A 1,153,433-nucleotide genomic window follows, 5' to 3' on the forward strand; every position below is an offset into this window, starting at 1 on the left:
TGTAAAGACAGAAATGAGTAATGAAGAAAAGCCCCTCCCGCTAAAAGGTTAAGTTAAATGAAAGTCAAGGACTGCGAAACTGAAGTAGTGCCAGATCCAAGGTAATTGTCCCTTTGGAGTAATGCACTAACATCCAGTCCTGAATTAACTGATCACAGGCCTGTTTGTGTTTCTTTGGGGTTTTTTGTAAGCTCTGCCTTACTCAGTGAGTCAGAACGTGCAAGTGAAGATTATTTATATTCCTTGTTTTCCACTGCCTGTTTTACAGAGAAGAGGGTGGAGTCCTCAAGAAAATGAATCCACTTTTCAAAAGTCATGTAATAAAACCCATGTCAGAGCAATGAAAGCTGACATTATTTGAAATTCTTACTTACTCACTAACTCGTTGAAATGATTTCTATAGAACTTCCTGCATGTGTGTCAGGATATTTTCCTATTTTCATCATCTTTTCTTGAGCTCAGTTGGTTGGTGTTAATAACACTAAGGTTGGAGTTCAGTCCCCATATGCACCATTTCCTTGAGAACTGGACTCTCTGATCCTTTTGAGTCCCTTCCAATTCAGAATATTCTATGATTCTGTGAAACCACTGAAAAAAAAATAATATATATATATATATAATTATAAAGCAATGCAAGCTAGGTTTCACTTCTTTGGTAGTTCTATAACATCCCACATGCCAGACATTCACATTAGTATGTGTCATCTCAAGTTCTTATACCCAATAGGGGCACCATTGAGCAGCAGTTCATCTGATCTAATTCTGGTTTAAGAGGAACAATTCCTTTAGGGGTGTCTGTTTGTTCACTTGACCATAAAAAGCATGCAGGCTGCTAGTTCAGAATAAAAACATATTCAAAAAGAAAACTTCTTCCATGCCTGACAAAGCTGTAAATTGATACAGATGTAAAGAAAGGTGGCACAGAAAAACCCTTTTTGGTTGAATCTGAAGACAGAAAGGTTTGTACTTTTCCGAAAGATACTATTTGGCCTTTAAAGTATTTCCTTAGACTACAGCTTCTGTAACTACTTTCATGTGGAAACCCAGGGCACTGGGAATATTTCTGTGTCTGCTCTGGGATGCCCTGACCCCCAGGGCAGCACGGACTTTGACCCTCATTCATGGAGAAAGTTTCCTAGAGTTCAAGATAGACTGGAATCCACAAAAGTGTGAAACAGATTATAGAGAGTAGTGTAGGTGTATAACCTGGGGAGAAATTTAGGTTTTGGCGTTTTAGTATGTTGTGGATAGAAGCAAGATGGAGGGCACAGGGTGTTGTCCTGGGTTTCTGCTTCATGCTTCTTCTTCCTTCTTCTCCTTGGGTTTGGGTGGCACTGTGTAATTGGGCAGAAAAGTCTGCATTGCAGGCTCTCTGGGATCAGTTATTGGGTTAAAAGGGAAAACAATCTAGGTGTCAGTTCTTAATTGCATAGTTTAGTCTTGAAAGACCTTGTAACAAGAGATTGTTAGCCAGTTTGTGCCTTCTAATGAAAAGCTGCCGAACTCACGGTTGGGAGACTGTTTTATTGATGAGAAATAATAAACACCTGAGTCCAAACATGAACTACCTTCTGAAGTGCCTTCAATCCAGACTCAAAGAAACCAATACTTTCATTCTAAATTGTAGACCAAATAGGTTTGACAATCAAAACTTCCATATATTTTTGAATGTATACCCTGACCCTTAAAAATGAGATCTGAAAAGAAATCCATAGAGAAACATAAAAGAAACTTTGTTTTCCTAACTTCTGTCTGCTAAACAGGGGATTCAGGCATCAGCCAGAAGAGGCCTGCCCCATGAGAACAAGGCCCATTAAAACATGCACCTTCATTCCAACCTCAAGAGGTTATAATTAATCCCCTTTGTTACCACTGGCTGTAAACGACTACGGAGGTCTCCAAGCCAACAGATGCCACAAAATCAGGCCTGTATTTCCTTTCTAAAGCCTGAGTTTATAAAATGCAGAAATGCTTCATTTTACGTAGAGCAGATCAATCAGGTCATGGCTGATCAGTCATTGTGCCTTGGGAAGGTTCTGCTAGCAGAAGGATTTCAGGAGTGGCTTCTGTGAGAAGCTGCTAGGAACTTCCCCTATGTCTGACAGAGCCAAGGCCACACAGCTCTAAGACAGACAAACCAGTTTTGGGGTAATGCCTCTGTGGCAACCTACTAAAGAAGGGAAAAAAGTTAATGCACATTAATGTGATTAATGTAATCATGGCCAGAAAAGCGGGGAGTGAGAATATGTGAGAGAAACAGCTCTGTAGACAGCAGGGTCAGTAAAGGAGGGGGAGGAGGTGCTCCAGGCAGCAGAGCTGATGTTCCCCTGCAGACTGTGGGGAAGCCCATGGAGCTCCATGGGTTGCAGCAATCCACCTCCACAGCCCATGGAGGACCCCACACTGCAGCAGGGGGATGCCTGAAGGAAAGGTGGGGGAAGCCCAGCTGGAGCAGTGTCCTGACAGGAGATCCGTGCCGGAGCAGCCTGTTCCTGAAGGACTGCATCCCGAGGGAGAGTGGCCCATGCTGGAGCAGTTCATGAGGAGCTGCAACTGATGGGAGGAACTGAGGCTGGAGTGGTTGGTGTAGGACTGTCTTCTGGGAGAGACCCCACCCTGGAGCAGCTGAAGGACCCCTCTCCTTGAGGAGGAGACCCCACCCTGGAGCAGCTGAAGGACCCCTCTCCCTGAGGAGGAAGCAGCAGCAGAAACAACACATGATGAACTGACCATAACCCCCATTCCCCATCTCCCTGTGCCACTGTGTGGAAGGAGCAGAAAACTGGGAATAAAGTTAAGGCCAGAAAGAAGGAAGAGACAAGGGAAAGGTGCTTCTAAGATTTGTTTTACTTCTCATTGTCCTGCTCTGATTTTGATTGGCAATAAATTCAATTAATTTCCCTGAGTCAAGTCTGTTTTGCCCTTGACACTAACTGGTGAGTGATCTCTCCCTGTTTTTATCTCAACCTCCAAATCTTTCACTATATTTTCTCTCCCTGTCCAGCTGCACAGGGGAGTGATAGAGTGGCTTTGGTGGGCATCTGGCATCTAGCCAGGGTGGAACCACCACATGGACTGAGACAGCTTAAGCAGTTCCACCATTAGTGTCTTAATATTACTAACCCTCCTGGTATCCTTTATTTTGTGCCAGTGCAATCATTTGGACAGCTAAATAGCATGGTAGGTCAAAGAGCAAAACTATCCTCAATGCTCCCAAAAACCAAAAAATCCCGAAACAAAACAAACCTCTCAACACTTCTTTAAGTTTTCTTTCTTTGTTTGTTTTCCCAGCCAGCTGAATATCCAGATGTGGCTTACTACACATATGTGCAGGTGCTCCCATCAATGCACAGGAGAGGAATAACAAACCATGGAAGTGAAGAGTGGCAGTAAATGCATCTGCCAGTTTGCACACTGTTAGATCAACCTTGGAACTGCAGACTTATTTTCTTTTTTTTCTGGAAAAGACTGCCATTGTTTGCTTTTTTATGTTTGCACTGCTTTTTTAATTGATAGCTAAAATGGCAACTATATTTTCAAAAAACTTAATTGTAGACTGTGAAAAATACTGGATAACAAGAGAAAGAGGGGCCATTTACTTAGTTGTATCTTCTTCACTATCAGAAACTGTGCAGATGTGTCTGAGAAAGAATTTCCAAAAGGAAACACTATTTCCAAAGGATATCAGACTCCAGATTGCTAAAGCCATTGTATCTCTTGAATACTTCAATTCATCTTGCTTTGCTTAGAAACAAGCTTGAAAGTTAATTTTAGCCACCACAATCATATGGCATGATGTGTTTTACAAGTCAGAGGGGAAAGAGAATTGTATTAAAAGAAAAACATTACAAAGAAGAATTTGCTGAACATTAAGAAAGCAGATAAAGCAGCAACAAAGCACAGTACAGGGTACTGTAAGAAAACAAAGTGCCTACAAGAAGCCCAGCAATCACAGTCCTAAATTATTTGCAGATACGAAGAGGTAACTGGTACTCAAGTCAACACATGCTTGTGTAATGCTTCTGAAAAGACTTTTCACCCTCAGTTACAATGAAAAAAGCTTACACCTGTGAGTTATTCCTGCTTGGTATCAGCAGACTGTACCAATTAGGGACAAAAGAGGACCTCAAGTGGCAGAAAGCAGCAGCTGCAGATTACACGAACTGTTTCAGAGCACTACTGATAAAACAGTTCAGCACATTTTAATCTCCTCGTCCTATGGACCTGTGTCCACCTGTGTTAAGTGGAAAGGTCTGTTCTCTAACACTTGCTCCACGGGTACATTACTTTGGCCCAAAGGTCCTTCTGTAACATCCTGCAAATAAATATATGTTTATATACATATATATATACACACACACTTTTTATGTATACATAAAAAGTGAGTACACTCAAGTGCATATATATTACATACATGATAAAAATCATGTTTCAGGGCTGTTCATACCTAAATTCTTGCATCCCAGTTATAGGGTTTTTTCAGCTTCAGTTTTAAATTTTGCATTCTCTTCATTCATCATGAGGCAACTCTAAGCAGCGAAGCTTGAGAGCAGCTAAGAATTTCTTCCTGAACCCTGGGGATGCATCAAAACAGCCAGCACCCCTCTCTGGGGCCACAAATCTCCCTCACTACCAGCAGAGGACCATGAACATTCTCAGTGTTCTGTTCCAGTGAGACAGGTGGGAACTGGTTACCTGTACACTTAAGCTGCAACAACTTGTTTCAATCACATCAAGTCTGGTTCAAAACCAAAGGGTGTGTCCAGCTTTTGCTCAGCTTGTAGCTGCAACACGGTTTTTAAAAATGGGAAATAACAATTTCAGGTTTCTCTTAGCCCAGGGAGTTTGAACTGCAGCTCCCAGGTTTTGGAGTGCTCTGTCACAACACCAGAGTCACTGTGCCTGAGTTAAGGCAGGAATATATATGTAAGAGGAGACTGGAGTCTCCACCCTGCTGAAGAATCCAGCACTCTCAGAAGTTGCTCTGATCTATGTTACCTGGAGTTGTTTTTTATTCCAAGATACACACTGACAGGCCCCTGATGTACTGCTGTCTCTTCCTGTACATTCCTACAAACTTCAACAGACCTGCACAGAATTTCAGAGGATGGGATTTGGAGTACAACAGAATACTTATTATTTAGAAGTCAGATATATGTAATCTAGATCTTTTACCACAAGCAAAGTTCAAACCTTTAGTAAATACTGCTTATTTTATACATAATTTTCTTTGTGTGCCATCTCTGAATGCATAAAAATATCCACAAACTTCTTTCATAACATACTTTTTTATGAAAGCTGAGATTAAGAGTATGATTAGAAAACTAAAAGATTAGTCATACACCCCTGCAGCAGGACCTGTTCTAGCACATTTCTGTCATAGTTTGAAACAATGATTGTGACTTAGATATATAATGCAAATTTTTCTAAACCACTTAAATATCAAGGAATGAGATCAGTGTGTAGATGTAAGGACAAATAAAGTTTTGTTTTAGCTTCCCAATTCTAACCACAGGTGTAGAAGTAGCATATAAACAGTTTGTGGTCATGTTTTTTCTCAATCATTCTGATAAAATAATGCAAATGTCAACAAATATTAGCTACTAATTACATACATTAAACTACACAAGCTACTTAGAAGAAGAGAATATTCAAACTTCAGATTTTTTCACTGTCAACATGAACCTTCCTAATAGTGTGAGCATGTCTAAATCCTGTAAAAAATCCATTAAAGTATGCTCAGAGACTTTGAAGATTACATACAGATATGATTTATAATCTGATCTGTTATGCAAGTCATGTTATGCTGTCTGGCTTCTTGAAAAATAGCCTCATCCTATTTTTTAATTTTAAAAAACTAGGAGTTTTCAAGCTTTTCATACTTACACATATCATTTCTTGCATTTCACATTAATAATCTGCTCACATTACAAGGTATTTGCAGAGTCAGCCTGTGGAGAATGTTAAATAATGTGGCAAGGTAATGTTAAGTGTTCTACAGACTATGAAAAGGCAAACCTGTGGCTGGACGTGCAATAGAGTTAGCATGAGAACATGCTGAAAATAAATGAGGATACTCAGAGCACTGTGCAATGTTGGTGCCAGTGCCAGCTACTTTTGCAAGATGGGAGAAAGAAGAGACAAGGGCTACTGGTGTTTGCAGAAGAAAACTGCTAAAAGTGCAAGAAAATAATTTGTATCTCTCCACAACATTTATCCTGTCTTGTGGGGAGTCACACAAAGAACAAGTTCAGAGGGTTTGTAAAGACACACAAAGCACCCATAGGTGAGAAATTGGTTAATTGTCAGTTACATCTGAGATGATGAATGAACCACTGAGACTTTTAAATGCCTTTCAGATATCCTCTGTCCACAAAGACCAGTGATCAGTTTCACTCTCAGAAACACAGCTCTAAATACAAGGGAGCAACATGATAGTTGATCCAAATAAAGCAAAATGTGTGGTGCTGGCAGCAATTACCTAACTCCACAGAATAAGAAATCCTGAGTAAAAACCCATCCTGTATTTGCTTACATAGAGAAACAATCAAATTGAGTACGCTCAAACTGTTCTTAAAAGTATATGGTAAAGAATTAGAGGGAGAAAAAAAAATCCATCCTCTTTCCTGCAACATATCCTATTCCTTTCAGTTGTGGTATGCGTAGATATTACTGGAAAGACACAGTATTAAATACCAACATCACAAATGTGGTTTCCAAACTGAATGTGTGACTTAAATTATCTGACATGCTTCTCACAAGCAGGAAACATCCTTTGGACAACACTGAAGGTGTCCTCATTGTTAAAGGGAAGCTCTGCACGTACAGTGAAGGATCAGAAGCTAAATATAAAAGACATTGCCAAGAGACCATGAGAAGACACAACATTTTACATTGTGTCACATGTGCATTGCATAACAGGGAATTCACTGCCAAGGTCAAAAAAGCAACGCCTCCATTTAGTCCTACTGAAGTGTAGTGCTAGCAAAGAAACAAAGCTTTTTGTTTTTTGCCTTTATTATGATTCATTTTAAATAAAAGTTGCAACCAAGTTTTGTCCCTTCTCAGAAACCTTGTTGTGTTGAACATGATTTTTTTTAATTCTTTGTCAGTGTGTTCATGCAGGTGTCTCATAACCATCATTACTCAGAGGTACTCTACTCTTCCCTTTGTAAAAGCATTGAAGTGTCCAATGTCCAGCTAATAAAATGAAGTCTGTAAAAGCCACCTCTTTTTCTCCAGTATTATGAATATCAATTATCTGCAAAGTGTTGTAAAACTCATTTAAGAATAAAATGTAGAATAGCAGCAGATGTAAATACTCTTTGAGTTGAAAAGGTGCACACTTCAAAGACATACTTACTGCATATTTCCCAATTAAAAAATGCACTAGTTTCATTCCTATTTTTAAAAACCCTAGGTCAATCTTTTTATTGCAGTAGCAGCAATAGCACTCTGAAACATCATGATATACAGTACCTCTACAAAAGCTGAAGAAGTTGTTGCCAAAGCAAGTTGCCACCCTTGCTTTGTTGCATACAAAGCAGGTATCTGGCCAGCGTGGATACCAGTTTACCAAAATGCAAGCACCTTCCTTCCCTCACAGCCATGGCAGCTCATTCAAGAGGAAAGGCACCAACTCTTACATAGACATTCACAGTGTTGTGCAGCATGGCAGTTGCTCATCCTTAAACAGTGTAGTCTTTTTGGCTGTCAATTCAGTTTTGAGTGATATACCTTTCTTGGTGGTCTCAATAATAATTTTATTTTCTTGCTCTAATTTGTCCGTTTAAAATATTTAGGAGTGCTCATATGAAAGTGATGAATAGGCACATAATTATGTCCATCTTTATAAGATCCAAACCTAAAAAAAAAATATTCAACAGAGCAATACTATTACAACATTATTTAACCCCTACAATTAAATCATACATTTACTACCCTACTTCTGAATGTTCTAGGCAATTTATTTCTGAAACAGGCCCCAACTCTATTAAATGTAAATCAGGTTCTATGAACCCTCTCCTGCTAAAGGTCTTTGAGTATACTGGAGACAATTAATTACATTGATTCTGCTCATGCTACAGGCAGTCTATAATTGGAACTCCAGATGAAAAAGCTGAGTGTTGCATTTATCTACTTAAATTCTAAGCTATGTTTTTAGTCCTGATTTCAGTAGAGATACAATTTAAACACCCACAGTATCAAAACAGTCAAACCTGTTATTAATACTGTACATCTTGCTTTTGCAAATTATGATGAAAATTGTAATTTTTCATGCCAAATTTAACTATGAAAGTTTTGACAACTGACTATTATGGTAGACAGACTTGCAAAAGTAAAATTGAGTACTTATTTAAAATATCAGTGCTAAGTAATATTTAAGAGCACTGCCATTGTATTTCTAAAGAAGTACAGTTAATCAGAAAAAGTTGAATACATTCCAATAGGGTAAACAATTTCTGATTATAGGCAGACAAAAGAAATTAGGACAAGATTCTGTACTGAAGTCAACTGAGAAAAATCTGAAGGTGAATGCTAGCTGTAGGCAAGTTCCATCATGTGGAAAAGCCTGGGCAAAGCCCTGCTTAGACAGGAAGCCAGTGGCTGAGTGGTACACAAAAAGTGAGTACACTCCACTGTCAGGTCTATATAAGAAAGTAATATATTCTGCATTATGCATGTTAGGAGTAGTAAACATGGCACATTACTGGGAATTATTCTCTCTATGGCAACATCTGTCACAAGCTTCATAGCTCTTTCACTATTAATGCTTAATACTAGAATAAGTATCTCCCTCTGTATATCTCTTCCTTATGCAATACCAGTGGAAAAATTATGGCAATTTAGAAATAAGTGACTCTTTTACATTAAACCTAGTCCCGGCTTTTTCCTTCTTGACACATGCAATATACTGCCTCAGACATTCTCTTTAATTTTTGCTCCAATTATATGGTATGTTTTAAAATGCTTATGCAAAAAGTATTTAATATATATATATATATATTGTATTTGATATTTTAAGTAACAGTATATTAAGAACCTAATCTCCAAAGTGCTGAGAAACATGGGAGACCTTTCATCGTCTATCAAATGAGTCACCACACCACTTGGCAAATATCCCTATCAAACAACCTCAGAAATTGTCTGGGTGAAATGAGCATTGCAATTTATGCTGTGACACAACAGACTGATTTTCCCAGGGTACATGCCAAATCAATCGAAAAAATGGAATTACAAATCAGAAGTTCTTGACTTCTACCCTTCTGCTCAGTTGGGTACTGATCAGCACCTCTCACTTTAGAAATAATTTTGTTCCTAGACTTCTCTTTTACAAGATGCCAGGTACATCATCCTCTTCATTTCCTATGAGACACACTGACCTGGGATTGAAATGGATGTCCTCAGGAACTTGGCTGGGATCAGTGACAATTCTGTCATTGTCAACATAGCTATCCACGTCATCTGGGATCCTAAATTTGGCCATCTGGACTTCTGAATCACTTAAACCAGCATGAGATATGCGGGCATAACCCAGCCTATCAAATATGAGAAGAGTTAGTTTGAAGAAGTAACTCACCACAATTTCACCACATTCTTAATGAACGTATCTTTTTTTCCCCCAAGAGTTATGCTTTAACTTATCAACACAATTTTCTATTTTTGTGACTCTCACCCTCAAAAACCTGAAAGTGGTCCATAAACAGGATCATAATACAGTGTCACAAGCATAAAAACTTTAAAACTGTGTTTGAGAGTATGTCTAAAAACCTTTTTTAAAATGACAGCTTTAGAATATGAGTGGAGGTAAAAGCTCACCAAATTTTCACTGAAAAGATTTCAATAATCAAGAAAGAAACACAAGCATCAATTGAATGCATAATGTGAAAAATTCAAATTGCAAATAGAGTTTCAGCTGAGTTTTTTTAGTTCCCTTTTTTTCTTTTTTACTCAATACTGTTAAGACAGCTATCAAGTTTATGACTTATGAACACTGCAAAATTTGCATAGTTTCTTCAAAAGAATATGAAGGCCATTCCGGTACAAACATCACCAAGAGAACGATTTACAAGCAATTTGGTATTAAAAGATATGGAGTGTACAGGTCCTGTGCCTCAATATGGGCTTACACAGTTCAAGTTTCTACTAAATCCAGCATAAACATTGGCTGGATTAGATCAGCATTTTGCTTCAACAAACCCTAAAACATAGTTCAAAATTTGCATCTTCTGTGTCACATACAAATTAGGTCTTAGCCTTCACATTTTATAATGAAGTTGCAAAGCCAGAGCTTTGGAAAAATGTAGCTTAATGCTACCAAAGAAGAGTAGATATGAAGGCTTTTGACACAGAATGATGAAACCTGTAATAGTGTCTTTGTGAATTATATTCAGAGATACACCAGTTCTTGTGACCCTAAGATCAATGTTTCACATAATTTTGTGATAGATCCAGCTGCCCATAATAATTGTTTAGGGATATAAGACTCTTCCACAATCACTTACAAAAGATTATAAAACTGATAACCATAAAGATATTTAAGCCTACAAATAAGTTACTCACTTTAACATACCTTATTACTCCACGATACATAATATAGCTACACCATCTGTCCCGGTCTGTACTGTCAATATCCTAGAGGGATATTGAAAGGGAAAAAAAGTCAAACAAATAAGGTAAGTGTTCATCTGGCTAGGCTTTTAATCAGTAACATGACTAATGTGTAAACTCACTGCAGAAAAATATTTTGCCTAAAACATTGTAATGAGGTAGAAAGAAAAAAGCTCACTGTTAGACATGGACAAATCAGACAACTTTTTGATATCTCTTAATGCAGAGCTCATTTTTAAAAGAATCACAGAATTAGAGGCTGTCTGGAGGTCACCTACTCCTAACCTTGGTCAAAGTCACTTCAGGCAGGTTGCTCAGGGCTTTATGCAGCTAACTTTTGAATATTACCAAGGATGAAAGTTTCACAACTTCACCAGGCCCTTGTTCTAATCCTTTACAACCCTTTTTATTTCTTCTAACTGACATTGCCCTTGGGGCAGCTGCTGTCCATTGCCTCTTGTTCTTTCACTGTGTAACTCCACCTTCTCTGCAAGATATCATGAGGTAGCTAAAGATTATATTTGAAAATGGGCATGTGTTTTCTTCTTTGTCTATATTTAAGTTACCAATTAGAAATATTAAGCTGAGTGTTTCCAATGTATATATGTTCTCTAAAGATGCAGTATTTTTATATTACCTGCACATTTCCATTTTTTATTAATTCTGTATAGTCTCTGGATCCAGGAGCTGAAGTTATGTATCCTAGAAACACAACTTGCTTAGAGCTAGTCTTCAACAGGTTTGAAACAGCTATTGCTTGGAGTTTTCTGTCCAAGTCCTCTCTGAAAGAAATGAAAAAAACTTTAAGATATATACATTTGAACTCACAATCTTTGTGCTATGACATACTAAACCACAAATCAATCTGGTACCATTTTTGTTGCTGAATATTAGAGAGTATGAAAGTTCACAGAAAGCTCATTGATTCAAAATTATCACTACATTTGATAAAAGCCACATGGTCATGGTAGATGTAATTCACATTCTCTTTCTATCCATTACAGGAATGACATTTTCTACTGCTGTTTTGTTTTTAATACTGATACCATCACTAGGAAATGTGAATGTTAGTGTTTTGGTAATCTAAGGCTTTGTCTGTGCTTGTACTTAAAATTTAACTGTTCTAGCATGATGTGGTGCATAACAAAGAACTTACACACTAAATAAATTTTATTATGGATAGATCATGGTAAATAAAGTCTTAAAGTCTGGGTCCCATAATTTATGAAATGTAACTAAAGTTACATCATCCCATTAGCATTACTTAATCACATTTGGCATGTATTTCACATCTCTTTAACAAGATTTACACAAGAGTTCCAACATGACCAAAAGTGATAGCATAAGTGAAGCCTGGTAAAATACTTCATTGGATCCCATTCCCTGTCCTTGGATTTGTCATAAAATAATGAAAAAGCTGTTATCTTTCTATAATTCTTCATGTTAATGACTTTAAAACAGGTGTGTAAATCATGTTGTCTTCTAGATTTTGACAGTCTGGGCTAACAGTGAAAACACTGACAGAGAGAGCTGATTTTGGAACCTGTAAACCCTGAAGAAGACAACCATTTAAATGCAGCTATGCTTTCTAAATAGTGGTACTTCTGACTGAAGCAACTGTATTAGGGAGAAAGAGCACACAGACAGGAGACAAATAATCCCCAAACACTTAATTAGAAGTCTGACCTAGGTATATGTGAAGTTGCTTGCTCAGCTAGCTGCTCTTTCCAGAATGCACCTCTCCAGATGATGGGAACTTTTAAAAGCACAAGCATAATTATAGTCCCACACTTTAAAAATCCTATTTAAAAACAACCCTAGTTATCCAGTATTCTATAGTCTATATCAATGTAAGCAGCAGAAGAAAAAATATTAAAAATGAGCAGTTATGTGCAATATTTAGTTAAAAATTCATTCCCCTCTAAAACACAATCTAATTTGCACTCATTTCCCATGTGTCTCCTGGTATTTTGTCTTTCATCTTTATCTCATTTCTTTGCAAGGGTATAATACAGTGTTATTTTCTTCTACATTGCCAAACAGTTTCTCAGACAGGCAAGTCTAATCATCTGTGTGAGGCAAAGAATTAAATTGTGTTCTGGAGTTAAAAATAGGGAGTGATTTCTGACAATTATATTTGTTTAATAAATGGGAAATCTATAAACAATTTGCAGGTTTGGTGCAGTTTCTACTCAGGGGAAGGAAATGGGATACAGAAAATTCCTTTGGCTTTCTGAGTAGCTTCTTTGTGTTACAATATTCTGCACCCTATCCATAAGCTTGCTGCTCCATGAACTGTAACAATTTTTTTTTTAATTCCAGACCTTACTACATAGCTACAAACATACTAGATATCCCATCAAATATAACAGAAATAACAGCTACATGGAGCATTCACAAAACTATCACTTATTAATATCCATTACACACAGGTGAAACATTGTTTTCAAGAACTAAAATATATACCTTATTCTTTTCCACCACTTATCTGATTTATTGGTATAATATTGCTGTTCTGAATTCAGAGATCAGACTTCCTATTTCCACTTGCTTACTCTCAGAAGGACACTGATGGATATTTTTGCTGCTGTTTCAACCCTGTCCTTTCTTGGAGGTTTCAGATTTGTTATTTAAAAAAAAAATCCATTAATGCTGTCTATCTCTAACTGTACGTATCTGCAGTCATTGTGGAATGTAATACATCTACCCCACATGCAAAAAGCCAGAAGGATGCTGTCCTGGGCTGAGGTGCATCTGCAGCCCTACGATTTGTAGTGACTTTGCAGAACTGTATCTTTAAATCTCTAGTAATTCAGATGGTAGGTTCAGCTGAGTTTTGCATGACACATTCAAAATGCTTCAAAATTTTAAACCAGTAGTTTAACCAATTTTAAACTGTCATGGTATTTCTTCAAATGTGCACTGCTAGAACCAGTATTACAGCAGCAGATTTTAAAAAGTACAAAATAAATCCTGGAAGTTCACAAATTACATTACATGACTTTGTACACTCTATGTAAAAATAAGTGAAATACACACTCTTCATTTCCGAAGTGAGCAACAACAAAATCAACCAGCTTCCCTGTGAAGTTGACAGTCAGGGAGATGGCAGGTGCAATCTCTCCCTCTGGAGATGGAAGGAGGTGATGAGTTGATTTTACAATTGGATACCTGGATAGTGCCATAATCCTACGTGAGGAGAGGCAAAAAGTTACATTTTGTGATTCACAAGCATCAAAGGTGTGAACTAAGCAGATAAATGTGAGCAGAAGACTAACAGTCACTGAAATAGGAAACTATAATAGCAGAATACAAAACCTATCTAGTGGATTTTTCTTAATATACAAAGTTTCCCTCTAAAATACTGCTTAAATACATGTCTAAAAATATATTATCAAGTTAATTCCTACACTAAGAAATAACATTCCATAAATATGAAGTCTTTCACTGAGGTTTTCATGATCTGTATTTCAGACAAAACAGAATTTTGTACTACCAGAAATTAAAAAGTATTTTATTAAAAGTAGAAGTAGGTAGAAATACATCTTTAAAATTAGAGATTTCTCTTTTTTCAGGTACTGCATTTTGTATCACGTTTTCAATGTATTTCATTTTAAAAATCTCAGAGAATGACTTCTCTCTCCCATTCTGCCTCAAATGGACAGGGTCTGGATGAAGAAAGGTACTAAATGCCCCTCATATATGACAAAAATTAAGCAGCCATAGCAACATTAGTAGGAAGTTCCATCTGCCACAGAGATGTGTATATACCCCTGAAAATAAAAAGCTACATTATATGCCAGTATTTTTCTAGAGGACAAAGATATTTAAAGATATGCAACGGGTAGGTGGTCAAGCATTAAGGTAAACTTAGACACACAATATCTGGTCAAACAGACATGCACCTTTCTAGTCCCATTTCCTGTTATACAGCCCAAGCTAGATATGAAGTCAAAATTTCTCATACCTCCTGGTGTGCTACATTTTCCAACTGCTATCAAATTTTTAAGTCTGAAATATAGAAATCTCATAGCCCATAACAAAATAATGTGAGAAGGGCATCAGATGCAGTACTTGGAATGCTAAACTTCCAAATCTGTAAATTAAAGGGCAGGATGCCATTCTCTACATCACCAAGATCAAAGCAGCTTATGGGGTCAGGCACCAAAATCTGATCATGTTTAGCAATGAGAAAATTCCATCCACATTGCATGGTAATGCTAATGAATCAAAGGCTATTGCTAAAGGACAAACTTCAACAAGGGACTATAGTAAGAACTATTCCAACTATTCTTTGCATCTGTATTAGTGCAGTTTGTATTAGGCAATATATTTACATCTATTTACTGCCACTGTGCATGTAAAGGTGACTCACCCCCAAGTGTGATCTCTTGTGCTTGGACCAAAATCTGTATAAAATCCCAGTCTTTCTCCAAGCCACATGGTTGGATCATGGTTTCCAATGAATGGTTTAGAGGCATCACTCTCTATAATAGTGATAAAATCTGCTTCTACCATGGAAGGAAAAAAAAAATAGATATATATTTTCACATTTATAACTGTTATAACCTATAAATGGGACTTATAAATAACTACGTAATGTCAATGATTTGATTACAGAGGGATGGACACAAGCCCTTCAGGGGTCAGTCACGGCAAATCAATGCTGGCAACAAAGTCATGCCCAAACTTTTGGCTACTGCAGGCCACACAAACTCTGATGAATATGCACTTAGTGTCTGCTAGCCATGGCTCATCCCTGGTGCATAACCAGAGATACATGAGACTGCAGAATACAGCTGGCCTGAGCAGACCTCGTGCCATTTCTAAAGCATTAGAGGTACTGTGCATGCACTAATTAACAGCATAGTAGCAAGTCTACTGCTTTCAATTTGATGAACAAACACTACATAGCAGATCTGCACTTCCCTTCATCTACCCAATCGTATTGTGCTTCAAAGGGTCCTGTGCAAGACACAGCTGGATGCTGTTGCCAAAATAATTATTCAGCCCAGAGCACCATTGCATCAGCCCCAAGGCAGGGTAACAGAAGGGTTTACAGCTCCAGTGAATTGCTGACCACCTGCAGCCACCTCGCTTCCTCAAAGCTCTGTGGTCCCTCCCTGTTCATATGCAGAGGCAACACTGTTGAGTCAGGGATGGAAAGAAACACTCCAGTCTTCAGGTGGATCAAAAGGCTAACTTTAAAGAAAGTAGCAGGTCTTTCATAATGTGACTCACTAAGGTGATACTTGATTGGTTTCAAAGTAGAAACATCTCACACTATTGGTGCGCTATGAATAGCAACTGTGGAAAACTGTAACTATAAACAATTGTTACAGAAAGAGAGATAATTGTTTTACTTCTTTCCTCTAAAATTCCCAGGCTTAGCCTGGGAGAAATTGTCTCTGTTTTTTCTTTGACTGAACTGAGAATCTCCACACAGAGGTGTGGTTTTGCCAGGGGAACATGATAGGGTCCCCTATATTTTAACTGCAGGATACAGAGACAACTATGCAGTTCCTTGAGGAGCTGGCATCTGAGAAACACCTGCCCATGCCTGAAGGAAGCTGCCCACAGGAGGGATGAACCATTCAGAGTCAGCTTGAGCAGCAGGTCAGTACAGCTGCAGCAGTAACAAGTGCTCCAAGTGCTCCCTTCTTGCTGCAATTTTGCCCCTCTTAGAGTGCTCCCTACACAGGAAGGCAAATCAAGTCACCATTTCATCCACGACCCTTCCATAAGGAATTATGACCATCCAGCACCACAGAAGATTTTTTGCTTTTGAAATATCATATGCAGCAGTGTAAAGCATTGTCAGGAGGGAAAATGGGAGCTCAGAGCTCTTAAGGGGACTCACAGGTTTTTCCTTCTACATCACTAGCATACATGCTGATCACAGAAACAGAAATTGAAACCATTAACAAGGGTTGATGTTGGATCCCTCCAGGGCAGACAGAAATTCCAGTCACAAATGCCATTATGTGTGGCATCTTCACTATTCCAACAGAGAGGTGAGCTCAAGGAATGCACACACCACACCTTCAAAGGCAACTCCTACCCTAAAGCAGATAGCCACTCTTTTCTCTATGGCCCTCAAAATCAGAAACCCTTCTTACCGGAATTTCTAGACAAACTCTGAATGCATTTACTCACAATGTCAATGTAGTATTTTATATAACAATATGCATGTAACATAAAACTCCAGAATACCATTCCCACCTATTATAAATTATTATTTATTAATTTATTTTTTGGAATTTTCTACCTTTTTCACTCACCAATTGTCTTTTTTAGAAGTGATATTTTATTAACCTAAAGAAATGCCAATGGACATAAAAAGGTAATCACTTTTTCTAATATTCATTAACTTCAACTACAGGTACCAGGAATTAATGCATTCATCAAAATTCTTAAATAAATATGCCAAGATTAAATAACCATCCAGACGTGAACTATGGAATCAGTTATGTAGAAGAATGCTCCAAATTTCAATTATTAAATGTCCTGTCTGTTTTCTCATATCACCAGATAGCCAATATAGCCCAGCTCTCTGAACTTTTGGTCATGGGACAAAAGAATGAACAGGGTCAAAATCAGTTCCTTCACTCTTCACTAACTCCTGTGTATCTCTGCCATAAAATCAAGACTTGCACAGGAGCACCTTTTCATTGCTTGGGTCTGTAAAGCCTGAGCTGCTCAGGAAAATGCTGTGGTGGACCAGAGAACAACAAATGCTGGAATGGCAGCACAGACATTTCCTAATTCCCTGAACTGCTTTAGATGCTAAACTGTCTGTCCCCTGTCTACCCTATCTCATGGGTATTGCAGGAAAAGAGTAACACCTACAAGCACTACTGGCCCATTCCTTTCAATGCCCTCTGCAGCAGCACTCATCTTGAGTCCAAATTCTTCATTTCCTATAGCAAATTTTCCAACCAAAATCCTGCCCATGAGCAACAGTTTAGACACTCTTCTTCACAGTAAAATCATGACAACCAAGCTACAATTGTGTGCAAGCTACTTTCCTTGTATACATTGTGCTGGTTCAGTGATGGAAACACACTTTTCTGTTTCTTCTCTGTATTCATTGTTAAGGGCACTTGAATTTCACACCCTTTAAGAATTATATAATGTTTCACGTTTTAAAAAACCCACATAAGACTTATAAAACATTGTATTTTATCTAAAAGTATACTTACCTTTGTAAATACCACTGCATTTTATCTAAAAGGATATTATTTCAATTATGCAAAGAATTTCTCTATAGACAAGTAACTCATCAGCAATATGAGAAGAAAAATCCAAATAAGAAATGTTTATAAGATTTGTAATTTTTCCTCTGACCAGAAACTTCTTTAAAACATATTAAACAAATTATCACCTCTGCAAATGGATTTTTGACTGAAGTGATTGTATTGGAACAGTTCACAGATTGAGGAGAAAATCACTAAACACAGGTTCTTTTGTTAATGCCTCAGTTACCAAGGGGTTTACATATGTCTCTTCAGATGAATTCTCTCAAATATAAATGAAGTAGGGGAAAAAAGTTACCTGTCTGATTAAGCAAATTAGCTGATCCTTCCAAATTAGACCATCCTTCATTGTCAAATCCAAATCTAAAAGGCCAGATCATAGCAGAGAAATCTTTTTTTGGAACCTCAAAAAAATAAAAGGAAAAACATATAATAAAATTTGAATTTTTACATATTATAGCAGTAAACAACACCAGACACATGGTGCCATAAAAGACATACAAGAAGAGATGTTTTAACCAATATATTTTCCTAATAAAGATGTCAGAATTATGAAAGATTAAATCTGCTGTTAACAAGGGAATAAAAGTCATCATAGTTCAAATGAATTTGTACAAGTATCAGTAAAAAAATGAAGATGAAAGAGACAGTGCATTTTTTCATCTTACTAAGAGGAACTAACCACATCTTGCCACCCAATAAGACAAAACCTGAGTTAATTGAAAAAAAAGGCCCACCATATTAATCTGTGTGCATTTGTGAATCTAACACTGAACTCCACGACTGTTAACCATCTTGCTATTTATTACCTTTGCAATACCTATTTTCTTGCAAGATAGAAAATTGGAATCTTCACATTTTTATCCAATTTCTACACCTAGTCTAAGTCTAACCTATGTCAACTAACTTTTCAGAGAGCTTCAATTCAGAGTTTTGATATAGTATAGAACCATAGAATTCCTTCACCTGGAAGAAACCTCAGGAAGTTATCTGTTCAAACTCCCCCTTCATGAGATCAGGAAGCTCACAGCATTGTACAGTTTGAATACCATTCAAATAAATTAATTTATAAAAGTAATGTTCAAACTGAACATATGAGATGTGAATCTCTGAATTTTTCAAAATATTTTTTTAGTTCATAGCACCATTATAAATCTCCAAAGACCTGGACATTTCCATTGACATGAATTTAAAAATTAAATTTTTGCATCTTCAATTATGCATTAGCTTTCCTGAAAAATTGGTTGCAAAGATTACTTCAGCCACAATTAACACGCCTAAGCTGTTACACACACATTTTACTGTATATTTGAAAGTTACCATTCTCACAAACACCCTACTCACCCCTTGGCCCAACTTCTTCTGGTAAGTTCTATAACGTAAACCCAATCCAAGCAAACCAACACCAACAAGCAGCCACAACACTTGAAATAGAAAAACACAGAAAAATGTTTTTAATTAGAGAAAAAATAATGCTATTAGTGCTGTTAAACAGGACACTTATTCAAAGGTGTGCTATTCTCAGAACAAGAAATGTGTTCATTTAAGTGAAAACAGCAGATCAAAGCAGTATGCATGCAGAATGTGTGTATGTATGCAAATACACTCTCCAAAACACAACATGCTGAGCAGATAGAAAGTACCAAAACTCCTTGGAATAGTGATGTAAAAATTACACCTACTGAAGAATTCATTATAGTACATGGGTAAAAGGATCATGTAAACCCTTCAGTGTTTTCCTCTCCGTGTGCAAGTATGCCTCTGTAGTACACAATTTTTATCTTGTATTAATATAATGTGTGGAATAAAATTTAGTTTACTTTGCAAGCAAGTCAGAAAGATGTGGTGCCTGCGAGACTTACAGAGGGGTCATTTGTTTGACATATTCTTGGAAAGACAGTGCAGCTTCACAGAAAGCATATTCAGAGCTTTCTAATTGCTCCTGTAGCATTACAAATAACCACTGTGCACTTAAGAGCTCTCACCATTCAGCACAATATAATTTGATGATCAAAGTCCTCTGCAGTTATTTCATTGACACAGTGGCGTATGCTATCTACAATGATTTCAGTAACTCCAGTTTATTCTTTCATATATTTAAAAACATATGAAATAATTTTAATGCAAGTTTTCTGGAATGGTTTTGTGCAAAATTTAAATACATTTTATAATGGAAGATGTCAGAAAGAAGGACATGCTACTTATAGTAGCACATGTCAAGCAATTTCCTACTCTGCAAGACACAAAGGTGCTTAGAGTGGAAGATGAGAAACAGTACAAGTGTGGGTATGATGAGGAAGTACAAGAGGTACTGTTGCAACATTACAAGGCTAGCTGGGCAAGGGCTGTGCTTTGTGACAGGTAGTATTTTGAAATATTAATTTACTTTTGTGAAATGTTTCTTAGCAGTAATATTCAAACCACTTGAAATGGTGCTCATGTTGTCTCTGACACATAAACTCTCACAGGCCACATTCTTTTGGCTCCTGAGTATACAGGGTAAAGACCTCTATAAAGATTCCAGAAACAGCTCTGAAAAACTGTGAAGCACTATTGTCTTCTTTTTCAAAATGCAGCAAAATGTACACAAATGACAAGTGATTTGATACAAAGTCACAGAAGAAAAGATGCAGGAATTGCAATCTTCAGCATCCTGATCTCTGTAGGGTTACCATGCCCTCATGCCTAGCACATCTGAGCAAACACTTCACAGTATTATTTTTTTCCTCAAACAGTATTCCTAGAGCCATGGAGAAAAGGAACTAAAATTATACTTACATAGTTTAATATAATTTTTACTCTTTTTGAAGAATGGTTTTTGATTGCTTTTCACTTCAAAGACAGAGCTAAGGTCTTTCTTGTGTCCTGTTAGAAAGTCTACCCCAATACATAACATTATAAAACCTGTAAAAATACAAGTGATTAGTTTTTTCATAGACCTTTAACATATTAAACATTGCTCATAAACACATTTTATAAACTCCCAGCTGTTGTGTTACAACATAAAAAACCTCATGGTTTCAACAACAAAGAAGATTCAAAGCAAAATGCAGTTAAATGCCATACCTAATGAGGCAATGCAGGAACTATGAGATTTATTGGCAGCACTCACAAGTAAAGACTGATCTGCAGTACAGTTACAGGGTATTATGTCAAAAAGGCAGACAAATGGCAGATAAATTATGCTAAAATCCTTCCAGGCCCTATTGATGGCTACAACTCTCAGCTGAGCCCATTGTTTTCAAAGTTTGCTGAAATTAACCTGGAAAAGAACAATTGAGCTATACCTACATATTATAGAACCTTAAAATAACAGCTTGATGAAAAAGTATACTGATGATTGCACATATCTATTATCTTTGGCAATGAACTGCTCTGTCACCAAAATAAAAGTAACACATTTTTCATATAGGAACTACAAAAGCAATTGCTCAACACTTTGTTATAAAACAGGGTAAGCAGGTTGGAAGGTCAGTTTAACATGGCAGCAACTTGTATTCTGGAGCTCAGAGCCAACAGAAATCTGCTTTGTGAGAGCAGAAAACTAAACACACCTACAGATACATTTTAAAAGCAACTTCAGTGCACAAACTGTTGCAATGTATGGAAATAGGAGCTTTTCAATAAGTGGTTCAGACTAATAGTACAAGGTCTCTTCCAATCCCTAATGAGATAAAGAATCCAATTATTTTCAAAAAAAGCATGGGAGGATAATGAACTGGATAAGAGCTCTGCTGGAGAAGATATATGCCCTTAATATCTTTGTGGCATAGTTAATTAATTATAGAAGCCATATTTTACTTCAGGGTAATAGCTAACTATTACTCAGTATTTTTTAATTTCCCTTACTTGTTACATTAGCTGTAGTGAAAGTTTGCAAAGCAGGACACTGGGTCTAGCACAATGAAGGGGAACATACAAAACCTTTCTCAAAGTGTGACTGATTCACAGCCATTAAAGTTGTTGGAGATCAGGAATCTGACCCCTCAGCATTATATCACATCACAGTGAAGTAGCACAGAAGTTTTGAATTTAATGATCTTACTTTCATTGTCACTTTTCGTGGTGCAGTTCCCTACCCAAACTGCAGCAAGAGAAAGGCAGGATATTGGACAGGAGAAGAAAGCAAGAAATAGCACTTGCACCTGGAAGAAACCAGAAGAAAACGAGCAGTTTGCCAGAAAGCCAAGCTGTAAGAGTAAAAGCACAGCAACAAATAAACAGTCTCACTGTATAATCTTTGTTAAGCTATGAGATGGCATAAAAAATATAGAAATTGCATTCCCAGATGGAAGTTAAACTCATGAAGTGCCATCAGCTGAGATGTGTTCCATTTATAGTTTTCTTTGCCAAAGAGAAAATTAGGGCCATCTCTCTGTTACTACCAAGTGGTCACACCAGGTAAATTAATCACAAGTGTGCATTTCAAAGGAAGTAATAGAGAGGAATTTTGAATAAAATATTTATTTTGTGAAAGCATTACTCAGGAAAGCATTTGACACTTCTCTACCACATGTTTTCTTCATAGAATTTTAAAAAATTAAATTTAATTACCTAAGATAACTGTTTCTAAAGACTCCTCAGAGTGCTTTCAGAACAAAGAAAGTAATGCAATAATGGAATTAAATTCTCATAAAACATAATGAACTCAAATCCCTCATGTGAATGCTGTAATATAAGAAACACACATGAAGAGTAAGAAATTGGGGTGGCACAAAGTAGTTGCAAAGACATTTATGAAATCTAAAACCTTTGCAGCAACAAGTTAAGCACAGTCTTCATTAATCCTATCCAAATAAAATATACTAATGCGTCACATTTTAAAAAATGTCCCACACAATGAGCCCAAGACAATGTTTGGCATTGTTCAAACGCAGTTAGTGAAATATGCCATTTAAACACGTTAGTACCTATTGCAAAAATATTTCTGGAGACAAAACCAGGAAGGGTTGGTTTCCTTTCCACCTCTCCACCCTCATCAAGTCATCATTTTGCTAAAGCCTTTATATGTGCTCAACTCAGTTTTTCCTGATTTGCAAATACCTGACAATTCCTTTTCTGCCTGTCCTGTTCACGTGTTCCTCATGCTACAGGCTCATCTGAAATCCCTCAAACATGCTGGTGTGTCCACAAAACACAAGGCAGAGCCACAAGGGAAAGAAGCTCAGGTCTCCAATGTAGACTAGCTAGATCAGCAGGATGCTGCACTTTGCTCTGCAGAGCAAGGTTAATTAATGCACTGAATTACATTACAGTCCCAGCAGCTGTTACCTGAGGCACTGCTACCTTAGGTAGCCAGCATATTTGTGCATTCACACCCTGGATTGCAGCCATATTTTTAGGGTGACTGGATAACAGATCTCTTCCTCCACTGCGTACTTTAGTTATCACACATTTTTCCACTTCGTCATTTCTCCTTAACTGAATTCCATTTCCTGTCCACATTTTAGACTATTTCTAACAGTAAAGCAAAAGCAGATTTTTTGCATGTCTCATTAATTTTTGCACTGAAACTCTTACCACAGTAAGTAATTAAATAGCAACCAAGCACTTGAAAAGACTCTTTATACACTAGATAAATTTCACATGTCTGTCTGAATCTAAAGCAAGGATATTTGCATATGTTCATTATCACAAATGTACCTAGAAGAAGATGGGAGCTTTCTCTAATGTAAACTCCTCCAGGTACAAATTTATAAGCTGTACACCATACACAGAAGAATAACTCAAGAACGTAGGCAAACATGGCTGTGCTCATGGCTTTCCCAGGATGCAGACAGCTAACAAAGCGTGCAGCTAGTGGAGGCCACACACACATAGTAAAGATACCAAGAATGTTGCCTGCAACAGCAGCACTCCAGGTATGCAAGTAAAGGAGACCAGCTGCAGATGCCAAACCTGTGAAGGGATAGAAAAGAAAAGAGTAAGTCTCAGTCAGGTGTCTTACCCACCACACTCATTTTCATATTTTGGCTAGTGAAAAAATAGTCTGAGAAATATAACTGTGCTTTCCAACCTTAAAAACTGCATCTCTACAAGGACAGGTATTACCAGTAGCCAAAGACAATATTTTATTTTTCCCAATATCTCATTCTTTTAAACATTGCCTATTCAGCTGAAAACAGTAGAGCAAAAAATAGGGCAGAGAAACATCATCAAGAGCCAAAACCAGTTTTTTCTTACAAAGTTCTTTAGCACAACAGAGGAGTGATGCAGCTCTTAAGAGAGTAACAGGTCTGTCAGTTATGAATTTCTTTAATCTTAATACAGAAAGAATCAAATAGATTGATATGAAGGGAAAACATAATTTTCTGATCTTTCCCTGTAGATAACCATAGGATGGGCAAGAAAGCAACTATTAATTTTTTATTAACTGCAAGATCCTTGAGTTACCATGCTATTTTTGATTTGGGGATTTGACTCTAAACAGAACATTAACAACCACAGAGCCTCTCTATAACAGGACAACTTAATTTTAAAACATTATTGTAGATATGAATATTTACTGTCACACCATGACAGCAAATGTATAGAAACACTTTTAATATTTAACTTTAATATATCAAGGTTCTGAGCATTTTAGAATGCAATGCTTGAATCAACTAAAGAACCTTTCTGTGCCTGTTTTAAATAAGCAATGTGTGTGCATCAAAAATCAAATGTTCATGCTTACGTTACAATCTGCACGCACATTTCTTAACACTAAAACCTGCCTGTTCATACTATTTTACTGTCTGAAGAACTTGGCAAGTAGACACAGGAGGCAAGCTTGTCTCCAGGGAGACTGCTTGTTAAATTACAAGTTATTTTGCCTCCTGAAAGGCTTGTGTCCTCTCAACACCATAACCCTGGATGTGGCCTTATCACAGAATCACTAAGGTTGGAAAAGATGTCTAAGATCACCAAGTCCAACTGTTACACAATGCAGGTGGTCAGAACTGAGACGCTGCTCAAGGGAACAGAACCTTAACAGGGATTCTGAAGACAATAACTCTGCTCTGCAGTGGCCTGGAGATTTGGCCTGTAGCCCTCAGTCAACTGGTGCCATATGTGTACTACAGTCAGTGGCAAGAGACAAGGAGGCTTTGATTAGCCACGCTTTTCTGAGATGTGGTGTCTGGTTAGAGGACTTGAGCAAAGGGAATAAGGTAACAGACAAAAGTTCTGCTCAGGATTTGCACCTACCTATAAGAAACAAGGCAAAACTGATGATAGAAGACCAACTCCAAAATGAAAGCATCAGTCCATGAGCAAGGCCCAACAGAACTGTACCTCTGATACAACAACAAGGAAAAAGAAAACATGCACTAATGTGATTTTAAAAACACCTGATATTAAAAAAAGAACTTCTAGATATACAGACAAGGGTCCTTGGTAATATATTTTAATTATTTTACTTTAAACAAAGCAAAATTTTGCTCACACCCAACTACATTTTCTTCCCTTTACTGGATGTAAAAAACATCCAGTTGAAAATAATGGCAATTTACTGTAATGTATAAGGGAGCTGTGTTCAGCAGCAAAAGCAGTCCACTGAAATCTCGGTACAAAAGGCAAAAACAACTCAAGGAAAACAAAAGGGAAGAATCTACCCCAAACAGAAGTATTTTCTTCATGTCAAATAAGGAATCCTAAAGTATCTAACACTGCTCTCAGTCTTGGGGAGCTCTTTCGTACACCAATTCCAGAATACAAACTCTGTCAACTGCCATCACATGTAGTTTACTCAGAATAAGTAATTTGCTTTCTTTCTAGATTTTGGAACCTGAATGAACTACACACAGCACTAAGACTACATCCTTACTAAACAAAACTTCTACTGAAGTATATATTTTAATAGTGCACACAGTTTATTTATACTTTGTGCATGTGTCTCTGATCATCTCCTCTCTGAAGCCAACTGCTAGACTAATTTACTGCTTATTATAGATGCACTGCATTCGTAAGTCCTTGAACCTCAGTCCAAATCTAAAAATTGTTTTGAAATTTTAGTGCTGAAATACTAAGATTTTAGTCCTGAAATAAAAATAATTCTGTATCAGAAAATTTTATGGTCTGGGCAAAATGCTTAGTGATATCTCAAAGGAAGAATGAATCCTCTGTATTAAGTACCTTGTACCCACTTTTTTCTGTCTTATACGATCATCAGGTTGAGTTTTAATTTGTCACCCACTACAGCACTGGATTTTCATTACAATTTTGTAATCATCATCATGCACTTACCCATATGGATTAGGATCTGGACCTGTATGTGGATGTCCACTTACTGCCCATCTGGAAATTAAGGAAACCTCCCCAAATATCCACACAGTGAGGAACATGAGGCTGCCAAAAGCAATCCCTGATAAAAACCAGTGAGGATGGGAAGCAGCCTCTCTAATCACATTACCAGTTTTGTTTGTTTCTTGTTTCCTCTTGTCTCCACCTAGAATAAGAATAGAAATACAGCTAAGCAAACTGTCAAATCCTATTAGCAAGTGTTACTGAGAAAAAGAAATAGCCAAAATCACAAATTTACTAGAATAAATTGCATGCACAAAAGCTAATTTATCTGATTAGGATTGTGTTATAAGAAATTGATGATTAAAAAAAAAATCTTTACTAAAAACTCCAGGTCTGTCAAGAAAATATACTCACCATAAGTGAGTATATTTGGCCAAAAATGCCACCTGCACATCTGATTATTTTCCATAATAAAGTTTAAATGTTTAAATTGGCTTTGAAAATCAGCAGAAAAGTTATTAGAATTTGTTCAGAGGCTTCTGTTCTCTGAAACCCTAAACTCTGATAAGAACAAAACCTGACACTTCCAAATAAGCCAGAAATAAACTCCCTTCCTCTCCTTTTTTTCCATGTGCTTTAGAATCTCTCTCATCTAAGGAGAAAGCAACACCTTTAATTGTGTAGACATATCATTTTGTCACCCACAAACAAGACAGATTTCCTTCCTAATCTCCTGCAGCAGATTCCCTTTCTAAATTCTGCTGAAAGCTCAGGCTTTAGATCATGTAATGCAAGCTTACAGACAATATGCATGATGCTAATTTATACCCACTTACACATAGATAAGGTTTTATCTTTCAATTAATTCGTTAAGGTTATACTGAGAAGGAAGGATATTCTGAGGATTTAACATGAGCTGCCTTAACTAACCAACCCAGCCTTGCTGTCTTCCTTGGCAATATCATCTCCACAGTTTAGCCTATGTCAGCCCCCACTACTGTGTACTCTGTGCAAACACTTCAAGAACTTAGGCAAAGTTTAACTGGGACAACTTGTCCACTCCTCCAATTCTTTCCCTTTATTTTCACATATCAGCTGTTCCCCAACTATGTCTTCTCTTCTCTGTTAAAAGATATGCACTGGCAAGGAAACAAAAAGTGCAAACTGAATTAACAAAATAACAAAAACACCACAAATGTTTCATGCTGGAAAGACAATAATCCATTCTGGTTTTCTTGGTCTATCTTATGCCTTTGTTTGTGTTACTGTCATATTCTTGGCACTGCAATAAGGAAAAAGAGGCAGTTCTGGCACCAACTTATTACCACTTGTATGAACTGTGATACCAGTTCTACCATATTATGGACAGATGGAAGTACCCCACGACTTCTAAAACCTGCAATGCTCATGGAGCAGGTCTGAAACCAGACTGTGTTGGGGGAAAAAAATCAAAGAATCAAAACCCAGTGACACATAGCTAGGTATACTTTAGGCTCTTTTCATAACCACCACCTTTGCTGTAATATACTTACCTGAATGGATTCGCTCCACTGCTGCTACAAAACCAATTGTCAGTATGACAGTATTGGCAACTTGGGAGCTCCAGACTGGATTAAGTGATGTGTACCAGATACGAAGAACAAGGAGCATTATCTTGCCTAGCATGAAGCCCCATATTCTGAGGAACCTGTAAGAATCAGTTCTTGAAACAGTGAGACATTTGGGGGATTAAAAAAAAAAAACAAAAAAACCAAAACAACAGCTTTTAATATAAAGAAACATCAGTTAAATTCCATCAGTATAAGAAAATACCTTTGTAAACTGTTTCCTGACCACCATGTTACTGTTTGAACCAGCAACGAAGAAGAAACACCAGCAGCCAAGATGAGCAGTCTAATTGAAGCATTTGGTGCATGGTATGATGCTAAGCTTCCTACAAACACATACACACACAGAGGGTACTTTAATGATCAATAGAGACTCGGTAATAAGGATTTCCTGTGCATTAGTTCAACATTGTCTGTAATTTGAACATTTACACCATTATCTGAAAACACATGACACTACACATTTTTAAACAAACCAAAGAAATGCAGGTATGCATAGAAACTGGGTATACATGACTTCATATCAGTTATAATTTTCAAGGAAAAAATTTATAGGCAGCAATTATCCAACAGTATGAGTGATTGCCTTTATTTAAGTATTTTTGGTGACTGATTCCATAGAGAGGATATATGAATAAGATATCTAAGCATATACAGATATTCTTCAACCATGCACTTAGATAACTCAAAAGCCATAAAGTTCTATGTACTGTGACTGTTCCTTTCTAAAAAGGATATGGCTTTTGCTGCAGTAGACTTACAAAAGTAAGCACACTGTGGCAAAAGCCACGTTCTTTATTAGACAGGAACAGTCACCATACATAGCACAGGGATTAATAATCAACTGCCTCAGTAGGGGTGAACAAGGCTTTCTCTGGCTCAGTATCTGGTCTCAGAAGTGGTCAGAACCAGCTTGTGCCATTTTATTACTGAGAACTACCACTTTCCCAGCCACTGAAAGAGAGCTTGTGCACACACCTTTGCCATTTCCCAGAGCACAGCGACCCCACATTACCAGCAGTTTTAAACTCTGCTCACAGGGCTCCAATTCAAGTGACAATAGACCACATATATTTTTGTAACCTCAGTCGGTGTGGCAAATTCTGGCCCAGGACCAGTGACAAACAGCAGGAGAAGCAGCAACACTGTTATGATATCAGCCATTTGCTAAGTGAGTATGAGTCAAACTTGAAGAGATGTTAAGCAAGTAATGTCAGAAATGGCGCTGCAGATTCTGGCAAGGCGTGCGAGGGATCCTCCAACTGTTTACCTGCTCATTCTGCTCAGAGTAACAGATGCAAAGCTTAGAGCCAAGACAATAAACAAGATCAATGTGCAGTGAAGGTGTACTTGCATGAACTTCAGCAGAGGTTTCATGTACAGTACACACAGATTTCTGTCACTAAATTGTGCTGGCAATCCATAAACTTGCCTCCTCAAATATTTCATCATGTGTGCTACCCTGATTAAAGGTAGCAGGGGTTTGCCAAGTCAGAGCAGACACACCTTTAGTTGCTGGGCAAGTACACCCAAGACTTAAATATATCTATCCAAGCACCCAAATTTAACTTAAGTAGTCTGAAGACACAGATGCAAATAGACACTACCACAGGGTACTTTGCTGTTGATTGTTTGTTTTCAAATACAACACAAAATCAAGTAGCATGAAAGGATACAGAAATTAGAAGTTGCAGGGGAAAGAAAGCCTCCTGAAAAGGCAGAAAGAAAGAGAACAGGAAAAAAAAATCATCCCCATAAATATTCTGGTCTTAGCTAAGCATGAAAAATTTTCTTATTTTTTGATTGTGAAATTGAGGACTGAGTAGAATGGGGTGGAGCACACATGGAGTAGATTGTTCTGCCTGACAATTCAACAAGTCCCAGAGGAAGGCCATGGCCTTTTTGAGAAGGAAAAAAGACCAAAAAGAGAATGAATAAAATTGTCTCAGTATGAAGGAGGAAAAACACAGGAAGAACTGAGAAACAGGAGAATCAGCAACACATAAAAGATCATCATAGGTCTGTCACTGCTGTTTATTTAGTGAGCAAAAATTACACACTTCTAAGTGATTTCCATCTCTTTTGGTAAAGTGAACTAGTAAACACAGCAAGGTGATCTGAAGGATCAACCTTAAATAAACATGGCAAATTTTGTGTTAGTGTCACATCTGAAGGAAGGTAAGGTGCAATTTTAAATGCTTATACTCACTCCTACTTTCTAAACTAGAAGATCTTGCAGAAGGCAACACATGAGGCACTGCTGCAAGAAGCTGAAGATTCTGCCCACTGAGAAGCTTATTACAAATCAACAAGACAAGTACTAGGATGGATATAATGGAAAGAGCAGGAAAAGAAAAGAACATGGTAAGACTATTCTTCATGACAATCAATGACACCAACAAACTGCTCAGTTCTGGTAAATTTCTAGAGAGAAAGAACAAGAATTAATTTTTAAAAAACTATGCAGGGAAAGTAATTCTAACAGCAAAAGAGAAAAACTATAAGGAAAGTGATTATCTGTCTATCATCTTATATTGACAAATGAGGAGCTAGGATCTGCTGCTTCTGAAACACATCACTCAGCAGCAGCATTTTCACCTCTACTCAGGATGGAGACCCTTGTCTCCTCCGAGTCCATCGGAGGCAAACTCTCACTTCTGAACGTGGCTGTAGACGCCAAACCTTCCTCAAAAAAACTTTCAAAGAATCAACAAGAGCTAAGATTTGCACCAGTTAGCTGAAGACCAAAGTGAGAATCCCAGCAAATCTTGGTTTAAGGAGGAGCCTGTGGAATGGGAAATGGGGCATCTATTTCCTGAGTTTATTTCATATTTAGGATGAGCCTATAACCCCTCTACAGGCATGTAGACAGATAGATTTCATTTTAAAAATACATTCTTAGAAGAAAAAACTGCCTCCAAAACTAAAAAGAATGTTCCACTCATAGAAACTAGCTCCAAGTGGTTCTGTAATGCCTCATCCCTACCCATTGTCACAATTCAAAGAACACCTGCTCTGCTGATATCATGTGACACTGAAAATACCTTTCCTATTGCACATCACTCTTGTTAAATTAAAAGCTACTAGAAATAAAAGTGAAATTATATTTTTCTGTATTTATGCAATACAATGGCTACAAAAAATATTTATCTGACTGTAGCTAAAAGCTTGAGAGAAAAAAATGAAACCAGCAAAACATGAGTATGGGGAGAGTGAGAACTTCTTATTTCTGTCTCTTTTTGTAATAGTCTGAATTTTAAGGCAATTTTGAATGTTTGTTCTTATGCAACGATACCAAAACAGAATCTATAACTCACTGCATTGAGTACTTACCAACCATAGCCAATCTCAGAAAGGCTAGGACATACTCATTGTTAGCCAACCTCCAAAAAGGGCCAATTGTCAAGAATATTGGGGAAAAGAAGGCAACAGCAAAAACTTCTAGGCCTGTGAGTGCCAGCGTCTGAAGAGGGAAGTAGTAGATCATTGGTGGCAGTGCATGGTAAAGAGACCAAGAAATGTAGCCTAAAACAAGAACAAACCAAAAAGAGAAAACCCCATCACGTATTTTCAACAACAAGATTTCCTGGAGATTACTTAAGAGGCACCATTTTATCCTTTCACATACAGACTGTCGAATGTATTTGAAAGCAGTTCAAGCAACAACAGCCACCTTCTTTGAAGAAATGTTTGTTATTTCAAGTTAAACAAATGCATTTTACAAGGAAATAGAATTATGAGAATAAAACAGCTCTTCCCCCACTCAGACCGCAGTTCCTACGTTGAACCTCAGTGAAGTGCTCAACTTCGGAAAGGACTGGTGCTCAGAGGGCTGGCTAAATAAGCAGCCCACCCTCAGTCTCAGGGCTACTCAAAGGCAGACTGGTGACTAAAGGAATTATTCTAGTAAATCAGTGGGCTGTTCTCCCCTGGAGACACCGTGTCCGAGCACTGCGCTGCGAGTTTCCCGGCTTTGCAGCAGATGCAGCGAGCAGACACCGCGGGTGCTGGCCCTGGCGACCACCCTCGGCGCCCTGCCTCGAGCCGGGCAGCGCAGCACCGCCTCTGCGACACCTGCACAAGCACCGGCCCGACACAGCAGCAGGAAATTCTAGGCTGGTCCAAGAGACAAAAAGCATTCCAGCAGTAGAGGAGAAAAAGAACCCGAGGAAGAGCGCTCAGGTGTGAGCACTATTTACTGGTTCCAGAGGGGAGCTGTTCATCGGCGGCTCGCCTGCACGCACGGCGAGCCCCGCGGCGCCTGCCGGGGCTGCCCTGCTCCGGCCGGCCCCGCCTCAGCCCCCGCTGCCCTCAGCGCGGCCCCGAGCCCCCAGCCCCTTCGGGCGGCATCGCCGCCACCTACCCAGGAGACTCTCCGAGAGAACGGCCTTCCACAGGGGGAACATCGCCGCTCGGCGGGGGCTGAGTCCCGCTGCCGAGTGCCCGGCAGGGCGCGGCGCCGCCGCCCGTCCCGCCTCACGGAGCCGCGTCCCCGCGGGGGCGGGCGGCCCGCACGGCCGGACCGCGCTGCACGGCCAGCGCATCTCGCCCCGCCACTCACGTACCAGCGGCTTGTCCCCTGAGCAGTCACGGCAGCCAGAAAAATAAAAGTAAAAGGTTGTCATAGCACAAGCTGGCGGGGAAAAGAGGAGCTAACCCACCTGGCAGCTTGTACAAACACATGGCTGACTACGCCGGGTTCGGGATGTCCGAATTAGTACTGTGCTCACCTTTGTGAAATGTGTGTTTTTCTATAGCAGAGTAAGGACTTCTGATAAGCAATGCTATCTACAAAAAGCACCAAAAGAAGCGTTTCGTTTGCTGAGATTCCTGAGTAACCACGTTTGTTAATTTTAGAAAAAAATCATGAGTTAAATCTAGCCAGCTGTGATCAGAGCTGCCAAGCTCTGGCAAAAAGATTACATAAGCAAAATCTCTATTTTAGAATTTTTGGGGGGGACATGAAAAGTAAAATTTTAAATACAAGTTAAGAACTAAGAAGTCCTTTTGCTCTTGGAATATACCATCATCCTAAATTTTAATAATCTGCATACAGCATCCTATATAACCACCATCTGTACCTTCTCATTTGTGTTAAAAAGACTGTTCCATTCTAAATAAACCTTACGGTACACATTTTCTTTCCCCAGTTTGTGATACTCTAAATCCATAGGAGTAGTAGACTATAAATACCTAACATCTATATCATCTATTATTAGCAATAAAGTCTGGTCTAGACATTTGAGAGGACACAGTACTAAACTAAATTTTGCCCTAGAAGTCTCAAAGTCAAGTTATTCATTTACCCTGCAGTATGATGGGGTTTGGCTATTACAAAAACACTGTTGAATTTTGGCTGCTATTTGAAAATGTGTTTTTAAAAATGGAAATATGTTTTAAATGTCCAGAAAAGAATTAAAGTATTTTGATGGAAAAGTTGACCTCAGTAGGGAAGGAAGAATGAGACTCATAAATTTAATGAGCTTCTCTGTTTTCTCCAAGTTCCATGCCATTAAAGGCATCTTTCTTTTTCTTCATTAAAGAAAAGTCATACCAGAATAGTCACCAAGCTCACTTATCACTGGATATCAGAATTACGTGAGTGATGACACCATTTCATCTCGCTGTGGTGATGCAAATGGAAGATGAGATCTTTGGCCAGAATAAATGCAGAACATGGCTGCTTTTGGAGCTGCGTAGCGGGAGCGTGAGGCACACAGCATGTATTCAGCCAATAAATATTCAAAAAAATTTTGCAACCCTTTTTATAATTACAGTATCTTGCTTCATGGTTCAGAGGTGGAGTTCCAGTAAAACAAGACATGACTGGAATTGTGAACCTGATATGCTTGTGTGGCTTCCATTAAACTCATAATGCAATGAAAACAATGCAAATCCAATTGTATTCTGGGTACTCTCTCTGACATTCTTAGGAACTATCAACTTTGGTCTCACTTGGCACAAAGTTACACTCTGTTGCTCTCAGTAGGGCTGATATATGCATGAGCATCAGAGCAAAAGAGGAGAGAATTTTCAGGTGCCATGTCTTAAATACAAAAATCCATGCTTGTAAGGCGCTTAGTTACACATATATGTGTAGTAATGCCTTTCACTACATTTTTTTTATTATTATTCCTGGAGTACCACAGGTGTACATGACAAAAAATATAGCAAAAGCATTTGATCTTTAATGGTTTGACATCATTGTATTCTGTAAAGTCAAGAAAACACTACAGTAGGAGCTTCCACTCACAGAACAAGAAGCATTTTCATTCTACAGTAATATTTAAGGCACCCTACCCCAAGGCAGACATAAAAAGTGATCTGAATTTAACAGCCCCATAATTACATTGGTTGACAGGGGTAAGCTGTTCTGAAGCTAGCGATTGTAAAAAACACTGCTTTATTTGTGTTCAAACTGTAATAGAAGTACGTTTTGAAACCCAAGGAAACACGTGGCACTTAAAAGAACTTTCAGACACCCGTGAGAAGCTGTCCTTACGTGTTGCCTGAGATGCCTGAAATGAGCATGATGAAGAAGCAGAAGTAAGTGCCAGAGAAATGGGGGGAAAAAAGCATGAAAGTATGAGGACAGATTAGGATTAAAACCACAGCTCTGAACAAAGCAGGAGTGGCTGAGTTTACAGTTAGGCACTTGTCACAATCTCATGGGAAACACAAACACATGCAGGCCCCTGCAAGCACTTTACTGGGCTCTTCACACTGAGAAGGGGAAATCCTGTATCTTAAACATTTCATAATTACCAACTATTCACTTCTCAAAGACAGCCCAGGCCAAGTATAAAATAGAAGTACATCCAAGAATCAGCTAAGATACAGAAAACTTACATGATTCCTTGCAAGTAGTGAGGACAGTTTAATGTTTTACTCAGAAGTATGTTGACTGTTTCCTGCTGTAGCTTTTCATGCCTTTTCATTTGCTCTTAACTCCTACTCCCATCAGCATGAGAACAATGCCCTGTCGTGTAATTCTTACTTGGTTTTCCATGCTCTGTTATGGTTACTAAGCAAGGGGGTGGAGCTTTGTTTCACAGGGAATTTTCAAGCAATTAACAGGATTTGATTTTGTAACAGACAGATAAACCATGTTTAACATAAGTGGTAATAGTTCCTCCTGCTGGCATGCACTGCATACATACGTGGAGTGTTTCTGTTAAATATGCACACCAGAAAGGCTTTGCCTTGGTGACTGTGGTGGACCTCAGGACCCTGGCAACCCTTCAGTGTTATCTAAGAGGTTCTTCAGTCAAGCAGCCAGAGCCTGTAAATCTTCCCAGAGTTTGTGAAATCTCAGTCCCTGATCTGCCTCCACTCTGACAACAGATAATTCCTCAGCCAAACATTCAACTCCATATTGGTCATTTTATTTTTGGTATCCATTGGGGTTTATTTCTTTGATGTGTAAAATTTGTTTTGTTCCAGGAGTGGAAAGAATTTCTTTTGCTTTGTGTTTACTCTTCCAAATCACTAACATTTACTGGTTTCTGTATTACCTTTTCCCCATTTTTATAACTCTGAAAATGATTCAGGTAAATCTTGGAAAGAAAGAGTGTTTGAAAAACATATTCAATTGTGATAACCAACTTTACATTTAAAGTTACAATTAAAAAGAAGCTTAAACTGATTTTTAAGAGGCACTTTTGCACAGAAAGATGCGAGAATCCAAACAGTCCTATCTCTAGGCAATCACTATCCTCAGGCACACAGATGAGAAAATTATCATTCCAGTGCTCTTTCACTTTATGTTCAGCTTAAGCTGGACCAGTTAAGAAGTTATTGGTTATGAAGCACTCACTCCACATGGGATTCTCTTGTGTGTTGTATTTTTCAGAATAGCATGTAGCCAGTATCTACTGAAGAGTTTTCATGTATGTTTTCAAGAATACCTTTGAGATCCCAGGAGGTATTAGATACACTTTCAAGACTTGTTTTAGGACAACACTCTTGCCCAGCCTCCATGTGGAAAGCACATTCTGCAGCAGCAAAGTCTGATCCTCTGGTTGGGCAGACAAGAGCAGGAGAGTAGCCTCATGAAAGGGGCTTCAAGCAGCCAAGACTCATGGAAGCTGAAAGCTTTCTTTGGACTTCAGAAAATTAACGATTTATGTTTCTTATGAAACTGAGATGCCAAGGTCATGCAGAAGGAGGAAGTTTAATGGTGATCTCACAGGCTATTAATTTCATGATAAGCAATGAAGTGTCATATCACCATTTAAGATACTCTACTGAAAACTATTGTCTTGCTGTGAAAAAAATAAAACAAAACAAAATAGAAACAGAGACCTTTTAATTAAAATAAAATGCAGACTAAAAGTCAATTTTATAGTTTTTGTTTTAGAAAACTTGTTCTTAAATAAAGGCATTGCATTTCTCATTTCAGAGAAAGTAGAACCATTTTTTTCAATATTCCTAGAACAACCCCTCCCACATCCAACTGACATTTTCAGAATAACTTTTTCTTGCAAAATTATTTTTGCTTGATGAAAGTGCCTTTCTTATTTAATTCCTGTTAATATTAAAATTTATTTATTTACTTACACGAGCACTGTAGTATTAAAATCAAAGTAGATAAGCAATGCTTTTAATTCCAAAATGGTCAAAGTAGAATTTGTTGTTTCTTTTTTAAAGAACACTATTTAATTTCCAGAAAAAAATATTTTCAATTTGTAGGACAGACCCCATATGTGATATGCTGGGCTCCTCACTACAAGAAAGACAAGTTACTGGAGAGGGTTCAGTGGAGGCCACAAGGATGATGAGAGGTCTGGAGCACCTCTTGAGGAGAGACTGCAGGAGCTAGGCCTGTTTAGTCTGCAGAGGGAAATCTGGGAGGGGGTCTCATCAGTGCATATAACTACCTCAAAGGCAGGTGCCAGAGGATGCTGCCAAATCCTTTTTGATGGTGCCCAGAGACAGGATGAGGAGTAGTGGCCATAAACTATAACCACAAGAAGTTCCAATTCAGCTTGAGGAAGATGTTTGCATTGAGAGTGGCAGAGCACTGAACAGGCTGCCCAGGGAGGTCATGGTGTCTCCCTTTCTCTAGGCATTCCAAACCCACCTGGACACATTCCTGTGTCACCTGCTCCAGGTGGCCCTGCCTTGGCAGTGGGCGTTGGACCAGACGACCTCCAGAGGGCCCTTCCAATCCTAAAGATTCCGTGATTCTGCTACCTTCGTTAACACATACCCTTGCTGAATGAGCGTTCTGAATTTCCGTCGGGAAATCCGAGAACGCGGGAAGGGCCGGTGTGCCCCCGCGGGTCCGAGCAGCGGGCCGGGAGGCGATGGGCCCCGCGGGGCCGAGCAGCGGGCCGGGAGGCGATGGGGCCGGGCCCCGCGGGGCCGAGCAGCGGGCCGGGAGGCGATGGGGCCGGGCCCCGCGGGGCCGAGCAGCGGGCCGGGAGGCGATGGGGCCGGGCCCCGCGGCCCCGCTGTCCCTGCGCCCGGCAGGAGGCGCTGGAGGCCGGCAGCCCGGGCGGGCCGCCCCCGCCCAGCGCGGCTCAGCGCGGCAGGCGGGCACCCGTGGGCTATGCGGTCAGCCGGGCCGGGCCGGGTCAGCCCAGCCCGTTCCGTTTCCTCCGGCGGCCTGCGGAAGGTAAGCGCGGCGGGGTCCGTGAGTGTCAGACTCCTCCTCTCCGCGCCAAGCGGTTCCGCGGGGCCGGATTTCTGCGGCGTCACGGCGGGGGAAGGCGGGGGTCGGGGCGCGGCTTTGGGCGGCCGGCCCGGGGCAGGCGGCCGCTGCGGGGCCTGTGCTGCCGGCGGCGCCGTGCCCGTCAGTTCGGGAAGCACACTGAGGTGCTTGAGCGTGTCCAGCAGTGGTGTGCTGAAGGGTCTGGGGTATAAGTCCCGCTAGGAGCGGCTGAGGGCGCTGTGGGTGTGTTCAGCCTGGAGAAAAGGATGCTCGGGGACACCTTGCTGCCCGCTACAACTACCTGGAAGGAGGTTGTAGCCAGGGGAGGTTTGGTCTCTTCTCCCGGACGACTAATGGCAGGACAAGAGAACATAGCCTCAAGCTGTGCCAGAGGAGGTTCAGGTTGAACATTAGGAAGAATTTCTTCACCATAAGGGTGATCAGACATTGGAATGGATGTGACAATACCATGGTTCAGTTGACAAGGTTGTGTTTGGTCACAGTTTGGACTCAATGATCTTAGAGGCCTTTTCCACTCTCATTGGTTCTGTGATTCTAGGAAAGAAACGCTATGTGCTGGCCGGGTGTGCACTGCCCTGGGCGGGGCACTGCGCCTGCTGCCGGGCTGAGCAGGCGTGGGGCATTCAGCAGCTCTCGGGTTGGTGGTAGGGACCTTTTCATTGACTGCCCACTGCAGCTACTCTGTAGACTCACCTTTGTTTTAAACTCAGGCTCTTATTTCGAAAAGCAATTTCAGATAGGTGTGAAACATCATGTTGAGGCTTGTCATCTTCCTCTTCCTTGAGGTTCCTCCCTGAAATCTTTGATGAGTGGTGCCTGCCCTCGGCATCACAGCCCACTGCGTGGACTGGTTAATACGTGCAATTTTGGCTCTCCCTTTCTTCCCCCAAGTAGGCCTACGAATTATGGGGTCATTATTCATATTCAGGAGGAGGCTTTTTCTTGAAAACACAGTGTATGAAGCTGACAACTCTCATATTTGAAAAACTTAGCTATCTTCTTGCATACTGCTTCTTTGTCATCCCATTAGAGGTATTCAAACTGTGAGATTTTTTTCAGGAGCCTAAAATTAGCATTTTCTTCTGTAAATGAATAAATTATCCAGAATATTTCTTGTAAAAGATGAATAAGTTTTTTGACTATTTGATCCTTGCAAACCACATTGATTTAATCCTGTATTACACAGGCATTTAATTTAAACAGAATAATATAATTGGAGAATTCTTCCCAGAATATACACTTAATTGTTACACTAAGAATTACATGTAGGGTTGAGAAAACAGCAGTGAGTGTTGCAGAAAATTACAAGAAATTATATTTCTCCAGTAAGCTAATGGAAATAAAGTTAATTTTTTGGGATAACAGTTGTCTTTCCGAGACACAGGGCCTTGAAAAATCAGAACACTTTACATTCCTCAGATAGGAGACAGCTTGTCTACTAGGTATGAATATTAAAATTCAGTTACATAATATTTTGATGACATCAATTCTATCTCTTTGTTTCATTTTTGCCGGTATAGCTCTCAGCTTTCATCCCATGTGGAAGCTGTACCATGAGGCTGCTTAAAGGGCTAAATATTTTTGGGGTCCTTCATTATGTTGAAGCAGTAACATAGCTGAATAACTTCTAATTCAGGAGAAACGTGTACTTAGGACAATATAGGAGGCCCATGGCAAACTTCAAATAGTTATAATCTTTATTTATACCCACTCTTTTTCCTTCATTTTATTTCGTTTATTTTCCTCCTGTGACTCAGCTGTTTTATTATCATGAAAAAGACAAGCACTTTAAATCTGTTGTAGCATTTAGAAACTGTTTCCAGTGATTATTTTATGCAGCTGTCTGCACAAGTAGGCTTTCTGAGTAGATAAGAATAAGAAAGCAGATAAGAAAAGAAAATATTATTCACTTTTGATTGACACAAACCACTTTAAAGTTTTATGCATCTTTCTTATATTTTATGTCATTTTTTTGCATTAAGTGACAAGAGACATGAAAATTAAATTGTTCTCAGATTGAGGAAGACTCAAGTGTAGAGCTGTGAGCTTTCCTCATAGAATATGGGTTTTCAAACTTACAGTTTTTCAAAGACACAGTGATCATTGTAATTTTTGTGAGTGTCTAAGAATGAAGTGCAGATTGGTGTGAATTCAATGCTTTATTTAAGTTTTTTTACCAAAGGGATGGGAGGTTGTGTTGCTTCTATTGCTTAAAAAAGCTTTGCTGTCTGAATATCTAGTGTATATGAAGATGTTTCTTGAACTTCATAGCTGTATAACTGACCCCAAAATAAGTGCAGGAAGTGGTTTATACTGTAATATTATGAATGCAAGAAAACATTTAGGGCAGTAAATTGTTGCATATCTCTTCTATTTAACTGTGCCCTTTGCAGTCACTTTAGCCTTGCTCAGTGCCACCATTCTCAGAAGGTACTTTCAGAAAAGGAGAAATGGCCTCAATGTTGATAAAGTGCCAGACCATGCAGCAAAGTGCTAGGTAAAAAATCACAACTTAGATTGTTTGAAGTACTCTAGAAATAAATGAGTTTCCTTATTGCTTTTCCCTAGCAGCATGGCTCTCAAGCATGGAAGACTGCAACTCTAAAACTCTTTGGAATCTATTTATTCTTTTGTGTTATTTTTTTAAGGATGTTTGTAACTGAATTGGGGTTTTGGAGATACAGATGTGGTTTGTGATAGGCTTGCTTGGTGGGTCCCATGGAATCCAGGTTTCGGATGATGGCAGTGAGGATAGAAGTAGTGCAGTAATTCTGGAGAGCACACTAAAGAGGCTGTTCTTGGACCTGCAATACATTAAAAAATTAGAATTTCTTTATGATTGAATATACTATACTAGGTCATGATTCAGCATTTAACTGTAGTTACTGACTTACCTGTTTAAGTTACACCCAACTCTGTGTTGCTGGTAAGTGATAAGCTGTGCTGTAAATTGTGTATCAGGTGACTGGATGCTATCTGCTGTAAAAAATACACTCCTTTCAACCTGGTCATTTTTCTTTCTAGATGAACATTGGACTTAGAAATGTCAGTATGATATCTTGACTTTTTACCTTTGTACCTAGCAGAAGGAGAAGTAGCCAAGCATAAAACGCATAGCTTCTGCTGAACAAGAGCAGTAGCAGACTACAAGGAAAGAGACAATGTCTTCTGAAACGGGTCAACAGGGAAGTCAGACGCCTCCAATAAAGCAACCTGGATGGGTAAGCTGGGTTTCCTTCCTTATATTTCAATGCTATTGCTAATGAATAACAGATTTTACCTCAGTTGCTCTTATTGAAGAGAGAAGTAGGTGTCTGTTAGCTTAAGCATATAGATGAAGAGAGGAAAGGATGGTGTGTTATTTTTCCTGGTTCACTGTGCTCAGTGGAGTTGTGAATCTTAAGGCTCTGATTTATGCCCAGTTATGAGCTGGCATGGCTGTGGTGTCTGAGTACAAGTCCAGTACAGCCTGTCCCCATCAAGCTCTGCATGCACATGTCAGAAGGGGACAAAGGAACAGTACAGCACAAGAATTGGGTCTACAGCTCTACAGAAGATGAACATTCTCCTCTAATGGAGACATCGAGGAATTTAAATGTGATGCCTTTCGCTAACCAGTTACTACCAGAGGGCAGCAATACTGGGCTGATCTGCAAGGAAGAGGCACAAGTGACAACAGGGTGGCAGGGGCTGGGACCTCAGGTCCAGGGAGCACAGTATCAGAGGAGGAGAGCAGATCCAATGATGTTAACCAGGGTCAGCTTGCAGTCAGTTCAGTGATTGCCAGGCAAGTCTGATGCTAAGCTGGGTGATCAGGTTAGCAAGGCAGGGTAAGGATCTCCATGGTATAGCTACAGTACCGTTAAGGCAAGAGCCTGAGCTTATATACAGCTCCTGAACTGAAGGGCAGAGGCCCTGGGCAAAGTTTCTTGCTGCTTTCTCTGAGTTTTTCTGTTTTCAGCAGTCTAACTCGGTGTTACACAACTGTGCCATGGTAGAGCTGACTCTGAGCCCAAGCAACTGAGCAGCTGGCAGGGTGTGTATGGAGGCAGAAAGGTTGCAAAGCCTGTTGGTGCACTTGGGGCTCTGACATGCATTTCCTTATCTTTCAGTCAGCCTGTTTGTATTTTACTGTATTTGTTATGACCTTGCTCTGAAACCAGTTTGAAGCGGTTCTCTATGATCTGGAGTGGAGCCAGTTCTGCATTGTCTGCCCAGCACCACCATTAACTTTTGTAGGAACAGTGCTTGAAAAAGGGCTGAGATATCAATTATCTATAATGTGAAATGTGTGGCTATGGCCAATAAATGCATTTCCTCATTATGGCTATAAAATCATGCATAAAAGGAATCAGGCATAAAAGGAGATAGAATCCTGTAATAGATGAATGTGCTCTTCTTTCCATTTTCCAAGGCATTGCTTTTTCTATGATGCTTGCTTTTTCTTTCAAGAATGCATATGTTTGAAGATGATGTGTTTTTACAGAAAAAATGTTAAAATTTCAATTAATTTTAACTTAATGATGGCTCCTTTGCCTTGGCTTTTCTTGCTGAGCACAATGTCACGGTATGGAATTGGAATATTCTTTGGATCAGCTGGGGTCAGCTGTCCCAGCTGTGTCCCTTACCAAATTCTTCTACATCCTCAGCCAGTTTGCTGTTGGGGCAGCCTGAGAAACAAAAAAGGCCTTGACTCTGTGTAAGGTCTACTCAGCAGTAATTAAATATCCCTGTATTGTAAAGACTGGTTTGGTCATAAATCCAAAACCTAGCACCATACTGGTTACTGTGGAGAAAATAAACTGTCATCCAGTAGAAACCAGTACACCCATTTATCTCAGATGTCTGATAACAGCACTGCAAATGCTAACACTGAGTCTTTTGTTAAAGAAAGAAAAATAATCCTCATATGTTTGCATGTCAATACCCTGGATAGCAGAATGCAAGGGAGAATGCTGTCACTTTTTCCTCACAATCACAATAGGTGAAAAAAGAGCTACCTTCAGGAAATCTGTTGGCAGCATGATTTGTACTAGGGTGAAGCCAGTATGGTTGAGTTCAGTTACTGCCATGGATATATTTAAATTGCTCAGAGAGCAAGTTCTACTAGTGAGGAGTCTGGCAGAATTTATGTTGACTATCTTCTAATACTTGCCAAATCTGCTCTTATTGAACTTCAATTGTTCAGAGCAGAACTTGATTTTTGAAAATTGCCACTCTGCCTTTATTTTCCGTCATTTCTTTCTGGGGACATAATGTAGCTCATGAGAATGAAATGGCTAACAGTTATAAAACAATATGCTTCTAGGGCAAGCAGCAGCTGAGCAATTTTAGGAAAGTAAAGATCAACAAGATGGGTTGTTTAAACTTAAAACCTATGTAGTTCTTTCTGTTTCTGTATTGGGGTATCAAGATTTCATCACACTGCTAGCAACAGAATAAGGGGTTTTGCTTGGAGGTTTTTGGGTTTTTTTTTTTTCTTTTTTTGTAATTTATCTTCTTTAACTCAGTTTTTTTCTTCCTGTGAGATTAAATTTGGTAAACTAATCCAGGTTTATGCTTTCAGCCGATGTTATTTTGTCCCTTGTCCCAAATTCAAGACAGAGAGATTGCAAGGATTGTTAAAGAATGCAAACAGGAAAGTTTTTGGTACAGAGGTGAGTGATCCAAAGTCATTCTTACCACACTTACTACATAGAATGACTTCTTGATGTATGTATGCAAAACTGTCTGCAAAATGTTTTTTGTTGGAACACTGTTGTGGGTTAACTCTGTCATATTAAGTTAAGTGTTGTATTCTTCAAGGTTTAATTAAATTATTTGCATCATTGTTGTAGGTAAAGGTGGTTGGATTGAGGCCTTGCTTAGTATGAGCTTCAACAGTTGTGGAGTTGGTTACAACCACCTAAGGAATGTTTTACTTTCTTACATACTTATCCTTGCCTTTGAATGGAAGGCAGACATGGCTATGTGTCTTTGATTTGTGAAATTCCAAGTGTGTTAGGAAAGCTAAAAAGATCAGTTTTAGTACCTTTACTTCCACCCTCTCAGTTTGTATCTAAATTACATATTTCCTGAATGGAGAAGATTGAAAAGGGTTTCAGCATTTTATTGGACTGCTGTCATTGTAAGTGTTGCAGTAGTTAGATGAGATATTCAGATTGTGGAATCTGTTATTTAATAAATATATATGTATTGCATTAGCTCCAGATGTTACAGCATGGCTGATGTCTGGCACTGTGTGAGAACATCTTGGTTTTGAAGAGAATGTAATCTGAATGAGCAGATGTAATAGGGGATTAAGACAGTAGGAAAAGTTAATGTTTAGAAATAATGGTTTTACATTAGAAACAGAAAACATTTAATGTATAAGAGAGTATTTACCAAATACATAGCAAATTTTGGCTGATACCAGCTACTTTCCTTTTCATTTTCACAGCTCTTCCTTTATCTCTTGGGAGCATGCTTGTCACCCAGGGGCTAATCTCAAAAGGTAAAGATAAAAAAATATATCATTAAAGTGCTGTTTTTCAAGATCAATATTCTTCTCTCTCATTACCATCATTGCTGTGGTGATTTGATTATTATGTGTGTGTTGCTACAGTTATTCTTTCACAAGAGCATGAACTGAAAAGAGAATTTGCAAATCCAAAGACTGGTGGCTGGGTTTTGTCACCATGATCACGTGTAGTTGAGTAGAGTCTTCACTGGGGCAGCTCGCAACCCGAGCAGGGTGTTGGAATTGGGTACTGGAGCTCTGACTGTTGTTCTGTTTGAAAATGCTGGCAATGTTTTGACAGTGACCATGTGTCAATGGTCCTACAGCTTTGGTGCAAAGGGACAAGGAGTACTGCCAAAGTGGGGAGACAGAGAGCTTTCTGTAGGGATGGCTCACGATCTGCAGGCTAACACAAAAGAAAATTGTATTCTGTTTTTCTGGTGGATGTGGCTGGTTCTATGCATGGCAGATTCAGTTTCCCTGCTGGGGGCCTGGACTATGTATAAGGTAGAGGTTGGTGTTTTGGGGAGAGTGTGAGGGACATCCAGCCTGAAGTCTGCTAAGCTGTATCACAAGAGGCTGATGTGGGTTCCCTACTCCATCCTTGACCTGTGAGCTTGTAGGGAGACAGGGAAGGAAGGAGTAAGGGTGTGTCAGAGAAGGATTACACGTTGGAAAAAGGGTGAGCAGTGACAGGAAGGGCACCAGGGCTGTCTCTGTAGGTAACATGCCAGCCTCTGGCATCAGGTACTCTCTCAGTTTCTGTTCATTGTACTTGGATGTTTCTGATCAGCTGTGAAATAACAAATGCTCTTAGTAAATAATCATTACTGTGTGTCACCAGTTGGGGGGGGTGATTAGAAACAAACAACACTTTTGTTCTTCCCTCCCCCGAGAGATCCAATATAAAATTGCATAGATGACATTGGGCAAAGGCCCTTGTGCTTAGCATAGGCTGAATACTTCTCTGTCTAAATTCTTTCTTCTGATGGCTGCACACAGTACCCTGCCTCTAGAAGATGCTGGAGCTTCTAAGCCTCATTATTACTGTCTGAATGCATGTAACAGTGCAGCCAGTGTTTACTTGCCTTCCTTTGCCACGGTAATCGTGCTGTGTGGAGCCCTCCTCCACAGCATGGCATTCCTCTGCCAGATACAGTTCTCAGAGGAATACTGGTTTCACCTCCTGAGATCAACTGGGGGAATGTGGATTTTGGTGGAAAAGCTAAAGATAATTTTTTTGCTTTTCTTGTTTAGCACACTGTGTTCTCTTAAAAGCCAAAATGTGTGATCTGTCCTCTCCAGAGGGGAAGTCTAGATATCAGTTTTAATTGATAGCCACAGAAAGCTACCAAAGAGCAGTTTCATCCTACTTATGCACAAGGAGCTTGACCCTGTATGAGAGATTTAATTTTGCTGTTTTATATGCAGGGTTGGTTTGTGCTGAAACATAAACCACCATCACTTCCTCTGCAGTGCTGCAGGTGTCACCAGTGGCAGACATGCTGCTTTCATGTTGGTTTATACTCTGAACTCCTACCTAAGCTGAATCCTGCAAAGTCTAGATTCTCTTCCTTCTATGACTCTAAGACTGCCCCAAAACACGTGCACTAAGAACTAGTAGAATAGAAAGTGCCCTGATGTACTGAAATCTGAGTTAGTGGACTTCATACCATCCTCACCTTAAGAAATGCAAAATCTGTAGGAAAATTAGTGCTGGTTTTGAGTGCTGGTGAGTTCCTCAAGTGAATGAGTGAATAAGCTTTCTGACTATTTCCTTTTATTGTAGGGATTTTCTCAGCAAGCCCAAGATTTGGTCCATACCCCAAGATGGCACGTAAGTTGTACCCAATTCTAAAGGGAAAGAAAAGGTTCTTTACAGGCAATATGCCTGCCAAGATGCATCTCTCTGAATTTCTTTCCAAAATCTTCTTTTTTTGCAATTGATATGTCACCCCAGCAGATTAGGAAATCAGGTTTTTTATGTCTTTAAAAATAAATGTATGAAATGAGATTCTTCTAATGTAAATATTTTCAGTAGCAGCTTATATTTATCTAATGCAGTCTCTCAAATTGGTATAAACTTTAGTCTCCACTTTGTTTTATAAATTATATCAGCTCATTGATCAGCTGCGCTTGGCTGATTGCACAACTTATGGTATCAAGAAGTCATGACACTATAATATATAAAATAGTATGGTCCTTTTCATGTGTTTGATTGATCTCAGTTGTCTAATTCAGAACCATGGATTGATATAGAAAACAAATAGAAGCACAGAAACTGTACTGTACAGTAAGGTGGCTCATAAATGACAAGAAATTAGATTCCCTCTCCAGCAGAAATTCAGCAGGAAATCAAGAACATTTTATTCTGACTCTAGTGAGTGAAAGCCACAGTGCAACAGTATAGCAAGCTGATGTTCCAGCTTCTTAGAAGGCCAGAGAAGTTGGTGTTAAAAGTATGATCATTAGAAGTAAACCATGGTGTGCAATCAAAGGCAAGAATTATTAGTGCTGACATTGTGAATTAATTTTATTTGTGTAATCTGGTCCTTTAAATATTACCTCCTTTTCCTGTACACAGGTATATTATGTCCTTTTTGTGTATCAATTATTTTGGACCAGTTGTTCTCTCTCATGATAGGTAACTACTGGTTTTCAGTAGTTATTGAATTCTCCCCTGTAAACCCTGTATAACTTCACATGTGTTCGTGACATGTTCTGAGAAGATGTGGTACAGAATTTGTTATATGATTAAAGTGGAGCCAATAGCACACACCTGATTTAAGCTGTTGTATTAACAATGTATTGTTATCTGTCTCTGTAGTTGCTGGTGTCTTGGGTTTTGCCATTGGAAGGATGTCATACATGGGAGAATGCCAAAAAAAGTTTCAGAAAATTGGAATTGCACCATTTTGTCCAAAACAAAAAAGGTCTGTGCTAATTTAAATTATTAATTTAAGTTCTGTGATTAGATCCTAGTCATTGTCGTGGACTATATATTGCAGTATTAGAAACTATACACATTTTTCAGAAAATGCAAATTAAACTCACTGTAATACCTGTTACTAGGATATCCATTATTTAAATGAAATTATTGAACTTTTGAGTGTGATGTGACAACAATTACTCATTCTCTTTTCATCTAGTATCATACTGCTAAGATTGTCCATGTTATCACTCCGATCCTTTGAGTCTTCCTTTGGGACATACCTCAGGCCAAATATGCTACAGATTTTTTTATAATGTTCTTGTATTTTAACAGCAATGTCAATCTCAGCCCATATTCCAACCTCCCTCTCCTCTATGGCTTTGCCCAACCTCCTGCTGTCGTGCCAAGCCATGAGCACAAACTGAGGGGGTGCCTTTTCCACCTTGCACCTCTAACCATAGAACAGATCTCAGTGGTTGACTTCTGTCACCTGGAGCCTCCAGCTTCACATAAAGTACTCCTTCACATCAAATCAGACTCTGACTTCCTTCCCAGCTCCTCCTCAGCTGCCTGTTGTACTCTCCATTCTCAATATGGCTTCTGGTATAAACCTTTCGCTCACAGAACACATTTCCACAAATCCTATGCAAAAAATCATTCTCCTTTGTCTTTCCACATCTTTTCCCCAGACTAGCATGAGCTTTTATGCCTATAAGAGTACATTACTGATAATGGGAAGCTTCTTCATTGTTCATCTATTTCTCTACTTCTATTCTTCCCCCACGTAACAAAGTATATACTTGGTATTACACAAAGTGTTATACACCTTGCTCCTAGGTACAATGGCAAGGACTGTCCTTTGCTGCTTAGAAAATCCTGTTATATTTTGGCAATTGCTAGAAGGAGTACTTAATACTAATTAATGGGCATTTATTGGCTGAGACATTTAGATGTCATATTTTGCAGTTTATATCCCATATTACAAAAATTGGGGAATCTAGTCAAGAGATTACTTCTTCAAGAACCTTTGCAACCATTTTCTGTGGTTGTATTAGAAGAAATACAACAAAATTCTTCAATGTTTTATTCGATTTCAATATTTTAGGAAGTGTCATCATACTTGCCAAGAATGTAAAGCAAAATTTGGATCGAATGAGAGAGAAGGTTCAAGTCCTTCAGCAGCTTAGTGCCAGGTAGGCAACCTTGTAATTTGTTTTAAAAATCTCGTGTTATTTTCCATGGTGAATGGTATTCTTCTTTTGAACAGTATAGTGCAAATAACAGATTTTAACAATGGATCAAAATCCAAGCATTACTCAAGGAAATATTCTGTATTTGTAATTCCTGATTAATTTTGTTTCTTAATTTTTACCTTGCATTCCATTCATACTAATTTTAAATCCCCCATTTCTGTGGAATTTTTTCTTTAGCTGCAGCTGAGTATTGATGATTGACCTAAGTGGAATTAATTTGGATTGACTGCTTGTATTAAAACAAATACAACTCCTTTCAACTTCCAGCTTGTTTTACTTAAGAATCAAACAATTATGGATTTTGTTGATATTTAGAAATGCATTGAAATATTGAGAACAAAAGCAGACACAGGTGGGGGTGGGTTTTTTCCATTCAGTAGTACAGTTTGGCTAGAGCCTTAGTGGGATAGTGTAATAGTGGTGCAAGAGCAGTCTGCTGTGCTGGGCAGGGGACATGGCTCCTGTGGTGTTCTCACCCCAGAAAGGGGGAAGTTCCCTCTGTGGAAAAGGAGGGTTTACAGGGGTAGGAAGTAGGCAAGTGTTTAAAAGGACTTGCACTCTATGAAAAACAGGCCAGCAGCTGGGTTTTTTAAGAATGCTTTCACACTATCTGCTTGTGGTGAGCTGGCCTACATTTCTCACAGGCAGGAGAATGTGTGAAAGTGTTTGCAAGTAGCTCAGCAGCCTGCAAGAGAGGAGAGCAGAGGGCCTGTTTGAAACCCTGCCATGGGACTTTACACAGCTAACAACAGAAGTCTGACACAGAAATTGTTGGATTGAGTCTAGCATATATAATGTAGGAATTCGGACAAGGATATTGGTAATGGTGCCTTTTTTAATCCAAAGTGCATGCCCACAGACAGTCTATAAGGAGGACTGTCTCATCAGAACTTGTTTAATTGCCCAGATGAGAGATTTTGATGGACTTTACTATGCAACAATACATTGTGGCAGCAGGGATTGAAAAGTTTTCAGAGTCCTTAAAGAGGGCATTAGAATGAAGTCCTGATTTTAATCAGCTTTGCCACCGCAAAGGTTCAACATTTTATATCAAGTGCTGCAAGTGCTCAGCCACTAGCAGAAAATGCACTTTGGCTTAGGCTCATCTAATAGGGTTGTGCCAAAAGAAGCAGTGTTTCTCTTGTGCCAGCTACAGAGATCACAAAGTGAGCTGGCCCTCCAGGCCACCTCACTGCTCTACTTTGGTATGAGGACAGGGGTAAAAAATCCCCCAAAACTTTCTGAAGGGTTTCTTGCTAGTGCCAGCATGAAGGAGGAAGTGAGCCAGACTTAGATAACTCTGAATAAATAACACTCTAAATCCATTAGCACCTATGAGCTTAATTAACTTCTTGCAATGCTGTGCTGATTAACTGCTTTTGAAGATTTTGTTTTAAATAAATGTTTACATAGGCTCACTTATTTCAAATAAGGACCCCAAAGCATATTTAATTGAGAATGGTCATTTAGTAGCAGTTACCTGTGTAGAGGAATCAAATATTTATTATGGCATTTACCTCTGCTGTTTGTCAGAGCTGCAGCTTGCTGAACCTTCAATCCAAACACATCTTATTTCTCAGCATTCCTCTGTGAGCTGACAATATTTTTTCTGGTATGCGAGTACCAATTAGCTTTTAAATAAATTCCAAATTGTCTCAAATTCAAAGGAGCCTTGCAGCTTTTAGAGGGGAGGAACACAGGATGCCACAGGCCCCTCTCCTTGTTTTCTTCCTGTAATGGGTCCTGAAAGTTCTGCTGTGGAACCTGTTCCCTGCTCCAGCTCACATGTTCATCAAGGACCTTGATTGCTGCACATTTTACCAGCAGCTTAGATCTTCTTGTTTGATTTTTGTAAGGTCTTGAAAGCTTGGTCAAAAAATTAGTTTGAAAACAAATGTAAGGTAAGTGTATTTCTTTCAAGTTTTAATTGCTGTAATGAAAAAGCCATCATATTTGGGCCAGTGTGGTATTTTGAATTTGCCACAAATCAATTCTGATGGACAGGTTTTAGAAACTTAGGAAAAGAAGTACTGTAAGCATTATGGTGTTTTCTGTGTTGTTAAACCTCTTCTATGTTTCAATAAAATTTCTTAATTTAGCATGCTGTGCTCTGAAAATGTGCAGATCTTGTGCTGAGCACATCTTGTTACTGTCCATGCAAATCATATGGTGCAAGCTCTGGCACTACCTAGGAAGACCACTCAGATAAAATTGTATTCATGTTTAGGAGTCTTTTTTCCTCAAGGGCTCTGGAATGTTCTCAGAGAAATCACCAAAATGCTCCATGTTTCACATTGAAAGCAAGGTGGCACTCACATAAATAACAGGTCATTTTATTCTGTTTACAGATGTGGTGAACACAATTAAAACCTTATGGACCATCTTCTTTCAAGGCACTTTCCTTATATAATAATTTTGTGATTCTATCTCTTAGATTTGGTATAACTTGACTTATTTGAAATAGTTTCATATTGTTCCATAGCTCTGTTTGTATTAAATACCAAGTTTTTGAAATGCACTTTTTGAAATACACTCCTCTCTTTTCAGCACATATTGATTTATTTTCCTCTCTTCAATGCAATTTAGCTCTTAGTGCTGAAAAATTACATTTGTCTATTGTATTTAGATGCTGGCAATGCTTTGTGTAACAGACAAAGTGGTTTATGTTGGAATGTTTGTGTCAAATTGTAAGGGTGTGAGGCTGTTTAAATGGTTTGCACAGTGAAGCAGCTATCCAGTCTGAGCTGACCCCTTGGTTGTGGAGTACTTTAAGAGTACCCAATTCAGGGTATTTGCAGTTACTGTGCTGAACCAACTTCCCATAAGCCAATTTACACAGAGGGCTGCTTTGCCAGGGATACCAAAATCATGAACAAGAACACACAATATTTTGGAACAGCTTATGGTTGCATAAAATCTGAGGCCAGCAGATGCTGAGAAAACCCCAAACCTGGATGGCACAGGCTCTCTACAAACAGCAGGATACAGTCTTCCATGAAACATCTCAGCAAATCAAAAGCAGGCACTTCCCCTAAACACAGTGATGGCTTTCATATGGAAATAAATGCAGCTACTGAAAAGTTTGGCCTTCGCTGTCAGTTGATGAAAACTGTCTTCTGTGAGCTTTTTCTGTTTGCTTTTATACTATGCCTGTGGTTAGTGCCCCTCTTTTGAACTAGCTTCTGTGGGCATCTTTACCTTGACACAATGAAATTCTGCAAGCAAAATATATAGTGTGGAAAAGTATAATGTAATTATTAATTGGTTAGTAAACACAAAAGACATTCTGGATTTGACAAAGTCATTGGACTGAATACTCAACTCCCTGATAAAGCACTTGCATAGCCTTTCCTAGCCAAGCAGCCACCAGGCAGAAGGGGAAGGGTTTGACTGGCCTCCCTGTTCTTTTCTTTACTGTAAGATTTTATATTTTTCTACTTGGTGTTTAGCCTCTTGAATTCTTGAGCAACTAGGAACCCCTGTCTCAACAGGGGCTTCAATTTTACACTCTTTTCTACAGAATTTTTCCACAGCACTTTCAATGGGAGTCTGGGATACACAGCAGTGCTGCTGTGTACAGGCAGGTGAGCCTTGGAGAGCCTTCCACGGGGCCTCCAGGGAAGAGGGGCTTACACAAGCACAGAGAAGGCAACCTCCTTTGTGAAAATCATGTAATTGTCATGGGTGTGCTGTGAGAGCCACCAAAACTTGCATGGTGACATGTCTGAGCTACTTCCCCTTTGTCTGTCATCTGCTGTCAAGATAACAGCCAGCAGCTGCAGCAGGGTGAGTCGTGCCTGGGTTGTCTGAGGGAAGCCATTACACCCAGGTGACACCAAGGAGAGCGATGTGTGTGACAGAGGACCTTGCATGTCAGACTCTCAGAGGTTGTTCTTGTGGTCACTAACCTCTTGGGATTACAACTTAGCTAATGAACTTTTCTTTAAATGTAATTTTCATTATTTTCTACTTTTGATTATTTTTCTGTAATAAATATACTGATGTACAAAATTTCTTGTTTCCTTTTTTTCTAACTTGGTTTCCAAACTTTGCAAAAGGCTGAATAGCTAATTGTGTTGATCTGAGTTCAAGTTACTGTGCTACATGTATGAAAAAAGGCAATTTGTGAATAAGATGTATTAACACTAAATGTATGCATATCAAAGGAAAAATGAGCACAGCTAATGGGCAAACTGTTCTTTCAAAGGTCGTTAAAAGCAGCTGTTTTGTAGTAATTATGTGCAATTTAATGAGCTGATCTTTGTTGGCCATTCCTATTGTGCATTCCATACAAGCAGGTTAAAGAATTTATTTTTAATTGAAGCAGAAGTTAAATACTTTGAATTTAGGAGTGACCTATCAAAAAAATTGGGAAAGATTTGAGGTAATCAGTTTCTTCTTTAATAAGGGGAAGAGGTCTCCAGGAGGAAAAACATTTGACCTTGCAAAGGTAAACTAAACTGTTCTTAGTGTTTTCTTACACTGACAATAGGCTGGACTTTCCCCTTTGGCGGAAGATGTTACAAAAAGGCCAAAAAAATCCAATGAACTTACACAGCTTCCTGTGAGTCATTTGTATCTGGAAAGTTGAACTTGTTTTCTTCACTCGGAGACAAGGGAGCTGAACTGTGTGCTGAGGCACATCACAGCTTAGATGCAGTCCACGTACTTGTTAAAATCAGGAAACCAAATACCTCCTTCAGCTGTGATAAATACAGAGTGGATAGCTGTGTATAAGCCTCTGTGCATCTTATAAAATTATGGCTAGGAAAAGGGTGGAAGAGGAAAGCTACAGTGACATTAACCTCAAGCAACTGCAATAGACCACTTATCTTTGTGAATTTTTATATTAGCTGTTGGCTTTCATTTTACAAATAAGGTATTCACTCCAAATTTTTTAAAAAAGGTGTTTTAGAAGAGAAAGCAATTGTAGGTTGAAAAAAGCACATTCCTGTTTGAATCCTTAGCAGGTGGACTCTAGGCAAGTCACCTGGTCTATAATTCTAAATCTGGGAATGAGAGGGACATGAAAGCTCACTATCCAGGTTTTCATAAATCCCTACCAAAACCAAGATTTGGGGCTTGTTTTATTGAATTTTTAGAGAAGAATGAGAGAATAGGGCATGCTATGCAACAACAGGTAATAGGAGGGGAGAGCTCTGGAGTGAACTGGTAAGAAAGCAGGTTCTGGGGCAGGATTTACAAGAGGAGCATGCTGGACCAGGCCCTGTGGGAAATAAGAAGTGGCAGCAATAAAAAAAAGGGATCTGACATCAGTATTGCAGTAGTTCCACATCCTTGAAATACTTGTACATTGTATGAGTATGGAGGGTTATTTGTTTTGTTTGTTTGGGGTTTTTTTCCTAGTAAGTCCCTCAAAAAAAAAAAAAAGGTTCTCCAGGAAGTAAATTAGACTTCTCCAGGCTGTTTAAAATCTAGAACGCCTGAGAGGGCGTTTGGGGACATGTTAGGGGGCATTTGGCATATTTTAACAGATAATCTGACAAAGGAAAACACAAGTGTTTCTTGATGACAAAATTACAGAGCTAGGAAAGAAATCTTGGCATGAGAGGCTGACTAATAAGCTTCATAGTCATGCAGAAAAATACTAACTGCATTACACAGTTGGTTTTAAATTACTCTGACGTTTTCAGTACAGGGACCTGGGAGTCATTCTGCATAGCTGGAAGACATAGGATCAGTGATCTTTGACAGCCAAAAGGCAAGTAGAACATTAACAATTCCCAGGGAAAAAATAAATTTAGTCTACAGAGCAATTCTATGGCATGCCCTCATTTTGAATATTATGGTGCTTCCAGTGCATCTCAGAAACTGTGCAACACAGAGACAGAAACAGGAGAAAGAAAAAGTAAAAAAGAATTATCAGAAATACAGTGCTGTCATCACAAGAGGTTATGTAACTCACTTTCCAGGCTGAAAACATCTCAAGGTGAGGAATACTGTCTGTAAAAGAGCGAAAGATTAATAGGGAACAAGTAATTGCTGGTTTTGTAAAATCAAAACTCATCAACACCCAGTGAAATCAGATTTAAACCAAACAGAAAAGAAACTTCTTTACACAGCCTAATTCCATCAGGGACATTGTTGCTACAGGATCTGGTAGAAGCAAAGAAAACAGCTTCAAGAGATGTGACCTACACAGAGACTTGGCTGCAAAACACCTGCATTTGCATGATCCAAATGCAGCCTTTGTGTCAGGAAATTGCGCAGCTGCAATCAGTGAAGGACAGGAGTGGGCACCAGTGAAGATCTCCTTCAGAAGGATCACTAGCCAGTGTGGGAGACCGGGTGACCATCATGGTGATTCTTGTATTTTTGCAGCCAATGGAAAACCAAGTTAAGAACCTTGTCAAATGAACTAAACCCCAGGTAGGTCATCTCTAGAAATGGAAACTGAAACATCTTCATGTACAGAAAGGACAAGATTCACGATTCCTGAGAAAATACATCTTTAAATTATTTTTATTACAGTATAGTGACTTTCTCTGCAGATGAAGGGTGAAAAAGAGCTAAAGATGATAATGGATGCTTTTCCCCTTTTCTCTGGCATTCAGATGTTTGAGAGTAATGGCACTTCCAAATTCTTGCATAGAAAAACCCCACTTACCCAAACTTTGAAATGTTTCTTCTCACCTGTGCTTTGATCTTTCTGCAGCCTGCACTCAGGCACATCAGCAAGCTCAATATTTCAGAGCAAGAGCTCTTTAATACTTCATCCCAGAGGCACATTTCAAACCTGTCCTTCACTCAGCCAGCCGGAGGCTGAGGTCTGCCAGTGCCCAAGGGTACTTCCTTCTACATTGCCACATCTGTAACACTTCCAGGAGACCTTCCCAGCAGCAAACGCCTGCCGTTTACTCACTCCCATTCTCCTGCTTAGCTCCAGGGATCCAGCAGACCTTTTGCTCTGAGCCTGCCCGTGTCTCACGCTGTACAGCTGGCAGCTGTGGCCGGCGGCCGCCGCAGGTCAGAGCGGCTCCAGCAGCCCGGCTTCCCCCGCTCCGCTCCGTGCCGTGCCGTGCCGCTCCGTGCCGTGCCGTGCCGCTCCGTGCCGCTCCTCCGGGCACAGCGGGAGCTCCGAGGCTGTCACAGTGCAGCCTCGGAGCGGCCTGAGCTGCGCGTTCTCTGCCGTGTGCAGGGGCAGTGAGGAAAAATGCATGCAGTCTTAGGTAAAATCTTCAGGGGACCCTAAAAAGTACACTTCACTCTTCTATGCAAACACACAGCCATATGCACCGACTCCACGGCACTGTACCAGCAGAAATGTTTTCTACTTACCACAGTTAAAATTATTTTGACATTGCTAATAATCCATGACTGACGTTTAGGGATCAGCCACTGCAACCAAACTCACCCTTACCTGTATCAGTTGCACTGTTTAAAAATGCTAGTGATCCTAAAATAGTTAAGATTAACAATTGTATTCAAAGTACAAAATTAAGCCAAACAAAATTATTTATTTTGGCATTAGATTTATACAGAAACTAACTTTAGCTTCATAATTAAAATAAAAATCTAATGCACTAGAAATGTGCTTCCACTGTGGGTTAGTAGGAGTAGAAAAGAATGTGTATCGTTCTGTGTAAGGAATGAATTAAAAATTTCAGAGTTTAGAAGCTGTTCATGCCAAGTTCTCATATCCTGAAAACTGAGTCCTATGTTGTATGTGAGCAACTGGAAAAACAGCAATACAAAGGTTATGCACTCTGAATTTTTAATCCTGAATAATTTATCTCAAGTTTTGGCAAAGGAAATCTAACTTTCCATTTCTTGTTCATCTTAAGATTTTTTTTCTCCTTTCAAGGTGAAGTGAATATTCTATTTGATTGCATATCCATTGTATGAGATTGCACAGCCTCTTTATCATATATCCTTAGTTTGCTTACTGCAGCATCCCATTATGAAAGTGGCTCATACCAAGCTCTTGCTTTTTAGTTCTGAAAGTATAAACTTGAGGCATATGCGTGTCCAGGCCTGCACTGGCTGTGCTGAACCAGCACAAAGCCAGGGCAAGGGTCGGAAGTGGTAATGGCATGCAAATTGTCCCAGTTGTTGCCTTGAGATTAAAATCCATGGATTTGTGGATTTCTACTAACAACTTAATAGGAAACTAAACTGCAAAAAATAAAAGGATATTTTTAGACCCCCTGTTTCATGTAAGAGATTACAGAGAACTTATTCTGGTTGTGAGTCAGGAAGATTGGGCTGCAAGCAAAGCCTTCTTCTGGCAGGTCTGGTGTGTTTATGGGAGCCAAGGCACTGAGCTGGACATGCCTCCTGCAGCTGGGTAAGGTCCTCACTCAGGGCCACAAACGAGTCCCCCCATGAGGAGAACAAATAGGTCTTTCAGCTTCCAGCAAACAGTGGATTTCTTCTTGAATCTCAAGAAAGCAAGAAAATTATGGGCTCAGTCTTGGAATATTAATAATTTCCCAGGTTTCTGCAAATCTGCTCAGCTTTCATTAATCAAATCAAATCAAATCAAATCACTCTTCAGTTACACTCTTCCATGTAGCTGTATTCCAAACAATGCCAGTAGGGAAAAAACCCTACAAAGGTCAGATTATTGCCTACCTGGGTCTCTAAACATGCCTACTAATTTGGGGAACACAGAAACATTCAGGACCTGAATTTTTGGTAGGTTTAGCACCTATAAAAGAGCTGCAGCACATTTTTGCAACCCTCTTCTCTCTGTTCATGTATGTTAGTAACTACAAACTTGGGGATAATGCTACCAGCTCCTTTAAACTGGCATGCTTATTTTTAAGTTTTAAGGAACTGTGAAAACAATTCTTTTATAGGGTTTTTTTAGAAATGTTCTTTGTGAAGCATTCAGACTCCTTTCTTGCATTTAAGGTATAAAAAGGTGGTTTTTTAATGTTATTTTTAATTTTTTAATTTGAGGAAGAAAAGAAAATTTACTTAACTGTACAATAAACACTGAAGTTAATTCTCAATTATTGAAAAATATGCAGGTATGATGGACCATAGGAAAACTTGAAGTATTTTTAATACCATTGTTCTATACATCTAGTCACATTGCTCCCAGCAACAGTAACTCTGCTATCAGCTCCAAGACACTTGATTTCAGTTAAAAATTCCCAAAAGTCATGGCAGTGTAGTATGAGCAAGCTACTGATGGGTGACTGGGTAGCTGCTATGAAACCCTGAGTGTAAAGGCCCACTATGAAACAAGGGGATACTAATGGAAGATATGCAGGAAAAGGGAAGGAAGATTGAATTCCCATGGCTGTTTAGTGAATCAGGGGCTCAACATACACATTGTCACAGCAAACTGAATGTGACCCAACTTTGATGAAATATCAGTTCCCAATACCCTACTAAATTAACAGCTATGATTGTGAACTCTCCTGTATTTAATGTGTACTAAGGGTGTGAAATCAAAAGAATTTTAAATCAATTGACAGCAAACTAACTTGTTCAAGTACAAAAGAAAGTATGTCCTTTGAGAGTAACTAGATGCAACAGAATAAAAGCTTTATATTCAATTTAAAAATGCTATCAATACAGAACAACATTAATTGGCATGCTTTTTATTTTCTCCTCTAAGGAAGAAAAATTCTGATACAATTTATATAAAACACGGTGCTTGTCCACCCAAAAATATGAATGTGAGGCAAGATGGTTTGCAGGAAGGCACCATCACAGGAATCTGCTCTATTTTTATCATCTCAATATTCTGCCTCCTGTTACTTGCATAACTGACAACTAAGAAACTGAGTATTTTCATGATAAAGCTAATCAGCTTTGGAATAACACACTGAAAACCACAGCAATCCAATTCTGGCACACTGTGTATTTTCAGAGTTCACTCATAACAGCCATGAGAAGCACTCTCTACACGGTAAATTTCTGAGACAACTTCAAGATTATCCAATAAATACATTTATTTTTTTAGAAGACGAGCTTTTCTGAAAGCAATTTTCCTGTTTTGTTTTAAGTAGTATTGTGCTCTTTAAGCATCCTCCTCTTCCCCACTTTTTCCTCCACATTTGTGCCATTTGCTCTGTACAAATGTCCCCCCCCACATTTATATTATTTATGCTGCAAGTCCACTAAATCAATAAGGTCTTGGGGAATTTTCAACTTGGTAGGCACATTGCTCTTCAGCTCCCACAAGGATGTCAGGAATGCTTTTGTGCTATCAACTCATCATGGTTTTTGCTCCCTTATAGCCCAAACCCCCAAATAAACACAATGCTGGGAAATGAAACTGCACAGGCAGAACATGAAAATCCCTTACTGAAGGCAACATGTTCAGAGACAGAGCAGGTGATGCGAACAACAGGAAAAACTCCAGTGTAGCTCTTCTCTTACAGGTAATAATAACAAAATATTCCATTGACTGGGATCTCTTCTCCATAAACATAGTGGTTTTTTCATGACTAGCAAAAATTGAGAAATAAGGTCAAATATACAGAGCCTAACATTAACAGTCAAGGTTTCACAAAAGTTTGTCAGGTTTAGCCTTCTGCTAAATGTAGCACTTAAATGTAGCTATTTTCAATATGTGCAGTTTCATTCAATCATTTTCTTCAGAAATTACTGTCTTTAGAAACCTGTTCTGGGCAAGCCAGAGTATCAGTCTAAAAATACAGTTGGCAGCATGAAACAGTTTTGAAAAAGTTACAGTTACTTCAGTGTCTGGCTCAGCTCTTCAGCCCTTTTCCCCTCAACAGCTTAGTAGTATTCCTGACATTACAAACCAAGTATGACGACAATTTCAAGCTCCCAGCATATCACTTTCAGACAAAACAAGGTGAGAGGTTGAGTTCTACAGGTAACTTTTAATGCAAGTCTTGAAAATTTGAGAAGATTCTGATATTGTTCCCTTCTCAATACATGGGATTGCATTTATTGACATGTATTTTTACCTTATGCTATGTGTTCATATTACCAGTTACCTTTCTCATTCTTAAACAACAGCACAAATGGTTTATAGTCATGACACCTCACAGTAGCCTTGTTATTCATTTATGCAAAATTAAAAAAAAATCAGCATAAATACATTTTTTAATCTTCTGTAAAGTCAGGATTTTCTCCTCATTTATTAATAGTTATGTCTGGCAGTGCACACCAAAGGTGCTGATACTCATGACTAATCTAGATGAAGTTCAAGTTAGCTGACAGGAGGTAATTTTCTTCAGTTCTTCATTTGACTCTTACTCGTCCCAGGTATCTCCATATTTATTTACTTTAACTAAAGAAAACAAAAGAAAAAACAAAAGTAGTCATGTGATAGTTTAACTGCTGAAGTTTATCACATACAGTGTCAGAAAGTATAATGAAGTGCACTGTCATCTGAAGTGGTGCGTGGGGAGAGTCAGTCACAGCACAACAGACATGTCATTAAAGCTACTTTTGAATAAATGGGGAGAAGGGTTTGCTAATCATTTTACCTTAATGAATTAATATTCATTACCTACTGTGCTAATTCCTGCTCTACAGAATTTGTAATTACTTTAAAACAAATACAACATGTGAATGAAACAAAGACAATTGGAGGAAACAGGCAAGGAATGTTACAATAAATAATGAGGCCACATAATCTGGTTACATGCACAGTTGGATGGATTCGGGATAGTTAAAAACACATTCAAAGACAAACAAACAGAAATCAGTAATCCCAACTAGGAAACTACTCAGCCATTATTATTTGGCAGCTTCCTTTAGCAAGGATTGAGTCAGAGGGGGGAAAGCCCAGGGTAGTGGTCTAAGGGCGTTGTTCAGAAGTGTGCCACTGTAACTGAACAACAACCAGAAAGTGAAAACGGGCTCTCTTGAAAGTGAGCTGCAAAGTCCTCTGTAATTGACTGCCACCACTGAAAAGGTTAAGAATGGCTCCATTTGATCCAGTAGGAATGCTGACACTTTATAAACTCACTTGCAAGTTAATAATTAAGCTCACTGTTTATTACTAACTCTGTAGCAGAACAAGTGGAATGAAGTAAAACACCTGGTCCTTGTCTCTGTGAGCTACCAGCAAACTGAACATAATGCCCTGACAAATCTTTTTGGAGTGACTGATATCACAATGAGACACAATGAGAAGCTCTCTCAAAGTAGGATTTGATTTCCATTTCTATTAAGCACGGCAGCTGAACAGGCTGCACTCATTCCCTGGAAAATGGGCCAGTCCAGATCACTATGCAGATGCACGTACTTGTGCCACTGCAGGGAAGGGAGAAGGCACTGGCAGATGAAGTTAGGGATTACTTAAAGCTGGTTTGAACGTGGTTTGGTTTCCCTTCTGCCCTTGCAAGGAGGGCAGAAATCATTGTCTTCTATTTGCTAGGGACTCAGAGATAAGAGGATGAACCAAGGGGTAGTGACTCAGAAAATATGAACAAGCACACAGCAAGTAACATGTTCAGTTTGACACAAGAAGCTAAACTGGATCTTAGCCCACAACAGCAGTGCAATCCCTGAACTGCAGATTTAAATGTACTTGTATGTGCAAACCATTCCTGAATTTTTGTATGCCCTCCTTCCTCGCTTTCCCTAAAAATGCGAAGAGATACTTTAAAAGGTGTATTTACAAATCTCACACACTGCTCAGTTTTATTTTCAAAGCCCAAGTACAGCCTTCAAACACAGAACCCAGAAATATAATAGAAAGAATGCAATATCTGATCAACATTTTAAGAGGTCTTTTACATACCTTAAGTAACTAAAAATAAAGTAAGAAATACACATTCTCATTTCACAGCCACATTTGCCAAGGTTTTCAGAATGCTGATTAACATTTCTTTGTATGGTTCATGAGTGACATTTCTAGGCTTTCTACTTGTGGAGAAGTATCTTGAGAAACAAACATTGTGTAAATCCATGAAGTGTCAGCCAATGGAATTTAAAAGCAATCTGAAACCACAGCTTCAATAATTTTTTCATGCCCCATTTGGCACAATCACATGATAAGAGAAGGCCTTTTATACTTGAAATAACAGTTAAAAATCATTATACAAAAATGGTTTATAATTTTTCTTTCAAGACTGCAGATCTGTCCAAAGATAGAAGATCTGGAGAAAGTAATTCACAAGCATCAAAGAGACTGACACTCTTAAGCAACACTGTTCCAGAGCTTGTGTTACTGCTTCAGAACTTTTTGCTTTACTACACTCCTCTATACTTATTTCCACTCATTATGACTAATAAGAGCCAACAGCTGTTCCTAGAAATCTTGTTGCAACATGGCTGACAAGACTGGGCAGTGCACACAAACCCAAACAATTCAAGGTGACTAGTCCATCAGTGTGTTCAATGGTGAAACTTTCCTCTTGCTACAATTGTTTTTACAGATGTCACATTAAATTAAAAAAGTTATAGAGCAAGCAATTATTAATTGCTTCTGTGTCTCCTTTTCAAAAAATTGAGTCAAAAAGTTGTCTGAATAGTGTCTTGCTCCTCAGGACATTGCATTCTTATTTTGCTCTGTAGAGTTTTCTTTTTCACTGTGAAAACAAATCTCAATATTGCTGCCAAATACCGTTTCCTTCCTCTGGGTTTTAATGTAGAAAATGAACCTCTACAAACAATGCCTCTATAGAAATTCACTAATTCCACATGAAACTATTCATAAAAATAAATACCCTCCCCTTCAAGCCATCAGCCATGTGCCCTATTTTGAGAGAACAATGCTATCTAAAACACAAGCCCCCCTCCCATAGCTCGTTGGTATAGCTCTGAGCTCAGAGAATTCTTTGTTGAAAGAGGTTGCTCAATATACTCAATGAAGCAAAACTTAGGAGCTTTTCAGTCTGGCACCAAGCAATATGGCTAGAGAAAATGAATTACAATTTTCTACGGGATGATCAAAATTTTAGAAAAAATAATTAATCTGAAACAGGAAACTACAAATCATATATATCACATATGAGATACCTGCAGATACACTAAACAGAAACTGCTTAAAAGGTATGCAGAATTAAGCTTTGTGTCTGCAACCATTTTTAACATTATGGCAAATGTCTGAATTTCGCAAGTATTTCTGTAAATCAGTATATTACCTTCCTTAGCTGGTTTTTCCTGTGAAAACTTGCTTGGAGTTTCTGCCTTTGGTGGTTGCATTACATCATACGTCTGTCTGTGTTTATTCCTTAATTCCTCATATGTGATGCCTTTTTTTTTACGACTTTCTTCTGGAACTGGAGCAGGTTCTGGAAACAAAACAAACAGAAAAATACTAAATATAACATAACACACCAAAATCTGGCTTTTAGAATACCAGTTAATTATTGCTCAATCCCAAATTAAAAGGAGCATGACAGCTGCAATTCTAAATACAACAGTGAATGTATATGGCCTTCAAGTAATCCATTCATTTTATACTTTAAATTTTGTCAAACTTCTTTGAAACACTGGCTATACATTTGAGATATATATAATTTCCGAAATCTAAGTGAAGCTCAAGGGTTTGCATTAAGGCTTGAAATTTACCTTTCAAAGAATTAGGACAATATCTATAATATGATGCCTGATAAACATTTGATCCTTTTATCTGTATATATATATATATATTGCAGAACATCTTGGTTATATAATAAAGGTTTTACCAACTATTAATATTTGTGATGAAATGCAAAAACAATTTTCTTGACACATTTATATCTCATACTTTCATATAATTATAACCAAGTTGCATGAAAGGGCTTTTTTAGTGAAATAAAACATTTTTCATAAGTAAGTTGAAAAAATCCAAACTAATTCAAAGTAGAAAACCCTGCATTTGACAGTATCTTCCTCCTTTGTGTACCAGAGACACCTGAATTCAGAATCCTATGTTTTCCTTGCCATAGCTGAGACCAGTTCATACTGGAAGGAGGGGAACAGCTGCATCACAGTAGAAAACCATTTTAGTTTTCTGAGAAAATCAGACTGTTAGTGGATAGAACACAATATCCATTCAGTTCCCAGGAGACATAAATGTTTGTCACATTGTGAATTTTTTTTTATAAAGTTTAATGTCATGGAGTTACAGCATTATCCAGTTACAGTCCCACAGACGGTGGAACTGCAATCACCTTGGAAGGGCCAGCAGGCAGTTGGTAGGCTGTGGTTTATTCAGTACAATGAAGGGATGGCATATTCCCCTTTCCTTCAGTCAAAGAGAACTTTCATTTGGGCTGAGAGTTTTTTGCAGGTTTAGTTCCACAACACATTGCACCTTGTAAGTTAATTCTGGATCTTTACTTAAAATTAAAGCAATTTTCAGCTAGGAAACGGACTCTAATTTACAGTTAGAACAGAAAATAAAATTTATATTCATCTTCTGTATAACAACAATTCTTGCAATTCTTTCACAGCTCTTTCATTCAACACCACTATATTGTGCCATGTGTGTTTGCATAGGGTGAGAACATATAATTTAGTAAGAGCAGTATCTAAAAGAAAGGCAAGAGTCCTTGCAGTACAAAGTGTTAAACACTAAGACTCACCTTGAACAGTGTAATCAGTAATTCCTGTAGGTGAAGATTCATTCAGAGAAGCACTGAATGGAATGGGGTCATAACTTGAGAGGGCTCTATCTGTTGAGCTGTAATCATCTGAATAGCTAGAAGAAGGTGGGAATCCAGCTCTTGGAGAGGATGGCTCAGTAAAGGACTGAGAAGGTACGTCTGAAAATTCAGATTTACGACTGGAACGACTGGAAAAGAATAGAACTAAATATTAAATAGGAAAATACTGAAGTTAAAAATGGAACTATAAGAGCAACAATACTTGCAATTCAAGAAAATGTTCTTTAATTTTAAATAGTTTCATTTCCAACTGAATCATCATCTTAAAAATTTTTTGGGATGTTTTTTGGGATGTTTTTTGGGATGTTTTGGGTGTTTTTTTGGGATGTTTTGGGTGTTTTAGCTCATACCTCCAGAACAGGAGAGAAAAGAGACAATACATATTGCACTTTAAAATAACCGAAGTTACAATCCTTTCTCTCAAGGGATCTTCAGATAAAAACACCCCCCAGCAGACACAAATAGCAAACAGTGTGTCCATATAACTAATGACAGTATTAACTATAGTGAATTTTGAAAGCCTTTTAAGAATAATTTGATACTTAAAGCCCTTCATCATTAGAAGGTGCTGTAATTGATCAGGACTGAAGAATAGAAGGAGAACAAACAGCTATCTTAGGAAAATTAGACTACGAAAATTAATCAAGTTGCTGAATTCTGCAAAAACATTAATGAATTTTCTTTTGAGAGAGAAGGGTAATATCATATAAAGAATATTCTGGAAATTGGTGCCAGATATTTTAAAGTGTTCACTATATTCTTAGAATGGCCTTGCAAGCCACTACACAACATGTCCCTCTATGAGGAATGCCACCACTAGAATGCCACTAGAACATTTCTAGAGTATTTATTAGTTTTTTCTTAGCTGCACTTTTGGTTTCCTAAGAAAAGCATCTGCAATTAGTCTTTATTTAATTATGATAATAAACGTACAGAACAAAGACACTTTATTGCCTCAATTATGTTTTTAAAATACATGCAAGCACAGCTTTAAAAAAAACTACCTAATCTTTTAGCTCCCTACGAGTTTTTAACTGCAAGTCAAATTACCAAAATACATTAATTAGTAGACATACAATGCTCAGGAAAGTGTAATGATTTCTGTTGCTGGGTTAGCATGTGTGGATAATAATGCAATTGAAATTAATTTAAATTATTTATTCAACCAAGGAAAAGGAATTTATCACTTAAGAAGTAAAACTTTACAGATACAAATGGGCCATTAACAGTAGAAGGAATTTATTGATCTGGCAGATGATAGTAGTTAAACAAGTAAACACAATTAATGAGCATGGCAATTTCATATTAGAAAATTGGAGGGGGGTGAAGGGACAAGTCCAAATCCCATTCAGCTGATTCTATACAGTAGGTTAATGAAGTGGTAATGCCCAAAATTGTATGATGTCATAAAAACATAAACATTTCAGAATAAAAGTAAATCTTGCAGACAAAATAAAAACTGTTGTAAATCTGAATTTATAGTGTAATTAAGAATTTAAGCAAATCCTTTATAAACATTTAACAAATGCCAGCACATACACAGGAGGACTACTACTCACTATCCAAATACTTATCCTCCCAGTTTTGAATCAAGGGTTTAAGTGACATATTCTGAAAGCAGCTTGCAATTAAAAACAGTTGAAGTAGAAAACATTCTGGAAGAAAACAGGAAATAGTTTTAAGAACCTGATGAGTTTCTCATATGTACAGCATAATGCTGTTACAGATGTAAAGGACTTAAACAAACAGCAGTAAGTTTGACCACCATGCTTCTTCCTGCACTGATATTGTTTACTAAGCTCTTTCCTTTGATAAACACTGAAATCATTTCCACCCTTTTCCTCCTTCAATCAAACTAAACTATGGGAAAAACTTCCAGAATGTAACACTATTTTATTTCAGTTAATTTAGTTTACTTCTAAACTAAGGAGGCAACTTGTGCTGTCACACTTCTCTAAGTAAATTCCATGGGAAACATTCTCAATTTTACAAGGAATGGTTTGCTGAGTAAAATATTTATTTTTCTACTCGTCAAAGTGATCAGTTGTACGTGAAGAGCTCAAAATACATATTTATAGCTTGCCAACTGATACAAATAGAAATTTCTGGAAGAGGTAGATTTCAGGTAATGGGGAATGAAGATGCAGCTCTGAAGGTCTTGGAAAGCTGCAAAAGCAGTATTGATCTGTTAGTTTTAAAATACCCTATTCAGAATATGTTTTAAATTTAAAAGATACTTAAATTCTTACTTAGGTGAACTATGTCTCTGAGCTTGTCGTAGAACATCTCCTATTGGGGAATCCTTCAGTTTCTTAAATTTCTCGCTACAGATTGGCAAGTAGGATATCTTTCCAGCCAGGTATCCACACATTCCAGCAACTTTTTAAAAAGAAAAAAAGATGGGTTTATATGCTGTACTATAATATCCAACATTGTTTTAAAATAATAATTTCAAATAAATAATGTAGTATCTTGCATAAAAGTAATAAAACCCAAAACATGCAGTAATCATCTCTGCTTCTTCTGCAGACAAAGGGTGCTAAAACCAAATGCAACAGCTGAACAGAGACATAAAGCAATGATTTATACATGGTGTGAGCATCAGATGATTTCAGGTAGTACTTGGTGAATGAAAGGTGGCAAAAAAAATTAATTACATCGTTTTTTCCCAAGATCCAGAAATCACAATTAACTATTAAAGATGATAAACCAATCAGAAATAAAAACAGGCAGTAAATTCTGCTAATTTAATCCATCAGAACAGTCAGATCCTGAAAAGGCTTTACCAGTATGAAGAGAAGTCTAAATCAACTTAGCACTAGGCTCATTTTCTGTAAAGGATTCTGTGATTTGGCTGCCAGGGGGCAAACAACTGAATTAGCTGAACCCTTGTAATCACTAGGCAAATGGTTTCAATTTAGTGCATGAGCTACTTCCACCTGCTGCAAAGGACATATGAATAAATTACCATGATAGCTCTTTCTGGGCTTAAAACTTATGATTTCCATCAACTGGCTCCTTTAAGTTTTATGAGTGGGTCAATGATGTATGAAGGATTCCGTGGGAATTAACAGTTTTCTTGTTGACTCTGTAGGAGAAAATTACTAGACCTTTCTTTCGTGTGCAATGAGTATTTCCTAAATGTAAAGACTAAGACTCTCAATTATCTTTAAGTCAGGAAAGAGTTAATTATCAGTAATGTTAATCCTCTGCAATTCTCAGCTCTAGATTACATTGCCTGGGAATCAATATAAAGGGGATTTTACCCTAGCCTGCTGTACTGATACTGAAATTTTGATTCCTGTTCTAATGTCTTATTTTCAAAAGGAGGATAAAAGTCCTTTTCCAAGGGAACAGAGAAGAACAGCCACAACTACGAGTGACATTTACAAATGAGGAATGTAAGGATTTAGCTGTTTAGCAGGTTAAGAAAACCCAAACACTTCATATACAATAAATATGTGCAAAGAGAAAAATTACAAGCCCTTAGATTGGCCTAAGAAGAATTCAAACAAAATATTTAGCAAAATAAAACTTAACAGAAAAGCTGATTACTCTTTTGCATAAATTATGAAGAGAAAGTCTCTTTTTCTTGAGGCCTTCTAGTAAAGAAAAGGGGAAGTATATCTCTGGAAGATGTTTCACTCAAAGTAATTACTGGCCAAAGTATTTGGTTTATTTTACTAGAGAACTAAGAGCCAGATGATCCACATTTTTCACGTTAGCACAGTAAATTAGGTATTGTTCTTTGCGTCTACATTCACTGTGACAAGATCTTAGAGAAACTGATTAGATATGGCCAGGTCCCACTGCAGACTAACATGAAGTACACAGAGGCACTGGGATCTTCCCCTCCTTCCCACAGCAGGACCAATGGCTCTCTGCTGTGCTGATGTAGTGAATCAATCATGGCTAATCAGAACTTTCAGTAAATTGTTGAGAGTACCTAGAAAACTACTGAGAAAAGTATAGTAATTCCTACAGGCAGAACATCCTGGCCAGCCCAGCTGCACTTATTTATTTTTCCCCCTGATTTCAATAAATTAGTTCCATTAAACAAGAAGAATGTGGCCCTTATGTGTAGGAGTGATTGGGGAAATAGCAGTTCCATTATTTATTAGAAATGTTTGTGTTATACCATTGTTTGGTGTTCAAAGAAAGTAACCAGGATTTAGCATAAACAGCTGGAGCCCTAGCCTCTCACATTCATTTATCTGCTTAAACAACACTTCCTTGACCACAAATCATGGGGTTTACCCTCATCCCACTGAAGTAAACTGGCTGTATCTGCACAGATTGGCAAGATGGCAACTTCCTGCCTTACTGTCCTGTATTACATTGAAAAGGTTAATTTATTAAGTAAATAATTTATTTTTGCTTATACTTCATCCAAAAATCATTCACATGAAATTGCTTTTTTCCTACAATTGTACATACATAATGTCCAGGAAAAAAAAAGTAATTAAAATAGCCTGAATGGGACACGTGAGATACATGAATAAAGACCTTCAAATTCGGAAGGGAGGGGTGGGTGTATTCTGGCAATGTAACTGAAAGTAAGGTTGCACAGTATCTATTTACAACGTTTTTATCTTAAGTGATTATGTTATATTTATCAAGCAATTTTATACAAACCTTATAAACAAAAGTTGTCCAAAATGTGCAGTACAAATTCAGACAGTGAATAAATCACAGAATCATAAAATGGCTTGGGTTGCAAAAGGACCTTAAAGATCATCTAGTTCCAACCCTGCTGCCAATAGCAGGGACGCCCCTCACTAAACCTGGTTGTTCAGGGCCTCATCCAACCTGCCCTTGAATGCTTCCAGGAATGAGACATCCACAGCTACTCTGGGCAACCTGTCCAGTGTCTCACCATGCTCAGCAAAGGATTTCTTTCTGAAATCTCATCTAATGTCTCCTCTTTTAGTTTAAAACCATTGGTCACCCTGGGCATTAGGAAAGGGTTCTTCACTGAGAGGGCTGTCAGGCACAGGCTCCCTGGGGAAGCAGACACAGCACCAAGCCTGTTAGGGCTCGAGGAGCATCTAGAAAACACTCTCAGTCACATGGGGTAGTTTTAGGTTGTTCTGTCAGGAGCAGGGAGGTTGGACTCTGCTCCTTATGGGTCCCTGCCAGCTTGAGTCACAGTGAATTAGCCAGCCAGCCCCAGGGGAATCACATCTGCATAACAGAGTCCTGAACATACAGCATGAATAGAAGCTGAATTTTTATGTAGCTTTTACTTACATGCAACTTTAATAAAAGAGCCAATTCTTGAGGTATCTCTCAGAACACCTGAAAATGAGGATGAAATCAGATATTAAGGCAAGACATATGATATTACATAAAATATATGCAATCAGATATCAAGAATTAACTTGAAAAACCTCAACTGTAGTTTTGTTTGTAGAAGCAGGTTACTCTTTTACACTTCACATTAAAGAAAATTTTAAAAAACCCCTAATATATTAATTCCCCATAAAATTTAAAAAAATCTAGGAATTATGTCTTTAATCATATTTAATTACAGGGTTATTAACACACTGAGACCATATTGTTTCACAATCAGTGGAAGATATTGCACTTCTCACACAACATAAAACACATATGAACTTGATTTTAAGTTCAGCTCATTTTTATGTTGAGGAACTGCAAATCATGTAGCTGCAGAGTCTGAACTTCTTTTATTTACAAGTAGGTTGGACATTAAATTATCATAATAACTTTCCTAACAGCAGAAAGATATTTCAACTGAGCAAACTGAAATGAAACTGAAGTATTTTTATACTTTACCTTTTCTAATCAAGAAACTAGTACCAAGCATGCTCACTGCAGCCAAAGGAAAAGCTGTGAAGAAAAAAAAACAACTGCTTAACATGCAATTTTCAACATTTTCAATCACATTTAACAAATATGCAATAAAATGAGAGTTGCTATGCCTTCCAAAGCTCATTTGTATAATATAAGGGTATATATATACACCAACTGTATATAAATTATCAAACATTGTCAATTCCAGTTTTTAAGACCCACTACAAATTATGTTGTACAAGTTAATGAGTCATCCTGCCTTCATTATACTTTATGCTTCCTAAAATACAAAAGCCAGTGTCAGATGGAATAAAGCTCTCCAGACAAGACTCCAGGTCTAGCTACAACTGCTACAGCATCAAGGTGCTGAACTTTAAGCTAGAGAGGCATACACGGCTCTTCACAACAGAAGGAAGTTATACAGAGGCCAGTGTTTCTTAAAACCATTGATAATCTAAACTAATGTAAGAATTTTGGAAAAAGTTTAACTCTTATAGAGCTATAAATCAGATTGATTAAAATTAGGTAAGGTTTGATTCACCAGCAAATTAAAAAACAGGGCAGCAGCGTTTCCTGTAGCTTATAGATCAAATTATACAACCTGGGGTTATGGTCAGGAATGCAGAGAAAACACATTCTGGAAGACCATCAGTGCCTACCACAACCAGTTCACATCAATTTTTATTATATTGAAAGACTTTATGTGGCAAGAAGCATTTGGAGATCGCAAAAAACAAAATGAATGCTTCTTTCAAGCAATGATAATTACTTTATCAGGAAGATTAGTGTGCAACTATTCATAAAGACCACTACCACTGCACAAGATACAGGGACAATGAAGTAACAAACATGACAGAAGGCTAAAGTTATTTACATTAAAGATTTAGACATGCCATAAAGAAATTTCATGCAAGTCTGAAAATGTAGATGTTACAAAAAGGCTCAATGACTTCCAGGAGAGAAATTTTTGCAACAGCACTAGATGACTGAAGTGTTTTGATGCACACAATTTGCTAATTAAGTTCATATTGAAGACAAATTATATTTCTGGAGAGCAAAGTATCAAACAATACTTTGCAAATTAATATCCAATTCCCTCAAAAATTCTGGCAGGTCTAAACTAGGTAAGGAGTCCAACGAGCATCTGTCTCAGGGTAAATGCGACTGGATGTCATTTTTAAGAAATATTGGCTCCTAGTTCAAAGCAAAATTACAGCAAAACTTCAGAATAGAGAATAAAAACTCCCAACTTATTAGATATTAAAAATCTGATGCTTTTAGAGATTCCAGACAGAGACTTTCAGAAATTTACTGTCCTAGATTTTCTGAGATATAAAATGACAGCACAGATTTGAAACTAAATTGTAAAATATAAACAAAAGCAAACAAAGCCAACAACAACAACAAAACAAAAACAAACAAAAACCCCCCAACAAAACAAGGCAGTGGAGGGAGGGTGTGAAAGGAAAAATACATTCAAAAATTAATACAGAAGAGTTCTGTCTAACCTTTAGAAGTTTGAAATTATTTATAGACCTAACAGAAACATTCCAGATATCAAAACCAGGCTATACTGCTACGTGAGCATACAACTGATCTGAAATAATAGCTAAATTTTTTTTAAAAATAGCTAAATGAAAATTTGATTCATACCTAAAAATCAATATTAATTATTCAACTGTAGGGAAGAAAACCAACCAAACAACAAAACCAACTTAATAAATCAGAAACAATCAGTACTATGGGCAAAGAGCACTTTTTCTACTTCAGGAACAAAATAAATCTAGGGAAAATAATGGAAGGCTGATATATCAACAGCACATAAGGATGGTAATATAATGTACCCAAGTCAAAATTGTTTGATGAGGAAAAAGTTGTATTGGTATGATTTGAATTTGTTAACATGATTTTAGTTAGAATTTTAAAGAGTGTAAGAATTTATAAGATAATATGATTACAAACTAGTAACTCCAGTAAAGCACATATTAAACTGAACTGTGAAATGATTAGTGGCAGAAGCTGTCAAGAGAAACTATCACAAAACAGACAGTTTGCAAGAACGAGTAAAAAAAGCTTGAAATGTGAATAAACAAACTGAAAATACACAAATTGATAGTAACCTCAGTGAATAACAAAAGCTGACACAATACAAAGTGAGGATTTCAGGGCAGTCACACAAGCACCCTCTTGCAAAGGGGAGTTCAAGCAGTTTCTATTTAATACACTGAATACAAGAGTCTGGTATGTGTATGCAGAACGGGGAAACAAAGTCAGGACACCTAGAAAACAGTGATGGACTTTAGGCTCTCCCAGCAAGATAACAGCAAAGTACACAACCCCTGGAAAAAAAAAAACTGTTACTGTTGTAGCTCCCAAAAGAGAAATGACTCAAGACACTAACTCAGGGCTCTCAAGTAATACCTACATGTTGTTTCTTTAGTGACTACATAAAGATGCAAGGGCAATGAGCTACATTGCCAAGCAGCAGAACAGCTCAGGAACAAACAAACAACTCTATCCTTTTTGTCTTCCAGAAGAAAGATTATCAATAAACCATAACCATCATTGTACCACTAATGGACGTGCCTCTTTCACTTATAAAATTATACAGAAAATGAACATTTTAGCAAATATGCCGAAGATTTCCAAGTATTTGTGTAAAAGTGGATGAGGAGAATGCCAAACTAGTGGAGAAAGACAAAACAGAACTCTGAATCATTAATTCAAAATCACAATGCCTTAGGAGCTGTCCCTGGCTTTCATGAGAAACCAGAGCCCCAGTGTGCTAAAATTAGCAAATCAGCTGCTAAATTCTTCATCTGTCCTGGTTTTTGCCGAGCCACTTATCAGCATCAGCAACCTACTAGTATGTGATAAAACAGGAGGTAACAATCACATCAGAAGGCTTGTTCAAACCTCACGACCAGGTGTACAAAAATCAAGCATGCCCTGAACCTAGGGTACAGAAACCATGCACAGACACAGCAATTTTCTCCAAAAGTTGAACAGAGTCACTGTTCTCTTCACAAGTCTCTATAAAGATGAAAAGCAATGGTTATAAGTTAAATTATTTTATTCTTTCATGTCAAAGATAACAATAAAAATTGAAAATAAAAATCCAGTAATATAAACAAGACTCATTAATTAGATCTATTTTCAAACTTTTAATAACCACATTAACTTAAACTATGAAGAGATCTTTTTATAAGGCATGCAACTTAGAAATTATGTTGCACCTTTTATGAAACTGCTGCAAACTCTTAGTAGCTACTACATGGATCAGCATTTGCTGGGACACAATTCTAGTATGTGTGAAGCTCATTAATGCTCTGCTGTGCTATATTGACCCAGAACCTCTGTAATGCCTCAGGCAACAGCAAAAGCTAAGGGTGGAAGGAAAGCAACCAAGTTTACCAGTGAACTTACCTCTATACCGAAAACTCTCTTCAGCACATTCCTTGAGGAGTCTTCTTTCCTCCTCCGTTGGAACATAGGGCTTTGGTACTTCCCTCTTTCATTAAGGAAATAGATTAGAAAAGAATGGACAAAACAGTTTGGGGGCATTTATCAATCAAAAAACTTAATGTCTAACTTTCACACCTTGCAGTTTCTATACTTTCACCCACTTATACTTAAGAAACCAGCGCCTTTTGTCCATAAATGTCACATGAAATATATAACTTTAAAAAGTCCAGTGCTTCTAAAAATTACATGAGAAAGCAAGAAATACTTTGCGTATAGTCAGATCCCAACTCAGCTCAGTCCTTTTCCTTCAGAAAAGCCTGCTTTGGTCCCTGCAACCAGCCTTCCAAACAGCTGACACCTGACAGATCATTAAGTGCCTTTTTGACGTATTTCTCAGGGTTTCAAAGACAGCAGGGTGTGTTGTTGCTTCACACGGATGTCATTCAGCAAGAGCTGACCAGCCTGTGAGAGTTTTGTGCGGGGTGCTGAGCCTGTCCCGCAGTGAGAGCCGTGCCGCCGGGCACACTGCTGGCCGGGAGAAGCACAGGGCCATCGGTGCCAGGGGAACAGGGAATCACAGAATCAGCTGGGCTGGAAAAGACTTCTGAGGTCATCTAGGACTGAACACCACTTTGTCAACCGGATAGTGGCACTAAGTGCCATGTCCAGTCTTTCCTTAAACACCAGTAGTGACAGTGACTTCAGAACCTCCCTGAGCAGTCCATTCCAATATCTAAACACCATTGCTGTGAAGAAATTCCGTCTAATGTCCAATCTACATCTCCCCTGGTGCAGCTTAATGCACCTCTCCTGTCTTATCGCTGGCTGCCTGGGAGAAGAGGCCGATCCCCACCTGGTTACAGCCTCCTTTCAGCCAGTTGTAGGCAGCGATAAGGTCTCCCTGAGCCTCCTTTTCTCCAGGACAAACCACCCCAGCTCCCACAGCCACTCCCCATAAGACTTGTACTCCAACCCCTCACGAGCTTCGCTGCCCTTCCCTGGACACGCTCCAGCACTTCGGTGCCCTTCCTGAACCGAGTGCCCCAAATCCGAATGCAGTACTTGAGCTGTGGCCTCACCGGTGCCGAGTACAGGGGCACAGGGACTTCCCTGGTCCTGCAGGCCACACTATTCCTGACACAGGCCAAGATGCCGCTGGTACCCGAGCACACCGCTGGCTCACGGTCAGACGTGAACACCTCCTCACCTCCTGCCAGGACCCCCCGCCCGGCCCCCGAGAGGCCTCAAGGGCACCGGCCCCGCGTGGAGCTCAGGGCAGGGGCGGCCGAGCGGCTGTCAGGAATCCCCTTTGCCTGGCCCGAGCCCGCCGCCCGGCCCTCCGCCTCGCCGCACCCAGGTTTCCCCCAGGTTTCCCCGGCGCGGTTACCTCGGCCGCGTCGCCGCCGGGCCCGGGGCCCTGCCCGGCCTCCATGGCCGCCGTGACCCGGAAGGGCGCGCGGCGCACGCAGGGCGCGGCGCGCGTGCGCGCAGGCGGCGGGCGGGCGGGCTGGGCAGGAGCGCTGCGGGCGGGCCGTGCCCTCACGGAGGGCGGCGGGAAGCTCCTGCCTGTGCCTGCCCGGCTCCAGCTGTGGGTACCGTACCCACAGCGCTGTTAGCCGCCCGATACAGATGCACAGCCAGAATTTCCTAAAAGGAAAGGATCTCTGTTGCCTAAAATAAGGGTTTTTCTAAATCACGACTGAGCAAGGGTCTGCTGGGCAACTCTTGAGCTCGAAAGTGGTATAAGTTTGGTGGTTAGGATTGTCTTGGGGTGGAAGGCTACGAAGCTGTATGCTTGATTCCAGCTAGATGCCGTGGAAATGCCAGCTTTAGCGGGTGCTTGCAGTTTTTGAGAAATAAGAAGAAGTTGAGGGAAAAAAATATGGTTTTGATATTGCAATGTATGCCTTGGCATTTTCTTGTAAACAAGCAGTGCTATAGCTTGAGCTCACCATATGCTGATATGCCCGTACTTGTGTGTGGAATGTACCACTCCCTTTAAGCCTTTCCTAGAGCAAGCCGTTGTCTCTTTACCCTGGAATTTGGCTTAAATTGCTGCTTTCTGATGGCTGTACAAAAAGGGTCTATGCCTGAAGACAGGAGAAGGAAGGTCTTCGAGACTGGAGGTCTGAAATTGGTAGAGAACTATAAAAGGAACATTGTGAACATGATAAGGGCCTAGGGCAAATGGACTAATGAAAGCTATAGAGAAGATTGGATTCTTAAAACAAGACAGGTGGATAGAACCAGGAACTGTGTATAGTGGGGTTCTTTCATTCATACCTCTCATCACACAATAAATACATTTCCAATTTACATGAGATTGGAAGTAATTGGTGTTATCAGGCAATCTTTATTTCTGCTTGTCACCTGGCCCATGCTAATGAAACATTCTCCAATACACAACCATTAATGATGCACATTATTAGTTGGAAGGCAAAAGATTTTTTTCACTCATCAGCTCAAGACAATTTTATTATGGGACTATAGCACATTTATGAAGACAACTTATTTAATGCTTTTTTTTTCCCAGTTATCATTCAGTACATTGTATGCAAAGAATACAATGGGTTCTTAAATCTTTAACTTCTGTGGGGTAATACATGCCTTTATGAATTGCACCTCCTCTAGACATGGAGTGTCATTGGGGAGGAAATGGCAATCAGTCTGCTTCATTGTAGAAAATAATGACTGTGAGCTGCTGTTTTGCTTCTCTATTGTAAAATTAATAATTATCCATTCAGTTTTCTCACTTCACTGTCTCCAAGTCTCTCAGACTTCTAATGGGGAAAAAAATTAAAGTAATGCAGCAAACTGGTGAATTTACCATCCATTCAAAAATCTTTCCTAGTACAGCCTGCTTGTGAGATACTTAAAGGTTTCACCTGGCTATCAACATCCATTTGTTGGCTTAGAGCTTCAGCTGTAGGGCCATATGCAGCAGGGACGGTAGAGCACATCTACATCCTTGACACTTCATTCTCTGTACTCAAGACGGGTTTTTGGAGTTCATTCATTGAAAGAAACGTTAACAAGGACTCCCTTTCTGACCCTCTGGTCTTTTTTACGACTTCCTTTGTAATCATGCTATCTTTCATGCAACTATGAGAACTTCAGTTTACAATTGATGATTGCATCACCGAGTCCTTCTGATAAACATAAAATGTTGTTCTCTTGCAAAGTTTAAGGCTAGATATTTAACCCCTTTCTTGAATACTATTTTCTCTACTTTCTGCTTTAACAGGTGCCATTATGCAATATGCCCATATTTGTTTATTAATCTGTGCTCTAGAGTAGTTCTTAAAAGAAAAACTCACAGGGATCTTGAACTGTTCATTTTAACAACAGGCACAATGGTGGTTTGACACTTCAGCAGCTATTTTATAATTGCTGTTCTGTGTTGTTTTAAATACAAAAATAATAGATTATTTTTAATAGCATAAAGTTAAATATTTTTGGGCCACTTTAGGAGTCAAAATTATTTTTACAAGTATTAAAACTCACGTATCTGTGTCTCTAAACTTTTTATCTTTTATGACTTAGTATCGTGTAAGAATGAAGAAGATATTTAAGATTCAAAATACTGTAACAAAAAGCCTTGATAGTTAACCTTTAGAAATTGGAACTTATTTCTTGTGGAGATGCCTCAAAAGAAAAATGAAAACTTTCAAATGATGAGATTCTTTTAAGATGAACTGATTACTTAGGTTAACAAGTTGGAAGGTGTGAAAGTCACATGGTTTCTAATTGCAGTACTTTGCAAAGCAAAGTGGTGAATATTCAGAACTCTTGAAAGTGGAGCTCAAAGAATTATTAGGGTGATCTCTGTGCAGTCTGTCAAGTGGTTTAAAAGTTTATGTTTCTGATGAATTTTTTTCATCCCCTTCTTAATGGTCAATGACAGATTTTATACAACTCCACTGCAAAACACAGGTGGCCTAAGAAATAAGTTTTACAATACTGTGTGAGATACAACTAATACTATTAGATATGTGAAAGAGTTGGAGTAAACACTGATGTGGTAAGGAGAGTCTCCAAAGCAAGTACTGGAAGGGTATGTGCTCAAGTACAATAACAATGTGAATGGTGATTTATTTTTTCTTCTGGTTTTTGCTTGGTGCTCTGGACAATACAGTAAAATGCAACAGCTGAGAGATTCTGGTGGCTGCCAAGAGTTAACAGGACTGTATTTGGAAAAATCGCTCCCTAATGAGGAAATAACAATGCCTCATACCAAAAAAAAAGAGCATTGTTGTAACTGCTACAACTGGTGGCAAACAAAGAATCAGTTATTTGCCTGAAGCATTCTAGCACATCAGCAAGAACCAAGAGTGGGTGTCTTTGAGGAGCTGATAGTCAGTCTCAATTAGTAAGGACTTTACCCACACAGATAATGATTGCCATTAATATTAACTGGTACTGTATTTTGAAAATTACTTTACATGTTAACTAATCCTTACAGCTATTTTGTAAAGCTGGCAGGTAAAGGAGCATTTGGGTCTGAAAGTGATTGTACACCCTGTGAAGTTCCGGTGCCCAGGGTTAAATACCAGTGATCTGATTTTCATTGGTGGTGGGGTTCTGCTGCTCTTGTCTCACCTACCTGCATTTATTGTGAAGATCACCGAGCCCCTAACTCAGAATAGCTTCAAAATCAGAAGCAACCTGTGACATACTTTGCTTCAGTCAGTTGTCTAAAATGATGCACAACACCAGCAGCAATGAATCCTGTTTGTCATGTTAGGTGCTCTATCACCCACGTTTGGACTGTGATACAATTGTTAAAGTACAGTAAAAAAACCTGTATTTTAATGCCACAAAATTCTTAAAGCTACAGGGAAGAGTTGACCTCAGCTACCAGGATGCCTTTATTTTTTCCTCTCCTGCTTTCTTTGCCTACTAGTTTCTCCAAGTTGATGTACATTATGCGTCTTAAGGGTATGCAGCACATGGACATAAATAGCTGAACATGGAGGGGCTTTTAGTGCAATAAACTATAATCATACAAAGTGTGGTACAGAACTTTGAACTTCTAATAGAATTTTTTACAACTGTTGTGCTGGTGCATTTGTTCTTTGTACTTTTCACTCAGTTCCGGTTTTCTTGGAAATGCTTATTATAATACAGTACTTGCATGACAGGCTTATGTTTAACAGTGGGAGAATGTTAACTGCAAGATTCTTTCTAATACTGTTTTGCAAATCTTGTGTTATTTTATCACACTTTATGTATTTTTTTCTCCCCCCCCACCCCATTTTTCTTTAAAGCCTGGAAGCTTTGAGGCACTTTAACAGAAAATGTAGTTACTTTTTAACCAGTTAAAATGTTAATTTTGGTACTGTTTCTGTTAACGTTGGCTCCCAGATCTTTGCATTGTTTAGAAATACATTGTTACTTCCCCCCACCAGACCTGTTGTGTTAATGAAATCCTGGCTAGTCCCAGTAGCGCTCAGTTTTCTGAGGATGATGTTGTGAATTATCTTATTACACCGCCTCGCTGCCAGTGCATTGCGATAAACCTTGCAGCTTGGCGCCTGCGGGAACTCCATGAAATCAAAGCGAACATCCAATGGCCAGAGCAGTCCAAGCGCTTTCTATGCCACGAAGGGGTGGCGGCAGCTTGCCCTGCCCCGCACGCTGCCCGGGAGCCAGGCTGCTTCTGCGGGGGAAGCCCGGCGGTAGAACAACGCGAGTAATTCCTCGCAAAAAAAAAAAAAAAAAAAAAAAGGGGCAGTAACTCAGCATTTGTGCAGCTGGCCGAGACACAAATATTTGCCCTTATTCGCTGGGGGGAAGGGCGGGTTTTCCGACCGCTTCCTACGCGCGAAAGGAGCGCCCTGATGGCACGGGCACGGCGCGGCGGGGCCTCATGGCCTCAGTAGCCAGGACACTTCCTCGATGTTTCCCAGCGACGCTGCTGCGTGCCCAGAGAGCCGTTTGATTCCCGGCTACCTCGATGATACCGGCCTTCTTGAGGGCAGCGATCGGTCCTGCTCTCTCCGGGGCCGCGGGGGCATCCTGGGGCCGCCCTCCCCGCCGGGCTGGCCGGTGCGGGGCTGCGCGGAGCCGCCGGGGCAGTGCCCGGGCGGGAGGCGAGCGGCGCCCGGAGCGCTCCGGGGGCGGCACCGGCCGCCGCCCCGGCCTATCGCAGCGGCGGGAAGCGGGGGCGGGGGGGCACGGCCAATCGGAGCCCGGCTCGGCCCTCGCCGCCGCGCGGTTGGCCGAGGTGCGGAGGGCGGCGCCTCGAGGGCGGGCCGGGCGCTCGGGAGCCAACGGGAAGGGAGCGCGGGGGCGCGGCCTTGTGAGTGCTGCGCGCCTGCCCCAGTGAGCGCCGGGGCCGGGCGGGGCCGCGCGTGCCAATGGGGCGGCGGGGGGGGCGGGAGCGCCGCGCCGGGACGTCGAGGTGCCGGAGGGGAGAGGCGGCGTCGGGATAAAGCCGGCGGGGGATGCCGGTGGCGCGCGTCGCTCACTGGGTCCCAGCAGGGTCGCTGTGAAGTGTGGGGGGGACCGCAGCCGCGCTGAGGTAGGCGGCGGCGCCCGGGGCTGCGGCAGCTTCCACCGGCGGGAGAGGTGAGGCGGCGGCGCAGCCGGGATCCGGTCGAGGCTGATCGGAGGGAGGAGGGGGCGCCTTGCCCCGACGGGAACGGAGCCCGCGGGCTGTGCTGTGCGGGCCCTGGCCCGGCCCCGGTCCTCGCCGCTTTGTTTACGGTGGGGCGGGGAGGGGAGGGACGGGAGGGAGGGAGGGAGGGCAGCGTGTGGCCGGGCGGCCCTGCCCGCCCGCGCCGCGGGGGCATGAGCAGGGCGGAGACGGAGCAGGGGTCGGCGGTGCTGCGTGCCCCCGGCCGCCCCCACCTGAGCTCCGGACCTCCTGCCCCGGGGAGACGGAGACTCGCCGATCCCCTCCGCGGCCCGCGCTGTCTCCTTCCGCCCCTTCCTCCCCGGCCGCGGCCCCACCCGTGCGTGCCCAGCCTTCTCAGCCGGCGGCCCCCGGAGCCTCCGGGGTAGGAGCGGCGCTCGCACAGCCCCGCGGGCCGAGCGTGAAGCGGCGGCCGCCGCCGGGCTGCTGCCGCCCCACGCCCGCACCCGTCTGGCCGGCTCCGGCCGCCCCCGGGGACAGCGGGGCCGCGCAGCCGCCGGGCAGCCACCGCCGCAGGGGATGGCGGGGCTGGGAGCGGGCCAGGCCGGCCGGGAATGGCGGGACGGAACGGGGAGGGTGGCACGGAGCCGGGCTTTGTTCCCGGCCCCGCCCCGCCTGGGGGTGCCCGGGGGCTCCGGCGGAGAAACGCGCGTCCCGGCTCCTGGTGCGGAGGGCGGTGCGGGCGAGCAGCGACGCCCCCGGCCGCCCGTGCCGCCCTCCGCGCAGCTGGCCCGCTCCCCCGCCTGCGGGTGAAACTTGGAGACTTGAGCGGCAAACTAGGAGACGTGTGTGCGCTTGGTGTGCAGCGCCTCGCTGATGGAGTCGCTCTGAGGTGCTCTTAGGACCAAGTTTGGCTTCCACAGTCTTTACAGCCTCAGATGGGCGTGCTTGTATAGCTGTAAGTATTGTAGGGGCATAATTAGTTTTCCTCTCTCCACTTTCATGTGTATGTTTCTAGTATTTTGGTAATGTGATCGTTTTTGTTACTCAGTGGGCAGTTCAGTTTGTGTCTTGACCAGAAATCACTGTCTGACGATCAGGGTAGCTCTAGCTAAAACGTCCTAAGGATCAGAAGGAACACATAAAAAAACCCCCTGAAAACCCAACAAACCTCAAATATTTTGGTGGTCACTCATACTGAGGGAGTTGCAAAAGCAGTTTGCTAATATGATTTTGAGGAATAGTGAGGCAGCAAGAGTGTAACCTGGACTTCTTTCAGAATTACAAATCTCAAATGGACATTAGGAAAAACATATACTAAACCAGAAAACTAATTCTTTACTCCTTTGTGCACTGCATATCTCCCTGCTGCAGACTTCGTGGAGCGTATAGAGTATTACGAGAAAGGTGATTTGCTGATTGAGGGTTGAGCAAAGAGTGAAATTTACTGTAGTTTCTTAAGAAGTATTTCCTCACCGTGTCATTTCCTCAGTAGGCTGTTTCAGTCGCTTTGCTTCTGTGTTGTTACTGTCATGCTGAGGATATGTACCAAATACCTCAGAAGCTGTGTGGAAGATCGCACACCAAGGGCTGTAAAACCACGCTGATTCTTATCTTGTGACACTATCTCAGGAAGGAAACAAACCACTCTGTAAAAATTGTGTTGCAGGTTTAGTAAGTCACGTATTTAAAGATGAGAACAACATTTTCAGTGTCAAAAGCTTCCTTTATCTGTGGTTTGTAGAGGTCCTTAGTGGTACTTGATGGCGGTTGTTTCCTGTAGACAACCAACTTCCCTGGGCAAATTGCTGCTGTGAATGACTCCTTATTTATATTCCAAAATTGATTTGGGTAAAGTCTGTGCTGACTTCTCTGGAAGTGGTTTCCTTGGAGCAGAGTGGTGGTATGTTGCAGTGGGATGTTGTAGAAAATTGTTGCTGAGCTTCATTTCAAAAGAAAAGTTGTTTAATTCTTCTGTGGGGTTAGTTAAGGTAAAGTTGGAAAATTCAACTAATTCTGTTTCTGTTTGACTGACCTAAGTGAAGCAAAGCATGGTGATAGCTGGTTTTCATGTAATAGCATAATACTTTTAAGAAGGGAAGTTTTAGGTTATAGAGGCTAAGGCAAAAAGTAGAACTGTTCATTTTTCATGTTAGCTGTATTAGTGCTTTGCAGAGTCATCCTGCTAGGCTTCAACAGCTCAAGAGTGGTCCTCATATATTTATTTCACTGTGAATACTTGTCTTTCTAATTTGGGGTGATAAAATTAATTGGTATGCTGAAAGTTTTTGCTAATACAGTTGAGATCATGCTGTCTGTATTTACTTTTTCTAAGAACTTAAGAAGATTATAATTCCCTTGAGTGGCTATGCATCAAGGAAAACAACTTGGAAAACAGTCTGTTCCACATCAGGCAGGATATTTTATATCTAGCTTTGTATTTAAGGGGGTTTTGTCTTCACCATCTTGCCAGGTGAAGACTACATTATTGCATAAAGGACCAAAGGACAAGTTTAGATTTTTTGTCTGAGCTCCTTAAAACATGTGAAGGCAAACTTTTCACTTCAGTGGTCTTACATAATACAGAACATAGATATATAATGTGCTCCTTCTAGCTTAGCGTGCCATGAGTTTTTAGCAGTTTTTGCCTACATTTAAGCCTTAAAGAAGCTGTAGGTATTGTGCAAATAATGTCAGAGGAAGGAGCTATATGCACATTTGGGCTATGTGAGTTACTGTGAGAAAAATGAGGACAATATGTCAGGGTTTGTGACCCTGTACCTGTGGTTACTGGCCTGCCTTAGCAGTAGAAAACGTGATGTCTCTTACCCTCAGCTGGGGGCAGCTGGCCCAGCACACGGCCGGGCTGTGCCTTGCTGCTTTGTGCAGCTTCTGCGTGCTCGCACCCAAACAACTTTCAGCCTTTACAACTCTCGTATCTGTAATAATCCTCCCAGGAATCACAGTGGGCTGGAGAAGTGTTGCAATGTTAGAAGGTTTCAGAATTCAGCATTATTCTTGTCTGGTCTTGCTCTAAATCCTGATGAACTCCAGTAATAGATGCTAGCCAGACTGACTCAGCTAGGGTTGCTTCTGCCTTTCTATATTCAACTAAAAGAGCAGTTCTTTCTGGTATTTAGCTTGCTTATCATCAGTGCTCGACATTTAATTGTCTGAGTATCTGTGTACTGCCATATAGCTCTGTCTCTTCTAAGACTTCTGTTGTCCTCCCTTTCCTTCCTTCCCCTCCCCCAAATCTATTATAATCCTAATTCCCTCTGACATGGGCACCTCCCAGGAAGAATGAGACTGTATTCAGTCAAACAGCAAGTGTCCAATACCATCACAGGAAGATATCAAAAAGGAAAAAAAAAAATCCCCTTGAGCTAGTTGAACAACAGTGCTTGCTCTGGACATGGCTTCAGTTTTGAGGGATTTTTGTATTTATCCCTAGTTTTTCCTATTGATTTATGTTTGCATGCAAAAATAGAAGAGGAACAAGTATTAAAAACAAAACCAAACCAAACTTCTGAAGTTGAGTTTGAGGTTCTCTGAAATGTCAACATATTTGATCTGGTGCAAGGACCTGGTGTCCTGACGCCATTGCTTTAAGCTTTGGGGTTTTGTTGGTTTGTTCTTTATATGGGTATTCTTGTCCTTGTCACCAGAAGCAACATGAATTGTTTTTTGTGGTTAGTGACAATATTCAGAGCTGAGCTGCATGGAATTTGCACAGACCTTGGTACAAAAGGACCTTTCTTCCATCATTCCAGCTGCTGCTCTGGCAGCTGGTCCGTGCAGGTGTAAGAGAACTTTACTTTTCAAGAGCTGGGGCTGGCCTAGCCTGAAATAGCTACAGACAAGAGTGTCTAGCAGTAGGCTTGGGACTGTTGGCATGCCACTTGAATAGTGCAGGTGCTCACTTGGGAATTAGCATGCTGACCTATTTTCTTCTTATTCCCTGTGTTCCAGAAAATGGGAGAAGACTCCTGGCCTGGACCTTTTTCCCCCCCTCTCTTCTTAGATTTTTTTTTAAGTGAAGTTCCATGAGATGGTCATGATAATAAAACAAGCTTTGTGTGCTTTGTCAGCTAACTATTGGAAAGCTGCTTCAAAACGAAATAACTGATACTTGGGGAATATTTGCAATTGTATGTTTGTCAGTGGCAGTTGCCAATGTTACTTTTCATCTGAGGTAGCGATTTTTTCTTTTTAGTGATTGTTTCCCCTTATCTTCAGTGTGTTTCTAGAGAGTGATAGTATAATTTTGGTAAACCAGATCGACCAGACTCTCTCTTGTTCAGGCGAGATTTCTTGTTCACCTAATCATACTAAAATGCTGTAATTGCCTTCTTCATATATTAATTAGTCTTTTTAACATGCATTGGCCAGACTTCTATAAAGTATTCCAGGGAAGGTTCCAGTGGGACTTTATAAAGGTTTCTTTAATACTCTGGTGGGTGTATCTTGCTGGTAAACCTTAGGGATCCTGTTTTCTTTCCATAGGCCTCTCAAGTTTTCTCTCGGTCTTCATAAACTGCAGCTTATAACAAAAAATATTACTGCTCAAGTATGTTCTGTTAAGGGGGGAGAGAATCTGTAGGTTAAATGCAGCTTTAGTGAGTATCACTTTTGCCAACAGTTTGGGTCCCAAGTCATAGTTGTGCAGAGAGTATTCAAGGAGCTCAAAGATACCCCAGCAGCATGCAAATAAGCAAGGGAGAAAAGCACAAAATAGAATGGTGTGTGCTAAAAAGATCCTTGTGAGGTTATGGGTAAGACCTGCCTTGCCATATGCAATCCCATTTGCTTAGCCTTTCACAGACTTCCTGCTGTTGGACTTTCACTGCTGGTTTTCTTTTTAGTAGTCTCAAGGACAATAATTGTGTAGGTTTTCCCAGCCCTGTGTAGTTAAGTTTGTTTGTTTAGAGTAACTGAATATAATGTTGGATGTGTTTATAAAATAAGAGCTGGAGAGAGCATAAAAACTACAAATAGAGATAGTTTTGTTGCACTTGATCCTGAAGATAAGGCTCTAGTAATTCAGTGTGGGAGACTGTTAAAAGAGATTAATTAATTTTTTTTTTAAAGTGAAGGAATATCTATGCCATAAGGCTCGGAAATGATCTAATAATATGAGACCTCAGGAATTTGCATTTGAAGTTGAAATTGCAAAGAGTGACTTTCTTTCTCCATTGGTGTTGTCCATTTTGCAAAATAAAGAAGCATCTTTTGTAAATGCCATGTCCTAAAGAGGACTTGGAAATAAGAGTAGACTTGGACAAAGGCTGATTCTCTTTAAAGGCATTGGCATAGGAGATAGCTGAAGTGTTCCTAGCAATTTTTATCTGTCTTTCATGAGAGTAGTCCTTGTCAACACCACTTCTGCTCTTGTGCCAAATCAAAAAGAACTGCTGGGGTTGTGGCAGCTGGACATACTGACATTGACAGAATTTTCTTGATTTTTAATTGAACTAATCTAATCTGCCAGTAATGCTGATTATGTTAAAAAAAAAATTGCTGTAAGCAAAAATACTGAGATTTCTACCTCTGTAGACTTCATCCAAAACCAATGTCATCCAAAAAGCTGAAGAATTGCTGCCCTGTGCACTGTGACTGCTGGCTGGCCTGTTTCTTTTCTGGGACAGGGTGATGAGCAGTCACTGGTCCCATGGTGGCTGGTGGTGTGACTCAGGGGACTCCTGGATACCCCACATCAGCCCATAAAGAGAAAGGAGGTGCAAATGAGTGCTCTTATTCTTTGCAGGAGCAGCAGTATGTGTAGGTCTCCCTGACATCTTCACTTGGATATGGCAGACCTGGTACTCTGTTTCTTGACACAGAAACCATGGAGATTGTGCCCTATTCCCTCTGTTTCTTCAGTTTAGACCCTACCACTGCCACCCTGTTTAAAATTACTTTGGTGGCAGATGTTGCATATAAAATTGGGGATCAGAGCTGTCTTTTCAGGTGGAGTTGATACGTTTGTTTTGTATATTTATATGTATTTGCTTGCATCTACCTGCAGAATTGATAGGTGAATAGCTGGGGAGGGTGAGAGTGGTAGATAGTAAGTGTGGGAAAACCAAGCTGGGTAAACAGAAGTACAAAAGAAATAGAACAAGCTTTTGGTGCAGGAAATGCAGAGTTTTTACCTACATGTTTCTTTTACACTTTTGCATAGTTTTGGGCCTTTGCTGTAATAGGGCAAAAATGAACCTTATTTCAAAGCATTTATGAACACTTCTCTTCCTGTAAGTCATGATCAGGCTATGATATTATAGTCTGTAATTCAAAATCTGTAAACAAACCATCAGGCACAGGTTGTACTTGTATTTTTGTGGTGCTGAGGTAAATTGTGTGCAACTGATTTGATCCAGTTGGCAGCCCAACCTTGTATCTTCTGGGAGAGTATCTAAAGAAGGTATTGCGTAGTGTGTTCCATGTTATGCCATAGTGTGAGTTGTTCTCCTGTCTTGACTTTTTAATTTAAGAATAAATAGTTATACTTTCACTTCCATCCTAGTCTCCATAATTTGAAAGTAGCTTTTATTGCATGTTCCCATCAAACCATATCTAGTATATAAAACTCTTACCTATAACTTAGGTAGTTTAAGGGCAGAAAATCTTTGTGGTTGTAGCTCAGTGATACAAATGTTCCAAGTTTAAGAACTGATATATGTTAGGGACACAAGACATTCTGAATTTTGCAGGTGGCTTTTTGAAAACTACTATGTGATTATTATGGGATGACTAGAATGCAGTAGTGAGAGAGAAATCACTAGGGCTTTCTTAATGTTTTGTGCCTGGAAACAAGAAGAATAATTCAGCTACTTTAATGTTTGTTATTGTTATGCTGGAGAATGCAGACTGGCCTCGTTTGAGCTTTTTTTAAAGTGAAAAAGCAAGTTCATATCTCACCCTGTGTAAATATAGACTCTGTGAACTCTACAGTTTAAGAAAAAAGAATGGGTTGAGATGGTCTGCAGGTACAACAAAGTCCCCATTCTGATCAGTGCAGTTCAAAAGCAGTTAGCACTGCTGCTTTTTATGCAGTATTTGAATTCTATTTCCAGAGGCCAGAGATAATTGCACTAGGTGGGATATATCAATTGAAATGTTTTTCTGCAACAGCTTGAGTAGCTAAGAAATCTGCTAACTGATGTTATACTTGCTATATTATACATTATTGATGTTCTACTTCATTGTTGTCTGGTCAGCATATTGGAAGAACTGCTGGTGTTCTATATAGAGGACTTTAGTTTAACCTCTATTGAAGATGCTTTGAGGGGAGGATGTGGGGAAAGCAGCTTCCTGCTTTGTTCGAGGGAGTAAAGTGGTGAGGTGTTTTTTGGTGTGGGTGGGGCAGTGGGGAGGTATTATTTAATTATTTAATTCATATAGACCTTGGTACTGAATGTGCATAAAGTTCACGTGGGTTCCTCCTAATGTTATGTCATAACTAACAAAAATTGCCACATTTTTCTTTGTATAGATACAGTAGCAGAACTGGTCAGTGTTTTATAGTTTTTGGTACTTTTTAAAGAAGAGAATGTATTTTGAGCCTTAGCAGTCTGTTAAGGGACGAAATGTTCTATGTAAGATGTTGATATTTTATCATTCCTTAATTTCAAGTGCTTGAACCCCGCTAGATGCTGATCTCCAAAAGCTGATTGAATAAAAAGGGATTGTTGACTTTGGTTTGAGATACTTTCAAAAATAGGAAATTGCCAAAAGCATTTTGAAGGTGTGATGTAAGGTCCTGTTCTTTGGATCTAATTTATTTAGTTTCAAACTAATTTTTAGTTTAGCTGTGTTTGCAATTTAATTTTTAAAAAGGAAAAAAAGGAGTTTAGTTTCTAAAGCCATTTAGCATTTTTTTGCATTTCTCATTTGTTGTTTTAGTGGTGGTGCACAGGTCAGAGTTTAAAGCTTCTTGCCTACACAGCACACTCTTGGAAGTTCTCACTTTTCCTGTGGCTGAAACTTTGTTAATGTAGGTGATGGTGAGCAGTGGTGTTCAGATGAGTGCAAGCACTCCAGACACACTGTTGTGCTTTACTGTTGAGGGCAGCAGTGCATCTGAGGAGAAGATGATGGTTGTTGCTCTTGATTAGGGTCTGCTCTTTTCCTTTCTGAGCAAATATGAAATAAGAAGGCAGAGGTGATGATAAATTCTAGGGGATATAAGATTAGGCAAGCTGGGGTCTTACTCGTTCCTTCTCTTAGAAATACTCGTGTTCCAGCACAAATTTTTAAATACTATACGGACTTATTTTTAGCTGTTCTCCTGGTGGAAGCATCATTTCTTTAAGTTAGTCTGAACATCTGAATGGCTTAGAACCTCTCATGCTAAGAGGAAAGAACTGTAATTTCTTGGTCCTCTGCAGATGACTTCCAGATTGAACACTTGCAGAGGAAGTATTCTTCTGCTGCAGTTTCTTGAAAAGCAGCAGAGAATACTTTCTCTCAGATTGCTGGTTCAAATTAATGTGTAATAGAAGACAGTTAAGGTCACTTTTTGGGGGGCCCAAAATATTTGATTCTGTACTACAGCTGAGGAAACACTCCTCTAAACAATCAGAAAACAACAGGGGTAAAGGGGCAATCAGAGGGCATTAGCACCTTGGAAAGGTATAACTGCATCACTCCTTTCTGAAGGCAGTGGGTTCCTTGTCTTGTGGCGCTAGTAAAGGCAATTTTTCTAAAGAGAATAATTTGAGAAACGAAAAGGTCTTAGGCCTAGATGGAAATATCCATTCTGCTGTGGTAAAAACACAGTCTGAGTTTTGGCATACTCCTAATTCTTTGAAATGAGACTCCAAAAGATAAAAAGTTATGGTAAGGATTGAAGGAACAGGCAGGGTTTGTGGCCCTGGCCCAGTGGATTTGATTTGGGATTCATTTACTTAGTCCCTTTTCATGATAACTAAGGAAAAGAGAATTCAAATAACCCATTTTAACTTTGAGTTATCATGATCAAATTATTACACATGTAGTACCAAGCCCTCAAATTTATCTTGCAAATCCTTCTTCACTACAAATGGGACTATTTTCAATTGAAGTTTTTCAGTTTGTAAATGGATAGCTATTTGTCATTCTTGGAAGAAGAAAGTGTTGAACTAGTAAAACACATGTAGTTCTCAGGTGTAGGTGGTTGGCTATATTCCAAAGTTTTGTTATGATTTAGGCAGTTTTGTCTTCTTGTCCCATGAATCCTTTTACGTGATCTTGATATGCCTTATGAGTGTTATCTTATTTCCATATCAGTTATGTAAAAGCTACATTAATTTCATACCAATGATCTATGCATCTTCCAGCTGCAATATTTGTATTCAGTGAAGTTCTCCCTGCCCAATCCCCCAAAGGCTTGGTTTTTGCATTAGTGACCCTGTGTCTCTCCTGTTTACAACTTTTGTGGTTCCTCACAGTTAATTGATCAGCAGCCACCCAGCCTTGCTGGTTGTGTGGATTGTGGAGTGGAAAAAAGCTGGTTTTCAGTAAGGAGATGGCTGGTGAAATTGGGAGAATATTGCGTGACTACTGTGTTCTTGACAGCATTTAGTAACACTCAATTCATTATGTACCATTTCTAGTTTGTGGTGTTGATTGTTGTTATACACTATTTATATACTTAAAACTTTTACAGGAAGCAAAAGAATGAAGTTGTTACTAAGAATCTTCTGTTGATACACTGTGCTGAGCATCAGTAAGGAAATAGAGTAAAGTACAAGGAGCCTGGGAAACTTCATTCCCCCTTTTTATTCTTACGACATCCAATTTTATGCACTAATTACCTTAAAAGTGGCTTCTGTAATATTCAGGTGTTCTCAAGCTCTTCTTTTTGCTATTTCTGATGTCACTCACCAGTATGACTTACTTGGGAGGACCGTAAGCCGTAAGCTCGGTATAGTCTAGTAGTGCATGCTGTTGCTGGGGAAGAGGTTGGGAGAACAAGGGAACTGGTCAGCCACTGGAAATCTTTCAGCCTTCTGGTATAATTTTCCCATGCTGTAGTGGAAAAAATGTGTAATTGGTCTGTAACAGGGAAGTCTTGTATATAGTCAATATGTTGTATAATAACTGTAGTTTATAGTTAACAATGTTACCTATAGTTAACATTTATAGTTAACAATGTTGTTTTCTTGTTTTCATACCTCCTGTATGAGGGGTGGTGTAAGTTGACAAGAGGACCAGAGCTCACCAGGGGTAGTGTGCTATCTTAGGAGTGCTTGTGACCACAGGTTACTTAGCTCTAGAAAAGGCTGAAGTTGTGGGTCAGCCACAGGTCTGGGTGACCATAGTGCCATTGTGTAAATGTTTGCCCCTAAACTTCAAGCTTCTTGTTGTAATTTTTCAAATGATGTAATAAAAACTGATATAGTTCATCTCTGACTTTATTCTACCTGTGTAAAAGCAAACAGTGTATTGAAGCCTGGTTAGGGTTTGTAGTGGGGAAAGACCACTTCTAGAACTATTATTTCTTTCTTTCTTTTGAAGTACTATCTTATTAAATCTTTTGGGCCAGTAATTGTGAAGAAGGCTCTCATTTAGTGTGTTGTGTGTATCTTCTTAAATGAAGTTGCTGATACTTGGATTTCCAGCCACATTAGTATTACTGCCCATCCCTGAAGTTTTTGGAAGTGATCTGCTGTACCGCCTCTCCTATGCTTAGCAATGTGTGCTGAATTGGAGCATGTTAATTGCTGCTCAAAAGTTAAAGTTGAGTTCTGTCTTGCATAGTAGCCAACATTATAGCAGCTACTCTGTGAGTATAATACAACAGCTTGAAAATAATGCTTTGTGAACACCTCTCCTAAAAAAAAAAGTTTATGTATTTAGAAGTTATATGTGCTGTTATTTGATCAGATATGAAGTTGGATAAATTTTTAGTTGTTTTTTCCAATTCAGGTTGTTAATGAGTTCTGAGTTCTTTTAGATATGAAAACTTAGAAGTAGCTTCAGTTTTCTTTGTACTATTTTTTGAACCTTATGATGACAAACCTCTTGTATTTTCAACTTTATTATGTTTCTTTTTTTTTCATATTCTGCTTCTTAACTTTTCATAAATCTTCTGTAGGGGTGAACCCCAAACACTGAAACTACACCTGTGTGATACCTTTGACTTCAAATCTGATAAAGTATAGTTACATTTTAACTTGTCAGCTGCCATTAGGAAATGAAGTCAAATGAACCAGCAATATGCTGTAGCTACCGTAGGCTTCACTGGCATCTGTTGGAGACTTTTGACCTTTTTGTTACCTTTACTGATACTTTATTTTTCCTGTAGTCTGAGTTAATCTGATCAGATTGATTCTGTAGTATACCTCAGGTTGTATTCAAATCCAGCTCTAGTTGTTCTTGAAGTTCTGGACAGCAGCTACAATATCAAATTCATTATTGCTCAGTGTGCACAAAAAAACTTGAATACATTGCATGGGTTTTCGTGGGCTTCCCACCCTCTGGCCTCTTTCCAAACAGTCTGCTAGCTGAACTGACAGTGCCTTCCTAAAGCTGACAGTCAAGTCAGTTTTCAGCTTAACTTTATTTCCTTCCTTAAGCAGCTGGGCTGTTGGGTGGTGTGGTGGGAGAAGGAGATTGAATCTGGTGTGGTAGAGAAGGAAGATGTGATTTCTCTGAAGGCAGCAAGCAGAGAAGCCTCTAATCAGAATGGATTGTGTACCTGTGAATGTATGTTTTGCTTGAGGTAGTGAGCTAAAATGTCAGCATATGCCAGGGTGGCTTCTGTCTGGGTATTCTGTCAGTTCTGGGAGGGGAATAATGCATGGGTTTGATTGTGTCAAAGTGCTGTTCCCAGTGATTGTATTAGGGGAGGAGTTAAAGGACAGCTAACCCACTCTTTCAAACTGGGGTGAATGTGAGGTTTGGCATGAACTAAAGAAATTACTGCTTACCTTTAATTAAAAAAGGCGCAAAAAGAAGAGAAAAAAGGGAACTGTACAGTTTATGGATGTAGATAGGATGAAAGGTGATAAATTGTTTTCTGCTCAGCAGAAATGTAACTTATCCTAATTGTCTGAAGAGGTAAAAGTGATGCGTGTTTGATGCACTGCACTGTCAAATGCACAGACTGTGGAAAAGAGTTGACGTTTTTATTAAAATGTTGCAAAATTTAACAGTAAAAGTCACAGTCAGAATTTTGTCCGTCTTTAAATGCTTCCCTTTGTAACTGGTCAAGTCTTTGGAACACTTGACTTCCTTTTCCAACGAATTATGTAATGCATTCCCAATTTATATATAAACATCAGGTTGCTTCCTATTTGCAAAAGTTTATCTATTTTTTTTGCTTGTCTCACAGTCCCACTTTTAAGCTCTCTTTTACATCTTATAATCTTCAGGATGTGGCTTTTAACTTTTAGATTGCACTTATATGGGTCTCTCTTGTATTTTTGGAAACACTAATTAAGAAGTGGAACAAATTGTACATAAAAGAATTGATGATGATTGAATAGTTCACACATACTTAAAGGAAACTACTACATTTGTGCTGCATCAGAGCACTGAAAATCATGTTGGGTGTACAGGGTTTTTTACAAATTTTTCCTGGAAAATTTTCAAGCTGTGGAATTTAAAAATTCCTGGGATTTTTCAAGCTAGAAATTTTAAAAAGAAGAAAAATAACTTCCCTATATAAACTAGATGTTCCAGAGTGGTGGACTGCTGCTGCATGATGAGACTTGAGTTAAAAGCAGTTGAAAGTGCTTGATGTGCCTTTAGGGTAAATTTAAAAACACTAAAGTGCTTTCGTTGACTGTAGTTTGGTACTATAGAAGAACAAAAAGAAGCTGCTGCTTAGGCAAGTTGTGGCAAGTATCTCAGCTGCATACAAACTTCTATTATGAAGGAATCTGCAGCAGTTCTCAAGGCTTTGTTAGGAAGACCCAGCTCTGAAGTATTGTTTTGTTTCTTTTTCTGACCACATCCTCCTGCTAACTGAGCAGATAAAAAAACCAAACCAAAAAATCAGAAAAGAAATTAATAAAAGGAGTAATATGAAAAAAAATTATTCAGAACTACTTGCATTTTAGAGTGGTTAGATATGATTAATAAAAATATGATTGTAACTAAAGTGCAATTAAAATCTTTCATAAGGAATCGATGTGTGCAGAATATGCTGAGCGTGGGAAACCAGATGTTATTTTGGTGTCAGTTTTAATTTTTCTCTTTCAAGGGAAAAAAAATCATTAAGAATGATTAGCTTCTGAGCAGAACAGCAGTTTTGAAGACAAACGTAACAAATAGATTTTTATAGTTTTAACCTTTTCAGTGATAAATTTAGAATTCTAAAGCATCGGGAAATTGTTGGCATCTCTGTTAAATATCTAAAGTTTGATTTTTTTTTTTCTTGTTTCTTTTTCAGAGTTCTGTATTTCTTTTGTCTGAACTGTGTTTGGAGATCTTTCTCCACTTTTTGGCTACATACCAGCCGACTCCAAGCTGTTTACATCTTTGTCTGCTCTTACATCTTGAAGCACAACGTTGGACTCGTGGCGAAAATGTCTTGATGGATCCAACCTAAGTGTGATAGCTCTCGTCAGTGGTTAACAATGGCTTCTAAGTGGTAAGGTCTTTCTCACAGTAGTGTCATCAATAGATTTTCATCTATCTCTTTCGGTTTTGCTTGTCTGTGTTGTACTGTTAACACACCTTCAGATATCAGTTGTCTGACTTAGAGGGCTGTCTGCACTGTTAAATCCAACAGGAACGTTTGTTTTAGTACGGTGTAGTAACTGATCACGGCCAAAAGTGAATGTCTGAGGAAGAGGCAGGAACAGGGCAAATAGCCTCCTGTCATCTCGATCTTGGGGACTTCTGAAGCCAGATCTGGTTTCTGTGCATTTAGTAGTTCTCTAATTGTCTCGAATTAGTTTTTTTGTGTGTAATTTCTGTAAGTTCAACAGCCCTCTCGCGTTGTCTTTGGCGAGCGCCGTGCTCGGTGCGGCTCGGAGCTGGCGGAGCGGCGCCCTCGGGGTGCGGGCGGCGCGCTGCCCCCGTGCGGGCGCGGCGGGCACTGCAGTGCGTTGGCGAGGGCGGTCGTGGAACGCTTGGGTGGAGGGACCTCTGGTTCCTCAGCCAGAGGTCTCTTTCCTCAGTCGGTGACATGTCCAGATGCTCTTTGCTTTGCACGTAAGGACTTTACCAGTAGGGAATAGGTAGGCATTGATGCCAAGTACGGGGCAACCATTGTCACTAAAGCACTTCTGAGCTGAAATGAGTATGGATAGAGCCAACAAACATCTAAACTGTCCTTCAACAATAATATAACATACTGCTTTTCTGTAGTTAAGTGGCAAAATTGATAGACCATGCTTTCTTTTGGTCTTTGAGAGCAGAGGGTGCATTGGTATGACAGGACAAAAATATTGAAGTGCTGTTAATTTGCTATTTGCTATGTGGACTTTTGTATTCAAGAAAAATTTATTATTTATATATTCTGTAGTATTTTGTAGAATGTAATAGAATATTTTATGTTTTATTATTAACTAATTGTCATCAATAATTAGAATATTATATGTTATATAATATTTACTCATAGCTCTCACTTTCCTTTATTTTTTATTGTTCTATATATTCTGTGCAGGAGAAGTATTAAAAAAATAGAATTTGGATGCATGATAAGATCTGCCTTTGGGACATCTCCAGTATATCATGTACCCATGTTTGCTTCTGTTACTGCTTTTCATTTCCAGTGATGTAACATGCTGACCTGCTTAACTGTCTTTTGTTAGAATTTTATACCATTTTTTTTGTATGGATGTATTCTTTCTCTCAAAGTATAGTAAATTTGTTGCTACAGAAATTTACCTTAAAGACTGTATCTTGCTATTGCTCAAGGAAGGCAAGTACATAATCTTTGAACATTAGAATAGGAACTCCAAGTCAATCTTTTAAATGAAAAATGGAGTCAGAGAACATTAGTATAATTTTTTACTGTAAGTTTTTCTTCTGTCCATGCTTATCCTGCTTGGGATAAGCATGGACAGAAGTTTTATCCATTAGATAAAATTTTAAAAGTTTTTAGTCCTTATGTATGTTTCTACATTTGTATATGTTTATATAGAAAATGTGCTCCAATTAAAAAATTCAAATGTTCAAGTTTGAATTGTGCAGTTTTTCTTTATTGGGAACAAGGCTGTCCAGTACTGATCTAGTTTTTTGAATACTTCTCAGTAATTATTGTGGTTTTTATACTTACAGTGAAATGTTTAAAAAGCAATCAGATTTTTAACAAATCAGGTTTAAAACAAATATTCTTAGTACTGGGTCCACAGCTTTTGTATTTATTGTCTTCTGTATTAAAAGCCTACAGTGTTTTGTAGAGGCAATAAATGTTTGGGGTTCTTTTTGTTTTTCACTTCAGTGAGAAGTGGCCTTTCAGGGTCTATTTTCCTGTTGGAGAATGCAGAGAGAGTTTTGTGCAAGTGCTTTCCTTTAAAAATACGTGTGATAGAGAAAAATAATATAGATGGGAAAATGTGTTTCTACTTGCGTGGAAATGGGTATGGTTCAGGTTATGCTGCATAGTTTGGAAGATCTTGTGCAATATATCAGTACTTGGAACAAGCAAGAGGTTAGCAACAGGAAGCCTGACTGAAGATTGTAGAAGCTGTGGGGTAGACAATACCTTGATCTTCTCAGGAACTCCTAATGAGTTCAGGAAAGCATTGTATTCTCGCATGTGACCTCAAGATAAGAACAATTAAAACTTAATACATAAATGGTAAAAATTTGGGGGCTTTTCTGTTAAGCAGAATAACACAGTATTCAGTCAGTGAACATAACAGTTTTATGTTCGACTGCTGATGGACATATTTTGACAGATATTTGTATTTTTTTTCATTCTAATGCTAGATAATCAAAGCCAAACTCTGAAACTTCCCCTCAAATCATTCCCGGAAATTTGCAGCCTTCCAAAGAAAAAGCCCCACAACTTGCTCTGAAAGGATCTCCAGGCCCATTTAAAGCAAATAAATACAGCCTAAGTGATTGAAAGAAAAGTGAAACTTTACCAGAAACTGACTGTTTTTCATTTCTCAGGAAATAGCTAGGTGTGTCTAAGAAAAGTGTGGAGATAACTGAAACTATTTACATGTTTACATTAAAAAAGGCACTAAACCAAAACTGTAAAGAGGTTAAATGGCTTAATTTTAAAGTATTTTGTATGCAAGATATTAGCTGTGATAAGTTTGCACTGATATAGAGAGATTGTATTGCAAAATTGTACATTGATTTGTCTCTGGTTGGGTTTTTTCTGTGAAGTTACATTAGTTGAATGAAACCAAGGAAACCATTAATGCCAAGTAGCTTAGGAATTAACTTTACAGTTAAGTGTAAGTTATATGAAGGATGGCCTCTTAAATACATTTTTAAAGTTTGAAATAGACATGACAAGTTGATTCCTTTAAACGTGTTAGGTCCTTACAAGTGGTAGTGCAAACTGCCAAAAGACAGATATGACAGATACACTGTTCTCTCCCTATGTGTGTGTTTTTCTAGGCTATGTTCTTTGCTCAAAGCTATTTGACATTGTAGTTCTAAAGCAAAAAGGCTTGCCATTTAAAAAAATGCAGCCTATACAGAGGAAGAAACAGGGTTTGTCTTCCCTACCCATGCAGGCTTTTGTGTGAAATTACGAGTATCCTACCATTTGCCTAGCAGGTGTAATATGGATGTCCAGTGCCTGCTACCACTCGTGAGTTTAATGCACGTGTGTTAGTTTATACCTGTAGGCTGGATTTCTAGCTCTACTGTTTTATTCTGCTTTCAGTTGTGTATCTTGTAACATAACTTTTCTTTTTTTAAGAGTATATTTTTTTCATTGGGATATGACAAGCTGTTACCAATAGTCTTACAAATTTGTCTTCTCTTCTAAGCATCAAGAAGAAGCTTCCTGTACTTGGATTTTTCTCCTAAATATTTGGGTATTCTTGTAGTTAGTCATTTTCTTCGCAGATTTACTTGCACATGAAACAGTGATGTCAGGTTAAAATGAGGAAGTTGGTGAACACAGTCATGTTTATTTGGTGCACGCTGGTGCTGTGCTCAATATGTTTTATGTGCTGTGTTCAGCATGGGTTGCATAGTTAATATCCTTAATCTCAAGGAATATTAACACTTCTTGAAGAGCTGCAAACAGCTAGAGACCACTTTGCATCACTTGGACCAGTCACTCTTTCGAAAGGCAAAAATTGCACCCTTTCTTATGCTGCTGGGTCTTTCCTGTTGAAACTCCTTTGCTGATGCCTCCAGTACCACTATCCAAGCAGGAAGGATAGTTTTGCTTTGTAGGTTCTTGTTTTGGTGGGGTGTTGGGTTTTTTTGTTAGGGAGTGTTGCTGGTTTTTTGGGTTTTTTTGTTGTTTTTCTTTTGGTGTGTCATTGTGGGAAATACAGGCACAGAGAGCTCCCAAGGCCTCGAGCATACAAGCTCAGAGATAGAGATTGTTACAATGCTTGACCTAAGACCTTGGAGAAGGCTTGAAGGTTTAGAATAGAAAAGTGAAACAGACACAAAGTAAGAATAAACATTTGTAGTTTAAGCAGAAATATATTTTAAGCAAGTAGAAATATGCCTCATGTAAGTGAATAAATATGTCAAGCAAGATAGTAAGTAGAAAATTTTAAAGTCTGGCAATAGAACTTATTACAGAGTTGGTAAAAAGTAGAAGATACAGCAATAAGTTTCTGTAGAGTTACATGTTGGTTAAAAAGAGATGCATTGCAGCAGAATCGTGTAAAACAATTAATGATTGGTTTATAAAGATGCTAGTGAGCTTTGTGGAAGTAGTTGATTGGAAAAGAAATACATAAAAGACATTGTAACTAGAATTAAAACGGCTTATGATGTGATGGCATTGGATGTAACAACCTTACCATCTCACCCTTCCATGAGACTGATTTTGCAAGAAACCATTTTTTAATCACCTCATCAGTTGACCCTGTCTGCTCTGTATCCCGAACATGTTGTTCTGCCTGGTTAACGTTGTCCTGTGGCTGAAAAGCTGGGAGAAAGCACAGGGTCTGTGTGCCAATAGATGTGCCCACCCCATGGCAGTGTTTCCCTAAAGAGGAGATCATAGAATTGTTTACGTTGGAAAAGACCTTTAAACCACCAAGGTTTGCAGTGTGAACTTCCACTTCTTTGCTGGCGCAAGAGTGCCTCAAGCTGTGTCCTTTACCAGCGTGGTTGTACCAATGGCCATATTGCCAGCATGGCTATTGAGGCATACATTCCTCACGTGGCTCGGTGTGCTGAACTCTGCAGAGCCAGGAGCCTGAGGCAAGAGAACACGAGTGGACGACCCTTTGCACAACGAAGGGCAAGGGGACCTGTGGTGCCAGCCAGGGCACTGGACACTCCGAGACAGGCGGCCGAGGACTCGGCTGGAACACCCCAGGCATCCCTGTGTCTGCCCTGTGAGGGTATAAATGCCCAGGGGTTCCTTTGCTCATGGTCCCTCCTCCGAGACACCAGCTCCGGCTGTTGTTTTGTGATGTAATTATTGCACCATGGTTAAATTATTTTGAAGATATGGACGTCTGAAACTGCTGTGGGAACCCTGGGATAGAGCCTACAGAGAAGCCTCGTCTGGCTGTGCGTGTGGGGTGTGCAGCTGCGAAGGGGCCTTAATGCCAGCCAGGGCGGTGCCAGGGTGGCTGGCAGTGGCTCCCGGATGGGCGGACGGGGAGTTTCTTTAACATGGCTGTATTTTGGAACACGTTCCCACCGTGTTAAGCAAGCTCCCCTGAACTTGTTTCCTTCTGCGGGGGCCCGTTCTCCTCTTTGCTGTGCCGGGCGGTGTGCGCGGCACGGACAGGTGGAAACCAGCCCGCTGTGAGGGCCGTGGGCCGGGCGGGGGGCGCAGTGCGGCCCCGGGCCGCGGCGGGGCGCTGCGGGAGCGGGGCCGGGGCTGCCCTGCCCTGCCCTGCCCTGCCCTGCCCTGCCCTGCCCTGCCCTGCCCGGCCGAGCGCGGCGCTCCCGGCCCGCGCCTTGCGGCGACCCCCGCCCTCCAGCCGTGTTCCCCTCCTCCGCCCGCCTGACACCTTAAATAGAAAAAAAAACCTCTGCCCCCCGTCCCGCAGCAGGTGGGGCTGGGCTGGCGTTTCTCTGGCACAGTGGGGTAGTTCTAGAAGGATTTCGTGTTGCAAAGCTGCAGGTTTGCAATGCGCGCTTGCTCGGGAAGAGACCTGTCAAATGATGCGTTGTTTGTGGCCCTCTAGACAGTCTTCCAAAATTATATTTCCCAACATCTTGTCTGGTTTATAATTGTCTTTTACTATTATTATTGCTAATTCTAGGAATTCTCTGCACATGTGCATTCACATCACTTGCAAGTAGTTTTTGTTCACATTAATCTTTCTTTCATTGACCGTGTTTTGTTTTTTCTCATTCTTGGGATGTTCCTCCATCAGCAGGTTCACCTGCTTCAGTGGAATTCCCATGTACATGGCTTTCTGTGCACCCCTGCCACACAGCTTGGGTGTTTGTGTTCTCAAAGGTCTAGTCCAAGGAGACAGGGCTCTGGGAAGTGCTGTTGTGCTGTGATCATTCACTGGGTCTCCCACTGTTATAATTCTGCATGTTTCATGATCTGTTTGCAATCCCTTCTCATGCAAAGTTCTGCTAATGTGGATTCCTGTTAGTGAGAGGTGCAGAGCTCAGACTTTATCTTGTCGTCTGGTGATACAAACATCAAGAACTGTGGCAGGAGAATGACTTCAGCAGGCACTTCAGTGCAGAATCAGAGGTTACACCTTTGAGTGTAACCGAAGTGTGAAAAGACATCAATGAACTTGCTGTAATGCATATAACAGTTTTAAGAGCAAGTCTTCTATTTTTTAAATATTTTTGTTTAGAGGTTCCAGAATAAGAATTAAACATTCTTAATATTCTTAATCTGTTAAAATTTATTGAATAAGGCTTATTGTTGCCTCTTTTGATTTTGTTTAAACATGAATTTAGGTATAACAATTATAAGACTTCTGATGCTTTACACTGACAGATAATCTGTAAAAGTTGCTTAGGTTGTATAGAACCCACAATTGCACTGTTTAAGAAGATGGTAAGAACAAATGTGAGGGAGGAGTATATATGAGATTACATACCAGGGCAAAACCATAAACCTTGTATCTTTCCTTAATTTGTTATAAAATACTGTTTTCATAGAATGTAGTGAAGCATGATAGTTTTGGAATTAACCTCCAGATATCCATATACATATATAAATATACGTGTGTGTATTCCCAGCTATCTTCTGTAGAAAACTTCTTGATTTTCTTTTCTTAAGAGTCAAAAGCCACCCTGAAGGAAAAATCAGTCAAAAGCTTTTTGATACATCTGTTTTGTAGAAGCTTTATTAGTTTATCAGGTTTAATCTTGAAATATGATCACGTGTCTGGAGGGTGGTTTTTGTTGCTTGTGTTTTATGTGTCCTATTACTTGAAAGGCTGTTTTCTAATTTTGCAAAAAATATAGCTTCAACACCTAATTGTTTTTATATTCATGATTACCTCACATGTGCCACATGTTGTGTAAAATGTCACACCTTATGCGCTTAATGGTAAGTGGTGTACTGGGTACTTGAACTTCACATGTCTACTCCACCCTGAGTCCACACACATAATAAAACCTCCATAGCGTGGTTAAGAGCACTTTGATACCAAGTTTGAGCCTTTCAGAGGGTGTTTAAGATAGGTACAAAGTGAAATATCTGGTTGCCCCATCTGCAAACTCCAGTTTGGCAGGTGGATAGTTGGAAGCATTCTCAGTCTCACGGAAGCATCTGAATTGCTCTCTAGCTCCCAAATGCTAGGAACTCCAAAGTAGGTTTGTGGCAAGATTTCAAGGGCAAAAAAAGGAATTCTATAGAAAATAATGCTATTATGAATAAGTGATGGCTTGAGCTTGTAATGACTCATGATCTGTTGTAATCATAAATTGTCTTTGTGGTATCTTTATTATTGTTCTGAAAATGCATGAACCCACTTCTCTGTATTTTTTTTTTTTGTATTGTGGGTAAAACACTGTGAATGAAATCATTATAGGGAGGCTTTTCTGCTTGATCTCCCTGCAGGAAGTGGTATTCTTGCAATATGTCTCTTACAATAAGGTCAGAATTTTGTATTCATTTTTAAGGAAAAAATTGTGTAGATGTTTATATTCATTTACAAGGGGAATTTGGACTAACCTGGATATCTGGGGGGTTTTAATGCAGAATTGAATAGAAAAAAACATTTTCAGTGTATATGGAATTTGAAAAAATATGTTAGGTGGCAGCTTTAATAAACTTGTACCAACTTTTTCAAGTTGTTGCATTCTGAACAACACACGTGGCAGTTGAGTAAGACTGACAACTTAATCCAGTTGGGCAGCCCCTTGTCAGCATGTAACTGAAACTCTGAGACCTAAAACATGTTATGCTGCATACCTTTTGTAGACTTTTTTTTTTTAAGAGCTAAACAGTAGTGAATTTCAGATTAAATACCTGCTTTTGAGGAATGTATAGAAGTGTGCTATGCTTCATGTGTAGTTTGGATAGTTGTGCTGCATGCATTCAGAAATGTCTTGGACACTGTGCTGCCTTCATAAAAAGAACAGAATCATGCAGGCTGCCACTGAGATGTTTGGAGTGAGTATTAGTGTATTTCCTCCGAGCAGTGTGTACAGTCTTTGGTGGTCAATGAGGTAGGAATATTGCCTAGTACAGTGTCTGTCTATCTCCACTCTAAGTATAGTAAATAAAAGAATACTTTAAATCAAATTGTACGTATTCCCAATTGTAGAAAACCTTAAGGAACATTCTTCTTCTATGATAATCTATTTGTTTTGTCCTTGGACTTGCTCCAAATGCAAGTCATCTTTCTGGCTTCTTTAAGCTAAATATAAAACAACATTTAAACTTCCCAAAATAAAACCAAAAAATTCAGCTAAACCAGGCATGTATGGAGAAGTAGCCCTAGGGATAAAGTGGATGTTTGGACAAGAGACAGGTTATTTCTGTACTTGTAATTTTCTGGAAGGTGGTGCGAATATTTTAAGTGGTAAAAATAGCACCAGAGTTCCTGCAAAACAGAACATAAATATAATAAAAGTTAGTATTTTTGTAGTTGGTGGCTAAAACTATGTGAGAATGTGAATGGTTATGTTATACACCAGCTTTAAAAACAAAGTGCCTAGACTTTCTGAATGATAAGTGTTATCTTTCAAGTACAGAAGAACGCTCTCTGTGCGCTTCATGAATATGAAGAGCTACTGAACTCTGTCAGATATGAGTTTGCAAATGTGTTGCAAATTTTCTTAGGGCTTAAAACTTTTGCAGTGCTAAATAGTGTCTCCTTGGCGTGCAGAGTTTAGCATGCATTGGTTAATATATAGGCTTGGTGGTGTTTGGTTTTCTTATCAGTCCACACAGTTAAATGTCTTTAGAATCTGCCTTGGAGCAGCTGGCTGGCAGCTGACGCTGCTGTTGGCACCACCCAGGTTTAAACATGACATCACCAGAAGTCCACCTCTGTGCTCAAGGAAGTTGATGTGGGAGCCACGCTCTGTGAAGTGAAGCATAACTGCTGAGAACACAGAGGGCATGTAAAAATGGAATTCCTGAAAAAAATTGTTCCCACTGCTGCTTCTGGAGATGTTCTGGATGTTGGGAGTACAGCCCGTGAAAGCTCTCCAAGGCTGCTGAAGATGAGACGGGTCAGACTGTTTTCATTAGGACAGACAATAGATGAAGACGAGGAGACACATGTTTTACATCCTGATTACTGTAGGTACCCATGTCATCAACCTGGTGGAAACTGATTGCTAAGCTCTTTCTTCAGATCATGATTATTTTGTTGAATTGATAAATTTGATTATAAAAGGCCGTTTTATCAGAGTTCCTATGACTATGGTGTCTTGAGCTTTAGAACTACTTTATCACTGACGCATTACCATTTGTTAGTGACCTATGTGGAAGCAATTTTTCAGGATTTCTAGTTTTACGATTTCTTCTTGTCTTTGTGTGCCTATATGGTTTTTCCTTCTCCTCTTTCTGGGATAAGAATATGTTTAAGTTTTTAAACTGTAATACACATAAAATTAGGCACTAAGTTGTCTAGACAGAAGTGTGCTACACAGAGACCTGTGACTGGAGTGTAAGATGTGAGTTTTGTATCATCTTTTCTCTCCCTGTTTTTCTGATAACCTAAGTTTTCAAAGGCTTTCCTTTTAAGAGTTTATCTCAAAACAGTATGTGTTTCACTTTGTGTTTTGAAGATTGCACATTTTTAGTAGACATTATGTAAATAAGTCAAGTGAGAATATGGATATTGTGTAGAGAATTTTCAACTTCAAGAAAATGGGTAAGGTTGCTTATATGATTTATTTAAAAAAAAATTTTACATTATAAAAATGTGTTAGTGGCTAAATATCAGTGTGTTGTGCTAATAAAAAGTAGAATTAGTTCATGTTCCTTTTTCAGATAGTACTGGGTAGTAATGGAAAATTCAGCTTTACTTTTTTTTTTTCTTTTTGCCTTCAGCTAAAATAGTGCAGTCTTGAGCCTTTATGGTCTTGGATTCTGCTGGCTGTCAGATGTAGTTTTTGCCCTTCACTGTGCAGTTGGATATTTTCAAGAATTTTTATGGCTTTTCATTTTTTTTTCCTTACCTGCAATTTTTTTCCTGTCTACCTGCAGTGGTGGGAGATGGAGGCATTCATCTGTTTTACTGGGTGATGAACTTACAGCCTTAGGGAATTAAGCTTGTGGTAGTGGTGGGAAAAAAGGATTTCCTTGGAAAGACTTCTCTTTCTGATTGTAACATGAACCACTTTTTTCAGTGCATCAGGTTGAGTAAAATAGGCAGCTGAGGAAAGCAGGGACAATTCTGATCTGTTAAACAAGTTGTTCCTGTGCACAGCAAATTACAAGTTAATGTTCTAATGCTGTGGGTTTTTGAAGGCTGCCTACAGAATGAAGTCTGTTATGGCTGCCTATATACTTGAAAACTGATCAGAAGCCCATGGTGTCTGATGGCAAAGGATTTTTAGCCTCATTTAACTTGGAATGCTGTACAACAGCCCTGGAGTTTATAGTTAGGTATCACTGCGAATTTAATATCTCCATAGGTATATCTCACCAATCTTGTTTTATGCTATATTCTAATTTCTTTATAGCTCTCAATTTAAATAATATTTTTTTCCACATGATATAACTTCAGGAGAAATAGAACTGTCTTTGTGTCAGGTTAAAAGAAACTGCTGTAGGCTGATTTATGTTTGTAGACAAAACAGATACATTTATCTTCGTTCAGTGTTTTGTTGATAGTTTGAGTAAATGAGGATAATAAACATAGAATAAACTAGTCTGACTGTTAAAGATGAATTTTCCTCTCTTGGTCCTTAACTATGTGCCAAATGGGATGATTAGGAGTGATTTTGTGGAAACCAGCACTGCCTGACTAATATTGCTTAATAGTGTGATGTCATCATTTGCGAAATGAAGACAGCGTCTGTGCTGGGATCATGCTTTTACAATGGCAGATAGTAGCTGAATCCTCTTTAAATTATCTGCTTATTTCTATTTTTGTATCTTGGTAATGGAATGAGCTGCTCTGCTGGAATAGAGCAAAAGAACTACTGTGTTTACCAGTTGGGTATGCTGCAGAAGGCAGGTGCTGACCAAACAGGTAATAAAACAATAGAATTATTTGAAAACATATTGTAAACCTTTCTTGCTTATTGTTGGCAGATGTGGTGTTAATGCAGCATAGAATTTGAGGAACTCCATAGTTTTTTAAAGCTAAGGTGGTTTGTCCTATTACTATGTTTGAATTTGAGTGAGTGGTGAATATTTTTTTTCTTTTTGCTTTCTGTTCCTTATTACTGCTGTTTAAGTTTTTTTAAATCTTAAACAGAGAGTTTAGGTGAAATTCTGAGCCTGACAGTTATTTTTAAGTATAACCATATTTCAGAAGTTCTCTAACAAACAGACCAAGCAAAAAAACCCCATTCCTAAATCCTAAAATATTATTTTTCTAATACCAGCTAGCTGGGTTTGCATCTAGCTGACCTAAAATTTTTTTGTGAGAAATTCGGGTGATGAAATTTTTTGTTGTTGTTTGTTATTAAAATATTTCTCATATCAGCTGTCAAAATATTTACTCAGTATATACTTTGTTTTAGAGCTGAAAATAGGACTTTACAAATATATGCTCTGTGAGACATCTTTTAAAATATGTAGTTTCCATCATGTAGAATGGTTTCAAGTGTATTTTAGAAATCTTTTCAGAACTGTCTTTTTAGATGTGTAAGATGAGTACAATTGTAGAAGAAAACCACAACTGACTTGTTGAAGTGTTTATATATGACTGTATGCATTATAATGCTTAATACAGGTTGGTAAAAGAACAGGCAGTTTTTAAAAATTTGCTGTAGCATTTAAGAGTGGACATGTTCTCAGTTGTAAAAATTTGTTTCAAAAAAAATCTGTACTCTTAAGTGAAACATGCAAAGTCGAGCCTGGAAGTTTCAGATTGTGTCATTAAAGAAGGGGAATGCCACGACTGCCCTGTGTGAACTGGCGAATGGCAGCTGTACCTGTGGTGTGGGAAATGTGCCCTTCTGTGCTTTCATTGTCTTACAAGGCAGGACACCTAATACTGTGGAACTGTCTTAATGGCCAGCTGTGTAAGTCAAATCTGCAAGAATTGTAGAAGAGATGTTGATTTTATCAGTGATGTAAGTATTCTCAATGCTCACAGCCCTCATGTTATTTCTGTGTATGGAAAACTTGCTTCACTTCAAGTGCTTCTGCTAGGAGAGTAAAAATACACCAACAGGAATGTGATCTTTGGTGGTAAAGTAACGGAGCCGTGGCTGCCTCAGGGGTTAGCAGCAGGGGCTGGGTACACATCCAGTGCCTGTGAGCACTGTGTAACCTGTAATATCAGCAGCTCTGCAGGGCATGTGCAGCTCCCAGTTGCATCTCTGATCAGCCCTGTACAGCAAAGGATGACCTGGGACTTGGTGTTTAAACATGAAATAAAAGTCAGTTTCTGTACCCAAGTACAGAGTTTTGGTTGGAAAAGACTGGAAGGGTGGTGTGCAGCTAAGTATTGTGGCTTTTCCCCACAATCTCTGCTCGCTTATGTTTAAAGACTGCTCCATAATACTGTTTGGGATCCAGAATACTATTTACATAAAAGCCTCTAACCTCTCTCCTTGTTTTCTTATCACTGCAGATAACATTGTTTTGCTTGAGTAATGCCCCAGGAAATTGTTCTGTATATTTTCCATAAGAAATAATAAGTGAGCCTCTTCTAAGGGCCTTTGGAATGTGTGCTTGAAGCTCTTTGCAACAGAAGGGAGGGAAAGGAGATTTTGGTTCGATTTCTGAGTGCAGTTTTACAAGAGGATCAGGCTGATCTAACAGTTTGCTGTCAATGAAAAGGGCAATCTCACTCACAGCTGTGCAGCCTTCTCCATCTTCTCCTGAGTTCTGATGTGGCTTTTCCCTGAGCTGATTAATTTCACAAAGCCAACAGAAAATGTTCCAATGTATTAGGGGCACTTTTTGAAATGAATCGGCAAGGGGAATCAACTTGCTGAAAGGGCCTTTTGGGTCAGTAGTGGGGACAGCATTAGATATCTTGCCATCACCAAAAGTAGCAGTCACCTTTTGGATATCCTCTGTTTTAATTGATTTGTGGAAAATGAACTCTTAAATATTTTAGATAAATGGAAAAACAAGCATCTCTCCAGAGTTTTATTTTAAGTGCAGGCATGATAGGTTTTATTATTACTGCATATAAGCAGATAAAATGACCACTGGGTAAATGTTTCTTAAGTAAGGCATTAGCTTAAGATGGAGTCAATAAAGAACTGAAATAAGGTCCAGCAAATCTATTTAAAAGTAAGCCCAAGTGCAAAGAGGGTACGCCTCTGACTTCTTTATTTTACCATTAATACAGAAAATCAGCTATAGTTGTGTTCAGTTGTCAGACACATCTCAAATATAATTTTTATTTTATTGAAGATCTGGTCTTTTAAAATTACATATTTGACTATATACCTAATACACTTCTGTAGTTTTTCTCAGAGTTTCTTCTGAGAAATGTGTGCAGAAATTTACAGTGAATATATTTTAGTCAAGTGGTGAAGTAATTGTAGTTTAGTGCTTCATACAAGGTGTGTACCAGTACAAATCAAAGGTGGATCTAGAAGTATTTCTTTATACTTAACAGCTACCTGTGTATATATTTATATAAATGTGTGGAGTATGTGTATATAGTGATGAGGTAATTCACTTGTTTTCCTCTGACACATGGTGAAGAGAGCTTATCAATTTTTTAATTGCTATTGGTTACTTACTAGGTTATCTTTGTATCATATTACCAGGGTCTCTTTTTATGCATCTTCTGGACTTCAAGCACTTTAAAGGTTTTCTCAGACAGTGTTAGTATGAGCTTTCATGTGGCAGCTGAATCAATGTAATGGCTCTGTTGTAACCAGGAGATTGCACCCTTCCACCTGTGTAGTTTTCTTGTATATTCATTTTTGGTATTCCCATTGCATGTTTATCTTTGGTGAGACTATTCTACTTGCTAAACCAGAGGAAACCCCACTTCCCTTTCAATACCAGTGCACAGGCAGCAAACTGGAACACTCTGAGAAATAACCAACAGGAAATTTAGGAAGTGAATGTCAGTAAACCTGCTGTTTGGAGGTTTTTTTTCTGTTCTTTTGACTTTGTCCTGCAGATTGTAAGGTGAAAAGTAAGAAGTAACAAAATCTCCAGTTTATTAAGGGGAAAAATAAAAGGTGAAATTGGACAATATTTAGCTGCAAATATTCATTGAAATGTTATCTTTAGGCTAATTCTTTGAAATAATGCAGATAAAATTTAGTGGGAGGATTGTAAATTAAATAAATATCTCTTGACCTTTCCAATCTACAATTATTTTTAATGTAGTTGTGAGAGGGACAAACTAAGCTTTTAACTTGAAGGAGAGGGAGAGAGATATTATATATGTGGGAGATGTAAGAAAACTTAACATTGACAGAAAAACAAGTTTTCAGAAGATTCTACAAAAGCTGATTGAGGAGAGTTGTGAAGTGCTGAAGTCAACAAGATGTGCAGAAACTTGTTGCAAAAATATCTGCTACTGTAAAACTGTTCTATGATATACTGGTAATAGAAGAACAAAAATTATCTTTTAAATTCTTTGTCTAAGGTGTCCACAGGCCTTGGAAGTGACATTTTGAGAGAGACTGAATAGTTTAGCATGTTGTTCCTGTTTTGAATTTTACTATATATGTCTTGCACATAGAACAGATTTTAAAACTTAATCTGCTACCAATAATGTCTGTTAGTGATCCCAAGGTAGAGTGTATAAAAGGCTGGATAGCATGTAAAATAAAAGTATCAGCTTATTTTTAAGGAGCTGTTTTCTTTGAAGTAAGAAGCTGTTATCCTTTAAAACATTAAAATTGATTTATGAGCTAAAAAAATCCCAAATAATATCCTCCTAATGCTGAAGAATGCATTTGAAAGGTCAGTATAGTATTTACTTGTGGGATTAATTCAGCAACTGCATATGAAGATGCCATGCTTGTGATACCAGCAATTCAGATTAAAGTTACAGAAAGATTAGAATTGGAACATTGTGAAACAGTTTTTCAATTGTCACTTGAAAAATAAATCTGTGTTTCAAATGGAAAAGTTCTAGTGTGTAGGTGATCATACTAGTCTTAATCTCCTTTAGGCAAGTTTTTTCTGTTTCTAATGAAAATGTGAACTGTAAGTGGAAAACTCAGGTATGACATTTTTCAGTAATTGATATTTTTGATGACTACTGGTAGTTTTGGTTGGCTGCATTTTTTAACTGTTTTATGTCTTCATTTGTAAACTTCTGTGTTTTAGTTACTTTTGTTCTAAGCTCTTCAGTAACATGATGGTTCTTACCCTGTGATTTCCGACTTTATATGTCTTCCTTTATTGTGTGGATCCAAACTGGCAGAAAAAAGACTACTACTTCAACTATGTCCTCTTAATCAAGGGCTACTTTGGAAAGCCTTTCCATTTTCAGTAAATGTCATTTTTCCTGTCTCTAACTTAGCACTGAATAGCGTTTAGTTGCTCTTCAAGTAAGAATATGTTCTCTCGTGTAGTAAATGCTGTTGCAGAGTAGCTGTGATTTGGGAAGCAGTGTTAGTGATGTTGGTGGTTTTACTCGACATGCATCCTCTTGTTCTCCAGCCAAGTTCTAAAAGGTCCCTTCAAGCAAGGACCCACTGTCCCAGACAGGAGGGCTCTTGACTCATGCTTGTCAATTTTCAATGCTTGTATTTATTTATAAAAGAAGGATTTTGTTATGAGAAATCCAAATGCACTATGGTTTTGAAGAGATGGGTAAAACTTTCAGAAAGCCATGTCACTTTACCAGTGGAATCTTCTCAAGAGATTAAGTTTCCATCTGCAGCAGTTTTTCATTATGTGCTCTGGATGTTCTGGGCTTGCTGTGCGCTCACTTCATGAGCTGTGCAATGTGCCTCTGTAGGGTGATACTACATAAATAAGAATAGTTTTAAAAATATAACTTTATAAAAATATAAAAAGTTATAAAATATATGAAAATAACTGATTAGTCTAAAGAGGGCTGTAGTGACAGGCTTGTTATGCACCCTGATTGCTTGGGATACTTTCAGTGCTCAATGACAAGACCAGTATGGCAATACAAGTCTAACATCAGGATGCTGTTGCACGGTTGTATCAGAGACTGACTCAAAACTGTCTATTGTCACTTGGCATCTCTTAAAAATGCACTGGTGTGGGCTTTGTCTCACTTACTTCTTTGAGAGGATGACTTGCTGAAGGAAGGATGTTTTTAATTTCAAAGTATTTTCTAACTTAAAACCAGGACTACATATAAAAGAATCTCAAAACTTGTATAAAATGATTGTATTTATCTAGTATGTTGTTTTCAGTTTATTAGAGTTAGTTTAAAACTGTTTCTTTGTTGATTGGGGTTTCCATAAATTCCTGTTTCATGGAAGGAACCATGCAGAGCAGAGTAGATTAATTTGCCCAGATATTGAGGAAGTTATAGACATTTATAGGTACATTGTATGTTTGGATAATTAACATGTTCATATCAGTTACTGGGAGAAATGACAGTATGCAAATACTCTATCAATAGATAATATGACTGACAAATAGGGAGAGCCAGTTGAATGAACAGTAGAAGCCAAAGCACGTTGTCCATTTTATGTGAACATGTTTTTACCACCTGAATTCAGCTGTTGATTTTTCAGTAATTAGGGGGGCTTGTCGTGGGGTGACACCATGGCTTCTGTTTGGTGTGCTGTGCCCGATGCAGAGCTGCCTGCCGTGGTTCAGGTGGAGTGCTGGGCTTTGCAGCTGCTGCCCTGTGTGCTGCTGCTGGCAGAGCCTGGTTTGTAGTCCACCAGCTATGGCACTTTAAGGAACTTTGTGTTGTGGACTATTTGCACAGCTTCCAGACAAACCTTGGCCTTGTAAAGTTTTAGTGTGTGGTAGGTGTTTAGTATCTAACTGTTGCATTTAGCTGCCCTTGGGTTTGTTACTACTTCTGGTTCTCCCCCTTTCTGATACTTGTATTTCTTTTCTTGTTTTTCTTTAGTGTAACAGTATGCTTGCTCGAGATAAATGTTCAGAAAAAGACACTTATGAGTTCTTTTATTTGATTTGCAAAACAATGTATATTTTAACTTTTAATTACCTTTTAAAATCTTAAAAGCGTCTCTATTTTTTACTTATGCTTCAGGTTTATACAAGAATATGTGTTTCACAGAGATGGGAGACCTGCAAAATTAATTGTTTCAATCCTGGTAACTAATTGTTTCAATCCTGGTAACTAAAGCACTAAAGAAAGGCACTGTAAATATTTTCTCGCTTTGGAGTAAAGATTTATGCCAGTTTAGTTCAACTGTGAAGAATGCCATGTTAATGAATTATTAATTTTATTTCTAATATTGAGTGGTGGATCTCCATACGCTCCTGCCCTGTGTAACCAAAACATCAGGAAAGGCAGTTTCAGGAGTTGAAACCTCAAAAGAAAGTTGGCTGTCCATGCTTTGCCCCTTCTTGCTTTCCTTTTCCTGACTCTCAAGTACAATTGTCCAAGTCCTTATAATATGTGTGCAGAGCTGCCACCTACATAGGATTGAAGCCATGGTGGAGTAAGTTGGTAGGCTTGTGATTGTGAGGAGGTTTTACAGAGACACCTGCAGTAGTTCCCTCTTGTCACTGTGCCATTGCCCATCCCTCTGCCTACTGTTAAGTGCCCTGTGGCAGAGGTGGCTGAGACATATGTCTGCATATGCAGGGCTCTGTAGTGTTTAATGTATGAGCAGGAGTGAACTGCAGTGACAGTGGCTCAGAAGCAAACACTCAGCTTTGCTTATGGCAGAGGGAGGAAGGCAGGAGTTCACCTCCAGGCACAGGGCGAGCAAATCCACAAGGATCTTCAGCTGCTCTCTGAGTTTAGTGGTAATCTGCATCCGACAATATTTTCTGTCCAAGTGCTATTGTGCTCATGAGGCTTAATAGATTGCAGCTTCTGTGCTGAATTTATCCCTATAGGTAGCTTTTTTCTTTAACTTTTTCTTCTTTAAAGTTTTCCCAGATGAATCATAAGCTCTCTGGTTTTTTTCTCCCTGATGCTCTCAATAGGGATGGAATAACTGATCCTTGCATAATGTAAATATGATGTTTCCTATAAAAGTGGCACAGACATCCAGCAGCTTGGAAGGAACAACAAAAATAGAAACACAACCGATTTGTACCAGTTGTCTTGAGGCCTTGTAGGGTAACAGTTAAGCCTTTCCTTACTCTATCCATTTAAACGCCCAGCAACTAAGCAGGGATTTTCTGTGTAGCTCTGTAACTGTTTCCAGGTTCTGTTTAAAAGGCTGCTGAAAAGTGGGGGCTGGTTCCCCAAATCCAGTGCATTGGTATGTTTGTGCTGAAGCACAGTGAGGAGGCTGACACGGTACAGAATTGGACAGATCAGACCTTAAGGCAGTTATTTCACATTGTCTGGCATTGAACCATCCTAATTGGGCTTTATACCTGTAAGTTTTATTTGCAGTCATTGAAGATGGAAATTTAGCATCTGAGAAGGGAATCAATCACTGTGTTTTCCAGAATTTTAATTACAGGGCTGCTTGTGACAATTGAGAAACTTGGATTTGTCAGACTTATGAGATGTAGTAGCAGCTTTGGGCTTGGGTATCCCTTTACCTGTCTCATTTTGTCTTGGCGGGAGATTGGTTAAATATCATCTCAGAACAGCCTACTGTGGTTTTTGAAATGTTTCACCTTTTTATTACGGATTTGTTTCCTTGTAGTCTTACAATGTTTGCTGATCTGGAAAGCTAGATTTTCAGGAAGGACTGGATATCTGTTTACTATAAACTCTTATAAAATTCATGAGGCTGTTGTTAACTACCTTGAAAATTATTTTATTTTTCCGGATTTGATTATTCTTGAAGGTTGTGGGGGATTTTTCCCTTTTATTTCTTTATTTTCATTTACAGTAGACTTACTATTCAACCTAGATATTGTTAACTTACTGAAAAGTTAAATATTAACTGTATCCTCTTTGATCCTACTCAAAGATTGTGTTCTTTGAGGAGGCTGTGCATGTGCATCTTCAGTGTCCTTCCAGAGCTAGCTGGAAACTTCATAATTTACTTTAAATGGGAAATATTATTTGTAGTTCTGAATGCGTTTTCCATCAGTCTTTATCATCCTGAAGAATGTAGTAGGGCTGAAAACTGTAAAGAAACTTCTGGAAGCAAGAATAGCTGCATGTTTTTTGTAACTGAAAATAATGCCTTTAGGTTTGGTTTTTAATTGATTGTTAATACCAAAATGCTTTGTTCAAAATAATCTAAATCATTTTGCAGAGGGATAAGTAGAAAAATCATAATCTGTTATCTTGGCCATGCCATTAGAAAAAAGCAAGAGCTGCACTGGGGGTTTGAGGGAGGGAGGTAGTGTGTTATGAATATGCTCCTAGAGAAATGAAGCTATTGTAGAACTAGGGAATAATGCTTCAAATGAAGTGGGGGAAAAGGGAAATGAAGCTAAAAATCTGTAATGCTCCCTGTGAAACACAAATTAATGACTTATAAAGTGTTATTTCTTTGCTATTTAAAAGCAAACTTTTTGAAGTTAAATATTGCTCTTTTAAGATAATGTCTTCAGTCATGAACCTCTCTTACCTTTTCAGCCTGTAGAGGTGAAGCAAAACAGCAATGTATGAATAATTTTTTTTGGTCTTGTGTATCAGTGTTTGCTGCAGGCCAGATCTCTGGCAGTTGCTGCAGCAGCAATATTATACATGTGGCACTTCATGTACATTGTTCAAAACAGTTGCCAGCAATGAGTCTGGGCAACTCCAAGAAAATGGCATGATGTTACTGGAATTAAAGTGAAGCTGTGCAAATAGCCTTTGCAGACACATTTCTGGTAAATGTATTGATCCTAATACGGATAATGATCCTTTCAGATCCTTTAATGCTAAAAATAAAGAAAAGTTCTGTTGTCTGTACTATCTGCAGTGCTAAAATTTCTGATCTCTTATATTGCTTGGGTCCTCTAGCTGTTAAAACACTCAAGGCAAATCTTGCCTGTCCTGTGACTGGGCTTACTGTACATGTATTGAAAATTCCATCTACAAGGTATGTGTGGAAGTGCTGAATGGGCTTTGCTTGTACAGGTCAAGCGTGCTGTGGATGAATGGTACCACAAATGGCCAGTCTAGTGCTTCCTGGAGCAGCTGGGCTTACAGTGCGTGAATCTTGTAATGTATCAGTCTATTTCCAGCCTGGAGTCTGCTGACTTGGGTCACTGAAGCAGCTTGAACAATTTGCTTCTGGCCATCGTCTTTACTAAGGGTTTTCCATATCAGAGCAGAAAGCATGGTGTGGATGGGGCACTGGGATTAATCATTTTAGTGGAGTACAAACAGCTTGCGTCTGCAGATTGAGCTCTTCTGCTTTACTGCACCTACAGTCCAATTCTTGTCATAGTCTTTTAAGAGCTTACTGATACCAGTGTGCTTATTCATGCATACCTCACCTTGGCTCTTGAGAAAGTCTCAAAAATAGACTTGATAGTAGTCTTCTCCCTTTAGAAGTGAAATTGATCCAGAATCCAAAGGTACACAAATACTGGGATCAGTGTATAAACTGTGTATTTATTGGAATTGTGTAATGTTCCCAGCCTATTTATAAATGTATGCACAGATCCTCAATTTAATATTTTCTCTTTTGGATTTTTTTTCTTACATGAACCAGCTCCAAAAGAAAGCTATTTGCTTATGTTTAAATGCAAGTGCTTTATTTGCCATTTTATCTAAAATAGTAAAATATTAATCTTACGGGAGACTTCTTATAAGTACTCAAACTGATAGGTATTTTTAGTGGTCATACTTGTTGCTCTCAGGTTTAGACACTGTGTACTTGCCAGAAGACTCTTTCATTTTTTCCTCTCTCAGAATGAGGAACTGGAAAAAAATCCATATTGTAAATGACATTTTTCTAACACTGTTCTAGAAATACATGATGTTGATATCTTGTAACTCTGCATGATGAATTTTCTTGGGCTCTTCTCAAAGAAGTAGCCTTGTCTGTTCTTGTCCAAGATTCAGTAGCTTGTAATCCATAGTTTTTCTTTCCTACTTTTACTATTCTTGTTTTGATTAAAATTAAAAGGTTACATTTTAAACTTTGTGGTTTATACTGAAATCTTGTGTTTATTCTAATATTTGGTAGGTTGTTTCATTAACTCATTTCAAAGGAAAACCAAAACCCAGGAAGTCTGGTATGGCAGTCATTGTTATTTGCACACCTTTGGTTATAAAGCAGTTAAATTGAGGAAGAAGTATTGTTGGAAGGCTTGTGCACAGTTGTACAATAAGATAACTCTTATGATGCTGTTATATGATAGGGCTAAGACACTGACAGACCCATTACTCCACTTGTGAAATGGACTTGTGCTGATAATTGGGTTTTGCCCTTCTTGGGGGAAGGGGAGGACTGTGATAATACTTGGTCTAAGCCATTTTTAAGTCTAATAAATTAGTGATGTCCATTTAATCAAAGTTGCTATGTGTGTTCATGTATGTATGAGAGCATACATATTCATCTAGTATTAAAAGAACATATTTCTTTCCAAAAGATTTTGGTTCTTAATATTCTATATTCCTAGTCTTCAGTGCATCTACTGAAATCCTTAGAAGGAGAAGCTTATACTCTTGGTACATACAATTCTCATTTCTCAGAAATTGTTAATGGGCTAATATTTTTTTCTGTTAATAATTTAAAATTAAAATTGGTAGTATCTTGAGGAAACCCAGTCAATTGTGATCATTAGTTGATACCACAAATACATAACAGTGCTACAAAATCTCAGGTGCTGTGGTGAAAGGCTGTGTAACTTGCTTGGCCAAACACTTCAATGTCGTAAATAGATGCAAATTTTGAAAAAATATTTCCTAATAATAATTTAATTTTGAAACGCTACTTTACAGAAATACTGACAGTGTCTCTGTTTGTTGAAAGTCTTCTTAACAGCATTCCAGAAGGTGGAACATGGAGACTAGTATTTTGTAGGGTTGTTTTAGTATATTTGCTGGAGTTTCTGGGATGATTGTTTTTAATAAGTTTTTGGCACTGATAACTTAAAGAATAAAAGCTATGGGGAGGGGGGGAGGAAAACTACAAAGAACCCAAAGTGTATTTTAAAAAGTCATTATTTTTGAGGTGCTGGGAGGGTTGGCTCATGATTTTGGAATGTACACTGTTAACAACGATTCCTTTGAAGAAATGTCTGTAGCCCAGTGTTAAAGGCAGTCAGAGACCAACCATAATTAATACAGTCTTTCAAATTAGTGGTGAAATTCATCAGCCGGTTCCAAAATCTGACCTTTGTATCATACTCATAGCAAAATACAACCTCTGTTATGTCTTATTTAGTAAGAGGATAAAGAAATGCTTGAAGTGTAACTTTGAATGTATTCATAAAAGGAGTGATGAGAAGGAATATGCCTACTACATAGGCAGTACTACCTGAAACAGGCTTATGAGAGAAAGTTTGATGCAAAGTCTGTATACCCGGTTTGGGAAGTTTTGCTGTACCCAGTTTGGGAAGAAAAAAAGTACTATTTCAATATAGGTGGCAATTTAGTAACTAATTATAGAAAAATATTTTTTTTGCACGGGGGAATTTTGATTATTTTTAATCTATGAAAATGGCACGATATTACTGGTCTCTCTTAATAAAACTGCTCATCTCCTAAATGACAGCAGCTGGTGCTTGAACCAGCCTAGTGCAGTGACAGGCTTGTCCCACTCTTTTTCCAGTGTTCTGCTGCTGTGTTAGACCTGCCACTTAGAATCACTTAGTTTTACATCACCTGGTTTGTGTTACCTCTCAGTTAGTGATAATTCTTTTGTCTGTGTGGGGTGAGAGATATAGATTAAAAAAAGCCCCAAACAAACAAAATCAAAACCACAAATAAACCCCAAACATTAAAAGTATTTGATGTACACTGTTCTTAAATCTTTCCTACAACTTCAGATAATTCTAACTTGTCTGAGGATACAGGTATTATTTCCTCCTCATGGCTTTACTCCTGTAAACTGTACTTTGTTAGCTCAGTATGAGCAGCAGTTTTGAAACTGTGCATTTTTTAAAAATCACCTTAAAGCAGGTTTAGTTAATCAGTCTGCCTTGGATCCACATGATTTTTTGGTTCATCTGTATGGTGTGAGTCAAGTTATAATTTAAGTAGCCATAGTTAAACTGTTGCTGGCAGCTACTGCTACAGTAGCATCCAATCTCAGCATCGAAGTCTCTCAGTTTCTGTTATTTGACCCAGGGACAGTGTTACACGTGTAATTTGATGGCAGCAATGGAAACAAGCATTACTTTCTGCTTGTCATTTCTTCCTGTCAGTATGTAGAAGTCTTTCTGAAATTTTTGAATTGTCCAATAAAATTTTGAGACACTTTCAGGGGAGTTTTGATCTGTGTGAAGATGACATCTCAAGTTGACAGAGACGCACCAGCTTTTGGTTGTATGTGGTAGTGTGTGGACAAGGTGAAGGAGCTGAAAACTCTTTACCCTGTGCTGAAGTGGGCAAGGGCTATTGGTAAAGTATCTTGCTTTATCCCAAAAGAATGGCATTAAAACCTTAGTGCTGCCTAAGGCAGTGTTGGATTGCATCCCTAGGAACCCAGAACTGTAACTTCTAAGAGACTTTCCATTGTGGTGGAAAGAGTAAACTATCAGATAAACCAAAATTATGTCAAGTCCTTTAAAAGACACTAAGAAAACAACCCCAAACCAAACAAACCTCAGTTCAAGTCCTTTAAAATAAAGACATTAAGGAGAAGAACCACCACCACCCAAACTCCAAAGCGCTAGCATAATCATAGAAGGATTTGGGTTGGAAGGGGCCTTAAAGCTAGTCTAGTTGGAGCCTCCTGCAATAGCAGGGACACCTTCACTGCACCAGCTTGCTCAGAGCTTCATCCAGCCTGGCCTTGAACACTTCTGAGGATGGGACATCCAGAACTGCCACTGGCTGTAGTTCTCTTGCAGTCATCCACCGGGGGAATACTTACAGCTTTCCTGCCCTCCACTGTGATTGTTTTTCACATTTGTGATTTACCATGCTCCGTACTGCCACCTCTCCTTTGATTTTGCTGATCTTTAAGCGTAGACGGCTTGATTGGCTTTTGGCACTGAGCAGAGCAACGCTGGGCAGTTTATTTAATTCATCACGATTTTAACAGATCGGTTGGAAGTTTAGTTAAAACTCGGCAAAGCACAAACAGCCTTTGATAGCCGCTTTTGGTTGGAGTCGCAGGGAGTCGCGTCGTTCGGCTGCCAAGGGCTGCTTAGCTCGGTCGCTGTGCCGGTGTCGCCGGGAGCATCCCCCGGGAGGAGCGTGGGTACACCCCGGGGGCGGGAGCGGCCCCGGGGCGGGGCCGGCGGGCGAGGAGGGGTCGGTGCCGGCAGGAGCCGCCCCCGGGCCCTGCGTCACGGCGGCCCCGCTCGGCCCTCCCGCGGGCGCTGGCGGAGGCGGCGGCGCGGCCCCGCTCCGCCCTGCCCGCACCATGCTCAGCCTGCAGGACTCCCTCTTCTTCGAGATCAGCATTAAGTCTCTGCTGAAATCCTGGAGCGGCAGTAGCAGTAAGTATGCCGCTGCACTGGGAACCACAGCAGTGTAGCAGATATCTTATCCTTTTTTAATTTTCTTTTTTTCCCTTTTTCTTTTTTTTTTTTGCATGCTGCCCTGTGAAATTGCCCTTTAAAAACCAGGGTTTTAGTGGTCCTGTGTGCTGGTGCAACTTGGCATAGACAGTCTAAGAGCTAGCTGCTTCTTAGTTCTCGTGAAAGATTTTGTATGTATATATTTGTTTATTATTTTATTTTCTCAGACTGCAGTTGTTTCAGTCTGGTAAAGTTCTTTGCACCCTTTGCTGTCCAAGAGAGATGACAAGTAGATGCTCGTCTCTGCGGAGTTACCAGATGCTGATTGATGTCTTAGCTCTGCCAAGCTCCAAATGCTCCTTTGAAGCAAATCAGCCACCCTTGGACAGTGTGTTTTACAGGGGGGCATTATTTTTGTGCCTAAAACCTATTATTATGCCTACAAAAACTGCCCACTTTGATCTTTTAAATGGCCCGAAATGAGAGTTTCTCGGAGGATTCCTTGTCTGAATTGAACCAGTGAAGCAAGGATGCTGCTCTTGGTTCAGACAACCCCTGTCCTCACATCACCCCTTCACACATGCTTCAATGCAGGGTCTGGGCCCGGAGCTGCCTGGCACTGTGTGAAAGGCTTTGCTAACGTAAGCACAGCAACTTCATGACAGGATGCCAGGAGGTGATAAAGATGACGTAATTGAACGTCAGCTGAGTGTTTCCTATGTCTTAGGTTCTTGTATATGTGAAAATGATAAAAGTTAAGGTCTGGAGGTAACTGGTATCTCAGCTCTATGTTTCATTAATTGCTGCTTGAGATGTACTGGGAAGCACAGTTTCTACTTACCGTACACTTCATCAAAATAGCTCCATTAGGATTTTTACCCCAATACAGCAGTATATATTCACTTGTCTTGTTTGGAGGAATTAGTAGCAAGTTATTTATTATAGGGTACATTAATCAATGCTAGGAGAGTATGCAGATACTTAGTTTGTCCTAATAGCTCATTCAGACCTGATTTGCTTTTTGTATTAACTGCTGTAATTCATGTTTTAGACTGATAACTTCTAGACTATTGTCTTACAAGTTAAAGCAAAGCATGTTTCAGAACAGGTTTTCCTTGTAGGTTTTGCTTTTTAGTTTGTTTCATTCGTGTCTTGCAGATTAACGGTATCCATTCCAAATTATACCTTGTAATTGTACTTGGTAGTTATTAACATGCTTGCTGCAATAGAGATAACCGGAAGGATTTTTCCAGTATTTTGTAGTAGAAGTTGAAAATGCCTTATGAAAATGATTAAAAATCCGTAATGTTGATTCACGTATATTGTTTCCAAACTAAAGTAAATCGTAGGATACAATCAGTAACGATAAATTTAGTCTGCAACTAGATATATAATTGTATAGATAAGGAGATAAATTGCAGCTTCCAGACTAGATAATTGTCAGCTGTGACAAGACAGAGTAATGCTAATAAGATAGAGAGTAATAATAATAAAAAGGTTGTCTGAGAAGAGGTTATATACGATGCTATGTTTTCTCCTTTATGCCCTCTGTTATGTAAGCTCAACGGAGTAAGATCTTCCTGACTCCTTCATCAGGAAGTGGCACTTGGATCATCTACCAACAAACCAATTTTCTGTGTGTGCTGGAGGTAGCTGGAGTTAATTTCACTTTTTCCAGGATTGTCACTCCATTTGTGAGAATGGTGGTGATTCCAGCCTAGCTGCACGTCTGCCCGGTGAGCGTGCGAGAGTCGCATTCTGATGGCGCTGTGCAGACTGGCCGGGAGCAGAGCCCTCTGTGCAGCCTGTGCTGGCTCCAAGGACTGTGATTCACATGCATGCCTAGTGAGTTGAGCTGAAGTGGGCAAGCCATTTGCTTTGCTCCTGAGATATTTTCTATTCAAGTGATGCAGTATGTGCAGAGCAAGGAATTACACAATATGTTGAGGATGAGCTTGGAGATTCAGTAAATATCCATATGCTAAGAAATTACTTCAGAAAAGTTTTTCCTATGTTTTAATAAAATTTTTAGGTGCAAATGCTACTTTTTATGGTTTTTATCATAACTTAAAACTTTTCCATGCTGAAGGATGTCAGAAAAGGAGTGAGTGTGCTTGCATGCCTTTCCTGTACATAAAAGTAAGCATCTGCAGAGTGTTTAAGTGTGTAACAGAGAGGCAGCAAAGCTCCATGGGTCTGGTTAAGGGCTTGCTTAGCTGGCATAATGTTGCAGTGCTGGCTAAGGTTTTATTGTAGTTGATCTTTTTTCTTTCAGTAACAACAATGAAGTGACATTCATACGGCCTAGTTTCAGAATGCTGTCTCTGTGCCAACAATTTTAGGCATTACTTCTTTTTAAATGGAGTCAGGAATGTTCTTTTAATCCAGCAGTGAAGTGAGGATGTTCCTGCTTAAGAGCTGTTTGCTTACTGAAGTTGTGAATGTAATGGGGGCTTTATATTTGCTTGTCCTCAAGGTTGCTTGGCTCCTTAGTATTTAAGGAATCCTAGTTGTGATGATGTATCTCAGTGCTCTTGGATTCTGTTGTGATGATGTATCTCAGTGCTCTTGGATTCTGTTGTTTAGCCCATTGCAGTTTCAGTATGTGGTCTGTCTAGCAGTTCTTCTGAGTTCCTAAATTGTAGGAAAAACACTAATTGTGATTGTTATTTAATGTTGCTCGGTGTAAGAAACTCTTATATTTTATCCACAAAAACCTTCATTTAAGGTTAAGGAGGTCTGGATGCCATGAGAATTGCTTTTAGTAATGCAATATGTGGGTTCAAAAGCCAAATGTGGTGCTGCTTGCAGTGAAAAGCCTTAAGTAATAAATACCTTTCTGTATGATATGACACAAATTTTAATGAAAACTAGGCATGCATTTCTGGGGCTTACAGTCTGGACAGGAACAATGACATTCCAGTAAGCACAAGTACAATCCATTATTGCTTTATTCAAAAACTTTTTTGTGTTTCCAATACATACTGTATTAGTAGTCATATCCTGTTTGGAAATAAAGAATTATTTCTGAATTTTTTTTTAATAGGATATATTGTCTTTCTAAAAGCTATCACACAGCTTTCTGTTGCTGTGCTGCAGTTGTGCTGTATCTCTCTGGTAAACAAAAGGGATTAAACAGAAGGGTACACCTTCCTGTGGGTGCTTCTCTGTCCTTGAATTCATCCCTGTCTTCTTCTGGATGAATCAGTTTTGGAGGTGCTGCATGAGATTTTTCCACAACCACCTTGCTCAGCTCGATTGAGAAGTCATGCATGTGTCTCTAGAACTTTTGCTCGTTAAGAGAGCAGGGCTGCACTTTGGCAATGCCCCTGCCAAAGCTACATTGAGGTCGTTGCCCTTGGCCTCTTTTTGGTAAAGGTTTGTGACAGTGATTTTCAAATTTACTGAGACTTGTGAGCCTGGGAACAAAGTCCTGCCAGGAAAGCAAGGTGTATCTGTACAGCCATTGGTTTGGAAACTGTTATAAAACTGTTATAAAATCAAAAAGAAATGGAGCATCTTTAAAAGCAGATGAATTATTGGAGCTGTGGCTGCCAGGTGCTGATGAACACGTGAAAACTGAGGAGCTGCCTGGCAGATACTTTTGAATCATTCTTTCTGTGAATGAAAAAAAAAAACAAAAACACCTGGAGTTTACATTTTAAGATTTACTTATCATCCCATTGGATTAATTTGACTGAAGATTACTTCTTGCTTTACCAACCAAAAATGAACTGTTGGCTCTCAAGAGAGGTTCTGCTCTGCTAATACAGTATTTAACAAAGTAGATGTAGTGAATTCATTTTTATCCTGTGACTTCTTGTTTGAGGACAGCAGTGAAGCTGTAATTTTAATAAGAAAGGTCATGTTAAAGTGCCATGATAGGAATGTATATGAAAGAGGACCATAGGAAGAATTCTGGGAAAACAAATGTTTTCTTGATGGTCTCATTCTTTAGGACAAGATGGGTGAGGTCGAGCATGCATGGAGGTGTGTGTGGCTTTTTATTAAAACCACAGATTTGCTGCTTCTGTGGCTATTTGCTAGTGGATTATACTTTTTTAAAGTAATAAAAGCAACACTTTTAAACATACTGGAAGTCATTATTGTATGATAAATTTTAACTTGTTTTCCCATTATCTATTAAAGAGCAAAGAAAAATGAAACTTGAGGAAAAAATTGATCTGTTACATGATTGGTTCTCTTTCAGACTGTCCTTTGGGCTCAGAGTTATTAGTGTCACAACAGTGCTCTAGAGAATTTTCAACCAGCTTTTATATTCCAATGGAAGAATCAGTACTATTTCACAATGTAGAGAAATTCTATTTTCATGAGATACTACTTTTGGAGCCTTCTAAAACATTAATAGTTATTTAATAAGTACAATATTAAGTAGGGTGTTAACTTCATTTCTCTAGTGTTAAGCATCCCAAACAATAATATGCTCAGTCTTTTTTGTAAGAAACTTTTTCTTTACTGTAACCTTGACTTCCGAGGATCACATCTGTGTTAGTAGTGTTGCCTTGTATGGTGAAACATGATAGGCACTTTCTAGAGAATGTAACCATTTTTCTTTATGATTATATCTTCCAAAACTGTTTTGAAAAGTGACTTTTTAAAACAAAATATGAATTCAAATGTACTGAGCTTTGGAAAAGCTATTAAATTCTGCTTTTTTGAAAAAAAGCATCTACATGTAATTTGTGTTAGTAAATGTAATTACAGGTCCCTGTACTACTCGAGCAGCAATTTTTTTTCCTGTAGAAGGGACATATGATGACCTTTCCACAATCTTCAATTTGTCATGGGAAAAGCAAGCTTCTGTCAGTAGTTAATCACCCAATACAGTGTGAATGTATCAATATATTAAAGTATTGCAGAGGGTGACCTCCATATTTGGCTCTATGAACTTCTGTGGCCTTTGGTGACGGTCTCTTGTGCAGTACATCTTGAGGCACATAATGAGTCATTGCATTTCCAGATACATGGTGTGTTGGCATATTCATTAACAGAGGTGCTAGTATCACTCTGTGTAGTAAAATTTGCTGTGTAAAGAGAAGATTGGGTGGGGATTTTGTTTCTGGGTACATTTGGAACAGCAAGGTCTGTCACTGGATGTAGGCTTGAAGAGGATAACAAGGCTGTAGATGTAACATCCAAACCAGTCAAAGCCAAGTACCACCCTGATGCTGAAGGACACCCAGCATACACGAGTGAATGATCTCGAGGGAAGGAGGCTCCTGTAACAGAATGCTCAGGATCAATTGCCTGGCAGTAAGAGGCTGCCTGCCTCTCTTGGGCATGGATGGATATCTCAGCTGGATCTTTGACTCTTGCTCTCCTGTCTTTTGCAGAGAAGCCTTTTTATATTTGCTCATTTTTCCTCTGTGTGACTGAAGATGGGGTGGGTTGGGTATTTTGGGGTTGGTCTATCTTCCATTATTGCTAAGCATTCATACCTACTTGTGTACTTTTTGCCTGCCTTACCTATTTGATGTCAGCAGTCTGTATTGTAACACCTTCCATGTAAATTGGGCATTAAGGTGGGGATGCTCATTAGGGAAGTGCATGTATCTAGATTTTTACCAGTTGTAATTAGCTAAGGTTATATGCTGTTTTGTGCCTTACTTTGGACTTCTCTGCACGTAAAGATGGAAAATGTGGAACTGTTATTTAAAACGAAATTTTTTGGAGGATTGTTTTGGGTGAAGTTCTTTGTATTAATTTTTTAATAAAATGCTTGCGTTGTAGGAAGTACATTATATGTTGGGATATACATTACTGATCTTCATCAGACATAGATATGCTAGAATGAGCTTCCCTTTGTGAAATTCTTTCTATGAAAGTGATAGACTTTCTGCTAAACCCATAACTACATTCTGTAATGATTCAAATTGCAGAAGAGAATGCTGTTGAAAGGAGAAAATGCACCAAATGCAAATCACTCTGTCAGCTACTGTTGCTGGAATAAACTGCCTGCTCTGCATGGACTTCAGGAAAGCTCCAGATAAACCAATTGCAACAAGCCATATCAAATACCCCATTTCTGCTGACTGGTTTTTTTTTACAATTTAGCTCTGATGCTTTTGTATTTGAAGGGGAAAGGTTTAGACATTAGGGGTTTAATAGCATTTAAGAGATAACTGACACAATGACATTTATTTATTTGGAAAGGTGGCTGCCAACTTTTTTTTGCTATATTACATCCTGTGTACATGTAGTTAGAAGTTTTCCACTCTACAGAAGTAAATGTTCTTCCTCATTCCTATACAAGGAGTAATGATGCCAGTCAAAGGGAGCTGTTAAATTCTGTTAGGTACAGTGCAAAATAAAGAGTCTATTTAAAGAGGAAAAGGCCATTCTAAATCAGAAAGGACACTCGGAACCTAAAGGAAATTGGGCCATGCTACTGTAAATAAGAATTAAGTTTTTGAACTCTTAACATTCCCAGTTGCCTGTGTGAGTGTCACAAACAAAAGTTTATATTAGTAGGTCTGGTGGAAACTACATTTTGTGAGATTTCAAGGGAGTTAAATGAAACATGATGTGTGTAATAGGCTACCAAGCTGCAATAACAGAAGTAAATAGAATGTTAAGGCATAGGATTGCTTTAACTGCTTTTAATATTAGAATACTAATTATTGGAAAATTAAGGTACAGAAAGAAGTAAACATTTTATCATTGAGTTTGCTTTGATAACTCTTATTAGACAAATCCAGGAGTCTCTTATAGACTGATCTAGAAGTACTTAAAATACAGTGATGGTCAAAAAGCTAGATGTGAAAAGTGTTTCAATACAGTTACAGAATGACGTGGTTTATGAGTCCTTAATTAATTTTCATCAGAATTTAAACTTGATGTCCTAAGCAGGTATAGTTAGAAAAATCAAGAAAAGCATGATGTGTAGATTATACTTAGTTCAGAACAAATTCTACTAATGAATATATATGTAAATATATTTTAAATGCTTCAAAGTAGTAGAAAAAAACACAGGCCTGGGAAACGTTTTCCTCATTCTTTGCCTTTTCTCATTCTTCGTCTAACAATCAAGAAATCGAAAATCCAAAGGAGTACTTTTTATCAGACATACGTAGCCTCAGAAACAGGCTGCTAAGAGTTTAAAAAACAGCCATTTCAATCTTCAAAAATAAAATTTTTAATTTAGAACATTAATATTTATAGGTTTCTTGCTCAAGAATTCATTTAAGTTCTAGAAGCAATTAATTTTATAAAGAGATCTTAGGAAAGCATGGGAGGTATAAATAACTCCTGTGCTTCTGCCCATCAGGCACAGCTGGCATGTGATTTGGGGATATTTTCAACTATGTTTTTTGAAGTTTTCTTTGCAGACAACTGGTACTGACAAAAATAGTGGTCTAGAAAGATATACAAATGCCTTAAGCCCTTGCTAATCAATGCTAACTAATTATTGGATATTTGAAAGAATTGTTACATTTGTAGTGCTATCAAAGTGGTGTAAGTAGCTCTGGGGGTCGTTCATTTTCTTCCTTTTGCTTCTTTTATTCATCATCCCTGTTTGCTGCCTTTGTTCACACTGCTGAACTAGAACTGAAGATCTTCAAGATAGGAACAGTGATGTTTGTGAGGGTGCCAGGGTCAGTGGTCAGTAACACTCAGCAGCTCTTAGTGCAGCCCATGTTGGGCTTAGAAAATTGTGTGTCTGACATCTCAGTGGAAACCTGCCTCCTTTTTCTCTCCAACATCTTGCTTTGTGCTGGCTGTCAGCAGGACATAGCAGCTGGGCCAAAATCACCAGATTTTTACTGTTCTTTCAGCTACAAATGAGGTCTTGTCCTGAAAAAAGAGAGGCTTGCAACTGGCACTTCATTTTTATGACAGCAAAGTGAAGAAAGAAAGAAGCTAAGCCAGGGGTACTGAGGTTTGGCTGAGAAGTTCAAAGGTTTTTTTGGTAGCTGTTTGAACTCTGTGTCCAGAAACCCATGATAGACTAAGCTGGGGATATTAAGGTGGAATCATACATTGTTCTGCTTGTAAGGGTATTTTCATCTTTAATCTCTCTCTCTTCAGAAAGTAACTGGGTAGGAAAAAAGGAAAGACGAAGCCAAAACATTGAAATAACCTAGCAGAAATGCATGGATGGCAAAGATCTTGCAGTCTTTTTATCTTACTTTTTTTATTCTTAAATAATGATTTTAAAACCCCTGAAAGAGTACTTCAAGTTAGAATTTTTCTTCCGTAGGAAAAATTAAAAGTGTATCACTAATTCTGAAAGAGCTACCTTAAGAAAACTGTGAGCAAGTTTTCTTAAGGCCCAAGTTTCACAAATATGGCAAAAGATGCCCAAAAGGAAAGTGATTTCACTGTTAGAAGTTTTCCTAGTATCTATTGGCATAGTATTGTTCAAAGGTTTATTTGAATAATTTTTACTTATTTATTTTTAATTTATACTTCATGCCTATTTTTATGGCCACATTATCCCTAAAGACTTTGCTGTAACTGGAAAACTGGAGTGCTCATCTTGGAGAAGACAAGGAGAAATAAGAACATAATGTGTTTAATCAAACAGGGGAGAGGGTGGCAGGACAGAGCCTGGGAGGTCCTTGGCATTGGTTCTATATTATTTGAAGTAAACCTGTAGGCTTTCACCATCTGAAATGTAGTAAAGGGTATGAATTATGCTGCCACTGAGCAGAAAAACTTTTTGAAGCGTATTGAAGCTGAAGTTTAGCATCACTAAAAGTCAATCTTGGTGTGCCAAACTGGGGTCTTGCTGTAGATTCAAGTCTTATAAAAAAAAAAAAAATAGTATGCACTGCACTTCTTATTCTGAAAACCTAAAGTGAGGAAGTACTGTGTCCTTGGTTAACTTTAATTTAGATACTGTTTTTTAACGTGTTCTTGCACATTTCTAGTTTTTGTATCTCTTTCCTGCGTGCTTACTTCTGCTGAGACCATCTACCTCATGGTGCTGAGAAAAATTATGTTAAGTGCTTGAGAATTGTTTGCATTTTTTAGACTGAGGTTATTAGGACTGACTGCCAGAAAGTGATTGTGAATATTGGACAGGTTTAGCTATTTGGGACTGAGAGAGGTGACAGAGACCCATGAGGTGTGGCTGTGCCATCCTTGCATGATTAAAACATTTCTGTGTTCTATGGTGGTGTTAATATGTGACCACGCAAACGTAAATACCACATCCTGAAAGAAAAAGATGAGCGAGGAGCTCTGGATGTGAAACTGGCATTTCCAGGTCACTGGCCACGAGTGTAGCTTGGCAGAGGGCAGAGCTTGTTATCGTTTGTGGTTTGCAGTTGGTCTCCTTCCAGGTGTCAGGACTGCAGCGCTCCTGCTTTGGGGCCCTAAAGCCCTGACAGAGCTGTGCAGTCCCACCGTGCCCAAACTGCACCTCTGCACCTGTGCCTCCCACAGGCTGGTCTGTTGTTCAGCTCATCTGTGTTTTATTACTGGAGAGTCATTATTGAGGTAGTGTTTTATTAGAATGGATACACAATTTGCCTGTGTAACCTCAATATACTGAGGAAGGTTGAGCTCCAAAACCTTGATCAGAGAGTCTGAGATTTCCAGGGTTATGTGGGAATAACTGGGCAATGTATAAGATCAGTTCTGTTAATAGTATACCTGAGCAAGAATGAAGAAAGTATTGCTCCATTTAAAAAATAATGCTGCCAATATATTTATATATTGCAACTTGGGAGATGGCAGCATTGACTACCTGTCTGTACTAATTCTGGTTGGAAACTTAAGTGACCTAATTTTTTTTTTTTTATCATGTAGCAGTAGTAAGGAGCCCTACAGATTATCACACCATTATTTGTTTTGTGATATCCTCTACTAGGAAATTTCACCTCTCTCTTCCTAAAGAGGGATGAACACTGGAAAAATTTTAAAGCAGAAATGTAATAGTTTATTATCATTTTCCCTGCACGTTCCTCATTTTTATATTTGTCATGACCTGTGTAGTCTTCTAAATATCATGCAAGTACTGCTGTCATTATTGGCCAGCCATAGTTGGTGTCAGCACATGCAGTTAGATACTTAGTTCCTTTTCCAGCCTCAAAACATGGTAGTGTTTGAATGACTGCAGATCTGAATGTAGCTATGACACAGTTGTCTTACCTCCTTAACAGGCTGCTCTCTTTAAAATATGGATTGATATATAAACATGTTTTTATCCCTGTCCATCGTATTGTAGGCCGGCATATCTGTTTCTTTGCTGATAGACTGTGGATATTTTCCATGTCTTCCTACACAAATACAAAACCTACTATTTAATTTTTATTGCAAAACAGTGTTGGAAATGCTATTGCAAGATTGTATAAACTATGTAGCGGATCTAAATGTGATATCCTGTAAAAGGGAAAGCAGATGTTATTTAAAATGTGAACTGAGAGGAGCAAAGCCTATGTGTCCAAGAGGTCCATCCAGGCACTAGGATGGGGGATGCTCAAGGTGTCTGTCCAGCAAAAAGGCACTACAATGCTTGTGTCAAGCTATTACATCTGTAATGTATGGTCATGGTGTGGGAGTCAGGTGTAACATTCTCCACGTGTCCTGGGCTCCTTTTCAGTTGGTAATGGATTTTGGAGCAGCATTTTTGAAGTTGTCACTGTTCAGTGTGCCCATCCTTCCCACTTTTGTGAGTCATTACAGGATTCTTTGTCTCCAGATCTGGGTGTGTTGTGAAACTGCAGGTGGGTGCAGGGGGATCTCCATACCCACTGAGCCAGGTGCTGTTCATGCAGCCATGCTGAAAGCCCCACGTTCCCTGGTGCCTCCACAGCCAGAACTTCCCATTCATATCAGCCTCAGCCTCTCAGTTACAGTTCTTTGCAACGCTTTTTAGGACTTAAAAGAATGTATTGAAACCAGATAAAGGTTTTTGCTGTGGAGAGAGCAAACTACTTTTTGAAGTAAATTATTAGAATCAGCTAAAAACTTTAAATGAAAGTTGAGGGAAGTAGGAGAAAAAAAGGGTTTTTTTCCCTTGTGATGCTAATACATGCAGCTCGAATCTTTTAAATGACCAATTTAGCCATGTATTTTGGAGTTCCATGGACAAGCATATGACAACCTATTTTTACTTCAGATGTGACTAGTCTCCTCCCTTGAACTGACAAAGAAGCTGTTAACTCTGAAACCTCGGTGTGTTTATGGTGGCTAAGAATAGCTCTGCATGGCTCTGAGTATTGTCTTCATGTAGAAGTCCAGTTTGAGTGCTGGACATGTGCATGCTGGGTTGGGATTTTTATAGGTTTTTGCTATGCCCTTACGCTTCGTCTGAGGACTTAAAGCCCTGAAGGCTGTCATCTGCTTCCCTAAGGAATTGCATAACTTGGGATTCTTCCTGATTTAGTTTACTTTTATTTGCAGTAAGCATAGATAAATTTAGTCAGAAAGTCTGATTAGAAATACAAGTGTCTCATGCTTATTCTTTAAAAAAAAAAAATCTAACTAGTGTCTCATGTGAACTCAGCACTATCTTTTGCTGTTAAAGACTTAAAAAGCACTGAGAAACCTCAAAAACTTAATTATAAAAAACCCACACATACAAAGCAAATTTGGATAAGTGTCCTAGTGAACAATCCTAAATGTTCTATATATTTGTTAATTTTTATATTCATAAAACTTTTTTCTCAAGAAAATAGGTATCACAGACTATCAATAAATTAAGCAGCTGACACTGCTCTTTTTCCATAGAATTTGATGATTGAAGGACTTGGCTCACGAGAGCACATTTGATAAACAGGAAAAACACAGATACCTAATTTAAAAACAGAACTTACAACAGCATTATAAGATGTGTCTATGCCTTCGCAAGGAAATTTGTGCTGTAGCTGAAAAATACACAATCTCTTCTATGTGCTAATAACTCTTTGGTAATATCTGCTGGGAACTGAAACTCATTGGAGTTGAATTTTCAGAACAGCTGATCCCCTGAGTGCAGAGCAGAAAATTTCATTCAGGGAAATTATCAGATTTTTTTTATAGTTATATTTAGGTAGTTGCCTGGATGTGACAAGAAAAAGGGTTTTGTTTTTTTATTCCTCAGCAAAATTACTGTAAGAATATGCTTTTGAAAAAGTTGGGTTCACTTTTTCTGTTTTTCTCCCTGTGACGTGTTTGTGTTAAATGTGGCAGATTGAGTTAGTCTGGTATATTTTTCTTTTCAGCTCATATGTTCATATGGAGGATTACCAGGCAAAACTGACAGAATCGGAGCGTGGAACAGTTGTTCTTTTCTGAAATTTGTTATTAATGCATGAGACTTTTTTTTATCCTCGATGTGTGTATCCTTGAGCATATTCCAGTGCTGGATTGTATTTGTTTATTTCTTCTCTTCTTTGCTTTTTTTAATCCTTGTGTATATATACTTAACAAAACATTTGGTATCAGAAATACTATTACAATATTTCTGAGCACTTCACTAGACAGTTATTTACAGACGTGAAGGTGCTCTCTAAGTGGACCCAGTCTGGGCTAATGTGTTGGTTTTTGTTGTTTTTTTTTGTTTTTTTTTTGCTTATTTGTTTTTAATGATACATTATTTGAAGTTCTTGGTTGCTTTATAACTGATGTTCCAGAGTCCTTTTCCGAAATAATATTTTAGAGCAAAACTGCCAGCATTCATTACTTTCTTACATTTATTCAGGAAAGGTATCAATTTGACACTAATGAGGATAATTGAGGATAATGAGCATAATGAGGATAATGAGGAAAAGTTTTTCCCTCTTTGAACTGGGAGCTGGAAATGCACTCTTCTCACAAGGAAAGAATAAGCAGGCAGCGAAGTGAGAGAAGGTTAAACAAACTACCTTGGGCTGTGCTCTCCAAGAGACCTCTTTGCAAAAGCTGCTGGCTTCTGACACAATCTTATTTGGACATAAGATTAAGCGTAAATTCATTGAGCATTTTGATAATGTTTTTGTTTCAAATACAGTGGACCAATAGAGTTTTTTATATCCTTAAGTCTGCAAACTGAGGATATGAAGTTTTGTTTTTACAGAGAACTGTGGATTAGGAAAGATGAGATAAGGTATTTAAGTTTCTGTTTGCTAGTTAACATAGGCATGCCTGGGTCACTTTGACCTTGTTACAGGATTAATTTTTTGTGTGTGGTGTATACCTATCTTTTAACATATTGAAAGGAAATAAAACATCATCACAGGTGATACGTTTGCAGTGACAACTGTTAAGAGTGTCTCTGCAGCCTGTATTTATGTGTATGCTGCTATATGTTGTATTTATGTGTATGCTGTTTGCTGCTATATCCTTGCCTTAGTTTTAGATTTTAAATGCTACTTCTTAAAACTTTAGATTTAGTTTCTGTTTTTCTTTCTCTTCCTGTAGTTAGCATACCATAGAAATGAATTCTTTATGCACAGTAGGTTTACTCTCATCATTGCTGTGGAAATCTGTGTTTCTTTAACTTACAGATCAGTGTATAAGGAAATCTGGAATAAACACTAGTGAATAAAATTCTCTTTCCTTCTCTAACTATTCTTTCACTCCCCAGGCCTAACTAGTTTATCTTTCTACTGCTGCCTTTGCCTCCCTTCTGCATTTTAGTTTAACATCATTTAGCCAAGCATTGATTTAATTTTATTGCCTTTGTTAGCTCATGCTTAACACAGGATTCAGGGCATCAGTGTGTTTCCAGGCTGGTGCAGCCTTCAATTTGATGGCACAAATGAGTTTCTCTCTTAGCAGTAAATGTTCTGTTCTCTGCCCCACTTCCCTCACCCCATGGGCTGTGCAGGGCACACTTTCTGTGCCAATCAGAAAGGTCATGAGTGCATGCAAATTTACCAGCATGCCCTTCCCTGTTGCTTGAAAAGTTGACCATCAGGATCTGGCTCTCACATGGGAGTCTATCAGCCAGGAGAGGGAATGATGAGAAACCAAACTGCCCTCAGCAAGCTTAAATTTGCTCTGCAGGAATCTGCATCCCCCTCGGAAACTTCTTCTAAATAATAAAAAACTCCAGGAGATTGAACTGAAGGAGAAATAACACTAATGAGTTATGGCCTCTCAGCCATTACATGAATGCACATACCGTCTAAAAGCATGGTAACTGACTGGTATGGTGGTGACCCTGAACTTAGAAGCCCCATGAAAAGCAGGGAATAGTACTGGCTCAGACTTCGTGGGGACTCAGTTTACATTTTCCAGAGTGCAGATGGATCAGAAGAACTTAACAGAACAAGCCAGTGTTATGCAATTCTCTCTTTGCTCTCTATATTCAGTGAGAAGTTGATGTCTTTGTTCCTGTTGCAGAAATAAAGTTAAATAAAAAATAAGCTTCAGATACTGCCCTTTAAAATTAATACTGTAAGCTTTTTTTTTTTTTGGCAAGTTAATAATTCTGGAATAAATTACTTCTGTGTTTGCATCGTTAATGAAAGTATGACGTGCAATGCTGTAGAAGCCTAATGCTAATGAGGATAGGAAGGAAAGAAACAAGTTTAGGGTTTTCTTTTGAGGGAACACAAAAATTGTGAGTGAATGTTGATAGTTACATATGTTTGTTTGTTAAAGTTCAGTGTTTTGAAGGAAGCTGAGCTACCAGGGTGGATACATACGTTCTTCACTTGTGCTATGCAAGGTACTTTGACAGTTAAGGGCATGTGAAGTCTTCACAAGGTCTACTGGGAAAGGAGATGGAAGCTACCAGCTCTGTGCTTGGGGTGGTATTGTTTCTCTGAGAAGTTTGTAACTTGATTACAGAACATTTTTCGAGCAGTAATTCCCATATTAAAGTCTAACTTGCTTTATTATATGTGCAGCTTAAAATTGAATTCAAGGCTACAGTTGTATAATATGTCAGTACAAAAAGAGCATTTCTGAAAACTACTGTTGGGAATTTTACTTGCAGCCCTGAACCTTTACATTCCTGCCATTATCCTGCTTCCAAATGTGATGGATTATGTTTAGATTATGGACAGATGAGACTTATCCTTTACATTCTTTGAAGCTGATCTTGCATGAGAGCAGCTTTCTGACAGTGAAACAAAGCATGTTAAATAAATTAGTAGTTTGGAAGTATGCTATTAATTAAATCTTGCTCCTTTCTAAATAAGGATTGCTGTGAAATTCAAAATATTATTTTTAATTAAAGTACTTTATTTGAAGAAGTTTTCTATTCTGGCTGTTGTTGTAGAAAAGGAATTACATAAACTATATTTTTAATGATCTGACACTTTAATGGCCAGGATATCCTGATGGCATGCCGTAATCAAGAGTGACTGGGCAGGACTTGAGACAATTGAGTTCAAACTGATTTCCTCTTCCCCCTCCAGTTTTTGTGTTCTATCACATTGTTTTCCACTGTGTATGGTTTGCTCTTTTGGCATCTTGTGCTATCAAAATTAATTTTTAATTTTTCTTTTTTTTCCTGTCTGATAATAATCTACATGCATGGTCTACCATACAAGGCTCTGTAAAATGAGTCACCAAATGAGTTGTACTTCTTGCATATGCGTGTAGAAATTTCGGCCAGTATTTCAAATCTATTCGTAGCTGTTGTGTTGTTGAGGATTTTTTAAAATTGTATGTAAATTTATCTTATATTCATCTTAGTGATTTTTAAAAAGATTATTATTTAATTTTAAATTTCTTGTTTGCCATGGTAGGTGCTTGTGCCATAGGTGGGACAGTCTGTCCTGCTGTCAGACCCTACATTAGAATTACACAGCACTAGAGATCAGATGATCTTCAGCATTATCTTTGGAGCTTCTAGCAGCCTTTGATGCTGTCAATTCCAACATTTTCAGTGGAAAGAGGGAGCCCAGTAACAGCTAACAGTCTGTTGCTGACTGTGAGAAGCAGATGCTCCTCATACAGGATGAGGATAGAGGTTTAGAAAGAATGTTGAGTGGAGTTGCTACTTCTCACCTGTGTATAAAGGTAAGATGCCACAGTTCATAATGGCAAAGCCAGTAGGATTTACTTGGAGAAATTCGAAGCCCAGTTTCTCTCTTCTCATGTATTTGTGTTTACGAAAAATAAGTATTTAAAAATAATTTCCCTGATTTTATCTTAAATCCATTTAATCTTTCTGTCTGTTCTAGAGTTTCAGGAAAGAAATTGTATACCTGTTTTGTTTTTAACTTTTCAAAGTAGGGAAGGGGACTATAAGAGATGAAGTCCCATACAGAAATTGGAGTATTTGCTGCTTAGAGTTTGCTCAGCCATTAAAGCAGCTAGTCAAGAAGAATGTCTTGTTCTCTTCATAATGCTTCCTCAAAGAATATCTTCATATCTTCCTCAAAGAATTTCGTACTGAATATTAGTACGAAAAAGGGGTAAAAGAGCAATGTGGCAGAGAATATAGCAAAAAGTCTTCAGAGGATTATGGTGATGGGGAGTTTAGAAGGTAAAAAGACCTTTCAAGGACATTTTTGTGTTTGACACAGGGGGAATTTACTTTATACATCCCAGACAATGGTTATATGTGTGGAAAAGATGCTGGAGAAATTTTCTTCTAAACTGAAAAACTTGTGGTTTGTTTGAGTTGGGTTTTTTTAATAATTAAAAAACATCACTTTCAAGTTTGATGGAATATTACTTCCCTTTTACTTTTTCTCTTGTGGGAGACTGGTTGCATTTCTAGAAATTTATGCCAAATGAAAATCTAAAAATCACATTTTAAGAATGAAAGTGACAGAGTAGTGGAGAAGAAGGCTGCCGAATCTCTGGAAGGACTCAATTACTTAGTTATGAGGCAAAAATCAAAATCTGAGGGTCATCTGTAGCAGCAAGACTTCTAAGAGCTTGCAATCTGGCCCAGATACCTAGAAAACCAGATATCGCCACACAAGGTTTCATGCCTTAGAATTTCTGCTGTGTCTTTGTGTTGGCAAGGAGTAATGTTTCTGTTACCATTCTTGCCTGTGTTTGCAGAGTCTTTGAGAGCAGAAAACAAATTTCATGTGAGTACCTGTAACTAGACAAATTTACAGCTGCTCTCCCAGTTGAGTCAATTTTCCTAAAGAAAGAATGTTCATATTTGCTGGTTGTAAAAAAATAATCTTTACAATAAAACTTCAAAGATTTCTGTGAAGATTTTGTTCTGTGGGGATGTTTTTAGTCCAAGTGAAAGCTCAGCTGTCACAGCACCAGTTCCCACAATAAACTCAGAAATACCTTTTATATTCTCTTTCAGGCTATCCTTTGTGTTACAGCCATATGGTTAATTAACTATTTGTTGAAATTAATTTATCTTCTGTTTATTGATGCAGCATTCATTTATGTTTCTTTGTCGCAGAGTTTGGCTGAAATTAAACATATCTGAAACTCCTTAGAGAAGTTTTTAATAGGGAAGTGTTTCTGCTGCAGAACTAAAGTGTGAGTTCTGATTTAGACATGGAGGGGAAGTTATCAATACACATAAAACTTCCTCTCACTGAAAGGCTGGACTTGGCTTTACAAACTTTACACTGAACCATACTACTGAACAATGCCACTTGTAAGCCTGTTTCTACTTCACAGGTAGGCAATGCATTAATCTTTTCATCGTGTGACATATCATAAATGCATGACATAAGTACGAGCTACAATTGCTGGTTACTTGATTATTTCCATTAGTCATTTAAAACCAGTAAAGAATTGAGAGAGGTGAGGTAAGAATTTGCACTCTGGGCTTAGTCTATGTGACATGTTAACAATAGTTCTTCTTTGCCTGTTGTGTAATTGGACACATGTACGAAGCCAAAATCTTTGTTAAACATCTTCCAAAGAAACTGTATACTGCCAACACAGAGAAGGAAGAGAGAATTCCATAGCTGGTGTTGCTGGATGAATTAGTTGTGTAGTCTGTATTGAAAATAATAGGAAGTTTGTGTACCATGAACTATGTATCCAGACTAAGGGATGAGAAATAGAGGAAGAAGTGCAGGTTTGCTTTCTTGATAATGTATATTCTAATGTATTCAAATTGATTTCAGTTTCTACTGCTGTGTTTGTATTTGTGGTGTTATCATTCAGTTCATGTGTATTATAAAAAGCAAAGGAATATCTAGATATCACATTAAGAAAATGTGCAGTCAGTTGCCCATGATAGATGCTTAATTTTGCTGTCAAAGACAGTGAATTCTGTTCACATTATTTAGGTTGTCTTGTAAAGTTACATTGCTCTGGTGTCAGGAGGCTGCTTTGCCTGTCCCTTGGCATTGAGTGTTTCATACCAATATCAAGATTAATATTCATATTAGGTATGGGTTTTTTTAAGGGCCTTGTAAGAATGCCTCAAAAAAGAGCATCTAGCAGAAACTCAGTTTCTTGGTCTATCTAAACGTATTCTTGAGAATAATTTACATAACCAAGAAAATCAGAATAGCTTTTGTATAAAAACAGATGTGCTCAAAATGCGTGTATATTTTATGAGTTTGTAATTTTTTTCTCTTTAATTGTATCTAGTAGCACAGTTTAAGATTAGTATCACTTTGCTGGTAAGTAAGTGTCAGTGAAATAAATGAGAAAATCTGGATAAATGCAGTATAATGCAGAAGTGTCTGCTAATTCTGCAGGACTGCTGAATCCAGCACTTGTGTGTTGCTGGTGAACCAAGGAGCCAGCCACGTGTGCCACAGTACTGGGTGTGCATGACATCAGCAGGGATTCAGTACAGCTGGAGCAGTGAGGCAGGGATGAATCCAGCTTTAGACAGGCTTCATGCACTCTCAGTAGTGCTACATAGCTGGAACAAAAACCAGTGAAGTAGACCTGGTTGTCTGCTGTGCCACCATGTGCTCCAGCAACCCGGGTAAACCACATCCTCCCATCACTACTGCAAAGCAAATCCAGGAGATCTGAGTGAAGAATGGCTCTTTCTTTGTATTTGCTTATAGGTTGGAGGCTAAGATCTGGAATGTGCACCTGTTACTAGAGCAGTGTTTGTTGAATTTCATCGTGTTCATAAAGCTGTTCACTGTTCCTTTCATTCAAGTCATAAGACTTTCTTTTCCACTGGTAGAAGCAAATAGACTTTGGAAACAGAAACCTAATGATCAACAGGACTTTCAGAATTGTGAAGTAATGATAAATTTAGTGAAGAAGTTGCTCTAAAAAACAGAGTCCTGATCAGGGACATGGGAAACCTAGGTTTAACATTTGGGCTCTATTCATAATTTGTTGGGATGATTCTAGATAGGTTGCATCTCTTTTGAGCATTGACATCCTTTTTAGGAAAAAAAAATTAATTTGGTAAAATAACTAAGATCTTTCATTGTGAAACACTCTTTACAATCACTACAAACAAGTTTCCATGTATATTAATATCATTTCTGTGTGGCAGGATAAAATGTTCTAGATGCTATCAGAGTAGAAGGCAAGGAGCTTAATTAAAATTCCCTTAAGTCACCACATGTAATATTTTTAGTCTTTGGAAATTTTTGTATTGTCAGTTGGACATGCAAACCCTATTCTGCAGCAAGTGTCACAGGAAATATAAAATACCTCTGAAAGTACATGTGCTTCAAAAATAACAGTAAAAAGCTTAATTGCTAAATGTGAGCTATGTAAAATTATCTACTACTTTAGCACTTAATTGTAAAAATAGCAACAAGAATATAATCTGCTTGATGAAAACTGCGGAGGCCCCTCAAGATTGTGTTGAGCATGTTTATTTTATAGTTGAGTACTTTATTTTAAAATGCTATAAAAGTAATTCCAGATGTGTTTTCAGGTATGTGAAAAGAGGGGAGATACCTGATGGAAGTTTTACTTCAGTCCAGCCATTCCAACTTCCTGAGACACAGCAGCAACTGAAGCCAAATTTCAGTTAAAGTAAAAACCATAAAAAACTTGGGGAAAAAGCACGTATAAAGTGCTTGGCTCGGTGTAAAGTAGTACCCAAAAAAGTCGGAAAGCTAAAAATCATAATTTTGTATTAGCCACAAAGTAAAATGGACTCATCAGCTGTCACTGGCTGAGGTGTGTTCATTATCTTTCAGTACCTGCTTTGTGTGTTTGAACCCTGAATAGCCTCATTGCAAATAGGATGCTACTTTATATCCTCAAATACTTGATGCATTTGGACTATGCAGAGAGAAACAGGATGATAAAATAGTAACATTCTTTATTGTCAAATTGAGTATTAAATAACCTTTCCTAGTTCTAGACACTCGTGTTTAACATGAAACAACTTTGTTTTTCATTTAGCATACATCAGGGCGTGTTGACTTTTGACCTAGGAGTGTGTTGTCTGTCTAATTACCCTTTGTATTGTTTTACTGTTCCTTGCAACTATCCAAACAATTCAGTGTGGCCCTAGCAACCAAACAATACTGTTTAACAAAGATTTCCTTACTGCATTGCTCCCAGATTTCCCACGTAGCAGTAGCTCACATCAGAGCAAACAAACAGGATATTGTTTCAAGTGAATAGTGTTCACTGTTCTCAAGTGATTTGTGAAAGTAGTTTTTTAGTTTTGAGCTGTTGCAAGTTGTATGGTTTCTGGTTCCAGATCTCATCTAAAGTTCTGTAGAATGCTTCATGTTTTGAAGTTTCCAAACTATGTTTGAGACTTACATTTTCTCTGGCAGCTAAGAGTAAAGAATGGCTTATGCTTTGATGGCAAAGAATAGCAGAAACAATTATTTAATCCTGTCCTGCAATGACTTTTTTTCCATTAAGCATATTTAAATTCATATAGATCCCTCTTACAATTTTATTGATTGCAAATTCATGAGTAAATGAATCCCACTGAATGTAATTATACCAGATAATAATGTTGTTTGACCTAGCTAAGAAATCTGAGAATAGATTTTGACTTTTCTTTAACAAACTCTTGTGTATTTACTAATTAAACAGTTGAGCTCCCTCTCCATTTTCCCTCTTACATATTTTTCTGTGTGTATTTAACTAAATTACTGGTTTTACAAAGCAGATAAAGCCATGAACATTGTCATATGCAAGACAAGAGTCTTGATGCTAATGTCAACCATTAGTACTATTGTGAATTAGAGTCCTCAGCAAGTTCATGGATGAAAGTAAATACCAATAATTTTTTCTTCCTTTTACATACTCATACATTTTAGCAAAACTAAGGTATTTGTAATACTCTCATGGCAGTGTTTATAATTGCTTCAGTTTGAGAGTTTTCCTTTGTTTTTTGACGGGGTAAATTCATTGCCACCTGGAGAGTTCGTGCATATGAGCACAGAGATTAGTAACATGAATGCAGTAGGATAGCCTTGACTCTGCTTTGCTGCTGAAAGAGTAAAAAGGCAAGCCCTGTTCCTGCCCTGACTCTGTGTGCTGGCTGGAAGGGATTGCATCCCTTGACAGTGCTGCAGTGTGTGCTGTCCAAAGGGGCTGTGTGAAACCATAGCCAGGGAGTGGGGTCCTTGCTGGTTCTGGTGGATGTAAGGCTATCCTGGCACCACATTTCCTTGGCTGCAAGGTTGTGACCTCTGCCTTGTACTGAAATTTCTGCAGCACTTACAAGACTCAGTCTGATTATAGTCCAGTTGCTTATTTTTTTTCTTGCCAGCATTAGGTTTTTGCCCAGTTTCTCCATTTCCTATGGTTTTGCTTGAGCCTGAGGAGGAAATTTACTTGTGTTTAGATCAGTGCAGAGAGCCTTGAGGTTTCATCCTTAGTGCGGGAAGCTGTTTTATAGCTTTGAAAGTTAACACACTAAGGTGGTCCCTTTTACTGAGGATTGAATTGCTAACATAAAGTAAAGATAGCACTTTAAAGATTATCAGCTCCCAATGTTTCCTGATTCTTAAATGACAGGGTTTTTTGAATGTAATCTTTTAAAATCTGAAGACAGAAATGTATTACGTAAACACTATTAAGAATTGTCTGCATAATTGTCTACATCTAAATATAGTTTGGGGTGAGGAGCCCAGTGGTCTTTCTTAGTTTCCCCAGAGGGCGAAAAGAGCTGGTTGAGTGCCAGCTCCTCGCTCTTCAGGAGCAGGAACTGGACCAGAGCTCTGGCATGTTCACTGCAGTCCAGATCATGCAGCAGTTGTGGCATATTCAGGAGGTAAGTCTGGAATGTGCTGAAGCTACTGCTTTGCTAAGTTTCTTCTGACAACACACAAGTAATGATATTCAAAAGGAGATTTAAACACTCTCATTTCTTTCCAGCCTGTTAGCGTTAATATGTCTTTTAAAATAAGACAGTCCAACTTGTCTGTTGATTGGAACAAAGCTTTAGCTTTCTTAGAAACTCATATTTAGGATAAAAGCAACTGCATATATTAGAAATATGTGGTATCTGTTGTGGGTCCTTAGCTACTCAAATTTCCGTTTTGTTTACATGATGGAGATGAAAAGAATGTTGTTCAAAAGCTGCATGTGGCAGCATTCTTCTCTTTTGCCTATCCCATGCTTGGTATTTCTGTTTGTTATCTGCTATGGCTATGAAGGATGTGTTTATTCCTTCTTTTCACCTCTTCTCAAATCTCTGTGCTCTTATTCTTGACACATTTTCATCTCTCTCATTTTCTGGACTGCCTTTGGAAACATTGACGCTTCAGGATGGCAAGAGATGCTTGAGAACATAGGCATTGTAAAGACATGATTTTTTTTTAAAAGTCCCTGTAATGTTTATGTTTCTGTACTGAAGGACGAGCCAATCATCAGATGGGGGATGAGAAAGAGTTTTGGATTGTAATCTTCCTTTTGCAGCCTGCACTTTGTTCTGTTTCTTAATGCTTTTGTGTACTTGCATGTAGTGAGCTTCTGCCAGAGGGATCTAGATCATGGCAGTGTCTGTGATATCCCATTGTCCCTGGCTGTGTGGGACAAGCTTCTCTCTGTCTTTTAGTGCCTCTGATACTGAGATCAAAGTGCTGGATTGAAGTGCTAGAGGATGTTTAGAAATGTTTTATGACATATGCAGTGTGCCTGTTGTTCTGGTCCAGGAACTCAGTTTTGTGACCTTGTGCAAGTCTTTCCAGCCTCAAAGAAAGGATTCTGCAATTTATGTTTATTTCCTGTTTTATGTAACAGGAAAAAATATGCATTTCTGCAGCTAAACAGCAAGTTTGTACAGTAGGATAGAGATTAAAAACAAGTAATGTGTAGTACTCACAATCTTATGCAAGGTAACGTTCCTTTTGGATTAGAAGCTAAGGTAGTTGGGGGCATTCACTTTTCACTCCTGCAGAATTTCTCACTTCACTAATGCATTTGATAAATGATAAATTTCAATGGAATTTGTGGGAGTCCGTGTTATATTATGTAAAATGTAACTTTCTGAACTGATAGAAGATAAAATAAATGGCCAATACTTATCCTGAAAAGATGTGATGTACCAACGTTTGGTCTCATGTTTTTTCATAAATTAGTTGAAAAAAACATTTGAGAAAATGTTGTGGATAATATTTAGCTTACAGGGTTTGCACATGTGAAAACTGAGATTGTAAAAAAATTTTCAGATTCAGCAAAATAAACCAAATGTGTCTCCTCTCAATTTACCTGCAGAAAGCCTTAAAAAAGCTTACCTAAACACATCACGAAATGTAGCAGAATAAAACAGATGGGAACTACACTCCCTGCATGACTGCCTTAGGAAAATAAAACCTTAATATAAATAGATAAGAATTGTTAATATCAATTCCTAATAGCAATTGAAAAATGACATCTGCAGTCATGGAATACACTAGGGAAATATCAGACCTCCTTTGGTACATTTGGGTCATTATTAAGAGGTGTCAACAGTTATTTTGATATATAGTGTGCAAGACAAGAATTGTAATTATCTGCCATGATTGTTTTGTGTATTCAGCCTCTGTGTGTGAGTTCTGAAACATGATTTTCAGTACTGCAGTTCACATTGCTAGCAGCTTTCTCAATAAACAGATGTTTTGGAATGCTTAGGGATTAAAAAAAAAAAATAAAGGTGGATAACTAGATATGAAGTTTGTATGTGACAGTTTTGGTATAAAAGCAAAAACCATTAATTCTTAGAAAATGAGACTGATATATACAGTGGTATTTGTATTGATTAATAACTATTTCTTACAAGGAACAAGTTTTTAATGTGAGACTGGAAGATCAGTTAGCATGACATGTCTAAAAAGGGTTTGCATTCTTGTTAGGAAAATCAGTTTACTGACAAAAAGTGCCAAGGAAAAAATTATCTTGGAGGTATTTGGACACCAAATAGAAAATGAACTTAATGGATGATCTATAAAATGGAATCAAGCAATGCTTCTCATAATATAAGGAGATAACCCTTTCCATTCAGCCTTCTGGGTTTTAGTCATACTTGAACTGAAGGTACTATATGTTAATCATGGTCATTGTAGAGCATTTTATTGGCAACAGAAGTGACCTACATTGTAAACTCTTGTGCAACTTAAGAGTAAAAATACCGACCTAACTAAAACAAATTCTTATTGTATGTTACGGTTAGTTGTTTCCTTCTCTTTTAGAGAATTTACTGTGTGAAAATAAGTGTATGATAAATGGGAAAATATAAAGTGACTGGCACCACGTTTAGAAGCTCTGCCTTATAGCTCTGTGTTTTTCTTGTTATTTTACCTTTAGCCTCCACACCAGCCAGCAGAGTAAATAAACGCAGAGTTTCTCCAAGTGTTGTTTCCACCTGGGAGAGGAGAGGCATCATCATGTCTAACATTACTATTGACCCAGATGTGAAACCAGGCGAGTATGTCATCAAAAGCCTCTTTGCTGAATTTGCTGTTCAAGCTGAAAAGAAAATTGAACTTGTAATGGCTGAACCTTTGGTAAGTCCTTTTTTTTCCATAGTACCTCTCAAAACGGTCTTGTATTTCCTGAAATAGGCTGATTTATCATATGTATGGTTACTGAAAAAAGCACTCCCAGATATTGTTGACTTTTCAAAGAGATTACTTCAGGAATAAGTAAGCTTCTGCAAACAGGATTGCTACCTGATTTGTTTTATTGACTCATGTCAAAACTGTCTACTGGTAGTTACTGGAAACAAGACCTCGTAGTGTATCGCTAAGGTCTGTGGAGTTACAAAAGGAAATAGGAACAACAAAAAATGTTCCTTCATTAGTACTGTGAAGTGTGTTTCCTGTCAGTGTTTCTTTCAACTAATACTGGGGCAATATCCTTTCAAGAAAAGATGTATTTGGTTTGTTTTCTGAAGTAATGATACTAACACCTGGAATAATATAGTAGTCTGCATATATTGCAGATTAAACAAAAAGGCACAATTCCATTGGTGATCCAGACTTTGTGGTCTTGAAATAAATGGTTTTGTTTTAATTTGGAAATTTCTGGGGAAAAAAACAAACCCAAAACAAAAAAACTCAAAACCACGACAAACAAAACCAACTTTTTTTTTTTTTGAACCTAGAAATTCACTGGGTGTGGTGCTGTGGCTAGCAGGCCAACTCACAGAAAGCTTCTGCTGGCAGCTGCTGCTTGCTGAAGTATTCATGTGCAAAACATACATACGTGAGCATTTGACCCCCAATTTTGAAACTTCAGGAAAAAGTTTTCTTGGGAAGCAGTCCAAAAGAACACAAAAGCAGGCCTAAAACTGTTTTGTGGATTATGGAATCATCTTCAACTACAACCATTAGTAGAAAAAAGGCTGAGGAAACTGAAAATTTTCTTTATACCTATTCTTTATTTATATGTCTGTATGCACCAGGCAAGTTTGCAACTTAAATATAACTTGTCTGTTTGTTTTTAGACATCCAAAAAAGTAATGTATACAGGAGGGGTTTATATAAGAAAGCACAGAAACTTGGTAGCAAAAGGGGCACATAAGTGATGAAGGGTACCTGGCTGAAAATGAGAGGAGAGCTGTAGAGGCAGTGATGCTGTGGCAGGAAAGGCTGGTAGCTCCTCTGTCCATCTGTGTGCCAAGTGCTGCTTCTCCAGCCCCATTTCCATCCATCATCCAGACAGGGACAGTAGTGCTTGGCCAGAGGGACAGACTGCCTGGTGCTGAGTTGGGCTGAAGAGGGCTTTTCCTGCAGACACAGCTAGTTTGGGAGTCAAATCTAACCAGAATAATGGGAGCAAGGCAAATATAATAGTCCTGCAGTTCACTTGTGCTGCAAAACTTTCCGTAGACCAGCTAAAATAAATCCTCTGTCATCAACCCAGGTTGTGTCTCCTTACCATGCTGTTGACTGTTAATTAAACACATGTTTTTAAATCTGTTAATCATACAAAATTGAAACATCTCACCAGATTAAAAATTAGAAACCCCATGAAACTAATTAAATAATTTGCTTTTCACACAAGAGTGATTCCCAACTCTGTTGCCTGGTGAGGTTTTATGGTGATTGCATGAAGACTACCTTAGTCAAGATTTTTTTACTGATAAGAATCTGAAGTCAGTATTTTATGTGTACACAGTGTGTCTAAAATTCTTTAGCATAAAGTAAGAAATTACAAATGTTACTTAAGTAGTCCTCTATAAAGGTTTTAAACAGTTTTATCTGGGTTCATTTGCTAAGCTGAATTCCTTTAAACAAAATGTATTTTAATGGAATCAAATGTAATTTATATGTACAGCAAGCTTTCTTTATTTTATATTGGTGGGTGAGAAGGACTGTATAGAAAACCAGCAAATTAAGAGAGGTGCCAAAAGCTGTGGAAAAGTGAAACAACCTGAGCCTGTATAACATAAAGAGGTAGAAGAGAATCCTTAAATGTCCCACTGAAAGGAAATACTGAAGTATTGAAGCAGCTTTATTTTTGTATGTAGAATTTAAGTACTGAACATTCAGTTCTAGTGTATGAAATTAAAAAAAAAAGATAAAAAGGCTGGAAGAGCACCAGCAAAGCACTGATTGTGATTGGATAAAAGGCTTTAATGGAAGAGTGGAAAGCCCTTTATTATTTTAATGTAATTTGATTTTGTGGAATGACTTGGCTGCAAAAAAAAGTATGAAGAATATATATAGAGTTACATAAATCTTTAGTGAATCTAGGCTGTTGCGTGAAGCTGTTTGAGAGAATTTAAAGCTAGACCAATAAAAATTAGGAACTAGACAGTTTTTAAAACTTGAACATGACAGTAGGGGAGCAAAAATTAATTAAAATATAAATTTTTAAAAAGTCACTGCAGATCAAGACAGCATCTGTAGGTGAGGTGTAGTATCGTTTTTGCTAAATGTATGGATTACATTTAAAAGTAACTGACTTGTGATTTCAAAAATTAACTGAATGGTTTCACTGGCTGTGATTTTTACCTTATTTGTTCTCACTAATTTAATTAAGAGTTCTCTGCTTGCAAAATTGTAATACCTCAGCATTTTCAAAGTTACAGGCAGAGTTTATCAGCAAATAGCAAATGCTTAAAATAAATGATTACATGAAAGCAGCAAGTGTAATGACAGGAAGGGAGATCATCCTTTTAGTGAATAAATGAAATAAAAGCACATTTTTTTTGCCAGCTGTGCTAAATCTTTTGGAGCAGTATATAGTTTTAAAGAAAAAAAAAGCCCAAGAGTAGTCTTGTAGCATAAAATACTCCTTCTCAGCTGAGAAGGATGACACTGAGGAATGACACCAACCTTCCCCAAATGTGACATAAACCATACCAGTTAAAAAGATTAGCAATAGACTCAATTATTTTGCATTTTGTCAAGCTCTGTGTAAATATGGAAGGTTAGAATTTGAGGAGAGTTTAACATGGTGCCACTAAGTTGATAAGCTGCTAACCTAAATTGTAGTTGTCTCACGTTGAAGTCACAACTAGCAAGAGTATTTAAGCCTGTTCCCAACACAAGCGATTTTATTCTGTTGTGGAAACACTACACATGGCTCAGACTAGCACTGTGCACTTTTGCAAGTCTTGCCCAGGTGCTTTCAAAAGTTTGTCTGAAGTAAAATTCAGCACAGTACTCTGCTTGCCCCTGGGGCAAGGATGCACTGCCCGGCCTCGGGCTGCAGGAGGCAAGGCAGCATCCCTTGTCTGGTTTCCTCCTGCATCTTGGTGCACAGCCAGAAGCACTCTGGTTGGCTGTGCCACCTGAGCCACCCTGCTGAGGTGTGCTAGCCACCAGAGGATGGTGCCAGGGAATGCTGGGGAGGGGCCAACGGGTGGTACCTTTTTCCATGGGTGCAGTTGTTTGCACAGCACATGCACATCCTGATCCCTGCTGCTTGCCATATGTTGACATTTCTCCTTTACACAATGGATGCAAACTGCTCTTTGCTTAATGCAATAGTGTTTTGGTTTTTTTTTGTTTCACTTGTAAAAGATAAATGTAGACCTTTGTTTTCATCTCTCTCTGAACTTCAGGAAGCCAGGAAAATAAATCTTAAATTATTAATTCAGTTAGAGTTTCCAGACCTTTACTTTATGCTGTTGAATAGATATTTTTAAATCATGTGGGATGACTGGAGCCATGACAAAGCAGAGGTAGAAGAAAACATTTAAAGAAACTACATTTTAAAGCCAAACAATTCAAAGGCCTGGATAAACCTGTGGTTGGGTTCAAGAGTATTATTTGGTTATGTCAGGTTTGTTTGGTCAGTGTTACATTAACTCTACAGTGTATTTACCTTTTAACAGTTAAGATCCTTAGTGCTGAGGAAACATAATAGAGTTGGTTATGAACTAGTATGGTTTTCATTCTTTCTGACCTTAAAATCTTAAACATTTGATATACAGAAGTATCTAAATTAGTATGGGTTATGGGAGGGAAGCTAAACTTTCAGAACTAATTTGCTCTCTTATTGACATGGATTTCAACTTCGTATAAAGACTCACAGATTATTTCACTTCTCTTTGATTTGTCATTCTTTTCTTTAGCAATTTTCAGGTTTAGACACATGCAATGGGTATAGTGAACACAAGGTTTCTTCACCTGTATAATAGTTTTCTAGTATGGTGGAAACATGGTTTGTTGGGATGTTGCATCCTAAGGAGACTTAAGGAGCTTGACTTTTCCCATCTTCTTACAGGAAAGTCACTTTTCCATCTTATAAGGAAATACTTTTCTACTTTTTCTCATTTAACGTGATACAATGTTTTTATAGAGTGGAACATTTCTTGTATTTCTGCTTTATAGATAAGCTAGCAAGTACTGTGCAGTTTATCTGAAAGCATAATACAGATAACAAGAATTCATCTATAGCAGGCATTTTTGTGTAAAGAAAAAAAAGAAGGAGGCTTGCTAGCTAAAAGAAGTTTGCCTTGGCAAGTGCTCTCTGGAGCTTTTAGTATATGCTTCAAAATACCAATTCTCATAACAGTGTTTTGAACAGATTTAACATGTAAAATTGCATGAATTTGAAAGAATCAAGAAAGTGAAACCTTTCCTCCTTTGCTTTTGAACAGACAATGAAAGAACATTAACTTTTACATCAGTTGATTAAAAAATAGAACTTTTTCAGAATATTCAATGCATTTACCTAGAGACCCATTTCTTAAAATATTTTTTAATTTGGGCATACTGGAAGTGACATAAATGGTAGTATTTTCCTAGATAATTAAGTGCATTTCTTTGGATTATGGAAAGTGAAAATTATTTGTGCATTGGCATCTATATTATTTCATATTGTACTTTCAGAGTGGGCAAGTGCTTTTTGCCTGGGCAGTGTTGAATTCAAGTTTTCAGAGCCTGTAATAGTTGCCAGATACTGCATTCTTTTTAACACCAAATACAGCTGTACTTACAGGAGAAAATGCCAGAAACTGTGCTGTATTTTCAAGATTACAATTAGGACAAGAAAAAATAAGTTGCCAGTTCAAACCATGGATTTGGGACGTGCAGCATGAATTCTTATCTGTTGAACATATAGGCTGTATCTTGCAGCCCTGCAAGTGTTAATCACCAAGCAATGTGGACTTTCTCAGTTTTTGTCAGCAGCCTGACAGCCTGGGTGTTGTCTCGTACTAAACTACCGAGCAGTTACTTTGTGCTGGGTTACAGCCTGTTGAGAGCAGACCTGGCTATCAGTATTGCTCACACCTTTTACATGCCAAACAGGCAAGTTAACTACTTGACTTACCTGGCTCCATAAAACTTCCCTGTTTGCTTACCGCAATCTAATGTGAACTATTAACTCTTCAGGTACATTTTTACTTTCCTTGTGAAAGATAACATTTTGGACTCATATTATCAAGTTAAGGATAATTTAATTTTTTTTTTAATAAGAGGAAATGCTTAGCAGATCTTTATATGTGTTACTGCTTTGCAATGTGCTCTTAAAGCTCTTACTGTGGCACTTGGGTTGCTGTAAATCAGTGACCCTCAGAGCCAGTCTACAAGAGTCAGTATTCTTTCTTCTTTTTCTTTTTTCTTCTTTTATTTCTTTATTCTTTTCTTCCCCCCTCCTTTTTTTTACTTGGTACCTGAGCAAGGTATAAAACTTGTATTTTGTATTTCTTGTAAGTGTAAAATTTTGTACTCTACACAGTGACTAGTAAGAATTACTGCTTACTATAAGAGTTTGTAAATGTTCTATTTCCATAATGCTTTAATCCTCACTAAATTATTTTGTCAAGAATATAATTTAATTTTGCTTTTAACAGAGCAGTACGTCATATGGTACTGGTAGCAATGTATATTGTAATAAGTAAAATTCTAGTAATATTGCTTTTTTGTTGTTGTTGTTCCTTACAGTTACTTCAAGTTAAAGCAAGTGATTATTCACATTCTCCTTTTACTGGAGTTGATCTTCTAGCTATGTTTCACTGCAGTTCAGGGAAGAACAGATTGGACATGCATTGAACACTTGTCTCTGCCTTTGTGAAGACATTTTAAAAATCATTATTGTAACTTAGAATAATTGCTATATATGAACATGAATACACTTGTTAATTGAGATGGGAATGGCTTTCCCTTCAAATTACACTTGACACCCACTACCAGCTGGTCCCCATTTGGCCTCTTGACATCTCTGTTTGTCAGTCTTTAATGTTATTATTGTTTAGCTACTGAATTAATTTTTGGGAGTATACATCACATCTCCAGAAATATTTCTATCTAAAAAGAATGTGAATATTTATATTAAAAGTTATTTCTTTGTTCTGTAATATAACTGGAAAGAAGGAATCTATCTTTGACAATAGTCAATGACATTGTGAAATGTATGTTTCTTTTTATTTATTGTACAGGAAAAGCTCTTGTCCAGATCTCTTCAAAGAGGTGAAGATCTTCAGTTTGATCAGGTAGGAGACATATAATTGAAGGCAACTTTTATTGGATTAAGGTGGGCTTTACTTTTGCAGAATAGTGGTTCCACTGTTGCAATAACTTAGAACATTCACATCTGAATCTGTGTCAGAAGATTTAGATTCTGAATGTTAGTTAGACCTTATTTTCCATTGTAGAATATGATAGTAATAAACTACTAGAATAGGTAATTATTTGAAGATGGCAGTGAAAACTGGTGGAAGAAAGATGCTGAAATACACTAGAGGACAAAAAGTCTTCGTTTATTTCTACATCACTTATTTGAGTGTTTGGGGTTCTGTTTTTATAAACAAATAGTACTAATTTTATTTCAGTAACTTGGCTTTTACTGAGTGCTTTTTGATTCTATGGCAGAAGGTACAGGGTAGAGTCAAAGTGTTACTGAAGTGTTACTTTGTCCTTTGCTGAGAATACAGATAGACTGCTAGGTAATTCCATTTCACTTACTCTCAGTGAACTGTGTCTGGAAAGACTCCCTGCTCAGTTTATTCATATATATTGTCTGTATTTCTAATTCTTCAATAGTGTAGGCATGTTTATGTCTCATAAGCACTTCCTTGCAGTGGAGAGGCAGCATTCAGAGGAATTGCCTGTTCCTGTTCTTGACTGTTCCTGAATAGCATCTTCTATATAAAGCTTAGTGTTCTGTCTACAGAGAGGTTCTAAAAACAGGCTGAGTGAAGAGAAATAAAAAATTAAACATGTAACTTAAAATTTGATAATATAGGAAAAAACTAGTTTTTCCTGAAAATACAGGTTTGTTTGTTTTTGGTTTTGTTTTCTTAAAAATTTGATTGTGTCTGTATATATATGCGTGTGAGTTCTTATTTTGTTCTTTTGTTATTTGTAATCTGCTTTGAAGTTGAGATCTGAACTTTAATGCAACTGCCTCAGACAGACCCGAATGGTTGGGATTATGAACTTTGTTAGGGAATTTTGCACACTGTTTGGCAAAAGAAATTAAGATTGTCTCTTTCTCTGTTCATTGCTCGATGTATAAAACCCTTGTTAAGAACAATTCTCCAGCAGTGCAGAAGATTACAGATTAAAAACGTGTGGGAATGAGGAGGATCCAGAGGTCACAGCCACAGCATCCAGCAGAGAAGCTAGAGCTGTTGCTGGGCCAACCTTTTTTACCCAGAGGTCTTTATGGAGCCAGGAATCTGAGTCTAAAAAGTGGCTTTACGTGTGCTGATAATAGGGTCTGAGCTATGAAGTGTTGTACTTTGTGAATAAAGAGAACGCAAGAGGGCCCTGAGTGTGACTAAGGTGGTATCTAGTTAAGACTTGTTCTCTCATCTCAGTAAGTGTTGAGAAGAGGGATGGAGGAGGAAGGCATGTAGTGTTGCGTATTCTTCTAATGAAAAAGTAAAATAGCATTTAATGGGATTATAAGAAATTTTTATTAGAAACATAAGCAGACCAAGAGGGCTGCTATTAAAAGAAGTTTGAAAAATCAATAGCTTTTAATTTTCAAACAGCAGAAATCTTCTGTTTATCATTTGATTTCTTAATTGGAACACTAATATAAATTCAGTTGAAAGAGGTGAAATTTTGGGAAAGGAGAAGGAAATTTGTATGTTGATACACTTACGAGCTGTTAAAAATGTTAGCATTTTAGTAGCAGAGCTTTCCCTTTCTCATTCCTAGCACATCAGGAAGCTACCAGACAGGAGTTTTTTATAGAGCATATATTGCATTTCTTAAAATATTTTTGCTTGTACAGCTTGAAACTGAAATAGCTTGTGTTTTTCTTTTTTTGTTGGTTGTAGGAAACATACTTGGCAATTTCCTACTCTTGTCCTAAGACACCAAAATTTTATGATCACACAGAAGCCTGTGTTGACCTTCTCAGTGACTGAAAGCAGATGTATGTGAGGTTCAGGCTTGTTCATGATTGGGCACAACTTGAGCAATGTTTTCTGGATCAGGATTTTGGCCAAAGCTGGAATTTGTGCTCTAGCATCTTACTTTAATTTTGCTTCTCTCTTTTTATCTCTCACTGTGCCATTGGATATGTTATGTGAAGCAATTAGCAATTTGTTACAGCCTTTGAGACTTGAGCAGGATTTGCTGTTTCATTCTGAGGAACTGGAGTTCCTCAGAACTGAGGAACTGAAGGTCATATCTATGCAGCCCTGTCCTCCTGGGTATTACAGGAGCACTTTGGATTGCTGCTTTCAACCTAGGCATAATGTAATGCTAAAATAAAAGTTTTCTTGTGTAAGAAATATATCTTCTATATAACAATTTTTTTGTAATATAAGATGATTTTGAATTTAGTATCCACTCAGTGTAGTAAACCTTTTTATTTTTCAAGAGGAAAATGCTTTATTATGCCAGTAGTTTCTGGGTTTAGCATTTTACCAGTGACATTTTTGAATGTGTGTGATACATCCTTGTTTCTCTAGAAGCCAATGTAAATTGACTAACTACTTTTACGAACACTTATGAATGGTATTAGTAGTGATAAACTGTGTAAGCTTGCAGGAAAACCTAAGGAAAACGTTTATTAAAACTTAAAATGCAGCTTGCTTCTTTTTCTTCTGCTAATAAAGCCATCAGTTCAGAGCACTGTTTAATTCTTGTGACTTGAATAGCTGACTAATTAACAAGCTGAGTAATGTATTCAGAAGATTAAAAGAGGTCCTTCTGAGGTTTTCCTGTGGTTAACTTGTCCCCATCCCTTCCACAAACCTAAAAACGCAAGATGCTACAAATGAGGAAAAAGAAATAACTTCATTAATATTATATCAGAACATGTAATGGCATAATTATATTGTCATCTGGAATAGTGAATAATAGGTAAGTTACAGCATGAGCATGGCTTCTATTAAAACCTTATTTGAAAGATCCTAGAGGTAAGTAATACATGGCATCAGTGAGCAACATGGTAAGTCTCCCATTCCAGCCTGTGTTTAGGGAATGGACTTGCTCCCTGCTGCCTCATGGAAGCAAGTTTATTATGGCATTTCACTGTCTTCAGTAATTTTTCTCCTTTCCAAAAAGTTTTTAGTTAAAGGAAGCCTAGATAATTTAAGTTTAATAATGTCTTAAAGTCTTCCGTCTATAATGGTTTCTATTGCCACATCTGTTGCACAGATGAGTTTACTACTTACGCAGATTTTCTGAAAGAAAGCAGAAGATAGGGGAGTTATTCTACAAGTAAATAAGCTTAAGACCCAGACCAGTCAAAGATATTAAAGGCAATGTAGGATATCTAAAAGGTTCTTATTTTTGTTTATATAATAACCAAAGAACCAGGTTTTTTTAAGTTATAAACTTCAGTTTAGGAGGGTTGGCTCTTGTCATTTGTGATATGAAGGGATACTTCAGACATATGTACAGCAACATTCAGGGACATCCTAAAACCTCTGCTGTTTTCTCAATGATTTTATACACATTTTGTGTCTATAAATTTGTTATGTTGTGATCCCTGTGGATTATGGAACACTTTAATTTGTTACAATAATGGACTTGTTGTGTAATATTTACAGCAATTGGTGTAGATGAAAATGAATATTAAGTTGCCACTTTGTGAAGTTATATGATACGTGGTTTTTAACATTAAAAAACAATTTGAAAGAATTATTAAACTCCAGGATTTTCATTGCTATATCAAGCTAAATTATTTTCCTTACTCTTTCAGTTGATAAGCTCTATGAGCTCAGTAGCAGAGCACTGTCTCCCCTCCTTACTACGCACCTTGTTTGACTGGTACAGGCGCCAAAATGGAACAGAAGATGAATCTTATGAGTATAGACCTCGGTCAAGCACAAAATCAAAGGGGTAAGAATTTCCTTGCAGAAGTCTGTTTGATTTTTGTGTGCTTTCTTATAAGAAAATGTGTGCTTTGTACTTCTGTGACAAGTATGTTGTATTTGGATTTGTCCTTACCCAAATTTGTGTAGAAAAAGTTGTGTAGAAAAACCACAGACTTCTTTAAGGTAGTGTATTTAACTTGTGTAGATGATATACATGAAGGGACTTAATGATTTTGGTGTGGATATACAGAAGGAAGTTGGATACTTCAAGATAATTTTAAGCTAGTTTGTCCCTTTTTTTTTTTAATTGTCAGGTCCTTTCAGGAGTAGAGGGCATGATGTCAGTACTGTGCCAAACCCCCAAGTCTTTCCACCTATCCATTTTATATACATCTGCAACAGTGATTACATGAAAAACAATGCAGTAATTGTCACTGCAATGTTTGTGTTCACTGTTGTGTCTGATAGCTGTATTCTTGATTTCTTATTTTAGGGATGACCAACAACGTGAAAGAGATTATCTACTTGAAAGGAGGGACTTAGCTGTAGATTTCATTTTTTGTTTAGTTTTAATAGAGGTTCTAAAACAGGTAAGATCTTTTCCTTCGGCAAATTAATTTTAATATTTTGCTTGTAATGTTGGTTTTGATAATCTCCTTTAATTTTTTATTTAAAAAGCTAGAACATATCTATGATGAGCATATGCAGGCTGTAATTATACTCTCAGTTACATAAAGCCTTTGGCCTTTCCTGCCTTTTCTTTGCATGCCTGTATTATCTCAGTTCATGTGTCTTGGAAAGCTGCTGATGTACTGCAAAAAGCAGAACTGTAAAAAATAACATTTAATTTCAGTTCAGTACCCTTTGTCAGCTTAAATGTTCTTGAAATACAGGTTGAAATTGTTGGATAATGAGGTTCAAATGTCATTTCAGAATTACCTTTATTTGGCTAAGAATGCCAATGTAGTTTGTGTAAATGTTGTATATTGCAGAATTAGCTTGATATATGCCAGCAAAGGATGTGTCCTTGGACACTGGTGGGAGACATTTCTCCAGGGCATCTCACAGAACTGTTTATTTGCTTCATACATGCATGTATGTATAGGTGCTACATACATGTAAGTGATATGTGCCTTTCAGATACCTGTTCATCCAGTGCCAGATCCTTTAGTACATGAAGTTCTAAACTTGGCTTTTAAGCACTTTAAACATAAGGAAGGGTAAGTTTCACTTGCGTGCTTTAAAATATTTTGTATTACCAGCCTATGATTCTTTGTTGTGGTTGCTCTCCTTTGCCTCACATGTAACATGTTGGTGATAATATCAGTGTGAATGAACACGAGTCAATGTCTTTAAATTGAAAACATACCTTGAAAGAACATGGCTGTGTTCAGTGTAACACTTATTTTGCTTAGCATATACAGAATGATTTGCATCTTCAGATGCAGTAAGAAAAATCTGAGTTTGGATAAATACAGTAAAACTTCTATCCAGAATATGTTTCTTTTGAAATAAAAAATGAAACTACATTACTTTAAATGTCACCCATTCATTTCATGTTTGAATTTAATTGTTTTTATGGTAATAATTTTGCCTGCTAGGGGACAAATTTTTTGTTTGTAATTGAAAACTTGCTTGGGGATTAGAAGAGCAAAGTTGTACTTAATGAGTTTTTTTCCCTTTATTGTTTGTTTGTTTTTTTTTTTTTTTTTCTCTTTAGGTATTCAGGAACCAACACTGGGAATGTGCATATTATTGCAGACTTATATGCAGAAGTGACAGGTGTTCTTGCTCAATCAAAGTAAGTTCAGTCTCTGACTCTCTGTGTTTAGGGACAGACCAATGTAGACTTAAAGACTATTTGATATAGCAGAGTTTATTCATGTCCCCAGTAGATAATCCTGTAAGTGTCAAATGCAGTCAGGTGTAGTGTGTTGTGTCTGTCTCATGTTCCAGCACAAAAAAATTTAACAAATCAAGAAATAATCTTTAGCACAATTGCTTTGCAGTCAGCTTGTAGGGGCAGGGAGAGGAGTCCCTGTGCCAGTCAACTGTTGTTTACTTCACTGGTATATTCAAATGTGCTGATCATCGTAGGCACTCGTAAATGCCTAGATTTGAAGTACAGGGTTCATCTCCCTTGCATTTCTCATACAGTAGCTACTGATATTGTTACAGACTAAAGAAAATGGTTCAAAATTATAGACTTCATACAAAAGTAACTAAGAATGCAAATAATTGCTATCTGTATTCCTTGTTCAGGTTTCAAGCTGTTAGGAAGAAGTTCGTCACTGAATTAAAGGAGCTGCGGCAAAAAGAACAGAGTCCTCACGTAGTACAGAGTATCATCAGTTTGATTATGGGAATGAAGTTTTTTCGAGTAAAGATGTATCCTGTGGAGGATTTTGAAGCATCATTTCAGTTCATGCAGGTAAACAAATGCTACAAAAAACTGTAATGAGTATAATTTTAAATGCTTAAGTCATGAAGCTGCGATGTCACTTGATGTGATCAGTCACTCCCTCTACTTGTGTGCCATCCTTCATCCTTTTCTGTTCAGTTCCTAATTTCTCTGAGGCGTGATTTACAGTTTGTAAGGACCTCTCATCAGGAGAAGCCTTTCACAATTGCCTTAGTAATGTGGCAAACCTGTAATATATGAATTTAAGACTGATTGAAAATGGATAGCAATCAAATAATTTTGTCTTTATAAAAACAGTGTATTAAAGAAAAATAATTGCTTTATATATTTTTTTTTAAGATGAGATGTCAAGACATACTTTTCTTTAAAAACACTTCACTATGGATTATTTATTGTGTATGGAATATTTAATTAATTTTCTTTGCATCAAAATACTTTGAAAATAAAAATTAGTATTAAAATATAATTTTCCAATAATTTTAATTAGATGTAAGCATTAAAATTTTTTAAGCTTCAAAATGATCTGAGGGAAAATGTGCGTATTTATATTCTTTTGTATTCTGAGTACTCTTCATATTCTGAGTAAAAAGTAAATAGTTATCTGGTAATACAAATATTCTCCTTTCAGTTAATTGAGGTGTAATGCTGGGTAAACAGGTTTTGAAGTTTCTTATGTTTTGTGAAGTTGATACTGCTAAGGAATATAAAACTAACTCAAACACATTACCTGTTTTAAATTAAAACAGGCAACTAATGTTAGACTGCTAGTGGTTTTTATGGCATAGTTATTTTTGTATTCTCTTTTCTAAATATTTTTCTAATGTTTTCTTACTAAGGAGTGTGCTCAGTACTTCCTGGAAGTAAAAGATAAAGATATAAAACATGCACTTGCCGGTTTGTTTGTGGAAATTCTCATACCTGTGGCTGCTGTAAGTATTTTATTCCCCCCTGCCACACTGTTCCTCCCACTTTCAATTGGGCTCTCATTATTAAAATTCTTCAATTAATCCTCAAAATATTACATTTTTATAGATTCAGAAGGACATCTAGTACCTAAGGAGGGCTTACAAGGAGGCTGAAAAGGGACTTCTTACGAGGGCATGTAGTGATATTTCAAGGCAGAACGGCTATAAACTGAAGTAGGATAGGATTAGATTAGATTTTAGGAAGAAATTCTTTGCTGGGAGGGTGGTGAGGCACTGGAACAGGTTGCCTAGAGAAGTTGTGGATGCCCCATCCCTGCAAGTGTTCAGTGCCAGGTTGGATGCAGCTCTGAGCAACCTGGTCTAGTGAAAGGTGTCCCTGCCCACAGCAGAGAGGGAAGTTAGAGCTAGATTATCTTTATGGTCCCCTCCAACACAAACCATTCTGTGACTGTTACATAGATTACAAGCACCTTCACAGTCTTAAAGGGAAATAGGTTGGCTTGTGTGTTAGCTAGTTGCCAAAGCTTTTTCAGAACTTTTAAAAATTGTCTGTTTTCTGGACACCTTTATTACCAGAGCATTGTGTAATTTTATATGTGCTCTAAAAATTTGAAATTTCCTTGGTTTAATGTTTGTTTGCTCAAGGGTCTAGTTGACTTTTCTTTATTAGCTGAAACCGTTTAAGTTCTTTCTGTAATAAGCCTAGATGTGTAACATTTTTACAGTCTCATAAGTAGAGTGTGAACTCTTATGCAGGAAGGAAGAATGTAGGTTTTGGATAATTAAATAAAAATCTCATTATCATCCCAGTGTTGGATGTACTGTGCCTGTAATGCTGCTTGTGAGAATGTTTCAGTCAAGAGAGGCTCTCTTTCCTCCCAGGCTGCTTTGCTTCATTTTGTGAAGCTTGTTCAACAGGTCAAGAAAACATTATGGCACCTGAGTATAATTCAAGTTGACCATTTACCACAAGCTCAGTTCATTTCATCATGGTAGATTGATGCTTTCTAGGATTGCTCTTTAAAATGCTAGTTGTATTGACAGATGTCAGGCCACACTGTGTTTGGCATGCAGTCCCAAAAAGTGGCTGGTTGTGGCTCTGTCTTGCCACATAGATTATAGGAATCTATAAATGGAATTTATAGCTTACTATAAAAAAAAACTGGGAAATGTAGATCTTGTTTTGTAGGATTGGATCTACAAAGAGTAGCACGCTTGGTAGGTGTCCCATCTGAGCAAGATCATAGGAAAAGAAAGATAACTCTCTCTGAGTTCATAATCTTTTAAATGGTTTACCTTGTCCTGGGCAAATGCTTCTTTCCTTTCTGTGTTCTCAGTCCTGGTTTTTTGAGGCAGGGGTTTGGTTTTGGTTTTGGTTGGTTTGTTTGTTTGTTTTTGTGGTTGTTTTGGGTTTTTTGTGTGTTTGAGTTTTTTTGTTTGCTTTTTGTTGGCTTGCTGGTTAGGTTTGGTATTCTTGGGGGTTTGGGCGTTTTAAATTACCAAGCAGACAATATTTTTTCATAAGACAACTAGAAAGAGGTGCTTCTGGTAGTAACTGCTTATGGGAAGAAGTTTTGATCTTACTCAGGCGTGCTTACGCTCTTCTAGAGAAGAGTATAAGATTTTCTTTCCTATTAAAGAGTGAACACATTTTGTCATATTGAATTCCATAGTTACTTGGCAGTTGGAGTGGGAGTACCAAGTGAAACTATTTAGCATTTAGGTAAATGCAAATATTAGTTTGCAGAATCATAAACATGGTGAAAACTGCCCTTAAAATAAGGAGGAAGAAACAGCATTTGGGAGGTGGGACTACCCTCTGGCAAGGGCGGAGGCAGCACTTGTGGTGCTGTGTGATCCCTTCCTGCAAGCACAGCCTGAATCAGCTTCAGACAGCTGGGGAGGGAGGCTTGATCTTTCCTTCTGACTCACTGAGTCTCTAATCATTTCATACAAATGGAGCTTCTTACGTAGAAACCAGGAGCTCACTCCCAGGCTGAGGTGCAGTTGAGCAGGTTAGTCATTCTCTGGGAAGATGTGAGATGCAAGTTGGAATATTTTTGATGCAGCCGAAGGAATTGAATGTAGATTTTTCTGTATCTTGGATACAGAAAATTGCCCAAGTGAGGAAGCTGTTGGGTTTCAGCATTGAGAGTTCTTTACTGTCATTTTCTTGCTTAGTCATTCAGGCATTTTAAGAAACCTGACCTGATTTGGACCCTGCAGGTATGATGAATCACAGCATATTTTATAGCAGTGAAGTTAGGGCTGCTCTGAAAGCCTAAGGTTATATTCCAAAGCAACAATGCTGTGGTGACAGCACTTGACTGATTTCTCATGTGGAGCTAGCAGAGTACTAATCAACCTATAGCCTAAGAATAGCAAAACATAAATAATTTGTTACATAGGAAGTGATTTAAATAATAACTACTTTCTCAGTCCTTTATTTGTATATCTGTACATGTTACACAGATACATGCTATTTTTGTGCTTCTACATCATGAAGGTTTTGGAGTGTTCTTAGCAAGATGGACATGCTTTTTTAAATGTAGTGTTAATAGATATAATGTTTATGTAATATTAATAACTGTAAATAATAAAGATAACAAAAGTTATCTTATGTTGTAAGGAAATTATATGTACAAAGGACCTCTTCCAAAAAAGCCATTTCAGTCTCCAACATCCCACCCCTCAATTTGATAAATAAAGCAGAAATAGCTTAAAACAGTAGGTTGAGAATAGTGTTTTAATAGATCATCCTGAGCATCCAGAGAGAAGCCTAAGAGCCTTGCAGAAGTCTCAGTAAAGAAATTGGCAGCTGCCTGGGTTGTGGAAGGAAACGTATTCTGTGTGCAAGAACAGAGCGGGTCAGAGGGGTGTAGAGCTCCATGTGTGTCTCATTAATTCTGAAAGCTGAGCAAAGACAACTTGCATGATTGGTTGACTGGTAATCCTGTGGATTATTTCTTAACTTTCCATTTTTCAGTATTAAAACAAAGAAGAAAAAAGGAGCAGTTAAGAGGGAAGCTGTGAAAGTTAAAGATACTAATTTTTTAATATATATAAATATGCATATGAAAATCTTTAGTGTAGTTTTTATTTGTTAGCTGGTATCAAATACATTTCATTCTTTAAGTATGGAATAAAGAACACATCCCTAAACCAGTTTATTTTAGTGGGTTGTTCTGTTGGGGTGGAGTTTTTTGAATGTTTGCTTTAATTGTTAATTTTAACCATATGGTTGTAGTCTATGGCATGATTTCTTATGCTTCTGTTTATATTTCAGATAAATACACTCAAATACCTTCCTAATGTGAAATTTAACTTTTGAATGGTTTTGAATTCATAGACATCTTAATGTGTATTTGAATTGCCTTCTGTGTAAATTTTTAAGCAAATTAATTTTTTTTTTTTTTAATAGGCTGTTAAAAATGAAGTGAATGTGCCATGTTTGAAAAATTTTGTGGAGATGCTTTATCAGACTACCTTTGAATTGAGTTCAAGAAAGAAGCACTCGCTGGTATTTTAAAGAAATATTTCAACTTTCCATTTTGCTCATCTTAGGCTCTTAAGCTAGTACACTATATGAGGAAAAGCTTATCAAGCCATATTAATTTAAATCTTAACATCTCAGTATAATTAAATTCCCACAGTGTATGTGCATTTGTTCTAATTTTGCTTTGTTTCTTTGTGCAGATATATGCTCTTATCTCATATGTGAGATTGTCTTGAAATCAGTGCTTGGTTTTGATTTTTTTAGTGGGTTTTAGCAGAGTTGTTTAACCTAATGTCTTTTTAGTAAAAAATTGGCATTCAGGGAGTCTGAATATATTTAAATTAGGGTTAATTAAAAGATGCAAATGTCAGACAAGACTTTTTCAGTAAAATAGCACCCTCTTGATAGCCCTGCTCTGCCTGGTTCTCTCCTCTCTTCATACACCTTGTTTTTCTTTTTCCAATATTTTTAAAATATATCTTATTTTTGCAGTATTTGGTTATTTTTGATGACTATGGCAGCCAAGTCTATTCACTTCACTTTGCTGAAAATGTAGAGCTAATTTTTGCATTTCAGGCACATTCAGTAAATGGAAGTGAATTTAAAATGTTTTATTCTCACTTTCACGTTATGGACGAACTTTCTAGTATTCTGCACATATACAAAATATCATTGTATATATCACATATACACATATCATTGTATTGGTTAAACTCCTTATGTAAGAATAACATAAAGTGGTTGATAGTAGTATTCAAAATGTCATTTTATTTATGAAGTTAGAAACATTGTATCAAGAGTGCTATTTACCTACTCATCCTTTAGTTTTGCTTCATAACAAGAAAAGCTGCAGTCAGATTTGGTACTAATCACTATTATGTGTTAAAAGTATGTGGTACTTAAACAAACCTTACCAAAGCAAAGCTAAATAATACTCTGCATATGCACAGATTTAAATAAAATATATTGTGGTTCGTTCCTCACTAAAAGCAGATCTTGGGTAGAAGTAGCATTTCTGACAATTTGAAGTCTGTCTGAGTTTTTACTGAGTGGAAGCTTTTCCTGAATATTCTTGGAGGCAGTTCACCTGCCCAGCATAGAACTACATGAATTGAGTCTTGTGGTGGCAGGGAAAGCCTGAAGAATGTATGGAGGGTCAGACTGCTCTCAGTCCTTCTTTGAGATCAGGCCTTGCTGGGGGATGAGCTTCACCTTGGTGCCACGGCCCCAGTGTGACCTCTTGAGCTCTCACCATGCTCAGGACTTACCCAGGGCAGGGTGCCTGGCACGAGTGTTCCAGGGCAGGGCAGAGGCTGCCATGCAGTGCCAAAACTGTGAGAGTGAGAGGCAGCAACCCACTGTGTCTCATTCTCAATGTACTGCACTTAGGAGGTCTGAAAAGAGCAATTTGATCAATTCTTTTTCCCCCTGCTCATAGGCTTTGTATCCATTGATCACCTGCCTGTTGTGTGTCAGTCAGAAACAGTTTTTTTTAAATAACTGGCACGTTTTCCTGCAGAACTGTTTGTCACATCTGAAGGTAAGAATCCTTTCTAATTAAGGAACTGTTGCAAATCACTAGCATTTATTACAATATGTTCTCAGCATTCTTGTGCCAAATAAACAATGAATAATATTTGGCTGTTTAAAAGGACACTGAAATATTTTTCTAAAACGAAATTAAATGTTTCAAGTCTCTTTATTAAACTTTGTACTAAGTTTTTGTGATGTTTTATCATTTTGGAAGTGTAGTCCCCTTGGGGATTATCATTTTACTGAGTAAAATCTGCAGAAGTATCTGCTGATATGAGCTATTAATGCCAGAGAAAACACAAACTGTATTTCTTTATGTGCAAATTATATGTGGGAAAATAAATGACTTGTCTGCTCTTCTAAGTAGAATGTATAGGAAATACAAACTTTCTATCTCTTGGTTCTCTTATTGGAGGAATAGAAAATAAACTGTGAGACCAGAAAAGATGTTATATCTACAGCCTGTGATAGAAATTTAAAAAAAAACAGTTACAGTGTCCCTTTAACTTGTGCCTTCTGTTGATATCATTGTAACCATCAATTGGTTGATAAAGACATCAAGATACAAATCAGTCACTTTCTTGTAGTTATCATACATGTTCTTTATTTGATTGTGATTAACTTAATTCATGATTTTGCCTAATGTATTGATTTTGATCATGTTAATTGATTCTTTGATCCTCCTTCACAACACTGATTCTGGTTAGCTATGACAGTTATGAAGCTTATTTGTAAAATATGTAAACCAGCATGAAGTCAAAAGGAAACTGGTTTAGCTGCTTGGATTGTTTTGGGTCATTTTGTTCTTACAACATCCTTCACACCTTTCTGTTGCTTGTTGGGTTCTGTATATTTTTCATCTAACATTATTGCAGTTCTTTTGCAATATTTGCCTTGATTTTTGTTTCGTGGTTTATTTTGCTTATGGAGGCTGCTTGTGCTTTTGTTTTTAAAGCTTTTAAAAATCTCCTTACAGTCTAGGAGTTGCCTTTTTCTGGCATAATGTCCATTGCTGGTAATGGATGTATTAAAACTATGAATACCAGTGAGTTTAACTGGTATTTGCTGAGCATGCATTTTATATTTTACTTAGATTTGTTAACCACTAACAGCTTAACACTTTTACTGTAAGGCTCTATTCAGCAGAAATTCCAAATACGAATTTCTGCAATTCAGAATTTGCAGCATTATGATGCTATGCCATCAATGAGTCCTTTAGGATATTTTATAGCTTGGTTTAATTCGGCACACCAAATACTATCAAGTGTTTTGGGTGCCTACCTTGTTCAGAAACTTTGTTGAGCTTAATCTTGAAAAATACACCCCCACTGTCCTGATGTGTCTTATGAATTAATATGTTCCTTTGTTTCTGAAGCTAATTAAATGCATGCACTGTGTAATAAGTAATCTCATTAATTTATAAATCTGAATTTCACAGCAGTTTAGTATTACAGATTTTCCCTCCCTCATTTTATTTCCTGATTTTCTAATGACTAAAATTATTTTATTTGGAGTTATTTAAATATGTAAAATGAAATGAGAAATTCTAAATCCATTGCCTCTAGTGTCCTTGTTATTAATAAAGTAATTTTGAAAGTTACTAGGAGATACTTATAGCACTAATAGGATTCATTTACCCCTACTGTATTTGTTGAAATTAACAAATTAGGAATTGAAATAGTGATAACACTTAGAGTCTGTCACAGAGATATTCTATGAAAAGTACAGGCGTGCTAGCAAGTCACCAAGAGGTAATGTAGGTCATGGATTCGTGGTGCTCTCTTTACTCCCTGGTGAGTGCCCAGTGCAAGCTCTTCCTTAGCCAGGAGCACCATGCTGCACGTTGGTGACTGAAATGAGCCATTTCCCATTTGCCATGCTGTGAGAGCTCACGCCTTTGCAGTGGCCCTACAGTACCTGATGCAGTTTGTTCATACCCTCCCTTACCTTCTGGTCCTATATTAAATTTGATAATGCTCCTGAGAGTGCTCTGAATCTCAACCTGGCAGTATTTATGGTCTTTGTAAACTCTCTGTGCCGGGTTTCAGTGCACATTGCCTTTAGTTATCCTCAAAGCAGGCTTAGTGTGTGGGGAGAACATCCTAGCCTTGCTGAAAGGAGGAAACCTAGTGTCTGGAGCAGTGCAAATAGCACATGAGTGAGCTGTAAGAGTCAGTTTAGACCAGGAGTGTACGAAAAGGTTGGGTTTTTTTCTGGTGTATATATATAGTTGGCTTTGTCCCACAAATCTGTTGGGATGCTGTTTCAGCACTGAGCCCAGCAGGCTTTTTTTACACATTGTAGTGTAGGCAAAATTCTGAGTTTGTTCACCAGACAGTAACGCTGGGTCAGTATTGTAAAACACTTTGCTTACTTTTTTTGACTAGTATTTACACAGACTAATTCTAGCAAGTTTCTGAGAAAGTTGATACATTTTTGGATTAATCAGAGCTGTGGTATCTTTACTACCTCTTCTGGAGGGAGGAAGGAACATTTTAAAAAACTGGAGAAATGAGAGAATAGTGTCTGTCATTCTGCACCACTGTTGGCTGGAAAAAGAGTATTTTTATTTTTTTATCAATTTACCTGTAGTGTCTGTTGAAAGTTGGAGGAACGTTTTCTGCCACTATAGCAAACCCTTTATTTCTACTGAATAGAGTCCTTGCTAGACAGCTATCTGTTGGTTTTGAGCTTTTTTTCATCTAACATGCATGTGCCTTCCATTCTCATGTTTGTTATGTTTTGCTGTCTCACATTGCTTTATTTAGATGCCATCTAACAACAGTATCAGAAAACAAATAGAAACACTGCAGGTGAGTTAATATATTGTTGTAACTTAGTGAAATGTTGCTTTGTCTCATGTAAATACCTTTGTTTTGTTTTTTTTTTTTAATGTTATTTGTTGTATTTTGTGCTTTCCTTTCTTTGTAAAATTGCTGTTAGTTCTGTTAGAAGCAATAGGACTAAGAATAGCTAATGTTTTTCTCTTGCCAGGGAGTAAAGGAGAAAGATCAGAAAATTGTCTAACACCACTTTTTCCTTGGGGGTGAAAGTATGGCTTTGTGAGATTGATTATTAATATCACAGCTGGTTTCCCTGAGCAGCAGTGCATGTTTCCTCTGGAAGTAACTACCTATTAAGATGTATGGGTTTTTCTGTTACTTCATTTCAAAAAGTGTCTTGCATGTGAGCAAACTGAAAACATTTTCACAATAAAAAAATGTGAAACTGATTTACTGTAACAACTTGCAGTGCACTAACTTGAAAGACTTTTACACTGTTGGTTTTTCAGGTTTTAAAAAGTAGGAATTGTTTTAGTTCAGAACAGAAGAAAAGTTTAACATCAGTATTAAAAAGTACTTTCTTCAGTAAGTGACTACATTTGACTAACATGGAAAAAATGCTATTTTGTTTCTTGCCATCATTGAGATTTGTTTTGTTGACTCATTTTAATGTGTCATGTAAAACCACCGTACTTTGCTCTTACATTTTTTGGTTTTGTAACAGATACTATTCCTGACAACTTTTTTCATGGTCTGCTGATACCATAATTTATGTTTAAAAGTTTCAGGATTTTAAACAAAACTATGGGTTTTTTTTTTTAAAAAAAAACAACAACCATATAGAGTACTTTAAAATCTGACAGACATAATCTGAAAAAGACTAAAATTCTACCAGGTTGTTGAATTACATAGCCATATACTCCTTGTTCTAGTTGCTCTAATGTCTAAGAGAAAATAAATACTGCCATCTTAAACACCAGGTGTACATGCAGTGTTGCAATTCAGACCCCAAAAGCAATTTTCTTTTAGCATATTTGTTTAGTTCTTTATTGTAGGAAGAGATAGTGAAAATTTTCAATGCTTAAAATAATAAAAGTACTGCAGAATTTATTTCCTATTTTTAAAAGGTGAATGCCCCTATATATGCTCATTTTTTCCTTTGTAACAAGGAAACTTAGTCATAACCACTCAGAAGTAGCTCTACTGGATGATAAACCTGCTAACAGATGGAACATTGTTTACACATTATTAAACTATCTGCTACCTCTACAATTTTTTTATTAGATGATTGAAAGCCAACAATAATTTTTTTTGTTTACTTCTGGACATGTAAATTAAGCTCCCCTGTAGAATAGCAGAAATTAGAAAATTGAAGCATTACTCATTTCAAGATGCATTTCAGATGGACTTTGATAAGACTTGTACCAATGAATTGCCCAACCTGCTTTGAAAATCAGTAATTGTTGGCTTGTAAATTAAATACAATGAGTAATAATATTGTGGTGTTTTTGCTGTTTAAGCTGATTAGAATCAAAGCTATTACAGTCTCACCTTCTGGTACACTTCCTTCTTCCTCACAGTAGCACTGCAGGTAAATTAACTGAACAGTGAGACATTTGTCTGTGTGATTAGTAAACAGGGACAGGTCTAACTTCTTACTGGATAGATTTAGTCCAGATCACGTCCCTAAATTTACCAACTGCCTAGTTACAGGTGCTAATTCAGAGGTGATGGCATCTGATGTGTGAAGGGAAGACAGAACAGCATGATCACTGATGTAAACTGGGTTATTCCCTCTAATATTCTGGTAGTCAGTCTTGTGTGTTACTTGTCTTTCCTACTTTGAAATACCACTTCTGACTCTGTGATTCTGTGATAGGCTTTTAGCCTTTCTTAAAATAAGATGCTGCCACAACCAGTAGTCTGGACCCACCTGTGGTTTTGGTTAAAAACACCAAAATTACTCTCCTTTGTGTATATAGTCTTTTACATAGACACGGACATGAGGTTGTTTTGTTTAGCTTATGGGTGCAAGTTGGACTTTGTTACTTCTAGAATTAATGTAGAGGGAGCATTGAGGTTGTAGGGGAAAGAACCATAAATGAGACCATCTCTTTTTGAACAGTATGGTTTTAGTTCCACTTACACCCTTTCTGAATTTGCGCTCCATTTTGTCCTGGGAGGGCAAAGCTATCTGCTATTATGACTCAGTGGCTGAGGCACAAAATAGGAAATTAATTATCTTCAAGTCATCACATGTCTTGAAACAGAGAGACTTCGCTGGAGATGGGGAAGGTGTGCTTTTGGGGTTCTGTTTTTGGTGTTTTGTTGGTTTTGTTTGGGTTTGTTAGTTTAAATTGGGATAATGCCTAAAACGTTGACAACTCAGAATCATTTATTATGTTCAGAAATTTATTCTTACGGCCAGGTCCAGGAATCTTGTTGGACATTTCTAGATTGTAAGTACTCCAAGAATCCCTATTTGGAAAACAGGTTTCTGGAGCTGGTACAAAGAATGTTAGTTACTTACTGTTTTACACAGTTTAAGAGCTTGAAGGAGCAAAGCTAAACTCATAGTAGCAGCTTTAAGACAAAAATCATTTTGCGTTCAGTACATAATTTAAACTGAATTGTGCTGCTACATTTTATATTAATTCAAGAAACAGTAGCATAATTGTTACAATAAAAATTCATTGAAAGTGGGCAAACACTAATACAGCCTGAAGTGTCTTCGTTGTCTGAAGCCACACCCAGAGATGCATCTTTGTGTGCCTTCCCTGTTTTGCATTCTTTTCTTCTGCACCTGCTATTGTCTGCTGTCACAGGCTGAGTGATGGAATGAGACCTTGTGCCTGATCCAAAGCAGCTACTCCAATGTTTTAGACAAACTATAAATTGGTTTGCTATGAAGTAGGTAATTGTTGTCAATGGCTTGCTGAGAAAAGTTCTTGAAAGCAATATACTCTTGGTGTGTTCGTCTCAAGAGGAATATCGACTTTTTAATTCCTGTTCTGCCCTCAGAGTTAGAGATGTGTAAAATGAGCTTGAATTACTAGTTAAAAATTTAAGGTTAGGACATATTCAATATAAGCTTGTTTTTATGAAAAAATATAAAAAACTTGTAGCCAGTATTAAATCCATCTGCTTTCATTGTTAAAAAGATTATTTTCAAAAGTAAATAAACATTATAATAGAATTTTGTCAGTGTCTTACGAGCAACAATAACTGTATTTCTAAATTTATTTTACAGAATAAAGATCCCAAAATGTCCCGAGTTGCACTGGAATCTTTGTATAGGTTATTGTGGGTTTATGTTATTAGAATTAAATGTGAAAGCAATACTGTAACTCAAAGGTAAGTTCATTATGCAAAGTATTTTAAACTACTGGTGATGGAGATTTTATTCCAACCTAGTAATATCAGAAGAGAGCTTGAATCCAGCTCAGGGATGGTTTAGTCAAATAAACAGGAGACCAAACATTTTGTCTTAATAGAGAAAACCAAAAGCCCTTGAGTACCATGATAGAAAGAAGGAGTAGAGTCTAGAATTGTCTTTGTGGGGATAGAAGAAGGCAGAGAGATGAGCAGGAAATTTATTAAAGTCAGAAGGCACTAATGGTGGCAGAACAAATGGGGTATGAAGTGTCCATCACTAAGTATGGACTGGAAATAAAAAGGTTTTCTTTATAATTGTGTATAATGAGAATTTGGAATAGCCATTCAGATTTTGCCCCTCCTCCTGACTATTAGTAACTGGTTTAAAAAAGGATATTTTTCAGTTCATAGAGGAACTCTTGATTCTATGCCTGTGACAGCTGGTGCTGGGCTTCCTGTACGTGGTCCTACCTGTATAGGCTTCCATATTATTTCACAGTAGCTCCACACCCGCACTTCCAGATTTGAACTGTAACATATGTGCTGACATAAGGAGCTATTTTTAAAAGATCTTTTTATTTCTTTTTTGTTTCTAAATTCTTGTAGCCGTCTCATGAGCATTGTATCAGCACTTTTCCCAAAAGGATCACGCAGCGTGGTCCCACGAGACACTCCTCTGAATATATTTGTGAAGATTATTCAGTTCATTGCTCAGGTAAGAATACATCTAGGTAGAGCTAGAATAGTAGGATGAACATTATTTGGATGATATGTAAGTTTAAGGTTCATTTTTAAAATATTTGTACTGAATTAGTGGTCTCATGTCTTGAGTAGAATTTCTCCAAATATGTGTAACAAATGAAAGAACTCATTCTCTTTCTAATGGTGCCAAAACTTTTTTTTTTTAAACTTGAAAAACTGTTATGTACAAACATTATGCTGATTAGAATTTACATTTGTATTGCACTGTTGGGGGTTGTGTGTGTGTGTATATATATTTATATATGTTTATAATATAATTACTATATCCATTATGTATTTTTATAAGGGACGAAGCATTAGAACAGTAATACCTATGTATGTTTAGCTTGGAGACTGGCCTCAATAGACAGAAATAGTGTGCAATGAATGCAGTAGTGTACAGTCAGCATTCCATTATGATTTATATTATTTTAGTTGCTTCTCTTGTCCTAATATCAAAATGCAAGACACAGTCTCACAAGATGAACTCTCATTAACCTTATAGATTAGAGACATCTTTTCCTGTCTTAGAAATAGCTTGTCTGTGCTTCAGCTCCAAAACTATTTGCTTTTGGTCATACAGGGATGAGGCAGGATACACAACTCATTTTATTTTATTTTATTTTATTTTATTTTATTTTATTTTATTTTATTTTATTTTATTTTATTTTATTTTATTTTATTTTATTTTATTTTATTTTATTTTATTTTATTTTATTTTATTTTATTTTATTTTATTTTATTTATATTGTAGTATTTTTAGTACCTGAGGGCTTCTCTTTATCCCAATTATTTTTTTCTATAACAGCTCATGTTATTTGTAGAAATGTGTTTGATCTGATGATGAATTGTCTTGGAATTTTTTCAGGAGAAATCATTCAACCATATCAGGGGATGAGCTGTGTTGAATGGTACTAGATTTTTTTAAAAAGTCATAAGAATAAGGAGGAAAAAAGAGATATTTTATAAACTTTTTTTAATAACTTTTAAGACACCTGGTAGCTATGCAAAGTCAAAAAATTGTGCATATTAACAGAAAACAAATGATTGTACAAATCTATTTTCCTTTGTAGGAACGTTTGGATTTTGCAATGAAAGAAATAATATTTGATCTTCTTAGTGTTGGAAAATCACCTAAAACCTTCACTATTAATCCAGAGGTAATAATAGCTCATTACTTGCATGCCATGAGAGCAAGGCATTGGGGGATTTTTGGGGGGAGGAAGTGGTTAACTTTGTTTGTGCCAAGATAAAAGCAGATTAATTGGTATCTGAAGGAGTGTTCTGCTAACACTAAAGAAGTAATTGCTGCTGTGCGCTGTTGCTGTTTGATTTTAGGTGAGCAAGCCAGCAGCAGCTCTACAGTTAAGACTCATTTCAACAACAATTTCAGAAAATATGGGGGTTTTGTTACAATGTTAACTGTAAAGCTTTTTTTTCAGGGAAGTCATACCTAGCTCTTCAAGACTCAGTCTAACAGATGGGATTTTTAGCAATGTCAGTGTGTTGCTCTAAAGGCTCATATCAAGTCCTTGACTGCTCAGTACTATAAAATATTCTGTATCTAAGCCTGGGCCAAGTCAATTCACTTGAATCAGAGTGTGGAGCGGCACAGGAAACTTAAGCTCCATTCTTATTACTTTCATTACACTAATATGTAACATTGAAATAAGGTCTGTCCTACTGGAACCTTATTGTTGTCTGTTTAAAAGAGAGGAAAAATGCAGTTTCTATTTTGTTGCTGTATTATTTCAATATCGTAATTTTTACTGGTTTTTCTTTCCTTTTTTGTCCCTTTTTTGTTATTGAAGAGAATGAATATTGGCCTCAGAGTCTTCCTTGTCATAGCAGATAGCTTGCAACAAAAGGATGGTGAGCCACCAATGCCAACAACAGGAGTTGTTCTTCCGTCAGGAAATACTCTACGTGTGAAGAAAATTTTTCTTAATAAAACCCTGACAGATGAGGAAGCAAAAGTTATAGGTATGTTGTATTCTTTTGTAAGTTGGCATTTCAGTATGTATGTGTATATTCCCAGTTATTCTCAAGCAGTACATTAGTGTAATTTATTTATGTATTTAATTGTTAGCAAGAATTGTTTTGATTCTTAGAGAAGGCTGCTAGACAATATTGACCCTCTGGTGTCTCAGACTAAACCCATGCCTTTTCTTAAAGTGTTTTGCAATTATTGCAAAATAAGCACAAAGAAGCCTGAGAGTTAGTGTGGTAAATAGCATGGCAAGTTTTTTTTTTCTTGATGTCACTCTAAAATGTCCCAGATGTCTCACAGCTGAGTGGAGTAAGATAATCTTGATGCCTGTGTCTTGTTGATTTTCTGTGAATGAGGCAGTCATCTTCAAAGGACTATTTCAACATGTTAAATTTAAACTAGAACTAAAAAGCTTGGAATTGAGAAAATGAAGAAGCAGATAATGGTTACTTCATTGCTTTTGTTTTTTCTGAAGGAAGCTTTTACTTTTGTATAATATCTCATATTTCTATATTTATAGATATATATTTCATATATACATGCATTTGTTTTGACACCTAAAGTATGTATTTCATGTCATCTGTGCAATAAGAAGTTTGTCCTAAGCTGAGTAAGTGGCAGGTATTTAATAAAAATATGAAAAAGAGGTGATGGAAGTCTTTGACTTTCCAGGAATGTCCATATACTATCCTCAAGTCAGAAAAGCGCTGGATAGCATTCTTAGGCATTTGGACAAAGAAGTTGGAAGGCCCATGTGCATGACCAGTGTGCAGATGTCCAATAAAGAGCCAGAAGACATGATTACGTATGTACTGAATTGCAGCATTTTTGCTTTCACAGTAGCATCGCATTATTTTTACTCTGTAATGTTACAGATACCATCATTAAAGTCTTACAGTTGTGGGGCTTTTACTGGACTATTAAGTGAATGTTAGTTTCATTAGTTATTGATTAAAATGTTTGTTTCCTCCATAGTTATGGCATGAAATTGAAAATACATTTCTAGTGTACTGAAGTAGATTTTCCTGTTTCTTTGTTTTGTAGGGGTGAGAGAAAACCTAAGATAGATTTGTTCAGAACTTGCATTGCTGCTATCCCAAGACTGATTCCAGATGGCATGAGTAGGACTGACCTCATTGAATTGCTTGCAAGGTAAGAGAGGAGGGGTTCTGCTCTTAGTGGATGTTCTTTTTCAAATGCTGAGTGTGCACAATTGTCAGTGCCCTCCCTGTGCAGCGTGAGTCGCTGCATGCAGACCCTGTCCTCGCTGCTCCTGCCAGCCTTCTGCACTTGGTCAGGTTTTACTGGCTATAGTAGCAGGAGGTAAATTTATCCTGCAGACCTTGCACTTATTTTTAGAGAGAGTATTTTGAGAAGTAGGAGTTTATTTCTGTTGCTTTGGTTTTTTTTGAACTTGTTTTATCTTTTTGTTACCTATTTTGTTTTGCTCTGCTTTTTTTCCTTTCTTGTTTTTTTTTCTGTTGGGAATACTATAAATTTTCATAAAGTCATTCTTGTTTGACATTACCAAAATTACTCCAGGCACCTGGAGGAAATTTCAGTATTTTCCTCTACTAGTCCTGCTTTGTTTTTAATTTTTCTGTAATCCAACATTACCCATATTCTTCTATCTCTTATCTCAGTTTGAACTGAATGTACCTTATCCGTACTGATAAATAGTTGAGAATATTTTTAAAAATTTTTAATATGAGAATAGTCTGGCACAAATTCAGGACAGCTCATGGCTTTGAAATTATAAATCCATTTTCACATAATGTGTTGAGTTACATATATAAAAATTTAGTAATAACTTAAGAGAATAAGATTTTTCTAACACTCTTTCTTCAGTGTTTAAAATAATATGAAAGACATGAAAATATTAAGTAATAATATAATACTGGAATAGGTACCTTCTACCATAGCAGGCTTAGACAGATTTTTAAGTATATGTGCAAAGGATTTTTTGGTGAATTTTTTCTCATATCCTAAGTAGATGTCCTTTAACTGCAAAACAAATGTGTTATTTTCAATTTTAATTTAAAGAAAATAGCCTATCTATCTCAGGGTGCTGGTCTGCTGAGCTCAGACGCATGCAAAGATGCACCTTCGTTAGACACCTGATGGTCTCTCTTGAACACACTTTATTTGTATTAAGTTTTGGGAAACCTTGCATTATTTTGCTGCAGTAGAAGTTCCTTCTGTTCCTAGCCAGTTTCAGTTTTATTCAGAGCAGAAAGTGAATCTCTGTGGAATCTCTGTTCTACATTGTACAGTAAAGAAGGAAGAATAAACACCAAACTTTAAATTATAAAGAAGAAGAATATGGTGAAGAATATGCTTATTTAGGGTGATGATACCTGTATTTTTTCTGAACAGGCTGACAATTCACATGGATGAAGAACTTCGTGCCTTGGCTTTTAATACACTCCAAGCATTAATGCTTGATTTTCCAGATTGGCGGGAAGATGTTCTTTCAGGATTTGTTTATTTTATTGTGCGTGAAGTGACTGACATCCACCCAACACTTCTTGACAACGCAGTGAAAATGTTAGTGCAGCTCATAAATCAGTGGAAACAAGCAGCCCAAATGCACAATAAAACCCAAGATGCTCAGGTATATCTATTTAAGGTCCTTTGGTGTTAAAACATACTTGGAATCTGCATACAAACTTAGCAGTGGGCTTTACTGGTTTTACTAAGTAATAAAAATGTAGCTAAATTTATTATAGTGCTTGAAGACTTCTAGATCTCTCATTTTAAATTAACATTTTTATTAAAATAAAATTAGTCCCAAATTATTAAGTATTACGTGAACACGAATTCATGACCACATTTTGCTTACATTGTTGGTCATAATGTGTAACTGGAAATATGTTGGAGTTATTAAACAGTAGAACTAAACCCACCAATTTTTACTAAAGGGTTAAAATAATTTATTACCATAATCTTTTACAAAAGAGTATTACTTGAGGTTTCTTAAATTGATTCTTTCATCATGTTATCAGAAAGTGAAATAAAGATGTTCCTGTGGTATTTGTGTGGACTAAATTCAGAGAGGTAATAAAAAAGAAGTGACTAATATTACGTCATTCTCATAATGCAAAATTTGACCAATAGCCAAAAATCTGAATATTTTATTATTAAATCTGCCATTGCCAATAATAGAACTGTATCTTAGTTGTGTTTATTTTTTCTTTATTTGCTTAACTTCTGTGATGTTTTTCTTAGCGTGGTGTATCCAATGGGGCTGCCCATACCCTTCCCCTGGAGAGGACCCTTTATTCCAGTGTATTCCATGTGGTGGAAGGCTTTGCTTTGGTCATCCTTTGCAGCACAAGGCCTGCCACCAGGCGATTAGCTGTCAGCGTTCTCAGAGAAATACGGGCCTTGTTCACACTTCTAGAAATTTCAAAGGTAAGAGCTGATGACCCATTCTTAGCCTGCCTGGTGAAACCGCTTTTATTTTGACAAAGCTTGGTATGTTTTGTGTTTTGTAGAGTGATGATGAGTTGGCTATAGATGTAATGGACAGACTGAGTGCTACTATCCTGGAGAGTTTCATACATCTCACGGGGGCTGACCAGGTAGGACTGTTTTTATGTCAAGTTGCTTGTAAGATGAAGTAATTCTGTAAAACTATCATAAATAAATAGTACATATTTCAAATGATAGCGTCACTATGTTCATGCTGATTTTAAAAGCAATTTATCACCACAAACAGAAAGGCAAAAATCTGAGGAATGCCGTGAGGTTGACGCCACCATTGTAACATTTCTGACTGATAGTGTGTTGTTATCACCACCACATAAACACTGGGAGCTGTGTCTTTATCTGTTTCTTTTCATCTTGCTCACACACTGTAATTTCTTAAAAGCAAAGGGCACTGCTTTTTTCTGCAGTAATGCACTGTCATTACAGTCAATGTGCCCTTTATCCATGATGAATGCTATAATAACCGTCAGTGAATAACAGCTGAATTCCATACTTATGTATTTATCATAAACTCCTAAGTATCAAGGAAACTTCTGATTTTAGGATTAGGAAACAAATTGGAATTCAATAGTAAGGCTTTTAGAGTACAAATCTTTTGGAAGAATTAATCATTGTGCATGAAAGGGTCTTTTTGTAGGATTTACTATTTCCTTATACCAGTTTGTTCACAAACAACATGTTTCTATAGCTGTTCACATTAAGATCTTCTGTAAAAAGCCCTGTAAATTACTTTTTTCTCTGTTACAGATATGCTTTTGACACTGGTACTTTATTAGCTATATAACAAGATTGTTGCTTAAAATACATGGATATTAAATATTTCCTCATTGTCTTTTCTATGCACACAGACTACTTTACTGTACTGTCCCAGTTCAATAGATCTACAAACTCTGGCTGACTGGAATTCCTCTCCAATTAGCCACCAGTTTGATGTGGTCAGTCCCTCACATATTTGGATATTTGCACATGTGACTCAAGGCCAGGATCCATGGATTATAAGCCTCTCAAGTTTCATGAAGCAGGAAAATCTTCCAAAACACTGCCCAACAGCTGTAAGCTATGCTTGGACATTTGCTTATACAAGACTTCAGTTGCTGTCTCCACAAGTGGATATCAAGTAAGTTTATTTCTAAAATAAATACAGTATATTATATAGAGTATTATTTCAAGATTAATCATCATTGTAGTGTCATAATTGTTTCAGTGGGGTAACATAAATTCTTGATATTGTCTGTGGATTTAATTCAGCTTTATATAACAAAAAATTAAAGCAGATTTATCTGCATAAAATATAATCTGCGGCTAACATTAATTAATTAATGCCTTTGGCCATATTGTAAGTTCAGCAGATTTGAATATAAAAGCATGCATTATTGATGTACAAGTCTGCTCTGAATAAGTTATTCAGAGTTTACTATGTTAACAATTTGGGAAGTCGTGGCATATGCATAACTGAAAAATAAATTCAGTAGAAAACCAAAGTAAAATGTGGTAAGCTTCATTTACTCTACTGAGCTCTTCTCTTTCTTTTTTAATAGCAGCCCTATCAATGCAAAGAAAGTAAATACTACTACGAGCAGTGACTCCTATATTGGGCTCTGGAGAAACTACCTGATTCTTTGCTGCAGTGCAGCATCTTCTTCAAACTCCTCCACTTCCACAGGCTCTGTGAGATGTTCCCCTCCTGAGACGCTGGCGTCTACCCCAGACAGTGGTTATAGCATTGATTCAAGAGTAGGTTCTTCTAATACTTTCTGTAAATAAGTCTACATCTTATTGAAAATCAAAACACCAGAGGTGTTCTATAATAACTATCATGATTAGAAACTGGTATCATTTGTCTGAAAATATTTTTAAGATACCTTTTTTTTCATTTGTATAGAATACTGTTTTAGTTTGCTTTTCCTAACCTGTGGTATGTTTTTAAAGCAAATCCAGTCACATAATGAAGACATTTACCCAATCTCAAAATCATATCTTGCAGTAATAAGGAAATTCTTTGTTTGCTGTTAAAGGGGTGTTTTTGCTGTCATTAGACTTCTGTAGTTCTGAGCAAATACCCTCTCACTTCAATAACTGAAACAGGAACCTATTCAGGCATGATGTATCTTGTTGTATTTTCCCAATCGCAGATACTTTTCTGTCTTCATATCATCTGCAGGTTATGGTTGTTTTCGCTCCTCTTTGCTTCTTTTTGTTCATCTCATTTTTGGCTTCCTGTAAAAGATACAGTAGACGTGAAGATAATTCTTGGACTATGCAGCAGATTTTTGAGAGAAGCAGCCTGTTCTACTTGTTTGTTACCAAGATACCGTCCCTAATGCTAAGAAATTATGGACTGAAAGCTTTGTTCTCTTTGAGAACGACTCAGGAGTCTAAGGAGTTGGACACCAGAAATCTTCTTCCCCAAGGAGGGCAGATACATTAATGTGCAAAGCATCTGTGTATCATGCTGTGTGATTCATTGTCATCTGACTAGGAAAATTCAGTAATGCAAGAAATAGTTTATACTACTTTATTATTTCAGGAAATCTTTTCCATGTCAAAGATAAATTTCTCTTTTATCATTTTGAGTCATTGGTCCAGTGTGAATAGACTCTGAAATTGCAGTAGATGTTTTCATGTCACCACCTTGTGGTAGCTACTTCATTGTGTTTTGTTCTGGTTTTCTTCTTAGATTATTGGCATTCCATCCCCTTCCTCCCTGTTTAAGCACATAGTACCAATGATGCGCTCTGAGAGCATGGAAATTACAGAATCTCTTGTCCTGGGACTTGGCAGGACCAACCCAGGAGCTTTTAGGTAACTGTTGTGTTTCATCTATTTCTATTCTAATTGGTTACAAAGCTGGGGAATTGGAGCTCATTTTTTCTCTCCTTTTTCTTATTTTTTTTTTTCTTTTAAGAATTTAAAAAAAACTGTGACAACTGATTCTCAATGTCTTTCCTAGCATTTAGAGGCATGCTAGAGATGGTTAGAGATTGTAAGAATTTTATGTGAAGGTCATGCCTGCATAAAGAAAAGGAAGTTAGTAGAAAAAATAAACAGCTTATTGGTATTTAAAGCTGCCCTTATCTGAAAAAACAGATTGTGTGAACTAACAACATTTGAAATGTTAATTACAATCAAGTTTGTAGGAGTTGATAAACTGTCCTTATTGGTATTGCCATTGCTCTTATGAGGATGAATGAAGAGAGAGAACATCTAAGGGCACGAAAACCTCCTGGGAAGGCCATCAGATGTTCTCTGACAACAGCCAATCTCTGCTGCTGAGAGAGATTATGAGAGTTATAAAGTCGAGATTATGAGAGTTATTATGAGAATCATGAAGTTGTACCATACACAGCAACCAACTCTGCTTCTGCAGAAGGAACCAGGAATTGCTAATACTTGGGTTTTTAATAAGATGATGCTTCTCTCCAGTTACTTGTGTCCCATATTGTCACAGATAAAAAGTCAATATTGATATTAATGCCAGGTTCTCAGTTGTCATATTCTGGTTTATATCCCTTGATAATCTTATAATTTTATATAATATCTGACTTTATTTGCTACCCGGAGTAAAGCAAGACTTTGTGCCATGATTCTGAAGAGCTGCTTAACAGCTGTAAAGTCTAGAAAATGCTTTCAGAGATAATTTTGCCAGAAATCCTTGATTTCTGAATTAGAAACAACTCATCCAGCAAGTAAAAAAAAAAAAAAATCTGATCCTCATCAGTTTTATAATTTCAGAATGTGGGGTTTTTTTCTATCACCATCTTTTTTCTCTGTCCAGTGCATGTTCTCACACCAGATGCTAGCTGTAGCCTACCCCTCACCATTGCTGCTCTGCACTGATTTGGTGTTTAGCTTTTGTGGTTTTAGGCACTGTTCTTCCCCACTTGTTATGTTTGCTCAGGAACTTTTTTCATTATAGATTATATATATGCAATGAACATAAATTTATCAGAGTAGTATTTTTGTTTTGTGTAACTGATCATATGAACTCTTCTGGGTATCTCTTGATCTCCATTGTAAGCTGACCCTTTACTATATTTTAGCACAAAAAAGTTTCTTCCAAATTATCTTCTGTGTTTTCTGTGTTTGAAAGAAAATACATAGCAGTATCTAACCATGCTTAACTTTCTTGTAAATGAGTACACCGCAAACATTTGTGCAGCATTCTGATCACCTGGACCCATTCTCTGAAGAAGGAACTTCGCAAAAGGTGTCAGAGGAGTCAGTCATTTACCACAGAAACTTGAAGTGATTTAGGGTTTTGATATATCTCAATTGCAGCACCACAGGAAATAGAAGAATGTGTCCACTCCAACAAATCTGGAGGCTGTAGTTACTATGTTAACAAATATGAAAGTAAACCAAATATATTTTTACCTTAGTATTTTGTCTGCATACTTCCATACTATTGATCTCCTTTCCCTGCCTCCTTTTTGAAGTCATATGAGAATCTTAGTTTGGCAGAAGGAACCAAGTAGTAGTAAAGACTGTGGAGGTTCACAACAAATGGGGAACGTAAGCACACTGTCAAAACCTGTTTCAGTTTTCAAAGAGACTGGTCTAACTTCTGTCAGTGTATTGTTAATGGACCTAAAGAAACAATATTAACAACTAAATGCATCATAACAGCTGAAAGAGCATTGTATGATAAGCTGCCAGCATCTTTTTCTTCCCCCCAATGATATCTGTTTGCACCATATGGCTTTGTTAAACTTTCAATATGAAAATAAATAAAAATTATCTGTGATAGAAATAAGCCATAATACAAATTTAGGGATAATTGTTAGGACATTAATTTAATAATCTGCTTTAAATTAGGAAAATATCTCTCTAGGAAATTTTGCTTTTTAAAGCTACAGGTAAAGAAGGAAAACCTGAGGGTGTTTTAACTTCTGTTGTAACACTAGTTCTTGGGAAACATCTTTCTGTTGAGATGTTAATTTAATGTTTGTTTTTATCCTTTTAATTATTTTAATTCAGGGAACTAATAGAAGAATTACATCCTATAATTAAGGAAGCACTTGAAAGAAGGCCAGAGGTAATTAAATAATTTCCATTATACTCAGTACAGTTTTAACTGTCTTTGCACAAAGAGAAAGTGTTATTTTCTTTAATTTGTGCATGTAAAAACAGTCAATATAACAGATAAAAAGGTGAAATATTGCTTTTTTAAATGATTGTGACATGTTTACATTAGAAGAGCTCCATATTTGAGCTCTCTGTTATTCGTGTATCAGAGATTTTGTTTCAAATGATGAAAAAATACTGTAACCTTTTCCACATTCTTTTAATTTCTTTAACCTAATCATAGTTTTACACAGTTATTACTTTGTTATATCATCAGTGACATTCCCACAATCAGTGGTACCTATGACTTAGAATTGAGTTTTAATGTCAACCCACTTTGTTGAGATTTGGTGGTGGTTTTTAGCTAAAAGTTTGTTAACTTACGTGACTGCTCTAATGAAAATGATGGAAAGGAACAGCACTTCTGTTTCAAAATGTTACTGTACTGTTGTGTGTTGCATCAGGGTTGCATACAAATTGTAGAATCATGGAATATTTTGGGTTGTAAGGAACCTTTAAAGGTCATCTACTCCACCCATCCTGAAATGAGCAGGAACATTTTCAGCTACATCAGGTTTCTCAGAGCCACATCAACCTGACCTTGAATGTTTCCCACCTCTCTGGGCAACTTATTCCAGAATTTCACACCCTCATCATAAAAATTGTCTCTTATATCTAGTCTAAATCTACCCACTTTTAGTTTAAAACCATTGCCCCTTGTTGTATCACAACAGGCTCTGCTAAAATGTTTGTCTCTATCATTCTTACAAGCCCCTTTTAAGCACCGAAAGGTCACAATGAGATCTCCCTGGACCCTTCTCCAGGCTGAACAGCCCTAGCTCTCACAGCTTCTGTCACAGGAGAGGTGCTTCAGCCCTCTGATCATTTTTGCAGCCCTCCTCTGGACTCACTCCAATATGTCCATGTCCTTCCTATGCTTGTGGACCCCAGCAGGCCGTACTTCAGGAGGGGTCGCATGAGAGTGGAGCAGAGGGACAGAATCATCTCCCTCAAAATATGTAGGAAGACTGCCTTTTACACTTCATTGTTTTATATATTGCACTTAGTGGCAAGAGACTGGATAATACATGTAATAGCAAACCTGGTATATCTCAGGGCTGCAACAGGGAAAACGTTTGTTCACTGTCTGGTTTATTAAACTTGTTAGCAATTTTGGTAACTTATCTTAGAAGATTGGCACCTCTGCTAACAGGTGCCAGTTGTAATACAGATATAATAATGCTTTTATATTCTACTTTGGTTTTCTACTTAGTTTTTCCTCTGCTTCGTTTAATTTTGTGTTTCCTCTGATGGACAGAACATGAAACGGCGCAGGCGTCGAGATATTTTACGAGTACAACTAGTACGAATATTTGAACTGTTGGCAGATGCTGGTGTCATTAGTCACAGGTAGGGGCAGCACGCATGGGAAGTTGTTGATGTTCGTGAATTGTCACTGATAGACTTATGACTCAGTATAACAAACATGCCAAATTCATCAGTGAGTTTCAGTATACCACTAAATAAATAGACATTTATAAAACTCAGAATTGTGCTGGCTTTCTAATCCCTCACTCCCATGTTCTTTGTCACTGTGTTCTGTTTTATTTAAAGTGTTGCTTTCCCCATACTTTGAACAGGCAGTACATCATGGTCCCTTTTGTTTGTGTGTGCTCAAACATCGCGCCTGTTTTGCAAATTGTAACTATTCTGTGATAATTCAGGAACTTCTGCCTTACTTGGAGTGCTGGTGCTAGTCAGCACATCCTATGCAGAGAAGGCTACTGCTCATTAATGTTGGACTTCTGAAGGACAGAGAATGTTAACTTGGTTGTCGAGATTTTTTTTCCTCAGTAGGGACACTTTGAAAAAAGAAGTTTTGGCATATGTTTTACAGAAGTCCCTAGGAAATTTTTTCCTATGCATGTGGAATAGTGTAAGAGCAAGTAAGCTTGGAGATGGTTGGCCCCTTCCTCCCACTCTGTTTGACAATGATGCTTAGACATGTATTTGTCAGGCTTAACAATATATGCGTGAAATTCTCAATCTTCAAGTGTATTTCAGAATGTTGCCTCAGAAGCATTGCTGAAATGTCTGTCAGCATGCTGATATTTTAGAGTTCAACAATTAAAACCATTCTTTCCCTTATCTTTTAAGGTTTTCACTAGGGGAGGGGGAAGGGACTTTGTGTTTGGGGATTTTAATTAATATTTTTAACACTTGTCCCCAGTATAAGAACTAGTTCTGAGGAAGGATAAGTGACTTCAAATAATTAGGTTTGATTCTTAGTTTGCTTTCACTGGAGTTTTTTATTTTATTGCTGAAGTAAAAGCTGGATGAAGAAATTACTTTGAATTAAGTATTTGCAGTGATGAGGGTGTAGGGTTTTTTAAAGATAAAAAAAGGATGATTTTCAAATGTTGTATGTAATTACCGTGCTCTTTGATTTTCTAAATTTATTTTATTTGTTCAGTGCAAGTGGTGGCCTTGATAATGAAACACATTCCCTCAACAACACTTTACTTGAGTATGTTGATCTAACAAGACAACTCCTAGAAGCAGAAAATGAAAAGGATTCTGATACATTGAAAGATATCCGATGCCATTTTAGTGCCTTAGTGGCAAATATCATACAAAATGTTCCAGGTATGTAAAAATGTAGCTTCTGATTACTGTATTTAATATGCAGTGTATTTAAAAAAAAAACAAACCCAACTAAACAGAAGCTAAACAGAAAGTCACTTCTTATTTGAACCTTTAGAATACCTTTATTAAAATAATTTTTTACATCAGTTTTGAGTATAATTTAGCAGTATGAGTTTTAAGCGGTTTTTGGTACTGTTTGGCAAAGTCTTGTTGATTGTCTATGTATTGGAATTCTGTGTACTAAAAAATAGTTTATTCCTGTACACTACTGGCATTAAACAGGACAATAGTAAACCTACATCTTTACACCAACCTTATGGTGTTAAAATAATAGTGGATCTTTACATGGATTTTTCCTTTAATATTCATAATTTGGTCTGTTTGTGTTGCATGTTTTATCTTAAAGAATTACAAAAGGAGTTTGTATAACTGTGTGCTTTTCTTACAGTTCACCAGAGAAGAAGTGTCTTTCCACAGCAAAGTCTACGCCACAGTCTATTTATGCTGTTCAGTCATTGGGCAGGCCCTTTTAGTATCATGTTTACTCCCCTGGACAGATACAGTGATAGAAACATGCGAATAAACAGACACCAATACTGTGCATTAAAGGTATTTTAACACTTCTGAATTTTGGAAGTAGATTGTTATGTCAACATGATGCAAATTTAACATTTGGGCTTTTAGATGTAGTTTTCACATCCATGTTTCAGCACCTTTTTATTCCTTCTGCTTACATGTATATTTATGTCAGTTCAGTTTTTCCCATACTGTGACTATTGTACTTGCTATTGAAATTTCTTATACTCACTATGGAATGTTCACTTCCTGACTTTAGTTCTCATTTGCTTAAGTTAAAGGCTTTCATCTAAATGTACATTAGCAATGAAACTGGTTAATGGTATATTAACTCTTCAATATGTTGGCATTTTAGTATTGACCCTTCCTTTTGATTTGAAAGTTGAGAAAAATATGATTTAATAATTTCTTGAATAAAATGTTAAACGTTTTTTATTACCCTTGGTTTTCTCTCTTAACAGGTTAATATTTAGTTATCGGATATTTTAGTAGACTGAGTAAGAGCAATTCCTGTATCTGAGTTATTAAAATGTGTTTTTCATTGCTTTTCAAAGGCTATGTCTGCTGTATTGTGTTGTGGCCCTGTTGCAGACAACGTTGGGCTTTCATCTGATGGCTATTTATACAAATGGCTGGATAATATTTTGGATTCACAAGATAAAAAGGTAATACAAGCAATGTGAGCATCACTTTGAAACTATCAGTGCCTTGAACACATGTTTTAGTGAGTTTGCAGACAGATTTGCCCAAGTGCTCTACTTAAGCTTAAAGCTGTTTTAGTAGTGCAGGGTTTTGCACTGTCCTTCATGTGTGTTCACCCTGTTGAGGAGGTGGTCCCTAATCAGACCAGAGAAACAGAATGGAAGAGGAAAGGACAAGGGGTGAAGCACTGTATATTGTTTATAAACTGATCAACCATGTTAAGTTGTAGTAATAAGTTAGAAGAGAGGAGATGAGATTTTGAACATGAACTGTTGTGAGACTGCAGAATTCCTTGGGGTCCTTTGGAGTTAATAAGATCAAACTTTTCATCTAAACAGCAAGGTTAGCTTTAAAGGTAGGACCTCTATTGCCCTATAATGCTAGCACTACATAAAAATACAGCTCCTGTGGGCTACTTTGATTCCAGGAAGGGTGCAAGTCTCCATGCAGATGTATCCCTTGTATCCCCACTGGAATTCTTGCTTGTCTTTAAATGCTTCTTTGTATCTAGTGCTTTCAGGGCATTGTTTCAGTGCATGACATAAAAATGGTAAATAGTTCAAACTAGCCTTGGAACTGAAGGGGGGAAAAAATCAGTAGATCTTTAGTTATTTGTGTCAATAATTTATGACTGTGTGCTAGTTGAATAATAAACAGTGTGATAGAATTATCTGCTGCCACTTTAGTCTACGGTATCATTGGTTTTGGATGGAACACATTTCATGTTCCCAAAGGTTTCAGCTTTCTTAAATAGTTGTTTTCCTATTTTATGCCATTTTGTAAATTGGTCTTTTTTTCTGCATTTTAAAATATATATTTACTCTTTCCTAGGTTCACCAGCTAGGCTGTGAGGCAGTCATGCTGCTCTTGGAACTCAATCCTGACCAGAGTAACCTCATGTACTGGGCCGTTGACCGGTGTTACACAGGTTCCAAGCGGGTGGCAGCTGGCTGCTTTAAAGCCATAGCCAGCGTGTTCCAAAACAGGTACTATAGCATTTTTCAAAACTTTAAAACTTCCATTTCCAGTGTAATTTTATGTAGAACTGTGGGTTTTGCTTCCTTAGAGAGAAAAGATCATCACTGTTCGTGTGTCTGTGTTCCTAGAGAAACTTCTCAAAATGTTATTCTGTCCCCTATCATATTCCTTGTAAGTTAAACCTGAATAAATTCAAATCTTAGAAAACCAAATGTAATTTTTTTCATACTTGCCATATTTTCCTAGGGATTACCAGTGTGATACAGTGACCCTCCTGAATCTGATACTATTTAAAGCAGCTGATTCTACTAGGGCTATCTATGAAGTTGCTATGCAACTATTGCAGGTTTGTAAGCTAATTCTAATTATTATTTTTTCTTTTAAAATAATAATTGTCCTATATATGAAAAAAAAATCTGGTTATGCTTGGTTGTCTTCAGTAATGAAATACAATGTTGTTTTTTTACTTCTCTTTTTTAGTACATAGTTAAACCAGATCCTTACCTGGCACAAACAGACTTTCCTGAAAGTCTGTCTGTTTCCATGCACTCAAGACCTGTATTTTCATAATACCTGCTTTTTCAAGAAACAACTTAAATCAGGACTCTTTTGATTTGGCCCTGAAATAGAGTGATACATAGCTCCATTTGTCTAAAAGCACCTCAGATAGAAGCAGATTGCCTCCCAAGACTTCACTGTCTGCTGGGGTAGCAGTCAGTTTTTTGATTTTTGCACTATTACGAAACATCTTTTCATCTGTCCATGTGGAGAGATGACAGTGAAGGTCTTGTTACTCATTTAATTTACTTTTGTATATTCCTTTCTGAGGTCATTTAGGGGTAAGCTTAAGGTAGCATTAGTGTTTAAAAATCCGTGCTGATAGTAGCTCAGACCTTAAATCTTGGAGTTTTTTTCAAAGGTTTTTTGGTCAGCTAAATTCAACAGTGAAGTCCTTGCTGAAGTTGCACCCTTACTGCTACATCATCCCCATTTTTCTTCTCAAGTGGACACTACTTAAAATCAGCCCAAATTGATTTTTAAAGTGTCAGAGTGCTTTAGCCTCCTGCTGCGTCTCTACCACATCAGAGATTGTGTTGTTCCTGTCCATGTCTCACAGATTAGCAAAAATTGGTATTGTTTGGAAATGCAGATATTAAATAGTATTTCGCATTTCGTTATAGATAAATTTGTGTTTAAGATAGTATTTTGTGAAAGCAGGTTTTGGAACTTTATTGCTGGAAACTCATCAAGTGGAATGTATCTTAGCTAATCTTCTATTAATTTACCACAGTCTTAGCAAATGCTGTATGTGTATGGAGATCTGCATAGATAAAAAACATTAAATGAGAATAGCTACATGAACTTAAGTGATTTTTGTTTAAAAATTTCTACAGTAGCCCTATACTTATCTTCAAATTCTGAACATTCCTGTTGCAGATTTTGGAACCAAAGATGTTCCGTTACGCTCACAAACTGGAAGTTCAGCGGATGGATGGGGTTTTGGGACAGCCTTCTCCTTTACCACATTTGTATTCTATGTCATATTATCAACTGTCAGAAGAATTAGCAAGGACTTATCCTGAGCTGACACTTGCTATCTTCTCAGGTATGATTTTAAAACGAAACAAAAAACTTCATCAAGTCAAAAGCATTGTACGAAATGTGTCATTCTTATTTTTCAATAACTGATTTATATGTAATTCACTACAGTCAGGACACCAAGATCATCTTACTGAATAAAGATCAAAAAGCCTACTAAGTGACAGTTTTTGTTCACTTGTGTTTGAAATACATTCAGGGTGAAAGAACATGAATCAAAAATGTTTTTACTGACTTGCTAATAACCATGGAAAATCACATTATAGAAATAATTTGCAATTAAAAAAAAATCATTATTTCATTGTTCTCTTTAGTGCGTTATTTATTGTAGATTGCTTAAATCCATTATTCTGTAGCGTCTTTAAACAATTGCAGAATAGTAACCTCTTACATCAGTTTTAGAAACAAAAACTACTAGGACTAATGTAAGGAAGAACAAATTGTACATGTTTTTTTTGCCAAACTTGGTGCATTTTTTTATGCTATGGGTTTTTTAGTTTTCTTCTTCAATTAGAGGAATATATGTACACATACACTCACACACACACACACACATATATATATATACACACACACACATATATATGCACATACTAATGTGATTTCTTCAACATACTGTTTGTCAGCAGTGTCTTCAGTTAGCTCTGCTGAAGACCATGGACTTTATCATTATGAAATGGCACTAGTCAGCTAAACAAAAAAAATGCATCTGTATCAGCATGACATTATATCTGTATGGTGCGCTGGGCTCATGATTGTTATTATCACCAACCAGTTCTCATTATTGATTTGGAATTCGTGTATGTACCTAATTTTTGAATTGCAGAAGTAAGTCAGAGAATCCAAACAGCTCACCCAGCTGGGAGACAGGTGATGCTGCATTATCTGCTGCCATGGATGAACAATATTGAGTTGGTGGACTTGAAGCCTTTGCCAACCATTCGTCGGCAAGATGAAGATGAAGAAGATTCTTTGAAAGACAGAGAAATGATGGTGAACAGTAGACGATGGCTACGAGGAGAAGGCTGGGGATCACCACAGGCTACAGCTATGGTTCTGAACAATCTGATGTACATGACTGCAAAGGTAAAGTTAATTACTTATGGGCTTATCTTGTTTCAGTGGTTTGTTCTGTTTAGGATGCAAGAAAATACTGTTCAGAGATACTATGTCACCAGACTTTCAAGAGTTGCTGTTCATATTTGTGCAGGTGCTTTGTATACCCAAACTATACCCTATAGTTTTGAGGTATTCCAAGAAATGTGTAATATGTAACATTAATGTTATAGTAATTGCTATGTATAGTGAGGGTATGTAACTAATGCTTTGCAATACAGGTGTCTAGCTGGACAGAGAATACCTAACTGCCTGTATACCTATGATCTCAAAGCAGAGTTTTGGAACCTGCCTTGCTACCGGAGGCTAATTGTCTCTCCTTCTTCCTATCATAGCTACTCCCAACAGAGAAGTACTGCTCACATGCAATTCTCCTGTCAATGAGAATACTAGTGATCAGAGATTGTATTTTGAGCTATCAATTAAAAGCTCTTGTCAGTGTGTGGTCCATGGAGTTTTATTCAGTACTGTCAGCAGCTGGGAGACTGGGTCTCTGTTAAATTTCACAGAATTGTTAGAGTTGAAAGGGACAACTCTAAAAATGCCAAGGGAGGGTCACCCTGAGCATGTCACACAGGAACTTGTCTCGCTGGGTTTTTGGTCTCCAGAGAAGGAGTCTTCATGACCTCCCTCAGCAGCCTGTTCCAGTGCTCTGCCACCCTCTGTGGAAATAAATTCTTCCTGTTGAGGTGGAACTTCTTGTGTGTAAGTGTATGCCCATTGCTCCTTGTCCTGTTGCTGGGCACCACCAAAAAGAGTCTGGCACCATCCTCTTGGCCTCTGAGGTACTAATATCTAGTCTTGTCTAGACTAAAAAGGCCCAGCTTCCTCAGTCTAATGTATTATATATCAGTGGGATATATAATATGTACACATATCTTTAGATATATTTTTACACAATTACATCTATAAAAGAAAAAGCTATTTCCAGAGTATGTTTTTAAAAATACATGTGAAAGCATCATTCTGGAACATTAAAAAGGCAACAGTTTCCCACAAGATTTATGTCTCTTTTTTTTAGAGCCTGTTTCACTTGATCAGAACAGATAATGTCTGAGTACAGTGTTTTCTGATGAAGTTTTCAGTACATACATTTATTTTGTTTTCCAGTATGGTGATGAAGTGGCTTGGTCAGAGATAGAAAATGTCTGGACTACTTTGGCAGACAGCTGGCCCAAGAATCTGAAAATAATTTTGCACTTCCTGATCAGTATTTGTGGAGTGAACAGTGAACCCAGCCTTTTGCCTTATGTGAGTATGTGACAGATCTGTCATTGGTGCTTATTGATATTTTAAAAATTAGTATGTCTAGCAGCAGAGATCACCAAATTAAAATGTGAGGTAGGATTTATAGTATCAAAATCTCCACCTTGTATTTTATGACCACTAATACTATGAACAAATAAAATTTGGTTCTTTTGTTTGTGTTACTTTGGACATCTATGTCAAAATTACAGAATCAATTTGTCAATCAAATAAACTAATTTGTCATTCATGGAATGAATGTAGGACTATATGAAGATCATAGACATTATTTAGTGATTAAATAATAAATGTAAAAGAGTTACTGAAATTTTACGTAGGTCTTAGCATTTTATTTTCTTTTGTTATGAAAAGAAATCATAAGAGTTTGATACCTAAACTTGGGTTAATTTTATTAAGAGTACACACTGAACAATTTTTCCCATGCTATAATTTAGTATATTCCTAAAAATTAGACAGATAATACAGAAAAATAAAGCACCAGTTATGCCCTGCAGAGCATCTTTCGTCTGTGATCAGTATTATACCGAAAAAACCCCACCAACCATCCCAAGCACCCTCAAAACCAATTTTATTTTATGTGAAAATGTATGTGAGAGCACTGCAGGATAGCATAAAGAAAAATATGATAATATGGAGGAAAAGAAATAGTATAGAACACAACTGTGAAATATCAAAAATAAATTATGTCAGAATACATTCTTTCCAGTGTTGATCTCAGGTGCTTCTAAAACCATTTTAAGAAAATCTTTTGCTTAAATAATTTTTGGAAGCATACTTTCAAACTTTACTGTCAGAAGATTTACTTTCTTACTCTTGTGATATATTTACCATTCTTCCTGCTATTGATAGCTAGGAAAGCAACTTTGGTTGCTTTTGGAACTGGAGTAAGTTTCATGTTTTGTCGCTTGCAGTGCAGGTAGATACTGCTTCTAATAAGTTGTGATATTAAAATATTTTCGTATAAATATATATATATATATATTTATATATGTTTTTTATGGCAGGTAAAGAAAGTCATTGTTTATTTGGGTAGAGACAAAACAATGCAACTACTAGAAGAGTTGGTGAGTGAACTTCAGCTTACGGATCCTGTCAGTTCAGGAGTCACCCATATGGATAATCCACCATATTACCGCATTACATCCAGTTACAAAATCCCCTCTGTCACTTCAGGTAAGCATTTTCATTTAAACTGTTATTATTGATAATTATAAACATGCTGCTATCAATCAGTTATGCTATTGGAGTGCATTGTAAATATTCAATAGGAGTGCAAGGTTCTATTTCTAAAAAACAGGTTAAAAGTTTGTTTTACATGATCTGCAGGTTTTGGTGTACCCAGAGTTCTTCCTGAAGAACATCTGATAGTTGACAAGGGATTTAGGGTTGCCTAAATATGTGCATCAGACTTCATCTGTGTACGGAGACCTTGCATTCTTTACCCTCACTATATGACTTCTATGTCTAGTCAGTAAAACCATGGGGAAATGTATATAGTTTTAAATCCATTTAAGTTGCTACATTTTATGTTCTGGTCCATAGGAATTGTTTCAAGAGGATTTAAATTCACTTAGGAAAATTTATCTAGAAATTATTAATGATAGATCAGTCATCAAAAAAAAAAAAACCAAAGTGCTGAAAATACCAAAAGTGTCTACCTCATGCTTCAATCCAAGAACATGCTGAGAAATGTGAGGAAAAGTAGTCTTGTTTTGGTGGAGTTTCCATCTGTCAAATTGAGCTACAAAAGACATGGATGTGGGGAGAGTATCCGAGCAAAGCCTTAACTTTTGTGCTGCATATTTGTCAATATCATGAAGCAGCCTGGACCTATCACATGGTGTTATCTGGATCACAAGGTGGATGCATTGGCACTTGTTCTTGGAAGTGTTTAAAAAGTAAAAATAAAAAAAAATTCTGGGACTCTTGCACTTCATGTAATTTAGAATAGCAAATGCCGGAAGGGTGCAAAATTGCTTCTAATTGAAAGTTCAGTGTGATGTTTGCAAATTTCTCCTAAAAGAAAATTGTTATAAGCTTCACCACAGGCTATTAGGTTTTAATTCTTAATCTGTTTGTGGTTTGAATGAACTGGATAACAAAGTCCAACTACGTTTTACTGATTACTGTGAGATATATAATACAGGAAAAAAAGGAAATAGGTCTCTAGATACTGCTTAAAAACCTTTTTACTTAATTTCAGGAACAACTCTGGGTACACATTGAAGAGTTAGAGATTCCTGGAATAGATCATTTTTATTGTTTTCTGGTTAGTGAAATTATGGTAGCAGCTCCCAATCCTTTATTGCATGTGAAAGTATGGCTCAGTTCATATTTGTGCAAATTGTTGTAGAATAAACCTGGTTAGGGCTCTGGGCAAGGACCACTAAATAATGGTCATCTTGTGGTGCTTAAGGCTACTTTTCTGTTTTATTGACCAACCTTTTTCCTTGTCACAGGTACCACTTCTAGTAGCAATACAATGGTGGCTCCCACAGATGGCAACACTGACAGTAAACACATGAAAGACAGTATTGAAGAGAAGTAAGTATCTCCTCAAAGGGCAGTTATTAGTTGAATTACAGGAATTCCTTCTAGGTACTTTAAATACTCCCATCTCAGCAGCTCCAGGTATGTCTTCATTGCAGGGATTACATTCCATGTAATGTCATGTGTTTCAACAGAACTGGAATACTATTTGATATTAATAGTAGCAGCCTCAGTTGTAGTTTGAACTCCAGTCCAGGTCAGACATTGTATTGCTACAGCTATATTGTTGGTGGTGCCTAAAATAGCTGTTACACTGGACTGTGTATGTTCACATGAGGGCAATTGTACTGTAAGGTGGGGCTGGTGAGACACTGGAACGCATTGCCCAGAAAAGTGGATGCCCCATCTCTGGAAGTGTTCAAGGCCAGGCTGGATAGGGCTCTAGTGGAAGGGGTCCTGCCAATTGCAGGGAGGTTCGAAGCAGATGATCTTTAAGGTCCCTTCCCACCCAGGTAATTATGTGATTTTATGACTCGCAGATTGGTTTATTACTTCTCTGGAAATGAACAGTGCCTATGTGTTGCTAGTTTATTTTCCCTAACTGGGGTATTTGGATGCCTGATATCTGTGTCAAGATATCTTACAGCTAACTTTAAAACAGATTTCTCCCTCCCTAATTTTTGAGCTATTTAAACATAATCTTTTGGCAGACACTGTGACTGAAGGTGGTGTAAAGCAAACAGTTGATATAGACTTAGTCAGGCTGTGTACTTGGAGCACAGCAGTATCTGACTGTGGGCATGCTGTCATTTTGTGTCAGTATGGATAGCTAACCTTCAAGTGAAAAGGGAGTGGAGACTCTGTAATTAGCATGAGCCAAAGTGTGCACATATGCCATTACTGTAGAGGAGCAACTATATCATAAGTTCACAAATGAGTTTCTGACAACTTGTTTGAGAGCTTTAATAATTAAGTTCTGATATAATTTCCCAGTTGGACACTTTCTTTCCTTCCCTAGGATAATTATATCAACATAATCAGAATAGTAAATATATTGGTAGACGCAACCCCAATACTTAAATTAAATTGGGGTGAGTTGTATGATGGTAAATCACAGAAACCTGGAAGGTGAGGTGTCATTCAGAATTCAGCCTAGCAAGGCACAGACAAGGACTTGGCTGCTGTGGGAGCTCAAGCTGAAGAAACTTGTAAAGTAATGAAGGTGGTTTTGAAAGTCTCTGTGATTTTTGGCATATATTGTTGTCTTAAACCTCCCCAGGGTATATGCTTCTTGATAAGATGTACCCTCTACATCTTGGACTTGCCAGGAGGAGAACATTTTTGAAACTTACGTAGAAACAGTTTGGAAATTATGCTTTTAACACTCTTAATTTCTCTATTTTTTAATAGTTTATCAGATTAACAAAGTAGAATCTTGGGCACTGTGCGTGTATACGTGCACGTCTCTGCCAGATCACATAAGGATTTCCTTATTTTGTTCAAGAGTGACAAGAACTTATGTAAAATGAATAAATATTTTAATGTGTTTAAATGTTAGTGAAAATGATGGAACAGAAATACAATTTATAGTGGATAATCTCTGAATCCCCTTATCTGGTGTTGCTTGAGAAGAAGGTATGTTTTACATGTCTGAGGTGCTTTGGCATCATGTTGATTATCCTTGTAAGATGAACTGGTTTTTGTTAAAGAGTTTTGCTGAAACACAGTTTTACTGAGAGACCCTGATTAATGTTTGTCACAGAGTGTCAGTAACTAATTCTGCTTTATTTGCACCTGCAGCTACGCACACCTAGACATCTACAGCGGGTTGAACAGCAACTTAAACCGCCAGCACCACAGACTGGAATCTCGCTACAGCAGCAGCTCTGGAGGATCATATGAAGAGGAAAAAAGTAATATTCTTTATTTTAAAATATTTCTATGAATAGCACAGAGAATTTTCACAAGTTAATATTTCTGCTGAAGGTTGTGGAACATAAATAAATGAGCATTATCAGTGGTTTTGCATAAACATATTAAAAATCAGGGTTTTTTTATCTTCATCCTATTACTGCTATTGAAGTCTAGCATACATTTGACTGCAATAAAATATTCAAGGAAGAAAATATGCTTTGTTCTTTCTGTTGTCCTCTTGGGTGAGTTATAAACATCTTCCTGAATTAAATGGTTTTACTCTATTTCCTTTGACAGTTAGGCACAAGAAACAGAGATGAGCAGGATGAAGATGAGATTTTAAAAAAAGTGATGGAAAAGATTACAAGTAATTGTTTATTTAAAGGATAGCATTCCTTGACTTATTTTAAAAAAAGGATACTAAACTTTTCTGAATCCATAGCAAAGGAAAATATAGCAGGGAACAAGGTTCTCTTTGTGTACATCTAATTTTTAAGATTGTTCTGAAAACGTGTCTTGGGTTATTTTTTGTGATCCATGTTGGTTTTCTTCCCCTCTGATATGCAGAGATATGGAAAGAGGTAAAAATTTCTTCTGAAACTCCATTATGCATTTGTAAAGATTTCCTTAACAGAGGCTTATTAACTGTGGCTACTTTTATACCAATGCCTAAGATACAAATCACCATGGCAATGCTACAGAAAGCAAAACAGGTCATGCAATCGGGCAAAAATGAGGACAGTGGTCAGACAGTAAACAATGTGTTACATTCGTGGATTCTGTGTGGGTCAGAAGAGTTGTTTGACTGAAACCCTTGTTCAGCTGACAGGTTGTTTGTAATTTATATAACTTTGTACTTCACCTTGCATGGGATAATCAGATATATTTCAGTCATGATAGTGGTCCCACAGCCTTAGGTTTCATTCAATTTTCTGTTGACCATTGATTTTGCTACCGGTTAAGTTGTTTGGGTATGTTATAGCACATAGTGCAACCCTGCATTTTCACTAATTTTCTTGTGTGACTGAACAACAGGAGGTGAACTTCTGCATTTTGAGCTTTAGATGTCAGTATGGAACCTATGCTGTCCATGCTATTGAAGCAACAAGAGTCCATTAGGATCTTCTGATGCACTCTTCAATGACTGATTCTTTGCACACTGTGAAGATTAGAGTGAATATGTAGTTCTTACTTCCTCTGTTAAGGAGGTGAAACCTAATGTCCTCTACAGAGATTGCTGTAAGGGCTGGACATATTAAGGCAGAATCTGCTAAACTTGGGTCAGTAACAGGTTAATGACTTCTGGTTAGCCAGTTTATTACTGCATGGATAGGCATTATCCAGAATCACAGCTGCAGTCAGTTTTGGATTTGTTTGCTGTTTGTCATACCAACACCGAGTATCCTGAACTAAATGATATTTCACATGTTCCATCAGTAAGGACTTTGTCACTTCTAGTGGAGAAGGTGATAATGAGCTGATACATGTGTGGCCATCTGAAACTTCTGCAGCTATACTTCCAAACAGAGCTGGTAGATCCTCCGAAGCGTTGAACTGTTCAGGCTGTTTCCTTGTTTCTAGTCTTGACTGATAGTTCTGTAGTCCAAAAAAGTTTTAAACCAGAAAAGTCTTTTGGGTGTGTTAACACAGTGTATTCTCATACCAAACAGCTGATGTTTTTCTTGCACTTTTGAAGCTTGCTAAATAAAAACCTAAATGTCTTTCTGTGCTTTCTTGACAAATTTACTGATTTTCTAAGCAATAGCTTTTATCAACCAATGGGATTGTGCTGTGCTGTTGTAGAAGTTGCAATTTCCAAGTTACCCATGGATCAGGCCAGCATTATCTGGCAGATAGCGCTGGTGGGGTTTTGCTCTGAGACCTATAAAGATGTGCTCTTGATGAATACTTCCTTAGCCTATAATGAACTACTCTTCAAGATGAGTTCAGTTAAATCTTAGGACCCAGCCTTAATTAACTCCCTATCTGGCATGAGGTTTGAAATTCAAGGAAATTACTTCATATGAGTTTGCCTTTTATCATAGATTTTATGAACCTATTCAAAAGCATCTTACTCTGTTATGTAACTTCTGTAGAATCATCCTTATATTAAAAGAAATAACACTCTTTTTCTTTTGAAAAACTGTGTCTAACTACTACTGCTTACAGCTGGCTCCCCTTCCTCTCTCCTTGATCTCAACTTTCCAAGAATTTAAAAATATTTCTTCGAAGGCTGTAACGTACAGAAATATGCATTGTAAATATATTTCTGGTTTGATTTTCTGTTGTGTTAGGTGATTCAATGCCTCTGTATTCCAACTGGCGGTTGAAGGTGATGGAGCACAATCAAGGAGAGCCTCTCCCTTTCCCACCTTCTGGAGGTTGCTGGTCACCACTGGTGGATTACTTGCCTGAAACTTCTCCTCCGGGCATGTCACTTCACAGGTAGCTGTTTTGGCAATGCCAGTGGCAGTTCATTATGCTTTCATCTGTGTTGCACAAATTCAGTCATTTGAAGATGGCAGATTAAAGGGCAGTCAATAATACATTTGTTTTCTGTGGGTTTACTTGCAGGTCTAGCAATTTAAGATTACTCAAGCTTTTAATCTGGAGGATTAAAGTGTTTCTATTTTTATTATGAGCCTTCATCTTTTACCTTATAACACAGCTTTGTGAATATTTATAGACTGAAGAATATAAGTTAGAAGCATATGAAGCTCTTTGCAGCTCTTTGTGAAGTTCCTGTTACATTCTTCTAATATACTATTTTTTTTTTGTTTTAGATGCAATATAGCAGTGATTCTTTTGACTGATTTGATAGTTGACCACAGTGTAAAGGTGGAATGGGGAGGATACTTGCATCTTTTGCTTCATGCAATTTTTATAGGTAACTAACTTCTTACAGAAATACATTAACTTGATTAATTCTCAGTGGTTCTTTTTGATATTGAAATTAATTTTTGCCATTGTATTGAAATCCCATTAATTTGATAATATTTAGAGTATTTTTTAAAATTCAATTAAATGTCTTTCAGCTTAATTAGTATAATGTAGATTTTTTGGAGTTGTTTTAAGACACTTTGTTTAGGAGTCACTTTTACCTCTTGTAGAAGGCACAGTAAAATTCATTGTTTTCCTTTCTGTTTCTAAGTATAATAATTTTCATACAGAGCACAAATGAAGTTCTTACTTAAAATTTCTTTGTACTTTAACCTTGCATTATTATCAGATATATTTTAGTCTGATGAACATACAGTTTGTTAAGCTATATGATGTTGTTTCTATATTGAAGCACTGAAAAAATATTGTTTAGAGAATTCTATCCCTGTTACTTTTTAAAGTATAACAGACCAATTTGCATACTGCTATTTTTTAAATAATGTAATTCAGCATGCCCTTTGAATATTATAAAGCCTTGATGTTTTCCTTTTGTGTTAGGTTTTGACCATGGTCACCCTGAAGTCTATGAGCATTGCAAGCGACTACTTTTGCATCTACTGATAGTGATGGGCTCTGGCAGTAATGTCCAGTCTGTTGCTTCTGTCCTGCTCAGAAACAGAGAGTTCAATGAGTCCAGGGTGCTTACTGTCAAGCAAACTACCCATTTAGATTACACTTTCACAGGTATGCTTTTGATTTTTTACATGTTACCTGTTAAAATGACATGGGAAGTTATCTCTTCTTACAGGCATTATTAAGGTTTATGCTGCTTGTAATATTTTTCTGAGGCCTTGGCATTAAAATTTCTTTGAATTTTAATTAAGTCAAAATGAATAGAGTTCTCATTGGCACTTGGTGCTCATTCATCAAAGTAGGGAGCACATGTGTGTGGTGAATAGTAGTGGAAATCAAAGTGGGAACTCTATGTTTTGGAACTTTATCACAGCAGTTTTCATTATGCCTTTAAAAATAGAAGATACATCTCTTACTTGTTTGTAGCAAGTTAAAATTTCCAAGTTTTGTCAGCTGTGATTGCATTCTTTGTTGGCTATCAGAATATTTTTTTAGATGCTAGTTTTAAATATTCCCCTTAATTTTATGATATTGTAATTATAGAGTGTACTCTATTTTTCTGTGTATCTCTTTATGAAGGGAATATTTTGATGGTGAGACAGTATTGCAGTTTCTATTTAAATAGGTTTGGGGTTTTTTTAATTTAGTATTTCATATTATTTCAGTAGGTGGCAGCATATTGCCATTGTTCTCTTTTGTTCACATTAGCAGTGGTTTTATTACTTAGGAAAAGTAGTTGTCTGATTTATGATCTTGTTTTTTTGTAGTAATGAGGAATTAAATTCCACTGTGTATAGTGGAAGAATTATTTTATAGGGATCTGTTCAGCAGAACTTTAATGGTGCATCTACACAGTGACATATACAAACCATTCCCTTCCTAATCTTTAAGGGCTTGGATAAAACTGTCTAAACGTGACACAATAAAACAAAGATGTTTGACAGAAACTAGAATAAGGTCAGCATCAAACATTTCCAGCTGGGGATTAGGATAAGGTGTTTACAGGTATGCACACCTAGCACAAGGTTGGACAAGATAATTTTAAATTTTATTTGAGCTGGCTAAGCTCAAATACCCCAGTCCAAACTCTGTGGCTCTATAGTGGAAATTTGTGGTGGTTTAGTGAGTCTTAAGCTTATTTAAATACACGTAGTACAGAAAAAGGCTCTCCCAGTTTTCCTTGGTAGTTTACTGTCCCCCAGCCCTTTATAGATGGATAGAAGGGCAATGTCAGTGCAGTTGTATTTTGTTGTCATGTGATTCTTTATATGGAAGAGAAAAATCTTCTGGCTGCAAGATTAAGCTAACTTCAGAGAAACTTTGTGCAGCCACAGGGACTCTGCTCAGAGTCCATTCACCAGATAATACTTAGTATTCACTAATTTCAAGTACTGTCAGTTACAGTGGGACTGGGTTTTACCAAAAAAAGTCTGCTCATTAGTAAGAAATAGTCTGTATAATTTTTTAAATTAACTTGAGATACCTCAGCAGCTGATGAGCTCTGATACTATTAGTACAAAATCAAGGATAATACAGGAGTTTTAAAAGGATCTAGCAGTTCCCAATTAAAGTTCATGTAAGTCATGTGAAGAATTTGGATATATGAGATTTGTTGATTTCATGAAATTATTGCATCCATTAATTTATTCTCTTTTAAGTATTCACATTACATTTACTAAGTTATTGATCTTTTTAGAGGGCGATTTTTTCTTTTTATATATTTAATATTAACTGTCAACTTAAAAGTGCATAATCATCTTGTTTCAATTTCAGCAGGTGTTCATGATTTTATACCTGATTACCAGCCCTCCCCAATGACAGACTCAGGGCTTAGTTCAAGTTCTACCTCTTCTAGCATCAGTTTAGGAAATACAAGTGCTGCCATTTCTCAACTGCACACCACAATCCTCAATGAGGTTGACATTTCAGTAGAGCAGGATGAAAAAGTGAAAACTCTTATAGAATTTATTACCTCAAGGTAAGATTTCAGTTTTTACTTTGTCAAGACACATATTTTGTGGAAAAATGGCAAACCTCTCACTATTTAGCATCATGTTCTCTATCTAATTCTGTCTCTGTTCTGTTACCAGTAAATGTTTTTATGTGGTGCACATATGAAAAGTTCTAACTTTCCAACATTTTCAGAGAATTTTGATCATCCTTTCAAGTCCTGTCTGTTTAAAATTATTTTGCCATGTTTTATTCTGAAGGGCAGGAATACATTGAGATTATTAGAGAGCTGCAAGATTTGGGTGCAGTTTAGGGATTACCTAGTAGAAGAGAGCTGACTATTCAAAAATGATGAATTTGTTGCACAGGGCATTGGTAAAATCATCCACATTCATGCACTTTGTATGGTAGTTTATATTAAGTTTCAAGATGGTGTTAATCTGAAATCCTACCTGTTTCTCCGTGCTTTGATACTTTTTCTTTACCTCAGCCCAAATTTATAATAGTGTGGCATGTCAATGGAAAGGAATTGGGAGGAAAGGAAGTTAGAAAGTACATAATGGTGGTAGTTGTACTGGTTCTTTTTAGGGAACTATCTATTATACTGCAGCTGTATCAGAGAACATCTCTTCCATCTTCTTACCCACTTATTTCAATTGGAACTGGTACACTGCTTTTCACTTTGTCTTGACTTCTTGTATATTGTAAAATATTGGTCAGTTGTCAAAATTCTTTCCGATTCATGTCTGCTTTTCTAGATGGTTTCTTTTAGGTGGTACGTGTAGATTCTTTTGCAATTAACCTTATGGTTTAAATGTAATTTAAATAATATTAAGGACAAAGGCTACGTTTTATATTCTGTTTACTCTGTTTTTATATTTTTTAGGAAAAGAGGCCCACTTTGGAATCATGAAGATGTTTCAGCCAAGAACCCTAATATCAAAAGTGCTGAACAGCTAACTGTGTTTTTAAAGCATGTGGTATCTATATTTAAACAGTCTAGCTCAGGTATGTTAGCAAACAGACAATACATAATTGAATATGTGAGGTGGCGAAATAAATAAATACTTTTTGACACATGTAAATGCATAAGTTATCTATAAAATCACTCTAAGAAATTACTGCTTCTAAATAATAGTTTTCTTGTGTATTGCTCACTTCAGTTCATGTTTCTGTTATGACAGATTTCAATATAATCTTTTAGAAATGAGATAAAACAACTTATTGATTTATTGTGAACAGTTAATATTTTAATAATAAATGTTTTATTGTCTGCAAGTCTCTCTAGCATTAAGCATTTGGAATACATATTTATATTCCTGTAAAGATTTTGAGACTAATACTTCTTGAGAAAAATGTAGACGACGTGAGAGTATTTTCAATTTGGGAATGACTCTGGCAGTTTACTCTTCAGAAAATTCAAGTGGATTTGTTTTTTTATAAAACAGTGTTGTTTGAATATTTATTTGCCTTAATAGGAGGATATCAATTGGAACATCGTCTCAGTGAAGTTGCTTTGCAAACTGCGCTCTCGTGCTCCTCTCGCCATTATGCTGGGAGGTCCTTCCAGATTTTCAGGGCTCTGAAGCAGCCTCTCACTCCATCTACACTTTCAGATGTTCTCTCCAGACTAGTGGAAACTGTTGGAGATGCAGGAGAAGAAGCTCAGGTATTTGAAATTTTGCTCCACTTCATTAGAAAGCTAAGTCTGCCTAAATGATGTGTGTGCATTCTTAGCAAAATTTAAAAGCACTGTTTTATTCAGTTGTTTCTTATTTTTAAGTATTTCAAATATAAAACAGTTTTAATCATGACACTTCCTGAATTTTACCTAATTAACTGAGGAAAAGTTGCTCATATTCTCTTCTACAGCAGGAGGCTCTTTCAGAGAGTTTGATACAGCTCTTTCCTGTAGACACCACCTCTTTTATTGTTAGAGAATACGGAGATCCTCCGTATAAGAAATTATTTATTTTTGTTTTCTTTTGTAAGAACTTTACCTGATAAAGTGTTAACAATCATTCAACTTAGTGTCATTGTACATCTTAAGAGTGTATCTAATCTTTCAATACTGCAGAATTAGTCTGAATTACTTCATCCTTCAATCCATCCTTAAAAACAATGCAAACTAGAATTAATTCAGTAAATGCTTATAAGTAAATTGAAGTTTTTCCTTGTCTTGAAGCTATACTGCTAAGTTGAGCTGTCTCATGAGGATTGTGTTCTAATTGAAGCATGAAATAATTTAGTTACTGCTACTGATTTTATATTTTTATATTACTGCTCAGTAGATTTTCTGTGATCTTCCTTGTGCATATTGCATAATTTATAATGGCCTGTGGCTTTCCCCAGGGTTTCGTCATAGAGCTGCTTTTGACTTTAGAATCTGCCATTGATACATTGGCTGAAACCATGAAGCATTATGATCTGCTTTCTGCCCTTTCCCAGTAAGTTCTCTTATTAGTCAATCTTCATTATGTATTTTTATACATTTGGATTATTAAAAATCTGTATTATAAATGTAATGAAATAATTTCTTGTCATCTTTGCAGAATAATTCTATCCATATTGCAAAATTGCTTGCTCTGGTATGTTTTTATCATTCTGCCTCAAGCAAAACTTGTAAGAATCTAGATTTCCTGAAAAGGATATCTTATTGCCTTTACGATTTACCCTCTTGGGTTTAATTGAATTTTGTAAAAATGGTGTTCCAGGAGTTTCTTATGGCTCAGTTCTAGAATATTGTCAGTTCTTCTTAAACTTCTTGAATTTAAAAGCTCTGCAAATGTTGGTCTGTCTTAGGCCTCAAGTTTGTTGTCCATATATAAAAAGTGTAACTGAACAGTCTGAGTCATTTGTGTGTCTCATTACAGTTTGAGTGGTTACCTCGATGACTTTTTGTCAAACTGAAAAAAAATCCCTAAATATACAGACATCTGTATTTATTTGATTTCCTTGCAAAGTTTTTGAAAATGCTGAGATTTCTAGGAATAGATTCAATTTTTAAGTATCAGAATAGGAGGTATTGAGTTTTCTATGTCAGATACTTCAGACAAATGCATGGTAATAATTGTATTAATTCATTCATATCCCTACTTTTATCACATCTTTAAATAAGTTGGAATGCTAGATCGTCACTTACACATAATCTTTTACGTGCTATGGGCTCATTTTTCCAATTTTGCTGTAATTTTTATGGTATTCTGGGATTGTAACAAACAGATACAGTAGAAAAGATAACAGGATGCTGCAATCTTGTCTTTATGCTATAAGGTACAGAAATCCTGTATTTACATACTCATAGGGTGATGAAACAGAGTATACTGCATGTGTATGTGATTAGTGTAACATCTTTCTTTTTTCCCTTTTTCTAAATTCTTTTTTATTAAAGTATTTTGCATGTAACAATATGTAATACTGATTTTTATTTTAGAACCACATACCATGATTCTGTAATGGGAAACAAGTATGCAGCTAATAGGAAAAGCACTGGACAGATAAATCTAAGCACAAGTCCCATTAGTAGTGGCAGTTGTTTGGGATACTACAGCAATGCAAGGAGTAATTCCTTGAGGCTGAATTTAATCAGCGAGCGGAGAGGCGACCGGCGACGGAGCAACACACTGGATATAATGGATGGAAGGATAAATCATGGTGGAAGTTTGGCAAGGACTAGAAGCCTTTCCTCCCTGAGAGAGGGAGGGATGTATGATGTGCAGCCCACTACTGACCCTGTCAACTTGATGGCCACCATATTTTGGATTGCAGCTTCGTTGCTGGAGTCAGATTATGAGTATGAATACCTTCTGGCTCTCAAGCTACTCAACAAGCTTCTTATTCACATGCCTCTGGATAAATCAGAGAGTCGGGAAAAGATAGAAGAGGTGCAGAGTAAACTGAAATGGAATAACTTCCCAGGCCTTCAGCAGCTTTTTTTGAAAGGCTTTACTTCAGCCTCTACACAAGAAATGACAGTTCATCTCCTCAGTAAACTCATCACAATTTCCCGGCATGCTTTGGTGGATCCTTCTCAGTTAGCAGGTACCTTTAGTAAATATGTGATAAAAATGTATTTTTTCATCGAATTAAGTAGAGTCAAAATCAGTAGTAATTGTGCATTTGCCTTAAAGAAACACTCCTGTAAAATGCTTTCTGCAGTTGTCTGTATTACACTGCCACACAGTGGGAATACATTACAGACCATGATTATTTCACAAGCAAGATTGCATGTAAACTTTATGCATTGACTGTTGTTTGCCAGTGAGTTTTAGGAGCTGTGTATTTTTTTTCGTTTCATGGTAGTTTTGATTAATTGGTCCAGTAATGATTTTATTTTCATCATGCATCATAAATGTATGTGTATATATAATTTATATATCTTTGTGAAAGTATGTGTCATGCTGTCAGAATTTTAAATACCAGCTAACTTCACATTGAAATAAGTCATTAAAAACCTTAAGGACTCATATAACTCTGTTTATGTATGTGTTTAGGATTTCCCCTAAACATCTTGTGCCTACTTCCTCATCTGATACAGCATTTTGATAACCCAACTCAGTTTTGTAAAGAAACAGCTGACAGGATAGCAAAGGTATGTAACATGATGCTTGCAGAAGTATCCAGGAGGATATATATATATATATATATATATATATATATATATATATATATATATAGCATTGTCTCTGTATTTCTGGGGTCCCTTATGTAATACTTCTATGTGATTCTAATAGTAATACACACATAACTATGAGGTCATATTTTAAAGATATTGTCCAATCTAATTTATATAGCTGGACCTTGTATCAACCTCTGAGGTTGTCAGTAAAAAAACACATTTAGCTTATTCTGTAAAATTTAGATTTCAATAACAAATTTTCTTACCAGTTATATCAATTACTTTTTCTTAGTTGTCTGATTTTTCTGCTTGTAATTTTGAATGTCAACCTAATCACATTTTAAGCATGCTTCCTAATTTTCTTACGAGAAGAAAGTGATTCTCACTGGTTGAGAAGAAAAGGCTGTATGTTCTTTCTGTTACTTATACAGAGTATATTACTTACACAGAGTAATATTTCTGAACTGTGGTGGCTGTTACAACAGTACGTGATGCACAGCAGCTGTTAGCCAGGATGGTGTTGCACTGGCCTGACAGAGTCTTTCTTTTAAGGAGGAATGTGGAAAGGGGAATAGGAAAGAGCTGTGTGGCACAGGAGATGCAGGCATACACCTCTGGCTGCTCAGGCTGTGTGTGACATGTGAACCACTAAACCACTGAAGCTGTGCACAGGCTGACTCGAGTATGTGCCTGATGCAAGTGCAGAAATCACTGCTGCCCTTAAATACTTGTATTGCTTGAGTGAGGGGTATTGGTTGATCATACCAAATGTATGATGAGTAGATAAACTTGGAACATGGATGCCACAGTACCAAAATTCAGCAGAAACTGTAGGTCATGCTTGGTTTGATTTCACTTACCAGAAAATAACTGAAGTGAAATCTTGGAAATGAAATCTTGGAGTGAAATCTGGGAGAACTGCATAATAAGTCATGAATGCTTGGATTTAAAAAAAAATCTAATATAATTGAATATGGTTTTGCTTTCCAGGTTTGTGCAGAGGAGAAGTCACCAACTCTTGCCAATCTGGCTCATATGATGAGTTTATACAGTACACACAGTTACTCCAGAGACTGTTCTAACTGGATTAATGTAGTGTGTAGATACTTGCATGACTCTTTCTCAGATGCCACATTTAACCTCATAACTTATCTTGCAGAGGTAAATTTTTATTAGAAGTATCTCATGTTGACAATTCACTGCCAATTCCTATTTTCTCATGAATTCTGAATATAAGGGGAATTCAGCATATTTTCTCTAACAGGAAAATATTACTAAAATGTTCTAGGATGTAGAAAAGGGATGTCTGCTGCTATTTTGGAGTGCAGTAATTTATAAATACCTTGAAATGATAATCCCTCTTATGACAGGTCTCCTTTTGTGAGTGATGTTTGGCAGTAGGTGTTTATATTCTGTACTGCATCAGTATTCACTTACCTTTAGTAAAATAAGCTTAATGCAAATTTTAAGAGACCTTTTTTAGCCAGGTACATGTCTTTATCACAACTTTAAAAATTAATTGCAAAGTTCATTTGTAAGTAGTGCATAATGTAGAAAAAGATAATTTAAATTAGAGAAATCAGTATATTATTCTGCTGGCCATTCATACAGAAAAGCTGTTAAGTACTTTGTATGAAAAGCTTGTAGAGCTTGTCCTTGAAGTGTATTACTTCAAACTGATGGAGGCATTTAAAAAAATTTGTTCATTCTTACAAATGACTTTATATGTACATTTTTTGTTTGTAAAACAGAATTTACCAACCTTCTTTAAGGCAGTTGTTTTTCATACAGTTTTAAGATTTTGAATTAGTATGAACTTTTATTTAGTGAAAAATTTTTATTATTAGGGGCTTGCGATCTGTGCTAAAAATTTATCAAAATTCAGGGGAAAAAATGAATTAGGACAAAAACCATTGTGCTGTTGCATTACTGGTTTTTAGTGCTAAAGCAGAAATTTGAAAAACAGCAAGTGGTACTTTTAAGTTTCTTAAAGGGAAAAATAAATGTGTATAGAAGTTAGCTCTATTTTAATGTTTCCTTTCACTTTTTGCTACCATAAAAGGCCCTAATTAAATTTTCTGTTTTAAAAACCTTTTTTTAGCTGTTAGAGAAAGGCTTATCCAGTATGCAACAGTCCTTGCTGCAGATCATTTACAGTCTTCTGAGTCATATTGACCTATCCACAGCTCCAGTGAAGCAGTTTAATTTGGAAATCATAAAAGTTATTGGTAAATATGTTCAGGTAGGTAATCTGAAGAGCTGTAAAAGCCTGTTTGCTCATTATTAAAATGGTATCACAATTGCTCTTGAATTTTGGGGGGAATTTATTTCAGATATAAATAAGATGCTTGTAGTCAGATTCCATGGGAATTTCTTCCCTATGTACTTAATTCACTAGATGCTTTTGTATTTGTCCAGTGTGGTTTGGATCTGGTGGAACACGTTGTCTGGGTGAATGTATCTGTGTACAGATGTGGGCAACTTGTCATATGTAGTTAGAGAAGATGATCCTTCAGTTGTTAAAACACAAGGAAATGTTTACTGCTAAGCTGGACAAATGTTTTATTTATGTGTGTAAGTTTTAAAAAGAAAATGTTACGGTTAAATGAATATTTAAATCACTCTCAGTAATATATCCATGAGGAACTTTAAGGTGCACCTTTACAAAATTGCGTACATTTTTTGTTAAAGAAAGTCCCAAAAGATGAACCACAGTGTTTTGCCCAAGGTAATTTAAGCCTTTGTACTCAAAACACAAATTTACTGAAAATCTATTACACAGAAGAAAGTCTAGTGTCTTACTGAAAGATTTTATACAAATGCCTGGAGCATAAAACCATTTCAGTGCACAACATTCTCTTCTTTTTTCTCTGAATTCCATTATTGCCAAATGTATTTCAGTCAAATGGTTTAATCATAATTAACCAGGAAAGTAATGTTCCCTGGATGCTTTGTTATTGATGGCTATGTACTTTAGATATTGTGCTCCTGTCAGAGTGCATTAGGCAAAATGAAATGATTAGCACTAGCTGTAGTTTTTATGGCCTGCTGGCTTCTTCCTTCACCTCTAACCCGTCTCTGAGCTTTCTATGCAAGCCCACACTTCCATGGAATGTAATCTTAATTAGATGTAAGCTATCAAAAGTTGGTTCCAGTGAAAAATCATTCCAGAGAAGTCTTAACATATTTTTGATAAAATAAAATGTGTTGCTATAAATGACAAAAGAAAAGATCATAAATTGTCATGTCTTGTTTAAATTTTCTACTAGAAAATTTAAAACCATTTAAGACCATTGCAGAGGTCTTTTCAGTCCTCTGCAATGACAATGGCTGTAAATAAATCTCAGTTGCTACAGGATAGTTCCAGTTTGAGACTCCTTTTTTATGCTTATGATGCACAGAAATTGAGGAAATTATTGAAGACTCATTATCTGCAAAGAAGAGTAAAGCATATACTACTTAGAGAATTGAAAGGGGTGTTTATTTTTTAATGCAATAAAATAACATTTTGACAAGCATGGCCTCCTGATAAAAAAATAAAAAGCAGATATCATGCTGATTTCAAAAATTGGAAAATTTAAGTTTCAGTTAGAATCCTTGCATTTCTGGGAGTATAAATCTTAATCTTTGCACAAAGCTGCTTTTATTTTACGTCTTTTCTTCTGATTCTTTTCACAGTGTGTGTAATTAAAACTACTGAATTATATACATTGTCTTAATCATCTTATTAAGGAAAGTCCACTTAACTCTGGCTCTGCCTCTTATATTCTCACACTTTTTCCATAGCATTTTTTAAGCACTCCATTGTTTTGATACTAAAAACTTTGTAAATGTTTTCACTTCTTTGTTAAAATCTTTTGTATTTCCTCATGTATGTCAAGCAAGGAATAGTTTTGCTTGTTTCAAATTCCATTTACCCTCTCCATAACTGTAAAATAATCAAAGATGTCAAGAGATGGAATTGTTAGTTTGAGTACTGTCAGTTAAATGATAGTTAAATACTCTCAATTTCTGTCTCCTGGGTCCCAAAGGGCAGATGCTTCAGACAATGGTAAAAAACATGGTGTTACTACAGGGATGGAAGCACATGGACTGTGGTCTGGTTGTGGCTGGACCTGACCACACACCATGGGATGGCCACTGCTTTCCTGGCACTTGAGGGTCTGAAGTTTCCCACCCGTGCTAGCCCCTTCAGCCGTGGGTAATAGATCAGAGGTTTTGGGTTGAGGATTCCTACAAAATGCTACCGTACATAAAAATTGCTGTCTTGGTTGAAGGGATTGTTGTGTCATTTGTGTATGTTCTCTTCAGAGTCCATATTGGAAGGAAGCCCTTAATATTTTGAAACTGGTGGTGTCTCGGTCAGCAAGCCTTGTTGTGCCTAATGATATTCCAAAGTCTTATGGAGGTGACATAGGTTCTCCGGAAATCTCTTTCACGAAAATTTTTAATAATGTCTCCAAGGAGCTACCTGGGAAGACCTTAGATTTTCATTTTGATATATCAGAGGTAATTATTATATTTAGATGACAATTCACTTATGACTTGCTATTACAAACTCAGGTGCTATGTTTTGTTACCCTTCTACATTTATATGTTTTTGAATAAGTACAATTTTTAAGAATGGCAGAGACTGAAGTTTTATGTACTTGTATATGAGAGTCATGCTGGAGGATAAATTTAAAATTCTTTTATGATGTTTGTTTGCCTTTTTCCCCTTTTGACTGTCTGGAGAGGTAATTAGTAAAAGTCAGTAAGATTATTCTCAAGGGTATCTCATGTGTGTCAGAGAGCAGACAATGCAGCTGGCTGCTACTTGCAGCTGAACATACCATGCTTTCAACAAATGAAAGGATGTGCATTCAAGGGCTGAGAGGATTAAAACCCTGTACTGCAGTTTTGGCATGAATTTGGACGGGGGAGGACATTCATAGGATGGGATTGGATACAACATGTAGGAAATTCAGTGTAAGAGGGATACAATTGGAGAAAAACCTCCTGTGGTTAAAAATATCACCCCCACCACCAATGATACTTATTCTACATCTGAAAAGGGGAGCATGGCCAAGTGGCTGCAGTGTAATGTGTATGTAGAGACATGAAAATTGTAGAAACTTTATAAATGATCAGAAGAGCAAGCCCCTGGTTGAAGCTAACCCTAGATAATGATAGGAGATATAGATGTCTTAGGAACATTACTTAAATTAGCAAGTACATTCACTACTGAAGTTTCAGGGCATACAGCTAATTGAGAGACAGGATAAATTCCCACGGATAGCATTTGCTGTCAAAAGAGTTGAATTTGATCATTGTTTTTTCAGAAGTTTGTGTTTGTGAAGTTGTTGGTCTGTGAAAACAATTTGTGTCGGGAATGATTCTACAGAGAAGCTTTGCATCTTTTAAACTGAGATGTTTAAACACTTGGTTTTAAAGTGTGTTTTAAAATATAATTGGATTGTCAGCATAAAATGTGCATAATTTAGTGCCACACAAGTGGGCAGAATGGCCCTTGCTGAACAGAATACAAGTATTCAGCTTTGTATTTCCCAGTGAACCAAGGCTCAGTGGGTTAGACATGGGTTTTACAGAATGCTTACAAGCAGACCAACCCTCCTACAATTCATATAAAGCTAAATTCTAAAGTCAAATATGTAGTCTTTACTAATATAGATTTGAATTTTAAGAAAGTGTTTGTTGTCTTTGCTAGACACCAATTATTGGGAATAAATATGGTGATCAACACAGTGCAGCTGGTAGAAATGGGAAGCCAAAAGTCATTGCTGTGACCCGGAGCACTTCTTCAACTTCATCAGGCTCCAATTCAAATGCACTGGTTCCTGTCAGCTGGAAGAGACCACAGCCATCTCAGGTACATTGTGCCTCAAACACTCTATACATATATTAGAGACAGTGTTTATGAATGTGTTTAAAAAATGCATTGAAGTGTTATTTGAAATCTGTATTATGTCGTAGCAAAACAGTAAATTAATATGGCATAAACTAAAAGCTGATACTGGTGAAAAGTAAACAATTTTAAGATTGTTTTTAGAGGATGTCAATATGCAATATGACTAGTTGAAAGTGCAAATGTTTTCTATTTTAACCTGCACCTCCAGCAGCTGCCATGCTATGTGAATTTCTTTGATATATTTTTCAGAGAAGGACTAGGGAGAAGTTAATGAATGTGCTTTCTCTGTGTGGTCCAGATTCTGGTCTTCCCAAGAATCCTTCGGTAAGTGGTGATGGTGGTTTGTTTTGGTTTTTGAACTCACCTAGCAGAATGCTATTGCATTTTTGGTTGTTGGTGAAGTTATGAACAGTGGATTTGGACAATCTAGTTTTGGTTCAGCAGTTCACAAATGCAACTAAAAGATTAAAAAGAAGAATCAGAAGTAATGGATTACTATTAGTCCTCAAGGCCTCCAGTGGGCATGGTTGTCTTGGCTAGAAAAGATAATTGAACTAGGTCTCCCCTGTTCTGACTAAATCTCTACCTAGTCCATTACAGATGCTTTTGAGTGAAGGGGTAGCAGTAGCTGAGGACTGTGAGGGTGTTGAAAAAAAATACTAAAAATACTAAATTACTGAAATATTTTAATTTAAAAATAGCATAGAATACATTGAAAATAACCAGTGGGTCATATATCTTGAAGCATGGTTATTTTTAAGAACAGTAGTCCTAACTGTTGAGTAAAAATAGGTTGATGGTTTTACTTCTGTATAAAGAACCCCACTGGCATACTATGCTTGATGGTGGTGATGGCATTGACAGCTTTTAAAATAAAGTGGATAGCCTATCTAGAACATATTTTTTTTTTGTGTCATAAAAGTTCTTGCCTGAGGAAAATACTGGTGGGAGAAGGATCTTGAATCTAGTGCAAGAAGCTAAAATAAATAAAAATAGATGCCTGAAAGCTGGAACTGCAGAGATTAAAAAACAGGGTATAGAAATATACAGAATATTGACAGTTGTGGTGGTTGTGAAGGCCACAGGAGCTCAGTCTTGGATCCCTTTTAAGGTGTACAGTCCTTCCACAGAAGTTTGTAGGTGAAAACAATATCGTCTGTGTCATATGATTATTATGTTATATGATTATTATGATGGATTCTTTTGTTCTTAAATTTGACTGATAGTGTGGTTATGAAAATGAAGTTTGGGTGATATAGTTTTCCCTATTTATATCTTTGTAACTTAATTACATTAAGTAGAGAATGATACCACTAATTTAAAGATGTAGTTTAAAATCCAGCTAGTCTCGAAGCAAAGTGTTATCAGTACTGGGGTAGTCATGCTGCCTGCCACAATTCCATTAAATGGCAGGAAGCAGGATAGGTGACTTTTGGAGTTATAGAAATTGGGAGTTCTTACTTCTGTTTTTACCTATATCTGCAGGTTGTGTTTTCTTCTAATGAAGACTTAGAACTTGGAGAGCAACAAACTAGTCTAATTTCAGCAACAGAAGAAGTGATTCAAGAGGAGGAAGTGACTGTAGAAGACAACACCAGTGAACAACAATTTGGAGTTTTTAAGGACTTTGACTTTTTAGATGTTGAATTGGAAGATGCGGAGGTGAGACCTTGGGGTTTCTTCTGTGTATTTCCATTTGAGAGCATTTTAAAAATAAGGTTGTGTTGGTGCAATTCTAGGGAATTAGCAGCCCTACTAGCTAATCCAATTCAGAAGAAATTATGACGTGATAGAGCTCAGATAGAGAAATCTGGGCCAACTTTGCAGGGCTAAGTTGTTGCAAATTGTTGGCTGGTTTTGGAGGGAAGAGTTGAGGTTTTTTTGGAGGGGTTTCAGTCACTGTCTGAAAGGGAAGTGGTAGGACAGCGTAAGCCAATGTCAGCATGAGCACCCGGGTACCATGCAGGAGAAAACTTAATTATGGAACCGTGTGTTAAGAAAATGGCATAATCATTGTTTCTGATACGTTTCTGGATTTTGAGAACTTGATGAAAGGCTTTCAAAGTATGACACACTATCTCATTATATAAAATTGCCTTGCTCTCTATAATTGCTTGCTTTGACTTTTACATTATATCTGGTGTATTGCAGTTCTTGTATTCCTCTACTTCTCCTGTCAAAAAGAGAGAGGGAAGGTAAAACAAAATTAAGTATTGAGAAATAGTGAAGATTCTGTTAACAACTGTTACTTGTTCACATCAATAAAATGCTTCAGATCAAAATGTGCTGAAGCATAAAGTATGACTATAAAAGGACTTGGAAGGAAAAAGTCAAATGTTTTATAGTTCCTTGCAGTGGTTTTGTTACAATCTGTGCAAACTATTGAATTAGTAATGGAAATCCTTGCTGGTCATGAGTTCACAAGCTACTAAGAATATCTACCTATCTAAACACTGATTGTTCTTCTCTTGATTTATCTAGACCTCTTTACAGGTCCCCCCCCAATTCTTTAGTTTTATCTCACTTTCCTCCTGCTGCCTGTGTATTGCTTCACTTCAGCCAATATTTGCACCTTCTAGGAAAAGTACAGGCTTATTATGGTCTGTTGCATAGATGTAACCACACACTATTCAGACACCATTTCCTGTATTGAATATAAGTTCAGAATTGAGTCTCAGTAGTATTAAAACATTATTTTAACACTAGACAGGACTTGGCAGATGGGATGGCAGAAGTTGAAAACTTCACCAAATGAAGTTAAAAGGTTAACTTCATTTTCTGTGCTTTTTTAATGGCAGATCATAATTAAGAAAAGACATTTTCTTCTTTATTACTTGCCTGAATGCAACATGTAGTGCTGTACTAGAGAAAAAAAATAAGACCACAGATAGTAGAGATTTAGGGCGTTATGTATAAATTGTGCACTTGGTATAAGATCTCTGGCTTATTTTTTCACCAAAAATATAGAAAGTTCTTTATATTGCTAATAATTAAATGTCAGCATTATGAACTGGGGCTTTTACATTAACATCTGAGTAGTATCCAGAATAAACTTAAGTGCTTCGGCCCAGAGTAGTAGTATACTTTGTTGTACTTGAAATTATTTTGCTTTTTCATAACTTTTCATCCTCTTTTGAGAAAAAGAAATCACCAAGAGAGAAAGAGCTTACAAAATGTTTAGTTTGCATATTTAATGAGTCATGGTGATTTCTGAAGTCACCACAAGAGATACTCTGTTAAGGCAGTTTTGGAGCTGTGTTTGTGGCTGGATGTGGTGTTACAGAAACTGTAGACCAGTGAACTTCACCAGGTTTTCCATATTGTTTAGCTGAATTGTTGAAGGTTGATTAAGTGCTTGAGAAAATCAAAGATCATTATTGTGCTTGTGAATTAAAAGAACAGTGTTTTTAAGATATGGATGTCACTTAGTATGATGGCTATTTGAAACCCAAATATCTCAGCTTGAAAATGCACAAAGAGAATGGATTCAGCTGTTGGTATTCAGGGTGCACTTTATAAAACTGGTACAAAGTAGCTGGTAAAACAGTTACAGACAAATCATCTTTTCTACACCCTGTATATAATTATTGTTGGTAGTGTTTTGTCAGTTGGATGTGGTCAGTATAGATTCATGTGTGTTAGTTAAAGAACTTCATCAATGTTTGTTGGAACAGTTGCTTTACATGTTATGCTAGAGCAAATGTATCATGAGCATGCTGATTTTAGTGTTTTGTCGTCAGTTTGTTGTTTTTTTTTACTCTCATTAGAAAAAGACATTATTTTAAATACTAGCTTTTTGACTAAAGCTTTTTCCAGAGCTTGAATCAGTCTTTTACTGTTGGCAAATCCTATGTAATAAAACATTTTTCCCTGGCTCTAGAGTATCTTTAAGTGTTTGTCCTCGTTCTTTCTAATTATATGTGTTTTCCTTTTTGCTAACCAGGAGCTGCAGGTAAGTTGCAGCCTGGTGCCCTGGCTTGTTCATCAGTTGTTGTCTGTGATGTGTTTGTACTTTTTAGTCAGATTATAAAATCAATACTGATGTAGTTCTAGATTACATATTGAGATACTTTCCAAGAAGATATTCAAAATATTTCTACTTCCTTTGCCATATATTTTATTTACAAGCATTTACCAAGGTACTTAAAATTTTAATAAAACTAAAGGGCTGATTGAAACTCTGTTCATGATGCATTCAGTACTCATGTTTTCTCTGTCTCATTTGTGTATTAACTTAATTATGTTGAAACTCGTACATACCAGATGTGTGCAAACTTTTTTATTACAGGGTGAAAGCATGGACAACTTCAACTGGGGCGTTCGCAGGCGCTCTCTGGACAGCATTGACAAAGGAGACACACCGTCCCTTCAGGAGTGCCAGTACTCTGGTAGCACACCCAGCTTGAACTTGACCAACCAGGAGGATACTGATGAGTCTTCAGAAGAAGAAGCAGCACTGACTGCAAGTCAGATACTGTCTCGTTCACAGATGGTAGGTTGTTTTTCTGTGGAAGAAATCTGAGAACTTAAGCTTTCCCTAGGACATTTAATAGATAAATGTGGCTCACACTTTGTCTAACTGACATGGTAAGGAACTAAGTTAATGTGGCTAAGCTTTTTCATAACACCATCAATGAAGGAAGAAAGTTACTTTATTACATTGGTGGTACATATTTTATAATTTTAGATTTATAATTTTAGTACACTATTAATTGTTTAGTGTCTTTACACTTATATTTTTTTAAATATAAGCACAAAAGTGCATCTCATATATAAAGTATGTATCTGGATTTCTAGATCAAAAAACCACTCCAAATACTAAATAAAATCAAGAGCATTAAGTGGTCATATGAACATCTAAGCACAAAAATTGCTAAATTAATTATGGATTTTGAAGCCTGTGTGCATATAATGTAGGAAAATCAAGAATGCTGGGCACTCAGAAGTCTTTCTGCATTACATAAATGAAATTAAGAAAAAGTTGACTAGATGGAGAGCAGCTTGATGCCTATGTTGCTTTTCAGACTGTAGGCAAAGCTTGTATGAATGTTGCTCCCAACAAAATGCTCTGCTTTTCAAGGGTTTCAGTCTAGCAAAAAGAATTTCTAAAACAAAGAAAATAATTTTCCTTAAAGGAAAAGCTTCTTTTCAAAGTGAAATGTTGCAGAAATGCATGTGATGCTTTGTAATAGTTCTAGTGTAAAGCTGTGAAATTCATCATATGGGAATAAATTCAAATAGCTAATAACACTGAAACAACCTATTTCAAAACTAATGTATTCTTTACCTTCAGTTTGTGTTTCCCTTTAAGAATTTTGTTTCTTTCTTTTCTGTCTTAGTTAATCAGTGATTCTGCCATAGATGAAACAGTGTCAGATCATGCTGGTTTATCACTTCAATCTCAAGATTCCACTAGCAGTGTGGGAACAGAAGAGGTGCTTCAAATCAGAACTGAGACCCCAAGTTTGGAGGCTTCTCTAGATAACTCTAGCAACCAGCTGCCTGAGGTGGGGAGAAATGTGGGCTGGTGCATGGCTGATTTGGGCTCCTTCTAGTTTCAGTAGCAACTTTGGCTTTCTTTTCAACTGAATTTTCATCTGTTACACTGATTAGTTGATTTGCTTTTAATATTTCTAACCTGTTGGTGTGTTCTTACAAAATGTTCCCTCAGCATGGAGACTTGGATGGACTGAGGGAACTTACCACAGGTTAAAAATATTCCTGAAGGGCTGATCGTGATCATTTCATGGTGCAGAATGAAACAGGCTGATATTCAAAATGCTTTTACTTGATATGGTTGAAATCCTTCTTGAGCGACATTTTCTTTCCAATACTTTTATATTTCCCTCCCCCTGTCCCCCCCTTTTTATTATTTGCTTTCTTTGGGTTGTGATTGGTGCTATATGGGAATAAAACCTCAGGTCAGCTGTGTTAGCAGTTGGTTCCATTAAATAATCCTTTAGTAAGGACTACAGATGCTAGTGGTATACTTTTTTGGAAAGGCCCATGTGGACTGAGACAGATTTCAAGCTAATGGCCGCCTGCAAATCTGTGAGTACTTCAGTTTATTGTGTTTTCAAACGTTTGAATCATTTAAAATTTAAAAAGACACACCTAATTTAAAACAGTCATCTGCTACAATTTTTCTCCAAGTGGCTTGGTTTAGGTGGACTTTTTATCTCTTAATTTAAAATGATTTATGCCACTAGCAATCTTATTTTTATTTGCATATAGTTAGCTAATCCCATCTTTAACTATGCATGCAGTTTTATTGAGTATTCCAGAAAATTAAGCTGTTCCTATGTGTTTTTGACTAACCAGTGAGTGCACTGTTGACACTAGAATGAGTCTTCAGCCAACCTGGTTTAAACAATCTCCTGACTAGTTCAAGTGACTGGGCTAGTTCAAGTTCTGAAGGTTCTAGTTTACCTGTTTGCTACTAGAAAAACTGCTCTTACTAGCAGGCAGAGCACAGATGTAGCTAATGTTTAATGAAGAAAAAGAGTCTAATAAAGGGAGAGTGGCTGATTTCCTGTGATAATACCCTCACCTTTTACAGGTGTAATATTGTGATGCTCATAAAATACTTTCCCCCACAGTTTTTCTATTTTCCCATTAAGATTATCTATGTGCTTTAAAAAAAAAAAGTGTTTAATTACACTGGTGTTGATAAATTGTCTCAGATGTTGCAGAGCACCTGTGCTTAGATTGTCAAAGAAATTGTTATCACTTCTTGTGCTTATCTACCACATGCATTTTTGATCCAAAATAATTTTGTTTGAGGAAGAACACCTAATCTGGGTGAATTTTTTGTACACAGAATAGATGATTTATGCTAAGATGTCAGAAGCAAGAAGCAATATATCTAAGCTGGAATTTTATAGAATGAAATTCACCACAAAAAACTTTTGTCTTCTCCCTTGTTGGCATGTGATACATCCTGAACTGTAACTAATTTTTACATTTTCATAGGTCTTTCTGAGACTACCCTTAGAATTCATTGTTCTTCTACAGCTCCCTTTATAAAATCACTATATACTGCTATAATACAGGTGAAAATATTCACACAAAAAAGCACCATTGTAATTTTGAACTGTTTAAACTATTTAAACTGTGCTGTAAAATAATTCCATGACTAGGCAGCATTCAGAACAAATTGTTGTATATAAAAAAACCACTACATACCCATGCATTCACTAGATACGATGTGTTCTAGGTTTATTTTGTGCTTGTTAGAATATGAGATTTGGACAAATACACAGGTTTCTTCAAGCACAATTCAAAGTTATTACTCTACAAGACTTAGCTATCTGGTTGGATTTTGTTGTTCAAAAAGTGAGCTGGCCTTATGCCTTTTATCAGAATTACCTTTAAAATACACACACTCTTGACTCATCTTGAAATATTTATAAAATAGTAAAACTGGTTTTGTTCTGAATACTTACACTGTACAACTTGCAGCATAGGGCAGTTGTTTTTTCCTGTAATCCTGTACTTTATATATAAAGCTCTCTCAGCACAAGCATTTCATTGTATGCCAACTGTCAGCTATCAAAATGTTTTTAATATAAATAAGTATATATCAAAGTTATCTAAGACAGTATGAGAAAAATTGAAGCCATTATTCATAAACAGGAGTGTGCTGGTTAGATGAGTTGTTAGTTCCTTGTTTGTCTCATAGGAATGCTGTATTTAAATTAATAGTTTACTTAAATATATTTGGCTGATTCCTAGAAAATGCAAAAAAGGTATTTCACATTCCAGTTGAGAATTTACTGTCCATCTGAGAAGAATAATTTTGTTCAAAAATAAGTTTTACAAGCTTATGCATATGAAAGTTTCTGACTAAAGTGATTCTCTATTTTACTCACTTGCACTGTAGAATTGTGAGGGAATGGTTTAGTAGAAGTAATTTTTCCAAGGTTCTGTGGCATTGGTAACCATATAACTATATAAATCAGCTTTTTAAGATACTTAAGGAATATCCATACTGGTAGTAATATCCAATGACACACTGAAAACGAAATCAGGAGTCATGGCACTATGAAGACTTAAACTTGGTTTTAAATTTGTTAACTAATAATAAGCATATTTTCAAAAAGTGCATCTCTCATGTGTGTATTTACCAGTCACGATCAGTGCAACTCTGTATCCTATATTAGCATCTGTAACAGAAATGGACCATTGGTTCAACCCAAAGTATTTTGTTGAGTTTTTGTAAAAGTGTACTGCATTCCCATGTGCCTCAGCTGCTTGGTAGGACAAAATGACTCTCCCGTGAAAAAAATGTCCAGATTTTACTTTAACAAAGGAGGCATAAGAAGTGAAGTCACTAGCTGTGTCAAATGGCAGCAGTGTCACATTGAAGAGTACCATAGTCAAAGTGAGATTTGGTAAAGATCAGTCTGAAAGAAAATTGTGTGGTTCTGTTTAAAGCTGAATTGTCTTTTCTAATATGTATACAGTTATTTAATCTGTCAGAGGATCTGTTTCTACTGCTGAAAACCATGAAATGATGTGTACGTTTAGAGGCTCCTTGACCAGTTTTGGATATGCCAGTAGAGGAAGACCAGCATACTAAGAATAAAAATGTGTGGCAATTTGTGTCTGTAGGAAATAGCAAGTGTTATTTTTATTCTACAGAGAAATCCAGTATAAAGGTTTCAAATTAATTAATCATAAATTAACTGAATATTAATTCGTCTGTGCAATATAGTGATGTTAACGAATATAATAATGGTAATGGAGGAAGGGAGAAAGGGTTGTTTTAATATTACCTACATGAGTTTAATTATCCTCTCTCTGTAATTGCCTGTTGATGAAAGCCTCCATTTAGAGATTCAGGGTAAAACCCTTACAGATGCCCATATTAGTAGTAATGGCAAAATAATAAACAGTGGAATGTCCCTTTTCCACTGTTTATCTATTACACTGTTGCTAAGTAGTTATGCTTTAGAAATTTGTTAAAATGGAGAGTGGAAAGGAGAAAAAGTATTCTGATACTTGCTCTAGACTCCAAAGGCAGTCATTTTGATGCTTACCTAGAAAAGCAAAACATTAAAGCCTTGGGTTTGTTTGATCTCAGTAAGTTTGAGTCTGTGTGCATATTTTTCTTTCAGTATTCTCTAACAGATTTAATTAAATGTATCTGAGAAGTTATATTTGCTCTACATAAGTCACATTCTAGGATATTAATGTTTACCAGGAGTTATAAACATTACAAATCGGCTGCCTGTCTTTGCCCAAGTAAAACTCTGTGAATGAGCCAAAGACCTGAATAGTTAAAGTAAATATTTGTAAATAATCTTTTGTAACTGTTAGTTTACCATAATAAAAACTGATAAGAATACATAGGCCCTGACAGTAATACTGATGAAAGGGTGTGTGATTCACAGGAAGGAGGTTCAGCAGTAAGGGATGAACAGGTCAGCACTGCCAGTGAAGACACTGGGTCGTACCTACTACATGAGCAGCAAGACTGTCTGGTCTGTCACGAGTCTCTGGAGCTGGAAGAGACCCCAGAACTGGTAGAGGCAGCAGCTCCTGAAAGCTATTCTGAATCTGTCTGTGAAGAGGATGTCACTCTTGCTTTGAAAGAGCTAGACGAGAGATGTGAAGAAGAAGAAGCTGACTTCTCTGGTTTGTCTAGGTAAGATTAATACTTGTTATAAGTAACAGAAATTACATGTTATCAGTGCATTATCAAACAGGCTTTTCTATGGTATGGAGATTTCCATTAATCCCATAATACAAAAATATAAAACGATGGTTTGCATATCTGAAATAATGGTTGATCAGTTTTGCATGTTACAGCAACTAAACTCAATATTTTTTTCAGCAATTGCTTCTGGTACAAGGTAAACAGTTGTGCAGGAAAATATGAGAATTCTGAAATAAAAGAAATTAGCACTTTTCTTCACCATCAGTAGGACAGAAATGTGAAAAGTTAGCTGCAAACAGTATAAAAGAGAAAAGCTCTTGAACTGCTCTGACTTAGTGGCACCAAAGACATGAAAAAAACAGGGAGAAAATTATTTTTTTTTTTTTAAATCAAAGCCCCTGTAGAAGTCAGGTCAGTTTTTCTTTGAATTTGCTCAAGGGTTGTTTTCATTATTAAGGTTCATAAGTCTCCTGTATATTTCTAAGACATTTTAAAGTAAAATAACATTTTTTTTCATTTTAATAAGGAGAGCAAAAATTACTATTGAGATGAAAAGTTAAAGTTAGTCCTAGCTGTTTGAATCATATTTAAAGTGAAACTCCTAAGTCCCCTGGAAGTAACAGTCTAAGAAGGAAGGAAAAGGAACAAGCAACCGCAAACAAACAAATAAAACCCACAAATCAAAACAAAAAATTCCAAGTTGAGCATAGGCTTGTTCATATTTAAAATTTGTTCAGAAGTTTAGATTGAATAATAGAGAAACTTGGTATATATAGGAACATAGACTTGACATCTTTCAGAGAGGTCTCTTAAGGAGGCTTTTTCAGAAAAGAGCACAACAGGACATACAAAAGCAGTTGGTTGGGAAGGTTTTACTGAGAGAGACAGAGAAACTTAGCTCTTGTGATCCCATACATGACCTACTGTATGTGCCTTGTGAGACTTCAAGGCTGGTACCAGTTAAGAGCAGTTTAGTTCCTCATCTGCAACTGAACAATCCCTCATGGTTTTATTTTATTTACACTAAGCAAGCAAATGAAAAACCCCACAGCTCTAGTCTAAAGAGTGACAGGTGAAAGCATTGGTACACTAGTTAGGAAATACCTGAAAATCTTTTTCGAAGCTTTGCTTACAGATGATAATCATAAGGGATTAGTCTTAGCTTTTGAGCTTTGTGATATTAAAATAAAGAGATCTAAAACCAGCACCAATACTTCTTGTTTAAGACATGTTTAAGTCTTGTTTAAGATGTACTTAGTGCTGTTGTGGATGAGGCAGTTGTCATAGAGGAAAAACTGTATGTGATTTAAAAGATTATTTTAATAAACTATCTGTATATTTGGAATCCTCCTACACATATTTGTGCTGCCTACATACCGTTATACAGGAAGAAATGTCAACATGTATCATCCCTTCTAATACAGAATATTTTAGGTTAATCATTATTTTAATGATTGGAAATAGTAGCATTGATTAATGTGTAGTTTGATATTTTATTGGATGTTTGGTGCCTAATGGAAAGTATGACAGCAGACTGTTCTGTGAACAAAGGGCTGTTAAACTGATTGCCCATAAAAATGTGTGTTTCCATCTATCTCCATTTGCTTATGTTACTTAAGACAGTTATAAAGCACTATTACATTGCTAAATGAGCTCTTGTGCTTCCCTTAAGGAAGGCTAAAACTTGTTGCAGCTATTGGTGGACCATCTGTTCAGATCAATAAAAATTTGAAGAATGGGATGTTACTTCAGTTATTGGGGGCAAGAAAAAGATGCCTGTTTCTACGTGGTATCCATATATATAGTGCTGTAATACCTATATGTAACCTCCAGGTAGCTCTTTGTCTGTAGTTCTGTGTAGAACTGACATGTGGTAGTAAATTTTGGAGAGTATAAGCAATTTTTAATATATTGCAGTAGCAAAAGTTTTTGATTGTTTACTCCTTTCTTGCACTAGTTACCTTAGTTGATCTGTTATTTATTTTACAAAATGCCATTCTGAATCCAAAATTCTTTTTTTTTTTCCTTCCTGCCAAAATGAAGGTGTTTTTTCCCCTCAAAAGTTTGCTGAGGAGATAATTTCTGCTATTTATTGTTTGTAGCCAAGATGAAGAAGAACAGGATGGTTTCCCAGAAGTGCAAACTTCCCCTCCTCCTTCCCCCTTTCTTTCTGCCATATTGGCAGCTTTCCAGCCAGTGGCGTACGATGATGAGGAGCAAGCCTGGCGCTGCCACGTCAATCAAATGCTGTCAGACACAGATGGATCTTGTGCTGTCTATACATTTCATGTCTTCTCAAGATTGTTTCAGGTCAGTGAATTCTCCATGTATGATTGCTCATCTGAAATCTTTTCCCCCTACTTCTAAAACTGTTCTTCCCCTTGAAACTGCAAAAGCCACAAGATTATGGTAGCAAGAAGCTTTAGAAAGCAAATCAAAAGCAGACCAGAAAAAGTGGTCCAGATCAGAAACACACTGCTGAAGTAATGTTACATTGTCATACCCTATTTTTCCATAGCATATCTGCTGTATTCATTGCCTAGGAGTGAACTTGCTCAGAAAATAAATAAAAATTGAGAAAAGCTAAAAAAAAAAAAAACAACCAAAAAACAGTTCAGTGTTTCTTGCAAGCTCTTAGTCCAGGTTGTGTCCCTTATTTTATTTTCTGAACATCACCCTGATTCTGTGATGATTACAGAATTAATGGCTTTCTCCTGTTTTTTTGTGGGAGTCATTATTATGGGATCACAGCATGACAAACATTAATGAATTTACCTTGCATCTTTCTCTTGAGAGAAAAAGGTTTCTTTCTGCAGAGAAGTAATTGAAACACCAGGAGATCCACTGGAGCTGGATGTTTCAAATGCCTCTTTTTAACTATATTCACCTCATAGATCTGCTATCCAACACAAAATGCCTATGGCTTAATCTTTCTGGCTCCCTCCTGCCTATATGCAGGGGATGAGATTTTTCATTTTAAAAGTAATGCTTCTTTGCAAATTCCTATGGGGTAGAATAAGTATAATTAATTCATTTTATGTACAGGCAATGTGCCAAATGAGCCAAGAGACTATTCAGGACAAGGTTTTATGGCTCCAGCCCTTTCTTGTATCTCTAATATTAATTTTGCTTGCCGTTTGGCATATCATAATAAATTTCTCAGTGAAAGACCCGCACTAGCACATATTTTATCCCACGTATGGGCAGTAAATTAGATGTGAAGAATTCATACTGTGCCTTTCCCATAGAATAATTTGTTTTCACATCTATACCCATTTTCCATTTTATGTTAAACTAATTTCATGGCCACAGTGCCATGAAATTTCTGTTATAGGTTGTAGATTTTTGTCTTTTTGCTTCATCTAGACATCAGTGATTTGGTTTGTCTGTATTATACCAAAGCTTAGCTGCAGTTGGTTTCCACACATTCATTCATTTCCTGAAAGTGGTAAAATGAGAGCTCATATTCCCTTGTTTTCATTAATAAGGGAGCTAAGGAAGAATGAAACTTGGCTTAACAGGTGGAAAGTAGGATACTCTGCACAATAGCAAACCAGTGTTCAAGCATGGGCAAAAAATGTTCCTGAGGAGTTCTTACTGGGTACAGAGGAGGGTTAACATGATCAAATGATACTTGGGAGGCCTTGTTTGACTGGATCTTTCCATTTTGCCTTTTGGCTCCTTCTTCCACTTTAACTTTGCAGCTGTCTGTATAATATTTATATAGTTTTATTCTACCTGTAACATCCAGGATTAATGAAGCAGTACATAGCAGAGTGCAGTGTTACATTAGGCTAAGCTGACAGTCTGCATAATCAAACATGATAAACTCAGGACTGATTTTTTAAGAAGGTAGAAACCCTGCAGGTGGCAGTTTTGGACAGCGATTGTGCTACGCAGGTCGCATACTGACTCATAAGACTCTGTAATCTTTTGCAACACAAACACTTGAAAATAAATTGAACTATTTGTACTGTGTAAAGGCAAATAGTCATCTACCTATATTGAGGCTAGAGGCCTAGATATGAAAGGAGTACTTGTCTCTATAGATACTGGCTGGTTTTATTGATTTATTGCATTTTCCAGAGCTGATTTTACATAACTATTCAGAGAAAATTGTATATTAGTTTTTCATTTAATGAAAAAATACAATGTGATGGAAACTTGTCAGGATAGAAATTTGCTTTGAAATTCTTACCTAAGAAGCCAGAAGAGTAGTAAAACACAATGTAAGAGAAATGTTTTTCTGATTTGACTTCTAGACCATTCAAAGAAAGTTTGTATCTATAACAAATGATTCAGTCAGCTTTCTTGGTGAAAGTCTACAGCGCATTGGGACAAAGTTTAAAAGCTCTCTGGAAGTGATGATGTTGTGTTCAGAATGTCCGACAGTCTTTGTGGACGCGGAAACGGTAAGAATCTCAAACCTGCATGTTGGAATACCTGTCTGCTTAAACATTTCATGTAACATGCCAAATGATGTTCTAATATGTGGAAAAAAGAAACTCTTTAAAATCAGAAGGGAATTAAAATCTTAAGTGGCCACTGTGTATCATAAACACTGGAAACCACCAGTGAGAAATGTATTTTCTTAACAAATAGTCTGCAGCTGTAACATTGAACAGTAAGGAAACTTACTGAGAGTAGATATCACTCTAATTCCCATACTACTCTTTACCTTCCCTGCTTGTTCATATTTATTCTATGTTCTCTGCACAAGTAAGAAAAAGGAAGACTACTTATCTAGCAGCAGCTTTGCCTTTTTCTGTTATATTGTTTTATGTATATATTCAGTGATGCATGAGAAGAACATTCTCACTACAAATACACAAGGAGAAGACTTGGAATTATTTGTTGTCATGCAAGTTGAAATCCCAATTATAATAGATACTAATCCAAGAAGTCAGCTCAATGTTTAGCAGCAGTCAAAAAAAATCTGTGCTAGAATTATCAAGAAAGGAGACAGCAAAACAGGAAAGATCACTGAGTTAATGTACATATCCTCAGTATACCTACATCCTGAATTTTGGGGGCAGTTTTGGTCCCTTGCTGTCAGAGCAAAGGTAGTAGCACTGGAAAAAATTAAAGAAAGATCACAAGGATGATGAAATATATACATGTAAGATATGTAGGCTAGGATTTTTATCCCTTTAGAAGATAAATGTCCTATCATGGATAAATTATAGAAATTATTTTCTTTTTGTCTTAAGGAAAATATATTAAGGGTGGTCAAATTAAGCTAGCACTGACTTACAAAACATACAGAACCAAGGTCCTTCATGTGATACATAATCAAACTGTGAAATCCTGTCACTTTTTATGGTATCTGTTCATGTTTTCAAAAAGCCACTACATGAATTCATGGAAGTAGCCCTGGACAGATCCTTTAAATATGCAGAACAACACATTGACAGAGGCTAAGAAAGCATTCTGGGGCAGGTGGATCACCACGTTTGCCCTTCTTTAAACCCCTGCCATTAGACACTGTCAGCTGCAGGCCTGAGGTAGATGGATCTTTGGCCTTAATGCCCAGTGTGAGACACTTCTCCTGACCTGCTTTTTTTGCCTTGCTGCTGAGGGACAACTCTTTCTTAAGCTCTCACTTAAGAATCTGAGAAAGAAATAAGCATGATACAGATAGTGCATTTCAAGGGAACCACCTGTAATGTTTTTTGTTTTTATTTATGCCACTTTCAAAGCAGTAGAAATTTACAAAAATGTTTTTCTTTAAGATAAGAAGCCTTAAGAAAAGTTACACTAGTGCCTAACTAAAACACCATGTGTATTTTAAAATAAAAAACCAAATCTATATAAACACACATAAAAAGGATATAAATTAATATAGCACACAAATACTTAGATGTGTACATGGACGTACACACATTAGTGTTGTTACATGGACAAATACTGTATAAATAAATCTTTCCTCTCCAAATAATTAAAATTAAATGAACCTGCTTGTCAGATTAATTCTCACTGATAAAGTACAGAGCTCTTACTGTGTGCAAGGACTGACCAGTGTGAGGGAGGAAATGTCATGTTAGAGATATTTATTACAGGAAGTGTCAGAAGAAGGACTAATAAAAAAACCTAAGTGAAAATAAAACTACAGGGAGAAATGGTGTGGAAAAAAGCTGAGGTAGCAGTCCCTGAGGGAAAAGAGATTCTGACACCATGTTAAAAAAGGCAGTTATTAATAGTAGAAAATTCTTCAAATATCCAGTGTCTCCTGCTTTGACCAAGTTCTGTTTCTTACAGACTGCAGAAGCTTTTCTGGTAGTATATTTTGTATTTTGAGAAGAGCAAGTAACCCTCAGTGGTACTCCTTAAGTTGCTACAGGAGCAATCCAGCAGCAGTACCTTTCCTTCCTTCTGCAGGCTGTTTTATTTACACTAGTGGTGTCTGTGTGTCAAATATTATTCTTCATTATGAAAGATCTAAAAATTGCTTTGAAATCCCTCTTTCACATCTTAACTAGGTGTACTACTCTTCTTATTTTGGAATTAAAATTCTTCATTTAAATGGTAGAGCTACGTGTGTTAATTCACTTACTCAAAGGTGTCACAAATGACATGCCAAGCTAATTCTGATTTGTTTTTCCAAATGTGAACGTGGGATTCTGTATTATGCAAATTAGATATTAGACTGTATGGATTAAATTCAGATGTTACATGACTACAGAGGTTGATTGCTTTTATCTTCCAGCTACTGTCATGTGGCCTGCTAGAAACATTGAAGTTCAGTGTTCTAGAGCTCCAAGAACACTTGGATACCTATAATGTCAAAAGAGAGGCAGCAGAACAGGTGAGTCATTTACATCTCAAAACAAAAATGTTAGAACCTGCTCATCAAGAAAATGTTGCAGGTCCTTATCTCTCATCAAAGGTATCTAAAGGTAAAATGTGGGAAAACACGTCTGGAATATGATCCTGTTCCCTTTTCTTACTACTATTCTATGTGTATAATTTGAACCTGAGGGGAGTTTTCTTATGTGCAATTCATTTTTGTTGCATGTATTTCTGAAATTAATTTTTAATATAAAATGCTGCACAAGTCCACTAACAGTGGGAAAAGATGGAACATGCTGAATATTACAGATCTCAGCAGCCTCTGAGGCTGTGACAATGGCAGTATAGGCAAGTTTGAGTTATGCAAAACAGAACCAGAATTCAAGCCATGATGCTTTGGCAGAGCTTTGGCAGATATTTTTCAGCACAAGAGGCTCCATGTTTCTTGATCATGCTGAGTTTATTAGGAAATTATAGCCTCTGCATTTCAAAGATTGCTGACAGCTCATCTGTTGAATAGACCCGACATGCACGTTTTTGTGGAAAGGATCTCAAAAGAAATGTGGTTTCCTTGAAACCAATGCTAAAGTATGCCACACAGCACTGTTAATGCAAATAAACTCTTGGCAGGATCCAGGCCAGCATTTCTGTTAAAGAGTTGCTGCATTTCTTTGCCCAGCTCTGTAGTAATAACAATTTATTTGATCTAATATAATGAGCTACATTTTGCCATGTAGGCTTAATCAGAAACAAGTGCTCATCTAATGACTAAGATAATTTTACTCAATGTAATAATTCATGTCTGGCAATCTCCAGTGCATAATGTATTTCATTCCTCCTTTTAGAGAGCAGCCCTGAGGCACAGAGGGTGTAACTGATTTGCCCCATGGTCAGACAGGAAGATTTGTGACAGGGTAAAAAGGGACCCACATGTGTGTGTGTGTGTGTAATTAGAATGATGACTATCCAAACATGAAGGAATTTTACATCAACTCCCATTTAGCCTAGTTTATCACAGCAGTAACCAATGGTATTGTTTGGTTGATTTGTCAAAGTATAACAAATTACAAATTATACTTTAGTATAATTAGTATTATACTAGTATATATAATACTAATTATAATATTATAATTAGTATTATACTTTAGTATAATTAGTATATTACAATATACTTGTCAAACTATAACAAATTAAAATTACATCCCTTTCAGATGGCAACTAATTCACTAAAGGTATTGTTACCTAATTTTGCACTGCCACATTTCATATTGATATAAATCCATGCTGGATATTAAGTACTTCTTTGTATTTTATTTTACTAGGTAAACAAATACAAATACATCAGTTTGATGGCCTCTGTCATTATATCATAGTGAAGGAATTGTTTTTTCTGTCACAAAGGGAGTCCAGGAACATGTTTCTGTGGTCAGCCTGTCTTCTGCCACAGATTTTTGAGTGACTGGAGTAGGAAGAAGGTTCACAGGGTTAAAGGAATTGTTCTGAAACAACTGAAAGCATTTTGTCAGGGTTTTATTTTTATTTAATAATTTTTAAATAAAAAGAAGCAGTACTGAGAAGGAAGAAACTTTTAGCTTTGGCCAGTCTTCTCTGACTCTTGATAGCATGTCATTTGGACAATTTAGGGCATTATTTAAGTGGTTATTGAGCATGTTAATTTAGAAGTAGTGATTACTCAAATAATTTTCTAAAGCATTTTAGAAGTATTTATTTAGCTGTTGGCCCTCTTTCTCTAAGGTGTATTTTATATTAAATGTAAACTAAGAATCTTCTAACCTACATCGTAAGATATATGTTTTATTGTTTTCTTACTCTGTCTTCTTAAACAGAGTATAGGTAATGATAGAACAAGACTTTGTCAAGTAAAATCTGAATTTCTGCTGTAACACACAGCTGTGCTACATATCCTATTAAATATGAAAGTGTTAAGCAAAATGCTTAATCAACTTAATGCAGTCCCTTGCTTTTTTCATAGAAGTACACAGAAAAATTACCAAATTAAGTGGTTGGGCTATTGTATAATAAAGTAAATGAAAATTGACAGATATTTATGCATGTTAATCGGTGTCCTCTGGAATCAACCACTGGGAGAATTTGTATGTGAATTTCTTTAATGAAAAACTGTTGTTTAAACTTTATCCTAATAGATGATGTTTGTCACTCTCAGTGCTGTGTGGTGTACAGGCATTCACATAAATCAAATTCAAAAAGTAAAAGGCTTGGGCTGTGGTTGCTTGAAATGCTTACCTATGCACCAAGATAAGACAGAAGGCACCTGTAGCATAGGCTGTTTAGCATGTCTGTTTAGGGTGTAATCTGGCAGACAAACCTGTGCTATGACCAAGAGTAACCCCAGACTTCCCCGTGTTATGCTTTCATCAACACTTTGTAGGAGATATGTGGAGAAAACATGAATTGACACAAAGCAAACACATAAAGAAGGTTATTCTGTCACACTATTCCCCCCCAAAAAAAAATCTTTCTACTATGCTGTACATATATTCTGTAAAAATTCTTAACAAATTAATTTTGTCACATTTTTGGAACTATTGTTCTGTTTTCTTGCAAGGGGACTGCTTAGACTTCATGTGTGTATTAGGGACAAAGATACTGAATCAGATAAATGTGATAGAAAATGCAAGCTTATACACACAGCATTCTAGGCACACCCTTTATTCAGACTGGTTCTAAGATTTAAAAAAAAGGTCTTAAAAGGGTGGTGGGTGAAAAGAAATACCAGCATCCCAACTGCTGCTGCTGTTTGTTGCAGTGCAAACCTGTTCCGTTGGAAGCTGTCTGATAAAAAGAAAAATGAGATTTGCTGTGGATGTTGGTATCCATGTCACTAATTGAAACTGACACTGTGATGTTCAGAGAATTCCATTTCTCCTCTTGATGAGCACACTGGCCTAGTTAATTCACTAAGTAACCTTTATTAAATTGAACAGATGGGAAATCACATTTTTCTTTTTCTTGCATCAGACAAAGGTTAGAAAAAGGTCACCAAGATTCCCTCTGAGATTCAAGATACCAAGCACAAGCAGTATGCTAAATTATTCTTCCTTGGATGTACAGAGCCTATTCTTCATTTCAGATGATATTATGCACTTTATCTCAACATGATGCATTCCCATTTCAGTAATAACCATGCTTGCAATTGTTTGCACTGTACAGAAAAATTCATCAATGGGGTGATCTGGTTGTATTGTCCAAAAAGAACATATTTGTTTCTGTAAATGCTTTATAGTAACACAGAAATTCATGGGAATGCCAGTACACATGGAGGTTGTTTTTTGAGAAATTTGCATGGTTGGTTGAAGGTAGAAAAAGAGACTGCCCACTGAAATTAATAAACTTATTGTGTGATATAGGAGGTGAAGTTAAATGCAGCCCTGAGTGGAACCTGCAGATTTGCATTTTGTAATGCAGGAATACGTCATCTCCTTGGCTTGTATGAAGTGGAAGTGATGCTGAACTCCCACTGGAGAATCTGGGTTTTTTCATTCCAACCTGTAAACATGCACTTACACAGGAGAGCTCTGTTTCCTTCTGTTTCTCAAGTAGTTCCAAGAAATGTAACAGGCTTATTCTCTAATTAATGAGAATGAGAATTAATGCGAATCAGTGCTATATTTTAAAGGCTGCTAAATCACATTAGTGTAAACCTTGTACAGAAGGTAAAGAGAGGGATATTTGTGCTTCCACCCTCTCATACATTTTCCTGTAACAGTATCAATTCAATCATGGATTAGTATTTATGCTGAAGTGTGCTATCTCCATCTTGGGTAATGAAGGCTACAGGAAATAAAAGTTACAAAGTGATCTGTCAGAGTGGATATCATCACTGCAAACAACATTGGTAAACAATTGATTTCATACCACAAGTTCTTAACCTTATCCGAGAATGTACAAGACAAAGTGTCTTAAGCAGTGTTAGCACAGTCTTCAGTTTGCTGTTTCAGAAGATGTTCAATCTTATTTATATTAATTTGCAGTGGCTGGAAGACTGCAAAAGGACATTTGGTACTGATGATGGTATTCATGGGACTAACACAGATGCCCAGGTAGGTGTATGTCATTTGTGAGTCTCAGGATATGAGATTAAAAATCATCTTTATTGCACGAAAAAATCCAATATTTGTAGAGAGATTGAAAATGTATGAAAAGCTTTTAATTTCAGTTATCATCCTATCTTTTGGAAACTCAGAGTCTCATGAAGTGGCAATAAAATTGGGTCTTCTTAATAAAAGCTGGCCATGCGTCTTGGGTTCTAGATTTAATAACACTGAGTAGATAAGCAGACTAGATACCATCTGTGTACCAGCAAGTCTGCTTTTCTGCTGCTGTTTCTAGAAGGAAAAAAGATTAAAATTCTGGTTATATGCTCAGATGTATTGTCTACTCAAAAACTTAGAACTACATAAGACCTTTCTGGAGCCAATATTTGGGTGAGAAGTAACAGGGAGTAAAGTAGCAGTATAGCAAAAAGTTCATTAAACACTTATGTGAAAATATCACCTAACAATAGATTAAGTAACCATTAATATTAGTTGAATATTTTGTATGTATTTGCATGGCACTCATCCATGTTTAGTATTACTAATTGCTGTAATAAGTGATAGCTTTTCCCAAGATGGACTAGGACTGGGGTTTTTTAAAAATAGAATAGCTATATAATATTGATACAGTAAAAAAAGCAAATCCAACACCCGACATTAGTTGGTACAAAGAGTCTGCCATCTGAAGTACTGTGATAAGGACAGTGAAGGATGTAAGAAAGAACTGCAAGTAGCAGATGAACTTACCTTTTCACAATCACAGTTTGACAAAAATCTCAAATCCAAGCTGAAAAATGAGAAATTTTATTTCTTTTATTCAGTTGAACAATTCATTGATGCACTTGGTCATGCTTCTGCTGCTGAAGATGTAGTCTTCACCAACAGAAATGTTTACTGTATCTCTGGACTATTTTTTCTTTTATACAGTGTTCTTTTGCTGTTCTTCATATAAACACATATATGTTCGGGGCTTTTTATGCGAGTACCTGAACTTTTAGAGTAGTAAAATGTGGTAATATAATGTTAATTTTTATACTGCATTGAAGTTGCACATTAAAAAAAAAATCAAGTGAATAAGCTTAGGCAATACAAAACTGGCAAAATAATTTGCTGCTATTTGCAAGGACTTTTATCTTGCTATGAACTCATGCTTTAGTGTATTTTACACTAAGTACACATCTTTGTATACTGACTGCTATATCTTTAGAAGTAGATAACATTTACTATTACAATACAGCAAATGCTGTACATATATTAATTAAAAAGCAGCATTTGTGTATTTCTGGCCATACTTATAATTTTGTTTACAAACACCAAGAAATTGTTCTAACATTTAGTTGTTAGAACAGAACCATTCTTACCATGAAGGTAAATGTTACTGTTCCTACTGTGTAGCTGGGCAAACTAAGAAACGGAAGACAAGCAACATGCAGCAACTTTCAGATGGATAGCTTGTACAAAAAGAATCCATGATTCCCTGGCAAGTTTGGCCTATTCTTCCCTGTTTCTGCAGGGTTTGAAGATGACCTCTGAAAAGGAGTCTGAGACCAATCACACTGATTATTATTTGTGGGGACTTGTTTTGATTTTGGTTTTTAATCCTAGCCTGCAAGGGTGGCATGCTGGTAATTCCTCAAAAGTCCTTGTAAATGGAGTGTGGGGCTGCTAAGTCTGAGCAGTCAGCCAGTTAATGCAAAAAATGTGTTAGTGTTGTCTTGCTCAGGAAAACAGATATTTTTTATTCACTAACACAAATAAGATTTTCTTACTAATTTTTGGCACTGTGGTCCATACAGCTAAGGAATAGCGAGATTAATTCTGTTCCAGCTTGTGCATTGCCAGCAGACTTGCAAGTAAAATCTAATTATTCAGTTCTTGCTATTAGTACATCTAAGCCTGAAAGAATGCATCTGGACTCTGGCTTGACTGTTTCTACAGGACAGGCAGGTAGAAAAATCAAATTATTTCTCAAGTAAGCATGTGTGTGAAAGACACTGAAGGAGTACAAAGCCATTTTTAAAGGAAAACCCCTCCTGAATTTTTAAAGCTATCAAGGTGTGTTTTGGGGGAAAGGGATTAATTATGGCTTACAGTAATAATGAGACTTGGCTTTAAGAACACTGGAACTTAATGACTTAAAATTATTAAATAGTCAACCCTGCCATTTCTCAAAATCTGATTCTCTGTGCTTCATTGAAGTGATTTATCAAAGTCATGTTAACTTCTGCAGTTCAAGGTTTTATGTGTTCAGTGTTCTGTGCATCAAAAATATGGTAATTGTGCTGAGTATATAATAGCACAGAGTGCAGAACAAAAGATGTAAGATGTAAAAGATGTGCATACACTCTTACATGGAGTGTAACAAAAACATGCAATGTTTATAACCTGGGAAGCACAGAGTGTGTAACTTACCATAACACCGTGTACAACTCTGCTTAGTAAAGCTCAGCTGCTTCTGCCTGTGGGAGCCAGACATCCGCTGACATTCCTTTTTTTGGCTCTCAGGCACATGGTGTGATTCCAGTGGGGTTGTCCTGTGCAGGGCCAGGAGCTGGACTTCTGTGATCCTTGTGGGTCCCTTCCAGCTCAGGCTATTCTGTGACTGTGATTTGGTTGGCTATGACCACTGTACATCCCTCAGTGCCATCAGTAGGCTCAGTGCTGTACAAAGCACAGGAGTGGTGAAGTTCACATGCCTAGTCTGACACATTCATTTTCTGACCACTTCTCTCCCTATCCCTCTTCCCCAAACATTTTCTTCTGAAATGGCTTGTAGAAACCAAGTGCAATTACAGTACAGAAATCTCTCAGAGGGGTTGAGAATTGAGTTTAGCAAACCCAAGAATTTCTAAACTGATTCAGAATCCAAATTAATCTTGCATCTCCAATTTTAAAATGCTTTAATTTTGCTTAAACTATTGTGATACAGAACAAATAAGAAGCTTTGTACAGATGTTTAGATCTAAGTGTCCTTGATTTTGATTACCTTAAATTTGTGCACCTTTCAAACTACACAGTGTATAAAGACCAGACAGGGTTGTAAGAGTGTTATTCATGCTGTGGGACAACAAAGCCAGTACTTTTTATCTTTAGCTATAGCAGCAAGTAATTTTACATCAAATTCAGCCTGTTAATATTTTTTACATTCAGGATATGTATGGAGCATGTTACTTGTATTTCTTCCTCCATTTTACCTGGGACATCTTTTACCCTAATTAAAATTATTTCCTACACTAATTCTTGCTCTTTTTTCTTTCTTTGTATTTTTGTGACCTGCTCATCTTCTTGCTTAGCAAATGGAAATTCTAGCAGTAAGTGACAGTTCTTGATTTATCAAATACTTAACCATGCCAGTCACCAAACTGGTCTCCATCTGTCTTGTCCATTTGTGAAATAATGATGTCTTGTCCTAGACTATTACAGAAATGCTGTGTGCTTCGGTTTTGCATCATCTAACCCATTAGACTGTTGGTCCTTTGTAGATAATAGGATCCTGTATTTAGTAGAATGTTATAAAGATTATTCCATTAGCACTAGCTTTTATGTCTGTATGTGAAGCAGTATTAACACTGTCTGCATTTCTGACTAGTGTTTTAGAGGCATAAAAATGGAAGCAAGACAGTGTGTAAATTAATACTGCTATTTCATTTCCTTAAGAATATATCATGTGTTATTTTCTAAGCAGAATAAGGGCTACCTTTTATAAAGAAAAGATTATTCTTGCCTCCAGGAATGGAATTACTCTCTTCCTACTCTGTCAGGCAGTGTAAACTAAGGGCCAGGTTATATACTGTGCTTACAATATAAATACTAATGGTTATGAAAGATCCTATACTTATGAAGCACAACTGCTTCTTTTGGATATTAGATCTTGAATTTAAAACAGTAAAATATCAATAATAAAAGTAAATGATCTATGAAACTCTTGGTTTTAAGACATGAAATCTTGAAATGTTCCAGACATTTCAAAATGCCTTTTGAATCTCTTCACATCCCACTCCACTCCCTTTCTTGGAAATGTAACTTATTAAAAAGTGAACTTCATATCTCTGTGAGAGGCTACTTGTAAATCTAGAACAGAATGAAACTTTCACCGGCTTTTCATTAGCTTACTGTATGTTAGCTTCTAAATATTTTTGGCATTTTCTTCAGTAGCCAAATTAACTACTTCTAATTTTGCACACTCTACTGAAGAAGTTGTGATTTATTGTCTCTTGCACTGGATAGTAGGTTTGCACTTCCTGAATATAATAGTGTTGTTTACATTTGTAGGAGCTGGAGTTGTGTCGGAGGCTATACAAGCTGCATTTCCAGTTGCTGCTTCTGTTCCAAGCCTATTGCAAACTCATCAGTCAAGTAAAAACAATCAAAAAAGAAGCAGAGGTAATGAAAACCATGACATTCAGCTAGTAATTGTTGACATTTTAAAAGCAGACAATTTAAAACACATTTTGATAACATTTTCATCAGTGGAACATTCTTTTAGAAACTGGAGGAGGGTTCCAGCTGTTTTATAGCCAATTAATAAAATACTTAAGTAGAGCTTACAAGAATTTTCTGAGATGTTCAATTATCTGTGTTGATTTTTGTACAGCAGGAAAGCTCTTTAAAAAAAGACTGGAGCATGGGGAGTCCAATGCTGAGGATTTTAAGTATTTCAGTAGCACTCCTGGTGTATTCTAATCAAGCTACAATCAAGGCACATCAAGTCCACTCAGAAGAGCTGAGCCTTTCCATAGCCCTGGTGTTTCCTACAGCAAACACCACCACCACTTTGTACCAACTGATTCATTTAGCTGTGTCACTTCAGCCACCATTCAATTACTCTGCAACCTTAGTCCCCATCCTAAGCACAGTTAGTAGTGCATAAGTTCCTCTTCTGCCTGATTTTTAGTTGTTGTAACTTTACAAGTAAAAAGTGGTTTTCAGCTGTGCACATGTGGTACATATGTGATGTTAACTGTGTGCATTATGCTATTAATAATGCCTTCTGTAAGTTCTCCCCTGGGTCTGGAATGCAACAGGGGTAGCAGAAAAAAAAAAAGTAGGCATGGTCTTGCTTGACATAGTAAGGAGGAATATGAAAATCCTGACTGAAAGAGTTTGGTTTGAGTAGCTTTAGAACAAAACTGTGCATGTTCCTCACTTATATTTCCAGATTTCTGTAAAGGCTGCAAATAAGTTTGTGTTTGAAGAATACTGTGGAAATTAGCTTCACATCAGTCCCACTAAGTTAGTCAGATGCAGAACCGTGTTCTGAGAGATGGTCTCATGTTTTACTCATGCACTGCAGCTAAAGTCAAAGATATTATTACATACACTGGCTGCACTAATGTTACTGTCCTGGGTTACCAGTCTTCCAGATTTTTTCCTTTGTAAAGACATCCTTGTAATGGCACTATTGCTGTCATACCTTTCTGAAATGTTTCATTCTTGTCAGTTTGTTATTAAGTTACATAAGGAGAAAAATTTATTTTTTAAAATAAATTTGAAAAGAACTAAGAGGAAAACTTCATCAGGGAAAGCCCAAATAATTGACATACATGCTTGGGCCATTAACTGTATACTTAAGCAACTGCAGAAAACATTTGGGTGTTCTTTTTCTATTTCACTTTATTACACAGAGAAGGAAAAATAAAAACCTGGTCTTCTGAAAATTATTTTTCCTTGAAATACATTTAAACTAAAAGACATAAATTATAATTGTTTTAGGTAATAAACATGTCTGAAGAACTTGCTCTTTTGGAGAGCTGCCTGAAAGAGGCCGAGGCAGTGTCTGACAGTGGTATAGAAGAAATTGAAATTGCAGAGGCTTCCCAAGCTAGCACAGAAACAGCTATTCACTCCCTCATTGAATCCCTGAGAAACAAGGAGTTTGTGTCAGCTGTGGCACAGGTCAAGGCTTTCAGGTAAGTTTTTAAGGATTGCTTTCAGATCTTGAGTTTCTTAATAGACCTTTTAAAATTAAAAACAGGGATAAGCACTATTCCTTTTTTTTTTTCCAGTTCTTGTTGGATGTCCTTGTTGAAAAGGACAAGTACTGTTGCTTCATTACAGGTTTTGGGGTTTTCTTTTCAGTAATTTACAAAAAGTAAAAAGCAATTTTAGTACTTATTTAGAATTTATCTCTGAGAAATTTTACTGTTATTTACCGGGACTCAGTGGAAGAAACTTTCCTCTAGCATTTTTCTATGTCTTTTGTTCAAATATCTCCTTAAAAGTATGTAAACTTTTGATTTTTAAATCCAAATTGCATGTTATTTTCAATTGCATTTTCCTGTCTGCCGTTCAAATACCTTTTTAAAGAACATTTAAACTTTTTTTTTTAATGTTTAAATCCCAACTGTGTGTTTACAGATCTATTTGGCCCCACGACATCTTTGGCAGTTCTGAAGAGGACCCAGTTCAAACATTGCTGCACATCTATTTCCGTCATCAGACACTTGGCCAAACTGGCAGCTTTGCAGTAGTAGGCTCCAACCAGGATATGTCTGAGGCCAGCTCAAAGCTGATGGAACTTAATCTAGAAATCCGAGAGTCTCTCCGCATGGTGCAATCCTGTCAGCTTCTAGGGAAGATCAAAACAGGAACAAATCTTGTGACCACTGGATTCTGAACAGCTGTCATTTAGAAAAGAACTGATGATGAAGATACTTCAGACTATTATTGAGCACCTTTCACAAAAGAACAAAAACAAACCTCCAGCAATCTTAACAACCAACACACTTTTATCACAGCAAGAAACTTTCATCACAAGTAAAACCCTGAAAATTGAACATCCGACTTGACTGCTCTTTCTACACAGCAGCCTGTGTGGCAGTAGTATTTTTTTATTAAATTTATGTATAAAAACTACATGAAAGGAAAAGGGCTTAAACGTAATGCGTACATATGCATTATTTTCTGTTGTAACAGAACTATAAAGGATGCTTGCAAGAACAGCCTCTAGAGGTTGGATCCGTACCGCAGGTGGGATGAGGCTAAAATCAAGGCTGGTTTATTTTGGCTGAAGACCTGCAAGGCTTCCTGGCTTTCCAGCAGTAAAACCATCAGCTTAACACCTAATGAGACATTGCAATGTCACGAAGAATGTGCAGTCAAACATGAGTAGAATGATACACGACTGCAAAAACCATTGACTTCTCAAGTGTTTTATTTGCTTTTGTTGTCTGTTCTAAGGAAATAATGTGTGTGAGTTAGAATGTATGGCTATGTGACAGTTGTTTTTTTGAAGGTATGGATGATTGTTAAATAAGGTCTCAGAGCATGCTTAAAAGAGCTGCAAGATTATTTTTGAAGAAATTTTATTTTATTAGATCTAATCCTCATAGTGTGTAAATGTTAGGACATTTAATAATATTTTAAACTGGGATTTCCCAGTATTTCTAAAAGAAATAATATATCTGTTAACTTTATTGGAATGCTGCTCAGTTCTCTGACCAGTGCTTATGTTAAAATACTGATAACAACTAACCAAAAAGTAGCTGCCTGCAGAGACTTTAAAATGTATATTAAAGATATATGCTGCCCATCAGCAATTCTCATTAGAAGTTAACTTATTTTATTCTGTATATATTCTAGAAACTGTATAGTGCAAAACCAGTATTTTTCATGTAAATTTGTGCAATGCACTGTTAAAACAGTAGGTGTATAAAGCTATGAGGAGAAGGGGGCATTCCCTCTTGGTAGTCACATGCAGTACTTGCAGGGTTTGAAGAGTTGGAATGCATGTATATGCATCTTCATGACTCAACTGAAGCCTAAGGAATTGGGACTATAGAAAAAAAAAAGACAAAAAATACCCTGACTACCAAAACATGCAAACAGGCAATATACTCATAGTTCAGTGTCAAAGTCTGTAGCATAAAAGAAACTGGATTCTGTTGAAACCAATAGCATTTTGTAGGAAAAAAAAAAAAAGAAAAAAAAGAAAAAAATACAGAAAAAAAAAGAATGTAGTCCCACAATTCCTGTGATTTGAAAGGAACACCCAGTATTTTTATATACATCTCTTACCCACTGTGATTTTTTTTAATGGGCTCTAATTCCAGAGTTTGGAATGTAGAATTGAAATTCTTAGCTCTGCCTTTTTGGGGGAATTAGACCCCACTAGAAATGTAATTATGCTGAAATGCATTAATTGAAGGCACTGTGCACGCTGTTGGACTGCTGACAGTAGTTATGTTATCCTAACAAGTTCTGTAACTGGTCAAGGCACATTCATATTCACTGTATTTTTTTCCCCTGTCCCTGATAAAATTTAATTATTTTGATGGTTTTGTGGTACTGTAGATGGTGTTCTTAATTATTTAACAAGTATTTTCAGGGGAGAGGTAGTTTTATTTAGGGATGCATTACACTTTTATTTACATCATCTTTTACCAGCTTTTTTGTAAAAATAAAAGACATTGTATCTCTCATTTTGTGTATTTTTTACAAGCTAGAGTTTAAATACTTTAGCTAAACAGATTAAACACTGGCAACAGAGGCCTGGCTGCCCTGAAGTATTTTTTTTCCTTTTATGTCCTGTCATTGCAGCAGCATTTTTCTAGGATGAAAAGCAGCATTTTTCTTCTGAAGCTGTTAATGGATTTCTCATGAAACTCAAACCTGAATTCATATATGTAATGCCTTATGTTACACATCCTCCTGCATTTATAATGGCTAGTGGAACCCACCCTATTGAGCAGAATCATGTTAGATGACTGTCTTTTGATATTGCTTTAATTTCATTAAGCTTTTCAAAAATTACTGAACTAATGCATGAGCTGTCATCCTGCATTACATGGTGCCAGGCCTGTGCCAAATCCAAAGCTATGGCAAAGCTGTGTAGAAACAAACAAAACATCAGACAGGTCCTGTAAGATGCAGCAAATACAGCACTGACTGAGCTAACATGTGCAAAAGAATCTCTTTATGAAAAAGCTGTACAGAACAAGTTCAGGATAGCTTTGAACAACTGGCACCCTTCCACTCTGCATAATTACAGGTCAGGAGTAGCTTTCCTTCCTGCTGCGTGGCCACAATCAGTGTGTGCTGTCACAGACATGACATGGCAGTAAAGCTGAAAAGCAGCTGCAAAGTACAGAATTGTACTTGGGCATCAACCAGTAAAAGCATTTAACATTTATGTAAGAGGGATGGGATGTAGAGCTACTTTGAAACTGCAGAATGCTACAGGATAAAGGAAAGCTTGTTTAATATGGCTGCCCACTGCACTGTACTCCCCCAAGCCACCCCCTTGCAGCAGCTGCAGGGGGGGCCTCCTTGCTGCTACCTGCCCTGTGGAGCCTTCATCAGCTGCTAGTGAAGCACAGCACTCACTTCACATCAGCTAGCCTGGTCTACATGTGATCATGCAGAACCAAGTGCTGCTTTGACTGTAGTTAGTGGGGATGACAGCCCTTAAGTTGTATTAGATTTCACTTTGGGCTATACTGATAATCATTTAAGAGTCACCATATTCACAGCAAGTAATCCTCAAAGCCGTGTTTTGTAAGGATGCCTATGTAAACAGGAAGAATCCAGCTGCTCATATTGCCATGACTTCATACTGCCATGGCACAGAGCTGCAGTTCTCTGACTCATTACCAAGGTGCACAGACTCATCACAGTCAGTTTCTCAACACATCAGGAACAGACTACAGCCATGAGGATGGGGAAGGCAAGCAGGAAAACATTGAAGAACATCCTTGGATGGGAATATGCTCAGAAATAAAGACATCCCAGATCACAGCTGCAACTGCAAACTGAGGCAGTGGGGCCAGGTGCATTCCTCAGGCTGGAGGATTGCCACTGCTCATCACAGTAACTACAGGTGAGTACAAGGCATGTGCATCTACAACAGAACACTGCCCAGCTGCAGGGCAGCTTTTCAAATTGAACAGGGCAAAGGTGGAATTTGCTGTGAAAGTCTAAGCTGGTAAAGCAAGGGATATTGCCTTTTGCTGTGATATATGGGAAAACACTCCAGGTAGAAGCAGGAAATAGAATTGTGCTGTGCTCTGGAGGGAGTAGGTCTACTTCTTCCCAGAATGCCTCACACTGCTATAATAATGAATGCAGCAAGAACAAATAAAATTACTTTGCAATAAATTGACACTGAGGCATTAAGCCTACTGCAGCAGGTTCAAGGGGCATATTGAAATAAGGCAGAAATTTACAACAAGATGAGTTAAGCATATAGAAATAACAATCACTGCTCCTCAAACCAGAAATGCTGATACAAAGGATATTGTTTGACTACCCTGCCACACACTAGCTGCCACTAACAGAAACTGGCACTGAAGGTGTTCTACAGCACAGGCTCAGACTGATTCTCTCTAGCATTTAACAGAATGGTCCCTCGAGTAAGCTGGGTACAGGTGTAGATAAGTTTGCTATAGCAAATATAAAAATCACTCTTCTGAAAGAGAAGTTACCTCAAGAGTCCTGCAAAAGGCTTGATGACTACGCTCAATTTAAAAATTAACAGTGCCGGTAGCATTCTCAGAAGAATAGGTTTTCATCTGAGTTTTTCCAGCTCTATAGCTAAAAGGTAGACAGAGCAGTGGTGTAGGTTTTACTAGCTTGTGAACCTGCTCAGATGGTAATGCTGCAAGTCAGAGTCACCTTGTAACACTTGGCTGAAGCATGGTGTTGCTATAGAGAGCACCAATAGCCCACAGAGAGCATCATCTGCACATCACCAGTGCTGGTTCTGCCATTCCTAACAAACAGGACAAGTACAATTCCTAGCTGCAAACCCAACCCCAGAGGAGTGTGGGAGTGTCAATCCTTCTGATGGTAGGCATCTAAACTGTAATTGGATCAAACTCTTCAAGTATAATCCACCAAGTGCACAGCTCTTGCGCTTCACCTGCAAGTTGAAAGTGAAGCCAAGCAGATGCAGTGTTACTGCACCTTGCTCCTCTGAAGTGTCACTTCCCTCCATAACCTTGTGCAAGTAAAATGAGCAACACATTTACCAAGAGACCATCGCCATAACATCAGTGACTCCGTTCCTCAGCATTTTGTGAGAGCATCCCTGCAAAGCCTTCTTTGTCTTTTACCTACAGACAAGAACACCAACTTAGCCAAATGCAGGCCAGCTGTACCAGTAGAAGTGATTCAGTACTTACACAGCATTTCTCAATAATTTCCTAGTGATGAAGAACAGGTGCAGGATAATTTGTACATTGAATAGAGGTGTGCAAAATAAGTGAATACTACTGGTGTTTTGTTAATCGTAAAGGATGGTCTACTATCTACGCAGACATCAATTTGATGTTAACTTCAAGAATTTGATTAGTTCAAGAGCAGGAGCAGTAACAGAAACCCTTTCCACCTGAGAGTCTACAAAGTCCTGAGTCAGTTGCTTCCAAGGCTATCACTGAATTACAACACACCTCTAGGCTTATTGCCTATGCAAGTTACAGAATTTACAATATGCACCCTCTAAGCACCCTCTGAGCACAAACCCACCTGATCATTTGAGTATGCTTTGCAATACTTTTATTTTCATGTTTTCCTAGCTACATCTCACCAAGTACCTTCAACAATATCAACAAAAACAACAACAAAAGAAATCTGCTCTACTTGCAGTTTTCTTGACGAGCCCTAAACAAAAAAAAAAAAAGAATCCCATCCCATTCAGATGATGTATTTGAAGCTGAACGTGCTATCGCAGGAGAGGCGCTTCCCTTTGCATCTCCCACAGAGGTCCTGGCGGTGGGGCCTCTTGGGATCCACGTGGCGCATCTTCACGGGGCAGGTGCACCGCGTCTGCTTGCAGCTCTGCGGGGGAAGGCGGCGGTCGGCGGGCGGGCCCGGCAGTGCCCGGCCTCAGGGCACGGCGGGGGCCCCTTACCTGGCAGGTGATGTCCTCCACGCGGTACGGGTTGTAGGACTTCTGGCAGGTCCGGCAGAACTGACGGAAATAGACCTGTGAGGAAGGCCGGGGTCAGTAGGAGGGCGGCGGCGAGGAGCGCTCGCCGGGGCAATCCGAGCCGGGCCTACCTTGTTGGTGCCCTGGACGCACCAGACGTAGGCGCTCTCCCAGCGGATGTTGCAGGCCTTGCAGTGGTAGTACCCGTACTTCTGCTCCAGAAACTGCCGGGGACAATGTTATTCGACGGTGCGGGCGCCTCCCGGGCCAGCCCGGCCCCGCTCTGCTCCCCCGCGGCCGACACTCACCTGAAAGCGTAGGCGGGTCTTGCCCGCCGACGACTGCTGCTTCTGGGCTGAGGCCGGCGGCTCCGCGGGCTGGGCTGACGGCTCCGCTGCCTCTGCCTGGGCTGACGGCTCCGCCGCCTCCGCCTGGGCTACCTCTGCCGGCTCCTCCTGGCTTGCCTCCGTCGCCGGCTCCGGGGGGGCGGCCGAGCGCTGCCCAAGTGGCTCGGCCGGGCGCTGCTCCAGCGGCTCGGCGCCACCCTCGGGGGGCTTCTCCCAGCTGGCCCGCACGGCAGCCGCCTCCGCCGCCCGCTGCTCCCACAGCGCGGCCGGCTCCTGCTCGACGGCCGCCGCCTTGTCCTGCTGCTGCGGCCGCCGCTCCGGCTCCGGGCTCGGCTCCTCCAGCAAGGCGGTGAGTCTGCGGGACGCCACGGGCGAGTAGACGGCGATGGTGCGGGGGAAGCGCACGGCGCGGGTGTTGGTGGTGGCGGGGCTGCCCAGCTCCTGCTCCGCCTCACGGGGCCGCGGCGCGGCGGGGCCGGGGCGGCGGCGCAGCAGCGTGCGGGGCCCGAGCGAGCACTGCACCGAGGCGTCCTGCCGCGGGTTCACCTGCACGCCCACCTCCTTGGTGTTGGCCTTGCGGAGCCGCGGCGTCAGGTTGGGGTTCACCTGGGAGAGGATGGCCTTCAGCTGCGCCCGCTGGTAGTTGTCGAAGTACTCGGCCGCCGCCTCCCCGTAGCCCGGGAAGTAGCTGCCGCTGCCCCGCGGGCGCCAGCCGCCCGCCGCCGCCCCTCCTTTGCCCTTGGGCGGCGGGTAGCGGTAGGAGTAGGGGTGGTAGGCAGCGTACAGGTAGCTCGCCATCGCCTCCTCGGCCATCGCACCAGACCCGGGGCAGCCCCCGGGCAGTGGCCTTAAATACCCCCGGGGCGGGGCCGGGCTTCCCTCGCCCCCGACGGGCACCGGCCTTGCGGCCCCTTATCATCCCCACCTGGTGCGCGGCCTTGGGCCATCTCCCACCCCCGTCAGCTCCCCGGCAGAACCAGGTAGCGCGACTCTTAATTGCCTCCAAGGGAGTAAACAGCGGAGAACACGGGTTTGGTTCGGCTTTGCCATGTATTTGTGGTGACAACAATGAGAACAATGTTTTTACAGCAGGTGGGAGGCACAGATATACACATGCGACGTGGTTTTTCCTGTCATCTGAACTGACACTGGATTGGTGTTGACTCTGTGGAACACTGTTTCTTCCTTCTAACCATTCCTGCTGCACTCAGCCAGGCAGCAGCCTCCTTGCATGAAGTTTTAGAGTTAATGGCTTGTGTCACAGTGATGCTTTTTCTTTTTTTTTTTTTTTTTTTACCTTTACTTTTGAGGGAGTAGAACTTTCATGGTAATAAACACATATCACCTTGTACAATGGGAGTAGCTGGAGAAATGATCGAGGCTGGGCAGCTCCGCTTGCACAGCAGCGAGCACAGCCCCAGCCTGGCTGCAAGCACAACACACACTCAGTCTCTGGGTGTTACCTCTTTGTCCTGCCTAAAGCGCCGTCTGAGTCGGCTCCATCTGAATGGAGTTGTGCTCCTCTGTGGTCACTGTGCCATATGAAGTATCAGCTATCTCCTCTTCCTTCAGTTTCTTGTAGGAAATGTCTGTGTCTTCCTCTTCACCAAGTGTATCTTGCTTGTAGCTGTCTTTCCCGTACATCTTGTATGCCAGCACAAACAGTCCTGCTTCTGCTGACTGAAAAAGCGCATAAAGCAAGGGAAACATGTACATGCTCCCTATGATCTCCGGGGAGAAGGTGAGTTTTAGGATGGCAGTGCAGAGCTGGACGTTTTGGCACCCTGTTTCCAAAGACACTGTTCTCCTGCAGTGTGGGGGCATTTTAAAGACCGTGGCTAAGCCGTATCCCAAGGCGTACCCTGCCAGAGGCATCAGCACTGCAATGGCGTAGACAGACGCAGGAATCTGTGCCAACAGATCTGGGCCCAGCATGGTCCCAGTCAGGATGAACAGGACCACCAGAGTCACCAAGAGGGACCACAGGGAAATCTGGCAACAGATAAAGACGTTGATAAACAACATGAGGGCTATTATTTTGAAAGGGTAAGCATAGCAGGTAGAGGCTTGCTAAAGAATCTACGTGGCAAAACATGGTTGCACTGCCCTTCCCAGGTTTGCTCCTGGCCTGGGATTTTGGTGGTGTTTGATCATATCCCACAAAAGGAATGGGCTGAGGTCATCCTCCATCATTTTGCTTTGGGGTGACTTGCTGGGAAACAAGAGTCAGGACTTGTGCCTCACTCTTCCTTTCTCAATTAAGCTAATTTAGTTGCACGTTTTAAGGAAGTGTGGCTGTGCCTGCAGGTTGGTTTTGCCTGACCTGGGTGCAGGAAGAGTGGGGAGAAAGCAGGATGTCACGGAACGCCTCTTCTACAGGGTGCAGGATGCCTGCCGGGGCAGAGCACCACGCTGCCCTCCCTCCTGTGTGCTGCGATAGGGGGTAACCCGCCCTTTCTCTCGCTTTCTCTGCCCCACAGTTTTATTTCAAGACTTTGTATTCCACTTAAGTAGTCGAATATGCCTGTGTGAGACCAACACCGGTTCGGAGAGACCAGAAAGCTTCCTGCCGTCGGCTCCCCGTCCCCGGTGCCGCCCCCGGTCGTTCCCCGCGCCGTGCCTACCTTGACCAGGAGGTCGGCGGCGCGGGGGTGCCGGTAGCGGATGAGCACCCCCAGGCCGATGGGCAGCAGGGTGCTGCCCAGCGTCAGGCTTACCGCCCCCAGGGGCAGCAGCTGCACCACGGCCGTGTTGATCCAGTGGCGGCTGTAGATCCAGAGGCAGAGGGGCATCAGGAAGAGGGCCAGCAGCGTGGAGGAGGCCGTCATGATAATGCTGCGCCGGGGGAACCAAAGAAATGCTCCATCACCGCGCGCCCGGCCGGGGAGCAACCGTGGGAAGCTCCAACCCCCGCTGGAAGCGGCTTCTGCAGCCGGCCGGGCACTTGTCACGGCAAGAGCCCGTTCGCTCTCCCCTCTCCATCCTCCACCCCCTCCCTCCCCTGCTCCGGCCAGGATGCGGGCACGCAAGGTTTTAGGGAAGGAGGCAGGAGACGTGTGTCGGGGCTCCTGTAAGATCCTCCACAGGAGAGCAGTGCTGGCGATTCCGAGAGCGCCGTGCCCGCCCGCCCGTCCCGGCTCCACCGGCGGCAGATGCCCAGCGAAGCCCCCCGGAGCTGCCGCAGCCCCCCGACCGCCTGCGGGCGAGGGGCAGCGGGGCACCTACCTCAGATTCATGTCCCCGTCGACGAGCACCGACATGAGGTTGGAGAGGTTGCCCCCGGGGCAGCAGCCGCACAGCAGGACAGCCACGGCCGCCACCTCGTCCAGAGCGAAGATGAGGGCGAGGAGGAAGGCCAGCAGTGGCATGGCCACGAATTGTCCCAGCAGCGCCAGCAGCAGCCCCACGGGCCGCCGGAGCTGCTGCCCCAGCTGCCCCAGCTCCACGGCGCAGCCCAGCCCCAGCATGGTCACGCAGAGCCCCAGCCCCACCAGCACGCTCAGGCCCTGGCTGAGGGAGCGGTCCCCGAAGGTCTCGCCGCCCCCCGCCAGAGAGCCGCCGTCGGGGCCGGCTCCCGCGGGGGGCTGCGCGGAGCTGGCCATGGCTGCGCGGCCCCGGAGCCGCCGGCTCCCCGCGAGCCCCGAGGAGAGTGCCGCCGGCGGGGCGCCCGTCAGTGCGGGACGCGGGGAGCTCTCGCCCCGGCGGGCGGCGGTGCCCGCATCCCTCCCCGGCCCCGCCGGATCTGCGGGCGCTGCTGACGCGCAGCGGCCGCGCTCCCCGCTGCTGTCTGCTGCGGGCGCCGCCCGCGCTGCCCGGACCCACGCGGGGCCACCCCCGGCGTGGGCGGTGTCTCGCTGCCGCCTCGACGGCGGTCACCGCCGGCCGCCAGCGCCGCCCGGGCCCGGCGGAGGGAAGCGCAGGCGGCGACGGGCTCACGGCCACATCCCCCTCTCCGGTGCGAGCCCCGGCATCCTCTTCTGGAGCCAGCAGGACCCACCAGACCTTTCCAGCCGAGGACTTGAGGTATCGCAGGATTTATTTTGGCGTCGGCATTACAAAAAGGTCAATTAGCGTCGCAGTGTCACGCGATGTGGGTGGGCAGCACTAGACCCTTCTGCTGAGGGATTGCTAAGCTCGTTCCCCCTCCAGGCAAGTTGCTATTGATAAGGTTTTGGAATGTGTGAGGAAGGATGGAAAGCCCTTTTATGAGGTCGAGAAGGCACCACTTTCTGCTGGTGGGGACCCAGAAACTTGACAGGAGAGGTGATACCTTTTAAAGGGTCGTCAGTATACGTGAAGAAGCAGGGCAAGCTCACAGCATGCAAATATTCAAACCAGGGTAAGACACAGTCCATCATCCAAAAATCACATCCAAAGGTGATTAAACTGTTTTCAGTCATAAAATTTTGCTTACAACATTTGCTTTTCATTTAATAATTGTGTGTCACTCTGTTCCCTCAGAAGTAAAGTGCTGTATGTAATGCCCGACTAGACACACAAGGGCAGGAGTTCCTGAGAGAGGAGGGCAGCTTCCGAGGGCAGGAGATACATGGTGACTTTCACTCTTGGCACCACTGCTGGCCTTGTCTTAGGAATGTAACTCTTTCCCTTGCTCACCCACAGGGTTTAGAGGGATCACAGCCACCACTTCACATTACCACTCCTGGGTGGGGGTAGCTGATTCAGGACAGAGCATCCCCCGAGGCTGCCTCTTTGCTTCTGCACTTCTTGCATGGCTTTATTTCTGCATGGAGCATTTTGGGTCACAGCTGGAGGAGGGTACACCAGATTTAAGGAGAGAGTCTAAGGAGCTGCCCTGACTGGCTGCTTGCCTTAAGCTCCATCAAATTTGGGTTAAATTTTAGGCTGTCCTGGGACTTGAGTAGAAATTGTTGGTGGCTTGAAAGAAAACCAGGCAGTTTGCTTATTAAACCTTTGGTTCTTTCTTGGGGCACAGGTAACACAAGAAGTGCAAGTAGTACCTGGTGGCAAAATCCTGGAAAAGCAACTTTGCCAAAATGATGCCAAGTTCAATACTGTTCTGCCTGTGTTTGTTTCTTTGTCATTAGCCTAAGAGGAGCTCAGGGAAGATGAGTCATCAGAGCTGAACAACCAAATAGGATCCGGATTGCTTTAGTTCATTCATATTTTTGACCTCTAGAAGAGGGGACCTCAGGATCTGGTTGGCTTTTTAAGCCAACAGCATCCTCTGGATTTAATTTTCTGGTTTGCATACACAGAAAAGTGCTTGTAGTGTATTTATTGTGCTTCATAAAGTCTTACCACTATTATATCTTATTTCACCTGTCATGTAGCCCGTACTTTGCTGTGCAGCATGCAGCTCATTCACTTATCATACCCTCCCTGGTTTGCAGGTAATGCCCGGGTGGTTCCCTGTGGTGTGGCTGGCCAGGGATCACTGTGGGCAGACCCAGGATGGATCCACTGTGTGAGCACAAAGGGGCTGCTTATTGAGCAGGTGGGAAGGGCACAGCCAGGCCTCCTGCTTTATCTCTGACTGCCACTCCCCAAACTCCCCACTGCAGCAGGGCTGGTCACAGGAAGATATTTTTATATCATAAAGTGTGGCACCTATGGTGCAGGCAGTTACAGGAGGAGTCCAGTGTCCCTGGAAGCAGATGCAAGCTCTTTCAGAGCCCACCCAGTCAGCATAAACTTCAGTTTCAAGGGACACTAAACTATAGTGGGAAAATGTGATGAATGCATTCCAACAAATCAAGACCTCTTGAGATTTTTGTTATAATTTATCAGGTAAAATGAAAGTTAAACCCTTGGTTTAAACATGAGCAGTGAAGCTGGCTTCAGGGAAAGCCAAGTCTGAACCCAGCCAATCGGTTTTGCAAATTGTCCATCCACAAAGTACCTCCACTCCCAGTGGGCAGCTGGCATATTTTCACATGCAGCATTTAGAATGAAAAAATGTTGTACCTGCTGCTGAGCAGGGTTCTTGTCTCTAACTTGCTGCAGGCTTTTCTGATATGCCATAATGAAATCACAGTCTGGAGTCTGGAGTGATGCTGAGTAGTTTTGCAGGATCTGGCTGTGAGGCAGCCAGCTCACACATAGTGAACACCTCAGTGTATCTAAATCCATGGATAACTCCTTTCTGCTTTCTTTTGTGGAGGGCAGGAGAAAGGATACTGCCTACCCTGCTATTACTGGAAGCCACAAATTGAATATCTGAGTATAAAAAGACTTGGCAAGTAAACCTGATCGTACATCATTCTCAATTATTCCTTGTTAGTCCTTCTGTTGAAAAATGGGTAAAAGGATAAGAGTTAGCACGAACGAAGAAGAGGGAGGGAAAGAACTACTGAAATATGAACTTGTTGTAGTTTATAACTTTGATTAAAAATATTGTCTTATGATAATCTTAGAAAAGGGTTGATTTCCACAAAAGAGCATTTGTGCTATAAGCCAGTCTGGAGAGGGAGAAGTCTCTCAAAACCAAGGAATTTTTTTTGCTCCTTTATAACAGGATTTTTGTGCCTTCCCTTTATTCGACTAGAATCAAAAGTGAAAAATAAAGGATCAACTTGTAAGGGATTCTGGTAGTACTATAAGGAATGAGCAAAGCAACCTTGCTGTTTACTCAGTGACTGCTTCAGCACACTGTGATGTTTCAATCACTTGCTTCTCCTGACAAACATCTGGCCAGACATTAAAAGCATCTGGAATAGCCCAGGACTACTGCAAAATTGCAATCGTGTTTATGCTTCCTCTTGGTGACCCCCAAGGGAAGTCGCTGTGGGTGTTGTCCACTGAGCTGAATTTGGGGCAGAAAGAGGAGGTTTGGTGTGTGCCTGTCGCTCTAGAGCCTCAAGGAACAAGGGTTGGTTTGCAAATCCAAGTGAATTAAAGAGAAATCAGAGTCTTGAACTTGAAAGCCTAAATCCCAAACATATTGCACTTCAGGAGTGTGCATGCTGTAGTTATGAGCAGTCCATAAAAGCAGCCAGTGGGGCTGGGTTAGAAAGCAAAGGGAGGTCACCCCCTCTTTTCCTGCTCTTCCCATTTCAGCTTAATATCCATTTCAGCTCCCTGCTCCTCCCGCCTTGGCTCTTGTGTGCTGTGCCTGGGTCTGGGGAAGTGGCGTCATGCTCTGCCTCTGCACGTCAGTGCCAGCTGATTTGTGGAGCTGTGCTGGGTGTTTGCAGAGCAAGAGAGGCCTCTGAAGGATAGTCCTGCAGGATGGAAAGCTTTCAGTCAGCACCTTAAGGCAGTGTGCTACTAAAGATGGTGGAACAAAATACTGCTGTGAAGTGATGTTCAGGTGAGACCTAGCAGGAGTAGTTTCTGATTTCCAGGGGATGTACAATCTCTTCATTTCTGCTTTACTTGCTATGCACCTAGGCTATGAATAGAAATAAAATTAAAGACTTAATAGGGAAATAATAATTGACCATGGGAAAAAGAAAAGTCTTTGCTGTTGCCTTGAATTAAAATATTTCTTTATTGTGTATTGTGTGATCCCCTATATGCATTTTAAGGTAATTTTGTGGTAAACTCCATGAAATGCATAAGCTTGATCTTATTTATAATGTAGATCCAGAGCACTTATTTTTGTGGCTTAGGAGAGTTAGGAGTTGGAGCCTAATTGTGCAGAGATACTGGTGCTTTTGCTTGTTCTTCCATGGTTATCTTTGTGCTAGGAAGGATGTGTCACCCAGTCCTTTGCTGAACTAGAACCTGTCTCCCGCTCTGGCTCTCAAGAGTGGCAGCACACAGGGGACTTTGCACCTTTTGTCACTCCCACCCATAGCCCACCCTCACAGAGCCAGCCGCTGTAAGATCTTAGCAGACAAGTGATTTTATCCTTTTTAAAAATTTTATGTTGTTTGGGATGTCGTTGTTATGTTCCTTGGTCAATAAAGAGGTGAGAAAATACATTTTGGAAATAAGATGAAGCAATCAAGAGATCAGTGCCATCAAGTTTTCCCCAAGAAACCTCCCCAGCCAGACCCAGGCAGAAACTGCTTTGGTGAGGACATGCTGATTGATTGATGTTGCTCCTGCCCCAAGCTGATTGTGTCTCACACACAAGCAGAGTGCAGCTGTGCCATGTAGGTGAAGAAAACACAAGAGTCATGGGTTTCCTGCTAGTTCAGTGCTCCTGCAGGTGTCTGTAGTGCAGAAGCACTAGGACAGATTTGCCTTCGCTGCCTTCCAGGCTTTTCTGCTACTGTTCAACATGACACCTGGCCCCATTGCAGCACTGTTACATTTCATCCTGAGCTTGTTTATCTTCAAGCCTCCTCTGTCCTGTCCTTAGCAAGGTGCTGCTGCTCAATCCTTCTTGGTAAATCTCCACAATAATCAAGCATCTTTTATTCCATGCCCAGCATCCTCGACCAGTTCCAGGGTCTGAATTTCAGGTTGCAGAAAATTAGATAAATGTCCCTTCCTCTCCTCTTCAGCAGCAGTCATTGCTGCATCCCTGTTGTCTCCTCTTAGAGGTGAGATCCCATCAAATCATCCTTGCCTTCTCCTGGCTGAGGTGGCAAAGGCATCCAGGCACCCTCCTCTGCTCTGCTTGCATCTTGCCTCTCCTCTTCTCTGCTGTCTTTGTCATTTCTCTGTTCATGGGAGTGCTGTCCCCCTTTTCTCATGGCTTCCTCTTCCTAATGATGCCTGCTTCAGTCCAGTCCTGCTCTGTATGTATGCCTGCCTTGGGCAGTGCCCTCTACCAAGCAACTTAGAGCCTCTGAGATTTTATTAAATTGACGTGGTGTGGAAGGGAAAGAAGCACAAGCCTTGTTACCTCTGGGCAGTCTCCTTTGTGTCCCCCTGTGTGTTCAGTGTCTGACCATACAGGAACAGAGCCTTTCACTGAAGCTCTGGCTTAGCAGTAAAGTGCAGAAATTATTAAAATCCTCCCGTTGCACTTGGTGTTCCCCCACGTTTATTTTTAAGATGTCTGAAACCATTAATCAACAAGTAAGTGCATGATGCCTCAGGTCGCAATGTTCCAATACTTCATAATTAGAACTAAGTGTATAGGGCTGCGTGATCTGCCTTCTAAATGAAGAGGCCTTTTGCCAGCCATCCCATTAGAAAAGGTCTTCTGGTCCAGGAAAAGAGATGAAATCAGGGAATCACTGAAGGATAATTTTATAAATTGACTGCTGACAGTGAGTTGTTTAGGCAGTTGTATCCCTACAACTGTAAAACAATTACTAGCAGCAAGTTTTTCTTTAAGCAAATAATTGCCTTTGTGTGAGGTACCTTTACCCAGATTCAAATAAGAAATTCATTCACTATTCCCTTTTGTTGTCATTTGATCTTTTTCTGGAGTTGGAGTATTATCAGAATTAAGATGAAAAGTTGTAATAAATGACCTGATGACTAATGCATGCGTTAGTCCAGAAGAGCCAAAATTATCATCCTGCCCCATCAGATAGGGACAAGGAGGTGAGATGAGGATGACTCTGAGAGCACTGGATTCAGATTTAAAATTCAGTGGTATTTTGCACTGCAGGCACAGGCTCTCACAGGCAGGTGTTCATAGGACTTTAGAAACAGGCATGGCTTGGATGTCACAGCTCTGATTGGCCTCCCCAAGAGCGTCACAAACAGCCTGCTCAGCATCTTCACTGGTGGTGTGGGGAACACACTGTGCTGGGGGGGACCCTGGGGACACAGGACCACTGTCCTGTGGAGGACACCAAGGCCAGGGAGCACAGTGACAGTGGGATGTGCACAGCCTGGTGAAGAGTGGGGCTTCAGGATGGATGTGCAGTTGCAGCTCCAGGTCCAGCTGGGTTTACTTGGCATTCATCACCCACTGAGGGTCCCAGCCCCCTTTTAATTCCCTATGAACCTGGAGTTGGGGGGCATAAATCAAGAGAGGTAATGTGGAGGCAGATCACACAGATGTGGTTTTGTGCCTATACAACCTATAATTTGGGTTTTGCAAAAAAAACCAGATCAGAGTAAATGACACCAAGATATTGTCCCACAGATTAATTTAGCTGTCGAAAATGTATAAATACATTTAATACCATCTATAGCAGCAGTTGCTTCATAGAGTATTCATTTAATTGAAGAAAGACACCCAAAAGAAAAATTAAATCACTTACCTGCCAAAGCTTTCCCTGTATTAAAAGGAATGTTAATGGTGAGCCCCATGGGAATGATAAGAGTTAATAGCATCAATATTCTGTATCTCAGGTTACACACAAAAAATATCTGCACTCAGTTACCAGCCATTTGTACCATGCCATTGAAAGTGCCTGGATGTGGACTAAAGCTGTTTTGTGCTAGCATAACCATAGAATAAAAATGATTCTTGTCCTGCTGCCAAATTTTTACCAGATATTAAAAATGAGTATCAGTAATGCTGATCAGCAAGTAAGGAAACCCTTCAAAATAGGTGCACCATTACCTAAATTAACTCTTGAGCTGTCTAGAAAAAAAATGTCAGGGAAATGGGGAGAAATAAATCTCAAACGAAATAGACATCTCTTAATACTTGTATCAGCTCATGTTGTATATTAATCCTATGAAAATAGCCTTGACACAGTGTTATGTGCACTTTTAAAACCGTGATGAAGCAGAACATTTTTGAATAAACCACAGTGTCAGTAGAGCCTGTATGTCACTGCAGCTGAGGCAGAGGTACTCTGGGCTTTGCGTATTTGTTGATTTTCCAGAGAGATGAAAGTGTGAATGTCTTGATGAACCAGATCTTTTATTTCCTTTCTCTGCTGCCCAAGCAGAAATGCTGGGTATGAAGCCAGGGGAATATTTGTTCCTGCCTGGGTTGTCCATTCTTAATCTCTTTTTATAAGCTCCCAACTCTTCAGAAACCCAGTGGGTTTGAGCTGCTGCAAGAGAGGTTCAGATCAGGTACTGATGGGGCAGGTAGAAGCCATGGTGCTGGAGGCCGGATAGTCTGGGCAGGCACCAGGTGTCCTGGGAAAGGTCAGGCGAACATCTCTGTGAGCTGCAGCTGCTGACTTCGCTTTGGGGCGGCACAGCTCCTCCTGGCCGGCTCACCTGGCTGCCGGTACCTGGTGCAAACGCCCTTCATCCTCCGCGGTGACACCTGCCGGTACCACCTGGCCTGTCCCCGGGCATCGCTGCGCCTGGAGCTGCTGGCAGCGCCTCCGGCATCGCAGGCATCTGCCCAAGCTGGAGACGTCGGTGCGGTTCACAGCCCAGAAATGAAGTCTGTGTCCTGAACGGCTTGCAAATTTTATTAAGCTGGCAGCATCCTGCCTGCCAGAGAACGAGCCTTGGACAGAGCTGTTTCGGATTGGGTAGTCAGCGGAAGGAATAAAAAGCAGTCAGCCCCTTGTTTCAGGGTGAAAGAATTAAAGAAAGACAAATGATTGGAATAAACATACACAAAAGGGCCACCATAGGAGCTCCTTTCCTGTGCTCAGTCCACTATAAGAAAGCAAAATATTAGCAATATTATTAAATTAATTTTAGGATATTAAAATATATCAATTACTAAAATAATATAAATAAATATATAACATTTATTTCATACACAGCTTAAAGCATATAATTTCTAAATAAAATATTTGAAACATATATTTTACCCATATGTACATGGGTAATCCAAACGCTGAGGAAATTTCAGTAGGAGATTCTTGCTGCTGAAATCAAAGCTGACAGGGACCAAAGGAGTAGCTGCCCACAGACATCTGTAAGGTGCAGTGCTCAGTGTTTCCACCAGCTGTGAGTGGTACCGTGCAGGAACCCCAGGCCCACAAGGGAAAGTCCACCCAAACAAACCTGGCCCAAACCCCTCCAGGCAAGGGAGCCCTGTGCAGGATAGCAGCTGGGGATGGGCAGGAGATGACAGTCTCCACTTTCCATGGAAATGCAGAAACTCATCCTTGCAAAACAAGTTGCTTCAAGCTAACACCAAAAAGTCTAGACAAATCCAGGTCCCAAATGCAAGGTGCTAATGTAAAACCAGCTAGGGAAGGGACCTTTTCTGTCCCCAGAGAGTTTATTATCAAGTGCAAAGATGCAGGGTCATTGCATTATCATGGTTATGTACAGAGGGAGAAGTTATACATGAGAGTGATTAATTTGCATAGGATCATGCTGGAAATAGTGGCAAAGCTGCACACTGGCAACAAGTGCACTAAGCTCCAACATGTACCATACTCCTGAGGAGGCAGCATGTACAGTGTGATCCCTCAGGACAAAACAATTTTGTTTCTCTACCACTGTCAAACATCTACAGAATCAATTTTCACTTGTAGCTTCTCAAAGTGTTTGGGTGATGTTGCTGAGACCTCCTTAGGACCTGCCATAAGCAGTGAACAATCACCTCCAGTCTCTACAGACACATGAATCCTGCTCCCAGAGAGACTCTAGAGGGAGGATGACTGCTGGGTTCCTCCAGCAAGCAGCAATTCATTGTAAGGGCTTCGTTAAACCCTCTGATTCAGTAGCAAAGGAAAGATGTCCAAGCATATTTTCCCTTCAAGTGGAGAGGCTGTCTCATAGCTCGTGGCTGCTCCCAGTCCCTGCAGCATGCTGGCATTCACCATTAGCATCCCAGGCCTTTTGACATTCAAGACATTTTTGGCAGTGATCGTAGCCTTCATTAGATAATGAAAGATATTATCTGAGAACTCAGAAGGAGATTGTAGAAAGACCTTAAGTAACCAAAAATTTAATTTTGAGGGATAGCAAACAGTAAGAGCCATTGGCCAACCAGCATAGGAAGCACTAATATGAGTGCAAATTTCACTGCTGCTTGTGCAAAAAGGCATGTCACAGCTGAGCTCTTCCCAGGAGATTTCTTGGATCAGATGCCCAAATCTGGAAGCCCCGAGAAGCCAAGCTCTGCAGAAAAGGAGACTGACCATGCTCCCTGTTGCAGAGTAGTAACAGCACCAGTTTGCAGTCACTGCTGTTGCCCCAAAGCAGAAGCAGTCCTGGTGCAATGCAAACTCCCAACCCCTGCAGGGATTTCCAGCCAATGGGAATTGGTGGCTCAGCGCTGCACTTGGGTTGCTCAGGGGGGCTGCTCAGGGGGTTGGCTCTGCTTGAGTGCTGTGCTAACTGCCACAGCAAGAAGAGGAGGGGTGTATGTCTTGTGTAATGCATGCAATCTCTGAGTAGCTCAGTACAAGCCTTGGTGCATCCCACAGTCTTGAGATGTTGCTGTGTCACCGCACATCTAGCTGGAAAAACCCAGTTGGAAAATATTTCTGAAATCCTAAACAATTCAAGGAGGTTTAAGTCCACGTGAAACTGAGCAAAAAGTCTAATGGGGGTGTTTCAGACTCCTCAAGAGGTGTTTTTTATGGCCTGCTGTGTGTGGCTTCATCCTCCTTCAGATTAGGGATTTCCTGGCATAAATGCAGCTGTTAATTACATTCAGGACCTTATGCACAATTCAGTGAAAGCTCAGGACAATGTGTTGAATTGAAGCTGAACTAGACCAAACTTGGGATGAAAAAGCACAGTGAAGGTAAGATCACCCTCTAGTGTCTGAAGAGTCCTGGGTAGGAAGCAAAGAGCAAAAAGAAAACCCTGCAGTATTTAATAGAATAATAAAAGGCAAAAAGTACAGGAAAATAGAAGGGCTAAAAAGAGTGCATGAATGGGTAATAAGTGTAACCTACCAGTGGTAGGTTACATTTCAAATTTTGAAAGAAGGTTTCTAGTAGGCAGATTTCAGTGACTTGTTTGTAATTAATGTTATTTAATTATCTTGATAAGGAGAAGTATGCAGAAAGTGAGCACACAGATAGAATCTGCTAATGAAAACAGTTGAGAGACTTCAGGGTGGAGGGCAGCACAGAGAAATGGCCTGGGCAAGGAGCAGGGGGGATGGGCTGAGTCCAGGCGCTGATGAGGGTACATGGTTGGAGCTCCTCAACAAGAAACACCTATTTTTGTACTTCAGTTCTGCCATTGAGGCATTTGGGCTGGGGAAAGGAGTCTTAAACTGATGTTGTACCTTTATGAAGGTGGGGAAATAGGGCACAAAATCAGTGTAGCCTACTACACTGTAGCAAGTCTTGAGCAGTAGGTTGTAAAGTGGCTTCCTAAATTGCAGGTACACAGTTTGTGGTAATTGGGATGGGGCTGTGGCTGAGCCTCACCCCCGATGGCACAGCTGTGAGCAGCAGGTGAGCAGCACTGACAGCAATGAGCCATGGAGTGCCCAGGGGCACTGACCAACCACCAAAGGGAGCAGAGGGCACACAGGTGCAATGTGTGAACAATGAGGGGTATAAAAGGTTGGGCTAAAGAATGAGAAGGGCAGCCTTCTTAAGCAGGATGATGTTGCTCTGTATGGATAGGTGCTTGAAGCCTTCTGCTGTGGTATGGTGTTGCTCTGTATGGGTTAAAGCCTTCTGAAACTGTAGGATGTACTCTGTGTCATGGCTATCCCAACTATATGTGCTGTGGAGTATGTAAATGGAATTTTTCATTTCTTCCACTGATAGTGGACCACTGGGCAAGAGAGCTGGCACTGGTGGCTGGATGCAGGGACCTGTAGAGAATTGTGTTTCAGACACCTGGGCAAATTTTCACATGGGGATAAACTGTAAAGGTGAGAAGCCCACTGTGTATCAAATCCCTCTGTTCTGCTCTGGTAAAGGTAGCCCAAATTTACCAGACTTTATCAGAGCCTTGTGTTGCGAAAAACTGCTTTATTGCTGAGAAAGGCTGAGCTGGGCTTGGGTGCTTTACCAGATCTGTGATTTTAAGCAAGTCCCTTTAATATTTCTCCAGTATGTTTGTGTATGTGGGCCCCACTACTCATGCTGAGCCTGTGTGAATGGCAGCATCAAGAGCCACTAAATCTTTGTTGATGTTCTTTTAAAGGGAAAATAAAAACCCCTTGACTCTGACATTTACAATAGGTATTATCTGCTCTCTGACATTTGAGCTCATAAACTGAGGTCAACCGAATTTCTGTTCTTAACTTACCCCACTGTATCAGACCAGATATGAAGTGACTGGCTGTCCCTTCCTCTAAATAGCAGCCACCTGCCCCTGGCTCCCAGCACGTGAGTCAGGAAGCCTGGGAGTCATTTCAGTGATGATGGACTGAGCCTCAAGAAAATAAATGAGTGTCCTCGGGAGTGTATGGCAGAGCAGGGAACCAGCTGAAGGTCTTCTGCAGCCCACTCTTGTACCTTTATAAGTAATTTCTTTGAGCCCACAGGCATTTGGGAGGTCTGTGTGCACTGCAGCAGCTGTGCCTGGTGTCAATGGCTGCTATGGCAGCGCAGCCGCGCCCTCAGCGAGGACTTTGGGGAGGTGGCCGTGCCCCTGCTGTGGGTGCAGGCAGGGCATGCTGTGGTCAGGAGCTGCTGGTTCTGCCAGCAAGGCTGGCCCCAGAGGGAGGGGGATGCTCTGGGCTGCTTTCCTGAGGCTGTGTGATGGCGGTGATATCACACTGCTGTCTCTGACATGCAGGCTTGGTTTTAAAGGGCTGAGAATCAGGACGAGGTTTTCATGACTCCTTGGAAGACAGGTCACTGGAAGCAGCATTAACAGTGGTTTTCTGTGTCTGCATTAGTGTGGTGGGGAACAGATGAACAGAAACAATATAACCCTGCCCTGGGCTCAGTAGTTGGGTGAATAAATGTTGGGGTAAATGGGTCACTGTGGAGCTCAGAAATAAAAGGCTAAGACAGGAGCTGAGGTAGAGCATGAAAAGGAGAGGGTTTGCCTGATCTCCCCCTCTTTTCTTTTTCTTTGAGAGGGCACTCAAAATGGTAGCAAGTGCTTCAATGAAGTTATTTTTAAAGGAGGAGAGTGACAAAGATAAAATTATGGTGGCAGAATACTCTGTCCTGCTGCTCACCATTAAGACAAACAGCTTTGAACAAGAACACTTTCTCTGCCTTTAATTTGGCGTGTTTTGGGTTCAGTAAGCCAGCAGCACATTTGGCCTTGCCCTCTGCTTTGAACAGGAACCAAACTCACTGTAACCCAGAGCTCGGTCCACCATTCCTTTCTCCTGGCAGCATTCTGGCACTCACGTGCAGCACAGAGACCAGCAGCAGCTGTAAAACTTGCACAGCAGTGTTAACCCTGCTGAGTGAAAGGCAGGTAAGGATCTGTGGGATAACTAAGCTTTGTAATGCGTTGTGCAGTTTTGTTTGCTGATGAAGTTTAAAGGGAGACAACTTAGGAAGAGTGCTGTAGGAGGAATAGAGGAGACTGCTGGGAGTTACAGTGCAGTGATGCCGGTGTTAGAGCAGGGGCTGCCCCATCCAACCCAGCAGCTGATGTGTCAGTGCCCAAGGCAGTGCCTGGGAAAAGCCCAGCATGTCAGCCCCCTACCCTGACCACTCTTCAACCACCAACACATCACACCCCAGCTGTTTCCTGATCACATTTGTGTCTTTAAGCAGCCAAGGCCACAGAGTCCCAAGTCAAGTCACTGATGATTCCCACATTTAATAAGCACCTTTTTCTCTTGGGCAGGGCAGAGGTGGGGAGCAATGTGGAACAGAAGTGTCTTTATTCACCTTCCTGTTACTATGTAGAGAGTTTCCATGAAAAAAATCCTAGCCTTGCTCTTGGAAGAGAGTGGAGGTAGCTGGTATGAGGCTTCCAGAGATCATGTTCTGGCTGGAGGTCCAGTACTTTGTCTGACATTAGTCCAAGCTGTTTGCACTAGTGAGGTTTTTAATCAGCCTCTCATAGCAGGGTTGTGAAAGGTTGCAGTTTTCCAAGTCCCAAGAAATCATGGCAAAGAGAATGGAAAAGAACAGAATGGGAAATAATATATAGTCTGTATTCTGTGCATTGTGCATGATAACCAACAGCTGAGTGGCACTGGAGATGAACCACAAAGTCACCTTCTCAGTAAGGCAGATCCCATTCACCCCACCAGGCATATTGTCTTGAGTCTCCCATACTGTAGTGCCAATGGAAGCAAGCTTTCAGGGATAATTTAAAAACAGCAAGGAGTGGGAGAGCATGCTGGGAGAGAAGGCATCACATGGAACTGTCCTTTAACTTTACTGTTGTTAGTGATTAAAACTATTATTTGCTGTACTTACTGTTTAATTATTAAAACTATTTTGAAAAGAAAATTAATTTGCATTATTTTTTATTGCTTTCAGGGCAATGAAGTTGGTGAAGAGTCTGGAGCACAAGTTCTAGTTCTTGTGTTCTAGTTTTAGCACAAGGAGCAGCTGAGGGAGCTGGAGTGTTTAGCCTGGAGAAAAGGATGCTCAGGGGAGAACTTTTCCCTGTCTACAACTGCCTGAAAAGAGGCTGTAGCCAGGTGGGGATCAGCCTCTTCTCCCAGTCAGTGACAACAGGACGTGGCCCCAAACTGTGCCAGGGGAGGTTTCTGTTTGGACATAGAATTTCTTCACAGAAAGGATAATTAGACATTGGAATGTACTGCCCAGGGAGGGGGTGGAGTCGCAGTCCCTGAAGGTGTTGAAGGAAAGGCTGGACACAGCACTCGTCTGGTTCAATTTGATGATTTCAGAGGTCTTTTCCAACCATGTGATTATCTGCTTATGCTGCTAATGACAGAAGCTCAGCTTACAATAGAAGTATATTCTTTTGTTCAGTCTGATGAAAAATCCAGTATACTTTTGTCCTCTTGAGAGTGCCACACTGCACAGAAATCTCAGGCATTCCAGTTTTGAAATCTAGTATTTTTTTAAATTCAGTTTGTAACAGGTGGATGATGCACCAAGTTAAAAAAATTACTTTGCTGGTAAAAAGTAATTTTTGCTACTTATTCCTTTAAATCCTTTAATTAAATGGTGAAGAGCTACAAATCAGCTAAATCACTACAGTTGCATTTTGTGTCCATCTAAGTGCTTAATGTGGTCCCAACAGAATTTATCATTTAGTGCAAAGAGGACAGTGACACACAGGACAACTCTGTGGGGTATCACAGCTGAAAAGAGTTGTAAAAAAATCTTGTGGAGAGTGAGTCAGGTGGAGTTTGCTCCTTTAACTCTTAGAGCCAGAAGCATCTTCTTTACTGGCAGTTGTGTGTAAAGCACGAGTGCTCCCGAGAGCAGCTGAATGCCAGCCTCACCTTCCTGCAGCGAGTACAGACAGGCTGCCTGCAGGTGTCACACTTGGGCTGCACAGTGGCATAAATGCCAGGCAGGAGCAGCTGCGCCTTCTGGTTTGTTTCTTAAACCAAAGCAACCTCACGTTTAGTTTTTTAGTTAAAAAATAAACATTAAATCTCAAGTTTGTTCTGTTCCAATCAAAACAGGGAGAACTGCAGACAACACTAACATGGTCACTTCCCATACTTGTTTTAATGCAAATACTTCTGAGAAATAAAAAAGGTATGTTTGAAACTGCTGCGCACTCTGCAGCCATCTCAAGACCAGCAGCATAAGCTTTCTCAGCCTTCTGCCTCCTTATATGTTCATAACTTTTTTTTTCATTCACCACTGCCACCAGGCTTCCAGAGGGGGACACACATGAAATGTAAGAGGACCCAAAGGAGCTGTCACACCTTCCCTCAGAATGAGAACTGAGAAAAATACTGTTTCTAATCCTCTGTCTTGCAATATGGTGATGATACTAATTATAAACAACAGTTTCATGTAGAAGAGTTTGTTACAGAAATCTACTAAAAGAGAAGAGCAAAAGACTTAATTACCAGATTTGGACACTGCTTTACTTTCCTGAAGGAACAGGGCAAGTGGTACTTGACTGCAGACTAAAAAGTGACAATACCTTTTAGAAGCAGCAGGTCTGAAGCCAGTTCTCCATAACTACAGCAGTTAACTAGGGGAAAACATTTTAACCTACTGGCTTAATTACAAACTGGGGGACTATGCTGGGATAAATGATTAATTAGAAATTTTACAGCTCAAATTTTGTTAAATTTAATATTAAGTGGCTATCAAATAGAATTAAACCTGCCCTTATTAATACCAAGATAAGACAAAGATGCCATTCACATTACTATTGAATCCATTGCTTATAGCAAAATGCAGATTACAGAAAAATACCAAGTTCAAAACTAACTTCTTGCTTGTACATGAGCTAAAGATGCAGGCATTCATGTAGAAGGTAGATAAAACAAAATTAAAATTTTGTACTTCTCCATTCCAAGAGGGCTTAGTAGGTACACTTTTACATGGCTATTTTCTGCATAAATTCCAGAATTTTTAAAATTAAAATTTTGTTTCATGTGGTGGTCTGAAGTGAGTATAAATCCTGAAAAATGAAAGGTAGGCTTGTGTACTTCAGGCTGCCCATACAAATCACTCTGGATGAAAATTTAGAGTTTTTCATGTAAGTCTGAACTCTGCAGGGTCCTTCTGGAACAAAGACACAAGTCTACTTCTGTCAATGAAATCACAGACTTAACCCACATACAGTGTTGTACTCAGCTCATGAATTACAGTGGGCATAAACCAATACTGGTAACTTCTAGAAAAGTGAATACAGCTCCTGAAAAAACAACCCAAACAACCAGAAAAAATACCCCATAAAATAATATCCTCTAAATTTCTAAAACACTTTTTCAAAAACACTTGTTGTAAAAACAATGATCTAGGAAGTATTTTGTGGTAAGAATATTTTATATATATTTTTACACTTTTAACACTTACAAAAACATTCAAACACAAAAAAAAATTAAATAACTTTGGGAGCAGAATAAATCCTTCTGCCTACACACATACATCAATTCCAAGCTGTTGGCACAAAAAGTAATCCACATTCATAAAACCCTTACTACTATATCAAACATAAGTTAAGTAAATCATAGGCACTATTTTATCAAATCCATATTTCCACAATGCTGCAGTAAATCTCTAAACACAGAGCCCCACGATTTCCTGATGTCAATGAACTGGTAATGCACAAAGGCTTTTTAGCAAACAGTCTGTCTTCTCAGGAAGTCATTTGCTGTATTTTGGGGAGAACAGCAGAGAAAAAAAATCCCTATAAAACTCAAGCTGAATTTACCCAAGCGATGAATTACTTAACTTAAGGAAACGTACACAAGTTTGATGCAGCCATGGTAAAACCCCCAATACTGTCACCTAAACTGACTTTCAAAATTTGTACGTCAAGTGAAGTTTGATAAAATCCATCAATTTAAATTCCCCTTTCTTCAGTGAAGACTGCAGCATTGATTTGTACAATGCTGAAAAATTAAAATTCAGGCTTTGCTGAGAATATGCACATTTAATCTAGTCCTGTTTTCTGCTGAATAGTGCTGTGAGATACATCCATTCCCTGTACCTGCAGGTGACTCAAGGCTACATTAGTGGTATGTACTGCTCTGTACTGGTGAAAGGTGGTTTCTGTTGAAATCTGACAATTACAGCATATTTGACAAAACAACTCTGAAGTCTTAAGCCCAGATCCTGATCTGGTGTGTGAAGTCACCCATCAACCCAGAGCTTGCTTGAGTAGTTTAAGTTGCAAGTTAGTCTCCACTCCTTCCTATTTGGTTTCTTCCAAGTCAAGTAGTATTGAATGGCTTTTCATCCAGGAATATGTTAATGTTGGCCTAAAATTCAAGTGCTAGAATTTCAGGATTAATTATCCTCTTTGTGGTGGGAGCAAAATACACCAGCAGTCCCAAACTCAGTTACTAATGGGGTTGAAGGCTACCTACCGTCCAATCTGACTTGTAGTGTTTGTCAGTCATTGCACAAAGGATATACCATTCACATTCTCTTACTTCATCAACTGTACATCCAAAATACTGAAAAACCTTCAAACAAAATCCCTTCCACTTAACTAGTCCCACTCAATACAAATTTAGCTACAGATTTTTGCATGATGTCTTCCAAAAGAGAAAACAATGGTTCAATGCTAAATATATCAGTTGTTCTGAGCAAAATGTGTTAGAGTAAGTCAGAGCCACCAGAGGAGTTTAATAGCTTGTAAACAGACATAGCAGGTTTCATACTCTGTTACCAGTAATGTAAGATACACATATGTAAGGCAAAGTACATATTTAAACACACTTACATGGGCAATATCTTCTGTAAAAATATTTACAATTTAAAATAAACCAATTTAAGAAATGGATGAAAGTAAAAAAATAGGATACAGAAAACTCCCTCATACCATGGAACATCACCTAAATGAATATCATTTGGCATCAAGAGTCAACTCATTTCCTTAAAATTTGTATGTTACAAGTGCATAGTTGTGTTTCCTTCTCCTTAACTATCAGCATTTACAGTTGCTGCAGGCTGCATGTATAGTGGTATGGTATTAGAATAAATCAAAATTATCACTTGCTCTTTCTTTTGCAAGGAAACCTGCTATAAAAATTTTTTCCCCAAACAGCAAGCCATGTGTTAAAAATGTGGCTACAATAGTGAAGGCCATCTTTCCTGAGGCAGGAATTTAAGGTTAGAAAGATTGTACAACTGATACTAAGCCCTTTTGGCAATCAAACGTAAGAGTAGGTAAAGCCAATAAATCAACATAGGAAAGATGCAATCTATACTATTGCATTGTGTGTGTCTGCTACATTCAAACCTTTTAATGCGACAGAAGTCATGGCCACGACTCCCTGTCCTGCCTAATCCTCCAGAGTAACTGCTGATTCTTCCTGCAGTACTGAAGGATGGATCCAGTCCCAGCTGGGATCTCATACAATTGTTAAAAGCAACATTTCCCTAGCACTGTAGCAGTCTGCAATCAGAACATGAGCTCTGATTCATGTAGCCTTGTTTCAATAGTACATATTACCAATCTTTCTGCTGAGTTACAACAGGCTGAAAATGCAGTTTTGGATAATGGGTGTTGATAGTTGTCCTTGCTGTTTTTCAAGATGGGCATTTCTTTGGCATTCATTCATTTTTGCCCCAACATTGGCCACTCTCGTAAATGCTCATATTGATAACATTTTTAGCAAGCAATAAAAAAGCCCCCAGAACTGATAGCAATTTAATGTAGAAGTGATTGTATGACCACCAAACATCTGATGTTAGATGTCATTAAAGTGCTGCTTTTTAATAATCTCTGCCAGTTTGTGCTAATTAGAGACAGAGAGGTTTGGAATTTTCACAAATTCCAAGAGTCACATCTGAACAGTTTGTTTTAATCAAGCTGTCTTTTTGCCTGGTGAGGAAGTATCCATGAGCACTGGAACATTTAAGCTGTGCAGATCAGTAGCAGCCATCTTTCCAACTCTCATCTTTCACGTTGCCATACGTCTTGGGAGTGGGTAATGATCTAAAATGAAATGAGATGTTTTTCAGTTTCATATACAACTGTTGAAGTCTCTATTTACAGTACATAAGAATTTAAACATTTTATAAATAACTGAAATATACACTTCATTCATTTTCTTCTATGCAAAACAGTTTACTTAAGATAAACCCTAGAGTATTTTCAGTTTTGGGTTTCATGTGTTGTATTTTGGCAACTACCACGCCAGGAAAAACACTAAATAAATAGACAGAAAACTTACTGCTATTATACTCTGTGAACATGCAAACTTAATCTGCTTCCACCTCAAATGGGCCATTTTTTCTGTGATGTATATAAAGGCAAATCCTTGTTTAAAATATTGCATTTTGCTTACATCAAAATCTGACATTCATAGAAACTTATTATTGCACTGTGTACAGAGTCTGCATTATAGAACCATGGAAATGTTTAGGCTGCAAAAGACCTGTAAGATCATCAAGTCCAACCATTAACTCAGCACTGCCAAGGCCACCACAAGACCATGTCTCAAAATGCCACATCTACACATCTTTTAGATATCTCCAGGGCTGACGACTCCACCACTTCCTCGGCCAGCCTGTTCCAATGTTTGATCACCCTTTTGGTGCAGAGATCTCCCCTGATAACCAATCTAAGCCTCCTCTGGTGCAAGCTGGGTCTATTTCCCTTTGCCCTATACATGCAAACTTTAAAAAAATATTTTTATAAAGTCAGTTTTTAAAAAGTTTAGTAAGTGAAACACTTTCTATAAGACAAGCTGTGATTTGGACAACCACATTTTACTACTATTAGCAAACTCCTGGTGAAAAACCTGCTTTTTATTACACAGAATTCTGTACTGCTGACCAGTGCAGGCTTTAACCACAAAAGTCAGTGCTGTGACAGTTGCTTGTCATTCCCCTGCCTAGTACTCACTGCAGAGCAGAACTTTTCCACTGCGCTATTTACCACCATTTTATCTTTTTTACAGTACTACACACTGTTTTTCCCTTCCTTTTAAGGAAATTTTTAATATTTCTCATGGATGACTGCTTCCTTATGTCAGCTTCTACTTAACACCTTCAGTGAAAAGTGACATTCACAGTTAATACTCACTCTATCTTGCAGTAGTTTTTGAAAAGACACATCAAGCAACTTCTATAATTGGGTGCTAGCACAGTTCAGTTTAAGCAAAAAATTCTGTTTCATCCTGTGGGTTAGCTGCAGTGATTTTTACATTAAGTTTAGCAAATGCTATGGATGTCTTGGTGCATCTTCCTTCTAGAAGTTTCCAGCTGCCCAAGGACAGAAACTATCTCACCATGGTACTGTTGCTTGAGTTCTGGAGGCAAGCAGTTCTGACTTCAGAATGTGTCACTCACATAAGTGAATTTTCTCTTGCCAGCTATATTTTGGTAACTTTTTACACATGCAGACAAATTCTTGCCACCCTCTCAGTCCAGACTAAGATTTGATTTACTTAGTTCAGTATCGTCCATTACTGATTTCACTTTCACTCATTTACCATCACTCTCTCATTAAAGAACTTTTATCTCTCAGTTTGGATTCAAAACTGTTTTGGAAATACTTCACATGGAGGTCTCCATTTCTGTTCTGAAAACCTTAAGATCAAAATAACAATTGCAAGAAGAAGCAGCACAAATACACAGTGAACAAAATTAATTTTGAAAACTTCAACCTAAAACTACCTGGCAAAGACTCACCTGCGAACAGGCTGTGCAAGTTTGCTGCGAGGCACTGGGATGCCCCCTGTGGAAGGGGCACTGGGTCTGGGCAAACCACTCCTCATCCCTGCTGGTCTGGTAAGAGTAGTACTGTTAATACTGCTGGCAGGGCTTGGCAAGCCTGAGCTCTGGGCTGCAAGAGGCCCTGGTGAAGAACTACTGTGCGTCAGCTGAGCGGCTTCTGGAGCGGCAACCGAGCCCGGCCCGTGGGCACCGAACGCTTTCAGTGGCTGGCGGAGAGCTAAGGGAGACGGCGCCGCGGGCGGGCGGAATTTACTCGAAGAAGGTACTGGAAAATACAGAAGTTACTTTCAGCTTATGTTACAGTATTAATGAATTAGAAACTGGAAATTACTTTATGTGATTATACAAACAATATGGAATGTATAATGGAATACAGCCAATCAAGCAGCAATGAGAAACAGGAATTCAGGTGTCCTCGTTGTCATGTGTTTTTGATATCATAACTCTAATGTCCTTCTTTGCTGACTACAAATATTTATCTGGATTTGTAAGTAATCCTAATCAGGCTATAACTGTTGTATCAGTTAAGTCAAAAGAAATAGAGAAGAAGGCTTAAGAAGGAATTTAACTGCTTCAGAAACATGTGAACTTAATTCCCATCTTTGAAAGAACATGTTGAAGAATACAGCATTCTAGTGACACACAGGCTTTAAACAGACTCAAAGTGTGTATTAGTCTTCAATGATGAAATTTTGAGCTCAGAGCATCTTGGTGTTTCTTTTATGCTGTTCTTTTTAACCACTGAGTTAGAATTCATCTAAAGATATAGTTACATCCCATATCTTCTGGCAGATGAAAAAAAAAAAAAGATGGGGTTAGCTGTCCTGATTTCAGCTGGGATAGAGTTAATTTTCCTCCTAGTAACTGCTATAATGCTGTAGTTTGGATTAAGGATGACATCAGCCAACCCCCAACACCAAAGAGGTTAAGGTGCTATGAAACTTAAACCAGACAACTCTTAACAATTTATAGCCTTCCTCTTCTTACAAACATTACCTAAATTATCAGTATAACTAATACCTGTTTTCTAGTACTTTGTACCTGAGTTAGTATGCAAGGTTTTGTTATCAAGTCCTTTAGTTAGTAAGACAGAATATTAACAGTCCTTTGATAATTCCAAACCTTAAGCATAATTCTTCACAAGTATGAAGAATATTTACAAATTATGAATAATTTATCACTTCACAGAATACTTAAACTCACCCATAATCTTAGTAATGGAATGAAATTTCACCAGCTTTTCAAACTGATTAGGGCGTGTCAGTAAGAGCCAACACAGCGTGATCAAATCAATCACGTAACGAAAACATGTTTACATTTAGTAAATTTGCATTAACTATTCTTTCCTCTACTAAATAAATGTTTTGTACTGAGATCAAAGTTGCACCATTTTTGACAGATGTGCATAAAGAAGCTGGTCCTTTACACAGCTTTTACTACAATTTTCAAGGTAGATCCAGTAAGAACACGAGGAGTGAGAAAGGAGATGGGTAATGCAGGAATGTAGCATCCTAAATGGGGTACAGAGGAGCTGGTAATTTTGAGATTGTATTCTGAAGCTGTTTCTTATAAGGGATGTCTAGGAAGATTAATATGTACCTCATTACAGATGTGAATTAGATTTGATTCCTTTCTGGATTACCCAAGGGGGCCTTTCCCCTGACAGCAATATCAAACACAGCATGAAGCCGCTCATGGGAAAAGCTGACAAGAAAAGGTGACAGAGAGGTCAAAAACACATGACAGTTGCTAAGTGGCAAGGAGATTAAGTAAAAAACCTTAAAATAAAAGCTGGCATCAAGCCAGAGTATGGATTAAGGAAAGCATTACCAACAGAACGACTGGACAAGAAGAGCATCCAAGTGCTCCCACGACTAAGATAGATTTTATGTAATTTTTTAAAATGTGAGCTCGCCTGTTAACATCGATGCAATCAAATCTGCAAAATTTCCAAGCGACTCTACAGTGTAAATACTGGGAGCTTCTGTCACTGAACTCCTCATACAATGCTTGGAACACAAACACAGCACCATGTTAGCAGCTGCCAACAGAGCAATGCCAGTGCATAAAAACTGAATATGGCTTTGGGCCTCTTATGGACACAACAGGGAAAAGGTTTTTAGGTACAGAATGTAAGCAACAAAACGTTGCAACAGAAGAAAGCTTCTTGCATTCCCAGCAGAAGTAAGGATCCAGTAAATCACTCTTCTCTATCCTATTTTATCTTCTGCTGGCCATATTTTACCATGCTGCAAACTTGAGCTGTCAATTCATAAAACATTTCCTGTCAGCACAGCATTGCAGACATTGCTGAGAGCTATATTCATTCTTGTGCATAAAGGAATGAATTGTCTTCCAGAGCAGCCCACATGATGCAGTGTGGCAAACTGCCTAATAGTTCTGTTCCACAGATACAGAATTTGGTCTCAGAGCAGTTTTGGATACTCATTATAGTCAGTTTGGCCTATCTGTAAGACAGGATCACAAAGACTGAGGTACTGCCTCACAGACTATTTGGTAACTGTGTAACCATGTATAGTATTTAGCTGATCCATGTTAAACAAAAAGATATAAACATATAAGGGTAGTGCTTAATAACTTTACACAACTCAATCTCCTTATAAAGTAAACTGGAAACAGCTACAATTAAAACATCTGGCAGCCAAAAAAAAAAAAAGAAGAAAAAAAAAGGAAAATTAAAAGCCATGGTGCAGTTATGACATTTAGATGTCCTACCCTCTCTGGATTCTGTCCTGGATTGTGGGCAGGGAGCACGAGATCTCCATGTGGTAAAGTAGGGTGCTGTGAAGTTGCAAACTTATTTTGCTTGTACTCCAAGGCCAGCTGCTGCACACCAACTTGAAAACAGATTAAATTCTAATGCAGTTGTTAAATCACAGCCATTATCATGAGATGAATCAGCCCAACATGAAAGAACAGATGAGGTATAACTATCAGAATCAATAAACTGATCTGTCATCTCAGTACAGGAAAGATGTGGACCTGTTGGAGCAGGTACAGAGCATGGATGAGTATCTCTCCTCTATCTAGAGAGTGGTGGAGGTCTTCAGCCTGGAGAAGAGAAGGTGCTGGGGAGATGTTACCACAAAGTGGTAAAAAAAAGCCAACATGTGTGTGAAGGTGTCAAGCTATGTAATGAACAGTATTTTAAGAGGGTAAAAATCAATTGTTGCTCAGCTGTTCATTTCTCTGAAAGTCTTGCTTCATTAGTTTAATACTTCTGTACTCATGAGGATCTCAGATCAGAAGAAAGAAAACCAATACATCAAGGACTATAAAATGGCAAATAACTGAAAAAGACAAAGCAAGTAACTGAAAGGGTCCTCATTTGCAGTAAGGAATGACAATAGCCATGAACTAGAATATATAACTGGCAGCACAATGTGCTCTGTTCCTCATTCTCTAAGGTTTAGTAAATTTTTACAAATAATATAAACTCAAAGAAAAGCTAATTTTCTGTACATTCCTACAGGCTCAGACTAGGCCATTGACCTAGTAAGTGTTCCAGACAGCCAGAGGAGGGCATGGCCAACTGGAAAGAAAGCAAAGAAAGCTCTGCAGAGGAATAGCAATGGTGGTCTTATGCAAAGCAGAACACTGTGAGAACTTTATCTGGTACAAAGTATGAAAACTATTAAGAGACTTCCTCTTAGGACATGTGAATCTGTTTCACAGGCATCATACTCCACTAAAACTTTCTGCATGGCATGAAGATGACTCTAAGGAGTTGGCATTGTTAAAATTCCAAGAGATACAGGTACATTCTGTCAGCCCCTCATGTCTGCACCACTGACTCTCACAACACTTAAAGGACTCGAACATCTACAAGCTTATGAATTAGTCTCAAGTGTAATGATCTTTAAAATGAGTTCTTCTTGATTGTAATAGACAACAGACCAACTATGCTTAAAACCAGAATCATTGTTTACCTTAACTGTGAAACTGAAGCAGTGTCACATACAAGGCTGCCAGAGCTGATTAAAAATCAGGTAAAACTGTCTAATTGTATTAGAGACTCAATATTTCATTGTATTTAAAAAAAAAAAAGTCAAGTTCAGCCATTAGCAAACTAGAATATTATATACAAGAGTCGCTAATTCCTTAAGTCAAAAAACCTTAATTCATCTGTGTTGGGATTAACCTTCTGGTTTTGTGAGGAAAAGAGAAAGCACAAGTACATGCAAAATAACTTGACAGTCTACACTCATCTTTTCAAGGATAAATTTGTTAGCTTTTGTTCCCAGCACAAAGAATTGTATGAGTATTTTTACAATTTCTGTTTCTGTTTATTTTGCCATTTAAAAAATTCCTATACAAATACAGCCCTAGTGAATGTGTTTAGGAGTCTACTTTTCTAATCCCTATTTCCTGATTAATGTTAGAAAGTCACTGTTCCATGGATTTTTATCTCAAAATTCAATCTCCTATATAACACAGAGTTTATTTTCAATATTGAGACCAAGAAGTTAACTTCCATACAGCAAGGACCACTTGGTTAATCTCTACAGTAATTGCAAGAGCAAGTTCATTAATCTAGAACATGTGAGATTTAATGCAGGCAAACCATTATCTGAGATTTGCTGGAGCTTGATAAGAGGTTGTAAGTTAATTACCTCCTTTTGTAGATGGAGTTTGAAGAAACTGTTTGGTTTTGAAGGCAGCACGAGGCAAATTTTTCTGCCTTTGCAGAGCTGTTGAAAGACAAGAAGTGTTATATTTGTCTAAGAAGATAAGAAAACTAAATTTACTGGGAATTTCAGAATTGTATCCACTTGTGAAGCGTCAAGAAACGGTGAGTAAAACACTCAAAAAGCTGTTATGACTCTGAAAGTGATGGAGTTTTGTGAATGGTGCTTGCTCTTAATGGCAAAGAGTTGCAGAGGAGTGTGTCAGAAATTTTGCAGTGCAAAATGCGCAGATGTGATAAGAGTAAAGCTTCTTGCAGGGCAAAAAGCCCAGAAATGCAAAACAAAAATTAAAACACCATAGGGAGAACAAGCCACCTAGCAAACATGCCACAGCAATATGACAGCAAGATTAGATACAGATGAAAATTGAACTGAACTTGACCTAGCAAGACTAAATTTTTAATTTTAAAAGTGTTTTCAAAAAATATTCTAACACTATACAAAAGCATAAATCTTTGTCTAATATGATCATCACATAAATAAATTGTGTTCTTCAGTATGGAGACTTAAGCCTTCTTTGAGAGATGCCTTTTTTCTCTCCTCTTCAAAAGGTATACAAGAGGACTTAAGCTTAAAATGAAGACAATGTTAAGATTTATCAACTGCCAGCATGTACCTAGTGTGATGGAAGTTGGTTTTCATTGCTCCTTTTCTCCCTTGTCCTGCCTTTTGTCTAGTGACATTCAAGGGCCGATACTGCCTTGAAATGACCTCACTACCTACCAGTTACCAAGAGAGAAGCCAATGTTCCAAGAGCTGCAGAATCTTGGCATGGAGAGAATTACTTATTGCCAGAAGGAATGCATTGACTCAGCCTATTTCCATCGCAGCACATTTAAAGGGGAGAAGGAGGAAAGTAGTCAATGAAATAAAGTTTTGACTACACAGAGACTTCATAAAATGATAATGTATGAATAAACATCTCTGCTTATCTCAACGTATGAAGTTTTATAGCAGCATACAACTGATTGCACTAGCAAGGCTTATTTCCATAGTGAGAAGGAAGAAAGATGGGGGAACAGCTTTGCAAAATATCCTGACCCTGAGTAAGGACTAATCCCATCACCAATTACTGAATATCGCTATAAAGAAGGTGGGGGGGAACAATCTGAATCCTAATATTAGTTAATCCTTTTGTTTGATAGCATATAATAATTACTATCACCTTTCCTATGTTTCAGTCAGTGCAAAATGAACTATAAAAAATTCATCACGTGTTTTAATATCATGCTGAAATTATGACTAGGCAGTCTATTCAATTTAGTCCTAATAACTAACTATAACTGTCATGTTCAACAAACAGCAAATAGGAATTAGATTGTTCATAAACACAGTAAAATTCTGCCTGTGCCTACTACTAATAAAAACCTTATTCCTTCTACCAACTAGAATCTAATGCAAAATAGCCTGTGGCAATATATAATTCTTACTCAACTGGCACATGGTCTTCCTAGAAACTTTTTTTAAAGCATACACATGAACAGCCAATTAAGTACAGTAAGGTCTCTAAATATGAGTACAATTCCTAGAAATTTACTGAGGCAGACCACTGGCCAGACAGCTTCAGTCCATAACTATTGCACTTCATTGTTTTCCACTGAATCACTGTTTTTGTTATGCCACACAAAATGAAGAAAAGGTTCTTCTTTCCTATTTTGAAGTTTTTTGTCCTAATGCACTCAGATTTCAATATGCTACTGCACATGGCACTTTCTTCCCCCATCATTATTCACACTTCTTGCAAGTCAGAGAGATGGGATGATATGGAAAGGATTTAAAATATGCATATATCAAATTCCTTCCTTCTCAATGGAGACTCCAGGAAATAGACACTCAATAGCAAAACATTTCTGTGCACTGAAACACTGAACAGAGTTTAGGCAGCACAATTTGAGCAATGCTGAGCAAACATGCAGTTTGAGATAAGCGCACAGTGCATGTTTATCCACACTACTTGCTGCTCTTGAAGTGCTCTGTGTGCTGTGACATTCCCTGTCACAACTGCTGTATGCTGAACACATGTTGTTACATTTACTTCTGATCAATGGAACTGGACTACTTGGTTTCTTCAAAACTTACTCTTCCTACTTTTAATCTGAACATGCCAAGCAGTTGGATCTTGGCACGCAGACCAATCACTTTACTGATAGTTTGAATCTACAGCTCTTCAAGAAAATTTTGTATTTAGCTCTTCTTAAAAGCAACCATATGCTGATAGTGCCACTAAGTACAAAAGCATGACACAGAATTCAAAAGCAGGTAGCTCCTACATGGAAGTCACCCTCCAATTTCTAGAGCTTTGTACAATCTATGTGGTACAGGACCCAAACACGGAGATTTCCCATCACTAACACTTTAGACAATACCTTATCCTTGGGGAACACACATCTTACCATATCTTCCAGTGTTTTAAGGTGAAATATTAACTAGCTTTCATATTTTAAAAAAGTACTTTATGCAGAATGGCATGGAGAATCAGTTGTAAATGAAGATTCAAATTGTTAAAACTGCTATTTAATTCAGTCTGTCTTCAAAACCAATTTGGATTGTTCACCACACTGCAGCTAAAAGTTAAAATGCCAATGTCTTCATGTTTACAGTTGTACCTCTAAACACATCATATCTGTCTTCCCTCTCTTCTGTAAGCAAGCTAATACAATTTGGCTATAAAACTGTAAGAGGAATTGTCATTTCAGAAACTTACTGGATTCCTAGCTCATTTTTGAATGCCAGCAACCATAGCAAGTTCAGTATTGCAGCCACAGCAAATGTGCAAGTAAATTATGGACCGCAAATCTTTGACAAGGAGCAAAGTAGTGACCTCGGGTGGCAAGCCAGCATCCTTGCAAAGGTAAGCTCATGCAAAACTAGCAGGTGTATGAGGAAGCTTCAAATCCCAAGACCCAGAAATCATTGCCAAGGGAAAACAAAAATTTGCTGCAATTTAACAGTGCTTTGTGCAAAGTGACAAAATATAAAACCAATAAAACAAAAAGTATACAATAAAAAGGACACAATTCTGGAAATCTTTATACAATGTACAGTTTTGCAGAAAATTTTTTAATCCAGACTAAGCAAAGATACTTACTCATTGACTTCACACACAAACCGTTTTACGATTGTCAATAGCAAGACTCTGACAAACATCTGTAAGAGCAGGGAAACTGTAAAAGCTAGAAATCTGGCCTTTATTAATGATATTTAACTTACATTTAAATGTAAGTTGGTCTAGAGTGGTTCACATTTAGGGAAGTTGTCTATGAAAGAAAAGCAAATTTACCTAGTAATTCTTAATGCATCCACAAGTTGAAAAAGAAATATAAACACAATCAGACCACTTTGGTTCCTGCAATGAAGTAACTGACTAAATATTGAATACTGAGACTTCTGTTGTCTGATTTTTCCAGAAAGTTTAACCATTAATATACTTTTAATTCTGGAAATAGCTTTCCAGCTAAGTTGCTCTCTATGCTCTTCCCTTCCCAGTTCACTAAATTCTAAAGCACCAAATAAAATCTGTAGATTTTTACTACAAATATTTTTGTCTTTTTTCAGCTCATTTTGATAATTCTTCCTGTCACTGAAATAGCTGCAGACCAGCTGCCCAACTGCTCCGAGTGCTTTATACTTTGGTAAGGCTGCCTAACAGGTAACAGTTGTGCATTTGAGCTACACAAATGTCCTTTCAGCTGCAAGTCCCACCTTCCGAGTGTCTGCAAAAGGTGGAAGAAGAGGGCCAAGGTGCTGGAGTAACTTATACGAACAATGGTAAAGTCACACTAATTCTGTCTACTACAGCATCACACCTGGGACTGACTGTCCACACAACCCTTACATCTGCTCTGAGTCTGTACAAAGACAGAAACCTTGGATTCTCTATTCCCTATTCTGTATTTAACTGTACTTGGTAGCTTTAACACATTGTTTTGAAAATTTTAACACAACCAACTAGGTATGCCACTATGCCTTCACTGTTCTATAGGTAAAATGCCCCTAGTTAAATTCACAAACATTATTTTTACATTTCCTGTCAATTATTTAGATTACTGATGAACCTTTATCACAGAATTTTTACAGTTCAAAGCTCTACACATAAAAATATTCATAATGTGTTCTTCTCTTGAAAATGTCACACAAGGTTATTAAATTCAGAACCTTGTTTTAAAATAAATGGTCAGGAAACATTTAAACAACAGGAACTGGCAATATTGACATATAGAGAAACACTGAATATTTAATTTTCATTTGCTTTGCCTTCTTTAAGGTCACCATTTTAAGGAGATTAGTGAGAATAGCAGCATTTTCATATCAGCAGTTAATGTCTGGAGAAACTAGGAAAGCAGGAGTCCAGCAATGGGCTAATATGTTTTATGAGACAGAGGTCCATCCAAACCTTTTCTAGGAAGTAACTGACACTTAAAGTAAATAAAATTGCCAACTGGATATGTAATCCATATGCCAAAAAACAAAGAAGAAGGAAAGAAACTGCAGAACTGCAGACATGGGTTAACTTAAAGGGTTAAACTGAAATGAACACTTTCAGGTCATGTTTCACTAGTTAGGAAAAAAAAAAACCAAAAAACCTAAACAATAAACACCATCTAGGTGTTTTTTCAGAGCCTAGAAATAAAACCATTTTGGACATGCCCAAATACTGTATTTATAATTCTTCATATTACTTCTACATACACTTTTAGGAAACTATGAATGACACCTTAATAAGAAACCAGACTGAGTATTTTATGTACCATAAAAACAGATTCACAAAAGTCTGATTAAAAATCAAGACTAGAATCTCCAGTGTGGCACGCAATGTTTTGCTTTGCTCTAAATACCATCACTTAACTCTGAAATTTACACTGAAGTAGTACCAAAGGTACTTACTGGCTGAGGCCTGAGGTTGAATTCGAGGTATTCCTCCATTTGGCACTTGGAAGTTTGAGTCACTTCTGCTGTTTTTCACAGACTCAGCTTGGATGTTAGATGTCCTGGACAGGTTTGGAAGACTACGCCTTAGTTTTTCTGTATGAAATAATACAAAGATACAGCGTAGTCTGTAGTCTGATGCTGGACAAAGGTCAGGCTGTGAACCCATAGCTGACTCCCAAATGTAAGTAACACAAAATGTTAGCCATATAAAACTACATTGCAATTTAAATCCATTTGTATTTTGTTGCATTACTTCTTCTCAAATCTATCACATACAAAATATTTATGTATCTAAAGAATAAGAATGTCTATTTTTTACCTATGATGAAAAAAGTCAAGCATATTGTGTTTTGAAATTGAAACATATCTGGATTGTGATTCTCTGGGTTTTATTGTACTATTATCAAAGCGGAACAGACAAACCTAATTTGCAGTTTTGCACAGTTTTCAAATTATTTACCTAGAAGGTTATTTGTAACAAAATGCTTGCCTGAAGAGTAAAAACAACATAAACGTTTGAGTAAATTTTTGAGACTGCCTTGTCCCGCATCAGTCCATTATACTACAAATAACAGACTCCCACTTGGTAAGGACTTCTTCATACACAGCATTCAAAATTATTGAAGTGTCCAGTTATGCTTCATCTTTCACATATGACTTGACTTATCTACTCAGCTAATACTTCAGGGGCCTTCTAATATTTGTACCACTGTTCACAGACTATGAAAAGATGCCATTAAGTACTTCTCAAGTCTAATGACATTCTGTGTATCTCCAACCCATGCAGAGCTGGGTTGATGACATACTTTGGACAGAAGACTGAAGATGCCTTGACAGGATGAATGGCCAACCTGATTCTGCAGAGGGATGCAGGGAAGAAGTAGGTTAACCATACACAAGCACTAAAGGTGAAAACAAAACTAAGTCTTTACTGGCTGAATATTCCAATAAGTGTACTCTCTTCACTTTGTAGTTTGCATTCTTGGTACTGCGCTTGGTACATTGTTGAACCCTGTCAACCAAATTTCCCTCCAACCATTCTAGACAAATAATATTAAAAAAAAAAAAAAAACAACAAAAAAACCAAAACAAAAACCAAAAGAGAAAACCTGAACAACTTTTTTGGCTGCTGCTGTATCGTCTCTGGAATATCCAAGCAACGCTCAACTGCACAAAAACCACTGCAAGATAACTCCTTGGAAGTGTTTCAGAAACGCATGATCACACACTCTATTTTGATCCCTCTGGTATGTGGGATACTAGCTTTTGGTACCATTCCTTTCATAGGATATTTTTACTGCAGCTCATCTAGCACGCATTAAGACTTTCATTTTTAGAAATGAAAGGCAAAGGAATTCTCAATTAAGTTACAACAGAATTGATTAGCTTTTGTGTTGCACATTTTTTTAGATACTTAAAATTTCCCCAAACCACTATTACTAGTAAGGGCAGTTCTTAATATCTAAATGTGTATTCTTTCTAAATTTAAAATCTTACTTGCGGGATAAAAAATACTTTTGTTGAAATGGGAATGTGCTTGCAAAATTTCATCCCAGTAAAAGGAGTTTCCGCTAGATTGCTACTAGGAAAAAGTACATTCAAGAAGAAAAGTTGTATCAGAATTATGTTATTTTGTTCTATGCCAATATAGTATAACTGCATTGAATTTACTCCAAGCTTTATTTATTACGCAGCAGTTTTCACAGCTTTGAGATCTGTAAAATATCCAACAAATGCATGAGGTAAGTACTAACTATTAAGTACTATTTTTAAGACTGTGTTCATGATTGAAAATTTCAGAGTTCTGTGCAACCAGAAAGCATTCAGCTGCTTCACAGGCTATAGGCATGCATAAATGGCTACATTACTCTTATCTGACCACAGTTACTTTCCTCTGCATTTTGTCCGGTCATCTGCAAGGCCTAACTCTACTAGTAAATGAGTTTTCCTGCTTTATTTGAGTGCATTTGCCTGCCAAATATAGACCTTGGTCACTATGAAATTCAATTATACTCATTAACTAGATAACATCTAAAATAAATATAAGCCTATCAACTCATCTGACTGTAAGGGTGCCCCAGCAGAACTTAAGCTTTGCTTGCTCTGTGTCTTCTTCAGCAATTCAGAGATCAAACCACAATGTTACACAGGCACATAGTTTTAGGACTGCACACTCCTTTATACAGAAACTACACAGCTGCTCCTGTAATGAACTTCAAACAGTTTTTTACCTTCACTTTTGACATTACTAGTTTGCAAGTCTGTAGGATGGCCTTGAAGGGAAAGACGAGGTTGCTGTAAACGGCTAATCATAGGCTGTGGTGACACTCTACTGTACTCTATGCTTCGAGCAGGTGATCGGGAGCGAGGCGAATTTCTTGGAGATTGTTTTGGTGAAGGCCAGGGAGAACTGCGAGGTGATGGTGAGAACCTGCTGACAGCAGGGTGCACCGTGTGATGTGTGCCATCTTCCTCATCTTCTAAGCTCTGTGCATCAAGCTCCTGGTCGCTGAAGGTGCCTCGCCGCGTGGAGTTGCAAGAGGAGCCAGAACTACGCCGAGAAGCTGTGGCTGCGTACTCTTGCCGCAGGCCTGGCAACAACAAGAGCGTTGTTTACTTGCTTCCAGCCCACAAGTGGTTCAAACTAGAGACAGTGCACACAGATATCTGCACGGTTCTCAAACTCAAATTTGGCTCACCTTAACTCCTGTTATTGGAGGCATTAAATAAATTCTCATTAGTACCAAAAAGTTATCTACCAGCTAATAATGACTTGAATTAGGTGAGCTCATTCCTTTTCCTAGTAAGCAATCATCAGTATAGATGTTTGTGTATGTACTTGTTCATCTCTTCTCCAAGGCTGCAAATAGCAACACAGGCTACATCATAATTTTGGTATCAAGTAACATCCTACAACAATTACAGCAGCTACAATGAAACATCTCTTGCAATGTGTTAGTGAATCTAACCAGAAAAGCAACACAATAAGCTACTCCTAGAGAAACTGGAGGTGTTAGATCAGTGGTCTCTGAAGTGTGGTGCCCACACCCATGGGAATATGCAAACTAATCCACTGCCATAAAGCAAGAAAATTCTGAACAACTAGTGTTTTTAAAATGGCATTTATCTTGTCTTTATCTCATACTTTTTAAAATTATAATTTTGTGTATGTTATACATTAGAGTAATACATATCTATAATTTTTAAAAGCACATTTATTAGGCATTTGGTTTTTTTCACTGATAAGGATATATAATAAAATAGTTTGGAGACCACCTAGTTAGACAACTGAAATTATTACCACTTTCTGCAAATTCAGAGGGACAAATGTCTCAACTAAAGCTGTAATTAAAGACAGACATCTACTTAGGCAGTTTTCTTAATAATTCTTTGCCATATTGACTTTACATTTCAGCGATTTAAATCATAGTTTAAGCATTGATGTGAACAAGACTGGATTACATCAGGAAAGCACCAATCTCCTGAGAAGAATGGAGGCAGGCAGTAGACCATTCTAACAATCATCCTTTTAGCAAATACTGTACCTGACAAATTCATACTCTCCAGCATTGTCTTATCCATTGTTCCTAAAGAAAACTTCTGCACAGTAACTTCCTTTCTTTAGCCTGGAGGCTGAAGTCCTTAACCAGCTTTCTTGGGCAAACTACATTTGTACATTCATAGTAGAAGTTACACCGCTTTTCCATGTTTACTAAAGAAATACTACTGAAATTATTTAAAAGAAAAAACCAACAAAACAACTCAACAGCTCTATTTGATTTCAGGAAAAAAACCCCACTTACTTTCTTCCTGCATTCGTGCTAAAATTTGCACATCTGTAACATCATTTAACTTGTAATTAGACCCAATAGAGTCTTCATCCATCTCCGATGCACTTAATTCACTGTCCAGAGAAGACTGTGGACTTAGTGGAGGATTTCTATCTCCTGAAATTTTAAGATGACCTACGGAAGGAAAATAAATAACAGGAATTGTTGTAACAAAAAAAAACAAAACACCCACCCCCCAAAAAAAAACCCCAAAAAACCAACAACATAGAAAAAAAAAAAAAAACAAACCCCCAAAACAACCCCAAACAAACAAAAAAAGCCCCCAAAGGCAAGCTGCATTTCCTTTCCTAGTAAAATTCACCAGTCTGAAGAAATTGCTACTGAGACATTCATCCATTGATCTGACAAACCATTTGAAACATTTGATTATTATTGCTTAACTGGAATGTATGCTTCTTCCTTATATTATATTGTTCACATCTCAGAGGTATTGATGGATACACTGCTTACCAAATGTTTCAGTTAGTAAACCATAGGATAGTTGAAAAGACTTCACAACTACCAACCCCTAACCTTTGAACACATACCATGGAACTTGCACCCCTGTCGATTACAGGGTCAGTTCCAGAAGCCACTTGGAACTCCACAGAATGAACTCCGGTGTTTTGGTCTAACTGCTGATCACATACATCAGTAATTTTTGGGACACAGACACCCAAAGAAAACATTTTACATGTTTCTCATGCCAGAGAGTACGCAAAAATCCTTTCCTCAAAAGCTTAAAATGTGTGACGCACACATCCTACAAAATGCTGGGAAGTTCTGGAGTCTTTCTTACTCTAGTTAGATGCAAATGTTGTCTATCTGAGCATATTTGTGAAGGAAGAGGAGGAAAAAAAGAAAAGACCAGACACACAGTGACTTACCTGAGGTACCAGGAGGTATGAGCTGTTTCACTAAAGCAGATTTCACTGGTGTTGAGGAGGGAGAGTTGAAGCCACTGCTGTAGGGGCTACCGGTATTTGGACTGTAGGAGCTCGCGTAACTGACCGCACTGAAAGGGCTGCTGTACAAACTCTGTCTCTTGAGAGCTGCAGGAAAGAGGGGAAAAGTGATCAGTTATACTGAGTGAATCAATGAAAAACAAATACAATACTATATTATGTCTTCATTGTGATTTAATTATTCTGCAATTCAAGTAGAAAACTTTAGTAACCAGAAAGTTTTTCCACTGCTTTCTTCACCCCTATATATAACCATAATGTGAAAAGAGTGGCAGAAGAGGGCAAGACAAGATAGTGACAAGTGTTTTCCAATCAGAAGTTAGATCTAAGATCACTACAGCTGATGTCTTTGAGATGTCCAGTGTAGGTGCTGGGAAGCAGGAAGGCAGTAGTAGCTCAGTTACACCAACATACACCCTATACATAACTACATACAAACCAGAGCACACCAGGAAGTCACGTTCTCAGAACTCTCAGACCTGTCTGAATCACACAATACTTCAACAGTAACCCCAAAACTGGCACCACACAACTAAGCAGTATCACCTACAAAATTGCCCTAAGCACATGCTAAGATGAAAAAGCATTATGCAAGGCAAATGTTTCTGTATAGATTTGCGAGTACCGTGAACCTACCAGACTAAAGCTAATGGACTATTTCCTACTGTTAGCCTTCTGTTCTAACTTGGGATTTTTTGACCATAAGCTTCAACCTTATATGCAATATAAGATCTAAATTGGGTACTTTCCTCTGCCATTTATTGCAAATGATTCAATGTTGATGTATTTTCAGATTAATTTTAAACACTGGTGAACACTACCAGTGGTGAACAGTATGATACTAAAATTTTGCTGGTTGTTGGGTGTCTTATTTTTTTAGTTACTTGACTATCATGTTCAAAAGTTCACACGTTAAATGTAACAGAAAATGGAATTTCAGCTACAGGGGTAGTGGGATCCAAAACATATTTTGACACTTTTGCTACAAATCAGTTCCTTCACTGCTTGAAGTATATTAATGCAGAAATGTATATAAGGACAAATTAAACTACAAAATGTTAAGATGAAAAGCTGGAAATGCCAACTTGATGTTATGAAAACCCAGATTACATTTAGTTGCAGCTCACCCAGCAGCTGAAAGTAAGCTATTAAAAAATATAGTGTGACATTTCTCTTAGTGAAAAGGGGCTTCAATGAGTGCAGCAAGAATTAGGCTACTGATAGCAGTGGACAGAAAAAAAAAGAAGGAAAGGAACCCAAATTTCCTTACTAAAAGTCATTGTTGCCTTGACATTAGAAGCCAAAACAGACTACAGTCACATGAAATGCTACTTTCAACAGCCAAGCCCAGCAAAGCTTCGGCTTCTCCCTTTTGCTCTTGGTCGCTACCTCAGTTGTCCAGTGCAAACACTGGTGGGGCTGCACTATTATCTGACTTACTAAAGTAGATTTAAGTTAAAAAATATCAGGAGTATTTTAACTGATTGCACCACTTAATCAGTTTTTAATAAGAATGTCCCCCCAAAAAAACATAGCATCCAACCTAGCCAATGGCAGAATACAGCACAGAGGCAAAAGCAGCAGAAATTAAAGCTGAGTTTGCGGCAAATTCCTAAAATTGCATCTCGTGTAAAGATCCTTACCAAACCAGTTAATATTACCAGTGGTTTAGTTGGAATGAAAAGACAGTTATAGATGAAGGGTGAAAAGTTTATATTCCAGCTTCCACTGCAAGTCTTAAACAACATGCGTTAATTTCAGCAAGTTGTGAATTCATTAAATTTTAGGCAAGTATTCATGAGGTGTCTTCAGTTTATTTTGAGTGTCAGAAGGGAAAACCTCCATTTGATTACAAAGCTCAGTAAACAAAGCCAGTAATTACAACTCACTCTGTTCTGGGTGATTATGATGAGGCCTTTGATATCAACTTCTAGCATTCACAAAGGAACCCCCAAGCATCTATTCCAATTGAATCTTTGTTCTCATGCCAAAAAGAAAAAAACTACTTTTCATCTCTTGCCGAAAAATGTCATTAAAAATCCCTAAAACGTAAGTCTGCACAACAGTTCTTTCTTTTGTATTTATTACACAGACAAGTATTTTAAAATACTAACCACACATTAGAAAACAATTCTACTACTGTGTAGTCTTCAAAACAGGCTCTTTGTATACACCCATAATGATACAAAGTATTTGATCATACACAGAGTCTTTTGGATGAAACTTAGCACGATTTTGCTACATGGAAAAAGTTTGCTCCTGTATGTGGTGAGACTTGATACACACAGTAGTTTTCATCATAGCTAATGTGAACCTTCATCAGCACAGTACATATTCCCAGACAAAAAAAATCTGGATTCAAATCCATTTCACGGACCAGAATTCCTAAAGGTTTTCCAACAGGGACTTATGTGACTCAGGACTGCTATTTTTACAAATAGAGATATGGTCTTTATTAGGAGTGTCAGAAAAAACTAGCAAGACAGATAATAATTTTAGCATTAAAATGACCCTAACATTAAACACTAGCTTACAAAAGATTACCCATTAGCTTTCAAAATGCCAGAAGGGAGGGTTGATAATCAGCAAGTTTATTTTAAAGTAAATTTTCTTTTATAACATTCAGAAACAGTATGCAGCATCTAATTCCTTCTAGTTATATTTTTGCTGAAATAGTAATGGATTTCTCTTTTGCTGTAGAAAATAGGAAAATTTGAGTGCAGAATATACCTAAAGTTCCCTCTAGTCTGAACACACTTCCAACACTGAGCATGACTTGCTCTGCAATTGCAAACCTGACTGCTGACAAGGCACTGTGCATCAGTAACTGCCAGCAACAGCATGGAGCTGAGAGCTCTTCTTCCCTCCTCTGTAATGCAATGAAAAATAGGATGGAAGAAAAAAATGAGAAATACAAGAGAGCATTTGAGACTGAAAAACTAGAAAATGATATTAAGATTAGAAAGACCTAACAACAGGATCTAACAATGTAAAAAGAGTCAATGCACAAGAAGCATCAGCAAGGATTCAGGAAAGAAAGTTACAGCCATGTGAAAAGCCTTATCCATGGAGAATGGAACCAGAATCTATGTACTGAACTAGTAACTGAAGCTAGTAACAGATTAAGTAATGGCTCCATGAGAGAGAAGTACTATGCAAAATGTAAGTTACACAATACTCCTGAAGTTGAGAATAGGAAATACACACAAAGTTACAAGAAATACTGCATGTCTTCTCCAGTGGAGCTCCCTGCTACCCTTATTCTTAAAGGAGACTGGTTGCTCTGAAAGACAATTTTCTGTTTTGTTGGAAATTAATTTTTACATGCAATCTGCTCCAACCAGCATGTACCCATCTTTTCTACCATTAGTATTTCCATCAATTAATACAATAAATTAATTGTGTTATTCTTACAAGTACCACTGCCAGAAGCAGATTCACAGATCTAGGGGAAAACAAAAAAAGAGAAAACACATCGTTGGAATGTTAAAACTTTCAAATGTATCCATTTCAGAGAGAAGTTTCCTGCCATTCTGCTTCAGCTATGAATTTTTAAAGATACCCTGTGGGTAGCAGAATTAGTGGTACTTCCGGAAGACTTCTACTCAGTTCTGAAAGAAGTTAAACCACAAACAGAATTATGTCAATCGCCTACTATCCATTCATAAATACTCAGCAGTATTCAGATTCCCAAACCTGTATCATCCTTCATAAATCCCTGTGATGTGAGTGCTTTTTGTTGTTCAGAATCTCAGTTTTTGCCTGTCTCTAGTCATATATCATGTTAACTGTTCAGGTAAATTTTTAATGGACATTTGTCCAGGCAGCATAAAAAAACACAAGAAATAGGAAAATATTCAGGGTGACTCGTACTGAAGGCATTTCCACCACTATGCCCACAATTTTCATAAGATTAAAGAATGGATTCAAATTTTATTAAGAACAGTTTCAGTACAAACCAGAATAAAGACTGAATTGCTCCAGAAAACAATACAAGGACAGGAAAGAAGTTACAGTCAAATAAACTCAGCACAAAGTTTACGTATAACCGTGGAAAGGAGGTGGCCATTGGAACCACTCCTGGAACTGTGTGTTCATACACTCTTAGTTCAAGTCCAGCTATTCTGCTAATTCCTGAAGATAACAGTTTAACATGTAGCAGGAGCAGACTACAAAAAGGTGGAACAGGAGGAGAATAGCTATTAATAGCAAGAAAGTAAGTTTTCTCAGCATAATTAAAAAAATAGGTTCCAACAAAGAAACAAAACAAAGCAACAAATCAGATGGACAGAGAATTCTAATCAGACCTTCAGCATTTTGCTGCTGGTTTGACATAAAAAAATCTGGTAATAGAAGGATAGAGAATGCAGACTTTCATTCTCACAGCATCAAACACTCTCCAGTTTTGAATATAACCAGTGAATTAGTATTAAGGAAGAATCATAAACTCTGGATTTTTTTGAAATCTGACTGTAACTAGATCTCAAGTTACTGGGGATGGGAGGAGAAGAAATCATTATCATCTCCCCAAAATATTCAAAAACTTAAGCCTCCATTTCTTTAGATGAAGTAAAATATGTAATCTTGCAGAAAACCAAGTTTCATGCTAACATACTGACAAGCACCTAACGATTATGATATCTTAATATATTTTAAAATATATTATTAAATATATTTTAAATTCTTCTATTAAAAAAAAAAAGATGAGAAAACTTTTGAGTTAAAAACATTGGCTTTTCCTGAAAACATCAGACCAAACTATGCAGGTATTACAAAACACTGAAATCATGACTCATCATCTAATGCCTTCTTCAGTTTCATTCATATGAGTAAAATGAGTACAATTATTGACTTTGTAAACCATAACGAAAGCTTTAGACACAAGTAACTGACAGATGTTTTATCTCACAACCATTAGCTAATTTTGATGTGTTTCAGAATACATACATAGAACCCAGTGGTTTCAGTGTGCAGAAACTCACCTGACATTGTCTGTTCCAGCTTGTGGATCAGTGACTTCTTAGCACATTCAACATCAGGACTTGGATAATCCAATACCTGTCTGCACCAAACTAATGGACTAACATTTTTTTTCAGTGGATTCTGTTTCTTCTTTGGAGATGTATATAACCTGGAAAAGAGAGGAAAAAATAATTTATGAGGACAGACAAAATGAACATAAGATCAGACGTGCAACAGAACACCACAGAATATGCTATTTCTGTTTTTATACTCCATCTACACTACAGTACAATCCCAAAAGATAAAGAAAGCACAGATTTGACCCTAAAATTAACTATTTTGGATAGAGTATAAGAGTGATAACACATGGCTACCAAGGACTTCAGACACATTACATATATGGACAATTTCACTGTCACATAAACACACAAATGAGGATTAATCTTTTCAGATTCACCTGAAAGAAATAAAACACTATGCAATAGAGAACTCTTGTTTTCCTAAGCAAAGGAAGCAATAACCATCTTAATAGCCAAGGAGCAGTGTTAAAGTACACAAAACACAACTACTGTTTCAGTATCCTTGAACAATAAACAAGTTTTGTTTATTATTTCTATCCTAGCACCTGATCTTTTCGTTCTCTTTGAACACAGAACAAAAGAACTATCTCTGTCCTAAGGAGGTATACAGTCAAGCATTACCAACAAGGAAAAAAAGATAATGCACACAGGAGAGTAGAGAGAAACAATGAGATCATATTGTTTTGCCAGATATACTGAAACCTTTGTCTGTCCACATCTCCATTCACTTACTTTAACATCAACATTCCATGACTGAAGGAAGTCCAGTTTAAAAACTCTAGAAATTTAACTGAAAACTTCTCCCTCAACAGAGAGATCAAAGGAAAAGTCGTAACCAATCACACATTCAAAACAGGGAACTTTAAGCCTTACTTTGGACCAGAACTAAACTTGGAAATGTGGTTCAGCAAAAGACAAAAGTGAATTACAAGACATAACTCTTAACTACAGATTATGCAAGTGTAGAATCAGCTAAACAAGTGTTCTTCTAGGGTAATGACAGACTTCATGTTCCAAGTGAATAGGATTGTATGCCACACAGCATCACTTAGGAACATCTGACAGTCTAATCAGACATGCTTCTGTACAAAATATACAGCAAAAATTGTTCTTTATGCCAATGACATTAGCAACACAGAAGTTATTTCCCACAACTTTCTGTCTACAAGATCCTCATCTCTCCTCTGTAATTCTAGAACTTGAACTGTTTGTGTTATAATAGCTTTTAGAGATTTTTTGTAATTACTACCATTAAATTCACTTCTTACAAAAGCTTATGTTTATAAAACCACCACTCACTGATTTTTATTAAGAGAGAGCTCCAAAACATTCTTCCCTCTAACAATGAAATTAGCAAGTTATGCTTGCAGATCCAGGTGAGAAAATATTTGTCAGCTGCCAGGTTTGCAAATAAAAATGAAGCTGTTTGTAATAAAAATAGTCACTGCCACTTACTGTATTTCAAGGGGTTTATACTTCGGCTAAAATCATGCTGTCTGTTATAACTGCTTTTGTAGAAATGCCTACAATTGGGCACTCAGCCCAAAAGAAAAGCTACAAGCCCTTCATGTATTTATAGCCCTGAAGATCCTTGAAAAGCACAAGAGTCACTCAATTTTCACAGTTGTGTAAACAATGATGCCACTTTCTGTAATTTCTATGACATCTCCATACTGTTAAAAGTAATGTTTAGCATTTATTATCTCTCTAACATTTTGAATTTACTATATTTCTAGTCCTTGCCTGTACTCCTTTCTGTCCTAAGGTATGTTTACACAATACAAAGAGGCATCAAAGGCAACAAGGCCAGCTTTTTGCCCAATACAGGCCAGACTCACTCCTGGTTCTCTGGATAACTGACATGCCTTGCTGTGTTTGAGAATTTCCATGCACATTCAGTTTACAGTAGCAGCCAGTATAAAAGGCAAGAAATTAAAGTGCATGTCCTCTTTGAGGAACACACAAAAGGGGTACCTTCAACAAACCTCCAAGATTGTTCTAATCAAAACTCTACCTGATGTTTTAAGCTTCAACACATTCTTCTCAGGAATTCCCAACTGTTCCCTTTGTTTCACAAGTAGTTCGTTTACTGAAGCAATCCAGGCTCACACCCTCTTTTCCACCTCCTTTTCTAACCAAATATATATTGCATATTTCCCCCATCTCTTCCCAGTCAACTGTTTTCCTTTATCAACCTTTGTTTCGTAACTTGAACTTCAAGGAAAGACAGAATTTGACAACATACATATTTCAAGCAACTCCACTACAACACACACATGTACACTGATGCAGAGACAAAACAGCTCTTTCAGGGCAGTTTCTTTATAATTATGTAATTATAAAGTCTCACTATAAAGCGGTGATCTTAATATTCCACCTAACAAAGAACAGCAAGTCTCAGGTCTTGAGACTGACTTAATTCTACTTGCTCTATCTAACTTGGATTTTACAAAAACCAGAAGGACCAAGGCCAAGGCTAAGAATCAGAGTGATGCCTCTATTACCTCTTCCTCTTTTCCTGACATCAGAAAAAGGACAGATACATGGAACATGTAGAGGTAACTTCACACAGCTAAGTGGTCTTCTTTGTCAAACTGTTTGACCCAAATCATATAGGTCCTCTTTAGCTAAAGAACCTTCCAGAACAGATCCCATTTGTACCTCTCAATGCATTCTACAGCAACACAACAGCACTAACTGGCAGTACAGCAACTTCAAGACAGAAGATTACCAGAATAACTTCATACATCTTTAACCACTGTAAATCAACTCTCAAAACAGGAAGTTAAAAATGACTGAAGAAGCTGACAACTTACAGTTGCCACCCATACTACAAATGTTAACACACCAGAAACATATACTCCAATCTCTCCAAAACAGAGTAAAGACTACAACTCAGTGACATCAGGTAAAGCAGAACAAAATGGTATATTAAAAGGTGCTCAGCAGCTTTGATCTACTTTGAAACAACACTAGAAGACCAGACACTATGACTCTGCTGCAGCCATTAATATTCCCTTCCTTTGGCTCTTACTAGTCAACCACACCACAGCAGCAGCAACCTGAGGCTGAAAGCAGCCAGGGGCTCTACTGATTAGTTCCAGGAAGATGCAGCACAGAAAAGGAGAGAGCTTCTGCAGGAAGACTCCTGTGACTACAAGCAATATGATGTCAGCCAAATGGGGCAAGCTGCAGCATGTTGCACTGGGACACAGATGACTCAGAAAAGGCTTTGAAGAAAGAGGACACAGCACTGCAGTAGGAGTGGCATATCTGTGTACAGATTACCTCACCTGAGGAACACCTCCCAGTGCATTAAAATACAAGAGGCTAGTTGCCACAGGCATGAAACAAGAAGCCAAAATTCTAACTCAGAAGAAAATGAAGTGTCTTTTTGTATCAAAATCCTTCCACTACAAGAGCGAGGGAAAACATGAAGATGAACATGAAGTCACAAATCTTAATTAGGAAGATGGCAAGTGGAAGGAATCTGAAGTTAGAGCTCATTTATTTTAGCTACATTAGCTTTAAGCCAAAACTGGAAGGTACAATAAAGGAAATTAAATGGGAGCACACAAAACATGATGCATGCAAAAGTAAGATTAAAACCTGAAGACGTGGTGAGGAGAAAAAGCTGAAATCCAAGGACAAATCAATAAGAAATGCCCCTAAAATACAAGAAGGAAATTTCACAGTGAAAAGCTACTGAAAATACATAAATCAGGAGACGATAATACTGGACAGTCTTGGAAACAGATAATTTAGAACACAACAGTGTCAATCTAAGCTATTTTAAGACAATTTAAAAGTTTCAGGAAAACCTATCTGAAGTGACTTAAGCATGTTAAAATTTAAGACAGATTTTGAATGGACAGGTAAAGATCTGAAAAGTATCTCTGGCTGAAAGACATATCAATGAAAAAATTCATTTACATCCCTGCACTTACGTAGCCCACAGATTTCCTTTCCTTCTCCCTACCCCACAATACTCCCATGCTACAGCTGTGGCTGACTGAGATACACATTGCTTAGCCTGCAATTATTAGTTTTCAGCTCTACTTCACAGAATACTTCTAGTTCCACGAGACTGAACAAACTTCAGCAAACTCCAGACTATGAATATAAACTCCAGGATATGAAGGATATGATACTACAGAAAGGCTTTGACAGTCTCATTAAATCTTCATATTACAGTGGCACATCTCACTTTACATAATGTGATTTTTAAGTAGAATTAAGAATATCCAAAAGGTTGCAAAGTGCAATTTGGAACACAACTATCTTTCTGTGCCCAACAATTAATGACAGTTAGCCGTGCCCTGGCTCGTTGCTGGAAATTACTGCCATTATTCATTTCCTCATCCAGAAGAACACGTTTGTGTTGGAAAAGGACGTTGTAGAATGGGAAAAGGGCCATCAAAACCACCATCATGTAGCTTCTCTAGAATTATTACACAAATTGTACAGCTGTCCATTATTTGAGAAACTTTTCATAAGAAATTTGTTAGTACATATGTGCTCAAACATAGCTTTGTTAATATTTACATTGAAGAGAGAAAAGTTGAGAAGTTGTGTGTCCTAATAAATGTGTTCCAAAATAAAATTCCGTTTAATGACTATGCCCGAGAGCTCTACCAACAACTACAAGTAATAGAAATCATGCCTAAACAAGACGTCATTATGTAGTAAATTTCAGGAATATGATTAGGACAGTAAAGGAAACCCATATCAAAGATTTCATTGTATCTAAATATCAAGCACATGTAAAAGCTATAATTATTAAAAAAAAAAGTCAGAAATAGTTCTTCCTCCGGATTCTTCCTCCAGTCCTCTAATATCTGCTTCACAACAAACATGGATATCTCAAAGACAATAATCAAAGTGAGTATTATTAAATGTTACCTGTTGTTTTTCATTATAGCACTGACAACTTCCATAACCCTTGCTTTTCCTACAGGCTTCTTTTCATATTATCTTCCTAGTTTGTGAAGACATTATCAAATTGACTTTTTATCTGCCACAAAATGAAAAGCAGCAATTTCTCTTTTACGTACACCGTGAAACAGAAATTGATCAGAATCTGTCTGGCTTCCAAGGGGCCTAAACCACATTAATACAATAAAATTTAACAGTTGAACAGGAAATGCTGCAATGTAATTTCAGCTATGGGATTTCATTCAGGTGGAGCTCTAGCCTAAAATAGTCACAGCATACTTTACCAGCTCACTATGGCAAACCAGGATTCCAAAACAATGCTGGTGCTCAAGGGACATCAGCAATATGAGACAGAAGAGAATCATTACAGACATTAGTGTATCTCAAACAGGCCCTTGGCCAACTAACGTTAATGGATGGCTAGAACGGAAACTTGCACTATTATAAACAGGTGCAAATTAGAAATAGCTGCTGAACAAGACTGAGTATAAAGCCAAAGTATGTGCCTTCCATTTTAACTAGTCAGGACACACAACCAATCAAAGCTCTTAAAAAAACACTGAAACTATTACTTTTAGCTATTCAGTTAGCAAAAAAACCCCAATAATTTAATTTTAAATACACAATAACTGCCTTTTGTTTGTAAATGAGGTCAGTAAACTGTCAGCTATTTTAACCCTACCAAGGAGACTTTTATGCTGATATGAGAACATGGGTGCTAGGCTAGTTTTTATAGCACTGTCATTTAAAGAGGACACAACTGTTCTGAAGTTTGCTGAGCAATGACATGTACAAAATAGATACACAGCAAGCTCTATACTCTCTTATGCACATGCTGTAAGTAAATTTTGAAGAAAAGCACGGCATGCTTTGCTCACATTTAAAACAAGACTTCTCAAAGAGCTTAGGCTGAGTGACCATGCAACAAGTTACCACAAAGGAAGTTACAGTGGGTTCACAGCACAGTAAGTAATCTACAGTAATTGCCCACGTGTGCACACTTATCCTGCAATAAACTCAAGACCCAATAAATTCTTTTTAAAAGCAGCATGGCAAGCCATGCTGCACACTGTTATCCACATAACACATCCACACCCAACCTTACCCAGCAAGTCAGGCAAGGAAGTGCACACCACTTCTCCGAGGATTTATCCACTCTGGTCACCCCTCCTGCCCTAGTGTCTGTTCCATTAATTAGTAAGGAAAGACTCATTCAGATAGAACTTGAAAAAAAATAAATTTGATGCAATCTGGTTCAAGAGCAGCTAAATAGGAACACCCATAGAGTAGATTATGAAAGCTGCTGATAAATGGAGGAAATAATCAGCAGGCTAAAGCAAAGTCCCCATGGGTCTGTGCAGAGCTGTACAGTGTGCAAGTACAGATGTGCCCATCTGCAACCTTCAGGACCTCACCAGGAAGAAAGTTTCAGCACATTAAACAGCATCCAGAAGCATATGGACAAGGAACTCAATCTAAATTCACTGAAATATTTTTAATAATTTACCAGATAATTTGAAGATTGTCTGATGCAAAAATGTTTAAAACTTGAAGTGAATCTGGATTGAAGTAATCACTAAGAAAAACAATCAAGCAAAAATATAAACAATCCCAAAAATCACTAATACTGTAAGGATGTTTTAACAGCTAATGCTACTTTTAAAACAGCAGCATCAAAGTTCCTTTGCTTTGATAGTTGCACCTTCTCCTTACTTTTTCACTTTACACTTTTCTTCTGTATACTTATCTAAATGCATTTTAAAAGCTAAAAATAAATTGATGGGCTCTACAATGTAGATTTAAACAAACATGTCACCTTCTAGTATCAATTTCAATTATAGTATCAAGTGTTCTGTCTGAAATTCACAGCCTCACTAATCTCATGTGAGCATTAAATGTAAAACAACAGCATTTTAACAGTTAAGAAAACTATTTATTCTGCCATGACAATACTACAGACAATTTCATAATGGGGTATCAAAATATCTGTATTATACAAAACTGAAAGGAACAGCAATAACCAGCACACTTTACCACCTATTACTGCCCACAGCCAAGGTCCTTTTGAAATCAAAAGTAAAGACAAATCTTCACTTCTATATGTAGACAAGCAAAACAGGCAAGATTAATCCATTTTTTATGAACAAACAATAATTTAAATTTAGTTTGTTTCCACAAGAGGTGTCCTCAGCTGCTAAGAAGTGTTGGATTTGGACAGTGTAATAATCCCATATTTTAAACAGGATTTTGGGTTAGGCAGTAGTGATCCAATCCATTTGAACCTCAAAGAGTTGATATGAGACTTAAATTTCACTGAATATATTTACCTTTTCAGTTGATTAATTATTTGATTAGTGACCTTGCATAACCAAGGCGTCAGGAGCAAGATCTTTATGAAACAGTTTAAGGGAAATCCACTTATTCACACCAAACCCTCCTATCTTCACAGGCTTCTTTCTGTTAGATTGCAGCACTAGCCCTCTAAAAATGTCAAATTTCATTAAGAGAAATAACCTCTATGAATCAAATTCATGAATACACAGGCATCTTACCTTCATGGGAAAATAAAAGGAGTTGGACTATTTAGTGTCTCAACAGTTAAAACAGAAGATGTTTAGAAATTCCAAGAGCTTGATTTCCATTTTTATTAAGCACTTTGGAACAAAAAATCATCAATCTAGCCAAGCTATGTTTATCATTAATTGCATATTAAACTACATCAGAAAAACACTTTTTTTTAAATAACTGCATACTCATATTTTGTGATATGTATGACAATTACTAAATTTTTACAATTGATTTTTTTGTTTCATGCATTTGTGTCTCAGTCAGTGCCCCATGCCTGAGATTTAAAATTAGTAGCTAAAACACTTCAGCATTATAGTTGCCAAAATATTAGTAAAAGGATGAAGATGTTCAAAATACTACCTGTAAGTTTTTCAGCCTTTTGAGCACCAGAACTTGCACAGAAACATGAGGGTGACACAGTAACTTGCAGCCAAACACCTGACACCAGCAAGGGCAGCGCTCAGCGAACCGTGTGGCTGTCCCGAGTGCCCAGAACTGCGTCAACACAAACACACAGCGCTAACGCCACCACTGTCACCACACACTCTATCGGGACATTCACTGTCACTTAACACACTCACTATGTTACCCTTGATTTAGAATGAGTGTATAAAACAGATCTACTGTCACTAGAATTCCCGACATTTACATATTTGGCCATCCCACTCCAAACTTGCTGTGCAAATTTACCAGATTCTATTTCCATCAAGGGCTGTAGGCCCTTGTAGATTACAAGGCATACAGTGAGAAATAAGAGTAGCTGCCTTGCACAGATTCATCTTCTGGGAGATGATGCCTTGTGTTAATTTAGTGCTGGATGAGAATAAACTTATGCTCTCATACTTCTCCAGTGGACCAGGCTGAATGTCAGGCAAATGACTTCTCCAGGGAAGTACACACACTTGTCTCCTCCCTGAGCAACTAAAACATTGGTCATGCATGGAATCAGTCCAGCACTTTTAAAGGCGTTCCTAACTCTGAAAGACATTTTTGTTTGTTTTGTAAATTTGTCTGCATGTTTGTTTCCAGAGACCTTTGTAGACGGACCACAATCAGTCCTGCAGCAAGACAGTTTGCTTGTGTTACACTTTTTGTCCCTGTACATGCTTCCCTTGCATTTCTCTGGTGTAGACACGGTGCTCCTCCCCACTATTTCTCCTGCAGCTCTGAGGCTGCCCCTCAACAACTGTCATAGGGAGCTTCAAAACGACAGCTGGAGACAGCAAGTCTTCTTGATTCTCAGTGGAAGCTCATTCAAGTATAATAATGACAAGGCAAACAGCCACCTGCAGCTGTTTCTGCTGGAGCAGCAGGGTCCATTTATAACGAAGAACCACCTAAGGGAAACCGTGATCCTACATCATTAGCAATAAATTAGAACGCCTAAGGGCAACACGTTTATGAGATGAAAAAGTGTTACATTTGCTGCCTTTACAGCTGAAAGAAATCGAGGCATTAAAGGTGCCTGATGCATGTCTGAAGTCTAACAGTACCCGTGGGCTAATTCTGAACTACCCTAGAAATGCCCCACAAGTTTCTCAAGGCCTCCCCACCGCCTGCACGCCCGAGAACACTGAGGGCAGATTCTGCGGCAGCGCTGGAGCCCCTCGGTGTCCGAGTGCCCCCAAGTACCGCTCGCACCGCGGCCCAGCAGCAGCGCAGCGGCCTCCAGGGAGCTCTATCGCCGTGCGGGAAAGCCGAACACCCTTCCCCGGCAGCTTCGGTACGTCTGGCACAGCTCATTAAGCCCTTCACCCAGCCCAGAGGGCGAGGCTGCCTCCGCACACAAAGCCCCGAGCCCCCCTCCGACGCCAGGCACACGCCTGGAAACAGCCCCTTTCCACCGGGCACGGCGGGAGGAGGGGGACGCGGAGCCCTGCCCGCCGCCTCACCAACCCGCCCCCGCCCCATCCCCACCCCGGCCGCCTCCTCACCAGCCGGTCTCGTCCTCATGGAAGCCGGCCAGCCGCTCCAGCTCCTCCGGCCTGAGCACCGCCGCGTCGTCCAGGAGGCCGTTGCCGCCGCTGCCCCCATCGCCGCCGCTGGGCTCCTCGGAGACCGAATGCCGGGCGGCGGCCCTGGGGCTGAGACAGCGGCTGTCGGGCGACGGGGAGGCGGCGGGGGGCGGCGAGGAGGGCCCGGCGCTCGGCAGGCGCTTGGGGCTGACGGGGGCGGCGGGCAGGGCGCCGTGGCGGCTGCGAAGCTGTTCGTTCTGCTTCTCTAGCTTCTTCACCAGTTCCTGAAGCTTCCGCACCTCCGCGTCCGCGTTCACGCCCGAGCCCACATCCTCCATGGCGGCCGCCGGCAGAGCGGCGGCTGCGCGGGGAGAGGCGGCCGTGCCGCCCCGACTACGCGGCCGGGCGGCCGGCGGCGGGGCAGGGCCGGGGCGGGGCGCAGGACGCACATCCGCCGCCTCCGTGTCACCGCCTCCCGGCTCTGCGCCGGAACCGCCGGCACTGCCGCCGCCTTCGTTCTGGGCGGCACGGAACGGAGCGGTGGAGCGCGGCCCCGGCAGCGCGGGGAGGCTGTGACGCAGCCCCTCTCGGGGCCGTTCGAGGGCTCTTGGGGCAGGCTCGCTCCTGAGGGACGGGCCCGGCCCGGCCTCCTGTGTCTTGTGCACCACAGGAGTTGCGTGGGAAGCCCCAACACCTTCCAAAACCGTTCAAAACCTCTCAAGAATACAAAGCTGCCTATGGTCCAAGGCCTAGGTGAAAGTGTTGGGCCTGCTGTGTATGACAGAGGTTTGAGCTGAACATCCTTCGACTCTGCATTTTGTATAAATAGATGGATGTTCTTCTAAAGGTTGTGGTGATTTTGCCTTCCATAGCAAAACTTACACATCTAGGTTTAAGGAATTAGTGGGTCTTGGGGGTTTGTCGCAGAATCACAGAGTGCATGATGTGGGAAGGGACCACAGTCGTTGATCTGGTGCAACCTTGCTGCTCAAGCAGGGTCATACTAGAGCTCAGGGCACAGGATTGTGTTTACTGGGCAATGTGTTCCAGTAAAGAAGCTATTAATATTCAGGTGGAATTTCTTGTGCATTGCTTTATGCCCATTGCCTCCTGTCCTGTTTCTTGGGATATTTTGTGTCTTGTGACAAATTGTCTCCAAATTTCATCAGCTGGCATTGTGGGGATGCTCTGTCCCCCTTCCCCGATCCACTGAGAGACAATGTCCTTAGTGTCATCCATTCTCGATTGTTTCCTCTTCCCAAGTTCCGTGTACTCACCAGCTTCATTTTGGAGCCTGCTTTCGCAGGGGAGAGGAGGAACAGCAAGTGAGCCAGAGGATGGCTGGAGTCTGCGGGGGGTGGCACTGCTGTGAGCAGTTTTTACCAGGCTCAGGAAGGGAAGGAAAATAAGCCTGGGGTGCTCAGAATTGCGGGATGTGTTCAGAAGTTGCAAAGTTTAGGGGCATTTAATGCCACACGATCTGAGTTGTGTTAGATATGGTGCATGGACTGCTGGCATGTTGAGACTGCCAGGCATGAGTTCACAGCATCCTTACAAGACTGGGTCACTTCCTTGCCTTACACAACACTCTCCCCTTATACAGTCAAAGATTGCATTCTCTGTATATACAGCATTATTTGAGGGTTTATTCTGGGGTGGTTTTACACTGTTACTGTTAGCTTCTCACCAGAATCCAAGCCTTTGATTCTTAAATTCAATTTTTGTCATTGTTTTCCCAAAACAGTTATCACCTTAAGTGTTTAACTGCATCAAAATGCATCAGGGCTGGTATCTTTCAACAAAGCAATTTACTGTTGTGGTAATCTAGTCTTTGTTATATGGTGTATATATATATATATATACACACACTATATATATACTATCTATATATACTATGCATGGTAAGATTTTGCCACATATTTTGTGTAATTCTCACAGCTATAGAACTACTAAACAGTTTTGGCCCATGAGCTGAGACCTTTGGCACTCTGCTCACTGACACCATGGTAATGACTATCGTAACTCCTTAGAGATTGGTCTGTAAATCATTTTATAAATCCAGCTTGTTCTTTATGTCCATATGATAAGGTACAAAGTCAAGTGCCTTAAGGGAATCCAGATATATTCTGTGAGAACAGTTACTTATCAACAGAATTTACAGTCCTCCAAAAGGCAAAGAAAACTATTATATAAAGTTCTTCTACATTAAGGATCTTCCATATCTCTGACACACTGACACTGCAGACAATTCAGTGGTTGGTGGATCTTAAATTATGCAGGGAAGTTTATTCCAAATTAGAACATTTATGGCAGGACCACACAATATAACTTCTTTATTCTTCTATAACTGTCCTCAGGCCAAACATCAGTTGCACAAGAAACCCTCAGTCACTTGAATTAATCATGCTTCTACGGTAGCATGATTAAACAGGAGGAGTTTAATCCTTTCTATACTGCAGCTGCTGGGATCAGGATGGGACTGGTGGCTGGAACTGGGAATGTGACAGAGTGTGAAGTGACAAAGGGCTCTGCCAGGAGATGCAGACAGGCAGTGCAGAGGAGGACCAGGAGCACAGAGACCCAGGCTCCTGGGAGCTGCTGCCAAAACTGCAGCTGTTCTGATGATTCTGTTTTGTTTAGAGGCCTCCTCTGTTAGGTAATGGGGCAGGTCTGAGAGCTCTTTAGTGGTCAGTGCACTGCCTGCATCCTGCCTCTCCTCTACTTCCCTCTCCATTTCTCCTCCCCAGTTCATTTTATGGTCTGTCTGTCCCTCAGATTTCCTCCTTCAACCTTCTGTCCCCTGCTGACACCATTATTTTGCTGCCAGCAGCTGTAGCATTTTTTTCTCCCCCCAAGATACTCTCCCTGCAGGTGTGTGTGGACAAAGGGGGAGGAAAGTGAGAAAAAAGTTGTAGAAAAATTTTCAGAACTGCTGAATCATCTGCTATTTTTACAAAGAGTAAGGGCAGAAATGAAATGAAATGAAATGAACAAAGGGAGTCAGTGCTTAGTAGTCACCATAGTCTGTGCTTTGAATAGCAAGAACCATGATTCTGCTTTCTCATTCATTCTTGTGCTGCGAGTGCCCTTCTCGTGTGCAGGGAGATGCAGAGCAGCGAGGCTTGGTCCATAAGCTTCCTATGAAATATCAGGTCAATAATAAGCTTCCACAACCTTCTTGTTCCTCAGATTCCAGGCTTGCTCTGGCCAGATGTGAGACCACACCCAAGCAGAGGCCCCTGGGTGATTATACAGAAATAGTATTAATTGATAGTAATGCCACAAAAATGAAACCTTTCCACTGCGTCACAAGAGCAAGAGAAATTCCTCTGTGTGTGAAATTAGATCTGTTGTAGAGTTTTTTTGTGAACAGCTGCAATTGCACCCACGCCGTTTTTCCCTTTTCAGAGAGAGGGAGGAGAAAACAGCCTTTGCCCAGTGCTATTTTCCATATCTCAGGACATGCATGGGTGCTTCTCTTGTCTGACTTGGGGCAGGTTCTAAACTCACAGGTTGAGAGGAAATGAGGACCAGTGTCCAAAGGAAAGGAAGTCTGAGCAAGGCTCTCATGTCACTCAAATAATTCAACACATCCTTCTGACAAGTGGATCCTAGGAAAAGGCCACCAGGAGCCTTGTTTTGCTGACCTTTGAGCTCTCTACCATGGACAGCCCTAAGGTTAGTTTCTCACAGCTGTGATTTGCTGAGCATTTGTCTTTACATCTGTCAAAACTGTTAGAATCTGACTTTGAAACCCTGATTTCTCTTGTCACCTGGGAGGACAGGGGGGAATAGTACATGAAGATGGGCAGATGCATGGTGGGAAGTTAACATTTGTTGTAAATATTTAACTTGATGCCTGGAAAACTGGACTGGTTTTTAAGCATCTTTGTTTATTCTCCTGCAGAAGGGTTGTTGCCTGCCAGATTTCTCAGAGGAGGTGTTCAGCAGGCCCACAGGTGTTTGTGTTAGGCAGTGTTTAGCTAAACCTTTGACAAAATATAAAGTATTGTTTATCATTACAATATATAGCATGTACAATGAATTACAGACATTGAATACAGAATGGAAGAAGCATATTCCTGTCATATTATGTCCCTTTCAGAATTAAAGTCAGAACTGTTACTCTGGTTCCACTAAATGAACCAACATTGTAACTTCAGTTTTTATAAAAGATACCTCTGAGTATATAATGCTCATCAGTGATGAGACATGTTTAGCCCATTAGGTTGGAGTTTGGAAACTAAGAAATGCACTCAGTGTCTCTGCACACATCTTCAGTACCCATCCCCTAAAAACTTTAAACAGCAGTGAGCTGTGCATAAATACACTTTAAAAGTCTTTGTGAATAATTTTTAAAAAGTGTTTTCTGATAATAGTGTTGTGGATGATAGACCTGCAATCAGTATGTTGATCTCCTTACCAAGTTACAGGCCTGCCTGAAGGGCAGGAAAAGTTCCAGCCAGATTCTGCTATTGAAAGTACATTTATTTTTGGTATCATCAAGTAGAAAATGTAGCTCTTTGGCATGAATTTATATGCCTGTTCTTTTTCTGCACAGAGAAAAAAGATGTTAACATTTTGAGCACAACCATCTTTAGACATATGTTTTGTGCTCTGGAGCCAGAGCAATTCTAAGACACTGGACAATCAGATTCCTAAAGAGGCTGATATTCATGGCATACCATATTGCTAGGAAATGTATGTACTTCAAACTTTTTAGATTTTTATTAGTAGGGTACTGATGATCCTTTTCAAATATTATCATCACAGTTAAGCATTGTAATAAATATTTCATATCACAAAATTGCAGAGCGGCTGAGGTTGGAAGGAACAGGCAGGAACCACTCACCTTCTTCACAGCAAGGACTTGTTGCTGGCTCATCTCTGACCTGGTGTCCACCAGGACCCCCAATCCCTTTTCTGCCAAGCTGCTTTCCAGCTGGGGGCCCTGAGCAGATACTGGTGCAGGGGGCTGTTCCTCCCGAGCTGCAGGACTTTGCACTCCTCCTGGATGAAGCTCATGAAGTTCTCCAGCCAGCTGAGGACCCTCTGGATGGCAGCATGGCCCTCTGGTGTATCAGCTCCTCCCAGGGTGGTGCCATCAGCAAACCTGCTGAGAGTACTGCCACCCCCACCAACCAGGTCATTAATGAAGACATTGAACAGGACTGGGTCCGGCTCTGACCTGTAGGGGACAATATTAGGCACTGACCCCCAATTAGACCTTGTGCTACTGACCACTGCCTTTTGGGCCTGGATCACTGCAGACACCTGTTCTGCCCTAATCTGCTCAGGGGATTTAGGGGAAGATTGTTTGATTCATTCTAGGTGATGCGTGGGAGAAACAACAAAAATATCTGCAAGTTCAATAACAAACTTTTATTTGCAAACTTTAGAATACTAAGGTAGAGTAAGGACCTTGGCAAATTTTAAAACAACATCTAGACAAAGTAAGGCACAAAATTTTCACAAATTTTTAATTTTTTAAAATTAAAATTTAATTACTATTTCACAATTTATTAAAATTTATTAAACTTAGCCAAATTTATTAAATGTAGCCAAATTTAAATTATTCAGACAAAACAAGGTACTTTCAAAGGCATTGAGTGGAATTTTCTCGTCTGGCTTACAACATATTTTGAGAAGAAGTGAGAAAAGAAGAAAAGAAAAGAAAAGAAAAGAAAAGAAAAGAAAAGAAAAGAAAAGAAAAGAAAAGAAAAGAAAAGAAAAGAAAAGAAAAGAAAAGAAAAGAAAAGAAAAGAAAAGAAAAGAAAAAAGTTAGCTACCAGTATTTCATGTTTATCAACCACTTGGAAATAACCTGGTTGCTCTTTAAAAAACTGCTGAGCTCAACGTACTTAAAATGCTGTGGTGACATGGAAACTGAATTGACATTGTGGTGATTCAGAACATTTGGAAAGGACCTTCTGTTGTCAAGAAGATTCATGATTGATGTTCAGTTGCAAGTGCAGTGATTTTAATCACTTGAGTAACAGTGAGTGAAACCTTTCATGTCTCCACCTATATGAAGCAACTTTCTGTTCTATCATTAAAAAAAAGTTCCTAAATTCACTCTCCTGACATGGCTTTATTAACAGGCCAATTCTGGAAGGAAGAAGACTTCATTGCACTCAGGAAGTTTTTAAAACAGTTTTCCCTCTGCACTTTTTTTTAGCATGATAAAGCACCAAATCTTCAGAATGCAAAGTAATTGGAAAGTCGGGAACTTTCAAATGTGTTGAAAGTTTGAAATGCTGCATACTGGAAAAGCTAATATGTTTTAAATGTCTTTTTGCTTGGATAAGCTAGAATGTTTTAAATGTCTTTTTGTTAGATTTGCAGAAAAATTTGTTACTGAATAGGAGAGAGAGGATATTCACATTGCATAGACAAAACTTTACAATTAAATTAGGTTTATGCTCAATTTATTAATGGCTTGTACTTAACAAGGCTCTGCTTCTGTCTGAAGACAGTATGCTAATGCTGACAAAAGTAATTAAGATTTGCAATCAAGAAAGGACGACGTGTGACCATGAGTAACCAAAATACTGTATGCAAACAAAAGAATTACCAAAGAAGCCTGAGATACTCCGTTGGTACTTGAGTCTGGAGAGAAAATGAGAATATGTTATTTGAGAAGTGGCATGTCCCTGTATAATGCAACTTCTGACCTTTTTTCTTTTTTTCCCCCCTTTTCCCTGTTCTCTTTTGAGAAAGCTTTTGGCTATTTCGCACAGTATCAAAGGTATCCATCGCCATCTAGTGACACCACGTTGTGCCCGAGTCTGAGCACGGAACCGGAGCGTTCCCAGGGAGAAGATGGTGCAGCAGGACTCCTGCCACCCTGTTTCAGAGGTATTGAGGTCGGGAGACCTCGGTCACGGCTTTGGTGGCTCAGGGCTCACTCCTGAGGAGGTGGCTCAGAGAGGGGACAAATGTGTGTGGAGAGTTTCTAGTGGGACAGCTCTCGCCATGCCTGTGCAGTGGGGAGGTAGCACAGGTATGTGTGTGCTCTGGCCTCTACACTGATGTTTTCCTGCCCACATTTTGGGAGCACTTGCTGAGGACACCCTGCACATTCCACAGTGGAAGAAGTTCCCTGTGTTTGGAGGATGCCATGAAGTAAATCCTATGGTGTAATCAGTCCCAGCACTTACTGATCTTCTTTCCTTCAAGATCAGTATTATTTAACACAGTGTCATGATGGTTTTCTTTTGGATTCTTGTATGGTAATTTTTTAATATATCAAATGAAGGCTGATTTTACCCAACAGTGGTAAAATAACAATTCATAGGACCGAGTAAAACATTCCCTCTGTGGTCTCCTGCTGCTCAAATAAATGAGCTAACCTCAGTGAGGAGCTGAGTTAGTCACTGTGCCCTCTGTCAGCAATGACAAAAGCAAGGAAAAGGCCTGCAGGGAAAAGAAAATAAAATTAAAATTCATTTGTTTCCTGAAGCATGTTTTCCAGGGCCTAATTAAGTGCATACCTTTTTGCTGAAGTCCACAAGAAGGACCATCATTAGATTTCCCATTGCAAGAATATTATAGCGTTTGTGAATGAGAAGCAAATTGGGAAAATATTGTTTAGAAATCACAGTGGAATACAAGAGAAGGCTGTCCGGGAAGGGGGCCAGAAGACCTCTCGGAAGGGCTTGCAGGGAAATGACCCTCTCATAGTGGGTCTCAGCAAAGTCAAAGGAAAATAGTCTGGTCTTGATATGACAGGCCACTCACCATAAGTCAGTAGGCTTGGTACAGAGATTCAGCTGCCCAGCTGCAGGTGGATCTTGATAAACAATTTGATGTAAAAAAATCAGGACAAATGTATTCCATTATTTCCCCACTGAATTATTTGCTTCCCTTCTAATACTATCACAACATTCACCAAGCAGACTGGGATTTTTTTCTTTTTCAGTAATGACTGCAACAGCAAGATCATTCTTAAAGAATACAGTACAACTAATCCTATTTATTTTCCTTTGGTGTTGCTTTATTTTACAGATATTTTAGAGACTACTAAACATTAGAAAAAACAGCCTGATAAAATGGTCTGTGTCATTATTCATGCTCCTGCATGTATAATGTATTTGTATTTCTTCTGTTTCTGTTATTATCCCCTTTAGATTTTAAGATCTTTGTTTGGAGCAGTTATCCAACTTCTGTTTTTTAAGTGGTTTGTTTTTCTCTAGTACACCTAATAGAACTATTCAAGGGGAAGTCAAGCTCTGCAGAATATAACTAGCTGAAATATTAATTTAAAAAATATTTGTACCACTCAGCTGATTTGAAGCCAGAATGGCTCAGTCAGATAACTGTGGAAGGCAACTGGAATTCCTTTAAGCCTAAATGCTCCAGAAATTATCTTCAGCATGTTCCCCAAAGGAAAAAAAAAATGGGAATAGCTCCATTCACAATTAACTGGGAAACCCTGAACTTTATAAAGTAAAGAGTGAGTCTACAAGGAAAAGAAAATGAAAAAATGTCTTGTCAGACAAAAGGCATGTGAAAATGTCAAAAGTCAAGCTTAGGAAGAGGCTGTAAAAGAAATTTAAGCAAATAGTAAAAGGTACCTTGGCCATATAAACAACAAAAAAGGAGTGGATGCCTTATAAATCATGAATGTGGTTGCAATTAAAGGTAATTAAGGTCCCACCCCAAACTGCCTGACAATTTGGCTCAGCATGAGTAATGATAATGATGAAGTATACAGAGCTAAACCCAAGATGTTCATGAGAATGGGTGTGGAAAGAGAAATTGTCGTGTGCGAGGTGAAAATGAAGGACAAAGAGCTTGCCTGTCAAGAAGGCCCAGTAGCAGAGATAATAAATCCAGCAGTAAGGTTTTTACTAAAACAGACAATGGCATATGATTAAAAGACTAAAAAGTGAAGTAGCACTATTTAAGGAAAAAAGTGACGCACAAAAGTGCATTATGATGATTTCTTAATGTCTGAAGTCTATAAGGACTCAACATTTTGTGAAAGAAACAGGTATGAAAGCAGTTTAAAAATTGGAGACATAGATGCCAAAGATAGATTGTGACAAATCAACTTGTATTTTTATTTGCTAAAATACACAATGTTTTTAGAAAATTGCAATAAAGCAAATCCATATAGGTTTCAGTAAAGTGACTGACATGGTGTTATATGGAAATCAGTGTGATGATGCAGGAAAATCAGAGGGAAGAAACTGGCCAAAGAGCAACAGCAATTACTGTACTTCGAGGAAACTGCCCTGGCTATAGGGGATGATTTATGTAACTGGATTAGGGACTGATGCATTTATTATTTATGTTAATGGTTATGTCCAAATAAATAATTAATGAAATACTTGTGACCAAAAGAAAATATCTGGACTGAACTGCCATAAAACAAAGTCTTAATTAACAGAAGTCTAAGGAAACAAAGGCAAGGTACTTAAAATACTAGGAGGAATTTCTTCAGTAAGTACAGGTTTATCAGCTGCTGAAAAAAATGAAGAGAAAAGCCTGGCTCAAAATATTTTTGAAACTGTTTAAGCTGAGACCTTACGGAGGTTACTCAGAACATGTCACAGTGAAGAAAGATTAAAACACACTCAGAGAAGTTTAGGAGAGAGAACATTAAATGTCCAAGGAAATAGTGATACCTTAAGTATAGGTCAGGAGGTGTCATTTTTGGCTCAACCAGATGAAACCAGATGTGGTTTTAGAAAACAACAAGGGTAAACACTGGGTAGGAAGAACTATGCAAGTCAAAGACCAGTGCCCCATGAGCAGGTTTTCCAGCTTCTTCCACATTCAAGTTGCAGTTCTACACAGTCTGAACATCCCCAGTGCAAACAATGCATTAGTAAGCCACACATTGATGATTTACTATACCCAAAACCTGATCTTATACTCCCTATTTATTCCTATTATCAGTGGGAATTAAAAGCTTGTAGCATCAGAATCTCTCAGGTGCCTTTGTAATTCAGGTAAGTTGCAAAATTACAAGATTTAGTGTTGGGTTTTGTTAGTGCATGTAATAATTATGGGTGTCGCTACACATACCATGTTGCAAGTGTTCACTGACATGTATATTTCTCTCTCTCTCTCTCTCTCTCTGTATATACATATATGACTTCAATCAAAATGTTAAGCTGAGGTATTAGAATATGATAAGTAAAATAGCAATAGAAATCTACCTTGCTGCCTTGCTGCCAGGTAGAATATAAAATTTATAATACTTTTAAACAATTATATTTCTCTCCCAAAATTAAAAAGGAGAAATAATATCTGAACATGTAGTTACCATCACAGAAAATCTGTTTATTGAGGGCTTGACAATAATAAGCACAGCAGAACATTTTTCATTTTTTTAGAAGTTACCTTCTGTATGTATCCTTCTCTGTAAAAATCCCTGGCTCCTTGCAGTATTGTATTTTGTACACATGCAGTTTAACTGATTTTATCATTTTAATCTTGAAACAATCTTTGGAGTGAGCTGTAACCTTCTAAATGCCTTTGTTGCTTGGTGGAAAGGCTGAGTCACCCGTCATGAGGGATTGATGGAGGATGAAAATCAAAAGAATATATGGGACAGATCCAGCACAAGTGTGGCTGAAGTCAGTGGTGCTCTAGGGCTAAATATGAGCCCCATTTAGGCTTTCTCCAGGAGAAGAGAACTGTCTTGGGCTGAGGCGTCTTGCCTCCATCACAACCAAACCTGCACATTAGGGCACAGTAGGGCACAGTAGGATGCTGATATCCTACTGTTCACAGACACATTTTGCACTTCCTCTGTTAACAGGTCTGAACCTGTTCCACTGCTGCACAATTCTTTAAGTACAGAAAGCCCTACATAAAAGCTAAGCTACATTCATACCTCAGAAGATGTGCCAAAATGACAAAAGTCAACCCTTAGTGGAAAGTTCAGAGTAGAGGGAAAATTCAAAGGCCTCTTATTTTTAACTGAGAACGTAGCAGTTTGTCTCAATTTCCCAGGTCAAACAATGTGGCAGGTTGGTGAGAGTGAGATATTTTCTATGGGCTCAGTTCCTGGTATTGTTTGCAAGCCAAATGTGAGGGTAGATAGTAATGCGTCAGCCCACTCCTAGTCATGGCACAGGCATCTCCTACTAGTGACAGGCCTGGCTATTAGAACAAAGAAACACACCAGGCAAGAGACTTAAAGACTTCTTCCTTTCTCATAAGTATTTTGGCAAGAAAATTTTGAAAAAAACATTAAGGTTTGTCCAAAGAATCTAATTATTATTAAAAGAAAAAAAAGAAAAAGCTTTTACTGCTCTTGACAATTTATTTTTTTTCCTAAGAAATAAGTGATAGCTAAATAGTTCTCTGAAAAGATTGGATTTATGACAAAGTCCAGTGAAGCACAGAGGGGTACTGATTTGGGAAGACTAGAGTTATGGTCTGTTCATATTGCCATATTTCAAAGTGATGAACCATATTGTGTTGTTTTAACTTGTGTTTCGTTAGATGTGTAACAAATAGTGTGTGTGCAACCACACATGTGTGTATCTGTGTTTATACATGCACACACTTACACACATAGACCTATTAAACACCATATTTGCAGATCATGTTGGACTTGAAAAACTGTTAGAATGTTGGACTGCAGCTTCAGGAGGTTGCAAGGAAACAGCAATGAAGTATGGAGTGGAAATTCCCTCTTTATGACACTTGAGGGTCCTTAACTTCCTATATTTCAATATTAAGAGCTTTTAGGAGCAATGAAGGCAATTTTTTCAGCAAGACCATAGCTTTGGACATGACATTGCAAAGGATGCAACATTTTTCTTCACTCAGCTTTGTTCACAGCAATGCACATTCACAGGGGTTGAATTAGGGAAAAAAAAAAATTTATGTCCCTACTTTATTTAATCAGTAAATATAACTTGAAAAGTGATCATCAGTTAAATAAAACTTTCTAACATGAAGTTGCAAATTCTTTAAGAACAAACAATTACTTGCTGCAACTGTTTTGAAAGTTTGTAACATTATTGTCTGTCAATGAAGGCTGGAAAATAGGTTTTACAATCAGTGTAGGGTGTCAAATTCACTCTAAAATAATAGTAAGGTCATGTATGTGATTATCACAGTGGATTTATTCTGAATTGTCATTACTGGGATGCCAGCCTGATAAGGGCAGAAATTAAGGTCATGTGGCAAAATGCTTGGACTGAAGGCTGTTGCCATACTTCTAATTCCATTTGTTGAAGCGAGCTTTTATTGTCAACCAGACAATGGTATATTTTATTTTGCAATTGTGTTAGGGAATCCCAAATAGACTAAAGCTCCATAAGCAAAACCATAGTCTGCCCTACATGTAAATTCAGAATAATTTAACTAGGAACACATCTACAATAATATCACAATCAGAATCTGCCCTTCTCTTGGGGATTTGGTGTGATAGCCTTCTAATCAATGTGGTTCAGCTGCTTCTTATAATTAAATCAGTGTAACATTGTTATATACACAGTGATACAAACCTCTCAGAAAGGGAGATAAAATATTCTTTTCTCTTGAGAGAGAAAAGTTGTTTGCATTTTTGCTTTGCTTTCTAACCTTACTCAGTCTTACATAATACTTCACTACACGCTAAAATTACACATTGACACCTACTATTCCATAGTATATTCCAGTTCAACAGACCACATCTTGACATAAAATTTCCTTTAAGCATTTCCCAGTAAATTTGGTGTAACTTCACTGAAGTCAGATGTGAACTCCCAGTTTTGCTGAGCTCAGATGCTGTTCACTGAGGACTCATATTAATTGGTTAAATTTTGCTTTGTCACCCGTACCTAAAGGCTAAACTTGCTTTTGAAATCTAAGAGTTGGCTCTTCAAGCAGACTTACTGTTTCCTTAGCAATGGCATGTGCTAAACCACGTATGATGCTATCACAATGTCTGAGGCTGCCCTGCAGTGTCACCTAGACAGAGTTTTTGCCCACAGCTCCTGGTAGCTGCATGCTTCAGACGGTCCACACTGACTACATTAGCTGGTAGGGCAGTAGTTTTCAGATCTCAAGATCCTTGGGGAGTGAATCCTACTGTAGTCCTCCTTGGTTACCTCTTAGGGGTCCTCTGGGAAGTATCTAGAGACTCAGAGAGCACAAGATGACAATCACCACCGCTGAACAACCCAGCACACTAATCCACATCCTTGTCTTTTTAGATAGTTGTTCTTTGTACCAGGACTGGCAAAGAATTTCAGTGTACTCCTTAGCAGTACTGTTCTGACCATGTGCACATAAATGAAGACTCTTTATGTTCTCTTCCATGTCATATATTCACATTACTTTCCTGTCATGTTATTACATTAGCACATCAAGCCACCACTCAAATCGGGCTGCACTGTGCTGAAGACAGGGCCCCATTTTTAATAAATAACTCCTTTGTTTGTGGCAAGTTGCACTGCAGCACTACACCATAGCACAGACAAAGAGGAAAGAAAGGTTTGACAAATGTGTGTGGTTGTATGATTTTACCAAACGTTGTGGTCAAGCAGGTCCACCACTTACTAAATAAATTTTGCAAACTCTTTTGCAAGTTTATGGGTTTGGTAGCTTTAGAGAGGTCTATGGATTTTTGGAGGCTAATTTAGCCTGATACATGCTTCTTTTACCTTTTGTTCATTAAATCAGTAACTATATTAGTGTTCCTTGCAAAGTCTTGTTTTATTCCTGGCATATCAATAACCTGACTGATAAACTGTTTCCCCCATTTCTTTTTCCTACATGGAATTAGCATTCACTTATGACTCCTGCCTAGACTGTGGATATGAAAATCCCAAAATGTCAGGTGACAGCTGCATGCCAAAGGAAAATCTGGCATCAATTTACCACAGTTCACACTGAAAGGATAAAAATTGATCATAGTGGAAATCATCCTGCATCCCCAAGAAGATTAATCCCAGCTAGACCAGCCAAGGTTATCACCATGGTAGGTCAGGGCCTGCCCCTTCCCAGCCACCCAGCAGTAGCAGCTGCATCCTCCCACTTGGAAACACTGACTTCCTAGTCCAGAAGGTGAAGTTCCTAGAGGGGACTTTTCAGAGGAGATGGTGATCAAGAAAAGGACAAGTGAGACATATGGATAATTGCTGCTCCATAAATTTGGATTATAACCACACAACAATACAAATGTTTCCTTATGTGGTTATATGTTTTGTTTATGCACATACCTTGTGCACAGATCTTTCATGTTGTGCTGGGCAATGTTTATAATGAAAAATGCTGTAATATTCTAAAGCAGTGGGTAAAAACCTAGATTCCCTGTACTCCAGAGTGCTTTCAAAACTCCTTGGTATTTTGACTATACCTTCCTGTTGTGACTATGATATCTTGGTTAAATTTTTGATGATTTATCTTGTAAATCATCAAGTTCAATCTTTGACCAATCACCATCTTGTCAACTAGACCTTGTCATCAAGTGCCACAAACAGTAATTTCTTGAGCGCCTCCAGGGATGGTGACTCCACCTCCTACATGGACAACCCGTTCCAATAACTGACACCCTTTCAGTGACAAAATGCCTCCTAATGTCCAGCCACCTGAACTTCCTCTGGCATAACTTGAGGCTATGTCCTTTCATCCTGCTACTTTCTGCCTGGGAGAAAAATCCAGTCCTTACCCAACTACAACCTCCCTCCAGGTAGTTGTAGGGGGCAATAAAGTCTACCCTGAGCCTCCTCTTCTCCAGACTAAACATCACCAGCTCCTTCAGCCACTCCTCATAGGACTTGTGCTCCAGACCCTTCACCACCACTGCTCTTCTCTGGACTCACTGCAGCACCTCAATGTCTTCCTTGTAGTGAGGGGCCTGAACTGGACAGAGGATTTGAGGATTCTCACATTTACTGCAACAAAACACAACCCAGTGGCTGGCATTGAAATGGCATACACCTTCAAGACAACAATATTTACTGCAAGAAAGAGTATTTTATGGTAGGTCTCTATTACACTCCACTGTTTAGTTACTTTCAGTGGTACAATGGAATTATCACTCCCAAAATCTCTCAAAACTGGGCCAAAGCCATGGAGAAAGGAAAACCAGCACATTTGTTGATAGGGAAAGAAGATAATGAAGAATGACTGCAAATTTTCTCTCATTCACAGGGTTCCCTCTTAGGAGTGTTATCTCTGCCCATGGCAAGTGAGGGAAGAGAAATAAACAAAGAAAATGCTTGGTGACTAAATTGACAGAATCCTCTGAGAAATGAAGGGACAAAAAGGATTTGACAGGCATGTAAATTAAAAAGAAAAATAGCCTCTCTGTGATCGAGGGTAGAGATGCCTCTCTCTGACCAAAAATATTACAGAGTGGCTTTTTGAACCCAAGAGCGCACCCAAAAGAACAACACAGGCTTCAAAGAGAGAATGGGCATGAACCGTGAGATGAAGAAGCATCAATAGGTGAAAAATTGCTGGAAAAGGTGGTCTGTTAAAGTCACCATCCAGCTTGTGTATTTGTCTTTCTCTCTTTGGTACTTTACACTACATGTGGGCCTGAAATTTCATAAGTCTCAGTCTTTCCCAAAGTGGAAACTTCCTCCTCGAGACTTTGCCACAAGGACTCTTCACCACTACTCTTTCCTTAGTAGTAGGGTAAAATCCTGAGAAGCAGTGTCATCCTGTAGTTGCTTTGATTCCACCATCCTGATGATGTCCTTTGTCTGCCATTGCGGTAGAACACGGGGAGGGAACCGAGAACTGCAAACTCCATAAAATTTACAAGAAAGTTTGCACACATCCACCACAAATGCTCTGTCAGTTGGCTGATCAACATCAAAGTAGTTAACCCCTGATCAAAAGTTGTAAGACAACAATAGTTGTAAGAAGAACAACTTCAGCATGGCAATGGCCACATGCTTTGAACCACAGAGATGTGCCTTGCTGTCCCTTTGCTTCTGCTGCAGCTCTGGAGTGAAGCCTCAGGAGCAATGTAGCTGCAGCTGGTTGAGTCACAGTGTAGCATAACACATAATCTAGTTCTCTGCTAGATGCCACTTCTTTCTAGAGCTCAGAAATGGTACCATATGGGGCCAAGCTATTTCAAGTTCCACTTTTAAGCAACTGTTTGGTTTTATTGCCCTTTCCCTGTGCCACAGCAGCAGCAGACGGGGTGACGAAAGCTGTAGCTGCCATTGCTTGAAAAATGAAGCAATAGTTGCCTGTTTGCAAAACTGACCACATCAGTGGCAGTGGATAAAGGTGTCTGGATGGCTGCCTGAGTGTGTGCTACCACAAACGTGTGGACATGGAGGGAAGGGGGAGTGGTTACATGGGCTGGTGGTACTAGTCATTGTAAAGGAGACTGCCCATGTATTTAAAACAGAGAGGCCCCACGCACTGGCATTCAGCCCTGTGACTCCCAGGTCTCAGCAGTAGTGTGACAGGCATGGAAGACATGGCCACAGTGCCAAAGTAAGTTGGAGGAAATCCCTCAAGTGAAAACAAAGGCTCTGAAAGTCATTTCCTCTGAGCTGAACAGAAAGACATCTGTGTTGATACAGCTATTAGACTCTAATCACAACAAAACAATTCTCTTGCAAACAGCATAGACCCTGCTTGCTTTCCTCTAGGCTGACTGAAATGTGAGAGATGTATTTCCACTGAACTTTACAAGATCTTTTTCTTTCAATGTGGTTTTGCAGTGACAGTTTCTATAGGTTAGACTGAGCAAAGAGAGGGAAAGAAGGTAAAGAAAAGAGTCTATGTGCCATTTCAGTACAGACCCTGAACTCTGAAGTTTAACACAGGCACCTGAGGGGTGCAAAAAGCCACTTCAGTTGTTCTGGCTGTGGGTTTGAGGTGGCTGGATGTGACTTGCACATGGTGAATTATGAAGGAAGGCACTGTTACCCCGGGGGCACTGGGACATGAGCAGATCTGCAATGGGAGTTAAAGCGGAGCAGCCTCGGGGTGCACAGCCCGCTCGGGATGGGGGAATGCCGTGCCCACTGCCACACCAGCCCGGAGCCCTGCGGGCACTCATTCTCACCGTGGTTTGGTAAGAGAAATGCACAGCTTTCACACAATTTACAGCCAGCTAGGGCCAAGAACTAGATTTTGAGGGAGCGTTTGCAACCTGCTCCGAATTACGTAATTTGCCTTTTTCTTGTACTTCACGGACAGGATTCCGGGCAGCTCCCGACGGATCCAGTGGGTGTGGGACACCTCAGTTCAGCTTCTCGCAGTGCCGCACCCGCCGGCAGCACGGAGGGTGCCCAGACAAGCGCGGCCCCCCGAGCGCGGGGCTGTCCCCGCTGCTTCCTCCGCGGGGAGCCGCGCTCGGCGGCAGGAGGAGGAGGAGGAGGAGGTGCTGCCTTCCCGGGCCAGCGCGAGGCAGTGCGGTGCCTCTCTCCCTTCCTCCCTCCCTCCCTCCCTCCCTCCCTCCCTCCCTCCTTCCCTCCCTCCCTCCCTCCCTCCCTCCCTCCTTCCCTCCCTCCCTCCTTCCGCCTCCCTCCACGCCGCCGGCGCCCGGACCCTTCCGCGACCGCGGCCGGGACAGGCAGGTGGGGCAGGTAAGGCGAGCCGGGCTGCGGGCTGAGGGAGCGGCGAGCACGGCGGGGCTGCCCCGGCTGGCGGCTGCCCGGGGCCGCCGCCGCTCCGAGCCCGAGGAATGTCACAGCGCAGGTGTCACAGCAGCCGTACGCGGCAGCGCCGACAAAAGCCGGCTTTTAAACCTTTGCTGAAAATTGCTCTAACTGTGTAATAGAAAGGGGTTGTGGCCCAGGCTGCCACATCCATCTGACAGCCAACACTGATGAGTGTTACTTTGTTTGTGCGACTTTCTCCTCTGAGTCTTAGTTCCGTGCAACCACTGTGCTTTGCTAAGGCTGTTTCACCTCGTCTCAAGGGAAGAATCACCTTCTGTTGAGTTCAGTTATCCTAATAATTCCTCCTGCTTTCTGTCCCAGCCGGGTTACCCGTCCTGGGCAGTGAATGCTCTTGCGTAGCCTCCTGCTGGGATACAGCACACCGGCTGCTCGCTCAGTAGGTGACGGGACTCGCGCGGTGCTTTTCCACAGGCTTCCTTTCCGCACCCTTAAAAGCTGGAACGGGTAATTATTTGAGCTGTAAACTGAACTTTTAGTACAGGCATGGCCATGAGTTCCCTGTTTGAAATGACAGATGCTAATCTGAAATACTCGGTGTTGTTTCATGAGTCAAATACATGTAGCTTTTATAGATGGAAAAACTGACTAGTAGAGATGCAGGCAAAAAGCTGTCTTGTGAGCACTTGCTTCTGGAGCATTTGTTTTCATTTTAGAATATGTGTTTCTGATATTCTGACTGTCTCACCTTTGATAGAAGATGATGTTTTGCTCAATTTCTCAGAATTCCTCAGAGACTGGAGAGAGGAGTTATTACTTACTGCTGTTATATAAATGTTTAGAGTATTTTGGGCTATCAGAAAGCACATGCTTTTCTTTCCTTCTGGCACACAGAGCAGCTGTGCTGCTCAGATAATTTCACCTGCGCAGAGGAGGCCCTTTAGGTGTCCTGGTCTTGTTTGCTGGGTACTGCTCTTGTAGGTGGGGAGGTAGCTCCCAGACAGGGAGTTACTTATGGTGGTTATGGTTTGTAAGGGGGACTGCAGCACGAAAGGGCCCCATCAGATGCTCCTCTGGTATGTTTTATGTTTCTCTGGGGTTTATTTTATGGGGTTTTTTTTTGTGAAATACATTTTATCATGAAGTGATCACATTTATCTCTGCACTTAGTTATTGAAAGGATGCCTTATATATTCCTCTAAATTTCTAAATGAATATTATGATCATTTTGAACCAAAAGGTTGATTTCTATGTGAGCTTGCCTGTTGAAACCACTGAAAGCAGAGCAGCATGATGTTTGGCTTTTTTTTTTTTTGATAAGATAATCTCATAGGTGTGCAGATGAAAACCATACTGGCAGTTACACCTCTGTCTTGAAGGAACTCTGAGTATCAACTGCCAGACCTGCTTTTTTTAGCCCTTCAAAATTTATAGGAGTACCACCTTTTTTAATGTTAATGTAGAGTTTTTCAAGTCTTTGAAATATTTAAAAAACACTTACTGTGAGGCGGTTTGAACTATGTCCTAAGTTAAATCACATTTTAGTGCTTAGCTGTAGGCATTGTGGATTTGGCATTGTAGTGTATCCACTAGGCTGTCTACAGTAGATAAAAAGAGAGAAAAATAACAGAGCTGATAAAACAGTATTAGCTCTATATTTTTTCATCTTGCCCTGAAACAACATTGTATTCAGAAACACCATGATATGTGATAACCTGTAATGAAGTTAAAATAACTGGGAAGTGGTAAATTTTATAATAGAGTTACTTAGAAGCATGAAGAAAATTCTTCCCCCCCACCAAATATAGGTGCAACCTGTTGTAGATTTGATTACCTCTTCATTGCATTAGCTTGTAAACTGGATGCCCAAGAGAAGGTGCAGAATAGTGTAAGTTTGATACAAATATTTATACCTCAAATATGCAAAACATTTTCTGTTTCTTAAACAATAGAAGTCTGTGCTGCCTGCTGTCAATGCAAAGGTCATGGAAAACAGTCTTTAGCCTTTGTTAACCATTGATGTCTAAGATTTTCTACTTTTGCTTAGTTTGACTTTTTTTCAGTAACCTATTACCTTTTTGCTGCTGAACCTAGAACTATTCTTTGAAAAAGGAAGATTTGCGCATGCCAAAGAATCAGTTGTAGCAGTCTACAATGACTCTCCTGCAGAAATAGTACAAAGAACTATAAAAACTGCAAAATAAGGAAAACAGTACTCAGAGAGGAGTACAGGTTGGCATGATGAAGAAAGGTCCACCACCTCAGGCTTTTACATTTCTAATTACATATGTGCTCCTGAAGGACATATATAATTTATTTTTACTTTACTTTAAAAAAGTATTTTTGTACTCGTGCTACATATATTTTTATTATTATCTATATGCATCTGTTTGCACAGAATTACTGATACCTTATCTATAAAGTGTTGGAATGGTCAGTCAGTTGTTGCACCATGGAAATTATAATGATGAAGTTCATTAAATGACCTGCTGATACCCATAGCTTTCTCCATTATGCAAAATGCAAGGGAAAGGCTCTCACTACACTGGCTGCATCCTGTCCCTTACTGCAGAGGGATCAGCCCAATTTACCCTAATTCTCCTGGCCAGGACTTCATGCTAGCACTTGGCATTAGAGGTATTACTGATATAATGGGACACAACTCTCCAGAAACCCATGAAATTGCACTGGTGTTTTACCAAATGGTCACTCAGGTCTCAAGAAATGTATTTTTGTTAATGAAGCAGTTTACTTCTAGCAGCAAATCACCAGTTTGCTCTGCCAGCCCTCAGGCAGAGGAGCATCCTGCTCTCCTGCTTCTGGTCTGTTTTTCTAAGTGTATTTTCTAAAGGAAAAAGCATTAGGAAAGAAAACAGTGTGCAAGTGAGGGAAATGACTGGGTGGACACGTCTGCTCTTTGTCTGGTGTGGCAGAAGAGGAACTGGGGAGCTGAGCACTGCCCCATGGCCATGACGGCACTGGCAGTTCTCAGTCATCCCCTGCCCTGGCTCAGCCCCACGGGCTATGATTCAGAGTCAGGGAAAACAACATGTGAGATAAAACCTTGAAAAATAGGTGGGCAACTAGTACCAGTGACGATAGTCTCATTGCAGAAGGTGCTTTGTGGGGAGGGGAGCAGGTTTTTGCATTTCCTGGGCATGGAGGTGGGATGGAGAGAGAGCCATTTCTTAGAAGTGCTATGAAGTGGCCACTGTGTTCAGATGGGGTCATGAAGTCTTGGGAGGAATTCCAGAAGTCTCCTGAAAGTAGGCGTGTCCATCATGGGCAGGGTTTACCTTTCTTAGAAATAAGGTAAACTTCTTTCACCTAGAAGTTGTCTTTGGTTTGGACAATACCCAAACATTTAGGAGGAAATGCTATTGCTGAGAAGATACCTCTTGGTTTCATGGCTGTCCTGTGTTCTGGGCAGTTCAGTAAAGCTCATGCTTAGCGTGGTGTGGTCCTGCCTTGCATGGTGGGCAGGAGCCAGGGTTTTCAGGAGCCTGCTGCAGAGAGAGGAATTGCTCTGGGAGAGTCTGAGCCTGGCAACAGCTGATGTACAAGAGCTGTTTCCCATCAGCTGTGGGACTCAGGTTTTGGTGAGGGGAAGGAGAAGTGTTTGCCCATGTTTGCAGTCAGAGCTCCTATGCTGAAGCAAAGCACCAAGCTGCCAACTGGGCGACTCTCTTTCAGCTCTTAAGGTAAAAATCCTATGCAACATTAAACAAATGCAGGAAAAAAAGAGAAAAAAAAAGTAGTGTGCTGAGGCATGTGGGAGCTGAGCAAAGGCTTTCTTGGCACTCCTGCTTTTTCTCATTTCCATTTCTCTTATCAGCAGACACGTGAATGGGTACCACTTTGCCACACATAGGGTATAACTTTATGTAGGCTCAAGTAGGTCACAGCTGAGTTTCCTGTGAGGAGGGGTTTTGTTCAGCCTTGTGCCTATTACAAGCTGTGATCTGATTAACTTGTAAGATCTAGGCCTTGTTTTCAGTTGAATGTAGGGCAGAAAAACATGGCTTTGGGTAGTAAAGGAAGTAGGATTCTTCCTTCTGAAAGAGGGTCTGGCCACAGCACTGGGACTCTACCCTTCTAGGGGCACTTCCAGAGTGTGCACTGTACACTAGACTGGGACAAACTGCTGACCATTTATGTTTATGAAACAAAAAAAGGCTCTCTTTTTTTTTTTTTTTCCTCCACAGGATAGCCACATAACTCACCGTCAGACCCAGGTGATATCTGCCTTTCATTTTAGCTGAACACTGCAAATCTGTTCTAGGCAGCCCTGTGAACAAATCTTGTTGGATTCACTGTGCTAGCTTACTGGGTAGGTGAGATAATGATAATACATAAATTAATATATTCAAGGTTGCTATGTGTCCTGTGAACTACAGGATGTCCTATATCACAGGGTAAGCTCCATACCCTGGCAGAAAAAAATAACTGTTTGTGTTTTCCCTGCCTCCCCACCCTTATTCTGAGCATCTCTTCCCAGCTGAAGTTGCAGACCAGAAAGGATGCTTAAAATATTTTTTTTTTTAACATGAAAAGATCGAACACTGCAGTATTATGAGTGGCTGGTTCAAAACTGCTATTGCAACTTGAATTCAGCTTGCTTACATGTAACCTGTTACATGTTTAGTTATGCAGCCACATGTGATTTTGCTGTTTCATTCAGACCATGGCTGGTTGGACTGTTTCAGTTTGCTTAGTCGTGGTCAGCCATGAGGACCATCTCCTCCTCAGAGCTGCAGGCTGGCAATCAGTCATCCTCACTGGTCCTTGAATATAGCAGGTTCCATTGTTGGAAGGAGACATATTTACAGCTCCAGAGTGTCAGTGTTTTATCAGCAGGGAGTTTGGGAGAATGGCATGGTGAAAGGCTGTGGAGTGTGAGAGCAGTGGGAGGAGTGCCATCGTTCTGTGCAGGCAGCCTCTTTGCCACCACAGCAGCTTTCTCTTCCCACCAAAGCACTCTTCCCAGCCATGAAGGGGATTTCCTTTCTGAGGAAAAAGTAAAAGTAATGGGCAAGCAGCAAAATTCCCTCAATTTGGTTTAGTTACTTTTCTGGATCTCTTAACCTGAAACTAACTCTGAAAGTCAGTGTGATGCAGGCACTCCCCATGAAAAGCTGAGATCAAACCATGAATCTTACCTTTGCAGTGCCTTAACTTCTTGTAAGTTTGACCTCAATGGGACTGGATTATTGTAGCCCAAGTTGTCATGATGTTTGATTGATTCTCCAATATCCTTGTGTCTCACCATAGATAAGCAGAGTGGAGTAGGATACCGTGAAGCATTAATGACTGTGTTGCACGATGTCTCAAAGAGTTTGAGCTCAGTGCTGTTCCTTAAGACCAAAAATATCTTGTGACTCCTGGCAAGTGCAAGTCCAATTCCCTGTTTAACTTGCAAGTCTTAACACCTCAACACATCTGGATCTGATACCAAGGAGAGCAGAGATAACAAGCTGCTTTGCTAGAGATGTTCACTACCTTGCATTAACCAGAGGAAAGGGAAAACACGAGACCACAGCCGTGCGTCAGTTGTGTTTATTTTCAGATTCAGTGAGAAATTTTCTCCTGCATTAATATGTATATATTGACATGAATGAAGCTGAAGTCCTTTGGTATTCCTTGTTGCTTAGGGTGCACTCTATGTGAAGAAGAAATTCTTCAAGGTCACAGCCTGGCTTTTCAGTTCTGTATGGGGAGACTTTATGAGCAAGTGGCTATAAAATGCAAGTAAAAGCAAGGATTTCTTTCACCACTTCCTGTGGGTAGACAGGTGTTCAGCCATCCCCAGGAAAGCAGGTCTACATCATGCAAAGCAGTTTCTTGGGAAGACAAATGCCATAACTCCAAATGTCTCCCCTTCCTCCTTCTTCCCCCCACTTTATATACTGAGGTGATGTCTGTGGTCTGGAGCATCCCTTTGGTCAGTTTGGGTCACCTGTCCCAGCTGTGTCTTCTCCTAATTTCCCATGCATCCCCAGTCTCCTTGCCAGTGTGGCAGCACAAAAAGCAGAAAAGGTCCTGGCTCTGTGCAAACACTGCCCAGCAATAACAAAGCCATCACTATATTATCAACACTGCAATCAACACAGTTTCAAAACACAGCTCCATATGAGCCACTGTGAAGAAAGTTAACTCTACCCCAGCCAAAATAAGCACACCTATCCAACATAACAGGGTAAGAGAGTCTGGAATCACAAGATAAGCATGCTGACCTTGCCAACACCACAGCTTTGCCACGCATGGGAAGGGCAGTACAACATCTCAGCTGAAATGTAAATGGTTGTGCATTTTGTGTTCGATCTCTTGTGCTTGTTTTGTAGCGGAGGGGATGTGTCCTAGTGAAAACATGTTTGTTGAAGTATTTCTTACTGTAGCTTCCACAGAGTCTAGCAGGTGGAGAACAAGCAGTTCTTTAGTAGGTGGAGAACAAGCAGTTGTTTAGGGAAAAAAGATCTTGGAATGTTTGGAAAGAGAAATAACTGAGGAAGTGTTAGTCATTCCCTGTGCATAAAGACAGTCATGATTCGTGTGTATTTCAGTATTTTAGTTAGACCATGTCAGAAGAGTGTCTAGAATACTAAAATAAATTGAGCTTATTTTTGGTGTAATAGATCATGTCCATCTTTGAGATTGTATAACATTTGAGAAGACAACTTCAAATTGTGAAGAAAGTTAAGTTGACTCCTTTATGTAGTTGAAAAAAAGGATATCCTCAGGCACTGCTGAATTATTTTCTTTCTATATTTTTCTTTCCCATAGATTTGATTAGTTTGTACAGAAAACCGCTAGTGTGAGAAAAAAGCAATTGTCCTCCTACTTGATAGTAAGCTTTAGGATTCCTTAACACAGTTAGGTTCAACCTCTGATTTAATAGAGCTTTTATTTTTCCAGCCCTCCAAATCTTCAGCTTCCCAGAGAAGTAGGAAAATCTTTTGCACAAGCATCATCCATTTTGTTTGCCAATCTCATCTTTGCCTGTTTCTTCAGTAAGTGGGTGTTACTGTTTCTCTTCCCTTCTTAAGGTCCCGGGATTTTTGGAAAAAGGCTGAGGCAGCACTCTGCTTTACTGAACGTCCAGCCAGTGGGGTTGTGGTGGAGTAGCCTCGGTCTATGTAGAAGTGAAGCATGCAGACTCTGCTCTTTAGCTGCTTCTTCTCCTCCAAACCAATGCCATGCCAGTTTGGAGCTAGTTCTTCCATGTCCCTCTTGAACCTTATTTTGGAAATGCCAGAATAAAGTGGATTGTTTCCTTCCAAAGGTGCATAAACCTGTGAAAGGGACCAGTACACCAGATGCCTCTTCCCAGTTCAGACCCTGTCCTTCCCTTCCTGTTCTTACTTTATCTTTTCTCTTTTCTCTGTCAGGTGAGGGTCAGTTATATTTGTGCAGGTAAGCCAAGCCAATATTCTTCACTAGACCTTTATGCTGCACAAGTGAATTAAGCAAATCTCTTTATGCTCTGCCTCATCTTGCCAGCTACAGTCAAACTTCTTGCAGCATCCTGAAGTCCTGCGATGGCACCATAGAGGGCAAAACCTGCTGGATGGCAACAGAAAATTGTTTGCTGTTTTCACTTTGCTTTATACATGGTATTTAGAATAAAAATAAACATGAGCTATGAAGCCTGGACCGGGGAAATCTGCTGTCTCACTTTTAAGAGTTAATATCAAATACTGAAGTTTCAGTCTTTTTTTTGTGCCTTGCTTTCCCATGTCCCAAACTAATTTTCAGTTTTATTGTCTTGCAGCAGAGAACATTACAAATGATAGAGGTTTTTGGTCTGAATAAACTGAAGGCAAAATAGTCGATGCAAGTTTATAAATATTGCAAAGTTCTTGTGTGGGAAAAATAAGAAAACTATAAGTACTCAGCTCTAGAAGAATGATTAAAATATAAGAAGTCATTTAGGATAGTGAAAATTGATCAGTCCATCTTTTGTATGGTATCTCATAGTGTTGCTAACTAAAACTTAGTACTAAGTAATTTCAAGTAAAAAATGCCCATGTGAATATATTTCCTTCATCATGGATGGTAATCATGTAATATTTGTTTCATAAATTTTCTGAATAATTTAGTTGTGAAGAAGGTTCCCTCTAAAGCTGTGAAAGGATAACTTGGTAACTGGAGTCTATGGCTTGCAGGCAATCCAGCAAGGAGCAACAGCTGAGTTTATAAATGATTTGGAAACATCTACATGCCATTCAACTAAATCATTGTTGTAATGGGAAAAGAACCCCTTTTGGTGCCCTTACCATTTTTCCTGAGCTGTTTTGTGTACTCTCTGGGGTGCATTTCCCTTTTGCAATGGCTGATGAGCTGATGCTCCCGTTTGGTGTGATAAACCACCTCGATGCCAACTGACCCTAAGAGGGACCATCACTTCTCATAATTTTCTTGCTTACTCCAACTACCTAAGTTAGAATGCCAAAAGGAAACAAATTATGTATTTTGTAAAATGTAGTGAGCCTGTTCCCAAGAAATTTTGGAAAACTGCTTCTGATTGTGGTAAAATGCTCCTTCTGTGTGTGTACATGAGTACCTTTCACTTGAATAAAGGATATTTTGCAACATCACATGATCTCAGAATCTCCAGTCAGAATTGTCATAGATTTACCCCTTGGCCTGTTTACTTTTAAACCTCATACAGGCAAATATGAATTTTATTTTCTCAGGGTTTGATTGTATATATAAAATTAGCCATTTTTTATTTGGCTGATTTTCAAAGAGAAATGAAACTTTTGCAAACCTTTGGCTATAATTTTGAAATCTCTTAGAAAGTAGTCCCTGCAAATTACATTTCTCACAAACTTGCATATGATGGAAGTAGTTTCTGAGAGTCTGCTGCTAAAAAAAAAAAAGAGGAAAAAAGTCAATCTAAATATTTCTTAATATTTTTTACTTCTCCTTTTTTTGGATAGGATACATTTTGTATATTATTACAGTATTTTTCCCTGAACTTTTAAATTATGACACATTTTTGCTAAAGTATATTTCTTTTGTATTTGAATTTCTGTGAAATTTACCTTTTGGACAGGGACAGGGATTAATACCAGTTGTATTTTATTTTTTTTTGAGTTTGAATTTGCAACCTTAGATGTAGGACAGGCAATACAAGAGTATATTTTGCAACCCTTGCTTACACTAAGTTGTAATTATTCAAATAAGCCTGTGCTGGATACTTATGTAAATGTTCACTTGTAACTCAGTTCATGGTTTCATGGTAAAACACAGAAGCTCCAGTAGAAAAAACAGCGTGAGGAGTTCTCCTTTCCTTGTTCCTTCTGCACTGCTTCTGCTCTTTACCCAGAGGAGCACTGTGCTGCCTTTCACTTGCTCCACTGCAGACATTTGCAGGGACACAATATGAGCTTGGTCAGCAAACTGATCTGAACTAATTAAAATGAAGGAGGAAAAATATTCTGAAACACACAGATTTGAGGAGGGATTACAAGGTACCAACTGGGTTTTTAAAATCAACGTTTTGATTGATACTTTCAAAAATTGAAGTAGTGAATATTTGATTTTTTTTTTTTCAGTCTGCTGCCCTAGGAGGTATAATTTCAATGTTAAGTATCCAGATCTGGAGTTGACACGGGTTTGGATTGATGTGTCCTAAATCTGAAAAAGAGCAGTTCTGCACAATGCATGAAATCCAAGGCAGAAAGCTGAGGATGCTTATTAGTTAGAGGGATTGTCTGCCTTGATTGCCCATGAGCTTAACATCAGGACTTTGCTCTGAAGGACACAAATTCCAAGGGACATTTCGCTATCACTAAGGAGGTGTTGAAACTCAGAAAACAGTTCCACCTTTCTTTCATTTTTCTTTTCAGCTACAAATATTTCCTCCTACTGTTTCTTTTGCATCATTGTGATGTGTGTTTTTCAGAATGTGTTTTTTTCTTGTGAGCCCCTCCATGACTATGTGTGTTGCAAAGATTTGTGCCTTAAAGAGTGACAATTGTTACATCTGGCTGAGAGAAGCCCTAACCAGACTGGATTCACTTTCTCTTTTCTGCTCGCTAGAATTTGCACTGGAAATTTCATACATTTTTTCAACTTTTTGAATGTTAAAGGTTCTTACAGTCCAGCTGGATTACAGTGACTAATTGTTTCAATAGACAGACACAATCTGTCTGGGAGTGGGAACCAGAAGATATGTGGGGTGGGTAGTGTTGCAACACCTGAGCTTACCACATCACTTAGTGGCTCAGTTTTCCCCAGTGAGAACTGGGAAAGGTGGCATGCATGAGAAGCTCTGTCTGCAAGTGAAAAGGTACCTTGTGCATTTGGACCAATATTGACTTAGAAGGCTTATCTGAACAGTTGTTTTCATTTGTTTTGAGGAGGTGTATGGTGGCTTCGTGGCTGCACAGATTAATTCTTGTACAATGGGAAGATGGGAAACACAAGCTGATGCAGGTATTTTGATACTTAATGTTGAGGATGTTTTCCCGCTGTGAGAAAAGCTGAGAATCTGTAACTCTTTCTGATTTCTGCCATAATTCTGAGCCTTCAGCATGTCTGCAAATTAGATTGTCTTTGTTATTGTGTAACTACAGTTGGCAGGGAACAGGGCAATTCCTTGGCACCAGTCATATTGTGAAAAGTTTATGTTGGGTGTCAGCCTGAAACTCCCACAGTTGTTTATAACTAGATAACAATGTGTCATGCAAACAGCTTCATGTTCTGAGGGATGGTCTGGGAACAAAGGAGTGTTTGGGGGGAAGTGGGGGCAGGGAAAATGTGCAGAGAATGTCTAAAACTGCAATGAAGAAAAGTAGAGATACATGGGTTTGTTAAGAGGTAAGTGTGGCTGTTACGGGGGCTTCTTAATGGAACGTTGCTATTCTGAAAAAGAACTTTCAGAATAATAGGTGAGGGTTCAGTTATCCTGAGCCAAAAAGAAACGTATCTGGAGCCATTGACTTGGAAATAACCCCAAATAAGGCAGGTTTCTGTGACCAAATGCAGATTCAAAGGCTGATCTTGTGACCTGGGAAACTGGTTCTAATCTGCTGAAATCTTCGTAGCAGAGATAATTCAGTGTAGCAAGAACTGCAGACATTTACTGATGGTTTTATTTTTTAACCCCAATTTTGTCAAAAGGATCTTTTTGATTCTTGTGTCATGTTAATGTAACCTGGTAGAGAAATTAAATATATTAGCATTATCAGTATTGAGATTTGAAATCACAGTTAGCTTTGAATCCTTCTTTTGCTCTCTATTGCAGTACTCTAGGGATCTAGAGATAAGATGGATAATAATCATGTTTTTCTTAAGTACAAACAGAGAATTTTTACTACTGAGAACAGTAGAATTGTTTCGTGTGGGAGAGACTGTGATGGGAACCCTTAAAGTTTTGTGTGCATTAAGCTGGTCTGAAAGTTAATACCGACTTTTAATTTTTTGGACAATGTTTATATTTTCAGTTTATGGTAGTATTCTTCCTTCTGCAATTACCTTGAAGATTGCCAATTTATTTTTAGAAGGGTAATAAATCAGAATTGGTCAGCATTAGCAGTTAAATAGCATATATAAGACAATTACTGATTAAAAAAGATCTGCCTTTTTTCCAGGATGCAATATGACAGACTACCAACAAAATGTTATGCGTATGCATTTCAGAAGAAGAGAAATAAGAAAAAGTAGATTATTCATAATAATCACTATTTGCAGTCCAACTATTATCTTTTACTTATACATCCTAGCCTGGTCTTATTTTGTAGTTCCATTTAAACCACTGAATTATTTTTTTTAACATATGAAGAGATATTCCTAGGAAAGAAAAGGATATTTTAAAACTGTTAACAACTACTTCTAGCCATTGAAATAGCAGCAGTACGGGCTATGAGAGCTCAGCTGGTCAAACCAGGGAGTGAAAAGTAGTAGCAACACTAGACTGGATGGCAGAGTGTCATTTCATGTATTGTGACAGCCATTACTTGCTCACAAAATGAGACACACTACAGTGAGTTTGTTTACATTTGATTTTATTAAAAATTAAATTACGTAAGGCAATGTTGTGAGGAGGTTTGTGGATTTTCAAGATTCTCTGCCACAATTCTGTGAAATGTACTGTTTTGTCCATGCTGAAGTTATGTTGCCTGCCGAAAAAACTGTGCATGGCATTTCCCCGGTGAATTCTGAAATACTCTAAGTAGCAAATAGGTGCATAAAGTAAACCCTGTGAAGAATGAATTGTTTTTTGTTTTACTCTAGGGCTTTGATTTGGGTTATCTCCCCACCCTCTTCAAACAGTTGACAGATTGTTCACTGTCCCTGGTGCTTCAGCAGATGCTGCTGTTCCATCTTCAAGCCATGGCTTCAGCTCCAGCTGTGCTGCTCTAGCCCGAGTTGCTCTCCAGGTCTGTGCCTGCAGCTTCTCCTGGCTTTGGAGCACAGCTTCAGGCAGGGAGGGCCCAAGTGTGCCATGGGCAGGGCTGGCAGAAAGTGAGCAAAGCAAAAGGGAGTGGGGAGAAAGTTTTCTGGAACAGCTTCTCCACAACCTCTCCCACTCCTTTCATTCCTGCCTCCATTTAATTTCATTGCTGTCACTTCATTTAATGTGTCTGTGCAGGCAGCTGCCTGTGCTGCATGATGAAATCCTGGTTGGATCCCCTCCCTAACCTGCTTCCCAGCCTGGCAGAAGGAACACCTGCACAAGGCAGGGTGGCATGGCAGGACAGTGGTGAGCTGATGAGGGAGGAGGTCAGCTGTGTTTTAGCTGCATCATGGCAAAGAACAGAGAGATTGACTACAGCAGGACCCCAGAGGCAGATAGGCAAATAAAGCAGCTGTGGGTGCTTTGGTTTTTATGTACTCCTAAATTTGTCCTACAGGTATCAGTCATGGTGTAGAACTTAAAGCAGCTTGACATTACTGAGTGACCAAAACTGTCTGAATTCAATTGCTTGATTTTGATAGTCAGCATGAAGTCTTTTTTAACAGAAGCTGGAAGGCATATGCTTAGCCGTTTCAGAAAAATAAGCTTAAGTTCTTTGTTCTCAAACTGACATCTTCTAAACAACCATTTGTGTCTGAAAATTTTCATTAATAAATTTGGGGTAACTTTTCAAAATTACGTTTACTGATCCATCTTAGGTACAAAGGGTTGTAGTAAGTGGGATTACATCAGGCTGATGACTGGTCACTAGTGGAATTCTCCAGGGAGTTCTCCAGTGGAGTTCTCCAGGGCTTCATTTTAGGCCCAGCATTCTTCAATATCCTCATAAACAACTTGAATGCAAAATTGAAAGAATATTAAATGAGTTTTCTGAAAATACTAAACTGGGAGGAGCTGTTGACTGCCTCAACGGCAGAAAGAGGCCCTGCAGAGACCCCTTGACAAATTAGAGAGATGGGCAATCACCAACCATAAGAAGTTTAACAAGGGCACGCTGGGGATCCTGCACCTGGGATGGGGCAGCCCTGGCTGTGTGTATAGACCAGGGAATGAGAGGATGGAAAGCAGCACTGTGGAAAGAGACCTGGGATCTGTGGTTGATGGCAAGTTGAACATGAGCCAGCAGTGCCCTGGCAGCCAGGAGGGCCACCCATGTCACCCATCAGGGACAGCATCACCAGCTGGGCAAGGGAAGGGATTGTCCTGCTCTGCTCTGCTCTAGGGCAGCCTCACCTTGAATATTGTGTGCACTTTTGGGTGTCACAATGTAAGGAAGACATGAAGCTATGCAGGAGCATCCAAAGGAGGGCAGCAAGATGGTGAAGGGTCTAGAGGGGAATCCGTATGAAGAATGTCTGAGGACACTCGGTCTGTTCAGTCTGGAGGAGACTGAGGGGAGACTTCAATGCTGTTGCAACTTCTTTGAGAGGGGAGGAGAAGGGGCAGACACTGATTTTGTCTCTCTCGTCACCAGTGACAGTACCCAAGGGAATGGCCTGAAGTTGTGTCTGGAGAAGTTTAGGTTGCACATTAGAAAAAGATTCTTCACTTAGGAGATGGTTTGGCACTGGAACAGGCTCCCCAGAGAAGTGATCACAGCACCAAGCCTGACAGTTGGAGGAGCATTTGGACAATGCTCTCAGATAAATGGTGGGATGCTTGGGGCTATCCTGTTCTGGGCCAGGAGTTTGACTTCCATGATCCTTGCAGGTATCTTCCATGCAGGATATTCTATGACTCTATGATCTTCAATTTTTTATAAAGAACTCTTTTGCAAGTGACATTTATACATGCACAGACCTTAGCAATTAAAAATTCCATGCAGGTTAGAAACTTCTATACAGGTTTGTGGTGAAGAGCAGCTGTATGCTGCTGCTTGCCTGGAGCACATTTCAGACTTCTCACCCGTATTCTCTGTGACAGAGGCTGCAGTGTACCTTATTTCATCCCAGTCACATACAGCTTTTGGCTTCCTGGGAATGTGCCAGTGCAGCCTTCAGCTGAGCAAAGCCTGAACTCTTTGGTCTAATAATTAACTTTTGTAAACTTCCATGTGAGCTCCAGCTTTCTGTATATTCAGGCAGTTTCATTTATAAGTAGAAGCTCTTTTTATTGCAGAAGTCTCCCGTTCTGTGATCCTCCAAAGATCTGGTAATGTTTTATTCCTTATCTTCACAGGCACTGATGTTCAATGGCTAGAAGAGAGCTGACAAGTGGCTGAAATGAATACTACTACTATCCTACAAGAGATTTTGATTAAAAGATCACAGCAGAAGAAGAGGACTTCTCCCTTAAACTACAAAGAGAGGCTTTTTGTGCTTACAAAGTCTATGCTAACATACTACGAAGGTCGAGCAGAGGTAGGAGACACAGATTGCCTTTGTTCCTTTTTGCTTTTGTACCGTACTGTCTTTTTTCCTACTGTATGTCATACTATCAAGAGCTGATTGGGGAAATGGTTGTTAGTGGCCATGAACATGAGCTGGAATTTCTCTTATTTATAATTCAAGTTGACAGAGGTGTAGATAACTTACCTGGTAGTCAATGTGAATTGGTTGTCAATAAGAGAAGTAGTGCATAGCCAGGATGGCAGGAATGACATAAAACAATGTTTAGAGGTCGTCATTAAAGCTGATTTGTTTCTCTCTCCAGAGAGATGAAAGATCACTGCTATGATGAATTGGGGAAAAGATAGAAAAAGTTGCAATTGCAGTTTCTTGTAGCCATGTGAAAGCCATTACATTCACATCTGGCAATTAACTGCATTTGAACAGGAGAAAGATCTTTTGATAGGAGCAGTGCATTGCAGACCAAGTTCAGCAGAGACCAGATCCATTAGAGTGGATCATGCAGCCTGGTGATTGAAGTGAAACTGGAAGCAGTTTATCTTTGACCACACAAACAACTCATCCTGATTACCACTTTCTGTGTAAATTCAGTTACTCAGGAAGTCATTAGTGTAAACTATGCAAATCCTCAGACCAGCATTTTTTCAAATAATCTCCAGACTCAGTTTCATCCAGGTCACCTGCCCTCAGAGTGTCCTGTCGTATCCTCAGTGCTGAGGGTGAGATTTTCCACTTAGGTGAGGCTACCTTCCATGTTTGTCACAATGCTGAAGAGGATTAAAATGACTGCAGTAGCTTTTGAAACATGTTGTATGCCTTGGGAAGCCATTTAATAAATAAAGCTTAATGGAGGGATCCCTGCAATCTCTTGTCTTGGCTGTCTTACCTGTGCTAAAAGAAGAGGGTAGAGGAGAGCTAAGGCTTGCTAAGCATGTTTCTCTGCCAGACATTATGGTTGCACCAGACCTGAGCTCACTTACCATGCTACAAGTTGCTCACAGCACTTTGTTCTCTGAAAGTGGCTTGGACACAGTCAGGGATTAAGAACAAGATCACAGACTGAGGTTGGAGGGGGCCTCTGGAGGCCATCTGATCCAAGCTGCCTACTCAAGCAGGGCCACACAGAGCTGGTTGCCAAGAGCCAGCTGGCTGTCAAATATCTCTGTCCAGTTGGCTGTTGAGTATCTCCATTGATGGAGTCTTCACAGCCTTGCTTGGCAAACTGAGCTAGGGCACAGTCACCCTCACATTAAAAAAAGACCAGCATCATTTCCTGATGTTCAGTGGAGCCTCTTGTCTTTCAGTTTGTGCCCAGTGTCTCTGGCCCTGTCACTGGACACTGCTGGCAGTAGCCCAGCTCTGTCCTCTTTGCACACTCCTGTCAGGCTTTTTATGCCCCCATTTTATAATGGCAGAATGTAACAGTCACTCCTATTTTGGTGATTCTGGCCTCCTCCCAGAGAATAAAGAGGTGGGGGCTAAGAAGCCCTCTGAAATATTTCTTGCATGCTTATCCCATATCTTACATTCAGATCAAATAGAAATGTGACAAACAGGTTTTGCAGGTCTGGTTGTCACCTTTTAAGAAGTTACCATTTCCAGCTTCTCCTCTTCCAGTCTTCCCCTTCCAGCTTTCCCTTTGCCCTGCAGGTTAATGTCCTCTGGCTAAAATGTTTTTCCAGGAGACTGACTTATGGATCTCTCTGAGAGGGGTTTAAACTATCAGTTTTATTTGCAGTGAGATTGAACAGGGCAGCCCACAGTGCCCTCAGCGGAGGATGCAGCAACTCATTAAAACATTTCTGCCTAAGATACAGCCAGTTGGACTGAAAATATACATTATGCCTATGCTATGCCATCAGTTTGCTGCTGAAAAAGACCATTTTATCCCTGTCCTAGCCTTCCTACTCGCTTGAATTCATTCTGGTTCTTCTTGGAATCCATATTACTCTGAAAAAAATTTCTAATCATGGAACCATAGAGTGGCCTCAGGAGGCCTCAGGGTCAGGAGGGACCTTGGAGTTCATCCAGTTGCAACCCCTCTGACCCTGGGCAGAGATACTTTCCACTAGCCCATATTTCTCAGAGCTCCATCCAACCTGGCCTAGAGCACTTCTAGGGATGGGGCATCCACCACCTCTGTGGGCATTCTGTTTCAGTGCCTCACCACCCTCACACTAAAGAATTATTTCCAGAAATCTGATCTAACCTACTCTTAGTTGGAAGCCATTCCCCATTGTTCTGTCACTACATGCTCTTGGAAACAGATTCTGTCTTGCTTGTCATCTCCCTTCAGGTGCTGGAAGGCTGCAATTAGGTCAGCAGAAAGGTATTTGATCTGGTTTTATTTCTGCTGGATTAGTGTTCTGCTGGGTTAGCACGCTGCATGAGCTGGGTGCAGGATCTAACAAGTGCCAGAGGCCCTGCCAGGTGGTGGAGGAGAACAGGATGCTCTGACTGTTGACATCAGCAGGTTGTTAGACTGGCTCAGCTGTAATGCATTACTTTCCAGCCTCAAACCATTTTCATTTTCACTGTTCCTCTCATTTTAGATTCTTTTAAACATTAATCAGCATTGTATTTATTAACAGTGTTGTCTGAAAATAGTGAGCTCTGATCTTAAAGGGGCATGCTGAATATTTTGGTCTCTTTAAAAAACCACATCTGTAAGGCTAAGATCTCTGTGGCACAGTTATTCCTTAATATCTCTGGACAACTTAAATGGCAAAGATGTTTGTGGGTTTAATTATTTGTTTGGTTATTGTTTGGGTTTTTTAAAGCCAATTGTGGTGGCTATAAATATGTATTTAGAGTAAGCTGCACATTCTGGCTGAGGTAATTTATGTGAAGGGAAAAAAGTTATTAGCCATCAAGATAATTCTGCCCCCTCTGAATAACTGGAGGTTTATTGCTGAAATAAATGTGTTGAATTTAAAGACATGACAGATGAAGGGATAAGCTCAGACTGATTTAATTTTGGGCTTGGCAGTATTCAAAGTCCAGATTGGTAAGATAAGCATGGAAATCCCAAGCCAAGAGGATCTCGCACCCTCATTTTAATCCCATAACTGTAGTGGTAGCCAAGGGTGGTTGAGTTCTGCTCCTCTAGGCAAGTGTGCAATACCCAGTTTGATTGTTGGCCAATCTGAAGTATTTTCTTGTTTTCTTCCATTTTAACTTTTATGGAAATTTAGTAGAGAGAGTTCAAGAAAAACCCAGGGTTTGCGGGCACGTGAATAATCATACCACTTCTTTTTTAAAACAAGAATAAAGTAAATCTCGTTAACCAGATTAGTCAATACTCAAAGTGTGGGCAGGTTGGGATTATTAATAAAGTGACAGAATTAGACATTTTGTATGTCTGCTGACAGAAGTGGAACATTTATGACAACAAAAAGCAGTCAACCATAGCAAACACTATTCTTGTAAATGCTGCTGAGAGATTTAATTGTTCTGTGCAGCCAGAAGTGGAGCATCACTTGCTCTTTGACCAGAAACTACACATTATAGACACTATACTTCTCTGTTTTTTCCTGTCCTATGTACTCAAAAAGTCCCATATACCTTACTTGGAGCAATAAATTTTTATCTCCTAAACATGACTACTAACAACAGGCTAAAATCTTGTTTTAGCTTGCTCATTACTTGTTTAAATCTTTCTATATATCCTTTGAAGCAGATCAGGCCCCCTGCCATGGTACAGTGACAGTGCATGCCTGCAGTGAAGCTGGAACTGCACTGCTGCCATGAGAAGGAGAAATAGTTTTTTCACTTAAAGATAATGCTCTGCTGTAAGTCATGGAGCAGGCATGTGAACCATTTATGGAGCATAGCTACAGAATCAGTGAACAGGCTGCATTTCAAGACTGGCTTCAAAACAAAGAAGCCTGAGGAAGGAGAATCCTGGTTTGGGTCACCTGTGCAAAGCTCTACAGTTATGATTAATATAATGGGAAACTTACTTTGGGTAGGAAGCCAAAAGGACCTTGGCTTTTACTGCTTACCTTCTGGGCATTATGCTGTTGGATAAAAAATGTGGAATAAGTAACACCTTTAAGCTTGTTAAAAAGATTGCCATTAAGAAGTTTGAAAATAAAAATGCATCAGGAACCAATGTGCCTTAAGTATCATGGAGATAGACTTTTAATGTCAGAAAAGAGAAATATTCTGTTTAAGCTGGGGTGTGTTCTGGTTTTGTCTTATTTTCTTGGTCATAAATTCTGAGAATTAGTAAGTGTAGCTGTTGGGGAAATGGCATCATTGCACTGTTGTGCAATATTGGACTAACAATGATTATAAGCAAATAAAAAGGTTGAGCTAATGTTGTTTCTTGAAGCTCTTAATGGTTTATCGGCTGTCATTGTTGTAAAGAATATTTTCTGTATTTTTTCCTAATGTTGCAAAAGTGGCTATTGAAATCTTTAAACACATTTACATAGATGGTAGTAACTAGTTTGAAAGTGGGAGGTGGTAGGCATTTTTTAACAAACTGGCCCTTGTTCTTGAGGACTACTGCACTATTCTGACTAGAATAATAATGGAGTAATGGACTGTAGTGCAACTTTGCTGGATAATCTGGTTGTATAGCAAAGGCAGTGTTTGTAGTGTTGGAGTGAGGAAACACGAGCATGGAATGTTTTATTAGGAAATCTCTTTTCAGTTGTGTGTGGTTTGAAAACTCAGGGTAATACTTCAGGTGTGCATCTGGTAATTTTCCTGAACTATTTTTCTTCAAGAAATCAAAACATACTAGTCAGTGTCAAATTGATAAGCAAATTCAAGCAATTTTGAAATTAATTGACTTGTTTGAAAATCAAATATTTCATGCAGTGCTTAAAAATAATCTCATTAGGAATGACTTTCTTTATTTGTGACCAGCAAAAATTTAGCTGAAGTTTTAGTATGACTTTTTCCATATTGCTAATTTCATCTTGAATGGAGTATAGGTTTGAATTCCGAGGAGGCATTTGTGGAAATAACACCACATATGTGTGGCCCTAGGTACGTTTAGCCATTTTCTGTCAAAAGTGAACTCATATCTTGAATATTCAACTTAAAATTCCCTGGAGTTTGTTTTCAAAGGATCGGTGCATTTACACTTTCATCTGTGTCTGTTTGGAAAATCAAACCTTAAGTGTTTATCACTGAAATTTTAAACACTTCAGTAAATATCAGCTGGACAATGGAAAGGAGCACTCATTTTACCAGTATGCCTGATGGCTGGTGTTGCACCGTTCAAGTGCCCCCCCACATCCCTTTGCAGGCTGGCTGCGAAGAACAGCATCATTTATTCCTCTGGAGTTAGCCAACAGGCCAGACCACACGAAAATAGCATCCAAGCTACCTTGTCCATCAGCCCTGGCCACCACCTACTCATGGTTTACTGTCTTTCTGCTTGTGTGCCAATGAGTTTGGCTGCTGTGAATCCTTTCCCAGGTGTCTCTGAACTGGGCAGTCAGATGGCCTCAGCTGGAGCAGGCTTGCTGCTGCATTACAGAACAGCCATGACAGCAAGTAACACCTACTTCACACGAGTTTTAGCTAGCTAATACTGACAAGGCATCTTACTTGAACTTAAAAGTGCCACCAGACTACAGGTTTTTGCTTTAGATGGCATTTTAGGCAAGGGAAGTTCGTCATGATGAAGGAAGGAGAGTAAGTGTAGGTGTTAAAGTACTTCTCATCAGTGAAATAGTTGAAAAGAGCTGGTCTGTGCAAGTGACATGTCCTGCTAGTTTGTTGGTTTGAAAACTTTCACATGGATGTTTCTCATGAGTGGTGCTTCCAAAAGGTGACACAGATCTGGTCATAATTTTATAAATCCTTGTTAATATGTAGACTGTTAGTATCCTCATACATATTGAACCTGTGCAATGTTCCCTTTCACCATGATATTTCTCTCTTTGTCAAGCTCAGCTTGCTTATCAGTGATACTCTTTAATTGGAAAGTGTGCTGATGTGTGTGGTTTGGTTACTGTCCTCCCACGCAGGGCACAGCATGCTTGAATTAACTTTTCCATCCCACTGCTGCTTGCACTGACCATTATTATGAAGCTGTCTATGGGCTTATGTACATTAAATTAGTTTATGCTTTGACATCTTTATTGTTTGCTCACGTTTGCTGTATGGATGACAGTTTACAGCAATAAATAGTGTACATTGGATTTTGCATTTTCAAAAGGCATAGGCTAAATCCTGGTTCCTGTGGTTACCCTGCATGTGTTTTGGTGGACAGGAGTCTGCAGTATTAGAAGGGGGAGAGTTTGGGCTGCAATGCCCATCAGCTCTGGAACTGCTGCACAGCAGATATTGGAGTAGGCACATCACTTACCTGTTTATTACTGAGCAGAAACCATTTGCTTCTGCAGAGAAGGCAAATGATAGTTCCCTGAGGGAAAATGTTTAAGAGTCTGAACTTGGGAGGTGCAGAATGCTCTTGTCTTCAGTGGCAGTAGTGGTATTTGCCATGAGGATCAGACTTGTGTGAAAGCTTTCTTGTGTAAACAGGACTGCTACAACTGATAAAACCAACCAGGATATAAATGAAAAAAAGCAGAATACAAACCTGAACATTTTGAGGGGTTGCTCATTTTGAAAGTCTCTTCCTAAGGAAAAAAAGTTCCTTCTATAAGGGTTATGTTTGGTTCTTGTAATTTGAATATAGAGGAGACAGAAGCTACTGAAATTACAGTGGTGATATTTTAAGGAAGGAAAAATAAAAGCTCTGGGGCCCACCCCGAAGCTGTAGGTTTCAGGGTAAAATTGTGTAGTTTCATTGCAACACTAATATTGTGCAAATACTTCATTTGGAGCACAACAACATTATAGAGTTCCAAAAAGCTATGCTTCTTACTTTTATTTTTTAACAGAAGATTAATTAATTCATTCATTAATTCTACTGTTGTTTATTCCTAGAGTGCTTTTCCTATATTATTTTTAAAATAATTACCCTGATTTATGGGATTTCCCTAGTCATTGCATAGGTGATTTAATTATTTTATATAAATGAAAGCACAATTCAGTATTACAGTGTTTCTGAAACCAGTAGGTGTACAGAGAATTCTTTAGTTCCAAGTCACAGGTCATAATGATACAGCATTCTTAAAATACTTGTGAGTGAAAACTCTTCAAGTTGGAGACATAATGTAAAGCTATTCATGTGAATGGGAGCAGCTTTACAGATGCATGGGAATGCTCACTTGTAAAGGGCAATTCGTAAAGAAACCAAAGTTGTAAAAGAAAGTAGGTTATGTTGTTGTAATGATTCCCTGTTTCCTGTAACAGCTACTGAAAGAAAAGTCAGCTATAAAATGAGTACCTGCAGTAAATATCTTTCTACAGAGATTTTGGTCTTTATGAGATGGAACAAATAAAATGTAAATGAAGTTGAGAAGCATAGATTGTAGTTGTTGAGATATAGAACAGGCAGGGATGAGAATATTCACCTTATGACTAGACAGGAGTGGATGAGTCTTAAAGGTCTTAAGAAGGAAGAACTGGAAAATAGATAAGAGAAGGCTAGAAAACTCCTAGGTTTTAGAAGAGTGTGCAGAAGAGAAGCTGAGAAAGTTTAATCTATGAAGATAATTTGGAGGAAAATGCAAGAAAATCCACCTTGTTGAAGGTACCTGAAAGATGCAGAAATTGCACATCAGCCAAGAAAGAAACAAAACAAAATAATGTCAGACTTATCTATGCTCTGTCTGCTATGAGGCAACAAGTCTTGTGGAGAGAAGAGAGCAGCAGAAATCCTGTGTTTTCATCCCAGTAAGGTTTTTTTGACACTGCTGAATGAGACATTTTCATATGTCAGCATTAGAAATTACCTATATAGACTTTGTGTGAATCTAATTGCAGAGCACATGGGAAGCTGGGACTGTGTTGAATAGCATCAGTGGCTTGTTTCCACATGGAGAGCCTGTCTTGAATAGAATGTCGTATTCTGCATTTTAGTATTTTCACTACTGGTACTGTTGTTTGAATAGAAGCTTGTTGAGTTATCAGGTGAAATAAAACTTGAAGGGGCTGCAAGTATTTTGACAACCAAGTCTAGAAATCCACGTGGTGTATTTGCATTAGGTGTGTGGTGGGTTTAATTGTTTGCTTTTTAAAAATTTTTTATTTTGTAGAATGCCATTCAGTGTGGACAAGTGAAAAAGGCAGGAATGCTGAAATGTTCAGATACAGAGCAGCAATAAGTAGCCAAGTGTCCCCAGCAGGACCTGGGGCCTGTAGTTGAGAAGTCCATCATCTGGACCTTGAGAAGGTAGCTGAAGCAGCAAGTGCCTTTGCTGAGTGACCTCAGGATCCTGTTTTGGATTCTCTGGCCACTTGCCTGTGATGCCTGTGCACTTGGGCTCTCCCCTCTGCATGGCTCAGGCAGCAGGGAGGCTGAGCTGGGCTGAATGCAAGGTGTCACTCAGAGCAGCCAGAGGGTGGTCCTGAGCAGGAGAAAACAGGGCAGAAATGCTGCAGCTGGGCTGGGCAGACTGAGAGCTCTGTGTGTGTGGACTTCACAAAAAACCAAAAAGAGAAGACTTGCCTGGAAGAACCTGAAGTAGAGCAGTTACTTTGATAGCTGAAGGGTTGGAGCTTATTTAAGGCCGGATATGGATGGAGACCTGGCTGATTTATTACTTTTATGAGGTTGCAACAATATATCATAACTACAGTTGTGCAGGTTTTAATGTCTGCCTCTCCATTGCAGGAGAAGTGTAAATTAATTATATTAATTACAGATAATGCACTGTGGTCATGGTTAGGAAGTTGTATCAGTGCTATGGCAGAGAATTTGTGTGCTTTTCAGTCTCTCCAGTGCTGGTCATTGACATCTGCTGAGCAGCCAGGCCATGGAAATGGATTCTCAGTTTCTTAATCTGCAAGACAGATTATATCTGTCTTAATTATATCTGTATTTTTTTCCCTTTAAATTCTTCCTTGCAGACGGATATCGGATCAGGTCAGACTAGATCAGAATAGTAATGACCTTTTGCTTTTCCTATCAATTCTAGCCATTTTCAAAAGGTAAATAAAAATACTTGATACTTTTCTTAATAAGTTAAAAATATAATTGAATGGAGAAGGGCATTCTTCAATGTATTTGACACACTGGAAAATATAGGAATAGAAAATGTGGCCACTTAACACCTAGCTTTGGTAATTATATTCTCATAATCTGTAATTGCTTGCCTCAAGAAGGAACTGCAGAAGTGTCCAGTCAGTGCATTTATTAATAAATGGCAATACTGTTAAAAGAAACAAAACCCAGAAACCAGACCTCCCTCCCTGCAAAGGATCCAAAAATGAAAATACCCATACATTTGGCTCTGGAGCATATTTTATCAGAGCAGCTGTCTGTAGGCAGTGTTGGCTTAGCCAGGCTTTTTGTGGTTTTGCAAAGTTGAAGAGGCAGTCCATAAAAGGAGATAAAAGTAGTGCTGTGATGTGCTACACTGGTGAGAACACAAGCTCCATGGGTCACATGCTGGTGACCTCAGGATTTCCTATACGGGGGTAGGCATGGAAGAAAGAAATAATATGTGCATCAAGGAAAGAGAGAAAGAGAGAGCATGGGGGAGACAAAAATCTACATATTTCTGGCAAGCTGGGCTGACTTATACATGTTTTCATTGAGGTTTCCCCCCTCCCCCCAATCTAATGTCCTTTGTGTTGTTCAACACCCCCGCATACACACATACTTCTGTAGGGGTAAACAGTGCAAAGAGGAAATACACTGAATAAGTATTTTCATCTGATAGTGAGAATATGGGCTTCTGAAGCTGTAAAGCTTCTGTATTTAGCAGAGGAGTAATTCCAAATGTACAGAGGATCAGCTCTTTGTACACTTATCTAACACTTGGGTATTTCTTGTCTTCCTGTATTCTAAGATTTTTTTAAGGAATTGTGTAATCCTGTATTTGTTCTGTATCTGACAACATAGGTCTAGTGTTATGACTTCTTCATATTACTGTTTAATATGCCAAAATAAAGAGGAATAGCTTATTCTTTTGAGATTGTATGGAAACAAGACTTGGCCATACCCATTGTGAGCAAGACTTCTAAAACTCTGAATCAATATTTTGGAACATAGGTAAATATGAAATATGTATGGTATTTTGAAAAGCTTTGTTTAATAGTTTCTGTATAGTCACTTCCCTTTTGTTATTTTCAGAAAGAAGACACATTAAAAAAGAAAACCCACACCAAAACCCCAACCTTTAGTGTGACTTTGTAGCACATATTTTACCTATTTTAGGTTTTCCTTATTGGGTTTTAGTATTTTATACCTTTATTAGTGTTCTAACCATATTTTCTTCTATAGGCCTCCCTCTAGAGGCATATCTATCTTTAGTAAAGAGGCAGACCAGGTTTGATAGATCCCTTTGTTTCACTGACCTGTGATTCTCCTGAATCCTCTTTGAATACTTGTATCCCATTCAGAGAGCATGTATGAATGTTCTGGTAAAATACTGCTACTTCTACCATAAATTCTATCTTTTTTCTACTCTGTTAGCCATCTTCCACCTAAAAAAAGGAATCTCTAAAAATGTTCCTCTGCTTCCTGCACTTCAACATTGCGTGATTAGCCATTGCACTAATTTTGTAACTTTGTAGCTTTTCTTGTTGGAAAGAGTGGCTATGGTTGAATTTCTCGGGGCTGGCTCATGCCCACATCTCTACTTCCCAACTTCTTCAGGGCTTGTGCTCTGCCTTGATTCTGCATTTCAGGTCTGCTGTACAGCTAGGTGTAGAGCCCACAGAACCCATTTGCCTGCAGAATAAATGCAACACAGTTATGGTATGCAAGATGCCCAATTATTATAAAGGGAAATCATTTAGGTAGGGAGGAGAGGGAATTGCAGTGGTCTCTTTAGCATTTTTCTTGAGTCATTCTTTCCTGCTTCTGTGCACCACAGTTTATATAATGAGTAATGGTCAGCTAAATCAGAGCTGCACATTTGGCATTAATAACTAACTGTTGCTTCTGATGTGATCTGAAAATGTCTTGAGCAGTAGGTTTGTTTTTAATTTCACATATGCAAGGGGGGTTTTAAACCTATAAAATATGCAAGAACAGAAGAATATTCCCTGACATTAGGTTTAATAAGTTGGATTGCCTTGTAAGGCGGGTCAGCTCTGTGTTAGCTTAATTTAGCATCTTGTGATAAAGCAAACTGAGCCACCCTAAATCAAGAAAGCACACAAAGGTATGACTTAGGAAATATAATTACTAGAATAAAGTGCTGTATTCCAGGGGATTTCCTTTATGTTTTCCCCCCAAATGTTAGATGGTTATCTAGTTGGATTCCTGTCCTTTGTCCTCCTGTCAGTGTCCTCTGAGTGAGCTCCCTGAATGCCAAAATTGACATGAAAATCTCTGAGCCCAGAAGGAGGGTGATTCAAGATAAAATAATAGTGTGTTCCTCTAAGGATTTCTGTGATTCTGGACACAAAAACCCCCTCCAATGTGTATTGTCTGTCTGTCCTGCAACCTGGGTTAACCAGCAGGTGGGATCCAAGCAGTATGAGCACCCCTCTGGACACAGGAAGCAGGAGTGGTGTTTCTTCTTCTTTGCCTGTTGTTGTGCAAAAAAGACATCTGGAGAGGTGTTTTCAGCACAGTTATGTGGGGTGTTGAATTCTGGGGTTCATGAAAAGGCTGATCTTGTTTGGACCCTCCTGTCTGCCTTGGCTAACCCGGCATCCCTGAAACTGCTGGGTGAGCCACACAGTGACAAGGGGAGGGAGAGGCAGTACTGCCTGCTCTGCCAAATGGTGTGGATTTCAGTAACAACTTTTGCCTTTTGCATGAACTTTAGGGAGTCAATGTTTAAGTAAGGGGATACCATAGAATAGCCTGAGTTTGGAAGTGACCAACATAAAATAAACAAAAAACTTACAATTATTTTTTGCTAAAAAAATCCAAGGTTTCATACTTAGTACACAAGTATTTTTCAGTGTTACTTGATAAATCTTTGTAGTACAACTCATGGTAATGTTTACGATTTACTTTTTCTTTATGGTTGGTTAAAGTGCCTAATTTCCCCATACATTCCCCTTAAAAAACTCACTTCTCTTGTGTGTTGGTTTTTCTGGTAACAAATAGCAGTTGCAGCTTTATCTGAACTTATTCCTTGTCTTTCTTCCTGATGCTGACCATGATGTACATGAATTCTTTAAGCATGTTTTCTCTGCATCTACGTAAGACTCAGAGTGCTAAATGCATTTTAAGTGCTGATGAAACTTCATGGGTAATTAACTGTAGTGTTTCTAGGGTGATGGAATCATAACTGCTGTATTTGAAGTTGTTTGCTTCTGTTTACAAGACTGTATTTTCAATTGCTTGTGATTGTACAAGACTTCTGCTATTCGGGCTAAAATTTCCATCCCCAAGAGAGAAGCTGAGTAAGGATTGGCATATCTCAAAGAATTCAGTAATTGCTAATTATTTCCACATTGTGTGAACAGTGTCAGTCTTTCATAAGATGTACTCTGGACTGGATGTTCTGGATGTGCTCGGCAAATCAATTTTTTTGATGTGTATTAATTCAGTACCAGCCATGAGCTGCTACTGCTTTTGTTTTGTTCTGGATTCCAGTAGAAACTTCCTCTCCTATCAGAGATTTGGTTGTCCCAAAAGTGAGAGATGGCACTATACAGTCCTCCTGTGGATTTCAGTGTAGACCAAAGCCCAGTACACCTACCTCTCATTATCAGCTGTTCTTCCAAGGGGCTGCCTCTCCAGTGTTGAACTACACTGTCATTCCATGCACTGTGCAGCACCTGCTGAGCACCTGTGCCTTCTTTGAAATGCTCATCATTATCAGTGGAGGTGACTAAATCGCAGATTTAGTCTGTGCTTTTGACTTTGCTTCTCTGGGATTCTGCTAGCCTTGTTCAAAGAAGTTCCTTCAATACAGACCCCACTTTGGTGCAGGGTTACACCTGTATCTTCTGCCTTCTGTCTCATCAGGGCCTTGTGTTGCCTGTGTAGCATCCAAATTTCTCTGGAACCTTTGCGGAACACAGCAGAAGCCTCCAAATGCTCGAGCACTTCAGCAACAGAACAAGGAAGCAGATGAGATTATACCAGTTTTAATCATAAACTCAGCAAGGGGGAAGCACTTCTTTTTTTCTCAAGTTATTTTTTTGTAAAGAAGATTATATTAAGCCTACAATTACATCTGATTGGAAACTTTCTATATAAAGAATTGGTACTTTTCACTAAGCAAATTTACTGTATTTTCGCAAGTGCAGATCTTTATACTCTGTTTTCAGACAACTTCCCCAGTTGTAGTCACAGAAAGTAAAATCACTATTATAAGTGGGAAAGAAATCAGGATGTCTCTGCTGAAAAAATGAGATAATTAGATAAATTGCTTATCTTTTTACAAATGTTTTCTTTCTTTTCTCTTATAGAAAAAGTACAGAAAAGGATCTGTGGATATTTCAAGGATTAAATGTGTAGAAGTTGTAAAAAGTGATGGTATTATTCCATGTCAAAATAAATATCCTTTTCAGGTATGTTTTTAAAATAGAAACTATTTTAAAATAATTTTAAATTTTATTTTAAAATAAAAAATGTTTTTAAAAAATATGGTTTTAAAATATAAAATACATAAAGTGCTCTTTTCAACAATACCAAGTCATTTGAACATAACTGCCCTTAAAATTACTGTCAATTCCAAATAATGAGCTCATTCTCTGTCTCTTGGGCTGGTGGGAGGTGATTCAGGATCAGTGGTTAAAACACATCCCCTGCAAGCACTGCTGCTTTGCAGTCCCTTCCCTTGGGAGCTGGGCCACAGACACTCGGTTGTTTTCTTTTCCTCACCCTCTCAGTTTGAATTTTGACTGGAAACTGCCCTGCCCTCTTCTGCTGGAAGAAATGAGCTGACAGCCCAATTTCTCTGTCTTCATTCTTTTACGTGAAATTAAATCTAATTGCCATGAAATTATATAGCAATAAGAAAATCAAAATAAAAGTGGTTGCTTTTTTATTTTGCTCTGTTTCATTGTGAATTGAATAGAAAGGAAAACGGAAAACAAAGTGCTTAGAGGGGAAAAAGAAAAATGTGGGGGTTGGATGCTTACTATTCCCTCCTTTCTATAGAGGGAATGGTTGGGGTGAGGAGGAATTCCACTGCTGGAGAGGGGCAGCAGTGACTCTGATCCATTTTTGCCACAGCAGTACTCTTTTTCTGCCAGCTCAAGCAGTGGAGAAATAAAAAAAGAGTCACTCCAGAGCATTACTGAATCAGATGGAGAATGTCTCATTACAAAGTAGCTTTCATTCATTAAATTGAACTGCTTTCAGAAAAAACACAGTGAAGAATGAACAGAGCAAAGCGTGAAGCAAGCATTTTAAGGAATCCTGACGAGATAATACACCATTACAAAATTCTTCCTAATTCTCCTGAAAACATCATATCTGAGTAACACACCTTAATAACCCTTTCCAGTTTCTGCATTTTGTGCCTGAATACACCAATTTTGCCAAGAGTAACAGTCATTTGTCTTCAACAGTCATGTGTTCTGTTTCTTTAGGAAGAAATTAATTAACATTGTGAGGTGAATGTATTTTGATTATTTCTTTTCTCCTCTCCAGGTTGTGTATGATGCTAACACACTTTATATTTTTGCACCGAGTGCACAAAGCCGGGATCAGTGGGTGAGGAACCTGAAAGAAGGTAATGGGAACTGCTTAAACCCTAGCATAGGCAGATAGCTTTGCTTGAGCTGTCTGCATGGATTGGAGTTGACTTGGTGCTCTGTTTTGGATTTGTGGCCAAAACAGTGTTAAAAACATACCAGTGTTGTGGTTGCTGCTGAGCAGTGCTTGCACAGCATGGAGGATTTGCCTCTTTCCTCCTCTGCCCCCACAGACTGGAGGTGGACAAGAGGCTGGGAGGTGACAACCAGGACACCAGAGCTGGACTGGCCAAAGGGACATTCCATATAGAGTTGAGCTCAGCAATAAAAACTGGGATAGAGGAAGACAGGGATTAGGGTTTTTTCCTTCCCTATTGGCTGCTGTACAGGGGCTGGCTGGGCACTGGTCTGCTTGTGGGAGATGGTGGGTGATTTACTTTACATTACTTCTGGGTTCTTTTTTTTCTCTCTTTTGGTTATTAAACTGTTTTTATCTGAAGCCAAAAGTTTTTTTATCTCTTGTTCTTTCTATTCCTTCCCCCATCCCACTGTGTTGTGGGAATGGGTGAGTGTCTGCATGGGTGCTTAGCTGCTGGCTAGCATCAACCCACAACAAATTACAAAAATTAAATGGAAGAGTTTCTGCTGCTTACATCTACCAATTTTTATTTTTATTGGGCCAGCTCGTTACTTGCATACACAGGGTGTGGTAGCAGGTACTGAGAGCCTCAAATACTCAGACTGATCTGGTTTGATTTTGTGAAGTGCAGCTGCAGTCAGAATTTGACTCTGCTTTTGCACAATGAGTTAAAAAGTTTATCCAAGCTAGCTGATGGCATCACTGGAAAGTTTTGTTTGGATGTAGCTAGACAACATTGTGGGCCTTAAGCTGATGTAAATTGATAGGAGGTATCTCTGCTGAGATGTGGTCAGATTGCTGCTTTCGCAGTGAGTAAAAGTGTTTTTTTTATTTGCCTCTTAATGCTCTCCCTCACCATCAGGTGCTCACATTAATTACAGGTGGTCTGTAAAGTAATAAGAAATTATTTCTGGGCTGGGGTCAGAGGGCAAGGAGTGACCTCTGAAACTCAGCAAGCCCATAGCATGGGCCTTCCAGGCCAAAATGATGAATTGTGCCACAGAAGAGAGGTAAATATCAGCTGTCTTTCCCACCAGAACACTGTCTGTAGATGAATTTGAGTCACTTGCAACAGCAACAAAGGAGGAGGCAGAGCTCCCAAAGCCTACAGAGCTGCCTGACTGATCCCAGTGGTGCAGGGTCTCCTGTCAGTGATGCACCAAACCCCTGCCAGGATGGTTGGGGTAGGGGGGGAGTATGGCATACCCTTCTGGAATAAAGTTAGTACCTTAAATATATCCTCTGTGATTGTTTTATCACCTCCATGTGAACTTGCAAGAAGAGAAGCCATGCTAAAGCAAAGTTTATGCCTCATGTCAAAGATATTGTGATATATATTAAAAATTACCCTCTTGCAGACTTTTTTTTGTATCTTTCAATATATGCTTTTTTTCTGCTTGTAGAAATAAAGAACAACAGCAATATAATGGTAAAATATCATCCTAAATTCTGGACAGAGGGAATTTATCAATGCTGTAGGCAGACAGAAAAATTAGCACCTGGCTGTGAAAGATACAGTCTTTTTGAAAACAGTAAGTACATATGTTTTCTTATTAAGTTTTTCTGGCATATCAAAAAAAACCTTATGCAAAAAGATTGAGCTACAAATATTGCCAGCTCTTCAGTTATTTATTAAAACCTCTGCATATCCATGTGAAAGAATAATAATTGCATTGCATTCAGTGTTCCTACACCTAGTTAAAAATGGTACAAGAACGTTTAATATGTTTACAGACACTGGACTGAATTTCCTTAGAGGTTTGTAAGTGTCCTTGTGCTGAACCTGGATGAGCTGTGAGTTCCTCCAGCTTCCAGATTGCAGGTTCTGCTGATTCAGCAGTGGATTCTATAGCATGCACTGCTGTGGCACTGCAATATTGTCCAACAAAGGAGCTAGTAATTATCAGTCCTTGATTTAAGAAAAATTCTGTATTAGGGAAAGAAATTGAGCCATTTCTTATCTCCCAGTTAAATCTGTGGTACCCAATGATTTCTTATGTCTGCACAGGCAGTCAGGGGGACCTGGGGATTTAGTAGCATTAGAAGACTTGCAGAATAAACAGGGGCTCATGGCTGATCTGATTCAGCAAAGTGAAAAGCATGACCTATAGCTCAACCTTTTAAATGTGTGAAAAAATTAGTGCAGGAGAAAAATAGTTTTGGATCTCAGAGGTGTAATAAGAAAATACATACAACTGCTATGCATTATTTAGCAAAGCAGGGTTCAGGGGCTTTTGTTTTTTAAAAGGACAGATGTTAATACTAACAGACTTTTAGATCATCATGCTGACAAGAACACAGCTTCATTTTCTTATGCCTTTTTTATCTCTATCCTTTTTTATTTCTCATATTTTTTTGCATCTGAGGGCTGGTTCAGAGCTCTCTGTGGCATGCTCTGGTGTGGCATAGATGTTGCCAAATCTATTGGTCAATGTAACCTCCTGGCTGATTTAGGATGTTTTTGCAAGAATATTTAGTTATTTTTCCTATAGTTGGAGTTGTCTTTGCTTTCTGAATTTCTAAGCCATATTGAAGGCTAGTTCAAGCCTAACCTAAAATGTAAACCTTCTATTTAGTTTTAAAATTTATAGCTAAATAAATAGGCACAAATCCTCTCCTGTGCTTTGTTTCTAGATGTAATGAGATTATCCTCCTCGATGCCAGAAAAAAGTGCGGTAGGTAGAATCTTTAAAATATTGAACAGATAATTACTGCTTTTTGAAAAAGCGCTTACATTTCTCAAAATACTTGCTGTATCCTGGAGCAAAGGTCTATTTCTGGATGCATCAATGGGCATCATGCTCTATCTCAGAGTGAAAAAAATCCCACTGAAATTTAGCTGCATGGCTGGTGGAGAATGCGGGAAAAGAGCAAATGCCAGCCAGCTTTGCTCTTTACTGGCAGCTGCAGGGCTGCAGCAGAAACCAGCCCCATGGATGGTACCTGCGTGGTTTGCTGCCACAGAGCCCAGCTGCCCCCAGGCCACCACAGGACTAGCCAAACTTTTGCCTCCAGGATGCACTGGTGTGATGGGAAGGGTGAGTGGGGCGGGAAGGTGGAGCAGTGTGGGATGATAATTTAATAATGTGGTGTTGTTTTCAGCGAAGGCCTCCTCCACCTGTTCCTCCAGTTGAAGAAAATGGGAATGAAGAGGAGGAGATAGTGGTAGCAATGTATGACTTTGAACCTACAGAACACCATGATTTAAGACTAGAGAAAGGTGAAGAATATACAGTGATTGAGAAGAACGACATCCATTGGTGGAGGGCAAGAGACAAATATGGGTAAGAATTAGTTCCTTATTTTTTGTTATAAACTTTATCAGTCTATTTTCATATTGTAGAAGTTCATATTGACTATGTGTCAACAAATAACTGCATTAGAGCCTACATTAGGCCCAGGCTCTGAAATCTCATCCATATATTCTCATGCAGAAGCCAATTTTTAAAAGGGCAGTACTTGATAGAAAGATTGTGGGACCCAAGTGCAAAGACAGTTGCAAAACTGGAAGCCTTTCCAATTATATTTACTTTCCAATTTTATAGTTTCCCAATTAAAGACCCAGCCATCCTTTAAAACCTCACTAGACTGGTAAAGTATTCCCACTTCCCTGGGGAACATCTCATTAGGGAGCAATATGGTTAACATTTAGCTCAGCAGACTAACTTCCAGACTTGAATAATCATCATTTTACTTAATAGCTGGATCATTAGGGACAATCTTTGAATAAGTTGAGAGGGAATTGCAGTGAGATGCTGTAATGACTACAACTTCACATTCCCTGTATTAGAATTTTCCCTGCGGTTTCAAAGATGAAAGTTTTCATATTTCAATATTTATCAGGTTCCTGTTGCCATATGTTATGGTAATTGTGAGTTATCAGGCTGTGCCAGGCTCCACACATATTTCCCCTGACTGACTGGGACTTCTGACTGCAGAAGAGTGATGGAGCAGCAGAGGGTTACTCACTCTCCTTCATCCCTTCTGCTGGTTTGCTTGGACACTTCTGCTAAAAGTCAATGTCAACTGATGATGCTGAAAATTAGTTTCTGAATAATCAGTAGTAGAGTGGGTGGGTCAGTAATTAATAAATTACATTGAGAGACCTCTGGTAATTAGCAGAATGAAACAACTATCTTCTAGGCATGCAATTTTGCATGTTTTCACTCATATGATATATTTTATATTTTCTTAGAAAACAAGGATATATTCCAAGCAACTATGTAACAGGAAAGAAGTCCAACAACCTTGATCAATATGAGTAAGTGAATGCTTGAATTAAAATCTGGAATATCATGAAATGAAACCTATGCTTCAAGAATGACAATGTATTTTTAGCATTTTGAAAGCAACTGTTCACATATGGTAGCACCTAGAGGTTAAATTTAATCAACTGAAAGAGGCATATCTTTTTCAGATTCTCCTCATTGATTCTGTTGGGATTTATAATGTAGAGTCAAGTCAGTGAGACAGGCATCAGCATGTACTGTTTAGGCTATCAAGGTTAAAGCAAAAATCCCCTCTTAATTCTCTGGTAGACAAAGGGAGACTTTGAAGGAAATGTACCCATTTTAAGTGTGTTAAATGTTGTTTTAATAGTAAGTGACATGTCTCTCCAAAGTTTGTAGCAGTAAACAGTAGAGGAGAAAACAGTGTAAGTCACTCCAAATAAACATAAAAGACTGGATATTTTGGAAGCTCTAGTTTTCAGGAAAATATGTAACTCAAAGCATTTCAGATTTCAATACAACTTAACAGCTATAAATGTCTAGCTCATTTTTTAATGGTTTTTCCAGTTGATATTTAATTAGGGAGTACTTATTTAAGAGCATCAGGGTAAAATTTAACATGATAGTCTCCAAACCTGTTCTTGATCAAACATCATTATAGGATCAACTGTTATGCCTGAGAATTTAAGATACACTTCATGTGCTAAAATGGAGCTGTAAGAAAATAGTAAATAAAACCAAATTTCAAAGCTATGTTAATAGTTCCAGAACTTTACTCTCAGTTACATATGGTTCCTACTTGCCATGGTTTGACAAAATAATTTCATCTGGGATTTTGCCCTTAGCTTGACTAGAGGGAATTCTTTGTTGCTTTCTCATCTTAGAAACTCTTGCTAAGAGCTCTGCTCAGCTCTGGGCTGGGCTGCAGGGCTGGCAGAAAGGGAAGGAAGGAACTGGACTGCCTTATCTGGTCCAGCCACTTTGTGCTTTTACCACCTTGGGGCCAAACTTCTGAGTCTCTGTGCAGCCCAGGGAGCATTACTCCAGGTCATGTACCAACTGCAAGAAACCACTGTCTCCAGAACATGCAGAATCTGATTAAAGGCTGCCGTGCCACTTCCCTGCTTGGTTACTGAAATAACAGCATAGCTCAAAACAACTGCACCACACCATTTGCAAACTGCCTGGTTTTCCTTTTTTTATTATTCTCTGTGACTGGCTGACTTGCCGGTGCTTCTGTAGCTGCTTTAACCTGCCCAAGCAGCACAGAGCTCAGAGATGTGCAGCCATGGCACTTAATTCAGAATTTCAGCCTCCCCTTTGCTATGTAGGTCCTCTCTGGGAGCCCAGAGGTGTAGAGATACTGAATGACAGGGCAGTCTGACAGCCAGCTCCATGGGTGGCTTGACTGGTGTGCAGGCAGCTGCTTCGCCAGGGCTGCCAGCCTTCCCCTTGGGCTGCTCTTCACAGCAACTACTGCCATCAGCCTGGACGTGTTTGACAAGTGTTTTGTTCCAAAAACTTACATCAGTTCCCTGAGTTTTATGGGCTTTTGTGGGATCTCCATGGATTGGTTTCAGAACTTTTTTATGGGACAACTGCACAGTGTAGCAGAGACTGATTTTTGCATGTTATCAAAGGTTCAATTCTTGATCTTCATTTATCATAAAATTATTTTATCTCTAGGTTCATAATAGTTTGCTTAAAGCAGTTTAGGTAAATCATGCAACTTGGGGAAGTTTTATTTACTGTTGTTGTGTTGCAGGTGGTACAGCCGAAACCTGAACAGAAGCAAGGCAGAGCAGCTCCTCAGAAATGAGGTGAGCACAGCAGCCTTACAGTTTCAACTGCGAAATTAAATTTAAATAGCTTCTTTAGTTAAAGCACAGGCTTATTTTGGCAAGTGCATGTCCTGGAACCGAGTGAAAGAATCATGTAGCTTAAAACCACTTGCTCAAAGCTGTCAATGTGCTTGTGTTTTAGGATAAAGAAGGTGGTTTTGTCGTGAGAGACTCCAGCCAGCCTGGCCTGTATACTGTTTCCCTTTACACAAAATTTGGAGGGTGAGTTTCTGTGGCTTCTCTGCACACTTTGTGCCATCTGAATCCATTTGTATCTGTATCCAAATGCATTGGCTGGGGGAAAGCCAGGAGAAGGCTCAATAAAGGAACAAGGGCTGCTGTGATAGAAAAGGCGGGTGACTAAAACAAACTTTTCAACTCCATGGTTAGTTCCCATTTGTTTAATCCAGCGTAGACCTTAACCCCCACACACAGGAGGAGGTTTTGCTCTCCCACTCCATCTGGTCTCTTCTTTCCTGCCAGCCTGTATGTGTGAGCTGGACTGGGGAACTCACTGGGCTGAAAATTAACCTTTTCTGGGTTAATCTTCAACTTGGTTTGAGAACTGAGGTGAAGGCAAGTTGCCAGGGCTTAGGATATTTGATATTCAAGCCGTTCCCAAAGCATGTGGTACTCTGCAGCTGTGCTGGCACTTTCAGTTTACTTTTCCTTGTAAATGTGCTCTTCTTAAAAAATTCACTACAAATGACATGATAATATTACAAATTGTTATTGTTGTTATTTTTTTTTCCAGGGAAGGTTCATCAGGAATAAGACACTATCATATAAAAGAAACAGTGACATCGCCAAAACAGTACTACCTCGCAGAAAAACATCTCTTTAACTCCATTCCAGAAATAATTGAATATCACAGCCATAATGCAGCAGGTAGATGGATTGGATTCTTTCTATCACTTAAGGCTGATTTGAAAAGGAGTTTGAGACATTTTATTGTTTTAATGAAATTTTGGGGGGTTTTGTGGATCCTTCCTTTTCAGGAAAGACATGAAACACTGCAGTTTCACATTATTTCAATGTAGACAATGATTTGAAAGGTTTTGTGCATGTATATATGTATACATATGATGTATAAAATGTTACTTCCCCAGAATAACAGGAGAATAGTTGTATCAAGTCAGGAAAACTAGCCCCCTTATCTCCCACATAGTGTTTCTGTCAGTTACCTGTAACCCACAGTAGATGGATAGGGATGGTACTTCCCCAGAACACTCTCCAGGTCCTATCTTTTTACTTGCTGGTCACTGCCACTTGAAATAATCTAACTTTCCCATATAGCAAACAGTTGAGGGGAACAATAATTTGTTGTTTAGAAAATCCCTACTCCAGATTCATAGCTGATGGCTGATGCTGGTCTCTGTCCCCTGTATGGAATGGGGAGAGGATAGGGATTGGGTTTAAGGCACAGATACTAATACTTCTTTTTTCCAAGTCTGGTCTGTGCACAAATCTCACTCAAGAACTGTAATTTCCAGATCTTTACATCAAACTCAGATGGCCCAGCACTTCCTGATGGCATTCTGGAAAACATGCCCCAAAACCATACTCCTGCTTTTCATTTATTATAACTGATTTTTCTACATATTCTTAATTGGAGTCTGCAGTGAACAAGAGGCTGAGTTGCTGCCTGGTGCTGTTTCAGAAGTAAACTGTGTCTCTTGAATTGTCATTGAATCTCAGGTCTCGTTACCAGGCTGCGTTACCCGGTGACCCCAAAGAGGACGACAGCACCGACAACGGCAGGATTCAGCTATGGTGATTGCCTGTTATGTTCATCTACACTTATTCTAATGATTTTGTGTATGCTGAGGTGCTACAATACTTTCTAGAAGTTTTGAAAAGATCTGATTCTGTGCTGTGATTGGCTATATGAACTTACGCTGGTCCAAGCTGTACTTTCAAGACCCTTGCAGAGGCACCACGTGCCACTGGTACTCCAGCAAAATTTGGTATTTTCCTCCATGCTTTCTGCCATGGCTATCTTGAGCTCTTATTAGAGGGCTGTGCTTTTGGTTCCTTCATTAGTCTCCAGACTTGTGACTCAAACTTGACCCTTTGATCTTTGTTGAGGGGTTACTGTTTTAAAATATAAATTTATAATAGCCATTTTTCAAGTGTGGTGATGTGAGCAACTTCTATGTGTTGGCACAACTTTGTGGTGGCATTCTGTTGAAATCAAATCTGATAGTATCAGTACGTAATTACTGGCATAGGAAAGTTTGAATTTTGACCTCTGTGTTAGTACTTGCTTAAAGATCATGTCCATCTAAAAGTTTTTGTGATGTACTGAAGTGTTCAGTTTTCAAGTTAATTCTCAGACATTTTCTACCTAAATCCCTTAATTTGCTATTAGCCCAGTTTCTCTTTCCTCTTCCTTATCCTCTACCAGCTCAGTAGGTTCCTTAACTGTTTGTTAACTTGTTTTGTTTTGTAGAGAAATGGGAGATTAACCCCTCAGAACTGACATTCATGAGGGAGCTGGGGAGCGGTCTGTTCGGCGTGGTGCGCCTCGGGAAGTGGAGGGCACAGTACAAAGTGGCCATCAAGGCAATTCGGGAAGGTGCCATGTATGAAGAGGACTTCATTGAAGAAGCTAAAGTAATGATGTGAGTTGTGTGGTTAGCACTTTGATTTCCAGTCCTAGGCCTCTGATGCTGCATACCGATGATAAACAAACACTGGGGGAGGTGTTATTTCTGCAGTTTCATGTGCTAGAGAACTAGCACTGGGTGGAGGAAGTAATAACGACATGATCTCAATCTTTTCAGGAGGCTAACACATCCTAAACTAGTTCAGCTGTATGGTGTGTGCACACAACAGAGGCCCATTTACATCGTGACAGAGTTCATGGAGCATGGCTGCCTTCTCAATTACCTGAGACAAAAACGGGGAGTTTTGAGTAAAGACACTCTGCTTACTATGTGCCAGGATGTATGTGAGGGAATGGAGTACCTGGAGAGGAACAGCTTTATCCACAGAGACCTGGTAACATCCCATTAGGCAATACACTCCTCTTTGAAATTTTAATTTTTGAATCTACCTATTCCTTGTTGAAATTATCTGTTTGTATACAACTGCTTCTTTTCTTGCAGAAAATTAAATGGATGAAGTTGGCTCTTTATGGTTTAGTCAAGTCTCTAAAACTGCTCTGTACAGAAAATCATGCGAGATTTTCCTCTCTCAAGAAAAAGGAATAAAATCTCTCTGAAATGTTTATAAATAGTAGCAATTTGTGCTGATATAACAGCCTATCTCCTTTCTCTATTGGTGCCATTTTCACCACACATTAATCCCTTGAGATAATTTTTTCCTAGTGATCTTTTACACAATAGTGTAGTTGTGAAAATGGTACTGTCAAGAGGAGATGCACATGTACTTTTTATAATGAGAATGCACCATGGTGCACCATTTACAATGTGGTAAATGGCTTAATTTGCTAAGCAATGAATAAAAAGACATGATAATGATAAGACTGCTGTAATTTGTCTGCAAGAGACTCCAAGTTTTCATCCAGCTCTAACCATTCTCATTGCAGGCTGCCAGGAACTGCTTAGTGAGTGACTCAGGAGTGGTCAAAGTCTCGGATTTTGGAATGACGAGGTATGTGTGAGTGTGCAAAGGCATTTATGGAGATTTGGAAAAATTGACCTAAGCCTTGTACTTAGCCCAAAGGCAACACAGACCAAGTAAAATTGCATACAAAAATGATCTTTTTTGACTTCTTTATTAAACAGTCTTTGATGGGATTTATTTTGCCTTTCTCTTTTCTAGTGCCTTTAATGTTTGCTTGTTCTGTGTTGATTTCCTTACTCATTTAAAAAAAGACAGAGTTTGTGCTTCAGAGAGCAGAGCTGCTGCAGAGATAATAGTTAAACTGAATTTTGTTAAATAGATGTTAGAAAGAGGCTGTTCAGTGAGTTTGGGATTCTCTTGGGATAGACGATTCAGAGCTGTGCTAGCTGAAGGGCTGGGAGATGCTGAGATCTGGAGGGGGGCTAATTTCCTGCCCTTGTTAGAGCCTGTGTGGGTGATGTGTGGGTGAGGCAGTGGTGGGAGCAGCTCTTCCAAGAAAGGTGTTAAAGCACCGTGGTTTGACTTTTGCCACATCTCTGTGTTGCTAAGTTTCTATGTCCCCTGACAACTGAACTCAGACTGGCTGGTGAAAAACAGAACATGAAATTTCTGCTTTTCCCTCATTTTCTCTCTTATTAGAGACGTTTAACTTGCAGGTGGCCTAGACCTGTGTTGTATAGCTAATACATCATTAAAAAAAAAAAAGAAAAAAAGAAAATCTGGGGTAATATGAAAAATGAACAGAGTCGTGGCTGAAGCAGTAGTACTGCCCTAGGGAAGCTAGTTTTATCTTGTGCTGCTAACGTCCATGGCCATTAGGTGGCAATATGAGCTTCTAATACTCCAAACCAAAGCTAAATTAAAATTTACAGGTTTGGAAGCTGACAGAAGGATATAATGTCTCTCATTTTTTTCCCTTTTTTTTTTTTTTTTTCCTTTTTTTTTTTTTTTTTCTTTTTTTAAGGTATGTCCTTGATGACCAATACACAAGTTCTTCAGGGGCTAAATTTCCTGTGAAATGGTGCCCCCCAGAAGTCTTTAATTACAGCCGATTCAGCAGCAAGTCAGATGTCTGGTCATTTGGTAAGATATTCATCATGGAAAGAAAGTGTATTTTTTATATTTTATCAGTAGCAGTTAAGCTCTGGTTATCAGGAAGGATTCAGACATCTGAGAAGAACCTCAGAGAAGCCATTTGCCATGGTTTTATTAGTGATAAAGTTCCACAGACACATTTAGTTCTGTTATTCATTAAAACACATGCTGCTAGAATAACACTTTTTCAGTGATGATACATGTGAAAAGTGTCTAGAATATGGATCTCAAACTATTTATCTATCAGAAAGCCTGAGTCCAGGGCTCAAAATAAACACATATGTTTAAGACGTTAGTTATTTTCTTTTTTTTCCCCAGGTGTTTTAATGTGGGAAGTATATACAGAAGGAAAAATGCCTTTTGAAAAAAACTCCAACTATGAAGTGGTAACAATGGTTAGCCAAGGACATCGCTTGTATCGGCCCAAACTGGCCTGTAAGCAGATGTATGAAATGATGATGATGTGCTGGCAGGAGGTATATATTTATATATATATTTAATTTTTTTTTTTGTCTTTGATTTGAAATAAAGGTTGACCTAAACACAGCAGTTATCTTCTCTAGAGCAGCATTCTGAGTGTATCCAGGTCTCTCAGCTATTCATGTGCAACTGAACTAGAGCTCAAATAAGATAAAACATTGAAGAAATTTCTATGAAATAAATGAACTGTCTGATTAAGTATGTGAAGGCATTTAGTGACAAAATGAAATAATTTCTCATTTCATAGGTCAGGAAATAAAGCTGATATAAAAGAGGCATCAGAGAATGACACCCAAAATTCTTAGGAGCATGAACAACTTGCATAAAGAAAGACTGGAGCAGTTCATTGGGGAAGGGTGGGAATGGGGAAGAAAAAAAAAAAGGTATAAAACTATGCAAAATAATGAATTATATAAAGAGTGCAGTCCAGCAACACCTATTTATGCCTTTTTCAAAGCATAAAGAAAAATGTTGCTTACTGAGATTAAGTCACACATCCCAAAAACCAGAATAGGAACTATTTTTATATTTAATACCTCATTAAATGCTATATTCCTCACCAAAGAACGATTATATGACTAGTGGTTTATCAAAATCAACACAAGTTTATTGATTTTTGATCACAGCTGTGCTTTTTATTTTCAGAAACCAGAGGAACGCCCGACTTTTGAAGAGTTGCTTCATGCAATCATTGACATTGCAGAGGGTGAAGATGCTTTTTGAAAAAAGGCAACAGCAGCACAAGCAGAGAAAATCAGGCACTTCCCATAGATATGTGGCTTCTTAGTTTCTTTTTAAGAACTTGATCCTGTAAGCTGTTGGATGCTGCTAAATAAACAATGTGGGGGACATGTAATATCTGATGCACTCCAGAACAAGGAGAGTTTTCCATGATGGGAAATGAGCACAGTATCTTCAGCAATACTAGTAATCTGTATATTTTCTCTAAAAAGTCAGCATTGCATAGCTGCAAATTTGAGGTCATTATGGAGGGAGAAAATGTGGCCAGAGGCCAGGAACCTCGTTTGCATTTAGTGGGCTGGGTTCATGTACATACAGTCCATGTTTTTGGGTTTCTCTTTACATGGGCAGTAGCATTAGTAGTGATTTGTATGCTTAAAAATGGAAGATGTCGATAAATGTCTTTTTACTGACACAGAAATATTTCCAGAGATACTTCAGATACGTTGTTTTTCTTGGCTGATGGGTGTTTATCAAGATGAAATGCACCTCTTTCATTTGCACATGGTATGTTCTTACCAGCTCAGTTTAGCATAACACTCTGAAAGCTGTGCTTCATGAGCCATGATATGCCTGGAGTCATTGTAAAGTTGGTTTACCAGAGACCTCTCATGCTTAGTCTTCATGTTACTAATGAAAAATAAGTCCAAGATTCAGCACAACTGGCTGTCAGTGAACCATAGTACCATGTTTTGGATTAATTATAAAATTATTTATATGCTGTATGTACTGTAAATATATAAATTGAATGCATTTATTTATATAAAGTGGGGGGGGTTTGTCTTGAAATGTTCAAGCACAAATTTGTCCTTTCTTCACTTAAACACACAATTCTCTGCAGGGGGTTGTAAATGAAAGAAATTCTCGAATGTGTTTAAGAAGGGCTCTTGTTTCTTGTCTGTACATACAGTGATCTAACCTTTCTGTTCATAACAGAAGATATCATACTCCATGTGTGTGTAAATAAACTGAATGTTAACTATTGTTTGGAACCAACTAATTTGTAGCCTACAATTTACTGTCAATGCATCATAAGTCAAACTAATTGTTCACATGAATATGGCATTATGTTAGTGCATGTATATAGATATATAGATATATACACTTTGGTGTGTATACATACACTCTCTCTTTTTATGTGTATATATATGGTAGAATGAATACATATTTAAATTAATTTGGCCTTGATGAAATGTTCAGCATTACCTGAACTCTTCTTGGAAGTTACATGCCCTGTCCCCTCTCCTGGAGGCCAACATCTCCACAACCTTACTGAAGCCTACTTCAGTTAATCTAACTTTGTAGCAGTGCATATGAGGACTATTTGTATTCCTGTTTCACTGTAGTCACTTTCTTAGTAGCTCTATTAAGTTTTTTTTTTCATTTTCTGTTGCTACTTGTGCTGTTATGGTGTGTATAATAGCAAATAGATTGCACCAAAAGTTTTTTTTTTTTTTTCAACTAGTCAGAGAGAAGTATGAGGAATTTAATTTCCAATGAAGTTATTAAGAATAACCATAGTTAGCTTAATACATTCCATCATTCTGGCATTGGGCTATTTCAGTAATCAATTTTAGAGATATTTAGATTCCCACATTGCTTTGTTTAATGTTTACCTTTATGTTCAAAAGGAGGAAGCCTCCTCTTTCTTGGAAGAAGTGCTTTTCTTTTCTCATGCTATTCTGTTGAAAAGCTACAGGCTGCCAGAAAAGGTTCAAATGCCTATTTCCTTTATGACAAAGTCTCAGAAGATTATTCCAACCATGCAAACCAACCTGTCAAATTGCTGAGTCCAAAACCACTCTCCAATCAATACCAACAACAAGCATTGTTGAAAGGGAAAATCTAGGGGTTTCTACTCTACCTAGTACAAAAAGTAGTGGAAAAAGCAGTGTGGAACATTTAAGGTAAGCCAGGCACATCTTTCCTTCCCTAACTGCTCCTTTGAACCCCACTTTCTCGTAAGAACTTGCAAAGTATGGTGCTGCTAACTCTTTCAACCACACATCGTGTCATAAGTAATATTTCCTTTAAAAGACAAATGAAGCTTAGGAAAATCAAAGATTTAATTGCTTGCAATGAACCTTAAGCCTATTTCTTTGCAATAGTTCAATATTTATCATTAATTTGTATAATAAAACAGCCACTAACTGTATGAACATTTGGCAGCAGTTTTCTAAGTGGGGTGGGTGCTCTGAATCTTGCCCTTTTGCATGCCTCTTCCCAGTAGCTGAAAAGAATTTCTGCCTACTTAGTATTTGGCTTGATATAGGATGTCAGGAACTCTGAGGCACCCAGTTTCTAGATTAATTCATTTTTTAGGAGGAAGGCTGCCTAAGGCTACATTTTCAATGTAGCCTTAGGCAGCTAATTTTAGAAAGGATCAGATCACCTCTGGAGGCAGCTGTGCTGCTGACTCTCCTGGTGTCTTCCAAGGCAGGTTGAAATGCTGTACCATCCTTTTTTCTGGATGAGCTCACTCACCCTTAAGCAACTTCAGCCCTTCCTCCCATTTTTATTATAACTGAATTCTGTCATATGTTGGGGTCAAAAATCCATTTGACCAACACCATTCTGTGATTTACATTTGCTGGGGCTTTTTTACTTTTTTAAAAAAAAGAAATACTTAGACCTAGTGGTAACAGTTTAATAACTTTTTTTTGATGCTAGAAAGCAGACTATTTTTTCTCCTTCTACTCTGTTTGGGTCTTTTTTTTTTAAATAAAAGGTAAGTAGGCGTGGTCAAGCAGTATTTGTGGTTTACCATGCTTCGTATCAGAGCAAAGAGCTCAGTTTGGGCTGTTTTACTGGCACAGCTGATGAAGAGAGGTTTGAATTTTCATTTCAATATAAACGGATAACCAGACATGATTCTTTCTACCTGTAAGTAAACTTGGCTGCATATTTTGATCTTGTAGTTTTGCTTTGTGCAACAGCAGCGTACTTAGCAAATGAAGTATTTAAATATTGCCGTAAAAATATGAATCTACTTTTTCTTGCACTGCTAAGGGGATCTGTGTTAAGACTGCTTGTCTGGACTTTCAAAATTAACACACCAATATTAATCCATTGTATGGCAGATTTAGCAAAGCAACTGATTTTACATACAGATAGGGAGATATTTCCACATAATGTTCTTAAACTTGTGAACTGCATAGACATGGATAGAGAGTTTGGTAGAACTAAACCTGTCTTTCCTCGGAGTAGAGTTCACTCACAGGAAAGACAGGAAGCCTCAGCTTGCACACACCAAAAGCTGAAAGCTTGTATTTTAAAGTGCTTTTAGAAGCAAACTATAGTGTGGCTTTCTACCAGGTTATTGATTTTTGTAGTAATGTTGAAAACTGACAGACCAGACCAGGAGGCACACTGTGTTACAGCAAAGTTTTGATGGAGAAGCTGAGTTTGTAGTGTTGAACACAGTAAATCTTTTGCTCCATTGCAAGAGCTTCTAGCAAAAATATGGTGGAAGAGTGCAAACCTTAGACATGGACTAGAGTGTCTTCAGTGTTAATAGTGCTTTGGGAAACTGACTCAGAAAAAGAAACGCAAGCGAAGAAAATGGTGAAATAACAAAATTATAAATTGCAAATTATAAAAATTAATTTCTGACTTGTTGTTTTTCTCTTTGATGTTACTTTCCTAAAGCTGCCGTTTACAGTGAGTAACAACGGAGGATGGGAGGAAGATTGCACATATATGTGTGAATTTGCAACATATGCAGACAACATTATCAACCCAAAGTGTACTCTGGGTGTCTTGGGATTGTATCAGGCCGCAATGTGTTTTCACTCTACCTTCTCTGTTCTGTTCTGATGGGACTCTCTTTAAGCTGCTTAAGCAAATGACAGTTCCTGACAGCTCACCCATCTTCTTCTTCCTTTTGCATCCCATCTGCTCTGTTGTGCACAGATAAATTTATTTTCAGGACTCAAAAGTTGGTTATCAAAATGTTAGGTGCACATTTTTAGGCTGAGTGTTTGTCAGATTAGCTTCAACACTGGTTTCCTAGTGTTTATACTTTTGCCACATGCTTCTCATGCCATGGTTATTTCTTGTTTGAAACAGAGCATCCTAATATGTCTGATGTACATCACTGTACTTCCATAGGCTGGCATGGCTCTGTGCTAGTGTTGGGGTTTGTGTTTGCTTGCCTGTCATCAGGGAGATAACGTTACACTGCTTTATAAACAAGTGTCTTCCTCCTAAAATATTCATTTCCAGAAAGAAAAAGACATTAGCAGTGAAGTGTACTATATTTGTTTGTTGCTGTGTTAAATAACTTTGTCTAAGGTGGCAAGTTTTCATCAAAAACTGCAGAAATGAAAAATTCTCTATACAGTGGAAGAAGGAAGATGGTGAGTTCTAGATTGAACACCTCAAATACTCTTGTTTAATTTAAACCTGGGTTTTAAACTACTGAGTTTAGTTGTTCCATCATGACATATCCCGAGGATCAAAGCAATGTGTTTGCATAGCTTGTGTTTTGATTGAACTCAAGGGAATGTGAGCTGGAAGATTTAAGGGGGCTGTGGGTGCTAGAGGGATCTTCCTTGGTATGGATTTAAAAGAAGCAAGATTTGATTACTTTTTTTTTCTTTTAATTTAGGGGAAGCTTTTTGGTTAGGTAGGAAACAGAGAAGTGGAATCTAAAATAATACATAGCTACATAAGTACTTTATTTTAACAGAATTCAAAGTTAATTTACTGTTAAAAATTAGAGAATATTTCTTCCTCTTAGCCTGTGTTTCTTTCCTCTGTCCTGTCCAAGCAGTCTGTAATTCATAACATGGCAAATCTAACTGGTCTCTCTGTTCTCTTCCAAATATGGAATCCAAAATGTGGTTTCCTTGCTGAAGTACAACTCTCAGTGATACCATCAGTGACTAATCTTTAATTTATGAACTCTTCAGTGTGGTTACTTGAGTTAGGGACCAGAGGATCAAGGCTACCTAATATGTGACTCTAACACATAATATGTGACTCTAATCCAGTGTTTTAGGAAAATATCCTTGGTGAAAAAGCAAAGGAAGCCAAATAGAACTGTTCCACTGATTTCAGTGATCTCGAAGAAGGGATAATCAAGAAGAAATATTTTAAATTAGTAAATTCTAAGAATCTATTTTCAATTAATTTGTATTTCAAATGATAGCTTTTCTAAAAAATTAAAATACAGGAGTTTAAGTATTATAATTCTTTCTCAGTTTTTCTGATGGGTGTTGAGAAAAGAGAAAGGAAGGAAGAGCACAAGACATGAGAGAGTGCATGTGGGGTGAGAAGTGTCAGGCAGGAAATGCCATCTTCCTGCTGCGTGACAGCACTGCTGTGCAGCCCTGTGTCAGCATCTGCCTTGGCCACGAGGAGAGGAGGTTAAATCAAATTATTCACTCAGGGTATCAAAGCTTTCCCCATCTGTAGTGTTTGCCATGTCTTTCTGAAACAGCCACACAGTTTGGGCCTACTTTCTGGTGTAAGTTATGAACTTAATAAATATGAATTTAATTGGGAGGGAAAAGTGTAGTTCAAGAAGCTTACCAATGACCAGGGAAGATGTAAAATGAATACATAGATCAGTACATGAGTCTTTGCTTGAGAACTGAAATTCCAAGCCATCAGGTCAAAGCTTCTTGCCTTAAGTCAATTTAACTAAAGCAGGACTTGGCTCTGCAGAGCTGAAGGCCTTTTTCTATGGGCTTTGATAATGCTTTCTGGCAGCCTTGGCAAATTTCCAAGGAGAAATGTACAGTTTGCACTGCATTAATTTACACTTGTACTAATTTCTATTGAATTAATTCCACAAATACTCTAAAAGTAATGCAGGGACAAAAGAATTTCAGAAGCGTCTGAGGTTGCTGAGAAAAGATGTATAAAGACAAATCAATTCTCAAAGAACTGGAAATTATCTGCTTTAGGATGATATCTGCTGGATTGATAGGCTGTGATTTCACACTTAAAATACTCCAACAGGGTGAATGAGAACAATTAAACTTTGGTAGGACTGTGCAAAGTTTGTGCTGCTCCTCCAGATCCTACAGTTCAGTTCAGCGTGGTCTTGTCTGATCCATGGCCTTAATCTAACCTGAGCCTTAACTTCGTCTGCAGAATTTATCATCTCCTATTTTGTCATCTTTATTAGGTTACACACTCCACCCTTGGAAAAATTGCTCACCAAATGAAGCAAATGTCCCAGGAAGAAACATCACAATTACAGCTTCAACCTATACCTTTTCTGTGGTTTTATGGGTAGGGCAAGAGGGTAAATACTCAACGTCATACATACTCAGGATATTTTTTGAAATGTCACATACAGTCATTTATTACTAATGGCTTTTAGCACAGTAAAAGGAGGGGGTCAGACATAAAAATCATCCATTAACAAAACAAGTCTGAGATTCACTGAAGGCAAAAAGGATTCCTGACCTTACACTATAAATATACTCAAATTACTGGGCTCATAAAGAAAACAAGACAGAATTACACATCCGTAGCATCTGTCTGACCCCTTGTTTTCAAGCTAACAGCCAAATCTTTAAAATCTAATTAGAAGATTATTCTAGTGTTACAAAGAAAGTCTGCAGTGCTCTTTCTAACTATTTCTTGTAAATGTTTTATATGGAGAGCAAATAAACTGATGAGGAATAATGTGTTTAATTAAATTAGATGGTTCAATGAGAAGAGACAGACAGGATTTCAAATATCATGTTCCTATTTGCACATAATGACATACTTTGTAGACATTGACTAAACTTCAAGCATTTTTTCACCCACAGTCTTCACTATTTATAAGGCAGGTTTAAATGGCCAAGGGACAATTACACTGGACAATTACACAGGAAATAAACTTAATTGACAATATCTTTTTAGTCTGGCTGCTTTGAAGAGAATTTTTGCTGCCAGCTGGCTTGGATATTTTTAATTGCTGCATTTTTCACAGCTGTCGCTGGAAACTTTTATCAAACAATTGATGGTGTTTTCTGATTACTATCAGCTCATCTGTTTCCCACACAACAGATTCTTCACAGGATTCAACAGTCTAAGGGAAACTTCACCACGACTTTCAAGACTGTCTAAACAAACCACTTATGAGGCAGGGCTCTTCCAACTAAGAACTAGATTTGGTCTTATCATTCGGACATCCAACATTCTCACTTCTTTTATTAGCACAAGATTTGCTATGTTGTGTACCTTCATAGGGAAAATAGTTACATTTTCATAATGCGGTGAGGTTGTTTAATGGTTTGAATGCAAAGATTCATACTCTTAGCACATTTGACTTTCAGTTGATAATAGGAAGTGGCAAAAAGTCTCACAGGACACTAGAAGGGACATCCTATTTATTCCAGGCTGGATTAGGTCATTAGGATCAACAATGCAAAAGTGTAATGAAGGAGAAACAAATAATGTGGAAGGAACTGGTGGGACTGCACAAAGAAATATATTAAATGCAAAGCAGCAAAATTCTGAGATCTTGGGAAGTCTATTTCAAATAAAAATCTGAGGCCTCTTTGCAAACTATGACCTTTGTGGCAGAGAAAAATAGGACACACTGTAGTGGGATATAATGTTTATTTTATGTTAGTGCTGCTGAATATGAGGGGAACCTTGTCTCTCCATCCCTGACTCTCCTGCTTCTTAAAAGACTGTACATTGCACCTGGGCACCTGAACCAGTCCTGCAGGTTCTGCTGCTGCCCTCCCACCTGCCCCGTGGTGATGCATGAGGGTGAGACTTCAGGGAACTGACCCAGCAGGAAGGGGTTACCTGCCCTTTTAGCATCCTGTCCTGCCCAGTTTGAGATGAGATGAGGTGCAGAGGGAAAGAATACAGGACCATAACTGCTGCAGCTTAGCTCAAACTGATCTGGGAGCTCAAACTGCTCTGGGAGCACAAACTGGGGAAGGTACATCTCAGCCTGGGTAGGAGTGGACCAAGTGTCAACCATTTATTTCCTTAATTCAAATCTTCTTAATGCCTTCCAACGTATTTAATGTCATATCCTCTGCTGCATATACAAGATAGATTGCATTGGTTTCTCTCTACATTTTTGATGTCTGTGATGATGTATTCACTGTATTTTGGATTTTAGAAACAAATTTATAAAGAAGGATTATCAACCCCTTGACATGCAAGTGTAAAGCACGCATTCTCTCCACACTTCAAACCTAGGCTAGTGTATTTATTATATTAATGGCTGCAACAGAAACAGGAAAATCAGTATTAATTCAAACATGTTAATATTGTGTGGCTCCTTGAATAAACCTCAAAATAAAGAAAAGCTTGTCATGCAAGTGTGGTTTTGTATTTGGCTTGAATAATCTAAAAATTATGTCAGTGCTGAAGGGGACAGTTCTTCACCTCCTGTCCCTGACAAGATTCTCATCCCCTTCATTGCACTAGGCAGAGCTTGTGCAGGGGGTGTAATAAGTCAAATCATTATGAATTTGGCTGACAACGTATCTTTTTTTATTATTTATTTTTGTTGATTTAGTGAGCCGATTTAGCTCATACATATAGCCTCATAATTGCCAAAACACTGTAAGGGAGACTGTGGTAAGAAAGATCTGCTGGGTTTGGTGGCTGCAAATTCAGCCATAATGATTTGCTAGATATCTCACAGCCAGACAGAGCTAACAGCAGGTGTAAGCACATAGGATAGTCCTTAATTCTGTAAGTGTTGTGAGTAAACAAACAGGAACACTGCAAATATGGAAATTGTTCTTGTTCACAGATCACACCTTCCAGTCTGTTTTCTGCTGCTGCTGCTGCTCAGTGCAAGAAAGGTATGTGAAATGTTTAAATTTTCAGTAATTAAATATCCATACATAAAGGACTTCTTAAAATCCCTCTATTTGTAGTAGAAGAGCAAATATGTGGAACTTTAAAGACACTGTGCTCTGCATATCTCTAATGAAGGCAGGCATAGATGGCTGTGGATATTTTTATGTGGATGTTTACAGACATGCATTCACACAAATGCTTCATGTTTTTCAAAATCAGAGAAATGAGAGCAAAAGTGGACCTGGACCCTGACACTGTTCTGGTGACCCAGTACTCTGTCTCACAACCAGACGTTTCCTATGAATCTATTTGGAAGTGTGGGGTAAGTAATATTTAGGCAGGTGAAAAGAGAGAATTGTGAGTACCAGTGGCTCAGTATGAGAGTAAGAAGGGGAGTAACTAGCTCTTGAGCATATCAAGTTCTTTGTTGCATAAAAATCACAGAGTAACAGTAACTAAGCAATCTATAGTAGAGAGAAAAGACTAATTATGAAAAGTACTTTGATTTTTCAGCAGCACAAGAGACAATTACAGTTTAAGGACAAGCCATTACCTCCTCTGCCTCCTGAGGCCTTTGAAGACTGCACGAACAAACCCAGAGTTATTGCACTCTGTGATTTCTTTGCTAGAGGGCCTTTAGATTTACCTCTCAAGAAATCAGAAGAATACATTATCCTCGAACAGTACGATCCCCTCTGGTGGAAGGCGAGAGACCGACACGGGTAAGAGACAGGGCATCTATCTCAATCTCCTACACAGAAAGACAAAAGCCGAAAGCAACCTGTGCAAACATGGGCAGATAGAATGAGACTTATGAGACTATTTAGGAACAGGCTTGAAAGTGTTCAATTATACGTGAGGCACACAGATCGACTGAGCAGACTTTCAGCAGGGTTTGGCACCCCAGAAATGGACAGGGAATCTGTTGGGAATTCAGAGTTAAGCCCTACACTCAATAAGATCCTCATCAACATAAGAGTGTTTGACGATCATGTGAATCACTGGGCTCTGGGCCATGTGCAAATCCAGCTTTCCATATTTCAAGTGCTTTACAACGGAGTGTGTATGTGTAAAAACTTTATGAAACCAGAGAGATTATGAAGATATACCGGAAGCATAACCTCTTACCCAAAATACCAGGTTATTTAGAGAACTAGATAACTTCAGTTGGGATCCTTTTCACACTTATGTTTGTTTTGTGTTCTTCCCCTTTCTCCTTTGCATTTTCTTCAGTGTATCCTGTACTCTAATGTTGGGAATGGTTGTACATTATAATACAACCACCTCCTTTCCCTTTAGATTTCTCTTTAAATATTTTAAATACTTTTTCTCAACTCATGTTTTCAGCAAAAGTATACTGATAACTATTTTGAATACACAACCAAGCACACACTTTGCATTTCTTATATAGGAGGTTTGTATAGGCCAGAAATTAATATGATGGCTTCTGGTTCAGAAGAAAAATATTATTTTTCTAAATCTCAGCCTATACCATCTGGCTTTTTCATTTGAGTAGCCATCCACAGTTGTGGGACAGAAAGGTTGTGCCTGGATGAAAGGACTCAAATTTTCTATTCAGTTCTAATGCTGGAATTAAGCATCTAGCAACACAGTCCCTAGGATAAGGAACCTTTGTAATTCAGCAAAAGGATGGTGTATATCTTAATCCTACTAATCTTTTACACCGTACTATAATATTATCCCCAATATATTGTTTCAGGAATGAAGGTCTAATTCCCAGCAACTATGTTACTGAGAACAAGAAAAGCAATTTAGAAACATACAAGTAAGTACCTTTGAAAATTATAACTGTGCTTTCATTTCTAAAAATGGATTGCAGAGATACATTTAAATGTTTGATCCTTCAAATTTTTATTAGACATGAACATGTTTATCAAAAGCTTTCTTTTTTTTTGTTACAAAACACTATTCTTAAAATGAATTAACATTCATGTGCATGAATCATAGTGTCAGAATCCAGATTTCTCCTGTTTCTGTAGACCCAATGCATAATGTTTCTGTATTCTGATCTTTGCCTGTTGTGATCATGTAGCTAATTCCAATTATTATAAATTTAAATTACTGGAGAGAAGAATAAAGTTCTGAAAAATTGTAGAGAAGAAAGGCTTCACACACCATCCAGAACTGTGAATTTCATCACAGTTTGGCATAACTTTTTTTTTTTTTTCCTGAGGTTTCTTTTATTTGAGCTAATATTTAGTCACAGCAAATTGGGGCCAAAAAGATCTAAAAAAAAGGTCTAATAAAATCATTCCAAATTAAGACATGTTCATATACAATGATAGTTCTAAACATGCTTTTAACTTGGAATAAAGCAACTATTAAAGTGTGAAACAAACCAGACATTCATTTTTGCTGGCTGAAATTAAGGATAGATTATCTCCTTGTTGCAGGTGGTACTGCAAAAACATAAACAGAAGCCAGGCAGAACTTCTTTTGCGTCAGAAGGTAACTCAGCTTACATAGAGCTAACACTACTAACTCAGCTTGCATAGAGCTAACACTACTAACTCAGCTTACATAGAGCTAACACTACTAACTCAGCTTGCATAGAGCTAACACTACTAACTCAGCTTACATAGAGCTAGAAGTACTGAAAAATAGCTACCAGTAGAGGCATCAAGAGAATTATCACAGTCAAATCAAAATCTGTTTGGTATTCTGTAAGAGAGAAAGTACATTTTAAGATTTCTACCTTAAAACAAAAAGGCGTTCTGGTGTAAGTGTAAAGTGCAGACTATCCAGACTTGACAAAGCTTTAAGCTGTAGCCCCAGAAAATTCGATGTAGATTTTCTGTGCCAGATAAATCAAATTATGTGGCTTACTGTTCCTGTCTGTTGCATTAGACATTAAAAACTGAAATCCGTGTAGTAAGCTAATTAGCTCTGAGTTTAGCAGAACTTAACAAACCACTGCATCTTCCTTAAATACAGAGCAAACAGTGCACATTGCATTCTACTCCCTGTCAGTTACCAAAGTGCCTAACTCAGTCAAACTCATTGGCTCTTTGCTCAGCCCAGGGCAAGAAAGACCAAGGAAGAACATCTCAGAATTGTTTTAACTGGATTTTTTTTTCTTGTGATTTGTACAATTTGATTTTTTAATAAATCAAAGCATTTTCACTACTTCACACTGAAGTGTATAATTCAACTAAATTACTTATCTCTAAGAAGATGCCTGGCACTTGTTATCTTCTCTTGGTTTATTTTGTTCTGCCATGTACCTGGCTATCCCTTCCTGTTCTCCACTTTATCTTCCTCCCAAATAATCATAGAATTTCGTAATCAGCTGCAAGTCCTGTCTCAAGAGAGCATTCCTGAAGCTCAAAAGCATAAGGTAACTGTACTTGGATTTCTTTTCAGCCCACAGAAGGCGCGTTTGTTGTCAGAGATTCGAGCCGGCAGGGTCTTCTTACGCTGTCCATGTACTCGCGGGCTAAGGGGTGAGTTCCTCTGCATGGTTAGGGCTTGAATCAAGTGGTGGTGGAAAAGCTTCCTCCAGATTCTTCAGAATAATTGGGTAGGTTGGACATGCAGTGCACAAGAGCAGGGAACCACTGGGCTGCTGTTCATGCAGATTTAATCACACTATGTGGAGAAAAGGTCATGGTGGGGGGTGGATCTGGGAGTCAGTGTGCAAATGTCCTGGCAAGACAAGATTACCTGCACTGAAATTCTCAGATGATCTGCTGTGGAAACCATGCCACAGCCTTTGGCCACAGCACCAAACTGTTTCCTTTCTTCACAGGCTCTGTGCACGGTAATCCGTCCCAGACTCTGCTGTGGTCAAACTTCACCTGTTTGTCTCCCAAAATCACCTCACCCCTACTGTGCAGTCTTACTTTTGCCAGAGAACAGCCACAGGACTCACACTTGCCTGTACCACCTACACCACAGATTTAACCTATTTCAAGCTGTCTTACACCCTCTTCATCAGCAATCCCACACCCCCCCGTACCAACTGTGTCTGGTTTCCTTCTCTCCCTCTTACAACAAGCCAGAGGTGAGAGCAGCTAAGGCATTGCTGTTATCTCCACCCTCTTCCTCCCTCCCTCCATTCCCTCCTTGGAAACCTGGGGCCAGCCCTCCCCACCATCCCTGTGCTGGGGACAGACTCACAATTTCTGTGGGCTCAGTAATGTTTCTGACAACGACTCAGTAATGCAGGCTGTATAATCTCTCTGTATTCTGATCTCTGCTTGTGTGAACATGTGTCCACAATTTAGAGTACTAACCTTCAGCAACTACCAGCCTGAAATGCAAACTTAACTGCTTAATTTTCAGTGTCACAGAAAGCAGGGATAAGCAGACAGCAAAATATACAGAGAGCAAAAAAGACAGATAATGTGAAGAAATACAGAAAAACAAAGGTGTCAAATAAAAGCTCCAATGAAGACCCTTTGAAGAAGTAGAATTGAAAATTTAATCTCATGTTATATATGAATATGTGTTTTAAGTTTTTTGGGAAAAAATGCAGGTAATTTGTAACATTTTAATTTTAAGAGGTTGTATTCAAATAAATGCTAAATGAGGAGGAGCACTTCTTAAACACTGTGGCTATTTCTTAGGAATGCAATGATACAGGGGTAAAAAATACTTGGGCAAAAAAAAGACATTGTGCAACTATCCCCCAAAGTTGGGAGAAACAGGCAGTCAAGGAATATTTTTTTTTCTCCTGAAACAGTAGCCATTGCTACACACAGCCATTTTAAGCTGAGAACTGTGACCCAAGTTTTCAGATTTTTCTATGTTTCCATAGTGATATTTAAGCAGATTTATAGTATAAATTATTTTTATAAAATTTAAAACTGGAAATTATAATGTTTTGTTGATTTCAGAAGTCATAATGGAGATATTCTACATTATCAAATTAAGCAGAATCACTTGGGACAATATTATGTAGCAGAAAACTATCTCTTCTCATCCGTTCCTGAACTCATCGAGTATCATCAGCACAATGCTGCAGGTAAGGCATGTGAGCTGATAACAGTTTTACATCTTTTTCTAATACTTTCCTTATACAAAGAGACACAAGTGTTTCTATTGCTAATGAATTAAAATATGCTTTGATTCTTTCTACCAAAGTCATAGCTGTCATGTGCATATACAATGGGGGAAGTGAAACGACCAAAATTGTCTACATGTACTAAATGAGTTTAGCAAATTAAAAGCCGGATCTGTAGTCTCTTTGTTCACATTTGACTGAATGGGTCATGAGTGAAATTTGATCATAATTCTTTCTTGTCTATAACATGGACCTGAATACATGCAATCTAATAAAAGCAGGAACTATGCTGCGCTTCAGCAGGCAGCATTCTACTGATTTTGGAAAAAAACCCCAACCAATCCATACTATAAACAATCAAGGGCACAAGGACTCTCTAACATTGGCTTTCAGCTTACCAGAGTTAGACACCTCTAACTGTTGGCTGATGGCAGATTTTTATAATTTTTAGCATGAAAAATATCTTTCACCTTGGTTCTGCCCATCATTTTAATGCAATATAAAATGGTTTTACTGTGAATGAAGGAAGATGGGAAAACACATGGAGATCCCTTGCACTAGAGAAGAAGATATGGGAATGGACAGAGCCTTTTGCTGGAGGGAGGAGAATTGTAGGAAACACTTGTAGCAGAATTGGCCCTAAAAGTAGTAGTGGGAAGAATGAATGAACTCAGGGATTCCTTGGTGAAGGATGTATTCACTAGTACTGTTGGCTTTTGAATGCAAAGAAAATAAATGAGACACAAAAATATTTCAAACCTGGAAGACTGGCAGACCCTGCTTAGGTTGGTGATGATACAGTATTTTATAGTTCATTTAAGCTCACTATCATGGTACATAAAAGCAAGAGTATTACTGTTGGCTTTATGAAAGTAGAAATACTTTTGTAGTCAGGGCTCTACTAAATAGTCTTTCTCTATTTCTTCTCACTGTAGTGTTTTATCTGAGCAAACTTGGCAAAAATAACTTCAAGAAATAAGAAATTTACATCAGATTCCATGTAGCTTTGTTTGAGAAGAGGTATGATACAGCATATTTTAAAATTAAGTAATTAGTCAGCAGAATATTGTGGCTTTGTCCCTGACAGGTCTTATCACACGTCTCCGCCATCCAGTCGGATCAGATGGATGTACCTCACCAGAAACTGCAGGATTGAATTATGGTAAGTTTTTTATCTTCTTTTTTAAGGAGATTTAGCTATCTGCTGAGGCAAGAATTTATCTCATATTCACCCAGCTTAATAATTAAGTTGTATCTGTGAAATTCTTTGGTAATAATAAACACATAAACAGTGTAAGGTGTCAGTACCAAATGAGACACCTGACTCAGCTGCTGCTGTGCAGAGACTGTTGTGCTTCTGTTACAACCACCAGTGTATTCAGAGATATTTGGACTTTTCTAAGCAAACCCAAGACTCAAATAGACATTTAATAGCTTTTGAAAGGCTATTTGATTTATGTAAATGCTTAGGAAACCAAAACTGAAACCTGAAATTAATACTATTTATGGAGAAGATTTTCTTTGTCAGTCCTGCAGGTTTCAGAAATAAGAATGGAATCTTTTGCAGTATTAAAACAAACAGGCAATAAATGACAGTTTTGTGTGTATAGATCAGGAATCTCATACCATCTATTGGGCAACAGGAACCTCCAAGACTGAGTATCTTTCATGTTCCCATGAATCTCAAGGCTTAATATTTCTGAAGGGTTGAGCTATTGTAGTTTTTACAATAATGGTAGCCAGTGGCTATTTCTGTAGCTATACTATCCATCTGGAACTGGTTTGGAGCTAAAAACATCACATACCATAGTGCCGGAAAAATTCTCATGTGTAATCAAATCTGAACGCTTGCCTTATCTTCAAGCCTCAGACATTCCTACGTTAAGGAAAATTAGCAATCACAGTTTTTAAGCTGTTAAATAGCATTTATATTTAAACATACATGAGCCATTTTCAAATATTTAGACTTAATGCTATAGCTGATGAAGCAGTGTGATGCTTTGCAGTGCTCATTAACTGCCATGCAAGGCGTGTCTCCTGGAGCATGGCTCAGGAAAGCTGGCCTGACTCTCCTGACATATTGGGTTGCTTTTGCAGAGGAGTGGGGATTAAACCCATCTGAGCTGCTGTTACTGAAAGAACTTGGGCGTGGGCAGTTTGGAGTTGTTTACCTTGGTAAATGGAAAGAGACTATCAAGGTTGCCATCAAAACAATCAATGAAGGTGCAATGTCTGAAGATGATTTCATAGAGGAGGCCAAACTGATGATGTAAGTACAAAAGCCATTCTGTCAGTTTACCAGGAAATAAATATAACCTAATTCCATTTCAAACAAACAAAGCAGTTTGATGGGAATGGTGGATGTGTGGGACAGAAAGGCTGACATAAAGGTCTGAACCATACTGATGCAGATGCTTCCTATGCCCAGACTCTATCTTTAGAGTGTGCCTTGCTTTGTACTATGGAGCTCAATGGGGAATAAATTAATTAATTATTTAATCCATAACTCAGTGTCTCTAGGAATACTGGCAGAGCTTCTATCCAACTAAAGCTTTTGAGAAACTGTATTACCATATATGCAAATTTTGCAAATTAGGGAAGCATCCACATGAGGTCTTGGCCCAGAAGAGATGAACCCTTGCAGGGTCAAGGCCCCTGCCTGCAAACCAAGTGTAACTAGACATTTCCATTTTGCATCAACCAAATCAAGCTTTGCATTCACTGCACTTATATAACGGATGAAGAATTATGAGTTCACAGAGTGAAATTTTTGTAGGAAGTAGAGAGAAAAGTGCTAAGTACTGGGAGAACTCTGAAAAAAGCTGAATAGGACACTCTTTATCAAGTAGTGAAAATATTTTTCAAAACCACCATGAGAATCAAAGGTTTAGTTACCTGCCAAGAATAAATAGTAACCTGTCTAAAATGTGATTTTAAACAGGAAACTCTCCCACCCAAAGCTGGTCCAGCTTTATGGGGTGTGCACACACCACAAACCTCTCTACGTTGTGACTGAATTCATGGAAAATGGTTGCCTGCTCAATTACCTTCGGCAAAGGCGGGGGAAACTCAGCAGAGAAGTTCTCCTGAGCATGTGCCAGGACGTTTGTGAAGGGATGGAATATCTGGAAAGAAATAGCTTTATTCACCGTGATTTGGTAAGTACTATAGGTTTTTTGAGGTTCTTATCAATTATGTGCTGTAGAGAATGTGCTGTTGCATTTTATGGGACACTATGTAGCTTGTAAGACTTCAGCCCTGAAAGATCTAATAAGGCAAACCCCTTGAGAGGTCAGAGAAAATTAGAATATTGACATGGAACTATCTGGTATTATGACATCTCAATGTGAAAGTGATTAGAACACAACCAAAATCACAGCATTACAAAAGGTCAGCAACAATGAGAATTTAAAATAATTGAAATATTTTTCTATCTATATTTTTGGCTCTCTACAGCCATTCATTAATGCTGGGATATATGAGTGGGTTTTCGGCCCATAGGCAGGGATTTAGAGGAAAGAAGTTTGTTTCTTTACTCCTTGATCCTTTTTCAATGCTCACATTTGGACGTAGAGCGGAAATCTTCCTCCTCTCCTACCTAGCTGCATGAAGAAATGTAAAATCTTGAAAATTACCAGGAGGTTACTGATTTCTGTAATGAAAACATCACAAAAAATTTTAAAAATTTACACTAATTGTCCCTGGTGTTGATGTTCAGGAAATATCTGGTTGGATCATTAGACTCTGCAGCCTAAAAGTCTTTCACTGTTCAAGAGTACATGTTACAACTCATACTACAAGTATTTAAGTTGCTAGGTGCTATGTATGTGTTTCACTACACAGTAGTGAAATATGTTCACTGACTCAGAGACAAAAATTCACTAATATTTTTGACCAATACACTAATCTCTTTTCAGATATGCACAGCATGAGCTAAAGCAAATATAATCAGCTGCTGTATTTCTTTTAAAATTCTTTAGCACAGATTTCAGATATGTTTCTCTCATTTTCCCCAGGCTGCAAGAAACTGTTTAGTCAATGTGGAGCACGTGGTTAAAGTATCTGACTTTGGCATGGCAAGGTACGAGGCCACTGACAAAGGTTTTGTGAGCACCTCTTCTCAGACAGCTGCAGCATGATCTTTAGTTAACCTCACTGCTTGCTTCACTGGTTTGGGGAATCACACTGTGGGTCATTTTTGAATCCTGATGAAAACTGTAATGTTGTTCAACCACTGTACCATGAACTGGATGATGTGTCCTCCTCTTGCTCTTGGTGATTTCAAGATAGGTAAACAAAGTGCCAGGTAAACTTCAGAGGTGTTTATGGACAGAGAAATGCCCAGAGTGCACAGGGCAGCCAGAAGCCGGTAAAAAGAAGTTCCCCAACTTTGCTGAGCAGGATGGAGGTCAGAAAGTCACCAGGGACAGGACTGGGAGATGCTGCTGACCCGTGGAGGCAGCGGTAGCTGCGTAGGTGAGGCAGGATGCAGGGAGGACTGTGTGGGTAGGAAGTGTGACACACGCTGCTCTAGCAGGGAAGTGGTTTTTCTGCTCAGTGATAGAACCAGCCAAAGTGAGGAAAGAGAGCACTCTGAATTCTGACAAGCACCAGCCTGAGAAGCATATCTCTAGCCTCACAGACTTTCCCCAGAGGGCACAGCTGAGCTGGCCAAATGCTACCCAAAGGGGATGTCTCCTTTCTCCTTTCCTCTTGCATGCCCAGCACAAAGCTCTCTTTTGTGTTTTACTGACTAGTTTTTCTGTGGGTTAGCAGACTGAATCAGCTCACTTAGGAGGCAGATGAGCTTGAAAGAGCAAAGTCAGTGGCTTTGAGCAGAAGGTTGTGGTGACGCTTACCTTGTGGCTGTGAGTCATTAGGTCAGCACAGCCATGCTCCTTCAGTTTTGCCTCTTATTTCTAACCTCAGGCTTATAACACCCTAGCAGTTTATAGCTAAGGACTTATTTTTCAAAGGGCTATCCTGTACCATGCTTGTACTGCTCCCCAAAAGGGTAAGGTCAGTATCAGGGCTCTGGACTTATCCAAATGAATGAGAAAATACAGCAAGAACAAGGTGGCTGTCAAGGTCCAGCCTAAGAATAATGGACCTGAATGGCTCACTGTGGCCACAACGTGGAGATCAGTGGTGTGGCTCTAGGACTCACTCTCCTGGGGAAGCTGTGGAGATGTGATGGGAACACAACCTAATTATTCAGAGCTCGCACAACTGCTACTACAGGCTATTTTGTACTGCTCTTTCATATGTTCCTTATTCAATAACCTCCCGTGTTTCTGTGCCTGAAACAAAATGAGAAAGTGAGGCAAAAAGATTACTTATTTCAATGTGATCACCTTTAAAAGGTGCTTTAAAAAATTACCTTTATGCTTTCCCTGAGAATAAATGTGTACTGCACGTCTCTGATCTGCTCAGGAACATTAATACTCGAAAATGTGCCCAGAGTTCATGAGGATGTTGGGGTCTGCCTAGTAAAAATTTAAAATGCTGCCCTATAAATGCCTGCCTTCGGCACATAATTTCATTTTATCTGGGAGGTCAGCTCCTACAATTACTTTAGTGCACCTACAAGAACTGTTGCCTCGAATGTGATGAACATTTCTTTGTGTGTTTCTTTGGTAACAATGTCCCTGATATGGCATCTGTGGAGATGGACAGCGAGAGTCTTATTTGGGTAGAACAAGCAGTTGAAAAGGTGGATTCTTTTAAAAAAAGACTAATTATTTATTGCTGCTGATTCTCCTGCCCATGCTGAAGTGATGTGTCTTATTAATATACACCCAAAAGATGACAATAATAACCATCCTGTCACTCTATGTTTGTATTAAAATGGTTTATTCTGACATATTTCTGATGAATAATCCAAATCATTCATTTAAACAGAAATGTCTTTAAGTGCATAGCTTCCTGTATTTTTTTTTCGGTGTTCATTTTATATTAAAGTAGTGATATAATTTTGTTGTTTCCAAATTGATACTATTTTTCTGGAATTCTAAACCATTTGTGGAAATGTCACTCATTCAAATATATGTGGTTTCCTCTTATTCTTCAGGTATGTCATTGATGATGAATATATCAGCTCTTCAGGTGCCAAGTTTCCAGTCAAATGGTCATCTCCTGAAGTCTTTCATTTCAAAAAATATAGCAGCAAATCAGATGTCTGGTCATTTGGTGAGTTGATTAGGTAAAAGGGCAACCACGCTTCCCTAAAACTACGGATATGATTTGGGAAAGTGTAAATTTTTACCCATGTTACTTATCTTAAGCTTCAGTCCTTCCCATTTTTCAAAGTTTGCTTATATCAGACAAATGGATTTTCCATTTGAAAGGTTCTGCACCTAAAAAGTAGATTTTGACTGAAACATGCATTTCTGATGAGTCCTCATTAGACAAACATATTCATCTGAGTTTCATGGACCATCACCTTAGCTGACTTAAAAGAGAGCAGAATTATAGTAGCTGAAAATTGTTTGGGCTGTATCCTTTATTCAGCTCAGGCTGCCAGTATTTTCATTCATTTTTCAACACACAGAAGAATCAGGAGTCGTTTTTATTCTCCTAATTTTCTTAAAGCTGGTGGTTTTGGCATATTTTGTTTTGTCCTAAACCTATTTTGGTTCACTTCTAGGTGTTCTGATGTGGGAAGTTTTCACAGAAGGCAAAATGCCTTTTGAAACCAAGTCAAATGCTGAAGTTGTCCGTGAGATCTCTCAGGGTAACCGACTTTATCGACCACATTTGGCATCACATCCGGTGTACAAAGTCATGTACAGCTGCTGGCATGAGGTTTGTTCCCCCCCTTTTTTTTTTTCTCCCCTCAGGTATTACTTTTTTCTTAATTTTTAACATGGATATAAAAGCAACCTTAAAAGCTCAAGGCATTCAATCCTTATTCCACGTCTGTGGCATTCTCAGCATCTCCAACTATGTTTTTCACAAATCACACCAAAGTTTACAAGCCTCTGCTTCTTTTGACTGTTGCAGCCAAGAAATATATAGCACACTATCACAACAATAGATCTAGACCACCCCTGGGTTGGAATATGCCACTGTTATCGTGTTTCTCTGCTGGGTGCAATGTGATTCCTTTTTCATGCCTTTGTATCATGCATAGCTTTCTCTAGATCTGCTCTGAATGATAACACATTCATATACGAAGTGGATATGCCCACTAACTGTAGATTTTGAACCCCCATGTTCAAGTGTATATCAGTATCTCTGTACATCAGTGCAGCTCCTAGGCTGCACCTCTTTCACCCTCTCCAAGCTGATTTAGTACTTCATGTTCTTTCACCATTTCTATATTGGCAACAAAACACTGATTTCATCAACTTCTCCATCTGATTAATCCCTTAAGGGACCTCCTTCTCTAGTCTCTAGAAGAAATACATCTTTATTTTAGGTTAAAATTCCTTTCAGAAGAGCTTTATGTACAATTTTTTCATGTAAAATTGCAGGCATACACAGTGAGTAGCTGGGGAATCTTGTTGCTACCATTGTCTCCTTTATCTCCCCCCTTACTACTCTGAATAAAATTTTTAAATCCTGAGTTTAAAAAAAAAAAAGCTTAAGAGATGGAAACCTAAATTGCATCCAGCTTGCCTGCTTACTACAAACATCCATTGGGGTGCCAGCCAGCAGAGAGATCACGGGGAAGAACCTCTCTTTCCTGTCTGCCACCAGACAGGAGTTTGTTCCACACTGAGCTGAGCACTTCAAATTATTCAGCAGTGAAGATCCTTTTTCAAAAACATAGGAAGCATTCCTGAGTACCATGGTTTCCTGACTGGCAGGGCTTTCCACAGACCTACTGCAGGGGGAAATTCCATAGGAATTCTGATCCAGAACTAAGTATAAAGAAATGTCAGGAATCTTTTTACCAGTGTTTGTGCTCATGCTGCTGGTGTCATTAATAATGATTTTTTTTTCTCTAAAATGACAAACTTGATCTTTTCTTCTGTATTAATAAAATGAAATGTAATTTTAAAGCATTATCTTATATGTACTTATATCAAATTTCTGAAGTCTGGTACTGTAATCAACCAATCTGCTAACACAAATTTATCCTCTGCTTTTCTTTTCAGAAACCTGAAGGACGTCCTACTTTTGCAGAGTTAACAGTGACCCTCAGAGATCTAACAGAGATGACATAATCACAAATTTTATACCAATATATTTCCTGAAAGGTTATCATTGAGCATGCCACTTATGTAGCTGCTACAGAAAATCTCAACCTTTTAGAGAGGTCTCTATCTAAATCACAGTACCAGCATCCTACATATTGAAGCAGCTGTTTGGTCTTGGCACAGTTTTTCTTCTTTGAGAAAGATACTCCAGGACACTGGTTTGGGCCTCTCAAGGCTTTGTGTTCATGGTTAGGGAGAAAAATCTGTCTGAAAAGCAGTAACCAAGCCTACTCACCTTATAGATATTTTTATTAATTCCTTTGAGTTACACTAATTCTTGCATCGATATTATTATATTATTTATACTTACGGTGACTCATGCACAGGGGAATACTGATTGGCAGAGCAAAAATTATGGAAGAACCTCTGATGAGTATTGTATTTGCAGGGTGCCCCGATGAAGGGAGGAATGATGAATCTGACTCCATGTTCTCAGAAGATTAATTTATTATTTTATGATACTATATTATATTAAAGAATACTACACTATACTAAGAATACAGACAGGATACTTACAGAATGCTAAAAAGATAACAAAGAAAACTTGTGACTCTCTCCAGAGACCCCACACAACATTGAATCAAAACAACTCACAGCAGAAGCCAATGAAACCATCACCTGTGGGTAAACAATCTCCAAACACATTCCAAAGGAGCAAAACACAGGATAAGCAAACGAGATAATATTGTTTTCCTTTTTCTCTGAGGCTTCTCAGCTTCCCAGGAGAAAAATCCTGGGTGAAGGGATTTTTGAGAAAATGTGAATGCCACAGAAAAGCTCTGGCTAGGTCACTTTTAAAGGCAAGTCCTTGTGCACAGCAAAGCATCCAGCCCAAGAGAAGCAGAGCAGGGCTCTGTCCAAGGGACAGCCAGCTCAGTGATTGGCTGGACAAAGTAGTGCCTCCCCTTGCAAATGGCCAGAATGATTCATGGGCAAGTAAAAACTGGAACCCTACAGTAGTGCTCAGATGGATCCTGTGATACCTTACATGGACACGTCTGTACCCCTACCTCTTATGTTATTATTCCTTTAATTTTAAATCTTAACTGTGGTCAACACAAATATGTTGTAGATAAGGAAAGGTAGATGGAATTCATAATAATTAAAAAAAAATAGTCAGATCATTGCAAATAAATATGTTCTTGGAAATATGTGATTGCATTGTGAATTATTTTTAGGTAAATACATCACAATATTTAGTTTTATAGGGCTTTGTAGACGAAATATGTAAAACATGCTAAAGAAAGAATGAGTTCAATTTAATTTTGGTCAGAAATTGAGTAACAGTTTAATTTTTTATTTCCAATTTTTAAAAATAACTGTAACATTAAACTTAAATATAGAAAACCCCACAAAGTTTGGAATTTCCAAAGGATGGCATCTCATAATCAAATATAATCCTGGCAGTAATCAGTCATTTTTACTGCAATAGTATTTTGGTAGTTATCAACTCTTGGGGAAGGAAATTGTTAGTCCCATTGTTTGAACATTTGGGAGTACCTTCAAACACACTTCTAAGGTATTTCTGCATCAAACCATGATATTCTCATTTTTTCATGTAATTTCCCAGAAGAATTGCCAACAACTGATGTCACTGTTTACTTTCATAATCAATTTATTTATAAGCATTCAGCCCTTCATCAGAGCCATGACTGAATGCAGGCCTACAGCTGTTGTGGTTTAACCCCAGCTGGCAGCAGTGCCACACAGCTGCTTGCTCACTGCCTCTGCCCCAGGGGACAGAGAATCAGGAGGTAAAACTTGTGGGTTGAGACAAGAACAGGTTAAAACTGAAACAAAGAAAGTTGTAACAATAGCAATAGCAGTTAAAAGGAGAGAGGAATGGAACCCAAGAGAAACAAGTGATGCACCTTACCAGTGCTCACCCCCTGCCCAGCCCATCCACAGGCAGTAACCAGCAGCCCGCAGCCAGCTTCCCTTCCTCTCCCCTCCAATTTATACATTGATCATGATGTTCTATGGTGTGAAATATCCCCTTGGCCACTTCAGGTCAGCTGTCCTGGCTCTGCTCCCTCTCAGCCAAAACTGAGAAAACACAGTACACACATGGAGCTCAACACAGTTTATGCCCAGGCCACAGAAGTACAAAGCTTTTCAGCAGATGATGCACTACCAATGTGAAATTCAAACACTCTCCACAATATAAAGTACATGGAGACTTTGAATAATATACGAGACATCTTTTTAAGCAGCTCTTGTAAAACTGGTTTTGCCATATTACTGCAAGTTAATGTGTAATACATTACAGCACCATGCAGTGAAAACCAGCTTCATTAAATTTATGTACTCAAAGCACCTTGCTCCTGCCTCTCACTGAGCTGTCCCATGGTGAATATGCACCCATCCTGTTAACACGCTGGTCTAACAACTGGAGCCAACAAGGCTTGCCTACCAGGCTTCCAATTCCCAATATAATCTTTCTGTAGGCTGCTTGGGGAAAAATTTGAAGAAGGTGTTATTAACATTCTGACACAGATAAATTAAACAGCTGCTATAATCAAGCTGGCAGTAAATAAATGAAAAAGCACAAGAACTTGTGAAACTGGTGCTTAATTTGCAGCAAGAAATGGTCTGCAGTACAAAGGTCAGGTATCTACAGTGTATTTATTTATCAGAACAGCTACACCCTTACATAAAGACTGAGTAGGCCACCTTAGACCTCATGGTGACTGTGAGCTTAGTTCAAATTCCAACCATATTCTAACAGGCAAAAAATGGATGAATAGATATCCTTGTCACTGACCATAAAGAGATAGATGTCTGTTTGCTGTTTTTTTCAAACTTCCATGTGATAAAAATGATATCTGGAAAAAGCAGTAAAGAAGACACGTCCATACAGGGAAGCTTCCGTCAAAGGCTGTAGGAGTGTTCAGCATTTGTAAAAATTTAGCTACTGTTTCCTGATCAAAAATCAGAACACTTGGAACAAGCCTGTATCATGGCTGGGAGGAAAAAAGACAGAACTCCAAGCTTTTGTGAGCCAGCCACTTAGGATACATCTCTTTTCTATTAAAAAGGTGCATTATTGAAAAAATTTATTTTCAGAAAATGAATTCACTCGTCAAAAGTACTCCTGAGAAGCAATGCAGACCATTTTCTAGTATGTACAGGGCTGGTGACACTTGTTTCAGGACAATTCCTCCTCCTCCCCAGCTCCCCCCAGCAGATTTCACGGATGGGAGGCCCGACAGGCCCACCAAAGCACATCACCATCCCTCCCACCTCAGGCACCGCCAGCCTGGCTCCTGCTCAGCTCCCACCATGTTCTGAGCCATGGCACCATTTTAAAACCTGCCCAAAAGGAGTCAGTGCAAATCTGCCCTGCTGGAAGGATACTTCCTAGCACACTTGCCAGTTTTATTTTGCTGGAATTTAAATAATGAGAATCCACATCCTTCTCAAAGTATTCTAGAAAATTCTCCCCACATAACTCTGGGATGCAGCCCTGATGAGTAGAGTTTGAAGTTTTGAATATGTACCCTTTGGGATGAAGATTTTATTATGGCATGATTCTTTCAAGTGTGGCTGGAAAATGAAGATGGTAGAACAGATTTCCATAGAAACTGGTAACTGATGTATTTCCTTCCAAAATCATACAGATTTTTTAACATATCCAAGTCTTCTTGACCTACCTAAATTTAGTTGGTGCAGCTATATAAGGAACTTAATTGCCCATTAATTTGTCCTGAGATATGGTAATAATGAGTAGCTGCCAAGATTGGTTTGGTATCAGCATTTAAAAGCTGTAATTTGGTTAGCAATGTATTGCCTCTGAGGATTGCTTTGTTCTCCTTCTTAACCATTCACCCTACATACCAAAACACATCTAATTACTTTAAATAGTGTTCTTCATTTCACTGCCTGGAAAACCTCACAACTCACTGAAACACTCTCCACTGAGACTGGCTGTGAGACAAACACGCTTAATACATCAGCTTTGGGTTTTCTTCTCTAGTTTTGAAATACGGATGACACTCTTTTTTTATCCCTTGTTTAAAAAACACAGATAATTTAGTACATAACCATGAATAATTTATTACAAGAGAAATATTAGCATAATTTCAATTACAAAAATCAAAGTTATTCCAAACTAGTAACTAAATATAAACATTAAAAAAATAGCATCTCTTACAACAAATATTTTTATACAAAAAATTAATCACTAATTTTTTTCTAACATGATGGACTTCTTGTACACCATGAAAATAATCATTAACTTTGTTTTTTTGATATTGTTAGAAAATAAAATTCTTTTATTATTAGTTGCTATTTATGTGTAATAGCAGATACACAGGTCCAGTAGAAAATACAGGAATTTTGCTTGGTATAAGCTAATTATTGCCAGCAGTTGGTATATAAGGAGTCCACACCCTTCTCAAAGAAAATATTATGACAAATCTTTAAAAAATGCCAATGCACATCCATTCAAGAACTGGACTGGTTGCTATTTCTTGGTCACACCACAGTGATGACTCTATAAGCAAATAAAGGGGCCGCAAACTATGCAAAAGCATTTCTTTTTCTCTTTTTTACAGTCAATATTTTCTTCGGTTATTCTTTGAATTGTGTAATTCAGAGTGTAAAACAATTCAAGTTTTTGTTAAAGAACAAACTGCAAAACCCCTTCCATTTTTTGTCTTTTTATTGTTTGTATTACTTCTTTTTAACTATTAAGATTTTGAAGCTTGAATCTGGTCAATAAAACCAAAGTATTCTCTACATTAACTAAGAATTAATGAAACCCTGTTAGTAGATTTTCTTGTCTGAAGCTTTTTTAACACAAGTATTTTAACAGCAAAGAATTGCTGTGAATTTCATCTCTCAATTATCCAAATTGATAATGTATACAATGTCATTATATTTTGAAGGCAAGTATGTTTTTAGTGAAAATGTCCCTTTTGCTGGGTAACAGTGACGCCACACAAATATATGAAATATAAGCAGCAACCCTTTTGTAAAGGATGAGCTTTCTTTGGCAGAACAATTTTCTATCCATCCAAACCGCCCTCTTCTACCAAACCTTTTAACATTAGAAAACATATAGCTTGCTTCATGAGGAAGTTCTGCTTGGCATATAAATTTCAGCTGATTAAAACCAGGGGTTTTTTTAACTGCTGAAGTGCTGGCATCTCTGGCAAACTTTCTGGACTCACACTTAAAAATTCAAAGACTGGAAATGCTGCTTTCTGATGAGCTTGTCACCAACCACACGTCTGATTGCTGAAGTTACTTACTTACAAAGTGGAAAGCAAAGAGAATTGTAATGAGTAAACCATGGACTGTGCAAGCTTTTTTTGTGACAGGAAGATCAGTGACCACAACTGAGGAACTACAGTACAGTTACCAATCTTCAAGGCTTCTGGTAGGTTAATATAGTGTTAAACATCTAATAGGGGCGAATATTATTATTTAGAAAAGTTCAAACTAAAAAAAAGACATTCTGACGTTTCTCACCCCTTGCCTACAGCCCATCCTTTACTTAGTATTTTTAGTATTGCAAGGATTGTAAAATGAATTTTGCACTAAGAATAAAAATTAACAGGACTGCTTTACTAGTAATAAAGAACAATACCTTCCCAGAAAATGAGGGAAAAAATTTGAAAAGCTTAAGCGGGTTCTAATTAATAGATGGCTATATTAGGAAAAAGTATGGAAATAAGTAAAGCCCCTTCTTAATCCTCAAAATAATATAAAAAAAGTGGAAATGTTTAATTGCATGTTCTGGTTTTCTCCTGCTTTTGAATACTAAATTCTATTACGTCATGTATCTTTTTATGCCAGTAGCAACTGTTTTCAGGCCTCTAATGAATTTTCTTTTTCTTAAACCAGGACTTAGTTTTGAAATAAAAAAGTACAGGCACATTCAGAGAGTCACAATCCATTCAGGATTCCTTGGGTAGAAAAGCTGAGATGTATCAAGAATTGTATTTGCTAAATTTTTTTTTGTGACATCTAATCAATGTTCATTGGCAGGTCATCAAAAGTGAAAAAAACTTGCATAAAATTTTATATTAAAAATGGAAAGGGTTAAACACTGTTTTCCTCATATTACATCTCCAATGAATATCCTTCATGTAGAGTATCTACAAACTCACTTGGCAATAAATTATAAAAATATAAAGAAAGCCAGAAATATTAAGGCCATCACCAAGGTAATAGCAGAGTACCTGCCACTTCAGCAAGGATTGTCTTTTATCATCAAAAGAAAATTGCATTTTTTAAACATGACTTACAAAGACCATTCTTTTTTGCTAATATTTCCCAAGAAGAGATGATACATAAAAAAAGGGCCATGTTTTTCATTGCCTAACATATAATCACCACCAGGTTTCTGGCTGTCGTGCTAATTACTGAACATTTTCAATCATTACTGCCAACAGCTGACATAGAGAGGAGTGGTCCACACTTAACAGGCCTCACAGACAAACTTCCAGAGAACTGCAGAAAAGTAGAGCTTTCTGATAGACATGGGTGGGCTGAGTTTGCAATTCATGATACTTTGATGATGAACACTGCTTGAGTGTTTCACTGACTGAACAAAATGTTGTCCTCCTCATATGCCAAAGCTGGATCTTCCATGCTCTCCAGCAAAGTGTGACTGGTTTCAAACTCACGGTGGGGCAGTGACGGTTCTTTGGCAACACTGGACATAAGCTGACTCCAGGTGATGTCAGTGTTTTTGAAAGCATGCAGTAGGAAAATGCCGATGATGATGCTGCAGAACCCACTCAGGGTTCCTATGATATCACCCGGTTCCATACTACTCCACTCCTTGAACAAGATGATGGAGCACGTCACCACTGTCGTGGTGAAGCACACGTAGTAAATGGGGGTCACAAGGGATGTGTTGAACACGTCCAGGGCTTTGTTGAGATAGTTGATCTGAGTGCTGACTGAGAGCACCAAGATGCCCACCAAAATGTAAACCAGGGGATGGCGATAGGCTGGCTTCCTCTGCAGCATCTGTTTAATGGCAATGCCCAGGCCTTTCACAGACGAGACAGAGAAGGCACCGATGAGTGAGCAAATTAAAATGTAGATCAGGATATTTGTCTGACCTCTCTTTGGAGCCACAACAATGATCAGGACGAGGGCAATGACTGTTAGGAGAACAGCAAATGTAACAAACACTGTAAAAAAGAGGAAAGGGAAGAGTAATGCACATGAGGTAAAATACCAGACTATGCCCGCAAATATGCTCAGAGTTCTTCAGTGTCCTGGAAATCTCCCTACAAACTGCAGCATGTCTTCACTGCAATTGCATACAGACCTGGATCTTGCAGCTTTCTTTCCATCTCATCTAGTGAGGTGACCTCCTCCTCCTCTGGAGCATGAATAACCATGACTGTTGACCCCAAAATGCTCAGTACACAGCCCAGCTTTCCATGAATATTCAGCTTCTCTTTTAAAAAATAGGATGACAATATAGCACTGTTCAGCAAAATAAAAATAAAATGTTCAGCTCCACCAGGCACAGAAGACATTAAAAATCTCTCTGTGTAGCATAGCAGTAAACATCTTTTGAGTTTGGATATATGGTAAACCACCCTAAAACAGTCAAATTGTAAGTTTTTCCAAGAAAGTTGTTCATGACCAAGAAGGTAAAGTCAGGTTTTAGGGAGTTGAGACACCCTCATTGCTTCCCTCCAGGTTGTAAAAGGGTCCAAATTGTTAAGGAACTTCTCACTCCTGATTGCCTGGGTCAGGGTATGCACTCTCACTGTAGATTAACCACAAGAGCAGTTTCTTTTTTTCAAAAATGATTCAAAGTACTTTATTTGCCATTACAACCAACGCACATGAGCTTTGGAAACTGTTCCTCATCCCTCCCCAGGCTCTCCCACCCAGGCACACTTTCTGCCTAGCTTCCAGGGCTCCCCCAAAACACAGAGAAGGCATGTCTCTCCCTTCAAAGAGATCAACCCCAGGATCTCCATGGGGTTGATTATTTAACCTAAGGACAATAACACAGCCTAAATAACACCACTCACAGGGCATGATTAGCCTGTTAGAGAACAACCTTGGACACAGGCACAAGCTTAATGGTGTGTGAACACACTCACAAATAGTTATTCAATCCACTGATCAAAATACAGACTTTTTTTTCCCACAAGGGTAATGAGTTCACTGACATGAAGTTCTAACAACCTCTCCGTCTCATGAAAATTTGAATGATTGTGATCCTCATCAAAGAAGAGGGTAATAAAGCTCAAGCTGTTTTTGCACAGCAGCAGCCAGGCAGCCAGCTGATCTGCATTCACCAACATGCTGACCCCAGCACCACTGCAGGGACTCATTAGTTTTGCTACGACAGAACAGCTGCAGTTTAAGCAGGTAGATTATTCCAAGCATCCTAGGGGGTTTTTTGTTTGTTTGCTTGGTTTTTTTGTTTGGGTTATTTTTTTGTTTTGTTTTTAATATGTGGCGCATGTTGTTTTAAACACAGTGTTTCATATAATATACTCAGTTCTTAAAAATCAGAGTTTTACATTTAAAATACTGTAATTTCATTTTGCTAAAAATTATTTCCTATAAAATTTTTGTATGCACAGTCCATGTCTTTGTTGCTGCTATGATAGCCACATTGCTGTATGTGCTTAAGAACTTGGAACTTTTTTTCTTCATACACAGGAAACAATAAGTCTGAAGGTCATTTATGTTTCAAAAGAACCACAAATTTTAATTATGGATACAGAAGAAAGCCTAGATTTTCTTTTCCTTCTTGCCAGAAAGATTTCAAAAAGACAAAACAAAATCAAAAGGTTTACTAACTCTGCCTTACCATGAAATTATGCTCCTACAAATATAAATGTTTTTGAAAACATTTTGTGTAGGAATGCTGTATTTTTATTTAAAGTTTAGTCACATCTGAAGAACAGGATACCAGTTTTTTAAAAAGCTCCAGTTCTCTAGGAATAGATAAATTACCTTCTGTCAGCAGTATACCTTGTTTATGCTGATAAGAATTACTTTATGATCTAGGTGGAAGGCTACAGGGAAGGCATTTAGTGGCCTTTGCAACAAGACTTTTGATTCTGTCTACCCAGAGAACTCAGTTCTAAATAAGGAAAAATATCTTTCCAGCAAGCAATAAAAAGCATTTTCTGCTGATCAATTGCTTTTCAGTTTTCTAATTAAAAATCTCTACTTTTGGCCAAAGAGTATTTTTTCCCTCATGCAGTGAGTGGTTCACCTGCCAAGGCTTGCTCCCAACCGATACTGACCTTATGAGAACACTCAGTGCACCCAAGGGGGTAACCAAGGTTGCAGGTGCAAAGGCATAGGCAGCAAAGTTTGCGGCTTCTCCTAATCCCACTGCAGAAGAAAGAATATTTGAATCAGCTTGGAGGAGAATATTAAAAGGCACACCACTGTAAATATTTTCTATGACAGTTATTACAGCAAATACAAACCAAAATCTTTTTTCTGCACTATACATGAACATTTTCATTTCAAAATTAGCTGCACAACCTCTTTTGGAAGTAATAAATGCTGAAGAAAGTTAAATACTTTTCTCCTAATACTCCTAGAAGCTGGACAGATACAATTCCATGGCATTTGACCAGATATTAAAGAAAAGATGGTTATTCTGCAAAGAGCTCTGAAGACCAAATGCAGTATTTGAAAGATGGCATATGAGAACAGCTTTTCATGAATGTGATTGCAAGGACATTTCTTTTAAGTGAAGGGAATGAAAAATCAGACAATAAATCTCTTTCAAACAATCTGCTTTTTGCAGATTTACATATAGGCTGAGAGGAAAGAACTGACTTACTTGACAGCAGTCCAGCCCACCAAAGCCATTCCTTCAAATAAGAATATCCACCTTGTCCTGGAAGAGAAAAAACCCTTATTTCAGAAGAAACAGATCACCTTATTGTAAGAAACAAAAATTACAGCTTCACATTTGCACTTACAAAGTACAAAAGAGCATTGTTTGCAACAAGAAGAATATTTGATTTTGACTGACATTTTATTAACCACTCTACTGCTTTGTGACTTGGACTTCTAAGAAATGCTATTTGACTAAATATACACAGAGGGGAAGTTTCAAGCAAAAATAAAATGTTTATAAACATTGTTGGTGAGCTTGAGATATTTCAAAATGCTTTTCCAATATATTCATACAGTCAACTGCAGTTTGACTCTCCTTTTACTTTAGGTTAGAAGAAATTAGAAAGAAAAACGCCCCTGTGTGCATGACTTTTTTTTTTTTTACAAAAAATTTAAGTGTATACAATATTCAGTATCAGATTTTTTTTCAAATAACCAAATTATCTGGAATAATATTTTCCAATAAACACAACAATCAAAACAAAAACTGCCAATGCTATGTATTTAAATTCATGCAAAGGAAATTATGAGATTAGTGCAACTGTTCTTTTTCTAGCTGTTCATCTGTTGACTTTGATGAAGGGACAGTTGTACTAACTGTAGAAACATGTAATAAATGTCATTTCTACAACTCATTGCACTCAAAAAAAGCTGAGCAAAACCAAAAAGCTAAACCAGCTTAAGACTTTCAATCTCAAATGAGGGGGAAGAAAGATTGAAAAAAGAGGGAGAAGGGCATTTTGAAGGGTAAAACAAATGGAGAATTTTACTTTAGTAACTAATTGCTCTCAGTGAGGAAATTGCCCCAACTCACTAGATTTAATACCCCCTGCATCTCCCACAGTCCTATGAGTTCTGAAATCCCAGTCCATGTAATCACATACAGAAATAATACCATGTCTCCATCCCTCACCAAGACAGGACTTCTGATCACCATTAAAATAGCTTTAAACATGTGATCTGTGACTTGAACCTTGATTTTGTCAAGTTCTAAGAGGTGTTTGTGTCCCCAGCAGGAGCAATGATGGGGACACATCACTTACCAGCTCGGGTGACTCCTCTGTCTGCCAGTTTCAAAAGTCCTTTCTTCTTCAGTATGAAACTGGACCCAATAAAGATACTGGAGCCTACAGCCAAAGCTAAGCCAATGTAGAGGTGGTATTTGCTTCCAGAAGGCATGGAAATGCTCCAGTTTGTTTCATTGCCTGTCCCTTCCATAGAGGTGAGGAGAGGAGAGCGTGACTCAGACACGTTGATGATCTGGCACCATGCCTGGCAGGAGTCACGGCAAGAAAAAGAGAGCACAGCACCTGGGAGCAGAAAAAGAAGGACAAATGATTCATGACACAGGCCCAGCTCTGGAAGAGCCCTGGACTCACCCGGCTCACTCCTTTTCATGTCTTTGCAGAGCACCTGTAATTTCTGACTGTGCAAATACCACACAAAACCCACACAATGTACACAGTGCTGCCCTGGGTCATTACCCACTCGTGTAGCTCACAGGTGATTACATTATTTTACATCCGTGTTTTGCACTTCATTGGCTCAGACAAGCAATAAGGGGAACACCAAGCAATGCACCAAAAAAATATTAGCTTCAATTTAAAATTCAACTAAAAATCTTAAAAGCTAACCTGAAGCCTCAAGATAAAGGGCCTCTTTTTTGTTGTGCAGAGATCACAAACACATAGCCGAATCCAATTTTGGACTTTGTCTGTTAAAGTAAGCCTGCTGCTATTCAAGGCTTCTGTTTTTACATTGGTGGCTGAGATTGGAAAAACAAATGGAAAAAAAGGAAGGAAAATCAAACAGGGAACAAACTCTCACTGCATATGGGCACTAAGACATTGTATGAAAACTGTTCAGTGAATACTGTGTGAGCCAAGTCTTATTTAACCAATCACAAAATTTTCAGGTGAAGGCCTCATTACACCTCCCAGCAAATTTAATCTAACCTCAATAAGCCCTGGTGGAGGTAGATCACAGGCCACAGGGACAGATGCCCCAGCTATCCCTGTGACACTGCTGGAGAGCTGAGTGATCCGAGCAGAGACCAAAGCTTCACACTCAGCCAGCCAAGCACTATCAGTGCCACTATGATGACAGCCCGTGGGAATGACATCATTGTTATCAGCCCAGATTTGTTTCTAAAGGAAGAACAGGTACTGCATTTCCAAGAACAAAAGGAGCTGCTTTTTTTGCATGGGGAAGCAGGGGTCAGGCAGCAAAGCTGCAACAGGGCTCCGGCAGTCTAGGCTGACTTCACAGTTTGTCACAGTAGAGTGCATCAGGCAACCAGTGTGGATTACAGAATCTAGACTGGAAAACTCTTAGGAACTCTTAGCCTTTTTTGAAAAGAAGGCTTATTGTGAAGACATGTTAAAATATGAAACAATTTGCAGAAGTACAAAAGCTCAGTCTACTGTGATACATAGGAAACAGGGGATGCAACAAATATTTTAATTACAGGGAAAACATGGTAAATAAAACTAACACATGAACAATTCATCCTGAAGAGTGACAGAATCAGTAATACACTCCCCTTTTTTCTTTTTTTTCTTCTCCCTTTTCCCAGCTGAAGAAATGCCACTTAGGGACTTGGTAGAAAAGGATGTGCCTCTGTGGTCACATGTGAGCTCTGGAAATAAAAATGTTAAATCAAAAGTACTTCACTGAACAATTAACAAGAAGCAGACTTGGATAATTCATTTAACACAGTTTAACAAAGAATAGTTAAAATACATAAAGTCCTAAAAATATCCTATTTGCAGTTAATTACAGCTAATACCAGGCAATGCTGGTATTAGCTCTGGGAGACAGCACCCTTTACAAGTAAGGAACTAGAGTGAGTACCTGTTCCCTATTTTCTCATTCCATATTATACAGCAAACATACTACAGGAAGTCATAATTTGATTTGCAGGCTGTGCAAACACATTTCCTTGTTTGCCAAGAGTGTTTCCATATAACAGGAGTTGTTTTGTATTGCTAAGTCAGACTTAATAAAAATGTTCCCACAAGATAGGTATGTTCATATTCCACAGCCAAAGATTAAAATCTTAGAGAACTTAGATCAACATGCAGTTACTATTGCATAGTATATAGGATAGATACTATTCTACACTCTTATCATTACTAGAAATTACAGTTGGATAATGTAAAAATATGGAATTAGCAATTGCAACTGAAAGTATTTTAAAATTCTAAACTATTAGCATAGTCTTAGAAGAAGAAAAATTTGCATATGCTTGTTTTGACATAATTAGTGAAGAATAAATCACGAAACAAAATTACAGAAAAGTCCTTTAAGCATGAATATATTTTCTCTTAGTAAACACATACTGGGGCAAGATAAAAATGCCCCTGCTCATGGCAAGGGGGCTGGTTTAAATAGCCTTCAAAGGTCCCTTCCAATCCAAACTATTCTATTATTCTGTGAAAAAAACAACAGAGAGATGAATGAAATCCCTTAGCTCCCAATACCCCTACACTGATGCTAAACCAGGATGGTGTGAGAAGCAGTAACATTCCTTGCCTTTAATTAAAAGAAAACTTGAAGATAAACACTCCTGATAAGTATAGTCCTTCCGTTCCCTGTAACAGTAAAGGCAGATTTCTATCTGTGCATTGGGTTTCTATAGTGAAGAAAATAACAATTTTCTTCCTCCTTTTTGGTGACTGGTGTACTTTCATTTAGCTGGAGATGAATGGCAAGCTTATTTTGTTTCACATGAAACAAAATGTTTTTCTGTGTTCTAAAGTTTTTCATTCCTCAGCATACCTTACAGCATCAAGTAATGAAAATTTAATCACATCATTTGTACCAAGTCACCCAGTGACTGTCACAGGTTGTTTCTCTCCTTTCTGAATTACAATCTTTGCCCACATTCACAAAGAAATATTGGATTTGTCACTGAGAAGAGTAATTTTGAATGCTTATGATCTCTGTTTATTGGGCTGAGCAGCTTCTCATAGTTAAAGAAAAAAAAAAGTAATTTGTTCCCCTTGCATGAAAAGTGGCATGTAAGTGCACAGATCAAAGAACCACCTGAGTGACGGGAAGAGGAGGCTGATCTGGGAATTACTGTTATTTTATTACCCCTGTGAACAGTCTGAAGATCACTTGGAAAGGCTGAGGAAGATGACAAACCACTGAGGCTGCCTGGCTTGCTCAGCACAGAGTTTCTGTAGCTAAGCTAGTTTCACCTCCTACTTCCAAATGTCAACAAACATGAACGTGTCAGCAGGACTCCTCCTTGCAGAAATAATCTCTCCCAGCTCTGACTCAAGGCTGGCAGCAACAGGAAACCAGTCTGAGCCGAGGCAACTGCTGGTGTAACTTCTGAACTTTTTTTATGATTCAGCTAATTATTTTTTTCTTTTTTTCCCCTCAAACACCTAAATATTCTCTATGTGAATTAGGCAGACCAGCCAGCCCGGTGCTATGCACTGCTTGTGACATGTCTAATTTGCTGTCATTCTGCAGTTCAGGGCTGACTGGCCTTGGTTACTGACAGCCAGCTTGGTTCTTAACCTGCCACTGAAGGTACTGGTCCTAAGTCAGATCGAAAACGAATTGCTCTGATTAGACAATAATTTAACTATTTCTAATGAGCTCACGGCTCAGCTCACCCCTGGCAGAAACATGAAACGCCCTTCTCGGTCACCCAGGAAACACCAAGCCCACCTTAGCCAAGGCGCAGCTCCTGGGGCCAAAAGTGGATGTATGGAGAAGCCGCAAGGAATTCCTCCCTGGCACACCTGGAGTGGAGACTCACCAAAAAGCACAAAACAAAGCCGAAAAGATGTTTAACCCGAGGCGGCCGCGGGAGAAGCGCCGGACACGCTCCTCGGAAAACACCTGGGTGATGCCGGGGCGGAGGAAAATCTCACCCGGGGCTCCGGGCACCGGGGCTGCAGGAGCGCACGGCCGCGCCCCGGGCCCCGCGCGTCCCCAGCGCCGCGAACCCCCGCGCAGCCCGAGCAGCCCCGGCCTCCCCGGCCCCCGCAGACAGACACTGCCCCGCAGACAGACACTGACCCGCAGACAGACACTGACCCGCTGGGCAGCACGGGCGGGCGGGCGGGCAGCGCCTCTCCGGGCCCGCGGCTCCGCGGCTCCGCCCGCCCGGGCGCGGCACGGCGCACCTGGGCGCGCCCGCTGGCCGCTGGAGACGGGGGTGGCATCCCCGCCACCGCTCTGGATCCAGCGGAGGGGGGGGGGAAAGGGCACGCAGGGCTCCAGGAGTGAACCCGAATGGGCTTTCAGGATTGTCACCGAGTCCCAGACCTGGGGAGTTCTGTGGCCCCACCTGAACACTGAATCCAAAGAAGAGCGCGCTCTCCTGATGAACCTTGGCAGCATTTGCCTCTCCTGGGAGTTTCTATAGATTTAATTTTCTTCCCCTTCACAGCTGGGAGAAGAGATGAGCAGTCTTGGTGTGCAACCGCTTATGTCTGTGACAAGCTGCCTGTACTCGCTTTGGCCAGTGGATCTGCGGGCAAGCAGAGGGATCCCCCGGCCAAATTATGGCAGCGTCCTGGAACAAGGGCAGTGCCGGGTGATGCATACCCTGAGATGACTCCCTGTGGCTTAACAGGCTCCAAATTGTTACAGAAATAATTATCTTTATTACCCAATGAATAGTTTCAACTAAGGTCTTGGTTTTGACATTATTAAAGTGAAATACATTTACAAAATGTAAGGCTTAATAAAACATTACATGTTGCCCAGCAAACTTCCTGGGACACTCTGCAGACCTTTAGCATGCACAAGGATTTCTCTAACTGGAGGCAAAATTGCAAATTTAACACACCTCCACAGAGCACCACAGCGACATGCAGGATTAAGATTAGAGCTGTAACCAGGCTTTGCAGCACAGTACCAAAACTAATCATCATTGGTTTTGAAAAGTTGTACCATTGGGGCATACTGCTGAAATACATTGACATTATCAGCAAAATAATTTGGTTTTCCTTGGCTTAGGTAGGTATCCTTGACTTTGCAGTCCTGTGGTTAAACCAAGAGATCAGTTTCAATGTCTAAATCTCATTTTTAATTTCTGTTTTTTTTTTTTTTTAGCATAACCAGCACTCTGTTATGCTATGTTAGGAGAAAAGGAACATTGGATTTGCTTTTTGTGATTTTAGTTACCATTCCACTTTACTATGTCTGCACTATAACAACTTCTAGGGAGGGTGGCCTGAATCCGGTGCAGGCTGCATGATAAATAGTTTGGCTTCTCTGTTTTAACATTTATAAAGCAGGTTACTGCTAAAAAAAGGGAGCAATAATTTTAAAATGGTATTTGAAAGAGTTAAATTAAAATTTTAGAGCGTAATCTGAAAGTTTGGGAGAAAACTGTGATCTTCTTCTTGTACAACATAAGCATGCCCATAGGATAAAACCACATACATGGACAGATGTATGTCTGCTTCAAATCCTATTTTTGTTCTGTGTCCTCTCAGATCTGTCAATTCTGTTTGTTCATATCCCTGTTTCTGAAAAAATGTGTCAATTTTTTGAGCTTGCTGCAATCCTGCAAGTGACTCTGTTGGCAGATCTGCTGAGAAGGGAAGTGGTAATATCCACAAAGTCCTGCTGAAGCAGCAGAGAAGGGTGGGAGAGGGTGAGCTGCCAAAGACCACCTCTTCCTCTGGCACAGCTCTTGCTGACCTGCTGCTCACAGCTTCACGGTGGTGCAGTACCTAGAGCAAGAATACAGAGAAAAAACACAGCTAACATGTGTGTAGATGGGCTTCTGAACCAGCCAAGTCCTTTAGCAGGCCATGGACATCAAAGTCTATTTAATCAATGAAAAAAATGTTTAATCTGATTTACACATTTGTTGACAGCTAGCTGAACATGAACCAGCAGCGTGCCCAGATGGCTGGGAAAACCAATGGCATCCTGCCCTGTATCAGCAATAGTGTGGCCAGCAAAATTTTGTCCCCCTGAAGCTGGCACTGATGAGGCCACACTGTGAGTCCTGTGTTCAGTTCTGGGCCCATCACTACAAGAAAGATACTGAGGTGCTGGAGCAAGTCCAGAGAAGGGAAATGGAGCTGGTGAAGGGTCTGGAACAAAAGTCATGTGAGGAGTGGTGAGGGAGCTGGGGGTGTTTAGCCTGGAGAAAAGGAGGCTCAGGATAAACTTTACCTCTCTACAACTGCCTGAAAGGAGGTTGTAGGTAGAAGAAGGTTGGTCTCTTCTCCCAAGACAAAAGCAACCAGACAAGAAGAGACAGCTTCAGGTTGTGCCAGAGAAGGTTTTTCTTCACTCAGAGGCTTGTCAAGCATTGGAACAGGCCACCTAAAGAAATGGTGGACTCGCCATCCCTGGAGGTATTCAAAAGATGTACAGATGTGGTAGTGATGGGTATGGTTTAGTGGTGAATGTAATTGTGTTGGGTTAACTTGTACTTAATGATCTGAAGAGTATTTTCCAACTTAAATGACACTATATACTTATTGTTCCTTGGCTGAAAATCTTTACATGCTTCACATTTTTATATGGTAATAAACTGCAAAAACCACTGAGACCCTTTTTCTTCAGAGAAAAAAAATGAAGTCACAAAAAACTTGTGACCAGCAATCCAAGTCAATGGACAGATGCAAATACCTTGCAATCTATAATATTATTACAGAGTAGGCATACTTCAGGCATGCCTGCAGTTTTCATACTGGTTTTGAAGAACTTTGAGACAATGTCAGGGAGAAACTAACTACATAAAAGTAATTTATCAACATTGATATATTTTTCTTTATTTTGGATGACATGTAAAGGTCAAATGGGAAAGAAAATAAAGTATTGATACACAATCTTATCAACTGACATAAAGAGAAAACAGATGCCAATTTGCCATTCAAAATGACACTTATGACTGATTTAGAGCAATGCCTGGATCATAAGCTAATGCAAATCAGCACAGACACATTTAATTCCCTGGAGCTGTGCCAGATACAGCTAAGCACAGATCAACCTTTTGTGTATGAAGTAAAAATATGCATGTAGTAACAGTCAAAGCAATTTTGTGGCAGTTTCCATTTCTCCCAAAGAGGAATAAATGTCTATGAAACCCTGCTATGCCCTTCTATGCTATTGCACTATTTTTCCCCCCATTAAATGTTTGGAAAATGCAAGAGAAAATTTATGTTAAAATGCTGCTACTTATGTAGTTACCTAACTTCATTAACTATGTAATATATGAAAGGTTTCATGAAACTTTCCTTAAAGCCAGCAATCACTGACTTTAATTGTTGATCTTTCATAAAAATAGAAGCACTGACTATCTAGCCAATTTCAGTCTTTTACATTTATAACTAAAACAGTCATTGTAAACATCATTTTTGTGCCTTAATAAATCCCTTCTTTACCTCTGTGTTAGCCATGAACTACTTAATTCCCATAATTTGTGTGTCTCCTTGGCTTTGTTATAAATTCTTTAATCTTGTTGAGGATTTTTTTTTCTTATGTGCATGTACATTGAGTTCCTTATGCAGTATTGAATTATATTATCGTAAATACTGAAGATGATGACAAGTTTCACCACAATTAGAAAACCTGTTCACTGTGCAGCTGGTTCAGTTGCAGACATGAAGCAAGAGCTATCTCTTTTATTATTATTTAGGAAAATTGCCTGTGGCATTTTGAAATCCTGTTCTCATTGCTCAGCTTCCCTGTTCTGTATTACTCTGCCAGCAGTTGTTGCTACACGACAGTGTCCAAACATGAGTTCTGTTCAATACAGAAGCTACAGACAGATTCATTACCTTTCCTGGCATGTAGCCACACAAAAATTACTGGAGTAGATTTGTGAATGAAGCTCTGACCATGGGATCTCTATCTTCCCCACTACACGGTGATTTAGTGCAGACCTGCAGGAGCAATACATGAAGAAATTAGGTTCAACTGAGAAAAAAAAAGGTCTCTAGACTGAAGTTCAAAATTATTAGATTGCTCTACTTGCTATGTAGAGATTAGTTGTATATATGTTCCCTTATAAATGCCCAGATAGTGTCATCTTCACTCCTTCTATACTACAAAGAGTGAATAACATGGAAGGCTGGATTTATGAAACCTTTTTTATCTACAGTGCACTTTCTACATCTCTTATTGGTGGCAATGTCATATATGGATGATTTTTGTTTAAGCAGAATTAATATAAGTTGAATCACCCTTTTATATGTATATGTTTCAGCATCATTATTCCATGCAACCAACCAAGATTTCCTATGTTATTTTAACTTGAAATAAAATTCTGCTAAACAGAAGTACTGACTGTACAGAACTTCTGGAGCTTCTGTAGGGTCACTACAATTATTTTTTATCCAATTTATACCCTTGAATGAAGATCTAGTATTTTACAGAGAGTTTTCTGATAAGCCAGTCTCTTTGTTCCTTGCAGGTTTCAACCTGGGAGTTGAGGAGGCATCTCAGGGGAGAAACACCCACCAAACATGGAAGACTGAAGGATAATCTTACTGCAGGTTCAGCTCAGGTCACAGAAGAAACTGCCAGGCATGGCCAGACACAGTGTGGACATTTCAGAAGTGCTAGTTCCTGTGCAGAGTAGCCATGCAGAAACTGGGATCTGGACATGGAGGATGATGATGATTAGAGGCTTTGAGACAGTGTTTGAGCACACTGTGTGGTGCTGTGCTCTGTGCCTGAGAGCCTTTGTGATTCCAGCCTCATCTGTACATTAGAATCCAACTCAGCAACACACATCTTAAATTGCTTCTATTTCACTCACCATCAACCTAAAGTAAAAATACAGTACCACCTACTGGTGGAGACGCTGTTGGCACTGATGGTTTTCTAGTCATCAAGCCTCACTGGGGCAAATTGAGCTTCATGACACTGAATTCTACATAAGACCATAAATAAGCCAGATGCCCTGGAGTCTTCTCAGCTGCAGCACTTCCAACATGACATTAATTGCTGAAATCACATCGGCACTAGAAAAAACAGAACAATATTTGCAGAATATAAGCTTCCCAAAACTGTGATCCCAGTCCAAACACTCATCTGTTTACAGAGCTTCAACACAGTAAGCTGAATGCAATGTGGTGCCATTAAAACCTGCTAAATTTATCAGTCACACATATGTGTAATGTATCTAGTGTTTTGGCTATGGGTATCTGAAACTACATGTAGAATTAATAGGATTGAGAAGAATTACAGATGATGACAATGCAAGATGCAAAAACAGATTATAGTTGGCCTACTAAAACAGTAATCCATTAGTGCAGTCATTCTCCCATCAGTCAAGGTTACTTCACTGGAATACAGAATGACAGGAAAAATATTAATGACAAAATATTGACATTAAACTAATATAATCATCAGTGAAGTCTATGACATCTACGTAACTGGCTTTTAAAGGAGGGCAGAATTGACACCACTATGTTGAACCTATCCAGCGTTTGTCCTGCAAACTTCTTCACAGGTTAGTGAGGTCCTGGCCACTGTCAGACAAGGAAGTGGCCAGGCCTAGTAGGACTCATCTTCCTCTGTTTGAGAGCTTTGAAAAATTCCAGGGTAAACCAATAAAGAAAAAAATAAGTTAGTTTTGCTTTGCAGGACTTATTATTTTATAAGAAAACTGGCAGTTCTATACCAGATTAAAAAGGTATGTCAACTCATTTGTGACACGTAACAAGGAATATGTCCCAAACATTTAGTGTCACACATATTCACAGAGACACTGCTCAGCACTGACCACTGACATCTTTCAGACAGCAAGAGAGGGAAAAACCCTGGAGAATGACAGAGATAAATCTGATCAAGATTCAATACTAGCTGGATGCAGTAACCTTCTGAGATTCTTTTAATATCTACGATCTTAGGATAAGATGCATTTCAGCTCTTCAAAGACAACAGTAAAGCATAAGCCAGAATTTAGAAGATTATTCACTTCTTTATCTGTTATGTTGCATATCTTACTCAAAACCTGTGTATGTGGCTTCCATTGTGCATAAGATTATACATTTCCTTGTTGCCCTGTACTATCTTATTTAAAAAGATTTCTATTCTTTACATTTCAAATGCATGTTCTCTTTTCTGGAAAATGGAATGACTGTCTTCAGGGTTAGAAAGTCATAGCAGCAGATGTGTTTAATTTGCTTCTATCATCAGGAGGCTGACCTGTGCTGAGCTTTTGTTTTATGATTAAATCCATAAACTCAGTCACCTGGGCATCAAGATTTAAGTTGGTTCCTATGCTAATGGCATGTTTTCCTGCTGCCCTTGGTTATAGAAACGAATATATAATAATCCTGGAGTCCCATGGGCTGGACAGCTTTCCTGGATTCTGCTTTTTGTGAAGCAAAGTTAGAATGTAATTCAGTAACTTTAGCTATGTCTCAGTTGTGGCAAAGATATAAATTCAAGTTTCAACATTTACCTATTTTTTTCTGCTTAAGAGCCTTATTTTTTTCTTTTACAAAAATGGGCCATGTACAAGATTTCAGATTGAAAAATTAGTCACTCAAACTTCAGAGAACGTTATTTTCCTCATTCTTATGGTATCCAGCAGTGAAGTGTGGAAGGTGAGGTATCCAAATACTATCTTCTCTTTTGAAGTATATGCTAGGATCCTCGTGGGACCCTTCTTGACTCTCTGGCCACTACAGATGCACTCTTGCACATTTCTACTGGAGGAGGAATGCAGCTACTTAAACCATTTTGCAAAGTCATAATCCATACTGAGGTGGAAATCAGTTCAGTGTCTTAAAACTTCATCATCCAGGCATTTTCCATTAAAAATGTATCCACTATTACTGGATTTTTAAGCATCAAAATATGTTATGTTATATTATTTAAGAACTTTAAGTAATTTAAAATGTTATTTTCTTTTCTCCAGCTATATGGTATACACATTGAAATAAACAGGAAATTTCCATTTACGGTGTTTTATCTATTACAGTAAAAAACTGTTACTACAATTAAAAAGCATCTGCAATATTAAGAGAACAAGTAAGTAGACAACACTGAATATATAGTTATTTACAATATTTTTTTTTCATTTTGAAAACAGAGCACACTCCAGTATTTGTCACTTCTTGTGCTTGTAGATAGGGCTAGTAAGCTTCTGCTCAGGTGAAGGATAATACTGACTGCCACTGTCACTTTCATCTCCCTCTAAATCTCAAAATCCATCACTAGGTCAAGGAAATCCTCCTCTAATAACCATGTCCTTCCTTGGGAATAATTCGGAGAACTGCACAGGGAGCTGGCTCTTTGTGAAATCAATCAGTAAGGGATTTATTCATGAAATGTTGATTATATTTAGCTTTTCATGGTTTTCTGCTTATGTAGTAAGGAAATGTGGCTGATTTAAAGGACTGAAATCTCTAGTAGAAGCAGCAGAATACATTCCTAAGGTAAGCATACACACTGCTTGTTGAAACTGCTTATTGCAGAACTGCTAAGGACTCTTAGCATGTTAGAAAAGACAGATCATGCTGTAGCCTGCTGCAGATTTCAATGTTAATGAAGATTTTTTTTTGCTGCTTTTTGTAAAAAAAAGATCTTTATATGATGCCCTAATCTGTTCCAGGGTAACCTTATTTAAAGCACTTTCTCTGTGAAAATATTGATTAGAGATGTGAATGTGGTAGGCCAGTAAGAAAGGGAAAAATATGTAAAATAAAAGAGCAGAAGCGACAGAAGCTGATCTTCTACTCATCACAATCCTGTAAAATACTGCCTTCATTTTCTTGAAGCCCTAAAGATTTTGATGCACAGTGATTAATATAATTAGTTTTCAGTTCATAATGCTGGAAAACTCAGTTGTTTATCATAGTAGTTACATTAAAAAATACAGAGTAGTAAAAGGAAACTATTTAGGATGATACAGTAAAAACCACATGGTAAAAATCTAAAATATGTCTCAAGAAAGCATCCATTACCTTTTGAATTTGCTACCTAAATATGAAAATGTGAAAATGTGCATCCCAATATTAAAAAGTACTGTAATAAGTTGTGGCAATGTATCAGTTTAAGAAAAAATATGTGTGACTACCGAATAAGAAACATGATAGTGATAGAATTTAGTAAAAATTTTGAAACACTTGAAAATGCATTAAGATGAATTCAGATCCACTGAGTTTAATGTGATGTTTTCTACTGTGCCCAGGATAGGCAAATGCTGTAACAAGAAAACAACAGTCCCCAAACTAGATTTAATTTCTGTCTGTCCAACTTGCACTGGGCACATGCTGCATTAGCACTTCTATGTCTTAGACTTGGGAACTTAAACTCCCCACAATTTGCTTTTAGACTAGTGGAATTTGAGGATACTCTTGTGCCTCACATCCTGACTGACAGGAAAAGAACCTGGTGCAGCACTTACCTAAGCCTGACATTCAGGCTTGGTATTTTAAGACTCCAGGGTAGTTAATGCTTCAATTTCTATGCCATTTAGTGCTTTCTGTGCTTCAGTAATATGAAATGTCCAGCCCTGCCTCAAATGGCAGCTCCTCTTTCCCAGCAAACCCTATGCATGGCTGCCATGGCTGCTTCCCCAGAACAGGGTATCCCACAGTGTCTCTGCTTACAACAGACACCAACAGAGCCAGAGGAATTTGTTTATTTGAAAAAATGCACAGAAAATCCTATTAACCTGCAAAAGATGGGAATGTAGAGGTTACAGATTTTTTTCCCCAGCCTTTAGGCTACATACTCTGGATTGGTGTGATTTTGGACACATTCTATTTTATTATACTTATCATCATCATCTTTAAACTCTAGAACAAGTACAAATCAGTATGTCTGGAGAGCACATAGTCAAACTTTTTTCTTTTTTTGAGGCTCAAAGAGCAAAAGTAAACATGAAAAATAGATGTAGAAATGCCGGTACTGTGAGTAACACTAACATGAAATGACTGGTTACAGCCAGTCTTAGAGCCAGTTCTTCTCTGTCAGAGAAATTATTTCTCTTGAGATTAATGCATTTGAACTTGTATGCTGCTGAATTGGACACAGCTTTATTTTGCACCATTGTTTGTGTGATCCTGTGGAGGATATAGGTTTAATCAGGATGGAATTGTGTGTGCCAGCATTAATAGAGCTTTCAGAGCACCTGTAAGCAGATATAAAGCTACTTAATTGAACCTGATGTAATTTCAATCCTCTCACTTTCAAGCAGTAAGTCACAGGGGACCCTGGTACAGCTTTTAGTCGCCTGATGAATCTAACCTAAAGTTTACTATGTCTTAGACATTTAGAATATTTTTATGTCTATTTGTCTTAGACCTGATCCATGCTGATAAGTATTGAAAGACTGACCAGTAATATTGGACTATATTTAGGACTATTAATAGAATAACACATATTAATCTTCAATTTTCATCTTTCTATTGTGTAGAATGTTAGAGCTCAGTTAGTCAAAGCATGGTGTTAATAACACCAAGATTGTGGGCTTGATCCCTGTATGGGCCATTCACTTAAGGGTGGGCTCAGTGGTCCTTGTGGGTCCTTTGCAAATCAGAATATTCTGTTATTCTGTGATATTGCTGTATTATTTTTTGCACCGTGTGTCATTCATGTCTGATGTGTGCTGGAAACATGGATTTCCCCTCCTGTTTCCTGTAGGGAAAGGAAAATATATGTTTCCTGTAGGAAAAATATAGGCATATTTTTAGTTTCATTGACAAATAAGGGAAGTCAAGTCTGGCAGCAATGTCAGCTGTATCATTCTGCTCCTCCTTCGTGGTGTGCCAGAATACACTGCTTCAAAACTAAAATCCCTATGGCATTTGACTTCACTTTTCAGTGGTACAGACACTCATTTGTCAGTTTGTGGCTTACAGAGATCTTTGTACTCTGATTTCACACATACAGGGATATTGTTACTGCAGTGGATAGTATCAATATCTGTTTAATAATCCTCTCTAAATGGCCCTGGCAAGAGCAAATCATGCTGGTAGAATTCATGCCTAAAAAGCTGGCAGTCTCACTGATGCCAAGATGTAACTGAGAGTGTTGTAGGAATAAGTGCTGAAAAAGGAGAGTAGAATTTAATTACATCATTGCTAGAAAATGATGCAGTAGAATGCACTCTATTAGCTATAAAACATTTTCAGTTTGTTTTTTTTTTTCCTTGAGATGAACAGACCAGACATAAAGAGCCACTAACACTTCTGTTTAGGTGTTTATATACCACCTGCTATATGAATAAGTAAACCACTGTATTAGTCTTACCCTCTTACTTACAGAACCCACTCTTTGATCTCAACAGAATGTATGTCTCAGTTATTGGATATACTGAGACTTCTTTGGACCTAAAACCTGGGGATACTTTTTAGTTGGGTTTTCAGGATGTCATCTGTGCATGAATCTGTTTCTCCATCTTGATAGTGTTTGAAGCCTTTGGTTCAAAACCCAGAGAAACAGTGGTAGATGTTTCAAACACAATTGTTTAAATATTTCCAAAGTATGTGTCAAAACTCAGGGGAAAGGCCTAAATTAATGCTTCCCTGAAGATGTGTACAATGTTCCCTTTAGTAGCAGTTGCCAGGTCATTTTCTGGTCTGGCAGGAATGACATGGGAGACAGGAAACTGCAAATAGTCTTGTTGGTCTTCAGGAAAGCAAGAATGTAAAGGATTCATTCTTAGGGAAAAAAAAAACAAACAAAAAAACCCCAAAAAGCTACTTATTCTAGTGGTGAAATGACTCGATTATTTTTTTTATTCAGTCTTCTTCAATTACCCAAGTTAAAACAAACCTGACCATGAAGGTAGGAGTGATTGAGACCCATCACTCCCATACAATTGTTCCCACTGTGGTAGTGCATGACACCAGTAAGGACCCTGGACTGATGCACGAAGGGGAAAACAGGTATGTCAAATATATTTTGTGTTGGTTTGGGTTTTTTTAGTTTGATGATTTACATAGGATTATCTAAGCACATATACTTGCTATCATATAATGTTCTTCACTCTTAGTAATAAATGAAATTTTTAAGATTACAGTACATTGCTTATTGTAAATATTTAGGAGATTTTTTAAAATTTCAGCAGATATGTAACTGTGCTGTTTTGTTGTTTCCCAGGCAACAACATCTACCTGGAGTATTTGCATGCTACAATATTAACAATAATAGTAATAAAGATGGGTAAGTATCTTTACTATTTGATAAAATGAGAGTACTGCAATTTTGATTAGAAAAGCAGAAATAAATAATTATAATAAGTATCTAATTGTTTCATGAGAAACAGCTATGTCATTCAGGTAAGCCCAAAAGAGACTGCAACTTCATGCACGTCAGTTATAATGATGATCATCCTTATTACCAAAGTAACTGATATTGTATCTATTGATTTAAAACAAAAGTATTTCTAGTTGAAATAACAAGCAATAAGTAAAACACCTTTTTTGAAGGCTAAACACATAAGTACAATGTTATCCTTACTGAATTCAGATGCTTCTAATAAATAGATGTCAAAGAAACAGGATGTGCATCCCATGACCCTCTCATATTTTTCTTTTTCTTAGAGAGGAGAAGAAAAAGAAAAAAGAAAAGAAGAGGTAAGATGAAGAGTAATAATATTACTATTTCTAAGAGATTTAGGGTTTTTTCCACATATGTTTTACTTGGTCCTTAACAATGGAAAATGTTAATCTATTTCTTAGCAAGCCTGAAAAAAAAAAGGACGGAGAAACACAAAAGAACAAAGAGAAAAAGGAGAAAAATAAAAATAAAGATAAGTTGAAGAAGAAAGAAAATATAGAAGAGTAAGTATTTTTCGTTTAGGTCCAGTTATGCTATATAAAAAAATTGCTTTTGATGTAAGAACAAATTCATTCACAGATGTCCTGTAAACTCTTAGTTAGATGTCCTGTCACTCTTAGTGAATGTGTAAAGACTGCTATTGTTCTCCCTAGAGTAGAGTTGTTTTGACTTAACAGAAATGTGCATTCATGGAAGTGATCTGAAACATCAATCAAGATATATCTCCTCTGGATCCTGATTATCTAATATTTCTTGTATTACACACTGCAGCAAATGATGTGCCAGTATAAAGCAATCTCTTCCGCACACAAAGGCACCTACAAGCCAGTAAACTCTTCTATGCTCTAAAAGTTGTTGCTTTTTAGTCTGCTTGGTAAATTCATAATTTTATGGCTAAGGAAGAGAAACTCAAAACAGTGCAGTAAAAACCTGTGTTGTATGATGTCCTTTGCTTTCTTTATGTAAACTGTACCAATATTTTATCTTCCTCAGGGCTAGACTTTCCCTGTGAGAAAGGCATGATTCATCTCATAATTTATATTAATGTAAAAATTAGTAGTCATATAATCTTTTTATTTTACATGATAAAATAAATTATCAGACAAGAGAGTTATTTGGGTAGTTATTTGGCAGTATAAAGTGAAGTGAGACTGCCAAGCTGACTTTGCTCAGCAAAATTTAGATTCTAAAGTTTGTGTCACACCACATTGTTCCACCTTCATATCTTCCATGCATTTGAGCACAGAAGCTTAATTTTGATAAAAACTATTTATTTCACAACGAAAATTTCTGGAATGCTTAATTCCTCAAAAATGAGATGTGTATTTCAAGTCTCTCATTAAATTTATTTTTTTCCCACTGCTTACCACTTAGGAAGAAGAAAGATATTTTCACCATTGATCCAGCAGGAAATATATATTACAACTGGTTGTTTTGCATCACAATGCCTGTCATGTACAACTGGACCATGATTATTGCTAGGTGATGTACTCATTTAGTGATTACATAAAACTTCTGGAAAATCATAATATCTCTGACTAGATAAAAAAATAATCATTTATTCATACAAGTATTTAATTGTTTTTTTATGGTAATTTATTTTTGTTTTCTCATATTCAGAGCCTGTTTTGATGAGCTTCAGCACGATTACTTAGTGGCATGGTTTATTATCGATTATGTTTCTGATGCCATTTATGTTGCTGATATGTTTGTACGGACAAGGACAGGTAAATATAGTAAAGGATTAATTATTCTTTTTTACATATTTATGCCAGTTTTAATTTTTTTTAAATCAAAAGCATACTACTTCTCTTATCTGAATAGCCTTGATGAGATGAAATAGTGAAAAAAGACACTCAGTTAGGTTTCTGAAAGACTGCAGCTTTACTATAAAAGTAGGAGAAATTCTGATGAAATTTTATATATTACTCAAAGGACACATAAAGTTTGAGATATGTAGGTACAAGCTGTTCTGCCTGCAGCTGACTCACCAAGACAAAAGAAACACGTAGTGCAGCCAAGAGAGGATCAGGGGTTCTGAAAAACCAGCACCTAAATCTGGTTTTTGTATTAATGGGAGATTCAAGTATTTGCTTGATTTTCAAGACCATTGAGCAAGCAAGACATCCCATTAACTTCAGCTACAACTATTTATTTTAAAACATTAACTTATGGAGCTATTAAGTAGATACACTCAAAATGGAACGGCAATTCCTGTGTTCAGATTATTTTCCTCATTGATCACCCTTCCTATAGCTTGTGGAGATTTCTTTGGAGGGGAAGATGTGGGCTTTTTTCAGATGTTCACCATAGTGGAAAAGTGGAGGAAAATATTCAGATCTAGAATTTTTTATCTTTCATAGCTGAACCATATAGCAGTAAGCTGACTATTTGGAAATAAGAAATTAAATAGTAAAAAGTAAGAGAAGTTATGTTCCATATGGAATTTGCACCCAAAATATTTTTCAAAGTAGATTTGGACTGACCTTAAAGACAACATATTTGAACCTGTAGCTTTTTTTATTACTTACAATTTTATTTTAGGTTACCTGGAACAAGGTCTTCTGGTGAAAGAAGAACATAAGCTACAAGAGAAATACAAGAAATCTTTTCAATTCAAACTAGATTTTCTGTCAATCATACCAACTGATCTCTTATACTTTAAGTTAGGATTGAATTACCCAGAATTAAGAATAAACAGACTACTCAGAGTAGCTCGGATGTTTGAATTCTTCCAGAGAACAGAAACAAGAACAAACTACCCAAATATCTTCAGGATCTCTAACCTTGTCATGTACATTGTGATTATTATTCATTGGAACGCTTGTGTGTACTACTCCATCTCAAAAGCCATTGGATTTGGAGCTGACACGTGGGTGTACCCCAACACCTCAGATCCTGAATTTGCCCGCCTGACTAGGAAATATGTCTACAGTCTCTACTGGTCAACACTGACCCTGACTACTATCGGTGAAACCCCCCCTCCTGTAAGAGATTCTGAGTATTTCTTCGTGGTCGTTGACTTCTTGGTTGGAGTACTGATCTTTGCTACCATTGTTGGTAACGTGGGCTCAATGATCTCCAACATGAATGCTGCCAGGGCAGAGTTCCAAGCAAGGATTGATGCTATCAAGCAGTACATGCACTTTCGGAATGTGAGTAAGGACATGGAAAAAAGAGTTATAAAGTGGTTTGACTACCTGTGGACAAACAAAAAGGCTGTGGATGAAAGGGAAGTCTTGAAGTATCTGCCAGATAAACTAAGAGCAGAGATAGCAATCAACGTTCACCTGGAAACGCTAAAAAAAGTTCGGATTTTTGCGGACTGTGAAGCAGGTTTGCTGGTTGAACTGGTTTTGAAACTCCAGCCCCAAGTATACAGTCCTGGAGATTATATTTGCAGAAAAGGAGATATTGGACGAGAAATGTACATTATCAAAGAAGGCAAGCTGGCAGTAGTTGCTGATGATGGAGTTACCCAATTTGTGGTCCTAAGTGATGGCAGCTACTTTGGAGAAATCAGCATTCTTAATATCAAGGGTAGCAAAGCTGGCAATCGAAGAACAGCCAATATTAAAAGTATTGGATACTCGGACTTGTTTTGTCTGTCTAAAGATGATCTCATGGAGGCTTTAACAGAGTACCCGGATGCAAAGGCTATGCTGGAAGAAAAAGGCAAGCAAATCCTAATGAAAGATGGGTTGCTGGACATTGAAATTGCAAATTTAGGAAGTGATCCTAAAGATCTGGAAGAGAAGGTCGCCTACATGGAACGTGCTATGGACAGACTGCAAACAAAGTTTGCCAGGTTGTTGGCTGAGTATGAAGGTGCACAACAGAAAATGAAAAAAAGACTTACACAAATAGAGAAAATATTGAAGCCAGTTATAGAGGAAGAATTTGCAGACTTAGAAGAAGCAGATCCATCCACAGATAAACCTGGATTGTCAAAAGCAGAATAAAAACAATGGAAGTTGCCAATAAGACTGAGGGTCAAATCCTGACTGGGGCTGAACACATTAATTTCTAATCTTTGTAGTGCTTGACTAGTAATTACAAAAAGATTATTTGTTGAGACAATGTCACTAATCTCCTACAAGTAGCGTGTATTTGGCAGTTTTGAGGCAGAAAAAGAAGAATCAAGGATGAGAATGGAAGATAACACTTTGCTCTTGCACAAACAGGAATTATTATCTGCTAATGTGTTTTGTACTCTCTGTAATGCTGCTCTATGGCAGATGCACATACATTGTCATATACTGAAAATATTGGAAGTTTTGCTGGTTGTTTTAAAATAATTTCTTTGTGTCTGCTTATGGAAAGAATGAAAGTTTTGGTAACAATGATATTATTTGAAGTCATTAACATTTATATTAAATTTGTATAGAAATGAACACATTTTAATATCTATTGATTAACATGAAATTAAGTATGCAATATTATAAAAAATTAAGTATATCTACTAATACTATCTACTGTCACCTACAATGTAGATGAGAATACTGAAGGCTGTAAGATTTGGAAAATACTATTACTTCATTGGGTCCACCTTGGCTGATTCTTGGAATATAAGAGGGCAGTTTGAAATATCCCTTTTTTCAGGATAGAACATGCAAAGGCTGGAATACAGAGAGGAGAAAATACAACTTTATGCAAGCATCAATATGAAAGATATGGATGGCTCATTATCTAGTGTTCTTTTCACAATAATAAAAAATAATATACAAATAAATATATGCATTGAAGATTGTTCTGTTCCATGTAATCATGTGGCTGCAGAACATGGACTATCAAGTTTTGAAGATTTGTAATTAAAAATGTAACACTTGCTTATGCTGGCAGACTGCAAGAGGAAGACACAACAGCAACAGGCCAAATTCTTCCTACAGCATCTTCTGTAGATGCTGTTGGGGGAAGAATATGACTAAAGAGGCTGGTTTTTCCCACTGATAATTTCTTTTTTTATAACTACTTCTGAGATAGTAAAGCTTGTAGATTCATATGTTAGATCAATTTTCAACTGCTTTAAGATGCATTATCACCTTGGATTTTCCCCTAATTTATGTATTTTTCCATTGGCAAAAAAATGGTTTGCTCAGTTATAGTCTCAGCTGAGTATTTGCAGGTGGGTATTTTCAGTAGAATTAGTTCATAGGCACATAACATTGGATAAGTTTGATGAAAAGGAGTGAAGAAAGGGACGGTAATGAGAGAATCCATAATTCTCTATTTAGAGAAATTGTATTATTCTGAGCAACTGGACTGCCACCCTTAAAAATACCTATGTACATGTTATTGTCAATAATATCCCTACACTTGCATTCTCTCCTTAATGAGATGGAGATAATATAAATTGGGTATTTTATAAAGTGCATTCCTTTCTGGCTGTTTTATTTTTTTGTAATGTTGATGCTTTCCAGCATGCCAGAGATTTAGAAATAACTCCTGTTTTACTGCAAGGATGAAATTTTATGAAGAACCTTATGCACAGGATATATATGGAACAACAAGGGTAGATATAAACACAAAACGGCTGTTCATGTCCTGTTGATCCTGTGCTTTGAATGATAAATAGCTTCATTAGGTGATGAGGGGAAATGTATGCCATCCTGTCAGTAAAGATTTTATCCCTGTACACAGGAACAAGAATTATTCTGGTCTGTAGCTATATTGTGAGAGTTGGACTTTGCAATCAGCATTCTTCCAGCTCAGGTCTTGGATATAATTTGCAATCTGTATGCCAGGAGCAACCTATCCTGTACAGCTACTAGGCACTTAGAAAGCGCTTCTCTCCTTTGTTCAAGTGCTTAAGACTTTTTATTAGATAAATGTGTGATATGAAGTTTTAATTTAAAAAGGCAGGTATCTACTGGTTTTTTTGGTATTGATCCTTCAGTCTAAGACATGAATTGTATTCACTAGCTGCCTCTTTCTTGAGAATAAGAACTCGTTGATTTAAACCACTTCAAAATAAAACAGAAAACCAGACTTTATCTCCAGTGCTTTGCTTACTATTTACAGACTAGTTATGATTGGAAATCTTCTATAACTACTTTTATGAGAAGGTATTTGCTGAAAAAGGCTAAATGCAAAGTTTCCTCCTGGCACATGACATAACGTGCTATAAGGAAATGTCAATAAAATGATTTCAACCTGCCTTTATTTGTCAGGGCTTGGGAAGCACACAGGTTCCTCGATATACGTTTCTGTGTACAAAAAGTTTCTGGATGTGCTTCAGTCAAGTTTCTAAACAGACTTTGTGGTCGGTTTTTAACTCTCATACTCCAGGAGCTATGTAATGATAGGAGTTACAGGAGCTGTGAAGAAAATGCCTGGCAGAGCCGCATGCTGCAGGAGCAGCTGGCAGAAATTCCCTGCGGAGCAAAGGAGGCTCGGGGGGATCACCGCTCGATCCAAGCACCTGAAAGGGGGCGGGCGGTAGTGAGGGGAAGGGGGGCGGTGTCCTCTCCTAAGTAACAAGAGACAGAACTAGAAAAAATGGTCACAAGTTGCGCCAGGAGAGGTTAGATTAGTTTAGATTAGTTAGATTAGTAACTAGGTTCCTAGTTACTAGGAAAAATTTCACCCGGAACGGCTGTCAAGCACTGGGACAGGCTGCCCAGGGAAGTGGTACATCACCATCCCTTGACGTGTTTAAAAGCCGTATGGATGTGGCACCTGGGGACATGGTTCAATGGCGGACGTGGCAGCGCTGGGCTAATGACGGTGATCTCACACCCTTTCCAAGCTGGGACACTCCGTGACCCAGGGACAGAGCCGCAGCCCCGGCGCCGAGCCCTGCCGGCTGAGGCGGTGCCGGGCGCGTCCCGCCCGCCGCGCGGGGGGCGCCGGGAGCTGTAGTCGCGCTGCCGCGGGAGCACCGGCGGCGCCGCCGCCTCCACCGCCGGGCGGAGCGGCCAGGCCGGGCTGGGCCGGGCGGAGCGCTCTCCGGGCGGCTGTGCCGGCGAGGGCCAGGCGGAGGGTCTGGTCCCACCGCCGTCCTTCGCTCTCTGGCGAGGGACAAATGGAGGCTCAGTGGCGTCAGGGCGGCCGGGGCCGCGGCCGCGGCAGGCCCGGGGACGAGCTCGCCGCTCGCTCTGGGGCGGCCGCCCGGCCCCCGGCCGCCAAGGGCCGCGGCGGTGCCCGCGCTGCGGCAGCGGGGGCCATCAGCGAGGGGGCCAGCGGTGAGTGTCGCGTTCCGCCCCTACCCGCGCTGCCGGGCCCCGGGCTGGGCAGCCGGCGGTGGCCCGGAGCCCCTGCAGGTGCGAGGTCGGGGCTGTCCCCGGTGTCGCGGGGAGGGGAGGCTGGCGGGCCCCGGCCCCCCTCCCGCGCTGCTCGGCGGTGTCGAGCCCGTGTTCGCCATGTGCCCTGCGCTGCCTGCGGGTTCCTGCCGGGGAGAGACGCGGAGGCCTCGGGCAGTGGCGAGGAGCGAGGGGCTGAGCCCTCGCCAGCGTGCACAGGATGCACCGCCTTCTCGGAGCAGAGGAGTAAAGTGTGAAGCAATGGATGAAATGTTTCTTTCTGGTTGGAAACAGCCGGGGCAGTTGCGCGGTGGAGACAGCGTTAGGTGCGCTGGTCAGGGAAGCACTGCTCCTGTCCGGGAAGGGTGCGGGCTCTCGGTGTGCGCGGCAGCTGTGAGGGCAAGTTCGTCCTCGGGAAATACAGCAGAGAAGCAGCACATACAGAACTCTTTAGTGGCAGCACAGTTTCGTAAGAAAAGCTAAAAACCTAAACGTGACAAAACCCGCTAATATATTGGGTCTAGTGGAAATAGCATGAATATACTATTGCAGTAAAGATTTGTTGAATTTGAGGGAGATCAGTGAAAGTAATAATTTAAGAAATACCAAATGCTCGAGAACTACCTGTATGGTATCTGCAAGTTATAACAACTGAAAATTTGTTATAGACAAAACTGCACGTCATGTGGTGTTCTTCTCTTCCTCATGCTGTCACAGTTGTGTTTGTGTGGGATGTCTAGGTTTTTTTTAAGTGTCCCTTTCATAAAGCAGCATTATAGTTGCTTATATTCTGGTATGTTAGGTTGGATTTGTCAGTAGTAGTTGACAGATACTAATTTCTGCTGTGAATTTTATGATAATGCACAGTAAAGAAGTAAATACAGTTTATTTCTTCTTGTGTGGTATTGAAAATGTGATGTAATACTCTTAAAAAATAAAATCAGCAAACTCTTTAAAGAAAAGGACAATTGAAAGTATGTAGAACTGAATGTGGTGTTTACAATTAACTATCATGGTATTAATCATCATTAGTATTTTCTCTTAATAGAATTATCTTCACTGAAGAAATTTGATGAAATTAAGAAGGCTAATCAGGCTGCAGCAAAAAAGCTAGTTGAAGACCAATTAAGCTCCTCGTCTGAAGATGATGATGAAGATGCTGAACTAAAACAAGGGAAGATTTTGGACAAAACATTTACCATTTACACCAGTCAAACTGGTAATGTTTGTTTTTTTTCATTTATTGACTTTTATTTTAGTCTGAAAGCATAAGCAATGCATTATCATTGTGTATTAGAATTTTACTGTAGTTGGAAGGAAGGCACTATATCATGATGTCTTACATTAAAAATGTTTTATCCCAGCAGTGCTTGCTGGCTGCACTTCTTGTCTTTTCGTGCAGAAGCAATGGTATAGCTTTTAACTGTCTTAAGTGTGGCCTTTTTAATAATACATGACTGGTTTTATTCAGAGAGAAAGTACTTTTGCAGCAGTTTCAACATGTACAAAATAACAGATCAAATGTTACTAATTGCTTTAAAAATCTTTATCCATTAAAGATGGAGATGCAAGTGAACTGGAACGTACAAGACAGTACATGAATGAGGCTTTCCAGTCAGGAGCCATGACATGTCTCATCTGCATTGCTTCAGTTAAAAGGAACCAAGCTGTAAGTACTTTACAGTAATCTTTAGAACAAAACAAATGTTACTGTCTGAATAACTTGTATTATAATATTGAGGTTATCCTTGGGATTGATAGCTTTAAAATGGTGAAAGTACTAAATGCAAATTTGGCATCTTTGGATTTTGAAACACTGGAAGACGTAAGTGGTAATATGTGTAGCTTGTAATCAGAATGTGTCTTGTTTTTGTCATATGTTTGTTATTATTGTGTAAAATAGCTATTTTTAAGTTTTAGGTAGTAGCAGGTGACAAAGATAAGTGCTTGAGTACCAGTGCTTGCAATTGTGTATTCAGTAAGCTATGGAGTAGCAAAGCAAAACACAAAATACTAGAACATTAAGAGATATTGTTGTTAGATTTACAGCAGGGAAGCTAAGATAAACTTTCCTGCCCTCAATGCTGATCTGGTGAAAAACCATTGTGTGTGTCAGAGAAGTTTGTCCTATTTCATATAGGTACATTTTATATGGGAAAAATTTCATTTTATATGGGACCAATATTTTTTTCTCTTTCTGTTAGAGGTATTTGAACCTAAACCACGTATAACTGTGATGCCTTATGAAGGCTGACCTAGAACAGAGACCAGACAGAGTTAAAGACTAAAGGAGGTATTTATTAAAAGGCCTCAATGGACACACCTTGGGCAGTGCAAGACCCCAGCCAAGGCTACACCCAAAATGGTCACCAAAAAGGGATGACTGGTCAGGAGGTCTCTTTTCTAAGTTTTGGTCCATTTGCATATTGGAGTTAATTGTCCAATTATAGCTTTAGGGTATGAAGTCCCATCCTCCTTGTTTTTCTCCCTTCTTTCCACTATTGTTTGTGCTTTTGGGCCTGAGATTTGGATCAGTTGTCCTTGGGTCCCCAGCTAGGGAAGGAATTGTTTTGTCTAGCTACTCTGTGAAGAGAGCTTACCATCCCCTAATATGAAGGTCACATCTCCACACTAAAGCAATACAGAATCTGAAAAATATTAAAACTAAAACCTGAGGCATCAAGTGAATGCGTGACATGAAAAAGAAATGAAGAAATTTTTTTCCAGACATTTCATAAAATACTTACATTTCTTATGCTAGATATACACAGACTACAAGTACCCATTGAAACTGTAGTCAGTAACTTTTCTAAAAAGAAATGCAATATATTTTGTATTAATTCTTAACATTTTTAATCCATATTCTTTCAGACCTCAATGGGTATGTTTAGCTTCATATTTCTGTGGCTCTTGATAGAGTTAATCTTATCTTAGCAGAAGTGAGATGATTTGGTAACTTGAAAGCCTTCTTTTATAACTCAGTGGTTTGCTAATTATCTTGAATCTGTATCATGTTGGCCAAGTCTGTTTGCATAATGTCTCCTGCTTAGCTTTAGTTTTGGGAAGTTAGTTACATAGTTATAGATACTTAGTCATTGGCACAGTCCTCTCTAAGTTAATGGAGAATATCTCTGCATTTTCACAGTATTATTTCATAACGTTGTTTTAAGTTATTAAAAAAAAAATTAGTTAAAATTTTCTTCTGCACTTTTCTTACCAAATTGTTACAGTTTTGGGTAAAGCCACAGTCATCTTTATGGTGTCAGGTCGTTTAATAAGGGAGAGTGGCACAATCTGGGCCTTGGGAGGTGCAGATTGTATACTAGGAAGGTAATAGGACAGTTGGAGTGGCTTGCTCACAATGGTTGTGCAGTCCCCATCCCTCAGGACTTTCCAGCTTTGCTTGGCAAAGCTGTGTCTGAACAGAGCTAAGCTGGCAATAGTCCTTCTTTGGGCATCAGTTTGTGCTACATGACCTCCAACAGTGTTTAAATCAACATTTCTCTGATTATCTGAGTATTTTGGGCTCCTTCAGCCTTGGCAAAAACTTCCCACGGGAGTTGGAAGAAAGATTATAGGTATGAATCTATAACAGAAAAACTGTGTGTATTGATCTATAAGTGGGTATAATTCATCTTTGAAAAACCATTTTTAAGACCAAAAATGGTCTTAAAGGGAAATATTTCTTTAGATATTATGGATGTTCATCAGTGGAAACAGAAACCTCATTTAAAGCAATTGACACTCGATGTCTGCTCTTTAGGTCTGGAGCTGTTGTGGATGCTTTTGTATATTTCATCTGGTGTGTATCCAAAAGTGGGCCAAGGACAGCCTCTTCCTTGTATCTTCTCCTCTGACGGATGATGATTTTGGGAAGAAAGATTATCCCTGGCCATGGTGAGCTCCTCATGGGACATTGACAAAGTTATTTCTGTTGGGAAAACCATGCAAATTGGTGTTGCTTTGGAAGGAGTGCTACTTGTACATTATGGCACAACAAAAAAAGTTTAGAAGGCTGACTTTTCTGTTGCTTTTTAAAATTATTTTTAAGCTTTTGTTAACATGATTCAGAAAAATTTCACAGTTATATTAAAACCTTGTTGGATCAAATTTGTTTCAGCCTCTGAGAAGGTAACTTATCTGTCATGTGTCTCAGCTTCTGACATTTATTTCTGAATGACTTTACATATTTTTCACTTTTAAAGTTGGCACCATGAAATAAGTTATAGAAATATTGGCAAATAGCAAGATGTTGGGATTTATTTACTTTTTTAGTCTCATTATAATCCAAACATTAAATCAGGTCTTACAGTTTTCCTTGAGATGGTGTAAAGCAGAAGGTAATAACATGGCTACATTACAATTTCCTAAGCAGATTTGTTTAGGAAATAGTGTCAGTTGTTGGCTGGCACCATCTCAAGTTGATAATGCCCCTTCAGGCAAATGGTATTTTATTTTACATGTAAGGACATGCTAAAACTATGCTATCACTATAGAGAAATGGTTCATGGTCTGTAATATATTATATCAGGGTAAATTGATGTTTTATTTGATAAAAATGAGTGCATAGGTCTTTCAAAGTCTTTCTATTCTTCTCTGAGGAGGACCTTCTTGTCTGTTTTCTTTTCCCAGTTTAGCCAGCAATGTGAATTGCTTTGTTTCTCCTTCCTTCTGTTGCTTCTCTTGTTCATTGCCTCTGTGGGCCCTCTTGGGCCTGTGGCAGTTCATAAATTCCAAGCCTCTAGTGTCTATCTACCTTTAGCAATAAGTAATTTTTTAAAATTTTTATCAACATTAGGAGTGAACAGTGAAGATGTACATCTTGAATCTGAAATTTTTCAGATAAAATTCTGATTATTATGCTTGGTTTTAATAGCATTGCTAAACTTTGTTTTACATGACTAAAAAACTGCTGGTACTAAACCCCTAGTTTTTAATATTTTTTAAAAAAATTGGTTCTATTTATGTAGGTTAACTGTTGCATAGATTATTTTGATATTACTTGACATAAAAACTGTTCTGATTTTTGCTGTGCTCATTTTTGTCTGTATATATTCTTAGAGAAAAGAAATTGCATTAACAAGGCATTTCCTAAGACATTCTAATTAATATATTGTATGATCTGAAATACAGAAAGACCTTTATTCTGTGTTGCTCTGTATTTTTATTATTCATTATAGTAGTTGTAAAAATGTTAATTGGTAGCATTGAAGCAGTCTTGGGAAGCCAAAATGATAAAACTGCTTTTTTTTTTTTAAATTGTTTTAAGAAGTTGTTTTTGTTTTCACTCTTTTTTCCCTTGTTTTAGTCCAAAATGTAGGTTTGAATACAAACGCTCTGAGACTCCCAGTAGGTATTACTGTTACTGTGGAAAAGTGGAGAATCCAACGGTGGACCCATGGCTGGTACCTCACTCCTGTGGTCAAATATGTGAGAGGGAATTCAAACCTTCCTGTGGTCATAAATGTTTGCTGCTTTGTCATCCAGGTAAATCCTTTGTATTACTTGGTTGTGTGACCTGTATTTAGGTACCTGTTACACAGTTCAACTTAACATCTGTTAAGTATATTTAAAATTCTCAGAATAGAAGAGATGTAGCAAAGCTGCGTTTGCTGAATGGTCATTAGCAAGATACTCTTTCTCCTGTCATTAGCAAGATACTCTTTTTCCTGTCATTAGGACCATGTCCACCTTGCCCAAAGATGGTCACAACCACCTGTCACTGTAAGAAAGCCAAGGCAGTGCCCCGCAGGTGCAGTGCCAAGGAGTGGTCTTGCCGCCTGCCGTGTGGACGAACGCTGCTGTGTGGACAACATGCTTGTGAGAATCCCTGCCATGCAGGTAGACCAACCTTTTTAAATTTCCGAGCAGTAGCTGTTTCTGTTGTTGAGATACATTATTCTTTTGCAATTCCTGCTCTCAATGTCACTTTGCAATTGCATACAGGAGATTGTCAGCCTTGTCCACGTGTCAGTAAACAACGGTGTATCTGTGGGAGACAGACAGCGGAGAGACTTTGTGCAAGCCCTCAGTGGCAGTGTGATCAGGTATGTTGAAGCTATCCTTTTAAATGGATTTCTCACCTTTGTAAAATATGATTACTTGGTGTATTAAAGATTGGGAAAACGTATTCTAAGAAAGAAAAAATTAACTTTGGAATTGTAATCAAAAATATAAACACATTGGGAAGAGATTTAATTGGTAGCTCCACTAATTTTTTATAATAGTTAAAATGTTAGTGTTATGGAACTGTCCTGGGGTTACTTTAGCAGTGAATTTAACTTTGTATACTCTTTTTCTTGTACTTGAGGTTGAAATTTCGGCTATTGCCTTCAAAATAAGTGTGAAACCACAGCTTAGTAGACAAGAGTTTCATGTTTATTTTTAGGACTGTAGCAGAATGAAAGCTTTGTGATGAATTCTTTGAATTATATTTGCAGCCTGTGCTTAAGACCAAGAATATGGATTGACAGACTGGAAAAAATAAAAATAATTAAAAAAATTAAGTGGTGGGTGGGAGGCTGTACCAGGAGGTACTTGGCCATTCTGATCCCAGTAAGGAAGGTGCTTGGCCTCTGTGAAGTACCAGTGAAAATGCAGTTTATTTCAGCTAACACTGTAGACAAAAGGAGTATAATCTAAAGACTAGAATGTCCCTTTAGATCTCTGGAACCCCAAGCTGTGCAGCATTGAATGGGCCCTGATAGATGTGCAGCATACAGTGCAGACCCCACTTTGGTTGTTGAAGGCTATTGTAGGATCTTCTTACAAGAGCAAAGCATCCTTGATCATAATTTCTACAGTCAAACAGAAAGGGTACTCAGATGAGAGCTTCTTGCTGCACTTTTAGATAAAGGCAAGGGCATGCAGACAGTGTAATCACTGGTACCAAGTGGGAGCTGCCTCCAGTCTCTTCTGCTACAGAAGTTTATCCTGTGGCCAAAGTGTATGTGCAGCACAATGCAGGCCTGAAGGCTGAGCTGCATGTGCAGCCCAGCACAGACCTGCAACTACTCAGGTTTTGTGAATCACTAACTCCTCACTGTGCTTTGGCCTTCTGATCAGGCAGGATGATCAGTTTTTTTAGTGAACTCAGCAAATACAATGTTTATTTACAAAATTCAGAAAAAGTCAAATTCCATCCAGAAGCATCTCACTCCTGCTTTTTACCCTTGGCTTGCTTTGGCTTGGTATGTAGCTCTATTACATTGCATTCACGGATTTCTCTGAATTTCTAAGGTGTGTGGGAAATGTTTGCCATGTGGCAATCATACATGTGAACAAGTTTGTCATGCTGGTCCCTGTGGAGACTGTCCTCGTTCTGGGAAAAGGTCCTGTCCATGTGGAAAAACAAGTAAGCTACTTTTTTCTTTTGCATGATAAATTGAATAAAAAGTCCTCTAGTCTTTCACAGTCAGTAGTTTAGGCTAATTCTGCAGGGCAGAGTCCATAACAAGTTCTTACTGTCAACCATGACAGTACATTAACTCTTTTGCATAGCTTCAAAGCTTTATTTAGCACCAAGGGTTTAATTGTTGATGTGAATAACTAAGTATATCTAAGGAAGGTTTTGAAAATAGAAAGGCAACTGTCATTTGAACTTACTATACATTACATTTTCTTCCTAAATATTTTGGCTTTTTCTTCCACCAAATGTTTACTTGTACTTTTCTCTCTTCATCTAGAGTTTACATTACCTTGTACAGAAGATGTGCCCACCTGTGGTGATAGTTGTGACAAAGTTCTGGAATGTGGCATCCATAAATGTTCACAGCGCTGTCATCGGGGTCCCTGTGAAATATGCAGACAGGTTAGTCTTACTTTATCAGGTTCACATTCTGTTTGGGCTCTTAAATTATGTGCCTGCAAGGCACATTGGAGGCAGTGCAAGTCACCTAAGGAAAATGAAATCATACCTATCACAAAATCTGTGACTTTGTTTATTAAAAGCAGCACGTTCTTTCATTATTCCCCTCCCACCCTAACACAACTCTTAAGTAGTTGAGCACTGTATTGAGTTGAGGCTGCACCTGTGGATGAGTGTATTGCTTTAGCTTGGTTTTATTTTGTTTTGTTTTTTTAAATTATTATGCCCTAAAAGACACTTAATTTTTTCCCCATCTTTTCCACCTTCCTTCTGGCTTTGTCTTTCTATGATATTTCTTCATTAGTGAGATGGAAGGTGGTATAACACTATTTTCTTCTTTGTAAGAAAATTAACAGTAAGAAATTTACTGTGCTCTGCATATCTCTGTTGCTTCTGTAGTCTGGCCTACAAAGCCATTCTCTGTCAGGTCCCAGCTGTCTCTTCCTGAACCAGCCTTGGCTACAAAGTCTAGGTGATAGTAGTCATCACATGACACCACCATGAAGGTCAGATAAACCTGCTCATCTACTTCTTAAATTACCTGTATACACTAGGGGTGAATCTCCTTTCATGTACAGGAGAGGTACTTTTTTGTATGAATTTGTTTTACAGTTACACTTATCCACTTATCATGCAGGACATGCTTGCCTTGTGTATGCAGCGTAATGTTACTTTTCCTTGAACTTTCCTTTACAGATAGTAGTAGAACATTTTATTTTCCTTTTTTTCCCTCTTATATTAAAAACACCCTGCTTTATTTTCCCTGCCTTGCTGCCCAGGAGGTTGAGAAGCAGTGTCGCTGTGGGAAGCACACCAAGCGCATGCCGTGCCATAAGCCATATCTGTGTGAAACCAAGTGTACCAAAATCCGTGACTGCCAGAAGCACCAGTGCCGGAGGAAGGTGAGTGCCCAGAGATAATCTGTCTCAAATTCATTGTTTAGCTGACTTGTAAAGAAAGGCTAGATAAAATCACATAACTTGTTGCTCCACCTCATGTTTCTGTGTAGAAAGAGGAGTTTTCTTCCATGTCACTGAAATTAGTTTTCAGTGTACCAGAATTCTCTGATAAGGATGGCATCAAGTAACACTCACTGACCTTATAAACAGGGAGCAGATTTTGACAACTGTGCAGTTCCTGAAGGCAGTTTTACTTTCAGATTCTTGAGTAGTCACTGATGCTTTATGCATTCTGCAGTAGTTAAGTCAGTTAATTTCCCTACTTTGTAGGAAGAGCTGGGAATCATTTATAACTTTGTCAGGGGCATAGTCTTTATTTTTGACAGCCCAGCATTCCATCCCACATACACGGCAGTGCATGCAGCAGTGGTCTCACAGTTGGGAATTGGAGTTTTCTTTTTCTTCCTATTTGAAGTCAAAAGTATCAGAAGTATCTTTTCAGTTTATTCATTCAAGAGAGCCTGAAAGTTGCTTCCTATTTTTGAATTAATACTTTGTGAAAGTCGGGCTACTTACCACAAATAGGCATGAAAGAACACAGTTTTACTCTTAAGTATTTTTCAATATTATTGTTGTAGTGAATTTATTTTATGTGAGGAGATTACAAAACAAGTAAATGTAATGTTGACACCTCCGTGGTGGAAAATCCAGGTTTCTTGTTGGAAGGAAGGTACTTTTCAAGTTAATAGAAAAGATTATGTTCTCTCCTGATACGGCATCCACTGATGTAATGGTTTTATGAAATGTTTTGATTCTTTCAGGTTACTGGTTTATTTAAGAATAGAAAATAGATAACTGGTCTTGAAGTTATCTGCCTTTACTACAAAGGTAAAAGGTGTATAAAAAAAGGTTGGCAATATTTTTGTGCTGTGAATAATAGAACATAAAAGTGGAAGAAATTGCAGAATAATGAGGTGAAGTGTTAGATATCCTGTTTTCTCAAAATGTTTGGGATTAAAATATGATAATATTTTGGACTTTGTGCTTTTTTGAATCCCTTTGCCTTTTTGATATGTTGAAATGATGCATTCAAATGTGTGTTGTCCTATTATTTTGTAATAAGAATTTTTTTTAAAACTACTTTATGGGTAGCCTTTTTTCTGGGATGAGTTTGAGGAAATTTGACTAAATTACAGTGACTTTTTAAAAAATAAGTATTGAAATAATGAGATAGTAGAAGAGGGAAAGTGTACACCAGAAATTTTTGTTTCCAGACAAAATTTCTAATTTTGTATTAGACTTAATGGGTTTTTTTTTTAAATAGTGCTGTTCTGGAAACTGTCCGCCTTGTGATCAAGTCTGCGGGCGGACTCTCGGCTGCAGAAATCACAAATGCCCTTCAGGCTGCCACAGAGGTAAGAATGGGTGAAGAATCCCTGTAGTGATGGAAAATTGTTTATTTTTTGCCAAATTTCATGCTTGCAGAACTGTGTGTAGTGCTTAATAAATTCTCTTCATTGTTGCATATGGACTTTTTGTGGGGGCAGTATTTATTAGAACTTAAGGACTTACATAGTAGCAACCTGAGTTTTTACCTGGTGATTTTGCTTAGTACTTTTCCTCTGAAAATGCTCATCTCCTTTCCAATTATGTAATGCAAAAGCAGTGGCTTGACTTCCTTTTCTCAAGAATTCTGTTCACGGAATATGCATAACAAAGTCATAGAAATGACTGCTGCTGATTGAGTCTGGATAGTTTAAAAAATCCTAGAATGCAAGATGTGGTATAAGTGGGCTTGAAATGCAAAAGAATATGATGGAATTTGAATTTTACCTACTGGTAAAAGAAAATAAGAAGTTGTTACTGACTATCAGAAGGATAACAAAAAAGTTTGCTTCTGGATCTAGTGACCTTGGTTGAAAGATGCTGGAAACAGGCAAAATTACCTGGCAGATTGCTTTGACATTTGCTTGGTAGGGGGTTAAATTGGAATGACTGAAAAATTGTCTGCCCTCTCAGCAATTTTCCCCGTAGAAGCTGCTGCCCTGCTGAAACAGCAGCCAAGTAGCCTCTGTAATTTTCCTTAGTATTCTTAAGTATAAATTGCATTGACTCAGGAAATAAATCACAACTTGTTCAGCCAGTCTTCCTTCTGAGGCAGTCACTCTTAGGTGGAGAGCATAGGTAGATGGGGTAGTTGTAACTTGCTATTAAATCTGTTACCACAAACTAGCAGTTTGGTTTTAATCTGTGTACTGTGCCCCCTTTTCTCTTTCCCTTCCCTTTCTTCTCCATCCCCTGTAGCTCTCTGAAATCTTGGATATATATAATTTTTTGTGTACTGTCAGAAGAAAACTGGTAGCATTACTTTTCCACTTTAGTTTGGTTGATAACTAAATTCTAGAATAAAATTCTGGTTGGAAAACTAAAGGGCTAATGCTGTACTGTAGGATAAGCTTTTATGTTAATGATTGTTTATATTTGATGCTGCTTGCATTTTACAACCTGGCTAAAAGTGACAAAGATTTCTAGTAATTAACATGAAAACAATAAAGCAATATCTGTAAGAAAACAAAAGTGATCTTTGAGAATGTAAATATGAAATATATACACTTTGAAGAGTAACTTGTCAAAAGAGCATAATTGTGTATTTACTAACTAAAGTTGCATATAATGATGGCAATCACTAATGATACCGGATGATAAATTTATTTTCTTTTCTAAATTCTCTGTGTTTTAACAAAATACAGTCTAGTACAGCTGTAACATCTTCATAAATGTTTGAAAGTATTCCTAATAAAGGCAATTATTTTAATGTAAAAATATTTATATTCATTTGTTTCTCCCTATATACCAATATTTTAATAGTTACTGAAAGTTATGCTTAATTATTTTATCTTTAGTTTGTAGTACCAGGTCAGGGTAATTTTCCTATGAACTGTCAGATCACAGTGACCACTGATATTCAAGGAAATAGATGCCTCCTAGAAAATAACTTCCCAGATGGAGTCCTTTAAAAGGCACCAAATCTCAGAATTTTTACAGGTTGTTGATAATAAACTCCTTTAGCAGGAGTCCCTGAAAAAAAAGGTAACTTCATCTATTCTGTTTATGGTTTGTTTTTTTTTCTTATATTTTTTCCTTAAATATTTATTGTGCTTGCTGAAATTTAGTGTGTTGCCAGGGAATGGAAGTGTTTTGCTTCCTACTGCAGTACATTGTAACACTTGATTTGAGAACAGTGTGCTCTCACCTTACCTTCAGGCTCTCTGAATCTCTGATCTCTGCCTTTCTGTATTTTTGAGAATGTAGTCAGTTGTCTTCCTTAATAGGATATTTAAGTGAATTGTAGACATATTAGCCACTCTGGATAGTATAGCTTTAGACCTTCAGTTTATTTTGCAAAAGTAGCTGGAACTTCAAGTAAGCTTGAGAAGTGGGTCCTTGGGAATCTCATGAGGTTTGCCAACACAGATGCAAGGTGCTGCACCCCAGGGTTGGGGCAACACAGGCTGAGGGATGAACAGATCCAGAGCAGCTCTGCTGAGAGCGTCTTGGGGGTGCTGTGAGAGGCTGGACATGACCCAGCACTCACTGCCCAGAGAGCCAAACGTGTCTTGGGCTGCATCCAGAGCCCTGTGGGCAGCAGGGGAGGGAGGGGATTCTGCTGCTCTGCTCTGCTCTGGTGAGATGCCACATGGAACACTGCATCCAGCTCTGGGGTCCCAGCACAGGAAGGACATGGACTTGTTGGACAGAGTCCAGAGAAGAGCCATTAAGATGGTGAGAGGTATGGAGCACTTCTCCTGTGAGGAAAGGTGGGACAATTGGGATTGTTTAACCTGGAGAAGACTGGAAGCCTTCCAGTCCCTAAAGCAGCTTACAAGAAAGATGGAGGGGAACTTTTTACAAGGACAGGCAGTGGCAGGACAAGGGGGAATGGCTTTAAATGAAAAGAGAATATGTTTAGATTAGATATTAGGAAGAGATTTTTTACTGTGGGGGTGGTGAGGCATTGGAACAGGTTGCCCAGAGGATTTTTGGATGCTCCATCCTTGGCAGTGTTCTGAGGCTAGGTTGGGTGGGGCTTTGAGCAGTATGATCTAGTGAGATGTGTCCCTCCCCATGGCAGAAAGGTTGGATCTAGATCATTTTTAAGATCTCTTCCAACCCAAATGATTCTATGTTTCTGTGCATGCTGAACACTGTATTGTTATTTAATTTACTTTGCAATATGAAGACTGTAGTTCTTCCATCCTTTTCTCTTCAGCAGCCTTTTGCCAGTGAGACATCTGCTTCTTGAAATGCTGCTTTTCAGATCCTGCTAACAAGTCAGAATTGCTTAAAATATTTTTGCTGTAAATATCTTCAGTTGTTTTCTTTAAAGCTTCAGAATGCAACATGATTAGTAAGCTAAAATCTCATGTGTTTACTTTTTTTAGAAGATTCGTATTCTTGCTGTTAAGTTACTCAATAATAAAACTTAGCAGTTGGCACTTAGTGAAGAAATGTTGTGGGAGAGTTATGAATTAAAACAGATCTTTTACGGATACAGTTTTTAAAATGCATCAGATTAGTAACTTTATAGAGATGCAGGATGTTTTCAATTCATTATACATAGGCTGAACATTAATACCATACTAAATCTGCAAAACTTTATTGTACCAGTTTTTCAGTGTCCCTTTTTGAATTCAGATGAAAGATGACATTTCTTCATAGGTATGTAAGACTGAAGTACAAATTGCACATATCTAAGTGTTGTGTGATCCAAATAACTGGGCTTCTTTTTAGAATACGAGAGAGGGCTTATTTCTGACTTGCTTGTCAGTTTATTATTAATTATTACATATTATGATATGTTTATTTTTAGGTAGTTGTAATCCATGTCCGGAGACTGTAGATGTGAAGTGCAATTGTGGAAAAACTGTCATTAAAGTGCCCTGTGGCAGAGAGCGCACCATCAAACCTCCCAAATGCAAGCAGCTGTGCAGGTCAGTATAGAAAGTGGGTCTGTTTCCTGTTCTTAAGTGGAGTTTAAAGTGTTCTTAAAGAAAGTGGTAAAATATACCTTGAAAGGCAAAAATTGTTCATTATCTGATTACAGTTATTACTTCTCGGTCTTCTGAATCCTTGACTATGCAGATGGAGATTAGCAATAATCCCTCCTGTCAGGTACCTCTCTGACACTGAGGTTTCATGAGCAGCTTGTTCAACTCCCCTGCTCACAGGGGAGGTTCTGTCTCACCAAGCTCTTCCAGCTCTGTAGTCCAGTAATTTCTTCAAGTCATCTCTGTATGTTTTGAAGTACCTCAGTGAGGCAGTTTATCTAGAAAACTGTACTAACAAAAGAAAAAAAATATTTTCTGCTGGGGTGTAGCAAGATTATGTAGTGCAGAGTAGAATTAGGATTGAAACAGCTGTTTGAATATGTAAGCCTAACTTTGATTTTTAACTTTGTTTAGAATTCCTCTCTAAACTTATTGTAATGTTAACCACCTGCTGAAGGTGAGAAGTAATACAATTTACAAGAAACACCAACAACTTGTTCATTTCAATTCTTTGTATGTTGAACATACTTGCCCAGTGACTGTAATTTGTATTTTTGCTGTAATATTTTTTCATTCTTGGATTTCACTGTAGTCGGCCGCCTACCTGTCACCATTCTACCCAGGAGAAACACTATTGTCACTTTGGGCGGTGCCCTCCGTGTCGCCAGCCCTGCCAGAAAACCTTACCTTGTGGCCATTTGTGCCCTGTGTCCTGCCATGACGAAGCACTTGTGAAGCAAACTGGCTTGGTAAGTGAACAGTGAAAAATGGTGCATTATTTGTGTTTGGAGCAACGAGCATCAGTTTGACCTGAATCTTCTGTTTTGAGGCTTTTGGAGTTCAGAGTAAACACATAATCAAGCACAGAGGTAGGTGTACTGCTCAGCATGATGCTAAGATGTTCTGGCTCCTTTGTTGCAGTCTTAAGTAATTTTGTAATACACAATTGAATTGCTCAAAAAATTATAAGATTCTTGTTGGAGTTGTATTAAAAACATCTAATTTCAGCTTTAAGCAATTGTTTTTAACATAAGAACAAAAAAAAAAAAAAGACTGCTATTTACAAAACCATCAAATTTTGCACAAGTTAGAAGTCAGAAAGTGGCAGTTTTTAACGTGTGTTATGCACTGCATGATGGTAATTGAAGTAGCTTACTAATTGAAATAATTTTACCTTTATTAACAGGTTAGAATTGTTTTACTGGTATTTTTCATTTGGCTTGGTTCTTAATTTTTAGCACTAGGAGCCACAGGACTTAATTTTTCTATCCCTAACCAGGTTAAGGATAAAACTGTAATTTTTTTGTCTATATGGGATGTGGAGATTGCCACTAGTAAAAAGCTAATTACTATAAGGTGAATTTCTTAGAATTGGAAAGGCTTTAGATGTGACATTTATTTATAGTCAGGCAGATTCGTGTTTTGTATTCAATTAGTATCTCTTGCTCTCAGCACCAGTCTGCAGGGCCTTGGGAACAGCCATCTGAGCCAGCCTTCATTCAGACTGCACTACCGTGCCCTCCCTGTGAGGTTCCTGTACCAGTGTAAGTATTAAAACAAAAAAAAAGCAAATTAAAAATAGAGATTTTATATAGAAAGATAATTATTTTGTGTCCGAGAAGTTACCCAGAGAGATTTTTTTAAAAACTGTTCTTCAGACTAGATCTCTGAAATAACTGAAAAATATGATGTATTAGTAGAGACAAAGAAGATGCTTTTGGAACAAAACCAGGTTACTTTCTAAAAAGTAACTGATATCATATACAACTACAATTAATTTGCAATGAAACAAATGTTGAGGTTTTCATTATAAAACCCAGCAATCCAAACAACTGTTGAAAAGGAGGAGGCATTCATCTGCACAGATGGGTGATTTTCTTAGTTAGCTCTTTTAAAAAATAGATTGCACTAATTTTTTGTGTGAAAAGCACTGTCACTGTTTTAAGTCCCCTAAACAAATATGCATTTTCTAAATCTCTGATTTTTTTTTTAATGTTTTAACAGGGAGTGTCTTGGACAGCATGAGGTGAGTCATGAAAACTACCCTGTGAAGTGAAGTATGGCAATTACCTTACTTTTTAAGTCTGCAAAACAAAACACATTGAAAAGAAATAGTAGATTTTTTAATACATATTTTTTAATCTATGAAGTACCTTAACACAACAGCTTATATATCAGAAGGTATTTTACTTCCTTTCTGAAGAATGCATAACTATTTGACTTTGTGCCATTCATGGACAGAAATTTAAACTCATGATTTATGTAGCTCCTTGTGTTTTCTTGCAGATGTTTAAATGTTTTTTTGGTGGTCTTTTTATTAAATATTTATGTTTTTTCCCCCTCATTCTACAGTTAATATTCTCTCTCTGTCACACACTTTTGAGTTCTATGATCTGCTGTGTATATTTTAAAAGGATTATATATATATATATATATATATAATGTCATACAGAAAAATGTTCATGGGACTTGGATCTAAGCACACATGGATGAAATCAGACAGTATAGTGGAAAATTCTTTAGTGTTAAGTTACTAACTGGTCTTTCTGGTGTGTAGCCTTCTCTAGTTTTTGGTGAGGTTTCTGTCTGTTTTGTCTTTCATGAGAAGAGAATCTGATTGATGTTTAGTAGCTGTCAACATTATTCACAATAATTTCTAAAAGTTATGAAATGTAAGGTCAAGTGTTTTTTCCTGATTTCAAAAGATGATTGCTAAACTAATTAAAAAAATAATTTTGCTGTTATGGCTTTGTCTACTGGTATGTCTGGTATAAATTCACTGTCAAAGCCTGACTTAACAATATTATAAAAAAACCTAGAATCATTTTAAGCAAATAAAAAATAGTAGAAAACACTAAATAAATACAAAAATATTGAAGATACCTTTTTTTTTCCCTTTGACCTTTATTAATAATCTCTTGATGTGTGTTTTAATGGTGCCTTGATTATGTTTTGGTGACATCTTTAAGTGTTGTTATCAGTGTCCATGTAGCTGCAGTCTGTTGGGGCAGCACGTTCCCTAATCCATCCCAGCTGTGAATGCACCTTTTCCATTGAGCTGTTTTGCAGCTTAATGGTTGCTGAAGAAAAGCAAAGCATGTCCTGAAAGTGGATTAAAAGATCAACAGTGCTTGTGTGTTTGTTGCTGAAACAGATGGGCTTTGCTTTGTTTTTCCACAATAAAACTTACATGTGTATCAGCCAGTTTTTTCTTGAGTCACAGTGGCATGGTTTTTGACAGGACATACCGAATCTCACCCAAACTTCCATGAATTTATGTTAAACAAACTAAAAGCTGTGGTCAATAGACCCAGTCTATAATGTGATCCAGACAATGTAAAAGGATTTGATCCTGTTCAGATGTACATGACTGTAAAATTTGTCCTTCCTCATAGCAGAAGGACAGTATCACTACACTTACTAGAGAAAATAGTAACAATTACTACATATTTATTACTACTTGCTTCAGAATAATTAAAAAAAATATTTAATTTTCTGTTGCATACTAGTCTTGGAAAAATCATTCAGTGGCTTTGGGTCATGTTTTATATATGGATTTGCACAGAAGGACAAATCCCTGTGAGTCTACAGCTGACTTTAATTATTTAGATTTTTGGATGCTACGTGGTACTCTAGATGAACTGTTACTCCTGTCAGCCTGCAGAGGGCGGTGCTGCCTTCCTGCTGAAGTGCAGCAGTTCCTCGTGTGAAATTGTCTCCTAGTTGAGATTTTGGTGGAAGTTATGAAAAAGAATGATTCATTCATGTGTATAGGAAGTGTATTTTATTTGCAGTGGGTTTTTTGCTCATTATACATTTTTGTGTTGTTCTGAGATCTCTGGAAAGAAAAAAAACCACGTAATGTCTGTTCACTGTTTTATGGCCACATTGGTTCCTAATGAATAATCCCAGCTCAAATTAATTTACATCTGTTAATAAGAGAAAACATGTGTATTTAGGAATGCTACCCTCCAGTAGAAGGGTCCTGCTCCTGAGGGAATTTTCACAGGGAAATGGGGACTGTTCACAAGTGACAAAAGTAGTAGCAATTTTCTTAAGCAGACGTTTGCTGTAAGTAGGTGCTTATTGCTGTACTATGCTATTACTTATATTGGACTATTGTTATACCTCCTATAATGGAAGAGATATAAAAAAGAAACTAGGAGTGATGCAAGCTGTAAAGTCTTCTTGTGTTTTATCAGAATGCCTACTGACAAAGTGTAGAATAGAGAATGGAAGCAAACACCTTAAGACTTACATAACAAGCAAATATACTGTCTAATTTTTTAATATTTGGACAGTAATTTTAATTTGTGTAGATAGTGCAGTTGGTTGTTTGTTGGGAAGGTTGTGTATGGGGTTGTTTTTTCGTTTTTTTCGTTTTTATTTCTCTTTGGTATTTAATTTAGGAAGTATTTTTAAAGGATTGATTTAGTTTGAGCTCTTAGTTCTAGCATTTAGAAAAAGCAATTTATCACTTAAGAACAGACTTAAAATTACTTTTCAGATGATGTAATTATATAAAATTTATGTAATTATATAAAATGTGTGCTTAGTGGAAGTATGATTTCACATGATGTTTAAGCTAAAAGAGCATTTCTTTTAGCTGAAGTGTGCAGCCTTCTCTTAAATAATTTTACAAATATTTAGAAAAATAAATAACTCATCATTCTTCCATTTGTAGGCCCTTAAAAGTAGCTCTCAATTTTGTTTCATGTTGTGTCAGAAAAAATCACCTATCAACAGTTGGTGCCATCCCAAAAAAGAAATACTGATGTTCTGACTTTTTTTAACTGTTACATACATTGGAATTTCATAGCAGTACTACACATATGCTGCTTAAAAAATCTTTTAAAATCAAATTATTCTAAAACTCTTTTTTATGGGAAACATACATTAAAGCTGATACAAGGTAAATGATGACAAAGAAGAAATCTTTACTGACTATGATACTAATTTATCTACTGTGTGTGATTTTCTTCTAGTTGCTTCATTTAATTAAATGTTCTAGAGGAAGGAAAATGCTCTGGTTTTGCTTCCTTGTAAATATCCTGTATCAGTCTGGGCATATTACTGGACTCTCTTTCTTCTTGGGTGTTTTTTTTTTTCTTTTGGTAAGAATTTAGTTGTGTGTTTTAATATCCTGAATAGGTTTTAGTTCTGGTTTGTTCATGGGAGGAAGACCATTACTCTGCCTCTAGTAAAATTTCATGTGAAACTTGAGGAGATTCATCTTTATGGCTAAACACCTTATAAAGATTTCCAGAATTTCCTTGCTGTGGTTTCATGTTCTAATTGATTTATCTGCTAATTGCTTTTATGCATTTAGGAGATCTCCTGGAAAGCTTTTGAAAGAAAGTTGTCATGTGTTTTTTTCCTTTCCTTCCTTTCCTTGTCCTGTGGAAGACCTGTAGTCTGAAAATGGTGAAAATACTGCCTTTTTTTTTTCTTTTTTTTTTTTTTTTTCCTTCTTCCCATTCAGCTTTCATAAAATACTTATGGTTCTCATCTGCCTTCTTCATTCTTCAGCTCATCAGCCTCCTGGAGCTTGTGGCTACTTTGGTGTTTGTCTTTGTATTAAGAATTCCAGCCCTCATTTAACCATTTCAGAAACTCATTCCAACTGTAGGGAATAAAACTTTACTTTTTCAGCTGGATTTATTACTTAGACCCACAGCAGAGGAATGGAGAAAAAAAAAGAGGAAAAAAAATAATGTAGGTTTAAATTAGTTGAAAATTTTCAGTTTTTAGTGATGGTGTCAGTTGATTCCAAGAGATTGTCATATTTTACTGAACTCAAGCTGAAGCTCTGCTGGATGCAGCCAGAGGGCTGGAATGTTCCCTCTAGTCAGGCCTCTGAAAGCGGCCATCGTTGCCTGGCTGACTTGTGTGCTTCACCAGTCTTGTCTTTGTTTAACAGTGCCTCTCATCTGTGTACTTGAGCGATGCTACAGGGAGGGATGCTCCACTTCTGCCTGTGCTTGGCTCTAACTGGAGCTAGTGCTTGTGTCCTTATCTGGTGGAAGACTAATGCCTGGTGAAAAAAGTCTCACCAGCATTGTGGAACAGCCCCGATCTGCTGTCACTGTCTGAGCCACAGCAGAATCATAGTCATAAAATGCTGAGTTGCAATGGGCGAGCAAGGAAAGGTAGAGAAGTGGGTGGAATGTAATGATGAATACATATTTTTTTAAATTCTTTTATCTTTAACATCATTTGACTACTTACATTGCTACTGAAAGGATGTGCTCTGGATAGGGAGATGGAGTAGGATGTGAAGGGGTGGGATATTAGGAACATTAAAAGCTTTGGTAATAGGTAAGTGCATTCTGGGTAGGGTACTATTCTCTGCTTCAGACCCTGCTGCTTGCTGGCTTTTCCTCCTGTGGTCACCAGAAACATCTATCAGAGACAGAGTAGGATGTTTGCAAGGGGCAGTAGGAACCAGGTGTGGTTGTTGTATTAGTGCTTTAGCCAGCATTAGCTTTGGCTCTGACACAGAGGTGTGAAAGTGATTGGATGTGATGGCTTCAAGGTTTTCTCCTGTGTATGCCATGCCTGATGTTCAGCCCGCCATGCAGACTTCTCTTCGGTCTTGGTGAGTCAGGGTGAACAGGGGAGTTTAGAAGTCTTGTGAATGAACAAGAAGTGATGTAGTGGAGTAGTATTTTTTGGGTGAAATCCAGAAAAATTTATGGCAAGTGGATTTAAATTGTGCTTTGTGTGATTGAGGAAGATAACATGGACTGTGCTGAAGGGAGGCTGTCCCTCATTCTGCCCTGTGCGTTCATCTCTCTTCTTTCTTTTCAGTTCCTGTGTTCACCTCTTTGGATGACCAGGCCACTGGCAAAAGACAAGAAACATTTTTCTGTTGGTTTGTTTTCTTCCATTTTGGTTATTTGAATCATCTTTCTGTAAAGAGAGATGTGTGGAAGGACTTGTTCAAAGTGGTAGGAGATTGCTGTGAGGGCTGTAGAGTTTGAAGAGAGTGAAGGAATGGGTGCCCTGAGAAGCTGTTCGGTCAACCACAGTTGCAACATAAAATCACACCCTTAGTCTAGTCAAAGTGAGTTATGTCACATTAGCCTCTTGTGTAATAACATCACAAATAGTTTGTTTTTCTCTGAGAAATGACATGAAATTAAGAAAAAAGATCTTTTTTTTTGACAGCAGCACAGAAAACGAGTTTTTTTTGGTGTGAGTATTATATAAGGGTTGGAAAATGCTAACAGCGAGTTTTCTCTAATCCTTTTATATGGAGGGACTTGTACTATTCAACTTTAGGCAAGTAACCTAGTTAGGAGTTTACGCTGGTTTCAGTATCAATGAAGAGCAATGGCTTTTAAGTAGATTCTCTGAAGGTTTTTGCAGAGTTCTGTTAACTGGAGTGTTGACCTCAAATCGGAAAGTACAAATGTAGCATAAGACATTAAAATCTTAGGCCCCTTATGGGGCTATTTCTGCTTCTCCTTACCTATGCTGGGAGTTATATTTGATGCAGTCAGTATTTGCTTCTTAGAATTTCTGGCATGCAGGTTGTTATCTGCTTTTTAGACTGTAAAATATTTTTGATTTATGGTGACCATAACACAATTAGCTCTGTGAAAGCAAACTGTTACTGTCTTTTGCAATAATAGTAAAGCACCCTAGGAACCTTTAAAGGAAGACATGAGTGTAATTCAGAAGGACTGAGCAAATGACGCTAAAAGATTTGGTCTTTGAACTATTCTTTATTGAAAGAATAGTCTTTCAAAATGAAAGAGAAACTATGCTGCCAAACTTAGCTTGTTTAATAAAGTGTGCTTTTTTCCTGTTATAGTCAGTGTAAAACAAATTTGTGTGGATACATTGTTATGTGGGGAGGAACCCAAATGCCACTTAGAAAATCAAATAGAATTTCTCTGGTGTTTTTTCTTTTTCAAAGGAGAACCAAAACTTCTCTGTAATAATTCTGTGTCTCTGTGTGTAAATATATATATATATATCTCACACGCTACATATGTGCAATGTTTGTATATATATCTCACCTGCATATCTATAATTATTTATTTATTTTTAACTTTTAGGTTAGTCCGTTACCATGTCACTCTGCAAATCCCTACTCCTGTAAGAGATTTTGTGGGCGGCTTCTTGATTGTCAGAATCATACCTGTATGAAAGAATGTCATCGTGTTACTAAATCAAACAGTAGTGCAGATGGAAAAAAGGTAGGTTAATTTCCTTATTGCTTTTGTTTTTCTGTATTTTATATATTCTATATGGAAATTATCTTCAATTTTACTTGGAAAATAAGGAATTTGCAGCTGGAAGGTAAAGATCTATTCCAGATCCCACTGGGATACTTGAATGTGTGCTGTTCCCATTGATGCTGTGACAGTTGGCTAATCTATATTTCCTTAGACTATAAATCTGAGACAATATTATCTTTTTTTGCAAATTCTGTAACTTTGTTTTGTGATGACATTATTTTGATTTCATTTATTTAACTTTATTTAACACCCTGGAGAAGTCTCTTCTGAAGTTGCTTTTTGTAACTGTCAAGACCAAGGGGAGCTACTGATAATCTCTGTATACAAATGCACTTGAAATCTGCTTGGGAAACTGTTTACTGAGGAGAGCTTAAATGGGTTGAGGAGGCTGGGAGACCTTTAGGAGAGCACTGGAAATGCTGCAGAATTGCTGAAGACTTTTCAAAGTACTGGGATAATATAGTCATGTTTATCAGTGTGTACTAGAAACTGTTATTTATGCAGTTCAGTTGCAGGTGTTAACTGCTGAGGATTATGTGAAACAAAACTATAAAGCTTAAAATTGTTCAAGTTATGAGCAGTCAGAGCCACATATATATGTTTTGTGGTTTGGGTGAGTCGTGATTTGGAGGAAAACATCTTCTCAAGTTTTTTTTTAAGCATTGCTTTAGAAAACGTTGCAACATGGGCAGTCTGGGCATTTAAAAAACAGAGAAGCATTTAGTTGGGTAAAGCAGGAGTGTTATATTTTAACTACCTTACATTTAACTTAAATAGCATAATATCTCTGTGGATTCGTGTCCTGGAAGTGGTGGTGTTGTCATTTAATAACTGTATGTTGTAGCTAACACATCTATGATTGTGGAAATTTTGTCTGAGGAGTATGGGCTGTTAGTGCAGCTGGTGGAACAGAACTTGCAGCAACAGAGTGACATCAGTAGATAGGGAGAGTTGACAGTTAAGCATCCCCAGGCCTGACTATAAGAGGCTGCCTGCCTGCTGCTTCAGTTAAGCTAATTAAAATGTGAATGAGTCAGGACTATTCCTAGCTCCATTTTGAATGAGGCAGTACATTCTCAGAAGAATGGGAGTCTGTGTACCTGCAAAGCATGGGTAAATCTCATTTCTTGATTTTCTTCAATTCTTATGAACTCAAGTTGGTGTTGACCTTTAGAGCTTTTGTTCTGTTGTTTTGGTAGACTAAATGTAGTCAGGGCTGATTAAATTTCTGGCTTATATGTCTGAGTAGTGATTTTTCTGTCTGGAATTTCAGTTTGTTCTGCATGTTGTGTTAGAAAAATGTTGCAGAAAGGCCAGCTGTTTACTTTTACCTACTGTTAAATATTATATGACAGTTTTTAAAATGGTTTCAGTTGCTATTGTTTTTCTTAGGTTTGAATTTTTTGAGTTAATATTTGTAAACAATCATTGTACAAAGGTTTCTTTTTAAACTTCAGCAAAAATTGTTCAGCTATAGAAGGAGACGGAAAGGGGACTGGGGAAAAACTATTAAAACCTTAAAATTCTTATGCTGTTATTTTGAACAGCAAAAAGTGGAACACTGGTGTTGGAATAGTCCTTTTGGGGAAGCTTTTGTAGCTTCATTCCTGGATAAATTTGCTTTGCTTTGGCTGACTTCTTGAAAACTAAACATTGAATGTGATAGTGGGCCTTAAATATTGTGCTGTGTAGGTTCAGCTGATAAATCATGTCAGTCTGTCTGGGTCTATTTGGTTGCAGACTAGGGTTCTGGAAGTGTTGTTAAGAATGTGAGTAGAAATGAAGCTTTATTTACTGTGCTGTGCTGTTAAGAATATGAGTAGAAATTAAGTTTTATTTACTGTGCTGTGCTGTTCATCACCTTGTGCCAGTGATCGCATCACATGGAATGGAGTGTCATCACAGCTCTGGTAGACTTGTGTAGTCTGTGGAGTAGAAGCAAGACCTTAGGCACTTCCTGGGATATTCTCAAGTTAATAATCCTTTTTGGAAGATTATACAGAATATCATATGTGTATGGAAATTGAATGACTTAAAGTTTGCTTCTTAAAATCAAGCAAACCAATCCCTCCACCCCTGTATTAGAGGGTAGTATGTAATGACTCAGACATTACAAGAACATGTTGAGTGGGATAAGTTGGTTTTGAATATGTAATGACTTATTTTTCTAACGGTTTTCCTTAGAGAATTAATAGGGGTTGTGGTCACTTCCAAAGCACTAATTTTAAGGAGGTTCTTCTATGCCCAGGAGGGAAAATAAAATTCTCTTTGACTGACAAACACTGGCATTTCTGGTTTTCTCTTAAAAAACATATTTTAATAATTATTCTTGTGAATAATTGTGAAATATCTTACTGAATAACTTGATTCTCATAGCAAAAACACCCCAATTCTTTCTTCTGTGTAACAGGTCGTTAATGACACTTCACAAAACAAATGCTTGGCATTTTCTTTAGTACTTTGTTTTAATTTTGTTAGGCGGGTCCAGAATGTTCACAGTGTGAAGAGGAGTGCACCAAGCCCCGGCCAGCTGGCTGTCCTCACCGATGTGTTTTGCCCTGTCATCCTGGGGATTGCCCATCATGTCTCCAGATGCTTAAAATAAAGTGTCACTGCAAACTATCAGTACTGTATATTGAATGCTTGTAAGTGTCAGAACACAACCCAGCTTTTCATTAGAATGCTATTAACTGGAAATAATTTGAAATGCCTGGGGATGGGAGCTACTCTTATGGCAATTTATAAAATTTCTCTTGATTATAATTTCTAAGATAATGGGTTTTTCTATTTAAATTTTGCAAGCATTTTATTTGGTATTGCTGCTAAAATTGCTATAAATGCATGAAGTCTCATGACCAGAAATTGTTTTATAATGCACATAATCCTTTGAATTATGCAAATATAAAACATAAAATTTGCTCCAAATGTGCTTCTTTTAGAGCATGAAAAGAATAATTTTATACAAGTGTTAAAATGAATATAGTTAGTATAAAAGGCCTTTGTCTTTGCAGTTAATGTCTTTCAATTTCTAGCTATTTTAATTGAAAAACTACTTAGTCTTTCAATTTGTACACCTTTTTAATCATTTGTGGGTGTGGATAGACGTTAAGCTAGACTTCAGGAAATGTAAGCTGGAACTTGTGGATTGTTCTGAAAATATTAATCATATGCAAGTATATTTGTCTTTGTTCATTTTCTTTAAAGTACCTCAAGTCCTGTAAATTTGTGTGGGTTTGTCTGTAAAACAGGGCAGTTTATATTAGCCACACAGAATGTGGACAAATGAGTCCACTTTTATTTACAGTGAAATATACTGAAAATGCACCCCTCATTGCATTGACTTCTGTTGTTTTTAAATTGTTTGTTTGTTTTTCAACACAAATACATCTTTCCTTTTACAGAAAACTAACTTGTGCTGATGTAAAAGAAAAGGAGCTTCTTATTTCCTGCAGAAATCAGTGTCCAAAAGAGGTAAGCCATATTAACAAAGAAATACTTGAGTTGATGGGCATGTGGAATTTTGTGAATATAGGCCAAGCAAACTAGAGAAGCTTAGTCTAAGTGAATATGGTAAATTATAGATGTGAAGGTGGTTAGTGAACTGTACTTGAAGGACATTTATTAATATATTGCTGTCAACTGGGAGGGTTATATTAAAGGAACGGAGGTTTGTCTCCAAGGCACTAACGGCTTGGATGTTTAAACATGCAGATGAGGTTGAATGTGGAAGAGTATGTCCTCTTCCATGGTTAAAAACTGGTCATCAATTTATATCTCATAAATGATAAGATGCTGTTTGATTAGGAAAAATGCTAAGAATTGTGCTTGCTATTCTCTTGTAAGTGCAGGTTTAGAACCCCTGTCTGTGCAATTTGGAGGCTAAGGGATTTTATGCTTAATAAATGAGATGAAATAATAATGCCCTGGTGTATGAGTGAAATAAATGTTAAATAGTGTAAAATGGAAGACAAGCCAGTTAGTCTTCTGTATCTGGGTGCATCTAAAGGTTTGCTGTGAAGAAGAAAAGAATAATATCCTTACTACATGATACTTAGACTATGAGGCAGTAGCATCAGTAAAGAAGATTTCTGTTCAATGCTATGTTTAAGTAATAAACTTTGTGGAACAGAGCATGAGCTGGTTGGAGAATTTTCATCCGAAGCAGCTTAGAAATGTTTCAGGATTTGTCTTGCAGCAGTGTTACCCACAGCTGGATGTGAGGGATGGACCAGAGGACTTTGTCCTTGTTCCTCCCAGTGCTGCAGTTGAGTGCTGCTTGTGTGCTTTCAGAAATCCTTGCATTACTTAGTATTTTATGTTTGTTCCTTCATTGTCATTAATTGTGCTGAGAGTGACAGCTCTTTCTTCACTCCATTTTCCAGTGGAAGGTTAGAAAATGTGTAAAGTGGAAAAGGAGGGATTTCATTATCATCCAGTGTCAGAAACTTCAAATTTGAGTCCTTGTCTTCATTAGGAAACATTTTTTTTATTATTTTGATTAAATACAAAAATTTACAAGATTCCTTCTGCTTTCCCAACAGTGTGTGATCCTCTGCTTTTCAGACAAGATCGTGTTAACCCAAACCAGAAGTCTGTGCTCTGTACATACTTACGTCTTCTGCTTTTTGCCCTTGTAGATGCCTATCTGATGGATTTTTTTTCTGTATATGAATGTTCCTGTCACAATTTTTTTTATCTGGATGTTTGAAAGCTCACTTCCTGGTGGGGGAACACTTTGAGATATTACTTAATTTGTCCATTTATCTCTTAATTTTGTCCTTTCATGTCTTTCTCTGTTACTTTGGTTTTATTTGCCCCACAGCTTCCTTCTCTGTATTTTCAAGAATGCTTGCAATCTCTTATCATGAACAATATGTTCTGTACTTCAGCTTCTCTTCAAAGAATCTTTTGTTTCCCATAGCTCATCTTTGACTTTGATTAATATAACTGTTGTGAGTTCTCTTAACATATTCCCTAGACTTAGTCTGGGATTTAAAATGCACCTTGCAGTGGCCCCAAACTTCAGCTTGCAGTTCAGAATTGCCCTGTTCCACAGATAATGTGTTTTTTACTTAGTTTGGTGGGATGTGAAATAAGGAGTACAGCAACAGAATTTATGTTAGTTTTATGAAGCAATTCTAAAATTCTTACTCTTTAAATGCTTTGGAAAATAAGGGTTTTTTTTCTAGCATCTGCTATCCAGAGCATTGTTTTACTGTAATTGATGGAAAAATGCATGTTCTTCCTTTCCTGTGATGCTAGCTGTAGCCCTTACTGTCTTTCATGAAATATTGAAGTTACTAGCTATTGGTACCTTCTTGCTTCAGGTAGTTCATATCTTTGTGTTACAGTTTTTTCTACTTTCTTCAAATCCTACTTTGGTAACTACATGGGTACTGTATGGGGTTTTTACTATTTTTTGTCTAAAAAATCTGTTCCATTTCTCTGAATACTTAACAGTTCTAGGGATGTTTTGTCTTTTTCTGTTTTATAAACAAAATATATCTCTGCAGCTTTGAGAAAATTAGATACCTGTATTATAATACAAATTATACTGATAGTTCTCTTTTGAAGGAATCATTGATAAACACAATTTGAAGTGGCAGCCTAACAGACACTACCCTGCCACTCCCACCACCACCTCTCCCCAGAAAATACAGGCCAAGCCCATTTTGTTGTTTTTAAGTTTTTGTCTTGTGAGACAAGAACTTACAAACAACTTGGCCAGAGATAAGATGTATGTGACTACTGAATTCAGAGCATTTACAGATTGCAGATCTAAAATGTCTGACCGAAACTACTTTGGAAGTGTTTTTGTGTGTAGTTCTGGAAGCCTCAAGTAAATTTCAAATCAGTGTTTCTTGAGGATTTTGTTATTCCATGTCAGGAGCTGACATTGGGTCATTCGCAGAGCTCAGTGAAGTTGATGTTTCCTATAAATCAGTGTGCATTATCACTCCTAGCTTACCATAGTGTAACTTAGGTTCAGTAGACTGCAGTATTTTACTGCGGTTGTCATTTTGAGATGTTTTTGGTTAATGGAAATTGCAGTACACAGTATTAGTAGACAGTGGTAGGACAGCTACCATATTTGTTTTACAGTTGCCATAGTACATTTGGGGATAAAGAAAACCAAATTATATTGTCTGGTCCTTTGAAAAAATCCTACAGAAACTTGAAAAACTTGAGAAGTTTCATGCTTTTCTTTTGGCTATGGCACTATAAAACTAAAAAAGTAACTTCCCACGTTGCGTAGTACATCTGACATTTCCTTTCTGCTTTAGGGAGAAGCAGTGTCTTTAGTGCTGCAACAGCTGTTATATATGAGACATTTTAATTAGAAAGTTAATTCTTTTGTTTGGTAGTAATAACAAGATATCCTGTTGAAGGAAATTTATTTTTTTTCTTAATCAGGGTGATTAAATTCTTATGATCATGCCTGCAGATGTTTTGAGACAATTCTTACATAGAAATTTTAAGTCTATCAGTTTTTATTGTTTATGTCTTCCTGTCAGTATATGTGAATCTGTATTTAATACTTAATTCCATGTAGTTAGTATTTTTTGACAAAATAGACATGCTTTGTAGTTTTACTCTGCACTCTTCTTTTGTCTTGATGTGAAATACATGACTCCATTATGATAAATCCTTTTGAGTTTTTTAATGCATTGAACTAATTAAGCATTCTGGAAATAAAGTTTTATTCTGCAAACACACACTGCACATGTGTGTGGATTGTAAAAATTTAGTTTTGTCTCTGGAAGTAGTAAAATTCTCTTTTGTACTTAGCTTTTGGGATCGGTGCTCAAAAGTGCTATTTTCTTTAGTACCAGGCTCTTTTCTGTGTTATCAAATGTGTATTAACAGGTTGTGTGTATTACCTTCTGTTGGAGTTCACTTAAGCCTCCACAAGTGTTGACAGAGTTTATCATCATCAGGTATAATGTTAAGATTTAAATGCACTGCTTATGGAAAAAATATTTGTAGAACATTTTTTGGTTGTTTTTTTTCAGAGCTGTGGATTAAACCCCTTCTTTTAATGGCCTTTCCATATCAAACATAAAGCCTGTCCAATTTGGACATTAGTTCAGAAGCTATTGACAAGAGATTTTATACAGTAGCAAAGGATCTAAAGGGTACACACACTTTCTGTTTCAGCACCAAGTAGTTCAGCACTGACACTTAAAAACAAGCAGAAAAAAAATCCTTTCCCATTATATTTTTTATCCAGCAGAAGCAGCAGAATGATTGCTTTTGTTTTCTGCTATCATGGGGAATTGTTGTTTTGCCATTCATTTCACAGCTTGTCTTGATAATTTTTTTAGTTTTGGTTTTACAGTGGAGGGAGTAAGAAGAAAGTTCCCCACACAGAGATATAGGATAAGGAAAAAGCTGGCAGGGAGACTGAACTGTGTGCATTTGCTTTTCAGTGTTGGATTAAACATACTCCTGTGCTATAAATATTTTGGTTTAATGGTGTCAAAGAATTTTATTGCAGTAGCACTTAGAGGTCGAGGTGAGGGTTACTGTCTTGAATTTGCAGCTCTGACATGTCATTTAGAACACTACTATTTGGGCTTTGACACTATTAATGAAAATGTGCCTATTTACTATGAAAGAGTAAGTTGGAAGTAATAGCCATGGCTTGTTCCAGCCAGCATGAGGTGACTTGCAGGTGAGACTAAATGGAGTTACTGTGTCTGAAGCTCTTGTGTGGGGAGCTAGGAGACAGTGTTCATGCAGTAGCAAATGGGTTTTGCTACTGTGGTCAGTTGTGAGGAGACCCAGCCATCAGATTCCAAGTTCTGGGCGGCAGTCTTGCCTTGGTAGCATCCAAGGCTTAGACGAGCTTCTCCCCTCATATTTTCAAAATGAGGCAAAATAATTATTAGATTTCAGAGAAAAATATTTGCTGATGATCAGTTGTGCCTGAAAAAAACTAGATTCCTTCTTTGATAAGGTGACCAATTTATGTATTTTTCCCTCCAGATAAAGTGAGTAGGTGAGATCTGCTGCATATGGCTTCAGCTGAGTGAGTGAGTCAGTGCTACTTAGTGACTATCTAGTTCAGATACAGGAGGGGGTTAATACCAGCATGAAGGTGGCTAAAAGAAACAACTGTATTTGATTATCTTTTGAAAAAACCACCCAACTCCCTCCCCCAAAACAACATCAAAACTAAAGAAAAAGATGGAGCAAGAGATATTAACAATAAGGAAGATTTTCCAATGACTGAACTGACACTTAACTTTGCATTGTTTTCAGTAATGACCTTGGCAGTAAAAACATTGTAATTTTCTGTTGAAAAGTTGTGGGGTGTTGTCAGTATATGAGAATTGAGGAAGTGCATCTGTATAACACATGTATTGGGGTCATGTTATTAAATACAAAAAAAACCCCAAAACAATAAGACTGTACATTATGATAAATTCCCAGGAAACAGCAGATATTCTTATTTTCACAGCATGATTAGCTGGAGAGAAAGGCAATGAGAGCTGAAGATGTTTTGGGGAACATACTCTACTAAGAATGAGGTGGAATTAAGGCATTGTACAAAGTCCTTGCTGAGATGTCACTTGAAATATTACATGCAGTTCTGGCTGTGTATTCAAGAAACATTGAACATAGTTGAAATTCAATTAAGGCAATACTGTCATAATAAAGAGCCTTTTAAGAAAAGACAGAAATACTTCAATATGAGAATAAAAACTGCAGCTTAGACTAGCTAGAACAAACCTAGGAAACTCAAAAAAGCTCTTGCTTAGTGTAGTGACCTCATGGAGCACCCTCCTTAGTGAAACAGTAGAATAGGCTCAGAATGGGGAACTGTTTCCACAGTAAGTGTTCATCCAGTTCTGGAAGGATATGTGAGGTACCTGCCTGTAGTAGGACTGGATTTCAGGACAGAACATAGTGACTTAAAGGTTCCTTCTAGTCCTGTATGAAATGTGCTGAAACAATAACTGAGAAACTGAGCTGAAAGCACAAAGTAGCTATAATGGCTTGGACATGGACATGAAGATGTGTATGTGTTCTGTAATTTTAGTCTGAAAGATTCATGTTCTGTTTAGGTATGTGTTTCACGATACTAGCTCAGATGTGCCAGTTCCAATGGACTTCTGAGGACCCAGATTTACTAATCAAAGGTGTACCCACCTGGGTTTGATACTTACTTACTGTTTTCATTCTTGTGGATGATATAGTATGTATACTGTTTGAATTTTTAATAAATGTGAAAAACAGATCTTAAAATTGTATGTCTTAGAGCATTTTCCAGTTTGTGTTAATTCTCTGATGACAGTGAAGAGGTGAAATTTCACTTTTGATAAAGAGCACTGTCTAATGCTATTTCTGGTTGGGGGCTTTAAAGCTCTCTATATGTAAATTCTTAGATGTCTTCTGTGAGATTCTGTCTTTGGTTATTAACAGTATTGGGTTATGTAATTGAAAATGAAAAATTGTTATTGTGAAGGCTTCTCATGAGCAAGGGATATTTTTAGTAAAGTTCTTAACAATGAAAAAAATCTGTTTACTTTCCTGACCATATTTTATCTAATGCGGTGCTGGGAGCACTGCTACATTCTTATCAATCAGCATACTTAAATTAGTAACTCAATTCTTACACAGTAAATGAACAATAATATTTTCTTTGTAAGTTAAAAATTGCACTGGCAGTAAAAAAATTCTTTATCTTTCAGATGGCAGAAATAGGATAATCTGCCAAATGCAGAAATTTAGGATTTTGTGAAATTATTTTCGACATGATAAGAATTTTGGTGACCTTTATTTGACTTCTGCATAATTCAGAGAATGCTTGAATAGGAGATTTCTTCTGCAGTATTTTTGCTTCTGGTTCTTTCCTCTTCCTTTATTACTCTGGCTAATCTACAAGTAGCTACAGTACACATAATTTCAGTTTTCAGGGTTTTTTTACCTTATCCATTTGTATTCCCCTAGCACAGAGATAGCTAGGGTGATTGTTGTACACATTACTGTGGAAATGACTGTTCTTGAAACATGTGAAAGGAGAAATTGTTTTCTAATCAAGCTATGCCAATAAAAGAGAAATCATCCTACAGGAACTGAAAACCAGTAAATAAGAAGCAAACATTCCCCCCCCCCCCCCAAAAAAAAGAAAAGAAAAATCAGTTATTTTACAAGTTAAAAGACTAGTTACCTGAATGAGTTTTCTGTTAAAATTCTGTGTCTGAAATAAAACCAATTCCATAGGTTCTTGGTAATTTTGCAATGCTTTATTGATGTGGGAGTTTAAATTGTGTTTTGTTCCTTACAGTTGCCCTGTGGTCACCGGTGTAAAGAGATTTGCCATTCAGGTAGCTGTCCTCTTAACTGCAGCCAGAAGGTTAAACTCCGATGTCTCTGTAAGAGACTGAAAAAGGTAAATTTACAAGCTGCAGTTTTTGAATGAAGTATATTCTTTTCATGTTCCTGAGCTTGTATGGATGGATTATGTGGATGCTGCAGATTGGAATAGGGCCTGTTATTCACATCAGCTGAAGATCTGGCCTGCTATATCAGAAGATTCACTGGAGTATATAAAATCTTGTTAATTCTAAAATATGTTAGCTGCCTGACTTACAATAGCTTTATCTTCATTCACACTTAAATTTTTGCAGCTTTGTGAGAAAAATACTCTGATAACCTGGATTGATTTGAGAATAAAAATTACATTTTTATGACAATATTGGGAAAATGTACAGAAGTTGGAATTAGCACAGATGTTGTGAAACATGATCTAATGTAATTAATTAAGCTTTGCTGCAAACCTAAAAGCAAGTATGGGCAACAGCATCCTTAGCTTCTAATACAGATAAGGACAAAGTAATATAACAAGTTTACTATAGCTATACACTATTATGAGGGGAACAACAGAAATTTATATGAGGTTTTGACAAATGGTAATGTCTTAATGGAAAAAAACCCCATGATCTATCTTAATTTAAAAATGTTCAAATTACCTTTCTGGACCCAGTTAACTTCTGAACCTTCCAGCAGTTCCCCAGCGTCCTCAGCTTCTCCAAAATATGTCTTGTGCGTCCAAGAAGTCTTGCAGGTGGGATGCTCAGCAAGAGAAAAGATGACATATATAGAATAAGTACTTAAAACTGATCAGCGTCTGCTTACAGATAACCACTTTGTTTTTTTTTTTCTTTTTTTAATTTCTTCAATACCAGGAAAAGGGGAGAAACTATGATTGAGAATGACTTAATTTTCTCCCCCATGACCAGACTGTGTCGTGTAATCTAAGCCAGTTAAGATAATATATATGAAATTACTGACACTCTAAATGCCAAGGTTCAGAAGTTACCTTACTTGTCTAAGGCAAACAGATGAGGAAAGAGGAGAATAATTAAACTGGACTATAGATTTATTCTTCCTTTCAGCTTAGTGTATTAGAAGGAAGAAAAAAAAAAAGGACAATTTAATACATAATTACAGGATGAAAATAACATTCAGTCATTAGCTTTATATGTAAAACTAATGTTTTACTAAATAAGGAAGTTTTTTTATTTTCACAAAGAAGTTGACAACTAAAATCTTATATAGGGAAATGATTATAAAAGACAAATTATACTTAACAGGAAGTGCAGTGCAGCAAGATACAAGAAGGCCAAGTTTCACTGGAATGTGATGCATTATGCAAGGAAATGAAGCGGAAAGCATATGAGGTAATGTATCCATTGGAGCTATAATTTCTTCTCAGAGCTTCAAGAAAAGTAGAAAAAAGAACATATTATTTCTCAAGGCAGTACCTGCAGAAATGCAACGTAAGTGGATGTGCTGTTGAATAGTAGCTATTTTTTTAGTCTTGAATTGATGAATGGTGTTAATTGACTCAAATACTATTTTTAAACAGTCTTATGTTATTTTCCTTTTTTTTTTCTTTGAATTGATTTGAACTGATTCTTTCCTCTTTCATTGAGAACAAGTGATGATCAGTGATGATAAAATAGTCATTAGTGCTGTAAGACTACATTCAGACTGCTTTACAGAGCATTGTAAGATCTGTCTTTCCAGTGGAGGTTTTGCAGTTATCAATTGCTCAGCTTGTCCAGAGTGGAGTATAATCTGCCACGTGGTGTTAGTTATCATATATTGGAAGAATTGAGACTTTCCAGTAACTGCAGAATACTACTTAGACTGCTGTTAACATGACTTCTCCCTAGCTTGGCTGTTTTATGAATTAAAGAATTTGCTGTCTGCTGTCACACAGAGAGACTGATATGATCCTTGCTGTTATAAACCTTTAATAAAAACATGCACAACAAGAATTGATGTGTAAGTTGCCTGGGTTTTATCAGGTAAGTATTAGATGTGATAAATGTACAACCCAAGAACTCAATGGGTAAAACTGACAAGTCAACTTCTGCTCAGATTTTCAGGATTGATTGACAAGTTCTAACAAGTGCCACACTGACCAAGTCCTGCAACTTTGCAAGTAGATTGAATGCTGAAACTCTTGGGATATTCCTTTAGGGAATCCCAACTATAACAAACAGTTCCAGGAAGAATGTGAAGAAGATAAGTTCATAGTATGTGGAGTCCCTCCCTAAAACAAGGAGAGCTCACATTAAGGGTGCATGAGCTGAGACCCAGCAACATGTCTCAGAGTGGTGCAGTGTCAGTGCTGTCTGACTGGAGCAGATACTACTACCAATTTCCTGCCCCAGTATTGTAATCACAGGGAGACATGGCCTAATGCAGTGAGCAAATGGCTACAAGTTTCTGCTGTGAGCAATGCCACAGACATACTGGAGGGTACCACACAGCTATGTGTGCCTTCTTCTCAGGAGAATGGGTATTTACTTGTTTTGGGGTTTTTAATAAAGTGATAAAGTTTTATTTAAGTTATTTCTAGGCGCCTTTTTGTAGCCTGTGTTGACTTATTATTCAAATGACATACTGGAATAGTTTACTAATATAGGCACTTGATGAAAGTGGTTTATTTATGTCTATTACTATTTAATGTGTCCAGACTGGAAAAAACTTGTTGAAAACTGCAGACATTTACAAAGATAAATTAGTTTGCACATTTTCAAAACATGCATTAATTTCTAAAACCGAAGTGTATTAATTCTTAATGAGACTTTTCATGTCTGGCACCTATTGAGTAAGCACTTCTTACTCACTAGATGCCTAGGAATTGAATGTCTTTTCCTGTACATTTTATTGAAGAAATAGCCCCAGAAATGTTTTTCCATGCTGTAATTATATTATTTAAGGTTCCCTTTATCTGCGTACATTATACCTGTGTATCTTTTACAAATATGACCACACCAGTGTAAAAAGAAGCTTTTCTGTTGCTCTTTTCCACATTTGAAGGTCTCTTTCTCTTTTGTAGCTGAAGTTTTGCTGTTAGATGTCAGTGAAAAATGAGGGGGCTCATTGTGTATTTTTTTGCACACCAGATTTTCAGATTTCAGATGTGCATGGCTGAAAAGGTCCTTTACACACATTTCTAAAGAGACTCTGCCATTGTATCTAGATGAATGAAATTCTCAGTAGTGCTTTCATTTGATACAAGATTTAGTAACTTAAAAATCAGTCTGAAAACCTGCAAACAGGACTGTGCTTTTGACCCTGCCCCTAATGCCTGCTGTTTGAGCCACAGTGTGGTAAAGCATGAGCTAGTGTGCCTTCTCCTTAGTCATCAAAAGCTCTTGAATTGGAAATTATTTGTAATCAATTCTACCTGTGCAAACAGTATTCAGTAAACTATTTTCATTATTAGTATGCAAATCATCCAGCTACTAGGATCAAGATTTTTTTCATATCAAGTTATTAATAGATTTTTACATTTAAATTTTCTAAGGGAGTGATTCAGTGATTGCAATGCTAAAAGCCTTGAAAAGGTATAAAAAAGGGAGATATAGAAACTTCTCCCATATGCTCTTCCTGTGGGAACTTAAGAGGGTGAGATAGTGTCTTTCTAATGGCCTTTGTTGGATTTATCTCCTATTAGCATGCCTGGTTGTTTTTCAGTTGACATAAACTTTTGGCATCTACAAATGTCCTGTAGCACTAGAAATTCTAGATTTAGCCAAATACTCTGTGGGAGTAGAATACTTTCCTCCATTGTGAGCCAACCTCCTGGTAAATTCATTTTATGCCTTTGCATTATGAAAAATAATTATTGATGTTTTATCCCTGTTTGGCATCTGTGTACTCTCCAGGATTTGGTGTCCTGTTAGTCACCTGATGAATCCTAGTTATGCATCTCTTCAGATGGGAGCCACTCTGCCTGTTGTTGTTTGTATATGTTCAGGTTTCACATTTATTTATTATTGTAGGACCAAAATGAAAGGTGCTAAGATTCAAATATGTGGCATCTTTACATATTGATAATTTTTTCTGCACCATTTTTTTCTCAATACTTTCTAGCATTTAATTTGCTTTCTTGAACTCTGCAGAATATTTCTATAGAGTTATCAATTGCAATTTGCATGGCTTCTTTTCATATGGCTTTTGGATGGTGGAGCTCACATGATGGAAAGTTTGCAGGCTTTTGCTGTGAGCCATTGTATAGGAGTAATTATGACTTCTTAAGAAAATAGGTTTAGCTGCTGTTTACAACAGTTTATTATAACTTTGTGTGTCTGGACAGATAAAAGAAGCAGAAGCCAAAGCTGCTCTTGAAGAGGAGAAGCGAAGACAACAGGTATTAGCTTTTCTTCTTCCTCATCCACATCATCCTCACCATGTTCTTGTTAGTAAATAATGTAATTTACATTACATTAAAGATTTATAATTTTTAATGTGATATGCACAGTCATTCCTGTCAGCTGTTACCATACTCTGTGCTGTAAATTATTTACAGTGGTTGAGGCCACATTTTTGTAAACAATTTCATAATTTTGTGCAAAATGGTAACTTTGTAATACTATAGCTTTGTATAATGTAATTTATTTTTAAGCTAGTAAGTATGCTTTCTTTTAATCAAACACTTTATATAGCATAAACACTACAGGATACTGAATAGCCTCTGCAAGATTTAAATATTCGGTGAAGCTCCCCTTCTCCCTCCTATGATGAAAGAACAAGGACAGCTAGATGAATCTTTGTCCTTCAAGGTCTCTGGGGTGGGGGAGAAACATCTATTTGCTGTAATTGCTGCTGGTGGTGAGGGTGTGTGGCTGGCATTGCAATCCACAAAGCTGCTGTGCCAGCTGCCTGGAGGTGCTGATACTGATCACATTCAGGCAAACACTCTAAGCTCACATGGTGATGGCTAGGTCAGGTTTGTCATCTGGAGTCTGCATGCCTTCCAGCCAGTTCATGTGTGCCTGTGCCTGAGTGAGCATTTGACACCAAATCATATTCCATGTCTGATGTGTGCCTTCCGACTTCTTTTACTCAATTATCACAGCATCTATGTATTTAGTTTACACTTGTGTTTTCACCTGCATGTCACACTCTTTTTATCAGGGATCAGTGGCTTGCTTCCTTCTTGGAAGGGGCCAAGGGATGCTTACAGAGCTGATCCATGTGTGCCATTTCCCCAACCTCATTAGGATAGACAGTTTCTCTGTGGGTCACAACTGTTATACACGCTTTTTAAGTTCTCTAAGCAATTAATGAAAACGTTACATCTAAAATGCTCTGGCAAGGCATGTTTTTGTTTGTCAGAGGGGAACCTTGTCTGCTTATCCTGCAAGAAAAGCGTGGTTATTCATCTGTTGTCCAGAACACCAGGCACTGTTTTGTGATCATTCTGCAATATTTGTTGCAACATTCATATCTCAGCTGTCTACAGAATTGAGCACATATTCCCTCATATAACTCCTAGACCGTTCTTCTATTTCTTCTTGTTCTCGAAGTTGACCCTGAAAATGTTACTTCTGGCATATAGGTCAGGAAGTGTAACTTACATACAGATGTCTGAAACAAATTGGGCAGAGAAATCCGTAGGTGGGTTTTGCAAGCTAAGTACTGAAGCGTGCTAATGGGCATTTAAACATGTAAAGAACACATTTACAGTCCTAGAGCTAGAAAGCCAAATTTGCTGATGTTTGTCTTGCACTGAGTGTTTTTATGCATTCCAGAAGGCATCCCACCCAAATACTAATGATTTCTGCTCAAAATCACTTAACTTACAGTCCCTCTAGTAAAGTCTCAGTAAGGAGGCTCCTCTGAAACTGTGTGCTGGGTTTTGGTGGGGTTCTTCAGCAGTGATTGTTTCTCTCTGCAGTCACATCACCATTGCTTTCTACTCGTACATTCTCTGAAGTCTCACAGTTCCAGCCCAACAGTAGTAACTTTATGCAATATATGGCAACTGCTGTATGTGTTTTGTATGGATGCAACTTCAGGGATGGAAAACTTCACCTAAAGATAATGAACCCTATTAAAAGGTTAACTTAGAGTTGTTAGTTATTTAGTGTATTAGGAAACAGTAGGACAAAAACAGTAAAAAAAATAAAGGACAAAACAAACCGTAAAAAAAAAAAGAGATGTAAGTAATAAATAGGCTCTAGAACTGCATACAAGTACTAACCTCAACTACTGCAGCCTTTTTATGTAACATTGGTTCCCATCCAGCTAGAACTCATAATCTGCCATCTGTTGATGGAAATTGGAGGACAGCACTATCGTAGGGTGTTCGGTCACATTAAGAGTATATTTTTGAGTGTACTCCCTTCTGACAAAAGTTTGCATCTTGTACCACCTTCTTAAATAGCACATTTTTGTAGAGACTGTTCATTTATTAGTCACAGTTTCTTAAAACTATTTTGATTAATACTTCGTTAAATGTTTTATATACAAATTAGTGCTCTAGTAAGTCTGTGCATTTATATTTTAGTATTTGCTATATTTGGTAGCAACTTTTGCTAATACCATTTACAGATGGAATCACTTGTTTCTTAGTCGAAGGGATGGCTTGGCTAGGCTTTGTGTTGTGGCCCAAGCAGCCAGACTTTCCCTCTGCTTCTAATTCAGAGGCACCCTGTGAGGCCGGGGTTTTCACAATTGCTAGAGGTGGAAAAAAGATCAGCACTTTGATTATTTAACAACTCAGACCAAGCTCTCTCTGTCCCTCTCCATTGTAAAAGATTTGGTTAAATTTTCAAGCTAACTGTTTAGAGTTTCAATACTGGAAGTTAGGGTCTTGAACATGAAGTGTAATTTACTAAGTTGTAGGAAAGAGTTATTTTCCCTTTTTTATGTACAAATATTTTTTTTTAATGGATCCTTAGAAGTTAAAAAGTAAAGTGTTCCCCTCCCCTATTAATAAAAATATATCCTCACTTTCAGTAAATACACTTTGTCACTGTTACTTTTATTCATTTAGCTGCATTTTCCCATGGGAATGCTACTCCTTTCAGTGCAGAAAGAATATAATGAACAACACATGAAAGAATAAAATCCAGTGCCTGAGCAACACTGAACTAATGTTTTGAGTGTACAGTTCAAATAAATGCATGCCATTTTACTTTTAGTATATTTATGTACAAAGAATATAAATTTCTTGTAATAAAGTTCTTATCTAAATAAAAACCCTAGGCTTGTCTAGCTTGAAAAGTTAAACTTGTTTGAAGACTGGGCACAACCGTTACTTCAGAGGTCATTGAGGTGACACTTCAGGGATGTGACAGTTACACAAAATCTGTAGGTAGCTTTTCAAGGTAGTGATGGCTTCTCTCTCATATTCTGTGCCTACAAATATTTTTTCATTCTGTGGGTTTTGGTTTTTTTTTTGCTTTTTAAATTATATATTTATTTCTAGACAGGTTTTTGTAGAGTTCACTAGGAATGCAATTAAATAGCTATTACATAATTTTGTTTGAGCCCTACATTTTAACTATTGTAATTCATAGAGCTTTCTACTTTTAAAATGTACCGATCACAAGTGTATGGTAACTGTAGAAGCCCCAGATTTTACTTGAGTGTCTGTCTTAAAATGAAATACTGCCATGCTGTCTATAAAACCATAAAAACTCTGCCCTCTCCTCCAGATTTTGAATTTTAAAAAATAGTTTAATTAAAATACTTTGCTTTTCTAAGGGGGATTAGCTAGTTGAGTGTAATCTTGTTTCAAATAGGCTGTGACTTTGTCTGAACTCTTCTCCCATATCATCAGAGAAGTGCCAACAATTTTTGCCTTTATTAGGTACAAAGGAATAGGCATCAGAATAGGTCCCTTTCTCCTGCTAACAGTGGTATCTGGCTCAGGAAGGGAAGAGCCGCTTTGTGAAACTGACAGATATTTGCTGTCGGTGGAGGAAGACGAGACATCAGGCAACCTTGAGTTCTGAATGAAAATTTTATTTGCTGAACCACTACTCTCAAAACAGTCCATTTCTCAAAACAGTCTTTTTCCTGTTTTTATAATGCACCTACTGTATTGTCTTAGTCCCTCTTCCTGGCAGCACTGTGTTGTAGTCACATAGATTTATTTCCTCTCACGGTCAGGCTTTGTCCCTGTTCACTGTCCATGATTCCTCTGCTTCAGCTCAGTCTTGTGCCTTTTACCCAGCCAGTCCTGCCTTGCTGCGCTCTGCTACTCCCATCTCTTTTCCTCTCACTCCATCTGGTTTCTCTACTCCCTAGTGCCTTGCCCCATGTTTTCTCTGGTACCTAACAACTTGACCAATAATCCAGGTAATCATCAGACTTTTTCTGATTTTAGTCTATCTCAGGTCTTCCTAGCAACCAGATACCTTCTCACTGGAGCCTCATCCTAGTCTTCACTCTTTATTTTAGCTGCCTAGTTCCTGTTTTATTTCAGCTTTGTATACACTCAAATGAGTTTTTTCTGTATTCTCATGATGCTCTTTTTAAAAAATGTGGAGGGGGATGAGGAACAAGGATCAGAGATCCTGTTGTTTATTCCAGACAGGACCCTGAAACTACCATTCTTTGTTGGAAGCCTGGCATTCTTACTTTTACAATTGTTTTGCTCCATTTTTGGGCCCATAGGCCTATGCTTCCTACTGGAGGATATTATATACTTCTTATATTCATATGAATGATTAAATGTTCAAGTTATAACACTTAACAAATGGAATTTTTTGTGTGTATCTAAGATTATATCAATTAATCTAAAATTTAGTGACCATGCAAATATAAAGAACTGAGGGAAATAGCATAGAGTTTTAGTTGCTTATGTTTTTATTAATTTATTTTTGGCAGAGTGCATCTTTATTACAAGGGAATGTCTTTGAAGATTTCAGCCTGTGCCCTTATAGAAGTTGGAAAATAGCTTAAGTGCAAATGTGTTTTTTAATAGGAAGAAAAATGTATTTTAACATATTTCATGGAAATAACAATCTTACTTTAGCTTAATATTTTCAGCCTGAGTTAAAAAACTGAGCATGCAAAACTTCAGTTGGCTGCATTTTTGGCAATATTTTTATAGGAAACTAAACAATGGTTTAATACTTGAAAACAATGTGCTTTGTACCTGTGGGATGTAGTGCCAACATCTCATCTGTGAGATGTGTAACTTCCCCTGGCTTACAGTTATTTCTATTGAATGTTATTTGGTAATGTTATTTAAAACCTTCACGTTTCCTTGTTTTTAATTCTGATATAAATGTCAACTTCTTGTGGTTCTCTTTATTTAGGCTGAACTGGAAGCTTTTGAAAACAGATTAAAAGGGCGAAGAAAGAATAAGAGAAGAAAGGATGAGGTAGAAGTTGAACAATCATCATGGCAAAAGTACAAGAACCTCATTATGCTGCCAGTGTTCGGAGTTGCTGTTGTGATGGTTGCATGGCTCATGGTCTACAATGACTGAAAACAACTCAATATTTCATATACCTCAGTTGGACTTTAGGTAGCTATTATTCCTACAATGTTAGTCTGTGTGTAACAGAACTTAATAAGCATAGATTATATATGTATACTCTTTGCTAAGAAAAATGTAGAGGGAAGAAATGTCACCTTTTGTGTTACTACATTCACAGCACAAAACTGAAGTCAAACACTGAAAGTAATAGTAGATTCTAGTCTACACTGAAGTGCTGATAGTTTGACTGGGATTTGTTAACATCTCTTCTGTTCTTGTTATTTTTCCTTGTCTCCATTTCATAATCTTAAGAATAGCTTAGTATAAAATGCTTTATTGAATATATGTTTCCTGTAAAATCAGCTTAGTTGTTTATTGAAGGTTAGTGTTCTTATGCTCATCTTTGTTGTATCACACAGTAATTCTGTGCTTCACGCCAGTTTTAATTATGACAACTAACAGGGAACCTTGGGTCACTTAGGCTTGCATATTCTGGGGCCTTGTTCAGATAAAGGAAATGTAAACTATCTTTCAATTCAGCTGTATCACAACCAAAACAGTGCCCCCCCCCCTTACAAATGGTGGGGTTTGCTTTTTTGTTGTTTCACCCTGCTCTTTCCCACCCTTGTTTCCTCAAAATTGAGCTAACTGAAAAGTTCCTTTAGTGGACAGATGCATATGCTGAACATGGATGTGAAGAAGTTTTAAGGTACAAGACTGCATTCTCACTATTGCCCCAACTGCCAGCAGCAGAAAAACAATTTGAAATTAAACTAAGAGTATCATCTGACTGGTCATATGGATAAGTGTCAGAGTTGGATATTTGCACAGGTGTGCAAAAATGTAATTGGACAGTATAACAATACAGTTCTATGATGTTCTGAAGCTATCTGGATGGTGCTTGGTAGTCACCATCTAGCTGAACTTCCAAATGTTTAAATATTTTCTTACTGACACTTTTGAATACCTTGCTTTAGGTTATCAGTATTGGTTGGTAGAACTGGAAGGTTTTATCTGGCTTCAGGATTATCAGAGGAGCTCTGTAGTCTCAGCTGAGACTGCAAGTTCAATTCAGAAATGGGGAAATCAGAAAACTGAACTTTTAAACCTCTGCTAGAAACTGTTTGCTGATACTTGAGCATTGCAGGTTACTGCAAAGTGATTACAAGCTCCTGCAAAAAATGTGGTACATGGCCAACGGGTATTTTTTAGTTTTATGCCCCTGTAATTCAGGCATATGATTTCATCACAATTCCTGCAAAAGCAGTGGGACCATTTGTATGAGTTAGCAGAAAATGTTACATATTGCTTGAAAGCTCTTTTGGTTGATTTTGACTTACTTGTGAAGGGACCCAGTATTAATTTGAACAGATATGCAATTATAATTCTGATTCAGCAGCAAGGAAATAAAATAGAAAAGCTTCAAAAATGCAGAAGTTTTTGATTACATAGATTAAGAAAACAGGGATAAAATTAGTTTCTTTTCAGTTTTTCGCTCAAGTTTGGTGAATGAGGAGAAAGGTGAGGAAAACTTGGCAATATTTAGCATGGATTGCTGCTATTCTATAGTACTTTGTTTTTAAATTAAATTTTAGAGATGCATATTATTTATGTGTCAGACCATTTGTATTTAAAGTTGTAGAATTAATTGAAATTACACTGTGCAAAGTTGCATCTCCATTGAATTTCTTATTTTCTAGTATAAAAAGTAAACATTGTTTCTTATATAAAAGTAAATATAGTTGCTTTAACTTTTTTCCATCATATTAATCCTGGAAGATAATTTCAGATATAAGTATGTTTTCTTTAACAAGAGTGAGGTGATGCTATTGTGTGACTGCATATGTCAGTAACTCTTCTGTCACTATGGAAAAAGGAGAGATATTTTTGTTCAGATGAAGTAAAATGTGATGGTTTATCCAAAAGAACAAAAAAGATACCTTTCTGGCTGAAATATGGAAATCAACATGAATGAGAACTTTGTGGAAACAGCTTTTATCTTGCATGACTATCACTAATTTTTCTATTTACTGCTAGCTTTAAAATAAGTACAATGGGAAGTTTATCCTTGCTTCTGCAGCAAAGAAAAGAAACCTCTCTCTAGCGAGTTATACTAATTAACTGCACTTGTTCTATGTTTGAAGATGTTCTTAGTATTCTTTTGTGCATATTTGTGGGAAATACTGGAGAGGAAAAGGCTTGTCATTGATCATCTTCATTAAAGATTGCCATGCTTTTTTACTATACAAATTCATTCTGTTCATACAAACGTATGTGTGAGTGGGCATATTCCCTTTCTTAAAGGATTTGTATGTCTTCTGAACCTTGCTTATGCAAGGCATACCTATTTTTGAAATTTTATTCAAAATAGTTCTGTGTATCTTATCCAACCATCTGAGTCATTTGCACTCTGTTGGACTGCCTGCTGAACCAGATATTTATTTCTTGGCATAAAAACATGTGGGGGTTCAAGCAATCTACAGTTTAATAAATCACTAGGTTTTTGTTTGTTTCTTTGAAATATTTTTACGGTTAATATTTTGCCTTTCTTTGGTTGGAACTGCATGTTGTCAACAACCTTTGAAGTAAAAGGTACAGATAAAATCACCTTGTATTCAATATTAATGAAAGATGGTCATTTTAGAAAAGAAATTTTGAACTGAAGGTGGGGTTTGATAGCAATTTATATGTAATGTACTGTTATATAATGTAATGAGCAAATATTTTTAATGTTAACAGCTTACAAAAAAAAACATTGTTCAGTATACATTAAAACAAATTATATAATCTGACCTGCTATTGAAGGGAAATTACAGCGACAGAAGCCTGATGATGACTTAACATTAAGAATATTTAGGTATGCGTAAAGTGAAAAAAACTTGGGGCTTTTCCTGATTCTGGATGCATTGTGGTGACAATTTACCCTTCACTGAGCCAGGGTTCTTACAACTGTTCAGTATGTTTGGGATTGGAAACTCCTAGGGCAAGATTTTTCCCTGTAACAATATCAAATCCATTTTGTGTGTTAATTTAATGTAAAAACCAAGTCATACAATAAATGTATCAAAACAACATGAAAAATTGTTTGTTCTCAAGGACTGGTGTAGTGAAGTAGCTAACTTCCCAGGTAATGATGACTGACATGCTGCAGACCAAGTTTTAGGTGTGCTTTTTGCCCCCTTCTCTGGCAGTGAGAATTCTTCTCAGATGAATGCTGGAATTATGTAATTGTGTTCCTTCATGTCACTGCTCTGACAAAATTGTGAGTATGGGTTGGGGAAGTCAATTAAGATGAAACAAATGGGACTGGACTTAGTAGATTTTTTTTGGCCTCACAGGGAGAAATATAGCTGATTTATTAGACATTTGTGCTGACCTTAACTACTAGAGAAGGAAATGTTACTAAGTGGGTAGCACCAAAATTTGTTCATAAAAGCATCTATGTTTGATTGTGGCTTTAAAGCAGTGAGCTCTGAGTTTGTGTCTCAGCAGTAGTTCGGGCTCCAAAACACACCTGCCCTGTGCCAGCTTTCTCTGAGTGATGAGCTTGTGTGTTGTGAGGTTAGAGCACAGAGATGCTTGCTCTAAAGTGTGGAACCTTGATGTGTGTGCTTTAGGTTGGAGCATTCTTGTTTGGACACCCATGAACAGGGTCATGTGTGACCCTGTTTTCATTTTCATTTAGTTTGGATATTCCTCTTCTGCTTTGGTTTCATCCTGTCAGCAGTTGTTATCTATGAGCATTTCAATTGCTCCCTTTCATTGCTTCATGGATATATTTATATTCCTGTCTACTCTTATTCAGGTAAATTAGTCAGTTGCTCTAGAGAATTAGAAAATTAAGAACCTGTAGTGTTTTCTATTTTCTAGTAAAATAAATGCAAGGTAAAAATTAGGGAAAAAATCAAATTAAGTCAAATTAATTATAAGATAATGAGATATGCTTCTTTCCACAAATAAGGAAAGATGGTTAGATTTTAATGAATTATTTGAACACTGCATTATGATGTCTATATGCTGTGGTATGGATAGTGTATGAATATGAACTGTGATACATCAAACTCAGCTGTAAGGTAGGCTAAACAGCAGCTGTGTGGAAAGAAGTAAGTCATACTCTGAGGGAACTGTGGCTGGATTCAACCAAGCATTATTTATGCTAAATGTTGCTCATGCAGTGATTTCCATAAAATCACCAACAAAACCAGAACTCAGGCTTTCTTTGTGTGAAGCTGAATCTCGTTGTGAAACTCCAGTTTCAGTGGCATTTGTATCGGAGGAAATTAGTTTGAGATTAGGAGTCAAGACTGGCTTGGGTCTTGGAATTCACAGTTCTCCAGCTGAAGCCATCCTCAGCCAAGGCCAAGCTGGCTTTGCAGTCTGAGTCATCATTCCTGGATAGTATTGGTGAGCTCCGTTGTGTGCACAGACCGGGGCTTCAGTCAGACTTGACATCTTTGAATGCAAACACAAGGGCACAAACAGATCAAATGCAGGTCTTAAAAGCTGGTATCTTATGGGGTAGGACATTTGCTCTGTCATTTGCAGCTTCAGGCGGCACTTGTCTCTTGGCCTGAGAATTTTGCTTCAACAGGTATGCAAAAACCAGCACATCCCTCCGGCTCCCGGTCGTTGGGGCCGGCCAGGACCGGGACCGGCGCGGGGACAAGGGGTAACGCCGTCGGGTCGCCGCTGTTCTCCCGCTCAGCGCTCCCTCGCCGGGGAGGGACGGGGCACGGCAGACTGGGTCGCCAGGGCACTGGGACCGGAGCCTTCCTGCGGGGAAGGAGCTGGGGACACCTGTCCTTGGTTCCGGGAGGTTCCTCCTGCCGGAGCTCTCTCCCCTTCGCTTCTGCGGTGCCAGCCCCTCTTTCAGCTCTCTTTGGAGCCTTAGAGGGCGGGCTGCGACAGGGCAGCCGCTGTGCTACAACGGGAAGCTTTGCAGTCCCTGCCGCGCGAAACTCTCCCTCCCTGGGTTGAAAGGAAAGCCTTTGCCGGACCGTAACGTAAAATGAAGAGCAGGGAAGTCCACCCGGGAACCGCGGACGAGGGAAGGGGCACGGGAGTCTGGCCCACGCTTGCCAACCTCTGCTCTGAGCTCTGCGCCTCGACTCGGCGGGCCGAGCGCGCCTGCGGGTCCGTGCGCTGGGCTGGCTTCGCATCGCTTCAGCCGCAAGTGCGCGTCCGGGCGGCCCGGCCAGGGCGCGGCGGGGCCCCGGCGAGCCAAGGTAAGGGTGTGAGGGGCGAACTCCGAGAGTTCTTATCCCTTACAGCATCTCTGACTCAGGCTTGTCTCGCTACCTGAAGCCCTTCGCAGCGTGACGAGGCGTCCCTTAACCGGATGGGGGGATGGGGAGGGGCGCAAAGCCTGTGCCCACTCCATCCGCCCTCCCTGGGGGACGGCTTTAGGGCGAAATTAGCAAGTAGGCTGTCTCTCTGCGTGTCCCCAAGGGGTAGAGCCTTGTGTGCGAAAGGGGTGGGGATGTGGCTCTTTCTAGCGGAGGTTTATTATTATTGGGTGGAGGAGCGGGGAGGGGGAGTCTGCAGAGCAGACAAAATGCGAAGCTCTCCCCGCAAGTGTGTCTGTGGAGGAGGCGGGTGGACGCGGTTCGTCGGAGACCGAGGTAGAGAACGGTGAGGGGGCGGCCAAAGTGGAGAGGGGTCAGCAGCAGCCAGAGCATGCTCTCCACGCAACAGTTCCCTGCCCTGCCTGCGGAGGAGGAGCGCTACCGGCAGGTCCTCTCCACCAGCCGGGTAAGGCGAACCTCGGGGCGCTCCCCTCCTCGCGGGGGCCGCCTGGGGCCGGCGGGCCGGGGCCCTGGGAGGGCGGCTGGCTCCGCCGCTCGGCGACCCCCGGGCTGCGGGCGGGGGCAGCGCGCTCAGGGCAGCCGGCCCAGGGGCAATTCCGTGCGCGGCGCACAGGCTGCGCTGCCGCCGTGGGGCTCTGCGCTAGGGTGCTCGGGCAGGCGGAGGAGGGAGGGGCCGTCCCCTCTCCGAGCCCGCCGAGCTGTTGTAGCGAGAGCGAACCCGCGGCTCGGAGGCAGGGACGGAGCCGAGTCCCCCGGAGGCGCGGCCTGGGGACGGCCGGGAACAAGTGACCTGCCGTGCCCAAGCTGCCGCGATGGGGCCGTCCCGGAGCGCTCCTGTGTCGAAACTTGCGGGGACGCGCCGGGGACGGCCGCGTTCAGAGGCGCGGGCTGCAGGTGAGCCGCAGCCAACAAGCGCTCCGTGTCGATGTCTCCGGGAGAGCCGAGCGGCGCCCTCGCCCCGCTTTTCTCACCAAACGAGGAAGATCAGCGGGCCTGCTGTGCCCGGTAAATGCTCTGCCGCTGGAAGTTGGCCGAATCCGACAGCAGGTCCGGCCAGGATTTGCGGGAGCAAAGTTTAGGCTTAACCTCTGTCCGGGCTGTCATGGCAGCTCCATGGGCGGCTGGGCTCCCGGGGAGGCGATGCACCGTGACCCCGGCGCGGTAGTCGCCCCCCGGCAGCAGCGGGAGCTGGCTTTGTCCTTGCATCGGTGCACCCTGCGGTCGGGTGGAGGGACCCCCACGGCCCTGCCACGGCTGACGGCGGGATGGTACCGCTAGCCGTCGGGAGGTTTTCAGGGGCACAGTGCCCCCACAGAGGGGACACTTAATCCTTACAGGGAGAGCCAGCCTATGTGGTTGCAAGTGTCCGGAGGGCACAGCGCAGGTGTGGTGTGGGCAGTCTCGCAGCACACACCTGTGCGGAGGGATGGGGTCTGCTGCCCTTAGGGGAGAGGCTGCATGAGAGGGAACTTGCAGGAGGTGGCTGCTGCGCTAGTGCGAGCTTGCAGGGCGGGTCCCCTCAGCCTGCCCTTCCCTTCGCAGGTGCGCTGTCAGAGGGGCGGGGGCCGCCGCTGGACAGCGGGGAGCCCAGGGCGAGAGCGGGAGCGTCCGCGGGGAGGGACCGGCTGCCCTCGCCCTCTGCCCCGGGAGGGACCGGAGTGCTGAGCCTGATGCGTGGCGCTTGTGGAGAGCGCGACGGAGCTTCTCGAGCTGTCACACCGACCGTACGCGACCGAAATGGCACAGCAGGGCGTTCCACAAGTTTATAAACACGGCAGTATTCTTTAGTAGTATCATTGCTCCACTTGATTTAAAATACAGAGTCCTTTGATGCATTTAATGGCAGACAATTTAATTTACTAGCAGTCTGGTTGAGATTATGAAACTGAAGTGAAATCAAATATCTAGAGCTTCTAATGCATTCACGGGATCTCTTGGGAAGTTTTGGCTTTCATCAGTAAGATTATGGTAGTGGATTTTTCCATATGGGTACGTACACCCTTCCTGTGTTCCTAAAAGATGGACCAGTCAGCAGGACTGAATTCTTTTGTTTGTTTTTGTAATGGATGCTCTAGTTGGAGATCTCTGTTACAAGCTTCTTGGCTGCTGTGGCACGTGGATGAATGAATGTATCACTGAGAGAGTCCAAACAACAAAAAAGTTGTAATGCAAGAAATTAGAGAACTGCTCTGCCTGTGTCCCTATAAAAGCTGGTGGCATCCCCAGAGGACCTTGGGCATCTAGGTTCTGTAGAAAGATGGGGACTCCTCCAGCTGAACAAGGGAATCTTAAACAGTGTTTAAACCTCCTTTGGAAGTGAAATGCTCCTGACTTTTTTTCTCTCCGCCAAAGGCCGTTTATGAAGTACCCCAACAGGCAGACAGGTCTTTCTGCCTGTGGAGAAGCCTGGACCTCCAACCCCACATATAATCCTCACTCAGCATGCATTTTTAAGGAAGCCACTAGCACTCATTTTCCTGAGAAAGCTCTCATGGTGGTGAGCCAGGCAGTACAGCACACTTTCCCATGTTAAAGGAGTTTGCTTGTCCTTTTAGTATCTCATGAGGCCATCAGGACAAAATATTGTTTTTCCTGAGGCTTTTGGAGCTGGAACTAAAAAATAGCTGGAACTATAAACTGAAGAAAACATTCACTTCCTTTGCACAAGTCTTAGCTGGCACTCAACTGTATGCAGATAACTTGAGTATCCAGTGAATTAAAAGTATTGTATGTAGATGGTTGGAAACATGTCATGATTGGAGGTGTTCTATAAAATGTGCACAGGGCAATTTTATATATCTCTGTTATTGTTTGGCTGTTAATTATGTATTTGATGATGTCTGCAGATACAAGTTAAAGCCAGGACTGTTAACAGTGCCAGTAATTATTTTAAAATGTGGGTTTACTTGAATGTAGGAGTTGCCCTTTTTTAAATTTTTCTTTTTCTGCTAAGCTGATATACATATTTAGGTCTTAGCACTCAGCTCCCTTGAGAAACATTACTGTCCTGGCATTGTATTAAGCTCATGTATTGCCAGACACATAATTTCTTGTCATTAGTCTCATAGCCAGACAAGGGAATGTGTGTAGAGGCTGAGGTGGATAAGCACCTAGACAGAAATCTCATTTGTCAGAAGGAGAATGGTCCTTTCAAGTGAAGGTGAAACACGCAAGGGAATTTTGGGATTGTTGTATCTGGCAAAGAAATCCAGCAGCTCCTGCTCAACTGCTCTAACCAACAAATGGTGAACTGTAAACAAACCCTTTGTTCACAAGCGGGAAGACAGCACTTCAGTGTGGCTAAGTGGTTGTCTGAGCTCTGTCAATCTTTGCCATGCTGAGGCCCAGCAGATTCAGGTCATCCCAGTCCAGGAGACACAATATAAGCACTGCTGGCACTTCCTTAGGACGTGGGAGCTGTGGCTTTGACCCCACGTGGACCGGGAGGCCCTGGGTACCAGGTCATCTGCTTTCAGGCTGAACAGATCGTGCTGTTAGGCATTTACATACACTGGCACTATCTCCTGGTGTAGTCAGGTTTTAAAATATGGTGGTTATAGCTACATTGTGTGGGAAGAGTCCTGTCAGCATGTCAGATATCCTTAGCAAGTGCTTACAAGGCCAGCTGAATGTCTTGTTTCTGAATGCCAGCCAGGGTTTGGCAGGGGCGGATGTCAGGCCACTTGCAGGGCAGTTTTAGACTTGCACATGCAGCTTAGGCCCTTTCAAATGTGGCTGCCAGACACCTCCTGATATTTAAATGCCTTCAGGATGAAGCAGCTAAGTAAGCAGCAGGGCTTGAGGGGGGCAGTTTGAAATACTGATGCTTGAGTCTGTCCCAGTTTCTTTCCCTAACCAAAAAGGAATGGACCTCATAAGTGGCAGGCTGGGTACATGCAGTTCTCCAGTGCCAGGGGAGAAGGGTAGGTGATAACCTGCTGTGAAGTGATGGACTGTCATAGCAGGAGAAAGAAAGGTTAAATCCTCCTTGCAAAAGTCTGCAGACTCGGAGCAGTGACTGAAGACAGTATCCAGGTAGCTGCAGCTTGACTACTCACATTGCCTCTGGATTTTTATTTCTCTTGGCCCTCCGCAGTCCGTTGCTGCCTTGTGAGCGGTTTCACCTACAACTGTCCTGGGCCTCACTCTGGGTGCCAGGGGTGAGAGCCCCCTCACCTGCTGGGCCTGCGGGGAGTGGGGTGGCCCTCGCCACAGTTAAAGTGGGGGCAAAGAGGGAAGGTGCAGCGCCTGGGCCTTGTCCCTTTGGCTCTCGCCGCAGCAGCCCCCGTGTCCAGCGGGCTGTCCCCGTGTCCAGCGGGCTGTCCCCTCTCCCGGCCGCGGCCGCCTTGCCCGGCTGTGCTGATGAGGGGTGAAGGGGGGGCTGCTCCTGGGTGCCTCTCCCGGTCCGCAGCCCCGCGGCAGAATACGATGCCGATCGCATCCTTTCCCTCAGTCCCCCGCCCTCTATAAATAACTCGGGCTGAGCTGACCTGTCAGATTCCCCCGGCAGAGCGGATCCCCTGACCCGGGCCGCCTGCAGTGGAAAGTCTGAATGCAAAACATACCGTAGTAAAAATAGAGCTGCCGGGGAGCCCCGCCGCAGGTCCCCCGGCTCTCGGTGCCGCAGCGGGCCCGGCTCCCGCTGTCCCCTGGGCGCTCCCGTCAGCGCTGAGAGCTCCCCCTGTTCCTAAATCTGTGTACACTTTAATGCCCCAGTGGTGAATGCTTTTCTTGCTGTCAGATGGAAGCGTAATTAATTTTTGCTGTGGAACAGATAGTTCCAAGTAGCGTTTTTAATTTCTGCTTGCCTAACTAAAGATGAAAGAAATATGAATAATGGTTAATATCCTAAATGTAAAAATAATAATGAGATGACTGTCAAGCAAGAGATTCTAATTTCAAAAAGAAGTGAGAATGTTGCTACCTCTGAAGTCTGAATGAGATTCCATCCTGTGCCTACCTTGTGCAGACAGCTGCTCCCCTGAAGGGATAGATATTCCTTGCCTATGGTTTTAAGCCATTATAATTTAAGCAGTGCTTGTAACTAAATTGTGCATCTATTATTTCTGGTTGTTTTACCTGTGAAACTTTAATATCTGGAGGCTAAAGCCAGCAACAGGCACCAGAAAATGCTGTCTGATGCTGCTATGCCTTGTCCGTCTGTGTCATCCATGTCACAGTTGTTGGCCCTCAGTGCCCTTTGGGGCGCAGCCGACTCTAGGGGTAGTGGTGGCATGGCCTCGGCCCCCAGCCAAGTGCCACATGGCCACTTGCTCTCTCCCTACCCCATCCTGTGGGATGGGGGAGAAAATAGAATGAGAAAGCTCATAGGTCAGGGTAAAGGCTGGGAGATCCCTTCCTGATTACCATCATGGACAAAACAGACTCGAGTGGAGTAAATTAGTTTGTTACTGATTAGTACCTACTGACTGATTCAGATACAAAAACAAAAAATGAAGCAAGCATTAAAACACTTCAGGAAAACACCTCTCATTCCCAATTCCCAGACTCAGCTTCCCTCCAGGCTCCTCTCCTTCCCCCTTGTTATCACCACTGGTGGCACTCAGTCCCTTCAGTGAGGCAATGAACAGCGCAGGGAAGGACTGTGGTTCTCCTTCATTCTTACTCATCCTCTGCTCCAGTGTGGATCCTCCAAGGGCTGCAGTCCTTTTGGAAGTATTTGCTCTACCATGGAGCATGCACTTCACTGACCTTGGTGTTGGCACTGCTCTTTCTCACTCTTTTCCTCCTTCTCTTCTGTGTGTGTGTGCCCTTTCTTAAATACTTGTTCATGGAGTCACCACCAACTTGTTTGGTGGGCTCATCTCTGTCCTGTGGTGCGGATCCAGGTGGAACTGGACATACCTAGCACTCAGCAGCTCCTGCTCTGTTCTCAAGGAGGCCAAACTTCCAGTCCCTGTACTGGCAGCAGCTTGCCATCTACGTGGATGTCCATGCAACTGGGACATTAGTGGTGGTCAGGGTACTCACCAGAGTAGCAGTGTTGCCTCTGTGGTTGTCTACTTCTCTGTCTGTATTCCTCCATCCCTGAATCATGAAGGGATGAAAATAATCCAGCAGCCATCCTTCTGTTCCTTTTCATCATTTCTGTCATTAGAGTGGAACCTTTGCATCATCTGCTTGTTTGGGTGCCACACAGTTTACAGTTCTCTGATTTTTTTGAGTTGTTTCCAGCATAAGGTAACTTTTTAGCACGTTAACATCTAGAAACTTAATAGAGGCTGAAAATTGGATACTGACAGAGCTGCTTTTGAATGGTGAAGTTTGTGCTGTGATGGTTCAAGCTCTGCCCCTGGGGGACATCTCCTGTAAGTCTGTAGGAAAAAAGACTGTCAGGTTGCATCACTGCAGGTGCTCCTGTAAGCTATTATTCTTCCAGAATTGCAAGGCCAACTTTTTCTTGCAAAAGAAGTATTTTGTATATTGAACATTTACTTGGTCTTCACTTAGTCCTTTAAGGGAAAGGAAGTGAAGATAGAGTTCCCTTTTTTAGGACTGCATCAGATTTCATCTACTCCAATTAATGTAGTTCAGGGAGATGCCAATATTTGGTGTACGGTGCTGTTGCAATCACTGGTTGGTGATTGTCAAAGTCTGTCTTTCCCTTCTTCCTTTCCTAAAACCTTTAACGCTCAATTCTGCCATGTACAGACCCCGGTGTTTTAAAAACTAGAATCTTTCAGAACTGATTTGTTTGATGTCAGAGAGAGATTTCGCGTGGCAGTGATTTAGCAGTAGTAGTGGCTGCCCAGAGCAATTCCTATTACTGTTCATCACCTCAAAAGAACTCCTAGTTTCAAAATAGCCTATACCATCACTCTGATATTATTGAAAATTTCTTGATAACATCAAAGATTCAGGAAGCATTTCCTAAGGAAAGAGACTCTCATTTTCTCCCTTTTCTGCCTCTGAGTGAAGCAGTGAGAAATTGGTTATGTGCTCCTTGCATTTTTCATCTTACTAGTGATTTCAGAAAGCAGTCAGGTCTTTTCTCTGGGAAGTAAAACCTCTGGTAGGTAGCACTGAGAAGTTTTCCATCCCACGTCTCTGAGTCCTGCGGCTCTGCATTCATGTTACAGCAGATAGCTGTAATACACAGTCACGTTTCTCCTGACTTCTGTGGGACACTGGAGCAACATGGACATGTCTTCCATTGCTGCTGCTTTTTATGTCAAATTTTTTGCTGGGTGGATCATTTTGCCTGTGTTAAAGTTATCCTGAAACCAGTGGCGCCTCAAGATTATAGAAGCAGTACAGGCTACGTTTCTCAGGCTTTTCCCAGCCTCCTGCATTTTCACATCTCCAGGAAGAAACAGACAGCTGAGCCCACCTTGCCTTAACAGCCTTTCCTTTTTTGCCATTATTGGGCGATAGATGTTGCTGAGAGATACTTTATTGTTTGAAAAAGCTAGTTCTGTGCATCTGCAAATACTGCCTAAATGGATAATATATCTGAAAGAATACTAGGAGCTATAAAGTTCCTAGTAAAGTAAGTAGCTATCTTTCTTCTCTTTTTTTTCTCACATTGCCTTTTGATAGGCAGCAACTACATAACAGAAGAATTAAGTAGTAAATGCCTTTTCATAAGCTTTGTTTTGTCCCTGCTCAGCCATTTTAAGGGTGTTAGCTTAAATAATTTATAGTGCATGTACACAAGCCTGGAAAGGAAGTCTGAAATGATGATTGAATGTGTTTAAAGATTGTTAACAAATCCTTTTCCCTACAAAGTGAGAGATATGGAGTAGTGCTGATGGTAGTCTGGATGATTTGAGAATCCAGATGGTTTCCATTTGCTTTTTTCTTATCATAGATGGGATTATTCTATGACTCTTGGAGTTTTCCAAATAAAATGTCAGTGGAAGAAAATCTGGCATCTGTTCTAGGGATGACAAATTGAATATTCCTAGGCATAAATACAGTAGAATTTTTATTATTTGATGAAATAATCAGATTGTTATTGTTTCAGTGACTTAGAAGGATGTTTTTATCCCATAAATCTTTATGTGATCCATAAAACCTCATTATTATGTAAAAGTCATAGTCAAAAATATACACCAATGTAAGTGCTTTGTTAACCTATTTAATCTTGAGTTTTCTGTATCGACTCCTTTTTTTTTTTTTTTGGTAAGTTCAGCAGTATTGAGTAGGTTTAATCTCTGGTCACCTCTCCAGACATTTCTGTCTCAATGTCCTGGTAGTTTTGAAAGATATTCTTTTCTTTCTTTATTTTCTTTTACTGAAGCAAAATGTTCAAAGATGACATGTTTCTGAACAAAGTGGTATCCTGCTGAAAAATGAATGAGTCACCTCTAAATTTTTTAGGTAGTAGGTGATTGACCTTTGTGACATTGTGTAAACCCATTTTCATCTTTGGGAGGAGGTCAAATAAAAATCCAGCTATGCTGAACAGATAAGGCTTTGCTTTGACACTAAATCACATCTTTTCCTTTGATTAATATTGCTGTTGGCCTTAGCTTTGGTCCAAGGTTTAGTATCTTTTTTTATCACAATTCATAAAAAAAGTCAGTAAAGTTAACACAATACATTCAAATCCTAAATTTTAATTTATTCTACGTAGATGTTTATAGCTGAGTAATATTTTTAAATGAAAAATTAATAAAAAGGCATGAAAGATAAAGAGACACGTGCTTTTAAAAAGACTCCTGCAATTTTTTAGCTTGCATTCTAGTTTGCCATCCAGTTAATGTGATTGAAAGTTTCTGATTTTAAATGGGTTAAGCAATTGCATCATCAGCAGTAGGCATTGCACAGAGGGTTAAACCTTCTGATGAGGCCTTAACAGGAAAAAAAGGGATGTCCAATTATGAGCCCTAACTACCTTGTATGTGGGGGGGCTTCTACACAGGCAGTGGGTGACTGATAAACTGAATGGGAGCCACAGGACAGGCAGGATTTCTTTTTACCCTTTATAGTTTTCCAGGCTTGAAAAATTCTTTTAAGAGGAGGTTTTCCTCTAGCAGTATCCCCCTTCACCCCCTCAAAAAGTTTTTGGTTTTTTTTTTTTCTTTTTTTTTTTTATTGTCAGAAAGCAGGCCACTAAGATTTTTCTGTGTTTTTTTTTTAATGGTTTTCAAATTTGCCTTTTTATGCTAATGGCTCTTCTGCAGACATCTGCTCATTGAATTCTCAGCAAGGCAGGAACCTGAAGAGGGTACTGTGTTACTTACTCCCTGCTTGCTGGGTTGTGATTCTCAGCAGTGTGTAGCCAGAGGCTTGCCATCGCTGTTCAGCGTGCTTAGCTCAATGCAATGAACATCTGGGTAGTCAGGAAAGCATTAGAATAGTCTCTCTGTGTGTTCAGAAAAACAGCACGGCACTGTGGAAACTTCCATGAGTAATTTTTCAAGCCGTAGCAACTTAAAGAAAACTAAGAACCCCTAGAGCATGAATTCTGCATTAGTTAAAGAGTACTTTCCCCAGAACAATTTCCCACTGCTTGTGGAAGTGGGCTGAATGGGTGTTCGTGCTCTGGCACTGAGAAGTATCTGATAATGCTAACCATAGTTGAATCCTTAAAATTACTGCCTTTTATACACACTTGAGTTTTTAAAAAATCTTTGCTATCTTCCATATGTTTACTGAACCTTGCTCATCTTAGGAGGAATGGCAGCATTGCTCATCTTATGAGGAATGGCAGCATCACACATCTTTGCCACCAGCTGTGAGTAATAAAGAAGAGAGAACTTAGAAATGTAGTAAGTTTGCATTAGCTGTACTGTTTCCTAATCTCAACATTCTTGAGAATTCAGTTAAGTTCCTTTGGAAATGTGGGAAGTATCCCCACAGTAGTTTTAAGTTTACATCAGTGAAATGATAAATAATTGTAAATATGTACAATATATAACTAAGTATGTAAACAATTAACATTTATGCCAAAACAGAATCGTTATACAGCAGCACTTCTTTTTAAAAATGAAGGGATTACAAAACATATTGGTATTTAAGAGTAACACTACTATTCTCTTGTAGTGATAAATATCCTTTTTTCCCTGTTTTCTAGTTTGATTCAAGACTGATTTGTGCTGACTGTATATGGCTAATGGTGTGTCTAGCTCTTATTTATAATGAGATGGAGAACAGTTATTGGTATCACACATGGAATCCATGAAAATCCTTTCTTTTCCGCTTCCATCTTTTGCATGAGATGTTGTTACGCACAGGTTACCTGTAATGGAGAATCAAGGTCAATACTTTTTCAGTAGCTTTCTGATGTCTAAATAAAATATTTTTAGGGAGACCAATTATTTATGTTTATTTTGATACCAAATAGATGTTTTTGAAAGTGCCTTTATAGTCCATGACATTGCCAGGATAGAACAGTGTATTCTTTCCCTAAAGAACTAGATGAAATGAGAATAAACTTAGAACTCCAATTTGTGTGGCTGCAGTGCCTGTGTCTGACAGGCACTGCAGCCAGACAACTTACTTCCACTTCCCTCAAAGCCCTCAGAAAGGGAAGAATGAGTTATGAAAGAGAAGTTGCACCAGAAGCAGGCTCTCAATTGAGCATACATTGTAAAGATAGTAGTTTGGGTGCTGGCAACACCACCGGCAGCACAGTGTTTATCTGTCACGCCACATAAAAGCAGATTTGGAGGTGCATGTTGGGTGGCTCTGATGGCTGGTTGTTCCTCAGGCAGAAATGCAGAGTGAGGGTGGGTTGTGCAGGAGGTGTCTGCAGTCACACTGGACAGCGCAGCAGGCACACAGCACAGGGGATCTCGCTTGGCAGGTGGAAGTGAAAGGTTTCCCACACACAGGTGAGTGGAGCACCACAGGTGTGCCTTGGGATTTGGTTTCAGCAAACTTTCTGCTGACTCGCTCAAACTAAAGCTGGAGCAGCATAAGAACAGTGTTGTCACTGAACGTGGAGACATACCTGCATGTCACCTTGTCCCTTCTCAGCTTCTCCTGCATACCTCCTCAGTTACTCAGTTCCAAAATGGTTACAATGGCTCACAAAACTGCTGAAATTATCGGGAGTCAAGAACTCCAAATTGGAATGGAAGGAAAGTATATCACATAAATATTTGTAAATCTGAATTGGTGACTGACTTCTGGTCATGCCCAGTTTGATTTTTGCAGCACTGTTTCTCAAACTGGATTAAAAACAGCTTGAAAAGTCTGTTGAATAGAAGTGGTCATTGGGTCTATGTGGTAGTGTGAAAGGCAAAAACATCACATTATTTTATACCTTGCATCTTCTTCAACACAAATGAAACATCACTGACACAGTTACACCTTACTTATTTTAAGTGAAAATATACATCAGAAAGATTAAATGTGTTTCAGGTTTATGCTTCAAGCAAAAGAATCTGGCCTCTGGCACCAACCAAATACTTATTTTGGAAAGATATGCCCAGCTTTATATAACATTTATATTAGTGGGATACTGCGTATTTTGGGTTGATTAATTTCATGGAAGAGAAAGGAGGTCTGACCATCAAAATTAACTTCTAATGAATTATGTCAGCAATTTGTATTTTGTCCGAGGATATGGAATTCCCTGGGAAAAGTTACAAGATTACAGTGAACTTGAACTATCGGGAAAATAGTGTGTTTTATTGGCAAATAACAACTTTGTGATAATAACATACTTTTCATGTTTGCTGATTTGCTATATGAAAAGGGTTGTTTGTTTGGGTTTTTTCCCCTGCCTTCTGTATGAAAAAGTGTTCGGGTTTTGTTTGGTTTTTTTTTTTTCTGCTTTACTGCATGAGAAGTTTTTTTCCCCTCTAAATGGCAGTATTTCCTTTTAGAATAACTATGACACTACTGTTATTCAATTTGTGTACGCTAGAATTTGGGTACTGCTTGTATTTGCAGACAAAAGCTGCTTAGTGTCCAGTTTCTTATGCTACCTTAACATTTATTCATCAGGGTCCATTTCAATTTGGCTCTCTAATTCCTCTAAGACTAAAAATTAAATATTATACAAGTTTTTGCCTGCTTGTGTTTTTAACATGTGAATTTGTGCCTTTGGAGGATTTATCTTACACTTTCTACTTGTTACAATGACTGTTGAAGTATGGTGTTACATTTTTTTGAAAATAAAGTAATCGAATGGGGGTGCATTGCTGACTTCTAGTATTCATGTAAACAGGACAGAACTGATAAAAAACATAGGCCATTTTCAGCTTCTCTTACTCATTACCAGGCCTTTGAATATTATGAGTTGATCAGAAAAGGCTGTGAGTAGGGTTACATTTTTATATATATGTAATGTTTTGTGCTTAAACATTGACACTTCACGTGTTCAGTATTTGCTCTGTAGCCATAACAGGTGGGAACCATCTTCCTCTAATGGCAAAGGGACAGCTGTAATGGCTGGTATGGTCATGTCAGTCCAGTATCTAGAGATTTAAGACTGGCATCATCAAAGTAGATGAAATCACAAGAGCTGACAACTGAGCACTGCTTCAACATTAGAAGAGGAACAGTATCAAGGATATGGAAAGAGCTGCAGATAGTTTTCATAATCTTACATAATTATTGCTTGGCTGCATAGCAGATTCCTCAGGACTTCTGAGGACAATGGCATTATGAGGTGACCTATGTACTGCCCCCTGACATTCTTTGTGCATTTCATGGTAGTACTTCCTTCTGTTTCTTTCCATTACAAACACTAAATAATGCTTTGGTGTATGGCTTGCTTAAGAAACATTAATGCTTCTGATCTATGAGATGTCTTCTACATTTCTGTGTAGAGACCCATTATGCACAGAAGATACTGACAGTAGGCAATTAGCCCTAATGATACTTCTTTATTGGGAGAACATCTGTTAGTTCTGTGGTGACAACAGCAGGAGATATTTTTGTCAAGTGCTTATACCATGATTCAGGCTGTTTCATAGACTAGTAACTTAGATACTTTTAGTATCTAAAAGGAAAATTGCATGCTGCCATAGTCTTTTCACCCATAAATCTTAATGTAATAATCTGTCATTTCTCTGCTTTAATATGACAGGTATGTTATTGAAATGACAGCCATGAGATCAGATTCTTTCCATGTCTTGCAGAAAATAAGCTGTAAATTTTGGTCCAATGAATTCTTAGTCTTTTTGCAGTCAGATGGGACTACACACTCTTTGCCATCTTACTTTTTTCCTCCCTCTGTGGTTCCAGAAAATAAACTAAGCAGTCTGATCCAGCAGTCCTAGATAAACCTAGACTTTTTAAAAAAATACACACTGAAATAAGCTCAGAATTACTTTTTAGTCTATTTCCTTTCTTGCAGTCATTACTGAAAGAATGACAGTCAGGTAAGCAGCAGTTAATGTAATTTTGTTAGGGACAAAACTTCTTAGCTGTCAGAAGGAATTATCTGATATTTTTAGGCATCCTCTCTTCTGACTATATTCTTGTCTTGACTATATTTAAATACAAAACCTGTTTGTATTAAAAGCAAATGACTTGTTGACTTAAAAAACAAATGCTGATATTTCCTAATTGTAGTGCACACGATATTTAATTCCAAAATTATTTCTTAGACTGAGTTTTCTAATAGCAGTTGTTAGAAGAGAACTTGCACCAGTTCTTCAAGTATTCAGAATATGTTTTAGTCCAGTGTTGTAGATTTTTGACTAAATCAATTTTATTTTGAAATCTTTAGCATTTAGAGTTGATGTCTTTCAGTGGGCCCTCAAGGATCCTGCTTTTAAGTCTTCTTGACCTTTCCTTGGAAAGGGAGATATATGTGTATCTACTGGGTACCTCAGTCTTAGAGAATGAGTCAGAGAAACTATTAACTACACACAGAGTTGAGGGAGACTGGTTTCCTCTCAGCCACTAACCTAGAAGCTTGACGTGAGCCAAGGAATAAGCATTTTGCACCCCTGCTTCCTTCCATAGGCCCATTTTTATCTGATGATTCCATTATTTATGTCTTTAGTCTATTATTTGTTCCTCTATTGCATTATTCATTAGAACTGAGAGAACGGAGCACATCTGCAGTTTATGCAGATACCATTGTCATGCTAGAGCACTTCAAGCTGGTGCATGTATTATTAGTGTATTGCAATATTTGATGGCAAGAGGAAAAGAAATACTGTCAGGGAATATACAAACAGTATATGTAATGCATTCATGTTTATCTATGGGACAGTTCATTAAATTCTCATTGTTGATATAGGAACCAGCAACACTGTCTCTAGTTTTAGTTCATATTCATCAGAGAAATTGACAGAAAATACTTAATGTCGATGTTCAAGTGATGGAAAATGGTAATATTGGGAAACTGGAAAAATTAATTTATGCTTACATAGTCACTGATGATGATGATTTAAATAGGTGTATTGTTTTTCTTTTCCCATAGAAGGGTAAATACAACATACTGTTTAGTTGCCTATAAATATTTACTTTGCTGTTCTACAGAACAAGCAATTCATGGTGCTTAAAGAAGCATCTCTTTTACAATACAGCATTCTTTTCTTGAGCAATCATTAAGAGCAAATTTGGATACAACAGCCCATTTTAAAGTCTGTGGCAGTGAGTTGTCAATACAGTTTGAGATTTATTGCTTTCAGGAGTAGACAAGAAAGAAAATGTTCGATGTTCTCATTTAGTATTGAACATTTATGTAAAATAAGTAGTATTTACAATTATAGTAGACTTTAGAAAACATTTCTCACAGAAGCAGAGAGTCACCAGAAGCTCGTTGTTTTAATTAGCACATATTTAATACTTCTGCTAGGTTAACTCTAAGGTTTATATATGACAGTGGTCGTAACTGCTGTCAGTTAAAAACTTGTGCTTGAGATTATTAAGATCTCATGTACCTCCAGAATAATCAATGTCATCCCTTCTTCACAAAAAGAGTAAAAAAGTGATGATGGATATTATTTCTGAATGTTTTTTCAAATATTTGAGAACAAAAGTTTTGTTCTTTCTTGCGAAGTTTTTACTCCTGAGACAAACTCTTTGTGGAGTCACAGGTCAGAATTTACTTTGTATTACACTGGGCAGAGTTGGATGTTTCTGCTTGGGACTTGCAAGAAGTGCATCTCAATTGGGAGTCATTTATTTAGAAAAATGAGCTGCATCTAAAATTTGCTTTGTCTTGAAGAAACAAAGAATCAGCTCCTGAGTGCCTTGATCACTGGGCTGTCTAGTGATGGTCCTACTCGTTGCCTGGCCTAGGAGAACGAGGTTCTTTTTATAGAATATCATCATTTCAAGGCATGGCGTGCTCTGATTCAAGAGGAGTCTGTGTTCATGTGGTTGTGATAGTCTGCTCAGTTGTAGATCTGATTTTTGAACTGCTTCAGGCAAAATAGGGTATTGAACTCAATTGCCCCCTTTCCTGTGGGAGCACTGCATCTACTGCATCGTTGTCTGTGCTTTCAGAAGTAATTATGGCGGTGTTTTGGAGATCTGTGTTCATAGCTGAGTTGTGTAATTCCTCTGTTACCTGTACTCAGAACTCACAAGGGGGCCTAATACAGGCTGTGCAAACCCAGGTGGTGGAATTCAGAGAAGCCTGCTATGAGTGCAGCAGCTAAAGCTGCTGGATTCCAGCATTACCAGAAGCAAAATGTCAGGCAGACACTGAAGACAAGGCACACAAGTGTGGACTGTGGGAAGTCAAGCAGGTACTGTCTGAATGTCACATGGATTAAAGTTCCTAATAACCACCTAAATCCTTAACTTTACCTGTGACTGAATGTTCTAGATGTCATTTGTGGACAAGGGCATTAATTAAGCTGAGATATCCTGAAGTCTTGATTTGAAACATTTACTAATTCTGAATAAGCTGCTGATCAAGAAAAAACAATTCTGACAACCAATTAACTCTCTGCAATATTATTTATATTTCTTTTGTTGTGGGAAATGAGGACCAGATTACAGACCTTGTCATCTCACTCAGACTATTTCAGCAGACACTCTATTTTCATCCTGAGCTGGCTGTTTCAGATTTTCAGATAAATCCAACATCTTTAAGGTTACTATCCTGCTTGCTAGATAAATCTAGTTGTAGGATTGTGTTGAGACTGAATCACTGAAATAGGAGGAAGACTGTCAAGTGAGATACTACTAGCAGCTCACACCATACCAATACCATATACATTTTCAGTGTTAATGTCTTTAGTTTGAACAGTGGAAGTAGGAAAAGAAGTCACATGGGACAGACACTGCACTGGATGAGTGTCAAAGTGGTCAGATGACGTGATGCTTAGCAGTGTCAGAAAAGACACATACAACTTCACAAATGCAGTTTTCTTGGCTTCTGCTGTCTGTTGAGGGTCTGCAGTGTCTAGTAACCAGAGTTTTCAGGAACAGTTGATAATTCTGTTATCAGCAAGGAAAATTTCGTTCCAGATAGTCTTTGTGCCATCCTGGAACAAGAGGCATTGTAAAATGATGGAAAATTATTCTCTAAATCCTACTGATGCCTACAGTCTTTACATTCAAAGTAGTAAATGGAACTGAGATTGTGGGGTGGTACAAATCCAATCTTTTTGCAGTAATTCCTTAAGAAACAGTTTGTGCCAGTCTGTCTGATGACCTGCTCTTTACAGAAAGGCACATCCCACAGAGCCAGCCAAAGGGATAACCCACAGAGACTGGCATTTACAAGATTAATATAATTTATGTTGTAGACTTCAGTCTCTTGGGGTTCTTTGGGGAGAGGCTGTCAGGGTAATGAATGCCTTTACTCTTGTGTCCTGACACAACCAACTTTGATGTGATTGATCTTCCTGACAAAGAGGATAAACTATTAGTCATCCTTTGGGAAGACACTGTTTGGAATGAATAAACTTATCATCCAGTTTCACATTATCACAGGGAAAATTTTATTTTTTGGTCAATTTCAAATAAAGGGGCATTGACTTTATGACCATTTCAATCTTCTCTTAAATATTAATTTGGAATTTTGCTTTTCTTTCTGTTTAAAAATGATGACATTTCTCCAGTATATGCGATCATAGTATTAATGGAGTTAGGTTTAAAAAATATAAAATGCATGTTTAGGGTTTTTCAAGGGTTTGAATTTTTGTATTTTGTGCAGCTCAGTTGAATTCAGAAAATTGTTTTTCTCTATTCTTTTGTATTCTACTCATAGAAAAGAAATTGTGATTTGCAAATTGTAGAATACTGTGTTAAGTTATATAAAATACTTAAAAAAATCAGACATCATTACTGTGCATAAGTCTTCTATTGTCACTTAAAGATTATAATAGTATGTTGATTCTTTAATAAAAGAAACAAGAACATGGAGCTCTTGAATAATTAGTAATAGATAATTTTAAATTATAAAATAATCTGTACTTAGCCTTATTCCTTAAATTTATTATGTATTTTACATTTTTTCAAATGAAATGCCTATCCAACATCCAGTTCATCAGAAATGTTTAGAAATTTCAGTGGAGCTGTAAGTCTGTGGATGCTGAGTAAAGTTTAATAAATTATATGGATTGCTCTAGATTGTCCACCAGAAAGAAAATTTACATACAACTTGTATATAGTAGCCATAGTAGCCATATACAGCATGTATTTAAATCATGTAGCTTTGTAATAGGGAGGGAGGACTGCTATTGAAAACATAGGAATTACTGATGGTCCCCAGCATGATAAAACTGCATTTTTTGTTTTTCAGGTCTTAGGAGCAGATGAGGATACTATGGGGGATGGTTGCTCTCAGAAACTGGCTTCTGCCAAGTTCCTTCGACTGTTGCTCCTGATACTGATTCCATGCATCTGTGCCCTTATCCTTTTGCTGGTGATCCTGCTTACCTTTGTAGGTGAGTGATTTTCTAATTAAGGAGACACTTTTTAAATTAAAGAGACTAAAACTAAGACCACGTTCATATGTGCTAATATAACTGTGGACATTAGACATATATCTTAGCACACCTACCTAACAACCTAATCTACCTATTGACTGTTTGTTGCAGAAAAATAAATCTGCTATTACATTTGTATTCTTAAAACATATTTAAAGTATCAATGAGGAAACCTTTTCTGGTTTTCTCAAGGTAGAGTTTTGAGGAACGTGTTATCTTGTACATGTAGATAGTTTTCAGCAGCCATTTTACAAGTACAAAAGATACTTTTGTTATAATTTTAGATCACTGTCAGTGGAATGGTGGAATGGAATATTTATCCAGTTATGTCACACATTCATATACAAACTTGATCCTTATTTTCAGGTGAAATTTAATTTATAAATAGCTACAAATTTTTCTGAACAGCATACAAAATATTACTGTTTAACTAAGGAAAATTATGTTAATTTTTTTCTATATACAAAATACGTATCAATGCAGAATCCCAAATATGTTTTGTGGAAACTGGTTCAGGGTATTCATAGATTTTGTAATGGCTTAGCCTGTTAAGTAATTTTGTGTGTATGCTTTTCATAATTAAAAAGTGCTAATTTATTAGCATAAATTTTTAAAGAAGTCTTCCCTTTGTTACTTTTAGAAAAGCTGACATATTAAATTGCTTCAAGTACAAAATAAAAAAGACAATAAAAGAAAAAAAAAATATAAAAAATGTTCCAGCATTTTTTTTCAGGAAAAAAAAATTAAAAATTTGCTTTCAGTGATAAGTGTTTTTAGGTTTTTTTCATTTTTCTTTTTGTTAGTGAGAATATTTTCTAATTGAACTTCCTTAGGTACTTCAGAAGCACATCTGAAATAAGTAGGGTAATGTATCCAGTATACAGATAAAAATCAATTTTCCTATTTTAAACACTCCAATTTCAATACACATCAAATAGTCAAACAGCAAGCACAGGAAGAAACTAAAGATGTTTCAAAAAGCATTGTCAAAATCAGGACAATTTAAATCTGTTTTCTCGATTCAGTCTGTAAAGGATATGGAACACGACATTGTAGGCCTGTTCTTTTCATTTAGTTTAAGTTCAGGAAGTAAGAAAACCCCCAAAGCTAGTGAATGTTATGATTGACAGGGTAAGTCTTGGGTTGTATTTCTGAGCTAAAAACAGTCTGAAATGGATTAAGATAAAGTAAGTCTTGCAATTAGGAAATACAAAGCCATTGAATTTGCTTTCCTTATATTTAGCATTCCATTTGTATCTTTCATATCCTTTGCCCTAGATTTTCATTCTTTGGTGAGAAAGCAGATAAAAAGGCAGGTGTATTTACATCAGTTCTACTCAATCTCTTCCTCAGGCATGTACTGACCTGTGATTAAAATGTATGAAATCCTCTGGGAAATGGGGCCTGTTCTGATCCTACTTAGATCATGACTGTCACCTCTTAAGTCAACCTCATTACTGTAGGGTAACGAATAAGGCTTGGTGTTATAACCCAAGTCTGAAACTGGCAAAGGTCTCTTCAGAAGCAGCTTTTGAATTAACATTTTATAATTTACTATTCTTCTTAGCAGCTTTCATAGTCTGTCTATGCATTGATATCCTAAAAGCAAATATATTTGATGACCAGAATTAGATGAAGTAATGCTGTGGACATTTAAAGCGTGTATAGTCTGTTATAGTGACTAGCAATACACTATATCCAAAATAGTACTTCATGTTCATTTCAGGTTAATAATAACTGAGTTCTAAGAGTGGTATGAAATCTTACTCTGTAAGAAATAAGTTGATAGTATTGAGTGGGTAATAGAAATTATTTGATGGGAGGGAGGAAGGGAGGGAGGAAGGAAGGAAGGAAGGAATAATTAAATTACTGCAGCTTAACTGACATGAAATAGTTTAGTATACTATGGGACCTCCATAGTATCAATAATGTGCCCATTTCTCTAGAGTGCAGAGTCATGGGTACAGACCCTGCAGGAGATATCTCAGTTTATATGTGCTGGCCAGCTGTAGTAGTGAACCAGTGCTTTTTTTTCCTTTGCAACTGCCTCATCACTTACCCATACTTTGTTAGGCTGCTTTGCTCTGTTTCACTAGCTTTTAAACAGACTTGGTCTCTTTGAGCTTTCCTGCTCTGAAGAGCTAGAAATCTTCCACAGTTTACATTGCCAGAATCTCAATTTACTAGCTTGAATAGTGTGACTATTTCTTAAATCTCTTAACTGTCCATTTTTAAGTAAACTGTCAATTTTTTAAAATGTGTCCATATTTAAGCAAAACATTAGTTTCCCAAAGTGAACAGCAACTGGAAATGATCATTAAAACTGCTGAAACTGTTGCTTTGAAATGAATGTGTCTGGTCCCAGTAGCTCTGTTTTGTACCAAGCACAATGAAGGCCAGCATACTGTATGTTTCTGTCATCTGGACATGCTCAGCTGTAGCTGGAGACACAAATTGAAAATGGTTACATCTATTTCTCAACTAATTAACCATCTGGCTTATGATTTACCATCTACAGCTCTGTATGAACCCAAGTCTGAAGAATAGTTGGATATAGTGTGCCTGTATACATGAATAAAATGCATGTTCTCTATGTGCTGTATGTCTGTTAGCAAACATTGACAGAGAGTAATTAATTTCTCTTCACTGAAGAGATTAAGAAAGAACTGATTGTTTTAAAGCATCACTCTCTTTTCTTAGGTATCTTGAAATTTAAATATAGACGCTATAAAAACATATCCAGTAAGCTTAATTTAAGATTTAAGATATACAATAGTGTTTTTAGGGGAAGGGTGGGGGAAAGGATGCAAATTAAAGTGAATGGGAGCCCAGCACAGAGAGTGGATTCTGCAGCCTGGAATAAAGTGCCTAAATTCTCTATGGTGCACTGGTAAAAGGACAGGATAAGAGGAGAATGTGGGAGAAGAAAGTGGTGACTCGGGAAGGTGACCTAAAACTCTTACAAACTGAGTGGAAACCGAGTTGCCATCTAGAGCTAGCAAGTGAGGAATGCCTATGCCTGCCTTCCTCAAGGGTGTACGTACCTGAGCCAGGCTGATGTTATTTTGGAGGGCAAAAATGTTAAAAATAATACTGCTCATTGTCAGTGGAGATGATACAATTAGGAAGTCCTTTTGTGTTGAAAAGGTTCGTTGTGTGGTCCCCCTGTTAAGAGGAGTTGGTATCACTAGGAAACTGTAAAAATGGAACAAAAAATGCTGTTGTTGGAAAGATGGGCTGAAGAAACAAACAGGCATTTGGGAATCTCAGTGAAAGAATTAAATGACCTCATGGCAGTGATAGACATAGTTATTATTTGTTGTTCCAGAAAAAAAAAAGAGAAATAATCTGAGTGAGAAGAGGATAGAATCCAGTAGGTAGCCTCAATATTTTGTTTCACAACATTCATTTGACCATGGCATTAAACCAAAGGGGGTTTTCAAACATTTTTCAAAGTGCTTACCTGTCTTGTAATGTATTGCCTCTTATTCTGCTGAGTGATATATAAATAGCTAATGATTTTAACTTTAATTTAAAATCAGCATTAATAGCTCTTTGGGACTAATGTTTTACAGCCTTTTTCTATTTTTATGCTGGGTGGAAGAGAAGAGATGAGTCTAGGGAGGAGGAGAGACAATGTGAAAAAATACCTTAAGCTGTTCTTGAATTATGGAAAAATACTATGCATTTTCCCAAAGGAGTTCAAAAAGCTTATTTTAACTTTTAGAAAACTGCAAAAAAAAAAAAAACTGGTAAAGTTTGAAACTTGAAACAAAGTAGGCTTCTGAATTCTAGACATTCAGTGCTTTGTTTGAACACAAATATCTGGCATCCAAATAAAGCCACATTTTAGTGAGCACAATTTATAAGCACAGCCACTCACTCTTCCTTAGACTTTAGCAAATCATATTATTACTAGTCCCTATTTGTGAAAATGCACTTATTGTTTGGTTTGACCAGAGGACTCAAACAAAACAAATGCTGCTTAAATCATTTGCAGGTGGGAGATTTTTAGTTGCTTCTGTAAAATACACACAGTAAATTCCTCTAAACCTCAATGATATATGAACATCTGCTGGTGGAAAACCAGAAACCCTAACATTTATATATATATATGTATAACGTTCCCCTGGGTCTGTCCAGTAGAAGTTAGACATAAAGATTTACTCACAGTTAGCGGCACTGGAGCCAAAACAATCCAGCCTGGATAAATGATGATATGATAAATCTCAAATGGTAACTGTTTAAATTGAAAACTCACTATATTTCAGAAATTTCACTAGTTTTTCTTGCTGTTTGCATTTGCTGTAGTTAAAGGTTACTCAGTAAAAAAGAAAATGCTGACAATGCTCCTTCTCAGCTATTCCAGTTCTCTTTTCTCCCTTAACTATAAAGCTTTCCAACCCAAAGTCAATTCACTTAGATTCTTCTGGCATTTTTAGTTACTTGTAGCTGTGGTTAATAAAGATTTTTGCCTGCCCAGTCCTTGAATTTCAGTCCAGTGAACTGATTTATTCTAGCAGCAGAATGCACGAGAAGTGAGAAGAGGAATTCAATAATGGGAATGGGATCAGGATACCCTCTTGGGCTCTGTGTGGTGCCTGGAGCTGGCAGAGGGGTGGATTTGTCTGGGGACAGAGCCTGGGGTAATGTGGAGTGAACAAGGCCTAACTGACAGGTGATGGTGCAACCAGCCATTTTGGTAAATGCAATAACCAAAATGAAAATTAAGTCTGGGAGAAATGGTGGTGGGTATTTTGTGGACTTATTATTTGTGGAGTCATAGAACCAGAGAAAGATCATCTAATTCCAGCCCCCCTGCCATTTGGGGTTCATCTGTACCAAGCAGATAATGAAGGGTCAAATGAATGTGAAGAAAAGTTACTAAAATTACCAACTGTTGCCAAGGTACTTGGTACTTTTGGAAGACTTTATATTTTGATATTCCTTTTAATTTTTTTTAGTAATCAAGTGTAGATGAACTGTGTCTATTATGATTGTTTAGCTCTTTTACCCCCCAGTGGAAAAAATCACTCTTGCTATTTACCAAAAATTTATTTTATTGTAATACAGAGTGGTACTTCTCTTTTAGCATTAAATATGACTCTAATACATTTGGTTAAAGAATTTGAGATAATATTTGTCATTTTTATTATAGATAAATAAGTTATATGTTCTAAACATGTTTAAGACGTCTTCTTTATTATTTGGATTACTAGGTTAAAGATCAGTTATCTTACTATGTAGTTTAAATTCCTGATGCTTGTGGGATACATCTACTTACTGTTTTGATTTGTGAATTATAATTACTTGCAACTGTTGAACACATACAACTAAGAAAAGTCTGGTTTTGTCTATAATACAATAAATGATCAAAACATAAAGCCAGCAAGTAACTAAAATTTTAAACAATAACTGTATATTTAAAATCCAGTATGAGAGAAGAATGACAAATAACTCAGGGGCCCTTATTTAGCAGTGGTCGTTAAATTACATAATCTTATATAAAGAAAACAGTACCTCTTTCCATTTTGCAAATTAGTGAATATGGAATATGTTAAAAATGTATTGATTCCCTAAAAGCTTCAGAATTTGATTTCTGAAGATGGTGGTACTATGAAAACAAGAGATGATGCAATTCAAAAGGATAAAAAAATAGCATTGTCCATCTTGTTAACATAATGATAGAATGAATGCATGTTGAACTTCCTTGAAATTGCACTCTGTAATTTTAAACATGTAAGTATTTGGTGATATACTATAAATACGATTAAAATATTTTAAGCTCGTGGAAGCATTTGTTTCTCTATTTATCCTACAGCAACCATGTTTTATATGCCCTGTTATTTTGTTGCCAGATAGAATTCTTAAATTTGTCTTTAATTTTAATTTTGATATTAAAATACTTTTAAAATCTGTGCCATTATATTTATTATTAACTTTCCAAAACAAATTGGTAACACTCTTCCAGATGGTAATTTTGGTGGTTTTTTTTCCTTTATTGCAGGAGTGTTAGAAAAAACATGCTTTTATTCAAATGGAAGTGAGAGACTCACAGTTAATGGTGACTTTGAAATGTCTCCTGATCTTTTGCCAAATATGGTTGAAAATAGTTCTGAGACTGATTCCACAGTGGATGTCAGCACACAGCCCTCTTCTTGGACCACCACACCTTTATCCCACATTGACCAAATGAACAAGAACTCAAATATGTTTAGAGAATCTTTCCAGGAAAATTCCTTTGGTTCCCCAACTCAAGCCACAGTGCTCAGTCATCAGCCTGCCTCTGAAGCTGCTTTGGCAGAGGGCTCTGAAGACAGCACACGCCTGTTTGCCACTGCAGAGGAGATGACATTGTGGCCTACAGATGCTTCTTTTAACAACACAGAGAGGATGACCACTCTGCCAATATTAAGTCCTACTCGTCCATCTATGTCACAAAAAATGGATCAGAAAAAAAGTAAGTTTATATTTTATTTGGCTCCGTGGTTCTCACCCGAAAACTACAGAGCATGCTATTGGCATGCTCCCCAATGTGTTTCTGTGAGGTCTAAGGAATGTGTGTCCCTTTCGATAATTTATTTTGTTGTGTACATTCCATCTTGCAATCAACTCGTTTCTTATTAGAACATTTGTTCAACCTGTTAAGGAAGATGCTGAAAATTTGCTCAGTATGAAAATTTACAGTATGTTCTTCAATTGGTGATCATCAGGCTTACCAAGGCTAGAAATGAGTTACTGCACTCACTAAGTCTGTAGATTGTATATTCTGTCTTTCTTTAGAACTGTGTATGTGGCAAGTATATTCCTGATCTTGTAATGTAATTGCAGTTACAACTTTTTCTGTCTTAATGGATAAATTCTTCTATAATTGAAGCAGTTTTTCTGTGTAGCAATGAAGTTCCATTGAGAGAGAGTAACAACAATTAGCTGGGTTGAGGACTTTTTTTTTCACTATGACGGTAGGTGCCTTTTTTAATGTCATAGTAAATGTTGTTGATTCATTGTGTTAGTGGTAGTGAAGAATTTCCTGATACTGCTTTGCTAATTGCTGAAACACAAGGGCAGCATTTTGAAATGAATCTGTTTCTCTAGAGCTGCTTATCATTCCTTTTTTCTTAATCCCACCAGAGCACAGAGCAAAATTTATTCATAAGGTCATAGAGAAATGGTAATGTAAATCACAGATTTATCAGTATTTTCTTCTCTCCCCTAGGCTATAGTGACTTCATAAACCATTTGCAGACTTACAGGCTTTTTGCAGGTTCTATTTGCTAAGTGATTTTTCTTATGTAGATTTGTCTCTTTTTCTCCCCCTGCACCCCAAACTCAGAATAAATGTATATAAATGGACACTTTAATCCTATTAGTGGTTCATTTATTTACTTCTTTTGGCAACTTGGCAAATTATCACTGTGCCAAGGAACAGCAAAAAAGCATAATGTACTACACTACAAATATTTTCATAATCATATTTGGGATACCTGAAATTCCAGGAAATATAGATGAAACAGTGTAAAGCCCTTTTTGCCTTTTCTTACCATGTTGGAATGGAGTCTTTTGAGATGCATGCATATGTAATATGCACGTGTGTGTGTGTATGGCGCATGGTATTTTCCCCTACTACAGTGTTAATGCAGGGACAGCACTACAGGGACCCAGGACAGCCTTAGGTCTGGATTTCTAATCTTTTTGGTATTATACCAAGAGGCACTTCTAGCACTTTCCAAGTATGTGTTCTATTCTGGTAAGTGCAGTTCATTCCAACAGCAGTATGACTGCGTGTATATTCAGCAGGCATGACTACTCGGAATTCTATTGTGGCGTAGTATTTTCTGTGTAAAGAGAAGAGGACAAAAGGTTTTCAAAGACAAATTTGATGTACTACAGATTTCTTAAAAAAGAACAAAGCCAACACAACAACAAAAATAATCCCATCCCAAACTGAGATAACAAAAAACAAAACCTAGAGATAGTACATTACTAATCAATAACCTCACAGTCTTTGATTCCACTTTCAAGTGTTTTACTTATCCGTATTCATGAGGACATTTTCTTAATTCTGTGTGTAGATTAAAAATAAAAAAAATTTAAAATTAAGTATCCAGAAGAATTTGATCTCATAATAACTGTGTGTTCCCATGGCTCTCCAAGGCATGGAGGACTAGAAAGCGGGGGCTTTCTAGTCTTCTGCTCACTTCCTTTCTTGTCCTGGCCTTTGCAGATTAACTCCATAGACTCGCCTTTAGTTGCTTGGATCTCGTTTTTTCCACTAAGCTTGCTTCATGGAGAGATCCCTAAGGTAACACAGAAATATGGTCTGATGTTTACAGGAAGTTGTTACGTATTCTGATGTGGAGGACAGGAAGATGAGATATAAATAAGTTTTGGAGCAGTGAAACTGGAATATTCTGTTGGAGTAAAAATTTTTTTTGGGGGACAAGTAAAACTTAAAGAACACATCAGATTAGTGGTAGTCGATCAAATTATCTCTCTTGCTTAGTGTCTGAATCCAACTGTGAACATTAGCACATGCCTGAAGAACAATAAACTGGGGCTGACCTGCTGAGACACCTGAATGCTGTGTGGTAGCAGATTCCAGTGATCTGCAGTGAGTCCTGGTGAGCGTTCATTTGTCCTCCCATGAATTGACGTAATCACTTTTTGAACCCCTGTAAAGCAGAGGTTTGAGTTTTTTAAGCGTATCCTGTAAGGAAATTAACCTCTAAATGAAGTGTCAGGCTGATGTTCTATCACCATCAGTGCACCATAGCAGATCATCCGTCAGTACAAGTTTCATCTGGTTCAAATGTGGGGAGGTGAATGCATTTCTGTTCATTTAGTAAGCGTGTGTAACTTGGACTTTATTCTGATTCTATGCAGTACAATAAAAGATAAATGATATGTCATATGACATAGAGACTGCCAGTTCAAAGCCAACCATACAAAATTGTGTGAACACATTTGGACCGGCATTTATATGGCTGTTAAGTTTTTGGTCTCTTGCTAGTATTCCTGGTGCTGGATTTGCTTTACTGGTGGACCACAGCTTCAGTAAAAGACATTAATAAGAGAAATTATAAATATTGTGACCATATGGTATTCAGTCAAGACTTTAAACTAACATAAGTAAGACGTTGCTGAGTTACTAACTGGAGGGGAATGAAATTTGGCACATATGACATTAATTATTTAAGAAGTCCTTGAAGAAAAAGGAAGTTCTTTGGCAGAAATTCTAGCAAAGAACAGATTAGTGAGTAAATAGGAATGAATGATACAATAAAGAAGAGATGAAGTAGTTTATTTCCATTTTAAAAGGGGAAGCAATACCTCACAAATTTATTAGAAATTTCTTTGAAGGAGACAGTGAAAATGCTGGTTAATACAACATACTTGGCTTTTCAAAATGCTGTTAACAAGAGTCTTCACCAAGAAGTCTTACGGACCACTTCTACCAGACTATGCGTTTGTTAAAAGACAGAAGGAAAAATAAGAATGAGTGGCTAGGCTCCAGAGTGAAAAAGGCTGCTGGTGGAATCTTGCAGACAGAGAGTGTTTTCTGATCAGGGAAAACAGAAAATAGTCAAGTAATGACATTTCTGCTAATGCAGATTGATCTCCCTAAAATGAATAGCTGGGAATCACATAAAGGCTTCATAGTGGAAACAGTGACTGATAAAATGTTTAAATGACTCTGCCACTAGATGTGAAAGAATGCTGGAGAGTGGGAAACAATGCGAACTCTATTAAATACATTGCTGGACTTTCAGCTAGTGTTGCCACCAAAATAAGGACCTGATGGTTTGCTGCAGTCAGCATTCTGTCTCCATGAGAACCCTCATCATGAAGTCTACAAAGAACAAAATGGAAAATACTGCTACATCAGTGTGCAACTTAAGAAAGATAACAGTTGAATTGGAAAAGGCAAATAGCAGGCAACCACACTAGTAGAGACATGGAAAGACTTAGATGTGGGGAGGCACTAAATGGAGGGAAGACGCTGTTTTCCTTCTGGAAAACAGCTGGTTTATGAGTAAATTGTTGTGGTGGATAGTCAGACTGTTTTGAGTGTCTAGGTGAAATAGAACAGTTACTCAGTGTTTTTCATTATATGAGGAGTTGCTTTTTTTTTTTTTTTTTTTTTGCCTATCAGGCAGTAAGCTAAAAAAAAAAAATGGAGACATCATGGAGTTACTGCCACAGGATGATGGGAAAACCAGAAAGTATGGAAATGCTTGGAGAACTTTGTGAAGGGTTGCTCTGTTGGGGCTCGTAAAAACAATAGTCCACTGGAAGCTTCTGCCTTCTGAAGGTTCAAGATTTTGTGTTGCCAGAAGTTGTTGTTATAGTCCTAGGTGGTTGTTCCTTATAATTGCCCAATATTACTATAATTTTTCTTGAATATATAATGGTGGCCCCTACCAAAGGTCAGCTTCTGAGTCAAATGTATCCTGTATTTCCTCTCTGTTGGGAAGCAAGTGAAGGAATATGGTTTTCCTACTGAGGGATTTGAGTTTGTGTGACTTCATATCTAAATGTTTTCTGGGGGTGTGGACCATGGCCTCAGTCAGGAGGATGGCTCACTGGAGAGTTTTCTGATAGCAGAAATAGGATCAGGATGGGAGTCAGGTGAATCGATAGGTTCAGTAGTGTTTATTCAGAGTTTAGAAGTACATGCAGTAATATTCTACTCATCTGTCAATCAGTGCTTAACAGAAAAAAGGCTGCATTTTAAATAGGAACTATTAAAAAGAATAAAGCATGGTTTCCCAAGGAAATGTTAGTGCAATTTATTGCTATTTTTTTCTATTTGAAATAAAAGCAGAGTGTACTGAGGCAGTAAAGTGAGAGACTTGATTCAGATGAAGCACGATTCTCTGTTTTGTAATACTGATGATGTGGGGAGACAGGAAGAAGTAGAGAGAGCGAGGGTCGACTTTCTTCCTAGGAAAACATCCTGTAGATGAATGGAATATACACTGGGATACGAGTATTAGTATCTGATTTTGTTTCTTCCACTTACTGGTGTATTTGCATATATATATATATTTAACACTCCTTTTTCTTTGTGCCAAGCCTCCCATAGATCTCCCCTAGCAGACAGTCTAGTAGCGCCTCTGCCATTTCGCAAAAGCAGTTTCAGCGGAGAACTACACCGGTGGCCCGATCCTAACGTGAAAAGTAACGTGGCCAAGCTTGATCCTCGGCCATGCCCATCTGTGAGGGGGCTTGAGGGGCAGCGTGGGGCGGTGAGGGCCCGGCGCGTCCCTCAGCACGGCCTGGCTGCCGCTGTGAGGCCGGGCCGCGCTCCTGGCCCGCGCCGCCGCCAGAGGGCGCCGCGAACGCGAGTCCCGCGCCCAGCGCGGCCGGGGCGGGCAGGAGCGGGCCTGGAGCGGGGCAGGAGTGCGGCAGTAGTGGGGCCTGGAATAGGACCTGGAACGGGGCAGGAGTGCGGCAGTAGTGGGGCCTGGAATAGGGCCCGGAGCGGGGCAGAAGCCGAGCCGGAGAGGGGCAGGAGCGTGGCAGCGGGCGCTCCCAGGGAGCGAAACACGGTCACTTGCGCGAGGTCGAGGAGAGTGAACTCCCACCCCGAGCCCTTAAACGATTGCTTTAAAGAATGACGTGGAAAAGTGTTCTCATAAAAGCGAGCCTCTGTCTCAGAGTTTCAAAAAGCACAGGATTTATGTTTGCTTGCTTGCATCCCAGGAAACTTGGGTCTTTTCACCTCTCTAACGCATCTTTGAAACTGACCGGCTTTGTTTCTTTGCAGCCCTCCACTCAGCCTTGATATTACCCTAATTCTTTTATCGCTTAACTATGTTCAGTTTGTACATGAAAATGTCTTTGTCACTACACAGCATTTATTATTATGTATTTGGGGTTCTGCCACTACTAGAATTCTACTACAAAGAATTTTGTGTTCTTCCACTACTATTACAGAGAGGGTCCAGCTCACCTTCCTGTTTGGTAGGAAAGAGCAGTATGAAAACCACTGTGGGAATAGCTGGACACAATATGTCACGAGTGGTGCGGAAACAAGAAATTCCATGTCTGTCTATCTCAGCCTTGTGCAGCTTATACTAAAAACATTTTTTTCTGCTGAAGCTGAGGTATCTGGTAACTGCATCCCAAGTCAGTCCATAAACTTGAGTTTCCCTAATCCCCAGTATTTCCAGCAGTGATCTAATAAATAATTTTGTCTATTAGCTCAATTTGTGTTTAATTACTCGTACAAGTTGGAGTAGACTCGGTTGTGTAAGGAGGTACAGCAGCGCTGGATCCATGTAGATTTTTAGGGTATTCTTATCCTCAAAAATAAAAAAGAATTCAAGATGTTGTTAAAACATTATTTCCTCTTGAACTGAAAATGGTTTTGGTTTCTCATATTGGCGCAGAAGAACATAAGCAGTGTCCTAAATATCAAACCAGAAATTTAGCCACTCAATTGTATCTTGGCCTTCAAATGCAAGCATGAATAGACTAATATGGTAACTATTAATTTTGTTGGTGCTTGAGTCTGTGCTTGAGATTGTTTTCTCTTCCAGCAGTACAGTGTTTCATTACCTCACTTATACCTAAATTTTCTCCCAAAATTAAAGATAGTGAAAAAGTCTGCCTTAAAATTTGTCAAGTCTCATTTAAAATGGCATTTTTTTTCACTAGTCAAAAGAATCAAAATTCTGCTTTTCTTCCCTAGAAGAAATTTGAAATTGTATTTGCATTTCGCAGGGCAGAATTAGTAAGCTAAGAGAAATGTGGATTTTTCACAAAATTCATTATCAAGAACCTGGTTTTCATCAGTTTTACCATTGTTGTTTTTTATGAGTACATGAGCATAGCTTGGAAAGGAAACAGTGAAGTTTCTGACATGTGAAATATATTAGCTGAAATCCAAAGGATTCTTAAAAGCCATTAATTAATATATAGAGCAATTTTTCATTACCATTTATGCTTATAAGGTTAAAAAAAAGCTTGCTGGCTTTTATCACCTGGTGTGTTACTGCTGTCAGGTAACTGCAAGTTTGCCAAAAACTCCAGATGCTTGTATGAAAATTGTAATGATGTTGTCATACATTTACCTCTAGATAAGCTTGTGATTTCAATTGTTTCTAATAAATTTGTGGCTCATTATTGCAGTTCTTCTGTTTGTAGTTCACCTCTTCAAATTCAGTCTGATGAAACAATGTTCCATGTAAGATATCTAATAGACTTCAAATATTTGTTAGGATTAATATTGCAATAAGTACTGTGAATAATTAACGCACCCTCTTTGAAATTCCGTGGATCTTGACTCTTTGGCCTTTCAGTGGTGTGGTTTCCTTTAGAGTGAGAGATTCCCACTTCTACTCAACAAAGCTGAACAAATCAGCTTTGTTCGAATTTAAATGACGTGTGGATGTGTGTTTCTTTAAAACTTGAAAGAATGGAAGACTTTCAGCTTTATGCCTGTTTCACATTCATCATGGGTTTTTATACTTTGTTGCTTGCATTTTAAACAGATGTTTGTTGTCAGATTGAATCATGAATTGGCCAAGAGGCTAAGCAAGACATCAAATACTTAGTGAAACTTTCAAGGATGGTAACAATGAAGCAAGGGATATCTGAAGATAATTGTTTGAGAGTTGCAGGCACTGGCTTTTGTTTCAGACCCATCAGGTTGTCTGAAACTATTTAAAAAGTATTTGTGTGTCTATTTCAACAAAAAGATGATGTTAATATTTTTTTTCTGTTCTGTATTGTGATTGATCACTTTGTTTCCAAAGGTACGCCTTACATCTGGTAGCAGTATGTTATTTTATGATTGATTAAAGTTTATCTGTTCTGCTTCTGCATGGTCTGTTATGGATTATAACACGTAGAGTGCAGCCAGGTGTGGGCACAGATTCATCATTAATATAGAATGGTAAATTCTAAACCTGTATTGAAGTATTGGAAGGTCAGAGCGTTGATGCAGCTAAGTGATTTACAGCCACTGTCATCTTTTACAATCATGTGAAATTCAAGAACAGCATAATGAGTACCATGGTTTGAAATCATTGTAGAGGTGGGAATTTGAGAAAGTGATAAACAGCCAAATACAGCTAAAGATTAATTTAGCTGTACACAATTAGTACTAATAAGTATTTATCTGTACACAAAATCTATATTTCTCACCTCTATTATGACTGCTAATTTAAAAAATTGTACTCTCCAGTGAAATAAAGTAGCAGAACTTCACAGCAGAAATTAGGAAAATCTTTTTCACTGGATGGATGGTGCAGAACCCATTGTCTGCAATGGCTGTGGGATCCTTTTCCTTGCCTGTTTCCAACACTCAAAGTCATGGATGACAGTGTGCTGGCAGCAACCTCACTTGGGGCAGAAAGTTAGGTGGAGACCTCCAAAGAACTCTTTCTACCAATAGTTCTGTGATTCTAGGATATAAAAATATTGTGAGTAGAACATGAACATTTTACATGGTTGAAAAAAAGTTTAACATTACAGCTGGTTTAATGGTATTTAAGATAATGCTAATTTTCATAGGGAAACTTGTCTTTTCTCTCCAGCTGACACAGGCAATTAAACAGTGAGCTGTAAGAGAGAGCATTGAAGGAATCTATTGATATTTATTAGTGGATTTATTTGAAAGAACAAAATGGACTTTCCATTCTGTGAAAAGCAGTTGAAGTACAAGGATTTAAAAATCTCAGTTTGCACAAGCAACTTGCAGGCATCATGTTCCTAAGATTTAAATACAACCTGAACTGACATATACTTGTAAGAAACTTAATCATGTTAGGCTTGTAAACATTTTCCTTTTACACACTAAAAAATAGGGTTGTCTTTGACCTCTAATTGCTCAGGCTGAGAAAGTTTGTCTGAATTCTTCTTTGTTCACACAGCAAAAACATACTGTAACTGGAACATTAAAGAATAACTGCATTAATGTAGTCAGCTAGGCTTGTCTGTGAACAGAAGCATTCAGACTCTAGTGCTGGAAAAGGAATTAGGCCTTCACTGAATATTATAAAAATGTAATGCTTAAAAGGAAATTCCAGTGCTATAAACAGGACAGTCAGTAGCAGTCAGATAAAGAAATGGCCAAGGAAGTTGTATCTCATGTCTTGCAATACATATTTTGCCAAATAGGCTATCAAATTCAGAAAATCTAGGCTGCAGTGTTTCTGGTTAACACAAACAATCTTTTAGAGACAATAACTATGCTATAACAAAACAAGCACATACATCCATCCATCTGAAAATATAGTTGTGGGAATTTCCCATAGGGAAAACAATTTGTTAGACTGATCAGTCTTGGTTAACCAGGGATTTGAAGATCAGCACCCAGATCTAAAACTTCCCCTGTGAATTTCCACATGGGAAACTGCAAGTTGCAAAGCAGTGTGTACTTGCAGTGTTTTGCTTTTCAAGTGTCAGGTGCTGTATTGTGTTCTTAGCTCCTAGACAGATTTTGCAGGGAAGGGTTTGCTGTGTTAGTTTTATCTGAAACTGAGGTGGGTAAAATTATCACTGTGAGATGTACTTGGAAATAAGGCGCCTAATTTCTTACTAAATAGATCAGAGTGGCTGTCCTGGAAAGGTAATTAACCAGAGAGAACTGGACAGCTCAGGCACAGTCTATTTCTATGCTGACCTGTTCATAACCTAAATTATTTTAAGTCTTTTACAAAGCACTGTTTTTTTGTTTTGTTTTGAACATAACAGTATTGGTGCATAATTAAATGTTGTCAATCAAGCTAGCATTTGTTTTCACTTATTGAAAACATGTTTGTTAGAAAAACCCACAGAAAAACCCAACCAAAAACATCTGGATGCCTGCCTGGTTGCAGTGGAGGCTACCATTTTTTATCCCACTTTTTTTAAAAAAAGGCCTATCAAGAGGGGTAAAGTCATGCACATGTTTCAGAAGAATAGCAAAATCCTGTCCAACTTAATGTACCATGGAAAGTAGCCTCTAATGATAAATCTTAAGTGTAAAATTAATTTTAGTATGTGCTTTTTTGTTTAATGGTAGGCTCTTAGAAATATGTCTCCAGTTTCACTAAAGAATTCTGTAATTCGGAAATGACTAATCAAAATACCAGATCTGGAACACAGGCCTGCTTGCAGGGGGGTGAATACTTAGCCTAAGCTTTGGCTCTTGAGCTTACCTGCTCTCAGCTGTGCCTCCCCAAGGGATTAAAGAGGTATGTGTTTCAGCCAGGAAGAGCAGCATCTGGAAGCAACTTGTTGAGAGAAGTGGGGTTCCAAAAAATGAAGTGACTTGATGAAGTGTCCAGCCTTTTGCAATATTCTTTGGTCAAGAGAATAGCTGAGTAAGAATTTAAGACTTGCTCTGAGCAAGAAGTGTCTGGGGCAGACTGGGTGTGGTGTTCCACTCTAAAGCAGCTGGTACATATTGCCTTAAAAAAATAATTATGATAACACTTCACCTCTGATCTAAAATATGAGTTGTATTTCCCTCATGGGTAATCCACTCCCTACCTGGGAGATAATGAATTGTTTTTCTCTTTACTGCAGGTGGTCAGTAGCCTTACCACCTCTCCCTTTGGTACCTTGTGGAGCACAAGGGGGAGTTGACAATCTCTCATTCCTTTCAAATTGTATAATTCATTAGCTGAATGAAATTAAATTCAGAGCAGTTGTTCTCAGTTAGTCCTGGTGCCTGACTTGTGTTTCAGATCCATGGATGGGATTTGCTGTTCGAGTTTGTTTTCCTCTTCCCCACATAAACTGTTATGAGTCAGATGGACTTAATTTAAAGGTTGGTGATATTGACAAAGTGTCACCATTCCCTTTGCTCTGAACCGTACAGTGCTGCATACTTTTTATGGCATTTGTTTGCTCAGTGAGCTGACCCAGCCCTAACACAGGCTAAGTTAGCTCTTGGGTGGTTTGGCACAAAAGTTGTTTCAAAGGAAATGGCAAGCACACATGGTTGAAAGGAAGCAGTATGGCACCATTGCATCAGTTCAATTGTGTTGTGAAATGGTTTTTTTGTTGTGTCAGTTGACTTGAGAAAAGTCATGACCTTCTGTTGGAGACTTATTCAAGAAGTACCTTGCTTCTCTCTTCAGGCTACCATCACTGTTACCGAGCCCTCAAGAGACAGGAGTTTATCAAATGTCTACCCACATGTAAATGTAACAAACTTACTACTGCTTATATTCAGATTATGTCTGTGTGCTGTAATGAGGCTGTGCACTCCTCTTAAGCCTTTTTTTCAAGACATTACACATTTCATGTGTAAATTGCCTCTGATAATTTCCCAAAGTCAACAGGATCATTTATGCCTAAAATATCACCTAAAATAAAAGCTATTAGTGCTTTTATGTAAGTGCTTCTTAATCCATATTTACATTTTGCAGTATACTGTAGAGGATCTCTGTTCTAGCAAATGAGAAATGCTTATTTTTCACAGCTAGAATAGGGGCCTTTTTTTACATTGTTTTCCATCCCTTCATTAATTTTACATTTTGGTAATGGTGGTATTGCTGTTTGCACACACTTCTGCTTTTGTATTATCTACAGACACAGTATTTACCAAGGTTTATTGGCTGTGGTAGCCCTCTGGAATGAGAAATACTGATCAACTCCACAAGGATTTTTCGTTCTTGTCAAGAGAGACTATTAGAAATGGGGACCTTGCTGTTGTTAGTTGTTTGTAATATTGTTCTTTTTCACCAGAGTATGGAGTTCCTTGTCTTTTCCTTCACTTTGTCAGTGCTTAATGGATGCTTTTAGGTATGACCTCTCTATTTCCATGGTGCAACTAGTTTGTTGGTTACTAAGGAAATGAGAACCGTCATGGAAGTGGTGATTCTGTCACCAGTGGGTTTGCTGTTCTGTGTTGATAGTACAAATTTCAGTAGAGATAAAGCATCCCCTTATCATTTTAGTGGATTTTTTTAGCAGAGAGCAGGTATAAATGGCAGACAGCAACAAAGCAAACACTGGTGCCTTGATTTCCTTTGGCAAATAACTGTGTGGTAGTAGTTGGCATCAGTTTAGAGAAAGATAGCTGTAGAATATCTTACTTTTGACTAAGTTGCCGTCTTTAAAAATTAGAGATTAATTTTAGTCTTGAAACCACAGCTTTTAATGCTATTTTTAAGAAGTTGAATGTATAATAAAGGAATGATTTAGTTCTGTAAGAGGACCTGTGCTTTAGTTGTAAGACAGTGAAACATGTTGCTTGATGTACATCAGTAACGAAACATTAAGAAATAAATGCTTTTGAACCATGTGATTTGTATTTTATATGCTTCTTACTGACTACAACTTCTTTTATATTCATGGTATCATTATTGAAATTACTCCTATGCAGTTATCATTCAACACTTATTTAATAGAGTTGCAGAAGTGAATTGTGTCTATTATTCTAGGAGAAGTTTTGAGCTAATCAGAGGCAGTTGGCGTGTATTTTGTACATGATGTTCCTTTTTAAGCATCAGTTTGAGTGGAAGTTTAAAGTTATTTGTGCAAATGTACCTAAATAAATACAGAAGGAATATGTGCAATTGAAGAGAATCCTAGCAGGGACCACAGATGAGTAGAGATTCAGCTTTTCTTCATTCATTGTGTTACTTCAGTTTCTTTCACTCCACTTTCCTTGTCATGAAGAATTTGGAACCTTCTTCATTTGCAGATGTCTCTTTAGCAATGTTTTTATTTTTCCAGTGTTATGGTGACAGTGTGTCTTGGCTCACATTAAATCTGAAGGAGTTACAAACATCAAGAGAGTGACATCTTCAAAAAGGGAAGGCAACTATTTAGAACAACACTTGAGCATATGCTAACTTCATTCCTATTCAGACAGCACTTCAGCACATGCTTAAAAGATGCTCTCAGTAGAGAAGTTGTCTAGCATCAAGATTGAAAATCAAAATAAGCAGAAGTTATAGCTTCTAAAAAGTCATTTGGCATGTACCTCCCTTGTTGATTTGAATAGGGTCTGCTGGTGCTCTAAAATTATGAAAAGAAATTGTCCATGGCTGGTTAGTCTGTGGCTAACTTTTATCCCTACATGCCAGGATTTAAAGAGTTTTAAGCAGTTTATTCTATCAGGATCTTGAGAACAGTGCTAAACTTAAGAATTCCCTTAATTAACCATGGTCTGACAGAGAGGTTCTGCAACTTTGCACAAACCTCTCGCTTCTGATTCGAAGCATCCAACTAATGCTTACTAAAATAGTGCACTTCTGATGAGATAGATGTCTTTTAGAGCTGGATGCCTCATTTTGGATATACAGTGAAAGATGTTAAATCTTGGTATGGCAGTCCCAAATATTGAGTTAGTGATTCAAAAGTTGTAGGAAAATAAAGTTAAGAACAGTCTTTGTATTTATAATGCTTTCGTTAGCATCTGTAATTTTAACTGCATGTAAAACACGTGTGATTCATTTAGATAGACTGAATTTTGGTAGGATGACAAGGCAGTCTGATTAAAACAAGTGTTTAATTTGTTATTTAGATAAAGGTACATTTGCAGTATTTGTGTTCTAAGTGTTACAGCATTCCACGAGGGAAAGAAAAGAAATTGAGGCTCAAGGCACGTAAAAGTGTAATGGTACTTTAGAACTAAGATATAGTCCAAAAAAAGCACCCAAGTCATTAAAGATTTAATGACTGAAAGTATATGTATCTAAATAGCTTACACCCTTGTAAGTATTTTTAAAATTCTTGTGTAAATAATTTTCAAAAATCTTACCTAAAGCATAAGCCATTAAGTGCAGAAAAGTTGGAGGAAATCCAAGTAGCAGAAAATAACAAAGCATCACAAGCAAGGTGGGATGTGTTGAAGTGTAAATTGCAGTTCTTGATTGAAAGGTAATACGCACTTGTTCTATGTCATAATTGTTAGATCATTTCTGAGATCTTGGGTAGAGGAGAAAGCATATAAATAGGAAATACAATCACACGGGAGGTTATGTTGTATAAACAGTAATTTCCACTGTGTCCAGAATAAGGGAGACTCTGGGGAGGAGACAGCAGGGGTCTCCAATAGATGGGAAGAATCATTCAGGCACTGAAGAGTTGAAATTATCAAAGAAATGAAATGCTTTCATTGTCTCACTATTTACAATAGCAAATTCAGGACAGATGTCTAAAAGATAAGCATTTTTAGGAGTCTTAAAGGGAAAATATTAAATGAAAGCAGAAGAAAAATGCCAGTAAGAAATGGAGAACAGCTTTAGAAGGGAAGAATCACCCAGCATACACATTCAGCAGCAAAATTATCCATTCTGTCAGGAAAGGGAAGCTGCTTTGAGTTGTGGAAATTGAATTTTCAAGTTAGCATTTGTGTGAAAAAATTGCAGACACTATACTTTATTTGCGAAATGATTGACTTTAACTCACAATACCTAAAGAGAAAACAGTTTGTAGGCTTCCCTGCTGTGTGGATTCCCAAGGATAGATTCTAAGAATATTATGGAAAAAGCATCTGAAATGCTGTATGAGATAGTGAATCCCAAGTGGACTGTACATGAGAAAATTCATAGCTCAAGAGAGGCCAAGAAAATCTGTCCATCTTCTGTTATAATTGAAACTAATAATGTACCAAGATGTCATAGTAAATAAAAGGAAGTTATAATACATTAACTTTTTTTTAAGACAGTAATGAGTTTTGGAAAAAGGTTTTCCTGGAAAAATCAGATGCTAGGTGGGAATACTGTAGTCCTTTCACGTGGAGCAAAAGTCTACAATCATCAGATTTGTAGACATCAAAGTCTACAAAATCAGATACTTACTTATAAAGAGGACTATTGTTTTTGTGGAGACCCTCATGGCAGGAAGGAATGATGAATCTGACTCCCATGTTCTCAGAAGGCTAATTTATTATTTTATGATACTGTATTATATTAAAGAATACTAAACTATACTATACTAAAGACTACAGAAGGGATGCTTACAGAATGCTAAAAGGATAATAATGAAAACTCGTGACTCTCTCCAGAATCCTGACACAGCTTGGCATTGATTGGCCAATGAGTCAAAATAATTCACACCAGAAACCAATGAAACCATCACCTGTGGGTAAACAATCTCCAAACACATTCCAAAGGAGCACAGCACAGGAGAAACAAATTAGATAATTATTGTTTTCTTTTTTCTCTGAGGCTTCTCAGCTTTCCAGGAGAAAAATCCTGGGTGAAGGGATTTTTGAGAAAATGTGAATGTGACATAGGACAGAGGAGCTACAAAAAGCATTGTATAGGTTCATATGTCTCACACAGGAAATTGTGAAATCAAGAAGAGTGACAACATTTTTCTAAGTACAGGGGAACATGGCCTGTTGGGACTGGTAAAAAATTGATGTGCTGTGGGTCATTCCCCTATCAAGAAACTTGGAAAATGCTGCCATAGGCAAGTTAGACTCAAAGAGTTCACTTTTGTTTTGCTTCTTTTAGTGGGATTCTTAGAAATTTTCAAGACATTTTAGGATTAAAGATATGATTTCTTTCCTCATTGGTAGAACTTTTGCTATGGAAGAGCCAGGTGAATATTGCCAATTTTCCTTGGATTTAAGGAGGCTTTACCAGTGAAATTATGGACTGCAACTGTGCAATTAGTGCTGAGGATGTGCTAGGCTAAGTTCTGTAATGAAGTGGGTGGTGATTGCTGCTGCAAGTTGAGCACAGTTCCATTTTCTGGAAGCTACTTACAGATGTTCTGTAAAAGTTCCTCTGATTAATAAGATCATTTTCTAATTGAAACTTGAGAAAATTTCACTTGGGATGTGAAAATCAGGCTGTCTGCTTTTCCCTTCAGGCCAGATACTCTTCTCACATACTATGTTATGCTTTGCATACTTGAGACAGAGGCACGTTTTGCATATCTTCTATAAAAATCCTGTTAAAAATATAGCCTAGCTAGGCTCTAGGCAGGTTTACATTAACTTTAACTGAGACATCATTTAACTGCATTACATTTCATATACGAAGGATCTCAGATGTTTTTTATAGTGCAAAGAAGAAAATGGGTGCACTAAGAATGAAGAGTTACACCAAATTTATTAATTAATTATTTTGAGGGAAGATGTTCTTCTATTTCTCATTAGACAGAAATTAACTCTGCAATTCAAGTATTCCTATCGCTTTCAAAGGGCTTTATGTTGCTGGATTTTACACTTTGTGTAAAATCACTGCTTCAGCTGCTGTGAACAGCTCTGATCTTTACCTGCAGTTTCTGCCACTGCACTGCCCCACCCCTTCTCCTCTCTTGGAAAAAATTATTCTTTTGCCAAAAAGCTATTCAATCTGAGTATTTGATCCAAGTGAAATAGTTGTTTTTCCCCTCTTCCTCTCCATTCTCCCTGTGCCCACCAAAAAACGACATTGTGGTGCAAGAGAAGAGAGAAAAGGCAGGCTGGCAGGCTAATGTGCAGAGCTAGTTCTTTGCATGAAATAAAAATAAATCTGGAATCAGCAATCACTGCTGGGTGAGGAACTATGGCCTTATTATCATTACAGGCATGGCTCGGTTTTTAAAACTAAAAAGAGTGATTAAGCTTAGCTGCAGTTCTAGTTGCTTTTCTTTGGGGCTATGAAAAACTTTGTATTTTGGGAGAGAAGGTAGGTGGTTGTTTCCAGTCAGCTCAGCCTGCTAGTTCAGTGTATTTTGTGCAGATGCAGGCCGTAGGAACAATTTGAAGAGGAGAATGGGAAAGGGAAAATGTGAGGTTTAAATTAGTTTCAGTAGGACTGAATATGAAACTGTAGACTTGCACTGCAATTGTTGGAGTAGAAAAAAGCACTTTTTACTAGTGCATTTGGCAATTGCTGGTCATAAACAGAAAACTCTTTAATTCAGATGAATATCAAAAATGACCTATGTAACTAGGGATGATGCTGTTCTGATCAGCAGTGTTTTCACATGCTGTTATTCCCATTCCCTGCTCTTCTTACCTTCCTGTAGGTATTGCCAAAACTAGTTTATATTCCCCATAATTGCAGCCTTACAGTACCTGAAAGAATGGTGGTGAGAGACTATTTATGCTGTTGTCTGTGTGATCATTCTGTTGCAAGGACAGGTCCTGGGTTTAGTATTACAGTAAATGCAGGGCGACCCCCCTGGCAGGGAGAAATGATGAGGCGGACTCCATTGATATCAGAAGGCTAATCAATTACTTTATTATACTATATTATTGTATACTATATTACACTACATCTAAAATGAAACTGCACAAGCACTCAACTGAACAAAATCTCATGACTGTCTCCCGACAGTCCCAAAACACACACATGGATGCAATTGGTCGCCTTGGGTAAGCAATCTGCAGAACACATTCCACATGAGCACAACAAGAGGAGCAGCAGTTGAGATAAGAATTGTTTTTCCTTTCTCTGACGTTCCTTGTTGCGATCCCCAGAAAATATCCTTGTGAAGTTGTGCCTTGCTTTTCATTGTGAAATGTGGCCACATAGTATCTTCTTTGTTTTAAAAGTTATTATATAATTGCCACAAAATGCCTTCTTCTTAATCATGAATTTTTATTTCATTTTTCTGCTGTCCAGCCAGTGAGTACCACAGAAAGATCAGATAGCTCCAAGGAACTGTACCCTTCTCTGTCAAGACTGTGTCAGTTTTAAAATGTCTAAAGCAGTCCATGCACATGATCTCAGCCAAAAATGTCAGTGCTTCTTGCCACATGCCATGGCAGGGACTATCTTGCAGTTGTGCCTCAGGAGAGACATGATGATCTTGTGAATAATTTTGATGAAATTTCACTTAATGAAATTTCTACTTGTGAAAGTAGAATGGTAACGAAAAGAGAAACTTTATGGGAACACTAAAGCCAGAGCTGCTTCAGAACCCATTTTTTTCTGTCTGACTTCTATTCTCAGTTGCCATTGAATTTTATTGTATCCAGGCTGTGTCAAAGAGAAATTGGTTTTGTTTTATTTCTATTCCAGTTTTGTACAAAGTCAGAGGATTGTGAAAATAGCTGAAAGCTTATTTGGTCTTCCAAGCTGAGCTTCTCTGGTGTAATTTTTGTCTTATTTTTTGACAGTATTATGATAGCATTATGGAATGTAATGATACCTGTGAGATACCAGCATTGTTTATATATTATATATACTGACTGTTCAGTTCAATACATGCTCTTCAGTGGTCATACTATTGTTCTAAATACACTGTTTTGATTTCACAGGTGCCTGCAGAAATATCACCAACAGCCAGTGCCAAATGCTGCCATATAACTACACCACTGTAACTTCAGTTCTTTCCATTGTCAAAAGTATCGAAATGGAAAAGTTCCTGAAGTTCTTCAGTTACCTCAATCGTCTCAACTGCTATCAGCACATCATGCTGTTTGGCTGCAGTCTCGCTCTTCCTGAGTGCATCAGTGACGGTGATGACAGGTATTTGGGAATGGAAATCCATCAGTGACTAGAGCCAATTGTGGTAAAATACTCTCTGTCTAATCAGACAAGGGAAGATCCAAACTAAGCCTATGACCTCATGGCAAAATTCCTGTCTGTCAAAGCTATTGACAACATTTCTACATTGATAAGCCGACTGTAATAGAGCTCTTTTAGAAATATGTTGCCACTGTGTAAACGAAAATTGTGATACTGGGGCAGTCAGGCTTATTTTCCTAAAGAAGCCTGTCCAGAGTTCTACCTAATTTCTCCAATCTGGCTATGCCAGAATGGAATGTTTTGTAACAACAATAATGCCTTGGATATGTAAAGTATTGTCATAGATGGGGATGGCAGTTTGTTAAACTTCAAATTTGTTCAGTCATTTCCTTCAGCAAAGTTAATATTTTAAATATATTTTTTGGTATTAAATTAGCAGGATATGTTCAGGGTGACATAAACTATTCTGGAAGTTCAAGGAGCATATATTTTCCTGCATTTACATAATTTCATAACATTAGTATAATGTGCATGCACTTTTAAATTGAGTTTGATTTGAAATAGGATCAGTGAGTTTAGCAGAGCTAAAATCAAAACATGACACAAAAAGGGGAAAAGGAATATTTTTAAAATATATATACTTAATCTTTGATGTTCTGGAGGGGGAAAGAGAGAGGAGCATCAGATCTGCAAAAAGTAGTTATTACCATCTTCCCTTCCCTTCTCAACCCAGCCCCTTCCCTGCCTTCCCCCCATAACTCATGTATGTGAGATCTAGAGAAAAGCATATAACATAGTAGGGGAAGTTACTTTGTATATGCTGAGTGCAAATACCAAAAATGAAAAAGACAAGCCCGTGTTAGGTCTGTTGAATAAGGGAATCCAGTTAGCAGAAAGATACTGAAGCAGAAGAGACTGTGGAAAGCCTCTGGAGGTAACGAGTGCAGATATGTCCATATGCTGTAGTGCTTTTTTGGGGGGGACTGTGGTTGTCTAGAACATACAGTATGACAAAACATCCACTCATGTTGTGAGCAGCTGTTGCTGGCATCATCATTATTTCCTGCCGTCAGTTACAGCTGGTTCATTCTAGCGTCAGCGGTTCTATATCTGATCATCACTTTGCATTTGTTGTTCTCTCTTTGCTTTGTGAAGCAATTGTCCCTAATGTATGTAAAGCTTAATGTGACAAATGTTGTTTACACAGTGTGGAAGAGATGAAGCTCCTGTGATGCCTAGATGTCTATTCTTAGGTGTTGTTGAGAGTCTGTTGGCAGCTTGCAGCCATGGGAGCAATAATTGTGACAGTGCGTTACAAGAAGGAACAAGAGGGAAAGTTACAAGCACTAATCTTTGGCATCCAGTGAGCTGTCATTACATAGCTTTTCTCTGATATTTAAACTCATGTCTGTTTCGCATTTATTTTTCATGTATTTATAGACATTGTTTTCGTTAACACTTGAAGGAGATTAAGTTTCTAGGCAGAGAGCATATTCAGTGTTTGTGTAGTTAGGTACAGGGAGTTCTGAAAACTGCCACAATACTGTTCCTCTTCAGAAATGTTCTTCTGTATCTTACTGCAGTGAAACCATGTGTGAAAGTTAAAATACAGTAACTTTAAAAGCTGTATTTAATTTCAGCAACTGGATATAAAAATCAGCTAGCCCTGCTCTTTTAAGAAAATACATAAAGTACATACTACTTTCTAGTACAGAAAAAGTTCAAAAGTACAACTAAAACCTGTGTGAAAATGGAAAATGGAAATTTCCAGTGCAGCAAGGCTTTTTTTGCATGCTTACCCGTAATTTTTGTAGTAAGGGACTGCTTACATAAAGGTGTTATGCAACTTCCTCATTTTTGAGTGGATGGATGAGGTCTTTCCAATATGACTTTAAAAACAGCCTTAAAAAACCCTGTCCTACCACAGTCCATCAGCACTGCTAAGAAAACATGAAAACTAATACCAGCGGTGGAAGAACACATTAGACTAGATGTGCTGAGCTAATGACATCTAAAACATTCCCAGTAGTAACTTTGTCCTTTTGGGTAGTAATAGTCTGTATCTTCTGACCACCACAAGCAACACTGGTACTTTGTTGTAAGAGAGATCTGTCCTCAGAGCTATTGGTTTTGATTCATGATTTAATCTATTGAATTGTCCCTCAGCACTGAAAGACACTAAGAGTGGGCCAAAGGTTAGTTACTACAATGTAGTGGAGGTTTATTTATAGCAATTCACATGCATTGGATTCCACAGTTCAAGAAGACAATAAAAGTTAACCTGCAATGTTTTCAGATTTCAAAAGGAAAAAAAAAGATGTATTTTAAAGCCGAAATTAATGTAAAATTTAAAGATTCAGAATCATTAGAGAAATTTTTAGTGGGTCAGCCTATTGCTGCATAATGCAAGCAAACTCATTGAATGATGTTTTCTAATATTTCTTGCACTCTATCAAAAAATCAAATTTCATCAAAAGACTTGGAAAAATAGGCAGGCTATATAAGATCCTGAAGGCCCATGTACATGACTTATTTTGACCTTTTATGCTGGGAATAAATGTGAGTAAATGTGAAGCTTATGATTCTCATACTCCTGTGCTGTCATGCTGCCTTTAAAACAGAAATAATATCTTGAGTACTTACATTAGTCCTCTTTGTAGAAGTATATTGTAAAGCTGAGGAAATGTCTTCCATTGAGAGATCCTCAGTCTCCTATCTTTGGAAATCAAATTTAATTTAGGCTAGAAAGTAGTATTAGGGCAGTGCAAATTAGAAAGTATGATACGCTCCCAAGCTAAAATTCCAATGCACCTTGCATTTCTGTACATTTTTACTCACTATGCTTTTTTCATATCAGATATCTTTGAAAACAGAGTTGTGAGGTGGCTTGTCTTCAGCTGAGGCTCAAAGAGTCCATTGGAGATCATGGCTTTTTATGCTGGATGCTGTACAAACATGCACTGAGGGGCAGCCTCCTGCCTCCAGAAGTTTTATAACCCACTGAAGAAAACAAGTAAAGGCTAGGAAGAGAAAGTAATGCTGGCACATCAATGGCTGGGAAAGCCAAAACTGAGCAAGAAATGTGCAGTAGAGCAGAGAACTACTGTAACACTTACGGCCTGTATTTTAGGCACAACATTATTTTTCATCTTGATTAAACTCTGAAAATTAATTTCACTTGTTTATTCACTTTGCATGTGATCTGATGCATAGTGAATGTATGGTAAAACTCTCTGCCATAATTCAACCATTTTTTCCTCCCTCCTTTAGATTAATTCTAAAGGAAAAGACAAGGCAATGAAGGGAAAATACTTTGATTTTCTAATTCTTTCCTGGAAAGGAGTTTCTCATGTAAATAACTATCTGCAACATATTTTATTGTGCTGTAGTAGCTATGCTACACACAGCAGTATCTAGGTAAAGACTTGTAGAAAGCCAAGGAGCTCAGAATAGGTCAACATGGTTGGAATGGGAGAAATTAACTAATGAAAATTAGGTTAATATTAAATAGGTTCTAAGAAGCTGTGAATAGTTTGTGTGCAGTCAAATGTTCTTTGAAGAGCTGCTGATATGACTCCTAGTGGCAAATTCGATTCTATGCTTTTTTTCTCGTTGATTGTCTTAATCTTTTCTCTGTAATTAGTAAAAAGGAAAAACCAAATAGTATGATTTTCACTGTGGGCCTAAAATAGGATGAAATATGAGGTCCAAAAAACAAATTCAGAAATATGTGTGCTGTCTTTTATTAAAAGTTGTCAAGAGTTCAAAACAATTTCATTCATGGCCTGTTAGAAAATGGAAAGGAATCAATCTTCATTGGGTAATAGATGTCTGTCATGTTTAGTATAATCCATGAATGAGACCAGTGGTGTGGTTATTTCCTTTTTCCTGTTTTTGTGAACTTCACTTGAAACTTATCCATGTTCTTTGTTTCTCCTGTTGACAGTGAAATTAATTATATTTTATCACTGTTATAACAGCTAAACTTATTAAATTGTACGATGTTATTAAAAACCTAGATTTTGGAGTTAGTTGAGGCTTTTGAAGTGTTTAGGAGAAAAAGCTGACTGGTCACTTGGGTCTTGTTCACACAGGTCATGAGAATTTTTGTTTTAAGGCTTTGAACAGGAACCTATCAGCATACATTTGAATCAAGACCTATTACACAAAGTCCATAATGGGTTTAGTTGTGTATGAATGATGTATGGATATGTATGAGTTTGTATAGGCAATCCTCCACTGGCATGCTTCAATTTTATTTTAATCTATGTGATTTTGGCAACAAAAGCAGGTAAATATGCTGAGACAAAATAGCAGCTGCTAGGACATCTGAGCAAATAATCTCGTAGGTAGTCTGCGACCCAGTTTTTATGCTTTTTATAGTGCACCTGTGTGGAGATGTCAAATTATAGTTGCACAGGGAACTTTGCCATTCTACAGCTTTTAAGAAATATTTAAATTTTACGCATATATGAAGTTAGCTTCAGAGTAATTTTTGAAGCAAAGGTATTGAGAAACCCTCTTGGAAGGACATTTAGAATCCTCTCTCATAAACCTATCAGAGATGCTTTAATTGAAATTGGTGGTATTTACTTTTAAACATTAAGCTACTGCACTGACAGTGACAATCACTTGCCAGGTCTCCAAGGAATTAGGTGGGACAATTTTCTCCTACCACTGTGTTGTCTGTTTGTGTTCTTCTCATGACTCCATCCAGTGTAGTTCTCGCCAGGACCCAGGCACATGGAGTGGAGGCTTCTTTCAGATGCTTATAAGTGGCTACCAGTTGTTTCCTGGGTGTGCAGTCCTGTCTTTCACATCCTGTGGGAGTTGCTTTGTCCTCTTAATACACTTCCTTTTAGATGGTGCCTCTTTAGCCTAAGGAATTTAACATGACTCACATAGGCTATTCCAGATGTAGTTCTGGCAATAGTTGTTTGCCAAGGAGATACAGAAGTTTAGAATCTTCAATTCAAAATAAAGCAGAGGTGATGAGGGTGATTTATACACAGAATGTTTGAAATCACGTCTTTTGTTTTAAATGTTGCCATGATGTGGCTTGCAGCCCTTCAGAATCCAGCAGACTAATTGTGTGACAAAACCCAACACTGTTGTAAAATCTGTCTTTGGATATAACCGAGTCATAATCCGGTCTTCAGTTTTTAAATCTGGGTATGGTCCTTTTAAGTGCAGTTGTGACTTGAACCACACAACCTTGGAGGTCCAGCTAATGAAAAACATGAATAGTCAAATCCTGTCAAAAAGGAGCACACAAATTAGAGAGTGTGATAATGTTGCAAACGCTTGCCCACATAAATTATGTTCTCTGCTAGTTTTTTTTTGTTTTGTTTTTGTTTTTTTTTTTCTTTTTTTGTGTCTTGTTATTGTTGATTTAAAGCATCCTCCTAAGGGAATTGATGTAAGTGTTACTGTTTAGCAGAAAAACTGAGGAATACACAGGGTCTGTGTTATTTGAAAAAGCCTAGTATGCCAAAACAAATGTATAACTTTTTCATTAATGTTTTCCTTTCTACCAGTTAATAACCTTCCAATAAATGTAATTTAACCAGTAGTTATAATAATTATTTATGGTGTAATTTTTTGATAAGCAAAATGTTGAGGATAGAGTTGCTAATGGCAGATAGTCAAGATGTTGTGAGAAACATTTTGTAAGGCTTTATGCAATGTCAGTACTCAATGTCAGCTCCAGTCTACCATCAAACTGATAGCGCACTAATTCAAGGTGAAGTAGAGCTAATTTACAGCAACAAGAAAGTGAAATGGTTGAGAGGTGTAATGCATTGGGGAGGGTTTCAAACTAGCAAAACTGTCTGTTTAAGGGATCTGTAAAATAGCACTAGATAGTTCCTGTGTACTTCTAAAAGTGTTTATGTGCAGTAACAGATGTCATGTGCAAATCAAGCCATGATTGAAAATTCATTATTGAATGAATTTCTACATGTAAGGAGACAGTGAATAAAATCAGGGTGACTTGAAATGGAAACTTGAATAGGTAATAGATAGATACATAGATCAGAGCAAATATACAACATGCAGATCCAGAAAGTGGTAATATATTTGCACAGAAAAAGGATCAAGAAGAAAATAAATCCTCAAGCCCCAATTTCTGCTCTAAGGAAAGATAATTTTTCAAAAACCTAAATTTTATTTCTGCTGTCCTATGAGTATAACATGTTCTTCATGAGACATGAGTGTGGTTTTTGGTTAAGAAACAACTGGTTTACAGTCTGACTTCAAAGAAGGGAATGCTCACATTTCTCTGAAGTATTGGAGCAGACTATCTTGCCAAGACATAAATGAAGAAATAGCAGTCAAAAAATAACATTTCTAGAGATATGCCTTTCTTCTCAGTGCAGCCTGTATTGTTCATAAATAATTTCATAGTTAATTAGTTATATTAATAATATTGTCTAACTGTTATTCATACAGCAGAAAACAATGTGCTAATGAGAAAATTAGCACAACTTATACTAAACTTATACTGTCCCTGAAAACTCACACCATGAAGTCAAGATGTCATATTTGTCACCTTAGGAGCCACTACCTCTTTTTCCTAACCTGAAATAGTAGGAAGGTGACAAATACAAAGTTTGCTTTTGGAAGGAATGCTAGGGAGAACATTAATAATGGAGTGGCATGGGCCAAAATGCCTATATTTAAAGTTGAAAAATGTATCTTAGAGAACGCTTTCTCAAGATACGTAAGTCTTTGAGGGGAAAAAAACAAAGAAAAAAGCACCATTTAACTTTTTTTTTTTTTGAATGCCTAAATAATGCCCTGGGCAAAAAACAGAAGTTAAAAATGAGTTGCTTATGAAAAAGCACTCTATAATCACCAAAAGTGCTCAAATATTTAAGCATTGAAACTTGAAATTTATTTGGTAAGTTGCTCTAATAAGTACTAAGTGCTTCCTTGTGGCTGTTAGAAGAGGGAGATAAGGGAATTAGAAGAAAAAAAGTCCTTACCTTAGGGGAATGTCTGTTTGTAAAGTTTATGTACCTCTGGATATGCCTATGGAACTTAATCGCCAATTCTAGCTTACACATGTGAAAAATCATGGGAGTCTCTGAAAGCATCTCTGTAACTGTCATGACTTGGCTGCTGTGGGTGGACCTAAAGGTCCCAATAGCTAGGAATGGTATTGGATCTAGGTACAGGGCCTGAAGTCAACTCTGTGGTGCCAGTTCTTTTACACAGGTGCGGTGTTGGGAAGGACAAACCAGGGACAAAATATAGGGGAAAAGGACAGAGGGATAGGATGCTGGAAAGAATGTGTTTTCCACATTCAGAGAACTGTCCCTTCCCTGCCCATAAACTGTTTAAAATTACTGGTGTGTATAATTTGTCAATAAGTCAACATAATGAAAGAGGGGATTAACTAAGAAATTAATTGAAAAAAAAGTTAGAAAAGTAATGTAGAAGTATAGGCAATGGCATCCTGCATTGGCCAGAATTATGTGTGTCGTCCAGTGTGTGTGAAGCCAGCTTTTGCCATAGCAGGCAGCATCAAAACTTCATGCAGTGTGTCATCCTCCCCACACAAACACTGTTTGGCCACATTGTCTGAAGAGCATTTCTAAGCCTGAAAGAGACGTTAAATAACAGCAGTTGGTATAGAAGATGTAAAATTCAACAGCAGCTGCTGCTTCCTTTACTCATTTCTGGATGGGTAAGAAAAGTCTTTATTCTAATGGTATATTTGGATTTGTTCCCAGTTCCACTTTCACTGGAATAAGGAATGTATATTTCCCCCATCTGAACAGCTTTCAGAGTTCTGTGTGAGCTCTTTGTTAGGTATGGTACTCTTGGATAGCAGATGTGTTCTAAGACTTTTGCAGGTATAACTAACTCTTTAGCTGTGTCTTTCTTATTGCCCTAAGATATGGCAACTATTAAGGAGTAGTTTATTTGAGCTGTCATTCTTAGTGAAAAAAATCTGTGTGGACCCACAGAAGAGAATTCTAGTCCAGCTTTTTCATCGAATTTGGTTTTGCCACTTTTCTGTTCTCATAGCCTTTAAACAGATTGTTCTTCCATGCTGCAGGCAATCCATTCAGTATCTCCATCTTTTTCATTCTCATTGTATAACCCAGGCTTTTTTCAGTCTCTTGGAAAGGGCATTCCTCTTGTGGCTCATCTGTAGTTGCCAAGCTTCATGACAGCAAATGGGGTATTCGTGAGTGTATGAGTTAGCACTGGCGTTCTGCACTATCTGTAAATCCTTATGCTGAGTCCCTGTAGGGCAGATGAGTGGACACTTACCTGCAGTTCAGCTGTTCATGCAAGGCCTTGATCTTGTCTAAACAGCTGCAGCCATTATTCAGGCTCCCACCCCCGGGAAACTGAGCTGCTATGCCTTTTGCCAGGTTCACCTCTGAGGCCTTTTTTCTCCTTTAACATGTTCCATGTTTCTCACACTGTGGGTCCTATACTTTTACAGGTAATTTTGCATCTTTATGCCTGCACAAAGGAACCTGTTTTGAGAAAACACTACATACATTTAAGCTAAAAACTAGGTGGGAGGTAATATTCTGCTTTGAGTGTTACAAAGTGTTACATGGAATTGAGGTGCCATCTTTCAATGTTGTATGGATTCAATACAATTTTGTCAAGTGAAATAACTACAAAAATCTAAAATAATCTTGCTTTCTTTTCAGATTTTATTATGTAAAGAAAAAAATTTCAGATTTTAACGCCTATCTAGAGACAAAATAGAAATTCAAGCTTTCAAATTATGAACTTGCAAGTTAAGAGATGAAAACCAAACAAGAAAAGATAAAATACATACTTTTCTGGATTATGTGAAACATTAGCAGCCAGTTTTTTTTTATAAATCCATGAATCAAGAAGACATACTGAGTTTGTAATATGTTTGAAAACATATTTATGAGTTTGTCTCATAAAACTGTGTCAGTGACTGTGTTGCTCTCCATATTGGAGTACCGTGAGGGGGTACTGAGAAAGATTTCAAAAGAATGGTCATTCTAGCAAACTGTAATCCTGGGTGTGTGTGTTTGCTCTGCTACAGAAGCTTCTTTTTCTGACATTTACATTCTCTGGAAGTCATTATTGTTAGAATATCATGAAAAGTATTAAAGACAATTAGAACACACAAAGGCTGGTATGTGAGCTAATCACTTCAATTTGTTTGATTTCAGGGCTGTAGAAATAAAGGGTAAACCTCAGCTTTCTTCTTCCCATAATTTCATGATGTTTCAGTTTGTCCTTGCACTCATCCTCCCTGCCCTAGCAATCTCTCACAATTGTAATACCAGTTCATTTATTTTGCCTCAGGCCTGAGATCTATCACCATTCTTAGCATGTGTGCCTGTGTGTGAATGTTACAACAAAATATCCTACAGTTGTTTTTAATTTGTCTCAGTACCTGAATACAGCTTATTGTGTGGCCACAGAAAAAGTTGTCCTGAAACAACAGAAGGGATGAAGCTGGGGAAAGAACAGTAATGAGAACCAGCAGGAGTTGAAAATGTTCATCAGTCTGCCTGCAGTCAGGTTGTCTATTGAGCCATAAATGTGACCTTTAGCAATGCAGCCAACACTTGTGTTCTCAGAGTGATCTTCCTGCTGCATTTTCAGCTCTGGCATAACAATTTGGTTGTAAGCCTTTTGCAAATAATTTACCCTCTTTTGTTTTAACCAGTAAAACTGCAATAATGAATTTCTCAACAGGGCATATCTATAGCAGTGCTTTTACCAGTGGAGATACTGTTGTGAAGACACAAAAAATTACCACAGATAATAATGAGCACTAGATATATTATTGTATTTATCAGGTTGCATGGGGAGCTTCTGCAGGATAGTTAATTGTTAATTTTATTTAATTTAATGCTTTTGTCAGCTCAAGCAATATCTACTTCTCTCTCTCGTAACATCTTGTTCTTTCTTTGCCTGTATCCTTTTGGAGGACCCAATCAATTGCCAGATGAGAAAAAGGTGCTTTTCTTTGCATCACGTTACTCTTCAGTTATTTGACCTCTTACTTACAGCCTAAAACCAACTCTTAGAAGTAGCAAAACTGAAAGTAGCACAGAACCAGATCCAGGCATTTGGGAACCAAGCTGCATACAGTGCTGCTGCTTCCTGAAAAGACATGCCCTCAATGTCTGCTGAGGCTGGGAGTCAGACCTTTAGCTAACTTGAATCTTGAGCTAATCTTAGAAAATGTGGTAAATTCTGCGGCCAGGGAAAACAGTCACCAGGAGGATCTTCCCTCTCCTTACTGCTTCTTGGAGTATTATTTCTTTGGTGTCTTCTAGTACTCAAAACAACCACTTAAGAAACAGAGTCTACTGAGGATTCCTGTGCATGGTAATGTGATTGCAAAGAAGAGAAGGAGTAAATTCTGAAAAACATTTGTCTAAAAATGTAAAACATCTCCAAGTTATAAGGAGTAGGTCCCTGTAGGATTGTAATCAGGTAATCTGAGTTCCAATGTAAGTGGACGCTAGGTGATCATCATGACAAGGAAGTCAGATCTTCTGCTTTCAGGCAGTGTTTAACCTCTTTGGAAACTTAAAAATCACTTAACAGAGTGATTTGAATATATACTGTTTTGAATATATGTGCTTCAATGAGTATTTAATACAAAACTTCTGATAGACAGCTTCTTCAAAGATGCCTTATGCAAATTTAAATCCCTTATATATTCTCTCTACCTTTAATATTTTTTTAAAATAAATTATAAAGGAGATTCCTGGTTTTTTTTTTCCCTACATATCTTAATATTGGTATTTCTGTGCAGCTGAATTTACTCAAGTGTGGGTTTGGAGTCTGGGGAAACCAACCACAGAGATAAAAATATGTCATATTTTCTTTCCTTTATCAAATTCCAGTTTCAGGAGCTTTTCTATTAATATCCTGAAGAGCAGAATCACATGCTAATATGTTACAACCTGCTTCTGTGCCTGCCACTGGTGCCAAATCAATTATGGTAAGATTGCCATAGACCTGCCAGTTTATTTTTAAAATGATTGGTCTCTGAGTAGCTGTAAATAAGACTAATCAAGATAAAGACTATTAATAATATTTTCATCCTCCAGAAAATTAAGCAGTAAATTCATACTAAACTTGATCATTATCCAGAAATATTTAATTTATGGAGCACACATGACTCAACATTGAAACTGGGCCAAATAATGCAGTAATCACTGGATAATCCCGTGTTTTCTGATTTGTCAGAGCTTCTCTAGAGACTACAAATTCTGCTTGGTTGTTAGATCACTGTGTAGTTGTCTTTTAAAAGACCGATAATTTCCAAATTACCAGTCCAAATTCCAATTCCATTACCAAATTTCAGCTGTTCTGTGCATGTCTGTGGTAGGTTGACCCTGGCTGGTCACCAGGTGCTCTCCAGAGCTGCCCTGTTACTCCCCTCCTCAGCTGGACTGGGGAGAGAAAATAGAACAATTCTCACGGAATGAGATACAGACAAGGAGAGACCACTCACCAGCTACTGTCATAGGCAAACAGACTCAACGTGGGGAAAGTAATTTATTCACTGCCAATCAAATCAGACCAGGGCCATGAGAAAAGAAACCCAAAATCTTAAAACACCTTCCTCACACCCCTCTCTTCTTCCTGCGTTTAACTTTGGTCATGAATTCCCTACCTCCTGTCCCCTCAGAAGTGCAGGGGGATGGCAAGTGTGGGCTGCGGTCAGTGCATCACACATTGTCACTGTCACTCCTTCCTTCTCAAGAGAAGGACTCCTCACACTCTTCCTCTGCTCCACCATGGGGTCCCTCCTCTGAGACACAGTCCTCCGTGAACTTCTGCAGTGTGGATCCTTACCATGGGCTCCCGTTCTTCATGAGCTGCTCCAGTGTGGGTCCCTCCCACAGTGTGCAGTCCTTCAGGAGCTGTTTGCTCCAGCGTGGGTTCACCACAGGGTCACAAGTTCTGCCAGAAAACCTGCTCCAGTGGGGTGTCCCACAGGGTCACAGCTTCCTTTGGGCATCTACCTCTTCCAGAGTGAGGTCCTCCAGGGGCTGCACCTCCTACTCCTCCTGCTGCGCTGACCTTGGCATCTACAGAGTTGCTTCTCTCCCATGTTCTCATTCCTTTCTCCTGTATGCGGTTGCCTTGCACAGATTTTTTTTTTCCCTGCCTCCTTAAATACTGCAGAGGCACAACAGCCATCAGTGATGGGCTCAGCTTTGGCCAGTGGTGGGTCTGTCTTGCATCTGACTGGAGTTGGCTCTTTCAAACACAGGAGAATTTTCTGGCAGCTTCTCACAGGAGCCACCCCTGTATCCCTCCCACTACAAGAACCTTGCCATGCAAATCCACTACCATACAAAAAAGGTGAACTTTTTGTGTTTGTGGGTTTTTCCTGATACAATGTGAAGAATTCAATGTGCAGATAGATCTTCTTGAAGAAAGTTGCTCCTGACATTTTTAGAATTTTAACAATTATGTGAAGTACAATTCTGCATAGTTATATTTTAATATAACTTTTTAATATTTAATATTAATATTAACTTTATAACTTTTAATTTTTTTTTTTTACTTTTTGATTTGAATGAATGCTCAGTATGTTGAAAGACCTTTGGAAACAAGGAAACATATAGATGGAAGTTTGCTATAGTTACATTTTAAGATATCGACATACACATACTACTATTGCCTGGTTGCTAAATGTCAGGCTATAGCTAAGGTGTGGTACTTTAAAAGTTAATGATTTAGGTGTGGGTCAGGAAAAAACAGAGATCCATATGTATGGAACTTTGTCTGAGAGTCCTCAAGAACTCTTTATGTTTTGTTTGTTTATTTGTTGGGATTTTTTTCAAATAGAATTCCCATTGGTAGAAATCATGTGTACAGATTAGTTAACTGTGATAAGTAGATCTCTGTCAGAGGCCTGTTAAATTCAAGTAATGTCCCGACTAACACTTTTCTTGAGAACAAAAAATAAACTTAGCAGAATGTAATGCCTTCAGATTACTACGTATGATCATCGGGTATGCTCCATGGCACCAGTAAATGAGTTAGAATCACTGCTTACAATACTTTTCACTGTAATACAGTTTTGTAGCATATTTTGTGGTTTTGTAAGAAAATGAACAGAAAGTTAAATTAAGCATATCAGATTGAATAAAAGACAGGGTTATCACCAACAAGTCAAATCAATACTCCATTTTAGCTTTGTGACTTCTTATTTCTTACAGATATTTTGAAGCTCAAGTGCCTTCTGTAGTAAGTAGCAGCATTTCTTTTGGCATTTTTCTGTAGTAGGGAGCCTCTGTCAAACCAGAAGTGTTATTAGATATATCAGCTAAGAAGGAAAAGCTTAAAAATGTCTGGAGACAGTCACTTGCCCTGTCAAATCCCATTTATTTTAGGAGTTTCTCAGGCTCCAGACAGGAGGCAATGATGGCTGCTCAAGAGCTCTTGTGCCCTTTCTTTTTCTCCCTATAGAATAGGTTCTGTAAAAAGCAGAAGAGTGTTTCAGAAACTCTTTATCTGAAGAGCCTTTACAAGTCAGAGGAACTTAGTTTGCCAGTACAATGTGCAGAACTAATAAGTGGCAACTCTTCTGTCATCATATTAAACCATTCTTGGTTTTCTACACAGCCATATACGTGATCTTTGGTGGAAAAATTTTCTGTCTTTCAAAAGATCACAATAAAAAAATGTGGTGGTGAAAAGGGCTGTTTTAGAATATATATGGTTCTTTACAGGCAACAATAATCTGCTATCCAGGAAGCTGCAAGAGACAATTTTAGAGATAAATTCCTTGACTTGTTTCTGAGATAAGTTTAATATTGCAGCATGTGAAGTGCATTGTGTAAAAGTGCTTAGCATTACCTGGAGAATGTATCTCTAAAAACACATTTTTTTAAAACAGTGGTTCCAGCCAGAGTATGTAATGAGCTCAGTAAAAACACTGGCAGCACACTTGTCTTTTTAAATACTAAGCAGAGAAGACAACCATACTGACTTCAAAATACTTATGCAAGTGAATATTTTGCTTTACTTCAATCTCTTAGTTAACATTGTGGTGAGGCAGATCTGGCAGCTTTTTTATTTCTTTCTTGTGGTTGCTGACATGTCACACAGTTGCTAAAAACACCATGTTATTCTCTGTTACTGTAAAATGAAACACTAAGTTGGTAAATTTTTGGGTACTCTAGATTTCTTCAGTTCAGGCGACTTACTTGTGACTGAATATGGAATTCTAGCCATGGTTTTGAGATGGGCGGGTACAACTGAGAGTCAGATGTAAAGAGAAAGATGTCTGTGGTGTAGCAGGAAAAAGATAGTTCTGTGGCATTGTGAGTGGTTATGAATAAAGCAAAATTTCATTTGCTAAAGTCTAAGAGGTTCTGCAGTAATTTAGACATAAACTGCAAGAAAGCTGGATTGAAAATTTAATCACTGTAAGGGTATGGGTGTAGCTCTGTAGAGCACAAAAGTTTTCAAAAGCACTTATTTTTTGCTCTTTCTAAAAAGTTTTCACAACCTGCTAAAGTAATAATAGTTTTTAATTTTGCTCTTTGTCTCTCTTCTTTAGTCGAGGCCTCTTGCCCTGCAGGACGTTTTGTGAGGCAGCAAAAGAAGGCTGTGAACCAGTTCTGGGTATGGTGAATGCTTCTTGGCCAGACTTCTTGAAGTGCTCTCAATTCCAGAACAAAACTGAGAATGACACCACTACAAGGGTATGCTTCTCACCACACCAAGAAAAAGGAAAGCAGTGTATGTTTCCATTCTTAACTGTTACACTGTGTTTATGAGTTTTCATTTAATAATTTATTTTCTTCCTGTGTAGGAAAAGCTCTGGGGTGAAAGTATTATTTATTGTTTGATGTTCCGTAATAAAGTCTGGTTGTCAGTTGATTATAGTTTGCAGTGCTTTAATTGCTCAGGCTGATTTTTTTCAGACTTGTGTTGATTTAAGGCCTTTTTATTTTACATCAAAAATTCTGAGTTGTTTCAAGGAGAGAAGGTTGGAGGAAAGTAATATGACTTGTTGACTTTTTGTTTGCTAGCACTAATAAATAAAGGTTTGTTATTTGGAGTAGAAACCCGATACACAGGCCAGATTTCAAGTGTATCTCCTTTTTCCTTGCTGTAAAAATGAGCCCAAAACTGATCAAGAGGTAAACTTCTCAAAAAGCATGGTCTTTATATGCCCACACATAAAGTAATAGAATCATTTTTTTATCTCAAAAAAGATATTGAAGGTCATCCAGTCCAGCTGTTAACTCAGCAGTGCCAAATCCACCACTAAACCATGTCCCTAAGTGTCATGTCCGTGCATCTTTTAGATACCTGCAGGGATGGTGACTACACCACTTACCTGGGAAGCCTGTTCCAATGACTGACCAGCCTTCCCATGAAGAATTTTTTCCTAATATCCAATCTAAACCTCTCCTGGTTCTCCTTGAAGCTTTTTTCTCCTGTCATACTGCTTGTTCCGTGGGGGAAGACACTCACTGCCACCTTTATACAACCTCCTTTCTGGCAGTTGTAGGGAGTGATTGGGTCTCCCCTGAGCATTTTTTTCCCCAAGCCAAATAACCCCAGATCCCTCACCACTCCTCATAAGGCTTGTGCTCTGTAGACCCTTCCCCAGCTCTGTTGCCCTTTTCTAGACATGCTTCAGCACCAAAATGTCTTTTTTGTACTGGAGGGCCAAAGTAAACGCAGGATTCCAGCTGTGGCTTCACCAGTGCCAACTACAGCTGGGGACAATCCCAGCCCTGGTCCTGCTGGCCACACTATTCCAGACACAGGCCAGGGTGCCATTGCCCTTCTTGGACACTTGGGCACATCTGGCTCATGTTCAGCCAGCTGTAGACCAGCATTCCCTGGTCATTTTCCACTGGGCAGCTTTTCAGCCAGTCTCTAAAAACAAGGCATTTCCATCTCCTCAGAGGTGTTGCTGTGTTCTCTAGATCCAAATCACACCTGAGAGCAGTAAGCCTGACTTTTTTCTCACTGACCCCATTGCTGGAGTTCCCTTGCTGGCATCTGAGACTTGGCTGTTGATAGGCACTCTGTGAGATGAAGAGACTGAGGCTTGTACATTCTGTCTGTGGGTTCTAGCTTTGTTAATGAGTTCTGTATGACAACAAACAAGAATAAATGGTATAATGAAAACTGTTTTTAAATTTTTAAATTAAAAACTCATGAGAATTTATTCTTTAAAACTACCTTAAAAGATAGGGAGGTTATACATTGTTTCTTTGAATGTTAGTTAATGGTACAATTAAAATAGATTATGTATCCTGGGCTACCTCCTTGCAGTTCCTGAGTACACATAATGATTTAGCCTAAAATTATTAGACCAAGTCTTTTACCAGTTGGATTCTCTCCAGCTCTAAAGGCATATTTTTGAAGAGTCATGAAGTAAAGGAGGCTATTGTCCATATCTACCTTCATCTGTGGGAACTTTTGTACTGGCTGAGGTAGGGGAAGATCCAAAGGAATGTGTCTTGTTAAAGTTGAATGATTGCCAGTTCAATTGAACACTGTCCACAAATTTTTGTTATAGAGTCCTGTGGAATTTTGTGCAAGTTGCTGGGACCAGTGTCTTAAATGTATGATAAAAATATATGATATGTATGCTGAAAAAATTAGGTCTAATGGATCTCTCCAAATTGGAGCAGTAAGCAAGTAAATATAAAATGTATTTTTTTTTTCCGTGTCTCAAATTCCCTGTGTAAAGTGGGACTAAAAGCTCCTTTTAGCTCACAGGGTTGCTGTAACCATTGTTTGTTACGCCTTGTCAGAGTGTTCAAAAGCCCCACCAAATCTAGAGAGCTGAGCTTAGATTAAGCCAGAAGAGATTTGTCACTTACAAAACTTTCAAGTTTCAGAATAGCCTGTGACTAAAATAATATATTAAGTACTACTAGAGAAGGAGCTGTTAAGAATACTGTCTAGTTAATGGTTATTTCATAATCTGTATGGCAGGATTGGTATTCATCTGGTAGTGCACTGCAGAAATTACAGGTAAGTACACACTGGAAGCTTGCTTTTTCTCACTGGGGAAAAATTGTAGAGCCAATTGTGAGATTTGCTGCTCCTACGTGACAGACTGTGGAGACCCTTACTATCCCGCTTGTCAGTTCTGACATCCTGTTGTATAAAACAAAGGGGTTTTTTAAAATTAAATTTTTCATTGTGTGTGATGCTTGGATATGAATGGTTTTGGTATAGAATGGGACACAATAACTGAACTGTCTTCCAGGACCTGCAGGGAGCCTACAAGAAAGATGGAGGCTGGCTCTTTACATGTAGTAATGGGACAAGGGAGAAAGGCTTCAAACTGAGAGTAGGTTTAGAAGGAAGTAGGAAGAAGATCTTTACTGTGAGGGTGGTGAGGCACTGGAATAGGTTGCCCAGAGAAGTTGTGGATGCCCCATTCCTGGAAGTGTTCAAGGCCAGGTTGGATGGGGCTTGGAGCAACCTTGTCTAGAGGAAGGTGTGCCTTACTATGGCAGAGGGGTTGGAACAAGATGATTCTTAGGGTCCCTTCTGACCCAAGCCCTTCTACCATTTTATGATTCTATGACTAGGAGAATATTTTGACCTTTATTTTTATTTAAATGAATGGTTCTAATGTGATTCCTCTGTGACTGAAAAAGGTAAGAATTTGGGTTCACTAAGCTGCTTCTCCTACAGAAATAAACCATACTGTTCTTGAATATTTATTTCTGCAGTTTGTATATTTGAGAGAATTTAATTCTCTGACCACCAAACAGCTGAGGCTGAGTCTCTGCTCTAATCCCTTTTCATCTAGTGCTCAGCAAAAACTGCTTTTCACACTTTTCTCAGTCTCCAGTTCCTGGAAATTTCAAGAGCATGTCCTCGGTTTATGACTGCTTGTTTCTCAACTCTGTGGTTTCTTTTGGGGTTTGGTGCCTCCAGATTACATGCAGGGAATCGTTCCTTGCCCACATATGCCTTGCATATAATTTGTTTTGTGTCATGTATTTCTCTTTTGCATCTTTAGTTATATCCTCTGTTTATCAAAATTAAGGTCTGAGTACTGTTACTACTTGTTTCACAGATTCTTGTAGTGTCACCCAGTCACCCAATCCCAAACAAAAGTTTCTCTTGATTTCTCTTGTTTATTTTTGTCTGTTTTGGCTAAAAACTCCATATCCTCCACATTTTCTGAATTGAAGATTATCACTCCTCCAAAAAAATCCTTGAATGCCATAGTTCCAAGCCCTGTTGGAGAAAATATGCTTGAGTCATGTTGTAGTTAGAATCCAGAGCATTTATCCTGGGAGCAGTTAACAATTCTCCTAAAAAGATGTTTATTGGTTAGAATTGTCTTGAGGATACATATTGGTCCATGTGTCATGGCTAATATTTATCTCTTTGTCTAAAATTTAGCTCCACAGGCATTGGAAATAGAGTGTACAATACCACTGTGGGGAATCTATTATGAAATGCATCCCTGATGTGAACACAGATGTACTGATTGTACTGGAAAATCCAAGCCATGCCTTTATAGTAAAAACATCTGAATGTAAAATGACTGAGTCATTCAGTCATTCTCTGAGTCACTGAGAAAAAGATGCAGGTCTGAAGGCTGATGTCCTTCAAATTGTTACCTGTTTACACAAGCGACAAGTGAATACTTAGTAGATGAGGAAATCAACTACCCTAATAATAGTTGTAAGAATTTAAATTTTGAGATTTAAGATAGGTGGTTGAACTGGTTTCAGAGGTTTAATGAGCTATGAGCATGTAAGGGAGTGAGCAGGAGGCATTATCAGTCATTCACTCCACATGTAACCAGTTCTGGGGGGAAGAAATCACAGAAGCCTTCCTGAGGACTATTATTCATATCCCTACTAACAGAAAATTTCAGCTCTGCTTTTATCTCTCTCTCAACTGACACTGTTTATAATGTTATTTTGTTAGCTTTGACCAGCCAGCATAACTGTTGATGTTAAACCCATATCAGAAGAAAACCCAGTAGCTTGAATGAGAAGTAAAGCAACAAATAATCTGCCTTAGATTAATTTGGAGCTCTCAAAAGAGCCCTGAAGTTATTTTTCTGTTCATTTGAATTGTAAAATGCTTTCAAAAGCAGCAATGAATATAATGCTTCTAATGTTTATACAACAAAACTATGTCAATTCCAGTATAGTGTCACATTCACATTTTCTGAAAGATCCCTTCACTCAAGATTTTTCTCCTGGGAAGCTGAGAAGCCTCAGAGAAAAAGGAAAACAATAATTATCTCATTTGCTTTGCCTGTGTTGTGCTCACATGTGGAATGTGTTTGGAGATTGTTTACCCACAGGTGATGGTTTCATTGGTTTCTGGTGTGAATTATTTTGACTCATTGGCCAATCAGTGCCAAGCTGTGTCGGGACTCTGGAGAGAGTCACGAGTTTTCATTATTATCCTTTTAGCTTTCTGTAAGTATCTTTTCTGTATTCTTTAGTATAGTATAGTTTAGTATTCTTTAATATAATACAGTATCATAAAATAATAAGTTAGTCTTCTGAGAACATGGGAGTCAGATTCATCATTCCTTCCTTCATCGGGGATTCCTGCAAATACAATAGTATAGAGTTACGAAACATTGTTCACTTTTGTGTTTTTGCTAAAGAGACATTATAAATGAATGTCTGTTTCTGTGGAAGAAGTGGTGCACAAGTGGCCTGAACTGCACTTCATTGTCATGAGATTTTGGGTTGGAAGGGACCTTAAAAATCATCTTATTCCGACCCCTCTGCCATGGGCAGGGACACCTTCCTCTAGACCAGGTTGCTCAGAGCCCCATCCAACCTGGCCTTGAACACTTCCAGGAACGGGGCATCCACAGCCTCTTTGGGCAAGCTCTTCCAGTGCCTCACCACCCTCACAGAAAAGATTTTCTTCCTAATACCTAATCTAAATCTACTCTCTTTCAGTTGAAGCTATTCCCCTTGTCCCATTACTACATATTCTTGTTCCTCTCCATCTGTCTTGTAGGCACCATGGAGGTATTGGAAGGCTGCATTAGGTCACCCCTAGCTTCATTCAAACTGGTATTAATTAAGATAATTTTTTTTTTGAGGAATTACTCTGAGTAGAGAATTTGAATACCTGATTGCAAAAGGTATTTATTTTTCTATAGGCAATATAATTATATACATCCAGTAGATAATTTTTCTGAGAAAAAGCTTTTAAAATCAGGAAGACAGTATCTTTGTGCCCTTGCATTTAGTTAATGGAGTGAAAAGGAGAGAGAGATGATTTGTGTATGTGTAACATTGCTGCTTAACAGCTGCAAAACTAGCAACAGTGGAATAATTTTTTGAGGAAAACAAAATGTTTTTCAGGATTTTCATCATGTTTCATGTGAAGAAACACGCACAGTTGCTTAAACTATTTCCTCCACCAAGTCACTCTTTAGTTCTATTGATCCTGCATTATATTCTGTTACCTTCTCTAGTTTTTATTTCCTATTCTGCCTGTGTTCCTGTTTTTTGCCTGTTTCCTTTCCAGCTTGGAGTTTTTTATGTGGTCTTTTTAGGCCACATCATTGAGTGAAAGAAAAAGGTCTTTTGTCTTTTTTCTCCCACAGGATTTTGCATCCTAAGGAAATAGAGAAATGAACAATTACCTGGGGGTAAGGAGTCACCAGCTTTTCTAATTCTATGATTGTGATCATAGTATCAAAACTTTCTAGAATTGACAGCAACAAGATGCATACACTGTACTGCAGGGTACATGCATGGTACATGGAGCAGGTGATAAAAATCTAAAAGTGAGAGAATACAGGGATTCCTCTGTGTTCCATTGTGCTGTTATGACTATATTGGGTGAGAGAAAAAGTCCTTCTGTCTTGTAATTCTGTCTCCAAAAGCTGGCAAAATCAAATGCCCAGAAAAGGAGAAGAGGCCAAGACTATGTGGCAGTACTTTTCCAAATGCCCCTGCATTTTCCATCTGTTGGAGATTCAAGGATTCTTCTGTTATTTGTGACCTGCCATAGATTTTTATTCTATTAATGTGTCCCTTTGTTACATGGGTCTGTGTACATCTTAGCATCCATAGTATTGTGTTCCAGAATGCTACAGCTTGTGTTGCATGAAGAACACTGCCTTTTGGTTGTTTTAATACCTCTTACTTCTTCCATAGCATTAGATAGTAAATGTGGTCTCCACTTTGAAAAAAAAAAAAATTGACAGCACTTTCCATGGTCATTTTCACAGTTATAGAATGCTTTATCTGTTGCTATACCTTGAAATTCAACCAGATATCAATCTTGAGGATGGTAAAATAATGTTTATTTCAGTCTGTGCTCTCTGCAGCTTTCCAGGGACCTTTCCACATAATCTTCTATAGATGACATTCCAGTAATCTAGCTGGAAAGTACAGCAAATAAGTAGTCTTATCTCCTCAAGACTTTTGATAGTACACCACACACAGGTAAAATGAAACACTTTTGCTGCCACTAGTGTTTAATCTAGATTGTAAAACTTTCTGGGTAAGGACTAAAACAAGCAAGTTTCTCTATTAGCAAGGATTGCTTCCATTTTATTTGGGCTCATTTTAGATAACGTTCTTCTGGAGGAGTTTGTGTGTGTGTATATATTTGCATGATTTTATTAATAAATGTGTAAATTATTTACAGAGGTATCAGTAATTAACATTTCCCAGAATATTTCTCTAGAATAACATCTTTGCCATTTGTAATAATTTTGAGTGGAATGGTCTCTGTGTTTCCTGTTTCAGACATCTACTTCAGGCATTATTTCTTCTGCTGCTGCTGCTTTGTTTCGAACAGTACCAGGGTTTCTGAGTATGTAGCCTATGTTCAGTAAAGTCTTATAAATGGTTGCATACCTAAATCCACTAGGTTCCAGATCAAATACCAAAATTTAACATTGAACAAAAGTGTTTGTTTTACAGCATTAGATAAGGCTTTTATAATTTCCATTAAAATTTGATCTTTGGAGGTGTGATGAAATGGTCAGCCTACTGAAAACTTCTTGCACAAGCTTGGTAGAAAGCAGAAATTACATTAATTGGAGGTACTGTCCACAGTGTCTGTACTCTCCTTGCCCTGAACACTGTACTGACTGGATGAAACATATCCAGTTATTACCTATGAGAAGACTGCAAGAGGTGAGATTAAAATTTCTAAAGATTCTTTCTGATTGCAGCTGGAAGCTAAAACTGAGATAAAGAAAATTAATCTCACTCTTCCTCTTTTTTTTTGTATAACATACAAGATAAACAGCAAAATGGTCACTTTAGGTGTGCAGAAATGGAGAAGTGGTTTGGGATAGGAGCAGAACTAGACAGAGATGTATTAAGGAGGCAGAGTCAGGATGACTTAAAAATGCTTCAACACACTTCTGTTCATAGCTGAGAAATGAATATGGGACCCTGAAACCTTTCTCTTCTGATCTGTAAGAAAAGTTATCAGATATTCGTGCTGTTAATTTTCATTCTCCAAGGCCAGATCAGCATCGTCACACAAAAGATAGGAATCCATTACTCTTGCTTTCTTAGTACCAGTGAAGCTCTGTACTGATGGAGATCTCCATCAAAGAAAATCAAGGTAGTTTCTTTTGAGCTATTTATGCTCTTTTTAAACATGAGGGAAATTGTGTAAAAGCCAAGTTATAAGAATGTAAGATTACCCATCAGTTAAAGTTGCCTTTCCAACCTCTAAGAGCCTTTCTTGTATGATGAGTTACAAAATTTTGATTATGCTGTCATATTGTATTTTTATCTGACATCATCATTATCTGTGAGATAAACTCTGGTGTCCAGGGAACTAGTACTTCCATACCAAAGAAGTCTGTTGTTGCTGGGGGCCCCTGTAGAGCTTAGTGACTGTAGAAATCAGGAAGTGCAGTGTATAGGGCAGGGAACTGGAGAAATAAAAAGCTCATAATAAAATTGTGACATTATCATGTGAAATGAGATTCTTTCCCTGTCACTGTTGCAATGACCATGTTGAGCAAGGAATAAAAATTTTCTCTACTGTTCTTTGAACACTTCCACCTAACTGGGCTCTTCATTTTTACAGCTGGAGTTTATTTGCAGCTAAGTCATTTGCAGCTACAAATAAAGGCAAACAAGAGCTATTCTTTGAACATGTAAAATAACATCAGTCTTTACCCTCCAAAAAAAATCACATGCTGATTTTTGTGTCTTAGATGTTATTATTCATTATTCCTTATAACTTTCACTTTAATATCTCATTGCCTCATTTTTCACGCTACAAAATGAGACTGTGACTGTTATCAAATCTCATGTTTGTCTTAAGGCTGTCATATTTTGCAGTTCATGAAACTGGTAGAATACAGGGGAGGCAGTAACTCTTCAGTTAGAGGTTAGGAAATGTGTTCAGCCACACAGTGTGAGGGAACCTGCTGAGAAACACATCATAAGGGTGTGCAGAAGGATGATGCTGGTGGTTTTACACTACCTTGTCACTGATAAAGAGTCACAAGCATTAAATGGCACAAACCAGTTGAAAATCTTTGGTTTAAATTAGTGTCAGGGCACCTAATTAATATTTTTGGCACTGTTCAGTAAAGTTAGAGTTAGGAGTTAGTTTCCCTCCTTTAAAATGCATTCCATAAGCAGCTTTCACTGTAATAACCATGTTCTCATTACACAACTAGAAAATTATGTTTGTATTGCAAAATCAAAATTATTTGCTGTCCAAGTGGACAGTACACCTGGAAATGTCATAGAAAAGATTTTGAAATTATTCCTAAGTTTTAACTACAAACGAAATTTTCATAAGGAGTGTGTGTTTCAGTTAACTAAGTCTAATTCTGCCCTGTTTCTTGGGGATAATAAAATAATAGGAAGGCTTAGAAAAGAATGTGTGTTGAAAAAAAAAAATAATTTCCTGCTGACAAAATTTAAAACTAATAATGAGGGTGCTGGGAGTGTGTGTATTTGTGTGTACAGACATTGCCATAGTGCCTGCTATTCTAGAACCACAAATAAAGCTAAAAATCTAGGTAAATAGTTGAATGTGCAGCCAGTGCAAACTGGAGCTATATGTAATTTTTGAAAAAAAACCCCACTGAAAAAGCATGTCCAGTGCTAAGTAATACCTCACGGCATCCGTTGTATACCTATTGGTTTGGCAAGCTGTGAGGAATACCAAAGGGCTAGATAATAAAGCCAGTCTTAAGCAGAAATTATTATATTTTTTGTAGGAATATTCCACATGAGCATGTAAGGTTCCTTCCTTCATCCCAGGGGCAGATTTAGCAGCTGTAATAGTCCTTTCATGACTGTTTGTTGAGGTATTTTAAAATGGGTCATTCAGTGATAGAAGTTTTAAATGGCTTTGTGCTATCTCAAAATCTGAGATTTTTTCTCCTTTAGGTTTTCCTCTTGACCTTCTTGCATTCAGTGATGTTCCTCTGAGAGCTATCCTAATGTTTTCCAAATTGGAAATATATTTTCATCCCTGTGGGAAATATTAGATATTGGTTTAATATTTGTAAGACTCTAGTATCACTAACTTTGTAGTGTTGATGCTAATGATTTTTCTCCACATTCTGTCTTTTCTGCTCTCTTACAGCACTGTGTGGAGAGGAGAGTTTCTTGTGTGCCAGTGGGATCTGCATCCCAGGGAAACTGCAGTGTAATGGCTACAACGACTGTGATGATTGGAGTGATGAAGTCCATTGTAGTAAGTTTCTTAAACCTTGCAGTGTTCTGCTGAAGTACTGAATCCATTCAGGGAGACCTGGAAGCTGAAGCAGGCTATTGGCACAGAACAGGAGCTTTGCATTGTGTTTGCATATATTGACATTTGGACTCTGTCAGTTGCTGTGGACTGTGTTTAGCTTTGCTCACTCAGGCCACAGCATGTGCTTTTGATCTATCAAGTTTTATGCCTTGAGGCAGATACTCTGCAAGGAGCTATGTTGAAATAAGTATTTTGTTGGGTTTTTTTTGGTGTTTTTTTTTGTTTGTTCTTTAATGGATCAATGGCGTACATCAGAAAGGAGAACTTCCGATAATCAGCTGCATACTGTTGTAGCTTTATCCTGGTCCTTGGCATTGATTTTAGACTAGATGCAAGACCATCTGTTTAGAAAGTTCTCTTGGTCTCAACCCTGGGTGAGATTTATTTAAATTAATCCCAGTATGTGCTGCAGTACAATGTACATATGTGATTGATTAATTTTTTATTTATTTGTCTGTGGGTAGTGCATGTCTTTAGAGCTCCTATGTGTTTTTCTGTATTAACAAAACATGTTGGACTACAGACACCTTTAGAAAAGTGGAGCAAATATACCATAACAAAATAATGAGAAGGCAAGAATAAAAAGAACAGAGGAAGATGTGGAAAAATTACTAAATAGGAACTATACAGGACATGATGCCACAAAACAGGATTTCTCATTCAGGCTTTGAAAAATGTCAGACTGTGCAGTTTAGACTCAACTCAAAAGATTAATTCTTCTTAGTGATTTAAGAGCCTGGGCATTCCAAGACTCGCAGAGCTGCTTTTAAGGAAGTTGTTGTTAGATTTTATCTGACATACTCCAAGGAATAAATGAAGACAGCAATTTCCTCCTGATCTCAATATGAATAAGGCTAGAGCCTGCTCTTCCTTTAATAGCCTATAATTTATTTCTTGGAGGTTGAGATAATGTCTGTTATGTAAAAAGTATTATATGTTTTTATTTTCCAATTTTTCATGTCAGCATTAGCTTTAGATTTAAAGTTCAAAAATTTAAAAATGACTATGAGACTATGGCTCTCAAGTTCTATTAGAAATAGGAAAAGAAGAAATTACTAATAAAAGAATAAATGTATTACATGTCTTGAAAAAACAAGCATAAATTTAATCAGCTAGGATTACCTTTGAAAGGACACCTTGTCTGTTTAATGACACAGGGTTTATATGCAGAGGGCATCTTTCATTAGGATGCTTGGTAGGAATTGAGGAGAGGGTGTGGAGGTCAAATAAAACTTTCCTGAATTACACAGCAGAAAGGAAGGAAGACTGAAGGAAGACCTATTTGCCTGAAAGCTTGGCTGATAAAAGATGCTGTGTTTCTTGCAGTCCTTGCCCCTCTCAAAGTCTTAAGTCACCTCATTAAATTATAGAATAGGTTGCTCAGAGTCCCATCCAACTTGATCTTGAATATTTCCGGGAATGGGGTGTCTACCATTTCTCTGGATAACGTGTTCCAGTGTTTCACCATCCTCACTGTAAAACATTTATTATTTATGTCTGATCTAAAAGCACCCTCTTCTAAAACTATTACTCTTTGTCCTATAACAGCAGGCCCAGCTAAAAAGTCTGTCCCTGTCTTCCATATAAGCTTTCCTAAAGTGCTGAAAGACAACTCTTTCTCCAGGAGAAACAACTCCAACCTGCTCTCAGCCTTTCTTCAAAGGAGAGCTATTCCATCCCTATGGTCATTTTTGTAGCCTCATCTGGACCTCTTCCAACAGGGCCATGTCTTTCCTGTGCTGTGGCACCTAGGGCTGGATGCCGCACTCCAGGTGGGCTTTCAGAAGAGCAGAGCAGAGGGGCAGAATCACCTTCCTCAGCCTTCTGGCCATGCTGATTCTGATGCAGCCCAGGATACAACTGGCTTTCTGGGCTGCAAGTGCACATTGCTGAGTCATGTGCAGCTGTTCATCTGCCAGTTCCCACAAGTTCTTTTGGCAGGGCTGCTTTCCAGCTGTTCATCCCCCAGCCTGTGCTGATGCCAGGGTTTGCCCTGACCCAGGTGCAGCACCTTGTACTTGATCTTGTTTGACCATAAGAATCCCATATGCCCACTTCATGAGCTTGTCCAGGTCCCTCTCTATGGCATCCTGTCCTTCAGGTGTGTCAATCACACCACTCAGCTTGACATCCACACCATCTCCCCTCTCATCTGCAGCTTTGCTGAGGCTGTGCTTGATCCCTTCATCTATGTTGTTAATGAAGACATTAAAAAACACTGGTCCCAGTACAGAGCCCTGTGGGACACCAGTGGTCACTGATGTCCTTTGGGATTCTGAACCATTGACCCTTGGGATGTGATTGTCCAACCAATTCCTTATCCACCAAACAGTCCGCCCATGAAATCCATCTCCCTCCAGTTTAGAGAGTAGGATGTTGTGGGGGTTTGCCTAGACCCATGTGCAGCAGGTCCTTCTGGATCAAACCTGCCACCTTGGCTTTTCCACCTGCTTTAACCAACTGAACTTAACTCAGGGCCAAATTGCTGAATGCAGATTAGCCAGGCTTCATTTATGTTTAGTGGAGTATAGCATAGGAATTGTATTTAATTTTGTGAAAATGGGGATATCCCCATCATTTGTAAAACTTAAATTGAGCCTTTTGCAAGTGGCAGCTGCCAAGTGCCCATCTTACTTAACAGAGTAACCAGCTACCTTTACAATACATTATTGCCAATATCTTGAAGAAAATGTATATTAAGGCTCTTAGATTTTCATCAAGTGAATCTTATTTCCCTGCAAGGAAGTTTGTATTCTTTTTGTTTACCCTGTCTGTGTGGGCCTGTGGGTTGTCTACCCTAAAGGACACTGCAGCAGCTACAGGGGTATGGATGGAAACAGGAATGTGGGGGTATGAATGGAAATTAAACAGTAAATTTATCCAGAGGAAATAACATAGAAAAGGCAGTTTTGTTTCATTTGCAGGAGGGGCAGTGGAAGAAGCATAGAAACTGTCAGAGTTACAAACTGATCAATAAGATTAAAGGTTGCCAGAGTACTTCATGCTGTTGCATATTCAAAACAAGTGATGTTTAGAATTTACTCTCAGCTGGATCTTGGTCTGCTTACAGGAAGCAAGAACTTAAATTTATTTTCATTTAGTGTGGGGTTTTTGTTATTCCCTGTTTTATGAATAATGGTTCTTTTTGAAGCTGAATTAACTATTGAGTATGTAGCTTATGGCTCAGCCATATTATTTTACTTCATATCCTGAAGCATTTCCTTCTTATTAAGCTATAAATTCTGTTTGGACTTTCTAAGATAATATGAAACTTGAAGAAAGCACTAATACTTCTGTGGGGGTAGGAGAAGAAGTGACTCATGTTCAAGTTCCAGTTTTTTTTTTTTCACCCAGGAAGTGAAATACTTGGTTGACATTGATCTGAAGGGGTAGAAACCCCATGGCACCTTCTGGAAGAGTTCTGCACCTTTCAGTGTGTAATATCCTTAGCACGACACCCTGCTTTCAAAGGGGAGCCACTGTGCAATCAGGAACACAGGAATCACATGCCAAGAGGAGAGAGGGAAGTGGTAGCATGATTCTGTTGTGTTGTGGTTGATCATCTCAGAGGAAAGGAGGCACTTTGATTCCAGTCACTGCTTTTTGAGCTCCCTCTCTGTTTCCTGGGTAATAACTCATTTTAAATGCCCACATATGCCAGTAAGATCAGGCACAAAGGACTTCCTTGGTTCCAGTGGCATAGCTCCCAACAGGAAGGCAGTATTGTCCACCCAGTTGTTCTATATCTTGGCATTCTCCCTGGAAGGCTAGAGGTCAAGGAAAAGTCTAGAAGAAGGCAGTGAAACTGAGTTACCTACTTCCTAGCTACGTACTTGAAATCAAAAGTTATTATTGACGGGACCAGATACCACAAACGATAATTTCTGTTCAACCCACTTAACTACAACAAAGATTCCATGTTTTTATTGAACCTGATATTATTTAAGTATTATGGTTATTCTCAGAGAATATCTGGCAGGCTTTACTGATGCATCCAGTCATGAAAAAAAGATTAAACCCACTTAGGGCTTACAGAAAGAATTCCTTGATAAGAAGGCACCAGGCCAAATTTGAGCTCCAAACTGTGTTAAGCATAAAGCTCATTTGAAACCATTGTAAGACCAAAGGCAGGCTCAAAAGCAGGATCTAGGGATCTTGATTTTGCTGTTAGAATCTTCATCTCCACTTCATAGCCACATGAGATAGTCAGGATTTTCCTAGTAATCTGCAATGGTGAAGCCTACAACATGTCTTGAGAACTTTGTGTGTAAAAATTAATTCAACATTTAGGTCCCTATGTGCAACCAGAGCACTCTCTTTTTATGGTATTCATCAAAAAAACACCTGGTGTTTTTTTAGGGAGAGAATAAAAATTTCTAAAAATGGCTTTTGTTTTTTAATATTCTTCCAGATTAGTTTCTCATAAACTGGTACACACCGGTATTAATGCAGAGCCGTAAGTTGTAAGGTATCTGTAGCTAATTTGGGTGCAGTCAGTACATTTCTGTATTCATAGTTTATATGAATGTTCCAACACAGCCTTAACGTTTTACATGCTTTGTTTTGTAGATTGCAGCACTGATCTATTTCGCTGCGACACGGGAAAATGCCTCAATTATACCTTTGTTTGTGATGGATATGATGACTGTGGAGACCTTAGTGATGAGCAAAATTGTGGTAAATGAAAGTTATGTGCTTTTCTAAAGTCTTTAAGATATCAAAGATATCTTTAATAAACCTTTGCCTAGAACTATTGAAAGACTAATATACCCTGCTCTTACTGTATTTGAACAAAGTGTAAACAGCTCACAGATTGTATATGAAATTTGAAAGGGCTTAAAGGAGAGTTCTCGGTCAATCCAAATCTTGAAGGGTTTGGTATTTATAGGAGATACTGCTATTTTCAATTTGCTTTAAACTAATTCCAAATGATGCTTCTTTGCTAGTTTGCCTGGATTTAACTGAGAGTAAAGCAAAATATATGAGGGCACTGGTGGTGCCAACTGTTTTATAGCTGAGCTGTTTTTACATAAGATTGATAGTGAAGTTGTATGTTTTGATTATCAAATTCTTTTTCTTTCATATTGTCTTGTCAATCAACTGTCCATGTTCTCATGACACTTACCTACCTGCTGAATGTATATACCTACACTTCCATAGGAAAAACAATGAGGTTTTGACATTAAAAAAATAATAATCTTAACATGTAACTATTTGGGAAACTTAGAAAGCCTTATTTTTACTAACTTTTGGTCCTGTTACTACACCTGAGAAAAATTAACTTTTCTAAAATATTTTTTAACAGTTAAAATATTATTCCTACCTTTATTACTTTGGCTTTTCTAAGGAAGAACACAAAGAATATAAAAACTGAAAATCAAGGCACATTTTTGTCTGTGATTTTTTAAAATTTCTTCAAATTAAGCACACTCTAAGACTTTTCAATATTTTCTTGTCAGTTTTGGTTATTTAGTGGTTCTTTTTCATAAATAATCTCAGTTTAAAGATAATTAAGTTTTTTTAAATGTTGATCTGTCCCCTATCTTTCCTACCTTGACATAGGTTTTTTTGTATACAATTTTTAAAATCGAAGCTTTTGTACATGCTATAATTGGTTTTCATAGCACATTTGGAGGAGTGGACTATGTGCGTTCTCTCTATTTTCATGTAAAGTCCGTGTGCTCAACAGAATGCTCTTTGTGCATTCAGGTATAAAGAGTAAGATGGCAACTGGAATAATTTCTTTGTAGATAATTCTTATGGAAAATTCCAAGTACATGCAAAAAATACAGTTTCTGAAGTTAAAAAATATTTTTAAATGTCTTAGTAAAAAGATAAATGAAGGAAATTATTTGCTCTGATGGTTACTGAAAATGTTGGTTAACTGAAAAGCATTCCCTGAGGTGGTAAGCCAGATCTTCTGATGGGTTTAACAAATCTTAGAAACTCCTTTATTTACGAATAGTCCCAGCTGTGTACCAGGGAGAAGGAATGAGTGCATCACTATACAGGCAATGCAATTAAGAATGTATGTAACTACCATCTGCAAAATTCTGCAGATACAAAAGAATTCTTCATATAATTTATTAATTTTAAATGGTTCATTAATAAGAAAACTAGCTAATAAGCATAGAAAAATTGATTAGTAATATAAAATATACAAATGGTAACTTAGCATCCTTTTTTTTTTTCCTTCAAATTTGCATTTTTATGTAGATTGCAATCCAGTGACACATCACCAGTGTGGAGAGGGGAGATGTATAACAGCTGATTGGGTATGTGATGGTGACCATGACTGTATAGACAAATCAGATGAGATCAATTGCTGTAAGTTCCCTTCATCTCTAAGTTATTTTCTTCTTTCTTTGAAAACTAAAATTAATAAAAAAGATAACTAGTGTACTCACTTGTAAGGCAAAACTATAAATTATTTTATTGCAGATGTTCACACTTGACAAATGTCTGTTTTCAGTAGGCAGCAGCAGCAAATTAAATATTTATTGCCTTTGTTAAAAAGTAAAGCATTGCTTTGTGTTAGAGCTTCTTGTTAATTACAGAATTAGCTTTTTGTTAATCGTAATGTTCCCACTAAATGAGTAAAACTTATGTGCATTTTTTTTCATTGGGGAAGTTAAGACTTCATCTCAGGCTGTTGCTAATACCTGACATTTATAGTTTCAGTCTCTGTAAGTAAAGCTCAATGCAGCTATTGAAAAATTAGCTGACAAATAATGAGAAATGCCTCCTGACCTTCCGTGCTAAGTGTTATCAGCTCCTCCTAAAATCACTTCAGTGTGATGTTCAGATAGAATGCAGAGCTTCACTGAGCTCGTTGATCAGAATATTGTTTTTTAATTTTTTTCTCTCTAGCATGTCACAGTCAGGGTCTGGTGGAGTGCAGAAATGGGCAGTGCATTCCTAGTGCATTCCAGTGTGATGGAGATAATGATTGTAAAGATGGAAGTGATGAAGAAAACTGCAGTGAAAGTAAGGATATGCCTCATTTTACTCTTCTTACTAAACCTACCATTGACTGCTGTGTTCCACAGTGCCTTTAGCTAAAGCTGTCTGACAGATGACTTTGTTTATCTTTCAAATAACACTTGCTAAGGCTGATTGGTGTGTGCTTTCACACAGGCATTTGTAAGCAGACTCATTTTAATACTTAAAATTATTAAAAAAGGTGAAGAAGTGGGGGTGATATTTAGCACAATATTTAGTCATCTGATATAATTAGCTGTTACTTGAAATACATTGTTTGGAGCAATGAGAATCTACTGTTACAGGAATTGATGTCATTTGAGCAGGAATTTTCTCATTAAAATCAATTTCTTTATCAGAACTTGGGAATCAGAGAAAGAATGTTTTAATAAGTAAACTAATGATTTAGTGTAACTAAGGGAAAATTTATGAGAGCATAAGTTTTCACAGTTACTTGATAGCTGTCTTATTGTGGACTTTATGAGAGAAGAGGAAACTAAGCAATGGCTTGAGCCCCAGAACGTGGTTTTCCAAAGACACTCAGAAAGTAATGTTGTTATGTTATGAAGATTTCAAAATTTGAAGGTATTTTTCACGTGTAATTCTCTTATTCCTGGTAAGGTATAGGTTCAGATTGCAGCCTTTCTTTAATGCAAGAATTATTAATATATTTTAAAAATTAATCTTATTTTAAAAAATTAAAATAGTTAAACTTATGCAGAAAGCTGCCCTTTGCAAGTGTAGTAGTAATAGGACAGGCTATTTAATAGTTATTAGAGCACATTGTGATTATATAAGCCTTATTTGTTTAGAAAACCAGTCTAATAAAAATCCTTTCATAAGCATGTTACTCAGTCCCTGCTTTTCACAGAAAGTTCTTGGGATCGTCCTACTCCAATTTAAGTACTTTCATTCCAAAAAATACCTGAGAAGCTGAAACATAGAAATTATCATTATTTTTCCTCACTTTTAATGTTGACATTAAAAAAAAGTCTTACATGAAATATCTTCTAGTTCTGACCGTGACAATCTTTAAACCTAGAAACAAGTTTTTCTGCTCAGTTCTGACTGTACACTTTCACAAAATGTTCACCTTTTATTCTTCTTTCTTGATGTCCAGTCTCGGTCTTAGCCTGTGAATTCTTTTATCCTCCCTTTTTCTTACATGATGTGAGCTAGAAGTCAGTGATGTATTTTGTTTTCGCTACCTCTTTTTTTCCCTTTTCATTTTGAAGCAATGGTTAAAAATCTTTTTTTGGTATGATGAATAGGTATAGGTTAAAATATTCAAGCACTAGTATGGGATGATAATTACGTGTTCAATTATCTCAGTACATGATGAAAGATCTTTTCTGCTTGGCATTAAACTGCAGACCTTTTAAATACAAACATTTTCCTAATTTTTTTATTATTAATTCTTCAATGTGCAAAAGTTCTATCCAGTATATTGCAGTATTGTGTAGAGAAAAATTCTTTCTTTAGGCAACCATATCCCATCCATCCTAATTTGCCTTGGAATATGTTCGCAGAATTTAGATTTCATTAATCTTTAGTTCCTTGCAAAGTCCATGTAAAACCAAGGCAGAATTCTTGTTTGTAACTTACTATTGTATTTCTTATATATTTTGTTGTTTCCAGCAACTGCAAAAAATGTAGTAGGATATTCACGTATTACAAGGACTTTTCTGCTCTACAAATCAAATTGACAAAATTTGGATATGTCTGTCAGAGTCAGTGGAGTTAGGGCTAATGGAGTCTGGAGTACTGGTTTTGTTACAAACACAATAAATATGAGAAATCAGCACAGAAATTTTGAGGTCAGGGTGCGGTGACTTCGCCTTGCCTATGAAAGGGTACAGGGATCTTGTGTCCTAGTAGCAGTACCTACATTCAGATATTACAATTGACTGTTGCTTTGTCTCCACCTGGATGAGAAAAGTGGTCTCCTTCACTGCATGCCTTAAGGAAATTTAAGGTATGGCATCTGTCTGTGAGTACTGCTCTCATTCATTTTGTGACAATAGAAATCTAATATAGATGCATTCACAGTTGTTTCTGTGATCTCTTCAAAAGACAGGGTACAGTGTGTTTGTAAAAATTCGGCATTATTTGTGCTAGGATCAAAAGAATCTACCTTGTAACACAGGGATTTTTAAAGTATAGGAAGGAGTTGGAGCAAACTTTAAAAATAAATTTAATGTAAATATTTGGGATAGCTTTAGAAGTCAAAAGGCTTTTCCTGCCTTTCAAGTTCCATTTTGCAGTTAGATGCAGCTGTAAAATAAAACTGACAATCACTATAGCAAAGAAATTACCTCTTTTGCTTCAATATATAACATGTATGAATGGAAGTAAATCCACATAATTATGATAGATATGACTATATCATCAGTTTCTTTAGACAAGATTGTTGTCTAGTTTATTGAAACTAGATCTTTCTTCAGCACCTTCTGTATGTCCAATGGAGGGAGGAATGATTAATGTTCATGGGCAGTAGTGCAGTACAACTACTAAGCAATCAGGGCAGTAAGCTATTTTGAACAGGATAAGATGATGAACATCATCTGTTTACTCTCTCCTTACAGAATAGTAAACTAAATGACTCATTTTACACATGGAAGAGAGAATTTAATGGTTTGGAAAGGAGCTAGCACAACTATGAGAGCGAGAAGTCCAGGGATTTGTCAGATCAAGTAACTACTCAAGTAGTTCAAAAACTTTTGATGAATTGCTGGTTTTATTTGTTCTGAAGTCCGTCATTAGGACCATAGCATTTTTGGAGTTCTTTCTGTTGTTTTTTGTTTTTTAACCAGTCAAAGAGGACAATTAGTCTTCATCTCTGATCTTTCTTCAGGATGTCTTTTGTTGACAGCCAAAACAATCATAAGATGAGAAGCAGATCAACTGAATCGGATTGAAGAATAATTCCTAGGCAGTGTTCTCTTTTGGCTAGAACCTATTGTTCTTTTTGAAATATAATTTGCATGACTTTTCATGTTCTGCTTGGTAAATGTCTTTCAGAGATCCATGCCTCTCAATCAGAAACTGGGATATAGTTTTTTATATTGAATAGAGGGGTAAGAAAAGTGACAACTGAACACTGTTGCACACTTTTCTTCCTTGCTGCACTTGAAATGCTATTGGGTACTTACTGAAATATAAGGTAGTATAAGGAATATAAGGAAGTATAAGGAAATACTTAATTTTTATGTAAACTCTGTACTTTCTCATTATGCTCCAGTCATTTTTATTAGTCTGGTAAATAATTTGAAAAGTACTTTTCTACTTCCCTCAGATCAAACCCTCTGTCAGGAGGGAGACCAGAGGTGCTCTTCCTGCCCTGATCCCTGTGGAGCTTCTCCCTGTGAGATGAGAAACAGCCAGGCAAACTGCAGTAAGTAGGTCGTGTGCTTCATACTGTTAACTCTTTTAGGGTGTTCTAGTTTATAATGAGGATTAGAGTAGAACACAGTAAGTAATAGTGTAATTTTCTAGCTAATGTATATGTCTAATGACTAAGCTTTGAAAAGGGCAATTTGTCATCTTATGAAGCAAATATGTCATCAAAGATCTTGATTATTGATGTACTAGGATTTATAACACTTGGCATTGAGGTATTTTAATTTTCTCTTCTGTGAAATTCTATATTTCCTGCATGGGTGTTTACTGTTGCACTTTCTCTTAGCATTTAATGACATTCAGTGTCTATGTAAAGTGAACAGCACAGTGTAAGTGTAAAGCAGATTTATTTTCACAATATAAAGAATCCCATGTTACAGTATTTAGTAGTCTGGAGAACTCTCAGACGTTTATGAAGGAATGATTTTGGTATTCAAACTGTAAAAACTAATTATACTTTTGGCCAATACAAACAGTAGAGGATCAGGGTCTTCAGCTCTGTGTGTCCTCATACCTGTGTGCTGCACTGTACCACTCCATGCAAGGTTCCTGTACCAATTGTGCACTTGCTTCTGAATAGCTGCTTTTCTCAATTGTGCTATGTGAACAGGTAATCAATAGAAATAGATTTGTCTATGTTTTGAAATTGGGTAGAACTGTATGAAAAATTACTCAAAATTAATTAAAACTTAGTGTTGTGTTAATACAGTTACATCAATTCAGGTCACCTTGACAGATGGACAGACTTGGCTTCACTTACAGATTATTTTTACACAATTCATGAGTAATTGCTTTGTGCTCTCTGCAAGGTATGCTTTGATGCTATATGGTAGCTTGTGTGGATAATGTCATTCCATTTAGAATAGAATGGACATGGGAAGGTCAACTAGTCCAAACTCCATATTCTCTCTAGAGTTGTGACTATTGCCTTCAAGTGTTTGAGACAGACACCACTCATGCTGGGGCCTTTAGATGCTGCTAAAGTAAAGCTATAATACACTTTATAAATCATAAATGCTTTACATATGCTTCTGCCATTGCTTTGCCTACATTTTTGTAAAGGAATAATCTTACGTACCGTGTTTATCATTAGAAGGAAGCTGGGTAACACCTTTGATAACAAGCCCGAACCCCTGATCAAATCAGTGCCAATTAAGTTATGTTGCCCATACAGATCTTGTGCAGCTGAGCAACTCTATCCTTAAGGACAGAGATTCCACAATCTTTGTGAGAGATCTGTTTCACTGTTAGAGAACTTCCATTCTAAAAACCTATTTTCCATATAAATCTTTGCAATTCTTTCATGTCTTTTGCCTCTAATCCCATCCCTGCATGCTCCGAAGGGTCTGGTTCCATCTGATTTAGACCTGCCCCTTAACTGCTAAGAGCAATAGGATCTCCCATTAAAGATGATCTTTAAGGCTCCTTCCAACCCAAACCACTCTTTGATTCTATGATTTTTGACATGTAGTGTTTGAATTGTAAAGCAATGTTCCTGTGCCATATTACGAGAAACCCAAGAGCTTTTTAGTGAAGATGTTTCCTTGACATATTATGGGCAACTGTCTGTAGTAACACATAGTCTGAACTAGTCTTCTGGATCATCTCACTTTGTCCTTTTCTAGTCCAGTGAATATTTAATTGTTTATACACAATGGAACAGCAAGACAGTTTGGGAGAGATTGTTCTTGCATAACATCTGGAAGTACTATTGTCTTTTTCTCATATTATTTTTGTTCTTCGTATTTTGACCTGAGTTGTTTTGTCTTTGGTGAGACATGAGAATTCTCATGAAAAATTTCAGTTTTGACAAAGCAGTACTTCTTGGCCCAGATTACTATCTGGTTGAAAAATTCCAAAGTGTAGGCCACAGTTCCCAGTATTGAATATGATGGATGTCTTCCAAATGTGATAATATCAGATTAGTTTAGGCTGGCATTATAATGTATAATATATAATGTACAATATATTTAGGATAACAGAATGGCTGTCTGAAGGGAGAGAGTAAAGAAGACAGGGCTCAGTGACAGGAGCAGAGGCAATTGACACAAAATAAAACACAGGAGCATAATGAAGCTCTAATGATAAGCACTTTTTTTACTGAAAGTGTGACTGGACATAGATTGCCCAGAGTGGTTATAGAGACTCCAATGAATAGAGCAAGTTAATAATAGACGCAGGAAGATCTTAAATCCAGGCATAGTCTATGTGGTAATGTCTTGGTTTATGGTGGTTTTTTGTTGTTGTTGGCTTGGGGGGTTTTTTGTTTTGGGGTTTTTGGATGGTTTTTTTTTGATTGTTTTTGTTTATGGGTTGTTTTTTAACTTTTATTTTGTTTGGTTTGGCTTCTTTCTTCTTTTTATTCAGGATGAAAGATGCAATGAATTTTATTCCTTGTTCCCTAATCCTTAGGTTGGACATGTATTATAGATAAGGAGTAGCAGGACCTCTTAAGCTGTAGGACAGACTCAGAAGGAAAGACTAACATTTGGGTTACTTAAAATGAGTCAGATGTTCCCCTGGAGCTTATGTTCTGTGTATTACTCTCTGGATTGTTGGGAATTGAGTGTGAGAGTCAATGTTATTATTTTCAAACCTACAGTGACACTTTTGCACATAACGTAATGGAAGCTTTCTAAACACACTGCGAAAAATTATAATCATATTGAAAAAGTGTAAAGAGCTATCCTCCAGCAGCATTTCAGTAGACTAGATTTTCTTCCAGAATTCCCTTAAACCCATACAAGAAAGATGTTTACTGGCCAAAATCAAAAAAATGAGCCCAAACTGATCTGAGGCAAAAGTGTGGAAGGACAGGGGGTTGTTCATCATGAAGGAAAGGAAATGGCAGTAATGTGAGGAGAATTGTTAAAGTCATTGAACCTCATGTGTCCTAAAGATGTGACTAAGTGGTTGGAGGCAGCAGAAACAGTTCAGTATTGGTAGTATGCCAGGATTTAGCAGCGAGGAAAAGCTGGATGTAAAATGAGCTTTGTGATCATCAGATTAGGAGTAAATAGTAAACAAGATACACCACCAAATGCCAGACCAAGAAAGAGTACCCAGTTCTGCTGATTAGCTGAATAATTGACTGTTGGCTCTTCTTGCAACTTGTCTCAAAGATACAGCTATGGGATGACACAGTTCTCACACTGTACTAGCAACTGATGCTAGCAACTGGCTAACAGAGAATATTAATTAAGGTATAATTGCTCACAGAATAGGCAAATATATGCATTTTAAAACTTTTGAATGGTGTACTTTTTTGTGGAAAACTTTCTCAATATATCCAGAGTAAATAAGTTTAAATAATTTCACAATCATCTCATTGCTAAATAAAAAGTTGAATTTGAGTCCGAGTTGAAGTGAAATTCTGTCTGTAGTTTTGTGTTATGGTGGAAAATTGAAAAATAAGTGTTTCTGAATACCAGAGTGAGAAGAAATACAAAAGCTATACAATTTTTAGAAATCCAAAATACTTGGCTAGTTCAAATTTTGTTGCGATATACTCCCAAAAGTTGGAATATTTTTGTATGTAGCTATAATATATATAATTATATGGACTTGTAGCCGTTGCATCTGTTTTGTCTTTACTTATCATTCTAATTTGTTGTTAGTTATGTCTTACCCAAATTAAATTATTAGCATGTAGACTGTCTCTTGCTCAATGCTTGTGCAATACATAACCTAATTTTCCCCTCCTTCAGATCTTGGTAAACAAGGAAAAGAATTAAAAGCAAATCCTGGCGTCTAGAGAAATTGTGCAGTCTCTGTCACTGAAGATTTTTTATGACCTGAGTATCTAAAGCCTTGAGAAGGTTGATCAGTCCTCAGAGCTGACCTGCTTTGATCAGGGCATTGGAGCAGAGACCTCCTGAGATCCTTTCTAACCCAAAGTATCTGATGATTTCTGTCTAATTTTGGCAATTGCTCTGTCAGTGTGAGGTGTGTCATGGTAGCATAGTAGGTACACCAGGGTGTTGCTGTACAGTGCACACTGTACTGGTTTAAGGATGGTTTATTGTACCACCTTAAAGTTAAGATGTTGCTCAGAAAGTCAATGAATATTAATAAGGAAATAAAAATATCTTAATGGGTTATGAGGTAGGCAGGATTCAAACCCACCTTTACTGGTATGAATAGGCTTATAACAGATTTCTAGCTCTGGAACTTGTAGTTTTTCAAGCCTGAGAAGATATCCCCTGACTGATAAATTTGTTTAATAAGTATGGGATTATTTCTGCTGTATTTAATTTAATCTCACACCATTTGTGGTTCTGTTTGTTTTCTCTCTCTGAAAGGTCAGTGTGAACCAATTACTCTGGAACTTTGTATGAACTTGCCTTACAACTACACTTATTACCCAAACTACCTGGGCCACAGGACACAGAAGGAGGCCTCTATCAGCTGGGAGTCTTCCCTTTTCCCAGCTTTGGTTCAGACCAACTGCTACAAGTACCTGATGTTTTTTGCCTGTACCGTCTTAGTACCAAAATGTGACCCCCATACAAATCAGCGGATCCCACCTTGCAGGTACTATACTAAACCATATTTCATTTAATTCTTGACTGTCTGTCATGGTAGTTTTTCCCAGTTTTATGCTTTCATTAAAAATGCCAAAAATTTTACTTTGGAATTCAAAAGGAAAAGGCAAGTGCTGACCAGCATGCCCAGGTCCCTCTTTGGAGGGTTGCTCTCCAATTTGTGTCTAGTGCTACTCCATCCTAGGTGCAGGATCAGGCATTTGTTCTTGTTAAATTTCATGTCCTTGATGATTGCCATTTCATGGCCTTGATGATTAGCATTTTGTAATAGCTGTTGGCAAATAGATAACATTTCTTTGTCTAGTGATTGCTTCTTAGTGCAAGGTAAGAGTGAACCACAAGGAAGCTTATGAACATGCTGTTAAATTCTCACATAGGAACCTAATGGGAAAGAAAATATTGCATACAGAATACCTTCAAAGTTACAGAGGAGTTTATGTAAGTTCTGTGTCAGGCTTCCTAGTTTGAAAGAGTGTTTTTTGTGGTTTTTTTTGGGTTTTTTTGTTTGTTTGTTTGTTTTTTAAGAAACCAGTAAAATAAATAAAAATGGGATTAATTTATTCTAATGTAGAGGACACAAGTTAAATTATAGGCTTTTTACCATCATACCTAGCTAACAGATTTTAGGAAGTGTCATGATACAGTTGAATAGTCTTCCCATTTAAAGTATTATACCCATGAAGGGGAACTTATAGAAAGTGCAGAACAATTAAATTTGATAGGAACCTCTGGAAGTCACCTGGTCCAACTTCCTGCTCAAAACTGGGTAACACCAGATTTAGACCAAATTGAATATGCAACGTAAAACTTTAAATCATAGGATTCAAAGCTCTACTTTTATGAGGGTGTTTAGGTTTCACTCTTATGTTAGGTCACAGATACAGAATGTTTTTATCAGGAAGGGGAACTTTTGGAGGTGCCACTAGATCTGTAGTATCTGCTGAACAATAACATTTTAGAGAGAATTTCAGATACCTATATAATGTAAAAACCTAAAAATGTTTTAGAAATGAAAACAAAAATAAACTCATACCAATAAAAATTAAACAAATTTGACATTTCAATATAAATGTATATCTTCTTTACAATTTGAAGCTCTGAGAAGAGAAAATGTTACATTGTCAGAACGGAAATGATATTCTGAGACTCTCCTGCTGACTTTCAAAATAATTGCCCTCTTGTTCAAATATATCAGTGATTAATTGAGCTTAACAGGACATATGTCTTGTTTTACCTGTCTTTTCCTGTAAATATGAAACTGAACTCAGGTAATGCAGTTTTTCAGCATTACACTTTTTAAGTCAAAGTGTACTCTCCAACTATGAATTGTGCAATAAAGTTATAATTCTGGATCTACTATAGTATAAACTTTCAGAGATGCATTAGATTTTTTTAATACACGCACATGGATCTGTTTTCTCATTCCAGGTGGTATAACTAAATTATTTTAATTCTACTTCCCCTATGTAAAGCAGCTGTCCCTGCTTTGCAAGGCTTTTTGTTGTCTTTATGTTAGTTTGGCTGTCATGCTTTGTTTAACTGTAACAGTCTCCATAAAGTTTTATTCAAATTAAAAGAAAAACACAAGAGATTTTTTGGAAGGAACTGAACTTATTGTTATTTATAGCATTCATTGATGTATCAAGTATGTTTTCAATTTCTGAACATTATTCTTCATCTCTGATAAGGCATTGATAATATTAGTCCATGCCTACTTTGATGTTTAAATAGATTCTAATTCTTTCACCACAGACAGACAAGTGGCTGATAATGCCTTGGAAAAGGTCAGCTTTGACCAAAGATCTGAGTGTGCAGAGAATACAGGACAGAAGTGGCTTAGATGTCTCTGCTATATTATCATATTTTTGTCGTGGGTTTTGTTTTTTGTCATTGGAAAACAAAAATTCTGACAGGCAGAAATCTGAGGTTATAAAGTGGTGTCAGTCAACCTTTTTGATACTGAGGAGGATGTAAAAGGAGAGTCTGTAACTTGGTTGACTGACATCAATGCTTTCTATCTGGTTATTCAACTCAGTGGTGAATTGTTTGGTGTGGGAAAACATTGACTTTTCTTCATCTAATTCCTCAAAACAAAATTAAATTTGGGGGGATTAATACTGTATCATTTTCAAAAAATAGCATAAAATAATTAATCCTATATAGATTTGTTTTGTTGATTTTGGTCACAGCATTTTCCAAAGCTAATTACAAGAAAATAAAAAAATTCAATTTGTAAAAAGGTCAAAGGAAAATGAGTGGAATAAGATGCCTTCCATGAAAGAACTGTCTCTAGAAGGAAGATGTGTAAATAATCAAAATACATACAGGCAAATTAAAATGACATGAAAGAAATATTTTTCAACCTACTAGGATGCCAGACAACAGTAGTGGCTAAATGTTTCAAACATTAGGGGATTTTTCTATTATGCCTTTTTACCTTTGTAATTTTGAAGCATTTGGCATTTGAGAGACACCATGGATGATTTTCGGTCTCAATGGATTGAACAAATTTTTTAGTGAGTTCCATCTTTTATATGGTTTAAAAAAATGCTGCAGAAGCACTTTATTCATGCCTTTTCCCAATTTGACCAACCAAACTTGTCTAACAGCAGATGAAGATGTGGAAGGTATTCTCTTGCTGTAACTGAGAACAGCCTCAAGACTGGGCTGGTCTGAGCTTTGCTTTTCCTAAAGTTTTAATTTTATTGAATTCCCTGGGGAGGTCTTCACTCTTTTGTTTGCAGGCTTGAGTATTTTGTCCTTCTGAAACCATGTGGTTCCTGAGGTAGCATAATCAAAAGAGGTAGCATTTCACTCATACAAAAAGTGTTTGGTTTTTTTCCCTGAAGGACAGCAGTTAGTGCTTTTTAAAAATCATTCTCTGCCATCTCTTACAGAGGAGAGCATGTTTGTGAGCAGTTTTATTTGGTTATTATTAACCTATTTATAACATAACTGCACAACAGTGACTTAAAATAATGTTTCAACCAGAGCATTCTTTGAAATATGTATTTTTTCATATTAAAACATCTGTTTAACTGATTTTTTTTCTTGATCTTCATGCTTAACTTTGGCTAGGAATATTAACTTGTAGTATCTGTGAATTTCTAAGCCATTAATTCAGTTATTTGGTGCAATTCTTCCTTGCCTCCTCAGGACGTTGTGTGTACAGTCTAAGGAGCGCTGTGAGGCTGTGCTTGGGATTGTAGGTCTGCAGTGGCCAGAAGATACAGACTGCACTCAGTTTCCAGATGAGAACTCGGACAACCAAACCTGTCTAACACCAGATGAAGATGTAGAAGGTACCTCCTACACATATTACAGCAAATAAAAGATTTAAATGGGTTCTCACAGTCACTGGTGTTTGTGTTTTTCATACCTTCCCTTTAAATTATAATATTTAAACTGTGGAAATTATTCCAAACTGAGTTACTCTACTCAGCCATGCCAGTCTCTTAGCAGAATTCTTTGCTGGATTTCTTGCTCCAGGGAATTGCTAGCACTCAATGAAAGAGTTCCTTAAAGATCTGCCAACTCTGTTCCACTCCTTTATCCCAAAATGGTACTGTGAGATGAGGCAGAAGCAGTGAAGGGGTCAATTAGTGGAAAGTTATACCTGGTTTTCATTAGTTGAAATAGACCCATAATTGTCACGATTGGTGGGTTTTTTAAATCCTGGGGATTTCTTACATTTATTTCAATGCATAACACACCACAACAATGGTGAGAAGAGTAGGAAGGAAATCCATACCCATGGTCTAAACATTGCATGCCAGTGATTTGGCAAAGCAATGACATTTAACAGAGGGCAGCATGGAAGGGAGAGCTCTGGAAAATGTTGCTCCACCACGTTCCTGGTGCAATTATGAAGAGTCTCACGTGATGCATCTTTCCAGTCTCACGAGCCTTCTATCCGTGTTGTTTACCCTCCTGAAACAGCCTGGGTGACAGATCAGTGCCCATGTCGCGATTGAGCTGTTCTCTGACGGTTGCTGTTTGTCCCTGTTGTCTGTCTGTCCTGGCAGAATGCTCCCCCAGCCACTTCAAGTGCCGCTCGGGGCGGTGTGTCCTGGCGGCCCGGCGGTGCGACGGCCAGGCGGACTGCGAGGACGACAGCGACGAGGACAGCTGTGGTAAACACATGCACTGGGCTGCGAAAAGCTGGCTTTGTTTTTCATTAGTTTGAATTACAACATGAGAGTTCAGAGAAGGAGAACCCGCTTTTTTTGTATATTTAAAAGTATTGGTTTTTTTTAAGAGAGTATAAGTAAAAATACTGAGCGAGAATCCTTCTTAATCAACATGAATACAATTTGTGATAACTGATCATTTAGATTCTGATAGCCATACTGTGGGATGTTTGAGTATTCCTTAAAGAATCAAGCTAAAAAAATTCTGCAGATTTAATTTCATGTTGCTGAAGGCTTTACTGAGCTAACTCCCTGGCAGATTAAATCTTGAATCTGTAAATGTAATTTTAAATTTATACACGATAATGTTCTCGTTAGGATATATACTCAAAAGATGTCATTATGATATATTGTGTTGTTGAAGTGGATTCTGCATGTTTTTTTTCAGATTGGTCAACCTCAAGTTACGAGTACAAGCATAAACCCTCACAGATTATTCTCCACTATGTTTCTGAGTTCACTTTTAGTTTAGATGCTTTTGACTTAAGGGGATATATTAAGCCTGAAATAATCAAGAAATCTCGTGATCTCTATGTATCTTTCTATGCTGGCAGGACAGTTTCAGAAGGAGAAAGGAGTTCTAAATATTTATTAATTGACTAAGCTGTAGCCTTCAGGGAGGTCTGCATGCAGGCCTGGCATCCCTAGGGGCAAAGAGAATAATCATACATCACTGAGGATTTAGAGAAGAGGTGTGCTTATGAGCAAAGGACTGGAAAACATTGCAGCAGAGTAGGATTAAGGTGCACAACCTGTGTGGGGTTTTTTTAACTGAGAATGGGTTAAGAGGGAAGCAGAGCTTATGTGAACAACAAAACTGTGTCAATAAGAGAATTTCTACTCAGAGACAGTAAAATAAAATCCAACACCAGAAAGCTAAAGTTCAGTCTTGGCAGCCGTATAAAATGCTTCTTTTTAAAAAGCAGATTGTTTTAATGTTTGCGGTAGCCAAGGGTTTATTTACCTGCAATGTGTGATGTATTCTCAGTCTCTGGGAATTTCCACATCATTCTTGTACTCTCTTCTTTCTTTATTTCTTTCCCTTCCCTCACCCCTGTAACAAAGAAAGAAAGGAAAAAAAAGGATATGCTCTCTGAAATATGATTTAATATTAGGTCATTCTCTTGTTTGGGTTATAAAGGAAAGTCAGAACTGATGATCAGAGTGATTCTTTCAGAGTTTGAAATCTCTTTACTTTGAATCAATTGTCTCAATTGTCCTCCCTGCCAAATATTTTTTTGTTGCCACCAATTTTGAACTCCTTAGAAAACGAATTGTTATGTGTCTTTTAGGATAATTTTATTCTCCTAGACATTAACATATGAAATATTGTTCTAATATGTAACATTCATTTCTTGAGTGGATCTCTCTCTAAAGTCTAGACAGAATGTCACAAGCAATCAGCAGAATTCTTATCAGTTTCTATAAATATGGAAGACTGTATCAGCTAGGAAATTACTGCTGTCAGGGTGACATTACATTGACCAGGGCTAATACTGTTACTGAAGAACAAAAAGTCCTTGTAGAGCTCCAGGAGTAACTGTCTCTAACTTATTCATATTCCATGTGTGCAGGACAAAATCAAAACTTGATGATCTTTCCATGTGTAAATGGACAGCTGAAATTTTATTAGCTTTATCCTTTTAAATTGGTTTTCTAGCATTAAAAAAACACTGACTGTTTAATTTGAAACCCTTGCATTTGAAGTGCTTTAAATGATAGACATGGAACAGCTTTACAGTACATGCAGAAGGAGGCTGAAAAAGACTAGCTACAGCTTTCTTATGCTTAGACTACTCTGGCCAGAAAATATAGGTTAGAACCATGCAAAGGGACTGAGGTATACTCTGCCCATGCAGAGCAGAGCTGTATTCAGCAGCCACTGTCTCCTGTCAGCAATGCCCGCCGTTCTTTCACATGGGCTTTGTGAGAGGACCTCTCACAAGCAATGGCAGTGAAATCCTCAGACTTTAGTGCCATCTACACTGGGATTTGGGGAGAAAATCAGACTGAGATTACTGGAAGTGAGACTTCAGAGTACAATAAAATGTAGGGAAGGTAATTTCAAAAAAATATTATGAAAGATGTCACAAGAGTTTGTGGTATTAAATATAGTTGGTTGTAGTTGAATGCATTAAATTGCTGGCTGCTGAGCTATGCCTCAGAAGAGGGTCCTAGACCTGCTAAAGAAACTGAGGACATTACTTTCATAGCCAGTACTGTTTTTCACTACTTTCTGCAGTCTGGGTTTTGACCTGTAGTATTTTAGGTGAGAGAAAAGTGTGGTGGTCTTGACATTAAATATTTAATGATAGTTGTGTGGGAAATGTGTATATGGATAACAATTGGTAACTTCCTTCATGTTATGAAGGTAAGATCACATATGAAACCGTATTTCTTGTCAAAATGTATTTTTGAGATGGGGGTAATGTACATATTGACAAGTTTTCCTAGCTCTGTTTTCACTTCCCTTTCATTGAATTAAAAATGCATGTCACAAAAATAATTAGAGATGAAATATAAATACTCCAAATGGTAGATGATGTCTACCACCAAAGCAGTGTAATTGAACACTGAATTCAGTAACTAGTGAATTTTTCATAGGGAATTGTCTCTGTATTTGTCTGTGTGATTAGTTTTGGAAAGTCCTGGTACATTTCACGGTGTAACACTGTAATGTGTGAAGAGGAGTAAAGGAAACATGTATTTAATGAATTGTAAACACTGCTAAAAATAGAAAGGTTCATAAATTATGGGGAGTTTATGCTTTTTTTATTTAATGTTCATATCAATATCCTAACATGGCATTCCTTGTTCTATATAAGAGTAGAGTTTTGGGTTTTTTTGTTTCAATTATTTTTTCATTAATAGTTATCACAAATATTCTCAAGAAGGAGACCTGGAAAGTGGTGATACCCAAGAAAGTTATTTGATCATGAGAAATTTGTTTCAAAGGTTAAGGCTAGTTATTTCTGTGGGGTTTAACATTTATTTACATATTTTTTCAAATCCAAACAAAATCAAGCACCCCACGCATCCAGGTACAGGTAAAACTTGAGTAGATTTTTTCCAGTAATCCAGTAGGGATTCTCTGGTTCATATTTGTAAAATATGTACTTCAGAATTGAAATTTCTTGTAAACAGTGCATTTGCTTAGTAACTTAATGCTGATATGCTTTCCCAGTTCCAGGTCCAGGCAAAGAGAGGTACTGCTTTAAATACTGTTTTTAAATTTATACCTTAACTATTTACATGTATGAACATCAGGGCTAGCAATTGAATTTTCTCTTAGATTAAAATGAAAAGTATCATCTATAGGCCAAACAAGGCAATCAAATAATCTGGCTTAGTCAGGACAACATGTAATTTTTATTGCTTCCCATAAAACCAGAGTGTCAGTCATGCAGGACATTAGTATATCAAAGTATTTTAACTGGTATCACAATATAATATTTTATTAGTTGATGGAAATAAAAAGTGGAATAAAACAAGAGAAAACTATTTTCTAAATTGTAGCTTGGCTTATTCTTAATTTCCTCTAGCTGACCAACAGGAATTTTTCTGTCAAAGCACTTTGACATAATTTTGTATTACTTCTCTTTCTACCTTTCTTTGTGATTCTGCATCAGCACTGCCAGAAAAAATGTATGTATTTCTAGTGTTTCATGGAGATTCCATGCTTTTATAGGATTTGCTTTTGAAAGACCGAGGAATTTCTACAGACTGCAGAATTATAAAAGTTCTTATGTTACTAGTAAATGTATTTCAAGAATAGTGGTGTATGGGTTTTGAGCTAATTGAGCTAATGCCTAAACCATTATAGATATGTATACTATACACTCATAATACAATTATTATTTCAAAAACACAGGAATATTATGAAGTGTTATAATATTTAGATCCATTTATCATTGTACACTGTGCCAATCTTATTTCCATTTCTTCATTGGTAACTATTCTTGGTACCTTCTGAAATTTATATTGCAAGTGAAAATATTGTGTATATATTCAGTACTTTTAAGGAAGAAAACAGTTGATTCAATATTGCATACAAGTATTTCAGAAATGTGCTTGTCTGCCTGCAGGTTGTAGAGAAAGGGGTCTTTGGGAGTGTCCTTTGAAGAAGCTGTGCATCAAGCACACCATGATCTGTGATGGTTTCCCAGACTGCCCTGACATGATGGATGAAAAGAATTGCTGTAAGGACTCATGCAGTTTGTTACTCCCTTAAAAGGCTGATCACATTTTTGGGATGTTGGGGTCCAAAATAAATCGAAGTAAAAATGCTTTATGCTTTCTATAGGCAGAAAGACTTAGTCATTCCCTCAGTTCTCTTTTCAGTTTGTCTATGGCACCAATTTCTCTCTTTTCTCATCTTATGTCCTTTGTTGTTCACATCCTTGCTCTCTGGTCACTCTCATCCTCTTTTTCTTTTTTTTTTTAATTTTCTCTTTCTCCCTCCTTGTTCTTGTGCCTTAGTAATTTTATTCCTTGTAGATTTTTGACTTCTTTTCCCAGGTTTCCTCAACTTCATTTCATACACACATAGCTGATAGCTGGTCACTGCTCTTTTTTTCCTTGATTTCTACTTGATTTTACTTCTGATCAGTGTTTTGGTAAATGTCCTTGTTTATTTTCTTTCCTAATTGGCATTTGTTAGATTGTGGTTCCCTGCTTGGCTCCACAGATTTATTCTACAATCCAAACTGTGATAACAATGAAGAACTTAGGAGGATGCACTGGTGGCTCGGGCACACAGTCCATGTGCACAGTGCAAGTCTGTTCAAAGTGCTGGCAGGGAGCAGCAGGCCCCTGCTCCCTTGTGGGGGCTGTCCTCAGTTCTGTTCCCACTGTTTCCATCTGAGAATGGGATGGGAAGTGGTGGAACATCTGCACACAGCAGCTGCTTTGCAGAGTCCCACCCTGCATACTAACCTGGGAGTGAGTGCCTTGGGATGTTAGCTCCACTTTGATTGATATATTAGTGGTACTCTGAATTGTTTTCTCTGGAGAAAACCTGGTGTGTGGGCATGCTCCCAAGACAAGGAAGTAGAAAAGACATACTGGGAGAAAGTCTGCACAAGAAAGGAGGGATCATTGGTTGGTAAAGTTGGTTGAAAACTGAAATTCTTCATCCTCTGAGTAAACATGCTGTTTTGCCATTTTTGCTAGGATGTTTGGATATAGTTTTGTGATTTAAAAGAAGTTGCTCCTGTGTCTCTGGAATTCTGTTCATAGGAGCATTTTATGTGCTAAGTGAAGCCTATGAATATGTTTGCCAAAATGAACCGTGGCCTGCGTGTATCGCTAGATCAAACTTTATTTCTTTTTGGGAAGCTGAAGCTCACAAAACATTTCTTAATCTGCTTTTTATTGTAAAGATTATTTATACCATTTAACTTCCAAGCTCTGTGCTGTAACCTAAAGAGTGGAGGTGGTATTAAAGTGATTTACTTGTGATCACACATTAGGATCATGACAGAGAAAAGATTACCAAAGGGCTAAGGTTAAGCTAGTTTATAATTATCAGAGCATATTTCATCTCTGCTTTTGATTTGGGGCTTGAATAGTCTAAAATGGCAGCAAAGTTTTCCCAGCTGAGGGCTTCCAGTTTTTGAATTATGCTCTCTCTGGAAGGTGGAGTTAAAGTGCTTTTTCTGGTTTTGCATGCTTTATTCCAGAGCTAGAAAGATCAGGGGTAGGCAGCACTGCCTGCTCTATCTGTATGGTTTTCACTGTGGAGTGCACTTTTTGTACTAGTGTTGCAAGTAAGTGCTTGTATGGCAGGAAAAGTGCTGTACATCAGCCAAACATGGGCACAACTGAATGCAGCTCCCTTCCGTGCCTTCTCTCCCTCTCTGCCTTCTGCCAGGTCTCAGAATTCCCTAATGATGGGGTTTATAGAAGCTGGAAGTTATTAGTGAGGAAGGTACTGTACTTCTACAAACCTGCCTTTTGGAAGGGAGGTTGTTGAGGGAAAGCTAAAGGTCATTTGCAAATGGAAGTCTTGTGGTTCCCATACTGAGCAGAGTCTGGAAATCCATATGTAAGGATACCAGCTGTGAACTAGAATATATACAGCACTTCTCTATCTCTAGAGTGGATATAAAAATAAATATATAATTTTCAAAAGCAAAGGTGAATTCAAAAATTAATATATAATTGCTGTGGATGAGAGGAAATAGGTATTCATTGTGGTAAAATAATTTTTTCAAAAGCCATGAAGAACTAAACAAATTTGGATCAGTCAGCTAAAAAGCACAGAACAGTATTTTCTCTTACACCTTCTGAGGGGCTTAGACAGGTTTCATATAACCAGATCACAAATGATACTAAGGAATCCCAGATCTTGCATTTGTAGACACTCTTCCTTCCCTCTGAATTGCAATGCCCTCTGTCACTGCATGGCAGCAACCACCTTCTGCATCATGCTGAATTTTGTTGCAAATCTGCCTCATTTACTTTTTCCATAAATCTGATCTGTGTCTACCTTCATCCTCCTTTTTTTTTTCATCTCAATGTGAATTTCCCTTTGATCATGTCTTTCTCAGGAGGAAGCATGTTTTTGTCTTTGCAGCATTTTGTGACGAGAGTGAACTTGAATGTGCCAACCATGAGTGTGTGCCCCGTGAGCTCTGGTGTGATGGGCAGGCAGACTGCACTGACAGCTCAGATGAATGGGACTGTGGTAAGTGTCTGCTCTGCAGTGCCTCAGAGTGCTGTTTGGGTGATGGCAGCAATCACTGGTGATTTAATTCAGGATACAGTGGTGGAGAGGTGCTCCCTCTATAAGCAAAGAAAATACTGGGGTGAGGTTGGGAAAGCATGCAAGGAATGGGCAAAAGAGAAAGAAAAAGCTCAGTGTGAAGTGTTACAGTGCAAAGATAAAGTGATATAGCAAGAAAATGTATAGATGAAGTGTGTAATCTGGAAAGTATTGTGGACAGAGGAGAGATTGAGAAGATGCTGAGGTTTGGAAGGACCTTTTTAAGAATCTTCTTCGCATGTGATAAAAGCAGTTCCTGAGTTTTTATGTACAGATGAAGAGAGAAGAAATGGTGATGGTCTTTCTATCTAGATTATCTAACTAGATTAAGGCTATACAAACTAAGGCTGTCAGCAACCCATGTAAGTCTGTACTGGTGAATTAGAAATGTTTGTGTTTGTTCTTACCCTCTTGATGCCTTTGCTGTTGAGTGTCTCATGCTGTTCACTCTTAGCAAGGTTCAGATAACCACACTTGCCTTGGTTTTCAATTGCATAGCTATTCAGCATGTAAAGCTAGGAAAAGTGCCAGCAACTTGGAATAATCTTGAATGTAGTTGTAAGTTTCCAATTTTCCATCCATAAAACTATTTGAAATCATACTGAAGTTTTCTTTTTTTTTTTTTCCAGTTACACTGTCTAAAAACAGGAATTCCTTGATGCTCCTGACCGTTCACAGGTCAGCTGCTGATAACCATGTTTGTGCTGATGAGTGGGAAGAAAACCTAAGCCAACTGGCCTGCAATCAGATGGGTTTAGGGTAAGGTCAGTAGTTTGTAGCTTTGATGAATTTCTTAGGACATCTGGAGTGCTGGAGTTAGATGTGAACTATCATTGATCACTGCAATGTTAGACCTAGTGTGGAAATGGTTCACAGAGAAAAGAGGTAATGAAATTTTGTGAACTATGGCAGGAAGGGAATTTCACTAAAATCTAGGCACTTTCACCACTTTATAAACGTTGCACAATTGTTATTAAGTGTGTTTTGAAAAGACAATGGTGTTTTGCCAAGGCTCAGTACTTGAACTTACAGTTATTGCTGAGGCTCAGAATTGTTTGGCAATGTAATACTATGTTTCTTCCTAAAGAATTAAAGCAGACTTAGGAAATACAGGAAAAATCATCTCCATTTATTTGCTCTCTGCAATACATACTGTAAGTTAGAAAAGTGGATGTATTTAACTTGGGCATCTCTGAACAACAAATTGTTAAAGAGGGGGTTTCTGTGTGGAACTCATAAAAATAAATAGCCTCTAAGTGTCTTATTGAATGCACACTAAATTGTGGAATAATTGATGCAAAATACAACTGTTGGATAAAAAGCAAGTTCAGCTGCTGGGATATTCACAGCACTCTCTTACCAGGAAGAGGCAAATCCAATGGTATATAAGGCTATCTTTTGCCAGTGTGAATTAAGAGGTGTCTTTTCTGTTTGCTTTTCTCCACTACACAAACTGACATCCTTTGTACTTTTCTCAAAGTACACAGGAGGATAAAGACCCTGGGCTAGGGAGTCTGCACTTAATGTACTCTGCATAGTCTTGCACTGCAGAGATACTTGGCATCCATTCTGACAGATGCCCAGAATTGAAGACCCCCTGTAACTGACTGCCTGTCATTCTAACACACAACAATTTTGTACCTCTCTATCTAGTTTAGTGTATCTAAATAATATTTGCATTATCTTTATGCTTTAGCTTTATATAGCATCCTAGTAAAGCTTTATAGAATCATAGAATATACTGAGTTGGAAGGACCCATCAGTGTCCTTGAGTCCAGCTCCTGGCCTTGCACAGGACACTCCAACAATCACACCCTGTGCCTGAGAGCATTGTGCAAATGCTTCTTGAAGTCAGCCAGGCATGATGCTGTGACCACTTCCCTGGGAGCCTGTTCTCTGTCATCTCTGAGTGAAAAACCTTTCCCTGTTACCTAACCTGAACTTCCCCTGATGCTTCATACCATTCCCTTGAGTCCTGTCACTGGTCACAAGGCTGAGGAGATCAGTGTCTGCCCCTCTGCTTACCCTCTGAGGAAACCAGGTGACCTCACACCCTCCTCATACAGCTTCCCTTCCAGTCCCTTCACCATCCTCATGGCCATCTTTTGATGCTCTCTAACAGTTTAATCTCTCACATTGTGGCACCCAAAACTGCCCACAATATTCAGGGTGAGGCTACCCCAGAGCAGAGCAGGACAATCCCCTCCCTTGCCCAGCTGGTGATGCTGTCCCTGATGCTCCCCAGGACAGGGTTGTCCCTCCTGGCTGCCAGGGCACTGCTGGCTCATGTTCACCTTGCCATTGGTCCTGACATAAAATTTGCTTCTCTTTCCCATGATGCTTTCTGCTGGGAAAATAAAAATGTTTTAAACTATCACAACACCTCTGATTGAGTCCCTCCTTTTTTCAGAGGTGTGCCTCGGCTGAAATCAGCATGAGTAGAAACCTACACCTTCCTGCTTTTTCACTGATGCTTGCTAACAGGTGTTATCACTCCTACACTTTTAAAAAATGTAAGAGAAAAAGGGTTCTTAAATCTCACAACTCCATTTTCTAACAGGGTGACATATTCTACAAATCAAATTTTCTACAAGATATTTTTAGTAGGGACAGGCAATTGTGTCAAGGACAGTGGAAATTTAAATCTGAAGTCTACAACTTCAGTTTGACTCCAGTACTAATTTCTAATTCTTTCTTGCAGTACTTCAGGAAACCAGACCAGTGTTTGTCTTTCCTTTCTTAATGCCCAGTTTTGTCAGTCACCTGAAGCCTGATTTTCTTGGCTATTCTTCAAGTTTTTGTGGAGTGGCACTGCCACAACTACAGTAAATTAGCTTTGAAAAGCCATAAGAAAAACAAAGATTATTATGTGTTACCAGAACTGATTTCCAAAAGGAGTAATACGAGCAATATAGCTATTTAATTATTTTGTTAACATTGCATAGGGATTCAGTGAAAATGTCACAGAGACTAATGCTTTCTGTATGGTGGAATGGAAGACTGTATAATTGGAGTTCATGCTACTGTGTAATCAATCTGATCTGAAGCCATGAACTTCCTCTCTTGGCATTTATGTCCTGTATGCATTATTTAATTGACTTATAACAAGAATGCCTGAATGTGAGGTTGACAATATTGGTGTTTTTAACAAGCTTTTCTACTCACCATTGAGGGTGCAGATAAATTAGACTGTATATTGCACAGAACTCAAATAATGATAAAACTTCTCCTTTTTACACTTAAAGAAATCATTAAATAAATATGAAATGTTTTATGCAGTGCTTTTCTGCAAGTATTCCCAGTGAAAACAACTTCATTTTACTCCTTCCCAATTAAAGCTGTGAATGTACAAATTCTGTCCACATTAGAGCACACTGCAGAACCTCCCAGTTTTGTGGCTGTGCAAATTTCTTCAATAATTACTTACAGCAGCATTTCATTTTGCTTTAATAGCTCTCTTGTTTATTCTTAGAGAAAAATAAGGCATGTGAGATATCAAACTGAAGAGTTATTAATGCCTTAGACCAGGAATTACAATGAATGGTAGCTTTTGGAATTTTTATTTTCTGTAAAGCTCTGCAAACTATTTTTAAAAACTGGTGCTTTGCCAAATAAAAACTCCCAATTACCATATAATGTGGTAATGTTTAAAATATAAAGGCAATGTTCTAACAGCTTTTGGATATTTTAGTTATTTAAAAAGAACATATTTTAATACTTTAGGTGAAATTAATCTGAAAAAACAAATTAAGATAATGAAGTAATAGTGGTTAAAGTTAGGTTAATTTAACAGGTAGTGGTAACACATTTTACAGAATAGCAGTCTGTCTGTTTGGAACACATAAACCTTGAGTCTGAGGCAGCATGAAAAGTTAATTCTATTCTGCCCATTTCACAAAATGCTAGCAATTTTACTGGCTGTTTGCCAGTTATAATTTCACAGAGGATGTGGTTTTCCAGTTTTTCATAGCACCACTCATGGAATGTGTTGTGTGATGCATGATGCAACATCACACAAAGCCACAAGTCCCAAGCATTGTCTGAAAGGCTTTGGACTAATGATGGCTGGTGCTCAAGTTATGCAACATGTATTCTTAGCAGTTCTTATGTTTTCCTCTAGTACAAAAGATGCTAAATTTGTTTGTTTGTAATGCTAAGCTTAATGGGAATGCTCAAGTTTTAGGTCTCACAGTTTACAACTAGATGGGACTACCATGCCACCTAATCTGACTGCATCTTTGTGTCAGGACATTTAAGTTTATTGAAAGACTTCTGACTGAGTCCCAAATTTCACTACAGTGAATTTAAATGCAGTTTCTGGCAATTAGTTTTCCTGTTAACACAGGTAGAGAACAGAACAACAGTCAGTCTCACACTTGTCCTGGTGTGTGCTAGAAGCTATGCTGCTGAGGATGGCTGTACTGCCTAGGTTCAGAACATTGGAAGAATGATGGAAGAGTGTATTTTGTCATGATGTTCAGTTGACCCACTCTCCATATACTTGGAAGTCCACATTATTTGTTGATGAAATGGCAATCATAAATCGTGGTCTGCTCAGCTCTGAAATTGGATAAAGGCAGTAGTGGAGTTGTTCTGTCATTCTGTGACAATATAGTGGAATAATTTGTCTTTCTTGGCTGCACTAGGATGATATAGCAAATACAATAAACTTCAAGAGTTTGTACTCAGGAGAGTACGGGGGAATTTTGACCATCTTGTTCTGGTCTAGTATCAGTGTAAAATTGCAGCTGTCTACCAAGTTACCCGTTTTTTAAAATCTCCTGTTATCTCTTCCTGCTGCTCCTTTTCTTGGAGGCTGTGTCACAGGTGGTCCACTGAAACCAGCAGCTCCTTTTCCTTCTTTCCTCTGCTGTAGCATCTGCTGTGTACGTATTTATGGACAGGCAAGTTTGTTGTTGCAGCCTGGCCTTCTGTCTGTCCTGGTACTTTTCACTCAATGTCTTTGGTATAAAGTTCTTGAATATTTGACAACTGAGCAGTCAAGCTGCTGGACAAACAGTCTCTTGTTTTCACATGATCTAGTCTGATTTTTTTATTACTCTGTAACTATTTCTGCAAGAGGAATAATGGAAGCTCGGCTAATGTTTTATTTGCTCAAAGAACATAACAAAACCAAAACCCAGAATCCTTCTGTAATACCCATGTAATAAATTTCAATTTCTGAATGAAACTTCATTTTCTCCAAGAATAGACATGACATTTGGTGAAACAAATTCCATGCCAAAGAGGAAGTATTTGTACTCATTAATTCAATCTAGATTTCTAGACCCATTCAACAGAATGTAGCATACTTTTAACCTACCTTGAATCAATTCATGTTTTCCATGGCCACAGTATTCTATTAATCCTATAGATGATGTAGAAAGATAGCAAATTTTTCACAATTCATTTAATTTTTTAAGAATGGCAACTAATTACTAATTACTGAAATTTACTGAAAATAGAGCTGTGGTAGATGTGGAAGGCTGTTCTAGCAAATTGGAGCAATAACGGACCAATGTTAAAATATGTAGAGTTTATTCTGTGTATTAGAGTTGTGCTGGATTAATATCTGATAGATTATCTGATAGACATTTTCCTTGTATATATGTAGTTTAAAATATAATTATTTGGATAAGGCTGTTTTTGAAGAAATCCCAACCTTAATTCCTTCCATAATTCCTGACAAATTGTGACAGTTTCTTCAAATAATCATTAAACGTGTGGTCAGTGCCCTCATATAGCACTTTCTAGTTCCATGATTGGATATTTTCTTTTTTTTTAAAGTAAAATGATTCATACTCATTTTATTATCTCAAACATCCTTGGGGCTGTCTGAATGTGCTTCTGGGTAATTGGCCATAGGTGGCCATACTTGACCTGCACAGGTCCCTTCCAAGCCCAACCATTCTGTGATTGGCTAAAAGAAAGATACAGGAATACTTCCAAACCAGGAAATGTTCTTATTCCAATGATTGGTCACAAATCCTTTTTCAAACTGTTTTATGCCATAACTTGTCCATTATAAACCTACTGCCCTTTCTTTCTTTTTTTATCCAGGGGTTTCCAGATTCAAATTTACTCCATTTAACACTAAGCAGATACTAAATCTCTCTGCACCAAAAATTTATTCTGAAATCCGCAAGTTGAAGTGTTTTGGGATTTTTTTTTTTAACTTATATATTGAAACTAAAATAGTGTAGATTTAGACCAGACATAAGGAATAAATGTTTTACAGTGAGGATAGTGAAACACTGGAACACATTATCCAGAGAAATGGTAGACACCCTATTCCTGGAAATATTCAAGGTCAGGTTGGATGGGACTCTGAGCAACCTAGTCTGTAATTTAATGAGATGACTTAAGACTTTGAGAGGGGCAAGGACTGCAAGAAACACAGCATCTTTTATCAGCCAAGCTTTCAGGCAAATAGGTCTTCCTTCAGTTTTGCTCTTCCTGCTGTGTAATTCAGGAAAGTCTTATTTGACCTCCACACCCTCTCCTCAACTCCTACCAAGCATCCTAATGAAAGATGCCCTCTGCATATAAACCCTGTATCATTAAACAGACAAGGTGTCCTTTCAAAGGTTATCTTAGCTCATGAAATGATGTCAGTGTCAGATTTAGATATAAAAAGTAAGCTCAAAAATGTAAAACTGCCTATGAGAATATGGCTCTCAAGTTCTGTTAGAGATGAGAGAAGAAAAAATTGGTAATAAAAGAATAAATATGTTACATGTCTTGGAAAAATAAGCATAAATTACACTATGGAAAGATTTCTTAGTGAATAATAATTCTGTAAAGGATGATGTTGAACAAAGAAACAAATGAATTTTGTTCAAATTCAGTGAATATTTTCATTACAGGAGAAAAACAAGGTTGAAAAATCAAGTTATTTGTTTCAAATTTTTGAAATTAAAGAACTAAAATTTTGTTTGAAATCAACATTTTTCTCTGAAATACATCCTTTGTATTTTGAAAAGAAAAAGCTAATTTACTTTAAATGAAGGACTTTACATTTAATTTGAAGGTGAATTAATACTTCCAGCTAAGAAAATCTAGATTGCGTTTGAAGCTTTTACTTCAGGTGCTCCCAACTGGTATTTTTTTAAGTTTAGCTACAAAATGATACTTTATGAAACCTGTAATTTACAGAGTCAGAGAACAAAGTGCTGCAAAATCAGCCCTCTGTTGTCAACACTGTTTTCAGCACAAATCTGAAACACAACCCCATCCTAGCTGTGAAGAAAATTAACTCTATCCCAGCCAAAACCAGCATGCAGAGATAAAGCAAGCAATTTTCTTTTTCAGTATAATTATGAGTTAACTCATTTTTTCTAGGTTTGACTAGTTTATCAGCTAGGAGATAGGACTGAGGGATTTTGAAACTTTCTACCAAAAAATTCCAAGAATAATTTAATAATATGTGTTTATTTTTCCAATCAATGCAGTGAATACTTTTAATTTCTATTTTCTATATTTCAATATGTTTTCACTTTAAAATTTCAGATATCTCTGAAAAATCTCTGATTTTAATGCTCTTAAAGTCAAGGTTTTGATCTTTTACTCCATATGCTGTGGCACAGCTGTGGCTTTAGAGAATTCTGCTCAAGACCAAGAAACATTTTAACCAATTTGTACAGACAGGAAACAGATGCTGTTCCAGCTGTGAAATATGCCTAATTTGCTTTAAATTCGTGCCCATGTGTGTGTGATCCATTGCCTTTGGCTAACTCAAGGCTTCCTTTCTCAAACCTGCTCTCACATGAGGCCTGCAAGATTGGAATTTCAGAAACTGAACTGATGTGTTGTCACTGTTACTTGCAAGGAGCAAATAACAGTGCAAGCAAGAATCAAAAAGTAATCCAGTTTATGCATTATATTTTATTTATTGAACAAGTTTTTCTGAATGGAATAGGGAGAATAAGAAAACATAAGAAAAAGAATTTAAGACATTGCTGTACAGAAGTATCCCAAATGTGTTACAATCAGAATGATGACCTTCATAGCCTAACATTAGTCCCTGCCTTCTCGTTTGCATTCTTTTCTTTTCATTATAATTTAGTATGCAAGTCATAATGTTTATTTTTCACTGTAAACATTGACTGTTGCGCACAGTGATCAGCAGGTAGCAGACTAGAATGCTCTGAAAACTTTTTATTAAATATTTCTATTGTACAGCTTATCTAATGAAACATTATTTTTCTCTGCTGAGAGCACATTTATAATGTAGAACATAGACTGGGTTCTCTTTTTCTCTCTTAATTCTAAAAATTCCTCTCTTAAACACACATAAGAGAATTGCTAGCTTGAAATTAAATTTATTAAAGGAATATTCTAATTTTTAAGTTGAAATTGAAAAATTAGAAATTCCTACTTGAGTTACGTAAGCACTACTGCAAAGTGAAATGTTTTGCCTGATTTTACAAGTAACTGATTTTATAGGTTATTAAATATTTCTAATTGACTTAGATTAAAGGAAACTATTACATTAAAGGAATTAGACATTGTAGAATTTCATGTGCCCTGTGATGTTCATTAGATCTAGCAGACATCTTTTGTGAAGGAGCAAGACTGACTTGGCTAAGGCACAAGCTGTAGGGTTGCCTGAAATGGAAAGTGGGATTCTAGAGAGAGTGAACATGTAGATCAAACCTTTAAGAACTGGTGTAGAACATAAGTGTCCTGAAAAATGAGAAAAGCCAGGAATATTATACAGGAAAAAAAAATAATTAAAAAATGGGGGCAAAGCAAGAAAAAACCCAAGACAAAACCATAAAGACAACTTAGGAAATCATATTACATTACTAAGATAGCAAAGACTTGAGAAGGATGGTTAGAGTAAGAAATTAATGGGTAATGCCCTGTTCTTCAAAAATATCTAGGTTTGTTGAAATCATCTAAGCGTATTTAATATTTATGTCTCTGGTAGGTCTCCATGATGACTGACAGTAGTGGTAGCCATAGGTTTGAGAAGTTGTAGAGAATGGAGGAAACTGGTATGTCATCTTTCATTAAAAAGGATAAAAGAATGAGATACCAAGATTTACAAACCACTTGCCTAGCTTGAATTACCAACAGATTACAGCAGTATAGGGTCATAATGACAGACAGAATCAGGAACAAATAATGTCACAGTCCCTTAATTTATTTCTTGAAATACCAGAGACACTGTGGATGGGGAAAAAACTGTAGATGTGATATACTTTTAACTTTCACGCTATGTGAAATGACTTTTGAAATAAGTAAGGAGCTATGAACAGAGATGAAATGCTGTGGGAATGTTGATGATTTACTGTCAGACCATAAAGATGTATTGGTGGGGGTCAGGCACATGCCAGTGTGTCTGGGAGGTTACAGTGGTATTGTGAGTCATTCAGATGACAGGGTGGAGAGCAGGCCTGATCATTTCTCATTCAGCATCGAGCTGGGAGGATCTGAAAGCATTTTGGAGGACAGGATTAGAATTCAAAAATTTTTTGACAGGCTGGCAAAATGGCCTGAATTAACCAAGAATGTTTATGTGTAATCACTTTGTGGCATTCAGTTTGTATTAGATTTGGACTAAATGAGAATTGGTCAGTCAGGGGGAAGGAGTTATAGAAGCCTTGAAATATGTAGAAGGTTAGAAATTAACAGCTCTCCATTTCTGATGGAAAAAACAGTAAAGAGCTTAAATGTCAAGTAGGAAAATTTAGAATAAACATTATTTTAAAAATTGCCTGAATATATTGACTGGAAATTCTGAGGATTCTCCATCATTAAAATTATGTACAAACAGGGGGTAGGAAAATCTGCCAGAGAGAATCTAGATATGGTTGATCTTATTTCGAATTAGGGGGATGGGTCAGATGGCCTCATAAGATTTTTTTGGCTGAATTTCTGATAGTTAACATTTTAGTGAAAGAATGTCTTGTGGAAGAATTTTTTCATAGGTCCAAATCCCATTTAATTCTTGAAAGCAGTGCAGAAGACCTAATGAAAATGTGTGAAAGTCACACTTGTCTTATACCACTAAACTTGGTATTTCAATCACCTCAAATGTAGAGGAGAAAAAAAGTCATAAAACATTGCTGTTTGTCATGCATCTATTGTAAACTTATTTTAATATAGAACTTTCAACTGTCTTGGAGAGGCCCATAGGCTAAGACTACAGGAACACAAAAATTTATTCATTGAGTGTTATGTTTGAGCAGTTTGAGCTCAGAAGCACTAGTGCAGCTCTTCCTTATAAAGATTTACTGCAGATGAGAAAATTTACTACACATGAGAAAATTAAAATTTTATGGTATGTTCAGATTTTTAGAACCACGTGGGTTTTAAAATAATACTTGAGTATGCAAATAATTTCATCCAAATAGCACTATGACATGTTTTAAAGTCATGTGGTGCAGGTAGGATTTTTAATTTATTTTGTGAGTCTAGTGAGAGATTTGCTCAAAAAATCACCACTCAAAATGTGTGAATTATTGTTACCATGGTATGAATGTCTTAAGTTTGCAGACAGCATTAATAAACTTTCTGAAGTAATGTAGCTAGTTCAGATATCTGCATACAGATATTTGTTGAACTTGATGGTCTTTAAACTCTTTCCAACCTAATTATTTCTGTGATTCAGTGACTGTTCTGTGAATGTCAGTAAATGTTAAAATATGCTCTGGTATGTGAAAAGTCTGATGGCTTTCTTTAAGATTCAGCTCTTCGTCATAGGCTCTGGTCACTACAGTGTGTTTGTGCTGTGCAAAAGAATCATAAAATCCTCACTGTAACAGGCATCTAGTCCTTCTCCCACTTGAAGAAGACCTGTTGCCAAATGGGATCAGTTCAACCACTGCTCTGTTTAGCCAAGTCTTGAAAACTTTGATGGATAGAGCTCTCTGTTCCAGGGCTGCTTCACCTTTCTATTGAAAAAGTATTTCCTTTTTGTGTGCTGTGAATCTCCAAAACTGTAGGTCGAGGCCATTTCCCCATATTTTATCATGCAGCACTATTGAGAAAAATTTGTTTCATTCATGTTTTAACTCCTCTTCAAGTAGTTGCAGGTTGCTGCTGAATTGCCCCTTAGCTTCCTCTTCACAAGAATAAGCAAGTTCAGTACCCTCAACCCCTCCTTATAAGTCAGTGCCAGAGGCCCCTCAAAAATCTGAAAGCCATTTGTGTGATCCTTCCCAGTTTCTAAGTTTCTGAGGTACATCTTAAACTGATGTACCTCAAAACTGCCCACTGTCTTCCAGTATGGTTTCAGTCAACAAATACTGTTTCAGTTTTGCTTTTTGCCAGTAAAGGTAATACGTAAAAGCACTAATTTAAAATCCACACCAAGTTGCTGAGCAAAGCAGTTATGGTATATTCAAACCAAAGGGGAAAGCAGAAAACTACAGAGAAGTTAAAGAGCCTTCTGAAAGAATTTAATAAAACAAGTCTTTGAAGACCTAGCTTGATGTCTACAAGTAATTAACAATATAACCTTGTTTTAGAAATTCAGAAGAAGATGTGTGCTACAGCTCTAAGAGGGACCAAATAGAACCTGCTGGCTGCTGTTTCTGGAGCACAGGATGGGGCTGCTAAAATGGGTACCCATTGCTGCACCTCCCTCCTTCTCTGAGTGATTTACAGTCCCTGGTGTAATGTGTGTTTCTGGCCCAGCAGCCCCTCTGAAAGTCTCACACTTAGAAACTCTCACCAGCCTGAATCTTTACTCCCGAGATTTTTAGCTCATGTTCTCTCATTCTCTAGCAATTCTGAGAATGCTCTGTCTCTACACAAATGCTAACCATTGTCTCCAGCTTTCATCATCTAGAAATGAGGCTCTGTGTTCTCCTTCATTCTGGCTATTTCTCATTAAGTAGGTGAAAGGAGACAAGTGGCAGCCCTTGCCTATCTAAAAGAAAATCTTTTATAAGCAGCATCAAGGAGGGAACATAAATGTTTATAGAAGCCATTCTAAAGATATAAATTAAGGTATCCTGGTTTTGTTGTTTTATATCAAATAGTGACCACCAAAGAAAAAAGGTATAAGTATGATCTTTTGACTTTTGCTTTACTTAAGTAAAATAACTATAAAATTTCTTGCAGGTATAAGTGTTTTGTAGGTTGTTACCTTGATTTAGAAGCACATATCTCCTTAATGCTGATTGTAGCATCACTGTAATCTGTAATTCAGAACTGCAGGTTTAATCAAAACAATCTGGTATTTGTATTAATATAGATTTGAATTCATCAAATGGCATGATATTTGCACCTTTCTGCACATTTTTGAGTTACATATTTTATAGATCAGAAACTGTTTACAAGTTCATAAAATATCACTGTACACAGCTATGAAATGGTGAACATCATTGTTCAAAGAAGATCATAAGGCAGAATGTCATTGTAAGAAAAAGGTTTGCATATGTTTGGTAGGAAATATGGAAGAGAGCAGATCTTTATGTGAATTCTAAAAGCTGGCACTGAGAAAGAAAACTCTTTTTACAGCAAACATATGCCTGCACATTCTGGTTAGTAGATCATGGAATAATATTTGCTTAATATGCCCAGAGAAGGTTCTGAAAAATAAGTCATGCAACAGGCAGGGTCCAGGGCCATGACCTCAAAGTTTCGTTTATTCTGCCAGCTGTGTTGAAAATATTTCCATATGGTTACAATGACAACTTTACCATAAAACAGAGTTCTTTGGTCTCTGTAAATTTATGCAATCAAGTGGGTAAAGAATGTTAGTGTTCTGTAAAGATTTTTTTAAAAAATAAATATAATCAGTATTGAGAATCGGACTGAAAGACAAGCTAATATCTTGGCTGGCATTACCAGGTACTGTCATGAGAGATTGGGTTCAGAGGCCAATTTAAGGACACATCACAGTTTTTCTGAAATTCTCTCATCCTCTTTTCCATTAGTTAGGATTTAGAATTTGGCCTTTGACTGGGAGAGCACTGCTTGAAAGTCCTTGTCATTGATAGGGGTTGATGGCTAATCATGAGTGGTTCTGTGCTGGAAAGCTGCATGACAAGCAAAGTCATTTAGAAATGCTGTGTTTTTTCCATTTGGCAGTCAAGGTTTAATAAAATAGCAATTTCTTGAGTCTGTCAGGCAATAACTAGACTGAGGGAGTGGATATATGAAAATATGTCCTGGTTCTAACTCTCACCCTTGTTAGGTTGCTGCAGCAGAACAGGTTTGGCATCATCACCAGTGACTTGTTCTGTTTCTCAAAGCAGGCAGCTTGGACTAAGAGATACTCTCAAGTCTTATTAACAAGGACTAGACTTTTCCTTTTTACTGTCAAATTTTAATGGATGTCCAATGACAGGAATGTAAGAAAATATTTTTTCTGTTGCTTCTTTTACATATGAAGATCTTTTTTTTTTTTTTTTTTTTTGGCATTTTGCAAGGCCAAGAAACTGTTGAAACAGTATCAATGTGTGCATTACAGTAAATGCCACCAGAAGGTTCTTGCTGTTCCTGATTCCAATTCTGCTTCTTGTTGGGAAATACAACGTGACAGTCATGTGTTGGCTGGCCTGGCTTCTCGGGGTGATTTCATTCTCCTAACTGTGTATCTGCCACTCCTGGCTTTGCCCTATCACTCAGACGTGTGTAAACAGATATGTTAGGGCCTCTTCACCTTCATAACTGCAACACAGAAGTTCTATCAATGTCTTTCATTTGTTTCAGAGGACCATCCAAAACAGAAATTGTAATAGAGAATGAGGAAATGCGGGACCAAAAATGGCTGAATCTGCACCCAGACTGGAGGAATAAAAATGCATCCACTTTACATGCACTTCTAGTGAATGGGTAAGTAACAGGTTAAAAAATATCTATTTCACTGCTGTGGGTGGTCACTTATCAATGCAGGATGACAAACTCTCTGGTAAGCTCTTTTTTCCCATGGTGTCTGTGCATAAATCCCAGCAGATACTCATGTAAGTTGTTAAGATACATTCTACAATTACTTTAGTGCCTACAATCACTGTAGTCTCTTTTGAGACCATTTTGTGAATCCTCTGGGGCCCGTTCTGGTAGAATAAGAGCATTTGAGTGATACAGAGGTGATGCCCTTGAAGCGCCTGGACCAAACAGCTTTGTTAAATCTCCGCTGAGCAAGAAAGTCCAGCAAGTACTATAGAGCAAAACCTGCAGACACATCTTACCATCCTCTGTAGCCTGTGTATTCTGGATTCATTACTTTGGAGAACCCACAGCTCCTTCAGTAGAAGCTACATCCACTTAGAGTAGATTTCCCTAGCTCTGGATTCAGATGATGGTATATTCCTTTTAATTAACCCAACTAAACAGTTATTCATGAGAAGCCAGGATTTCAGGGTTGAGACATTCAAAGTGTGACTATGAAGAGCCACTGAACTAGAAATCCAGGGCAAAACTGGGAGAGGCATCTAATCCCCATTGGCAACTGCATTCTTCAAAAAGCAGATTCATGGTTTCCCTATTCTCTGAAATGCCCGGGAGCTTTCAGAACGTCATTCTTCCTTAGAAAATCCTTGTGTTTCACTGGAAAAGATTGTCTTGGATAACTGCAGAGATACAACATGTGTGAAGACAAAAATCTGAGGAAGAAATCTACTTTTCTTTTGCTTGGCTCTATTACTTTCTATACTCAAAGTTTTCCCTAGTGGCAGAATACTCAAAAGATTGTGCCTGCAAGGAGGACCTAGTTTTGCTTTCTTGCGTCTCAATTTTGTACCTTTTTTGTCTTACGTTGGTATTTTCCCCATTCCTTTAAGTTAATTTATAGTTTTTCATCTAGAAGGACCATTACTGAACAATACTTGAAAGTTGTCTTTTTAACTCTTTGATTTTCCTTTCTCACTGTCTTTTTCCTCTAGCCTAAGAGTATCTAAATGCTTTTCTCCAGAGTAATACAGGAATAAGCCTTGGGTTGTGACCAGATGCAAAGGCAGTCATATTCTGCTCAGTCACTAAAGTGCAAAGCAGAAATTTCAAGGTACTTTTTGACATTTTTGAAAGAGGTCTGCAAGGAAACATATGAAGTAATGGGTCTGGAGCCTCTGAGTTACAAATTCTAGCCGTAAAAGATTTCATTTTGCCCAAAGAGCAGGTTAAAGGAGAGAAAGCATCAGTAATGAGGATTATTGTTAAATCTTTAGCATTAATGAAAGATACATGTAGGAAACAGATCTTCCAGTCCCCCTGAATTCAGAAAATGGATAACAAGAAGTGAGAGGCTGAGGAGGAAGGATGCATGAAGGGTGAGGCTGTTTTTGTTTTGGCTGCATCAGGCATCCAGTCCAGATGACTGAGAAGTGCTCCTGAGCCCTGCAGTCTGGGAGTATTCATCTGTGTCACCTGCAGCATGTAAAATGTTTGTGCTGTGCAGTATGTTGTATGTTTAAAGGAGTTTCCAGGCTTCTGGGCTAATGGGAACTTGGCCAAGAACTAACAAATACACCACTAAATCATAAAGTTTTGATAGGAGGGAACAGCACAGCGCAGGCAGTGCACACATAAAAGCTTAAAAGTTTTCTCTTTAGAGCTAGCTGAATGGTAAGTCAAAGAAACAAGTGTAAAACACAAGTATGGCTGGTGTTATATTGTGTGTATTTTCTTGTCTGTCAAAATTATGCACAAAATTTAATTTCCAGAAATTCATTATCTATCTCTTCTATCGCTAGAAAAATAATTTTGTGAACTGGGTTTTCAAGAAGAGAAATAGACTGATTTTTACAGTGTATGAATGAAGTATAGTCAATGTAAGGGACAAAGGTTTGGTTAAATTCCAGATTCAAGGTAATCTGTTGGGCTGGCTGACACTGTTGTTTTGCCCCGTTAGTATCTATGACTTAACATGAATTGCAGCCTCTTTTGAGGTGGTTGCAATTTTAAAGATACTACCTACCTGCTGGGATTAAAGTCTCCAAAGAATTACCTGGCAAAGAAATGACCTCTGTATTCAGCTCTGCACCTGCCTCAGAAAAGCATGTACACATTAGGAATGAAAAAACTGTGGAAATAAAAAAGCAGTCAGGTAGATGTGCAACAGTGCTTGCTGATTTAACTGTGATTTCTCCTCCCTTAACAAAATAAATCAATTCTTCCTTCTCTTACTTGAAGATTTTGAACAGAAATAGTAAGTTTTTGTTGTTCTAATACCTACTTCTGCAGACTTCCTGGATTCTTTTAAAATAGCCAAACTCTTAGGGCATGAAAGATCATCTGTTAGCAAAGGCATTTCAAATGAAATCCTGTCCTTTGAGTGTAAGGAAGAGGAGACTGGCACTCTGTGCTTTCAGGTGCCGTAAATAAGAACTTGACCGACTGTGCATCCCAGCTGTGCTTAGAGCTGGATCCACGCCCAGGGACAAGGTAGTCTGCAAAATATATGACACCTACTCATGAAATGTATTGTAAAGCTGAACTAATATTTTCAATTATCTTCAGGCAGATGCTGGAAGCCATGGATGATCTGGCATAAGAAGCTCCTTGAGTGTCTTTTTACAGTTTGAGGGAATTTTTAACAGCTGGATTACAGCAATGAATACAATACCTGTGCTGATTTTCAAATTGCCAAAATGAATCAATTAATGAGATTTCCACCATGTTTTGTTTCAATATTTAGACAGACGTGTCAAAGCAGAAGCAAAGTGGCTCTCTTTTGCACTAAAGAAGGTAAGAGAGAAGTGCTTATAAAATATTTTTCAAAATGTGTTAAATCACTTTAAAAAATGCAGATGTTTAGTGTGGATTCATTCTGAAATTTTTACTAAACCTCTGTAATGTCTAATTTTGCACTGGGTTTATTTTTCCCTACTTTACTCAGTTTCATCAGCTTTTCTTATATTTTGACTAAGATTGTTAAGGTAGCCCATTGTGTTAAGGTAGCCCATTCCTGATACCACAAAAGGAATTCTGTCAGCAGTTAGTTTTCACAAAGTAATTTGATAAAGCTTCCTGCTGAAAAGATCCTTAACCAGCAGAGTGGTTAGCAGACCATCTGCCTGGGAGTTGAAGCCCTGATCTGTTTGTTAAGTTCGAGAGGACAGAAGAACCTGAAGTAGAAAGCTATGGACCAAGTCTGTTGGCACAGCAGGTTGTGCAATTTTTAGTGGTTTGAAAATGCAGAAATTCCTCATCTCTGATGAAACCATGTTCTACAGACAAGAAGAGCTTTGCTGAAGAACACTTGAACTATGAAGTAGCTTGAGTCAAGGAAAAGGAATTACAAGACAGGAGCTAAATTTGGGAAACTAATCAAAACATTTGCTGCTTGTCAGAGAAAGGCAGAAGCTCAAAGGAGCTTTCAGAAAGCTTGTTGAAGGTATTTTGTTCTGACATATGTCGCTTACTCTATTAAGTTAAATGAACACAGTAAGAATTATAAGGTACAAAAAACCATTGCCCCAGTTTATTTCTTCAGCACTGAATTCCCAGATACATGCAATGGCAGCATATCTTCCCTTGGGATGCTAGTTGCAGAAACTGGTGGTGTTCTTTTGTTCTCTAAATTAGATTGAGTATAAACAGAATAAATAATAAGCCTGGCATGTTTCAAATCCAGAAAAGAAAGTGAAACAAAAGTGAAGGATTATTTTAGAGTAGTAACTGGCAGGTGGTAATCTGGTGTAATTTCTAGGGGAAGTGGCTTGTAAAGTGTAATGGACAAAGGACAGTCTGGAGTGCCGAATGTCTTCAGATTGTTAAATATTCTCCTTTAGTAATTTCTGCAGGCAAAGTGAGTTTTCTGCTGTGTAGCTGAGTAAACAGCATGACATTAACCTCACACCTGACTTAAGGAAAACCTTATTATTAGCTGAGCAGATTTTCCAGAAGCAATTCTTCTGGATAATACAAAGTAGGCCAAACATGTTACTAGCTAGAAGGAAAAAACATCAGGAAGCCTGAGCGAAAGGAAGTCAAGATTCCAAAGTTGGCTTGGTTAATATTTCAGGCTGACCCTGGCAAAATTAATAACCGGAGGGCAAATCCTTTGATACAAAGGGATGCAAAGAGCGGCTCAGTGTTTGACCCTGCTGTGTGTCAAACACTGTGGTTTGATGACTTGGTTGGTCGGTGGTTCTGCTGAACAATGCAGTGCAGGAGGTACTTTCAGGGCTGTGCCACCTTGCCGTGGTGGTGGTGCCCACTAACACTGCTGTCCCCGCAGAGTGCGGCCGCCGCCCCGCCGCCCGCATGAGCAAGCGCATCCTGGGCGGCAGGACCAGCCGGCCGGGCCGCTGGCCCTGGCAGTGCTCCCTGCAGAGCGAGCCCAGCGGGCACATCTGTGGCTGCGTCCTCATCGCCAGGAGATGGGTCCTGACGGTCGCACACTGCTTCGAAGGGTGAGAGCGCTCAGACTTTACTGCTCGTCTATTGCACGTGTGAACTAACCAGTCCTTCTCCCTCTACCAAACACACTGGAGACCTTTGCACAACGGCCAGTCACAGAGACCTGGTTTTAGGAGGCTAAAAAAGAAGGGGAAAAGGTACAAACCAGCATCAGCTTAGGTTTTCATGTGTTTTACTATTCATTGCTGGCATCTCTACTGATGAAAGCTAAATAAAGATGCCCTGACTTTCAGCAGGAAACAGGAAAAGGAAGGAGACCAAATCACTAATTCTACAGCTGTGATACAACTGCCATGGGTTTAAAAATCATCCTCTGTACCAGCATAGAAAAAACCCAATGGTAAAAATTAAAACTGAATATTTACTCACAGTGCAAATGACATATTGAAGTCACTGCCTTTTCTTTTTATACATTCCACTCTTTTATTAAAATTGCAGTCATTAACAAGTCAGTATTAACAACTGAGTGCCTCTTGGTATCAGAGGCTGTGGTGGAAGGACAGTCTGGAGTGCAGAGGATGTTTAGCATTTAGAGGATGTTTAGCAATTAGCAATTGTTTTGATCATTGCCAACTTTTTGGTGCTAAACAGTACTTCTTCTTGATGAAGCACAGATTTCAGAGGGAGCTTTATTACCTGATTTATTTTGTTGCATACCAAAGTTTTTTAATTGGGTTTCTAAAGAAAATTTTAACAAGTGTTTTCTGCCGTAGTTAGCAAGTACTTCTCTGGCATATGGTTGCTTAATCCTGCTTTATATTGGTGCTTGCTCACTGGAAATTATTTTAAACTGCACACTTTCTTTGTGTTTAAGGCAGCAGAAATTCTATGTTAAGCAAGATTCTCTTGAACTGATATTTCTTTATAATGTTAGTTATTCGCTTTTTCAGCAAAAATTTAGATTTTGTCTTTTTATTTCTGAAAAACTAAGTTATTTGGTGTTTGTCCTCCCAGACTAACAGTTTGCTAAATCTGTATAATACAAACAAGAGTACTGTATTTTATCAGATTCTGGGTCCAGAAGGAATTTCTCTTCCTTCTCCATCTATTTTTAAATATACTGCTAGAATATTTCCTATCCTTGGAAGAACACTTTCTGGTGATCTAAAATAAAGGGTGGGACAGAGGTTGATTCTTCAGCAGTATTGGACTGCTATTGAATTTCCTGGATAAGATTCCTCTCATTACTGAAAGATAAGCAAAGCAGCTGTCACATTATGAAGTAAAAATTGTCCCAGTTTTGTCAAATGCAGAAAAAGTGCCACTATACTTTGGAGCTGTTCATTTATTCCTCCTGTAGAGCTGTATAATATCCCTTTGAGTTAAGAGTATAACTTGTTAAAAAGTTTCTTTCTCATTTATATTCTAACGACCTTAAAGTACTAAGATATTCTTCTGCCTTTCTGAATAGATTGGGGGGCATGTATCCAGAAGCCTGAAATCTTGAAATTCTTCATTTCTAAAAACTTTTTTTGTAAGCTTAATATATCATCAGCAAGACCACTTCTTATGGTTTTTTTTGGACATAAAGTATTTTAAAAATTTCCCAAACCAACCAGATAAGACAACAATATAAAGAGATTTTAAAGTGCTCTGGTCCTTTATACAAAATGCTCCATTTTGTGAAACTCATGTGAAGTACATAAGGACCATATAAAAAAAAATACAAATATTCATGAATACTTGTAGATGGCATAAATAGAAAGAGCTGCATTAATCTTGTGTCATTTGCAAGTTTTCTTATTACAGTCCCCAGAGTTTTGTCAAGATCATTTTGAAATGCACTACATTAAAGCATCTGAAACATTTGAAGATTTTTTTTTTCTTATGTGTGGCACAATACATTCTGGCTGACTACTTATTTCTGTAGGCAATGCTATTTTACAATGGTCATAAACACAATAGTATATAAATATTCTCATAAACACAATAGTATATAAATATTCTCATAAACACAATAGTATATAAATATTCTCAGCACTTCATTTCTGTAACTTTATGGAGCAGCTCACGAATTGATCATGATGCTAAAATGATCATTATAGTCTGAAATCCCAGAATTTTCATCCATCATTTTCATCAACTCTTAAGATAAACGTAGTCTCGAGTTAGCAACTGAACCTCTTTACAAATTACAGGAATTAAAATCCTGTTAAGCACCATGAAAAAGCTGAAATTTTGCATGGTTTTGCTTGCACTGCTTTGAATAAGCTTTAGTCCTGTGAAAGGTGCTTAGTTACATGGAGTTGTCTTTCAGCAGTTGTGAAAAATGGTGACATTTTGGAGAGCTTTTAGCATCACATACTAATTAGAAACCACAAAGAACCTGCAACGAATCCTCAGTTAGGACTGAGAGATTGCAGCCTTGAAGCCTTCCATAAAATCTAGGCTTTTCTGATGTGTCTCAACAGACAATAGTTCAGTATTCCCCCCTGTATCATATGCATCATTGCTTTGTGATCTTGTATGTTTACCAAAAGAGTCTGTTAAAAATTTAAGAGTCAAAGTAACCTTTGATCTTAGGCATAGAAAGTATGCTTGGCACTGACTGAATGCTGAATAAATAAGAGATTTTTCCCATGGCTATCATAAAATATTTAATTTACACAATAAAATTGCTTATTTGAGACTCCTTAGGGTTTTCAGCAAGACTTAACTGCTGTCAGCAGCAGACTGCTGAACAATATTCTCACCCCAGCAAAGTTTGTATGTGCCCACCACTGAGCATATGAGCAACTAACTCTGGGAAGGATCCAGGGGTGGCTTTGACAGCCTTTAATACAGCAACTAATACATGGTTACATATCTTCCAATGGAGTGAGCTTTAATGTGTTGGATTACAAGCGGGAGGGAAATGGAAAGCATTAACTTCTGTTGCTCAGATCTTTGCTGTAAGGAATAATGCATAAATATCTGTTTTCTTCTTGTAGTATTTGTACAGTTTGCAAAGTGTAGTGTACAAAAAGGCAGAAAAAATATCTCAAGTATTTTAGCTTAAAAGAAAGACCTTGACTGAAATTTCACTTTTTTTCCCCCCTTTTTTTACAAAGAAGAGAAAATGCAGCTGTCTGGAAAGTAGTATTTGGGATCAGCAATCTTGATCACCCATCAAGTTTCATGCAGACCCGACTAGTGAGGACCATCATCCTCCATCCACGCTACAACAGAGCAGTTGTAGACTATGATATCAGCATTGTGGAACTAGATGAGGACATCAACGAGACAAGCTATGTAAGACCTGTCTGCTTGCCCAGCAAGAACCAGTTGGTTCAGCCAGACACCTACTGCTACATCACAGGCTGGGGACACATGGGCAACAAAAGTAAGATTATTTCTGTGACTTTTGAAAAACGTGTGAAGCTTCTACTGAGTTAATCAAATAAGTGATACCATTAGAAACTTTTATCCATTTACACTATTACTGGATCTTAGTAAATACTAGGGAAGTGTAACTACTTTTGAAGGGATCAAGCTGTGACTAGAGCCTAGTTTTTTCAAGCAGCAGCCTCAAGTTATGCTCCTTAATATTTACTTAGACACTGACTTGATTTTTAAAAATATTGATGATCTGGAGACCTCTATCAAGAAAGTCCCTTGCATTAGTTATGATTTTGCCTATCTAAATTGCAGTCAGAACGGTGTTGCAAAGGTACCACCTCTTCAGTGTAGGGGAAATACTCTTAGCTCAGAGAAAGCTGGAGGCACTGGAAGCACTGGCCCACGGGCTGGAGGAACAGGGTCATGAATCATTTCATACTTGTGAGAAAATTTATTCCACAATCACAAGTGTTGTTTTTGTATCTTTGAATAGAATGTTAGTGTGTTGTCTTGTTTTGGGGCTGCCACAATCCTTGACAAGAACTGTTATATAAATCTTCGTTCAGGCAAAATGATTCTGCATGAATAGTATGCAAATTAGCCTGGCCCCAACACTTTTAGTGTACTAGCCATTGTGTTTCTCTCTTTGCTATTATAATAATTACTAGGGATGGCTTTTCCATATGCTGGGTAAGGAAGTCTTCCTTTCTGTACTGCTTCAGTGGAACTTCAGCTGTAGTGGCCAGTTCAGATGAGGTAAAAAATTAAATTGGATACGTGAATGGTAAGCTGTTTACTAGAATCTCTACCCATCTAAAATATCCCTATATGATGTCAGGAAAAAAACTCCAACAGAATGTTTTTGCAGACTTGTAAATGGTTTTTTTGTTCTCTAATATGGTCAGAGTTGATTTTTAAGGTTTTATGCTAGGAAGCATCAAAACCCATCGTGGCTACATAGCATTTGGTACTGCTTACCCTAGATTGAACAACTTTGATTAGAATTTGAGCTCATTCAGTTGCTTGGACTAGGAAGAAGTCTTCTATTGTCTCTTGAACATATTACAATAATTTCATTAGGTTCAAATCCTGATTTCCTGGTACATCCTGTAAGTCAAACTTACCCAAACATAACCAAAATGGCTGTGATAATGACCAAGTCTTACCGTGACAGACACCAAGAAACGGGGAGGTCCTGCCCTGGAAGAGTGAAGCAAACCTGTTGTCCACCTCTCTCACATTACTATTTTCCAGCCACCACTGCCCCCATCTTGAAAGTCACAAACTGCAGCACGTCAAGGTGCTAATGCTCAATAGCCAGCAAATATCACATCAGTCCCAGTGTGCTTAGTCCTTCTCCAGAATGCAACACATAGTGCTCCTTATGTTTAATATATATAGAGAGAGCAATATTTATAATGTATCCCAGTAGAAATGTTTGTTGTACCTCATGGAGTCATAATAGGTAAATATTTATGAATTTGTGTATAGTAAACACCTAATTCTGTTTTTCAGTGCCTTTCAAGCTTCAAGAAGGAGAGGTTCGCATAATTTCCTTAGAACAATGCCAGTCATATTTTGACATGAAAATCATCACCAGCAGGATGCTGTGTGCTGGCTATGAATCTGGCACCGTGGACTCTTGCATGGTAGGCTTCTCTGTAAGGAGAAACAGAAAGTTTCCAGAAACAAAATGGCTTTTAGAAATCAAAATACTGTGATGGTAATTAGGTGTAGCATACTTTATCTATTCTAGGAATAACAGCTGTCTATTTACATACTTTAACCCAACTTTCATTGTTACTGTAATTTTTAACATTGGTGGAAAGAACTTATCTTCATGCTAGTAAAATGCTGCTTGAAGACTCTAGGATTTATCTGTATTAGTTAATTTTTTTATTTGTATGAGCCTTTTGCAGGTTATTTTTCGTACAAATGTAATGGGTAATAAATACTGGTAATGCTGCGTGTAGGTACACAGTTCAGCAGATTTTTACAGCTGAGTTATTTGCTAAAGGCAAATGGCTGTAGGAAATGTGATATAGCTTTAATGATGAGTGCTGGCCACGTGTATAATGGACTGTTTTTAACTTTCCTGTTGCAGGGTGACAGTGGAGGACCTCTTGTGTGTGAGCATACTGCCGGACGCTGGACTTTGTTTGGTTTAACATCTTGGGGCTCTGTCTGCTTTTCCAAGGTTTTGGGACCTGGAGTTTACAGTAACGTGTCACATTTTATTGAGTGGATTGAAAGACAAATATACATCCACACCTTTCTGCTAAACTAACTCCATATGGTAAAATTGTGCTGACAGACAAAAGAAAAAAAGGAATCAGCCCTTCAATACTGAAGGTTTTGCAGTCCAGAAACTCTGTGAAAAGGAGTTTCAAGCTCTATCTATTCTTGTTGTGGAGCTATGGAATATGCAGTGTGTGTTACCGGTAAATCCTCTGCTCATGAATATACTTTGTGGTAGAATTAATAATCCTTTTGACTTTTCTTTTAACTGTGTTGTGGTGCTATTCTAAACACTGCAAAAAGCTTAAAAGAAAAGGATCAACCACTTTCTGCCTTTCAGCTATTAAAACTAAGCAGTAGCACAGACTAGAAAAACTTTCTTAAATAACCTATTTTAATACTATTCAATTAGTAGTACATGCATTTTCACTCACTTCTTGTGATGAGGAAGGAACTTTGTGCATTCATGTGGCACTGCAGGACATACATTCACAAGGACAACTCTCAACAGGGCCATACCACATGCTGGAGGGTGCGGAAGAGATTGATGGGTTTGTACATCCATGTGGCACAGGACACATCAAAGCACATGTGCAGGTCTCCAAAGGTGTGTAGCCATATGCTCCTGGCATGCCTGAGCTAGTGCATTTTGTCCCTCAGGGTGGTTAATTTGCATGGGCATAACTCTGTACTGTCCTGATTCCACAGCTTCTGTTCCCAGAGCAAGACTGGGCATCTCTGGAGTGCTGGAGCAACCAGTAGGCCAACAGACCCATAACTACCAGTAGAGGCACTAGAGACCAAAACTTTATTGTTCAGACTCTGGACAGCTCTAGCACTTAATCTTCTGAAGCTTCCAATGTCCTAATGTGTCCAGGAAACACCCATGTCTCAGCAGCACCACACTGAAGAGTGCATTTATCAAACCTGTGCCCCACTGGCTTTCCTCCTCACATTGTATAATGTGTTCAGCATACAAAGCATTCACTGACCATCTCCAGCCCTCTTAAAACTTAAGAGGGTTGGCAATACCACTGCAATGGTTCCCCCCGTAGAGTCAACTACTTTGGACAGACATGGAAAATGACATGAAAATGCAGATTTAAATCTGAAAATGCAGATTTAAAATGCAAAAGATGAAGTGTGGGCACCGTCCCAAATACTGGGGAACTGGTTAATTTTTATAGGTCTCTTCTTGTACCCTGCATTTAAAGTTTAATTTTGACTAGCAAGATAAAACATTTGGGAAAAGGAAAAAAGCAGAAAGAAAATAAGTTATAGAAGGCTTGGGATTCCAGCTTCTGTTCAAGTGAGTATTAGAAATACCAGAAGCAAAGTATGACAGCTTCACCAGCAAAAGCTTGAGGAGCCCAGCTCAAGTGCTTGGTAGCTAGATGTGGATTGCTCTGTGCAGTAGTAAGACAGTAAGCCTTAACTCCACTTAACTCCAAGAGGATTTGGTTGGAAAAGATTATGATGGAGCTTGGCACCTTTTTATGGTGCTAGAGGGAAAGTGTGTCCTATCAACTGCTGTAAATGATGTCCTGCACAGCTGTCAGCTTTCAGGAGGCCAGAATAGGACAAGTCAGGAATCTGAGGATTACAGGACAAATTCCACTGGGGAACGGTGCATTTAAAATTTGTGTTTCCAGTGCTGTGCTTAGTCCCCTGTGAATCCAGCCTAAGGCACATAATAATCCTCTTTGCTACCTCTGGCACGGCCCCATGACAGCACAGCAGGGCCTTGTCAATAGCACGACTGCCACATGTGAAAACATGCATTAAAGAGACCTAACACATGGGCATTTCAGGTACTATGAATCATGTTGCAACTCCTCTCCACAGATCTATTGCTTTCATGAAGGTTTATCTCTCACCCCTCCATATCTTCTCCTTAAACATTGCTAACATTAGAACATTAGTCACACTGTAGACATGAATATTAATAAATACTCAATATTTATGTTATGTTATGTTCTGAAACTATTTAAGTGATTATTCAGTCACTGTTTCATGCTCAGAGGGAAAACTCTTCAAGGCTTTGCTAGGTTTGATTGTTGTTTTTTTTTTTTCTTTTAGTATCTTAAGGAGGTAACACTTAAAATACTCTTCTTGCCCCAGCTATAAATGAGAGAAAGCAGCTGTGACTGTGTTTATCTAGTGCAAGTAGATTACAGCTGAAGCAGGTTATTGATGTCCTTGCCTCAAGGATATGGAGGCTGGAGCTCTCAGTCCTCCTTCAGCTTTCCTCTGGGGCTGGGATGTCTGTGGCTGTAGGGCAGAAAAGCTCTGAGTCCTGGAGCTGGTTCAAGAGTTCCCTGAGGAGAAGGTGGCCCAGTGGTTGTTAGAGCCAGCTGGCTGGACTCAGGTTCTGGCCAGGTCTGTTTTCCAAAGAGGTGCTGCTGCAGAATGAGCACCCCAGCCTGGCTTCTCTCCACCAGATATGGTTGGTGGTTAGCTGCTTTGAATTTGGTAAAGCACCAGGAGTTCATAAAATCATTCATGTAGACATTAGCATTACCAAATGATAACATGTAACTACACATCTTAATTACCTGGATTTGACCTACCACCAGCTTCCAAGCAGTCCCTCCCAGGAAATGAGGCAGAGTCCTGCTTAAACACAAGGTCCAGGCCCATTCTATATGGGACATCTGAAGAAATTCCAGTCTGAACCCCATCCCAGATGGCTCTAGGAGGGAGCACTTGGGTCTTATCCTTTCCCACAACTGTGTCTGACACAACATTCCATGTAAAGAGGAAATTTGTAATTTTACAGATGTATTTTTATACAGGGTTTTTTATGTGTGCACATGAAATAGGCAAACATGCTCCTCCTTCCACTGCATCAAGCCTTTTCCTGTGTGCTGACACAATGGCTATGATCACAGTTATGCTGTTTGTCTCACAGGTGTAGCCTCATTGTAAGGTAACATTTGTTGGCTTTGCTTCTACCACAGCTGTATCTCCAAATGGAAGCAATGCCACTCAGTCAAGCCAATGTGTTTCTTTCTAGTTGTACTAATAAAAATTTACAATCATTTTCCAAATAACTTCTGTTGAAAATGTGTTTTAATCTTTGGAGAGACTAAACGATAATATGGAGGTAACAAGTTATAACTTTAGCAATAATGCCTAAAAATAGCCTTCAAAAGGCATTTTTGAATCATTAGCTGACTTTTTTTAGCAGCCCTGTTAGTACTGCAATACTTGTGGAGATTCTGGCACTACTACTACTGTACAACTTTTAGTTTTTTCTGTGTGTATGCTTCCAATACAGAATACTACTATGAATACTGCTGCCATCAACTACTCTGAGCTTAGAAATCTGAAAAACTAAAGCTGCAATCAAATCTGCAATCTGAACACATTTTGTTCTACAATTTTGCTCTGGAATGCAATTAGTTTTAAATAAAAAAATCTCTTATAAGTTGTACACAGAGTTTTAACAACATGTACACATGCTGAAATCAAAATAATAAGCTGACAGAAGCTTAAAACAGCTAAAATTTACCTTTCCACTGCAATAAGGAAGCCAGGAGCATGAGGGCAAAGTAGCATAATCAGAATAAAACAGGAACAAATAATAAAAAGTTGCCCATTAGCCTTGGCCAAGAGCCAGGGCCAGTGGGAGCAGTGGGTTCTCTGCTTTAGCTGGTCCTCAGGCAGTCCTCAGCCTTGTGCTGCGGCCAGTGGGGCTGTGGAAAAAACAGCTTGGGCTAAACATCAGCTCAAACTGTGCCCCAGGTACACACCAAAGCTCACTGTGCTGCCAAAATACTCAGCAAAGGCTGTGGCTGACTGCCACCTGCAAATGTTTAGCACAGGTGTGGTTGCTGTGAAAGCAAAAAATTTAAAACATGTCCTTTCTTCTGTAAATCAAACACTGAACATCAAAATCAGAGTTAAGACTGTTATAGATGTAGCTGCAAAGTCTGGGGCAGCTGAAGGTGGTTGTTTTGGTTTGTTTTAAAATCAAAGAAGTGTAAATGCTGTGCTTCCTTTCATGACATGTGGAAGGGGCCTGTGAGATGCTCTTAAAAAGCTTATTTTCAAAATGGAAAAGTCAGATCATGCTGTGCCTAAGTGCAGAAGCAAGCAGGTGACTATGACGTTTTCAGTGCTAAAAAAAATAATAAAGGGAACATTGAAGTTCTGGAAAGCACAGGGAGTTTCCACCCTTCATTTGGCACTACTTTAGTTATGGCCAATTAATATTTTAAAGCTTTCATTGAAGACTCACGACCCTCATTTCCTCTTCAGTAAAAGACAGTAAGTAATCACAGCAAATGCCTTCAGCTATTTCTGCTGTTTGTTCACCACAAAAAAAAAACCCCAACAAACCCAACCTCAAAACCAAAAAGACTAACAATCAAGCAAAAAAAAAAAACCAAAAAACTAACCCCCAAAACAAGTTTTACCCAACAGATAATTATGTTATGACCCAGACTACTTGTTGAAATCCTCTAATAAAACACAGACTGCAGAGGAGTTTTAAGTAATACGGACTACCAATATGTAACACACACACACACATACATGTTATTTTTCACTATTTCATGTGGTACAAAAGCACTTACAATCTCAGCAGAGAGGAACAGTGTCCTGAAAGCCTCACTGCACTAAGCTGTTAGTAATGGCGTGCTGAGACTTGTAAAGAGTCACATAATAGCAATTTAAAAGTCCCAGAGGCATCATGGTCTCAGGGTCCTACAGATGACTCCCATTCATGTTTCTTCATGTAGTTATTTTGATGCCATGGCTTAGTCAGAAGGCTTTGGAAGATCTTACTCTGAATACGTGCACCTTTTGTATGGAAAAAAATGCAAACTCCTGACACTAAATGATCATCTACCTGTCAAATCTGCTGGTAGGTTCTGCTTCTGCAACAGAGGCAACAAGAGGGCAGGTCACAGGCTGGTGTTGTCCCCAGACTCTTTTTAACAGAGACAGAGGGGACAGAGCTGAGGCTTGCACTCCCTCAGGTCATTGGAAGTGCTGGAGCTCCTCCATCAAAGTTCAACATACCTCAGTCATAGAGTTAGAGACTTGTAAAGCATGGACCAATCTCCTCTCAGTGGCTACAAGTGCAGAGAGGCCGTGGATTTAAAGTGCAGTAGAAACATTCAAGTCAGATAATGTAACCAAAACCAATATTTGACTTTAAGGGCAGGAAAGTACTGCCTGTTTCTCTGTAGCTCTTTACAGCAGGATAACATCCACTAGGAAGGACAAGGTGGAGCTGAGCCTGCCTTGGGGCTGTGGAGCAGAGTAGATGATTTCACTTCATCCCAGGAACTCTCTTCCTGTATGATTCTGCCCCAGTACCAGCCTGTCTCCCTGCACAACCTGCTGACTGTTTTGAAACCTTGCAGCTCCCATTTCTTGTCCAGTAAGCTGAGATGTTTCACTTGGGAAACCTGGAATACATTCATTGCAAGGTGCCCCACCCCAGCACAGCAAGAAGGATGTTTCAGATAAATCTCTGAAAAAGTAACTCAAACCAACATGATCTCTTGCAATTTGAATGTCTGCAATCACTTCAAAGGCCTCCACTAACTTTATGTTAGAACATACCAAAAACATTTTGTCATATGTTGAACTGAACTAAAAAAAAAGTAAAATTCAGAAATGGCTGTCATCACTTTCTCCTTCCACTAGGTTTTCTTCTACAGGCTAAACAAAAAGTAGATTTTCTTTTTCTCTCCTCACTAGCACTAGGAATAGAGTCAGCCCTAATTACATTCTACCTTTTGAACACAGAACTGTTTTAAACATTTGGTAACATGTGGTGACTGGCATTTGAATGAACTCAGCATGCCCTCAATATCTGCCCTGTATAGCAGCAGCTGTCCAGACCTCACAGAGTTTGTTTAAATTCTTTCAGAGATCTTAAAAGATGTGGAATATGTAATGTTGATCATTGATATGAAAAGCTCATGGTTCAATTAGAAAGCAGAGGCCTTGTCCAAAACATGGTGCCTGAAAATAAACACACAAATCTTGGCAATTTGAAAGCAGAAGCTTTAAGAAAGTAACAGAACCAAAAAACGGGCTCAGCACTAATAATTCATTAGCAGCTACAGTTTGAGGCAAGTGTTTATTTCAACAGGTGCTAGTGAATACAAACAGATTTCCTAAGCTCCTCTCTAAATTGTCCATGTAGCTTTTTGGGAAGGGAAGTAAAAAGGAGGCAATATTTTAGAGAGTCTGGAGTCTAGAAGTTGCCACATGCACCTCAGCCACTTTTTGTACGGCGTGTGAGCAGTGGGGAAGTGGCAGAGGGCAGGACTCATCTGTCTTGGAAACAGATGAGCAACAGCAGTCAAATGTGAGACATGCAATGCATGATGCCTTCTTCTGAGCAGCCTTTACAGACACTTAAGTTGATTATTATAAAAGCCTGGAGGAATTTAAAAGCACCTGAGAGTGAAGAAGAGTGATGTTACCAGCTAAAAGCTGCAACTTGTAAGGGAAGACCTGAAGACAGACTGGAGCTCCTCACTGCTGCTGGCAGACAATTTTGCAGTACAGGCATGAGGTAGTTTAGAGAAAAGACAGCCAGTTAGCATCTGAATTGGGTGAGGTGGGAAATCAGTTCATCTTGGTGGCAGACAACATGAAATGGCACATGAAGTCAAAATGGAGTGATACACCAGGAGGATGAACTGTCATGGAAAACAAAAGGCTGCACTTAGGATTTGCTCTTTATGTGAAGAAGAAGGCAAGGGAGACATGTTACATGTGTCTCATTTGGGTTTTCTTATGATTAAAATGGTGTTTGTTCAGCAGTGAGATGGCCTATACAGTAGCCTGGTGAACAAACTGGACCACAGTGGTTATATAAATTACTGTCTACATACACTACAACATGTAATAAAAGATCTTGAAACAAGCCAACCAGTAACACCACATCCCAGCCCTGTTGCTTACTTCATACTTCAGCAAATGATGAATCCCAGCGCATGGTAGGGTTCTAGGGCAGCAGTGTAAGGGAGCAGGCTGACTTACCTGAACTGGATTCTGCAAATCCACATTCATGCAATGTACTGTCCATAACACCAGGAGGTGTTATGCAATGTTGCATACAAGAAATAAGCAGTATGCAAAGTCTACTCTGTGAAGAAATATAAAAAATCATCCAGACATTTAGACCTTCAACATCTTAATAAATTATGGGAAAGTCTTATAAACAAAAAAGCTTTTAAGGAAATGTGTTCATCATCTACCTTGGCTGAAGAAAACAAAACCACAGCATGGCATGAATCAGCAGTTATTACTCCTGCATTTAACCAGTTAGCATTCCAACTTTGTAAAATACAGTAAAGCATCTTCTTCACACAAAACAGAACTCAAAACTGCTCTGTGTGCTAGAGATATAGTGCTGCTGCCCTTTTTATAAGCACATAGAGTCTTTGGCACATGAACTATTATCACTAAATGTAAATGTGTTAGTTTCCTTTGATAAATTCAGTCTTTTCAGAGTTCAAGCCACTTGTACTCCCAGACTCATCCTGAATGTCTGGTAAGAAGGAGGTGTTCTTTACTAACCCATCTCTTGAACAGGTCTGAAGAGGTGTTTTAGATGCTAGCAAAACACTGTCAGTGCTTTTTTCCACTGATACAGCACCTGCAGCTGAGCTGGAAGGCACAGAAGTAGGTTGGAGCTCCACCCTATAATTCACATTGCACTCATCTTTCCATCTCTTGATTTCTTTGCTCTGCTCCTCGGGGGACAGTCTGACAAGGTACTTGGCTCTCAACACCGGAGATGGAAACAGTGTTCCTTGGAGAACTCTTATCAAATATCTACAAAATAAACACAGTTACAAATAAGCTGTTTGAAAGAAACTCCAAAACTGTTTGCAATGACCAAAGGAAACCAAAGACCATTTAAATAACCCTGAAGCCTAGTTCTTGGACTAGAACTAGATCACATTTAAGGTCTCTTCCAACCCAGCCCATTCTATAATTCTATAATATATTAGAACTGACTTAACTGGCAATTTAGGTTGGATTTAATCAGAGATTTTTACAGTGAATTTTCAGGCAACAGGGCATCCAACGTTTGTCCCTCTGTAAAAGAACTTCTCCTTTAAACCTCCAGTGAAAGCCCCAGTCTCATGATAGAAGCTGCAGAGGACCCCCTGGCTTCACAATGCCCCTGAGTGGGGGCTTTTCAGCACCATACAAAGGATCATATCAGAAATAAACATGGGGGAAAACATACATGTGACAGCAGTAGTCCCATAATAGGTACTCTGCTTCAAATCACTGCAGAAGAAAAGCTGAAATTAGCCACAACAGCTAAAAAAATAAATGTTCTGAGGTATTGACACAGGGAGAGTATTTACGACTTAAGGAACTTCTAAATAGTTTGCCTTTAATTCACCATGAAAACCACTGTCATCTTCAAAATTCAACTGCCACACACTGGAAGTAGCCACCAAGCTCCTTTATCCTGCCTTGGCTCTCTACAGCCCTACCAAAAGGTCCCAGAACAGAATTAATTTGTCATGTAGGGGAGATTTACTGTGTGTGAAAGAAAAGGCTCTACTGTCACCACCTGAACCAAGCCGAGATCAGGGACAGAAAGCTGTGTTTCTTGTGCAAGTGTGAACCAAAGCCATCAGTCAGATCAGATGAGTCAGAATCCCAGTGAGTGCAGTAAAACTCTTGATGACATGCTTAAGACAGATAAGACATGTTCAAACAGGACTTGGTGGCCATTGCAGGCAGCTACAGGCATGGCTCTGCCAGCTTTCCTGCTGGCAGGACTGATAACTTATGCAGCCTGTACTACAGCACTTGATCCAGAAAGTGTGCTCAGATTGTGTCTAATGATATTAAATTACATCAGGTGAGCAGGAAACAGCACTTATTCTCCTCAACTCTTCTCAGTATCTGTCTGTGCAATTCAATTTCAAGTCTCATTCTTTCTGAAATGATATAAGAGGGAAAGAATGAGACACAACACAAAAATGAGTAATTAGCACTGGAGGCACTTCACTAGTAGGCTACACACTTGAGTTCATGCTCAGGCAGTGAAATGAAGACAGCTGTGGCTACTAAAGAAAGCTAAACAGAAGGTTTGATGAAGTCTCTTTCACTGGATTTCAAATGGTTTGGTTTGTTCTGTTGGCTCTGCTCAGCATGCTGGAGTCTTCCATCCAACACTAGTGCCCTTGCAGGGTGAATGAATTATTAAACTTGAACTTCAGCGAGACCAAAAAAAAATATCCAGACCCTTGTGAATCTAGTCAGCATGTTTCCATCCCACAAAGAAGCCTGTACATGCATTCTTCACTCTAAATACTCTTGTATGTACTCATGACATAAATTTCAAACAGAAAATAATTTCACAAACTAACACAGAGTAAGCACAGTGTTTCTTTGTCTATATATAGTACGTGTCCAACTTTGGTCACTACCTTAACTGATTTGTATATAAATTATGAACTCTGTGATTACAAAAATTACTGGTTCTTTGCCCTCCAAAAACAATATTTAATATTATATAAGTCACAAAAGAAAATTTTATTACTGAAATTTACTTGGAGAACTAAATGGCACTAAAAAGTTATCCTCACATAGCTTGGTCTAATGGAGTCATGAAATTTTCATTTTTCTTGGGGTATGCTAGGGAGAAAAGACCTATCCAGAGTTTCATAACATCACTGACTCACAGAAAATGAATTCTGGTAGCAGCAGCAATCTGCAATTATAAAACAGAAACTCACCTGGGTAGCAGAGCAATGCAAGTAGTCAGGAGGCAAACTAAGTAAAATACTGGGTCTGCTATGTGCTTTTCCATGGTCCAGTAAAAATCTGGTCGTGGGCTGTGGGTTTTGCAGGTTGCTCCAATAGCCAGAGTGAACACAAAGTAAAACAGGATGCTGCCAACTATAACTACTGTATGTATCCACGTCTGCAATTCAGACAAGGAAGGAAATAAGATTTAAGCTGTAAAACAGAAAGACTGTTACATCTCTATTCACAGGAATATGCACACTTTTCCTCCAAGGGCAGCTGTTGAATGTAACTGAGGATACATTTGTTCAGATAATATTTCTAATTTCATACAAAACACTCCAGAAAGAATGGAGCCTTCTTTCTACAGTATACAAGTATTCCAGACATTTAATTTTTTTTAATTCTCATAAATTCATAGCTTTTTATTCTTTTGTGAAAGACATTTCCCTCAGATTACCACCTCATCCACTGGCAGCACAGAAAGCTTTCTCAAGCAAATGGAGGTAAGATCTTCACATGACACCACCTTTATATATTTTGCTTGAGACATTGGTTACCTTTCTACGCTGGAGTTTTTCTGTAATTTTACACCTAAATGGCTACAACAGCTATTAAAAAAACAACATTGTCACTGTTCTTACAGCCTGCCAACATTAAAAAATGCCAAACAAAACACATTTAAGTAAAGTTCTCTAATCAGAGTGTGAATACACTCGTGCTATATATATGTTCTCAATAAAGACATTTTAATGATGGCTGTCATACTCCCAAAAGAACAGTTAAAAGACTGAATCACAACCTGACGTTTTGTCCATTATAAAACAATCTGAAAAATACTTCTAAAAAGTCAAAGAAAAAACAAAACTCATCAATAAGTGTCCTTCTACTGTACCCATGATTGTATTTTCTTTAAAATTAAGCCACACCCCCGAGTATTGCCCTTGTAAGTACTCTACATTTATCCAAGCTAAGGGAGATGTTTTAGCTTGTGCAGACTTGAAAACTAAAATAATGTTTCTTAGCATATCAGTTTTCCAGTTCTGGCATCAAAACACACCCGTGAGTTGTTTATCCTGGCCACAGAGATCATCAATTCCAAGCATTCAAAATCAGCAATTTACACTGTTGTCTTTCAGATGCAAACTTTGTGAACTAAAGAAGTTTCTGCAGATCACTGGCAGATATTTTTACCATTTGCAAAACTGATCCATCATCCCCCAAACCACCCTACCTTAAAAGGAAACAGGATTATTTCACTATTTAAAAATAATTCTGAGGCCAAGTTTTGTTAATTTTAGTAGTATTTCTATTGGTTCCAATGACAGATGCGTTAGGAGATATCTCATGATCACATAAATTCAATATTTAGGGTTTGACCCTTTTATACTTATTCTGTTTTATATTTATATTTTATATTTGAAGACCTCTCTTCCCTTTAATTTTACTGAAAGCTATATGCACATACTCTGTAAGGAATATACTCTTTGGGAAACAAAGTACTTACCACAGATTTGCACTCAATGAGAAGGTGAAACAGCATTATGAAGAGTGCTGCCGTGTTTATGGGGTTTCCAAAAGAAAAAATGTCTATGTCTGAGCCACAGTAAGTCTGTAAAGGAAGACAGTGGTCAGTGTCAAATATTCTTTATGTATAGTCCTAACGTGAAGTGGCATGAATAATTTCAATACCACACATATTTGCACACACACAGTTCAGTTCTGTTCCAATGATGATCTCAATATACATTCATATACAAGGAAGTAAAAATCAAATACTTCATTTTATTCTGTAATTTGCTTAGGTTTTCATTAAGTCAAAATGTATAAATATATTCTGTAGCCAGCACTTACAAAGTAAGGCACAAAAAAGCAAACGAGACTTTGGTAAAAAGCATCCAGCAAGGTTATCCAGAAAGCTGAAGGCAAGTAAGCCTGTAAGAGAAAAATATAACAACATTGTAATAAATTAAACAAATTGCTGCATCTTTAACTAGCATCAATTTGGATCTGGGGAAAGACTATCTGCAGAAGTAATTCCTACTAGTTTTCAAGTGAAAAGGGCATCTTTTGAGTTACAGTTATTGGAACAAAGATCTCCCTCCACACATATAGCTGTTAGTATATAAATCAGCAGCCAGCTCTGGGAACTCTGATCTTGCAGCTGTTCCTATCAGAACTGAGGTACCAGAGCCTCAGCTGATTCCCAAGGAGGGGAGGGGGCTGATGGACAGGGAAGTACCCTGCAGCTTACCATCACTGAATACAAAGTTCCACCTTCTTCTGACCCCATTCCTTTTTGTTATGTTTGCTGTTTGACTCCTCTGTGAGCTAATTTAACTCATCAGATGTGAGAAACCAACTCATTTTTTCTCCTGAAATAACACATTGCTCTTTTAGTGAGTTAAATTAGCTCCTGGGAGAACCTGATGGGATAACTGAGCTGGCATTAGGAAAACAGTTTAACTATATGGATGAAGAGGGAACAGGAAGAAAAAAAGGGAGAAGGGAATAAGACTTCCTCCCTCAGTAGCAGCAGACTGTTATGACTGATCAACCACCTAGGGAACCATAGTTGCCTATGCTCTGGCTCAGCTATATCCCATTCCTTCAGGCACTGAAGTGAGACACAGTGGTGAGAAGTGCAATCATCCAGGATGTCTTCTATGATTAGTGGAGAGATGGGTTTTTACAAAGAGCCATTCAGCCCTTTTAAGAACTGAACCACTGTCTGAAGATGATGTGGAAAACTTACTTGCCTTTCAAGAAAGTGCTTTAAACTACTGAAGATGAATCCCATTTACTGTTCCATTATTTTTTATGGCTTATACAAAGCTGTACACTCATGATGGTGTCATGGTGCAATATTGTGATATTGCATCTTATTGCATCTTTTAAAGCATTTCTCTTTTTTCTATACTGTATTTAGTGTATATATAAAGTCCAAGCAATTATTTCCATGTGCTTCCGTGGATAAAAGGAAGTGATAATAACTTGAGTCACAGAGCAAGGAAAGATAGGATGGAGAAAAGAGAAAAAAACTAACAGAAGATAAGGGAATAAAGAAGGAAAGAAGAAAATATATTATGTAATGCAGTAATTCTGATTATGTTGCTTCAAAACCTTCATCTCAGCTCAGATCACTGCACTGTACATATCCTAGAGATCAAAACAAATAATGAGGCCTTGCAACATTTACTTAATCAAAATTCTTTGACTGACAAAGCACAGACCTTCTCAAGCCAATCTACTCAGGTTTGGATTGGTATCCAAAGAATACTTTGCTTTTCAAAAATACTGTAAACCAAGCAACATAAAATATTTAAGTGTATATAAAAAGAAATGTAGAAGTCCACAAACAACCAAAACAATTTGTCCATTCACTGTATAACCTTCTAGACCGGACCTAAACTTCTGCTAGGTTATAATAAATGAGACAACACCAGTACAAAACATGTTGTAGCTCTTTTTTTTTAGTAGTATTTGTTAGAATATAACAGAATAAAATATTTCAGTTGAAAGGGATTATTTAGTCCAACTGCCCGACCACTTCAGGGCTGACCAAAAGTTCAAGCATGTTATTAAGGGCATTGTCCAAATGCCTCCTTAACACAGACTTGGGGCATTGAGCACACCTCTAAGAGTCTGTTCCAGTGTATGATCACCCTCTTGGTAAAGAAATGCCTTCTAATGGTATTGTAGGATCTGATCATAAAGAAAATGTTGAGTTTTAGGTGATTCATGTAGTCAATGTTTCCTCTTTCTGAACTATTAGTACCTATTTAGTCTCAGGCTCAGTATATCACTGCCTTCAATTGTTATAATAAAGACATTATTTTAATTATTAAATTTTTAGAAATAGAAATTTAAAATTATGCTAGATTTCATGCTAAGCAAAGTAGAAACCAGGAAAAACCCCACTGAGTTATATAATTCTGATTTAGAACCTACTCCCCCACTCCCTTTGGTTTTCTGTGCTAAATGCTGGTAACAAAGTTGGTTTAGTACACTGCTTTACCTGAAGTTCTTAATTTCTTTTATCATCCAAATGTCTGATAAGATTGGGTCTATTATCAAAAAGAGCCTAAGAAATCTTTTGAAAAACAGGTTTTTATTTGTGCATATATTGCACAGGCCTAGACATTTCCTAACAGAGAAAGTAATTTAAAACAATGTTTTAAACATAGAAGAAAGACAGAAATGGCTCCAAGGCTGACCATTTCAATTTGCTTCAGGCCAAGCACTCTGTAACCTACCACAGATTTCTGGCTCATTGTGTAAAGCTGTGGAAGTTCCATGAGTATCTCTTGAGATACGTCTTTGTCCAAGACACCATAAATGATGGGTGGCACCGATGTAAAAAGGAGATTGAAAAGAATCAAGATCCAGTAGTCAGTCATTGATGTGCCTGAAAACCCACAGAAAAACTGGTACCAAAACAGGAGATTCACGTAGGTCTGAAAAGCCAAAGATGAAATTTTAGCCATTGACAAATGCTTTAAAAACAAGAGAAAAACCAGTAGGTCTTAGGTCTGGTTAAAGTAATCTGTGGAAACATTTCAAAATCAGACATGACTTGCTGAAACAGTCATGCTTCCACCATATTAGTAGTGCCCCTCAGCCACTGTTTAATGAAATCAAACAATGGCTTTGAGTGGGAAACTTAGTCCAAGAAATAAGAGCCTCTGGCCTCTGCAGGCAAATGGGAAACTGAATTGTTTGACACATGCTTTTTGAAACCATTCACAATAGGAAGAGAAAAAATGAAATAAAGCCTCACTAAACCTTTCAGTGCTCAAAAATACGTAAACTGTGATTCTTCTAGAATGGGACAGCTACATACCACATTCTTGTAGAAGAAGTAAAGCACCATGTTGGTAAGTCTGGTATAACACCAGTGACCATGGACAAGCAGCAGCTTCCTGAGGTGTCTAAACTGAGAGATTGCAAAGTCACTTGCCATCACAGCCTGCAACACACACACAAAGAAAAGGATATGCTATAACCAAACTGTTAAAAATAAGCTTCAGATACTGCCAACAAAGCAACTTACCCACTGTTGGAAATTCTTATTTTATGATTTTTTTTTATACATAGTGCCAGGTTATCCTCCCTCAGATATCCCCTTCCATACAAGACTTCACAACTAACACACAGGGCTCAGTCCAACACAGCCCAGGCAGGAATATGGCTGTCACCATTATTACCACACAATAAATCACTGACACTGACACTTAGGGTGCTCATTTTCCTGCATGACATGAATAATATGGAGCACACTGACAGGCAGCAAACAATTGTTTGAAGCTTGACTTGAAGCATTCAGCTTCTGATCGCTCCTGGTGGAATGCTGAGGCCTGGGTGTGAGGCTCAGGCTGCAAAGTTTTGCCCATGTAAGGGAACAGACTGTGGAGCTGTTGGGTCTCCAGAGTACACTCTGAACTGATTTAAAATGGAACCTGACATCATTTGCAGCTGTCTTTGGATATACTACCTGCATGCCTTCCTGGCCAGATATTCCCACACCAGTGTCAGCCACCTGGATCATACTGACATCATTGGCACCATCACCTACAGAGAAAAGAGGAAATATTAAAACTAGCTTTACTGGCTATCACATTGCTGTGGAGGTGGCAGGAAAAGACAAATACCAAACACCAGAGAGTTCAGAGAAATACATTTTTATGGCTAACACTGAAAAACACTAAGGAAAACAGGATTAGTAAGTAGAGCACCTGCCTGAACTGAGCTATGTTCTCCAAATAGATAATAGATGTTCCTTTTGTCAGAATTTAGCTGGCATGCTGTACCACAAAATATGGGTGCTTTAAATCACAGCCAGTCATTTCCCCTCTGCCTCCTAATTCTGGGAGATTATGATGGAAAGAAAAATACTCTCATTTGCTGCTTTGCATGTTACATAACAATGATATATGACTGACACTGTTCTTACTGCTTTATACTGACCTAAGTTTATGGACTAAATTTGCTACTTCAGAAGACAAACATCATCTCATGTTAGAGACAATTACAATTCAAAGGATTATCTTGCTCATAAAATAAATTCTGTGATAGACATTAATAAAATATACGAGAGAAGAAACTGGCTGCTACTTCTTTTCAGAGAAAGGAGGTTAACCACAAGACTCACCTACAGCTAATGTCATTGCCTTTAGCTTACTTCGCACCAGTTTGACCAGGACACTCTTCTGCAGTGGTGTGGCTTGGCAACAGACTACAGCCCGACATTTTTCTGTGAGTTCCAAGAAAATATTCTGTAGGCTGTCATGAAGGACATGTTCTAAAGTCCTTCCATCAATAACCAGGCCTGAATTGAACCCTTGAGGTTGGGTGGAGGGACTTGCAGAGATATTTCCAAGTTTCTCACTGTGGTTTTTTTTGACAGAAGCATTCTTCTGTATGTCTTCTAAAATTTTGCTCATTACCAAGGCACAGGCATCCTAATAAAAGACAAGAGAACAGCATCTTATGAAATACTGTTTGTACTCTGCCTCCCTTTTAAATTCATAAAATACATATGGGGAAAACGTTAAATGCTGTCCTTGTATAGTATTTGTCTTGAAAGGCTCAGACATGAGGCTGAACACCCCTTTAAAATCACAAAGGATGTAGACTGTTGTTAATGAAAGTGTCTGTGATAAACTCTGCTTTAGCAGAGTTGCTTGGGTATTGCATTAAGAGAAGAGAGAAAAACCCAAGCAAGCCAAAACCTTCACAGTCCTCTGAACTTGAGGCAATGTCAACTCCTTATCTTACCCCATGGAGAAATTAAGAAGCTTATTCAATTAAAATAATTAATCATAATGTAGGGACTGTATATAAAGCAACACATGTTACATACATAGAAGAGATTTCATATTTTACCTACAAGGAAAAACAATACAGGAAAGCAAATGTTCTTTGATTTCCCAAGCAAATAACATTTGCTTTTCTGTATTGTCCTGTGGACTAGCTTTACTGAATTTTTCAGCAGAGAAGAAAATCTACTTTTCTACTCACCCTAGTCTGTGATTTAAGAGTGAAGATTCTGTCCTCTGGTTCCAGCAGTTTACAAGCACAGGCAATGTTAACAGCTGTCTCTCTCTTGTCACCTGTCAACATCCATATTTTTATTCCAGCTTTCCGTAATGCCTCTATTGTGTCTGGAACACCCTCCTGCAGGCGATCTTCAATGCCAGTGGCACCTTAATGTAGACAAGCAGAAAGATTAGTGCTGCTGTATTTCCAAAACCAAAATGCTTCAAGAGTGACAGGACGAGCTGGTTCTCTCTTTGTACCCACATCCCAAAACAGCCATGCTACCATGATGTGCTTGGAATCTCCTGAAAGCAAGCACCTAGGCAGTATGAATTGTTTAACCTCTTTATTTTCACTTCCATTTAATGTTAGGGCCAACCCTTATTGCTTATTGTCACACCAGAGACACAAACCTGCAAGACAGCAGGTCTCCAAAGCAGCTTGACTTCCCTCTGTTGGCGTTAGTGGCCAAGGGTACCTCTACATCCTTAAAAAAGAATCAGTTTGCAGCACTGCTCTGGCTTCTCTCCAGAAACTGAAGCTAGTAATCCCAGAATTCCTTTAGTATCAAGGTTTATGGCATTTACACTAAGCAGATATGACACAAAATGAGGGAAGGAGCATCCTTTACACAACAGGATGTGTCTCTCTTCAGCTTCTAGCACAGCTGCCTTTACCACCATAGTCAGATCTTTGCGCTTGCTCTTCCAAATCTTATTTGCTGGGCAGCTCTCTAAAATGATTATCTCAGACTGCCTGCAGTTTACCTTTCACACACTTACAGCAAACATTTTTTGTTTCATTTCTGCACAGCTGAATGACCTTCAGAGGAATGGTTCTGACCAAAGCATGCCTGACTTCTTCTCTCCATGTTATCACAGGAGAACACAGCACAAGCTCACCTGCTGTGCCACGAATGCAACACTGATAGAAAATATACCCAGAAGTGGATTATTTCTGAGTATTTTCACAGGCAGGCCTGTGACTTGTTATTATCATTTCATATGTTTGCTATAATTACATTTAAAAACTCTTAATGAAGACAGAAAAATACACAATATTAACAATAAAAGAAACAAAAAAAGCCCCACAACAGTAGATTTTCACAAATAATAGGAGAGCACCATCTGTTTTCAGTGTGCTTTACAACTAGTACAAACTTACCAGTGAGATTTATGAAAATTCAGGAGTGATGATAAATTCTAACTCTGCAGAAAGCTATGTCTTACACAGATTGAGATTAGCACAACTCCTTGCAAGCAAATTCCAATTATGAACATCACAGGCATTTTCTGGGAGTTACAGTATTCTCTACCTACCAAGCAAAGTTAGTTTGGTCTCAAGCCTCATGGCAGATTCAAGCAGCAGGTCCTCCCTATTGTCAATGCTGGTTTCTGCTAAAAAACGATGATTTAACCACTCTGCATATTCTGCATCACTCATCACCTACACAGGGAGGGAAAACAGAGGCATGTATCTATACGCGGTTTTCAACAGTGCATCAAAAGTGTTCTTATGGTTCTTCTGCTGTCCACATCCCAAACCTACAAGTGCAGCCCCAGGCAGCACATTCCTTACATGCTCCAGGATGTCCATGGATTTAGTACAATGTTCAAAGTGTTAGATTACTTTTCCAGGCTACTTACTCATTGGCACCCTGCAATTTCCTGAGGCTGCCTGACAGATTTCCATTTAGATGGAAGGAAGGCAGGGCAATGGGCCAGTGCACTGTCCCTACTGCTGCTAACCTGCAGTGCTGACACTGCCACAGAACCACTGCACAGCTGGGCACAGCTTGATGGCTGCACAGCCACACAGCCTGTGCTTTCACTTTGTATAAAGCTTTGTCAAGAGGCTTCTAGCCTGTTTCAATCCCTATGTAATTTTACTTCTGAGCAGCTCTGAATTAAAAGAGAATCTCAAAACATCACTTCAGTTGTGCATCCACAGCTTGTAACACTGCAAACTGTTTGTGAAACCCAATAAAACAGGTGTAACCTAATCTCTTTTTTGTGTCTGGAATTCCACCCAGGGTAAGATTCATACAAGGAGACCTGCTTATGACTCCTAAAAAATCTGACTATTTGACAATCCCTATTTTAAAATTAGGATGTTAAGATGCTTGGCAGCCTAAATTGACAACAGTGGCAATCTAACAGATGTCAGGAATTGATCTGGGTTTTCTTACAAATTCCTCCAGGATAAACAAAATGTGGCAATAGAAGAATCTGTTTAGAAGACATGATGTTTGCTCCATTGGTGGTACCACTGAGGCTGGTCACAGACTGCAAACATTCTTCAAAATATATATGAAAAGAAATACCTTCTTAGCAATACACAGAGTGCGCAGTCCTCTTCTGGCATAATCATCCAAATGCTGCTGAGTTCTCTCTTTGATCTTCTCTTCAATTTCAGAATTATTAGTATGTACTATTACACAAGAAGAAGAGAAAGCAAATTAAAGTTTAGGCTCAATTTAGCAGAAAATTTTGAAGGTCTAAATACATTCTTGAAGTAGTGAAATGTTAAAATTTATCATTAAGGAATGAATTACAAGTTCTCTAGATACCTTCAGATGCATTTCTCAACAAATCCATCATGACTGAGTCTGCACCTTTTGTGTACACCACCACTTTGTTGGAGACTGGATGCCGAACCACCACTGACATCCTTTTCCGCAGTGAATCAAAAGGCAGGATATGCAAAAGCTGAAATGTTAAAGAGCCCAGACCTGCAAAGTCCACAGTTACTTGATCTGGAGTCCTAGACTGTAAAACACATTTATAAGCCCTAGCAGCATGAACCAAGGCAGCTTCATCTGGACTCTCAGCTTCATAACATAGTTTTGGTATGGGAGATAATGCGATGGATGGCACAGCATGGTTGGGTTCACCTCCAGCAGCAACATTCACTAGATGTAGCTCTCCAGGCACTTGAGAATTTTCTGGGCTGTCAGTATTGTGAGGTTCAGAAATCCTCTGAGCATCTCCATCCAAAGTAGGTGAAGCCAGTTTCATTCTAAAAATAGACAGTTTTCTCACAAAACTATTGGGGCTTTCAGATGATGATTCCTTTACACTTGGAAGGGGGGAAGAACTTAGTCTCCAGACTGAAAACCTCTGGAACATTTGCCTGATTTCCTCAAGAGATTTAATAGGCATCCTACTCAGCGAAGAGAGTCTCATCTGGAACAGAATAGTTAGAGAAAATATTTATGTTAAATCCTTCCCTTTTTATTATATTAAGGAAGGACACCTTACCAAGTAGGTACATTTCATAATGAAAGTAGTATTTTAAAATTTATCATGGGTTTGACTGCTTGTATGGCCAGCTCATGTAAACCATTATGAGTTCAGTAAACAGCTTCTATTAGCTCTGAAAGTACTTCAGGTCTGAAAACTGGAAGTGTTTCAAGTTTAATTCATGACTCCATGTAATACTTCTCTTCAGAACTTTCAGTAATGAACAGAGTAAGTATGACATTGTAACTTTTTGAAGTTGTGGCAAATTGAACTAAACACATTAATTCTTGTTCTGAATTAGCAAAATACTTGTGAAGAATAAACCAACCCTCTCACACTAAGTAGCCACAAGAACTGCTAAACATACAGTTTATGGTTATCAACAGTTAACTGTTGATAACTTATCAACAGTTTTTAGTGTTTTAAATTAAGACAGTTCCCCTGTGATCACTGTAGGGAGCTAACTGCTTACAAAAATAAGGCATACAAGGCTGACATTTCTTTCTCACTGCTGGTGAGAAGAATGAATTATCAGGAAGCATGTTCTCTTTTGCCACTGAAAACCAAAAGACAGGGACAAACTGTGGCTCAGTCCTCCACAGTGCCAGCAAGCTGCAGTGTGTCCATTCAACATTATGGAAACAGAGACTAGGAATGTCCTTTCATTGCCTCTTCCTATGGCAACACTGACATTTTCTGCTGCCTTGAGTTCTTTCTTGTCATTCCCTAATCATGAACTCAGAAACCTCCTTCCACATTGCTCCTCCCAACCTACCTATTAGTGACCTGGAGATCTACCCTGCTGGCAAGTTATTCAGACGTATCAAAAAAACAAGACTCTCACCTGTATATTATTCTCCATCCCATTTAAGGAATAGGTAACTATTGATTATGAACTAATCTTCCCCACATGGATCTCCAGGCTGCCTACTACACATTTTCTGGGAATGCTTGGAAGCACACTAAAATACCAGGCTTATTTATAAATAGAAGTACTTCATATCCCACAGGATATGTTTTGTGAATGTCTCCAGCTATGGTTGTAGGTTTACTACCTAGATGGATATGAAAATCTAGTTCTGCACATGTCACTAATTTTTTTTTCCACAAAGTCAACGAATGTAAATCACCAGGTAATGAGGGAAAGAAATCAAAGCTGAACTTGGAAATTATCCTGCAACGCACTCAAAATTGGCAAAAAATGGAGTTATGAAAATCCCACACTGAAAAAACGCTAAAGATTTGAAAAAAAAGTACTGTGTTTTAAAAAATAGTTAGGTTGTCTGCACTGGAAAAAACAAGTGGTCACTCCAAACTACTAAACCAGGGCAGACTAGAAAATGCGCTGTTAATTCATGGTGAGACAACTTTATGCCATACTGCAACTAATTTTTCTTCAGACTAATATACAGATAAAATTTCATCTTCCGTATTTTGCTGAATGTCTATTTGAACAGTCAGGGAACAACATTCCAAGAGGTAAGAGCATTCTCAGTTTCAATATTCTGTGAAGCTTCTGCAATTATTCTTATTTTTCAGCCAACAATAACCTATTTGTGAAGGTAACCTGACTGTTAATCTATTATTACAGGAAATTATACCCATATCTAAAAAAACCCATAACTAGAATATGGAAAAAATTACAACTGCAATTTAATCTCCAAATTTGTCTTGTAAAAGTTACAAATGGTCACAGAAACAAAAATATTGAAGCCAATTTACCAGTATTTTATTCATTAACTCATTGCACTCCATGATTTTACAGTAATTCCCTTCTTTCCAAGAGGACAAAAACGCAGAGGTGAAAAGGATAATTTTTTAAATGTCAGTTAATTGAATTTTTGTTTTTGTAATTGAACCAAAAGGTGATCAGCTACTTGCCAATATGGGGCCAAATAAGCAAAAGCAAGGCCTTCTTACCTTCTGACGTGTCTGATTGGGGCCTGACACTACAACAGTATTACAGATTGCCAGAGCAAGAAAGAAATCAGTGATATACGTTGTCTCCAAAGATAACTTGCTGCTAGCTTCTTCTGATTGTTGATAGGAATGAAAAGAAATTTGACTGAACTTCTCCAGCAGCTGTGTGTCTGGTACAACATCTGTCTCCTATCATGAAATGAACAAAAGTTTCCATCAGGTTATAAACTCAGCTTCTGGAGGTTAAATCAGTTAAAGATGATCAAAGTGTAGAAGCTCATACAACTTCCCTCCTGTGCTGAGTTGTAATACCAGGAAACAGAGGAACACTGGCATCTTCACTGCCTTGTGCTAGTCCATTGAAAATGGCAAACTTCCTGCCCAAAGGCGTAAACGCTAAAGGCTTAGTTCATAGCCTTAGACACTCCAACAGAGATTAAGTATGATGAATGGTATTTAGACACCTTCAGGTACAGAAGCAAAGTTTTTTTCCTCTCATCACCTTAAATAAGTATGGACCATATGGGTATTTCCTATTAAAAACATAAGAAAATGCTAGAAACCTCTTAAAATAAAAGAACAAACTATCATTAAGTTGGTAATTTCATTTGATCTGATCATGGATGCAGAGCAGCAAGAGTCAAACTACACACCTTCATGAAGCCACATGTGTCTGCAATGTCAGTTGTAAACAGCATACAACCTAACCATCATGAGATCTCTGATTTTGGTGGGAGAAAGGAGTTTTTAAATGACAACCAGTCTGATCAAATGGGAGTAAAAGAGATACCATCATGAGTTAATTCAGAAATTTAGCATGGAACCAAACAGCTTCTACTTACAATGGGACTGCTGAAAGCCATGTGTCCTGAGTTGGGAATATCACCTGCTTCATCTTGCCTTTTGAATGCAGAGTAACTACCAGACAACTGGTTCAGAGACTTTCTGTTCAAGGGTTCACACACAGCTCTGCAGTTGTGCCCCTGACATTTTGATGTATGGGTTGAAGAGCCACACTGACAATCAGCTGAATCCTCATCCTCTGAATCCATCTCTTGATAGGATTCCAACCTCTTTGCTAAAGAAAGGGAAACAAAATTATTGTTCCATGAGCAAAAAGAAACATGTCCAAAATACTACCTAAGAAATTAGTTATATAGTTAATAATAATCCACCATTTATGAAAAATTAAACCTGTAACAAGCCACCACACTGTCTTGTTTGAGCAACATTCTACTGGACTGAATCCAGAAGAGGGAACAAGAATGATCGGAGCTCTACATAACATGAGTCAGAAAGATACACTAAAATAAGCTGGAGTTACACAGCCTTCAGAAGGGCACATTGATGGGAGTCAAATGAGTGTTCAAGCGAAGGGAGATTGCACAGAGATAGGAAACAGCCTGCTTTCTGTGCACACTGTGGCTGTCAGAAGACACAATGGCTCCACATTGTGGCAAGATGGACTCAGGCTAGGTATCAACAAAACCTTGTCAGAGATGATGTCAGAGAGGATATCAGAATGGAATGCCTGAGAAAACACTGAATAGGACTTTACTGAAGGTTCTGAAGAAATAAAACAAAGAATTCAATAAAGAATAATAGCAACAATTCCGCTTTAAGCCAGAAAAACAGGACCAGGCTTCTGATGAGTTTTCTAGTCATTATGTTATGATCAGGATGGTATGTCAGGGGTTTGATAAATACAGCTGCTAGCAGGAACTCATTTGAACTGTGTTTATTGTTTCAGTATTAGACATCCCCTCACAAAAAGATACACATTTTCTGAGTTTTTAATTGAAAAGCAAGTTTCAACAATCAAACTTTGTCTGGACATGTATAACACCTTTGTGCCAGAGATGTAAATGCAGTTCTGTTCCTCTCCACAAATCAATGGTGTAAAGAACCTCTGTAGCAAATGGAAACACTCCTATGCTATGATGTGCTTGATTAAGAACATATCCAAGTGTTTGCACTGGAGTTCTGAGAGTGTTTGACCACATGCCAGAATCGAAATCTCTGGAAAGCATTGGAACTATGTACACTATTCAGCTTTCAAGTTTTACCTCTCACTGTGAAAACAGCATTCCATGAGCATACACCAGCACTTCCAGTGCCTAAAATCCACAGACAGTATGGAAAACCGTTCTGAGTGCTGTGTGTTGCCTATTTGTTCCATTGAAGTCTGAATACAAACAATGGCATCCTAGCAAAAAACCAACATTAGCATAGATTGCAGACATGTCCAGCAACACCATTAATTCCCCATTTCTTTATTTCAAGTGGTACCAAATGTACAGGAAAGAAGTGAAAAGCAGGATATCATTCTGTTTTATACAAACAGAAAACCTTTCCACAGGTCAGTCCCCAGATCTGTTGCTCTAAATGAGATGGGATTAGGTTTATTATGTCATTTGTGAGTCTTGTATTTTCTACTGTCTTGTCTTTCTGCAACACAAATGAAAGAATCCTGTCCTCCATCCTGCTATTCTGAGGAGTCCAAGGAAACAGGGAGACCAGAGCTTACACCTTCCTTGGCAGGCCATCTTCCTTATATCAGTATGAAACTAGTAACTTAGGTGTTTTAAAAAATAGGTAAGTGGGAACATAACGGACTGTGGCTCTCCACAACCACCAAATAAAAAATGCCACATAAGGCACTGATAACTCTTACTGGAAAGCAGCACCAATGACTTAGTATGTGTGTTTGTAGAGGCAGGCTTGGACAACACATGCCCATTCTGCTCTGCTTCCAGGCTGTGGAGAAGCTGCATGCTCTGTCTGAAGTAACATGTGACAATCTCTTCAAACACCACACTGCTCTACTGCCATGATCCAAGAAGCACACCTCACTTTAGACAGACCACCACCTAGGGGCATCTCTATGGAGGATTATTCTGAATCACAAGCATCCCTTTACGCTGGGAAATACAGATACAAACACAAATACATATTCAGATAGGCAGCTTCTATGCAAAAGACTGTATTGTGTTGCACTGCAACTCTCACCATATGTAGCAAGAGCCTTGCAAACAGCAGCTCCATGCATCTAAACACACATAAACCAGGGCTAAAAAACAGGACCTCCATTTTTCAAACTGATTTTCAGGGCTCATATAATTTCTAATTTGTTAGGAAGAAATGCATGTTTACTCTCCAGGGAAAAGACAGGGCACAGGAGGAAGTAATTATGTACTTAATCAACACACTAACAATTTTGGAAGATGACTTTATATGAACTGCTAGCAGAAGCATGTGGAGGCATACTTTCCCTGGCACACTGAGACCTGAATCAGTCACAGCTGCATCACTCACACCACTCTTTGGTTTCTTTTCTGAAAGTTTTCCTTGATTTAGGAAATGCTCTGAAAATATAATGTGCTTTTTATTTAAATTGTTCATTCATCAAGTTCAAAACTTAAAACATTTTTTCTCACTTTGTTGTTGTCATCCTTCCCAGGACAATTATGCAAAGCCAAAGAAGCATCTGGGAACCCTCATCATAAGACTTCCAAAAAAACATGTGCAGAAATTGCTGTAAAATTTGTCTGTAATATCTGGTCCTGTGACACAACAAAGGAAGGGCTGAACTGATTTATTGCTGTGGCCAGCAGAGTGTGCCTTTTGCTTACAGTTGTGAGCAGTTCTATCTGGCAGCAAACCCATCAAAACCACGAAGAGGGTTTACTACACAGCTGTGCCTCACATGTCCACCCATCATCAGCACCTCACCCTTGATCTCATATGGAATATTTGCAGTGTCCACCAGCAAAAGAGCAAATTTCTGCAGGCACAAGTACATACAAATGGTAACTGTAATAAATACTTTGTGGTTTTACATAATTAATAAAATGGCTATTTAATTCATTCACAGCACTCTGCCCAATTTTCTCTTGTGTCTGGAGCTGTATCTTCTCCCAGCTTGCAGAAGACTTCAAGTTGGCTCTCATGAAATACACATTGAAAGATCCTACACTTTTCAACAATAAGACAGCAACTTTTCATTAACACTGCTTCTTGATGTTTTGCCTAATAATAAGCAGCTGTGTACGAACTAAGTAAGAATACAAGTAATTTTTAATGAAGGTACTTTGCAGCATTAGCACACACATGGACACACATCTGATTGACTTGTACCTTAAAATTACTGTTAAATAATGTATTAATACTGTTAAGCATTATTTAACTTGGGTTCCTATGTCCTCAAGAGCAGAACTATGTCAAAGTGCAGTCTAAACATATACTACATAAAGGTGGTACACTGCTGGGATGGTCAACAGGAAGTTTAAACCTTAAAATGCGAGGTAAGCATCGGCACTCTAGTTGGAGGGGAAAAAAGAGAGGAAACAATAGATGGGAAATTTTCCAGTGTTCTGGGTTCTGAATATTTCATGGAGAGAAACAAGACCGAGAAGGCATGACTTCTTCCATAAGGAATAAAGAACACAGTTCATGGTCAAATATGTTGGAAAAACGATCCAGGTGAACAAAGGTTTAGTGTCTTACCATTTTCCTCATGGCAATACTCCTGTCCTGCAATGCTGCATCTCCGAAAAACCATCTTATTTTCAGTGAGGGTTCCAGTCTTGTCAGAGAAAATATACTGAATCTGGCCAAGGTCTTCAGCAATATTTAGCGCTCGACACTGAATAGTTGAGTCTGTTTTCTCGTGGTAAAAATCAATGTCATTCTGTATTAAATAAATTTGTCCCAATTTGACAATTTCAATTGAAACATAGAGAGAAACAGGGATCAAGACCTACCAAAATAAAGCATAGGGATTAAATAAAACCCAAGTCTTTGGCCAGTTACAAGCATGAAGTAGCTCTACTGAAGAGTCACTTCAAGAGTACAAATGAGGTCAGACTATAACCCATGCTCAAAGCAGACCAGTTACCTGTAATAAAATTATCATCGTCCAGAACATATAGAAGCCTGCTAATGCTGGAGGACTCGATGTCCCATCTGGCCTGGGGATGTTAAAAAAAGATATTTCCGAATACCTACTTAACCAGATTCCATGACCTTGAAAACAAAACAAGATAAATGTCAATCAGTTTTATGTAAAGCGTTTCACAGCTCAGGATTATTATGCTAGCTGTTGTACTCTGCAGTTCTTTCTAAGCTTTTAAACTACAATTTTATGTCTCGGGGTTTTTTTCCCAACAGGAGTCCAAAGTATCAATATATACATGAAGAAACACCTTACACGCCTTCTATCAACAGCATCTATATGGCATATCTCAGAAATAAAGAAATACTAACTACACTTCACAAATAGGTTTTTTTTTTTCCCCGCCAAAAGAAAACCGCTGGCAATTAATTTTGTTATCCTTGCTTGTCCAGGTTTTAGTCTACTAGTGAACACATCACCATGTCATCATTTTTAAGTGTAATCTGAAGAAGCATTATTAAACATATTTTTAACATATTTTAAACACCTTTATGATCTATCAGAAAAGGCAGTCTGTTTAGATGTACTCAAGCTAATCATTTAATCGACCCCTAAAATATCAAGTCAGTGCAACTCTAGTTACACTAGGTCTCTCACCTCAATGTGTACATGTATCTCATGTTACCTGAAAAATCCTAAGGGAAAATAGGAGTTTTGCAGAACAGTTAGTTAGAAAAAAGATAAATTGAATGGAGAAAGAGGATCCAGACCCAAAATCTCACATCAGGAACACACTTTTTAACACTGCAGATCAAACATGATGACATGAACTTAAACCTCACAGAACTCCCAACTTTCAGGAAATTACATAAGGATGAAGACTGACAAAATCAATCAGCCCTAAAACAAAACACTAACCATTGTAGGCTGAGAGAGGAAAATAGCAGGAATCTGAGTGATTCTCACTTACCTATTGCACCAGTTAAACACATCAAAAGTAGAAGCAGAACACACCAAACAATATCAGTGTTCACTTTTCTTTCCAATTTACTGCGCTTGTAGTGAGGGCCGCTGTTATTCAGCATAGCTTTGGTTTCATGACCTGCAACCAAAAAGGAGGTTGAAATTCTCTAATAACAGGTATCACAACTGCAGGTGCTTTATATTTCTAAAGGTTTGGGAAACCAAATACTTCTATTAAATAATATTTGAACAGCCATTTTAAATATGAGTAAATTAGGTTCTCCTGCAATACATGAATTCTGTCCTAAGGAAAACTGAAAGAGTTAAATCAAAATCTGTCAAGCATACGTTAACTTTTATTAGCTTACATTAACTGTCACTAATATTCTGTCCTTTAGAAATATCATTCTTGACCCTTCCACATAATTTTAGCACTTTCTACAAAATCCTGCGCCTGTGTTACAACTATCTGGCTGGATGCATCATGTTGATTAGTGTAAAAACCTCTGTCCTCTCTACAAAGTGTAGAACAGAACCAGAACAGTGCCAGCTTCAGTTTTGATTAAGAAAAAGTTCTAAGCAAGTCACACATTTCCATATCCATTTAAAAATCTCAGTTTACCATTGCAACTAACAAGTTGAGAATAAGGACCTGTTCACACCCAACAGATCTGCCCTTCCAGGAATAATCAGGGATATCAGTTTTTTACTGTGAAAACAGAAACAAACTTAACCCAGATATGCATTCTTAATATTTCTAGCTATGGCTGCTTTCTGCTGGATTCAAGCTTTTACTCTCCCAATTCCCCTTTGTACAATACTGTTTCTCAAGGCACACAACTATCTTGTTTGCAAGGCAGTCTGTCAAAGCCAGGGCAGTTCACTAACCTGCATATACCACTATGCCTACCACAGCTTCTGTGTTTCTTACTGTGCATCCTCGGAGCAGTAAGTTTTCCTTGCTGAGACCCACTCGATCCATGTTTGAATGCTCACTGCAAAAAAAAGCACCTCACGTCAGCTGTAGGAATCCAGCAACTACCAACCAGGCTTTTCAAAACCACTAGGAACAGATTTCCCAAAGAAGCTGCAAGTCACTTTATGCCATCCTGACACATCTGATTGGACTTTTCAAATGAATGGAGTAACAGGAAAGCAGATCACCCTTGAAAATCTGAGCATTTGCCATCTGGTATAGGAGAAGCAGGCAACACTACTGACAAGAGATCCAAGACAAATACTGGAAATCTGAAACCCTATCCTATTTGGATTATCAGCATCAGAAAATATTTGAAAAAAATCTTAAATCTCATAATAAATTTACAGTGAGCAACGTCACTCCTGTGGTATACTTGCAGAGCAACTAGGCCCACTCTTTGTCAAGGTGCTTCCTCAGAGACTCAGATTTATATGTATTTATTTTTATTCTCAAATATCTAATGTGTCAGTGTGGAAAGGGAAGAATATAGACATTCTAACTCACAAACCCGGAAAACAGGTCATCCCATAAAAAAGTAGTTTTCCTATTATCTATAGAAAGTCATAAACCTTTAAGTATCACAGAATCATAGAATGGTTGGGGTTGGAAGGGACCTTAAAAATAATCTAGTCCCTTAAGGTTCCTTCCAACCCGAACCATGGAGGAAACGCATAACATAAACCCAGCCTGAAGAAAAAACATAGATAGGCACACTGATCAAAAGGAGTTTGATCAATTGATTGAAGGTTACACAAAACAAATCAGAGTAGGAAAGGAAGCCAGTCCTTCAGATTTCTAAATCAAAGCAATACAGCTTGCCCAGTCAGGCTGTGGTCCAGACCAAATACCATAGATACCATGTTATGAAGAGAAGATTTAAAACAGCTATTTCAAGTATGAAGTTTGCAAAACAACCTGAACTAAGATATTGAAAATATTTAATACAAAATAAAAAGCATCAGTGCCCCATCTGCTGCTCAAAAAACCCTGTCTGTTGCACTGCACTCAGAAACGCAGTGGTGCAAACTGACCTCTATCCATATCATTATTTCTTAAAGCAAACATTACAAGATCTCTGAAAATCAGTAAGAATGCCAAAGCAAATGACAATAGTTTAAAGAGCCAGCAAGTCTACTTACAGAAAGCCTCGGAAACGATTGAGGTCATTGTTAGGACTTTCACACTCTATTCTACTGGAAAATTCTTCTGGATCAATTTCAGAGACCTAAAGCCATGGGAAGGGAAAAAAACCCAGAGAACTCAGACAAAATGCGTAGAACCTAAAAATATTGTAGATTTAGAGGTTCAGATACTACTATCTAATAATTTAGCCTCTAAACTGTAGGTTGCTGGTGGTATTGATGGTCTCCTACCCAGTATAAATCAGATTTACACACCATAGGACTTCCTAGTAAATATTAAACACTGTCAAGTATCACTTGAATTGCTGATATTTTGAGAACACTGGAGAGGAAAAAAATGGGTGGAAGGATGAGGAGGAAGAAAGAAATGCAAAAGCATTAAGAACATCTGAAAGGCAGAGATTTCCCATAGATTTTTCTCATTGTATGATAATGAAAAAACAGAAAGAAGAGACACTGTCTTCTCTGCAAGCAGGATTTTTTTCAAACAGACTTTTTTTTTCCCAATACCATGACCAGGATCAGGATGACTTCCATGCTAACACAAAGAAAGCAGGTGGAACTTTGCAATGATGTTTGAGACTTGCAAGTACCAAAGAAAGGGCTGTTATGAAAGACCAGAACTACATAATGCAAACGAAAAGCAGGTGAGCTCTTCAGTGAAAAGTCAAATGAAACAAATCTCCTGTATTTATAAGAATGAAACATGACCAGAAGTAAGAAAAAAGCCAAAAGGCCTTATCTATGGAATTACCTCCTATTGTGATTTAATTTCCATTAATGGCATATGAATATGCTTCTAGTCTCTAGTATAACACAGGCTTGCCTCTGATATAACTGAGTAATTTCCAAGCTGAGTACCTGCCACTAACTCTTCGGAAAGTCATTTGTTCTACTCTTTGAAAAAAACCCCAATGACCAATTTAAGCTTTCGAACTTCCAATTCACTTCTCTAATTCACAGGTGTTACTGAACATATCTTCAACATAATTACAAGTCTCTGAGAAGGCTGTACTCCATCAACTGGATGACCTCACACTGGCAAAATAGCAACTGTGAGCTTAAAACAAAATCCTGTAACTAGAATTTGAAACTCAGAGGACATCATATTGTTACAAGTACTTTGTTAGGTTGATTAAAATTCTTTTTTTGCTATGTTTTGCTATATTGATTTGTTGCACTGTATCAACCTGAAGTCAATATGAACACAGCCTTTGACAAAGATACATCCAGTCTCTTTGCAAACTTAGTTAAATGTGAAAGACCTGTCTCTCCACTGACGCTTCTCATGCTGATTTGCATCGGAGGCACAACATTTCTGTAAGATGTTGTACAGAAAAACTTGACTGATGCTTTGCAAGAATTTTGCACTGTACACTGATTACCCAAATAGGAACTAATCTCAAAGTGAAACAGTCAAAGCAGTCAATTCTTTTCTTCCATTGTCTGGAAACATATATATACTGCTGGTGGAGCTTCCTGTAATATACCTTGAAGCAGCAAGCACTGAAACTCTGGGTGTAATCTATAGTGGACACAGCTATCTACACTCTGCCAGCATAAAACAGAGGTTACAAAAACTATATCAAAAAGCAGATTTCTTGATATGGACACACAGATCTTCCTGGACTATAAGTTTATTTTCTATATTTTTTTCATTATAATCATAATTTTGGCAAAGCAAATACTGAGAGTAGAAGTCTTTGTACATTATTTCTTGAGAAGTTTTCCTATGTTTCCTGGCACAAAAGAGAAGACTTACATTTTGGCAGAATTAGAATTACTTGGATTTTGTGTAAAGGTCACTAAAGAAGGGAAACAATGAAGATGGAAACTGAGTAAGGGAGCTGGGAATGGCAGGCATCAGACACTCACTGAAATGGGGAGATGCAGATTCCCAGGGCCAAGCCCACTTGCTTTGGCTGTGCTGTGTTCCTGACATATACACCATTTGATAACACAGCATGGGAATGGAGTGGGTGTATGGCTAAGGTGGAAGAGGAGACCTAGGAATGCCTTTGATCAACTCGGCTTAGGCTTACCAGAAGAAAAGAACAGCACTTGCCACTAGCTTTGAGGATGCTGCAGCCAGGATTGGATTCAGTCACTGACCACACAGGCTGAGAGGGAACCAACTGCTGCAGTTCTTTGCTATCTCTTATAATCAAATAGGAAATATTCACTATTCACAGTGTTTTAGTGCTAATGGCATATCACCTTCTCCACCCCCATGAACCTGCACGTGGTTCAGCTAACCACATGAGGGGTAGAAGGAAAAGGAGAGGAAGCAACATTTTAGTATCTTGAAAGCAGCAGATTAATGTCAGTTTGTTCACAAAATAGTTCATTAACCTCAGGAAGTCAGTCCTCTTCTGTTTTGTGTATTTCTCTTTGAATGCCAAGATGGTTGGAGACAGTGTTCTGTGTCTCATTACCCACTGCAATTTAAGAAGCCTCAAGTTACTTTCCCCATTTCTTTCCTGTTGTCATTTAAGCATTGAAAAAATAATAAAAAATCACTATGAGAGTTTCAGCTCCTGCCTCTTGCTTTCCTTTTGCCTTGCCTTCTCTTAAAGGAATCCCATGTGCACCAACAGGTGCCCCATTGATAAACCTTTTCATTGTGTTTCTACTTGCTCAGTCACAAAGAAGCAGGACATAACAACCTTGGAAATAGATTAAGACTCTGTAGTTCTTGTATTCATATGTTCTTTAATTTGGTGTTGTTTATTCCTTTTCTTCTGGGGTTAAAAAGTGGGAGAGGTCAGGCAGTCAACCCCTGACATGGCAATGCCAGTTTTACTCAGCCTGAGTTTATAAGGACAAATTCCCAGCCTGGAGCTCAGCCGGAGGTGCACTCAAGGTCTGTGAAACAGACCATGGCTGTACATTCAGAAACCAAGCAATCCTGACAAGAAGACTCTATAATAACTATAAATGTTTTTTTCCTATTTGAAAAAATGAACAGTCCTGAATGGTGAAGGAATTGACACTTTTTTTGGACAGTATGACTCTTCCTAGAATTTTGGTACAAGCTTTCAAAAAATAAAGAAATACGTCTTTTTCTTCAGTGGAACTCAAATCAGGAACTCAATCCCCCTGGTAGCAGGAGCTGGTATGAGAATTGGGCCACCTCAGTATATGCTGTAAGCCTGAAGAACCATTGGCATTTTGCTTTGTATAATAATATTTAAAAAAAAAAAAGATCAAACAGTGCTTCCTGCCTTGCTGTTTTAAGATTAAATCAAGAAATAAGAATAAAAACAGAAGTAAAAATAAAAGCAAGCATGTGACTGTTAGGGGATAAGAAACAGCCTTGTTCATGGATAGCACATCATGCCTTTGGTATTACCATACCCACTAAGTAATGGCACTTAGAGACAACTTCTCACTTCCTCACCACTGCTGTAAATTCAGAGGCAGTTCAGGTAATTTTTATGACCAGAGGTCTCAACACTTGGTTGTTACGGACAACACTGAAGCTCCCTGCTGTTGCTTTAAGCATGGTGTTTCAGCAGCAGAACTGAAGTCTACAGAAATGTCAGGATTCTTTAATCTTGTAATATTGTCTTTTTTGTGCCAGCCTCCAGCATTCTGGCTGCTAGGAATAATATTGAAATATTATAAGGGAGTAACAAAGTGTTTGCAGTGTGAAGAAAGGGTGAAAAAGATAGTATCTGCTCTTCTCTCTAGGTTTTCCTATAGCACAGAAATCCCTTCCAAAAAACTCCAATTTCTCACCCATGACATGTTATGTACCGTAACTAACTACTTGAGGTTTACCTGAATTGTTAATTTCAATGGTTTTCATCACTTGAAATAGATCTGTCTTTCTCTGGGTTATGCGAACACGCAAAGATTTGCTCTGAAACCACTCAAGCAACAAATTAGAACTGTGTTACCTAGTACCTTGAGTTTCAGATGGGGATTGCTGAGCTACCATGAGTTAGGCAGTCTAGAGGGCTGAGTCGTTTGGATTTTTTTAGTTCACCACCTGTCATGTCAGCTTTCTTACACTACTAGAAAAGCACAGTTTTTACCTGCTCTGAATATCCTCTCACCACCTGTCTCTGCTTTAGATTGGTTTCTCCATCAAGGCCTGCAGTTTCAATGTAACAGATCCCATCTGGGTCACTAGAATATAACAGCACCATGTCAGCAGGAATGATTTCATTGCGTGAAAGCCGGACAAAGTCCCCAACATTGACATTTTTCCAGCACTCATCTATGTATTTCTTCTCTTTCCTGGAATACACAGAACAGTGATTTTTTACAAATGCATAAGCTGAAACTGAGAAAAACCTACAGGTGCTATTTGTGGTGGCTACTACAACATATCAAAAGTGACATTTTCCAAAATACTTGTTGTACAAAGTACAACAAGATGACATTATTGAACAATAAACTAGCAGCCTTTCAACTTCCATTAAGCTATTTAGAAGAATTAAAAATACATGTTTCGAAACAAACGCTATGTTTAACAATGCTTCACTAGTCAAAGTACCTTGGTTAATACAGTATGAACACACACATGAACTCATTTGCCTCAAAGCAAAACTTTTTTTTCCTGATTTTACACTAACATGATAACCATTTAACAAAACTGGTGATCAAGTCACAATTAGACCCTGATATAAACACTCCTGTTTTGAGCAGGAGGTTAAGACTAAATGACTTTCAGACACCTTTTCCAAATTATATTATTTTATGCTTCTATAAGTATCCAGAAGGTAAACAAAAGAGTTATCACCAACTCTTTCATATAATAGTCATAATCCAATAATAACAATAAACCACATACACTCTTGTCTCTTACCTGCTATATACTTTGGTTACTAAGTTGTTTATCTGTTTATCCATTTTGTACCTTGAATAATCTTCCAGACCATCCTTCACTGCAATAATTGTCAGAACCCCTATCAGAGGTAGCATTGTAATTTCTTTTTGGAAAGCTTCAACTAGAGGAACCCAATTTAGGACAACCAGAAAGAGGAAATATAAATTGGCAACTCTGAAACAAAGAGAAAACACAGGATTTAACTGTGCTAGCAGGCAATGATCCTTATTTCCCCACTTCATGCTATACATACATTTAAGTTATCAGCAATTTATCTTTTCTTCACGTGCAATTTAAGGTATAACTATCCAGAACTCTGTTTTCTCTCTCCAGTCAACAGATTACCTAGCAACACAGTTGCTTAACATACATGATCAGGTAATGCAGAAACTAAGATTTCTCCGGTATTTTCAAAAATGTCCTCTAGGCACATGTTCTCCAGAGTGAAGCACTGGTGAATTTTGCACTCTCAAATTTCCAGGTCCTTTAAACTTAATTTTATCATCTCTTAGGGAAGATGACACGTTTTAAAAAGGGAGCCATCCTGTAACCTCCTTGTGTAGCTTGACAGATCTGTAGTTCTCCAAGCGAAAGGAAGATGAAAAAAATGGCAAGACAGAAAGCCATGAGGGAAGAGGAAAAAGACATTTGCAGGAAATAAGCTGAAAATCCCACTATCGATTGGTGTGTGGCAGTGCTCCAAGAGCAAGGAACAGTTCAACAGTCCAAAGAACAGAATAAGTGGAAAGCACATAAGCTAAGGAGAAAAGGATTAGCTTAACAATTATGATCCTCAAGAAACTTTGGCCATATAACATGTATCTTTTCAGAAGCAATAGGTCAGTGGGAGGAGTAATTTTTTAACATATAGTAACACAGACAAATGTTTAAATAGAAGTATTCAACTTCAGAAGAGTTACCACAACCAAAAAGGAGTTCCTTACCTGTGAAACTGTTCAAATAAATTCCGTGGTAAAAAATTCAATAAAGTATACCTAGTAGTCCGTATTTTGTTATTCATGTACAGTTTTGATACTTTTTCATACTCTTCTTTAAAATGTCCCAAACAGGGTATCACTATCCTATGTTTGCCAGTAGTTTTTGATGGCTGATAGTACTTGCTACTTGAATTGTTGCTGCTGCATTCTCTGCCCTCTGTTGATATCAGTCGCTGCCAGCGGTATCGGGCCCAGCGGATGGGATCTGCCATTTCTGCCACCTGAAACACTTTATAGTCCAAGGCGAATCATCTCTCTAGAAATGTTTGAAAATACAGCAAGTCACACAACAATTCTGTAAAGGCTTTCAACAAAAAGTCACAGCTACAGTTTTGAATGAGCCTAGGGAAAAAAGTAATTTTCATAATGAACCCAACCCAGAATGTTAATAGGTTATGTAAGGTCAGGAACTGCTGCTTCAAAGATTGAATTTATCTGAATTTCATCAAACCTTTCAGGATTCTATAATTTGATTACTCTGTTTAAAATGCACAATATTTTTGTAACAGAAGTCCACCCACCTGTTTCTCATGCTGTAGCATGGTGCAAAAAGGCAGACAAGCTGCTAATTCTGCAGAGAACAGCATTTTGAAAGGAATCCTCATCTCAGACACTGCAGTCCATGCTGATGGTTAACAAACCTCCTTAAACTCAGAAGTCACTAATCTAGTAATATGCATCTGAATAGAGGCTTTGACACAAAGTGAGGACTTGCCAGTGAAAGGCACTAAGTAGCTATCATCAACCAAACTTCTTCCAGTGAATTAAAGAGGTTTGAGAACTTTTAACAACTGACAGAGGATTAATAAATTTCATGCCAATGCTTCAACTTTATCCACCTAGTTAAGCTCTAGCATTCTACCCAGGAATTTGTTTTCCTACAGAGAGCCAAAGTTCATAGTTATAGGTGATACTCACTTTTAGCTGTATGTGCTGCTCACTTTATCAAATCACCCAATGAAGTCAGAAAAGGCCTCTTGCACAAACCATCCTTTAGCTGAAGCTCAAAAGTGCTGTTTTTTATACCAATTTTTTTACAATTTGAAAGTTTTAACTAGTGGTTGCTACATTTCTTGTATTACTTCTTCCATAGAACAGTTCATCATACATTTTTTTAAAACTATATATTGCACAAGCCAAAATCAGTACTTCTTGCTTCAGATACCATCTGGTATTTTACTACCTGCATAGATTCTAGCAAAATTTTTAACTAAAACCTCTTGCTAAATTCCCACACAAAAGCTGCTTCTGAAAGTTCTAAAACTTGCTGCATTTTCCTAAAGGAAATCTCTTTATAACAAACTCTCCTGTGTGGTTATCAAACTAATCCTGACTTGGGTTTCAGTCAATTCAAGCTTCTGTTCATGTGGTATCTTTCTCTTCTACTGACAAATGCCACTCTGTCCTGCTCAGATTCCTTCAAAATGTTGCTCTAAATTGTAATTTTCCAAACTATCAACTTGACTATTTTATCCAGACTATCTTCTTGGACATATCTTCCTTGATTCTTCTATTACATCTGCAGAATTCTTGACATGAGCACAATGCCCTCACCAGGTCCTCTGAAAACTGGGTAATATTAGTATTTCCACATCAACCCATTCTGTTCTGAAAAAGGAGATTCTTCAAACTTTCTAAAAAGCCAGGATGTCTGTGGCACAGCTAGAAAGCTTTTCTCTAATGTTTATCTGGCCTTTTCATCTCATCAAATTAAGATGGGACATTTTTGTCCCATCACCATTAGCTGTGGATAGCTATCGACTGTCATGGTGTCTGGGAAGACTGGAACCATGTACATGAAAATCATGTTCTTTAGAAACCATGAACTGCACATGAAAGAGAGGAAAAAACCACCAAAACCTCTATACAGCATTTCCCTGCTGTGCTTCCAAGGCCCTTCAGCAGGGCTGCCCCAGGCATCATAAGGGACCAGCATGAGGAAAAGGCTTTCCCTTTTTTCTCAGTCCTAAACCTTGTGGTCCCAGTAATCATCAGACTATCAAAGGTTGCAAGAGTATGCAGCTATGTCTGGGACTTCTTAGAGAAGCAAGAAAGAGATTGTGAAGATTTTTTAAAACACATGGCATCCTCTTATTTTCACACAATGTGGCATCGTCTATCCTTGCTTCCTCTAATCCTGCTGCCTGGGAGACAGTTCCCAGAGGGACTGCCCTCTGTATAGAGGTTACTGTGCCATTTCAGTCAGGGTCAGCCTTTCCTCCAGAAATGGGAACTGACATTTAGAAACAGCTACTTCACACCAATGAATCACTTTAAATGTATGGCTACCATACAGTCATACATATGAACACTGATCTGTACACACATGAAAGAGATGCTCCAGCTAACTTACACTGAGCCTGAGAACAAGTCTAAAGATTGAAAGGTCTTCAAACTGTTCAGGGACTGCAGAACATACTGCTAGTGGAGTCCATACATGACTATGCAGATTTCAATACAAGTAGAGCTCTCAAACTCCCAAACTAACATAGATTCACTCATCTACAAAAGTCAGGACTGAATTAAAGAACCAAGTACTAGAAATTAAAGAATTTTAAAAGATGACTGGCTGAAAAGAGGTAGGTTGGGTTTTTTTTTTTTCATGCAATCACAAATTTCAGCAGTTCAGCAATTAAAAAAAACAAACTTCTGGATTTTGGATGATATCCTTAAGGCTTGCACATTTTGAAGAAACAACAATTCTCCTTAATTGTCTCTGCTGTGAAAATTATTTTGTACAATGGAAGACCTTTTCAAATAAATGTTTGCTTTAACTAAAACTATGCTGGATTATCAGGGAGAGTTTTACCATCGTTTCTTCTTTTAAATTTACCAGACTACTTCAAGCTTTCATCTTCAGCATGAATCATACAGGGTGTGTCAATTAACCACACTTTTGCCCAATAATCTGACATATCTCTACTCACTGTTAAAGTGTACAATGACATAGGAGCAAACTTTAGTAAGTAAATGCCAGGAAATTTCACAAGTTACCACCAGCCAGATACCTGAGAGCAGGTTACATTTGTATGAAAACAAACATGATTTTCACTAAGACCAGTGAAACAAACATCTGATACTGTTAAAGAAGGAAGGAACTCTATCTTGACCTCCCAGGGCTAATGCGAATGCAAAAGCTTAAACAGGAAATCCTGTTCATTCAGCAAAAATTATGTAGGCAAAATAACCTACACAGCTAAAATACACCCCACAAATTTCAAAACTTTCTAAATTCTAAGTACTTTTGGCTTACATAATCTATTATCTTTTCTAGCATTTGATACTCAGTGACCACCATTTTTACAAGATAAAGCAGTTGGGAAAGCAGGGAGGATGAGCACTGAACATTTTAACAGGACAGCATGTTAAGAAGGAATTCCTCACCACTAGATGAGGAGCTAATAGTTTAAACTGCATATGCAATGTCGAAGAGCAGTCACCCCCCACCACATACATCTCTCTGACTCCTAACACAGCTCCAAAACTGCCCCATCTTCCTCAGAGAAGCAGAGCTTAGAAAGGAACAGGAAACATCAGATTCAGTTCCGTGCACTGCATGTTTTTGTCAGTATCTCCGGTGTTCTAATGTAACTACATCTAAGAAAACTGAAGATTGTAGGGATGAGAAATAACAAACACAAACCCACAGCACTGGAAACACTGTATGAGAAATAACAACTAATCTCCTATGATCAGAGAGGTGAATCAGACAATTAACACATCCTGGGAAAAAAGTATCTGCATCTCATCCTCTGCCATAATGCCCTCTGACTCACTTGGGATTTGACTGAGATACTACTTTGCAAATTTATTTTTTCAAATAATTTGTATCAGCATTTTAAAATAGCACTTTTGATGTTCCAAATAAACCTCTTTTGCATTTCTTAACTCAATTTTGAGTAATTTTATTCTTCTTCCACAATAAATTTGGTTCATAAAGTATTGAACACATTTTCTGTGGTCAGAAGGAGTTTCATCAGCTTCATGTTAGACAATTGAGAGGATTAAGTCACCAAAGATCAAATAAACGCTATTTTAAATTTTTTTTCTGAGAAATTAAGTCCCTTAAAACATTATTTGACCTTCTTGTCATGTTATTTTTCATAGCCAAGTTTTGAGTTCCCCAGCTAATGTGAACTTAAAGTAGAAATACAAAACAGCAGGTATTTCTGGAAACATTGGCAAATGATCTACAAGATGTGTTACTCTGAAGCACTATTTTTAGAAGTTAATTTCTAAAAAATATGTTTATGTTTAAAACCCCCAGGAATAATGCTCATGTATTTGAAAACAGGAAGCCTAAATGATCACATGCTAACTTTTGAGGACAGCCTCACACAAGCTATCCTGTCCTCCTTTTCACACTATACAGTGCTCAAGTAAACACTCTTGGTCTTGCTAAAACTGGAGGGACTAGATATTGTTAACATGACATAGCTGCCTGTCATACCTTTGTTAAAGCAAGGCACAACAGCATCATTTTTACCACAGGACAGATCAACACTATACACTCTCCATGTTTGACCATCCTATATCACAACCAAAACAGTCTTTGAGAACTCTCTGCCAGTGGTAATGCTGAGAAAACCCCCACTTCTAGAGTCTGTACCCTGGAAGAAGGGCATTGCATCATAAAGCCCCATGTAAGCATTCTCTTGTATGTGTATTTCATGTCTATAAGTTGTTTTCTTTCCCCATCACTTCCCTTCCACTTTGTAAAGTCTTTTGTAAATTCTGTCAGCTTCCAATTCTGTGAAGTATCACCTGCATATCTGCATGCAACCCATTACTCTGAGCTTTCCTACTGGGGGATGGAGCTGACACTAAAAATTCCTTAATTCCAGTTATATTATTGGTAGCCTTTGGCAAATCACTTAGCAATCCCTGATCTCTCTCATACTAGATAATTTCTTAAGATCATCAGCAGAACAGATGTGCAGATAATTTAGCCTACGTTTATCCTGCTCTGGAAGTGCACCTTACTATTATGCTGTGGTCATTTGCTCACATGTCACGTGAAGTGCCTTACCACTCAGCCTGGCTTCTCCTAACCACTTCCTCCCTTCTGACAACATCCTTCTCTTTTGCTGTGACCTCCAAATAACTAGTCCTCATTTTTCATTCAGAAAATTCTTTGTTAAATGCACTTGGTAATGACATATTTCACAAGAATGTTCCCTAGACCTTTGACACATGCATGCTTATGGTGTGTGTCTCTATCCTGCTGCTTCTCAGGCACTGTGCAATAGCCTTCATCAGGGCTAGTTTCCAGGAGGAAGGAATAAATCAATTGTTGGCAAACAGAAATGCAATTAAAAAAAATTCATTATCTTACCTGAAAAATTTCTACAGCACCTAGAAGGGAAGCAACTCAGACAATGGATCTCCTGCTTAGGTCTGAGGTTCTGGGTGACCAGGGAATATAAAAAATGCTATCTTAGATGGAAGTCACACTACACAATGGGGAAGAGTGGATCCTCCCCAGTCCACACAAGTCCTATTTAAACCTCTTAGCAAGTGTTACTGCACAGGTTCACTACACTACTCTACACTAGCACTACACTGACAGAACTATACAGGCTGAATGTTAAAAACTCCTGTTAATCATCTTTCAAAACTCATAAGCTAGCAGAAAATGAAGAAGCTTCAGGGAACCAGGGCCTGAAGATTAATTTATACTCTGAAGAACAAATACTTCTTTTCTCCTTAGGTTTTATGCTTTCTCTGTAACATGCAATTTCACAAATTTGTCACACATTTGCAAGCCAATAGGAAATCTGCTAAGACATTCTAATATGCCAAATAGATCTGGATAAGAGACTTTTGCTGTCAATTTATGGGACAAACAGCCAAAAATCTGCAGGAATCAAAACTTCAAATTGAGAAAATTATGTGGCCATTTGCAACCATATATTTGGAGATATATCTATAAAAGAGATATAAGCATTATTGAATTAAGAATGGAAGGCAGATGTTAGTATGAAAAATCAGTTGCTGCGGTACTATTGTGCCATGCACTCCTACCTACAAAGTCTTATTTAGCACAGGCAACACTGAAACCTTGCAAGCCTTGAAGAGCCTTGGATCTTAGAAAGGAAATTTCTTAGTTATGGGTATTTTAAGCCAGCCATCAACAGCTCTTCACAAATTAAAAACAACCATCAGGATGCAGTAAAACCCAAGAAATGCCAAGGCCATGACACAAAGATGGATGCAAGATAATTTAATAGTAAACCATGCAGTAATACTGGTTAACATACTACAGTGTGGGAGCAGAAAAATATGAAGCAGTATAAAAGCAGAAAATCTCCTTCATCTTGGGTAAAGTTATTTAGGATGCCAATCAGATCTTCTACCAATGGACAGAACCAAACCACACACTAGCAAATTTTAGGGTTAAATTGATGAAATATTTTTAAAATAAAATAACTGCTGAAGAGTGATCATCTGTGAAAATATTTTACATCCCTTTTTTCCATCAGAAAAGTTCTCCTTTATGCTGTGTTCTCATGCACCACATTGGTCTCAAAACTGTAAACCAAAACCTTACAGTTTAAATCTTACTCTTTTATGACTGTCTTTCCACACAGATACACCTTTAGCTTATGGTCAGGCAGCATTTAGTCACTACAGATGCTTTGTTATGTGTGAAATGTACATGAATTTCACAGTAAGACTAAGGTGTGGACCATATTAAAAATTTATACTGGTGTTCATGTAATGCAGAAGAATGTGATTTTTTTTTTTCTTTGTAGCCATGTACACTCCCTATGCTACCATAAATACTTTTAAGATAAATTGAGCCATATTGGCAGTATTGCTGGTTTCTAAAGGGCCAAAACTCTTTTGTGTAGGTAAGGTCTAGTATACTCATTGAAATTTATACCAAAAATAACTATTAAAGCAAGAAAGTGTACCTGAGTTCCTAAAATCCTAGATTAGGTTTCTATTTTTTTCTATTCTTCTGGTTTTCTAAGACACCTACATAATCAGGTACTCAAAAGTTCCATAAATTCCCAAGGCACCCATTGAGGATCTCAGGTCTAATGCTACAGGGTTAGTGAATTTTTGACAAAACCAACTCTTGTAAGACCTCAGGAAGACAATCAGATTTGCCACAGAGCAATAAAATCTGCCTACTGCTTGGGGATATATTGACAGGAATAACCTGTGAATCCACTTTAACCACTAGAGACTTCCTGTAAGGCTATAAAACATACTGTTGAGATGTTATTTCAAACCTGAAAATGAGAAGTAACCTACAGCAATTGAAGGCTCAACTACAAATGTGTATCTTTAAAGTTTTTATTAATAAAAATGAAGCCAAAATATTTAGAAGCCTAAAAACAAAATATGCAAGGAGTTAAGAATACTGAAATTCTGACCCTAGTAACCCTAAAACTATGTAAGACAACAGATTATGACTGCTGTGAGCAGCTGAACTGAGTTAAAAGTTAACACTGAACAGAATTGTTCTCACTTCTGCCTTCCACTCCTGGCTCAGTCAACTCCTTCATAATGAGTCTGGTACTTACAGAACCTGGTTCTCACTGATCTGCAAGCCCTTTTACTAACTCAAAGACAGTAACATCACTGGATTTCCCAATCCATCATTACAGCTGTGAAAGTACTCATGTTGGCACAAGCAAGGTGGGACAGGAATGTCTGATTAGAGAGTATCTTTGAGTACTCATGTAGAGCACTTGGCCCTAATTTCAGTCTAGTTTTCATTAGAAACATCTGTCAGCTCTGGTTATTGCCTTTGAAATTCAGATCATCCAGGGCAGTGGCAATTAACAAAAGAAAGTGATCCTCACCTGTCAGTCCTCCTGTAAGCAGTAAGTGCCCACACACCAACTGTAAAAATTCAGTTTAAACAATGGCTTGAGACCTAACCCTAACCCTTTCTGCGTGACTCCCTTTGGAGTCACACAGAAGAGCTAAGCTAATTCAATTCCAATCCTAGGTAAACCACTTAGCGTCCTCTCTTCTGGAAACCACCACTAATGAAAACAAGAACAATGACAACTCTGTTAACTTTGGTGATGATATGAAGATAGCCATATTTTTAAAATAAGAGGTCTGTCAACACTAGGATCACTGGGGAGATATAAATACCCTGTAAGTATTGCTTTGTAAGTATTAAAATAATAGTAATTTTGATATTAGAAGTGCACTTTTCTTCAGCAGCTGCCTTTCTGATATGAACTTGGATTATTCTTCTCCATCTTTGTGAATACTTTGCATTACTAAGTCCAGTAACTACTGCTGTGATCCCATCCTGCGAGTGAACATGTGCACTCTGCACCCCTCCGTACTTTCCTGGACTTTCAGGAATTTCCCTGTGACTTAAATGGACTTAAATCTACTTCCTTGCCATGAATCTGCGAAGTAGCAAAAAGCTGACCCCTCAGTCACCACTGTGAACTACTAAATTATTATTATTATTATTATAAAAGACTTTTGTTTCTGGAGTGAAAGTCGAGGAGATTAACATACGCAGTGGCGGGGGGGTGGAGGTCGCTCGTGGCCCAGGGGAGATTTAAAACCATAAACCCACAAATGGTCCTTTTCCAGCGCCGAGCTCCCCGGGGGCCGCTCGGTGCCGGCAGCGCTCTCGGGCCGGCGGGCGGGCTGAGGGGAGCTCCCCGCGGCCGCCGCTTCCGCGTCTGCCCCGCCTCGGCTCGGCCCCGGAGCCCGGCACCGCCGTCCTCCCGCACCGCCACCCACGCACCCGACCCCACGGGCGAGCTGTGCCCCTGAAACCGCTCCGGACTTACCGAGGGAGCCGCGCACATCCCCGGGAATGGCCGCGCAGCCGCCCCGCCCCGCCGGTGCTGCCCGGCCCCCGCCCGCCTCCGGCCCTCCGCCCCTCACCTGCCCCCGCCCGCCTTTGGCCGCTCGTTCCTTTCGCCCCTTTCCCTCTCCGATCCTTCTCCGCCGAGGAGTGACTGAGGCGGGACCCGGCGGCCCGAGCTGCGGCCGGGGACCCTTCCAAAAGCGGCTCCTCCGCACGCCCCAGGGCTCGGGGTGAGGGAGCTTTGCTCTCTGCCATGGAGTCTGTGAAAAACGCCAGTCACTGGCTTTTAAGATTTTAATAGTAAAAAAATAGTTATAAAAATAGTAATATAATTAGAGTAATAAAAATTTGAACAATTGAGATTAGGACAACACGAGACAATAAGAACAAACAGTTACGGACCTCCGGGTACCTTTTTCTGGGCAAAATAAGCCCGAAAAAGGACACCCGTTAACAGAGGATGAACCCTTAAAAACAACAGCTTGTTGCATATTCATACATTTCATACTTGATGCATAAATTCCATTTAAACAGAGGATCCTCTCTCGTCATCATCAACTTCTTCCTCTTAATCCTACCGGCTCCTTCATGGCTGAGCAAGGCGGGAAGAAGTTCGTATCTCCCGATAAAAGAGCAATAAATTCTCTTTCTCTGAAAGATTTAGGTGTCCTGTGGCTGCTGTCTCAGTGCGAGTCCTCTCTTTAAAAAAATATCTTACATAGCATAGTTTCTATTTTAACATTATGTTATAACCTAAAACTATATTTAACACACTACTTATGAAAATAAATACAGCATAACTTTCTGACAGAACACATATAATATTAATTTTAATATTTGATTATATGATTAATTAATATATTAATATGATTAATATATGATTGGCGAAAAGCCAATCATAAAATACCCATTTTTCACAGAGTCCATGATGCTTAGTTAGTTATTGTTTAAAGGTTTGGTTTTTTCTGTGCCTTAAGGCCTCAGCAGATGGAGTTTGGGGTAGGGTATGGCTGTCACAGAACTTGACACCCTTGTGTCGTAAGGGAAAGCTTGACACCAAGCCCGTAGGGGAAACTGATGTTCTTACTTTTTTACAGTCATTTACAACACTGAAGGCAGCTTGGCCTGTCTAAACATAAATTTTCTAGCCACTGGGCTAATCTAAGTTAGCAAACACTTCCTCTTGTTTTTTAGGAAGTAAGCCTCTGGCTATTGAGAAACTGCCCAAATTGCCTTAAACAAATCACTGCCATCAAGAACCTCAGTGAGTTTTTCCATCAATAACCCTTGTGAAATCCCACATTGTCCTTTTTGATCTTATTGCCTTCCAGGGTACTCTTGAAGGCTGCCTCTTACAATGAAATCACATGGCCTTTTACATGAAAGTGAGAGGATTCCTGATTCAGGACCATCTTCTGCTGAAAAAGAAAGAAGAAGAAAAAAATCCACCAGGTTATGTTATTTGCATATCTCTTGGTCCCTATTGAAATAGACTGAGATTACCAGTACTTGTCCAGTGTCAACAATGAATTCTTTGCAGAGAGCTGGGAGGGCTGTGCTGAGCAGGGGTACTTGCTTGTGCTCTCCTTCCCACCTATGTGCATGGTGTTGTCTTCCACTGTTTCCTGCACTCTAGCATGTCCAGCACCCCTGACCACATGCTGAAAACATTTTGGTTACATTCAGTGAACAGCTGCTGATGGTCTGGTCTCTGGAGTGCCCATACGGCTAGTGGAAATTTCAAAACATATTGGCATGTCAGCTGGAATAAAAATTCTACATGAAGGAAGTCTGTAACTACTGCCTTGAAATTACACAGGTTCTTCTTGGCAGAAAAATATGTGGAGTTCTATTTTTTTGCAGGATCTACCACCTTTGCTGGCTCAGGTGCTGTAGGAAAGAGGAATGAACTCTGGGGAGGGCAGAGCAAGCTGCTGCAAGACACGAGGTGGTAGTAGGCTTTGCCAAAACCCAGTTACTTTAAAGTGATTTAACCAGGTAACATTGATTTATTGGAACATTCAAGTTGGCAGAGATGTTTGACAAAGAAGAGAATATCACACAGCTTGTCACCAACCACAGCTACTGTAATCCCATTGCAACCGTAAATAATTCATATCCAGAGTCTTACGTTTCCCATTCATTTTTTTCATGCATGACAGTCCATTCTTTAAGCCTGCAACTATGAAAGGCATTATTTTGTTTGCCTTGTTTGTGCAGCAATAACAATTGCCTCAATTAGGCCTCTACATCAGAAATGCATGCAAAAATACCTGACCAAGCTGTAAATGAGCTACCCTGGCTGCCAGAAAGAGCACAGCTGCCTTAGTGCAGCACTCTGTGCACTTTAATTAGATGTGTTGAAGCAGAGCATGTGAGCTGTTTGGAGAGGCAAGGCTGATCAGGTGAGTGGGAGGCATTGCTGACTCCTGACTTGGCCATTACATACACGTTTGCACTTTTATCCTTCTGTCCAATTGTCCAGTAGTATGAATGGTCTTGATTCCAGGCATGCAAAGCAACCATCCAGCACGTCTGAAATGTAATTAAATTGTCTTCTCCCAGGTATCCTATGGAAAAGTAACTACAAAGACCATAGTCACCAGAGATAATGCTTGATTGAGAAATCTTTCTGATAGCTTTTCTGTGTGGAAGTAATACACAGATATATCCTTTTTTTGTTTCCCCAGAGATCTGCAGGTGTTTTTATATCATCTCCTGAACCACCACATGAAAAAGGAACACTTTGAAATTCAGGTCATCCAGGGTAGTGGCAATTAACAAAAGAATGTGATCCTCACCTGTCAGTCCTATGTTTTGCTCCTGTAAACAGTAAGTGCCCACACACTACCTGTAAAAATTCAGTTTAAAACAATGGCTTCAGACCAGCTTTGGAGTCACACAGAAGAGCAAAGTGAATTAAATTTCACTCTGATCTTAGTGTCACTAAGTGCCCTAAACCACTTAGTGCCTTCTCTGCTGGAAACTACCACCAATGAAAACAAGAATAATGACAATTCTGTTATCTCTTGGTGATGATATGAAGACAAGTATGTTTTTAAATAAGAAGTTTCTCAACACTTTGGTCATTGATGAGATGTGAATACCCCGTAAGTATTGCTTTTAAGTACTAAAATAATTTTGATATTAGAAGTATATTTTTCTTCAGTAGCTGTCTTTCTTACAAGAACTTGGATTATTCTTTCCTATCTTTGTGAATACTTTTCATAACTAAATCCACTAAGTATTATCATGGTCCAACCCTCTAAGTGACCCTGTGTGCTCTGCACCCCTCCATATTTTGCTGGAGTTTTTCTGGAGTTTCCTGATATCAGTCCAATGACACAAGAGCTGTTGATGATTCCAGAACAGTCACAGAGCTCTTTGTGCATTTCTAACCCTCCATCTGTTCATGGCTACAATAACTCTGCAAGTACAAGCATGAACAACTCAGCCTGCTGTGCTCTTACAGGCACTATCTGGGATACATGAGAGGAACTCGTGAACTGCCAACTAAACATGTTGGCAAACTGAAAACTTTCCAATGAAGACATGAAAGGAAGAGGGAAATTTGCCATAGCATGCTATCAAACATTTCCCAGAGCATCTCAAGTTAATGGAATGTGAAAACCTGGGTATGATTCTTCTCTGGGAGAATCTCTTCCCCAGAGGAGAATCATACCCACTGATGATTCCAGTGCCAAATCCACATAAATAGCAGTGCCAGGGGGGATTTGGGGTTGTAGACATAGATGATAATCATGACTGCAGTGTAGATGCTCCCACATCAGCTTAGTGCTTTCATATGAGGTCAGTGGATATACTGGAGAGATCCAGTGTGTATTTACAGGTAAACAGTGACATATTATGATATCCACTCTAGTTCAAATACATTTGAAGATGTGGTGGCATGTTAATAATAACTTATAGCGAGAAAGGGATTTTGTTACTATCCAGTAATGTCATGATGTTTTTATTTCATTAGCTCTGCAGTAAATGCAAATAATTTAACCAAAGCAGAGATTTAAAAAAAAAAAAAAAAAAAAAAAAAAAAAAAAAAAAAAAAAAAACAAACAAACAAAAAAAAAACCACAAAAAAACCTTGAATTTTAAATTACACTGAATTATTGTTTGACAGATCATTGACTGATAAACATGTGTTTAGAGTCCTAAGCAATGCTGACAGAACAAATTAAAGCAATCTGTTGTGCTTATCACTAAGGTAATTTCCTACAAGATCATCAGATGTATCTCTTGGCAGGACCCCTGCAAGGCAGATACACAGTGAACAAACAGCTGTTTATCTGCTCTAGTTTGTGTGTGGCCATAGCCTTTATTTACCACACACTGTCTAGATCTGTACTGCTTTATTGATATCTGTGTGAGGAGATTGTTTTCATCACTTGAGTGAGCATTTTATAAATAGTGAATCATGAATTTTCCTTCAATTTTCCTGCTCCCTGTGAGACAAGAAGGTATTACCACTTTCAGGTTACAAATGAAATTGGTATAAGGGAGAATAAGCACCACAAGATGAAAGTGTTCGCTAGTGAATCTGAGTCTACATGCTCAGTTTGAAAGATTGAGCATTTGTTTTAATATTTTATCACGCAAGATATATTTAATGTAAATGATATACATTTCAAAATCTTAAAGGAATAGAATTGTATGTAAATATTATTGTGGGAACTTTCCTGAAAGGCATTTTCAGGGTCATTAAATCCTTGTAATTGCAAGCATGCCATACAATCTGTTTCATAAATTGACTGAATTTTTCTAGAGCTAGTTAGGTATTTTGTTCATATTACTGTACTAAAAAAATTGCCCCAGAGTTTGGTTGCTGTGAGGGTTAAGAATTATCAATTTCTTACCCATTTGCTCATATACTTGCAGTGACTACTGCTTCCATTAAATCATTCTTTTTGTTCCTGGTGTTTATCAATACACCTTTGTTTTGCTAAAGTAAACCAGATAAGAATGAATCATATCAAACTGACCAAAGGCTAACTAAATTTCGAATAAAAGTGTAATGCAGTTTAATAATCTATTCAGACCTTAGTTAATGTTGGATAAATTGCTGTGACATAGCTTGTGTAGACAAGTTTTAAGGGAATAACTGACTAATACTCACTCATGTAATCCTCATGCTTTGCCTTTGATTTATACCATCAAGTTTAGGCAACTGCATAATGGAAGGAATCAGGAAGCTGGCATTAGGTGCCAGTTCTGGAGGGCAGTTATTAGCAGGCAGTAGCAGTTATTTTTATTGGCACAGGACTTATTGATTGTCACTCATTGTGGTTTGGCATTGTGTGTATTAGGAACTTCCATCCTGAAAGCCACTAAGATGAGATTTATTGTTCTAGAGATTTTCATCTTATCCATTCTGCAGAAAGTAATTATCAGCTGGAATTTAACAAGGAATCTGAAGGTCTTTCACTTTTAAGAGGCTCTGAATTAACAAGAGAAGCAGAAAATAATTTTAAATGAGATACTGTCAGCTTACTGCATCAGGAATGTACCTCATGTCCTGACATTTTTACTTTATCCAATAGAGAAGCTGAGGTGGTAGTCTACAGGGAGACTTAAGCTTCTGACAATCCATTTTCACTCCCCGTGAACTAACACAGGCCCATTGACTGTAAGAAGATACAAAACTAACCCTAAAAAAAGGGAACACCATGTAATGCTGACACTTGTGGACTGATAGAAAAGTGTGTATGCTTGGAAAGCAGTTCTAGCTAAGTGGAATTGCACATAGGCAGATTGATGCACTTGGAAAATTGCTTTGTTCCTTCTTTTTGTGTTTACTCTGATGTGGCAATTTCCCATGGCTAATCTTCAACATATCTATCTAACTTGTCATTAGTTGGTTTACACTGTTACAGTGTAATAGTGTGGCAAAACTGTGATATGAAATGAAATATTTAGTAACTGCTGGTTTTTTCTCTCTTTGCTTGCATAAAGTTACTGTCTGCATTGTAATATTTTTCTGCTGGACAGGCACTCCAACCTGCCAAGCAAATTTTGTCAATATTCTAACTTAACTAGTTATGCAACAATTACTATATCAATTTCTTGAACAAATAAAAATCATCCAGCAGATAGATATGAAGATACCACTCAGACTTTTTGATTCTCTTAGGTGTTTTTCACAAGGGAAAATCCAAGGCTGGTTTCCCATAAACTAACTTTCCTTCCTAATTTAAGGTTAGGAAACCTAGTATCAGATTAAAAGTGTCCACAAGACATCACACTGAAAAAATCTAATGTTTATGGTTCATGTATAGTTAAACATTTTTGAAGGTGAAACTTTGCCCCAGCAAACATTATATCTGGTCATTTCACCTTCCAGAGCCTGTGCAAACCAAGATAAAGTCTAAACAAAGATGGACCAATTCTGAGACAAATCACAAGTATGGCTTTAGCTAACTTGGAGGAAATGTTACCACATGGGTGGTTCTGATTCACTTGGTGACCCCAGAGCATCACAGATCCAAGAAGAATTAACGAAAAGCAATACCCATGATAAAGACAAGAGAGATTTATACTTTCACAGGTATTGTAGGTCAAGTTCAAATTTAGAAGAAAGATTAGGGTTTACTTGTAACCTGCACTATGTGACAATATTGAACCAACTGCTCCTTGCTAGAACTTTATGTCATATAATTTATGTCATTGTAAATAACATAAGGAAAAAAACATGTCCCATTTTCAAGTGGACAATTTATATTTTCTCCATATTTTGCCTTTATAAGTAGAATTATTTGAGGAAAACTAGGAAAATTAACATAATTGTAAATTTTCTGGTTTAAGTTGCTCATTATTTCTCTAGAAAATTTCTCTAGAAATATTCTCCAAATTGTGAAATGAAAATTTCTCACTACGTTCTTTATTGTGTCAGCTGGAAGAAGAAGTAGGTCATATCTTCACAATGCAAACAAATTTTCTAGATAGCTCTTCTCTAGAATTTGCACGAGAGCAGCTCTAAATTATAGTAAATGTCAGCTACTTTATTGAAAATTAGAAATACCTCTGCTGATGTAATAACACCAACCTGTTGAAAACTTAGTGTTAGCAAAATAGTAATCAAAATACCATTGTCACCCACATAATAAGATTCATTATTTTATTCATTATTCCTACAGCAATTTTTACCATTCATTATTACAATAGCAAAGCTTATTTGTATGTAGCATTTTCCTATGTACAAAACTCTTGCACTTGTGCATGCATTAGAGGACTTCCAGACTTTTTCAGATGGCTGGTAGTATTTTTTTGGAAAATTAGAACATGTTTTTTTTTTTTTGTTTTTGTACTGAGAGAAATTACACATAGGCAAGCTGAGATGTTTGATTTGATACAGTGTCTTATTCATCAGCAACTAAGGCATGAGAAAATTTCCAATGTAAAAAAGTGCCTCTCTTCTTTTTGTGCCTTTGCTAATTTGAGACACTGTCAAGATTAAAAAAAAAAAAAAGAAGGAGCAAAAAAAGGGGAATTGCAGTAGTATGATTCAAAGCACAATTTGTTGCAGGAGCCATGAAGGTCATGGGTTGTGTGGTCATACAACTGCAGCAAGAGTTAGCAAAGTTTGAAAAGCTGGTAAATATGCAGAAGCTGTCCAGGACAGTGACAACTGCTTCTAAAAATCTAGTTTTCAATATAAAGCTTGAATAGTCAGTTAGCTTTGACAGAAGGTGTTGCTTTCATAGTATTTATTTTGCTATCTTTTGGAGAAGCCTATTAAATTGGTATTTCCCATGGAAAAGACAAGAGCAGTAGGAAGCAGAGATGGGAAAAGCTGCTCTGTATTATTTAGAGACCACAAAGAAGTCCAGAAAATCTGGGTAATACAATGTGCTGCCAAGCTGGACACAGACTGACAATACTGAGAAAAACTCATAAATCACAATCATTTTGTGCGGAATTCCTGGGAGAAAGTTGGCTTTATTTACCCCTGGAGAGATTTAGTCAAAAAGCACTGCTGTGCCTCACTATGGATGCATCTGTATACAAACTGGTTTTTCTTAGTCTGTCAAAATTACCTTCTCTTTATATGCCCTTGGTTTAAACAGCCTCTGTCAGCAGAAACAGAGTATTGCCAGTGTAACTTTCACCAGCTGCTGTTTTCATTTCATTTCAAAATATGATGTGATAAAAATAAAATCCATAGCAGCTGTAATAGTAGCTCTCAGAGTTATATGGACCACAAAAAGTCCTAGTGTAGATGAGATGTTTGTAGTGGGGTGTTTATCATTTTAGGAGTACTTTCTCCCCACTGCTATTATGACATGTTGGTACAGCTTGCTATGCAGCATTTCCAGCATCTACTAATTGTTGTTTACTACTAGGGTTAAGAGTCACCATAATCTACCTACTGGCCATTTTCTTTTCTATTTTATGATGTCCAAAGATTTTTGAAAAGCACCAACACATTCTTACCATTTATTATTTATACTGAAATCTTAAGGTTGGGCTTGGAAAAGCAAGGGCATAATTTGGCTCAGTTTTACTACATCTACCCTAAAAGGGATTGCTAATTTTCTGTTGTTGTCATTTTGAATTCCAGACATTACAATCATTAGACCTGAACATTGTAAGTAAAATCCCAGTCCTGATGTGTACCTGGTCTTCAGTTCACCCAGAATTTTGCTTAAAAATTAAGAAAGGGACATAGAAGGATAGAAATGGTGACAATAGATTTTTCCTTATAAGATGGTATCAGTAGAGAAAATAAAAATAAACTTTCTGCATGTTCCCTGAGCATGGGATAAGAAATAAAGGGTCTGAACTGTAGAAAGGAGAGTTAGGAGAATATTCATAATATTCTAGTAGGATGGAAGATAAAGACTCCTCCCTCTCCAGTTGAAGCTTATGCAAAGAAGTGTATCCTGGGGACAGGAGAGGAGAGGCAGGGTAGGTCTGTAGTGCCCAGCTGCTTACAAAAGATAGTGACCAGTGGCACTCATGAGCAGTCTCAGCCACTGACTCCAGTTTGTCTTCTGAGCTGTTGTTTTAGTGGGTAAGTGCCTCAAGCCAACTACAGGCTCCTTGGACTACCGAGGATGTCACTTTTCTAGTCTAAGCCATTCCTCTGCCTCTGTCCTGCAGAATACCGGGTGTGATACCAGCTCCTGGCCCTTCTGTTACCTCAGCCAGGCAGGCATTGGGAGGTACATAGAACAGATATTTTACAAACCTATGATATTAACTGATTTCAAGTAATAAGTACACTATTTTTTTCCATCGGGTATCAAGTATGCTTGGAGTGTTTCCAACAATAGCGCTTCCCCTCTCAAGATCTTACAGTGTAGCAGAGCTCTTTTGAATGATCTCTTCATTCTGTGAAAGGCAGTACAGATTTCAGTGTATAAACTGTGATTCTAAGGGGTGTTGAACCACAGGAATGTTCCCTCAGACCTATTGCTAGTTCTTCAGTGCAGTCTGTGGGAGGGACAGAACTGCTACAGAAACCAACAAGATGATTTTGAAATATCAGTGAGAAGTCAATTCAAGAACATTTAAGAAAGTTCCTCTTGTTACATCTCTTACTGGAAAAAGGAGACATGATAGAGACAAGTGTAAAGCTGTGGACACAGACTGTATCCAGAGTATGCATGACACACTGTACTCCTCATGCCTCACGAGTATTGTATTTACTGAATAGCGACTGAGGGAAAGAACCAAAACTTCTCATGGTTTGCTATGTTCAAAATTTACAAGTAAAATTATTTGAGAAAGAGATTTTTCATTCAGAAGGAATTATGATAATTTAACAGAAAATAGGTAATAAAGTATGTTATGCACATCAGTGTCATGTCTCACTATGAACTTCAATGTCTCATCAGTGTAAAAATTAAATAGAGATAACATTGTTTTCAATCTCCTTCAACTGCAGCATATCACTATGACCATGATTATATGTAAGCTTCTACAAAAACTTTCAAGATTCCTGGTTTAATAATTAAAGTTCACTTATTGATATTCATGTGTCAACCAATTTCATCTAAGTATGGGCTACCAGAAGGGGTAGTTTTGTCTTACCGTCAGTCCCAACTGCAAAGGTCACTTCTGTCAGAAGTGGTGCTCTGTTCGCAGTGGAAATCTAACCCATGGAAAAAAAAAAAAAAAGAATGCAAAAATAAAATCTCTTTTCATCTACATCAGCTGCAGTTTCATCCTGCAGCCCCAGGCACCCTAGTGCAGGCATGAGGGTTGAGGAGAGGAAGCAGAGCTGCCAAAGGGATTAGGGAACCACTGGGACCTCCTTCTCACAGCAAGCCACGTTTTGCTCAGCATAATCTCAACTGCAGTCTCAGTGTTTCCACTGCATTTAAAAAGTGCTTTTACTGTCCTCTTTGTGTTGGTAAAATACACAGTTACCTTTTTATTTCTATTGGCATACCTGTTTAATAGTTCCTTGTGGGACACTTATACTGGTGCTTGGATATCCTCCCCAACTGGATATACTTAGAGCAATGTAAAACACTATCCTACTATATTATGTACACATTATGTATAGCAATTATTACATTTTATATATAATAATATATAATTATTACTGGATTGTTATGATAAAATGTATGTTACTATAATATTAATAACCTCTGGTTATTAAGTTATTTCCCAATGTTTTAATTATTGACATTCTTCCAAAACCAAGGGCAACAAATGGATTGATCTTAAAATGGCTTTAATTACTGTAGTTTAGCTTGTGGGTTTTCTTTACAAGCAAATAAACCCCCTACAAGTCATCAGCAATGTGGATAAAATAATATAAAGTTCACTCTACACTTTTCTCTTATAAAATTGCTTCTTTCCTTGCTGCTCTGAAATCCTTGCCTATGTACTTACTGTTCTACAAGTTTCCCTCCCTGCTTTTGTGGTTATTTGAGAGCTTAACCTCAAGGGATGGGGTGGGTTGTTACTGCTGTGGTACAGAAGCATGAAAACCAGGTATTTTTAAAGGTTAAGACTTGATGGCAGATCCAAATAATGCAGCTCCAAACAAAGTCCAAACTGCCAAAGGCCAGTTTTATATCCCCTACTTCCCTGCAGCTGAACATGAGCTCTGAAGGATGGATTTATAACCCAGCTGTGGTTTCCTTGAGCAGTCTGACTTTGCTCCTCATGGCCCAATAGGCTGAATCAAAAATATTACTTTTAAAGGACATATATGTGAAAAAAATGAAAAGCGAAATTCTTTGTTCTTCAGACTGGGAAAAAAATTAGCTGCTTTGAAAATGTTCACTGGGATAGTGTCACGTGGGATGGCAGTTTTCTGTCCTCTTCTGTCTGTTCCTGTCTTCAGGCGTTACATCTTTGCTCTCTTCCATTTTTCACTTGTTTGATCCCTTTCAGCTGAGTGGGATGCTCACTACCTTTCTCTTTATTATTAAATTACTTCATTGCAAGTCTGGATCACCTTCGTATTTCTCCTGTTGTCGCTGGTTTCAATTGTTTGGAGCAGACACTCCCCCTGGTGCTCTGTTTTGTAGTGCACAACACAGTACAGTCAGAGTGGGTACTAACAAAATTCTAGGGGAATAAAGGAAATTATTATTGAAATTTTTTTTTTTAAATTTGAAATTTCATCTACTCATTTAAACAGCAGCTTTGAGTAATTTCTCCATTTAAAAAATGAATAACTTTTCTTAAAAGCTTAATCTACTAGCAGTAGCAAACCCTAAAGAAAATGGGGGGAATGTGAAAGTTTTCAGTCAGCAAAACCTAAAGTCGGTTCTTCCTCATATATTTCTTCAAAACTCCCATGCACCACCACATCAGTCCCACAAGGCCACATGACTGTCTGTGAAGTTGTGCTGCAGACTGACTTAACCAGCTTGGGTTTTTTACAAAAACTTTCTATCCACCAGTTCGGACTTGTAGCTGCTTTGGTATTCTTACAGCCCAGTGTTACACCTACATTATGCGTAGCTGTTTGACTGTAAATTAGCCCTGTGATTTCAGTGAAATAAAAGTCTGCCTACAGGTATAACACTCTCTGGGCAGTTTTGTGATCTGCAGTGCTGTGATTTGAATTCTTACAGGTTTTCTCGTGAAAGCAATCAGGGCAATTCCGCTTCTTTGCATTCACATTCAATCAATTCAACACATGGAAAGATCACTGCTGGTGTAAAAACCTGTTCCATAAACTTCCTCCACTGTCTGGCTAGGATTGAATTCACACTTTGATAAAGCATTTAAAAACGAGCTCTTCACAGCGTACAAGCAGCACGGGCTCCTGCAGTCAGCGTTACTCCGAACTTCCTCAATTTGATTTAATATCACGGAAGATCTGGTGTCTGTTGGAAGTCTTGAGCTTCCTCTCTTGCCACCAGTGCAAGTTTAACCTGTTAAGGGTCAAAAAGCAGAGCTGCAAGACAGGCAGAATGCAAAAACAGCCTAAGGTCTATTGCCTGTAAAAGGCTGTAGAAGGGGGGGGGTCCGGTTCGTTCGCCGTCTGACCCAAGGTCGCACAGAGCACGCTCCGCTCCCCAAGCGCCCCGGGCGACGGCGGCGCCGGCGCTGGGACTCGAACCCGCGCCGTGGCACGGATGAGGGCGGCTGTTGGCACGTGCGCATGCGCGCCGGCGGCGGGGCGGGCGGGCGGCGGCGATGCCGCGGCTGCTGGAGAAGCTGCCGCCGGGCCGGGCGCTCGAGGTGGGCTCCCCGCGGCCGGGACCGGGACCGGGACCGGGACCGGGACCGGGCGGGCAGGCGGGAGGGCCGGGGCCGCCCTCCCGGCACCCGTGAGGGAGGCAGGGCCCGCGGGCGGCGCGGGGCTGCGGCGCGGGCCGCCGCTCCCCTGCCGCCAGGCCGCAGTGGCAGAGGGCAGTGCTCGGGAGGCCCGCGGCTCGGAAGGGAGCAGCGGCTCGGGCTGTGCCGTGCGGCCCGGGGGCTGTGCTTGTGCTCACGGCTGCTCAGTCCGCTTGTAAGTGCAGGGTGAATGTGAACCACCTTGTGATTTCCGGGGCCAGACCTCGTGAACCGCCTTTAGGGGAAACGGGAAGGCTCATACTCAAGGAGCACTGCTCGGGGTTTTTTGAACAGTGCAGCCTGGGAGCGCTGAGGCAGCCCCAGTGGAGGGAGGGTTGGTGACTGAAGTGCTTGATCAGACTCTTACGGGGTTCACATTAACTGTGAGAGAATTATAAATTATATGTCACATCCTTTTAGTTCCTTCACAAGGTAGTTGATGGCGTCTGTGGCCGTGCGTACCCTCGATACCAGGATTATGGCAATGTTTGGAGCTTGTCAGAGTGGATGGAGGTTTTAGAAGAAACTATGACATATTTCAAAACTGCAGTTGGCAAAAATATGTCTGATGAAGAGGTAAGGGCCTGATGAGCTTAGAGGTAAGGACTGATTAACCTTAGTCATGATTAAGAGATCGTGACTGGAGTGATTGACATTGTAGTTTGTTTAGTCCTAAAATATTTTTCTAGTGTAGGATTTGAACGGTAGCAGATTCATCCTCAATAGGTGGAAGGGAAGCAGCATTTAGAGATGCACTGCCAAGACTTCTACAAGAAGTGAAATAGATGCTGATTTTTAAATATTTTTCTAATATCACAGGATACTTGTTAAAATACTGGTTTAATTACTTAGATTGGTATTTTGAGTATCCTCAGATTAAATCTGTTTATACAGTACTGCTGATTAGCAATAAAACCAGTTCACTTTCTTGTTTGATTTTCTTTATTTGTTAGTACTGCATTGAAGTGGTGTAAAATAAATTTTGTGAAAAATCGAAGTGTGAATGAACTACCATATGGTACAGGGACTGTAATTCAGGATATTCTTGTAGGTATGAACTTTGCAAAAATCATGTTCTGTTATTAGAAATCTTAATTCTCCTCTCTTGCATACTGCTTGTTATGACCACCTGCTAGCAGCTGGGTCAAAGAAAGACACCTGTGTAGCCTTGGGGAGCCTCCCTGCATCAGTATTTCTGTTTCAGCTGAGCTGATGTATTTAGCCTCTGCCCTGATGCTGAGAAACTTGCAGACCTACACCAGAGTTGTTTGGGGGTGTGATGTTCTTTTGATTTTAGGGTGGCATGTAAGAAGGCTGATAAAACCTTTATTTGCTGGTGTCTTTTAATTTAAATGATTTTTTTTCTCTGTGTGTTGCTGTGGTAAACACTGACTCTTAACTACCAAACTCAGAGAGCAGCCACAAAGGGTAGCTATCAGCTTAGATATTTTATTTTGTTTTATTGCAGGTGGTACGTGTTACCTGTGTGGTTCATAGTGCAAGCAATCACGGGGTTTATTTTTGTTTTTGTAGGCTGCTCAGCAGATAATTGAGTTAAATTCAGATTACCAAGAAGCAATCATAAAATGTCTGAAGGGCAGAAAGGAAGAAATCAGGAATGCCCTAGTAGAAAATGTACATGCAATCTCTTCTGCCCAGCTGCAGGATTTTGACTGGCAGTTAAAGGTGAGAGTGTTGCCTTGATGTTGTTTGAAAGGAATGTTCTACAACAGAAGTAACTTGATACAGTCCCATTAAATAGTTTTCCATGTTTACAAGAGTGCTCAGTTTCTGCAGCAAACAGCTTTGGAAATCAAAGAGCAATGCCCAAAACGGACAAGTTTTTGCAAGAGCAAATCATAAGCAAAACCATATCATAATGTGCTTTAGATGAACTGTTACTGGGCTTGATCTCCTGCTAACTGCATTTACTGCTGACAACAGTATGAACTTAAGTGAATTCTTATGTTTTGTTTGTGGCTTCTTGTAAATTTTTTGTCTAGAAAATTTTTTGAGTTTCGATTTTGGTTACAACTTCTGGTACGTGTCTGAGCTATTATTATTCTTAAAACCACTTTTTTCCCCCCTTGAGCTGGTTATAATTTTTTTTTTCCCTTGCCATGATTGACCTCTACTGCATTCTGTTCTCTAAATAAAGTAGGTCTGTACAATATTAACCTATAGTACTGTCAACTGATCTTTGATTTCAGTGTATTTTAAAAGCCTTATCTGTGCCAGAGTGAGTAATGTACTCAATAAAAAAGAAAGCACAATTGTAACCTGCATCAGTGTTTGTCTAATAAGATACCTGACAATGTGTGTGATCAGCTGCAGAGTGTTATAAAGGTCTCCTCTTTCTCCCAACAAACCCTTTCTGTAGGACCCTTCTTGTTGATTAGAAGACCTATTTGAATATGGTGATTTCGGAATCTAAGTAATTCATTAGGAGCCATTATCAAATGTATCCTTTGTTTTCACCTGGAATTCCAAAACGTGGTATCCCAGAATTTTAACAGATTGTTTTTGGCAAGTGTATATGACAAGTCTGTGAAGAGGATGGTCTTTATTCAATATATTGTTGGTACTAAAAACCAAAAATCCCAATAATGGAGGAAAAATCCCTGAAAACAGCAGAGATTACTTATTTGAAGTTAATTTTGTCCTGCTGATGTTTGTTCTAGTATTACAAGTTCAATATAAAATACAGATGTGATATTATGAAAGACTAAAAATTTAATGGCTCCACCTTATACTTTATTGTTGTTGTGTCAATCTGCATAGCTCGCTCTCTCCAGTGATAAGATCTCCATGCTGCAAATGCCACTCCTCAACCTTGATTTGGATGTGAGAGAAAATGGTGAAATTAAGCCAGTTTCTATAGAGATGAATAAGGAAGAGTTGCAGAACCTAATAAATGCACTGGAAGCTGCTAATAAGGTAACTTTTAGTGATGTAGTATTTTGTGCCTACCTTTTTAGGTACTGATTTATTTTAAGCAGAATTTGTAGAATCATAGCATAGTTTGGGTTGAAAAGGATCTGTAGAGGTTGTCTAGTGTAAGTTCACTGCAATGAGCAGGGACATTTTTGACTAGATCAGGTTGCTCAGACCCCTCCAGCCTGACCCAGGGGTAGGGCATCTGTGTGCAGTGTTTCACCACACTCATTGTAAAAAATTTCTTCCTAATACCTAGACTAAATCTACTTTCTCTAATTTAATGTGATTACCTCTATCCTATGCTGAAAGATTGGTGAGAACTCCCATGTTTCCCTCAGCTTCACAAATGTCAGTGTCTGGGAGAGTTACTTGGTTCATATTAAGTCCTCTAATTTCCATGGCACAGTGAATCAGGAAGAAAGTTACAAAGATTACAGTATTGTGAGCCAAGTAGAGAATTTCATGGGAAACTATAAAACTTCTGAGACACTGAAGGGTCTCAGATTTCTTAATAGAAAAGGCTAAGGAAAATGAGGATTTGAAGAAAACAGTATTTGCATGAAATTATAGCCCTTAAGAGCTTTCACAGCTTGCTTCTGTATGGATTTTGTTCCCTGCAAAACTAAATAAAAATAGTATGTGAACAAGGATTCTTCCAGGACAGACTTCAGTGTTCACGTGCCCTTTGTTCTGCTTGAGGGTCTGTATGGAAGCTGTGGCATGTGGTCATCTCCATACTCAGTTCTGTGGGCACATGAGGAGGAATTCACTTCACAGTTGGTCCCTTGGCTCTGCTTTGTGCAGAAGGAATCTCACTGCACCTGGACTTGCTGTTCTGCTTTTTGATTGCAGGCAGCTGAAGAATGGTTTGAGTGCAGTAAAGAAAGTTGTCTTAAGTGATGTTTTTGTGGGATTGTAAAAGAGTTGAGAGAGGAATGGTGCGTTGTCCAGAGGAAGGATGCTCATTCAGTTGCATATTATACTGAAATAGAAAGCAAAAGGCTTCTTCTCATAGGCTGCTTAAGTTTTGTTCTTAACCAAATTTAATCTCATTCCTTTTCTCCTTTTTCAAGGTTGTCTTACAACTGAAATGATGGAATTCAGATCAACAGTATGCTGGTGATGGCTCCCTAAATGATTTGGGGAAAAAATGTGTTTACTTCAAAGTGGAAAGGTTTTGGTGCTGTAAAATACTGAAGTCAGAAGACTGTTATGACCAAATGAACTATTAATTCTTCAATAAAAATAATAAAATCTTGTATCTATTTGGCCAAAAATATGAAAATTAATGTACAGTTGCATTAGTACTAAAGATTTGTAGACATTTGGAAGAGAATCACTTATGTGCCATATTTGTTTTGGTAAAACTTTGGCAGTGACTACACAGCTGCCTGGTAAAACTAAGGCATCTTACTTGCATTGTATGTTACCTTATCTAAAATGCCACACTAATAAAGAATGAGAGAGTATTTGTAGCATTAATGTATTTAGACTTGTAAATATGGTAAATAAACACCTGACTTTGTGTGTGAATGATTGTAGTAGGCTGTTTTTTGATTTATGAATCACTAAACTCCATCTTTTTAAATGCTGGGGAAAGTCACCTTTACAAACAAAACCAGTGCAGAACGACAGAACAGCTGAGGTTGGATGTGAGCTCTGGAGGTTATCTTTTATCTTGTCCAGCTTCATTGCTCAAACAGGGTAACCTAGAGCAGGCTGCACAGGCCTGTCTCCAGATGGCTTGAGTGTTTCCCTGTGGTTGAGCCACCACAATTTCTCTAGGCACCCTGTTCAGTGCTCAGAAGTTGTAGAAAAAGCACTGCAGAGTGTTTCTTAGTTGGTAGCTTTTCAATTAAAAATATTAATGTTTTCAAAAGGGGTTGCAGTGCTGGAGAGGAGCTGACCTATATAGACTATGAGAAAGATATTCCTAGCTGACTTAATACAGGAGATAATTGGTAAACTTTTCTGAAACCAGATGGAGTTTTGATTGTAGTATGTAACAAAAGTTAAAAGCACTAACACTAGGGAAGGTTACACCAGAGATCTTTTATGGTTTCTACTATTTATTAGACCATTTTTCTATACATAAAAAGCAAATGCTCTGTAATGCTTACATGAACACTGATGTGTGATTCTCACTGTGTGCATGTGTGTCTTAGGCAAGTTTTGTGTAAATGATAAAATAATTGATGCCTTAACTTTATTCCTAGTTTCAAAATCAGGGTCTTGAGCTTATTCCACTGTATTGTGCCATAGGTTTTCTTATATGCAAAGTTTAATACACTAATAGAAAATAATGGACTTCAGAGTACTGGTCATAAAAGAGGAGGACAAGAAGCTCTTGTAGAAAGGCTTCTATAAAAAGGATTTTAATAGGAAACTTAAATATGTTGTTTCTCTCTTATTTGGTGCTGATACATTTAATTAGATATACATGTTCAGTGTTAGCAATTGAATGAAGAAATGTGGAGTAGTGGGTAAAGAGTTGTAAAGATGAAAGAGTGGAAGATGTATCTTAGTGAAAGGAGTGCAACCTCTAACAGATATGGCTTGATCATTGTCTTGAATATCCGTAAGCAACAAATTTCATAATTGGTCAAATAACAGATAAAGACCTTGGTAAAATGGTAAAAAATAAATTCAAGCTAAAAATGAGGTTGGAATTGAAAATTGTTTAATTTTATTAAAAATCTGGAAAGAGTTACTGCAGGTTGTCCAGCAGCATGTCAGGAGGATGCTGTTATTTTAATTGTGAGTATAAGGAATAAATTTACCAAGTCTATTTTATTTATAGGTATATTTGTGTTGACTATGTTTTTTCCTTTTCTGTAGATCTCACTTTATAGGAGAATATGGCCTTATGTGTTCAAATGCTCCATGTATTGTGTGATAGACATTTGGAAGAGAATCACTTATAATATGTGCCATGTCTGAAAGTATAACTCTTGCTTGTCTGATGGACATGCTGAATTGGTATTGCCAAAAGGCTTTTCTAGAGAAAAGAGGCTTTATTTTTTATTTATTTATTGTTACCATGCTGTTTTTTATCATTTAGGACAAAAGGACTGGAAACTACTTTTATTTATAGTTGCAGATTTAATAGCAGCAATTTATTTCATAAAAGTGTACTCTATTGTTTGGGATGGGATGTTGTTTGGATAGAAGAAACTTGTGTGCTGATGTATTCATACAATTTATATATCTACTGTGAAAACGTAAAAAAACGAAACATACCTAGAAAGTCTGTACTTCAATGAAAGGTGGATATTTAAAACTAATTTTTAGTGTGTTGCTGAAGTGAACTTTTGTGTTGCTACCTCTTAGTTTTCAAGATCAACCGTTCAAAAATAGTGGCATTTTCTCAACAACAAAAGGCCACAAATAATAACTTCCATTTTTATTTACAACCAGTAAAACTTCTGTTGAAGAATCTGCTACAGATGCTAATTTCAATATTTGTGGCTTTTTCTTAATAGTAGACTGAAAGTATTTACATGGCTTCATTTTAAATTCTCTGGCAACTTATGTAATAATGGATTTTTAGTTAAGGCTTATGTGGTGGTGTTCAGTCTGTAGTATCATCCTATATTTATCTGTCCTTTACTGCAGCAATGAACAGAAAAGGCTGAAAAAATCTTTTTTTAATGTTTTTTTGCTTTAACAAGAAGTTTCTCATACTGCTGTTGTTGACAGAAATAAATGTGCAATGAGATGCTTTTTCTTAATAGGTGTTAGACTTTATTGGAAAACTGAGTATTTTTAATATAACCATCAAAATTATGTTTTTAATAGGGGGCATAACAACACAGTGTGACTGGCTAGAGGGGGAGAGGAGCTCCAGTTGACAAGCAATTGAGAAGCAGCAGCTAAAACACAGCATTGCATTTGAAACGTGCATCCTGACCTTACATCTCTACAGACAAATATAAGACACATACTGGCCTCCAGCAGATGGCATGGAAAAGGACCAGAAAGAATGGAGAACAGAGCTTGCTCTTTGTACTGTCTGTAAGATTTTTTGTCTTTGCTCAGAGAATTAGTTACTTCTGGAACAAGCAAGCTCTCCTGTTGTGACAGATAAGGCCTTTGTGGAGACTGTACCAGAGCAGATTAATGAAAAAAGCTAGAGCTTTCACAAGATCCATTGCACTGGTGCCATCTTCAGCTACACTTTGCTGAATGCAGGTAGACATGAGCAGGTAGTAAATGGGACAAACCTGTACAGGACAAAAGCATCTGGAACAAGCTTGTGGCCAGGAGCATGTCTTGAGGAGAGTGTGAGGAGCCCCACTGACAAGGAAACTTGTGCCTGTGACTAAGAATTAGGCCAAAGGTGTGAGAGATTAATGAGACTCCATTAGCATTAAAGAACTGAATTTTGTCCTTGCTTTTCTGTTCTATTTGCCAATATCTGTATTTTCCTACATTCTTCCATGTGTGAGCTCATTCTAATTAACTGGCTGCAGCATGTGGAATAGCTCTGGAGTTTGCACATCCCACCACACTCACTGGTAAGTATTGTTTCAGGAGATGCTGCTCCTTTGGCCCAATTCTACACCATGGGTTCCTGTTCTCCCAGTCCTTACCTGGCAGAGCAGCTCACTTCTGGGGCCAGCAGTGGCACGGGCAAACCCCCCTCCAACAAACCATCATAAAGATGTTCAAGAAAGGTACTAAGGAGAAGTCTCTTGAGTACGTAATTTACAACAGAAACAAAACTTTGCACAGGAGGCTTTTTGAACCAAAAGCTAACGAGAAATCAGTACCTACATATAATAGACACACTGTAGGAAGTTGTAATTTCACCACCTAAAAAGCACCTGCAGAAATGCACATTGCACATTAACACCTGCAATTTGAATCAGAAAATCAGCATATCTTGATACAAAATATAAAAAGTAAATTATAAAAATAATGTTACTTGCCCTCTGCTGGTGTTCATTGCTCTTTTCTTTGTTTCACAGAAATCTTCCCTTGATTTCAGAAAAAACTTTTTTTTTTTTTTTCATATCAGCCATGTCAGCTTTGATCTTGTTATGCTAAAGGAAACCAGAACTGCATATGAACAGCAAACCGTCAGTGTGGAATTGACTATTGTTTATAAAACTGCTTTTGCAACAAAGCAATTATATATGCCAAGAAGCTGTGTTTTTAAAAGATCTAAATAAGTCTGTAGAACATTTCTGAGTTCTGAAGCAAGCCTTTCTGATGGGAAACATGTTGAGACATAATTATGCTTTCTTCTGAAAGGTGGTTTTAAGAACCAGTAACACCCTATCCTGAAGTATGAACATTTTGCTATCATTTTGATTTGTGTATTAATATTTATAATGCAGTATCAGCAGTAAAGGGATTTTTACTCTTCTAGTACTAAAGAATGTTTTCATAAGTGCATCAAGATAGTCCATAATTTTTTTTTTTTTTTTTTTTTTTTTTTTTTTTTTTTTTTTTTTTTTTACTTTAAATCAACCTCAATTACATTTGGTGGTATACTCTCTTTCCTCTGTGAAATTTTAGTTCATTCCTGCTTCAGGGCTTCTCCAGAAAGACCAAATAACTCCCACCAAAACCCAGAAAAGGAGGCAAATATCACAAGATTCATTCTTTGGACTTTTGCAGGCCTGTGTGGAGAGTACTACATAGAGAAGGCTCTGGCTATTTTTAAGCACTGGGTTACTCAGCTAGTTTAGCTAATAGAGTAATGAAAGGCACTGGAAGGTGTGGGGATTTTCCTAACTAGGAACTGCTACAGGTCCACAGGGACTGCTTTGTTGACGGACTATCTGTGGGGAAGGATTCATAGCATCATATAGATTAAGTAAATATTTTTTGATGGCTACAGTAATTTTTTTGGCAGGGGGGTGAAGGCAGAGGTTTCACATGTGCCATATTTCTATTGATATTGTTTAAAATGGGAGCCAGAACGACGTTGGATCATCTGATGAGAACTGCTATTAACTTCCTTTGTAAAACCCAATCCTAAATTCTTTACCGATCCCAAAATCTCCGTCAGCTCTTTCTTGAAATGATGATTTGCCTGATTTGTTACAGAAATGTTAGCTGTAGTGTACAACATTCAAAGATTCCTCTGAAAATCTAAAAAAAAAAAAAAATCAGGTAATATGTTGTCAGCTAGATCAAAACACCAAATGACATTTCAGAGATAGGAACAAGGAGACTGGTATGTTCACAGATGTGGATGAGATGGCTGATGTTCTCACTGAAAGGCATGATCTGCTAAAGGAAACCATCTTTCTTACATTTTTGGCAGTGTGATTGATTTTATACTTTTGCATAGGAATGTGTGGGTACATGTGCGAGAGCCAAGGATGAGTTAAAAGAAATTGGTCAGAGATGATCTCTAGCAATATGACATACTTCTGCTGCCATGTAATTATTTTAGTTCCTCATTAGTATTGATACTCAAATGCAATTGGAATTTGCAAAAAAAACCCCAAAAACATGTAAAAGAGTGAGTACCAGGCCATTTCTTATATTGGCACCAGCATGAGACAAGAAGGGATGTTTTTATAATTCTGGGAGATTCAAGATTACTTACAAAATAATTGAGAAATAGACATGTCAAGGAGCAAACAACACCATTAGAGTTAACTCTGCACTCCAAGGCAGCAAGTAGACCAAAGTCACCTGCTCTTCTTTTATAAGAAATGCTGCCTTTTTTATTTGTCACTTAATTCTTTCAGCCTGTGCATATACATTTCAGCATTATTACATGCTGAAATACATTATTCTTGTGTGATCTCTTGCCTTCCTTGGGCTGCAGGGTGATTGGTTGCCCAAGGAGGCAGGAAGAAATGCCCAGTCACAGATGTGGGGAGGTCATGCTTTGTAATAGAAAACCCATTTTTAAAGTATTTTTTTTACGTAACAGATATAATCCAGCACTAATATTCCCAAGGATGTGTTAGCAATGCACCCTCAATATGTGAGAACAGACTCCTTGGTGATGGGAAACAGCTGGAATGTGGCCCTCAGGCCCTGGGTGACTTTCCTTGTGATTTACGTCAAGAAATCCTCCACTTGCAGTACAAAGGGAAGGAACATTTCCTGTAAGGGTGAACCAGGTGAGCCAGCAGATTTTCTGAAATTGCAACCTTTGTGCTGGTCAGTGGTAGCATAAAGCAATATAATGTCAAAAATATTCCTGTTTCACTGAAAAACTGGTTTTTGTGTCTCATAAGGCTGGAGTTCATCAAGCTTCTTTCTGCCAGAGAAGAGGCAGATGAAAATGTGAGCTTTGTCCTCTGCTGAGCTGGCTGCTAGCTTTTGAAACTTGTAGGTATGTAGTGTCTCAGATCCTTACTGTCCTTTTAGCTTTTGAACTAAAAGAAAATTATTGGTTGAAATTATCAATAGATTCAAATATTGTTGGGAGACTCCCAGGTAGGCACACAAATATACACGCTCGGGGACAGTAGAACCTCAGTGCCTCAGGAAACTCAGCCAAAAACAATGACTTCCAGGAGAAATTGCATGAGAGCTGCACAAACTGCATGGGAGTTTAGTGAAACCTAATTAGCAATGGGACCTTATCTATGCTCATCTTGAAGTCTGGTTCTTCAGGCTAGGGAAACTACAGAAATACAACTGTGAGGGCACTTAGCATTTTTCACCTTTCTTGCATGAAGCCAGCCAAATTACTCCAATTTTTTGATGGGAAGAGATCGTGCTTGTTTTTTGCTCCATAATTTCTAGCTCCAGATGGCATTGTAGCTGGGTAAATGGACTCATTTTGCCATGCCATGCACTAATACCACTGGCTTTTCCTTGCTGCCAAGCTATTGCTGTCAGGTGAGAGATATTTTCTTCTGCTTTTTTCTCTAGAAGTAGTTTCTCCTACACTTAGTAGCTCTTGCCTCTGTCTGTGATGGGTTATTAGTCTCTGCTGCCAAACTTTGCACCAAGAGCTGGCAGCTGTTTCCTGACTCGAGGTTGTGGCTTCCAGCTCTTGATGCAGAGAGGCCTTGGTGTGTGCTGCTCAAAATGGACTGTGGGGCTGGGATTTGGACAGGCAGGTGTTTGACCTCTCCTGGAGCACAAGAGTAGGTCCTATTTTGGAACATGCTGTTCTTCAGGAGTTTTGCATGTGCTGCTCTTGTTTTGTTAATGGCTTTTACTCTACTTCATACCTTTTTTTTTTTTTTTCTTTGTAACTGTACAATGTAACTGATTTTAGTCCAGGTTAAACCTATCAACTGTGCCAGGAGTATCTGGCTGAACCATAAACTAGAAAAATATGTGTATGCAGATGTTAGGGGCCTGCAAAAGAAATGCTGAAAACCATAAAGCTGATCTTTGCTCTTGTAAGCAAAAACAAAGGATCTTTTTTTTTTAACCTAAAGACTTTTTGATGTCCTGTTGGATGCTGGCTCTTCTAAAATGTTCACTGCAGCTATAAGGAGAGGTTGCATTATCTCTTCACCACCTGATCAGCTGGGTTTAATTACTTACCTGAGGTCTGTCTATGAATATCTTTTGGAAATCTGGTAATGCAAAATATGAATGACTGATGGTTGTATTTTACACTACAAATCTGCAGAATTCATTATTTTCTTTAAATTACTTTGAATTAATTTTTGTGTATAAGCACAAAGCAGGCAAATTCAATGGCTCATGGACTTACTCTGTTAAGTCTCATGCCAGTTCAAAGAATTCAAAACTATTTAATGGGATGTGTGTTTGCAATGGACAGCGCATATGGTCCTACTGCTGTCTCCCTCCTGCTGCTATTTTTTGCAGTTTTGGAAGTTCAATTTGCAAGACTTCCTTATGCTCTCTGTATTCTTTATTTTACAATACCAAAATAATATTGTTAGTTTCCACTGAAATATTCTTGATATAAACATTTCTTAACTATGATTAAAAACTTAATCACACTGTCCCATGTGGGATTCTTGTTTAAAAATTATTTTGAGTTGTTTCAGGGAGGGGATAGGCATACATGGCCTATTCACAAGAGCCCTTTGTCCGAATTAACATTTGTCCTGAATCACCTCAAGTTGTACTTAGGGGCTGATTAATCTTGTAAAATTGTGTAACTGTGTAGTAGACCGGAGGTTAAATGTTGTAGCAGCAGAGAGAAGACATCTGAGCAGACCATGATTGTGCTCCATTGAGCTTGGGATGAGACTGGACTTTGGAGCCCACAGAAAAATGGATAGTTTCAAAGACTCCCTTTGATTGGCAATGTCAAATGCCTGGTTTGCAGCCTTATAACTTTCGTAGTGATTACATTAAACCTACTCCCTTTCTTGTTTGGTGATTCTATGATTCCACCTCATTCTGCAGAAGCCTGCTGTGCACACAAAGGGAAGGGGCTGCAGGCCCTGGTCTGTGAGAAGGTTCAATTTGCACAATGTGACAAACCATAACATGTAGGAGGGTTTAATTCATTATTGTGTTCTGATTAAAGAGATTGCAATGTCACTTGGCAATAAGGTTATCAGCTGTCCTTTCTGCCAGGCAACGAGGAACTACTGAAGAACATCACTTTTCCACATCACTTTTTTGTTTGTATCCTGACCAATGTTTCTTTCTGTACCAGCTTCCATTGATAATACCACCTCAGTGCCTACATAGACTCTGTTGGCTTGTATGTCTTGACTCTCCTAAAGTATGAAACACTTGGAATAAAAAAAAATTGACTGATAATAATTTCAATAAAAAGCTATGTTAGGCAATATAGTATCAGTGCTGTAAGGAAACAATTGGAAATAGAGAAGGAAAATTGATTTAATATAGGTAGAACACGACTGACCTATTGCTTCTCAGTTGCATGGACATTGTAGCCCTTTGCCTGTGGCTCCTTGGCTGCAGTTGTGTCAGGCCACAAGCAGCCAGGTAAGAAGAGGCAGCTCCTCAGGAGGAGTGCACCCAGCATTGCCAGAGTGCTGTAGGACTCAGCTGCATCTCCTGGTTCTCAGCGGAATAAAGAAATCTGAAGGAAACTGTGTGCAGAAATTTCCTCAGATCTGTTCCCAGACATCTACCAACTTTTGGGAGAATGTTGCAATTACCAGCCACAGGAAGCCTGGGTGTTAAGAAAAATCTTGGCCTGGGGTATCCCACAGAGCTGCTTCAAGGAATCAACATGTGTTTGTTTTCTACTTTTTAACACAAAATTACATATGGCACAACTCTTCTTATAAATATCAACTTTGCTTCTGTTATTGTGGAAATAACAGAATTCCATTGAGATCAAATCAGCTGATTCCTTGCTTGGATACTCAGTGGGATTTTTCTCTGCTTTTTACTTTTGAAGATCTCTGTCTATGAAAATGTTATTTGACTTCTCCTTGAGTGATACTACTCAAACACACAATGGAAATACTTCCTAGTAAAGCTATTAAGTTTGAACTGAAGCATGGTGCAATAGTTATAATCATTTAACCTGTAATTTCTTCAAATTTCTCTACACTCTGAATGGTGAAAGACAGTGACATAGATACTACGAGTAGTTTGACTGTGTTATTTGGAAGCATGCTGCTGTGAGCTGCCAATATGTGATAAGAAATACAGTGGGACAAATTTCCACTTAAAAAAAAAAATTAAATTTGGCACAGAAAGGTCATGGGTGATGCATAAACTTTGTAAAAATCAAGGTAGAGCAATTTTTTCTCAAATGCTTCTTAAGAGTTGATCTGTACTCTACTGATCTAGATGTTGCGACTCTGGATTTGTGTTGGGTTGTTGGTTTTTTTTTAAAGCTTAAATCTAGAAATGTTCCATGGCGGAGTATCTTACGTTGAGCATGGAACATTATAGCTACTGCAGTTCTTCAGAATTTACAAAATTGAGAAGGAAAAGAAACAAGTCTAATTATGTTAGTATGTGGTAACATTATTGCATAACTTAGTGGACATAATACAGCCAGTAAACAACATTAAAGAGAATAAACATGATGGGAAAGACCATTCTGGACCACTTGTCTATCAGGTTAACATCAGTCAAATCAGGGATTTTGACTTTGATCTGGGATGCCCTCCTGCGTAAGTGTCCTTTTTTATGGAGCCTGTGCCTGTCCAGAGCACTCCTGCTGTAGAGGTCTCTGCTGGAAGTGGCTCTTCTGTACTGCAGGTTGGCACTGCTGCACATGTATGTGGTGGCTGGGGGGTCATGGAAGATTGTGCAAATGTTATTTCGTAGTTCCCGTGGTTCCAGCACGTTTCCATGGGCATCCACCTGTGTCAAGGAAGGAACGGGGATTAGACAAGCTCCTCAGCCAGCCCAAGGTGTTTCCCAGATGGACCTTGTGGCTCTAGTGTCCTGGGGCTGCAAGGACAGTCCTGTCTGGTACAGCATTCCCAAAAGTGAAAAGACACTGAATACGCTTTCCTGACTGGTGTGAAATTAGCTATTCAACATCTAAGCACCTTCCATCCTGACTCGGCGCCTTGGTCTTGTAATTCAGTTAATTGTCTCATCCTCTGTGAAGTAAGACTTTTGTAATTTTATCTTTTACTTGGATCGTGGCCTTTATGACATACTGTTCTTTAAAGTCTAGTGGCTGGCACCTGAAGATTTCACATACTCAAGATGAAAAGAAGATGTTGCTGTCTCTGCTCATTTTAAACAGTTTTTGACTGTTTTACTGCTGCAGGTTGGTTTCTAAAAGTTTTGTAACAATGGGTTTGTTATATGAAGAGCATGTAGATACACATGTATTTCATCAGTTATTGTAAAATACTCGAGATGAGAATTGATTTTGGGCAATTACTATATTACAGGGATGAAATCATAGCACATTAACTTCATGTGCATGTAGAATAATCCATCTTATTTAATGAAAACTTACATTCAGTTGCACTTCTATGTGTTAGCATCAGAAACAGCTGTTTCAAATATGTTTGTCCCTTTATTTGTGCTATTAGTCAGAGCACTGTTTTAAATATCTAAGCAAAGAACTGGAAACTGCAACCAGTATGTACATGTGTGGCACAAACAATTATATATTTGTAAATAATAAATATTTTTTATCATTGTCTTCTCAGGTATGAGTGTAATTAACCATGAATTGCTGCACTGCTGTGAAATGTTCTCCTTTTCACAAATCTTTAGTTTTCTACACATTTGTAGTAAAACCTCTTTTGAAAAGTTTTTGTGGCATTTCCAGGTTAACTTCTGATTTCTCCAAAAAGACTTAAGAGACAAATTCAGAGATATTTAAACATCCACTGTAGCTCATATGAGAGAAATATACATCACAACACTGGCCTCTTAAATGAAACTTCAAGGTCTTCACCTTGAGGCTTGAATATTAATGTTGTTTTTGGTAACCTGTGCTATTGGACCTATCCCAAATTTATAACAAACTCGATCATGTCTGCGGATGTGGAAAGGCATGTCTGCCTTTATACCAGTGAATAAGTTATTGATTATAGACTATATCTAGTCTTGTGAAGCACCATTGATATGCAGTGCTTTGTTTGTACTCTGAGCTTTACATTTTAGTAAGACACAGCAGAGCTAGGAAATGATATAATAATGCACAGCAGATTTGAAGTAAGTGAAATAAAAAATTCCAAACAAAACTCACAGGGAAACCCAGTCTTGTGGGTTGCTGCAAAGGAAAGATGGGACCAAAGAAAGTTTCAGTTCCACCTGGCAATGGGGAAGATGTCCCTTCCCATCACCAGGAGAAATCTTTACATCATTACTGACAGCATATTTGTACTGTGCCAGACTAAGCACTTACTAACTGAAAGCAAAGCAGTGAAGGGACTATTTGTACAAAAGCCACACAAGAAAACTGTAGGGAAAAAAGCCTTCAAAGTGAATAAGCCTTCACAAATAGAAAATGCACTATTCTGGTTTAAAAATTGATTCTGTATGTGCTGGAATGGGCATTCAGTGGTAAAACTCCAGTTCCCACCACTGTTTTGGTGGGAAAAACTTACACGTTTTGGGTTAGAAAGGTCAGCTTGTCACAAATCAGAATGGTGTTTCAAATGTTGGCTTGAGATATGGGCTACCCAGTTCATACTTTTTAGGTCAGTTCTTCAAATTTAAGGAGGAAGATTTAAGATAGGGTCTCCTACTCTTCAGACGACTGCCATAACTATGGGACTATTAATTTACTCTGAAGATCTGACATTTTTTCTGTGGAAAAACGCAGCAGTCTCAGAGCTGTCTCTGTGTAAAAAGAGATTTTTTTTTTTTAAATTCTCAGAAGTTTTGATAGGTCAATCTTTTCTTCTCATTTTTATGAAACAGCTCTTTGAGCCATCTTTGATTACATAATCTAATGTGTAAGTTAATTTACTTCAGTGTTATAATAATAGTAACAATAATGCAGCATTATTAAGCGGTTATTATGACTTTTTCTTTTGTGAAGAAAGCTCGTAGCTGCCTACTCTCTGAAGTGATTCAGAGGGATCTTTCTTAAACTAATATGTCCTGCTGATTTGTTATGAGCCAAGCAGTGTCTGAAATCTTGCTCTAAGCGTTCAAAAATGAACCTGTTATTTTTAAAATTAATTTAAGCCATTTTAGGCAAGATGATTTGTATGTCATGAAGCAAGTTGGTCTTTGAATTGCAACCTTTGCAATTCAGAGCCAAGAGCCATACACTGATCTTGACTAAATTAGCTCATGGAAGTATAAAAGATGTTCTTATGTATACCTGGTCAAATGCTCTGTGCAATTCCCCACATCATTAAAAACTCTTTCAGGATATTTTGATATAAAGTGTTAAGACTTGTGCAGCTGATCTCCTGCTGCTGAGCCAACAACTGTGCTGAAATCATCCTCCTCAGATGAACTTGGTTCATTTTAATATAATTGTAGTACAAATTCACACCTCCATCCAAGGTACCACCAGCCCTCACTGGGCACGTGCTCCACGTTTTATTGACTCTAAGAGTGAAGTAAGAGAATTTTACACCAATCAGTAACAAAGGTGTGAATGACTCAAGTTCCACCTAAATGTAAGGAAACAGGTTACAAATAAGTTCAGAATACGGAAAAATCAGGGAAGACTCCATTGCAACCATCAGTTGATGGGCTGAAAATGTCTTCTTCCCTGCAGGGATGCTATTGGGTAAGACTCACTCTGTGTGGACTGAATGCTTTCACTGGGGATTAGAGTTTGTCTGTGTATTGCTTTAAATATGGTTTTGCAGTCAGATACTATCACTGGCAATCCTTGAACATTAACCTGTCACCATTTTTTATTAATAAATAGTGATATTCCATAAGCTGTTAGTGTGAGTCCTTGCCAGGTGCTGGCTGTTGCTTGCAGTGGGTAACATAAATAAAAAGGAAGACCCTTTAAGGGTTCATAAACTGGGAAGACATGCTGAGGGGTCTCCCTTAGGCTGTCCCTGACTAAGTCAGTCAAATCAGCCTGTGATCCAGCAGGGCAGTTCAGTGAAGGGTGCCCCTAACAGGAGGCTGACAGACGGGGCTCATCTTTCCTGACAAGCACGAAGGGTTGAATGGCTGTCCCCACACTAAGGGGGATGAAACCTCCTTTTTCATGTGGCACTTAGAATATGAGTTTCCTGCTTAGGATCATCAAATGATATTGTAAGTGTAAAACAGTGAAAGCAATAAAAAGAAAACAACCCAAAGCAACAGTTGGGAGACAAAAGGTAAGAACATCTGTTTTCTCTCAATACAAACCCATTGTTTCCTCCTCTTAAGATGAAAGACTCAGGGCCATGTAACTCACACAGGTTGTCTTATTGGAACAAATGCTGTAGTGTTACCACAATCTGATTTGCAGAAAAACAGCTTATGTTCAGCAGGGCTATATTAATTCACAAGGAGACTTACTTGAAGGTTAAGATTTTTTGTGTGGTTATGTGCTTCTCTTCTTTTTCTTTTTCCAGTAGCCACTGTATTGGAGAATTGTAAGTTTTCCTCAGAGCCTGTGGCTGGTCTCTGGCTTTCTATCCCAAGTGTTTAGTGTTTGACAGGGTATTTAGAAGGTAAGTGTGATGCTGTGCAGAACTGGGGAGACAATCTATCACTTGCCTTGTGTTGATAAACCTTTATAAACCTTTTGATGGTGCAGCCCCTTTCCCACTCACATCATGATTGCATCCTACCTTTTTTCAAACTTAAGAGATATCTTCTATGTAATTACTATTGACCCTGTAATTGTTTGGGGGAAGAGAAGCAGTTGCATGCATGGACTATCTAAATATTTTCTTGCTGGGTGTTTTTTTCTATTTATATATAATTATGGTGATGTCAGTGACATCTAGGTTTGATGAATGAACAAGGAGATATAAACAGTCTTTATGCTTTATTCAGATTGTTTACTACAAATTAATAGGTTTTGTATATTAAAAATAAAAATGGCATAAACTGTAAAGCTGGAGAGACTTTATTTCCATCTTCTTCAGTCTGTAGAGTATGGAACAGCCACATATGAAACAGCACTTCTGTTTCATTTCTCATCTGGTCTTCTCTATCTTCTCTATACTGTTCATATCGTGGTCAGTTTGCTGAGTGTTGCTCATGCATCTAAAGCCTGTGTTATCTGGTGGAGGAATTTGAACTCTTTTAGTCTTTGGAGTTGTATGTCAGATGGGAATGATCAATATCTTCACCTGGCACAAAGAGATGAAACACTGTCACATATCTTCTAATAGCTACAGGTGCCTGTATGCATAAGTGGTGTGGGTCAAGAGCAAAGGGAAACAATGTCCTATAGCTATACATACTTACAATTGTACTTCTTTTATGCTCAAAACCCAGCTTTCCCCTGCTCTAGTGCAGGCATCATAATACAAGTGAAAAATCTCAAAAAATGATGGAGAGGGGCTGGGAGCTGTTTCACTGGAGGTCACATAACCTCGCTGTGTCCCACTGCTCTGGCCATGTGCACTCTTCCTGCCAAAGACAGAAATACAACTGTTGGAAATCAGCATTTCTATGCTGAGTAAAATTAATGCTCACAATGTCTCACATCAGTGTGTGGAACACAAAATTCACCGATATCCATTCACATGTGTATGTTTATGTATATGTATGCATATATATATATACACACACATAATACATATATATATGTATTTACAATCACAATCCCACACTGTACAGGCAGAAAGCAGTCTGTTCACTTAAAGCACTCTCAAGTCTCAGAATGGGGTTGCTGTCTGAAGTGTGAGTACTTAGAAAATCTGGTACAAAGCATGTATGACTTCCTTTTTCTATCAGAAAAATGGTGGTGTATGGTGCTTGAAAAATTTTCCATCCCATTCTGAGCACCAATCCCAGTGTAATCTTTGCTGCATAACATTTAGACAAAAGCTTTTAGTTATGAGTTTTATGGAATTTTGTTAGTTAAATGAACTCTCCAAATATGTAGGGGAAGAACTTACCTGCACTCCTGTCCTTTACTCAGTTCAGTGCACTGGGGCACATGTAGCCAAGGCTGACCTCTGAAGAAGTCGATTTCCTCTTCATCATGAGTCCTTGCTGTGCTGCTTCTCACCTAGGCTGGGTTATCTCAGGAGCTGTTGAGGTAGCTGGTCAGAATTTGTGGGTTATGGGGTTTTGTTTTCCTTCTTTATTTTCCATAGAAATTGATAGACAGTGTCTGTGCACGACAATCCATCCTGGGGTGGTTGATCTCCTGTGCTCTGTGGAAGACAGTGCTTTGTGGGGTCTTGGAGGCTGCTGATTGCCTGAACTGAATTTGTGCCCTCACTGTAATAAAGCATCTCCTACACAGTGGGACAGAAGGCAAATGTAAGTAAGAACTTTTAATGGGCTTATGAGTACACTGAGACTGAGGATAAGACAGCTTTGTTAATGATGCATAGCTGTAGTGGCGGGACACCAAACACACAGCTCTAGAATTAAAAAGATATCAGAGTTTCTGAAATGCACTTCCAGATGTGTATGTGACAATGTAGCCATCTATCAAGATGAAGTCTTACTTCTTAGAGTTTTATGTGTTGGTCTCATTCTTCAAACTGAACAGAGGGCTCAAATACAGCTTTGTCCAAATGTTATCACCTCAGGCCACAGGAGTAAAGAAGTTTATAGGACAGCCTGCGCAAGATCTCATTCATACTTGGATGTAATATATTGTAAGTAAAGCACAGGAAGGAAGAAAATTTTTGGCTCGTTAGGATATATTTTTTCCTCTGAGTCAGACTGGGCCAAATACACCTGAGGCTTCTAAGGGTTTGTTTCTGAAAAACTGGGGAAAAGTGAAATAGGTTTATAGATGTTTGCAAGTGCTCAGTGATGTATTGCAAAATTAAACTCATCCTCATTAAAAATATGTCCATAGTATTACTTTCTGCAAATTTTCTGGCTTGTTTTTTAAAGAGGGGATAGTTGTGGTATGCCTGAATTTAGCTGGGGGAAAAATCCTGACATCTATGAAAGCTGTTATAAACAGCAGCAGCATCCTTGTGTTCCTCAAAGGTCAGTGCTACAGGCTTCATTCAGGGCTCACTGAAGCAACTGAGCTTGTCTATGCTTTTTATTTTTGGTGAAGTTTCTGTATGTAAAGAGGAACTTTAATATAAACATTTCTTCTACACCACCTTCTAAAGCAAAAAAAGATACAGCTGAAGTGATATTTAACTTCCTTGTACCCCTTGTATTTCTTCTGCAAGAAATACAAAGAAGAAAGGTGTCCTAAATATTCATTTGCATTTTCTGTATTTTGTTACTCTGTTTTCAGTTGAAGATGGAACAGACCATATGTTGCTGTCATCTCCTTAAAATACAATTTTTCTCTAGGCAATCTTAAATGCTTTTGCATTGATTTTGCACGTGTTCCACCTGTATTTATCTCTATCATCACATAAATGAACATTTTTAAGTAATGTTTGAAAACATAGCTTGAACATTTTACCTGGACTCTGTTTGTTTCCAGTCTGCTCTTCTCTCCTGTAGCAGCATGTCCTGCTCTGCCTGCTGTCTTTTTTTGACGTTGAGGTCCTTTCCCAAAGAATATGTAGTTTACAAAGGCATATTCCAGCAAGGCCAGGAACACAAACACAAAGCATCCCATCAGGTAAATATCTATTGCCTTGACATAGGGGATCTTTGGCAAGGTCTCCCTGAGGTGGGTGCTGATGGTGGTCATGGTCAGCACAGTGGTGATTCCTGTGAAGGGAAGAAATGAGATATTGCCGAATAAGACAAGGAAGGAGATCTGAGCACAAAAGACATAATAGCAGCACTGCACTTCTCATGCAGATGGGTTAATTATGTGATCAGGTTCTTAGCAGCCAAAGGAGTGTGTTTTGCAGAACTGGAAATGAACCTTACAAGTCTGCTGATAGCACCTTCCTTGCCTTTTCATGCAGTGGAGGGTAAATGAAATAACCTTCAGTAGCCCAGGCTGTGTTGGAACTTCTTGCCTGAATTTTTGCAATAACTGCTAGGGAATGTGGTGTTAGTTGACCTGGATAGCAAAAGTTGATTGCTGTTCTTTCTATGTGAGAAAATGCTTCTGACTACATTTGCAGCAGTAGCTCTTCTTCACCCTATATTTGACATGCATTGCTGCAATAAGTATCTAGCTTGTGATTTAAAATGGAGGATTGAAAGGAGAAAGAGAAGCCTTTTGATGAAGTGATGGTCTTTGATGAAGAGAAAGTGATATATATGCTTGTACCAAAACAACTTTTCCTGGTTGCAAGTGAAGCATTTCCATCTCATTATGTTATCCACCACTGAATGATTTTTTTTCTCATATGTGTTTTTTTCTTTTAGCTGGTTGAAATTACTTTTTATTCTGCTTTAATCACAGGTCGTTAGTGCATGTAGATAGCAGCTTTAGGCACAGGTGTAACAAGTTTAATTTGCAGGGAGATGGCACAAAATGACTTTTTGGCAATAGAGCTGAAAACCATATATGCCTTAAAGCACAGACAGTGCAAAAGATTTTCATTCTTATGGAAAGCTGTAGGAAGGAATGTGGCATGGGAAAGAACCAACTATAGGTAAAGCAGACTTATTTGGTGTAAGCTGGTGTATCTCCACTGATGTCAGCAGGATCTTGTGTATTCCTTCCAGTCACAGATCTGGCCTGAGAGAACACTTTTTAACATCAACAGGGATTGTTCATGCAGCACAGTGTAGATACCCCTAGATACCTGAATTAAGAGTTTTATGCTCCAGTTTGGAAGCAAGATGCTTTTGGCCTGATCCAAAGATCATTATGACAACAGGAAGTCAGTCAGAATTCCAACCTAAGTGTGGAGCAAGAGCTTCAGATGTAGGCAAGGTCACACCTGCCTGCCTTCCTGACAACCAAGGCCCTGTGCTGCTGGTGTAAGATCACAATTAATGTGCTACAACCAGCAGAATGGATTTGGTGCCACTGTTTTAAAGGCAGCAAGTGTCCACATAGTTCAGTAATTTTGAGAAGAAGTTACCTAGAGCAACTCTAGCTGCAGAGGCATCATAATTGATCCAAAAAGACACCCATGACAGAATTGTGATCAGCGTGGAAGGCATATAGGTTTGCAAAATGAAGTATCCAATATTTCTTTTAAGGCGGAAGCTAAGTGATAGTCGAGGATATGCTCCTGAAAGAAAGAAGTCATATAATGACTAATGCCTTACAAAAGGTAGGCACTGATATTTCTGAGTAAGAGGAAGAGGGAACAACTTTTTTAACTTGTCAGTGCTTACCTGTTGTAAATTCCACTCTCTTTGATACCATTTTGTAATCCACAATAGAAAATTGCGGGAGCTCGATGTTATTTACTCCTGTTACTGCTGCCTCTCCTCCATTCCAGTAAAATTCAATATCATCAGTAGTGTATCCATCTGAAACAGAGGTAACATTTGATTATTGACTTTTCTTTTTGTTTTATTATTTTGCTTAAATAGTTGCAGTTCAAATGGAAGGAGCTGCTGTTAATCCGGAATTCAGCCCTCTGTTGTGTGACATTCCTGTTACACAGGAGCCTTCCCTATGTCCCGAGGAAGCTTCTAGATGTAGAAGAGGACAAGACAGAAAACAAGGATAGAATTCATGATTAAAGTTGGTTTTTAGTTAGCTTTATTACAACTGCTTTTCAGTCAGACTTGAGGTGCTCAGTTTGCCAAGAGACAGGTACATCATCAGCAAAACTTTTAAACTCTCTTTGGAGGAGCTCTGACAGCAAAGCCACGTTCAGTTCCCAGATTTTAATTTGATTTCCTATGCAGGATGTGACAAAATACAGAGTTGAGAGCCAGTGGAGACAAAGATGATTCTAGAAGAATTAAGGTGCCTGTAGTATCACATGACAATGTCTGTCATGTTATCAAAGGTAACCCTTTGATATTCATGAAGCATTTTATATTTTAATTAGACCATGCCAACTTTGATCTTCTGTTATCACAGAACTATTTCTTTTTTACTCCAAAACTAGCACCTTTCTTCTGTTTCCTTTTAACAGTGATGTTGATTATTTATAATGTAATTAAAAATTAATTTGCTATTATATCACTGGAAATGTTAACATTATTGTTACCATTTTCAGAAATATTTTGATTGAACTCAGAAGTGACTGAGTTTCAAAAAAATCTGGCAATTGACAACATTTTTGAACTAATATTTAAACTGGTTCCACTTTATTGCATTTTTCTACTTTCCCCAGATATCTACCAGAGGAGAGAACATCTCATCTATTTTTAAGTTTTTCCTTCAGGTGTTAGATTTAATCAGGTTTAAATCATATAACACAGATCAAATAAAAAACATCTGTTTGAACTGAAAGCTTTAGAAAACTTGACAGTACTTTTGCCAGTGGAACTAACTGCAGCCTTGAAGTCTCCACAGAGTTAGGAACCTATCCTTTCATATGCACAAGTAATGCAATATCAAGCTAAGGAAATTAGTCTTGAGATGTCTTTTCCAGTGATGATGCCTGGTAATATCCTCATTCCTGGAAGGCTGACCACATGCAGAACAGATCCATGGTCTCCCTGGTGACAGCCAGAGAAGCTCTTAGGACTTGCTGCCAGGCTCCAGAGATGGCTTGGAAAGTCTGCAGCTATTGAACAGCTATCTTTTTAATGCAAACACACAATGATGGGCTGAACAAGGTTAAATGTTCACAAATTTTATTTCTGAACTGCTCAGTGTCATGGTGTTCTAACTATCAGAATTGCTCTGAGAACCACACTAACCAATGCAATAGGGATTGCTGCTGCAAGCTTAAAACTTGCATAGTTATGCTATATTTTTTTTTGTTTCAAATGACCCATCCCAGGGATGTGACACAGAGCTCTGCATGGCTGGTTTTCATTCCTTTTCACTGCAAAAGGTCAAGGTAGCTGCTTGGTAGTGAGACTTCAGCAGCTGCTCTAAAGGCTGTGCACACAAACCCCAGGGCTGACATGAGCTACATGTAGGGTGTGATACAGAATGGCTGAAAGTGAATGAAGACTGCTAAGACTGTTTAAAAGACCAAGACTGAGATTGGCATTTCATTTTCTTGCAAATCTGTTTTATAAAAACCTTCTCTTGAAGGATTTCTCTTCTCAGAAAAGGTGGTGCAAAACAGATGGCATTGGAACTGTCATCTCACACTGAAAGGGCATTATGTGTAGACTTTGTACCACACAGATATCCTCTACATGAGGTAATAGCCATCCTTTGTCTTTAGGGGACAGAATAAAAAGCAAAAGGGCCATCACTACCTAGATGTTGATCAGCTTCTTGCTGCAAAGTCACAGGTGAACGTTTAGATGTGAGGATCCTGAACTCTGCCTCAGCTTTGGAAGAAAACCATGAAAATTATTCTTCTGTTCTGTGCTGTCATCAGCTGATGCCCTTTTCACGTCCTGCCCTCCAGTTTTGCCCAGATTGTGTTTCCTTGGGCAGTGCAGGCTGGGACCCAGGGCAGTGAGAGGAACAGCCTCCAGTCCCCAGGAGCTCCTGACTTTACTTGCAGCTTCTTAAGGCAGCCACAGCCAGCCTCTCTGCAGTTTCTCTGACGTTTTGAGAAAAGAAGTAATAGTTTGGCACCTTATTGTGGCTGAAATTCTCTTCCCTGAAGGCGAATTATTAGTGATTTAGTTGTTAAAACCCACAAAGGTGCCAAATAAATACCTGGGATATCAGAAGGCAGATTTCAAAAAGAAAACAGGCACAACCTCCTACAAAAAGATTGCACCATGCTATTGATACACTGTGTGGTCATGCTGGATTTTTGGAAAAGGAAATTATGTGAGTTTTATAATGTAGACAATGTGCTTTCCTCTAGTTTTGCTGTCTATGACTTTGGCTACTAAGTGAAAAGTAGAACTAGTAGGTTATAAAGTCAACTAACTAAAAGCAAACTAACCAAAAGTTTTCTAAATATATCTATTTTTTTTTCTTGAATTTAAGCTTCCCTAAAGTTGATGGAAATTATGAGAAAGGAATAGTGATGTTTTTCACCCAGGAGCACTCATATTTTTTTAGCTCCCTTTTTAGAAAAGCAGTTGAGCAAAAACATCTTCCTGTGGTTTTAGGTCAGTATTTTCATTATTTCCCTGGCAGTCACTGTAATATCTGTGCTAGACACTAACAAGGGGTAAATTCTCCCTGTGCAGTCCATTCCCTGATAGGATTGCTGCTGTGTTATGGCCTTTCCTTAGGTATTTGCACATTGTTCCACGTGTGTGAGAGGCATTGCGTTTCCTGGCTGACAATGGCTCAGAGGTGCAGGAATTTCACAGGTGCTCGTGTTTCACAGGTGTCGACATGGCTTTTCTCTAGCAAACTTTGGAGGGAGACAGTTGGCTGAAGGTTAAAAACAGGAATTGATCTCAGCTCTGAATAGCAAGCAAGAGACAGATTGCTCCTTCTCCTTTTTCAAGTGGACAGCGGCTTTAAGCGAGGAGCTGCAGTGATGTAAATTAAGAAACCTCCAGGTGTGGAGCAGTACTGACTGCAGGCAGTGGAAACCCCTTATTTCGAGCAGCAAATGCCTTAGCGTTTACAAAGGAAGAAAAGCCGTTTCAATGATAGGAAAAGTGAGTCTTGCCCTTGCAGTGGCCAGCGTTAATGCTGGTTTGTTCGCCGAACTTATCAGTACTGCCCAGGTATTCCCTCGGCAGCTCTTTCGCCCTGTAATCCTTTTCCCTCTGCGTAGTACCCACGCCACCAATTTAAATGCATGGCTCTGCTTCTGTGGCAGAGAGAGCAGCACCCGCAGCTGGGCCGCGGTGTCCGAGCACGGATTTCACACAAGCCAGGGACGCCGCGGCCCTGCAGTGTGTCAGCGACGCTCGCAAGAGCTGCGGCGGCCCCGGCGGCAGAACGAGCGCGGCCGGGCCCCGCGGGGGCGCCCGCGCTCCGCCGCGGGACTGCGGGGACTGAGCCGGGACTGCGGGGGGACTGGGCGGGGATTGCGCGGGGGATGAGCCGGGATTGCGCGGGGACTGCGCGGGGATTGCGCGGGGGATGAGCGGGGATTGCGCGGGAACTGAGCGGGGAATGAGCCGGGACTGCGGGGATTGCGCGGGGGATGAGCCGGGACTGCGCGGGGACTGCGCGGGGGATGCGCGGGGACTGAGCCGGGACTGCGCCGGGGTTACGCGGGGACCGCGCGGGGGGCCGAGCCCCGAACCGATTATTTAGGGAGCTGGTTTGCTCCCAGCTTCCGCAGCGAGCACGGCCTCATTGCTCTGCTGGCATCCCCAGCAGTCCAGCTCGCTAAATCAATCAGTTTTCCCAGGAATTCTCCGTGTGGTTTTGACCTAAATAAGAATTGACCGCCAAAAATTTATTTATTTATTTGTTGTATAATTAACAGTGGTTCCTGAAAAATACTTATTCTACTTAAGCCTTTTTTTTTTTTTTGGTTGCTAGATTCTTTTCCATCTTCAAAACTACTAAAAAGCACATTTAATTGCCCAGCTTGAGATATAATACTTCTGTTCCACTTAATCACCAACTTTTTCTTTTCTTTTTTTTTTTTTTTCTCTCATCTGAGAGTTTAAGTGAGAATGCTTGGTCAGAACTCCCACAGATCTAAAAAGAAACTGTATACAAACGTGGCAAGAAATAGGTTATGTATAGATCTCCCTGTTCACAGAAAGAAATGCTTTAGAAACGTTGCTGACATTGTGATTTAGCCAAGTTTAACAGTGTATGGGATGTCACCAGGCTGTTCTATTTTACACTGCAGCACTTCTCAAATATCTCTGGGATGGATAAGTGAGGATGTGTGTCACATTCACAGATACAAGTCATGATTCCACTGTCATTAGCAATTCAATGGAGATGTCCAAACAGAATCCATTTTCCCTTCTGATCCTCCGGGGCAGGTAGCTCTGAAACACCCAGCAGCCGGCTCTCTTCCTTCAGATCTAAATAGGACTTCTCAAAAAGCTACAGCAATTCCATGCGCACAAATCAGTTGGCCCTCCTTAGGCTGAGGTTGTACCCCAACCCTCTTCCATTCCTCTTGGGTGGTGTCTTTCGTAACAACTTAGTCTTTGTTGCTAAATGTCTTTTTTGTTTGTTTGTTTGTTTGTTTGTTTGTTACTATTTATATGGTTGCATTCAAACAGGAAGAGAATGCATTCCTTCCACAGGCCACCAAGGTGGTCCATACAGTGGCAAGTATATTGTACTACTTAATCTAAATCTGACTTGTAAATGGGGCACCACGCATCTGGAGATGTGTTTTGGAAATCAGTGTAACTAGTTAATATTAAGGTGATAGAAAAGGTTTAAAGGTTTCCTGCCACTTGTGTTTGAGTGTGTATTTGCATGTACAAGGTACTTTTTTTTTTCCACTGAGAAATATTTTTTGTTTTCCCTGCGGATATGAATTAGCATTAGCAACACTGTCTCAAATGAAAACTTGGTTAGACTGCTGGAGTACTAAAGATTGTCAGTTATTTAAGAAGGTTTCTCAAATACAAAAAAATTTTATGTATGCAGCAATCTGTTCCATCCCAGCTGGAGACATAACTTCCTATCCATTAGAAGAGGAAAAAAAAAGTTATTACCTCATAAAGTCACTCTTGCAAGATACTAATCTAATTCAATGAGTGAATTATAACCTTGCCTTAATTTGCAAGTGCCTTTAATGTTGGTTCACTTTTACTTGTTATCATTTTTTGCCAGTGAGACTTGACACAAACCTGAAAGTCCTGTGGGACAGACATTATTTGGTTTTGGTTAATATCAGTTTAATGACTAACACAGCAGGACTTGTCTGTATCACTGTGTCTCAACAGAGGGAAATGAAGGATTCTGGATAAGTGGTCAAACTTGTATTGAAAATGTATTCCAGTTAATTTGGCTCCTTCTACTGGATTTTTCCAGTGATGGCAAAGGAAATTATTGGCTAAAATAAATATAATGCAATGAACAACCAGAAACACACATCAGTATGTTTTAACTAGTATGGCTTTCATGTGCAAGAGTACCTCCTGAAAGGCATGCTGGTATTTTTGTGTCTTGTTCACTAGTAAGGATTTAATTCTCATTAGCTATGGAAAAAAAAAAAAAAAAACACAAAAAAAAAAAAAAAAAAAAAAAAAAAAAAAAAAACCACCAAAAAAATCCCACCAAACTAAGGAATTATTAGGAAAGGGAAGCAAATGCAAAATTCCTTGTTTGCATTTCCATATTTTCCATTCACGTTTCACTACTTCATAGAGTTTCCTTTCTTTGCCCAAAATACCAATCCTGAATTTACTAGAATGAAGGACACACTTGATTCCAGTGAAGAAAGGACCCGAGTCATGATTCTTTAGCTTGAAGGCAAGGTGGCTGATAGAAAAAGTCTGTAAGATCCTAAGTTAGCATGATGAGCTTGACCAGACCATCAGACTTTCAGACCAAGAAAAACACAAATCATGTCTAATGGCTAGTTCGAAAGTGAAACTCAGCATATAGATAAACTGCAGAAATCACTCATTCACATGAGTGTCCTTAGTTTCTGCTTGTTCAAAAGCTGCCATAGAATCACAGAATAAAAATCTATCCAGGTTGTTAAGTATGATACTATTTCTGACTGGATGGAGCAAAGTGCACAACACTTACTGGAGGTGTTTACTGAGGAAATATCAGCACACGTGTCCTAGGCTCTGTTCCACCTTCATTGATACGTTCTGCTGGCCACTCTCAGAGACAAGATAATGGCTAAGACAGATCTAAGACAGTACAACAGTAGGGGTCTGACATGTTCTAATGCAGCCTGATTTACCCATCTCCTTTCTTTCACCTTTACAACACTTTCCTTTCATCTCTGGAATGATGACTTTTAGCCTGATGTTAAGAGCCTCTGACTCTACACATGTCTGTGTAATTCCTGTAAATCAAACTGTGATTAAAAAGTCTTGTTCATGCTCCCACATTTTGTGTAGTAAAAAGCAGCCTGCCCATAGTAGCTTAGAGGTTAAGATGTCATTGAAAACTCAATGCAAATGTTTAGTGAGCAGTGCCAGTGATTCAAACTTGGACTTGAATAATTTTGATGACCTATTGTCTAAAAAATTTCCAATAATATATTGTTTAAAGAATTTTTTTTTTCAGAAAGCAGGCAAGCAGTATGAGTTCATGACTGGTGTCCTCTTGTGAGCCCAGACACTTGTGTAACTGTACATGTAATATGTACAAGGAGAGGTCAGCTCTGATACCCACATCATGCATCAGTTTCTACACACTTTTAGCAAGTTTCTCATCTTATAAGTTAGTTTCAGTGAATCATGAAGTTTTAATGCTTCATACTCTGAAGCATGAAGTTTTAAGATGGCACTTTAGTTACTTTGGTAGTTACATATGTTGAGGAACATTTTGTTTAGTTACTTCCACATTTCTCACTCGTTTGCCTGGATCCTCTTCTCTTGTAGGGTTGAAACCACCAAAGTTCTGAAGTCACACTATCATGTTCTTGTCTAAAGATTAGTCAACAGTGATAAGTGATGAGAAGGTTAACCCAAAGAGTTAACCAATTGGGTTAACCCCAATTGCCTTGCATGGCATTTCACTTGCTGGTGGTACCAGACTGTCCTTGAGAGCTTGGGGCTGGAAAAAGAGGATTTGTTTCTTTCCAGCAGCAAGTGTCAGAAATCCCAGCCATCTTCTCTTCCTTTCATTCTGAGATGCCTTGTTTCTGAATCTGTCTTGATCTTTCTGCTTCTGCCTTTCTTATTCTTCTTTTGAATGGACACACTACTGGTTACCAGCAGAAAGGTGAGCCAAAGATCCTCACCTTTTCTGGAGAGGTTTGCTTGCTTTTATTCCCCTTCTTTCTTTTTTCAGGAGCAGCAAAATGCAGACCACACATTGTTTCTGCTCTAGTCCTGGCGGCACAATCTGGGAGTGCTAGACTCAAAAGACCTTGACATGTTGAGAGAGACCTGCCCTCTCCTGAAAGCCTTGTGCAATCCTTCACCTTGTTTGTTAACTGAAATGACTTCCACACCTTTACACAAGCCTGATGAAGGTAACTTGCTTGCAGTGCTGTCAGGAGCACATTTTATGTAAAATTTGTAAGTCCAATGCAAATCTTTTTTCAACCCCACCAGTTTCTTCCTTCCTCTTTTTTTCTCATTTGAGCTGCTGTACAGTAGATGACTCTCACAGTCTGAGCCGTAATCCTGGAAGTTTTTTTCTGACTTGAGTTGCTTTACAAAGTTAAAAAGGGAACAACACTATTTATAAGCACATTATGTAAACATTAGCAACAGAGGTTCAGCTGCTTAGCATTCAATTAATTTAGTTCAGTCAATATTGCATGGTACACAGTTTTGTCTGCTCCTATTGTAAACACATCTTGCCCTTGAGCACTTACTTCATTTGACTAATTAAGATCTACTTCTAAGTGCTCTCATTTTGTTGCCAGGCAGACTCACCCAACTTCAGATACAGCTGTTGTACTTGGTGAAAAAGGCATTTGAAATCCAGGTCCATCTGGTTTTGCTCTAGTGTGTCAGCCCAAAACCTGCTCTTCTGTAAGGCAGCGAGATCTTTGCTTTCCACAGGTCTCAGGCTGGAGATGAATCAGGACATTGTATGTTTCTTACCTATGCCAGCATGTCTTATGCAAGTACACATATGTCTGCACAAGATTGTGTTCCCACCTAGGACAGTGAAAACCCTTTTAAAATTTTAATTCTTTAATGCAGGTGCATAAAGTTTTTCAGAGAGGTAAATGTGGAAATGTGGGAAATGGATTTGTAGAAAGAATTTGTTGTCTCATCCTTCTCATGAGAATGAAAATGAAATAAAAGCTTTAAAAACATTTCTTAGTTGCCCCATTTCTAAGTAAAAAAAAAAAGTATTATCTGACATGGAACCAAGTACAAGTCTACTGTACTTGAGCATTTTATATAAATTGTGAGAATGAAGTTTCATGGTGGACTGCCCTTTCTTTTCTGCTTCTCCTCTCCCCTGGGGGAAGAGGGGAGTGAGTGGCTGTTTGGTATTCAGCTGCCAGCATAGCACTACAGGTGGGATCTCACAAGGGCAGACTAGAGGGACACAACCACATCGCTTCGACCTGCTGAACATGCAGCTTTTGGTTTTTGGAAGTGGTTAACTTCCTGGGCTGGGAGTGCACATTGCCAGGTCATGTTGGGCTTCCCATCAACCAAAGTCTCCCAAGTCCTTCTCCTAAGGATGGCTCCCAATCCATTCCTTAAGCAGCCTGTAAGTGCCTATAGGCACTTGCAGAATATAAATGAGAATGGAAATAGATTACTCAGAAGACCCGCCACATATTCTGACCTAAGGCACTAAGAGTATTAGCCAAAATTGCACCTCACCAGGAAATTGCAGGAAGAGATAGGAGCACTAGGTAGCAATCTGGTAACCTTTAGGTACTGCTTCAATCAGACAGATTACAGCTCAGATCTGTAATTACAGTTACCATGCAGTTACCTTTCCATTTCCCTGCCCATCAGCACTACGGCTACGTAGCCCTGATCCTGGAGTCCAATTCCTTGTGTGAAATGAGTCATTGTCTAATTCAGTTTCCATCTACATGCTGATGGACAGTTGTTTCTTTTAAAAAACCAGGCCTGCACTCCAGGGGTAACAGGTATTTGAAAGACTGAGGGAGACAAATGTGCACAGATGGCTAGGGAGATTGAGCTAGAAGTCTGGGAAACTTGATGCTGCTGTTTTCATGGAAGCCTGATGAATCACCAAAACTGCCAATCAACAGAAAATAGAAATTAAATGAAAAATTGTATCAGTGTAAATTATATCTTCAAACCAAACTGAAATGCTCAATGTTTTCTTCTTGGAGTTTTCCACACACTGTGGTTGCCCTGTAACAACCTATACCTTTTTGTGCAGTCTACTCTAGCACTTAATGCTTGTTGCTTTAAGTTTATGAGAAAGCTGAATTAATAAATAAAGCTGTTAGAAGTGGTAGCAGAACGCTAATGGAGGAAGCATTAAGAGTTTTATCTGAAGGTCTCAGTTCTGTTCTGCAGAGAAGTTTCCTGAGGGCTGGAGGACTTGCATGAGTATACTGTACACTTAATAAAACTACTTCATAATAATATAGTCCCAGGTTAGATAACCCATCTTCCCACTGAGATTTGAGGCATTGTGTTTTATTATTTGTATTACTGCAGTGTCAAGAAGCCATACATATAGATCAAGACAGAGAAGGGATAGGCATCAAGTAGATAATTTCTCAAGATTTATAATATCTGTAAATACAGATGCATTGGGGGAAAGGCTTCATTTTCACAAACTGAAGCAAATCCATGAATACCAGAATCTTCCAGTTTGTTCTGGGTTTTTTTCTTTCATACAGCAATTCACACCTTGGCAGAAGACATTGTCTTGAATTATATAAACAATACTTATGGCCGTGGCATTCTAAAACAACTGTATTGTCTCCAAGCACAGTATGTCAGCTCTTCCAAGTCTTCTATATTACCAGGTGCAGAGATTATTTTTCCTTCACCTCTGACTCCAGAAATACAGACTCATCTAAGAGCACGGCTGCTTCTGGAGAAGTCAGCCCTTCCTCCAAATGAATCCTTAAATTTTTTTTAAAGCAAGCTAAGCTTTTCCTTTGGCCGTTCCCCTGGCCTGACGAGTCTCAAAGGCAGAAGAGTGAGACTTGATGAGGCTGTGCTGGGAAGTGACTCAGATCCAGCTTTCCTGTCCTCTGTGGTTGCCAGGGGACACCCTGGGTCACATATTGGGACCTCTGAGATTACTGAGATGGCACTAAGCAGGAAGAGCAGTTGGTGAAAATAACTCTGTATTCCTCTGTGTGTAATAAAAAAGTGCTTAAGATATTCCAAGTTTGCTAATTTCATATGTTCACGTTCTGGAATTGTTGAATGTCAAATATTTGCTATTGAAATCTATGCATCCATATAAAGACAAGCTATCCATCTTTTTGAAAATAAAATGTGAAAGTCATATAGACTAAACTATCTGCATCTGAGTAACTTGCAAATTTGTGTGCAGTGTAAAAATACATTCTGAAAGTAACATAGCTGATTTATAGTCCTCTGGGAAAAGAAATATTTCCAAAGTGTGGAAACAGAGCAGTCACTGTGGCTTAACACTAGTGTGCTGTGAAGAATGAATTATTTTAGCTCAGTAGCTGACTTAAAAGCTGAGTGGTAAGGAATGACATAAACTGAGCCAAAAATACATTTTAACTTTTGATGTGAAAAAAAAAAAAAAATAAAAAGGAAGCATGCAATCCTACTTGGCTAATTTCTCAGTTTCAATATCAACAAGCTATTTGTGAATCTGCCTCTCAAAGTATCTAAAAAACAACTTGCTCGGCTTCACAGCTCTGTGCTAGTCTTTCTGTTCCTGTGATGTTTAAATTGACTGCTGTGGATGCTCATGCTGTAACTTTAAAACCTCTCTTGTTTTGCTGCCAGCATGTTCTCTGCAGCTCAGAAGGATGGCATGTCAGAAGTTAATGTGGATCCACAGATTGTTGTGTGTGTGCAGAGTCTCCACAGGCGCTCCTTCTGAGAGTGCATTTGCAATGATACGAGCTCAGTGTGTATATTCTGCGTAGGGTATATGGGATAACCTAGGCTCTGTTATCTAAATGCCTTAATAAATCATAAAATGAGTTTCAAATTGCAAAATGTGTTGCCCAGAGAAGAGTCACTTTGCTATCCCAGTGGGCAGTATGTAGTACCATTTTGTATGGTACTATATGAGTATGCTGTGATAAAATGTGCTTTTCTGTGTCCTGCTCTTGCCTATTCTTTTGTTAGGCTTTGTGGGAGCTTGCATATGGCATTTGATCCAGGGGCAGAGTCTTTGTGAAATAAGGTGATTTGTGCATGTCACAGCACAGGCGGCAGTGGGAGTACAGCAGGCATGGATGGAGACTCACCTGCACACTGGTGAGTTGGGAAAGCTGTCAATAGGATGACATACTAAGAACACCCTATCACTTACAGCAGGCACATTCAGTGAAGATGGGCAGGTAGGAACCCTTCTGACTTTCATTCAGATGGTTTGCATTGCATCACATCTCAGAAAGATGCACTGCTTGAATGAGCTGAGTTTTGGAACCTCTCTCTCTTCTCAGTCCACCAAGTTTAGAAGAAATTTAAAGCTGGGTATGTAATTTAGAATACTTAAAAGGAATTGGCAAGAAGCAGAAGAAAGTTTTTATTCCCAGTGTTATGCTGTCACAATAAGACACATGTCAAAGTGGAGAAAATTAGGGTTTTGGTTTTTTTTTTTACCCAGGGTTTACAGGACCCATGGGAAGCAACACATTCCAGAGAACAGGTTTATGGCTGACAGGTCTCATGAGAGAGCAGGGGCAGTGTGGCAGGAGAGTAAGTGAGAGAGTCTCTTCATTTACAGATGTGGCAAAACTTAAGCAACTGGTATTGGGGAGCCTGCCCTCTTTAGGAACATCAGAAATAGAAGCTCTTGAAAAAGGCGTTGGGTTCATCATGCTTCCAGACTTTTTTTTTTTTTAATTGAGAAGGGCCTTGCAATTGGCTTTTAGAATACTCTGAGCAGCAAGCTCCTTTGAGAAAGGAAAAATTATGCTTTCTGTGGAACCAATTTGATATGCTTGGTGAGAAGCAGGATGAGACCAGATGCCCTTTTAGTGGTTTTGGATACTTTAGGGAAAATATATAAGTGGATCCAGCTCAAAGCTCTTGCTGCCTCAGGTACAAGAACAGCAATATTCATTAGTGAATTTTTATTGCTAGGCATGAATAAATTACTAGATATCTGGTGCCTGCAGACAGGCAAAGCTGTATTGGAAAGCTTGGATTTAAGACAAGTTTTTAATCTCTAAAAAAATGCCTATTTGTTTGAGGTGTAGGTTCTTACATTCTTGGCAGTTCAAATGCAGTCATACCCTGAATCAATGCAATCTTGTCTCAAGCAGAGAGCTGTGATAAACCTGTTCAAATCTCATTCCCTCAGATGGCTGTGTGCCAACAAAGGTGATAATGAATGCTTAGGTATGAACTCAGTTGTTTTTTTTTTTTCTGGCAACAAACTATGTAGAAGTTCAAGTGGAGCATTTTATTGATTTACTTTAATATCACTCTAAGTTGGGCGCGCTTTCATAGAAGCATTACATCTATTTAGTGTTAGATCTATCTCTATATGAAGAAGGGACAGCCACAAAAACAATGGAATTAGAACAGAATTGCCATTTCTTATACTGTAGCTAACTGAATAACTCTTCCTCTTTCCCCCAGGTATCTCTGTTCTGGTTTCTGTGGGCTTGTTCAGTTCACCCATTCAAATGGTTTCTAAGGGTGCAGCTGACAAGGCTAATGCACAGTTCAGTGTTGCAGCGCTGATCCCTGAATCATGCTGCAGCATTAACTGTTGTCATAGAGACACAGATTTTTCAGTCCAAAGGGACAGCTTTGAAAGTCAGCTCAGACCTGTAGTAAAACACATAGCAGCTTGCCAATAAGTAAATAACTTTGCCAAACTGGAGCACAGCTGGTCCCTCCCTCTCCTGTGACAGTGAAACACATTTCACTGAAGTTTGTGAGATGCTGTAAGTAAAACCCCAAATAGGGATTTAATTTGTTGTAAGAGTGATGCTGTCAGCACACATTTTTTTCTGATGAGTGAAAGCCAGATGCAAGCTTACTCCACAAGATCCTGCTGTTACTGTGACACTGGCAACCTTAGAGGGACAAAGAATATTAAAACAATAACAGTATTCTGTCTTACCCTCTAGGCAGTGCAGTGAGGTTAGCACTTGTAAAGAAGGATGCTAGAGTGGGGCAGCTGTACGCAGTCAGAAGTCTCTGACAGACAATCCCTGGGTGACATAATTGTAGCACTTTGATGCTACCCTCCCTGGTTGTTTGCCTCCTCCTTCTGCTTGCTCCTTTATCAGCTGTGTGTCTGCACCCATGCCAGTCCAGAGCCTGTCACGGCTGCTGCCAGGAGCAGGGGCCTTGTGCCAAGGCACAAGTTCTGAACTGCCATAGCAGTTGTAGCCCTTGCCAAAGGCTACCTGATACAGCAGAACTAACAGCTGGGGGATTTAACATCTTAAATTGCCAAGCTGACATCCATCAGAGCTCATGTGAGAGTGCCAAGCTGTCTGTGTAACCTCCAGCCAAGTATTAAGTCTTCTCTTTCCCAGTATATGCTAATCTGTGAGAAATGGATTGTTACAGATCCCAGTTCCACTGATGAAGCAGTTCCAGTTATACAATCCCTTGATTCTGTACACAGACGTTTCCAGTGGCCATCATGGTATTAGACATTGGAACAGGTGTAAAATGCCTGATATGGTCTCCCCATCTTCCACTGCAGAATTTGGAATAAGGTGAACTGGTTAAGTAAAGCTGCGAAAAATGCATGTGAAGGAACATGTGCAGCCAAAATGCTCCCCTCCTAAATGTATACATTTCTCTTGTTGTCAGCCATGCATACATAGCTTCTGCAGTCCTGTAAGATAGCTTTAGGAAAGCTGGAAATGCAATTTTTTCATGAAAATAATCTGCTGGCTCAATATAGGCAGGCATTATCCATGCCTTTGCTGAGCTGCTGGGGAGGTTTGATAATAGTGCAGTGTTTGGTTCCTTGTGCTCTTTTCCATCCCTGTGTCACACAGCCGTTTTGCTGCTATTTGCAATGCCTGAAATTACTCACTGTTAAGTATTATTAAGGAACAATTCTTATCACTTTAGGTTTTCAGGGACTGTCTTTAGCTAATTACCACAGCATCCCTAAGAGCTGAAATGACTCAGTGCTTTTCTGCTCACAAGTAGTGCACTGTTCATCTATTCTTTGACAAATTAATCTGTGGAACTTCCTGGTTCCTCTGGAACATGCTCCTTCTGTGGCAGGAGTAAGTTATCCTTAAAAACTCATGGGAACCCAAAAGAGAACCAGGTTGTGTGTGCTTCAGCACTGGGGTTCTGTGGCAGTGCTGCATAGTTGCACAGCTGCAGTGGATGCATAGCGGAGCATTCAGGTTTTGGAGGGGAAAATGAGTCTCCAGCTTGCTTGTTTTAGAAATGGGGAAGCACCCTGGGACCCTGAGAAGCCACTTGCCTGCCAACCTTTAGGAATGAAGGGAATCCTGTAGCTCTCACAGTACAAAGTACTGCTCTGGAAGCTGGTGCCACCTGGGTTAAACCACAAAACTGTGCACAGTATAAAAATGAACAAGCCCACTTTGGAGTGCTTTGAAAATGGTTTGGCAGTGCACATACTGCACCGTATCTGTCTAGTGGTGAGAAATGGTGCTCGCTATTGCAGACTTGCTTAGTGATTTAGAGACTTGCTTAGTGACTACAGCACCACCTTCCCTGGCCTTTTTACTAAAGGAATAGTTCTGTCCTGGGGTTTATTGAATTCCTGTCTGTCCCAAAATTGCAGTGGATAAGCCTTTCTATCAAAGAGACTTTTTTAAAAATAATTAAAAAAAATATTAACAGTTTAATTTTCAACCTAGCTCTGTGAACATTTGTATACTGGCATGATAGAAACAGAACAGAAGCTCAATAGCTGAAGGGTGATTCAGGAGCTGGAAGGAGAGCTTGAGGATGGGAGTCTTATAAACTGGTTCTGTCATGGAAGCAAATGGCACATGCCTAACACACATGGCATGAGCAGAGAAGCTGTGGTCATGGTTATAACCTCTTTATTCACCCTATTTCACTCTGTCCCCTCATTACTCTCAAGAGGATTAGTGGATACTACTGAGTGCAGAGTACTCTGGACAAATGGCTTACTTGTACTCAAATGCCTAAGAAAGAAATAGGCAGCTTGGCCTTCAGAACTCTATTCTTTCAAGTATGATGTTCTGGTTTAGGGCACCCCAGGACACATGATCAATAATTTTCAAGTATTTTAGACATGCAGATGAGAAGAACTGTGGTGCATTAGAAGGTATGTTTTAGGTGGACAATTGTCAAAGATGCCAGTGCCCCTGACACATCTGCTACTTGTGGGCTTCCAATAGCAGGTAAGCACACCTGTACTTTTGGAAAATCACTCAGGTGTTAGTAGAACTGACCCAAATACTCACACAAGAAATTGACTCTCCAATTTTGACCTGTTGCAAATTGTGATCAGATCAACAAGTCTTAACATATCAACATATGTATCTCTGGAGACATGAATTATTTATACAAGTGTTCAAAAGGTCTGAAAAGCAATTTTCTTTTGGGCATGTGTGACTGGCCACATGAATGACATAGTATTCTCTCATCCCTGATTGTGTTAGTATTTTAATTGCTTATTCCATCTGACCCTAATTTGGTTCTTGATGAGGTCTCCATGGTAATACAAAATCCATTCTCATTGAACATTTATCCTTACAAAGCTTCATTTATGTGAAAGTTTGTGAAAAGAGAGGTATAAACCAGTAAAATGTCAGTCTAATTTCATTATTTGTGCTGAAATGCTTCCCTACTTTCATCTTCAGTCGTGATTGAGCTGGGGACTTCAAATCAACTACCTCCCAACAAAAACTAGGTATGTGTTCAATATGAAGGCAACTTCACTATCATCACCCATTTTGGTTGCTGTGGTATTGTATAGATATTCATTTCCTTTGCTAATCAGGTGGAAAAGTGACTGAGGAGAAGTGTTATGCACTACATTTTGAAAATCAAGGTTTGACTCATTCTCTAAAAGCATCCATTACAAGCCTTAATAAGTTTAAGCCAGAAGATGAGCCAAGCAGCAGCAAGCAAGAAAGAAAATTGTTTTGTGCCAAAAATAGGCAGGACTGCAAAGCCCAAGTATGGGAAGACAACCATGTATCTTAATAAGCAACTGTGCAGTGGTGGATTGTGACACTCAGACTGATTTTTGAACAAGCAGAAAGTGACTGGGGGGATCAGTAGTGTGATGGGAAGCACTGCAAAGGGAAGCTACATGACCAGCATAAAAAGATTTATTTTCAAAAACCTTCACAGGCACTTCTCTAACAGCTACCACCATAAAATAAAGAGACAATAACAAAAATTTATAAATGCATGCTGTGTTCCTATGCTCATGGAAGACATTGACAAAGTTCTCATTAACCTTGGTGCTGAAGGATCAAGTTTTTTTCCTTTTATAACCTCCAAATGATTTGGTAACAGCAATTGATCAATCCTGCCACAGCCGCGTGGGACAGATGTCAATCTTGATGTTAGAGATGAATGTGCTAAGGTGAAGTAATTAATCCAGGTTCAGCAGTGCTTAGGCACTGAAGATAGACAGTGCTTGACTGCTGTCCTCTGAGCTCATCTTCAAAAAATACCCTCCTCCCTTCCTTGACAAGAGATTTTGAAAGACATCTTACAAGCTTGGATCAACCACTATTGTGAATGAAACACATTCTGGCTTGTGTATTACAGAAATACATTTTGTATGTTCAGTATATAAGCTCACTGAACCCACAGTATTTTAACAACTTGCCCCTGTTTTGCCTAATCTGTGAATGTGGTTCAATTCTCAGCTGTCATTTGGCCAACCCTTTCCCTCCAGTAACTTACAACTTTCAATTTCTAGTGTGCAGTTTTGCTCATCCAGAGGATATCTGCGTAGATCCATCATGCAAGCAGCTGTTGTTGTGATCCTGTAAGAGGAGGGTGAAAAAAAAAAAGAATTGAAAACCATATTTTACTTGTTTGAGATGGCAAGATTTTCTATAATGGGTTTTCTGTTTGTTTAAATACAGAATGGCATGCACTTGGATTCTTGACATGCAGTACTGGTTACAGCATAAAGCATAACTATATGCTGACTATTGTAGAGAGGATTTTGACTCAAAAGTTTCTGTGTAAAAAGTGTACAGTGTTTTGAAGAACATCCAGTCAGATTTCCACATGGATATTTTTTCTTAAATGTTCTAAATTGAGACATCTTCAAATTGTTTAGCAAATGTTTTATTTATGTCTTATATTGCTATATATATTTTTTTCCCATTTCGTTGTCACTTACTGTTTTAATTTTGTCTGATAGGTAGATGTATTCTCATCCATGCTGTGGAATACCTGATAATACCTCATTCATTATTTTTATACTTTCATAATCAGTTTATCATGAACTATGATAATTGTACATCACCTCTTAAAAACGGCATGAGACAATCAAACACCAGTGAAATGTAACATCGTACAGTGGTTACTTCATGAACATTGAGAGTAACTATGAGTGTGGATGTTTCAGATCCTTACTTCTTCTAGAGGGCATGTGAGTTGACATTTGGTCCCTAAAGGTATTCTCCATAGCCTAAGACTTTTCGCAAGGCAGTTCCTCTCCCTTAGACCATAAATCACAAGAACATCTAAGAAAATACTTGCTGATAAGTCTGTGACTGCGTGGGAGGAAGGTTAAATGACTTCATGAGGATGGGGACCAAATTTTAAAGCTCTCTTTGAGAAAGACAATTAGATCAGGGTTTTCAAACTCACAAAAGTGACTTATCACCTTCATTTGCCTTATTCTTTTTTTTGGGCGGGGGGCTGATAGATGTGTTCTTAAATGCTTATAAAACTTTTGAAGTTGTGAATGGGCAAACTTGGCTTCTAATTTTATTGGTCTCTCTCCAAAGATTTATACCAGATAAAGGCAGATAACCTCTTTCCTTGATCTGGATTTGGTCCTGTTGTTCCAGTTCCATGTTAATGAATACCAGAGGAGCACATCTTGAGCTTTTACTTTTGATGTGCTCAAAGTCAAGTGCACTTACATGCTGTATTGGGGTGATAATCCTTGCTGTCACTGAACTGTCAGAATTTAAAAAGGAAAAAAATGCCACATGCTTTATTACTGTGACATGCTTCAACATTTCCCAAGTCTACAAAATCCATAAGAACTAGCCCATGAAACTAATCTGGAATACTGTGTAAAGTACCATGAAAATGGTACATTTATGATTTTTTTCCAGTCTGATTTTGTCACATTAAATAGAAATGCACGTGTCTTAACATGCATTTGCCATAGAAATGCATTTGCCATAAAAAAGGTCTTCAGCTGCAGTAGGACCTCATTTAGATTAGCTGTGTATCAATTATACCTTACTGAGAGGCACTGAGAAGACACTCATTTGTCAGACACCTACTTAATAATGCTTAAGATCACACATAACAATATACTGACATTAGTCACAGTTAAATGCTTTTTATTGAAGGTTTCATAGGGAAATGTTTTGTTCCCAATTAATAAATCAGCCTTTATGGTGATTTAGTTCACCTGTACCAAGCAAAGTGTTGAGGCAGCAGTCCCCTGCCACCTCCTCAGGCTGCTCTGTGATCTCAGGGACTCCCGCTAGGCCTTGGCTTTTGGGCAATGAGTTGAGTGGTGAAGTGTACCTTGACCATGCCAGAAATTCTTGCAGGTGGGGCTGGGACTCTCTGTACCAGGGAATTCTGCTGCCTCCCCAGGGAGGGAACTGAGGATACTCAGTCATCCTCTGACAGCCTTGGAACATTATTTACCTGAGTGGAACCGTACCATCGTTTTTAAGAACTCCAGTAATTACCAGCTTGGATTGCAGCCAGGATAGAAACTCACTAATTACTAAAGCCAAGAATTTTACGTCTCTCTAAGCAGCTGCTCTAAGCAGCTGCCCTTTGAGCTCTTCTGGACTGCAGTGGATGCACCTTTCTCTTAGAGGGACACCTCTCAGAGCTTTGTTGTACTTGCTGGATTGTCACTGAAAACTCATGGTGCGACCCACACTGACACCCCCACTCCCTCTCAAGGCTCAAGACTCACCCACAGAGAAATGACAAGGTATTTAACATTAGTATTTCAATGGATTTGAGAGTAATTTTTAACAGATATATCTTTGTAAATTTATTTAGACACAGACATTGTGTCTGTAGATGTTTGTGTGTGTGAAGTGATTGAAACACACTATAGGAAGTATAGCATGAATGTTGCCATTGTGGGTCTATAATAAGTCATGCCCCCTCTTCTGCACCCTTGCACTTTTTTCTTCCTGGTCTCTATGCAAATTCTTAACTGATTCTAATCCAATTTTATATGTATGCTTAATATGTGTAGTAAGTAAACTTACTAAACCTTACTAAACCTAGTAAACCTTTCCATAGCATTTCGTGAAGTTGTACAAATTTAAATTAAACCTGCTTTCACTAATATATTTTACAAAGATTTTTGAGGCATCCTAAGCACTCATTTGTGAGAACCAGAGTTTGAATGACCAGCTATTCCTAATGGCAGGGTACCCACACTACTGACTTCTGCAGTTTTGCATATTCTACATAAGCTACATTAACAACAGCAATTAGCTATTCTTTACATCATCAATGCAAATTGATAGTGAAGTAGTAATTAATGCAATTGTTTGTATCTGAAATTTAAATATTCTACATAATCTTCTCCTCTGACATTGTAATTGACAACTGTACTGTCTTCTCCACCAGACTGCCAACACAATATGGTCCCTCCTAAAGCTGGAGGTGCTTAAACTTTATTGGGAATCTTAGGTTTCCATGAAAATAGCTACGTGTAATTGCAGGAGTGCTTCAGGATTCAGCAACCTTCATTATCTGTAGTTCATAAATCTGCCTTTCAAGCTTGTTTCTCACTCTTGATAGAGCTCAGCTGTGTAAAATTGTTAATGGCATTATGCTCTGGATAACCACAAAACTTATTTAAGCAGATAAATTAAACCCAGATGAAATCATAGTAATTGTTGTCTTGATAAACAAAAAATCAAGTTATTTTTTACTTTATTATAAATAAAGTAAATAAATCCCAGACCTGTTAGTGGTTGCACTCTCTCTGGGTGGAGAGAGTAGCTGATGGCTTGCATATGCACCCGAAGCTTAAAAATAAAGACATTCAAATGCAGAATACAGGGGTGTAATGGCAGGAAGGAGATTGCAATATTCTAAAGATAGGGCAAAGCTCCAATAAATCTGTGTTCAAGAGGATTAGACCTGAAAGGCCCTCAGCACAAGTTTGTGGCAATGGCAGAATATCATGAGGCTCTGTAAATGTTTAAGTGGAGGATTAATCCTACACTGGAAGCAGAACTATTTATATCTCAAAGTAGGATGTGTTTCTTCCAGGCTTTCAATTCTTAAAATACATTTTAAGTTCAGATGTTGGGGCTAATTTATTTTGTTTGTACAGTGTCTTTTATTCTACTGTCCTTGCATTCTTTAGAATAATTTGGCTCCAAATGCTAAAAATGGGATTATGCAAAGAAGACAAGCAGTTAGGTGGAGATATTTCATTATGCTACTTAATTTCACTCATGTCAGTACTCAGACATTCCGAGATGGAATGAAGTCTGAACTGCCAACAGGCAAGATAAATAGTATTTGCATAAAAGCAAAATCAACTGATTTAATTTTTTAAAATTGTGGCTTGGGGTTCAAGTTATTTGAACCACTGCTTAGCTTTTACTTTGATGCCTTATTCTCTGAATATCTTATACTTACTGTATAGTCAAGTTATTTTTTGCTAAATATAAGATTAAATGAAATAAAAGTAAACAATCCACTGATGTCCAGTACTTGTAAAACTGACTTAAATAATACTGTCAGAGATTTCCCTGCAGAGCAGCAGGTTTTGTAGGAATAAATGTTAAATCTTAGTATTTTGAATTAAATCATCAATGAGCAGTTAAAGTTCAGAATGAATAGAGGAAGTAGATTTATGGTTCAGTACTTAGATAATTTCCTCAATATGCTGTCAAAATGCTGATCCTCAATTCTTGGACAAGAAATAGATGAAATATTTAAGACAGCAATAATAATTAAGTGTGAAGATGATGGGAGCTAAACAATGAAAATTCTATTGTGAAATGTTTCCTTCGTTTGGAGGTCAGGTATCAAATTTTAATATGTTTGTTCTTTTTCTATCAGTCAACAGAGCATAAATTATAAATGTACATGAGGATATGAACTGGGATTTAGCTTTTTTCCTTAAAAGCTAAATGAAATCTTAAAATCAAATAAAGAAGAACCATGCTTCTCTTAACCACTGCAGGTGCTAGAGCTCTAGTACATGCTGGAAGTAATTTTCATATTCCAGGTAAAAAATTACTTTTATTAAATCAGTGTTAATTTAACTTCACTGATATCAGGGAACTTAGTCCTCATGGAACATCAGAACCCAGATCCACATCCCTGGTTTAATTTTTCTGAAACTGGAAGAATCTTGATGTTTGAGTGGGGATGTCTTGTAAGGAGAGTTACTGAAGGAATAGGGGAAGACAGAAAAAAAAAGTACATTTAATCTGCAATTTTTTTCTCTGTCCAGGCCATGTACAAGGTTTACAGTTATCATACCTGCTGGCACCATAAATTTGCAAGCACAGCCTGGGTGCTTGACCCTGGTAGAAATGTCATCTCTGCACCTGGAAATGTGTCCAACTTCTACTGCCTGGAGCAGCCCACTTGTAGGGTGCACATTGAGCATCAGCATTATTGGTTTGGTATTGGGTATTCTATATAATGTTGTGTGCACTTGGGAAATCTGTGTTCAACAGCCTGTGTGTTGCTTGTCTGGTCAAATTCCATCAAAGTCTATTAAATTGTATTAAAAAAAGGAGTTATGAGTATTAGTAAAATTGCCAAGGGCCAAAAGGTGATTAAATAATAATGCTTTCACAGCTCTCATTAGGAGCTGAGAGAAAATTTGCAATATTGGGTCCTTAGTTTTAGATATGAGTACATTAGCATGTGAAAACTTTTTTTTTTTAATTGGAAAACTATTGTATTTTAGCTAATTTTCCCAGTAAGACATATATTCGTGACTCTAGGGTGACAAGCTGTCAACTGCTAAGTCACTGCCATAGACTGCATACTTTGAGATAAGTTTATAAGGAAAGCTTTTGTATGATTTAGCTTGAAAAGTACAACACACATTTCCTTTTGATCTTGCTCAGAGAAATAGTAGAGTTGAATAATTATGACAAATTAAAAAGGACCTTGAGGAAGATGTGTAAAGAGAAACACACAGCTTAAGGACCTTTGTAATATTAGTTAAAGTGACCTGTTATACTTAAGTTGCACAAAGATTAGGCAGGGAAAAATGGGTCAGACTATGGGCTTTCTAAACTTGTCAGAGTTTGCTTGATTTGCCTCTCCTTCATCTTCATCCCTTTAGTTGCCCACGTTGTACCTTGAACAAAATGTGAGCAGCTCAGCAATAACATCAGTTGTCTAAGGTATCAAGGTTGTGAGCTAGGATAGCTGCAGCCAGAAAAGGACACCTGGTGATAGTTTGCAATGCCTTTCAAGGGCTGAAACATTGCTTTTAAGATAAAAAGAGCTGCAGTGGTCAGTGACAACACCACCCAACAAAACCACAACAAACTACTGAAAAACACTAGAAGAAGAAATAACTAATAGTAGCACTGAATAGTGCTGTAGCATAGGTCATGGATTCATGCTGAGACCTGGAGGAATCATTCTGGGTTTGTCTTTCCCTGTGTAGCTGGTAACATTCCTGAGAGTGAATAGACTTGTCAAATGTAGAGGAGGAATACTGGGTTTTTTCTGAGGTGTAAATACAAATGTCTGTTTTCAAGCAAAAGACAGGCATGAAAAGTTAATCTGCAGGGTGTCAAATCAATCAACTGCATTGGCTTGAAATAAGAATACGAAAAAAACAACTTAATGAAAACATGACTGCTCTTATTGCTCTTTCCATTCTCATATGCTCTCCCCAAAAGCGAATGAGCTGCCTGCCTGGGCTGCCATGTTGTCCTGTAGGTCCTCTGAGACACTCCTTATCCCATTCTTATTTCCCGCTGGTTATATCAACTCAACAGCAGCCAAGACAAATGAGGCTGAATTTGCCTGAACTGACTATTGCTCTTAAATCAGTTCATTAGCTGGGCTCCATGCTGGGCCCTAAAGATAGTTAAATAGCACCATATCTGAAGAGAGTAATGATGATGAAGAACAGATGAAGGCAGTGCTCCCACATGATTAATTTTGTCAAGTTATTCCCATGTCAGTAGGAATATTCATCACCAGTGAATTGCTGGTAAGCTGCCTGAGCTTCATCTGAGACCGAAGTCCTGGAAGAGCCAAAACTCCATTCTGAAAGCATGTTCCCTGTCTATCTCAGCAGCAGAGCCTAATCCTGAGGTATACCTTCAGTCTCAGGCAGGGGCAAGCCACGGAACACAGGGTGACACTCATGGAGGAGACAAAGAATGGTTTGTGATTGTGTCTTTATATGCCCAAACAGTTCCTGGGTCTGATGCAGGATGTGCTGATTGGGGTAAGCATGTGCCTGGTCTTGCTGTTGTGGTCATTTTACTTTGCTTCAACTAGTATTCTTTAACATGACCCAGGCACCACTTTATCACACCTGTTTTGTGCCTACAAAGCTATGCAATGGTCAAATGCTCTTCTGCTAGACTGAACTGACTGTGAATTTGAAACCTGTTGTTCATTTGCTGTTTATTCTTCCCTGCTCCCTTACACAGTGCAGTTTCTTCCTCTTGGTGTTGTTGTTGGTCTGTTTGTTTGAATGATGAAAGGTTGTTTACTGGAAAAGGTCACTGCTGATCTTCCTTTAAGTATTCCAGGTTCAGAAATCTCTTGCAGAACCTGGAGCATATGTGTTTTGTGATGAAGGCATTCAGATGCAGCGTCCTGCAATAATGGTGTTGTGATCTATACGACAATACTGCCTAAGAACTGCCTGCGGCAAGTTGATGTCTTGATGTCTTCAAGCAGAATTCTCTGTTCCTTACTCTGATTTTTGTTGTAAAATATAAGCTGGTGGTATCATTCCCACCTTTAACCTCACTTCTGAATGCAAATAGATGCTATCAGGTGTGCTAGGCAGGTGCCACTGAATGCTTATGGGAACACCATGCTTTTGTATTTTATGTCCTGCTTGGCAGGTGTTTAAAAAGATTTGCTGCCAGAGCTGTAGACCAATTTCTCCCCTGTATTTTTTTCATAGAAAACATTGACTTCTACAGTCAGTGCAAAGTAGGAGTGTATCAAAGGTTACATAATTTTCAATTAGAGTGCTGTGGGCATGAAAATATTTTGGGCAAGGGGACATCTCATTTCAGTTATCTTGAGAGATTTACCTTGGCACTCCAAGTAATTGTTAGTAAATTAATCATTTTTTTGCTTAAACCCTTAATGAATAGTCTTTCAGCTGCCAGAACTCTGCTTCAGCTACGTAGTTACATAGTTAAAATAGCTGCTTAGTACTATCAGGAAGTAGGGACAGGGTGGGGAAATTACCCAAAATGCAGACAAGCTGACTTGGTGGCTTCTGCCTTTGGCAACAGGAGGCAATGGGAAACGGAGAGCTTGTACATGGAGGAGATGAGGTGAGACAAAAGGAAAAAAGTGAGAAACGTGAGAAACTGTGAGAAAACATGTTGCTCTGACTGAGTTAGAACCTTCTAAAATCAAAACCTTTGGCCAGATATGTACTTTTTAAAGATAATGTAACACCATTATCCTGTTCAATGTAGTGCATCAGAAATAGTTCAGAGTAGAGTGAAGATGACTGGGGGAAGAATGAAAATGTTTGTAAATATCAAGAATAATAATAAAAAATCACTACAATTTTACAGTGTAAAACCTTTTAAATATTAAAAAGGCTGTGTATTTAATGCTTCTAAGCCAAATTTCAGTGCAATGAGAATTTTTATTGCACAGCTATAAACCAATGAAAATACATTTTACAATATAAATCCCAAGAGGCCTATAACCATACCAGGGCAACCAAGATACTTCAATAAAAAGTGCCTTAGATTTGGAGCTGAAATTTACTGCAAATAGTAATTTAGTTTGACAGTGCAAGTATGTTGCAAGATAAAAAGAAAAAGAGCAAGACAGATGGGAAGTGATTCGCATAAAGGAAGGCTCAAGAGAGAAATAAAGTCAGATAACTGGTTTTCAATCTGGTTTGAATAAAAAAAACCCCAAATTGATAAATCTGTAACTTTTTCAATGTCTGTATGCAAACCTTCTAAAGTGACTAAATGCTAGAAAGGTGCAGATAATATCCACTGACCAAAACACATGCTCGGGAGGGAATACAAATCTGCTAGATGGCAGCAGCGATGTTAGTGTAATTGGTACGGTCACCTTCTGGGTTGTTTGTGTTGTTGTTGCTTATTTCAAAATAAAACAAAACTAGACACCAGCATACTCAGACACACTTCTTTGGCAGGAGCGGAAACAAGGCGACACCTTCTATATGCAGCCTGGCTTGGAAGGATTCAGGATGTGCTTGGGCAAAACAACTGGTGTTTCAGGTTTGTTTTTTTGGTTTTGTTTCATGCTTCATTTTTTTATTTGTTTGTTTGGATTTTTTTTTTTTTTTTGGTGGGGCAGGGGGGAACAGGTACTTTTTCCTCCTGTCTTGAGTAATCTCAGAGCAGTAAGCTTGACAGAGTTCAAGAAGCAGTTGGACAGTGCTGTCAGGCACAGGGTGTGATTTTTGGGTCTGACTTGTGCAGGGCCAGGAGTTGGACTTTGATGATTGTTGTGGGTCCCTTTCAACTGAGAATATTCTGTGATCTTTAATATTCTGCAGGCTTTTGTTCTCTCCTAGCAACACATGTACATTTGATTTCTACAAGTAGTTGACTTGTAATTCCTCACAGTCAGTATCTCTTTTTGTGCCTGTTTCTTCTACCTTTAACTGTAAGCACAGTACAATAGACTCTTTCTAATGCTATTGTGCCTTTATTTATGCAATGTTTATAAGGACAGAACAAGCAAAAATCTCCTTAGTTGACAGAGATGCTCTTTACCATAATGTTAAAATACTGAATTAAGTCTAAAGCTCATAAAACAGACCAACTTTTCTGCTTATGTTGTCTGAGTAGTTAAGGAGAATTTTTAGATAAAAACCAAGTTGTTTATGGTGTTAAATTCTTGCTTTGTGTTGTTTCATCATAACCTTTCTGTGTGGCATGGCTTCTTGAGTCCAAAGAGGTAATTGGGTAATTTTACTTTTTTTTTTTCTTTTTTTTTTTTTTTTATCCTTCTCACAAGACAAGAGGAAAATACAGTATGACATTGCTGCTTGACTACCGTGTCATATTTTCTTTTGAACTTCATAGTTCAGAAGTTCTTCCCTGAACAGTTTTGATGATATAAGTTACAATAAATTAAATGGGCATTCTTTCATCAAGATAAACAAGAGAAAAATGTAGAAAAGTATGAAAGGCATTTTGTCAATCTGTAGGGTTTTGAAACTCTCATCCCTATACTTCCCATCCTGTATACTTTTTACTATTATTTTCAAGTCTAGTAGCTAAATAACATATTACTACTAAGGCTTAGTGTCCAGTGGTTCCACAGAACGATTTGTTTTCCTTCAATGAACACCTTATTTTTGTATCCAAGGATGGAGTTTGAAACCTTTATAGAAGAAGGGTTTAAAAATGGATTTGGAAATGTTACATTTTAAAGTTAATATATTGCATCTTCTACTAGTTTCATGAATTCTTCCTGCATCTAATTTAAGGATGCTTTGGAAGGGAAAATATTTACATATACATTTTACTTATTGTTACCTTTACACAAAGTAAGTGCATACCTGGCATACTGAGGAGAACTGCGATAAGTTTTTTCCTTTGATCTTTAAACTCCTCTTGCTATGGTCACAACTTTCTCTTTGAGTATGCTAATAGCTCTTCAATTTAGCAAATAATTTGCTTATACTGATAAAATTTCCTACAGGTGACTGAGTATAGCAGAAGATTGAGTTATTCCCTGTGAAAGCAAAAAGTCTTGAACAGCACTGTGCAGTATTCAGGCAGATTTACTTATAATCTTGTGAGCACGCAGGCCTTTGATTTTTTCTTAAGAAAAAGCTTTGATATTTTCACTGGCATCTTAAACATAAGCCTGACATTTTGCCATTAGGAAATAACAGAAAAAAGGAATTAAAAATGGAATAAAAGATCACTAGTGAGTGAAAGCTCATACATACATATCAAACAGCCATCACCTCAATGCTCACAAAAGACAGAAACTTCCATTGCCATGGAAAAAATATTTCCAGCTTATAGGGAGACCACAAAATATCCTCAAAGATTAATCTGGAAACTAAGCCTTATGTCTGTATCATCCACAACCACAAGAGTGAAATTATATGGGTAGAAAATACTTGTGGAAGAGGCTGCTGTTTATATCACAGGCAGTTTAATTACACAGAGCTCTGAATGGCTGTACCTGCAGAATGGAGGCGATAGTAACTGCAGTATGGGTTGAAATATTTTAGATGAGATTTTCTGGAAAGAAAATACTGATGATCTGCGAGTTACAGCAATTGTTCTAACATGTACTTAGCCTGAAGTGTGCTGGTTTGATTAGACAACGATTATTTTTTGGTATTTTACTCTTCTTGCAGTCCTGAAATGTCTGTGGAATTTGGGCTTTTTTTTTTTTTTTTTTTTTTTTTTTTGGGGTGGTGGGGGGGACGGTATGTGTTAATCAAATGGAATAAACCTAATTCTGTTTATAAGTTCTTAAAAGATAACCACACAGATCATCCACCAGTCTGAATTCCTTATATTTAGCAGATAGGCTGCCAATTTGAATCATCATCATGAATTCTGAGAATAAGGGATATTTTAAAGTATTTTGAGTATTTAACTAATACTAAGCTTATGCAACTGCTATGCAGAGTTCTCCTTTTAGTAATTTGCTTATGAGAAATTAAACAAGGCTGCATTAACATACTATGTATAGCATAATTAAATATTACTGAAACATCAGTGACACACCTGCCACACAAAACCCTTCTCCTTTCTTGTTTTCTCTCCACAGAGTCCCAGCAGGGGGCTCCCAGGTAACACAAAAATCTGTAGCAGTCTTAATGCACACTTGGTGCCCACACTTGGATGTCAGCATGCATTTTAAAACTTTCTAGAATTTGTGTTAAATTACTCCTTAGAGTAGTCTTTTCTTTTTTCTTTTTTTTTTTTTTTTCTTTTTAAGCCTTTTACTTAAAGCAGATTTTACTTGCTGAACTCTTTTGGCTCATCTTGAAGTGTTTCAGTGGGAATTGCTTTTCCTTGCATCCAAAGGTAGATAGATGGTGAAAAGTTGAAATTGTTGCCTTAGGTGTTTTAAAAATCTGGCTGATACAGGTCTTGTGCCAGTTTAGCCTTAACTCTAATATCCCCAAGAGACATCTTGGAATCCTTAAGCACTTTAGTAAGTCTCTGTAGATGGGTTAAATGTATACCCTCTGTTATCAAACTGTATCAACAGCAGAATTATCAGTCTCAGGTAAAGAAATAATTAAGAAACTGAAATATTGCTATACCTTTCTAGAATTCTGCCAAAAATTTAAAAGTAGTAATTTTATAGTTCCATTTACTTCTTTCAGAGAAAGACTCAACAGCTGGAGACATTGTAACAAGACAAGTAAGCCAGTAGCCAAATGTATTTGAAATTATGCCAGCTGGTGTCAATGCAATATTTCTTAGGAAATACTCTGACAATCTTTTATTCTCTCCCCTCTTTCTATATGAAAATCTGACTAGAGATTTGTGAAAAGTATTTCTTCAGAAACAGTTATTCAGGTATGGAAATGTTTCTTGCAGAATGCAGAATAATTCAGAACTAATCAAATAGAAATTGAGATTTTTTTTTAAATTGAACTCCAGAGGTGTATTCCACAGATGGTTTCTGACAGAACAAAATAATAGGAAATGGGTTAGACATTATTTGAACTAAGACATTATTTGAACTATTTTAGCAGTAAAATCTGTGCAATTTTTCTTTCTGTCCCTTGGCCAGGAGATATTAAAATTGACAAATGCAGCATTGAAGATATATGGGTAATTTAACTGTATAACTGTTAGGCCTTTAAAAACCTGCTCAATATTAACTCTCATTTTGCTAAAAAATAGCTAGCCTTAAGATATTTGGTCTTTTCTTTGTAAAAAGGGTTATCAACAAACCCGAGAACAAATTTGAAACACCTCACATCTACTAATAAACCTCAAAATATTAAGTTTTCCACATCAGATTTATTTTCTAGGTTCTTGATTTACACAAATACAATAGGAACAGGACTGGAAGTAGATTTATGATTCCAATATAGCCATTTGATCACAATGTCTCACATAGTTTACAAATCCATCTATCTAACGACTATGAAAAATGCTGCATTTGCAGTCGCCTGTTATCATGCTCTCTGAGGTTGCTAGAGAGGCTCTGCCAAAAGAGAGATCAGCAGCATGCATCAGAGCACCAGATAGTTAAACTTCCCAGACCTGAGAAGTTCCAAGTGTTTAAACTTCCCCAGCTTTCTTCTGCTTGTGCTGTGATCCATGGGAGATGTCAGATTTCCCTTTGTACATAACTTATCTTCTCAGACTATAAACTCCTCTGTCGGAGGTACAGGACTGATGGTAGTATAAGAGGGCATGTATATTTCTTCTTGGATTACTGGTGTCTGGTTGAACCAAGCCTATTGTTATGCACACGAATTGGACAAATTTGTCTTTGGCATTTTCTTGTCAATATGAAGAACTGGACACTTTGCATATGTGGAAAACATTTAGTTTTGCCATAAGTAAGCATGAGTAATTTGTATGTGTTTTGGTTTGGTTTTAACTATTTTTTTTCAAAGAGAAGCTAGGTGTAATGAGTGTATGCTCTTACTGACCTGACTCTAGAAAGGACCTGTGTGTGTTTTTTCCATTTGTGTGCTTGTGTTTTATTTAGTAATTTGAGTCTTATTTTGTGTTGGTGTTCTCTGTTGTTGCTTTATCTGGGAGATTGTTTTTTGCTTTTCTAATGGAATTTCAACAATTGGAGCCAGTGTTTCTGTCAGTGGGACATGTTGCTGGTATTGAGGTTGGAGACTGCCTGCTGTGAAACCCTGACCTGGGGGCAGGTACCTCAGCTGAGGTGAAACCAGCCAGGCTGGGTGCTTTCTGCAGACAGCGCTGCACCCAGCCTGGGGCAGCTGAGCTGATGCTGCTGCCTGATGATTTACCAGAGACTGAGGAACAGTTCCCTGCCAGCTCAGACTCCTGTGTAGGTCACCCCCATATGCATTTACCTACTAAAGGTTTTAAGTGCTGAATGATTTTCAAGTTGCTTTGTCCACACTTTGACTCCTGCTTTAGGCTGTGAATAACTCCAGGACTTCTGATACTTCTAGATTCTTCCCTGGAAGATCACATTTAATTAGATTTGTGATCCAAAATGACATGAATTATATTTGAAGTACCTACCTCCTGTCTGATCAGCTTGATTTCCTTATTAATGGTTTTATAAATTAAAGCATTTTATTTGTCACATATTTTGCCTCTTAAAATGAGGTCATTTTGTCATGGCAGTTATAACAGCATGTATTTTGATACTATAGAAGAAGTGCCAAATACAGGAATATACTACTGTATTTTATGGACTAACTAATTTTATATTTTACATTTTATTATACTCAAGGGCTTGGCTATTATCTAGATTGTAGATTCACTTGCAGCTACTTTTAAGCCAGGCCAATGATATTTGAGAAGAAAGGCTAATCCTCTTTTTAGGTGGAGAGATTTATAGAAGAGTGAGGGTTAAAGAGAAAATATATTGCCTGAAAATATTTTTAATGCATTATTATTTGCATCTTTGCACTGTCCTCAAAAAATGGATTTTAATTTCTCATAAAATTACTTATAAACACTGCATTTGATATCGGTAGTGAATTTATATCAGTGCAGGGTTGCTTTTCACACTAATACCCTTAAGTACTTCATACAGCACCAGCCAACCTCCTGCATGCTGCAGCATGGAGCAGACACAGCCTGACTGCTCTGGGCTTTTGAGCAAGGGGATGTCTCTGAGAACAGCAGCTCCCACAACCTGGCATCACTTCCTAATTTTCCTTTTTCACTTTTATGTCGTTAGCACACAGGCTGTACCAGCATTTGTTCAGGATTTCAGCAGCTTTCCAGGGAGTGTTTATTAGGAAAGTGCTTGTCTGTTTGAGAGAACACCTAAATTAAGACCCTTTTGTATCTAAGTGCATTTATCAGTTTGGAGCAGGTCTGGTAAAATATTTGCTGTCTCCCCAAAGACCTTAATTTACCTGCTTGATACATTTATTGCACAGAAATGGCACATATTTTCTCATCCTATGCCCCTCTGATTTTTGGTTGAATAACTGTTTCACTGATGCCATGAATCAACATCAATATAAATGAAATGAGAGTACGGTTAGTTTTAAGCAGCTAAAACTTGTATTTTGTCCTTCAGTATTAACTGCTCTCAGCATGCTCAAAATTAATAGTAAGTGGGTTGGACATCTGCAGCAAAGTACAGATTTAATTACTGTCCCTTTTAAATTTTTATTGTTAGAGGGAATTCCTTTTTAATAAATGGCATTTTAATGAAGGTCAGGACCTGAAAAACACACATAATGCGGTACGTATGAAATGTATGGTGATATGAAATATACTAAAATATGTGAACATATTAGGACTCAGCACAGACCTATTTAATGTACCTGTATGTAGCCTTATATACAAACATACACTAGATAATCTGTACTGCTAAAATATATTCCCATTATATAACTTAAATTGCAGTGGTTTTTAAAATCTGTATATGTCCATTTGGGATTCCTTGCAAAGTGTAAGTGGCAAGAAATGTGTTAAAAATCTAGAATTTCAGGGAAAAAGCAAATATTATGACAATATGCAAATGTAAGCACTAACTTCCAGAGTATGCAGATTAAGTATGTGCTGCTTCAGTGGAGTGTATCTAACTGGCTGCACTCAAACAACAGGAGTTACACGGCCCAGCTGTGGAAAGCTTGTGAGAATTTTCTTTCTGATTACTCAGTTGTAGGATATCTCTGCATCTGAGCTTTTACAGTGTGTAGAAGAGAAAGCTGAGCTGGTAAATACACAAAAATTCCTTTCTCATTTAATGCCTACCCCCTAAAAGCAACTAAAGAAGGAAATACTTGTAAAAACTTGCCTATACTTTTATTGGATGAAGTGATTCTTAGAGCGTGCATATAAATTTATTTGAAATACCTCTTGAACAAAAGTACTTCAGTGCTACTCTCTGTCACTAAATTCTTTTTTCACTTGATTTTTGTCTCCCAATGTGTTTGAGCTAACTATAATAGTGTTACTTATACACACTAGAGATGAGTTTTGGTGAGACTAGAGGTCTTTTAAAAGTAAGACATAGTAAAAAAAATTGAAGACAATTTTATTTAGAAGTCAAATTTTGATGCAGATGAGGTTGACAGAGAAAGATTAATAGCTTCAAGGTATTGGAAGATATTTGCACTACTGATATTGGAGAGAAAGAGGACTTACTCAGATTTAGTAGGCAGAATAGAGCCTGTAAAATAAAGGATAAGAAAATAATCCAAAATCTATTTATAACAAGATGGTAAGAGATGGTGTGCTGCCTAGAAAATATGTAACCCATACACTGCAGTGCCTTTCAGCTTTAAAATTAAACATTTGTTAAATATTGGCTAATAATTTTTATTTGTTATTTTGATAGTATTAATGAGATTAAAGAGTTATTAAAATATTAATATACTTAAATAGTTGACATATCATTTCACTAATCTGAATTTGATCTAGACCCTGCTTGAATTGTCTTTGAAAAAAATCTTAGTGGGCTTTGCCCTACAAAACACTTATTTAGTTTCTTCAAAGTGCTGTACTTGATAGCTGTAATCAATTACAGCATCTAAAGCTTGTGTTGAAATTCAGGCCTGTGAATCCAGTGGTGAACCCAGCAGACTGTTTATGTACCTCAACTACTGATTGCAGGAGCCAATGCTCATATGTTTAAAGCTGAGTCCATGTTCAGTACTTGTGTGTTTCTGCTGGTTTTTTTTATAAATTCTCTATAGAGATCAGTTCAACCTAAAGTATTTCCTCCTCTTCCCTATGTATTAAATGGAAGAAATGGTGAATAATTGCTTGATTTATTTTTGCAAAGATTTTGTATATTTTTAGGGTATAAAAATATAAAGGGAGTCCCAAATTGGTTCTTGTGAGTCTTAAAATTCTCACTGCTAAATCTTTTGTCATTGATGCATGGAAGAAATATTTTTGTAGGATTTTCAAAATTATCACCCAATAAAATATTACTTTATCATTTGCTCTGTATTTTTTGTGTAGTGAAATATAGTGTAGCTTTTTATTTCACTATATAGATGACATGGATTTTTCTCATTTAGAACAACTGCAGTCTGTTTTTTTGTCTGGATGTGTTTAGTAACACAAGTAGACAATCTATTGAGTACCAGTGTAAATTAGCTATTTGTTGCCATGATGGGTTGTCCTCAAAAGGAGTCAGTAACTGACTCTTTAAGGAAATCCATGAAGATGTTTAGAGGAAAGCCAAAACTCTATAATCCCAAATCATGGCAATGTAAAAGCAATCCACACACTATTGAATTTTCCCTGCAATAAAAGATGTAAACAACTGTATAGCAAATTTCTTTAATAACACTCTCAGCTATATTGCCAAAATTGAGGTAGTAAAAAGTAAAAGTCTCTACTTAAGTTTATTTCCAAGATTATAGTAAAAACTAAACATTCTGCATTGAAATACAGCTTTTCTTGCATTCCACCTCTAGGATTTGCTTCCATGGATATTGCATGAATAAATGGTTAGTAAATCAAATATTAAATGGATCAGTTCTCATTTGTGAATTGGTTGGAGGTAAGTGAATTTGTCTGCCAGTGTTTGCACCACAGAAAACCTTCTTTGTATGAGAAAAGGTGAAATAAATCATTATGTTGAAGACAAAGATTATTCTTCCCCTTGTCCTCTTGCAATTGTAGCAGTGCCTAGCCAAGTGGCATCCTCTGCTGTAGCAGTATAAAAATGTGTGGTCTCACTGAACCCAAAAGTTGTAGATGCTCCAAACCAGTTCTTCACACCTTATCATGATATGCTCAGTCCCCCTGCCCTGAAATCAAGAATTCTCTAACCCAAGGTGGGTTTGTGTCTGAACATCAGAAGAGAGAGAAGTCTGTGTAAAGGTGTCACTGAGGGTTGTTACACTTTCTGACAGCTAACTCTGCTCAAGGATGTGCTCCCTCCAAGACACAAGAAATTCTGCTGTTGCTCATTGTGAGGCAATGCCATGATACCAGAACAGATGTCTCCAAAGCAACATGGTGTCATTTTTCTGCTAGTGAAAATCTGAGAAGAATTAAGAGGTGGCATAAAATACTAGGAAAGGATGATTTAAATCAGAGCTTACATTCCTGACATCATGACATAAGAATCTGAATATGGAATTCAGTACAATAAATTATTTATGGTTCCTTAAATATCTCAAAGATACATTACATGTCTGGCATCTTACTTGGGAAAGGTGGAGAAAGGAGAAGCAAAAGTAGCAACAGTATGTATTAGTTTAAGATTCTGGAGCTTTGGGAGAGATTTCCGGAGAATCTTGCCTGAACAGGGAATAAAAGTAATGAGAGACATTGCTGGTGCCAGAAGTGCTAGAGCTAATGGCATCCATTCACTTGTTAAAAATAGGTAAGGGGAGGGGGGGGAATCCAGTATTTTACCAGCTGTATTGGCACCAGGCTGGCACTGTCCCATACACCAGCCTCACAGTGCTGCAGGTGTGCACATTGACCCAAAGGGATTTTTTTCCTTTCTCTTAGGAAGCAGGTGGCTATACCACAGAAAATGTTAATAGCTGCTGGTGGGAGTACTTGACAGAAACTGAAGAAACACGATCTTCAGGTAGATAATAATTAACAGTGACACTCAACTTCCCTGGGATATTTGAAATGAAATCCAGTGGAAATATTACCATGGAGTTAAATGTGTTTGTATGTGTAGTTCTCGGGTGAAAAGATGAAATACTTAATTGGTTTGTAATATTGCACCTTTTTTGTGAACAATTAACAGAACTGCCTTTTGAAGCAGAAGACATAAGAACAATGCCCAATTTTAGAGGTCAGAAGGCTTAGGAGTATTCTCTGTCTGCACAAGTTTATAGCACACATTGTTCTTTAAACTGTGGGGACAGCTGAAAGTTACTGCAGAAAAAGAACTAAAGGGATAGTTGAGTTTATCATACAAATAATACAATAATGGAGACATAGTGAAGTGATAATGCTTTTTTTACATGATCTAAAACCACTCCAGTGTATTATGTGCATGTTTCCCTTGTTTATTCATCTGTAAAGCCAAATGGTTAACCTTGGTTTATTTCTCCTCAGCTCTGTTGAGGCTGAACATTGCATCAATAACAAACTGCTGTGTACATGGGTGCAAGCAAGCAGGTTATTTAGAGCTGTTATGATTGTTCCAATTTCTGTTTAAAGAAGCCAGTAAAATTTCATAACTGAGCCTGAACAGAAATATTAACTCTGGACTGAAAACAAAAAAGCTGTTTGGGGAGCAGGAGGCGTGAGGGAAAGGAAGCATTTAAATCATCCTTGAGATATGGTTAAAGACGCAGACTAATTTGTGAAGAACTTAGACTCTGGTTGCAGCATAATTGGTGTTGTTTTTCTTGTTCAAGACATGCTAGGCCAATGCTCTGTCTTCAGCAAAGAAAATGAAATTCACAGATCAAAACCCATGTGAGAGGTTTGGTGATGCTGTCTTCATGCTCTCTACTGCACAGATGCTAAATCAAGGTAATATGCTGCAGAGTTTCTTTTCTGCTTGTGAGACTACATTGGAACTGTGCTCAAATTTCTGAATGCCGAGTTTTACCTAAAAGTATTTTCTGCAGTGTTTTTTCATGTTTTGTTTCTTACAAGGCATATATGTCACCTGGAATATGAAAAAAATTGATGCTTACATGAATTAAAGGTAACCTATAGGCTGACAGAAGCATATTTATTACCATGAAGAAAGTGACCACTCATAGCAGATGCAAGTTTAGTGCAATAACTGCCATCTGTTGCATGAAAAAAATTGTAATATACCTTAACTTCATTTTTTCTTCTGCTCATTTGTGATTTTTGTCATTGGTTAGAGCTTTCTTGTAGGATGGGGACACTACATGTGTTTTTACTCGCAACTGTAGGCCAAAGTCTGTTCAACAGATGTGTCTAAACAGCTGTCTTTTCTTGGGGAAAACATGGTTCATCAGCTTGAGCTGTGACAAAGACCTGACAGCTCAGCATCTCTTCCTGCATGCAGCTGGTGATGGCAATCCTGTCAGTGTATATGGGCCCATCTGGCAATAGTTGGCCTTGCTGCACCCTGAGACCTATACTCAGGCATATAGATAATATTTAAATAATTTACACAAATCTACAAATATCTCCTTTGTATTCTCTACCAAATATCACACTTCAAATGACTTCAAATTTGGCATTCCCACTGTCCTAAAGAGCTGCTAGGGAAATTTTAGAAGGAAGGAAGTGTTTGTGTAAGCTGTGATTGTTTACCAGGTGAGAACCATAATGAAGAGCACTTTAATCGTTTTAACACACTCAGAAGAGCTGAAAGAAGGAGGCATTCATCTTTGTGAGCTACGGATGTAGCTGTTAAAGGTAGTGTTGCTGCTCTGTGGAAAATCCTTGGGTGTTTTGTGGTCGACTAAACGGAGTATGTGCTGACTCATACATGAGAAAGTAGGAAAAAAGCAGAGGAAAGTGGCACTGATTCTACCTGCACTTCTGCCAGCACAGACAGATTAAAATGCCCAACATACCGTAGGCCATAAAGGACTGTCCCATCTGGATGGAGTCGAATCATTCGGTTTTTCACTGTCACCCCATGGACAAATGATTTCTTGTCATTTTGGAAATACGTGTCCGGCACCCAGAGCTGGTCAGCCACTCTGTTGTCCAGAGTTAAGTTCAAAGGTATTCCAGAATAAGAGAGCCTTTTATCCCTCCAGGACTGCTGAAAGTACATGGTCAGGGTGTAGTCCTAGGGAAGAAACAAGAAGGACTTTTTGTATTTTCACACTGATTGACTGACCAGAAGTTTATTCTTGGATGAATCTCAGTAACTGAATATCAGTAGCAACAGGAAATTTAAGGATCATCAAGGCATTGTTGCCATTAGGCTTGTTCATATTAGTGTCAAATTTGACACCAGTGGCAGTGACTACACCAGGCTTTCATAATCTCTTGACCCAGAGGGAATAGATGGCACATTTGGGTCTCCAGTCTGTGAATCAAACTTGGTTTATAATTTTTTCTTATTTTTTTCTACTGTGAAAAGAGCAGTGTTTAGCTGAGCTCAGCCAAATAGCATTGCACAGCACATAGGATATTTTTCTGATATTCCCTCCTTCTGATATTCCCTCCCTTCACCCTTAATGATTCCCCCCACAATCCAGAAGGGCCTAGCCCTCCTCAGAAAGAGCAAATACAACCTCAGAACATAATGGATAACTTTTCATTGTGCCTCTGCTGGAGTTGCTAGTTGTAATGACTCTAGATAGCCAGGCATATCTTGTCTTGGCCTGGGAAATGTGGTGCTTTCTGTCCTTGCCAATTGGATTTTACTGTACAGAAAATCAACAACTTGGCCATCATGTTATAACTCCAGTGAAATACCATTTGTGCAGCCTTTCAGCTTTCATTTTGTCTGAAAAGAAATTGTTCTAAAGGCTTGCAGTCTGATTTACTCTCTTGTATATGTCTCTCTGGGAAATTGATGATTTTAAAGATAGTCAATTTTTTCAAGTGGAAAAACCCATGTACTTTGTAGCTCATGGAGCTCTTAAAAGATGAGTAGAACAGCAGTATGTTTTCTCTTCCTCATCTCCTCCTCCAGCCCTATTTCCAAGTGACAGGTCACTTTGTCACACATTTTTATGGTAGAAGTGCATCAAAATCACAGCTATTACTGAAAAAATTGGTCTGGTCAGGAGTAAGACTTTCTTTTATGTGATAGAAAATCTTACTCTGTCATTGTCACAAATCCTAGCCTGGACTCTAATTCTTGAAGAAACTGCATAAAAGCTGTCTGATACAATTTGCGCTCTTCATCTATAGTGGCTTCTTAAGACTGTATCATTGCCATGAAATCAAAGCACAGTTACCTTTCAAAAAGACTTTCTACTTGAAAAGTCACATCCAACAGAGCTATAATACAGACTTGCCAGTGAAAGTTGTTAATAAAAAATACTGTTTTTCCTTGCCCTGGGCCAGTACTTTTCTTTGGGTTTTTTTCTTTATGGATGAAATATCATGATTGATGATCAGTGGTTATATACAATAGGATAATTGCATCCACTGTCAGCACAGACCCCAGATTTGCAAGGATTTCACAGATATGCCCCTTTTCAGGTCTGCAAATTGGTTGCTACCCAAGACAGACACAAGAGGCTGTATGCTGAAGGTTTGTTCAGTTTTTTGCTGGCAGGGGTCACTAGGAGGAGGTCAAAACACCTTGCCTTTTCAGACTGTGCTGGTCAAGACTTGAACTACAAAGTAATGCAGTGAGATATATGCTGCACTTTGCTGACTAGGTGGTTTCATTTAAATAGGGGTACAGAGGAGCAGGAACTAAAGAGGCAAGTTTTTGAATGAACAACTTGAATAGAGGTGGGTTAGAAACATCACTTAAAGTGAAGTTTACCCTCAGCTCCAAAAATGAGTTGGGAATTGGATGAAAGAAAACAAAAATTAAAAACAAACCGAAAAATCAGCCAAACATGAAAGAACAAAACAAAACCCCCACCAAACACCACTAATACCCCATAAGCCCCCAGCACTATTCTGGTGCAGTTTTCATACATTTTATCTGTTTCCTAACCTGCCCTATTTCAAACTCTTTAGGTAGAAAAGCTTTCATAGATGACTGATAAAATTCAAACCCTCAGTGCTGCACCTGCTATCCTCTACATCTTCTGCCTGATCCAGCAGAGCCTATATATCCTGCAGCACAGATGGAACAGAAATTCTGATTATACATAATTATCTTTCCTTCTTCTTGCCTTTCTTTATATTTTCACTAGGCCTTAAGGCTGCTTTTGTGCAGTTGTTATGCTGTTGTATAGAAAACCAAACAATTGAGAATGGTGTCTATGCAATGGTTCTCAAAGCGCAATCAAGAGAAGAATAGCCAGAGTAAGCTACAAGAGACCTTAAAGGATGTGATCATATGAAAAATAAAGAAATTCTGTCTCTTGGGTATTACTACTAGAAGAAGTTGAATTGCTATTTTTAGCATCATAGTCTGTTAAAAATATTTATTTCATCCAGCATTTGTGCTTTACAGAAAATGCTGCTGTTGGCAACACCACAGTAGAGAGAGCAATCCTCTGGTCTGCACTTGTGCTGTGCTATGGAGAAGTACATGGCAAGCCAGCAAGTGTTAATGAGGAAAAAAAATACTGAGCTTCATCCTAAAGGAATTTCAGTGTTTCTTAACTGAACAAATTATCTAATTTTTTTCCCATTCCTCAGTACATGGAGGTATTACTCATTCAGTATTTAAATAAGAAAAATAGTCTGATGTCACAATTGTGAGTCCCTGTTGCAGTAAATTCATATTTTAAAAAGCATAGTCAAAGAGTGTTTTAATGAAAAGCAAATTACAGCTGCAGTATAATAACCCAAATTTTGTAGTTATAAAATTTCTAATTGTTTTTTAATGTAATACAGCCTTACTCTTATCTCTCATCAGTGAAGTATTAAATGCTGGCAAGCCATATGGCTAGCTACATCTTGGAGGTCCTTGTATTATTTTTTGTATGGTACAGTGGTGTGAGTGAAGTGAGGATTTAATGACTACTTGTCTTCTACCCTGTAAAATTTGCTGGGGATTTTGTGCTTTCAAGCTCTAGACTATATGAATAATTTCTGAATCTGTCACATCTGCAGTGGTAATTGGCTGCAGAATTTTTTTAGCTTCTTATGAAAGCTTCCCAAGATCTCAAGCATAAGTCTAGATATGAAAATAAATCACACTGTATTTAACTTTCATATTTAAAAAATTCAATTCATGAGTTTAAGAAGCAGGGCCCAAATTAAAATTAAAATGAGAATCTGTTTCTGCAGCTAACTGTTCTTTCAAATTATTTGTTTTTAAAAATAATTAATGTTTTATAGAAACACACTGAACAGGTTTTTTTTCTGAACTGTTCTTTTTGTAATTTAAAAAATCTGTAATTCTGCTGAAAAGTCATGATATTCCAGTAGATTTAATAGTGCTGTTTATGTATCTGATCTAGTTTCCATTTTTTCCATGACAAATTTTGATTTACTAGTATGAGATATTTTTCTTTCTTAGTAATTGTGCAAATTTCTTATTTCTTTGTATCAAACCAGAAATTTGTAAATGTGTGTATGTAGTTGTGTGTTACAACTTATAAGTAAATCTGCATCAGTGCTTTAATAAGGTGCATTAGGCTGCTAAGACAAGTACGTACGTGCTAGTCCTAGGTAAGAGAAGTTCTGTGAAAATGTGAGTAAGAGAAACTAGTCTATTTAACTCAAAATTGAAAGCTATTTTGTAATATGATTTTAAGAAGCCTCATAGATAAATACTGGCACCAAGCCTCACAGTATAAATTTCTCAGTAAAGAAAATGAATGGACCATTGAAGCATATTGTACTTGAGGTCAGATGAACAATTTAGAATTCCAGTAAGGAATAGACTGAAGAGTTACCATGCAATAATAATTCCTTTTTGTAATTCTATTTTTTTTTCCTATTCTTTTATATTTTTTAGGTGGAATAAGAATAGATAATGTAAGGGCAAGAACAGATTTTTTCCTTTCCTGTTAAACCTCTGTAAATCTCTGAAACCAGAAGAGATACATTAAAATAACTGAAGAATTTGGACTTGCTGGTAATTTCTACTCTGGTATTTACCAGTTCAGTACAGCAGAATATAACATGGAATACATTGCTATATTATAACCTAACTTTCTGAGAGACACAGAACTAGAACTTCACCATGTTTATAAGCTGAATATGGATTCTGATGGAATAAAACATGAGTTCACATGTCTGCTGTACTGTTAGTTGTTTTTTCTTTTACAAAGTTTATATTTTAAGGAGAAAACAGGGAATCTTTTAATGTGCAATGTTCAGCTTGGTGGTCTAAAAGACCTTTTGTTTTTCCCTTTTCCAAGGCGGCCTTAATCTAAGCTCTGTTATCATTTCATGAACTGAACAGCAGGTTAGCACATTGTGATATGTTAAGGATGTGATGTGAGGACTAAAGCAAACTAAGCCAAAGATAGTTGGGAGGGTCCAGCACTTTCAAGTTCCCATTAAGGAAAAACATTCTAGAAGACTAAATAATTAATTAAGCCCCACTTCCCTTGCTACCTATAAGCAAGATAATTGGAAAGCAGCTTGTTTTCTATCAATGATTGTTGCTGAAGCACTTGATTATTTTTACCTTTGCAATTTCCATTTAGCTCAGCAGGGATGAACTATGAGACCATTACAGAGTGTGCTGCATGTCTAGGGAGGATGACACAGTGCTAAGAGCTCAGCAGAATTCCTTGTGGCGTCAGTGTACGGTGCTGCAGGTGAAGCTGACCTGATTGCAATTTTAGGAGCAGATGGGAGAGGTTTGTTGACTTTTGTCTTGAACCCTATTGTATAAGCCCATTGTAACAGAACCAGAAATCTTACAGGAAATGGACAGATAGTTAAAGAAAACATAAGAAAGTGAGTATCAGCAATGTAAAAATGAATTGGAGTCACAGGATGAACTAGCTCATCATGTGAAACAAAAGAAAATCCCCATAAACCTTAATTCTGTGTTGAGCAGAACTGGCCTCATCTTAAGCCAAATTTTGAAGTAAGAAATCAGAAATAAAGACAGGCAATCATAGCTAGACTCTTTGGCTCCAGAAGACGCTTAACAATGTAGGAGGGAAGATACATATATTTTAGTATGAGGTTGGGCTAACTTTATAAAAACAGCAACTGATCTTTTTTGATGCTTTTATAAAATTTATTTTTTACCTATTTAGTAACAGGAGTTATTTCTACTTCTATGGGTCTGGTGATTGAAATCTATTTGATTCCTCCTGCCTGGTTCTCAGCTGTCATTCTACTATATCAAGTCTCTTTACTTTCAAGTGAAGCAGATGGAGGTCAAAGTGACATGTGATGAGTCAGTGGCTCTACCTGGAATAGAAACAGTAATTACATAGCTGCTGCCAGATCTTTAAACTCGTGTATACCTTACTGGGATTTTTTTGGTATGTGTGGGTATTTTTGATGATTTTTTTTAAATTGGTTGGTTGCTTTGTAGCTTTGTATGTAACTCTAATTTTTTTTTCTTTCTAAATGCTCAGGACAACTTTGTTTCATTGTTCATTACTAGGCTTATGATTGAATAGTTTTCTATAAAATGGTCATGATTAAGATGACTTATGTGGCCAGAAATATTTTTCCTGTATATTTTTGGCACCCTGACTGCTTTACAAGATCCTAACCCATAAATCATAGGTCAGATGATATTCACATTTTGTACTGTATTTGGAAACCAGGGATAGAGGAACATCATGACATTTCTCCTTCATAATGACAGTCAAAGCGGAGGTATTTTGTGCTTAGAGTGGATAACACTAAGGGTATTAGTGACACTGTCATAGTACTAGAAGACTACTGGTTGCAAAATCCTATGGAAATTCTATTCCAGTCTCCTGTCAGAAGCAGGACTGTCACCAACTCTGTCTCAGGCCAAGATATTGCTTTCTCTAGCAAATCTTGAAGACCCTCAAGAACAGGAATTCCACAACATCTGTGGGCTGACTCTTCCAGTTCAGCACTACCATTTTGGTAAGAAATCTTTCCTGATATCTACCCTGACCCTCCCTATGTGCAGTTAGTAGTTGCTGCCCTTCATTATTCCGTCTGCCACTACTGAGAGTGGTTTTATTGCAGTCTTCCCTTCAGGACATTGAAGGCTGCCATGAGGTTATCCTTTGCTTTTTCTCCTTGCCAACTGAAGTGAGGCAAGTTCCCATGTCTGTCCTGATGGGTCATGTGCTCAAGGCCCTGGCCACATTGATTGCTCTTCAGTAGATCTTTTCCAGTTTCTCAGTATCAGGAAAAAAATGGCAGACACTGTTGAAAGTGCAGCAGTACCATTACAGAGTATGGGAGGGTAATAATTTCTCTCTGTTCTGCCCATATCCCTGCCAGTGTCACTTAGTATACAGTCTACACAATGAATGTGCACTTTGTGGCTTGTACTCAGCTGCTGCTTAATCCATGGGTTTCCCACCTGCTGAATTCTGAGTTTCTTGGCTGGACATAGAAATGGGTATAATGTTTGTTGTTTTTCATGTCACCAGAGACCTTCTCAATGACACATGTTTTTTTGCCAGGGCTGGCAGCAGTTTTGAAATTTTTAACAGTGAACTCCTAATTATCTTTTTACCCATGTGGTATGCATCTTCATTTTACAATTAATGTAACTAGAGAAGCCTTTCTTGTTGCCCTGTCTCTTTTTACTGTCACATCTAACTAGGATCCAGAGCAACATTTTTATGCCTCACAGAATCAAAGACTCATTTAGGTTGGAAGGGTCTCAATGAGATTGAAAGAGAACTTGAGACATGAAAGTCAGACGCAGTCTTAGCTGGTGTCCTGAAATCCAGGGCTGTGATCCTGCTTTTTGTTGTTTTTTTTTTCTCCTCTCAGATTCCTGAATTCTACCTGAATTTATTGTTTTTCTCTCCTCTCAGATTCCCGAATTCATAGTCATTACAACTAAGGCTGCCTCTGACTTTCTTATCTCAGACAATTTTTTCATTCTTGTAACTTACAAGGTCTAACAGATAATGTTTTCCTGTTAGCTTCTCAGTTACCAGGAAGTTGTCACTGGTGTGTTCAAGAAGTCTTCTAGATTTCCTGAGTCCTCCTGTGTTATTCTTCTGGCAGATACAGCAGTGGTTAGTGTCCCATGAGGAACAGGACCTGTGCACATGAGACTTCTTCCAGTTGTTGGAAGAAAATGTCATCTGCATTTTCTTCCTGGCCAGGGTGTCTATAGTAGATACCCACAATACAAGGCCAAACAATATTGCTTTGGCTGTTAATCTTGATCCATAAACTGTGGTTTGGCTTCTAATCCATCCCAAGAGAGACCTCCAAGTATTCCAGGTGTTTTCCCACATAGAGAGCAGCTCCCTTTCCTCTCCTTTTCAGACAGCTGACCAGTAATTCTTGCTGGTTTCCTGGCCAGTTCTGTTGCCTTGTTTCCTCCTCCTGTATGCTCCATTCTGTGTTTTAGTTCATGGGGAGGCTTCTGTCTTAGACTGGCAGTTCTGCTGGTGAAATTCTGACCTTCTTGCAGGCCTGGTTTTCTTAAAAATTCAGCCTCAACTCTTTCTGCTTGGTGACTGCTTGCTGAGGAATTTTACTTAGCACTTACCCAAATAAGCCAAATTCTACTGTCCTGATGTCCTGAGTCCTAACTCCACTGCTCCCTGTCTCAGCTATCCTCCCGATCCTGAATTCTGTCATCTTGGGATCACTGCAAACCAAATGTGCTGTAAATACTAGCTTTTCATCTGGGATGTTTCAACAAAAGGCAGCTTGAGGAAAAACCCTTCATGAGATTTCTCATGAGCTGCATCATTTAAATATTATTAAGCTGCTTACATGATAATCTAACATCACAGCTGGTGAGTACACAACACTGATGTAGACTCTCTATGGAAAATTTGCTTTTGGCTTTTGCAGGGAATCAGATTGCTTTTAAATGCATGTATTGTTGACACTAAATCCTCAGAGCAGAATGCAGAGTGTTGATAGTAAAGGACTTTGTTTTATTTTTAACAGCATAATCAGTTGGGTAACTAATGGCACTGGCCAATTTAATATGATTAATCTGATTAAAACCCTACATATGCAGTGCTGTTGCCAGTCTCATGGGAACCAACATTGCAAAATACTGTATAGTATGTGTAGGCATTTTAGGAGAAGGAAAAAAGAACAAAGAACTCATCAGTCAGTTGGAAAGCATCTGATTAATACTCTTGAGTACTGATTAGGATATGGAGGTGCAGGCTCTCTTTTCTGCAAAATAACTAAGAAGAACATGGGATTAGTAATTATCTGAGGAATTGAGTAGCTTAGTGCAGAAAATTGGGATTGGTGCCAATATACTGAAAATCCGGGAGAGTGTCTTCATGTAAATGACTTTATAAATAAAGCAAACCTCAAAATCAGTTTTATTTAATGCTTAAGGCAGTAAAACCTCTCTCTGAGACTGAAGTTTCAAAAGGCTTCCACCTCAGTGAAGCTCCAGACAACTGCTACTTCCATCTCTTCCTGTGTGACTGCACATATTTGAATAACTAGTTAGCAAGTGGAAGGAATCCAGGTTAGAGATGAACTTTGTCATTTCTATTTTTGCATGGTGTTTTTTTGTGTAGGTAAATTCCTTGATCCTGTCTCCACCATCAATGGCTACCCAAGCATTGGTTCTGTGGCAGGAAAGGACAACTAAGAGTGAAGGATGAAGCCAAAGCAGCTTTGCAGAGCAGCTCAGAGCAGCTGTGAAACTACAGTTCTGGAGTGGGATTTACAGTCCCAAGAATGAGGCAGGAAAAACAAAAGGATCTTGTGAAAGATCACAGGACACACGTACCACTGTCCTCAGTCAAGGCAATGTTCATATTTCCTAGTCAGAGGAGGCCAGGGTGAACCAGAATGAGTTAGCAGTGTGCTGCCAGGCGTGGGCTACAGCTGAGACCAGGTTTGGTAGCTGTTCTACAGTATCAAGTCAGAGTGACAGAAGTAGCTCAGTTCTATTGCCAGGGTTGCACAAACCCTTCTCAAATGGCTGTGACACCCAAGCCTCTCGTGGGCTGGCATCTAGTAGCCTATCTACTCTCCTATATTTGCTATGTAAGTTTATTAGTGTTTTCACAGTATTAAAATACTACAGGAGCTCAGCAGCCAGTCAACTGTTTCAGTATTACCTGGGCTCTGTTGGCTTGTTTATTAACTTGGAAAAAAATAATACATAGATTATACAGAATGTTAAGGTGCTCTTTTGAAGTTTGTCCAGCATGGTGACCTCTGAGAGGGACAGATGGAACCTTGATGGCAGAAGCATGGAGTTGGTTTGTTGAGTGATTGTCTGGGGTTTTTTTACATGTCCCTGTGCTTCTGAAATATTCATTTTGAAAGGTCAGGAGAAGTACACATAGCAGTTCTTTTGCACACAGCTTCACTTCCCTTGGTGCTTTCTAGAGATAGCTGTGTCACACTATGAAGGGTAAAGTTAAAATATCTATGTGACCCATACTTGATGATCACTGATGCAGATGGCATAAGTCTGGTGTGTCCTGAATTTATTGCAACTGATATCATATATGATAGAGGGACTATTGAGGGCTGAGGGAATCTTAAATCCATGGGTTGTCGGCCAAGCAATGTTTTCTTCTGAAGCTTTAATTTCTGGAGTCATTGTAAAACCTTAACTGTGTCAACTAAAAGTGCTCATGAATACTTTTCAATTTAGAAACAAGCAAACTTCTGTTTGTTACTGTTAAGTTTTCACTGTTTTGCAAATTAGGCAATTTCAGTCCAAGAGAGGAATGGAACTTCACTGTGTTTTCATAGTGAAGAAGGCATTGTTCCTATGCATTTATTCCTCCTTCTACAATTATGACTGCTTTTCTGTTTCTTAATGCCTCTACTGTGTAGTAAGACTAATTTTACACTAAAATAGACTTGTATTTAGCCAGAGATGCTCTACATGCAGCTGGCCAAACTGTGAAGCTTAGGTTTTTGACACTATTGTTCAAAGCTGAGGTGTGGTATTTTCTCACCTACAGCTTTTTGTAGGACTGGTTTAACTTCTTGCAGAGCTAATCACGGGTGCTGTTATCAGAGCACCATGAAGTGTAGAGAGGTCCAGAAGGCTTGGCTATTCTGAAGACAGTGTTCATAAATGAGGTGTTTGTGGACACAAATGGAAACCAGCGTCAGTGAAGCAGCACTCCTATAGAGGAGTAAACTATGGAACAGATGTAACTCTTTTCCTCTTGCCACCTACAAAGAGTCTGTGGCAAGAAGGGGGTGATAGCGAGAAACTGACCGGGGGGAACCCCTGGGACAGGAGATCAGTTGTTTGGAAGTTTTGGTGCACAGCAGAGGTGACCAAGTCATGCCATTTCTCCTGGTATGAGCAGCAATGCAGATGATGGGATAGATTTCTTCTTTGTGGTAATGGCAGTGAATCTTGCTGATCTTCAGTGTGATAAAATAGTTCTGGCTGGTGGCTTCTAATCACAATTAAGGCCCTCACAGGAAATGAGACAAGTGAAGCTACAGCACAAAGTAGGATGCAGCACCATGCCATGCAGCAAGAAAATCTTTGAAGCAATATGGCAAGTGCCTTCAGTTATGGCTCCTGATGATACGGTGTAGGTGAAGTCAAGCATGGGTTTAGTAATATTTGCCTTACTTAATTGCACAAACCTTGATTAAATACTTACAGAACCAGTGGGTTTGCATCAGTATACACTGAATGCTGAGATAAATGTGCTGGCTGGTCACAGGACTCTCCAGATGGATATATTTTATCTGAATGGCTTTGTAGTTTTTCACTTATTTATAGCAGGAATGGCTTTTAGATCTGTTAGGGTATAGTAATAAATTAACTGAACTACAAAAATAATTTATCCTCCTGCTTGCTTTCAGCTTATTATAACATCTTAAGGTATCTCAGGATAGTATGAACATCTGTTCCCTGAAGATCGACCCTTCTCAGACAATAATTACAGAGCTAATGAGTGGAGTGGAGAATGGAGTTTAGGAAACAACAAGGGCTGCCTTTCTTTACTCTCACCTTAGTACATTCCTTTCACTAAACTGAATTCCTAACATACCTTACAGCAAACTTTCCAGATGCAATAGTCCATTTTCGTTGGAAAAGGATAGAAAATAAGACAGTGGCTCTGGGACTTGAACACCTTGCTCTAACAATTGGTCTTAGCAGATCATCAGAAGCAGATAGTCCTGCCTCCTTTTCCAACCACTCCGAACACTAGAGCACAATACCAGAAATAGATCTCCAGCATTCACCAGTGTTGTTGCAGGAAGATCTCCTATAATTTCTCATAATTTGAGCGATATAAATTACTCTTCTGATATGCTTTTCAGTTTGCTATATTTAGTGATAGAAGTGACACCTAATTTGCACTTGTTAAAACAGGCTTATGAAAGTGTGTTGTAAATAAATCTTGGGAGGAATATAAATTAGCATGGTTCAGGGCAAAATAACTTCCCTTTTGTGGGTCAGAATGAAAATAATGTCGGGGGGCGGGGGTGGCGGGGGGAGATTGTTCCACTTCTCTATGTTAGAAGATTCTTACCTTTTTCTACAGTATTGGATGCTGGCTACAGTGGAGACAGGACTTTAAATGGACACCAAGTCTTAGCATGACAGCCCTCTTGTTCTAAGACAGCCAGATGAATGTTAACTCTTGGGTCTCCCCTAGATTACAGATGTGATAAAACAGACAAAAAATGTTGGCATATTGAGCAGTGAAATAGCTGCAGATGAATTAGACTTTTGTGGCTTCTGCAAGAAATAAGTATGTAGGTAATGTAATCCTACTAAGAATGTGTAGAGGACAGGATGGGAGAATAGCTTGGTTTTAGCTACAGCAAAATGAAGTTCATTAGGTTTAATAGGTATCATTTGTGGTCTGCTGCAATGGTAGCTGCCACAGTTTTATGACATGGATAATGTTTTTATGTCTTAGCTCCAGGGGAGCAACTACGACAGCTTAGTCCCTGCCCAGCACTTGGTTTTTATCACATATCCTCTCCTATATCACCAACCTGATGTTTGGGAAAAGCCTTTCTGTGATGGGGATATCTCTTATGTTAAAGATTAGTGCTCTGTGTGAGAACAGTGTTTTTATTTCTCCCTTTTGGTATTTACAGGAAAAATTCTTGTTCTTTAATCCTGATTTCAGTCAGTTTTTAATCGTATTTAGTCTTCAAATTCTGTCTGCAAAGATTGCTTGTCATAAAGATACCTATTTTCTACAGTATCAACATAGATTCGGCAGTAGGTGTCAGTTCAATACTGGGTGAATTGTTTAAATCTCTCCCCAAGCCTCTTCCTTCTTCATTTCATGGAGAGTCAAAGTCTAGCAACTGAAAGGTAATCACTATGGTTACAGCATCCAGTTCTAGCAACAAATCCAAGATTTAAGTCTTAAAGCTTGTAGCAAAATGTATACATTTGAGACACCCCAGACATTTGAGGTCATGTTTGCAAGTGTTAAAACAGACATTGACAGTTTGAGATAATTCCATTGCAATGCTTTGCTTGCAAGACAGTGGTCTGCTATTATACGTGGATTGCTTACATAAGAGGTGAAGGAATACTTACTAGTTTAAAATGCAGCTCAAATCAATATTGTGTTTTCAAACTCAAAAAACTAAGATTTAATCACTGCCTGGTTTGAAGCCTGTGTCAGCACTGTCAGCCAAAAGAAAGATTGAAACTTGGATCCTTCCCAGCTGCAAATATTACGAAGATATCACTGAGCCATTTTTAGGCATTACGAGAACAGATGACTTTATGGCCCAGGTGGTGGATATTCCATGTGTTGAGGTCCCTCACCCCAATTAGTAACTAATTTCAATCCATCTGTTCACAGACGGCAGAAAATCGCTGATCTACCACAGACAGGTATCCATCCATAAGGCAAATTAACAACCCAAGACCAGAATCATCCGGGGAGATTTCTTGAGATGACATCAGTGCCTGAGCACTGTTAGTGCAGGACTAGTGGCTCTCTTCAGAGACAAGTCTAGTGTGAAAATCTAGACAAATAATGTTTTTAAGCTGGCAAATGTCTCTCCTCACTGTGGCCCAGGTATAGGAATGAATCTAGATAGAGAATGTCTAATCTGGACCATTCTATAGTTCAGGATAGGGTACGGGATTGTGTTTTATGCTTAATGGATAGAGAAAAAAGGTGTAGAGTTCTGAGAGAACTGAATTTCTAACCTGACTGCTAACTAGTGTAGGGCAAGAGATTCCACATCCCAAATCATGACACTCTGTTTTCAGATTTTTTTCAGTTTTGTTACTGAATTCTCAGAATGTACTACTTGCTAATCTTAGAGGGCTCATTATCCTACCACTTTTCATAACATCTTACAGTATATTTGTTCATTCTGCAGAAAAGAAGACTTTGGGACGATGCAATTGCAGCCTTCAGTATCTGGAGAGCGCCTACAAGGAAGACGGAGAGAGGCTTTTTACAAAAACATGGAGTGACAGGACAAGGGAGAATGGGTTCAAACTGAAAGAAAGTAAGTTTAGATTAGATTTAATCAAAATATTCTTTCCTGTGAGGCTGGTGAGGTACTGGAACAGGTTGCCCAGAGAAGTTGTGGATGCCCCATCCCAGGCAGTGCTCAGGGCAAGGTTGGATGGGGCTTTTAGGAGCCTCCCCGAGTGAGAGGTGCTCTCACCCAATTCAGGGGTGTTGGAACTAGATGGTCTTTGAGGCCCCTTCCAACCCAAGCCATTCTATGGTTTTATGACTTATTCTCTCAACACTTTTTCATAATGAAGTGCAAAACTAATTTGAATTTTTAATCAAATCTTTAAGCAAAGCCCATTCAGTTGTTAATAGCACATCATATTTTTTCATTTGATATACGACTTTTTCAACTTTATGATACTGGTTTTGAGTCTTTGAGGAAATTGAAATCTTACATAATGTTTAACTGCAAGTGACTTTTCTATTTAGTGACTCATAATTGTGGTTTATTTTTGTCCTGAATCTATTAAATATAATATTAGATGTAGAATATTCTCAAGCAAGTCTTTGAACTTTACACTTAAGTCAACTGTATCACAACTAGCTAGTAGATATTTACCATGGGATTTGTTTGTTTGTTTGTTTTGGTATATAAATTAGGATGTGGCAGCTGCTGCTGCTCTCACTTGACTTTTAGATTGAGGATGTTTAAAAGGATGCATTGTTTCAGATTAAGTTTCATTTGTATATGAAGTCTGAGATGAATTGATAACTCCTTTTACCCTGGAGTTAGTTTGGTTTTTTTTGCTTAGAGGAATCTCAAGAATTATGTAAATTGTGTGGTGGGTCTTTGTTTTTTTGTTTGTTTGGTTGGTGTTTTAATACCATAAGGGACAAAATTAGAAAGAGCTGATGATGAAACAAAATGCAATATATGCTTAACAATTGCTGATCAATGTCACTTGTTTATTCTGTGACTGATTCCCTAGATATGAGAAATCTGGTGGACCTCGGCTATCTAATGTTCAGTAAAACATCTTTGATTACATGATGTAAATGGATGAAAATGAGAATTAGAACAAAAGAAGTGTTTTGATTCAAACCAACTGGCAACTAAGCATCATACAGCCACTTGGTTACTCTCCCTATGACTCCCAGAAGGATGTGTGCAAGAGAATTGAAAGGGTAAAAGTGAGAACTCATGGGTTGAGATAAGAACAGCTTAATAATAGAAATGAAACAACATTAGAAATAAATTGTAGTGAAAATCTAAGTCACAAAGAGAGAGAGAGAGAGATAAAACCCAAGGAAGACAAGTGATGAAAATGAAAGCAATTGCTGAGCACTAGTTGACCATTGCTCAGCCAGGGCCTCAGCAGTAGCACCCTGGCCACTCCTGCCCTGGTTCAGGCAGGCAGGAGCATGGCACCATACGGAATGGAATATCCCTTGGATCAGCTGTCCTGGCTGTGCCCCCTCCCAACTCCTTGTGCATCCCCAGCCTCCTCACCAGTGGTGTGGTATGAGGAGCTGAGGTGGCCTTGCCTCTCTGGAAGCACTGCTCAGCAAAAACCAGAACATCCCTGCCTGATCAGCACTGCACAAACCCAAAACACAGCCCCACACTGGGCAATGGTGAAGAGAGTTAACTCCACTCCAGCCACATCCAGAAAAAAACAGTGGAATGGTTAAGATTCTGATTTAAAGGGGCTGTGCCAGTACTGTATGGTGAACACAGAAGTAACATGACAAGGGAAATTACAGGCAGAAATCCCAAAGGATGAGATTTGGACTAATTTTTATTGTCTTTTATTTTTTTTCTGCTACTAGAAAAATCAAAATGTAACATGAAATTTGCAGCTGTTATTAAAGGAAGGACCCACTGTTACCATCAGAGAATATCAGAATATGACAATGATCATCTTGAATGCTGGGGTAGTAAAAATGGGATTATATTCAATACTGAAAAGTCAAACACTAGGAGATGAATTATAAGGAAATATTTTATAAGATGAGACCTTGCTGGAGAATGGGATGAAAAAAAAAAGATGAAAGAGCTGATACTTATCTATCTGATATGTCACTTGAGCATGACAAAATAGCAGCATCAGAAGGAAGCATGAGGTATTTGGGGTTTGTTGTTTGGGGGAGGGAGGTTTGGTTTGTTTTTTTTTTTTTTTAGGTCAGCAGACAAATGGAAAATGAAAAGAATTTTGGATCACCCAAAAGTAAATACTTAGTGAAAGTTCCTTGAAAATAGTTTTAATCAAATGACACCTCATATTTGTTTTGTTTTACTTTTTTTAAACTACTTTATTAAATAATTAAGTAGAGATGAATATACTATAAAATGCAATCTTATAAATCAATATATCAGGCTGTTGACACAGTATTTTTTTAACACTGGAGAAGTCAAAATTCTTAAATTGTGAGAAGAATTAATGAATAATTATTTTAAAAAGTATTTCTCTTGTGAAAGCCCTCCCCAAAGTTCCACTTACATGACTCAAAGTGTGTGGGTGTTTAGCTTCTTTCTAAGGTACACCTACCAGTTTTTATACGAATTATAGAATGATGCAAGTCGGAGGGGAGCTCCAGAAATCCTCCTCCAGCTCACAGCATATCCAATGAGACCAGGCTTCTTGGGGCCTCATGCACCTGAGTTCTGAATATCTCCAAGGATGGAAACTCCACAACCTCCCTGGACAACCTGTTTTGGTGTTTCATAGTCCTAACAGAAGAAATCTTCATTCTTATGTTCAGACAGAATTTCTCCCATTACAACTTTTGCCCCTTGTCTCTCATCTAATCCCTGTGTGTAAGTTAAGTAAAAAAAAAGCTCATGTGCTGAACTAAAAATTTCATTAGAGATAATTATGTTTATTAATGATATTACACGAAGATAATGACTTGCAAATTCTTCTTATATATTCCTGCATGAAGTTTTAACATTTGTTTATGAACAGGAAATGTCTCATTGTATAAAAGCATGTTAAAGTAGAATTACATCTGACAACGTAAAATAACAGGTGCTTAAAAGTTTCAACTGTACTGTCATTATTTGTAAAATAATTTTTTCCACTGAGTTTGTATTTGAAATTTTTGGCTGAAATTCTTAGTTTAAACATGTACACAAGAAAATCAAGTCAATCAAAGGGCTTTGGTAATTTGCTAAATCTTCTTCACTTACAGATGAAGGAAAAGTTATCACAGGCATGTGCTGAGTTGGTGATTTTAAACCTAGACCCGGTGGGGAAAATCTGTCTCCCATTCAAGTGCAGGAAATTACTACACTTTCACTCACATATGATATTTTCTGAGGTAATCTCCTGCATTATTTTACCCTGTAATATTCTAGTAATAGCACCTGTGTGCGTCTATGCTGTTTTTCTTTTTAACTTAAAGTGTTTGGGAAAAATACTGAGAAATAATTTTTTTAATCCATAAAATGCTGTCATGTCTCAGCAGAAAAATGACAGAAATGGAGCTCATGAAGAATTAATCTAGATCACTTTACTTTGATTGAATGCTTATTAATAAAGAAAATAATAGTGAGAGCTTTGAGTGACTTTGAGTAACAGCTATGAAAAGTCAGATGTGTTTTACTTTGTTTTAGACTCTTGTCAAATTCCCAAGTGTGGAGGAAACTGAGGGATGAGGAGGAAAGAAAGAAAAGCAACCTCTGTAGTACACTTCTACAAAAGAAATGTTGGGAAGCAAATATTGTATTTGCATAGTTTAGAGATGCAAAGGCGATTTGCAACTATATAGAATATTTTCTTTATCTGGTGTTTGCAAATAATATTTCTTTCTGGCCAATGCACAGTGTATAAAGGAATAATAGTGCAGCTCAAATAGTGAGTCTATAGGAATGCTTGAGTGTGTATCTTGGCATAAGAATTGGCTTCCAGCTAAGCCTTTTGTAATCATCTGAAAGCTTAGGTAGAGGAAGATCTGACATTTGATTTTAGAATACCAGTTCATTTCCCTTTCTTTTCTCTAAGGTATATCATATTTCTTTAATAAAAAAAAGAAACATTTCCCTAGCAGAAGACAATGATATTACGATAAAGGAGCATAATAGAAGCCATAGGGACAAAGACAGTGTTTGCATTAATTTCTCATATGTTTGAAAATTTTTTTAATACCAATTTTTACTTTGATGTGGCTGTTTTGTATGGCTATTACAAATAAGAGACTTTCTATTCAAGCTATGGTGCTCCTGGCTCTCTTTATCTCCTGAGCATATGCTACAAAGCCACTGTGGAATCAAAGTAAAACTGGAGCCTGTCTGCTACCATTCAATCCTGTGTTATTACTGAGCACACCATTCCTTTGTTTCCTTAATTGAATTCAGACACAGTGGGAAGGGGGTCCAGGTCCTTTTCTTGAGAGAAGTTAGTAAAGTAAGATCATAAAGATCTCAGCCATGCTTAGCACAACAGGGCTAGAGCTCTAACATGCTCTATGAAGGTTTGTCACCTATATTCTAAAGTGGAAAGATGTAGGTAATGCAGGCTGCAGCAAACCTAGGAAATTCTAAAACAGTAACATGGGATTCACAGAGCTCCTTAAGCGATGAAAAGCAGCATGCCACCTTTCCACAGAAAAACTGCTAAAGGCAGGTGTTGACTGCCTTTGGAAATCAATGCTCTGTTCTGACAAATATATGAATTTGTAATGGCTGGTAGTATCAGCTGTAGCAATCTCCCTGATCTCATAAAGACAACTCCTACATTTCACAGATGGTGAAATCTACATCTGGTTTTGATGTGAGTCTGGATCAATACTTTCATGAAAGAAACCTAAAATCCTTCCCTTAGCTGCTGCTTTCCCCTTTGAGTGGCCACATGTAATTTTTTTGTTCCTTCAGTGGTAATTTTGAAAATGCTTTTTAAGAGATAACAAATAGGCAGAGTATTTTGAGGACATTAATGAAGAATTCAGCACTAAATTCTGTGATTATACTTGCTAGACACTTGACCATTCTTTTGAGTTTTCTTTACATGTTCTATTTCTCTAGCAAGTTAAGTAAATTTAGCATTTAATTGCTATTTCTGTTCTGAAACTTTCAACCTGCTATTTTGCAAGTGAAGCAGGGTTAATTAACCCATCCTAAAGTTCAGATAACCTCATTAGTGTGAGGTTCACTACCCATCAAGTATTACTGAACAATGATCTCATCAAGACAATTGATAATATTACAAAGTGAAAGCAGCAGAATTTTATTAATGTTTTGTTCACAAGAACTTACATGTTAACGAGCACAGACTTATGTCTGACAAGGACCTTTAAAGTAAATAGGAGAATCATATTAAATTCAGAAATATGCTTTTGATGTCTGTTTTGCTGTATTTCAGGTAAATTAAAAAGTCTGTGCATACCGCTTTGACTATTCCGACAACCTGAATTTTGAAGCAATTGGCCTGAATTTCTGCAATTGTTTCCATTTTTGTTATTTGCTTATTGTGTACCACATAATTGGTTTTCCTTTCTTTGTAAAACTGATGTCTTTTATGTAACAAAGTTCACTTGTGAACTGACTAGTTTTGAACAAACTAGAGGAATAAGCCCATTATCTTACAAAGTTTCATTTTACTTTCAATCATGGGAATATGTTTACAAAGACAGTATTTGTAGAGGCTTTGTTTTGGAGTAAAATGATGTTTCACCCCCTGCAACAGCCAACCATATCAGTTCCACCATGGTTTAGGATTTTAACCTAAAAGATGCCCCAAATAGCAAAAACATGCTTTTTTATGAGAACATCACGCACGAAGAAAAAGAAAATTCTCAACATTTTCTCAGTACTTTAAAGACAGAGATACTCATGCAATGATGAATATCATGATACCAAGATAAAGAAATTCAAAAATTTTTCTAAACCTAAGAATTTTATTTTGTCTGAAATCCTTTTCTTTCATTTTTGCTTCCAAATTCATCTCTTATAGGATAGTCTACTTTCCATTTTAGCCTTTTACTATGTGAATATAAAAATATTCATTTATCATAGGAATAACTGTCTACTGATTACAGAAATGACTAGTATGAAAGGCTGTGTCAAGTTCATTTATATATTCAATTTGTTTTTCAATGGACTTGATATAAGATGTTTTAGAATATGAAGGAAGAAGTAATCCCACAGAGAAATCATGGGTCAAGCTTAACTAATTTTGAAATGAATCCATAAGAAACATGATCTCTTTCCATAGAGAAGAAAGGCAAGTTATTTGCTACTCAGTAATCCTCTCCTGTTGAAAGCATCAATGATCATGAAAACTCACAGATCACCTTGCCAAAACATCTCTCCTCCCCACCAGTGATACAAGACTGGACCTTTAGAGCGTGAGGGTTACTTCAACATATTTTTTCATAGTTTCCTAACATTCTGATATACTTTTCAGCTTATTCTAGCTAGCATGTCTGCTTTTTTTCTTTTTTTTTTTTATCTCTCCAAGGCAACTCTGAAGCCTGCAATCTGTTAGATGTTTTAAAGCTCAGCTTTCTTATACAAGTCTCATACTTTTCACAGAAGCTGGAAGATGCTGCATGAAAAGGTTGACTTGTAGCACTTATTTTCCATTTGCTCCAGAATCTACATCAGAATACGGAATTCAAAAGAATGAGGTTTCTGTCATGTGTTCCTAACTCACTTTTCTTCACTATATTCAACATATTTGAGCAGTCATTGTTAGCTGTAGTGGATATTTAGTTTATTTAGTGGCTATTTCATGTAATTTCTCTTGAATATGAAAGTAGAAAAAATGTCTGTTAGTTTTGCTGTAAGTCAAGTGTATGTGATGCATGCTCAGACACCTACTCCTTCCTGCTTCTTGTATCTTCCTAATTCCAGCATCATCTTAATAGGAAACATTATAATGTGTACATATAATGGAGTCCACAGCCTGGCCCGCAGCTGACTTCCTGGTGACACTGAAAGAACAAGTACTAATCTCCAGAGATCTAACAGGCAGGAGCCTGAAGTTTTGCCTTCTTGTGTCCCACTGTAACTGGCTCAGCCTGTGTTGAGAAGATGTTCTCTGCTGTATGCTCATTAAACCTGGTGTATCAGCCATCCAAGCCAAAGGACCTATTCAAACAGCCAGTGGCTTTACTTTGCCCAAATCCACAAGTTTTCTTTGGGAGAAAGATAAGGTGAACTGTGGAAAAAATGGATAAAGATGACCTTTTTGCAGCATGAGCTGGTGGTGAAGTCCACCTGTGGTGTGGAAGTCAGGGTGAACAACAGGGTGCCCATGACCGTCGTGCAGGTGTGTGCAGCTCTGCTGGTGACAGTGGATACACCAGGACACCTGTGATCTGCGGGAAGGTGTGCTGTAGAGTTACTTTGTGAAAAGTCCTTGCTACAGGGGCATGACACATGAAGCCTGTTTCTGTGGCCTTCTAGATGACCTCGCCTAATCCTGGTGGGGGTAGCGGATTCAGGCTTGGAGTTCATTTTTGTGAGGAGGCTTGAGTATTTTCATGATTTGATCAGCAGAACATAGGAAAACATATTTATATTTAATGAACACCATAAATAATGGAAGCAGATTATTTGAACTGAACAGTTTTGTGGTTTTCCTAGAGGAAGTGAATCACTGTTTTCATGTTTTTAGGTCCTCATTTGGCATTTGAGGAGTCTCAATGACATTTTTGTTTTACAATATTTCAGAGCTTTTGTAAGAGCTTTCTAACTTTTGTTTGGCAACACAAATGACTTGGTGAATAACATGTTCTTCTGGCTTACGTTTGGATTTATTCTTAAATAATAATGATTAAAATAAAGTAGCAAATGTTGGCCTTTCATTTTCTCTTCCCATGTTTTTCCTGCTTTGGCATCTCCCACATTTATTCTTCCTCTTCTGGCATTTCTAGCTGGATTCAATTAATAAAAATGTGCCCAAGACATCTATCTCTACATCATGTTTTTTTTCCACCTTTCTGAATTTACATCAAGCTATTTCTTGGTGTGATTTTTCAGGGATTTCTTGGTCAGCTTCTGAGTCACAGAAACCATATGGGAATTTCTCCTTCACTTTGATCCTAACAAATACTAGGGTGGTGCCGGGTGAGAAATGCTTTCTGAAACTCAGGGACAGGAATACACACTTCTCCTAGAAGTCCAGAACATTAAAACCATCTTGTGTTGACACCAGTCAATACAGAAGTAGCTGTTATTTAGAATTTTTTTAATGTTAAAGCCTAAAAGTATAATTACACTTCCCATGGTGAACTGTTCTTTCATGTTCAGTACCTACCAGCTTGCTTTCCTGTTTTTAGTTTGCATTTAATTATCATCAGCCTCTGATGCCAGTAGGACAAATCATCTCTCCAACTACATGGCAGGAGAGTTCTGTGTTTTTATGTTTTCCTGTCTCACGTATCTTTTGCAACCCACCAAGGAAATTGGGTGAATTTGGTGAATTTTTGTTCACTTGTTTGTCCACTGTAAGTACATCACAAATGATTAAAATCCTGTGTCTGTGTAGGTGCGGGAAGGAGCTTGAATTAGGAAAGAGTTATGTAGCCACCTGAGATGAAGCATCCATCTAAACAGACAAATAAGTAAAAAGAAGCTTTGCTATGTCTGTTTGAGAATAATACTACTGCACCTGTATGAGATTCAGCAAATTAGCACTACATGTAGGTTCTGGTCCAGGGACTGGTATGCAAGGACCAGTTTATAAAAAAACTTATAATATGGACAAGAACTGGAAAGATGTTCTGTGCCTTCTTCCCTGACACATGCCTGTAGTAGTGACATGCACTCTGGTCCTCCTTGGGAAACCAAGATGCAAGTGCATCAGGACCTTGTGTTAGTGCATGGTTCACTTCATCATGAACACACGCATCACTTCATAAACACAGGTTTATCAAAAGGAAAACTAGACACGCCAAGTGCTAGTTATTAGTGCGGTTTCAATGCGCATGAATTGAAATAGGGCATGTTTCTCTTAACTAAGCATTGGGTTTATACTGTTTAGTGCTGACTAAACTCTTAGTAGTTTACTTGAACATATAAGCTTCAGGCTTTGAAGAAACAAGTACACAACAAAGAAGGAGCTTAGAAAGGATGATCTTTAGAACCAGATCACAATGTCTAAAGGACCACATGGCACTGTAAGACTTATACAAAAGCCAAAATATAAAATAGGTCACCTGTCCTGCTGAGTGGTGGCAGATGTTAAAACAACTGCTCTGTAAATGAACTCTGCTCTGTGCTAAAGAGCCACCTACGGAGATGAGTCAAAACCCTGTGATAAAACACCTTTGAAATGGACTCATAAATATTGTGCCACACAAATGGGAAAATAATTTAAAAAGAAAAAGAAAAATACGCTCAAAAATTATGTTGGAACAAATGTGAATTAATGCAATTGCATTAATGCAATTTGTCTGTTTTGCAGAATATGACATTGCTAATCCTTTGATTACCATTTTTAGTTTAGATTGCCAGCCCAGTTATACTGAGGATATTTTATCTTTCTTCAGAGGACAGTTTTATGAGAAAAAACTCCTGGGCAATCATTTCAGAAATCTGACATGTGATGCCAACAGTTTTTTGGGACATACTCTTCAAGGCTTCTGTGGTTTGGAAAGAGAAAAGTCTAAAAACAATTCCTGAAAAATGTCCTGATAGAGATTTATTTTGTTTAGGTGTCTTTTCTTTGACACGCTATGGAGTGTCATGCAGACTTTTAACAAGTTCTCATCTATTTCTGCCTTAACTCCAATGGCCATTAACAGGTCTACAGTTGCCTTCTACAACTACACCCAGGACTTTAAAAGCCAGGCACAAACCCCGGGTATGTGCCACATGCTGAAACACACCCGAAGAGCAAGTCTGTGGGTTCTAGCAGTTTTTAAAAAATCAGGCATTTATCTGAAGATGTAGCAAAGAATTTGGAAACAAGGAGACAAGAAAATCATTCTAGCCCTAGAATGCTGTCAGAATTTTAAAAACATGGTTTATTGGCAGCTATATCCACCATGCCATGCTTTACTGTTCTAATTTTTATGTGCTATTTAGCCAATATTTACTATTTCACCTATTTACAACATTCAGTGGTTTGTTTTATAAACCATAGTAGGACTAGACATAGTATAGATTTTTTTTTGCTAAAATATGTTATGATAATGTTCCAATCTACTGTACAAGTGACAGGTAACACTGATTAATCCACTATCCTCTACCATAACCACTTTCAGAAATTTATTTTTTTTATTTCTCTAATGACCTTCATAAGTCATCTATGTGTGGCATCTTCACATGCTGAAAATACAGACTTTCAAGCTATATGCTAAACTTTGAAGGAAGGAGCAAAATAAGGTTGGGGGTAGGGCGAGAGCCTAACAGACTATTTAAAACTAGTTTCAATTCACAATAAACAAACAATTCTGAATGTCTTCTTGAAAAGTAATAAGCTGGTAGTATCAAGAAATGTAAACTTAACAGCATTTGTGTAAAAATTATTGTGGTGAGTTTGCACTGAGCATTTTTCTTGTTTTTTCTTGGTCCTAACTTCTCTGTGTCTCAGCTCACTCACCTGTAAAATAATAAATCTTGTCTATTTCCCAGAGATGTTCTGAGACTTAATTAATTACACACATTAAAGGACTGTAGTTATTATACTGTGTTATAGAAAATGTCACACTTATTTGGTAAGAAATGTCAAAATAGGTATACATGGGAAGAAATATGTCTCTTGAAGGCTCTTTAAACTTTTAAATTTGAAAATCAGAAAGAAAGAGAAATTAAAAATAAATCAGCATGTTTCCTTTGCTGCTAATTTTGCAAGACTTGTTCAGATTGAGAATGTGTAGACTTTGGGAACTGGTGACAAAACAAAAGACAGCATAGTGTCTTCGGCCTAGAAAGAGGGTCTGGAACTCAACTACTAAAGGCATCCTTTTAACCTACCACCTACTACGATGTAGGAGGTGAATCCTTTGGAAAGCTACAGCTCTGGCACTAGAAATAGTGTCTTTGTACTGAGTATATTTTTTGAGACCTTTTTCTTTGATTCAGAACCAAGGCAAAGTGTATTTGTCATTGCCTGGGGAACTGAAAGCATGTGGCTCCTCTGAAGGTTTTAGTACATTTCTGCTTGAAATTTTGGTAGACTTGCAATCTCAAGCGATTTTTTGATTCCTTAGGAGGGAAATTGCCTTTCATCCTTCCAAGTAGTTAGGATATAGCAGCTACTCTCAACTCAATTAGTATTTATTGCTTAAAACATTCCCTGCAGCTACCCCAGAGGAGAAAATTAGCATTTGGTTAAGAAATTTGCATTTCCTTGATGCAAATCATGAAGGGAAATATTTATATACACACATATATTCCTGCCTCTGGGTAGGAACACCCACCACCATTCACTGGTATACACTGGTGAATACTCACCTGGAAAGTAGCCTGAACATGAGCCAGGAATGTGCCCTTGTTGCAGAGAAGGTTAATGGTACCTTGGGCTGTGTTTGTCAAACAAAATGTTGCCAGTAAGTTGGTGAAGGTGATCCTTTCTCTACTCAGCTCTGGCAAGAACAAAGCTGGATATTGTGCCCAGTTCTGGGCTCCTCAGAACAAAACACACGTGGAACTACTGGAGAAGGTTTAGTTTAAGGGCCACAAAGGTGTTTAAGGGACAGGAGCACCTCTCCTGTGAGGGAAGGCTGTGAGAGCTGGGGCTGTTTAGCTTGGAGAGAAGAAAGCTGAGGGGCAATCTCATTCATGTCTGGAAATGCCTGAAGGGACTGTGGAAACAGGACAGAGCCAGGCTATTTTAAGTGGTGCCCAGTGACTGGACAATAGTGAGCAAGCACAAACTGAAACACAGGAAGTTTCTCTTGAATTTCACAAAACATGCTTTTCACTGTGAGGGGTGACTGAGCACTGCTACACGTAACCAAGAGAGGTGACGGAGTCTCAATTTTTGGAGATATTCAGAAGCTGTCTGAGAATGGTGCTGTACAACACACTTACTGTGGCCCTACTGGAGCAGGGGAGTTAGACCAAATTACCTGTAGGGGTGGCTCCCAACCTCAACAGTTCTGCCATTTTTACCAAGGTAGAGTTTATGAAAAGTTTGCAGTTTTTTGGTGGTTTAAATCCTGGATGTTTATGCAGCTGCAATGTCAACTGAGGAGAATTTGGCTTTTCTGACTTAGGCAATCACCCTTCACCAATACACATTTATTCAGTAGATTGAAATGTTTACTGAGATCATGCAAAAGGTGAATTAGACTCAAATGGGTTTATCTAAGCTGTAGTGCTTCACACATTCTGCTAGCACATTGCATGCTGCATTAGCTGCTTTCTGCCTTATTACTCTATAAAGTTCTAAATGTTTAGTGAGAGAATTGGTTTTCCACATCTGATAGCTCTGCTGCTGCAGTTAGTGTTAATGGGTGAACTAACAACCAGTTTTAAAGAGAGGGGATAAACTAGAAACATCTCATGAACAGTAATATACCTTTTCCGTTATGGTCACAGCAAGCTAGGAAGTGAGAAATGCAGGCAAATGAACAAGTATGTGATGTGCTCTGGGGACTTTGAGCTGACATATGGTATTAGTAGGTATCCATTCATTAGAAAAAAATGGAAAATCTTATAAACTTTTTTTTTTGCAAGTGTTTTGCTTGTTTAACTTCTCAGTGAAATTTCTGGGTACCTGACTTGTCTTCTGCTTCCCACTTTTGCATTTTATGAACACTTTTGTTTAAAAGTTCTATGACAGACAGAGACGTTCACTGAAGGGGCACACTGGGCATGTGGTGAGCTCAACTAGCTAAAACACTTCCTAGAGTCCCAGTTGTTTAGTTTTGACCTCGATATATAATTTCTGTGGCTCAGGTAGAATGATGGTAATCTGCACTGTCATTTTGTTTCTGATGTTGATGTCTGTTGGAAATTATGTTGTTGTGCCATACAACACAGGCAGTTAAAAACAAGCATTCATGTACTTGTCTAGGAAGCCTCTGGATGATCCATTCTGAAGTGGATCTGATATAGAGACAAGCAGCTCCAAATAGAAGTATGATACGAACTAAACTCACTCCTTATACTCAAAGAGAGCTTAATCATACTATTCTATTTACTGTAAAATTGTAGACCTCGTACTTATCTCAAACTGGTTTAAAAATAATGAAAAGACTGGATTTTTTTTTCATGTGGAATGCATTCATACACACAGCTCCTGGTTTATATTGTGAAGTGTGCTTTCCAGCAAGGTTAATGGGTGAACATCTGTGGCAATGAAAAACTGTACTGACTAGTTTGGCATTGAGATGACTACAAGAAAGATTAAATCTAGTGCTAATCAGGTAGCAAATATCAAAATTATTGTTCTTAATAATTTGTTGTGTTATGAAGAGGGAAGTTTTGAGAAGCCAGTAGTCACTGAAGAAGACTTTACTGCATAACATTTAGCCAACACTAGCAAATTAGGGATTTAGGATTTGAAATGTCTGCAAAATTATTTACAAAAGAGAAATGGGAAGTTGCATAGTACAGCCTGCAGCTGTGATATGTGAAATCTCTGGTTACAAACAAATTATTTCAAGACTACTGTTCCAAACAGCTCACAGCTGAAGCTAATCCAAGACTGGCAGCCCATGCAATACAACAGTGAAGAAAGAGCACTATGGCAGCAGAGAGAACCAGTGGAAATCTACAGCTGTGATATGTGTATGAAAAGTCTCAGTTTTCTTTGAACTCTTCCTTTTGTGTCCAGTATCACTCCTACCAAAGCTTCAGATTAAAAAAAAGAAATCTGCTGAATATTTTTCTAAGTTGCAACAGAAGCTTTTGTAAGAAGAAGGAACAGATTCAAACATATACAGGGTATAGAAGATTGCTAAACTATGCAGCTCTACAACAGCTTCTAGAAAATACTGTGTTTACTGGAGGAGGAAAAGATGTGGTTGCTGTGCCTGTAGGCAGCTGACCAAGTTTCTGCACATTGGAATGGGGGAGTGTGTTGTACTGGCACAATAATGGGATGAAGGTATGTCCTGAAAGACTGACTGTGACTGACTATAAAAGTCACAAGGAAGCAACATTTGGTAAATTGCGAACTCAAGTGTACTCTGAAGAACTGTAAAGATACCAGGGCATAGAGACTATTTCTGAAAGTATTATGTGCTGATAAGATGCTAAAATTAGTTGCATTGTGCACTGAAAAAAGAAATTGGAAGGGGTAAGGGGCTGAAGTAAGCACCAAAATCTATGTTGTGCCTGAAAAAGTTGAACTTCACAAAAATTTTAAGGAAAACTTTATGGTTCAGCAGTGATCAGATGTGCCATTGCCTTTTATTTCATAAACTATGTGCCTTTGTTATGAAGAGATTTTAATGAACTAGGTCCTCAAATAGCAAACGCCACTGGCAGTAGGATGTGATGAATTATTCAAGCAGGATAATCCTGGCAGAGTGGTGAGGCTCTGCCTTCAGAGGCACACTGTGTGTCGTGGGTAGAGGACAGCTTCTCTCAGGGGCGTACTGTACAGCCCAGCTTGAAGTCATGGTACCTAATGAGTGTGCAGCTTTAACCTTGGTGAAAAAGCAAATCTCTGGCCTACTTGGGAAGAATGTCTACAACATGAGTGAGGGGGGTTTCAGATGCACTTAAATTGTGGCACTTGTTGGAAAGGGTGTCAGGCAACCTCAAAGACTCTTGTTTGCCTTTAGAGAGTCTCTAACATTAATTCTAGATAGTACAAAGCATGCTTAGGGCAATACACTGAAAAATAAGAAGCCCAGCAGAATAATATGATGACTACTTCCAAAAAGCTGTTTTTGAGAATATTTGGCTTCTGGCTGAACAGAATTTATTAAGCTAATAACTCTTCTCCTGACTGGAACTGATAGAAACTGCCAGAAGCAGAACACCACTGTTGGGCATTTTGGGATCACTTGAAGAACCAATTGGAGTTACATCTCCTGTTACAATGGATCTGACCAAAGATACATGGCCTTTGAGAGCCTTCTGCATAGTAAATGAATTTGTTTCTTTTCCTTGGGTTCTTGCAGCCAGGTTTTCACGCCTTTTGCCTGCATTGCTGGGGAGTAAAGCATCACAGTGAACAGATGGGCAGCTAAGCTGTTCTTTAGAGGTCTTGTGCTCACCTCAGACCTGAGGCCCCAGGGAGCTGCTGTACCAGCTCACTCCTCAGAGAGTGACTTCTTAGCTTTGAATTGCTAACTCTGGATGACAATGATCTATAATGTATTGCTCACCCTGCTTTTAAAAACAACAGGAAGGACAAAATGCCACAGTGAAATGCCACAGTGAAATGAAGCAAGGGAATGGCTAAGCCGTGTTAACATGTTTGGAAAAAAACAAAGCCCAAGCAAAGCCACTGCTAGTGTCAGAGTTCCTTGGCTGTCACATTCAATCATACAAATCCCAGTGATGTTATGTCTGCAGCAGATGTGTTTTATTATGGGTTGTGGGGAGCTTGCCTTATACTTGGATTTGTTCTGGTACTACCATCTTTGTTCCCCTAGACTGTTTCAGGTCCTCTGAGAGTCTTGGTGCAGAGCTAGTTTTTTCTCAGATACCCCTGTATGTGTGGCTGGAATACTTTTTTTTTTTTTTTTGGTTGACACTATACTGAATGCAATATTGTAGGTCATGTATTCTCTTAATAAAATCAGGCAGAGGGGTAAGATTTCTGCTGTAAAATTTCCTTATTGGTCTGTCAGAAAGAGTGAGCATTGAGAACCAGGCAGTAATTTCCCAGAAATATGAAGTGCTGTGTTTGGTGTAAGTGTGATGAATTAGGCAGACTTTCAAAAGGTTGGCAAAGGAAACATTAGTAAATTAGAGAGATCATCTCAGATCTACTTTTAAATAAAAAAATTGTATCCACACTAGTTTTGAGCAAGGACAAGAGGATGCAGCAGAGCATCATGAGAACAGATGATCAGCACCCGGCAGTTGTGAGGACAAGACACTGTTACCTAGCAACTTCTCAGAGCTGTCTTTTACAAATCCATCCTGTCATGGATGTCATGTATAAACCACAGTTGGTCTTCACAGATTTTGCACTCTTTTGTACTATAAAGTAGATCTTCTGAGCAGCAGCAACCTTGGCAGGTATTAAATCATGCCAGTCCAGGTTTTACTTGCCCTACCTGTTCCCACAGCAAGGTGACAGCTGTGGATTTGGTTTTTTGCATGTCACCTTAAGCTGCTTGAGTTTGGAGATGGGGCAGCATTTGTGTGAGCTGTTGTTTCTCAACCTCCTTCCTTCTTTCTCAGATTGAGAAAGAATGGAGAAAGATCTGTGTTGACCCTCATGCCTGGAAGCTGCTCTCCATCTTTTGCAGCAGAAGGTGACTATGATCTGTAATTTTTATTTTATGAGGTGAAGAACCCTTACTCTGGCTCAATATTAAAATATGAAATTAATAAATGGAGATATTCTCAATTTTGACAAGTGCTGCTTTACTACACCTCTATAGATTTCTCATATTATTCAGTTCTGGATAGACATTTTGGATGTCACAGGATTACAGATATTCAGCAAGACTGATATAAGGCCTTAATTTTTCTTTCTAATCTTTGGCTACTAATCACATTTATTTTGAGATAATACAAGTACACCATTTTTTCCAATGGCACTTAGATTGGAACTTAGAAATTCCAATCTTTGTTTAATGTTTTACTTCTTGCAGTATTTTGATGTGTATGCTGTAATATGGAAATAGGAAGTTGGACACATTATCCTAAATATTACACAGAAAAAATACTGTGCTGATTCCTGCATTACCCTTTTAAATTACTTTCCATCCTATGTTATAAACAGAGGGAGCGCAGCATCTCTTGCTTCAATAACTATCTGTAATTTGATGTGTTATGAACTGGACTATTTCTCTTGGATTCTATTATAGTACAAGAAGTTCAACAAGCTGAGCTTTCTCTATGGCTCCTAGAAGCTGAGAAACATCACATCTCATTAAACAAAAAGAAAAAAAAAAGAAAAAAAGAATATCATGTTTTGAAGTGACCAAATGCAGCAGTAAAATATTGTGGCTTGTGGCTTCCTCATGGTTACTTTAAGTGACTTGATATTAACTTGTACACTACCAGAGATACTGAGAGGACTGAGTTCCCATTCTGGCTTTATTTTGTGGGTTTTCAGCATTCCTTCTGTGGGAGAAAATGTCACGGGAAATTGTCACTATCTATAAGAAAGTTGTAAAGAAATTTTAAGCTAGAAGCCTGTCACAGTAGTGGTGAATTCAACCTTAAACACATTTTGTGACAGAATTGTTGTTTTGTTTCATTTTTGCTTGCATGTTTTTTGGGGTTTTTTGTTTGTTTGTCTGTTTTGGTTTTGTTTTTTTGGGACAGGATTTGTTTAAGTTTCTGTCTTTAATAGAAAAAGCAATGACTGTAATGACAGAAAATATTCTGCTATATCTTTTCTTTTTCCCGTCTTGTATTTGTGTCAAGATCTTGATAAATTCAGAAAACAGCCTGAAAAAACTGTGATGTCATTCAGTTAATGACACATTCAAGTTCTATACTCAACAGTAATACTGTGTACAGTATCCCCATCCTGTATATACATATATATAGATATACTGAATGCGTATAGATACAGGACAGAGAATAAGAAGCAGCTCTGAGCAAAATGTAGCTTACAAAATGAATGTGGACTACTGTCAAGCTGTTGCAGAAGGAAAAGTGGCATATGCTCTAGTGGGATGTGTAAAGAGAAGGAGAATCTGCAACAGCTTGTATTTAACACAGTACAGAGAAGACATAGAGGGGATAAGATATATCAGTCTTCAAAGACCTGAAAGACTATTGCTGACTTGACTCGCTGCTGACTTTTTGACCTGCCAAGTCAAGATAGGATGGGCTTAGAATGCAACAAAGAAGATGTCAGTTAGCAAGGGGAAACCTTTCTAATTCCGAAGATACATTTTACATCAGTTACTTCAGGTTGTTACAGGGGATCACTGTCAGTTTCTAAGTCCCTATTAACCACAGGTGTTTTGAGCAGGTACTATAGCACCACTAACACTTGCAACATTCAAAAAAATGGACTGTGGGACTTCCTCAGGCTTCTCTGGAATTGCCAATATGTCTGAGTGGAACATTTCATTATCAGCATTTGGTAAGAGGAAGGACGAAAGGTAACATAGTTTTGAAGTACATTAATTAATTTTACAATTACTCAAATACCTATTCATACCAATTCCTAACATTCCAGTAGCAAATGTTAACAGCATCTAAAGAAAGTATGCTAAATACAGAGAGATTTCTATGATACAAATAATCCTGTTACCTGAGCTGCAGGTCATCCTCAGCTGAAGTCTTGCTTTTGAGGTTCCCTACATCCCCAAAACCTTTATTTTCTTCTGTTACCTCTCCTAGCTGCGGGAAACTTCCTACAGACAACTTTTGCAACACCCTTTCCCTTTACTATGACACACAGTCTTTCAATCTGATGATGACAGGTGGTAAATTGTAATCAGGACCACCCTTTCTAACTTGTAAACTCAGGACAATGAGCACTGGAGAAGAAAAAAATTTGGGTTTTTTTTCACGCCAGCTGGATTCCTACATGCTTTTCTTTTGGCTCACTTGTTTCCTTTATCAAAGTATTAAGACTTGTAACTTAGATAATGAAGTCTTTTGAGTCAGAGCTACCACCTACTGTTTGATTAACATCTTGCACATGGGTTTTCCCTCTGTGTAAAGATGTCTGTCTCTCTCTTCGGTACTTGCTCTCTTGCCCTTCGCTGGCTCAGAGTGCCTAAGGCAGTGGATCAATGTAATAACTGGAACGATCTCAGGTCAAACTCTTGGCAGGACATGTGAGTAGAGGACATATTCTGAAAAATATGTGCTCGAAACAGCAGAGCTTGATTATTTGATTAGTGCCTGATTTCCAGTTAAACACTTAATAAATCTTATCTATTATGGGATGCTGTGCACAATATGTGGCATATGAAAGTGGACAGCTGTTAAGAAGCCCACTGTGCTGCTGGCCAGCCAGCCAGCCAGAGTGCAAAGGAAGAAAGCTGCCAAACCCTGTGTGAGGATTGGGCATCACAGGGAGAAAAAAAATAGACCATGGTAGGAAAAAAAAAAAAAAAGGTAGAGGGGTAGTAGCAATGATGGAAGAGAAATAGGACCTAGAGAAGGGAGCTGCAGACACTGCTTATCAGGTGAAGCATAGGTATTGAACCTACTTGTTTCAAGTTGATTACTTGATTTTTTTATCTTTTTCTGCATTATATATCAGCTCAACATGAAAACAGAGGCTGGAGCCAAGATAAAAATTTTGCAACCACTCAGTTGCTGAGAAAAGTGAACTGAGCACAAGCTAAGGGTTAGAGCACAACATAAGACCACCTCAGGGAAGCTGCTCTCATTCACAGATTAATTAATTGGAAATGCTACTTTTGGCACTGTGAACTATACTGGAAGATGGTAAAAATTTTAAAAAGTCTGCCAGAAACACTAGTCATTGAGTAACCAGAGGATCTTGACAGGAAAAGAAGCAAAACCTGTCAGAAGTATGGACTTCGAGATTTTTGGGATACTCTTACTCCTAGGAAAATACATGATGAAGTACCGGGTAACACAAAAGAAGACAAGTTTAGAAAAAAAAATTGTATGTTTCTAACATGGAACTTCTTCTATTGTTCTTTTCTAACAAATGCTTAATTCATTATCAAACTATGTCTAAGAAACTTCTTGTGGTAACACATCTGCACACAGTCTACTTGGTCCAGATAGGACGTGAACTGAGGGAACCTGACTTTTTCAAGGAAAAATGAACATATCTCCCTGTTTTGAAGGTTTATCAACAAAAAACCCTAAGTGCTACTGATTGCAACATTAACACTTTAATTGGTACAGAGGGCAGTAAGGTGCAGCATTTTTTCCTATCAAATGTAACTTCATTAGTATAGTTCTTTTTATGTTTTTATGTTTATTTGACATATCTTTACTTTTAAAGGAAGTTACATAGTTTCTGCCTTTTTATAATTTGTTATGTAAATCTCTTAACTGCCACCATGCCTTCAGATTTCAACCCCATAAGCCTTGAATGATGAAGTTTTTTTTCGGCTGCAAGTAATTTTAATTTGAAATGCACACAGAAAATAAGTATGTTATTTTTTTAACTCAGCAGTGCAAGTCTGATGGCATCCGATGCCCCTAAGACCTAGTGCTTCTATGACTTAATTACACAAATTAAATCTACAAATTAAGCCTGACAACATCTGAAATTACTGTGATTTTTTTCTACCTTCCTGACTCCATTTCCATGCTTGAGAAATCAAATGCATATGCAGGAGAAGCTTTACTGTGCTCCTGTTCATTCCCTGGCTGCAGCATTAGGACCAAAGGGACTTGAAGCCATGGCACGAAATGCCTCCTCCCAGCATGGGGACGGGGCACACCAAGGCTGTGGTCTTAAGAAGCACTGCATGTAAGAAGGAGGCATGAAATCAGCTGCAATAAATAACATTATTTCTAAACCAGGAGGCTTTAATTGCTTCATACTCTTATGTAACCGGGGCCTCTGAGAGTGTGGGTGCGTGTTTAAATGCACATCAGTGTGTTTCTGTCACGCCATTTCCAGATGGCAAATATGGAACTGGAGAGTATCTCCAAATAGAGCTTTGCTACAGCCACTCACTCTGCTTCAGATTGGGAGTGCAGAAAAAAGTCTAAAAACATTTGCAACTGATTCAATTACCCAGGCTTATTGATGTATTTTATTGCTGATTCTTGATTTTTCCCCTTGCTGACTATCTTACGTAAATTGTCCCCCTCATTTAATAAATAATTTTTTCTCTTTATATGAAGTGTTATTTCATTTAGGAGTAGAAGAATTTCTCATCATACTTTTGACAGACATTTTATGCATCTTAAAATGACAATAAATTGATCAATAACTTGCTGGACAGAGATTTCTTTCTCTACGATAGTAAAAATGAGCTTAGATTATTATTTGGACCAGATTCCTAACCCCTATGGGGCTGTGCTTTGACCTGAAAATTTCTACCTTGGTAGAACACAAACAAGGCTCACTGTAGGTCAGCAGTTTAGTTTATACATTTTAGGCCTTCATAATTGCCCTTCAATAATCTGAAAAGGTTTTGTCAGGTAGCAGAAAAATTGAGAGAGTCAATGTAAAAAATAAAAATATTTATACATCATTAATAGCTGCAGCAAATTCTCTATTTGAATCCAAACCTCACCCTCTAGACAGATGCTGCTTTCCTGGGATTACAGATGGAAGCACCAGTTCAGGCTCTATTTCTCTTTCTCTTTTGGAAACTGAAGTCACTCTTCTAGGATGAATTTGAGAGTATTCTTGTTCCTTCAAAGTTAACTCTTACACTAGCCAAAAACAGTATGAGAAGACCTTTGGACTTAGAGGGTAGGCTGCATGGAAATTAAAGTGTAGAGAACTTAATTTTATTTCATATGTAAATGCTCCTTGGTCCTTAAGGATTCAGTACAGTGAAATCACATCTTGAAAATTGTGCAGGACATGTGCAATGACAGCAAACAGATTCTCCTTGTGGCAAAGCAAGCTGTGTCACGATCTGTAGCCTTCTGTGGTGAAAAGTACATGGAAGATGCAGCATGAGCTGGCTTGTATCCACCCATATACTCAGTGGGCTGCAGGTTTCGTATCAGTACAAACAAATACATTTACTGTCTTGAGGATAAGACAAAATAACTCACTAATTTTGACAACAATTCAGTTCCACAACCACAAGATTATGGCTCTGTCAGGCACCATCTACCTGTGTGGGTTGGAAGCAAAGGCCAAATGAGCTCCATTTCCTGACACTTGTGTCTGTTTGTGTATTCAGTTACATCTAAAGCAGCTGCTTTCACTGCCAGTACTCAGCTCATGTACCCACACCGTGCCCTGCTGTCTGGAGGAATGTAAGGAGAAGGCTGCCAGCTGCCTCTCCCTCCCACTAAAGCAGCTTTAACTGCACAGCCTTTTCCTTCAGTGTCAGCCCTGGCAAGCACAGCAGAACCAGGGGTGCATTGCAAGAGGAAATTGCCTTCAGGGATGCACGGGGAGAGGGCACTTGAATGAGTTGTTTTGGGGAAAGGCTTGAACCTGGAGTAAAGTTGGGGTCACTGCTGGGAGAACTACAGGATTTCCCTCCAGTGTTTACCCCTACAAATTTTCTGTGTCCAGCACTTGCTTAGTTTAGGTAACCGCTTATTTTGCTTGAGCCTTTGCCACCACCAATCACAGCTTTCAGAGCTGTTTTAACCTGTCTGTTCTTGTCTGTTCTGTCTGCAAGCCAAAGAATAACAGCTATGTTCCCATACATTGCACCAGCAGCTGGGAATCATGTGGTGATGCAGTGGGAGGTACTGACTTCCTGCCTCACACCCTTTTTTAGCAGTCACAAAGGAGCAGGATGCTGCATGTGCTCCAGTTTGTAATTCCCAATACAAACACTCATGCAAAGCTGTCGAGTGTGTATTTCAGTTAGAATTACACACACCATGTATTCTGATGATGAATTTGCTACAAGACTAGAGAAAGCTAATAAATTATTTATGACTTGACAGATTCCTGTTTATAATCCTCGTGGCTACTGCTGTACTGCTGCTAGATTTTAGCACCTTTGAGAAGGGACTTCATATTAAGAAATTTGTCATCTGAAAAATAAAGCCTGTCTGCACATTTGGTTGACAGGGACTTCAAATACCCAAATAATCTTCTAAGCAGGCTTCTTTTATCTTTCTGTGGAGGTTTTACAACTTCACTGTAGAAAATCCAGAGAAATACATTGTTTCTCTCAATAAAAATTATCTTTATGATTTAGCTTGTTATTCTTACCTCTGCTGAAAATGTGGTCAGGTAAATGTCATGTACTAAGAATTTGTAATATAGGTTCTTGCACAGACCTACATAGATTTCTAGACAGGCTAAGAAGCCCCTTCTTGACAGGGGAATATGCCCAGTCCTTACTCATTGCCAAGGCAATGTAATTGTGAGTTTTCATACATTCCTACTTTGTAAGGTTGCTGGATTTCTGCTCAACTCCTGGGGGAAGAGAATTCCCACCAGAACTGCATATGCAAACATTTTAATCTGGTATTAGTGTGGTTTTAATAGTAGGCATTTATGGAGGTAGGGCAGGACCCTCAGATATGTTACACCTCATGTTTTCTTACCCAAACACGTGCAATTACTTCTACAGGAGCAACTTAGCACTGCACCAGGATACTGCAACTTTGTTCAGACCATTCCTTAAGAAGGTGTCATGGTATAAGGTAGTTTGGTTTTTAGTTGGGGATGGAGTCCACGAGCTATGGAAGCCATTCCCTGTAAGGACCTTGGCAGCTTTCTTCAGACCTGACAGAACCAATCAGCTGGCTAGTTTTGAATATTGAACTCTGTTAAACCACTTAAAAAAGATGAACACACCTCTGTGAAATCACATGTAGAAATGAACAAACCCCGGGAAAAGCTCTCTCGCTTCTGGCCTTTGAACAGTAACTGGATGCTGCCAAGACCAGGACACCGGTCCAGGCCGCGCTCTGCCGCGCAGCCTGGCGGGGCCGGGCCCTGCTCTGCTGCAGTGCTGCCCCGGCTGGGCCCGCAATGCTGCACGGCCGGGGCAGCTCAGCCCACGGCACAGCTCGGCTGAGACTGCTGCCGCCGAGTTCCAACCACGGCCAGCGGGCCAGGATGGCTCCACTCGGCTTTCGGTGGAACCGAGCCGGGCTCCGCTCCGGCCAGGAGCCACTGAGCCATCCTGCTGGTGCCATGGAAAATCATGCGGCTAAGAACAGAGGTGGCCCTGCAGCCCCATGGAGAAAGCAGCCCCAGAACTGGAACTGAACACAGCAGGGGCCAGAAAACAGCCATGCAGCCAGAGTGGCCGCTGCCCGGCAGAGATCACATAACCATCCGCAGGCCTGGGTGAGATATTATAACTCTTTCAGTGCACAGATGAAACTTGCAGACACCAATCTTCTCTCAGGTGTGAAAAAAGGAAAGAGTGAAGACACGTAAAGAAAATAACATGGAGACACCAAGGTCAGTGAAGAAGGAGTCAAACCCCAAATGGGAGGAGAATGAGGAGATGCTTTAGTCTTGGGCTGAAATTCTCTTGTAAGGCTATGGGGAAGATAAAATTGATGCATCAGACTTTTTTCTCTCTGCAACCCATGGAATGCAATGGGGGGATGTAGTATTCTAACTAAACCTGTGAGCAGAGGAACCAGCAAGCAGATTTTGAAGTAGCTGTGATCCACTGAGAAGCTTGAACAGAGAGAAATGAGACATGAAACACCTTGCCCCAGGAATGGAAGAAGTAAACTTCTGCTCCCAGAGATAAAAGAAGAGAACTTTTGTTTCTATACTAGAACAACTCATCCTTAAAATTGTACCCCAGTAAGCTGAAATGACCCATGGTGGTAGTTGTGGGAAAACTACCAGAACCATGGGAGGGACCTCACAATTGCAGATTTCTGGGCAGCTGCTATTCATGAAAATTAAAATCACAAGAGATTTGTTTCTTGTGGAAAAGTCTCCATGGCATGGTAAGAGAGACTCATCTCCCTAAATGGACTGAAGAAAGATTATTTTAAGAGCGGTAGACTGACTGAAATTACCAAATTTGTCTCTTTGCGTTGTCAGTGGGAAAAAAAAAAGTTGGGAGGAGGAGAAGTATTCTGAAAGCTTATTCTGATTTCTTACTATTTTTCTTTTAATTCTGTTAATAAAGTTTTCTTATACCCTTTAAAATCTTAAGACTGCTTTGCTCTCCTCCTGATCCTTATCTCACAGCAGAAAATGAGTAAATAATTCTAGTGGATGCACTGGTGTTTGGCCAGTACTAAACCCACCACAGGAGGCATGAAATCAGTTACTCTAGAACACAGAAATTGTGTTTTGCACAACTGCTCAAGCCCAGAGGCAGCCAAGTGAAAAGACAACAGTACTGTACCTTTCTCCTCTGTGACAAACATCTGGTTTGCAAGGCCACACCATGAGCCATCAGTTAAGAAGACAGCTTCTGTCTGGCTAGGTTAGGTTGAGTGAGCTGATCCCATGTTTTAATTTCATGCATGTGACTCTTTTGCCTCTTGGTACAGGCAACCTAAATGGCTTCTGACCCATCTGTACCAAGAGAGAAATGATACAGCTGTATTTCTGGATGCCAAGGCAAAATTCATCATCCCTGCTGAATCTGGACTAATTATTTTGGGCACAGTGCTGCCAGATTTGGCTTCCCTGCTTCCAGACTAAAACTAGTATCTTCATGTTATCCTGCATAACACGGAATCCCTGGAAAGGGATTAGCTTGATTATCTTACACTCCATCCCAGGGCGACCAATCACATCCTCCAGGGAGTCTGGTCTAATGCAAGGTGCCATTCCACCTACTCTGTTACACCACTGCAGGCCTGACACAAAGTGCTGCTGTTCAGATTTGGTCTCATGAAACAGAGTGGAAAGCACAGGGAACAGGACTCTAAATTTAGTCTGTTTAGAATGCCACACCACTCAGTATTCCCATCTATTTTCAAAGCTGCAATAAAGCAGCATGGCAATACTAGTAAATGTCATTAGTTCTTTGAATGGAAATAATTACTTCTAGCCAACAGTAATACATTAGAACAATTCTCATCTACTACATTAGAGTAATTCTTGGCAGAGTGAACATAATGAATCTGAGGAATTTACAATACAACCATCCAACTAAAACTTGGAATATAAATTCACAGCCAGTAATCACTTCCTTTTTTGCCTCTTTTCTTTTTAGTCAAGGCAGTATGATTTTCTTTTTCAGAGAGTCATAAAGTTTCTGTTTGAAGTTTTTATTGGTTTTCAGAAATGTCGTTGATTGGTTAATGTAATTTTGTTTCAAATAATACTTTTCTTTAACAAAATTCTTCTCTTTTCAACAGACGTCATTTTCAAGCTTTTAAATATTGAAATTATTTACCTGAAATTACTTTTTGTTTTTCAGTTAATAGATTATAAATTTAATTACCCAAATATATTGATACATTGTTATACACCTTAACTGGGCTATGAATATTAAAGTACTGACCTTGTCCCATTTTCTTTAGAAACCTTTCTAGGAAAAGAGCAGCTCAAGCATACGAAGTGTGTAGTCTTTTTTTCCCCTTAGTGTTTCATAGCTGTATTGATAAAAACAGCATCATCAAAGAGCATCAGCATTTGAAATGTTCTGAAATGAAACAGAACCCAGTATTTTGTCACTGTAGTTCTTAAACCTGACACTGATTTCTCTGTTGTTGGTATAAACCCCTGGTATAAGTGGAGTTATTTTTGAGTTATGTTGGAAAATTAAGTCCTGCTGAGACTGTTACCACTAGAATGGGCTTGGGAACGGGACTGGGAACTTGATTACAGCTTCTTCTATTTGTGAAATGGTCTTCACTATTCCTACTCTCTCTCTGGACTACAGTCCAAACACTACATTAGTGACAGCTAAATCTGAAGAGATTTAGAGACTTCAGAGTGGTTGAGAAAACAGTGTGCTTTGATTCTTCAACTATTTGCGCTAAATTTTGAATTATTTTTGAACAATCGTACTGAAAAGAGAGGAGAGAGCAACTCCTACCTGCTCCAAAGAGACGTTGGTTAGACAGTGAGCAAATACTCTCTGACATATTTTAAGAAATTACTTCAAATGCTCTCTGACACCTTTAATAAATTATTTCAATACCTTTAAAGGGTACCTATTAATAATAACATCTTTGGTTGTCAATGGTATTGAAAGATGCTGATGGTTCTAATGTAGAAAAGCTTGCTAGAAGGCTTGATCTATGTCACAGGTTATGAGAACACCTGTAGAGTTATTGAATAATACCACTGGTGCTTTTTACCCAATGGCAGATTTACAGACAGCTAGAAAATCCATCAGATTTGAACACAGAGGAAATGTTGAACTTAATGGCTGCACTCTGGAATGATTACTGATAGACAATGTCCTGCACAGAAAAGAGGAACCGCCAGTTATAGGATTTTATTTACTTATTTAATTTTCCTTAATGAGCTATTTGTGTTTATTTGTATGATGCTTTGCCTTGCTGCAAATCACTAAAGGAATGCCCTGAAAAACAGAAGTGTTAAATGTCCCTTCTGTTTATTTTTCACAACCAACCTTCCAATACCACTGTAATGGAGAAGCAGAGTTTTATGCAAGCTGAGCAAAAGGAGTGGATGAACCTATGGTTTGACCAAGAACAACATAATGAAGAAAGGAACAGAAAAATTACAGCAATGTAGAGACAGGGAAGCCCAGTATTTCTGAAATGTCCAAGTTTACAAAAATGATAAGCAATTCTGAATCTCTTTCATGCCCTTCCCTCTAGTCTACATCATTATACTATCTTCTGTATTTTCAGATATTCTGAACCAAACAGCAGTCTACACGGGGAGAAATTCCCAAAGAACTAAAAGAACCCTGTGCAAAAGAACACTGTGAACAAGTTCTCTACCAACAGATAAGGCCTCATCTGTCCATGTTGGCCAGCATTCCCTTGGTTTAATTCAGGAAGGATTTTTACTTGATATTGCTTTCAGTTGTTTTCATTCCAGAATAGATGAATTATGGAAAAGAAAGTAAAAAACCAGTTGTCTCTTTGCAGCCCAGAACAGAAAGATATTGTATCACTGCTTTGACAAACATGTTAGACTCAGTGAAAACAAAATTGCTTTTTATCTTGCTGTTCTACAATCAGTTTACAGATTACAGAAACTCATAGAAAAGATAAAATGGTCAAAGACTTGGAGACTCCATAAAATCATGTGGTGGGTTTTTTTTGGGTTTGTTTTTTTTTGGTTTTTTTTTTTTTTGCTAATGTATGTAAGTCCAGTAGATATTGTTAGTTTAAGTCTCAGGCTTATGATCAACAGGTTGGAAGAGAATTTTAAAGAAAAAATGCATATTTGTAGATATCTTCTTTCATAAAATAATCCTCTTAACCACTTTTTTTCCCAACTGTGTGAGCAAAAATTAATTCTCAAGTGATTAGGAACTCGAATTATGAGCATTCAAAGAAACTCCTCCATGATCTGAAAATGGAAGTAAATCATAGTCACCTAATAAAACACGAAAATATAGATGCAGAAATATATCATGCAGAGAAATAAATCCTTCTTTGTGACTCTAGTTCTTATGCTGTGAAATTAATTTAGGTAATTCTTCTTTTGAAATGAAATCAGAAGTACCATAAAATATCATCCAAGCCTTTAGTAATAAATCTGATGGATACTGATATAACTGGTCACGTTGAAAAGCTCAGGCCTTCAGCAAAAGAAAATAATATTGCTACATAAAATACAACTGCAACTCTTCAGCTGACTTAGGACTGACTCAGGCTATCTAGAATCATAGCCTAAGAACAGCTTTCCATTCTACTCCTGGTTCAGGGAAGAACACCACAGTCTTTTACATGATCCCTAACAACTCCAAATATGATGTCCTTGATCATTGTCCAGTGCAGTTTTTTGTTACCAGATAACATTTCTTTGCCTGATTCATATTTTTGACTAAGTAAATGTTTAAATAACTGTGGCCAGATGTTCATACCTCTTTTGGAAGTTATTTTTTTTCCCAAATATCTTATTTTTAAAGGTTTTTTCGCTTGGAGAGTGCAATATACCCATAGTTCTCCTCCTGCTGGTCAACTACTGTGTTCCAACAGATGCAAATACTTGTAGTGGAAAACAAGGGATAGATTAATGTGTTTTGAAGTCTTTTTTCAACAGATTTTTGTACACTGACAATTTGTTAGCGGCAAATGTCAAGTGACGCAGACTCCAAAGGATCCTACAAGAAAACCAGTAATATCCATTTGAAAACATGGGAAACATAAAGAAACAATGGCTGCCACAGGTACAGGAAGAATGGTTTATAAGATTTTCAGGATAAAATTTGGATGTTTGCACTTCACTGTGTTTTCATTTACTATTTAGCTCACCAAGGGAATCCATTGATATTTTCCATGGAACACCCTAAAGGGAGACAGAAACTGAGTCATAGTATTTTGAGTCTATAAAAACTAATCACAGTATTTTGATTATATTTTTAAAAATTTGTAACTTCTTATAGAAGTACCAAGAAAGCTAAGAGAGAACTAAATTTCACAACACTACTTAATTTCATACTCAGTTGTTGGTACTGCTGGTTTACAAAACATTTTCTGGAGCAAGAAGGCTATAGAGTAGAGTTGGGAATTTGTTTCAGTTCCCAAGATGATAATATCTGTTCAAAATAATGGCAGAGTAGTAGAGGATTGCTTCTCATCTTTGGGAAGATTTCTATGAATTTTTTTTTTCTCTGTTTGTTCAGCAATGAAGAGTAAAGTGATGCTTTAGATTATTTCATTCAATTTTCCACTGTTAAACCAAGTCCCTAGCCTTTTGTGGACCTTTATGTTAATGATAATCACTAAATAAATACAGGAATTTAGGAAGCATTTTTCAATTTTTCAGTGTCTCCCCCACTATACTTCTGCCAAAATCCTCCTACTCAAATCCAGAGTTATGCAGCTACCTGAGCAAACACCTCTAGCAGTAGTTATTGAAACACCAGTTCTGGCTTTTTATTATTTGAGCTACAGCAAGGGATGAGGACAAGAGATAGGAGCCATGGGACAGTAGAATGCAGACAGCTCTGTTTTGAAAGGAAATTTTCTTAGCCATCTTTTCCCATCCAGCTAAATAGAGACAATAAAACATGCTATAAAATTAAATTTTAAAAAATTAAAGTTAAATTAGTTTTTGTATTTCTCTTTAGATTATGCTTACAGGTATCTAGATAGTAGAGATTTAATCTGCTAACAAACAGACCAAAAAGCAATCGTTTTGCATTTAATTTTTAATATTTAATATCTTCTGAGAGATTTCATTACTCAGACACCATCTTTAATGAAAAATGTAGTTATTTTTAAAAATTTGATTGAACTATGACAGATGATATATAATACACCATCTAGTATTTATATTTCAGTCTGGCATGCTCTAGGTATATTATTATCATACTATTTAGACATTTTTCCTGCTGATTCTTTCTGAAATACATTTCACTGGTCCTCTGATACACTTTTATCACTTGACTCAGAACTCAATTTGTCAGTAAGACTGCTTGCATGTATCACTACTACAAAGAAACTGAGAAATTGCCCATGTCTGCTATCAAGGTATTACACCACTCCCTACTAAGGTGAGAAACATATTCTAGCTTGATACTTAAAATCCACTTCAGGGAAACCCTCACCAAACTCAGAAACATGCTGGAGAGAAGATGACTGGTTTGTTTTGGTTTCTTTTTAAGTGCTGTTCTTGACCTGGGTCTAAGGTATGCTTCACTGTCTGCACTGAAGGCTCATACACTATTTGCTTTTCTTGCTTCCAGTGCCATTTCAAAATATCAGTGTTTTCCCTGGAACCAGACAAAAACCATTGAAGGCCATGTAAATGACTCTCAAAGTGCGGGCTAATTTCAGCAGGTCCATAAGTAAACTCCAGCTGGGTATCTTCCTAAAAGATACCAGAAGTCCCCCTTCACATCTGCCATGCAGGTGTTCTGTTGCTCACCTCTATGACAATGAATCAAATACCCTGTGAGCTTTCACCTTTGCTGCCCCTTTGTGCATATCTCATGTGACAGAAGATATTGAATATGGAAAAAAAAAAGATTTGCTGACAGCATACTGCTACATATTCAATGGAAAACCCAACACCGAGAAAATGAGCTGGATTGCTGACATTGAAAAATGTCTTTACTTATCTTATTGCAACATATTTTCACTCAGCCTAGCATGAAAATTCATTCTCGGCACAGATGTAGAAAGCAATATAGAAGTTGCCTATCTACTGGAATTCATACTGTGGAAAATACACTTTCTCCAGGAATTTGATTGTTTCAAGTCTGCAATAATACCCAGGCTGAGTGGTCAAAGCCTTTTATCTACATCCTTATCTCAAAGATGTTGGTTCCAAACTTACCAGAGTAAGTCAAAGCACTTAAGAACTTGTTGAGAAATAATTTATGCCAGCAAAGTATCTTGATCCTGTTTACTCCTAGTTCTTTTCACAAACAAATTTAATATAGATAATTTTCCAGGATGACAACCAGAAAGTTGAGTGAATGCAGGAAGTCATGTATTAAAATAAACAGGTTGCAGGTACATTTAGGTAAGATTGCTTAGATGTAAAAACAGGCATGAAAACAGAATTAATAAAATATTATTTATAGTATTAAAAAAACCAGTAGGGCTGTGCTGTAAGGAACAAAATTACAGGGAAATGAGGAGGCTTGGGAATGATACACTGAATTACAATTACTTTCCATCCGACACCTGAAAGACACTTTGTTCTGGAATACATACATATGCAGAAGTTGGCTTTTGAAAATACACTTTGTCTACTTGTCCTCTTTCTTTCATCTGAATATGACTCATTCAGTACAGACTAGTTATTGCCAACTTTTATTAGTGTTGGTGAGCAAGGGTTCTGATCCAATGTCAATGTGCAGTGAATAGTACAACTCCAAAATGGACTACTCCTATGATGTGTAATGACTTTACACATCACTTGTTTTCTCAGCAACTTTTGAAAATACACCTAGGAAGCAAGAACGTAGCCAAGCATGCCTTTTCAGACTGCCTAAGGCAGATCCTTACCTAGGCTGGTACTTGCAATGGCTTATGATGTGCTGTTTTATTAACTTGAAAGTAAGTAAAATGACCATTGATTTTAAAGACACCATATCAGAGAAAAAACTTGAGGTGAAAAAGCACCAATGAATGTAAAACAAAGGAGACAAAATGACTGCTTTCCTTTCGTGAAAGGAGCAGATACTTATATGTGATACAAAAGTCATAAAATGAATAGATGAGAAATGTCTTGGAGTCAAGGAGAACACCCTGACTGAGATAGGGAAGGACATCAACAATGTCCTGATTTTAGCTCCTGGAGTCTTTCAGACTGGCTTGGAGTAAGAACAGTAAATACACAATGAAGGGTAGGATTCTCCTCACTTAGTGGATAGACTAGATTACATAATTTTTCTCATTTCACACTTTACTCTAAACAAATGTATCAGGTTTTGACATGGATGCAAATATCATGTCATTCTTAGATCCTGTAATTCATTCAGTATTTTTAAGAAGCTATAACACCAGTTCAATTACTGGGACTTTTTGTCAAGTGCATGAAAATTTCCAGTTGGCACACACCAACCATATTACCTTGTGTTGCCTTTGACTGGTCTTTCTCATAGAGATATGGACAAAGGAATGAGTCCAAGAAGCAGTTTTATGCACGAAATGACACTAATATCCATACTGTTTTCAGATGCTTTTACATTACTTGTGCAACTAGTCTGGTAATGTGGTAATGCTTGAATCATGAGACTAAGGATTGCTAAGCAAAAAAAAAGTGCTCCTTGCTTTTAAATTAAGGAGAAACATATTATAAAGCAGGGAAAAAAAAAATCTTTGTCAAGGTCTCATACTGCCTAACTTTAGCCTCCTAACCTTGAAGAAATATCAGCACAGACTTAGTGTGATAGGATTAATAGAGAGAGAGATAAGGATACTTCAAATAAATTATTTAGAGGACGGAGGAAAACTTTCCTCTTTTGTCAGCTTTAGGAACATGCATTAACTCTCTGGTGAGTAGACTGATAACAACTGAAGATATTTGGCACTATTGCACTCAATTCTCATTCCAGCACATCAGTAGCAGTATTTCAGAACTGAAGTACTTGACCTCCTCATCTATCCAGGAACTAAAACTAGGTATCCACATTCTTTTACCTCAGGGATGGCTAACTTTAAAAGTGCTACTCCCAGCAGAAAACACAACTTACCAAGAGGCCAAATGTCTGAAACTGTAGTGCAGAGTTGCAACAGACATATTTTTTGTCTAATAGCACATTGGGCCTGGCACTGACAGAGCACCCAGTGAAGTAAGTGTCCACTCTAGAAATAAGAATGGCAGGCCTGGGAAGAGTATTTTCAGTTACCAGCCACACACTTTGCATGAAGGCTATTGTTTGTTAGGGTGCACTAAAACTCCTTCACAAATGCCTAAAGAAAAATGTATTTTCCACAGAGAGGTATTTCTGCTCATGCTAGCTACCCTGGTAAGTGTGTGGGACAAAAAGCAGAATTTGTGCCAGTCTTTATTGTTTCTTCCTCCCCACATGCCAGCCTTACAATATCTTGCAAAAGACAGTATGAAGATTGAAGGATAAATGTGAAAATCTGCCACCTCTTTAACGATTAGCAAAACTTTCTGCTTTTGCATGTTGTTATTATGTTCCAAAAACTGGGAAAATAATGGTCTGAAATTAAGTAACATTAAAAAGCCTTACTAACAGAATAATCATGCAAGTTGCTTACCTGTTCTGTTAATCACAAGAAATATGCATTTAGTGTATTAAACACTAAACAGAATGAAAAAGCTTCATGTTTGATGTCTGATTCTTCTGACAAATGACTATCATTATTGTCTTCTCCTGTGAAACCATCTGCAAACAATATATTCTTAAATATTAGAGTGCATACATAAACTAAATACATAATGAATACATGAAGATTTCCCAAGCCAGCAGAGAACTGTATGTGCTTTGAAAGCTAATGCTGACAAAGTATGCATGATGCTGTGTGGTATTCAGAAACTTCCCTTTATTTTTACATTCACTATGTTCATCTGGAAACCTACTGTACTGGGCAAAGTACTGTGATGAGTGAAGTTAAATTCACAGTTGCTTCTTGATATATCACAATATGTCATTCAGCAATACCACTGAGGAAAATGTAATTACTATGCAACATCTTGAGCTTTCTTGGGATTTCTCACTAGGTAAGTAAGAAATAAATTCCTGTCAGGACTGCAAGAGTATTGTTGTAGAGATGTAGGAACAGACCAGCTGGGTCATAAGCCATGGTGCTGTGTTGAAATAACTGGTCACAGGGGATATTTTTTTTTTTTAGCTGCAGGCTGTGTGCCTTTTCTTTCCACCTGAGTGTGCAGAAACTTGCTCACTGTCCAAATGAATGCTCATACAATGCATTTAATTCCCATACTATCCCTGCAAGGTAGAAATCTTAATGGAGAAGCAACTGAGGGCCAGAGGAATTAAAACAAACAAACAAACCAATCGAAAAAAATCCATGTAAGGACAGAAATTTACACTTTGGTTCCACTTGAAATCTCTCCCCTGAGACTCTTTCCTTCCATAAAGCAAACAACATATAACCCCTGTAGGCACTGATCTCCTGCTGAACACAAGAGTGAAATCTAAGACACTGGCCTCCAAAACACTTTCTGAGCATGACCCAAGCCACCCGAATCTTTCTTTGGAACAAGGACCTAAACTGACAGCTTTGTTCTGCTGCTACAATGACTGTTGTGATTACCAGGAGGAAGAGGCATTAACACCTACACACTTCCCCAGTTTCAGTACAAAATTCAAAGCTCCTATTACGGATCTATTTTGATTTCTTTATTTTAAAGTCAAATATAAAAATAAAATCAAATGTACCTACAAAGAACAGAAGAGATTCCCACTTGTGACTTTTAAAACTTGCACGCCATTCTGATAATGTGGTTGTGGGTGTGAATAATAAGAAAGAAGATGCATAAGCAGTCATTCATGTTCATTTTGTTTCCACTGCATCTGGCTCAGCATAGACTAGAGGAGACTGGGATCTCAGATTACTCTTGGAAAGACCCAATTGCTTCTTATACCAATGTTTAAATTACGCCATCACAGAATAGTTATGGCTGGAAGGGACAAGATCATCTAGCTCCAAACTCCCTGCCATGGACAGGGACAGCCTTCACTAGACCAGATTACTCAGAGCTACATCCAACCTGGCCTTGGGCACTTCCAGGGATGGGGCATCCACAACTTCTCTGGGCAACCTTTTCCAGCGTCTCACCACCCCCACAGTAAAGAATCTCTTCTTAACATCTAATCTAAACCTATTCTCTTTTTGTTTAAAGCCATTAACCATTGTCCTGCCACTACGTGCCCTTGTAAAAAGTCCCCCTCCACCTTTCTTGTAGGTTGCTTTAGGGACTGGAAGGCTGCAATTAGGTTACCCCTGGTGTCTTCTCCAGGCTGAACAATCCCAATTCTTCATATGAGAGCTGCTCCATCCCTCACCAGAGGAGAGCAGAGCAGAGCAGAGCAGAGCAGAGGGGCAGAATCTCCTCCCTGTCCTGCTGCCCACACTGCTCTGGAGGCAGCCCAGGACACGTTTGGCTCTCTGGGCTGTGAGTGCCCAGGCTGGGTCATGTCCAGCCTCTTATCCATCAGCACCCCCAAATCCTTCTCAACATGGCTGCTCTAGATCTGTCCATCCCCCAGCCTGTGTTCATACTGGGGATTGCTGCAACCCTTAATTTTAACACTAGGCTAGGATGCATGAATACAGCAGGAAAATAGTAAAAATGCTTCAAGGAAAACCAAGCTGTCTGCAAGCCAAGACTCCACAATGACAGAGAATACATTCCCATGAGGGTAACAAACTTCTTGTTTTTTCTCACTTGCTCATTTTCATTCTTTTTTGCATTTTGCTTTTCAGAGAAATCATCATAACAATTAAGCATTTTAAAAAGTTTTTTCTTGATGTCTGTGTGCATTCAGAACAGTTTTTCTCTTGAGTTTACACATATTATTTGCAAAATTTTTCCAAGAAAATGCAGTTACCGCAGGAAAGTATAATCATCTTGTATAAGATTGGTTTGATTCATTACTGATGCAATTTCAATGATTTTCAGAGGAAACTAACCAATGAAAAATGTGAGCCGAGCATGTACTCCAGAGAAGCCATTTGAAGATTATATTCAGACGTGGAAGAACAGCTAATAAATTGGAAGAATCTTTTTCCCTACCAAGATGTCAAATATATTTTTCTTCTATAGTATTTCTATAAAAGATGAATCAACAGCACATGGATATATATAAATCTTAGCTAATAAAGTATTTCAACCAAAGTGTATCGGTTCAAAATTGCATTTGGCTTGCTGTTGCATGAAGTTTGTCCAGCTTCTTGTTCCAGAACTGAAATGAATATTGCAACATGTTGTACTGATCACTTCTGTTTACTGCAAGTTACATGAAATACTGACTTTCCAATTTTTTGGACTAAAAATTGCAAAATTATGCATACTAATGAGTTTAATAGATTCATAATGTTTTAAGTACAGAGCGCCATATTTTTAAATTCCTTTCCATAACATTGTGCTGAATTCTTCATTACTGTAATCATTTGGATGAGAAAAAACCAGCACAACAATTGCTTTATTGCAAGCTCCTTCTAGCCCCACAAACATCCTTGGGAAAAAACCAAACAACTATGCAATTCATAAAAAATGTTGCGTGCATTGCAAAAGGTTCTATATAGTACTACAAAAAATAATCTACCACAGTATTGCTGTTTCAAATCTGTTGAAAAGAATTAGCCATCTGTCATGAGAGCAGCTTGACCTGACGGGCCCTGCAGAGCAGCAGTGAGATCAGCAGGGTCCTGCTGAGCCAGCAGTCCTTTCCTGCAGAGTCAGGCCCTGATGCTCCTCCCTGGCACAACAGGTTGTCCCCAGCAATGCCTCTGCCACTTTACTTGTTCTCTGTGATCTGGAGCACCACTGTTGTCTGGATTTCCAAACAGAAACTGTGTAAAAGTCATTGAAACCATGAGGTTCCACAATAAACCCAGGTTATAAGCTTACCTGAGTAATATGTCAGAATCATCTGCAGATTAGTATTTAACTTCAGAATTTACAGGTGGCTGTCAATTCCATGTTTCATTCCCTTCATAGGAAACCAGTGAAAAAGCTGCACTACCTGTGAAATGTGCTAATATGAATGAAGCCCCCAAATCACATCAATTTTTCTCCTTGAGCAGTGTATTATTTTGATCAGTTAACAGTTTACAAAAAAACCACTGATTAAGGAAAGGATAAATCATAATGGAAGAACACAGGAGGGGAGGGTATCATTCCAGACTTGGTTATTCTCTCATGCTGTTTAAGAGCAACAGCACAGAAAATTATAAAGACACAAAGGTTTAAACATTATGTAAACTGGAGAGCTGAACTGCTCCTGCAAGCTGCTGAGTAAACTTGAGCTGGTGGAGCTAATATGGACTTCATTTTAGTGGTGTAAGAAATTTTATCAGTGAGCATATTCATTGAAAACATGGGACTATCAGCATCTATTCCACTTGTATGGGACAGGAGTCCTCAGTGCACTGCAATAATTAGTGCTTACAGAAGCTCCTGAGATACACAAGCAAAAACATATCCACATGCCATTGACATCTACTCATGTTACTTCAGTTTCACTTACGAGGCTCTTCAGGTTAAAATTATGCTACAAAATGAATTTACTTCCTCTTTTAATATGATTAAGATCCTGCATAATATTTAGACACCATTTATGTGTTTCAACAGTTTTAACTTTGCTAACTCTTCAATTCTTTCTACAGGCAATTAAAAAAGATATGACTGAAATTCTTCCATCTCAGTCAAATGCATTGATGAGTTTTAATGGAGAACATTTATTCCAACCTTTAATTAAGTTTGGCAGTCTGAAATCATTAATCTATGCTTTGAAACTACGTACTGTAACGTGAGCATTTAAAACCACACAAGTCAATCTTGTTATAAGGTGGATGTCTGAGTGATAATGCAGCTTTCTAGAACCTGCCTTTGAATCTTTTAAATTACCTTTCCTTAGTTCATGACATAAACCATTAAGGATTTGCCCTAGCAAGGGATGAAACTAACCTCAATGTCACATTGCTTTGGCCAAAAGTAACCATTTAATCTTGAAAGGTTATTGTAAAAGTTGATAGGCAAGAAATCTGATCTACATTTTCCATCCCACGTAAACCTTAACATAGTTATTGCTTAAAGAAAGAATCAACTGCATTATCTGGTATTATTCTGCTAGATTATGCAGTGACTCCTACGACCAATTTCCTTGCGAGCATATTTGCAGTAGTTTAGCCTTTGGGGTGGAAATAATTTCCTTTTAATATGTTTTTTGGAGCACTGCCAGAGTTACAGGCATTTTTCATGTGAGAGAATTCTACAAGCATGAAAGTGCAAACCTTGAGATTCTGGGTTCTCTTTCTAGAAGAAAATAAGGAGTCTCAAAGAGCATTAAAGTATAAAATCTTTCCAGTAGCCATCTTGGCTACTTTTCAACACCTGTCAGAAGACCTTATAGTTATTTTTTCGGCCTTTACCGACGCTTTAAAGTCCAGCACACTCAAGATGGATGGGAGATAAAAAACTACCGAGAATTCTCCCAAGCAGCTGCTGTTTGGAATACAGTGATCAACAAAACACATCAGCTGGGGATACCTCTGAATGAAGGCAACCTCTGGGTTTGATTTAACAGTTTGAGCTGCTGTCACAGAATACCCAGCATCCTGTGAACAGGAACTGGTCTTTCTGGTAATAGCTTTTGAGGTCGTTACTGTTCCTCCACTGAGGTTCCTCCCTCTTTTCCCACCTCAGGGTGAACTTGTGGTGTGAGTGTTCCCTCTCTTGGTTGCACAGCTTCAGCTTCAGGTCTGTACTGAGCTGCAGTTTGTAGATAATTAATCATTACAGCCTAGAGGAGGTATGGAACTTTTCAAGCTATAGAGTACAAAGTAAAGCTGATATAAAAAAAAAAAGGACTATGCTTTGCAGGCATTTGAAATGCATGCTTTGAATTTCCTTATGAAGAAGAATTCTTAGTTTGGAAGGTTCTGACACTCTCTTTCAGAAGTCAGATGTAAAATCCAAAATCAGAAATAGAAGGGAAATGCAATTGTGGAAAATGTGAAAGCTTTTAAATAAGCACTTGTCCTGTACACAAGAAAAAGAAACATGAAATTAGATTTTATGGATTTATTTTTCTATTTTTAGAAAGAAGTTAATTTAGGAGAATGTGTCTTTGTGTTCCATTATTACACAGCTACTTAGCACTGTGAATGTTTCCAAAGGTTTGCACCAAAACTGTAGGACTTGTGCACATTAACAGATCACCAGCTGGATGTTTCCAGCAGTCACAGCACAACCATGTTGTCTGATGCATGTACACTAAATAGGCAGTGTCTGGGAAATCCTTTCTTTTTCCTTTCCACACAACTAAAAAGCCTACCTCTTTACAGGCATACCCTTTATTTAATGAAATCCTACACACCTCAAACTAGGTGCTAAATCTTCCACTACTAAAGGGGAGGGTGTCACCCCTTTAATTTCATAGGCACCATTACGATATGATTAACTCTCCATGGTGGGAGTCAGGAGAGTTGCATTTGTGAGTTTAACATTAAACAAAAGGAATACGTATTTTCTAAAGGCATTCACAGCTATTTTGTCTAAGCCTTGAAACCAGAAAAGTACTGTGCCTATCAGCCTAAAAAGGAAAACGTGGACTACAGCTTATATCAACCTGAAGCTGGTCTCAGTATTGTTCAACATTTGAAAAATTAAGATATATCAGACTTCTGGATCATACGAGACAACATTCACATTATTGCTTTATAAGTTTTGCCTGTTTATCAATTTCGTTGAATAAATGCTTATTCTTTTCAAATCAAAAATGATCCAACAAAACATCCACTAACAGTGACCCAGTCATTTAACCTCAAGCTGCCCATTTCTACATTCATTCCACATTTCACTCTCTAATATAATTGCTCCTGTTTGGAATAGACAGTGATGAAATGTATTATTACTTGATTAGTTTTTCCATATTTGCTACAAAAAAAAAATCAGTTACTAAACATTCTTATTAATATTAAAGTGTCTCTGCATGTCCTTCATGCTCTTTAGGACAGTTGCTATATAACAAAAAAGTACTTCTCCTTTCTTCTTCTGCACTACAGCTACGTAAATTTTCATTAATAGTTATTAAGCTTTATGACTTTTCAGAAAAAAAAATTAGTTTAATCTAATTAGTTTAATATGAACATCTTCTGGTAAATATATTTAGACCAAGGACCATTTATTATCATTTGTGTTTCCACACTGGCTGGGGCTAAAGGAATTTTTGACATTTTAGTTCTATATAAACCAGCTTTACGATTACAAAAAATGAGACTTGGCTGCTGTGATGCAAAGAAGCATGAGATGGGGCTCATAATGCCAATTTGGTTCCCTAAGATTTATTTCCTATGTTGAGATTCACAACAGCACCATGCTAAATTCTCAGACACCTAATTAAGACAGAAAGGAGGAATAAGATATGTGAAATTCTGGCTACTCCAGTAAACACAGCTAAAGTCTTTCTCAATCTGCAAAAAGTGTCTTAAGATTATCTCCATCCATGCACAGAAGTCCTACCATTTCTGGAGCTGGGGTCTAATGCACGAGCAGTGGCCTGCCAGGATCAATGGTCAAACTTTCAGGGCCTTGGTTCTAAGCATTACCCAGTTCAAGTGTTTAAGCCCACAGATTCAGATTCTCTTGGCTAAACATCTGCAACTGTAGGATGCCACAGCCACCTGGGCTAACATCAGCCCTGAAGTAAGGGGAAGGCCTTTGCTCTTCAAGGCCCTGGATGCTTCTGTGGCAAACTGGAAAACTTCTGTTTGTATATATATCTATATCTATATCTATACACATACATACCTAATAAATGCATATATGTTTATGCAGTCGGCTTAATTAATTATCACCTTTACAAAAAGGATACAAAAACTGAGTGGTTTAAGCTAATATAAATCCTTTCTGAGGCAAAAAGATGTTACCCTACAGGTTGGGATGTTAAATAAACTAATCTCTGCAAGATTCGTGGCTTATTTGGGAGATCAGATAAATGTAAGAGCCTTGAATACAATTTTGGAGAAGCTAAAGAATTATACATTCTTTCCATGATTTTATTTACCTCTTTTTGCTGGGACATGAAACCTTCAGTCTGTGATCACAGAAACTACATCATCATCATCATCATCATCATCATCATCATCATCATCATCATCACTGTAAAATCGGTATGACAGGTCAGGAACAGTGTTCCCAATATAAAATAAAGGGATTTTTAATTTTTTTTTTTCTCTTTGGTGTCTTTTTTAATGACTCCAGAAAATGTTCTTTATCATAAGCATTTTTTAAAACTTAGGACATGTACATGACATCTTTTACCCATTATAAAGGTTTGACCACCTTTACTTCAGTAAGGAACACATTTTAGAGAAAATTACAACATGTACTTCATGTGAATTTTTTTTGAGTCCAGTTACTTCTCTCAACTGTGTCTTAGTAGACAGAGAAATACATTATTAGCTTGCTTGCCCTGAAGCATGACACTAATTACTGCCAATCATTCTGCCCATGTTTATTCTTGATGTACAAGCAGCACCTTCTGCCAACCACATAAAGGCCATCAGAATAAACCAGACATCACAGAAGCTTAATAGATCTAGTCATAGCATGGTTCTTAATGAGCTCTATGTTCATGTAGATGTCTATTATACTTATGGAGCTCCGTCATGAATGAAAATTAGCTGAATAGTCATTAACTGAGACAAAGAGAAAGGTCACTTTGTGCCTTTGGAAGATAATGCTTGGAGTTATTTTAGCAAGGCTGTAAAAATCAGACAGAAAACTAAACTAAAACTTATCTCATGGTACCTTAGGGAGGAAGCATGGTTAGAACCAGGTCACTAGGATGTTTACATTCTACTTCTCCTGCTTGTTTGTTGTATGACAAGCTCTTCTGATTATTTCCTGCAAAAATCAACATAAGATTATGTACCTGATGTCAAATGGAAGAGTCATAAGAATGAGCATTTCAATTAATCGTTCTGCAAAAGCTGGTATGCCAGCTCACCACAGTATTACTGAACTCCCAAGCAGGTACAAAACAATGCTATTTAATGAGCTGAGGAGATGAGGACTGAGCAGTAAGGGAGAAAAACTGGAACAGTTGACTTCAAGACTGTGCAAGTCCTGCTTCATTAACTGAGTAAAGTATTTTACAATAGTATCACAGATTAGAACAAGCAGTTTCAACCAGCCAAGCTGCTTGAACAAACAGCAGAATTGGGTGCTCGCAGAATTCAAAATAATTCTGTTGCCTATATCTCAACTTTTTTACCCAAGGACTGGATGTACTTGGACATACAAATCACCCTGTTGACATGGCAGACAGTCTACAGCCATGACCACATCTCACTCAACACACCTTCATAGCCCCTCTCTCTCTCTCCCTCTCCCTACATATATAATCTTTACTCTTATTTATGCATTGAGACTGGAATACAAAATTTAACTCTGTGGGCACCATGACTGGGAATGTGTGCCTCTGTCACTCTTGATGTAAGGTTTCATGTTCCTGAGGAAAGCCAAGGGATAAGACAACTCCCTCCAATACTGCTAGGGTGAGGTGACTGAACTCTGGTGGATCCAACCAGACTCTTGTCAGGAGGAACTCACAGGATGAGGGTATTGCTCTCCTGGCTCTTATTACTGGTTTCCTTCAGCAACAAAACTGCCCTAAAGCCAGAGGACACTCTAAATTTAGATCTGAAAAACATTTCTGGCTCTGAAGCCACAAAACAGTAGCTCTTACTAAATAAAAAAAAATAAATCTGTAAGACACAGTTTAAAGGAAAATAAGATTAATTACTTACATGTGACTGCAACATTAAGCATCTCAAGGCTGTGATTTATCAAAAATAAGAAAAGTACTAGAAGAAAGCATTATTTTACTAGGTAAAAAAACCCTTTCTTCTTATGCCAAGATATCAACCGCCTTGTTTTTCTATGATGGATGAAATTACTGATCATTGTCCAAAACCAGGAAGACAATCTCTAGCAACACAATAAAGACCTTGCAACACAGAACACTAGATATGGTACGCTCGTACAGGTAGCACTTGTGATATCAAAGCCCTTCCAAACTGATTCAGAATGGAGACTCCATATTTTGCATTCAGGACTGGCTACAGCTACAGCTGAGACCGGTTGCTTCCTTCCACTGTGAGATGTGGCATTTTATGAAATGAAAACATTTTCTTACTTTTTGACCAGTTTTAGTCAAGCTGCCCCCTACACACGGAGATTATTCAAAGAATCCATTTAGCACATAACTTCTCTTTCTAGGAGGCTGTGCAAGTTTTACAGCAAAGAAGAAAACTTTGACAGGTACAGAAGAAATGCTGAGAGTTGGTGCAGTGCACTTAATGCCCTGTGAGTTTGCCATTGGAAACAGTCACATCCACCCCCCTACAGATTAACAGTATTTCAGGTGGTGAGTCTTTACAAAATAAGTTTTGGACTTTTCAGAACAGGTGTTTTTGTGTTTTACTCTGTTTGGCTTTTTCCAGATGTGAAAGCAGCAATCCCACTACAGTGTCACAGAAATAGCTTGAGGTTGGAGTAGATTTGTTCTTCCACTGTTTTGATAAGGTCTGTTTCCTCTGCCTTATCTGTGTGGTCTGCACTGTGTTCCTCACTGAAAGTACAATACAGCAACAGGAAGACCAGGAGCCGAAACTTGCAAAATGTTGTCTTTGTGTGGCATTAGCAGTCTGCAAATGCTGGTATGCTACATACAACGTGACAAATTCTGTTTCCTCCCCACTCTGTCATGCATATTCATAAGCAAATAAAACACTAGCACACAAACAGAACCTGTGACACATATAACAACAGAAAAAAACCCAAGTATGAAAACAAAACAAAAAAAAAAAATCTATGAAGAGATTATTTTAATGACAGCTATTAACTAATATACCAAGGAAGAAATCCCCACCATTAGGTAGGTAAATTACTTCAAACATGCAAATATCACTCACTGAAATAAACAGCTGATCAGGATGGAAATGTAAGGTTTCTAAGCTTCCTTCAACTAAGTAGGTGTTCCCTTATGTACAGAAAGCAACTGAGATTTTCAAGTGAGATCAAACATAAGAAAAGAGAGTGAGAGCAAAATGCCCATGATGCTGACTAATTCAACATGATTTTATACAACATTCAAACTTGCAACTGATTCATTGTCTTCTTCTGGGGAAAGGCTGTCAAATGAGGCAGGCACTAAAGTCACATTTCTGCTCTTTAAACCTGCTTGTCTATGAGCATTTCTTCCTGCAGGAGAAATGAAATCAAATGCAGTATGTCTCACACCTGTAGCTATGAGACTTCTGATTTTGATAGCTGGAAGCATCCTTATGTACTATTTCTGCAGTGTCATTTTTTCCCCTTCTACAAGAAAGAGAGCATTTTCTAGAAGTCCTTCTTATTTTCTCTTTGCACCTTTTACTCAAGGCTGCTATGCATGAAAAGTGAACTGTCTAAACTCTTTAAATAATTTAACATGAAACGTGCACATCTGGCCATCTGCTGCCAACAGTTCAAGAAACTCCAGCATTTCCGACGGCAGCTGCTGACTACGCAAAGGGCAAACCAGGACAAGAGGCACCCAGAACCTCAAACCCGCAGTAGGTATTCTGACCGGGGCAGGGAGCTCTTCTGAAGTGCCACCGCAGGCATGCCAGCATCATCCCAAAAACGCAAATAACTTTTCCTAGCAACTGCTCGGTGATTTTGCGGCAGTCGCTGTGGCTCGGTGCGCGCTTCCCCGCGCAGCCGGGCTCCCGCGGCTGCGGCAGCGCCCGCACGGGCGGGGCGGCGTGCGGCTCCACCGCTCCGGCTGAGGGTCACTCACCATGTTGACTTCCGAGACCACGTCGATGCTGGCGATCTCTATCCGCATGCCCACATCCACGGGCGGACCTGCGGGGGGAGCGGGAGGCGGCGTTAGCGCACCTGAGGGGGGCCGGGGCGCGGGTCGGGGGCCGCGGGCGCCTCACCTCCGAAGTCCGGGCGGAGGCGGATGTCGTAGCCTTGGAGCAGCCTGTCCACAGTCTCCTTCACGTAGGACATGTTGCTGGGCCCGTCGGCGCTGCGGAAAGAAGCACAAGCGGGGTTAGTTAGGGAGGCGGCAGGGCGGCCCCGCGCCCACCTCCCTCCCTCCGTCCGCAGCCCGGCGGCGCTCACCTGCGCGCCGCGCACGCCACGGCCAGCGCCAGCGGCAGCAGCAGCGCCCGCGGGCCGGCCCGCCCCGCAGCCGCCCCCATCCCGGCCGCCGCCTCACGGGGGACGAGCCGCGGGCTGGAACTTGCAGCGGACCGCCGAGGAGAACCGATTCCCGAGAGCGGGACGCATGCGCGCAGCGGAGTGCCGCGGTCCGGGGCGCCCCTCTGTCCGGCCGGGCCGCGCCCGCCGCGGGCTGCTGAGGGAGCGGGGCCGAGGGCGCGGCGCCGCAACAGGTACCGCGGCAGCGCTGAGCGCGGCGCGGCCCCGCGGCCGGCGGGGCACGGCGGGACCGAGACCCCCGGGCTGCCGCGGGAAAGGGGCTGCCGTGAGGGCGCGCCCCCTCCCGCTGGAGCGCCGGCTTCCCGTCAAGACACAGCGAATGATTGTTGAGGGCGCTTCGGCGTGAAAATTCCCCTCGATGTTATGTTAGCCATAAAGTGAAAGGGGCATGGCCAACTGGACAGAAACGGCACGTTTTGCTGCAGGTAGCCTTTGCCGAGCGGCGGAGGCTTGAGGATGCGCCCGGCCCGCGGAGCGCTCGGCGCTCCCGCAGCGGTGCCCCGGGTGACTGATCTTTAGTTCCAATGTTTTAACCAGTGTAATTCATCCTGCCTTTAGAACTTCTTTAAGACTCCCGGAATGGATGCTCTAATGTAACCTGACCTTTCTTGTGCATCATTACACAGTGACTGATCGGAGCCCTGTGAATGGTTTATGGCTTTGCCGGTGCCGCTCGCTTTCACTGCGCCGTAGCGCAGCAGAAATAACATTTATCCCTTTCAGGTTCAGCCCATCTCCTCTGTGCGCTGCACAGTCCTGCGTGCGGTGCCCTTGGGATATGTATTGGATGCTTTCGAGGCTGCTACAGCGTCATGCAGACTTGTTTCTGAGAAATGGCAGACTTGGTGATGTTTTTTGTAGCCGAAATATGCCATGATATTTGAAAAATGCTGGAATATTGATATAGTTTGTGACACACATTCTAGCGATAGTTTTGAGCAGCCTTTGGAACAAATTTTTGAACAATGCATTTTTCTATGAAAATGTGTCCCTTTTGGAGAAGGAGCCCAACATGCCTCCTGAGCAATTACTATGGGAGTCCTTCATCTCACATGCGCTTTCTCCAACCAAAAGTGTACAAATTTATGAAAATAATTACTTTATCAGTTCTTTGTAACAGTATGTAATAAATATTTTCGATTTTCTCTGAGGCGTTTTATATTTTTTTTCTTTTCCTCCTAGTTCAGTAATTAGCTGCTGAAAAATGTGACCTCCCAGCTCAACTTGAGAGTACTTTAGGATTGCTGTTTGGAAAGAATTTCATTCAATTATAATTGGTGTGGTTTGGGTAAAGTGCTTTAAAAAAAATTTAAAAAATCCTACCTATAGCTGTCTGCCAAATAGTGTCATTGATTATAGTTGTATCCCACACAGCCGTCATAAAGTTACCTGGTTCTTCTGAAGCACTGAATTAGGATTTACCATAGAGCTATATATTTAACTTCTTGGTGGTATGCAGCATTACATTTAGCTTTGTCATAAGCCATGTGAAAGTCAGTTATGACTGTATTTAAGGGAGACCACTGCTCTCCAAGGCTTACCAAAATCTAAAGGCGTAAGTGAAGGGGTTTATTCTATTAGAATTCTTAATCCACTGCACATTTCAGGGCAGCTTTAGTTCAGATGAGCTGGACTCATCTGAACTGGACCCTGGACTGAATGCCCATTTATGGCTGAACTGTTTTAGGTGAATTTCTGATCTTATCATGTAGTTTGAGAAGGGATGAGCAAAGCCTATCCTGCAGGTCTTCTGCAATCAGAGATGCCTCAGCCCAGCAAATATACTTCCAGAAGGGATTAGGATGTTCTTATTGGCAAGCTGGTTCCTCTGAGAGCTCTCCCAACCAAGCTGTCCTAGCTTCTGGAGACCAGCATTGAGCTTCCTCCATTGAACATCCCAAAAATAAGACCCAAACTGTTGAAATTCAACTCCACTTTGTACAACTTGATTACTGGGGACATCTGGGCTCTAAACCTGAGTTTTGAAACAACTGCAAATATCCTGCAGTGTAGAGAAAATACTGAAAAGACCCCTCAGTAGTGAGGGTTTGGGAACAAAGAGATTTATATGGTATTTTTAATAACCATACAAAGGAGGAGCTGCATGGCATTACACTCCCAGAGCAGAGGGAGTGAGGAAGATTTCTCTTTCCCTAGGGAGAACATGTCTGAGACCTGTTTTCCATTGTTTTCGGGACTGAAAAAGGTAAATTATTATCAGCAGGACTTCCACTCTCACACGTATTTCTAGACGAAGTAGTCAATGAATTAAGAATTTGGGAGTTCTGCTCTCTTTGCAGATCATTTGTTTCTAGGACAATATAGTATGCTTTTCCAGTGTGGAAGAATTTTGATGTAATTTTGAAAAAAACACTCCATGTGACATAGTTCTTGCTTCGGGATCTCTTTAACAACCCCTTGTACAAAGACAAAGACATCCAAAATCAATGACTTCGGGTAAGGGGCTAACGCTCAAATATTATTGCTATTGTTTACGAATGTTGTCTAAAAGCTTATACAGGTGACAAAACATCTGGTGATCTGTTTTTGACATGTGCTTCAAATGGCAGCTGCTTCTGCAGTCAATAAATTCGATTCAAAACACAGCAGTGTGTCTTTCCATCCAATCCAGCAGGGTTTGCTCGAACACCCAGGCTGAGTGAAACCTGGTGGGTACTCAGCATGGCTTTTGGGCATCTTGGAATTTGCTGAGCACTTCAGAATACAATACAGGCAACTAAGTAGATAATTTGCAGTTTTGGAAATCAGGCTGCTTAGTGTCCAAAGTTCTAGGAGCTTAATCTGGAGTTTTGGCACTAGTTTTCAATATTTTTAGTTCTCTCTCTCTCATATCTCTGAGATATGCAGTTATAAATCTGTTGTTTTTTAATAAGACTGGAGATAACACAGCTGCTATACCAAGAAACGTGCATGTCCTCTGCATGGAAGTTTCTACCTTCACAGAAATAATTAAATATTTCTATTGCTCTTACCTTTCCTGTCCACTCTGTCAGTGAAATGAGCTCCCATGGCAGAGCTACCACCCATTTGTGCTGTTTAGTGTTAGTGACACCAGTGGCATGGGATGCAGTCAGCTCACAGCCTATGGGAGTTGTAACCCCATTGTACCAAACCCACTTTGGTTTTTAAATACCTGTGGTGGCTTTAATTTCTACTCTTATGGTTATTTCCTCATACTGTTGTTCAATAAGTTTTCTTGAAACCCTTGCTAATGATAGCGCCAAGTTTCTTCCCAAATAATTTCTACTCTGGGTTTAGTATATATAGGGTCTGTAAGATAGACATACAGGTGGTAAATAAGATTTTAAATTAAAGGTATTTTCTGTGTTAGACAAGGCAGACCTTTTGGGCAGGGAATAATTTCATATTTGTTAGACATATGTAAGCACTAATAAACTAAACCAACTGAAATCCACTGGTTCTAATATATTAAGCATTACTCTTTTTTCATATTCTAAGGCGTGTCAAGTGCTTACTAGAAGCAAGACAAATCATATAATCATAAAGCATAATGCAGAAACTATCCTGGGCCAAATGCATGTTCATTTTCTACCTTCATTATACTTAAACTTTCAGGATGGCATCTTTTTTCTTACACAAATTAATGTTTCCACTTTACTAAATACCTTTTTTGCATTGCTCATTTTAATTTGGCACCAGAAAGTGCACATCATACAAATGTAATGTCCTACTCAGATAATGTTGGCTAATTAAAAAAAAAAAAGCAAGATCACTGAAAAAGAGGGAAATTTGGAGATTCTTTCTGTGTCCTTCTAGATAAGTTCTATAGGCAGGAAGATCACAAGTTTTAAAAATAAAGGGGAAAAAATGCAAAAATGATGACTATACGATCTCTCTCTAGTGATATTTTGTGCCTTAAAAGTAGAATGAAAGTAGGTGTCTCTGTGTTTCTGCTCCAAATAAACTGTGTCCCTCATACTGTAGACTTTGTATGTGGAGGTGATGACGGAAAATGTTAATATTTGTGGTACTGACAGGTTTTGAGAAACTGCAAATAGGGACTTGCAGACTCAGGATACTCCTAATCTGTGTCCAGTTGGAACTGCTGTGTGGATTTTTCTTACTACATACACAGCTGAAAGAAAAATGAGAACTAGGATGGGTACACATTTTTGGCACTGAGCAGCCGATTTTTGCAGTAATTATATCAAGAATATAAATTAAAAATTTTAGATCATTTTTTAAAACAATTAAGATGAATGGTTGGGTTTGAAAACTATGAAGTGAAACCTTGGAATTGTGAAATGACTGCCTGTGCAGGTAAAAAACAAATCTTGTTTTATACATATCTTTATACATAAATACATATAATAAATATAAATATTTTTATATATAAAGACACAGGTAATGAAATACGTCACTTATTTCATCTGCTTAGTGATAGCACTATTGTTTTGTACCTACAGCAATCCCTTGATCCAAATAGAGTTTGTGAGCCATCTTCTCAAATGACAGAAAACTGCAAGCTGGAAGTACTTTTAGTGTGCCTTGGGGATTTCAGCGCAGCAGCAAAGCTGCAGAAACGATCGACAAGACCTGAGCACTGTCATGCTGAACTTGTGCTTCATCCTGGGTTCTGTGGGCAGTGTGGTACTGCTACACACGGAGGAGATCACCTCGCCCTCACACCTATTTCCGTTTCCTTTGGGTCTCTCAGCAAGCCCTCACTCTTTTCTCAGGAAAGAAAAAGGTTCCTCTTTGTGCTCCATTTTTATCCCTCTTTATACCCTGTAAAGATCAATTAAGATCTTTCTAGTGCATGTTCTACTTTGTTTTAAAGGACCGTAAAATGCTTAGGACAGTTCTTTTAAGGAATTAATAGTAAATGTTGAAACTGTGAATCAGTTACTCACTTTTAATAGTCAAAATGAGAATATATGAGGTATTGGATTTTATCCTGTAGTAACTATAGCCAGGATAATTTAGTGAGTCTTTAATCATGTCAGCTAAACATATGTACTACTCATTTGAAATACCTTTTTAGATTTCCCAGATTTTTGTCTAGACCACCATTCAACATCCATTCTTAACTTTACAGAATTTGCTTCCTTTCAAGATGTGCATGCCCAGCACTACATCCCTAATGACAGAAAATCCTACAGCAGAACATTTTCCTCGTCCTCCCTTCTCATCACCTATGGGAAGCAACCTTGCTTCAAAGTCCTTTATCCGATCTGTGAAAGATTCAGAGGCTCCTTCAGCCTCTGATTCTGGGCCAAGAGAAGTAGTAGGGGCTAAAGATTAAGGTCTTTGTGCCAGTTGCTATAGAGATTATAAAAAAAAGACAATTTTAGTTTCAGAGAACAAACGATTCAGGGTAAGTAAGGAAGACAAGCCACAAGTGTTCAGACAGAATGAAGAAGGTGAAGGCAGCAGTTAGTCTGTGCATTTGTATAGTTTTATGGACACATTAACTACAAGGAGCCAGTCATCTTAAATGTTGTTGGAAAAAGGAAGGCAGTTGATGGCAGCACTGCAGAAGCTGGTTTTAAGGAAGTATTTAGAGAACAGAGATGTGAAGGATGATATTGTTTTGATTTCTCTTTAAAGGTACTTCATATGCTTCCTTTTATACAGCTCCTAAAAGCTGAGTTTTTTCAGTGTATGTCAGAAGCAGGACAGAAAGAGTTAACACCTGATGTTTTATCCTGGAGAAATTGAGCACATGTATACCTTTTGATTGCAAGCAGCTCCCTTGGTTTTAAAAGGCAGATGCATACTGTGGCAAGGTGCTTATATATTTGTAGGATTGAGAACTTTGCTTCTATGCTTTTTAGGCCTGCTCCTGTCTTGATTTGTACAGGTTTGGTGTTGGGTTTTTTTGTTTGTTTGGTTTTGTTTTGGTTTGGTTTGTTTTGGTTTGGTTTTTTTTTTTTTGTGTTTTGTTTGTTTTGTTTTTTTAGCATAAGAAACAAAACACTGTTAGTTGAATGGCACAAAAATATTTTTCTGATAAATGTATTAATTTTACTCAGCTTTGACTTTTCATTGTTTTCTGAAGCAGCTCACTGCAAATCCCTATTTAAATTATCAGGTTATGAGTAGTATTCTAGTATTCTCATACTCACAAGCATTTTACCACACAGAGCCACTAGAATGCAATGTGTCTCTTTCTCCCATTTCAGTGATGTGATGCACTCACTACAAACACTTGTGAATGTGAGTCATGTAAATAAGAGCCTAGCTTGTTTTTTTCTAGCAATAAGGAGATAGAACGGCTGAATTTGGTCACATATGCAATTTCTCTGGAGAGATCTTCCATGATTATGTAGCTCAAAGAGTTCCTTTCTCAGGAAGAACTAAGTAAAAACTGGATCAAAATGAAATTTTCTTTGAGAAAATATACATGTTTGCCTTATATACTCTAAAGAAGTTTTGAATTAAAAAATACTCCTGAGCAACCTGGTCTATCTTTGAGGTTAATGCATCTCAAAGAAAGTGAACTTGGCTCTGCAATTGAGCAGGAGGTAGGCTACTCAGCTTCCCCTTCCAATTTCAAGCATTTTGTGATCTTGTGGATTTAAAGGGTGGTAACATTGCTTCCTGCCCCTACTTTTGCTTTATAATTCTTCCATAGAAATGGTAGTTCCAGTTCCTTTTTAATTTCCAGTAGCCTCTGCTTCTTTGGTGTATTATATTGCTGAGAAGGTTGAAGATCTTGGCTAGTTGTTCCTCAAAGTTAGTTTTACATTAGAAGTTTTGGGGTTTTGACATAAATCTGATTTGTGATGAAAACTGGTGCTGAACACAGGCCTTTTCTGTTGGCCACCACTTCCAGTTTTAAAATTAAACCTACCCAAAAGTATTAGTGCACTGAAGACCCAGACTCCAAATCACATACTCCTCAAACAGCCAAGTTCACTAAAAAAGGAAACAGACATTTTGCTTGAGATGTTATAGTATTCGTTTTTTAACAATATATAGGTTGTGCCTATATATGTTAAAACCCTAAAAAGGAAAAGCTTGAACAGAGCCAAGAATGGGCATCACAAATAGAAACAGCTCTTTATCTTGCTGTTGCACCTCCCTCATAAAAGGTAGGCATTTTATATTTCCACTCATTATTAAGGTCGTCTGCTGCTTCCAAAGATGGAGGTTACAATAAGAAAAAATTGCATTGTATTTCAAGAATATGTTTACAAATATGATACCTCTCACATTTAAGAGTGAGTTTTATGGAAAAAGCAAAATATAACAATAAAACCTACCAGACTGAAAACTTGCAAGCTGTTTTCTGTGATGATGGCAAATTCCCCTGGAATTCTGTTGTCAATTTACAGCCGTGAAAATGACAGCATTAGGCACCACCATGCACAGTCATACCTACGCTAGGAGAAAACAAAGTGGGCATGATTTTAACAAATGCAATAGTCCTACATACCAGCTGCTTGCACACTCCTTTCTTGTCTCAGGAACACATTTGAAGAGTGAGACAGATGCTTCTGGCTTGCTAAAATAAAGAGCACGTGTGAATCTCCTCTGCTGGGAGTCACTTTGTCATCAGGGAAGTGTAAGACAACAAGTGATTTTATTTCTCTCTTTAAGTGATGTAGGGGTGCAGGTCTAAAATCCATGATTTATATATGTCGTGTGGGCTGGCAGCAGTTACTGGAGGTGGTCCATATACTGAGAAATGGATTGTGCCCTGTCATTTTAGCTGCTTTTAGCTAGTTGAAAAAGAACCTTAAAATAAAGGCTAAAATAAGTGCAAAGTTAAGAAATTGAAGAAAAAAAGAAATTGAACACAAAGACAGAGAACTGGTAAAGATGTTCCTCAGCCAGACCATAGAACTGGGATGCTTTAGTGGTTTTTTAGCCCCTGTTGGTATCTCTTCCCTGCAGTGGGGGGCACAGGGTCACAAGGGTGCTCCCATGGATAACTTCTTTGAGAAGTGGTGTTCAGGAGAGATGGTTCAACAGCATGGGGTGTTGCTTTATTCACTACTCACACATTTTGGAAAAGACTGGACTTTTTATGGCTGCCTTCAAACCCAGCTCAGAGGGCAAAACCATTGTGATTTCTCTTTTAGAGCAATCAGCAGCATTTTAAAGCTCAGGAAGCAGTAAAAGGTGAGATAAGGGATGCAGAAGCATTCTCTTGTTCCTTGAGCTTCTCTTGAGCAGCATCAAGCATTTGTGTGATGTCAATATTAGCTTCAGACAGTTTTTAGTACCATTTTGGGACAGAAGTGAATAGAGGTTGAAAGAAAATTTAGTTTTGTGTGCAGAAGAGGCCAAAAGAACAGATATCAATATATTAATGATTTGTAAATCTTTCTCTCTCATCTTTTCCTACTGTAAGGGTTGGTTTTGCAATATTTCATGAGTTGACTTCTCATATTCTCAACCTCTTTGTTGTATCTTTGTCTTGCTAAGTGTCTCCTTAAGTGGCTTGTTCTTTGATTCAGAGTGTTTTTGTACATTCACCTGGTATATTAAGGCTTAATTTTTACTTCAGCTCAGGACATTATCAAGGTTTTAATTTCAGAAAATCTGCAAAATGTGTTTCAGTGAGAGGTGCTAGGCCATGTGAGTGGGACACAAGTCAAATTCCTTTTCACCCTCCTTTGAGAAAGCAAAATGTTGCCTGCCTGTAATCAGAAAGGGAACTGAAGAATTAGAAAATTTCTATAAGAGAATTAAACTGCAATAATGAGGCTATAAGAAAACAAAGTATTTTAATATAGAGAAAAACTCAACACTACAGTAAATAAGGAACTCAGAATGAAAAATGCTATCGTGTTCTGATCCGGAATCACCTGCATGGGTGGCAGGGTTTTTGTTTACTTCAGTGAGTTTTGGAGCGGGACCTAAATGACCATAGTATCTAAACCATGCATAAGTCAGGGGGGATTTTTATTTCTTGGGTAGGGAAGAGATCACATATAGCTTTGGGTTAATAAGACAGCAAGGGCACCTTATCCATCCTCTTAAAACCATTCATCTTGTGAAGTCTGCCTCCTGGAATTGTGTATTTGTCTCTGCTAAATATTTGGCTTCCTTTTTGTCCCTTGGATTTTCCACCCACTCATTTTCACCATCAGCAGTGGAAGTCTTCATTTGTCATGTCTGAGTGAGCTAAGAGGTGAGGGAGGTGATGGTGGAGGCCTGCTCATGAAGACAGGGCATTTCTCAGAGAGTGTTAATCTCATGTACTCTCATATCTGTGTCCAGCAGAGAAATATTTAGAAAGCTGATTATGCATTAAACATCTGAAATAAGACATGAAGTTGACCAAATGTCTAAACTACTAAGGACATGGGTATTGGTTAAATACTGACCTATTTGGTAATAATACTTAGTATTTCTATATATTTTTAATTCCCTGTGTGCATTTGAACTAATTGATGCCGTCAAATATCCTTACAAATACGCAAGTATTTTCAAAAATTTGAAGAACAGGAAATTCAGACACGGAGGTGTGGGTATGAAAATTTTAAATGCAGATTTGGGTATTCACCTCCACAAGGTCTGTGTCAGTCTTACGTGTAAGCTTGCATGCAGCCTGAGCTACACTTGTTGGAAGATTTGGCCTAAATGACTTATCCAAGGTCACAGAATTCAATGGCAGAGCTGAGAAAGGGTCTGAAGAGTGCATCTTTAAAGGTAAAAAGAAACTGAGGTATGATACTATTTCTGTTTTTTAAATGCATTATGTCCTGTGAATTTTATAATTAATTTAATAATGATTTTTTATAATTTAATATTTTTTTTTCATGCTGTTCTTGAAAAATTCAATCTAGCACATAAGACATGAAATGCTGCAGCTGCACTGGATCAACCCCATGGTGTACAGAAACTAGCACACTCTGTGACTGTGTCCAGGAGTTTATATTGGTACTGTTTTAAACTTCTTAGAGTGGACTTGTCACTGCACATCAATTACCTATTGATTCATACACTTGGGTAAAAGCAAAGGGGTGTTGCACTTTGTCAGTTATTGTACTTCTTTCACTCTGTATGGGAGCAGACTACCCTCCCTTCATAAGAAATCCTCCAAAGATAAGAAATACTCCAGGAAGATTGAAAAGCGTGAGGAACTCCTCAGAGGCCCTGGACCTACCTGGTCTAACTTTGAGGCTGGCTGTGCTTTGAGAAGTTTGGACCAATGACTTGTAAAAGTCACTTCCAAGCTGAATTACACTGAAATTTCCCTTTGTGTGGAAGGGGAAGGGGTAGAGACTATACAGTGGATAGAAACAGAGACTATTCATTGTGCAAGAGGTGAGCTAGCTCCCCATGCTGCTGTAGAAGTGGATTTTCTTCTTCCTGCTTACCACTGAGGACATGGCCTCCTGCTAGGCTACCACTGTAAAATACCTCTCTGGAAGAGTAGTGAAGATCTGGGAAGTAGTTGTGGAAAGTGGCTAACAAATACCTTATCTTGCCAAATGGCCTTAGCTGCCACTGCTGTCAGCAGGAGAGAACAGCACATTGTGCTTCCCAAGCAGTTCTCAGCTCCTTGCAAACAGGAGGTACACTGCAAAATACTTGAAATAAGTACTTAATTTTTTTTCTTTTCTACATGCTCATCTTCACAGTGTTTTCTTTGCCTGATGCCTTTGTATTGATGCCTATAAGAAAAAACCACTCTCCCTGTGCTGCCCACTGCTGCTACTTTCCTTTCCTTTCTGACGATATGAAATTTTTCCTCAGTAACTTTGAGATGTGAGTAATGCCACTCCATGCAACAACCACCAGATGGTAATGAAGAGCAGACTAGTTGTGTGTCTTTTGTAGCTTTAGTGTATTGCCACAGTGGCAAATTTTGCTTTTACTAGCAGAATTTACAGGGCTAAGCACCAATTTGTTCAGCTGTTTACCTCTGGGCCAGCCTGCTTGGCAGCTCTATTTGTATTACTCCCCCAATCATTCTGTTTGCTTTTATATTAAAATATGTGAAAGGGAATATTCTCTACCTAATGCACAAATGCTGATATTATTCTTTAGTACAAAAATGTTCTCATTATAAAGAAGGTTTGACTATATTTGGTGTATCGCTATATGAGCTATCTTTTGTGAGAAAGTAAATGCAGAACACCTTTAAGTGACTGTGTTCCTTGCTTCTTCTGATGCCATTATATTTTTTCCAAATGTTATGAAGGTTGTACCTCTTTCAAGGTAGAAAGGAAAGTCTGTTACTGTGCGTGCTTGATGTCAGCAAAGGGAGCAGTGTTGAGAAATGAACCAAAGCAAAGTTCTTAGCTGAACGTCATTGTCAGTGAAGAGGTGGTGTTGAGCACAGCTTGCCAACCTCCCAGCATGGCAGCGTGAGGGAAGAGCAGCATTAACAGGGCCTCTTAAGTACTGTAGCCCCAGACTTTTGAGAACCAGAAGTCAGCCCCATAGGGCTCATGAGATTCAGAAGTCTCAGTTTTACTTACCTGCCTGCAGGATTCTGGGTTCTTTATGCAGTACTTGTAAACCATCTAGATCAAATTGTCAGGTTTCTCCTGTAATTATACAATTCCGAGACTTTGTAACTTTTTCCTTTCCTCCTTTTGAAGAAAAATGAGGCTCCTCCTCAAGCCAGGCGAGCCAGGCACCAGGCACCAGGAGGGCAGGGAGAAAATCACTAGAGCTATTGCCAATGGCTTCACTGTGGCTTCCATAGAGTATTTAAGTAATTCCCCAGATATCTGCCCATGACTCATATACTTCTGGGATTAGCATACATATAATGACTGGGAACAATGACACCTTCCAGGAAGGCAGTTTGTTGGTGCATCTTCTCTCTTGTTCCTTCTGGGAGCAGTTGCCAGCAGCAGGATGCAGCTGTCTTAAAACTAGTAGGCAGAGCAGCAGGCTCTGCCTGAAAACAGGAATCTGAAGGAGACCGCAAGTGGCAGCATCCAGCCTTCCTCCCCTCTCCTTCTGAGCTATGGCAGCCCCCACAAACTTCCCCTGCCTCAGCCCCCTGCCCCTTTCTGCCCTGCCTGTTGCTTCTGAGTGCTGCAGGAAGTGTGCAAGTGTTGCTTATGGCAACCAAAATTTTTTGACACATTTTGTATTAAACGTGGGAGCCCTGACAGGAAAAGGCAGGATACAGGACAGTGGCTTCCCAGATTCCTCCCCACAACCTTGGCTGCCACCTCCTTTACCTCAATGAAAGAGAGACAGACTTGTATTGCTTTAGGAACATCTGCATTTCCCCCTGCATGAAGAGGGTTTTCTTATCTTGTTTTTCTGGGGATGCCCATTTTAGAGACAGAAATCAGGAGATGATCTTGATTCCCCACTTTGCCAGTGAGGACATGACTGCAACTTGTCCTGATGGCCCTGGCTGCAGATGTGACATGAGTCAGTGATGTGCCAAATTATGAGTGTGTGTGCCAGGAAAGTATGGGGTCAGATGAGAAAGAAGAGATGAAGGCACATGAATTCTCTAGTGCTTTCTTTGTGACAACACTTTTTGCAGTTCCTGCAGTGAATGCTTCCACAAACACTTTTCCATTGCAGTGTGTAGAGGTCCCCTTAAATATGAAGCTCACAGTTTACCTCCTTAAACATCCATGTGTCAATCACTATAGTCCATATAAATCTTCTTGCAATCAGTAATAGCAATATATGCATGTGTGTATATATATATGTGTATATATATATATTTGGTACTCAAAGGATTTTCTAGTCTTATTCCAAGCAATCAAGGACATATGTGTTAAAATAACCATGGTACTGTGGAGCAGTCTTGTAAATACCATATGTCAGAGGAAAAAATACACAGCCAAATGCATGTCGGCATCAACTCCTGCAGTTTCGTAGGAGTTCTGGCCATGGAAGTGAAGCAAAGCTGGGCCAGCTGAAGGTTCAGTTTTACATAGAGCTTATGCTGTGCTCTGAAAAGACAGAAGAGGAGGTGACTAGAAAACTGACCTGGGACACAGCAGACTGGAATTAAACTCATGTTCTGCTGCAAATTTCTTATATTGGAAGCAGTTACATTTCATACTTTGTGTTGCATTGCCACTTAAGCTTTTTGTGTCTCTATTCCCAGCAAAACAGAAATAACAGTACTTTCTTGTAACCAGTCCTTAGTTTTGTTTATCTAGACTGTAAGTCCTTTGGAGAGGCAAGTGCGTAGGTAAAAACTCTGTGATCAGATACTGAAATAGAAACCTGGAAAGAAAACTTCTAGAACTACATCAGGAAAGGGAACTACAGGGAAAGCTGGAACTGGAAGAAGATCCAGAAAGAGCTTATTCATCTTACTGTTCTTATTATCTTACTGTTCCCAGAGCAGAACTTAAGTTTCAATCAATAGACCCAAAATCTACACTCCTTAAACATAAGCACATCGCTAGATGTGTAGTCAAAGCCCACAGTGTCCTCGTATCCCTCCTGATTGAAAACTCTTCCCTGAACAGGTAGTACAGACTTTCCCTGAACTCCAGATCAAAGTTTTGATAAAGGCAAGACATGAAGGTTTCCATGATCTCTTTGATCAGAGTGGATGTTGGAGAAGAAGGGAATGAAAGACACTTTAGTTAGTACAGTAAATTTATTAATATATTTTCTTGGTCTTTGCCAAAAATGGAATCAGGGGTATGAATTTTCCAAAGAATGCATACTCAATCCCTGATTTTTTAAAAAGGATATATGTGAAGACAAGTTGTTTGTTCAATACTGTAAGAAACTCTACTAATATGGATAGAAACTAAAAAAATCCAAGAAATCAATGACTTACCTATTTAGATAAAGAAACGTTGAGATACTTGGCAGTGATCCCAGTTTTATCTTCTCTTTTCTAAGAGTTAGAGGTTTTTAACTATGCAACATATAACTGGGCATTAAAGATTTTCACAGCCTTTTTGATCTTAGCTTGTCCGTCTTCATGGATTAGATGCCAAAACTAAATCAGGTAAAAATCAGCTGAATAATTAAATCTGCTGGGGGAAAGGATGGAACCTATGATTTACCTGTATAACCTATAGTGTTGGTAGAGCCTATGGTTTACAAAGGGGGAAAAAAGCAGCTAAAAACCAAAAAGTACAAATCCTGTAAAGGTTAAATAATGACTAACACAAGAAAATAACTGACTTCCTTTTTCTTTCCACTTAATCTGATGGTAAAGTAGAGTTGGGAAGTGATGAGAAAATCTGCTTCTCTGTGTTGTAACAAATAAAAAATGATTAAGCTATACTTAAGATCCATTGCTTTGGATAAACCTTCTTTTGAGGCTTGGCCAGAATGTCTGCTTCATCAAAAATCATTAGTAGGATACATCAGTAGAGGGACAGAAAAAAAAAAATCTATTTAAAAAATTCAAGTGCTTTCTGAGCATATGGAGCCTGGCAAAAATAGTCCCCTTCTTACAATAGTCCCCGATGGGTGAGATTTCTTCAGAGAAATCTTGGAAGAATTGGTGGTAAATGCTGGAGAAGCTGGGAAAATGCTGAATTCAGCAAACACTTTTGGGGACCTTCAATCCAGCCTGTGACCACTAAATCCTTCTTGGAATCATGACGTTATTTTAGAGATGATATAACCCAGATATTCTGTGAAGAGATCAAAGACCATTTGAAACAGTACTTTTCAAAACAGCATACATCTGCTGATGACAAAGAAGAACCTCTGGAGTTTCTGTGTGTTTGTGCTACAAATACATTACCAAAAAAAACCCTAGAATAGCTCTTAAGTTGTAAGTCAGAAAACATTAAAATTTAGCAGGGCAATGCATATATCAGAATAAACACTCACAGGGGCTATATGTGGCTTACAGGACTGTTTACTGTTATTTTGAAGTGCTTTAAGTTCCTTTTTCCTTCAAGTCTTGTTTTGTAAATGCTTCATCAATCTACAAATGATACAATTTTTCAGATATCAAGGACAACAGTCTGGTTTTGGTATTAATCTTATGGATTTCTTGATAATCGTTGCTGGATTTAAGGGGGCTATTAGCAACTCATGAATTTGAGGCATTTCAGAATTAATTTTCTAGGTTTAGACAAAGTGAATTTTCATTTAGTTTTAGCACCTGTAGGGAGTAAGTGCACTCATGTGGCACCCAGATATTGCATCAATGCAACCTGAGGCAGGCTTGGCGTGATAGGAGGGCACTAGGTCTACATTTTCTTAGAAAAAAACAACATGGGCATCTTTTTAGAAGCCATGAGTATTTCTTGCCCTTGCATGGCATGTCCACAAATCTTGTAACCTGATGTTACTTTTACTGAATGTTACTCCAGTTACCTCACTGAAGTACCTGTATTAAAGAGACAAAAGGTATCAATAATATTGTTCTTTTGTTCTGAAGAACTTGGAAATCATTCAAAGACCAGCTCAGTTCCTAGAACTGATGAAAGGGAGAGTTTCTTTGATTTCTAGCTGTAGCAGAACTACTGACTCCAGGCATGGATTTGAGAAGGGGTTGTGTCATAGCATTTCTCACGACGTTCATGTAGTGAGATCATTACTGGTGAGCACCATGCAACTTTTCTGTTTTAGCTCACACAGGTGTCTATACATATCTAGAAGATATGAAAACAATCGAGGCCCAAGGGTATCCCCAGCTCTGCCTGGGTGTTTGTTTTCTTCCTCAGCAGCTGCAGTAAGTGACAGTGCCTAGAGCCATGTTTTGCTCCAAGTTTGTGACTAGCCAGCAGGATTCTGCCCAGTTCTCAATTACCCTCTGTTGCCCTCACTTTAATTTTTTGAGTTTCACTTCTGTCAGCAAAATTTAATTGAGGCATCCTTATATAAAATAATGTCACTAGGAAATATTTTCAGTATTCTGCAATAAGGATCTAGTTTTTATCCCAAGGGAGAAAAATTTGACACTCTTTTTACTGGAGGTGAGTTCTCAGTATCCCCCTGGCACAGTCCATGCTAGAGCAGAAGATTGACCCAGAGAAACAAATCACAACACTTTACAGAAGATCCCAAGTGGCTGATTAACCCAGAGAAATTTATCTGCCTCTGGTGAAATTGGACTTCTGAAGAGCTGTTCATCCATCCTTCTGTTGTTCCTGATCAGATTGCTAATGGAGACAGAGCAGTGGACTCTGTCTGTTGTGCTGGTTTCCACCTGTGTGTGGAGTTAAACAGAGCCTCATCACAAGAGCTGAAGTGACCTTGGTGTGACATCCCACCGTCTGTGTTGTCCAGGTTTGTAAATACTGCACGGAGCGTGTATGCCATCCATAGGCAGGCGGCCCCACTCGGTGACGTTTTGGCAGCACATTTGTCATTCCACTAAGGCAGTCAGATCAGGATCCTGTAAAGCAGTCAGGAGATGAGGATCCTTGTCAAAATCTCAGGAAGCAGACTAGTAATCTGCAGAGGCCTAAATAGGGCTTTTAAAATTGGAAGCAGAACTGACTGCCTAGACAGAGTTTTTTGAAAGATAAACAGCGTCAGCAGGCTAAATGGATTTCAAGCACAGCTTTAATTGTTTTTCAAACGAATCAGCAAAGGGCACCCTAGCTGAAGCAAGCTCTGAAGTACAATCACGAAGATTTCAAGTGTACAGTGGTTTTGAAGATAATCAGGCATTTCAGTGCTAAAAGATACTGTAGTAAGTAATGAATAAAGACTTTTTACTGTCGGCATTGACAGTATTGTAGTCTTTGAGTCAATTACAATACCTGCCCTATGTGCATGATGAATTTCACAACCCTCATTAAAATTGACATGCACACTGATTTTCAAACCTCAACAATCGTCTCTGCAGCAGACTTGATCAGAAGAAGAAGTTGTTTATTGCCAATACTTACTGCATGTAGAACACCTCCCATTCTCTTCCTTACCCCCAGTCTTCCCCCTCCACCCAACCATCTCAATAGCTTGTGACAGACTAACAACACTTCTGAGTGGATTTTACTGTAATTCTTCACAATCCCTTGGACCTTGCATAATGAATTTTTTTGGGTCACCAAATCATGTTTCCTAATTATAGGAATGATAAGAAAAGAAAAAAGAAAAAACCCATCAGATATAATGTGAAACGATTCCCTTATTCTGGCTTTTTTTTTTGCTTTTAGCAACCTGGAATAACCCACTCGCTTCCATCTGTTTTGGGCGCTCTCTGTTTTAACCTTGAAGTCAAAGCTTTCCTTCACCTCCTCTTCCTACCTCTCTCCTGCCAGCTCCTCTCCTTGGGAGCGCAGAGACCCTCCTGCTCCCAAGCCCTCCTCGCTGGGGAATCAATCGCCCCCGCCCGCCCGCGCTCCCGGTTTTGTTCCCCTCGCGGGGAGCAGAGGCGATCGGGACGAGCGAGGGCTCCGCCACCGCGGTCACCCCCGCGACGCCCCCGGCCGCCGCTCCCGCACCGCCAGCCCACCTCCGCAGGGCCGCGGGCGGCAGCGCGGCCGCCGGCCGGGCCGTGAGGGGAGCGCGGGGCGGAGCGCGGGGCCGCGGGCGGGGCGGGGCGGGGGCGGGGGCGGGGGGAGCGGCGGGACCGGCGCCTGTTGCCCCGAGAGAGTTAACGGTGCGGGGAAACTCGCTCGCCGCTCCTCCGCCCGTGCCGGGCGCTTGGCAACCGGGGCGCCGCGCATGTGGGACCGCCGGGGGCCGCCGCCGCCCCGCCGGGCCCCGCGTCCCCCTCCCCGCCCCGGACAAGGCGTTTAACGTGCCCAGGCGTGAAGTATGGCATGCAAAGATGGTTTCTGCCAAGGAGCCAGCCATCGCCATGTCCTCGGGTCTCTCCATCGCCCTCCTGCACTGCCTGTGCCTGGCGACCTGGTGAGTAGCCCGGCGGCGGCGCCGGGGGACCCGGGCGGCCGGTCCGGAGCCGCTGCTCCCGGCGGGCTCCCGGCGGCTCCGCTCACCCGCTCCCTCTTTGCCTCGCAGTCTCACCGGGCCGCCAGGGCAGATCAAAAAAGAGGAGAAATTGTGGCCGGAGAATTTTACCAGCATCCTGAACAGCCTCCTGGATGGCTATGACAACCGGCTGCGACCGGGATTTGGGGGTACGGTGGCGGCGCGGTGCCGGCGGCGGGCGGGGGGTCGCTGGGCTGGGGCGGGGGACGCGGCGCTCTCCGCTCGGACCGACCCGTTGCTGGCCGAAAACGTGGGGGTGTGTCCCCACTCCGTGCTCCGGGGTCCGAACCCTCCGGGAAGGGCCGGCAGCGAGGCAGCGCCTGGCCCGAAATCCCGGGGGTGCTGCGCAGTCCCGGGCGTGGGGGCCCCGCTGGGGCGGTCCCGGGCTCAGCCCCCGCTTTGCTGCTCTGCCCACATCCCGGGCTCGGGCTGCTGCTGCTGCGCTGGAGGGAAAATAAGCGCTGAAGCCGGAGTGCGTTGCCTTGGTGGGGATGGAGTGACCTGTCTAACACCCAGATTCTTCTCGTTCTTGGCAGGTTTTGAACCGTAAATGCCACGATCGGGTCCTAATAGAAACAAGTGTACTTTTACCAGCCTAGGAGGTTAGGTCTGATGGATTCTGTTCCCCTAGTTGGGGAAAAATCAGAGCTCAGGTGCCAGTTCTTTACCACAGTTGCTGAAATTCCAGCTTTGATTTAGAAGTAGTAGACTTAATTGCTGTATAGGAATTAGGCTTGGTGGGGTTTCAGAATTTGCCTTCACCTGTGCTCTGCTCTGTGGGGGTTTTGGGCCTCTTCCTTTCCCGAGTCTGTTGAGATGCAGTTTTGTGATGCTGAAGAAGCAGCCAGACTTGCTGTTCTTTTTGATTTTTATGTTTTTGTGTAGGGTCTTGGAACCAAAAATCATTAAGATCCAGGCAAAATAAAGTTTATTTTGTAATCTGGAGTGAAGGTATTAAAATGCAAATTTGAAAGTAAAAATAATATTAAAATATTTATAAAAAATGCTACAGACCTTTTAATGATGCTCAAAGCTGTGACGAGGTTTTTATAAGCTGCTTCCAATACAGGATTGAATGAGATCCTTGCGTAGGTTTATGTTGCAAAATACTTTCTTCCTCCTCTGAAAGTACCTTCTCCATACATGTGATCCATCCACACTGACATGCCAGCACATTCCCCACATGCCATATGCAGTGCTCTCACATGCATGATTGTGATTGTCAAAGGACAGCACCTGGCACCCATGGACCACTCTTATTATTTTGAGTGTGTGGAATAAATGAGGCCTTCTTAAGTTAGCTTACACATCAAGTGAGAAGGAAGCTAAATTTATTACCACCCGGAGGAGTCATTGGGAACTGATAGTCTTTTGCAATTTAGTCTTTGTGGAGAGGTTACAGACACTTCTGCACGCGTACAAGAGATGTGCTAAGTTTGGCATCGTTTTAGGTTGAATGCCAACTAATTAGTCATCTAGCAAAGATGCTTTATGAGCATTATCAGATTTCCAAAATTAAACAACTACTAAATATGTAATAGATGGTGATTTTTATTTTAATACAGTTGTCCTTTGCAGGATGTTTTGCAAGAGTAGGTATTTTTCCCCTGTAAGTATGGAAGACTTTCAGCAAAACGCAATCAAGGAGAAAAAGTTCATTGTGTCTTCTTGAACTTTCACATTGGGAATATTGAAGTAAATGAGAGAGGGAGGCAAAACCTCAGATTTCAGCCTGGGGAAAACACCTCTGGGTCAATTTTTCACAAAATGGATATTATTTTGCTTCTTTCTTCCTCATAACTATCTCTGTGGTCAACATTTAACCACTCATCTTTGAGTTGTGAACTTTTAAGTAAAACAAGGGGGGAAAATGCTTTGGTTTTAAAAATGATGCTTGTCTCCCTAGCTCCTTACAGTAAAAATTATCTACACCTGATTTGAGAAGAACAACTTTGGATTAAAAAAAAACCCAAAACAAGCAAACAACAAAACCAACCAAAGAAAGAAATTTCTGTAATTTATCAGATTTCACTTTTTGACATTGCTCAGAGTAATAACTACAGACTATTTATTGAAACAGAGGCTATCAAAATCAACTTTTACCTATATTTTGGGGCTTTTTCCTGATAAATCTTTATCAGAAGTGGGATTGAAAGTGGGTCACTCACTAGTTTATAGTATTGCAAACAAAATGTCAGAGGGGATGGGAATATATAGAGATGGAAAGTATAGTGTGTTTTGATAATGTTAAAGCTACATCACTTTCCGATGAACAGCAGAATACTTATTTTTGTTTTCTTCTTGAAGCTGATTCACCATCTAGTTTTCACAGGGCCTGAAATGAAACGAAGGTTTTATTTTAAGAACAAAAGGCCTCACAGAGGATTAACTATGCTCATTTTAAACTTCAAATTGATGAAAATATTTCTAATTCTGGCACAAATTATGTTTAAAATCAGACTTGGGGAAGTAGCCAAATTCTGAATTTTGCTGGCATGTTACAGTGTTACCACAAATAAAAATACATGAAGATAATTCACATGCAGAGCAAAGCAGAAAATGTTTGATTTTGGAAATTTCCTACAACTGGATCAATATTCTCCGTAGTGTCATTAATTTGCACAGTTTTTGGTAGTTTTGGAGGAGAAGTCAAATTGCCTCAGCATGCTTACAAATGTGGACGTGGTCTCCGGAAGAGTTGTGAACCCCAGTGGAGTGTGTGGAAGCTTCTCTTGGTAGCACTTATGCATTGACGCCTTGAATTATAAGTTCACTTCATTAAATGAATTTAATAAACTTAAAAAGTTGCTGTCACCTTACTAGGCACTGCAAGGTTTGGTAGTGTGAAAAACAAAACCAGAAGGGTTTATCAAAAAGGTTACTCAAGACCATTTAAGTGAAAGTTCCCATTAAGCTGAGGCAGGGGGAGAATCTAAAGAGAGAAGCGAAGAAATGTCACATAGAAATTGAATGAAATAAAGCAGAATGGGCAGTTTCATGTAGGAAAGAAAAAAAACCCTGCAACTGCTGTCAGGAAGACTTTAAATGCATAAGAGTTTTCAATTTGAGTAGATGGAAGGTATTTAGGGACTAATGAGTAAAGTAATGCTGTATGATGTTTGAAAATAGTGTGATGGAAGTAAAGTTAGTTCATTCCCTACACTGTATGCTTTGTTATATCATTATCCCGAATTTCAGCATGCAATTTATAATCCAAGCAGGTTTCCTGGTCAAAACCACTCTATAAAAACAATGTTTTTACAGAAGCTCCTTGTAGTGCCATTAATTAAAATCATCATCTGCTGGAAAACTTCGAGAGTACTGCCAGAGTACTATTTTGATTCAGTTGTAAAAGTTTGAAGTGGAAGCATTTCTATCTAAACCCTGTCTACAGTTTTCATCTGCTTTTAAAATTTTCTGTGTTACATGAAATTTTCACAAGCTGTATTTTCTTTGAAAATCACCTTATTACTTTTTTGGTCGTTAGTTTCAAAGTGACGGTAGAAGTCCAAGGTGTTTGAAAGGAGCATTATTCACCGGAATTAAAAGCCTTGGGTCTGATTTGCCATTTTAAACTTTTGCATGGTTTCAGACTTTACCTGAGCGACTCTTGACATTAGCAAGAGCCTGCAAGAGCTGATTCAAACTTGTATTGGATGGTAACTTTAAAAATGTAATGGTGTCTTTGAAATTTTCGTGATACAGTAACTAATCACACTTAAACCTGGACTTAGGGATGTAGGAAGGAATAAGGAGACTGATGAGGGTGACAAGACTGTGCTGCCATGTATCTGCTAATTTTAATGAATTATGCCTTTCAGACAACATCTGATCTCTGACATCTTGCTTTTAGTGGCCAGTTGTATGGGCAGACCAAAGAAAGAAAGAAAGTGGTGTGTGATTTGCCTCCTGCCCAAGGCTCTCAGGCTGGCTGTGAAACCCACTGACCACAAGCTATGGCATCGCCCACAGCCTGTTGCTGATGTGTTGGGGTGTGGTTTCCCATTAGTTGGTAAAAGATGGAGCCCTCTCCCTTCCTGAGTTCCGTTCATTTGTGTGAGGTAGAGCCTGGCATAAATTTTGAGTCTCACTATCAACTACTGGTGTTAGTTCTGTGGCTTTCTCTTTGGAAATTGCCACATGCGCTGCTGACTCCTGAATAGAAGGACTAGGACTGTGTTCATCCATTTCCCTTTTTCTTTTCTTCCCCCTTTTGTGTTCTTTCTCATGATCTTGTAACTGAGTGCAGCTCAGTTGTGCAGCTGAGTACTTGGTAGAATTAAATATATTGGCCACTGTCTTCCCTAGGAAGGGTAGGAGAAGGATTCTGTGCCCCTTTAGTCTGTGTGTTGTTCAGCTGATGAACAGCATTTCTGAAGAGTTTCATTTCCTGTCTATGCAGGACTTTAGTCAGAAAATAAACACAGAATACATTTGAAGTGCAAAGGCAATTTTCTGTTTTTAGAGAAAATAAAAATATCTGCATGGTTATTTGCTCTAACTAGGAACTCAAGCATACCTTAAAGGTTCCATTGCTCAGCATAATAGATATTATAGTTGTTTTTACTATATAGATTGAAAATGGACTTGAAGAGAGCACTGAAAAGGGAAGTGGGTCATTTTTTTTCCCTCGCAGTTGTCCATTCTTTCTCAGCTGGTGAAAGTTGATGACTCAAAGCTTAACAGGATATGGTGTTAGATACCTGTAGGTGACAGATTTGAATTTGGCCTCGGTTAGTAATGCTTGAAGTCATTACCATCTGTCTGTTGTTCAGTGATCTGTATAAAATTAGCTGATATTCTTAGTCCAGTTCTTGGTAGACAGGTGTCCACATCATGAAAACTGGCACCAGTATTAGGCTTATTGGCTAGCTCAGCAGAGATGTTTTGCTGATAAATAGGCAAAGAAGCACTAATCTCCTAATTTCTGGAGGTATACTTTTCCCTTTTCAGATTCAGACATGGTGATGGATGAACATATGTAGAGACAACAGTTATTGTGTGCTGCTGTGTTTGTTGTATTGTCTTTTGGTAGAGAATGTAGCCCATGTATTTGAATTCTGCATTAATTTTTTTAAAAATGCCCTACCTAGTTCTGGGTTCTGAGCAGAATTCTTACATATAGCAGGTGACCTTAGCTGTTCTTTCTGATAGAATGAAACAAGAGAACATATTTCATATGATAGGTTTTTTTTCTTTTTTTTCCTCACTTAAAAAATGTCAACCCTCTTCAGGCAGCAAGAACTTGGAAAGAGAAAACACCAAATCTTTCACACGTAGTTATATTTAAAAAAAAAATCTGTAGCAACTACTTTTTTTTTTTTTTAATGGAGCTGTAGGAACTGATGTAATATAATTTTATGTGGTTTATATATCCTGGATTGATCTCATAATAGCACCAATAACTGCACAGCATAACTGCACTTTGTTGAAACCTTTGTACAGACTTGTGTGTTAATGTTTCTGATTAGTTGTGGGACCCTTGATGGCAAAATTTGCAATATACAGAAAGCTTGTGGAGGATTTAAGTGTTTACATACAGCAGGGATCTCTGCAGTGACAGTTGCCTATGGAGACGCAGGGATAATGGAGCCCGAAGTCTTTCACTGGGAGCTGTGCTGCAGTTCAACCCATATGTTGACATAAAATGCATGGGAGAGCTCTCCTGCATTCCTCTTCCCAGGGCTGGGGCCTGGCATCACTTCTTCAGCCCACATGTAACATCTATAACACTGAACTATTCTGGCTTTTTGCAGGGGTTGCTTTTAATCCTGCCTGAGCTTCTTTAAAGTATATTATCTTGCAAGCAGTGATTCAGACGTAACTGTTCCCACTGCAGTGTGTAGGACTCTCCTCCTATTTCATTGACATAAAAATACACACCAGTATGATATAAATAGTTCTTCAGCATTTCTGAAGATTTATGGTGGATAGATACTTTGTGAAGATCTATTGAGGGGTAAGCCCAAATGGTCATATTTAAAGTTAATTGGCCTTCTTACAACTCACTGCATTTTATTGCCAGTAATAGAGCGTTAAGGATTCTAATAGGATCTTCTGCTTGCAGAGCCTGAGTTGATTAAGTGGTGCAACACATTCGTTTTGGAGGGCTGCTTAAATCACCAGTAAAAGTAGGTTAGGTGACTACAGATCACCTCCTCGTTGACAGGAATTCCCACGATTAATAATAGTTTAAAAAAGAAGCAGCAGCATGACTCACTATTTATACCCCCGCTATTGTTACCAACTATGTTTTCTTCTAGAACAAGAGGAATAAGAGATAGGTACTGGTGTCGCCATAGATACTCCTGGGTTGGCATTAAGTACTGGGATGTGCTAGAAAATCCAAGTTTTGTCATCTCACAACTGTTGAGGCCAGTGTAGGTGGAAGACGTGGAGCATGAAAAGGCTGCAATTGGAGAGAAAGCATTAAGGAGATAATCAGCTTCACTGTCTTTGCTCCTACCAGACACTGAACCGTTTGACCAAGGTTTTGGCTGCAAATCAAGGATTTGTATGTCTGTACTAGCTGGATAACTGTTATGATGTTTAAAGTATCTCTAGATCCACATTCATCTGCCATTTTCTAGTGGAATAAAATGTGATTTTCACATCTGTTTTGTCGCTCTTCTGCCATCATGTTGGACAAGCAACCAAAAGTAAACGCTATTTTGTGACCTCATAATTGTCTGAGAGTTCCTGCTTCCTTCTTTCTCATGGGTCATACTAATAAATATTTGAGAGCAGAATAGCAGTTACTGTAGAGTGAACTCAAACAAAGTTTTAGTCTTGTGCTGCTGCTGTAGTGTTTCTAAATAGCATTAAGTTGTAGGCTTGCTGGTTTGGAGATTAACTTCTTGATCTTAGCTTTCCCCTTCTTTCTGAGAAGCTCCAAAAAACAAAGTTGCAATGCCTATTGAGCATGAAACTGTAATGATTTAATAAAACAAAATAAATCAATGTCTTAGGAGAAGCAGCTCATGCCTGTAGGAAAATCTGTACCTTTGCTCAGTTTGGTATGATTGTAAAATTACAGTGTTCTGTAAGCTAAAGAAAAACTATACCATCAGAGTTTTCCATCAGAGGAAAAACATGTAAAGGTCTGGGGTTTATTTAAGGACTATTCCTATTTAGTTTCTTAGGACTAACAAGTAAAGCAGTTCCTGAAAGGAATTCAGGCACTTGTCTCTGTTACTCAGTAAAAAGGGAGTACTGAATATTGAACTCAGTTCCTGAAAGGGATTCCTTCAGGAACTGAGTGCAGTATTCAGTATTCTCTCATTATTGAGTAACAAAGACTAATTCCTGTATTTTCTTATTAAAGCTATGTGGGAAAATGAATTTTTCCATTTCTATAGAACTGATTGCAGGAATATTTCAAGATCAAATGAAATAAATATCTATGTATTTAAATCAACCCCGGATAAATTTTTAAAGTGTGCTTGTGGGAGATCAGTGGTAATTTAATCTCTTCTATTTCTACACGCAAGTATTACTGGGCTTTTCTCTCTTATTTTCCAGCACTGTAGATAAATGTCTTCACTTCTAATCTGTTGGAGCTTGTCTGCTCTCTAGAAATCAACATATTCAGGAAATGTCATTGGATTATGTTGTTAGTAAAATGAGTGATCTAAACCCTCATGGATTTCCCTGACTGATGAATGCTTTGTTATTTGTAGAAAAGGGAGCAGCTTCCATGTTTAGGGAGCAACCCATTGCAAAACAAATGGCATGGAATGGAAGTGTTTTATCTGGAACTTGGAGGTTGCTTCTTAAAAACCTCTTTGAGACAGATGTACCAAACTATACAACTTTCCAGGGACCTCTGAGCTGCCAACTGTTGTACAGTGGAATTTCTTAAGAGTTATTTTGAAAAAATGTCCTTCTGTGAAACTTGGCTTCCAGCGAAGTAATCTTTTTGACATTTAGATAAAAAATTCTTAGTTTTTCTTCTCTAAATAATTGGCAAATTCTCTAGTAAAACAATTTTCCATGGTTCTCTTTTACTTTTGTTCACAGCTTGAGACTTGTTCTAGGTGCAAGAACTTCAATTTCCCTGTTTTCCCATTGCTTACTTCTTTTTTTATCTTTTACCATTTGATTCAAAGTGACATCTGTGAAGACTGATTTTTTTAAACTTTTTTTTTTCTTTTCAAGTGGGACATTCTTCTGCTGCTAACTCTGTTGAGTCTTTCCTTCTTTCATTTTTAGATTGCAAATATTATAAAACCTGATTTATTGGACTTGAGTTCACTTATCCTTTTTAGTAATTTGAGTTGTAGGGGGTCTAGAAGCTGGTTTTAAATTTGTAGATGATTCACATTTTTTCAAACAGATACTGTTTGGTAAGACATGTATTACATTCAGTAAATTTATTTTTAAAACTTACGATGTTAGTTAATTACCTGAATTAAACTGTTAGCTAATGCTTTGATCACGAAATCATTATAATGGCTGATAATGATTATCGGCTTTCTAGATTATTACATTAGGAAGAGACCTAAATTCCAGTGAAATTAGTGCATGTTTTCTTTGGTTAAGGGGAAATGTAGAGTGTACTGAAGAGCAAACGCCCATTTAAGATTTCAAGGTAGTAAAGGAAATAATACATTAAAATGAAACAGCATTTTAATGTATTATTCTGGCAGTTGGTTTGCCGTAGGCCGCTGTGAGAGTGCAAAACCTCTGTTCAGTGCACTGTTTTTGGCAGTTTCCTAAGTATCATTGGTTCTTTCAAGACAGGCATTGTAGCAGAATGTGGATCTTGGATCAAACCCTCAAAGGTACTTAGACCTCCAACTTTTATTTTGGATATTAGTATTAAAGCACTTAAGTACATCTCGGGAAATGGATGCAGTTCTTGATCCTGCCATACTAACTTACTCAGTATGTGGCATCCTGATGTCTGTAGTCCAGTTGTTACAAGTAGGTCCAAATATTAGTGATAAATGCTTTGAGGAATGTAGATTTCCGGGATTCAGTGCTTGTTGTAAAGTAGCATGGTGTTTTTAGTGAGTCTTTTAATTTTTTGGCATCAGTTTTCTTAGCCATTGAGTCAACATTGGTTTTCTGAATGGGGATTTGCATGGAAATGCTGCTTTTGATTTACTTATGTGGTAAGGGTAATTGAGCAGTGCTTCTTATTTGAGACTTATCTGAATTGACCTCTGTTTGCATTTTGCTCTTGCTCATCCACAGAACCCTGAAAGCGGTAACTGTTCACACACCAGGATCATTTATGGGAATTGTTGACCTGCAAAATTCAAATTTTCTTGCTCACTTCCTTTTCATACATTAGGTCCTGTTACTGAAGTCAAAACAGATATATATGTCACCAGTTTTGGACCTGTTTCTGATGTAGAAATGGTATGTATTTCTGGGATTAAAATGCCATTTCCTGGTTCTGAGAAACCATTAGCTGCAGTAGGAATGGATGCTTCATCTGTACTGTTCTGTCAATCATGCAAATTAGGCAAGATTAGTAACAGCTTAATTTACAGGTTATAATTAGATACATAAGGCCTGATTCTGGTCACACTTTCAGTGGGTTTTGGCTGGCTTAAGAAATTCACTTCATGGGATTTAAAACAGATTTTCACGGCACTGAGGCAGAATCCAGCCTTGCAGGGAGTGTCTAAGTAAGACTACTGTGGGGAAAATGTGTAATATTTTGAAATTGCTTTTCGTTTCTGAAACCTGTGTTATTCTCAGGTGAATAATAATGACATCACTTCAAAAATACTTGTTGACGTTTTCATTTCAGATGAATGCCCTTTGCTGATCTTTGTGCTCCTTTAAGCATCACTTTCAGCAAATGTTTTTCTGATAAGAGTTTTCACAAGTATATGCAGAAATTAAATGTCCAAGTGACATGCATGAAATAGTTACAGAGGAGAAATATTACATTTGCATGTTCTGTTATTTGTGGCTGAATGGCTTTTGATTTCAAGGTCAAATCCAGCAAAACTCTCATCAACTTCTAAAATACAGTGATATACCCTTAAATCATACAGCAGTTGATCTTTTTATAACATACTCAAGAAGTCCCATGGAAATAACACAGCCATATATGCTGAACTGAACTTCTTCATGGAAAAAGCAGTTTCAGGGTAGTAATTTTCTTCCCATTTAGTGCTGTTGTTCACTTTGTGTTGCACTGGATTTAATTCTGTTATGTGGAAAGGTATGTGATAGCAAGGTATTTTTTCAAGAGCTACAGTGTGACAGCAGCCTCATGTTGAAATGCATCTTACCCCTTTGTTGGTTATCATGTGCGGGATGATGCTTATCAGAGTGGCAAGGGGTACAAGAATGTGGTCCCAAGGAAATCTAGTAATAAGTACCTATTAGTCCCTAATAGTCCCTAATCTACAGTTAGGGCTGCATGGCATCTCTCAAGCTTTATTTTCATAGGAAGTTATTAGTTATATTGGAGCATATATCTATCCAGAAGTGAGAACATGGACAGAAGATGGGTAAGGAGCTTGCAAAAGGAGAGTTTACAGCCAATATTTCCCCTTTCTTCATTAGGGATGATTTAGGAGGCTCTTTAGGGATGCAGGAATCGTTTCTGGAATACTCTTTAGTTAATGTGTCCATTAGTGACCCAGTGTAATCTAAATGTGGCTGCACTCATAAAACTTGCTGCAACAGTGATGTGTGCTACGGTCTCAGTACAGGGGATGATAAGAATGTCTTTTTAGTTGCTTTTGTACCCATTTTCATTTTTTCATGAAATCTTATATTACAAAATCTGTCAGGTAGAAACTAATAACAGAAACTGCTATTTACGAGCTATGAAGTTGCCAGCAGGACATGACAGTAGAGGAGACACTTTTCATGGATTAACTATAAATCACAGTGGAGGATACAGTCGTGGAAAAGAAGACATGCAGTCCTAAGATGTACTACACTAGTAGGCATGCCTCCTTGCCAATGCAAATAGAAATGGCCTTACAAGTAATTTCAATAGAAACATTATGCAGAAGAATTTGAAATCAAGTCAGAAGACATTGTTTGGCTTAACAACAAAATCAAAACTGCAAGTTAGAAAGGACTTAAAGGCTTCCATGTGACCTTTTAAATTGCCACATGGTAGTTTTTTTGTGAAATGCTTTAGCTTCCCAAGATGAGAAATGCATTCTTTCATCCATTCATTCACATATGATTTCTCATTATGTGCCTATGTCTGCAGTTCTGCAGTTGTTTGCGTGTTTTCTTTGGAGCATCTGAGTGGCTTTTCTGAGGAAGTTAATGCAATAGTTACATACTTAAAAAAAAAAGTAGATGTATATGCAAATCTCTCTATAATTTATTGTCCCTGTTTTGTGGGCATGGCAAAAGACTTACTTAGCTTTCCTCAGTTAAAAGCTTACTTTCCATGAGATGAAGTTAAGTTTTCTTTCCTAATTTAAAGTGGAACTAATAATTTGTCCTCGTATTTTCAATTTAGTCATCAGCAGCTGATCTATGGATATATTTTCTCTAAAAATCTGATGACAATTCTTGTCAGAGATCATTTTGTTTCCAGTTATATGCTTGACTTCAAATTCAGTTGCCTGCTTCTTACAACCTAATTAGGTTAATTATTCCTTAATGATTAAATGTGTAGCAGTTTATTGATATGACTAATGTAAGAAATTAAGCTATTAAGAAGTACACAAGACATTTTAATTGGTGGAAAGATGTTTGTGTAGTGGACTTAGGATTTTCTTTACTAATGATTTCTTTGCTCCTGAGGGATTTCTTCTTTTATAGGAAACACATATGCAAATGTGATCTTTGTTTTTCTGCAATTTAATACAGGAATATACAATGGATGTCTTCTTTCGTCAGACATGGGTTGATAAAAGATTAAAATATGATGGTCCTATTGAAATTTTAAGACTTAACAACTTGATGGTTTCGAAGGTATGGACTCCTGATACTTTCTTCAGGAATGGGAAAAAGTCTGTTGCACATAATATGACAGCCCCAAATAAACTCTTCAGAATAATGAGAAATGGCACCATCCTGTACACAATGAGGTATCTAATGTGTTTGTTTGATTTCTTACAATTACTGTATGCAAAAGTTGTACTGCCTAGACAAAATGGCAACCAGAGACTATTTAATTTGTTCCATTATAGGCTTACAATAAGTGCAGAGTGTCCCATGAGATTAGTGGATTTTCCCATGGATGGTCATGCTTGTCCTCTCAAATTTGGGAGTTGTAAGTTGCAATTATCAAATTTCTTGTAACTACAGAATTTAAATAGTAGAATTAAATTTTGAGCAGTTACTAGCCTTTTTGAATTTATAGAGTTATGTCTTGATATGCAATCTCTATGCAGACAAAACTCCTGTTAAGTTCCTCAGCACTTGAATTTAGGACCTCAAAAATTAAACCCAGAGAACTAAAAACAGGCGGTGATTCAGCAGTTATGTTAAACCCCACTGTCTGGACACACAGTTGCTTGAAATATGTCGTTTTTCTTGGTTCCTTGGAGGAATTGGATACTCAGTGAAGTGAGAGGATCTCTGGAGAAGACAAACTTGCCTTTAAACAGCCATGTAAAAGACACCTAGGGAAGCAGGTTGGCTGACTTTCTCTACAGGTAGTGGAAGCACATTGGCATCTTAAGAAAGAGGTGTAGGTTGTGTGCAGAGATCTGATGTCTAGTTGTAATTGTCTGTCTGCTGGCCTGTAAGAGGAGTCTGCATGGCAAGTTTAGACTAAATAAATAACTTTTTAACTGGTGAGAAAAATCTTAGTGCAGATGACTTTTCTGCTTTAAAGTCGGATTTTTGAAAAATAAATAAAAAATCCAAATGTAGATTTTTGAAAAATATCCAAATTTTGGGTAGAGAAACAGTTTGGGATTTCTGCATAACAAACAAGAGAGGGTAGCTGTGGTTCCCTGATGTGAATCCCAAGCAGAGACCTCTGAGACCCCCTGGAAATGGTTGGTGCACTCCATTAACCTATCTTGTGATTCTTTTGAGCCTTCTTGGTCACTGACTTCTCTGCTTTAGACCCTCCAATGGCTGGACATTAATCTGTTTTCCTTAACCCTAGAACTCTCAAGTCAGAAATTGCTGGAGAACCTCCAGAGATTTTCCATTGCATAAATTTAGCTTATACAGCTGGATAGTCAGCCTGAACGGGGATATGAAAGACACAGCTCTGATATGATTTTTTCATCAGTAGAGACCAGGTGCTGCAAGATTTGTCTTTGGTATCAGCTGTGTGTTAGGGGTTCTTTGATAGTGGGGACTCATTGGCAGTAACAGCTCTTCAGACAGAATCACCACTCAGCAGGGATTGCTGAACATTAGTCTGATGTTTCCCACAGTGAAACTTGAAATAACATGTAGCCATTTCAAACGTAAGACTGATTTGATTCAATTTTAACAGGAGTTTGGACTGTGTAGGGATTGAATGCTAGCCCTAAGACATGTCTTTTGCATTAAATGTAAAATGTTTCTTTGTGTTTGCTTATTTTGTGGCCATTGTGAATTTTTTTACTGACCTATGGTTTCTGGCAAATATTTTAAACAGAAGTTTAAAATGTTGCCATTTTTAGTATAATCATTCTTTTCTGTAAAGTAATGTGCACCAATCTTCAAAATATATCTTCCCTGTATATACTCTTTTCTTTTTTTTTAGATTGGTATATTTTAATAGTAAAATTTTCGTTACAAATTGCTAAAATAAAGAGAAACTTTGCATGCCCAGTAAGGGGTGATCCAGAGGTGAATTGTGTTTAGTCTTCACATTCATATGTGAAGTGAATTTATTATGTGTGGCACTTGGCATAAAACCTCAGCTCTTATTTATTCTGCTCCAAGGGTGGCATTTGCGGGGGTAACTTAACATGAAGGGTATCTTCTGAAGTCGTTCATGTGTGTTTTACTGTTTGGTTTCAGTAGGTTTGGCTGTGGTTCTTAGTAAGGCATGAGAAAAAGTTTCCTATTTATGCAAACTGATGCTGTGTTGTAGATGCTTATCCAAAGAGTGAAATGATTTATACCTGGACAAAAGGACCTGAGAAGTCAGTGGAAGTTCCTGAGGAGTCTTCCAGTTTAGTTCAGTATGACCTGCTTGGGCATACGGTATCTTCTGAAACTATAAAATCTATTACAGGTAGGAATCTCTCAGTAAAAATCAACTTGAGGTAAAATTAACCTGTAACATTGCCCAAAGCCATTTTTCTTTTTCTTCCTCTAAGTTTTATTCTGCTGAATGTCACAGGGTATATATTAAGGGCTGAGAGTGTAAATCTGAATTAGGTTTCTGTCCTTGAGATTTACATTTGCAGATTCATTACAGTAGATTGCGACAGTCTTTCAGAAAGCTAGAATGAGATCATTACTCCAAGGGACAAAATGAGCATTTAATCACTGCTTAAAATGCAGTTTGAAGAGTCAAGAGGATGCCTGGGTGAGGAAGTAATTTCTCAGCACTGTATCCACATTATGTGCAAAAGACTTCCTTTGTTTGGTGGTGCAAACAGCTCAGGATAGAAGTACAGCATACAGAATGGGTTATTAAAACCATAAAAACCCTCTAGTCAGATAAGGGCAGGCACAAATACATTAGTCACAATAGATACTTCTGCTGATTCCTGCTGTAAGAAATAAGGCAAGTGGCAACTACAGGCCCAAAATGAGTGAAGTATCACTGATGAGCAGTGTAGTGATAAACAAGCATATTCCCAAAATATTTTTAAAATTTGGAATCATTTTCTAAGCATCAGCAGGTTTGGGTGTTGTAAGATAGTCAAAATGAAACCAATAAAGCAAATATATTTGATGTATTGCTCTACGAATGTTTTACTTAAAGATAAAATGGCATTTTGCAATTCATTAGGAATTTACTTCTCAGCATATAGATTATTATGAGTTAATAAAGAAAAATTCCTTGCTGTCCCAAAAGGCTCATTCTGTAGTGCTTTATTTAGACAGTTTTTTGAGTTTATAGTAAAACTGCTTTTTTGCTCTGTTTGCTTAATATCAATTATAACATTTTAGATAAATTGAAAGTACTTTTAATTCTTCTCAATGATTTTTGCATTTGTTTCATTGTCATAATGGGGCTGAAGTATAAATCTAGTAAAAAGTTGAAATCCTCACACAACATTTGATATGTATCATTGTTCTTACTGTTTTATTCAGCAGGTAAGTGCCACAATGTTATGGATACTTTGGTAGGTGGATAAATTGTGTTGTAGGATTCTCTTCTTCAATAGCTGTCAAAAGGATTTTTAAAATCATGCTTACACTGTAAAATGTAATCCAGTATTAGTTGTATTATAGCATTTTTGATATTAACTTCCTTGTAAGGACCTACTGTTTCTGAGATTAAAAAAAACCCCCTTCGTTCATTCTTGTTCTAAAGAAGATATATTTCTGTACATGTTAAGTTATATGAATGGCATCACCTTAAACAATCCTACTTGAGAGTCTGAAACACAAATTTTATACACAGAGAAATATTTTCTTTTTTTTTTTTTTAGGTGAATATATTGTTATGACAGTTTATTTCCATCTCAGACGGAAAATGGGTTATTTTATGATTCAGACCTACATCCCATGCATTATGACCGTGATCCTCTCTCAAGTTTCATTTTGGATAAATAAGGAATCAGTTCCTGCTAGAACAGTATTTGGTAATTATTTCCTTTTTCAAAACTTTTTCTTGTACTTGCTCTTTTAATAACTCTCCCTAGAATAGGCCTTTTCAGTGCCTTGGGGTATATTCCATGCTATTGCAGAAACAGGGGGAATACTTTAAATTCAGAGGGAATCTTGCTATTGCTGTATGAAGAATGTTGTTGAGTGAATCCTTGGACTCTGAAGAGGAACTTGGAATATATAACCAGAAGGGTGGCATGGTAACCTGTAGCAAAAGGCTGCGCAGCTCTAGGGATTCTACCTGCTTGAGGGAGCAAACTAGAAAGACCTGGCTCTGGGTAATACACTTGAGTCCTTAGTCTACATCCAGATCAGATTTATCCTCCAGTGGACAGTAGTGAAAGTACTTGAACTCAAGGTTTATAGAATACTTGTAAAATAAATTGATTTGCAGTGTGTGAGATGTTCCAATGTCTTGTTATGAGGTATCTGTGTCATCAGTGGAAGCTCACTATGGACAAGGCTTAGATTCAGTTACTGTAATTTCATATTTAGTGCTTTTATTTCTACCACTGCCATCATGAAAATGAATTACAAAAGCAAAATGATCACAAGATATTAATATTGATCTTTTCAAAATACAGCTTGAATGAGATGGCACAGTGAAAATAATAGAAAATCTTCAGTGGAAGACAAAGCACAAGAATCTAAATGTAAATATGTTTCCTAACAAAGAAATAGGATTAAAACATTTTAAAAGCTGCCTAAAGCAGGAAGAAAATGTTCTACTACAAGCCTCTCTATAGACTGCTAGATGCTGGCAAGAGTAATAGGGGCAGTTGTACTGGCAGCTCCAAGTCTTGCAGAAGAATGATTTAATAGAGAATCTATTAATAGAAAATCTAATATAGAATGTCAGTAAACTAATATTGTCACAGACTACCATCTCCTCCTTGTTTTTGGTTAATGTTTGGTCATTTATTTCACTTTACCCTATTGTTACATCTATTAAACAAATGTTTTTAGAAGCAATTCAGACAAAGTTTTTGATTGAAGTGGACAAAGGTCCACTCAGTGTCCTTGGAAAGGATAGGACTAAACAGGGATGGGCCTCCTCCAGGAAAAGAAACAAAACCTAAACAACCAACTTTCCATATTGTTTTTTTCTCAGACTCAAACATTTTCAGTAGTGTGGTTTTCAACACTTTCGCACTAAATAAGGTTTTGTGAGCTTGCATCTGTATTTTTTATTCTCCTGAAAACTCTGAGAAATCCTTTGAGCTGTCATGACTTGGCTACTACTCTTTTGCTTTTCTTCTTTGGAAGGAAGGACTGATTCCATTGTGAACATTTCTCTGTACAGCGGTGTGTAGGTGAAGATTTTTTTTTATTATATCACCTTGATGGAATACCATCATTTAGCAAATAGGGATTTGAGAAATCTGTTTCAAAATATATTCTTAATGAGTTTGAATTCTTCTGAGCATAAGAATTGCATCTTGAATTAGAATGCATACAGTGTTCTTTTCATAAGAGTAAGGACATCTCTATTTGTAGTCACTCATCACTGAGGTTATCATGCTAGGATTTATGCAGCGTTCAATACGTACTTGGGGTTTTACATTTCTATGATATAGGATATTTTGGATGAAAAAAAAGAAAAGTAATTTGTTTTTATACAGCATGTGTTTGCATTTGAAGTACTACCTTGAAGTGGCCATCTTTTGTGTTCAGTGTTCATGCTTCACACTTTTTAATTAAAGTTGTTCTTTCAGAAGATGAAAATCTCATTAAATTTCATTGGCTGACTAGTAGCAGAAGGCTGTAAAAAAACCTGATGGTTTCTTAACTGACAGAGTTTTTAGCATAATATTCTTCCTTAGCACCAAAATAATTTTTCATGACTTAACGTTTCCTGGATTACAAGTGTGATCAGAGGCACAGATGCACAATAATAGGTGGCTTTCAGAACCATTTACAGGAGAAGTCATATTTTTGCTGCAGTCTGAGGATTACCCCCCAATTTAACAACTTAAATCTTATTCAAATATTTAGAAAATAACTTGTAAAAAATTCTACTGAACTTGACATGAAAAACATATAAAATGAAGGTTTCTGTGTTTTCTTCATGTGAGCTGTAGATGATCTGCTGAAGCCATGGCTTTCTGTGCCTCCTTTAAAAAATGGTAAGCTGTTTTTGGACTTAGCTGCTCATGGATATGTAATGCTTGCCATGACTTAAATCTACTGCAGTATTCACAAGCAGCAGAGAAACTCACATGTGATTTAAAATTCTTTGTTTGAAGGTGCTTGCCAGTTCTTGCTTTGTTTTACTTTGATTCAACAGTTCTTTTGCTTTATTTTTTTTTTGAAGGAATAACCACAGTGTTGACAATGACGACACTGAGCATCAGTGCAAGACATTCACTGCCAAAAGTATCCTATGCTACTGCCATGGACTGGTTCATAGCGGTTTGCTTTGCCTTTGTGTTCTCTGCTCTCATTGAGTTTGCTGCTGTCAACTACTTTACTAACATTCAAATGGAAAAAGCCAAAAGGAAGACGGTGAAGTCCCTTCTTGAATTTCCAGTTGCTCCAGTACAAAGGAAAAGAAGTACAGAAGAGACATTCACGGTATGTTTCCAGCTTATGCAAACATTTTCTGTATTTTTGGTAGCGTTTCTCAGTAAAATTGGCCTTTAGCTTCCTCCCAGGTCCTTTGAGCTAATGATGTGTTGCACATTAGATTAATGGAAGGCTAATACTGCGCTATATTCAATTATAAAAACCTGTAAAACATTATTTAATCCTTATTTATGTTATTGAATAAACTTGGGCATGGTGGCAATTATGTCCATCCACATGTGCAGTCTCTTCTATGTTTGTGTTTTGGCGAAGGTCAGTTAGGATGGGAATCTTGAGGAAACTTAGTTTCCTTTTCCACATTGATTCTGCATGGACTGATTATACAGGCCAAGATATTGCAGATTATAAGGGCATTGTGTTATCCTGTGTGGCTAGTGTCTTGAATGAATTAAAATATATTGAAGCATTGCAGCTGTACCTTGGGACACTTCCCTAAACATTACAGATCTCCTTGCATTGCATGTGTTGCCTACGAAGAGTTTTTTTTCTTTATATGTTACAATTTCAGGAATTTTTGAAGAACGTTGGATGGAAACTTTTTGTCTACCATAGATATAATTTTAATGTAATTTGTGTATCTTTGCACAGTAGTTCACCTCAATTGCTGGTAAGTTTTTGTGGCTCTCTTTAACAAAATTCTTGTCTGCTTTCCTAATGCTTTGGATTAAGTGTGACTTGTAGGGGAGCTGTTTTAGTGTGTGGACTAGCCAGTTGAGCTCACTGGTGATTATCCTTTCCTCTTTTTCCATTCCCGATAAATGGTGCTTACTCTCTGAAGCAGCTGTTCATGAGACATGTAGCTAACAAAGCCATTGCAGCACCTGTCCCAGCCGTGCAGTGGGCAGTGCTTCCCAGCTGTGACTGGCTCTGGGCAACACCACTCAAGAAGTGAGACGCTGACAGCAGCATTGTGATTTACTTACTCTTCCTGTCAGGCTGACTTTGTAATTTCCTTTGGCTGAGCCAGGATTTAAGAAGTGCTGTTTTAGACTAACTCTTGTTAATTTTGTCTTCTGTCTCTTTTCACATCTCGTTTGTCTCCTTCCCTATTCATCTTCTCATTTTTGCCTTCCCACCCCTTCCATTTTCTGTCGCTGCGCAGCTGCTGTCCACCCACTTCCATTTTTCTTCCTCTTCTTTGCTCTCCTACTGTAGATACTGTTTTCAATCTCCTGGCTTTGTTGTTATGTTAGCTCCCATTTCTGCTTAAAAGGATAGATGTGCTCTTGAAGAGTTTATTATTTGTCACTCCTGCTGGTAAGAGACAGGAACCAAGAAATATGTTTATAGTAGCACATAGTTCACCTTGTACACAGAGGCATTAGTGCTATGAGCTTATGCTAAGCTTCTTGACTGTGCAGCATGAAGTTTAGTAGAGTATTTTGGCTGCTTCTGAGGAGTGAAAGTAAATACTGCTTTTGGTGGTAGGTTTTATTTGAATACCTAGGAAAATAAATTACTTAAGAACAGTTTAATCCTAGGTTTATTTATCAGATTTTATTTAAAACAATAGGAAAAGCAGTAGTTTGCTCAAGTAACTTAATAAAACTTATTCTCATTAAGGCTTCAGAGAACTCTTGATTCATGGACAGAATTGCTTTAAGTTAGTAGTGTGTAATGCTTAACCGTTTCTACACATTTTGGAGAAATTCCTCTTTCTCTCTTTTTTTTTCCCCTATTGTTCTTATTATTACTATTACTATTATTTTTTTAAACAGAAGCAACAGAACACACATCTTCTTTCAACTTGAAAGACAGATAAAATGAGATGTGTTCTATTCCACTGCTTAATTAATACTGCTGGGATAAATGTGGGAGCGTTCTCACAGATTGGGAGATTCTTGAAAGCACTCAAGGGAACAATCTACTCAAGGGGTTACGCATTAATGTTATGAGTATGTAAGTGAGTGATAGTGTTGATTGTACCTTGAACTGTTATTTTTTTTCAATGCTTTCTCCTTAATTCTGCCTATACTAAGATTTGAGACTTTGCTCTTCCAAGGCAGGTGTACAAGGCGAGCCCACAACTGCTGTTAATAAAGGCTTAACTATCGTGCAATCCTTTCTATGACTGGAGGATTACTTCTGGGCTCCCACTGTGCAGAGCAGAAGTTAGGATCACTGCTCTAATTCTCTAGAACCTAACATGGATATTATACCAAGCTTTCCAACCTGACACGTAAAATACTCCTTGCTATATTTTGCTTATAAGGACTACTCTAGAATTTTAAAAAATTCTAGATGTGTTATATTATTTTATCTTTTATCATTATATTATTATTATTGAATTATTTCTTTATTCCTTATAATGAATCTGATTTTTTGTTCTGCACAAATACTGTTAGTCAGTGCTGATAATGAAATCGCAGTTTCCTTGGTACTGAGATTGGTGGTGAGTTTGTGGTGCACAAGGAATGCAGGATTAGCCAGACTGTAGCATGTAATTTGTAAGCAATATTTCTTAATGTAAAGCTACACATTTTTTCTCAATAGATAAACAGTAGACCCAGCTAGTATTTTAAAAAATCTGTGCTGTGCTGGCACTGTTGTGGTAGAAGTTCTGTTGGTAGCAGTAATATTGCCAGAGCTCAAGGAAATGTTGTATATTAAACCTGAACTTTATTCTTCAAACAGACTTTGCGTATAATACTAAATTTTCCAGTCTCCCACAATTAAAAATTTTCACTTAGCCCAGAAAGGAAGTGTGTGCTTATTGGGAAAGAAGATGACTGAATACCTAATCCTTACAATTCTCTCTCTTGAATATCTCACCATTGGCAATGTGCTTTGGATATTCTGCTAACTGGGAGGGATATCCCTGTCTTAAGCCTATTAGTTCTATACTTTAACCTACCTGGAAATGGCATACAGGTGCCTCTGCCCACTTTTTTTACAATTGAGATGCCATCTGTATAGGTCCCCAGAAAAATTATGAAGCAGTGGAGGTTGTTAAGGAAAACAAACATGGCAACACTATACTTTTGAAAAAGGGTTTTGTTTTATGAGCTGTTGATTTTATATTATTAACTGGATGGTTTCACTCATCTGATGGTTTTTTTTTCCCCTCAAGTAACATGTCCTTGAAGGATTCTATGAGGGAGCAAGCTGGGTTATGAAACTGGATAAGCTATAGAATATGAAGATTTTTCTATCCAACGATATTAGAAATTAGGCATATTAATAGTAAACTTTGGTAAAGATGAATTGCACATTATGATTTGGATATATTTCTTCAATAGTACCAATAAATCTTTACTGTAGCAAATGTGGGCTATCTGCTTTTCTAAGTTATTCTCTTACGTAATTATATTTACTTTTTTTGGAGCTACATAACGGGTGTTTCTAATTAATACATTGATTAAAGTAAGCATTAAATGCAATTCAGAGGCTAGCTAAGTCTGACCTCTGTTAATTCCAAGAAAAAAATCCTGGCATCAAGCTAATTTACAGGGCTGAGGGCAGGAGGAGCAAGACTGCAATAGCTGCAGATGCAGTTTGTTTTCTTTTATCACTTGGTTTGACTTTAGCCATGGTAATCTTCAGTATTTTTTTTATTCCTTCCCCTGCCTACCCTATTTCAACTCTTTTTTTCTTCTTGTCTTTAACTTCTTGATGCAAACTTAATGCATTTCAATAAGGAGGAGTGCAAGTATGTAGAAGACATCCCAGGAGTAGGACCCAAGCTTTTTTGAGGTCTGCTTTGAGTTCACGAGGGACTTGGACAGACTTTCTGTCAGGCACAGCAGGATAGCACTGAAATATGTCTAACCCAAGAGAGGTAACTTAAACCTTGGTTACCTGTGATTTCTTTGTTTTGGGAGCAAGTTAAAATGCTTTCTGTTTAGAAGGAAAGAACCTATCCCTAAATGTTCTGAACTGCTTTCATTGGTATAAGCAGAAATGTTGCTGCAAGTCAATGTGTGATGGAAATGAATGATTTATAGTTTGTTATTGGACTCCTGAGTCTATTTTTATGCTTCTGTACTATTTCCTTTTCACTGTATTCCTATGAAGTTTATTTTTAAAGACCTACCCAGTTTTCGAGATGAAGAATGCTACTGAAAAGTAGTCTTCAAAAAATAGACTCCTAAACAGTGGTAACATGAGCTTCAACCTCAGCTGTTTGTTAAAAGAGTGTGAAACTTGGGAAAAATCAGGTCAGACTCAAAAAAACCTTTTTGAATGGAATTATTTCTTCAAACTCAGCCACAAGTAGGTTGTAACTCTCAATTTTTCTTCCTCTTTTCTGAAGACAGTTAAGTGTCATCTTGTCCTTAGCAAGTCCTGTGGCATCTAATGGGTGAACTCAGGGGTCAAGCTGTTCACTGCCATGTAGGCACACACTCCTCTCCTTGCTTGGGTGCTATGTGACTGGAATCCACCTTGCAAGTTTACGAGAAATATTGTCATGTGGACAACCTGCATACTGCTTTTGTGTGATTCAGATGTATTTTCTCTGGTATGAAATACTTATCTTTTAGTCATTTATGGGCACAGCTCAAGTTACGTGGTGGGGTGGGAGAAAAGTGGAAATCCTTTGGCAGCCCTTGGTGAACAGACATCTAGAGCAATTAATCTGGCTGATGGCCAGCTCTGTTTCCCAAACTCCTGATTTACAGAACAAGGATTGGGTCTGATAAATTGTTCTGATGGGCTGCATACAATCTTGAGGCTATAGGTAGGATACTTTTTTTTTAGTGTGCCTTTTTTTTTGTTATTGTTGTTGTTCTTAATCCCAGAAGTTGATTAATGCTGATTTGTCAGCAGATGCACTCTTGTGTCTAGTTTCACTTTTAGTGAAACTGAAAATTTTACCTTCTGGACCAAAACATCTATTTGAATACACAGACATAATGGAGTGGTACAAAAAACATACCAGACCTAGAGTAGTACCACTTACTTGCTTTGCTTCTTCTTTGGAGTAGTAGAACAATATCTTCCTTTGTCCCAGCAATAGTGAAGTGAAGCTAAACCCTCCTGCCTCATATATGAATTGAAGTATTTGAAGAGCAGCTTGGTCTTAATGGCAACACTTGGGCCACAGGTCTGGTTACTGGACTCCTTATGTGGATGCACAGCCTGTCTCCTTTGTGTGACTTAAACAGTCCTGCAGTTAGGACATCATTTCAGTTTTTAAATATAATGACCATTTTTTTCTGCTTCACTACTTCTCCACTGCCTAGGGTGTTATGGTTTGAGTTTTTTAGGGCAGTGGCATTTAAAACTCAGATCCTAATGAAGGAAGTCAGGCTCGAGAAATACAGGGAGTTCATCTAAATATAAAGACAGGACCAATACAAATGGAAGCTGCTGTGCCATTTAACAGTTTATTTGACATGTCAACAGTTTTCTGCTGCTCTAATTTCAGTAGCCAACATTTTTATTGTTGATGATTTACAGTCAAGATATGCTAGCATCAGTTTTAAATAGGGTAAGAGTGGGTGCAGGTCACAAACAGCTGGCACATTTTGTACTGAATGCTGTTTGAGAGACAGGAGAGATTAATCACCTGGGAGAAGGTTGTAGTGACTTAGTGGGAAGTTTCACTTTTTGGATACCTGTAGATCCAAAACAGTTCATGAAATATTTTGTTAGCTGTGATGCTCAGGTACAATGTTTTGTGGGGTTTATGCTTCCTTGATTTTATTTGCCTTTTGTTGTTTTGCTGCTTTGTTTTTTGGTTCAGTGTTTTTTTTTTCTTGAGGAGTGGGGCGTGTTGTGTGTTCATTTGGGGCTTTTTTACTATTGGTTTTGGTTGTATGGGTTTTTGGATTTTTTTCTTTTTTTCTTTTTTCTTTGTTTGTTTGTTTGGTTTTGTTTTTATTTTTTTACTTGTTTCACTAGACAGTTCTACTGATCAACTGGCACTATTCATAATGTATAAATCTAAAAATGAGCTCAAACAATATGACTTAGTCATAAATGAGAGACATAAAATATAAACATTTTGTTTAATATTTCACATAATATTTCTTTTTAAATAGCACAAATTAAAGTGATATGTATTAAAAATTTTTGTCTTTCTTCAACAACCTGATATTACTCTACCTTTAACATGCTTGGGTTGTAGAATGAATTTATACTGTAAGTAGAGGCATTTTTCTACTGCAAAATGAGCAGAGTAATTAATGCAGGTAGGCAATGCAGGTACCTAGATTTTGACCCAGCTTAACTGTAAATTTCACTGAATTCCAGAATTCAGTTATAGTGAAGATAGAAAATGGCAGGGTGCTTGATCAAAACTGCTGGGATTCAAAGGTCGACAATGAAGTTTTTTCTTATTGTAGTGGAAATGTTTTTTTTGGGGGGAGGTTGGGTTTGTTGTGATTTTTTTTTTCAATATGCACAAAAAGAAGCAGGAGATTAATTGCAGCACCTGGTGGATAACAAAAAATCTTTCTGGAGTGCTATCTTCTTCAAGCCTTATTAGGAAATGTTACAACTGATCACTCTTCTATTTCCTGTAAGTATTAGAATAAACTGTCACAAAGTAGACAAGGAAATATGAAGTAATGAAAATACTTGGCTGTTACTCATCTGGTGCTAAAATACCTGACAGTGTTTACGCTAAGTAGTGGAAGACTTTATTTAAATAGTATTAGGATAAGGCTTCTTTTTGGAAACCAAAGCATGGTGCTTTTATTTTAAAAAATAGTATATCCTGTTGTTTTAAATTCCAAAAATGTGCATGAATATCTTTATCTGTCATTGTGATGATCTATTAGAATAACAAAAAGATTGCCATGCTACAAAAATCCATATCCTTATCCTTTTTTCATTAGAATATACAATGTGTGTTTCTGTTTAATAATAAGTTAGTTTCCTGGCAGTACCAGTTGCAGGCATTCAGCTAGGTCTTATATTGATATAATGTCAATTTGAAAAATCTTTTTTTGTGGAGGGAAATGTTACATAGTCAAAAATATGTGGTGGGATTTCAGAAACACCAAGTCAAGGGCAATTCTTTATGGTGACAGGGGTAAAATTTTCAGATTTTCCAGCATCAACCCTTACACTGAAAATTGTTGGGGAGTGTTTCATACTAACTGTGATGGTTAGTATGAAATTATGTCTCTGAATGCAAGACTCTTCATATTTTCTGCTTAAACCTTTTCATGTATTTATATTTAAATATTAGTTTTGTTTCCCCTCCACAAAGTTTTCAATACTGGTGCATCCAATGACACCAAATCACATTTGAATTTTCCAGCTGTGTGTAAGATTTCTGTCTGACTTAATTTTTACACTGGGAAAATTGGAATCAGAAGAAATAAGCAATTGAGAGGCTTGGGAAAATCTACAAGGCAATGAGTGTTCAAAGCACTTTCAGCAAACTACTAAAACAAATTTAACCATAGCTTTAAGGTCAATGAAATTTGAAAGATACAGAAAATAACTAAAGCCCTTGGTTCCTAATCAGCCATTCTTTCTTTCAGAGATGTCACACAAATCAACTCCACAGTTCATTAAGACATGGCTTAGGCTAATAGGTTTGTTCCCCACCACAGTCATGTTTTCAGTTCTTTCATTTTGTCATAATATAAATAAAATCTTTAAGAATTGTGTGCACCAGTGCCTAAGAATCATATCTATGCATACTTACATTTAAATATATATATATATATACACACGTTTGCATATGTAAGGCTTTTTGGCAGCACACAGGTGGATGGGTTTATTTGGCACAAATTTGGCATCCATTTATTTAAAAAGTGTTTTTGTAATTTAAGTTTTGTGCACTTTTATACCTCTCTAGTGGTAAAACATAGAATGGAGTGCTCTTCTTGCCTCATTTCCCCTCCCATCATATGATTCAGGTTACAAAGTGAGCAGAGTGGGTAGTGGACTGGCTCTTATCTCCCCTTTGTTTTTTCTTTCCAAATAATTTGCACTGCTCTCTGCACTGCTAGAGCTAGGGACTAGAATTCACTGTATTTTGTGGCAGGTGGAGTTTTTACTTGGCTATGTTGCAGGGCTCTATAAGGCAGCCCAAAGTCTCTAGTATTATTCCAGTAAAATTCTGATTGACTGGCTCTGCAACATAGTAGTAAAACCAGGGTAGATTTCTCCTCCAAGTTTTGCTTTTGCTCGCAGCAGGTCAATATGGTGACTCAGTGGGATTTGGAACAAGCAGCATTATTTACACTGATGACAACATGCTGCTTTCCTGATAAATGTCAAATAGTGTGAATTTGGCAGGCTATACAATGTCCTCCCAGAAGAACAGACTGTTTTCTCAGGAAGGATTGGTAAGGATAAAAATCACTATGGTAGATTTTAATAGTAAAATATTACTAAATTATCATACAAACAATTTTGTTGTTGCAGCTAAACAGTAAGTGATGTCAGACTTTGGTTGCTTAAGCCTTCCAATTTTTGAATGAATTTTTGCTTGGATTAATTAATAAATTTTCAGTTTGGGAAGCCCATGTTCTCATATAATACATTACTGACACTCCTATATATTAATTTACCTGTGTCTCATCGAAGTTTTAGTAGTGCTGTCATGAAAGACACTAATTGCGTCATTAGAAAATTAACAGAAAAGCATAAACGTTTTTATTGGCTGTTAAGTTTTGATTCCATTCTACTAACTCCTCATTGTTACATGCCCAATTATTCTAATAAACAATTAAAATTTTTTGCAATTTTAAAACTGCTTTGATTGTGGTGCCCTTTTCAGGAAATTTTTTTTGCTGGTTGATTTTGTGTTTGGGTTTTCTTTTTTACTTAGGGAGATGAAATATTCAAAGTGGTGATTAGGCACCTGAAAGGCTTAATTACTAAACTTCCCTGAGTAGGCATGTACAGACTGACTTGCTGCTTGTTAAGTGTTTGCTATGCATCTAAGGTGGATACCTACACCATTTCAACTCAGTGGCCAGCATGCCTATTAGATACAGCCTCCCACAAATCCCACGTGGGAGTCTGCGCAGACTTGAGTCCAGCCTTTTCAATACTGGAGGATTAGATTAGTAGCCAGACTGCTAGGTAGTCCTTGGCAGGTTAAGTTCTATTGAAGTGCTGTCATTATGTCAAATAATTTACATGGGGCCATGGAGAAAGAAAGGAATTCGTTCTGGAGCTGGCTTATCTGTGCATGCACTGCAATGGGAGGGCAAGACTGAAGTGTGGAGAAAGCAATATCTCTAGCAAGGAAGGAAGGATCACTTGTCCTAGAATATCCAGTGGCCTGGTGGAGAAACACTTGAGATGTGAAAAGTCTGTGTTGATATCCTTGTGACAATCAGGGCAGATTTGAGAAGTGGTCTCCTGTCACCAAACCCATGCTCCCTTCCTGGTTGCTGGGTTACAGTAGAGGAGGACAGAGTCTTTTTCTGAGTGTCTTTTTACAGTATGACTTAGCTGTCTTGCCTCAGGAAGGAGCGTGGAAGCACTGGATACAGTTGGGTGGCTCCTTCTGCAAAGGCATGTAATTTAGGCTGTGATCCTACCCAGGGCATTTCTCTCCAGCTTTGACAGCTGCTTGCTGGATGTCAAAGTGTTAGCTCTCTCTCCCACTAGAACTGGTACCAGATGGTGGTGGTGTGACTTGTGAATTCTGCTGTGCATTTATCCCTGGGAAAGCAGAATTTACTCCTTTAAGTATTGTACTACCTCAGTCCCAGAAAGAGATACCATTTTAGTGATATCCTGTGGCAAAGATCTGTTGTGAACTATAAAATGTATTGACCTGCAGCAGTGAGCTCTCCACTTGAGTAAACAAACAGTGCAAAAGCAGCCCTGGGATCTTGCACAATGTTGCTGTGAAGCTCTGTCACAGGGTGAGCCTGACATAGGTCTTCAGAAGTGTCTGTATATCTAACCCCACAACTGCTGAGCTATTTTCCAAGGAGGATTAGAAGACTGCATCGGAATTATATTGCCAATATATGGCTCTAGTTTTAATGTGCACCTGTTTTTCAGAAGTTGATGATGGCTGTGCTTCCTAGTGATCAGAGAGCCTAAGAAGGGGATTTTCCATGCTGAGTACTACTGATACTCTGTTAGCTCAGGCAGTAAGAGCTGCTTATTTTGGATTCACATCTCAAAAGGATGTGCCCATCATAAAAACTGTGAAGAAATTTAAAATTACAGAGACTGATTTAAAGTTGCTATGTAGAGCACTAACAGGCTACAGAAAGATGCTCTTGAGTTGCATGAAACAGCTGACTGTACAATGTTGTACCAACACAAGAGTTTCTCACAGCTTGCAGTGTTCTCACTGCTTTTGTTTTTAAGTACAGTCCTAAGGACTAACTTCCCTGGTGTCCTGGTAATCACTTTTATCATCACTGTATTCTCCCCAGGACATGGCTTGTGACTTTTAAATTATGTTCTTGTTTGTTTCATGGATTCTAGGTTGGCCTTATCATAGGAAATATGCAGTGTGGTTGTTACCAGCTCTCTTTGTTCTGTAACAAGATGACTAAGTTTGTCAGTTCAGTACTGCATATTGCTGTGCTGATGATCCCCTTCCCTTGAACCTCAGCTCAGCTGCTGCATGCTACTTCACTTCGTGCTAAATTTGCAATCTTGACTTCATTGAAGTGCAAAATTGCCTTGCTTGTCAAAAACTGGTAATACATAAAAAACAATCCGGTATTTTATTTTTTTTTTGGCTCAAGTTGAGGCTTACATAGACTTAGAAATAGTTTCAGAATTTCCACATTATGTGAGCAGCTGTTTATGGTGTACAAACCATCTTAAATGTTGAAGAATTTAGATTGACTCATATTTGTGCATCATTTTAGTGCTGTAGTAAACAGCAGTATCCATCAAAGATGGAAAAGAAAATTATGTGAGTTGGTTTTTGGCAATAGATTTGTTGAAGGGTTTTTTTTTGGTTTGTTCTATACATTCTGTCATAGAAGCTGACCATCAAACTTACTCCACAAATCTGCCCCAGTATTTAACAATAAATTGTGTAGATTTATCCTGAACTATGCTGAAAGCATCTTTCATTGCATTATTCATGGTTAATTGCATGTGAATCCACTGGTAAAGGGAAGGATACAGCATTAATTATCACATTTTGCACATGCAAAAGGAGATTGGTATAGATGTCCTATCTTCATGCTAAATGGACTTTCTGTTTTGGTTTAGCAGAAGGGCATCTTGCATCAGGACATTACACGTAGGAAGAATTTGTATTCAATGATTCTTTCCCTAATTTAGTTCTTTTAAGGATATAAGGCATGAGAAATAGCATGTGATAGTTCAAACTAAAACACAATCTCTTATGCCTTTTAAAGCAGTAAAGACTTCAAAAATATTTTTGCATATTGCATGCTATGTGACAAAATTTGTCTGAATTTGAGCCTCCTGTCCTACAGCCTCCTTCCTCCTCAGTGAAGTATGCTTGTGCATAGAATGAGAGTTTTCAAAACCTGTTTTACTAAGCATGTTTTTTGTTTTGTTTCCTTTTTTTTTTTAGTTGTATTTACTATATTCATTTGGATAGAAAGGAGGAAAGATTATCAATCTCTTCTGAAAAAGACTGTATTCCACATTTTCCCATATTTGGTCAATTCCTTGGCTTTACTACACTCACCTATCTACCTCTGGCATGATCGAAGTTTTGGTGATAAATGTTGGAAGTTCCATCAAGACTGGAATTCAGTTTTCACTGTTGCTGATATTGGCTGTTAAAAATAAAATAGGTGCACATTAGGGTACATTAGTGTATCCCAGTCAACCATAGAGCTTTAGCCAATGAAGATTAGGACAATTATGTCTTACAATTAGGACAATATATGTATTCTCAGAGCTCTTGAGAACTTTGTTGATACACAAACATATGTATAATGGAATTGTGCACTCAAATCACCCAAAATTTTGAAATTCATCCATACTGTTTCTGCCAGTAAAGGTTCAGAGGCTGAATTCTCCTGACAGGATCTATAGAAAGAAGCTTTCCTCTTGAAGGAGAATATATCTCAGAGCAAAGTACTTGCAACTTCTGATTCGGTGGTGGTTACGATCAGAGTTCTGGTGTGTGTGGAATTGGTTGGACCAATTCATTGGCCCTATCAGATGGATAGACTGTTTCAAAGAAAAGGTGAGGTATCATTTACCTAAGCAGAATTTGTTGTTTTATAGACAAGCAATCTTTATCAGATCTATTAAGTCCGGCACTGTGCAGTGTAATAGACTGGATGTTATAGTAGTTTCCAGGCTCCCATTTTGCATTCCTAAACTACACAATTTTAAATGTCCCCCAAAAGTCTTACTGAAATGCCTCCAGAAAACCAGAACCTTTTTTAATCTAGAGTGAGAATATGAAAAATTGCATTTGGTGTTTCCTGTGGAGCCCCGTCTGGACTAGCATGCCAGTCTTGTTGGCTCAGGACAATTGAGTGGTTTCCTGACTTGCCCTCATAAAAGAATCCTTACTTGGATAATCCTTTCCTTTTTTGGCTTGCATTTTCATTTGGCTTCTCTTTGATTTTCATGTGATATTTCTTGGTATTGTGCCTGTGATGGGTTGACCCTGGCGGAACACCAGGTGCCCACCAGAGATACTCTATCATTCCTCGGTAATGGTAGTTACAATCAGTTCATTACAAGCTATCTCTGTCACTCCTTCCTCAGGGTGAAGAATCTTCACGCTCTTGTCTTGCTCCAGTGTGAGGTCCCTCCTGGGGCAGACAGTCCTCCATGAACTTTTCCGAAGTCAGTCCTTCCCAGGCTCTGCAGTTTCTCATGAGCTGCTCCAGTGTGGGTCCCTTCCATGGAGTGCAGTCCTTCAAAAACAGGCTGCTCCACACTCTGGCATGGGAACCTCCATGGGCTGCAGCTGCATGTTTGTCAGAGACGGGGAGTTTCTGGCAGCTTCTCACAGAAGCCACCCCTCCCCTGTGTCATGCAAACGTAGTCAGTGATTCCAAACTAAAAGGCAGTAGTTTTGTGTTTCTTGCTGTTGCTTTAAAAAAGATAAGGTGGAATCATTTTGGGAGGTAGCAAGTGCTTTGCGTACATTTATAATTTTGTTGGTCAGATTGTCATTATCACGTTACCCTTTTACTGGGGATATGTACCATAACTGAAATGACTGTGGAATGTTTTCCTAACACAAACTGAACATTGTATTTTACTATGTTTTACAACAGAATTTGAGTCGTTAAGGATTCCTACAGAATCAGGCTTGTTTGATATTTTTATTAGTGACCTTGTCACTAATCTTCAGATGATGTAGAGTTGTGAGATAGCTTCTGTACAGAGGAGAAATAAACTGATGTAGGAAGAACTGAGTTATCTTTGCGTGGTTGAATAGAGAAATATATAAGAGCCCTATGTATAAAACCAGTAATAGGACTTTTTGCAATGAGCTATTGCCATGATATTATCTTGAGTAAAAAAGTGCAAGGAAAGGATAAATGAGGGGATGTGATGGTCAGTGTACTGGTAAAGCCACCCTGACAAGGAGAGTGCATTCTGCTTAACTTTGACAAGGCATAGATGTGGGTGCTCCAGGAAGCATGCTTGTTTCAGCACCTTTTAAGAGCAAGATTCTACTGAAGAACACAAATACAAACTACTACAATGACACTGTGCATGAACAACTGGGTGTCTGTGATACATTGTCTGTGGGGCATGTTAGAAATGCCATTTCTGATTTCCATGATCTGAGTGATTGGAAGGTAGTTTCCAGAGAATTAACAAAAAATGTACCCACATTTTTTGTGCTTGCTATGCTATGTTATTTTTCGATCTTACAATGTTATTTATTCGAGCTTTATGTGTACATTTATGTGTATGTTATGAGAAAATTGTGTTTCTCTCTGAACTTAAGGTTTCTGAAGTATTGGAAGTTTTCTGTATCAGTAACAAGAAAGCAAATGCCCAATAGGCTTTTACACAGATACAGATTTTGACCATTTGAAATAGTATAGATAATTTTATTCTAGAATAGAGACTGTAATGGCAAATAAGTAGTGAATCCAATAGCAACAGGTCTGATTTGGTCATTTAGATGACAGTTGAACTGGGGAGGAAGATGAGGTATTATGCAAATATATTGATAGAAACAAGTTCCTACAAAAGAAATGGAGATGATTGCAATGTGAGGAGCCTGACTGTTACCTGTCTGTCTTACCTGTGTCTGTAGATGATGGTGCACAAAGAGGAAATATACTGAGATGGTCATTGAAAACAGGTGACAGTACAAGTGAGCAAGAACATAAAATGGTGCCTCTGTAAATTAATTGAATCTAATTTATTGTTTTGCTCTTTGGACTATTCTTTATGGTTGCATGTGGAGTGACTGAAGGTGTGATTATTATTTTCTCCAGCAGCAGCGCTTCTAAGCTACTTGTCTAACATAGGTAGAGAACAGGAAGAAACTGAGACATGTCTTGGTTCCACTGCACATCTACTTTGCAACCCCTGCCCCAGCCTGTGGGTTTTTGCTTCCCAGCTCTGCTTGAGAGCTTTCCAGTGGGTGACACATATTTGGGCAAAGCCAGGTTGTCCAAGGTTCTGCATGTAGAAGATAAAACTCACCTCCTCTCATTAAGTAGTGCCAGCTTCTCTATGGCACAGAGATGCTGTTTTGGGCAGTGACCATTGATGACTTCCATCTGCTTAGCTTTGCAAGCCTTCATGTGACATGCAGCACTCCACAAGGTATTACCAAGTCTCTAGTTAATGTACCCCTGTCCTGATTGTACTTTATCATTTCAATTTAGCAGTCTTGAAAATGGCTTTACTATTCCTGGGTCATTGACAACCCTAGCATGAAAGTGTCTAATTTTTGCATCTGTGTGTACTTCTGCACTTCCCAAAGAGTGACTTGGGCTTCTCTATCAAACAGTAAAATTGTGTTTCTTTGAGGAAATACCAGCTTCTTCTGGTGTTTCTTCTAGTCCTCTGCTTCTTTGGATTGCAGATGCAGAATAATAAATAAAAGGGATTGACATGCTTCTATGCAGGAAGGAAAACTGAAATTTAAGAGGGATTCTTTGATATATCAGCTGTGAGCTGGCAAATACATCAGACATGAACAGGCATAAAGCTGTGACAGTTTCAGATGAATTCAGGCCAACAGTATTGCCAGTGACAGATTTGTACTGCAATTAACAGGATTAGGGACCAGCCTTCTGGTCATAATGGGAATACTATCAAGTAATTTGATTTTTTAAAATTATTTTTTAGATTTCTTTTCAGCTTCAATTTCCCTGTTTCCTTGAGCAGAACAGCGAAGCACAACTGGTGTAGCAGACAGACATAGTGGCACTCTTGTCACTACTCAGGGTACACTAGTACCTTGAATAACACCTAATCTAATCTCTGTTACAGCTCTGTCATTTGGCTGGAGAGAACTGCTTTTGGATGAAGGAGGAAAGACATTGCTGCCTGCTTTCTCTCCCTTTGATTTCTGCTGTGAGCTTTGGCAGGGTTCTCTGGGAAGGCTGGAGGGAAGGGGAGCCAGAGGCAAAGTTGGTATGGTGCAGGGCAGTGCTTGGGAATGGTATCATCAGAGAGGCATAAAACATAGGATTTTTTATATATAACAAATGGTTGTTTCATCCTCTCTGTATTTAGACCTGTGTACCATATCTGTCCTCAAGTCTTTGTCTTCTGGAAAGCAGTTAGTTTCTTAATTAGAAGATATTCACATATTATATCTAAAGTATTATATGTTTTACACCATATTTAGGTGCAACACTGAAGGTCAGAATTCTTTAGATACCTTTCTAGAAGGAAATTCAGGATATGTTAGTCTTCCTCTTAAGTGCAGAGAAGAAAGGCAGAGACCAAGTGCTACTCCCAAAAGTCAGTAGAATGTTAAACTGATGGATTTCCTGTTCCTGTACTTCGTTATCTGAATTTGGTTTCTAATGCATAATAAGTACTATTTGGTTGAAGAATATCTTTCAGAAAGACATCCAGACTTGCCTGAAGATACCAAGTGATGGAGAATTCACCACTTCTCTTACTTAATGAACGGAGAGGAGTAGTTGATGAGAGACTAATTTATTCCCTGGTTCAGTTGTGCCTGGTGAATTTGTTGCCTATGGTTGATGTGAAAAAGTACTGACTTTATTTCTGAAAGAGCAGCAATGTGGTAACTTGGTTTGCGTTTTAACAGCCTCTTCTATAGAAGACTAGAGCTCCTAGTATATAGTAGTTATTTTTCTGAAGAGATATAGAATAAATAAACCTTCATGGCTGGTAAGTTGCATCTAGAATGCTTTTATATAATCAAAGAAATAAGTAGACATTGGAGAATCTTGTTTTGAGCTAGAGCCTGGAAAAAGCTGTGACTCAAACCTGAGAATGCTTAGCTTCATGGCATTCAGTTTGTATAGGTACTGCACCACATGGAGTGTGATGTATTTAGATGTCTTCACTCTAGTATTCCAACCACAGGTAAAAGGAGCTCTTGTTTGTCACTTTACATGCTATTAAATCTATTTTCATCAGTTTTTGGTATCTTTGTTCTTCAGGATCAAACTATGGTTATATTTGTGAGTATTACTCGGATAGTGCTTATTATAGTTTCCATTGCTTTTGTTTGAGTGTTTATTTTAAGAATGACAAGTATTTTTTTGTAACTTTGCAGAATACCGATGCCAATTCAAATGTGAGGAAAAGAACGAATGCCACAGTACAGTCTGAAGCTGATGGTGGGAGCCGAATTGACACAAGGCACAGCTCCGTCCAGCCTCCCTCTGTAGCTCAGGGGTCTTCTGACATTACACCCCACTCCCTTTCTGCATCAAGCCCCAACCCTTTCACACGAATCAACGCATCAGAGACATTATCTTCTGCAAGAGCTACCCCTCCAGCTCCTCCTTCTACCCCAATTTTAACTGGATTTGTATCCCAGCATGCCACAGCTGGATCCCCTTCCATTCAGCACTTGCTTGGATCTAGACTGGAGCAGATTCAGACCACCACACCTAACACATTAGGAGCATCTGCAAAGCCATCTGCTGTCATACCACCTCCTCCCCCTGCCTCCCACTCTGGCACGAGTAAGATAGACAAATATGCACGCATTTTATTTCCTGTTACCTTCGGAGCATTTAACATGGTCTACTGGGTGGTGTATCTATCCAAGGATACCATGGAAAAATCGGAAAGTCTAATGTAGTTTTGCTGCTATGTAGTAGTTCCTAAATTATACTCACATTTGATGCAGAGTTTCTTCTTTTGAAACTATTTAAAAAGGTCAGTAATTCTTATTTATAAAAGCTGTGTGGTACTTTCCCATTCTAAAGGCTGGAGTTATTGGGGATAATTAGTTAACTCTTAACAGAGTAATGGGTAACAGTAATGGGTCTTCCTCCCTTCAGCCAGCAATGAACCAACACTTGCTTGAGACAAACTACTCTGGCTGCACAGAACTTGCATTTGGGAGGAGCATGCACCTGAAAAAAAATCAGAGGCAGAGGTGCACAGCTGTGCAGTGGAACACATCTGACTGCTAGGAATATGCATGTTGGCTGTTACAAACGCCTGAGGCACCCAGCACTGCTGTCTGGACACAGCATTACATTCTCTGAGTGTGAGGTCTGTGTCCTGTATATTTTGACAGTGCTTGGTAGAAAAGGACTTTCCCTGATAGATTAAAACTCACAGAATGGGGGGGGAAGAAAATCGATAGTGGCGAAAGGGAAGAGAGTCCAGCCTGGGAGAGTGCAACTCCAGGGAAGTTATGCAAAGGAGTTGTAGAGCTCCGTATATTTTTACTAAGCATTATTTTGCATTGTAACCTGGGAAATTCTCACACCAAACTAAGAATGAGTGAACCTTTTAAAATCTGAAACCTGATGTAATTCTCAAAATTGGATTTTCTTGTTTGGTAAGGTGATCTTAAGTGGGTGATTCTTCTTTGACCTTGCTGACCAGCTTAAGTGGATTTATTCCTAAATTACATCAATTGTAGTAGATGAAGACCAGACCACAATGTTCAACTTATCATTTAAATTCCTTGGTTTTTCTTTGGATGCTTTGGGGTTTGGGTTTTGGGTTTTTTTTTTTGATTTTTTCCCCATACTTTTCAGTTACACTCCTGATTTCCTTTAATCACATATTCCATTCCCCCACCTCCTTATGTAATGTTTGTGTCAAGTTAAATTTTCAACAGTTTTAAAAGTGGCTTGACAATTAAGCAAAAAAAGCCCCATTTCCTGTGCATAGATGAGTGTGGCTTGTCACTGAATGAATGAAAGACACCCTTTTTGAGAAGGACTGCTGTGATATAAATAAGAAAGTAAACTTTCTAGGTGGATCCCAAATTAAAAATGTTAATTTACAAATCCATTTGTTTACTTTAAACTGTGGCATAGATAGGTGCTTTTCTTACCAAATTGCAGTATGCAAGCAGGCAACATTATTAAACAATTGAGTAGTTAAACCTGATAGAAGTCCTGATCATAAATGTTATTTTCACTAGAACAGGTAGAAAACAAATTGCCAATAAATAAAAGAAATGTTTGTGTAGAAGTGTCTGGCTTGGCAAATGATTAGAACGTTTCTGTGCAGGTGACAAGTGGGAATCAAAGGCCAAATTCTCAGCTATGAGCTGGTTGTGCCTTTAAAGGGTGTGGACTAAGCCTTGGCTTCAGCTGACTGAGTAGGAGATTGGTAGCCTATTGTCAAAGTCTTATGCTGCAGGGCAGATCAGGTGAGTGTTCAGTGGTTCTATGCCCATAGAATGATCCAGGGACTTATGTAGATCACAAGCTGCTGGCAACAAAAGGGATGCATTAGAGTGCCCTAGACTCTGCTGGGACAAGAGTCAGGGTGAAAAGACCCCATAATGGTGAAACTGTGACCGTGCCTCTGTCTCTCCAAGCCTTTTAGCCAGCTCATGGCTGAGAATCTGACCTTTAACTTGTGGGACCTGGGAGATACTTGGCAAGAGATACTGCAGTGTGTGGTATGGATCCCAGACGGTTCTTTCATGTGTAATAATGAACTGTAGATGGTAGAATGCAGTAGGAATGTCTTATGTAACTTTATTATAATGGAGTGATATAATCAGTTGCCTTAGTCTTTCTTTTACTCAAGGGATGCTCTCAAAAGGCCAGGTATGGTTCTTTCCTTTTTCATCTTTTACATCTGGAAGATGGTTGAGACTACAACACTCGTTAGAAAAACATTATGTGGCATATCACAGAACTGGAAATGGAGCACCCGTGCAAGATGTCTAACTGCAGTAGTTTGTATCTTTGGATGTACTGCTAGTTGCTGTAGCTGTTTCCTCTCTAATTAGATCACATTGTTACAAATTGTTAGAATAGGAGATAGTATGCAAGGGACTATTTATTTGGTTAACCCAGAATAAACAAAGCTAAACCTCTGGCAATTATTGATTATAATTGCGCAAATGATAAAGTACTCCTAGCATGAAGAACGGTGACCTGCTGTGTGGAGAAACTAGTATTTGCACCAGAAGTTAATGAAATTACTCTTTGCTTTCTTCTGTGATGAAAACCAAGGATGTTCTCTCACAGGCAGAGCTTTAAACAATTCATTAGATACAGTTGTCTGTTCTTTCCACCCATCCCTGTATACTGATTTTGTAATCAGCTTTTTCTAGTGCATTGTTCAGTGGGATCAACACTAGTTCAGGCTTAGATTGATCTAAATGTGCTGCTTCAATTCACTTGTAGTTTCTGTTTAAAGACTTAAAAGGAGGAAAAAGGACTGCAAAAAAAATAAATTAAAGATATTTATTCCTATGCTTCCATTTTGGGAGAAATTTTTAATGGTACCACAGAAAAAGTTACCTATTTTAAATATCCACAGTATTTCTGAAGTATCTTCCAACACTTCCATGCCTAAATTCAAAATTAATTTAATTTAAAAAATCATCATGAGTCTAGGACTAATTTATTGAACTGTACTACACTTTTATATTGCAGCATATGAAGAAATTACCATAATTACCTTTCCAAATTACATGTGGACAATGTAAATGGGAAATTATTGTTAACAGTTGTTCTTCATTATTTTTAATCTCCCTGGATAAACACAAACAGTAAAACAAAAAAGTGCTGGCAATATACTCAGTGATACCATAACCTGAAAGCACAAAAGGAGAAATATGCTAAATATAGCAGCCCAAATGTTCAAAACTGCTAACTAAAATCCTAAGGGAGAACAATGCAGGTGTCATTTCAGTGACCAAATAGCTTATTAGAGATGAGGTTCAGTGAGATGAACTCTACAGGAACCATATTTTTAGGTTTTTGTTCTTTTTCTCTGTTGGCATTGTTGAACAATCTTTTTTTTTTTGACAGTATCATAGTGGTTTAAAACTAACCAAACACTTCAGATAAATTCACATCTATCAACAGGAAAGGAAACTGGAGAGAAAGACAAAAATCTGTACAAGGAAACAGAGATAGTTCTCCACTGATATTTCCTCAGAGACATTGTTACAGGCAGCAAAACTCCCACAGATTGCAGAGATGCAGCCCTGACCACTAATGCAGGCACTTGAGAAAAAGAGTTCAAAACTTGGCTCAGGAGGATTGCCTTCACAGGAGATGAAGTGTGGTTTGTAGTCAATTGTAAGCCCACTATTAGCAGGTTTCACTGCAATTGTGAAAATAATGAAGATGAGAAAGGTGGCAAACTTAGACCCCAGCCCTTCATGGTGACCTAAACTCTTGGAGCTCACCAGCAGTATTGGAATCTGTTTTTCCTCCTATTAAAATGGACTTGTCTCCAAATGGATGTTGGTAGTGCATTTCTTCTCCCATGTGTCTTTGAAGGGGAAGAAAGATTTTAAACTGTTTAGTTATCCACTCTACATTACCCTTTGATCAGGCAATTAAGCAGGACAATAATTGAATGAAAGAGAAATAGTTTAATAAGGAATGTGATTAGAGCTGTTCTGTTAACAGGAGCTGAGAGTTATCGATTACGGGGTGTTCAAGTGTAGCCTTAGGCATCTTATCATCTTCATAATTCAGAATGGATATTACCAAAAAATGGGGAAACCAAGTAAATGTATTTAATGAACTTGGCTTTTTGATATGCTCAGAATTCCATCTTCTTCCTCTGTACTGTGTACCTCCTGTGTGTCATTTGGCCTCTAATGTAGCTTGACACTCAAATGTAGCTCATTGTCTGTGTGCCATGTGAGAATGACAGGATATGCAGTATCTATTTATCCAATTTATCCAAAGCCTAACTTCTCATGTTCCTTGTGCTGTTAGAAGTGTAGGGAAGGCCAGAATGGGAGGAATGACACACAGGCTTTGTAAGGGACGCACATTGTCCATCTGGGACATTTTCCCATAAATACTACAGATTTCTTAGCAGACCCTTTTTCAGTGTGCTATAGCAGCACACTATACATACAAATCCCAAGAGCTGCCAAAAGCTCTGTTTGGATAGCAGAGTAGATCATAGGCTTTGCACACTTCTTATAACTTTTGTTTGACTTAGAAGATTAAAGAGGAAAGAAATTTTGGTGAGTTGTAACTTGTCTTCCTGGGACTTGCCAATAGTGCTTGGCCTGACTAAAATAGAACGGGTTTGTGTGGCTAGCACTGGTTATGACTTGCAATACAGAGAGCTGACAAAATCTCACCCTTGGTTTTATTTAATTCTAGTATTGAAAAATAGATTAGAAAAAAAGCAGCTGTAGTGTTGAGAAGCCTGGCTTTAGTATAACATCTGCTGGTGATATCGATCAAGGCAAGGATGATCAAAGCTGTAGAAGTCTTACAGAACTTCAGGGCTATACAGCACTAAGTTTGCAGCAGGTCAGTGCTAAGTGGGGAGAAAAGGAGGTGCTTCCCTTCCTACTCTGACAAGAGTAAAGCAATAAAGCATAAGCTTTATTGCTGCTCTGTTTACATGTGGGAGAACAAAATTGCATAAACAAATTTCATACTCAGTAAAAATCTGAGGGGCAAATAGCATCATGGTGGTCAGTATTAACCAGCAGATACCAACCCCAAAAAAACAGGGGAAAAAATCCAGGAAAAAAAAGTTAAATTAAGTTAAATGATAGTAGCATATTTTTAAATTACTTAGATTTTTTTTCAAGACCTTTTATTTTTTTCACTGTGGGCTTCCAAGGTGAGTTTACATTTTTTAAGAATCTCTACTCGTATCCACTAACACCAAAATATGTTTTTCATTTACTTCAGTGCACTTTAAATGGGAAGTTTACTGGAAGGAAAAATGTGCCATTTTGAAGGAGTCTGATATGCGTTAATTTGTACAATCTTCATTTGTAGGCCTCTCCTCGGAGTCAGGATGTAGCTATTTTGGAGAATGTGAGTGTGGGGAGAGTTTCAGTGTGTTCTGAGTAAATCAGACTCTGAAAGTAAATTTTTGCCACATCCCAGGCAAGTGAGAGTAGTGTGAAGTACAGAGCACCCTGTAAAGATCTCTCTTTGCTGATGTTATATTCTGTGTTAACTGGAGGGAATGAAAAATGCAATTATTATAAAATTGATAGAATTTGCAAATCATTTGTTTTCGCATGAGTTAGAAATGTGGTAGGTATTTATTTCAGAATTGAATAGCATTGTCTTCTAGTCGATAACTTAATGCATCTAAAAGTATCTCTCAGACTTTCTTATGCTTTTTGTAGTATACCACTGGAAAGGATTTCAAAGAAAACCAGTTAATATCCATTGCAGTTCACTATATTTTTTGGTCATAATTCTATTTTCATTTTCTTGTGCAAGAGGAATTGAGAGCATGATGGTTTTTTCAAAATAAAAATAACAGTGGCAAAACAAAAACCTTGGAGATTCCCTTTTTTAGAAAACCTTCCAAACTCCCATCAATTTTTGAATGTTTTTTAAAAAAAAAAGTGTAGTTTAAGCATTTAAAAATACTAATGCTGTTGCAGGCTGGGTACGTATATACATATATCTCTTGAAATAATATAATTTCCCTGAATTTTAAGGAGGCAGACTCCAGATGCACTTGCTAATAGTTCTGTATTGAAAGAGCACCTTCTGGATAGAAAACACGATGTGAGGTAGGTATTTTTTTATCACTATCTTCATGTAACTATTTTCAAGAAAAAGATCTGGAGGAAGAGTGTGGTATTATCTTCAAGTAGCATGGAGATCTGGGTTATTTCCTGCTGGTCATCTTGCTGTTGTGTCAAGATTTGCTTAGTGTTTTTGTTAATACTGTATCCAGGTTGCTGTTAACTGACAGCAGTCTGTGGATGACCTGATGACATAAAGAAACACTGAAGGAAATAATTGCTTGTGAATATGTTTTCATCCTTGGAAAATACGTAACTGGAGTTTGGTAGAAGAAGTAGATGACAGTGTGAAGCACTCAGCTGTATTTCTGAGCTCAATACCTTGGAATAATTAGTTGAGCACTGCTTTGTCTTGCATCTTCATCTTGTGCTGGTGGCTCATCTCCACGGTAAGTAAAACTGCTCCGGGGATGAAGGACTCAGAAGTAAAGAATGTCTACAATATTTCTTCAAAGTTATTTTGAAATATGAGATAGCTAACCTTATTACTAAGCAGTATGCTTTATATTTGCAAGCTTGAAAATCTCCTTTTCTGTTAGGATGTGCCAGGTTGTCAAATGAACTTTTCATAAGTAGATGATTCTGTATGTACATGTATTTCATTTTTTTGTTAATTTGTGGCCACATTGTCTATCACCAGAGGAGTGGCGGTGATTTGAGGTGTTTCAGATAAGCAGAGCTCTTGAGAAATTACTTTAAAATATTTGTTTCATAGATACATACCTTTGCAAATCAATACCAGCAGTGCTTTTGTGGTAAAAAATAATCCACCTGTCTTGAATACTCAACCCATGTTTGAAGGGCTGATGAAGCACATTGGGCAGGGCAGGACTCAGGGCATGTTTATTCTAAGAGGCTTCTGAATCGGAGCTGGCTTATGTTCTGCCATCCTCTGGAAGAATCTGCACCAGAGAGGCTACAAGCAGAATCCGTCAGCTTTTTGCAACCTTTTTTAAGACTCCACCATAAAACTATATTACTGCTGAAGGTAGCGCTCTCACCTTCTTCTTTATTGCCTTGCTTAGTGTGTAGGGAGGTAGTTCTGTGCTTGTGGGGAAGCAGGCTGAAGTAACTTATCTAGCTAAACCTGCAGTTTTGTCTTGTTTCCTTTTGGCTGGTTAGTAGTAGTGGGATCTGTATGATCTGGCTCCCATCTTAGTGCTGGTACAAAGGAGGGCATGAGGAGCCTGGATTGATGCTTTGAGCTGGGTTAATGCTGGTGTGAAACCACAGTCTGAGGATTCTCCTCTTACCTCCACTGTCATTAAAACAGAGGCTCTCTTAGGCTTTCTCAAACCTCCTGTGCCCCCTGTGGTCATTTTTCCTCCACAATGGTGATTTTGTGAATTAGATCAATGACAATCATGGACTAAAAAAACAAAAAAACAAAACAAAAAAAAAAACCAACAAAAAAGAGACCAGAATTTTTGAAAGAGCTACAATTAATGAAGTTATTTGAAGAGAGAGAAAAGAAGGGAAAACATGAGTATGGATGAAAAATTTATTTTCTTGCTACCAAACAGTTATTTTAAGATATGTCCTATTAGAGGTACTAGAACTGCATCTGGCAGGAAACAGCCTAGAAATAATTATTCCTTCATTATAAGTATAATGAGAAACTATTAAAGAAAAGTGCCTAATATCCTATTATAAACATTTGTGTTCCATGGAAGCTGTTTGTGAAAATGGTATTTTCTTTGTCAGCCAGGACAAATTAGGAGAGAGAATGGGAAGGGAAAAAGAATGAGTTTTATTAAGTTTTACTGCTTCCCTTTGTTTTAGAACATTTCTCAACCAAAAATGTAAACAGTAACATTTTTAAAAAAATCTTTCTGCGGCTCTATACATTTAATTTTGAGCAGTGAAGCACTTTGGAATGTTTAGCATTTAACTTGCTTTATGTTTAAGAGAATAAATAGAGAGAATGCTGTCTCTGATTTAATTCAGTTATCTGAGGGAATGTGGGTGAAGAAAACAGCTTTCATTACAGTAACAGCCAGTTTTTTTAAAGTATCATACTTTCCTACTAGATCTGAAGACTTCATTCTTGTACCTGAATTCATGGGAGCTGTTTGATGCTGAGCGTTTCTGATAATCCAGTCGGTGCTACAGCGTGTGGGCTGCACCTGCATTTAGAGTTGCCATGTCTGAAAATGTACATCCACAAGCTGGCACTTGCAGAGCATGGAACCACAAAAGGCACAAAAAACACACAAAAGGTGTGTGTGTGTGTGTGTGTGTGTGTGTGTGTGTGTGTATGTGTGTGTGTGTAGCCCACCATGGGTGGGTGCATGAGAGCTGCTGTGCTGCTCATGTGGGAGAAGATGGGAGTCTGTGGTCAGAACCAGAGGGTAAGGAGAGTGTGACTGCCTCTCTCAGAGGCTGAGCAGAGCTTATATTGGATTAAGCCACTTATGAAAATGCCCCCTAAACCCCTTTTCCAAATAGGCAGCGTAGGAGCAAGCTGAGTGCAGTGTGGAATTCAACTCCAACTGCAAATCCTGCACGAGGATCAGCACAGTTAATCTTCCCTAAGGGTTCTGGTGCTGTGGCTAGAAGACTGAAAAGATGAGGTAGCTCCTGCTGCCAGCTGGAATGCTTTCATGTTGCTGTGCATCCAAGCTGTCCTGTGGTGCAACAGGGTCTTTGGAGTAGTGAGGGTGGGATGGAAAATACTCTTTTGGATTACAAAATAGGGCAGAATGAAATCTTCCTTCAGATCAGCACTGCCCATAGGCACTGTCACTGCAGAGAAGGTCTCAGAGGAGCACCGAGGTGTATTGCGCCTTGTCTGCTCCTTGCCTATCTGCTAAGTGTTTTGAAATGGAGAGTGGTGGGAGTGACAAATACAGGTGTGGTAATGAAGCAGAAGATGCTTAATGCTGCTGCTTGGTAAGTACCCACAGTCTCCTGCCAGCAGCTTGTGGGCCTTCCCAGAGACAGAACTGCATCGCTGACTTCTTTGTAGGTATAACTATGAATCCACCACTCCTTAACTTAAACACTGGAAAAAGGGGGTTCTCTTTGGTGGTCTATTTTGTTGCATAATTTTTATACACATTTCTCCATTTTCTTCCATAATTGTTAAGAAGAAAATCAAGCTGAATTATTTTCATTTTTTTAAACTATTTCTTTTAAAGAAGCTTCCTCACCTGCAGACATGGAAATCATAAGCTCCATTGTAAACTTCAGGAAGGTAGGAAACATTTCTATGCAAACTTCTGTCTGTGATTATATCACAAAGATAGCTTTTGTTTTCAAATAAAATCTCTAATTTGGAGGATATTTAGTTAAAACTTTAAAAATTTTATGTGCAAAAATATTTGCTCTGTACTGAAAATGTGAATTTTATGGGTTGACATTTCACTTAGGAAGGTAAGGTGAAATGTATGTAGATTTTCTGTTAAGCTAAACAATATGCTTAGCTGCATTAATACATGGATTGTATTTTTCTTTTTGGAGAATGTGGAGACAATATTAAACAGAAGGTGAGAAAATTCTGTGGAGATTTTTTAAAATGCTACTTCTCGCTTCCTCTCTGCATAAATATAGTGAAATCAGATAAGAAAAGATATGTGAGGGAAAAAAAGACATTCTTTGATATTCACATTCTCAGTTGATCTTACTAAGTATGCAATTAACCAGCTTCCCTGTATACTTCCAAGATTTCTTTCTGCATGCCATGGGTGAACTGTGGAAGACTAGGAATTTTCAGGTTCAATACATCAGTCCAGTTAGGAGGGTACTCAGTGCTGGCCTTGCTGAGTTAGGAGCGTGTTTTTGTAAGTGGTGGTGGAGCAATCTGTTCAGCAGGAGAAGATATCCCAGTTCTGGATAAAAACAGCTGAGGCATTTTCCTGAGGTAAGGTATAAGAGTTGAATTAGGCTTAAGGGCTAAAACTTCCAAAATGAACAATCTAAACCCACTCTTTGTCATGTTCTGCTACTTTTGCACTGTTTTGGTTTGTTCAAGTTCTGTCCCTGACTTTGCTCCCTTGCTGTGTGGCTGAGGTGAGGAGCAGCAGTTTCTGGGATGGTGTGGGATTCCCATGCCTTCCCTTTAGCCACAGGCTCTCTATGCATCACATCTCCATCACCAGGTGGACAGCAGAATCTTGGCACATGGAGGGTGTGCATCCATGGCAGGGGCAGATAAACCCTGGCAGTCAAGCAGCAAAGCACAGTGTGAGTAGGGTTGGAGTCCTAAAGTATGGTGTGTAAGGATTTAGGGGTGGGCTTCAAGATCCACTGCTAGCACAGTGACATAAACCAACTTTGGCTGCCTGAGATACAGGTCAGTTGTAGAACAGACAAAAGCTTTCAGGTTTCTAAATTTTCTGGATGAGTGCTAGCACTGCCAGCCCACTTGAGCTCTGTGCTGCAGCACTAGCAAGCATACAGAGCAGAGGCAGTGTGTTAAAAGTCCATCTGCAGACACAGTATTCACTTGCTGGTAGTAAGTAAATAAGGCACCTAGAAATTGCCCTGGGTACTTTTTTCACCTCACCTTTACCTACCACCCTTGCACTCTGCCAGACCTGATATTCCAAACTGCTGGGGTACTTTAGTGAGCTGTTGAAATCAGTCCATCTAACAAATGACAGAGAGCATCCTTTCTCTCACTCTTTTTACTCACAAATTCACAGCTGAGGGGCAGACTGGGAGATATCAACTTCTGTACTAATTTGAAGTTTAAGACCTGTGTACCAACAGAGAAACAACAACAACAAAAAAAATTATATGTGATGTGTAGCAGCTGCTATATGTCATATATATTGTGTCATTTTAAGCTGAAAATGAAAATAAGTTAAAAAAGTGTATTTACTTTTGTAAATAGTAAGCTTTTGTTTTTCTGAGAAGCCCTATCCATTGCAACCAAAACATCTGGGTTTAGGCTTAGACATTGCAAGGAAAAATCCCAGTGAAAAATATGAAGCTTTTGGAAGTACTTTTTTTTTTCTGTAAAAGTAGTGCCATGCAAAAAATATACTTAAACCAAGCATAGTAAAAATGCTTTTTAAACACCCCCTGTAGGAAAGTCCTATCTTCTCTGTCAATAACGCACTACTTCTGCAATATGTGGCTGACCTAGATGCATGTTGCAAGAGTTCCTGTGCCATTCCAAATTCTGATGTTTATCCCTTTGTATTGGCTCATACATGGGGAAAAACTGAAAGGAAATCAAAACAAAGGAAGCCTTTTGTTGAATTCTTTTTCACTATTCTTGGTGCGCATTTTAGTTGCATAGAACAATGTGGCTGGGAAGATCTGAAGAATCAGAGGTTAACTAAATTATTTGAATGATATGTTCAATGCTGGTCACCTGACTATACAAACAAACTTAAAAGGTGGTTTGATAGCTGTCAACTTGTTTTGCTATTGTGCAGCTTAACTGTTACCTTCCTGTATTATGAACATCTATGTATTTGGAAAATAAATCCATCTTGCAAGAAAGATTGTGCAAAAAAATTGTTCCTATTATACTCCAGTGTATTGCTGATGTCAAATAAAATACAATTGTGAGAGTTCTTAAACAGTTGTCTTTCTAATTGTGGCCTGAAGCAGAAAGAGGAAGGAATACAGTAAACCTCTTTAATATGGATTCACTGAAATTATTGCTGCAACATTGATGCTAGCTAAATGGTTCCATCAACCCGATGTTTTAGATATGAACAGATAAAGGGATGGGTTTCATAAGCAATATGATGCATATTAATTTTTATTATTTATTAAGATGGCAGACCAGTTACTGCTGTATCGTCGTGAAGCATCTCACTAAGTCAACAAGTAAAAGCTAAATTAATTACCTTGCCTCTCTCACAGCAGCAGTAACAAATAGATTAGCACTTCTCACTTTATTATCTAATTTATTTATTTTTTATTCCTGTGAGGTAATCTAAAAGCACTTCCTCCTTGCCTTACCTGCCAACAGACTATTCATCAGCTACTCTATTTCTCAACATGACTTAAAGTGATTTTCTATTATTTGCTGCTTGGGCCCATCAAAGCTTCTGTATATTGGAAGCCACAGACTTGTAAAAATTGTGTTTCAGCAAAAATTAACTATAGCTTGCAACAAATATGTGTATAGAAGCATGTAGGGAGAAATCATTTTGGTATGAGCAGTGGCCCATGCAAAGCAGGGAGTAGGGAATCCTAATTTCTTTTACTTAGTGTGGCCAGGACCATCAAATCTCTTTGCAGGCTGAGCTGAAAGCTGTCAGAATGGCTTGCAGTGCTACAAAGTGCTGTAATTGCTGCTTGCTTCAGGGACAGATGTTGATGCCAAGAAATCTGCTATGTTTGACAACCACAGCTAGATCATAGATTTGAGAGACTACAGCCCTTTCTCCTAGCTTCTGTGGCTGTCATTTTTAAGCCTGTAGCACAAATTAGTCATACATGCTGCTGCTGCCACTTAATGCTACATGGCATGGTACTACCTACCCACATCTCACAGTTTACTCACGTCACTTGCCTTGATTAGATGGGGATTTCTGCTGTTAGGTTATGACAAGGCCTGTTTAGCATCTAAGGAGAGTTTCAGTGGATGCTGGGGTCAGGTTTTATGTAATTTAGAGCTATGGCTGCTGGTAGTATAAGAGGAATTCAGCCTGCAGGCTGAAAATTATCAGGAACTTTACCTGGGCTGGTGAAAAACACCTCCTAAACTAATTTTTAATACCTTTTTGTGTACTGGATGTGATTAGTGCTTCTTAAGAGCACTAGAGCCATTTCTGGTAGTTAGGAGCATGAGACTTCTGTTTTATATATTTTCAGTCTGAGTTTAAGGGAATTGAGCCTGTGTTTTACTGTGGACCCATGAAATATTTGATATTGAGCTGGGAATAGGTGCTCTCAATTCCCATTAAATTATATTTACTTTTATATGTAGGACTTAGTACTTCTCTTAAGAGAACAGCACAGCTGAGGAGGACTCGGTTGTGGAAGTCAGGTTCTGGATTTTTGCCTACCACTGCCTTCTGCCCTTTTCCCTCCTTACTTTCTGCAGGGTTGAGTCTCAAGTTTGTATTCTCAAATTTGTGTTTGGATACTCTTTTGGAATGGCTCCGGAGAAGACACAATTAACTATGGTCTTAAATGCTGAAATTGGACCAAAATGAAATGGACCAAATTCAGCATTTTGGTCTCAAATGCTGAATATCAGTGTTCATCTACTGAACAGCCTCTGTCCTGGTACGTATATAAAGGTGAAACCTGCTCAGCCTGTTCAGTGGTCTGAGATGGTAGCACTAAATTTTTCTAGGAAACCAGCAAGATGACAGCTCCATGAAGAAGCATCTGGGGAGAAGCTGGCTGTAGCTCATGTGACATTTCATAGCTTATGCTAGCAATTGTCATGTCAGGAGAGCAGCCAGCACAGGCACAGAGACACAGAAGCTGCATCGACTTCAGCACAGCCGAGTGAACCTGGAGGAGAAATTCAAAATACAGGGTGAAGGGTAGCCCCAGTCTGAGTGCAGGAAGGAACTGGTAGCACCCTCATGCTGTTAGGGGAGGGAAGATGAAGGTGTGAGTTGATGTGATTAAGCCAGCAAAATTTAGAGAAATTATAGATCAAAGGCTTGTTTTTCAGATGTGCTGGAGGGTCTCTAAGAGGAACAGAGAACTTACCTGTATCGCTGCACTGCTTTAATGCTGATGAAAGCCTTTGGATGTAAATTATGTGTCAGCCCTGATGGATAGTGTGAAAGGAAACTTGCTGGAGACCTAGCAGGTGTGAAGCTGTTGGGGCAAATTACCAAAGGCATTCCAGGATGGGCAATGTGTCCAGAGGTACTCACTGTATTTATTGCAATTTTGGCTATTTTTCTTAAATTACTTTTTCTGTTTGTTCTGTGGAGATTTTTACTTTCTTGACTGAGAAATTTTCAATTCAAACTACAGGAAATTCATTAAAATTGCATTGAAGTATTTTCTTTTCCAGATAACAAGAAGCTGAATAAAAAGCTACTCTGAAGTGTTGTTCACAGCATGGGAGAGCCTGCCAAAATGACACAAACAACTGAGGGCTCCCTAGTGTTTTATCTACTGGGATTTTTTTTTTTGGTGTGTGTGTTTGGTTGGTTTTGTTTGTTTGTTTTATTTTGTTTTTGTTGTTTTTTTCTTTTAATGATTGCAGATGGAGGTGTTGTTACATCCGTCCCTTACAAGGTTAATGATTAGAGCACTTGCCCATAAAAGATGCTCAAAGTCTTCTGCCTGTTTTACAACATGTATATAGGTGTCAGCTCCCAGCTGACATAAAAACCTGTGTGTGTAACCTCTGTGTAAGCACAGCCAGTGGGCCATTATAGCAAAGCAAAAGACCTGTGGGATCTGTTGAAGCATAGTAGAACGTATTTTGCTTTAGGAGTCTGTCCAGGATCTGAAAATGAAAGAGAAATATGATTCCATTGCTGGCTCAGGACATAAGTTCATACATGTTTTTCACAGTGTTTCTGGATCCCTTGTTTGAGGAACCTACACATGCAGGAAGCCTTAGCTGCAGGTAATGTACATGGAGATGGATTACATGTATTAGAATGCCCAGAGATTTGGCCCTGAAGGGAACAAATCTCTTCAGCTGAAGAGGCCCAAATGCTCTGTGGGTTGTATGGACACAATTCCAGCCATTTTTTTCCCAGGATGGACACAACCATCCTTGGAATTCCACAACAGCTTTATGACTAGGTGTTATAGTAGTGTTGATACGGGGCTTAAAGAGATAATTTGTAAAGGTAGAGGTGTCCAGCTGGAAGTTAAACAGGCCTGATTATTTGCACAAGTCTGGGCCTGTCTGAATTATTTTTGCTACTGCAATATACCAGCCTCTTTTTTTACCATGCATTTGACTTTGATTCCTCTATTTATCCTCCTTAATAACAGTCTTTGCTTTTATGGAAATGGATTACATCTGTCAGTTCAGGCTGGAAGTTGTGCTTGTGTTTTTTCTAAACTTCCAGCTCCTCTTAACAGCATTGCATCTGTGCTATGTGATTCATTGTGAGCTATAAAGCACAGCAATGCTTTGTGTGTGTAAGCTCTGCTTTGTACGTTGACAGCTGAAGGTCGAGAAGCTGGGGTGCCTTAGGGATGAAGAAGCAGACCCCTGCCAGATTCCCTGGGTCACAGAGGTATTTGTACACAGAGGTATTTGAGATGTGTCTCCATTCTCTCTGTGTGGCTCCAAGCCGTGCCTGAGAACTGGCACAGCTGGCATTATTTTAAGGCCCTTTTACTGTGTTTTAAATTTATCATATAAGATTACAATCCATGCCACCTTTCAAGAGCAAATGTGGTTAATTCTATCCCTGAATTTGAGAAAATATTATAACTGTTTATGAATGTAACAATGCAAGGAGGGAGATTGTTAAATCTGCTTAATTTCTCTACCTGGAAGCCTCTTTTCCTGTAATTTTATGAGCCTGAAATCCTAACAACATCTTGAGCTTTGATAATTTTCACATTCACCTAGATTAGCTAAGATGTATATATTGTTGCTTCTAATATATTTAGTTATCAAACTTGTGACCACTTACATATCACAGCACCTGTCAGGTCTTTTCCAATCAGTTCTTACATAATGCATGTTTTATCTTGCCATATATTGTTGTCAATAAGCTGCATTCTAAAATACACACCATTAGTGTTCTCTGGGATATGAATAGAATCACATGAAAATAAATGGCCATCAGCTTGATATTGCAAATCGTGATGGGGAGGGAAGTTGTTTTAGTATATTCTGAAATGTGTTAAAAATACATGTGTCTGTATGCTGAGAAAGTGCTGGAAAGAGCTTATCTCTAATGGATTGCTCAGTTCTCTATCCAAGGTGTCTGTGGGCAAAGCCAGGTAAATAGGCACATCAAAACCTACATATGAAAATTTTTGTTCCTGTGCTGGATATGCCTTTTAAGTGCTTGGGAACTGAGTGCTCTCTCTATTGGAATGCAAAACAAGTGCATATAAATGCTACCAGTAAGGAAGAAATATGCTCTCATCAGATAGAAAAATTGAGAAGGTGTGCTAGAAACATGAGACCTGCAGAATTTCCTGGGGAAAAAAAATTGCTGTTAGCAGCAGCTCACCCAGAGCTTTTAGCCTGGAGAAAATATACCTCACTGTAAACCTGTGTGAAGCCCAAAGAAGTGGTTGAGGAAAGATTAGGATATACTGTCTTCTCAGTTTTCCTTTGAGCCACCTCCAGACAGTTCCTCTTTAGCATCCTAATCTTTGAAATGCCTTTCTGAGACACCCTAACTTTGAGATAACCATAAGGAGTCAGAGATCCCAGAGGAGGAAAACCAACAGCTTCTCCTTTGAACATCTGGATTGCAAACTCTGGTTAAAACCAGCACAACACTTTATGTGCTGGTTCCTCCTGCTGAAATCCACCACCCACACCTATAGTAAAGTTTGAACTTAAACCCAAGCAGATGCCATGTCATACTGGTACAATAGCAAAGACCTTTCTTCCTGCATTTTTTTTCCTAGGAATGGGGAGAAGGAGAGAGGCAGGTAACAGGGAAGTAAAGCTGGACAACGGATGGGAGGAAAAGTTAGCACTATTCTCAGGTAATATTAGCATAATTTGAACAATATAAAAATTTGTTCTCAATGGGGTCACTATTTTTATGTCTTTTTTCCTGAACAAATATGCCATGCAAGTCTTGAAAAAATGTTTAAGTATGGTCATGTAGGAACATGTGCTGAACTCCAAATTAGGTCTATGATTACTTATCTAGCCTCTATCCCTGCACATGCTCTGGTCTGGTCGTTCAATCATATGGGAAGAAATGACCTGTGGCAGGGACAGGTTACAGGTGCTTAAAGTGAGAGCAGAGGGGATGAGCCTGAGGAATTTTTTGGGTCACACCCCTTGATTTATTGCTTCTTTATTCACATGAAAGTCAAAGTCATTGAGTAAATTATATAGTGTGAGCATCTCTTACTTCTGTTATCATAGTAGGAGGGTGTGCTAAATGGAGTAAATCAGCCAAATCATTACTTAATCATGTGCTTAATTCATTGTCATGGATTTTCCCCCATGAGTATTCATTATGTCCTTGCAAATGCATTGCTGTTGCATCTGCCTGTAACCATTATTTAGGTTTTCTTCACTAATTAGTTAATGCATATTACATTAATGTCTTTAAATTTGGATGCAATCACAAGTACTTAATTCAGGTAACAAATGTATTTGTGCTATGTTACTAACATGTTTATTTAAAGAGTTTTGTAGGGAAAGTTGTATAAAATAAAGAATTTTGCAAGAGTCATGAAGAAATTCACAAGAGAAGTAAAGAACACATTTTCTACTCTGTGTGTGCTGAAACTACTGGAGAGTGAGGTACAGATTCCAACAACAGCTGAAGTATGGTGGCACAAGGCCACTAGATTTAATCTCAAGTTCTGGGTTTTTGGCTCGTATCTTTGTTTGGTTTTGCTTTGTTTTGTTTTTGTTTAGGCTTTGTCCCATATTCTGTTTCTGTCCTTCTTGGCTATTTAGTTCCTGCTTTTCTTTGTCCAGTGTTCCACCCTAATCTCTCTTTGTAACTGATTCCTCAACTAACCTAATAATTGAATCCAGTGGAACTTGAGGACATGCTCAAGTGCTCTCCTGAAGAAGGATGCTCTAGTTAATCAGACTGAAATTGTCTGTGAAGTAAATAACATTTATTAAGAGTTTTCTGAGTTATGAATAAATGCAAGAACAATTTGTTTGTATTAATTTTGTCACAAAGCACTTTATTAATATTTATAAGTTCAGGCAACTAGATAAACCTCTCCGATACCTGCTGTTGGAAGAGAAAAAACTCCACTCATGTTAATTTAGAAGCGTTTGCTGGCATCCCCGGTGCAGTAGCTATACTCTGTAGTACTGAGCTTGGACAGTGAAACTCCTCACTGTGTGAAAAGCTGGCTGGATTGCTGGGCCCAGAGATGGTGGTGAATGATGCTACATCCATCTGGCAGCTGGTTGCTAGCAGTGCTCCTCAGGGATCAGTGTTTTGGCCGGTTCTGTTGGATATCTTCAGTGATGATTTGGATGAGGGGACTGAGAGCATTCCCAGTGAGTTCACAAACAACACCAAGTTGGGTGGGGGCATTGATCTGCTGGAGGGCATGAAGGCTCTGCAGAGGAGTCTAGAAAGGCTGGATCCATGGGCCAAGGCCAACTGTAGGAGGCTGGCCAAGTGCTGGATCTAGCACCTGGGTCACACCAACCCCAGGCAGTGCTACAGGCTGGGGGAAGAGTGGCTGGAAAGCTGGTCAGCTGAGAAGGACCAGAGGATCCTGGTTGACAGGGGCTGAACACGAGCCAGCTGTGCCCAGGTGGCCAGGAAGGCCAATGGCACCCTGGCCTGTACTAGAAGTAGTTTGGCCATAGAAGTGGTTGCTCCTGTGTACTCAGCCCTGGTGAGGCCACACCTCAAGTGCTGTGTTCAGTTCTGGGCTCTGCCCTTCAAAAAAGACATTGAGGTGCTGGAGTGAGTCTGAAGACGGGCAATGGAGCTGGTTAGGGGTCTGGAGCACAAGTCCTGTGAGGAGAGGCTGAGGGAGCTACCTGACAGGAGGTTGTAGTGAGGTGGGGATTGGGGTTTTTGCCATGTCTAAAATGAAAAGATCGGAGGAAATGATGTTAAGTTGCTCTAGGAGAGGTTCAGATTAGATATTAAAACATTTCTTCATTGAAAGAGTGGCTGGATATTGAAGTAACTTCCCCAGGTAGGTGGTGGAGTTACTGTAATTGGAGCTGCTCAAGAGGCATCTGAATGTGACACTTGGATTATGGTTTAGTGGTGATTATGGTGGTGCTGGGTTGAGGGTTGGACTAGAATATCTTGAAGGTCTCTTCCAACTTTGATGATTCTGTGAAAGACATAGTTTTATTTAATTTTTGATTTTGATTTTAACTATCTCCATGCTAGAAGGTAAGCACCTAGCTAGTCTTTGGAGTGGTTTTGATTTGCATCAGCTAGTCAAGTGGTTTCTGGACACAAGTGGGAGTTCCTGATGGGGGTTTTCTCAATACATAGTTGCCCTCACTGGAGAGCACGAGAAGTAATGACATTTCTCTGTTCAGTGCCAGCTGGCCTAAGCAGCAGGCACAGTCCTGGCCAGGTTTAACCTCATAGCACAGGTGCGCCAGGTTGCAGCAGGGTAGAGAAGAGTCCTTGTGTCTCTTAAAGGACTGTGGAGGGATGCAGCAAAATTTTTGTTGTAAGTAAAATTTTTAAAAGCAGTTGTAGAGGAATACCCGACGGGGTTATAATAATCCTTGCTGGAGGTCAAATTTACCATTACTGGCATTGCATGCCACTAATCCCTGTCTTTCAAAATGAAATTGCATGTATTATTACAATTTGGTTCTTTACAAATGCTTTTCATTGTCAAGGAAATAAGCCTAACACAGTCCTTCAGTTTGAGATAAAACTATTTAATATTTCAGACATCTCAGATGATCTTGCTGGTGCTGTCACATGTGAACTTCACAGCCTCTGACCACATCCAAGCAGTGCTATACAAACCATTCCCTTGAGACATTCCACAGCATATTCCACCCAGACTAAGAAATGGTGATAGCTTTGTGAATCATTAACCACATGGCTGGTGTGCACACAATCTAGATAAGCTCTGCACTCTTTGTAGTCTTTCAGGTCTGACAATAAACAGTCCTGAATCTTGCATGCTGGTGGCTGATTTTGCTGCCTTCTTGAAGATCTTGCAGATCACTTGAGTCTATGTCATAATCATTAAACATAAAGGAAGCACTGGAGTTCTTTGAAGCTGAAATGTGTCATAGAGCTTACTTTGACCAAGAGAGATGTCATAAAAGATGACATTATCATAGATTTTTGTTTTCTTTGGTGTTAAAATTAAGCTTGAAAACAAGAGTGATTGAAAAAGAAATCCTTAAAACATCTAAGTTTTCAAGTCAAGAAAACAAAAATTTTCATATTTTCAATAAAAAGCTTGGAAATTTTGTCCAGTTCCGATGGAAAAAGACAGATTAATATAGCAACCAAGTATATTGGTTATACATGCCCCATTTTAATGCTCTTGATCTAATGAAAGAATTTCAAGTGAGGGGTTGCATCAGATTGCAGACTTGTGAGTGATAGAGAGATGGAGAAATACAGCATTCTAAATGTAAGAAAAGGAAGATGATCAAATCAAGGACAAATCTTGTTTTACTTTGCTGACTATTTGCACAGGCCTATTTCCCCGTTCTGCAGATGCAATAAGGATTTGTACCCTACTTGCCTTGGAGTGCAAAGGGAGAATGGGAGAATTCAGATACACAGGATGATTCCTGACCCAGGTGAAGAGCTTGAGGCTAACTCTGTTTTTTTTCTCTTTGGGAGGCACTGGGTCTGATTTGCAGTCTTAAGCAATAGGATTGTTTAAGCCACCATGATCTATATATTTTTTATCACCTATAAAGGAATGATTAAAAAAAATAATTTTATTTAAATAATTGAGTTTCTGTGCTGGTATTGCCACACTGAGCCAAAGTTTAGGCATGTTAGTAGTGACTTTACAGAAGTATAAGACTCATATGCTTGGCTGAGTCAAAAGCTCAGGAATGTGGGGCTAAACATGTACAAACAATACATATTTATAGATAAATTGCCAGATTTTGATCTGCGCAGAATAATTCAATATAATGACATTGATATTTCCAGCAATGCTGTATTTAAAGGCTAATTCCAGAGAAGTATCAGGCATGAAACTTAGGAAGTTTTATGTTTTGAGGATTTCACCCTGTTGGTATATCTGAGGTATAGGGTACTGCATGTATCAATATTTGCTATTAATAATAGAAGAGAATTGAAGTTAGGAGAAGTTACTGATAAATGTAGAATAGTATTTTGGTTAAATGATGGCATTCTTAGATAAGGCTGTAGAAAAGAACTAATCAGATTTAATAGCAAAGAAATTAGCAGTGGAGAAATAGAGTGTCTTGGCAAATCAAACTTGTGGAGAATTTTTTAAATACTAGAAAATGTTTAGAGTTATGGAACTAATAAATAAGGAAATTTTCAAGGAATGTAATGCAATATGAAAACGTGGGGCCAAAATACCTACCTCAGCTGGAGAAAATGTTTCCTAGCTTGAACGGAATAGCAAGCATATCTATAACATACTACTGCAGCAGACTGAAAAATATGTTAGATGCCATCTGGAAAGTTGCAGTGATTGCACTTTTTAAAAATTTCCTTCTAACAAGAAGCAATTTTGCAATCTCAGCTGTGGCAGAAATTATCAAAATGAAATGCTTCTTTACCTTTACTTAAATGATACATTATGCAAATTGAAAACAGCAATTTAAGGAAACAATTACATAAAGTGAATAGCTTCTATGATCCTCAAACAGGAAATTGTAAGGGATAAAAAAAGCAAACCCTAAATGCTCTTGACTTCAAGCTAATACAGGAAAAGAAGCTCTATACCTTTCTTCATATCAGGAATGGCAATTGCTGGTATTTTTCTTTTTAAAGAACCTGTATCAGAAATGTGTCAATATACTGTCAGTCCTGCCTTGACAATGTGTCTAGATTAGCTGATCTCTTATGGTCCATATTTCAAGAAAAGTAAAGTGTATTTCCTTTATTCAGGGGAAAAAAAGCATTAATCAAGTGTGCGGTTTTTAAATTATTATTTTGATTCATAGTTTTGTGAATATAATTCCTTGTGTTTCTTACAAGTTTGCATCTTTGTTATAAGGTCTCCTGCAACAGTCTTTGTCACATAGAGTAATCTGGGGACTGACAGTTTATCTGCTTAGTCTTTTTCCTAATCCCATTCAAACTCCTGGTCTATATATTCATTTTTCTTGGGTAAAAATAAAGAGGCTATATTTCTATGTAAAATTATCAAAATATTACTTAAAAAAATGTAGTTTTTACAAAAGCTTCTCTTAGATGATGAAGTTCTCAGTATTGCTTCTAGTTTTAACTCTGCTGCAGCTCAGCTTTACCTTGTTGAGTTAGTATGTAGAACGTAGAGGCAATTGGTGAGATCCAAACTGTGCTTCACCTAGGAAATTCCAATTATGTCCTGTCTTCTTTTCTGATGGTGCAGCTGGAAGGTCCTGTTCGTCTCTTTTTGCCAGCCCTCCACCTGCACAACTTTCTGAATAAATATTTCAGCAGTGCAATGATGGAATGGTCTGTGGTGCAAAGCAGATGTGATGTCAAAAAAGCAAAGGCTGCAGATGAATTAATTGAAGCTATGTATAACAGTAAAAAATGGAATATAAATAAAATGAATGCTTCAGAATGGGGAACAACCCTGCACCCTGTTAGCTTAAAGAAAGGTAGCTGTGATGTACTGGAGTCATGGCTGTTAATTACTGTTGATTACTTCTGCTGTCATCACTACTGATATCACTGTGTTTTGGGATAAGGGACAAGAAGAGGTTGGGTGCATTAGTATCATATACTCTTAGAAATGTATTTAATTTGTGTAAAAATGTTATATATTTTAGTTAGGTTGTGTTTATTATTTTCTACTGTTATTATTTAGGGTGTGTTTGTGTTTTTTTTATTTAGGGTTAGGTGTTGGATATTAATTGCCAATGAAAGTGGAGTTTACTAGATAGATAGTTGTCTGTAGTCACATGTTCTTCTGTTCAGGCTTCCCTCTGTTTTCTAATATTACAATTCACTGTTGAACACAAAATTGTATCAAGAGATAGTGTGGTAAGCACTGGAAATGTAAAAAAAGTTCTGATAATGCAAAACAACCTGAGATCAAACTGACATGTGTCAGTTCTCTTTGAATTTTGTGAAAACAAAAGTAGGTCTATAATTAAGATGTCCAATTCTCAGACTAAACTATGAGATAAAATGAATGAAGGAAACTGAGCTGGAGACAAATCAAAATAAGAGGCTCAGAAACTGATTTGAAGGTGGTGTATAGAATTTACTTAAGGAAAGAAAGAACAGATCAGGAAATTTGAGATTCAAATATTGTACAAAATAGATCTGTATCTTTCTAAATTAGTAAACTTCTCAAGTTTTTGGGAAGAATTTAGATCTCCTTCAGGCAGTCAGAGAAAGACTGAAGATTTGAGTTAAATGCCTTAGAGATCAGAAAATGAGTAGTGTAAAGAAAATTACAGTCAACCTCAAACACAGAGTTAAAACAAAGGGCCCTTTGCTCAGTAAATAAAGAGGAGATAATGGCATTTATTGCATAAAATAGTGTTAGGATGGTGACATATTACACAGAAACAATATAACAATAATAATAAAGGGTTGTACTGAAATAATATACAAATGCATGAGTAAAGTCATGAGAATGAAGTATCTACCCATCAGGGATTGAAATAACAGTCTATTTAATAGAAGAGCTTTGATTTCTGAGTCAAAACTTGTGGGTGATGATAATGGAGAAAGCATGAGTAAGGATGATGTGACAGCTTAGTGAAAAAAGAAGCGAGCAAAGTAGTTTAATGCAAAACTAGAGGCAGGTAAAAAATGAAGGAGGCATTTGCAAAAGTATTGAAGAAACCATTAAGAACAACATATAAATTATAAGAATAACAAATGTGTTTGGCTGAAACTAATCAGGTGTTAGATTAACTAAGTGGACAAGAGTAAGAAGGTGAGGAAATGAGAAAATAGGTCCATTAAGTTTTAAGAAGTTAATGGGTCGGAAAAAAATAGCTGAGAATTCAGAATCTCTTAAAAAGAAAATAAGGATGTTGAACTCCAAAAAAATACGGCTCTCAATTAAAATCAGCTTTTCTTGTTTCTCAGCCCTTCCAAGAAAAAAATAATATAAGATTAAAAAAAAAATCAACAAATGACAACAGGATATTTTTCATTTTTAAATTAGCTTAGAGGCTGTATTCAATAAAAATTAGAGACATACACACTTAGAATTGAATATACAGGTATTTTTGCTTGTATATTCACCACTTCTGAATGAGAAGCTGTGTAATTGCACTAGTTCAATGCAAGTAGCATTCACAGAGTGTCTTGTCCTGAGTGAATTATGGGCATTATGAAACCTGTTTAAACAGTTTCTGTTTAAGACTTTGGTGGATGAATGAGTAATTTGGCATCCTCTTGAGACTAGATACTGAATTAGGCAGGCTGAAGAAGACATACAGAAGAGTAGAAGGTTGTCAGCGAGGATTTCGGGTGTTTTCAAAGGGATTTGAGTACTTCCACTTTGAAGGTTGCTGAATGCAATTTTATGGGGAAAAAACTGGGTTGGGTAGTCCTGCTGTGGAGCCTGCCTACCACTTCTATTTAACATGTAGCTGTTAGCTCAGATAATTTTCAACACCTGAGCTCCTATCATTCACTTAAAAACAACCAACCAAGCTGATTAATTGTAATCTTTTTCAGCACACTTTTTTTCATTAGTGAGGAATGTCTGGTAAGAGATTTGACAGATCCTGGGGCCCTGAGGAACACAATTGCTTTAACATTCATGTCTGCCATGTAGCTGTAGCCGCAGGGACCCTGTCTGGGTCAGCTTGGTAAGATATACAGGAAGAGACACTTTGACCCAAAGACCTTGCAAGCTTTTCAATGTTTATTTTTTTAAATATTATTTAGTTTTTCTACATTCTTCTGTAATCTATTGCTCATCCTTTCTTTTCAGTACTGTGCAGAGATTTTCCTCTCTGCAGTGCCAATCCTTTATCTTTCAGTATGTGTCTCTAGTGGTCTCATCAGTCAGTTTTTCACCCATCCCTGTGCCTTTTCTCCCCTTATAGTCTAGTGACATATAAGCTGATCACAGAAATCTTTATGTTCCTTTGTTCGAAGCACCTCAGCACAGTTCATTTCTTCTTTCTGCCTGACAATTGTGCTCGTGGCTTTGTCATCCCAGTAAGTGGGAGTACAAGAGCTGGCAACATCCTGGCATCCTTTCTGAGCGCACGCACTGGATAGTTTTGTTGAATGCTGTTCTGTCACGATGTTCAAAGCAAACATCTACTGCAATGCAGCTGTTTGAGCTGTGCCTGCACTTGGTACTATTTTTGTTTGCAGTTCAACATATTTTCTTAAACCTCTTTTAGTAAACTCAGATACATGCTGCAGGCTGATAGCTTTTCAGAGAAAAGCATAATCCCTAGGAGCTGCCTGCCTTGGCAAACATGTACATGCTTTCCAATATGTCAACAGGCAATTATTCTAGCAGTGTTTATTCCCTCAGTTACCTCAACCCAGCTGAACAATTGAGTATTTTTTCATATGCCCTCACTTAAGAAAATTAGATGAGTGCCCAGAATTGTGAATTTGTCATCTGTGGATTCATGCAATCACAGCTCTGATGATTTTGTTATTCAACCTTTCACAATCTTTTAGAATTATATTAAAATACATATATTTCAGAATATAATGAAATTTCAGGATAATGAAATTTGTATTACTAATATGATAATGACTATGAATGTGAGTCCCATATTTTCAAAACCCAGTTATTCACATTCTGGAGAGAGTCTTCACTAGGTTTTTTTTCCCAATTTCCCTGTCACTGTGCATAGTGCCTCACTAAAACAGTTTACCTCCACAATATCAGGAGAAAAGCTACTTCTCCACTGTTTTTCCCAATCAAGATAATTTCAGATTATAGGATCTTGCTCTGTGCATGCCCAGGGCCTCAGCTGTAATCATCCTTCAAAGCCGTAGTTTATTCGGTAATTAATGTGTTACTGTATGGCTCATGCAGTGTACAAGTAATTCAGATCTTTATGTAGAATGATCTGCTGATTTGAGAATGGCTTAAAATAATTTTCTTTGGGAATATTTTTAAAAAAATTAAAATAGTTAAAAAAGTGGAAGCTGCATTTTATGTCTTAGCCAGTTTAGAAATAGTAGAGATTAGAGTCCCCACCTCTTTCAAAGAATGAAACCTGCTAAAATGGATTTTTTCTCACTCCATGCCTGGGACTCTTTTTCTGAAGAAAAGCTACTGCTACTGTGCTCAGAATACTTCGATAGTGCGATAACAAATATATACTGCTGTCTGGCATGGAATGATTTAATGTTTGAGATCTGGATTTATTCCCTTCAGTTGTCTGTTAGTGATGGGGGTTATAGTTTGAATCTTTGACAGCATTTATGTTGCATATATAGATAACTAACTATATATAAACATCTATATAACTATATATAACATCTATGTTGAAATGTACATCTAACATCTGTACTAACATTTCATTGCTATTTAACCAAGTATTACAATATTAGCATAGCTTTCTTAACTTTTAGGGGGCTTTGGGACACTGTGAGTTTCCCCTCCCTTTCCCTCCTATTATAGGAACATCTCATCTGCAGCTGATGAGAAATTATGGGAGCTAAGATTCATCTCAAGAGGCAGTGCCAAGGCCCTGACATGCTTAATCTTTTTCCTCCACAGTAAGTTCTATTTTCTACTTATTACATCTGTTTGCTCCACTTGGTCCCTTTTGCACAACGTGTTTTGCTGTGTGTGCTTCTGGGGACTCTGTGGGCAGATGCAGATCATGAGAGGGGAAGATGTGAGCAATTCACAAAGTCCTTTGACATACAATACAGGGAAAACATATTACTGGCCAAAATGAGGATGCACAGGTGATGGGAAACAGGTCATAGGTTCAAAAAGTTCTTCAAGAAGAGGAAAATATTGAAGAAGAAAGATTCAGTGTTTTAATTTTACAAAATCATAGAATCATGGAATATCCTGAGTTGGAAGGGACCCACAAGGATCACTGAGTCCAGCTCCTGGCCCTGCACAGGACAGCCCCAAGGATCACACTATGTGCCCAAGAACATTGGCCAAAAGCTTCTTCCAGCAGGCCTCTGGGTGAAAAAACTTTTCCTGATACCCAAAGTAAACCTTCCCTGACACAGCTTCAGTCCATTCCCTCAGGTACTGTCACTGGTCATCACAGAGAAGAGATTGGAGCCCCTCCACTTGCCCTTGTGAGGATGTTGAAGAACACCATCAGGTGCCCGCCTCAGTCTTCTCTTGTCCAGGCTGAACAAGCCAAGTGACCTCATCCTCTCCTCATACAGCTCTCCCTTCAGACCCTTTACCATCTTTGTGGCCCTTCTTTGGACGCTCCCTAATAACTTTTTATCTTTCTCATTTGGTGGTGCCCAAAACTGCACACAAGACTTGAGGTGAAGCTCATCTTGTCATCACCTCCTGTAAGTGGTGCTGCTCTCCAGCGTCTCATTCTCCAGTCTGTCCGTACATCCAGGCTTGCCCCATCCCAGGCAAAGAATTCAGCACTTTGTTAAAATTCATATGGTTGGTGATTTCCCATCTCCCTAACTCCAGGGGAGATGGTTTTGTTTTTGATTTTTTTGTTGTTGTTGTTGTTTTGGGTTTTTTTGGTGTTTGTTTGTTTGTTTGTTTTTGAGGGGGGAAAGAGGGATGAATAAAAGCAAACAGGAATGTTTCTGGTTTAGAGCCTGCAGTGCCCTGTGCTCCCACCTAAAGAAGGGCAAATGATTTTCTCATGGTCACTTTAAATAAATGGAGTTGATCTGATTCCTTGCTTTTGTGCAAAGTGAGACAATTGAGGGCTTTAAAATTAAAGGACTTGTGGTATTTACTGAGCAGACTGGAGGGAGGCACGGGCAACACATCCCTATTGCCACATCCACCCTTTCTTAGCTGCTACCACAGGCAATACAAGGCATTATCCCCTTGGTGGGAAGAAATGTTGGAGAAGGAACAGTGAAGGTAGGACCTGGGCCAGGAGCCTTACATAATCCAAGCCTGAGCACATGGAAAGTCTCTTTGCCAGAAGAATTCTGCCTAACAGCTTTGAAGTAACACTACTGGGACAGAAGGATGCCACTTTTGAATGTGGCTATTTCAATAGATTTAACTGTATTGGTAAGGTTCTTGTATCTCATATATATAAGAACACAAACATCTAGTTTGTCTTTTTGTTTTTCCCTTAGTATTCACAGTTTGCTCTGGGCACTTGCAGCATTTAGGAAGAATATCAGTCTGATTTGTTGCCTGCAAGAGAGTCTAATTAAAACAAGAGAGCAGGATGGGAACTGATGACACATAGTGCAGCTGAGCTGCTCCCAAAGCTGAACATGGCAGCTGTGGTTTTCGTCATTTGCAAAGCCTCAGCCAACACGTTGGCCCACAGAGTTAAAATAAATGTCTAATTATGTTGTTTAATTATTTCAGTTCCAAATTCCTGCTTGAAAAGTATTGCAAAAGATGTGAGAGAAGCACTGAGAGTGCCATTCTCACGTCTGTGGCTTGCCAGTAAATCAGAAATCATGATGCTTTCCTCTTAGTCAGGTTCCTCCCTTCCCTGTGCCTGTGGTCAGGCTGCAGAGGAAGGAATGTGTGTGCTTGAACCAGTCTCCAGCCCTCTCCCCTCCCCTGTCACTTGGCACTGACTCACAGCACTGTTTTTCAACATCATGCTAATTAGCTGCTGAGTAGTGAGATACTGTGAACTTTGAGAGAAAAGACAGAAAAAGACTTCAAAGATGTTTACCATTTTTTCCTTTTTTCTTTTTTTTCCTTAAAATTGTGACAGTAATAATAATAAAAAAAATCTTATCTCTGCTGTCTGGATCCAGCAATTTCTTGTGTGCAGGAAGATATTGCTCCAGGTTGTTCTGGGGTGAGGAGGTTGTGACTTTGTTCTTTGCTTTCCGTGGAGTGGGCCAAAGAGAGAGAGCAAATACCGATTGCTGTGCTAAATCTGGTGGCTATAATTTGACAGAGTGGTACTACTGTGCCAAGCAGAGGAAAATTGATGCAGGGAGACTGAGAGTCCTGCATCAGAGCAACCTCTTGGGAGGTCTTGTTAGGTCTAAGTCCAGTTTGGGGCACTGACATCTTTTCATGCACAGCTTAAGCAAATGCTCTTGGTTGAAGTGATGAGGACCATTAGGTCCTTCAGAATCTCTGTTGTTTTAGCCTGTATTCACAAAATCACTTGCCAGTAAATTGGTTGTTACTGTCTCAATTAATGGGTCCACTGTCTGTGTACACAGGCTGTCTATCAGTTAAGCTGTTTCTGAACCAAATGTTCATCAAAATTGTCTTTATCCAGAACCCTGGAAATAAAATGACTTTTCACACAAAAATGGTTCCCACTGGTCATGCATCTTTAATTAAGTGGTGACCCACTTCTGCCATACTGTGTAATTCTTAATTTGTCATTCTTCAAATAGCTTAATAAGAGATGAATGTCGAATACATTGTAAAAATGTAGGAGAAAAAGTCTTTGAGAAAGACTTTTGTTCTTCATCTGAGTCTATTTGTCTTTTATTTTCCTGATGTTAAAGTTTGAGAATTCTGCACAACATACAACCAATATAGTCAGTGGCCCACTTGATATTAATTTGTGTGATCAAAGAGACCTCTGAACTGCTCGGGGAACACTTCGAGTCAACAGTTTGCATTCATCAGGCTCATGATTCACACACAAATAAACTGTGACTGTAGCTGATGTGCTTGCTCAGTTATCTTGAGATCATTGTTTTGCTCTCCCACAAACTGAGTTTCACATTTCTTGTAACTATACCAAGACATCTTTGTTTTTACATGGAACAAATAAAAGAAGAAAATGAAAGCTAGAGCTCCAAGAAATCAAGTCTTTTCTGTATCCAGAGTTTTGGCTTTTTTTGATTGATGAACATTTTGAATTCCAAAGGGATTCACTGTAGTAACCGTTGTTAATTATTGCAAAGAGAAACTGGCTGAAGAGAAAAAAGATTTGTCTCCAGAGTTAGGTGCCAGTTTGCTGCAGATCCCTCCTCAGCTGAGGGAATATTGACACTACATACAATGACTGCACACCACAGTCAGCTGGACAACCAGTTGATTTCTTAGAACTTCTTTTGGAGCATGTGGTCAGCCAGTGATATTCTCCTTTTCCAGTCAAGGTATTCTGATTTTATTTCTCAGTGTCCTCTCCAAACTGATGACTTAATTTTTTTTTTTTAAAGACTTTCTGGAAAGTCTGCATTGGAGGAAAAGTAGGTTTAATTTCTTTTGTTCTAGTCTGATCTTGTGAGCAGTCCAAATGTGATGATTGCATATAAATCTTAGTGCCCATCTGATAGTGGTAGGAATTTAAAGGAAAGATTTTTATTTCTCTTAAACTGGAGACAACATAAATTAGAATTTAACAAAATGTACAAACTGGAGCAAAATTAAATTGAATATTTTCAGCCACCCTTGGATCTCTAAACCTTGTCACTCCCTTTCCTTTTTTCTCTTTTTGCACATCTGAGTAGTATTTTATTCTCATATGCATTTCAGGATTTATTCATGTCTATTTGTTTAAACTGTGTAATCTGTAAATATGCAGATTGTTGTTAGCCTTTATCCAGATACCATCCACAATTCCTTTTTATCTTGACCATTATTTTCACATAATTCAAAGTAAATCTAAAATAGCATTTTATTTTCTGCATCTATTAGCATTACTCCTACAAAAGAAGTGAAATCTGCTCTTATATTTTTTGATGAGGGAGAATTACTTAAGGGATATTAAAATATACCATGATTAGTCCTACTCACTAAAATCCCTGATCTGATCTCAGGTCATAAGAAGATGAAGTGGACCAAAATCAGTGTTAACTGTTAACTGTACCTGTCCAAATATGAATTTTCTCCTGTGTATGCAAAGGAAGGTCATTAATCAACACACTCCATGCTGGACCTCTGCTGGTGTGACCACTTCACATCTTGGCTGGTGAGGATGCTTCTGAAGGCTTACACTTACCACTGCCAGCTGGAAAGCAGAAGTACTTCACATCCAACACGAGGCCAGTGTGGTAGGGTGTGATGCTGCAACACATAACTAGTGCTCAAAAGACAGGGTGACTTCTGCAGCTCATCTCTCTGCTCTGTGAAGATGCATTTCTTTCCAGATGCAATGAGCATGAGGCCTCCAGACCTGACATTTCATTGTGGCACCGAGCCCAGAAAGGCAACCATGCTTCCCAGTGACAGCAATCTTCCTTCAGCTGTGAATGTGTGTGCAAGAGGGGACTACAATTAGTATTGCACAGTGCATACTTTGAAAAAATACTTCATCAAAACTGTGTCACCTTTAAATTTTTAAGTTGAATATTATCCTGGATTTTCAAACACTTTGGTAAGTAATGGATATATCCAGGTTCTTGCAATTCTATAGGAGTAAAACTTTCACAGCGTGCCAATGGCACTTCCTGTCACTGTCAAAAGAGCAACAAGTGAGATTTCCAAGGCAAGTATATAATTAGGCTAGCAAAAGGGACATTGAAAGCTGTAATATCAAGGATAGCTTTCCACATCACAATACATGCTTGGAAAATGTTGTGAATAATGATTTCTTTTGAAAAGGCTGCAGTAAAATGGGAATGGAGGAAGGAAGAAAAAAGCAGAATGTAGTATATTCAGACTTCTTTTCTGCCAGCCTATTAATTCTTGTTACCTTTAGACAGCTTTTCTGCTGTTAAAATAAAACTGAAAGAAAATCCTTCTCTTACATTTCAATTAAAAATGTAAAAGACTGAAATGGACACATTCCTGCAATATCTTCTTATCCAGAATATCTCTGGAATTTTCTGGTACTTCAGTGAAACATTTAGGTGTCCCACATTGTTTCTTTTCCAGTTTTCTGTTCCCCTCGTGGGGATGGTCACTGGCTCCCTGACTCATCATGCTATCCAGTTGCTCCTTCTCTTTCAACTTTAAATGTGTGTTTACAAAGTTAAATTAAGTGCTCTGTAAATTAAATGCTCTACTAAAATCCAGGCAGAAGGCTGCCATTGGTGGATGCAGACTTTTTCCTTCAAATCTATTGCCCTCTCCAATGAGAAATTGCCAGAGATCCTCTGGTCTTCTGGATGTCTTACTTATCCACAGCAGTAGTGTGGATGAGTTTAATTACAACTTTCAACCCTCACAAGAGAGCAGCTTTAGATATTTCTGTTGTAAGTTTCTAAACTACACTGCAAAATTTTTGAACGCTAACATGGCTGCTGGAAGGCATGAGTGGTGTCACTATGAAGGCTGGGCAACTTCACAGTGGGGATACCAGTACCTGCTTGGGCCTAGATCCAAAATGGGTTTACTTGTCTTTTGGACTTTGCAGCTCCTCACTTGAGTTTAGAAATGAGAAAGAACTCTTAAAGAGATCAACCCTCTTGGATAAAGAATAATTTGGGTATAGCAGCAAACTTTGGAAGTGTTGCTACCCTGACTTTTACCTTATTGTAATGGTAACCAGAATTAAATGCATGAAATTTGGGCAATTTTTGAACATAATTAGTAACATTCCCAATATATTTTCAAAATACATAGCTGAGTGAAATTCTAGCACATTATTTTCATTTTTTTTCCTCATAATAAAATGTTTTTGGATATTTTAGACTTAGGAACAGTTTTTATTCTTTAATACTCATTAAAAACCATGACTAAGGTGCACAGTATATCTTTAAAGAGTCTCACAAGTTTTCTCTTTCAAGACTCAGAGCATCAAAATTATGATCTGTCTGAAATTATACATAAACCTTCTTCAGAATGTCTGCCTTTAGGATTGCCTAATTTGCATTTCTCCAATATTATCCGTTATTTAAAATACAGCTTGCCTTGTTTTGTTTTGATGCTTGAATTTCATGTTACAGTAGCAATAACACACTCCAGGTAATTCATTTCCAGTTGAGCTTTACTCTGCTTGAGTGCTTCAAAAACCATTTGGCTTTCTGTCTTGTACATTTTAATGCCTCCTGCAGCCTGCAATAACCATTCAAGAAATTCAATGCTTGTCATGGCCCATTGGTTTAAATTAAAAAACTAAATTTGGAAACTCCACATGCTCTTCTATCAGTTTTTCTGGTGTAAAGCTATCCTACCATGGGAAATTGCCAATGGACTTCACCATCCCTGAAAAAAATCAGCATTAATAGAGTAGAAACTGTGTAGAAGAATATTTTGGCTGTGTCATCTTTATAGCATAGATATAAATATGAAACATGCCAAAAAAAGAATAAATCCAAACTATTTTAAAGCTTTGGGGGATTGAATGCACCATGGAAACCCTGAGGTGGCGTGTGGCATGGCAGCATCAGGCAGAGATACTCACACAGGTCAGGGGGCACTACGGGAGTATCAGCAATGCAGCATGCCTGTGCCAGACTGTGCTGCACCATAATCGTGCCTCTTGGTGATGGCTTTTGTGGAGACCTGTGATGGCTGTGATGTAAGCACAGCAGTTCAACAGCATCCTAAGTCACCACAACATTTTGCCTTCAGACAGCTCCCAAATCCCTTTTTGCTTGACTAGGCCTACTTGTGTGGTGCCTAAAATCCTGGGGAGACTGACAGTCAACAGAGCAGGTTTGCATCCTCAGAAGGGGTGCCATCCAGAGGAATCTTGACAATTTTTAGAAGTGGCCTGTGTTCAAGACCAAGTGTGAGGTTCTGTACCTGGGTCAGGGCAATCCCAAACACAAGTACAGACTGGATGGTGAGTGGATCAAGAGCAGTGCTATGGAGAAATACTTGGAGTGCTGGACAGGAAACTTGACATGAGCCAGCAATGTGTGCTTGGATCCCAGAAGTCCAACCATGTCCTGGACTACAGCCAAAGCAGCATGGCCAGCAGGTTAAGAGAATTAATTCTGCTTTTCTACTCTCATGAGAGCAGCCCACCTGGAGTTCCACATTCAGCTCTGGTGCACCTAAGGTAAGAAAGTCATGGACCTACTGGAATGAGTCCACAGGAGGGCCATGAAGATGCCCAGTGGTCTGGAATACTTCTTCCCCTATGGGGACAGGCTGAGAGAGTTGGGGCTGTTTAGCCTAATGAAGAGAAGTCTCTAGGGACACCCTATAGCAGCCTTGCAGTACCTACAGTGGCTGCAAGAGACTTGGAGAGGGACTTTTTGCAAGGGCATGCAGTGATGGAACAAGAGGGAATAACTTCAAACTGTAGAAGGGAATATTTACGCTAGTGTTAGAAAGAAATTCTTTACCCAGGGGGTAGTGAGGCACTGGAACAGGTTTCCCAGAGTTGTGGATGAACCACCCCTGGAAGCATCCAAACCAGGCTGGATGATGCTTTGAGCAACCTGGTCTAGAGGAAGGTGTTCCTTCCCACAGCAGGAACTTGGAACTAGGTGATCTTTCAGGTCCCTTCCAACCCAAACCTTGCTATGTTTCTATGAAAGGGTCACACCCAGCAGTGGGCATTAAAGGTCTCATTTCTCCTATATATCTAAGACTACTGTATCTCCCATTGGAAAGGAACATGACCTGCTCTATACAACAGAGGAAAGCTGATCAGTAAAAGCACATAACCAAGGGTAAACACAGTTTTAATGTAAATGGTGGTCTGTAAGAGCTTCTGACACAACCCCAACACTGCAAAACTGACTCTAGATAGCTCAGATCAGTGAGGTGCTCAATCTAGATTATTACACCTGTGTATCTGCATGGTTTATCAATGCTTAGACTTGGCAGATCAGGTTCTAATCAATCTGAAGGGCAATTTCCCTTACAGCATCCTACCAAATACCATCTAGGGATAAGTTTACATACAAAACTGAAAATCCAGGCATTTTTAGGGTTCACTGAATGGATAGGATGGGATCCCTTGCAATAATGTGGTAGAAGCCTGTATTGGGAAAAGAAGTTGGTTTGCATGTAAAGGTTCAGCCACACTATTGAGGGATGAGGGAAGTCTGGATTAAATACTTTAAGTAGATCTGTCCTGTCCCAGGAGGATGCCCTCAGGTGGCACACAGCATTGGGTAATTGAGTAAGCATTGTGTACGTATACAATGTTAAAGTTTTATGGATGCCAGAGAGAAGAGTATAGTTTGGCCCTCAGTATATCTACCTAGTGTTTTCACGCAGATGCCAGCCTTGTATCTTCAGGCGTCAAGCTGGCTGAATGTGAGCCAGCTCTCAGGTGAAGCTGTGCAGCTCCAGGTAATTCATTGTTTGCTCTAGGATAATCAGAATCAGTAATCTGAAAGGCAGGATTTCTTTAGGCTGGATCCACTGCCACTCTAAAGCAAGTAGAGAACATCCAACCTGCAAATAGGGCAGGCATCTCTTAAATAAGGGCACCCAGCTTTGAGGCGGCTGGAGAAGACCTTGGACTCCAGTCAGCAACTTCCAACTGTTTCTGGGCTTGTAGCTGCTCTCCTTCATCTATGTCACAGAAATCATACCATGTTTGGATTGATCACAGCATGATCAAAGCCATGCTGAGACAATAAGCAATCTGAGCTTCCCTTTTTTCTGTTCCTGGCTAGACCACTTGAAAGCTTTTCAGTGTTTATAGCTTTATAACTTAGTTATTTATCTCCAGATAACATCATGTGCTGTGTATTGGCTTCAAATTGATTTTTGTTCATTGTGTAACTCTAACTTTTAAAAATAAAGTTATTGTGGAATTATGTTTGAAAGCCTTGTCTCTTCACTTTGTGTTAGCTCATATGCTGTATCACTTTTTTCTCTTTTGTGATCAGTTTAGCATGAAAAGCTGTTACATATTTAGTTGGCATTTCCGTTTGCAGATTTTTTTCTTTTTAATCTTAACACATTTTTGTAAAACAGCGTAAATCTTAATATGCAAAGGATTAATATGTGCTTTTCTTTTCAGATGGTCTGCACATTAACATTCCATAAATAGCCCAATTTTCCCCCTGAGTTGATAAGTAGTCAAATACTTCCACTAAGGACATTTTTACTTTATCATCCAGAATGTGAACAAATTTAAATTTAACTGGCAATTATTGGCGATGAATGGAAGTAAAATATATGAGTGTTTTTCTAATTTAGTTTGCTTAATCTCATCTTCAGTGCTGCTAAGTAATTGCTTGAGAAACCATCAAGACAAAAGGCTCATAACAGGCTCATAGACTCCTATTGCTATGGCATCAACCAATTTATGTTGCATCAGCATCATCCACCAAGAGATTCTAGCCTCTGATCCCAGGAACTTTAAAATTCTTTTTATTTGCATTGAGGCTCTCTAAAGAATATAAAAATTCAAATTCAGCCTCACTGTGGAATTTCTGTGTTCAGCAGCTGAACTGTCACTATGAGACATCTCCTAAAACTCATGCTTAATTTCAGACATACATGCTCCCTATGGGATTTTATCTCATTTATGTTAGTTACATACTCTGAAGGCTCGGTATCTATGCAATCATTAAAATTGTCTCCTGATCTTCAGTTCATTTGTTCATGTTGCTCTTTTATTCTGATGTTTGGCAAGTATAACAAGTTCTTCCAGGTTGGAGGGGACCTGTTTCTTCAGTTCCAAGAAAGATACTTGTGGAGCCAAACCTCAAAATTCAAAAAGTGACAATAGATAAGAGTGGAGTGTCTACCACCTGGTATCCTAGGTATAGTTCAGATAACTGCAAATAAAACCAGGACTGGTAAACATTTGTACCAGCAGAACCTGGAGTGAGAATGTGCTCTGCCAAGTTGCACTGTACTAACTGGGTAAAGAGACAACATTTTGGGGTCCAGCTGATATCACAACTTTTCAGGGCTATAATAAGCAAATTAAGCAAATACTTGGCTCTCCTAATTCTATTACTTTCTAAAATGCCTTTAGGTATAAGAACATGGTCAGACTTCCTCTTGGGGAATGATCAATGATTTTGATCACCTACATTGAGGAAAGATGAACTTGAAACACAGCTGATGCAGGGTAAGACCACTAGTGTAGTACGTGTGGTTAGTAGCCTTGTTATATACACAGAAGCTCTGCTTTTGTAGCCCCATCAGATTAAGGCTAAAAGATGACAACTGACTGATAATCTAATTAGTATCTATTATATTGGAGATTCAATATCAAGTGAAGAAGAAGGTGACTGTCTGACAATTATTTTGGTTCACTTTATTCTGAGTTTGATAGCTTTTCATTATGTTTTTCATCATTCTAATTCAATTACTTTTCTTAAGATCACTTATGCAGAAGCCAAAAGGTAGATGGGCTTTCTTTAAATTTATCTGAATTCAACAAAAGCAGACAAATAGCCTGTAAATAATAGTATTATTTATTTACTTTTTCATTGAAATACAGAAAGTTAGTTTCTTTCTCCATTGTGTATGAAAAACGTCAATTGAATTTCAAACATTACAGTTTGAAGCTTGTCGTCACATTGAGCAGATGTAAATGGTACAGGAGACTACTTGTGAAAAGCCAGATGTTCATACTTGTTCCAGAGAAGCAACACTCTCATCTCCTTTGGATTATTTTATACCTTGGAAATCAACATTCCTCTAAACATCAGACTATGAATGAAAATCTGTTGTTTTCTATACTTGGTAAATATGTTTTTCAGAATTGAAATAATAAGGCTATCATGAAATTGGTCATTTATTGCTCCTGCAATTCCAGCCTAATTAAAATTAGTCAAAGAAGCTGCAATGGGAAGTCTTAGGATTCCTTCTGAAATGGTATTTTTCTAATGTGCAGTGCTCTCAATCTCTTTTCATAATGTTTGACGGTGGTATGTAATTAATATTCATGTCTTTAATTTGGTGTCATGGCTCAGGAATTATACTCTCCAATTTAGTGCTTCCACTGAGACTTTTTAACCCATGCATGTCTCATTTGTTCTCCCTCTCTCCCTGGAGCGGGATGGAGAGGAGAATTGAAAGCACAGAAGAGAAAATTACAGATTGAGATAAGAACAATTTACTGGAAACAACAATGAGATAGGAAAGTGAACAGCAAGAGCAACAATATAGATAAGAAAATGTACAAGACAGGCCAACAATTCCCATGTGGTTGCTCAGAACCAGAGTAACCCACCAGGCTTATTTGATCAGATGGGACCCCTTCTCCCCAGCAGAGACTCCTTTCCCCACGCCCAGCAAAGACATGAGGTGGTAGAACAACCTTTGGCTCCTGGCCGTGCGCCCTCCTGGATGCTGCAAAGATTAACCCTCTCCTGGCTGAAACCAAGACATTTGGTTAAAATATACAGTCATGTTTATTGCACAGAAGAACTATCCTGATGGATAGATGCACATCTACAGTCCCAGCTATGTGTGCTTCTTTTCTAATGCATCTCCGTTCTCAGCAGTTGTCTTTCTTCCTGAGATTGCACCATTCACAACTTCTTGAGGAGCTGGATGAAATGAGTCAGGATTTTTCAGGATTAAGATAAGATCTAGTAAGGCAGCCACATTAAAAGAGCAATGAAGAATATCCCTGCTAAGTCCAGAAGGCTACAAAATTCCTGCAGCAGCTGTAACTAGGTCACAAAATTTTCCTTAGCTTTCCTTTATAAGTAAATTAGAGGCTCCATGGTTTAAACAAAAGCTATGCCACTGATTTGAGCTTCACCATGGTCTGCATGGGAGGTGGAACAGAGTGTAACCTCTGCTCTCTCTAGAGGTGACTACAACTCTTGTTTAAACACTTCTGCCTTCTAGAGGAGACAAAGATTTTTCTGACCTAAAGCAGTTTCTAGTCTAGAACCTCCAAATTTTAAGAAAAACACAAAACTAGAAGGTGATGGAATTTTCATCTCAGATACTCTCCTTAAGGCAGAGAAGGTCATCTCTAAATACTTTAGCTAAATCTCCTGGGATGTATAGGTGCAAATGTTACTTGTCTTAACATCAACTACAGAAAACTCACTTTCAGCATTGTGTTTGAACAGTGAAATAGCATATTTGTTTAAGCAACACTCCAGCTGTGGTCTGATATAAAAAGTTATCTGAAAAGAGAATATCTATGGCCACTGGGACTGACAGTCCAGTAGTGACCAAGCAATTTCTTTACAGCAGGAGCTGTCTTTCAAAAGACTGCTAATCATAAAGAAAAAATACCTTTTTATTTACTATATAGGTGCTGGGATTCTTTAAATTAATTAATTAATTAAAAGGCAGTTTGGAGACTTGATAGACCTCTGTGTAGAAGGTTAAGTTGTTTGCACTTATTTGAAACAGAACTTTAATTGCAATTAAACCTGATGAAAGTGAAAGGCTATTTCAGAAAAGGGCCAATGAAGGAAAAAAGTAAGCTTTGAAGATTCAGTAAAATTTTTCTGCCATAAAAATAAAGCCATTTAGAAAAATACTGCATATGTATGAAGTCAACTATGTATTCATCAGCTGAGGCTTAGCCAAGAGCATTGTGTGAAGGTGTTGAGTCAATATGGGAATGACAGTAGCTAATTTTGAGTCCAGCCAAGCATGAATGGGCTTCATGGCTTTTTTTGTTAGTTTTTTTCTCATCTTTTCAGAGCTGTTGAAAAGGTAGAGTTATGAAGCTATCTTTATTATACTAGCAGCTCTGTACTACACCTGTCTAAGTTTCATAATACTGTGCATAGCCTCTTGCTATATTCAAGATTGCCAAAAATAAAGGCATAAGATCCTGCAATACAGCTTAGTAGCTGTCCAATTTATCACTGTTTTGCACTATGTTGACATTTCAGAAACTTGAACTTGCAGAACACCCAAATGGCAATAAGATCGAGAACAATCAAATACAGTTCTGAAAAAACTCTGTGTTACCTTTTCTACTAGCTTTGTATAAAGATGTATATTATGGAAAAAAAGCAAACCCAAAATCAAAAAGCACAACAAAAAAAAATCTCCAACCCCAAAAAACCCCATAGTAAGTTTTAAATCTAAACTCCTTCTAACTGATTTTTCCTTTTTTTTTTCTTTCTCCTGAGGTTGCAGCAATTAACCTAATACTATGGTATTTAATGAAATTAATCTAATATTAGTACAGCATTTTCTAGCAAAAATAGATACTCCAGCAAATATTAGTGCCAGCTAGGATTTCAGTTCTCAATAGGAAACTAGATTCTTTATCTCAGACTTCTCATTTAGCAAATAATGGCTATATTCAGCTGTATACTCACTATAATTCCCATTTTTATAACCTTATCTAGCACATTACAGGAGTGGAGTTGCTACAGCGCCTTTCTGTTTCCATCCTTCTACACCCCAAATGGTAAAAGTCAGTGTCAGGGTGTCAGTTTTTAGCTGCTCTCCATGTTTGAAATCTCTAGTGAGGAGATGATAAATTGAGAAGGATCATGAGATGCTTGTTTCTGTGCTGAGGTCTGCTTGCAATGCAGCTGCTGCTCTGTGGTACAGTCACTTTTGGTAGACGCTCACTGGATTTGCCTGCCTGACAGTTCCAGAGACCCTACCCTTCTGCTTACGAGGGAAGTGAACATACCCAGAGGGCATGTTCTAACCAAATCCACTTTCACTCCACCTCATTGTTACTAGCATTTGATTGCTTACATATTTTAGCTGGTTTGTTTATTCAATTTGAATATAGAGTGTTCCATTTCAAGAAGTTGCTCTCTGTGGACTTTGGCAGAGAAAATTTTGTGTTCTTTATTGCTATTGCTGAGATTATAGATTTTCAAATACCAGCGTCATGATTTCCTGATAAACTGTCCTACCCTGAAGATGGATGCCCCTTCCTCCTGGCCCTTGGTTATTGAAATAAGCTGAGAATATTCACCTGATTTTACTGAGGATGACCTTAAGTGGAGCAAAACCCATTCCTGTTGATTTCTGCTCTCTGAGGTTTTGAGGGTGGTATTTCTTTCCATTTTTCCTCACATGCTGATGAAAAAGCATGTGAGGACAAAGGGGATCTGCAGCTTGATTCACCATTGCTTCAGACTTCACAAATGCCCAGACTGAGAATTTGCAGATGTGGAAGTCACCTAATTTTTCAAAAATTACTGGTCTTATTGTGAGCTAACTGTGATGCTGCCTGCCTTTGTTACTGCCCCACTGCAGGCACTGTCTCAGTGGGCAGGAATGGCATAGAGGAGGAGGTCAGCCCATCTCTCAACAAGTCAACACACTAGCAGAGGAGTGTGAAGATTGTTGCTGTTTGAAATGGGTGACCTTAGCCATGGTGATTAGCTGTGCTAGCAGTCCTTTAACCAGCACGGGCAGGAGGGAAAAAGGTCTGCATGTGGCTCTGATTTGTGTTACTCTCCCAGCCAGCCCGAGGTGCCATTCGAGGCGTGGGCAGTTTTTGCTGTCCCCAGCCGCCTGCCATGAAGTGCTGCTGCTCTTTGCTGGCCTCTGTGATTAAACAGCACTGTCTGATTTAGTAGCATCTAATGCTCATCTTGATAACAAGACATACAGGACAATAGAGAATGAAATTAAATTATCTGCAAACCCAGTGACCCACTTTCTATTTCAAACAGAACAGAAGGGTTTAAAATATACAATTTGTTCATTTGCCTCGCAGAAGAATGTATTGGGAAGAAATGGTTATGCATTGCATAATACTCCAACAAGAAAAAGCTAATGTGATATGACAAATTATATGTAGAACTGCAATGATAAAATAAATTGGTCTTCTGGAGATTATTTTAATTGTTGCTTTTTGTCTTTCATATGCAAATAGACAAGTACTGGTCTTATAAACCATTTTACAGCTAAGAGCCTGACTTGTTAGCTGCCTTGTCAGTAACATTCACAAAGTGTCGTCTTCCCAGTGCAGCGAATATGTATAAGAAGGATCAATGCAGAATGACTCTCTTCATTGCAATTTAGACTTCATATTCTTAGGTACTTGAAATTCAGAGAAACAGGTATAATAGCAGCTGAAATTTCAATCTTGCCGTAGAAGCAAATGTATTTCTAATTTGCCAGGTAGAGAATGCTGAAACCTATGATACAATGATGCCACCTACTCAATCAACAGGTTCACTATCTGTGTCAATTGGTATGGAACATAATTACCGTTGTTTTAAATAATTGCAGCTATCAGTGCAAACCTTTGAACAACAGGGAGCATGTTCAAAAACAATAACCTTTTCAGGAATTAATGGTGCTATAACTTTCTTAAAAGTTCTTTTCTTTTTCTGCTTTTGCAACTGTCTATCACTCTTCGGCTAATATGCACATATCACATACTCACCTGAATAATTTTTTTTCCTTTTTTCTTGATTTAATAAAATGAAAGGTCCTAGCAACAAGGCAAAATGATAATTGAAGAAAAGATTTCTACAAAGAGACGTGTTGTTTTGTCTGCTTGTACAGTGCTTGTACAGTGTTCCTTTCTCATCAGCTGCTTCCTTACTTCTTACTGTTGTGTAAATAGCCCATTAACAAATTAAAAAATACTAGGAAAAAAACCTAAAGGGTCTCCTTGACTCCTATCAGCATTTATGATATATGTAATATATATTTAAGTATGTATCTTGCTGACCCAAGGTGAACCACTCAGCAGTTAGAATGCAAACCCCCAAACTGAGCTGCCTGATCTTAAATTTACCTTCAACAATATCAATATGTATACTAGTTGTTCATGATACTGAGCCAGTGGGGTTTTTTTTAACAAAAACCAGGGAGACTGAAAGTAGATAGAAAAGAAAGGCTATTTTGTCTGTGTCCTGTCCTGAAACTGTTCTGTAATGCTATTCCCAAAAGATGTAAAAATCCCTTTGGACTGCAGTGACTTTCTGCAATGACAGTTGAGTCATATTTTTGTCAGGTTTTATGGTGTCATTTTTTATGTCTAAGAACTAGCATGCTAAGTTTAAATTTATTTTTTCAAATAATAAAGGCATTGTTAAGAACAGTCAGAAACCTTTGCTAAACTGCTAACCATACTTTTCCTGACTCAAATATAAAATAATAAACCTATTTTATTTTAGCTTGATTTTTAGATTTCCAGTGAAATGTTGCCCATTGTTGAAACAAATTAAACCAATTTTTTATGCCTTGTATTTGGATTCCCTGGTGCAGATGGATTGAAATCACAACACAGTATTTACCTCCACACTTATACATCTTTGCTTCTCCCTCTGGCCACCTATATTAACAGGACTTAGTTTCATCTTAGTTTCATCTTCATGAAACTAGGAAAAAAAAAGACAGTGTAATTAAGAATATCATATTAGGATATAAAGTAAGGACAAAAAATGTTTAAGGTAGTAAAGACATTTCTCAACATCTTTATGGTATTTACAACAGCACATTCAACTCTGTCATATTCATCTGATAAATGGCAATGACTGCAAAAGAGGAAGAGCTCACAGGGATACAGACAAACACAGATATTCACACAGAGATGTGAATCCTTGGTGACTTTAAATCTCATTTCCTTGCGGCAGAGGCAAAGACAAAGTAGGAGCAATTTCATCTTGTCATTTAAACTGAGGAAAATCTATGATGAATCTTCAACATTAAGCCTGCCTATAATTTAACCTGAAAATGCTGAAAATTGTAACTTACAGTAGTAATAGATGTACCTGGTATTCAGGGCATTTACACAGATTGTTATTTATTGGTTATTTTTTAGCTTGAGGTTATGCTCAGTAAAACATGCTGTCAAATCTGACTAATGCCACTGATTATCATTTATAGTGCAGAAGGATAGAAACAGAAAAGACAAAATATTGCATTTACTTAGTGATATTAAACAGTCAGTAGCTGATTATTGCAATAATCATTCTTCAGATAACTCCTACCTGTGAGTTAGGGTATTTCATAACAGATTCCTCAGCCTCCTGGGGGAGTGTCCCACTCATTAGAGATATAAAATATACTGTGAAACTTGATAGCTCTAAATTTCCCTCCTTGTGTAAAAGAGCACTTGCTCTGGGTACTGAGATATTTGTACCTACCAGAGCAGCAGGTGAGATTTTGACATGATAAGACTTGGTTTCAGAAACCCAGCTGTGCCTAAAAAGAGAATTTGGCAACTATGTTTACAGCCCTGAGTCTTGTCCTTTTTGCCTGAAGGAAAGACCTAAATAGATCTGGGAAGGGAGGTACTGAAGGCAGCTGGCAGATATTTTGAGAAGCAGAGCATCCTAACTCTTGGATGTGAGCCCTTCAATCCCTTCCCAGATTTGGGTCACAATTCATCTCCTACTGCTATAAGACATAATTTCAGAGGGGGGAAAAACTATTATGTCTGCATATGGAGCCTGTGGGTTTCTTTAATCTTAGGAGCTACTAAGTTTTGGGGCCTCGTATCAAGCTGTTCATTAAATACTTGCAAATTCGAGTTCTTTTTTCCCCATCTCTGATTTTCAATCTACTGACAGGTGGAAATAGAAATGTAAGATATGTAACTGCTTAGAAGCCCTTTAGGGTTTCTGCTAGCTGTGGGGATGTGGGTAGTGGTTTCTGCTGCCATGGCATGCAGATCCCTGCCCATTATTAGACTCAGCAGGGTTTGGAATCAGCTAGTTAAGGAGTCTTTTGCTCCTAAGGGTTAATATTGCTATATCTGCCTTCTCCTGGGGAAGAAATGCTGCCTGGTGTGGGTGAAGAGAAAAATGAGCAAAATATGGATGTCTTGGTCAGAGAACAGTGATTAGTTCCTCATTAAAGAGACAGAGAGAGAGACACTGTAACTATAGTAACCACTGCATATATGATCCTCTACCCACCTCATTGTAACCCACGTGGTTACAATAAAGATTTCAAGCTATTGTTACTAGTTTGAACAGCCATTCCTCCAACTGAAGTCACATAATAAATGCTTTTCAAATATGCATATATATATATAAATGTATTTTTATATTCACACACATACACAGACTCAGAGAAACTGAGTTTCCTTATGATTAGCTAAACAGATGGATAAAACCACCAGTATAAATATCCATCAGTGGTATATGTAATATTTTTTTCTTGCTGACTAATGAAAAAGAAATGCCATAATGACTCAGGGACCACGTCACCATTTACGAATACTTGTATCTGTGCATATATTTCTAGTCTCTGAGCTATTACATGTTTAATTTCATCTGCTTCTTTCTAATAAAATACTATTAACATTTAAAATTTGAGTTAATGAAGTATGTCTCAGAAATCCTGCTGCCTATACCAAAGCATGTTTCTGATCTCTCTCAAGCTGACGATGCCATTAACTTGTTCCACTGCACTCCACACCTGGCTAACTGCATTAATGCATGATACTGCTCACCTACTTGGAATGAAATGACTAACATTTAGCCCACTGATATGATCAAGCAAAAACCTGAAAAAGACAAATTGCTGGCAAATGTTCTCCCTTCAAAGGAGGTCATGGCAAGGTTTACAATATTCATCCTCCTCCATCTGGCCAAAATATTAGTTCTCTACTAATATTAAAGGGCAAATATGAGTTAAACCTAATGCCTTAGCAGCTATTTCCAAATCTTGTATTTTATGGACGTTTAGCTAGAAATTCTGAGAGCTTCCAGACAGCAGAACTGAACATCTTTCTTTGGTTTGAAACTGATATTTCCAAATAGCAAGTCCTTCCATTTACTTCTGATAATGAAACCACTTAGCTGTAATAGTTCTATCAGCATTAAGGGGACCAAATTCCAATCAAAGCCTACCAAGATAGTCTTTGCTGATAGTCTTTGCTGATATGATACAGCAATGAAATGCCAGAGATGATCAGATAGATTTTTAAACAATTTCTCTTTATAACAGAGGAGTCTAAGTCCAGCATCCTAGTCTTACAATGATGAGTATACTTCCAGCCACTGAAATGTGGGGGGCTTTATGGGTCACAAGAACTTTTTAAACTGGTTAAGTGAAAAGTGTTAATTTTTTACTGTTCTGAAACAAGCTTCTGCGTGTTTTCAGCCTGCCTTTATCTTTTAGAGTGAAAAAAATCCTTTCACCTCAGTGAAATGTCTCCACTAGTTTGAATACCAAGGCAGAATTTCACTGAAGTGTGAGCTCCACTGAAATTTCTTCTGTTTCCAATAAGATACAGATTTCCTTCTTTCTTGAAGAAAAATCAGGCTCTTAAGGGTCAGGACCTTCCTGACACAGCTCCTGGGCATGGGTTGCAACTCGCCTTTTGTAGCTATAGGGCCATCCAGTGAGTTATCCTGGCCCTCACAGTGAACACTGGCCTCAGTGATTCCTGGGACATTGAGTTCACTTTTCTTGCATGTCTCCTGATCTGGGAGCATGTGGAGGCTGAAGTTTCTGAGGTATCCAAAATGTTCAGCATTTCCAGACATTTGCAGACCACTGTGGATAACTGATACAGTTATCACAGAGAAAAACCTCTATGTGTGAAATCAGCCTCATCACATCAGGGCTCTGTTATGTTTAGACTGAGGTGCTTTGGTTTCCCAGAGTCTGCTCCTGGTCACATTGCATAACTTCTGCCCCTTCTTCTTCTTCTTGCCTGGGTGTGCAAGAAACAGCAGCAACTCTGAGCAGGAGGGCACTGACAGGTGAAGAACAAGGAGCCCTGTATTATTTGTCTTTAAAAGCTACTTCAGAAAAGGTTGTGAAAGACTGTATGTGGCCTGTAATTACTTCTTGTCAGAGTATGTCAGAAACAACCAAAGAAGCTCTTGAGATGTGTTGCCTTAGGTTCTTCCTGCCAGTAACACAGAAAAAAGAAATTTGTGACACAATTCTAATTTGTTGTTTAGAATACAGTTAATTTTAAACCTGTCAATTAAAAAAAAAGCAAACCCTACAAACCCATCTCATGTTTCTATTATATTTGAAGCACAGGATGTCAGCCTGAGCATCTTGGGAGAGGTTTAAAGTTTTTGTCATTCTATAAATGCAGTGGTATTTTCAAGTATATCATGATGTACTAGCAGTTACTCTTTTTCCTCTTCTACCTTTGAAACAGAACAATACTTTCTGGGATATTTCAGAACACAGAACAGGCATTCCTTAATCTCTGCAATACTTTTTGTAATTAATGATATTTTCTTTTTCATACTGCATGAATTTTCTCATTCATTTCTTCCCCTTTCAGATCAGTCAACGGACAAGGAGACACCTAGAATGTCTTTTTGTCTTTGCATGTGAAGTAGTAGGGTGAAATATGTTTTCTCTACAAGATTCTGGCAAGACTTTAAATTATGCATATCCCTCCTGATGTCAAAAACTGTTTTATATTTGTGCAACTTCAGTCTCTGAAACAGGGAAGCAGAGTATGTGCATGTACAAAATGAACACTTGGAGCAAAGTTAGGCATCAGTTAGTTGAGCCTGGCATTTAGTTACATCTCTAGAGCTGAATGACACTATTTTTTTTTCATTAAAGATGAAAGTCTGCTGAATTTCAAACCTCGTTTTATTGTCTGTATTTCACAATGTAATTAGACTTAAAGATCGTAACATAACTTTTCCTGCCATTTGCAGGGAAGGATGGGGCAAGGAATAGAAATATCATACAGATGAAGAGATGCTTTGGGATTGGTGTCAGCAGCAGAATTTTGGTTTTTTTGATCATGGGTTGGTTTATATGCCACTGAGCCTCCTGGCAACATATGGGTCCCACCTGTCTCAAAGTGGTAAAAGAATCTTACTTTAAGGGTTAGCAGGGCTTGTGGAGAGAGCTTCAAACTGGGTTTGAATCAGGCTGGAGAAAAGGAGGCTCAGGGAGGAGCCTTATCACTCTCTACAACTACCTGAGATGAGGAGGTAGTGAGGTGGGTGTTGGTCTCCTCTCTCAGGTAGCAAGTGACAGGATGAGAGCAAATGGCCTCAAGCTGTGAACAGGAGTGGTTTGGGTTTGGTATTAGGAAAATTTGTTTCAATTTTTTTTCATGGAAATGTTTTTTTCATTTTTGTCCTTGCTATAAAGCATTGGAATAGGTTGCCCAGGGAAGTGCTGCAGTCACCATCCCTGTAAGTATTAAAAAATGTGTGGGTATGGACTTGAGGACATTAGTGGCAAACATGGTGGTGTTATTAGGCTGATGGTTGGTCTTGATGATCTTAAGGCCTTTCCCAAACTTGTTGGTTCTACAATTCTATGATTTTAACTTGTTAATTACATCAAATTATCTTCAGAAATAAAGTTGTTAAGTTTTGTTTCCCTTGAATTTCCTTTTTATTATTTCAGTTCGTTTAGGTATTTTATTTTATCATAGTGAATGTTGTTTTGTTTGGGTTTTTCTGTATGTTTTGTTTGTTGCTGCTAGCCATGGTCACCACTTACATGTTTGGACTGCATACTCTTCTGTTCATTGTCAGATTAAACAGCATAGGGTTTGCTTGTTGAGACAGGTACAAGCTGTGAGCTTGCCCGTGGTCCTGGTACAGTCAGCTTCCTGAGCTAAAAACACTCAATATAAACTTAACTCTATGACTAGATCTGGGTAGCTTATGTAAAACAAACTGGTTGTTTCAATTTCCAAAGTATATGTGGCACAATAAAAGAGAAAATAGGAAACTAATGCTTTTTATAGTAGTAAAACCTTGATCCAGGTTTCCTTAGCTTAAATGCTTCATTCAGCAAGATGTATAAAGAATACTTGCCCTTAGTTTCAATTGAGCCAAGGAAAATTCAGCCTCTAGTCCTTTATTTCTTTTCACCTCCAACCTCTTCTTTCAATGTTTTTTCAAAAAGCAGTTAGTCAACTCTTACACTAAAATAGCCATCACATTCAGATGGGAACAAGAACCTAATAGTGTCTAGTGTTTAAAATACTATTTAGGAGTCCCATTTAGACTGTAGTATTTAACTGTCTAGGTCTTGAGGTGAATCTTGGCAATAACTCTTTACCAAAGTTACAGTATTTCTCCCAACACATTGTCAAGCATATTTTATGTTAGTTTAGGATCCTTGGTGACTATTCCTCGACTCAGAACATCTTGTTATTGCTTTACTTTCCTTATGCTTCAACAGCTTGAGCACCTGTGAAATACTCCAATTTTGGTCAGAGACCTGGAAGATATTTCAGCCTCATGTGATATTTCTAGTCCATTTACCCCACTTGGGTATTTTGTTTGCCATGGCTTGCAGTTGGGTTGCATTTTATAACTGCAAGTGACCTCTGCCACACTGGCCACTTTGCCAAGTGGGAGGTAGCAGCATTCACAAGGCAGATACCCAAATGCTGAGCTATGCATTCCCACAAAGCTTTCACTATCAGCTCCTTCCTCTCCCTTCCCAAAAGCTGGCATAACTTATCAGCTCTCCCAACATTTTCAGTCAGACACGACAAAAGGGTAGAGATCTCAAAGATATGAATTGGTCCTAGTTTTGTAGATGGCTGGTGAGAGAGGATAGATTTAGTTTTCTCTCTGACAGAAAGTCTGGGCCTTCTGAGCTGCAGGCTTCTACCTTCTCTTTGGTTCACTTATCACCCAGTACAATGTGGGATAGAAATCATACAAATATGGGCTGCTTCTTTCTCCATACAGAGAAGAATAGATTTCCTGAGCTTTCCTACTCAGAAATTATTTGTAGCTTTTTGTATTAAACTAGCAACTTCTTGTCAAGGTGTAATCCAGAGCAAATTTTCTGATAACTTTTTTTCTGAAGTCATGGAAATATTCAGCCTAGATTGGCATAACAGTGAACAACTGCTAGCACCAATGAAGGAATGTCACAGGGACCCTTGGTAAATATGGATTGCACAGCATGAAATCAGAATATACTAGGAGAACAAAAAACATTCACATCTGAAAAGAGGCTAAAATGGAACAAAAATTGACTTTAAATAGAAAATATGAAGACTCAGAACTGGGATGGGCCTATTTTTGAGGAGAAAATAAAATGAAGAAGTTTCATGTGAGGCCCTGTAAAGGTGGCAGAGGTTTATTGAAAGATGCTCTTGAATTTCAGTAGTGTAACTACCGAGGCTGCAGGCCATGAGGCTACAGTAATGCAGAACACTTGAAAATATACTGCAAAATTCACAGATGCACCATTCCTAACTGGGTAGCAGAAAATGTTGCCCTAACCAAAGTAGAAGCATATGTACTCTTTACCTGCATATACTCTGAAAAAACCCAAAAAAAGGCCTTATATATATTTTACATGTTTTTGTCATAAATACACCTTTTGGGCCAAGTCACCAAACTGCATAGGTGGACAAGGCACCCAAGCTAAAGGAAAAAAGAGGACATTAAATCCAAGGTGGGAGAAATGCCAAAAAGGGAATCAGGACCAGCCATTTCATTCTCTGCACCAACCTTTTTGAACCATATCGTGTAAAGTCCCAATTTGGGAGGCAACACACTGAGACTGTACTTACAAAAGCCTGCTGAACTGTGTGCGCCGTGAAGGTCAACTGTTAATGTTCATCAAAGGGCTTGACCAAGAATTAAGTCAGTAAATTCAAACATAATGTTTTACACAAGAGAAGGAATCATTCTTCTCCAAGAGCATGAAGATTTATTATTTTGGTTCTACTTGAATGTCCTGTTTGTCTGGAATCTGAGTTGGCTTCAGGCATATGTTTCTGTGATAATTTCTGCATGAAAAGATTTGCATCACTTCACACATTGAAAAACTGAAAAAATAATTGTAGGCCACAGGTCCTACTCCAGCTTTACTTGCAGTTTATTTTTAAAGTAAATTTGGTATGGTATGATCTAAAGCATGCAATGTTTTGCTCTATGATATAAAATGTTTAATTACTTCTGTAACAATCTAGTTAGTATTGAAGTAAGAAGGAAAGACTTTCAAAAACGTTCTCTTCTCCACCACAGAAAGAAAATGAAAAAAGGTTTGTAGAAAAACATCAAAATAATCATGAACATAGAAAGCACATCCTGTGGAGTTTCAGATATGTTAAAGTACAAGGAACCAGACAAAGTGGAAGAATAGTAAAATATAATGTAACAGGGTAAACTATAAATTGAGTGAACAACTGGAAGATGACAAAAATCTATATAAAATATAGTATGAAAGGCAACATTCCTGTATATGCCAGATTAGCTTTATTAACATTAAAATTTTCATGCTGCAAGAGACGTACTAATAGATATAGTCATGATGGGAAAAATAATACCTAGAAGGTTTTTTTCCTTTAATTTTAAAACAAATTTAAGAATATTAAATAAGAATGGACAAACTATGCAACAGTTCAACATGAATCATTGTAGCCTTTTGGATAGTAATGGATTCCTGACAGTGCACAGGTACACTAGGTCTTAACATTAGCACTACCATACTCTGCTTAAGATGTTTATAAACTAGGTAACAAAGACATTTGAGCATCAAATATTCTAAGGTTTTTGTAAAATCAAGTCCTGCATTCCAAGATGCTTCCAAATACTGTTTTTTTCAGGTGGGGTTCCTGGCAATATCAGTAGCACAAAATTAGTCTAAGCTTTAAGGTACGTTACAGTGAACTTTTTCAACAGCAATGAGTAGTAAAATAGTTATAGTTTGCAAAAAATAATATATGTGTGCATGAAAATGAAATAATTTTACAGATTAAATGATTAAATTGTAAAACAAAATCCTAACTTGTGTAAGAATTTATATGCAGGGATAAGTGAACTTGTTCAGAAAAATATTAAACATGTTATAGGGAAGTTTGATATAAAAATCTACTGTAAATTATCTGATGCTTTTAATGTGGAAATGGATGTCTTAAAGAAAATCAGGATACCTGCGAGCGCTATAGTCTCCTACATCTGCATACACTGTCATGGTGTATTGTAAGAAGCATGAGTTGCATTTACCCTAAGTTTATTTAATTCCTTTGTTTACAGCTGGCTCAGGATCCTCTTTTTCTATGGAAATATAGGCATACCAACCCTATTTAATTCCCCTGAACTCCACTAAAATGGTAATGATTTTTCTTTAATTGTACCATAGTACCGGTTAAATCTGTGTAACTAAATCACTTAAATTGTTAGTAATACTCCCATTTAAAGTGATAATAGAGGGTAATAATACTTCCTAATCACAACTTCATAATCACAGTCATAACTTTTAGACTTTCAAAGTGTGGTCAGTAATGCAGTGATGAAGCACAGTGTTGTTTCTCATCATCTATAGCTGCAAATTTTACCTACAACTGATGCCTATGACTAGACTGCAACTGCTGCGTCCACACCTGATGGAAACAACTTCTCACAATAGTTTTCTGCTTCCATAGGCCTTAAACATTCAGCATATGAGTGCACCATACCATGCACTCATATGGTCTTAATTTGTGTTTGTCAGCGTAGCAAATTGCTTATTCTTATGGGATTTAAAGCACGGCACATACAGTGAGCCATTGCAGGAGTGGAGACTATTTCCATTAGGAGAGAAATTAGTATATTAGTGCTTCAGAGTTTTACTGTTATTTACTTGTGAAAGTAAAAGTCCTACCAAAATTCTAAATAACCAGCAACACTAAAAAACAGTGGCTAAATGGTGCTTGGAGTTCTTGTTTTGACATATTCTCTATTCCACTTCCTTCTACAAGCAACAGGCTTAGATTGCCTTAAAAAGATTATCTAGAAAGCATCACTAATTCTTTCTTTTGCATATGGATATTGTTTAATACTGCAACAATCATAGGACCTGAGAAATGTGTATTTGTTAATAACAGCTTAATGAGCTACTCTTGCAGAAAACGAATTAGTCTCTGGGTTACAGTAATTTTTTTAAAAAAAGAAACGCATCGATAAATCTTTTTTGTGGTGTTTCTTTAGGTAGATATTAGATGATGATGTCAGATTCAGTGCTGCACTCTTCTGCTAATGATTGCATTGGATCAAGGGGAACACTAACAATTGCAGATTTGTCAGAAGCAAGAAAGCAAGTAGCTGAACCAATGCTTGAACTGTAATTAAAAAGAGCCCTGTAGCTAACAAGAAAATTGTGATAAACGAAGCAAGAAATTGCTTGTTATCTGTTGTGTCAACTACTCCTTGACATTAATGTTTTTAGAATAAAAGAGTAATGAAAATATTCTGTCATGTTTACAGTTGCAAAACTTACCAGTCCTAATCATTATGTGCAAAGCTGAGGCATGGGATGGGCAAACTGACTAGGGGAAGAAGAAAAAAAAGGATAGTTTTTAATTATGCTTATCTGTCTCTGATCAAAACAAAAACATCTTTCACTGCTAATCTATTAATGACTTTGGCCTTTACCTCCTGCCCAGTAGCTTTTGGTTCACTGTTGCAATCTGACCAGCAAGCGATTATGCAGGTTGGTACTGTGCATTGCTTTAAATCTTTACTTAATATGTTTTAGCTTAAAAACAGATTTAACCTGGGAGCTGTTCCTCTCTTAATACAGCAGGTTTTTGGTAACTGCAGACTACCCAGGTTGAAACTTTTGCGTACCTTTGTCTTTTTGAAGCCTTATGAAAGCTAATCAGGAAATTATAGTCCTAGTAATTCTTAGTTTGATTGTTAGGTGGTGTACTTGAATTATACCATGGCTATATGATGAAATTCATCTCAGTAATATGTTGAATAATGCAGCTCTGAAGCTTAGGCCTGTTGATATGACCAGCAGTGAGCTATAGAGATGAGTGGAAGGTCACTCAGGCTTTGTGAAAGCAACTATGCTTCAGCAGTGAGCTGAAAACACCACTGGGGTGATTTTTAGGCTTGCTGTGTCAGCAGCCTACTTGTGGTGCTGTGTCTCCCATCCTTAGCAACAACAACAACTGCTTAATGCCAGTCCCTGGGCCTCCTGCTTTGTCCTGGCCTGAGCCCAGGATGTGTCCCCAAGCCTGTGGACCACTGTGGGCATGGTTCCCTCCTCCCATCCATCAAGGGTGGTGATGATATGTGGCTGCCCAGGCCAGGCGCTCTGAAAGCACGCTCCCATCTGCAGACTGCCCTTGCCATTCCTGGTTTGGTGTGCCGAGCTAGTCCTCAGAGCTTGTCTCAGAGCTTCTCTCAAGTGAATTGTATTCCAGCACAAGGTAGCTCCAAAATCCTTGCAAGTGTCATGTATGTGTGTGCGTTCAGTATTCTGAACATCTGGATGCAATATTTTACCTTATTAGGAGTGAGCCTTGATCTGTTCCTATTGTCAGACACCAAAAATCTGTGTGGTCTTGATGCTACAATTTTCTGACAAAACCAACAGAAAAGTATTTTCATCTCCTTTGTTCTTTGCAGAAAGCTTTTAAGTACGCTTTATCTGAAAATATTCTAGTGTATAACTACCAAGACAATCAATTGCCACAAGAAAGCTCTTAGATATGAGTGATTAGTGACTAGAGGCACTGATGAGCTTTTAATTATTTATTTCAGAAGTAATAGGATTTATTTGTAAAAGAGGTAAGAGTAACACATAAATTTATTATAAACCTCAAGGCACTATTTATAAGTCAAATTTACTTAATGGATTTAGAGATAAAGATTTTTATTCATCTATTTGTTTTATACATGTGAAAAAATACATGACGATAAACACATCAGAATCTCTATGTTTAGCTTAGATTACTTGTATCATCATACTAACAGAGATTCCTAGTGATGGATGATGCATATAGCATAATACATCCCTAACCACAATTTTTTTAGCACAGCTCTCTGCAATCATCTTGCTGAGAAAGGATGTAAAAAAAAAAAAATTAAGACTATTTAAGATGATCTCTGCCACCATCAACTGGCCTGGCAAGACATCTTCATCATCAAATTTACATTAAAAATGTTAAAGTTGTCATTTCTTGCCAGACGTCCCTTCTCCACTGGAATTCCTCTGGAAATTTACATGAGAAATTCCTGAGAAGCTGCAGTGGCAATATTCTGCAGCCACTGTATAATTCCTGTTACTCTTTAATAAACTTTAGTGTTTTGTAAAGTCAATGGCATGTGTTGTTACTGATTTAGTTCACCCCTCTACCATGGCTGATAGTTTCCTACTTTATCGTTTTCCCTCCTTGGATAATCAGCAGTATCCTAGAAAAAAAAAAAAATCTGCTGAGTGAAACCTTTAGAGAACGTGAAAAAAAAATCTGCCTAGAAATGAAAAGTAGGAGGCCATGATTTTTAATGTAGTGTTTTGAGTGATCATTTGATCATAGCTGATGCATACCTGTGCTGGGAAGAGATACCAGTCATCAGAAAAACTCATAAGAAAAGTCAGTAATTCAAATTTGAAACTGAGCAAAAATTAAATTTGAGATGAAGTCAGTTTGGCCATTTGTGGCCCAATGGTTGCAGTTCAAAAAGATATTATAATCTTTACAGCAATTACAAAGTGATATACAGTGGCCTATTTATGCTACTGTATGTCACTACAGAGACTTATAACATTCTGAGCGTGAAATTCTATTGAAATTAAGAAATAATACCAAGAGTTCCTGAACTGAACACTTAAGGTTGTTTTATGCTGTGCTGTTCCATGGATAAACAAATGCCCAAATTATGCTATATTTTGCCATATAACAATTGCTGAACTCTTTCAAAATAGAGCAATCTGTAAAATAAAACCATTTCTGTCATAATTGTGCTTTGTTTTCTTTAAACATTTTGACAGGGTAATTTATCTCCTAAGTGCCAATGTCCAGGAAAAAAAATCTGTTTGCTAATCTCTTTAGTTCTAGGGTTTAATGTGATGTTAATAATCATGCCCACAACTTGCATAGATTTAGCAATGGCATGAATCACAGCACAATTATATCTCAGTGAATTGAGGAATTTGTAAGCAAGCCAAAGTACTTAGCAGTTCCTGCTGTAAAAGTAGTATAAGAATATGGTACAGTGTTTCCAGATGCAGTTCTATTACAAGCTGCAGCAAGAAATGTCAAGGGGAAAATTTCATATTTTTGTGTGAAAGAAGAAGCTGTTCATGATAGGGTGATCTTAGTAGCCACAAAATAGTTTCCGTTCAGGCAAGAACAATAGAAGTGTAATTATTAAATATAGAAACCCAGGAAATTCCAGTCTAAAACTACCCTGTAGTGATGCACATTTGAAGGTTGCTTTATCCAGATTGCACAGTAATTATTGGTTGCCCTATCTCACTACTGCCTGGCTTTTTATTGCTGAAAGATTTACTGCCTTCAAAGACTGGCACTGTCCTGGGAGCTTGTGGAGGCTTCTGTTCCACTGGAGGGAAAGAGAAAGGCCTGGCAGAGGAGGGGTGGGGAGACCCTGTTATACCTTTTCTTTTTCCTACAAGAAGATAACTTATAGAAAACAAGGTCTAAGGACCTGGGGGGGCTGTCTAGTCTGGCACAACTGAAATAACTTGGCCAGTGCTTTACAACCAAATGATGAGCTCCCCTTTGGCTTTCCAGGTTAAAAAAGGGAATGGAGTATGCCCTCTGCTTCAGTTGCCATGGAAGGGGCCTGTGACTCTGGCCTCCAGAGTAAAGCAGGGAACTCTGAGGTATACAGTTCTTCTGGCCCAAGAAGTACCAATTATGTATAAATAGTTCCTGACAAATGTTTGTGTGATGTGGTCTCAAAAACTGATAGTGATGGAGATTTCTCTATTTCTAGGAAGACTACCTTAGGAAAGCTATCACAATGTTTAAGGCTAGAAATACATCTCTCTTGATCTCCAGACCAAATGCCCCCACAAAGTGCAGTATAAGTCTGTTGTTCCTTAACCTTCCTAACAGAAACAGATTGATCTACTCTCCTTACAAGAAGATTTTGTATATCAGAAGGATGCTCAGTCTCCCTCTAACTTTCTTCTCCTCAAACTAAGTCGCTGCAATTAATTCAGTCATTCCCTACAGGGTATTTTGTAGCTCCCTGATTATTTTTCTTGTCTTCCTCTAGGTTCTCTCCAGCTGACCCATGGATTTCTTGAAACTGATACTCTGTGGGAAGCAGCAGTGCTGAACAGAGCAAGTTGGATGCCTTTCCTACAGCCCCTTTTTTCTATACATGCATCAGGACACAAAAACAGCTTTTAGACTGATGTTGCTGGCTACTTAATTACTAGGTCAATAGACTTTCTTCTTGTGTTTGGGCAGCTAATTCCATCTAAGAACAAACAGAAAGTACTTTTCCCCCAACCAAAAACAATAATTTCAAAAATTTCTCAAGATTGATTTTAAATTTTAAGAATTGATTAAAAATGTCACCCAAACTTCAGTGTAATCAAGCTGGAAAATGTAAGTCTGTTATACCTGTACAGTTAAAATATACACCCTACCTTTCCATATGTTTACAGATCAAGTACTCTACAGAACTGACATATCCATACCATAATTATGGGCAGTGAAAGCAATAACTATACCACTGTTAACCCCTTTATCATAAAATCATTTAGGTTAGAAAAGAACTTTAAGATCATTGAGGAAACCTTAACTAAATCCTGTCCAGTTTGCTCCTGCAAACTGTTGTATTATATTCTGTTTTATTGTGTTCTGATATTAGAGGGCTTTTAATACAAAGAGCATCTTCTGGCTAATCTTCTAACTGTTGAAGTGCACAGAGAAACCAGCTGTGGTCAAAATATTTAAAATATTTCTTAAGCAGATTTGAATATTCTGGACCAAACTCTATCATCTTTTTCACAGAAATCTTCATCTGTATGTTAGTAAAGTATCTTCTAACTGAGTAGATGTAACCTTTTTCCTTGCTCTTGTCTCTGGATTATTCTTTTACTTTGAATGTTTGATAAAACATTCAGCAGAGCCTGAATTTTGCCTGTCACTTTCTCTTTGTGAATGTTCTTCATTACTTCCTTGAGTTTACTGCTCTGTTTACTTCTGTCTCTATAATTCATTGCAGTCTTTTCTTAGTCTTTCAAATTTTAGGAAGCATCAGCATTTTCTCTCTTTTTGTTCAGTGACAGTTTGTCTTCAGCTGAAGTCAGTTGATGGCTCTTCATTGCTGGTAATATTTCTGTTACATTAATTTCTGCTGTCACTATTTCTTAGTAGGTAGACCACTGCCAGGAACACTGTAATAAACTGCCACCATGAGGCATTAAATAAGTCATAATGCAATAATGTTGATGTTGAAAGTAATATTCATTGCACGATGAAACAGAGATATCTAGAGGCTTTTGTAAGACTGTAAGTCATATCCCATATGCACTGTAGTTTGTTGAGCTGTATACAATGACAAACAGAATCATTCTTTAATAGTGTTAGGGTGGCTGTGGATTATTTCCTTTTTTCTGTTTAAGGTAAGATGGCATCAGTATTTTTACTTCCTTTGTTGCCTAAGATCTTTCTGGTAGTGGAGCTTCTGTGTGTATTTAAATTAGCAGAAACATTTACCCTCTTCTCACCTATGCTATGTGCATTATCAGTAAAAGTAGCAAATAAAAATTTAAAGGAGTAGAATGGTTGCAGCAGTAACTTGGAACTGCCTAAGGACAAATGAATTAGGCTTTAGTACCTCAGACCACTTTGTAAGAAGACTTTTTAATTTTCAGAATTCATAGTTCAGCAGTGTATCTCTACTGCTTAGACACATCTTAGCAGTGTAGGTGGTACATACAGTGTAGATGGTACCTACATACAACTAAATACATTTGTAAAGGAGGAGTCTTCCAGCACCTTCTCTTTCTGTTGTGCCCTGAGCAGCCTTGCAGCTGATGTGGCTGAGCAGCTGGGTACTGACCATACTCTGAAGCTTCTGTGAGATCCTCAGGCCACTCCACCTCTCTACCTCCAACAAAAGCACTCTCACAGACATGAACTCTAAGCACCAAAAAATTTATATGGGATCAATAAAAGCCTTGAGTTCTATGGAAGTGCCTTTCATATTAGTTGTTTTATCTGGTAGGTTTTTTTCTATGATCATCCAGTGCTTATTTTAATTGGAACTCAAAAGGTAAGGGGGTAGGAAACAGGCAGAAGTACCTTCCTGGCTATGTAGTGTTCCTGAAAGAATAACTCTGAGACGTGTGACTTGCCAGTGTTGAACATTTGCTTAAGTCTCAATTTTAGTTGTTATGACACATTCAACACCTCTATTCAGTCTTCCAGGCAAAGCATGCAAAAAACCCGTATTGGGTGATCTATAAAGTTTACAGCAAATAGCATCTAAATCGTATACTACAGTGAATAGACTCTGGTTTGTTGGCACAGTATTACCTTTTTCCCCATATGTAACGTCTGATTTGTTAACAAAACTGAAAGAAAGACTGCAATTGTAATTAAATAGGGATGTATGGTGTAAAATAGAAGTGTAATATAAATATGTAAAGCAGAAATATTTGCCATTGTTTTTGTTCTTTTAATTCTTCCCAAAGATGTCATAACCTGTCAGACTGTGGCCATTTGTCTGATTTGAAAATCTTTCCTTTCAACAAAAAGTGAAATGTTTCCATGGAGATCAGCCAGAGATAGCCAAATGACGAACTTCTTGGCTGTACTTTCAGTTTGGTTTCTATGGTTTCCAGACAAGGAGGGGGTAATGTGAAGTCACTGAGCTTTCTTTCTTTCCTTTCTTTCTTTCTTTCTTTCTTTCTTTCTTTCTTTCTTTCTTTCTTTCTTTCTTTCTTTCTTTCTTTCTTTCTTTCTTTCTTTCTTTCTTTCTTTCTTTCTTTCTTTCTTTCTTTCTTTCTCTCTTTCTCTCTTTCTCTCTTTCTCTCTTTCTCTCTTTCTCTCTTTCTCTCTTTCTCTCTTTCTCTCTTTCTCTCTTTCTCTCTTTCTTTCTCCCTCTCTTTCTCCCTCCCTTTCTCCCTCTCTTTCTCCCTCCCTTTCTCCCTCCCTCCCTCCCCTCCCTCCCTCCCTCCCTCCCTTCCTTCCTTCCTTCCTTCCTTCCTTCCTTCCTTCCTTCCTTCCTTCCTTCCTTCCTTCCTTCCTTCCTTCCTTCCTTCCTTCCTTCCTTCCTTCCTTCCTTCCTTCCTTCCTTCCTTCCTTCCTTCCTTCCTTCCTTCCTTCCTTCCTTCCTTCCTTCCTTCCTTCCTTCCTTCCTTCCTTCCTTCCTTCCTTCCTTCCTTCCTTCCTTCCTTCCTTCCTTCCTTCCTTCCTTCCTTCCTTCCTTCCTTCCTTCCTTCCTTCCTTCCTTCCTTCCTTCCTTCCTTCCTTCCTTCCTTCCTTCCATTTTCTGTTTTTCTTGCTATCTTTCCTTCCATCTTTCTCTCTCTTTCTTTTTTTCTCTCTCTCTCTCTTTCTCTCTCTCCCCCCCACCTTAAATTTTTGCAGGTTAAAGGTTAAAAAAACAAGTTGTGTGGGCCCACAACAAGCAAGGGTAATTATTGTCATCTTGGTCTTTGAAACGCCTTACATAGGTCAATTGTGCCATTTTACAATTGCCTTTATTGTAAGATAAAGAAATAAAGAAAAAGTGCTAAGACTTTCTTAGCATTCTGAGCAAAGTTATAGGGAAAATAAGTTTATTATGACTACATTTACCTTGACTGTGCACACAATGAGAAAATGGTAACAGGATGACACTGCATACTTCTTTTTAAAGGATACAAAAACTAACAATGAAATACTGCATCTTGGAAATATCTCAAGGCCTTCAGAATAAGAAACGCTGCAGGTCTCACTAGCAATACTAAACAAAATGGAGAAATTTAGGTATTAGAGTAGTAAGCAGGGTCAATAATGGATTTCTATACAGTGTCAAGAGAACTCCATAAAGCAAAAGAAAACTGTCACCTTGACATTTAAATTCTCATCTTCCTCTCACTCTGCACACTAAAGTTTTCTTCAAAAAGTTATCACATGGTTGTTTGAAACTGGTAAATACATTCTTTCCTTTCCTACTTCAGAGAATGTTACAAAGCACACATTCCTTCTTCACAGATCCAAATGGTGTTTTCCTCTCCATCCTGTTTCACTGTTTCTGCCTTTCCCAAGTACAGCAACACAAACTAATTTCCACTTCTCAATTTTTTTCAGGGCTAATTCAGTTCTCTCCTATCACCTCTGCCATGTTTCTGAGAAGGCAGCTTCTGTCTGTTGCCTCCAATTGCATCCTTCTTTTTCTGGCTGCCTTGCAGAAACATATTTATGACATCACAGAAAGAGTCTTAAGTAAGAATGAAGAAAACGAGAGGTGATGCTATTGCTAACTCTCTGAAGTGAGGACTGAATGAAGCTTGATGACTTACAAAGGCTCTTATATCTGCCCAGTATGTAACACTCTGCAAATTTAACTGTCCATGCTGTCTCCAGACAAGAAACTGATGAAAAATGAAGTGTATCGCACAAACTGCTGTGATGTCTAAACCCGTCCTTTTCAAAAAAACAAACAAGAAAGAGTAAAGAGTAGGAACTAGTTTAACAATTCAAGCTACACTCTTTCTATTGAAAAGCCTGGTTAAAGAATTGAAAAGCTGGCCATGATCCAACAACTTCCGTGGTTCTAAATTAAAAAAAAGGTAAAGAACTCTTAGATAACTAACATAGGGCACAATACATATTGAAAATAAGATCACAGAATATTATTCAGACATAAAAGATCTTATTTCTAAAAGCTTTGAAAATATTGGAAGTCTCTGCAGAAGACAGATGGTTGGTGGTAGCAGAATTAGAGAAAGAGACCAGAAGGCATCACCAGCCTGACCCACAGTAAATTAGTGAGGAGCGTACAGTACCTTAAACATGTGCAGCAAGGGAAGGTGGCAGGTGCTGCTGCTTACCCTGCAATTGATTCCTGGTCACAGCATTCCCTGTTCCGCTGGTGAAAGGAGATGGGGAGGTGGGAATAAACCTTGTAAAAATGGCACAGGGAAGGGTCATCCCTTCCACTTACAGCAGTCTCCCCTTAAATTGTCATGTATGACTACAAGACTGCAAACACCTGCAAGAAGATGGAACAAGCAGTGGGAATCTGGTACAATTGTTGTCTTAAATACTCTGAGGTGAGATGCAGTTTGCAGAAGCATTGCCAGGGGAATCATACCGAAACTGGTCTGCGTGGTATGAGATCTGATTAATACAAACATCCAAAATATCCATCCTTTACCTTGAGATCACTATGTGAATAGAATTTTTTAGATAATGAAATGTAATGGTAATCTTGACTAAGTAATAAAAGACTAGTTCACTGATGTCCATTTGTAAAGCATGACAAAACAGGGTTTCATCTACATGACAATTCTTAATTGTGTTCAGTACGGAGTAGAACTTCTTACTGGCTTGCAGAATAGCATCTTAACTCTTGTAGAAAAGATTCTCCACGATGTAAAATATTTTCCCAGAGGGTATAGACTGCATGTTGCTTAGTGGTTTAGCTTTCACTGAAGACTGTGCATTGTGTTATTCATTGCCATTACTCTGCTTTCCTTTAGTTATATAACCTGCTAAGAATGATAGATAATTTTCATAAGTTTTTGCTCATCAAACCAGTATTAGTTGAGATGTGGTCCATGTGCCAGATGTACTTTATAGTAAAATTCCTGCCTTCTACACTGTGATTCCATTGCCATTGCCTGCGTACATCTAAGAACTGTCTGCTATCTTTGTATCTGGGAAGGGGTCAAAGAGCCAAAATACTGTGGTGTCTATCAGAAGCTGCTCTCATTTCACAGAATTACAGAATTGCTATGGTTGGAAAAGACCTTCAAGATCACCTAGTCCAACTGTAAACCTAACACTGTGAAGTCCACCGCAAAACTATGTCCCTGAGTGTCATATCTATGTCTTTTAAACACCTTAGGGACAGTGGGACTCAACCTCTTTCCTGGCCAGCCTGTTCCAATTCTTGACAGCATTTTGGGAAGGAATTTTCCCTAACAGTCAGTCTAAACCTCCCCTGGAACAACTTCAAGCTGCTTGCTCTTCTGTCACTTTTTACTTGGGAGAAGAGATTGACTCCCATTTGGCTACAACCTCATATCAAGCACTTGCAGAGAGTGATAACATCCCTGAGCCTCCTTTTCTCCAGGCTAAACACCCCCAGCTCCCTCAGCCACTCCTCACAGGACTTGTGCTCCAGACCCTTTACCACCACTGCCCTTCTCTGGACTCATTGTAGCACCTCAATGTCCTTCTTGTAGTGAGGGGCCCAGAACTGAACACAGGATTCGAGGTGTGCCCCACCAGTGCTGGGTACAGGGGGACAATCACTGCCCTGGTCATGCTGGCCACACTGTTGCTGACACAGGCCAGGATGCCATTGGCCTTCTTGTCTTAACTGGCCCATGCTGGCTCCTGCTTGTCACTGTCAACCAGCTCCCCAAGGTCCTTTCTGCTGGCAGCTTTCCAGGTCTCTGCAGCAGTTTCCCTGCCATGACCAATCACACATCCACTGTGTGAAGAGCAATGCTTCTTTTTGACATGTGCCAGATGTGCATCCTGCAACATCCATGACCTGCAAGGATGAATAGAGGAGCTAGCTGTTCTGCCTGCTCCCCCACGCCACAGTCCCATGACTGATGCTGCCACACAGCAAGGATGTGACTGCACTTTGACTGGGTACTGGATGTGCAAATAATCGTGACAGAAGAGGGGGATGCAGCTTCCAGTGCAGCAGAAATAAATCTATGGCCACCCTCTGGCTGCAAGTGTAGGTGTCACTTCCCTCCTCTGCACATTTTTGATAAGTTGAAATAGAATTACATACCATAAATTATCTTCAGCAATCCACGTCTCCTCAGTTATACCTTTCTGCAGTGATCTCTGTTGCTTAGAAAAGGAGAATAAATTAACAAGCACGAGGGTTTTTACCTCTGACTGCAGCCCTGGGCTATCTCCCTGTTATCAGAACTCCGTAGGAAAACTGTTGGTTTTCACCCTTCTGAGGAAATCTTTTTCACTTAAGCTCATGACTCTCCTTTGCCTCTTTTAATCTTGGCAGAAAGTCCTCCCCAACCTGAAGCATAGATAAACATGCTTGGAGATGTCTGCGAGAATACTTGAGTGTTATTCTGACAGTGTAAAAAAACAAGGAAATACTTCTGTGGTAAGTCTGAATATTTGGCTTTTGAATAAAAAACTGGAACAAAAAAAACTTCAAGAAAACAAGCCTGATGTCATCTAGGTAAAATTTAAAGACAAAGTGATGTTAACTGCATGTTTTTGCTTAAAATCCCCAAAGGAATTCTCAGAGAGACTGTGACCAGTGAAGTCAGAAGAGCCCATAAAAACAGGTGGATGATAAAGGCTTCAATCCATGGTGAACTAGGTTTGTCTTTGCAAATTCCAAACAACAAAACTTTCTGATGGAAGGGAGAAAGAGCTAAAAAAATCAAAACCAAAACCAAAATCAAACCAAACCAAAAAACAAAACAAAAAAACCCCCAAACAAACAAACAAAACCCAAACAAACAACAACAAAAAATATAAAAGAGTTCTTAAACTTGCTGGGAGAGCTCTGTGATGTGCTGAGGCACTTCCAATACATATATTCCCCAACCTTGACTACAAAATGAAAATATTAGATCCCTCCACAAGTCTAGCCATCTCTTTCCAGCTCAACTTACCCTACCACCTAACAAGCATACTATGACACTGCTGACAAGAAGCCAAAATTTAATGCAATTTTAGCTGCCATTGACACATCACTTTCTGCTGTAGACATGCAGGACACTGAGACTGTAGACTTTTCATTTTAACTCAGACAGTATCTGCACAAGAAACTTCTAATTGCTCCAGAACTTGGGAAGCCTTAAGCAGAAATAATAGGTCAGCTACAGAAAAGAATAGCAAACATTTTTCTTTCTTTGCAAAATTACTTCCTAAAAGTATATAGTGTGGTGCAGGAAATTAAAGGTCTCGAAGTCAATGTTTTGAGTCCTTTTCATATTGAAATTGAACAATGAAATTCAAGATTTTTAATCAGAATTCTTTGAAGAAGGTATATTTTCCTCTTTTACTCAATTTATCTGTTCAGGATATTATATTGAGACATCCTTTGTGTGAGAAAAGTTATTAATGATCTGCTTTAACAGTTTTTTGCTTAAAAATTTGCGTTTATGAGCAGATATATCAAATATCCTAGTAAAATCTGTCTCCCAAGCAGTCCCAACACAATATCTCCATTTGCATGGCAGCAGCAAGGCTCAGTCATATTCATTCCCCGTTCATGCATCCTTCTCAGGTCACCAGATCACTTGGCCAATTTAGATAACCTGTCCAACTCAGTGAATTTACACGTGGGATGGCAAAGAGATGCTTTAATGTGGACATTTTCACTCTTAGAGCACAAGAAGTGATGAGAGGGAGGGACAGACAAGAAAAAGGGATGTTAAGGAGTGGTATGTGGTGTCGGGGGGTAGTGTGAGGAAAAGTTATTTGTGATTAAAGGGACATTCTGTTAATGGAAAAAGTATTCTTTTGAATAGACAAAGTGGCAAAACAGGAAGTTAAAAATTTGGTCCAGACAAAAAAAGAGTTGCATTGAGTGCAAAGAAGAAGGATGCAGTAGTTTTGAGACACTCCTGAAGTACTTGTCTTTGCTAGGTAAAAGTTATTTTTAATACACATTCAAATTTTCATGTAATATAAATTGCATTTTCCTTCTCCAAACACACAAACTGGTCAAATTGTGTAGTGGGCTGTACCAAAGTTTCACCCCTTGTGAGTTAAAACTTGTGGTTTAATTTGCTGCAAATGGCATCCTGACCTGGTTTGACTGTTGCCCTCTCTCATCGCTATGCACCATTTCAGAACTTCCACCCACACCAGCAAAGATCCCAGTAAGCTCAAGTGTAAACTGTACTTTAGTTCCTGTTACTGACCTGTTGTGAATGTACTGAATTTAACACGACGTGCAAACGCGTCGGGACGTTTTGCCGCAGGGCCATGTCCACAGCCGTGCCTTGCGGCGCGGTTCGAGCCCAGCCTGCTCGCCCGGCCCTGTGGGGCCTGTCGGGAGCGCTCCCGCCGGGAGCCTCCCGCTGCCGCGGCGCTGGGACACAAGGAGCCGCCTGCTGCCATCTATTGATAGCAGGGCGGAAGGGTCAGCGCCGCCGCTCCGAGCCCCGGCTCCCGGAGGGAACAGCGGGGCTATTCTCAGCGATTGAACAAGCAGAAAATGCTTTCAGTTTGATGCGAGGTGAGCGAGGCTTCTGCATAACCCGACCTCAGCGCCGGGTCACGGCGTTTGAGGGCTCAGAGCCTCAGAGAGAAGGGAGAAAGGCCTCTGGGGCTTTGCCAGAGTGAATTTCACAGTGAATGACAATAAGAGTTAAAAGAGCTGACGCAAAGATCATAACACTTGTAAAGCAATAATTGTTAGACAGTTTGGAAGCACGAAAATCCCTTTCCAGGGCTGTACAAAAGGCATAGGACCACGAAGGCTCACTCGGGGAGAGCCAAGAGGAGAGCGGGACACTGTGACAGGAGCATCTCCCTGAAGGCACCTGTGGGACACATGGGGCATGTGTAAGGTTGTGTAAAGATGTGTAAGGATGTGTTAGGATATGCAAGAATGTGTAAGGACGTGTAAGGATGTATAAGACGGGCTCTGTAGCTTCACTGACCGTGGACAGGTGCAGGGTGGCTCTGAAAACTGCAAGGGACCAGAGGTCTGCAATACTGGATATTCTTATCAGTGGTGGGTGGAGAAACTGAGTCAAATGACTCAGAATGCCTGAATTGCTTTGCTTTGTTGCTGCCTGTGTGTTTTGCTTTTTGTGCAAACATCTTTGTGGTTGTTGGTGTTTAATTCCCTGAAATGATCTTAGTGCTGTTTCCATTTTTTTTTTTTCTTTTTATACAATGACTTTCATGCACAGGAAGATTCCGCCTGCAGGAGGTTTCTGACATTTTTCCATATATTTCAGGGAATGCCTACAAGCTGTTTCTTGTATGAATAGAAGACATCGAGATATTTTGTCCTTACTATGTTCGCTGACACTAAGAGTGAAGTGCCACCAAACTAAATTCAAAGATGTTATACAGACATTATATGTGAGTTGCTTGATGTTAACAATATTCATATGAAAATTCTAAAATTAGAAAGATAATATGAAGTAGATGAAAGGAAAAACTCTACCTTTAAAAACTGACCTAAAACCAACACACTGAGGTGTACTTGAGCCAGGTGTAGTTTCTGTCTTACAGAGGTTTTTAATATATTTTTAAATGTTGTTAGTGTAATTAAACATAATTAAAAGATCCTCAGCAACTGCAGTCTACGTCTGGAAAGGTAGCATATTAATGCCATTTTCATTTTTTTCACACGTCATAGGGGTAAAGCAATATTGGATATTGCACAGATTATCTTTGCGTTGTGTTTACTATCAAAATAGAATGCATGTAGGAAAAAATTGTCTCTCTCAGAAATGAATATTATTGTCTGCTTCTTAGGATCATACATCCTCAAAGGCTGTGATTTTTTCCTCAGGACACTGAGGAACCAAGCCAGCTGCTGAAGACAGCACTTGGCCTAGACATAGCTGCTGATGCTCGTGGTGTGTCTGTGGTCTGTGGTCTGTGTGTCTGTCCGATCCACAGAGCCCCAGCGCCAGCCACGCTGGCCAGCAGAACAAGCACAGCCTCTGAGCCAGTGTTGCTGCTCTCACAGAAATGTGTGAGTGCTCCTTGGTGAGGGTGGGAGGGCGCAGTTTGATCCCTTCAGAGATGGCCAGGCTTTGTGGCTGCTTTGCCAAGAGCCTCAGCTCCTCATTCTCTGGCTGTCCTCTCCCTTGCATACTCCCCATGGCAGCCCAGACTGCTGGGGCCTGCCCCACTCTCCTGTTCCAACATGCTGTGTAGGCATGGTGTGTCCTCTTTACTGGGAAACGTTAGGCTGCCTCTGCCCAGGTGAAATGAGCAAGGTTCTGCTGAGGTATCTCCTGTGTTGCTGGCATTCCAAGCCTTGCAGGAATAAGTTACTCTTCATGATCTCACTGTCCATTCTCAGTGTCACGTTTACCATCTGCCTCCCCATTTTCATAGCTCCTTGTTCAGGTAAGTCAACCTAAAAGCATTTCACTTGGGTCCTTTTGATTCAAATCAGGGAGAGCAAGCATGTACTCTACAGTAATTAGGAGAAATCAAAATTTTAAGACTACTTTTTTATCAGTCTTTTCACTTAAACTCTGATAAGCTCCTTCCCAAAGGTGAACTTTTTCTGGAAAGCACAGAGAAAGAATGAAAGAAATAAAAAAGAGCATGTGTTTTTGAAAAAATATTCTCTAGGGGATGTCAGTGACAACCTGAAGGGTTGGAAACCATTTTGCGAAGAGAACGGAATGGGAGGGCTGTGCCAAGAGAACTGAGACCTATGGAGAGGCTTTGCAAAATAAATGTCATAGGGAGAATGTCAAATTGTTTTTTTCATGATGCTTTTTCCCACTGAGAATCTATTCATGAGCTTAAGGAGCAATATCAAGACAATCATGTTTAATGCTGGAATTATATGTTCTTACTAATATCTGTATTCCCTTTGATGCTGATGAGGCTACTGAAAGAATGCTTCATTCAGTTCTGAAGTCTATAATTTACAAACAAAAAAAGTATTGAAGAAGATTCAGAAAAGAAAAAAAAAAAGAGCGGGGGAGCAAGTAGAAAATAGGCCTTTAAATAGTTCCTAAAGACTTTCAGTCTGTTTAACTTATCAAGGAAAAATTTAAGTGCTGAAAAATCTATTTATAACAGTGAGAACAAACTTTGATAAGAGATGTTCAGTATCTGACTTGTGAAGGAAGAAATATTTAAACATGAAATAAATGAAGATTCTTATTAAAAGGTAACCATCCATTGCAATGGCTTGTCAGAGCACAGCAGGTTCCTCAGATCTAGAAAGTTTCTATTGGTATTTGGACACTTAATTAATTATTGTGTTTGTGTTATGTGTTTGTTTAGTTTGGCTTTTGTTTTTGCTATTAACATTACCTATCAGCACTTTAGTGTCAGTCTTAAATGTTGAGCAAATCTTAACAAAATACAGTATTATTTCAAGATATCAGAGCGTGCTACTGCCATACTGTTTTGTGTTCTCTGCTGAATTTTCAGAAACTTCTGCTTGCTTTTGGTGGCCTTTTAATTTTTATTAGACTAGGCACCATACTGCCTGACCAAACAAGCATCACAGATCCACAGCACTGGAATCTCTGAGAGCTACAGGACTAGAAATTTTATCTATCAACTAATTGGAAGTGCCTTAGATGTGAGAAGTAGTATTTGACATTTTGTGTGTGTGTGTTCATGTTTCTCATTTGATCCTCATTAATCATTACAGTTTCCATGTAGCTCACACTCACACACTGGTTATTTAATCTTGCACAAATCCTTGAGATATGAAGGGCATGGTCGGTGCTGTGTAGCAGGCTATTCCAGATAAGAACAACTTTGTACCAGGTGAATTTTATCTGAAGACAGTGCAGAGAGCAAGCAGAGGACAAGTCATAAAAATGTATATTCAGTGTTGCTAAAGCAGTGGAGGTGTAACTGCTTTCACCTCAGGAGCTGGAAAGCTCTTGGGATATCTTCTGAATGTTAATTCTTGTACCATCTTTCTTAGGGATCTATTTTACCTATTTATCAGACTTAAGAGGTACCTTTATTTTCCTCTCTGCATTTGCCACAACATGGAGTAGGAGCAGGTAAATATAATTCAAATATTTTTGGAACAGAATTTTGCAAAAAATGAGAGGATAAAATATTTCCTGTATGACAAATTCTTGAAATCTAACCAGAAATACTCCATTTTGATTATTTAGCATTTTTAATAATTCTTTTACTTTTTCAATGACATGATCTTAAAAAAAATATTTCCAAGTGTGCATTTATCCCGAATGTACAGATGGCCTTCACTCACTGTAAGTAATTCCAGTTTTACTTCTGATTTATTTTTTTTTAAAATATTAATTTGTCAGACTATCTACTTTTCAAAACATAGATGATTCTTTAGCAGTCTTTAACTCCAATTAACAACAACCTTTCAATAAGTTATGGCTTATTACACGATTATATACTGCATTTTACCAGTATATAGCCAGAGTTCTGTGCAATTGTGTGAAAGCTTCAAGCCTTGCTTTTTAGAGTAAACATATCCACAGGTAAAGTTGTAAAATAAGTGAGGGCATTTGATGTATAGCAACAAAAAAATAATTGCCATTTTGGTAACACAGAAGTTGCACTGTTTTAATCTGTATCACAAGTTTATTTCTATGGTCAAGACTTGAAAGTTTTTGTCTCCTTTTCAGACAAAAAGATGGATATGATAAAACTCTATGAGTTTCAGCTCATAACATATACTATCGGCATCATTTCTGTTTTTGTGTTTGCTGTCTGCTCAGCATACTTTAATACATTATACTTCCTTTATACATTCAGATCCCCTTCTGAAACATAAACATGACTCAATTTTTTGACAAGTTATCTCTGTAAGTTGCTGCTACCCCTACAGGAGTGATGTGTTCAGTATAGCAAGAAGACTTTCTTTTTGTACTGTTTGTGTTTTGACCAAAGAGTTTTTAGATTTATAGCCATTTCTAGAATGGTTAAAATAAAACTTCTACCCAATGTTCCATACTTGATATGATTCATAGTGCACATTGTATACAATCTTGTGTTTATTTAAAAACCTTGTTTTAAAAAACACAGGATGTGAAACAATACAAAATTTACAAACTTCCTTCTAGAATCACTTGCATTCCTGTAGATTGAGTACACTTGGGTTCAGAGATAAGAGGGTGGCTTCCCTTTGGCTTCTGTTAGTAAAAAACAGATTGTGTGTGAATTTCCTTAACTCGTTTAAGCATTTTGTGTCACCAAGAAAGCAATCAAAATATAAACACTTGAGAAATTTCTCTTTAGGTGTTAAGGGCATGAAATTCACCGGAAAGTTTCTCTCAACAGAATGTTAGGGCAAAATCAGGATCAAAATAATGGGAATTATATGAAGAAAATAATCAGTTCTGGTATCAATAATGAAGTTTGTTGATTGATGCTTTCAGAAAATAAAACATTTTAGTTTACTACTGACTCCTTGATTGCCATTTATCACCTATACAGAATATGAAAAATGGGATAAATACTGTCATCTATAACAAATTAAAGGCAAAATCAACAAATTAAAATTTACCTCAGGAAAATACAATGTCCTTATTTAAGCAGGAAAGTCTGATTTACATATCTTTTTCCTCATAGCTCTTTCTTATTCTTTGTGTGTGCATGACTCCTGCAGCACATCAAAAACCACAAGATAAAGAGGGTGGTATGTCTCAGAGAAGCTATCTGAATTATTTTGTGATTATTATGCATCTGATCAAAGTCCACAGACAATGTAGAAGCTATTCATGAGCAGGTTGTAAAATTATGTTTATCATCATAAAACCAGATATACTTTTGATTTCAGGTTTCATTGCTTGTAAATACCTTAAAATTGATGTAAAGGCTCTGAAGTGTTTCCTGAATTATTATTATTATTATTATTATGTAACTTTGACATAATTTAAGAGAGCTATTAAATGCGACTTATGAATTGAGCAACTGGCCCACTGGATATTGCTGTTCATAAAATGCACAATTTTTTACAGTGTTCCCAAAGCTGCTTTCTACTCAGCTTGGATGTTTTTGTTGGGTTTGGATGTTTTTTGCCTTCTCCAAACACCAATGCTTGGTGTTAAGACCAATAGCTTTACATGCCAGGTAAGCATCTCTCCAAAACCAGACGCCTGCCATGGAAAGGCAATGCCAGGAAGATATGGAGGTGCTGGGATCTGTGGGAGCAATAACCATTAGCTGCAGGCACATGTGATACCTGTACTAACAATTACCTCATGAGATTTCAGCAGGCAACAGCACTAAAAATCTCGTTTTCACATGCTATGTCTTTGCAGCACACATGCCACAAAATGAAGTACCTTGTCACCTGCTTGAAATTGAGATGTTTTTCTACATGGTAATACTTCTGTTTACTGCGTCTGGTGGGCAAATAAAAATGCTCATTCCTCAAAAATCACTGACCCGTGGAACTGCACGATGCTTATTCTGTAGGAAGAACTGGAAAACAGCCAGCCCAGGTGTGCCAACTTTTACCAATTCAGGCAGTCAGGGATGACTTGGGGTCATTCACCACCAAAGAGTCTCCCAGGACAGAAGAGTGGATGTGTAAAGGGGAGGAAAAACAGGTTAATGGTTTTGGGAAATAATTGTTATCTGCATGTTTATTCTGGGAGAATCAACAAACATATATGTAATGTACAGTACATGAGCAGGAGCTTTTTCTCTACTGAGCATGCATGATTTTTGGAGGAGATATCCCCTTATGCATCTGGCTGTAGAAAGAATACCTGCTTCTTAATGCTACATGGGTGTTAAGGAGTATTTTTATTTTTGTTGATTTTTGGTAACGCTTCCTTTCATTGCTGCAGTTAGAAAACCTAAGTAACAGAAGAGATTGAATGTGGCAATTTTAAATGGCCAAATAGTCCACTACTGAAGTTAATTTGAAGGTTTTTCTTCCATTGCATCAATTTATGCTAACAGAGTTGCTTTGGTAGAGTATCATCCCTTTATACACAAGAGTCAGATTTGTCCCAGTGATTTCAAAGAAAGTGTGTCTGCCAGACAGGAGCTGTAAAGTGTGCCAGAAGTCTGAGAGCAAATTAAGACAAATGTTCTTTATATCCTCTCTGATTATAAGGATTAATTGTATGTATCCTTTTCTTTATCTCCTACAGTCAAGTTGCCTTGATGAGTGCTGTATAGATTAGCAAACCAGAAGAGTGTCAGAGGAACTGTGCTCTGTAGGTAAGTCTGAAGTGAGAAAGGCACTGTGGTTGTTGCTGTTCTTATCCTGTCTCTTGTTTGTGTTGAGGTGAAATTTAGCACCCAAGAGGGCTTAGAATTCTCTGATTGCCTGGTGCTGGAAGAGGCCACTTCTGCTTCATGCTAGGGGACACCAACACTTTTGGGGTGGGTGTGGGTGTGTGTGTATTTTTTGGTCTGTCTCTGGGAGAAATGGGGAAAACCCAAGTTATGATATTGCATGAAGCTTCCTTATAGAGACTCATCCAAAGCAGTCTCATAAAAACACCACTCTGAGACAATTTAAACTCTTGGAAGGAGTTGTAGCATGGGACATTACATTAAGTAATAATCCATTCTACTTAAAGGAGAGGTAAGTATTTATATTGCATAAATGCAAGCAAATATATTATAAGTGTTAATCATAGACATGGCTGAAATTGTGTAAAGGAATAATCAAATATCTATGACTACTTTGGTTAAAAATCATGTAAACATTCTTTGATCAATCTTAGGAATAAAAATTTAGAGACATAGCTGTTATTAAGTGTTGATTATAAGTAATAATACAGATGCAAGTTGTTCAAGAGCTAGCCCTATTCTGAAGCAGAGTAATAGCTCCGATATATAGGCTGTGGTAGGTAGGTTGCCAATTGTAACAAAGGGAATTGTGAGACATTTATCTATGAAAATTAAACATATCAAATCTACATTTTTGACAGCATATACTGGACCTTTAAAAGCACTCAAATTTTATTTTTACTCCAAATTTTGTTTCTTCACCCACAAACCCATGAGGATGTTGAAACAATACAGCTGGGTGATATTAAAAAAAAAACAAACAAACAAAAAAAAAACACACAAAAAAAACCCCACAAAAACCCCCCATCTCCCTCAAACACAGCATTCAATAATACCTGTGACCTGACCAAGAAAAAAGCAAAACATATAATGGTTAGAATATTATACCAATCATACCCAGTGAGGCACCAAACCAGGAAACATTTCCTGGTCCACACCTATCTCCATTAAAACCCAGGAGATGTAAACTGAAATTAGAAACCTCCTGTTTCAAAGCAGCAGGCACCTTCATATGAGGATAATTCGGTATTTCAGAAGAGGCACTGGATATATGACAATGCACCAATTTCTGATACCTTGGAATGGAAGAAAAATATTTCCTACAATGGTTTTGTATGTTGTTTCTCTCTCTATTTATTTTAGGGTGCACAACTAAAATGTATATTCTATTTAGAATGATTTTAACATTTGCAGGTACATAAAACACAGCTGCACATCAGCTGGCAGTTGCAGACAGACTTGCAGCCTAGAAAATCAACCATCACCTGGGCTGCATCAAAAGCAGCGTGGTGAGCAGGTCAAGAACAGTGATTCTGCCCCTTCTCTCTGCTGTAATGAGACCCCACCTGCAGTGCTGAATGCAACTCTGGGGTCCCCAGCAGCAGAAGGACACAGACCTGCTGGAACAATCCCAGAGGAGGCCACCAAGATGGTGAGAGGAAATAGAGCACCTCTCCTGTGAGCAAATGTTGAGAGAATTTGGATTGTTCAGCCTGGAGAAGGGAAGGCTTTGGAGTTACCTAATTGCAGCCTTCAAGCACCTGAAAGGAGCCTACAAGAAAGATGGAGAGGGATTTTTAAAAGGGCATGTAGTGACAGGACAAGAGGGAATGGGTTTAAAACAAAGCAGAGTACATTTAGATTAGATGTTAGGGAAAAATACTTTACCCTGAAAGTAGCAAGGCACTCAAACAGGTTTCCCAGAGTAATTCTGGATGCCCCATCCCTGGAAGTGTCCAAGTATCTGGGATGCTGCCTTCCCTAGGTCTGGCTGGCAGGGGCTTTCTCTTAAAACTGAAGGTAGTAATGGGGCTTCTGTAAATTAGTTTGGATGTCTCATAATTTCCTTGTCTTGGGCATTGTTCATTTGCTTGTTGTCTGTAAAAAATCTGTTTATTTATTCATCTAAGAGGTGTAAAACTTCATATAAATCAATTGATGGGGCTCTGTCTAGGTGTGTCTGCAGGAAATTACAATGATCCATGACAGTGGTTACCCACGTTTTAAACCCTCATACATCATTGTGAAGCATTAGATTTACTTGTACCTACATGCAAGTCATAAAAAAATGAAGAATGTGTGCATTTAGTTGTTTAGTAAGCTGTAGATCAGCAGTGATAGGAAGGCCAGACAGATGAATGTGGGTGATGTAGTGCCTTTCTCTTTGTTTAAGCTCTGTAAACATGGCATGAAATTGGAGCTTTCTTTCTGTATTTTGTTTAGTCACTTACATTTTTATTAGCTGGCTGCTTTCTGCTCACATTTCATTCTTCTTTATTACCCTCCTCACCATTGTAAGAGATTGCTTCATAGATAACTAAACCAAAATTGCACTTGGTAAGAAAAGATATTCTTTCAAATACTGTTGCTATTACTTTTAGAGAGCAAAGAAAAGTGACTTCCGTGAACAAATTTCTTTATTTTTTGCATTTTGTAGGAAAAAAAAAAAAGTATTGAGTCATCTTTGATCCTAAGGGCTTAGTCTTTAACTTAGCTGTAGAGTGTCTGAGGGAAGACATTTGAAAATATTTATTGCCTGAGAGACAAAAAAAATAGGAGAAGTGGTGATCTAGTCAAGAGTAGAAAACATGAATCATAGTGGCTTGGTTTTTCTTTTCCTCAATCTAGTATGAAATAAGAGCAACCAGACAGTCTTATTGTTAATTTTTGGACAAACTGCTTCTGAGTGACAGTATTCTAGGTAGTTCTGTAAAAAATACTATGGCTTGAAAAATGTATGGAAACACTTCATGAGTGTCTGTGCATCTCATTTGACACAGAATAGAAAGTTATCCCAGAATGACTTCCCATTAATTACTGCTATTGTTCCAGTTAAGAAAGATGCATACAAAAAATGCATTGTTGTTATAACAAAATATTGTCCATTCTTATAACTTTCAATACTCAATGAAGTATGTTGAATTTATGATTTTTTTCTGTTGAAGGTAGTATTTGACCTATTAAATTATGGAACTGATCTTTGGGTGGTGTGATTAAGTATTTTGTAAAAATAAGTCTGCAAATTTTATATAAGCTTCTTTACCTTTCATGCCTGTTCAGATATATTTTAGTTTAGGTACAGCTAAAGATAAAAGTTTGAAGATATAAGCTTCAACTTATTGATGCATATATTTATATTCCTGGATCACTGATCGGGGGGCAGTTAATTACTAAATCCAAAAGTCCTCCCTAATTTGAGTCTGAAAATCTAAAACATGTTGAGACAGCAAGTTCTACCCTCTGCTATGCCTCAGTGTGTGGCGGGAGCTGTCAGATGTACAGACACTGTGCAAGGGGCTGGAGACCCTTCATAAAGATGTATCCTTAAATAGGAGACAGTGAAAGAAATTTTTCAGTTGTTTTGGAAGAAACCTAAGAAAGGAGAGAAGCTAGGTCTTTTTTGTGAAGCACACAGCATACTTGGTTCTTCAGTGGCTTAGGTATTAAATAGTATTTTGCTTTAACTATTTACTTATGTATTTATTTTTAAATATTACACATAGTCATCTTTTATGACACCAGTATTACTGGTGGTAATTTGACTATTAGTAGAGCCTGTGAGTTTGAGGGGAAGGATATTGTTGTGGAATCACAGTACAAGGTCAGAATGATTGATTCAGAAGTCTGTGTGACTGAAGTCTTGAAACAATGACATTAGTGGCATGAATTTGGTTTTGGTGCTCCTAGATGGGTGGAGCCCTTTGTGAAAAGTGCATGTTTTGATGAGGAGACCTCATGTTAGGAAAAATGATTACTCCTGTGAAACTCTGCTGCACTTTGGGGAAAATTGGAGCATGGCTGTACTGGTTCCATCAGAAGTGTGCCTGGTTGTTTTCACCAACACACTTAATTTTAAATAAAATATCTGTTATAAATGTTTATTTAGCCTCTCTCCTTTTGAACACCAAAAGGAAATCTAGAGAAAAAATATGCTAAACATCAGGAGTCTAATTAAACTACGAAGGTGCAGAGGTAGGACCAAAAAATTCTTATTTTTGTGCTGAGTTATTTTACTCTCTTTAGTTTGTAAGGTTCCTTTCCTGATAGACTGTAACAGCTGCCAGAGCATAACTTTAATGAGGTAAGGACTGGTTTAGCCTTGACTGTAAGTGGTTCCTACCTTATGCTCCCCTGCATTAGCCGTATTCTTGAGACGCAGCCTTTCAAGTATAAGAGGTTTAGAGAGTAGAATGAGAAAGAACAGACTATAAAATGAACATACTAACAGGAATTTAAATTTTAACCTCTGCTGTTGTGCTGGTATTATGGTTGATGGAAAGTTGCACTTGAGCATGCTCACTGCAGGAATACTTTTTGACTAAATGGGATTTTTGTATGAAAATAGATGCTTTCCTCAGGAGAAGAAACTGACCTACAAAGGACAGCTAAAGAATGAAGCACACAAATTTTCCTGGAAAATTTACAGCAGTGTTTCCAAACTTTGACCAAAGTATTTAGATTATTATATTCTCTTCATCCTTGTGTAAAATCCAACATTTTTGCTATGGCTAGAGGTACAAAGTGAATGCATAGATTCACTGGAAAACTTGAGAATGAAATAAAAGAATGCATATACATAATCAAAAACTAGGTAGCAATGAATTGAGTCAGAAGGGACTGATGCACATAATTTTTTCTGCTGCATACATTGCTCAGAGAGGGAGTTGGAGGGCAGATCAGGTTTGGCATTGAAAGGCTGGAAATGCTCTGAGTGATGAAGCTATCCATCATGAGCTCCACCATATCATGAGGATACAGTCCTGGGTATGTTGTATCAGTACTGACTTATTAAATGGCTCCACACTATGAAATTTGCTTCTGCAGAAGCTTGCTTCAGTACAAATGTATAGAAAAGTCAGCTAAACCTTTCCAGATATCTCAGACCTTGTTCATCTTGTTAGATGAGCAAGAAAATTGAGCCCTTCCCTGAAGTTGAATGGGCTCTGACCCAGCAAATTATCTTGGATCCAGAAGCCCTTTGAATACTGAATTTGGGCTATGCTTAAATTCATAGTCTTTTTGCCTTATCTGCTTTCCCACCAGAGATTTTTCTGGGATTTTTTAAAATTATTCTTGAAGTCAGCCCTGTCCATTGTGCATTCTTTTGTAGGAAAGGCAGCAAAAATTCCTGTGTGTCTTTACAAATAGAAGGAATTTGTCCCTTGGGAAGAATTATAGTAATGACTTTAAAGATACCAAAACTAGAAACTGAAATTTCACTAATTGCTACCCAGGAATCATGGAATGGCACTGTTGATGTTGTTAAAATAAGTGAAATTGGCTATTTTCTGTGGCCCCCTTTTGCAAGTTAAACTCAATAAGCAATACTTAATCCTTACTGAATATAAGAAAAGACTTCAATATGTTTTCACAAAAAAAAAAATTCAGGTGATGTTTGTCCATCTTACACAACTCAAAACTGACAAGTCATAGACTAGAGTATCCTTCTAGTTGACAGTAAGTGGTATTTATGTTCCTCTGAGAGGAGATTAATCTAGATGATTTCCTGGAGTCTCTTTTAGTTCTTCATGTTCACAGTTCCTAGATGCTGACAGCAAGGGAACATTCAATCAGTTCAACATGAAGTTAAGTAAAAAACACTTATGATTTTTTTGAGATGCATAATTAAACTCTATCATGTATTGCCCCAAGATATCATTGCAGACAGATGGCAAACAGGAACCCAAAGAGTCTTAAAATTTTATATATCTCTTCACGGTATTTACAGTTGTACTAGAAGTGGGAATTATAGAAGGGATATAAACATACATACTTCTGCTGTCTGTCAGATGGGAAGATGAAATAAAATTGGTTAGCGTCAAATTTTAATTTAGAAAAATCATACATTGTTGTATATGAGACAAATGGTCAATGTCTGTGTGCTAAGTTCTGCACTCTTTAACTGAGTAATGGCTTTTGCCTGGCAAAATCCCATGGAATTCAGCTCAGTTATGTCTTTTCTATGTGAGTCTTTTTTCATGCACTGCTGTGCACTGCAAATTAATAGGAGGCATTAATAACAACAATGCAAGTCCTAAAAAATCAACTGTTTTCATGGGTAGGAAATTATACCTCTTGCTTATCATTAACCAGCAGTGTCTCCTGTTCAGTATTCTAGTCACCACAGAATAGTTCGACACGTCTTTAAACAGATGTTTTAGTGTTTTAGTTTTAAAAGATTCTGTGTTGCTGAACAGACATACAGCTGGCTGACTGGCTGTACTTTGAGCACTAGTGGAGTTAGAGCACTGCTTTAGTGAAGTAAATAACAAAAAAAAGGACTAACTTCTAAGGTTAGTCTTGTTTGGGATAGAATTAAGAGCATGTTCCCATAAGTTTAGGAAGACAGAGATTTGTATTGCTCTGATACTAAAGCAGAGCTAGCATTCATAGAGGATCTAAAAATTTTTTTCTGTGATGAATGCTTTGAAAAATCTGTTCAGAATGTTGCTAATTTACACTACTGGAATGAGCAAATTTAGAGGTGATTTGTATGTACGCTATTCATAGCACATCTGAGTGCTGCATATGCTGAGCACCAAATTCCACCAAAGACATCAGTGCATTGCTTCTCAATGAGACTCTGCATTAAGGAAAACACATGCTCCTGAGAGCAGGATTATTGTTGTTGAGAGAAAATGTGCAGACAAACTGGAGGGCCAAAGAACAGATTTTCGACCCAGGCCTTATTGGAAAGAAAAAAAGGAGTCAGTGGTTTCTTAATATACTACATTGTAACAGAATATACAATCTATATTCTACTTAAATAACTTTATGTTTTCTGAAGTGTGTAATAATTTAGATGACTTTAACGTGTTGCCAATGTTTAATTTAACTTAATTGGTATAATCTATTTAAGTCCTTTAGAGCTATTCCATCAGCTTAATGACTATTCCATGAATCACTCAGGGAATGTGTGAAAGTACACCTAGGCTCTGGAGGAGAAAACTTCCACTGTAATATCAGAAATTCTCTTCAGATCTTTAGGTCTTCTGACTGTAAACTAAGTCCTTTTTTTTTTTTTTTTTTTCCTAGTATAATATTTTATTTGGATTTCTTTCTTTTTTTTTTTTTTTTAATTATTTTCTTGTAGGTAACCTAAAAGGAGAAGAAAAACAAGGAGATCCGTTGCAAGGATGACATATGCCTCACTGTGTATATGATGACCAAAATCTGGTTAGAAAGCAGAAAAATGCGCTGGAGGCTCTAAACAGGTAATAATATAGATATTTTTTAAGTGGAGGAAAAGCAGAAGTTTGTGTTGCTGTTTTAAGCTTCTGTAGGAGTACTTTAGCTATAGAAAAAATGGCTCAGCTTCAGTGGTTATTAGCCCTGAGAGAGCTGTCAGTCTCCTTGACTCCCTTGAATTACCCGCTGCAGTGAGTAACAATAGTTGCCAGTGTTGTTACCAGTAATTTGGGGACCCAAATGGTTTTGGTTTTAAATTATTTTACAGAGTTTTGCATTTTTCTTTTCAGAAACATCCCTTCTGGTTTGAGGTTGGTTGAGAGGAAAGAGGAAAACACTGTGTACATAAACATACTGAAGTCAGGTCTCCAGGAAACCACACACAGCAAAAGCTTCTATAGCTTTCTGTCTGTGGCATCATCTCTCCTAGATATACCAACATAGCATGAAATTATCTTTCACAAGTAGAGCAACTGGTTATTGTGAGAAGTGTGGTGAAAGCAGTGTGAAACAAACACCAGAGAAGAAAGGGAAATTGCAAGAGGGTCAGGAAAAGCATTCAAAGTAAGGAGAAAACAAAGTGTACCTTCAGGGCTGGAAAATGTTTTAGCTCTTCTAGAAAACATTTTGGCTTCCTGCTGCTTGATTTCTCACCAATAGCACAAAATCCCACACTGTCATTGAAGACTGGAGAGTCAGCAAGAGACACTTTCCCTTAGCTTGTTCAGGCAGCAACACTTCTGCCCATGGCTCCCAAGCACAGTGGGATTGGACATGCTCCACTTCCCATATGGGTGCTGAACATGTGGCTCTGCATCCTGCTTTTGAAACCTGTTTAAAGTGAAATGCAACAGAAAGGAGACTTGTTGTAGTAGCTGACAGTGCAGAAGGAATGAAGGAATTGTCATTTATTATTAGCTATTTTAATTATAAAAATTGCCTACAGCTATCACCAGTCTTCTGGCTAGAATAATCCCTGTGTGATGGGTTTGGTTAATTTGTCTACACCTCCATGCACTAACAAAGTGCTGTGCTATGTTCAGTAGTGTTTACAAAGCACTGGGACTCTGGGATGAATATAGCCAGAAAAATATTACAGGTATTTCTGAAAGAACCAAGCATTTCCTACTGAAATTGATGAGTTCAGGGCTTTGAGGTCCCTTGAGAACACAACTATGATGAATTCATCATCATTAGGTTGTGAGGCACCATTAAAAACTGCAGCAAGGAACCACACCAAACTTAAACTGAGATTTTCTAACCTCACGTGCAAAGTTTAAGTTTGGTGTAGCCAGTGTCTGTATTTACATTCAAATACAAATATTTTGGCTATGTGTGTCTTACTTGCTAGTGCTTACTAAAGAAATGTATATCTTTAAATAACTTAGTCCATCACTTGTTTCTACTGATCATCTGTAGGTAAATAAGGGTTTTTTTGTAGACATATAAAGTTAAAAATAATAAGATTCACAGCATTGCACAGGACCTGATGCCATGTAGTTTCATAGTTGGAGTTATATGGATATATCAGTACTGATAATTCAGTGCTATTAGATCCACTTGCATAAAGAGCCATTAGTACTAAGAAGTAATAATTAAAGTAATCAACACCTATTTTTATTAGGAGAGGAGAAAGAAAATGTATCATTACTGTAGATGCTAAGAGGTTAATACTTGTAGTAGGGCAGCTCTGCACAGCTTTCTGAAAAGAGAAGGAAAATTTCTCTCTAGAGGGAACAGGAAAACTGTCTAATAATTCTATTCTTTAAATTTGCTGATGGTTATGCATAGCTAATGAAGTTAAATCAGTAAGAATTTTCCTTCTATTCAGATGAAATAAAGCTCTTAATAAAATAAGTCTATGACATATTGCTGGCTGAAAAATGTCCAAGAGATTTAGAACCATCTTCCCACATGTAGTAAGATTTAATAGCTTGTTCCTAAGCATCTTTTTCTTGTTCATTATTTCCAAAATATGCTCTTTTTACCAAAAAAAAAATTAAAATTGTATTTGAGCTTAAAATTATAAGGAATATTTTTTGCATAAGACATAAAGTTAGAAGAGCCATTTTCCATACAGAATTCAATAATTATTCCAGGAATGTAGGAATCTTAAAAAAAAAAAAAGCTTAAAAATTCTTACTTAATTATATATTCTTGTATTTAATAATATAACTGACTAACATCCTGATTTTCAGTAAGGGAAAGAAAGAGGACCCCAGAAACTACAGGCCTGTCAGTCTCAATTCAGAACCCAGTAAAATTGTGAAAAAGATTATTCAGGGTGGTATTGAAAAAATCTCTAGGACAAAGCAGTCAGTTGTCACAGCCTACAGGGCTTCATGAGGGGAAAGTTCTGCTTGTCCAAGCTAATTTCCTTCTATGACAGGGTAACCCACCTAGCTGATCTAGGAACTGCAGTAGATGCAGATCATTTGAATTTCAGCAAAGCTGTTGATGCTGTGTCTCACGGTGTCCTTGTGGACAGAATGTCCATCCCACAGCTGAATAACCATGTTGGACACCAGGTCAGCAACTGGCTCACGGGTCTGGCACAGAGTTACAGGGAATGGGGTGGCATCAGCTGGGTTCTGGTCACCAGTGGGGCTCCACAGGGCTCCATCCCCAGCCCGGCACTCCTTGACAGCTTCATTAACAGCTTGTACATAGGACTCGAAGGAATACCAAGTAAGTTTGCTGATGACACTAAACTGGAAAGCACTGTTCACTCCTTCAAGGGCAGAGAGGCCCTTAGAGAGACCTGCACAAATTAGAGAGATGGGCAATCACCAGCCTGTGAAGTTTAACAAGGATGAGTGCTGGATTCTGCAGCTGGGATGGGGCAACCCTGGTTGTGTGTATAGACTGGGGAACGAGAGGTTGGAAAGCAGTGCCACAGAAAGGGACCTGGGGGTCCTGGTCCATGACAAGTTGAACATGAGCCAGCAGTGCCCTGGAAGCCAGCAGGGCTAGCCCTATCCTGGGGGGCATCAGTCACAGCATCACCAGCCAGGCAAGGGAGGGGATTGTCCTGCTCTGCTCTGCTCAGGGGCAGCCTCACCTTGAATATTGTGTGCAGTTTTGGGTGCCACAATGTGAGAAAGACATTAAGCTATCAGGGTGCATGCAAAGGAGGGCAGCAAGGATGGTGGGAGGGAAAGCCTTGTGAAGAGTGGCTGAGGTCACTTGGTTTATTCAGCCTGAAGAAGGGACGGCTGAGGAGAGATCTCATTGCAGTCTACAACTTCCTCATGAAGGGAAGATGAGGGGCAGGAACTGATCTCTTCACTGGTGATAGGTGACAGGACTCAAGGAAATAGCATGAAGCTGAGTCAAAGGAGGTTTAGGTTGAATGCTAGGAAAAGGTCCAGAGGGTGGCTGGGTACTGGAACCAGCTCTGTCAGGTTTGGTGCTGGGGCCACCCAGAGAAGTGGTCATAGCACCAAGGGTGACAGAGCTCAGTAATGTTTGGACAATGGTCTCAGGCACATGGTTCGATTCTTGGGGATGGTTCTGTGCAGGGCTAGGAGGTGCAATTGATGACCCTTGTGTGTCCCTTCCAACACAGCATATTCTGTGATTCTATGTCTATAAATTATGTGTTTTTTTCTTATTTGAAGTTCCACAATGTATCCAAATTATCATCTATTTTAAACTAAGGCAACTTGTGCTTTAATACTTTCAGAAACCTTGCTAGTTGACTGTGTCAAACTATTGAAAGAATGAGCAGAATAAGTGGAGATAATGATCCCTATAAATGACCTTGAACTGTGAAGCCATAAATAGACCATAAATGCCATTTTCAAAATATGACATGAAGTTTTAGTCTCATTATACAGTATGCATGTAACTCCCAGAAGTGGTTCAAGCAGAGATGATACATTCCCAGACTATACCAGCTTTACCATGAGAGCAGAATGGGAAGTGAATTATGGTTTCTTCAGTTATAATACCTTAATAAGACACATGTGACAAACTGATTTATGTGTGGAAAACTTAAAATGCTGACTTGTTCCACTTATCACTTGAACTGCTACACTTTATATTTTCACATTTAATATTTTCACATAAACTGGTAACATTTTCAGTAATCCCTACTGAATCTCTTTAATTGCTATATGGAAGGAAAACCAAAAATGTTACTTCAGAAAGAACTGGTGTAGCCCTATGCTTCAATTCAAGTTCAGGTCTTTACATCTAGGAACAATAAAATTTGTTTAATGACCATGTAATTGGCCTTTGTTTGGGTAACAAACAATTCCTGTCAGGAAAATGCTGTCAGTATCCTATTGATGTATGGTACACAAGAACATCCCTTCCTGGCTCCTTTTTGAAGCCCTCAGAAGAGCCATAAAGAGTAAACATTTTCTTTCACTTTTGCTGCTAGGTCTGTACAGCCTTGGTCCAGTGAATATTTCCAATCTTTTTTCTTGCATGTGCTAAAATGTAAGGAGAAATAAAGGTGCTGAATTGCTTGGAACAACTGCACAAAACATGAAGGGGCTCCAACAGAGGGGTACGAGGAGGGCTGCATGTGAATATAACATGAGCAAGAATAGGAGAAAGAGAAATTAAAGTTGTTTTCTTTCTGGAAAGCAGCTGTGGGAAGGCAAATAATTCAGGTGCAGTCTAAAGGAGTAATTTAACAGAAACGAACAAAAAAATGTTGTGTTTTGATTTCTTGGTTCCTCAAAAGTTACTGAAAGCTGTGGGAAGCACATTATTGCAATTTTATATATTTGATTTTTTTGCAGGAAAGGCCACACATTCTTTAGCAATTTATTTCTTGTATCTCTCCCTGGGTTCAACACTAGTGGAATAAATAATTTTCCTTCAAATATATTTTATATCCTTCAAATATATTCAAGTCAATTAATGACTTCCTGCTCTAAGTAGATACAAATAAAAACTCACTGACAATTATAAATTTGGATTGGCTCAAATACTAATATAATTTTAATTTGGAATGTGACTTTCAGCACCCAGTAACTTGTTTCCTTGCCAACAGTAACTATGATCTCTTGCTTGCATCTTGTGTGTCTGTGTATAGAAATACAATATAAGTCTTCAGTAACAAAGCAATAAAGAAATCAAAATGGATAGACAGATCAAATTATGCTCCACTCTGAACATAGCTGAAGCAATTTGCTCTTATGCAGCAGGCTTTGATTATAACTCTAATTCCTTCTTCACATAGTCTGCCTCCTATATTAATGTGTCAATTCAAGTACTCTTTACTCTTGTCCTACATTTGATTAAAAAAGAAAAAAAATCACATCTGGGCTATATAATTTTAGAATAGGCTCCATTAGTCATGGTGACCTTGATTGACCTTATTTTTTGTTTTAGAAATGTGCATATCACATAGTCAAATGAGCTAAAGACCCATTTTCTAAAAGAACTTAGAAATGAGAACGCAATGTTAGTGAAAAGAGAGTAAGCCTGATCTGGAATCAGTGTGTAACATTCAATCATGCAAGAGGGTAGGGAGGACAGGAGGCATGCATAATCCAGAGGATATGGTTAGTGGCATGCAATATTCAAAAATGTCTCTGCAAGCAGTGTGGATACAGGATCTTCCCTTACCACCCTTCCCCTTCCCTTGCAATGTATAGGAAAGAATGTGCAGCTCAGTGTAGTGATCAGACTGTGTATAGGGGAGAATTTATGTACGTGAACAGAGAGCCAAACCTGCACAACTGCACTGCTCCAACATGGTAAAAGTTGCACTGGGACATAGCCTGCTAGGCCTTTACAGTTCCTGATTTAGACACCTGAAATCCTGAGCTTCCCATTCCAGGATGCTAATGATCATAAAACTTTTTTTTTTTTAATACAAATTCAAATAATTGCTTTCCTGATACTCAGAAAATAAATACTATCCACATGTGTGAAGGTGGGGAGGCACATCTTCAAAAGCTGTGAAGAAGATTTTGTCTGTGGTCTTTATAGGGGAATAGTTGAGGGGTTGGTTTTGTTTTCCTCCTCTAAAGAGTCTAAACAGGCTTACATGGCTTTCAAAGAAGAAGTGAAAACAAGTCCAAAACAGATGTCAGGTCCCAGTTCCCCCAAACATTCAGGTTCTGTTATTCATTGCTGAAGTGTGTGGATTCCTATGAGATTTAGGACTACAAAACACATTTCTTTACTGATGAGCCCTTCATGCAGTGAAAAAGTTCTGCCTTTTTTCATTTTTTAATAACTTCAACCTTTGCAAGAAATTAGTTCATTAATAAATGAAGAGGAGTGAATTAATTATGCATTGAAAATGGCAAAGATTGAGATTCTCTGCAAAATTTCTTTGTTGTATGTGCACACACAAACTAGAAATAAGGAAAGGTCATACAGAAATAATTTCAGGAGAGGACAAGAGAGCAAGTGAAGAAACACTTGAAGCAGAGCCTGGGGGACTTGCTGCTCTGGAGAATTTATGGTATTCTGTTGTGTTCAGGGTGAACACAATCTGTCACTTGCTTGAAAATGGGAGAAAAACACCTGTTTGTACTGATTAGTAAATTAGGAGTAGAGAAGAAAGGGATGGAGGTGGCAAGGTAATAATGGGCCTTCCACACATTTAACTTCTGCTTCTAGAAACATAAGAAAATCATAGCAAAAACCATCTCTCTAAATATATAAAACCATTTTGAGCAGTAATTGTCGTGATTCTTATAAAAGTTTTTTATTAGGCACGTTTTTAATTGTTCTTTTAAAAGTACAGTAGAAAATCAGTGTCTGTACAGACTGCAGCAGATGAAATTAAATATCTTTGGATTTAATTTTAGTGTTTTATCTCATTCTATGAAATCACCTGACAAAAATTAATTCACATTTACTTGGAAAGAATAATACCACATGCACCAAAAAAAAAAAAAAAGAAGAGCTGAAGGACTAACAGATTTATTAAAAATAAAAATATCTCAAGCAGTATAGGTATTTAATGACCTGGTTTTGCTTTTGATGGTAAAACATATCCAGGAGTTCCAAACATTCAGAATAAATATTAGGGAAAACATTGATTTAGAGTCAAAAGACCAGATATACAGGCAAAAAAAAAAAAAAAAAAAGTGACAATATGGAAAGGTATCTGTTAAAATTGGTGAAATAAATTTTTAATTACTACAGACACAGTAAAATATAACTTATCACTCCCAAGTGTGTCCATAAAAAGGAAAAAATATGCACAGGGGAATGAAAGAAAACATATCCAGAAACAGTCTTCTCTGCTTTGCAATTTTGGACTTAGGGTTTGTATTATTTATGATGTTAATTCCACAGGCTTCAGAGAGCTTTTTTTCTCAGAAGCGGAATGCCTTGAAAAAATATCTTTGGAGGAAACTGTGAAGTTTCCCTCCTCCAAACCATCTCAGTCAAAGATTTCATCATGGAATCTGTCCTTACGTGGTTACAGATGAATCAGGCTTTGCTGGAGAGTGAATTACCAGATACATAATCAGCTTAAGGTGAAGAAGAGCAACAGAAATAGATAGAGTGACATATGGGAAAAGATAAAATGGCGTTAAAAATGCATAGCTTGGCTTCAGAAATGACTTCATCTGTGATGGGCTTTGACGATAGTTTGCAGCTATTGGGAAAAGTGTGAAATATAAAGAAGAAAAAAAAATGGTGTGAAACTTAGAGTATTTTTGTTTACACCAAGATTGAATTCAGCCATATGTTTTCTGTAGAGGTGGCTGTACATTCCTTTCAGCCTATATCCACCAGATTTTTCAACAGTTTGTGCTCTGTGAATAAAGAGGGTATACAGACCTAATATTTCACTAGGTCTCTGCCATCCATATCTCTGCCCAGATCACATTTTTATAGGATGTGGGAGATTGTTATATTCATCCAACAGATAGCAAGGCTTCCATTGTGACTGCAGGATGTATCCTAATGCGGGCTTGTATAACACCTGCAGAGCCCAGTGACAAGCCATGAACCGTGGTATACAGGAAAGACCTGAAATGCTTAAATTGGCTTGTAAAATGTTATGCCAGAAGAGTGTGGCAGGGCAGGGAATTGAACCTGCTTGACTCCTCACTTCCCATGTCAATGTCACTGTGTTGTACTTTCTCCCTCTCTGTAGTTAGACATGTGGTTTTATTTGGGCCTTGGCATGATGGGAAGTACTGCTGTGGTATGGAAGCAATCCTATGCTATGGACAGAAATATCACTCAATTCAGCACTTTTACAAACAGGAATAGGTAAGCAGTTAGCCTGAGGTGGTAAGTAATTCTATTCCTATGATGATACCTGATTTTCTCCAGATGGACCACAGATTTTTTAATACTTGTAAATCTGTTCATTTCATCGTGAATGCTGTGCCAAATCACAAGAAGCTGTGGTCAAAACTGAATTAGTTTCAAATAATGTCTGCAATGTGGCCAAAACCCTCCTACAGCTTTATCTTCAGGCTTCCCTTCTTCCTGCTTTTTCCTCCCAATTCCTCTTATAATTTTGTTGGTATGTGAAGCTGGTTGTTGTTTTCTTCTCAGTCAGTCCAGGTGGTCACCTTTCCATTGTGGCACTTTTAGTTAAGGGTTGGCTTCCTGGTAGCTGAATGTCTTTTCCCATTAGTTGGCTGTTGCTTGTTAATGATTGAGCTGCTGCTTCATGTTTACCACTTTCTTTTCACAGCTCTCATCTTATTTCTCCGGTTGACATGTCAGTAGACTCCCTGACAGCATCAAGTATCCCCTTGTGTTACCTCTCCTCCTCTTGCTGCTTCTGCTCTTTCCTGTGCCTGGCAATCTTGTTCTTGTTCAATGGGTTTATTGTTTGGAACAAAAGTCTGCATATCCTTGCTGCTTATATTTCTGAGTTTTTATTAAACTGTTTACGTTCTGCTGTATTGTTGGCCTTAAGATGTAGAATTTTCCTAAAGATAGGTGGGGTATTTAGAATTTTTTTTTTCTTTGCATATTTATTGCCCATAGTGAGGCAATGGATAATTCTGGATATGCCATGGTGGTTAAATTATGTATGTTTTAATTGTGCAAATGCTTCGGACATTTTTAGTGTTTCTGTGCCTAACCAGCTCTTTGTGAATTTTATTTGTTAATGGTGCTAACAAAGACTTGAGACTGGACTTTATCATCTATTTCAGAAATGCAATATAGGTAACATAATTAGGCTTCTTGATAAGGAATCAAGGTCTGTTTTCATTTGAAATATATAGGTTAATTAGCATGAAATGTAGATCAGAGACACTGCACAGCAGTGTTTTTAAAATTCTGATGTTCAGATGTCAATGTATTTTTCTATTGACTGTACCAATGAACAAATCAATGGTGTGTTTTACAAAATCAGACTTTAAATCAGTCTGCTACTAGTGTCAAATCTTTTAGAAAAAGAATTGAAGCCAGAGTATTTACCTCAGTGGAGAGCATTAGTCATGCATTAATGGGCTCCTCTAAAATTTTGTATCTGTGTCACACAGTTCCATTTTTGTCAAAAAGGGCTCTCTGCCTGCCCTCTGTTTGCAAGGAAGGTGTCCTAAAACTATGACTGCTTCATGTATGCCTATAACTATTTCTGTTCTGAGGAACAGAATAGCTCTTAGGGAACTAAGCAGCTTTTGCCTTTGTTGCATTGACCATGTTTGTGAGATGAAATGGTAGCAGCATGAGATAAAATGCCCTGGGATATAGTGATTTTTTTTTTCATTAATTTGAATTTCATTAATATTGTATGTGTTCTTTATTGTATTGTTACTATTTATAGTAATAATATGACAGCAATAGCTTATACTAAATTATTACAAAACCCTGGGTTATGAGGGGTCTGCAGCAGCACTTTCTCCATTGCTTTCCTGATCACCAGCACATGACTAAAAGATTAAAACAATGTGACATCTGACATCCAAAACTAGTGCAGCTGGTGGGGCTTGGATGATAAAGCCATCTTTGATTGTCTGAGTCTGAGTTTTGAATTAGGCACTAAGCCAGAAGGAACCTTCTGACTTTGCTAGAAGCCAGGGTGTTTTTTATCTTGAGTCGGTGGGTGCCAGCCCAAGACTTGCACATTGGATAGCTGTGTCCCTGTTACATTTTGTGTCCCTTTTCACAATTCAGACTGCTTGGTTCTTCCCATCCTATGCAGACTAATATGTCAGCTATTCCTTTGTGCTGTTCCAGAGCTTTACCAAGACTCAGGCTCTGTCAGAGCTGTCTGCAGTCATTTGTGTGGGAGGTGTGTGAGGAGACTTACGCATTAACTGTGCTGAAATAATTACCGTATTTGACTTGACTAATAAGTGGTATTTTTTGCAAAAAAAAAAAAAGAAAAAAATTCTGGACAGGGGATAGAAGAGTATTTTACTCATTAAACTCTGTATTCAGTAATTCCACGAAGATGAAAATATAAAATGCTTTGATGTAAAGAAGCAATTACTTCTAAAATATGTAGGAAGCACTATTTATGAAATAGGCACCATTTGTTATGATTTTTTGTGCAAAGTTTAAACTCAGAATACTGAAGTCTTTGGAGAATAAAATGTTAAGTAATTCTGCAGTCTAATTTTTTTTTAGATGCTGCAGTTTCCCTGTGTTGCCATGGTAACATACTTTCTGTATAATTGCCAGGCTGCCTTACAGTGATGCAAATAAGTAAAGAAGTTGTCACATGGCATGACCTAAGCTTATATTTGAGTGGTGATTTACTGCCCACAGAGCAGCAATAACACCAAAGATATCTGTCACCTGCAGGATAAGGAATTACATGTCGCTGGAGTGCTGCAGAAACAAATGGCAGTGAATGTGAAGTGCTGGGACTTGCTGTTAATCAGGACTAGAAGCCCTCCCCCAAGACTGCTCCTGCTGAGATTATTTTTTCTTATGCTTTACGTGAGTGGAGGATCAGAACTTTTAGGGCTAACACCAGCCCCAAGCATGTTATTTAGGAATTTAATTTGTCTTAAAGATACAAGAAGTCTGGAGAAAAGAGGTTTGCAAAGAAAGAGTTATAGCTCTTCACAGCAAAGTCTGGCCTCTTTTCTGAGATTAATTAGTCCTCAGACCAAAGCACTCCTCTCAAAAAGGGGAGAAAAAAAGGGGAGAATTGTGGAAGGGGGAGGAGAAGGAGGAAACCAAAAGGGAAAAAAAGACATTAACAAGTTTTCCTTAGTTTCTGTTTGATGAAAGCAGCACTTACATCTTGCACACTTCAGGATGTTTTTGATGTAAACCACAAATCTCAGTTGTTCCTGGCAATACTCCCTTACAGGAACCCTTCTCTTGGCTGAGCTTTCTGACCTCAGTCCTCACTGTATTGTGATGTGTTATTCCATAAGGAAGAAAGAACTGGGGTAATATCTGGGAATAGCTTAGTGATGAGCCCTGGGCATTTCTGAGAAGCAGTCTGAGAGTGCTCATTGCCACATTCAGCTCAGGCTAAAAATGATTTTCTTAAAATACAAATTTTAACACATAAAAGTCAGAAAATAAATTAAAACCCCCAAACCAATAAGCCACCACAAAGTGCAGTTCTGCCTCAGTCTTGGCACTGCAAGAATTCCCTACTTGCTCCAAATTGCCCATTGTTAGGACACGGTAATTAGCTCAAATGTTCTGAATACCATTTGCTCGGAGGCTTTCCTCTCTTATTGGACCTCTTTGTTCTTTAGTTAAAGATGGATTCTGCTAAAGCTCCCTCTTTCACTGCCTGAGCATTTCTGCTAGGATAGGTGCTGGGGGATTACCCTATATTTTTGGGAGTTTTAGCAGTTCTTTCTGTAAGAAGTTCTTCTGGTCTTTGTTAAAACCATATTGTCTCTAGAGTGAGTTTCTGTCATTGTGCTCAGTAGACTTTCTTCTTGGTTTTCTTATGCATGGCTGTGAACTTCCTCTCTCGTGAGGCTACATGAACACCAGTAGTAAGAATGATGATTTTTCATCCCTTGCTACCAGGGGTTAGATTTAGTTCCTCTTTCCCTCCAAATTTGCCTCTAATTAATTAGAATTGTAGCAACCTCACACACTTATTTCCATCATGCTCCTTAATTAGTCTTCCTGGCTTCTGGCTCTTTCTTCAAATATTTTAAGGCTGTAAGAGAACTTCATCTCCCTAGATTAGGAGGAGTATTCATTGCCTATGTGCAATATAGAGTTTGTGACTTCCAACTTCGCATTAGCTTCTTTCTCAGAGACTGTATGTGGCAAAATAGTAAAAATAAAAAATCTGACATCCCCTGCTTTCTGGGAAAAGGTCATGTCATTGCAATATGTATGATTGTAATTGTGAGTTATTATGGATACATCATGACTGTTTTCTTCCAATGAGAGGAAATGTAGAATAAAAAAAAGTAGAAGTGCAAACTAGGAGAGCTACTATACATAAAACTACAGGATAGATTCAAATTGTGTATAGCCCACAGCCTCATGGGAAGCATAATAATATTTAATATTTTTTTCCTCTTCCTTTGCCCCCTCTTTCTTTTTTTTTTTTTTTTTCTTTGAGGAGAAAAGTATGGTAATTGAATAGCTGTATTTCAAATCATGATTGGATTTCAAGAGTCACTTTTTGTTTTGAGAGTATGGTTGGTCTTTGTACTGTCCTTTTTGCAGGAATGGATTATGGATCCAGCTGGCATGACAGAATACAAAAAACAATGTCTGAGCATATCTGACAGAGAATATTACCTAAGAAAAACTATTATACATCCCTCCTCTGCAGGAACTGTGAAAACATCACAACAGAAATTCTGAGCATGCAAGCTCAAGTCCATAGACTTATCACTGACACTCGGGACAGGATAATTCAATTTTTATTATTCAGGACACACAGGTAATGCAATATCAGATTCTTCCTTTTTTACTTGTTTTAGAACAAATAAAAAAATGTATTGTCTGAATGAAAAATGACCATGCCCATATTAATTCTCTATCAAGCTTGCTTTAAAACTCTGGTTATTTTAAATGTGAGAGTTACAAGAAAAAAATAGTCTTTGAAGTTTTTGTACATGCCACCATTTAATCAGGAAAATCACTGCAATTCAGAATTGTTCTCATTATAATATTTTACACATCCCATTAAAAAGAATGTATAAGTTGTTTGAAGGAGGAATGATTTTGTTGTTGTCTCTATAATGGCAGATTGGTCTACTACTTGTACCCAGTGCTAATAAAGATAATAGTCTATAATTGCTATGTTCAATAAAATTCTTGTAAATGGGAACACATAAAATTATTGTGTGAACCTCAGTAAGGTAGATGAAGACTTGCTTATGTGAGTCTGTTGGGGGAAAGAAACGAGTATTTCAAATATGAGACAGGAATGTCAAATTGCAGACTAAGTTTCTTTCCTTCCCTTTCTGATTATATTCTGTTTTGCCCTTTTTCACATTTTCTCTTTTTTGTTGTCTATCTTCTGTTGTTCAAATGAGTCGCTGATACCAAGGGAAAATATGAGATATTTTCAACTTATGCCAGATCCTGTTTCATCCTTAAAACATCAGCAAAGAAATACTCTTCTCTCCCTACTATTTCTGAAATAAAAACTCAAACAAAACAACCCAAATATTATTTATTTTTTAACTTTTTAAAATCAGCCTAAATTTCTATTAGTCATAGCACTGAAAATAATGAAGGAAAGCTGTGGATTTACATCCTGAAAATTGCATTGATATTTTTTTAGATATCTTTCTATGGGACTTCAGTGTATGCGATCCACTCTTAGGAACAGACTGCGCAGACACAAACACACAAAATAATTGCGTGCATTTATCTCCCACATCACTCTGGTTCTGCCACTTTTATGACATGAATGCAGAACAGAAACCCAGAACCTGAGGGGTTCTTGCCCTGCTGTTCCTATCAAAGTGCTATTTAGTATTGGGCATATTACAACAACAGCTTGTTTCCACGCTTGGAACCCCTTCTGCAAACTGAGCAGGAAGCTATTTCTTACAAAGTCGTCTCCCTGGGGTGTCCTAAGGATTAATTGCTGTAAGTGCAGTTCCTGGAACACATAAAGTTCCCTGTAAGTATCCATCATTACATGTTACATCGCTTCAAGTACTTAACCATATTAGTTTTTCTTACTTAAGTAGCCCCACTGATATCTGTTTCTATTAATTATTTTTACTATTTTCCATTATTCTTAAACACAAGCTAAATTGCTTTTGCTCTGGGAAAGCAAATTCATCAAACAGCTGCTTTCTTCTGTATTTGAAGTGTACATACCTCTGTCTTTTTTCATTTCTTTATTCTCTTATGTTTATCTTTGTCAATAAACTTATTACTCCAGTGATTTTCTGACTCTTACTATTTGTATTAGGAAATAGTTTAAAATATTGGAAGTAGACAATTTGCACAACCCAGTAGCACAGAAATTATGAAGAACAGAATCAAAAAGCATCACTCATCCTTGCAACTTGCAGAGGTTTCTATACCAGTTTGAAGAATAAGAAAGGAAGATGTGGCAATGAAGATTTCAGGAAGCTATGACTTGAGCTGGCATGAAAAAAATAGGTGTGTTTTTTAAACTAATTTCATCAGCTACTAATTAATTTAGCATCTAGTTAAAATATTGCTTAGAAAGTTGTTCTTAGAACTCACTCCTCAGCCACCATTTCTCTATTCCTTTTATTCACTAGAGCTTCTTCCTTTCTTCATGTGTAGTCTTACATACACAGACAAAAATTTTCTGTCCTGGAGTCCTATAGGCAGAGGGTTCCATTTCCTGCATTTTTCTGATTTCCCATTAGCATTCCTAGTGTATGTACGGAGGTGCCTAAACATAATTAATATATTTTCCAAGAGTCAGTCAACCCATCCTCTTGTCTCCACTCTTTCCTCTAAAAAACTGCAGTGACTTCCTCCATTAAGTAAACAGAGTTTAAACAACTCATTTGGTTTAATCTGCAAGAAGAAATAGGTAGAGAGACCTAATGTGATGATATAAATTAATTCCTCACCAACAATGAAGGTACGCCATTCTTTCTGCTTATGTGGTTGCATTTCTATCTTCAGGATTTTATTTGTTTCATTCTCACTAGCCATTTTTTTTGTAGTATTAGAAATGTCAGGATAACTCCAAATTTAGGAGTCTTCTCTCTCTCTCCTTATTTAAAATAAATAAATGCATTGGTAAGTGTTATCCTGATGCTGGTTAATTCCTTAGGACATTCATGGCTAGTACAAGATAACCCTGGTTCCTGCTGTATATGAAATGCTTCAACCAAAATGTAATCTGTACCTTCCCTTGTCTTAAGAAGCATTTACTAGAGCTAGAAACTAATTAAGGCTGAAGTCCACATATGTCTAAGCATGTTCCTTAGCTTGGGGACTCATGTAGTTCTATTGACTCTACATTCTCATCTGTAGCCTTAAATTTGAGTACATTGATGAATCAGAACAAATTAGGAAGATGCTGAAGGGGGGAAAAAGGTTAATTTGCTCTAAATGAAAGAAAATACAAAATAAATTTTGATTTTGGGAAATATATGCAGTCCTTTCCCACTCCACAGAAAAAGCCTCAACATATTGCACTTGCCAAGTACCAAAGGGATATTAGGGACTTATTACCTTAGAATTTAAAATCTGCCTTTGATTTGTCTTAGTTCAAAGCCTTGTAGCTGTAATAAATTTCTGAATTACCTTATCTGGCTTCTGATATGTCCTTGGCAAGGACACATATTTGAGGCAAATTAAGATCTTGGACATGCTATAGGAGAACACTTATCCTGGGATTCTGTAAATAAATACCTTGCTTATGAATTTAAACTAGCCTATATTCATGTATCAACGTATTCATGTCTCAGAATATGACAAAATATTGAGCATATGAAGTTGCCCAGAAATCACAGATTTTTGGTACACCAAAGATCATGACCCACATTTTTTCTGTACAAGCAGTGATACATTACTATGCAGCCAATGCTCATGATTCAACAGGAGAACTTCCACACTCCCAAAAAATTATACAAAAATAATTAGATGATTTCAGCAGTTTTCCCTGCCCTCTGGAGGGGAAGCATAGCACTAGGGGTTTTTGTGCATTCTCTCATTTTTTTTCCATGGAAGAGTATCCTCCACTGTAGCAAGGGCAGCCATCATCTGGCTCCAACCAGTAAAAAATGCAAAGCTGATCAAGTCTGGCAAGAATTGACCTGGGTAAAAATAGCCAGTGTCTCATTTACTGTGCTAAAATGGTTGCATCAGGAGAGTACCAATTACAGGTGTGCAAGATGGAAACATCTATGTTCTTCATGCCTCTTGGAAATCTCATGCTTTGCCTGGATCTGACCATTCTCCTCCCACACCAAGAGTCTTAGTTGCTCAGTAAAGAGCCTGAAGTTAATCTTTCAAATGTGTCTGTAATTCTTCCATGGCACCCTCAAAGTTGCACTATATGTACAATTTTACTGCCCTCAGATCACCTTCTATGAGTGCGGATATGGTTTTCTTGTGGCAAGTTAGAGGTTGATTAAAGAGCATGCAATTAACTGTTCTTCAACAAAATGTTAAGGTACAGTTTTAGTGGCAACTCTCGGGTTTCTGACTAAATTAGGTTTTCCAGTAGGAACCTCTGTGGATTCCAAACGTTCATATATATTAGCAGAAGTTAAGCGAGATAAAGATTTTGGCATCATGAATTAGAATTGATACATTATTTTTTACTTTACAGTTTGAGCCTGTGCCCTTATGCAAATTTATTAAAGAATATTCCACTGATTTTGAAAGGCACTGTAATAGGGTGATCTGTTCTCTGTACACATAGCGGCATGTACACATAAGACCTGCTGTTTCTGAGAAATCAAATTCTGTGAAGCATCATCAGCCTTGGCTGGGATGGTGGAAGAGAGAGAATATAGGTGTCCTAATGTTGTGATTATCTGCCCATTGAAAGGCATGTTTTTATAACAGAAGAAAGTTTAGGATCAGGACAAAACTTGTGATGACTTACCATTTAAAGTACTTTATGCATAAGCTGGGGTCAAAGGTGATGAATTATTTGGATTCTATCTGATGTAGCTCTTTTGTTCTTTAAGCATTATAAGTTTTGACATTAGAAACTTCTTTTCCTCTCATGACTTACTCATCATAGTGGTTCACTAACTGATGGCAGTGATCATGTATCATCCTTCAGGCACCGAGTCACTCTGGAAATGTAGATTTCCTGGCTTCTTCTCAAGAGAACAAGAGAAGATGGGAGAATAGTCCTTAATGGTGTATTTCTTAGGATATCAGTAGGAGAGAAATTATTATTATAGATCTTAGGGTTGACATCCCAAATAGCTTTGTCCTTACAAAAGATGAAGTCCATCTCTGAAACTCTCCCTCTGGGGCAGTAATGACTTGCATAAGGAGTCTGAGATACCTCTACCAATAGCCTGATAGCTTTAAAAAATCCAATGCACTCAACTGTTTGCATTAACAAGGAACTGCAGACTGATTACATGTGATCATCCATTAGGCTAAAAATTCCTAAAAGCAAGCAGAAAAACCCCAGGCGGCCAATGCTTTTCAATAAATAATGTAGAAAGATTGTGAACCACTGTGGTTTGGTTATGGTCCAACTATTTACTAAGTTTACTAAAAATGGATGTCATGACACCTTTTGGGCACACAATCCATTCTGGAAAATTTATATTTTTCTGATCCTTTTGCTCTTGGCTGCACTGGAAGGCATCATCTTATCCTGTGGCTTTTCTTGTCACAATAGATGAAAAAAGTTCTTACTCTTTGTGGTTTTTTACCCAGTCTCTTGTGTAAAAATAAGTTTGCTACTCGTATCTTGATATAAAGCTTTCTTCAGTCTTGTACTCACTTCACATGTGAGCCAAATACCACAAATTCAAGATAAAGCCAGAAGTGTACATATTCAGATTGTAAATGAATCCTCTTTCTGCAAGGTATGGAGTCCTTTCCTCAAGCTGACAGTTCAGTCAATGGACTCATAGAATCAGAGAATATTCTGAATTAGAAGGGACCCACAAGGGTCATCAGGTCCAACTCCTGCCCCTGCCCAACCCATCCCCGAGTCACACCCTGTACCTGACAGCATTGCCCAAACACTTCTTGGACTCTGTCAAGCTGCTGCTGTCACTAGTTCTCTGGGGAGCCTGTTCCAGTGCCCAGCCACTCTTTGAGTGAAAAACCTTTTCCTTTTATCTAACCTAAATCTCCCCCGACTCAGCTTTGTGCTATTTCCTCATGTCATGGTCACGAGACAGAAGGGATCAGTGTCTGCCCCTCCTCTTCCCCTCACAAGGAAGGGGGACACTGCGATGAAGTTCCCCCTCAGTCTCCTCCAGGATGGACAGACCAAGTGACCTCAGCTGTCCCCCATACAGCTTCCTCTTAGGATCTTCCTGGGTAAGATTCTGTCCTGACACTGGGCTGAAAAGAAAGTTCACTGTGGCTAGTCAGTGGTTAATGAGAAACAAATTCTTCAAATAAGAAGTAAAAAATATGACCTAATAGGTAAATTCCTTTATGCACTACAGTTTATATAATTAAACACTCATTCAACTGTGGGCTTGATTTATTGCAGTCCAACTCAAGAATATACAATCAAGTTATAGTCTTGCCTATTTAATTGATTGATGAGAAAGTAACTTGTTGGAATTTAATAAAACTGAAAGCAGCAAACATTTTCAAAGTGTTATTATCTGTCAGGGATATGGATTATAAAAATACAAGATGACCCTCATTTTTTACTGGATTCCAAGACCCAGGCTGCTTTTCATGCATGGCTTCTTTTTATTCTTTCCATAGTAAATCTCAGTCTTTCTTTTTCAACAGAGGCTCAACATATTGAGGCTTGAAGTCTCATATGTTGTGAGCACTCAAACTGCTTTATTGTCTATTTTTCAAAGATTACCATCACTTTTCCCCTTTTCTCACAGAAAAATATAGCTGCTAATGTCATGTCCCTTCACTGTATCTAGGAATATTTTGCTGTTACTCTTTCTTGGAGTCTCTATATTCACTGCTTTCCATCATAACACCTAGAATAATTTTTCAATTAAATAGGTAGCAAGAAGAAAAATCATTACCATTCTTTATTTCTTATGATATTTGTAAATGTTAACTAAAATTCTTTGTGCAAGTATTTTATTATATGTGCATGTGTGGTTATGACCATTGAAGAAATTCTTCAGTCAAAAAAAGTCTCAGAGCAGAAACCATATATCTGCTGGTGACACAAAACTTACTGTGTTTTTTAAGTGAACACAGTATCACTAGGGCTTCACTGCAGAATGTTGCTGTATATTGTTCAGTTACAGATAATAAATATCAATATGGTGTCTAGAAAGAAGTAGCTGAAGGATATACCGTATTTATTCTTGATTTTAGAGAAAGGTGCAGAGTAATATATTGCCACTGTCTTTGCCTTTTGAAAGGGATTTGGTGCTGAGGTATTATTTTTACTTTGAAAACTTTCTTAGAACAAATTTCATTGTTAAAAAAGCCATGCTCTACATATCCCACAGCAGTAATTTAATCCCAGTCCTTTTAAGCAATAATCACCTTTCATACTCCCTCTAATGAGGCAAGTACTTCAGTGTCCAAGAGCAGGGTGAAGGCTCCATTCCCCATGACTTGTGATTGATATGAGTAGGTCTTGGCTCTGCAGGCCTGAGGTCTCAGTTGCTGATCCATGAAGGGGCTGGGCTCTTGGCTGAAGACTTAAGTCACAGACAAGTCCAATTTATGTATGCAGAGAAAGAAAATGTTGCTCAGCTACTAGCTAATAAACCTGATACTGCCATTCAAATTACATTTACTATCACATCTGTGAATCTGGCTGAAGTTTTGGATAAAATCATGGAGTGTGTTTCCACACTTGTTTTCCTTCCATCAAATCAGCTATTGAAAGAAAATGGAATTTTATCTGAGTTGTTGCATGACAAATACTCAGGTCACATGCTGGCAGCCTTGCATTCCAGGTACCTCTAGGATCAACCAGCAATCCTACTGCAGTCTTAATAATGAAGATGTGACCTCAGAAAAAACAAGATTGAGACTCTCATGAGTACTTGGAAATGCAATTCTCTGACATAAAGACCCCACTAAATAGTGAAAGTGCTAAAAACTTTTGAAAGAGTGTTACAGTTAGTATATTACTCCTTTTGTAAAGATCTTGGATAGGATTTAATGGAGAATCTGACTTTGGTTTAATTGAAACACATCAGAAGGCAGTGTTCTGGTGTTGTTTAATTACAACAGAAGGAAAAACAGCAATAGCAAAAAGTACTTGAGCAGTAATTTCAGCAGGTACATCAGCAGTAATAAGAAATCTCATTCTTGCTTATCATTGTCAACAGGGGGGACATTGTTCCTTCAGCTCTTTCCTGTGAATCACCAGATTATCACAAATCAGTCCCCAAGTGCTATTTCAATAGCATGAATTGGAGAGATGAGCAATTTGCTGATGTACTCTCTATCTGTTAATTTTAAAATCTGTTCATTTAAAATGTCTTTTTCCAGTGGATAATATGGAAAATTAACTCGGTGTGTCCTCCTGTTGCTGCCATAGGCACATTATTTCTGGGGAGCAATATCTTCCAGACATACACACTACAGAGATTTCCACCGCTACACATCAGCACAAAGACTACAATGCCAGTTGTACTGATTCCTGTGCAATAGTGAATGGGAAAAAAGGAACTTGAGATCCATCTAGAAGCTTGAAATGCTTAAGTGTCCATGTAAAAAGGATGTTCATTTGGAATGGAGAGAAAATTGAGCTGAGACATGTGATAGGATGGGATTTCCATCCATTTTCTTTAAAGATGCTCAAGCACCCTGATAAGAGTTAGCTCACACTGGTCACCACAGTTCAATGTTAAGCAATGAAGACACATTCCAGTTTGGTGAAGGTTTTAATTGCAACTAAGCATAAAGACTCAAAATATTCTAGGTGTCTCCAAATTCTTTTGAGAGCTGAAATAAAAATTTCCAAGGGAGAAAGTGATCTTCTTTTCCAAGCTCTTAAAGAAAAAGTTATATTTTTGCATAAAGAAATAAAAAGCTTTCCTTCTAAAACTTATTGGGTGTACTTCACCCATGCTCTTCTGCATAGCAGTTCTCATGTCAAGGCAGTCTCAAACATATTTGAAAAGACAATGTTATCAGTTAGAAAGCCAGTGTCTATAGGATGGCAAAGTGCTGGGTTCTACTGAATTGAAATGTCTGATTAGAAGTCCCTTTTTTCCTTTTTGAGATAAATAATTTTCAAGGAAAAAGAAAAGATAGATAATGCAAATAATTTGGCATTCCTATGTTCCCATCTCTTATCTGATGTTGAAGCTGAAACCTCATTTTACAGTCAAAATAGTGTCTTTTGAGTAGGACAAGGATAGTGAGCATGCTATGGATGTATTTCAGAGAGCAGTTGAAAAAGTCAATCAATTCAAATAAAGTTCCCTTCCTTCCTCATTCTGGTACCCAAACATTTAATTGACTCAACTAAAGCTATTGTAAAGTGTCAATCTAAAATGTTAAAATGAGATTATTGGAAATGCTTGTTTAAATCTCTTGACTGCAAGCAGGCAAAAATTATCCAAGCTGTAATTTTATAGCACAGTGTTGAAATTTGATTATATTTAACTCAGATTATTTACCCTGTGTAACTCGTGTGATCTTTGCACAAAAAGCAGTCATTCATATAGTCAGTAGTGCCACTGGGATGGAAGCAAGTATTGCAAACAAGGGCAGTATGATCACAAGAGTTCACTGGCAAAAATACTGATGATATGAAATAGCAGTCATGTCTCTTGAAACCAGAGAGAAAAGATTTCTGTTGACCATGATGACTGAATTTATTAAATGGCTTTTCAGTCGACTTACTTTATTGTTAAAGGTTCTAAATGAATGCAATTTACTAATGTAGTTGGTTTCAAATATATCTGACATATTTGTGTCCCTGGCTTGATGAAATATAAGAATTTTTTTTATTCTTGTTGTCTATTTAAACTTTTATTTGGACTGTAGTACTTATTAACCATACAAATGCACCATAAAAAAGGCTTAGAGGGTAATAGCAGAGCTAGAACTATAAATTCAGAGGAAGAAAAACATAACAATGCCTTAATTTGTCTCTTCCCTCACTTGTTTTAAGAGCTGATTATTTAACACACTAATTCAAACTTATTAGTCATATTAAAACTTTACATAAAATAGTATGCTCAGCATCTTAATATATTGAAACAACAAGGGATACAATCTCTTTGAAGTGGCTGGGGAGACATTTGCTTTATATTCTAAAGTGAATTTTTATAAAACTCCTACATGTGAATGAGAAGTTGGGTTAACAGCTCTTTTAAATACTCTTGTGAAATAGCTTTTAAAACCAGTGATTTCTTTGCAAAAACCTCTACACAGCACAGCTTGAATTTTCATGCAACACTTTCCTGTCTCATGTTGCATAAGCCATTGGATTTTAAACTTTTTCTCCAAATAATGTTTTGTATGACTTGTGTATGAGACACCTTTGACAATAGGAAGTATATTACTCTGCAGCACAAGAAATTCAAACACAAATTAATTTATTTTACAGCTATATTATTTGAAGAAATGCATTGATTAAAAGGATTTGCACCAGTGGGGAATGGAGTCTGTCACCTATAGGCAGAAGCTTGGACATTCAGTTCAAGTAAGGATCTACAGATTTTGGTGTTTCTATTTTGCTAGCTATTTACATGCTTTCTGCTCTGCCAAAAGCAGAATGAATGCTGAGCTTTTCTGTACAATTGGAGCAAGTGTCCTTGAAAATCCAACATACCCACCTACCACTCTTCATTCAAATTAGACAAATCTGAAGCATATGGGGAGAAGAAAGAGTAACTTAACTTTTCTCTCTCTATTTTTCCCCAGGCATATTCTTCAGAAATCTTAGTGAGAAGTGCAGAGTAATGAAATGAAAACCCTGTGTTTGTGTGTGATGGGAGGTTATTTGCTTGCTTGTTCTTGGGTTTTTTTTTTCTTTTTTTTTTTTCCTCCAGAACATATCCCTTCTGGAAATATCTTTGAAGAAACATGACTTCATAGCAATAGCCTTGAATCTTCTCACAATCTCCATCCTGTTTGGTCATTCCCCTTGTTTCTATATAGCAGCCTGTGATCCCATAACTGAGATGGAGTTTGGTCTCTTGTATGTTGATACACGAGTTCCCATAGTGTCACACAGATGTAGGACAGTGACCAGGGTGCCATTATGGAAGAGGTGAGTCAAAAGGTATTTGTCAGATAAATATCTGCCTAGAAGGTAAGAACCAAGTGACTCAGTATTTTCTAAAAATATAAAACAGCTTGATTTTTAAAGTAGTAAGGTCAGTAGAAGATGTTTGTAAGTAACAGGCAGCTGTTCTGGACATTGTTTGAGCTCTCCCTCTTTCTGCATGCCCCACGTGTTGAGGTGCCTAACATGAGGTCTGGATTCTGCTTAAGTCCTATTTTGGATACAGCCTCAAATGCCTCTCTCAGCACAGGGTGCCTAGGACCGAGGGACTGTGCACATACCAAGGACTGTAAAAATGAGGGACAGAGTTTGGCAGGTCCATTTTCCTCCTGGGTGCCCTATCTGAGGTACAGCTGCACATGCAGAAGGCAAATTTGCTCTCCAGAATACTACTCCCCTGTCTGTAAAGTACATGTATAGTGTTAAAGTGATTTCTTGAGTTTCTTGATATGTTTGCACTTCACTGACAGAAATAAAGATATTCTAGCTGAATAAAGGAAGAATTTCTCATAGTTGTATCCCTTTAAAGTGAACCACCACTGGCAAAGCTTTGATGGGGAAATACAAAATTGTCTTCAATATATGTGTATAAGTAAATTCTCACCAATTTAATACTGTTTAAATGGGAATTATATCCTTCTGTCTTTAGGAAGGCCTGGAAAATCAAATGGTACAATTAGAGTCACAGGACACATTCACTGGTTGGTTGCAATCAGGATAAGGCTTGGACACCATAGTAGATTTTAATTTGTAAAGTCTATGGGTTCCTTCTCAAAGGTTCTAAGAATGGAACCGTGAAATGTTTGCAGGCTTTAATTCACTATATATCTCCACAGGGAGGGTTTTAGAGGCCTGCAAATTGAAAATGTTTGAAACCAAAGTGCACTAGGTCATTATATTAAAGGAGGGAGAGAAGGATGATAAAAATACATATTTCAAAGCCCCTTTACTGGAAGCATAAAAGCATACAAGTTAAAACAGACATCACTGTGTATTCATAGTATTGAGAGAACTAGTGGTCCAGCCTGCACTTGTAAAAGGAAACAGAGAATGTGCAGAGAGGGCCAAAGGCTTGCCTGGCAGGTAAGGGAGGAAGAGGAAGGGAAAGGAATGCTGGACACTGGCTGAGTAGTATCAGCCTACATACAAACAGCCTGGATATTGCTGAGATTTAGTTGTATTGTAGTTCCTGAATAATCAATTCATTTAAGCCTGGAGAAATGTCTTTTGTCATTTTAAATCTAAATAAACCCCTTCATCCATTAGGGCACGATGCAGTATTTTGAGGTGTGTGTGCATTTCTTGAAAGCTTGGGCACTTAACTGCATCTCCAGGTGTACAGCTTTCGTGCTGCAGTTTAGTATCAAAAGCAAACTCCTCTACCTAGCAGCAGGGCTGTCCTGGAAATGCCTTTCTGACATAACTAAAGCAGCTTCTGCTGGGCATAGCATGGCTCAGACATCAGCAGTCCCTCTCCTGGCCAAGTGTGTGAACAACTATTCCTCGAGCTCTAGGAGACATTTCCCTTTTTTTTTTCTTTCCCACATGCTTAATTGCTTTTTTGCTGCAGAAAGACATATATTCTAACTTCAAATTTTATGAACGTCCTACTACATTTATCCCTGTATTTTCTTCTTTAAAATAGGGGAATTGTCTTTTATGATTTTTACAAAATCATAAAATAACATTTTGCAAAAGCTTTTCTGTATTTCTGGTTTGTAATTCTGGATGAGGATCCGGAAGTGTGTTAATAGAAGTTGTAAGCTACTCTGTTAACTGTATCTGATAGTAATAACAGACCAAAGCAAGAGAAAAATGCTTCTTCTTTTTATTTATACTTATCTATTTATCTTCTTCAACTAATCAAGGTTAAAAACAAGGCTGTAGAATTCACTGGAGAATACACCCCCCTGTGAAACAAGGAAAAGAGGGAGTATTCCTGACCACTGAAACTGGCTTTGACAGATGATCACACTGTAGGAAACAAACAAATGTTCAGTCCAGCTTCAATACAGCAACACAACTGTATCCAATCCAGCTAGTAAAGAAGCTTTTTCAGTGGACTAAATACTTCTGTCCCTCTTCTACCCATGTAAAACTGAACCTTCTCTACCAAAAAGCATTTTTATTCTATAATTTCTTGTTTCAATGACATACAATTCCATGTCCAGGTACCTCTGAATCTCTGGTTTCTACTTTTAGCCTTAGATATCAAAGTTCCTAATTGAATTCATGAGATAATTTTCTTTCCTTATTATGGTCTTCTATTAACCTTTCTCATTTTTCTGAGATTTATTATCTAATCTTTGCTTGCCAGTGGCTGGAATACATTTGCCATTTGCTCTTGAGAGTTCTGGGTACAGTAAGAAAGATATGCAATCTAATCACATTCATTTTTAAATGACTTTGGTAACATTTTTCATTAATTTTTTACCTTCCATCCCTTTTGGGATTGAAATGAACAACACATATCTGCTTAATCAAAATCAGGCCTAATCAATCACACTTTTTTAGAGTGTAGATATATATATATATATATATATATATATATACACACACACATATATGTCATGGCTTATTCTCTCTAATAGAGAAAGAATAAATTTGAGGTAGTAGCATATCAAATAAATTATGGTGATGCTGTAGGGCCAGTAATTTTTACTATACAGCAAAATGATAATGAGATGCTATGTTATTAAAAAATACTTTTAATAAATACTTTGACAGTTTTGTAAAAATCCTTTCCTGTTCAGCAGAAAATATCCAAACTGGATCTTCATCCATGTGTACATTTTTATGAGACAGTTTGAGACACCTCACTTATTTCTGACTTCTGTCAGCATGTATCTTACTCTTTTGAGGTATTCAGAATATATGTTTTTATAAAATATACAACTGTGATGTCACTGAATCCATATTGAGCCATATAAAGGGAAAATCCTAATCTTACAAAACAAGGGAAAGAACTGTAATTGTTCTCTATGTCTTTTTGGAAGAAGTTTGTCTCAACCAGCTAATAAATCTAAAAAAAAAAAAAAAAAAAAAAAAAAAAGGAAAAGTAATTAAGTAATTTTGTGTTTAAAAGCTCTAGAGCAGGCATGGTAACATATTTTAATACTATATCCTTTTCATAACCATAATGAGCTGACATAGTGTGGGTGCCTGGGAAAGGGCAGGTTTCATGTGTAAGGAATCAGTGTACACATTATTTGTGCAAAACCACAATTTTCTGCAAGACAGCTCCATCCAAAATCTGGACAGTGATAGTATTTAAATATCTGTGCAATAGATGCTACCAGTGATGCCAAACTAACACCCATCACCAGTGTCTGTAGGCACTTATTACAAAGTGTGCTCCTCAGTTTTGTACCATATTTATTATAAAATTATTACTCTCATTGATTTTTTCTTCTACCACCAAGCAATAGTGCTGAAATATTCAAGATGTGTAGAAGTAAAATAACTCACTCTGCTCCTGCCTGTAGTTTTCCCAGTCAAAACTGCCTTTCAGGAGAAAATAGAGTTGAAGATGATAAAAGAGGGGTTTCCAGTATTTTCAAAGTTTAGTCAAAGAATGAGAAATATATCCCAAAACAACTATCCAGAAAAAGGATATTCAAACAGCTTGTTGGCTCCCTTTTTGTTACCAACAGTTGTGTTTTTCTCTCTCACAGTCTACTGTTGCAGTTGTTCTGCTTTGCTAGAAACCCTCTATTTTCATGGGTACCTCTATTCGAGACCTGTGGTTACCCACTTCTTTTGTCCTTCAGCAGCAAAATCTCTTTTTTGCTTTGATGTTTCCTAAAGACACCTTGTCAGAGCTTCCTAACTTTTTTGCCCCTCTTTCTTCAGCCTTCACTGTAGCAGGCACAAGGAAAAAACTCTTGACTTTCTTCTGTAATGTAAGTAATCCTGTCATTCCATTGCCCTTTTGAACAGATGTTCCAAGTTTCAATTCCTTCTTCTGATGCACCCATTTAAAAGCTGATCATTATTATTATAGGATGCCACATAAGCATTATATACTGAGGTACTACAACTTTATTTCTCCTGCAAAAATCCTCCTGGTGAGTTCTAGGATCATAACTGCTTTGCAGTGCCACTTTACATCAGTGATTCAGAAGCACCTCTTTTCTCTGTTTCTAGCTAATGAACACTGAATTTAGGAACAGTATAAAAGAAGCTACTTGCAGACCTGGGACACACTGGGCTGAAGATCCTGACACAGCTGGAGCATCCACCAGACACACCACCTGAGGGGTGCCCAGCATATCTGCAGCCCTGCACGTGATCCTTTGCAATCTCCCTGCATGCATGCCCCTATTGATAGTGCAGTAGTAGTGGTCACTATCTCCTGAGTAGGCTCTTAGGATCTTGAGGAATCTTTCCCTTTTGTTAACACAATGAAAGCTCTTCCTTTCTCTTTCTCAGTTCTTTTTATGCACAGATTTATTTCTGTTCCACTCTCCTTTGATGTTTCATGCCTTCTGAAGAGAATATAGTCATTCACAAGGTCTTAACTATTCAAGGCCATAAACACTTCATTTTAAACTGTTACCCTTAAAGTCTTTGAACTCCCCTCAGTCCAGCATTAATTTTCCTGGGTTACTAGCCTTGAGTTAATTAGTTCTCTGTGCTCATTGCTCACAGCTTTGATTTGTTCTAGAGGTTTCCTTAGTTGCTCAGAAAAAGATTTCTTCTTTCTCCATGTGAGTGAAATGTAAAAATGGTCTTCAGTATTCTGCAAGATTATTAATTCAGGAATATGAAAATCATATTGTCGTTCTCTATGGGGAAACCTATTATTATATCACCATTAAGTACTGATTAAATATACATTGTCCTTGTATAAATATATTATGTTAATAGTCCTTCCATGATCTTATAATACTTCAGGATTATTTCAAAACCAATACATGTAGAAAATTCCATTTTTTTAGTTGATAATGTATTAATTTTCCTCTACCTCCTCAGTCCATCAGATCACAGGTACAGAAAAGAGATTGTGGACCATATGCAAAACTTTAGATCTTAAATATCTTTCATAAATACTGTACGAAAATCATTAAGTTTTTAGGGGGACTCATCCTGATACATCCAGTATAGAGCAACCTGCAGAGAAATCTGGGTTAATAGCACTAAAGCCATGGAGTTACCTACCACTGAGTGTTCATCCTGCCATCCCAAGGCTGCAAACTTTTTTAAGCAACTTTTGTTGCTCCTATTGCCAAATTCCACACTGTTAACAGAATCTGAGCTGCTTTGAAGCTTCTTCACATTTCTTTCCCAAAAAATTGCAGTATACAGATGCTCTCACTCAAGCACAGGTATTTAGGTGGAATATTGTGCTAGTTCCTGTCATTCTTCTGTGAAACACATCCAGAGGACTCACCTTCAAAGCAGTCTCTGAAGTGAAAACCTTTGGAAAGAATTATGGGTCCCATGGAAGTCATGAGAATTGGTTGGAGTTTTAACACTGCAGCTTGGGTTTGACTGGAATTCAGAGGTACATAAAAATTTGAGGAAACACTACAACATTATGCAACTGGTGGCATGTGATTAATATTTTACCAAGTGCATTTTGTCAGAGTTGAAGTACAAAACATATAAAATAAATGAAAACTGCAAGCAGTCTTTGTTTAAATACTACGTCTGAATAGTATTCAGAATAAATGTAAATGTCCTCTTTCATTTTCAGCCAAAAAAACCCATATTGTGTCATTTGAGAAGACTTACGTGGCTTTACAAGTATTGTTTATAATTTTTGAGACTTGTTATTAAGGCGGCTGGTGTACTAGCGCAGTACAAAATTCTTTATTGCCAAAATATTTTTTTCACTTTAAGGGATAAAACACCAAAGACTCATTGTACATTTAAAATAGTGTTCACAAAATTAAAATATTAGGAACAATTAACTTTGAAATAGTAATTTTACCATTATTTTAATGATGTAACACAGGAACAGCTTGAAGCCTGTGATATTTTTCTTAAAATGGAACAGGCTGGTAAAACATGCAGGAAGCTGAGAAGAAAGACAATTGGATAAATAAATTATATTTTAAAAAACCCCAACTCTACAGTTTCTTTGAATAGCTTGATCCATTTAATTTTTAATTTTTTTTTAAATGCATGATAAAATTAATTAGAGGAAACACTCTGTTTATACTGAATTAAAGACCGATGTGCTGCTGTGCAGAATGAAAAAAACATAGTATTTCCCATTTCTTGAATGTACTCATGAGGGACTCAATCCAGTCCCTCATGAGTAAAAACCACAGAAGAAAGACGTTTTCTGCAATCCAAAACTACTCCAATGAATGTCTGTGAAAGCTACAAGTCTGCCAAATTGGGCTGCAGGTACATCTGATATAAACAGTGCACAAAGACATTCAGTTTCTTGAATGTCCGCTGTTGGTTTTTGGTAGACTGATCTCTTTTTTTAGCTACAGATTTTAATGTAGGCTTTAGGTTTGGAGCAATAGAAAGATCCTTATATAAACAGAACACCCTGCTAGTCCTTTGAAATTTCAAAAAATAAATAGGATTCCATTCAGCTACATTTTTTTTCCTTGAAGATAAACTGATTGGGAATTGTAACAGCCACATACACTTTTTTTTGGTAGAAATAAACCTGTTGGGCAAATACATAATTAAAAAACTTACAGTCAAGGATATGACAATATGAGGTTCCTGGTGAACTGCAGCCTGTGGTAAATGGGAAGCAAAAGAGAGGAGTGGGAATTCTGTGAGGACTGTAAAGCTGGAAGTTTAAGCTGTGTGATTCAGTAAATTAGATTAAAAAATTACTCTTTTCTTCAACCTCTTGCATCCCAGATCACTGTCCCTCTGCCTCTGGTGTTTGTGATGACAGATTGAGGTGCTGAGGGACAGTCAGTGCTGGGGAGCATCTTGTCCCAGCTAACGAGCATGTTTGTGACATATGGCTATGCTTGTGCCTGCTTTTCAGTACAGTGGAAATTTGGGGTTAGCTAAAAGCTTTCACCATTAAATGTGGCCCTGTACTCCCCAGGTAGGGTGGGGAAGGAGCTGTCCGTGTGCACCCACAGCATCCCTTAGGGCTTCCCAGGAAAAAGGGACTTGCATTGCACCGAAGCAAGCCTCTAAAACCAGGTGGCACAGTGAGGAAATTGTGCAGAGAGAAAAGGGAAACCCAAACAGAGAAGAGGGGCCTGATGTCATGTTCCCAAAATGTGGCATGCAACTTGTCCACCCACGCCAGGACTGGCCAGGCCAAGATGACAACCTGTCCAGGTTCTTAGAGAGACAGCAGAGACCATCAGAATGAGCTCAGAGCACAAAGGCAGGTACCACAGAATCAATTATAAAGGACACAAGTTCTCTTCTCAAATAATCTTGGTGATGTTTAATGAACTCTTACTCCGGGCAGCCCTTTTTGTGTGGCAAACTTGAATAGCACCGTGCAGAGCTTTTGAGTAACACTTTGTAGACAATAGCATATTATTTTTATTGCAGATGCTGTCTTGTGTCCAGCAGTTGCTACCCAGACTCTCACAAATAAAATACTGTGTTGACATAAACTATCTGCCTTGTGCAACTATTTATACATTCCCACAACATCCAGGAGATATGAGGGCAGCTGGTTTTCCTTGAAAATCCCTTGGCATTTACCAGCAGCTTTGACTCAGCTTTGTGAAAATGAATATTAAAATGCAGCCCAGTTTTCTCCCCCTTTGGAGCATGGATGGCTACTGCAGACTCACATATGAAAGAGAAAGCATGTTTTGGATTCCCCTAGTGAGTCATCACCCTTTCACTAATGATTCATTGCTTGAAAGGAGAGGAAGGTAAATCAGGACTGTTTATATGAGCTGTCATCCATTTATCTGGTTATTTATTTATTTTAGCCTGGGGCAGTCTCAAAGCAATGGAGTGCAGCCAGACTGACAGCGGCCAAAGCCTGGAACTTTTTCTCAGGCTTTGGGCTGTACATGGCATCTGTATGTTTGGAAGTGAGGAGAGATGAGATGGAGAACCTTCATCCACAGGAAGATCTCTCGTGCTTAAGCAAGGAAGAGTGAAGGAAGGGTTCATACTGACAGCTTAGGTGCATGCTAGGAGAAATCATTGGGTAATTCAATCTCCTCCAGCAGGGCAGGCTGAGTACCCAACTAACCACCTCCTCAGGTCCTGGGGTGGTTCTCATCTGCCCAGCTTGGAAGCTTTCTGATCTCTCTATCTGTTGGTGCAGCAAGGGGCAGTTCAGGAAGCAGCAATACTTAAAGCAGGCACAGCAATTTGTTTATGCAGTTGTCTGTACTATGATTTAATTGTCATCCTGCATAATATGTCATCTGTAGTGTGCTGAAAAGCTAAATTCTTCTTTTAAATGCATAAAAATACTGTAATGGCAGTTAATTAACCCAGATATATATAGCTCCATGCTTCTGCAAATTGTGAGCAGACTGTTATAAGCTACAGCTACACCCCTAAGCAATTATATGGTTTATGTTTTTTTTTTTTCTAAAAAACATGGGACATAGCACAACACTTCTCCTCCTAGACTCCATCAATGAAGAAGCTGCATTTGTGTTAACTCAAGTATGGAGTGATGTGATTTTTTTTTTTTTTGTTGTTGTTGTTCTTGATGAAGCTAGGCAAGACATTTCATGTTAGAACTGTCTTTGGATTATTTGTTGTTACGGATAGAAGAACACCTTTGTGTGTGTTTTAGCTAACATTAGTCAAAGACAGGAGGAAACTCTTTGAAGTGCTGGGAGGCAGAATAATTTTTAAAATGCAAACTTTGTGCCACCCAAGATAATGTAGTCTTGGATCAGCAACAAAAGCTTTCCTGACTAGGAGCAGTTATTGAACAGACTGCTAACAGAATTCTGGCCATTTTTTTGAGGAGAACTGAAATAAGGCCAAAAGATGAATTTTTTTTTTAGTAAGGAATTTAGAAAGCATCTTTTTTTTTTAAATCTAAAATTTAAATGCTCTCTTGGTGGGAATAAACACCCCATGATTATTTTCCGCTCAAAACCTGGTACTGCCAGAATTGCCAATTTCAGCAATTTTCTGGCAATCTGAATGTCTGTATTGTACTTCTTGTTCTAGAGTGACTTGTGCCTATTTACAAAAGACAGTATTTTTGAACCAGTTTGTCTGAAAAGTTCATCCCTCCTTAAACCCTTTGTTTGTCATACTATACTCCATTTGGCTTTCTGCTTATTTTAACTGATCTTTCATGTTACTGGATCCCCAGAAGCAGAATTTAAGTAATTAAATAGATATTTTAAACACAGAAATACCACCACTCAATTGTGTCATCTGCCTACAGCCTGCATTGTGGTGCTGCAAGGAGATGTGCAGAAGCACATTCTCTAAGAAGTTGTCTGAGGCCCCGAGGCTTAGGCAGATCCTGTGGTCATTGATAAGTTTAAGTGCATCAAACATTATTTGTGATAGCCAGTATCAGCTAGTGACAAGGGGAGATGAGGCCTTTGCAGAAACAAAGATGACCACTGACAAATGATTTCTCATATTACCAGGCTGCAAAGTCAGCACATGGCAATTTTTTAGGCCACACAAAGTGGCAGAAGTCTAGTGTCTTTCCTTTCCTTCTATTCCTGGAAAAAGGGTTGACTGGTCCTACATTTGTAAAATTTTCTCTGAATATCAATCTCATTGTAGCAGTACAAAGGGATTTGGTTTTGAGCCTTAAAATACATTCAACCAAAGGAGAACTCAAAGTAGTTCTATGTTGTAACACTGATTTTTAGAAATTAGGTATATTTCTGTCTTTCTAATAAACAAGTTCTACTTGACCCAAACTGGACACCTGAAACATGAAACATCATAATCTGTGTTTCTTTACCTTAAAAACATCTTAAGAGTCCAAAAAATACTTGAGTGAACAGCTGAAAGATAAACTGTATTTATACAAATAACACAAAAGTAATTATATTTATAGAAAAAATTAACATATATTTTAATTTTCATCGTTCTGCCTTGTCTACTCAAGCAAAGGTCTCATTTTGCTGCAAGCTATAAAACAGAAAACAGGGATTTGCAGATGAAGAAAAGTGTTGCTTTTATAAAAGCAGATCTCCCCTTCCTCTCAACTCAGACCCAGAGTGATTAGTCAGTTCTATTTAGCAGATCTTTCCTGTCCCAGCTGGCAAATGTGTTACATTGCCCTCTGTCGCTTGTCTTGCATTTTTCCCACCAAGGAAGATCTACTCTAAAAGGATGAGGAAAGTTTCACTGCTCCTGATAGACAGCAAAGACTCTCTGCTCACTCCTTCTGTAGATATCTTTGCGTTTGGAGAAAACGAAAAATCCTCCTCTGGTATTTAAGGTTCAAATCTGGGAGAAGTATAATCCTGGGAAAGAAGAAACATTCATCAATATTTAAGGTGGGAAAGCTCATTTCAATTTCCTGTTCTGCTGAACTTCTCAGTGCACATTGGAAAGCAACTTAAAGCCGATTACACCAGCTGAAATAAAGCTGGCACTGGCCCTTTGCTTTTGCTCTTCAGTCAGGAAGACTATGATAGCTAGAGCTTTTGAACAAGCACAGAAACCCTTCCCAATCCACAAGTGACACAGTCAAACTGAAAACTCTAAGAGTTGCTCAGATCCTTACAATGGTGGGTGCTGCATAAAGTTGTAAGATTTTTTGTTTCCTTGCTACACTAGCATCTAGTGTTGGATGGTGCATCTCAAAATTATTTCAACTCTGAGAAATTTGTGCTGTAATTTTGCATAAAGAGGAAGAGTTTTGGACACCTGAGTCTTCTTACAGAAATCTGATTTCCATCATTGTTTTATGGGACTCCTGAAAAAAGCCAGCTTCTTCTTTTTTTTCAGACTGGCAGTCATGTACCTGTATGATGAGCCAGTCTAGGGTCAAAAACTAATTCCCCCCTCCCCCAACATTTTATTTCATCATTATTTACAAAAATAAGATAACATACATATTTAAAATTACATAGAAATGATGTATTGAATATATATCTTAACACTTGAACTTATATTTAACTATTTAATTAATAGGAAGAGAAATTTTAAGCAGAAGAAACAGTATACAAAAAATTAGTATAATATTGAAATATGTTTTATGCCTTTTTAGAGATAAGAATATTTATAAAAAGCATAATTTATACTAAAAAATACACTTATCACATACAAAAATTTCTGATATATCACTTCAATTTTCACACATATGCATCACTTAATTTAACTCCAGTGATTATTGTTTATATCCTTACAGCTCAGAGTGCTGCTGGCCTAGATATAAGGGTGGGGATTATTCTCAAGCAGTACAAAGTAAATGCTGATTACCTCAATCTGCCAAATTTTTTCTGGAAATGTTATACTGCAGAATGTACCCTAGATCAGAATTATGTATTAAGTTCCGTTTTGCATTACTTGATTATGTCTATGACAGAAAATTATTACTGTGACCTCCCTAGTGGCTACAATTCTGAGGTATTGTTTTTAAGCAATTTATCTTGTCTGAAGGATGGTGTAACTTTGTCATATAAATGATTCTTTTAAGCACAATTTTAAAGGAAGCATTCAATCTAGTGTTTTGCTGTCTGGATAATGACTTGAGGCCTTGGCTCAACCTCTCCTCTGTTTCTATTACCTCTAAACTGTAAGAAGTAGTTATGAAATGTCACATACCTACCCTGCTATTCAATTTGTGCTCACAGAGGAAGTCATTCCAATCTCACAAAAGAATTCTGAAACATCGTTTATCAGCCTGTGCAGAGTTTTGAGGTCCTCGGCAAGGGGGATAATAGGATTGTAAGGTCCTTTGTTTGTTTTTAAGATTTTTTTAAATATCAAAATAGGCATTGAATTCTATTTATATATTGCAGCAAATATAGCACAAAAGAAATAAAGCCTTTTAAGTAAAATATTTTATTTATACTTTGAAAGTAACAATTTGTAGACCTGCTGCCTTTCTATTTCAAGTCCTATTTGACTATTTCAAGTCCTATTCAAACCAAGGGCATGACTCCCCACCTTCCAGGGTGCTTTCATCAGGGCTCAGGAAAGCCTCACAAACCCAGGTGATGCGTTGGATGCCTCATATCACTTAGAGTTAATTGAAATTCAATAACGAATGGCAGCATTCAATACCATACCAGAAATAATAATGCAGAAGGGAAGAAGGGTTCCCTGCTGACTGTGCACCTGAGGGGGCTCCAGCACACTTTTTCTAACCACCTAGAGCCAACACATTTGAGCTATGCTTGCGGGTAACCCAACAAAACAATAACAGCCCAGCAATACCACAGTCCTCTCCCCAAATACTTCCCTAGTTCACCAGCAGCACAGGTTGTATGTGAGCCTAGCAGAAAAAGCCTTCTCTCTGTTAGTAATTATATTGCCTCTGATTTTTCATGTTGACCATAGTTTGTTCCTGTACTCAGCTTTCCTGTGATTTGGGATGCCTCACAGGCCTGTCCAATTTGTTTAAAATGGGTATTAGGGGTTATTTTAAAATTTTAGATCTGAAGCATGACTTCAGTGCATGAAGCTATGGCAAATCTCAAGGAACATCACGGGGAATAATTGTGATTAGAGCCTAAAACCCAGCACATTTTCCTTGGGAAAGGCTATGAGCACAAGCTCAGTATAAATACATACCTATCCTGTGTGGCCTTTGAAGAATGACAATGTGCTATCACAGCAACAAGGAGCCACTGTGACTGCTCTCCTTAATGAATGTGGTTTTTAATTTTTCATGGAACTTACATATGAAAATTAGATTATAGCTTTGGTATTATTATTACTGGAAGTGTGTTTTGAGAAGGAATGCTGTGAAAACCTGTGGAAAAAGAAATCATTCTGCTTGGATTACATAATGTATTTCATAAAAGAATAAATCATGAAGCTTCACTTTCAGTGATTCTTTTTTTCCCCTCCATTTTGATATCTGTGAACTCACTTTTTCTTAGGGCAGTAGTTAAAACTAGTTTTCTTTACTTTGAGGATTGATTCTGCATCTAGTAACAGTTGTTAATTCCTAACAAGTGGGACTTACAGGCAGATCCAAAGAAGATTTTATATCGACCACAGATACCTAACTGACAATGAACAGAGCCCATTTTCACATCTGGACAGGGAGACATGAGGGCCTTGTGTCTTAGACACAGCCAGGGTTACATGGCTGCTGAAAGAGTGTTTTTTCAGATTTCAGGTTTTGCTCCTGTGTACTTATCTTTGTCATTTTCCACGGTTTGGGCTGCCATTTTACAGGTTATTCTAAAACAACAACATTGAGTTTATTCTCCCTCTCTTCTCAGTCTTACTCCAAGTTACGAAATATCTGAAGTTGGAAGGAACAAATTGTCTTGATTGCCCAAGTTTTTTTCTTCTTCTGTTTCTCATCCTCTGCTGTGGAGTCATTAAACCATGAAAGGAGAAGGAAACAAGGACACTTCCAATTACAAACTGCAACAATTAGGAAGTAGGAACACCCCAATTCTATAAGTAACCTAAGAATTTTTTTCCCTGCTTCTCCTTCCCTCCTATTTCCCTCCCCTCCTTCCTTGCCCCTCCCTCACCCCCAACCCCCTCCATGTCTGTGCATCCTATTTCACATGTTCATTTTGGAACTGGTATTGATTCAGGACCAAACTTCATAAAAATAATTTCAATTAAACACAGTAAGTGGACCGGTGACATTAAGAGAGGACAACTGAGATGGTGATTTGGGCAGTTAAGAGATTGAAAGGAAAGGGGATAGATGAGGATTGGTTTAAAATGCGAAAAAAAAAAAAAAGAGGCTGAAATATTATTGCCAGTGTTATTTAATTATTTCCGAGTTAACAATGCAAAATGAGGGTACACTAAATATAAACCCTTATCTTTAATTATTAAGCCTGTCCTGTTCTACTTGTACTGGAAAACCTGAAATCAATGAGAATGAATCCCAGCAGCGATCCAGTTACTACCAGAGAAGGGCTGCATATACGAAAGGAGGGCAACGTGCTTTAAAAGACAATACAACAGAAAGTAATGCAATTTGAGGGGGAAAAAAAGGGAAAAAAAATACAAGCGAGGTTCGTTTCCTTGTCTGCCTTCATCCTGAGCTCACATTAAATGACAGACTTTTCTTCTCTCTGCATTCCAATTAGAGCGTGCCAGTGGGCAAGCGGGGAAGGGAATGTTAATGAGGCAGGGGGAGCGGGCTGCGAGCCGGGGCCGGCGGCTCCCCGCTCCCGCCGCAGTCCGGGGCGGCCGCCGGGGCTGTGCCCTGCCGAACGCGCGCTTGACCGGAGGCGACTGACAGGCTGAGGAGGGCGGGCTACGGACAATGTGTTGCACCGGCCCGGCGACCGCTTTTCGCCCCGTTTCTCGTTCGCGCACCGGCGACGCCGCCGCGCCCGCCCGCTCCGGGTTCCGAGGCCGCGGAAGCCGCCCCGGGCCGCTGCCGGTGCCGGTGCCGGTGCCCCGCGGGCGGGACCCCGCGCGCTCCGCGTCCCGCTCCGGCCGGGGCGCGGCCCCGTGACGGCCCCGGCGCGCCCCGCGGGGCAGCCCCGCGCCCCGGCACGCGCGGGCACGCGCGCGCGCGCCCGCCGCTCGGGAGGCGCTCGGTGCCGGCCGCGCCCGCCGCCGCCGCCCCGCGCTGCCCGCCGCCGCCTGCCCCGCTCGCCGGCGGCACCCGCCTCCCCTCCCTCCCTCCTTCCAGCCCTCCTTCCCTCCCTCCCTCTCCCCCTCCCTCCCGCCTCGGCCGCCCGCCCGCCCGCCCGCTGCTCCCAGGTAGGGTCCCCGGGGGTCCCCAGCTGCGGCGGGCAGCGCCTGCCCGCGCCGGGGCTCTGCCGCGCTCCGCAACTTGCCGCCCCGCGGGGCTGCCCCCGCCGCCGCCCGCGGCCCCTGCGCTGCCCGGCGGGGCCGTGCCGAGCAGCTGTCAAACGCGCTGGGCGCTCGGCGGCGACGGGGGGCGGCTCGCCCGCGGTCGGTCCCCGCACCGAGCCCCGGCGAATGGCATGACTCTGCCTGCCGCCCGCCCCCCGCCCCCCCGGCTGCGGTGTGCCGTAGTGAGGCGAGGGGTGGTTAAACCCCCGTCCTCCCGTACATACGGTTTTTATTTTTTGTTCCTTTTCGTCTCGGGGCTTTCACATCACGGAACAGGAAAGCATCTGATGCGCCGGCTCACATGCCACTTCTGATCATACATTGCCTCCTTGCACAGAGCAGGATCGTTGGGAAAGATGGAGATACAATAAGTTGCTAGTACTGAAAAGTGCTGCGGAAATCCAGTGGTTTCCTTTCTCCAGTGAAGTGACATATTTTCCTCGGGTTTAAGTTGAAAGCGCTGCTTGGCGGAGACTGACTGTGGCTGAGAGTGGGTTTGTGTTTTTCTTGCACCGTTAGGTTTTGCAAAGAGCAGCGATGAAGAAGAAACTGGCACCCTCCGAGATGCAGTTGGTTCTTCTCGTTTTATTGGTGTGGTTACCAACAAGGTGAGAGGATATTTAGTTTTGTTGTTCAGTGAGAACGTGTATGTTACAGTCTGATAAGGGTAAGCTTGGTTGAGGGGGGGGTTATAAAAGTAGTAACGTAATAAAAAAGCTTTCTTAGCTGTTTGAATGCAGTATTACATAGTTTTGAGAGCAAATGCAGTAGAATGTAGTTTAGGGACCATAAAAGCCTGATGTCTTGTCCTTAAATGGTTTGTGAATCGATGCTTTATTCCACCATGAAAATAACAATTTCTTTAAATGCTTTTTTGGATCTTAAAGACTTGAGTTACTGCATAACTGTGATTCTGTACCATACAAAATGGAGAAACAGATTTTTATGAAGTCACACTGCAAATCACTGTCCTTAAAATAATGCTCATATATTTATTAATATGGGCATGCCTTTTTTTTTTTCTTGATTTTTTTTTTGGTCAAACATAATAGAATTCAAAATGATGCTTAAGCCTTAAACCTCTAGGTGGAGATAGCATACAACTTCACAATCAGATATAATAAAACAATAGCATCATTTATTAATCAACTTTTCTTATGTTGTGTAAAGTTCTCAGTTTCTAAAGTGACAGTATAAGAGCAAGTAATTTTTATTACATTATACTTTTGTGTTGCTCACAGTCCCTAAACACATATTTAATTGCAGTTTGTAACTTTGATTTACTTGCTTTGGTTGTGGCTGCAGTACGTCTTGTCCTAATATGGTAAAGACTATATGCTATATAATGCAAATTTTCTATGATTTAACGTGTCTCCAATATTTTTGTTTGTTTCCCAGCAAACAAAATATTTTCTGAAACTATGTTTTCTATTTCACTTTATACCTAACTATGGTGCAGTATTAGTTGAGTCACAGTGGGCCAGATCCTGCAAACCCTACTCAAGTGAGTAATCTTACTGACGTCAAAGAGGCTATAAGCATTATTAAAGACTTTATGCCTGAGTAAAGTTTGCAAGATTCGACCCTAATTTGATGTAATTGTATTGATCTAATATTTTTAGTGGAATCTTGAGTTTAAAAACTGAGACGTACTCTGGTAGTCCGTGAGTAGAATTGTACATTTTACAAACCAAAAAGGAACCATCCAGTAATTGCAACTAAGAAAAAACTGACACATGAATAAAATCACACATGACATTTTCATGGGTTCTTTGCAAATTATCTGATTTGGCTCGATTCTATGGTTTTTTATGATGGAAAGCACAGACTGCAATGATTTACATTTAAATACTTTTTTATGCTGTTGAACTGGGGACCAACATACAGCCTTGTCTTTAATCCTTTTATAGCTTGCTTTAGAGAAAATATCACCCAGACCTACTTTTGGTTTGGAGGAGGAGGAGGAGGAAAACATTTTGGCTGTTATGGCATTCAGAATGCCTTCATATCGAGATGATTAATACACAAACATTTAGGATTAAAAATTTAGGTAGCTGAAAAAGGTGTAAATGGTAATGCAAGTAGCATATGGTGCTTTACTTCCTTGATACCAATATGCTAGTTTAAGTGGATAAGACTGATGAGATAGTTTATTTCACATGCATCGTGCTTAAAATTGTTGGCACAGTAACATTTGCATGTGTAAGGCTTTCTGCATGTCAGGGTTTCCCTGGCACAAGCCCTGTTGGTCTGGGTGCCCAGGTGCCAGACTGTGGGCCACCACGGCTGGCTGGGCAGCAGGTTCATATTCCAGCCCCTATAGCATGTCCCACAGAGATTTGATCCATAAAGGCTGTAATGTATCTTTATTGGGGAAGTTTGAAACAATCAGTGATCTACAGATTCTTCTTGACACTTCATTTATGATTCCTTTTTCCCTCCAACTTCTATAAGGTCTGTCTGCATCTAATGGAATATCAGATAGTGCTTTTTATGACAAAATAGGATTTTAGAAAGATGAAGGCTGTCCACAGCTATCCTGCAGCTTGCTAGTCAGCGCCGGTGTTCCCTCCCACCAACTGCTGGCGTCAGAGGACTCCCTGAGCATGATCGCTGGAGTTTTCCCTCATGTTAGTTCTTCTGGTCATGTACATTACATGACCATTGGGTGGAGGCAAATCCACAGGATTTATCCAGAGATAGAGTATGCCTAAGTGAGAATAGATTAGATAGAGCTGGAAGGAGATGGGTTTGTGCATGGGATCCCGGGTTATCAGCCCAGGAGTGACATGCCACCAGAGCCTGGGAAGCTCTTCTAGGCTTTTGCACCAGCACAGCCTCCACTAACAGTGTTTGTGGAGCTTGAAGCAGCACTCTCAGTAATGCAATGATGCCTACAAGTAGAGGCTACTGGAAAATTACTTCCTGGATATTTTAAATAGTATTCTGTTGACCCTTATATGTCTGAACTTGTTATATATAAATTGTGTATTTGCATACTGTTAAATACACCTTTCCTGTTGGAATGCAGCAAGTAAAGGCCAGCCCAAAAAAAAATGCATGTTGCGTGTATGTGAAAACATACTTAGCACCTTCTAAAATGTAAAATATCCATTTAGATCAGTGCTGGCTGACTCCCTGGAAGACGAAGCTAAGAATAACATCACCATCTTCACAAGAATTCTAGACAGACTTCTGGATGGTTATGATAATCGCCTCAGACCTGGATTAGGAGGTAATACAACCAATTAAAGATTGATTTAAAAAAAATAAATTTTAATGTTCAGATTTTATGCAGTGATATTCTTCCTTCAGGGTTTTTTTTTCCCTAACAACTGGTATGTATCTTGATAAATTATTTATAACTACATTCACCCAGATGAATCATTTGAAGTTTGAGGAAGATAACATCTATGAATGGAAAGAAGGCATTTTCACACATTTATCTTAAGTAAAAGGAAAAAAAAATCTGGTGTTTTAACATAGTAAAACAGAATGTGAACAAAAATAACATCTAAAGATGTTATTCCAGTCAGGGAATTTTGGTTGAACAAGGAATACAGGCTTAATTCCCTGCAATCTGATAGGTGTATGTTTTCAGAAATCTGCAAAAGTGTTTTGTGAGATGCATATAAATTCCACATTTTAGATTTGTTCCTTAGCCCAATAAATTCAGTGAAAATGTTGTGATTTTGGCTTCTTTGGAATTAGGGTGTCACTGGTAATATACATTTCGTTTCTGGGCACCTTGCACTTATTTGAACAGCTGGAAAAAAATACAGAAAAAGAGAATATTGAAGGACAGAGGTCACTGCACTCTTGTGCCATGACTGTCAGTTATTTTTCAAAATGTCAATTCTCATTTTGATTTTAAAGCTGTGTGCCATCTTATGTCAGTATATGTTATATAGGCAAGAAATTTAAATAATTTTATGGTGTTGAAAATATTACTGTGTACAGAAAAATCTCTATGACATAGGGAGGGGCTGAATACCTTAGTTTTGACCATATTTTGTCTACTATTGTTTATCTGTATTTATACTATCTCACATTGACATGCATCATTCAAATACACACTTACACTGCCATTATTATTATTTGTAACAGTTTTGGTAATTGTAATTTTCAACCTAGAGACTGTTTCAGCTTGGTGCAACTAATTCTAGTACAAAATCCTTGGGAGCCATTCCTGTTCTTGTTGATTTCAGGAAGATCAGGCCTAAAGCTAGAGACATGCTCCAACTTCCATGGAAATTACAATAACAGCTCTGATCAAATTAGGCATTAGTTAAAGCTCAGAGTTTTTATCCAACACCATTCCATCCTGACCTGTGGCTCTGTTGCTGTTCTGGTCCTGGGGAATTGTGGCTTGAATCTGACACAGCAGAAAGTGGGAGCTGATGCTGACTAAAACAGCTTTCTCATTATACATTGCTTTTAAACTAGGATGTCTTTTCATTTCCATTTCTGGCCTCTTTACACTGAAGGCTTGTGAAATATTTTATAGTCAAAGATTTCTTAATTTGGATGATACAGGGGACCTATAGCACCATTGATGCTAGAATTTATATAGTAATGTTTTACATGGAGTTTTGATTTCTTTGCAAAATACTCAAATTTAATAATTTAGGGATAGTATAAACATACAATGACTTGCAGAAACATTTCATATCACCAAGCTCATGTTGAATTGACGGGGCTTTTAAAATAATGTTTTTTATTAGAAAAATAATCAAAGTTTTCTTGCTTACAAGGAATGAGCCATTTAATGAGAGCAGTCTGCAGTTTCTCTGCATAGCAAGTATTTTTTTAATATTGAAATAATATTGTTGAGAACATGAAATAAAGAAAAGATGTAATGGATTTTTCTTTTATATCTTTCACTAAATTTGCTTCAAAATAACCTCCCTCTTTTTCTTTATGAAGCCTCATAGATAATTAAAACATACTCTAAGAGCAAAAGAATTAAAGAATTAACATATGTTTGATATTGGTATACACAGCAATCAACCCATGCAGAATATGTGTGAAATGAAACTGTGTCATGCATATTAAACCGTGGTGATTCATGACACATTAATCTTAATCTTCTAGACTACTTCAGTTGTGGATGGATGGATTCTTACAGTTTAAAAGAGCACTTGTAAATGGCAGTTGTGATAATTCATGATACAAAACAGACCAAACAAAGCTTTTGTACATATTGCTTAGTAATTATGTAGTTTCATATTTCAGGAATTTTCTAGCAGTTTATTCCTTTTTCTATATTGACTTGTAGTCTGAAAAGAGATGTGGAAACAATGAACCTTTTTTTTTTTTTTTAAACACTACATGCCTAGTAAGCCTAGGAATTTCTAAAAGTGTTTTTGCAAGAGATTACTGCATTCTGACCATGCCACACATCATTAATTTAAGATACCTAGTCTCAGTTGAGTTTCACTTCCCTTTATATGAATCTGAAATAGCTCATTTGAATGCAGCAGAATGTTTACGTTGGCATAGCAGTTTGCATTATCGTGCACATATCACTGCTATGACTGGGATCACAATCTGGCCTAATGTGTAAAACAGAAATAGTCCAGGGTCTGAGATCCTTCTAAAGTCATCTGAAAGCAAGAGCTGTTCATCAGCCCACTTTCACTTGCTGTGAAAGACATTTTCAGAGGTGTTTTACAGCAAGAATTTAGCTCATGGTAGAAAACTGCTCCTTTAGTAATGAAATGTTTTGGGTTGATATTGACATTTTATCTAGTTATTGACCAACAAAAGGGGAATCTACAGGCTTCTTGAAAGTCTGTATATTAAATTCAGCTAAGTAAATGTCTGTTTGGGAGGTAGTTCTTGAATTAAAGGATAGATTTGTAATTAATTTTACTGGGAGACTTAGTGTAAGTACTGACAGCATGTAACTTGATGCTTTACTGATGCAATTCAAAACAGTACTATTTTCTATAGGCTGTTGAGGAAGGTTTAACTTTGCTGGTGGCACACCTCAGTCAGATAAACAGGTTTTGGCTGTTGGCTATTGGCTATCCTAGCAGCTGGGATCCTGAGCGATGTATGAACACTACAATGATGAAATGACCTGCAAAATGGGTGTGGCAGGGAGGAGATGACACTGCACCATCCCCTGAAGCCAGAGACATCTCATATGACTTAGATATATACCCGAGCCTGCTGTATTGATATGGATGAGCAAGGGTTTATTCAAAGGGAGATAATCTTTTCTCTGTACTCATTTTATGCTAAGCACAGGATTGCAGCTGGAACACTCTTGACTGCACTTTCAGCTCTGAAGTGAACTATTTTACCCAAACATTCCATGCCATTTCTGTTTAGTCATCAAAATAAATTACAAGTTTGACTTCAAAACAAATTTTCCTGTATCATTAACATTAATTTGTATGAAATATAGCTATGCAAATGGTATGTCATACAGACCTTATTTGTTTATGACTTTCTACAAGTCATGAAGGTATTTTCTTCTTTTTATTTGCTGTATGTTTGCAATACACTTAGGGTAGCATTTTTTCATAAATCTGTTGCTTTTTATTAGCATGTAGAAAAGGAAATCCACACTTTCTAAAACTAAAACTAAGCAAGGAACAAAAATGTCTGCTAGTGATTGAATTATCTGTTTGCTCCCCTCTGCCCCATAAACAGACACAGTCATGCTGGATACTTCAGTATTGTGACTATCTCCATAAGTTATCCAGCCTTCTTTACTTTCTCACATCTGAAATTAGCCTTTCCAACAGCTAAAGTGCTTCTGTCTTTTCTACTCTCGGAAACTTGTAAAACAGAACTGAACAGAAAATTAAATGTTATAGAAAAAAACAAAAACAACAAATAAGCAGCAAAACAAAAGAAAAGGGAGGTTACAAGGATAGAAGACTGGACTTCATATCCTATAATTTCAAGTGCTATATTGACATTGAAAAGACTTATGGAAATGTCAGGATCCTTCTGCAAACTGTGGTCAGTCTGACCAGCTTCAGGAATGGCATTCTTATTGTAACCAAAGAGTTGAATGCTGGTTGTTAAAAAAAGGAAGATAAGACAGTAGGTAGGTGAAAATTAAATGCACTGTGAATCTATTTTGAAGGAACCATCTCTGCTTCCAAATGTCCTGATTGCTTTAAGCAAGCATCTGCATTGCATTTCTCATACAGACAGACCAAATCCTCTTTCTTCCCAACTGATTTGTAAATCTGTTGAAGAGGAAAACTGAAAAGAATGGAGGGGAATTCTTGCTGACTATTTCTATCAGAGCGATGGTCAGCAGTGAACACTTGCAGGTGTGACCTTTCATCTTCGGAGAATTGGATATTCCATTGCACAGAATCAGTGTAATGGTGTAGAATATCAGACTTGGTGATTAACGGTTGTGTGATGTGCTCACCAATATGAGCACAAGGGAAACCCATTTTTTCACAGACTACCTTTGTCTCTTGTACAGATCAGAAGTGCTGTATCCATATATATGTGTGTGTTTGTTTATCAAATAGTTGGAGGTTTTCAGTTGCCAGGAGACACAGCCATGGTCACATACTGATAATCTGGAATATGTTGAATTTAGGGCACTGTATTTATACATTGCTGTGATTCAGAGTTTTTAATGAGCTTTAGAAGAGTTTGTAGCTATAGCAGTCCCTAGCTGGGGGATCCTAGTTTGGCTTGTCCCCTAGCCAAACCTAGTGGTGTTTGTCAGCCCCAAACATGCTTAATGCAAATTCAGAGTATCATAAAGGAAGGTTCTTTGTCTATTTTTTTTTCTGCAGAGCACTACTAGAAATCTTCCACTACTGTTTTTAAAGGAAGAAAGTGCAGTTCCCCATCTCATCTCTGGTTGCTTCCTTAGCCTTTTTTTGAGCCAGGTTAATCGTTTGGAAATGGTAATATCTCTCTGCCAGTGCTAGTGCAAAGCAATTCAGAGGAGCACTTGCATCTTCAAAAGCCCACTGTCTTTGTAGCTATGCTGGGACACAAAGGGGTAAACTACTGTATGTGTGCTCCTCTTTTGGGCATACCTGGAAGAGCCACATGGAATCTGGCCATAATGGTGCTTTCAGAGGAGTCAATGAGAAACTTCTATTAGAGCTGTGGATAATGTATATCGGCAAAAAGCATTCCTTGTAAAAAATGGAGAAGCAATAGAGAGCAGGATATGAAAATCTCATTAATAACTTATCCAGGGCATGCAGGCAGTGCTAAGATGCAAGAGCAGAACTAGCTCAGTAGCTATAAGTATTCCAGGGAGTGATGCATTAGGAAAGTGGAAGGATAAAAATCCTACAGAAATCTCTTTGATACTAAAGAACAAACCAGAAAAATTGTCTAATATAGAATAAGGCTGAGTAGCTATACAGAGGTTATTTGGTTATTTATTTATTGGAAGTCTGTGAATAAATCAATAGTGAAGATGTAAAAATAAAATTAATGCTACAACTGTGCAGTGTAGGGCAATTGGGGAAAGTGTTGCACAGTGCAAAGCAAAAAAGTCACAGAATCACAAAATAAGCTGAGTTGGAAGGGACCCACAAGGATCGTTGAGCCCAACTCCTGGGCCTGCATAGCACCATCCCAGAGAGTCAAATGCTCTGCCTCAGATAAGTTGTCAGAAATGTAGGTACTGTACAGTGGTTATATGTGCCTGTAGAGGAGCTAGTCAGGGAGGCTCTCCCAGTTCACTGAACATGTATATTTAGCACTTTTTTATTTCTCTCCTGGCAAAGCATCGGCATTTGCTTCTAATGCTGGAATTACTGCTGACAACACCAAGGCTGAATTAGAGCTTTGCTTACTTTTGTCTTATCTGCAAGGATGCTGTGAAAGCAGATACTGCACATTTCTCTGTGGCTCATTGGTGCTCATTGTAAATCAGACAGATGGGGTGGTTCCTTTTTTTCAGCCAGACTTGGTGGACAAAGACATCAAAACCATCACCTTTTCTCTGTGATGCAGTTATTTGGGGCTGTTTAGGAAATGGCTGAGAAGCAGTATTCTTGCTGGTATTTAAGGTATTCTGCTGTTGACTGCTTTCCTCTAAGGCCTTTTATCTTGTTAAATCTTGCAATGATTTTTTTAAATCTGAATTATACAACCACTTCTCATTCAGGCTGACTAGTTTGAATAGCTAAGGAATGCAATATAATAGTGCCAAAGTTTTTATTACCCTTGTGTAATGATACAATTGCCATAAAGCTACCTGAATTGGAAATATAATTGTTATTTAAATAATGTAAATCTAAAACATTTCCAGAAATATTTAAGCGTATTAGAAATTCATCCAGGATAACTTTGGGTATTTTAATGGATTTCATGGGTTTGTACTAGTGGATTTTAACCAAGCAAAATGTTAATTTAAACTGTAGTAATCAAAGTATATGTTGCTTAGAAAGAAAAAAATTATTATTCAATCTGTAGAAACAAAGAGATTTTGCAATACAAAATTAATACTGTTCAGGGTTACACTTGTAAAGAATATCAGGGAAAACCTTTCATGTCTACTGCTGTGATGCACCCATGGATTACTCAGTTCTGTATATTCTTTTTACAGTAGACACACAGAAAATTACATTTCAAATATTTTCTTAAGTAAGATATACCAAAAAAAGAATGCTAATTAAGAATGTAAGAAGAAAGCTATAGAGATCTCTTTTTCAGTTATATAATCACCTAAAGATATTGTGAAAATTTTGGTGAAGAGCTATTAAATCAGTTTATAATAAAGCAATGGTCTTTGACATTTTGGGTTTAGATGTATGGGATGTAGACAATATTTGCCATACATTGAACTTTACAAAGGTGAAAAAAATGTACCTTAGAATACGTTTGATTTAAGGAAAAATGGCAATTATACCACACTGATATGACTAGAATCGCTATTTAGTGATATTAATTTCTGTTTGTGTGGCAACAACCAATATTTAAGCAAATAGTCAAGTATAACTTCCAAGACAATTAATTGGCAATTTTTGACATTTTGTTTTCAATGAAAACTAAAAACTTGGGATTAAATGTATAACTCCTTCAACTTCTTTGTGTAGAAAAGGTTGGATTTTTTGTAACCATTGTTCTGGAGCCCTCTAATGGTAAATATACATTTAAATATATTTTCTGTATTTTAGCACCTATAAAGAAAAATCTGCCACAAGACACAATTCATCCTGCATAGCACAACGGGTTTTACTGCATTCAAGGCCTGATGGTGGCAAAACAGAGTAACAATACTGTCTCTTTGTGAGACATAATCTAAAAGGACCAAAAAAAAAAAAAAAAAAAGGAATTATTTTCTTCTTCTCCTTAACTTTACTAAGCCAAGTCATAACTCTTAGGCCAATGCTGATGATTTTCAACAGTTACAGAGACAATGGCTGCTCAGAGTTGTGGTGGAGTTTCCATCTCTGTGGAGACCCTCACAATCTGACAGAATATGACCTGGGTAACTTGATGTGTCTTCAGAGATTGCCCTGCTTTGGACCTTCCAAAGGTTCTTTTTAAATGCAGTTGTTCTAAGATGCTTTAACTGACAGCCAGCAAGACATTGAAATAATGGCTGCAGCTTTCCATCTTACTTGGAAAAGGTGAAAAAAAAAAGCAGTATATTAGATCTTGAAGATACAGCTGAAGGCAAAAAGTCTGTATAAATGAAAAGTTTATACTGCTCTGGAACAGCAGGATGCACAGTGTTGTACAACTCTGGAGCTTATTATTTGTAAAGACCCCACTGAAATATATAAGATTTTGGGTAGACAGGATCTGCAAAAATGAAAAGGAAATATCTTGTTTATGGTCTTAGCCACATTTTTCTTACTGTCACCTTATGCTGAAGTCCTGGAAAGGGTTAAGTATGTGAAAAGACAGTATTTTAAAGGACAGGCACTGTATTTCATCAAATTATTTTCAGTTTACCTCAGCAGTGTACAGGGAAGTGAAAAGCTGCACAACACTGTGTATCCTGGAGATCAGCACCTCCTCAGGAAGCACCCAGGTACCTCTAATCACAACCATTCTGAAGTGCCCTGAGACACCTTCCAAGGTTCCTCCTGTTTCATTCTTCTGTTTTTATATTGCCTTTTTCTTTTCTAAATACCTATCTATTTTATCCATTCTTATAAGAAATGCCCATCTGTCTTTTTTGAGCAAGATTTGATGAATTTATTTAATTCTGTCTAAGTATAGTGTTAGGCAAGTCCAGGTGAGACCTGCCATGTAGATGCAGCTGTGTGGTTTTTGTTGTTTTTTTGTGGCTGGATACCCAGCGTTGCCTTCCCCTCCTCCCAGGTACAGCTGCTGACATCCAGCTGCCTGAAAGATCTCTTATCCAGTGAAACTGGATGGAGGAGGTTGAAATGATGGAAAGGCAGACTCCTAGGTAGGTAGAAAGTCAAGATCATCCTTTACCCACAGATTAAATGGTCTTCCTTCTGTGCCAGCGCAGTTCTCTGGTGTTGTTGACTGGTCTGGGACAGATCTGTTGCTTCTGACAGTTCTCCTGACTACATATTCCTGTTTCTGCTTTCTTGCAATGCTGCCACTTCGTGACTGTCTTTAAGAATAACCTTTTCAATGCACAATCTAGTGCATCCAATTTTTAGAATTAATAGTGTGGAGAGAGAGAGAGACGTGTTTCATCAGAAAGGATCATGCAGAAGGACATTGTAATTGTCTGTATATTAAAACAGCACATACTTTTTTTTTTTTTTCCTCCAGTATTTTGATCTGTTTTAATTGTCAGTATTCATGGCTACAATTAATATCTAACAGTAGGTTCTAAATACTCCACATACCATACATGAAGCAGAAGAAACCCTCTTTTTAAACAATCTAGCATTAGGGTAATACAAACCAAGGTGAAAAACCACTATAAATAAGAAACATGGGAAAGGGAAGGAGGGCGGAATGAAAGAGATGATGAGTGAAAGAAGGAGACAAAATTGTCATACTAACCATTGACCACTTTTAAACAACTGGCAGATTTAAACAGCTGTATGATAGTTTTTTCAGATATCCTTTGGAAACTTGAAGGTAGAATAGATAAGAAATTTTATCATTATGGTATATGCATGCATTTAAATTTCTGATATTAGTGTTGTTTGACAATGAGTCATCCATCTCAAGAAACAGGTATAGAGGATGTGTTGCTGTACTATTCACCAAACTGCTAAATTAAAGCATCAGCAGAAGATTTTGAATTAATACTGTCAAAAGTCTAATAAATTTTAATTATAAGAATCAAAGGACTTTAATATGCCAAGATTAATCTTTAAACACATTTTTATATCTGTTTTTTTCCATGTTAATGCTCGAATGAAATTAATCACCAGCTAAAAGAAATTTTCTTTACCACTGCTTCCCTATTAATAGTTTGCTTTATCATGCAGAGTATTTCACCACTAGTTTGTGGAAATTGTGTGTAAATCACAAAAGTATGATTCTGCTAATCTTCCAGGAGTGGTATTGCTATTTGGGAACCATTTATGTGATTACTGTGTAGCACATGGCTCCTGATTTACATTCCTTAATTTCTTGCCATATGTTGAGGGCTATTTAATAATTAGAGCATTTAACACTGTGAAAGCAATGTAAATCAATTCCCCTCTTACCTGGGATTATTGTGCACATCAGAGAACATTGAACACTTTAGTGAAGTTGTGCAGCTGCAGAGATTGGATCTAGTCTGACCAAATTGCATTCATTTTTTAATGTATATACATACATATTTGGTCCTCCCCATGCATTTTTTTTTGTTGAAGCAGTTGAGATCACATGTCCTTATCTGCAATTTGTTTGGGAAAACCTGGGTGTCCCCTGTTGCATCTGCTCAATCTATGTTTTTTCACAGACTGTAAATTAAGTATTTTATAATCTTGTAGTGCTGTGGCTAATATACTTGATTGAAGATAAAATTCAGTGCTATGGACCACTGACCTTCATGTATGGTTCAATAGAAATCAGTTAAAAACTGGTGTATGCTGTAAAATTTTACAAACTGCTTGCATTTATGATCTTTGATGTGAAGGTAGTTTCCTGGAGTTAACTGTCTTCATTTAGCACCTTCTTTGTTTTAATTTGAAAAATTGCATACTGTCCATCTCTTAAATACCTAGATGACATGAAGGCAATGTCTGTTCTGACTGACTGATTGGCCTGAATGTTGCTGGTTCTTCTTTGTTTGTCTCAATTGCTTGGTGCTGATTCTCTCATCCAGGAGGGGTCATTGTCTTCTAACACATTCCCTCCTTTTTCTTTCTTGTATCTATTCTCAGTTGTTCTAAGGTTCCTCAGACTTCTATCAGGAAATTGGGAAGTATTATTATTATTATTATTATTATTATTATTATTATTATTATTATTATTATTATTATTATTATTATTATTATTATTTTCACTCTTAAATGTGTGTAAGCCTCTCAGCACAACACCAGAGAGCAGAAAAGGAATGGAACAGGTGAGAAAGTCTGCTTTTTTCTTCAGGAATTTAGAGGTGGGTCCAAGGGACAATTCCTACCCTTAATACACCAGCACAATGTTCTAGATGTTTCATTCTGAGTCACAATCTAAAGGCTACTGTAGATGCCTGTTTATTCCAACTATTTGAAATAATAATTTCAAGTCTCACTGAATGAGAAGCAGCTGAAGAGAGTTGTATTGTGGCGTACATAAATGAGAAAATCAAAGGTTTTAGTCATAGATGCAATGCTGTGCTTATATAACCTCTCTGCTATCCTAAGGCATTCCACAGCATTTCATGGACTTGTTTGTCTCAATAGTTTTAACTGAGCATAGAACAGTGAACTTCATTTTACCAGGTCTTTAAATGTGAATTTGGTACTGCATTATCTCATGCAGTTTCTGAAAGGAAAAGATAACAGTCTTCCACCTGGGAAAATAAATAAATAAATAAATCTATAAGAAGAGAAGGGATAAATATAAATGCCTGTTATTTGAGATGAGGAAATGGTCACATTTTTTTATAATCCCTTTTCATCTGCTGGGTGCTAAAAGCTGTCAGAGAATTCTTTATGCTTTTACTAGACATTTTGTCTTTAATGACCATTAGAAGGAAAAAAATAGATAATCTGGTTTGCTACTGTATGATATGCTATTTTTAAAGCAATTGACTGTTTTAAAATAATATCTGCAGTAGATATTACCTGCATTTTCACAAATTGTTCTGATTAGAACAATATGCACTTTAAGGAACTGGAGTCTGATTAAACTCATATTAGGCATTATTTCAAATTAAAAAAAAAACAAAAACAAAACCACCCTACTTTTTAATTTATGCCTGTAAAAAGTCCAATATCTTAATTTAATGTTAAAAGCAGATTCCAGTCCCAAATATATAGTCTTTCCACATATAGAAACCTACTGGATCCTCAACGTTCCATGGACAGCCAGAGGCAAATTCTCTTGTCACAGGCAAAAATAAAAGACAAATTTGAGGCTGCTTAATCCATGCTCTGGGAGTGTCCTGGGAGTATGTTTTAGAGGAGATTCAGGGAAACACTGTTATCTCTAAAGTAGCTTGGAGACATTCAAGTGACTCAGCTGTGGGACTTTTGAGTGCTACACTACATTTCTTGTAGACACTTCGCACAGCCTTAGACTGAGACCTTTTTTAGTATTAACTGGATAACAGAAGAATAACTGACAACTCTGTAACATGCTAAAATGGGAATTAAAAATTGCTTCATTGCTGTCCATGCCAGTATTTTTTTGCTTATTTGGGAGATGCTTGTTGAAGTATTAAAATTCTTCTCTGTTGGATCAAGCCATGAACTCGTTGTTTGTCAGGATTCCTGTTTAGCAGGAAGCTTATTACCCATGACCATCCCTGGAGTTGTCCTGCCAGGCAAAAAATGTTAAAAACAAAAAATTAAAGACAGCTTGGCAGTCAGTCTGATTTGTGCTGTGTCTTGAAACCATAACTCTACTCCTTCCTTCCCTGCGTTTCAGCAGCTGTGATGCTCAGGAACATATGAGGAAAGTGTGTGTCTATGTGTGCTAAAACATGCTAGGTATTTAGGGTCTTAACATGCACACAACCTCTGTCTGATTTTAGTAATTCCTCTGGATAGCTTTTTTGAGAATATAGAGTAGTCTGGATAAACATTAATTTCCTGTACTTCACAGTTATTTTACCTGGCTTGAAATAGGAACTGCTGCCTTGTTGATAGAAGGAATAGAACGCTGTATATATTTTTTTTTTTGATAGTGTATCACAGTCTTCTGAAATAGTGTTATAGAATTTCATACAGCATTACATATGAAAAATATATTTGAGGATCTGGCTTCAAAAAATGCATTCAAAGTGCCCACTAATATGCAGCTCTATTAAATAAAGGCACTACCTTTTTCTGCCATTGGTTCCTGTCATGCTTGAATGCAAAGTACAAGGCTAGCAAAAGATAAAAGAGCTGCAGCTCCATTTTTAATGACTATACAATCCAGGACTATAATACCCAGACACTAAGCACAGATATTAAAATTAATCTGTCTGAAAGGATCTTCATTTTCAATGCTTTCTTATGTCTGTTGATCTCTAGAGGATCTCTATCAGCCTTTGGGACTTTGGAACATGTGAGTTTCCTACTTTATTCTGATAGCAGCAAGCCTTGGGAAGATGCCAGCTTCTGGTGATGTGAGTGCTTGCCACAGAACAAGCAAGACAATCCTTCCCAGAGCTTCATCACAGTTTCTGTCAGCTACAGGGTGGCAACTTTTTTGTTATGGCTGACCAGAGAGAGAGACATAATCCAAAGGCTTCTGCTGAAGCTGGTAATCACTAGGTGCAGACTTTTTCACTGACTTCAGTGGGCTCTGGCATGCTACCCAAATTCCTCATTAAATAATTAACAAGGCTAATAAGCACTGTGACAGTGTCTGTTTTAGCTTAGAAAAAATTTAGCCAAGGAATGAAATGCTCTGTGTGTATCATATGCATATATATATATATATATCTATGCATATCTGTGCTCTATGTATGTGTGATAATATATTATCACAGTTTCCGGACATTCCACTGAATTCTGTGGCCTTTTTACAGGTGCTTGATGCAAAAGACTTCTGATGTTCTTCCAGGAAATGACAAGAATTTAGGGTTTTTTTTGTTTAGAATGTGGGAAGGTCCTGAAGGACAGTGTCCTTTCATAACTTGTACTTTCACTGGCAAGCTGACATGTTGCATATTTAATATCTATATGTGAACCAAAGTGGCTTCTGAAATTGAATTTGGATAAAATCCAGAATGAGTGATCTTGGCTAGAAAAGCAGCTGGGCCTATGTAAGTGATGGGCAAGCAAGTAAGCTAGCAAAAAAAGAAGTTTTTGAAAAGCCAACAGCCACTCTACAAGAAAAGCACTTCTTAAGAAACCCAGACTTGGCTACATTATGTCTACAAAGAGAAACTGGAAGCTGCTACTTTTTAAAAATGATATTGCTGTTAGGGGTAGATGTGGTTTGAAGTGCAGGAAGGACTGTCAGAGTGAGTGTATCAAATGGGATGATTTATAAATGCTATGACTTGGAATAAAGCACAGAGATTAAACCTGAAATTAGCCTAGAAGTGTAATTCAGCAGAATTTGCCAAGGTGTTCCATGACTCTTAGTACTAAGATCATAAAATTCAAACATTTAAAAAAAGAAGATAGATAAAGACCTCTGAGTATGAGTTTCTGCAATCTGGAATAATTTTGGGAATTTTTCTGCCTTACCTACATGTTATGATTTTCTCTCTAGTAGCACAAATCTCTGAGCAGAGTAGACAGAAATACGGTCTCATGCGAGTAATAACTTTGCCCTCTCTACTTGTGTGATGACACCAATTCAGGTCAGTTCAAATAATTACTGCTCTACTTTATCAAAGTCTGCTCCCTTCCAGACTTCCAGACTTGTCTGAGTGCTCTTTTTGTCTTCCCTGTCTCATTCTTTGGAGAGTGTTGGGCAGTCTGGTTCATTTTAGCTCCATCATGCTCATCCAGTTGATCTAAACAATGAAGGAGTCATATTTATTACTCAGCCTGGTAATTATAAACACTCCTCATCCTGATGGAAGCTGTAGTGTCTAAAGGAACAAGATTTAGTGCTGATGTTTTAGTTTTCATTTGTGTGACATGTGGTTTTGGTTTGCTGCCAAATGTGTTGTGCGTTAGCTAAATTCTTTTTACTTCAACATTTAAGTAATCTGTTTCAGCAAGATCACATTTCTTCCAGCCAAACTCAACTATGTTTTCAATTTCATGTTTCTTTTGAACATTTTGTGCAACTTGAACTAAAAATTCCTCACACAGGTAGTTTATTTTAAAGCTGCGTGCTTTTAAGTTATTTTTCTTCTTCTTTTTTTTTTTTTCATGGTATGTGAGGATGTAATGAAAAGGGAAGAAAGGTAGATTTGGTGGATTTCATTGTAGTCTTATGGGAATAAGTTTCATATTGCCCATATGTTTAGATTGTTCTTTCCAATGATTTAATTTACTTCTTTTCAATATTTTGTGTCTCCCCTTTTAATGGTCAACACTAGTGTTCATAACTGCCGAGCTTTTACAAGTATTTATACAACCAAAGCATCCATATTCTATTAATACCTTTACAATGAACCTGTAAATTGGAGGAATACTCTGTTTAAATCATAGGGAAAAAATCCAAAAAGCTGTCTAGATAGCTAATTGCTTTCTTAATCACTTGGCAGTCAATACCTCTGAGATTGTCAAAATGTTGCCGGAGGTGACAAAAGTCTATCAAGTTCAACAGTAATGAGTGAGAGTATCTAAATATCTTCTTTTCCCAGTGCAAAGAACCAATTAAGTTATGCACTTTTGCGTGTTTGAAATCTCTTTCATGTTAAAGTAGTGGCGGGGTTCGGGCTAGACACTGGTTGGTTGATTGGCCCAATGTGATGTGAGCTGCACCAGTTGGTACAGCAGCCTTCCCATCAGGGATAAAGTACATTCCGGATTAAACGTCTCAGTTACTCCCTACCTGATTTGGAAAAGGGATCTGAATTCATGTTTTCCACTTTCCAAACTTTTTATGTAGACACAGGGCTTTTGATCATTCTGAGAAAGTGGCTTCTTCCACTGGAGATGTTTTACTTATTTATTTGTATAAAATAGCTACATATGTGTCAGAACATGGACTGAGATCTCTTTTTTCCTGCTCCCTATAGAGGCATTCATGGTCTTTGGCCATTTGGCCCCACAAGGATGAGGGTTTTTCAGTTCCATGTCTCCTGGACCCCACATATAGTGGAATTCATTGCTTCCAACAGCTGGGCATCCTATGTGGAGCATGAACAAAGCTGGGCATGTTGGCACATCTCAGAGATGGTGTTGGCATAACTGTCTACAAATGTGGTTCTTGAAGTCGACAAACTGAGTAGGAATCTGTCAAGCTAAGTAATTAAAAATGCTGAAGAGGAGCATGCAGCTGAAGTCTTTCCTTACCAATACATGTGAAACAACCAAGTTTGGGTGTGAAAACTTTACCAGTCTCATTTTCATCTTTTCACAGGGGTGTTCCCTCTCATGTCATTCCTCCTTTCCTGAAAAGAGCCATGAGAGAAGCTGATGGTCAGGTTTAATGGAAACTTCTAAAATAGAGAGCAGCTCTTGTCAAGTGCATGCTCTAATTTAAAGCAGAGACATGAACTCAGTTACTGTGTGTCAGGTTCTGTCTTGACCACAAAGGTGAATTTTCTAAGACACAGCATGCTTCCTCAGTCTTTGGAAGGAATTGTTCTGCTTTGTGTAAATAATTGTATCTTGAGCAGAGGCTTCAGTTTAAGTCTGCACTATCCCATGAGTGCTGCTAGGCTGTGGAATCAGTCTCTTGCTTGTTTTCTTGCTTTCTCTCTCAAAATCTTTCTGGCTCAGTAAATTTGTAATTATTTATAGTTTGAGGAACTCGCTGGGACTTGGTTGAGAGCCAGTTCTTTAGGCTGCTTGGCAGCATTGGGATATTTTAGCCTTAAGGTGGAAATATAAGCAGCCAGGGAATTTTAGGTACTGACAGTGTTAGAAAGCAATTTAGAAATAAAGGGGATTCAGACAAATATAAGTGCAAAATTTAGTCATTATGATCTGGACCACAGAGACATTCAGAATAACTTTGATTGATTTAAATGGAAACTTGGAGCTTAAATAATTTTGTGCAGCTTGTCCAATATACTTTATGAGATAATTTGGCAACAAAATCAGTCTTTAGCACTATCCTTGAGCAAATTTCTCAAATTTGTGGAGAAAGCATAAAATGAAGTTAAAACTGCACCTCAAATGTCACTTGTATCCAAGGTTCTTCATTCATAGGACCCTTTGGAAATTTAAATTTCCGATCTAAAGTAATAAGGTTTGCAAATTAAAGGTCACTTGGGAGATAGAAGAAAATGTAGTAAATATAACGTTTGTGTGTGAACTGCACTCTTCTTTTTGACTGAGAGTTAAACGTCAAATTTGTCATATACATGTGAAAATTATTTTAGTAATGTGTAAAGGTTCTCTCAGCACAGAACTTTTTGTTTTTTTCGTTTGATATCTGGTAATGGTGCTAAGGCAGTTTGCACCAGCGTCTTCTACATACAGCACAAAGAGTAAATACTGATTATGATAATATATCACATTATTTGTGTTGCAGATGTGCCTACATATAATTCTATGCACATTTTGTGGGTAATCTACACCTAAAAAAGCTGTTAGTTTAGCTAAAAACATATCTGAGAATGTTTTCGCAAGTCATATTTTTTGCTACAGTAGAGAAGGGTGTTGACAGTTAAGCTGAATTCTTTTTTCCAGGTTAGTGTGTTTTTCTGATAGTCAAAAAGTCTCACTCATCTCTAAAGAAACAGTAATGTTTAACTGAATTTTTGTCTTGTAGCAAATTCTTGTCATTTTGAACAAGTTTTAATTATTTTAGAATAATGAATGCTGCTTTGCTGAAATAAAAGAGTGGGCTTATATGCAGCCAAAGTATTCTGTTAGTGTAAATGACATAATAATATTTATGGTACTGCTTTACAGGCCTGCTGAATTTAATAAGTTCTGAATAGGCCTTTGGAGTGCCCCGATAGACTTTATATAGAGCTGTCATTAATTTAATAAGCAATATAATATCTGTTAATAGATATCAGCTCTTCAGAGGTAAGTCAGTCTCTTAGCCTAATGACTTTCAATTCCTGTCTCTTCCTCCAGACATTTTCTCCAGAATATATTCTTGTTCCAGTCAACACCATGAGAAATTAAGTACAGTGTCTGATTCTGGTCTTATTTATACCCCCATGAATCAAGAGTGCAACTGTTAATATAATACTTAGTAGTATTATACTAGAAGCTCCAGAAGTTAAACTGGTAAGCTTATTCTACATATACTTTGTTAAAGATGGAGATTTGAAATACAATCATGGCCCACCCATATGAAGAAATTTTCTTATTGATAGTTCATGGATAAAGTGAGGCCCTTGGAAGTGAAGTACCAATGTCAAGGGGAGAGATGGATTTTTTCTTCTCACAGATGACTTCAGTTTACAAATTGGAAGTGGTTTTATGTAGGGCATATGTGGCTTTGAGACTGTTGTAATTTAATAGCAGATAATGAATGAAGGCACTGAAGTTGGATAAATAAAATTGTTGCATAAACCATCTAAACCAAAAATACAGAAATGGCAGAACATGATTTTGAAATATCTGCGTTCCCACGGATTTTGCTGCTTTTACAGCTCCGTGTTGCATGACCTCCTCTGACCCCCATTCCCTGCCAGCCAGTCAGTGTCTTGAGCTGTCAACAGACACACTAAGGAGCTTGTCAGATAAGGGCAGCATGTTGAGTTGGAACAGTGTTTGATGGATTAAGACTCTGGCTGTTTCACCTGTGCAATTTCTGACTTGTATTATGAATGACATTTTCAAGGCCTTTGGGCAACAGTGCCAAGCATGCCCCTGGAGACCATATTACAATGTCAGAACAATGTCAATTCCAGATAAATAAATTTTTATAGAAAAATAATTAAATTAACATCAAGTTTTTGACAGCATTTCCACAAAAACTCAGAAATCCTCAGTTACATTTCCCATATCACTGCAACTTGACCTCCTTTTCTTTGTTGTTGTTGACATATTTATTTAAAGAGCAGTATTTTATTTTTGCTTCTGTCTCTTCTTTTTTTTTTTGGCATGCTTTAGCAGCCTTTCAGTTACAGCCTTCCAGTGTTCTCACAGGCACTATTAATTCTACATTTAAAATAATGTTCGTCTGAATATTTTTTGTCGTATACATTAGAACTGCCTATGTATACTTTAAATGTTCTATCCCAGCAAGAAGACTTTTGATGGTTTTTGATTACCTCAAAGAGATTGTCTTCTATTTTAGCTGCCCAAAACCTGTATTTACAGCTTTATTGAATAAAAATTGAAATAAAAAAAAATAAAAAGCCCAATGCAATCTTCCAGGTCTGTTTTCTTGTGAAAACAGCCTTGGCACATTAATCAATAATATAGCCAGTTTTCAGTTTACAGTTTCATGTAAACAAACATCTGGAACCTTTCTGAAGATTTTGCAGAGATCACACTCCTTTCTTCTCTTCTTTTAAACATACATAGAGTGAGCCATGTGTGTTTTGTCCCTACCCTCAGTGAAGAAAGGACTCTAGATTATTTTGGTGAGAGGGAGAGTGAATAATATTCAGGTCATTCTCGAATATGGGAAATACTCTGAAAATTTATTTCAATCAAGATAATGCTTTCTCAGCATTCTCCAGGACAGGGAGAGCTCTTAGGTATGCAGAATCCTGCATGTCTATCTACCTCACATCACAGACTGGAACTCTGTGTACCCTGTCAGGGATGCAGGCAGCTGAGAAGGGACATATGAAAGAACTCAAAAAAATTTTGAAAACTGCTGTCAGACAGCAGACCAAAGGAACTCATTGAAAATTTAAATGCCTCTATGGAATTTTAGCACTTTGACAAACTGGTAAATGCTCACGAGGAGCCTTTTCATCTGACTTTTCTGATCATCTCCATTACTCGGCCTGGACTGGTTTAGACTTCAGCCACTGCAAATTCTCTGCCAAGGAGCCTACTTCAGCTGAGCCAGCTCTTCTGCTGAGGAGCAAGTCAGCAGGATTTCAGACCATCAGACAGGGTATCCCAACAGGGGAATGTCGGCATAAAGGAATTGGTGATGCCACTGATATCAACTCTGAGCTCTGAACCACTTTTCTAATTTTTTGACAAGTCAGTGATACTGACATTTTCCACTGTGGTTACTTAGTGTTGGATAGCTATAACCAGACTTGGCAAACACCTGTACGTCACCTTACACTTAATTTAATCCTTCTGCCTCAGCTTCCCAAGGAAAATTGAGGATAATACAATTATTATCTTCATTGAGGAGTTGTAATTAATGTTTTCTAAAATCCTAGATGTAATTAAAGTGCACAGCAAGCATTCCAGCTAAAGACAAATAAGGATGTATAAATCTTCTGCAATTTGGTGTATGTATTCCTTTTTCTTACTTTCTGGTTTGATTTTTTTTTTCCAGTAATGATACCATGTCAGTTCAAGTAAGGAAGGGGAATCAGAAGAAACCAGTGCTTGAGAACCAAATGCAATATGATCTTAATAATTACTGCATTTTTTTTAAACTTCCACAGGATGTGCTTTTCTTCCTTCCTTTATCATTAATTTCATTGACTATATTTTGTCAGTTTACCCTTGGCTTCTATCATCTGAGAAATTGGTCTAATCTACATCAGATAGGGCTTTTAAAAAAATATTTATTACCAAAGCAAGTTAGAAATGGTGCAGTAATAGCCTTTGCAGAATTTTAGAGTACTTCATGTGATGGTGGCAGCTATGTGTTATATTCTTTGCCTGAGATTTTTTTCCCCTAAAAGAAGCATCTTCAATAGAAATTTCATCCTTGCCCTTTGCTATTCCCATTTCTTTGCATAACTTTCAAAAGCAGTGATTCAGAATAACTTAAGAGCCCACAAGTATAAATGAATCTGCCACCCTTCCTCCCAACAGAGGGTTCTTTAAAACTTGACTGTTTTTCAATATGGGTCTCCATTGATTTAAGCACTTTTGAAAATCAGGCCTTTTAGTTACGTGTTTACGTGTCACTTGAGGAAACAAATTTTGTAATCCCAGTAGGAAAAGCTTGTCCTTAACTTTTCTCAAAAAAACAAGCTAGATTGTTATGCAAACACATGTTGCATGAACATCTTTTAGCTGAGTATATTCCTTGGCTTTTCCACAAGAACTGATGATCCAGAACGGTTTGAATCTCTGGTGGGCTAAGTACGATGACTGGTGCTGTTCTTGACAGAATATGAGTTATAAAAAGCCTGTGACTGTGACGCCTGCTGGATGAATTTTGATTAGAGAGCCCATTTGAAACTGTGCTTTGTGCTTCTGAATTGTTTGTTTCATAAGCATATACTCCTTCAAAGCAATAGCTACAATATCTGTTGTATAAAAAAAAAGGATGATGTATTTTTTGTTTTTGTAGAGGTTGATTTTGAACCCTCAAGTTTAAATTTTTAATTTAGAGGAGTCTTTATTTTAGCACTATGTAAAGTAACAAGGAAGAAACAAACACAAGATTCAGGCTGCTAACACAAATAGTAACAGGAGTAATTCAAGATTTAATAAATTTCTTTTGTATTTAAGAACTTGTTTTCTTGAAGGTAAGGTATGAATAGAAACTTCTTAACTATGCAGAATTTGGAAAATAAGAGGCAAAAATATAAAAAACTGCCATTTCCTCCTTAGTTTACTTTTTCTTAACACAAACCAACAGGGGGAATCGATAGACTGTTCTAATAGCATAAGTTATGGTCAATATGTTTTTTTTCTCCTTTCTGTCTTCTCTGCTCATTTCTGATGGAAAAATAGATCCAGAAGAGTTTAGAAATCATGAAACAGAATGTGGGATTTTTTAAAAAAATTAAATCTTGGAATGCAAGGCAAGCTTGAAGATTCCATGTCCTATAGTTTATTCTATGCAAATATTAAAATCATTCCTCTGTGTCAAATAATAAATCACATACAAATGACTGGTAACAACAGAGTGAGGTTATAAGAGGACCAGGTTTCCAAGCATTTGGTGCAGGTAAAGATTTGCCATGTGACTATTTTTGCCTGTAGTAGGGTTCCTTCAAGTTATACAAGTATATTGAATTTAGCCTTGATACTCTGCTGTTGGAATACTTGATTGTCAGTCGTATTTTTGTAACACCAGTGCTTCTCATGGAATTATAATTAATATTTTGTATTACCATCACAGTACAGGCCAAATTCCACAATTAGTCCCTGCAGCTCCATTTTACCTCCTGAAGAGCAGTTCTCTTGTCACACTCCCATTTCATTTTGGTCTGTGCCAGGTAACCATTTGGAGATAATAATATTTTTTTTTTCTGGAGACTCTCCCACAGGCAGCATGAAGTCTCTAGTCGCCTGAAATGTACTTGTGGCTTTTGTAGGATCCTTCAGCCATACTTGTACTTTGTCCTTGTTGAATAGCAAGAGCAGTGCAGACTCAGCACCTTTTCTGTCCACTGACTTAAAATTTGTTTGTTAGATGTTTGGAGTAGAAATCTACTCAGCTTGTGTAAGGATGCTTCATAAGGAATTCCAGAAGTCTCTAACATACAAATAAACATATCTCAGGACATGCAGAGGAATTTTAGGAGTCAGTCTTTATTTATTTCCTTAAAAAGCAGACATAATCCTGGGAAAAATACTCTTTTTGGTAGGAAGGTCTTTTTGAAGTCCCATATTCTAGCATTTGGCTGAAAAAAGAAGTTTCCTTATAGATGAGAATATTCCTCGCCCATGCTGCACAAATTGTCTGAAATCACTGTATCTTTGCAGCTACATCCCTTTGAAAATGCTCTGCTTCCCATTCAGCTGCTCATGGAGCAGTCCTGGCCTTTTCTTGGTGGCTGGTAGAGACTCTGCTGTCATGAGTGAGCACCACTGGTTTCTCCCAGTGAGAAGCAGGGATTATACTGTTGGCCTCGATATAATTAGAAGTAAAATTTTCTTCTATCATGTATTTGTTAAAAGGCAGCTTTCAGGAAAACAGAAACTATTAGCTACCCACATTTAATAATTATTAACTATGGAAATATAATCATAATATAACTTCAGGATCACTTAAACAACAGGAAGTTGCATTATTTTTGGGCATGGGAAATTTTGCCATGAGTTAAATTGCACCTAGTTATATTCAAATTTTTATTTTCCAATCAGCAGCTGGCTTTAAGGCAGAGAGTTCCTTGTGCTGACTGTCTAGAATGCAGACTGTGGTTGGCAACTGCTGTTAAGAAATTTCCTGTGCATACTACCCTCTTAGTGAATATCATTCTATTTTGAGCCTAATTGAAAACTGAAGACAGAAAACTAAGCAGTTATTTTTCCCTGCAGTACAATATCTAATATTCTGATTTCATGGCTGTCTGACTGCAATGATGGGGAAGGACATTTTCTCAAAGTGTTCACAGTACCACAGTAATGTATCAGGAGCACTACATATCAAGGAAAGGAACTGTTATGTTAAAATATGTGCCACTTAAAAACACACCCAACTGAAAAGTAGGATGCTGTTCTGTTACATTAGGTACAGTCAATAATTGCCTTTTCTAGTCTGTTTCTTTGAAAAAGCTATTAAGAATGTAGAAAACAGTCTTCAACTAAAAAGGCTTTACTAGGAGAAATCTGCAATAACAGAGGTAACACCTCTGCAACAAAGGCATTTTGTGTTCAGAACTCTCCTTCCACGATTCTCCGGTTATTTTTGCTGGTAGAGAAAGGGGATATATGTGTGTAGCTGCTGGTGATTGTATAGCTGAACAAACTTAAACAAACTACTCTGTGGGACAAATGCTTGTTTGTTAACCTCTGTGTTAAGTGGGAGAGAAACCCCAGTATTTACAACAGGACATTGGTGAGGGGTAGTAAACAAGGAGAGACACCTGTTCAAAATGTCCCATAATCTTGCATAGAGAGTTATAAAAAAATACTACAAATTTAAAATGTTTGCTTGTCTTTTTTTCTTTTTATATCAGATAGTATTACTGAAGTCTTCACTAACATCTATGTGACCAGTTTTGGACCTGTGTCAGATACTGATATGGTGAGTTCCTGAATCTTTTGCATATACGGGTAAATGGTGTAAGATATATATAAACTTCCTTTAAACCTGTATTGTTTTACTTATTGTGGATGAATTTGAAACAATTTCACTGAAATCAGAACATTCCAAACCCCATGTAGTTTGAAATTTGGAAATTGTTTAATGGACTTTATATGATAAATGTGCTTATGTTAGCTGTTTAGTTTGGACCAGTAAATCTTCTGATTTTCCCACTGACTGTACTTTGATTTATATTCTGGAGTAATCTTGAGATGGATGAACTGGGTTCCTCCCACATGAAAGTCTGGAGTGAAAGGAGCACTCTTAATATTGGCAATAGACTGAGGGACCTGATGAGAGACAAATCTAAATTAAACTTCTTGAAAGACAACTTGGAAGCTGGGTCATCAACTTGATTGTGGGGTTTTACAGATCTGTCCTTGATAATTTGTATTGTTTAGTAGGCATTTAAAGGGGTCAGTGACATTATAAAAGAAAGAAACTTTCAGAATATTGCTCTGGATTATAAGGAATTGTTTGTAGAAATTGTCTGGGTAGAAATATCTGATGGATATAGTTCTCTAAAAGGAAAGGGAAGAACGATCTCAAACTTACTTTACCTGTTGTGCTCCTGTTCACTTGCCTGGTTTAATTGACTGGGCAATGTGTAGGAGAGAACAAAATTCTCAGAAGAGTCAACAAGAAAATTTTACTTGCAAAATGTAGAATGTTAAGATAGAGTAAGATACATGACATATGTTAAAATAACATCCAGGTAAAGTAAGTACTTCACAAACTTTAATTTAGCAAACTTAAACTTAGCCAACCTTAACAAATCCAGACACAAGGCACTTACTAGGGCATTGACAGGAATTTTTTAGTCTGGCTGACAATGTACTTTGAGAAAAAAGGGAGAAAGAAAGAGTAGGAAAGGATAAGAGCAGAATGATACCACCATCCGTGGATTTAGTAACGAGACTTAATTGTTGCAATTTTGATGTCCTTTGGTCTAATTGGTGTCTTGATCCATAGGGAGTGGGGGAAACCCACAAAACACAAATTCCAGAGGGTTGATATATGTTTAGCTTTAGATGGAATTTCCAGGCACCTTCCCTGGGCTGGGGAGTTTTATGCTGTCTTTTGCAGCACCTTGGATCTGTTTCAATGCTGTGGATCCTGTGCAGTCCTCTGGTGGAAGACCCCAGAAATTATTCTGGGAGTATTTTGGGGGTCTTTGATGGTTTATGACACCTTCTAAGACACGACAACTGCCTCTCAGTGCAGTTGAGCTCCTTATGCCCCATCAGAAGGGAAGAACATCTTCAGGCCTGTGCGTGAATGTCCCAGTATGTCCCCCAGGTGGGGAGGAGTTTTACAGCTGAGCCACTTGTGTAAGGAAGGACATCAGCACGATAAAAAGTATTAATCCACCTCACAGGATCTGCTTCTTTTTGGCTTCTTTCCTCATCTGTCTCAAACCCCAGCTTTTTGCTAAGCAAAGGCCGCTTTGTCACGTCATCCCCTGGTGCTCACACCCTCTGCACCTGGGCTGTTACTGTGCTCATCCTCAGCAAAGCACCTGCTGCTTTTGCAAATGGCTGATTGTTTGAGCCATTAGCCATTAACATCTCAGTCTCTCACACCACCCTTGCCAATCCTGCAAGAAATTATTTTTGAAGTGTTTCAAATATTCTTTATGATGTATGAGACATATTAAATACTGCCTTGGTGTATCTGTAGGTATTAAAAATTAATATTTTTTTTAAAATCAGACAACATTTCTTTTTCTATGAAAAAAATCAGGTTATGCATCATACAAAACAGGGAACATTATGATGTTGTGAACAAGTGTATGAAGCTAAATTTTTCACGGTACATTGAACATTTTAAAAGTTGTTTGCTTACTGACTACCATGTAATCATAGCTTTGGAAAATATATTCTGGTGGGGTTTTGTGGGTTTTTTTGTGTGGGATAGTTTCAGTTTTCAAGCTCTGTTTTGAAAGTTATGAATACACGAGTAAGTCTTCACAGGAAAGGCCGTGAAAGTCCATTTCACAGGAGAAATAGACTTTTGTTTTTGTTACTGTACATGTTGCTGATTCTCCTGAAGGTGTTTTTTTCTAATGATTTTAGGTTTATGAAATCATTCTTAATTTGTTAATAATTTTGTAAAAAAAGTATCCACAGCTGTATACAAAGATAATATGAACATCTTGACCTTGTTGGTCTAGTATCTGATGACTTTAGAGTGGAGAAGTCTTGCATTTATGGTAGTCCTGTGTAACAGGGAGATGATATTAATCCACTTTTAAAGATGAGTACTGAGGCACAAGGAGGCTTACCCAAGGATGTGCAAGTCATCTGTGCTTAAATGGAAAAATAATGAAAAGCTCCAAGAGCCTATTCCCTCCCTCCCAACACACTTCTGACATCAGTGGATAAATGTATGGAGAACTCTGCATGTCTGCTTGCATAGACATGCAGACAGTGCACAGATCTATGCAGAGGTGTTCATCAAAGCAGAGTGCAGTGCATCAGAATGCCAGCTGTTACTCTAATGGGTAGGTTTGTTTGCAGATAAGTAGATAGATAAGTAAGAGCAGTTTAATTCTTATTACTACAAGCTTCAGGGTTAATTTAGCTTGTTCTGTTGATAATTATAAAATAATTTTGAAACGTATGAGCAGTCAATGAGAAAATTCCAACATGTGAGTTTTGAAATAATAGCTTCCAAACCATCGCATATTCTGTTGAACATGAAGGTGACATTACAGTTTTAACCATGAGTACTTTTTCATTTAGGAGCTGCATGACTGAATCAATAATTTAAACTAGTATACAGAGGATTCATTGATATTTTCTTCCGTAAATGTGGGAAACTCTGGGATATTATATTTTTTTAAATTTCTTCCTTAAAAGGCTTTATTGGAAGAATAATTTTGACTCTTGCCCATGTCTTCTAGAATTTTTAGAGGATCCCAAGCTCAGATTTTTTCAGGAAGGTTGAGTCCCATCTCCTGAACTCCACTGCTGGTACAATGTAAATGGTGAGGTCCTCAGTCACATGAGGTATTTAGGCTGAACACTGCTGTTGCCCAAAACTCTTCTGATTATTGCTGCACTTGGATTCCTTCCACTGGGGTTTCTTATAGTGGTAAAATCATCAGGTGTGTGACTGCACCCCTTTGCATGATCAATTTTGCAGTTTGTTTTTTCCTCCTTGGTTAGTATATTGTGAAGCATAATGGTACTTAGAAGAAGAAGGGTGCTTTTGAAAACAGGAGGGAGACTCACTGACATGGGGGTTGTTTAATATGTGTTTACAATATCGAAGAAGTGGCACACAGGCAGTGATGGGTGGATTGGAGCTAAGGTCACAGCTCTCACATAATGTTGATACAGAAAGTTAATAAAATTTAAATCTAACCTTTGTTGTTGAATTACTATGAATTTGTGAGGTTTCTGTTTTCCTCACTAGCTGTTCCCATTAATGGTAATATGGTATGATGTTCAATCTGTTACTCAGTCCTTGTTCATTCTGGGTTTTCATTCATATTTGCTGTATTTTTCCAGTATCCAGTATTTTTGCCAAAAAAAAAAAATCATTATTTCCAGGGGAATTTGATATTTGACTGATTTTAAGCCAGCTGAAGTTGCTGTTGATAAATTCAGGAAATGGAAGCTGAGGCTGAGATTTTTCTCCAAATGTGTTAAGAGTCAAAAACATTTGGTCCTTATAGTGGATTAACATTTTGACTAAGTTCAAAAGATGCTACTCTCTGTTCTGACCAGAATAGTCAGCTACCAAATGTGTTCTCTCTTGGCCAGGAGTCAGTTGCAAACTGTGCTTCAAATGAACAAAAATATTTAGGTATCTATATCATTTGTGTCAAAGAAAAGCTATTGTATGTCAACCACTCTATTTAATGTCAACTATGCAGTGCCAATGTATAAGGATTTTCAACTTCCTTTTGCAAACTAGTAAGAATCAAGGACAGCAAAGAAAAACATGGATTTAAACTGATTTTACTTGCACTCTTCTGTCTTTTTGAGCTGTTCTTTCTCAGAAATGTTCAAGTTCAGTATTGTGATGCTATGCCTTATAGGCTTCCAACCCAATCAGTGATAAAAATTGATTTTGACATTAGCCCGAGAGAAGAAAAGCTGCATTATTTAGAAAAACAAACAAATGAAAAATTGGACAGAACAACTGAAAAACAAAGCATCTCTTAATTTGCTGAAGAGTTATAGGACTAAATTATTGTTACAGAGGCTAATTAAAGCATTTATCATGAAATTAAAATGTTTAATTTTGAAAATTCAGAGGTAAGGGATGAACTTGGTTGGACTATAATTTGTAGGATATAAAAGGATTGAACATTAAACCTGATTATTTTCTGTTTTTAAAAATTAATTATTTGAAATCTGGGAGACTGCACCCTCATTATAAATCTACATGCTGCTAACTTGAATTTCATCACTGAAAGCAATGTATTTTTACCTCTTTTTCTCAGACTTGGTGTCTTTCCAGGCTCTCCTGATACTTTGGCTCCTAAAATTTCCCCCATAACCATAAACAAATTAAGTCCTGATGTCCACAATTGAAACAAAAATAAAAAATATATATATATATATATAAATGAGATCTATTTACTCCTTAAGCAACAGTTATTTTATGTAAGACAGATTATGCAGGTACTGAGACCCTTTATATAAGGTCTGCTGTGAAGAAAGATTTGCCAAGATTTAGCAAATTTTGCCTCAGAACAGTCTTTCTGATTGTCGTTGGGAGCAGTCTTTCCTGCTTTCCTCCAACACACGATTAGTAGGTGGCAGGACTTGAATCAGTTTAGCTTGACTATTAAAACTAAGAAGCCTTCTGAAACTTTTGTATTTCATCTTGCAGTCTTAGATTTTCATTGTTCTTGGGAAGTTTTGTTTACTGTGGTTGCACCTTTGTTCCCAAGTCACTTGTAAACAACAGATTTTCTTAATTTCTTGATGATAGACTTCCCATTTTTCACTTAGAATTCAAGGAACAGGAACATTTCTCTGTAGAGATCACCATACACAGCTAGTTCATCACTACACACATTTCCATCTCATCAGTTTTCAACTGAAATGGCAATAAGTGTTTCTGATTTTTCAAATACATCCAGAATAGAAATTCTCAGTGAAGACTGAAAGTCAAATACAGACATAATCAGAAGGATTGTTACAGCATTCATCACTACAATTGAGGATGGTTCTTTAGAGATAGTGGATGAACTTGGAACCCTGTTTCCTTTTTCAGTTTGTATTTCGCATTTTGTTTGGGGATGTTTTTTGTATGCAACTTATTTTTTAGCTTTGTTTCAGAGTCTAATTATTAGGTAGAATTTCTTAACTTAAGAGAAGCTTTACAGAGCTGGTATGATATGTAAGTCTGGACAGGATAAGGGAATGCATCAAGATGATTTAATTTTCGGGAAGATTAAAAAAAAAGTACTGCAATTACTTTTATGTAGTTACTATTTGAGCTCAGTAAGAGAAGACTAAAGAGTAAAAGAAATAAAAATACATTTTGAATTTTTTTGTAGAATTGGGGAACATCTAGGTTGTGTTTTTATAATTGATATATTTCTGAAAAGTCAATATATTGTGGGCTCAGGTCATTGCCTTTGGAAGTTAAATCCATACATTGAAATTTTGATGAGAATATCTCAGATGATCTCTTGCAGAGTTTCTATCCTTTTATTCTGTTGGGAAGGCTTTTTTCTCTGTGCATCCTGCCAAGGGAATCAGTATTGGAGAGTGATTTGTCAGAGGCTGTGTCCAAGCCTGTCACTGCCGTTAGCTCGCTCTGTACCTTTGTTTGGATTCCTGTTCCTGGCACCAGGCATCCACTCTGTTTCAGGGTTACTCTTTCTCCATGTCTGAATAAAGGAGGGATAATGACAAGTGTTTTTATTTTCAGTGACAGCAGAAGAACGTCCTCTAGTCTCTTTTCTAAGTAATCCCTATTTGTGTCTTCTACAGAACTCTCTTATCTGTCCTTGATGCTTCTTTTAGACTCAGAGTTCACTCTACATCAGGTATATAGAAAAAAAGAGAGAGAAAATTATTCAGAGAAGGTCCTTTTCATAAATGAATATGAGTAGAAAGACATTCTCTTCCCTAGACACTATTGTTCAAACTGGTTGAACACATTCTTTCCAGATTTTTTTAATACTTCATGTTTTGATTAAATGCTTAGACAAAAATAACTGAAGTTGACGGATTAGGCAGAAATAAAAGTCTTGAAATGAGTTCTTCATATAGAGAAAAATTGTGCTGCAATTCCCTAGAAATATTCCACATATTCTTGATAGTATGAAAGGGCATAGGTATCTGGCAGACATTTCTTATGTATTTAAAAACGAATACATGTTCCTTTGAAATGTAGTGATGGGATTGTGTTTCAGTTTTTAACAGGGCTGTTAAGGGTTTTGATAAAAAATAACCAACAGGGCAGTTTCAAACCACAGTCCTCCTTCATCAGGATATTTTCAAGGTTTCTAGTCACTAGTGTGTAAGATCCACACTCTGAAGGACCTGAAGGGAATTTCTGTCTGTCTGCTGTTTCCTTCTATGTTCTGTGTTGTGTACACATCAGGAGGTAGGTTTTGGAGAAGAGGAAATGGACTCAGTTTATTTCTCTGTGAGGTTTGATGTTGATTGAGAAGTGCTTGTACAGAGCCTGAGTAGTCAGTGCTTATGGTTGGAGCATTGAGGGGGTTTGGAGGAGAATCCTTTCAGCCCTCATATTGTATGACAACTGCTTGTTTTCAGAGAAGAGAAAAGTAGAAAGTGAGATGGATTGTTTGTCCAGTCTGGTAGGTGGGCCTAGGCAAAGCAAGCAGTGCAGTGATGAAGTAGCTTATGCAGACTGCTGTAGTGTGTTGGTCCTTCTGTGTGCCATCTGCACATCCATGCATGGATCTGCCCACAGAGACAACCACCAAGACAACCAACTAGTGATGTGAATCCTCCTACTGGAAAGCTAATTTCAGCACTCACTGAAAATATCTAGTGTGCAGGTTTAATAAATTGAATAGCAGAAGTTGCATCAAAAAATTACATTCGTCACACCAATGAATATCAGGTTATGGAAAGAGTGCACATAATGAGCAGATTGTTTTTCTTTGACTAATTACATTTTTTTGAATCTTCTGTCTAAAGTCCTTCTTGGTTTTCTTGAAAGTAATTTTGATGCTTAGATACATATCAATCATCTTAGTATTCTACTGCACCAGTTACATACTAAGATTGTGAGTTTTTAAGCAAATCCAAAAGAAAAATTACACATTTCCTTAAGGTAGATATGAAAACAAGAATGTATGTCTTAAGAATTAAAATTAAGAAATTATACTGATGTAAAAATAAATATTAATATGCAGTCCCTATATTAGCTAGGTGACATTTAGGTCCATGAATCTGAACTGTCTCATCAGTGTAGCAACCACAGTATTTCTAACTGTTCTAAGGACTCAGCGAAAAGCTGTATGTGCCATTTCCCTTTTGTTTGCTTTTATTTTTTTTTATTTGTGTTTTAAACGTTTTATATTGTACAGTATTTAAAATTGTTTTTTTTGGTTTTATATATATGTGTCCATTAAGAGCTTTAAGAGTGTTCAGGAAAAAGACAAATATACTAAGTGACTCAGAGAAATCTTTACAATTAGGGAATGAGGAACTCTGGCTTGAACTATTCATTAAACAAAATGCTGTGTTCCAGAAGGTAATTAATAAAATGTTCCATCTGCTTCAGGACAATGCTGCTTGCTAATGGACACCTACAATTTTTGAGATATTTGGAACATGTCCATCTTTACTCCAGATGCTAAAACTGCCAAAATCTGCCAACCATTATTGGAAAGGATAAGAGTACATTTTTTTGTTGTTTGAACTTTTTTCCATACAAATCTGGCCTTAGCAACAAAAAAAACCAAAAAAACCCCCAACAAACAAACAAACAAAAAAACCCAAAAAAACCCCAAAAAAACAACCAACCAAAAAACACACCAAACCCCACCCCAAAAAAAAAAACCAAAAAAAACCTCTCATGTAGTGAGGAGGGATTGCCTTTACTCAAGTTAGTTAAAGCCTCTGCCAGAGACACTAACATCTGGTGCATGGTGGTATGCACAACAACTGCATATTAAAAGAGGAATAAAATTTCCTTGCAATTTTGTTCTTCATTGAACTGGCAGAGGGTCAAGTGCTTCTTAAAACTGTAGCAAGAATCTCATTGCCTGTACCTAAAATTTCATGTAAGGTAGTAGAACACATATTTGAAAGATTATGTTTAATTGTACTGCATTAGAGTCTGGCTGTATAAGCACCATTTTAGACACAGCACATTAGGAAGCACTTTCTTGTCTAGAAATTATCACAGGAGTCCTCTGAAGACCTGGAAGTGTTCTCCTGTGATTTTGTGGAGATACTGCACTATATACTGCAGAGTGGTTAGGTCATGTCCAGAGAGAAAAGGTGTTTTTCACAGGAGAATATGATTATTATATTAATACCTGATTATACCTCAGGTATTAATCTGAGGTTTTTTTCTGGAGTCCAGATTTGCCTTTGTCATGGACACTAGTCTTGACTGAAAAGTAAACATTACACAGCATTTACCACAAAGTGGTATATATCTAATATATTGAATAGGAATTAGTCTCAAAATCTTTATGTAGCAGCTTTTTGTAGCTGCCTTTTTATCATATTGATTATATCCAATGCACTTCAATACCTTCCTGTTTTTTCATTTTTTAATATGGGAAACATCAGTAGGGATATTCATGATCATAAAAATAATAGATTTGGGACAGAAAGGAACACAGGATCAGTGAATATAGCACTGGGATGCAAAGGCAGGGTTTGCATTTTGCTTTAAATCATAATTTTAAATGGACAGTAACAAAATTAAGATCCTAATACTTCCATTGAAAAAAAAATGCAAAGAAGTCTGTAGAAAGATAAGTTATTTAAGAACTATGTGAAATTTTACTACTATTGTGGTAAATAGAAACAGAAGGTGTTTGTCATCATTCGCACCAAACCTTGGTTTATTCCCTGTTTCCATTTTTTAAATGAGATGTTCTGAAATAAAGGTCTCCAGGACAGTCCGGATGGTGTTACAAACCACCCTAAAGGTGAGGGTAATTCAAGCTCTTATTAATTGATCCTGGGAGCAGATTAGGGTGAAACAACACAGAATGACCAGTGTTTATATATACATACATACATACATACATACATACATGTTTATATATTTACATATTATTCATTTGTTATTATTATTATTATTATTATTATTATTATTATATTAGTTAATTTTGGAAAATTTTGGTTGCAATGGAAAGGGGGTATGTAGCCATTTTGGTTATTAGTATCAATAGCAATATAGCAGTACAAAAGCATAAAAATAACACTGAAGAAAATTTGTAAGGAAATGAGAGAAGGAAAGGAGAATAGAAAGATATCACCACACATGGATTCAAGAAGACTTGATGTAATTTCAGTGTTTGTTAGTCAAAGTGGTGGTCATAGTTTTGATCTGCCAGGGGTGGGGGAAGCCCATGAGAAATGGAGTTAATATGTATGTTAGTATTAATGATGGGTTAATATATGTTCAAATTTACAATGGGAGTGCCCAGACACCTCTCCTGGGGAGGGCAGCTTTACACTGTCTTTTGCAATACCATGGATGTGTTTCAGCTGTGGATCGAGTGCAGTCCTCAGGTGGAAGATCCCAGAAATGAGCCTGGCAGCTATGGTCTCCCCCTGCCAGACCCAGCCAGGGCTTATTTACAGCACATCTGTGGAGCTGCCTTCTCTTGGATACATTGCTTCAGCCTTGTTTACTTCTCCTTAGACCTGAGATAATGGGACAATAGTAGCACCTTTATCTTATCTCAAGTTCCCTTCTGGAAGCTTAACTTACTGTCCAAATTTCCAGGAATTCAGAGGGGTGAGAGAGGGAGAGAGGGGAGTTCTGTGGTTTCAGATGAGCAGTTGCTTCTTTATACAGTTTGCCATAGTGGGCAAAGTCCTTTTGTGATTATCTTAACAGTGTTTGAGCCATTAACCATTACCTGTGCATCAGTCAGAGATTTCCCAGTAGGATCTCTCAAGGCTGCAGCTCATTCTGCTTCTCATTCTTTCCCGCTCATTCTGCTTCCTTAGCTGTTGCCATGCAGCAGATGCGGGTTTTTGTGAAATGTTGCTGTTTTGATTTAGTGGTATTTCATGCCTCTTTTTTCCCTATTTTATTTCTTTTGTAATTCTTTTTATGTATGTTGAAAGACAGTGAAAAAGTGGGATCTTTGAAGTTCTTTATTGATAGAAACATTGCAAAAAGGTTCAAATTTATATTCTAATCATTTATGCGCAGAGGTGTTTGTCAAAAGAACCTGTAGGACATATCACTCACTCCTGTTGAATTTCAGTGGAATTTCAGTCTTAATCCCTTCAGGCTCTTCTTCCCAATTCTTCATACCTCAAACATCAGTCTTAACATAAAAATGATTTATTGGTAGTGCCCCTCAGATGAAAACTACAAGGAGGCTCTTAGGGCAATTTTCCTTTAATTACCTGGTATTTCTATCCATATTTCATATACTCGCCTGCTGCTCCTGATCCTCCATGGTATTATGCATTTTGTCACTTTCCCTGGTCTGCAACTGAACTGATAGGTAACTTGTTATTTGCAAATGGGATTTTAAGTCACATGATCTCTAACAAATAAAACATCATATAAATCAGCAAATAAAAAAGGACAATTAAATGTGATCTATCATAGAGAAGTGAGCAAACCACTTGTTATGAGGCAATGTCTCTAGCAGTGATGAGGTACTGAACAAAATCAAGTATAATATCAAAGAAATGCATGTTTTAGAGGTTCATAGTTTTGTATTAGAGAGATATATTTATTAAAATATTATTAGAGAAAATAGAAAATGGGATTAAAGAAAACCAAGCAAATAAAAGTTCTGTGTACTGTCATGATAGTTTTATTTAAGATTATTTTTAAAATTTAAAACTTTAATTAGAAAAATGGCAAAATTTTATTAATGTATTACCTCTTGGTATAGCTAAAAACTGAGCTTCTGGTTTTTGTCAGATTAGTTTATAAGTACCCATAATTTCCAAAATATCTCTTTGCATGTGTCGCCATTCATAAAGAGAACTGCTTTCTCTCCTGTCAGGCTCCTTCACATAACAAAATTCTCTTTCCTTTATTCCTCATTCTCTCCTTAGCCTCTGGCCCTGACCTGGAAAAGGCCCTCACAGCTCTTTGGCTCTCAGACCAAAGGAGCTGAAGAGAGCTGTCACCTGTCTCTGTCTAGTCAGCACTCCTTTTGTATTGCTGTATGATTGATGGAGAAGAACCTTAAGCCTTGTTAATCGGCACACAAGGGAGCCAGCAGAAAATGATAGAGGCTGATAAGTTCCTTGAAGTCACTTTTATATTGAAATCCCTTGAAAATTTTATATTGGTTAAATTTTATCAGGCCTTGTCCGTTCAAAGTAATTTACTTGAAAATGGTCTATGCAGAGCAATTGCAGTAGTACAGACTGTTGCAGCATACTAATATTTTGAAGTCATGAGACCACATTTTGTACCTGTCCAACAAAACAAAATTGCACCAAGGTAGCATTTTCCAATACGCCAAATACAGTTTACTTCCAACATAGTTTTTAAGCTCTCCCATATCCAATTTATATGCTGTGCTGACAGAAGCAAAACACTAAATCCATTTACAGTTCCATTTTGAAGATAGCTGATGAATTCACATTATCAATGTTTAATCAGTTTTTTGTTTGTTTGTGTTGTGGTTTAACCCTAGCCAGCAACCAACTAAACAGTAACAAAACCCAGCAGATGGGATACCCAGCCTGTTGACACAGGCATCTGGTCCAGGTCATCCATCTGGTTTTGCTTGGATCCTTTTTCCCCCACTTTTCTGCCTTCCCAAGACTAGGCATCAGAGTAAGGTTCACCAGGCAGTGTGTGTCACCTGTTAATCAGCAGCTGTTGCTTCCTATCTATGTACTTTTGTTCATAAAATCCACACCACTACAGAGCCTTACATTCCTCTTTGGAAAAATCTTGTATCATTCTGCTTGTTCTGGTGTACCCCTTATGGGTTGCCTTGTTTCCTTACTCCCAGGCTCAGCCATTCTCCATGCTCTTGAAATGCTGGGTTACTCTACAGGACATAGTGAAAGAACTATTTAATCTTGTGTATTTTTTCCTTACTTTCTTTCCTTACTGTGTTTACTCTAGTTACCCAGGTCACAGGTACTTTTATATCAGATACAGATATAAATATTGAAAGAGTTCAATATAAAAGCAACACCTAGCAATCATGAAGAAGAATGTCATACCCTTAATACAGTGACTTCCTGCTTATTATTCTCGGTACTACACAATTTTTTTGTGGTGATTGTTTTCCCTTGACAATTTTGCCGAGGGAATTGTGCAAACAAAGCTTTTCTATTTTTGTTCTCAGCAAGCAGATTAGTGTTTCATTGTGTCAAAAAAAGCATATATTTATTCCATGACAGGAGTACACGATAGATGTGTTCTTCCGTCAGCGATGGAAGGATGAGAGATTAAAATTTAAAGGCCCAATGAACATTCTTCGACTGAACAACCTAATGGCCAGCAAAATCTGGACCCCAGATACATTTTTTCACAATGGGAAGAAGTCAGTGGCTCATAACATGACAATGCCAAACAAGCTTCTACGAATCCAGGACGATGGGACACTCTTGTACACCATGAGGTATGTTTGTTCATCTCTACTCTACCCATGCTGTTTCTTGATGTGATTTTTCCATTGAACAATTAAATGAGGTCTCAGGAGAACTCTCCTTTGTTTTACTTTTGTCTAAGCAGAAAGAAAGCTAGAAAAATGCATGCTTTGTTTCCAGTTCTGTTAAAAGCCTCTTGGCTGATAAAGAGTTAGATCAGTTTCCCTATGTGTGCCCCAGTTTTTGTAATGTATTGAAGACACTGAACACCTGAATAAAGTTATGTGAGACCTTCAGGTAGAGTTTACCAACTCTGTCTAATAATGACTAAAATAATGTAGGAGTTTAGCCTGTTACTGCAGCCATTGTACTGAATATGTGAGCCTCTAAGAAAATTTTTTATTAAGATCAGGGGAATAAAAAAACAAAGCAGGAATGAAGAGGTAATATGGTCTCAAATTCTTTTCAGCAAGAGCTAAAGGGAAAATATGTCTTACTGTGTAATTACTGTTTCTTTATATCTAATTAAAATATTTAACTTAGAAATTTTTTTTTTTATCTGTGCATTATTTGTAGCTAAGATAAATATTTCAGCTGGTAAAATGTATTAAATTTACTTAAAAAAATAGAATATAGAATACGAAAAATTACAAAAAATCATGTATACACAGATATTGGTAGCATTTTTATAAGACTGATTTCTTCTTTGGTAACTCCTTTGGCAATGATGTTACCTGTGTGAATTTTTTTTAATATTTTACCCAAGTTTCCAGAAGCCCCTGACTTAGTTTGTTTTTTTTTTTTTTCTTGGAGAATACTTAATAAATTGAAGTTGTTGTGAATGTTGACTTAAAATCCCTAGCCTAAGATAGACAATGTGAGCTTCAAAGTTAACATGTACTCTGGTACTTTTTTCCATGCAGCCATGCCAGCATCCCTGAAACCCAGTTTTACTACACAGCTCTGAAACCCTTACACTGCTGAGTGCTGATGGGCAGACTGCTGATGATATTGGATGATGTAGTGCTTGGAGAGATTCAGAAAAGTTTGCTTGAAGTAAATTCAGGCCCCCTATATTGTATTTTTGCCTTGGCTCAAATCGGTATTTGAGAATTATCTATCTAAGGTGGCTGAAAGTCTCTTTCTCCAGAGAGTATAATAATCATATGCTATAAATTATAGGAAATACTGTTTGAAACCATTATGAAGCATAAGCTGGGTCAGGTTAATTATAATTGACTAAGCATTTTTGTTGCTTGTGAGTTTGTTGGTTCTCAGGGTATGAGATTAATGTGTACACTGATCTAACTGTTTTGTCTAGATTTTAAACAAATACTTTTATCATGTCTACATAAAATGATTGTGTGATTTACATCAGAGGCTCATTCATTTCTTTCCTTTGGCTTCAGCTGTTTGCTGATTCTTATCTCTTGGTGCCCCTTGAATTCAGATAAACATTCCTGGGGAGTGGAGGAGTAGAATTATGCAATATTTTTTGGTGGAAGACTGGGAGAATATGGCAGAGAATACAATGACTAAGAATCACTGGGAATACAGAAAGCTGTAACTGATGAAGAGGAAGAAAAGGCATATAGAAAAATCCTCTGCCCAGAGAAGACTTAAAGGATATGAAGGAGAAACATAGGGGTTTTCCTTGGCTTCTTTTTTTTTTTTAATTAAAAATAATGGGGAAGTCCATGAAAAGCTTTCTTCAAATTGTTTTAAATTATTTTTATTGTAGTAATCCCCTTATATGATACTGGGATATTTCACAAAAATGGGCAAAAGTGGATGTTTGTTAACATACTGTCACACTTTACATAAATGTAAATAATAATCACTAGTAACATGGAGAATGAGGAGCAGCAATCTTTTGAAAGAACATAAATATTTTTTTCTCTGTATCTTCAATTCAAACTGTAAATAAATTAATTTAAAAGACTGGACTAGAGTTCTTTGGCAAGTTAATTGTATTTTAGATGCTTTTTAATAAGCCTTTAAGAGCTATAGTAGCACACAAGTACCACAGAATATTATGAGAAGAAAATTATTTTTCTTAACAACCTGGCAGCACTTAATTTGTATTTTTCTTTAAGTTACCTTTGTTCATAATTTTGAGGTCAACTTTTACAGGTACTTGATATGATAAGTAAATGCTTTTCAAAGGAACACATAAAATGGAAGAAGTAAAAGCTGATTTAAATTCTTGTTAGTTTAATCTAAAATTTCAATTCAGTCTACTAAATTGGCATGAACTCTGTTCATTTCTGTGGAACTGATTTTCTTGTCCTGCTAAATTACTTAAATGCATAGAGATTTTTTGCCTTTTAGGCTTACAGTCCAAGCTGAATGTCCAATGCACTTGGAGGACTTCCCTATGGATGCTCACTCGTGCCCACTAAAATTTGGCAGCTGTAAGTATATAATGGGAAGTAGAACCTTTGATTAGTGAATATCTAACATTTCTCAGCATAATTTTGTTTCAGGAAATTGTTACATGGGAAATGTAAACCACAAGATGGGACTTAAAAAAAATCTGTATCCTGACACATCAAAATCTATTTTCTGTATTCAAGTATTGTGTCTTCTAGTGTATTTTAAACATTTAATTGCTCCAATTCACAATAAACACCTGCACCTGATCAGCACTGCACTGGTCTACTCTCATTGCAGTGTGTAAATCATACTGACCAACACAGAACTGGGTGCACGTAACCTGTGTAGCATTAACAAAGAGCAGATCAAGGAATTCAGTGAGTGGGTTTTTTAAATTTATCACCAAAACTTAATATCTCTTTATTGTAAATGGTATTTTTAATGTTATTCAATGAAGGCAATAACGAATGGCTTCATTTGACAAAAAAATTTATTCTTCAGTGCATCTGCATGTTACAGACAGGTGGAATTTGACCTCACTGGTATTATTTTTAAAAGCAGCATTATTTCACCTTCTTAGATTACAGGCATTGTTTTTCTTCTTGATTATATATATTTCCTGGATTTTTTACTCTAAAAGTTTTTTTTTCTTCCTTTGGCTGCCGCCTGCATTCTCTGCTGTGCTCAGGAAAGGAAATTGGGTTTTTTGAGGAAACAAGTTAAAGCCTATAAATTCTGGCTGACTTTACAATAATTGTAGCACCCACAGAATACAAAACAGGGGATATGCTGCCATTAAGGACCTCATTAGCCACATGATGCTTGTCATAGCACTGTGCTACTGGGCACACTCTCTCCACTGTGCTCCAACATCCCTTTTCCTTGGAGTTTGTGGCAAATTAAACAAAGCCTTTGCTTCTGATGATGTTTCCACATTTGAAGGAAATCTTAGCTATGGAGATAAAAGGTCATTAGAATGAATACTATTTGCATCATGGAGCCTTTTCCTGCCCCCTCAGTATTATATTTGTGATACATAATGCAGCCTAAATCAGCTGAGATGTTAGCCAAAATCAGCCACTGACTAATAATATTTACATATAAATGCCCAGCTAGGTATGTTGGATTTATAAGGTGTTGCAGGAAAAAAAGACTCCTATATAAGACTCAAAACAATTTGAAAACTCCTGTAATAATGGAACTTATACTCAGGCCAAAAGACTGCTTTCTTCAGCAGCAGTTTTAGGCTGGAAACCCTTATTACTGGATGTATTAGACTTTGTGTGAGTCACTTCCTTTTTTGTCTTTTTTTTGGTCTTGATTGTTTGTTTTTTCTTACCAGCTTGCTCTTTTTTTCTCTGCCTATGATTTTCCAATAATCAGAGGAATTCTAAATGTGAGCAATGTGATTTTAAAAAGTGTATTTCATTTCCCTCAAAGTCACTCGTGCCTGTTGGCACATTCAGGGGACTCTTCTGTTCATTTTGAATGGCTTCACACACATTTTATTTCTTTACCTAGGACTCAATTCTAGTCAACTGTGCATTTTTCACCTTTTAGTCTGGGATAGAATTTGAATGAAGAATAGTGGTGAAAATAAGCAGGAATCGTGAGGATTTTGGTTAAGGCAAGTTTGCCAGTGGTATACATTTGTCACAGCTCTTCATATGCTGCTAATCTTACGTTGCTAGGAGGATCATCAGCGTGTATGAATGTCTCTTTTTATACATAAGAGAAAAGCCAAACTGAATGTATGGGAGAAGCTGTAGCTTAATAGATTGCTTTTCTTTTTTATTTTCAAAAAGTCTAGCTGACAGTGAAGAGAATGGAGACAAATCAACTATTTGCCCAATTTGCCATACTGCTGGTTTGCATTAAAGCAGAAATATTTTTTGTGTTAAGCTGGAAGGACATATGGGAAGTGTTAAAAATCTCTACTTGCTACCCACCTGCTAGATTTTGTTAGTCATGCAATTTATGGCTAGTTGTATGAAGAAGCTACTTTCTGAGCCTCTAGAGATTTCTCAAGTGAAAATGTTTGCAGACCAACAGTAATGACGCTTTACTTTTTAATTGCACTGCAGTTATGGTGTAGGATATAAAATGTACTTGTCTCAGTCAATCAAAATGAACATCCAACTTCTTCCATCAGTGGTTTACCCTTTTTCTTTCATATTCCATTTGTTAAAAGCATATTAGACTGGAAAAACTTTCAGGACATACTCTTTTTTTTTTCTTACTTACTGGAGAGGCATTAGTGCTGTTTAAAATACAGTGTTGATTTGCTTTCATACTAGTTTATTTTGAGAGACCAGGCTAAATGTATGTTTGATCATGAATGTACTGAGAGAGCAGCCTGTTTAATGTTGGTGTGCCCCCCAAAATAATGAACACTAGTGAGATTTAAGAGGGTAGGCAGAACAAGGTACCAGGGTGTTTTCACTGCTGGCTTCCCATATTTAAGTCTGGATTTCAACTAATAATAAAATTCTTGTGACACATCCCTGAAGTTGAGCGTGGAGACAATGTAAGGTCAGAACTATACAGGAATGAATTTTTAAAAATTTTGTGTGTTCTGAATCTTGAAAATGGTTCTTCTGTTCATCTGCCTTATCACAAATTATAGGATACATATAATATCTAATCTCTGACAAGTCTTTTAACCATGTAGAAGAGATGTTGTTTTTAGTTTAATAGAAAGAAATTGTAGTTAATAAGTTCACAAGTGAGTGCCCTATTCCCGTGCTGCAATAGGCACTTAATTTACAGTAAAGCTATTTTAAATGGCCAAAGATATTTTTTATAACATAATTTTAAATTCTTTGGGGTTTTTATTTTAAAAATAAGTGGCTCTTGTAATTCTGTGAGTTTTGATGGATGCTGTTTAATTTAAATTGTTGGCAACACATTTTACTTTGTTTCTCACAGATGCATACACAACTTCAGAAGTGACATACATTTGGACTTATAATGCTTCAGATTCAGTGCAAGTGGCACCAGATGGGTCAAGACTGAATCAGTATGATCTTTTAGGCCAAACAATTGGAAAAGAAACAGTTAAGTCAAGTACAGGTTAGTAAAAGATATTTTGAAATATTTTGGAGAAAAAGGCAGTTACTGGCTGTGAAAACTATATCCCAGGTGGTGTTACAGGCTTCTGAAAAAGAATGTTGCGAAATGTGATCTCTTAGGCATGTACTGTACAAGTAACACAAAACAGCACTTCACTGATTCTTTTGAATTGTAATTAACTGGTGATGGCATAGGTGAACTTGCCCTAAGTAACTGTTTTTTAAAATGCTATCTGGAGCTTCATGTTTAATCCTAACATTTGTAACCCAGGGTTAGGATATTTGTAAAATTTCATATTGCAAGTGACATAGATTTTGTCTAGTAAATGGTAAAGCAGACAGGTTTCAACCATGCTTCCCTTCCATCATGTTTTTGACATGAAATACTGGACTATTCTGCTAGACTCTAGTCTGCTTTCCTGCACGTGCCAGGCTGTGATGGCCCCCATGGCTGCTTTCTGACCATGATTAAATTCTCAGAGAGGTGGTGTGTGAATGCAGAGAGTTGCTTATAAGCAAAAGCCTTCAAGGCTGAAGTACTTTTCAGTGCAAACAAAACTTCCTGGAAGTTCCTTAACACTCACTGTTCCATTTTCATGGAACACAGTGGGAATAAGAAATAGCTGTACACAAAATCTTTCTTATACTCAATAGGATGCTTTTTATTACAAAATATCTTAGGTACAATGTAACCCTAGAACATTTGTTTCACATGAATATAGCAAACTTTCTCTTACCAAAGAAATGGACTTTCTTAAGTTGATAACCTTTTGTTTCACTGTATTTTGTTTGTTTGTGGCACCTAGGTGAATATACAGTAATGACGGCTCATTTTCACTTGAAGAGAAAAATTGGTTATTTTGTCATTCAGACTTACCTCCCCTGTATCATGACTGTCATTCTGTCTCAAGTGTCATTCTGGCTGAACAGAGAATCTGTACCTGCCAGGACAGTCTTTGGTGAGTATACTGAGTAGCATTAGCTCTGTTTGCAGTAGCTGAAGATGCTAGAAAGTACTTCTGAAAAAGGGCTTTTTCATTCAAGTTAAAATGTTTGTAGAATGTGATATGCTTTCTAGTCCAAACAGCTTTCAGCTGCAGCTCACACATCTCCTGAGAATCCCAAAGGTTTTGGAAATTAGTACATGCAAGCCAACTGTCCTCATATCCTTGACTCTTAAGAGGAAAAAGAAATCAAAGAATATAAAAAGATGATAATGTTTCTATTTAAAAACTAAATTTAGTAAACTTAGATGATTTTCTGAAATATCTTACTTACCTTGGTATTATCCAAGTATTCTGGTACTTGGTAGATAGGCAAATTTCTAAATTTATTTGTAAATTAGGCAAATTGAATTTGTTGAATTATTTTTGTTCAGATTTCAAGCTGAAGTTCATTTAAAGAAACCCTGTTCTGGGCTTTTGGGCAACACTTTTTCACTGATTCAAATTGGAGAGTACTGTGAGCCAGCAGACAGGTTCAGCAAGCAATAAAATGGTGTTTCTCAAAGTAAAAAACGTCTTTCTTATTTGCAAAGCAAAGTACATTTAGTTTGTTTGCTTTTAAAGAAAAAGAGATTAGCACAATAAAATTATTGGCTGAGTGGAATCAGCCATCAAAAATGCTGCATAAAATTGTATGCTTAGTCATAAGTAAGCACCATGTACTCTTCAAAATATAGGCCAAACTCCAATGCATATTAAATATGATGCACAACAAAGCATTTACTGTCTCCTGGTAGAGAATATGCCACACAAAACACTGTAAAAATTGCAGGTTTGAATGTGAGCCTTACAGAAGTCAGATGAAATAGGTCAGTAGTTTCAGTGGGACCAGAATTCTACCATGGTTTTCCAGGCAGCTGTCAGGTAGATTCTTTGTCTTCAAAATCTTCCATGAATTTATCCATTTTTTATTATGAAAATGTACACTCCTGTTTTCCAGCCTTGCAATTATGTTGTCAAATCCTTCTGGTATCTCTGTCTTTGCCCTTTTCTGTATCCCCTCCAATACATATAGGACAGAGTGACTGGTTTCTCCAAAAAAATCTCACATCTGCTCTTCCTAAAATGCACTTTCTGTTACTGTCTCACTGTTAACAAGGCACTCCATCCATAACAAGGTCGTGGGATAATTCTCCTGAAATATGTCCCTTCCTGCACACCTCTTCTTTGTTCTTGATTTATTTTCTGTTTAATTTATATATTTTTTTAGAAATAAGTAGTATCTGCATGGCAGCTTTGCTCTCCTGGGGTTTAGTATAACATGGATAATGAAGTGTCCTGCTTCAGGATGTCTTGAGGGAAGTGCATAGGAGGGCCACAAGAACAGAATCACACCACTCAGTGACACCAAACCTGAAATCTCATGACTAAAAACGATGGGTTTATGGCAGACATAGCAGTTTTATGCTAGTATTTTATTCCTGCCACACAGACATGAACCCTGTATGCCACTAAAGGCTCTGTCCCCTCCAGGCACCCTTCACCCAGGGAAACAAGACACATCCAGGCTCTGCCTTTTGGAGAAACCGTAGCCCCATCATGCAGCATTTGCTCCTCAGGCTTAGCCTTTTTCATTGGGTTGGGTAGGATTTTCCCTGAGGAGCTATTTCATTACATTCTTTTACACTCTAGATGAGATTGTTAGCATAAGCTGCCAATGGGCTCTCTAAATACACAGCCTCAAGTGGATCTCCCAGGCTTTCTCCATTCCTACTGGCAGCAGTTGTCACTGGGATTTCTGATACGCTCTGGTCTCTTGCCTGAATGTGTTACAAAAATGTGCAGTTACTCAGAGTTTCATAACAAAGTTCCTCTCTAGCTCTTTAGTGGTTTTTGAGTGTACTGAAATATTCTTGTCAGTTGGAGCTGGGCTGGTACACTCGAGGTTTAATTTGGGTGATTCTTTGAAGCAGGCTCCATCCAGTGACAAAAGAAGCTCATGCTGCAGTTCCATTAATGAAATGAGCTACATTCAGCAGAGAATATAAAAATTGTAGGGGGTATTCCTTTACACTTTTATTGATCATACTTAATTTTTAGTTTCTATATGGAGTAGTCACTTGTTAGATACCCATCTTAGCATTGTATATTAAATATATCAATTTTAAAATATAACTAAACAGAAGTTATGGGTTTGACAAAGTGTTTTTGAAAATCAATGAGAAATTTATTTCAATGACCTTCTTGAGAGCTAAGGACCAACTACTGGAATACTGTTCCTTTCAATGAAACATAGCTTCTAGTTATTCAAAGCACCACTTAGCATGTGTTATTTCATGGGTGAAAGAAATTACTTTTCCCTTTTTATTCTCTTGCAATGTGGTTTCAAGTTCTAGGCTAACATTAGGGGTTGGTATAATGAGGCTTATTTTATAGTTGAGCTCTTTAATCCCTTTTCTTTATGGCATCTATTTAACATTACTCTATTGCTTCAACTTTGCTTTAAATTATTGGAAAAAGAAAGTTTCGTCATCGTTGATTAAGTAAGTGTTGAATGTGTTTTCTCTAGCATATAAATCTGATTGCATTCTTAATGAAAGAGAATAAGACTGGTTCATAATGCCTTCATTTAGTGCAAGATTACAATCTGTTTCATTTAGTAATGTGTTTATTGTTATGCATTTAATGTCAACAATATTAGCAAAACTAATCTTGTGCAGCTTATTGGATTCTTGCTTATTTTTAATGGGTCATAGCACTTAGAAGCATCACATGTGTTTGAATAGCAGCATTAGATGCAGGTGACAGAAAATCAGAAATTAGTTTTCCTAGTGCTACAGTTATCTATGCTTTAACTCACATGGAGTATCAATGAGAATGATAAAATAAAGGTAGTTAGGTATATAATCTTTGTTAACTGAAGCAGGAAAGAACAAAAATTAGTCTTATTAGTTATTATATTTAAATTCACATGGCTATGTTCTTTTGTCAGTTCACTGTGATAATTTTATTGTTACTCTGAGTTCCTGTGTCGTTTTCACTTGTTCTTGATGTGGGTCCTTTCCATGAGCTGCAGTCCTTCAGGAGCCACAGGTCCTGCTGGAAGCCTGCTCCAGCACAGGTTTTCCATGGTGTCACAGCCTCCTGCAGGCATTCAGCTCTTCTTTTGTGGGGTCCTCCTTGGGCTGGAGGTCAATCTGTGCTGCACCATGGACCTCTCAGTGGGCTGCTGGGGGAACTGCTGCTTCCCCTTGGCTTTTAACACAGGCTGCAGGGGGAGCTCATCTCTGGTGCCTGGAGCACCTCCTCCCTCTCCCTCTCCACTGACCTGGGTGTCTGCAGAGCTGTTTCTATCACATATTCTCACTTGTCTTCTCTGGCTGCAGTTGCTTCTGCTCAGTATGATTTTTTCTCCATCTTAAATATGTGATCCCAGAGGCACTGCCAGTGTTGTCCTTGGGCTTGGCCTTGCCAGCAGTGGTGGGTCCCTCTTGGAGCTGGCTGGCTTTGGATCTCTCAGGCATGGGGGAAGCTCCTGGCAGCTTCTCACAGAAGCCACCTCTTCAGCCCCCCACTACCAAAACCTTGCCATGCAAATCCAAAGCAACTTTTTAATTGTGACACTACAAAAAGAGGAACCCAAGAAAAGTTCAAATTTGTTCTCTGCTTATTTTCACATGGGAATTGAATAATAGAGACCCATCCTTTTGAACAATTCTTTAAATACAAAGTACATTTTCCCATTTCATTGAAAAAAAAATCTCAATTGTCTTTATTCGTCTCTCCTTCTACGTGCTGTGGATTATCTTTTGTGCCTTTGGAGATATCCTGCCACTCACACATTTCTGTTTATAATGTCTTAATTGGGAATTTCTGCTAAATGTAGGTATCATAATACAGTGATAGGCAGTGGGTAGTGGAAAACTAGCCCTGAGTAAGAGACTGAGCTGGCTGCAAACAAACCAATATGTCTCCTCAACTTAGTTATGTGTGAAGACACTAGTTCATATTCCAGGGGTGGAATAATTGCATGCAACTTTTCCTGGAGCTGGGGTAAATAGCCATTTGCCATTTGGCTTTGGGAATAAGCTTGTCTGTTGCTCAATGGGAAATTGTGTTCCATTGCTCAGTATTGATACAGTGAAGCAGCATGGTACCGACTTCACCATATGGACACGCAACTTACCCAACTGACTGAATTCAACTTTTCTGGAAATAGATTTTGTTATGGTTCTTGCCTCCCAAGCTATTTAAAAAGGCTGGTTAGTGTTGTTATTTTAGTGAAAAGGGTAGACAGAGTGCTTGAGCTATTTCCTATAATCTTTTGCTCAATAGTTGTTCAGACTTACCTGCTGGTGGTGGAGCAAAATCACAGAACACTCCTTTTGTATTGCATTCCCTGCTAACACATATACATTGAGTAAATAACAGCAAACATCATTGCGTGTAGCAAAATGCTGTGATGCAATGCTTTAATATCATGCTACATACAGAATTTTGAAACTTTTGTTTGCACTTGTATCTGTTTGGTCTTGGAATGATAAAATGAGGTGGCAATCTATATCTCTGAAATGGTCAACAATCTTTTCTTTCTGCTGTTATTTGTATTTATGAATATCTTTGGGTTTTGGACCAGGTTGGGATATCTAATTACCAAAACACAATTGCAATTGCTGTTAAAAAAATAAAACAAAATAATTTCCTAAATTTAAAAAAAAGTTTATCAATCCTTTTGTGATATGTTCTTCAATCGTTACGTATAAGTAACAAATGTGGTCATAAAGTAGTCATCTTGACAGATCATAACTTTAATATTTAAGTGTTAACTCCTCCAATTTCCACTCTCTGTTTCTAGTTAGACATTTTTAGTTTTTCAGGTTACTTCTTCCACTGTTATAAGCATAACAGAGCTGCTATTTTCCAGATATATAAGTTTAGTGCCAGTGAAAATTGTTGAATTTGCAGCTCTGGAGATGGATTTTCTCTCTCCAGTAAGCAAATGCTGTTTCAAAAGTAGCACCATAAAAAAAAAAAATCCCAGGCAATCAAATAGCTCCAGTCTTGGCTGCAGTGGATAAACCTTTAGTGATAGAAGATATTTAGCTTTGTAGACATGCACTGATGAGAACAAACAGTAAGGATGTTTACTGTTAAGTAAAAAATGCTTGGTCTTTGGAGAAAGAAGGTGGTTGGATGGTTTATTTTTTGTATCTTTTTCAAAGACAAACTGATGGCTGCTCATGGTCCCTTACAAAATAATACATGATTGTTTCTTCTCGTACCAGTTCAGTTGCCACATCTGCTGGGTACGGGGCTATAGAAGAGAGTTCTTGCCCTGTATGTAAACTGTTTTTTCTACATCATAGTGAGATATCATTCAGTCTTTACGTAGCCTTTTAAATGTTTGTGGGGTTTTTTTGACCACTTCATTGTAGGGGCTACAATCTACTCGCTGTTTTTTATACCAATTTTCGTTCACTAGTGCTATGAATTAGATGAGCAATGAGGAACAGTTTTGTTCTGATCAGTGTATGGGTTTTGTGAGGTTTTAGGTTAAATCTTTGTGAAATAAATAAATTTTGTTTTCTCAAGTTGACCATGTTCTTCCACATTAATAACTTTTCAGTCCTCTCAGGTTTAGCAGTGGCAAGGAGGCAGTTATTTCCATTCAGTCCTTTTTCATAAAGAAGACTTGATAAAACTGATTTTTCAAATTAACTATAATGTGCAAAATCATCTGTCTTTTCTCTGAAGAATAATAGCAATCTAAAAGGACTAGAGAATCCTAAACTGACAGATATTACAGATGAAATTTTCTGTCCAATTTTTCCCATTCAATTCAGGTTAAATGACTGTGGTAGCTAGAATATTGCTGAATTTATAGAGTGAAGGAATAAATGAAAGTATGTTGGCAATGGTCTGACAATGTGCTGCTTGATTAGCATTTGGGTCACAAAGTGGTGTAACTTGGTGAACTTTTTAGAGAAATTGTCAAGTGGTAGCATGTGGTAACAAGATACAAATTCACAATGTTTTAACTGGGACTAGGAAAGGTCAGCATTAAATCTTAAATCAGATTTCTGAAGAAGTCAATGTGATTTCCAGAAGATTAATTTACTCTATGAAGTGGGATTTAAACTGAGCAATACCTTAGCAACTGTATATATTTACATGTGAATAAGGTCACCTTATATCTGAGAAACATTCACTTTACTGATACCTCTGTATAATTATAATGATTTATCTGCAGCTCGGGATCAGTGTTAAAATTTACATGTGATAATTATAAACATAAGATAGGCTGTCTTTTCCCTGAGGTGCTGAAAATAATTAAGCCATATGTTCTGTAAGCATTAGGAGAGACTAAGTTCTTTACAAAATATATTTTGACTACAGATTTTCATACTGTTCCATATGATAGCTGCTTCCTTTTCATTGTATAGCCTAGTAGATGCCAACAGTGTCATGGCTGATTCCAGGCCATCCACTTCTTCAATTTATGGAGGCTGAAAAACAGCAATTAGAGATTTATGCTTCCTAAGGTGTCTCCTGTGTGACTCAGCAGGATGTTTCTGTGTGTTGTTTTCCCTGCTGCACAGACCTTTGAGAGCACTGAGGCTGAGTCCACTTAGCTTTGCTCTGTCACCCTTTGTGGCACCTTCAGAGATGGAGAATCTTTACTGCAGGGATGAAAATTGTGGAGTCTGAGGAGGTCTCCTGTTTCACACAGTGGATAAAATTGCTTCTTTTCTTGTAGCAGAAGGAAAATCAGAGCTGTGTTGATCCTCCAGAACCCAGGTGACAGATTGCTGACAGCAGAAGATCTGGCTTAGGGAGAGTGACTTTACTTTCTCTTGGGAAGCCTCCTACACCAGTTTTATGAGTGTGTATTTGTTGAAGCTGTGATGTGCTGTTACTAATATTTCTGCCATGGCATCTCCTTTGCCTGTCATAGTGAAGTGTAGGTTTGCTGATCTGTGCTGAGTATATCACTTTGTGGTGCCTTTAGTTCTGCAGACATACTTAATGGTGTGCCACAAAGGGAATAGTTTAGTTTGTCTAAGTGTGATTCAGCCTGAGGTGGGAGAACTGATTTACTTAAGGAATGGAGACTGTATTTATGGCTGAGGATTTCTGCTTCTAAATCTGACTCAGACAAAAGTTCTTCTCTTCCTTTCCTCCCATGTATCTTCTTCCTAATTCATTTGGGAGGTATTTTTTTCTTTTTTTGCTGGGTCCTCATTATGTAAAAAGTACTGCAAAGTTCTTTTAGTAACTGCTACAGTGAATGCAGAGCCTTCTTGTATCACCAGCTCTTGTTTTCTGACACATAATACAGTTACAATAGTAAATCAAATCAATGCTGTTCTAGAATACAATCCATGTTACCTGAATGAGAGCTTACCCTTTTTATGTCTTTGAGTATGTCACTGAATGGTTAGTAAGACAGCAGCTGTAAAGAAAAAACATACATAAAAAAGTGTATTTGTGTGGTAATTTCAGAAAATATGGGTACCAAACCTGCAGCCATTGCAGAGAAGCCAGCTACCAAACATTAACTTATTAATCAACATTACTGTAATGTTACTAAATATTATGAATCTGTAAAGAAATTATTAATTTTGTTCCTTACAATAACCTATCCTGCCCTGACAGGTTAGAAAAATATTTTCTGTAAGTTAAATCATCAGCTAATTTAAAAAGGAAAGTTTAGACAAGAAATTGAACTGAAATTACTTCAAAGGAAAATCCAGATACAACATTTTATACAATTCTAGCAATGTTTGTCACCAACACAGAAAAAAAAAATTCATTGTGTTTCAGAAGCATACCATGATATTTTTTGGTTTATTTTTGCTAACATTGAAAATCCAAGTGAAATTGTTGATTCTGTTTTTGTGTCCCTTTGCAGGAGTAACAACTGTGTTGACAATGACAACACTAAGCATCAGTGCTCGAAATTCTCTCCCCAAAGTAGCATATGCAACAGCTATGGATTGGTTTATTGCTGTTTGTTATGCATTTGTATTCTCTGCATTAATTGAATTTGCAACTGTAAATTATTTCACAAAACGAGGATGGGCCTGGGATGGAAAAAGTGTAGTGAATGATAAGGTAAGTCCTAAAGAAATAGTCCTACTTCCAGTCAATTACCTAAACCAGCTCTAATATGTTATGATACTTTGCTATATATATATATATATATAAAGCTTTAAATCAAAAGAATGTACATGTGTTTTCTGTCCTTAACAGGAATAATTCTGCCCTTATGCTAATCTCATTTGGTTTCACTGATCCAGATTTGGTTATCAAGAACATTACTTTTTTATTTTGGGAACTGTCTTGTTTTTCAAATCATCAGATACAACCATTTATCTGGTTATTCATAAAATTCAATCCAGATTATATTGGTGGATCACTTTTTGTACTTTTTAATTCAGTTGAGTTGGAAATTAAAAAAACCCAACAGAAATATATAATGTATATTAATTTTCATGTTATGTAAGGTTTAGAAAAGCAAATTAATATCCATATCTGTAAGTACTATGAATAACAAAATCTAGAATTTTTGAACATTTCCAGTATTCTGAAACTTATTCCTACTGATAGCTAGACATTAATTTTAAACCACTTTAGACAGCAGATGTACAAAATTCTTCACCTATGATGTGTTGATGCTTTGACCACACAGAAACACAGTCATGCCTTAATTTTCTGGTCTTTATACTGTGCTGGAATGAAGAAGTTTTGACCTGATAGAATTTCTCATTTTGCAAATAGAAATGAGCTAGTGACACACCTAAATTTGTGTATTTGCACTTTAGAATTATAATAACACAGAACAATTATTTAAGCTCACTCGTTTTGAGTGACTTATTTTATCCTTTTTTCCTATCTCAGTCCTTGATTTTACCAATGAAAACAGATTTCTTCTGAAAAATACACAGATTTCAGTGATCCTTCTTAAAATAGGATAGAATTTTATTTGCTTCCTAAATGATTATATTAAATGTGAAGCAGGTTTCATTAACTGATTTCTCATCATTTTAAATGCATAAAGAAGCAATTCACAGAGAAGCAATTAATAAAGAAGCAAAATGTTGAGTTAATAGTAAAGGAGAATTAGAAGAAATGTTCATTCTTCATAATTCCCTGTGACTTGTGGAAGGGCATGAACTATCCATAACTTCAGGATCTGTTATCTCCTGCTAGAGGTAGATCAGGGCGAGTTTATCAGTGTGTCATGAGTGAAGCTTTTCAGACTGGCACGTTGCCCTGTGTGCCAGTTATTGCCATTATTATAATAATGGCAATTGTAATTGTAATAATGTAGGAAGCCGTTATAAACTTCCCTGATCATCCTTTGGTCATTCCTTTAAAGTACAACAGTGTTGTTTCATGATCCTAAGAGTGGCAACTGTTTAACAGCTAGGCAGTATTTCTTCCCTAGGAGTGACAATAGCATCCATTACATTTTAAGATTTATACACCATCCATGTGTCCAGTTCTCTTCTTTCTTCAAAGTAACTTAACAAAAAGATAAGCTTTTAACATAGCCATAGCTTCTTATACAAAAATATGGTTCAGCTTTATTATGCAGATCTCATTAATGGTATTGCAGATACCTTTTAAAAACACACTAATTGTGTCTGAAAGGAAGGACTTATAGATGAATTAAAGTGTTCCTCCTATAATTTGATTTGGTAATTTGCTCTTTTTTTTTTAGCTGGAGGCATCTGTGCACCTAAAGCCAGACTTACTCTTCACTAATTAAAATGAAATAAGTTTTCTCAGTGGCAATTGTCTGTGTTCACATTATATGGAAACTCTTGTCTAAGTGCTGTTGACAGGGAATTTGCCTCACAGGAAGGAAGGTGCAGGAAAAAGCTACATGTTTGATCAACTATTTTTCACACTCCAGTCGATAAGCAACAGTGTTGAATTCCCAACTGGTTCCCAGATTCTCTTTTCATGTGACACCATCTCCTAAGACAAGGTGTTTTAGGCACAATATCTAACCAGATAAATATCAAATTGGATGTAATTTAAAACCAAAATTGCAAATGGAATAGATGCCTCCCAGTGGAAGTAAAAAACTGAAATGCACCTATATGAGAATTCCCTTAGTTGTGTCACTTCTATCAGATGAAAAATTAAAACAGACCAATACAACTGATGATTTATATATGATCCAGAATTTAGCTATTTTTTCATCTGCTTAATTTTGTATTTTGTGGAAGAGACAGACTAAATCTAATATTTATTTGCTCGTCTCTAAATTACATACATATATTTTATGTATGTTAAATACATACAAGTATGTAATATATATACACATACATTTTATTATTGTATTGTTTTATATATAAATGATATATGTTATATTTATATATATGTAAATAATATATATTGCTTCCTGAGAAACTGCCTTCCATTCTTTCTTGTAAGTTATTAGAAATTCCTTAGTCTGAGATTGCTGCAAAGCATTGGATTAATTTACAGCATTACAGTCTTATTGCAGAACTAGTCTGTGAACCTATGTGTTGCTCTAAAACCCCAAGCCTGTATTCATTCCCTGTCCATCCCTGTGCCCATGTGTACACATGGACTCTCCACTGAACTGCCCCTGGCTGAACTGTAGCCCTTTGAAAGCACACACAGTTCCATAACAACACAGAACTGGTGCATTTGGAATTGACCTCTGGAGATCATTAAGTTTATCTCCCCTAGTGCAGGCAGGGTCACTTAGGATGGTTGCTCAGGGTCATTGTCCAGATATTTTTTGGATATCTTCAAAGATGAAGATTCCACAACCTTTCTAGGTAACCTGTGCCAGTGCTAGGTCATGCTCATAGTAAAAATGGGAGGTTTTTTAATACTTAAGTGGAATACTCTGTATTTCATTTTGTGCTTATTGCCTCTTGTCCTTCAACTGTATTTCACTGGGGAAAGCCTCATCTTTATTCTCAGATACTCACATATATTGACAAGACTCCCCATGAGCCTTCTCTTTTCCAGGCTGAACAGCCCCAGCTCTCTTGGCCTTTTGTATTTCAGATGCTTCAGGCTTTAAATCATCTCTGAGGTCCTTTACTAGAGCAGTTTCATTATGTCCATTCTCTCTTGACCTGGGAAGCACAGCACTGGATCTAGCACTGCAGATGTGCCTCACCAGAGCTGAGTCAAGGGGAATGATCACTTCCCTTGGCTGGCTGGCAGCACTGTGTGATGCAGCCCAGGAGGCTGTTGGCCCTTGTTTCTGCTAGGGCTCACTGCTGTCTTGTGTTCAACTTGGTGGCCACCCGGACCCCCCGAGCTTTTCCTACAAAGCTTCTTTCTAACCCATTAGCCTCAACCTGCACTGGTGCATAGCTTATTCCTCCCCAGGTGCAGCACTTAAATTTCCCTTTTCTGAGCTTCATTACATTAATTCCATCCCACTGTCTTTATCTTCTGCTGTTTTTTGGGTTTTAAGTCCTGTTTTCGTCATTGTTAAGCATATTTTAACCAATAATTTATGAAAAACAGAAATAGTTCTAGGGCTGAATCTCAGCTCAGTTCTGAAACTATCGGTCTGGATTCTTTCACTTAATTGCAATCTCTTCCTGACCTCTCTCTATGTGTGTCTATGTATATAGATGTGTAAACACATTTCTCCAGAGTCTCTAAGAAATGTATACCCTTAACTGAAATTCATGTATTTATTAGTGGTATGTTATGACATGCCCAAATAATAGCCATGCTAGTTTAATGTGAGAAAGGTGGCCTAATTTTAATTTTACTGACGGGTCGTCTTTACAGAAAACATTGTAAAGAACTTGCAATTCTGATGTAAGGAGACAGATGCAAAGCCACCACAGAAAGGCCAGCAGTTCTCCAGTTATGCTTACAATCACAGTCACAGAGACTTCCTCACATAACTTCCATAGGGCATTTGATGGTGCAACAGCAATCTTTTGTCACCTCAACCTTCTTTTTGGATAGACTGGAAATGTCTTTCTTTATATCTGAAGTTATTGGCATGGTATTTATTTTAATATGCTCGCTTGTTTCTTTTACTTTTGAAATTATGCTTTATTAAGTCTATTCTGGCAAATACACATGAAATATTTAACTTCCTGCTGTCTTCCAATAGAAAAAAGAAAAAGCATCTGTCATTAAGAAAAACAATGCCTATGCAGTGGCTGTTGCCAACTATGCTCCAAATATTACCAAGGACTCAGTGCTACCAACCATCTCCAAGAGTGCTACAACTGCAGAACCCAACAAGGCAAAACCAGAAGCGAAGCCACAAGAAGCAAAGAAGACATTCAACAGTGTTAGCAAAATTGACAGAATGTCTAGAATAGTGTTTCCAGTCTTATTTGGTACTTTTAATTTAGTGTATTGGGCTACATATTTAAACAGGGAGCCTGTCTTACTTGGCTTTGCACCATCAACCTAAAAGCTGACTTGCACTGAGGACTTCAAGCATCATTCTAATCAGATAGGTTGTTCGCTATGTACAGTCCGACTAATAACTGCTAATCTGTGAACCATTCTGTACAGTGTGTATATAAATGTCTTGTCTGTGTGTCTCCAAAGGAGGGACACAGCGTTAATTCATGGGTCTGTAAACAGATAGCACCCATGGCAAATACAGCCAGCTCTTTAAAAGTTAAACCCAGGGGACTTCTGTTAAACTAGGATTCAAATATACAGAATTATATTCTCTCCGTACAATGAGATGAAGATGTGATCTTACATAATTATTTAGGAGCAGTATTTTTTTAATTTAAAGTTAAAATATTTTTCTATAAAGTAACTAATTCTACTTTAGTGAAAGAAACTGTCATTTAAAAAAGTGATTTTTTAAAAAAGGTGTAATTGTTTCATACAATAGCAGTACCCATGTACATAACAGAGTACGGAGGTCGTACAGTTCTGCTCTTCACAAACATTCTGGATACAAGTTAGATTGAGGAGGTAATAAACACTACTGTATGGCAAAAGCCACAAGTTTCTTACTTCTGTCCTCTTTGAAGTTGTTAATAAATACATCTGATTGATTTCAGGGAAAAGGGTAAATCAAATTCAATATCAACCAACTTCTGCTAGTGAGGTACTTATTTTTTCACTGTTTTATTTATTTTATATTATTAAGCTGGATTGTCTGGTTCAGCAAAGCTGGATTTTTTTAATTATTATTTTTGATTTTGTTCTTAATTTTGTTCTAATTTTCAGGTTTATAGAATCACTCAGAAATTTTTCAGGTTTAATTTTATCAGTAATATAATATACTTTTTTCTTTGCTTAATGTTTTCCTAAAGTCTGCCATTACAATATTTACCTGTATTTGTCCCAGGAAGCACTGTTTTCAAGGGAAACAAGAACCATGATTTAAGTTCAGGAATATGTCCATATAAAAAAATTTACTGCTGCTTTTGTAAATTGCAACTTTACATTTCGCTGACATAACTTTACAACAACTTTGTATACTAGAAATGATTTTGCTAAGATTTGAATGTTATTTTTTTAATAAAAGGTCATGCATCATCAGTAGGCATCAACTGTATTTCATATACACAAATACAACAAAATTGGATCTGCCATTGGCAATTTTATAAGAACATTTAATACTATCAGTAAAATTGTTTTTCTTCTGAGCCTTTGCAAAGATTCTTTATGCCCCTAAAGGCCTGGTAAATCATAGCATAAATAATAATTGTGTACTGTATTTAGATTTTAGTATACTTGGCCAATGAAAACTATTTTGATTCACACATACATTAGCAGTTATTAGTTGACCTTTAAAAAAGATACACCTTTATGATGATGTCTTCTAGTAGAGACATATGTAGTCGTATAGTGTCATTTATTGCAGTTTTGTACAGTAACTTGAGTATAGTGCATAAAATAGATATGTTCAGAGTTTAAAAAAAAGTTGTACAAATATTTCTAAAATCAAATAAAAGAGTATCTTAAGACATGGAAGTGTGCTAAAAACAACAAAGAGAAACACCGCTTTCTTTTGCTGTTTTATTTTCTTGCTTTTTCTTTGCTTTGGATGTGATTCTGTTTTGTACTTTGTGTGACAGTATAGATGCCAAGGTCACAAATGCATATTATAAATAGAATTAATAGTTAAGACAGAGTTGACATCAGTAAAATAAAGACATTTAGTAGGTTATAAAAGAAAGGGAGAAGCATGGACAAGGTGTGTATCCCTTGAATTCCCTCTAATTAAACTGTCAGACTAAACCTTTCTCATCAACAGTAGCTTAAAAATGAGCACTTTACTCAGAACATTGAAATAAAAATATCCTTATTTTCATATATATTTATATGTAAATGTAGATCTTCCATGTAACATGGAGATGTGTGCAATAGTGTGATTATGAACAAAAGGCTAGAAGGCAAGCAATAAAAAAAGGGTTTTTCATGGTATAAGCATACATTTTTAAAATATTTCATTTGTAAATTAAAAATTTTCCCTTCAACATCACATTGTCCAGGTATGAATAAATATATAAATATGTACATATGTACAAATAATTGTAAATATTAGGACTGTAGAAAAATCCCTTCACTTTTAGCTCTGTTTTTGGCAAAGGGCTCTGACTGTATAGTTTAATGGAGGCCCCTGCTAAAATGCTCTTGAACTTGAATAGCTCAATTATGTTTTCTGTGGCTGAGGTCTCCTTCCTGTGACCTAGTGAGAGCTCTTACCTTCTGTTCTTATCAGCAAGATCTAGGGACTCTCCAAACCTCACCAGACTGGGGTGTGAGAAGCAGAGGTTTGTGCTTCACCCTTGGCTACATCATCCCAGGTACTCAAACCCTTCACAGTGTTGAAACTGTTGTGTATTTCTCCATGCACGACACTGTATAGTCAGAAGTCTCCCCATGCCAAATGAGTGTGCTCAGTCATGTTGAATTACCTGTTAAGGAAGGATCTTGTATCCTTATCCAAGAATGGGACCTCCTCAAAGGCTTTTAATGATAAAGTCATCTCCAGCAAGACTTCTCTGGAAAATGCCATCTGGGTAACTCAGAGCTGCCTGCAAAAAGCCCATCTTCAGTTTGCACAAGAAGCCCAACGCTGTCTCATGTTAGTCAGCCCTCCTGCTTCCACTTTCATTAGGTACAACTGTTTTTTCATTCACTGACCCTTTTCTCTAACCTTTCTTGAGTCAGTAGAAAAAACATGTTTATCATGTGGTAAAGTTACATTTATTGCCCAGTTATATAGAAAAGTAGGCATACTATATAAACTTAGTGAAAAAAAAATCCAAAACATTTTAAATGTATACCTGTAGTTATTGTGGGCATCAGCAGGGCTTTTAAATGGGCATGCTCCAGAAAATTTAGTAAATTGGTCAACATTAAAGCAATCTCCTTCTATGGGAAGAAGGAATATGCTTTACTGTTTCACTGCTCAAACATTTACAGTGGCCCAGCTGCGTACACATAAATTGTAAATTTGTAAGACTACCATCTGGATAAGTAAATATAAATGTAAAGATTTAAGTGAATGGGAGCATTGTGCAAGGAGTACCAGAATACAAGAGTTAGGCCTTACTTTCCTTTAGAAGGAATCTGTGTCACTTCATTTACTATAGAATCTGTGTCTGGGATTTTAAAGCTAATGTCACAAATCTATGTGGCAAATATGTAGAGGTTTCCTATAATTTGAGTAAATCAGGTCTTAAATACTTCAAGTGGGGAGTATGAGTGAGAAAATGCAAGTAATTTCTCTATCAAGGACTTGCACATAGAATCTGACAGTGAATTTTTTGGTTGACATATTAATCTAACCTACTTCTATTATTCTTGAGTCAGTATGTCATATTTTATGATTTAAGAAATTAATAAAATAAATACAAAGATAAAACACTGTGGTAAGGTTAGATTGGAATTACAGTAATTCTAAATGAGGTTTATGAAGTAGGCTTCCAGTGTAGTACTGGGGCACATACTTCTGGATGCATGTGTCAGTTAATTTAACAGTAATTTATAAATCAGCATGAAAAGTAGAGATCAGCACAGTTTATCAGCCAGAGTTGTCTGCTGGAGACTTCATGACAGAAGAGTAGAAAATTCTCAATTATGCTGTGGCAAATTAAATTACCTCCACCTGTCTTATGTGAGCTAATTCAGCTTGTAACTGCTGCATTGTTGAGCATCTTTAAAAAAATATTATGGTAGGGGTTCTGAGATAGGAGCTTTAGTTTGGCAGACCACTCATGCCACTGAACATTATTCTAAATGAAGGAGCCAATTTGCCCATATAGTCACAGGAAAGAGCATCTAGAGACTGAACAGGAGCCTTACTGAAACACCTTCCCTTCCCAGTGGTTACAGATAACATACAGGGTGATGAGACTTCAAAAGAGACCAAAACTGTCTGCATGAAATCAACCAGAAGCAGCAGGGAGGAGGTAGGGATGTATGAGGGAGGAAAGGAGAAAAGAAAGCACACAAATGGCTTTGTTACCATGGCAGTGGAATGTGAGATAACTGAGGAGGAAGTCGCTGAGGGAGGTAATATGTATTTTTGTTTCAGCTTCAGTTCTGAGCCTTCACTGCCACATGTGAGTTGTGGACAGTAACTTCTAGAGCACATAAAATGGAAATACTTGTATAATTCTACTGAACTTAAGGGACATGAGTTGTGCCTTTGAAAGTGAGAGGCCTCTAGTGACTGCTTTGTGAAAACAGACCATGCAATACTGTGTGTCTCCTGCTGTTTGGGACATCTTGGGTGGAAGGAGAAAAGAAGCTTCAGAAATCAAGTAGAATTTTGTTAATTCTACACTTTGTTTTCTTAAAAAGCATGGCTTTCACTTAAGCAGAGAGTCAGCACTCATCCTCCATACCTCTTATTCTTATTCTGAAAGCTTAGTAGTGCACGGGTTTTGCCTTGGCCTTCACGTAAGAGATGAAGTCCATGGTGCTGAACATTACCACTCCGAACAAATTTGCATGAAAGACTATTTCAGTGTGAATATGAAGCGATCATCATCTATGCCTGATTATGTGCAGACACATAATGCTAAAATTTATAAAGCCATGCAATGAGTTTTAAAGCAGAGGAAGAAAACATTTTAAAATAAACCCAGTAAGTTAAATGGCTTCATTTAAAAAACACAGTTTGAGAATTGTAAAAATGCTTAAACATACCTAAATAGACTCTCTGAATGTAGTATAATTTCATGTCACATATAAAGTTTTTATCTTACACATATTTAAATGCTAAAATAATTACGTGAATTTGTGTAAAAGTCAGATCACCCTTCAGCCTTGAGTAAAGTTAATGGTTCTTTATAAAGCAGTGTTAGGATTCCTTCCATCTCATCCCAGCATAGGTGAACCTTCTTCTAGACTGCTCTTACTCCACAATATAAATTCAAGTTACATCCTTTTAATATCTCTTTTTTTTTTTTTTGTCTTCAGTCAAGGAAACTTCCACCTCATTTCTGTAGATGACCCAAACTCCCTAACAAGTAGAACTTTTAATTATTTTCTAAATCAAATTATTAATTTCAGCCATCTGAGAATCAGTGAGGGTCTTTAGTAATAGAAGTTAAAGGATCAAAATTTTGTTACAATGCCTGGAATATGTTAATTGCATAAAATGTTTTCTTTCTCTCTACTTTAAACCACTTAATTTTCTAGATTCAAATTTTCTAGGTGAATCTTTTAACTGATGTTTTGGAATCTGTGATTATATCTTATTGGAAGAGGATAAATTTTGAGGGCTTGATATCTCTGGTGGAGATCAGGGCAAAATTCACACTGAATTTAAAATAAATCTAATTTACATCCTCATCCTATTTATCTCTATCAGTGAAGTCAGTAAGGACTTTTCCAGAAGAGAAGTACACCTAACTACACCTGGCCTCTCTTTTGGATATGGGTTGGCAGTTCTTTAGTCCATGAAAATAAACCCTTAAAAGAAGTGTCAACCAGAGTGGAATACAGAGCTTTGTCTGATTTTTTCTTGATATTTATTAATGCCCTTTAAGAATATTGTAAAAATGCTCTAAGTTAGGATGAGGTGATAACACTAACAAAAAGGAATTTGGAGGATGCTTTAAAATATGCAAGATAATGTATACTCTTCCTCTAGTGTTGGAGTCTACATAAATATATATGATTATATTTTTATTGTTGGATAATTTAAAAGTTCTATTTTGCTTTCAAATTAATTACATAATGTGAATACTTTACTTGATAAGGTGTTCTGGAGTGTGTCCTTATGCATTCAAGGTTTTTAATGATTGCAATGAGTGCTTTCATTCATCTGATATTAAAAGGGGTGAGCTTCAACGGGTTGAAGTGTTATATTTGCTTTCCTATACTTTATCCATCAAACTACGCCATTGAGGATGGATGGAAATAGCGAATGGAACGAGATATTACTTTGATCAACTGCTTTTGATAGTCTTTATTAGATGTTCATTTTGGCTGAATTTATCAGTTTATAGGCTACTGTAGCTTAGCAATAGCACGGAATGCAATGTAGTACTTTACATCTGTTAGAATACATATGCACCGTATCTATAAACTGTTAAAATATCAGTTCCTAAACTGCACCCCTTCACCCTCTGCCCTCCAAATAGTCACTTTATTAGGAAACATTTGAAGGCACTTTAATTTTAATGGAAGTGATTACACTAAGTGTTGTTATACTTGATTAAAAAAATAGTAAAAACAAAGCGGTCTCTGATTCATACATAGTTTGCAATTTCTCAGCTGGGCTGGAGTCAGAAAACATTTATGCATTGTATGACACATCTACTTTAGTGAGTCACTTGGGTGTGAAAATGTATAGGACTTGGAAAATAGGCACTCCCAGTATATTAAAAAGAAAAAAGGGAATGGGAAGAATGAAACCAATAATTTTGAAATTAAACACCAATCAAATATGCACAATAAGAAACTGCATGATAAATGTAAGTATACTTAACCTTGAACATCAATGTCATATACAATCTTCTGGGTGAAAGTTTACTTATTTAGTAGGTTTCATAGTTATAACTAATTAAAGAAGATTATAATATTCTGTAATTTGTGACCTTGTTTTAACTGGGAAAATCGTTACTTTTCTAAAATGTAAAAGAAATAACTGGATTTATGTTTGAATGTGTCACTGCTTGCTGTTGAAGAATATTTATTAACCACATGCAAAATATTGCTTAACATTATCTTTTTGTACTTCTTATTAAAGTTAATTTAAATATAGCACGTTTTGTATTTTTGTTTTTAATGCCTTGACAGCACAAATATTTAATTCCCTTCATGTCTTCTCTCTTAGGACTTGTGTGTGGGTTTTTCATTTTCTTGTTTTTAAATAACCCATTACAGTCTCCATGAAGGTGCTTTTTTATTAAAGACAGTATTTCCCAAAGGAAACAAACAATATATTGAAAAGAAAATATTCCTCAGCTTGGCGAGAGCTTAACAGATTTTCCATTTATATAATGAGAATACCCTAATGTATTCATATTACAAATGGCAATGTTTCATATTTTCTGAAGGTTATAAAACATGTTGCTGCTGGGTATAAACTAACAACTGAATGATGTGGAGCACAAGAAACCTCCTACCAGACAGCTTAATTCATTAGTGGGAGTATGTAGGGTAACAAAGCTTACTTAGAAACAAACAGAAGACTGTACTGTTATTAAGGTTTGGGTTTGGATTTTTTGGTTTTGTTTTTGTTTTTTTATTTGTTTTAATGTGAGCATTATGATTCCAAGTATTTCAGTGGAAAAGCTGTAGATTTTTCTGAGATGATCCTTTCTTTTCCTGTAAAGTCACATGTTCTCACAAGAAACACATAAATGTTCTTCATAGATGATGAAGGACATGACATCCTCCCGTCCAAATTGGTAAGACATGGATTTGAGATGTGGACTATATGACGAGTAAGGAACTGGCTGGATGGATATAGACAGAGAGCTGTGGCAAATGGCTCAATGTCCAGGTGGAGGTCAGTGACAAGAGGTGTCCCTCAGGGAGCTGTTTTGGGATTGATGCTCTTCAATATCTTTGTCAAGGACACGGACAATGACATTCATGCACTGTCAGCAAGTTCACCAATGACACAAAGCTGAGCAGTGCAGGTGACACAGAGGAAGTAAGGAATGCCATTCAGGGGGAGCTGGACATACATGGGAAGTGGGCCCATGGAAAGCTCATGAGTTTCAGCAAGTCCAGGTGCAACATGCTGCACCTGGGTTGGGGCAGCCCCAGACATGAGCCCAGACTGAGAGAAGATGTCATTCTCTGCAGAGAAGGGCTTGGGGATTCTTGTAGATGAAAATATGGCCGTGACCTATCAGTGTGTGCTCACAGCCCAGAAGGCCAATGGCATTCTGTGCTGCACCAAAAGCAGCTTGATAGAGGTGCAGCTTGATGTTCTGCCCTGGTGAGACCCCACCTGAAGTAGATAGATAGATAAAATGTAGGAGAATAGAGATAGTGGTGAAGGTAATCTCACCCCTAAGGAGTTACAGCTGTGCCAATTATCAAGCATTAAGAACAAGCCTGCCCTTAATAGGCCACAGCTGGATCCAATTAAGAGGGGTATTGTAAAAGAGCAGGTTGGCTGGTTGAGATGTAAGAGAGATGGAGTTTGTTGGATGTGCTGAGAAGAAGAAACAGCTAGTGCTGTGAGGAGCTGCCCGTGAGAAATCGTGAAGAAGGTATGGAACTTTTGCAACAATCTAGCAACAAAGTACAGTGTCCAGGTCTGGGGTCCTCTGCACAGAAAAGACATGGACGTGTTAGAGCAGGTCCAGAGGAGGCCACAAAGATGCCCAGAGGGCTGGGGCACTTCCCGTGAAGACAGGCTGAGAGAGCTGGGCTGTGCAGCCTGAAGAAGGGAAGGCTATGGGGAGATCTCATTGTGGCCTTTCAGTATTTAAAGAGTGCTTATGAAAATGAGAAGGGACTTTTTACCTGGGTAGATAGTGATAGAAGAGAGGACAATGGTTTTAAACTAAAAGACAAGAGATTTAAATTAGATATTAGGAAGAAATTTTCTACTACTTTCTACTCTGAGGGTGCTGAGGAACTGGCACAAATTGCCCAATGGAGTGGATGCCCCCTCCCTGGAAGTATTCAATGCCAGGTTGGATGGGACTTTGAGTAACCTGGTCCAGTAGAAGGTGTCCTTGCCCAAGGCAATTTATGGAGTGCTGAGGGATTAACAGCAATGCAGAAAATTGTCCAAAATATAGTATATATTTTTCAGGAAATACTTAATCCAAAAATCAGACTGTAATGAATAAGGATTTAGTTTCAAAAATGTGTTTTATGTCTGGATAAGAAACAAACAGGTATGGCCCCCAGGGGCAGAAGCCCAGCGGGGAGGCCGGTTGTCCAGGATAGCTCAACGAGGGTCCAGGATCGCCCAGCGGGGGTTCAGGCAGCCCAGGCAGCTATAGTGATTTGCAGCTCAGCTCTTTAGTGATTTCAGCTCTTTTAGCATGCCTGGGGCCGTCACCCAGGGTATAGCCGCAGCAGACGCAGAGAGAGAGAGAGCAGCGCTGTGTGGATTCCGCAGGGTTCTTTTATTGGGGTCTCCGCGAAGGGTCCAGTGACAGCTCTCCTCTGCCGAACCGGGCAGAGCTAGGGGTTTTTATACCTTACAGGGGAATTGAAAACTGTCCAATAGTAAGGGTCAGGGGAAAAGTAGCCTATGGATCTACAGAGAGATAACAGGGTCCGAAAGGCGGAAGAGAGGGTCTTCTAAACCCTTAGTCATGCTGACTTGGTATTTCCTAGCTCAGGCTTCTGATCTCCAGGGCCTTGCAGGCCTTGTGCCTGCTACAACTCCACTTTCTGTATTTAGAAAAAAGGCGTTCCCTATGGTTCTTTTAAAACAATGGACAAGGCATGAGAACATAAGTAACACGATGACAATTACAAGAAAAATCCACAACATTCCCTTAACCAAAGATGCAACCCATCCCGTTAATCCCCATTGACCGAAGAGGTCATTGACCCAGTCTGGGGTCTGTTCTACTTTTAAGTCCTTCACAAGTCCCTTCAGTTTCTGGATGTTGGCGTGGATGGATTCCGAGCGTGAAGAAAGATTGAAGCAGCACATCCCTTCGAAGTCCTCGCAGCCATGTCCATGGGCGAGCAGCAGGAAGTCAATCGCTGCTCGATTTTGGAGTGAGGCGTGTCTTGTGGTTTCTTCTTCCTTTAAGAGATCACTCAGGGCAGCAGAAGTAGCGTTAGCCTGCTTACTGAGCCAGCACCCAAGGTGATTTATGTCACCCAGGGCCTTAGCTGCAGCTACCCATGGTAGGAATATAGAGACTGCTATCTTTTTAGGTTTGTTCCAATCGTATAATTTGGGATCGCAATTTTCATCAAATGCTGTGTAGGACCTTTTGTGGCGTTTTAATTCGCTCTCTTTTTTCCAATTGTGCAACAAGGTGATATTTGGAGTAAGGGTGGAAAGTTTTCCTAGGGTACAGGGACCTCCCTGGAGTCGGGAGGGGATCCCAGCCCATACTCTGTCACCACAGATGAGAAACGTTCCCTTGGGTAGAATTTTGGGATGGAGAGAGGACACAGAGATCACACGAGCAGTGTAATTACACCAATCGTGAGGGTTGTAGGCTTTGTTAATTGGTGATATGTCTTTTCGGTATGTGTTTTTGTTCAGATCAATTTCAGGCAAATTATTCTTTGGACGTCTAAAGTAAAATTTGACACAGAAGGTGGCCTTAGAGGACCCCAACAGATCCAATTCTTGAGGTTCCTCAAGAGCATTGGGCAGTATTTTTGTCCACTGGTCCCAAGTTTCTACCTGGTGGGGTCGCTTACCTGTGGTGCGGAGAAGCTCTGAATTATAGGCGGGCCAATCATCGGCTATGAAAGGAATTCCTACTAGACATGTGGAAAGTGGGTTATCAACGCTCCCCATGGATAAGCACATGTTATCCTGTTTTAATGTTCTTGCTAAGGTTACCCAGACATTATGGCTCGGCTGTGGGCCGATCCAACCTACGGCACATGGCGCGGTGAGGAACATCCAGGCAGCAGTGAGGACAGCGCCAACGGAGATATTTTTCATCTTTGGGCAGGAATGGGGCTTCTGATAGGGAATATAAGCAAAACTTGTTATTTTTATGGTAGGAGAGGAGGGTTAGGGTTCCTTTCTTGTTCCTTTCCTCTGTTCCTTCCACCTCCCCCCTTTATTTTTAGTTTTTTTACTGTTTTTTGTTTTTGTTTTTTTTCTATGGTGCTAAGGGTGGGGGAGTGGGTAAAAGTTAGAGGCTTTTGGTAAGGGTTGATAAAAGGGATAATAGGGTTTTTAGGGTAAAAAGGGTAATAACATCTAATTCAGAGAACAGTTTTGTTTTCAGGCTGTGCCTGGTCTAGGGCTTGATGCCGCAGAATGTTGTTCAGCTTTCTGGTTTGTCTGCTGCTGTGTGATGGGACAGTCGTCTCCTCCACCTGTGGATGTTTGGCGACGTCTTCGTCTCCAGGCCGAGCTGGTCTGGTTTTGAGGAGGTCTCGTGTTTGACTCAGGAGGATTCTTGTCACTGCTTGTGGAAGTGGTATTTGCAGTGCCTAGGTATGGTTTTATGTTTTTCCCTGGGTACCATCTTGGACCAGATGGTAGCAGAACACACGCGTATCCTCTTCCCCAGGTGATGAGTTCGAAAGGTCCAGAGACTTTATGTGTTTCTGGGTCCTTCACCAGCACAGGTGGTTTCTCTGTGAGCTTTGCTTGGGTGGTATTTGCAAAGTGGCGAAGTATTGGTGGATCAGGCTCTGATGTTGTACAGTTCAGGAAGTTGATGACATAGAGAGCCTTGCAAAGTCTTTCAACTGGAGAGGTGATTTTTGTTCCTCTCTGTTGCTGATTGAGGACTCTTTTGAGAGTTTGGTGTGTCCTTTCCACGATGGATTGTCCTGTGGGGTTTGCAGGTATACCTGTCTTGTGTTGTATTCCCCACTCACTGAAGAACTCTTTTAATTTACGAGAGGTATAGGCAGGTCCATTGTCTGTTTTGATCTCCTTTGGTACTCCCAGGGTTGCAAATGCGAGGAGAAAATGTTTTATGGTGTGCTGCGCAGTTTCTCCTGTATGTGTTGATGCAAATACTGCTCCTGAGAATGTATCAACCGATACATGCACATACTTTGACCTTCCAAAAGGTGCAAAGTGGGTTACATCTGTCTGCCACAGCTGGCAGCTGTTTAAACCTCGGGGATTGACTCCCGTCCCCATAGATGGTATCTGGTAGTTTTGACAGTTCGGGCATGTGGCAACAATAGCTTTTGCCTGATCTTTTGAAAGCTTGAACATTCTGATAAGGGCAGGCACATTTTGATGGAAAAATGAGTGTGACAACTTTGCCTGGGCAAAGATGTTAGGGACATTAGCAGTCTCTATTGCCATGGCTAAGGTGTCTGCTTTCCTGTTCCCTTCTGCAATGAAACCTGGGAGGTCAGTGTGTGACCTCACATGCATTATATAGTAAGGTTGTTTTCTGTGAGAAATTAAGCGTGTTAATGTGGAAATCAATTGGTATAACTTTGGATTGGAAACCTCTTTGAGAAGAGCATGTTCTGCTCTCATAGCTATGCCAGCAACATAAGCTGAATCTGTGACCAGATTAAAAGGTTCGTCTTTGAATTTCTCAAAGGCTCTGACAACAGCTGCTAACTCCGCAATCTGTGGAGATCCCTCCACTATTTTTATGTCAGATTCCCAATTTTGGGTCTTAGGGTCCCTCCATGTCATTACCGACTTGTGGGATGACCCTGAGCCATCTGTAAAGACGGTTAGAGCTTTGAGAGGTGTCCTACTTTGGACTAATTTCGGGGTCAGATGAAATGTCACATCACGATTAAAAAGCTTATGTTTTGGGATATGCACTGAAATTTGGCCTGTATAGCTATCTAAGGCATACTGGAGACTCTCATTGGTCTGGAGCAAATGCTCCAGGTCCCCAGTGGTCATTGGCAAATATATGCATGTGAACTCACACCCTGCAAGGGAACGGAGGCGAGTTCTAGCCTTTTTTATTAAATGTGCCATAATTTCTTGGAAGGTGGTAATGGTTTTTGTGGGTTGGTTATTTGTAAAGATCCACTCCAGGATTAGTAGAGGGTCTCGAAGTTGAGTGTCCCATTGGAAAATCAGTCCATGGAACCTAGGTGCTTTTCCCAGAATGACGAACTGGAAAGGCAGGCCGGGTTCGAAGCGATGGGCTTTGCGTGAAGACAGGGCTTCCTGGACCTTGGTGATGGCATCTCGGGCCTCTGGTGTTAGAGTGCATGGAGAGTCCAGATTCTCCTTGCCCCGGAGAAGGCTGAACAGTGGAGCGAGGTTCTCTGTTGTAATTCCTAGCAGTGGACGTACCCAGTTGATGGATCCGCACAGACTGTGTAAGTCTCTCAGGGTTTTTGGGTCGTCTCGGATGGCGAGCTGCTGGGGTACGATGGTCCGTTCCCGGATCTGGAGTCCAAGGTAAGTCCATGGGTTGGTGTACTGTATTTTGTCCTCACGGATCTCAAATCCTGCCTTTTCTATGGTTTCAATAGTCTTTTTAACCGCTTTGTCCAAGTACGTTTTTTCTGGTGCACAGACCAGGATATCGTCCATATAGTGATGGATGATCGCACCTGGGAATAGGTCCCGAACAGGAGACAGGATGTGAGCAACATACCACTGGCATATACTGGGATTGCATCTAAGTCCTTGAGGAAGAAAACACCAATGATATCTTTTGAGTGGAGCCTCTCTGTTAAGAGAGGGAACGGAGAAGGCAAACCGTGGGGCGTCCTGGGGATGCAGCGGGATGCTGAAGAAACAGTCTTTAATATCAATGATAGCAAGTGTCCAGTCTCTAGGCAGCATCGATGGTGAGGGCAGGCCAGGCTGAAGGGGACCCATGTCCTCGATGACCTCGTTGATTTTGCGAAGATCGTGGAGGAGCCTCCACCTGTCCGTTCCAGGCTTTTGTAGTACGAAGACTGGAGAATTCCAAGGGCTGGTGGTCTCTACGATGTGGCCTTTGGCGAGCTGTTCATCCACAAGGGCGTGTAGTGCGCGCAGTTTGACTTTAGAGAGGGGCCACTGCTCGACCCAGATCGGGTCATGGCATTTCCAGGTGAGACGAGGAGTGTCTGGCAGTGCGCGCTCCTCAGTGGCCCCAATTAGAAATCCGGACTGGGAATACGTAGGGAGGCTCCCCACTGACATAAAATGTCCCGTCCATACAAGGTGATGGGGGCCCTTACCACAAATGGGCGGATGGTTGCCAACTTGCCTTCAGGCCCTTCGACGAGGATGTTGTTCTTGCTCCGCATGGAAACTGTAGCTCCACCGATCCCTGTAATCATGCCTGCCACAGGTTGTAGCTCCCAGTGTGCTGGCCATTCAGAGCGGGCGATGATGGTCACGTCTGCACCGGTGTCCAGCATCCTTGGTAGGTGGAACTTCTCTCCTCTGCAGGTAAGACCGCACTCGATGACAGGCTTACTGGGTCCCACAACTTGTATCCACATTGCTGTGGGGTTGAGAGGAAGCTGTTCCCTGTGATTCTTAGGGAGTAGAAAGGCCTGTGCAAATGGGGTACCCTTTGGAAGAAAATATGGTAAGTCTGTGCAGTACACCTGGACAAAGATTTCTTGTCCCGGGTGCACTGTTTGTACTTCTGGAACAACAAATATTTCCTTTGGGCTATGGAGAGAATCACCTATAATTAGGATGTTAGAAGGACCACCTTTTGGCCCACGTTTGCCTGTGGGAACACGATAAACATTGTTATTTTTAAAGTCAATGGACAGTGCAGTTACCAGCTGACGGCGCGTTCCCTTTGGTATTGCTCCGTGTGTTGGATCCTCCTCATGTGGTCTGGAATCTCCTGGGATGGTGCGTGACTGGGTCTGGGTGGCCTTTGATTTGGTGTCCTTGCGTGGGGCCCCACCACGCTCCGATGGAAGTTTCCCGGACGCGGCTGATAGTACTGCTGATTTTGGGGCCTTTGGTGGAAATTGCGAGGGTACCTGGGAGGTGACCTCTCTGGACAGTCCTTTATAAAATGTCCAAAATCTCCGCAGTGGTAGCAGCGGACCTGATCTTTAGAAGCTATTACTGCATATGCACTAGAAACTCCTTCTGCAATACCCTTAGTAACTGCTTGGGCCACTGTGTCTTCAGTGGACAGGTGACGTGTGCAGCTTTCCAGCATTTGCTCTATGGTAGGTTCTGTGTCTATGGGTAAGGCTCTCAGAATTGTTTTACATTTTTCATTCGCATTACTCATGGCAAGTTTACACAACAGTTCTTTTCTTGCCTCTGTGCTCTCTATCTGTTTTTCCAGAGCATCCTTAATTCTATCCACAAATTTGATAAAGCTTTCATCTATTCCTTGTTTGGTAGTAGAAAAGTATTGGGTGGGGGTAGAATCATCTGGGGTGAGAAGTAAGGAGGTTTTTGCTGCTATAGCCACGTCTTGTAATGTTGCCTTAGGTAAAGTATCAGCTTGGTCAGAGGGCTTTTGCAAATCCCCTTCACCAGCCAGCTGTTCGAGTGTAAAATTTGACTTATCAGCATCTGCAGCATAGTTATCTGATAATGTTTTTAATTGCTTTTTCCAATGCCTTTCCCAAAGCATGTACTCGGCGGGAGAAAGGAGGCACTGGGCAATATTTTTAATATCGTGGGGTACCAGAACATGTGCTGAGAACGTAGCTTCTAGGAAATTTCTAAAAATATGTGAACTTCTACCATGTTCTGTGGCTGTATTTCTTAATTGCACAAGTTCTTTATTTGTAATAGGTTCCCATGTCTTTCTATTAGTGGCACCTCCTTTTTTTCCCTTCTTATATTCTACTGGAAAGGCAGTAATTCTCTGAGCTAATTGCCAGTCCCCTGCCTGTGTGGCTTCCATTTTTATTTTTGCCCAAGGATCTACATATTCTATTTCCAAATCAGAATCGCTGTCACTGCTGTCATCAGATGACGAGAAGTGAGAGCTATCAGGTCGTGCCTTATGTTTCTTATGGCTGGCTGGAGCTGCATTTGGCAGAGGTGCCTGTGGCTGGACCGGGTATAAGGCAGCACATGGCAGGACGTGGCTACAGCGAGACAGCATTGCCGGAGTGGCCGTGCAATGCGTGATACAGCATGCACAGGACTGGGGGGCGTGGGGAGGGGGGGCAGAACTGAGGGAAGTCTGGGGGGTCCCGACCGGGGGCTGCGGAGCGTGGGTATGGGGTTGCGCAGCGAGGGTATGGGGGCAGGGGAGGTGCTGGATGTAGGAGGCGGCGGGACTGAGGGAGGGTGCGGCGGGACTGAGGGAGGGTGCGGCGGGCACGATTCCGGCGGCAGGCAAAAGCGCGGTGGTGGGGGGGGGCGCGGGTACGCAGGCGGGCTGATCCCGTGCCGCAGCAGGGACGGTGCCGGGGGCAGGGAAAGACGCGATGGTAGCGGGGGGGGCGAGGGCGGGGGAGGGAGGGGGGGCGGGCGCGGCAGGGAGAGGAGGGACGGCAAGGGGGGTGGGGGTGGCCCCAGTAGGGTCGGGGGGAGCAGGGGGAGGGGTGGGGTTTGGGTCAGTCCCGGCGGGAACTGGCGGAGATGCTCTCGGAGATAACACAGAGCAAGGAGGCGCGCAGGATGTGGCTCCCGAGGGGAAGGCGGGGGGGAAGAGGGGGTGGGCAGGGGCCATGGGCGCCCTGGGGTCGGGTGGTTGCGGCGCAGATGGCGGGACCCTAGGACCCAGCGGAGTGCTGGATTCCAGGGTGGAGGGGCTGTTATCTCCTCCATTAGCATTTGAAATAGGCGCTTCTGTTAAGTGAGATAAGAACTTTTCGTTTCGTTCGACAGAAGTTAGCCCTGTAGTTACTATCTTTTTGTTAGTTTTTTCTACAGCTTTAGTAATAGCGTGGAACATAGGTAAAAACTGAGTTACAGAAAAGTCTTGGTTAGTTTGAAACTTATATATCGTGGTCCCAATTGTATCCGAAAAGGAGTCTAAGGTAATAGTCTGTGTATTAGTATCTGGGAAGTGGCAGAGAATCCATTTTATAAAACGTTTCAGGTTAGTTTTTGAAAGGTTACCTTTAGAAAAAGAAAAGTTGTTAGAAGATAGGATTTCTAGGATTAGGGAATATAAATCTCTCTCGTTCTGGGATCGTTTACTAAGCTTTGATCCCATGTTTCAGTTCCCGCCAGCAGGAAAAAGAGAAAAAAAAAGAAAAAACCCAAAAAAAAAGGACCCGAGGAAAAAATATTTTTGCGCGCAAGAGAGGCTGTGTTAAACTTACACTTTTCAGCCTGTTGTGGGTCAAAGTTCTGCTGGGGGTCGTCTGCTCGTCAGCCTCCACGGACACTCGCGTGCCCAGGTGTCGGGGTGCGGGTCGGCTGACCTCCTTTTCAGAAGAGTCCTTCTAAAACGAAGAGCTTCTCCTTCAGGATCTCTGGCGAGCGGAGGCAGTGACAATTTCACGAAGAAATGCTGCTCCTCTGAAATGCCAGGTCCGGCATTCAGTTCCGCGGCAAGGCTATCACGGCGGTTCAGATGTCGGCCCAGGGGCCCCCCGCTGTTCGGGCGTCCGCTATGTTCGGTGCGCCAGCTATGGCCCCCAGGGGCAGAAGCCCAGCGGGGAGGCCGGTTGTCCAGGATAGCTCAACGAGGGTCCAGGATCGCCCAGCGGGGGTTCAGGCAGCCCAGGCAGCTATAGTGATTTGCAGCTCAGCTCTTTAGTGATTTCAGCTCTTTTAGCATGCCTGGGGCCGTCACCCAGGGTATAGCCGCAGCAGACGCAGAGAGAGAGAGAGCAGCGCTGTGTGGATTCCGCAGGGTTCTTTATTGGGGTCTCCGCGAAGGGTCCAGTGACAGCTCTCCTCTGCCGAACCGGGCAGAGCTAGGGGTTTTTATACCTTACAGGGGAATTGAAAACTGTCCAATAGTAAGGGTCAGGGGAAAAGTAGCCTATGGATCTACAGAGAGATAACAGGGTCCGAAAGGCGGAAGAGAGGGTCTTCTAAACCCTTAGTCATGCTGACTTGGTATTTCCTAGCTCAGGCTTCTGATCTCCAGGGCCTTGCAGGCCTTGTGCCTGCTACAAACAGGGGCCTGAGTAATACTTGCAGAGTTGACAAATCGTATGGGAGAAAAGAACCATTTAAGTAGATCCAGCATGGAAAATATTTTGAACATTTTGTCCTGTGCATTTGTGGTGGATAGGAGTCAAAGTGAAAGATGAATATTCATAACATTTTAAATATTGAAAAGCAACTCTGCTTTAAAGTTCTTTGCAGATCTTTTGAGACTCTGCTATAACTTATTAAAGAGGAAGGAATTTAATGTCTCTTCAACTTTCCAAAGATTAGCATCACTTTTTGCTAATGCTGGACATAAGTGACAAAGAATGTGACAGTTTGGTGAAGATTACTGTTTTTTGTAGAGTAACATATTTAACTATTTAACTTCTGCAGTCCTCTCCCTCCTCCCCCCCACCCCGCCCCCCAAAATCAATTCTTAATGTTGGAGGTAGTAAGAACCCGCAGTTAAAATTGCCCTCAAGTTGTGGCTTGACATAATTATCTTAAACCTTTCTGATGGAACACATTTTCCTTCAAAACACCTTTCTCTTATTCTTTTCTACCACAGACACCTGACACTAATGAGTTAAGTGCTCTCAGAAATGACCGTGGTTAGAGTTTAGAGTCAACCATGCTTCAAGTCTCATTGTAGGTAGAGTTCGGCTGTTTCTACTGTATGTTGTATGCAATGGTAAGTGGTTCTATTTTTAATAGAAGAATTCTGACAGCATTAATATGCTAGAATAAGTGTCCAGCAATGAGCCAGTGATCAGGTGATACTGGGAATATCAAAGACTAGATCCATCTGGCAACTCTGCCAGTTACCAATGGTAACTTCACACCTCACACTAAGACACAGTATTTTAAAAAAGCTCCAAAAAAAAGAGTAGAAAAAACCCTGGGAAATATAGGAGGCTGTTGAAATGCATTGATGACAACTTCCTGGCTGAGGTGATGCAGGAGTCAAGGAGCTCATGCAGCTCTGTTGCAGCTCATACTTACAAAAGGAATGGACAGGACAGTGATGTGCAAGCCTTGGGTGACCATGAGATAGAAGGGTTCAGGATCCTTAGAGGAGAGAACAAGGCAAAAAAACTGGATACCAGCCCTGGACTGCAAGAGAGCAGACTGACCCTTATCTCTGCACAGTGCTAGCTCCATTCACAGCCCCAGGCAGCTGAGGGGAAGGGTTGAAAGAGTCCCTTGGTAGATGGCTCTGGAGAGAAAAGAGGTCCAGAGTATCTAGTTGATTTTCAAACATATTCTTCTCCAACCTCAAGCAAAGTCCAACTCGGCAAGCAACAAGTCAAGCCAAGGTGGCAGGAGGCCTGTAAGATAAATTGGCCTTGACTAAACTCAAATATAAAAAGGTGGAAGCTGGGGCAGGTGACCTGGAAGGAATATAGAGACACTCTCTAAGTTTTTAGAGAGAAAGCCAAAAGTCTGAGGATGGGAAGGATACAAACATTTTTCCTACCTTCAAAGAGGGGTGGAAGGAGGGTCTGGTGACCTACAGGTCATCTTCACCTTGATTGTTGATTGGTTTCTTTGTAACAAAACAAATACTCTTGAAAAACATTTTCAAACATCTTAAAGACAGCAGGCCCATTGAACTCCATGTATGTGACATTACTTGTGAAGGTCTGGCATCAAGGAGTGAATCTTTTCCAGCAGTTCCAGTAGTATAACTTTACTATTAGTCTGCTAGGATTTTTGTCTGATTCTGCAGATACTTTTTTTCCTACATGAAAGAGATTAGGGAAAAATTAGCTTTATCTCTAGCATTCCCACAACAGTCAACACAGCAAGCAACCCTTCACCATTGCCCCCTTTCTTACCTTTTATGCTGATGTCTCATTTTGCCTTAGAACAACAGTTTCTATTCCTTACAGCTACAAAGAAAGCCTCTGAAGTATATGCTCAACATCAAAAGATACAGCACTTCCTGAATCTGCAGACAATCTGACTCAATAGATCACTTCTGAGAAGTGTCATTTTAGTGTGTTGTGGAAAAATCAGTTAATCATTTAATTGGTACTCCAATTAAGACAATTTAAGTAATTTGAGCAGGGAAGAGGGTTTGTTTCCTCTGCCAGGCTACAATTTCATATTTTTAACTTTGGTGCTTAGGAGATGGGAAAGAGGAAATCATAAAATAAGAGCCAACTGAGGTTTATGCAGTGCTACACTATAATGAATCCAAAAAACCTGAGTTTTGAAGGTTATAAGACAAGGAAGGATGTATTTAAAAGTACTATAAACTTCTAAAGTTATAAAGCATATAATATAGTCATATTAACAGTACAGACACCTGCCCTTTAATAAGGACTTTTTCCTGTGTAGAACACATGCTAGAATTGCAGGCCCATTTTGGTGTTGGTAAGGAGAAGCCTTTTTGCCCACCACAGAAAACCAGTGTGAGAAGGCTTTTCATATGTTTCATTACTTTAGTTATTTCTTCTGTGTTGAATGACTAGATCTCTCATAACAATTTGATATCTTATATTTATGACTCTAAAGATGCATTAAATAGTCATTTTAATGCCAAGATGCTGCAACTGAATCAACATTTTGCCTGCTACCCATTCTCACAATGAAAATTTCAAAATTGTGCATTCACTTTTGTAGACAATTCATGGCAACAAGATGATTTCTATTTATTGTGAGCTAATCACAATGTCATAAAGAGATGACTACTTGAATTTATTGCCTTTCTCAGTACTCACACATCACTTTTGTTGCCAAAGCCGAAGTGTTTATGTCTGAAGTATAATTTCTTTGTTGACAAATTATAATAATGGCAAAACTTTTAAGACCTTTGAGCATGATGCACATATCAATATTATTGTAATTATTTCACTGTTGATGAAATAGTGATCATCAATGATAACTGAATAATCACAATGAAATGAGAATCGTCTGTGAGTAATATTTTGTTAATTTTAGCAGTGTATTTGGGTTATGACAAGAAATATGTCTCAGCTTGACTTCCCTCACTAACTCTCATGGAGGATTTTATTCTTTTTCATTCAGAGTTTCTGCCTGGTTTTATTGACCAGATTTTTTATAAAATAAAGGCGATTAAACTATTCCCTTTCCACACAGAAGTATAACTTCTGACATTTATTTTTTTATGTGTTGGCATTTCATTTCTCACTTCAGTAAATATTCCTGAATCCCTTACACCTGCTCAAGCACCAATTACTATATCCTTGCATCCAATTACATTTTTCAGTACAGTTAATTTTTTTTCATTGTGCTAAGTGTTGCAATCACAGATTAATACTACTTTTCAGAACATTTGTAAGTGTCCTTCATCAGAATTTATTTTGATCCATGGTGAAGGAATCTTATAAGTTTTGAATCTCTGATTAATAGATGATACATATATTATTCACAGAGATTAATGGTTTCATTTGCAAGTTAATTTATTGATTACAATTTCTAAAATGTAGACCTTGTGTAAAATCTGAAACAAAAGCTTGTCAGCCTAAAGATTTCTTCAGTGGAGTAGTGGGTCATTGGATATCATAATTATGTATCTGTATTAGAAGGAATCACCACTGAGATGGTAAAGTCTGCTTCCTGTCTATTCCTTGAGGAAAGCCATAGCGTTGAAGTATGGAATTAAGTGCAGAAATCTACTGCAAACAAACAAGAAGGCTGGAGTGGCACAGGGAAGCAAGCATTTTTGACCTGGTGAGCACCTGACCTTATGATATGTGTGATGTTCCCATTTTTAGTGCCCTACACATTAAATTTCATTTAGAGAAAAGATCATATCAAATGTTATAAAGTACTAGTCCTTCACCCTGGGTCTCTTTAGCTCAGACCTCTCCTTGAAGTGCAGAGCAAGCCCTCCCAGGTTGAAGGGGTCTGGCGTGGGCAGTATTCCCACCTTGCTGAACTTCAGGGGCTCCCTGTCATGGAGCAGCAGTGACCAGAATACCATCCAGGGGAAGGCCCTAGGTAACCCACGTTTGTTAATGGCACAGTGCCCAAATGCAGAACGGGATTCTGTTGAAGCAAAACCCTTTGGTACTCATGTCATGTTTGATTTGCCCTCTTGCCTACGTGGTGGTTACTTACCTCAGGTAATCCTGGATTAATGGACCTCCTCACAAAGCATTTTCCTGCCCTGGTGGGCTGTGAGGGCAGATTTGCTTTACATGACCTTGGTTTTCCCCTCCAGGTTCTCTGGCTCCTGTCAACACCAGCAGGCACCTCGTGGGGCCAGTGTAAGAGAGAAAAGCTCAATACCTCTCTGTCTTACATCCTGTGTGTTCTGGTGACCTGTGACAGTTTATTTGGTTTGATGCATAGGAAGTGAGCCACCAAAAACCGCCTGAGGAAGGCAAGAGCCCTGATGACCACCCTCTCATGGTGCATGTGCACCAGTGGGAAGTCCATAGTTATCTGCTACCTGACCAGCTCATTCATAAGTTTAATTGCAGTCCCAAAGGAAGCACGGTGGAATGCAGTGAAGATGAGACCAGTGCTCTGTCCTCCCCTTGTAGTGGTCTTGTTGCAGCAAAGAGAATTACTTTCCATAGGCATTGTATCAAGAATTGTTTTCAAACTACCTAATCCAGGATCAATGCCAGTAGTTAAGCCTGAAGGCATTATCTAACCTTCAAGGACCATTATTTTTTATAGTTTGACATTTTACCTAGAAGCTTTTAAAATATAAAGAAATGTTGAGGCTATAAAATAACCTGGCTATCTGTTTAGCAGCCCTCTGATGGTATCTCAGTGAATTCCCCTCCCCCAAGTATTATTCTTCCTTCCCAAAAATGGTTTAATTTAAAGAGCAAAAAGCTACAACACATCTGTTGTGTGGTATAGTACCACAGGGAATAAAAGAAAATGAAATATGCAAAGCATCTAAGAAAATAATTACTTTAATTGAGAAATAATTGGAAGGAGAGAAATTGTTCAAGTAGAATACTTCAGGATAATGACTCACACTATTTTCATAGCAAATTACAGAACTAATCTTGTCAATGTGGCATATTATTTGTATATTTGAATATTTTTATGGATTTTAAAATTAAAATCTTAGAAAATGTTCATGTTTCTAATCCAAACTACCTTCCAGTCTGAATTACCTTTAAAGAATTAATCCTTATAATTTTCTTTTGCACTTCAGAAAATCTGACTATGAAAAAGGAATATGATTCATTGATAAATCTATTTTAAAAAGCAGTTCAGCAAAAAGCACAATAGACATATTTCTTGCCAAGCTGGAAATATGGTCGTTTCAGTAAAGTCTCAGATTAGGGTTAAAAATGTAGATTGCACAAAGCACATTGTATACACAAGCATGAAAACTAAGTTTCTCATTCATAGGGAGCACCTATAATAAAACTGAGATGTCTTTCATGAGCGAAATCACTGGTTCTTCAAGGACTACTTTTGAAGAAATCATTCTTAATATTTAGAAAAATAATAATGAAACCTGTATAAGTTTTCTATCTCACCTGCTCATGGAACTGTGTAATACTCTTTAAAGCATAAAAATATTTAATAGGCACCTGGATTTCAGTAAATGTGTTGTGGGATAGGAGTATGTATTTTCATTTCATGGACTATTTCCCTCATTGTGAGTCAGAAACAGAGTCTAGGTAATTGTCATCAGTTAGATAATTGGGGAGTAACTCAATCTGACACAGAAAGCATCAGAATGTGAATATCAGTACCTGTACTATTTGTGAATAATTTGAAATTAGTATATAAGTGTTTAGGAAAAGTTATTGCTATTTTCAATAGGCAATATTTTGAGGCAACTCACATCCTAATGTGATCTCTGCCCCAGGCAGCTGATGGTGAAGATGTGCAGCTCCAACCTGGACATGCATAAGAAAGAAGAGGTGCAGATTCTTTAAAATCAATGAAAAAAAATTTTTGTGAGTTTCTCTTCTATACAGTTTTCTTGCCCAAAACATTAGTACTTAGATGTGCTTTTTATTTGGAAGCTATCCCACAGACATGTTGGAAGAGGGGGCTGTAGCTGATTTGATTTCATACTTAACAGGGAGCTCATGTTGCAGTTGAGTTTTAGAAAACCTTCCTCTAGTTAAAAGTGTCTCCCTTTTGTTCTTGCAGTCCTCTATCAGATTACAAGAGACTATATAACAAAGGAGAGATTATGTAATAATGTACCACTTCAACTGAAACACATTTCATATTAATTCTTCAGTACTATATATCCCTTTCATATAGTCATATTTCAATAGTCATATTTCATAGTCACCATAAATAAATTCAGGGTTAGATTGTACCTCTCAAGGTGACTTGTTCAGGATAAAGGCAGTTGTTATTGTGTTTCAGCTCTTTGTAATGCATGTACAAGGCAAGGAGGGCTTTATCAAAAGAAAAATGTTTTAGTTTTGTGCTTTTTTCTCATAGCAGAAAGTCAGACAAACACAGAGCTATTGGACTTGTACTTTCTCAAAGAAAACTTGCTGAACAATTGAGGAAGAATACCTTTTTACAAAATAAGTTTGTTTAGATTCCATTTGGTTATGTTTGCTTTATTTTCCTAACACATTTCAACCCATTTAATTTTTTCCTCAGTTTAGTTGAAAATAATTTTTCTTTAGGGTCAGGCTTTTCCAGTCCTTTTCCAATTTTTTTTACACCTTTAAATGTTTCTGAAAATAATTTATTTAAATTCCATTCGTTTTAGGTATTGGGGGTTGTTTTCTATGAGATTTTGGTGTCGATTATTTTCCTTACATGTTTCATTCTAGAGAATGCCTTCTTAGCTTAGCGAAATGAATTTTTCCTTGGATTCAATACATAATGTCATATTTCTTTCTATAAAAGTATGAGAGCTTACAAGAGCATTTCAGAGTCTCCTATCTCCTCTCAAGCCCAAGCAAGATTAGATTCAATGCACCTCTTATTTCTGAGACACAGAACTCTTGGGAAGAAACATTTTTGTTTACAGAAACTTCTGCATGTGTCGGAGAGAAGTCAGGCAAAATACCAGGCAAACCTCAACTACATAATACCCTTTGCAGATGGTTTGAAGGTATGAAGGCGTAAGCATTTATAATGTATGTAAAGCCATAATCCTTTCCTTAGCTTTTCTGAATCATCTGAGAAATTCTGCCTCGTTCCTGTAGGCTGGCTCAGCCGCTGGCTCAGGGAGGGGATGCTCAGAGGTTTTTGGAGCTGCAGATGGGTGCAAACAGCACACTGAGCCTCCTGCTCCTGGAGGGCAGTAAGGGCAGGGAGGGAACTGCCAGCTGCCGGGGTGTTTGCTGTCTCCTCTTTTTCCCTTGCAAACTGATTTAAGACTGTGCAGGACAGGGTGCAGGTTAGTGTGACCCATCCTTTTGCAGCACACAAGAGGGCTTGCATTAGACAAAATAGCAGCAATGAAAGTTATCCCAAAAATCCATGATGAAGAATTACAGTGAGTTTGCTGGAGACAGTGGGAGAATTTATCAAGACATCAAAGGAAACATGCAGTTAAGTCAAGCAGAGGATCCATATCATTAGGTGTTTTTTTCCTACAGAAACCAAAACTTGCTCAAAAAGGGCCTAGAGAAAATTCAAACCCTTATTAATTCCCAGAAAATCCCATGTTACTACTCTATAATAAAAATTATGGAGTGCATTTGTTATGTTAATAGATAGCCAGGTGCCTTAGAAGCACTTTTGGGAATAAAATTCCCTCTAGATGCATCAGATGTAAGCAATCACATTACCTGGTGTATTTTGGCAGAGTAGCTTGCTGTATATTTTTCCACTTAGAAGCAATTGAGATTGTTTAAGTATTGGAATAATGTGGGAGAAAATTAGAATCATAATAAGTGTTAAATAGCCCTAAAGTAGTTCCTTGGCTCAATGAACTCACAATATTTTTGTAAGGGATATTTAACTTAAATTAATTTAAGACATTTTCTACCTCTTCCAACTTGCATGGTGTTTCAAATTATTACTGAAATGTTGTGTAGGAGTATATATTAATTCTTGCATATTGGACTGATCCCCAGGGAATTCTCTTAAAGCAGATCACATTGTAGCTCTTGATAAAATACAGCTCAGAGTTTTGCAATTTCCTTTCCTTCAGTATTTCCATTCCCAGATCAGTTAGTATGAATTGCATGAAAAATAATTTTATCTTGTTTTCCCTTTACTTTGCCTCACAAGAATTCCTCCCACATATTTTGCATGCACAAAGAGCACATCTGTACTTTCTTGTCTGAGCAGGAAGAGTGAAATGGTCCCATCACTTCCTTTTCTAGAAATAATAGCAAAGAAAGGTTAACCTCAAAGTCTCATTTCCTCAGATACCTTTTCTTAAGTTTGATTTTGATATTTATGAAGCTTTTGCTAACCCAAGAGGCTCTTCCCTCCAACATTATAAACCTCCTAGGAGCCTGCATGTCCTGATGTTGTACTGCAGCCATGGAAGAGTAATTGCAGGGGTATTGTGTCACAAAGAGATTCCCTCAGTTCTGCTACACATTTGTATTACTAGTAAATTTACCTACACTACTTGCTTGAACTTTAGTTGTGTTTTCATTGTCATGAGCATTTTATGTTTATTGCCATAAGAACATTTCTAGCTCATTGTCTGTAAACAGTTGTTTTGTCAGAATGTTAGGGCTGCTGCACAATATACAGCCACCACAGCATCTTCAAGGTGCTGTATTTAAAGCCCAGCTGGTAACTTTGCAGTTAATTTTAAGTGAGAGTGGTTTGTTTTCCATTAGAGAGGCCTTTACACAGCAACAGGTAGAGCTGGGAGATGACTAAGCATTAGCTAAGCTCAGTGCTGCCCACTGTAAACAATAAGGGAGCACAAGCAACCTTTTTTATCCCAGACACTTTCATTTAGTGTATGAAAACAGGCTTGAGAGGTATAGTAATACCCAGGTAGTGATTTTGCTCTGCAAAAGTTGTCTTTTAAAAGACTTGTTTGTCTACTATAGTATCCAAGAGTTATTTTTTTCCTAAAAGGACATTTCACACTTAGATGTCATTTCAGCCTTGAAGAGGTACTACTTAAATCTGCTGAATGCTGGATCATCCCTAAGGGATTTCAGGACACCACATAAAGTCAGCTTCCATAGGTCTTTGGTGCTTTATGACTAAGACAGTATTTTGAAGTGGAAAGAATGTCTACAAAGTAGATACAGGGGACAAAATGAAAAATTATGCTTAGACAATTCAGAATGGCAAAAGTAACAAGCAAACACACTAATAATTTGCAATATTTAATCACAAGCTACTGTGTTACTCCTTTTAAAAGAAATTTCCTGAAGATATTCTCCTTAGAAATTATTGATTTATGGTAGGATGCAGATTATTTAAGAAATCTTAAAGGCATCAGACACATCAGGGAGATAAAAACATGGATTCTCTAGAAAGGACTTTTACAAGGGTTATGTATTCAAAGGGGGCTGCTATATATTATCAAAAGAAGTGTTGCGGTATACAAAGTAGTTTATTGCCCTTCGCTAACTCTGTCTTGGTCTGACTAGCCATGACTTTTATAAGGGATTTCAGAAGTTCTATTCATGAGCATTTATCACTAATTTATAAATACTTGGTTTATGTCATCTTATGTAGTATGCCTCTACTAGTCATAAATTATAATTATACTCAAACAAATGTCAAACATCTAAGGGGCATTTTTTCAGTGTGATTTCCTCACAGAAAAGTCTCAAAAATGTAATTGTAGACAGAAGTCTTCGGCAGACAGGAGGAAGTAGGACTTTCTGTGCAAAGGAAAGAGTTTGATCTCAGGTGCTTCACAGGACCGTAGGAAGAAGAACTGTAAGTGGAAAAGACAAACCCTCCAGCCAGACTTGCACCAAGATGGGATTACATATTTTTCTACATTTGCAGCAACTAGCACATGCAGGCATTCCAGAGATGGACAGGAAGCCAATCAGTGTCTGTAAGAGTGAACTTAGGGTACAGGTAACTTCTTTGTGTGTGACACAGGGCTTCTAACTCCTGTGATTTAGGAGAACCACTCGGTGCTGGCAGCAAGCTGGTGCTGTGAAGGCTTGTGCTCCTCCCTTGCTGTAGCTTGTGCCTTTACCCTGTGCTATCCCTGCTTGTTTCCAGAGCATCAAGGGTGTTAGGACAGCCTGTGGCAGAATTCCCACTATTCTCCCTTTGATTGTCGTGGCATCAAAAGTGATGAAACATACCTAGTCACTAGACCTTCATAAATGCACAGCCTTTCATTAAAGAAGAGCTGTCCTGTTGATTTGTCTATTCTTCTTTACATATTCATCCATTACATTGGACGAATATGTAAAGAAGAATAAATAATGCATGAGATGCCACATAACTTTAAAGAACAGTGCATTCAAATTATAGTTAAGGGTAAGGTAGCAGACAAAATGCTTTGTGTAGCGCATCTGGGCTAATGAAACACACACCTCATTCAAACTCAGGAATTTATTGTTAGTCCAATTAAAGTATTAGTAATCTAATCAAATTTTATATTACCAATCTAGCTACAATGAGGCTAGCACATACAGTTGAAAGTAGCTAATTGAAACAATTTCTTATTTAAAATATAATTGTTGAACCCAGATTTCTTAGTCTCTTTTACACACACCTCTATTATTCTGGGTCAGAATATAGATGGAGTTACTGTTAAGCAGAACATAATAGGGGAGCATGGTTGTACTGTGGATCCAGCATCTGAGGTGCTTCACTGACAGGAAAATGGCAGTTATAGTAGGACTTCTTCCTCATCATTTCTGGTTTCACTTGGTGTTATATTTATGTGTTTGCTAACAAAATTTCTCTTTCTTCAATGATCTGTAAATTCTGTGTTATCATTGGGGTTTAGTATATGTAGTGTGTTTTCCATGTCTTAGATACTTGAATTTTGTTGCCTTTGTTACCTTTACATGCAGTCTACTACCCTGGTCTGCTGCCCTAAGAGTTCTGATGCCATCCTGCTCTTTCACTTTTAAGGGCAATTCTGCATTTTGTGCTTGAATTTTTGGAGAGAACTGGTTTTCTTCAAAAGCCTGGAGCTGTTCTTTCCCAGTAATGTAGCATTATATTGGCACAATCCAGTAAGCACACAGCCTCATTCAAGAGTAACTCAAGGGTTCATGCCACAAAGAGATGTGCTCTATGGGCATATCTATTTGTGTACTTATATGTTTTGGTAACCACTTGTTATTAAAACCTATTAGTTATGGCAGTATGACTGTTATGGAAATTGCTTTACCAGAGGAGGGATTTCAGTCACTAGAAATGGAGTAGCAGTTTTAAGAAGTTTACAGTGTGTTACTTCTGGTGTTTATAACTTGTCAGTATGAGTCAGTAGCTTCTGGAGCTGAGGGCAGATTTGAACAGTTGAATTCAAATCCTTAGTGCACTTTGCACATTGTCAAAACTGTGTAGGATTAACTATGGAGCAATTCTGTTTGAGTGCATTGCATGTGAAAAATTCATTGGTAGATCGGACTGGGATGCTGTTTCTCACTCATTGATTCCAGCTTGTTGGTATTATAACCACGATTTAATTCTGGTGACAGACTTACCATTTGTTTCAATCCATGTATGTTTTGCATAGGTATTTACACCACCTTAAGCAGGCTGGCAACAGAACGAGGGCAGACCAACATGCTGATTACCAAGCCCTCCCATTCAGGATCAGACATTTTGACAGTTACATATTTAAAATATTATTCAGAATTCCTTAGTGAAATCTGTGGACTGGCTACATTAGAATAAAGACTTATAAAAATAAAATTCTGGAAAGGAGTTCTTACAGAAAAGAACTGGGGAAAAAACTTCCATAAGCTGCCTTGGTTGAAGATCTTCAAGGTAGTGAAGTTTGAGCTGACTTTTCAAAAGGGTATTTGAATAAATCTAGCAAGGAGTTCAAAAAGATTAAATAAAAGATTTAAAGGCATTAAAAAGTACTAAAACTTATAGCAATTGATGGAAAAGTAGTGTCACCAAGACCTGGTAGCAGAACACTCCCCTGGTATTCTGAGAAATCAGCTCCAAAAAGTTAGCCTTTCTTAAGACCTTCAGGTACCAATCATCAATTCTTATCAATTCAAGCAATCAAATATTCAGGGAGCTATTCAAACCTAAAATTCTGATTGAGAACCACATCGTAAATTGATCATTAAACAAACATACCTCGTCTCCTACCTCCTGTAGCTCTTTGTTGAACAAGAGCTAAGTGCTCTTTGCTTTCAACTTGTCTGTTTGACAAATACAGCCATGGTAAATCGTAAGCAACTGCACATAACCTCTGCTTTGCTTGGAGTTTTTCACAATTTTTTCAGAATTGGTGGAGACATGGTGTACTTATAAAGCATGGTGTAAACCACCAGGGTGAAGAGCCAGGTGAAGTATTCTGTGAGCAGCTGGCTGATGTTTCATTATTGACAGCCCTTGCTCTTGTGGTAGACTTTAACATGCTGGATGTCTTCTGGAAACTCAACACAGGAGGCAGCCTGGGAGGTTCCTGGACCGTGTGGAAGGTAATTTCCTGACACAGCTGGTGAGTGAGCCTACTGGGGTGGAACCCCATTATCCCTGCGGTTCACAAGCAGAGAAGGCTGGTGGGAGATGTGGTGGTTGGGGCTGTACTGGACACAGTGACCATGAAATGAGAGAGTTCTCAATTCTTGGTGAAGTAAGAAAAGTGGTCAGCAAAACCTCTGCACTGAACTTCCACAGGGTGATCACTGGCGTGTTCAGGACTCTGTTTCAGAGGGTCCCTTGGGAAACAGACCTTAACAACAAAGAGATCCAGGAATGTGGGATATACTTTCAAAAGTAAATCTTAAAGGTGCAGGAGCAGACTGTCCCTATGTGCTGAAACACAAACCATCATGGAAGAAGACTGGCCTGGTTGAACAGAGGGCTGTTGCTGTAACTCAAAGGAAATAAAGAGAATTTATGACCTTTGGAAGAAGGGACAAACAACCCAGGAAGAGTACAAGGATGTTGCTAGGTCATGTAGAGAGAAAATTAGAAAGGCAAAAGCTCAGCTAGAACTCAATCTGGCTACTGCTGTGAAAGATAATAAAAAATGGTTTTATGAATATATTAATGACAAAAGCAGGGAAAAGGAATATCTACATATTTTTATTGGATGTGGAGGGCAACATGGTCACCAAGGATGAGGAAAAGGCATGAGGTACTTAGGTACTCCACACTTGTCACCAAGGATGAGGTACCTAATGCCTTCTTTACCTCAGTCTTTAACAGAAAGGGCAGCTATCCTCAGGACAATCAGCTTCTCACTTGGTAGACCAGGACAGGGATCCCCTGCAAGCCATGAGGATGTAGTTAGTGACCTGTTGCTCTACTCAGACATAAATCTATGGGGCTGTGTGGAATTCACCTGTGGGTAAGGAGGGCAATATGATTTTCTCTTACTCTATAGGAAAATTTGTTAGATTTGTAGATAGGCAGATCCTACTGTTAAAGGCTGCCACCACCACAATCTACAATGTGAGAGTAGTGTTTGTGTGTATAGCAGTTACTTTACTTTTTCAAACCCATTCATTCCAGAAACACTCCAGCAGTGCAGTCATGATTCTGTACTTACAGCTGAGAGAACAGGACCACTGCAACAGAGTGCTACGGCATATGTGCTAATAAAGAAATGTGGTAGCTTGAACAATTTAGGATAATACATCTGTTTAATTTTAGATTAGCACTTGGTTACTGAAACACTTTAGCCTGTTCTCAGGAGCATCTTTGAATTTGTGAACAATGATATTACTGAGGTCAAGCTGTACCGGCCTGAAGATAATCTATAATTTGGATTTAAGCACTTTCCTTTCCAAACACATGTATCAGTAAACCATACAGATGACTTAAAAAATGCTACTTTTTTTTTCCCCCTGGGTATAGATTAAAAAAGCAAGATTGTTTCAGTATAGTGATTTTTTTTTTTTACCAGACTGCTTCTCGAAGGAAAATTTGATGTTATTTCAGAGAGCATTCTTACAAGATAAAAGCTTATTGTGCTATCTTGAAATGTCTCTAAACAAAAACAAAAAGAAAAAACCAAAAACAAAAAAGCACCAAAGACTAACAGATGTAAGGTAAGATGACATTAGGTACATCTAATAACACATCCTGCCATTTTACATTATCCAAACTCTATTTAGATGCAATTTAATCTTTGGATTTATTTGCAATACTTTCTTAATCACCAATGGCTTGAACAGGATTATTAACTCATCTGTCCTCAACAGATGCAGAGTGTAAGGTCACAAGTTGTCACACGTCTTGAAGAGTTGTGTACTTGTGAATAGGCAGCTTATTTTGAGTCCAAACAAGAAATAGGGTCTCCTGGTAACACATTCACATAAGGTTCCAGCCAGAGTACTTGCTGCTAGCAAAAGTATTCTGATCAGGAATCAGGATGATTCTTCATCATCCTGAAAATGCAAGTTGCTTTCCTTCTTAAAGACAGTTAGTATTTACACACCATGACAAAACTGTTCTGTGATACCAAATTTGACTGGGGACTACATCACTGCTATTGAAGAGTATTTTGTATTTGCAGTAGGCTCTGGCAATCCCTGGGGTTTTTTTTGTACAGCTATGATTCACTTTATCTGGGCTTACACATGGGCTACTGCTTGGCACAATGTGAGTGTGACCCAAAGCCAAGAGGTAGCAGCAATGTCTTTTCCATTGCTGCAATGTTCATACCTTGGTTCTGGCCAGGATGGGGTAATTTTTTGTAGTAGCTAGGAAAGAGTATGGCCAGGGCCCTGATGTGTTTTGATCCACATCACCTTGCTACCTCATGGGAAAAGGACTCTCCTTCTTCCAGGAGAAGGGGATCCTCTGGTTTGAGTAAACAGTATGGTCAATGGAGTGGTCTGGTATTTGTTTATTGTTGGGAGTTTTCCATGCAGATTGTTTATTTTTCTTACACCTTTAGTTATTGTTGCTGTTACTGTTTGCTTTCTCATCTCATTGCTGTTTCCAGTAAATTGTTCTTATCTCAGCCCATGGAGGGGGTGGGAAGGGAAGCAGTATGTGGATTTAGTAAAAATGCTGAGTTGGAGAATACCATTCCTAAGCAATAATTATTTATTACAAGGGGCAGATCCTATTTTGTTATAAACCCAGCATGTAGAGCTACAACAAAGATGAGCAAAAGTTGAGTCTCCCATTCTTGCCATGATTTCCCAAGAGAGCACAGCTGTACTTCAGATAATGCTCACAACCAGGCTATAAATGCCAAAACCTGGAGGCAGGACTTTATCAGATGACAAGGTAACAATCTACTGGAAGCAATTTGTGGAACTAGCAAAGCCAAGCAAGGTTCATGACAGACACAACCTCTGCAGAACAACAACACTGAAAAGAGTGACTGCCTTTATATTTCCCTTGCTTTTTTTTTTTTAAATAGGATTTTCCATCCAAATCCTACACTTTTGACTAAGTGCATTTTGTGCAACTACCTCATAAATTTAATGACGTAGTTTAAGAAATTATACAAAGTCTTTAATACTGTAGTAGCTACTTTGAGAAATGTCTGGGGTGAAAAAGATTCAAGCTGGAAAAATGGAAGTAGGTTTATAGTCCTGTGACAATAATCTTTTCATAGCAGAAACAGTGTGATGCAGGAAGAGCTGAAAATTCTACTGTAAATAGGTATCCAGATTCTGGTGCTGATCTGGAAGGAAGTAGGAACTGTCACAGAATATTATGAGTTGGAAGGGATCCACAAGGATCATTGAGTCCAACTGGCTCTGCAGAGGGCATCTCCAAAAGTTACACCCTGTGCCTGAGAGGATTCACTCACCAAACACTTCTTGAACTCTGTCAGGCTGGTTTAGTGACCACTTCCCTGGGGAGCTGTTCCAGAGCCCAGCCATCCTCTGGGTGAAGAACCTTTTCCTGTTATCTAAGCTATTTTCCCCTGACTCCATTCCCTTGGGTCCTGTCACTAGTCACCAGAGAGAAAAGATCAGTGCCTGCCCCTCCTCTTCCCCTTGTGAGGAAGCTGTAGATTGCAATGAGGTTTCCCCTCAGTCTCCTCTTCTGCAGGCTCCAAGTGACCTCATACAGCTTCCCCTCCAGACCCTTCATCATCCTCATGGCCACATTTTGATGCTTTCTAATAGCTTTATGTCTTTTTTCACACTGTGGTGCCAACACTGCATGCTATGATAAAGATATATGGAAGATAGAGCATGGAAATTCCTCAGCTCTGGGACACTGGCAAACACTGCACAAATGGGAGTTTCTGCTCGACACCTGTCATAAGCCTGTGGCACATTGAGACTGGCAGCAATTAACATACTGCAGCCTTTGCAATATTTCCTAAAAAATAAAGGTGAGTCTCTGGGTGGACAATATTTTTCCAGGAGCTAATCAGAATTTAATGGAAAAAATATTAGTACTTTAGAAGAAATAATTTAAAGTAAAGGAGATATGAAACAAAATAGATAAGAAAATTAAATTACATTTTATTTTATTAAATCAGACTAAATTATAATGATGTTTATCAGACTACATGGTGTAGTATACAGTGTGATCACTGAGGTGAATTTTCACAAAGACATGCAATGCTTTTAACAGCTATTAGGGAAATTAAAGACTCTGACATACAGAGTATCATTTGCAACATAGTTGAAGCAGAATATGAGTAACAGCAGTCTTGTCAGTGGTATTATTTTAGGAGATATTTTCAAGAGAATGATCCTTCTCTGGAGTAAATCAACCATTCTTAAGAATAGTCATCAATGATGCAAATCAAATCAGCTGCTTCATCAATCTCCAATCAAAAGGGTGAGTTGGTATTGATAATCATAACTGATAATGGCCTTCCTGAGAGCATATGATAAACCACAGCATAATGTGTCCAGTTTCAAAAATAGTTGATTTCTCTGTTATTCACTAGAATTAACTCTGCACAGCAGTATTTTTTTTTTGTCATGCTAGAATGCTGAATTTTCATCATGCAAATGCCGGAATATGCAAGTCAGTGATTAAAGACAACCACAGAAAAAAGAATTTGTCTAGGAGCAACAGACCTAAGACTAAGGGTCTTCTATTTTCTGGTATTGTTTGAGAGGGAAAATTATTCTTCTCTGGAACATGTTTAAAAGAATATAAAAATCAAAGCACTTTCATCATACTGATGATGCAATGAAGTAGTTTTGAAAACATACCATGAAATATGTCTTTAAAATATTGGCAGACTTCTGTATTGGGATACAGTGGTATATGCATATATTCTTTAACCTCCATGCTATGCCAATACTGTTAAATGTCTATATGTTTGATATTATCCACAAATGATTTCTGATTATCAGAAATCATTTGTGGATAACATCAAACATACCTTACACAATCTAGTGAGGACCTGTCATAATAAACTACTTTTCTTTCAATAATTAAACTAGGGATGAATGCTGGTTTTACATGATGTATTCTGACACAATCCTACAAATGTAGATAAATCTATTGACCTGACAGCTGAGTTTACACCAAGGTATATTGTTGGGCAGTTCTATCTGATTATGTAGTGAATATCCAATAACAATTAAAATAATTTGATGCTCAGCTAGATCTCTGCTTATTTCTCTTGTAAGCACAGGAGATACTTCTGACTGCGATGTATTCAATTGGGGTATTAAACATTTGTTTCATAAAGTGTAGTACAGTAAGCAATAACTGGAAGACAGAAGAGGAATCTTAAGAAAAATGGAGATGCAAAAGGATAAATGCAGTGAAATTTTAGAGAATGTAAAAGGAAGCAAAATACAATCTAATATACCAAAAAGCAATCTCTAAATATCTGAGACTTTTGTTAAAATTGAGAGACCTAGAGGTCAATTAATAGCAATTGTAGAAGTTCAGCAAGTGACATAATATATATTGCAGGCAGAGTGCTAATGTTCTGGACAGAATTACTTTACTCTTCCTTTAGATTTGCTATGGGATACTGTTACCAAGAGTTTAAATTGTCATTCTGGAGAAAATGTTTTCCAATTATCACACAGACCAGCCTTCTGAACAGACCTTTTTATCTCTTGTGCTTTGCAGATTAAAAAACTTCTTATACTCTAAGGAGGATTACTCAGGATAGGGTCTACTGAAAAGGCACTTTCAACTTTCAACAAAGGCTGGGCCAAGTATCAACTGAATCTTTTTGAAACTGGAAAAAGTACAGACCACAGTCTTTGCCTGCCCCATTATTTTTCATTTTCACATGTCTTTGTCCTCCTGATCTGGCTGGAACAGTAAGTGCTCACAGTAGTCAGGTAGAACAGCTGCCCTGTTAGCCTCTAACAAAATAAGACCAGACAGATAATCAAATAGTATTCTCCTGAGAGCATCCTATAAGCTGTGAAATTATCCCTATTCTTAACCATTTGAAGGGAATATTTGTCCTAGCTGGAGACAAGAGAAATCAGCAAAAAGAAAAGATTTCTTTGCTATGGGATTTTGAAGTATGGGTGAGCATACCCCAAACATACACTGGCACACTGTTTTGCCATGATTCATGCCAGGGTCCTAGTCCTTTAATAATTTACTGTGGCTTTGGCTAGACTGGCAAATACTGGAGCGAAATAGAAGCAGATCTTCAGAGACAATCCATCCACTGTACCCAGAACCCAGCAACCACAGTAAGTGTGGTTTGGAGGAGATTTACTTTAGACCAGCGCCAATCTAGTTCCATGGACAGAAGACCCATTAGCGCTGGAGCACAGTACATTCCAGCAGTCCTGGTCAGCACATTCAGAAAGATGCTGCAATCACCTTCATGTACCTCGTGGCCCACTTTTCATTCAAATGCTCCTCATTTGCATTGCAGTACCAAGGTAAACCACATACTCCTTGTACATTTGTGTCACTGGGGTCCACTGGGTTGAACTGTGTCTCTTCCTTGACAGGAAAAAGAGAGCACAGATGGGAGACGAGTTTGAATAGTGCTCACCTCCTGCACATGACTTTGGGGTTGTCCAAGCTGGATTTGGGGTTGTTCAAGCTGGATTTAACTTCCTAAAGGAACTAGAGTGCACCTTGGTGTAAAACTCCCTGTAAGACTCTTTGCCTTGTCTGCAGCATACATGTGCCTCACGCATGGAAGTACCTCCCCTCTTCTCACTGGTCACCTTATTCCCTATCAAAGTTGGCTGCCTTTGAGGATGTGTTTTGACAGATGGTAAATCCAGGCTCCTGAGAAATCCAGGGTCCTGGTGTTTGTTTACTGGGAAATTGTCAGATAGGTGAAGGAGAAGCAAGTCAAAATTGTGCTCTTAGGGTGAAGAAGAGTTAGGGATTGTGGACTTATGCCTTGTAAAACAGGAAAGACCAAAAAGTATTTATTTGCTGTTTGCTGGCTTGTGATGAAAATACTTGAAGATCTAGTGAAAGGCGATGACAATAGTAATAGACCAAGAGAATGTGGTTTGAAGTTATCTTTCTGCACCTAGGCACTCCAGCCTAGTTATCACAGATCTGTTTTACTTCAATTTGTTTTTCATTTTATCTTAATGAGGAATGGAGAGGACATGTAACATGCTAAATGTAAAGGAATATCATCTTATATACTGCAACATCTCCCCTTCCCCTGGATTCAATGATAGGTGCCGTCTTCCTTCTTCATCAGCTTTTCTCTACTTGAGATTACTTCCCTTGCTTAATTTTTAAGTGCCGCTGAAGATGTGTGTATGTTAGTAATCATTTTAATGAGTAATGTGAGTAGTTAAATCAATGTACAGAGATGAAATCCTCATTAAAATAGTATTTAGTTATGAAAAGTGAGAATTTTATAATTTATTTTCTATTAAGATGTTGACTGTTTCACTGAAAGCAATTATTTTGTGGTTCAAATCACAAAATACAAGATGCACTGAAGTTACATTTCTGCATCTTTCTCCTCCTGTGGATATCCACCACCATCAAGTCTAAAGGCCTATTTTAAAAAGGCCAGTACCAAAATGTTTTCATTAGTTTTCTTTATTTTTTGAGGCGTTTTTACATTTATTGTAGTACTATGCTACTGTGCTGTTTAAGATAGATCTTTAAATTTATATTCAGGTAGGATTAACCATGATGATGCATATTTAAAACCACATTTTCTGAACTTCCCTAAGAAGAATGGAAGTGTTTTCATTTGGGTACAGGTTTTAAATACCATGCATATGACTCTGTTCTTATGTTTGTGCTTACTCAAATGCAAGCACACAAATTACATGTGTGTACATTTTGAAATTGTCCCTTCCCATGACAAGCAGATTGGACTAGATTACCTTTAAAGTTAGATTACCTAAAGTATTCTCTGATTCTATAAATCTAAGGTGTGAGGTGCACACAGGAAATTCTTTTGTGAATACACAGTTAAGGTCTGCATATGCAATTTCATCAAAATATTGTTATGCAAACCTACCCTTTTGAAGACATGACTGCAGTGGTCCTTGAGCTCTTGCTGTTCTATATGGGGATTTTTTGGTGGAGGACAGAACACCATAATAATTTGTTCTTCCATCTCCACATGCTGGATAACTTTGTTCTCAGCAGGTAAGTGCTCCTTAAAGAACCACATGAGAGCCATTAACTTCCCTCAAGCACAGTGAACGAAGATGGGCCATCCACTAAGTCCACGTTTTCAAGGCTCTTATGCACTCAAAATGGTATGCAGGCATACAAATCTGGCATCAATCCTCATATGCTCCTGTCAGAGAAGTAGCTCTATCCAAGAGAAATACAGCAGATGTAGGATGTCAGCTATGTAAAATTACATAAGAGTGTTTTTAAGTTCCTCTGTGGTCCTGAGCAATTGAATTGTGAAGAATCAAAATGCTCTTCAATACTAAGTGTGAAGCCTCCCAGGTGAAAAATAGAGTAATATTTGCTTTTTATTTATTAATGTGGCAGATTTTTTTTCCTCTCCCTTCTATTTGGACTTCAGCTTTAATAATGAAAATTCTTTCTCATGTACTTTTAGATGAATCACAGATTGTAGGTACCTTGTGGTTGAATAGGTGACTTCCAGACTGGAAATCAAGAGCTTGTGCTAAGTGCTTTTACTCCTTTTATAGTGCATGAGGTTAGGTGTATTACTATGGAATCCAAATCAATAATTACACTTTTAAGAAATTAGGAAGCTGGTAATCTAGCCTGGCTGTGTTTTAGAGTCTTTTACATTGGATTATCCTTGCACTCCTTAAATCTGAAGAGTAGAGAAAGCTTTCCAGTGAGCTTGGGCAAACTTTAGGTGCTGAGCTGCTCAAATTAGTGCTCCTCCTGTTTGTATGAGTATTCCTCTACAGGCCTGGAGAAATTTCAGTTAATTCTGAATATATGTCTTCTCTTGATTTTCTACTACTAGGCAGCAGCTGATAGCTGAGATGTGATTTTACATTTAGGTACTTACAATCTTTACCAAATGTAACCCATTAATTATTTTTATTTTTCCATTTGTCAGCACATCATCACTTCCCATTTTATAATTGATATTCTACACTGTGATGATATTAACCTTTTTTTTTCCTACAGACTTTCTGAAACTTTCATCTACAAATTTTTGTTTCTTCTCTTTGAAACCATTAGTTCAGTGAGTAATCAGTTAAATACAATAGTCTCAAGATCAGATTTGTAAGAACTCAACTGTTTAACATGGATAGTTAATTGCTAACAGTAGTCTCAAGCAGTTTCTGAAAGTTGGCATTACTTTCCTACTGACCCCAAAACTATGCATCTTCTTTAACAAATTTCTGACAGACCTAAAATGGTTTTGAAAGACAATAAATTATGAAGCTCTGTTCTTCTATTGATAGACTCATTAAATATGACTGAAGAAGATAGAAATGTGGTTTTCCATTGCAGAAGCCATTCTGGTTTGTTCCTCCTTAGTAATAGTAGTGATGTGAATCCTACAGTTTTCTTTAACTTTGGTTAATTTGATGTTTCTGAAATGATGCTTAGCAGGTCTGAAGAGACATTATTAACTCGTTTCTTCACCTTACTGGGTTTTTTTTTAAAGATGGCCTTCTTACTTCCAGCATCAGAAGGTGTTTTTAACTGAGAATTTAAATACTCTTGTTAGGTCAGCTGTGCCAGTACCAAGCAGAGGAGAAATAGTTGCAGGCCTTAGTTACTAACTCACTATCTTTTAGTATATTGTCCTGTATCAACGTCTCCTTCTTTTGACACTCAAGTAGGTGATTTCCCCAGCTTTTCTTTGATATTCTCTTTTCTATCTTGCAGTTTTAAAATTCATTTATTGGTTTTTTTGTTTTCCTTAGGAATACAGACAGTCTGAGTTGATTTCTTTCCCTTCATGTTTTCTTCTGATGGTGAAAGTTTTCTTTTTGTTATTTTCTGTTCCCCGTTTGCTTTTCAAAATTTTATACCTACTTCTCATCTAGTATTTTACTTAATTACGGAATAATTTCTTTTCTAGTTTTTAGAGGGATGGATTTCTATTGTTTACATGAAAGTACGAGAAAAATTTGGGACTAGCTCAAATCAGCTTGTCCAGATGTTATCCTTAGTTTTGTGTCATTTGAGAAATACCATTTGCACTGCTTTTATTTTAATTTTTTTAACAGTACTTCTATATGCCTTACTGTTCTCAACCCCAAAATCAAATGAAAAATTCCATTTTCTCACTATTCATGCTACATGTTATTTTAGCTGTAATCTTCCACCTCTTTCACTGCTAGCAAGCTGCTGGATCTACACCGGAGTGAAATTAAGTTTTTAAGTAGATGCTCCAAACTGCTCATGTAGAAAGATGTCTTGGTATCCTGTAAGTATGTTTAAACTTCTAATGTCAAATTTTTGCAGTAGTTACTTTAATTGCATATCTTTCAGTGACAGGGTGGAATTTTATACACTGGTAAAGAGCTTTAATGATTCCACAGACATCAGAATGCAAAGACATAAGCATTCATTGCATATTTTGCAAAATGCAGTCAATTTGACAGATAAATTTATAATAAACCTAAGGACCATGGCCATTTTCAGGGCAGAGGGACTTCCCAGAGAGAGGGGGACTTGGGGGTGGGCTGTGCCCATTGTCTTGCTGAGAGAATCAGCAATCCTGCTTCTTGGAGCTAGTGCCACCAGCTGCAGCAGAGGAGCTGCTTCTGCACTTACTCTGTAATAAATGCATATGCTCTGAGCTCATGCCTTCGCCATCATGCTAGGATGCTGCCTGCTGTGTTAATCCACCAGTAAAGAGACCTCAGGTCATCCAATAATATGTGCCTTTACCGTCTGCCAGTATCCCCAGGACTGGCTATTAATTTTCAAGTTGTTGAATGTTCATTTAATGTACTGCAGCTCTCTGAAGCATGGTGAGTTTCTTTAACCATTAAAGCAGTAAGCTGTATATATAAAATAACCAGATGATGATGTGTAAGGAAGACATAACACTGCTTTTCATAGGAAGAACCACTGGACGGGGGATTATTTACATTTCTGTACAGTGACAGCTTGACTCAAAGGAGGATGATGATGATGGCTGTATCACGGTTTGCTACTTCCACCGAGAATTCGGTGCACAGGTTACTCCCTAAGTGCCCTGTAGAGAGCTGCGAACAAGGGCATCGCCAGTCCGGCCAGGGATTTGGGTTGGTGGCAGCCTGAAGACGAAAGAAGAAACGCGCGTTACCTAAGCGCTGTTCCCCCGGGACGTGCCCACTCGCCCCACAGCCGGTCAAAGCCTGCGAGAGCGGAACCTGCGGCGTCTGCCGCGGCCGCGGCGCTTTTCTGCCCCGGGTTCGGGTTTGTGTGTGCGGGGTTGCTGGGGGCATGCCTGGCTACTTTCCCGCCTACATCTCCGGAGAGAGACGGGGAGGAGGGAGCAGCCGAGAGGAGACAAGAAGGGAAAAAGAAGGAGAAAAAAACCAACCAAATACCCTTGCGTTTTGCACGCCCTGGCACATCGTCCGCCTCCCGCCCGTCCCCCGCGGCGCTCCGCGGCCGCGCAGAGCCGCTGCAGCCGCCGAGCCTGCGCCGCTCGCGCCTTGGCGGCGCGCAACTCCCGCGGCTGCCCCTGCGCGCCCGGCGTGCCGCCCGCCTCCAGCACGGCTGTGGGGACTGCGGCTGCACGGGTGTGCTCCCTCTCCTGGGGACGAACGAGGGATGGCGGATGCCCCCTTCCCCGCGGCTAGGGCCGCCCCCCTCAAAATCTCGATCGTGCCAGACGTAGAGACGCGCAGACTCCGCGGGTGTCCGGGCGCATCCCCGCGGTGCTTCTACTCCCGGCTGCGGGTCTCCGCTAGGCAGGGAGGACCGGACCGGCTGCGTCTCTGAGAGTCGCCCTCTGAGTAGCCTCAAAAATAGAAATATTTAAATGTATATGTGTAGCTTTAAACATGTATTTAACATTTTATACATTTTGCCTATTTATATTTACATGTATATATGTAAGGTCTAGTCCATTTCCCTCTTTGCAGAAAAATAACCAAATCAATGCCACCCTTTCTCCCAGGCATGTTTCCCTTCTAGTAAAGGAGGCTCCACCTCTGCTAGGGATTGATTCGTCCAGCAGTTTTTAGGATAATTTATGAAGCAACCTGATGAGCCTATTGGGCGAGTTGCTCGGTCCTTGCAGAGTGGGTTTCTACCTGTTTGGGTGTTTTATTTTATTTTTTTCCCCCCTTCCCCTCCCCTCCCTTCCCTCTCCCTGCCGTGTGCCGCGGGGTGGTGGGATCGGTAGGGTCGCAATTTCCCAGGCTCTCCGGAGAAAACTCGGGCGAGGGAGAGCGGCTTCACGCTCATGGATGCGTGGGGGGGCCCCGCGCCCCGCTGGATCGGCCGCCGCGGGGCCCGGCTGCTGCTGCTGCTGCTGACCGTGCGCCTGGGGAGCGGGTGAGTACGGAGCTGCCCCGCCGCCGCTCCGGACCCGCGAACCGCGCCCGGGCTGAGCCCGGGGCTCCGGGCGGGGACAGGAGAAGGAGAAGGCGGCGTGTTGCGCCGCCAAACTTCGACCAGCAAAGGTGTCGGTGCTGCCGCTGTGGCTCCCGCGGGCGGCTGCGGCGGGAGCCGGCACCGGCAAAGTAAAACTTCAGTCGCATCCCACTTGTTCGCTGGGCGGGTCGGTGAGTCCAGGCTCGGCTCGGCGCTGCTGAAGTCCCCCCGTGCCGAGGGCGGCCCGGCGCCCCGGGCCCCCCGCGCTGTGCCGCCCGTCCCCGGCGGCGGCTGCGGGGAGAGGGGCCGGGAGCGCGGCCGCGCCGCCGCCGCTGCGGCTGCCGGTGCGGGGCACCCACGGCGGCAGCGGCACCTGTGCGGGGCCCCGCGCGGCTCCGGCTCCCGCCGCTGCAGCGCTCGGCAGCGGCATCCGCCTCACGCGTGCGATGGAGCAGCGCAGCTGCTCAAGTCCCAGAAGTTGGAAACGTGCGTTTTAAGGGACAGTTAGAAAATTGAGCTGGAGACCTCTGAAGAAACAACAGTTTGGTACAGCTGTGGTCATGTGTTATTAGTACCCATAACAACGAAAAGCAACGTGATAATTCAACTTCATTAACGATGCAGAGCTAATGTGGACCATTCCACAGGTTTCACTCATAAAAATCACAAAGCAGCACTTTAAGTATAAATAAAGGGTATTTTACTGTTGCTCAGTGTGTGTTTCTTTTAAATGAAAGAAGTTATCATTCTAGAGGATATAAAAATGTGTAGTGTAAAGGCTGACAAAAAAAAAAAGAAAATAAAGGGAAAAATTCTATTAAAAATTTTTAAAGTCCAATATACTCTACACCCCTTCCCCACACTGAATGATGTGTGAGGTACGTTGATCTCACCACGTCTTTCATCTTCAGAAGGCTGCTGTGTTATCCTAGTCAAAAAACCACTGATTATACTTTTCTTAACCTGTGTCTTTTAAAACCTTGATAAATTATGGAAGTGTTTTTCAAAGGCATTGATGAAAATGATACCAGTGCAGCTGTGCATCTTCAGAATGTTTCTTAATGATCATAGTGTACTTCAGGTGTGAAAGAAATTATCAAGTGGTTTGAGAGAAAAGAATATGCATGCTAATTTATCAGTTCAAAGACTTTGTTACAAAGGAGGAGAACTACCTAAAAAAAATATTTTGCTTTGCTTGTCAGACTGTGGGGTTATAAAACTAGGTGTAGATTACTATGGATGCATCTCATTAACATTATAATTTATAAATAAGGTGATAAGAAGTGAGAAAAAGAGGTAACTTAGATGCATTGTTTTGTTCTGTGTTCCAGGACATCTCAGATAAAGGGGAACCTTTGCTATGAATAGCCATGTATCTGAATCAACTGTTTTCAGCCTTGACTTTTTTTTTCAGAGGCTACATGGAACAATGGTGTTTGCAAGATTTCTCCCCTCCCTTCCTTTTTATTTTTTTTCTTTTAAGTGACCTCAAATGGACATGGGGTGCAGATCGGGATTCTCTGGTATGTAGTGCATTGCAATTCTTGGGTGTTTGCGGGGATCTTAGGACCTCTGACACTCTTTAAAGTCTTCTCCAAAGTAGGATGGAAATACTATTTGTCTGCTTCTTTGGATGCCTCTCTGTAGTTTCAGCCCAAGATTTTCCTTGAAGCTCAAACTAAAACACAGGAGTAATACTTTTTCTCAAGAGTAGACCAGGCTGCACCAACTCTGCCAGTTTTTCTAAAACTATCTTGCAGAAGCCAGTCTGCCTTTTCAACACATATTTTTAAAAGGATGCAAATTGCATCACCTTTAGTATGCATGTATACACAAAGTACTTTGTGCTGAGTATGAATAAAGTTGCTTCAGCTGCAACAAATGGAGCTAAAGCCTAAGCAAGGGCACTGGAAGTGGAGCCCTACCAAGAGTTTATGCTTTTAAGATACTGCTCCAGAAGCTGTACATTACACAAACATTACACTATGACATTACACTAAAGTCTGGGAACTCTTTCCTATAAAGCAGTTGTTTACCTCCAGTTCTTCACCTTCAGCACTAACGGGTCAGAATGGCCAATGCCCTTGATTTAATTTAAGGGGTCAGTATTTTGAAGGACTACTTTTGTCAATAGCAGATATCTCTTCTGTAGCAGAAATTGGGCTGTGAGCCTTTCTACAAGATGTATGCAGGGTAAGAATACTTACCCAGCAGTCACTGCAGTCCTGAATGTTCAGCAAACCCATTATTCTTGTTGAATTAAAATAAACAGATAATTGATAGGCAGAGCATAAGAACTGACAATATAATTAATGTTATTTTCTTAGTTCCACCCATACAGGTACACCATAACTGTAACTTTTCTTTTAATTTATACTTCTTTAAATGGTATGTGCTGGTCAGCATGCCTAAAAGTATATTGTAAGCTTAAGTTTGGCCATAGCTTCCCTTTCGTTTTGTAGTCTGATGTTCTAAAACAATTATAAATGCTCTATTGAAATGCAACTGTCAGCAGGTACAAATGTCAACTGATGTTTTCTTTTCAAAGTATCTGTTAGGAAAATATATAATACAGCCTAAGTTTTCCTCTCCTATAAATTCGTGGATCAGAGTTAAGCCTGTCATAACAATGTTGGTTTCTTAGTGCTTGATAATAGTGATTTACTGTTTCATTTGAACATCTGTGGTGTTTATTCATTATTATCCTCACTCTTACATTCTTTGTTCATGATGTGACAACAAAGAACTTGTTATTCAGCAGTCCCAGTGGTTTAAAATACAGTTTATTTTATTGAAAGTTTGTTAATATTTTCTTTTGTTGATATAGTTTAAAGAGACCTAAATACTGAGAAATACTTATATGCTTTGCACATAATCTTCTTACAGCGGTTTCAAGGAAATCTTCAAACTATGTCAATCTGTTAAATAAAGAAAAGTCAGCAAATTGAAACAAATTTTCATTTACTTTTAACTTTCTGTTTATTAAATATGCCTGATGTTAAAAAAAACACCTTTGCTGCATATTCAAGCTTTTTTGAGCTGGGCAGAAAAGTTTACAGGTGAGCACTTGTTGAGCTTGTTCAACTTCTTTTTCTGAATACACGAGTCTGTCTACAGAGTAGATTACAAGGGCATCAGGAGAATAGGTGTTTTTCTTTGAAGCTCTAGAGGAATTGTATTAATATGGTCAAACAGAGCACCTAATAGGTAGGACCACTTAAATGGACTAGGTTTATGCACTGTTTGAAAGTGAGTTGCTTTGGTTTGGTCTGTCATATATATATCAACTAAAAGAGTCATAAGTGTTGAGTTCACAGAAAACCAAAAATGACCATCTCAAACTCCTTTTTTGTAGTACCATTTATGATAGAAGAGAGTAGCACTTTTTGAATTACCTGTATAACTCTTTCTTGCACTGCATCTTAAATTGATCACGTGCATGAGTAAAATAACAATATCATAACTTAGTTGGTAAAGAGCAACAGAGACAAGTACTAATTATAAATGATTGTAACACACTGACAGGAACCTTTAAAAGGCTGGTGGATGACAATGACACTAACTTTTATTTCTTAGCAATTTCTCTGAATAGTAATTATTTGTACAGAGTAATTCAGATGCAACTGAATTAATCTAAAGGTGACACAGAAGTCCCGATTTTGAATTTTTACTCATGCAAACATTATTTAAGACTGAAAATAGTGTGGTAAGTTCAGTGGTCTACAGGCTTATGTAAAAAATTGATTTTATATATATATATATATATAAACCTAAAATGGTAAATAATTTGGAGCAATGCTGAACTAATAGAGGTTACTAGGGAGACTAGGAAGGTCATCAGGAGTTAATCAGAACAGAATTTATTTCAATAAAGGGGGCAATTTCAGTGATATGGATATGTTGGAAATAGTTTCTAAAATATGCTTTAATTAGGGATTTTCCAGTCAGTAGGATTTGTTGAGATAATCTGGTCTTATATAAGAATATATAAAAGGCTAGACAAAACTAGAGATTTTCCCCTGGCATCTCTATCAGGTTTGCTCCTTCAGTTTAACTAAGTCCCTGTATACAGACTTGGTGAGGAGGAATCTGATGAAATATTAGACAGTATTTCTAGTCTGAGGTTTCTCTGGCTTCCAGCCAACGGATCTCCTGTTCCCAGTGCTACCTGCTACACCCGGCTCAGCCACTGGATTCCCATGTCCATCTCTTTGTGGGGAAATCCATATCTTCTTTTATACTTCTGGTTCTGCCTCAAGGTATAGACCAATGGCTGCAGCTGCTCTTCAGGAACAGGGTCTGGTCTGCATCCCTCTGCTCTTCAGCAAGATAACCAGTCATCAAAGCTCCGCATTGTTCTGGTTGCCTCTGCCAAGTTTTGCCCTGACAAGAACTCAGAGCATCTCAAGTGAATCCTGAAAATTCTTAAAGGAATCAGTATTTTGATCAGAAAATATCCTGGTGCCTTTCTCTTTCCAGCCTAGTCTTTCATAATACTTTGTAGAAAACTCCTCACCTCAGGGCGACAGGAAGCTCCAGTGTGGTCAGATTCCAGGCAGTTGTAGGATGAATGATCTAGTCCAAAATGAAAGTTCTGTACAGATGTGTCACAATTGGAGATGCACAGTGGAAATGTCCACTGAATTGGGTTTACCCATGCTACAGTCACACGAACTGATCTTCAAAGCACATCCTGGTATATTTAGTTTAAGAGACACCTTGATAGCTGCTTACATTCTCCTCTCACATTAGTAAACTGAGATACCTGCATTTCTTCAGAAAATATTTAATTATTTGCTTAACCAATTTTAAGTGCTTTCCAGTTTCTTGTCTGAAGAAGAAATACACACAGAATATTGCTTCACTACTACTTCATACTGCTCAGATACTCTCTCACAGGATTACCTTCAATACTGTTCAAGTGTAACTCATGTTCTTTTTGCCTTGGTTGTCAAATCCTTTTCTGTGTCACTACATTCATGTCTGGTAAGGTGTGAATGGCTAATTCTGCGTTTCTAAATTTATACGCAGCAATTTTTCTTTGTTTTAAGGGAGAGAGACAGACATAGTGGATAGGAAGAATTGAAGTAGAACAAGATACATCCCCTTATGATTAAATTATTTGATGTCTCAGATTGTTAGTATTTTCCTTTAATATGGTTTTCTTCTTGTTTAAGGCAGTGTACCATGAGGGATTAAATGCTATTATTATTATTAGTAATGTAGTATTATTGTTCAGTTTTTCTTTCTAAATAAAATTCAGTTGGATAGAATTTATATTAGTAAAAAATTGTAGCATCAAGTGTCCATTTAGGTGGTAATGTGTCAATGTAAGTCACAATTTTTTTTTTATTTCATTGTCCAATGTTAAATTTACATGACAGAATAAACTATGTAGATTTTTTAAAAAAACTTGTCCTCAGTGCTTTCTCTGGAGGAGAACAGCGCTTAATATCATCACCATACAGCCATTGGATATGGATTGGGTTCACCAGACCTGCTGCTGGTGACCCTGTGGACCTGTACCTTAAGTTCTTGCTTGGCCAGTGAGTGCCATCCAGCTGATGGCCTGTGGGTTGTGTCCAGCAGAGGACAACTCTGACTACCCTAAATTTTAGTCACCATCTAATGTGAGGTGTAATTCTCCTGTTTTAAAGATATGTGTAATGTAATACAAAATACATTCCATCAGAGAAGACAATTTTGTGCATAGAGAGAGACAGCAAGCTTTTGATTACGTGGTTTCGGTATTTCCATTATTCCTTACAGAGTATATTCACCTTTCTATACAATTATTCATTAACTTAGCTGACCTTTGGATTAGTCCATAATTGCCTAATTTTACACTACAATTTCGGTAGAACCTATTAATTGTATTTCTATTGGGTACATGTTGTCATTGCCTAGTTATTGTAGTTGCATGGCTTTTTCTGTAATTTCAAGCCAAATTTACTTATATGCTGCAATTACAGTGTGTGATTCAGTGCAAGTCTCTGGTTCTGTTGCTGCTTCAGTCCATGCATATTTCTTTGGCTCTTGTGGGAGAAGGATGGTGCCTGCTCACATGTGTACCAGAATTTGGAACTATTTCAGATAAGTTTGGTTTTATGAGGGGTTGTACTAGATTTCTTGTCACCTGAAGATTTTGCAGGAAATAAGTGATTAATTGTGATAGAACAGATGTTCAAATGGATATGATGAAATACCATCAGCTTAAGTGACTGGTAATGCCTTATAAAGGATTGCTCATTTGATATATTTTTTGAGATGCTGATGATATTTTGAGGTAGAAAATTGACTTTGCAATTTGATGAATTTTATAGTTAGTGTGGGATGGCATTTAATTAGGTTAACTTCTTTTTATTGAGGTTATGGTTCTCAGCTTTCATTTATCAAAGGTTTGTTTTAAGTCTAGTTTCACTGTGGAAAGTGTATCTTGGATCAAAGCGCTTAGCCCATCAACAGTGTATCTGCTCATTTTGAATTTGATGGCAATTAACCTTTCATCAGTCAAGTGTAGATAGTGTGTGAATGGTGTGCTGACGTGTGACACATGGATTTATGTGTTCCTGTCTTTGTAGCTTTGTGTGATGATCAGTCTGAAACTTGCAGGAGATCTGGTACTGCCATGGTTAGTATGTGTTTCACATATCCAGAGAAGTTATCAACGCTGTGTCCTTCCTTAGCAGTTTGGGGATAACCTTTATTTAATACCTGTTGTCCCTCTTCATTTATATGTACTTAGGTTCTATAATTTGCTTTGGTTATCCTCTTCCTATCCTACCTTCTGTTCAAGTCTTCATTTGTTTCCTGCTGCTTTGTCTAGATGAACAGTGGACTATGGCTGTTTACATTCTGGTTGTTTGATTGCATGGTATGGCCAAAACCCACAAAGAGGGTAAAACTTACCAACTGAGAAAACAAGATTGCACCTCAAGTCCTGTGTTCAGTTCTGGGCCCCTCATTATTGGAAAAAACATTGACGTGTTGGAGTGTGTCCAAAGAGGGGCAGGGGAGTTGGTGAAAGATCTAGAGGCCAAGTCCTGTGAGGAGTATCTGAGGGAACTGGGCTTGTTTGTCCTGAAGAGAAAGAGGCTCAGAGAGGCCCTTACCACTCTGTACAACTGCCTGAAAGGAGATTGTGAAGGTGGGGGTCAACCTCTTCTCTCAGGCAGCTAGAGACAGGATAAGAGGAAATGGCTTCAAACTGTGCCAGGGGAAGTTCAGGTTGAACATTGGGATGAATTTGTTCCCAGAAAGGGTTGTTAAGCATTGGGAGGGACTGCTGTGCTGGGAGATGGTAGAGGCACTATCCACGGAGGTGTTCAGGAAACAACTCTGTGGCTCTTGATACCATGATCTAGTTTACTAGGTGGTGATCAGTCAAAGGTTGGACTTGATGATATCAGAGGTCTCTTTCCAAACTAAATGGTTCCATGATTCTGTGAAAAGGCAACATACAGCATCTGGTTACAACATTTCAGTTTGTAATCAGAAGACTAACTAATTTCTGCAAGGAAAGAGAAGTGAGAAGTGTGTCCTATTTCCTCCTTTGTCTGGGGTGCAGCAAGAACTGCTCAGAACATCAGGAATGATGATTTTAGCGTAATGTTTCTTGAAGATGTTTTTTCCGTCTTGAAATATTACTTTTTTATCAAGTTCATATGTTTGCAGACAGGGCTGCTGTTCTGAGGGAGCAGGAGAGCCTGGGATAAAGGGTTGACAGGAACATTATAAAATTCATCAAGGATGAGTGCTAAAGTCCTGCACCTGAATGGAAAGTCCTCCTCAGCAGGACTGGAGCTAGCTAGCTTGGGAGCAGCTCTTCCAAAAGGACCTGGAATTGCTGTTGAAGAGCATGGCACTTTGGCAACAGGGAGGGCCAGCAGCCTTCTGGTGTGGGATCAGGTACACATTCAGGAAATTGAGGAAATTGACTGTCTCCCTCTGCTCAACACTTGTGAAACTGCATGGAGATACTGCATCCAGTTTGGGGCTTAAACTGCAGGGAGCTCAGGAGAGGATACCAGGCTGGTCAAGGAGGAGCACCTGTCCTAAGAGGTGAGGGCTGATCTGACGAGAAAAGATGACTTTGTGTGGATTCAGCATCAGTGGGAGATGATCCAGAGAACGTAGGTAGGCACCTCCTAGTGGTGCATGGTAAGAAAATGAGAAGCAATGGTGATAAATTGCAACAGGGAAATCTCAACTAGATATAAAGAAAAAAATCACTAGGAAGATAATTAAACAGCAGAACAAGATACCCAGTGAAGGTTTGGGATGTCTTTCCATGGAATTTTATATTCCAGCTGGATTAGGCAAGCACCCTTGTCTAAATTCAGAATTGGCCCTTTTTTGACTAGAAGTAAACTTCTCAAGATCCCTTCTAAATTTTATGTGAAAACTAATATTTTTTTCTGGAAAATTGCAGAAATCATCTTGTATTTTTTGTTTAGTTTTGCTACTTGTGCAAAGTGCTTGATCTCTATGGTGTAGCACAAAAAGAGGGTTGTAGAAACAGATAGTTTTCTGCCTCAGGTCTACAAAACTGAACATTTTTGTCATCACATATGGAGATAAAGACATGGTCAAAGTAAGATTGCTATACTAATCAAGCTGAATATATTTTAGAGTTCAGCAGCTCTGAAGTGGTGCAGAGAATTACCTGTGCTTGGCTAGACAGATGTGAGAAAAATTGTCAATTGATTTCTGGACTGCAGCTTGATAGGAGTAGAGGCAGCAGTTATACTGATATGGCCATATCAGTGTTTGGATGAACTTTCAAGGAGAGAAGATAAACTTTGTATTATGTGAGAAGACTGATGGATAAAGAATATCTGAGATGCTTTGAGTCTTTATGACAATTTTGTGAGATCTGTAAAATCCATTTGAATTAATAGCATTTGACCAGTGTAATTTCAAACAGTATGCAGCATTATGTGAAAATTGACTTGGAGAAGAGCAATTTGTGTGGATCTCAGAACAAAATTGTGCTCCTGGAAGATAGCTTTAATAGTATCTGTTGTTCTTCTTGTTATAAATCCACATTTCTATAAATATTCTTTGCAGTCAGATTGTGCCTTTATTAAGTGCTCAGAGTTAAGTCTGGTTGTATTGTTCAGAAATTTTGAATTAGTTTTTAATGTATAAGTATCACAAAGATGTTGAAGATTTTATGAGACATGTGAAGGTATCACTTCCATTAAAATTAGTTGGACTGAAGTTAATGTGTGTTGGAGAAAATGTTTAATATATTTCAGAGATGTGCTTCAAGATGTAATGACTCAAAAGATCTTAATCACCCAATACTTGTGATATGTATGAATATCACAAGGTTAATAGTCTAAACACACTCAGATACATAGGCAGCACTTTTTGTTACAGAGTGAACACCAGAGGTGCGTGTTCTTATTCTGTTACTGCTATGATTGTTCATTTTTTTGCAAAGCTTATTTAATGCCAAGCAAACTTCCCTAAGTACCTTGTACTTCTAATCTAGTGTTCAAATGTTTCTGTGTAGGAATTCTTAATATTTTTTCCACACTTTTCCCTGATAATTAATGTCCAAATTAATCCCTTCACTAAACACCCAGGAAGAAGAACGGAAAGAAAAAACAGAGGAGGAAATTATAAACAGCCAGACAAATATGAAATAAAACAAAGAGCACAAGGCACTATGTATATTCAGAAGAAGAATCAACCTAACAGTATGTGGTGGGTGTACTGGAAAAAAGACACAGAGAATAAGTAAAACATACTTCAGTGGGAGAGAGAAATACTTTTTGACACACAAAAGAATATCCGCAAGTCTGGCAAGGCAGAAAGGTTGGGAAATCGACGAAAACATTGGAGATGGAATGGATGGGGAAAAAAGAGATTTTTGTCAAGAATGTCTAAACCAGTTTAGGAAGGATAAAGAGGAAGGACTATAATATCAGTGGCTCTATAGCCCACAGGATTATGAGGAGAAAGTAATGCTTTTTTGACACATATTTTCAGTAGCTGTATTTTTTTGCTTGCAGTTACTTTTATTTTCCCAGAAAATTTCTGTGACACATAAAGCATATCAGTGAAGATGCTGATGATGAAAAGCAACAGTTCACTTCCACAGAATTATGACAGAACTGATGACTATGAAGTCAGCCATAAAGTCTGAAAGATAAGTCTGGAAAGATGTTTAAACATTCACTACTGACAGCTAGCAGTGATAGTGAGCTTTCAGGCAAGTCTTTTCTAGAAAAATGGAATTGAGTTCTATTTAATGAGTCATGACTATGTGGTCCTAATTATTTTTGCTATTTGAGAGTAGTATTTGCATACCTAAAGAATTGCTGGTAAATTCTCAGCTTCTGAGGATACCACAAGTCTATCTAACATTCATGTTTTATCTTAAGAAGATTCAAGAACGTATGCAAATATATAATTTAAATTTCTGACATGAGAGTAATTACTCATTCCTTCCACACTGAAGTTGCATTATCTCTGCATTTAAGGAACTTTGCTCTGCTTCAGACATTTCTTAAACTTATCATCCTGCCAGAGTTCAGATTTTCATCTACACTTGGTCCTATGACTTGATCACTCACATGACATGACTAAGTACTTGCATTTTTTGTCTTCTGAACTAGAATCATCACCATCCTCTGTACAAATGTCTGACTCTGCACATCGGTGCGTCGGTGATCATGTTTAGCTTTTCAGCAGAGCTTTAGGACTTTTTTCATGTGTGGAATTTGGCTATGTCAGGTGAGCTCTGACCTCACATTGATGGGGCCATGAAACACACTTTACCACATACAAGCATATAATGCTGGGTGTTCTGGAGCAAGCTAGTGTCTGATTAGATGATCTGTTGGAAAACTTCCCTGGGAACCTTACCTGTCTTGACTGACTTTTTATGAAGGCCAGTCTGGTTAAATGCACTATTTTGACAAACCTGTGAAGCAGTATTGTTGCTAACAAAGTAATCTGTCATGTTTACACTTCAAGAAACATTTTTTGTTCGGTTTTTTTTGGTTTTTTTTTTTTTAAGCAATACAAAATAAAGGTTAAATTGCATTATATTTGGACAAAGGACGTATCCTGGGGAGAACAGCCAATGAATAACAGCTGTCTTATGGCATGTTTCATCATTTAGGTAAGTGTCACTGTGCCCTACCTGTGGTGGTAAAACTCCTGAAGCAACTGAAGATCCTCAGGTAAATGAAGTAACACAACTAACGTTGCTGTTTTCATTCACATATGTAAGGTGATAAGGAAAGAAGTGTATTTGTTTTAGCTCTGTCAGCATAGAAATTATCTGAAACACTCACTTTCCTCCTTATTAATTAATTAAATAATCAATAAAGAGTATGTCTTGTACAGAAGGATTACTATCTCCAAATAGACAAGGCCCCTATGAAGGTTGTCTAAACCTCACAGATACCAAGAGCTTGACTGAGTTGCTTGTGCATAGACTCAAAGCTTCAGCAGAGATAACTCAGGTTCCTTGACAAGTCTCTTCTTTTCCAGATGTCTACAGCTTCCCTATAAATCAGCCCATCTTGGAAACTGAATATCCTTGTGTGTGTTGGATAGGAATAGGAGCCTGGGAATGTACAGCTAGATTGATCCTTAGCTATATTTAAATACTCTCACTTATGCCATACATGTGTGTAATACTTTGACATGCATGATCCAAATAGCAGTCAGAACACTTTCACTATATTAATTTTTTTCCAGTCCATTGCATAACTTGACAGATGTTAATTGCAACACAAAGGTCACCTGACTTTTCTCATATTTAATGGAGAACAAAAACCTATATTAATGGCTGAAGAGAAGCATGTTGCCTGATGTTGAAAAGACTTATTTAGTACTTTGTCATTTGTGCCCAGAGATTTATTAGTCATGGTAATATTTCCAGTTAGTTGAAGGACAGAGACCATAATGGGGGCACTTTTGGCCTAATTGCTGGTAGCTGTGTACATGCAGTTTACTATTGAGTTTATGAGGGTACCTGAAGTGTTACAACAACAAGCATCTTAAAAGGTGAGGTCTCTTTCTTATTTATAAAATCATTAAAATCAGAATTAGCACCTGCATTACTAGACTTAAGTAGCACTGTGCCATGGAACAGAAATATTTTAATGTTTGATGATGTATTTTTGTTCTAAATCATAATCTCTCCAGACATTCTGAAAAAGACAGTGAGTGAACTTAGCTGGAACAAATATATTTTACAGTAAATGGAGAGATAATCAAGTATTATGTTCTGTGTATAGTGAAATAACCTTTAGATTAACTTGGAAAGGAAAAGACTTCCTCTTTAATTAAACTTGCCTTTCTTCTTGGGGTTGTGAAAGAGACCGGATAGTGCTACCATTAAAGTGGGAATGGTGTTAATTGACATTAATCTTCATAGGTGTTTTAGATTTGTTTTAATGGCAGAGAATTAAAAAGGTCCTCAGCCGAAGTTAACTGTCACTAAATAATTGAATGGAATACCTGAATTTAACATTTTGTTTTCTGGTTTGGAATGAAGTTTGTTGCCTTCTGTTTTTCCTTCTATCCTATTCCAAACCCTGGAGAAAATGCTGGAGATACCCAAAAACTTGGTAAAACATTAACAGGTTTGACCCATCTTGTTTACTAAAGAGAATGTTTCTTTATAGAACATAGTCTAGCAAGGTCGATTAACTGATAACACTATCTCAACTGATACTGCAGACTTTTTACATCTGAAGGGATTTCTATATTTAAAACAAACTAATTCAAATCTGTTTAGCATGACAAATGTTGGTAATTCAGGTTCCTAGAAGTGAATATGTACACAGTGCCTGTCCTGTTGCCTTCACATGACTAGATGCTCTTTTGAGGGAGCTTGGTGCAACTCCTCCCAAACCAACTGGATTGACAATTCAAGTTGGCAGGTGGTGTGCTCTGCTTAATTGGAGGGTGTACAAAAGACTTTCTCTATATTCTGGTCACTACCTTCTTCCGTCCAGTATCATTCATTCTTAGCACAGTCTTGTTGCTGCACATCAGTGGCTGTGGTTTAGGAATCAGAACTGTAGAACTGGGTTCCATCACATTTCGGAGATACTATAGTCTTTACTGCACTCTTGGTGGTCTTGGGCACATTTTAAAGACAAGTTTAGAAGATGGTTTTCATCTAGTGAGATGGCTTCATCTCACTCAATCACCTGTGAAATGGCTGGTAAGAGAGGAATAGAGTAAGAATAGCTGTTTTCATCATGTAGAACAGGTCTTCCACACGTTTGGTTACATTATTATCTGATTCATGTTGGTTTCTTTGCCAGTTTAGCAAATGGGTTAGTGAGTCACAAGCTCTTGTTGGCCTTGTGTACTAGTGTAGAAGTCAATTGTGTTTCTTTTTGTGCAGTTGGCCTTTTTTTTGGGATACAATATTTCCTAGATAAAATCAAGTAGTTCCATGTATATAGTCAGAAATGCGCATTTTAAATCAAGACTTGTCAGACACCAAGTAAAGAAATGTTGCCTCTAATAAAACTATCTTCTTAAATGGATTTATTTACTGGTGCCTGGAAAAATCACTCAGATATTGGGGTGGAATTTTTCCCTCTCCCCCTGGAATTGAATTAATAGCTTTCTGTAAGCTGTCATTGTATACCTATTTGTAGTTCAGAGTTTTAAAATTGGAGGAGGACTAGAGATACTCCAGTTAAGTAAGACAGAAAGTGAAAAAATTAAAAGTGAAAATCTGAAATCTGTTTTTATTTTCATTTTTTCTTCTTGTTAATTTCCAGTTAATTTAAATATATTAAATCGTAGAAAAGAGCCAAGTGGAGATCAGGTTGCTCAGAGAGATTGTGCAGCTTCCATTTTTGGATGTCTGCAATAACCAACCTGAGCAAGCCATGAGCAACCTGCTGTGACCTTAGAGCAAGCCCTGCTTTGAGCAGAAGGCTGGACTAGAGAGACCTCTCATGATCTCTTTCCAATGTGATTTGTCCTGTGAATCTATAAATAAAATTAAGGACTCTTTGAAATGTCAAGATATTCAAGTGACTTTGAGTTGAGGTGTTGTGGTTGTAACTCCTGTTTGGTTTAGGTGGTCATGGCTTGACCTCATGTACTTTCCATTTTGGCTAAATCTCTGCTGTTCTTAATAGCTTTGTGGAAGAAACTTTAAAGCAGAACAAAGTAGTGTCATAATCACTTCAAACTCTGCAAATAACTGGGCTGATCCAGAGAATCAAGTGCCCTGTATATATAATTTCAGTATACTTTCTACTGTTTATGGGATGGAAGACAAAAAGAAGAAGGTCAGTTTGGTGGTAGTTATGTGTCTTTCCTTAGGGAGCTAGTTATAAATTAACTTTTAACTCCTCATCATCTTAATGCCTCTGGGAAAAAGCTGGGATTGCCTCTGCACTCTGAGCAACTCTAAGCTAATTTATAAAGTAATTAGATGCCAAAAAGTGCAAGCAGACCATAAATAGATATAATAATAATAATAAAAAAAAAGATGTGTGGCAACAACACATGAAAGAAATAGGTAGCTCTGAGGGAGAAAGAGTGTACATTTACAAAACTTAGCTTCCTAGTTTTAGTGCTCCCATTAGTGGGATCCTGCTAATGGGAAATGTTAAATATTTAATATCTGACATTTCTCTATGTAGTGCAGTAAAGATTAAGTATTTTATGGTGCATTTCAATTTAAAAGAATGAAAGCACTTTTCAGGCTGTTACAGGGGAGCTGTCAGTGAGCCTTGTATTTAGACTGCGTATTACTTTCTGCTATAATAGACTCTTTCAACTTGTTTGCAGCAAGCTAGGTATGAAAGTTCTGATATCTGAACAGTGCCTTTTGTTCATCCTCTGGAAACCTATTGAGCTGTGGCAAGGTTTCACTTCCCAAATTAAGTAGGCATGCCAAAACCACTGAGAGTTTCCACAGCCATGACAGTTTTGATTTTCAGTGAGACTTGCTAGTGTTATCCAAGAGGTGATGCAAGGCCTTTCTACTACAGACTGGTTTGAGGCATTCCCACAAAGGGCTGCAGCAAAAGGCAGGCATGCCTTCTCTCACTCTGTCCTTTCCTGACTTTTTCTGTCCTTTCTTTACATGGAACACACTGGTGGTCTTCTTTCCTGTAGTAAATTTGCTGAAAATTTCCACTCTTAGTTTTGAGGGCAGCTTATGTCTGTGTAATTTAGAAGCCCTTAATAAAGCAGTAACATTTTTAGTTTTGGTGTACAGTGTGAATTGGCACAAGGATATTAATTTAATTCCTTCCTTTTACTGGAATATTGTGCTTGTGTTAACATTGAATCTGATTTATAGGGGTTGCATATTTTCTGTAATTGCTAGCCAGTGCGCATTTGTGAAGGTAGGTTGTGTGACTGTTAGTTACTGCTGTCAGTCTCGAGCAGTTTGCTTGACCTCAAGCCCATAGGATTTCCTTGAAATAAACTGGATGAGTAATATAGGTTGCAGTTTTTAGCACTGGAGAAATACTGAAGTCCATACTCATTTGATTGAAATGGAAAGAAAACTACTTTCAGGCATTCTTTGATCTTTTGGTGATATCTGAATGAATTTGCAGATGCAACCAAGGTATTGCAATTTTTAAAAATGATCTAGGGATTAGTTGTCTACTGCTGCTTATCTAATTAAAAGATAGGTAATAAATGAATGTGTAATTATTTTCCTTGTACAATTTGTTTAATCTTGATAAAATAGGTAGCTAACAAATGGTCTGAAAATGGTGTAGCATTCCTTTCAGTTAACTATACCATGTATACATACAGCTATATAATTGGCATATGACTGCAGCTTCTGCTTCTGCTAATGCTTAGTTGTAGCACATGGTTGTAATGTTTGCTTGCTTAAAATGTGAATGGAGTTTAATAAGTATACAAGGCTACTAGGAAGGAGATTCTGTTGATGCTCTTTTAAGTAGCATGCAATAGGTATGCTATTATGAAGATTAAGCATCTCTTAGAAATATCAGCAGCATTTCTTGGAAAAGAAATGCATGTAGGGAAAAGCTTTGGAATTGCACTTCTGTTTTAAAACAGGAAAAGGCTGATGGTAAGATGATGCCTGCTGCTGCTTTTGTGGGTTTGACTCATGGCTTGAGATTTTCTATATGGGTGATGTGTAAATGCCTCTATTAACCCACTCTCCACCATCATAAAACAAAATGTTGGTAAATATATCTATTGTAAATAAGGGCCTGTTTCTTTTGGCACTAGAATGCATTTGTGTTTGCACAAACTATTTTAAGTAGTGTTCAATATTTTTATCTCTTTCTTCTCCAACTCTTGTTTATTCAGTTTCACTGTGTCTTGTGTTTTTCCAAACCTTGGTTGTTTTTTTGTTTTTTTTTCTTTTTTTAAATCACACAACATAGAGCTGATAAAGCAGATGATGAGGACGATGAAGATCTAATGGTGAATAAAACATGGGTCCTTGCACCAAAGATTCATGGTGGTGATGTAACTCACATATTGGACTCCTTACTTCAAGGATATGACAATAAGCTTCGGCCAGATATTGGAGGTAAGCTCATAAAATGATTCTGTACAATAGAAAATGTGAACTAGAGATGGTGTGCATTTGTCAAAGATGGCAAAACTCCATGCTTATTCCAATATTTAAAATTCAATATAGCAAGCTAAATATAATAGTAATAAAATACAGTCATTTTCTGGAACTAGTAAAAAAATGTTCTGTGCAAGATAAGACTTCATGGTCTATTTATAATATTTTTTTTTTTTCTTATGGAGGGTACTGGTTTTGGGGGACAGTGAGCAATCTGTAATAAATCACTAAAAGGCAATTATAATTTGCTTTGTTTAACAAAGATCTTCTGTCAGAAAGAATTGTAGATATAAACCAGCCATGGTCATTTCAAAAATTGATCTTAAGTCTTTAGGACTTCATTAAAGAATTATTCCTAGACATTTTATTCTTACTGTAAGAAATTCATTGTGTCTATTTTGAGCAAATATAACTCAACTCAATTGTCTTCTTCCCTTAGCTAAGCTTTTGAAAAAAAATTCAAGAGTCTAAAAATATAACTTAGAATCCATTTTTTAGTGGAATATAGGAAGAAAAACTACATTGCTATAGATCAAACTTTGCAGCTCTATGGAGGCAATTTTGTCTTCCAATAGTCAAAGCATCAATTTGCATATAACTATTAAGCATAAATACTTGAAAGAATCTTGTTTTGAAAACATATAGTACATGAAACTATGCCAGCTCCTTGCATGCAGGATCAAATAAGAAAAACAATATATTTTCTCTGAGTTTGTTTCCTCAAATGTGAAGGAAGAGGTGGAGGACATAAGTATTTGTGATGTACCTGGCATTCCCTATCAAAGGAATGCCATGTAAGTCTGTAAACAGCACCACAATCTAGACCTGTTTCATTTATGTATGGGAAGAAAAAGACACAATCTCAAATTATGCCTCTTCCTTTGAAAGCTTCTGACAAATTCTTTTCTTTCCCAAACTTCTTAGTGCTGTTTTATTGGTGACTGTTATCTTAGAGATGTTGAAAGGCAATAATTCTCTCCTTGTCATAATATAATCACATATGAATCTCATAAAGTTTGGTTTAAATCTTTTCCTTCATGTTCATTTAATTGAATTACTAAAAACATTTAGACAACATGGAAAGTCCTCCAGTATGTTTTTCCTTAAATTCTCAATGTGTGACAAATGTATAGCTTACTGTTGGTTTTTCCCTGTTTGATGCAACAGACAGAAAAGTGATTGTGAGGAAATGAACTGTCTCTTCTAGGATTCTTTCTAATGATTAACTTGCAGGTGGGGATGAAAGAAAAGATAATTATTTTTCTCTTTTCCCCCCATAAAACTTACAAGTAAATGGAACAAATACAGAGGAGGAATTTATTCTGACATGTCAAATGCATTTAGATGGGCATAGAAGAATTTTGATGTAATTCTTTTATTTATTTTTCTGGTTATATTCTGAGTCTTGGTAGGACAAGAACTGTCTTTTTGTAAGTAACTCAATGTACAGCTTTTTGGATTCAGAATATCAGTTCCCAAAAAAAGACCCTTAGTTCTAGCTTCTCTCTCATACATGTACCACTTCTCAAAATTCTGTACCAGTGTGACCTTTGCTATCTGGGGCCTGCATCCATCCACTATACTGGAACTTAAAGTTCATGAATAATCAGCCAGAGTAATGAAAAAAGGAAACATTTGGGAGTATTCACTTTATTTTGAAGAAATGTTAAGTATGATTTTGCCTCAAGGAAGAAATTTTGGACAACATAAGATGAAATTTCTGACTTCAGGTGAAAGCACTGCATTCTGTTCCGTTATTTGGGAGCTGCAGCAGATATTTGACAGAAAAACAAAATCAGGCTATAGTTTATTCATCTTAATCTGCTTCAAATATTTGGATAAAATCTGGTGTCAGATTCCTTTCTTCAGAGTGTATGTCAGTTCTTGTACAACAAGGTTATTGAACTGGAATTTTCATTATCTTTCAAAACATTGGAATCCCACAGAACATTCTTATGATTGAATTACAAAGCTCATTTACAATAGTAACATTTTTTGTTTTGAACTTGGGCTGTTTGGGTTTGAATCCCAGAGCAGAATTTAGTTTTCTTCCTGGTATTGACACGGAATTTCAGCATCTCACAGTGAGAAAAGAGTTCCATTGTTAAACATGCAGTTAGCTGAGGGACATGCTAAAGAAGAGCCAAATGAAAATTGGAAATTTGGAGGCAATACTGAAATTTAGTAGGGGAAAACCACTCTTATAATTTTCTGTTTGTCTCATTCTAACATCCATGAGTTATAGTAATTACTTAACTTCTTCCCTTTGCTATGTTTAGTAATCTTACTGGCCTTTAACTCAATTTATGTAGTAGGCTTGAGGTGTTTGGAGCATAAATGTTCTAACATTCTTCTACTCTGTATGAAGTAATAGTAGTTATGTGATAAAGTCTCCTGTCTTTGGTATAAATATTTTTAATTACAGATACAACCTTGGCGTGTTGATATACTAATAAAGCAGCATTATTCTCACTGTAACATTACCTTCTGGGTGCATGATTTTGTAACCATACTGTTTCAGCTCTAGTCCTGCATCAAAGTAGCTATTATTTTTGAACTTTCCTTTTTAAAGGAAAGAATTCTGGCTTCTCATTTTTCACTTCTCTCATCCTAGGGGCACTGATACATTAATATTAGCCTATCAAGGTACAGATTATTTTTTCCAGCAGTGATGTGTGTATGTGCAAAACACAACTGCACTATCTGAAAATTTAATTAAAAATAGGAAACAATCATCACATATCTACAACTTTAGTGAGTGTTTTCATTAACAGTTTAAGAAAACTCATCATTGATGGAAATTTTAAGAATGGTGGGAATTTAAGGGTAATTACTCATGGACATAGAAAAATTGAATACCTAGAGAAATGTGGATAGTTGTTACTACCCTATAAGCAGAACATGGGTAAATAATTACATCTCTCAAGTGCACTAATGTGAATAGTGATGTTCTAAGAGATATAAAGAATATGTGGAAAACACAGGACTTTCAAACAGAAGTGCCAATTCTCCAAAAATAAATGTATTAAAAAGTATTCTGTTGAACAGGTGCTCCTAGTGTAGCAGTGATGAAATTATGATACAGGCTGAAAAGTAATAAGCACAAAATAATTCCTAAAAATCTTTAGATTTTTATATATTGTTCATATGTTTGTAACTTTGCAGACTGTTAAGGCATAGTTATAACTTCTAGTACTTTTCCTGACTTCTCCCATCTTTTAACAAGCTCTTACTAATACATTTTTTAAATTCTGTTTATTAGTCTAGCAAGGACACTTTGTTTTGCACCATACACTGTAGACACAATAACATGGAGGGCTAAAAGATCTGGGTGGGGGTGTGTGGGTGGGGGGAATGCTCCAGTGGAGCAGAACCCAGAGGAAATTACCTAACCAACTGTTCTTCTAATTGGACAATATTTGTTAGATATACTAGTTGAATAACCTTATAAAAATTGTAGAAATACTGCATTATGTGTGCATTTTGCTATATTGTGCCACTGTGAACGCTTTCTATTAAGGACTTGCTTTTACATTTGCATTTTAACACTCTTTGGAACAGTCTTAAGTTTTATTCCAGGCAGCAAAACAAGTTAAAAAAATACGAGTTAGAGAGAGATTTATTTGGAGTTGAAGAATATTTTCCAATAATTGAAGAAAATCAAAATACAAGAGCAAAATGGAGAAACACATATTCAGGGAATGTTGAAGGTATTAGACGTGTGCACAGCATAGAAAATCATGGAAATAATGAAAGTCGATGGATATCTGCAAAAGATGTATTTCTTTTAAATAGAAGGGTAAAAAGTTTAGAGGACAGGGCTCTGCCTTCCTCAAAATCACTTTGAAAAAATTCTTCAGAGGTTGACATGGAAGCCTACTGTAGACACGTGAGGCTGAATTTTCAATATAATAATCTTAGCTAGCTGATTGTAAGAATTGTATTATTCCATTAAAATCTATTACAAATTGAAGGACTTCGTTAGTTCTGAATATGGTACTCACCAAATTTATTTGCTGAGTAACTGCTTTATCACTAAAGGGGTTGCTTCTTTAGGCAAGTAGTGAGGAGTTATAGCAAACATGCCCAAAGAAAATAAGCCTGGATGAAGTTATAAAAGTGGTCTTAGTTAAAGTTCAAGAGCATAAGAAGTATTAATTAAAAACAAAGGTGATGTGACTTAGACCTTCATTAGAAAATGAGGGAATTGTGGTAAACTATGGGGTTAGTGTATTTAGGTGGACTACCATGCTCTAGGTTAATGTATTGAAGTAATAGATTAGAGGAATAAAAATAGCAGAATTAAGCAATAAAAAGTGCAGTGTTCTGGACTTTTATAATAATGATAATTATTTGTGTCAGGAGATAGGTGTTTATAGAAGGAGAATAACTGATAACAAGAGCTCTTAAGTGTAGCAAGAAGAGATATATGAAATATTAAAAGCTGAAAATAAAAATATAGGCTGAATACCAGGGGCAATTACTAAAATAATTTGTCAATGATTGAGATAGATTTTTATTGCTATGTTTTTCTTACCAGGAATAAACTTTTTTCAAAATTTTTAAAACCAGAAGTTTAGTCTAGCAAAAAAAAAAAAAAAAAAAAAAAAAAAAAAAAAAAAGGAGATCAAAAAGTGAGTATACCTCTCTAGATTGGGCTTACCAAACAGGTTCCCTGTGTCCTTCAGCTACATTAGAAGCTGACCTTGTGGTCAGCTGTTCCTTTGTGCTCTTCTTTCTCTGTCTTCCCCTTCCTCTTGAGTATGCACTCCATTGTCCTCTCACCTTCTTGCTTTACTCTAGCCTGCATCATACTGTCTTTCAGTTTAAATATTTAAAGTGTTCAAGCCCTTTCTCCTCTTGTTTAGAACACTGCTGCTCTGCACTTCATGCAGGATGTGTTAAATAGCCTTCTTCGTACTTGAGTTTTCAGGGCTGATACCAGGTTTTAAATTAAATAGAAAGCAGTCAGGGTCGGAAAATCTTCTCAATTTGTTCTTCTCAAAGTATCAAGAAGGTATTTTACTCCAGTGTTTGTCATTTTCATTAACTATTATCACTTCAATGCAAGAACATGAGAAGTATTAATTAATCCTTCTAATTCAGAAGTACATTTCTCTGTACCATATAGAAGATCTAAGGTAACAAAATAAGCTTATTCCTCTTGAATTGAGTTTCTCTCTCTGGATCATTTATGTCAATTAAAATAATTTCAACAGAGGCAGATTTTTAAACTGTTCACTGGCTCTTAATACTTATTATAATCTTACTCAGAGAAGTATGGAAAAGGCAAAATTCACTGAGTGGCTCATTACAGGAAAGCCCTTGTGGCAGATGAAGTACTGCATGATGCAAGTTGGAATTTCTTAAAATTGACACAGCTCCCATTAAACACTGTGTCACTGACAGAGCTTGAAATTTAGTTGTTAATAAAGGATGCCAGTGGCTGGGATATCTATAGTGTGGGGTCATAGGAAATTTTTGATCAAGAATAATGATATTTTGGATTACTTTAGCAATTCATTTTTGTAGTAAAGCTGGCAGATGACACAAAGACTGTTGGAAAGGGAGTGGCTGCATCTGCAGAGTATTTAGCTTCTTGAGTACAACTGGAATTGAGAGGAGAAAAAAGGAGGTGGAGGGGAAAAGAATCCTGTGAGTTGTACTTCAAGGAAGTATTCAGCATTACTTGAGGAATAAGGCAAGATATACTTTGATCCACCTGCTTGTGTTCTGGTCTAGCAGTGAGGCTGCTGTTATAAATAGGATTGCAAATTAAAGGAAGAGGAGATCTGTTTGCAGAATATTATATATGTCAAAAGGATTATGTTATACATATGACTATGTACATACAAGATAAACTTTTTTCCTACTCTGATATTTCAGTCTGCGTGTATGAGTTCTCATGCTGTCCCCCTTCCTTTATGAGCCCTGCAGAAATTGAAAACATTTGCAGCTCAGAATCAATGAATAACAGAATTACGAAATATTTTGAATTGGAAGGGACCCATAAGTATCATTGCAGGAAGTATTTATGTTTTTTCCCCCAGGAAATGAATTGGTTTCCAGAATCTGTTTAAACTTTCTCTGAAGTATGCTGGGGACAGTATGGTGATCAAGTGACTCTGTGCTCTGTGGTCATACAGAAAATCCTTTTTGCAGCTTTACTAGTCTGTGTATCTGTCAGGCTTATGTTCACACCATTAACCAGATTTGGAATCAGGGCAAGTTTCCTCCCAAGTGAGCTTGGCAGGGAAAAAGTATCTTGGGATATTTAGGAAAACTATCTTGCCTGTCATTGTAGTTGGCAAGGATGTCAGTGTTACAGTCTTGCTTTCTGTATGTCTGTTAAATTTTCAGAAGTTAGGTTTGTGGTTAAACCCTAGGCAGTTTCTGAAGTTTTGCTGTATAAAAAAATTATATCTGGTGACCTAAGGTCCCTCTCCTATGAAATCAAAATGCCTTTTTGTTTGCGCCTTCCTACTTTTTTTATCTGCAGCTTGAAAGACATGCTTATTTTATTGTGTCATACCATAAAAGGACCAGCAGAGCTCTATTATTATTATCCCTCTCCATTCCACTGGGTACAAGGACACATATTCTCTTGTGTCCACAGTCTGGTTCTCCAGCACAAACTAGAAGGCAGATGCTTGGTAGAATGATGAAATAAAAATGCATCCTCTCCTCTTTCATTTGTGCCCTTTTTTTTCTGTATAAATCCATTAGAAGGAAAAAAAATGAACTATCAGAGCCTCCTGTACTTCAGGTGTGCCTTTTACGTACACTCTGAGACTTTGCGTCCTTCTGAAAATGCACAGAGTAGAGAGTATATTCTGCAATGGAACATATTTTTTAAAGTTTTTGATTGTCTATCTGCACAGTAAATGTTTTCCCCGTATTTAAAGAAAAATAAGTTTGGTAATGTTTACCTTTTAAATAACTTAAATTGATGAGCTTTCAATTTGGTGTTTTAACCAGTGTATTAATCAAGCTGATGAAAGAGCTTTAGTAATCCCTAGGTGTGCTATAGTTTTATGACTCAAATAAACCTGTGGTGAAAAGTTATTTTTAATCTGTTACTTATTCTCAGCAGAAATTGATAGAAAGCACTTCATATTGACTCCTTGCAGCTGATAAACATATTTGTCCCAGACCTCATGGTTTGTTGTATGAAAAAAATGTTCAAAACTTGTTTTCTTTTTAGGACTGTATTTTTATGTTGGAAGAGAGTTTTGGGTTTCTTTTTTTTATGTGTTTTTCCTTTCTTTGCCTTTTTTATCTGTCTTATATGGATCAAATAGCACGGGCATGATTGTATTATGAATTAAAAAGTTCTAAAAAGTCATATGGAATAAGAGAGCCAAGTCACATATGATCCTTCACAAAATGAGCAAACCAGAAATTTAATTATTCTGAATCTAATAAAAGAATACCAGATACGCTGTTTTTAGTTAAATGAAATAAATTACATTAACAATGCACAGAGTTAATGAAATATGTAATTATTATGGTTACTGTTTTGTGTAGTGAGAACTACAGTCATTGAAACAGATGTCTATGTTAACAGCATCGGTCCAGTTGACCCAATCAATATGGTAAGTTCTGATTATTGACAGAAAATATCATCTGCATGTTGCTATGGGTTAATATTATGAAATAATTCTAATCTCATTGAAATTTTTCTTTATTTCTTACTGTATATTCTTATGCTGTTTGATATGATTTTAGTTACTGCGGAGATACATTTAGTCCTTCTGTTTGAAATTGTTGTAATTTTAAAAATAATTTTTCTCTTAAAAAGGTGAGGTCACACAGAGTACATTGTATCAGATCCTTGTTTTAGTTTGTGTTGAACATTTCCACAATATTTGCATATATCTCGTTTATCTCTGGCCTGGTTTGATTTCATGGAGCTACTCTTCAGAGCCTAAGAAAAATGACAATTGACACAGTATTTGAACAAAACTATTTTCAGTGAAGTGATCTGTTGTTTGTTTGGTTTTTCTTCAAATTTATAGAAATCAAAATTTGAATTAACTCTTTTGTCCTTCTTTTTCCATTTAGTCTTCTGTGTCTTTTCAGTGTGTGTGTGTGTATACATGACTGGTTTCCTAGAAGTTAAAAAATACATCTCACTTAGTTTGTGGTACACCTGTTGAGATCTGACCTATCTGTTTAGTACCAACACTGAAGTAACAGCACTTATGAGGAAGTTTGGGATGTGGTATTGTCTTAGTTCTCTTAGATTGTGTGTTGTATGAAATGGTGGAGGCTTTAGAAAGGCCTTTTGGTATGACTTCTACCCAGGACTAAGAAGGGGCCTTGCCCTCAGGTGATTTTGAGTTTACCTCCTTTACTTCCTCCCTACAGAATTGCTGACAGTATTGAATTTGCATGACAGAGAACAGTTTTGTTCAGAGGCTAGAGCATGCCAGTGCAGAGGGCTTCTGAGCATTTCCTGAGAGTGCAGTAATTCTCAATTATTAATAGGGATCTTTTGGTTTAGACATATGTCATCATGTGGGGGTGGAGAACAAGCAAATTCCAGTGATAGGAAGCCAAGCAAGAAAATCCAGTGGTACTTAGATACTGTGGGAAAAGATGCAGGTCTGTGGCAGATCATTCTAGCATAAAGGCCTAACCAGCTTAGGGTTGGCATTGCCTGGGGCTGTGGCAGGGAAGTCGATGTCTCAGGCCAGGACTGCATGTAATGAAATCTGTGATAGAGCATAAGAGTGACCGTGTTCGGTGTAAGTGGTGTCTTTGTCTTTTGCCTCCCTCTGTCTAATCCTCTTTGTCTTTCTCTTTTGCTTCTCTCTGTCTAATCCTCTTCTGAATGAACTTACTGTGGAAGCAAACTGGGAAGATGTGTAAGGAGGATCTAGCAAGTGGTAGAGACGTCTTTTTCCAGTAACCTAAGTAAACTTTTCAGCCTGTGGCCAGTAGGTATTGCACACACTGGAATAGAACATGAGCTATGCTTATAGCTTCTGTTTTCTAGTTTAAGAGAGCCAGCACATGGCTGGCTTTGCAGAACAACTGACCAGCTTAGTAGATGAGGGAAAGGCTGTGTTCTATCTAGACTTCAGTAAAATATTTGACACCATCTCCTACTGCATCCTCCTGGAAAAACTGGCAGCTTCCTGAATGAAAGGAAGATCATGAAGGATGCACTTTGGCCCATACTTGAGAATTTATGAGGTTTCCTAAAGGTTGTGTGGATTCAGTGTGCAAGCAACAGAAATTTTTGGCAAGTCAAGTATATGCAGTTCATGCAAATTGATTTAATTCTCTTTCAGATGGCAGGAATTCCATGATCAATTTTTTCATAAGACAGGACAAAAGTACCAATGGGTCTTTGAATATTAACTGTTTCTTATTGTACAGTATCTCCTTTAAAAGAAGTTAGAATTATATTTTTTTCCCAGTGTACATTTTTATTTCAGTTAGGGAAGATAGATTCCAATCATTGTGGTGCCTGTCAGCACTGCAAGTGATCATGGTTAATTGGCTTACTCAGATGACTGAGATTGATGGATGCTGTTCATGTACAGCAGCTGAGTAAATATTTTTTTCTGTAGCTTTGAGCATTGTGGAGGTTTTTATGGAATATATGGAATATACTTAAAAGTCAAACTAAATATTTCTGCTAGCATATTTCTAGCGGAATATTTCTTATGTAACCATCTCTAGAAATTGAGTAATATTTCACAAGTACAGTTTAATGATTGTTCTCTCCTTTTCTTTATTTCCCAAAAAGATTGGTTTTAATTGATTAATCTGGTTCTTGCAGTTTGGTTACTGCTATTGGAAAATGCCTCTAAGATTGTCTTGTTCAGGGAGAATTGGCCAAATACATGCAGTATCCTGCTCATACTGGGACAGCCTAGCAGTTCCTGTTCAGCAGTTGGTTCCAATTCCTGTGATCAGTTTGAAGGGAATGGTGAGGAGTGAGAGAAAATGTAGTTACTGTACAGGTAATGTACTGAGCTGTTACTGAACAGAAAATACAGTTACAATACTGTACTGTGCTGTACTGACAAATATTGCTGTAGCCTTCTGAAACCAAAACAGAGAACAGGCATCTTTTCAGTCCTGATTCTAAACAGCATTCAGTATTTTTCCTGTTTTCAGCTGCAGTTTACCAATTGTCCCTTAATAAATGGGAAGCCAGGAGAGGTACTGAATGTTCCACACAAGTGACTAGGAAAATCCATGCTCTTTGCTGTAAAATATGGCCTAATTTCTATGTGCCATATAATAGCATTGCTATGTAAGGCTGCAGTTTTTTGTGCTGGGGTTGGTTCTTAAATCTTAGATTAGTTCATGCTTTAGGAAATACTGGTTTTGTATTGTACCACTGCATCACTTAAGCCACAGCTGGCATGGTTGCAGTAATGAAAATAATCAATATAGTAGTAGTGGTACTACTACTACCACTACTGTTTATTTTTATTCACTTCCCTGTTTTCAGTAGAGTGTGCCGGCATACGCTTTGGAAATCCTGTTTGTTTTGTCTCACATTCATAGCATTCACAGCCAGAGCAATACCAAACTGCCTGTGAAGTACCTGAGATTTCAGACGTAAGTGCTCTGTAGTTGCACAGGGCCAATCTGTGATTCTGTAACTTGCTAAAGAAATGGCAGGAATGCTGAGCTGTGGACATGGATAGGGCCAGACAACAATTCTGAAAAAGCTTCCTTTTTATCTGTGGTCAGTCTTTCAGTGTGTTGTGATAAAGTATCTTAGTTTCTTGTGTTCGTTACACTTGATCTATTTAAGTATTGATGTGAATGTATTTCTGAAAGCTTTTCCTTTGTTGCATCTGCACAGTATGTCTTCCACGGCCACCTTTTCTTCTCCTGTGCTCAGTTCCTTCTTGGAAGTTTCATGCACAAATTTAGCCACCTTTCTTTGTCAATAGCCTGCTATTCTGTGTCTTCTTTTGTCCTAAGGAGTCTAAATTCTGTCCTGTGTCACTCATATGTGTTCACAGTTGTTTTGTTAGCTCAATATGGCTGAATCACAGCTTTAAAGCTTACACATTTTCACCTCTTATTCACTCTCAGTTGCTGTGAATAATCATTAATTTATGCCATTGAGGACTGAAATCTAAAAATTTTCTATGATGTGATGACTCTTAGAATCAGAAGTAGAGTCTCAATTTTAGTCTTGCAAATTCTGGATACAAAGGGATTTTATATTTCTTTATTTTTTAGCCCATCACATGAAAACTGTTGTCCAAATCCCCACTGTTATGCTAACATATTTCTGTAACCTTTCCAGTTGCAGCTTGGCTCCACTCATATCATCTAGAAATGTCCTACAGGTAGAATTTTCCACATTTTCTACTGACTTATCTCTTGCTCAGGTTCTTCTTTTGTCTTCTCTTTCATTGGATTTCACACATAAACTGTTCCCTTTCACTTTCAAGGTACTTCAAAACCTGTCCTCAGCGATTTTTAGTTTTTTTTTTTTTCCCTCAAGAGGCCATTTCCTGCCTCAGATCTTCCTAGTTTCTGCTCCCATACTTTCAAACTTCTTATATCAAGCTGCCCTTTATGCTTGAAAGAAACTTCCTATAAATGTCTGCAAAGCCACTTCATTGTTTCTCTTTTTGTTTCTGTTTAAACTTACTTTTCCTTTTGCTCATTTCCCATTTTTCCCCCTCTGTGAAGGTTACAAAATATCACAAAGAATTATGCTCGTGTTGTGCTAAAGGTGCTATCTGTAATTATGCCCCTGTTGGCTTTCCAAATCTTGCCTTTTAGGTTAAAGTCAGGCTCCTTGCAGAAGTTAGGTATCCTGTGTAAGCAATATTGAGTGCCTGCATAGTTCAGTTGTGATCTGAGATGATCTAAACCAAGAGTAATGTTAATGTATTACATAGCACTTGATTGAGAAGACAAAGATATTGACTAGTGTTAAAGCTATCCCAAACAGCACTTTACTCTTTTTTTCACCCCAAAGCTGCACAGACTACTTCTCTGCTCTGATGTATATTTTGTCTTACTTCCTGTGCCCTAACATCCTCTCCAGATACTTTCTGTCTTCTTCAGCTGTGTTGTGTTCTTTGTGTCTACAGCTAAGATCCATTTAATTTTCTGTCTGTACCTCTTATCTCCATGTCAGCTAGAAGATAAATATTTTGAAGAGCATTACACACCTGTTCTTTAATTCCTTATCTGTCTGTCTATACAGACACATGTCATGCTGCATTCCAGTCGTGTGAATAATTCTGCTGGCCTAGATTTGAGCTGGGTTTTGGAGAAGAGGCAGAGGGTGTGCTTTGATTGTTGCAGTGGCTAGTAATAGCTTGTTGTGATAGGTCCTGACCTCAGCAGTGGCTCTTATCACAGGGGTTTTCGTGGCTGCCTCTGCGGCTGTGCACCAGTGAAAGCTGCTGTAATTCACTGGCCCCTTGTCCTGAGTTGACTGTGTGATGCTTTTATCCCCAATTGTCTGTTCTGTTTATGCTGAATAATTTTTGCGCCTTTAAGACTTGTTCCAAAGAGTGAAGGGGAGAGAGAAGAAGCACACAGTTTGTTTTCAGACACTGCACTCACTCCTCCACATTCTTCCTCCTGGACTGTTGTTGTCTGTGGATGGACAGACAGCAGGACAGAGCTCTCCTTTGTTTTGGTTAGTTTTAGCTAGCTGAGGCAAAGAAATTCCATGGACTGTGTTTTTTTTCCTTTTTCTTGAACCTGTTATACCTGCTCTGGATTGAATACCCAGAGGAGTACCGGCAGCTCCACTTGTGGCCCACCAGGCTGGGACTGGGCCACAGCATTTCCAGTGCCGGAGGGACTGATCAGATACTGAATGAGCCAAGCTGCAACCCGGGGAGGGGACTGTTCTGAGTTTGTCATCTCTTTTGGAGCAGCAAGAGGTTTTATTGTTTAATACTGTTTAGGTTTTATTGTTTAATAAACAGTTTTCTCTACTTTTCTCCAAGGAGGTATTTTTTCCCCAACCAGTTGAGGGAGGGGTGAATTGAATCTGCTTTTCTAGAGGAACGAACCCCTTGGGGGTTCTCTCCCAAATTTGCCCTGAACCAGGACACCCCTACAAGGGCTGCTGTCAGCATGTGTGCTGACACTACAGAACCTCCTTCTCTCTAAAAGCCAGGCAGCAACAGCTGGGTTTTTCTCCTCACGGCACGTTCTGCAGGAAGTTCTCTTTGCTGCAGGGGAGCGCTCTGGAAGCCTTGTCCTGCAGCAGCACCTCCAAGCTGTTTACCAAGAAAGTAACCCTACCCCTGGAGAGAGTGCTTCCTCGGCAGCAGGGCTGACTGCACTGACCAAGTAGCTATTAAGAAATGGAATATGCTTTTGCTGATAAGTGAATGCAGCTTCACTGCTTGTTGATCTTGGCTTCCATTCTGTTCTGGTTTTGCCTGATTTAAATTTCACTGAGTCTTTCACATTTGGGTGCTTATTTAGACCACCATAGAGAATGCATGTTTAAAATACTTTTTCTTGGGCTATATTGAAGTGTGTCAATCACAACCATGCAGTAAATACTGATTGAGATGTTGCCTTTTTGAATAACAGTAGTGTCTCAATTATATAGTTTTATCCCCACAACAGGTTGTGTTCTTGAAAACAGTAAGACTAGGAAGTAAGTAGAGGCTCCTTTTAGGAAGTTCTTGATGGCTGTACATGCTCTTATATATTCTATATCTTGTATAGTGTAGCAGATGATTGGTGTTTGAAGCTAATTTCTGCCCCATCAGCCAGAAAACCAAATAGGTATACTGTAATTCATGTGGGACCATGTATTTTGCAGGAGTTGCAATGTAGAAACCAAGCCACAGATAAGTCTGTTTGCCATCAATGTTGGAATTTTTAACCATGTCAGGAAAACCATGCACATTAAAGATCCAACAGTAAGTGTGCAATTTGTCTTGCTTTGAAAACAGTTGCACCATACTGAATGGTGAAGGATTCCCTTTACTTACAAAGGGAAACTACAAAGCCATATATGCTTGAGTAATGTAAGGCTTTGTTGTTAAAATTGCCTGTGAGTGCAATTTTGGCTAGAGTGTTTCTAATTACAGGGAGGTAAATGTAGCTACTTAATTTAGAAAGTCAATGGAGCAGATAAATCACTATTGACAATCTTAAAGCCAAATCCTTAATCTGTTTATTCCTGTTACCCATTTACACGTTTGGTGGTTGGTTTGTTTCTGTTTTTGGTTTTTGGTTTTTTTTTTGTTTGGTTGGGTTTTTTGGTTGTGGGTTTTTGTTTTGTTTTGTTCTGAGCTCTCTTCCCTAACTCTTTATAGAGTGTAATGTTATTCATGAAAGCTACTGGCTAAAATATTCAAATTGATATTGAAAAGTAAATCAAAACTTTTTATATAATTTTTGCCATGAGAATGTATATAGATTATGTATATAACTTATCTACTTCCTCTCCTTATGTTCTCTTCAAATGTCCAAAATCTAAGGTGATGAAATAAAAGCATAGATTTTGCTGAAGTGCTTTAGTTACTTTTCTAGCTGATCTTTTCACTATTGGCAAGATTTTAATGATAGTTCATAATCTACAAAACATTGAAATAAGTCTTGCCTTTTATTCGTATTGTCGTTTGCATCTGTCAATTTGCATGTTCAAAATAAGGACTAGATTAGCACAGATGCCAAATTATGATGTGAAGAGTGAGATTTTTTTCCTGAATTGTGACTATGTAGGTCTTGCTGTACTCCCTCACCTTCTGTAGATATGATTTGCCATATTTCCACTTATCCTGTGCATATGTTCTCATAGCATCCTCCGGTGTGATTATCTGTACAGTTACAGCAATCTGACTGATTAAAACTCTAGAAGCAGACACTCTGCACTTCTGTTCACTGCATTTCCTACAGCCCTCACCTCTTTCATGGCTGCAGGATTATTAATGTAATATCACAGATTTGTGTCCGAGGCACTGTGGTTTGTTGGATCTGTTAGGTTTCCCCCTAAGGTCACTAAGTTCAGATTGCTTTAGAGACCAAACTAAAATTTTTACTAAACAAAAAAATTTTACTTCTGCTTTGGTTTCAGCCATGGGGATTAAATTCTGAAACCATCATTGGCCCTGAAACTCAAAAAAACCCCAACTCTTTAAAGGGCTTCTAAAGTAATCTACCAGGCAGAGTAGCCACATTTTCAACGTTTTGTTAATAGGGGTTATATATCAAAGATAGGTTAAGTATTTTAATAAATTACTTTATAGCCCTTTACTGATGTCCAAAGAAATTTGGGTGAGGGAAAAGGCAAAGGTTACGAGTGTTTATTGGCAGCACTGTGGGAAGATGAAGATAAATTAGCTAATGCTTGATGCTTTATTTTTTGCTTACCTTATAGGAAAGCATGTGGTTATTGGTTTTGTCTATGACTTCTTTTGTTTTTAAAATCTTTTCATCAGAATACTAAATTGGTATTTGGTATTAAATCACATCTTATATTGTGAAAACATATAGGTGGTGAAATGCTTTCTTTAGTTTCCCTTTCTTAATTTTTTTTTTCTGAAAAATTCCCTGAATCACTGATCTTGAATTCCAGTTTAAGAAATTAGAAGGCAGAATAGAATAGAATGATAAAGTAACTGACTATAAAGTCATGTCAACTTGTTAGTTGAAATGCTTTGAGGGGCTCCATATGAAACAGATTTCAGAATGTACCATTACAGGAACACTGAGGTGCCCTTCACACAAAATTTTGAATCTGGAAGAAAAGCTGGACTGGGTTTCTGAGCAAAGATGAAGTGACAGGAATATGTTTTTATTTATTTCTCTATTAAATTCACTGGTCATTAGCTGCATTGTAGGTGTGCAGTTTGCAACATTTTTTTTTTTTAGTTCTGAGTTTGGTTTTGGGACTCTTCTTGATTTTCTGTTTCAGAAAACAGAACTAGGCCACTTTCTTCTGTTCTCAAACAAAATGTGTTGCATTTAACATAATCCAGCCAACAATTTAGCTATTTGCTACTTGCCTTCTCCACAGTTGTTTTTTATTTTTGTGCAATATCAAATCAGTGGTTGGACTGTCAGGAAAAATATCCAAGAATTCTTTATTTCTTTTTACTACATTTTTCCTATCCTTACTGATATTATATTGGAATTTGTGTGATATGGTTTATAAAGAGAAACAATTTTATTAGATGATATCTGCCTCTCTTTCTTTCACAGCTTTCCAGTAAAAAAAAAACTCAAACAATCCACTGACGTGTTTTGAAGTCTGGCTTTAGTTGAACTGTTCGAGACAATGAAACATATTGAGGATCTTATTTGTCCCACTTCAGTTCAAACAAAGTTCCTGCTTTGTTTGAAGTAATTGTTTTTATATATTAAATGACTTCCACTCAGGCTATGAATCTGTCAGTAGTCACAGTTTGTGCCCTGCCTGGCCCTTTAATGGTAATCTCTGATTGGTCACACTGTTCCCAGCCTTTGGAGTTTGCTAAGATCTTTTAGAGAAGAAAGAGATGGAGGAGGATTGAAGTTATCTGTAAATAATTAGACAGGTGAGCACTTCATGCCAGCTGTGAAAAAAAAGAACTCAGCAATTTAATCAAATGCCAAATATCAGCACTATGTGCCATTGTTCTTGAACCCTGTGAGGCTAAATATGAATAATCATGCTATGGCTGTGACTAACACAGCCATAGATGGATTCCACTTTATTTTGCATGGCTATTTTGCCATTAGTTTAATTTGAAAGAGAGGGTAGTAAACCAATTTTTATGGTTGCACAGTGGCATTAAATGGTGAGTTTCATGAAAGCCTAGTAGAAGTGATAACAGTTTAATTTTAAATTTTGTAAGAAAACAAGAAGAGCAAGATAGTTGTCTAGAAAGATTTGTTGCGCTAAAGGAATATTGTATAAATCTTGTTGCTGTTGTTCTTGCTTATGCAATCTCTGAAAAAACATAGGGCTTTTATTCATCGTTTCAGAAATAAAGTTCTCTCGGAAAAGACAGTATGGTGATTATTCTACGTGATTTGTAATAAATTTTAGGGACCCAGATTTCCCCTTCTTAAAAGGAAGTAGGAAATATTTTGGGCTAAAAATGTGATCACATGTAAGATACATTTTGTGAGGAATATTGCGACCTCAGGATGTGTTATGTACCCTCAAAGACAGAGAGGTCTTAGGGAGGCATAGGATAAATAGATATGCTGAAGAAGTCGGTAGTAATGTCACCAAGGCAGATGGTAGAAGTGGAGTAAATATTCTTGACTGAAATCAGAGCACTGTCTCCGGGTCCCTGCTGAAGAGCAGGGTGAGCTGCTGCTGCCACCCACCATGAGGCAGGCTTTCAGGTGGGATGCATGGTAGGATTGTGCCTGTAGTTGGCTGATTCCAGAGGGAGAGGAAGAAGGATATGTCTAAGTGCAGAGGTGTGAGCTTATACATGGAGGTCAAGTCTCTTCAGATGTGTTAAAAGAGGCTAGCACTTGGATCTCATTTGACATTCAGCAAGATGCTTGGAAACAAGATGTTACTGATTTTCTGATGTTAAATTATTGTGTACTGGCTTACTTTTGAACAGTTGTAAATGTATCATGAGGAATTGTTCTTGGGGGGGTTTGTGTGGTTTTTTTTCCCCCAAAAAGTTTTCAAAAAAAAAAACTCCTCTAATACATGCTGGTTTCATCTGAGATAGAGACAATTTTCTGCTTAGTAGCTGGCACAGTGCTGCTGTTTGAAGTTAACAGGATACAAACTTGCATGTTTAATACTGAAAGACAAAAGAATGCAATCATCTGAGTCTGCTGAGGCCATTCCCTGTTTTTTGTGGTCAAAATAATCTTCCTTTTTTATTCTAACTTATTAGGGTGGTTGGTATTCTATGACAAGCTGTGTTTTCTTGCTTGGGTTGATTTGACTGTAATGACTCTGATAATTTTTTTCTCAAACCAGAGAAATTATATAATTATATAATTGCTATTGTGAAGTGGCTGCTAAGAGTAGCACCTTCAAACTCAGACGTTCTTCACTTTTCATACATTTCATCATGTCTGTTGATTCTGCTCGCTTCTTTTTTTCTTTCTCCTATTTGTATTGTAAAGGCAATGCATAAATCTTTGTTCATTCTCTCCCATTAAAGCCCATTAAAACACTTCTCTGGTGCACTGCCTTGGGCTCTTCTTTATACTACAGCAAGGCAAGTTTCGTTTTCAGTTGCAACTACAAATGAGCACAGAAAGCTAAATTTTAAGGTTAAAAAGTTCCAGGGTTTTCACAGGTATCTGGAATCACATTTACAGACACAAAAAAAATAGGTTAAGGACTTGCTTTGGTCCTCAGAATCTTCCTCTGATGGCAGTGACTCTCAAGAAATATGCAAAGTTTTAGAACAAAGTCACCTTAAAACTGTATTTTTATAGTATTTTTGTTCTCACTGTCTCTCCACGGTTTGCCTCATGCATTAGTTGCTCATAACCATTGGAAAACACTGAGTTACCACAGTTCAGGTGGTAATCCATCTGCCATACTTCATAGAGCAAGAGGAAACCTCCCTCTAGCATATCTGTTTCCTGAATTTATACTTCTTCCATCTGGAGAGGTGGGAAAACTATGAGAGATTAAGATAGTTCTGGAATATCTGCTTTGGTACTTCTCAAGGATGAAGTGCGAAATTTCTGAAACTTTCCTAAGAGATGGGTGGTATCAGTTGCTGAAACTCATAGTGAGGAATCTGTAACTTGTACAGTTGGCTGCTGTGATTGCTTAATAGGAAAATGAACAAAAAAAATCCACTCCAATCAATGAATCCTTCAGCTTTTATTTAAAACCAGAATTGATTGACGGCACTATGCATTTTTATTGGCTTAGTAAACTAGTACTAACCTATCGATGCACGGGTGACCCCTGACGAAGGGGAGAGAAAATGATGCATCTGACTCCATCATCAGAAGGCTAAAGAATTACTTTATTATTCTATGCTATATACATTGCATCTAAACTGAATCTGCCTTGCACTCACCCTTGCTCAAAACTGCACAGAACTGCACTCCTCTCGATTCTCCTGTGACTGTCTCATGACAGTCCAACACACACACACTTCTTGGCCCTGATAGGCCAAGGGAACAAAACATCCTCACTTTGGGTAAACAATCTCAATATTGCATTCTACTTTAGCACAACACAGGCACAGCAAGGAAGATAAGAATTATGTTTTCCTTCTTTGCTTGTCTCACAGCTTCTCTCTGTTCAGAGGGCATGTAAATACCACACTAACCCCTTTGGCTCAAGCAAGAGTGTGAACACTGTCTCTTCCTCACTTTTGCCTGTCCATTCAACCTGTAACTGAGAGGTGAACAACCAACACCAAGTGTTTCAGCTTGGTCTCCAGCTCTTTCCCTGCAGGGGAGCTGCCAGGTTGCTCATTGAAGCCCTCATGGGGCAGCCATGCAGGAAAGATCACATCTGCCATCAGGTAGTGAGACTGTTGCCATTAAAGTCAGAGTATGGTCTAGAGCTCTGACAACACCAAGAGCTGCTGCTTTACCCCTTTGTCTGAAGTGCAGAAACAACTGGCTGGATTCTTCAAAAAGAATAATTCTTTTATGCATCTGTATTGATATCCCTCTCAAGTTTTACCACATCAAGAATTATTTCATGAAATGGGGTTATCTTTTATCTATTTATTTTTGTTTTCACCTTTCTTTTCTGGCCATAAGTACAGAAGAATTTGATTTTCTATTACAGAAGGAGCTTCCTTGAGGCTTTAACAAGTAAAGTGGAATTTCTTTAGGGAAATTTTCTTCTTGATTATGATTATGTATACTTTTATATGTATGTTGGTAGGTGTACAAGGCGGATGATAACAGTTCTGCAAACTGCCATGTTTAATTTCCACATATTCATGAATTCTTCATAATCTGAAATGTCTTGAAAAATACTGTGTGTTGAAGAGTTTGGGGGAAAACACAGAAAACTTGCTTTTTTTGGTTCTTAAAAATATAGAATATCTGTGTTAACATAGTCTAACCCTGAAGTACTAAGGTTGCCCTTAAATTTCTGTCCAGGGCCCCCAGAGGTGATTGCACTGTGCGGGAACCTCCAAGTTACACTCCCATCACTTATCTTCTTCTGAAGTAATCAGTGTGTGTCAGGGGAGAGGAGGTAGCAACAGAAGGCTGTGTGCATCTTTTGTCTCTCATTCTGGGTTCACAGGCTGCTGTCTGCTATGCAAATGGTAATATAGAAGAGAATAGAGGAAGTGGCTTCGGATTTATATACAAGTCAAAAAACAGTTGGCTTGCAGACACTGGTAAATGTAAACATAGATATGGTTGTTTCTCTGTTTTTAGGAATACACTATAGATATAATTTTTGCCCAGACTTGGTATGACAGTCGTCTAAAATTTAACAGCTCAATGAAGGTGCTTATGCTTAATAGCAATATGGTTGGAAAAATCTGGATTCCAGACACTTTCTTTCGGAACTCAAGGAAATCTGATGCTCACTGGATTACAACTCCTAATCGTTTGCTTCGAATCTGGAGTGATGGAAGAGTATTATACACTCTAAGGTGGGTTTTTATTATTTGGGTAGAAGAATAACCAAAACGCTCTTATGACTAGGAATATGAAAATAATGAAAGTAATGAATATGAGTCAAATTCCTGGCATCTCTTTTGTTACGGACCATAGGAGTTTGCCAGGAAATGGTTAAAAAAGAAAATAAAAAAGATCATTCGATCAGGAAAAAGATGAAGTTCATAATATTGAAATATAATGCAGAGATAACTGCCTAAGTACAACTGAAGGTGACGGCAAATTTTGGTCTCATTTAGGTACAGGCAAGATTTAAAAAAGGGTGCTGTATAGTATATAGCATCAAGGTGGTCTATCACTAATATACTGCGGATTAATTATTTTTGGTCTAAATATTCATAATCTAATTTTCACTAAATTATATTCTGTAAGTAAAATATTAAATGCTTCAAATAATAAAAATTATAAGAAATTTTATTAAGGCTAAGGCCCCAGTCCTGCATGTATTTCTTTACGTATTTACTCTTGTAAGCTATTAAAATCAACAGATCTGTTCATCCAAAATGGGCATAAACAAACATGTTGGTGATAATTCCCCTTGGCAAATGGGAGATGCATGCTGCTTTTAAGCTTAAGACTATCTGTACTGATTTTTGAGTCACTTTTCAAACAGCTCTTGAAAGGCTGTAGTCTACAGAAAGTATTTTAGGGTCATCTCTATCATGTTTTCTAAATATACCAAAAAATATTACAGTAAGTCAAGAACTGATCAAGAAGTAGTCTATGCAGAGGATGCCATGAATATGATTTTGCTCTTAAGATTTCATTTATTTATTTATTTATTTATTTATCTATTTAAAACAGAAAGTGGCACTTTTAATTACTTTCTTCTCAGTCATTTATGCTGTGTTCATATGCAATATATGTTGTATGAACAATGTATAAATTTTTCGTGTATCAAATGTCAGAAGAATTAGAATGCTTTATAAGGATTCTATTCACTGAATTTTTTCTTAGTATGCATCATTTGAGAGCATACAGACATCTCTGAAGAGCACTTTTTAAATGGTTTACTATGCCAGTTGGTATTTATAAAAGTCTCTAGAGATCCCTTTCTGTTGAGATTCTATTTTTTTTTCATTTTCTAATTAGCAATTGTAGAGTCATACTTGGACTTTACCCTTCCATTGTCCATTCATTTTCAGTGAAAAAATTCTTCTAAAGAGATGCAAAGTAACAGAAGGAAATAAATATGAGCAAAAAAAAAATCATGTGAGCCCTCACGGAGCAATAGGTTAGAATTACTGTGTCAGAATATGAGAAATAAAGTGCAACGAGCTGGTAACAGAACAGCAGAACAGGCTTTCACCCTGCCCTGCAACACACAAACATCTGTATGGGTGAAGATATGGCCTGAATTTGACCTAAGGTAAAACAACATTGAGAGGTTCATACCTGACTTATTGAAGGAACAATAACACGAGCTGACAGTGCTCCAGGTTCGTGGGCTCCCCTGTATCACCACTCTTTCCTTGTTGGTGATTCAGGGGGCAGACATGGTGAAAATGTTAACCAGCCTTACTGAATTTCCTCTGAGGGTGGCCCACGGTCTGTCCATTGCACCATCAGTGATTCCAGATCTAGTTGTTGTGCTTTGAACACAAGGCTCAGCTTGTTTTCTTTTCCTGTGAGTGTTTAACTATCCAAAAATTGAAAACTGAAAATAAAGGCAATAAATGCATAGATCATAGTTGACAAATTTGAAAAGCATCTCCAAGAACTGCAAGCGTTCTGCGTAAAAGTGTGGGGAAGGGTCTTTCTTCCTCTCTCCCACAGTGTATGCTACTAAATACACTTTTCCTTATAAACCTTTGGTCAGGTCAGAGTGGCAGTTTGTGTAGAATAAATACTTTGTTCAGACACTTATAAAGCTATCTGGCAGCATGTCTCAGAGTCTTTTCCTATCTCTTGTCTAATATGTAAGCATTGCACACAGTCAAGTATGTGAGCATTATGGCAATTTTTGAAGTTGATTTTAAAAGACATTCTGCCTTTCTATGCATTGTTGCCAACAAAGGAGGAGGTATTTGAAATGCAAAGAAGTCAGTTTGAAGTCTAGTCCCTTACTTTGGCTTACTAGCGAAAGGTAGCAGAACTGGGTTTTGCACTTACTGCTTGGAAGTCCTGTGGAAATCTGTGATAGCATTTTCAAAAGCAGAAAGTGATTTAGTTCAGACAATTATGAATACTAAACCAGTTCTATAATGTTTATAAGTTGTGAATTATTTGAGTACCTTAGATAGACATTAAACAGATAGAAACGTAGTTTGTTTTTTCCTATGCAAATACTGTTTTCATCAGAACTGTTTCCATGGTATAGAGCAAGTCCAATGTACCCCATAATTTTTCTCTTATGTAAAGCCACAAGATACAACAATGCCAAATGCAATTTGACTTGATAAATGTGTTCTACAAAAACTTCCTTCTTGTGCTGTCATAAGCTCCTCTCCTTCCCCTGTCTTCAGACCCTAATTTTTGTCCCCTATTTCTTGTAGAGCTGAGAGGTGCCCCCAAATCAATTGAAATTTTGGAAATGGTCTGAAATACTAATTGAAACAACAGAGATCCTCATGCAATAATAATTCTTGTTTTGTTCCCTGGTTCTAATGCTGGATTGTTTTTCTGATACACAGGAGGCTATTCATAATATCTGTTAGTTGGCAAAATTTATTTCTGTGCATGTTCTTTAATATGTAGTATGAAGTGTCTGAATTCTTGAATGTAACCTATTTTCTTCTTCCCCTTCCTTTTCTAATTAGGTTGACTATTAATGCTGAATGTTATCTTCAGCTTCATAATTTTCCAATGGATGAACACTCCTGTCCTCTGGAGTTTTCAAGCTGTACGTGGTAAAACACTTTTTTGTCCTCTTTACATTCAGGCCTTAAATTTACTTAAATTTTGGCATAAGAAGAGCAAATGTTTATTTTTTTCAAGGCTTGCAGCAAAAGAAAGAACTGACCATTCATGTTTTGACTAGATTTATTGCATTGTTTAATACACTATGAATGAGTTGAATCACATGTATTTTTTGCAACTTTAAAAATAGTCTTTTTGCTTAGGAGTCTAATACAGTGCCTATTCCGGTTAATGGAAATGCACTGTCCTGGGAAAACTTTGTTTTCTTATGCCTGCAAGACTTGTCAACTTTGAATTAGTTCTACGTGGTATACTTAAAAGGAAGAATGAGATATGTCTTCTTCAACTTGCTCCTGTAAATGCTGAATCAGTAGAAGTCCTTTTCCTTTCTGTGGGACTTAGTTTATAGGAGCAAAAACACAACCTTCAGGCTCTATGTTTTGATGCAAACTATGTTAAAAAGAAAATCCTAGGGAATTGTGCTATTTTAATCATACAATCATTAATGTTGGAGAAAACTCCAGTATCAAGTCCAGCCTATGACTGAACACCAACTTCTCAACTAAACCATAGCACGTAGCGCCATGTCCAGTCGTTTCTTGAGTGCCTCCAGGCATGGTGACTACACCATCTCCTTGGGCAGCCCGTTCCAATGCTTTGTAACCTTTCAGTGAAGAAATTGCTCCTGATATCCAGCCTGAACCTACCCTGATGCAGACATGAAGCCATGTCCCCTCACCCAGTTGCTGACCACATGGGACAAGAGGCCAGCTCCTGTCTTGCTACAGCCTCCTTTCAGGAGGTCTTTCTTAAACCATCAAATTATGTATTAAGAAGTGTACTTTTAAGCTCTTTCTGATCATTTAATGATAATGTAATGACATTTATGTTTTAATAGTGATGATTCTGAGCCAGCTTTTAATACTGGATTTTGAGAGTGCCAGATAGATATTTTTTAAACATTTGAATTTGTACAGTTTTTGATTGGTCTTACATTTACCTAGACTTAAAATTGAGGCCATTTATTTTGTGGTTGAATTTTAAGTGTATCAGAAGGACTATAGATGGTCTCAGATCCACTTTATGTACAGACCTGGTATAGTTTATGAATAACTTCAGAGATCAGAAAACGTGCTTTAGTACATTCTGTGGTTTGTGGTTTTTTTGTTTCATTCTAGATGGATATCCCAGAAATGAAATTGAATACAAATGGAAGAAAACCTCTGTTGAAGTGGCAGATCCAAAATACTGGAGATTGTATCAGTTTGCATTTGTGGGGCTACGAAATACAACTGAAATTTCTCATACCTTGTCTGGTAAGGCAAAGTGTTGAGTTTTATTTTGTGCAATATCTATTTAGATCAACACAATAGATGAAGAACCGAAAACCATATTAGATGTCATATAAATACTTCTTATTCTTTTTTTTTTAATTTTTAGGTGATTATATTATTATGACAATATTCTTTGATCTCAGCAGACGTATGGGATATTTTACTATTCAGACATACATTCCTTGTATACTCACAGTTGTTCTTTCATGGGTGTCATTTTGGATCAATAAGGATGCAGTTCCTGCAAGGACTTCTCTGGGTAAGAATGTCTTTTTTCAGCCTTGAAAGATCTGGTAGTCCCAAAGAAAACAAATGTGCAGTAGGGAGTAAATGAACCACAATTTATTCCCCTTCAGTTTGTGACCATTCGTGTTCTCTCTTTTGAACTGCCACATTGGGAGTAGGAGAATCCTGCTGTAGTTGCATGGCAGAGTTTAAGGAAGCAAAGCTGAGCATGGAAATCCCGATCCAAGTTTGTTGGTCTGCTGTTGTTCACATAAATATGTTTTTTCTTCTTTATATTTTTTTTATCATCGCCAGGGATAGTCATGTGGCAATTATTAGTCTGACACTTAGCGTCAGGGAACAAATGAAGTCATTACTACATGACCAAAAATGGTGAAAATCTGGTTTCGTTTTTTTGGGTTTTTTTTTGTGTTTGCATTGTTTTTTTGGTTGGTTTGTGTTTGTTTGTTTGTGTTTGAGGGGGTTTGTTTGGCTTTTTTTTAGTAGAATGATTCAATTATTCTTTTAGACCCAGGATAAGACAGAAAATTTGCAACCAAAGTTGTACTTCAAGAAGTTAAGCCTATAATTCACAAAAACTCCTGCTTTTACAACAGACAGTTCTGAAGTGTGTTGCAAGTTCTAATACAAAGATAATTCTGTGTTAGTGTAATCTTGGTTCACCTGTTTAGCACAGCATCAGTCTGCTAAATTTGACTGTTTAGGATTCCAGTGCTGTCTTGGAGGAAAGTTGTAGTCCCCATGTAAAGCCTGATAAACGGGTACACGGAGTGCACAGGACACAGCTTTGAGCTCAGCAGGGACAGATGCTTATAGGAGAACTAGTGGCAGCAGTCTAACCTATTTTGGGGGAAAGGTCAAGAGCTGAGAGTTGTGACTTAGGAAGTTAGAGATGGGAGTTAATTTTCCTCATTAGCTGTATTGCTGTGAACACACCATTCCTACCCTACAAGATCATTTGCTACCAGAAGCATGAGCCCACGCTTTAACTCCCTGCCTTTCTCACTGAAACTGGACCACCAGCAAGCCTGCCAGATTAATGAGTCAAGAGAGAAAGTAAGCAAGAGCAAGCATCGCTCAGTAGCCTAATGGAAAGGTAAGGGAAGAAAATCTCAGTTTGGACCCTAACTTTATGTTATTTGAAAGTGCTGCAAAATGTAGTGGAGTCTAAGTTCTCAAATAAATAAGTGAAAATTACTTTTGATAATTTTAGACCTTGATGCAGAAAATTAATCAGATTTCTTTGACTCATTGAACATCATTGTGGACTCTGACTAGTTTCAATACAATAGTTATAACAGAAAAAAAGTGTTCTCTTGGTATCTTTCTAGTTCTGTATCCAGTTTTTTCTTTTTACAAAGCACTTGTTATATGCCATGAACCTAAAACTCCGTCTTTGATGTCACCGTTAAGCTGAAGTTTTCAAGCTCTCACTTCAGCAGTACTAGCCTTCATCTACTCGAGATGGAATACAAACTTTTGTAATATCTTATTTACAGCTCCCTGCAGGTAACTCTGAACTCCTTTCTTGTAAACATGCAAAAGCCATCACAGGACAGCTTGTAGGGTGACTTTTCTTACATGCAAATATTCTGGAGGAGGAGAAAGAGAGTACCTGTCAAATAGACACAATTTTATGGAAAGAGAAATTAATACAAGAAAGCCAAAACTAAGCAAGGTTTATCAGGGCAGGGAGCTGTTTTGCTGTTGAAGGTTTGCTCCCTGAGAGCCCCCTGTGCCTTTCACATAGCAGACAAGGCTGGGAAAATTTGTGTCTCTTTTTGTACTCTCTGAACGAAAGTCAGTACAGGGAATGATGGATGCCACTTCCCACCTGGAGGGTGTGCTGGGGTCTGGTACCCTGAAAAGGCTGGAGCTTTTTCTCTCATATCTATTAGAAGATTGTGGTTTCCCAGAGCAAAAGATTTGAGGAGATTACAGATATTTAAATATTTAGTTATACAGAGGAATGCCAAATCAGTTTTCAAAAGTGTCTGATGGGACTGAAGCACTTTTGAAGAACACTTTGGTCATCTGTTTGCCCCTTTAGGCATGTAATTTCATTGGGAAATCTGTTGGGAAAACACTACTGCCTTCGTGCTGCAGGAATAGTCCATAGCGACCAGTGATTCCATGCTTTGATTTGTGAGCCATAGACAGTTTTAGCCTGGTGTAATGCTTTTTGTTTGTTTATTTGTTTTGGTTTGATTGTGTTTGTTTTAGTTTTTAATAAACTTGTGCATGTAAATAACAAATTGTTTATGTGTTCAAGTATTGCTTTTCAAAGGAAAGGTCACACTTAATTTTGGACTGCTGTATAAATGGATTTGCATCTCCCTGAAGCATCAAATAGAAGAAGAAAGTGTTAAAACCTTATAAATTCTAAACTAATGAAGAGTGGTATAGTTGAGATTTTGAACACATAACTATTAAGGCCAATTTGTTCTTTTAATTAGCTTGTATGTAAGTGAATCAAGGGAAACATTTTCTGTCACTTAAGACAGTGTTAAAAGCATATCTGGTAACTTAGACAATGAGACCAGAAAGCCGTGAATGTCATCAAATTTGATCTTCTATGTCTTCTTAAGAAGCAGACAATTGGAAACATTATTCATTTTTCTTTTGTTTACCAAAAGCTTGAAATCATTGATAAATAATACTCCTTTTATTCCTGAATGCATCGTTTTTAGCATGTTAATCGTTTGAGCTAAGGGACTTCCTTGTGCTTATAAAATTTGTGTGGTTATTTGTACCCATTTTTCTACTGTATTTATCTGTACATTTCACATCAGATTTTTTAAAATTTAACAAACTTAGTGTCATTGTTTTTTCAGTGTATGTTGAAAATAGGAGGGATTTAAAGGGAAGGGGAAATGTGCTGCTTTCTCTATGATCCCATGGAGGATGCTGCATCCATAGGGATGGATTCTTGCCATAGCACCAATGTACATGAATATAACCAGTGGTGAACCCACTGACCCCTCCTGTTGGTCAGTCCTTATATGACTCATCAATTAATTAAAAACGAATATGATTACTTTTGTTGGTGACAATATGATTTGATCACCTATACATTTCTCTCTTTCTTTTTTTCTTTCTTTACAGGGATCACAACAGTGCTGACCATGACAACGCTGAGTACAATTGCTAGGAAGTCACTCCCAAAGGTTTCCTATGTGACAGCAATGGACCTTTTTGTTTCAGTTTGCTTTATTTTTGTGTTTGCTGCCTTGATGGAATATGGCACCTTACATTACTTTACCAGCAACAGAAAAGGGGTCAAAGGAAAAGAAAAGAAGGCAAAATCTAAGCCATCAGTAAGTTTAGTCAAACAAGAAAAAATAAAAATACAAAGTGTTTTTATTGTAGCATTCATTTTGAATAACTGCTCCTTAAGTAGAAAAGCTAATGTTCAAAGATAGTTAACACTAATATTTATTTTTAAATTTTTTTTTTTTGCAGTTGGGTGCTTGTACTAATTTTATGTAAATATAACTAGTGAGCAAAGGGTTTATATGATTTCACATATGTGAATGAGGACACATGAGCCTAGGGTGGCTTGATATAATATTCCATATCCTTGGTGCTTCTAGAACAGCCCATGAAGTGTGTACCCACAGATAAGGTTTTGTAGGGCACAGTGCTTCTGAAAACAGCACCTGGCAGACCACAGCTAAAACTGTAGTAGTAAAGATAATGTGCATGGACTGAAGGTATGAGGATTTCTTTGGATCTGCATCACCTAAGTCTTACAAAGCTTTGAAAAGGAAAAAAATGCTTATTATTGGCCAGTATTCTGAATCCCACTACAGAAATTCTATCTTAACTCTTTTCTAAATTGGCTCCTCTGTTTCTTTCTGGCTAAATTAACCTTCTGCTTTTAGAAGTTGATGTTTTTATGGTAAACCTCCACATATCTCAGGGTCAAGTATTATCAAATTATCAATTTTAAGTCTTTCTGTTTGTGTGGTAAGAATATTGCTATTTCCAAAGAATTTATTGTTGGAAGTCAGTACCAATATTTAAAGGTAGTCTTTAAAGTAAGAAAACATTGGAGACAATAAGAGAACGGAAAATGTTATAAAACCCCTTTCCAAATCATTTCATCAAAAGATGCAGGAGCATACCTGAACCATAATACCAGTTGCCTTTTCTGGATGAAGGCTGAATACCAGCTCTGTATGAGGTGAAACAGAAATGGATATGAAATTACTGAAGTAATTGCAGGTATGGAAGTGCAGAAATCCTGTTATGAACCATATCCATTCTGTGACTTACGTCAGCAGGAACTGGTGCACCCATTCTGAGCAGCACTGCTGTGGGCCTCTCTCTTACGGGGAAACTGCGAGGCTGTTGGGGATTGATTCCAGGGAAATGAGAGCCCCTAGGCTTCATTTAGTGAGCTGTTCCAAGGGGATCAGCTATGTATTTAGGACAAGGCCAGTGGTGAAGTGTTAATACTTCCCTGTGCTGCCTTGGTAAGACATCACTGTGATCCTCAGGGAATCCAGCACAGTCAGGAAAACTGGAAAATGGAAACCTCAAACTTGCTTCCTGTTAGTGGTAGAAACACATGTGGGAACAACAGAAGGAGCAGAACACAGGCTTTGGCAAGGGCATAGCTGAGTTATGAGGGTAAAAGGTAACAGAGGATGTGGGGGCATCACAGTGTCAGCATAGCAGATTCAGTTTCAGGTTGCTGCTACAACGAGGTCTCAACAACACTCGGTGAGCGGGGAGCTAAGTAGATCTGCTCTTGGCATGCACAGTGAAGAGCAGGTGAAGATATCAGGATGTACTGCTGTATTCAAACCAGGCAGTTATTAAAGATCAGCTGTTGACAAATCAAAAGACACTGAAGCAGTTTGCAAGTATGTTCTATTGAGTGAAAGAATGCCACTCTGCAGAATCTATTCACAAATCACCCGTGTGTGCAATAATCTGCCAAATGCTTTGAGATTTTCAGCGCATACGAAAATTTTAAATGCAGAATAATGATGAGATAGAAACTATGAACTTACTGAATAAATAGCTGGAATTTGCACTAAAATTAAAATTAGCAATATAATACAAAAATACTGTTCAATCATGTTTTACTGGGTTCTTAAATGGTGCTTTTTCTTTCTAAGGAGTTGAAAAAATAAATCTTCTTGAACAGAATATTTTAAACATGCTATGCCTATAAGACCATACAAAATAAAGAGATTACATAAAGAAAGGGATAATTAAATTTAATATATTTAGATGCATGGATTCTAATTTGGTAAAAGTTTTTCTGGTGATGTTTTAGAAAAAGCTGTGACTTTTCTTGCTCAAAATAAATAAAGAAGGTATCTAATTAGTTAATGGGAAGTCATACCATTACAAATCCTTTTCTTTTTATTCTTTTTTTCCTTTTATTTTTTCCCCTTTATTTTTGTCAAGACAGTCAATTGATAGACTTCTATCAATTCTTTTTGTTTTGTAGTTTCAGATATGTAACTAAAAAAAAACAGTTTAATTGTTAAAGTCGGTTTAATTCTTTCTGAAAACTCATTTATAAGTGATTTCTTCCTTGGGAAACTTGCTTTGCATAGATCTTCTATTTCTACTGCAAAATGCTATAAATGGTTACTATTCCAGGAACTGATGCCAATAAGCCACAATAAAGGATCTTGTGAAAAAAAAAAAAAGGCGAGATTTTGCAGATGATTACAGCAGTTTTATCTTAGAAAATATGTGCTGGCATCATTCAAGAAAGGTAGTATGAATTGGCTTATACAAATCCACATTAGTAAGGATAATGAGTTTGGGCAGGAAAGATTAAACTTAATTAGTTGTGGATCTTGTTCTCGTCATCATTCACCTGAAATAAATGTATTACCTGTTCCATGATCTCCACAGAAAATGACTTCCTTTTTTACTTGTATTAGTGTTATTGCAGAATAATTGGGGTTTGATCCTATCAAACTGTATTATAAATGATCTCACAATACATGCTGTTTTATCTACAATTTCAGTACTTTTATCCATAAAAAATCAGCAGGTACTTCTATATCTACATATTGTGGGTGTTTTGTTGTTTTGTTTTGGTTTTGTTTTTTTTTTTTTTTTCCAGTTTCTTCCAATTTATACAAAGGCATTTTCTTGTTAGCTGTTGGTCTTTTTTCCTCTTTTCCCTCTCATTGCCTCTTACACACATTTTATGTACTTCCTGTAGGTAGCTAAGCCTACAGGATGACTGTGTCTGCACCTAAGCCACCTCTTCAAACTTGTAATTCAGTAGCCACCTCCAGTCTTTGCTGGTGTTGTGAACAGTGGAAAGCAGTACTGTAAATTTTTCCTTCTCCCATCATGTTTCTATGTTGAGGATTCCTGTTTTATCCCACTAGTAGAAACAACTCATCCCATAAATCTTACATGGGCAAAACCAATAGTGAGCAGAGCAGACTAGGTGTGAATCAGAAATAGGCACTTTTCCCTGTTTATCTTCAGCAGAATAAAGACTTTTTCTTAATTTCAAAAATAAATTGAACCTATTTTTAATGTTTTATAAAAATAACCTCACTTTGCAATGCCTCAAATTAGGATAGAAGCATATAACTCCTGTTTCTTAGTACTGTCAGTATTTTATCATAACTGAAAAGAATAATGAGGTCCTTCAGGATGATAATTAGCTCCCTAGGTCATCATGTATAATCAGTTTTGAAACAGCAGTCTGTGTGAAACTTTCTCTGGTAGAGACACTTATTTAATAAAACTATTTGAAAACATGGTGGATACTGCACTGCATTAACACCATCCCTTGGGATACCGGGTAAAATGCCCCTGAAGCAAAAGAATGTCACCTTAACAATGTATAGGGGTCTGTGTACTGGCCAAAGTAATTCCCAGGAAGTGAGGCAACAGGACTTTAAAGGATAACAAGAAGCTAAATGAAGGCTTCCCACTTTCCATATTTTTTCATGTGCTTTCATTGTCTATCATGTATAATTGGTTAATAATATCCTGTTATATTTTCTCACTGCTTCCTTTCCTGCTGTTTTATGTCCTTACATTACAAAATATGAAGAATGTGGAAAAGAGAGAACACAATATAAGAGTAGTGTTAATGTAACCCTTCTCTTTGGTCAGAAGATTTTAGAAGCGATGCCAAATGTGGGGTGGGGTAAGTCGAAGAAGGATTATGGAATAGTTTAAAACAGCCATGAGATTTAGAAAGAGAAGATAAAGGACAGATGAAGAGAATATATTTTGAAACAACCAGGGAAACAAGGATGATGCATATAAAACTGTGGAGAAATGAAGAAATAAAAGGTGAAAAGGTGGGTTGTATTAGTGTAAGTAAAAGGAAGGTGGAAAGGCAAAAGTCACAAGTAAGGGAATAGCAAACACTCTATTTACTAGGTAATAAGCCACCCAGATTTTTTTGATGAGAATTATAACATATTACGCTGAGTTTTTATCAGGTACAAGAAGATTGTTATGACCACAGAAAGTAAAAGTAAGAATCAAGAACTTAATTAATTGGTGACTTGAGTGGCATTCTCCTAAGGAGCCATGTCTTGGATTCTAAAGGGGGGCTGTATTGTTTAGGGATTTAACATTTGAGGGTTAGATGGCATAGCCTGCTCTTACATGTCTCAGTCTGTTAAACTTCCCCAGTGATGCTGTGTTAAACCCATTTGCTTTTTTATTTTTGTGAAAATGTAGCTTCCAGAAACTCATCTAGTCTCCTAAAGACTCCAAAAGATGGGAGGACCACCATTCCTTTTCTAGTGGTGATTATAGCCTGCTTGTGGACTTGACTGTGACCCAATTATCAAGAAGTGACTGACTTCAAAATGTTTGTCTGTGTTGTGTAGATGGGATCACCTAACCCTGTCTATGTAACTAATTATCTACTATTCCCAAATCCCAGCACAACCCAGTTTTCACTGTGGCAGGTGAAAGTAGTTCATGATCTTTTGCCTGCATGTGCTAATTACATATAGCAGTTCATAATTTTCTAAGCTCCCCAAACTATTTTCTTTAACACAAGAATTTCTGTATATTGTACTGAAGGTGGTTATATTGCCAGGGAAGGCCTATGGAATTATTTAATGTGAGGATAAAAGCACACAAAACTATATTTCCCTTTTTTTTTTTTTTCTTAAGAAACCACCTGCAATTGCTGTTCGACCTGGATCAACACTAATTCCAATGAATAACATTAATCATCTCCCTGAACGTGATGATGATTATGGATATGAGTGCCTAGAAGGAAAAGACTGTGCTAGTTTCTTTTGTTGTTTTGAAGACTGCCGCACAGGATCTTGGCGAGAAGGAAGAATACACATCCGTATAGCAAAAATTGACTCCTATTCTCGAATCTTCTTTCCAACTGCCTTTGCATTGTTCAACCTTGTTTACTGGATTGGCTATCTTTATCTGTAAATTTCAGAGGTTTGACAAACTCAGAAAAAAATATTGATTGAATAGTCATTAATACTTTTAACTGAGCAAAGATTAGAGCTGGTCCAAAATGACTCAAATTGTTTGTATGCTTTAAAAATTTGAAACAATGAGAGGAAATATGATGATGTAGTCTCCCTCTTGTGATCAGCTGTAGAACTGATACTAGTATTTTGAAGAGAACATTTTAAAATAAATATCCCTAAGATTTATCTTTCCTGAACACACATACATACATTTTTTTCCAGCTCTAAGAAAATGCAGAATCACAGGCTATGCTATTTAACTGAACCAACCATAAGCTCTCAATTTTAATCCTAAATGACAATGCAGAAGGATTTTGTAGCATCTCTTACACCTTTGCAAAGAAAGCCTTAATTAAATGGGATTAGTTACTCTCATCCATTTCATCCATAAGGTGATGATTTTACTAATCACTAATTTTAAAAAGTTGAAATGTAACATTTCTCTTTTCAGTCAGCCATTTGTTCTATCCAGTATGTTAAAAAGTGTGATTAGATGATAACTAATCAATTCAGATTTATACAGAATGCAGATATAGGAGCAGCTAGGAATGGATGTGTCAAAACACCCAAGGATAATTCTGAGCTTGTCTTATCTTGACCATGGATAGAGACTTTTGGCTTTCAACCTTAGATTACGTTTATATCTGTGCTCCATTTCCTGTTCCTGTTTCCTGCTCATTGTCGTGAGTTCCCCAAAGTTGTCCAAGAGGTCTACAACTTTCAGAAATTCTTATCCCGCTGCCATTGCCTGCTCAATTCATGGAAAGCAGACTGGTGTTGGCCCAGATTATGGCCATTAAGCATGATGTTCTTCACATACTCAGTGTTGGAGAAAAAGTTATAACCCTACATTTGGAAGAATTTGTATCAGCAGAATTTGGAAGGCCTGTTACAGTGCTGTGGTCATTGTACTCAAAGTGTTAAATCCCCAGTCCTAAGAGTGCAGTGTGGGATCTGGCCCCCTTTGCACACAGCATGGTTTTGTAGATCCGGTTTGTTACTGCACATGCCGCTCACTGAGCCAGAGCCAAGTGGCATTAATGTATTGAATGTGTAGTATGGATTGATGGTTAATTACCTTCTTGATATTTTTTTGCTTCTAATGGAAAAGATGTGTTATGGAGCGGAGGTTAAAATAATCCTTATGCATTGCTGAACCTTCTCCAAGATGGGATACATCCCCCCAAAATCGTAGGACCAGTTGTCCATCCTTTCTGTGGTGAGAGCTTTGGTAGAAATCCTTCAGGAGCTGTCTTTCTGTACTGACCTGTTGGTGTTGACTATTGCTGCTGGAAGCATTTAATATCTAATTTCTATTTCTAAATACATTGTCTTCATTATGGAAAAGTGCAGTCTTTCCTCCTTTCTTAAAGACAAATTGGTCTCAAGTGAGCTTGCAAAAGTCACTGTAAAATTAAGATATGCATTAAGTAAAAGTCAGCATTACACAGAAGACCTTACAGATCTTTAAAGAGGATTAATGGGATTAGTATTTGGCTGTAGGTAAGGATGTTCAGTACTAAAGATATAGACATGATTAATAGCTAAGAATAGAAAATGTTACATTAAGAGCTCTCCCCTTCCCCCAATATTTCTGTTGAATATGCTCCCTCTTCTGAATTTCTTAGAAAGGATTACTGTATTTATAGTTTAGTTGGTACCAGGCATAGCTAGATATGATATACAATACACATTTCAGAGGAAATGTTATTCCAGTGTTGAGCCCCAAAGTTTAATAGATAATGTGAGATTATGTGCTGTTGTTATGGAAGGAGAGAGGTGTGACAAAAGATCCAATTTTAATGAAAACTTTTTTCAGTATTTAGCTGATGACATATAGGAGTGGTTGAGAGAATCTGAGAGCCCTGATGATGAGGTGGGCTGGCATTATTTGTGGTATGACCTTTCTGAGTACCAGCTCTTCTGACTGTTGGACTGAGTGTAGAAGTGTGGTATCATTAACAACATTGATCTGCTATAATTTATTGGTTTTTTAGAGTCTCATTTTCATAAAATGTTCAGTCCAAAAGAAACATGTCAGTTTTTATTCCATAATGTAGGTTGATGCTTTTTGACAGCATGCTGAACACTTTCTTCTGTAGGAGGGATGAAGGTGGCTTCAGCAGTATATTGGATGTGTGCTTGAAAAGCAGTCAGCTTGCTGTACAATGCAAGGCCCAGATTTAGTGAGTCCCTGAGGTTCATTAATTCACCTTTAAACAAAGGAAACTTAAAGGAACTTGGCACTGCACAAGAGGAAATTCAAATTTCACAGCCTGCTCTCCTCTGGCTCATCTAGTTAGCTTTTTCTATTCATGTGGTTGTCAGTTGCCAATCGGCCTCCAGTGACTGAATTGGAGAACTGAAAACATTCAGAATTGGCAAGGGATGGATAAGAAGTCTTTCATCTCTAATTTCTATGGAACAGTGTAATGGAGTATTAAACCTATTGAGTGTTATGGCTGTTTGGCTTATGGATACACTTGCTTCTGTCTGTTGACAAACTTTTCTGTGTACTTCATTTGTTTCTGATGAAATAATTTTAGTTTCTCATAGTACTGTGAGTGCAAATAGGAATGAGAATGCAGTGAAATGTAACATGGCATGTAATAAATTTGTTATTTTAGTCCTATCCATTTTCTTTCTAATCTGCATGTAAACGTTTGATTCCAAAAAATCTAAGTGATACTTTTAAAAAATGGCAAGAAACAAACAGTATAATTAATTGGAGTTAGATGCTGCAAATTTTCAAACTTAACTGGATAAAAAGTTTTTTTACTCTTACTTGGGATCATATTTTTTGGGAGTCATATTATTCTGACCATCGCTGCATAAGCAAACACTTAAACATATTCCTAATTAGTACTGTTATTAGACCAGAATTCAGAAAAGGGAGTTCTTCTGTACTGTCATGAAGTGTGATGCTATCATGAATTGATGCCATTAACACATGCTTAATTTGCACTAATTTCAATAATGAGTGTTCAGTAGCTCAAATAATTGAATATTAAGGATGTGAACCAGAGCCTTTTCAGTAAAAAAATTTCTTGTAGAAAGAGAGGGACATAAGAGGAGAAATTGCTCTAAAGGCAGAGAGGGGGAAAAAATCTGGGAAAACTGTTTTATACTGCACCTATCTTTGGCATATCTTGAAATGTATTTTTCAAAAAAGAGACTTTTCCTTGATATTTCTGTATTAGTGTTTACCAGTTGTCTGTTTTAGTAGTGAGTACAGATCAGTGTGTTATTTTTTGGTAAGGTTCTGTCTATGATTGTACTTCACTGAACTTCAGTGCATGTCTTTTGCGTCTGAATAAATCTGTTTTATGTAGTGGCAGTGCAACCAAAGCATGAACTCTGAGTAACGTATTTTGTATTCACATGTTGATATGCTTCAAAGACTTTAACCTTATCCAGTTTTCTGGCATTCAGAGATATAGGATTGTGTTAGACTTTGCAGGAGAATCACCTCCAACAGTATTTTTATAACTTTCTGTTCTTTATTTGGTATGGTAGTAAAACATTTGTTTAAAATTGATATATGAACTGTGCTTTGTAATTTGTGAACACTTTACAATCAAAAGAGAACAGGTGGAGTCTGGATTTAAATGTCTATCTGCCTAAAGTAAGATACGTTTAATTTGATTGTATCACTCATAATTTTTGTCTACTGTTTCCAAATAGATGAGAATTAGTGCAAATACATTTTTCTGTTACTATAATTATTTTTGTAGAATTCATTGTAATTTTAGTTATATCTTAAATGTGATCTTTCATGTTTATGAAATGATACTGTATTTTTTAGTCATTATAATAGATACAGAAGATAGAAACTAATGTACAATTCCACAGCTGAAAAATACAAAGCCAGGAATCAGAATTACTGTGCTTCTGTTCCTAAAAAAGCTCAGTGGAAGTCCACATGCCTCATGAATGTGCTGGAGGGGGAGATTGACTCACAGGGGGTGGTAGAATAGTCTCCAGACTGTAGAAAAGGCCTTTGCATTGGTTCATGCCATGAATTTTCTACAAAAGCGGTTTAAATGGAGGAAAGGAATAGATCTATCCTTTTTTTTCCAGAAATCTCTTATTTCTGCTTCATTTCAGTCATCAACAGCAGTTCTAATGCTCTGTTTGTTGCCACATGAAACAAAACCTGAAAAATTATCTTTATTTTCCTCTTAGTTGGTTAATATTTCACACAGATGGGTGGGATCATCTGACTGAACACACAAGATTATAACCAAGTTTTTCTCCAAGGTGGGTGGTGGGAGTTAGCAGCTGGAGGATGAAGGATGGCTTGTTGTGATGGGCATTTTTCATTCAGTTGAGAATATGCACTGAAAACTGGTGGGAGGAAAGGAAACAATGGTACAAGGGAAAGATTGATGGTGGCAGTGATCCCAGAATCAAGTTACATGGATCTCAGTGACTTATTTTTAGTTCATAGGTTTCTCACTTGTATTTATGATAATGCCCTTGATTTCTCTGCAGCATAATTAAATATTTCTAATGTTTTAAATAAAAAGGAAAATATTGTGTCTTTCCTATACATTAACTACAGACTAAAGGAGAAATAGAAAGTTATCTTGTGTGAACATTTTGGTGAAATGTTGAACAGAAAACAGAGATCAGGTTAAATGAGAAAAATATTTTTTAAAATCTCCATTTATTATTAGAGATAAAACCAGTTTTAAAATTACTGAGTACTAATTAGTGCAGTAGGCACTGAAAAAGGCCTAGTATCCAGTCTAAATTGCTGTTAGTCCCCTCAAGGGCTAAAATATTTAGGAATAGAAACCTGACTCATACTGTGCTCAGTTATCATCCGCTATTTCCATCAGGAAGTGAGAAAGATGAATTGTGATTATGCCAGACATGAACTAGGATAGCTGGGGTGCTCCAGGGAGGTTGGCTTCTGGTTAGAAGGAAGGGTCATTTCTGCCTGAGACTGTAATTTGAAACATTCTTCCCTCAGAAGATGCATCTGTGCTCTGACTTCTATGATGATGGAAAAGCATCCCTACATTTAATGTTTATCTTTGCACAAGAGCAGTTTCACTGAATTGACTGTCCTGCTATGAGGCACTGAGATATTCCCTGTGTGGTGTAGAAGAGTTTTGGTGGCACTCCTGGGCAAAATGTTTAAATCTTGTCACAGGGATCAGTCACAGTTGTCTTCTGGATGTTATGATGACTGTAAAAAGGCAGTAAATAAACTTATGATTTTACTTACTAGTAAACCTCACTGAGAAAGCCAGAGGGGTAATGAAAGCTTTAGCAGAAATCTCAGATGGCCCTAGGAGACAGGAGATTGGCTAAAACTGAAGCAGACCAAATGATATAGCCCTTTTTAACATAGATGGGTCCTGCACTAGTAATATGTTGATTCTGAAAAAACTGGGAAAGCCTCATGGTATTTTAAGGGAGAAAAAGATCTATAAAATTCTTATTCCCCTTCTCAATGACTAACCTTGCTCTGCCTGCAGACTGTCCTTATGGTACATCAACCTCACTTAAGCTGTGTGAGGAGAGCCATGTAATGTAAGACAGGAGACCTGTAAACTGTTCTGGCTTTGTTCTGGCTTGTTCTTTCTCAGTTCCTTTTCTTAGTCAAGAAAAGAGGTTCAGAAGGGTAGGCGTATGGCATGTGCAAATGAGGACAATTTTACTACTGACAGCTGGGCCTGACTCCCACTGACAGGATCAAGAGGGATGATACTCTGCTCACAGTCATAAGGCTTGTCTTTTGTAATTCTTTGTAGTAGCTACTTTTCCATACATCACTGCGGGCCTACCTGAGATTCACAATATTTTTCAGGTTGGAAGTAATTCTTTTGTGTGTTTCTGGCTTCATACAATATCTTTATCATCAGGGTTTGAGCATTGCTGAATTCAAAAGGAAAGGTTTCCTCTTGAAGTTTCCTTGTCCAGGCATTGCAGGTAGGAGATGTCTTCCTGCCAAACATTGGAAAAGTGATTTTCACTTGATCCTGCTAAGGAGACTCCTGCTCTCAGGGGTGGCATTAGGATTCCTGTGTCATTTAGACATGAGAATGTTGAAGGCTGTTAAAAGCAATGACCAGTGCTGCCTCCACAGAGGGTGTATTACTTTTGCTAATTTGATATTTAAAAACAAATTCCAAAGCTGTTACCGTGGGTGGGAAATAAGGATGAGCCATCATTTTACTACAGATATATATTTCCCTTTGAATTGTTTTTCTTCCTTAGGAAGATGGTATATTAGGAATCTTTTGGCTTGTGAAATATTCAGAAAAAAGGGGATGGTCACTTTAAACAGTAAAGTCATGTTAGTCCATCTGCCCAACGATGGCCTAAGAGCAGTAGAAATGAAAGCACTTGCCCTGTAGTTCAGATTTTCCAAGAAGGATAAATATGGACATTTGCATATTCATAGGCCCAGTATTAATATATAATCTATGTTCACACTTCAGTCACTGAAAAAAGTCTTAATGTTTTGTGCATCTTCACAGTATCTTTTGTATTTCCCACTGTTGTCCACTACAAACACTTGGGCTCTTTGTCTGAACATGAAGAGTTGTGTTATGATACTTTAATTACAGTTTAAATTGCTACATACTTAAGAATCTGATAATCCGATAGTGATTCCTATATTTAAAAAATTGACTATTTTTACTTGTTTTACTTAGGCATAATACTGCTATAATTTATATTTTCCTGCATTAAAGTTTTATAAACAATTCAATTTATCATATGAACACTAAATTTTGCAGAAATGTCTTTGAAAAATAACACTTGTTGTTTTATGATATATCTCAGGGTATTATTTATTTTAAATAAATATTTATTTATTTAAAAATAATTATTTATCATATTGAGGGTCCAGTATTCAAATGCACTCTTATTCCAAATCTCTGTCTGGTATCTATAGTTCACATAATGTTTCAGTTATTCAGACTTTGCTTCTTACTAGTTCGTCCTTGTTTTTTATTCAATGTTTATAAAAAATGCTGATATTTTTAACTACCTAAGTGAATATTTATACTATGCATTTCATTTGATAGAGTTTTGGCAGCATTGGACAATGTTGCAATATTATACATCAGTGTTTCTTTTAAAGTTATTTATTAGTGCCCTTGTGGATAACTTACTGTAAGAAATATGGAATATAAGATAAATGTTGTAACTCTCTGTGCTGCTTCTAATGTTTATATATATAAGTACGTGATACTGAAGCAAATTTATTCTTCCATTTCAGTTTTCCTTCCAAAAACATCCACAGTTGGGGTATTATTTTTATTTTTATTATTATTACTTTTATTACTATTATTATTATTATGCTGATATTTGCAGTTCTGCTCAGTTATTTGGTACTTTTCCAATAGTCTTGGAATGTATTCATCCATTATTAAATTAAATTACCTGGAAACATCAAGGTATCTTCATAGTCTTTCAATGTGATTAAGCCATGACTTCTTCAGCCTCTCTAAAAATGCCATAATCTTTTGTGTGCAATACCAAAACTAAAGCATTTTCAGGTATTAAATTGAGTTTTACTTACTTCTCAATTTTGAAAAAGTCTGTCTGCTGCATTATAATGAAACACTGATAACATCATTTTTATATTTGACAACATTATTAATGATCATGGCTGAACCAGAAGACTTCAGAGTTGATAAACAGATTATGCTCCTGACTAAATCCCATGTACAGCTACAATGGGCATTATAGAAATTATAATGGCAATGGCAACAACATATATATATATATATATATATACACTGAAAAGCAAGGTATGAGAACTTATACATCAGTTTCTGATTGTCATTTTAACAAGATTCCTCTTGCCAATAAAATTTATATTCTAAATGTGACCAAAAAGGTCATTAAAAAAACCACTTAAAAATTGCACATTTGGCATGTAGGAGTGGTTCAGAAGCTTAAAATAACTGTGGGTCTTCATTTGATGGGTTTTGTGGATTAATTTTTAATTTTACTCCTCTTTACTGAAGAAGAAAGAAGAGATAGGCATGATATCACTAAAGGTAAATATTAAAATACCATCCATGTGAATAGTATATTTTCTGTAGGTAGGAGCAAATTTCCTCATTTTCATCTGCAGTTGCAGAGTAGATGGATTCTGCTCTCCATTTTCAGAACTCTGTTGGTATCATGGTAAAAGATCAAGTCAGAGTTTTGCATTTTTTATTATACTCTTAATTTTTGGATGCCTTATTTTCTGATGTGCAGTTTAAGACATGAAAGAAAAAAATCTGCTTTTCAGAAGTTTATCCCTTTTTATAAATTATCCCTTGAGCATTCAGCTTCAAGTACTTAAAAAAAAAGTAACTAGGCATCACTGAGCGTTTTAAATAAATTGGATTGCTATAGAATAGTGTAGAAAGTTCAATTAAAGTTCAAGGCTAGAATTTTGTAGCCTTTGGGGGAATTTTCTTTCTTTTTTTTTTTTTTTAATAGTTTTCTTGACATGTGGGAGATGTGAAAGCAAAGGGACAGATTTCCTCCTATGGTTGCTTGGTTTTCTTTTGTTTTCAGCAGCACAGCTCATGCAGGATGGTGTATTAGCTGCTAAAAGCTGATTTTACGGAAGGGCAAGCGAGACTTTGAGACTGGTAACAAGAACACTTTAACGGGCTCAGAAAAGGAGATGTTTGTGGCCTTCATTATCAGAAGGAGCTTAGAGGCACAAGGCTTTGGAAACAGAAATTCTGAAGTAAGGTTATGAGAAAGAGTTGGATTATAAGGACCTCCAGAGAAAAAAAAATCTCAGAAACCTTTTGCCAGAAGACTAACAGTGGTTTGAAGGATAGGTTTTATAGTTCACAACTCTCCTGTGAATGTTAACATCTATTGAATTTTCATATAAATGTTGCACTAGTCCTTGTGCATTGAAAGGAAGTGTGTTTGCACCCTGGTGCATGGTTCATACAGACGTTATTGCGATGTAATCTGTAATCTTCTAAATGTTAAACTCTGAAAGCCATAGTCTTTTGAAAAAATAAATTTATATCCCACCATTGAATAACATGTGTTTTGTGCAAAATGAATGGATTAGATGTTTTTGCTCTGATGTCTCTTAAATTGATAAGAATCAAGGGAGTTTCAACACTGAATTTTGTAAAGCAGTTGTAATGCATTGTTTATGCTGTATCTGCTGTGAAGTTGATTAGTTACACTGTGAAAAAAATAAATAGTGCCTGGCTACTTACTTTCTTATGCTATTTATTTTCTATATGCAGTACATTCTTTTCTCTTTAAGACAATGATGACAATGGTTATTCTGGTGAAAATAGTTTTACACCTTGCTCTGATATACAGCAATTCTTTATTTGCTTGAAATTTTTCCCTTCCCCTGCCTCTTTTCCCCTCCTCTTTCCTTCCTTTGACAACAGCAATCATGCCAGAGAAATAAAGCTCTGGAACTAAAATTCCCCTTTTATTGGTCATTTTGTTTGTGACCAGTTTTACAGCTAATAAGTATGTCCTGCTTGTAACTGTATTGCTTTCCCATACAACTCTTTCACTTTGGCCAGCACTGGTGCTTGGCTAATACCATTCTCTTTCCCATTCCAGAATTCCTCATAGCCATGGTATGTAGCTCCCTCTTCTTTGTTCTGTCATTTTAGGAAAAGTTGTAATGCCCTATTCGATGTGCTTCAGGTCAAGGAGCAGCGCTCATGCTGAAGCAAATATCCAGGGGAAAATCACTCCTCCTTATTTTCCTCAAATATATTCTGTTCTCTGGCCTGACTGTCCCACCAGAGAATCTGCCTGTAAGTGTCATCTTCCTCATATAGTCAGTCCCAGGAAATGTTTTTAATGCATTCTGAACTGGATGTGGAAAGGTGACGAAAGAGGGATTTAGTCAACGTGAAAACCCTGGGAAATAGTCAAAGATGTTTAAAGTCTCTGGTAGTTCTGGGAAATGCCACAGATATCTGCAGTCTCTTAGAGTACATTTTCAGATTAAATTTAAGGATCCCTACTTTTCCTTTAGCATTATATGTTTTTTTTTTGCCCTGGTAACTACCTCCAGTATCATGTCTTGACAGCTTACTTAAATTATTAATATCTTTTCCTTTAAGATTGTTGATGTCTTGTCCATTGTACATACAGTGAAAAGAACTGTGGTACTTCATAACAACAAACCAGAGAGTTAAAAGTGTTTTGAATGGCTTTTTAGGCCAAAAGAATCAAAGCTCTAATTTCCACAGTACTGTTGATGAATGAAGGACTTAGGCAAAGCCTTTATGTACAGACTGCAAATCAAAATCTGTCATCTGTATTTTTAAGGTAAACATTTTTCAGTATTATTGTCAGTGGGGTGAATTTCAGATATACATGCCTGTAAGGAGCTAAAATGACTTCATTTCTCATAGTAAAGCCAAAGTTATTATTTTCTACCAAACTGAGACTACTATGACTTGGGGTGACACAAGCCTTGCTGACTAGAATTACTAAATATCAGAGCAGAGCCAGAACAAGAAAGTTAATTTTAAGAGTTTCCAACTACTTTATCTTATTAATATCTAAGATAACCTTTTAATTTGTAAAAATTAGTAAATAAATATAATAATAAATGAAAATTTCTTAATAATACCCAATTTTATTATTTGCCAATAATATCTGCAGTAGAAATTAAAGAGGTCGTCTAAAGAGTGTATTAGGAACTCAAAGTATATACATGAAACCTGTGGATATTAAAAAATCCTAGTCAAAAGAAATGACTGCTTTTCAGAATGACAGGACTTTTCAAAGTAGTAGGTGAAGCTGTCTCTGCATTCCCTCTCATGCCCTAAGGTCCTGCACTGCGTTTTTTTGTGAGGGAGTATCCTGTTCCACAATCCCTGAGACAGCCAGCAGAGCTCTCTTGGTAAGGGTAACATCTGTGGTGCTCTCACTTCTCTTTTGGGAAGAGGACTGTGAGCTCAGAAGTCATTCCATACAGGCCAGTGAGCAGGAAGCACACGGTAACAGTTCTCAGCTGATGTTAGGTATATACTGGCAACTGAATATTTTCATGGTCACTGCCAGTTCCTCATGGATTGTGTCAGGTCACGAGCTACTCTTCTGTTTTCTCATGTGTTCCATCCCACCCGAAACACTTCAGGTTTCTTCATCCCTTCTCCTTTTTTCGAGTTTTGGCTACCATCTTCTCATAACTTTCCTCAGCAAATCTGGTTCTCGGTTCTTTTACTTACATTATAAATCACTCGTGTTTCCTAAACTTCCACTGTACTGTCTATCCTTTTCTCATTTTCTGCACCTATGTTTTCTCATTTTCTGTTATTGCTGGGTTAATTCACACTTTCACAGCAAGAATTGCAGAGGGTGAGAGATGATCTCTGTGGAAGTGATGCTGGCATAAGAAATGGGACATTTCGTCACACAGCAGCAGCATCAGGCAGTGCAGTATATCAGCATCCTGCTGAGTGAAGAACACCTCAGAGATTTTTGTCTGGTATAAGTCATCAGATAAGAAATAGAAAATAAGCAGTAGATCTTTCTTAACAGTCTCCTAAGGATGTCAAAAGACAAAAAGGACCAAGATCCTTGAGAATGATTTTTGTTCAGATTGTTGCAGATTGTTGATTACATGGTCCTGCTGTTGGGGTCAGGGGACTCTGAACAGCAGAGCCTCCAAAGATGCTTGGGATCCTGAATGCAGGGGATTCCTTACAAAGTGTTTGGAGGGATAACCTGGCAAAAGTTCGGATACTTTTCCTGCCAGCAGTACCTAAAGAAAAGGGGGCACCAACACCTCAGCAGTGACCTTATTTCCCTTCTCCTAACTGTTATTTTCCATAGAGATCCCTACTAGAAGACTTGGGGGCTGTGCTCAGAGCATGAATCAAAGGTTAGATATGAGCCTTAAGACTTGGATATCAAGGTTGTCCTTTTCCTATACTGACACTGAATCTGTAAGACTCAAATATTTTCTCTTTTATTTGAGGGAAATAATTTTGTGTGTCTCAATTTACATCTATAGAATGTCAATAATGCTACTCATAAAGCTGTTAAAATTAACATTGACTTAATGAATGCAAAGCACTCAGCTTTTTTTTTTTGTAAAGAACTTGTTAGAAAAATAGAACAAATTATATTTGTGAACTTCAGTTCTGAGAAAGAAACTTATGCATCCCCTTAGTCAGAAGTGTACTGATTAGCAGATGGGTGATATTTCTGTGCCTGGAACTTTCCTAAGGTAAATAAATAAGTAATTAATGAAGACAAATCTTCAGAATTTAGCAATCAGGGTTCCCCTCAGGAAGTAATAAGGAGCAGAACTATCTGGCTAGTAAATTCTGAATCTGAAAACTCTTTGGAAAGAGGTGTGAAATTAAGAACTCTGATATCTTTCTGTTATTAATGATAATACACAAGAGCAATTTTATCCTTCTTATCTGTTTCCTATTTTGGGTCTGTTGCTGATAACAAAGCATGCTGTCTTAATAATGGGCTTATTTGTGGTTTGTCCTATAGGCAGTATTGAAATACTCTAAGACCTTCATAGTTGCAGTAAATTAAGCTGTAGTCACAGGTACAGCTCATTACTGCCTAGGTTTGAATGAGTGGGGAAAAAAAATCTGCCAGTCAATAAATAAAGTTAATAGCAAAGTTTAGTTGCTGTAGTGAGATTGCTGATCTGATTTTATTCAAAAGTTGACAGGATCAGAATCTCAGTGTAAGGCAGCATTGCTCCTCTGCAATCAATGGAACTGATTTACAGCTGCAGCTGCAGGACAAAAATTATTTTATAACTAAGAGCTGTATGTTCTGATGTGACTGGGAAATATAACCAGTGTTTTGCATCAAAGCATTTGGTCTGGAATCACAGCCTTCTCAGCACATAGTAAAGTCACAGTGAGATCACATGGTCATCATTCAGACTGTCAGTGAGAATCCAGAACTGTTCCCATCAGAAGCTGCTAGTTATTCCATGTAGTCAGCTGCACTGAGTACATACATTTGTGGCTTAACAACAGAGTCATCTCTGCTGAGAAATGAGTTTGATTCCCTATATTTGGAATTTCTACAGCAACATGCAAAAGGGCTTTGAAATACAATTTACTAAAATATTTTCACCATGTAGCATTTGTTGGGCTAGAGATTTTTTGCTGCCTTCTGACAATCCAGTGCTTTAAAATTCCAACATAATTATTTAACTAAATGGGAAAATCCTGTTAGAGACAACCTTCACATTTCCCAGCAGCAGCAATGAAGATAAATTTGAGTGTGTTATCGCCACAGCATTCCAAAAAACACATTAAGGGAAGTGATACATCAAAGCTGACGTGTCCTACAGACTGCCAGGGATTAGTGGTCAATAACTGGGCAGCAGGGCCAGAAGAGTGCAGGCAGCCATGGCTGGTGCCCTTGCTGTCAGAAGCAGTGCCCTGTAACAAAGGCAGCAGTTAGAAACTTGCAAAAACTTGGAAGTTGTGCAGATGTTAAAAGTTGTGTTTCTGGACCATTGCCATGTATGGCTTTGGGTCCCACCTCAAGCCCACGTGCTGTCATGTCCCTTAGAGGAGGACCCTGTGAGGGGAAGGTGACTCTGGACACTCACAGAGGCTTCCCCTGCCCTACTCTCCTGGGCAAATCAGTGTTCTCTACTGCATACACCTGAGTGATCCTTCACTTTCTACAATCCCATTTCTGACACTTAATGAAAATTTAGCAAATGTTTATGATGTTTTCACATTATTTTTAATAGATTTTTCCCTCCATTGTTTTTTATTTTGATTTTGTAAATATTTCTCTTACCTTCAGTTCATTATTCCTGCAATGGTATTTGGTGATACCATTGTTTCCCATCTCTCTCTTGCATTAGAGATTATCATGATTTTGTTCTTTCTTGTCTCCTCTTCCTCTCCCTGCTGCAACTTTTCCCTTTGGGAAACTCGGGTGAAGCAGCTAAACTAGTACTCAAACACTCTATCAACTCTATCAGTGATGCTTGCATTGCATTTTGAGCTATCAGCCAGGTAGACAAACAGCTCAACATTTTGGATACACAAATAAAGTTAAAAGATAGAAAAACAGGCAGGACTGGACCAAGAAATTACAGCCTACCACTGAAATAAAATTTAAATATCGGAATTCTTGTTTTATAACAAAAAAGGCACCTGCACAATCTCATTTGATCCTTGCTTCTCAGAGCATGACAATGAGGGACAAAATGGATGAATTCAGCATAAAAATTGGGGTGGTTAGAGGAACAGATGTGAGTTCCTTGGGACCGATAGGCATTATTAGGAGTGCTATGCCGTGCTCTGCTGAAATGTGCTTTCCTGAGTGTCGTGATCTTTGATAAAGCTATGCTTATACTTCTTTCCCAGAGCTGGGTGGAGTTGCATCCTGGCTCAGTTCTGTGATCAGAGAGAGAAGGGAGACTGGGACAGGATGCAAATAAATTCTTCTGCTTACCTGGGGATTTCTTTGGGCAGGAGGCCCAGGTGGACCATTGACCTGGTCCCAGAGATCCAGACCAAGGCTGGTGGTGTGCTGCAGGCATATCTGTTCCATATTGCACACACGGCCTCAGTGATGATGGCCCTGCCTATTGTGAGTCTTTCCAGCATCTCTGCTTAATGCAGCAGGGAAAGAAGAGGCTTTAAAACATAGACAGACTTCCCATTATTGTTCCAGTCTCCTTTCTTCTGTGAGGAAGGCAGTGGTTCTGTCTAATGGCTTAGTCAGGAAGAAGAGTATTATCTTTCTTCCTCCACACCAACTGAACAGTCCATATCAGCTTTTTTTCAGTGCTAGTTGGTGAGGTACTTCAGGATGAAACCAGAAATGAGTATCTGAGAGAATATCTATATTCTTCTTTCTTGGTGAAAAACGTGTACAGTTAATTTGGCAGAATACCTCCTGGCCAGTGCTATTGGAGAACACAAAATCATGTATTTTACCTTTCTGCAGGGCAAGTTGTGTTTTTAATTACGAGTTTGCCCCAGTTTTACCAGTACTGCTGTTTCTTCTCTTAGTGTTTTATCTTGCTTGTCACCATTTCACTTTCAGACTGCTGCTCTTGAAATACCAATCAGACAGGTTCACAACTGCACATCTTAAATGGATTACAGCAGAAGAGTAAATGAAAATTTCTGTATTTGAGGTCTTTCCCACCCTTAGAACCCCTGGATCTCATAGAGAAGGCAGAAAGCTTACACCAAGCAGAGATTAACCTTTATTTGCTTCGTATTTCTAAACTTTTTTGTGTTCTCAATTAAAAATATTCCCTTTGAAGGCTTTCCCTCATGAAACGGATTATTGCTTGCTTGAGAAATAATAATTAGCTGATCATTTAGCCTGAAAATAAATAAACCACTAATTCATAATTCATAATACAGCAGGGAAATTATAGTTGCCTGTGAGGTAATCCAAAACTGCATTCTAATAGCCAATATCCCCTTTGGAAAAAGCTGTATGAAGGCCAGGTTTTACCTGGAGACACCTTCACTGGGAAATGGAAGCTGAGGGCTCCTCCTTGCTCCTTTTTTACACCCAGACAAAGCTTTCCAGTTTCCTTCTACAGGGGAATTTCCTAGAAAGAGGAAGCAACAGAAGGCAGGAAGATTGAGATCCTAGCACTGAAGGAGATAAACAAAACTTGAAATGTCAGACTAAGACACTATACCTTTTAGTGCACCCTCAGATGATGTATCACCTGGAGTGATAGTGAATAAAGTTAAATCCAGTTGGCAGTGGGTCACCAGTGGTGTTCCCCAGGGCTCTACAGAGGGATCTGGACAGGCTGGATTGATGTGCCAAAGCCAATGGTATGAGGTTCAAGAAGGCCAAGTGCCAGGTCCTACACTCGGTTTACAACCCCAAGAAGCGCTACAGGCTGTGGGAAGATTGGTTGGAAAGCTGCCCAGTTGAAAAGGACCTGGGGGTGCTGGTGACAGCAGCTGAACATGAGCCAGCTGTGGCCAGGTGGCCAAGAAGGCCAATGGCACCCTGGCCTGTGTCAGCAACAGTGTGGCCAGCAGGAGCAGGGCAGGGATTCTGTATTCAGCACTGGTGAGGCCACGCCTCAAACCCTGTGTCCAGTTCTGGGCCTGTCAGTACAAAAAAGGCATTGTGGTGCTGGAAAATGTCCAGAGAAGGGCAACAAGGCTGGTGAAGGGATTGGAGCACAAGTCTTGTGAGGAGGGCTGAGGGAACTAGGGGTATTTAGCCTGGAAAAAGGGAGGCTCAGGATGAATCTTATAACTTTCTACAACTCCCTGAAAAGAGATTATAGCCAGTCTGGAGGGCAGTTGGTTCTTCCACATAACAAGTAAGAGGACAGGGTGAAATTTTCTCAGGTTGCACCATTGGAGGTTTAGATTGGATATTAGGAAAAACTTCTTGATAGAGATTTTGTCAAGCATTAGAACAGTCTGTCCAGGGAAAATCTCGAGTCACCATTCCTGAAAGTATTTAAAAGATGTGTAGAAGTGACACGTGAGGACATGGTTTAATGGTGAATGTAGTGGGTTGATCTTGGCTGGATGAAATGCCTTATGCCTCTGTGGGGAACTCAAAATTAATAGGTTTTTTTTGGAGCTGCTCTTCTAGACACTGATTTAGCCTAAGCCTGGAGCAAGAACATCTGTAAGACTAATTAGAAAGAGCAATCCATCCTGTATGACCTGAATGAAACTGTCAGGTGGGTTAAATCTTGTTCTCCATTGCTACAAAATCTATGGCTTGAACAGAAGAAATAATGGAGTCATGAAGAACTATATTGGACCTTATAGAGTTTACTTTGAACTTAAATTGAATTGCAGTCTCTTTGTAGGTGCTAGATGATTTTTTAAAAAAATTCTGTGGTTCACAAACAGAAAAATAAATGTATGGAAATAGAACATAATTATTAAGCAAGACTTCCTTTACAACTGAAACTGTGCTGTTTGGATAATCTTGTGTACAGTCCTGCTGAAGATTACCAAGCTTGTTTACTTTGAGTCTTGATCATATTATAGATTGTTTCAACCTTTGGAAGTGTAAAGAAGTTAATTAAACAGAGATCTGAAGGGAAAGAATCTCAACTGCTGATGAGTCTTCTCTTTAGCAAGATAGTATATGAAATTCTATTGAAAATGCCTTAACAATTAAATTTTAAATTCCAAGAGTAGATGATCTGTTTGTCAAGTGATTTACAGCTACTTGGGACTGCCTCTATATAGCAGACAGGACAACTGAGTCATACTTTTACTGAATTAGCCTCTGGCCAGCAAAAGATGTTTCTAAACCAGAGTGCCATCCAGAGAGAATTTGTTATGCATTCTAGCTTTTCTTTGGGCTGTGCTAGAATGACAATCTTGTTCTTTCTGAGGTAGAAAGAAGAACATGCTGTACATCTAGAAACAGGAACTTAAGAGAATTGCTGCAATCTCATTATGAAGGCATAGGACTTTAGCAGATTGTTCCCATATTTCTGTTAGGAGTTTTTATGAGACTGAAGCCAGAAACAAAACAAAACACAGAAATTTAGGCATTGCAACATTTACACAAATGAATCAAGCTGTGAGGATATAGTTTTGGAAAAAAATGGCTCTTGTCATTGCAGCATGTCCAGCCTTTGTTATTGATCTGCAGAACAGCCTTCCTGACATGCTATTTCTGTTACTTGTATAGTGGAAATTCTAGAAAGCCCCTTTGAATTGTTTTTCTTTTGTTGTGCTGAACTACCTGGTTATTCTTAGATGACAGGTAAAATGACCCCCTCTGTTTCTAGTGCTTCTGGAAAAAATTATTTTGTCTGTGGTAGGTTAGCTTTGGCCAGCAGCTAAACTTCCACCCAGCTGCTTTGTCAGTCTCTCCTCCTCAGCCACTGTAGGAGAGAGGAAATAGGAAGGAAAGGGATGAGAAAACTCCTGGGCCAAGATCCCTTGCCAGTTACCATCACAAACAAAACCAACTAGACCTGGGGAAAATTAACTTATTGCAAATTAAAATAGATATCAAGTTACTGATTTGGGTAGGATGAAATGAAAAAACAAACATTAAACTAATACCTGACTTTCCCCCTTTTCCAGGCCCCCACTCACTCCATTTTTTCCTCTACTCTGGCTTTGTCTCTCCAAGGGCTGCAATTCTTCAGGAGTATCTACTTCATCACGGAGCACCTTCTCTTTCTCTTCTGGTCTTGGTGTTCCCACTGCTGTGTTTCACTCCTGTCTGCACTCCTGAACTGCCTATGTGGTGTATTCTGCCTTTTTAAAAATATGTTTTCACAGAAACGCCACCAGCTTTTCTTGTAGGCTCAGCTCTGTCCTGTGGTGGGTCTGTTGAACCCTCTTCTCTTCCCAGTGGGCAATCTTTCACAAATTCCTAGCCATGCCTGAAAATTACTTTGAGAAGTAAAATTTGTGAAGGTATTTTGAAACATTTTATTTTGTATTGTGAAACCGTCATGACTGTACTGAGAAGACCATTCTCCCTCTTAAAGTCCTCCAGGACCCAAGGATAGCTGTAGAAACCATACATTCGTCATCATAGAAGGTTAAAAATCAGTCATTTATTTTAATGAATGACAGTTACATTCTGAAAATACAGTTTTTAATCACAATACAGAATATTTTTACTGAGTCTCAGTGATTTAAACTGTTTTTTAAATCAGTGATGAATTACAAATTCTGCAAGTATAACTCAGAGTTTAGAAGTCAATTCTGACAGTCAGTAAGCTGTAATCTTGTGCCCAATTTATATATGCTTTTCATACTATTAGATAATTCTAACTGCTTGAAAAATGTTAAAAACACCCATTATCATATTAATGGTTGTTTTAAACATTGTTCAAGCAGTTAGAATCTACTGCTAGTAAAACTTTGTAATGGAGTCTGGTAACTAACTAAATTTTCCTTTGGCAAGGAGAATATAATTTATACCACCCAAACAATTTTTCAGACTGCATTGTTTTGATTTCTCCCTAAGTCCTGTAGATGCACAGTACTTATTCTGTTTTATCCAAGAATAACATCTTTCATGAGACTGAATATTTACTGTTTGAAGTTCTAGCCCCCTTGATAATATTTGCTAGTATTATTAAAACATAAATGCAAAATTGCTGCTGTTCAGAGTACACCAGCAGGGAAAGGCCAGATTGTTGATCAGCCTGATGCAGAGACATGCTGACAGCAGAATATTTATTTACCATTTCTAATTCTGAGTCTGCCCCAAAAAGTGTCATTTGTTTTTAGCAGTGATTCCAGCTGGCATTTGCATCACATTGCATTACATTAAGCAGTGTTATGGTTTGGAGAAACACTAAGCTATGTAGGTAGAGCACACAATTTAAAACAGCAGCTCCAAATGAAAGACATGGCTAACAAAAAGCCCTTGAGGTTTAGCACAGCTGTTGGAGGAAAGCTGAATGGAATTTAGTCTAGAAAGACTGGAAGACACCACACATTGCGGAAAGATAAGTGGTCTCATCAAGTCAACTAGAGCCCAGAGCTACTTTCTGAGGTGCTCAAGTTGATTAAATCTGCCTGAGAGTTTTTTACATGCATGCAAAATGGTTATTTCCTGAATTCCCTGCTAGTGTGGTTTTGAAAATGGTCTCAAATGAACCAGCACCATTTTTTTTCTTAGTTTGCTATGCCTTCTTTCTGCCATAAATCCAAAAATACTAACCACTGAACTCCCAGCTGACTTCTAACCAGACTTCTATATTCTGCTTTGCATTAGTCTCAACAATCTAGTAGAAGGTGAAAATGTCTTTTTCCTTCAGTGCCTTGCTCCTTTCTTTCTATAGAAGCTTGCCATCTTCCAGCTGGCTTTATATGGAGCAGGTCTTGTTTTTAGTATTTTCCCCCACGTTTACCCTTTAAAGTTATTTAAGAAGCTCTAGCATGAGCTGTAGAAACCCCAAAGTAGTGCTGTGCGCCAGGTAATGTTACTCAACGGTAGAAATGTGTTTAGATGCTCAGAAATGTGTAAGTTTAGTCATTTTTTTGCAGGAAAAAAAAAAAAAGATCCAACTCAGTTCAATGGACAAAAGTTAATATTCAGCAACAATTTAGGCATGGGATAAATCTGCTCCTTCAGAGCTTTGTATTTAGAATTATGTCAGATAAGCAAGAACTATATGTGCACATATCGAAACTCATGTGACAAACTGAGAAACATGGAATAAGCTTTCCACCTCTTGTGCATCTTCAGCTGATGACCCTGCTGCAGAGATGGGTGAAGGCAGTGTGTTTTGCCTTTCTAGCTACTACTGTCACCCTCTCTGATCATCATGACCAGTAGATCTTTGTCAACCTCATTCTGAAGATGACCTGACAAAAATAAGTCAGAATGGTATTCCTAGAGCTGAACTCCACAACAGAAGATTTGAATGTGAAATAGAGGTTCCTTCTTCTCTAGTTTCTCCTTTTCCTTCCCCAGACACATTTATTGTCTGTCTCCATCTTCATTTGTATTCTGCTGACTGGCAGACTGAGTTTCTTTAACAAAAATGCTTTACTCTTCTGACTGGGAAGGCAGCAAAAAGAACTATCTTTCACTGGCACAAGTTTGCCAGTTCTTGGCAAGGCTTACAGGATCGGGGACCAGACGCTACAAAGGATTAAAATTCCTATAGCAGGATTCATGCAGACATTTAGTGATGAAATCCAAAATTGTGACCTCAAATTGTATCTCCTTAATCTTGAAGCTGTCTGAAATCACTAAGACTTAATTTGTGTCAGTACAAAATCTATTCTTAGACTGATGATATATGTGTGCAGCTTCACAAATTTTGTTCCCAGATACATTTTCAAAAAACAGAATGTCAGGGGACCACAGTATTTCAGCACAGCAGAAAGGTACTTTTTCTGATTTTCACTTCAGGTTCTATTGCTCTGACCTGAATTTGAAATGCCATCAGATAATACTGCCTAATTCTATTTAGGAAAGGAGCATCAGGGGAGACTTGATGATACTGGAGAGTCCTAAAACTGTATTTCTATTTCAGAAGGTGTAATTTATGTTGATTTGAGAGTCCTAGAGATTAAAGGTAACAAGAATAGAGTAAGGACTGTAAAACGATAGTGATGAAAGTGTTCTCTTCAGCCATTTTAAGTGCTGTGGGCTAGGTCAGCATACTGGGCTTAAAGCCTAGTCTGCTCTTAACTCTTTTTATATTTCAGTTATCTTTGCCACTCCACAGTGCCCACAACTTGGCTGTGGGCTTAAGACTGCAAAGCTTGCTTGAAAACCTTGAAACTTCTTCTGCAATAACTTTAATTTTGGAATACAGTTACCTGAAATTTGTTGGCATGGTGAAGCTCAGTCAGACTGTTTAGAAGAGGGTGTTTCTGACTGAGATAAAATACAGCTGTATTTAGCTCCCCTCAGCTGTGACTTGCCTTTACCTATCACAAGTTTAGAAGGGGAAAATTGCTCTCTGTCTCTGATTATGCAGAAACATCTTTGCTGCAACTGAGCTGCAAAGACCAATTGGTTCCACAGAGATTCATTTGTAAGTGTCTATGTACAGGCATACAGATAAACACAACTGATAGAAAAAAAGACAAGAGATGCTATTTAAATTAATATTTCTGTGTACTTGCTTATTCTCCATTATTAAAAATAATAATTAGATTATTGTAACTTCTGGAATGACAATGGTATTGTTATTTAATATTCCCAGTGGTCTTACACCAGTACATTTCCTTTCACGTCAATTAAGTACCATGGAAAAAATGGAGAAGAAGAATGTTTAACAATGTGATACAAGTAAAAAAAAAAAATAATACCTTCTTAGACATTGTTAGCTCAAACTAAAACCAGACTGAAAAAGGAAAAACTGTATTTATTTGGAGAATGACAGTAGATGATAATGAATTCTCATTAAAGACTGCAGTTAAAACTCAGACCTTGGTTTCAAATTTTCTGGCAAATTATTTTAAGCCAGTTCATAGTTAATGGTAAAGTGCTAAGAAAAACTTCTAAAACATCCAATTAGAAAATTTGGAAGAGCAGTAAAGTTTTAAATCCTGTATTAAAGTTCAGGTTAAAGAAAAATGATTATTGTGTGTTCTGTGGGGTGAAGGGACTGTGATTTGTTTTGATGGGGCTTGTTTTGTTTTGTTTTCTTTTTACTAGACCAATGTTTCCTGCAAAGAAACTCAAGCTTTATGGAAATTTTGTCATATGTGAAAGCATTTTTTCACCAATAGAATCAGTATTCCAGCCTTCTAGTAAAAAGATCACCACTTTGACCATTGATGGTGTTAAATTCAGTATAGAGTAAATATCATCTTTTCACTGAATTGGTGATGGAGGACCAGACTGTTCAAAATTGATTGGAGATTTGGCCAGCTGACTCCATCCTGTAGTGAATAATGTGATTTTTCATTCCTCCCTGTGACTCTCAGCACTTCTACTTGTAATGCCTTCATCAGATAAGTATGGAACTTTTACACTGTATCTTTGAGTTCTTAATGAGTACTTTTACATTGGTACGTATTTAGAACTTCTCCTCTATAGTTTGTATATGTGTAAAAAAGCACCAAGGAATGTGAAGGAAAGAAAGAGTAAGACGTCCTATAAAATTGTGTATGCTTCATTGGTGGCTGTAGAATAAAGAAATAAAACAGTAAGAATTTGTCTTTTACTATCTAGTATTTGGTATAAAAATGTGTGTTCCAAATTTACTTTAAAACAGGAGCAGGCCCTTTCATTTTAGAAAGGCAAATATTTTGTCTGCAAAACAGGCAAAAGTTCCTAAGTTCTAAATTCAGTACCTTAATTTCTTTACTCCATGACATTTGCAAAGAGCAACTGGTAGACTTGGTAATAAGCTCTAATAATTCATCATGGTTGAAATTACATTATTTAACACCTCAGCACTAAGAAATCTAGTTAAAAAAAAAAAAGGGAAAAAAACCCCTTTCAGTGCTGCTCAGAATGAGCAAAGTTCATTTGGTATGTGGCAAGTATTATGCTATGGTATTTACACTTTGAAATTGAAACAGCTCTTTTTCTCCTGCAGAACCTTACTTGAAATTCAGATGCTTAGAAAGATGGTCAGGAGAAACAGAGTAGCACAGATTTGTGCCTGTCATTCTACAGTTGTTCCACAAGTTGTGGTTACTGGACAGCTGAGTTAACTATAAAATAAAAACACAATTTCCAGAAAGAGTTCTGGGTAGGATGCCTTTAAAGCTCTAGCCATATTACTGAAAGAAAAGTGAAACTGAAAGCTCTCTTTAGATGCTATTAACAGCATTTTTTAAACTAAATTTTAGTCTTTGATGTCATTTCAGTTCACTGTTGACCATGAAATTACTGATGCATTGCTTGAAGAAAGTGTGTGTCTTGGGGTAGAGGGGTAACATGTATATTGCTTAGGTTCTTTGTAAGAAGAGCAGTGGGCAGGTTCTGTACTCCCAGTGTGTGGCTACCCAGGAGTGAAGTCAGTGTTGGTTTTCTTTGCTCCTTTTCAGAATTTATATACAGCCATTAGTTGATTTGGGCAGATTGTGCATGCTGGGTGGCATGCCTTCTCCTGCATCATCTCTAAATCCAGGCTTGCTAGCAAATTGGCCTAGAGCATGTAAAAGGCCAACTCATGGATGAATGACAGCTGGATAAAACTGAACCCAGATGAGTTTAGATTTGTTTTGAATTCATGCCCTAGTTTTGTTTTCTACTTGGATTCTTCATCTTGGATTGATCACTCTTCAATACTAGGATTTCCCCCGTAGACACCAGAGTAATGCTCAGTTCTTCTCGTTCTTATGAGGAAAGCAATCCTCAGCTGTTCATGCATGAAACTGCTGCTGGTTGGACTGCAACAATAAGCTGTGTCTGAAGTCCTGTGTGCTTTCAAAATTCTAGTGCAGAGCACTGGAATGAATATTCTCAGAACAAAAGACTTAGACTATTTTTTCACAATACTTCCTCTGTTTCTCATCTATTGACAAAACATCTCAGGCATAAAGGTCAGTATCAAATCTAGGCTGCTTACAGTGGAGGGAGACTTCTCAGAAGAGGTGGAATAGAAAGGCAATGGCTAAAACTTTATGATGTGTCCTCTACTTTGCCTTGGCAGCTCCAGTTCATTAAAACAATGTTTTCATTGTGATCTATTTGAGTCAATAAGCCTTGGTACCAGTAAAACACAGTGTTCATCTATTCCCCTCAGCAGTACTGCAATGCTTATTTATGACCAATCAGACTATTCTGCAGAAGGTACACTCATGCCAATTACATGCTGCCCATTGCATGAAATGCCTAATTAAAGTTTCCTGTATTCATATTAACCTTATGGAAGTCAACCTGCTAGCAGACAGTCAGAGGCATGCCAAGACCTATGTAAGTTCCAGGTGATGTCTGAAACATATTTTTCTCTGATTCAGTTTGCATTAAGCCACTCTGTAAGCCAAAATTCAAAGAGAAAAGGTGAGCCTAAAATCATTCATGTGTAGAAAAACAAATTTTAAAGTACTTTTAGGTGGCACAGCATAATCTTTTACTATCTTGGATTTTCTTGCTAGTTCTCCTAGATTTCCCTGTAATTTAACAATTTCATGTTTCATTGTTAATATTGTGACTTGGCTGATAGAAATACGATTGACAATTTGTATCCAGTTACATTATAATTATGATCAATATAAGGATAAACATGTTTAGTCTCATATCTATGAAAAGGACAGGACTTGCCCCGTGCTCTAGACAGTATTTCTGAAGGTGAGCTAATTGAGATACATATCATTAAGGTGGCAATAAGTGAAATATTGAGAAATTTTATTTTTCTGTATTTTATAAGGGATAAAGAGCTATTTTTTAAAACGTTCTTATTGTTTTAGACTTAAATATAGCATATATAGCTAGAGATGTAGTTCATCCTGGTAAGGCCAGAAGAACATCAACTGAAATAATATGCCTTTGTTAAGTGAGCATATCCCATTGATTACGCACCAACAATTATGTAATGCAAGGAGGGACAATTAAACTCTGTAGATTTAAACTATTTTATTATATTGAACTATATTATGTGGTTTGTGGAAAGAACATGACACATTTAGTGTAGTAATAACAATTTTCCAACTCACAAGTCATTTAAATGGAGATAGATCTAATAATAGTCAGCAAAAGTGGCTTTCCTAAAGCTCATACTCCATTTCAGTTTCACTGCCTGGAGCTTATGAGGGATGGCATTTCAACACCCTTTTTCATGGCCTTTTCAGGGATAAAGCTGCATCTCATTAAGATAACTAGAATATGCTGCAATGAGTAGATTATGGTCATTTCTGGGAGGCTGCAGGTATGGAGAAGATGTTCACATGTTTTCTATGCTTCTTACTGAGAAGCTGAAAAGAGGGAAACTTGGTTTTTCTTTACATTTCATTACCATCCTGACAAAAGGACACACCTGTCTGCATCATGTGCAAAGATTATAGGCAACTTTTTAATGTTATCATTAATACCTTATAAATGCAGGAAAAAAAAAAAAAAGAATGAACACAAAGATGAAGGAACTAGAAAAAAACTGAAAACCACACTGGGAGCCAGAGATTCATTGTCCTTTATGGTGATGTCTTGAATAGAAGTTTTCCTAGGTTATTTGCATGACATTCCTTGGATCACAAAGTAAGGAAATAACTGGAGTGATGTTTCATGGTCCATGTTTTCAGCCAGGAGGGAATGAATTTTTTACAACAGATGTGAAGGGATGTGGCCAGGATCCTGATGTCATTGGATACAACCTCACATCATTTCCAGGGTGGGGAAGGGACTCTCACTTCAGGGGAGAGGGTCATTCTTTCAGGTGGAGAAGACATGGTGGGAGAGAGCCCCCACCATGTTTACCCCTGATTTATGTCCCTGATTTGCCCCCTGATTTACACCCCTGATTTGCCCCTTTAAGTTGAATAAGGGAGATGAAACACTACAGCACAAGAGAATAAGTTTGTACCTAACAGTAGAAGATTAGAACTGAGCTTGTAAAAATGGGTATTTGTTTATTTTGGGGGGCTTTTTGTATAATTTTTTTCTTTGTCTTACACATTTTGTTATTAATATTTTTACTGTTACTGTTCATTTTATTATCTCATTGCTGTTTCCAAAAACTTGTTCTTATCTGAACCCATGATCTTTGCTTCCAGTTGGAGGAGGAAAGGGAAGCGAGTGGAGGTTATAGTGTGAGTACTGAATTGGAGAATACCATTACAAATCCATGACATTCAGGCGTTGAAAATCTATAGAAATCGGAAGTTGGAAATAAACAGAATTGAATTTCCAAGGAATGGCCATCAGTTTCATCAGTTACAATTGTGTTTAGACCTACCTGACTTGTAAGCAGGATGGTAATTTTTTGCAGTATGTTAATTTTAAAAGGGAAAGAGAACCAGGATTTGTTTTTTATGTAGCACAAAAATAGGCCATGGAGGAATTGTTTCCAACTGCTCGAGGCTTATAAAGGAGGGGAACTTTTCCAACAATAAATTGGAGTTCTTTTTATCTTTCTATAGGGAGAAACCAAGAATTTCTGAATTCTTGCTCTTTGGTACCTGCAAAGACACCAAACTCTGTTGTTCAGGTTATTGTAGCAAGGACATAGATTGTCATTATGTACAAAATAGAAACCACTTTTGTATCCTTATCCTCTCCCTTCACAAATCTATGGACATAAGTATATATCGAAGCATTATGCATTCACAAGATGTCTTTAGATGTTGTCTTGAAAAGAAAAGAAATCATAGATAAATCAAAACTTTTTTATAAAAATAAATGCAAATTTTTCTTTCTAATACTTTAGAAGTGTTCTTCTCTTGTTGAAAGACACAGGGCTGGTGAATACAAAATGACCTTTCTTTTATGAACTTCTGTAAGAGGGATTTGAAACCTAAGATAAAAATGTTTCATTCAGATTCTTCATGTTAGAGGTAATCTTCACAGAGATATAGTTTACTTTTTACTTCTGAGGTAGAAGCTGTATAGTGCCTTGGAAAAATAAAATACTGCATTCACTTAACAGCATCCACTTACCCCACTCTAGAAATGCAGATTTTTCTCAAGCAATATTTTTTACACAAGCAATCATGGCAGGAGTTACTCTAGGTAAAAACATATGCTTTTTTTTTTATTAATTATGAAGGGGAAATGAATGATAATATTACTTACCTGCTTTGCTAGAAGATGGCAGTCCCATGAAAGTTAAATCACCCAATCTGATTGCAATAATTAATTTCATCATGATACATGCAGTACTTGAATTTCATTAGACTATGCATTATGTATTGTCTAAAACACTATAAAATTAAATATGCAGAGTATTTTATTTTTTTAAATAAATGTGTCTATATACATATTTATATCAATAAGCCATACAGGAAAGAAAATGATAAAATTGTTTTCCCTCATGATTTGAAACAAAATGCATTAGTGTTTTTCTGTTTAAGATTTTTTTTCTGTTTTATTTTTTCTGTATGAACCCTGCTGAAGGTTGATATACCCTATTTACCCTTTTAAGCTGAAAAAGTGAAATTAAACACTGCAGCAGAAGAGAATAGGTTTGTACCTAAGAACAGATGATTGGAATTGAGCTTGAAAAGATTTTCAATGCATCTTTGCCTAAAATTTGTAATTAATAAAAAACCCAAATGGTTCCAAACACCAGATTGCCAGGATTCCATTTTAGTGATATTTTTGTCTATAGATTTTTACAAGCTACCATAGTAGCAGAAATATTTTTGCTTGGCTTTAATAGCAGCTGTCATGTCAGACAGAACAGCTGCCAGTTCAGTTCAAGGAAATTCTAGGGTTAGAAGATCTCACTGGCGATAAAGTAATGGATACAGGGGAAGAGATAGGTTTTGTAAGGATGTGTCTCCATTAACAAGTAGTTTAGGTTAATAGAAGTGGTCTGAGAAGCATTTGTCCCTGAGAACCTGTCTGCCATATTCTAATCATCTTGGAGGTGATATAAAATAGCTCGTCTCATATGCTCCTGGACTTTATTTTCCAGTTTGGTTTTATACAAAAGAAGAGCATTGAGGCCACTTTCATGCCTCTCCACAATGCTCACCAAGGTGCAGTAGGTGGTAGTAAGCACAAGGTTCAATTCTAAAGTGCTGTCCTCAAATTCTCTAAAATGCTAATACAGATGCATATTGTTTCATCTTTTAGTGTGTGCTGACTAGACCTTGTTAATGATGCTCTGTAAAACTGGGACATGTGGGTGTTAATTTACCAGAAAAAAAATCTGCTAATCAGATTCATAATTTTATGAGAAGGCAAAGAAAAACCCCCTAAAATTAAAGGTATAGTTTTTCTCTATAAAAGGTTAATTTATCGTGAAACTTCCAAAGATAAAAAATAAAGTGCTTTGAAATCTATCCTTATATTTTAAAGATTTCATTAAATTAGTACTGGCAGTCAAAGAGAATCTATAGTCTATTGCTCCAGTAAACCACACTATTTGTGAACCTGTGTTTCCTATTGAACTCATACTTTAAGTATTGAAATAGAGACCTGTGCTATTTCTGAATGACACCAGACTTACAGCATAACCCACACTATTTGTGCATCTGAGATCCTATTGAATGTGAACAGAACTGATGGTGCTGAATTTTTCTAATCAGAAATTAAGCCTAGCTGCACCCAGCTGCTCTGATCTCTGAGGACTAGCTGGAAAGTAAGATGGTTTATTTTCTGCCAAATTGCTTTACCCTAAAAAAAAAATAGTATGCTGAATTGTCTGGACTCCCAGGATGTCATGAAACTGTTAAAGGTCTTCTACAGACAAGACATACATGTTTTAAAGGCTGATTTTTTTCTCCTTTCTCCTCCTACTAGAAGGCCCCCAAAAGAGTGTGTCTTGAATTTTTTACTTCACTCTAGGCAAAGTAGCATGCCTTCTACAGCCACAGGCAAATGCCAAAAGTTGATTTTTAGATGTGGGATTATGACTAAAAAAAGTTCTGAAATTGAAACTCTTCTGATTTCTTGGAAAGAAATATCTCTCTTGGAAAAAGAGATATCTTTCCATGTTGAATACAAACCTTGGGCTCAGCATGCTTGAGTCAGTGCCAGTCCCCTTCACTATAGTGCCTCCAGAGACTGTGTCTATACCCAGAAAGATCTGCTGGCAATTAAAAGCAAGCAAACAAAACTGCCTAAACCAAGAGTACACATTTCATACCCAGAGTATGAAAAATGTTATACATAACTTTAGTTGAAAACTGTTTCAAACTTAATTTTTTCACAGAGGCTGTCTTGGCAAGTAGACACAGTAAAAGATATGTTGAAGAATCATGTTTTCAAGCACACAACAAAAAGTATATGGTGTTGTATCTACAAAACTGGTAGGGTTTTCTTGTTGAAAACTTAGCAAAACATTCTCAACAAATAAAAGCTTCATTAATATTTATATGGATTCTTTGTTCAATGTTACCATTTAATTTGCAACATTAGTATACACTTTTTCTATTGTTTTCAATGAGTGTATTAGAAACAAGACTACTAAGTATACTAAAAATAAGGCATAATGTTGTTTTGATGAACTAGGTGGTTTTTTTCAAAAGAAAGCTAAATTTGGTGTATTTCCAGTTTACATTAAAATCCAGCAAGCTGGCTAAGCTGACTGGTATCCTTTGGGAGATGTGGAAATTGTGACGTTTACCATAACTTTGGAATATGCTGATGTCATTAGGGACTGGAACACCTCTCCCTTGAGGAGAGGCTGAGAGAGCTGGGACTGTTTATCCACAATAGAGTGGTTGGAACTGGAATACATTTAGGGTACCTTCCAGCTGTAGACTGTGTGTGAATCTCTGGTTCTATGATTCTATGATGTGTAAGAGCTGGAACTAGCCAAGGACAGAGTCAACACACAAGTTTTGTTTGCTGCCCCTGTGTCACCAATTGTGATGCAGTAGAACTTGCTACATGCTCCAGCAGAGACTGCTGCCTGTGCCTCAAGAGCAGATCCCAGGAATGCCGGCATGGATACACAGCACTCTCTGAAGGGGGTTGCTTTGCTGGTACTACATCAGGGTACTTAGAATAATGAGCAATTGCCTTCTTTCCCTGGTTGCCTCGTTGCCTGGAATAATCATCATTTGTGGCCTGATTGCTTTGTTCTGCATTGTGCTTTTCGACACCAAACCTGCTCATGGGCAAATGAGGACTGTTAAGTTCAGGGAACCAGGAAAGATTGAATGTGGTATCTGTAATGCAATTGCCAACACAAATGCACCTCAAGAAGACGTTGAACATGATACAGATGATTTACTATTCAAGGTGGAGAAGGAGATCAGTCCTGACTCCAATGTGGTGAGCAGCAGGATTTTTATTATTAATATTATTATTATTATTTTATCTGTACCATAATGATCGGTTTTCTTTTATTTGGTTGTTGCTGTTCCACACACAGTTTAAAGTGGAATTTAACTCTATTTCTAATTCATCTTGATATGTTGGAAAAACAAGGGGATCCCTTTCCAGAAAGTAGTGGAAATTAATAATATTAAGTTATTTGAAAAAACTATGAGCTGATATCGTGCAGTATTTAAGGATGTCTAATGTTGTTTATAGATTAAGCCTTTGCAAATAGTTCATTAGCTTTGAATTCAAAATTAGTATTTGTACATCTCTGAATATGAAGGCAGGCCTGACAATGCAGTTTGTGTGTTTAAAGGTAGTATATTTATAGCAGATGAAAATGGTCAGTGCTAGTCTCTTGTATTTCTATATGAATATATGTATGATATGTACTTACAAATTTATATATGTGTATTAGTATGTTAGAACATGGCTTTTTTACATATAGAACTTAATATATTTTTAATGTTTGAGAAGACAGGTTCATCTGATCCTTCTAACATCCTTCCATAAATTTGCCATATTTTTCCTCCTTTTATTCTAGTTGTCTGTGTGTTACTAGTTTATGGCTGGGGAAAAAAAAAGTATGCAGATGCTTGTATTGTCAACATTACGAATATTAAAAAAGATACTATTTATTTTTATGGAAAAGTCTACAGCTTTTTCAATGCACATTTATTTGAATGTCATCCATCTGGCACCACAGGTTGTATCATCTGTTGATCTGGTTCCTTCTTGCTCAGAGTTCCATATAATGGAAAGAATACAAATTTGTAAATATTTACATACACATACATATGCACAGACGCACACACACACACACACACATATATGTATATATACCTCTATATATGTATACTATACATTTATAGTATATATGTATAGTATATATACATATACATATATATAGTAGGTGCTGGGGTCTAGCAGTGCTGATCAATTTTTAAACATTACTGTGTAAGGACAGCAGATGAGGCAGCAGGTATTACTTATGGCACAGAAACCACTGTTTCATACTGGTTCCAGAGATGGTTGCACACCATGTGCATAATGAAGCTGCCTTATCTTAATGGTCCAACAGTGTGTAAACTTTGAATGGCTATCATTTGTAGGTAATGACGTTTTCTATAATGGTGCACTGTAAAAGATAATGATGAAGTTAATTTTTTTCACTTTTAGAACCATTTGTGCTAATGTGAGTTCTTCAGACAAACAACAGAAATACTGTTTCTGGTGCATTTGAAACTGCTGAGTACATTATGAAAATGAATAGAATAAAATTAATCAGCAACAGTAGATGGTAACTGCAAAACAATGTGACTTTTCTGTGTTTATATTGCACAGAACTCTGTAGATAAAGGAAGGGGAAAATAGTCTGGCATAATGAAAGTGGGAATAGCTTGTTTACTGGTACACTCTGCCTAAACATTTTCCTGAGAACTGCAGAGCCTGCAAGAGTTCTTTCTGGTCTTTATGGGTTTTTTGTATGTGTGAAACCAGATGTGATAGAAATCCAGTTGTGGAATGACTTTTTGGATGCTAGTACAGTATTAATTAAAGTAGGTAGAATGTCTTTCAGCCAGTGATCAATCTATTTTAACAAAAAAAATAATTGAGGCAGTGAATATAACTGCTGTTGCCAGTACTTACCAGGCATTTGTCCACCCTTATAGAAATGAATGCTATTATTTCCTTTTGATTAGAACTGTAAATATGACTATGTTTTTGACAATCAGTATTGAATTTCAGTAATGCTCTTCTTCTGGGCCATTACTATCAGAATACTGAAATGAACCTTTTTTTTTATTAAGACCTTAGATTTAATTAAGTTCTTTTTTTTTTTTTTTCATTTATAAAGTGCCTGGAGATCTTTCCAAAAGAGCAGGTTGTGCCTGGCAGCAAGGTATGGCAAGTACAACTGATGACTGACGGAAGACAAAAGTTCAGATGAGAAAAGTTATGTTTTGACTTTCCACTACTTGCAGAACACTTTATGGATCTTCCTGGAGATCATTTCTGGCACTTTCCAGAAGAGAAGTGATGTGAAATTTACCACCATCAGTAAGAACAGAAAGTCCAAGTAGGCAGCAAAAGCTAAGCCAAGAAGGCAGCAAAATTGAAGTTAAAAAGAGAGAACCTACCCTACTTTCAGTCTGGCAACTTGCCCTTCTACAACCTTTGGTGCAAAGAACCTTCTCTCCTTTGTCACCTAAGAACTCAGCTTTGCAGGCGTGTTTCTTGCTACTTCATTAAAAATTCACTGTGTTTAACACTCATACTAGATGTTTGGGCTTATTTATAGCTTTTTATATTTAAATGTGATACAGTCACATTGTTGGTATAATTAAAACCCAAATTCGTTATTTTAACTACGGTGCAGAGGAAACTATGGGGAAGCAAATGCTTTTATTTTACTTTTCTTTTTAAGAAATAGAAACACTGATGAAAAATAAGGATTTTTCTCTTAGTATTAACAAATCGAAGTCTCCTATTAATTGATGCCTGGGCAAAAACTCTAATATTGACAAATTAGAAGGCTGGGAATTCATCAGCATGTGAAGTTTAACAAGGGCAAGTGTCAGATTTTGCGCCTGGCATGCGGCAGCCCTGGATGTGCATACAGACTGGGGAATGAGATGCTGGAAAGCAGCACTTCAGGAAGGGACCTGGGGGTCCTGCTTGATGGCAAGCAGAATGTGAGTCAGCAGTGCCCTGGCAGCCAGGAGAGCCAGCCCTGTCCTTGGGGGCAGCAGGCACAGCATCACCAGCCAGGCAAGGGAGGGGATTGTCCCGCTCTGCCCTGGGGCAGCCTCACCTCGAGTGCTGGAGGCAGTTTTGGGCACCAGAGTATAAAACAGTCAAAATGCTATTAGGGAGCATCCACAGGAGAGCAACAAAGATGGTGAAGTTTCTGAAGGGGAAGCAGTATGAGGATTGCTGAGGTCACTTGGATTTTTCAATCTGGAGAAAAGGAGACTGAGAATTAACTTTACAACTTCATCATTAGGGGAAGCAAAGGCACTGATTTCTTCTGTCTGGTGACCAGGATCCCTCAGGATCTGATGGAACAACACGAAGCTGGGTCAGGGGTCATTTAAGTTGGAGAGGAAGAAAAAGGTTCTTCACCCAAAGGGTGAAGTTCTCTCAGTTGAGCACTGGAACAGACTCCCCAGCAAACTGGTCGCAGCACCAAGCCCACCAGACTTGAGAAGTGTTTGGACAATATTCTCAGGTACATGGTGTGACCCTTGGGTTTGTCCTTTGCAGGGCCAAGATTTGAATTGTGATGATTCTTTTGAGTTCATTCCAACTCAGGATATTCTATTATTCACATAAGATACACATGTGTTAGTTCTAGGTTTATCCCACTGTAGCAGGATTGCATTTTTTTTGTGACAGATAGGGGTCCAAGGAGTGTATGAATGCTGTTTGCTGTGGACTGGCACTATTTTTTATTCTATTACCAGGACCTTTAAAATTTTTACAGAACTGTATTTTAATGTATCTTAAAAAAAGGTGTTTTGTTTCTTTGAATTTTTTTTAAGTATCACTGAAAGATTTTCACATAATTTAAAAGACTCTTGTATGAGCTTTCAGATTCCAACTTTTGTGAAATGAAAAATCCATGCCAGGAATATGAAAGTATTCTTGATTAAAAATCTAATTTTAAAAATAATGATCTTCTCAGATATCTGGGAAAGATACCATTAAAGTTCATTTTTTTTCAATAATCCCTGCGGAAATGCTAGTCCAGATTGATTGCTAGGTTATTTAAGTTCCTGAGCTATTAAAATAGTGTAGAATATATACTGCTCTGCAATTATATTCACATTTGTTTCCCTTTAAATTTAAAACTTTTTCAAATATTAATTATTAATGATGAATTACTGAACTAATTAATAACGAAATAATGAATTACTTTGTTCCTCCAGAAACATTTTGGAACTCAGTGAAGATCATGTATGCAAAAGTTTAAACAAGTATTTAAAACCATTAAAATCAATACACTCCATTTTAAAAAATTATTCACTTCAGTCTCAGAGAGAAGTTAAATGGGGAATTTCACATTGCATTCTTTCATTTCTATGCTTGATCCAAGCTATCAAACCTTCTTAAACCTGTGGTGACTACACTGTCAACACTTTACCACCGCTCTTTTCTGTAGCTGGAGAAATACTGCTTTGAATGTCTTCCCCCCAGTGCCCCAGCCTACTCAGTCTCAGTCATTCACTTCTCTTCCAGCAACCTTTAGATTCCTGACAGGTGTCTCAGTATGTCATTATCTTTAAATTCCTCCTTTTGCATTTCTTTCTCTTACAATTCTTACTCTTTGCCAGAAACTGTCAAGCAAAATAAAGTGTACAATCATAGAATCATAAAATTGCTAAGTTTGGTAAAGACCTCTAAGATCATTTAGTCCAACCATTAACCTCATGCTGCCAGGTCCCCCACTAAACCATATTCCTAAGTACTACATTATTAATGTCATGACAGTTTTGCACTTGGTATGCTGAAAAAGCTAATTTTTTTTTTGTGGTTGGTTGGTTGGTGATTTTTTTGTTTGTTTTAGTTTGTGGTGTTTTGACTTTTTTCCCCTAAGCTATCTTTACTTAGGTATGCAAAAGTTTTGAAACTTTCTGAGCTGCACACAGACTTCAGTACAACACTTGTCTCAGAAATATACAATATAGTGGGTATAACACCTTCTTGAATCTTTTTATGTGAAGAAATGAATCCCATGCTGACTCCATAATTGCTTCTGTAAACTTAAAAGTATTTTTGAGGGGAGGTGGGTGGAAATGTGAAGAGATGAGAGGTGGTTGTCAGTGCTAGCAGTGAATGATCAAAAACTTTCCCACTGAAAGACAAGGAAGAGGTGATACTGTCTCCTCCAATGTGCTGTCTGACATACTGACCTGATTTGCTCGTGACTAACACTGCAGCAACAGAAAATTAATCACTGGTGGCTGAATATCTTGCTCATTTATCAGGATGTGGTATGCAGAGACAGCCATTTTGGACTGTTTACTGTTTACAATGATATCTGAGAAAAAAATAGTAATTTTTTAGCCCAATTCTAGTATAGTTATCCAATATTAAAAAAAAAAAAATTGTTGGTTAACCATGTTTGGAAATGGCCCCAGGGAAAATGTAAGCTAGTCTTTAAAGACTCTCCTTTCAAGAACAAAGATTGCTTTTTAAAGCAACCTACTTTGCTCTGGTAATGTGTCAACGTTTCCCTCATAGACTCCATGCCTCACTTTGCTTTCCTTCTCATTCAGTCAATAAATGTAGAGATGAACATATCATGATGTATATATTATACATATATAAAAATAAATAATTACATATTTAATAAAAAACCCCTTTCATGAGAACCTGAAAATACCTTGATGTGGGTAATTTTAATAATTTTATGGAAGTTACGCCTCCTTCCTTTCTGATTATGAGTGATAATTTTTGTTGTTACAATAGATTAAAATATTGAAGAGGTTGATCTAATGAAAAAGAAAGACTAATTGAATTTTAGATGGGATCTGATGTGTTAAATATCAGACAACTAATTCATAATCTAAGACCAACACTAGTAATAGAAGAGCAAGTACTGAATAAAACTAAAATGTGGTAAGAGAGAAAAACAGTCTGTTACTTTACCAACTTCTCAGAACAGGCACATCCAAATTTAACCTCATTTACTATAGCTGATCCACAGAAAAAGACTCTTAATCATATGTGTATTTAATTAGAATCAAATAGTTTCAGAGAGATTTTCAGCTTTGCAAGTTTGCAGAACGTAGGACAGATATTTCCTCCTCTCACAGGATTTCAAACCTTAGCTCTGACTTGGCTCATATACAATGCAAAAACTGCCCTCTTTCCCCATTGTCCCTTACTTACTGTCCTCAGTCTTGGTAGCTGAAACTTTGCAGGATGCTAACAAACTGTGCAGCTCTAAAAGGAACAGCAAGATTATTTCCAGCCTAGATGACAAGTTTCACCAGGAGAAAGCTGCTATTAGGGCTGTTAGAACTTGTAAGCTTTGGTTTCCCTACAAGGTTTGTATCTCATTGTTTTACAGAGGACTTTCTTCTTATAATTGTCTGATTAATATTTTTTCTAGTTCTCAAAAAAAGTTAAAAATTGAGAAAAGGGCTTTTAAATTTTTTGTCATTGTTCTAAACTTTAATAATTTTATTATTGTCAGTTGAGATTTTTTTGGTGTTCTTTCTTACAGGAAAACAGAAACAACTTAGATAAATTTTTTTTACTTTGACCTTTAAATTTTATTTTTATGGCTTAAAGATGCCCCAGAAAGGTACATGTTATGTTGACTCCCTTGAAAGCAGGGAGGCCCTGCAGAGAGTATCCTGTACAGTCCAAGAGCTGGATTCAATGATCCTTGTGAGTCCCTTCCAACTCAGCACATTTGACCATTCTGTGATTAACCCCTGGTACAGTGCATTATCTCTTTTATTAGACAGCTGAAGGATGAATCAGTAAATATAACTAGCTGCAATTACACTGTCATGATATGGATTTGGGCAGTTAAAGCATTTTAGTAGGGTCACTTAATAAACTTTTTCTTATCAGGCATCTGTATTTTTGCTCAATTCATCAAATATCACATAATTTTACTCTTTCATGGAAAATATTTTCATCTGAATTCACCCAAATTAATTTGTTAATGTGTTTCTTGTCAAATGAGTTGAAAAAAAGTGTAGAATCTCCTTGTATAATCTCTGGAATTGGTAAATCTCTAATGGATATTAAAGATACTAAAGAACTTCAATAATGCAGCAACAGTACTGATTTTACTGCTACCAGTGTTTCTTTGTCCTACTTTATTCCATTTCTGTGTATCTTTCTCTAAATCCCAGAAGGTAAGATGGTAGAAGGTGCAACCTTCAGGATGCATGTCTCTGAAACATTCAGCCATTCAGCTTCTCTCCCACTATGGCTCTTCTGGAATAAATGAGGTATGCTTATGTCTTGTCATGTCTATTAGCTCACTTTATTTTAAGGTGATTTGATAGATTTACTACTATTCTACCTGGGGCAGGTAGGATGTTGGTGATCCTGAAGGAACCTGGTACACTGCAGGATTCCAGGACTCCCTGGATATCACAAAGGCAGGACTGGACATTAGTGTACAAGAAAGTGTTATCACAGGGAAATTTTATTGTTATGGTGCTCCTAACAGAGATTGTCAGTTAAAATGTTTGTGTTATTAGTTAACCCAAAACAAAACTTTGGGTTGTAGAAAACCTGACACAGGAAAAAAACCCCATAGGATATTGTTCCCAGGTTTTGGTATCAGACTTGCTTATCTGCTGAGAGTGCTGACAATGCTTAAAGAAAATAATTATTCCCAGATAGTTTTTTCATTCTGGAGAGAAGCATTCAGAGTTGTTAAATATAATTTCATTTTGAAATTTGACTATCAAACTCTGAGGTCAGAATTTTTTGTTTGTGATAACTAAGGTTGGTAAATTGCACATTAATTCAGCTTATTCACACCTTGGGTAAAGATCAAATCATGCTGTTCTTAGACAAAACCTGTAATAAAATAATTTTCTAGTTTTTCAATTTTAACAAAACCTATAAGAGATTGCAATATAAATTGCAATAGAATATACAGAATGAATAGAATAAAAGTTTCCTACTGCTACATGAATTTGTTGAATGGAATTATCCTTTGTTTGAAAAAAAAATGGGATGCAAAACACATCACAGCTTTCCCCATAGATATACTTTTGGCCAGTGTCTTTTCTTTTTCAGTCACACGTCAGAGTCTGCCTCAGGGTTTCAGTAACAATGACTTAAAGGAGTTTGCAAGGTGAAAAGAAGATTCTTTCACTTATTGAACCTAATGGAAACTTTTCACCAGAGTTAGAGAAGTTTTTAAAAACATCTTTCCTTCTGTAAAATTTTAATTTTTTCTGTCCACAACACAAACCTGGCTGAAAGACATAATTATGAGTGAGGTACTACTGTGTAGTTTTATGATTCTGTGCAATGGTATTTTTAAATGATAGTTCAAACTTATAGCGGAGTTATTTTTATTCAAATGTCTTCCTTTGGTGTGTCACACTATTATAAGTAACATTAATATTCAAACATGATGCACTATATTTAATTCTACTACAGGGACAAATCATTATAAAGACTGAGTTCTTAAAAAGGGTTGCCACTTGTCCTGCTCTGTGCTACTGTGAGTGCATTTTCAAGTTCATGGCTGTACAGTGACCCACATATTCTTGCACGTGTTCACAGGGCTTCCAGTCAGGGAAAGTTATCTTTACATTGCACTTGGGGAAATTGAGCTAAAAAGCACTGTGGCACAATGAATATGGCACAGCAGAATTTAATTTTGAATGTTATTCTAAGCCTTGTTACCTTCACATTAAAAAGCAAAAAGAAAATAACCCCCCAAAACCACCAGGAACTGTCCTCATGCAAATAGGACAGACTGTGGACACTGTCAGCCACCATGGGAAACAACTGAAAGCAGGCATTTTAATAGGATACTGGAAGAGCTGCGCTCAAAACTAAAAGTACTTTTGGGCTGCAGTTTCATCTGGCTTGATTTTGAACATATTTTTGATAGAAAGGAAACATTTTTTTAAGCCTGGCAGCTGTCATGGAGCTCACATGTGGCTGCTGACTGATCTGAGGAAGATAAAAATTCGTAGACATGGTACATCATTAGGAATGACAGTGAGTCAGTGTGTAAGCTCTGGTTTCTGGCCACTTAACATTTGAGGCAGAATTCTTATGCCTCCCAGAAAGCATAATTTATCATCCTTTTTCTTTTAAGTTTTTTTGTTTGTTTGTTTGTTTGTTTTTCTTTTCATAAAATAAGTACAAGCAAACAGTACATTGTTGGGAACAAGCCAGTTCAGAACTTAGAATTTTTGAACTCATAGAACTGAGTGATAAAAGCAAGTTAAATTAAGCAGAAAATGCTGCTGATAATTTGGGCCATGTAGACTTGATAAAATTAATAAAGTTGAAATAATCTGAAAGCCTTTGGATTCTGAGCAGGAGCTTTATTTTCCCCATAAAAAGCCATCATTTCCCTTAAATGTAATTAACCTTATCAGATCACTTTTGGTTGCAGCTTAGTTACAGCACTAACATTAGCTTGTGAACATCTGGGACAATTATTCCTTCTTTTTGGCTGATCAGTGGGTAGCACAAACTGAAAGGAGGTGTTACTAAGGACTCCAAGCAGTATTGATTATATACTCTACATATGATTCCAGAAGCATGTGGGAGGACTTCATTGCCATAGTCTTCTACTGCAATAAGCAAACAGAATTTAGATTTCATTGTTGGCAAGGGAATTAGCTGGAAATGTAGAATCTACTGGGCTGTAAGAAGGCTACTAGTAATCTAAAGTGAAATCTTGGTATTAATTTAATTAAAATATTTTATCCCACTCTTCTAATCCAAGGTACTCCTTTATCTTAGGTAATGTGCATTGTTCTGAACATCTGCCTCTCCCACACTCCTCCCTTTACAAAAAGACAATGATAAAGCTAGAAAAAGTTCAGAGAGGGACAAAAAACAATTCAGAGAATGACCAAATATATGGAATTCTTTTCTACAAGGAATAGGTTGGAAATGTAGGACCCTAGAAGAGAAATAGTGTAAGAAACTACATAATGACCTGTAAAAACATCCACATCATGGCAAAGATGCAGCTCAAAATTTCTTCTGGTAAAAGAGCAAAGAGCCAGATGAAACTGCTGAGAGTATTATGCAAAAGGAACTAAGGAAGTGATTCTGTCCATGGTAGGTAGGTGAGCTACAGAGCTCCATGACATGACATGAGGTGACTGTTAAATGGGTTAAAAAGATATTAGGCAAATGAATGAAATCCAAAAAGACCATAAAATTCAAGCATATATATTTTCAGAGTAAGTACCTGAGCTGAAAATATTGGAGCCTCTGAAAGAGTTCTGGGGAAACATTGCTGCCCACTTGGTTGGTCCTATTTTCCCCTGACATCTGCTTTTGACCACCATGTTGGATAAGAAATATTAAGCAAAAGGACTTTGCTTGGATGCAGCAAGTCATTCCTATTTCAAAATGTAAATCCTTTTGCAATAAGTCTTTTTGGGACTAGAAAATGATAAAAAACCACTACAATCATAGAATATCCAGAGCTGAAAGGTCCCAAAAAGATCATCAGAGTCCAACTCCTGGTCCTGCACAGGACATTACCAAGAATCACACCATGTGCCTGAGAGAATTGTCCAAACGCTTGTACTCAGACAGGCTTGGTGCTTTGACCACTTCCCTGGGGAGCTTGTTCCATTTTCCAACACCCTTGGGCCAATAACCTTTTCCTAATATCCAACCTAAACCTCCCCGACACAAATTCGGGTCAATCCTTCAGGTCCTGTCACTGGTCACTACAGAGAGAGATCAGTGTCTGCCCCTCCTCTTCCCCTCATGAGGATGTTGTAGACAGCAATGAGATCTCACCTCAATCTCCTCTTCTACAGGATGAGCAGGCCAAGCGACCTCAGCTTCCACTCAAGGCTTTCACCACCTTTGTTGTCCTTCTTGCTCTCTAATAATTTAATATCTTTCTGATACTGTGGTGACCACAACTGCCCATAATATTCAAGGGGAGCCTGCCCCAGTGCAGTGCAGAGCAGAACAATCCCCTCCCCACTATAGGGTTGGGCCTCGTGGCTGCCAGGACACTGCTGACTTGTGTTCAACTTGCCATTGACCAGGACACCCAGGTCCCTTCCTGAGAATAGGAAAAATCAAGCTCTGGGAACAGTGCCTCAGTATTCCTATAAAGTTGCCAGGTTACTATGTGCTTCCTTATCTGCCTACAGAGATACTTACACTTCTGCAAGAGAGGGGAAAATAGGTCATGAGACTTGAAATGCTAATCCAACAGCTTTCCAAAGTTCATAATTACAATTGAGGAGCAATTATTAATAATTTAATACTTCAGGTAAATGAAAGGACTGTGAACAAGTCAGTGTCACATAATTTTTTATGCTTTATTAATAAAGAGGAGCATGTTTAAATCAAATGTATAAGACTTAAATATGGCATTGTTTTCTGAGACAGCTTAGGACATCACTGGAAAAAGAATTGGTGAGAGAAGTTGTCCACTCACTATTATTGAAGAATCAAAACCTCCATTTCATATATCCACCTGATCCTTCTTCCCCACTTCTACCATGTGCTGTCTTTGAGTGTTTAAAGGGCAAATTTTCTTTTCAGAATGTTCTCTGACTCATAGAGTGCCTGCTAGGTCACACAACCAGCCTGGGTAACATGCTGAAAGAAGTGTGGGTTTTTTTTTCCCTTGAAAGCTTCACAGCATTCCAGAACATAGAGTATGATTCATTCTTCCCTTTGCAAATTTTAATTAGACAGACCCTTGCTATCTAATGATGAGTTTTACTCTTCCTGCTACAATTCATCCTTGCTGATGCCTTGCATTCATGGAAATCTCATTATAACTCTTCTGTGTTTCACATCTGGTTAACTGCCATGATGTATGACCCAGCTAGGCACCAGAGCTGCTCCCCACAGCCTCCTTCCCAGGTGGGATGGGGAGTAGAATCAGAAAGAAGGTACAAATCATAGGTTAAGAACAGTTTAATAATTTAGATAAAATTAAAAAAAAAAACAAAACCAAAATAAACCCAGCAACAATTATAATAAGAAGGGAGACAACAACAACAAAAAGAGATAAATAAAGTCCAAGATAGACAAGTCATGCACATACAATCACCTAGTACTGGAGACTGACACCAGGTCCATCCCCAAGCACTGACCAATCAGTAGCTCTTACCATTCTTCACAATTTATGTACTAAACATGACATTCTCTGGCATGGAGTATCTCTTTGGCCAGTTTGGGTCATCTGTCCTGACCATGTTCCCTCTCAGCTTCTTGCCCACCTGCTCATGGGCAGAACATGGGAAACTGGAAATTCCTTGACTTAGAATAAGCACTACTTAGCAACAACAAAGCATAAGTGTATCATCATGAATCTCATAATAAACCCAAAACATGGCCCTGTACCAGCTACTAGAACAAAAACTAACTTTATTCCAGGTGAAACCAGGACACTAATTCAAAGTAACAAGCGAAAAAAAAAATCATCTTTGGATGTAAATCTAAATTCTGAAAATTTGGACACATTTAGAAGCAATGCCATTTCAAATGAGAGCATGCAGATCAACATCTCACTGCAACAAAAAGATCTCTTCTTGAGGATGTGGAGTTCATTTCAGAAATGAAGATTTTGGCATTAAGAAGAAGCTATTCATTTCAGGCTGACTACAATAAATTGATTCAGAATGAGCATTTATTACTTCTGGGAATAGGAAGCACATTGTATTTATGCAAGGCCTGAATGAATGCTTCTCCTCTCCTGAAGACAGAGCACCAAAAGAAAAAAAACGTTAAAGCAAGAAATTCACTGTCCTCTTTTTTTTTCTTTTTTTTTCTTTTTTTTTTTTTGCCAAGGATTCGTGACTGATTACAAGTAATACCTTGCTTCAAATTCTCTTGCAGCCTAGAATGCCTTCCAGGGTGAAGCAAGTATATGCAAGAAGAAAGGCAGGGGGCATCATGTGCCAATCATTCTGGCTGACACCACAACTTTATGGCCACTTCTCCCACTACATTTTCCATTATAGGAATCTGAAAAGGCAGAGGAAAGATATCCAAGCATTGTGCAAATGACAACACTGGGGACATCTTTGATTCCAGTTCATTGTGAGTTTTGTGTGCATTTCTACTCCCAAGTAACTGCCTAACTAACCTGATGTAAATTAATTTTTCACCCACTAAAATGTTGGTGTAATATTGAAAGGATGACAATTCAGAGACCACATCTATCTTGTTTTCACTCAGCTACCTCCCGATTAGTACTTTTCCATTCTTGCTCCTTTCATGATTAACAAATATATATTCATATTTTAGGGTATAATCTCCTGGGGAAAGAAAGAGATGTTAATATTAGGAGACATTTAGGCAAAGTGAAAAATAAAAGTTATGATAATCTAGAATAAAAAGAAAACATACCTGTCATGCATTGCTACATACAGAAATAGGACATACAGAAATAGGATTGCACTGGGTACTTTTAGTACCTGCAAATGATACTGAAAGTTTTACCTAGGAAACCCAGTGTGCATATGTACATAAAGGTATCCTTCTGCAGCAGCTGCTGGAATGGGTGGAAAGTATATTAGATTTACATTCCAAATGGGATTATTTATTGGCATTTTAAGTACTGCTTGTATCAATTGTATGTGAAATATTTAGATCTGTTATTTTAAGGTGTTCAATTTTTAATACAATGTATCAGTTGCCAAAGATTTTATGCTATTTCAGTGACTGAACATTACTTGAGATAATAATTTCTAATTTTGAGGCAGATTTGAAGTAAATATTTCTGTAATGGTTCCTTTTATGTGGACTATTAAAGAGGAGAAAGCACGGCTGTTTGGTGTTTTTAAAAAATAGAAACATTGGTGCAGTCTTAACCAACATAACTTTAATAATGTCGCCATGGTAATGCTTAAAGATTGTATTTGCTTTTATCTTGCACTTTCTAATTCAGAGATCAGCAGGGATATCTCTAAGCTTATGAAGTTTTTTAAAGATCAGGCCTGGATCTATAAGTTTGAATGAAAGCACCTGTCAAAAACAACTATAATGGGTCACCATATTTTCTTCTGATTTCTCTTTCCTTCATCCCTTTAGAGAATTCATGAAAAGTTTCACACTGTCCTAGCCTTGTAAGGCTAGTACACTTAGAGTTATCATCTAACAAATCTGTCATGTATAAATTAGCCTGAATAGCAGCTATATAATTTAAAGAAAATTCTCTATTTAGATTAGAAGTCTTATATATATAATGAATTAGAATTGCATTCAGTTTCCTTAGCATGGAAAGCAATGTTAAAAGAGTGTTAAAAATAGACTGCCTGAATTTATTGATTTTGCTAATCTGATTATACATATAATTTCTTGCTAATGAATATTGCTAAAGTTAAATAATAATTGAAATAACATATAGTGATTTTTAATATAAGATATAAAACTCCCTGCACAAACTTTGAAATGTTCTGATAAAATTTGTCAAACATTCTTAACACTTTTGGAGAATTACAAATCTAAAATCACATCTACAGCTGGCAGTACTGACCCCTGAGATACACCAGGAGTCACAGGCCTCCAGCTAGACACTCTATGGCTGAACAGCACCCTCTGGAACCTGCCATTCAGCTATTTCCCAGTCCACTGCACTGTCCACTCATTCAGCCTGCACTTCCTAAGTTTGCTTATGAGTATGTTGTGGGAAAGATCATCAAAAGCCCTTTTGAAATCCAGGTTAACATTCTCCTCATCTACCAGGCAGCCAATCCAGGAGATCGCACAGGTCAAACAATATTTCCCCTGGCTGAATCCATGTTGACTACTCCGTTAACCAAATGAGCAGCTGTTCCACCCCTTCACCAGGGATTGAGGTAAGGCTCACTGTCCTGTGGTTTCTAGGATCCTCCTTTCTGCCCTTTTGAAGACTGAGGTGACGTTGGCTTTCCTACAGTTCTCAGGCACCTTTGCAGCTTTACTTGACCTTTCAAACACAATGGAGAGTGGCTTATTAATAGCACCCATGCATGTGTTCCACCAGGGCCCATGGATTTGCCATTATCAAGTTTGCCTAATTGACCTCTAGCCCTATCCTACTATACAAAGGGAAACTCTTCCTTCCACCAGAGGTTCCTGGTGTCAGTGCAGGGATTCTTGAGGCCCAGGCTTAGTGGTAAAGGCTCAGACTAGGAAGGCATTCAGTAACCACCCTCTCTGTGTCCATCATCACCAGGACACCAACCTCATTCAGCAGTGGGCTGACATGTTCTCTAGTGTTCCCTTTCTTACTGATATAATTGAATAAGTCTTCCTGGTTGCCCTTGACATCCCTTGCCAGCTTTCATTCCAAATGTATCTTAGCCTTATTTGTCACATCCCTGCATACTCTAAAAACATGCCCATAGTTTTTCAAAGTGGCCTGTCCCTTTTTCCACATTCTGTACACCTTCTTCTGTTTGAGTTTTGCCAGAATCTTCTTGCTCATTTATGCAGGACTCCTGACCCCTGAGATCTTACTTGCAGAAATACACAGATACTGAGCTTGGAGGAAGTGAAGCCTGAATATTAACTAGCTCTCGTCCAGAGCCCTAATCTGTGGAATTTCTCCAAGTAGAACCATCAAGAAAACAAAGTTAACTCTCTTGAAGTCTGGGGTTGTAATCCTACTTACTGCCTTCCTCCTTGCATGCAGGATGCTGAACACCATCATCAAATGCCACTGGGACCAAGACTGCCTTCAACCTTCACAATCACGGTTGGTCCTTATTTGTTAGTACGCTGTCATATTAAATTCAGATGACCAATAAAAATGTCTTACAAATGCAGGATTGCCAAGCGTAAATACTTGTCATGAATTACAGGTGTCTTTTGATGATTACTGCCTCTGTGACTAGCACTAGAGAACAACAGGAATCTTCAAGTTTTTCTTAAAAAATAAACTCCTCTAATTGAGATTTTCTGACTTCAAGTATTTCTATTAATTGATTTTGAGTAATTGCTGCTTTTTCTATGCTGGCCAAGGTCAAGGCTTTATGCCTGAGTATAAGAAAGTGGTGATTCTTGAAAACTAAAAATATGAGTATAAATTTCAGAGGTACCCAGGTGACGTACAGTTTATGTTCACAGACAGTTAATTCACAGAAAAGGAGGGAAATAATTTATAGCACCACTTTCTTTCTGGGCACATCAGAAAAGCACTTGTAGATTGGACTCACAAAGGTTAGCTTTAACCTAGCAAGGTTAATTTCCCAAGGCTTCTCTAAACTCAGAGGAAGGAGATAACTTCATCTAAAATGGGACTCAGCATGCGATCCCTCATCACAAAATGACATTTTCCAGTCTTGGACTTAGATTGAAGAAATTACTGTGGTGTAATCATGATACACTAAATAGGCCATGAACATGAGTATTTACAAATATATGATTTATTTTCATCCAAAAAGGCTAATTCTTATTTAAAACAATCTCTTGAAATTTAAGTTGACATATTTTTCACTGACTATGCAGGAGATTTTATATGTTGTTTTCATTGAGAAGCTCTGACAGGCAATACTCAAATTTCTCCTTTACTATTGGGATTATTTGTAAAATGTAGATGCTCCAGTTTCTACTCTTCACTTCTTCTAGGAAGAATGTAATATTCCTATTATACCAAGTTCAATCATTACTTTTTCACTGTAAGAGACTGAAATATTAATGGTCAATGACTCGATCAGCCATTTGCAAAAGCAGCAGGTGCTTTGCTGAGGATGAGCACAGTAACAGCCCAGGTGCAGAGGGTGTGAGCTCTATGGATGGCAAAACAACATTTGTTTAGCAGAAGCTAGGTTTTGAGGTAGGTAAGGGAAAAGGCTCATAAGAAGCAGATCCTGCAGGGTGGGATAATGCTTTTCACCATGCCAGTGTCCCTCACACGAGTGGCTCAGTTGTAAAACTCTTCCCCCTGCCCCACACTGTCAGATGGGGAAGGTATTGGGACATTCACATTATTCATCCCTTCTGATGGGGCATAACTGGTTCAGCTGTGAGAGGCAGCTGTATCTATCACACTTTAGATCTGTCATACACCATCAAAGATCCCCCAAAGTGTGCTCAAACTAAATTCTGGGGGACTGTCCATGATCTACATTGCCACAGTATTGCAAAAGACAGCGTAAAACTTCCTCCCAGGGGAGGTACCTGTGTGTTTTCACATAGCCTGAGCATATATTAACCCAGTGAAATTTGTGTTTCACAGGCCTTCCCCATGGCTGATGGATCAAGATTGCAACCACCACCAACAGACATGGAAATTGCACCAATCAAGTCTTGTCACTGGATACCTGGGTGGCGATGTCTTTCTGCTCTTATCTTTTTACTTCTAATTTTTTTTTGTTTTCCTTATACATTTTCTGAAGTAGGCTTTTATATTATTATATGACTATAAATAATAATAACTATAATGGCTACATACCTCCTTTCCATTGCAACCAAATTGTTCTAAAATTACCCCTACATATGTACATATTTATAAACACTGATCATTTACTGTTGTTTCCCTCTAATCTGCTCCAAGGGAACTGTTTACAATAACCTGAGTCACTCTGGCCTTCAGGTGCACTTCTGTAATGGTCAGAAAGAGACAGATATAAAGAAACATAGATATCATCCTGTAAAAAGAAGACATAGTTACCCACCACATCTGTAAAAGCAGAAACCTTGCTGCTTGGAAACACACAGATGAATAAAAGACTGGAGATACTTACATTGCCAGCAGCTGAATTTATTGTGAACTTTGTCAGTCAAAATGTCATTCATGTCTCAAATGGCACTGTCAATTAAATCAGTTATAAAATATATAGCAACAGTTAAAATGCTTAATTTTCAACATTTTGTGTTAAGTACATTGTTAAAAATCAATGTTTCTATCCCTTTAGAAGGACAGATGCCTTTTATTCTGCAATGAAATTTTCTTTTTTCTTCATTTGAAAGTGTCTACCCATCCAGTTCTGCAGCGAGCAATCACTAGCTTGATCAGCACAAAAAATGTTTTTGAAACCTTAATGTATTCTAACCTTTCTGACAGCATAAATAGTAGCAGTTACAATTAGAGATAACAAGAACAAAAATGGTAGCGAAACCACTGCTCGCATATCCCTTCTTCTCAAATGAAGTTTATATTGAGAAACAAGCCCAGAACATCATATCCCAAGTAAGCCTAAGCTGAATGACAATTATTAATTTGAAAAACCATAAAGAAATAACAGAGATACATCTTTATTATCTGCCATATCTATGAAAAAGCTGCAGCTATGTGATTAGAGGTTGTAACAACAAATATCTGTGGACATTTGACATTAAGAGACACTTAACAAACATCTTATTAAAATTGCTTTGCTAAGATGGATAAAGGCAAAGGCATTCATAATTAAAGCAACTGTTGTCCTTTATTATCCTATAGCTGCCTGTCTGCTAGATGTCCTGAGGGACAAGAATCTGAAGTTGGGTCATGTCAGATAGGCATTTTATTCAGAATACATTTAAATTTCATTGTTCCCTACCTTTGTACAAACTAAAGGATATTCCAGTTTGGTCTAATTCTAGAAGGGAGATATGTAGGGACACCTTTTGCTTTTGTTACAGCAATGTAACATACAGGTCAGTCAGAAATGGGCTTCTCCCATCACTGTCAGGTCGTATGGCGACTTCTACATTTAAAGCAGTGATAAGCTCCCTAAGCAGAATAACTTTCCTCAAACTGTCATTATTTTCAAAGTGGATCTGATCTTCTTGTCAAACACAAGAGCACTGCAGATTGATGACATTTGAAATACAAATGGGAGAAAGGTTTGTGTCTGTTCTTGGGAAAAATTAACCCCTCATCACCCTCCCCCAAAGAACTAGTGAATGCCCTCCAAGCATGCTCTGCTAATCTCTCCAATTTGATATGCACAGGGACTTACAATACCTAAATCTAGAAGAATCAGGAGATTGTTAGGAATCTCCTGTTAGGAAAGGGATACCTGATCTCCAGGTATCCCTTTCCTGTGCCCATTAACTGGTTTGGCTACTGTTTAACTTCCAGAAAGCCAGTCTTAATGGGAAACAATCAAGACAGAAATAGGAGATCTATCACTTCCTCTAATAATTGTTTTTTCACTCATTAATCAGTATTAAAACTCTGTGTGTTTGCATATTGGATTTGTTTGGTTTTAACTTCCAGACACTGGGTTTTGCCTTTCTTTCTTTTATAGCTCACCAAGTGCCTTAAAAGAGAATTTCTCTGTACGACATTGTGAAGCCACTCACATTAACTGTCATTAACTTTCTTTTGCATAAACCCTAGTGATTGAATTCTTTCTGTCTCCCTCAGGATGACATTTTCTTTAGCCTTTGACTACTTTCTGCACCCATTGTGATTTCTCAGTAATGTTTTTGTGTAGCAAGAACCCCTATTGCTACTCATTATACTTGTGTTGATCTTTTCATTAATTAAGGAGAAGTGAAAATCACTTTGCTGTTGTTGCTTTGTAATGCAAGTTATATTTTTTTCTTTCAAAACCATTTAAAGATGTGCTTAAAGCATATGTTTTTCACATTTTTTCAGTACCTATTCAGCATTTCATATTCTTTATGTAGTTTTGTCAGTAGCTAAAAAAACTGCATTCAGTGTGATTGAACCTTGTTTATCACTGTAGGAATATTGCCCTGTTCTTTATACTTTGTCCCTACCACCACTTATGATGTGACCACCCTTTGTGTTACTTGCACAGTTTAGGTGTAATAACTGTTCTGTTAATTCACTAAGTGTACTTCAAATGCAGTAGAATACCTGTGTGTTGTGCTCTTCTGCCTCACTTTTAATTAATATTTCTCCACAGCTGTCAGGTACACATATCCTAATCATCGACGTGCTCTCACAGTGCTGTGCAGCATTAACATTTTAGTCGAAACACTGAACGATTAGGTTCCTATTTAAACAAGGTGAAGCATTCACAATAGGCAAAATAATTTGTTTGGAAGGGTTTGTGTTTTCAAGACATCTGTCTTTACTCTTTTCCCCACTGGCATAACTCTCTGAGCCATCTCTTTTTTCCTCTGTTGCTTCCTGTATCTCTTTTGGCTGATCCTGGCAGCAGAAACTCACATAGGTACCAGGTTAATGATGGTAAGAGCCATTCCACCTCTGTCAGACACAAGTCCTCTTCCATTCTGTTAGTCTGAATTTATTTTTTTTAATATCTAATGACGTAAAGAAAATAATCCCTCCTTTCCTTTAGTAAGTTTGTACTAGTCATGCTTGCTTTTGTGTAAAACCAGATGAAAGAAGGTGGGTCCTCTGCTTCTCTTTGCCTCTGTCCCTAGGCAGTCCCCAACAACTTCTGTCCTCTTCATGAGCTTCAAAGGCTTCTTCTCTTTCACATTAAAATATTTTGTCTAGCTTCACAATTTTGTCCTTTCAGAATACTCTCATTATCTTCCTTCTTTCAGCGTCTCCCATTACCCCTTTTTCTGTTTCCTTAGATTTCTCAGTAGGCTAGGCATAAATGCTTCCTTCAGCAGGATTTGCAGTAGATGTTCCTCTCTGTGTCCATACATTTACTGTTCCAAACAATGAGTCCTTCTTGACTTCTCATCTAGGAAAGTTAAAAACTAAAAGCCCTACAATGAGTAGTGCTCTACTCCCATCAACCTCTACTAATAAATCACTATTTTCTTTTGGTGAGATTGAGGAGATGGGAGACAGCCCTACAGATGGGAGAAATTTGTGACCACTGCATTCAGCAGGTAATTATTACCAAGCTCAAAGCCATTTTAATGCTTTTTCTTACCCATCTGAGATTAATTAGTTTATTATTGTGATCTAGGAAGGTTCCAGCAGAAGAAGAATGTATTTTTCTTATCTGCTGAAGAAGACTTCTAATATGTCTTCTTTGTTCTCATTCCTTTTTTCTTCACTGCTAATACCTTCAGCTAATTCTTTCTTCTTTCACCTCAGGAAGGCTAGAGTGGGAAAAAAATGGAGGGAACAGACTGCTTAGTAAACTCTGGATCAAAAAATGCAAGAGCACATTACAGAGTTTTCTGTCTTTGCACATATTTGGCCCCATTTCCTTCTGAAACTTCCTTTACTTGGGGCAGTCAGTGACTTCCTAAATTCACCCCAAAATTTTATTTGGGTCTTGGTTAAACTGAGGTAAACAAAAATTGCATTTCATGGTATTAAATTAGGGGAGACTTTGGGTGACTGACATTAGAATTAGACTTTTATACTGTACAACTTCTGATTTTCTACTAAACTTGTTAGAAGAACTTCCTCTGAATTTCTGTAATCCTGGGAAAATCTGCAGTTGCTACTGAAACATAATTATTTTGGGAAATTTTACTTTGTGTGTTTGATGTGATATGACTGTTTTGACAGCACTCTATTTCATGTGGGTTCTTTGTGACCTTACCCCAGGATACCATGAATCTACTTAACTTTAATTTAATTAACAAACATATCATTCAAAACACTGTTGTGGAAATAAAGTTTCTTTTTTCTTTTGTATTATTTTTCAATAATACAAAAGAAGGTTAGAGGATCCTTTTCTGGAGTAAATAAAGATTCCTCATGCCAGGCAGGAGCAACATGAGTAATTTTGTTATTTGGGTGTGTAATGCATTTGAACTGACTTCCAGTTGCCCATATTTGAGTCCCTGGGGCTCATGTGCAAAAATTAAATTAAAGCTAAATATTGTGTTCTTCAGATCAGCATGATTAAAAGCAGTACATATATTCAAAGATATTAGGCTTCATATGAAACACAGATTTAATTTCTGTGCTTTTGTTCAAACTTACAATCTTGACATCTCAGACGTGCCACCAAACCTTAGATGTGCCTTTCAATACCTTTTTCCTCATCAGGATTATTTTGGTAGCTGAGAATATTTCTGGTCTCTCACAGAGCTACTCCATTTTGACATCAATGGTATTTTCATCTCTCAATTCTAAGGCCAGCAGTACTTCTTTAAGTAGTAAGTGACATGTTTTTTTCCCGCTGGAAAAAGGCCAAGGAGAGAGTTTGCAATGAGGTTTTTCTTCTGGATCACACTTTAGATAAGTGCCTAGAATATTATTAAATTTTCTGTGAAGAATAGATTTTCCTTCAGATGTTGAATTCAGTTGTTATGAAGTCATTTATGATTAGATCTAATTTGTCTAGCACTAAAAAAATAAAAACTCATACAATATGAAAAAAAAATAATCTTAATCTGAAGCTTTAAGAAAATCAATGTCTAGAAAACTCTCTGCCTCTTTTTTAAAAAAAATAAATATTCTGATACTGCATTTAAGGTAGTATTGGGAATAATATGCTCCAGACAATTAAGGACATTAAAGAAAGCCAGGTTAAAATCTGTATTATATCACTAATGCAAAATTCATCAACTATGCACCATTATTGTGATAAAACTCTCAGTGTACAATTCCAAAAACCAGCCCATATTCAGCCTTTGATCTGGAGTCAAGATTGGAAATGTCTTGTAAAGTTGATTAAAAAACAAAAAAAAAGATATTTTTTTGTCAAAGACTGTGGCTGAATTTGATTAAAGTTTTTTTTTCCCTTATATTGAGATAGTAAGGTATCTCTCAGGTATCTCAGAGCTCTTGTATAACTCAAAGAAATCTCTTCTGATTTTTTCCACTTTGTCACAATTCATTTTAGGTGATATATTTATGACCACAATATATCTCTTCATTTCTGAGCTGTAATTTGTCATTTTATGAAAGCATTCTTGTCCCAAATTTCATACTCAGCAAGATCAGATTATCAGAGTTATGAGATTGTGGCATTAAAGCTACTTATTTTCAGAACCTGAAAGTCTCCATCCTTCATAGTTATCTTTAATTTTAAAAAATTAGGAAATTCTACTTGGACTCACTTGACATTCAAAGTAATTTCTAATAACAGGAAAAAATTTTATGTTCCTTAATTACAAAGTGCTGGCCATATAGCCTGCCCATTCTGTTCTAGCAGAACCTAAATATATTCTGTAGTTTTGAAGGTTTTCTGATAACTGAGAGAAATTATTTTGTAAGAGAAGATCTAGTTTTCAAGAGCAAATTTTAACTTATGTACGATGTACTTTGCTGTCTTAAGCAGATCGTTACTTGGACAATTAGCTAGAAGCAAAGTAATTCTCCTTTGGCATTGATTTGTGGATAGAACAACCTGCTCACCTCATTTGCAACCAATGACATTCTGCCAAATTTCAAGCCATTTATTTTTAACACACCTTCTCCTAATACAATTACTATGTTGCTACTTTTAAAGTAATCAACAAGTCACAGCAAGTAATATTATTACTTATTCAGCTGTACTTAAATAAAATATGCTGGAAATATTTTCATATTTATGTAGTAGGACAACAGCAATTATAGGATGTAATTTCTTTAATTTTTTTTTCCCTTGGTAGGATAAGGGCCATTTCAGAATATACTGCTAAAATAATGGTACTTCCAAATGTAAAGAGAAAAAAAAAATCTAATCCTCTGTCCTGAGCCTAAGAAGAGATGGCTTAACATTAACACACAGGGTTTGACTTTTCTGAGCTCTGCAACAGTACACTGAGGTATGGGAGAAAAAGCTTGAGATGCATGCAACAGGCCTAGATTCTGGTGAATGTCACTAAAATTATAATTTTCCCATTAAAGATGTCATATTCAATAAACAATTGTACTGGTATCAAAACTGTATAGAGACAATGGCAGTTCTAGGGCTGTGATTCACAAGCAGTCTGGATCCTCCTTAATTTAAAATATAAAAAGTGGTATTTCAGTTAAGGCTCGCCATGTACAAATGCTACTCAGGGGAAATACTGAAGAATAAACCAATGGCTAAGGCCCTTCCCTCAGATGAGAGGAGGCCTGGCTCAAGCTCTTCAAATTCTATTTAGCTGTCCATACAAGAGGCATGGTTTCAACAGAAAAAAATCTTCACACTTAAGTATCTTCGTTGGTATTTCCAGATCCCAAACTTAATTGAAAATGCATTTCTTAAAAGTTTTGTACTAAGAAAAATCTTCCAACTAAGCCCACTGGTGGTTTCTGCCAGAGAATGGTGTGTTCATAAAGGAACTCTTCTCTTAAAAAGGAGGAGGGAAGAGATTTCTCCATAAATCACTATTGTCATCAATACGTCTTTTTAAAATTTAAAAATGTATTGTGGCTCATCAGTTACTAGTGCTATTTGACCTTATGTTTGACACAGCAAATGGTCCAATGATCATCATACTTTATTTGCTACATCGGGAACCATGCTGAACAAGACCATGAGTCCCAGTAGCAGTATATTTTGTTAATTGATTTTAGTTGTGCAAAGTAAAATATTCTCCAGTGCTATCTGCTCAGACTTTTGGCATCAGGGCAGAACCAGGGACATTTTTTTTTTTTAACAAGCTCAATAACATAATGAAATTCATGGACAGTGTTGCCATATGTCCTACGGGAGCTAGACTATGACTCACTGCAATACCTACAAAAATGTCAAAGCAGTTTTCTGGAGCTTACTTTCTTTTCCCAGAAGACAGAAACTGTTCTATATGCACTCTTTACATCACTTCACAAATCTGAAAATTTTACAGTGGTGTATTTTTCTCTATGATTAACATCTGTCTCAGCATTTCTTCCTTATGTGTCTTCTCTAGGAGAAGGGGAAAAGTGTGGTCAGTGGACTGTTTCTGGGAGGCTGACTTTTTTTGCTGTTAGTCTAAAGTAGTCTGTTTCATGTTTCTACATTATTGGAGGCAAGGACAAAATTATCATTGCATGTAAGATTAAAAAGTGGTGGTATGTTTTTGTTTGATATAAGAGATTTTCTACAGTGTTAGAAAGTATTCTGAGGAAGGAATCTCCATATTTATAGATGTACTGTATTGTTTCAATTTATCTGACAACCCATGACTATTAGTTATCTCATAACTTTAAACTATCTTGGATTTGTAAGTCATCCTTTAGATGTCATGGGCGCAGTTCATTGAATGCTCTGTGTTTTTTATTTGTTGGTGAATGGATTTGTTAATTATGTCATTAATATGTTAATTATGTCATAATATGTTAATTATGTGAACTGTATGGCAAGTATGAAATTTTAGGAGAAAAAAGGGGAAAGAATTCACCCAACATTTATGCTCTTATTTAAACACTAGTGTGGATTCCTAAAGCACAGTTAGCACTTTCCCCAGTTGTGCTGTGTACTCAGTGTAAGCAAAATTAGTGCAGTGTTCATAACTTTCTTGGGGAACAGAAAACAAACAAACAAACAAAAAAACCCACACACACACAAAAAAAATCACAAACAGAAGTTTACTTTGTTCTTCTAATCTAGGAAGTCCTGTTGTCTCTAAGTTATATATGAGTTGCCTTAAGTGTTGTTCAGTAATTAAGCTGAGATCCAAGACAGGAATGGAAAATGTAATGTTCAAGTAAGGATGATTTAAAAAAAAGGAAAAACAACACTGTTCTTGTAATTTCATTTTATTGACTCTTGCTTTAATTTTCCCTGTAAAACTCAAGCAAAACTTATGGACAAATCTAAAATTTTAAAGTATTAAAGTCTGTGAGTTTCTGCTCTTTATTTTAATTGAGATGATATATGGGAATTTTAAAAAGTGCTTTAACACTCCTTTTGAATGTAAATGTCAGAATGAACTGTATTGTCAGGTGATTTATAGAGGAGTGTTTCAGACAGTACAATTAACCACATTTTCTAAAGATTCATGTCCAAGGCTTCTATGTCCTCATGTCCTCACAAAGGCAAACTTTCTTTGGGATCAATCATTCAAAGTAACATAACTGTGAATGTCTCTCTGCAAGTCCAAGATATTCAACACAGTCTCAGGGAAACCAGGGAATTAATTTTCTCAAAAAATATGTTGCTGTGCTAAATCATATGCTAGATGATTTATCTCCAAGAGACTACCCAGAGTAGTCAAAAACAAATAACCAAGTCTAAATGGAGCTGAAACACCAGAAAATCAAGCCTACTTTATAAGGCCATCATATATTAGTGAAACTCTGAGGAAATCCCAGGAAATCAAATTCTAAATCTGTTTGGAATCACTCCATTAATTAAAATAGATTACAATTTCAATATATAAGTCCCCTTTCTTCCTAAAGATATATTGCTCAGGAAATTATGAAGAGGCTCTCAGATTAAAATCTGTAGTCAATTGTAAAGTTTTTGCTTCAGCTCTTGATTCCATGCACTATTATTTTTGTCTTTTTCTTGGTTATCTTTTATGTTTGTTTTGTACAAAGCAGTTTTGCAGAGCTAGAATTAGGCTAAACCCCATTAATGACGATGTATATAGAGCAGTTAACCAGTTGGAATGAGTTCAGTGTTGGAACACTGTATTTTACAATTATTAAGAGCTGACATGCAAGGAATTATTCTCCATGGAACTGAGATTCTCTTGGCAACTTGCCCAGGTACTCCAGCACCTCACTGCAGAAAGAAAATGCCTCAGCTTTGCATGGGTATTTCCTGTACATTGTGGGCATGAACACACTCTCCAGAATGGCACTGTATGCAAATATATTATTTCTGATGTTTTTAAAAGACATTTCTAGGACTAGCTAACCTATCACACCCCCAGGAGAGAAATGCTTTTCTCTTATTCAGTTATTTTGAAATCACTCTTAATTCAAACTGCCTTCAATGTAATATGCATCACAAAAATATCAAGATTGCAATAGCTGAATAGACAGACTTGCTACAAACATTTATAAAAGTCACAGGTGGTGGAATGAAAATTCTCACTCCTTTATGTGACTTCACACAGTCTTTTTACTTCCATTTAATCAAGGATTCTTTTCTTCTGCAGGCCTTAGATCTCTGATTGTGTCCAATTCTTGTGTCCAATGTCCTACTTCTTGAAGTAGGGCAACTGTAAATTTAAAAAAAAACGAATTTGTATTTGTACAACAAGAAGGTCTCATTCTTGAAATCCATTCAGGTATGTTTAATCTTTCTCCATGAAACTTTTTAATTTCTTTCTTCTTCACAAGAAAGTTTTGTCATTCCTCCCAGTTAGTGTCAGTTCTTATTATTATAGGCTTCAGTATTTTTCTAAAGCCAGGTATCATTTCCTGTGTGTGACTGAAGGATTAGCAACCTTTTGTCTCAGAAGGGATCAATTCCCTTCTTTGATAACTCAAGATGTGTGAAATGTCTTTTTTGCTGAATCTTATATTTTATAGTAATCTGTAGTTTAATGAAAATACTTGACACAGAAATCTAAATGGGTGAATGGATGTAGCTCATTAATCAATTTTAATTAAAAAACAGGCATTATGGTAGGTAACCTGTTCAGAATGGCTTGAGATGATTAATCTGGAAAATTTTCTTCTGAAGCTACTATAAGAAGCCTTTAATCTCTTTGTGCCATTCCCTCTTTCCACTTACACTGCCTAGTTCTGTGCTTGTGAAAAGAATATCTGGAATTATACAGAAAAATCCCTAAATAAGAGATACCTGGAGATCTGGAGAAATGGACTATTTTGGGGGAAAGGAACCTCTTTCTATTTTGGGGGAAAGGCCTCTGTCTTTGAGCAAGGGCTTTGTTCAAGGGTTCTGTCATGAAATGCATGTAGCCAAGGTTATTCTTTCCACTTGAAAATACCAAGCTTTGATATAGTTGCTGGAGCTAGGAGACTTCTTAATTTTCTTCATGACTGCTCTTTATGTCCCAGATCATAACCATAATCTGTTTATCTAAGGGCTAATTGGTTTTCACTTTCTCAGCAGCAATGTATGCATTCAACACATAGACAATTTTCTACATAAATTGCTTTAGCAATATTGTGTATTTCTGAGCTACACCAGTATACTCTCAAATTCTAAATGCCTAGACAAATTGAAACTCTATGGAAGACAAATACATACTTTGTCTCGACATTCTTGATACTTGAAAACTGAAGTTTTAAAGCAGAGGAATCCCAAAGGCTAGGACAATGGTTTTTTCTGAATTTGTAGAAGGAAACAGAAAATCAGTGAAATTGTTAATTGTTCAGCGGTTCTTTTGGACCACAAACATACCAGCTACCAGCTTCCTTATGATGCACCCTTGGAGCTATGTAGGACGTGGCAGGAACAGACAAGGAAAATGGTCCTTACAGTGTAGCGAGGAATTGAAGTTAGAACAGAAGAATTGGGAAGGAAGAGCAAAAGAGCATTCTGTATTCTCTTTTCTACCAGATTTTGAATTCTCTCAGGTATAAAGACAGGAAATTACAGCTTGAGCTTCCTCAAGTGTTTTGGGAATTGCCAGGAAAAGGGTTACTGAAGGTGAGAGGAAATGTCATTGTAGATTGAAAACTTCCTCAAAAGTAGCATCAAATATGTAGCACAAGCAAGCAATTGTATCAAAATAAGAAAACATTTGTTTAAAAAAAAGGGGGAAAAAGAAGAAAAAAAAAACCTTGAAAGATCAGAAAAGAAAGGATTTGTGCTGGTAGAATTTTCTTTTCTGCTGCTGAATTGTATGCTTGTGAAGATGCACTGTCTTCCCCTTCACGAAATGCATCTTCAAAAATGCTGCACAAGTTCAAATGAGTATTTGTCTATACACTGAAAAAGGCAACATGTCCAGCAGCAATGGTATGTTCATAACAGCACTCAGAAGGTTATAAAAGCATTTTATTTTCATACAATTCTTATCATGAAGCTAATGTTTTCCTGAGGGAAGGAACTTAAGCTGGATGATAGCCTTCTTGGCAGACAGTCATAAGACAAAGACTGACCTGGGGTTACTGTGAAATCTCTGAAACTTCCTGTTGAGGATATTATCCAAAGATGTCTGTATGTACTTCTAAAAGGATAACATGTCTCAAGATTTATGTGGAGTTGTATTGCACCATTTCTCAATAACAAAATTAAATATATTGCTAATATACTAACAGCCAAAGAAGAATAAAATAAATTTGCATGACAATGCAGAATGTGAATTGTCTCTATGGCACTAAAGATTTAGGCTCAAAAGTCTGATGAATAGTCATATTTTATGGAATCAATTTCTAGCAAATAATTTGGCTTCTTTCTGTGGCTTTGTTTTCTGCCAGGTGGTCACTTTCTTAACATGTTTGAAGAGTGAAAACAACTAAATAAGATGTTTAGATAGAAATAAACTTATTTATTCAAGGAAAAAAAACCCAAAAAAATATCCTTACTCTATAAAAAAATTAACAGATAATACAGGAAAAAAGAGGAAAAATTAAATTTTAAAACTAAAAGAAATATTGATTTGCTAGTAGAATTAAATTAATGAAAGTTAATATAATTTGTGTTAATAAAATGAAATAATCTGCAAAAATGATAATTTAAGCCTTTCTCTTAAACTCTGTTCAGCTATAATTGCCAGAGTAAAAAACTTAAACTAACCAAACAAACAAAAAATAGAAGTATTAGCATGAGTCAAGGTTCCTACACACATTATTCTGTTTCTGGAGTGTTTGTGAATTTCAATCTGTTATTCCACAATTAAATAGTTCTGTCTTTTTCGTGCTCTATTATATTTAATTATCATTTAATTTTGTTATCTCTTTTGAACTGAATTATTTTCCTCCACTGATCAGTAAAAATGTATCTGCATTATTCATAGATTTTATTACGTTTTTAAAACTTCCCTGTGTTTGACTCTTGTTTACACATAAAAACACTAAAGGTTTTGTCTGAGTTCCAGAAATTAACTTTAAGTCCTAAATTTATAAAGTTGTGGCCTTACCAACTTTAATCAAATTTGTTAAACAATTGCAAAATCTTGTACATCTCCAAATTAATTTTTAGATTTGTTCATCTTCCAATAATTTTCCTGTTATTTTTAGACCAAAAATGTGCTTTTCATTAAAAGCTGTGTTTACCTGTGAAGAGAAAAAAGTATTGCAACTTCCTGTTACTTGGTAAATGCGGAAGGAAATCGCCTTTCAAAGACTATTCTGGAAATTTAGCTTTCTTACTAATAAAGGTGGTTTTTTTTGCTGCCATCACTGTTGCTGTGGCCATGCCACATGAAATACTCCTTTGCTCCTGGATATACAAAATTGTAAGTTCAGAACATGGCAAATTCATTTTTATAACTATGTCTGGTCACCCAGGTCTTTGCTGGAGAAAGTTAACTCTGTGGGGATAGAGTCTGTTGCCAAATTGTGTCTTTTCCCAAGTGCTACCAGGAAACTGCTCCATACCACTGTGGGGTGCCCCATCCTGGCTTCGTTCAGCTCACCTGGAAGGTCTCTCCCCTCACCTCAATCACCCAAGGAGTGAAAATCTCCCCTTTTACTCCCAGGTAGCTTGGATGCATTACATAATTCTGGTACCTGTCTAGTGTACAAAACTACTGGAAAGTAACATTCATGTGCCCATTACCAGATAAAAATCTTGTTGAAGCCATTATTTGAACTGTAAAGCAAGAGGAGCTGCATGGAAGCCATGTGCTGAGCACCAAAGTTCATATCACAGTAGTTTTTGTCATCTCTGTTCCTTTACAAGAATTTAAATATATCGATAGCACTAGTACCACATGTAAATAACTTATGTTGATTGTTCCTTGCTGAAGTTTCTGGAATGGGCAAAATTTCCAGGTGTCTTGGTTTTACAATTTGCAAGTTGTCATTTCTTCTGAATGTAAGAAACAGAGGATGGTAAAAATGGAAATACTTGTTAAAAAAGGTAGTGCTACTTTAAATTAATGCCTCAAGGATCAGAAGAGCTCTTAAAAACGTGAAGATTGACTATTGTTGTTTTTCCACTTTTTGCCTTGACTAGCATTCTCTTACATTTAATATTTTTCCCCGCTGTAGGATGAGGTAACTCCACCTCATGGCCAAGTTATCCATAGCACCTCGGGTTACATCTCAATGATTCCTCCTGACAACATGCATTAACTCTTTGGTGATGTAAAACTTCTCTGAACATGTTAGATCTTTCCTGCTGGATCTTTTCTGGTGCACCGTGCTGCTCATGCTCCGTGTGTTAAATAACCTGTCACCATTTGGTACTGATTGTTCACAGCTGCATTGCTTAATTACAGCCTGTGCTGCTATAGGTTCAAAGCTAAAAACAACAGGGAATAAATTTTCTGATAGCAATTTTGGCCAGCTAATGGCCAAATGTGTAGCCAAATTAAATTTCTCCAACAAAAGCAAATAAGTAAACAAATAATCTAACAAAACCTATCAAATGTACTAATGATAGAATGGGAACTTAATTAGCTTCTATGTTATAATCATGATGCCAGACTGGATCACACTGATTATTTATTCATAAATCTTTAAACTATAGTATAGAAAAGCAAAGACTACCACCCTCAGTTCCTGTGACCCAGAAGAAGAATCCAGACCAGAAGTATCCAAGAGTGTGAGTGTATTTTCAACACAGCTGTTCACAGAGAAGAGCTTCAGTTTTCACAGGAGTTCTTGACTTTGTGTAGGAGACTGGCATGGAATCTAGTGGAAGGAAAAAAGTCATTGTTCCCTAATGACTCCCTGTACAAAAGGTTTTGTATCCTCACTCTATTTGCAGAATAGCACGATACTAGCCCATAATGCATTGCATAGTTGCTGTTAAAAATGTTTACTGCTTAGAACAACAAGTACCTTCTTGCAATTTTGGTGTTGAGCATGATGCCCTGTCAGAGATCTGCTACAATTCTTTTGTTTGGTTATTAGGCAGATTGTTGGGCTGCCTTTCCAACCTACTCTTGAAGCTCACTAGATATTTTCTGCAAAATAAATGCACCTTTAAATAATTTGAAGCATGAGACTACTGCACGTTCTCACAGCTCAACTTGCGAGGAAATGGTAAAAAAAAGAATGACAGTATGTTGCGGTTACAAAATGGGCTCATTCAAGTAATGCCAGTTTCCCTGGAAGATCTACACCTGCTATATTCACAATAATTTATGGGAGTAGTGTCTAGGAAGATGCTAGGGACTGAATTCTTTGCAGAAGTTTTTTTTCAGCACCTATAAATTACAGTTTTTCTTTGTAGTGTACTGCCTCCTTGATTATAAAAGCACACCTCTGCTTTCTCCCAACAGAGATCCTTATGTTTCTCTGTCTGGGTCCTGTTGAATTTCACCACTCTTCCTGTTGCTCTGTCCAATCTCTACCTCACATTATCTCCCTTTCCATCAAGACAAAAAGGAGACAATTATTTTCCCATCTCTATTCCCATGAGCAGAGTGATTATTGATCATAACTGGAGTATCTGTTTGTTTTGTGGAGATATTCTGACAGATGTTTAGATGATTTGTCAGAAAAAGAGTATCTATTTGCATGTAGAGGTGTGATAATTTTGGCTGTAACGGCTCATATTGTCCATGAGAATTTGTGACTTTTGCATCTGTTCCTCAAATCCTACCTAGACTCAGATGGCTTCCATACAAATGTTTGCCACTTCAAAGCTAAGCTCATGCTTAGATGTATTTCCTGTTCACATCCTTAGTTAAGATACAGCAAAAGAGTCTAATAAATAAATGAAGCCAGGATGGGGAGTTTTAATCATTTATTGATTGTATGAAGTGAGTTATTTTTCATTGCAATTCTGTGTGCATAAAGCTTTTCTTTAGCAGAGAATGATACTCCTGACAGAGAAATCATTCATTGTTAACTAAACAGTACGTGCAAACACTTTAAAATTTACTTGTTGGGAATCCTTTCCCATGAAGTATTTCTTAATATGTGTGATTTTTCAACAGTCATTATTCTGGTTTTGTTGTTTACCTTTAAAAAAAAAGCATGAAAACATATAGTATTTTGACTTCCAACAAATAATATTATCTAAATATAATTATAAATTATTAATATTATAATGTGACCATTTTTATTATCTATTTGAAGATTGAATATCTTTTAAACTCAGTAGAATATGCTGTACAATGTCATTATCCACATTAAGTTTTGATACTTAATATGAAAATAAAATCACAGTTGCTCTCTATAGGCACCTCTGAAATGAACAGTTTGCTTCATGTTACCAAGGAAACAGATTTTTGCAAAGATATAAGGCCACTTTGATGTCATTGTAAACCACTAAAGTAGAAATCTTTAGTGTTTGTCAGCCTCTTGAGAGTAAGCAGTTTGCTCTAATCAAAATGAATATAAAATTATTCTGAGCATGTAGAAATGCAGTATTCTTGAAGCAAGCATGCTCACTAGTAAGCACACATTTTTTTTTTCAACAATGATTCAGGACCAAAAGAAATCTGATTACACTTTATTGAAAGATACATAGACATGTAACCCTGCATATTCCTGAGCAGTTTTGTTCCTGAAATTTAAATTGGCACAAGTATAACAAGTTGAAAATATATTATTCAATTCAGCTGCATATTGTGAGTTGCTCAAGGGGATAAAGCATGTTTATTTTTGAAACTCACTAGCAATAAAATGATTGGAACATGGTGGAGGGGGGGACCCCCAATGAATAACTCCTGCTGTTCAGGGCTACACTGTGAATTCAGAGAACAAGCCAAATCCCTTTGTGTGAAATGGCCCCACAGGCATTTCTTCTTAGGGGATGAAATTACTGACTAAGGCACAAAAATAGTAGAAAAGAACTACAGGGGAAAAAATAAGTCTCATTTGAAATATAAAACCCCATCTCTGTGAATATGGAAAGTCAAGTCCTGTTTATCTGTCATTCAGAAGTTAAATACAATAATAATAAATCCCAGACAAAGACAGATAGCTGTTTAATTCTTTTCAAAATTATTCTCTCCAGGAGCTGGAAAGAAGTACCTATACAAATATGTTAAAGCAAAACTTTGTCACTGGAAATATAGTCAATAGAAATTAAGGAAAATGTGAAAAATTAGAATTACAGTCTGACATTTCATTGAGCCAGAATCTTTTCACTTGACTACGCTGCTCTCAATGGAAACAGCTGGATTCATGATAAGTGGAAGGGGGAAGAGAACAACAAAGCTGGAAAGTACTTTTGGGGAATGGGTGAAAAAAAAGGAAAGTAAGAGAAAGGACACGGAAACAAATTGCAAAGGAGAGAGTGGAAACAATGAGGCTGTAAATGACATACCCTGAGACCATCAGCTACAGAATTCTGGGAGACAGGGCATGCATCCACAGAGGAGATGCAGATAAGAACCAAGCACTGTAGCAGTGGAGTAAACTAAAGATACTAGTAGGAAGTGGTGGGAGTGGAGAGCCCTTGCTCACCAATGGCTAATTGTACGTGGTTGACTTTTTGTTGTCATGTGTTCCCTTCACTTTCCAACTTTCTGTTTATTTGTTGGACACTTTGTCAAGATAGGATATTTAAACACTTATTACTTTGTTAAGTACATTCTGCTAAATAAATACCAGATTAGCTATGTTTGTTTAGTGGACTGTAGGCTTTTGGTTAAGTAATGCCTTTCATTCCTTCAGCACCATTAGGAATGGGGTCCTTGTAGGTATTATTATCACAGTCTGACCTTACAGGTAGCTTAATGTTAGCCCCAATACTGCTTAAATTCCTTAACTTTCTATGAAAACACTATTAACAACATTTATTACTTCATTTACACATACTGCAAAAGCACAAGTCTGTTATTGATATGCCTTCACGGTAAGAATAAATCATTGTGTGTGTATATATATATATATATATATATATATATATATTTGTATATGTACAATTCCTTTATATTCTTTCAATTATTATTGAAAAATCCAAATAAAATGACTTGTTAATATCTGATTAATTAATTTTTGTCAGCTGGAACAGCTATCATTTTATAAAGGTATAATATAAGCAACAAACTCATGAACCTACAAAACAGATCTATAAATTTTATATTAGCCATATACAACTGCACGTGTACACAGCTTTTCTATGAGACAGAGGAAAGAAACTACTGCCACTCTGTTTGGCACTGATAAAATAGTATTATAAATACCATGTGTCTGATAATTCCAGTTCAAGAGGTATGAAAACTTATGCTAATATATATAGAAAAATCTCTTTCATTATCCAATAAAAAACAGTGCACCAAGGATATATATTTTTTATATAAAGAGTGAGAGTGAGAGATAAATGACAAAGGAGAATAAATATTCTCTAGGTCAATGGTGACATAAAAATAAGAAGGAACTGTTGATTTAAAAAGATCTTAAGCTGTGAATCAGAAGGATGTTCCAATTATGAAAGAAAAAAAAATTCTAAGCTAGGTTCCCTACAGTGATAGTGGGAGAAAATAGATTATGATTTTTACAGTGTATCTTTGATATTTTTCTTATCTGGATTATGTATATCTGAAAGAAATGCTCTTTGATCTGTGAAATCACTTGCAGCTTTTTATTCCTATTTAATATAAGAATCTGATTGGAAGGTGTGCCAGAAAATCGATGGGTGATTGATACCAATCGTGTAAGAAATGCAATCTATATAAATGCACACACAAAGTCTGCAATATCTGCTCCCTGTGCTGCTGCCTAAGCATCAGACATATATTAACTGAGTGGGATACATAGAAATATAAATTGTCTTGTAAAGTCACATGAACACCATGAGATTAATATGTACTAATATTAAATACATAAATATTGGCAGGGGCTTACCCCAGTTTTAGCTGTTTAAAAATTAGGTATCCAAGCTAAGTCATGGCTCTCTTTGAGCTCTGTGCAGTCAGCCCTGGCAACATATACATGCCACCTGCCTTATACACCTATTTTATAGTGAGGTTAATTATTTTCTCTTTATCATAACCACTGCCTTAGTTGGCTGGCTTAAATTAAGCTTGTAATTTTAATTACTGTCATAAATCTGCAATTTCCCTTTGGAAACTGTAAAAGGAATTTTTGCAAATCCCACACAGAATTTAGTGGCAGTAGTTTATTTTTAGTATCAGTTACTCTACTAGGTGTTCAGTTAATATGCACAGTGGGGCACAGTGAATGAGATGAAAGAAAATATCTGCAGAGAATTAGAGATTCCAGCTGAACGGGATAATGAGGGGACTGACCTACAACTCTGCACTACCTGGTGCAGGCAGCAGGTTGGCAACATCCAGGGATCATCTGAAAACGTCTTGCTCATGAAGATGCAGGCCAGCATAAATCCCTAAACAGCTTCAGCCAGGTCAGCAGGCAGTTGACCACCCACTTTGATGAGTCGAGTCTCATGTGACATGAAGTGTATCACATGCATCTGAGGAACATGCTGTTGGAAGAACTGTTGTTGGCAGAAGTTGCCCCAGTTGGAATGACAACACATATCTGAAGTTTATGTTTTCACCTTATGCTGGGGGAAGGAGATCACAGTGCAAGGAGCAATTCTTACAGCTCTGCCTCTATTCTGACAATAAAAATACTGCCAGGCAGGGATGATACCTGTGCACAAAATTATGATACAAGCAATTTCATAATGATATGGCATAAAAGTCCTTTTCCTCTTGGCTAACACAGTCAGTGTATCCTATAGGGGAATACTGGTGATAATAAAGGGAAAACAGCACTTGATAGGGCTTGTTTGCAGAAGAATTCCAGTCATATATGTGTCAATCACCAACCAGTACCTTTTGTTAAATATGTATTGCAAACAGCATTCCCCTTGCAGCTTGCGCAGAGGTAAGTCCTAGCTCTACCACACCATCCACTGCAAAGAAATTCCAGAATGCAAAAGTATTTCTTAACCACCAAGACTAAAGTCTGTGAATTTTAAATACAGAAAACAATGACAATGCCAAGGTTCCTGCAGATTTAATGACTCCACTATTCTCTATCTAGTAGTGTACTTTGCTTTTAATGTTATTGGGGTATGAAGTACTTTTAACAGATAAGTTGTTCCACAAGACAGACTTTCCTAGCTGGGAAAAAAACAAAACAAAGAGTCTCAGTAATGTAACTGCAGGGCATCATGCCAGCATTTTTGAATGTTTCAGGGAAAAAAAAACAAACAAACAAAACAAACAAAGAAGAAGAAGAAAGAGAAAAATATAAGGGGAGAATGGCAAAATTATACTGGAAGTAGGCAGTAATATGCATTATATTAACCAAGCAAACTTTGTGCTGAAAGATTCATGCACAGAAAGTCATGCAGAATAAATCACATGACGTTAAGAAATGGAATAACTGAAAAAGGATAAGTTTTAATAAGGATTAATAATACTAGGAAATTTGAATAGAGTAATAATAAAAATGCAGTGTCTTTTGCATGAAGATTTTTGTGCCAACAAGAATTTCTGACACAAAACTCATCATAGGAAAGCCTCTTCATATCAATATCGCATAAAAGAGGGAATTTAATGTGACTAGTGACAAAGTTGAAACTACTGGTACAATGAAGACCAGAAAAGGAAAAATGTAATAATAGAAATCCAGTTACATACAGTTTGAACAGAGAAGTGTAAATTATATAGAAATGGAGATAAACTAGCCAGGAATAAAGATAAGCAAAAAAGACACATCAGGTTCTTCAGACAGTTATATGGTTTCATCTTCTTCTATTGAAGGAGTAGAAAGCAATAAGATTGAAAAAAATGAACCAAACAAGAAAATTTTCTTTAAAAATAGGCTTTGAAAATTAATAATTTTATAGAGCACCATTCTGGAGAAACAAATTACTATATATGAGGACTAAGTATACCCCTTCTAATCACACATTTTTATTTTGAGGAAGCTGGAAAATATATTCTTGTGTGTCAAAGATGTCTGCATCTTTATTCAGCAATATGCCCACTGCACCTGGAGAAGGTTGTGAATATTTTAAAAATGAAAATGAATCAAAAACAACTCACATGCCTTGTTTTCCAAAATGAGATAACAGAAACCTTGGGTACATATTGCAACAATTATTTTTGAAACTTTTCCTAGGACATGGTCTATTTCTGCTGTAGTATATGAAGCAACAGATTCCTATAACAAAAAACCCAGCTCTGCCTAGCCTGAAGCCTTCTCATTTCAGATGAACTCTCATCAACATCTATAGGTAAGCTTAGACTTATAAGGATGCTCAGGATGTAATAAACAATGGAGGAATGAGGAACTGAGCCCATGGAACAGCAGCTGATTTTATCTCTCTATGGTGTTTCAACTGCATAAAAATCCTCAATCTTCTTGAAAGATTAGATGTTTCAGCAACAAAGGTCAGGCTTTTATTAAAATCACATATAATTCACAGTCCAGTTAAATTGAAAAAAACTACAACTTACCTTGAAAAATTAGTAATTGAGCTATTGAGAATGCTTGGATAATTCAGGAAAAGTTCACCAAGTAATAAAAATAGAGACACCTCTAAGTCAAGTCTGGTAAAGATGGCTTTCTTTCAGTGTAAATTATTTTACAAAGGTCAGCATTTGACAAGGATTTGAAGTAAAAGACTAAAATCTTAATAGCCTCATAACATAACCCACTGTGGTAAAAGGTACATATTCAAAATTTTCAGAAGTGCAGTCTATTACTTAGCCTACAGAGAGATCACTGATTTGTGCACAGAAAGATACTAAACTATTAGAGAATGTCCAAAGGAGACCAACAAAAATGGTGAAGGGCTTGAGGGGGAACTGTATGAGGAGCAGCTGAGGGCACTTGGTCTGTTTAGCCTGGAGAGGAGGAGAAGAGGGGAGACCTCCCTGCAATTACAGCTTCCACATGAGGTGAAGAAGAGGGCAGGCACTGATCTCTTCTCTTTGGTGACCAGTCATGGTACTCGAGATAATGGTTTCACTTTGTGTCGGAGAGGTTTAGGTTGGATATTACATTAAGGTTCTTGCCCCAGAGGGTGTTGGGCACTGGAACAGGCTCCCCAAGGAAGTGGTCAAAGCACCAAGCCTGTCTGAGTGCAAGTGCTTGGACAATTCTCTCAGGCACGTGGTGTTGTTCTTGGAGATGGTCCTGTACAGGGCCAGGAGTTGGACTTAAAGATCCTTGTGGGTCCCTTCTAACTCAGCTTACTCTGTGATCTCAAGGTTTGGCAATTTGACAATTTGCTCCTGTTTGGGCTCCCTATTTGCATGCTGGCCCAGTGTTTTGCCATATCTAGGACTATAGAGAGAGCCTCTCAGAGTCAGCTCTGCTGTCTCAGTGCAGCTTGACCTCAGGTCCTAGATCCCAGCCTGGAGGAAGCAGCTGCCTCTTGTTGCTCCTTGTGGTGTAGCACATCAGTACACCCGAATTAAAAGAAGAGTCCCCCCAAAAAAACAAAAAGAAAAAGCAAAACAAAGCAAACAAACCAAAAAGCCAAACCAGAAAAACTCAAAAAAAATCAGTAAGGTCAGATTACTGCGTTAGGTCACTATGGATATGAATGGCATCTGACTAACAATTAATAGGGGCATCAGGAGGGCTTCCCCATAAATGAGTACTAGTTTTGTGGTTTGTTGTTGTTTGTTTGTTTGATTGGGTTTTTGCTGTTGTTGTTATTGTTTTTTCTGATACACTCAGAATGTCTGGCGTTGTGTTTTAAATTACTGCAGTGAGTGAAAGTGCAAATAGCTGAAACACAGATTCATCAGAGAAGCCACAGTAGAAGGTGAATTAAACTAAAGATTTTGTGCAAGTGCATTTTCTGGGCATTTTTCCTGGTAGGCAGTGTAGTGACAATTTGTTTTCACTTATCTTATTGCTCATCAATTCTCATGTTTCTAGCAAGAAGACAAGTGAATTGTAGCTGATTTATAGATCTTTAGAGAGGCCTGAAGGTGCAACCTTTAATTTCTTTCCAGGTTCAGACATTGGCTTACAGCTTTGAAATGGTTACCGCTGCTGCCTAAAAGATTTTAAACAAATATGCTGACTCCCTAGATAAGTCCACTGCTGTTCTGAAGCACATTGTTTCCATGTCAAACTGTTATCTGTTATTAGAGTAATAGGAGGAAATGGAAAAAAAATAGCTGCAAATTTTGGAAGCTGTCACATTCATGCCATCATTAATTTTGATTTATTTACTTTTATTCCGGAAGCATCTCTGTAAACGGTAGGAAGGAGAAGTCAGAAAAATGTCAGGTCCTATCAGAAAAAGAGAGAAGATAATTAAACAGGAGGAAGGAGATGAAAACAGCAATTTAAATGCCAGTACAAGTGACAAGCTTGTTAACCTGCTCAGTCCATGACAAATAAGAACAATTGAGATGGGTGTATCAGTGGAGGTGGAAGAAACTCAATCAAGTTTTTAAAAAAATACAGATAATAAATCTTTACATCTGCAAGTAATTCAGGAGCTGTTCTGTGCTCTGTCTACCAATGTGACTGCAATACACATGTGCACCCTTGGATGAAACATTTCAGACAGCAGTGTTTAATGGTAGTCTAATCCAGCTTTCTGGAGGTGTCTTGCTTGGGTTTTTTTTCAGTTCTGGGTTTAAATAGGCTGTACTCCTTACAATGATCAAACTAGCTGATTGAAAAGTAATTTTAGGTATGACTACTGAACTATTGTAACAGAAAAATATTTACTAAAATGATTTCTATTAGGAGCATTTGCAAGGAACTTCCCTTTTAAACTTTAGAAGTGTCAGGCAAATATTAACTGCTGCTTATAAAAAAAGTAGTACACAAGTGGGAGGAAGAAGCAGAAAACATTTTTCTATCTCATTGGTAGAAGCGCACCTTTTTTATTGTCTGTCTTTTCAAAAAGTTATAAGTGAGCTGAAAAAGCATTTCTAAAGTGTCTGTGAACACGTTTCTGTGAATGGTAAGGCCAAAATTATAAGAACTATTTAACATTTAATATTAAGGTTAAGCATTTGAAAAAGGTAAAATGGCCCTGTATTATAGCTCAATAGGAATGTGCTAAGGGAGACTACTGAATTTGCTTTTCTATAGCAAAGAGTATAAAAATTTCAGACCAAGTACTGTCCCCAAAACATTTGCCTCAACATGAGTCTTTCCATTAATTTCAATAGGAATTGGATCTAGCCTTCTACTCTCTAGGCTGAGCAATGATACCAGTCAGCCTTTAAAACCATGATTTATTCTAAAAGCAGCCTGCAGAATGTCACCAATGAAGCATTCCTTTGTGCTCAAAATAGTGTGTCTTTTCAGAATATACGGAATTTGCAGTCAGAATCAGCATTGGATTCATGCTTGTATTAATGCTTCTCACTTCTAAAGATGTCAGCTCTTAATTGGCCAGAGTATGCCACTGGAATGGGCAGCCAGACTCCCTGGTTGTAAGTTAGGAGAACATCTGTCTTTTCAACTTGCTTTGGCAAAGGAAGGATGCACAATTTTTTGTTATTCCAAAAGCCCTTGAAGCATGAAGAACATGAAGTTCCAGTGAACTGGAACTTCTTCCTTCCCTGATGCTGTGAATAGTTGATTTATTTTCTTTTCTTATCTTTTTTTCCTCGATCATTCCCTGATTGGTTTTTTTTTTTCCGTCTGTGGAAGTTTTGGTGAAGCTTTTATCACAGAATCACAGCACAAGCTGATTAGGAAGGGACACTCAAGAAACACTGAATCCAACTCTTGGTGTTACACAGCACTGTCCCCAAGAGATACATGAAGTGCCTGAGGATATTGTCCAAACACCCCTTAACTCTGTCCAGTATTGGTGCTGTGACCATTTCCCTGGAAATCCAGTGCCCAACCACCCTCTGGGGGAATTTTTTTTTTTTTTGATATCCAACCCAAACCTCCCCTGAATTTGTATTCAGGCTATTCCCTTGAGTCCTGCCACTGGTCACTACAGAGAGGGATCAGTGCCAGCCCCTCCTTTTCCCCTCATGAGAAAGTTGCAACTGCAATGATGTCTCTACTCTTCTACAGCATGAATAGACCAAGTGACCCCAGCTGTTCCTCATGTGGCTTCCCTTCAGGTTTTTCGCCATCTTTGCTGCCATCCTTTGTTTGCTCTCTAATGCTTTAATGCCTTTCTTATACCCTGGCACCCTGAGGACCTAAGGTGAGGCTGCCCCACTGCAGAGCAGAGTGGGACAATCCTCTCCCTTGCCTGGATGGTAGCGCTGTGCCTGATGCCTCTCAGTTGGCTCTCTTGGCTGCCAGAGCACTGCTGACTCACATTCAACTTGCCATTGACCAGGACTCCCAGGTCCCTTTCCTCAGCTCTGCTCTCCAACCTCTCATTCCCCAGTCAGTCTGTAGATCCAGCATTGCCCCACCTCAGGTACAGAACCCAGCACTTTCCCTTGTTGAACTTCCTATGGTCGGCGATTCTAATTTGTCAGTCCTCTAATTTGTTGAAGTCTCTCTGCAGGTACTTGCTTCCTTCAAAGGAAACCTACAACTCTCCCAGATTTTTATCATCTTTGGATTTGATCTAGTATCCCTTCCAGTCATGTATCCAGGTTGTTTATAAAGACCTTGAAGAGCACAGGGTTTGCCTAACCCCACTTGTGACTGGTCTTCATCCTTACGTTATTTAGATTTTAAAATTAAGATTTTAATAATGTTGAAAATACTTTTTACTCCACAAATGATGCTGGCATGAATGTATGACATATTGAAATTTCCATTCAAGCAAGATGTTTGTATATTTCTCTGTGGGATGCTTTAAAACCGAAGTATTTGTCAGCTTTTAACATTTAGAGCCAAATAGATGTAGTGAAAAACAGTACTTAATCCAAAAGCAGAATGCAGATGGCTCTTCAGCAAAGACCATCCTAATTTTGGTGAGTTTTTATAACACAGGATAAACAGAAGGATTGAAGAGACCAGAGGAGGAGGAGGTAAGATGGTCAGATGTGCAATAAACCTGAAGAAAGACAACTGTAGGGGAGCATGGAAAAGAGCAACTAGTTGCATGGAGGTAGAGGTAATGCCACTCAAACTGCTGGAAGACCTGATCACTTCCAAAAGATATTTTGGGCTGTGTTTTAGCTGCTTATCATCCTCCCAGCTTCAACACTGGGCTGGTCTCAACATTGACTGCCTGCACTGCCAAGGAGTAGTGGCCCCTCTGAAACCTAGAGATCAAGAACAAATCCCTGAGCAACAGGGATGGCCAGAAAAGCCCTTCACCTTTTTTCCAGCATAATTTGGATGTTTCCAGACCTTCTGAAGGTCATTTTATACACACCGTTTTTCACTAAATGTCTAAAGGTGGGAACAAACACCATGTACTTCCAGCTGAGTGTGAGATGGGGTATTTCAGGTGCAGCAATACCTTTGAAATGTAGACCTCCAGAAGCAACCAAGGACAGTGTTCTTTATGGTATAATGTTATTACATATGACATGTCTTTGACAGACCTCTTTTATGTGCTTTTAGCCTATGGCAATATGTTACGGAGAGAAGAATTCACTGACATATCCAGGAAAAGAGATCCAATGCATAAAAAATTGAAATGACAAGGTTGACAAGGTTATTTTGTAGTTTTTGTTGCATTATGATAATAACTAACAAACTGGTATGCTGCATCTGAAACTTAGGATAAGTGATGCCTTTTTCTCTCATATTCTCTTTAGTACGTTTGGATATTTGCTTTAGAATATTTCTCCTCTTCTCCCAGTAGAGTAAAATCAAGCATTTTGTAGTTTGTTCACTAAATACCCCTCTCTGCAATGTTGCATTTTTTGTCCTCTGTTACTGTTGGTAACTTTTTTTTTGGTTTAGCTCTTAGATTGCTTATTTGTTTATGTTACCATCATGCCTTCTAAATCCAGGAGGGGAAAGTGCCACAGCAGCACCTTCCAGGGCTTTTTCTCTAGCAAGAAAGGTTCTTTGTTTTTGTGTGTACCTACACCCTTCTCCTCCTATGAGCCCATTGCAGTCACTACCTCTGCTTTCTCTGTCTTCCCACTTCAGAGACCTCAGTCAGTCTTTCCTAAATAATACTTGACTAAAAATGGAGGCATACATGATCAGATCCTTCCCTAACCAGGTTTAATAAGTGAAGAGGGTTTGTGATCCCTTGAAGATGTTGACTATTTTGTGATTAGATCTTTGGTTTTTTATTCTTGATAAGAACTTCCTTTTTTTCTCCCTTTCTTTTTGTTTGCTTGTTTGTTTGTTTTTAATAGACTGTATAAAATTTTAAAATGGATCAGCCTACATAAAACTACTATGAATGCATATCATTCAGTGAATTCATTTAAATAAGCATTGCTAAAAATGTAAAGTAAGAAAGTTACTAGGGAAAAAAAATCCGTCTCTGAAATCACATGAACAGAACCACAGGCTCCAAAGATTGATTCTTTTTTTTTAGCAGCATATGAAAAACCTCTTCTGTGCAACAAAATATGGAACTAACTAACTCATAACAAGCTTCTGAAGCACTAACACATATGCCCATATCTGTCTTGTGCCTGTAATATTTTGTAAACAACTGTGTTTGATGTTTTCTGTTGCTTCTTTGATCTTGTAAAATCCACCACAGAGATATGAATATGTTCAACAAAATCTAAGAATATTTCTTTTCGAGTCATGGCAGTCACATTGTATCATTAGAAATTTGTTTCCCCACTAATGATGAGTCATTTCAAGTGATGCATTCTCGATAAGGGAATCAAATTCACTTATGACAGATTTTGCAGTTCGGAGGTAAGATCAATAATTTCTCAAAGCATCATGAAACAGCTGTACAATGCAACTGCACACACAAAGAAAACAAACTAGGAGGATATTTTAAATATAACGATAAAAATTCTTGATCATTGCCAGAAAAATCTATATTTGTTTCAAAACAATCTGCATTTATTTTCTGTGAAAAATAGACAACACAGTGTATCTGCACTACAATATCTGATAGCTTAAAATATTTCATACTCACTTTTTATTCTCACATAGGGACTTGTTTTTCAGTCAAAAAAAGAATTTTCTTTATATGACATGGTTTCCTGATGTAAATGTGTTAGGTTTTTGTTTTCCAAACATGCATTACTGGTACAAATGGTAACTCTAGTAAAGACTTCTGGAAATTCACCTTTCTGTTATGCATAGGGTTGTATGTGTAGATAATACTATGAAGGTAGAAGGAAGCATGCTGGCTGTTCAGCCTAACTGGAAATTATGCAGGTTGTATGACCTCCTTCAGAAACCTTGGGCTGAGCCTGTAATCTCTGCAGGAGTTCATGTTTCCCACAGCCTGCTGAGGAGCTGATAGGATGCCACCAGAGAGGGGAAGTGAGGTTGGAGCACTAAGAGGAAGACTATGGGATGCAATCAGAATATTGCTCTTCCTGGACTTGTGGAAACACCAGGGTCTCTCTAGCAGGAATTGTAACTGGAATTCATGAAATGTTTGTTTTTTTCTGACAGAGCACGGACTATTAACACTGTGTGTCTGTGTAGCAGACTGTATTACTTAAGGGTGAAAGCTAGAGAAATTTCAAAGACTAGATAAAATGCTAGAAAGACAAAGATAGTTTAGATATATCTCAGCATAGTCTTCAAATGGAAGCCTAATTATTGGTCTATATTTCTTAAACAAATTTTCATTAATTATTTTTATTTAGAAGCTAGATTTATATTTAAATACTCCACCAGTTTTCAACAAACAGTAGCACATTTTCAGTCCTATCAAGCAGGAAAGTTTGATTCAATCCTTAGATTAAATTCTTAGGATGCATATGAATTTTTTGTTGCAAATTGAACAACTATTCTTCTCCATATTAAGGTTAAGCTTAAGGCACCTTACCTAATTTTATTACAATTGCCCAGTGCTTAACAATGTTTTACAAGGAAAAAAAAGAAAAGAACAGTTAGTGAAAAAAATCTTCCACGATTTTTTTAAAAAATGTGATGTGTTTGAACCTTCCCCTTGAGAGTTCTCCAGATTCTTTGTCTAGTTTGAATGGTTTCTGCAATACAGCAGTGGAAGCATTGGTGATTTTATGTGGAGTAATTATTAAAAAAGAGTTCTATGTGATTCTTCTATATGGCAAAAAATAGTTTGAAGTAAACAATGGAGACATGACTACTGAAGGGCAGCTCCCATCTCTGAGACAGAAGGTTGTGCGAAATTAAGAATATAACAAAGATAATGATTTAGAAATTCAAGTCTAGTGTCTACAAGCTTTTTTAATACAGTATTATATCTCAGAAATTTCCAGCAGAGTTTAGAAGATGTCTGTTTTTCATCAATACATTTATTTTAAAAATGAGAAACAACTCAAATTTTAACTGGAATTCAAGAAAAATATGCCAGTGTTGGTCTGATGCTTTTAAATTTGGTTTAAGTGCTCCTGATTTGAGGAATGGAAATAGATGACAATGGTGAATGAGATTTTGATTAAGGCACTGGAGCTTTCAAGCTTACAACAATACAGTTATTCCTGAAGGAGCAGGTAGGATTCAAATGGTATGTGCACCACAAATTCCCTCCTAAGGTCTGGTGAGCATCTTCAGAGATGGAGAAAAAACCCCCACAACTTATATTATTCTTCAAGGGAGATTTCATAAGATATAGTTGATCAGTAATATCTCAATCCACCCTCTGAATGCAGAACTAGCTCCTTCTGATATAGTGGCTTCCAGTAACAAGATATTCCTAATTTTGCCTGAGGTAACTTCATGAGGGGGAAGAATTACATGGAATAGAGATCAAATAAGATAGTAGGGTTAACTTCTAAAAAATTATGTGGAGGATAAGGTGGGCCTACTTTCACTGAGAATTATTAACTTAAAGAAAAACTGACTACAGAATGCAGTAAAGACATGGGTGATGGCAGCCAAGAGAGTTTAAAGCATACATCAGTCATGTAATACTGATTGTTCAGCCGTAAATATTTTGTTCCCATATAGTGAATTGCAATGTGGGGGAAACTGTCTGCAATGAAGAAATTTTTCTAGCAAATAATCTCTAGATTATACTAAACAGTGTGTTTATGCAATGGGGCTGCAAGCAGCCTCTGGGAGCTCTTAGCAACCTTCGTACACATTCATACTCTCTTAAGGACGTCATCACCTTGGGCTGCTATCCAGCAGTTTGTGTGAGAATAACTTTGTGCTCTATTGAAGCAAGGAACACTACAGAAACAGCAGAAATGTTTGGCAAAACTATGCTGGAACATCCAAAGGGTGAAAGCTGTGAAAATTCAACCTGTTTGCTAAATAGGTCTCCTCCTGTCTGAGTCAGAAAATCTGCCAACTGCCACAGCATATATGGCACAGACATTTCAAAGATATTAATACTGTTAATTTCTCACTAAGCATGGAGATACCTGCAATTTGCCCAAACAAAAATTATGGAAGGAAAATTTTTAACCATCATCTATGGTTTAGCAGCAGCTTTGGGTATCTGCTTTGATTTAGCAATGATCTAGCTCAATGCTTCCTAAGTTGGTAGTATCTAAGCATTACTCACAAGCTTTTAATTATCTTGTGGTAATATTTCTTCACACTGGTATTATAAACAAAAGGAAGTTTAGAAATGCATGAGAATGTCTGGAGAAGCTTGGGTAACTTCCATAATATCTATGACTGATTTAAGAGCATTTAAAATAGCAAGTAGATTTTATTTAGTAAAGTTATAACTTAGTAAAGTTAACTTAACAAAGGACATATAGTTTGTGTAAATGTCATAATTTTACAGTATATTTGTTAATATTACATATAAGTAGAGAAAATATTAGGCATGTTATGGTATTTTGAATGAAACAATGTGAGATGAAGCTACATGGAGATCACATAACTTGTGAAATGTAAAAATTAATAATTCTCAAATTGAGTCGCCCCTAATGCTTGCATGTAAGGAAGGAAGTGACTACATGGAGCAATTATACAGATGTCCCCAAGACCCTCTCCAGGGACATGCTGAGGTGCATTTCTAAAGTGCCTGTACCCTAATATATGCAGTATGGGGAATAAACACAATGAGTTAAAGACCTGTTTGCAGTTGCAGGGCTACGGATTTTTTGGGATCACAAAGGTGTTGTGGATGAGTCCCATGACCAGAGTGTTGGAATTCAATAAACTCCTACAATGAAATGGCTCAACTGGAAAAAGAGGAGAGAGCAATGGATATTGATTACCTAAACTGCTGCTCACAAACAAGTTGTTAAAGAATTGGCTGGATAAGGAGAGAGTGAGGTGATTGAAAATTACCTGAATATCTGAGTCCCGATAGTGGTGGCACAAAGACTAGCAGGAGGCCGGGTAGGGGCGTATCCAGGGGTTAATGCTGGGTTCAATCCTGTTTAAAATCTTCATTATGGGCCTGCTGATGACACAGAGCTGGAATTAAAGGATGATAAACTCGAGGGTCATGGTGCCGTCCAGCAGGACCCTTACAGGCTGGGAGAAATGGGCTGAAAGGAAACTTCTGTGCTTCAGCCAGAAGAAGTGTGAAGTCCTGTGGCTGATAGGAAACAATTCCAGGCACCAATAAATTCTGGATGTCATGCAGCTGGGAGTCAGCTTCACAGAAAATATACTGGGCATCCTGGTGGACAGCAGGCTTCACATCATCCAGCACCCTTACCACAAAAATGGTGGAAGATATCTTGGGCTGCATTAAAAAGAGGGTTGTCAGCAGTTGAGAGTGATCCTTCATTCCCCTCTACTAAGCAATGGTGAGGCCACACCTGGAGTTCTGTGTTCAATTCTTCCCTCTCCAGTACAAGAGAGACATGGATAGTTTAGAAAGAATCCAACAAAAGACCACAAAAATGATGAAAAGTCTGCATCATCCTTCTTGTGAGGAAAGAATGAGAGGGATACTGAAGAGGAGAAGCCTCAGAGGGGAACTTAGTATTACACATAGATAACCTGATAGGAGGATGCAAAGAGGACAAAGCTAAGCTCTTTTCAGTGTTGCCCAGTGGTAGGACACCAGGCAATGGACACAAATTACAAATACACAGGATGTTCCCATTAAATGTCAGGAAGCACTTTTTTTACTCTGAGCATGACTGAGCACGTGCACAGACTGCCCAGCAGATTGTGGAGTCTCTACCCTTGGAGAGATTCAAAAGCCACCTGAATGTGGACAATCATACCTAAGTGGTCCTGCTTGAGCAAGGGGGTTTGACCAGGTGGACTCCTCGGATCTCCTAACCCCAGCCAGTCTGTGATTCTGTGAAAATACTGTGTCGTCATAATTTCTATGATAGTGTGTGAGTTTTATGAGATTAGAATATCTGAAAATAAAATAGGATCATTCAAATAGATTATAATGAACCAGTGATTGAGATGATTATAAATAGCATACTGGGAAGTTAAAGTAGTTTTTCTGTAAATGAGGTCTCTGAGGGATTTTGATGTTGCGAAGACAGATTTGTTGTGTGCACCATAAATACTCAAGTTCTAGTTTGTAAGAAACTAATAGATTTTTGTAATAAAAACTGTTTAACATATGGCTTATTCTTTTGATCATGAAGGACACGGTATTTTGTCTACTATTTTATTAATTGTTTTATTGTTTGGTGTGACAAAACCCCTTACAAAATATATTCAATTGCTATATCTTTATCTAGCAGGTACTAAAAGAAAAAAATTAGTCCTTCAGACTCACTGTAGGTAGTTATACCTCTATTCATCATAGACATTCACTCAAACACTGCAGTTTTTTGTATTATAATGATCCTCTCTTTATAAATGCTTTGATATGCAGAGAAATACTTAACCACTGGCATCTGAGCTACTATCCACTGACATGCTCAAACTCTGTAGAGTTTCTTATTTATGCTGAGACCACTTTATATCTCTCTGACAGCATGAAGTGGGCACATCACATTTGTATTCATTTTCAGGCTTCTTATCACTGCCAAGCTGTTGAAAAGTTCCCTTAGTTTTGATCCACGCTCAAAAGTCCTGCCAGGCATAAAAAATACTAAATGGGAATCAGGCACAGTGCAGATACCACCTTTTAATATTGGGCTGAATTTTTAGATAAAAAAGTATTGCCAGTCGAAGTGGATTTCCTTGTGAACTACCTTACATGAGGGATGAAGTATATATGTTGTGGTGGCGAGTTTGGGTGGGTGCTGTGCAATATTGTCTTGAGAGCTTTGTTTTACATTTGAAGCTTTGTTCTCTGTGAAATTCCTAAAAGAGTACTGAAACAAAATTGGTGAACACTGAACTACACAGGTGGGGTAGGCTTCTATCCTTGCATATTTTATATAGAAAGATATGGTTATATTACTTTGGCCTTTTATAAATATTTTAATAAATACTTGCTATTAGAAGAAAATTTCCCTGGGGATATTATCTTTTTTAACAAGTGAGTTACTATGTATTGCACAGAACAGTAGGCCTCAGGTTTGTGAATAAACCCTAAAAACATACATAGCTATAACCCTAAAACCTATAAACAAATGGCATAAAAAGGGAAAAGTGTCTGAATTCTTGAAGACAGTTAGATATGATGTAAAACATATATTCCCTAAGCTGGAGCAGGATCCACGTTTCAAGTCATGAAAAGAAGGCTTGCTTGGAAAATATTGTAGCACTGTGAACTTTTACAGCAATTAAAAGTTGCACATTAGTAAACAAATTTAGAGGTAAGGAATCTAATTTTCATAAGAATTTTATTCATAAAACGATAAGGGGCAGAAGATAAAAAAGAAGAATGTTATATTATTCAGTAAGTATTTAAGGAAACTTGGATGCTTGTCTTAGTAACAAAATGAAAATGCTCTAAAAAGGAAAGAAAAACCAAACCGAGCTAACTATATGATTTTGTCCTAGATCTTCCCACCTCTATTAATTTCACTGCTATAGGTGTCCGCATTCCCATTCTAATGAGATTTTATTTTGTGCAAACATTCTGGTACTGCTAGACTTTTTCATCTGCTTTTTATTATCAGTTCAGCTATATGAAATTTCTGCTTCAAAGCAAATACACTTTACGCTCTCTCCATAACATTCTTCAGCATGTAGAAGAAATACATGTGAATGATTGATTATTTGAGGATCAAATATATGTCCCATTGTATGATTTCTAACCAGTTTTTTAAGAGACTGAGTGCTTTTTGATGTTTGTGTTACTTAGAGCTCTGGGCAACACCTGTCACTGTTGTTCATAAGATGGATGGTTGTAACTGCTATTATGTCTACTGTGTGCAGTTCCAGAGAGCCACTAATATAAATGTTGTATGGTTTATTGCTTCATGGAAAAATGAGCCTCTTAATGCAGCATGGCTCTGGTTATTCTTCATTACCTGAAATACTGTGGAAGAGCTTGTATGTCTAATGAGAATTATAGATTCAGCGCCGAGTGTACAAAATATAATTATCACTGTTTCCAGACTTAAAAGGGTCTTATTCATCATGTGCAAAAAATATTCAAGGAACATTAAGAAACTTTGTTCCTACGTATTACACTGACTGCATAGAAAGATGCATAATTAATTAAGGAAACCTGAATTTTCTCATTTCCATAGGTCTTTTTTGAACCCTTTGTTTAACAGTGAATCAACATGAAGCTTGGTGTGACAGAACCTTGTATCTATAGACAACTATTGTCTGTTTTCCTCCTGTTTCTGTCTATAGCCATGTACAATGGATGATAACAGATACACCTTTGTTTTTTATTTTGCAGTAATCTGGTAAATCAAGACTATAGATCAGAGTCTAAATATCGTCTAAATGTATAGAGACTGTGGAACACTAGGAAAAATTGTATAATATTTTGCCTACTGTTTAAGTAGAGTGGTTGGTGTTTAAACCTAGCTTTTCCTCCATAAAAAATGAAATATGACTGTCTCTATTTATGTATGTGCCTTACAACAGGACCACTTCTCAGATGAGAAAAATTAATGTACTTACCATGTTCTACAGTTCTACTTAGCATTATGGCCTTATCATAGACTTTTTAGGAAAAATCAAAAGGACTTACTAATCTTTATATATTTTAATAGTAAAGTGGTACAAGCTAAAAATTGAAAAAACTCAGAGATGTTACGAGAGTATTTTGTTAAACATGTTTTTGTTTTAATTACATGCCAATGTTGGATTGAATGTGACCCAAATTTCCATGTATTCAATCATGGGCAGTAGATTTTCAGAAATACTAGAACAAAAAGACATTAAAATGTTTAGCTGGGTTTTATAGTTCAGCTTTAATATTGCTTTCTTTCACTTAAGTTAAACTCAGTCTTTAAAAGATATTCTCATAATTTGATTGAGCTAATATTTGAAATTAAAAGCTGTGTAAACACTACATGATGCCAAAACATGTGACTGTAAGTTTGCTGAGATTAACTTCCAACTTTTCTTTGCTGCACTAAAAGTGGCAGGAGCAGGAGGAACTTTACTACATGATGCTAAGTGTGTCAAGTTTCTCACAGATTTAAAGATAATTTTCCTCTGATTTGTATGAAAGAGAAGGCAAACAGAATAAAAGTGTCTTTAGATGCAGGGACTCTGGTAAATGAGAGAAAGATTTTCTGCCCATTAGTTAAAGGAACCCAGTACCTGGGACAGGAAAAGCCCAGATGCTGGTCTAAAAATTATTAACATATAAATTGATGGATTAATTAATATAATAATTATAGCAACAAAAACAATAAAGCTTAGATTTTACAACATATATTAATATTTATATTTACACTGGAGATAAGACTCAGGTCTGTCTTTCATTCATCTTTTACTCCAAAGAGTGAAATACCCACTGATTTTATTGCCATGCTTTCTCATGTCCCTGCCACAGGATCAATGAATTATTCCATGGAATGATGAATAGGTTATTGGCAAGGTTATTGTGAGGCCTACTCAGAATATTCTTTAACATGGTAATTGATTTGCCGTCCATGTAGACAAGTTCTAAATACCTCCAATGTCATGCATCAGCTGCCTCACTGCAGTGACAAAAGTTAGGTGACACATAGGATGATCTAATAATTAATAAGAGCAGTATGAATTTTAGGGAACTGAAAACAAATAAATATAACTATGCTGAATTAAGGAATTCATGTGTGAATATGCTTTGAAGCTCTTCTCTCCCCAGATATGCAGTACACAGTACAGATTTATGAAAAACCTTGTGATCCATTACCATCTGTCAGTAACATCAATAATATGTTTACAGACCTTTTGTCCTTCAATATTAAGGTCAAAATTTCATGGCTGATATAAAAGGCAACTTTTTTTCTATGTATTGTTTTTATAATGTCATTAGCTAGAATTAAGCTATTTTTAAAGATTGGAAAGGTGTTCTCTGGCCAAAATAATACTGAATACGGTGGAGCTAAGAATACTCTGCATTAACCCCATTGAAGCCAGTAAGTTTCCTTCTACATATAACAGGTAAGAAACAGAACTACTGCAACAGAAAAGACTAACAGGGATGATTCCATTATTTTTAAATGGATGTAGGGTTTATACCAAAACTAATAGAGAGCTAAATCACTCAAATAAATAACATTTCTTTCTATTTTGATTTATGAATCATACAAGCATGGGTAGCTGTCTAGGTTTTCAAAATCAACCGCAGAAGAGTAATCAGGGGTGTACTGGGGGAGGAAGAGGGAGTGACAAAACAAAACCTTAGAGGTTTGTTACTCAGATCTATTCATTTATCCCTAATTACCACAGAACCCTGTTCACTGCTGTTGCTGATACTTGCATCACAAAGCACTATAGAAGACATTTATATAACAGTCTAATGAATGAGAATTTCGAAGTGAAATTGGCTCTCTTTTCCCTCCTGTAAGCAGAAAAAAAATGCAAATTCAGATGATAAATCTATAGAATGAAGTCACTTTACAGATGTGTTAAATCAAATTAAGAGCACTTTTATAATATTGAGCAAATGGCAGCTGTACAAAATGACTCATTTGTAAGCCTCATCTATTACAGTTAATTTTGCTGACTTCAAGTACTTAATTTACATTTGTTAAACTAGCTAAATAATGTAGGAGGCGGTACGAATGGTATGTTTGTTCATTGCAGAATTTATCATGTAGCTTAGGATACAAGTGTTTTGGCTACTTTGTCATTTCCTTCCTTTCTTGACAGCTTTAATCAATGAAATGCAATTACTGAAAGGTATTTTTAAGAGTTATTTTAGAGCTGCAATCTACTTTTTAAGGGACAATCAGATTGTGGTAAAAATATCTCAATGAATAACAAAAAAATTAGCAGAAAGTTCAAGGCTGTCTTAACTGTTTTGCTTTCTGATACCTCAAAAATTATGTCAGCTTCTTGACCCTATCTCTTTCTTTGGAGCATTCCCAATAGAATTAAAAAGTTTCACACCACCAGTACTATTTGTATGGCTGATGTTGAAACTAGGAGAACACAAAATCTTTCAGGTTCTTTTTTCATAATGATGCAAGAATATATTCATATTTAACATGATATATTTCATGGTTAGTTTTGGACCTGGCAGGGAGCCAACCATATAGGTAGCAGGTAAGCTTCTCCTCTACTAGATTAAAATTAATTTTGGTGCCAGAGTCTGCTGGGAATACTCAGGTGCTAACATTTTATTGACCTTTGTGAAAAAGGAAATGTTTTTTCTGATGTGCTACTAGACCTGGTTTTCAGGATTAGTTGGAGTGTATAAATTGAAGAAAACTGGGTTAAAAAAATAAAGAAAAAAAATAGTGCTCTTAATATATATACTCTATACATAGATATATTTCTCTGCAAGAAGTTTTCCAGCAAAAATACAGAGATTTAGTCATTGCTTGGCAGAGGGGAAAATAAAGGCATCCATTGAAGACAGGACAAATTACCTTGGTGTATTTGGGTAATGGCATGGGATAGTTACTACTTTTTTGAGGTCACTTTTGTAAATTTACTACCAGAACATTTTATATAAGAACACAGAAATACCCAGAGGTAGTTTATACAGTTAGAAGGTCTCAGTGCTTCTGTTTCCAAAGTTATTTTTCATTCTTTCCCTAATTCCTAATATTTTCCTTCCTTAGTGACTACCACCAACCACTTAGTTACTGTGCGACCATGCTCCTGTCACGGCTTCAAGATTACTCATAAAGGGTGACTTCAGAAACCATGATGATGAGTGAGGTTATTTTTTACTAACTTTTTAACACTTTTCTTGTTTTAGATTTCATCAGCCATCTTAATTCCGTCAACAAAATGGCTGTCGGGCATTAGAATAGGCTGACCAGGAAAGTGATGGAGTCTCCTACCCTGGAGTTATGTAAAAGATATAGAGATGTGGCCCTTAGAGACATGGTTTGGTTGTGGGTTTAGTTATGCCAGGTTAATAGTTGGACTTGATGATCTTAAAGGTCTTTTCCAACCAGAATTCTTCTATAATATTTATCCCACAGTTTGTCCCAGAAGGACCTTCTGCAATTCTGCAGTTAGTTCTTGCCTCAACTACAATTTTCATA

General features: G+C 38.3%; 19 protein-coding genes and 10 long non-coding RNA genes across 123 annotated transcripts; 19 read left to right on the top strand and 10 right to left on the bottom strand.

Moving 5' to 3' along the window:
* Positions 1–7,404: 7,404 nt before the first annotated feature.
* CWH43 (cell wall biogenesis 43 C-terminal homolog) lies at positions 7,405–36,986 on the bottom strand. 10 transcript variants are annotated; one of them, XM_064418190.1, is made up of 16 exons: positions 36,909–36,986; positions 31,031–31,222; positions 27,903–28,023; positions 27,623–27,777; positions 26,091–26,292; positions 25,053–25,141; positions 23,511–23,765; positions 20,646–20,771; positions 19,212–19,291; positions 18,166–18,271; positions 14,987–15,122; positions 13,651–13,800; positions 11,249–11,393; positions 10,574–10,635; positions 9,384–9,539; positions 7,405–7,864 (listed from the first exon to the last, which is right to left on the bottom strand). In XM_064418190.1, exons 2-16 carry the CDS (start codon positions 31,182–31,184, stop codon positions 7,777–7,779), a joined length of 2,025 nt encoding a protein of 674 aa, XP_064274260.1. In that variant the 5' UTR covers positions 31,185–31,222; positions 36,909–36,986; the 3' UTR covers positions 7,405–7,776. The 10 variants fall into 10 exon arrangements, with proteins under 10 accessions (XP_064274260.1, XP_064274255.1, XP_064274257.1 ...); XM_064418185.1 differs by lacking the exon at positions 36,909–36,986 and adding an exon at positions 36,780–36,904; XM_064418187.1 differs by lacking the exon at positions 36,909–36,986 and adding an exon at positions 34,547–36,762.
* A 186-nt stretch (positions 36,987–37,172) lies between these two features.
* Positions 37,173–52,068, top strand: OCIAD2 (OCIA domain containing 2). 2 transcript variants are annotated; one of them, XM_064418195.1, is made up of 8 exons: positions 37,173–37,316; positions 40,460–40,594; positions 42,940–43,030; positions 43,813–43,866; positions 45,662–45,709; positions 46,700–46,805; positions 47,910–47,997; positions 50,406–52,068. In XM_064418195.1, exons 2-7 carry the CDS (start codon positions 40,535–40,537, stop codon positions 47,989–47,991), a joined length of 441 nt encoding a protein of 146 aa, XP_064274265.1. In that variant the 5' UTR covers positions 37,173–37,316; positions 40,460–40,534; the 3' UTR covers positions 47,992–47,997; positions 50,406–52,068. The 2 variants fall into 2 exon arrangements, with proteins under 2 accessions (XP_064274265.1, XP_064274266.1); XM_064418196.1 differs by having other exon boundaries at positions 37,197–37,316; positions 40,457–40,594.
* A 6,798-nt stretch (positions 52,069–58,866) lies between these two features.
* On the bottom strand, positions 58,867–74,385 carry OCIAD1 (OCIA domain containing 1). The gene is made up of 8 exons (XM_064418193.1): positions 74,281–74,385; positions 72,855–72,939; positions 69,411–69,464; positions 68,865–68,912; positions 65,864–65,993; positions 63,534–63,742; positions 62,106–62,255; positions 58,867–59,299 (listed from the first exon to the last, which is right to left on the bottom strand). The coding sequence occupies exons 1-8, from the start codon at positions 74,323–74,325 to the stop codon at positions 59,262–59,264; spliced, it is 759 nt and encodes a 252-aa protein (XP_064274263.1). The 5' UTR covers positions 74,326–74,385; the 3' UTR covers positions 58,867–59,261.
* A 4,889-nt stretch (positions 74,386–79,274) lies between these two features.
* FRYL (FRY like transcription coactivator) lies at positions 79,275–236,671 on the top strand. Of its 12 annotated transcripts, none has more exons than XM_064418204.1 (64): positions 79,275–79,463; positions 92,852–93,052; positions 142,253–142,452; positions 148,785–148,838; positions 152,513–152,652; positions 153,121–153,217; positions 153,768–153,847; positions 154,348–154,428; positions 154,890–155,058; positions 155,886–155,978; positions 159,397–159,495; positions 160,910–161,011; positions 163,773–163,817; positions 167,038–167,141; positions 167,769–167,877; positions 168,977–169,063; positions 169,715–169,886; positions 170,566–170,698; positions 170,938–171,045; positions 172,270–172,507; positions 173,122–173,307; positions 173,391–173,477; positions 174,234–174,502; positions 174,924–175,119; positions 176,063–176,187; positions 178,363–178,420; positions 179,768–179,859; positions 180,923–181,095; positions 181,544–181,704; positions 182,226–182,336; positions 183,205–183,359; positions 183,598–183,697; positions 184,789–184,957; positions 185,777–186,036; positions 187,177–187,317; positions 188,337–188,505; positions 189,792–189,876; positions 191,623–191,735; positions 194,031–194,181; positions 194,520–194,623; positions 195,175–195,360; positions 197,023–197,227; positions 198,086–198,207; positions 198,678–198,868; positions 199,552–199,646; positions 200,633–201,240; positions 201,693–201,790; positions 202,808–202,978; positions 203,919–204,059; positions 206,129–206,326; positions 207,525–207,686; positions 207,975–208,049; positions 209,211–209,387; positions 212,014–212,217; positions 213,065–213,232; positions 217,121–217,374; positions 219,489–219,696; positions 221,649–221,798; positions 224,093–224,191; positions 228,189–228,257; positions 231,545–231,562; positions 232,524–232,634; positions 233,964–234,160; positions 234,609–236,671. In XM_064418204.1, the coding sequence occupies exons 3-64, from the start codon at positions 142,333–142,335 to the stop codon at positions 234,865–234,867; spliced, it is 9,102 nt and encodes a 3,033-aa protein (XP_064274274.1). In that variant the 5' UTR covers positions 79,275–79,463; positions 92,852–93,052; positions 142,253–142,332; the 3' UTR covers positions 234,868–236,671. The 12 variants fall into 12 exon arrangements, with proteins under 12 accessions (XP_064274274.1, XP_064274276.1, XP_064274277.1 ...); XM_064418206.1 differs by having other exon boundaries at positions 79,278–79,416; XM_064418207.1 differs by lacking the exon at positions 79,275–79,463 and adding an exon at positions 80,271–80,428.
* Positions 234,638–241,304, bottom strand: ZAR1 (zygote arrest 1). Of its 2 annotated transcripts, XR_010361308.1 has the most exons (5): positions 240,426–241,304; positions 240,249–240,341; positions 240,100–240,174; positions 237,711–240,026; positions 234,638–237,076 (listed from the first exon to the last, which is right to left on the bottom strand). XR_010361308.1 is itself a non-coding variant. In XM_064418226.1 (4 exons), exons 1-4 carry the CDS (start codon positions 241,275–241,277, stop codon positions 239,883–239,885), a joined length of 1,164 nt encoding a protein of 387 aa, XP_064274296.1. In that variant the 5' UTR covers positions 241,278–241,304; the 3' UTR covers positions 234,638–239,882. The 2 variants fall into 2 exon arrangements, 1 of the variants encoding a protein (XP_064274296.1); XM_064418226.1 differs by having other exon boundaries at positions 234,638–240,026.
* On the top strand, positions 240,741–276,529 carry LOC135299331 (uncharacterized). Of its 5 annotated transcripts, none has more exons than XR_010361313.1 (3): positions 240,741–240,813; positions 269,023–269,189; positions 269,637–276,474. It is a non-coding gene; the product is annotated as an uncharacterized LOC135299331 (long non-coding RNA). The 5 variants fall into 5 exon arrangements; XR_010361312.1 differs by lacking the exon at positions 240,741–240,813 and adding an exon at positions 244,499–247,758; XR_010361311.1 differs by lacking the exon at positions 240,741–240,813 and adding an exon at positions 267,220–268,386 and having other exon boundaries at positions 269,637–276,529.
* Positions 241,496–244,211, bottom strand: SLC10A4 (solute carrier family 10 member 4). Its single transcript, XM_064418227.1, has 3 exons — positions 243,690–244,211; positions 243,089–243,299; positions 241,496–242,456 (listed from the first exon to the last, which is right to left on the bottom strand). Exons 1-3 carry the CDS (start codon positions 244,064–244,066, stop codon positions 241,941–241,943), a joined length of 1,104 nt encoding a protein of 367 aa, XP_064274297.1. The 5' UTR covers positions 244,067–244,211; the 3' UTR covers positions 241,496–241,940.
* On the top strand, positions 254,727–261,008 carry LOC135299332 (uncharacterized). 4 transcript variants are annotated; one of them, XR_010361315.1, is made up of 4 exons: positions 254,727–254,789; positions 254,915–255,021; positions 256,394–256,532; positions 257,555–261,008. It is a non-coding gene; the product is annotated as an uncharacterized LOC135299332 (long non-coding RNA). The 4 variants fall into 4 exon arrangements; XR_010361316.1 differs by lacking the exon at positions 254,915–255,021; XR_010361314.1 differs by having other exon boundaries at positions 254,732–255,021.
* Positions 259,990–293,727, bottom strand: SLAIN2 (SLAIN motif family member 2). 7 transcript variants are annotated; one of them, XR_010361307.1, is made up of 10 exons: positions 293,289–293,727; positions 283,792–283,940; positions 278,732–278,896; positions 277,818–277,979; positions 276,246–276,605; positions 273,970–274,107; positions 269,011–269,088; positions 267,113–267,234; positions 265,976–266,080; positions 264,526–264,641 (listed from the first exon to the last, which is right to left on the bottom strand). XR_010361307.1 is itself a non-coding variant. In XM_064418220.1 (9 exons), exons 1-9 carry the CDS (start codon positions 293,645–293,647, stop codon positions 262,565–262,567), a joined length of 1,788 nt encoding a protein of 595 aa, XP_064274290.1. In that variant the 5' UTR covers positions 293,648–293,727; the 3' UTR covers positions 259,990–262,564. The 7 variants fall into 7 exon arrangements, 6 of the variants coding, with proteins under 6 accessions (XP_064274290.1, XP_064274293.1, XP_064274291.1 ...); XM_064418220.1 differs by lacking the exons at positions 265,976–266,080; positions 267,113–267,234 and adding an exon at positions 259,990–262,631 and having other exon boundaries at positions 264,332–264,641; XM_064418223.1 differs by lacking the exons at positions 265,976–266,080; positions 267,113–267,234; positions 293,289–293,727 and adding exons at positions 262,384–262,631; positions 292,198–292,310 and having other exon boundaries at positions 264,332–264,641.
* A 205-nt stretch (positions 293,728–293,932) lies between these two features.
* TEC (tec protein tyrosine kinase) lies at positions 293,933–353,394 on the top strand. 10 transcript variants are annotated; one of them, XM_064418213.1, is made up of 19 exons: positions 293,933–299,307; positions 300,030–300,167; positions 325,461–325,642; positions 339,050–339,151; positions 340,239–340,320; positions 341,825–341,953; positions 343,056–343,096; positions 343,524–343,705; positions 344,617–344,682; positions 346,416–346,470; positions 346,634–346,713; positions 347,246–347,379; positions 348,190–348,264; positions 348,944–349,115; positions 349,278–349,494; positions 350,045–350,109; positions 351,047–351,165; positions 351,496–351,653; positions 352,303–353,394. In XM_064418213.1, exons 3-19 carry the CDS (start codon positions 325,505–325,507, stop codon positions 352,378–352,380), a joined length of 1,893 nt encoding a protein of 630 aa, XP_064274283.1. In that variant the 5' UTR covers positions 293,933–299,307; positions 300,030–300,167; positions 325,461–325,504; the 3' UTR covers positions 352,381–353,394. The 10 variants fall into 10 exon arrangements, with proteins under 10 accessions (XP_064274283.1, XP_064274282.1, XP_064274287.1 ...); XM_064418212.1 differs by having other exon boundaries at positions 293,933–294,156; positions 298,123–300,167; XM_064418214.1 differs by lacking the exons at positions 293,933–299,307; positions 300,030–300,167 and adding exons at positions 311,067–311,365; positions 323,099–323,244.
* Positions 353,395–354,343: 949 nt separating this feature from the next.
* On the top strand, positions 354,344–375,488 carry LOC135299333 (tyrosine-protein kinase TXK-like). 2 transcript variants are annotated; one of them, XM_064418230.1, is made up of 15 exons: positions 354,344–355,281; positions 361,127–361,178; positions 361,396–361,498; positions 361,690–361,898; positions 362,897–362,962; positions 363,591–363,645; positions 364,561–364,640; positions 366,036–366,163; positions 367,290–367,364; positions 368,300–368,471; positions 369,144–369,360; positions 370,219–370,283; positions 372,273–372,391; positions 372,849–373,006; positions 374,305–375,488. In XM_064418230.1, the coding sequence occupies exons 1-15, from the start codon at positions 355,266–355,268 to the stop codon at positions 374,371–374,373; spliced, it is 1,584 nt and encodes a 527-aa protein (XP_064274300.1). In that variant the 5' UTR covers positions 354,344–355,265; the 3' UTR covers positions 374,374–375,488. The 2 variants fall into 2 exon arrangements, with proteins under 2 accessions (XP_064274300.1, XP_064274301.1); XM_064418231.1 differs by having other exon boundaries at positions 361,693–361,898.
* A 2,963-nt stretch (positions 375,489–378,451) lies between these two features.
* Positions 378,452–389,647, bottom strand: NIPAL1 (NIPA like domain containing 1). Of its 5 annotated transcripts, none has more exons than XM_064418234.1 (7): positions 389,302–389,333; positions 385,896–386,899; positions 385,305–385,571; positions 384,203–384,259; positions 383,652–383,742; positions 381,698–381,858; positions 378,453–381,557 (listed from the first exon to the last, which is right to left on the bottom strand). In XM_064418234.1, exons 3-7 carry the CDS (start codon positions 385,477–385,479, stop codon positions 380,953–380,955), a joined length of 1,089 nt encoding a protein of 362 aa, XP_064274304.1. In that variant the 5' UTR covers positions 385,480–385,571; positions 385,896–386,899; positions 389,302–389,333; the 3' UTR covers positions 378,453–380,952. The 5 variants fall into 5 exon arrangements, with proteins under 5 accessions (XP_064274305.1, XP_064274304.1, XP_064274302.1 ...); XM_064418232.1 differs by lacking the exon at positions 389,302–389,333 and adding an exon at positions 388,948–389,140; XM_064418235.1 differs by lacking the exon at positions 385,896–386,899 and having other exon boundaries at positions 378,452–381,557; positions 389,302–389,337.
* Positions 389,648–399,999: 10,352 nt separating this feature from the next.
* On the top strand, positions 400,000–404,486 carry CNGA1 (cyclic nucleotide gated channel subunit alpha 1). Its single transcript, XM_064418241.1, has 7 exons — positions 400,000–400,111; positions 400,317–400,383; positions 400,764–400,796; positions 400,902–401,003; positions 401,875–401,982; positions 402,121–402,227; positions 403,045–404,486. The coding sequence occupies exons 1-7, from the start codon at positions 400,000–400,002 to the stop codon at positions 404,460–404,462; spliced, it is 1,947 nt and encodes a 648-aa protein (XP_064274311.1). The 3' UTR covers positions 404,463–404,486.
* A 2,497-nt stretch (positions 404,487–406,983) lies between these two features.
* On the top strand, positions 406,984–452,627 carry NFXL1 (nuclear transcription factor, X-box binding like 1). 3 transcript variants are annotated; one of them, XM_064418240.1, is made up of 22 exons: positions 406,984–407,023; positions 408,790–408,960; positions 409,301–409,410; positions 411,505–411,638; positions 413,050–413,228; positions 413,421–413,582; positions 413,688–413,788; positions 414,981–415,095; positions 415,427–415,551; positions 416,388–416,510; positions 417,832–417,922; positions 421,378–421,498; positions 422,148–422,304; positions 423,008–423,099; positions 423,560–423,581; positions 429,622–429,762; positions 432,283–432,449; positions 433,206–433,275; positions 440,099–440,203; positions 441,408–441,494; positions 444,431–444,484; positions 449,391–452,627. In XM_064418240.1, the coding sequence occupies exons 1-22, from the start codon at positions 406,999–407,001 to the stop codon at positions 449,562–449,564; spliced, it is 2,526 nt and encodes an 841-aa protein (XP_064274310.1). In that variant the 5' UTR covers positions 406,984–406,998; the 3' UTR covers positions 449,565–452,627. The 3 variants fall into 3 exon arrangements, with proteins under 3 accessions (XP_064274310.1, XP_064274308.1, XP_064274309.1); XM_064418238.1 differs by lacking the exon at positions 406,984–407,023 and adding an exon at positions 407,378–407,684; XM_064418239.1 differs by lacking the exon at positions 406,984–407,023 and adding an exon at positions 407,919–408,067.
* A 2,542-nt stretch (positions 452,628–455,169) lies between these two features.
* CORIN (corin, serine peptidase) lies at positions 455,170–574,596 on the top strand. Of its 8 annotated transcripts, none has more exons than XM_064418248.1 (23): positions 458,742–458,896; positions 464,502–464,598; positions 472,500–472,644; positions 478,694–479,146; positions 496,844–497,054; positions 511,609–511,790; positions 521,616–521,726; positions 526,356–526,463; positions 528,003–528,113; positions 528,657–528,773; positions 532,063–532,161; positions 536,468–536,699; positions 539,867–540,012; positions 540,736–540,843; positions 544,986–545,099; positions 547,478–547,588; positions 548,296–548,425; positions 561,338–561,460; positions 564,261–564,310; positions 565,806–565,980; positions 569,038–569,309; positions 570,821–570,954; positions 571,410–574,596. In XM_064418248.1, the coding sequence occupies exons 3-23, from the start codon at positions 472,524–472,526 to the stop codon at positions 571,590–571,592; spliced, it is 3,291 nt and encodes a 1,096-aa protein (XP_064274318.1). In that variant the 5' UTR covers positions 458,742–458,896; positions 464,502–464,598; positions 472,500–472,523; the 3' UTR covers positions 571,593–574,596. The 8 variants fall into 8 exon arrangements, with proteins under 8 accessions (XP_064274315.1, XP_064274322.1, XP_064274323.1 ...); XM_064418249.1 differs by having other exon boundaries at positions 464,502–464,564; XM_064418251.1 differs by lacking the exons at positions 458,742–458,896; positions 464,502–464,598 and adding exons at positions 459,002–459,021; positions 470,323–470,493.
* Positions 574,597–574,733: 137 nt separating this feature from the next.
* Positions 574,734–616,206, bottom strand: ATP10D (ATPase phospholipid transporting 10D (putative)). 6 transcript variants are annotated; one of them, XR_010361320.1, is made up of 25 exons: positions 616,087–616,148; positions 607,253–607,562; positions 606,288–606,482; positions 605,512–605,716; positions 601,469–601,554; positions 600,239–600,345; positions 599,358–599,489; positions 598,391–598,518; positions 598,000–598,252; positions 594,336–594,571; positions 593,494–593,682; positions 590,901–591,516; positions 590,655–590,761; positions 589,651–589,777; positions 588,314–588,498; positions 587,445–587,754; positions 586,788–586,864; positions 586,137–586,262; positions 585,550–585,750; positions 583,148–583,228; positions 582,801–582,905; positions 581,284–581,471; positions 578,773–579,352; positions 578,555–578,660; positions 574,734–578,211 (listed from the first exon to the last, which is right to left on the bottom strand). XR_010361320.1 is itself a non-coding variant. In XM_064418243.1 (23 exons), the coding sequence occupies exons 2-23, from the start codon at positions 607,516–607,518 to the stop codon at positions 578,995–578,997; spliced, it is 4,278 nt and encodes a 1,425-aa protein (XP_064274313.1). In that variant the 5' UTR covers positions 607,519–607,562; positions 616,184–616,206; the 3' UTR covers positions 574,734–578,994. The 6 variants fall into 6 exon arrangements, 3 of the variants coding, with proteins under 3 accessions (XP_064274313.1, XP_064274312.1, XP_064274314.1); XR_010361318.1 differs by having other exon boundaries at positions 574,734–578,660; XR_010361319.1 differs by having other exon boundaries at positions 578,555–579,352.
* LOC135299340 (uncharacterized) lies at positions 615,005–617,656 on the top strand. Its single transcript, XR_010361321.1, has 3 exons — positions 615,005–615,137; positions 615,273–615,427; positions 617,438–617,656. It is a non-coding gene; the product is annotated as an uncharacterized LOC135299340 (long non-coding RNA).
* A 10,982-nt stretch (positions 617,657–628,638) lies between these two features.
* COMMD8 (COMM domain containing 8) lies at positions 628,639–633,338 on the top strand. Its single transcript, XM_064418262.1, has 5 exons — positions 628,639–628,772; positions 629,289–629,444; positions 630,402–630,554; positions 631,650–631,805; positions 632,879–633,338. The coding sequence occupies exons 1-5, from the start codon at positions 628,728–628,730 to the stop codon at positions 632,897–632,899; spliced, it is 531 nt and encodes a 176-aa protein (XP_064274332.1). The 5' UTR covers positions 628,639–628,727; the 3' UTR covers positions 632,900–633,338.
* Positions 633,339–635,715: 2,377 nt separating this feature from the next.
* Positions 635,716–748,100, bottom strand: GABRB1 (gamma-aminobutyric acid type A receptor subunit beta1). 11 transcript variants are annotated; one of them, XR_010361324.1, is made up of 11 exons: positions 747,381–748,093; positions 747,194–747,285; positions 747,049–747,116; positions 688,822–689,042; positions 668,700–668,782; positions 651,447–651,584; positions 651,188–651,340; positions 649,657–649,910; positions 648,164–648,310; positions 647,508–647,672; positions 644,552–647,389 (listed from the first exon to the last, which is right to left on the bottom strand). XR_010361324.1 is itself a non-coding variant. In XM_064418254.1 (9 exons), the coding sequence occupies exons 1-9, from the start codon at positions 747,458–747,460 to the stop codon at positions 642,684–642,686; spliced, it is 1,419 nt and encodes a 472-aa protein (XP_064274324.1). In that variant the 5' UTR covers positions 747,461–748,097; the 3' UTR covers positions 635,716–642,683. The 11 variants fall into 11 exon arrangements, 7 of the variants coding, with proteins under 7 accessions (XP_064274324.1, XP_064274325.1, XP_064274326.1 ...); XR_010361322.1 differs by having other exon boundaries at positions 644,552–647,672; positions 648,164–648,508; positions 747,381–748,095; XR_010361325.1 differs by having other exon boundaries at positions 644,552–647,672; positions 648,164–648,298.
* LOC135299345 (uncharacterized) lies at positions 675,774–686,911 on the top strand. The gene is made up of 4 exons (XR_010361327.1): positions 675,774–675,980; positions 676,454–676,495; positions 677,347–677,431; positions 686,807–686,911. It is a non-coding gene; the product is annotated as an uncharacterized LOC135299345 (long non-coding RNA).
* Positions 732,220–744,055, bottom strand: LOC135299344 (uncharacterized). The gene is made up of 2 exons (XR_010361326.1): positions 735,767–744,055; positions 732,220–732,798 (listed from the first exon to the last, which is right to left on the bottom strand). It is a non-coding gene; the product is annotated as an uncharacterized LOC135299344 (long non-coding RNA).
* Positions 748,101–764,932: 16,832 nt separating the features above from the next.
* GABRA4 (gamma-aminobutyric acid type A receptor subunit alpha4) lies at positions 764,933–801,138 on the top strand. 3 transcript variants are annotated; one of them, XM_064418265.1, is made up of 10 exons: positions 764,933–765,200; positions 765,309–765,427; positions 774,577–774,644; positions 777,084–777,304; positions 777,407–777,489; positions 779,260–779,403; positions 780,776–780,928; positions 783,268–783,527; positions 784,048–784,146; positions 798,840–800,093. In XM_064418265.1, the coding sequence occupies exons 1-10, from the start codon at positions 765,118–765,120 to the stop codon at positions 799,029–799,031; spliced, it is 1,422 nt and encodes a 473-aa protein (XP_064274335.1). In that variant the 5' UTR covers positions 764,933–765,117; the 3' UTR covers positions 799,032–800,093. The 3 variants fall into 3 exon arrangements, with proteins under 3 accessions (XP_064274335.1, XP_064274333.1, XP_064274334.1); XM_064418263.1 differs by lacking the exon at positions 798,840–800,093 and adding an exon at positions 800,107–801,138 and having other exon boundaries at positions 764,937–765,200; XM_064418264.1 differs by lacking the exons at positions 784,048–784,146; positions 798,840–800,093 and adding an exon at positions 800,107–801,138 and having other exon boundaries at positions 764,941–765,200.
* An 18,808-nt stretch (positions 801,139–819,946) lies between these two features.
* On the bottom strand, positions 819,947–866,018 carry LOC135299351 (uncharacterized). 5 transcript variants are annotated; one of them, XR_010361333.1, is made up of 4 exons: positions 865,747–866,018; positions 846,135–846,850; positions 843,279–843,362; positions 819,947–831,503 (listed from the first exon to the last, which is right to left on the bottom strand). It is a non-coding gene; the product is annotated as an uncharacterized LOC135299351 (long non-coding RNA). The 5 variants fall into 5 exon arrangements; XR_010361335.1 differs by lacking the exon at positions 846,135–846,850 and adding an exon at positions 863,631–863,686; XR_010361334.1 differs by lacking the exon at positions 846,135–846,850.
* Positions 861,094–902,918, top strand: LOC135299350 (uncharacterized). 4 transcript variants are annotated; one of them, XR_010361330.1, is made up of 11 exons: positions 861,094–861,444; positions 863,865–863,969; positions 864,105–864,191; positions 872,644–872,713; positions 873,986–874,223; positions 879,885–880,005; positions 880,270–880,543; positions 888,066–888,184; positions 892,544–892,763; positions 902,487–902,582; positions 902,804–902,918. It is a non-coding gene; the product is annotated as an uncharacterized LOC135299350 (long non-coding RNA). The 4 variants fall into 4 exon arrangements; XR_010361329.1 differs by having other exon boundaries at positions 902,487–902,918; XR_010361331.1 differs by lacking the exon at positions 892,544–892,763.
* A 210-nt stretch (positions 902,919–903,128) lies between these two features.
* On the top strand, positions 903,129–982,562 carry GABRA2 (gamma-aminobutyric acid type A receptor subunit alpha2). Of its 3 annotated transcripts, none has more exons than XM_064418267.1 (10): positions 903,129–903,152; positions 918,546–918,634; positions 921,146–921,261; positions 944,095–944,162; positions 956,756–956,976; positions 959,276–959,358; positions 962,249–962,392; positions 963,198–963,350; positions 971,248–971,450; positions 975,472–982,562. In XM_064418267.1, exons 1-10 carry the CDS (start codon positions 903,144–903,146, stop codon positions 975,778–975,780), a joined length of 1,395 nt encoding a protein of 464 aa, XP_064274337.1. In that variant the 5' UTR covers positions 903,129–903,143; the 3' UTR covers positions 975,781–982,562. The 3 variants fall into 3 exon arrangements, with proteins under 3 accessions (XP_064274337.1, XP_064274339.1, XP_064274338.1); XM_064418269.1 differs by lacking the exon at positions 903,129–903,152 and adding an exon at positions 917,883–917,930; XM_064418268.1 differs by lacking the exon at positions 903,129–903,152 and adding an exon at positions 917,949–918,447.
* Positions 982,563–983,807: 1,245 nt separating this feature from the next.
* LOC135299349 (uncharacterized) lies at positions 983,808–998,650 on the top strand. Its single transcript, XR_010361328.1, has 4 exons — positions 983,808–984,028; positions 993,977–994,099; positions 997,010–997,107; positions 997,601–998,650. It is a non-coding gene; the product is annotated as an uncharacterized LOC135299349 (long non-coding RNA).
* Positions 998,651–1,007,346: 8,696 nt separating this feature from the next.
* Positions 1,007,347–1,013,105, top strand: LOC135299352 (uncharacterized). Its single transcript, XR_010361338.1, has 4 exons — positions 1,007,347–1,007,480; positions 1,009,575–1,009,735; positions 1,010,067–1,010,190; positions 1,011,451–1,013,105. It is a non-coding gene; the product is annotated as an uncharacterized LOC135299352 (long non-coding RNA).
* Positions 1,013,106–1,017,968: 4,863 nt separating this feature from the next.
* GABRG1 (gamma-aminobutyric acid type A receptor subunit gamma1) lies at positions 1,017,969–1,072,179 on the top strand. 11 transcript variants are annotated; one of them, XM_064418271.1, is made up of 11 exons: positions 1,017,969–1,018,233; positions 1,019,604–1,019,795; positions 1,029,410–1,029,470; positions 1,034,655–1,034,803; positions 1,042,373–1,042,440; positions 1,055,156–1,055,376; positions 1,058,161–1,058,243; positions 1,059,439–1,059,576; positions 1,059,701–1,059,853; positions 1,062,946–1,063,157; positions 1,067,977–1,072,179. In XM_064418271.1, exons 2-11 carry the CDS (start codon positions 1,019,765–1,019,767, stop codon positions 1,068,253–1,068,255), a joined length of 1,395 nt encoding a protein of 464 aa, XP_064274341.1. In that variant the 5' UTR covers positions 1,017,969–1,018,233; positions 1,019,604–1,019,764; the 3' UTR covers positions 1,068,256–1,072,179. The 11 variants fall into 11 exon arrangements, with proteins under 11 accessions (XP_064274341.1, XP_064274342.1, XP_064274343.1 ...); XM_064418272.1 differs by having other exon boundaries at positions 1,019,687–1,019,795; XM_064418273.1 differs by lacking the exon at positions 1,029,410–1,029,470 and having other exon boundaries at positions 1,017,976–1,018,233.
* Positions 1,072,180–1,113,034: 40,855 nt separating this feature from the next.
* LOC135300026 (uncharacterized) lies at positions 1,113,035–1,115,999 on the top strand. Its single transcript, XR_010361892.1, has 3 exons — positions 1,113,035–1,113,142; positions 1,113,961–1,114,023; positions 1,115,506–1,115,999. It is a non-coding gene; the product is annotated as an uncharacterized LOC135300026 (long non-coding RNA).
* The last annotated feature ends 37,434 nt before the right edge of the window (positions 1,116,000–1,153,433 follow it).

This window comes from Passer domesticus, chromosome 4 (assembly GCF_036417665.1).
Source record: "Passer domesticus isolate bPasDom1 chromosome 4, bPasDom1.hap1, whole genome shotgun sequence".
Lineage (NCBI taxonomy): Eukaryota > Metazoa > Chordata > Aves > Passeriformes > Passeridae > Passer > Passer domesticus.

Bases quoted from the DNA above. Each gene is read 5' to 3' on its own strand.
- CWH43 (XM_064418183.1), bottom strand. From the start codon at position 32,103: ATGTTCCCCCTGTGGAAGGCCGTTCTCTCGGAGAGTCTCCTGG. The intron at 27,778-27,902 runs GTATTTTCTTAT...TGATTCTTACAG, and splicing joins TCAGGAAACAGTTTACAAAG to GTTCCTCAGAATATGGGGCT. The intron at 18,272-19,211 runs GTGAGTAGGGTG...TATTTTTTTGAG, and splicing joins AGAAGAAGTTGGGCCAAGGG to GTTCCAAAAAAAGATTTCTC.
- OCIAD2 (XM_064418195.1), top strand. From the start codon at position 40,535: ATGTCTTCTGAAACGGGTCAACAGGGAAGTCAGACGCCTCCAATAAAG. The intron at 43,867-45,661 runs GTAAAGATAAAA...CTTTTATTGTAG, and splicing joins CCAGGGGCTAATCTCAAAAG to GGATTTTCTCAGCAAGCCCA. The intron at 46,806-47,909 runs GTCTGTGCTAAT...TCAATATTTTAG, and splicing joins TTTTGTCCAAAACAAAAAAG to GAAGTGTCATCATACTTGCC.
- OCIAD1 (XM_064418193.1), bottom strand. From the start codon at position 74,325: ATGGAGGCCGGGCAGGGCCCCGGGCCCGGCGGCGACGCGGCCGAG. The intron at 68,913-69,410 runs GTAAAGTATAAA...CCTCATTTTCAG, and splicing joins TAGTTTCTTGATTAGAAAAG to GTGTTCTGAGAGATACCTCA. The intron at 59,300-62,105 runs GTAATATACTGA...TGTTTTCTTTAG, and splicing joins GGAAAAACCAGCTAAGGAAG to TTAAAGTAAATAAATATGGA.
- FRYL (XM_064418197.1), top strand. From the start codon at position 102,082: ATGGAATTCCTGAAAAAAATTGTTCCCACTGCTGCTTCTGGAGATGTT. The intron at 176,188-178,362 runs GTAACTGTTGTG...ATTTTAATTCAG, and splicing joins ACCAACCCAGGAGCTTTTAG to GGAACTAATAGAAGAATTAC. The intron at 209,388-212,013 runs GTGAGACCTTGG...TTTTTATTACAG, and splicing joins TTGAATTGGAAGATGCGGAG to GGTGAAAGCATGGACAACTT.
- ZAR1 (XM_064418226.1), bottom strand. From the start codon at position 241,277: ATGGCCGAGGAGGCGATGGCGAGCTACCTGTACGCTGCCTACCACCCC. The intron at 240,342-240,425 runs GTGAGTGTCGGC...TGTCCCCGGCAG, and splicing joins AGACCCGCCTACGCTTTCAG to TTTCTGGAGCAGAAGTACGG. The intron at 240,175-240,248 runs GTAGGCCCGGCT...CCTTCCTCACAG, and splicing joins GCGTCCAGGGCACCAACAAG to GTCTATTTCCGTCAGTTCTG.
- SLC10A4 (XM_064418227.1), bottom strand. From the start codon at position 244,066: ATGGCCAGCTCCGCGCAGCCCCCCGCGGGAGCCGGCCCCGACGGCGGC. The intron at 243,300-243,689 runs GTAGGTGCCCCG...CCCCCGGCGCAG, and splicing joins GACGGGGACATGAATCTGAG to CATTATCATGACGGCCTCCT. The intron at 242,457-243,088 runs GTAGGCACGGCG...ATCTGTTGCCAG, and splicing joins CCGCCGACCTCCTGGTCAAG to ATTTCCCTGTGGTCCCTCTT.
- SLAIN2 (XM_064418220.1), bottom strand. From the start codon at position 293,647: ATGGAGGATGTGGGCTCGGGCGTGAACGCGGACGCGGAGGTGCGGAAG. The intron at 269,089-273,969 runs GTAAGTACCTTT...GTCTTTCAACAG, and splicing joins TCAACCTCAGGCCTCAGCCA to CTCTGCAAAGGCAGAAAAAT. The intron at 264,642-269,010 runs GTAATTAACTTA...TGTATTTTCCAG, and splicing joins AACTCCATCTACAAAAGGAG to TACCTTCTTCGAGTAAATTC.
- TEC (XM_064418213.1), top strand. From the start codon at position 325,505: ATGAATACTACTACTATCCTACAAGAGATTTTGATTAAAAGATCACAG. The intron at 343,706-344,616 runs GTAAGAATTAGT...ATATTTTCTTAG, and splicing joins AGGGCAAGAGACAAATATGG to AAAACAAGGATATATTCCAA. The intron at 346,714-347,245 runs GTGAGTTTCTGT...TTTTTTTTCCAG, and splicing joins CTTTACACAAAATTTGGAGG to GGAAGGTTCATCAGGAATAA.
- LOC135299333 (XM_064418230.1), top strand. The intron at 361,499-361,689 runs GTAAGTAATATT...TTGATTTTTCAG, and splicing joins AATCTATTTGGAAGTGTGGG to CAGCACAAGAGACAATTACA. The intron at 366,164-367,289 runs GTAAGGCATGTG...TGTCCCTGACAG, and splicing joins TCATCAGCACAATGCTGCAG to GTCTTATCACACGTCTCCGC.
- NIPAL1 (XM_064418235.1), bottom strand. From the start codon at position 385,479: ATGGAAGGGACAGGCAATGAAACAAACTGGAGCATTTCCATGCCTTCT. The intron at 383,743-384,202 runs GTAAGTCAGTTC...TTTCTTCTGCAG, and splicing joins GTGGGCTGGACTGCTGTCAA to TGGGATTAGGAGAAGCCGCA. The intron at 381,859-383,651 runs GTCAGTATCGGT...TTTGCTGAACAG, and splicing joins GCACTGAGTGTTCTCATAAG to TGCTATATTGTCATCCTATT.
- CNGA1 (XM_064418241.1), top strand. From the start codon at position 400,000: ATGAAGGTAGGAGTGATTGAGACCCATCACTCCCATACAATTGTTCCC. The intron at 400,112-400,316 runs TCAAATATATTT...TTTTGTTGTTTC, and splicing joins CGAAGGGGAAAACAGGTATG to CCAGGCAACAACATCTACCT. The intron at 400,384-400,763 runs GTAAGTATCTTT...TCTTTTTCTTAG, and splicing joins AATAATAGTAATAAAGATGG to AGAGGAGAAGAAAAAGAAAA.
- NFXL1 (XM_064418238.1), top strand. From the start codon at position 407,525: ATGGAGGCTCAGTGGCGTCAGGGCGGCCGGGGCCGCGGCCGCGGCAGG. The intron at 409,411-411,504 runs GTAAGTACTTTA...TCTGCTCTTTAG, and splicing joins CAGTTAAAAGGAACCAAGCT to GTCTGGAGCTGTTGTGGATG. The intron at 423,100-423,559 runs GTAAGTATTAAA...ATGTTTTAACAG, and splicing joins TGTGAGGTTCCTGTACCAGT to GGAGTGTCTTGGACAGCATG.
- CORIN (XM_064418245.1), top strand. From the start codon at position 455,232: ATGCTCTCCACGCAACAGTTCCCTGCCCTGCCTGCGGAGGAGGAGCGC. The intron at 532,162-536,467 runs GTAAGTAGGTCG...TCTCTCTGAAAG, and splicing joins AAACAGCCAGGCAAACTGCA to GTCAGTGTGAACCAATTACT. The intron at 540,013-540,735 runs GTACCTCCTACA...CTGTCCTGGCAG, and splicing joins ACCAGATGAAGATGTAGAAG to AATGCTCCCCCAGCCACTTC.
- ATP10D (XM_064418243.1), bottom strand. From the start codon at position 607,518: ATGGCAGATCCCATCCGCTGGGCCCGATACCGCTGGCAGCGACTGATA. The intron at 605,717-606,287 runs GTAAGAGACAAG...TGTGTATTCCAG, and splicing joins GTAACCAAAGTATATAGCAG to GAAAGAGAAGAAATACATAG. The intron at 593,683-594,335 runs GTAAGTAGAAGC...ATTTCATGATAG, and splicing joins TGGCTTTCAGCAGTCCCATT to GAGACAGATGTTGTACCAGA.
- COMMD8 (XM_064418262.1), top strand. From the start codon at position 628,728: ATGCCGCGGCTGCTGGAGAAGCTGCCGCCGGGCCGGGCGCTCGAG. The intron at 629,445-630,401 runs GTAAGGGCCTGA...TTGTTTTTGTAG, and splicing joins AAAATATGTCTGATGAAGAG to GCTGCTCAGCAGATAATTGA. The intron at 631,806-632,878 runs GTAACTTTTAGT...TCCTTTTTCAAG, and splicing joins CACTGGAAGCTGCTAATAAG to GTTGTCTTACAACTGAAATG.
- GABRB1 (XM_064418254.1), bottom strand. From the start codon at position 747,460: ATGGGGGCGGCTGCGGGGCGGGCCGGCCCGCGGGCGCTGCTGCTGCCG. The intron at 747,286-747,380 runs GTGAGCGCCGCC...TTCTTTCCGCAG, and splicing joins GTGGCGTGCGCGGCGCGCAG to CGCCGACGGGCCCAGCAACA. The intron at 643,014-649,656 runs GTAAAATGTTCA...TCCTTGACACAG, and splicing joins TGGAAACAAACAGAGTCCAG to GTGGATGCCCATGGAAACGT.
- GABRA4 (XM_064418263.1), top strand. From the start codon at position 765,118: ATGGTTTCTGCCAAGGAGCCAGCCATCGCCATGTCCTCGGGTCTCTCC. The intron at 765,201-765,308 runs GTGAGTAGCCCG...TTTGCCTCGCAG, and splicing joins TGCCTGTGCCTGGCGACCTG to TCTCACCGGGCCGCCAGGGC. The intron at 780,929-783,267 runs GTAATTATTTCC...TTTTTTTTGAAG, and splicing joins TCCTGCTAGAACAGTATTTG to GAATAACCACAGTGTTGACA.
- GABRA2 (XM_064418267.1), top strand. The intron at 956,977-959,275 runs GTATGTTTGTTC...TTTGCCTTTTAG, and splicing joins ACACTCTTGTACACCATGAG to GCTTACAGTCCAAGCTGAAT. The intron at 971,451-975,471 runs GTAAGTCCTAAA...GTCTTCCAATAG, and splicing joins AAAGTGTAGTGAATGATAAG to AAAAAAGAAAAAGCATCTGT.
- GABRG1 (XM_064418271.1), top strand. From the start codon at position 1,019,765: ATGGACATGGGGTGCAGATCGGGATTCTCTG. The intron at 1,029,471-1,034,654 runs GTAAATGAAGTA...CACACAACATAG, and splicing joins AAGCAACTGAAGATCCTCAG to AGCTGATAAAGCAGATGATG. The intron at 1,059,854-1,062,945 runs GTAAGAATGTCT...CTTTCTTTACAG, and splicing joins TCCTGCAAGGACTTCTCTGG to GGATCACAACAGTGCTGACC.